Source organism: Cygnus atratus, chromosome 1 (genome assembly GCF_013377495.2).
Source record: "Cygnus atratus isolate AKBS03 ecotype Queensland, Australia chromosome 1, CAtr_DNAZoo_HiC_assembly, whole genome shotgun sequence".
Taxonomy (NCBI): Eukaryota; Metazoa; Chordata; class Aves; order Anseriformes; family Anatidae; genus Cygnus; species Cygnus atratus.
In genome coordinates this window covers 199453865-200559637 of record NC_066362.1, presented here as the reverse complement: position 1 = coordinate 200559637, position 1105773 = coordinate 199453865, and the positions used below count along the sequence as shown (strand labels likewise).

General features: G+C 39.2%; 8 protein-coding genes and 1 long non-coding RNA gene across 14 annotated transcripts; 4 read left to right on the top strand and 5 right to left on the bottom strand.

Annotated features, from left to right (window-relative positions):
- Nucleotides 1-280162: 280162 nt before the first annotated feature.
- RAB38 (RAB38, member RAS oncogene family) lies at nt 280163-304310 on the bottom strand. Its single transcript, XM_035542618.1, has 4 exons — nt 304219-304310; nt 301973-302235; nt 293150-293430; nt 280163-280315 (listed from the first exon to the last, which is right to left on the bottom strand). Exons 1-4 carry the CDS (start codon nt 304308-304310, stop codon nt 280163-280165), a joined length of 789 nt encoding a protein of 262 aa, XP_035398511.1.
- Nucleotides 304311-320376: 16066 nt separating this feature from the next.
- Nucleotides 320377-1091346, bottom strand: CTSC (cathepsin C). Its single transcript, XM_050713776.1, has 7 exons — nt 1091297-1091346; nt 1087101-1087279; nt 327415-327583; nt 326811-326966; nt 325094-325209; nt 322282-322413; nt 320377-321545 (listed from the first exon to the last, which is right to left on the bottom strand). Exons 1-7 carry the CDS (start codon nt 1091344-1091346, stop codon nt 321043-321045), a joined length of 1305 nt encoding a protein of 434 aa, XP_050569733.1. The 3' UTR covers nt 320377-321042.
- GRM5 (glutamate metabotropic receptor 5) lies at nt 398768-677340 on the bottom strand. 3 transcript variants are annotated; one of them, XM_035542529.1, is made up of 10 exons: nt 676665-677340; nt 551969-552218; nt 463099-463334; nt 447448-447694; nt 441440-441608; nt 437473-437599; nt 425265-426204; nt 411108-411203; nt 409400-409561; nt 398768-399590 (listed from the first exon to the last, which is right to left on the bottom strand). In XM_035542529.1, exons 1-10 carry the CDS (start codon nt 677338-677340, stop codon nt 398768-398770), a joined length of 3726 nt encoding a protein of 1241 aa, XP_035398422.1. The 3 variants fall into 3 exon arrangements, with proteins under 3 accessions (XP_035398422.1, XP_035398423.1, XP_035398425.1); XM_035542530.1 differs by lacking the exon at nt 409400-409561; XM_035542532.1 differs by lacking the exons at nt 409400-409561; nt 411108-411203.
- On the top strand, nt 719667-778722 carry TYR (tyrosinase). Its single transcript, XM_035542570.1, has 5 exons — nt 719667-720485; nt 737941-738157; nt 747991-748138; nt 770442-770623; nt 778499-778722. Exons 1-5 carry the CDS (start codon nt 719667-719669, stop codon nt 778720-778722), a joined length of 1590 nt encoding a protein of 529 aa, XP_035398463.1.
- NOX4 (NADPH oxidase 4) lies at nt 803011-913034 on the bottom strand. 3 transcript variants are annotated; one of them, XM_050709358.1, is made up of 18 exons: nt 912887-912945; nt 912193-912288; nt 898262-898399; nt 897187-897271; nt 896423-896520; nt 894385-894412; nt 891070-891142; nt 886524-886604; nt 881831-882059; nt 879686-879850; nt 879474-879536; nt 862427-862487; nt 839303-839384; nt 815084-815203; nt 811471-811579; nt 810855-810923; nt 808667-808767; nt 803499-803619 (listed from the first exon to the last, which is right to left on the bottom strand). In XM_050709358.1, exons 1-18 carry the CDS (start codon nt 912941-912943, stop codon nt 803499-803501), a joined length of 1776 nt encoding a protein of 591 aa, XP_050565315.1. In that variant the 5' UTR covers nt 912944-912945. The 3 variants fall into 3 exon arrangements, with proteins under 3 accessions (XP_035398427.1, XP_050565315.1, XP_035398426.1); XM_035542533.2 differs by having other exon boundaries at nt 898289-898399; XM_035542534.1 differs by lacking the exon at nt 886524-886604 and having other exon boundaries at nt 803011-803619; nt 898289-898399; nt 912887-913034.
- LOC118245982 (glutamate carboxypeptidase 2-like) lies at nt 986880-1014030 on the top strand. Of its 2 annotated transcripts, none has more exons than XM_035542678.2 (19): nt 986880-987051; nt 987988-988096; nt 990780-990966; nt 991757-991858; nt 994868-994993; nt 996207-996393; nt 997227-997320; nt 998543-998641; nt 999756-999841; nt 1000898-1001017; nt 1002365-1002447; nt 1002689-1002752; nt 1003298-1003365; nt 1005335-1005426; nt 1006218-1006308; nt 1007130-1007394; nt 1008605-1008686; nt 1011268-1011360; nt 1012365-1014030. In XM_035542678.2, exons 1-19 carry the CDS (start codon nt 986934-986936, stop codon nt 1012552-1012554), a joined length of 2256 nt encoding a protein of 751 aa, XP_035398571.1. In that variant the 5' UTR covers nt 986880-986933; the 3' UTR covers nt 1012555-1014030. The 2 variants fall into 2 exon arrangements, with proteins under 2 accessions (XP_035398571.1, XP_035398572.1); XM_035542679.2 differs by having other exon boundaries at nt 986911-987020.
- LOC118245898 (N-acetylated-alpha-linked acidic dipeptidase 2-like) lies at nt 1020425-1053803 on the top strand. The gene is made up of 19 exons (XM_035542483.2): nt 1020425-1020506; nt 1022055-1022166; nt 1024515-1024701; nt 1026008-1026109; nt 1026939-1027064; nt 1027720-1027906; nt 1029979-1030072; nt 1030348-1030446; nt 1032550-1032635; nt 1034188-1034307; nt 1034741-1034823; nt 1037384-1037447; nt 1040057-1040124; nt 1044740-1044831; nt 1046229-1046319; nt 1046971-1047235; nt 1050494-1050575; nt 1051721-1051813; nt 1053153-1053803. The coding sequence occupies exons 1-19, from the start codon at nt 1020425-1020427 to the stop codon at nt 1053340-1053342; spliced, it is 2223 nt and encodes a 740-aa protein (XP_035398376.1). The 3' UTR covers nt 1053343-1053803.
- On the bottom strand, nt 1059870-1079541 carry CHORDC1 (cysteine and histidine rich domain containing 1). Its single transcript, XM_035542482.2, has 11 exons — nt 1079345-1079541; nt 1073944-1073993; nt 1071155-1071211; nt 1070518-1070678; nt 1069834-1069934; nt 1068852-1068910; nt 1066807-1066877; nt 1066462-1066567; nt 1065316-1065435; nt 1064543-1064605; nt 1059870-1064019 (listed from the first exon to the last, which is right to left on the bottom strand). The coding sequence occupies exons 1-11, from the start codon at nt 1079406-1079408 to the stop codon at nt 1063876-1063878; spliced, it is 996 nt and encodes a 331-aa protein (XP_035398375.1). The 5' UTR covers nt 1079409-1079541; the 3' UTR covers nt 1059870-1063875.
- LOC118245897 (uncharacterized) lies at nt 1079714-1084323 on the top strand. Its single transcript, XR_004778006.2, has 3 exons — nt 1079714-1080299; nt 1083120-1083281; nt 1084206-1084323. It is a non-coding gene; the product is annotated as an uncharacterized LOC118245897 (long non-coding RNA).
- Nucleotides 1091347-1105773: the final 14427 nt, after the last annotated feature.

Genomic DNA, 1105773 nt, shown 5'->3' with positions numbered 1-1105773 from the left:
TTCAGTTTCCTGTAGATACATTTATATTAAGGCATGCGTGTTTTCTCCCCCATAAGGAAAATAAAATTGCTATTGTTGACAAACTGGCAAAACTTTTGTCTTTAGCCACATAGAAATGGGATTGTGTCGCTCAGGTCATAGCACTCACCATTTGTAGCTGGTAGATTTTGTCCTTCCATCTCTTTCAGATGCAAGACTTATTTTACTAACAGGCTCCCTTGAACACAGCAAGGAACAAACGTGAATTAGCATCCACTTTGATCTGGAGGATTTTTTTTTTTCCTGGCACAGGCCAGGGAGTTTTCCGCTTGCTCATTAAAAGAGAGGGAGGTCACAAGAATTTTAGATATTAATGCCAAGGCTTTGCCCGTGGTGGAAGAAGCTGGTTTGAAGTCCCGGCGGGCAATTAATCTTCCCAAGCCAGTGAGTGGAATCCAATCGAAGTTTTTCCCCTCAGCTGCCACAGCAGAGACATGGATATACGGCCATAGCCATCGGAGCAGGCGCTAACGGGGCTGTTCCCAGGACTGCCCGAAGGTCACAACACACCCGACCACACAAGGTCAAGGATGAAAACGGGGGTTGTTTCTGTATTCTGAACGCACTGTTTTCCTCTTATTTTGAGTAAAGACCTGCCTCCCCACTTCTGGCAATAAAAGCTTTTGTCGTAGGGAAGAAGGGGCAGGTTGGGTTGGGGTGAGCAGAGCTGGTGTGTGAGAGTCCCACGTTAAAACACTGCTGCTTGCACTGTTTTGACGCAAAAGTACGTAAATAAAGTCCTGACTGATCCAAAAGTGGTGTTTTGCTCATTGTTTATCACCCTTTAAAAAAAAATCAGGCATTTCCAGCCCTGGCAGCCTGTGATTATATTCCCAAACGGATTCCATGTCTGTAACCATCTTGCACTGAGATGCTGTTACGTCTCCTTGGACACAAAAACATAATATCCTGTAAACAATTTGCAACCCAGGCAGACAGCAGTCCCCTGGTTCCCCCCATGCATCCCCTGGCTGGTGGCCGCAGCCCGGTGGAGGTTGGGCCCCTTGCACAACATCCAGCTCTCTGCTGGAGCTTCTCTGCCAATAGTACTTTTCCTTTGCTGGAACATCTTCTATTACGCATATAATTCATATCAGTCTCTGACTGCTACCACTGTGGTGTTTTTCTACTGACATTCATTTTTAAGAGGGAACAAAGCAGAGGACATCATTTGTCACCATATACATTCATGGGCTACGTGCCTCAGTGCTGCATTCGAGTCCCTCCCTGCTTCCCTGTCCCTCCTCGTCTCAGAAAAAGGAAAACGGAGCAGAAGGGGAGGTTGGAGGCATGGAGCAGTGTCCATGCGAGAGGCCAGGCAGCCTTGGGCTCTTCAGACCCGCAAAAGCCAGCAGGGGCAGGTACAGAACTGGCCTGCAACACTGCAGAGGGTGCAGGAAGACGGCCCAGGGCACAAGCCACACCAGCTCCTCCTGTAAGACCCAGCAGCACTGAACAAAACTTCAGGCTGGCAGATTTAAAACAAAGCACTCAGTTAGAGAAGCTTTGGATATGTTGTAACAAGGATCAGGCACTTGGAGAGCAGCCCCCTCCTGGCACAGCCTGGGCAGGGGCTGCATGCAGCGGGGCAGGAGGGCCGCCATCAGCCCACCACATCTCCTCAGACTCCAGAACCGCCAGCCCTTGTTCTGGGAATGGCATGGCCAGCCTGCAGTAAAATTCCCTATTTCTCAGCAGCTTCTTGGCACCCAGGTGGCCACATTTCCCTGCTCTTAGGAGGTGCTGATGCCCACAGTGCTCCTGATGTGTTTACTCGCTGAAGGAAACCAGGTGTATCTTCACCACCCACATCGTCCCCTGAAAGGTTGTCCCTTCCTTGCCCCCTTACCTATCCCTCCACGTGTTTCTGGTTCCCAACCCTGACAAGCACTCTGTGTCAGCCCCATCACGCTGGGCAGATGATTTCCCCAAGGGTGAGGGACACTACTGGCATTCTTGCTGGAGTCTCCAATGGCGATGCACTGGTCTTCTGCATGGAGCTGATCGAGACCTATTTGCTACAGACCCAAATTTGTTATTAATGGACTTTTCCCCATTATCCTGCACTTAACTTCAGCCAAGGCAGGTCTTTTGTCAGCACAGTGTGGAGTGGGACTTGGCTTGGTTGCATTTGGAAGGAGCCTACCAAGCTGTCACAACTGCCGTTGGGTCTGCCAATGCAAATGTTCTTCTGAAGTGGCTTATCAAATTCTGGCTTGATTACATCTTTGAAGACACATGGCCTTGATTTCTCAGGCAAAATATCTGGGTGATACCCCAGATCCGGGTGGGTTTCTGCAACAGTCCAGCTGTACTCTCTGTGGGGTCATTGCCAGTAAGGAGGTGCGCAGGACATCAACCCCCTTTAGGTGGGTTGGTCTGTCCTGCAGCCCAACCTTCAGTGAAGTGTAATCCCAAAGGCAAAGCAGTGCTGCTCATGTAGGAGATACTGGGGAAGTGACAGAGCTGATAACTCTTGATAACTCTTCTTCATGATTGCAGGCTTACAAGGAGCAAAAGTCATCAAATTCCATGCATTTTTTTTTTTTCTGAATGGGACCGGCATCAAACCACCTCATCTCCCTGCTACAGTCTGCTGAAATCAGGGCAGGAAACCAGAAGCCCACAAGAACAAACTCGGGATCATTCATCTCAAGGCCACTCACCACCACAGGGCTTCCTCTGACATTTTGGAGGCCGTTACACAAGGAGATCCTGGAGTGAACCAGGGACTGGGCTGATTAGATCAGTCCTAGCAAACTGGAAGGAGCCAGAATCCACGCCACAAGTCAGAGACATGCCTGACAGCCTCCCATGGCGTGCAGTTTGCCCCATGTAGAACAAAGTTGCACTGATGGAAAACCTCCCCCTTTGATAGTGCTGCTCACATGGTAGCCAGCCTGGAAACTTGGCTCCATGCAGTCTCGGCTGATCAGCTGCTTTGTGAGCACAACCTCGGGATGCACGTTTGCAGCTCCAAGAAGCAGAGAGAGCCCAAAAAACAGAGCTTGCAGTGCTGCTGCTGGGAGCCCTGTGCTCAAGTCCAGCTCACCCCAGCAGAATTTCTGCTCACCTGCCTGTCCCCTGTCACCCTCATGGTTCTTGTTCAACCCCAGCAGTAACCTACAGTCTCTGAAGATTATCTGTGCTTCAGGGCATGTAAAATCCAACCAGTATCTAACAGGGCAAGTTCAACCTTTTTGCTCAGCTGGGAACAGTGTCAGCAGGGCTGCCTTTTGCAGCCAAGGATGTGTTTGACTGTAGTGCTGGCTTTGATCCGTACGTAGACAGGGATGCTGGATAGGAATTATTGCTTGCTCCAGCAATCATAATACCACTCAGCATGGGATTAATATTTGATTCAATGAATTACTTTGAAATTATTTTGTTTTAATACGTTGGAGTGGGAGGAGAATATTCTCAAAGAGATGAGAATAAATCCAAATTAAACAGCATGCGTAGCAATGCAAAGTAATTTTTCTGGGACCGTATGTGAGCTGGGGCCAGATTTTCAGCCCCAGTTTCAGCTCAGGTCCTCAGACCAAGCGTTGCTTTGAGCTCTTGATCCTCAGGAGTTCCTGTGCTATAAGGAAAGAGTGACCTTCTGCTTGCTGTGTTGGGAAATATTGCCCAGGACTTGGCAGTTGGAGTGCTGTATGCCATCACGCAGAAAAAAGATCTCCTTCCACTCCTGTCTTCCCTCTCCTGTTGGGGGTGAGAGCATGGACTGGATGCCCAGAGAATTTAGGAGCCTGTTTTATCACTCGTGTTTCAGCCCCAAATCATGCTCAATATCCACCCCCCTTGCTGTTTAACTTGCCTTTAGTGTGCCATTTTCAGGTGAGAACATCTCTGAGGACCTTGTGCATCGCTGCTGTGCCCACACAGATTTTCTCAACCATGCTGGTGTTAAGCAGCTGCCACATGCTACCTTCCAGACATCACCCAGGGCCTGCTGGCCCTACACTGGTCCCTCCTGGCCAACGGAGGCCACAGAGCTTGTCAAGGAATTAGTGCCAAGAGCCTGCCTGTTCCTGGCCCAAGGACGTCCCCCAGTGCCCTTCAGTTTGTGGCTGTGGATGCAGCATCAGTGCATGAGGAGGAACAGGCCTTTGTGTGCCCCAGCATGGCCGTGGGGGCCACTCCTGCACTCACTGCAGAGCCAAATCCGGTGTGAGGGGCTCAAAAAAAGAGGCAAGGCAGCCTCCACTGGCTGATCTCCGAAGATCTTGAGGCTTACAGGCTTAATTCCTGACGGGACTTGTCACGGCAATGCTTTGTCCCTTTGTTTTCGCAGGAAGTTTCTGATTCCCAGTCATCGCTAACTGCTGTGGCAAGGGAGGAAAGTGAGTCATGGCATTTCCTACCGGCCCAGGGAGATATGCAGAGAAACGACCTGAGAGGGGCTCTGCCCAGACAGCTGAGCGCCGGGCAGCGAGGAAGAAATCAGGCCAAGAGCTCCCGGGTTCATTAGCACGGCTGCAAATTAATTGCCCGCACCAGGAACGGATATAAACACGTTTCCCCCGTGGGCGATCACTCTAGGAGGGATTGGCGCTGCCTTGTCAGAGGCCGGGATTAGACAGGGCCAGACACATTTTATAGCTTCCACTTCCAAAATTTACCACACGGACAAGGCAGGGGAGGAAAGCGGATGTGTGCAGAGGGAAGATGGATGTGCCCGTTTCCCCTTGCTCACCCCTCCGCCTGCTCTCTGGGAACCGTGGCCATTTTCCAGGAGCTGTTTGGCCTGCCGAGAGGGGACATTGCAACAGCCCACCACCTGGGGCTGAGGCTGGTGGCATTTTATCTTCCTGAGCTGTCCTCTCTGTTCCCTTAGGCAGCCGTTTGCTGCTTCTTCTTTAACCAAAATCAACTTTTTTGCTTTCAAGCTTAAGAAATGAAGGAGGAAAACAAGTCACTGCTGCATGAGGGAGAACAGCCCTCCTGTCCCGCCAGCCCCTCCCCATATACATAAGATTTCCAAAAAGCTGATGATGGGTTGGGAGGGCCTACGCTCACCCTGCAGGGAGGATGATGGTACCTTTTGTGCTAACAAAAATGGGAGGAAGCACAAATTGCTCAGCCTGGATAGAGACAGGGACTGGGAGGGAAGGGCTGCCTCCAAGGGCCAATTGCTCACAGGCATTTCCCATTTCTAATTTCTCTTGCAAACTGGCTGGTTCCTCCTTGTGCAAGGGCACGTGAAGTAGGGGAAATACTGCTGCGCAGGTTTCATTTTAGTGGGTGCTGCAGGCTCTGCACAGGTCATGCAGGAAAAGGTGGAGAACCAGCATTACGGGGCAGGCAGCGAACAGGGGCCAGAGCAGCTCTGGGGATGAGAGCACATGAATGTGGTACTGTCTTCAAACCACCCCTCTGTCTGAGAGATCACCCCTTCCTGGGGGAAATCCCACCTCTCGTCAAGAGGTTTTGTAAAAGCTCACCTTTCAGACCTGTGACATGGGGCTTGGCCCCAGCTCTTTTCTCCTTTTGAAGGTTTGCTCCAGATTAAAGGACTGAAGAAATAACCTTTCATATTACAGATCTAGCTGCTCATGTACCTCAGAGCCACTGCTTTCTGCTGGGAGTTCACCCGTGGAAGGTGACAGCTTTTCACCACATGCAGGGTTCAGATGCCAAGGCAAGAAATACCTCTGCATCAATAAACACGTTTCCAGAGCGCCTCACCCAGGAATCCTTCACATCCCTAACTGCCCTGATCCCATGAGATGTCTTAGCCCTATATAAATACACACACAGGCATGTATGCACATACAGATGACTATAGTGTAGGGAAGAAAAAAATTGGGACTTTGCTTAGTTTTGCTTCATGTTATTTAACACAATGTTCCTGTGAGAGGAGACATTTGGGTTTCTCTTTTAATCAAAAGAGAATTACAAAGAAGGTACATTTTTAATAGAGATGGAGGGTGTATTAATTTCTCTCCCACCTGTATTTCTCTCCCACCTTATAAAAGCCTGTAACACTGAGTATTGATACCATTATTTTTCTGGTGGGGTTACAAATTTTTATTCAAAATGAAATAGATCAAATAAAACCAAGCAGCTAACAGAATATTATGTCTGCCAAGTAACCTGTGGCTGAGACTCACTTTTTGCACTGATGCATGAAATGCCCTGTCTGTACTGATGCCCTGTCTAATCCCTGTCCCTCCTCAGCAATCTATTTTAGGCAAGGATTTTTTTTTTTCTGCATGAAGTCGTGCCCCACTGAAGTCTTTGAATTCCCTGAGGCCAAAATTCTACCATCTGATTTTGGGTTGTCGCTACTGAGCAAGGGAGTGTGAGATGGGTTTGCTCTGGATGCTGCCTCCCCTGGTGCAGCCACAGAAGACTTCCCTCCAGCAGGACCCCAGCCACTGTGTGAGCGTGACCCAACCCCCTCCCGTCTCATTGGAAATCTTCATGGTCACTTTGTGATGACCGTAAAAAACTCATGATTTTCAAGTGTTGATAATAAACCCTGAAAAAGAAGGGATCTAATTTTCTGTCTGTTAATTCATTTTTCTAATGACTGGCGTGAATGCAGGCTGTTGATGAACCCCGCTGGAAGGCAGGATGGGGTTCCATCAGAAGTGCTTCCCCATGGTCCCAGGTACCAGGGTGTGGGTGGGTTTGACCTTGGGGTGTTCAGTGCAGCGAGTGCCACCTTTTGGCCCCCTGAGCACTCTGCAGGGAGGTCAGGCCCCATCACCTGGGTCTGTAGGCACTGGGCTGCCCATGGTGAGGATGCACTGAGGTGAAGAGCAAAGCATCATCAAAACCATAGATTCATTAATGTTGGAAAAGACCTCCAAGATCATCTAGTCCAACTGTCCCTCTACCACCAATATTGCTCACTAAACCATGTCCCTAAGCACCACATCTACCTTTTCCTTAAACACTTCCAGGGATGATGACTCCACCACCTCCCTGGGCAACTTGTTCCAGTGTTTGACTACTCTTTCTGAGAAGAAATGTCTTCTAATTTCCAACCTGAACCTCCCCTGGCGCAACTTGAGGCCATTCCCTCTTGTCCTAAAATCATTGTGGCAGGAGGGAGAGGAGCTGTCTCTTACATGTACAGGATGAAGGCCAGCTACAGTTCACACAAAACCAAAAGTGTCCAAGAAATATTTCTGAGCTCTGCTCTGCTGTGCTTCATTTGTGAGGTTTTGGTACGACAAGACTTTCCCTTGCCTGATCGCAACAGAATGCTGTGTCACGTCAATAGCCCCATGGGGACTGCTCCAGAAAAGGGTAGAAGCTGGGGCTTGGGCCCACCATCAAGGGCGAAGTGCCTGACAGCTAGCCCCAGAACTGCACTTGCTGAGTGTACTTAGCCCCCAGATTTCCCACCCAGAGCTGTTTCCTGCCAGTCTTCATCTGTACAAGAGGACTCACAAAATCCATGAGACAGAGACTGCACCTTCAGGTCATAAGGCACCATCAGGATTTAGATAATGATCCAGAATGTGGGAGACTCTTTTGCAATTTTTGCCTGGAGCATCAAATATTACACATGTCCTGGGGAATTATCTGCACCCTCAAAGTCATAACTAAAGGTAAAGAGTGAGAAGGCACTGGAAAGTGTCTGTGGCAATCAATGCTGTCTCTGTCTCATTCATAATTATGTGGCTGTTCAGCAAAAGCCTTTCACAGAGCTAGACTTGCATCAGGGTAAAAACAACAAGCAAAATGCACGAATGCCATTCCTAAACCTTTGGAAAGCTTCCTTTATGGATTCGTACAAAATCCAGGGGTAACCTTTTATACAACTGATGGAGCAATTCACGCTGATGCCTCACACCTTAGAGACCAGACTACCTGAGGTGGGTCTCAAGTTAAGCAGCTGACCACTGAAATACCCCAAACCACCATACACAATTAGAAATATTGGGCTGATCTTCATAACATTGTAGAGGAGGGAGGAACAGAAGAAAGCAGTGGAAATATCTAACAGAAATGAAAGAGAACTAGAGTAATCCTGTTCTGTTTCTGTTTGGAGGGCAAGACCAGACAAGCCAGAAGTGAACAGGCTTGCTGGTGAGAGAGCGAGGAGAAACAGGAGAGCCAAATTGTATTTGTATATGTGTCAATCAGTTTGGACAAATGTTCAGCAGTCTTGATACCGAGACAAACCAAACCCTGCAGAGGAACTTTTTTTTTTTTTTTTTTTTTAAATCACTGAAGGGCCAGTTTAAAAGCCAATATGGTCTGGAAATAATCAGAAAGATATTATTTCCTGGTTCCCGTGGGAATGTGAGCAGGGATACCCTGTACCAGTTGCTGTCAGCAGCAGCTATTCTGAGAAGATCCCGAGCACCAGGTTAGAGCAATCCAGGCTGGGAGCACAGGGGCTCAAAGAGCAGCTGAGCCCAGTTGTCCAAGTTAGCCTGTTACGGATGTCATCGCTCTCTTCCGTAGGCTGCAGGTGGAAAAGGAGCCACCTAAGTTAACACCCCGCTGCGTTTGTGAAATGCCATTTGTAAAATCCTGCCAAAAAGCAGAACAGCTCCGACTTGCATAACTTGAGGTACCCGTGTTGGTCTTCATTGGGTTGACTTTGTTCTGAAGTGTTCAACACACTGCCCTGTGGAAAGGTTTATGGAAGAAATAGTCTTCCTCTGCAACAGGTGGGAGGATGGTAGAGGAGAGCATCTCGCTGGGAAAGCCCAGCTTGGCTGCAGGCCCACGGGAGGCTGCCTTGTTTCCCATTCCTGTTTGGAAGGACTCCAGCTGTCCTTTCATTTTTTTTTCTGCTGAATTACTTTTTTTTTAAAAAGCCATATTTTTGTACTTTTTTTTTTTTTTTTCCCCAGGAGGTGCTAAATTTTAATTAGAAAATTGGAAATTGAAAAAGGTTAGGCTGGTTATTATTGTTATTATTTATTATTATTATTATTAAAAATATGAGGTTAAATGAAATATTTACTGTAGGTACCCGGGCAAGCAGCAACACCAAGCATGTTTAACCTCAGCAAACAGAATTGGTCTGGGCTCCCTCTCCCTCTCCTCCTGGGCTCCTGCTGCATTCTGGAGCTTGGAGGGCTGCACCGCAGCTGGTGGTGGGACCAGGGGAGAGGCTGTTGGGGAAAGGAGGAGACAGAGAGGTCAGAGTCAAAAAGGCAGCAAAAGTTAACTTTACTGTTGGACTTTGAAAAAAAAAATCTGGCAGGTGCCCTGTGTCCCTGCCGGTGGGCTTCCTCCTTCAATGCTCCTTCCAGGCTTTGTCCTAGTGTCTCCAAGGGAGAGTCCTTCTGTGGCACACCATCTCCTGTCACATTTGGCTCTGGAAACCCTCAGGATGTCCACAGGTCACCCATGGTGTAGCAAGCTGGAGATGCAGGCCTGCAAGTGCCCCATGTAGCTTCAAAGCATTCATGTTGCACACTGTGTTAAAATGCAGCCTGCCCCATGCTGCTGGGCACTGCCAAAAAGCAGTGGGCTTCTACAGGGCAGTGGTGGTGATGAGCATCTTCAAGTGGGCTGCTGGACACTTGGACATTAAGGAAATTTAGATGTATATGGGCACGAAAGGCATAAAGCTGCTGTTCAGTGGCCTTCCTTGGTATGTCTGTGCTTCTAGAAGAGGAGTCCCAGGGACAGGACACAGCTCTTCTTATTACCACCATGGACATGATCCTCAGGCTACAGCTCCGGCTTTAAAAAAGCTCTCTGGCTTTAAAAAAGAGAAGACAAATTCCCAAGCAGACATCCTCAAATAAGCAAAAGTTGCCCCTGTTTTCCTTTGACGATGGATGAGCAACCATGAGCAAGGTTTTCCCCATGGTCCAGCCTGTCTGTGAATTTGTGCAGCAAGAGCCACCATTAGTCATGATGAGGCAGCTCTTGTTTCAGTGGAGATGGGGATTTTGAGGGGATTTTGAACACATGACAGGTAAGCAGCACTGAGGAATAATTGTCACATGCAGGGTGCTACTTCTGGAAACTTTCTCTCCTCGGTGGCCACGTTCCTTTATCTTCCTTGATTCAGTGATTCAAAACTCCCGTTTCCCTCTTTATTCTGACTTGCACATGGCATTTCATTTCCATTTCTGCTTCCAACCTCTTTTATGACTTTGGTCAAAACTGTTCAATGTCATTCTTTTGTTTCCTCTTTCACTCAGTGCCCATCACATCCTGTCTGGACCCATACATTCAAAAGGATACTTCATTTTAATTTTAAATGTGGGTTTGGGATCAGATAATGAGAGTTTTTATATTAAATATGATCTTTTGTTATGCAGTTGTACAAAAGAACTAGTCTCTAGTGTCAAGGAGTCGCAGAAGAATGTAAGTTATGAGGGACTTTGGGAGGTCATCTGGTCCAGCTCCCTGCCCAGAGCAAGTCATTTGATGGCCACAAGATTTTGTCAGTATTAATAAATGACCCTTGTCATTCCTGGTTAGCTTTTTCATTGTTTGATTCTCCTTTACTTTATGCAGCTGATACCCACATGTAGAAATGAATATTTCTGATCTCTGAGAGAGGGAGAAGAACCCTACTCCAAGTAATGGCGCAGTCAAAGACAAACACAAATAATTCATCCATTTTTCACTGCTTGGCCTGAAAGAGATGAGTTCCTCTGTTTTCTGCTCATTGCCATCCCACTGATGACTTGTGCATTCAACATGCATCATCCAGGATGTCAAAAGACCAGGACATGTCCAAAGTGGAAATTCCTTCTAGTGTCGTTAGAGGATTACCAGACACAGCTCAAAGGTTAGTATTGTATAATTGCACCCACAGGGGAAATGGCAGTACTTTACCAGCCAGGCAGAAGCACCAGAGGATGTCATATTGCCCAACTGCCTCCCCACCCACCACAGTCCCAATCCCATAGCAGCTAAATTTACAGCTAAGACAACGAGCAGTGAAACAGACTAAGAGAGCTGATGTCTCATTTGTCATCACGGGGCGCTAGTGCCTCTGGACCCAGCTCCCAGCAGATACCAACTGGGCGAGCTCTGTTTGTGGGTTTTGGTGGGGTCGTGCTAGTTCATGCCAGCTGATGACTTGTTGCACTGAACTGTCCGTGCCTGAGCACAGGAGACAGGCTGGTGCTGGTTATCTTTGCAAGGAGAAGGCTTAGAAATCTGGGCCTGTTTGCCCTCTCATTTTCAGTAAATCAGGACTACTGAAATCATGCAAATTCTCACCTCATTTGCATGCAATTCACCTCACTAGACATTAACTTAAAGTAGTATTTCACTAGGGCTGTACCTGGTGTAAGAGCACAATTTAGCCTTGTGGAGCCACACAACTGTACTATAGAGTCTGGGGAAGAGAAAAGCCCATTTTCAAAATGAAAAAGCAAACCCAACAAAGCAAACAAACAAAACCCCAACAATCTATATAAATCAGTAAATCTGAGTTTCTCTAATGCACTATCTTGTACTTGACACTACTCTTTGAAGCATATATACTTTTAAACCACAGATATTTAGGTTAAGCCTATGAAATTTTAAGTAGGTATATAGCATATAGTGTAACTATGAAGATAGATAATTTTCTTAGTAAATAAGAAAGTATTTATAAGCTTGTGTCCACAACTATACATACATTTTTAGAACATAATTCTTGTATTTTGGAACATTACATCAGCATGAGGGAACTGGAAAACTTAGTTCAGCTTCACCGAATTACAATGTTTTATATAAGCCACCCATTCAGTTTAGCAAACTTTTTAAACTTCTGTTTAAATCCCGTTTGCTCCAAACTTTGATTTCTGTTCACTTTCCTTCAAGTCAAGCACAAGCTTAGCAGCTTTAGCTTTTCCAAATCAGTGCCCAGGACAGCAGGTGACAGCTCCAGCTCTCAATGAAACTGGAGCCCAAGACTATTTCTGTGATCTTGTTACCCCTAAAATTGTTTTGTCCAGCTCCAGGTGGGCATTTCTTTAGCAGCCCCCTGATGAGTTGTTTATAGCCTTGGAGCCTCCAGTGCCAATGTCTGTCCCTTCTCCAACCACCCCCAGCTTGTTGTCCCCATTTTCAAGGCTGTCTATGAGGCTGGTTCTCCTGAAAGCTGCATCATTATCCTGAGCAAATATTTCATTCAGTACAGAATAAGTACCATCTATATAAAAATTATGGGTTTACAGAGCAAAGAAAAATAAAATAAATCAAGCAATAGCCACCATGGTTGCTAGAAAAATCTGCTGCTACAGCTGAATGAGCTAAAGGAAAACTCAAGGCAGGCCAAGACACGTTTGAACAAAGCCTGGCAAGTCCTGAGGGCTTGCAGAGAGAAGATGAAGCCTGAGGCCTTTTACTAGCAATGGCAGTGCTGAATTTAGTGGGATAAAAGGTGACAGAAGAATGAAAGCATTAAATAGGCCTGGTGCCCAGACTGACTCTTGAGAAACAGCACTAATAACCTCTTGTTATCCTGATAATTCCTCTGTCAGGAGACCCTGTTTTAGGACATGAAGCACTATATCAAATGTTTGCTTAAAAAGAGACAGAATAGCTACTGCATTATACTTATGTGAGAAGTCCATTATCTACTGAAAGGTGTACAATTTGTCAAATGCTTTATGACTTAGATAAGCCACAATTTTAGCTCTTGACTTTGATTATCCTTTTCCTTCCAAGTTTGTTCCAAGATCTTAAGTGCTATGGCCCAAACAGTGGGCTGATTGGCAGCAGGATCCTTTATCTCCTCTTTCAAAATAAAGATTTTTTTTTTGACAATGTTTTTCTTTCATATGGAGAAAGTGGGATTCAGCTCACCAAGCTGGAGGTCTGCAGTGTGGAAACCTATCCCTAATAGAGGCTCTGTGGGCTCTCTGTATAGGCAGGGGGGAGAAAGAGGGATTTCAGGGCAGTGATTCATCTGTCTTTAGATATCTGTTTTAAGATGAGATGATAGTTTCCCTAGAAGTGCCTGGTTTTATCCAATGGCTGCAAAAGGTGTTGTAGGTGCATGATTTTTGGTCTGTGAGCTGTGAAACATAAGAAAGTGGCTTATAAAATAGATGTAAACTTAGTACGAATTAAGTGCCTTTTAGAAATTCACAAGCACATTCGTACATGCGCTGTAACAAACAACATGGGGAAAATGGGGATAGTGAATAAACCCTGGCTGTATATTGTTTTTGCTGGTTCTCAGTAACTGAAAAATATTTTGGTGAGAATATGTCAGAAGACAGTGATTTTTGGAAAGTATTGGGTGATCTTTGGATTCAGCAAGGTTGATCAATATGACACTAGGTGGCATTGTATAAATACATATAAAGCTTTGTGCTTTTATCTTTCTGTTTCACAGAAATGATCAGGTATGAAAATCTCACTGAAATGAGTGGGTTTTGTTCACTGATTTTTGTTCTCTGTTCATTGTAGTGTGGGATTTAGCATCACTGAAATATGTGGAGTAGTCCAGAGATACATTTCATGGTTTCATCTGCTGATGGGAATCTGCAGCTCACAGTCCTTTTATTCACACACGATATCTACTACCAAACAACAGTATATTCTAGAATATAACAGAGAACATATTCAGCCCTCACGGCTTCTTATCTTATCTAAAGGTCTGACTGGTTCAGTCCCAAGGTGGCCAATGAGTTTCTGTGAATCACCACAATTCATTGAACATCCCTTTTCCGATATATATTTCAGCTACTTGTTTTTAAGAACACTTCTCAGAAAGGTTGTGCCTCTCAGGGATAACATCAGGACTGTGTGATGGCTCCTTTTCTTGTAAATGGCATTGAAATACCAATAAATTCAAACATGAGGATATTGATGGGTCATACACATCACAGGGGGGAATTTATCTGCTTATTGTCACCAGTGGGAGACTGTGGGGTGTCTGGAGTGTGAAATTTTTCAGTAGGACCATTCCCACACTGGCAAACCAGGAGGGCGATGAGAGATGTGTTGTTTTAAAGGTACCAAATGAAACATTTTTTTTGGAAGCATGAAGATTTCACAGCCTGTTCTGAACACTGAGGTGGAAAAGACCTTAATAAAGTGCAGAAGACCAAATTCTCTTCATTGCTCAGCCTTTTTAGGCAAGTGCAGGTCTTGGGGAACACATTTCTATGCATGCCCAGCTATCAGCCTGACCACTATGGGGAGATGGGCTCTGATGATACAGTGCAAAACTGACTGGAGCCAACAGAAGGAAGTCTTCACCAGCCTTAAGCCTCACTACCTTAAGGTAGGAAAGCTTTCGTATCTTTTCTGGTACTCTGAAGTGCTTACACACTGATGTGCAGCATGGCTAACAAACAGGAGGAATTGGAGGTCTGCATGCAGTTGCAGAGCTAATATCTCATTGAGATCACAGTGACATGGCGGGACAGCTCACACATTTGGAGTGCTGCAAAGGTTGAATACAGGAAATACTGTCTTTGGGAAAGACAGGCTGGGAAGGTGAGGAGGAGTCATCCTCCATTTTTTTTTTGAGAGTATGGGGAACATGGGGGGCTGTGCCTTGAGCTGGGTGATGAACCATAATCTGAGAGCTCATGGGTCAGGATTAGAGGCTGGTGTTGTTGTGGATGTCTGCTAAAGGTGACCTGATCAGGAAAAAGCAGTCAAGGCTTTCCTTAGACAACTGCTGAACTGCTGGGCTAAAAAGTCCATCAGTTAGTGGGGTACCCCAGGAGCTGATACTGAGGCCAGAATTATTTATCTTTAACAACCTGGATGGTGGGACAGGCTGCACCCTTGGCAAGTTTGCTGGTGATCCAAAACTGGGAGGAGTCCTTGACACACCAGATACACCAGAGTTGCAGTTGTGCCACAACTCAGAGGGACCTTGACAGGATGAAGAAATGGGTGGGCAGAAGACTCATGAGTTCAGCAAAGAGATCTACCCTAGGCCCAAGTACAAGCTTAGGGCTAACTGCAGTGTAACCTTGCAGAGGAGGACCTGGGAGTTCTGTTGGACAACAAGATGAAACTGAACCAGAACGGTGTCCTTGAAGTGAAGGAGGACACCAGCTTCCTGGGCTGCATTGCCAGAAGGTTGATGGAGCTGGTCCTTCCCCTGTACTTAGCACTGGTCAGGCTGCACCTGGAGTGCTGTGTGCCCAGTTCTGGACTGGGCAATACAAGAGAGACATGGACATAGTGGAGAGTCTGGCAAAAAGCCATGAAAGTGGTGAGGGGCTTGGAGCATCAAGGAGAAGCTGAGAGAGCTGGGGTGGTTCAGCCTGGAGAAGAGAAGGTTCAGGGGGATCTTACCAACAGCAGCATGGCTAGCAGGGCGAGGGAGGGGATTGTCCCCCTCTCCTCTGCTCTTGAGAGACCCCACCTGGAGCCCTGTGTTCAGCTGTAGGGCCCCCAGCACAACAAGATCATGGAAGTATTAGAACGAGTCCAGAGGAGGGCCACGAGGATGACCAAGGGGCTGGAGAACCTCTCCTGTGAAGACAGGTTGAGGGAGTTGGGGTTGTTCAGCCTGGAGAAGAGAAGGCTCCAGAGAGACCTTACAGCGGCCTGCCAGTACCTACAGGGGGCTACAGGAAAGCTGGGGAGGGACTCTGTCAGGGGGTGCAGGGAAAGGATACGGGGCAATGGCTTTAATCTACAGGAGGGGAGATTTAGATTGGATATGAGGAAGAAATTCTTCGCTCGGAGGGTGGTAAAGGACTGGTACAGGTTGCCCAGAGAAGCTGTGGATGCCCCATCCCTGGAGGTGTTCAAGGCCTGGTTGGATGGGGCTTTGAGCAACCTGGTCTGGTGGGAGGTGTCCCTACCCATTGCACGGGTGTTTTAATTAGATGATCTTTATGGTCCCTTCCAGCCCAAACCATTCTGCGATTCTCTGATTCTATGATCTTATTGGGGGCGTAAAGAAGATAGAACCAGGCTCTTCTCAATGGTGCCCTGTGACAGAACAAGATGCAACGGACGCTAACTGAAACAAGGAAATTCCATTTCAACATAGGGAAATGCTTTTCCACTGTGAGGGTGGTTAGGCACTATTGCAGGTTGCCTGAGAGGTTGTGGAGTCTCCAGCTGAGGAGATATTCAACACCTGCTGCACATGTCCCTTAGCAACCTGCCTGGCTTTGGGAAGGGCCTTGGCCTAGGTGATCTTCAGAAATCCCTTCCCACCTCAGGTGTTCTGAGACTCTGTGAGCAGCAGCCTCTCTGCTGGTCTGACAGAGCTGAGCCAGTAGCTCAAACCTCTAATTTCATGAACATCTGTAACTATTTTAAGCAGGGAAGAGTGATCTGTGCCCTGCAGGACTGCCCCAAAGTGGTGTTCTGTTGCTGAGGGAGAAAAGTGGCAGACGTGCAGTCTCATTTTTGGGAAAAGGCTGGTTATATCCAGAGCTACGTTTATTGCTGTAGGCTAGCATATAAATACTTGGTCCTGCTGGAGTGTGTAAAAGGAGGAATTGGCTTTAGGTCTTTAATGTGCTTTTGATACTTGGACTGAAACTTCTCGTGCTGGGGTGATTTCACACAAGAAATATTTTAAGGTTCGATGGCTAACTAAACAGTATATTTGATAATTGAACTGCTGTGCCGTGTTAGTAGTACTGCTATTAAACACAGGAAATTTATTTGTCTTCAGACACTTGAAGCAGCAGGCTGTCTGGGACTCATCCTAAAGTCCTGTACATCCATGCAACCCGAACAAACAAGCATGGGGATTGCAGTTAGGAACCTGTGTGTGTGTTAGGAGAAAGCCGTCCTTGCTCACCCTAAGGGACCTGCAGAGGCAGACCAAGCTACCATGATGGCATTGCTCAGAACGTGGGAAGTTTATGGGGGGGTGGGGGGAGGAAAACACAAAAAAAATCAAGTATTATTTTTCTCTTTGTTGATTCTATTATCTTTTAAATACATGTTTCAAAACTTCCAAAACCATCTTGATTTAAAAAAAAGAAATTATATTCCGTGTCAGTGTCATAATTCATACTCTTTAAAGCAATTCAATGGTTGTAGAAAAATAGCTTTGGTAGGTGGTGGTTTACAGCGTGGTTTTCACAAGATGAAAATAAACCAACCAAAATATTAAAAAGATAAATTTCTGGTCAAGCTGAACCCTGTAAAACAGTCTACTTTTTCTTTATTTTATTTTAAAAGCTGGAATTCTCTAGAGGAGCACTGAATGCTGTAAGGATTAACAGACCTTAGTAATCAAACTGGAAAAGATTCCTGTGCTTGCATGCCCTCCCCAAAAGTACTTTTTAGCCAATAGAGTCTGTTTTACTGTGTTAATGGCTTATTGTTCCTATTTCACAGGAGACAGTAGGGATACGAAAGTGTGTTGAGATCATGGGGCAATAGAACTCAGTATATTAGCACAAAGACTGGTTATTTCTATCTTTAATAGCTGGGGAGAATGGTGCAACATCTGTTCTTTGCGACTATGGAAAGTATTTGGTCAACCTGCCAGTTAGCGATTATTGCATTGTACCGACAAGAATGAGCGTCACACGATTTCAGACATATGGAAGGTGCCTGTTGGGGTGAATTGCAATCTGAGTTGCAGAGCTGAGCCAAAAATTCACAGTAAATCATTTATATGACAAATCTGGATTCCCTTCTGCCTGTGGAATATTCTGTCTCCCTTAACTGCAATATCCAATTCCTTCCTTGCAAAAGGAAGCCCCTAGAGTGCTTTGGGCAGAAACAAGGGGTCTCGGGCTTTTCTCTGGCCATGCCTTTGTGATTCACATGTAGGGATCACCTGCACATTGGGCAAAATAATCATCGTGGATGTCCATGAATTGATTCTCCATTTCCCCAGTTTATTTTGTGATAGAGCTGTTAAATAGTCACCATCTTGGTGCACATTTATTTTCAGAAATAATAGCAGAGTTAGTTTGCCAATAATTGTGCAGTGGTTGCTGTTTCTCCTAGAGCTCCGTGTCACATTGTTACGTGGTCACAGAAACAGCGTACCTGGCAGTTGGTGCACCTGAGGGGCACAGGAGAAGAGAAGGTGCAGGACAAAAACATCCTAACCCACAGATGCTCCTTGAGAAATGGACCCTTGCGTAAACTTGCAGAGTTCTCAGCCTTCCCCCTTTCTTCCCATCTCCAGGCTTCCATTCCCTGTCTGCTCCCCAGGATGTATTTCACCCCCTGAGCTGTGCCAAATACTGAAGCAGTGACTGCTGCAAGTGGTGGAAGCTCTAACAAGGAAAGTAGAGTGCAACTGCTGCATTTTTAAAACATTTCAAATTGCCTTTGGTACATATAAGACAAAAGTACAGCTTTGTTTTGAGCATTGATAATGGAATTTTTCACACAATTTCTAAAGAGGGAATCTGGGTAGCCCTCATGATCCCAAATCTCTCAGTGCCTTGCTTTCTTATAGCTTTAAAAGGCAGGCAATACTTCCCACACAAACCTCTTTCTGAAGAGATAAAGTGTTACAGAAATGCTATAAATCTTACTTAGGCTTGGAAATGATTGGCTAGGAAATCACACAGTGTTGGTGCTGTCCCTGCAGCGCATGACTATACCTACATCCAGCTTGGCTGGTCACCGCACATATTTGCAGCTTGCCTTCATGCACAGGGTGCTGAAATCATTTCTGTGAATGTCGGTTAAGAAAACAGGAGAACAGGAGTGTGTGAACTTTCATTGAGGATGAGAAGAGATGAGGAATGGAAGTTGCCAAGGGCAGAGCACTAGTTCCACAGTAGTGTTATATCTGGGTATCACTAAGCACTAAAAACCCACAGATGTATCTTTAATCTTTACTGCAGCAAGTTTCTACTCCATCAGATAAATCCAAAGTTGCTAATGATCTGGGATATAGTTTCATTTATCATTTTCAGTTTTGGACCAAATCGCCAATTACCAGCAGGGCCACCGTTTCTGTGTGTGTGCTTAAATAAAGAGTAGTAATGCTTTAGTCACTGAAGGTACCATTTTTCAAATCAAATAGCATGCAGTGCAAGATAGTTATAACAGCATGTTTTTCACTTCCACCTTGCAAAACAGAGACTTTGCAGGATCCTCTGTGGGTTGTATGATCTGTAACTGTTTGTGGAAATGTGTGCTGTGCTGAGGTCCCTGCTGCTGAAGATCAGCAGTGCTTCTGGGTGGTGCATTGCAGCAGGAAAAGGGAGGTTTGGCTTCTCCTTGGGTTCTGCCAGAGTGTTTGTCTTGATTTCTGTGTGGGAATTTTCCTCCTAGCAGGCTAGCACAGAAACAGTTCCCTCTCCTGTGGGACTGGCATGGTACTTCTCAAACAGCCATTTCAGATGTTGTACATAGTCTGCTGTTAGCTAGTTCTGTTTCTGGATTTATTTTTCATGTGCTGCAGTGAAATGAAATACAAGAGAGTGCCTGAATGCTGTTCAGCTGTAGCTCGAGGACTGCTCTGTCTTGTATAACAGCAGTAGCTTTGACAGCACTGTCATGCTGTTCCCACTTTGGCATGGTTCTTCTCAGCTGGAACCTTTTATTGGTAATTTCAATCAGTGAAGGAAATTTGTGACTGGAGAGGAGAGCCCCTTCTACACCTCCCAGTCTCCATGCTACATGTACAATCAGTACAGTATTCAACATCATGTATTCAACATCGTATATTCAACCCGCCTCTTCATCTCAATGTCCCAGGCAGATATCTTATCACTTGTATGTGAACTCATAAAAACAAAATCTTTGGGTCTTCCTTTTTGTAGGAGAAACTGAAACGGAAGAGCATTGACGTTCTGGGCTGTCAAATACAGTGATGGTGAAACCCTCCCAGTCCCTGGTTAGACAAAATTAGGCCCAAAGCTTGAGAACAAGATGCTCATATTGCCTTCCTTTGGTGATGCTGCAAGGTCACTCTTGCTGCAAGGAAACTCTCTGAGGAGTTTCTCCTGATTTTGTGTGCAGTACCATGCTCTGAACTGATTGTATCTGACCTGGTGTGAAAGAGCCTAGCACCTCAGTGACTGCTTTTCCTCACCTCCTCCTAGGACCTGCTAGTGTAATTTTTCCTGGCCTCAGTCTGACAAAATGTCCTCTTTAAAGATTAAAACAAGCAAAACCTAAAAAGTTGTAGCTAAACCTGGACAGAAACATGGTTTTGCTGGTGACTCTGGAGAGGTAGAAACTGGCATCAGCCATGGTGGAAGGAAGAAGTGGGGGCAAGTGATTGGGGCACCTGGGGCTGTAATCTCTTAAACCATGTCAGCTGCAGGCAGCACAGAGTGTCTGGCCATGCCATTATGTGGTGCGACTGAGAGGACTCAGACTGCAAGGACCTCAGGGAGCAGGAGCTTAATTCTGCTCCCTAGGTCCAGACTTTCCTTGATGGGCGGGTGCCTGCCACAGGTGACCTGCCTATCCTGTCTCTATTAGCGTTCTGGTGCTTGATTGATTCAGCACTGTTTTATGCTTTATGCAATTAATTTCATTTTTCTTGGCATTTGAATGACCTTTTTTTCCCAGCCCTTCAGTTAATGTTCGTCTTCCCACAGACACATTAGTAGTGTGCTCTAATAACAGATAAATGGTGTGGTAAATACCCTTGGGTCTCGTTACCATTCCAGAACTTACCGTTTAAGAAATATGGCCCCAAATGTGCTGGCAAATGAAAATAATTAGTCATAGCCCATTACAAACAACTGCTCTATGCTGTGCCTTTTGTGTGCACTTAACAACATGCGTGTGGGTAGTGCTAACTAGAGGTGGGTGTCTTTTTTCAACTAGGCAGGGTCTGACTGGAGATGGTGGTCTCCCACCAGGCACTTCCCTAATACCTGGTGTTCTTGGTGCGCTTGGTGTACAGACATCTCTCATCCTGGGGAAACAGGCTGATCCTTTTAACTCACTCAATACCGTGCCATGACATGGTGTAAAAACAGGGGAGGAACCATGAGGTGTACTGGAAGATACCTCCCTTCGCTCTTGCCATATTGACTGTGAAATCTGAGTGGTGCTGTGGGACAAGTTTGCCTCTTGGTTGCCTTGGCAAGGTGTTGGTTATTTACATGGAAACTAAACTAAAGCATTGCTCTAATTAATTTTATAATGAATCAAATTATTTTTAAGGTCTGCTCTGCTGTCTGAAAAGAGCCCTCACAGAGCTTCACTGATGGGGAACTATTCCATCCAGAAGCCAGCTTTTTCTTGGTGTTTGTGAGAGCTGGCTCTGGTGGGGTTTTCTGCTGCAGGACACAATACTTATAGAACATGACCCAGAGAAGAAAGAAAAGTTCCTCTTTCTGGTGATATCACAGACCTGTTGTACTGACCTTTGAGGTTATCCAAATTTTGTGTAGGAGCTTAGGGCTCAGAAACTTTTGGTAAACATATACAGGAACAATATGTTCACTTTCCTATCAGTTTTATGTGGAGCACGTACACTCAGATATCATTTCCACAGCTATTGCTACCCTGGAAGATTACAGTAGTTCTCTCAGCCAGTTCTCTCAGTTATTATTAATTCCTCAAGCTTTTAATCAATGCTGCGCAAAGAGGCCTGTGAATGCTCCACCACTCTGCATCTGTTGAATTTGCAGTGTGGCAACATGGATTATTGAATAGCTGTGGTTATATGGAGAGCAAATCAAATCATGGATCTGCAAGCCTTTTTATTACAGTAAGCAGAAGGGACTGCCTTTTTTTCACCTGCCTTTCTGCTCATGAGTGACCATGACACTTTGGGCTCACTTGACACATCCATCTCCAGTTGCTTTGCATGGGCAGCCCCTTTGGTCTTTGCACATGGAACCTAATTTACAGTTATTTCACTGTAAAGAAGGAAAAGTGCTGGGCGTAGGGCTGGGTTGTACCAGATCTAAGGTCTTCTGTCACTCAGGTCAGTAAATGCTGTAAATTCTCAGTAAAGGCAGTTTCTGATGCAAATCTCAGGTGGCCTGGGATCAAGGGATCTAAAAGCCTGATATCCCACCTGATACGAGCAGGAAGATCCCTATGGTGGCAATCTGAGATCTGGAGGCCTCCACCTGGCTTTTTGCTGGTTCCTTCTGAGTAGGAGATAAATTTTCCACATTGCTTGTCACTCAAGGGGAGCAAAGGGTGAGCACAAGTCTAAGGCATCACTGAAGACCTCACCTCAAACCTCAGCTCTTTGTATTGGATGGTTGCATTATTCAGCTTGAATGCAATGTAATTGCTTGGTTTCTAGGTTAGCTTGCTGAATACCTTGCTATTTTTTTATTCTTGTTATTTTTGGCTAAAAAGATCTATCCCGCTGTTCCCTCATTTTCTGTAGTGTAATTACACTTTTAAGGAGCATAACAAATACTTTGAAAGACATTGTCATTGTTTATAATATCTTATCAGAGGATATAGTACAATATTTTTTAAGACTTAAGGGATAAACACACTTGCATATAGGATTAATTTGATAGTAGAGAGAGTGGTTTAGTGTTTTCCAAATAACAGTGCCAAGATTGGCTTAAAATTATTTGTTATTTATGAATACTGAGAAAGCTGCTCTGTTTATTTGGAAAGATTTACTATTCTGGAAAGCTTTGTGGACTTTTGCATGGATAGTTCATCCAAAAAGTCACCCCAGAAAACTTCATAGCTCAGTATTCTTTAGCTTCTGGTATTTCAGTTACCACTCACCAAGTAGAGATAATACTTTATGATTTTGGAAGTTACTGACACATAAAAATAATGAATAATCACATTGTCCATTTGGAAAGAATCCTGTTTTTTACTGTACAACTGCTCAAACAAGATATTGATAAAAATCTTTTAAACAAGGAGTTCATATTTATGAAAGAAATTAGGGCGAATTTGTGGAAAAATACTGAGGGGCCACTTTTGTAATGGATATTACTCTACAACTAATTTGGCTAGTTCTATTTATAAAACTGACACAGCTGTGCAAACGCTTTGTGAAGAAACCCATAAAAAACACAGCCTTCATTCACTTTTAGGCCTGAACTGGGGATATGTTCTTCTTCCTATTGCCAAACCTGTGGATATTTTTTTTTTTTTCTGGGTGTGGAAACCATGTAAAGTTGACTGGTGGCTTCATCCTGTTGTAACATAAAACCAGGAGAGTTTTGTGGTTTTGGCTGGGACTTTCTTTTATAATTTGATTTTGATGCAAGTGAAAACAACCTTTTTGGCTGGGAGATGGGGCCTGAATTCCCTTCTCCCAGAGTAAAATATACTCTTCGAATGGCAATGCTAGTGTAGGTTGGCCATCCATGGCTGAGCCTTGGCCTCCTCCTGCAGAACCACATGCAGCCTGCCCTTGTCCTCAGCAGATACAAAACCCTCTGTGCAGGTCTATTAACTTAATCATATTTAAATACATTCTCGGTAAGTATTTAAAATGTGTTCATTTCCATTCCCTTGAGCTGTACCGTTTTTGTAATTATATTAATGCTCTTCTCAGTGTTTGGAGAATGGAAACCAAGTGGTTTGTCACCTTTTTTTTCCAGTCGGATTTGCTTTCAGATGGCTGTGCTTTTGGGTTAAAACCACTGAAGAAGGATGTTTCTTTCCAGTGTTTCTTTCCAGTGTTTCTCAGGGAGATTTAATTGCAGGAATACACTGTTAACTTATGCTAATATTACCTTTGGCAGAAACACTGTTCCCTTTTAATAAATACAGTCCAAAAGGGCAGAACAAGTTGGATGAACTGACCAAACTCTATTTTTCTGTTTCTGTCAGGCTGCTGTGTGTGGAGGACGATTTCACTGATAAGAAGTCCCCAAGTGATCTGTCACGGTGTCTGGTAAGATATGTTTTAAAAGGAGCTTTATTATTATGGAGAGCAATCTGTTACTGTAACTCACTCTCCCATGGCTCCAGGCAGTTGATGGTTACTTGACAGTTTCACCTCAGAAAGTAAAATCCTAGTGACATGCCATTTTCACCTATATAGCGCAAAGCAGAAAATCTTTTTACTTCCCCTGGTTGTTTAGCAGATTGCCATGGATGGGGCTGTGTGGAAACCTGTGTGAGAGTTTTGAAATGCTCCAGCCCATATGCATGGGTCCAGATTCCCCAGTGCCAAAAGCAGTTGTTCCAGCATCACACCGGTGTAAGTGACAACAGAGACTGTCACAGTTAAAAAAATTCCCCTTCTCAGTCCTTGCAACACAGGCAGAGTGAGTGCATGCACAAGTGAAGGAGCCTTTTGATATTCTGTGCCCACACAAAAACATTTGATGCAAACAGATACGGGCTTCTGGCTGTTAATGTTCATCCCTATCTGCTTGCAATCAGAGCAGAGCTGAGTAAGACCTTAATTCTTTGGGAACTTGGCAGACTTTGTAAACAAGATGAAAAATGATGTTTGAAGGGATCTAGGATTTCACTGCTGCTGGTCTGAACAGAATGGATGGCTGCTGAACACTTTTTCTGTCTCCTAAAGATAATTAGAATAAAACAGCTGGATTTTAACAGTAGTGGTCAGAGTGTCTGTTAAGCTGAACTCTTAAAAGTACTGGTTGCTTGTTCTGACATTTGTGAAAATTTCAGGTATTTAAGCCTAAAATTTGCTTGTGCAAAACTGACTGTACCTTATAAAATTTTGCATCCAATGCAGTAAGTGTGATTGACAAAGCACGTCTGTGTTAGAAGCTGGGAGCTCAGAGGCGTAAAAAGCAGAGTTCTCCAAAATCCTATAGATATCTTCTTGTGTTTCAGTCCAACTGTTTTGACTTACTGACGTATAGCTCAGCCAGAAAGAACTTCAGCATTACAAAAATAATTTATATGGGTTTTCTCTGGAGAAATTAGTAGCTGTTCTGATAAAGCAAGGTCTACGCACTCTTAATTCAATTTCAACTGAGAATATTAAGAACATTTTCATACTGGCTGCCCCTCAGTATGCATTTAATCAGCTGGAATCCTGATTACAGACAGTGCTAAAACCTGGCTTGTGACCTGCGCTTAGCACGTTTCACTAAAAGTGATGTGGACATCACTCAGATAAAACTAGATGCACATCAAGCTAAAAATAGGGAAGAAATAGAAAATTAAAACAAGGAAAAGACAAACACCCAAGCAAATGAAATCACTGTGTGCTGTTGTGCTGTGTTTTAAGCTGATGTCCTTTTTTTTTTTTTTTCCTTTCTTACTAAATGATTCCAGACAGAGCAATGAATGACCAATAAATCCTTAAATTAGCTCCGTCTGAGCGGGGTTGCATTGTTTGGGAACTCTTGCCGTGTCCACATGAGGCGTAGGGTATTTATCCTCAAAGTCATCCGAATTTGTCTGTTTCTCTGTTAGACTTGCTGTGCGTCACGCCAGGGGCAGCCAGAGGACACACACAAACCAGAGCAGTAGATTCTCTGAGGGCTTGAATTATGCCAAGTGTTGAGTGTGTGCTTTTCCCAAGCAGATCGCAAAGGACGGTTCCTGTATCAGACCCTATGAATATTGTTGTTATCAACAGTGCATTATTCACCAGGCATCTGACTCTTGTCTCATGGAGTTCTTGGCTGCCTCTCAACATTGTTACAGACCCTGATGATGTCCTCACAGACTTTCTTAATCCTGATGGATTTTACAGCTTGCCAAAAATGATCCTCCATTGTCAAAACTCTGTTCTTCTTCTTCCAATGCATCTCAGAGTTCAAAATATCTGTGGATGATACACAGGGCTACAAAAGCAATGGGTGCATGCATCTTTCTCCAGCCTGGTCCACCATGCCCTGCTGGTCTCCTTCAGGATGTTCTGCAAACCTCTGTCTAGGTTATGAAATTTCCAAGCAAAGAAGCATATGAAACCTGACATTGTTACTGTCACTGAGGCTATTACAGGCTGTGCCATGCTTCTCAGTGCTTCTCCACATGTTACGGAGAGAACTGAAATGCACTTCATTAGCAGACAGTCATTTTGGTAATTGCAACTGTTTTATGTATTACCAGGCAGCCTTGAGAGTAGGATTTTGCTCAAAAAACTCATCATACCCACTATGAGTGCCTCTCAGCTTAAGGGCTAAGAAACAAAAGTAAGTTCAAGGCAAACCTTCTTACCATGGCACTTATTCCTTCCTCTCAGCATGTAGCTGCTTTTCCAGCCTTCTGCTGAGAGCACTAACATAGCCCAAATGAATTATGTCCTTTGCTCCATTACTTAGTTCCTCCCCCTCCACGCAAAACATTATGTCAAAAGGACTCCTCCTAAGGCTTTGTGTTGTCCCTTGTGTAAATCTCTGGGATACAATTTCTCTGATACGATGCTTGTCAGCCTTCCTTAGTTTACAATGTCCAGCTGTGTGCTATGGGACAGCACTTCATGCTTTCAGTGTTTACCTTACCCACTCTCCACCCACCTCCACAGGAAATCTCACCACAGCATTTGCGACAGGAGTGTTGGTCTTCTGTTTCTGCAAGGAGGAAAGCCAGAAAAAAAATTGATTTTAAAGTCAGGTCTTTGGGAACATAAAAATTTTCCATCATGCACAAATTTCTACTGAAGGAAAATAATTGCCTTCTTACCTGGCTGTTTGTTCCTCGGTCAAATTTTGCTTTTGCTTTTATTCATTCTAATGGTTTTGTTGTTGGTGGTGTGATTTTTTTTTATTTTTTTTGGGGGGGGGGTTGTTTTTAATTGCCAAATGTCTTTTAATTTATTGTCTATTGCTGATAGCATAGCTTGAAGTTTTCTTTCTACACATGTTTTATGTGCATTTATTTTTTTTCCACGAAGGTAGATTTTATATTGTTACAACTCTTAGAGAGTTGCAGTTTTAACGCACATACATTTAACTTCAAGAAAATGAGTTAATGCGGCCTCATGGCTTTCTGCTGAGGAACTGAATTACTTAACTTCCCTGAAATAAAGTAACTCATTTTATTTTACAATTGCAACATGCTAGGAAGATATAAATGACTGCCTAACAGTGATCATCTGATCATCTCCAAGTTCTTAAGCAGTAAAGTTGCAACAATTCATGCTCTGGCATCTGTCTCCTCACACCCTAAACCAGCTTTCCCAATACACTTTCTTGATTTATTTAATAGCATATGGATGGATCTTACATAGCAAAACATTCGTGGCTCACTGGTAGCTCTGCAGAAATACAGCTAACAAGTAGCTACACAATAGTAATTTTAAAATTGAATATGCATAGAATTTTGTGTCTGGATCCAAGTCAGTTCTGGGAAAGATTTTGCCCTAATTTTAAGACCCGTTCCTCCTATCAGGAGTGCACACAACCTTTAAGGACTGGATAACTGATTTTCCAGGGAATATTGCTCAGCATTTGGCTGGTGTGGCTAAAGGGGAAGTGCAGCGATTCAGACAAATGGGATTCCTTCCAAAGCAGGTCAGTATACTTTCCTCTTTAATAATCAGACTTTAACTGTTTGCATTTCTGCACGTCTGGGATGAGGTATGCCAGAGTTATACATTTTCCAGCATTTCAAGAACTAATGTGTCTTCAAACAGGCTTTTTTTTTTTTTTTTTTTTTTAATGCTAAATGGCATGATGCATAAGGGTGTCTGCTGAATAACATAATTTATTATTAATTAGATTATTCTCTGACTATAACCACAATGTTAGAGACAACCTGGCTCAACAGAGAAAGCACACTCTGTAGCATGGTTGAACTATTACAGAGCCAGCTGAGCAGAAATTTTAATGTCTACATGCTGGCCTCTGGGTTAAGAGTTAAAAGCATTGCTGAGATAATTGGTAGTGAGGTTGCCATTTCAGAGCTACAGCAGGAGGAACCTAGTAAAGTCTTGGTCTTTATTTATTAACTAAATGAGCTATCCAGGGATCAGCTTTGTTACTGTACGTAACATGCTCCTAACAGATGCCGGATACTGAAATTCCCCATGCACAGTGATTTGTAAGCCATAGGAAAATGTTGCAAGGCTTCACTGTACCGATGATGGTGGTAGGGAAAAATGCTTTTTAAAATACCCCCTCCTGAGGACTGAAGGCCTCATTTTAGAGGTCTTAAATGTAACAAAATGTAACATCTAAATTTTGGACAGCTTGGACACAATCAAATTAATTTCTTGCCCATTGATGTCAGAGGTTAGTGTTGTCATTGTTATGTGATGTTTATCTCAGCTTTGCACAAACTTGAAGCACTGGAGTTTTTGGTGCTTCATTCTCCTGGAATCAGGTGACTGAGCGACATCTGCTCTCTGTTATTTTTAGTGTATTTTAAAGTTTTGAAATTTAGAACAATAATTAAATATATAAATAAAATAAAAACTGAGAACCACAGAAGTTCTTTTATTAAAATCCAAGGTGATGCAGTCATCATCTCTGGATTGCTGGGGCACAGTTTGTATGTTGTTTTAGCCAAAGGAGTAAGTGTTTAGCAGCAGCACATAACTCAGCAAAGCAGGGATGGGGGCAGTGAGCAGAGCAGGGCTGCCTCTGGTGCCAAGCACTCCTTTGCTGTCTTGTGTTGGGCAATGCTTTGCCTCAGCTTCCCAGCCTGTACAGTGGATGCAGTCATCTTGTTAGCTCTTATAAATGACAGGATGAAGAGGAGCCACAAATAGTATTCTGAGTTTGAGAACAACATATTTATATACACTTTTTTTTTCTTTTTTTTTTTGGGGGGGGCTGGGTGTGAAGGTGAAAATGTTAAGTCAGGAAAGATGCCTACTCCTGAGATGTAGATTTGTATCTCCTATACCCAGTTTAAGCCAAATAAATCCTTTTTAAAGTTTTAGTGAGCCTAAAACTGTAGGCTGAATTAATAAGAAGCAGGGCAGTTAGTGGTAGGAAACATAACACTGTTTAACTATTCTGCTAAAAGGTCTCTAATTCAGTTTCACTTTCCTTTCCTGAATAATTCCCACTGTAATGAAATGTAAAAGAAAATCTCAAATATGTTGAAGAGGATACATTTTACTCTAGCACTGTATGAGGGTGTCTCAGGTTACTCATGAAACCTCTAGGGATATCTCTGAAAGACATGACTTTGAAGCTTCAAAGATGTGAAAGACAAAGAGGAATTGTCTTGAAACCTGAAGAAGTTCAGATAACTTTTGGTGTGATACCTAAATACAGGAACACAGGTTTTGACTTTGACAGACATCATGGGTTTGACAGCTGATTAATGGGTAGTGTGACTAAGCCATATATCACAGATAGGTGTAATCTGAGTGGGAAGTGTTTCTCTTCCCAGGCTTTGAGCACATTCACTTGATCTGGCAAAACTTGCAAGCATGCCCACAGCCTCCAGCCCAGTCAAACCCCAGAGGCTCTGTCCAAGCTCAGCCCAAAAACATTGGGCCAAATCCACCCTAGAGCAAGCTGTAGCATCACACCCACCTTTAGCTCTATGCAGAAACACAGTGTACTGCTGTAAGCCAAAAAGATTTTTCTGATTCTACTGGGACAGAAAGGATTTGCATGATCTGTGAGCCTATCTTCTTGGCTGTCCCTATTCAATCCTCCTTCCTCACTAGGTAATAGTAGCAAAGAAATAAATGCTCTTATGTACAAAGTACATTTAGAGATCTAGTTCTAAGTTGTAGGCATGTCCTCAGGAATGGCAGTTGTTTGGATAACTTAGAAAGTTACCTGGATATTCAGACTGAAATCTTGACTCCTGCATTCAATCAAAGACCAATACAACATGACAGTGGTTATTCATGTAGTAGGAACTAAACAACAGGATGAAATTAAATATTTCTGTCTTTTCTTAGATGGACTGTTAAATATTCAGCATTTGCTGTGGTAAGTATTTTAAGGGACAGTCAGAAAGTGTGCGCCTTACTCATATGGTGTAAAAAAACACTCTGCTTCTCAGTACCTGGTTACCACCTCTTTGTCTGGGCCATCACACCTGAGTGTTTCCAGTCCAAGCACAGCAAACCAGAAGATATTTGCTTCAGCCGTGTCCTCCTTCAGCTAACCCTCCTTTAGCAAAACATAACACTGAAGTAGCTGCAATTTGACCCCTCACTTTGGTAATCCTTGTCTACTGTTTTCCTCATCTCCTATATTGATCATCACCAGGTTTCCTCCAGCCCATCTTGCACTTCGGTCTGTCCACCTCCTATCTCCACCTCATTGGTATGCTGTAAATTTAAACACATATATGCATGACAGAACATGTAATTAGGAGCTTCAGTGTTATGATCTGGCAGCTCTGTGGAGTTCAGGTAGTCAGGGCCAAAACTTGTTCAAGAGAACCAGTGGAGAACTCCCCTTGTGTAGGGAAGGGGAGAGAAACTCTTGTATCGTAAACCCATCAGATTTAGCTCCTGCACCAATCATATGTCTCTGACAAGCTGTGAAAATAAAACTTGGCACCATGGATGTGAGATCTGTTTGAAATCTTTCACTCATGATGTTCACTTACAGTTCTTGTCTAACTGATGTCAGTGTTGGCCACTGCATTCTAGGGGAGTAGTTAGCAGAACACATTTTCCCTTTTCTGCCCCTCACCTTATGCACAAGGAATTAGATTACATTAGACCATCTTATTAAGAAAAAAATCCTTCTATCGCAATCAGTTTTTGAACTTAAATGACAGGTAAGTTTGTGTACAATGTTGCTCTTTTTTTTTCATTAGAAACCTTCTTGTAAATATAAATCCATATGTAATGCTTAGAAAACACGTTGCCAAAATCTTAATCTGTATCACCTCACATTAAAGGCTCTGATACCAGTCATGTTATATTTGAGGGAATCCCTGTAGGTTTCTGACTCAAACTTCTGTTTTCTGAGGCCCTGTTTGCCAGAGGGAACCATTAGTCCTGATCTGGGGACTGGCAAAACTACATTGGAAATTAAAAGTGCACTTGTAATTATGTATTTATTTAATGGAGTATTAATGTTACTAATTTATTTTATTACAGTTATTCTAATATAGTGGCATTGAATACAAGTGGCTTCAAATTCCTTATGTTTGTATTACAGAGCTCTTCCTTGGGGTTACCACCTCTGTGAAGTGCTCTATCTTTCCATGCTATATGTGCTTATAACACTCGTCATCTGTTCTCATCAGCAGACGGACAACCTCTGCCATCTGCTTTTTACTTCATGGCTATAGTCTGAAGAGTTACCAGGATATACAAAAAATGGATTGACCTAAAAAGTAAGGGGTCTCCTGACTTTTCCAGTGGTGTGAGTTACAGAACAAAATCCCTCTGATATTCAAGACCATGAGACACATAGTGAGCACCTCCAAGGGCTGGGCACAAACAAGAAGGCAGGTCCTGAAAAGCTTACAGACAGGGCATTATGTACCTTCTCAGAGGATGCCATGGTTGATGGGGCTAGGGATAGGCTTGGCTTGTCTTGGGTGGCATCGGGCCCTCAAGCTCCTTCTGTCTCATGGCATTACAGGACTTGGCAACCCCCTGCCTTTGGCCATGTGCTGGCTCTGCTGCTACATCTGAACTGCCTGTTTGAAGGAGAATCTGTAGGACCTGTGGCCACTGGAAGACACCTGAGGCTTTTGGGCCTGGGTGGTCAGGTGGAGGAGAGAAGGCTAATAGAACAAAAGATGTATCTTGGGCACCCAGGTTCTTCAGTACAGCTCTGCAGCTACAGGTAACCATCCTTTCAAGACAATGCCCACAAACCATGTTCAAGCCTAAACACAAAATAGGGTGAAATGGAAGCATTTCATGAACTTTCATCTCTAGTTCTGTATTTTAGTTCTTATAGTATTCTTATAAAATTCCAGTTCTATATGAAAAGGAACTCAGCATTTTTGTTGACCCAAAGTTTTATTTCACATGAACTATTTTATGTTGGAAAGTTTTGCTGTTGGTTGAAAACTGATTAAAATACAATTAAAAAAAAAAAAAGAGTCACATTTTACAGTTATTTATGAGACTCTTCTCTCACACTTCGGTGTGAGGTCTGTGGTTTCTAGTCTAGACCATCCAAGTGTGAAAGCTCTGTTTATTTATTTGTCTCCTAGGTGATTATGGCTAGCTTGGATGAATGCATAAATCAAACAGCAGTTGGTCATATTTCTTTTTTAAAAATCAAAACAAACAAGCAAACAAACAAAAAAACAACAAAACGTGCATATGAATATACTGGACTGAAAAAAAGAAGTTCTAACACTGGGCTTTTGGATTTTAATGCTATTGTACTATAATGCCTTAGGGTATGGTAGTCTGGATGGATAAACATTACTCATTCTTCACTGGACCAGTTTTCTGGAAGCAGAGGTAGCAGCAATGAAAGCTTACCGTGTATGGGGCTGTAGCAGAAAGAGTGGAGCCACCACGTCCAGGAAATTGATCTTCCCTTCTACCTAGCACTTTTAAGATATATTTGAAGGACTTTTGGGCCCCCAAGATGATCAGAGCTGGAGCACTTGCCATTTAAGGAGAGGCTTCAGGACTGGGACTCTGAGAAGAGAAGGGGACAGGGACCTTACTGCTTTAAGTGGGAGGTGATAGAGAAGACAGTGTTGGAGTCCTCATAAGGGTGCACATTACAAAAACAGCAAACAATAGAGAGATGACAGAGCAGGGGAAATTCCACCTGAACACAAGAGAAAAAATGTTCAGTGTAAGGGTGGTTAAGCTTTGGACAGAGGGCCATTGACCTTATGGGGATGTTCTTGGACATTTTCAAAAGTGGACTGGAGTAATATGACTCTATTTTGATGATGAACTTGCTTTGAGTTAGGGGAGATGGACTGGATCTCTGCAGATGCTTTCCAACTGACATTATTTTACTATTCCAACCTCTGATTACACTGCTGAACTTGGACTTTTATGGAAAGAATTAAAAAATAAATAGAACTGGGATCATTTTTGTGCTTATGCAAAATAAAATACTGTCAGTTGGCCACTTCCCACACTCTTTAATTTGTCTTTACTAAAGTAAATTATTTTGTTCATGGAACATGAAGCTCCTACAGTGAGTCACAATGTTTACTTTGGACATGGAGTACTGGATATACATTAACTCTGTGACAGCAGATGATCTTTTCCCTGGAGAATCACAGATTTGTGCTTAAATGTAATAGGGTACAAGGCTAGTTGAAACGAAAAGATTGAAAATACTGCCTTTGTGCATCTCAATTTCGATTTTAATATTGTCTTTTTCAAATCAGCATTTATCATCAACAATAAAAGAGAAATAGTCCCATATTAACATGTAGAAAATTAATAAGTTGTTCCATGAGCAACAGAATGGATGACACTTGTGTTTAGATCCTGCGGTTTTGAAAAGATGTGAATGTAAATGAACCACTTTCCTGTGCTCAGAGTACTCAGAGTATTTTTCTCCTATGTAGACTTCCACTGCCTTTACAAAGGTTTGAATTCTTGCTGCTACATTTCCTATAATAACGGCAATGATAGGAGCTTTATCTCATCTGGATGTGGTGAAACCTTTTGGACTATAATGTGCTTGAACCTCTGTCAGATTTGGTAGAAATTAGAGGGTTCAAAGGTATAAGAAAGCATTACAGAGAGGAAGATATATATACATATATGAACTCTGATAATTTAGGCTTCATTTCCATAGAAAATCTGGTTAAAACTAAAAGTATTAAGAATCTGAACTAAGTTTAGTTACATAATTGCTTATGTGAATATATCTAAATACATTCAGCCTGGTTAGCAAAAATGTGCTAAGTATAGGGTTGAAGGTTCTAGTAACAAACAGACTTTAATGCCCAGTTTGACAAACATAATTGTTGCTAAGAAAATTCAAAAAATCAAAACATTCAGAAAATAACTAAAATTACCGATTTAAAGCCAGACTTCCAACTTAGTATCTCATCTTCATTTTATCTAATTTTTGCCAAATGGGAGCAAAGTTAAGACAATGGAAAAACAGACTGATTGTCAACAGATTTTTTTTTTCCCTATAATATTACTAACTGAACTCTAGAAACCTCTTCAAAAATAAATATGAAGATTGCTTCCACCTGGTTTTGGGACACATCTTTCCCTGATTTGAATCAAGAAATAGTCATGATCTCTTTGCCTGAGTTTTTGATCTCTGGCAAACACAATGATGTGGAAGTTTCATGGGATAAAATTGTAAAGTCATCTTACAGGTAACCTGAGTGTGCAATTCATCTCATTTAACATAACCAATGTACATATTAACATTTGATGTAAAATTAGTCCTTTTAGGCTGTTTTCAGTCAACAAAAGGAAAGGCAGGAACCTCCAGAGCCTGGCTCATTTAATCGACTGTTGATGTCTAAGATAAATGGCAAGAAGCTGCCTCTGAACAAGTCCATCTTTCTCCAGTGACAGCAGAGACAGACTGAATGGCAACCTATGACTAGAAATCTGCAACAGTTAAGGTTAGGTGAGGTGAATCCTACCCATACAAACCAAAACCTTTGTTTTGTTTCATATTTTTTTTATCCTTCCCTCTTCTGAACAACAGAAATCTGCTGTTTATCTTCCAAATTCATAGCTAGTGCAAAGGTAATATCATTTTGTCTCTGACAATAGAGATATACACACCTAGTTCTTCTATCTGTACCCTTCACAATGTCCTCAGACTTGACTAATAGAATTTTATTTTTTACTTTTAATTAAATCATTTTTTACTAGTCAAGAAAGAAAATATATGACTGTCCTCTCTTATACAAGGAAAATCCCTGGTTCTTCATTGTCTGGTTATGTGTTTAACTACAGTAATTACCACATGACATGATGATACTGATTTTTTTTTTATGATCTATTTTCTTCTTGTCAGAATAACCTTAAACAAAAATAACCTTCGCCATAATTTATTGTCCTTCCAAGAGGAGCAAAAGGGGTTATCCTGTAGAACCATTTTAAATTGCTGGAGAAAACAAAACAAAACAAAAAAAGCAAAACAAAACCAAACCAAACCTCCCATGGAAAGTATGCATTTATTATTCATTTATATTGTTATTACCCCTGTTGGGTTCTGTGGGGCTCCATGTTAGAGCCAGTTCTCTTTAATGTTTTCATAAATGACTCGGATGCAGGACTTGAAGATACATTGCTAAGGTTGTGGATGACAGTAAACTGAGAGGAGCTGTTAACTCCCTCGAGGGTGAAGAGAGGTCTTGCAGAGACATCCTGACAAATTAGCGGGCTGGGAAATCACCAACTGTATAAAGTTTAACCAGAGAAAGTGTTGGATTCTGCACCAGGGAAGGGGCAACCCTGGATGTACATACAGAGTGGGGGACAAGAGGCTGGAGAGCAGCCCTGCAGAGAGCGATCTGGGGGTTCTGGCTGATGACAAGTTGAATCTGAGCCAGCAGCATGTCCTGGCAGCAAAAAGGGCCAACCGTTCCCTGGGGTGCATCAGGCACGGCATTGCTAGCTGGGCGAGGGAGGGATTATCCTGCCTGAGGCTGCGTTGTTGCGACCTCACCTCGAGTACTGGGTGCAGTTTTGGGTTCCACAATATAAAAGGGACATAAATCTACTCGAGTATCCAAAAGAGGGCTACGAAGATGGTGAAGGGTCTAGAGAGGAAGATGTATGAGGAGCAGCTGAAGTCTCTTGGTTTGTTCAGCCCAGAGCAGAGCGGGCTGAGGGGAGGCCTCATGGCGGCCTGCAGCTCCCTCACGAGGGGAGCAGAGGGGCAGGCGCTGAGCTCTGCTCTCTGGGGACAGTGACAGGACCTGAGGGAATGGCATGGAGCTGGGACAGGGGAGGGTCAGACTGGGTGTTAAGAAAAGGTTCTTCACTCAGAGGGTGGTCGGGCACTGGGACAGGCTCCCCAGGACAGTGGTAGTGGCACTGAGCCTGTTGGAGTTCCAGAAGTGTTTGGACAGCGCTCTCAGACATAGGGTCTGATTTTTGGGTAGTGCTGTGTGGAGCCTGGGGTTGGACTTGATGATCCTTTTAGGTCCTTTCCAGCTCAGGTTACTCAGTACACAGTACACAATGCCATGGAATAACACTTGTGCTTTGTTAGATGCTTCACTGATGGAGGTGTTTCTTTTTATAAGATGACTGTCTCATAGCTGATACAATCAGAAAGTCAAATGCAGTTATGAAATGAGATTAAAAATGTTTTAAAATGATTGTAGTGACACAAAGACAATTTACAACTTGGAATCACCTTCAGAGATTTTACTCCAGCACAGGAGAGAGAATTTCCCCATGAGGAAGATGCACTCTATTCACTAGTAGATGTCATACACTCTGCTAGGAAAAAACAAACAAACAAACAAACAAAAACCAAAACAAAACACCTTGCCTTTTGGAGTGGATCTATCTGTCAACATAAATATTGTTATAAATGACTGAGTCCCAAATAGGATAACAATCAAAGTTTACAATTTATTAAATGAATAGAGGCAAGGAAGCAGCGCTGGGTGTGCCGGGAGTCTCTGCTCCACCAGGACGCACACCCGTTACGTAAGACAGCTAATTTTTATACTCCTAGGCTAATACATATTTATTACTACTTCTAAAAGAGGCAGGGTTATTATAATTGGTTTCCCGAATCCGAAGTCCTCCCAGGGGCGCCTGCTTATCAGTCTCTGGTAGTCTCTCGGGGGCTGCTCAGATGGGAGGCTCATATTCTTCCTCCTTATCTGGTGGTCTCTTGGCCAGGTGTCAGAAGCTACTGCATGTCCGTGCAGAGTCAGCAGTTTTTCTCTAAAGAAATCCCTTTGTTCTCTTATCACCTAAACCCAGGCCTCAATGTTAACCCTTCAAATCCCTTAGTGACACGAATTGCTGGACCATTCCTTACAATATTGATGTGGTTTTGCTTAGCTTCACATAAGCACTGCTTATTGGCCAGATGGTATTGGGTTTATGTGGCAAGGTTTTGGTAGCAGGGGTGGTAGTGGTAGCAGTTGAAGGGGTGGCCTCTGTAAGCAGAGCCCAGCAGCTGCCCCTTGTCAGCTCAGAGCCAGCTCCAGATGGCTCCAAAAGGGACCTGCTGCTGGCCAGAGCCGAGCCATGGGCGACGCTGGTTGGGCTTCTGGGAGAGCAGAGTTAAGGAAGGGGAAAAATTATCCTACTGTGCTACAGCAGCTGGGAGAGAGGGGTGAGAGCTGAGAGAGAAGCAGCCCTGCAGCTCCCAGGGTGAGTGCAGAAGTAGAGCAGGAGGTGCTCCAGGCATGCAGCACAAGTTCCCCTGCAGCCTGTGGAGAGGCCTCTGGTGGAGCAGGCTGTCCCCCTGCAGCCCATGGGTCCCACATGGAGCAGATCTCCACGCTGCAGCCCGTGGAGGAGCCCCCGGTGGAGCAGGTGGATGTGGCCTGGAGGAGGCTGCGGCCCATGGAGAGCCTCCACAGAAGCAGGCCCCGGGCCGGAGCTGCAGCCCATGGAGAAGAGCCCACGCAGGAGCAGGGGGTCTGGGAGGAGCTGCCACCCGTGGGGGATCCGTGCTGGAGCAGTTTGCTCCTGAGGGATGGACCCCGTGGTACGGAGCCATGTGGGAGCAGTTCTTGAAGAGCTGCAGCCTGTGGGCAGCCCCTGCAGGCTCAGTTCGGGAAGGACGGCATCCCGTGGGAGGGACCCCACGTGGAGCAGGGGCAGAGGGTGACCGTGAAGGACCAGCGGAGACGAAGCGTCAGGGACTGACTGCAGCCCCAATTCCCCATTCCCCTGTGCTGCTCGGGGGGAGGAAGTGGAAGAAGGTGGATGGAGGGAAGGTGTTCTTAATTTGCATTTATTTCTCTCTGGTCTAGATTTTTAGTAATAGGCAATAAATTATATTAATCTCCCTACAGCGAGTCTGTTTTACTTGTGATGGTAATCGATGAGTGATCTCCCTGTCCTTATCTCAACCCTTCAGCCCTTTTCCATTGTATTTTCTTCCCCTCTTCCTCAAGGAGGGGGAGTGGGAGAGTGATTGTGGTAGAGTTTAGCTGCGTGTTGGTGTGAAACCACTACAATACTGAAGCTATTATCTGAAATCTTGAGATCAACTGAGACCACAGTGGAACCAATGAATGTCAATGAGACTGAAGGCTACACTAAACAATGTTGACTCCATTTGTAAACTGTGGTTTTGGGACTGAATAAATCAGACCACCTTAGTGACAGACTGTATGTCCTTTCCCAGCACAATAAGAATACAAAATAGGCACTGTTTGTTTTTTAAGTAGTGCTTCTTGGACTTTCATTCAAATACTGACATAGAAAAGAGGGAATAAGAGGGTTCCTACCATACTGTTTTGTCTCTGAGATAGGAGGATACTCATGACAAGAGAAATGTGAGGAACCATCTTCCTTGCAGCCCATGGCACAGAAACAATCATTGCCACCCAGAGGATGTGATTGTTTCCTGAGTCCAGGAGTGAAGGTGATGATTTTACTCCCATATACAGAGTATTGGGCCTTCTACTAATGAGGCCACTATTGAATTCCTTCATTTCATCTTGTTACATTCAGCTGTGAACCAGGGAGTTGGAGCCTGTTCTGCAGAACATACTTGTGCTAATCCTGACTATCATTTCTACACAGAGCAATGAAAACACAGAGGGAGGCCTCCATGTTGATAGGATACAAGCATCTGCCAGCCATTAGCTGTTTCAGAAGGTGAACGAAAGAAGCCAATGCTTTTCCCTAGAAATAATGTCCTGGCTCTGTAACTACTCCTCATAGCCAAATGTAGTAGCCAAGAGTCCCTATTTGCTCAGCTGGTCCCAAAACAGCAGGAGTCATTCCCTTCCTTTCATACTTTTCCCAGCTCTACTAGTTTAGGCTCTTGGAAGGTTCGTGCAGAGAAGCTGCCTCTGGTTTCTCTGTCTTTGCATCTATATCTGTACAAGGCTATTTGTGGGCTGGGAAAGCGACAATCTAGAAAATGAAAACTGGACTGAACACTACTTAAAAATCTCTTGACTTCTTTCCTTTAGTAAATACAGGTTTTGTGTTACAGAAGGCATTAATTTCTGTTCCCTTTCCAGCGTAACTGAAGTTTTTAGAGTTAAATTTTGTAGACTGAAAAATAATAGCACATACCTTTTCCAGCCGTACTACAAGAAACTTCTTAGCTAAAATGAAATCACCTCTGGGGCTAAACCATCTAACTTAGTTTTGGTAAAATAATGTATTTGAATCCTTAGGGCCTTACTTTCTGCAGAATTATTATGTATCTTTATGGGAGTAACAAGAGACAGCTTGAACTAGGATATAGGAGCCTTACAAGCAGACTGCAGAGGGCATATTCAGGACACTGAGATGATGGTGTGACTTTTTACAAACTGCTGAGCACCTAGCATGAAGCCCAGTAACGTGCAGTTTCCAGGCTTATTTTAAACAGCCACTTTGTAAACTTTTGCTCCAGATCAGTTGACTATTATCAGGTTGTGAACACTGGGAGGAATAACACAGCCCTTTTAAAGCAGAATGCAAAGAAAAGCTTCAAGACCCTGGAAAACAGCAGAAATGTCTAATTAAAGAGAAACTCTGAGGCTGGGTGAATGGCTGTTTTCTTCAGCAAAAGAATAGTTTTTCCAATGTAGGGAACACTCTGCAGGGACCAAATGCAATTTTGATTCAGCTTGCATCATCTTGCAACTGTTCCATACCCACATATTTTGTATCAGAAGGGGAGTCCTACTCACAAAAGCACTGCAGGACTGACAGTGATGTCTGCTTCATTGAATTAAAAAAAGAAAAAAAAAAGACTCTGTACTGAAGGACTCTGTTGTCCTGTCAGTGCGTTGGTGCAGTATGTTCACTTATCCTTTCTTGTCTTCTTTGCCCTTAGCCTTTCTTTGAAAATGCTCAGCTTTATGAAGTGAAATGGAAGAAAGCACAACAATTAATTTGCCACTACACAGCAGCATAACTCCAGTACACCAGTGAACAAGGAAGGAAGCCAATTCTTATTGCAAGGTGGTTCCAGAAGGCAAAGATTTGCACAGGGCTTTATAACACAATATGACAGTATTTAGTTAAACAGAGTCATTCTTGCAGGTTGCAGTATAAGCAAACAGATCAAGCCCATAAGCCAAAGATGCCCAATATTAAAGAGAGAATTAGCTTAAGTTTTAAGACATCATTAGGATTTAGGTTGAACATTAACTAACAAAATGTATCTCATTTTACAACCTCCTGCTAACTGATGCTCAATGTCCCTGGTACCATGTTATGATGCTATTATCACAGATAAAAATCAGTTTAGTATAAGATTTTATATTGAAGTGGAAAGGCAAGAAATTTAGTTATATATATCTATTACTGAGTTTTTATAATGGCAACCACAATAGAAAGTTGCACAGAAGGGAATCTTCCTCTCACAATATATATAGACATTTAAAATAAATTTAATCAGTTTTAAAGATCCCCACTGCATTTAACTTTGAGAAACCCCTACATGAGAAATCTCCCCAAAGAACACACTTTTCTTTAAATCTCCTTGCAATGTATTTGTTAAAGCCAGATTCTCATTTTACTAGATATGAGAGCAGGACAAAAGCTATTGCTAAGCAATTTATTAAAATGCTCTTCATATTTCAGATGAGAACTGACACTAAGTTTCATGCATTAAACATCTTCCTTCACATCTCTTGTGAGAGCTCATCTCTTCCATTATGCCCACAAGGGTCTCTTATTCTTACATATGTTGAATAGAGTTTGACCTTCCCCCACAGCACCGCACAGCCAGTGAGGCTGTTTGAAGAACAAGGTACTAGTCTGTGTGAATGGCAATGAAAGAATTGCTTGGAGAATATTAAAAAAGAGAAAGTAGGAAAAAATGTGTTGCTTATGTAATACATCCATATTACTAGGTCTCTTCACAAATTAAATGCATTTTGGTGCTTAGCTACAGTAACTGCAATCAGAGTCAGACACATATTCTCTGTTATTCTAAATATAACTTAAGCTAGTTGTTGTTGGAAAGGGAACTAGAGATGGCTTTGATGCTATACAGAGTATGAATAAATAAATGTATTGCAAAATAGGAAAATCAAGTCAAGCCTAAGTCTATAGCATATAATTTACCTATATGATGACTTATGTATTGAGGTGTTTTCAGCTGTTCCAGAATGTGCACTGCTGTACAGTCTTTAAAAAATTTCTGCTCTGCTTTTCTATTCAGCATTGTGAGTGTTTTCTGGCATTGTGCAAGCCCTGTTCATTTTCAAGACTGAACTTTCTCTCTGACACACTTTATTTCTTTGAAGGCATGTTCATTTTGAAATTTTTAAGGTTATTTAGGAAAATTTCTTCTGGATCTGTGATGATTTGATGAACTTATTTAATCAGGCTTGCATGGCATTGCGAAGTCATGCAAGCACATCACTTCAAACACTTTCAGATTAGTTCAAAACCAGCAGGAAGAATCACTTTAACAAAACCTTTGCTTCTTTTCACTACTTGTTCATTATTCCCTCAGTAATGAGAAAGAAATGTTTCATCTTTGTATTTCCATATAAAATTCTAATAAATCTCAGTGGATGGGCATCCTTTTTTATTACACGGTGGTTAGGTTTGCCTTCAAGATGTTCACACTGCATTGGCATTTCAGTCACACCATTTCTTTGAAGGAGAGTTTCCTTCATTCTGACTCTTATAGAATCAAAGTGACTTACTCTTTTCTGTTACTAAATCCATTTTTTCAGGAACTGACTCAAATGGCCTGGTTTTCAGAAGCGGTGAGCTCTCTCTAACTCCAGAGTATGGAAGCTACAGGAGGTTAACAGAAAATAAAAACTCAAACCACATCTGCTACAGAGTCTGAAGGTGGATTCCGAAACCTCACTTTAAACAGAAAAACTTCGTAATTTCAAACTAATAATACTGGGCATATTTCTTTTTTTCTTTTCTTTTCTTTTTTTTTTTAAATTATTTATTTTTTTAATGCATTTTTGATCTTTCTAGAAGTAGAGTCTTACCCTTTGGCATGGAGAATGAAATCTCTGGGAATTAAATGTGTTGCATAAGCACAGCTAATTAGACTACATATTGCCACTTCATTCTCTATTTTTTTCACCCGATAGCAGTGAGACCAGCTGTTACAGAACCCTCCAGAAATGTCCAGACATGTCATCAGTGACATACTTTAATGGTGCAAACTGTACCATAATTGCATGCAAGCTTCTGAAAACGTTGTCCACCTGCGTGGTGAGACACAGGGTGCCTCATGGGTGAGGAACTGGGATACTGAGGAAAGAAAGCACAGCCTCTTCACCCCACTGCTTTAAGTATTGATAGAAGAAGCAATTTTCCCAGATTGCCATTGCCATAATAAAAAATATGGCTATAGAAGAAGCCAATATCAGGAGTATCTCTACATGCTGTGATAGAGTTGTTAGTGGAGGGAGACTTCAGTCCACAAGGCCATGGCTGTGCTGCGACATGAATTTCTCCAATGATGGCAAGGGACATAAGACATGGGCTCTCCACTTAGCCACCACAGCTACTTCACTGCTGCTGAGAGACTGCACCTAGGCTGAAAGAACTCATTAAAAATTACAGGCTAAGTTAAGCTTGGAACTGACTGCAGGTTTTCTCTGCCCTAGCCAAGAGATAACATCGGTCATACGGCGGCGTTTGCACAAAGAATGCTGAGATTAACTGATAATACAAAGAAAAGAAAGTGAAAGCTATCCCCCTTGGCTGTCCATGAAGAGGTACGACAGAGTCTGCAGCACAAGCGTCCTCTTCTGGGTGTCCTCTCCAAGTCATGCTAATGCTAATGATAGTTTTCCACCATGTTTTCATGGTTTTCTATAGTAGACCTTTTATTATACCTGCTCAAACTCCCTGCTTCTGCTTACAGTCCTAATTCCTCTCTCATCAGGCATACTCTCATCAGGCACAAGTGTTGCACACTGAGTTTGGATGTATGTTATTGAGTGATACTAACTGCAGATTTAAATAACTGTTATGCAATTTATTGACTAACTTTGTTTTTCCTCTGGTTTAAACTAAAAGCTACGAAAGGAGGGATGGGAAGAGGTTGGGGAGGATTGGAGGGAGAGGAAGGAGTGATTTTCACCCTGGTGGCAATTGTGTCCCATTAAAATCAGACATAAGAATAATACCAGGCTTTGCAGGTGTGAGGCCATGAGAGTGACAGTCTGAGAACAAAGGAAAAACACTGCAGCAGCAGCTTTGGTGAAAAGTAACAGGTCTGCAAATGGAAGGCAGACTGCAGACTGCAGGAAAGGACCTTAAACATTACCCAGGAGATAATGTCTGCCCTTCACTCTCAACTCCAGCTACCTTGCTACCTCCTCCAACACCTCTGCAAGACACAGGCAAGAGCTACGAAACTTTCTCTTGCAGCTTAACAGACTGGCTCTGATGATTCTAATCATTTAAGGTGCAATGGTTTCATAACAGAAAGGGGTAATTGTCCTCTATGTTATTAAGAAATTTTCTTAGATCACTTTAATAGATTTTATGCATGTCTTCTTTTTAATTTATTAGATTTTATGTATCTCTTGTGTTCATGCTCACACAAAATCACTGAGTCCAATTTTGTGAAAGTTTGCAACAGCTGACATGCTCAGGCCAGTTTTCTATGTTTAAAAGTCTGTTCCTGATAAATCTGTGACATTCTCCACATTTACCTTTTCTACACCATCTAAGAATATAGCCCTCTGGCTACAAGTGCTAGCAAACTGCAGTTCTAAGCCATAAAAATCATTACAATATTAACTTGGCATGTACAGAAACAATTTTCCAGGACAGTAAACTTTTCCAGGATAGTAAATTCACAATATCTCCCTGGTTACACTTATATATTCCAGTCTGCTGCCAGATGCAGATTTTCCAAAGTCTGGTGAAGTTCCACATGATTAAACAAAATTGTTGTTGGTATGTATCATTTATCTTCTTAAAATCCACTTTGAGATATTTATTATTATAGGTCAAAGATGTCAAGTTTGACGGAAAGAAAGCTGCAAATATAGCCTTAAGGTTGCCTCTTTTTGCATTTTGATGTGTACTGTGATCCCTATATGAGGCTCAGTATAAGCCTAGCATCAAGAGACAGGGAGCACAGAGTCCCAGAATGTCAGGCCTAACAGTAGATGAGTTTGTTTGGATGCATCCAGCCTGAGAAGTGGGCTTTTGGTGTTCATGAGGAGCTCCTCTCATGCATGAAGGACAGTGTGGGAGAGTGCGGATGGGCATTTGCCTGCAAACATAGCAAATCGTGGTGGAAGGCTGACATCTTTGCAGAGTGAGATTGGTTGTTTGCATTCTGTATGAGATGTTACTCCTTGAAAACAGAGGCAGTGGGGAAGGTCTGGGACTGGTTCAGCAAATTTGTGAGTGACAAGTAGTGAAAGAAGCTGTCAGTGCTTGTGGTAGGCCTATGCTAGGGTGAGGAATGATAAATAATGCTGGATACATGAAATACTGAGAAGTTGGTAGCGATTGAAAGATGTCTGTAATTCATCTGAATCAAGCTGGAGCTGGTCATAACTACACTAGTTAGTCCCTGATAACAAGAATGTACTTGTCAGGCACCTGATCTTGTTGCTAAATGGTGCACACGTTGAAATGGGAGAGAAGGAGAAAAATGGCTGTGTACATACATATGTAAATGATTTAAGTTTGTGACCCTGTAGCAAATATACAACATGGTGTATTAGAGTGCACAGCATGCAGAAGGAAAGATGGGGGTGGTTAATTTGGCTGGGGTACTTGCGCCCCACCACTTGTTACCAGTGTTGTGCTGCTTTGCTGATTGTCAGCCTGTCTTTAGTGACATTTTTGGTGCCAAACTGAGTCCTTAGGAAAAAGGAGGAGTGATCATTTCTGGAGAAGACAAACTCTGAAGAAAATCCAGGTCACACCATCTCCTCCCATATTCATTCTGACAGTAATTGAATATGGAAAATAAAACTGGAGGAGCACGGAGTAAAATTTATCATTTTAATGCCTGGGAATCTGTGGTGATTCAAGATCATCTCACTGTCTTTACTTCTTTCTCATTAAAATGTGAACGAACTTCTACAAGTTGCATGTAGGGATTCTCGTGGTCTATATTTTGTAATGCTGATCCCAGAGTTGGGTAGGTGCAGAAATGGCTCCACTGCTGTATAAAGGATGGATAAAAAGAAATTATATCTACAGAGAACATTATCCTGGTTGTAGTCAAGGATATGTGGAAAGTATGAAGATGAATTTCTTAGAGAAATTGAGTCAACAGTGGACTCCCTCAGAATTCAGTTTTCAGTTCTTCAGCATTTCAATATTTCATACTAAACACAAAACAGTACTGTCTTCAGGGGCAGTTAGGAGGCAGAGCTTGTTTTCTTCTTAAGCAGTTCCTCTGTATTGCTATTTTGACATTTTCTTTAGTTCCTTGATGAGCAAGGGTACTTTAATGATTCATTCTCTTACCCTTGCCTAGGATTACAGAAGGAACACCTTGTTATCATTTTCCCACCTCTAGTCCACCTGAGACATCCTCAAGCTCCAAATATGATATGACCAATCTTGATTAGATTCCTAGAGACATTTGTACTGAGGCAGTGGCATGCTGTTTCTCATTCTGCATTCAGGTCCTGCATCTCACTTTTGAGAATATTTATTATTAATGTCATTGCTGCTTGTCATTTCTTCTGTTATTAAGACAGTGAAGCCAGGTAGTATTTAACTTTGAAAAGTCTATTTCAAGTAGTAACCCCAATTCAAAAGTTTTATTTACTATAGAAAAATAACTTGACAGCAGAATAGATCAACCAAGCCCACCCACTGATAATTTTCTATTTATTTATTTTTTGTCTGATACCCAGACTAGCAGAGACTCTTGCGGAAAGCATTCACTTTCAAAATCTAACTGTGAATGTTTGAGAAACAGATTTCATTCTTTTATATTTCACGATATATAACTTTGCAAATTGCATTAAGCACACTGTATGAACAAGTTGTGAATGCAACACTTTGAAAAGTAGTTGCTTAGGGAACAAAATTTGTTAATAGGCAACTCCCAATCTAGCAAATTAAGATACATTGAGATGCATAAACTGAATTTCAATGTTGACTCCGGAGAAATTGCATTAAAAATGAATAGCAAGGCTATACTAACCATTAGAACAGTTAGGCATGGATAAGCTTCTTTTCACTGCTCAGTGGTTTTTTTTTTTTTTTTTTTTTTTTTTTTTTAGTTTGTTTGCTTGTTTGTTTCCAGAGATTTTGAGCAGGAATTGCCTCTAGGAAGTCTTAAAAGAGGCCTCAAAGAGAGGAAAAACATGCAACTAGAAACTGGCAGAACTCAATCAAAGCCAGTCAGCTTGTGCTCATTTATGCCACTGAGGGATCTGATCTGCTGCTCCTCAGACTGAGATTTACACTGAACTCACTGTTACACTGAACTCACAGTTACATAAAAGGTTGCTATGTATCACCTAAATTGCGGTAATGGCTTACATGTGGGTGCTTTTCTTGGGAAAATGTCAGGTGTCTCAGTTTAGTCCAATTTCATACAGGTTAGATTAAATTGTAATTGCCTTTTCTCCATGCACCAAGAGCATAGAGAGCATCTACGGGTAGTGACTGTAGTTCAGCTTCTTATATTAGTCTTACTTCTTAACTGCTGTAGCTCTTTGGGGAGCAGAGCCTTTAAATCAAGAATGTGGGGCTGTGAGATGAGTCTTACTCTGGACCACATTCTCAAATTTGACAAAGCTGTAGCTAGCAGAGGACTAGCTCCTTACATACTGCACCCCTGGGCTTGGAAATGAGGCTATCTCCTGCCATGCTGCTTCTCCTTCATTTGGGGATTATCTCATAACAGACAATTCCAGTTCTGAACACTGCATGTAAAGTAGCACCTATGTTTACTGTGAGAAATATAATCATAAGCAGTGAAAATCCACTCCTGTTCCAATGTTCTAATTTTTAATTTGTTCTGGCTCCTGTACTCTAAGGGAATGGAAAGATATTTTTCCTGTCTCTTAGAAGTACCTGTCTGAAGAGGGACGTTGATATTTTCTGCTCAGTATTTTAGTTGGAGGGCCAAGCATGTCTTCACAAGGACAAGTCACTGGTGCCCTTGGGGCAGCCCTGATGGGTATAATGCATTTTCTCATAACCAGAGGCTAAGTAAGCATTTTCATATATATTATCTGCTAGTATAATTAATAGATACCTCTATTTATATATCAGAGCTGAATGATGATGATAAAAAAATACCTTAGTGTTCAACACATTGAAATATTAAATAAGACTGGCATACCTTGAGCCCCAAATGGCTGTAATAAATATTCTCAACTTTTCCCTGGTTCCCCTTCTAGCTGTCACATTCTCCTTTGTTCTGATTAATAGAATCAACCTTCTAAAGTTAAAGATAAGAAATAATTTAAAATGGCATGGTAAGATACCTGTAGTGAATGCATATTCTCTTCAATAGAGAGAAAGACAGTGACATAAGACTTCAGAGCAGCTTTCAGCACTCTTTTTTTAGAGTGTACACTCTTTTTTAAGAGTGTAAACAGAAAACTTTGTGAAAGACATTCTCTCCCATCTCATCTCTGTTCCCACTCCCTGATGGGTATGCACTTGCACTGTGTTCACAAAATTTACATGTAATCTTCTACACTCATTCTGCACAGATGACACAGATGACACAGCTTTCAGAGACATCAGGCGGGCAAAACCCAGTCCCCAGGGTTGACTTATATTGTCCGATTTCCCATCTTTCTTCTGTTTCTCTGGCATCTTTGGTTACATTGCCAATATTCTGCAGAATTTTGTTCATTCACTTTAGCACAAGAAGAAAGTGAATTTCCTTGGGGTCATGGAAGTGTTGTTAGTGGAAGACCAAATTTCATTAGCAAATATTTGGACATAATGTAACTCTCTAAAATTCTTGACGCCAGCCTTCAGTAGCTGCTCCTTTCATCTTGGACAAGAAGAGCTGGCTTCCATAAGCCTGACTGTACAAAACAGTAGACCCACTAGAGGCATTAAACTAGACCCACTAGAGGCATATATGTCTGCCTTACATTATGCCTTAATGTCGTCCTCCCCATCACAGGGTTTGCAGGAAAATCCCTCTGCATTGTCATTCCACCTGCAGCCTCAATTACTCATGAAATGTGTTGCCACTAGTTTAAAGCATAATCTAGGACATATTCATTGTCCCAAATACCATGTAAATCTCTGTATTCAGTAAATGGAGAAAATCTGACTGCTCAGGAGGCTTCTGAAGAGTTCAGTGTTTCAATGGACCAAAAACCCCCTTGAGTATGAAGCTACCTATATCCAACCACCATATAAATGTGTTATTAGTTGCTATTAGTTTAATAATGTGTATTAGTTGTGCAGAAAGTGGACTATGTAAGCATCCCCAGGCATTTCTAACGGACAGTGTGAAAGCATTTAGACAGTGACCATTAACTTATAGGTGCTATTTGTTGGAGGTGAGATTCTGTATTTCCAAAATAGAAGATTTCTACAGTGCTTGTAAGGATTTTCCTATTTGTTCAGGAATATTTGGGATTTTAAGGCAATTTTCACCTCTCCTACTATTAGATGTTACAGTGGAGACATGAGTAGAGTTTAAATTCCAGAGTTTTAATCACTAAGTAAACATCAAGGTTTGGAGGAACCTATTTTTCAGAATACAGAGATGATGTATATGACAGTCTCAGGTACAAACACCTACTTTGCAGTCACAGCTGGGTGAGAATAGACTTATCCTCAGTGTTTAGAGACATGTTGAATATGAGAAAACATGTTATAATAGAGGAAAGACTGATTTGAAAGGAAGTGTTGTTTATTGGCAAGTTATGCAAAGGAAGACGATTGAGGGTGGTGTTGCATTCATGGGTTGGCTAACACGTTGATAATGTTGGCCCAGAGGGACATACTGCTGAGCTCTCAGGGAGCATTGGCACCTGCTGTTTCTCACACTGCCTGTTCTTTAACGTCAATCAAAAGTTATTGGTAGAAAGAGCTGAATCATTGAGAAGGAGGCTAACACTATCATTAGTGAGAAATGTTGTCAGTAGTTGTGCCTGGGCTCTCATTCTTAATATTTAAATGTTTGAAAGTTTGTTTGCATGTGACTGTCGTGTTTTGAGAAAACAAAATCCTTAATGGTAAGGGGAACAGAGGACTTTCTGTAGCTGTTTTCTGTAGCTGCTTTTCTGCAGCCATTAGGCAGGCAACAGATACATGGGCAATGTCACAGAGTGGCTAGCACTAGGCTAGGCTCAGGGATGACAATGACAGCAAGATATTGTAATAAAGACAAGCCGAGGGTGGGAGCTAGAAAAGTCAACTCTTGTTCTAAGCTGGTTGTGGTGTGTGTTTGTGTGTGTGTGTGAAGACTGGTGGTCAAGGTTTGGGCAGTCAGGACAGCACAGAAGACGGGGAAACAATGTGACCAGGACAAAAGTCAGGTTGTCTCTGTTACAGGGTAAATCCTGGACATCAAATGGTCAAGCTGGAGTGCGAGCACAGGACCTTGGCATCATGTGTCAGAGTAAGCAGGGCTGGATGGATAGAAGACAACTACAAGGGTGAGACAGATGCCAAGAGCCATGCTGAGCTTCTGCTCAGATATCTCTGTTGTTGCTGAAAGCAACTGGCTCGCACAGCTTTCTTGGCTAGGCAGAGCTTGAGTGAGGTCCTGATCCCTGCTGCAAAGCTTGGTTTCCCAGGGCCTCACAGTGACACTGCTAAGAAGGAACAAGAGAAACACTCTCTGAAGTTGGATAGATCATTCACACAAATTCACATGAGAACTGATGCCTAAAACCCAGATCCCCTTATTCCTGTTTTCAAGTTCCTCTAAGAGGCTAAGCCAGGGCACTCAGCTGCCTTTTTGGAGAGCAAAAGCAGTCTGCGACTCTTCAAAATGAGATCTTTGTAACAACCTTCATTATGAATGTACTGCGTTTTATTCCACCAATTGAAGTGATCCCCGTGGATCTCGGAATTAAACAACTTGTGACCTTCATGGTGGTGTGAGACTATCCATTAAAACTTTGTGGAACAAGAGAGGTACAACTGCGCTGAATGATTTGGTGCTTGTAAGGAATTGGTCCTAAATCCTTGTGGAAAGCAGAATGAATAATCTGTTAGTTTCAGCCAGTTTTTCTCTTTTGGGGATAGACAAGAGCAGATTATGAATTCTTGGAGCACATTCAGCAAATGATTCTTTGACCATTGATCCCACTGCTGAATATGAAGATTAAGGCTGTGTGAGGATGTTACCAGAAAACAAATCTTGGGGAAATATTCCTTTTTTTTTAATCAGTTCCAAACAGCAGAAAGAGAATATTTTAAGATATTAATGATCCACAAGTGAAATGCAGTAATTGACCATGTGTGAGCCTTGTCCAAAGGCAACAACCTTTAAAAGGATAGAATGATGGGAAATGAGGAGTTTGCGGGGCTCATGGGGTAGAGTCTACTCTCAGTAAATTCGTGGATGTGTGCTCTTGTTTCCAGTTTCTTTAGAGCCTTTCTGTCCTCTGTTCATCCAGCTGTACCTCATAGATCTACCTCCATCAGCTATGGGCTATTTCTTTAAGAATAGTATGAAGCAATTATTTCAGTTGGCCTTTCAATACACTGGGAACTTGTGGGTGGCTAGTTAACTAGGCTGATGATTTGTGCTGTAAGGAGATAAGGAGATTTACTTTTTTTAAGACCTAAGTGACCTAAATGTCCAATTCCTTTCCTCTAGGGCACCACACAGCAATCTGATAGTATGGAGGTAATATTGCTCACAATCACATCTACCATTTTTGCACATTGTTTGATTAGCCTAAGAAACTTCACTAATTTTAAAAATGCTCTGTGAAGAATTAAAGCTGATATTAGCAATGCCTATCAGCTAAAGTACCTTGAAACAAGAATTCATTAGAGGAAAAAATACACAGCCTACTCCTGCAAACCTTGTTCAAAAGGCATTCCCACTGATTTCATCTGTATGTTCAATATAATCCTGCCTTCACTGGAAATTTCAGTCTTGAGAAAGATGGTCTGGAAATTGAATGCAGCAGCTTTGCCACATAAAGACAAACAGGTCAATATACATTATGCTTGTTTTCCTGAGGAAACAGCACACATATACATATGAAATTGAAATAGAGAGTTGAAATCCACCTTGAAATAAAATTGCAGGGTTTCATGGGTCATAATAAATATTAAATTACAGCTTAATGTTTTCTTATTATATTATAGGTGAGTTGATACTAATTTACAGGCCATATCCTGTGAGTTGCTAAATATCCTCAGTACTAGTTAAAGGCAGTGGTAGTAAATGTAAAAGTTGGTCGGTACTGAAAGTGATGGAGCCCCTGCTTGTTTTTATTTTCAAGTCACATTTTTTTCATCCTTGAACCATGACCACGAATTGCCTTTGAAGAGACATACTTGAATTATCTCCTGTGCTATCTCTTCCTTTTCCACAGCAATCTTATTTAGCCATAGCTTTTTTTCTTGAAGCCATATTCCTCAAGTATAAGCTAAAGGACAAACTGTCTGGAGAACCACATAAATAATATAACCTATGTTTAAATGTCAACCCTAAACAAACATCTCAAAAGAAATACCATTTAACTTGTTTTTAAATTATGAGGAATAATAGAATTTTGCAGGAAACCAGCCCATTATGACATTTGTTTATACTTCATATTATCGTCAAGCAAACAGAGCTCCAGAAGCGATGGTGAACTTCCTGTTCTCCCAGTTGGTACAGTTGGCTATTTGAAACAGCTGCTGCTTCTCATGAAAATCCATGGCCTCTGTGAATCCTAAAAGCTTGCCCCTCCACCACTCATAATCCTAAATGAGTTCTTGGATTTAAAATTTCATAATCACAATTATAATCTATCTATCTATCTATCTATCTATATAATTATCTTAATTTCTCTTATTTCTTGAAACTCTTGTTTCACCCTGCATTCTGCATTATAGCATCCACTGGTTGATTTATGGATGTTTCCCTCCAGAGTGAAAACCCAATTTGCCTTTTTTATAGACAAAATGTTTATACCCTAGTGTTAGATTTGAAAACCCTCTCATCCATAATGATCTAATACATATTTCTGGCTTGTGGAAAATAAGGGTGCTTGCAGTAAACTCTGTTCTGACGGGGGATTCCCTAGAGAGTCAATAAGCTTTCACTGGCTACATTTCCTTCTTATTTAATGTAAGGCAAAATAATAGGCAATAAAACCAAGGAATGGGAACTTCTATTCCCCATCAGAAGGCATATTTTGATGAAACCCAAAGGCAAGGAATGGAGCTCTGTTTTAACATGTAATAATCCCAGTCAACATTTCTCTACCTACTCTATTTTAACATTATATATCCTTCTCTTGAGATATTTGAGAACTGTCTGGATGCCTACCTGGGCAACCTGCTCTAGGGAACCTGCTTTGGCAGGGGGGTTGGATCCAATGATCTCTTGAGGTCCCTTCCAACCCCTACAATTTTGTGATTCTGTGATTATAAACTTATTTTTTGTTCCCTTGGAATCCTGTCATGGTTAACCCATGAGTCCATTCCCACATGCCTTTTTTCCTTGTTCTCCCTTCTGTGCCCATGAGGACATCTTTACTCAGGCAGAGCCCATGCTTCATTTTCTGACCTGGCCTTTTGATGTCCATATGACATAAAGAATTGTGTTCTCTCTCTCAGGAGCTAACCACTGGTAGGAACCAGGTGCAGCTGGGTCTTCCTGCTTATTTGATGCAGAAAATCACAAATATCATCTCCAGCCAGCTGAATAGCCCCACAGCTGAAAAAGGACTGGTTGGAGAAGAGTGGTGAGCATCTGTTTCGCTCTTGGGTACAACACAGCTATGGTTTTCATCTCTAGTGGTTCCCTCCAGGATGTGGAAGGGGAGCTACAGCAGCAATCTGTACACAGTCCCATCCCCTGGGTGGCTGACGACCAGGGTATGGGTTATTTTCCTTCTGAGTAACTTCACTCACCAAGGTAGCAGAGCATCAGAGTTATTCTGCTGGCAGGTTGTGCTTGTTAACTCCTGCCAAGGTGCTGAAATGCTTAGAGCAGATTTCTAGGACAAAAGCAGCCACAGGCTGGAACCAAGGACAATCTGCAGAGAACAAAAGCTCTCTGCATGGGGCAGAAATACAAGTCTTAGTGAAGTTACCTCGCACTCTCTTTTTTGCAGGGAGAAGGAAGCTGAGCTTTTTATCTTCACATTTTAGAGCTAGCAATTAGGCTTCAGTTGCCTAACAATAGTCATTTCAAATGCTCTACTGAAGTTCCTGGTGACTGAGACCGTCCTTGGAGACATGAAGCTAACAGAGCCTGATCCCTGTGCCATATCAATCCACATAGCTTAGCTGGCTTCACCAGAAGTACATTGGCCAAGTGTACTAAGCCACTGGGAGAAGCAAATTAGTTAACAAGAGCTCTTTGCAAATTGCCTTTTGCATCTCAAAGTGGTTATAAAATCTGGGGACTGGATTAGAGAGTGTGAGAGTGATTTTGCTCTACTAACTGCTTTAGGGAATAAAAGAATTAAAATGGGTAACGAAGTATTCATCGAATTTCCTATTTGCTCCCTTGGCTAGTTCTTTGTTCCTTTGAGAGCCTCTATGAATACTAGACATCACTGGCATTTTTCTTTATATATATATATATATGTATATATATATATTATTTTTTTGGGGGGGGGGGGAGGATCAAGTGTCTGGAATGGAGGGTGGCAATCTCTCAAACTTGATCTGTTGTTGGGGAATGTGTAGTGCAGGACTGCACCTGTATCTGGGACACGGGAGGATATAAAAGGCCAAGTTATGTAACACTCAGAGTCATCCATTTGTTTTCTGTCATATCTAAAATTATCTTTTTTTTTTTTTTTGAGGGTTTTAGCATGCATTCTTATCTCTGTGACTCACTTGCTCTACTTAAATTAAGAAAATGGGGAAGAAGAAATATCTGTCTTTTCTTCACAATTATGCAGCTACTCTAGTCACTGCAAAAACACTTCAATGGTCTTAAGGTCCTTGCGGAATTTTGTCATTAAGGTGGAAATAAAAGAAGTTGAAAGCAAGCCATCCCTGTTTCAAAGACTTCTGTGACTGAGCAGAAATACATGTACTTTGCCTGTTAGTTTGACGTCAGTGCCAGGGAAGCTCATGGAGCAGATTATCTTGAGTGTCGTCACGCGGCACTTACAGGGCAAGCAGGCGATCAGGCCCAGTCAGCATGGGTTTATGAAGGGCAGGTCCTGCTTGACAAACCTGATCTCCTTCTATGACAAAGTGACACGCTTAGTGGATGAGGGAAAGGCTGTGGATGTGGTCTACCTTGACTTCAGTAAGGCTTTTGACACCATTTCCCACAACATCTCCTCAAAAAACTGGCTGCTCGTGGCTTGGACTGGCGTACGCTTCGTTGGGTTAAAAACTGGCTGGATAGCCAGGCCCAAAGAGTTGTGGTGAATGGAGTCAAATCCAGTTGGAGGCCGGTTACTAGTGGAGTCCCCCAGGTCTCGGTACTGGGGCCAGTCCTCTTCAATATCTTTATCGATGATCTGGATGAGGGGATCGAGTGCACCCTCAGTAAGTTTGCAGACGACACCAAGTTAGGTGCGTGTGTCGATCTGCTCGAGGGTAGGAAGGCTCTGCAGGAGGATCTGGATAGGCTGGAGCGATGGGCTGAGGCCAACTGTATGAAGTTCAACAAGGCCAAGTGCCGGGTCCTGCACTTGGGGCACAACAACCCCAAGCAGCGCTACAGGCTGGGAGATGAGTGGTTGGAAAACTGCCTGGCAGAGAAGGACCTGGGAGTACTGGTTGATAGTTGGCTGAATATGAGCCAGCAGTGTGCTCAGGTGGCCAAGAAGGCCAACAGCATCCTGGCTTGTATAAGAAGCAGCGTGCCCAGCAGGGCTAGGGAAGTGATTGTGCCCCTGTACTCGGCTCTGGTGAGGCCGCACCTCGAGTACTGTGTTCAGTTTTGGGCCCATCGCTACAAGAAGGATGTCGAGGTGCTCAAGAGAGTCCAGAGAAGGGTGACGAGGCTGGTGAGGGGTCTGGAGAACAAGTCTTACGAGGAGCGGCTGAGGGAGCTGGGGTTGTTTAGCCTGGAGAAGAGGAGGCTCAGGGGCAACCTTATCGCTCTCTATAGGTACCTTAAAGGAGGCTGTAGCGAGGTGGGGGTTGGTCTATTCTCCCACGTGCCTGGTGACAGGACGAGGGGGAATGGGCTAAAGTTGCGCCAGGGGAGGTTTAGGTTGGATATTAAGAAGAACTTCTTTACTGAAAGGGTTGTTAGGCATTGGAATAGGCTGCCCAGGGAAGTGGTTGAGTCACCATCCCTGGAGGTCTTTAAGAGATGTTTAGATGTTGAGCTTAGTGATATGGTTTAGTGGAGGACTTGTTAGTATTAGGTCAGAGGTTGGACTGGGTGATCTTGGAGATCTCTTCCAACCTAGACGATTCTGTGATTCTGTGATACTTATTCTGTTTTGAGTAGTTGAAAGTCAACCATTTTTGCTGATAAGATAATTCTCACCACTTTTATCAGCTAACCTGTGAAGAATTCAGTATACAGAGAAGTTCTTTCAGGGTTTGTACTTGCCTGGGAGCTTCCAGAGCCTTTTTTCTCTGACTTCCACTCCTGTCACTTATCTGTTTTAAGAGCTGAATCCACTCTTTTGTTCCAGAGTACTGCCAGTGGGGGCCACAGATGGCTTTGGGTATGGCTGCATTGGACAATTAATTAGTTAAGCAAATCAGTGATGGGCTTTCACAGGCATCTGAAGCCTTTTCTAGACCTGAGAACTGACAGAGGTGAGAATTTGCATTTGGAAATAGGAACACTCATTTCCTCTTTTTCCTGGAGAGACTTTAATGTTCACGTCTGAACTCAACACTTTATAACTGCACTAATCAAGCACTGTATTGGGAACATTTGGTAGGTCGCTGTCCCTTTGGTCTCTCTAAAGGCTTTCTCTGAAGACATTGGGATAATGTGGCTTGTTGAACAGACACATACAGATCATTTGTTATGATTGTACACATGGCTCTAGAAATTGGCTGACTTATAGCGGAGACAAAGCTACTGTCTGAATTATTTTCTTTATCTGTGGAAGGGCATTCAAAACCCAACTGGAAAATGTAATAAAATTTGCCAATTGAAAGAAAAATTATTTTTGTTGGTAGATGTACTAGATGATAATCTACCTCTGGTATCTAGCTTTTATCATGGGCAACAAAATCTTGTAACATCTCTTATCTGTTGAAAAACCTAGAAAATTATATATGTTTACAGAAATCAGCATTTCGCATGCTATATATTTACACTCTCAGTAATCTTATGAATCACACTACTGAACTTCAGGCATCTAAATGTAATATTTGAGTTAGAAAGCTTATCTCCCTAGCCACTTCATGTAGTCAACAGGGAGAAAAAAGATCCTCCAACAGGTAATTCAAGCGTGTAAGCCATGTTCCTTCTCCAAACTGTCCTCTGGAGGATTTTTTATTTTTTTTCCTGCCATTTTGTGGAGTCCTGGGGCTGCCTGTCACTGATAGCTTTGCAGGCAGCCTGAAAACAGGATGAAAACAAGCTGTTTTTTTGCTAGGGCTGGAGTAGCATGAAATGGCTGCTTTCAGGATGTACTGGGAGTGCAGTGCAGTCCTCCTTTTCTTAGGAAATTGGTCAGGTCAGGAACTCGGAGTTTCATCACGCCAGAACCATTTTGGACTGTGGGACAAACATGTTCCCTGCTGAAATCCCAGCACAAACCATACCAATAGCTGATTTCTGAGTTAGGTGCAGAGACTTATTCGTAATGATAGTACAGATGCAGATGAAATAGTGCAGCAACACCTGCTTTGCCATTCAGGAAAGGTAAAACATAGGCATGTGTCTATAACAATTGCTCATTGCTCTCGACAATGTATATTTTCCTTTGAGTGCTGGGGCCAGGGGCAACCCTTTTTAGGGAAGGGAGCTTGCTCCATCCCTTAGGGAGCTGCTGAGCTTGAATAGGCTTTAAAGGCCATGGAGTGGGTCTGCAAAGAGGTTCACAGGATGGAGCTCAAGTAGATGCTGCAAGATCATAGTCAAAATTGGAGAGTAAACAACCAGAACACAGAAGCAACTGGAAGAATTTTCCTGGTACCAAAGGGAACTATGCAGAGTTTGCTGCCAGAGAGCTACTTAGTTGGCTGCAGCCGTGGACAAGAGGAGGCCACCCACCTGTGAGGGCACAGTCAGTGGGGAGGGAAGAGGTAATATACATTTTGACTTCTTTTCTACATGTGCTTTGATTTCTTTTAAATTTGGAAATCTATTTTCTCTCTCTCTCTCTCTCTCTTTCTCTTTTTTTCTCTCTCTCTTTTTTTTTTTTTCTCCCCTGATATAAAACATTTGGACTTTTTGGAGGTGCATGCTATATGGAAAAGTTCTGGGTTACTGAAAACTCCATCTGACATGGCTATTGATTGCCAAATGTGCAAACCAACTGGGGGAGGGAGCGAATATCACAGGTCTGTTCAGTCAGACACCATGCTGCTTTATAACAGACTAATCTACCGAGTCTAAAAAAAATAAAAAAATAAATTAATATTTCCACAATATTTCCACTTCTCCAAAATTTGCTCATGTTGCTGACATAGGAACGAGTTTAATTTACAGGTTTTCATTTACATTTGAAGTCTAACTACAGTCTATTTGGACACATGGTCAGTACCTGAAAATGAAAACTAGAGCTAAGAGAAGGATAAGTGTTATCTCCCATCTGTATTTCATGCCCAAACTGTCTTTTTCTCCACCTTTTCTAAAGCAGCACGTACAGATTGCCTTTTGGCTTTTGAAATTCCTTAAATGAACCTTAGATAAAAAGTAAGATTCTCATAGATAGGAACTGAAAGAACTAGGACAAGAAATAAAAACATACAATGCACTACAGATGTTCTTATGCTCATAGGTATAGGAGAAGAGAATCCCTCATTCTCAAGTGTTTATGACTAATCTAGAAACAGATTTTAAACCCACTTTAATGTGGGATAAAGCACTGGCAGGCAATGGTGCAGGTGGTTTAGTTGTTAGCACAGTTCCTGGCATGCTTTGGACACATGAGAAAGAGAAGAATAGTTTTGGAATGGAGTAGAGTTTCCCTATGTGGACTAAGCTGAGCCACTTGCCATCACACTTAGAGAAAGATGAGCCTTTGAATGCTAACACATTCTTCTTTCCACTCAGCTTAGATGGTCATATGCCTTATTTAAAGTTCTTGAGCAAGACCGATATGTGCAACAGAAAGTTAAGAAAATATATCATTAACATTATTCCCTTTTCAGTGCCATAGTGCACCAGTTTTAATCATTTCACTCATGTCTTCCTTTTAGTGGTTTCTCTCTCTCTTCTCTTTCTCTCTCTCTCTCTTTTGTTCAGGTGTGATTTTTCTTCCCCCTGAGCAGATATTCTATGTACAGAGACTGCTTGCTTTGTAGACGAACAGAAATTACAATATTGTGGGTCATAAAACTACCAAATTCCTATAGTGAAAGCAATGATTTATTTTGTATCTTCACAGTGTTAGGACCTTGGCACACTTTTATCATTGTTTTCCAAATAGGAAAAATGCTACCTACTGCTGTGCTTTGACTGTTCTTAAGAGAAGGAACTGTAGATGGATGGATAAATGTATTTGTAATTATTTGGTTATTCTTTTCTTTGAACATGTACAGGCTTATTTGAATTGATAATTAAGTATTTTAGTCTCTGGGAATTATCTGAAAATTGTCATTATGTAGGCTATTTGAAGTGATATGAATTTATTTCTTATAAATCTGTGTTAGGAGAGTGCTGCCTGTACGTCCATCTACATAGGACTAGGAACAAAAACAACAACAAAAATAACAAAGCTTAAAAGGAATACTAAACAGCATGTGCCCCCTTTATCATGATCAAATAGGTTATGATTTTGTACCCATTTATATAGGTACACCTGGGGTATGAAGTCAGTGCAAACACGATGCATCAAATCTTGCTGGAATTACATATAAAATCAGACCTAGATCTATTGGAAATACATGGAGATTGGACTCACTCAGGAAAATTGGGTGATGAGCAGGGTTAGAGTAGGAGACCTGAGATAAGCATGTGAAATGATTACAGAATCAAAATTAGAATTTATGAGCTGAAACAGAAAAAAAAAACGAAAAAAAAAAACCACCACCACCACCAAAAAAGATCTGTGTATGTTAATTAGTCATAGTATAACTAAGAGGTATGAGGTGGGAATAAATCATGAAAAAGGCAAATATGGCTTTGTGACATATCAACTGAGAGATTTCAGGATTTCAGGTAACAATTGTGCAAAGTGCTGAGCAGGTCACATGCAGAATATTGTTTACAATAGTTACCACCAAGAAAAAAGAGCATTAAAGCCAAACAACCTGCAGAGACAGTTGCTGTAGGTATCACAGAAATGGAGGAGCTGTTTATATGTCCCCACAAAACAGAGTTCGACTTGCTCACTTGAGCAGAGCCAAAATTAAGAGAGGATATAGTTATCTCAGCAAATGATTCAGGAATGAAAGCATCTCCTAGTGAGTTCAGATATTTTAGTTAAGGGTTATTTTTGGCAAAAGAACAAAAGAGTATGATTATTTTTTTCTATTAATTTGGTTTAGTACAAGGTTTGAGGTTTTACAACAATTTTGTGGTAGAGAGAATGAATGTAAATCAGTTAAAGATAGACTTTGGTTAATTTATAAAAGATATATGACTATATTTGAAAGATTATATGATGTGTCTGCCTGTGCCATGAAAGGACAGGGACAGATGATCCAGAAAATGCACTTTTATATTACTCAGAATGTTAGCAAAAATGCGTTACGCACACTACTTATGACAGACTAGACTCAGGAGCTCATCTCTGCTGAAGACAGTGGTGTATGTTAATGGGGCAGTTTGGGACTCTGAATCCTACTTTCGCTCCCAGATCTGTCTTCCTGGGAAAGTGCACTATCACCCAGCTACTAAAGATGAGGTGGACTTGTTTTCCCCTTCTAAATCCCCATTTTGCAGTCCTGTCTAGACACACTTTTGAGGTGTGTGTCTACCTGATGGGCTTGTGTTTCTCTCTGATGTTTCCTCTTGAGTGTGAGGGCATCCCAGTGCTGGTGGGGGGCTGTATGAACCTCTCCAACATGCCCTTGGGCAGGGTGTCTAAATTAGCTGTGCAACATCTTGAAAAACACATCTGACTTCTGACCTAAAATCTTGACTTCTAGGTATTGCACTGTAAAATAGCACATTACCTGTGGGGTTTTATTTCACATTTATCTTATTGCAGCAGTCCACCCACTGTACAAATTGGGGATTAAAATGCTGCTCTGTGTGAATAAGAACCCTACCTGGATACATTCTTCACTAGCAGGAAATCTTGTTCTAGCTTTTTAAGTACAGTTCACTGTGTCAGAAATGCAGAAGTATATGTGTGGTTATGTAAAAATGTAGTTAGAAACTTGGTGAATACCTGAGAGTGGGCTCCACATTTGATAGACAAGTTACTCAGACAGGATAAACACCAATAAGGAACAATTATCCCCATGGCTGCACGAAGTTTTTGTGCTGGTTTAACATACACATCTCTAATCCCAGCTGTTATAAGGCTTCTGTTTTTCAGGTTAACTTCCAGGATTTTTCTTGTAATCATTTCTCCCTCTAAATAATGGGTTCTCTGACAGAGACTGATTGTTCTGGTGGAGTTATGTTCACTGATTCTTAAGAAATGACTTCCCCACTCAGCTGTGGCTTAAACAACAAAATAATAGCTAGGATATGTATTCTTATCAGAAGACAGGAGATAAACTGATGACTTTTTCAAACAGAGATGTAGCTGTGATAGTCATGGTATTTTACAGAAGTGTTTTGGGAACGGTTAACCTATGTATTAACATCTAATTTTCCCTATCTGTGTACTCCACCATCTCTGCTGAATTTGCTACTGGGTTGGTAACCACATGGAGAAGCATGGGTTGGGCAGAGAGGATGATGATAATTTTTTAAAGTATTTCTTTTATCTGTTTTCCACCCTGTTATGGTAGTTAAGCAATAACAGCACCTGTGTCAGCCCATTTAGCAAGCACTGGGAAAAAGACAGAACCCTGCATTAGAGTTGACTGTAAGTTCAGCAAAGCCATAGTAAAATGCAACACAAAATAGGGCACTTTTCTTATTTCTCTGTGTTTTAATTTTTCTTTCAGTAGGCTTCTACCTTTAAGCTAACTGCAATATTAATCTAGCAGATGTTTTCAGGTGAAATTTTTAAGATGACATCTGTGATATTTAGTAGGTGGAACACCAACATCAGAACATGATTTGCTGTAACCTTTTTTATGGTGACCTGAGGCAGTCTGACATTCACATAAAAGCTAGACACTATGGCTTTGGGAAAGGCTGCCCTTAAGTTTTTGGGAAAAAAACACAACACAACAAAAACAACATACAATTATTTCAAGAACTGCTTTTGAACAGACCCTCAGTCCAGAAAGACTCTCAGGAACACCTTATGATGCTGTGAGGATGATGACCTAGCAAAATCTTGGACTTGCATACTCACAATGTTGGTCAGTTCAATAAAGCAGTGTGTTAGCTGTGGCATGTCAGTCCTGACAGGTATGGCATAACTTCACATTCGGTTTTGAAACCAGTGGCAGGTTTTTGCTGCCAATAATTGCTCATCAAGTGTCACTGAAATAGGGGCACCCCGGAGAAAAACCCTCCTGTGAATCATTATGGATGTCCTGAATGTATCTAGAGATTTTTGAAGAAAAAAGTGTGGTCACTGTAATCAGGGCCTGAAAGCTTCTTTACACAGCACAAACCCACCTGAATTTCACCATGTGAAATTCGGGAATCATTCTGGACTGTTAGGGTTTTCTTAGAAAAAACAAACAAACAAAAAGTAACAGCATCTCTTCAGCATCTCAAGAGGTGTGAGACAGCAGTGGCAGAGAGAAAGAACTGCCCACCTGCTATTTGTTTTCCTGCATGCGGGCATGAGACTTATGAACATCTGGTGGTGGTAAAAAGGATGTACAGACAATTTCAGCTCTGGATAGGAGCGAAGTTAACAAGTGCAGCAGTCTGTTCCAGTGATTACCAAATATATCACGAGCAGCACAAAGCTTGGGGATAGGATATGTCACACTGGCCAGAGCAAGGCCAGAGGTGGCCAGTGGTGGTGCTGAGGGAGGAGGATAAAAGAAAGAGGAATGAAATGACTGCTCCTGGGGAAAGGAAGGACAATCAGAAGTTCCGTATTGTGGTTAAATTGAACTATTAAATATTCCCCAGTTTCACTAGCTTCTCCACTGCATCTTCAAAGCCTCTAATTTCTCCTAAATCATTCATCTTCCTGTACCTTTTCTCCACGTTGTCCTCTTTCAGTGCTTTGTAAAAAGTGAACTCTGGACAGTAGGAATTATTGTTTTTGTTACCCATCTGCACTGTTCCAGCCAAAAACTTAGACATGAGTGAGGTTCCAGGCACTGTTTAAAGACATTCTATAAATAATAACATCTACTGTAACGATTAATTTTAAAGGGTGCCCTTTTAACTATAAACCACTGTTAGAACCTATGTACTGGAGGTAAGATAGTTCTTGAAAAGGAAAGCAGTCCTGTGCAGGGAGTTATGGTCCTGTCTGTAATTTTATTTTATTTATCCCCCCCCCCCCCCCGAAAAAAAAAAAAGGACACTGAAAATTGATGAGTTTGTCTGATTGCTGGATAAGTTGGATATTTGATTAACTTCTCTTTCAGGTGCTGAGAGACAAACAACTCCTACCTTTCTGTTGGCCTTAAAGAAGTATTAACCTTGAGGCTGACTTTTGCATTGCTCTTGTCTGGTTTCCCTTTGGCCTCAGTCTGGGTGCTTATGGGTGGCTTTGACACAGCTAAGCAGATCCTGTACTCTCAATTTCCCTGGTTTCATTACATCCTTAAGAGAGAGCTACTTTGCGGCTTGAGAAGGTGGCTGAAGAGAGAAGAGAGCAGAAATGGCTACATGGTCAGAGGATGTTGCAGGTATGGGGAATGAGGTTAAAAAAAGGATCTAAAATCCAAAACTATTGTCAAAGATTACTCTTTGGTGATTGACACTGAGATATGGATGGGAAGAAGTCGGAAGCCTGGAGGAAAACTGTAAAGGGATGGAGGAGGTTCAGAGCTTAAATGGAAAGTGGGAGGCTTACATAAAGGACAAAGGTGCAGTCTGCTTACTAATGGTGGCAGAAAGTTTTGAGGACGCTTTTCTGGGTCACTTTGGAAGTTAAAAATAAGTGAAATGTCTGATTTTAATTACACTGGTGGGTTAGGTGTCCCATCAGTAAACATATTTACTTTAATTGCCTCACATTTTCTTTATCTGGTCAAGATGTTCTTCACAAAGAACTGTGAAATAATGAGATAGATAAGAAATGACTCTGTGTCTAAAAGAAGCTTCCTTTTGAGAGGACAAAAATGTAGCAAGGAGTAATAAGATAGGTCTGTTACTTTTTTTCCTCTAAAATTATCTTTCCTTTAGGATTTTCTTACACATGCAAAGATTAGTCAATTAAAAGGTAAAAGATAGTAACAATTGTCACTGCTCAGTTTAATATCATGCCTACTATGTCATATGGTGGTAAGAGAATAAAGAGAGGTCTAATTAAACAGTAGAGATGTGTTTCCATGTTCTTAATGATCAAAGAGGAATAATCATCTGAAGTAGTAATAAATGGCACTTAATATTTGGCTTGGCATTAACTTACCAGAAACTAATAATCCTTCAGAAATTCTTTTATGGAAATATTCTTTTATAGAAATATCACCAATACTTATCTCCATACAAGAGAATATGTATGAGGTAACAGAGAAATGTAGGCAAATTATAATATAGAAATACCAAGTGTAAGAAGCTGGGCCTGGGTTGGATTTGGGAAGTGACTGCTGCTACTGGAAGATGCTCATGTTCTGCAGAAGCAGCTTCCAGACTGGTCATCCAGGACATGGCAATCTCCATGTGGGTAGTGAAGCCGTTTAACTCCCTTTGGCTGTCTAACTCCGCCAGAAAATGTGTATTTTGCTTATGCCTTGAAGTTGCCCATTTATATTGAAGGATGTGAAAGAATCCAAAAAAAGAGTGAGTGCTTTGTACCGTCCCCAAGACCTGGTCTATTCTACCAAGTTAAATGTTCTCATGTTCAGAAAATTCATCTTCATTTTTACCTCAAATAGTTTACCTTCCATTTTAGCTACTGAAACATTATTTTTCTATTATATTGAAGCGTCAACTGCTTGTTCTCATATGTACTTGAGAAAAAGAAACTATAGGATGGGAAATGATTCATGGATCATCAAATTCAAATCCTCATGGTCATTGGAAGCTATATAATAGATGGAAAATCCAAAGAGCACTTTAAATGTGCCTCAGCTTCCTGTAAATCTTAGAGCCTATGAGCAGAGGAATACAGCAAGGAAGATCAAGAATATCTTTGCAGTGGCAAAAGATTTATGTCAAACTAATAGTTGGAGCTTTGGAAATGGGCTAGATCCTGTGCTGTAAAAATAATCCTAGAAAAACAATCTGTCAGACTCATTCAAAGAAAAATTCAATGGCAGGTCTGATAGAAAGTTTAACCCTGGGTCAAGGCTTTCTAATGAGACACAGTCCTTTGTCCCTAGCTGTGCCCCATCTCAGTCATGCTCCTCCTATTGCTTCAGAACAAGGCAAAATGTCTTTTTCATCCCTGATAATAAGCTGTGCTTTGAGACAAAAATAAATCCATCATGTAAATGTGGTAAAAACAAACGCAATCAGCAGACAATAACAAGTCTTGTTCAATTAGCTTTAGAAATTCCAGTAACTTAAAAAAACAATCTTTCACAGACTGTGATTAAGGAAGCCATCTCTCCATTCTTTATTATTAAACTAACCAGAGTAAACTCCTGAATTGCCTGTCTTAAAATGTCTTCACTCCTCTGACTCTTTAAGACCTTTTCTGTGTTTCAAAATCTGTCAGGTATCTAGAAGTGGACACAATATTCCTATAGTGATCAGAGCTGCTTCAAAATTTGTAATAGCATATATCCTAAATCAACACATTTAGATAGCTAAAGATCTCATCAGACCTTTGGTGACAGTGTCATCTGGGAGACGACATTTAGTCTAATGCCTCCATGCTCTCATTTCTATTTCAGGATGTTCTTCAAGTCTGAGCTACAGCCAACATCTGTGGACAACACTCTGTTCCTATGTATCCTTTTACATGCATTTCTTCCTTGCTTCCCTGCTTTTCAAGTGATCAAGGTTCTTCAGTTTTACAATTTCTCTTTGTGATTTATCACTTGCCCATTTTTTTGCCTCAGTTGCAAGATTTGGATTTTTATTTTTATTTTTTCTTTCGGGGGGGGGGGGGGGAGGGGGGGAGAAGGAAGGGACAAAACCCAATCTTTGCAGGACCCCATAAAAATATCTTTAATAAAACCTGAAGGTCATTCTTTGAATGCAGATACTGCTTTAAAAGAAATGTTAATTTAAACATAGTGCTTTTGTTCAAAACTCTTTCTCTGTTATAAGCTTTACTAGGGAAACTAGGGGTTTTCCGGTTTTATTATTATGCATGTTTTGGAAGTGCTCTGGACACAGTTGATTTCCCCATATTCCTATGTAGTCCATTAAGTTCTTTTGTAAATGCTTCAACACATGCCTAATTTCACTCATGGGATGTAACCACATGGCAGTAAATTTCATATAAACAAAATTCTGTACAAGACTTTAGCAAGCAGTTTTCTATGGCACATGTAGCAATGGAGTGGGGAGTATTTAAAATAAAGAAATGCAATGCAATTATGCAGCACAAAGCTGGTCATATCTAAGATAGTGTTTTAAAAAAAAGTTGGTTTTGATGAAAATATCAAAAGTTACAGTACCAGATATTCAAAAGGTAGGGTTTTTTTTTTTTTTTTTTTTTGGTTGCTAGTTTCTCTCCTTCTTCTTCTTCTTCTTCTTCTTCTTCTTCTTCTTCTTCCTCTTCAACCTCTTCCTCTTCAACCTCTTCCTCTTCCTCTTCTTCCTCTTCAACCTCTTCCTTTTCAACCTCTTCCTCTTCCTCCTCGTCTTCTTCCTCTTCTTCTTTTTTAATTGATTCATTGATTTATCTGATTTCTATGTTTATGCATATACCAGCAAATAAAGCAGTCTGGGGACTGTTGCTAGCCCTGAAGCTGACTCGCATGGCACAGCTTGTACCTTGTGTCTCCTAAAAGAGGGTGGCTGAAATATCTACTGGAAGTGCTGCGTGGTCATAGTACTCACTATGAACCACATCTGGGCTTTCCTGGGAGGTTGTGCCGAGACCAAAAGCATGCTGCAGGCCCTGCTAATTCAGCATGCTCAGAGCTACATGTCCTGCTTAGTGCTTTAATACAGATATTGCTTGTGATTCTCTACACTTACCAGAGGAACCCCCTCATATCTCCTCACAGTAATCAGCAACTAGCTTTTAAATTCTTAGCTTGCTAATTGGAAATGATAGGAATTTGTTCCTAAGGAAACATTCTTGTATCTATGACAAGGCATCACTTCCAGGGGGTAAAAAAGTGATTACAAATATATACTTGTTTCTTAGCAACCATTGAAAGCTTTCTTTTCTAATTAGTACTGTACAATTCCTTGAAAGTCTTGTTAGTTCACAGTACTGAAAGATCAATTAATCTCAGTTAAAAATTGATGGTATGAATAATTTTTGTCAAATTCTAGCTGTGCCTGTGATTAATGTTAAGACAAGCAAACAACCCCTTTTGTTTTGTTTCATCATTTAATTTTATAAAGGGGTTTAAAATGCTCAAACACAGAATATGTATAAACAATAAAAAATGAATTTTCCCTCATTCAGTGGTAGCTCTTTTCCTTCTTTACACTCTGAAGTTTTAGCAGCCTAAATAGGAGACAGCTCTCCCCTGAAGGGCATGAGGAAGGATTCCCTCTTGCTTTACCTCCAGTAACCAACAGCAAAAGCAGAAACAAGGAGACAATAAAGTTCTCCAAATCCCCACTGCTTACAGAAGTATTGTGCTAATTCATCATAATTACTAAACCAATCTTCTTTATATAGAGTGTCTTAGGCACAACCAAAGCTATGAAAATAGGTTATAAGTCATTGGAGGCTGCATATGTGAACACTAGTTTCAATATGGAACCCCAGAACATGGTTTTATATCCACAAAGGATCTTTGGGATTTCATATAAACTAAGAGCTATCCATGTAGATATGACTGTAGGACTGAGGTCTCATTAGCATCAAGACAGATTTATCTGCCTACCTACCTACCTACCTACCTAAGATACCTTCTCTAAGGTAACAGCAGATGGTGCTGGTAGATAGCACCTAGCTGTGTTTCCTTGTTAGTATGCAGGAGTCCAATCTGGGAGGAATCATAGAATCATAGAGCAGCTTGGGTTGGAAGGAACCTTAAAGGTCACCAACTTCTAAGCCCATGCCATGGGCAGGGATGCTATCCACTAGATCAGGTTGCATCCACAACCTCTCTGGGCAACCTGTTCCAGTGCCTCACCACCCTTTGAGTGAAGAATTTCCTTCTTCTCCTAAAGGAGAAGAGGAAGTACACAGACCTTGGGTAGATACCGTTTGTACCAACTGTTGACTGTAGTGTGTGGGTTTTTTTGGACATCATCTTGGATTTGTTGACGTGTTGTTTAGACATTAGATTAATATTAATATTGTATTAGACAGCACTTCGGTGGAGAAAAAAACACCTTTTCCTCCAACAAACAGAGTGTTGTCCTGAGCTCCCCCATCTCAAGACTGCAGCCTAGGTGTTATGATAAAGTTACAGATAGGCTAAAAACACAACAGAGAATAAGGCATATTCAGTGTTTGCAACCTGATCAGAAGTTTTTCCACTTCCTACATGGAGAGAAAGCACTTGCTTCCTGCTGCTTTCTGTCAGAGGCAGATCCTGAATTGTCTAAAAAAGCTGATTTCCCTGCAGAAAATTACTGTTGTCTCAGTTACAAGACGTGGCAGACAAGTTAAGCAGGAAGGGGATAGGCAACAACAGCACCTGGTACCACTCCTGCCTAAATCAACCAGATAAGAGCAGGTTTCTCCCTCCTGAAGAGTGAGGTTAGGGACATGAAGCTCCTACACCAGCATGCACTCCAGCCTGCAGTAGCTGCTGTTTTGGGGATGGTTCTTTCAGGTCATTTCACAGAACTACAGAAAAGTTGAGGTGTGAAGGAACTTCTGCAGATCATCCAGTACAACAACTCTGCTCAAATTGACTTCACCAAGAGCTGTGTCCAGGTGGGTTTTGACTATCTCCAAGGACAGAGACTCCATAACCTCTCTGGACAGCCTGTGCCAGTGCTCAATCACTCTCACAAGAAAAAAAAAGATTTTATGTTTCAATGGAACTATCAGTGTTTCAGTTTGTGCCTCTTGTCCTGTAACAGGACACTACTGACAAGAGCCTGGCTCTGTTTTCTTTACAGAAGCTATTTATACAGATTGTTAAGATCTCCAGTGCCTTTTCTTCTCCAGGCTGAACAGTTCCAGCTCTCTCAGCCTCTCTTTGTATAACAATGGTCCAAGCCCTTAACTATTTCCATAGCCCTTTGCAGGACCCACTCCAGCATGTCCATGTCTCTCTTGTACCAGGCAGCCCAGCACTGGTCACAATACTCCAGACGTGTCTCACCAGATTAGCAGAGGGGAGGGATCACAACCCTCAACCAGCTGGCAATACTTCTAATGCAGCCCAGGAGGCTGGTGTCCTTCTTTACCACAGGGCACATTGCTGACTCATGTTCAACGTAGTATCCACCAGGACCCTCAGCTCCATTTCTGCAAAGCTGCTTTCCAGCTGGGTGACCCCCATCCCCTTCTGGTGCCTGAGGCTGTTCCTCCCCAGGTATATGACCCTGCACTTCTCCTTGTTGAGCTGCATGAGGTTCCTGCTGGCCTATATATCCATCTTGTCAAGGACAACGGTTTTTAACTCACTTCACTGTCCACTTATCTCATCTCATAGTGGAAGGCTTACCAAATACAACAGGTGACATTTGGATTTCCTGCCTTAATCTGCACACTCAGGCAGTGTATCTAAGTTACTCTCAGGTCACCTGTCCTTGCTTCCACCTTGTGTATGCTTCCTGAGTTTATTAGGAGCTTCTTTTCACGCATGTGGGCCTCCTAAAAAAAAAAAAGGCAGGAAAATAAACTCTGAGATAATGGCTGAAGTCCTTGCTATGTGTATGTAAGGCTGCCTAAGACACACCGAGACCCAGCTGCATTACACTGACAGCTGAAAAGAGGTAAATATGCATGTTGCAAGCATGTTACTTTACTCTCAGCTGCATAGAGCTATTCTGTCCTTAAAAACAAATGTAAATGCAAGATTTTCCATAACTAGGAGACTGATCAGTAGTGAAATAGATCATAGCATCATAGAATCATTCAGGGTTGGAAAAGACCTCTAAGGTCATCTCATCCAACCTTTAAGCTAGCACTGACAAGTCCACCCCCAAATGATGTTACTAAGATCTACATGTTTCTCAAAGACCTCCAGGGATGGTGACACAACCACTTCCCTGGGCAGCCTGTTCCAACGCTGCACGACCCTTTCAGTAAAGACGTTTTTCCTAATATCCAACCTAAACCTCTTATAATGCAACTTGAGGCCATTTCCCCTCATCTTATCACTTGGTGCTTGGGAGAAGAGACTGATCCCCACCTTGCAACAACCTCCCTTAAGGTAACTGTAAAGTGTGTTGAGGTCTCCCCTGAGCCTCCTTTTTCTCCAGGCTAAACAACTCCACCTCCGTCAGCCACTCCTCATATGACTTGTGTTCCAGGCCCATCACCAGCTTCATAGCCCTTCTCTGGGCATGCTCCAGCACCTCGATGTCCTTCTTGTAGTGAGGGGCCCAAAACTGAACACAGTACTTGAGGTACAGCCTCACCACAGCCGACTACAGAGGGACAATCACTTCCCTAGTGCTGCTTGCCATGCTATTTTTGATTTTGGGCTGGCCACCCAACCAGTTATTAATCCAACAAAGTAAAGATGCATAGATAAAGGAAAAATGGCCATTTCCTATAAAATGAGGGGACTTACTGGTATATTTGTAGAAGAAAAAACTGTTTGTGTTTGAATTTATGTGCAAGAGATTCCCTAAACAAGGAGAAATTGCAGTGTGGGAAGAATAATTTAATACTGAGGACAGCATATACAGGGACAAAATTTAATAAACCACTATGTTGTTCTAAGTAAAAAATGCTCTTCAGGCTGTGTCCTTGATGAACCAAACTGGGTTGACGTGAAGGGACAGTCAATACTAGGAAAATACATACACTGGCTGCCCAAAATTCTTTTGTAGTTTCAATTAGAAATATCTGTTCCAGATATTTCATTTTATTTATTTTATTTATTTATTTTTGTGTAGGACTCTGTTTTGTATAAAGGTGGAAATATTGGGTCCATAGTTATTAAAATCAATTATTGGGGTGAAAAGTGTAAATTATTGTTGGTCATGGGAAAATGAAAATGGGGTTGTCAGTGGCTGACTGGCTTAGAGTGCAAGGTGATAGACTATTCCACTTTCACAATGCAGATAATCTGATATTCATGTCTGGTAAAGACAAGTAAGAAAAATCTAACAGAAATACTTAAATTACTGGTAACTTCCTGTGTGACATTTTAGTTAAATCTTCCTGAAGTGTCTTATAGAATTGAAACCTAAATTGTGCTGCAGTGTAACTGATGAATTTCTGTAATAATGGTAGATATCTTCCTTTCTTATTCAGCCTGAATAAGTTTTTCTCTAGAAGAAACAGGCTGTTTAAACTCAATTTCCCGTCTCCTTCCATTATATATATTTGTAAATTTCTTAGTCAATCATAAAATTCTGCTTTCAACAGCCTTCCTAATGTTTGATTACAGTCATGGCATACCTATATATACCTTCCTATTAATGTTACTAAATACCCTTTCATAATGTCTAGAATGAAAATAAGCATGCGGTGTCAGTACTTCCTGGTCCTATAGCAGCATATATATAAAAAAACATTGTTCTAAATACACTCTGAAGCTTTAATCCTGCAAACACACAGGAACAGAAGGGAACTCTAGGGTAGCTGAATATAGTGACTGCTATCAAGGGCAATAATTTCCTACGATCTCTTGAATAATCATGGGCTTAATGGACAGCATATATATTATTCTACAGACTCAGCTGAAGTCTGTTCTCCTTTTGTTGCTTTCCACACATTTTCCATAATGAAAAATAATTTGGAACTTAGCTGAACTGTTGTCGGCTGAAGTAACTACTGGGCTACTACAGCCAGCAAAGCAGCAGGAAGAATAAGTAATAACAGAAGAGTGCTGAGTCCCGGGAATTCTGTGGAGGAGTGGGATTCCAAGAAACCAAACAAAATTCAAAAGAAGTGGTGTGTTAAAAACAGCAATGAAAAGGAACAGAAATACACTTCTCATTCTCTGCCACATTAATTACTTTTCCTTTGTAACAGGATATGGTACTATTGGTATCCCAACGTCCAACCAAAACTATATTAAAAAACCCCAAACCCCTCTTCTCTCTGTAGCCCTCTCTGTAGCATTATACAAGAACTCTGAAAAACCTATGCTTTTTTCTTGATATCTCATCTCCTCTTTCTCCCACTGCTATATTTAAATCCAGCTCAGCTAGTGATTTGGTTAGGAAAGTTCCTCTTCTAAGTTATTTGCAACTGAAAGTCTTGATCCTACGATGGTTAAATATGACCTTAATTTCATCTGTAAACTGGAAGCACCCATGCAATATGATATAAACTCTATTAAATGGCAACATATAACAGCAGTTAACTAATGTTTGAAGATGCTAGACAGGAAGGCCTCTTTTGCCATACCCACAAGAAAGAGCAAAAGAAGGCAAAACAGAAAATGGAATGTTAGGGATTAGTAAAGGAAGAATAAAAAGTAAAACAGTGCACATTGTTAGTGGACTCACCATTTAGTCAATGGTGAGCTAAAGTTTCAGGAAATGTATTTCTTCCATTTTACAAGAGTACATCAGAACTGAAAAATATTTAGAAAAAAGGTCATAGGATGTTTAAAGATAAAAAAGCATTTTCCATTTTTGAAACAAATAAGAATGCAAGGACTCTTCAGACACCCCTGGAAAGAATAGCAGTTGACTGATGTCTGCAAAATCATGAATGACGTTGAAAGGACAGACAGGACTTCAATGCTTGCTATCTCTTCTAGTACAAGAACAAGCAGTCATCAAGCATATTATGCCTTCATTTATGTATGTCTATGCATCACTTAGGGAATTAGAGATGGCTGTGATGGGAATGTTTAAAAGACTGACAGATCAGGCCAGTTTCAAACTTCAGAACAACTCTTTACTAAAATGAGATCTATTAGCAATACATATGGGTAACATTTAATTCCTAATCACTTTCACTATCACAATATATACAAATCAATTTGTCCTTTTTGAGATTATCCCAAAGTAAGTGTGAGTATACACACAGAACTGATGCTGGTTTAGTTAGCCCTGATGGCTATGGTCCCTCATGGTCCTGAGTCACTGAGGTTGAGTTGGCCAATCCTCAAAGTGCTTTGTTGTGGGAAGCCAGAACTGGAGCAGGCTGTGTTTCTCATTTCTTCTCACCCATCCTTGAAGTTTTATGCCCCATCCCCCAAAGAAAAGGGGGTGATCTCATCTGTCCTTGACATTCTATTTTTGGGATCAGGTCTTGTTTTGTTTTTACTTATTTTGCAGGAATTCTGCAAAATCAGATGTCCTTCATGCATGCTCTACACCCTTACTTCTCATTTTGCATATTTTACTACTTGCACATGCTTTTCTGCATCCTGCTTGTGAATCTATATCACAAGTGACAATATGCATCTGTATTTATTGTTATTATTTATATATTTTAACTTGCCTGCATTACAAAATGCTATTTGTGGTACTACAATGTTACAATATGCCTTTATGATTATGCTGGTTATGCTATTTTAATGGCAGACAGTGTCAGACAGACAAACCTTCAATCTAACTCAGTATTGCTGTTTTTATATAATGGCATACCTGGAAAGGGGATTAAGAAGGAAGATCTCTGGGACATAGGCTGAGGTTAGTCTGAAGTGATGTCTGCATTACAACTATGTGTAATCAAATGTCAGTCAAAATCAGTGGTAGGGGAAATGTAGTGAACCTGTTGGTGGAGGGAAAGATACGTATCAGTAGATGAAATATAATGACTGTAAGGTTACAGACCTAGGGGATGCACTGTAAATCACAAGCAGGAAACCTGAGACAGAGTCAGCCACAGCTCAGTCTATGTCTTGATCAGCAGGATGGCTGTGCTCCTGCTGTGCTCAATGAATAGTGCATTGCTCCTTCACTGTGTGCTCCTTGTCGGTGTATCTCAAAAATAAGTCCTGAGCAGTGTAGCAAGTGCTAAGCCTGTGGAAAGGGGGAACAGCTTGGTAACAGCCCAGGAAATAGAGCAGCCCATTATCTAGTCATCAACATGCAGAAGAGGCACAAATGAAGACGACTGCTCTTTGAGCAGACCAACCAAAAAGGTAGGTTGACATGATGTCAAGCTGTGACAGAAGGACTTGAGGACTTTTAGCTTGGTTGTGAATGACTACAGTTGCTATGAAGGAAGAAAGCATTCAAGGCCCTCTGGCTGGTTGTTTGCATTTTCTCTTTGTATTTTTAATATATTCATAAGAAGTCAACTTTCTCAGTAATCTGTTAGAGGGAAGAGTGTGGTTTTGATTGATCCTGCCAGTGGCCTGCATAAAAGACCAATCTGCTGATGAGTACAGAGACCTGGTATACCCATGGAAAGAGCTAAGACCATCAGTCCTGCGACAGCAGAATACAAAGTAATGAGCAGACCAGATTTCTAATGACGGTCAAAGTTTTTATGGTCAACAAAATTGTAGGCAATCTGGAAGCTGATCTTATTGACGTCAGTGCAAATACAGAACAGTACAACTGTGGTTAGTGGATTCTGACTGCTTTACAAAGCAAAATAAAAGCAAAATAATCAGGTCCAAGTGTATCACAATGGATTCCTCTAACATTGGAGTAAAAGACTTATTCAGACCTTCCATAAGGCATTAAAAATTATAGCTGAGCTCCTGATTATTACTTTCCTTTCTTTATCTAGCTGTCTGAGTTAAAAATCCTTCATTTCAGTGCTGGTATTTTTATTTTGCAGGTTTATTTGGCACTGTCCCAGTGTGCAAAATGGAAATAACATAAAGCCTGAAAGTATCTGAATCCATCAAGAATAAAATTCTCTTAAATAGAGTGCTTAGTAACATATATTCTTGTAATGGACTTGCTGTGATATTGACATCATCAATTGAAAGACCTGTGAATACAAGAAGAATATAGACTGAGGGCATTTTTTTTTAATGTAATGAGAAATACCTTAACACATGATCTGAAAGGAAGAAAATGTTAAAATATTATGGGCCTTGGGTTCGATTCAGTTGGCTGGATTCTATTCTTACTTACATCAGCTTAAATGCAATCTATTGACCCTAAATCCATGCCAGTAAATGGAATCAGGTTCTTTTCCATTTTTCTGTATACTTAGTGTTTAACTGTCTAGAGGAAATGAACCCTAAATGTGAACATGAAAATCTCTCCTGGTGGAAGTTATCACTAGATGAACAATGTCTCTGCTATTCTTTTTGGATCAGATCTAGCTTTTTTGTTGTCAATGACAGGATTGGCCATTTTTGGCCATTGCAGGGAGTAGGATTGCAATCTAAATTGCTATAATGCAAAAATATATCAAACACGGATTGTCACAAATTGTAGCTGGTACAGATGTTCTTACATTAGGTGCTTGATTGTGTGAGAATTAAGAAGCTAATTGTATGATGCAGCAGAAGGTTTTGTGTCCACCAGGTTAGCAATGATGCATATCTTAAAGTCTGTGGTAAAGAGCAAAAATGACACATGAAAATTCAATGTTTTCTGAAAAGAGAATACATTTCTGAAAAGTCTTTGTTTTCAAATAGACTGATATGAGTGGTTACAGCACCTTTCAAGCAAAGTAGTACAAACTTCTAAGAAATCTCCCTGCCTATGTTTTGTTCACAAGCCTTGCAGTGAGTTACCTTCAAGAGGAGTCAAGTGCCCACCCGAGCACTGTTTTCCAGACTTTACCATATGAAAAAAAAATGAGGAAGAAAAGCTGTAAAGAAAACAGTAGTATGGAAGAACAAAAGGTATGACTATCACTACAGTACTATTCATCCTTCTCTCTCTCTGAGCAAACTGGTGTCTTTGTATGAGGAAGCACAGAACTTCTGCATTTCCAGGACCAACATAGCTGTGTCACTAGATGACTGCACTCAGTGTTAGCTAGATCTACTGAAGTATGTCTCTGATTTAGCTAGATTAGTTCTCTGGTAATTTTAACAATATTAAGGGACGATGAAGGAAAAAAATCAGAAAGGAAAATTATTAGGTAAAGAGCTATGAGGGAATCCTCACATCAGTGAGAATTGTGCAATAGTGCAATGCAAGAAAAGTACAGTTAGAGGAGAAGTCTAGATCTACTCTTATACTCTCATAGAATCATAGAATCATAGAATATTCCAAGTTGGAAGAGACCCATAAGGATCATCGAGTCCAGCTCCAACTCTCATGATGGATAAAAATCTGATCAGCTTGGTTTCTCCATGATGGATAAAAATCTGATCAGCTCGGTTTCTCCATGCCCAACTTGAATTTGTCTGTAACCTTTTCAGCTAGTCAGAAGAAATTCTAACATATTTAATGTCCTAGTAGGTTGAAATGGGAAGGGAAGGATGAAGGTAGTAATACCTTTGCCCATATAGGGCCAGTAGACATTCCTGGGCACTGGAATTTGATTGACCATGCAGTTTAGCTGTCAGTATGCTAACAGAGCTAGAACTCTCCCAAATCATTGCTGAGCTTTGTGTTAGAGACTGTATGGCCCAGGTACCTTTCCAAATGACACTTTGCATGCAGCCACCCTCTTTCAGAGGATGACATAAATGGTGTGAACATGGGTTAGTCCATCCCAGTTAACATCAGTTCCTGCAGTCATGTTTAATTTCCACAAGCACAATTAATTTGCTAGTGGAGTGTACCTGATGTGTGCAATAATGTTTTACTCCTCGTCTAAGCCAGGAAGAATGACATGCCACTGCTTTCCTTGCAAAAGAAAAAAATATTCATAGCTCTTATTGTTTGTTTTGTTTTGTTTTTAATCTCTAGCTATTTCAAACCTCCTTATTAATACGCTTTCTAGATTTCTGCAATAAAAATAAGAGTAGAGGTAATTTAAGTAAAAAGTATTTATAAAAAAAGTTCAGAAAAGGAGACTGAAACAGAATAAAACTCATTCTGTACAAGCTTTGACCTATTCAATGACACATCTTGAGATTACAACATCTGTTTGTCTAACCTGGCAAGTGACATTCAACACTCACAATATGCTTTAAAGTCCAAGCAAAAACAACTGCGCTTTGTCACTCTGAATGTCTTATTCTCAGACAAGTTACTGTTGTATTGTAATTTTGATGGGTCCTGATTAGCAAGGTAGCAGAGAGATTTCATACAGTAAGGCAATAGGATAGGTGGAGAAGTAACTGCAGAGGCTAACAGCTATAGTTGCTACTTACGCCCGATGATGGAGGCTGTCATACAAAAGACTGTCTGGCTCTAAAATTTTCTCAAATGGTTCAGGGCCATAAAAGATGAAGTTGCCTCTTGACTTTTAATGAAACCAGCCAGTAACCTAAAACATGAGGTTACTCAGCAAGCATATATTGCATACTCAATTTAGATAAAATGTGAAAAACAGTTTTATTTACAGAGCAGCACATCTTGACTCTTCTAGCATTACATTATTTATTTATTTTTTCAGAAGTATTCAGCCAATTTTCAGTTTCCTCTTTGGGATGCATGAAACCATCCAAATCTAATTAGCTATTCACATCCTGAATCAGCTGATACCAGAATGACTGAATATTAGGAGAAAAAATAGACTGAAATTACAGCAATGAAAACCCAATTTAATGAAGATGAGAATCAGATTCATTGTTCATTGTTGTCATATCTGAATTTTGTACTTTGGAGAAAGAATCACTGCCAGATGCTAAGCGTAAAATTGTGACATAATGCAATTATGTATGCCTCATCTCTATCTAGTCAATAGCTTTTTCCATAGAATCACAGGAATTAAAGATGGGAAAGAATATGCATGCCAAACTGTCCACCCAACAGTGTGAGTTTCTCCCCTGCAGACTATTAATCATGGTTTTTATCCATTTCATTTTATATTATTTCTTCTAATTTCATATGCTTTGTTGGATAAGAAATTAAAAGGTGTAGGTGTCCTTCTCCACACAACTTGTAGATAATCTTCTGCCTGGTGGGAAGGGCCCTGGAGGTATTGGTCAATAGCTGTCTGAATAGGAGCTAGCTGTGTGCTCAGGTGGGCAAGAAGGCCAACAGGATGCTGGTTTGTATCAGAAACAGTGTGGCCAGCAGCAGTAGAGAAGTGATTGCCGCCCTGTACTTGGCTCTGGTGAGGCCTCAACTCAAGTACTGTGTTCAGTTTTGGGCCCCTCAGTACAAATTGGACATCAAGGTGCTGGAGCGTGTCCAGAGAAGGACAGTGAAGCTGGTGAAGGGTCTAGAGAACAAGCCTTATAAGGAGCACCTGAGGAAGGTGGGGTTGTTAAGCCTGGAGAACAGAAGGCTCAGGGGAAACCTCATCGCACTCTACAGTTACCCTGAAGGAGGTTGTAGCGAGGTGGGGATTGGTCTCTTCTCCCAAGCATCAAGTGATAAGAAAAGGTAATGGCTTTAAGTTCCACTGGGGTGGTTTAGGTTCTATATTAGGAAAAAATTATTCACTGAAAGGGTTGTGCAGCATTGGAATAGGCTGCCCAGGGAAGTGGCTGAGTCACCATCCCTGGAGGTCTTCAAGAAAGGTGTAGATGTAGAGCTTAGCAGCATGGTTTAGTGGTGGACTTGTCAGTGCTAGCTTAAAGGTTGAACGAGATGACCTTAGAGGTCTTTTCCAACCTGAATGATTCTATGATTCTATACATTTGAATTTTATAATTTATTACAAAATATGTGAGTCTCTTCATGATACTTATCTAATTATATTCTTTGTTAATGACTCAGCGCATAGATATTTATATTCAATATTATGTTACAAAATACATGCATCTCCACATCTCAATATCTATGATGGATTGCCTGCTACTGCAACCTCTCCTGACCACTTCTACAGCTGTACCCACTCCATTTTACAGTTTCCATGGCTCAAAATGAAACATAAATGCATTTAAAACTGTCGTTTTTGTTGAATATATATATATATTTTCCATTGAATAAGAGAATCTCAACAGTTTTCATAGCAGCATTGGGGTTTCAAGACTGGTCTCAACAATACATGGTAAAGGACACAAGCTGTCATTAGAAGGCAGGTGCTCACATGATCTTCATCATTGTAAGCACACCTTTCAAAGACCAGGGTGTTCTACTGCAAAAAAAAAGAGGTGTTTTCTCTCTCTTGCTATGCTATTTTCCTTAAATGCCAGATGTTGAATAATTCCTGTTCGAGTGGGTGATTTCATTCAAATGAATGGAAAAAAAAAAACACCACGTAGGGTGTTTGGAGATTTTAGGAATGTGCTTCCTATGACCAGGAATTTTTTCTTGAAATTCCCTAAGTGTAATGATGAGATGGATGGGAAAACCTTCAGCTTGAAGAGAAGGATTTTTGGATTCTTCATGAAAGTATGTAGAAAAGCATCACTGATAAAAAAAAATGCTTCTCCTCTGCCAGCAGCTACAGGTTTTGCTACAAATTCTTACCTTGGGTTAACACAATGCATGTTGAACTAATACCAGCAAAAGAAGTGGATGGTGTCATGTGGTCTCACTCAAGGGAGAAGCCAGCTGGTGTCCGACATCAACAGCTGGTGCTCATCTGGAGACTATTTTAATGAATAACTCAAAAGCTGCAGTGGCCTGAGGTTGGATTGAGTGTAGAAAAAAAGAATTTGAAGAACCAAGAGCAGAGAAAGGTGAAAATCCAGGTATTTCAGACTATATGACCTTATATGACTGAAAGCTGGAGACCCAGGGACAACCAAGTCCTGAAAGGGGCAAAACCTGTCAAGACTTGTCTAGAGATCAACCTTCCCAAGATTGAGCTCCAGACAGGTAACTGGCTTCTCCTCTCCCCTTCTTTGTTCACATGGATGGGGACGTTCTGGAGGGAAATTTCTACCAGCTAAAGTTATTATTTTTTTACTAATTTGATAATTTCTATTAATGTTTTTATTTTTAAACCACTTGTTTAGCTTATTCTTACTTTCTCCTGACTTGAAGTTTTTTAGCATGATGGAGTCTTCACCATTTACATAAATCCTGGGGTACTGCACAGTTTTGAAGTGAATTGATTTACTCCCTGCCTTGAACTCTAACAGACTAACCTAATTGAGGATGATCAGATGCATTTGCTATAATTCTAAGGATACATTCAGAAATATGAGATTTACAGGTAAAACTTTGAATCTCGACATTAATTTTCTCCATTCATTTTGGTGATTTAGGACAAATTCTGTCTCCAAAGACACTGCCTGGGCCAAGATACAACCCTAAAAGTTTCAAGGATATATGGTGAAAATATAGTATGTCTGGAATAATTAAAAAAAATCTCTTGCTTAAAGGGAGAATTAGTCTTCATGGATTAAGATGCACTTTGAGAGGAGACTAGAACATTGCCTTCTGCTAGGAAGATGACTTTGAATCTTAAACTTTTGCTACATTTAAAATTTAATAGTAGGAAATAAACTCCTTCATTTAGCCTTCCAAAGTCAGTCATTTTAGTCTGAGTGTTAGGAACAAATCTTCTCTGATACAAGTCTTGAATTTACTTCAATGTAGAATGCAAAGGTGTTTTTTTTTTTTTCCCTGCTGTTTGTGTATTATTATAAACAAAGAAAAAAATGTAAGCTAATTTATAGAAAGGCTATGGAATATCAAATTAAAGCTGTATTAGTACTTAACATTAGGAACAAACAGTGTGTGATTTTTCTCAGCAGCCTTTTTTAGCACACAAACGTAATTGAATTGCAACTGACTAACTGCACTTTATTTCTGTAGAATATGAAAAGTTCCACTTGCCAAACTGTATCCTGTGTGTGTTTATGAATATTTTAAAGAAAAGTTCTCAAAAGCATCATAACATCCCCAAAGTGAATCTGCTACTATTAAACTGCTTTTCAGTTCATCCTGTATCTGTTCTGGAAGACTTTTTTTTTTTTTTTTTTTAAGTCAGCAGTGCAGTAAAAAAGCTTTTTGATGGTTATTTGCCTAACTTATTGATCGTGGTGCCTCAACAGGGATTCCACAGTGTCTTTTAGTTTTCATTATGTGGGTAAGGGAGCAATAAAATTGCATCTGGAAGCTATTTTATTTCAAATTTAAAATAAGGGACTTAGGAAATGGAGTAGACACCACAGTAAAGGAAGAAACCCGAAAGTAGTAAATAGAAAAAACAGAAATCACTACAATAATGTATTTTTGCCTTTTAAACCAGCTTTTATTTAAAAATGAAATCTTAGGTAAAGATGTCCAAATACATGTTGAATTTTGACAAAACCAGTGGATTGATTCCCTCTGCATTTTATATACAAAATAATCATTATAAAATTTTGTAAAACAGCAAAAGCTGCTCCTCTTTGTAGGAGACTGGACTTTTCCAATCTAAAGCCTAGTTGGATACTCAGCTGTTGTTGCAGCTCATGGTAAGATTGCAGTGAAAAGCAAGTTGCATGTACAACTTCCTCTCCTCATATTACTAACTGGGGTGGAAAACAAGGAGAGAAGAGTGAAAGAGATGAGTGACTGGGAAGACAAACATACTTGTCTTTGTGTCTGCTTGTTTATTTTTTTTTCTCTGAAGAACATGCCATTAAGAAACCTCTAGCAGCTCTCAAAATGCACAACTGGCTCAGCAGCATTTGCTGGCATGGATTTGTACTCACACATTTGACCATTTCATGGGGAACTGTACAACAAACACGCACTTTTGCATGAGTAAACTTTGTGTGGTTCACTCACTCTGAGTCTTTGCAGCTACTTCACAATCAAGGATGATTAAATTGTCCAGCCAGTGTTTTAGCTATGTACCTGGGTTTAGATGGATAACGGAAAGGATGCCAAATGCCAAAAAATGCAATGGAAAAGATTACAAAGTTATAAAGTGTTTTCAGACACCTGCTCAAAGGAACTCAACCATGTGTTTAAATTCTGTTAGTGTTAAGGGCTCTCTAGTCTGAGTTTTGCTGAACAGAGGTTGAAAACACACATCTTTGCTTTGAAGTAGTCTGAGATAAAGCGGAAATTCTAGCTAAAAATCGGAACTATGTTGAGCCCATGGAAGAAAAAGATCTTATCCTAGTTAAATGACTTTGTATCATAGGTGGCTTGGGAGTTCTGTTTCTTATTCACATCTGCTACAGTTATATCCTGTACCTCACAAATCTTTCAGACTAAATCGACTAAATCAAATACCTTTTTTTTTTTCTTTTTCTTTTAAGAGAAAGACCATAAAATGAAATTTCCAATCAAATTTTTTGGAAACCAAATTAGATTAGGTGAATTCTCAAAGGATTGGACACAAAGACTGAAAGCAGATGTAAACACAGAACAAATCAAAATGAATTAAACACTGCAGCAGTAATGGAAACCTGGAAAGTGATTTGTCTACATCCTTTTTCCAAAAGCAAGTATTTATAAAAAGACTCCTTGGCAACAAGACAAAACTGAAAAGTAGGGATAACTTTTTAAACCATCAATTATGTGCATGAGAGACAATGTGTCTTATTAAAGATGCAGTATGGACATCTATCCAAGGAAGATTCCTCTTTTTCCTTTGACCTTTCCAATAGCATTTTGGTTGCAATGCAAAGAGAAAGCAGCTGATATACTCCTTTCCAAATAGCACATGGTAAAAAAAAAAAAAAAAAAAAAAAAAGAAGTGAGAAGGGAATGGAGGTTGAGCCTACTTATGCATTGGCAATGATTTGAATGGGCACGGATGGCGGGGAAGCAATTTGCACCACAAAAATGACCAACAAAATGATTTTAAATGAGAAATAAGGGAGCAAATTGTGGTCTTAGGTCAGAATAGATTGTGCTGGAATAATTTTAGATAAATTCTTCCTATAAATAAATCTTTCCTTCTGTCTCAGATCTTGCTCTGAATATTTTTATTTTTTTATTTTTTTTCCTGATGATGGTATCCTTATGCGGTTGTTCAGCTCGCTGAAAACAGACCCACAGGAATATCGAACTCAAAAGACATGGTAATGGCTCTAAGAGGCTGGACCAAAGGTCTGTGTTGGCATATGGCAGTCCCTAAAGAAGAGTCTAAGGGAATAAGAGTCCTTCCTTGAGCATAGGCACCTACGCTGGGACCATACAGCTATAACAGAGCTTTCAACAGTGTGCTGCTGAAAGTGGGTTACTCTCACAGAAGGTGTTTTGAATACATTTATTATAGTGTAAATGTAGAGATTGGTACACATGAACCCTGAACTCAAATGCTTAATGGGATGCTTGTTACAAGGTCAATGTTTATGCTTGTCACTTACGGTTCTGTTTTATGAAAGATGATGAATGAAGTCTATCTATTTTCTTGTTTCTTGTTTTAAATCTGCCTTTGGCTGTTATTTTCAAAAATGCAGGTGGTTATCCCAGTCCTGCAAATCTTGACTAACTGTTCAATGTTAATACCTTATTGGTTATATCCCTATATGATCAATTTACTTGCTTGCTAAGTTACAGCTCAATTTCCAGAGCTTAATGAATTTTCAATATTTTTATCCTCAGAGCTAATAGAAATATTATATATTTCTATAAGGAGATGTATATGTTTACTGAAAATATACTTCATACACTTTTAAATGAACATTAGAATAAAGAATATTGTATACCCAACCTCTCATAACTTGTCATATTTTATTAATTATATTATTACAATGTTTAGCTAATAGTGGAGTCCTGTTGGGGACAGTTCTTGGTCCATGCTACATCCTGAACTCTTGGGAATTATTTAGGGAGTGCTATGGGAGTCCCATGTCAGGGACTGTTCTAACAAATGGACAGTACAGACGTTATAACTCTGGACTTGAGGTATGTTTTTTGGTATTGTTTAATTCAGTAGTATAAGAATAACCATGTGATGTCGTAGACCCAGCCCAGAGCTCTGCAACATGGATGCAGCCAGGCCGCATCACGAAGGCTCAGGCTCTTGGGCTGGTTTTGTTTAATGGTAGGATGAGTAGTTTTCCAGCCCTTCTAGTGGATGATTGTGGGTACCTTCCAACTGACGTCCAATTAGAAGACATATGTTTATGTACCTTGCAGAGTCTTTGTCCTGTCTTAATCTCCCATGTTCAGATCCTTCTAACATCAGAAAATGTCCTGAATCATCCATGATTTACCTGGTTTCCTCCTCAGAGTTGAAGAACTCTCCCTTACATTAACAAAGGCATTTCAATGCATCGGGATAGTATTTTACTACAACCTTTTCATTCTGACCTGTGTGTGTTGATTGTCACAACAGAAGTTTGACAGGGGAGCAAGGGAATTCACACCAGTATCTTCCTGGTAAATAAACACTTAGGTGCTTGTTAACTATAGGCTTTAGAACAGACCTTCTGTATTTATAAGCTTTTTATATTTTATTGGGTGTAATTAGTAGCACAGTCCAGTGTTTCTAGCAACTTGGCTTCATGAAACTGCATGCTCATTAATGCAATTGCTATACTGGGAGATATTCTACACAGCCCATTTGATACTGATGGGTTTCCTTTTACCTCATTTGTATTAACCACCATTATTTTCTCTCTTCATCAGTTTTTCTCAATCTTTAAATTCCCTGGTGCCACAGATGTGTTAGTTAGTTAGTACTTTAGTGCTGATCTGGAGATCCAAACTCCACTGGAAAAATCGGTGTGGGGTGACATGGGTATTATGCTAGCCAGCTAAAACAATTTGGTAAATGTTTGTGCTATTCTGTTGTTCAGTTATTCATGTTCTTAACTTTATAGGTCCATCCTAGGAGGTCTGAGAGGAATTTGCTATCAGTTTTGTTAGTAGTATGGAGTGAACTACAAATTGTTTTTGTAACGCTATGGTATTGTCAGGTTATTTAGGATGACGTAAATAGTTATGAAACAGCCAGTTGGAAATTGCTTGAAATTAAATGCATAATAGCTTTTATCGGCAAACAATTTTTCAAGCAAATTCTGAACTTTCTCTCAGACTTTTTGGTGGGTTTGGGAAGAAAATCTACAAGAACTCATCAAAGGCCTAACTTTTCAAATATTTTCAATCTTTTGCTGGCATGCTTTGAAACAGCTTGGCAAAATTTAACTGCTAGGAAGCTGCAATTACTATCTATGTCTCCCATTTTTATCCAGTTATTGTTGCTTGTGAGGTAATTAGATTCTAAGTAGACTATATTTATGTAGTTATAACAAATTTTTTACCTTATTGTTCAAACCATCAAGCTTTCCACTCCAAAAATAACATTACCAATTGCAATAAAAATAGAATTCTTAAAAAAAAAATTTGACATGAGAATGATATTTCTTCATTTAAAAACTGTTGAAATAAACTATTTTGATTTTTCAGATATCTTTTTACATCTAATATCACTCATCAAATGTGAACAATGGTTATTGGTACTTGGAAAAAGCATTTTTAACCAATTAAACTATCCCTGTGTTTTTCTTCCAGTGATAATATTTCTAAGCTCCAGCTGTGAATATTGACGAGAAACTGTTTCTGTTCTTTGTTCATTATATCAACCACACTAGCATCTTCCACCGTAACTTGGTTTTATGGTGACACAACCACTGCTACCACAGTGTTTAAATTATTTATCTCATTTTAGGGAAAAGCTGGGCATCAGGTTAAGGAGTCTAAATATACCAAGGATTAAGGAGTCTAAGTATACCAGGGCACAATGGTCTAGTTGACGCTTCCTGTCAGCAAGAATGTATTTTCTTCAATAACACAATCACCGATGTGTCATCCCTTCCACTGGCACTATGAGCTGGTAAGCTTTACCATCAGTCCCTGGGCTGTTTACAGGCCGACTTTCTTCCATTCATGATCTTTTGTAAATGTAAACTATATGCAATTGTTTCTGATTTAGGAATGAATTACTGAAATGCATTAACGGGGAGAGAGACACACAGCAAATAATAAGCAGACGATGAGCTTTTGGGTATAAATTTTATGAAATATAAATATTGATGATGGTGTTTATGAAACACACAGGAGCTGAGAGCACTTCCTCTGCCATCTAGAATATGTTTAAATACTTCATATGCTTATGAATGCGTTTTCTTATTACTTTTACTTTTTTCTTTGAAATCAGCTCTGTTCTGCATGCTGAACATAAAACCTCAAATACATTTTGACAGTGAAAATATTTTTTTCAGTTAATGAAAATCTCTCGTGGGCTGCTATTTCCTGTTAAAAGTCAAATGCCTTTTATAACTTGGAGGTGGTATTAGATTTTTAATTATATGTTGCTGTGTAATACTACTTAATAAATAGGACTTGAGAAAGCATTCTTCTGTAGAGAATAAATGAAATTTAATGTATGGGTTCCATTTAATTAGACATTTTCTGCTGTAATAGTTGAATTTCCTACCCAAATTTCATTTCCATAATCAAGCCACGTTTAGACTGCTGACATACTGGTACTTCATCAAAGCAATCACTGCAACCTTCTCTTTCCAAAATTCTTATTACACTAAGATTAATTGAGAATATTTGCATAATGACAAAAGACAATGAAATTTCACAAGAGGTAAAGTGTTGGTAAACCAAACCCTGGCTTTAATAGTCTAATGAGTAAAGTCAGTAAGATTCAACAGTAGACTCTATAAATAGAAACAGAAAATATTGAAAGTATAATAAGTGTAGTGAAAAATATGTATTTTACTTGTCTTTTTAAAGCTTTTCTCTTTTTTTTTTTTTCTCTTAATTTCTCTTTAAATACATTAAATGTATTCAATGTATTTCAAATACATCATGTGAAAGATCTTTCTGTAAAAACTCTTGTCAAATGTAACAGCTAAAAATTACTTAAAGTTCTGGACTGATCATCAGTGAAGACAAAGGTTTTTAACCAACATGTCTAGGAAATCTCTCACATGATTATTTTACAATTTTATGTAAAACAGTTCTGGGTAATGTAGTAACCTGGGGGCAGGAGTCAGGAGTTCTGCTTCTGTATCTTACTACTACAGCTAAGGTCCTGTCTACTGCTGTGTGCAGGTTAATTATACCAGCAGTTTTCTCTTTCTGGATACTTGGGTCATAAATGGAGGTGTGGGTGCGTACAAATGCCATGTCAGGAGTGAAAAGAGAACCTCTCATACTTACAAAAGGTGAAAGCGAAAAGCCAGGAATTGAGATACATGAATTGTATTCTCCTCCTTAAATTATCATGAAAGAACATGGAAATAAGTTTTCACTTGAAACAGGCAGATGGTTTTCTCCAAAACTGCAAAAAATAGCAGCTATATACACATATAGGGGGTATGGTAGTCACTTCTATAAAATGTTCTAAGATAATCAGAGGAGAAAGGAACGTGAAAATTATTACTTTTTCAGAATTAAGGGCCACCTACATCCAGGCATAACTGACTACTTACTTTCAATTCAAGATCTCGGTCTTCTCTTAGTCCCTTGAACAGGCACTTGGCTGTTTCAGAAAACTCTTTCAGTGTTTTGTGCAATGCCGGGGTAATGGGCTAGCAGTGCTCATGGACCCACTTTCTGAGTTGCAGAATGACCAAGAAGTTCTTTATATATGAGTAATAAACTGACAGGCCAACTTATATCTGTAATAAACTGAAAATGGTCTTTATGCAATCACTGATATGGTGGTAGAACTTAAAGTTTGCTGTTTCATTATTATTATGGGAGATTTTCTCTGTGGCCAACTTTTAGTCATGCAGTAAAAATCAATTTTGTTTCAGATCAGGATAATAGAAGGAAAAGGAGTATGTTTCTGAAAAAAGGTATGTTTTGTGGACATTGCAGAAAATATTACTGTTTGAAATGTGAAACAGACATATTGTGACCTGTTCTGGTAGGCTTTAGAGAAAAGATGTCATATTTATCCTTACAAAACCTAGCTTGACATCCCTTCCTACATATTTTATTTTTAATCCCATTTTCAGTCTTCAGGATAATCTGCTCTGAATCTTTTCATTCATCATGAGCAGATTCTCTGACCTGGGCTTCCATAACTTTTTTTTTCTTTCTTTCTTTCTTTTTTTTTTCTTCTTTTTTTTTTTTTCTCTTGTTCTTTCTTGCTTTCACAAGCTTTTCTAAAATCATAACATGCTATGGTGCTTTCGTACTGCTAGACACCTAAGCTTGAGAGCAGCCCTGAGGAGAAGGACTTGGGGGTGATAGTTGATCAGAAACTCAACATGAGCCAGCAACACTCAACTATATCCTTGACTGCATCAAAAGCAGTATGGCCAGCAGTTTGAGAGAGGTGATTCTCCCCTTCTACTTCACTCTCATGGCACTCCACCTGGAGTTCAGTTCTGTGGCCGCCAGTACAAGAAGGACATCCCTCTTGGCGCAAGTCTGGAGGAGGACCCTGAGGATGATAAGAGGACTGGAGCACCTCGCAACAGGCTGTTGAACTCATTGCCACAGGATGCTGCTGCAGAAACTATAAGTGTATATCAGAATGTAGTAGAAAGATAAGCCACTGAGATTGTCTGGGACTATTAAATGCTAAGGGCTGAATGCAACTTTTACCTCAAAGCTTCTTAACAGTTTTTACACAGAGGCTACCTCTTAGCCCTCAACTGTAGAGCACTTAATGTATTGTCCGTGCTCTATGAACAATAGCTGCTACATTCATTCTGGAAAAGAACATGGACAACTAATTGCATTGGAAGCTCTCATTGCTTCTAAATAGAGAGAGACCCCTCTGACAGGGGCTTAAGGAGGTACTTTGTTTTCCTGGGATGTAACTTTTGCAAAAGTATTCTTTGAGATGTTGCTGTATTGAAGTGTCTAACACTGTCACATGCTCACTGAGAAAACTGTATAGATGTGAAGGGTAGGGAACAAGTGTTTCTTTTAAGCCTGAAAATAGATATACTGCACTGTTATGTATGTAGGAAGATTACATAACATTTACTTACAGAGCACATGTTGCCATGTTTTTCCCTCTATCTGAAGGTATCCCTTACAAAACATATACGCGGTGAAACACTCACAGCATTCCTAATGATTTTACTCATTTTGTTTGTGTAATGGAAGCCAAATGATCATTGTCAAGGGCACAGATGTGCCCACTGCTCCCAGAGAGGACTTGGTGTGCCACCTCCGACAAAAATATCTATCCCTCCTCCTGGCCAGGCATACTGGTTTGACCATGAGAGCCACACAGCTGGTGGGATGTGAAATACAAGGCTGTCTACACCAAGAACAGGTCAACTGCTTGTCTATAAAATTACTTCTGATATTATACTTTTTTTTTTTTCTCAGAAGACAAGACTGATGATGCAAGATGTAATGTAAATCAGTGAGCTGCTGGGAGAGAATTTTATGGATATATATGAGATAAACACTGTACTTTTCAGTCAGCAGCTATTCAAAGAGAATCTGATATCTCTTAGATTTGCAAAAGTTCTATTCATCACTCCACAATTGCAGCACTTTGATGCACTTCGGAATGTGAAATTCTCAGGTTCTTGTAGCAGATAAAAGCAGTTGAAGAAGAAGTACTAGGGTGTGGGAACTAGAACAGAAAAGAAGTGAAGAACAGTAACCCCAGTGAGACAGTTTGTGCATCAAATAGCATAAGTAGGAGACTGGCTGATGCATCTGTCTTCCAAATTTTGGAACAAAAAGCTACACCACTTTCTCTAGTACTTTAACCTGCATAACTAGTGTAAGAAACAATTTACAGAGTTGTCATTCAACAAACAGAACCTCAACTGTACATCTTGTTGCCTGATTATATAGCGCCAGCATCCTTCACCCTGTGCTTTGGATCTTAAACTTGTCAGTAGGTGGAAGGTTGCCTGGCTAATGCTTCACTACAAAATTAATTTGTAGGCTAATAGCTGATATAACCTATCTTAAGAGGTAAGCTTTCTAAACATATCTATATCAACTGTTGAGTTTTAATTTATATTAGTTTCATTGGTGACATCTAAACAATTTTATCCTGCATTCCAAACTAATTTAGGCTAAAGCATAATCTTATGCTTTTATTCTTACAGGCATACTGAGGAGAAATGGGTGTATTCCTATCTATTCTAGTGTTAGCTAGTACAAAATGTTGCATTTGCTTTACTGAGCCCCTAGAGAGTTGGTTAATGCTGTTGAGAACACTTATCTACTATAAAATCAGATGCACAACCTTCATTAGCCACTGTTTGTAGAAAAAGGTAATTGCTCGCTATTCCTTCATTTTGGGTTAACAGTAAAATGGTGTGGTGGTTTTACACTGCAGGGCACCTGAACTCCACCATAGCCACTCTCTCACTTCCCCTTCTCAAAGGAAAAGGCAGAGAAAATATGATGGAAGGGGCTCAAGAGCTTAGATAAGGACAGGGAGATCACTCAACAATGACTGTCACGGGCAAAACAGAGGTATAATTTATTGCCTATTACCAACGAACTAGAGCAGAGAGAAATAAAAACAAACTAAAAACATCTTTCCCCCATCCACATTCTTCCACCTCTTCCCCCTGAATGGCGCAGGGGAATGGGGAATGGGGACTGTGGTCAGTCCCTGAAGCTTTGTCTCCACGACTCCACGGTCACTCTCTGCCCCTGCTCCATTAGGGTCCCTCCCACGGGATGCCGTCCTTCCCGAACTGAGCCTGCGGGGGCTGCCCACAGGCTGCAGCTCTTCAAGAACTGCTCCCACATGGCTCTGTACCACGGGGTCCATCCCCCAGGAGCAAACTGCTCCAGCACGTGTCCCCCACGGGCGGCAGCTCCCCCCAGACCCCCTGCTCCTGCGTGGACTCTTCTCCATGGGCTGCAGGGGGCTCTGCACTGACCCTGGGGGTTGCAAGGCTGTTTCTCTCTCAGTGCTCACCCCTCTCTCCCAGCCGCTGTAGCACAGCAGATTTTCCCTTTCTTCAATCTGCTCTCCCAGAGGCCCAACCAGCGTTGCTCATGGCTCAGCTCTGGCCAGCAGTCAGTCCCTTTTGGAGCCATCTGGAGCTGGCTCTGATCTGACATGGGGCAGCTCCTGGGCTCTGCTCACAGATGCCACCCCTGCAACCTCCCCCTCCTCCACTACCAAATCCTTGCCGTGGAAACCTAACGCGAATGGACGTCACAGGAGGTGCCACCTCAAGGTTACCTCATTGTCATTGCTTAATAATCGGTGTTGTTTGTTAAATGACACCTTTTTCCCTTACCTGCTCACTTTGCAATAAACCTTTGACTTCCAGTTCTCTCCCCACATGGCTATGCCAGTAATGTTTGTCTCCCAGAACGCCTTCTGAAATTGTGCGTTAATGCACCTCCAGCCCTGACTGATACAAATTGAAATTGCATCGATAATTTGCTGTTGTATTTAGAACAGGGAGCAACTCAGATTGTTCTTTAAAGTTTTGCAAAGCCTTTTCTAGCCAGTTAAAAAACCTACAGCCTAAACATAACATGAGTGTTTGCATAGCTATATATTTGTGTTAGGCATAGGCATCTCTGGTATTTGTTTTGTTATAGCGAATCTTGAAACATTTTCACTTTGTTTTCCTTCTGCTTCCTTTTGTTCCTGCTTGTCCCTAAAACACATTGCAAACGCTATGCTAATAAAAGGAAATAAATGCATATTTGATAACTTTTTCATATAACAACAACAACATAATCAACAAGACTGGTGTTAGTATCATTTGACGCATAGGTGTTGTAACTAAACCAGGGTCCTGAATTAATAGTAACACAATGACAGTGTAACTTGATAAATGTTAGTTTTCTCATTATTTGTCTTCTGTCTGAGTACTTTTCAATAAGCATATGTCTTCTAATTTCCTCACATCATGGGTATAGTAACGAAGTTTGTGACTTCAAATTTTGTACCACAGTGTCACGGTTCTGGCTGAGATACAGTTAATTTTCTTCATAGAGGCTCATATGATGCTGTATTTTGGATTTGTGATGTGAATAGTAGTGATAACACACTGATGTTTTAGTTGTTGCAGAGCAGTGCTCACACAGAGCCAAGGACTTTTCTGCATCTCGTGCTGCTCTACCAGTGAGGAGGCTGGGGGTGCACAAGGAGCTGAGAGGAAATGCAATTGTTGGATTCTGCACCTGGGACGGGGTGACCCTGGCTGTACGTACACATCAGGCAAAGCACTGCTAGCTGGTCACTGGAATGAGCTTACTCTGCTCTGCTCTGGTGTGGCTTCAGCTTGAGTACTGTGTGCAGTTTTGGGTGCCACAATATAAAAAGGATGAAATACTATTAGAGCGTGTCCAAAGGAGGGCTATGAAGATGGTGAAGTGTCTAGAGGGCAAAACATAGAAGGAGTGTCTGAAGTTGCTTGGTTTGCTCAGCCCAGAGAAGAGGAGACTGAGGAGAGGCCTCACGGTGGCCTGCAGCTCTCTCACAAGGGGAGCGGAGGGGCAGGCATTGAGCTCTGCTCTCTGGAGACAACGACAGGACCCGAGGGAACAGCATGGAGCTGGGACAGGGGAGGGTCAGGCTGGGTGTTAGGAAAAGGTTCTTCACCAAGAAGAGTGAAGGGCACTGGAACAGGCTCCCCAGGGAAGCCTGTGATTCTATGACTCTACGACACAGCCAGGCCCTGAGCCAGACTGACCAAAGGGATGTCTCATACCATATGGTGGCATGCTCAGCAATAAAAGCTGAAGTAAAGAATGAAGAAGGGGAGGACATTTGGAGTAATGGCATTTGGCTTCCCAAGGAACCATTATGTATGATGAGCCCTGCTTTACTGTGAGTGGCTGAACTCTTGCCCACTGATGGGAAGTAGTGAATTAATTCCTTGGTTTGCTGTGCTTGCATGTGTGACTATTGCTTTACATAGTAAACTGTAAAAGAAGTTCTCACACTTTTACCTTTCTGTTTCTCTCCCTCATCCCACTTGGAGAGAATGAGTGGCTGTGTGGTGCTGAGCTGCCTAACGGGGTTAAACCACAACACATAGCTTCTCCCCCAGACCTCCCTTCACATTCTTTCCTCCATCTTTATACATAGCTAAACTATTTAAGCCCAGGGCTCCTTTACACTGCTCCTGTCAAAGGTAGCTGTTTCCTAAATAGAAAAGCTGGAGGCCAAGTTTTGAGATTAAAATAATTCCTATGTTCCTGTGGCAATGACTCAGGGGTGGTGCAGAGCCTACCTTGTCTGACCTCTCCCATGATGGATTCATTAATCTCACTGAAAGTGCCAGCAGATCAGTTAACTGCTTTTCCTATTTGGCTGCCCCAGATGGTATTTCTGAGGAAACAGTGAAGATTAGATGGAAGATATGACTTGAATTTCAACAGCCCATTACTGCTCCAGAGTATTTAGTCTAAGAAAAACACAGAGGTTACCTTAGTCCATCTCAAAATCGTGCATGAAAAGCATTTGGAAGAACATACAGACTGTGTTTCTTAATTGATTGACGCATGACCTTCAGCCATGGGATAAACCATACTCTGTGCTGTGTTGTACACAGATTTTGTTAGCACTAAGGAGCTTTTTAAAATAACTCACTTAGTTCTTTCATCCTCTTGGATGAGAAAAAGATGCCCAAAATTATTAAAGTTCTTTATGGTTTGAGAGTCTGGATAATTTCAGTCATAACTTTGTACAACTACAGAAGGACAATAAGTCAGAGTACAACCTTAGTCCAGCCTTCAGGGGAGTATGATCCCTGAATTTCCTATAGTACACATCAGCCTTAAAATATTGTTTTATAGACCTGAACACTCCACTGGTTAATGCACATTGTTGCCATAAGTTTATAAACCTTTGCCTGCTCCCTAGACTGTTGAAAATATGTGTTCATTGTCAAGTTAGGGTAATGGCCAGTGTCAAGCAAGGAAAGTTCCTGTATAATTCATAGGATTTTCTCCCATTAAATGATTTTAAGATACAACCATAAATAAGTATGTGTATTGGACTGCTTTTAAATTCATGGATTTGTCTACTGTCTTGTCTGAACTGACAGTATAGAACCAATCAAGACTGAGAAGATTATGCTCAAACTTTGGATCTTCAGAGCAGTACAGAGATCATACCCGACACAAATGAACATGGACAAGCAGGGGCTGTGGAAGGATGGAGAAACTCTTCCGAGCTCCCTGCATGGAGAAGCATCATTAAATATTTATTTGGGGAGAACTTACGAAGCAATCAATACTATCATACAAAGGATTGTGTGGACATTTTCTTGATATATGTACTGCTACCTGAGGAGGGACAAGAGTCAGGGAATAAACAGTAAGTGATGTGGGTGTTTAGGGGTCCAGAGTTTGAATTTGCCCCACTGAACTTAGTTATTTAGCAATATAGACATAGGTTGTGAGAGCCAGTCCATGCCCAAAGGCCAAAAGACTCAATAGATAAACATGGTGGGGCCCAGGGACCGGAGGGAACTGGCTTAGTGAAGATGGAATCTGGAAATAGCCTTGTAGTGGCACAGGATTGATTTCTGGATGTATGTAATGTACAGCATAAGCAACAAGGGGTCAACAGAAATGGAGGCTGGGGAGAGGGTCCAAATGGAGGGTGAAATGATGTTGAGAGAAAGAAGTGGTGATGGACTGTGTGGATCAGCCATCTCACTGATCTAGCTAAGGGAAACTTCAAAACCAAGGGTGGAGGAATTGAACTGAGGATACTACTCATTACAGAGCTGTTTTGGTTGTTTTGTTTCTGGCTTTGGCCCTTTGGCTTTTTCTGTTTTCTTCCAAAATGCAGAAAGAGGAGAGGCTGTTCTGTTCTCCTGGAAATTTGCCCTTAGGCTAGTTTCCCTAGGGCTTCTCGGTCTAGGGAAGTGCCAAATAGCTAAGCTGTGCTTTTACAGGACAGCTGGGCAAGAACTGAGATGGGACTTTAAACTCTTTTAATTTCCTGAGTAAATCTTTAACCATCAGAATAGTCTCATATAGCGATTTAAGGTCTCTGCCTTTCTTCTTCTGGGACTGTTCTTTATATAACAACAGAGGTGGTGAGAGCAAGTCAACCCGAGAATTTTCAAGACAAGTGCTTCTGTCTTATAAGCATGATTATGACACTTAATTACTGACCTATAGTATCAGAGCCAATGTGGGATCTCTCTCATAATTTTACCACTCTTTCCACCCTTCCATATCTACATCTGCCTGTTTATTTTACAGTCTACATTGGGATGAGTCATCTCTAAAACTGCCCATTTTTCTTCATCACCTGTAACTGGGGCTCTAGTGACTGATTCAGAAGGATGAAGACATCTACTTGAATCCAACATTAATCCCTCCTCTGGAGCATTGGTTAATCTCTCAAGCCTGTAGTCCAAAAAATTGTACTAAATGGTAACTAAAACCAACATTTTTTCATAACCAACAGCTTGCCTAACACTTCATTACCCTGCTTAGGCAGTGGGTATTAAATTATTTCCAGTTTCCTCTGAATGAACAAATGCGGACTGAGACCCTTAGTTTGTGCATTAAAAAGTAAATGTTTCGTCTCATTTCAGCTTTAAAGAAAACACTCCTTACCATCAGATGTGATGTTCTGTGAAGCTATTCCTTCAGTAATTTACATCTATCAATCTTTTTAAATGGAGCAGGCATTGTAAAGAGAAGTGATAGCTTTGATTAGATGAAAAGCTATAGCTGAAAGAAATGGACTGGCTTCCAACAAGTAAGCTTAACCTTTTTTTTTATTTATTGTTATTATTTATTTATTATTATTTTTTTTACCATGCGTTGGTTTTAAAAAAGTCTGTCTCTCTACAAACATAGCCTCTTTTCTATCCACCATAGCTGTCACTGCACTTGCTTTGCAGGTTTATTTTCAAAGTAAGTGGGTCCTGATTGCTTTTAAGTTAGCAAACATTATTCTAGTAGTTTTTCCATCTGAGATAAAATCTTTATAAGGGATTGAATTATCTATGCCTTTATAGGCTGAAAACTGGTTTTATTTATTTTTTTTTATTTTTTTTCCACTTGATTGACTACATAGCTTTTCAAAGCAACATAATTCTTCTTGATATGGAAAGTTAAGCCACCATAAGGTGTGTACTGATGTAATTCATCACATGCGTATTTTTATTATGAAATGCATAACTCTTTTTACTCTTATCCTTAAATTAGAAAAGTCACTTCTTTTTTAGTTCTATTACCACATTACAATTTATGTCCTTAAACTGGTAGTGGTATAATTGTGTTTGTACTATCTTTCCGCTTAGCTATTTTTCATCAATAAACTTTTAGTTTGACCTGTAAAATATAAAGTGTGGAGACAGCTAAATTAGTGTAAAAGAACCTCAGTAATTCTGATTACAAAGGCTAGCTTTCTTGACAGTATCAATAAGACATTATTTGACTTTAACTTAATTAAATATGTGTAATGTTTACATTGTTGGTTTTTTTTTTCTGTTTTGCAGTAATAAAAACAAAGCTTATTTAAACCAATATACTGATCCTTGAAATGGAAAAGTGCACGTTTGTGTGTGTGTGTGCAAGTATGTTGCAAAAACATATAATTTTGAACATTTCAGGTAGTACAAAATCTTGACAAAGTCTGATGGATTTGCTGTTCCTTTTAAAGGTGGTTATTCAAATTAAGCACCATCTTTTTCAATATGCTTTTAAGGTTCATCCTAATGGAAGTAATAATACTGAATAGCTAGATAGCAATTCTCATATTCAAAGCACTGCGCAAACATTAACTAATATAGTTACACAACATCTAAATAACTATAATACTGGCTGTCAAGGCAATGAAGAAGCAGACAAATGCATGGCACTGTGCATGGTCCTGGAATGGATTCTACAGCGAGGAGGGGGCAAGCACAATCCCTCTTAACAGAGTGAGGTTCAGCCTGACAGTATGCTCCAGGTTTGCATTGTTCTTTTTCAGCCACCTGCAATGCTATGTTTAAAGTGTTAATTAGCAGGTAGCAGATGCTGGTCCATTTCCAGTTCTGTCCTGGAAGTGTTCTTTGTACTGTACATCAGAATGTAATGGTGCCAACTCCAGGTTTCCAGTGACTAGTTTCCTATTGAACATCTGGGTACAATTCTGGATATTGACTTTTTGAGAGGTTGTTCTTTTAATCATCCTTTTTTTTTTTTTTCTCTTGTTGTTGGGTGTTTATTTAAATAAGCTGCTGACAAGATTGTAGAATAAGAAAAAAAAAAAAAAAAAGATTTGGTGTTTTGGGCATCAGCATCCCGTCATTGCAATCTTTACATTTTAGCTGGCCTATGGCAATAAGAGCAGAATATCCTAATTAATTTATTGAAGTGCTTGAAAGATACAGTGGGAGACATTTAATTCTTTGTGCCTTTCTGTTAATTTCCTGGTTTAAAAATTGTTGCTGTTGAGGTGTGTTAAACAATAGCAGAGTTTCTGTTCCTCAGTGACACCAGCTGAAACCAAATTAGTGCCATTTACAGACATACATTTTATTCGCTATACCTTGAATGGATAAGGAAGTAATCCACTTTCCTGCATCCATGACATCCCTTATTCCTTGTGGCCTTGCCGAATGTAATACACTGCAATAATAAGCTAATCTGGAGGTGGTAAAAGCATTGATTGTTTAGTTTTATTGCAAGCTGAGAATAATGTGTTCAAACCTTTGACTTTCAAGTGCAAGGGAAAGATTTCTTCTCAGTGTTAATATTCAGCCATAACAATATAACCTCCTCCATTTACATGTCATCTTTCATTATAAACATTCAAAAGAAGTGTATGAATGTGATTGTGAACACAGTTTGTGAATGGATCACTTCACACAGGTTGAAATCAAGTGGCAGTTGCTGGGAGATGTGCAAGCTTTTAGTAGTGAATAACATTCTGCAGAGCAATTTGGGGCATGTTGAATCGGGACTCCTTTGCTTGAGATGAGTGACATGGCTTTAAAGATAATAAGCAAGGTAGTTCTAGTTATATTATTTATTTAAAAACAGTCCAGCCTTTCTTCAGCACCATAATTCTGGTTCACCTGTTGGAATATCAGGTTCAATTAACAAATATGATTAGCAAATATCTGTTAGTAAAAATTCTTACTGCTAGCAACTGTCCATTGCTTTTCTCTGTGATGTTTTTTTCTTCCCACTGTAGAACTGAAGAGCTCATGCTTTAGAATGCAGTGGTGAAAAATATAAATGTATGCACTAAGAGGAGAGCAATAGGAATCACGGTAAATCATTGTGCTTAAATTTTATTCCTGAATATTGAATTCCTACATTTTGAGAGCAATCCTGTCAGACTTCAGTGGTCTGTGAAGTTTTGTGAAGCCCCATTGTATGTCTCTCTGGGAAGCTAACCTTACAATTATTTAATTTATTTACTTTTTTTCCCTCTATGACTTTACTGTCTTTGCAAAACCCCAGCTTCTGTCTTGAAGTACTGCAATGCTGTCACCATCGTTTGCATTTCCAAAATCACACTTGTGCCCTAAAAAAATATACCTCTTTTCAATTGAAATCACTAATAATGAGATATTTCTAGGCTTTTCATTAAAAGCCAGCAGATGTCGTAGTTTCTCCAAAGAGAGCAGGTTTATCCCTGACGCTTAGAAACTGCAGCAATTTGTTGGTCATTTCTGTGCAACGTTTTGCACAGAAATAGTTCTGTATTTGTTAAGTTATTGTTCAGCAACATGCTCTAACCATCTGATTTTTAGGCATCTCATTTTTAGGCAAAATATATCGACACATGAAATCTCCCTGTTTTTCTTGCTGAAACATGAGGAAGATGCTGTGGTGCTAACCACCCAAGACTGTGTGGCACATTTTCCCAACTTTATTACTGTTACCCCTCAATTCAGTCACATTTGACGTCTGACCTTTCTTTCTGCTACTGCTCTGATGTGTGTTCAAAATGGTTAAATGGATCCAAGTTAATGAGATGCTGCACTGAAGCAACTGAGTAAATATTTTTGTAATGAAAGCATAAATGATAGAATGTGCCGACTAGTAAAATCAACTGAAATTCATCTTACCTAACTTTAGCGGTTCAAAAATTGGATAGGTAGTCTGAAGTAGCAGTTGTGCCTTCCTCTGCAATTAAAAGAGGAAAAAGAAAAAGAAAAAAAAAAAAAAAGAAACACTTTCAAAGGCCATTTCATCTCATCCTAAGATTAGTGTTGGAAAATTGTCCTCTGGAGATACCTGTATCTCTAAATTAAGTATAGAAGAAACCTAAATGGCTGTTTCAACTTAAGTGGTTAATTTAAAAATGACTGGAATTAGGTGTTCTTAACAGACAATGAATCTTGCCCATTCTGCTCTTTTTTTTTTTTTTTCCTGCTTTCTATGTAAAAACAGTAGGAAAATTGTATTGTTGATTACATCAGCAGTAGTTAAATAGAAAATATTCATCCTATTGCAGCTATGTACATACTTGTGGTTTCCATTGTAGTAGCTCCTGCAAATCATTATCAGCATTTATTTTTTTTTTGCAGCATGGGTAGGGGAGGGTGATGAAGATTCCCATTCAGATACAGAATTGAAGTGTAGCAACTACTTTCTCAGTCACCTCCATCTTGACTGATGCATCAAGGGTTGATCCTGGAGTCTAAAAGCAGTCTTCCCTAGGGGGTGGGCTGAGGTGGGGGGGGGGGTTGGAGAAGAAGGGAAAGCAAGAAGAAATGTGGAAGACAGAAAGTGTGAACAGCAGCTGATATCTAACTTCCTTTTAACAGTCTGCTGCAGGGTTTCTTGCACAGAAAGATGGTGGCACAGCCAGCGACACAGAGTAGACCTGCTGAGCTGTCATGGTGAAGATCTCATCCGAAGCCTTATCCAAGTGCATCCCTAGATTTGCAGTAAAGAAAGCAAACAACAACAACAACAAAAAACCCACTGGACACACAATATAGCTAAAATTTAGTTTATTGAATAAGTGTTGAAATTTAGCTTTTGTGATTAAGTTTTTAACAAGAGGAAAGAGTGAGATACAATTAACATAGGGTGCCTAAAGGTTAGACAATAACACTGCCTAAGAGTTAGACAAGCAGGCTGAACTAGCTATCTTGGCTATCCCTGTACTCAGTGGAGAAAGAAGGCTAAACAGAAGTCTGCTTTTGGATGCAAAAGTAGCTGTTGCCATCTCCTTCCCTTACCTACGAAGACAACCTATGTAAATAGTTTGAAGGCTAATATTAGTTAAGATGTCTTCCATGCAAAAGAAAAAGAAAAGAAAAAAAAACAACAAAAAAAGGAAGTCATCACAAAACTAATAATATTTAAAGAAATCTAAATGTTGAAATAAGCATATGCTTACAGAATATTTTTGCACTCAAGATCAGACACAACTTGGCAATTTGAGCTTGTAGGGGGCTAATTCAGATAAATGGCAAAGATAATAATGAAGAAATATGCTTGTAATAGGATGGAATAATGAAGATACATGCTCTATAACAAACTGGAATAACAGACGAGGGCTTCCGAGTATGCCAGAAGATAGGGAGTCTAGAGCAGAGCTAAGCTGGGATTCCTCAGAAAGCACCTTATGACAGGCAATGATTTCTTGCAATTCACACTTCAGGCAGACACAAAAAAAGAGAGGGGGTTGTGGAGAGGGGGAAAATTGTGCTCACTAAAAACTCCTGACACCTTTTCCAATCAATGCTCAAAATACACGTCTGTCTTGGATAAAAAGGAAATCATTTCAGAATAGAAATTAGGAGGATTTGTTGTGAAATGAGTCAGGAAAACAGCTTGACCTCAGTCAGGAAGGGGCTCTGTGCACTGCTTGGACCTATCAAAACATGTGCAGTATTAAATATAGCTCCTACTGACATTCAAATTTGTCAGCTACTGATCTGCTTCTAGCTGAGAAATGATGGCTCTGCTGCTGTAGCTGAGTGAAATGGTTACGGTTAGCATCTTTCTTGACAAAATCAGCCCATATTAAGTTCACAGCTTGCCTGAAGCTGGTCCTGAAGTCAAGGGTTATTGTTCTGGGCTTGATGCTTTCAGCTAGGGTCATTTATTGTATTTTGAGATAAAAGTAGGATCTCAGTATTGATAAATGAAAGGTTTTTATCAGTATATACCTCACCCAAAGTAAGGGAAGTCCTTTGGTGACTTCTTTAACTCAGGAAAATTGTACAAGTTCAAAGTTAGAGGCATTTATTTTTTATTTTTTTTCTCTCTCTCTGCCCCTGGAGAGCCATGCTGCCTGAACCATCTCAGTATTCAAAGCAAAGCAAAGCAAGTGATGACCTGGCAAACCTGGTGTTTCCAGCATGGCTCTTCTCTACAAGCACAGTCCTGGGGGCACCTGAGCAACCCCTTTCTTCACAGCCAAGGGCAATGCTTGTCATTCCTCCTCTTTTTTACTCCTCAGAGAAATTTTGAGTCAGGGCCACATCCCCCCTATGTCTGAAGCCTTCTTCTGTGTTCCTGACTTTCCCATCTCTCTTCTTCCACCAAAAGAATTGGTCAGGATTAGCAAAGATGGTTTGCAAGAAATATTGGGACAAAATGTCCCAGTTGCCCTTACTGAGAAAGAATCCATCCCTGTTGCAAAGAGAAGGTATAAAAATCTTGACCAAGTTACAACAAACTAGTCTTTTAAATGTCACTGTGCCAAAAGTGTACTGGTGATATTTGCCTAGACTTCTGAAAAAAGAGACTGTTGTGCTATGGTTTGATATTAGCAGGTCAAGTTTACGTATCTCCTCCTACATTCCTTCTGTAGTAACATTGTTAGAAATGGTATTTGCAGAGTGAGGTCTATTTTGTATATATTGGTTTTTGAAATACTGTGGTTTCCAAAGAAATCCTTCTCACGTCAGCATTTCTAGCCTGGTTGGCCAATGTTTACTCTATTGTTTTACTTCTTAAGCTTGTTTTAATGCCACAGTTTTCAAAATAATTTACCTGAGGTTGGAGGCTTAGCCACATTAACTAATTCCTAAAGTACTGCCCACCCAGCTGGGGGTACTGAAAGCAGCTCTGAGGTTGTGGCACCTGACTGTGCCTGTAAGAGGAGGAGATGTGACTTAATGTCACTGTCAGAAAGGCAAAAAGTTAAATGAAAAATCAGGCTGATTGATGAATGCCACCCACCAGGGAGAACTTGGCAGCAGGTAGAAGCAGTCCTTAGAGGTATCTGAACAACATGTGATGCATTTCAGTGCTGGTTTTTAAATCTTCTTGAAAAGAAAATTTAATCAGGCTTTGGGGCCATAGGGAGAAGAAAAAGTACAGAATTCACTTGGATTCCCTTTTAAGAATTATATTGAAGGGCCCAAACCCACTTTTTCTATTGGATTACATGTGGGTTTTGCTCTGTTTTTACAATAACATGAATACCCCCTCAACTTCTCGTTACCTAACAAGAGATTATGCCCTGGTTCCTTTGAAATAGAACCCTATTTTCACAACCTGTTTTAAATCTTTTTTTTTTTTTTCTTTCCCTTTCTTTAAGTCAAACCTAGGTATTTTCAAGAGCATTTCATTCTGGAAATGATCTATCTGTAGCTAAAGAGGATGGTTTTACTTTGTATAAAACCTGTCTTTCTTCCCATTCCCAAGCCTGGGTTGACAGAAACTGTGAACCAGGATACAGCACGATATTTTGGTTTTAGCATTGTTTTTAAATTTGGCTTTTTCTTGATTTTTTATCACTGACTGTTTCTGTTTGTCTCCATAATCTCAGATAAAGAGGTGAGAAATTGTTTTGAGAAAACCTGTTTGATCAGAAAAAACGTTGATTTCATAAAATCACAGGTTTTTGAGAAAGCATATTTTGTGGCAAAGCTTTTACTGAGACACCACTCCAACCTTAGATGGATATGATTTTCAGATCTGAGAGAGCAAACGTCCCACTACAGAGCATCAACCAGCCAAATAAAGAGCTGGAATGTGCAGAGTCTGCGTTCAAGTTAGTTTTCTGAATCAAGAAAAGGCATTAGCTTTTTCCCTACAGGCCACACCAGCTCATTGTCTAGAGATCTACTGGCTATTCTACTGTACACAGATTTGTAACAACAATTACATATAAATTTGTTTTATGCTTATGATGCTCCAGAGGTATAAACAAGAGGAAGATCATAGGGAGAAGAAATGCATTGTATTAGAGCAGCTAACAAGTTTTCATGAACATAAAACATTCTTCAGTTCTTTGCTCTCCTAAAATGTTTTTGCTTTTGTTTTTCCCAGCTGCAGTATTTGCTTAAAACGATATTATTTCTCTTGGCAAAACTTTGTGTTTGGAAATGTTTGTCACTTTCTAGTTTGCTACAGAAAAATAAATAAATAAATAAATAAAGAATCCCAAGCAAACACAACCACTGTTTTTTCAAGTCTTGTTTTTTGAAACCCATGAAGACCTTTACCAAGCTTTTACTATTCCCAGTAGGAGACTGGTTCAGAAACATTCCAGTTCTAACTATACCTTTGGACTGATGGTGTTTCAGGTTTGAAAAAGACAAATGGAGTTTGGTATTCTTTAATGACAGTTAAGCATACAATAAATCCACCACATACATAGAAGAATAGGTACACAGAGTACTTGAAGCTGAAATATTATTCTCAGTAGCGTGTTCCCACCACAGATAATGGGTTCTATGTGGCCGCAGCCATCTTAGGTTTCCATTTCTCACCAGTTTCCCTCATTTATTGCCAGCTTGTTGCATTCCACTTATGCTACTAGAGCTTTAGACAGAACCAGTTCCGAGAGGAATAATTATATATTCCTTCCTGGGGGAAAATACAAGCTCACAGGAAAGTTTCTAAAGGATTTATAAGTGATAGCACACCTTCAGGAATGATCTCCTTGGAGAAAGGAGATTGGGGTTTGGGTGCTTAGTGTACAGTGCCCTTACTCTGTGTTGCTTCCTAATGTAACCTTAATGCCATTATTTTACAATCACATCCCTGCTAGAGCAAATGGAGCATGCAGATAATCAGTAGTAATTAATTTTGGACACCAAGGAGTTCCTAGCCAGGCCATCCTGGCATACATACCTTTTTTTCTATGAGCTGGTGTATCTGGATGGAGCACAAGTACCCTGGAATACTAACAGCAATGGCCAAGGCAGAAGCTGGCTATGTGCAAACCTTGATCTAGTTGTACTGGAAGCTGAGAAAGAGGCATTTGCATTTTTACTTCTGGGATTTTGCTCTTTCAGATGAATGGTAGGAAGAGAGAGCGGGGAATACTTTCCTAGTAACCAAAATTATAGTTCAGTGTAAGGTATTCTGGACAGCTGGAGGATAACTAAGTAGCAGGCTGTTCATTAAATGCTGGTGGTAGAAGAGCCCAGATAGTCCTCAGTTTACCAACGTTTCCTGCTTTTCACTTTTTGTGATTCAAGAGATTCTGCTTTTTTTTACCTGTGTGAGCAGCAGCATTTGTATATACCTGTGGCTTTGTAGCTCCATGATTTCTATAATGAATGTCATGTTCTGGATTCACATAATTCCTAGCAGATTGGTATTTTAGTCCACTAGTGTTCATGCTTTGAATTCAGCTGGTCAAAGCAGTGGCTGACGCAGAAGCAGGAGCCACAGCACAAGGACACAGAACTATTAGAGAGTATCTAAAGGAGGTCTGTGAAGATGGTGAAGGGTCTAAAGGGCAAGACATGAGGCAAGACATGAGGAGCAGCTGGGGTCCCTTGCTTTGTTCAGCCCAGAGCTTTGTTCAGCCCAGAGCAGAGCAGGCTGAGGGAAGGCCTCATGGCAGCCTGCAGCTCCCTCATGAAGGGAGCGGAGGGGCAGGCGCTGAGCTCTGCTCTCTGGGGACAGCGACAGGACCCGAGGGAATGGCATGGAGCTGGGACAGGGTAGGGTCAGGATGGGTGTTAGGGAAAGGTTCTGCACCCAGAGGGTGGTTGGGCAGGCTCCCCAGGGATGTGGTCACGGCACCGAGCCTGCTGGAGTTCAAGAAGCGTTTGGACAATGCTCTCAGACATACCGTTGAGGTACAAGGGTGGCTGAAGAGGGCACATACCTCACCTTTCTTTGTAATCATATATATAAATGTGGGTATGCAGGAATACTTAATTGGATACAATATCCTGCTCTGATTGCATTTTTATTTTTATTTACACAGTCCCCAAGGAGCTCTGCCACTGTCTCCATCTCTTCAATATGCAAGTTGCTCAAACTCAGCTCAGTAGACTAGTTTGCCCAAGTTTGAACTGTTCTGCCTCCTAAGTAGACCTGAGAGAAAAACATTCATAGGACTGCTTACCCTTCAAAGGAAGGAAAAAATAAACCACTAAATGGCTGTACAAGTAGAACTGTACAAGGATTGCTGTAAGTCTTGGAGAGCAAATGAGATGTAGGTCTGGGAAAAAAATGTAAATTTTGTGTTAGAGACTAAATAAATTGTGTGCATAAAGGAAGCCAATTACTGTTTTACGGGCAATCATAATCCTGGTGTTTCCTCACATGTGAGCATTTGATTTTGAAGCCTTGCTATTCTTTTCATGCCATTTCTGTGAGTTCTGATAGACCTTGAAGCACTAGCAGACACAATAAGCATTAGGATGAAGGGACAGAATTATAGAAAGTGTTGCTGATAAAATGTGACAAATCCAAAGGTTGCTGATAACTAGTAATATTCGTAAGGGAACTGCTCTCCATAGCTGATTAGTATATATTATACCACCTGGCAAGTACAGATGGTTTTGAGCAATCACCTGTATCCTTCAGGGACTTTATGGACCTGAAAGTCTTAGTGCAGCATGCTCATTAGAGAAAAAGAAATGGGCCAGGTGCACCAGGTATCAGAAGGAAACAACTGTATAGATCTATAAAACCTACCATGTTTTAAGAATAGATTGCAGGTTTCATTGGTAAGACAACAGGAGAAAGGGATCCTCACAGACCTTACAGTTAGATTGACAAGGGGAGTTATGATGCAATATGCTAAGCAATACAGTGTTGTGTTTTCATTAGCCTTTTAACTTAGTGGAAGCCACATTAAAAGACAGGACACATCAAAAAGAGATCTGCCAAAGCTTTGTGAAGAGGAAGATGTCTGAGCTTATTAAGCTCTGGGGAAAGTATGTTTTAAATCCATTACTTTCATAACGATTTAGATGGTTACTGTGGAGACCGGGTCAGGCACTGCACATATTCTCATTACTGGGCATTGGGAGGATATAGCCCAACCACCTTCCAGGTGGAAGGCACTTCCAGTGTCTAGTAATGAGAATATGTGATTCTGGTAATTTTCATGCCTCAATAGATTGGAACCTGTGTCACCAGCATCCCTGGGCTACAGCCTTGTGCACCAAAGGGAGAGTTTCACTACATGTCTGCTGTGAGCAAGGCTGTAGCTTTGTGGAGAGGTGTCACATGGGAAAAAAAAAATACTGATGCAGCAAATGTGTAATTTATGTTACACAGCTAGTTACTTTCTCTCTTTAATGTATATTTATGGTACCATCAAAGTGAAACTGTCTGCTAGAATATTTGAGCAAATTCTATAGATTTATCCTAGTGGCAAGAACAGTTGTCTAGAAGATGGGAAGTTTCAAATCCCTAAAGACAGACTGGGATATTAAACACAATCCTTCCTTACCTAAGCAGATGCTCCCATTACTGAGCTACTAAAGAAAGGGAAAGATGACCTCCTCTTTCCCAGCTGATTTTTTTTTTTCCGCCTTCAGGATCTTTCTTTAAAGCAGAGGGATGCTTTGAGACCACACTGCAACAGGCTGGACTATTTTCTGAAGATGGGTAGGTATGCGTGCCCAAACTGATGATAAATAAGCAGAAAATCTTACATTAACAAGCATGCAGTTGTGTGCATGCTTGTGTCCTCATCTAAGCATAAGCAGAGTTACTGTCTCCAGAGTGGACAGACACTTACCTAAGCCCCTCTGGAAAGTGCAGAGGCATGTATCTCGCTTGCATCTGGATCCACTCAGCTTGCTCAGAAAGTGCCAAGCACCTATGAGTAAGAAGACCCTCCAGAACTGAAGTCAACTTAGAAAAATACATCTGCAAGAGGAGGAAAGGATTGCCTCTTCTCCTCACGTCTTTTACATAATGGTCTGATAGTCTGAACACTTGCCCATGAGGAGAAGGGCTTGAACATTATATAGCCCACCTCAGCTTGTGAGCCAGAAGAGCACCCTAGTACATAACATATTTGGGGAGGTGATGTAGATGTTTGTGCTAGCTTGCATCCTTTGGTAGGATATTGCTGCTCATGTTTTAAATGTATGATTTTTGTTATATACCGTGCCTAGCAGCTTTAGGATATAAGTAATTTGCACAACATTTCAAAAAGCACGTAACAAATATTTCAATGAACTGTATAAAAGGAATATATAAAAGAAAAATAAAAATAACGACAATTTTGAAACTGCACATTCTGCATGAGCTGGCATCTAATTTGACAAAGGAGATACTTGTGATTTTTTTTTCCCTCCTTTTAAAATTCAAATTAGAAGAAACAGGTTTTATTCAGATCCCTGTTTTAGATTCATAGAAATTAAGATTGAGAAATCAGTGTGACATTTTTGTAGTTCTTATAATAAAGTCTGAAAACAGGCTTTTGTTAATTGTCATTTTTAGTGTTCTCTCTTGTGGAAGAAAATCCAATTTGTGCAATAGCGTGTGTCTGTACACAGCATGCAGAGCCAGTGATAGCATTCTGCATGGTACAGCTGGAAGGAGACTGAAGCAGGGGATATAACTCCATGCTGCAGCTTCTGATAAAGTGATTCCTAGATGTACTAATTATTTTTCAGATCATGAATATAAGCCCATTATTAATAAAAATAAAAAATAAAGTGTTCAGAGAAGAGTTTGAGATAGATAGGGGAATTTAGGTTAGGTATCTGTGCTTATGACATCAATAAATAAGCAGAAAATCTTTCTGTTGTTGATGAAGTCTCTGAGTATCTTAAAATACACTCTTTGACTAAGGCAAGCTGCAAGAGGAAGAACCAATCTGAAAATCCACTTATATGAAATGGCCTTGAGCAGGTAAATCTGCAGAGAAATTTGGGGGTTTACAGCTTAGGTGCTCTCCATGGATCTTTCTGTTGGACTGTACAATTATTCTGTTCCTGCTGTTGTTGCAGACAAACCTGTAATTAATTTCATTAAATTAAATCAGGCATCATTCCCATTTCTATTTGACTACATACTTACGAAAAGATGCAAACAGAATTAAGTTAGAAAGACATCATAAAATGAAATGAACAGATCTCTTTCTCCAATGTGTCCGTATCTACATATCCTTGAGGGAACTCTGGTAGGTATCTCATCACTCTATCCTCTTAATTATTGAATGTAGTGTTTACTAGCTTTCCTACAGCCCTAGCGAGAACCCATCTTTCTGATTCCACTATTTACCTTTACTATTTAGCTGTAGTCCTTTATTTAAAAATAAATAAAAACAATTTAAAATTAAATCATTGGAAAAGAAAATGGAATAGTTGGCTAGGTGTGTATAGAACTGTATGAAAGCACATTACAGAAAGTATATGGCAAGAAAAATATTTACTAGTAACAGTAATGAAGTATGTTAGGCCTGGGAAATTTGTACATGTTTGATTATCTATCTTTATGTAACAGGCCTTAGGTAAATAGTGTTTGAGGTTCTGTTTCCTTGCATTTGGGAAATCTCTTTAAATGATACATATTTCTTTTTACTGAGGCATTTGGCTGCTGTTCATATCTATGCAAATAGGGGTGTTCTTCAAGCACTGAATGACTGCAGGCAACTATTTCTGAAACTCTAGGGCCAGATTTAAAGGATAAATAAATATACATTAATGTGCATAAATTAAACTATTGCTTGATTGCATGTGGATGCTGGAAATAAATATAACAATGTCTGATTAACTTGACCAGTTAACAGAAAAACCTGCTGCTTCAACTATTTAAAGTATGATAATATGCAATCTCCTTGAACTATAAAATGGTTTTAAGAGGTCCCCTCCAAATACATGGCTTGTATAAAATAAGTATTCTAGCTCCTGGTGAAATCCAAGTTCTCACAGACTTTATTGTTTCAGAACTGAGAGGGGGCAAGCATATTCTCCCTACTCTGCACTCAAAAATCTTGAATCTTGTACTTTCATGGACTTGTCTCCTTTCATTGTTGTCAGTTTTTGTTAGGGTAGGGAGGGAACAATGGAAGGATAGTGGCATTTTAGTTGTTGCTGCTGTATTTTGTTTGTTTGTTTGGTTTGGTTTTTTAATTTTTGTTGTTTGTTTGTTTGCTGTTACCAATGTAAGCTATGTCTTTTATGGCTCTTAATGGGCCTGTATTGATGGTTGTGTCCTTGCCCAACAACTTTTGATCTAAATGCAGAGTGGACCCAGCTGCAGCAATCCATGTAAAATAAAACACCTGACCAAAACTGATAACTCATTGTTCTTTGATTGAATATGGGTGACTTTCTAAGAGTCTCAGGGCCAGGTCATCAACTGGTATAAATCCGCTTAGTGTTAATATCACTGGACTTGCACCAATTAATGACAGATGCAGATCCAAGCTATTTAGACCTGTGCAGAGAGGATGTTTCCTCAAGACAAGAGCAGTTCTGTACTGCTAGAATGTCTTGAGCTATAAGGGTGAGCCATGGCTGTATCTCTTTGTATAATAAACAACATTTGTTTTCAAGTAAGTGCCCAAAACCTCTGGCCTCAATAGCAGTCTAAATGTGTAGCATCTTCTGATCCACAGTGGTTCGATCCAGATGGATATCACATAGCTAGAGTCAATCCAGCATGATTTCTGTCTTCCTTTCAGTTGTGACACTTGGATGGAAAACCAACCCTTATCGTAATGAATAGAGCACTACATCACTTTACATTTCTCTTGTATTTATAGGTCTCCTCCTTTCACATATTCATTTGAATAGCACATCTGTGATCAATTGTCATTTTGTCCACTTCAGATCCTAAGAGGCAAAATGCTATTAGGCTGATGACCAGCACCTTAATAGCTTTTCAGTACCATTTCAATGAAAATTAATAAACTTGCTGTTGTACTAAGTTAATTTTGAAGAATCACATAGAAAGAATGTTATCTTGGGTTAGCAAACATTCTGTGTAAACAACAATTCCTATGGAGACATAACTGAGTTAAAGGTAAGGCATATTAATTAAGTGTTTGTGGCCAGATAATCTGCAAAAGGCTTCTGGTCTTTCCAGATGATATTGTCCTTGATCACCACCTAAAGGTATTGTGTTGACTTTTAAAATGAGGAGCTGTAGACTGACAGACAAATGACTGAATAATTTCATACCAATGAGTCACAAATATTTTGTTGCAGTTGTTTTTCTGGAGATTTGTGTTTAAGGTGACATTTAGACAAAATCCATGTTTTTCCTGGGGGATAGCAAAAAGAAGGTGGCAATTTTCTGTTTTCATGGTTCTGGGCTGCTGCAGTGGCAGAAACAGGTCTGGAGTTAGACTATAAAGACCTGTCTTGCTACAGTCTCTAATCACAGTGCAATTCTTTGGCAGATCATGCGGTAGAGGTTGCTCATAGCAGACCTCTAGTGCTTTTCTTTGTTAAACCTCCCCTAGGTTCCTTTATGTCATTTAGATTATGTTTTTAAGGGTAGGAGGAACCATTCTGATCATTTAGAGTGATCTACTTGTCTTGTGTAGGGATGTCAAAGGGCACTTTTAAGCAAGCTTTTGTTAAATGAATTTTCAAATAAAAGAGCCTGGGCTGTGGTTGATAAACTAGAGTTCTGCCCCCAGAAGAGAGTGCCTCAGAAAAAAAAGGCCTCTTCATCCACTTAGATATGCCAATAACTAGAATAGTTCCAGTCTTGGACAGTTTTTACATTCTGAGATGGAGAAAGTGGAACACACCAAACACTAAAGACAAGTCTTGAGGAACAAATGAGGTGGAGGGACAAGACATCATGGCCTATCACACACAACAAAATGTTTGAAGCTCTCATTTTTAAAATGTAATTCGGAAAATGGGTGAGAACCTTAGTGGACATGAACATGTGTGTGTGACCAGGCCAAAAGATGGTGTCAATGTTATTCTAAATGGTGGTATCCTATTATTCTAAACTCTTGAAAAGAATAAGCTCCTTTTATAGGTACTGTATGGCATGACCTTCTCCTGCTGAGTGTGTAGGTGAAGGTCTGAGGTTGGATTGTGCAGCTATTTTGCTACTGAATCAGCGTGAGCTACCTGCTTTGTGCTTGGTCAATATATAAGTGGTCTCTTGAGCTAAGAGGAAGTAAGAGGGTAAGTAAAACAGAACTGGATCCAGTCTTAGGACCTGAAGACAAGTGCCATGGTATGCCTTGGATCTACAGGCCAAACCCCTTGACCTGCTCCCCAGAACAGGACAACCACTGTGCTCCCATCTGGGAAAAGTCCCTGCCCTCTGCTATTCCCCAAACTATGTCCTGCACATCTGGGAGAGAGCTGGCTGGCATGAGCCAAAACTGTACCAAGGACAGGCCAACAATAGAGAAGTGTGGGTAGTCAGAGGACATGGGGACGTGGCCTGATTCAGTTCACTCACACAGGCACAATTTTGCTGTCTATCAAAGTGATACCAATTATAAATGAATGACATATTGTGTAGCATGAACTCTGGTAACCTGTGACAGGCGAGTATAACTCTGAAGAGGCACAGCAGGATCATTGTTGACGCAGTTATGTTGGAAATTTTCATGTAGCTCACTAACTGCAGCCTGTTTCCCTGGTATGCAATGCTATCAAATGGCATGTTAACAACCCAACTGTGCCAACGGTCCACAGTTAGTTAACACCTATGATTTCCCAGATGCCAGGGAATGTGTGAGGAGGCTTGACATTACCTGATATTTTGTGGTTTTACAGTGAAGTAAATGAGTTTTTTTTTCAGCATGTCGTAACAGCCCTTGTCAACTGATCCCATGGATGACAAAGTCTTGCTGTAGGGAGTCCCACATTACTGCACATTAATGTTTCCTCTGAGAACAAAGAAAGAAACTAAATGCTATTCATTTGATTGAAGTGGGATTTCAGGGCAAAAAGATTTGTGTCCATGTCTAAAAAGTGGATGATAGCACCCTTATTGAAAGTTTCTGGGAAGCCACTTAGTGACAAACTGAAGTTCTGCAACTTTCTGGACCCTCAGTCTAAGAAAGCATCTTTGTATTTTCTACTTTGAGGAAGGAATTTTTAATTGACACCGTGCTCAGTTCTGTGAACTGTAAATGAAAATTTAGTGCTCTTAGTCCTCTACATGAGAGAGACAAGGATAACCCCACCAAATGAAAGCAAGCCTCTAAAGGAAGCCTCTAAAGGAGGATCCTCTGTAAGGAAGATAAATAGATGTTTAATATACTTATCTAAGACATATAGACTAGTAGACTAAAAGGTATACAGAAAACCCTTTCTTTCACTAATCAGACCAACTCCTGTGACTAATCAGACCAACTCCTGTGACTGAAAAAGTGAGCTACAAGAGCCAACCCAAAATCCCAAACAAAGCAAAGTAAACCTTCTGCTTGCACTTCTCAAGCTTACAGCTCAGTGGCTCATGGGAATTCATTTGCTCTCCTTCTAAGGAGAGACAATGACAAAATTTAGATGACTGTCTGAATCGGTATCTTGTATAGACAATTGGTATGCCAATTGACCTGAATGTGCACTTTCTGAAACTGCTTATTTCTTTTTACTTGAACTGCCTGTGTCTCCCAGGACATCTCAGTTGGTTTCAGCCAGGTGTAGCAGCTGAGATAAGATCTAATCCTTTTGGGATTAGGGTAAAATAGATATTCAGCAGCACTTTCTCACATTTAATAGACCAGGGCTTAGTCTCATCTTAGTCTTAGTAAAGGGACTAGAAAGGAGACACACAACAGCTGTTTTGATTTTTTTTTTTTTTTTTAATTGCTGGGAACTATGCAATTTTATTGTGTTGTGGCATAAGAAATCTTGACCTCTTTGCTTTTTTAAGCAGTTATAAAGGATGAAGTTGATGCTAGGAGACAATCTCCAATGCACTATTTGTGTTAGAAATGTAGATGCATTGTTTACATATTACATTCTTCTGGCTTGTTATTGAGTTCACCTGACTGTTAGGAAGTGTGTCTACATTTTACCCTGTTTATATGTCTACCTGGACGCTAGAGAAGAACAAGATAATATAAATATGGCAAAATTTAAGCAAACCATATTATTTGGCTTTTTACTAAGCCTCAGTGGCATGCTGAAATGCCTATAGCACTAGAGCAAAATTAGGAATGGGAATAGTTTTCAAAATGACTCTAATGTGTTTACTAAAACACAGGTAGGAAAAACTATGTTAGTCTTTTAAGGTAGAAACTATTTCAGGAAACTAAAGTAAAACTTATATTCAAAACTACAAGCAGGTAAGAGGACTTGCAGGTTTCCTTAGTGAAGCTTGCAATATATTTCAGCTGAAATTTGGAGAGCTTATTTTTGTTAAATGCTTTAGTTGGGCACCAAGGTCAACAAGTCTTAATTCAGATCTAGGTTCACAAAATCACACAATGGTTAAGGTTGGAAGGAATTTTTGGAGTCCATCTGGTCCAACCCCCTGCACAAGCAGGGACACCCAGAGCAGATTGCTCAGAATCATCTCCAGGTGGCTTTTGAAAATCTCCCAGTGGGCAGACTCCACAACCTCTCTGAGCAACCTGTGCCAGCCAGTGCTCTGTCACCTGCACAGTAAAGCAGCGCTTCCTGTTGTTCAGATGGAACCTCGTGTGTTACAGTTTGTGTTCCTGTCCTGGCACTGGGCACCACTGAAAAAAGCCTGGCTCCATCCTCTTTGCACCCTCCCTTCAGGTTTATATAGACATTGATAAACCCCCCCTGAGCCTCCTCTTCTCCAGGTTGAACAGTCCCATCTCTCTCAACCTTTCCTTGCAGGTGAGGTTCTCCAGTCCCTTGATCATCTTGGTGGCCGTCCCTTAGACTCTCTCTAGTACATGCAGGTCTCTCTTGTTCTAGGGGGCTTAGAATTGAACACAGTACTCCAGTGCATGCTCACCAATGCTGAGTAGAGGGGAAGGATCACCTCTCTTGACCTGCTGGTGATACTTTGCCTCATGCAGGAAAGAATACTATACCTTTCTTAGTAGCAAGGGCACTAATGTTCACTTGATGTCTTCCAGGACTCCCAGGCCCTTTTCTGCAGAGCTGCTTTCCAGCTGGGTTGTTCCTCTCCTGGTGTGGGACTCTGCACTTCTTGAACTTCATGATATTTTGGCAGCCCACTGCTTGATCTTTTCCATGCCCTTAGAATCAAGATGTGCTGCACATAAAAAAAAAAAAAAAAAAAAAAAAAAAAAGGCAAACCCAGAAAATCTTCTGACAATCTTTTAGTCAAGCCCTTCGTGTTAGTTGAAAACTGTAAAAGGCAGCTAACTCTTGACTAAGAACAGTGTCAAGATTGTTGGCCTGGCTGTTGGTCCAGATTTCATGTATACTAGCCCTGGCAGGTTCACTGGACTGGGTAGTTCCGTGTTTCTGCACCCTGAAGCACCTAATGCAGGACCCTACTGTGGCTACCATTGTTCTACTACAAGGGAAAATCTTGTTTAAAAGAGCTGCCTGCAGCTATAATTATATTACAGTGTTTCCAAGTGATGGTAAGTTGTGGTCTTGACACTCTTAAATGTGTCTTCTACAATATTCATGCACCACATATGGTCTGGGTTGCAGAATTGCTTAGACACATATAGAATTTGTTTTGTAAGAGTTATAGAATGTGTCAGTCCAGACAATAGATTACATTAGCAGTCTGGATATAGGAGAGACTTTTACTATTGGATTTAACTGGTAAGGGGGGAGAAAACAAGGCTCCATAAAGTTTTATCAAAGTACCTACTATAGCTCCCAATATCCCAGGGTTAAAGGTGATAAAAAGAAACAGAGGCCTGTAAAATAAGTCACACCTAGAGAACAGGAAAATACTCTGTGAATCATGTAAGTAACCATGTCTGTGCGTCCCTGGCACCTTCCAGGTATCAGCAAACAGAAGATCTGTTGGTGAGCGTGAGCTCTTCCTCCATTTAGCTGACTGCAGGAGACGTCAACAAAGGCCGTGCACCTCATAAAGTTTCTTGTTTTACCTTAACTTCCTTGTCTGTATCTATTTTGCAGTTCTATTTTTGCTTTTTGTTGAAGCGTCCACAAAGAGCAGCCACACACATTGACCATTCCCCAAGAAACTGTAGGGATCTGAGAACCCTCCAGATCAGCAGAGGAGTGCATCTCACCCAAAGCATGCATTTCAGGGGGCTTTCACCCTGCTACATGATTCCTTGCAGTATGGGGGCTGACATTGCAATCACACTATGTGACAAACAGACCATCTTTCTAGCATAAAAGGACAAAGCAACAGCTCTTGATTGGGAAAAATAATATATATTTTTTTGTTTTGTTTTTGAACTGTGATCTAAAAAGTAGACAAATCTTAATTGAAAACACTCTAATATTGAAGGTGTTATGTCGTGAATAAAGAAGAGAAGAAAAGTGAATCAGTCTCCAGTGCCTAACAGCAGGCAGAACTGAGTTAGCTGCAGTCAGGTAAAGCCATTGGGTAGGAATGAGCTGCAGAAGAGGAACAAGTCCTTTTTAAAAATACTGTTTTCAGGAAACAATACATAAAGAAAAATGAAAGTGCCTTTGTTGTTTGGTCCAGATACTTTATTGAAAGGTCCATTCAGGCTATAAAGCTGCAAGTGTTTGCCTTCAGGGCTGGATAATCCTTACACTGTCTGGGTGCTGTAAAAACCTGCTATATCTCCAAATACATGATGCTATTTGTCTTTTCAATTTCCCCTTCACATCAGAAATAGCTGCAAAAAGTTAAAGTTATGACCAAATGTAAAGGTAAACTCTTCCTACAAACAAGAATGGAGAGCATTGTCGCTCGTATTGATATGATGAGAAGAAGAAGGCCTTCTTTCTCCTTCTTTCTAATCAAATCCTGAGACAAATCCTACAAAGTTATACAAAAGATACCTTTGCAAGTTGTTAGCCCAACTGCCTTTTAAAATATTCTTTTTCAGCTAACTTACTGTCCTTCAGTAGTAAAATCCTATATGGAATTTCTTGAAGGGGCAACCACATTCCTCTTCCTTTCCATGTATCTTCCTTCTTGAAGGAATTTTCTTATCAGGTCTTGCTTCACTGGACAATTGAGACAGACTGTCTTTTTCAATTTGAAGGAACAGCAAAAGTGCATTACCCAGGCAAAATGTAGCAAACAATAAAAAGCTCCTTGATCTTTATATGGATGTGTGCGTGATCTGCGCAAGCATCCTTTCCCACTGTATGGTAATATCAATTCGTGCCAAAAAAACAAAACAAAACACCTATTACAAAATGAACAGTTTGTGGCTACACTATTCATAGAATCATAGAATCATAGAGTATCCTGAGTTGGAAGGGACTCACAAGGATCATTGAGTCCATCTCCTGCGTCCTCAAAGGACCACCCAAAAAATTACACCATTTGAGAGCCCTGTCCTAATGCTTCTGGAACTCCAGCAGGCCTGGTGCAGTGACCACTGCCCTGGGGAGCCTGTCCCAGTGCCTGAACACCTTCTTGGTGAAGAACCTTTTCCTAACACCCAGCCTGACCCTACCCTGTCCCAGCTCCATGCCGTTCCCTCGGGTCCTGTTGCTGTCCCCAGAGAGCAGAGCTCAGCGTCTGCCCCTCTGCTCCCCTCATGAGGGAGCTGCAGGCCACCATGAGGCCTCCCCTCAGCCTGCTCTGCTCTGGGCTGAACAAAGCAAGGGACCTCAGCTGCTCCTCATACGTCTTCCCCTCCAGATCCTTCACCATCTTTGTAGCCTTCCTTTGGACACTTTAACAGTTTTATATCTTTGTTATACTGTGCCACCCAAAACTGCATTTAGTACTTGAGGTGAGGCCACACCAGCGCAGAGCAGAGTGGGGAAATCCCTTCCCTTCACCAGCTAGGAATGCCATGCTTGATGTACCCCCAGAATATGGTTGGCCCTTGTGGCTGCTAAGGCACACTGTTGTCTCATGTTCAGCTTGCTGTCAACCAAAATCTTAGATCCCTTTCTGAGGGGCTGATGTCCAGCATCTTACCCCTCAAGCTACGTGCAGCCTAGGTTGCCCCTTCCCAGGTACAGGATCTGGCACTTGCTCCTATTAAACTTCATATTTTTGGTGATTGCCCAGCTCTTTAATTTGTCTAGATCTTTCTGCAAGGCCTCATCACCCTCGACGGAGTCAACAGCTGCACCCAATTTGGTATCTTCTGTGAACTTGCTCAAAAAACCTTCAAGTCCTACATCCAAATTGTTTATGAAAACATTGAAGAGGACTGGTCCTAAAATGGAGCTCAGAGGAACCCCACTAGTGACAGGTTGCCATCCCAATGTAACCCCATTTACAAGAACCCTTTGGGCCTGACCCATCAGCCAATTGTTCGGCCACCTTATTATTTTTTAACCTAACTGTATTTTGGTCAGTTTGTCCAGCAGGACACTGTGAGAGACAATATCAAAATCTTTACTGAAATCCAGAAGGATTGCCTCAGCTGGCTTCCTTTAGTCAACTAGATGGGTGATCTTGTTGTAAAAGGAAATATGTTTGTCAAACATGACCTTCTCCTTGTAAACCCATGTTGGTTGTTACCAGTGTCTGAGTTGCACTGCAGGTGTTTTTCAATAACTCCCACAATAGTCTTCTCCATAATTTTACCAGGCCCTGCAGTGAGACTGACAGGCCTGTAATTACCAGGATCTTCTTTCTTGCCCTTCTTGAAAATTAAGAACACATTTGCCAGCTTCTAGTCAACTGGGAACTCTCCAAATTCCCAAGACCATTGAAAAGTAATTGAGATAGGTCCTGCAATGACATCAGCCAGCTCCGTGAGTACCCTGGGGTGAATCCCATCAGGCCCCATGGACTTATATGCATCCAGATAGAGCAGAAAATCCCACCAAATTTCAGGTTTGACTGGGAATTTATCATTCCCACAGTCACGGTCCTCCAACTCAGGGCAGCTGGGGTCCCAGAGCCCATCACTGGTGTTGAAGACAGAGGCAAAAAATTCATTAAACAGCTCTGCTTTCTATGTCCCTGTTTGTTAGGTTACTGTCCTCATCAAGTATCGGACCAATGTTTGCTCTGGTCCTCCTTTACCTGTTAACATACTTTAAAAAGCCTTTTTTATTATCCTCCACACTGCTGCCAGCTTCAACTCTAATTGAGCCTTGGCTGCATGAATTCTCTCCCTACAAAGGTGAGCAGCATCTCTGTAGTCCTTGATATTGGCCGACCCTGCTTCCAGCAACCGTGCACTTTCTTTTTCCACATAAGCTCTTGAAGAAGATCCCTGCTCAGAGAAGCTGACCTTCTGTCCCTCCTGCTTGACTTTTGACATTTTGGAATTGCCTGTTCTTGCGCTCTTAGGAGGTGGTACTTAAAAACCCACCAGCACTGATGGATCCCAATATCTTTAAAAGCAGTTTCCCAGGGGACCTCACTAACTCATTTCCTGAACACTCTGAAGTCTCCTCCCCTCAGTCCAGGGTTGAAGTTTTGGTGGCAGTTTTCCTTCTATCACCAAAGATTTTAAACTTCACTACTTCATTGTTACCATGGCCAAGGTGGCCACCTATAGACACGTCACCTACAAGACCCTCCCTGTTTACAAGCAACAGGTCTAGGAGGGCACCTTTCCTAGTTGGCTCCCTTAGCACCTGTATCAAGAAGTTATCATCAAGGCGTTTCATGAATCTCCTGGACGTGTTTTTATCTCAGCTATGTGATATTCCCATTTGTCATCTGGCAGGTTGACCTCCTCCATAGGGGCAAAGGCAGCTGATCTAGAAGTCTCTCTCAGTTCCATAAAGAATATTTCACCAGTGTCGGGTGGTCTGCAGTAGACTGCCACAATGACATCCCCTTTATTTGCTTGTTCTTCAACTGTTCCCTATGTTTACCTTGTGAGCAAGTGCATATTTAAGAAAGTTGCATCAAGACTAGAGGTGGTGTTGCGTGTCCTCCTCAGGCATTGCTAACCACCCTGGACAGACTGCACTATCCCACTCCACTCATTAAGCCTTCTCCTACTCAGCAATTTAAAGTGCATTCATCAGAAGAACAAACACAAAGTAACCAGTAAATAAACAGGGTGCTGATCTGGGATGGGGAATATAGCTTTATGTGTACACAGGTGATAGTATAGACTCCATCTCTCATTTGTTGAACTCCAGGATGTTTTCCTGGGTAAGGTATCTAACAAAGCTGCAGTTGTCCAAAATTTTGTGTCAAATTAGGGCTCTGTTTAGCCAACATTTTTTTAAAGATGATCCTAAACATAACCTATACTCTCAGGCTAGCCCCTGAGTGTAGTACATGATGGGAGCAAACTCTCCTAAACAAATAAATCAGCATCTCCCCATTGATTATGTGTCTCACCTGAAGCGACTAGCCTCTACTTTTGTTTTTGCAGGCTGTATTTTAAAGCAAAGAGCTTTGCACTGGGAGGACAGATGATAAATCCTAGGTTTTTTTTTTTTTTTTTTTTTTTTTTTTTGTCAAGGGAATATTAAAGGATGAGACTTATTTTCCAGTCAAGAGTTTAGCCAAAATGGTGTACAAAGCCATGATGTACAAATACTGTGAAGGTCAGTTTGGTCTGAACTGTTTCTTTTTATGAGTGCCTGTGGTGCAGTGACCAAAGAGTACATTTTAGTCCTATAGTAGTTTAACATGTAGGCTGTGCCCTGGCTTTGAGCAGGAGAATACAGAGTTCAACCTGGTGGCTTATAGAAGTTGTTGTTTTGTTTGGCACTATATAAAAACACAGTAAGAGACAATCCTTCCTCTCGGGAGTGTGCAGTTTGGATAACCCAGTAAAGAAAGAAAGATGTAGAGGGAGATAAAGGAGTATTGCTACAGACACACAGCTGGTGGTAGTTAGATATGTAAAGGGGATTTCTGGTGAAGGTAAAGGGCATTTCTGGTGAAAACATGTTTTTATAAGATTTCAGATATTCTTCAATAAATGTTCCATGCACACTTATAGCTATGTATTTGTATATGTATTTTAATAATTATGTAACTAATATTTATAATAATCTTCTTAATAAGAAAGAAGTAGCTTCGCATTGTCTCTACGAACATGTGTGATAGGCCTGACCAGCAATTTGGAGATGTTAGTTTGAGAATCCTCATGAGCTGGCTAGGGGACTGCACCTCAGACACTAGGCTAAGAAATGAGGATGAACTATGCCCAGCATAGGCACTGAAGGAATTGTAAGAAAGTAAAGGGGGATCAAAAAAATCTAGTTTGAAGAAGTTAGCAAAGAGCTGGTTTGTTGTTGAAAATGCAGACTTTTCTCTTTGTGCTGTAGAGCTAACTTGTTAAGTAGGGAGAATGATGCCGTGGAAACTCGTCATGTAGTGAAGATAAAACTGATGCTACCTTAACAATTTCTTACAGATCGCTTCTCTGCAACTGTTCAAATTATTTATTTAATGCAACATTTTGGAATGAAAACTGCGAACTACATAAACAAGAAGAAAACCAAACATAGGCCTGTTTTAAACATTATATATGTACATAGAGAGAGTGGCAGTGCAAAGTTAAATCAAATTCTACCAGTGAAAGTGACACATGTACTTTGGCGTGTTTATGTCACCCATAAGTTTCAGCAAAACCTTCTCCTACTCAGCAATTCATCAGAATGGTGCATTCATCAGAAAAACAAACACAAAAAAAAATGAGCCATATAATTCATCATCCTTCTACATTTTTGCCCATGGAACGTAAGCCTCCCATAAAGCTTCTTGAGCTTAACGAGTAATTCGTCTTGTGGGTCTTATAACAGCTAAAATCTCCTTGTAGTGCTATCAATCTTGATGCATCTATATGAAGTGGAAAAGACCAAATATGGTTTCAGAGAACTGAAGAAAACAATCAGAATAACTTCTGTGACAAAATTTATGATATTAAAAAATTTCCTATACATACTAGCTGAGCTCACTGGACTTGGTGGCATCAAGCTGATTCTGTTTGTATCAGCTGCTGGGTTTGGGAATGGCTGAATGGCTTTCAGGCATATGAAATAAAACAGATAACATGTAGAATAAGATCCTACAAAGAAATTAAGGTTTGTTTCACAGAAAAAAAAAAAAAAAAAAGGAAATAAAGTTGTTTTCCTCCTCAGTCTGAATTAAATGCTACTTCCAACTTATGTAATAGTTGGAAACTTGTGGAGGGGGACATTTAAGTTGCTTTGTTAAATCCACAGGGGACATAAAGTAGGCAAATCATTTAATTTGTGGTTCCTTCTTATACATCTGAGGACAACAATTTCCATCCAACCGATCATTCTTCTTGAGCTCCTCTATACTCTGATCCACTTTTTTTTTTTTTTTTTTTTATTTGAAAAACAGCTTTGAAAAGCACTCAAAAGTGCATATCAAACTTAGGTAAAGTGTTACCAGTATTGAGAAAAATGAAGGGATTACGCTGCTGTTGGGCAGCTCTGAAATTCAGCAGAAGCCTTATGGGAAAGCTGCCTCTATCTGACCTGCTTATCACCTTTATAATACTGCTTGTATATGATGAGGTTTCTCAATGGCACACTCTAAAAAGAAAAACAAGAAAGAAAAACTAAACTAAACTAAACTAAATCTTTTAAATTAGTTCTTTGTTTCTATTTAGAGCTTAGTTGAATTTCCAGGTCTTTTTATAATGACCTTGTAAAACCATTGACTTTTCATTTCCCATTTTTCGTACATACAGCTCCTAAAATCTGAGTCAGGGCTCTATATTAGAGTACCCTTTTCAGTAATAACAGGGTAGATAATTCAATTTTACATTGGAATAATATAACCTTCATTCTACTTTCCTGTTTTTATTTATAACCAATAATCCACATCCTTTTGCCCTTCTTCTAAATGCCCACAACAGAAGAAAGAAAGAAGTCTGAAATCTCTACTAATTAGAACCAACCTTTTTTTTTTTTTTTTTTTTTTTAACAGTCACCAATATCATTACAGTCCGTGCTGCAGATTTTTCTTCTTCCATTCCTTCCTCCATGTCCCTTACTGACATGGCTATAGAGTGAGCCCATCAACTCAACAGCACCCATAAGCCTTTCAGGCTTGTTTGCACAACATATAAACACAGCATAGAAACACAAAGCTGATTCTTCCATGCAGACTGTGAGATTTCTGCTGTAATTGATGAAGGTACTTGTTGTCTTTTGTTATTTCTGCCCATGAAGGTGCTATGAGTGTGGAGGCCAAAAGCCATTTGATTATAACCAGATTCAGGAACTGCAAAGGTTACTACTTTGTATTTCTTAATTTCCAAGATTTTGGAAAAGCCAGAATATGCAAATGTAGGACATGAAGCTTGGCAGAAACAATAGCTCTTGGAAAAAAAAAACAAAATCACTAAGATAACTCATGTACTACTGGGGCCAGAGCAGAATTATTCTCAACAATATGCTCTTGTTTAGAATTCAGAACAGCAGCCTGTTTCCAGTGCTGTGCATTACCCTCCTGAGCCCGGCTCCCTCCACTGAGAAGAAAATAAAACTTAAAGCATGCACCCAAAATTAGGTTAGGGAATATACTCCTTCATGTTCCATTTCCTACAGTGGCACAAACCTTCTGGCCCATTTGTTAGAAAATCACATAGGATGTGGAGAACTTGAGTTCAGTTTCCTCCTCACCCTGGAAGAATGTGAAAACACCTGTGTGAAGAATTTCCTCCTAACCTCTAATCTAAATCTCCCCTCTTTTAATTTAAAACCATTCCCCCTTGTCCTGTCTGACTGAGTAAAAAGTTGCTCTCCATCTTTTTTATCAGCCCCCTTCAAGTACTGAAAAGCTGCAATGAGGTCACCCTGGAGCCTTCTCTTTAGGCTGAACAGCCCCAGCTCTCTCAGCCTTTCTTTGTAGGAGAGTTGCTCTAGCCCCTCAATCATCCTTGTGTCCCTCCTTTGGACCCGTTCTAACAGCCCACATCCTTCTTGTGCTGGGAGCCCCAGACCTGGACACAGTACTCCAAGTGGGGCCTCACAAGGACAGAGCAGGGGGGACAGTCACCTCCCTCCACCTGCTGGCCACTCCTCTGTTGATGCAGCCCAGGATGCAGTTAGCCTTCTGGGCTGCAAGCACACGCTGCTGGCTCATGTTGAGCTTTTCATACACCAGAACCCCCAAGTCCTTCTTAGCAGGGCTGCTCTCAATGAGTTCTTCTCCCACAAGGGAGAAGTGGGTGTAGATCACAAGGACGTAGATCCTTGTGAAAACTGCCTGAGCCTTGAATTTGTCAAAGATGACTGCAGTCATGTTGTACTTTCTTGAAAGACTGATAATGTGAATATAACTTCACACAGAAGCATGGAAACAAAGAATCCTTGATGTACAAAAGGACTTCTGCAGACCATCTGGTCCAACCTTCCTGCTCGAAGTTCTGTCTGGTCAACCTGTTTGGTTTTTTTTTGCTTGTTTGTTTGTTTGTTTGACCGCTCACAGTTAAAAGAGTTTTTTATTCTGCTCACCTTGCATTTCCTCTATTTCAGTTTGTGGCCACTGCATCATATCTTGCCACTGGGTATAACTGAGAAGAGTTTGACTCCATCTTCATTACTGATCCCCATCAGGTATTTGTAGACAATGATTGGATCCCCCAGAGCCATCTCTTCTTCAGGTTGAACTGTCCCAGCTCTCTTGGCTTCTTTTCGTAAGACAGATTGAATTCCTTATTTTTTTTTTCAATATTTGCTCCTGTATGTCTGTGTCTCTCTTGTACTGGGACCCCAGAAATGGACAGAGCATTCCAGATGGGCCTCACTAAGGATGAATAGAGAGGAAGGATCACTTTGCTTGACCTCCTGGCATTGCTTTACCTAATGCATTCCACATTGTTATTGAACTCCTTTCCCACAGGGTTACATCAATGTCTCACATTCAACTTCTTTTCCACCAGGATCCCTAGGTCTATTTCTGCAAGCTGCTTTCCAGCCTATTCCTCTTGGTCCATTTCTCCATCTTGTCAATGCTCCTCTGAATGGCAGCATGACCCTCCATTTCATCAATCACTCCTCACAGTTTTGAATCATCTGCAAACTTGCAGAGCATGCAACCTGTCACATTGTCTAGGTCATTAATGAAGATGCTGAACAGTACTGGATCCCTGGGGTACACCACAAATGGCTGGTCTACAGCTGAACTTTGTGCTGCTGTGTTCATTTATCTAGTCCATGCTTCATCTGCTTTGACAGAGAATGTTATGGGAGACTATGTCAAAAGCTTTTCTAGTCAAGATGAAGCACATACATTGCTCTCCCCTTGACCACTGCACAGCTCATCACATTGTAAAAAGTTCTCACTTTGGTCAGGCATGATTTCCCATTCATAAATCCATGCTGACTACTCCCAATCGCCTTCTTGTGCACTAAGAATAAGAGTTAAGAAATAGTTCTGAGAATTATTTGATCCATCACCGTCCCAGGGATCGAGGGGAGGCTGACGACCTGTACTTCCCTAGGTCTTCCTTCTTGCTGTTCTTGAAGGTAGGAGCGTCATCTGCTTTCTGTTAGTCCTTAGGAACTTCCCCAGTCACCACAGCCTTACAAAGACAACTGAGAGTGGCCTCACAGTGATATCAGCCAGCTCTCTCAGCTCTCAGGGGTGCATATTATTAAGTCCCAGAGATTTAAGAATGTGTAGTTTGTTTCAGTGCTCCCTAACATGGTCTTCCTCCACTGAGGGTAAGTATTCCTAGTTCCAGATTTTCCTTCTAGTCTCAGGGGCTGACATTATTGAAGGCTGCTCCTACCTGTATATAAAGAGGCAAACAAGGCATTCAGAGGTACTTCTCCTGTTGTCATGAGATACCCCAGCTCATTCAGCAGTAGGCCCACATTTTCCCTAGTCCTTCTTTCACTGTTGATACATCTGTAGAAACTTTTCTTGCTGATTTTCATTTCCCTTGCCAGATTCAACTCCAGGTAGGATTTGGCTTTTCAGATCCCATACCTGTGTTCCTCCTGGCTGATCTGACTTGTCATGCATGCTTCCTTTCTATGTTTAAATTTAGTCTGGAACTTCTTGTTCATTCAGGTAAACGTTTGGTTGTTTTTATTTATTTCATGCATGTTGGGTTGGATCACTCTTGGTCTTGGATCTCATCCACCCCTCTTTTCTGCAGGACTATATAGCATGTCTGTTGTGACTTTAAAATGTTAGATACGTATATGAATTTTCAGAGTAAACAGTAACTGGTAGAGCTGTATACCTAGGATTCTAAAATGGGGTACCTTTTGGGAGTACCCAGCCACTTCCATTTCTACCTCTCCATTTATTTATTTGTTTGTTTGTTTGTTTGTTTCCAGCTTATGAGCTCTTCAGATTAATACATTTTTATAGATCTTTTCTTCAAGTGATCCCAGGATAATTGTACTGATTATTGATAGGCATTTGATTAACTCTTATGTCTAGCTTTCTTCATCTAATATCTGTTCAAACCTTTATTAAGACCAAGTTCTCCATTGTTTGACATATATTTAGTGGAATGGATGGAGTCACCCTCTTTTTTCATCTCCATATCTTGACAAATTATGACTTCTTACATTTGTTATGTGCAAAATGGATTATGGCATTTTCCATTTAGGCAGTTTGCTATCAACTCTTTAATGAACATATGCAGAATAGATAATCAATATCTGAACACAATGGGCTGCACAGAGATTGCTGACTCATCAATAATTGCAAGTAAGAGAGTGTGGCTCAATCAATACTCTGAATCAAAATTGTTTGTTAGTAATTTTGGAAACAAATACTAGCATAACATTCAACAAGCTTAATCCAAGAGACCATAAAGTCTCTGGTCAAGATTAATAATGATAAAAGAGCCATCAAGCTCATTGTTTAAGGTTTCCGTGAGAAAACAGAATTCTTCCACGTTCACCTCACTCCAGCTTCCTGAGCTGTTTTCCAGCTGCTGAAGTGCCCTTCTGAACTAGGAAAATATTATGCGTGGATATCCAAACTGTGACACAAGAAAGTCTATGAGCTTAGAATTGTGCCTGTCAACCCAAGATGGGCCTTCATCTTCCCTATGTTCACTTTTTGATCTGAATTCTTATTGTACAGATTCTCATGTAGCTCTTATGCAGATTAAATATATAAAAGAAAAAGGATTTCTCTGACTGTTTCCTCTTGCTCTGTTGTCAAAGGCTGGGTGCTAGCTGATTCTATCTGAATTCACAGAAGTCTCTCAGAAAGTCTTCATCTCACGAAAGGAGGAGATGTCCGAAGCCCTCAATATAACATTTACTCTCTGTCTTAGATGGATGTTAGTGGCATTAGAAGGAAATGATTATAAGTTAACTGTTAACACAAACAGGTTTCCACGATATACTGAAATGGTAAAGGTAGCTGAAGGAGTTTCTAGCTTGTTCCTGAGCTACAGTTTACCACGTTACATGTTTTAAAAGGTGTTTTCTACAGCTATGTAATGCAGCACTCTGGTTGTGGAAGGGAAACAGCTTTGCTGGTTTGATTTGTACAGTATCTATCAGCAGAACAGAAGTTATCCAGCCTCCCACAACTCTACTAGGAAGTTTGTGTTATGCCACTTGGATGGCAAATGTAATTCATATTAACTAGACACAGACACAGACACAGATTTCTAGGTTGGAAGAGACCTCAAGATCATTGAGTCCAACCTCCGACCTAACACTAAGTACTCCACTAAACCATATCGCTAAGCTCTACATCTAAACGTCTTTTAAAGACCTCCAGGGATGGTGACTCCACCACCTCCCTGGGCAGCCCATTCCAATGCCTAACAACCCTTTCGGTAAAGAAGTACTTCCTAACATCCAACCTAAAACTCCCCTGTCGCAACTTTCGCCCATTCCCCCTCGTCCTGTCACCAGGCACGTGGGAGAACAGACCAACCCCCACCTCGCTACAGCCTCCTTTAAGGTAACTGTAGAGAGTGATAAGGTCGCCCCTGAGCCTCCTCTTCTCCAGGCTGAACAAGCCCAGCTCCCTCAGCCGCTCCTCGTAAGACTTGTTCTCCAGACCCCTCACCAGCTTGGTCGCCCTTCTCTGGACTCGCTCGAGCAAAAAAAAAACTAGTCTCTGTTTTTTGTTTCAGGATGTTTACTTTATCTAAGTGAGTTACTCAAAGTCTCCTCCTTTGCATTAGGTGCATAGTTCAAACCTCAGCGTATTTCAGTGAAATCAATTGGTATTCAGCTGTACATCCTCTGCACTGTGGCAGAGACTTGCTGGCTGCCTTCCAAGGTAGGATTCAGAAGGGCTCTTAAACACCTTGAAAAGAGAACAGACACTTAGAGGAACTATTACTTAGTGAAGGGGAAAAGAGACGTGATTATCAAACTGACTTGTGGGTCTTTTACAGAACCAGAATTGAGACACTTTGTCTTGCAGGGCGTATATCCACATTCCCTTCCCCACAAGTTGTTCTCTTAATGTTTTTCCCCATTTTTTTTTTCTGTTAACTCTATCTTCTCAGTGAGGGAAGATAGATTTGCCTTGTGGCTTGTTCAGTCAATGGGGAGTAGCTCTTCAAGTGCTTTTGTAAGAGTGTAAATACATGGATGTAGCATGCAGTGTTACCTGTCATTGTGGTTGGGGATCTGTATCTTGAAGACTGAAGCAACACATTATTTTTGCTTGAAGTAAAGGTTGATTTCCACAGTTGGAATTTCAGGGAGCACACAGCCTCTCTTTGAGGAGAGATTGGAGAGAAGAGTGCTGAAAAGAAAAGAGAACTAATTCAAAAGTAAATGTTAAATAATGAGATGAGTCATGAATACATTTTTTTTTTTGTTGTTACAAACAGAGCATATCATGAAAAGATCTCTGCAAAACATGTATGTGATATAGTTAGATGAGATCCTACACTCTGAAATTGCTTGAAAAGTGTTTCCTGGAAAAAAAGGTGTAAGCTCCTGATCCTCGCACATGCTTGTGTGCAGAATTCTTCCTTCAAGCCTATCAAAAATGCAGAAGGGCATGTCAGAGTGAATTAGGAAGTTCAGTATTGCTAAAGGAAGGCTAAAATACATTTTTTTTCTTTAATTTGCCAGTAAGACCAGACCCCATTTGGAATCTTCTTGAATCTTGTTTTTTTGAACCTCTTGAACCTCTCTGAATCTTGTTTTTTGAGGCCCTGAAATGTTCTCCTGAAACCCAAGGTAATGCTCCAGTTTTTGGACCACTTTTTTTTCTTGATGGTAAACGTGAAAATTATGTGTATGTGCCAGATATAACTCCTGTCAGAAACTGGGATATGAGTTTAATTAGCAGGACTGGACAAAACACCTCATTGCAGTCATCAGCCTCAAGGCTTGTGGCAGTAAGATAACCTTGGTTTTACTGTGTGGTTCTTGTTTTGGTAGGTCAGACTGCTAGGGAATTGACTTTGTGTTCCACTTTCTCAGTATTCTTAAAATTGGTGGTCCTTCCTTCTCAGTAGACTGGAGAGACAATCAAATCCTGTTTTCAGTGGTAATGAAATAAATCTACGAGATTTATTTCATTAAGCTGACTTATTTTATTAAGCTGACTTATCTGGAGTTCCCCCCAAATTTCCCACAGTGTGAAAAAATCAGGACTGAAGCCTCAACCGTCATTTTTATTTCTCACTGTGGACTGCATCTTAAAACAGCTCCAAAATCAACCAACGGTTTCCATAGTTGCAGTACTGTTTATTTTTCATTTGATTTCCAGATTTGAAGGCTGTTTATAGGATTGGTACGTCTGTGTATTCACAGAAGCATGCACTAGGACCTTGGGATACATTGGGTCTAAGAGAAATATTTTGAGAAATTAGTAATATTTGAGTGATTTATTTACAATTTTTAAGAATAGAGAAAGGATTTCTCAAAAAGAAAATAAAAAAGATGATTAAGAGAAAATGAAAGTTAAGATTATTGGGAAATCAAGAATCTGAGAAATTTTATAAATCAGATAATTCCTGAGATGTGCAATGAAATTTTGAGAAGCTGGCAACATTGATTATAATCCTATTTTTTATCAACACTTTTTTTTTCCTTAAACCTATGAAATGCAAAGGTGTGTATTTTGTTATTGTTGGCTTTTATGTTCTTGAAGTTCTGGCATTTGTTGGTTGGCAGGAACAGCTAGCTAAGCTGTCCAGCATTTATTCCTACTTGATAAGGATGAACAGTTTCAAATTTTACTAACAGAAATCTGGATCCCTATGACTTACATTTAGGAAATAGATTTTTTTTAATTTTTTTTTATTTTTATTTTATAGCCTTATTTTCCAAACTTGTTATACTAACAATAATGAATAGTATATTCTGCAACAGCAGAAGGGATGTTGGTCAAAAGAAACATTTTTTGGGAGAAGGAGTATGAGAGCTGGAGCACGCTCTGCAGTGGGGAGAGAAGTGGAGGGAGACACTACCAGTTTAAACCAGGTAGGTCCATTTTGACATTCTTTCTTAAGACTGTGAAATCTAAACCCATCTACTATGACATTTATATCTAGAAATGGTCTGCTAAGTGCTAACAGAGGCTGGCTTGTCTGTATCTATGTGCTTAATTCAACTACTTTGTCTTAACTCAAATCCCATTAAGCATGTGTAGAAATGGCTGTGGAATGAAGGGTGGAAGTATCCATGCAACAGTATCCAGTGGTCCATATGCTTTGAGCATCTGCATTTTGACTAAAGTGAAATTTATGGGTGCACAAGAACACTCATTTAAGTGCCTAAACATAATTTCCAGGTCCTAAAAGTATTGAAAACCTTGGCCTAATTTTATTGAGTCAGGATTCCATGGTAATAAAAAAAGAAACTGCCAACACATGTTCCCCTAAATTAAACTACTGTTTTTCACTGTTTGCAGCTAGGGTCCAAGAGTCAAACAAACTCATTTCAAAGTCAGCAATCCCGTCTGCCAAGTGCTAGATCATGCTGTATCTGTCTACTTTAGAGCCAGAGCAGTTCACATGTATTATTTAGAAACATTTAGAACAGTTGAGTAGGAGGAGGGGAAGATCTTGTCTAATATATCTGATGTGTGCTTCAAGGCTGTACCATAGATGCCACTCTGCCTTACATTGAAGACAATCCAAAAAGTCCATGATCGAATGCTCTGGAATTTTATCCTCAAAGTTCACAATTTTTCTTCTGTCACAACATGGGTCAGCTGAAGATAACATAAAAAATAAAAAGGGGTTACATTTTATTTATTTATTTATTTTTGATTTTTTGGTGTTTATTTTACTAGGGAGGGTGGGATGGGGAGCTGGGAAGATCAAAGTACTTGGAAGTTTCTTTATGTTCCTCCAGTTCTGTGCTATTCACCAGTGAACATAGTGCTCATGGCTTTGATGAAGACATGGAGTCCTTGTCTTGTGGCTTTAGCTCCTGAGGTAACAACAAACCAAAGACAGCAGCGAGTGGTGTTACTCTACCAGTAGCAGGCAGCTTCTTGGTGGCCCTTAGTGCTGGGCACTCTTGTGAACAAGTGCTGTGGGCATCTCTTGGCTGTAGGATGCAGCACTACATACAGACCCACCCACAGCAACCCTGCAACTCTGGCTTAGTTTAACATAGCTATTCAGAATGGCTATGTATTTTTCAGTGGAATCAGCCTGATGCACCCTGAGTCGTGTTGCTATATCAGGCTGGTCAGCACCTAGTTCCCTTTGCCTTGTGTATTGCAGTATGATAGAGATACTTCATTTCTCAGAATTGTAATTACTGCCTGTGAGTTTTAAAGATTCCATTTTAATATGCCTTCCTATTATTAGTAACAGAAATGGGGACATTTACCAATGGTAGAGGCTTAATATTTGAGAAAAATTCCCATGCCTGAATGAAAGTCACTTTTCCAATTACAGCTGCCTGCATTTAAGCACCCTGATTTAGTTCTTTAAGTGACCACAATAGATAGGGGCAATATTCCTTTGCTCTTGTGCCTAGGAGAAGGTGCTCAGCTTCCCAAGAGTGGTTTCTAAAGGACACTTGAACATCTCATGTAGTGTGTAGCAGTGCCCAGGCTGGGAACAACACAATGGTTCCTGCTTTTGGGTCAAGCTCAAAGCATTCCTATAAAGTGGCAAACTGTAAAGTCAAGGAGAGAAAACCTTTTGTGTGCAGGGACATGGCTAACATGGAGAAGGAGTATGAGTGGGATACTGCTTTCATCTCCTTGGGAATCCTGTAACACCAAAACAATCTCATTGTCTATGACCAAAATAATCTGCCAGCTGTACTAACCCACCAAAACAAACAAACAAACAACAAAACAACAACAACAACAACAAACTGTTTTAAGAGGGAGGGATGGAGATATCAGAAGGTGCCTGCTGTATCCACACCTGACATAAATGTTATGTTTCAGCTATGCTTAAATGTTATGTAAGCGGTGCTTATGTATGCATGATGTACCCAGGTGTGTTTACAAGCCCCACCCTCTGCCCTGTACATGGTCTCATGGTTTCACAGTTAGCTTCTTAGCTGGTCACTGCCCTGACCTTTTTTTTTTTTTTTGGCCATTTTGAGACATTGATCTAAGGTGACAACAAAGAGCTGATGTTACAATTAGGTGATTTTGAGAGTTGCAGTTTTGCTTTCCCTTTGCCATAGGTGGATGGTCACAAGCTAAAGGCTTCAGTCAGTTTCCAGATGTATTTTAGAAATGGGAAAAACAGGGCTTTGAAACTTTGGTGAAACTTGATGGGAACTATTGGAAGATGAAAAAAACCCTAAGTATACTTTTCCTCAATGGTCCAGTTCATTTTTGACAGTCTGTAAAAGAATAAAACGGACATCTTTAATATGCGGTAAGTATATATAATCATAGAAGAATAGAATGGGTTGGAAGAGAACTTAAAGATCTTCTAATTCCAACCCCCTGACATGGGCAGGGACACCTTCAACTAGACCATGTTGCTCAAAGCCCCAGCCTGGCCTTGAACACCTCCAGGGATGGGGCACTCACAGCTTCTCTGGGCAACCTGTCCTAGTGCCTCACCACCCTCTGAGTTAAGAATTTCCTCCTCATATCTAATCTAAATCTCCCCTCTTTTAGTTTAAAGCCATTCCACCTTGCCCTATCACTGTACCCCCTGACAAAGAGTCCCTCCCCAACTTTCCTGTAGCCCCCTTTAGGTACTGGCAGGCCACTGTAAGATCTCCCCAGAGCCTTCTCTTCTCCAGGCTGAACAACCCCAGCTCTCTCAGCATGTCTTCACAGGAGAAGTGCTCCAGCCCTCTAATCATCCTTGCGGCCCTCCACTGGACCCACTCTAATACTTCCACATTCTTCTTGTGCTGGGAGTCCCAGAGCTGAATGCAGGGCTCCAGGTGGGGTCTCATGAGAGCAGAGCAGAGGGGAAGAATCGTCTCCCTCACCCTGATTGCCATGCTGCTTTTGGTGCAGCCCAGGAATGCAGTTGGCTTTCTGGACAGATATATATAGAGACAGATAAACACTGGTACCTTGCAATCTGCAAACCTAGACAGTTGTTGATGCTCTAAATGCAAGGACTTCTTTCAGGCAGACTTGATACAAGAAAACCACTCTTTTGGCGCTAATTAAAATATGTCAGATCATCAAAATACTTCCAGGGAGTAGTGTGAGAAACTAAATTCACTGATTTTGTAAATATTAAAGCAGTGACTATTTAACGATGCACAGATTTTATTACAGAGAGGATGACTTCTTTATGATAGCAGTATAAACGCAATTATACATAGCAGGAGTTGAACTGGACTGTGCTCAGTCCTCCATTCTCAGTGCGCGGCTGTGCAGAGCAGGTTGTCAAACACCCACTAGTCTGTGACAGTCTGCTTTTGTTCTGCAGTCAGTTAAGTGTCTGTGAATAATGGTATGCCTCCCATGATAGAGCAAGGTTTAATTGACCACAGCTAAAAAATTGGAAGGGCAGATTTTAAGCAGGCGTGGTGTGAGAAAAGAGAGTGCATGTTTGTGCAGGCAATAGAAATTCTGTAACACTATGAGGCCAATCTCTTACTTGCAAATAATGGTTGTTTGTCAGTAATCAAAAGCTAAAACAAGAATAAATCATATCCTAACTTCTGTATATTTCATAGAAGTCTTATTTGTTTGAAACATACTCAATGCCAAGTAAGCATCTTCCTTAATGAGGTTTTTCTGCACAACACATGTTCAAGCCAAATGGAATATGAGGAACATCTCAGAAACAGAAATTTGTTGGGAACAATTTTAAAGGGAAAGTAAAAGATGACATACTTATCCTTGCATTTCTTCTTATTATTGTGTTGTTGCGTTTTTGTTTGTATGTTTTGTGGTTTTTTTTCTTCAGTCATACTTTCTTTATTCTAGCTCAATTGTTGTTACACCAAGAGAAAATGTCACATATGTAGTTTTTTTTTCTGACTGGATAGTCTCTATGCATAGCCCAGCTGAAATGAAGAAAATGAAATGAAATATTGAAAGAAGGCAGGGAGAGGAGAAGGATTCAAGGGGAAAGACAATTTATTTAGGCAAACTTGGCTCACCATTAATAGTTTGTCACTGGTGTCTGGAGTTCACATCCTGGCTTTGTAGCAGTCTGTATGCAACCTTAGCTCATCACCTGAGGCCAGGTCCAGCAGCTCTTTGGATCCCAGCCAGAACAATTAATTTGGTATACTAATGAGACAGTATGCATAGAATTACATTACCAAATGTCAAAAGAAAGTGAGACAGAATGAGAGTTAGATAACAAACATATATTCATTCTAGAAACAAGCACCTCCATTTGATCTCAGTGGTTCCTCTTTATGGATAGACAAGGTTTGGTCTTTTCTTTCTGTAGACTAGATGATCTGGCAAGCTCTGGCTCCAGAAAGGAAGATGGAGAGGGTTGGTTTGTGCTGGAGTCCATCCTTCTTTTTATACCACATCTTCTCCTGCTCTTATAGTGTGGTGTGTATGTGACAGCAGTTCACAGTACCTCAGCCTTGATCTAAACTAGATTCAACAAGCTCCATGAGGTACATAAGATACTATTATACAACTATTATACAACTCTATGCATGTAGGAGTTGCCTTGGCTCATTAGAGAGCCATAGAGCACCTTGTCAAAGGATCACTGTTGGTCCTGTGGTCCACCTTCCCCAGTCAAAGCAAGGCCAAATTCTGGTTTACATTTTGTTGCTCAGTAAAAGTCCAATTATAGAATTCAAAGATATACAGCAAGAATCACATGAATAAGTCAGTGAATGAACCAGTCTATTATGTTACACAGAGGACAGAGATAAGAACTTCAGAGACGTGACTATCACTGGCTCTGTAATTGACATTGGGAAGGTTTCATCTTTTCATATCTCATTTATGAGGATAATGATGTTTGTTTCCTTAGTCAAGGACCCTATGATGTACAAACTAAGGGAGCTATATGTTAACCACGGTTGCTATCTTGATTTTCTCAGACTATAGCACAGCTTCAGCCCCTACTGCAAATTGTTTGCCCTTGGTGGAAGCAAACAACAGATAAATGGATCAGGAGTCCCGTTTTCTGGACTCATAGAAAATAAGGCAGGAAAGCACCTTGACAGTGGCTTTTATCTGCCCTTCGTCACAAAAAAAAATATTACCCAGACCATTTTCATAGAATCACAGAATGGCTTGGGTTGGAAGGGACCTTAAAGATCACCTAATTCCAACCCCCCTGCCATGGGCAGGGCCACCTTCCACTAGACCAGATTGAATGAATTTTGTCTAATCTCTCTTTCAGAAACCTTCAGTTCCACAAGTTTCTTAGTCCATCTTTTTCTAATGTTTTGCTGTTTTTCATTGTTAGAAAGCTTCTCCTGTTATGTGACCAAAATTTGCCGTGTTGCAGGTTTTAGATCTTGACCATTTTCCCAGTTGTGGTGGACTTGAACAGTTTGTTTTCTTTCTCTTTGCAAATGACATTTATTTGTTTGAAAACTGCCACAGTGGGACTCTTCTGCCTTTTCTTCTTTGGATCAAACAGCCTCAGTCTTTTCCACTTATCCTCTTGAATCGTTTTACAGTCCTCTGATCATTATTTTCATTGCTTTCTTCTGGACTTTGAGTGGTTCATATTCTCTCTCAGTTGTGTTACTTAAAACTGCACATACAACTCCTGCTGAGAGCTTAACTAAGCTACGGAGAGTAGAAAGGTTACTTCACGTGCCTTGCAGGAAATATATATATATATGTGTTGACTGTTCTTTCATATTCCTGCATTCTTTAAGAACTATTTCCTAAGCAGATTTTTCCCATTCAGTGTTTGTAAACTTGATTATCTCTATTAAAGTGCAATATTTATCTGAATTTTGTTACTATTCTTCAGGTCATTTTTTTTTTTCTGTTTGTCAAGGTCACACTGAATTTCAGTCCCCGTTCCTTCCACTTTTATCATCTGAAAATTCAGTCTCCACACATATTGATGACAAGGCTGATAGGACAAAAATAAGGTTAGTAGTGGGTTCTGAACAAATTTCTAGAGGAACTGTACTTGATAATTCTTTCAAATTTAACTACTGGTGTACCTTTCTAGTTATTACCTTCTGACAGGTTCACAATCAGTTTTCTGTCTGTCAAGAATTTCACCCAGATCATTTTGCCTTCGCTTTCATTTGAGAATATTGTAGAAGACACTGTAAAAAGCCTTGTTACTGCTGCTCTGATGTCTACAGGGTCTCCTGTTCCAGGGTAGATTCATTTTTTTCTTGATGAGTTGTGATGTTGTATTTCCCACCCAAGCTTAAGCAGATAGCCATCAATGGCGGTGGTGATGGATATGTCCAGTTATGGTGTCTGTATCCTGGACTTGGAGGAGACAGCAGACAAATAGCCAAGGGTTAGTTTGAGCAATGCACCCCCCCATCACCCTCCACTACTGGCAAAATTTGGAAGAAAACCTGACTCAAGCTAAATTTGGAAGAAAACTAACATCTATATGCAAATGTGACCATGACTCAATCATCTTGCCTCATAAACAGTGAGCAGCCCCAAAACCCTTTGAGCTCTCCTGACACGACAGCGGGCTGCATGCCAGGACCTCTCCTTGGGCAGGTACAACTCCCAAGGTTACTTCTGCAGATTGAGAAGGCGCTTGTTGCAACAGATAGTGGGTAAGTGGATTGGGAGAGTAAGAGCATACTAACGCACTGTAATAGCGTTTTGTGATCTCACTTTATAAACTTAGCTAAGTAACATACAGGATTTGTGTAATGCACATAATCCTTAGACATAAACTGTTGACCAAGTTTGGATCTAGGAGTGGATTCAGACACACTAGGCTCCTTACCACTTTGGCTAAAGAAATTTAGAAAGCAAAAGGGTTAAAACCTCATGACTCAATGGAAGGGTTTTCTTGATGCAATGTCACATAACCAAGAGTCTTATGTAGTCTTTACGTAGTATGTAATGTCTTTAATTTAGAATCTTTGAGTGGTAAATAGTGTTTCTTATATAGCGTGTAATTAAATATATCTCCCAATTATAATCAGATGTACCTTGACGTTATCAAATCTTTGTTAAGTGGCATAAGCTTTGTTATCAATTAATCATATCACTGCTTCTGTCTCCCAACTGAAGTACATATTGATATTTTTATTACCATTCATCATTCCTTCTTCCACCTGCTACAAGTATATATGCATTTTTTATATACATTTTTTAATTACAGACTGAAGCTCCCAGGGTAATATCTTCTCTATCTCCCTGCAGGAGAAAAAAAAAAAGAAAAAAAAAGAAAAAAAAAGAAGAAAAAAAAAGGTGTTTCTTCTTCTATTACAAGCTAATTTAATTGTAAAGCCATCTTCATTGTCGCTGTAATATGCTTTTCTTGTGTTAAATCTCCTCAGAGCATAGCCTGGACATTTCTTCATTATCTTAATACCTATGAACACTATGAACTGATTTATACCATGGTATTTGTTGTGGTAGCCTATATGTAATAAAAGTCCATTTTGTCTTTTTATTGAAGAGAAATAAACAAGCAGATATCCAGGTGGAATCTGGTTAGCAGCCTTTTATTTTCTTTGCATTGTGAGATGAAAGAGTAAGTCAGATTCAGCCCTGTTTTAAATTCCCTTGTTTTCTACACATTATTTTTTCTAGGTCTGCTTACTTTTAATAAAACAGAAAATTGTATCATTGTATCCAGGGAACAAAAATGTTTACCAAAGTATGTACTGTAGGTGAAACACATAATGAGTTTGGACCTACTGCAGCTGGAAATATTTTTTTGGACCGAAGATTAGGTTTCTCTTCAGTCTTTCAATTAGAAAAATAATGTGGTCAAACTATGGCTTTTTTGAAGTTTCCCTAGAGATTTCATGCTCTTCCATTTCATTTAGTTAGAGTTCAAGAAAATAATCTTATTCTTTACCTTCTTTACCTAATATATCAAATCCCTTTTAGCAACTGAAATACCACAGAATACACATGTAGCTTGGAACAAATTTATATACAGACTAAGATGGTTTTTAAGTTACAACAGCTTACTGCTTCAGCACAAGTAGACATTGGTAAATCTTATCATATGTAGATACACTGTGTGCTTGTACCATCAAACTTGCAAGTTTTTTCTCCTCTGATATAAGTACATTCAGACAGACCATTCACTTTTGGGAAGAACTTGACCTAACAGCTTATTTTTCAAGGACTTGGTGATCTTCATCTAATCAGTCTTGAAATTTTATTTATTTATTTATTTATTTTCGAGGTACCTGAGAGCATGTCTGAGTCATCACAGAAGAGCTGATGCACTTTCAAAATGTTTGTCTATATGATTATGAAGCTAAAGTTGTTCTCCAATCTCTCTTAAATCATTTCAGTGATCTTTGGGTCAGGTGTTATCTTAGGGAATTCTGGCAAATTTGCTTAACATTTATTATACTCTGAGAAAATAATAACCATTTCTTTTAAACCCAGGTGGGCTGTTCTTGTCGTTTACTATGACAGTGGTTGTAGCACAGGACACAGAAGAGACATGAAGGCAATTTTTGATTTGTACGACAGTTTTGAAGACAGTTGATTACAATACTACAATTCTGAGTTAGAAAAAAATGAAGAAACTGTAATGTTTCTATAGGAAATGATTATGGGGTCAATGTATACTCAGTAGATATTCGCAAATAATGTCTTTTTGGTTTGCCTGGTGACCCCCCCTCAAAAAAAAAAAAAAAAAAAAGGAAATTGTTTCATTTCCAGTTCATTTAATCCTTTTTTTTCTTATGTTAAAATGAAAACACTGTTTTTAAAATGTAAAAATAACATTATATTTAAAACAATGTTGGTAAGAAATATATTGACTCTTCAAAGAACCATTTCTACTTTTGTTTTCAAATCTTATTGAATCTGATCTATATTCCAGAATGATTTCTGTTGCCAAGAAACTGTTGTGGTTTTTTTTTCCTAAATCCATTGTGAAATATTTCTCAGTTCTGTTCTCACTTTTCCCTGATCTTCTATTATTAAAAGTATTTTGTTTCTTGCAGTTCCATAATATCCTAATTTCTTCAGTCCTCTCCAGCCTGTAATCTGCATTAAATCTCCAATGAAGAATCTGTGAATTTACACTCCTTTGTTTTCCAAAGACACTATGTGCAAATGATTATGCTTCCTTGAAGGAATGTTGTAAAAATCTTCCAGAAGCTCAGGAAGCGTATTTACAAGAACACTTGGACTAAAAACATTTCCCTTGCAATCCTCAAATTTAATTTCCTATTGCATTGCCTGCTTAGATAATTTTCAACTATCACCCCATGAAAGAGAAAAATATGAAACAATTTTTAATGATAAAACTTATAAAAGTGCAAATCATTTTTCCTACAGTTCTTAAACTATGCTGCTTATTTATGCAATCCACTAATATTAAACAGGATATTTGTAGGCTTAATAATGGCAGGTTATCTAACAGTTGGTAATAAACAGATTTAACTTAAATAGTATCAAACCTTAAAAAGAAATGATACATTTCCCTTTTTTTTTATTTTTTTTTCCTCTACATTTTCTAACCTCTGTCATGTGAAAAATGAATATGAAGATTTCATCCTAAGGCAATTTTATATCCTTTTGGATTTAATAACTGAAACTTCCCAATAAACAAGAAGTACAGATAAAGATCAGTAGCAAAGAAAAGGATTTGATTTGGAAATTAAAAGAGAAAAAAATAAAGAGAAAAAATAAACATTGAAAAAAATCATGAGAAAGCTCTAAATGTTGTTAATATTTTCTACTCTAAATTTTGAAATCATCTGTATCTGGATTGCAGAATTACTCAGAACTGAACTTCTGAGTTTCCTTGACCTGTGTTTAATTCTAATTTTCAAGAAACTGGTGTTCAGCAACTTGTTCCATCATTTGAAAAAGTAATTCAGATAAAAGTAATTAAGGACAAACAATATACTTGCATATAATAGAAGTTGAATAGCTGAAACTGGAAAAAACCCCTGAAGACAGTCAGTCCAACCCCTTTGCTTAAAACAGAGTCCTCTAAAGCAGGTTGCTCAAGGCCATATCTAGTTATGCATATCTCTGAGGATGGAAACTCCACAACACCTCTGAGCAACTGTAATTGACTCTTGATCATTTAAGACTTTGCTTTGCATCTTCCTCCCTTCAGAAGTAACCAAAATTGTTTGTACAGCATTATTTTAAAGTTAGAAATTGTGTCCTGTGGTCAAACCAATGATGTTCTAGTTCTAAGTTCTAAGAAATGATCCTAGAAGTAGCCGACAGGTAGTTTTCATGCCAGAAGTTAATGGAGAGCTCTTTACCAATAGATTTTGAATTTTCAACTCACATTTTCATAGAATTATAAAATGCTTTGGGTTGGAAGAGACCTTAAATTTCATCTAGTTCCAATCCCTCTGCCACGGACAAGGACACCTCCCACTACACTAGGTTGCTCAAAGCCCCATCCAGCCTGGCCTTCAACAATTTGAGGGATAGGACATCCACAGCTTCTCTGGGCAACCTGTTCCACTGTTTCACCACCCTGTGAGTAAAGAATTTCTTCCTTATTGTTGTGGTTTAGCCCGGCTGGCAGCTAAACACCACACAGCTGTTCGCTCACCCTCCCCCCTCCCTCTCTGGGATGAGGGAGGGAAACGGGAAAGTGAAGCCTGTGAGTTGAGATAAAGACAGTTTATTAAGACAGGAAAATAATAATAACAATAATAATAATAATAATAATAGTATTAATAATAATAATGTGTACGAAATAAGTGATGCACAACGCAATTGCTCACCACGCGTTGACCGATGCCCAGCCTATCCCCGAGCAGCCGGCCCCCCACCCCGGCTAGCCACCCCTATATATATTGTTCAGCATGACGTCAGATGGTATGGAATACCCCTTTGGCCAGTTTGGGTCAGCTGTCCTGGGTCTGTCCCCTCCCAGCTCCTGCTGCATCCCTAGCCTGCTCGCTAGCAGGGCAGAGCAATAAGCTGAAAAGTCCTTGGCTTGGTGTAAGCACTGCTCTACAACAATTAAAACATCAGCATGTTATCAGCGCTCTTCTCATCCTAATCCAAAACATAGCACCCTACCAGCTACTAGGAGGAAAATTAACTCTGTCCTAACTGAAACCAGGACACTTATCTCTAATCTAAATCTCCCCTCTAATCTCCCCTCTTGCAGTTTAAAGCCATTATGCCTTGCTTCATTACTGCAGTCCCTGATAAAGAGTCCCTCTCCTGCTTTCTTGTAGACCCCCTTTACATACTGGAAGGGCTCTCTTTATATTTTATGTTTATAGCCTAGATTAAAAAACTTTCATCATTTAGACAATTTAAAATTTATTTATTTATTTATTTTTCTACTGTGCCCTAACTGCTATAGGTTGTTCAGGCAGCTTTGCTCACGGAGTGAATATTCTTGATGGTACCTGAGATTTATTTTCATTTTCCATGTAAAGCTCCTTCTGAGCACTTATATGGAAGTACAAGTCCTCAATCACGGAGAACATAAGCAATCTCTTACATCTCACACTTTTTGAGGGATATACTTGAATCAGTTGATGCTAGTGGTGTAACTTAAATGTGTGCTCATTTGCCTGAGTAACAGGTATCTTCATCAATCACAGCCTCTGAATGAAAAATTTACATAAATACTTTTTTTATGTTTGATATGAAATTTTCCTGTCTTTATCTGATAAATTCATCAGTACAAGTTGCTCTGATTTAAACATATTAAAATAATTTTAATATTTAATTTGTATCATGCCTACTTTTGAAGACCTTTTACTACACAAAATGAAGTATAAACTCACACAACGTGTTGTTCTTCAATAGAATTTGCAATGCCACAGAAGTAGACTACAGATGATTCATGAATGCAAGAGTCTCATTTTGGAAACATTCAATATCTGCAAATTTTGTGAGTTGAATATTTCTTGAAGAAAATAACCTGTTTAAATAGGTAAACACATTTTGCATGCTTGGATGAGATCATGCTAATTATCCACTGCAAGCTGGTAGACGAATAATCCTGCTAGTATCAGGAATGACAGAAGTTACAGACAGAGCAAACATAAATTTATCTCTCTACTGCTGCCTTGTAACATTGCCACAGTGGCAGGATGATGGAGGCATATATTGTCCCACAGGCTGCGCATATTTCAACCATTAGCAATTTGAGAACAGTTTGAGGCAAGTCAGCTGTCTGTAAGCCATAAATCTTCATCTTGGAAACAGCAGTGCTTGAGGAGAGTTGATAAGGTAAAAGGCCAAGCTGGGCAGGAGAAGTTCTCCAGCCAGCTGAGCAGTGAAGTACTTAGAAGAGCCTTTCAGTTGGAAGAGAGTTATTTGCACAAGAGATGCTCAGAATGATATGTGAGATTTTCTGGGAGGATAAGTCTGCTAGACTTTTTTTTCCTGTTCAGGCAGCAGGAAATACAGATTGTAAGAGGGGTGGGGAAATTAATTTGGAAAATTTGCTCTCTTTCTTGCTAGGACAACCAGGGGGGATGTATATTCCCATAGCCTGAAGTCTCTTGAAACCTATATTGGCTCTATTTTCCCAATAAAAAAAAAAGCTTTAAAGGAATTAATGTAGACTTTTCTTATTGTAATGAGGCTTTGCTCTGATGTGAAACCAGACTTCTGAATACAAAGTGGGTCTCAAAATGCCGGCTGGGATATCACTGGCCGTCTGTGCCAGATCTAACAGTAATCCTGTAGCAAGCAAAACCAGTTAATTGAAAAGCGCTCTGTTCAGGGTGCAGCACAAGCTGGAATGTGCAGACATGAAGACCCTGCAGTTTCAGAAGGTTCTCAGTTAAATATGTTCATGGGCTTTGGCATTGAGCAAGTAAGAATAGGACAGATCTCCACTGATGAATCAGGAGATAGCTCAGCAAGGTGTAGTAGACAGGGAGGTTTACTCCACCCCTATTTTTGCAGGAACAAACCTTATGTTTGCATAGTACAGGGCTATGTGTTGTCATGCCGCATTCCTGCTAGAGGGCTTTGCTGTGATCGTTTCTTCAAATGCCTGAATTCAGACCTGAGCACAATCCCATGATCAAAGAATCAGAGAATTGTTGAAGTTGGAAAATAACTTTGTAGGTCATCTGGTTCAACCCTCTTGGTCAAGCAGGGACACCTAGGGCAGGATGCCCAGGGTCATGTACAGATAGTTCTCCAAGGAGGATAGATCTCCAAGGAGGGAGACTCTACCTCTTGGGGGCAAACTTTTCCAGTGTTCAGTTACTCACACAGTAATGTGTTTTTTGATGTTTAGATGGAACCTCTTGCCCTGTTACTGGGCGCCGCTTAAAAGAGGCTGGCTCCATTTTCATTGCATTCTCCCTATAGGTATTTGTATACATTGATATGTCTCCCAGTGTAGGGAATACCACGGTGTTTTTCTTAACTGTGTCTCAGCAGCAGAGTTCACATCTCTAGTGAGACATTTTGTTAAATTTAGCTATCTGTGTATAATTTAGGCCCATGTATGATTATTTTGTTGTCTACTCTAGGAAGACAGAATAAGTATCAGAAACCATTGCAACATCTTTGCCTTTGTCTCTACTGCAAATCAGGTACATGCCAACAGAAATTGGAGCCTTTTTCCTATATCCTTTCCATATGCCAGCTTTTCCATATTTGGAGCATCAATGGACTCCAGTGAGATGGCTTGGAATGGAGATCAAAAGTTAGATCTGACTTAATGTCTTAGTTAACTCTGCAGGATGGCATACCATTTGTGTAGTTTCAGATCATTTTCATAAAAAAATTATCATCATCTTGATACTAGAATCTGGCTTGTTGTGTCTCAAGCACTCAGCTCCTGTAAGTAGATTGCTTTGTATTACTGTTGAATCCTACAAAGTCTCTAAAGACTCCAAGCCTGAAATTGCAAGAGCAACTATCGCTTACTGAAAGAATAAAATTGGTATTCTAAGCTAAATTTTCATGTGGGTTTCTAATATGAGACAACAAAATGTTTAGCATTCTTCCGATGACTTTTAATTAAGATGAAAAAAACCAACATATAAACGAAAACATCACAGTTGACTGCATAAAATAAATTGTGAAATGCTCTCCTTTAATGCTTCTCAAGCCTGAGCATTACTAGAAACTTTTCCTAGAAACTAGTCCTGGTACTTGCTCAAAGAGCCCCCGGAAATTGTCAATAAATAGAATTCCTGTTTGTGCAGCCTCCACATTGTGGTATTTCTTCCCCCTTTCCCGTTTCTCCTTTCCCCTTTCTCCTTTCCCCTTTCCTTTTCCCTTCCCCTTCCCCTTTCCTTTTCCCTTCCCCTTCCCCTTTCCTTTTCCCTTCCCCTTTCTCCTTTCCCCTTCCCCTTCCCCTTCCCCTTCCCCTTCCCCTTCCCCTTCCCCTTCCCCTTCCCCTTCCCCTTCCCCTTCCCCTTCCCCTTCCCCTTCCCCTTCCCCTTCCCCTTCCCCTTCCCCTTCCCCTTCCCCTTCCCCTTCCCCTTCCCCTTCCCCCTCCCTCTTTCCAAGATCATCTGGTTCAACCAACCACCTACCACCAATATCACCCACTAAACCATGCTCCAAAATAGGATCATAGAATCACAAAGGTTGGAAAAGACCTCCAAGATCAAGACCTCCGGATCCGAACTGGCCATCCTGGTCACTTTCTTTACTAAAAGAGGACACTTATAGGGCATAATTCATCTAACTTCCCTAGAGATTTTTTTCCAGGATGAGTTGAATCTTGGTCTGAGAGTGCCTTGCTCATTATGGACTATAGAGAGACCAGGTTGAATGCAAATATCTACTTTCTATTTCTTTAAGGATCTTGAACCCAAATGTTCAAAAGTGAAATATGTCCCTTACATTGGACGTGATGCTGCCTATGGTACCTGAAGCAATAGTCACTTGTGTAGGAGGCCTTCTTTTAACCTGTCCTGGGATTTTCTCTGTCTTTTGGGATCTAGGAAAACTCTGTCCCACTAGATTTGTGCTGAATGTGATCTGCTACTAAAAATTACTTTTATCAGCAGTTAGATAACAAGAAAAAAACTATTTTTATGGTTCTTCATAATCTGAAATGTGTCACAGGTTTTCTCATCTAATAGAAAAAGCAAAAGTATTCTTTAAGCCCGAACTGCCTGAAGCAAGAATACAAGGACTTTCCCATCTGCTGAACTTGGTGAAGGTTGATTCAATCATCATCTTCTGCAATTATCACTTGACAACAGCAGCTTAATACTTTCAGTGGATGCTATTAATGCATCCTTAATAAGATGAATACTCTCGCTAATGAATCCCAGAAGTCTCAGACATCAGAGGATCAAGGGTTTGTGTGTGCATGTGTGTGAAAGCAAAAGCAAAGCACCAGGGGTTATTATAGAGCTATTATAAGCCCTCTGAAAGCTGTAAATCAAAGACAGATAAAACAGCTTCTAGTTGTTAGTTTTTACTTCCTGCTTTTGCATGTTTGGATGTTCTTCTTCTGGTAGGTACTTAGTATTTGGACTGACTTATATAATTTTCAATTTCTTCTTAAACATACTGTACTGGGTCGGGCTGGGATGTTAACTTTCCCTGCAGCAGCCCATACACTGCTGTGCTCTGCACTTGTAGCTAAAACAGCAATGGTATCACACCAGTGTTGTGTCTGCTGCTGAGCAGTGCTGGCACAGCATGAGGACTCTCTCTAACCCCCCTAGGGGTGGGCAAAAATGTGAGAAAAGAAACATCACCAGGGCAGCTGACCTAAACCAACCAAAGGGATATTCCATACCATATGATGTCACACTCAGCAATAAAAGGTGGAAAAAGGAGGAAAAGGGGAGGGGTGGGCTCTCGTTGTGAAAACGTCTGTCCTCCTCCCGAACACCGGCTACGTGCTTTGAGGCCCTGCTTCAAGGACGTGGTCAAGCATCGCTCATTTGTGGGAAGTAGAGAGTAATTTCTTTCCTCTGCACTTCCACATAGCCTTTACTTGTTTTGTTTAGTTTTCCCTTTCCCCCTCCCTTTTCCCCTTTCCTTTTTTTCCCCCTTTAGTTAAATTGTTAATTGTTTAGTTAAATTGTTTATTTAAATTGTTTAATTAATAATAATATTTCCTTAATAATTATTTTTTTTCTTCCCTTTAATTAAATCATCCTTATGTCAACCCGTGAGTTGTTCTTTCCTTTACTTCTTTCCCTCCTCATCTAAGGAGGGGGAGTGAGAGAGCGGTTGTGCTGTTCAGCTGCCTAGCACGGTAAAACCACCACAGTCCTTTTTGGTGCCCAATGTGGGGCTCGAAGGGTTGAGATAACAGTAAGATTGATTAAAACGCTTACAACTAACACACTTACTTGCTAGTCACCATGTTCAGTGTCCTGTTAATATTGGCTTGTTTGATCATGTGTCATGCAATCCGTGTCATGTTCTCCTTTCTCCTCTATATCCGATCTGAGAATGTGCTACAATCTGTGCTCGTTTTTTTTTTTTTTAATTTGCTGTGCTGCCAAGCACTGGCCTTGAGTTTAATCTGGCATTCAGGCTCTGCACTGTTATCATTTGGGTCTCATGGAAACTATCTTTTAGAGAATATTCAGAATTACACTGCCTTCCTTTCCTCATCTGGAAGTCAGTTTATGAATAATATCAGGAATGATACCGCCTCCTTCTTTCACAGTGGGCTAATTACAACAGTTTCTGAGTATTTTGAATATCCATGTGTAACCCATACATTACTATTTCTAATTCTGAATAACAGGTTTCCTCTTCTCTCTAAGATTAGTCAATTGTTTAGAAAGCTTACCTGGGAATCTGTCCCGAAACAGTCTTGTGGCAGGTGGCAAGGTGTGTGGGAGGATATTGGCAGGTACCTGTCATGGGTGTCTCCTCCAATAGTTTTGAACTTCACCCCTGAACAAGTGCAAAATCCTAAAAACCTGATAGAATGTTTGAGAGTCGTATGCCCTGACCCTGATAATGCCGGAGAACGACAGCTTGCAGCATTGTGCTGGGTCCTGGCTTACTCCTATCAAACACTGTTTAACATCATCCAGCACCTTGAAGAGAGGGAGGAAGTCTCTGAATCCGATGACCAGATAACACATGCTGTGACTGACCCAGAGGATCAACCAACTGTGAAGACACTGACACTGCAGTGAGCATAACAGCCATGGGCTTAAAACCCATGGGCTTATCACTACTAGTGACAAGTCATAGACTGCAAGAACTTACCCTAGTGTAAACACTTGCCTTAACCTGTTTGCTTGCTGCTTCAGCAAAGCAGTTGAGTATCTAAAGTCTAACATTAAAAATGTCCTGGTGGCTGTGGCTTAACCAGAGACCTTATGCACTACCCTTAACCTTAAGTGTTGGTGGGATATTTGTTCTGTCTTGCTTTATTGAATTTTCATGTTTTACCATGGCATATATGGTAAAACTTGACTTTACTATCTACAGAAATCTTCAACAAAATGACCACGAGTAAACATAATATTATATTGTGGACTAAAGGGAAAGAAGAACCCAACAAATGGGAACATAAAAATAGTCTCATATGAACCCCAAAACTGCGGAGGATCAGAATAAGAAGAAATCAACACTTTCAACATCAGCCTGCTTCTAAGAGGAACTTGGAACACTGGGAAAACTCCTCTCTAAAGAAAACAGGTCTGCGCTCCCAGAAATCCAGGGATTACTAGAGTGATGTGAAATACTCTGGGCAAGAGGGGCAGCTCTAGGATGGAATGGTCTAGACATTAGTATTTTAGCTGGGTTCTTAATTCCTACTTTTATCTTAATTTAATGATGTCAAGGTATCATTTTAACTGGGCTGGTAACTTGCTTTATATTAGTTGGACTAATTCTTCAGCCCTAATTGTCTTCCCCTTTTACATGCAGCAAAATGGTAAGTGGAAGAAAATAGGAAGGACAGTGACACATGAAAAACAAAAAGCAAACAAACCAAAAATGGATTTAAAAGGAGAGGAAAGCAGCGAACAGCTGCCATCACCTTCCTTCTCAGATCTGTTGGCTGAGTCGATGAAAATACAGGATTGCTGCTTACAGTAAGGGTGTTTGTTACCATCATGATCTGATGAACAAGAAAAGGAGCAGGCAGGAGTTTCATAAAGATTGGAACTCTCAGTCATGAGCTGTCTATGAAATGAGAATATCCCATGGCATAGATTTTTTCTTTACCTTCTTGTATACAAGTCTTGTGGGGTTTCTGTATGAGTCTCCAGGGGTCACCAACTGAGAGAAAAAGCAGCTAGAAGAGAGTTTATACCTCTTCTTAAAGAAAATATGTCTGTTAAAGAGGAACCCTTGTCCTTAGTCATGCTGTCAGAAAAGGCTTTGACAAAGGGATAGCCAGGAGGTGATTTCACCATGTTGATGCAGTGCAGCTCTATGATGAGAGTAGTAGGGATATTGAGTGGACACTTATTAGTTTTCTCTCCAAATGGAATTATAGTTTTGGAGGTAACTTTATTATTTTCAGGTTGTGCTTTTGAAAGGAGTTTCCCAATTGTTCCCACTTCCAATTCTTTGTTTTGCATGGTGAAGTCTCACAGTGAGTGAATTAGATTTTATTTCAGATGAAATGAAGCCAAAAAGGTACACACAATGGATGCCCTCCTAATGCATTTTGGTCACTAATGGGTGTCTAGTTTCTGGGAATATGCTACAGATATGAAGTAAAACTCCCCTGAGCTTGCTCAGTGTAGGCATCAGATCCTCAACATCAGCTACTTTGCTTTACAGATATGCTCTTATTACGCTGCAGGAATTGCTAATGCAGACATCACTTTAAAAGGTCAGATCTTGGTAATGGATGACCCTGTATTCCCCCATGGGCTACAGACAGATGAAATGGTGATGTCTGCTGTATACAAAACCTAAAAGAGAAGAGTGTCCTTGCCTCCCAGACAGCTCCAGAGGGATGCAAACATTTTTGTGGCATCTTATAGTAGAAAAGGTAGCGGAACAAAAGGGAAAAGTGGGCAGGCCTGAGTGAGGCTTAATTGTATTATATGCTTTAGCAGTCTGGGGAGTACTTATGAAGAAAAAAGAGAAGGAGAAGGGGAAGGAGAAGGAGGGGAATGGAGAAGGGGAGTGAGAAGGGGAAGTGGAAAGAGGGAAAGGGAAAAGGAAAAGGAAAGGGGAAAGGGAATAGGGAAAGAGAAGAAAAAGGATGCGTGCCAAAAAGCTGAGGAAAAGTTATTGACTTAATAATGTCTAAAGGCCTGGGTCAGCTAACAATGCCTAAACATGCTGGGGGTGATTGTTTGCCCTAAGCTAAGGTAGCAAGCAAAGCTGGAGACCATGAGGGACCAGCAGCAGAGCTGGTTGTGACAGATCTAAGGAGAGCAGCTAGCTTTGGATGGCAGCTGGTGCTTGTAAGGGGCAGCCGTGGGGCAGGTTTAGTTGGGCCCCTGCTGTCTATCAGGTGGGGTGAAGATTCCCTCTGAGTCATAACGTTGTGTATGGTGTTCCTGAAGAAGGCAGTGGGGCTGCTAGCTAGGATTTAGTTAGCTATCCTGTTTGTCTTCTTTTTCTTTTCTCCCTCCAACCAGCTTTACTTTTTAAATCATTATATTTGTCTTTCTTAACAGTCAGTACAGTGAAAGAGAGATATAAAACAGATCAGAACAGTTCACCCAAAATGTTTAATTTCTTTCAGTTTTCATTCTATACAGGGAACTGGGGATGAGTTAATCTGTACCTGACTAAAGCTAGGTGAAATTGGTATTACTGTAGGTTTATAAACTACTTGAATTCTAAACTGTCATCATTTCATAAGCAAAATGGAGCAGCATGGGAGGGGAAAGTTGTTTCCACCCACTGGGCGAGCACTGGGGAGAATCGGTTACTGCTAAAGCTGCAGTGGGGCTCAGAGGGACCATTATTTTTATTATTTTTTAATTATCATACTACATTTTCTCAAGTCAAAGTTATGCCATGCTTGAACATAAGGGAACACTCTCTGCTATGAATAGCTAGGAAAAATACTTTTTAAAGAGGAAATTTGGAATACTTGAACCCATGTGCTGTAACAAGCAGTACCTAGCAGAAGAGCTGAAACTTAATGTGATCATTCAAAACCATGACACAATTATTAATGGTCTAGTAACCACTGCTGTTGCAGTAGGAGATCAGTTACAAGTGGTTTTGGTCCTTGTGATGTGCCACCTCTTGCTTTATGAGAGCTTCAGAGTGTGAAAGGAAGACTTCCAAATCTGTTGGAAATGATTAGTTGCTTTAGCATACAGAGGAGTCTTAAGGCAAAAGAAGGGAACCTTTAATTACTTCATGTGAAAATGAGCCATTTTATACTTCTGAGAGGCCACATAACAATACTCAGCTCAGCATTGGGTGTTATTAGCCTAGAAGATGATTAGGTTGGGTTACTCCAGGCCTCCTGAATGGCAGTACAGCTGAGTGAGCTGCCTGTGTAGTTAAAAAGCATTATTCTTTCTCCTGACTCTGCTGTTAATTTGCTGTGTGATCTCTAGGTCGGTCACCTCTGTGCCTTGCTTTTTCCTTTAACCAGCTGTTTTCTTAGCTGTTTAAACTCTCATAACATATATTCTTCCTGAGGAAACACAGTAGGATGCTGATCTTCTGGGCACTACCATGTTGCAAACAGTAATATCTGTCCCTGTGCCTCCTGTGTTGCACAAAAACCCACTGCCTATACATCACTTTGAGTATGGACCATGATGTTGATGAAAGCATTAAAATTATTGTATGGATTAAGCACTGTGAGCATTCAAAGGTTTATCTAACACCAGAAAAATTATTGTGGATGACACTTTTCTTTTTATATTCATCAAAACAAGGATTTTAAGTCTATGTTCTTTAATTACATTGCAGAAAATTTGCAGAAAATCATCATGCTGATGAGACCTTTTTGCAGTCACTGATAAGATTTTTTAAAATCCATTGGCATTTCCTTGTGAACATCTGTCTGAAGTGCTGATTACCGTATCCCTACTTAACTCTGTATGGGGGAGCAGAAGGATTGCAGCCTAATGGGCTACAAAGCCAGAAAAGTGGGGGGGAAAAAAGAAAGAAAGAAAAAAAGGAAATGGCTCAAACAAACAGAGGAAATCAAAAAGATGAAAATGTACATATTTAATGCATATGAAATGATTTTACCATCATCATCCCATGATGATTTCATGATCCTTCATCACACTACAACAGTTATCCAGGTTGGCTTTCCCCTCTTGAAATCTACATTGAAAAATTGATGCTTTCTTTCACACTCAGATGTTTTTATTAATGAAGGTTCCCATGACTATGTGGTTGCAAGATGCATGTCCCACTTGGAGGCCAGATTATCTCATGCTATGTGCTGTCTTCGCATGGAGTATTCACATTTTCAGCATGTGATTATATGCTTTGGGAATGGAGTGTTCACAGGAATGCTCTTGATGTGTACTTAATGGGAGGAACATGTTAATTGGGTGTCTCGTACCATCTAAAGAAGATACCTCAGGCCTAGATTAACTGGAAGGGGTAGGATGAAGTAATCTGGGCTACTTTGAACTGGTTCATGTGGAAAGGACACACACATGGCTTTTAATCCCTTTGCTGCATCTTCAGTTTATGATGGTGCATTTAACCATCTAATGTTTCTCTGCAAAAAATCTGTACCTGCTTTTCAACAGTATTTTGAAGAGGACTAGGAAACATGGCCACATTTCTTAAATCTGGCTGATTCATTCCTCTCTTAAACCCACATGTAGTGCTTGAGGTCTACATTTACCATGCTCAGATCTGACAAAGGTACAGTGATGAGGTTCTTGCATTCCTGTACCTCTGATGATCTATTGCTGGAAGGTGTTATTAATTAAAGGTAATCTGGTGCTATCAATACTTCACAATACTAATGATAACTCTGGTGTATTTCCTTTCATCTCCCTTTCTTTATTGTGTTTTGCGCTTTTGTTAAGGCTTCCTGTGACAGGTCAGTGTTTGAGGACAGAAAAGCAGAAATGACATACCTTCAGTTATCACTGTGAACAGATTTGTATAAGGTACTTGTTTGGAATTTTCTTCTGATTTAGTTTAGTTTGTATTATAACAAGTTTCAGCATTAGAAGTTAAAAGCTGTATTTCAAATCATACTCTTCCAATTCCTCTGTCTGCAGCTGAAGACACATCCTTTGGAAAGCAGCCATCCTGTTTAGAAAAACAAAGACCAGAGGTATGCAGTGCTGACAGTAGGGACAGCATCAGGATCACTCAGACAGAAACTGCACAGTAATTACAACCTGCTGATTAGCATGAACTGAAAACAATGGATGGGATTAATATTAAGCAGACCAACACATGAACTAAATCTCCTGGCCTCTCTGCCTAATATGCTTCCTACTGTGTTATCTGGATTCTGAATGCCAAATTAAGACCTATATTTCTACTTTTCTCTAGTGTACCCTACTTTATCTTTTTCTTTTTTTTCCTACTCTTTTGCAAATATTTCCTTTTGCTATCAGAATTGCACACAGAAAAATGCTGAGATGATCAGAAAAATTCAACGTGCAAGCGAACTACTGAAATTTTGCTGCTGCATGTGCTGTGTTTGCTTTTTTGTTGTTTAAAGTGCTCTGCAAGAGCAGGACCCATTCAAATGTTCATCCTCAGTAATGCGCAGACAAACACCCAAAAAGAACAGATCTCTCTGTAAAACCAAGGCAGAGGTGACAGCAAGTGTGTGATCCTCCCAGTAATTTGTCACCTGAGATGAATTCATTCCTATTCTTCAGCCTTGTTTGCTCCAGTTCAGTAGAGTAACCCTGGTTCTACACCACTTGAGTGGATTTTAAAAGCTTTGAGAATGGCATTTTTATGCTGTCAAATGGTAATGACTTTCCTTTGGCTAGTTCCCTTAATTAAGGGGAAGATGCAGAGCTGACAGCTGGGAATGAGGCTCTACAGCTGTGGCAGGGATTGCAGTGTCTTCCCTGGGCTTGATGGGCACATGTGCAGCATGAGGAGATGGGGGATTGCTGAGTCCAAATTAAAGTTATAGAGTTAACATTCTGGCAGGAACGTATATAAGACTTATATATTTCTATATGTCCTACTGCCATGCTTTTCCCCAAATCAATAAAAGTGTCTCTGGCTTTCCTTTGTTGTGCTTGTAAGGTCACAGACAGAGGATGGATCTGAAAAAAAGTCATCTTAGGAAACACAGAAGTACTGCAACGTGTGGTGGATGCAGAGCTGGTTCAGGAATGGATGGGTAAGTTGGCACAGCAAGAAGTATGGGAAAGAGATCACAAGCAGGCCAAAAGGGGGCCATGACTTTTATTAGGAAGAAATGTAATTGAGTGAAGAAGCTGGTGTATTAGCTCTGGAGCAGGTGGTTGAACTCTGGTTGCTCAGCTGCTCATCAGGGATTGGAAATGGGTGCTGCTAGGGCAGAGATCTCTTCTGGCTTGTGCTCCCCGTGTCCCTCAAGAGTTCATTACTGGGACAGAGCACAGGTTTAGTTACCCTCTCCTGGGCACATATTTTTACTCTGTGCTGTATAGCGCCAGGGAGACATACCCTTAAATAGCCCCTCTTGCTTCTGCAGATGTTTGACAGCTACTAATGCATTAAAGCCAGCACAGTGATGAGGCAGGTTATTATTAGCCCTGTTGTGTAGAGTGGGGAACTGAAGTGCAAGAATCAAATGAGTTTTCTAAAGTTGTAGGGAGCAAATGTGGCAGCATGGCTTCTGCATTTAGGAGCTCTGGCTGTGGATTAGGAGCTATTTGGACATGGAGACACAGGGGAAGACCTCTTGCCCTTCTGGCCTTGTCCTAAATGTGCTTCCAGGTTTGTACCAGTGGGTTAGTAGAAAGAACAGCCTTTGGTCTTCCACTTACCTCTGGCTGCTGCCTGGGAGGCAACAGGGTGATGGAGACTCTTCCGTGTTGTTCCCTGGTCCTTACCCACTCACAAAATGGCCAAATGAAGCGTGGTCTTTCCAGGATTCCTCTAGTTAGAAATAATCAGGCAATGAGCTGTTACTCAAGAGATTTATTTTGAAAAAATGTTCTAAAAAGGCACAGGAAGAGCTGATAACCTTTTAGCAGATGAATTTTCTCACCCATATGGCCAGAGGCTTTGGGCTAAATGTTAGTCTGGTGATGAGTGGACCTTTGTGGAGAATGGGCTTCAAAGATTTCTAAAAATCTTTGAATCCCAGTAATCGCCTAGTGTTTCCCATCACAAGAAAGCAATTAACAAAGAGGGCTCTTTGGACACAGAGTGACCCCTGCAGCACTAATGGGCTGAATCTCAAACTTTACTTTTACTTTTCCCAGAGTACTTCTGCAATTGTGGCTGGAGTTATTGGCACTGTCTATGAGGAATATCCTTGCCTGCAGCTGCCCTTTGAATTATGAAAATGCTGAGGAAAAGCAGGGCGTCAGTCTGATACATTCTACCGTGCTCTTTAGAAATCATATTATGAGTAGATGTCAAAGTTACTTGAGAAAAGTGTTGGATCTGGGATTTCCATTTCACAGGAGGTATGCTTGAATCTCTGTGCTCTGAAATGAAGGTGAATTACTGTTATACCTAAATGGTGACCCTTCCTCAGCAGGACTGGTAGGATCTCAGTGTAGTTTCCCTTCAGACTGATAACATTTAAAAGGAAACACAACATTTGTGTTACAATGTGTGTAAAGATAAATGGTGAAAGAAGGAGTCAACCTTGTCTGTGTAAGGTTTTGAGGTTTTGCTTAAAGCAAAGTTACTGGGTTTGTATCCATCTTAGAGCAGTTACTGGGCCGAATAGCCATTTTTGGTGAGAACAGAACTGAACCATGGCCTGTTTTTTAGTCCTGTACAGAAGGCAGTGCCTCTAGCATCTGTGCTAATATCAGAGGGAAAATCCATTTTTGTTAGGATGCAAAGGAAGAAATTGGTTTCTTTTACCACAGTGAGAAGGCAACAAGAGAAGTGCAACAGAATAGAAATATTTAGTAAATGAAACACAAAAAGCAATTTTGTGCCTTAATATCAGGTATTTACTGCTTGAGCTCAGTGATCATTTTATGCAAAAGGCAGTAATTTAATGTACTAATGCACCACAATGTCACAATGGGATTCCTATTTCTAGAGTCTATTGTTATGATGAATTACATCTATTTCAGCAAAGAAATGACATTCTTGAATGAAGCTTGTTGTAGGTATTTTTATCTTTACTTTACTGACAGATTGAGACATAATGATATTTAAAAAGAAATCTATATACAATGCTTAGATAGAGCCTTCCTTACTTCCAAAATAAGGAAAAATGCTGTCTCTGAAGCTGACTGGAAATAGTGTTTGAGACTAGTTGATATAGATGCTAAAGCATTTGCAAGCCATAAGGATTACCATCTGCATTCATTTGCAAATATAAGTAACCAGAAGTTTCTTCTAACCAACTTTTTTTTTTTTTTATATATATAATTTTCTTTATTTTTTTTCTCCATCTAGAGCCATGAGAAAGAAGTGCCTAAGTCTGCTGGATGACATCTTATTATTTTTCTCTTCACCTGTCATCATCTAACTATCTCTCACCTTTGTTTATAAGTTAGGATGTAACACTCTGGGGATAGCTATCTCTTTACTTCAGTCCATATTGTGCCAGGCTTTGTATAGTATCCAAAGTCCCATTAACCCCTTATGACTGTCTGTGCATGTGTATATATGCATGCATTTGTAAGTCCAAAAAAAAAAAAAAGACGAAAGAATAACTGAACTCTCTGTAACTGATGCTTTATTTCTGAGAACTGCTGTAAGGATATCACAGATAGATTTACGATTTACTTCATTTCACCCAACTTGTCATTGTTGCATTGACTTTATAATGAAGCGGTTCTGGGTATTTGATTTATGACTTAATTTTCAAATAAATACTAAATGGGAGGTGATTCACTACATGATACTCTTGCATGTTAAACATGATATGGATACATAACATAGCAAGACAGAGTTAATGAAGTCATAATAAGCTTTTAAAATTAGGTTAGAAGAATAATGACTTCAAATGATCCTATAATGAAACAGCAGAAAAGGTTGGCAAGATCATTTATGCAAGAAAATAGTTATTACAGGAAAGAGCCATTCAAGAAGAAAGGAAGGCAATTACAAGCATTAGCAGATGTAACAGCAAACAACAGAAAGGATAGGACACAAGCTACCAAAAAAAACAGTAAGGCAGCTCATAAGTACCAGCACTGCAGAAGGCTGACCTGTGCAATAAGGTATAATACCGAGAATCAGGATGTCCTGGTCTGAATCCTTATTCTGTTTCTCTCTTGCAACTCACTTCACCTTTACTACTGTTTTAATTTATGAGTACTCTGCCTCTTCAGCTTGCAAAAGACAATCCTCCATTAGGGTTCTGCATAGTTTTTAGATCAATACTGTGTGTGTGTGCTATCTACTGGTTAGAAAATTCACCAGTCTTCTTCTGAAGACTCACACTCCTAGATCTTTTCAACAGTATTTAGAATCTGTGTCTTCTGATTTGAATTTTGCTGATATTGAGATACTGCAATTGAGTCTTTATAATGTTCAGCTATATTAAAAAGCCTTGTGATATCGCATAGAAGTTCTCTGAGGTTAATTTGGTAATCATCAACATGGAAAAAACTCTCCAAAGCTACTTTTCAGTCATGTGTTTGGAGAAGGAGCATGGTTTAGAAATTAATTGAGAGACACCAACACCTCTGGATGACAATTTATCCTACTGATTTAGGACTGAAGTCTTTGGAATTGATTGACCGTGGAAGGGACTTAAAGCACTAAGTTGGAGTGGATGACTGAATTTTAAAATGGTGAGCATGAGGTGCAATGAATCTTGCCTTTGCAGGAGGCAGGTGTTCACTGGTTCAAAGACACAACGGGAATAAATAATGCACAGATTTGAAACATCTGCAAACAGTTTTAATTAAGGATTAAAAAGAGCTCCTGATACATAATTAAAAGATCTAGCTGACATATTTTGAATTTAGATGTTGTCTGCAGTAATTTTATAGCATGGAATAGTAGATAAGAAACAGATACAGATAATAGAATTGTACTATGATATAAATAACTGTGACACATCTGAATTTATATACATGTTATATGATTGAATGCCATGACTTCTGCAAGACCTCCACATTGCCACCAGTTTGGAAGTAATTGGAATCCAAGTGAATTATTTTGACAGATGGTACTAGATCATGACAGATGGCAGCCTAACTGATCTAAATTCCAAAATTCAAAACCTAATCACACATATGACATGCTAATAGTTCAAGATACAAATGCACCACAGAAGAAGAAAGAAGCAGGGAGGGATATAGCAATGGATTCTGCAATTTCAGGAAAAAAATAAGCAGATGTTGTTATTCTCAAAAAGGAGAAATTGCTATTGGTTTTCACCAGTGACATAGTGGGATTCGCTTGGGCCTTTTGTCCAGCTGCCAGTTGTCATCTCTGCTTTCCTGTCACTTTGCAGACTGTCCCTGCAGCCCTGTGCCCTGGCACAGTCTGAGCTTTTAACAGATCTGCTGCTGATCATCGCTGTGCATGCCACATGATATTTCACACCCCTACATCTGTCTTTTTCTGAAGGGTGTTATGGTGCTGAGTGGGTGTAAATTGAGAAGAGAGTTAGCTGGCTAGCTTATATCATTGTTGAAAGCCTCCCCTGGTAAAAATATTCCATGATATCTTGCTCTAGTGATTCCAAGCTTTGCAAGCATTGTAGATGTCATTGGTATTACCTCTTTTTCCCCTTGGTCTCTTAAAGCTCACCACAATTCTGGTAAAAATATATATGAATGAGATCTTCTTGTATATTGAGTTGTTGGGGCTTTTTTGAATTTGACATTTATATATACGTATATAAAAATTACTTCCAGTTGGAGAAGCCAGTGATCTTTCTACTATATCTTGCCAGGAACGTTTAAAGACAGACTCTTAGGCATCTAAGTCCAATTCAATGTGCCTTTAAAAAATGTTTCAAGTGTATTTATTATGGAAGTTCCTTGTTTGAGTTCTTTGAGTTACAAGTTTGTGACAAATCCTCACAGAAACCCCTGGAAAATTAAGTCTGCACTTTCAATCCCTGAAAAAAATACAGTCATAGTTCTAATTCCCTCAACCCTTCCTATTATTTAATTGCTCAAAGGAGAAACTCTCAAATGCTAATGGCTCTATTAGAGAACAGGAATATACAAAGATGAGATGGAGTCATGGTGTCATGTCTTATATGTGTGCGGAGTGTGACTGAACATCTGTAAGGAACTTCACAGAATCACAGAATCGAAGGGGTTGGAAGGGACCTCGAAAGATCATCGGGTCCAACCCCCCTGCCAAAGCAGACTCCTTAGAGCAGGCTGCCTAGGTAGGCGTCCAGACGTGCCTTGAATATCTCCAGAGAGGGAGACTCCACAACCTCCCTAGGCAGCCTGTTCCAGTGCTCTCTCACCCTCACCATGAAGAAGTTCTTTTGCATGCTGGTGCGGAACTTCCTGTGCTCTATCTTGTGGCCATTGTCCCTTGTCTTATCCTCACAAACCACTGAGAAGAGGTTGGCCAAATCCCTCTGTCTCCCACATCTCAGGTATTTATACAGATTGATAAGATCCTCTCTCAGTCTTCTCCAGGCTGAACAGACCCAGGTCTCGCATCCTTTCCTCACAGGGAAGATGATCCAGGCCTCGTATCATCTTTGTGGCCCTCCACCGGACTCTTTCCAGGAGATCCCTGTCTTTTTTGTACTGGGGAGCCCAGAACTGGACACAGCACTCCAGGTGAGGCCTGACCAGGGCAGAGCAGAGGGGGAGGATCACCTCCCTTGATCTGCTGACTGCGCTCCTTTTAATGCACGCCAGGATCCCATTGGCCTTCTTGGCCACGAGGGCACACTGCTGGCTCACGGTCAACCTGTCATCCACCAGGACCCCCAGGTCCTTCTCCTCAGAGCTCCTCTCCAGCAGGTCGTCCCCCAGCCTGTACTGATACATCCGGTTGTTCCTTCCCAGGTGCAGGACTCTACACTTGCTCTTATTAAACCTCATTTGGTTTATTCCTGCCCATCTCTCCAGCCGGTCCAGGTCTCGCTGAGTGACGGCACAACCTTCTGGCGTGTCAGCCACTCCTCCCAGCTTCGTGTCATCCGCATACTTGCTGAGGGCAGACACTATTCCCTCATCAAGGTCGTCAATGAAGATGTTGAACAAGACCAGACCCAGCACCGACCCCTGGGGAACGCCGCTAGTCGCAGGTCTCCAGCAGGACTCTGCACCACCGATCACCACCCTCTGAGCTCGGCCAGTCAGCCAGTTCTCAACCAACCTTACTGTCCACTCCTCTATCCCACACTTTCTCAGCTTTGCTATCAGGATATCATGGGAGACAGTACCGAAAGCCTTGCTAAAGTCAAGGTAGATGACATCCACTGATCTGCCCCCGTCTACCCAGCTGGTGATGTCATCATAGAAGGCAATGAGGTTGGTCGAGCACGACTTCCCCTTGGTGAATCCACGCTGACTACTCCTCATAACATTCTTCTCTTCCAATTGCTTGGAGATGGCATCCAGAACGAGCTGTTCCAATACCTTTCCAGGGACAGAGGTGAGACTGACTGGCCTGTAGTTTCCCGGATCCTCCTTCTTGCCCTTCTTGAAGACCAGAGTGACATTGGCTATCCTCCAATCTTCAGGCACCTCTCCTGTTCTCCAGGACCTTTCAAAGATGATAGAGAGCGGTTCGGCGATCACCTCTGCCAGCTCCCTTAGCACATGTGGATGCATCCCATCGGGACCCATGGATTCGTGTGCGTTGAGCCCACTCAGGCACTCCCCAGCTACCCTCGGGCCCTCCATTTCCCAGCCCCTTTCTCCTCCCACCAGGGTTGAGGAGTCCCGGGGAGGGAGTCCCTGAAGCAAAGACTGAAGCAAAGAAAGCATTCAGTATCTCCGCCTTCTCGGCATCTCCCGTTACCAGGAGACCCCCCTCGTTCAGCAAGGGACCCACATTATCCCTAGTCTTCCTTTTTCTGTTTACATACTTAAAAAAAACCCTTCTTGTTATCCTTTATCTCTTTTTCAAGCCTCATCTCTAGGTTGGCTTTAGCCTTCCCCATCATGTCCCTGCAGGCCCTGACCACACTTCTATACTCCTCCCAAGAGGACAGGCCCTTTTTCCACATTTCATAGGCCTTCCTCTTCCTTTTGATCTTGTCGATGAGCTCCTTGCTCATCCATGCAGGTTTCCTGCCCCCCTTCCCCAGTTTCCTACTCTTAGGGATGCACCGATCCTGAGCTTGGAAGAAGTGCTGTTTAAATGTAGCCCAGCTCTCACAAGCACTCTTGCCTTCTAGCAACCTAGCCCAGGAGATACCTCCAAGCAGGTCCCGGAAGAGGTCAAAGTTGGCTCTCCGAAAGTCCAGGGTAGCAATCCTGCTTTTAGCCTTACTTCTTCCACCAAGTTCCACCTTGAACTCCACCATCTTGTGGTCGCTGCATCCCAAGCTGCCCCCAACCTTCAAATCCCTAACAAGCCCATCCCTGTTGGTAAGGACAAGGTCCAGAAGCACCCCCCGCCTCGTCGTCTCCTCCACCACCTGCATCAGAAAATTGTCTTCAGTGCATTGTAGGAACCATTTGGACTGCTCGTGCCTGTCCGAGTTGCTTACCCAACAGATGTCTGGATAATTGAAGTCCCCCATGAGAACCAGCGCCTGTGATCATGAGGCTACTACCAGCTGTTTTTAGAAGGCCTCATCGACCACGTCCTCCTGATCTGGTGACCTGTAGTACACCCCCTCAACAGTGTCTCCCATACCAGCCCACCCCTTAATTCTCACCCACAAGCTCTCCACTTGTCCTTCACCCTCTCCCAGGTGGAGCTGGGTACACCCTAATTGCTCCCTCACATAAAGGGCAACCCCACCCCCTCACTTCCCCAGCCTGTCTTTCCTAAAAAGGACATAGCCCTCCATGACAGCGTTCCAGTCATGCGAGCTGTCCCACCACGTCTCTGTGATCGCAACGAGATTGTGGCCCTGCGACTGAATGCAGATCTCGAGCTCATCCTGTTTATTTCCCATGCTCCTTGGTAAAGACCAGTGTCTTCTCTGACCACAGTAGTGTTGAAAGAACAAGGATCACATTCACAAGTCTACAAGGAGTAGTCACTTTGCTGGTCACTTTGTTACATAGGGCTATAAATGCTGGTTTATAGAAGAATCTTTGACTGGAGAAGCTCTTTTGTCTAGAAACATAAGCAAAGAATAAAAAGCTGTAGTGGGAGTAAGGTGATGGCTTGAAGCACAGTTCAAATGGACAGCAGAAGTAAGAAATGGGCATAAGTTAGAACAAAGAGTAAAGGACACAAAGAGTAAAGGACACAACTGTGATGTATAATTGTACTTAAACAGCAAAGATGTAGACTCACCAGGAAGAAACTTAATGAAAATGTTAGAAATAATCACAGGAAATAGCTTTAAAAAATCTTTACAGAAAGGTCTAGTGTTGACACACTTGTATTGAGCAGGTGAGGCTGGGCTGATTCTCAGAGTATCTAATATCTCATTGTCTTTGTTGCTTGCAGATCTTTCCTGTCTTTAGGTGTATTTGTACTTATTAAGAATTGTTAACATTGGCTGAATTATGGTTAATATGAATTATGTTAGTATTTTTAAGAGTGTTATTTTCACAGGTTCCTGGCCAATTTACTTTCTATGCATAAGACAAAAAATACACTACAACTTATATAAGATACAACTCTTTCTTTCACAAAAAAAGAAAGGAGAGCAGCTCAGAAATGGTCCTTCTCAGAAGTTGTCCTCAGATTTGGCTTAGTGCTGCAGCTGTTCCATGGAATTGCTCTTAATGACATAAGCACTCACAAAGAACTCACAAACTATTGAAAGAAGATTGTGAAATTGTGTGAAGAATTGATCAAAAGTCATCAATATCTAATTTAGCAACATTATTTTGATAACTGTTCCTATTACTATGCTGAAAAAACTTATTTATGGGCAAAGAGTAAGCACACTGTATATAAAAGCAAAATAGAGCAAATAATTTCCAGCTAACATAAATGAAATCTTAAGAGTCTAATCATTATCCGGATCTACTTGTTGCATAGAAAGAAAGAATAATACATTTATAGTTGTTATATATACACTTCCCAGTTTATATCCCTTTTCCTCTTGCGCTAACTCTTCCCCTGCTCCTCTGGGTCCTAGTGTTGGTGGTGTCATGCTGATGGTAGTGGAGGGATGGATGTTACAGAAAGCTGTCAGCATCTGGAGTCTTTTACCAGAAGGAATATGATGATGTTGATGCTTTTTCCTTCCAACCTGTAGTATCCTCTTGAGGGTATTTTTATCTGTTTGATATTCTTCCACCTTTGTTTTTCTTCTTTGGTCTGAAGTTTCATGATACTTCTGAATTTACTATATATGATGCTTTTTGTGTACGTAAGATACAATTTCTTTGTTTTCTTATTACCCGTAAGGGTTTTTTTTTTTTTTGTCCATGTCCAAGTCAGAAGATGTTTTAACTGACCAGTCGTGAGTTATCTATAGTGTGGGGTCCCCAGTGCCAACCTGTGACCCATCTCTAACCACTGTGTGCCTGCACTCCTCTATGCAGCATTGCGTGCGTCTGCTTCTCAAGGCCTGTACTCTTGAACTGTATTTCTCTATGCTTTATCATTGTGTTAGAGTCATACATATTCTACATAAAACAACTGTTTGCTACTGTTACCTATATAAATCTGCAGTTGTACCATACAAAGGTGACAGAAGTAAAACGTATTAGGTACAGACACTTAATCAATTAGAGAAATTGCTGTTACACCTAAATCAATGCAAATTTCAGGCAGGTCAAGAAAAGTTCAGACAAAGCAAGCCTGGCAAGCTTCAGTTCTGAGGCCTTGCAAACTCAGAACAAAGCATGTGGTTTGTTGCTGGCAATAGCAGTACAATCTCTCAGGGCTACATATTATACGATATATTACACTATACTTCAAGTGGAAGTTATAACAAAATATAACTAAGGTGATTCAGAGTTTACAAAGGAAAGCATAATTTCAAATTCCCTTGGCCAAAATTCAAGCTTGACTATAGATACCTTGTCTGTATTAAATGGGCAAAAATGCCAGCTGGTCTTATAACAGGGTTGTTTTATGATGCAAACCCCTTCACATGACAGATTGCTTCAGATAGGTCACTGAGGTCCCGTACTGGAAAGACAAAAAGCTCTCCTAAACCTTTATTGCTGAGTTTTTGCAAGAATGATACCTTGGTGGGGGATCAATCATAAAAAAGTGTCTGTTCTTAGAAAGGAAGGAGACAGATATTTGCATTGAAGAACTGGTCGACTATGAAGTAGACAACTTTAGTCATACTGTTCCTCATACTGATGAGAAGTAGAAGTTTCTGTGAACCCTACTGACTCACAAGGATAATTTTTGTGTCAGAAAGACACAGATGTAACAATGTGTTAGAGATGCAATAACTTTGGAGAAAGATTTTGTGGTAGTCTTTGTGAGATACCTCATATTTGAGGTATAAGGAGCACACCATCCCTGTGCTCCTTGATGAATGTAGCAGGTCTGCTGGCTTCTACTCTGCTGCTTTAGCTGTAGAGATTTCTAGTTGAAAACAATATTAATTGGAACAGTATTAATATTGCACTGGATCTAAGTTTTTTTAGGAAAAAAAGAATCTTAGACCGAGAGCAAAATTAATATTGTTCCTGAAGACAGCCCTTCATCTGATTTTATTTTATTTTGTTTTGTTTTGTTTTTTATTTTGTTTTATATTGTATTTGTTTTGTTTTGTTTTGTTTTATTTTGTAATTTGGCCCCAGACCAGCCATCTTTCATCTTTTTGATCTGTGGACCCTTTAATTTAGGTGTATCGCTTTCTCACTCAGTGGTGCATAATAATAATTTGGAAGCTAGTGACAGGCATAGCAATCAATTAAGCCTAGGTTATCTTTATATATATCATATTAAGTGTGCATAACTGGGCTTTGGGAAAGCATCTTTTATTTTGTCCTTATTTCTCTAACTTCCTTAATTTCACTGTATTCATTTTATACTGAGAATGTGATTTTCTCCTCTCCAGGCTGCTGCTTTTATTTCAGGTAATAGTTTTTCTTAATAACATCTCCCATTGTTGCAAAGACAGGCAGGATGTGAAATACATCATATGCTAATTAATGGATGCTTTGTCTGTCAAATATATAATAAAAAGAAATATATGAAACTGAGCAAATGTCACAGTGTTTTTACCATTCTCTAATGGCTTACATCTGCCATAACTAGCTATTAGCTGATCTCTCCTTAACCTTCTGAAAACTGGGGAATATATTCCATAAAATATTTATATTTTAAAATATTAGCCAATTATAAATGGTGGCTGATTACAGGTCACTTCCTTCACAATATGGTCTCTCTGTAGCTAGGCACTAACACAAATGAGTGAGAATGTTTTCAAATAATCTGTCTATTCCTGTGGTCAAAAAAAGCCCGATCTGCTGAGCTGCTCTTACTTCTTCCCACTGACTTCAACAGCTTGTCTGACGAAGAAGTCAGATCCTCCCAGGAATTTACCTGCTGTTTCTTTGACCATGTGACTATGTCCTAAATCACCCATGTTAATGACAGATTTATTTAGGTAGAAGCTTGGGTTCTCAGTTCTATTGGGCTGTTCTTCCCAAGTAAATCACATTTTTTCACTTCCAGCATCCTTAACCCAGCTCTGTGTTGCTTCTGCTTACTGACGCACATCAATTCCTCTGCTGAGAGTCTAGTACAGGCTATGCTTGGTAATGGCTCTGTCTGAAGGAGCTGGCATATGGCTGTGACACAGTTACCATCACATTTTTTCTTGCTTTGATGCATCCATAAAAATATATTAGTATATTTGCACAGTTCATTTATACACAATAAATTTTAATGGAGTAAAACCTTGCTATATCCCTCCTGTGCATATATTTAGAGGAAAAACTGTAACAATTAAGAAGTTAATGGAAAAAATCAAATGTTTATTTGTATGTTTTTCTCCTTTTTCTACTAAAAATAGATAACTCTCAGACCACTTTCCCCCTCCTCCATCTACTACACCAACACCCTTTTCCAAAGAGATATGCACTGTGTTAGAAATCTTTTCCTGCTTATTAGTATGATAGGTTTGGAGTCATCCACCCATGCAGAGAAGGTAAAAAAAAGATGCCTAAAGCTGTAATTCTTATTTCCTGCTTTTCTTTCTGCTGATGTTATTGCTTTACCAGCTCCAGCACTGCAGTCAGATGAAGTGATTTGCAAATAAATAAAACTGTCTATTCTCAGCCAGCTACAGCTAGTCATTCTTATCACTCAAAACTTTAGGTATGCTTTTGAGCTCACAGAATTTGGGGAATAAATACTATGTTGTCTCTCAGGTTCACTTCACTCTATCTCTGACGGAAATTCCCATGAGTTCTTTATGGAGATTCCTGGAAGCCAACTGAGCCAGACTGTAACAGTAAAGAATAACCATCAACTCCTTTGAGTTTTCTTTATACGTGTTTGTTTCATCACAATACTACGTACAATAGAAAATATCAATGTTGTTCATTGTAGTGAGAAATCTCCATGCATTTGTGCAAAAGGAGGATGTCAGTTGAACATTATTATGTTCACATAATGAAAAAATGTTATTTTCACATAAAGACAGAAGTGGGAAAAACATACAACTTGACAGTTAAGATGTTGAAGGTAGATGAAGTGTTCTATGCCTTAAAAAAGGGGGAAATATGTTTTCTAATGATTAGGAAATATGTTATAATAATTGGAAAATGAATCCATTTTTCCAAGAAAGAGGGTTATTAGAAGCAGAATCAGTGTTTCTGTTCTCCACATTAACTTCTCTAGGTTCATTTCTTAGACATCCAACAACCATAGATCAGGGACTTTATTTTTTGGTATGACTGCTAAGAGCTTTTTTATACTTAATGCACTCAACAGTTTTTCTTGAAGTATTAGGATTGAAATAATTTCCCCAAAAACTGATAATAGAAGGAATTGCCGTATATCAGAAATCTGACATTCCATCTTTATTTATTTTATTTATAAGTTTGCTTATTGCATGAATCAAATAATCTGGTTGCCTCTCAATCACTAATGGATTTAGCCTCCAAATATCCTTGAAGGTTAGGTAAATACCAGATATCTCCTGTTTCAAAGAGGGAAACAGACAGGAGAGATTAACAAACTAAGTTTCCATAGAATCAAGCGGCTGTTTTTTTAAGATGAAATCAATAGAAACAACAGCTCTAAGCACTTCTAAAAATCAGGCTATAATAGACTTAATTAAGTCACCAAGTAAATCAGTATCAGAGCTAAGAATACAACTGAGATTTGGTAAATCCCTGTTAGATTTTAAACATAAAACTTTATTTTTCCTTAATTAAATACTGCATAATGCTATTTGCAGGTTGTTTGTTTGTTTGTTTTTAACAGGAGAATTCACGTGAATTGGCTGATTTATAGAGCATCAAAATGCAGAGAGCAGAAAAATAGTAAGACAAATGCAGCTGTTCCTTTATGTCCTCCCTAGGAGCTAAGTGTTCTTAGAAATGTCCAGGGAAATAGCATGAGAGCACGTGTCTAAGATGTGGGTAGTCTATACTTTATCTCCTAGGAAACACTCATATTTCAATACTTAGTAAATACTGAATGGCAAGATCACCCACTTTTTGATGCAATCACAAGTTCTAAAAATCAGAACATACATTTCCCATTCTCTAGATATTTTTAATGCTGGGACAGGCAAGGAATCTGATAGAATTAATCCACCCTCTTGGACCCCCAAACCAAGTTCCTTGTTCATTTTAATGGGGACATTTTCTGTATAATAATTGAATCTTTATTATTCTTGGTTATTTTACCACAAGTAATGCTGAAAAGCCCCAGATTTATCTCTCTATGGTGCTAGGCAGTCTCAAAATACAGGTGGATCTTGACTGCTGAGAACACGTGCTTAAAGGCAAGACCTACACAACCTATATCAAGCAACTAAATACAGTTCATAGTACATGAAGATCTTGTTGCCAACAGATGGGAATGTACAGCCCCTAGAGAAGATTGGACTGGCTGAGGTCCTTGTTTATGCTTCCCAGTTGTGAACCCGAAGTCAGGACAGATGTTTAAGAGTAAGTTCTCAAATGTAGTTGATTACTTACAGGCACAGCATAGCTTGGAGTTGGTGATGTGCTCATTAACCCCAAAGTCATTATCATCCCCAAGAGTTGATCGTCCTTATGTTAAAGTGCAATCGAGAACTAGTACTGAGCCTTGTGCATTATTCCCCTGTATATGATTATGTAAAATGTGTTCACCTAATGACGTATTTTTATGATATATATATTTCTGAATGTGACAAAAGACTTCATGCTGAGATCTGAGTGTTGGTGTGCTAAATAAAAAAGACCTTAATTAGCTGATTAAAGTATAATAAAGAAAAATTCTTTACAGGAAATATTCATCATGAGGACCTGAGGAAGGATGACTTTAGCCCCTTCCTTGAGCCCCATGACATGGGGCTGGGATTCAACTCCAGATTAGGGGATGTAAAAGTAGGTGTCTATATGTGTACTATGTGATTTGGGTTCCCTTAGTGTTAAAGAACAAATGTAATCCAGAGGTAAATTCAGTTGCCTAAATACAAGCAACAAATGTTCCTTGAGACTCTGGAAGGCATGCGAGGTGTCTGCATACATATAAAGACATGGGACTTGCTGTAGCTCTGTGCCCTTCTGGAGCAGCAGATATCAAATAGGTTGCAGCACCTTCAGCAATGACGTTTGTATGCAGGCAAATGAACCGAGCTGAGCCCAAGCTCCCCAGTTGCTGTGGTGGGAGCCTTGACATCTCTTAGCATCTGGACTACTATATATATGCATCTAAATGTAGTTTTCAACAGAGTGTCACCTTGGGGGCCTTATTTCAGCTCCTAAATTTCTACATATAAGCTAGATCCACATTTGATCAGCATACAAGCACAGATGATATTGAAAGGATAATGTATTTTCAAAATTTGAGCAGAAATTAACTTGGTAGCAGAAGAATTAAAACTACTTTGACAATTATTTATTCATGAAGGAATCCTTTCTGAGAAGGATAATTGGAACAATCTAAATCTGAATGAACCTGCAGGGAGTATTAGGGTGTACAAAGATGGATGAATCCTCAAATCACATCATCTGCACAGACCAAGCCAAGGACAGAGGCCATGCCGAGTTACCAGATCCCCAGCTGTGCTGTTTGTTAAAACCTTGGCAAAGTGAGAGTGTGGAGTATACAAATACAGCCGTATGTGATGATATAAATACAGGGTAGCTGTTAGCTGGCTTTTCATTTGATTTTGCTGTATCTCTTTCTAAAATACTTGCATTGTATGTATTTTTTCTGTGGTATCTGGAAGTTACTGTTGCTACTTCCAGATAGCAAAGATTAGTGACTGTGCTCCCCATTAATAGAGGAAATCAAACTTATGATAGAACTTTCATCGTGACTGGAGCAGCTTCATGATAGGCAGTGTCACATTAAGATATCCAGAAAAGGCTTCATAGATATATGCCTGCTTTAGCTAACGATGCTCTCTCCTTTCATTGTATTCACTTCAAGAAGTCCTCCATCATCAATGATCACTGGTTTGATTAATGAAAAACTAACTAAAAAGCAAAAACAAGAATAACTGGAGATTTTTTAGGTGCTTTAAATAGGGTAACAATAATAAATATTACATTGTCATTTCAACTGCAAATGAATAAATTGAGATCTTTTCAAGAATATTTACATTAAAATAGCAAATTATACCCAGACTGGCAATGTAAAATACAACAAACCATTAACTCCTGCTTCTGAAAATGCACTTATTCTCTGAAAAGTAAGCTTTTGAAGTATGAGGCTGCATTTGGAAGTGCATAGCTTTGCAACAGCTCTTTACTGTTATGAGGCTTGTATTACTTTACCATGCTTTAGAGCATTTACAACAAAACTTAATGTTTTATTCCTACCTTTCTAATGAATTAGCTTCAGTGTCTCTTACTCCTTTTTCCTATCTGGGGGTGGGGAGGGTGAGAGCTCAGATTTGAGGAACTTCTCTAAAATACAATATTTTTTAATTCTTAAAAACAAACAAAAAAGCAAAAACCAACCCAGAAAGGAAATACGTTACTATCTATATCTTATGCTTACAGTAATAGGCTTAGCATCTGGGAATTCAGGACTAATGATTCAAACATTCCCACTGGGAGGTGCATGTAGAGGCACATGCACACACTCCACTGTGAATACTCCACAGCTGCATAACTGCATCTTGCTTTTATGGGTGAACTTCTGTTCAGTGAAAACTTAATTGACCCTTGTGTTTTGTGAAAGAGAGGATAAAGAGTGTGCTATCATCACCAAATATTCATGTTTCTATTCTTTTTCCCTACCAGAATCTACATACACACACACACAAAACAAAACAAAACAAAAACAACAAACAAACAAACAAAAACAACTGCAGTCTTTTTGGAAAGAACATTGAAATAATTTCTCCCTACATCTCCAGTATCAACTTTCATGCACTATTCCAACCTGCCAAACTCAGCAGCAGCAGCAAGCCTACCATAATCCAGTGATATACTTGCCAAGGCATCTTCACAGCTATTGCAGTTAGTACTCCTATAATGCAACCAGCAAAACCCATCGTTCATACACTTTTAGCCCAGAATTTGAAATACGTCATGCAAGCACACAAAATGTCCTACTGGAAATTGTGTGGGTGACACTTAACAAGCATTATGCATCAGGGAGAACTCACACAGAGCGCTAGTAAAGGATAGAAACATGCAGTTATCAATGGAAAAGCATTTTCCCACAAAATAACCACTTAACTTCCTAATGCAAAGGAAATCTAAAAAAATAACTTCTGAAGACAAGTCTAGAAAAGGAATTCATAACCACTGGATTGTAAGCATTACGTTTTCAGCAGAAACACCAGTTAGGGAGTTCATTACAATTTTTCTTCTACCCTTTTTCCATTCTACAGTCACTAATGATGTTTATTTCTTGCTGCTCCTGTTCTCACTTCCCTTGCCAATACGCTGGAGCTATTAGCCATCCTGCTTTGCGTAACTAATTAAAGTAATTAGGCTGGACTAACAGCACTTCTGTTCTACCTTGGATTTTGTTGTTTCTTATTACACAGGATGAAGGTCATCCGCTTTTTCCAGCTAATTCACCTGGGCTCTTAAAAGATGCTACATTTTCCTACAAACCCTGCTTCTGCAAAAAGTTTTGCAAGTTGTCTAAATGTACTCTTGTTTTTTAAATACGGAGAGTTACTTTATCTCTAGCCAGTGGTACGTGCTGAAGGCAAAAATATACCTCTCTAACTGTGTGGGGACTGTCTTGTATCTCTGAGGAGCTTTTAAGTCATAACAGCCTTTTTCATGCCTGTTTGTCTGAATCAAAAGTCCCTAATTTGCTGCAACAAAAGATTTTTCTTAGCCAACCAGACAAATTACTGCAGGTCACACACTACCAGGGAATGTGGAGATGTCAGAGGGAGAAAAGCCCGCTTAGGCTGGTGGGACTGAGGACTTCACGAAGGAGTCAAATGAAGTCTGATATCACTTCATCCATTTTGCCTGAAACAAATTTGTTCAATGAGAAATCATTTGAGCAAGCTTTTCTGGATGTCACATTGAGATCTGCTGAGACCATTCACTCCATAATGGAGCTTAGAAGTAAACAAGCATGCATGCTATGTGGAGGATCAAGGGATAGGCCCAAAGATCTAAACAGAAAGCAAAAAGTGAAGAATTATCTTCTTTCAAAGAGTTAAGGTGCTTAAAAATAAGCAAAATGATCTATATCTCCCCGTTGACTCCCTAAAAAGCACAGATGTATATTAAAGGAGAATTCATTTATTTATAAGAGCTGTGTAAAATGATATAGCTAAATTGTAGGGCTTAGTGTATGAGTAAATTAAATTTTCCCAGTATTGTTTCCTGGCTCTGAGGCCAACTGGCAGGTCATTGAAATGGCCTGTATCCATCCTGTTAAACTATCATGCTATCCAAAACAGTCATCCAGACTGACTACTGGGAATAATTCCTGGCTTGTGTTCAGACTTGATCATGTCTGAGTTTCTCTGGGAAAAAGCTAGGTGGCATGGAAACCTATATAAATGTTTAATAATAGAAATAATTGAATTCCAGTGCCTGAAAAATTCCTTTGCGCTGTTTAATTCACAATTGTGGGTGTAAACTATTTATCCAAAATATAGATGCAGGTAAAGCGTCTATAGAATCTCATAGAAATTTCACTGAAATGTGTAAGTCCAGGAGAGGAATTCAAAAAGGATCTTGATTTTCTGCATGAACTGAGCTTGTCCTAACCACCATCTGATTGGACATGTTGATTCTCCATGCATCCAGGCCTGCAGACTTGACCAGATCACTCTGTGATCATTCCACTGGGCTTCCTTTCTGTGGAAGACAGGGTGTGGAGGAGGTGACGAGCATATGCCTACTTGACAAGCAGATGCCTGAATCTCTCTGACCTGAAGTCAGGATGTAGTTGGTCATGAGCCATGCAGTTCATGTCATAGTTAGTCAGTCCAGAAGTGCAGACATTTTCTCATTTATGCAGTGTGTGTATAAATAGTGATGTAAAGCTCGAGCTCTAAAATTCCTGTGATCTAGCAAATTCAGGAGGCTTTGCAGCACTGAAAGTCACAGAGTTCAAATCTGTCATTATCCTTTGGGTGTCCATTTTTATAGGGACACCTGAAGGTTCTGTAGTAATATAAACATTTTAGCACTGTGGTGTCTTTCTAGGAAGAAAAAATACAGAATCTGCACAAGTCAGTATTGAATATTACCAATCAGGTCCAAATAACTCAGTCTTATTTTCTCACTAATGTTGAGATGGCAGAAAGAGCATTAAAAATTAAAAATATTCTGACTGCCACCAAGCCAAATCTGACAGCATTAAATTCCAGATGCTTTTGAACTCTCTAATGATACAGCCTTTAAGCCTTTGACGGTTGCTCTGATTCAAAGGACATTAGGTGGCTGCTTTGCCATGCAAATACTCTGTACCTATAAGCTTCCAGATTGGAAAGAAATCTGAGTGGGAGGAAGCAATTTTCAGGAAAAAAAAAAAAAGTTCCTATGGCTCTTGTTACTTGGCAACCACTTCCTTAGCTTCTCTGTGTTAAGGAAAATAACATCCTTCGGAGTTTAACTCTCAAACCTGGCTTGAAGGAAAGAAAAAAGGGCAAAATGAGATAAATACAGGTTGTGGGCCAAATTGCACACCTAATGTGAGACTGTAAGGGACAAAGAGTAATTGCAGAGCCACTGTTTACCCATGCCATCCAGCCAAAAGAAACAGGGAAGGCAGGTGGGAAAGAGTGGGTATTACTGACCCTTCTGATTGACGACGGGAGGAGATACTTACCTAGTCATTAGAATGATGCAAAGGTACAGAAAATGTCTTGTGGTGAGAGAGTAAAAGATCCCAGCCTGTTTCATGCATCAAAAAGAAGACGGAAGAGTGACTGCACTACGGTAGATAAGTAAATGAATGGGGGAAAATGCCTTGTATAAAAGGACTCTTCTGCCTAGGAAAGAAAGGTTAAGTGAGAATCAATATCAATACCAGATGAAGGCAAGCGTATTTATGTTCAAATTAAGGGGCATATTTTTAATGATGACAGCAATTAAACAGCAAAGCAAACAGTCCATAGAGTCTTGTACTCTATGTCTTGAAGTCTTCAGGTTGAGGGATGCTGTTTGGAAAATACACCCTAGCCAAATAGATTAAACACAAAGGAAACAAGCTGAAAGAAAATTTTATTTGATACTCACAGGATCAATGTAATTTTATTATACATTTATATTGAGACTGACAAAAAGGGCTGGAATTTTTCCCTCTGTTAAAATGTGCGCAAAGTGACTCCTCTATAGCACCTAGTGCAATCTGACACCTTGACTTCGTCTTCACTGTGTGAGGAATGACACACAGTGAGTTTATCAGCTTACGTCATATATGAGAATTTTAAATAAAGTGACTGTTGGCACTACCCTGCTAAGCTTCTAGGATGATTTCTAGTCCATTAGAAAAAGCAGTATAGCTCTGTAAATTTTATTACCCTCTTGTTTTACTTATACCGTCTCATAGTTCATATGTGTGAGCTTATTTAATTTTCAGCCCTATGAAAACAGCTGTTATAACCATTTATACTTGGAAAACCAAAAGTATAAGGTACTGTAGAGAAAGCAGTGCAATGCCTTGCAGTTCTTTAAGAACATTTGAAAACTCTTACAGACAAGAACATGGAAGAACTAATTCAAAGGAAAAGGAAATCCCCTTATCTGTAAGAAACTTGAAGTTACAGATACTGAGTTTGTTGGCTTTTGTGGCCAGTGGCCATTTTATCATTTTAACCACAAATAGCAGAAGCTGCACCTCATATTAAAACAAGATAGTTCCATTTCACACTAAAACAAAACAAAACAAAACAAAAAAAAAACAGACAAAAAACAACAACAACAACAACAAAAACCACTGTGAAGAAACTCTTCTATTTAAAAATTGACCATGATGTAACTTCCAGATTCCACATATAGACTTTACAGGAGGATGAACACATAAGCTGTAGATTTATTTTTCAAAATGCCATGTAAAAGCATGAACTTATACTAATGAGGTATACTTGACAAGTTAGATGAAAAGGAAGTCTTCATTTAATAAAATTCTAACATTTAAAAGAAAAAAAATGTTGATTCTACTTATGCATGATGACCTGATAGCAGCAGTTCTGAAAGATGAATTAGAGACTTTAAATAGCAGTCTGCTTCATACTAGCATTGCAATTAGTTCCCTCTACTCCATCACAGGAGAGCAGGTCGGTCAGTTTGGAAATGAGTTCTAAGTCTCATATCATCCTCCCGAACTCAAACATGAAATATTGTTATCAATTTAGACACCTAAATTAGGCAGTATGAATCTAACCTTATGTCTTATTTAGAGAAAATGGGAAAAAATGCATGGAAAACAAGCCAATCATGTACTTATAAAAATTTACAACAATACAAATATCCTGTCTATACTAGATCATTTCTTGGTTTCAAGGTTATTGCTCAAGTTGGTTTTCATTGTTTCAGATAAATCAAATATCTTTCATCACATATCCTCTTTGCAAATCTGAATTAGATTTATCATGAGTTGAAGCTGATATCACAGAAAAAAATCACAGAATCACAGAATTGTAGGGGTTGGAAGAGACCTCGAAAGATCATCAGGTCCAACCCCCCTGCCAAAGCAGGTTCCTTACAGCAGGTTCCTTAGAGAAGGCTGCCCAGGTAGGCGTCCAGACGGGCCTTTAATATCTCCAGAGAAGTAGATTCCACAACCTCCCTGGGCAGCCTGTTCCAGCGCTCCGTCACCCTCACTGTGAAGAAGTTCTTTCTCTTGTTGGCTGCGGAACTTCCTGTGCTCCATTTTTTGACCATTGCCCCTTGTCCTATCCCCACAAACCATTGAGAAGAGGTTGGCCAAATCCCTCTGTCTCCCACACTTCAGGTATTTATACAGATTGATGAGATCCCCTCTCAGTCTTCTCTTCTCCAGGCTGAACAGACCCAGGTCTCTCAGTCTTTCCTCATAGGGAAGATGCTCCAAGCCCTGTATCATCTCTGTGGCCCTCCACTGGACTCCTTCCAGGAGATCCCTGTCTTTTTTTGTACCGGGGAGCCCAGAACTGGACACAGCACTCCAGGTGAGGCCTGACCAGGGCGGAGCAGAGGGGGAGGATCACCTCCCTTGACCTGCTGACTGCGCTCCTTTTAATGCACGCCAGGATCCCATTGGCCTTCTTGGCCTCGAGGGCACACTGCTGGCTCATGGTCAACCTGTCGTCCACCAGGACCCCAGGTCCTTCTCTGCAGAGCTCCTCTCCCTCTCTGTATTAACAAAATATTTACCAATATGTTGTGAACTATTAACAGTTCACAAATAGTACACATTTAAATGCCTTGCAAGTATGATTTTATCAATAATGTAAAGTCATAAAAGTTTGTTTCAGGTACAAAGAGAAGGAGAAAAGTAAGTTAAAGGACCAAATATCTCTGCAAACTTCTCTGAGATTTACACAATTTTTTAAGTGACCTATGGGTGGAAAATTACTATGAGACTCAACTCTCTAACCAGTCTCTGTTTCCAGACATGTAAAACCAGAGAATCATTCAGCAGTCTAATTCAAAAGAAGCTTGCAGGTTTCCTGTGGTTCAATCGCTGCTCAAAGCGGAGTGAATTAGGTGAGACTGCTCAGGGCCTGTCCTGGTCAAGCGTTAAATATCTCCAAGAATGTAAATGCAACAACCTCTCTAGGAAACCTGTTCTAATATTTGATCACCTTCATGATAAAACAAAAACAAACCCTAATTTCCCATCTTCAAGTTTGTGCTTGTTGTCTCACAGCCTTTCCTGTACATCTCTGAGAGTAACTGGCTCTATTTTCTCCCTGTCTCTCCATTATGTAGTCAAAATTCACATCCTGAATTTGAAACATTTTTCAGGGCTGTAGTTGCATGAGAGTTTGTCACTTGATTAACTTCACTGGGGCTTGATTCATGTGTAATGCTCAGTCAAACTACCACTTTACCTGATTAGTACTGATGAAGCCAACATAGCTGGGGAGAATTTCAGCCCTACTTTCTGACCCAGTCTGCCTGTCAATCAGATTACTGGGCTTTATGTACAAGTTCTGGTATTGTCTCAACTCACTAAGTAGCAACATCATTCACATGGGGTGATGTGCAGCATATCTTTTCTGTAAAAGGTCACGACTTCACAAAGCCTCAAGAAGGGAGCTAAGTGGTTTGGACTAAGGAAAAAAACAAGGTGCTCTTCACCTACACCCACAGAGGTAAAGACAGGTAAATGGACTGTGGTGCCTTACACATACAACCTGTATGTAGCAAACTTAAAATCTACAAGTGTTCAGTGGCTGAAGATTGAAACCTTTGTATTCACTTTGCCATTTGGCCTCATTCTACAGGTAAAATTAATTTGAACTTATTTATATTTTAACAAATCCATTCATGGGGCTTAATTGGTTTTTATGAACCTAGAAAGTAGTCACAGAAGTTCACAAATCCAGAAGATTTGCCTACCTCTAATATAGCTTTGAATAATTGGAACAAATTAGATTGGCTTTGTTTTGCACCTTCAAGAAACCATGCTGGCTGTTCTTACGATTGCTTTTCAAGTATTTCTTTTTGATCTCAATGTTCTCCAATTGAAGTCAATTAATGTCAAAGTGACTACTTTCCATTTTCCCACCATTTCTTAAAGCCTTTCAGTGGACTTTAGAATAATGGTCAGTGGACTGTAATATCTTGCCTGCCCATAACTGCCCAGCCTTACACACTTTTAAGTATAAGCAGAATTGAAACCTTAAAGATATTTATCTGGTTCCTGAGACAGTGGAAAAACAAATTAATTTCCAATACTTTTGTAATGGCTATAAAGAAACTGTTATTATTATTATTATTATTTTCCTTAGGGAAATCAAGCAATGGGTTGAAACTCCAAGATCAGTGAAATTATGCTTTCAGAAAACCTTTTTTCTCTTTTCTGTGTTACAACAGAACACAACAGTATGTGTACGCAGAAAAGAAAAAAAAAAGATGCAAAAACATTTTGTTGTTTTTAGACAATATCAGGAAGATAAGCAGCCTAAAAATACTTACCTGATTTTTACTGGTTGTCTGCAATGTTAAGCAGAAACATTTTCCTCTACATTTACCTGTCTTTGCTAATAAATCAAAGTGGTAAGCCCGTCTGGAACTAGTACAGAATGGAGAATGTCTTTCTGTCAGAGGCCACAGACAGTCATCTTTTGCTGTGTTCCTTTTATTATTATTTTGATTATTGCTTCATAATCCTAGAAAAGGAACACCTTTGGGCTGGAACTAGAAATTCTTAAAAGCTGTAGAGAAGGGAGTTATTTTTTTAAACTTCATTTCCTGTTGCAGGAAGTTTTGATTTTATTTCTGTCTGAAGACAAAATGATTATGTGTCTAATAATAAGAGAGGAAACCAACCTTTATGCTTTGCAGATTCAGAAAGATGTCTTTTGTATAGGTGGTTGAGAATAGTCCTAGCATCAAGCTGTTAATAAAGCAGATGAAAAACTGAAAAGCAGACTTTTCTCACAGCACTTGCAGCTCGTTTGTAGGATTCATTACCATATGATATTGCTGAAGCTAAGAGTCTAGGCAGAGTAAGATGGTTAAAAAAAATAGCCTTTTTTAGGATTACAAGGTTATTTGAAATTATAGTAATGAATGTTAACAATGAGATCATGCAAGAAATTTTAAAGGAATTTGTGCAACGGACAGACTTACTCACTGCAGGGCTTCTACAGGGAAGAGCCAGCTTGGGAATAAGCATGCAAATGCTAGGATTAGAACAGCTCAACCTATAACTTTCCAGAGCTTGGGTTCCCTGGTATGTGTTCTCCACTGCAGGTTGCCTGCTGAGTTTCTTGCCACAGCTGGCTGCAGCCTCTGTCAAGCACAGGATGTTGGACTCACAGCATAGCTGGTCAGATGGTAATTCTTGAATTCCTGTGGTATGTACTAAAGATGCAAAGCAACTGATGTGCAAAACCCATACTGACTTCAGCTGAGGGGCCAAGATTTTACTGGGATTCTTTATTGCCAACATGAAAAGAAAAGAAAAGAAAACACTAATAAACAAACAAACAAAAACCAAAAACAAACAAGGAAATGTTCTGAATGCAGGAGAGCACCTCTTTCCATTGTATTTCCAAAGTACAAAATGTCATCTTAAAACGGGTGCAAATTCGGTTCCTAAAACAGGAAGGATTGGGAGTAGCACATTCAGCCCTGTGGACAGAAAAAGGATACTTGCCTTATTAATTATGTAGCCAGTTTTTGCTCTGACAGCTGTATAAAGCTTTCCAGAATCAGGAAGACCTCAGTCAGATCTGAATACTTTGAGAGGAAAATGAATTACAAGTATCTCCTTGCCTATTATAAATAACCTGGACCTAGTTTCCTAAAATGATACCTCAAAAGTTCTCTTCCTGTTCTGATACTGCTTAAATTACAATCATTTTCAGGATTGTAAGAAGTTGATAGATCAAATGTAGTGATTTCCTGAACCCTCAATTCTAATTAAAATTCTGCAGGCTGACAACATAAAATATGAGTCAAAATAATAGCCCAAGGTCATTTTTGTGCTGCCTAAAGTAACTTATTTGAAGTGTCATGCTGATTAGGAATATCTAACAGAGAACACATGCTCCTTCCTTGTGCTTACAATTGTGTGACTTATTAGCTTGAAGGACAACTTTCTGCCTTTGTCAAACAGACTTTGTCAAAGGAGAGAAAAAACATTTTGGAGTCTAGGCAGGAGCCTGAACAACAGGAAAAAAACAAACAAACAAAAAACTAATTGTGGGGAATTCTTAAAAAAATAAAATATCAATTCCTTATTTATGAATAATGTGAAGTATGTGTAATATTAAGAAAATATATTGCTTACTGTAAGATGCGTGTTTAATGTGTGTAGTGCCTTGAACTCTCCTGAGAAGAGGGGCAAAAAGAGGGATATACAGAAATGTCTGTTCTGTCAATTCCCATTTTCTGTCAGTTCCCCTTCGAAGGACTGGCATGCAGTATTTTCAGTAGTTTGACTCTAATGAGATGTAATATGGTTGTACATGTGAAAATCCAGTGGGTTATTTATAAATAAAACATATGTCAGAACAATAGCAAAACAATTGTCATGAAGGTTGAGCACTGTAAAATAATGGCCATCACAACTAAAGAGATGTAAAACTTTTACTTCACCAAATGCTACATCATTCACAATGCATTTATCCCTGAATCAGTATTAATACTAAGGTGTTGCTCTGAACTGTAAATAAAACACAACGAAAAATTTACAGCTATTTTTGTGTAGCAAAAGCATAGTTATAAGGAAGATTTTCCCAAATTGCTGTTTTCCATTCCTCTGAGGCTCTGAAAACAGTGGACTTCAAATTAAATTTTCTAAGTCTGTTTTCATTGCACTTATCATGTTTGGTGGACAGAAAATTTTCAGAATATCTGCCTTATAAAGTTATGGTTTTATCCTCATTTAGCAATTTCTCTGAAACTAGCAATTTCTCTGTGCTAGGGCTTTTTTAAACCTTCAGTTTGAAATTTATTAGCATGATGATTATTTTAGCATTACAGTTTCCTATCTGTGCTAGTACCTGCTCTCAAGAATGTAATCAAGACAATACGGGACACTAAGCAAGGAAAAAAGAGAAGTGCACCCTTAGCTCAGGTTGGTTGTATTAACTCCTTGTAAATCAATAGCAAAGACAAGGCAGGTTGAAGTTTCCAAATGTGGTAACAGTTTGAGTAGGCTCCAGGCTTGTTTATAATAAAGACTTTAAGTTTCATTGTTTCTTGATCAGGGCAAACTTGACAGCTACAGTTACCTTTTTTTTTTTTTTTTAACTAGCATGTTCTTTCAACTCACAGAGGGGATAATTATTGGGCATTTTAACTTCTGCATTTCTTCTATTTCCCTGCCATGTTCTCCCTTGTGTTATCTTGGTTCAAGAAGTTAGCTGGATGTTAAGATAAAGGCATTTGTCTTGTGTTAAGAATGATCTGGCTTGGTAATTTTATTATTATCATTATTTTTTTAAATGTGCTTCTCTCTTGTATTCTTTACAAGAGTCTGTTTGATGCTGTTGTGCCTTTTCCTGCCCTTTCTGCCAGCTTTTTGATGGAAGGTGCCTGACTTTGTATTAAAAAAAAAAAAAGTCAATTTATGGGCCATTTCCAGAAGGTTTGGGGTGTTTACTTCCCTTAATGTATTGCAAACCTCAAACTTTATTCCTCTCTCTTGTAGAGGTAGCATTTGCTCCAAGTTAGAACGTATTAGGCTTTGTGGGTTGTGACACAACATTTTTCACCTCCAGAGTTTGGCAGTGTGAGAAAGACAGCGCTTTTCTACAGAGGTTTCACAGCTCTGTGCAGTCCTGGGAAGCTGTTACACCCAGTGCTTCCTGTGCTTTCCCACCAGCTCTGCCTGCAGCATCACACACTCTAGCAGGAATCTGGTTTCCTTGTGAGTGCTTGGCAAGGTCCCACTTCAGGCAGCATTATGTTTTAGGTGAAGCTCCTTTAGGTGAAGCTCGTCTTCATGGGAGAGATGAAGACCACAAACATCTTTTACTTTGCTACACTTTTTTTCCCTTCTGGGCTGGCAGCCAAAGGCTTCAGGTGTTTCATTTTGCACTTAAAGCCCAATGTTCACTTTTTGATGATACCACTACCCCTCAGAGCACTGCAGGCAAAAGATCGAGAAGATATGGAGCCACATTACAAAACACATCTTCAGGCAACATCAAGATTTTCCAGCTCCACTTCTGACTCTATCAATGTAATGTGCTTTAACTTTTGGTTAGCCCTGAAGTGGCCAGGCAGTTGGACTTGATGGTCTTTGTAGGTCCCTTCCAATGGAACTATTCTATTCTATTCTATTCTATTCTATTCTATTCTATTCTATTCTATTCTATTCTATTCTATTCTATCCTATCCTATCCTATCCTATCCTATCCTATCCTATCCTATCCTATCCTATCCTATCCTATCCTATTCTAATGCTCCATTGGAAAATGTATGCTTGCACCAATTTCTGACCTGGTGATGAGGAAATGTGGATTACATGCCACCTCCGTGTCTTGTCAGTTCCTTGTATCAAACCAGTACTCTGCCTTTGCACACCAGGAAACAGAGACTTAGGGTTCAGTTCTCAGGGCAATGTGTGCAAGAGTGAAAATGAGTAAAAAGGCAAAAAGCCCTGTTTGTTTTCACTTTTTCCCTTCTCTGGGAGGTAGAAGGTCTCTGTGAATGAATTCCTTGAAGCATGGATATAATGGAACATCAATACTTCTCATGTTTGCACACACACTTGGAAGCTGTTTGTGCTCAGCTCTTAACACACAGTGCATTTCTCAAATTTCCAAGAACATTTGCATATCCATTTATAAATAGTCTGAACAAGAAAACCAGACTGAAAGATTTTGGGTAAATTATTCAGATGATGATGATTAAAAATAATTGGAGCTGCATTAATATGGCTCTGTAAAAATAACAAATGGAAAAGTACCAGGATGAAGTATGAAAAGAGAGATTTGAAAGGTTCAGATAATCTAATTACATCTAATTCATTTTGTATTGCAGAATTTGATGATGTTTTAATACTCTACTTTCTTAAAGAAAAAAAAAAAGAAAAAAAAAAAGACTGACATTTTGCCGTATCTACCTTTTCCACAACTAATTTATCCAGAAATTCCTAGATTTAGTTATTTACAGATTTTATATTTAATTATTACATAGCTTAATTTACAAAATAATTATGTTGAATTGTTTTACCTTACACAGAGACAAGAAATGTCAGAAAATGGGTAAAATCCATCACTTGTGTATTTTTAAGGAGGGATAGGAAGATACGGATTGCCATCAAAGGCACTGGTCTCCTTTCCTCAAGGATATTTCATTCTAATTTGTTGTTTAGCTCAGAAGGGCCAGGTAATGGACACCAACCAACTGCTTTAAGCTGTAAACATTTTTATCCAGCCCCGATACACCTTTTTAATGTATGTATGTATGTTTGTTTGTTTGTTTGCTCGTTTATTTATTTATTTATTTTATGTTAGTCCTTCTGGATGTTCTGGAAACCTGGCCATCTTATATCTCTTTTTCTTTTTCACAGTATGGCAGAAAATGATTTAACTGCTTTCTCACAGGACTCAGGGTGATCACCTTTCCCTGCACTCTGAATGAGGACACCTCTGCTGTCAATAACGCTGACCGTGCTGTGCAGTGGAATCATATAGACATGCAAATTTTCCTTCCTCCTACACCTACACTCTACACCTACACTCTCACTGTTTCCCTGAGAATGATTCTTCTCTCTTCCATTTTCACTGTCAGTGGAAACATCTTGATATGATTTGATTTGATTTGATTTATTTTTATTTTTATTTTATTTTCCTCAGAGTTTTAGTCTTTTAGATATACTCTATGAACATTGCTGCAAAGGTAATACCAGCCTATATAGTTTGCTGGCAAAGTGAATGTTACACTTAATACCTATTTGGGTCAAGAAGTAATACTACAGTGTTGTCCTGGTTTCAGGTAGGACAGAGTTAATTTTCCTCCTAGTAGCTGGCAGGGTGCTATGTTTTGGATTAGAATGAGAAGAGCGCTGATAACATGCTGATGTTTTAATTGTTGTAGAGCAGTGCTTACACCAAGCCAAGGACTTTTCAGCTTCTCGCTCTGTCCTGCTAGCGAGCAGGCTAGGGATGCAGCAGGAGCTGGGAGGGGACAGACCCAGGACAGCTGACCCAAACTGGCCAAAGGGGTATTCCATACCATCTGACGTCATGCTGAACAATATATAGGGGTGGCTAGCCGGGGTGGAGGTGGGGGGCCGGCTGCTCGGGGATAGGCTGGGCATCGGTCAACGGGTGGTGAGCAATTGCATTGTGCATCACTTATTTTGTACACATTATTACTATTAATACTATTATTATTATTATTATTGTTATTGTTATTATTTTCCCTGTCTTAATAAACTGTCTTTATCTCAACTCACAGACTTCACTTTCCCGTTTCTCTCCCCCATCCCGGAGAGGGAGAGGGGAGGGTGAGCGAACAGCTGTGTGGTGTTTAGCTGCCAGCCGGGCTAAACCACAACAAGTATTCACTGGGCGCTACTTCCATTATGCTTCTTTCATGCTTAATTGGCTTATTCAGTGCCATATTGGTTGATCTTGTATCTACCAAGTCTTTCGGCATTTTAAGTTCTGCTCTTGGATGTTGGTGTGAGGTGGCGAGACTACATGAAGGTTATTTGGAAAAAGAGAGTCCACACTATTTGGCAGTTCCATGTTTCTCTCAAGCATCCTTTGGTTCTTATATGTTCAGGTATTCAAGAAATGTTCTTTCAGACAGGAATAATCTTTAGCTGGCGTATTGTTAATGGTATTTGGAGATTAAATATTTATTGTATTGATTTCTTCAGGCTGACATAGACACCCATTAAAAATACAACTAAAAAATATCTTCACACTTCCAGTCATCCACCTGCTTAGTCACTTCCGTCAGGAATAACTCAGAAGTACAGAACTGCTTAATGTGCTCCCACATGACTCTTCAAGTTCTTGCAAATGATCTGAAGTGTTCTCTGTTGTCAGCTGGGCAGGTTTCATACAAATCATGGTGAAGAATAACCTTGGAAAATGAAAAGCTGTTACAAACTGTGAGCTGTCTGACCCTTAGATTAAAAGCACGTCCAGTTTATGGGACTTTTGGGACATTAGTTGTATTGTGCAGAGAGGACGTAGTTTTCTGTATAAGGGGTAGGTGATTCAGAACATTTCAGGTCAAAAACAGAATCACAGAATCACAGAATCACAGAACTGTAGGGGTTGGAAGAGACCTCGAAAGATCATCGGGTTCAACCCCCCTGCCAAAGCAGGTTCCTTACAGCAGGTTCCTTAGAGAAGGCTGCCCAGGTAGGCATCCAGACGGGCCTTTAATATCTCCAGAGAAGTAGATTCCACAACCTCCCTGGGCAGCCTGTTCCAGCGCTCCGTCACCCTCACTGTGAAGAAGTTCTTTCTCTTGTTGGCTGCGGAACTTCCTGTGCTCTATCTTGTGGCCATTGCCCCTTGTTCTGTCCCCACAAACCATTGAGAAGAGGTTGGCCAAATCCCTCTGTCTCCCACACTTCAGGTATTTATACAGATTGATAAGATCCTCTCTCAGTCTTCTCCAGGCTGAACAGACCCAGGTCTCGCATCCTTTCCTCACAGGGAAGATGATCCAGGCCTCGTATCATCTTTGTGGCCCTCCGCCGGACTCTTTCCAGGAGATCCCTGTCTTTTTTGTACTGGGGAGCCCAGAACTGGACACAGCACTCCAGGTGAGGCCTGACCAGGGCAGAGCAGAGGGGGAGGATCACCTCCCTTGATCTGCTGACTGCGCTCCTTTTAATGCACGCCAGGATCCCATTGGCCTTCTTGGCCACGAGGGCACACTGCTGGCTCACGGTCAACCTGTCATCCACCAGGACCCCCAGGTCCTTCTCCTCAGAGCTCCTCTCCAGCAGGTCGTCCCCCAGCCTGTACTGATACATCCGGTTGTTCCTTCCCAGGTGCAGGACTCTACACTTGCTCTTATTAAACCTCATTTGGTTTATTCCTGCCCATCTCTCCAGCCGGTCCAGGTCTCGCTGAGTGACGGCACAACCTTCTGGCGTGTCAGCCACTCCTCCCAGCTTCGTGTCATCCGCATACTTGCTGAGGGCAGACACTATTCCCTCATCAAGGTCGTCAATGAAGATGTTGAACAAGACCAGACCCAGCACCGACCCCTGGGGAACGCCGCTAGTCGCAGGTCTCCAGCAGGACTCTGCACCACCGATCACCACCCTCTGAGCTCGGCCAGTCAGCCAGTTCTCAACCAACCTTACTGTCCACTCCTCTATCCCACACTTTCTCAGCTTTGCTATCAGGATATCATGGGAGACAGTACCGAAAGCCTTGCTAAAGTCAAGGTAGATGACATCCACTGATCTGCCCCCGTCTACCCAGCTGGTGATGTCATCATAGAAGGCAATGAGGTTGGTCGAGCACGACTTCCCCTTGGTGAATCCACGCTGACTACTCCTCATAACATTCTTCTCTTCCAATTGCTTGGAGATGGCATCCAGAACGAGCTGTTCCAATACCTTTCCAGGGACAGAGGTGAGACTGACTGGCCTGTAGTTTCCCGGATCCTCCTTCTTGCCCTTCTTGAAGACCAGAGTGACATTGGCTATCCTCCAATCTTCAGGCACCTCTCCTGTTCTCCAGGACCTTTCAAAGATGATAGAGAGCGGTTCGGCGATCACCTCTGCCAGCTCCCTTAGCACATGTGGATGCATCCCATCGGGACCCATGGATTCGTGTGCGTTGAGCCCACTCAGGCACTCCCCAGCTACCCTCGGGCCCTCCATTTCCCAGCCCCTTTCTCCTCCCACCAGGGTTGAGGAGTCCCGGGGAGGGAGTCCCTGAAGCAAAGACTGAAGCAAAGAAAGCATTCAGTATCTCCGCCTTCTCGGCATCTCCCGTTACCAGGAGACCCCCCTCGTTCAGCAAGGGACCCACATTATCCCTAGTCTTCCTTTTTCTGTTTACATACTTAAAAAAAACCCTTCTTGTTATCCTTTATCTCTTTTTCAAGCCTCATCTCTAGGTTGGCTTTAGCCTTCCCCATCATGTCCCTGCAGGCCCTGACCACACTTCTATACTCCTCCCAAGAGGACAGGCCCTTTTTCCACATTTCATAGGCCTTCCTCTTCCTTTTGATCTTGTCGATGAGCTCCTTGCTCATCCATGCAGGTTTCCTGCCCCCCTTCCCCAGTTTCCTACTCTTAGGGATGCACCGATCCTGAGCTTGGAAGAAGTGCTGTTTAAATGCTGCCCAAACAATGCTGGCAAACCTAGTTGGGAGCCAATAAACAACCACTGTTCTATCAAAGACTCTCAGAGTACTTTAGCAACAAGAAGAGAGTATTAGAAGGGCTGGCTGAGGAGCAGAAGAAAATGGTAATAAAAAACTTTGTTTGACTCTCTATAGTTTCAGTGCTCTCTGCCACATCTGTGAATCATGTTGCTAGTTTAGAGGCCATTTTGAGGCAGTATGCCTCAAAGGTGACACCCAAGAGAAGAACTTTTTTTTTTTTAATTGTTTTGCCGCTAATTTTGTGTTTATCATGGCAGTTCTCTTTCATCACTTTATTTTTCTTCTTAAATTTCCTTTTTCTTATTGACTTTTCCTATTTAATTCCTCATTTTATCTGTCCATATCCACAAGATAAAACTAAAGTATCTTTTCTCCTCTTTCATAATCTGTCCAGGTGTTTGGCTCAGCAACATTCATTGACAGCCAGTTTCCTTTTGAAGTTGAACACTAACTTACAAAGTCAGATTGGGAACTAATTTTAATGTTCCTTTACAGAACTTTTTAATTCAAAGCTAAAATGTAAGCAGGCCAGTGCTCTTAGAAGCCAATGCCACAGGCAGAAGGAAGTGTGATCTAAGGTTGCTTTCCAAGAGACTGAACATCAAAGAACCATCACTACCTGTTCCTGGAGCTATGCAGAAGGCTGGATTTCTTGGGCAGATTTATTAGTGTTTAAAAATTTTTCTCTCAGAATAAAGGTTTTCAAATGAGATTAAGTTTTTCAGTATTTTGGGTGCCCATGCACTTTGGTGACCAGTCAAAGGGCAGTCAATGGTAGTAAAGTCTTTTGTTATTGTCTTTAGGTTTCTTTAGTTCAGAAGTTTCTGAATGAAATAGAGGATCGCCCCCACCCTAATTATTACTTCCTGCTCCTCCTCCACAACCTGAGGCTCAGAAGCACTTCCAATAGCTTGTTTTAAAACCTCATTTTTAACAAAACTAAGCTAATGCTCCTTTATCTGTTCCAAATGTCACCTTCATCTGTATGTTTGCTTACGAGTTTTCAATATCTGTATTTAGAAAGACACCCTGTGAATAGAGTGGAATAGATGGAAGGAAATAAAGAAGAGAGATGGATTAGAAGAGCTGGGTGCATGTGTCACCTTGCCCCTGTCTCATTCTTCATGAGCTGCAGCTCGATACTTATTTGAAACTCAATGATGAAGTGAAAGAGAAAAATAAGAAAATATTATCCTTGTATATAAAAATTACAAGCTTAACTATATGGGGAATACATCAGGTTATGAAACTAGGTAGTGATGGCATGTCATTGGGGAGACAGTAAAGTAATTCACAGGTAACTCTTAAATTTTGCCTCTTCCTGTTCTTGGCTTCACATGGATGAAGCAGTCATCAGTGTTCCATCAAGGCTTGTCACGAGTATCAGATACAGCCCAGCTCAAGAACTAATATGCAGTAAAACCAAGGGCTGTGGAAATTTTCCTGTGTCCTGTTGTATTTAAGTTTCTTGCTTGTAATGCAAAAATAGTGTTTAGCAACATTGAAGTCATGATTTTTGTCAGAGGTTCTCTTTGTTGATTTTATTGTTGTTTTTGTTGCTGATGATGTTCCGTATCTGAAATTATAACCACTGCCTTTGAAAAAAAAAATTGTTTTCAAAAGACAGCAAGAAAGAAAGAACCAAATTATCACAGAATCATAGCATCACAGAATGTTTTGGGCAGGAAGGGACCTACCTTAAAGACCATTCAGTTCCAACTCCCCTGCCCACCCCCCTCCCCCCCCCCCCCCCCCACTGTGGGCAGGGATACCTGCCACCAGACCAGTGTCCTATCACTACACACTCTGACTGAGTCCCTCCCAAGCTTTTATTTAGACCCCCTTTAGGTACTGGAAGGCTGCTGTAAGGTCTCCCCAGAGCTTTCTCTTCTCCATACTGAACAACCCCAGCTCCTTCAGCCTGTCTTCACAGGAGAGGTGCTCCAGCTCTCTGATCATCTTTGTGTGGCCCTCCTCAGGACTTGTTCTAATACTTCCATGTCCTCCTTGTGCTGAGGCCCCAGAGCTGAACACAGGGCTTCAGGTGGGGTCTCATGAGAGCAGAGCAAAGGGGGACAATCCCCTCCCTTGCCCTGCTGGCCACACTGCTTTTGATGCAGCCTGGGATACAGCTGGCTTTCTGGGCTGCAAGTGCACATTGTGGCTCCTGTTGAGCTTCTCATCCATCAGCACCCTCAGGTCCTTCTTCTCAGGGCTGCTCTCCATCCCTTCTACTCCCAGCCTTTATTTGTGCTTGGGATTGCCCCGGCCCAGGTGCAGGACCTTGCACTTGGCCCTGTTGAACCTCATGAGATTCACACAGGCCAACCTCTCAAGCCTGTCCAGGTCCCTCTGTTTGGATCCCTTCCCTCAAATGTGCTGACCGCACCACACAACTTGGTGTCATCAGCAGACTTGCTGAGGGTGCACTCAGTCCCTGTGCCCATGTCACCTACAAAGATGTTAAACAAAGATGTTCAAAATAGATGTTAAAATTACTGCATTTAAATTAAGATGTGATTTCAAATACGCAGTTGTTTTTTTTTCTTTTTTCTTTTTTTTTTCTGAAAAATAACACAATAAATGAAGGTAAAATTTAGCTATATGTAACTTTGAATTGCCAGTAGCTTTCATCACCTGAAACAGATTTTTAGTAAATAAATCTGGAAAAGGTCAGCTGATTTGATTCATAAATCCACTTTTAAGAAATGGCTTCTGTTTACGCTTCTAACAGGTGTTCCATGATGACAGTTATGTATTGCCTAGACACTTATTTAGCATGGTCAAGTGAGGTTTTGAGGTAATCCAGACCAAGTTTAACCCTGGGTTTAAAGCTACATTTAAATGATCCTTTCCGGAATGCCCTCACTTGGTGCATGTCTGGGTCTACCATTTCCAATGGAATATTATTTTTTATTTTTATTTTTTAGAAGGATAGGCTTTTTTTTTTTTGACACCTGTTGATTTTACTTGATTTAACTTCTCCATATTTCATCTCTATCTGTGCATCTGATTCAGTGAGCTGTTTATGCATTCACTTAGCTTTAATATATTGGGGTCAAGGTTAGAGTACCAATTAGGATAACAGGCTTAAGGCACATCAGATACTGTAGTCAACCACATATAAAGCAGTCCTACTGTGATTAGGACAGTATCTGTTTCATTTTACTTCCTTCACTCAAATTATTAATATACGTTCATGAGTAGCTCAACTGGATGCAGCCACCAGTGCCAGCATTGCTAGATCAAGCCTCTGCATATGTAGAGATGTAGCTTCTCTCTGTTCTCCATTTATTGACTCATTCTTTTTGCAATATATGGAATTACTCACATTTAATTTCTTCATTAGAACTCCTCCTTTCTTCATTAGAACCTAATGTGTGTTGAACACTAAAGTTTATTGATAGTGCTATTTTGGTTGGCAGTATAATTTATTTAATGAAATAAAAACCTTGCATAAAAATACCAATAAACTAGAACAAGCTACATTAGGATAAAAATTTTATTGTATGCTGGGAAGCAGGTGTCACTTAAAATAAACCAGCACACCCAAAGCAATAAAATTCTCCACTTCAAACAAATCCTAGATGAATGATAATACTTTGCTTCTGAAAGCTTTCAATGAAATTAAAACAATATTTTGATCTACACAGCTGAAGTAGGAAAGCTTGCTTTACAATGACCTCTTCCCATTCACGGAGGAGACATTTCTCTCTGTTGTAAGAAGAAGCTTGGAAATTTTAAACCTCTGGTAACAGTGTGCAATACCTGTTCAGAAAAACTTCTTTCTTTCTTGCTAAACCTTAATACATCCCCAAGAAAACAATGTCAAGAAAAATGAGAAAAGAGACAATACTAGACTAGATGTCAGTGTACAAGAGAAGAATTTTAAATGTTAATATCTTTTTTGATATTTAGACCATTTGGATGATTTGTTTTCCAAGAAGAATGTAATATATCAATGTAGTATGATCCATAAATAAAATACTAACTTTTATCTAGTACCTGCAGTCTCAAAAGACAAATAATCATCAAAGTCAAAAGATATCAAGGATAGTTACTTTTTACAATGGTACTCCAATTAAAGTTGATTTTTATATCTTTCTTTCCTACAGAAAAGACATTACAAGTTTCACTCATAATCTATGTGTGGAAAATGCATTCTTTTTCTCCTGATGTAAAAATTTTCCACTGTTTGGCATCCTACAAAGTAGTCTTATTGAAGTGATGAATTAGATTTTATTACTTACTGAACAACAATTGGACTTTCGCTCATCATTTGTAATGAAGCAAATCTTGTTAACTGTGGGTCTGCAAGCAAATCGATGCAAGTAATTTTATTCTAAGGAAGTATTCTTATAAATTGGATAGAGGAAACTGAAAAATGTTGTTGGCTGATAAAATGTAAAGGGTTGGAAGGGGCATACCGTTTTTCAAATGTGGGACATGAAACTAGTACTTTTTGCTAGCACTAAACCAAAACCAGTGGGTTTTATATTAGAAAATACAAACCAGTAGTTATTTGTATAAGAATAGAGGATGAAATTTTCCATTTAATTGTAGGAACCTGCGTGGAGACAGGAGACTTCCCTAAATATTGTTATTAGATAATAGCTCATTTCACATCTCAATTAACACCTCAGTATCAAGCATTCTCAAGATCAGTTGCTTGTTATTAATATTTTAGATAAGGTGAACAAAGTCCCAACACAAATAATGCCAGTGATGCAACATTGTCCTTGGAGACATTTTAGGCCATGAAAAGAATAAATGAAAACCCATAAAGTGGTTGTAGTTGTCAAGTTTAATTGCCTGTATGGTCTTATACCTTCCCCAGTTTTGATGGACACAGGCCCTAAGTCTGGACCCCAGACTGGGGTCTTTGGACAGCATTGCTCAAGTAGTATTACAGATGTCGTCTACATGTCCCGGTCCTCTTGCACCATAAACTACTAGTAGACATCACTTTTTTTTTTCTTTTTTTTTTCAATATATATTTTTTTAACATTCTTCATCTTTCAGACCTGAAGCTTTCATTAGTTTGGTTTTCGCTATGTTCGTAATCTCCACTTTGTGTCTTGTCTCTTGCGTGCAGCTAAACAACTTCTATCTGTCAGAAAACTACAGGATTTGATGGAAATAATGTTAATGTTTACCTTACTGAATGAGGCATCTTGATAGTAGCTGTGTGTGTGGTGCAACAGCCACTATAGATTTAATGACAGACTATGTTAATTGTGTTTATCAAAGGGAGCATAAAAAGGCATAAATCATTATAAAAAGGAAATTTTCAGAGTAAGCAGCAGTGTGGAGGAGCCCAGGCACTTTTTCTTTTCAAGCTTTAACTTTTTTTTTTTTTTTTTACATTCTGTTTGAACACTTCTCTTTTTGTCATGTCTGGAAGCATCTAGTTCCTCAAACTGGGAATGGGTCTGAGAGCTGTTATAGCATTGTTTCTCACGTCTGGCTTTTAGCTGTTTATTTATTGGGTTATTGATGGATTTGATTGATTTTTTATACACCAGGTTTTGACTCTTTACCTGCCCAGAGCTCATCAGCTAAAGCTTAAGTCAAAAAAGGCTGCACTGCTCAGAAAAACATTTGATGTTATATCTTGGCATGGATGATGGTTAAATATGTCATCTAAACCTTTATGGTATGTGACTCTCTGAGAACTTCTCAGAAGGATAGAATGGTGGGTGACATGCCCCCTGAAAAACAAAATGTAGTTACTATTTGAGCACCACCATGAAGGAAAAGTTTGACAGGGATCAGGGCACGAAACTAAGGAGTCTGTTTATTTTTATTTTCCTAAAATTGTTCTCAACCTGCTTTGTAACCTGAAACTTTTTTTTTTTTCCGCTTCCAGTGTTTTTATTTTCTCACATATTTGGAATGTGAATTTGAAAGAACTTAGAAGAACTTGGAAGAACTTTGGAAAGTTCTCTGAAGAAGTCCTTCCTGTTATTTTGTGCAGTGGCTCACATAAAAGGGTCTGTGCAGTGCTGTATTATAGCAAGCTCTGTTGAATGTCCCCTTCACTGGGAATCTCTAGATTTCAGTTCTGTCTCAGGCTGAGGTTCCCCACATGCACTTTTTGAAGCTGCCTGGATAAAAGATGTCTGAGGATACACACCTGTTTGACATCAGTGAGAAATACAGGATGTGTCCCTCTCCTCATCCTTACCTTTACTTAAACACCCCAGCACTTCATGATGTATTAATTTCTTCTTCTCTTAGGTTTCCATGTCTTATTTACAGCAGAGCAGAAGGCACTGGTACATTGGCACTGAGCTGACAGCTGGTATCCAGCCCCAAATGCCAGGGTAATTGTTTTATGATAGTGGCTGGTGTCTGTGACTCTGTTGAGGGGTCTTGGAGATTTCCCTTCACTGCTGCATTGAACTTCCCAGCTCAAAGTAAAACATCTGCTTTTGAAGGTGTCCTTTGCCTTTTCTTTAAACCACTTTGAAGTTAATCTGATTTCATGGGCTTTTGCATTGGGCTCGTAATAGAACAAAAAAATCCTACTAGTCAAAATAGAAGATTTTCTTAAAAAAGAATTTTTGTGAAGCAAAATTTGACATTGTCACACAGTCCAGACAATGTTATAGGAGGTGGAGTAAGACACATGAAAGGCTGGTTGTATCTGTATATTAATTGCTTAATTATGTCAGGCTGCTAAAAACAACTCTTAGCAGTAGTAGTAGCAGTCTTGTTGGTACAGTAATAAAATATGCTCTGCTTGTGCATCTACACTTTCATTCAATGGGATGACAAAAAGAAGAAACAGTAATTACAATATGGAGAGAATTTGTCTGTAACATATATTTCCATGTTGTTTCTGGTGTCAGAAACTAACAAGAGTCCTACCTTCTTTCTTCAGTCTCCCTCCACCCACCTCAGTATCCACGTGTGCTGGAATTGGTTGGCTGCACTATAGATACAAAGAGGAAATAGTGGTCATTTAGGTGTATACTGGGTTGCAAACAGCTCTGCAGGAGTAAATTATCACCACTGGGAAGCTTGGCACATTCAGCTTAGTGTCCTCCTTGTTCCTAGTGTGGCAGCAGACTTTGCTGGAGGGTGGTCCACCACAGGGAACGAGTGACCCTGAGGACATCTACTTCAGCCCTTATCCCCTCAGGGTGCCAGAGCTCATGGAACTTTTCAGTATAGCTGAAAAATACAAGTCTAACCTACTCACCTGGACTCCTTTGATAGCCAGCTGGAGATACAGAAGGTGATTCATCTCCTTCTTTTTGGAGAGCTTTTAAAAAAAAAAATCACTATAAGGTAATTTTTGGCAGTTAGGTTTAACTACTTACGTTCATTTTAGATAAGTTTTGGCAAGTTAATGGTTATAGTCTTTACTTAGAAGGGAACAAACACATTGGCCATGTAGAAAGTATTATCATCATCTCCATTTTATAGATGGGAAGGTGAGGCAAAGTGGCTGCTCCTTGCTTACTTTGTGTCCTGTAGTCAATTTATGGTACACTAATAGGTACCCCATGCACTTCAGTACATTAACCATTAAATAAGCTATTAAGTTGCCTGGGCATTTACATTTTTATAATAGTTGGCATAACATGGCTGATTGTGGGTTGTTTTTAACACATTTATAACTTCTGTTATCAAATTCATAGTTCAGCTTTCAGTTCCTAATAAAAGCAGCATCTAATATTTGGCAAATGATCTCCAGATTGCTGTTATTTTTCCTTCTGATGCTTAAATATTTTTGAAAGATTGATAAGTAATTTTGAAAACGGTCAAACTGCATCTGACTTCAGCATTTGGACATAATGATTTGACTGCAGTGGATATCATGTTTATGTCAGAATGATGCATGAGTCACACTACTCTGCCATGTTAAAGGAACACTTGTTATTTTTAGAATTTGGCTTATAAACCAGACACATTTCCATTTTGCTGCCCAAGGGTGAAAGAGTAGCTGTCATTTTACTGACAGCACATATTGCACCATATGTCCGTCCCTGAACTCCTGCAAAGTTGGGTTAAAAATGCAAATGCAAAGTGAAACTTCCCCTCTCTCTCTCCACTGCTTTTGTCTTTTCAAGTGTGAGACCTCTAGGGAATTGTTCTCATGGTAAATCTGGTAATCCGCCCCAAACAGAGACCCAAAATTCAGTCTACGAACGGGGCTGATGTGTTTAGAGTAGTTATAACAGGGACCAGGCTTTTCAGGGATTTGTTCTGTTGACCCACAAGACCACAATATTATTGGGAACTGAAATTCTAAGATTACCTAACTCCTTATCATCACTGCTGACAAGTTTAAAGATTTGTTGGAAATGGTGTCTACTGTGTATAGTTTTGTGTCCATAAAGTCCCTCAGTTTTAGCTTCTATGTCAAAAGGATAAAATGTGTTTTTGTACGACAGCTCCCAGTGGTTTTGCTGTTGTTGTTGCATCATTGAGGAAGATTTTATAAGTAAATTATCCAGTGATCTTAAAGAAGGGAGTTTTCAGTATTTGAAAAGGAATTAGGACGCAAAAAGTGTTGTGTTGTACTTTGTAAAGCACAAAACATTTCTTTTGTTTCCTGTTTTTATGCTATTTGACTACCTTCAGTTATTTTTTCTGTTTTTTATATTCCTCTTTAGTCATTGTTTATCTAAGCTGGACATCCCAGGCTGAATTAATTCTTGATGTATCTCTGCTGTTTTCCCCCAAATTGCAGCAGGAATGACATTACACTGCATGCAAACTTCCTTTTTTTTTTTTTTTTTTTAAATGTAATGAAGAATTCATTGTGACTAAAATATAGCATTAAGAAAAACTTAGCTCCCAGGAAAATTCCTCATAGAAAATGGGACTTGCTGGAACAGCTGGAATAACCCAAACCTAATTCCATACACCTGCATTAAAATTCCAAAAGTTGCATGGGGAACAAGTGGGAGATGAGGCATGAAAGAAGTTTCATATAAAAATTTCATAATTATGACTAAGGCTTTTTGAAAAGAAGCAGATATAAATTTAGAAAAGTAAGAAATGGTTGGTAATAGAAGAGAATAAGAAGGAGCTGGCTATGATAAAGACCTTGTTTCTCTTCCTTACTTGTTGCAGTGCAGAATGTCTAATTTTAAAACTGTATGCTGTATGCTTAATTCTAAAACCTCTTTTTAAAAATAGGAGGTTTTTGGAGTTATATATAATTATGTTTTTGGATAAACAGAGGCCTCAGTGCTTCCTCTGAAGGAGTCTCTATATTTGGTGTAAGAGAGTGTTGTGGTTTAGCCCGGCTGGCAGCCAAACACCACACAGCCGTTCGCTCACCCTCCCCCCTCCCTCTCCGGGATGGGGGAGAGAAACGGGAAAGTGAAGCCTGTGAGTTGAGATAAGGACAGTTTAATAAATAATAATAAAATAATAAAATAAATAAATAAAATAAAATAATAAATAAAAATATATAAATAAAATAAATAAAATAAAAAATAAAATAATATAAAAATAAATAAATAAATAAATAAAATAAAATAATAATAGTAGTAATAATGTGTACAAAGTGATGCACAATGCAATTGCTCACCACCCGCTGACCGATGCCCAGCCTATCCCCGAGCAGCCGGCCCCCCCACCCCGGCTAGCCACCCCTATATATTGTTCAGCATGGCGTCAGATGGTATGGAATACCCCTTTGGCCAGTTTGGGTCAGCTGTCCTGGGTCTGTCCCCTCCCAGCTCCTGCTGCACCCCCAGCCTGCTCGCTAGCAGGACAGAGCGAGAAGCTGAAAAGTCCTTGGCTTGGTGTAAGCATTGCTCTACAACAATTAAAACATCAGCATGTTATCAGCGCTCTTCTCATCCTAATCCAAAACATAGCACCCTGCCAGCTACTAGGAGGAAAATTAACTCTGTCCTACCTGAAACCAGGACAGAGAGGAACAGAAAAGTGAATCTGGGCACATGCAAGCCTGCTGTGCCTGATGCGCAAATTACTGGTCTGAGGCCGATTATGTTCTCAGAGCCCAGATTCCCCAGATGTATCACATATGTTTAGGTTAAGGAATAGGTTGTCAGGCAGGTCTTTTATCAATTCAGTTCTGGCTTGGGGATTTTATACTGTTTTTAAGCTGTATGACACAGATTGAGTTAGCCACATGGTTTCCAATAAAGGTCAGTTTTAATACTAATTAAACAGTGTTTCTTGTCAGATATGACACATTTGAAAATATAACTATCCCTTAATATTAATATTGTTCTCTAAATTGAAATCTGTCACCTTTTCTTTGTCAAATAGAGATAATTTCTAGCCACTGTCTTTGGCCAGCAGTTGCTTTAAACCATCTTCATATACTTAGAAACATGTTCTTAGTGATTTATCTGCAATTTTCTTCTACATCATGCCACCACTGACAGTTTGTGTTTGTTTTTTGTTTTTTGTTTTTTTGTTTTTTTTTTAATCTACAGTAGACTTTTGGAATGGAAAATGAAACATAGCTATGACTTTTATTCAGCTACTGGAGAGTATTTGATTCTACATAACCGCAGGCATGGACAGTTTGGCAGGGTTTGAGTCCTGGCTCTGTCAGAGTATAACTGTGCTGAATATGTTTTTATTCATCATAGATCATGGGACTTATTATGTCAGGAAAGAGGCTCTGGCATCATAGAGCAGACTCTTCATAATGCTGAATATCTTTCATGTTCACATATATATTTCCCATTAAACTGTGTCACCTTAAACTCTTTAAATAGTCTTGCTGATGAATATTGCTTCAGGAGTGCTCACTAGAAAAGAGGCAGTAGATCAGAGAAGTGGCAACTCACAGTATGGAGTTAGTGGTGCACTGATGATGCTCCCTTCCATGCAGCCACGTGAGCTGGAATAAAACCCCATCTTTCTTCCTCTAACGGCCTGTTTCTGACTCTTAGGAGAACAAAGCTTGAAAATATAAAAATGCACTTCACAACTTATGAAACAGAAAGTAAATGATTCTCAAGTGTATTATTTAACATATCATAAATGGTAGTATCTTTTAACACTTGGGATTGACAATATTGCCATATAATACTACCATAGTGAGATAACATCCTGTGCTTAAAAATTTTATGAATCACATCAAATATAATTATTTTTGTTTAAGAAATGTCTCTTTCTATTACCAAGTTAATAACTCGCTATGAAAGCTTTATTGGGTTCAATTATGGGAATACTCTGAGCAAACCAAACAATGTTTTCTTCCTTTCAGGCACTGAAGCGGATGTTGTATCAGACTGACATGCACTTGGATGGTGAGGTAAAGCTTTGAATGTGAATCTCTTAGCCCACTAAGAAGCTTCGTGTATTTAATTTTTACACTTCAGATAAATTAAAAAAAAATCTAAATTTTTCATCTAAACATCCATTCCATTGGCATAACTATTATAATCTGTCATGCAAAGTGAAATTTTATGAGCACTGTTTTGCATTTGTGTGCATGTTAATAGAAATTAGAGGAACAAGTATTTATTACTTTAATAGCATTTGTATGGAATTAAGAAGTTGTTTTCAATCATTCTTTGTAAGTTTGCAGTTTGTTTGTTTGTTTGTTTATTTATTCCTGATTCCAAATATGTTTTTCCTCTTACAAGCCATAAGTAATATCAGCAGAATTCCTCCGGCATAAAAAACGATAGGAAAATTATTTGGAACAAGGGAAAATCAGTGTTTTTAACTTTCTGTTTATGGACACTTAATAGACCAAAAAGAGGCCAAACTGAGTGCATTTGCTATGAATTGGTACACAGCCTCAGTCTTAGCAAAGTGTATTGGGTGCCTTTGGAGATCTGGGGAGAAAGCTAGTGCCAGTATGATTCTCTTGTTAGAAAAATCCAACCCACACAGAAAAAAAGAATAGTTTAGTCATCAGCCAAAAATAATGAAGCAGGCAAAGACTGAGACAATGGAATAAAGAAAACCCAAGAACTCCCACAGAAGAGGGTGAAAAGGTACAACAGGCGATCCCACTGCCTCCTTCACTCAGAGCTTGGCTGGGTCCGGACACTGACCCATCCTTCTTTCGGAAATGACACAGTGTATCCCGGAGCACTGCAGAAATGCTCCAAGTCCCGCTTCCTTCCGTCGTCTGAGGCTGGCACAGGCAGGGGAAAAGGGATTAAATTGTGCTGGCAGTCCACTGGCACCACCACACACAGAGCCTCAGTTAAGTCAGTTTGTGGCTCTGGTCTGCACTGATAGGATCTCCCTCACAGCAGCAAAGACATTGCATTTCCTTCATTTCCTGCACTGGCCTCAGCACAACCACAAACAACAGCTCAGGCCACCCCTGTGGAGATTCTGTAATGGGATCTGATCTGTGTTCTTAGTAGAGTGGCTTTTTCTTAATTACAGAAGTAAACTAAAGAGAAGACACTTGTTTCATTCTAAATATACATGTTAAAAACAAAAAACAAAAAAAAACTTAATAGAAAATATTAACATTCAATGATATATGGTAGAAAAAGCCAGAACAATGAGAGAAAGAGACAGGTACAACATATCAGGCAGCTGCTTTTTTTTTTTTTTTCTTTTACTCAGTTTATAGATGACCGATTATATAAGGCACAGAATGGCTCTAAAGAATTTTAAAGGAAGAAAAAGGGTTTCAGTGGCCAGCAGGATTTTACTTAAGAGACTTCTTGATCATCCTTGAGGGACAATTAGGAACACCTGGCCTCAAACTTACCATTTCTTGAGATCAGGTGCTGCTGGGCCACATTGCCTTACCTGTGAAGCAATATGTCACAAGACTTTTGTGAAACCTCATCATAATGAAAGGAGTGTGTCGGCATACAGGAGAGAGGTGATATAATGACAAGAGAGTTTTATGAATAAGAATTTTGAACTGACGCACGTTGCTATAAAAAGATTAGACAAGTGAATATATTTTTAAGCTTACAGTGCAGTGTTATTAAGATTTTTTAAGCTTTTCTAATCCATCATTCACCTTGAACTCCAGCTGTGCTCCGTATCCTGTTATTTGACACATGACTTCATCATTAGTTATTATTGACACCTATTTGTGGCTGAGTAAGACTGGTTGTATAACTAAAGGCTCTTAAACTAAATATTTATTCATTGTACTTTCAACAGATGAATAAAGAAATTAAATATTAGTTCCATTTTCTTCCATATAATTGGGGCTTGCATTAATTAATCCTTGCAATTTGCATATCATTTATCATTAGGTTATTGCCACTTCTAAGTAGAAAAACAGCAAGAACAGCTGCAGTGATGTTCCCTGTTTTAGGTAGAAGTGAGCATGTTAACAGGAAAAAATTAGGACTTATCTAAGTCCTAGTAAAAATTAAGATTTATCTAATGTAGACTTGGGGACACCAAAATACAGAAACCTCATTGAACTGGATAATTATGCAAAAACTCACAGATCATATTTAATGATTTTTTTCTCACCTTCAGATCCTACAGTCTATAGGTAGGAGATGAAGCAGTCTTGTGATCTTTTCTGTAGGCCTTCTGAAGCCATACATCTTTGATACCAGACACCCTGGTGAGTTGGAGAAAAAACCTCAGATTGCTCTTCATACAATAATTATTATATAGTGATTTAAATACAGGAGAGCAACTGAAGAAGAGCAATTGTAGAAGCCATTTCAAAATGACTGAGTGATCGCAGCATAAACCTCAAGTTTAAAAGATGGTGAAAAAGACACATGAAATAGAGACACTTGTGTTAAGTCCAGTCACCTCATTACTTCTGGGTAATTCTAGAAAACCGTTTCCCACCTAACTGTAGATGCACCCTGTGTGGATTTTTGTGGCCTCAAATTTTATTATCTTCATAAAACTTGCTGCTGAGAATTTCAACTTATGGCTAAGACTTCAGTCAAATATTTTTGCATCTACTGTCATAAAATATGCTATTCATCTGATGATATGTACTCATAGGCTCATATGGACGATCATGAACTGTGTTTCTCCCTGGGATATCCTTAAATATTTCTGTTTTCTAGTTTGTTCTGTTATCTTGGTTGGGAAGCTCAAGAATATGGAAATACACATGTCCAATTCATTTTAACAATAAACATTTCAAGAGCCAGGAGACCCAGAGAAGGAACAATGTGATAGACATATCAGTTATTTTGTGAATCTTGGGACATCCAAGTAATTTTTCCAAAGCACCATAAATAATGCAGTCTAAAGCAACAGACCTATTTTCTATCACAGAATTAAAAAGACTGACAAATTCACAGCATGAACACAGTGGCTTATTCTGTTCTTCTGTAGTTCCATTGCATAGCAATATGTTGTTTCCACCATTTTATAGAAAAGGCAAAATATTCATATTTTACTCCTCCACAGGGAGCATAATCTAGGAGAACAAACTTCCATCTTTTTTTTTGACTTATGTTTTAATATATTCTCTTTATGATATCACCAGAAGTTTATAGGGCTTCATGCAAATTTTCTGAGTGAATGAATTTTAATCCTATGTTGAACAAGCACAGGTTTCTATATAATGTTTTGCCCATTTATGAACAGGATTAACTCCATCAAGTTGCTGTCTTAAATGCTATACTAAAGTAGGGGGATTATGGAAGTTACAGTTTCTGGAGGAAAATGGAATTGTAATGTGTTAGCAGAATAGGATGAAAAAAAAATATTTTATTTTTATGAGGCTAGAGGAAGAAACTGTCAGTAGCATAGTGCTACGGTGGCTTCTAAGAAAGCCAGAGCAGAACAATCCAAAGAAAAATTCATATTTTCTTTCAAAACAGAGAAAAACTGTAAGAGAAAATGTGAGAAAAGAATGAGATTTTCTCCCACACAAGAGATGAGCAGGCAAAGGTTTCCAACAGAACAATATAGACAAGGGAACCTCTAGGAAACAGGGATCAGGTGAGGAGCTGTGCTCTGTGGAACATTGCAGCTAGTTTTAATAAAGTTCCACAGAAACTGGAACTAACAGGATCATCTCCTGGGCTCTCCTTTAACTTGGGTGTGCTGGACTAATTTCATTATCAATGAGGAATTTAATACTAGGGTGGTTCTGCTGAATGTTAACAAGTGAAATACTTCTGAAAACTTATAGCATCCTCTTACTTTCTGTTCCTGAATGTTATGGAAGAAAGAGATAGAGAACTTAAAGGAGGCAAATAACTTAATACGTAACTGTGATTTCCACCAGCAGTTTCCACCAGCATAGGCTGTTTTTTCCTGCCAGATGAAATTGAGATATACCAAAATTTCCTTTACTATACAGCAGTAAACTTAAGATCCTTAAAAACATCTCCCATAAATATGAGCTGTTGACTCCCATCCACTCAGAATCCCCTGGAGCTCTGTTGTCAGGGTAGTGATGTATTAGGTGAGAAGCAGAGATTCAAAGTCTTTCTCTTTCTTTTCTTATTATTCAGAGAAGAGACCCAAACATTCCCCAAATCTAACATATGCAGTTTGGTTTTGACTTTTTGTTCCTGTCTGAGGAAAAAACAAGCTTATCTCCTAATCAGTGCAAAACTTTTATAGCCTTCTCCCTTGGTTACTAATGTTTTGGGTATTGTGGAAGAGCATAAATAGTGTCTCTGATAAACAGCTCATCCGTCTTTCTGATACAACTATGAGCATGACTGCATCACTGGACAGCAAATGTTAAAAGGTAAGGATAGGGAGCAAAAGCAATTATGAGGATTAAAAAATAATAATAATAATAAAATAATGAACAGTAGGGAAAAGCAGATTTTTTTATTAGGTTATCAGAGTTGGAAGAAGAACAGGCAAGCTTTAAAGACAAAATTTTCTTCATACTTCAGCAAGAAGCAACAGATTTCAAAGCAAGCACAGTCTGAGAGCAATAGCTCTGAGCTTAACTTTGTCATGACAGTCCTTGACAATTAGAAAGAAACAGTTTCCTGATACTTTTGGAATTGTATTCCAACTAACTTGGAATTATACTCCATGCTAACATGGTGTTAGCAAATACATGTGTGATGAGTTTATTACTTCCCATGAGATACAGAGAGGGCAGAATTACAGTGTGCAAAATTATCTTTTGCTAGAAAAGCTGTACCTTTATATCTATAACTTTTAGTAACCAGTCAAATTACATTTCTGTTCCCAAGATTTTTTGGAGAGCATGAGGGGAGCTATTTTGTAGGTCACCCTCAGGGTTCAAGACTGGGACTTTACAGAAAGAAAAATGTTTTTCTGCTGGTAACAGGCTACTTTTGTCCTCAAGTGATACTTCCTTGACATTGCACAGTAAGTATTTGGTCTGCTACCGAAATGTTTATTCTAGGGAGTGCAATAATAATGCAATAATCAAGAGCTGTTATTCTACAAGAACTGTGAAGGCTGTATATATCTGCCCTTGCAAAACTGGTGTGTGATCTTAAATAACTCAAGGGGATCAGGAGTCTTCTGTGAGAAGGACCACAGTTTTGATGTGGTAGCAGTTTGACCTATCATTTTTTCCAGTAGTTCTGCCCTCCTGATGAATTCTTCTATTTATTTATTTATCTATTTTTATTTATTTTTATTTTTTCCCCAGTCACACACAGCAGCACTTTTCTTTTTTGTGTTTTCCTGGAGGGCTCCTCTCCTTGAAATAGCCAGAATCATATGAACATGCACAATGGTTTTTGAAAAGTTAAGTGTGTTTCTTTCTCATCTTTATTTTCCCCTCCTTTGAATTAGATATATATTATTTGCTGCTTTGATTCAGATAGCAATTTCTGAAGGAGGAATTTTCATTGTGTCAATAGGTTCTTGTTGCCTAGGAACACTTTTCAATTTGCCACTGTGTAGGTATTTAGGTCACCAGTGAATTAATCCTTTTAAAATTATAGCTATGTAGTCAATCACCAATTCTGAACTATCCCATTGAGAATTGGCAGTACAGTACTTAGTTGCTCATGGACTGAAAATTTAAATTGAATGTTCTACTTGCAGAGAAATTCTATGAAAGAGGAAATAAAATGGTGTTGGTTCATACGAAAATGGCTGCAGTCTGGAATAATAAACTCTGAGGTCTTCTAACCTTGACTGAATTTACCAGTGTCACCTAAAGGACAGATCCCGTTCCCTTTAAGATTTCAGCAAAACTCAATTTCAGAAAAGCAGGGTACAGTCTCACCACTGGAAGGGAAATTTAGTCTTCTTTCTTTGAATCCCTCTTCCTCCAGTTTAACATGAGCTAGCAATGTGCCCTTGCCACAAAGAAGACTAATGGTATACTGGGCTGCATCAAATCAAGCATTCCCAGTAGGCTGGGGTATGCGAGCCTTCCTCTCTGGCACTGGTGAGGTCATACCTGGGGTACTGTGTTCAGACTGGGGCTCTCTGGTACAAGAGAGACCTGAACTTACTAGAAAAATTCCAAGAAAGGGCCACAATGATAGACACATCTAATAAATTTAGGAAATTTAATATTTTCCACAGATTGATACATTATTTTTTAACATATTACTGGGAAACACATTCCATAATTGAGACACATTTTCCCACCACACTGATAACTGAACCTACTTTTTCCTAGAATACTGTAAAGGAAGAGAAATAAAGTTGGATAAAAGATCTTTCAGAACACACCAAATGTCACCTGTTTTCCCCTCCAAGGAACAGGGTGTGGGGAAATTTTTCCTGTTGCCCTCAATATCTCATCAGTAGACCTCAGATCACACCAAGTATGCCTAGTATTGAACACTATATTCCAGGCATGATTGTGATAAAATATGCAGAAGGGGATATTAACTGCCTTGCTCAGTAGTGCATCTCTGTACATGCTTGCTCATATTGGCCAAGGGATTTGAATTATCCACAGATTAGGTCAGAATGATCAAGAGAATAACAAAATGAGTGTAATAGACACAGAATACTGTTCATTCCATTTGCACTAAACTATTCTGTCCTCTTACTGTTGAAGAAATAACATGAAACTGAATTTAGGAAAAGTTATGGACTGAATTATCAGCTAGTGTTTTCCTCATCGATACCTTGATTACATCGTCAGGGATCTTTCCCAATTTTACTAGTACCATAGCATCTATGTGTGTGTCAGTAAGTGGAGAGATCCAAAAGACAGCATAGGTAAAGGGTTAAAAATGAGTTGAAACTGATATTCAGAAGCACATGTGGCTCACACTCCAGAAAGACTTATTTTGGATAAATTGAAATCTGTGGCATTTGTTAATGTACATTCAAGTCACTGGACCATTTCTGAAGTATTTTACCTGAAGTTTTCATATGGAAACATCATTACAGTTTTAATTCATTTTAATGAACTTAAATTTTGTTACATTTTTAAGTACATTTTTTTTAGGTGGGTTGTGTTATTTTATGTTTTGTCAGTTACGTTATGTCATGTCTTGTCATGTCATGTAATGGTATATATGTAATTTTTGCTGAAAGTGAAAACCAACCTAGTTAGTTGGTATGTCAGACCCTCAATCTAAAAAAGATATACAACAGGTAAAAGGCACAGAAAGGTGGTACAATGGGAACTAACGCAAAGGCTCATTAGATTGCTTAAATAATCAAATCTTCAGGACACAAAAAAATTAGTAATCTATACTTAAAGGCATCCTGGTAAAAGAAGATGTGACTGAAGGAGGAAAAAAGAATGTGATATAATAAACAACAGAAAAAAAATCTTTTGAAAAAACTCTTTATTTTGGTAATTGATGAACCGATGCCTGAGTTCTAGGTGGAAAAAATGTTTTTTATTTGAAGTAGGGTTTTCTGACCATTTTTTCCCTTAAGACCTCTTCCAAGACCTACAAGAAATACCTCTTCACTTTTTTCATTTTTATATCTGAAGTTATAATACTCTGAAGGATAAAATTCTACTGATCTCTTTTGCTCATGTCAGTTGGACAGAATCTCCTGTTGTGTCAAGACGGTTAAGTGGAGACTGAGGGAGGTATTGCCTCTCCAATGAGATGAGAACCCCCTCAGTGTCTGTTTCTGCCCTTCAGATGTTCCACAGTCCTTTGCAGGACATTCAGGGTTTTTGTCAAGTTCTATCTAAATGCAGCAACAGTAATTAGATGCTGAGTTTTTAAATTTTATTCTTCATTTCCTTAAAAGACAAACAGTAACAAAATGGTATCTCGGAGTGCTTTGTGAATTGCACTCCAGAGGCACCGGCACTCCAGAGCTTGACAAGTAATTTTTGCAGATTGTATGTCATTTGTTAGGCTGTTTGGAAAAGTTTGGCATGAGAAGTATTAAGTGAACAGAGCTTACTTATTTTTTGCCAAAATAAAAGTGCAAACACTGAAACGAGCTAGCCTAGTTAGGTGTAGTAGAGCAGAGAGGATTTATTTATAAACACAATTTTCTCTTGCATTTGTTTAGCGTTATTCTGAATTGTGCTGAAGACACATAAGAGTGCTACATGTTCAAAGGCCTTCAGCACTTTTGTGTCAATGCAGACACTATGGGGGAAGATTTCCATAGCAACAAAATTATAGAAAGGAAAATATGAAAAGTCATTGTTGGATAAGTATATCAGGATATACATATATAGAGGGTGGCAGTGGCATGGAATCCATGGGTTGTTATAAAGCAAGCAACTGAGTACTGATTGCTCATTTTTTCAAAGAGAACAAAATCACCAACCACTCCCCCATTGTCCATTAGACCAGATTTGCATAAAAGATCCAGATGATCATCCCACTCTGCCAGAGATTCTTAATTCTGTAAAAATAAAGATTTTAGTTACTTCTTATTTTTTTTGAAGGACAATATATCTTTATAGTACTGTAGGCTTTCCATGTGATTGGCCTGTGATGTAAGGTGATATAAGGTGCTTAATTGTCAAAGACCTCAGAGAAAGCATATATTGTACTCGTCTTCCAATCATCAGGCACTCATTCAAGTGTTGTGTTGACAGATGTGTTCATTGTTTATAAATCAACATACATTATAAATCAGCATATATTATAAATCAAACAAACAATTTTAGATACAAGATAGTTCATACATTTTTCTATATCTTGCATATATAGTGGCTGTAGAGATTATTATTGGGTAAGGTCCACAGTCAAGACAGCATGAGGATAGGTCTCATGGTAGCAAGAAGAATGAAAGCCAAGACATGCCTGGCTGTATTTCCACTTTCTAACATTTGCAGTTTTCACTGGTATTTAAGTTCTAATGTGCAAAACTGATGACCATCCATGCTTATTTGTTAATGGAATGATGCTAGATATGAGACTATACCCTGGGTGAAATGTTGAGTCAGGGCCATCATGGGATGATTATGAACAATCTTTGGTTTTGCAACAAAACAGGAGTCCTGTTCATATTTCCTACTTTGTACTGTGTTTTTAGCTTGGTTTCCTAAGAAAATGTTCTTCAAACATTAGATAAAGTTTCTCTGAAAATCTCTTTAAGCTTCTAACAGCTACAGTCAGCAATACAGAAATTTCTATGGGTTGAGGAATAATTCTGTAAATACATTGCCACCAATTACAACCAGATCTTGCACCCTCACCTTCAGGAACAGTGATTGCTGACTCAAGCTTACATAAAGAGAGGTGAGACATACACACTATAGGCGGCTGGTTTCCTGGGGAAAATGGGAAATAAGAATAGTGGGAGGAAGAACAAACGGCCACAAGGGAAGGAGGGCCTGGAAACACAACAGGTGCCTCTGACACTTACAGAGGAAGAAATGGGGAGTATGGCTAACTTGTGGCTTGCAACAGAGAAAAGCATCCTACAGACGTCCTGGCAGATTAGTTGGAGTGAAAAAGTGCTGTAGAGAACCCCAGAAATAGATGATCAGACATAAGTCCTTAGGAGCTATGGGAAAATGTGAGAACATCCTGGAGCATACAGTGATCTGTGAGCGTAGGAGCAAGGAAGATGCTGCCTGTGAGAGAACTAGAAAAAAAACAAGTGAAGAAACGTTGCTGCTGTGCACGAGAACTGTTTATATTTATACGTTCCACTTGCTATGAAAGCATTACTTGGAATATATCAACTGTGATTCTCTTAACTAGTTGCCTACATCAAAGTGACTTTTGCAGAAGCAAAAATACTACTCACTTTGACTCTAAATCTGTATCTGATGTAGATGATCTGCAAAAGACATGAGCTAGGCATGTCTACAACAGTCTTTGTTAAAGTTTTCCTGTGTTTTGTAAGATACTAAACCACTTGAGAAAGGTTCTGAACATTAGTTTCCCTACCCTCATCTTCTAATCTGCCTCTTCCCTCTCCCCTAACGCACAAAACTAGCCATGAAACCTTTCCCGTTTTTCAGGCAGGCTGGCAGGCTTCCTCCTTTCTGACCCCCTGGTTTTCTCACCCTCTTTTTTAATCCAGCCACAATACTGACTTACTGCTTCTTCATAGTAAGTGGCGTCTGGCTTTTCACCATCTTAAAAAAAAATGGCTATGGCTTCCTTCATGTGCAGTGTATATTCTAATGCACTGTGTTGGCTTTGCAAAACCTGTATATGTATAGATTTATATACGTCTCTCTCATACACACACATGCATACAACCAGCAGTAGGTGTAGTTGTGCATTTCGTATGTCTGGACCTGTTCAATCTTCCTATTCATCTTAGAATCATAGAACCACAGAATCATAGATTGGCTTAGGTTGGAAGGGACCTTAAAGGTCACCTAGTTCCAACCTTCTGCCATGGGCAGGGACACCTCCCATGAGATCAGGTTGCTCAAACCCACATCCAGTCTGGCCTTGAACACTGCCAGGGATGGGGCATCCACAGCTTCTCTGGGCAGCCTGTGCCATGGCCTCACCGTCCTCTGAAGCTTATTAATTTTCCCCATTAAGCTTATTATTTTCCAAATAACTGTATTTTCTATAGACGTGTTGCACAAGAGTAAGATGGAAGATGGTATATAATGTTATCTCCAGCAACCAAATGCCACTAAGACAATTCTGCTAGTTCTGGCTCAGAAGACAGAGGCTCAGATTCTGCTATCAGCTATAGTATTGTTCTTCTGAGAGGATAACGAATTCCCATCTGATCTTCACTTTTAGCTCTTGTTAGCTGGACTATCATTTTCCATCTTTTGCAAACTTTCTTATTGTCTTTCTCAACTCTGGATCCAGATGTTCATTCTCTTTCCTTCAAGTATTCCTTAATGTCTATGACTTCTTCATCACTAACATTTTATCTCAGCTCACTCCTATCTACTTGCATTGTTTACACCTGAAGAACCAGCTTACAGTTTACATCCTTCTAACGTCTTTATGTCCTCCTCTGCTTCTCTGCTTCCTCCCTGCTGTTTGACCCCATTGATTTCTCTCCTTTTTTTTTTTTTTTTTAGCCAGCCTCACTCATTTTTAATAAATTCCAAATAATAGGCTCAATTCAAACAGCCTATCATGCATCTCCTTCTATAACTGTCCTTCCCATTGAAGTTGATTTTCACTGGAGATTCTACAGATGACCTTCTTTTTATTTTCTTAGATCTCTAGGCTAAAATCTCATAAGTTCTGGATAAGAATTCAGTGAGGTTCTTATCTGCATTGATATTTTTTTTGCCTTTCAAAATTATAAATATAAAAATTCAGTCTGTTTTCCTACAGTTTCCCAAAAAAATCTAACAATACAACAAATAGTTTTTAAGAGAAGGGTAGATAACAAGGGTCAGTCATGGTGTAATTGTACAGTTCATTGACTGATTGCAGTAAATACTAAGTCCAGGGAAAATTGCAGATTCTGATACTTTCCACCCTGTTAAAAATTGTGCTAAATTTCCAGTTATCCTAGTAAAATTAAGATAATCTTACCTGGCAACAGAAAAAAATATTCTGAATAAACTTGCAAAAGTTAAATTGTAAGGAAAAAGCAGCTAACTAGATCATATTTCAACAAGGTTGATAGCATGAATCAATAAAACCTGTCCTGAGAAGTCATTCTAAGGACCAGTGCAAGTGAAGTCTGATCAGTAGTGCTTTTTAATGATTTAAACAAAATGACATTGGCTTCCTCAGAGTAATTTCCTCAATGTGATACTGTGGTTAAAGACAAGAGCAGCTTATTTTAACTTCTACCATCCTCTGGGGAGAATGTATTTTTGTGCTGAGGTTGATTTGTCACACCAGCTATAAGAATGCTAATAATGTATTTACGAAAAACTCAAGGCATTGTGTTGATAAACAGATTTCAAAGCTGATGGCACAATGGGATTATTTAGATGCCCCATGACATCCATATTTGCACTCACAATTTTGGTCTAGTATCTTCTGTTTATTTCCAGAGTCCAAGCTGCAGAAGCTGAGAAAGCATTTGGGGTTTTTGCACAAAGGCACATGAAATATGCAACTATTGTTGTGCACGGCAATTACCCACACTGCGCTTCCTATGCAATCCTGTGAAAATGTTGGTGTCAGAATCTGGAAACAAGGCTCTGGAATCACTGGGGATGCCTGAAGAAAATCAGAGAAAGTAGAATAAAGGTCTGTCACTTGCTCTCCCTACTTTTATGCTCCGGTGCTATGTCTAGTGGAATGGTGAGAGACGCTACATCAAACAAGGAGTAACTCTACCAAGGATATCATACCTGCTTAGAACTTGTGGAGAATGAAAATGAATCAGATAAGTGGATGGAGAACCAGGCTGTTATTAGTACCTTGCATTCACTGTGGGTTAATGTTGGTATTATTGGCTTTACTATGTATAAGCTACCTATGATGATTAGCCATTAAAAAACTTTGGTACTTCAAAATGGTACTGTAAGGTTTGCTTTACATTGCAGGTGGAAGGAGTTTCTCTCATGGTTTTTCTTACAAAGTATGTGTGGCTGTGTGACTTGTATAATACTGAAGCCCTACAACTCCTACTTGGCTTAAAATGGAGTAAGCTGAAATTTTAATACTGCTTCTTCTTTTTTAAAGAGCATTCAAATTTAAAATAAGTAAATAGGAAATAACCTAACAATCTTAATCTAGCTCTTCGGAAATTATCATTTCATGAAGTGATTGAATAGCTATTTCCCTTCAGGAAAATAAATAACTAAAATTAGAGAGAAGTTAAGATTTTTTGTAGAAAGACAGAAAGAAAGAAAGAAAAAAAAAGATAAATACAGCAGTGTAAGTCAAATTAAACTTATCTTTCGTGTCTACGTGAAAGGCTCCAGCAAGAAGAGATCCTCTCCAGTTCTGCACTTCTGGATGATTCCTAATGTACAACACTTAAAAGAATCAAGTCTTGTCTCAAATATTCAGGACCTGTATTTTCATTTGAAATTCACATTAAATACACTATGGGCTTCATCCAGAATATTTTCACCTCTTTAGTAAGCTCCTTGTGTGACTATCACCCCAGATTTTGTAGGAAATATTGCTTTACTTGATAGCTAGCACATTTAAAGGGAAAAAATTTATACTCGAAAATTACTTGTGTGAGTCTCAGAACTAGCACAGCCCCAGCAAGGCTGACTTGACAAAGTCAGCATTACCTATTCAACAATTTTATTGTGAATTTTTTTGTGTTTGTGATACTGTTATTTCTTGAGAGGTTTGATTTTCTGTTTTCATTTGTTTTCTTATGGAATCACATAAAAAGATTGAAGTGGGAAAGCACATCTTGAGATCCTCTGGTCTAACTCCTGTGCACAAAGCCAGGTTCCTGTAGAGCAGGTAGCTCAGGGCTGTGTCTAACTAGGTTATGAACATATCCAAGGACGGAGACTCCACAACCTCCTTGGGCAATCTATTCCAGTGCATGGTCATCTTCAAAAGAAAAATAAAAGAGATTTTTAAAAATCTCTTTTAAAAGACCATTTAAAAGAGATTTTTAAAAGAGATTTTTAAATTTTTTAGAAGAGAATTTCCTGTGTTTCATTTTGTGCCCGTTGCCTCTTCTCCTTTCACAGAACACCACTGAAAAGAGTTTGGCTCCATCTTCTCCGTTACCCTCATCACATTGATAAGATCTCCCCCTGAGACTTCTCTTCTCCAGTTCAAACAGTCTCAGCTCTCTCAGCCTCTCCTCCTATGACAGATGGCCCTAGCCCTGTATCATGTTCTTGGCCCTTTGCTGGACTCATTTCAGTATGTACATACTGGGAGGCCCAGCACGGGACACAGTACTCCAAATGTGTCTTACCAGTGCTGAGTAGAAGAGAAGGATCACCTCCGCCATGCAAGAATACAAGCCTGATCATTTTGACACCACAGGAATACAAAGTCTCTCAGGTGTGTAGCCCATGATCTCTTAGTTGACCTCACACTTTTGTCATCTGGTTTATGGTGATTTATTGATAATTGACTGTATTGCCAATTTCTAAAGGATAACTGCCTTTCTCCAATCTCGTTACATACTCTCCAATCAGTGTCCACCTTTTATTGTCATGAAAAAAGTTTGCCTAAAGGACCGTCTTTCTAGAAAAATCCCACTTCAAATGAGATGTATAGCCATGCAACCTTTCTCTGTATTCTGCTGCTTTGAATTAGAATTCTGGTTGTTTGAAATGGGATTTGAAAGATATCTTGGACAGATGCTTTGGATGAAAAACAAGGTGGAATTGAGGGTGAAAAATATTTTCTGTAGAAAACAGACTGGGTCTGGTGATTGCCTACTCTCTTTGTGGGTTTTTAACACTGTTTGTGGGTTTTCCTTAATTAAAAAATAAAAATAAAAAATAAAAAAAAAGGTCAATGTGAAGAAACATTCCTGTCCTTGCCTTCCTGCATGTATCATGGCTAGCCATACAACAGCAAATGACCAGAGGATGACTAAAACCATCCAGAGGATGGGTGCAAGTAGCTACCCATGTCACCCATGTCAACATGGAGGAGAAAGGGGTACAGCAGCAGTGCAAGGCATCTGTGCAGGGAGCATGATAGCCTAGATAGATGTCTGAGCTGTGTTGGTTAATGAGAAGTGACGACAACCTGGGCTCCTTACAGGCAGGTTAAGTGCTGCTATTTGCATGTAGAGCCAAAAGCCCAGCACTGCACATTACCTCTAATCATTTTCTTTTTACATCTTTTAAACACTCAACAAATTAACCTGCAAGGTTATACATTATAAGGTATTATAGTCCATAAGTCTGCAATAATGGTTTTTATACACATATGTCTACTATAATGCTTTTACATTCAGCACATAAAGAACATTTACACTAAAAATCAATTTTTTTAGAGAGCAAGAAGTTCAAGTACCACTTAAAGTTCAGTCACAGATACAGAATCCCTGAAAACAATTTCTATTCTTAGACCCTACCATGAGATCAATATGCAATGATATTTTACAGGATAAAGTACCTGAATTATTTACAATGTATTTACAAGTTTTAATATGATGTATGTTCAAATATTTGCATTTTTTTCCCAATACTTTATTGTTTTTTTGTTGTTGCTAAAAACTGTAAAACCTACCTGGATATCCAGCTGAAGTAAAATAGTAAACATTTTTATGTTGCAAGATCTTTCCAGTGCTGATTAGTTAGAGAATAAATTATATTAAATTACTACCGCAACTTAGGAGAAGAAGCTACTATGGATTTTATTTAAAAAAACTCCCATTAGCTTTAGTAGAAGCTGCACAAGCAGGAAAAAATAAAAATAATTGACAGAATTAGCAAAATTAAAACAGTAAATTGACATTTTTTGTTGTTGTTTCTGCAAGGCAGAACGGCTCTCTAAAATGACTTATCTCAAATGGTAGGTCACCTGTTATTTGTTATCTTCATAGCAAACCTCCAAATATCTGAATAACACACACAAAAATGTGGTTGCTAGGAGATTTGGTAATAAATTATTAGCTATAAGAGTGCCAAGAATTATTCCTGGTAAATGAATATGCTTGATAAGGAGTAATTAATATCATTATTTATTTTGCCTTTGGTAATGGCTTGAAAGTAGATGAGGAAGAAAATAAGATAAAATGCTTATTAATTCATCTTAATCAGGAAGAGTTCATGATATAAGCAGACACTTCCAAGCACCTTTAATGGGAGAATTAGCTCATCCATAACACTTAATTTGCCTTTTGGGCTTCACTGTTACTGTCACGACCCTTAGGCCACCTTGCCTCCTTGGGGTTTGGCTGTGGTGATTTAGGGACAGCTTTGGTAGGACAGTTTGCATTTGTTAGTAATGAGGAACCTCTAGTGGGACCTGCTTTATTTCCCTGGGGAGAGGTTTTAAGCTCAGACTTTCACTACTGGTCTCTGAGTTATTTTGCAGCTGGATGCTTGATTCGGGCTCTGCTTGGAACTGTTGACTTGTCATTCTGGCTTGATCTCAGATCTGCCTCTCAGATCTGCCTCACAGTCACTTTTTAACCAATTTATATATTTCTTCTTTCCCTGGATTGAGTGAATTATTCCACTCCAGACTTCTGAACCTCTTGTCTCCTTAGAATTGAGAGTTCTTGATAGTCTGGCTTTAATTACTCTAGAATCAGACACAGCATCTGTTATAGATTTTAAAAAGCATGATTGTGAGAAGTAGAATAAAAGACAGAGGGAGGGTTCTTTCCACTGGGAGTGGTAGAAATTCTGACATAAATTGCATTTGTTTCAGAGAAAATTATTGCAGAGCATTTATTAGAGAGAAAAACTCATCTGTTAAGATCTTGGCATGGGGTAACACGCACATGGGCAATGAAATCTCTTGAAAAGGACAGTTGGTAGCAGACCACAGAATCACAGAATTGTAGGGGTTGGAAGGGACCTCAAGAGATCATCAGGTCCAAACCCCCTGCCAAAGCAGGTTCCTTACAGCAGGCTGCCCAGGTAGGCATCCAGACAGGCTTTGAATATCTCCAGAGAAGGACTCCACAACTTCCCTGGGCAGCCTGTTCCAGTGCTCCGTCACCCTCACTGTGAAGAAGTTCTTTCTCATGTTGGTGCGGAACTTCCTGTGCTCTATCTTGTGGCCATTGCCCCTTTTCCTATCCCCACAAACCACTGAGAAGAGGTTGGCCAAATCCCTCTGTCTCCCACACTTAGGTATTTATAAACATTTATAAGATCCCCTCTCAGTCTTCTTTTCTCCAGGCTGAACAGACCCAGATCTCTCAGCCTTTCTTCATAGGGAAGATGCTCCAGTCCCCATATCATCTTTGTGGCCATCTGCTGGACTCTTTCCAGGAGATCCCTGTCTTTTTTGTACCGGGGAGCCCAGAACTGGACACAGCACTCCAGGTGAGGCCTGACCAGGGCGGAGTAGAGGGGGAGGATCACCTCCCTTGACCTGCTGGCCACACTCCTTTTAATGCACGCCGGATGGCAAAGGGAGTATCTATTGCATTGGTCCTCACAGTGGCATCTTCAGATGGATTGGGAGAGCCTCAAAACATGTTTCTGGCCAGTTCTCATAACCTGGCTGGCTACTTGACCACCTCAGCACACACATAATTCATAGCTTTTGACATAGCTTAATTAAATACAAGATAACTCTTGAATAACTGAATAACTACACACAAAAGACTGTCCTACATGGAGGTTAATTCCATCTCAGCCAGATCCAGCACATCCTTTTTGCTGGAACAGGTTCTACTGACTGTTTACAAATGTCTTATCTGTGCCTAACTTGATCTCTTTGTAGCAGAAACTACACAGAAGTGTCTCTGGAAGGAAGGAAGGGGCATCTAGAAGAACACCACCTTTGCAGATCTACATTAGGCTGGACACGTCAGGAACTGTCTTTGGGAACCTCTAGACATGTCTGATGTTCCCACACATAACAAATGGTCAAGTACTTAATCCTGGCAGTTCAGTCAATCACCAGGCTTCAAATTGGTCTGTTGACTGAAACTGGGCCATTGTCACATCTGTGAAGACGACAAACTCCTGGACCATCCAGGGAATTTATGACTTAAATGAATGGATGTGCACGCCCTCACAGCCCTGATAAACAACTACATCATAATTATAACTAAAGAACTATCTTTATTTACCTACTAATAACACAGTCATAACTGAAGTTCCCCAAGTCTTGCCAGACTTTGACCTTTAGTTGCATTACTTTTTTAGAGACATAGGAGAACAGTAGCTGTTGATCCCAGAAAACTGATTCCAGACAAGATATTGAAATTAGGGAAACAGTTCATAGATATTTTATGGTACATATATATTAGGCATTATTGCTGGCTGGTGAAGCTGTGCTCTACGTAGTCCTGGGCTTGGTCCCAGATCCTTTCCACCTAGCAGTTCTTCATAGCCAACCACATAACATCCTTGCCTTGGGAAGCAATGCAGCACCCTGAGGTTCATGTTTGGTAGTCTATATGGGACACCCTTTCCTCTCTGTTGTGCTTACACCATGTGAAACAAGAAAATGTCTGCAATTGAGAGATGCTTCTTTCCTTTTCTTTATTGTTTTTCTTTTTGATTTCTTTCGTGCAAAATCCCATTCTGGCAAGGGCAGAGACCCAATCCAGCATGTGGCAATTATTTATTTGTCTGTCAAGAACGCTGGTTGATTAACAGACCAAGCAGACCATGGTGTGTGTCTGTGTCTGAATAAGACAAAGGGACTTACAGCTCACATCCGGTGAATGTGATTTCTTATATCAGGTTTAACAGTACATAAGCATGATTGAATTGGCTTGGTTTCTCAGCATATGTCTGAAAAAAAAGTGTGGCTGGATATATCTCCAAATATCCAGAAGATGTCTTCATGGTCTACAGAGCTGGAACAAGCTATACAACTACAATTAAGTGAGTGGGATTTGGGAAGGACTTTGACTTCTTGTGCCAAAAAATATTTCAGTACCACTAAGAGGCATATAAACATGTTCATGTTTTTCCTGAAAAATGTCTTGAGTATTGTAAAACAAAGGAAAATTTCCTGTCCAGCAGAAATTTTTAGGTTTCTGAATTCTGAGTGGTTTCTTTTCCCGTGGTTGTTTTAAGAAATACAGAAAATACTTTATGATGTGCCTTGTTACAGTAAAACTAGGATAGAGTTATTTACACAAAATTAATGAACCACAAATAGTGGTTTACTCTGTGGAGGGAGACAAGATGGTTTTTAATACTACTTTCGAGTCTAATGCTTTTATTTACTAGACTCATAGTTCTTTATTCAGGAAACAATCCAGTGGCATTCAAGACACTAAAATGTTTTTCTCGTAGACTTTTTTTTCCTGAGAAAACAGTTTCAAGAACTTTTTTTTTTTTAAGAAATTTCCAAAAGATCTAAAATGTTCACTTTCAATAAAAACTCTGAGAAATAAATGCAATGAGATGACTATTGAAAATTAAACATATCAGTACTATTTATCACAAATGGAAATTTGTAAATAGAGAATGCTGAAGACAATTTCCAAAACATTTTCAGCAATGTCTGTTAGTTCATATTTCAAAAAAGAAAGAAGAAAACTAAGAATAATGTATCTCTTAAGACAGAGAATTCTTAATAAAGCATGTGTTTGACATTTTGGCTAGCTCTGCAGACTGTGGACTAGAAGCAATATAGGTTTATTACAGCAATTATTTTGTAAGCTGCTTGATATGGAAAATATCTGTATAGATTGCTGTTATTACCTCTCTTTTACATAACTCTAAATGTTTAGTTGACACTTAACAAAAATAAGAACAACAACAAAATATTCTTCCTCATGGATATGTTTCTGCTTCTTTAATTTTTTAGCTTCCCACTAAACTCACACTAAAAATGGAACTTTATGTTAGAAAGATATTTTCGCCGTTGCATTTTTCTTTCTGAAACTGATTTCTTTCAGCAAATTAAAGCCTGTTTGGACAAGTGAAATTTAGTTTACAGTTATTAAGAAATGACTTAATGAAATAAATAAAAATTTAGTTTTTTAAAAAAGCAAAGTACACATTGAATGTATCCAAATCAATCTTTAGCAAATTTTCCTGTTATGTGCATGCAAGCTTTATAATCTCCATTGAAATCTTATCTTATTATTGAGTAGTGTTTAGGCTTTTTTTTTTTTTTTTTTTAAACCAGGGTGGGCAAAATTTATTCCATAAGAAGCATCTCTTATACAATACAGATTTTTTACATATGGGAAATTATGTTGAGGGAAGGAACAGTGTTCTTTATTTAACACTGTTGGGCATCTGTTAAAAAATAAATGGAAAAAGCTGGTCATGAGTCAGTGTGTAGGCTGTTTAATTTCTTTAAAAGGATTTAGTAAAACCATAAGGCAAATAAAGAACAATTTGAGATGACATTTTAGCATCTTTCTACTTTGAAAGGCAAAAAAACAAAGGTCATATTTTGAGAAAATATGTCTCTAATTCACATAGAAATGTATAGGCACACCACTTGCTTTTGTCAGAAATCTGCTACACTTCATTGATGGAGCAGATTTCAATAGGTGTTAAAACACTTCTTATAGACAACACAATATCACCATCTATCTATGTGCTGGCTTCCAAGATAAGCTTTTTGTAAGTTGTTTGTATTGAGAGAATACTTGGCTTAAATATTCTTTGTTTGAAACGCACAAGCATGATGCCAGGATGAAATCCAGGTCTTAATAGCTACGTTAGAGAATCAGGACTTCATCTGCATTATCCTATGTGGTAGACAACAAATAACAAAATATTACCCAAAACAGAACAAAGTTTCTGATCCATACTTTGTTCAACAGAAAAGTACAAAGGTGAAAGTTTTTTTGATGACCTTTGAATTCTGTCCTGATATTCCCTGAGTAAAGCCCAGGTTGTAAAGCCCTGTTGAATTTGCTAGGAATATTTGTCATGGGAGGATTTGTAGGGCTTGCGTAAAGACATATTGGGAGGATAAAAATGATAAGTATGGGTTAGCAAATGTATTCATTTAAAGTGATAAAGAATCTCACATTTTAAGAGTGCTTATTTTGACAATTTTTCACTCAAATCTCAGAAATACTCAAAACTGCTTGTGACGTTAACGGGGCCATATTTATTTAGATACCGACTAGATCTGAAAATAGAAAATTTAATCTAACATCAAATTTATTGCCTAAGCATCTTTTCAGAGCTGGTAATTCTTACCCCCTATTCTTAGAAGAATAATGAAAACTAACTTGGTAACATCTGCAAAATGGGATGAAGATAAAAAGTGCTATGTAAGTGCTAGCTGCTTATACTAAAAATTATTGCAGATCTAGAATCTTATATTTTTTGGAGAATAATATGAGTTAGGAGGAAAGTCATTTTGTCTCAGAGAAAGAAGGAGGAATTAATGTCATTCTTAATTACTAAAACCCTTTGCGTGTTTCCCATTAAGGTATGGGTATGTTTTTAATGTCCATCTGGTTTCACCTCACTGTCACTCAAATTGATAAGTACTATTATTTTTGTATTGTGGTGTTTTGTCTTAATGCTATAACAGGATCCCACTGTCAGAGACTCTACAACTGAAGGGTTTCATGTGCCCCAAAGAAAGAACTTGCACGTGAATAGCTGAGTAGTCATAAAATGCGATACATCAGAGAGATGCAGATAAATTTGAAGCAAAGACAGTTTTAGTTTACTTGCTGAGTAGTTTGTCCAAATAGTTATTCAGGGTGGAATTTGTCTCATCTGACTTTGAGGATTTGCTGTGCACATATGACCTAGTCATCTTTACTCCTTTTGGGATCAGTGGGAGAAAGAGAGATTTCCTTGCAGGCAACTGTTCTGACCTGTTTTAAAAGTTAACTTCAAAATGAAATACATCATGCCCTTGAAGTGTTTTTCTCCAAAGGGACTCTGGCTCTGTGTCCAGCCACTGTCAAAACATCTCACTAGCATCTGGCTACAGGACACTTTGGAGGAAGACTAGAAGGACAACGCACTTGTCCTGAGAATGCTTAGAAACTCTGGATTTATTCTTGATTTGCATTACTGTAAACTGAGTCAAACTGAGGCTGAACCAAACATAAACAGAACTATGCAGAACCATAAAAACCATAAAACCAAATGGTGACTGCGTAACATAGATCTAAGGCTCTGACCTGTGCAATATGTACCGAGTCTGTACTAATTACTAGAAGTTGTAAAAACCAAGCTGACATTGTTTATTTATTTATTTATTTTTCTCAATTTGTATTAAAGATTTTCCAGGAAAGAGGAACTATCCCAAAATATGACTAAGACATTGCCTGTTATATTTGTTCATAAGATGGACATCCTCTCAGAAAGTATTTCGTTAATCCTACCTAATTTCATGGCATTCCAATCCTAATTTCAGATTGTGCTGGCCTTGCCACACTGGATACAAACAATAATTTGCTTCTAAGGCAAATCCATCCTCTGTGATCTATTTCACAATCATTACCTTGCTTTTCTGAATATCCTTTTGTTGTTGTTGTTGTTGTTTCTGTGGTTCTTCCTGAACAAAAATTATCAGCAACTCATGATGGACCAGTGACTCTACCACTGGCCAGAATCCTGAGAAAGAGAGTAGCAAATTTCATGTCATTGACTTTTGATATTTTCTTGTTTGCTAGAAATGTTTGAATGGCTGATGCAAGATCTATGGGTTTCCTTATTCAAATCTCAAGAGTTTTTAAAAACAGTTTTACTAGAGTTAAATGTCTTTTATTCTCCTGCATATACCACTGATTTGTCATAAGAGTTTTGAACAACTACATGGGCTATAGAATCTGTTGTTTAAGCAGTCACATTGGTAATTACCCTGACTGAAAGCAATAATCAACAGAAAGAAAGGTCTGGAGGAAAGAATAGGCATTCTTCTTTTAGACTTTGACCACAGGTGAAGTTAAAGCTTTTGAGCAATATTGAAAGGCACAATATTTTCTATGATAATGATTCAAAGGAGGGTGTGTGCATTACCTTCTCTCTCGAATCAAGAGTACTGTCCCTGTGGTTTGGTTGCAAATTGTTAATGCAGTCTAACTCTCTGCATTAGTTGGTTAGTCTGTCTTCTTATGTCTTTTCTAGGTTGTTGACATCTGCTGCAGAATATGTTGAAGTAGATGATAGGAAACACTCGACAAGTGGTCATCATTTAGAAAATCTTTGCCTTTCTTATCTACCCACAAACCAGTCTTTTATATTTCAAAGGCCAATAAATTTATTCTGAACATGTAAAGATGGTTATTCCTTTTCTGACTAACTTCAGTGTTTCTGTCATGCAGGAGGGGAAGTCCAAAAATCTGTTTTGGAATATTTAAATTTAGGGTCTACAGAGAAGGCAAGTTTCTTCATGTCACTGTTTGACTTTCTGCTCAAGATTTACAGTCATGAGAGACTTAAGCATCCTCAGCATGACTATTTGGAGTTGCTTCCTGAAACCTCTTTTCTATTGTACCCAGCATGACAAGGTCTTCATCTTAAGTATCATTTTCTTTGCTGTAAAAGAGAAAGAGTCATTTGTGAAACTAATAATCTGAAAGAAGTACACTGAAAAAAAGCAGCTGAGCTCTTTAACCAACATTTTTACTAAGAAATATAATCAGGTTGGCATGGGTGTTAAACTGTTGAGCAAGACAACCAAGACAAAGCCAACACATGCTAATTTCTAGTGCTGTTCAAGACAAGATTTCTGCTGAAAGCTTGGAAACAAATGCGGCTCATTGTGTGTGTTTTCCAAGCCAATTCCTTGCTCCCAGGAAAAGTAGGACACACAAAGGAATGCATTATTAGTAAGGTTAGTGTAGTTGTGCTCACGTGGTTGAATTTCTTTTTAAATGTGTTTAGCAATTCACATGCACATAGTATTTCCTAAACTGCTCCTTGTTTTCTGTCCATTTATAGATTTCTTTGGATAAAGTAAAACTGTTGACAAGCTCAGTGGATTTTCACCTGCTTGGACATGGTCTGAAATCTTTGCAGACATGTTTGGGTCTTGTACCATATTCAAATCAATAGGCCCAAAATGTAGCTCAACAGGTGGTGCTAATTTAGATAAATAGGTAGATACACGTCTCCATCCACATCTAAGAGTTTGGTGCTTTATCTGGCAGGTAGAGGACCCTACTTCTGCCTAGTATCACATATGAAATGCGTGCCCACATTGTGGGATCAGGAAGTTCACACAAAGACAAGCTTCCTCCTTGATTCTAGTCCCTTTTCTAATCACCTGCCCGGATATCCAACTGCTCTCAATGTCATGAAGTTACATAGAGAAGAAACTTACACCTGAGGAACCTGTGTTTCCACATACAATGCCTGGTCCAGAAAGTCTCTTCCACATCCAGGATGTGCAGTTATGGAGAGATGTCAAGGTTAAACACTTAAACTTTACTCTCCATCTTCCTCCCATTTGTGTGGCCTGATAAGGATTAAGATGAATTACATAACCTGCTTGGGAAACCAGCTTTGCTCCTAATCCCTGGTGTGGCAATAGTGCCAGGGGGCATTGGGAAGGAAGGGGACTTGGCAGGTGGAGAGAGAAAGAGGCAGAAATGTGGGGTCTTCACCATCCTCTCCAGCATTTAAGGAGGGAGGATCAACTCCCCAGGGAGGAGCAGCCGTAGTGCAGAGCTGTGGCTCACACAGACAGCCCTGTTCCTTCCCTGTGAAGAGTTATTGCTGAGCCTTTGGCACTTCGCTGCGATGACTAATGCACACACAGAGCAAGAGTGGAAAAATTGTCCCAGTGTGACAGAGGTAACAGCAGAGGGCACTCATCGATTCTTAATCTTTCACCTTTCAGCACACACCACTCACCCATACTCCACTGTGTTACAGGAGTACAGCCTCTCCTGGGGTAGAGGATTTATAAAAGCATAATTCCTAATTTATTATTGCACACATTGAGGTACAGTTTTTCAGTGGGGTGCTCAGATCCTACCAAGCAATTTCCATCATCAGCAGTGGGGGAGTTGCATGAGTGAATCCCACAGAGTGTTGAAAATGCTGTCATTTCAGCTTCTACCCACTGCACTTTCCTGAGTGTTTTTCCTGCATTGTATCAAAGTCTGCTGTAATGCAAATCTGGCTGTTCTGTTATTTGTGTTTAGCAGCAGGATCTCCAGGTTAGTTCCCTGCTTGACGCTTTACGTTAATCCATTTTCTGGTTGGAAAAGATGTGAAATTTACTCAAGAATGAAATTGTATTCCACATCATTACACTGTTCTCATTAAATCTATTATTTCCACATCATTGCCCGAGAAAATACCCAATGCGAGAATCCTCCGAGAGTTCACTTCCCTAATTTACAGGACAATTACAAAATTGTTTTTGCCACAGTGGGAAATGCTGACTGCTGGGTCACTTAAATTCTTGCGGTGCCAGCTAATAAAAAAGAGCAACTATTTCTCCTTGCAGAACTAGAATGCAGCAATGCAGCCAGACAATACAAAAATGCTTTAATTTGACTTTTTTTCCCTTTGTTTTGTTATTTAATTTTCTTTAATTCTAGAAAAAAATAAGTTTTCTGGAATAAATAAAAAAGATTTTTTTTTTCAAGGTTGCTGCCTTTGTTTTAATAACCGAAACAATTATTTGTAAGTCAAGCAATCTATTTGTGTAAGTAGATAGCGATATAATACAGAGTATAATCCCCCCTAAACTATTTTGACATCCTCTGGGTAGAAAAACAAATGTTCTCATATAATCATTTCTAAGAGTATATTGACAAATTATAACAGCTTTAACAACAAATTTGTGGGATTTTCTCTCTACACATTCTCTGCCATTCTGTGTTAATTATGATAGCATTCACAGAAACATTTTCCTGTCTTTTGCAAAGATTTCAGTATTTTTTTTAGTACTGAAAATGGGTGAGTACTCCCTCCACACAGAGTTGAAAAAAGCTCACTCCAAGCAGCTGTGTGGGCTACAAACTGATCCATATTATTCTGAGAAGGGATACGATCAGCAAAACCACTTACAGGTCTAGCTGAAATAAGTGGCAAAATCTTGTTTATTGCTTTGAGTGGAGATTCAGGGCAATTTTGAGGATTTTGGACGTCTCACCTGACATTCTCAATGTCCAAGACTATGCTGGAAATGTAAAATCTGCCTCCCAGATATATTAGGCTGAATATGTAATCACCATAAGACTGTTACTTAATCACTCACAAAGACAGATTTTAATGATGTTTTGGTGGTCTTGTTTCTACTTGCTGGAAGAAAAGAAAAAAATATATATATATAATATATAAAATATATTTTATATTTTTATATATATATACAGGTTTTGCAAATATTCCCACAAAAAGGAACTGTGTAAATTTATGTAAATTCTGTATGCAAATGGAGAGTTTGGTTTATCATATAATTAGTTTTTCTCACTTGCATTTCTTTTAAACATTGACTTCGTTTCCAGAGGAAACCTGCGGGATAGTTGATCCTAAATGGAAAGAAGGCCAATATGGGAGTCTGTAATCCTTGTGTTAGACATTTCCATAAAAGCTACTTTTCTAACTGCTACTTGTAAAATTGTACATTGCAGAGAGAGAAACTTAGTGTTAAATTGAATTTCTCCTCATCTTAAATTATACACCACACCTTAGCTGAACCCTCTCTCTCTTCCCAGTGTGTGTAAAAGGAGCCTCTAGTGACTGTTCAGATGGAGCTTCTGCACTGTACATGTCTGACATTAGGGAAGAATATCCTAGTCTATTACTGTGCCAGAAAAAGAGCTTTCTTAAAAATATGACTTCCTAAAGCACATTCAAACCAAAGAGAGGAAAATATTGTACTGTATAAGCTTGTTCCCTAAAAACCAACAAAACAAAACAGAAAATCAAATAAACATTTCTTTTCAACTTTATTTTTCTTCTTGCTAAAAGGAAGAAAAATAGAACAAGAGTTGAGGTCTTATTTGAATAATGCATAGAATGGCCTTGGTTGAAAAGGACCTTAAAGATCATCTAGTTTCAACCCCCCTGCTCCGGGTAGAGTTGCTAACCACTACAGCAGGCTGCCCAGAGCCGCATCCAGCCTGGCCTTAAATGCCTCTAGGGATGGGGCATCCACAACCTCTCTGTTGTTCACCTGTTCCAGTGCCTCACCACCCCTTGAGTGAAAAACTTTCTTCTAATTTCTAACTTAAATGTCCCCTGTCTTAGTTGAAAACCATTCCCCCTTGTCCTATCACTATCAACACACATAAACAGGCGTCCCCCCTCCTGTTTATATGTTCCCTTCAAGTACTGGAAGGCCGCAATGAGGTCTCCCTGGAGCTTTCTCTTCTCCAAGCTAAACAAGCCCAGTTCCCTCAACCTTTCTGCATAGGAGAGGTGCTCCAGCCCTCTGATCATCTTAGTGGCCCTCCTCTGGACCCTTTCCAAGAGCTCCACATCCTTCTTGTGCTGGGGGTCCCAGGCCTGCACGTGGGGTCTCACCTTCCACGTGAGGTCTCACAAGAGCAGAGTAGAGGGGGACAATCACCTCCCTCTCCCTGCTGGCCACCCCTTTTTTAATACATCTATATTCATATCTGTTTTTACATATGTACTGATTATTGTGTCTGTCTATAGTGTCTTCCATTTCATCACGACAAATATCCCATTGGATTTGCCTCTAAATATGCTACAGATTTTCCATATGTGCAAGGAAATTTGCACACTGCCTGCACACCTGATTTTCACATGTATTTACCAGTAATCACAAATATTCATGTAAGATAAAAGTTACACACCTGTTCGAAAAGGTAAATATATTTACAAAATTACTCTTCATGTATATAATGTCTCTGCTCTGCATACATGCCTAAATTAATGTACTGCTCATGTATTTGCACGTTCACATTAGCAGCAAATGCAGTGACTAAGCTTGGCTGTTTGTAAGATTGAATGTTAGCAAAGAAGAAAAAGACTAAAAAGAGGTTGATGAAAAATTAATAATCACAAGGCTGTTCAGCATTTCACTATCAGGAACTATATACATAGCAGAAGAGAAAATGCATGAATTTCCTCTGTTTCTGAGTGAATGCAAAAGCAGTGATACTTCTGAAACATAATTATGAGCATGAAAGATCTGTCCTAGCCTTGTTTTATATATATCTATATCTATATCTATATCTATATCTATATCTAGATATACTCTATCTATCTATCTATCTATATCTATATCTAATATATATCTATATCTATATATAAATATATAAATATATGTAGAGATATATAGATATAGATAGATAGATAGATAGATATGTATATATAGATGTATATGTATGTATACTCACTTTCACTAGTACCAGATGGCATTTTTTGTTTTGTATGCAATTAAATATAATTATATGTCAAAGTTGAATTAACAGATTTCATTTTTTTTAAAGCATTCCTAACCACTTCAGAGTTGGAGAGCTAATAAAAGAAAAATAATATTTAAAAATATGCAAACAGCTCAGGCTACCTTGGTGATGATTTGCAAGATGACTGAGACAGAAGATTGGTATAAACATACTACTCTCTCCCTTAAACTATTTTATTCCTTATGAGTTCAAGCTTAATAATAAATATAATCCCAACAGAGCAAAGCACTTTCAGGTACAGAAATGTACAGAAAATAAAAGAACTATCAATGCACTTTTTTTTTTTGTGTGTGTGTGTGTGTGAAAGAGAATTGCTGCAAATTTTCCTTGTACACCATGAAATTATCTGTGCTGTTATTCGTATATGTCATATTCCTTTGATACTACTGTTATCATAGTCAGTGATTGTACTTAGCATTACGGAAGCTGCCTGTAGAAACCCCGCAGTCATTAGTATTATTCTTTTAAGGATTTTTATAGTATGGCTGTAAAAAATTGCAATCTCAGCCCTAATCTACTTTTTGTTGTTGTTATTTCCAGTTGTTCTAAGTTAAAAAAGAAATCCAGATTTTCTTAATCTGTAATGTTATATAGTCCCCATGTTGGAAAGACATGGAATATTTTGTATATATATCGTGGGTTGACCTTGGCCAAGCAGCTAATCCTCACAAAATTTCTTGTTCGTTCCCCTTCCAGCAGGGGGAGAAAGGCAGTGAGAAAAACTCATGTGCTGGGATAAAGAAAATTTAATAAGTGGAGAAAAAAAAAAATATGTTTTGTTTTGTTTGTTTGTTTGTTTTATTTGTTTTGTTTTAATCTTTTTTAATAGTAGAGCACAATCAAATTAGCTGTATATTAGAATCATAGAATCATTAAGGTTGGAAAAGACCTCCAAGATCATTTGGTCCAACCATCACCCTACCCCCAATGTCACCCGCTAAACCGCTTCCCTAAGCACCAGGTCTTACCTTTCCTTGAACAACCCCAGGGATGGTGACACCACCGTCTCCTTGTCAAAATGTTCCAATGCCTGACTACTCTTTCTGGGAAGAAATTTCTCTTAATTTCCAACCTGAAAGACTGGAATATTCTGCAGATTGTACTTGCTGTGAGGTATTAATGGATATTGTTGAAAAAACAGAGAAATAGCTGATCTTCTCAGAACCTCATTGAAGTTTCTTATCATACATCATTTTTTTTTCTTTCCCAGATTTTTAAAACCAAAGGAGAGACCTACAACTTTTTTGTTGTTGTTGTTCTTAGGGAAAAAAAAAAGAAAGTTCAAATTCTCATGTTCTTACTCCATTTTACTTTAATCCTTTGTTTGAAGCAAAACTCTGCTACCTTCACATTGATCAAATCCTCATCCCTGAAACTTTATTAGATCTTCTGTCTGAGGAAAGGCTGTGTAATAAAGACACAACTTGATGAGAAACTTTTATATTGTTCAGGAAGCTATATATGGAACAGTAGTATACTCTACCTTGCTGAAAGAGTGAATGCTTCAAGTCTTTCCCTCACTGCATATAACAAAATAATCCTTCTGGTTCTGTACAGATACTCACTCATTTATAATGGTTTTATGGGGTGAAACAAATTGTACTTTCTTTCACACAAATCCTTCATTTTTTATCCATCAATATCTAATTCAAAGACCTAGGGAAGAATGCTGCCTATATGCAAGTAAATTACTCATCACCCTTTGATGAAGAGTGTCCCCACCCAGAATAAACTCAGTGGGTGTTTTCAGATCTCTAGCAAAGTTCTTTAAACATAATCTATTCAAGGATTTTCATACATACTGTAGGATGAATAACAATTTACACTTCACTTTTATTTTAACATTTTAATATTTTTTCTTCTAAATTTCAGTAACACATCAGTGTTGCAGAGTACTGAGGAAGCTGCTTGGAAATGTTTTTCATAGTCTAAATGAGTGAAGCCCATAAATATTTTAGTACTGGAGGTTTTTGCAAATGCTGTTTTTTAACGCTCCTAGTAAATTCCAGCTCTGCATATTGCACTCTCTAGGGTGTCATGCAATATGTCAAAAATTTTTCTGCCAGATTTCACAGGTCTTAAAATATACGAGATTCAAAATTGTTGATAGACTGGAGGTCTTAGTAAAGCTAAAGAGAAGGAGGGCAGTGAAAATGTTTATTTTCTTTTAGGTTCTATACAGATATTTGCATCTTCACAGTTACATTTTATCTAACATTTACTAATCACCATTTAAAGTTTGTAAAGTTGACTGAGGGATCAAAGAAGTCTAAGAACTTTATGAAGTTTAAATAGACCCAAACTTTTCTGAAAACTTAAGCTAAATGAGAAAAATACCCCACTAATATTGTTAGGAATTTTACCTATTTTATAAAGAAAAGGTGTCAAGCTATTTACAAAAATCATATGAAATAGTGAAAGCTGATTAGAAGGGCATATCTAACAACTGTAAAATTACAATTCTATATGGTCTAACTGCTGCCTGTATTGTAATGCCAAAGACACTTTCTTCAGTTGGCTTAACAGAATGAGGTTTATAAGTGCAGGGTCTTTGATTTGAAACTTGCGACAACATGTGTTGTGTTTAGCTGTTGAAAAACAGAATTTTCCTTGCAAATAAAGCAATTATTAAGTATGTTATTAGTAAGTTAAGTTTTATTGGATATGAAGTATTTTCATGAAGTCAGATAAGGCATTTAAAAAACAAAAAAACAGGCATAAGTTATTCCATCTCCTTACAGACTCTGCCTTGGTGGTATTCTTCAGCCATTGTGCTATGACACCTTATTTTATTAAGATTTCTAAGAACAGTATAGTTTTAAAGTAATGAAAGACTTTCCAGCTTATATCAAGAAGCTTTGTAAATCCATCTTAACTTTCTTTTGAATCCAGTGGAGAGTAATTAAATTGGGCAGGGCAGGGAGTTGAGTCCTACATTGTTTCTTGCTCTCACTGTACCCTGTCCGTCCTGGCTGTTTTCTGAACTTAAAAGTATGCAGAAATCTCTTCTGTTCATAATACCAATGTGCATTAGTCTGGAAGAGAGCCCTCCACTGTCCTCTGTTCATTAAAATGATTGATTTAGACAATATATACCATTTCAGGACAGTACACAAAAAAGGTCTATGGTATCCAGGGCTGCATTAAGAAAGTATTGCCAGCAGGTAGGGGGAGATGATCCTTCCCCTGTATACAGGGCTGATGAGGTCATACCTGGGGTAGTATGCCCAGTTCTGAGTCTCCCAGTACAAGAGAGACCTGGGTATACTGGAGACAGTCCAACAAAGGGCCACCAAGATGATCAAGGGACCAGACATCTCCTATGAGGAGAGGCTGAGAGAGCTGGGACTGTTCAGCCTTGAGAAGAAGAGGCTTAAGGGTGACCTTATAAATAAATATAAATACATGAAGGGAGGGTGCGAAGAAGATGGAGCCAGGCGCAATGATGTTCAGTGACAGGACAAAAAGCAATGGACACAAGCTGAAACACAGGAGATTCTGTTTAAACATTGTGTCAGGAGATTCTGTTTAAACATTCTGCCTAAACATTGGGAAGAACTTCTTTACCGGCACAGGTTGCCCAGAGAGGCTGTGGAGTCTCCCTCCTTGGAGACCTTTGAAGGCATTTTGGATGTGGTCCTGGGCAACCTGCTCTGGGTGTCCCTGCCTGAGCAGGGGTTGGACTAGACGTCCTCTGGAGGCCCATTCTAGCCTCAACCATTCTGATTCAGTGATATTATTAAGAGGTATTAGTAGGATAAATTATTTCTTAGGACTTAGAGAAGAAATGTATCTCTTGCTGTCTTTTTAAAGGATCTTGGCATGCGTTTGAAAGTCAGCAGTGGTTTTGGTGGGAAAAAAAAGTGTGGAACTTATCAAATATGTTTGGTAAATATTTAAAGGATGGATTTACAGTTTATCACTTAGATATAACTGTTAGGAAACACACCTACAATTACTAGAGCACTTTCTTTTTATACATTCATTTATGCAGTGTACAAAGCCCCAAAGCTTTATTTATTTATTTATTTTGGTGTTGCACATTTATAATAATTAAGAAAGCAAAACAATAGATAAACAATACTGTTTTAGATACTTATATTGATGTTCCTGAGGCTTCCTACTCTGGTCCTCCAATTAGGAATCTTGCAAATAGTATAGATAACTGACTTTCACTCCATGGTGAACAGTGTACTCCTACAATAGTTTACGGGACTTTTCAGATGTGTATCCTTGAAGCAGGACTTTTTGAAATGCAGTGCAGGGAATAAATAATAATAGTAATAATAATAATAATATAATAATAAAACACACAAAAATGTCCTTAAAATAGTATACTAATAGTGCCACATCCAGTGAAGATTATATGATTCTATACAAGGGTGTTTTCATCTTCTCAAATATATCCCTGTTGCAGTTCTGATGTGAGCTCCTCCTAGTTCCTTCATCTGTTTCTGTTGTTGAGTTATTTACCTGATTTGGTTCAGGAACACATTTCATATGACTCATTTTCTTGGTGCCTCTACTCTGAAGAACTATTTGATGTAAAAGTTGAATAGGCCCTATGCATTTAAATGCCGCATATACACAGCAGACATATGCAATCAGTCTCACAGAGCCACTATCATACAGGTTGGTTTTCAATTACCAATGACTGGAGTGTTTTAGTGTAACAGTTGATTTTAACTTTGGTTCTTTATACATGGGAGCATCCTTCTGTTCTGCTTCCAATGCTGGCTAATAAAAGACATTTTAAACATCTGACAGAAACATTTTCATAGGCAAATTCAATGGCATGAAGATAGAAAATATCTGGTGATACCTGTGGTAATTTATAGAACAGTTTTCATAGTGAAAACTTATATATATATATTTTTTTAATTTCACTTAAATATTGAAACCTTCTCTTTATTCATTTTAGCTTTGTTATGTATTCTACATGCTAGTATTAAATATTTGTAAAAAGTAGTATTTGTGAAGAGAAATTAAGATAATACGGTAAAAAAATCATATTTTATTTTATTAAAAAAAAAAAAACAACACTGTAATGGTCTCAAATTCTTTTGGGCTATGATAGAAAGCTTTGGAAGATTTTCTTCAACCTTATCATTGAGGGAAAATTTCCAAATCTATAGGAACTTTCATTTTCAACTTTTCCATTTAGAAAGAATACGATAATACTGAAGTAGCTCAGTCATGCTTGTTCCTTGGGGTGTGGATTATTGCAGTCTAATTTTCTCTTGCAACTGAAGCAGGAGGTGCTTCATAGAACCTCTCTAAATATTGCTCTTGGCTGCAATAGGATTTGGAAATGTCAAAATTTTGTCTCTTGCAAGAAAAGGACTACCTGAGAACCAGTGACAGGGACAGCTGAGCCTAAACAGGCGTTGCTCACACAACAGAAGCTCAGGATGCCACTTGCTGCATTCTGCAGTTGTTCCTGCGATCAGCTTGCATGTGAAGCATACAGACTGGCTTAATGATACACATTCACAGTTCCTTTGTCTGTTCAAAACCACTCAGTCCTTCCAAGAACAGCGAGGTTTAGAGAGTTTGGCAGTTTAAATATGTGTTGCAGGCAAAGGCGGTTTAATAGTTTGTTTGAAAATTTTCCTGGTCAAAACCGGATAATTTCTGTCTGCAAATTGTATCTGAGATGAAGGGAATAAAGTTTGGACCTTACTTTTAAAAATCTCTTTCATAAAAAATAAAGTCTTATAAATTCAAGCCTCTACTGTCAAAATCTCACAACAGCTGTCACTGGAGGAGAGCCTGTTTGCATGCCTACCTCTCTGTAGACTGGTTTGGAGCTCATTGCATGGCACATTCTTGTACAGGCAGAAATACAATCCATGAACCGAAGCTCTGCTGCTCTGAGATTTCTTTACACAGCACTGCCTCGTCAGTCAATTTGTAGGCATTTTAGAAAGCTTTTCCCCAGTTGCTAAAGTTTCAAGGGGCATCAGATACAGTTTTCAATATTTGATGACTGGAGTTATCACTAAGTGAATTTTCAGAATGTTTACGGAGCAAAGAATGTCATTTCTGTGGATGGGATCTCTGTCTGCAAGTCAGCTCATTTCCCACAGGCCAGGGAGCAGCTATAAGACTGTAATAACTCTCAATCACTGTTAAATGGGCCTGAATATGACCCAGATGTTGAAAGGTTTTTACTTTTCATTTGAAAACTTCTATGTGTGCTTTATAACAGTCTCTTAGCATCTGTTTTCATTACCAGTTGTTTAATTCTCCTTTTGTTTCTGTTGATGGAAACTACTTACAACTGGATTATAAATGTCTGTATTACAAGAATCCTGGCAATAGCAAAAAATAAAAATTAAAAAAAAAAATTGCAAAGCAAGAAATATTGGGACAAGAAAATTGAGTTTTCATTGGTTTCCCATTTTCACTGGAAAATGTCTAATAAACCTGAACAATTCTGTGGTATATTTCCTTTCTTTTCTGAGAGTACGCATTTTGAATGGATACCATGAAAAGTGATTGAATGGAAAAACAGGTGACTGTGAGGTTCAAATTGTTACATATTAAGCAAAACCAGCAAATGTAAGGAGTAATTCTTTACACATGTAATAACTACTATCTTTTTCATTACAGGCAAAATGAACCCACGACCTACAGGGTTAGAACATCCATTTACAGGTCAAGTTTTTTTAATGAGTAAAACCTCACAGATATATTTTCTTTTTTTTTTTCTTTTTGTTTATTTTCTAAATATAAAACTTTGTGTAACACAGTTTTTTTCCTTTGTATTAGCAAAAATTAAAAAAGAAAAGAAGAAAAATTAAATAAGAGAATAATTTTTAAAGTAGAGATTATAAAGGTAATAAGCAATTGTAGCTATGGAAATTTGGTGTTGCCAAATTCCTTTCTGGACCATTGTATTTATAAATAGACCAGCAGTCCAATTGAGGGATTTTTACATTACTTAGGGAATAAAGAGAGAAATATTTCTCAGTGTCTCGTTTTATTTCATTGTACTATGGTCTAAGCTAAAAACTCCTTTTATGATATACAGCATTTCAGACAGACATGAAAATTCCTGTCTGCAGTCAAAGCAGTGTGCATCAAACACTGAACTTTTGGAAACCTATTTGCTTGGAGCTTCACTAATCCATTTCCTGTACAGGATGATGATATACCTCCTTCTTTATTGGTTTATTTCTGTCCCTTTTTGTGTGAAAGGCCGTTTAAAGAGAACTTGCTTCAAAATTGCATGCAAGTTATTCTCCCCCTAAGAATGCTGCTAGAGAAACTGTGTGGACCACGGGGAAAAAATCAGGTGATATGCTAATAAAAGTGTGTACATGCCTTCAGCATTTTTCAGAAAAGCTTTAAAAATTCTTGTTATTCTTTCCACTTCTTATGCTCTGAGGAAAGATGATCATGTGCTTTAGATCAAAGCTCTAAAAAAGGTTGCGAAAGTCTCAGCAGACATCTGATCCCTGATCAGTTTAACCAAGAATGAGTTATATAGCAAGGTAGTTCCATTTCTTCAGACTTTTCAAAAGATGTGGGTCAGAATTGTTTTGCAACTCATAGTGCAATGTCCATAATATATCAACTATCTGTATAAAAAAGGTTGGATATGTTGGATATGATGCCATTTACACTGTTACTGTACTAATGGGCTTACCCTGATGTTTCTTGTGTGGTTGATGGGCTGCGGTGTTGATAAACTTTCTGAATTTTCAGCATTGTTCCTACTTTGTTGGTGACTGTTCTGGTAACAATTTCATTTTACAGTATTATGTGAAATGCAGCAATTGTGCACAAAAGAATTTGCATTCAATTCTTTACTGGATGAAGTCTCTATTACTAAAGGACTAGCACAGGCTAGAGCTACTCCCTGCTTTTTTCTGGATACACGCAGTAGCAAAGTGTTCTTATTTATGATGAACTCTTTCAGGTCAGGAATTTCATCCAAGGAGCAATTTTATTTAAAATGGTTGAAATAAGTTTCTCCCCTATTCCACACAGAGCTCTGTAGGTCTCCACCAAGGACAAGAGCACAGACAGAATGTGTTCACTTCCTTCCACATTGTGTATATCTATACTTCCATTCCTGCAAGTATTGAAATAACATTTTTTCTCGAGCTAAACAATTTAGTTTCTGTTCTTGGTCTCCTATATGCAATCTGGAAGTCACAAACTCATGTAATCTTTCTTTAGAATGGTGATTATCAGGATTTAAGACTACACCTTTCATACAGTCAGCAAGAACTTGCCCTCACTTCTTAAAGCTAGATTCTTCAAAAAGCCTTTTCTTATGCTGTTATCTCCCAACACCTGTTCTGTTGCTCTCATTGAAATGCACTTCTCTAAAGAAAGTGTCTTTTTTTTTTTTTTTTTTTTTTTTTAAGTAAGGAGGGAGAAAATGACGTACAGGGTTTTATAGCTGAATAACTAGTCAATAATCTTCATGGTTCCAGAACTTTATACTTGTCTTATAAAGTTAAATGCCTTACATGCAGGTTAGTTCTCTTTTTATGTTTTCAGTATGTTCAGAGGAATCTTTCCCTTTCCTTATATCTTGGGAAGTCCAACCAAGTTGTCTCTTTGATTTGTTTCTGCTGCAGAATGACATAATAATCCTTACACCTTCAGCCTGCCCTATGTCTGTCATTCAAGAACAGGTGGAGCTGTTTACTCATGGATGAGTTCCAAGATATTAGTTTGATTTCTGCAGATAGATGTTTGTTTCTCATAGTCTTTTTAATTCCCCAAGGGAACCCTTAAAACTGTGGAAAAATCTAAAACTATGAACTTTTTGGTTGGTTTTGTCAGATCAATTTTTAGCCATTATCAAGCAAAGAATGTATCTTAAATCTGATTTTCCTTTACTGATGTATGTCATGTGCTCAGCAGTGGCCACATCCCCACATATGGTTGAGATTTTCATAAGTCCACGCCTTGGGTAGAGTGTGTAGGAAGGGTTGTAATGGACATCCTGCAGCATTACTGCATTACTGAGCCTATTATTTCCCCTTTGGTTTTCCCTTAAGGAACACCCCCAGAAGAATTTATGGCCATCTCTCCTGCTGCTTCAGGCACAGACCTTCCTCTGCATTCTCCATTGCCTCCTGTGACTTATGAAAACAAGATGTAGCTCTACTTGTTTATTTTTTCAATGATTTAGCTAATCAAGGATTTATATTGTCCTTCTGAAATGGCTGTCACTGGAGATGGATTGGAGATGCAGTCTATCACTAGCTCAGTAAACGATATCAGTCATTTCTCAAAGTCCTTTTCATATAGCGATGATGTTGTATACATTTTTCTTGGAATATATGATATATCTGTAGATGAGAAGCAGGTGTCAAAATGATCTCATTATTTTTTTTTCTGAAAATAGAAGTAAAATCAAATACTTTTGCTACTCTCATTTGATAGTCAAGTCTGTAGCTTAGTAATTAAGCTGAATATCCTGCTATCCTGATGAGTGTATTTTTATGAAAAAATGTGTACTTCTATTACTTTCTCAATTTGGTTTTGACTTGGTTCATAGAAGGCAGTTGAACAGTTTATGGGAAGTAGGACATAATATTTTTGTCATCATATTCCTTTTCTACCAGGTTCTTAGTGTCATTGAAATATATGCAAAAACTGGAATGTCTGTGTCCCCTTTTCAGCTCTGTTGATTTGACGTATCCTTACACCAAAAATTAGATTTTTTTCTGATGAGGTGATAATGACCACCTATCACACTTGTTTGTTTGCAGCTTTTCAGGGTGTAGTCATTTTTATAATAATGCTTCATGAGTGGTCTATTTTATTTATTTATTTATTTATTTGCCTAAATCTGAGCCTCTGCTGTGCTCTATGATGCATTTTGGTATATAATGCAATCAGTACAATTGAACGTCTGTCTTTAGAATAAATAAATAATAGAATAAATAAATATTACTCACATCCCATTTTACAGTATGAGGATTCCAGGCAATCATCACAAAGTCACCAGGCATTGGAATTAAATTCTCAAAGACATATTTCTCTTCAAAAATATTATTATTTTTTCAGTGTCATGAAGGGGTAATGCACCTTCTTTTTACATATTATACAGGTACCAAGGGTTATTCATTTTTAAAGTCTAGTTCAAGAGATTTGTGGAGATGGAAGAAAAGCTACTGTTTCATATCACTAACTTGTAGTGAAATCTTCACACATGCCACACAGATATATATCTGTTTATTTTTGTCTTTCTTTCCCCATATTCTGTTTGATATAGCTGTTGTATCTATTAGAGGTTTCAGTGTGTAGAAAATTAGTTATAACTCTTTCAGGAAAACATTTTCCTGCAAGAGCAAAAATGTCATCCATGTGTCCTTGTCTTTACTATTAACTCCTTTTCTTTTGCCACTAGCTTTCATGCTCCAGAATTTCTCCACCATAAAACAAGCTTTCTGGAGAAGAGCAATAATATTCCCTTCAGAGACAATCAAAGGAGTCTTAAAACATAAACTAGTTATGCAATCAATAACTTCTTGGCTCATATAATATAAATGCAGTTCAACTGAAAATGTTAAAGGGAAATATCTATTTTTACTTCCTGGGAGGTAGAAGTTCATTTAAAAACATCTGTGAAAATAATGTCAGTCAAAGCTTCTAGGCTGGTATGATAGAGATCTTTACACCCAAGCAAATAAAACCAAACGTCTTGACATGCCGAGTGTTTCTTTCCAAATATGTTCATATCACTGTTTTCCACCATGTGTTGCTGACATCTTTTTTCCTTTTTGCTAAACTTTGTCTTTTTATTTTTTTTTATTTTTTTTTTTACCCACAATAAGAAAATAAGAAAATAAGAGCACACACCCTATAGGTATTTCTCTATGGATCAAAGTCATCTTTCATTTTTCAAAAGAAGCAGTACTAGGACAGATAGGTAATATTTTATTTTGTTACAGCATTCTATTTCTTGTAGCTGCCCTTTATCCAAGGTCTATATTTCTTCCACTGGTATGTCATATCAACAAGTGGTTCTTTCTTTTATTTGCAGCCTCTTTTGAAAAACTTGAATAATCATAGTCTGACATCTCTTCTTTGCATTTTAAAATATCTGTTGTCAGGAGTAGTGTATTTGGACTTATAGCTTGTAACCAATGTGACATAAATTTTCAATGTTCTTTTCAAAATTTGGTTTTCCTTAAAAGCAGTTCTATTGAAATCTTCCTTGACGTGTAAAATAGTATTGAAGAGACAACAATACTGTTATATATTTCTCCTTCCAATTATTACCCTTCTGTGCAGTCAACACAGATAGTGAGACATGCCCAGTCTTTTCAGAGATTTTTTAGTTCTAGCCCTGCATTTTGAGATATGGAAGTCCTGCGCTGTGGCCTTGTGCTTCTGATAATACATGTCACTGTTACCCAGACTTGTCCACTAGATATGTACTGAATAGCTACTTTGTGTCAAATGTTTTCAGAATTCCCCTTAAACCTTCATCACCATCACTGTCATGGCTGATGGAGGAGTGCTCTTTGCCCACTTGGTCTCTCTCCTCCAAAGATATCTCAACAATTTGATTTAATGTTATTATCAGTCCCAATACAAATATACCACCTTTTCACCTCTAGGAGAGAGCACTTGCTAAACTCAGTTCCAAGCAACTGTAACCATTCTTCCAGTCACAGAAGTAAGTTGTTTCCCCATATGCCCCTCCATGTATCTCAAAACCAAGACTCAGAAGTCTTCTCTAGGAGCTTATGCCACAAAAGCTGCTACAATCAACCAGACCAAAGGGCCAAGGACATGCAAATCCTTATAAGACCGATATCTGACACTCGATTGAAGTCCCATATCACTTTTCCAGATCATTCCAGATCATTGCTTTGTTAATTTTAAGCAGGAAGCTGGAGGCACTCAAACTTTCTGTGTTTGCTTTGGTATAAGAACTTTTCAGCTCTCAGAGCTCTAAGGGAGGCAGGGTGTCAATCTGTACATATTCTGCAGGAAATCAATCTTGTTTCACAGTTCCTGGACTGACCCCAGAGTAGACCCATTGCAATTGAAATGTATACGTTCCACTCCATTGTTTCATGCCAAGGAATCACCCAAGTGTGTGCCTGGCTTTGCTAATACTTCACAACAGCCTGGCACTGCCTATGAATGAAGGAATTCTGCCTACCTATCAGATGGGCAGCAACTTCATTTGCAGCCACATCCCCTATGTTGCAGGAAAAAGTCCCATGAAAATGTTAATTTTTAAAAACTGATTTATATATTCCTACCATTTACCTTTGGTGGCTCCTGAAGCCTCAAAAGGAAGTAGGTGGTCATGAGAGACGACCATATTTCTATACAAGCTCATGACCTTTAAAAGTCTGTATATTATGTAGAACAGATCACTCACCTAGGACACGATAAATTAAATCCTGAGGTTGGTCAGACAACTGTCATTCTAAGAGTGACCATTTCTATTGCCTACAAAGGAGTTAAAGGGAGACAAAATTGGATGCAGACATTTTTACACTATAAACATCAATGAGATTACGCATTCATCTCAGATATTTGAGCCCATCACAAATCTTGCAAAACGATGGCCAGACGCTGCTTTCATTTTGCATGCAAGCAAATACCTCTTTGGTTCCCAGTTACAGGTGGGTATCCTTCCACATATTTTTCAGTGTGGACACCCCCTGAATGGTCTTTGGAAGAAAAAATATTAAAAGAGTTTAATTCATATTTTACAGAAAATTCCAGTCCTCAAGTTTTAAAGCAGAAAGGTCAGAAGACTTAAACATTGTTTTGTTTGAAGGTCATTATGTCTCCGTTTGTTCTACAAATACCCAGGAAATGAAGACCAATTGGTTTCCATTTGCAGTCTAAAGCTGCATGAAAGCTGTTAGCATGCTTTACAGGAAAATATGAACTTGCTGTATCTTCAGAAACTTTTTTCCTCCTATTTCTGAATAAGCACAGTCATTCACTTTTTGAGTTGTCTCATGCTTTATAGAAAGTAGGATATTTTTTTTTTATTTTTTTTTTTCCAGGTGCATCTCATCTTCAGTCTTATTGTTGTACCAAAATATTGTTGATGTTTGGCAATTCTGGGAATTAAATCAATTAAAATTTCTTTGTATTCTTCCTTTCCCGTGAGATAGCTTATTACTACAACAGAGCTTATCTCGTTTTTCTCTGGCAGATTTTTTTTTCATTCCACAGATATGAGGAACTCTGATGCTACTCTTCTTTATGTACCAGAGCCTGTCCTCAATTAATCTTTACAGAAAAGACCAGTTTCTTTTGTTGCACTACAAATAGATCTTCTACATTGCTTTTGGTAAGGTATTAAATTAACAGAAAATTCTTTCTTCTTTGCTCTTCTGAAAAACCTGGGTAGTAACAGATTTATATGGTCTTCCTTCCCGATGAACCACACTTATCTGCTACAATTGGATTTTGTGGGACAAGAGCCACAGTCTATATGCATGTGGACTTGCTTTTTTTTTTTTTTTTTTTTTTTTTTTTTATTTCTGAAAGACTTGATCTTTCTGAAAACAGAAAGAGAATAGGAGAACAGGATTATCAAAAACATTAATATTGTCAATACCTTTCAGCACTTTTTCAGCACTGTTGCAGGTTTTCCTTCTCTATTGGTAATATTAAGAGTCTATATTCTACATTTCTTTATGAACTATAATCTTTGCCCTCTGAGGCAGAAATGACCCCAAAACACATACCCAAGCCATATGCCACCTTCTGGTAAATCTCCTTCTGTTATGATTATTGTCAGTATAATGTTGTCCAACTCACAATCAGTAACCATTTCTTAAAATCTTGCTCTTCTGAAACTACTGCTGTCATTAAAAAATCTTGCCACATGCACTGCTGGGTGGGAGACTGTAAGAATATGTTTTTGAAGGACACAATTCCATCCACCAGTACTCTGATGGTACTTCCAATCAGTATTTGTGATAATATAACAGTAAATTCAGTGCCTCCACAATAAAGCTGCTAGCATAGCAGAATAAAAACTTCTATAGAAATACCGTGGGTCTCCATTGGTCTTTGTTATACATCAGGAGATGAAGAAAACTGATTGCCATTTTTCTTCTTCCAGAATTTTGTTCAGGCAACTCCTGTAGAGCACCCAATTCCCTGAGTACCTGATTCTTCATTACATCTCTTCAGAGAAGGAAGCTATACATTTTTGCAATGATATTTCACTTGTATGAATTTGTAAGGGTATTTTTTTAGGTCTATAATACTCTTCTGTGCACAGCTTCTTAGTATCAATATTACTAATTTTTTATATTCTACTTCTTTATAGGAAATGATCTGTGGTTTGTCTTACTATTTGGTATAATTAAAGAGACTCAGCATGGATGGAAAGATCTTTTCCATTGTTATTCTGAACAAGGTTCTCCAATTCTGGTATAAAACATGTGGCCTCTTTATTCTGCTAGATCATGCTCCAGCATTGTTGAACTTATGCATTTGTTCTGGATGTCAGATTTCTCTCTGCTAAAATCATTTTCTTATTGTTTTCATACCCTGCATGGGAGAAAATTATATATGGAAGTGTATCCCTTATTTTCAACAGGGATTTACCAAGAAAGGCTGTGATGCTGTTTAATGGTTAACAAGAAACCATATGTCATCTTCTGCATTGTTTGAAAAAACATGAATTGAATAAATCAACATTTCTGGTGCAAGTCTCCAGCACTTCTTGAATGATCTGCAGGGTCGCAGGCTGACAGTGCCTGTGCTTGTAATAATTAACAGATGTGACTGAATGTGGATTTGAAGATATTCTGTCATAGATTCAACATCAGTTGGACCTATTTCTCAAAGTCCTATTCCTCTTCAGAAAGGAAAATTACTGTTGTCAGAAGCTCTCTTGCAATTTAAACTATCATTATAAGTGAAATGCAGGTGTCAAAGGCAATTTCTTTCTTTCAGACAGCAAGTTCAGCCAAGGATTCCTATGAAAAAATGAATCAGTATTGCTGAAATTCCTTGACATGTTGGGTACTGTTGGTAAAGTGTTTTCTTCCTTACCCTGTATGTTCACATCTCTACCTTCTCCTGGAAACTATAGTGACTAAATTCTCATTTTTTGTTTTGAAGCTACTTTAGAAAAACCTCCAGGCTGTAAGATGAATCATCCATCTTTACTCTCAGCATTGTATTGGTCTTCTGTAAGGAGCAGGCAGCACCATTACCTCTTTCACGCTGTTTTTATAAGATTGCCTATTTCTTCACCATCAGAGCAACCTCAGCCCCTGCAATGTTATTCCTAAAATATCTTTAATGCATATGAAAATTGCAATACATTTTGTTTTGGGAAAATGTCAGTCCTTATTAATTCTGTTTCTCACCCCACAATTAGAAGAATCTGTGTACCAAGAAGTTGCAAATCACATTTCTGGGTTACCTTAACTAAGAAAAGTGGTGGGATTCTCATTTATGTCATCAAATCAGATATAGTATAAAAAAACTCACTCCTCTCACCCAGCAATCTAGACTTTGTAGACTATTAGAAGGCTATGTTCTGCTTAAGGCAAAAGCATATATTATGCTGTTTTTCTTAATATAGTTGCTTTTCATTTGGGGCATTGCTGCTATCTAATATGATTTCCAATAAGAGTAGTTCTGGGCAACCTGCTCTAGATAGCCCTGCCTGAGCAGGGAGATTGGACCAGATTACCCCAGAGGTCTGTTCCAATCTCAGCCATTCTGTGAGTCTATGAAATACAGAATATTTCAGGTCTTTCACAGATTTGACATGCATTTCCACTTATTTCTCCAAATCCTTTTTCCTGTAGAATGCTTACTGTAATCAGAAAATATGTTGGAAAAGTTCTCTATTTCAGGTAACACACAAGGTTATAAGATACAACTATTGTTCACATAATCTCATATGTGAATTTTGACAACACATTACCCTATTGAATTTATTGTTTGTTTTTACCATGAACTGCATATACTTGCTAAACACTTAATAATGTAGTATTGTGACACCTATTTTTCCAAAATGCTCATATCTCAAAAATTTCCTCTTTTGAACAATAATAATTTACCCTCTTTTTCAAATCTGTAAGGAAGTGGTTGCAGGGCAAAGGGCAGTATTGACTGTACCAGAGAATCATTCCTGGGAGTTAATCTTCAAATTTCAGTAGGAACTCTGTGAATGTCTCTGTTCTCCAAGACCTGTCATCTTTATCTGAGGTACATTGTTTGAAGAAACATGAAGTAAATAAATCAACATTTCTGGTACAAGTCTCCAGTATTTCTTGAATGATCTGTAGGGTCACAAATTGACAATATCTGTATTTGTAATTTTCCCTTTCACTTTTGGAAATTTAGGACCATTGCTTGCTGAAAAAGTACAGTTCTGGAATTATCATATTTTGTTACTGGTGGAAGATTTAGAACAAATATTTTTCACAAAACTCAACATTCTCCTTGATCTATCTATCTATCTTTCTTCCTTCCTTCCTTCCTTCCTTCCTTCCTTCCTTTTTCTTCCTTCCTTCCTTTCTTCCTTTCTTCCTTTCTTCCTTCCTTTCTTCCCTTTCTTCCTTCTTTTCTTCCTTCCTTCCTTTCTCTCTTCCTTCCTTCCTTCCTTCCTTCCTTCCTTCCTTCCTTTCTTTCTTCCTTCCTTTCTTCCTTTCTGCCTTTCTTCCTTTCTTTTTTCCTTTCCTTCTTTCTTTTCTTCTTTCTTTCCTTCTTTCTTCCTTTCTTCCTTTCTTCCTTTCTTCCTTTCTTTCTTCCTTTCTTTCTTCCTTTCTTCCTTTCTTTTTTCCTTTCCTTCTTTCTTTCCTTCTTTCTTTCCTTCTTTCTTTCTTTCTTTCTTTCTTTCTTTCTTTCTTTTCTTCCTTCCTTCCTTCCTTCCTACCTTCCTTTTCTTTCTTTCTTTCTTTCTTTCTTCCTTCCTTCCTTCCTTCTTTCCTTCCTTCCTTCCTTCCTTCCTTCCTTCTTTCCTTCTTTTTCTTTCTTTCTTTCTTTCTTTCTTTCGTTCGTTCGTTCGTTCCTTCTTTCTTTCTAAGTCCTGTTCCTCTTTCAGATGAGAAGTTACATTACATCACTCTTTTGGCACAAAGTGCAGGATGTCTAAATTGATTCTAATTTGATTGTCTTTTTGCTGGATGAAAATCTAACAAGCACTCATGCCAGGTCTTCTAGTCGTCTTAATTTTCAATGGTAACTTTGTAAAAAAAAAAAATGCACCGATGCACTGATCTAGGTTAAAAAAGAAACAGGCCTTGTTCTCAGTTCACTTTTTTTTTTTCCTCATCCACTCATGTTTTCTCAGAGCATCCACCAATAGAAGAACATCAAACTATTGCTGTGTCTGAGGAAACCTTTTCCTTGACTTGTATCTTTAATCCAACATAAACAAATGCATATTTTAGGTCAGGAGCCAAAATGTCTATTTGTTGGTATTTTTCTGCCTCCGTAGAAGGAGAGAGAAAAGAAATATTATTTTTCTATAGCTTGCCCCATCCTGGCTATTGGAACTTCCTCTTTTTTGACTTTAGCAAAAAATACAGATGTTCCCCACTACTAGTGCTCCAGTGAAACCACATTACCCAGGCAAGCATGGCTGTAATTTTCATACATACAGCTGTTGATCTCTTAGCAACTGCTGCAGGGCCACAACAGTCTGCTCATGGATCTTCTGGCTTCTATTCTGTCTCATACAGGCCAGGCAGTGACATTCCACACACCCTGTGTGGTGACTTTACCCAGCTGGGCAGCTGAGCTCCACCACAACCCCCTCATTCCCCCTCCTCAAAGGGAAGGGGGGAGAAAATACGATGAAAAGGACTCAAGGGCTAAGATAAGGACAAGGAAATCATTCAACAATTATCATCACAGGCAAAACAGAATCAGTGTACGGAGATTAGAGAAATTTATTACCTACTACTAACAAGCTAGTAAAGTGAAAAACAAACAAAACAAACCAAAAACACCTTCCACTCCCCATCCACCCTCTTCCACCTCCTCCTCCCGAGTGGCACAGAGGAACAGGGAATGGGGGCTGCGGTCAGTCCCTGATGCTTCGTCAGGGTCACCCTCTGCCCCTGCTCCACGTGGGGTCCCTCCCACAGGATGCCGTCCTTCCCGAACTGAGCCTGCGGGGGCTGCCCACAAGCTGCAGCTCTTCAAGAACTGCTCCCACATGGCTCCGTACCACAGGGTCCATCCCTCAGGAGCAAACTGCTCCAGCACAGGTCCTCCATGGGCAGCAGCTCCCCCCAGACCCCCCTGCTCCTGCGTGGGCTCCTCTCCATGGGCTGCAGCTCCAGCCCGGGGCCTGCTCCTGTGGGGGCTCTCCATGGGCCGCAGATTCCTCCAGGCCACATCCACCTGCTCCACCGGCGGCTCCTCCACGGGCTGCAGCGTGGAGATCTGCTCCATGTAGGACCCATGGGCTGCAGGGGAACCACCTGCTCCACCAGGGGCCTCTCCACAGGCTGCAGGGGAACTTGTGCTGTGTGCCTGGAGCACCTTCTGTCCTCCTTCTGCACTGACCTAGGGGATGCAGGGTTGCTTCTCACTCCTCATTCTCCCAGCTGCTGTTGTGCAGCAGTGTTTTTTTTTGTTTGTTTGTTTTTTCCCCTTTCTTAAATCTGCTCTCACAGAGGTGCAAACATCGCATCGCTTATTGGCTCGGCTCTAGGCAGTGGTAGGTCCTTTTGGAGCCAGCTGAAACTTGCCCTTGTCTAACATGGGGCAGCTTCTGGATTCCTCTCATAGAAGTCACCTCTACAACCCCCTGCTACCAAAATCTTGACACATAAACCCACTACATCCCCATGAACCTCTTAGTTCTTTTCCTGCTTCCTTTCTGCTTTACAGTGATTTTTGTTCCCACATTTTCTTTGTTTCGCTCAAATATGAGAACAAATTTCCATTTAATTTCCAGTTTCTTTATAATGGCAGGAAAGACACAAAGTTTTCCTCTGCTCTTCCACTATACCCACCTGCCCTTCTCTTCAGCACCCTTCCTTCCTTCCATATTTTCTTTCCCAAATCCTTCCCATGGGTGAAGTACACTGACCAAATCTCATTCAGGAGTGAAGCCAGAAGCTGAGCCCACTTAGGCCCTTCAGGTGTGGATAGAAGTCTTTTCCAGTGTTAATTCTCTACGAACACAAAGAAGAGGACAGACAATCATGAGGAAGATGAAGTCAGTTCTACTTATCATTATGTGAGGATGATTTCTCGCTCCTGAACCAACTCCTTTTGCTGATCAAAATAACTCTCTAGCACAAAATCTTTTCATATCTGTGTCCTAAAACCTTTGTATTTAAGATCATGGAATGGAAAAGTCACTCACTGCAAAATATTCCCTTCCTATGTATTCCAAGTATCCCAAAGTCCCATTTGGGGTCTCTCAACAGGTGTTCTGTTATACATATGTATATATTTACACATGTACGCACACACAAGGAGCTTTTTTTTTTTTTTTTTTTTTTTTTTTTCAATCAGTGAACTCCAGGACAGGTCCATCCTATCTCCTTCCTAACTTCAGTTTAATGGTAGATTTGGAATCCTTTTCAGGACTATTTTCCAATAGCAGGAATTACACCTTATACAGTCACTGAACAATGAATAAAATATTTCCACTGCCTGGTAACTTATATTTGAAGAACTCTTGACATGGTTTCCTTTTTTAGATAATTAAACAATTCCCTGCATTTTGTTATTGATATTATTTTCTGTCATGAATCTATTACATACTTCTAAAATTATCTACTTATATTTTAAGTATGCACTCATAAAGTGGCAATCTGGGGTCTTCATGTACATTTACACTTCACTCTGTTTCTTCAACTAGATATACTGGATTGAAGATCTTTCTCACTGTACACCATACTGTAACCAGGTAGCCCTATAATACAGTATTGCCATTGGCCATAAGTTGTGTTCTGAATCTGTAGGGTCTCAGGCCTGAGGCTTTCCAGGCTCGTTCTGTCTGGACATTTCCTGACCTGTCCAAAGTTTTGTTTGACTTCATGTAGCTGTGACAGCAATGTCTCTACTCTTTCAGGTGTTTGTTGTTAGTTTGTTTTACCTTTGTTTATCTTTGTGCGGTACCACTATAGTTTTATGTAGATAGCAGTAGCAGCCAGTTGTTCTAGGTAGAATGACATATTTATGACCAACACATTGATGTAGTGTACAGAAATACAGGTAAGTGAGCATAGGCCTTGAGAATTGGAGGCACAGGGTATGGTGCAGGGGAGTACAGGCACGAGATAGTAGGAGATGGGGCACAGGCTGACACTGGAGAACCCATGCTACAACAACTCATTAGTATTCAATTAAAAATATCTCCAGATCTAGAGATGGACAAAACTGGTTTTAGGGGTAACAGAATGAAAAAAAAAAAAAAAAAAAGTGTGTGTGATAGATATTTTACATAGATGTGGCCTGGTGCTGCAAGCAAAGACAGAGAAAAGTGTAAATACACATATAAAAGAGGACTACTTCCTCTTTGCCCATAAACAATATCTTGAACATAACACTACAAATATGACATGATGATGTGTTATGACAATAACTGGGACTCTGATCCACAATGTGATTGATCATCTGAGGACATAACAGCAAGCTTAGAATGGAAAAGTGTGCTATTTCAAGAGGAATGGGATAACAGGTTTCACCAGCCCAGACTTTATCTGTATAATGTTCTTAGCATTATTTCGTGTAGATTGTTGTGTTTGCTTGTTTGTTGTTTTTTTTTTTTTCTTCAGACCGTGCTATAAAATACCTCCTAGTTCCTATAAGCTCCTATGAGCCTTTTATCCTGTTACGCTGTTGTAATTCTGTGCAAGTGACAGTGTTTATACTGAATCGTTAATTTTCTTGGGTTAGTGCAGCACAGATGCATCTATTATCCTGAAATAATTTGAAAATAGGATATTTATTGCTTGCATTTATTTTGGAACATCAAGACAGAAACAGTTCTGATCGATTCTCTCAATTTTCTACTCATCTAATGCTGGGTTGCTTTTTGTAGTAATTTCTCCCCATTATTTGTAGATACGAAATGATGTAGTCTATTGTGCTGCCAAGATTCAAAGGAGTTTCCTATCATCTTTTCTTCCCAACGGAACTGCAATCTATAGCTATTTTCCGCCGCTGAATTTTCATAAAAGCACGTGTCCTGAAAGTTTGTATATAATAGTCTATTATAGTAGATAGTTTTATTGCCAAGGAAAGAGAAGCAGTAAAGTTATTCAAAGCTCACAACTTCACACTTGCTCTTTCCTCCTTCAAAACAGTAGAGTAGGAAGTATTATTTATTCTCCTTTATAACAACTAAAGAATCAGTCAACACCCAAATAACAGAATATATTTTTTTAACAGATATATACTTACATATTTCAAAAATAGATGGTGTTAATCAATAGCAGGGATATCTGTCCTTGGAATTATTTATTTTTTTTCCTAAGATATATTGCACTCTGAGAGTGTTTCATTAAAATTTCTGTGATGGGATGTTTTTACTACTGTACAATATGCAAATAACCTGAGCCAGAAAACAAAAGAAAAAATATGTCTTCAGGTCAATGTTACAAGTAGATGTGTGTATATGTGTGTGAGTATGGAAATTATATATATATTTATTTCTATATGCATTCAGTAAAAAATTCCTTTCTGAGGGATTTCAATTCCAGATGGAAATCTTTCCAGAAAGCCTTTCCTCATAAAATATTCTTCCTATTCATTTTGAAGACGTAAGTTCAGACATTCTTTATGAATGAGACCAACAGCTAGGATCAGCCTTTGAATTTTTTGCTCATCCCTTGACTGGGACAGACAGATAAGAAAGAATTTAATTTAGGTACAGGGTGAGAATTTCAGTTTTACTCACATTTATAGGAGAAAGTACCACAGCCAACATTTCTATCTGTGCTTTCTCTTTAAGTGCTTCTGTGAGATCTAGGTAGAAAAGGCTTCAATTTCTTATGCATGGTGAGAGCTATAGACACAACTATAATGTTCCTGTTACTTTTGGCAAAAGTAAAAAACATGGTAAACTTTTATTTTGCAATTTTCCTTGTCATGGCAGTAGAAACTAGACTAAGAAATTGTCATTTGGGCCTCTATCATCTAGAATTTTGAGGAAAGAATATTGAAGTCATCCAGGAAAGACAGATTTCATTGATTTATTAATTTATTTTTATTTATTTATTTAAGAAGACAGTTAAGAGTTCCCTTGTAATGTAAATTTGCATATTAGCTAGGCTTTGGTATAAGTTTTGCTTAAAAGAGACAGAATTCCATGGTAAGGGTAAATATGAGATTAATACATCTACCTTTAGGCTACATTTATATTAACAAGAAATTTGTCATAACAGAACTAACTCAGAAGACTGAGACATTTTGTTGTTGGCATACCTGTATCTGTAGTATTTGTCACTTTATGGGTTTATTTTGACCAAGACTTTGACTGGAGTTGTAGATTGAAGGTGCCCGTAGTACATATGGACCAATGTTCTGTGAATGCCCATCCTTTGGCTTGGTTCCTCATGTACATATTCAAGGTGGGACTGTTTTATGAACTGAACAATGCACTGAAAATGAGAGGAAATTGAAGACTGAAGCCAAACTACTGCTCCAATGTTGCTAGGGTTGATAGATACAATATATTAGGTGTCAATGTGTGAACTCGGTGCCTTCCCTTCTGTCACAGTCAGCTGAGATATACAGAGTAGATTCAGCTGCCTAGGTTTAGATGCCTAGCACCATTTCATGCACTAATGTATCCTGCCTGGCTTTGATGTGCTGTTCCAGAATATTAGGGGTTTTCTATAGGTCTTCCACCAGATTTTTCAAATACAGAGCTTTTGGAGCCTTGATAGGTCATGCCTTTAGGCATCTACTTTGAGTGAGATGAGTTACTCCATGAGCAGTATCGAGTAACTACATTGATTATAGCATGAGTTCAAACACCCAGTTGATGTGCAGGCACTTAGATATCTTGTTTAGAAGCTGAATCCCACTCTCAAGGTTTAGTTTAGTTACCTAATTGTAGGTATTTATTTATTTGAAATCCCATAGGCTATGTGAAGTATTTTCAAAGTGCCAGAATAGACTCAGAGGAGTCCATGCTCATCTGCAGCAACTGCTGGAGGACACAGATTGCCCTGGATAAGAGTAGCATACATTTAGACAACAGAATTGAACTGCTGGTGTAAAACCTTTAGTTTATTATTTCCTTGACTGCATGGCATAATATATGTTAGAAAATCAACATTATTTACTCTGTTCATGATAAACACTTGTAAATTTTTTTTTTGCAAAAAAAAAAAAAAAGATCATTGCAAATGATCTTATTGGTCATGACATAAATATCAGGCCATTCTATAAATCAACACTATATTGTTTACATCTATAAGAAGTTGTTCTGTCAATGTTGTTATGGTCAACTGTTCTGCTTATATAAGGTCATATCTTAAACCTGTTGGAACATCTGCGGAGAGATTTTGAGGGTAAACTTCCAATCGCTGTTATTTAACATCATTCTCTTACATGGCCTTGTGTACATACATTGAAGAGTGGTAACTTCAGTAAATGAGTTCAAATATACTGTTTTTGAAATGATGAGACCAGCTGTGAAGACATAAAAATCATTGTTGATTATGGAAAATTTCTTGACATCTTTCACAACAAAGGCGTCACAGTTATTTTGGCATGGTACAAAATGATATTTTTCAGCTGTCAATGATGTTTCAATAGAGAAGAAAAAGCTGAGACAATCATTATCATTGAATCACTGGAGTTTTACAACTCCAGCAACAATAGTTTAGTTCATAATGTCTTTCACTAAAAATGAGACTTTTGTTAAAGAATGTTCTCTTAGCTGTTTTCCTGGCTCTGCCTTTTCCTTTTACAAAATGAAATGCAGGAATATTCTGGAAACAAATTTTGTTTATAGGAGCAAAAAATTCTGTCTGAAAGCATTACACATCCACATCTTGTAACTTTTCCCTGAAGACCTTTATATTACCTCTACAGTAAGTTCTTGATCAACAACAAACATTACTTTGCAAATTTTCATCATCATTAGACCTTTTGCCATATGGAGGTGACTCTATTCTCACCTAGGAGGAACCAAATCTGTTGCAAGCTCTATCTCAAATTCTCATAATCTTTTGCAAAGTCTGATGAGTCATACACAGATGTCCTCTGTCTTTTAAACTGCCATCTGTTGTAACTGGATGGAAGATGTTTGGAGATTTCTGTCAAAGTGTATAAACTTTTTTTTTACTGAAAAGCCTATTCCTCAGACAGTATGTGTTAAAGAGTAGCCCTGGAAAGACAGCAGCTGTTTTTGAGAGCATAGCAAGGCTCTGCTTCTGTTAATTTACTTGTAGTCCTTTCAGAATGAAAATTGGATGCCATTCTCATTCATCCTGAAAGTTTTAAGGACTGTCCAAGCTGTACAATTAGGATTTCTTCACTGCCATCTTCTTTTGCTTCGTTCACTCCTGTTGAAACAGATGGAGTCATAACAGTTCTCTGAGTTATTCTTTAGCTGGTACAATATGAGTGATGAATGTTTGTATATGTTTGATGTGTTTTTTTTTTTCATCCAGAGGTCATACCATTTGAGTCCAAGGATATTTAACACTAGCCTGTAAAGTGAGTTTTGTAAGCATTATGGTGGTAGGTATGCACTTTATGTGGATAATATTTGTGAAAAATGTGCCTATTATGTACATCTATTCATATTATTTTAGCCTTAAAGATAGAAGCTTATGAAATTCTCTAACTTTTTTAATTTCCAGAGACAGCAACGTAATTGTAATAGGCATCTGAGATATTTTATAAATCTTGGAGCTTTTTGCATCTTGTATTGTACTGTATGAAGCTCCTTACCACGACAGTATTCCTACTCTACCCAGACTGGAACCTATCAGGATTAAGTCAGACCCATGTGACTATTTGTTTTGCTCTACATTAGGAAAGTGATTTCTGTGGTCTCCGTTCTTTTTTCTTTGTCTGTTTCAACACCATAAATTACATGCCAGGGAGAGACAAATTACAGTGGTGCTTTAATTTCCCCCTGTACTTGGCTCTGGTGAGGCCGCACCTCGAGTACTGTGTTCAGTTTTGGGCCCCTCGCTACAAGAAGGACATGGAGGTGCTCGAGAGAGTCCAGAGAAGGGCGACGAAGCTGGTGAGGGGTCTGGAGAACAAGTCTTACGAGGAGCGGCTGAGGGAGCTGGGCTTGTTTAGCCTGGAGAAGAGGAGGCTCAGGGGAGACCTCATCGCTCTCTATAGGTACCTTAAAGGAGGCTGTAGAGAGGTGGGGGTTGGTCTATTCTCCCACGTGCCTGGTGACAGGACGAGGGGGAATGGGCTAAAGTTGCGCCAGGGGAGGTTTAGGTTGGATATTGGGAAGAACTTCTTTACCGAAAGGGTTGTTAGGCATTGGAATGGGCTGCCCAGGGAGGTGGTTGAGTCGCCATCCCTGGAGGTCTTTAAAAGACGTTTAGATGTAGCCCTTAGTGATATGGTTTAGTGGAGGACTTGTTAGTGTTAGGGCAGAGGTTGGACTAGATGATCTTGGAGGTCTCTTCCAACCTAGACGATTCTGTGATTCTGTGATTCTGTAATTGTGAGTAAGATGACTTATAAAAATCGCCAAGTCCATTCAGAAAATTAGTTAGTGGTGAAAGAAATCACATCTTAAATGCTGCTTAGAACCTTATCCTCAGCTATGAGATAGTAGATGCTCTGAATGCCATAGATCCTCTATTCTTTTAATCATTCACAGAATTATTGCCCAGTGGTCCAGTGACTTTGCAGATTTGGCTGTTTCACTTGGTGACCCAAAGAAAGTTACAGATTTTCACCCCCAAAGAGCAATAGCTTCATATCATTCCCCTATGTCAACAGCTAACATCGCTGTTCAGCAAAATATTGATTCTCTACATCAGGAGAATACTTCAGGGAATTTGAAATTCACTTTCTTCTTAATTTTCAGCCCAGTGCATAGCTCTTCAGCACTGTATCTACTTTTGTCCATTCTGTTTTTTAATCAAAATCGTCTGTGTATAACAGAATATTTCTGTGACATACATTGATAACCTAAAATAAAAGATGATAACAAGATAATATGATGTCTTAATGTGTATTCTGCAGTCTTCTACATGTACCTGTGTATCTGTCAGTTCATCTATCCATCCACCTATCCATCTGTGATGGATGAACTTGGAAAAAGAACTGGGAAATAAAAAGTTGTTTTGCCTGTGTTTTTAGAACATTATTGCATTTGAATATGATTCTGTCAGATCAGAGTTCAAAACAGCTCAGGTTATTTCATATTTTTATTAGAAAAGATAGGTTATTAATGGCATTTTCCACCTAATATTCATAGCCATACAATCATAGAGTTTTTACGTAGGGAAGGCTTTCTACAATGTTTTAAATAATAGGAGTAAATGTAAAAGTGAAGATATGAGCACATGAAACAGAGATAAGACCTAAAAATGAAAAAGAAGAAAAGAAAGAGAAGATGGAAAAGAAAAAAAGGACTTGGGAAGGAACGTGCCATGAAGAATGGGAGGAACATATGAAATTTTGTAACATTTCTTCCTCTTATTCATACTGCTGTTTTAACGAGGTGAATCACTTATTCCAGGACCAAAGTCAATTTATTTTTCATTTAGAAAACATAGTTCTGGATTTTCAGTTAAAATAATTTTGGATATTTTAATATATAGGAAACAATAGCAAAGATTAAGGTTAAACATATGCAAGAGATCCCTTTACTTATTGCAAGAGATCCCCTTATTCCATTCTGTAAAATCCTTCATCAACCTTTCTTCACATGTGAGTGGCAAGTGGTTAGAAATGTAAAAGATCACTAGAAGCTAGATATTACTTGATGACAGCAGCTAATGAAAACAGTTGCTTCTGACTCAGTAGACACAGGCCAATGAAGAGGATAAAAAGTATGAGGTACATATGGCATTTGTAGAACTATACATCCCTTGAAATTGAACCAAGATAGCACAGCCAGAAAGAAATGTTGCTGAAGAAGTGACTAAGCAAAGAAAAGTAGAAATACTATTTTGGATCCTTACCAACATAACTAAACCATTGCTCTAGCTTTGTTTAATTGTTACATACCAGAGGAGAGGTTCTTCCAAAAGCCCAGATCCTCCCTCATGCCCAGAGACCTGAGAAAAGGAAAAACAGTATGACAGCTGTTATTGGGCACTCCTCTTCTGAGGAACTACATTCCTGACAGATGCTCTTATTTACAGGGGATGCTGCAATAGCCTTCAGCCCTCTAAATCTAATATTACTGAAATGCTGTATCAGTATTAACTAATTGTACTCTCACCATCAGCCTGTGGCATACATAAGCAAATGAGAGAGTTTTGTTTTGTCAAAGGAAAAGCAGGCTGTAGGGGAATAACTAACACTCATACGATTAGACTTTAGAACTTCACAGTGAGTATACCTGTGTTTCTGCTTGTTTACTGTTGCTGCTAAAGAAAGAAAGAAAACAAATGTTCCACCTGCAGGTCAAGCATCTCAAGGCTTTTCACAGCTCTCCTGGCACTTTCATTCCTGCCTTGCATCATGGTGTGATGACAGAGTGTCTCTGAGGGACAAAATGTCAAGTTCAGTTGTAACTCTTCAGCCAGGTGGGTTCAGAGTTTATTGGCAGTGGTGACCAGCACATGTTAACAATCTAGAGAATTATTTAAAAAAACTGGAGGAAAAAAAGGCTTTTTGATCTGTTTCATTGCTGTCATAAGCAACCCAAGAGAAGTGAGAGGACAAGGGACAAAAAGTCCCTCTAACTTTCATTATTCAGTATCTTCAATTGTGCCCAGGCCGTTTCTAAATCTTTGAGAAGATTAGTTTTTGTTTGTTTGTTTTTGTTTTGTTTTGTTGGTTTGTTTAACAAGTACTCCCTCCCCCTTCCCCCCCCCCCCTTTTTTTTTTTTTCTCTCAAATGTTGTGTTTATAAGTTTTTTAGATTTGCAGATAATGTAAAGGACTTCAAAGGCTTATACAGGCACTCACAGTTGTCTTCCTGAATACAGCTGGGAGTCAAACTAGTTGGCAGTCTGCAGTGAGGCAATTAGCCACAGGATGAAGTAAAATGGAGAAAAAGACCTAACATTATGTACGCATCATTACTTGGCTATATGTTTTGTTTTGTGTGAGTGAAACTACTATCAGAGTATTAAGATATTTTAAGTGTTAGATGTTTTAAAACACAAATACACAATACAAAGATGAAATTCATCTGAGGGGGGGAAAAACACTGAACCCTCCATTCTCATTCTGTAGGCAAAGCTGGCAATCTAAGTAGGATAAAGACACTACATTTTAAAATGGTGTCTTTGTACTACAAACTTTATACTTGATAAGCTAGTACTAAAGCAGGAACTGAGGGAGTTCCTCATCTCTCTTGCACAGTAAAAAGCAAAATAATTCCATTGACTTAAATTATATTATTCTGTTTTAATTCTGAGGTAGGAATCAGACCCATCTCCATTGTATTTGCATCATAGCCATTATATAAAGAATGTTAAATAACTTTTACTTGGGTTTATGCTGGCAGTAAGATAACAGGACTGCTTCTTTCCTCTTTTCTTCCTCCAAGATCACAGGGGCTGCAGCAAACATTCAAAGAGTAACTTTCTTTTATAAATACAAAAATGTAGTGGTGCCATTCAGTGTGACAGATTGAAGGATTTGAAAATGTCATAAGACTGAAAATATTTGCACTTTATCGGCAATGTTCACTCATAATTTTTCTCTGGTCTATGGGGAATCACACTACAGTCATTTGCAATGAGATCAAGCATAGCCCTCACTGCTCAGAGACTGGGCAGAAGAGTGATTGGACTTGTTACCCTGAATCATGTAGATTCAGCAAAACAAATCTTTTGGAGGAAAATGGAATCTCAAATTGAGACCAGTTCCAAAGGCTCAAAGGAAAATATTTTTTGACCACAGAATTTTTTGTAGGAAGGAAATATCATTGCTATTCAGGCTTCAATTGCTTTGGCTTTTCAGGAATGATGTTACCATTTATTAGTAATTTTTTGTATTTACCGTATAAAAAGGTTTACATTTCACAGGTTCTTCTCAAGTATGGCATGTGGAGAGACTCATATCTACCAATTATCAAGAGAGAACTGGGATTCAGAAGCCATACAGAAATTTTCCTCCAATAGGAAAGGGAACACTGAAACCCTTCCAAGAGGAAGGTGACACTGAAACATCTCCACTAAGTAAAAAGGTTACAAATCCAGAAGAGGAGATCTGATTTTATCTTACAGTTGTGAGTGGAAGGATCAAGCAAGGAGTTAAATGCTAAATGATCAGGAGCAAGAACTCCTTGCTGTCTTACAGCTTTGTTACATTTTTCCTTCTTGCTCCTTCTCTTCTAATTCTGCAATGGATCACCTCCAAATGCTCGAGTGGTATGATACATATTCTGCTTGTTTAGTAAATGGAAATACATGGTTGAATCTGTGTTTCTAGATCTGGACTGCTCTACAGGATAAGTTTGCTGATGCTGCTCATCCTTCTGCCCCCCATCCTGACCTAAAATGAAATACTCTTTTGGATTTCTACTTTGAGACTCTTCATTTCTCAGTGTATGCTTCTGGTGTTTGTTCCATTTCTCATTCTCTCTTATAATCCTTTGGGATCTTTTAACACTATAAGCTTTTGACAAGAGGAGAAGGACTTGGGTGTGTTGGCTGATGAGAAGCTCAATGAGTTGACAATGTCCATTTGCAGCCCAGAAAGTCAACTGTATCCTGAGTTGCACCAAAAGCAGTGTGGCCAGCAGGATGAGGGAGGGGATAGTTCCCCTCTGCTTTGTTCTCATGAGACCCCATCTGGAGCCCTGTGTTCAGCTTTGGGACCGCCAGCACAAGGAGGACATGGAATTTTTAGAACAGGTCTAGAGGAGGACCAAGAGGATGATCGAAGTCTGGAGAACCTCTTCTACAAAGACAGGCAGAGGGAGTTGGGGTTGTTCAGCCTGGAGAAGAGAAGGCTCTGGGGAGACCTTACAGTGGCCTGCCAGTACCTAAAGGGGGCTACAGGAAAGCTGGGGAGGGACTCTTTGTCAGGGAGTGTAGTGATAGGACAAGGGGGAATGGCTTTAAACTAAAAGAGGGTAAGTTTAGATTAGATATTAGGAGGAAACTCTTTACTGTGAGAGCGGCGAGGCACTGGCACAGGCTGCCCACAGAAGCTGTGGATGCCGTATCCTTGTTGGTGTTCAAGGCCAGGCTAGATGGGGCTTTGGGCAACCTGGTCTGGTGGGAGGTGTCCCTGCCCATGGCAGGGAGGTTGTAATTAGATGATCTTTAAGGTCCCTTCCAACCTAAACCATTCTATGATTCTATGATGCCAATTCTTTTTAAGCATGTTTCTAAAAAGTTGCTGTTGCAACTAGTAATGAATAGACTCATAAAACTTTGCTAGTTTAGGTTTAGCTGTGGGAAAGAAATAGTAAAATGAACATGATGGAATGTAGCTTGATGAGATCATGCACTACTTCATAGCAGCACATGTTATTATGAGCTTGTCATCACCAATAATTTATCTAGGTTTGCTAGATATTATTCCACAGCCAGTTTGGAATAGTCTTCAAGTGGCCACTGTATTCTGAAATCACAGAATCGTTTAGGTTGGAAAAGACCTCCAAGATCATAAAAAACAACTGTTAACCCAGCATTGCCAGAGCTACCACTAAACCATGTCCATAAATACCACCTCTACATGTCTTTTGAATACCTCCAGAAATCAGTGACATAATTCTGAAATAGATATTCTTTTCATGAAGTGCCTTTGCATATTTCTGAATTAATTACTTTTATTTCAAAGCAGAAATTATAGAGAGGTTATACAGAGACAGACAAGTTGGTTGCTTTCCACCATGCATTGTTAATATCTTCATTGCATTTTTCCACCCGCTTTTCCCTCTTGAACTGAATTTCATCCATTCAACAAAGTTGCTAGGGATAATTAGGAAAGATGGGGTATTGTCACAACCTTGCTGCCAAGAATAGGAAGCTACTCTTTTGAGCTGTAGCTTGTCCCACTTTTGGGCTAAACTTACCTAGAAAAGAACAGTTCAAGATGAATAACATGTTGGAACATCTGATATAAGTTTCTTTCCTATTAGTGCCTTTTCTCTTGTAACAGTTAATGAAGAGAAGCTCTTATAAAGGAAGGTCACCTGTTCTATCCACCTCTGTATGCACTATCTCTTATTGTTATTCATGTCTCAGTTGGGTAATTTGAATACATTACAGTCTACTGCAAAGAGAGATCTGAAAAGGTAGAAAAGATGGAGGGGAGCAAAATGATATATCTTTCCTGAGACTGAAAATAGTGTCGTCAAAAAAAGTAAAAAATAGCTTAAGAGTACATAACTCTTAGGTATAAGTTACTCCAGAAACACTAAAAGTTCTTTGTAGCATTTTATGAGTTTGAATTAAAACTATGTCTCTTATGATTGCTCTCATGGTAGACTGGTAAAGGAAGATTAAGCTTTGAAACATTTCCACTTTTTCTCAAATACCAGATCTTCCTAACACCAGAGGAAACTGCTACCTAGATTTTTCGGTCTGAAGGGATGGTGAAGAAAGACAATGCTGGCAAAATTATTTATTCAACTATAGATCATCTCTATCTAACTAGAGATTAGATAATCTTTAATCCCCCCACATAACTGCATTTTTTTTGTAACAATGAATTGTGTTTTTCTAGGTTTATTATGCTCCTAAATTACCACTGCAATGTGTACCACCAGCACATTAATACTCCCTCAGACAGCCCACTCTATCAGTCAAATCACTTCCTATTGTGTATAACAGCATTTATTAGAAAGGCATATATACTGTTTTCTTTGTGCTTTTGAAAATATTTTATTGTACTATTGTGCTCAGGTGGCCAAGAAGGCCAACAGCATCCTGGCCTGTATAAGAAGCAGTGTGGCCAGCAGGTCTAGGGAGGTGATTGTCCCCCTGTACTCGGCTCTGGTGAGGCCACACCTCGAGTACTGTGTTCAGTTTTGGGCCCCTCGCTACAGGAAGGACATGGACGTGCTCGAGCGAGTCCAGAGAAGGGCGACCAAGCTGGTGAGGGGTCTGGAGAACAAGTCTTACGAGGAGCGGCTGAGGGAGCTGGGCTTGTTCAGCCTGGAAAAAAGGAGGCTCAGGGGCGACCTTATCGCTCTCTACAGTTACCTTAAAGGAAGCTGTAGTGAGGTGGGGGTTGGTCTGTTCTCCCACGTGCCTGGTGACAGGACGAGGGGGAATGGGCGAAAGTTGCGACAGGGGAGTTTTAGGTTGGATGTTAGGAAGTACTTCTTTACCGAAAGGGTTATTAAGCATTGGAACGGGCTGCCCAGGGAGGTGGTGGAGTCGCCATCCCTGGAGGTCTTTAAAAGACGTTTAGATGTACAGCTTAGTGATATGGTTTAGTGGAGTACTTAGTGTTAGGTCGGAGGTTGGACTCGATGATCTTGAGGTCTCTTCCAACCTAGAAATCTGTGTCTGTGTCTGTGTCTGTACTCTGAACACAGATATGCCATATGTGCTGTCACACACATTAAAGGTTCCAGCAGCAGATTAACTTCTGCTACACTTCCCCATTTAGCTTTTTAAATATTTGTTTGGATGTTTGTTTCTGCAGTGAGCAGGATTTAATATGATATAAAACTGATAATGAAACAATAAGTGTTCCCCTGTGCAGAATTCTTACTGCATTTAATTGGCACAATGGAGCACTTTATGGCTAGTGTTCTTGGATATGTGAAAGTTTACTGCTATTGTGCTGCAGATGTTTCTAGGTAACCTTTAATAAGAGTGGGAAATATAGATCTTTGAGATTGTTGCTCGTGCTTTATAAGCATATTTTATAGAAATCTAAGGAATTGGGGCTGACCTGCTGGAAAGCAGCTCTGCAGAGAGAGACCTGGGAATCCTGGTGGACAGCAGGATGACCATGAGCCAGCAATGTGCCCTGGTGGCCAAGAAGGCCAACAGTATCCTGGGCCTGTTTAGCCTGGAAAAGAGAAGACTGAGGGGAGACCTCATCAATGTGTATAAATATCTGAGGGGAGGATGTCAAGAGTATGGAGCTGGTCTCTTTTCAGTTGTGCCCAGCGAGAGGATGAGAGGCAACTGGCACAAACTGAAGCACAGGAGGTTCTGGCTCAATATGAGGGGCCACTTTACTGTAAGAGTGATAGAGCACTGGAACAGGCTGTCCAGAGAGGTTGTGGAGTCTTCTCCTCTGAAGATATTCAAAACCCGCCTGGATGCCATCCTGCGCAATGTGCTCTAGGTGATCCTGCTCGGCAGGGGGGTTGGACCAGGTGATCTTCAGAGGTTCCTTCCAACTTCGTCCATTCTGTAATTCTGGGAATGACACAAAATATTGGAGACATTATCGCCTGAGAGCAGGGCACCAGTAATGTATCTCAGTGGGAGTTCAGTAAACCCCACAGTCATGATGCAGCTTAATGGGAGACTCGCATTAGTCTTCTGCAGGGATGGAGACTTGTGGAAAACCATTAGAGAAAAAGTACAGGAAAAACTTACAGTCAAGGTTGGAAAAAGGTTCTGAAGCTATTCACAAGGTAAGAAAATGCATTACTTGTAGTATTATTCTAAAGTATAAAGCAGTTATATATATATGTGCCTGTGCATATATATATCATATAAGAGTTCTAAATACTTTCTGAATATGATGCCATGACTGTTAATTACATCTGTTTAACAGCAGCTCTGTGAATAACTGTGTGAAAATTTTGGAATATAACCCTCCATCTTGTTATTTCTGTTGTGGTTTGGTCTGAACAGTTAATAAAATCCATGTAATCTGTTTGAAGCCCCAAGAAGTCACTAAACCTGAAGTGATTAGCAATGGCTGAGATGTTAGTAGACAAGACCTGCAAATGGAGTTGTCTAGGTTTCTTAAAAGAGCTTTAAAACTCTTTGGGATTGGCGGGGCTTATCTCTTCATGCTTTTTTCCTATGGTGTTACTGTAGAAAGTTTTTTGTCCCCTTCATGTTTCATTTCCGTGCTAGACCTCTTTGCATTTTTGCCATATCATTAATGAGCATCTTTACCAATATGGAGTCCAGGATGGCTCACTGGGATGAGGTGCAATATTCTCAACTGAAGCTCAAACTCAAGCTCCGGTACAAAGGACAGTAATCCTGGAGAATCCATGGACATCCAGGTCCATGGATATTCTCCTAGGGAAAATAAAAATAAAAATAAAAATAGAAATAAAGAATTAGACATATTAACAACCAAAATTTGTCAACTGGGGAGTAATACAGATGTCTAAACATAGGTGTCTGGTTGTCTGATATTTCCATTTGGAGTTGTCTTCTGGTAAATGGGAGAGAAGGGTTCAGTTTTCCTTAGCATGATTGGGGATTTGAACATGCGTTTCTCATACTTTTTCTGTACTAATGTCTGGATAGAAATAAAAGTGAGCAATGCGCCAATCTGTCCCCTTATTTTCTTGAATTTTATTACAAATGTCAGACATACACACACAAGCTCTGCTGGAAAATCCAGGCGATGCATTCTGACTAATACTCTGTCTATTGTATTTTAGCTGTAACCATCTAGTAAATTTGACCTGAATTTAGGAAATATTCTGGTTGCCCTCATAGTGTGGAGGTTTAATATATGTAACAAATAAATGGTTTATTATGGTGAATTTGTAGAAAACAATCACTCTAGTTATATATATCCTACAGCTGGAGGAGTTTCCTATAAAACGGAAGCACACCACAACTTTGGGTTTTGGATGTATTCCCATTCGAGCTAGAGAGCCCCAGCAATACAAGCATATTTAGCTACTTTAACATTTGTCATCTTATGTGACATTTCCTAAACCTAAAGTAGTTTTCATTGGATCTGGCAGTGAGAACCACCCTTAATTATTTTCACGGCATGTTTGATTCAAGATCAGATACACGCTTGATTCAAGATGAGATACATGTTTTTTGCGTGACTAGAGAGAGCATTACTCTGTGCAATAATTCAGGAGATGATTCCTGAATGTATCCTAAATGGACTTAAGGTAGGTAATAAAGAAAGTGGAACTAGAATTTTCTCCCAAGTGCACAATGAAAGACAAGGAGCAACAGACATCACTTCCAACAAGGAAAATTTCAGTGAGACAGTGGAATTACCAATCTTAAAGATTTTCAAAATTTGTCTAGACAAGACCATGAGCATCCTCCTCCAGTTTTGAGATTAAACCTGATTTGGGGAGGCAGCAGGATTAAATGAGATGCAGAAGTCACTTCCCACATATATTATTCCAGGTTTCTATGCAGCTAAGTAGGAACCTGAAGCCTGACACAATGAAAATGTTTGCTTTGGTCATAGAAAATAGAACATAGATCGTAGATCATGGAATGGCTTGGGTTGGAGGGGACCTTAAAGATCATCTAGTTCCAACTCCCCTGCCATAGACAAGGATGCCACCCACTAGATCAGGCTGCTCAGGGACTCATCTAACCTGCTCTAGAACACCTACAGGGATGGGGCATCCACAGTCTCTCCATATTGGTCCAATTTTCTTGTAGATTTCATAGGCCTGCAGATATCTTCCAGTCTGAGAGGCCTCTGTGCATGCTCTCAGCATTAGCACACAACTGCTGTACAGAAGATTACCAAAACCCCTGTTCTGCTCATTTGATGTCGTAAAGTTAAGTAGCTTTAATTGTTACAATATTCTGTTCCTTTCCTGCAATACTGTCCAGCCTGAAACACTGTGGAAGGTTTTAAACATACAGCATGCAGTCACAAATTTAAATGTATGGTTTGATTAGAAAAGGGATTGAACAGGGTTGCAGTTAGTAGGAATGAAATTCTGTTTAATAGCAACTGCAAACACCCATTCCCACAAGGTATGAGGTTCATGACTTTGAAGTGCTACTGAAACTCTTTCTCTAGTTTAGTTCATCAACATGCATTAGCCAGCTATTATCAACTCTTTGCTGAAGATCCTGGTTTCACATTTCTCCTCTTGCTTAAAAAAATTGAAGCATGCTTTACTTCTGTCACTTAAACACATGTACTAGCTCCATTTAGAGAGGTCACAATAATGAATTGTGGCATATTGCCAACTGATTTGCACAACTTCAGCAATGAGTGTTGTATTTTCTCCAGTGCCCTTTTGGGTTTTATCTCGTTTACATCTTCCTCTGCAGATGAAGACTTTTTTTCCACTAAAGTCTCCAATCCTTATATGATTTCATTTGTTTCCATGGGCAAAATTTGACATTTTAAAATAGGAATTTCTCTAATTTTTTGTTTTGTAAGCTGACATAACCTATATTCAGTATATTCCATTAATATACTCTATACATTCAACCTAGAATAGCACATCAGTGTGTCTGGCTGAGGACTGTGACTTAAAGGTAGGATCCCTGACTGAGATTGACATTAATTAAACCTGACAGCCACCCAACACTCAGGCTCAGTGCAGATCCTGCAAGTGTCAGGAGCTAGCACATAACAAGCAGGAGCCTCTGTCCTTGACGACAGAGTGGTGAATACCAATCTAACATGCTTGAAAAGGACTTTGCAGTATTCATTGATTAAAATTGATGGGAGAACTACCATCTCATTAAGTGTGGGATTGTTTAATTGTTTCTTGCATTTTTAATGTGATAAGTAAAATACTTTCTCACAGCACAGCAAAAATACAGTATGGTAATGCAAAAATGATAAGTTTCTAGCTCTGAGAGGCTGTCATACATTCAGCTATGCAGTACAGGCAAACTCAGCCAGATGTTAAAATTGTCTGTGCACGAACTCAGATAGAAATGCCTCATCAGGAACTGTGAGCACACAGTACCTTTAAAGATTAACTTAGCCCCAGTCTGATAGACATGATTCAACGGAGTGGTTGGGCATACCATGTCTGGGGACATCTCCAGAATAAATGTCTGCTCTGTGTCTTCTTAAAATCACTGAGTTTTGAACATGGATTTCAAAGTAAACATGTTTAAGAGCAATGAGAATTGAGCTTGGTGGAAATGAAAGGAGAAAAAGAATGTCAGACGATATAAAGCCCAGAATCTTGGTTTAGGAGAGCACTCAAATTTAAGCACAAGCCAGAAACACTTTTCTGCCCAGGATATGCAGTATGAATCCATACATTGCAAAGTATGGCATAATGCATAGTAAAGGGTGAAAATAATGAGAAAACATGACTGTTTAGATCTTTAAACAAGTGTTTGAATCTTTTGATTCCATCATTACTAGTGGCCTAAAGCTTCTTCTTGTAGGTTGGAGAGGTTTCTTGAATTTTACAGTCCCCTAGTTTCTTAACCTAAGCTAAAGATAGCAAAAGAATGTTAAAGGGAAAAGAACAGCATATTTTCATCTATCAATATTGGCTGAAGCACATAATTTTGTGTTAACTATCCTGATGAGAGTAGACATGAAGAGACAAGACCAAGTGGAAGACTGCACACAGGGTGTGAGTCCTTTATCTTCCATGGGTACTTCATCTTCCAACCTACTGAGTCATCTTCTTTTAATATTTTTATAAGGGAAGCAGAATATTTTAAGATTTACATGTATTGTAAATTTTATATGTTATATATATATAGTATTGTATTATACTATATTAATATTTAAGTATACTTTATATATTGTTTTATATTATGATTTCCATGTGGTTTTATAAATTTAAGAAGTTTGAGAAAATTCAACACTAGATACTGTGGAGAGTTTTCTGGCCTGTCACAGTGGAAAGCTGCAGTGCTCTCCAGTGGGAGCTGTCATGAAGGGATTACAGTGTATAACTACTGGTTATTTGTTTTTCCATGCAGCGATGTGTGATTAGCCTAATGGAGCCATGCTGTGAAAAGAAGACCAGACATGCATATTCCAGAATTTAAAGGGTGGCTACAAAGAGAATGGAGGCTCTTATCTTCACGAGGAACCACATGGAGATGACAAAGGGCGATGGATACAAGCTGCACCATGAGAGGTTTCATCTTGATGTAAGAAAGGAATTTTTACAGTGAGTACAATCAATTTATGGAACAACGTCTCCAGGGATGTGGTAGAATCCCCCCTCACTGGGGGTTTTCAAGATACAATTGGACAGCATGCAAGACATTCTCATCTAGACTCTCTTTTCCAGTGAAAGGTTGGACCTGATGATCTTCCAAGGTCCCTTCCAACGTGGTCTGTTCTATGATTCTAAATTCTCTGATTCCTCTGAGACAGGGAGTATCTTTGCTTGGTAGTATCCTTGACTGTCATTTTCATGGCATGATATTATTTCTTTTTCCTCTGTTTATTTTTCTTCTAGTGATTTACTGACATGAATTATATCTGCACAAAATATGTACAAAGAAACATCTTTACAAAGACGGAACAAAAAGAAAAGCATTGCGACTGATCATATGGAAGTCTCTAAGGCAGAGCCGTTTGATTTCTGAATCATGATGTAAATCTGTATTTATATATTTGTATGTAAATAACTTGATCTTCAGAAGTTTGGCAACATTCATTGTCATTTTATACTATTTCACAAGTAGTAGCATCTGTCAGAGCTCTTATCTATGTTATCATTCCTCTTACAAATCTCAAAGAGTTTTGTAGTTGTAAGAATTGTGGAACAAGAAACATGTTATCAGCCAAGAAAGCCAATAATCTCAGTTACAGAATAATTAAGATTGATCTCCTGCACTTTGAAGATTGTGTTTTCTATCCCTCTGCCTGTTTAATGGCACACTGGGTGCACGGTTAAGTACTATTCAAAACTCTTATTACAATAAGACTGTCTTCTAGAGCTGAAATGAATGCATTCTACCCAGCTTTTCCTGATGGTTGCATCCATTACCACAAGTAAATGCTGCACTATGAAACCATTTTCTCTGATGATCTTTGGCAGTAGAAGGGTTCTTTAAAGGAGTTTCTATCGTGTTTTGCCAGTCATGATTTCAGAAGGTAGGCTGCAATGCTTTTGCTTACCATGTATCTTTATTCACTTCATAGGCAAATAAGAGGAAGAAAGGATATATGTTCCTGGGTGCTTCAGAAATAATGTGCAAGATTTATTCCTCTTCATTTATCCACCCAAGTCAGCTCATTAGCTTCAGATGTAGATTGAGAATTTTGTCCATTGACTTAGATCTTGTTCAAACAACTGAATGTTACCACAACATTTCACTCAAGACTGCTGTGAGAAATCTTTAAATCTTTTTGCTAATTTGTGGAGGGAAGTACCCGATTTAAAGCGAGGTGTGCTCTAACATTCTAGAGATGAAGCCCCTTGCCAAGTCTCTGTTACCTGTTATGGTAGTAATGACTGTATAATTATCCTCCGATCTAGGCAGTTATTCTTTCCCTCACAAAGCTTGTCTCCAACCATTTTTTCTGTCCTGAAAGCTTATTTTCCCCAGTATCCACCCAAACTCAAATATAATATGCCCACAAAAAGGTTCCTGGAGCAGTGTCAGAACCCAGAGATAGATCTCAAAACAATTGTGTTTCTTCCAATCCTTCCTCTTGCAACTCTGAGGAAATACAGTACAGGAGCAAAGCATATTCATTTCATAGTGTCTGGGTAAAACTTGCAGTGAGCATAGGAGTGAGCCAAACTCAATGAATTTGTGTGTCCTAGAAACATGGTTTTGGATGCCAAAACCTTCCTAGGAGAAAAAGGTGGGAAAACAGAAAGCGATTCCTTTAAGACCTTATCCTAAACAGATGTGAACATTATTCTGTCATATAAAGAGATTTCTCTTCCAGCTCAGTAGTCTGCTATTCATGACCTGGTGGAAGCTGGACACAGCAAGATGTAGGTGGGTGGATCTAGCCCCAGAGACAGACAATGAGGCAGCCACACATTTTCCAGTTTAACAAGGACAGAAAGAATAATCTTATGAAATAATCAATGTGATGGATGTAATGAGAAAGCCTTAAAAAAAAAAATCCACAATGTTTCTTGCTGTTATGGCACAATGGGAGTTAAAAATCAGCATCTTTATTTAGCCTGGCAGATTGTTTACAGTGTCAGCATTTCAAGATGCTTCTGCCACCATGACTTTTACTTTACTAAGAAAACCATTACATTTTACATCAGTAAGTTAGATTGTTCACTTACCTAGGTGCAGATTTTCTTCTAGAAAGACATTTCATAATCTTTCTGCTTCACTGCAAGCAAGAAACATGCATAAAAAGATATTTTATTATCAGAAAATGCATGGAACTAACATTTAATGCCATTCTTAGGATTCTGTAGGAAGAATAATAAAGCCAGATAATTTTAGAGAATTATTCATCACCTGCAAAACCATTTTATTCCCAGTAAGAAGGCTCAAAGACCATTTTAGCTAACATGCTGCATTATTCCTTTTCTTTCAGATTCATCTGTGAGAATAGCTCCAATACTTTTTGAAACCTTCAATACACCAAGCAAGAAGAATACTTTATCTTAAAAGACACATATAATTGAGATAAGGCCCAAGAATAGAGTAAACGTGTAAGATTACTTCAGTCACACCTGTGTGGCCTCATACTTCATGTACAGTCTGTAATTATATTGAAAACCCTTTGACACAAGATGTGTTACTTTTAATTAACAACTTTTAGCATTACTTCCATTACATGTAGCAAAATAATAAGGCTGATTTTATCCCAATATAGCAGGCTGTTGGTCCACCTACAAAATAATTCTGTTGTGTTAGTGTAAAAGCAAGTCTGGGGGCACTGAGATATTAACAGATTCATGAGCTTTGAAGTTATGCTGAGAGAGAAATTCTTGAAATTATTCTAAAGAAATCAATACTTTTGCTATATCTTTTTAATTCAGTTACCCAGCACCTTCCATACAAGGTCTATACACTGAGCTTCAATACAAAACAAACATTTTCATGGTGCAGTGTGGTGATAGAGGGGTGGTTTCCACTAGTTATAACACAGCTCTTTATAAATCCCCTCTTTAAGAGAGTATTTTTGTGGACATCTTGCTAGGCAGAGTGCTTAACACTGGAGGAGCTACAAAGCAGGAAAATGCTAAGTATGAACCAAGAAGTGGTATTGAAAAAGTGGGATAAATTGAGTGAAGTTCAGTGTTATGCTAACTTGACTTCATTTCTATCAAGGACATGAAACATAAGGAAGATCACATCTACTCAGAACATAACTCATGCACCCAATCTGATATGTATTCATGTAGTGACATGACAACGTATGGACAATATAAGGAAAACATATGACTTGCAAGCCAATTATGAGATTAAGTGTTGCTGAGATTCTGTGTTGCTCCCATGGAAAAGGGTGCTTCCCAACTCAGATTTCCAAATTCACTTATCTTTGTTGTCCATGTAAGTCAGGCAACTACAATGCAGACATAGGTATCTGCCATCTGCCTACGTAAATAGGCATTCATTATATCAAATTGTGGCATCACTGTGTACAAACTATCACAAAGTTAAGACAGGAAAATACTAATGTTATCTACAGAACATTCTATTAACAAAAAAGTTCAACCCAAAACAGTATGAATTGCTTCATATGTCCTCAGTGAAGACATTTGTTTCTTGTTTCTTCTATATAGAATGAGATAATGAGGCAAAAAGATTTCCCAGGTGTCCTGGTTTTAGCTAGGATAGAATTAATTTTCCTCCTAGTAGCTGGTAGGGTGCTATGTTTTGGATTAGGATGAGAAGAGTGCTGGTAACATGCTAATGTTTTAATTATTGCAGAGCAGTGCTTACACTAAGCCAAGGACTTTTCAGCTTCTCGCTCTGTGCTGCCAGCGGGCAGGCTGGGGGGTGCAGCAGGAGCTGGGAGGGGACAGACCCAGGACAGCTGACTCAAACTGGCCAAAGGGGTATTCCATACCATCTGACGTCATGCTGAACAATATATAGGGGTGGCTAGCCGGGGAGGGGGCGGGGGGCTGGCTGCTTGGGGATAGGCTGGGCATCGGTCACTGGGTGGTGAGCAATTGCATTGTGCATCACTTGTTTTGTACATATTATTATTATTATCATTATTATTATTATTATTATTATATTTTCTGTCCTAATAAACTGTTTCTATCTCAACCCACAGGCTTTTCTCGTTTCTCTCCCCCATCCCAAAGAGGGAGGGGGGAGTGTGTGTGAACGGCTGTGTGGTTTAGCTGCTGGCTGGGTTAAAACCACAACACCAGGGCAAGGTGAAAACTGAGCACGCTTCATTCATCTTGGTAAATATTCCAAGTCATTTTCAGAAGATAGGAAAGAGGAAAAACAAAAAAGCTCTTCAAACCTTCAGTCTGTTTTTATATACTTCAAAATTGGAAAGTTTACAATTCACATCTTTTAATGTCTATGATGTTCATTCTATTTGCCTGTGCTAAAATTAATATTATTTGGATATTTAATATACACAAAGTTTGGTTTTAACGTTGTGGGAAAAAAAAAAAAGAATACTAAATCACTAGAAATTATGAGACTGATTTCTAAACAAAATAAATGGATTTTGTGGCTAAAGCTTCAGTTGAACTGATTGTTCAAAAGAACTTAACGTGTGGACATAATATTCTGAAGGATTTCCCAGAAGGCTAATATGATAAAACAAGTCAGATGTGTTAGAAGATTAATACAGCTGCTTCGTCATCGTAATTCAAACAGTCATCAATTAGAACAGTGTAATGGGGTCAACTGTAAACTGTCGAACCTGTACAGAGTACAAAGGGGACAACCACATAGATAAAGAGGGGAAAAATAAAATTCAACAAATGGAAAACATACATCATTTTGTGGGCTGATAGGACATATCTTACCATAGGTTGACTATCCAAAACCTCACAAATGGGTTATGACAAGTTTAATAAGCTTACAGTCATATGGAAATGGTAGTACACCTTATATAAATGAAACATGTGAATATATATCTTATATAAGATATATACATATATATACATGTTTCATGTTTTATATATACATATATATACATGTTTCACTTATATAAGTGAAACATGTGCTGCAATCAAGCAAGCCAAATGGTCAAAGCCTCTTTGGTACGGAGGACGATGGCTGAAATATAAATATGGAGAGGCCTGGCAGATTGATTACATCACACTCCCTCAAACCCGCAACAGCAAGCGCCACGTACTTACAATGGTGGAAGCAACCACCGAATGGCTGGAAACATATCCTGTGCCCCATGCCACCGCCCGGAACACTATCCTGGGCCTTGAAAAGCAAGTCCTATGGCGACATTTCCCTGGAGGGGAAAATTTACTGCAGCATGAATATTGGTTAGAATTGACTAAAATCTTGGGTTGGAAAAAAATATATATATTCATCACCTATTACTGTTTTTGACAAAAGATAAAAGACAGCCAGGTAAGGTGCAACCAAGAAAGAGCCAATTTACAAGAAAAGAAGAAAGGAAGAAAGGAAAAAAGGAAAAAAAAAAGAAAGGAAGAAAAGAAAAAGAAAGAAGGAAGGAAGGAAGGAAGGAAGAAAAAGAAAGAAAGAAGGAAGGAAGAAAGGAAGGAAGGAGGAAAGGAAGAAAAGGAAAAATGCACCTGTAACCTGACATCTTACTTGGTTTTGTAAACAGGCTCCAAAGCAGATGTAGATATGACAAGCAATATCAAATACCAAAGAAAACTACAAACAAATGGACAAGAAAATAGAAATCTGAAGTTGTTTGCCTTGTAGAAAATCTATAGTTCTTGGGAGGGGAAAAAAAAAAAAAAGAGACATTCTCAACATATTAAAAAAAATAAAAATAAAATGTATATAGAGGATGTTAATCTAAGATTATTAGAAGGGACAGGATTTTTTATATGTTATCTACTTTTCCACATTTATGCTGTACTTCTTACATTTTAGTACATTTGGAGATTATTATTTTTTTTAGGCCTCATTTTCCGTAGTTGTAGTCAGTACATCATGTGATAATGCACCTCCCTTAAAATTCAACTATTTATTCTGGTAATGTATGCTTCTGTGACAGCCAATGTCAAATCATACTTAAGGATCGTCTCAAAATAGAAACCTCAACAAGTGTGATTCCTTGATATGTTTTTCTTCCTCTCCAGAGCCGAATGGGAGAAAAGGAAATGAGTTTAGGTTAGACGTTGACTTCTTAGGAACCAGAAGCCTGTCGTGGTAAGTCCAACCACTGACGGTATGAGTAAAAGAAAATCTAGGATAAGCCATTTGTCATGTCAGAGACATTATGCAAGGTGACATTTTATGTGATGTTAAGAATATGAATATAATTACTTAGGATGTCAAATAGCTTGGCTTCAAGCTGCTATTGCAGAACTGTTTTCCTAATATATATATAATTCTGCTTTTTGAGAATACAGGCCAAAAAATTTTTACCCAAATACCCTGACTTTCTACTGGAAGAAGGCTTGTAGTCCCCAGAAAAAAGACTTCAACTGACTTCATTCCCTGTCCTGCATAAAAAGAATCATTCTGGGTTAGAGCAAAGGGGCAGTGCCTCTTTTCCACTAATCACCAAAAGCAATGAAGGGAGAATAAACAGAGCATAACTACCTGATATTGTCTCAGATACCTTCTGTTCTCAGCTCATGAACTTTGTAAGCTGAATGTGATTGTTCAGTAGATTCCTCATCCACTAATTAGTTTAGTCTTTGAGTACATTTAAAGTCCTCCCTGGCTCTCACATAGTCCTGCTACCCTCAGATTCCTGCTGTGTTAGGGAAATGATCTGAGAAAAAGCTAGAACAATTATCTGAGAAAATCTTATCTTGTTGTCATAGTTATAAACAAATTAAAAGATTTCTTATTAATGGCTGCAATCTTGAGAGCTTAATGACCCAATTGATTGTGCTGATTTCTGTGGCTGAGGCTACCCCTGGTTTTAGTGAAGATTTCTCTGAGCCCAGTAATTCACTGGTGGCAAAACAAAAATGGACACAAGAAAAAGAGACAGAAAGGGATCTAGATATCCCAGTGAGGTGGGGGACCATAGTGGAGATCTCATAGGGAATTGGTCCATGTGCTGAATGACAGGTATGGTTCAGTGGCTCAGCTACTGAATCTTTCTCCTTTCTGTTTCTGTCTTTCTAACTTGTAAAAGAAAGATGCACAGGGGTCTTAATCTAAGAGGGTGATTTCCTTTGTTCTTCACCCTTTTAGAGGTATGGCTTTTGCATAACAGTCATCAAGAAATAGGAAGGTAAATTTTACATCAACCTTTCAACCTGTACATCAATGTGCTGAGACTGATAAATCCCAAGAGACTACAATGAACTGTCCTTTTGTGAAGGTACTTTAATCAGCATTCTGTAATGTAAAACATTCTACCTTCCATTGACCTATCATAATATCTGCTTTTAATTTTCTAGATCGTTCTTAGTTATCTGCCTTCAGAGGTTGGTCTGATTGATTTCAGTGAGTGCAAGGTCTTGCTAGGGATTTTTAAAACTGTCACAGCAATTGTGTGCTGCTAGGAGAAGCAAAGGAAGGGCAAAGCTTGGCTGCCTTCTGCAGCTAGTGAAAATGGCGGTCTACAGCAAGAGTGCAGAACTGGGGGCCAGGTCCATGGATACTGGTGGATGAGAGGAGACTTGATGGCTCTGTACTGTAAGGGAGAGGAGGATACAGATACTGGTGTGAAGAAACAGTCACATGGAGTTCAGCAGCACTGGGCTATCGATAACGTGAAAGGTCCTAGGGCAGGAAGAGTGTTGTGTGCATGGCGTATCTAACAAAGATCCCTATTTAGGTGAGAGGACACTTACACAGGACTGCACCTCACCTCTGTCACAACTCTTACCCATTCCTTTCACTGGACATTATTTTTTCCCTTTGTAAATTTAGCAGCCATACAAAACTGCACACATCACTAACATCAGTTATATGTTGTATTGATATATATATATAATACTATATATGCATATCTATATACATATGCACATACATATACCAGACTATGTATACTGTACTAAAGCCGACATTTTCAGCAACTGACCATTGAATTTGGACCACAACTTGAGGTTGCATCTTAAAACAAGTTAGTGGTGAGCCTTCTGATGAATTTTGTTAATCTCCCACATTCTGGGATCACATAGGTCTGTAGGAATTTTGTCTTTCATTATCTTTTCTAGAAAAAAGGATGATTCTAAATCTTGTCTGATGAGAAAAAATGGGAGGAAAAAATGCTCAGAAATCAGAACAGAAGGTTTTGCTTTTAAAGGGGTCTTATGTCTCTGAAACCAACATGTCATTATTTTGGAATGGTTTTCCTTGTGACTTTTGAATACTCCAAAAGTGATGTTGTTAGTGTCATATTTCCTGTGTCTCTCATGCAACAGTAACATGTCCACCTACAGCTCAGCAGGAACTGCAGGGCTCCCTTAGTTCCAGGATTCAGACTATATTGAATTCTTTGTAGATACTTCACCGTGGCTATTCAGTGGACAATAAATATATAAGAATCTGAGACCTGACGTAAATCTGTGTGATTTTTGGTGCCATTTGCAATCCTGATTTCCCCTTTTGTAAGTATCGTATTCCTGCAGTAATTTGATATGCTTTCTGTTGCTGATATATCTTTACTCAGTGTGTTACAAGAACTACAATACCTTATTGTTTCTTTTGTGATTTTGAAATGCTGTCTTTATTTCCTGTTTAAACTGAAATAATGTTATCATGTTATTTCCTACTTCCTTGTTCTTTTCTTTAATAATTTCAACACATTGCTCCACCATGTTCTTAGTCTGTTTGACATACGCATTTATTCTGATTTGCAATTGTTTACTTAATGAGAATACCCTTTTATGAATCTCCATTGTAAGATTATCTCTTATTTCTTCCTCAACACTTAAAAGACATTTTGCAATGAATTTCTCCATTTGCATTTTTTAATTTAGCATTTTTATTTTACCCTTCAATTTCTTTATTAGGTGGTAAATCACATCACAAATACATTTATTGTTATCACAGCAGAAGACCAAATTGCATCCAGATCTATTTATAGCTTTTTTAACTCTTAAATCAAACATGGCTTTGCATGAATATAAAGGCAGCCATTTCATTCATACGCACAAAGTTTACCATAAATACACAGAGGCTATATATAAAAATGAGAAGAGACAGCTGTTATAAAGCTGGATATTTTATAGATTTTATAGAAGTTGCACCTGTAATTATTAAACTTGGTTCTCATCTGTACTTCTACAGCAGTCCCCAGATCACCAGGATATGGGGTGTGTGAGCAGAGGTGTGAGGCTTATAAACAGTGTCATGAAGATCATTCACCCTCCATTAAGCAATTCAGGATTTCTTGAGGAAAATTAAGCCCATGACCATGTGGCTTTTTACCATGTTGGTTATTGCATCCAGCCATGGAGGAGAGAGGTAAGAGTACTGCTTTCTTTGCTTTAATAAGTAAATGAATAAAATAAAATAAAATAAAATAAAATAAAATAAATAAAATAAAATAAAAGTGAGTGTTTTTGCTGCCAGGTTAGATAATCTTTTGACTAATTAAAGTCTAAACCCTGCTCCCAGTATGGTTATTCTAGGAAGGCAACTGCTTGCTCCACCTCAGGGCAGCATGAGATAGGACTTTGAAGCCCACCAGGAAGGAAAAGTTGAACACTTTAACTAGTGGGCAATTACATAGTTAAGAAGGTGGCAGTAAGACTTTGAAGTTGTTATTTAAAAATTAATAATTGAGGGCTGTGTGGTAGAGGAATACTGAAAATTAATTGGGTACAGAACTGCTCAGAGTTATCACCAGAGAGGCATCCATCAGCATGCCAGGAGGCAAAACATAGGCACCTGGAGAACTGCTGCTGCCAGGAACTGAGGCAATGCAGAGCTGGGTGTCAAGGGGCTGGCAGCTGCCTTGGTGTTTTGAGGACTGCAGTTTTGGATTTCAGGCAACCCCACTCAGCAATGTCCCTGCAATTTCCTTGATGGTTGGATTAGTTTCTAGCTGAACTACCTGAATTGAAGAGCTCTTGTAATCCATTTGGGCTAACAGTCTCTGGAAACTGGTCCCCTTCCTCCTTGCAGCTTGCTTCCTTTTTGAACTTCAACAGCAAGATAGCTAGGGAAACTTCCCCCTGTATCCCTTCCTGAGGGTATTCTGATTTTATCACTTCTCCCAGACAGTGGTTTTCCAGAGTGAATTTGTTCTGATAGACTGAAGTGGAAAAAAGAAGCACAGGTATAATCACAGGTCACTGTTAGCACTGAGCAGTTACCCAGACCCATTGGTGTAAAATCAAAAATTTGATCAGACACTGAAATAATCTATTAGCGCATGCACACACAGAAATGCAAATGCAAAAAAAAAAATAAAATCTCTTTGTGTGAATAAGTATTCAGCAAAAAGTCTGAGGCTACTGTTATGTAAATGTTTTTTAAAAAAAAGTATGTTACATATCTTTTCTTTTATTGACCTTTATTGCCTTTTTTTTTTTTTTTTTTCCCCTAGCTGATTTGTGCCTCCAGATTGTCCCTATCTCTCCTTTCTTTCTATGTGTTGGTTCTCTCTTATAGAATTGTAGAATAATTCAAGTCAAAAAAGACCTCAGGAAGTCAGCTAGTCCAGCATATTTTACCTGTTCTCATTAACTGTCTGCTCATGTAGTCTCATTTCTGTTGTCCCCAGGGGTCCGTATCACCCCTGAGCTCCCACCTCCCGCTCCTGTAATGCCATCGTCTCTCCAACTGCCTGCCTCCTGCGTTCAGTAGTGTTCATACAGAGGAAAGGAGATGAATGGCCTTGAAGAATCCTGACTCACACGCTTTTTAAAGTATAAGTGTCAGCATGTCATTTTCTAGCCCTGAAAAGATGTTTAAGAAATGCATCATCACTGGGCTTTTTGAGGTCTGTTAACTCTATATCGGTCCAGTAAAGCAGAAGTTATGGAACAGATGAGATTGCATGAGACACATCTGTTTTCTTACCTGGGCAATGCATGTTTTGAGTTGCTGGTGGCCACCCAAGTTAAAATAAAACCAGACTTGGAACTTAGGGTAGAAGAAAATGGGTTTCGTTCCTGGAAGGGGGAGGAAACATCAACCAGAAGAGCCGTGCTCTGTATATCCCTGTGCCTCTTTGCCCTGGGATTAGTTGATTCCAAAGAAGAGTTTCTGTCGGTGCTGGTGCATCCAGACACCAAGGGTTTCTCTGTTTCATCACCTCTGCTTAAAAACGACCCAGCCAGTACTAGGATGCTCATCCACTCCAGTCCGGAGGAACAATGAACCTCAATATCAAGGCACTGTGAGGAATATAGACTAGTACAAATGATTGTTTTTGCTTTTGCCTATCAGAGAGCTGCTGGCCAAGGACAGTCCTGCTATACCTTGGCAGAACTGCCACACTCCTGGAAGATGCTCAGAGCAATAAAGTGACCTGGAATACAGCTGGAGGTGCCATCCCTTACCACGACCCTGGCAGAAGGCTGACCTGACAGTCTGTCCCCAAATTCGAATCAAAACTCTTTCCATGCAGCCTGTGCAGGATGTATCCCATCTGCCTTGCACACACGATGCCTAAGCAGTAACAGCCAGTCAAGCAGAATAACAAAACTTCTTTTGACCTGTTAATTTCTCTTCCTTTCATCATTCGCTTCCATTTGCTTTTCATTTAAATCCCCCCTTCATTCCAATCAGAGTTAATTCTGTTTACTTCATGTCTAAATATCTGATGTACTGTCATATCCTCCAAAAGCACCTTGATAAGTTGTCTTATTTTAAAATCACTTAGAGCTAAATGATGCCTGCCTAGCCTACAGGTGGCCTTTACACGGATGGAAAACAGACTATACTAATTTTGCATTTACAAGATGGTTAAATAATTATAGATCTTTGATGTTTTTATGATGGGAGATTCATATTCTCGCATATTACTGGAAAAGGTTCATTGCCTTAAAGGTCTGTTTTTGATGTTGACTACATGTACACTCCAGGCCTTAGGATTTCATCTGCCTGTGATGCCTGGATCTCCCCCATATGGCTTATAGAGTATAAACATCCTATTTATAACATGTCCAAATAGAGTGGGAAGATCTTGTCATTAATTAACCCCTCTTCCCATTGCAATACTTGACAGTTGGAAGATACCTTTTCTCCTGGCCCATTTCACCAATTCTGACTACTCTTTAGGAAGAGAAATACATTGGTCTTAGCTAAAGGAATGAGAAGTTTATGCTTTATAAAAAGCTGTGCTTTAAGAGTGAATTAACCAAATTAACTTTTACTACATTTACTTAATGGGAAAGGTAATAGGTTTGTAGCTCCTTTTTACTTTTAGCAGATACAACTAAAGCACAGACAGTTGTGCTCCACAATTTGAAGACACCAGCCAGCTTAATAGCTGCAGAGGCGTCATGTGCAGAGCCTCCAATTACATTGCAAACATAATAGCAAACAGGGAAATAAGGCTCTCTTTAGCAATCAGTCAGTAGTCTGACAGGCCTCTCCGGGTTTCATAACATGTTATAGCTGTCCTCTCAGAGATTTACTTCTATCTGGAAATAATGCCTTTTGTGCACACATGTCCCAGCGAAGATACAGAGTCCTGTCACGTAGTCCACTTTGTCAATATATTGCTTCTGTCACGGAAAATCAAAGAAATTCATAAAGTAATGCAGAATATTTAATACTGTTGCTTCTTCCCATATGCTGTCTGTGTGCTATTTTCCAGCCTCTGTCTCACTCTCAGGTTCCTCTTTAGGAAACCAGAGGAAACAAAGTTTTCCTCCGGAATTTAAACCCCTAGGATGGGTTTGACATGCTAGCCAGGAACAGATGAAGCCTAAGATATCCATTACCTGTATATTGCCCAACAGCATACATAGATTTCATGCTAATGCAGGATGACAAGAGGCTCGTGGAGGTACAATCTGGATGCAAGAAACATAGACACTGCAGCATGAGCCTCAGTGCTAATGACTGATAAAAGCTCCTCACTGAAGCATCAAGACAAGGAGATGAGATGGCACCAAAGACCAAAGAGAGAAATCCTGAAAGAAGCCAGGAAGCTTCATCAAGGTAGCCAATGAAGAAGTGAATTTCAAGGCACACAAGACAGAAGCATAGCTCTTTGTGCCCTGGAAAATTCGTAGACTCTAAGTGATAAAAGCTAAACAGAGTCGGATTATCACTAAGCAATTTCTGCAGTTCTAAGGAACTTTTTGAGCATCTTTTCATTGCCCTTGAGCACTTCTTGAATTGGTCCTGGTGGAGTCCCAGATGCTTCTCTCTACCCTGACTCTAGGGTATCCAAACCATTCTATGATTCTATGATATTCCCTTCATTATGTTCATCTCCTTTGGGTGTGGTTGAAATGTCTCTGCTAAAGGAGCATCTTATAGTTGCCCTTTCCTTGCATGTTTTGTGAAAGCCAAAGGCATGAATTCACAAAAGCAGGAGATGTGGATAGATTAGTTTAGGAAACTGGATACCCAAATGATCTTTTGGGTGCCTGATAAAATATTTAGGCACCACTGACATTTAAACTTTTAACAAAGATGCCATTTCTGAATGAAATAGTGGCTGGTCTTTTAAAACTACATAAACTCCAGATGCCAGGTGCAAATACTGCCAGCAGCACTTTTTTGATTCTGGAGAATTCAGATACTAAAGCTTAAATGAAAGCTCATTTCCTGGAATCTGATATTTCCAGGCAAATATCAGACTGGAGAAACTTTCTCCTGTTACTAACATGCAGAGAAGTCTGCCAGGATATGTTCATTAGCTTAGCTTCCACTCTGGGGAGTTGTATGCTGTGCCTTTGCTCAGTTTAATATCTTATCTTTGTAAACTATTATTACTACATTTGAAACATAAAACATGCAGATTCCAGTCTTAATTAGGCAGCTGATGCACTGCAACTGTAAAGGGAGATGGTTTTCAGGAAATGAATATTCCCAAATTGTTCAGTTAAAGATGTTTCCTCATTATAAGGTGATTGTTCAGTGTAGCAGAAGCAGTATCACTAAATTCCAGGGATTTTATTATGGGTCTTGAAGCATCTCCAGCCATAGGGTGAGAGAATGTCAGTTTTCATTACCAAACAAACAAACAAACAAAAATTGATATATTTTTTTTTGGTGGTTACAGAAAAACTAAAAACTGTAAAATAAACACTAGACTCACATTGTAAGGAAGCTGCTTTTTATTATTATTTTTTAAACGTTAATTATTAAGACAATATAACAGTTGTAGGGACAAGGAAGGAATCATGAAAGGTCAAGTGTGTAACATTGCTGCAGGTACAAGTTTGCCCTGACAGCTGAAGATGAATGCAGTTTCTACATCCTAGATATGCAGCTGGCTGAATTGCAGATGTAGCCCACTTATTACCCAGCCAGACTTCCAAGAATGGAGCTTGTGGTTAATAATGAGCCCCCAAACTGATGATGCATCTATTTGTGAGCCAAAAATTCTGCCTGTAAAATCAGACTTTGAACTGTGGTTCTTTCAAGAGCTGGAGCCATAAACGCTGCATCTGGAATTGCATATCAAATAGGATGATGAAGGGAGAAAGGGTGGAAAGTTTCTGTCTCTGATAGGCAAGCCTTTAATCAATGTCAAACACTAACCTGGACAGTTTAAGAGAGAGGGTGTACAGAAACTAAACAGTCTAAATGAAACTATTCTGGGGAAAATGAAAAATATATATATCGTGGATTGACTATGGATGAGAACAGTTGACTTAGCTTGTGATACTTATATCTGCTTTTTTTTTTTTAATGAATTAATTTTACAAAACATACATATTCCACGTCTTGTCAGAAATATATTTGACTACAATAAAACCTGCAGTCACATGCATAAATACCGGTGAAGTAAAATATATTTTCATTGACTGTTTGCTGGCAATTGACATAAAATTGCATTTCCTGCATATATTTAACAAGTTCACTTCATTCAGCTGTTTTAAGAAGTAAAACAAAACTGCTATTTAAACATGCTCCTTCTCCCTTCATCCCTCCTTTCTTCCCTCCCTACCTCTCTCCCTCCTTCTCTCCCTCACCCTTTAATATGGTCAGGTAGACTAAAATAGAAGCAAAAAAAAAAAAAAAGAAGTCTGAAGACAAAATATTGACATACAACAATCCAGGCTGCGTACACAAGGTACAGTTGGAAACAACTATTTCTAAATAGAAAAGTTCAATGAAAATACATAATCTTAAAAATAATGTATAAGAAGGACAAAGCCTGATTTTCAGAGTCCAAATGGCTCTTTATTGAAAACCCAACCTGGTCAAATTAATTATGATCTTTCTGGAATAACAGAGCATAATTTACATTTCACTCTATTCATTTTCCTATCGGAGTAATATGTATGTGCTTTCCAAGGTATATAGGATCACCATTGTATTTAGGATTGTCAGATACTGATTGTATGGAGCTTCAAAGTTGGAAAATAGAAGACACCCCATCATTGCTGGTGAAGTAGCTGAGTTGGAAATTGAAGCTTTGGGTGGAGATGTTCATCTGCCATTTTTCATGGGTGTTTGGAACTAAGTCTTTATGCCTGGCAACTCACCTGTGTGAGTGCATCAGCCTGTGGTCCTAGGTGCTGGGATACGCAGAGGTGGTTTTATGGAGAACTAGAAAGAAAATTAATTTTAAATCCATTTTGTAGTGTCTTTACCCACTTGGAAGGCAATAGAGACTCATATATTTTATTATTTATTGCAGAACGGGAAAATGTTTCATTTTGAAATGGTCATCTAATTAAGACAACTCATCTCTAATGACCAGTAAAGAGGACATAATATAGAACATATCAATTAAAAAAAAAAAAAAAAAGGAAAGAAAGCAATGTTAGGGCTTGAATCAATATAATTAAATTTTACATTTGCTCTTGAAAGGGTATCAGAACAAAGTGAGCTCATTAACTCCAAATTAAATCTTTCATTCTGGCCTGCCTATGACAACCCCTTCAGAAAAGGCTCTGTTTACTAGATACCCAGGTGACATTCACACATTTATTGCATTATAGAAAGAGACTTGACAGGTTCTTATCACTTCAGTAATAATAAAATTGAACATTTAGAATTATGTAACCACCTAAACAGGCCTTATTCTTCATGATATTGTTTTAATTCTTACATTGTAAATACGTTCTGTCCTCCTGCTATCAAAAGCAGAAAATATGGCCCAAAACTGTGACTGCAGTAAAACTTGATGCAACAGAAGCAGGAGGAACAAATGGTAAGATCAGAGTTTAAAGCAGGTTTATAAAATATATTGAAGAAAGAAAAAAGAAAGAAAGAAAGAAAAGAAAAAAAAAAACACCAAATGAACAAATAACTATATATCCTCTAAGTGTTTGATTTTTTAAAATTATTTTTAATTGCTATTATCCCAGATTTTAAGTCATAGCTCTCATAAATATTTGTGAGAGGAAGTTATCATTATGCTTTCTGAATGTTGACTGTAAGCCACCAAAGACAAGCAATCAATAGAGACCTAAAACACATCAGCAACTGCTAAGTTGGTTGCAAATTGAGTACATAATTGTTTTTGGAAGAAGCAACGACTTCCTTTGCTTCACCTGAGGCACCTAGATTTTTAAGTAAAGCATGGGATTCAGCTCATGAAGCTTAGCCCTTTAGAAGCCATCTAAATATCTAGGTGCTTGCATTCACCCCAGTGCTGACTGAAGGTATGAATTAAGTGTTATCCTTAATAAGGCATCCATACAACTTGACTTAAATAATGTTTTAAATTTGAAATAGCTGACCTGGCACTGGGTCTAAATTACAGCCTAGCTGCTGAGATTATTAAACCAGTAGCATGACATCCGTGCAGCCAGTTTCCATTTGCAGCACATCTGCAGCTAATCAAATCATCCCATACAACTTGACTTAAATAATGTTTTAAATTTGAAATAGCTGACCTGGCACTGGGTCTAAATTACAGCCTAGCTGCTGAGATTATTAAACCAGTAGCATGACATCTGTGCAGCCAGTTTCCATTTGCAGCACATCTGCAGCTAATCAAATCATCCCATGCAGTCACATGCTGCTTTATAACCTCAACTGGGTTAACTGAGGTGGAATAATTGAAGCTAATTGTTGCAGCTCAGGCAAGCCCTGGATAGATTTAAAACATTAAGGCATTACAGCACCATGTATTTATGCTAGAGGGCACTCATAATTCATTCTGAGCAATAATACAGCTTGGCATTTGTATAACTTATATCAGTGAGGCACTATGCCAACAGTAACTTTCAAGGAGTGCTGTGAGGTAGGTGTGTACATCAATCCCTATTTTACAGGTGAGGAAATTGAGGCAGAAAGATATTTGACCCAGATCACAGCAGGAGTCTGTGCTGAAGGATAACACTGAGATCAAGACAACTGGAAGTTATTCTCCTTGATTAAAAAAAGCCAGCTTATTCATATATATATTTATATATATAGAGAGAGAGTCCTTATGTCTATATGTGTGCACAAGTTAATTCTGGATGTGGACTTTTATTTTTAAAATTATAGACCTTATTTTCTTGTTTTAAAATTCTGTGACAAAATGTATCTGTCCTCCCCTCCATGGTGTTACACATCTCTAAGGACAGAAACCCATCTCAGAAGACAGCACTTGCCACTGAAACTTGCCACTGAAAGTTCACAGCTTAGGAAGGAAAGGACTGAGTGAGAGCAAGAAAATGGAAGTAATATGTCTGTGGCAGGAGACAGGTAAAATTTGTCTTGCAGGCTTGCAGGCAGGTGTCAAGACTTCTTGTCTAGACATGCTTGCCTGAATGACTCCACCAACCTGCATATTTTGTGATATTCTGAAAATCAGCCACTTCATTTCCACAGTACAGCTCAACAATTTCTGCAAATAAATATTCCAGGAGTATTTACTCTCAAGACTGTTTCGTTTTGCTTCCTATGGTCATTCACACAATTGTTTTTGTTTGTTTGTTTTAAAGAATGTTCTTCAAAAACAAATACCCCGCTATTCAACAAAGACGTATTCCTTAAAGGTTCATCTGTTATGTTATTGTATATTTTCCCATGAGAATCAACATAATGGGGAGGTTGCATTCAGGGGTTTTTGGCGTACAGACAGTTTAAACACATGGGGACAACATACATGGATGGAGGGGCAAGAACAAAATTAAGGAGTTCTTTTTTAAGGAGATGCTGGCTTTCTGAAATAGATAACATTTCTGAAAACTGTCAGCCACTTCACCTGTGAGACTGTATCCCTGATTCCCTGTTTGGTCACCTCTTGACTTGTTTCATTTTGCTTCATCTGAAGATAATTATAACAACTATGAGAATGTAACTCCTCAGGGAGGGACAGCAAAAACTATCTCATGTTCAGTTTCACAGGCTGAGACTTTCTGGGGAATTGAATGACATGAAAGGTTGTTTCATGTTCAACCTTACCACTTCATCCAGGAGACTGAACTTGGCAATATTTCACTGTAGTGTCGTTGCCCCTTCCTGAACAGCTATATTGTCATCATCACCTTCCTCATACGAAACAAGATTATTCAACTGTAATGGGGGGACAAAACAGTGTAATGATTGTGGTTGTCTGGTCAGAGAATTGAGAAGATGGGCTGGAGGACCAAAGGATAAGTAGGGTGTTGCTGCAGTCACGTCACAAATACGAGATTTCAGAAACCACACCGCAAGGAAATAGATTTTGATATCAGTGATGGTGCTACCCAACTAGGAAAACACAGCCATCATTATGAGACTTATTTGACTAGTAGTCAGACAGTTTTGAGTAGTTGCTATCAATGAACAGTTCACAACAAATTTTAGCTTTTAAAAATTTCTGGAAAATTTTAAGTATATTTTTGAGATAACTGAAATTTGCTTATGGACAATCTGTGCAGGTTGGGTACAGGTTGGGTACTTTTGGATACAGTATACATTGCGAGTCATAGTTGCTCAGCTCTTGTAATAGTCTGGAAGTCTCTTAGGATTTAAAGCAAGCTGAACAACTGACAATCTTGCTGGAATTCAAGTGTGGTTTTATAATATCTGGTTCAATAGGCTGAACTGGATCGCTCTCACTAGCAATTATGTGTTTCACCAGGCATCTGGAAGCTTCATTGATGTTTATATTTTCCTGCAAGTGAAAGAGAAAGAGAGGTTGATTAGTCAATATTAATTACAATATGCTGCGTGTTGCCTGTGTATAATTAAACTTTTCTCTAGGCTACATCAAAAGTTTACTTTTCTTAATAAACAGCTTTTAAAAATTGATTTTGACATTTTAAAAATGTTTACTTTCATTTTTTAATTAGTTACATTTTATGTATATTATGATTCACGTCTCCTTTAAACTATGCATAGAACTCACTTTAAATTACCCCAAAGTCTTGGTGATATGATTGCTTCAATAAACTATACAAACACTAAAGAGATGTTAAAGACAAATGGCTGAAGTAAAGCTCCAGAATCCATATTTCACTGCTTGAATAATGGTTACTCTGATTTTCAAATTATTAATTATCTGTCAGCAACTACAGTCATAAATAGCTCTTATTTTTTTAAACTTTATCCATAGTTTCAGGAGGGTTTCTTTATACCATATTCACAATGAAACTTGTGATGAACAGATTCATTGAAAAAATAATACAATCTCAAACTATTCACAAAACAGCAAGAAAAGTTCTATATCATTAAGATTTCTTATTTCTTATTTATTTTTTGTTATTTTTTGTTGAGGTTGTATCTCCGATGTACTGCTTCAGAAGACATATATTAACATTGTTTTCATTTTCAAGACAGAAATCCTCACTCTAGAGACTTTCTTCCATAGCATGATTAACTTGCAGCAACCCATACTCTATAGAATAAGCAAAGCTGAAACAGCCTGATCAGTGAGACACAGCTCAGCACAGCATATAAAATAAGCAGGAATACTGAGTAAGGATTTTTTTAATGACAGCAACTGGTATGGCTGGAATGAGAAGCCAGGCTTTCTGGCATAAAATACACTCTCCTACTCTAGGTCTTGGCACTGATCACTTATTTCATATGACAAGAGATAGAAACTCATTGCACCTTCTGTCTTACAGGAAATCATATCACACCTACATGCACATATATATACATATATATATGCTTATATATGCAAATATAAGTATGTATTTATTTGTATGCACATACTTCTCTTGCTCCATGAAAATTATGTGTTACTTGCAATTTAAGACTGACCCAGGTTTCCAAGCTAAATCTGGGGCCTGCTGTACTGAGACCACACCCACCCACACACACAATGCCATAAAGTCTACCTTCAGCAAATGCTCAGCATCAGTGCAGCATCACAAACAAAATAACCTGTAAAATTCAATGTGAAACCCTTTTTTATGTGTGTTCAAAATAGTCAGATGAGATGTTTAAGTATGTAGTTCAGCTATAAAAAAAAGAAAATAAAGCGCATGTGTGTGTTTTAGTAGAGACGGTACAATTATATGAAAGATCAAAAGCCAAAGTAATGGATTCTGTGAGGCTGATTTCTAATCCTCTTGCAGTCAATTGCAAAGCTCCATAAACTCCACTGGCCATAACTTTGCACCACAACAAAGAGCTGAAATCTGGAGATTTAACTGGAAATGTTAATTAGTGCCAACATTTCACAGGATTCTTCAACTACACAAATGAATTGAAATATTCCAACTTTGACCTGTAAAGAATATCGTCTGGTTTTAAAAAATCAAAACTTTAGACAAGCCATTTACATTTACTAACCCCTGGAAAGTAATAAAGAGCTGAGAATCAGGTCTGTACTGAGCTGTCAAAACGCAACTCTATCACATGATTTTCCTGACCCAGACAAGTAAATTCCTCAACTGTGTATGAAAAGTTTTTTTTCAGGACACTGTGAAATATTCTTAGAAAAAATAGACATTGAAAAATATCTCAGTACTGCTTAAAGAGCTGACAATAAAGAAGGTTACCAAACGGAGAAAAAAAAAAAAAAGAAAAAAGAAAAAAATCCGTCCCTCCTCCACCCCCCAAAAAAAAGTCTTTTCCATTATGTATTCTGTTATTAATGGACTGATAATCATTTTGTTTACCCATGTGCTGCTTCTCTTCTGGGATGGGAGCATTTAGTTTTTTTCAAGAATGTCTTAGTGACTATCTCAGTTTGTGCCTAAATACATTAATATTCACATGTATTAACATGTGAAAGCTCTTCGTCAGAGACTTAAGATCAGCATTTTATAGGAGTGGGAAAGAGGAAATGAACCCAAGCCCACAAAGGCTTGGGTATAGCTGAATGTCCCTTATCCGCATTGGTGCTAGATGGAATTCCAGGTGCCTGAGACTAAAAATTCAGACAAAAAAATACCATCAACACCACCAACAACAAAACACAACGCTGTTCTATTTCAGCCTGAACTAAAACTAAAGCAAAACTAGGTTATTAAATCCTCTATTGATTTTTTGGGGAAGTAAGCCAAATTTGAACAGGCAAATACTGTTTTGACACAAAAAATCAAAATATTTAATTTTGGAAGTATCAAAATGAAATGTTTTTCTTTTTCTGTATTACTCATTCTCCTTTTTAATGAAATTATTTTCCAAATTTTACTCATATTGCTGATTTCACTGCTAGTTGCATCTTGGATTGAGTCTACTGTTTCACTGGTAGGTGTCTGCCCAGATCTGCTGATTCTCTGTAAAGTAGGATTAAATAAAGCTAAGTTTTGTGCTCAGCTCTGGCCTTTCCACCCAAATAGGATTCCGCTTTCAGTCCATGCCCACCTTCCTCTCTGCCAGAGCACCATCCCTTAGATGTGCCTACAGAAGTTTATGTGACTGAGCTCTTGCTTCTTCAAGCAAAATGTGCTGGTTTGCAAGGTTTCACTATTTAAAGCATTTGCAGCCAAGCAGTTAAAATTCTTCTCTTTGTTCTGTATAAGAGGTAAGGAATAAAAATAAGAGGTATGTAAGAGGTAAGGAATAAAAAGTCCTGTCCATAGTGTGTGCTGGATCAGAGTAATATTCTCATCCAGCTTTTGTCCCAGTCATTCCTGAACATTTATATGTATGGTCTAGATGTGGGGATGAAAATTTTTGCCAGGGGACAAGGGAGCAAGAGGTGGCCCTTACAGCCAGCAAAGCTGTTTTTAAGCTTTTGTCTAACTCCACCTTTCTCCCATGGTTCAGGTGACAACAGCTACATGGTACAAATAAGAAGCAGTGCATTAAGTCGCTCACTACAAGGAGGTTGTTCTGCCACCAAAGCAGCTCCAGCAGTCCCAGCTGTGCCTTGACCACCTCCCTTCTGATGCCGTTGTTGCTGTTTATTCTAAACCTAATCCTTGTCCCAGATCTGTTGATCAGACATTGCTATGTTGCTATGTTCTGGTTTGTCTAATGAAATATTGATTTCTGCACCTCTCATCCTACAGTGTGTTTTGAAAAAAAAAAAAAAATCAATATTCTCTTAGGCAGCAAAGCAGCAGCTGCAGACAGTAGAAGGTGATCTGCTCTCCAAACAGACACCCAGAGACCTGGCAATTTTAGAGAATAGGAGGTGTTGAAAAGCAATCTGGGGAAGGACAGAGAAACAGAAGCAGGTGAAAATCCATCCAACAAATACAAAGAAACCAACAAACAGGATGCAAGACTGGACAGAGAGGAATAATCACAGACACCTTACTAATTGTACCGAAACAGGGAAACTGGCCCCATTATGCCTAAGAATAAAATTCATCATTTGAAAAACAGGAAAGAAAATAAAAGTGAGACAACAGAGTGAAATGATGTCTTTCTATCAGTCTCTAGGTAGAAATCCTTTAACTGTCATCTCTCTTATGACTTTTGTTCTACACAAAACACCACAGAAATTGTGATGGTGCTGTAGATCACCTTTCTTTTCCTTTCTTTTTCATTTTTACTTTGTTTCTTTCATGTTCTGAGCAAATTCTTCAGGCCATCCTGAAGAATGTACCCTACCTTAATGGTGGAGGAACTTTTGACTATCATGATGGGGTTACAGACTCATCTAGTCCTTGACATGGTACTAGATGCACTACTGTTTCTGTAGCTTATTTTCTAGGCTCCTTTGAGGTTCCTTCTACCTTCATAGTTATCCAAAGACTAGGGAAGGTCTGTCTACCTACACTACTTTAAGGCTGTTAATACTTAACACTGCATCTTTGATTTGTTTTTCTCCACAACATCTTTCTGAGATAGGGAAGTTCTCCCAGAACCATTTACCAAATGAGGAAAATACAGAGCCCCAAACAAAGCAAACTGCAAGAAACCTGGTCCAGTTCATAGTGGCTAGTTGGGAAGTGGGTGAAGTGTTCAAGTGTTCTCATGATGAGGTAGGAGCTCAAAACCTTTTTATTTTGTTTTATTTTATTTTATTTTATTTTTCCCAAGGCTTGTACAGGGTTTATACTATAAGACCAAGAACTAGGGATCTTGCCACAAACATGGTGCCTTTATTGTTTTGGGTCCTCTCCCTTCTGTTTTCCTCTGCCTCTCACATTGACTTCCTGCATGATAGCTTTTATGAAACCTTTTCCTGGGCATCTCTCCTTGAACAGGAGGTGCCATTTCTGTGGCTTCTGTGGCTTTTGTGCCTTAGTAAGCCCCAGCACATGAAAGATGCTGTCGTGGTCAGTGCTGCAAAAACTGAGTTGTGAATCCAGCCCCAAGTGATTTACTCTGTCTGCCAGGGATCTGAAACCAATTCCTGTGGTGATGTCTGACTACTAGAGTCAGTCTTTCTCTTGACCCCATTAAGAAGGAATGCAAAAGTGAAAATCAAAACATGTTACTGTTAATTCTATTACCAAAGTAAGGCAAATAAAATAAATCTATGCAATCTTTGAAAACCAGAAAGGAACACTGAAAGAAACAAATGTAATTACAGTTTGCTGTGTAGATAGATCTCCTTCAAAAGTATCTCAAAGGACAGTTTTGCGGAAAGAATAGCAACTCAGGGGAGGGGAAGGTTGCATGACTTAAAACATTTGATCCCACTGCTATGGGAAATTTCATAGTCTTGTAATGCAACAATCAACCGAAGGGAAAATAAATAATCTGTTGAATGTCTCACAGTAGTATACAAGCCCAGCAAGCTTCTTTGTATTCTGGATTGTTTTCCTCCTTATCTGCCACCTCTAACACAAACATAGAACACAAATATTTAGAGCATCACATTTGAATATAAGAAAAAAAAAACTCAAAATGGACTGACTCTTAGCTCTTTACTGAAGAAAAAAGACATTTATTAGTTTTATGGGCCTGTCTCACTTCCAAATTAAACTTTATTTATTCATTTTTTCTTTTCCGTATAGATATCTTAGGTTTGTCTTTCTGGTTGTTTTCAGATATAAAATTGCTCCCGCTCTATATTCAGGTATTTTGTTTCTCTGACTGAATCTGATGCTTCTGAGTCTTGTCTTGAAAGTCAGGGAGAAGAGCTGGAAACTAGCCAGTGTTAGACCCATGTACAAAAAGGGCATGTGAGAAGACCCAGGAAACTACAGACCTATTAGTCTGACCTCAGTCCCTGAAAAAGTTATGGAGAAGATGGTCCTGGGGGTTATTGAAAGGCAGTTACTGAACAAAGCTATTATCAGGCATAGTCAACATGGGTTCCTGAAGGGAAAGTCCTGCCTTGGTAATTTGATATCCTTCTAGGATAAGGTCAAGGATAAGGTGGATGAAGGGAGGGTGGCGGTTGTCATCTTTCTGGATTTTAGTAAGGCCTTTGATACTGTATCTCACAGCACCATTCTGGATAGATGGTCTAACTGTGAGATGAGCCAGCAGTGTGCCCTGACAGCCAAGAGGGCAAACCGCATTTTTGGGTGCATTGAACACAACATGGCCATCTGGTCAAAAGTGGTGATTCTCCCACTTTATTTAGCATCTAGGTGTGGCATCACCTTCAATATTGTGTACAGCTCTGGGCTCCACAATAGAAAAAAGGATGTTAACATCCTTGTAAGACTCCAGAGGAAGCCAACAAAGATGGCAAAAGGGCAAGAAGGCATGTGTTGTGAGGAGAGGCTGAGGATCCTTGGGGTGTCCAGTCTGGAGAAGAGGAGGCTGCAAGACGACTTCATCATTTTCCAATTTTATTTCTGTTATGCACTAAAATCCAGGAGAAGGGATATGACTTAAAATTCATTTTAATGTGCACTCTCCCAGTGCAAGCAATCTGAGGGAAAAGCTACACATACTTGCTTATCAGAGTGGATAATCTTGTAAATCCCGGGCAGCAGAGACTTATTACGATGTTGTGTTGTATTGCTGTGGTTGGGTTTCTAGGAAAACATAACAGCGTGAATTAAAAGGCATCTAGGTGCATGAACATGAAACTCATGGATGTAAAGTTCTGTGACTGCACCCCTGAGAACAAGATAATTTCTGGGACTGAATTCTTAGAGTTGTTTGGAAATCCTGCAACAAAATCCTTTCCATCAGAAGAAGCTGATTGTGTGGTTTCAGGGCAGTCTGCCTAAGGAAACATTGGCTGCACACAGAGGCAGCTTGCATTGCCAGGCCTCACAGCTGAGGAACCAGAGCAACATGTCCTTCGAACCTCAGAGCTCAGCCAAGGGCTCTCTTAGATTTTAGATTTTCCTAAGCAGAACAATTTAATTATTTTTAATAAAATTTTTTGAATTTTCATTTTGGAAGGAAACATCAAAATTTCCAGGTTATTGTGAGCAGCAGATGTACTGGAACTGAAGTAAAACACATGAAATTGAATCTAAACATGAGAACACTTTATTACAGTGGGGATGACTGAGCACTATCACAGGCTGCCCAGAGAGGCTGAGGAGTGTCCAACCTTGGAGATCTTCAAAACCCTACTGGACTCCATTGGGCTAAACTAGATGACCTCAAGAGGCACCTTCCTCAATAATTCTGTAATTCTGTGAATTTTCAGCTTTTGGCCAGTACTAAATAATGTATTTAAGAACAGTGATCCAGAGAGCTATAAGACAGCTCTGATACCTCTAGTATGCTCTGAAGCAACTCTTCTTTTAGTTTCAGGAAACAAAATCTGCAGAGGGTTCCACATAGAGTGACTGTATATCTGAACTGGAAGCTTCTGCCTTAGGTGTCAGCTTCGTTTCACACGTTTTATGGCAGAAACAGAAGTATTTTCTAAGTCTCTGTCCAGTAACATGGATTAGACTTTTTTTTTTTTTTTTTTCACGAATTAGAAAGACAATGTAAGGAGCCACACATTCCTAACCGTGTCTGGCAGCCTCAAATGGATTGCTTTGGTTTCAGTTACCAGATCAGTAGATTAGCTGCTGTGTGTCAGCATAATCCATACACATGTCCAAATTACATACACATGACCTTATTTTGTATTCATGGAAATCAAAACCATGTCCTTCTTCGAGTCTACCACATAGCTTCATTTTCGTTTGTTTGTTTTTTGTTGTTTTTGGTTTGGTTTGGTTTGGTTTTTGTTGTCTTTTTTTTTTTTTTTTAACTTTCATGATTGTACAGTCAGAAGAATTTATACTTTAAACAAGGGACAGTAGAGCTTGCTTCATTCACAGAGCTCATTGGTAAGACAAGCAGAACTGCTATCCTTGCTTGGAAGAAGAGGCTGGGTCAGAGGAGAGAGTGACTTTCTGAAAGGTCACCCAGCAGATTAATGGCAAAGAGGACTCCTGATTCCTGTTGCAGAATTTGAGCACTACAACACATTATGTATAGCTTGTCTGACAAAAATGGAAAAAGGACACATTATTACCTACCTTTTCTAGAGAAGGAAAGATTATTTAACTTTTTCTAGGTCCAAATAAGATGTGTCCAAATAGCCCAAAGACTTGGTGTTCAGTCTCCCGGTCACAGTGCTCAGCACAGAAGGAACTTTGTGCTTAGCCTAGGTTGGTAAGGATCTGGAAAGCATGGCTACCAGACCTTCTGGGCAATATGGACAAAATGTGACTGTCTTTTTACCTAATTCTCCATTGTTGACTGTGGAATTATAGCATGGAATGAGAAACTCAAACACGATCATATCACAGCGATGGTAAGTGGTAAGGTATTTCAATTCATTTCTGAAGTAGGTATTTTCAAGCACATTTAGTTTTGCCTGACTTGTCTGTTTTGATGCATGAGTTCCATTTTCATTATGAAGTGATAATAAGCTTCAAATTGCTGCTCTTCTAATCCAAGTGAAAAGCTAGTCTCTTTGAACTGGGAATGGTGGGGATGACAGTTTAAAGGCTTGGAAAAGTGAGTGGACTTCTCAGCTACTCTGGCCACATGCTGGATGATTGAAGGTATGACAAGAATGAGAAATTTCCTTCCTTTAAATAAATGTACCTTTCACGATAATTGTAATGAAATTGATTAAATAATTTACTATTAAGGATTATTTTGTGAATATCTGGGGATGTGTTTTTAAGGCTGCAGTCAATATGAGCAAACCGAACATATGTGTAAAAGAGAAAAAGCTCCCCACTGGAAACATGGTGTTATATATAACATGACTATACTGCATTGTGCTGTTGCCCAATGAGGTCCTTCTTACATGAAAAACTATCAAAAGAAGTTTCTATCTTTGTAGGGAGCAGAAGATTGAAATAGGTTGAATATTTCCTTTAGATTAATGTAAGAATCAAAGCTAATACAAGAGAATACATTACGTGGCTCAAATAGTTTACATTAAAGTTGTTAACTTAAGAAAAACCAGCACCAGGAAATAATACAGTGATGTCTTTTGGTGTAATCTTCCAGTGCCACAGACAAAAATTTCAAATCATTGACAGCTTGAAATATGGTAGGTACATATATAGCATGCTACTTTAGGCATGGCAACTAGAACTTAAAAAAAAAAAATGTTTTTATAAATAATCACCTTTGTTTTTCCAAAACACATAAATCATATTCAGTTTGTTCTGAAGGCTATAACATTTCCAGGCACGTTGGCAGAAAACCTCTGGAGATCTAATTATTCCAGGATACCACACAAAAAGAGTTATTACTTATTTGAACTGCTAAAACTGCTAGCTGCAATACAATGACTTTGTCAGTGTTTTTCTACTTCAGAAAACGAGTTTCTATTCTCTATAGCAAACATAGCTAGCTTTTTATTTTCCCTGGAGATGAGTTCAACTATTTAATATGCCTTAGGCTGAAAGAATACCGGATACATGTAACATCCAATATTTTAAAATAACAGTAATAACAACTTCTGTTTAGGGAAAAAAAAAAAAAGCAAAAAAAAGGCAAAAAAAACAAAAGCATAGGTTTAGTTCAGAACTTAGACCAAAGGGGGAAATTATTTTGATATAACTTAGCCTAAATGTTGTGATTTTACAGTCCTTAGTGGGATTACTTTGCTTTGAATCATTTTAAAGTCAGGAGTCTACAATTCTGGATGGATATCAGGTATGCAAATTGAAGAATATCAGATCCTAGGCTATAGATTCAAAGAACAGTCTACAGTAGTCATGTGGCTTCAACTCTCACTGCTCCTATCACAATGGGTGTTGAAGAAAAGTCTTGTCATAACTGGATTTCTTTCTGTTCAAACATGTCTGGACTGGTAAACAAAGGACTGCTTGGCTAGCAGTTATTTCTGAGCTAAATAAAGTAAGGAAGATCTAAATAAAGTAAGCTAAAAAAAGTAAGGAAAAGAAGTAGTGTTTTTTTTTTTGTTTTTTTTTTAAGTCAAAATCTTATACCTGTTTGTCTCAGAAAAACCCAGACTGAATTTTCCTCTGTTGTCACTTCTTTTAGGTTTAATTGTCCTTTACATTTCCACGATTCTCCACAAGAGTGCCTACCTTCTACCATCATGGTAAAAACTCTTCCTCCTTTGAAATTGTTTGTACATTCATTCCCTGTCTTGACTCGAAGTAGTCCATAGCACAATAAATGTTTTTTTTTTTTTTTTTTTTTTTTTTTTCCTAAGAGGAGGACAGATGCTTGCTGTGGACTAATTCATGGAACTCACAGTATGGATTCCTTCCTCATATGCTTTTTCATATGCTAAAGAGCAGTGACCAGCTGCTGATCCAAACCACCTAGAATAACAAAACCTGTATCCTTTAAACAATGGTCCATCTTGTTCCCCTGTTCCATCTCATTCTCTTTGTAAATCTTTTAGATCCAGGCATTTTAAAAGAACCTGTTATTCATTTCTCTCCAGATGATTTTTGTGGTGATTTTGCCCTCAGGCCTGAGTTTTCAGTGAATTGGTTCTTGTCCCCAGGATATGTGGAGTCATGTAAATGTCAGAAATGAAGAAAAAGCAGTTTTGAAGAAAATAGCCACATACAATGTTATACATCACTGGTGAGCTGGATCCCAAATGCTCACAACTAGATATTTCATGTTATTTGTGGCCTGAAATGCAGCTAGACACCTAAGAAAATATTAAAAAGGTCCAGAACATGTCATTCTTACACAAATGATAATTTGTCCTGATAAAATCCCCTCACTCTCCAGATCTTCTACTGACAGCTGCTATTCCAAGTGTTTTGCTCTCTGGGTTTTTCTTTCCCTTTTAAAATTTATTTATTTATTTTATTATTTCCTGGAATAATTAACTCTCTGCCAAAATCATCATGAAGAATCTGATGTAAGACATCTCAGCCTATTTTCTTAAACAGAACTAGATACCATCCTTACTGGATTCTGGTGGCTTCATCTAGTAAAAATCAGCAGATAACCGCACTGAATTCAAAGCATGTCCTGCAAATGCTGCAATGAAAATAACCTTATATAGAGAGAAAGATAATTTACACATGAACCTAGACCAAAATGTCTCCCTAGAAATGCCATTTTGAAGAGACAGTGGCTAGTTTTGAGGCCCATTCAGTAGGAAAGTAAAGACACTGGTCACAATGACCTCTCAGCCAACAATTCATACAATGCTTGAGGCAATTACTTGCTGTTACCTCTGCTGATTGCAAGTGATATTTCTTTTAAATTTTAATATTTTAGAAGATATCAAGACCAGAAAAGTAAAATACAGGTATACATTTCAAAGATTCTTAAGTAATTTTCTCAAAGTGTTTAAAAGAAATTAAACAACTAAATATAACATTTTGGTTTTCAATCTACTAATAACTTTAGCCAAACCAGTGCCAAATTGTTTACATTTCAAACATTCAAGCATTCTTCTGTGCTGTTAATGATGAGAGCAGCTTTCATAATCAAAGAATACAATAAACATAATATCCACTTAGATGTTGTGTTTAAATCAGTATTTCACATACAATCAAGTTTCTACTAAAAGTCATTGTCATAACAGGAATGAAATAATTTGAATAGCAGAAATTCAAGTTCAAGCAACACGGGACTGATTAGATACCTTTGTTGCTGATGGGAATCAAGACATGAGATTTCCTATGTTTTAATTTTATGTGCTAGAAAAAATCAAAGTCACATTGTGGTAGAGACTATACAAATATAATAAGGGTATAAATCATGTAGCCTAATTTTAGACAGCTATTGAGAGGATATAGAGAGTTAAGATACCCTGACAGTAAATGGAGAGCTAATATTCCTTTTGGGAGAAAATTTTCTTTGTGTCCGATTCAGGGTAGTATAGAAGGGTATGTTTTTTTCAATTGAATCCAAGAGGAGTCTGGACAACTTCTCTGCTCCAAAGCAGTTAGAAAACAGAAGCAAAAATGGATTCAGGCACTGAGATGACAGTGTAGGTGGAATTTAGGTACTTGGGGCCAATAAAACTATCCAAAAACTCCCGTTTAACATCAGGAGAAGCCAAATGCTGCTTTCCTACATTCCATAGTCATGAGCCAAAGGCAGACAATAGGCTGGAGATACAAGAGTATCCATGTTTTATAGATGAAGTATAGAGGACAAAGGCTATATTTAGAAGACTAAAAATACTGAAAGCTTTTGAAAATGTGTCTATGGGTATTGGTGTTACACATTTATTTATTCCTGGTCATATCTTCTCTTCATAAATAGAAATCTTGTTTCAGAAGCAGAAGTTTTCCATTAGTCCCGTATGGTAACCTTATTCTTCATTAAAAGTTCACTGCATTTTTGAGTATAGTTTTTATATATTAATAAAATTACTTGGGACCTTTTGTCAAAGTCAACCACACATCTGAAAATCCTCAAGGCTATGACCATCTTCCACAAGCCATAGCAATATCCAGGTGCCATGTAGTCACACGGTCTGTGAGATAGTTCCCTTTCAGGAAACCTTAGGCTTACTGTGCCAGCTCTGCAAATTTGCATGTACTGATGTTGTCTGAGAAATCTCAAAGCGGTATACAGGAGCGCTGTATGCTGGGCCCTTGTGCTCTAAGCATCCCAGTGCCTTTTTAATCTTGAGTTTCTTACCCAGGAAATCTGTACAAGGCAAAGAATTTAACCCAAGAGAAGCTCATTCAGCAGTTTGACCACTGATCTTCTCTTCCTCTCCGGACATGTGATTTTTCTGAAAAGGTTTTTGAGGATGAGAACTTACAACAGTCAGAGTAGTACAACCAGAGTAGTGCTACCATGGACTGGCTTTCTGGAATCTAACACAATGAAGCTCTTGTCTCAAATCAGGAGATCTTACTGACAGTGGTTATACAAAAACTTAGAGACAATGTTCATTGTTAAGAATTATGAAAAATATCCTCATATTCTCATAAGAGGTAGTCTTTGTGTCTTGCCAAAGGTCATCTTCTTTCTTAAGCTATTACGCAGTAAATTGTTGACTGTTTACATACTTTACTGCTGGCCTATAATCTTAGAGCTGTAGCATTTCATAACATTGCATATAACTTGTTTTGAAAGAAAAGGCCTAAAACAAACATAAATTGCCATAGAAGACTGTATTACTTTACAAATTCACCTTTAATTAAATCCACCAAGATAAGACCTTTGCAAAGTACATATTTCAACAGAGTGACTTATTTTGGAAACCAATTTCTCTGTGCTTGGAAAAACACTTAAAAAGAAATGGAAACATTACCTTGGCTGATGTTTCAAACCATCCCACGAACCCATTTTCTTTGCAGAACTGATCCATCTTGATGCCGTTGTTCATAAGAACATCTATTCCCTGGTCACATTTGTTTGCTAACAGGACTGTTGGCACAGGTTTGCCATTTGGAAGAACCAGCTTAGAGTCCAAATCCTCTTTCCATTTTGTCACTGCTTCAAATGTTGCGGATCTTGTAACATCAAAGACAATGAACGCCCCCATGGCCTCTCTGTAATAGACCCTGGTCATGTTTCCAAATCTTTCCTGACCTGTGATCATGAATGTGGGGAGAAAAAAAAAACTGTAAAAATCATTGTTTCCAGTCTAAGTCAATATTTCACATACAAGGTTTTCTAATAGAATATTACTGAAGGTAGGGCTTGATTTTGTAAGTAAGTCTGACACCTCTGGAAGGGTACTATTTATCTAAAGAATGATAAGTAGAGTACTAAACTAATTTGTATGAAAATGTGAGTACAGCAAGAAAAAGGAGTTTTAAAGCAAACATACAAGGAAATGTAATAAATTTATGACAAGCTTGAACTTCAGTGTACAGTCTTATTAAGCTGCCAGATTTCTGTGGACAGTACTCAGACTCTTGGTGTACATCACAGGAATTTAAACGACTCACAAAACGTCTAGGTATAAGATTTGAAGCTCCTTGATACTACAGTATTATGTGGGAAACATCTAATGCAGTTGATCTCATGCGTGACAGAAAGTCCCACACAGTTTCATGCAAGTGATTTTAGTAAACAGTAACTTAATTAAGCTCTGGAACCATACCAGACAGTAGAGTCATTATGAGCCTGCTGTCACTGGCAAAGTAAAGCACAGAGGTGCAAAAGGTGTATTTAAAGCTTTACAAAAGTGGAAAGCATTATCAGAAAACAGAAAACTGCAGTAGCAATACAAGGAGACATATAGCTCCAGTAAGAGGAACTGGGAGGAAAAGTTTTACATTAGATGTGTTCTTAAGTTTTATAGCTTTATTTGCTGAATTCAAAGGGTTCTGTGGAAAGGTATTTAGGGGTCTTCTTTCTTTCGCCTTTTTTTTTTTTGTTGTTGTTAATGATTTTTTAAATGACTGTTAATGTTAATGATGTCAGGATATGATATGACATGACATGACATGACATGATATATGATATGATATGTTGATCATCTGTGTTGTTTTTTAATAGTTATGCTGTTTTCATGGGAAATTTGTCAAAAAATATATATATACATATATATATATTTCCAAGAATGGAAATAAAGCACACATAACTTTCCTTATTTGAAAAAATAAAAACATTAAAAAAAAAATCATTGATCTCACTGCTGAGCTGTGATCCCAAAAGGAATAATTATAAATGCTTGAAACATCTCAAAGTAACAGCAGATTTAAGTAAGACAGCCATTGTATTTAACCATATGTTTCCATATCTGAGAAAACATGCTGTGAAAATAGACAATACTCCATGGAAACCTGTTTCTAGCCTGATTTTCCTAATGTGCATGGTTTTGAGTGGGTTATGAAGACAAGAAGATTGCCTGTCTGTCTGACCCCAAGAAGTTTACCTGTAGAGGTTTTATGCGATGGAATTTGTGCTGTCAAATGTAAAGCTGGGATGAGACCTGATGTGTCCTGATTGCTGGGCTTCTAAGCCATGCAGTTTCATTTAATGGAAATGACACTGACCAGACATACTTAGGGCCAGCCCCTGGAATTTACTTAATGCATGTTACGGAGCCAACACCATCTATTTGTGTCATTCATCTTTGGTTTTATGCAATAGTTGTTCTAGCAAACATGAAGTCATTCCCATGATACAGAAATCAAAAGCAGATATCTGTCATCCCCAAATTTATTCTAGATTTGTTTTATCTTAAACAAACATTGTTTTCCATTGATAAAGCAAGACAGAAATATAAAAAAAAAATCTGAAAAATATAAGGTCTGATTGAAAATTTCTTATGGTCATGCTTTATTAAAACGTCTTATGATTCTTATTAGTGGGCTGATCAGATGAATGGCTAAGTCATGTGTTATTCAACAACTTCCTTGTTGAGCAAATTTTTTTAATCTGCAAGAAGGTACTTTCAAACAAAAGTCAAGGACTGATTAGAATCTCATCAGTGAGGTCAACAGCAACATATACAATTAATTTTTGATGCATATTGCGTTACAGTGATACTTTACACTTCTCATGCAGTCTTGAGTTGCTTGCACTGTAGATGAGATGTAGATGATGTAAGAATAACTAAACTTGGGCCTTACACATATACAGCACTACACGGTTCTCTAAGATAGGTGTGATGTGTTGTTATAGAATATGTATTAAATTATTAATTTGCAGCACAAAGTCCTTCATCACAAACAATGAAGATTAGAGGAATAAAAGGCTCAGAAGATGTGTTCTTCTGGCTAGCGGTGACAAAGTACTGACAAATGGTGACTGATGGTCTGGAGAGCAAGTCTTATGAGGAGCGGCTGAGGGAGCTGGGATTGTACAGCCTGGAAAAGAGAAGGCTCAGGGGCGACCTTATCGCACGCTACAGGTACCTTAAAGGAGGCTGTAGCGAGGTGGGGGTTGGTCTATTCTCCCACGTGCCTGGTGACAGGACGAGGGGGAATGGGCTAAAGTTGCGCCAGGGGAGGTTTAGGTTGGATATTAGGACGAACTTCTTTACTGAAAGGGTTGTTAGGCATTGGAATGGGCTGCCCAGGGAAGTGGTTCAGGCACCATCCCTGGAGGTCTTTAAAAGACATTCAGATGTAGAGCTTAGTGATATGGTTTAGTGGAGGACTTGTTAGTGTTAGGTCAGAGGTTGGACTTGGTGATCTTGGAGGTCTCTTTCAACCTATATGATTCTGTGATTCTGTGATTTCTTGTTCTGCTTCCAACTGCATTTGCAGATACCTAGGTTTTCACTCCATGGAAAAGTCCCTGTACTAGTAAAATCAACTTTATGCAGGCAGACAGAGCTCACCAACTTCCATTACAAATCACCTCAGAGAAAGAGAATGAATGGAGCTGGTGACTGAATGTTAATTTGTATTCAGATGACTGAATATTAATATATGAACATATTTAGCATAAAGATATTATGAAACTTTGAAAAGAGGTGGTTTGTAGCCACAAACATTTAGCTTTATGCCATTTGCATAATGGCTTCACTCTTATTTAAATTACATTGTGAAAAGGGGATCTCTGTGTTTGTGTTGTGCTTCAAGTACAAAATATTTTATCAAAGCACCTGCGAACACTCTTCTTCCAAAGATTCCAAATTAGTTGAACAAATAGTTACCTTAATAGATGAGGTTCCTAAAACCATTTCACTTAGCAGAATTACTCATGAAAATAGGCACCATTTGATGGTGTCAGAATGTGGACTTGTGTTTTCAGAAACACAATGGCTTAGGCAGTAATTATGTTGCAAATCAGGTCAACCATTAGGTATTCAGTGGTATCCCACAAGCAGCCTTGAACATTAGAACCTACTTTATTGCATGAGGGACTGAGGCAGGTGGGTTTTGCTTTTTGTAGGAAGGATCAGAAACTTGTGAAACGCTTGTTTGATCTGGCCCATTGGGCTTTGCTGTATCTCTTGCAAGGCCACTGGCATCTGGCATCAGGCCCATGAGTCTGGTGGCTTTTGCCCACTGAGATGGTGCTCTATGGTGGGATTCATCAGCCCTAACTTAGGTTCTAAAAAATTAATTCTCTATCTAAGATTAGGGTCCCTTTGTAGTCAGGGACTGAGAAGAGATATCTAGAGGACATATTCTCAGCAAGGACAGACATTTAAGAGAGGTCACATAAGCTTCCATATGGAGGTATTTACGCTCTGCCCTTGACACCCTGGTGAGCCCAAGGTGGCTAACTTACACTCAGTTCAGGAAAAGATGTCTAATTGTTAAACCAGATGAATCTTACTCCACTTTGAAGTCATCGCAAAGAGATGAAGGTGCCAAAGCAACAAGATTTCCATTAAAGGGAAGGACTTCCTGTGTGAATGGTACCTGTCCACACTTTTATATTGATCTCAGAGACTTCTGTAGCAGGGTAAGGTATCATTTAATAAGCTTAAAGCAATCAGCATCTGAACAATTGTAGTTTATAAAAATGCACACTGCATAAGCATGACTTCTACAGAACTGCAATCTCCACTAACCACTATTATCTTTTATAAAGTTATAAAAAATTACGAGAAAGTGCTAAAACTCAGATAATTTCCACCATAATATCTGAAAAAATAGTGTAGATAAAAATTGATTAAAATTGTCTAATGCTCAGTTTTACTGTGGGTTTTATTTCTTACTACTATCCCTCATCCTAGGAGGGAAAAGCTTCTGGGAACCACACGGCTTTACACAGAGGGCCTTTAGCCAACACTGAAAAGCTGGAAAATGTGAAAAAGGATTAAATATTTTTTATCTTCTACTTCAAAACAACTTTCAGAATTCTGACTCTTCAAGTTAAGTCATTGACTTTGTGGAAGCAAGACTGAAACATAAACCAGACTAAAAAACACCCCATACTGAGCACATGAGAATGTGGAGAAGCAGGCTCTGAGCTGGATCAGGCCCACAGATACCATCAAATCCCCGCCAAAATAAAACCGTCACAGTGAGGGACTTATTTATGATTGCAGAACAGTGATTTCAAGGTAACTTAACCTAGAAATCACCATGACTATCTTATTTATGCATATGTACTGAAATGCTTAGCAGCCACTAAAACCCTAAACCATTGAGGATGTACAGTGCCTCGTATCTGTGAATGGCCTGTTTAGTCCTTGTGGAGTATACTGGTCCCCAAAACTTTACAACTATTCAGACATTTGACTATATCTAAGCAAATACTGTTGTTTTTGATTGTGAAAATTGCAGGGAAAGGAAACCAAACTGGTCTTTTGTTACCAGTATTGTGTGAATGTCTCCAATGCAGTGGACCAACCATTTATGAGACGAGATCCAGCCTTGTGAAAGTAAACGAAGCTATTTTTGGTAGCAATGAATAATCCAGCCCACACATGCAGCAGAAGGGGTAATGGCAGTGATGCCTGCTCTGAAAAAGTAGCTGGGGAGTGGGAGGCTCTGAATGCTGCCCTCTGCCCCTTGTGACTCTCCCAGAGAGCTGCTCCCTTGGACTTCCTGTCTGCAACAGTTGGCTTCATCAAAAATGGTTCCACTCTGCATCTGCAGGACCATCCCACCACAGGAGGGAAGCCTACAGTAATCCTATCTTGTAAGAACCTTGTTCCAAATATGACTAAGTATTTCTTTTAAATCTGCCCTTCCAACAATCTGTCCACAAATTTAAAGGACGATCATATAGAGGTAACAACTGCTAAAGAAACAGAACAAAACAAAAGACAGAGGATCAAGATTTAAAGATATTTGACACAACAGTAGAGGTGATAGAACACTTCAAGAGGGACAAGAACACCATAACAGAGAGTTTGGGACATTCAGTGAAATAAAATGGATGAAATTAAAGACAATGAGAAATTTACCATGTGTATCTTCTCCCACACAAAATAGCAAACATTCAGTCACCTGAATTATTAGACACTTCACTGGATCAGACATAAATTAGTATATTTTAATGCCAGTATGTTGTTACAGACATCATAACATGAGAAACCATGAATTTTTACCCAATTATTCCTGTCTTACAGCCATAGCTTTAGGAACAGACATATTATTTCTCCAAAAACAAAAACAAAACCAAACAAACAACAAAACCAATGTAATAATATGTGAAGAACAACCAATTTTATCTTAGAATTATTTTCTCTAGTGATTAGTTATTGTTCAGCATTTGTCTCTCGTGTAAAAAAAATGCATGCTCAACATTTAGCTATTAGATCTTATTTTAGTTTTGTTTACCAAATTAAGGGATACACGATAATATATTACAGAAAAATATATGGTATTTCACTATGAAATGAGATGGCACCAAACTAATTTTCTTTCTTCCTGTTATATCTCATAGGAGGTATGTAATGGGTAAAATTGGTCCTTCTATGGATGGAGTGCACCACTCCTCCCATGAAATCACCAGGTATTTAAATCTTACTAATAACATAGATAAGCTTGATGGTAGTTTTACTCAAAACATTTTTGAGAAAATTATTTATATTTTGTTAAAAAATTTACTACCTACTGATGCACACAGTGAAGTGCAAGGAAGAATACACATTATGCTCAGTAGTAGCATTCACTGGAGCATAATGAAGGGGGAGGCTAGGATGTGAGAGATGCAAAAATACCTGAAATATATATATTTATATGTTTATATTTATATATAAGTATCGATATGAAATGTTATTAACACATTTGCAGCATTTGTTTCAGTTAAAAATGTCCTAAATGCTAAGCCAACATCCTTAGTTTTGGTTAAAGAGAGAAAATGTATTGCTTTACCCCTAAAGCTAAGCATGACCTAATAACAAGGATTCAAGCAAAAGACAGGGATTGTTCTGAAACCAGATATTTTTTTATCCCCTCCTACTCCTACATATCTGTGTTTTGCACACGGTGACATATGAAAGCCACAGACAGGGGAAAATGCTTCCATTCCCTCCGTAAGCCCAATCAGTTTCATTTCGTTTTCATTTTGAAACAACTTTTTTCACATCAGCCAGATGCCATATTTGTTGTCTATGCCAGCACCACGCTGATCTGAATTCAGAATGTTGTTTGCAGAACTTAATTTCTATGTATAGCCATCAACAGCTAAAGCTCCTTACACAGAAGTCATTAAAACTGAGACAGCAACTCTGTTTATTACTGGCCGCTGTCTTGACCTTCACAGAGATGTTTTGAATTGAGCAATTCATACAAAATTTAGTACTATGCTGTAATTCTCTCTGTCATGTGTGATAACTCAGAAAGCATGCTAGTCATTCAGTACTACAACTCGGTGTAATTGCTTCTGCAGCCTGACTGAAAGCTACATCATATGATCTGCCAGCACATGATTAGTGGTGTAATAAATCTCTGAAACAAAGCATGCAAAATACATTCTTTAAGTCCCCAGTGTACTCAGAATTTACTATTAAGGGCTTTTTTTTTTTTTTCTCATGCAGAAAAGTTTTGCTGAATATGTACACATTTATCGTTATAATCAGTCACTGGTGAGCAATAAAAGCAATGCTTTCCCCATTATTCCAACCTGTAATAAAAAACAAAACAAAACAACAACAACAAAAAAACAGGTTTATCTAATATCATAAACCCCCCAAATTATATTATTGTGTAAAAAAAAAAAAAAAAAAAAAAGCTGAGGATATGCACATTTTGTATAACAGTGTTGTTGCATAAGTTTTAGTACCTTGGTGCTAAATTCAGAGCTCAGATATGAACTAGCTAAGCATAGAAGAAAGGCACTCCCTCCGTTGATAAGAATGTTAAGAATTTTCCTATTCCACTGGTTTTACTATGTACAACTCCAGACTAGAGCATTGAACCCACAGGCTGGCACAGCTGCCTAACAGCTGATGTAATTTTCACCTTCATTCCCTACTTCATGAACATAAATTCTTATTTTAATTGAGTTTAAAAAATGCCATCATTTTTGCTGTAAGATACTGTGTTATTGCTTAACGTGGATTCTCATGTACACTACACGAAAAATGATTACTTATATCATGCAAAATATGCCATGCACAACTTCTATTTTGTGCACTGAATCAAAAGTGGTTCATTCCTAGGAAGGGATGTGGCAAGAAGAAGCAGCTGTGGTTTTAGTTGGAAGCTATGTATAAAAAATCTGAAACACTGATTGCAACAATGTCAATTCTGTATTTTTTCAATAATGCAGGCATGCAAGGATAGATGGACTTCTTTACTCTTTTTCTCCCCCAGAGCATAAAGTACCTTATTTTGCTTGATGTTAGAAAAAAGAACAAGTAAACCTTAGTAAATAAATTCTAACAAAGAATTGCCAAATACAAACACTAGTCTTTTCAAAGTGTGTCAGAAGTTTTTACATTTCATTGGACACAAGGAATTGGGCACAAGGAAAGTAAGATGGAGAGGATGAGGAAGGAAGGAAGGAAGGAAGGAAGGAAGGAAGGAAGGAAGGAAGGAAAGGAGGGAGGGAGGGAGGGAGGGAGGAAAGAAGGAAGGGAGGAAGGGAGGGAGGAAGGAAGGAAGGAAGAGAGGGAGGGAGGGAGGGAGGGAGGGAGGAAGGAAGGAAGGAAGGAAGGAAGGGAGGAAGGGAGGAAGGGAGGGAGGAAGGGAGGAAGGGAGGAAGGGAGGAAGGGAGGAAGGAAGGAAGGGAGGGAGGGAGGGAGGAAGGGAGGAAGGAAGGAAGGGAGGGAGGGAGGGAGGGAGGGAGGAAGGGAGGGAGGGAGGAAAGTAGGTATTGTGATCAGGTAACCCTGATATATTTTTTCCTCATTTTTTAACTATAAAAATCATATTAACCGTCTTACTTAATCCCTCATCTCTTCCACTAAATTAAATAGACACAGCAAGAAATTCTTGTCAGCCTCCCTCCCATCACAGAGATCTCTTAGTATAATGATGTGGCAGCTGCAGGGGAAGAATCGGGCCATTCAGAGAGAGGAGACCGTGTCTGAGAGCTTGGGAGAAAAATCAAACAAGACAGGTTTTGCTCTGAAATCCCTTGTCTGTGGGTCTGCTGGCTTTAAGGAAACTCCAAAATTTCAAGCTGCCCTGAAGTTCTCTCTCCTCAGTCTCCTCTCCCTCACTGCACAGGTAACTTAAAGACTAGAACAAATGAATTTGGGTCTATATTTTGTACTGTCTCTAGGTGGGTTACAGGGCACAGGGTTCCCTTCTGTACTCACCCGCAATATCCCAGAGCTGCAGCCGTACCACAGTCTCAGCATCCCAGCTGAGGACCTTCAAGGCAAAGTCCACACCGATGGTGGCCCGGTAGTGGGGGGAGAAGTTCTGGTGGACATAGCGTTTGATGATGCTGGTTTTGCCCACTCCCAGGTCCCCAATCACCAGCAGCTTGTAGAGGTGCTCCTTCTGATTGTGCTTCTGCATCTTTCCTGTTGCTGCGACTGCTCCCTGCAAACTGATTGCATGCTCTGCCCCAGGAATCCTGCCAGCCCGAGGGGAAGAGAGGGAATGAGGAGCTGGGGAGGGAAGCGAAGAAGGTAGGTGGAGGCTCCTTCCCTTTGTACAGAAGCAGGATCACCAGGTCCAGCAGGCAGCCCTGCCGGGAGATGAAGTAAGCAAGGGACTCAGGGAAGAAAAGTCTCCCAGAAAGTTTAGTGTGTATATGTGTAAAGGTCAGCACGAGGTGTGTCTGGGATTAGTCTGACTGCTAAAGACTTTGCAGGAAAATTAGTGCCACAGTCCTGTTCCCTGTTTCACTCCTCACTGCAAGGACAGTGTTTCTATTGTACACTAGTTTTGCAAGCTTTTTTTTTTCACTGTCTTCTTGGTGATAATTTATTACCCCCTGCTCATTTCCAGACATCTTTAAAATGACAGTCACCGCAAAAAAGGCAGAAATCTCCTTTCAGGATGTCACCCCTCCATTAAAGTGTAAAAATTAAACCAATGTGACTAACTTTAGATGTGATTTTTTTTTTTTAATCAATGTAAGTCAGTGTGAATTCACTTATATCTCTAGAAGTGGCAGTTAATAACAACATAAAACATCTTTACATTTTTCCATGCTAGGAAGGATGTGTGAATTTAATTATAACAGATACATATTTTTAATTTGTTTTAACATAATAATTTGTTATCATCTGTCTGTACCGATATTCATGCTCAAATCTACTGAATGCAGTACATGGCTCATACTTTGTGTTTTCATACAACAGGAATCTAAAATGCAAAAAATCTAGAAGATTTATCCCATGACTCTGATAATTAGAAGTTATGAAAGCATAAAAGCATTAGAGCATGTGAATGCCAGTGTCTCAACGATTCTCTATTTTCCAATATGACTGATATCAAACTTACAAACAATTAAAAATACTTGAGTAAATCATTCCATTGACATGATTGACCCTATCTTTTAAATGAAAATTACAGTGACAGTTTCAATTAGGCAGCTTTGTTGGCAACCTTTACCTGCTGCCTTGAGATATCTGAACCGTTTAACAGTTTTGATAGCAAACTCCCATAATTTTGATATTACGTGAAACTCATCCGTGAATGATTTTAACTTTTATCAATGACAGTGATAAAATGAAAAGATATTATACACTTACTGAAATACCATTTAATGGAGTTCTTATCCAAATGTGCACTGAAATGGCATTAGGAATTTGTCATCTATCCAAAACCTGGATTTTAGAAGACAAAGAGTTCAGAGTACCATTAGGAACATTTATGTTATGTACTGTTTTATAATCACTTTTTAAACTCAAAAGTTTTTTTATATACACATATATGGAAAAGTGTAGTTTGAGGATTAAAAAAAAAAAAATTCCTTGAAACTTTTTATTTTTAATAAAAGGTCTTTTTTTTTTTATTTTATTTTTTATTAAGACACTTTACAAAAATAAGCTGTGATTTGTATACTTCTGTTTGGAGAGAAAATTATGAAGGGATTAGCTTTGTTAGCTAAGGGCATCATTAAAGACTGCAATTTGAGAAGCAAATCATTTCACTCCTCTCAGCTACTACCTTTGTGTGATTCAAGCTTATTATCTTTGCTATCTGGCAGTGTGCAAGCTGTGACTCTTGCCTTCCTAGCACTGCCATTTTCAGAGAGTATCCACTAGCCAAGCAATTCAAAGTGTTTACAGCTCCTCTCTAAAGTTGAAGATTCCTGTTTTACAGGTTAGAAACGAACAGGCCTGGATTGTTTAGATACTCTTTGATATGCCAATGCTCAGAAAACAGTGCATGAAACCTAGCTGTGAGCAGATATTACTTAGGTAACCGTCTCTACAGTCTTATTCTGTTAGTGGGTTTAGTAAGAGATTGGCCTACAACCAGAAGCATGAGGCTTTACCTCCCTTCCAAAGTTTTTGTTAGCATTAGCTATAATAACTGAATAATCACATTATTTAGGTTTCCAATTCTTCTTTGAAACTAGTTAAATTCTTGGCCCCAGCAACACCCTGGTACAATGAGCTCCTCACAGGCTAAATCCAGGTCACCCCAGGATGGCAGCAGGGCCACGAGTGAGGTGTTCAGATGTGGGGTGAGCATGTAAGAACCTCCATTGCCTTTAGAGGAATGATTCTCTGAGTTAATGTGAAGCACACACCAAAGTGTCTCTCTGATGTACAGCTATATCCAGATCTCCTAATTTCTCTCCATGGTAAATCAGGTTTTATAAATGTCCTTTATAGAACTTTGCTGAGCTGGGATAAGGCTTTCATCCCTGCTTTAATCCATGTTCTTGCAGGACTGTTCCTGCCTCCTGAACTATGTGTCAGTACTGGTTTGGCCTCATCGGCATCCGAAGGCACTGGGACAGGGAGTTGTGGATGTACTGCCCATTTGCACAGCTCTGCTGCAGGAACAACAAGCACTGCCACAGACCAAGGCAGACAGTTTGGGCTGGTTGGGTCTTAAATGATAACTGCAAGACTTGTTTGACAACACTGGCTGATCCCTTTAGGCATAAAACCAGGTTACCATGCCTCAATGATTTGCTGTCCAGGGAAGCGTGCTCAGCCTGGAGCGGATGCAAAGCAATCTGTCTTTGCTGAGACCACAGTTGAGGGCAGTTGCTATAAACCATATTAGCTTGCATTAACTGCCCACAAGTAGATAGTTACCATGGCTCAGATGACACTTGTTAAACCAGGAGAGCCTGATGGTGTCTCTGGGTCCTTACTTCAAGTAAGGATCAAGTCAGGACTTCAAGTCCTGCTTCAAGTTTTTCAACAACATCTAGGCAATAAGCACATGTAAACATATTAAAATTTATGTAATGTTTAAGTGTTTATATTTTGGCTGCCTCTGTCTCCTCTGGTAAAGACATGCATTTTAAATGTTATTAAATCAAAGTAAATAATAATTTGAAAATATTCCACATGATACTATGTGTATCTATGTTGTTTTATTTTTATGTTCCTTGTATAATCACTGTTCTATTTGCCACAATAGAGCCATTCCATGGTCTGCTACCTCTATTTTATGAGCATACTAATACTCTATTTTAATTTGCAGGAATTGATGCAAACTCTACAACTACATTGTAAATAATAATCAAGAAAGCTCCATCAGATTAAGGCATTATGGACTGTGTTGGTCACAGCAGAGAAGCTATGCTCATTTTACAGTGATAATTTACAGGGATTTCTCACTATATCTCTGACATTAGTAGAGATCTTTTCCTCTGGAAGAAGTGATAAAATTCAGGGTGCAATTGCATTGGCAGGAGTCAAGGACAATGTAACTGCATCCTGCATTTTATCACTCCTTATCTTTGTGTGGCATTAAAAAAACACAGAAACCACAGAAAAAGATTGCAGTCTTAACTGAGCACTGTGGTTGTTACCAACACACCTTCAAAAAAACACAATGTTGTCTGAAATATTAAAACCATGAGGTGAAAGTTTTTGGCCAAGGAAATAGATTTAAATTATTGGAAATGGATGTACTATAAGGATTGCCAACTAACTAGATACAGCATTTAAACCACAGCTATCATGGTTATACCTGGTAACTTTAAATGCCTTGAAGGGATTGGGATATGACATACTTATACAAGTGTATACATATACATATATATGTATATATACATTTACATCTATCTATCTATATACATACAAATTCATCTGACAGATTATCTTATTAAATGCTTTAAAAACACACACACAACATTAAAATTCTATACACATTTCTGCCAGACTTCCATATCCCAAATAATCCTGGGGTATGGATCAAATTCTAAGTTGTTAGCTACACAGAAGACAGTTCATCTTTTATTAATATATTGTCTTCTTCAATTCAGTCACAATGTATTCACTGACTTCATTAGAGGAATGGTTAATCATGGCAAGAATAACCTCTTACAGAGAAATAGATTGTTTTAACAAAATGGTGCATTTCTCCCAGTTATATTCTTAGAGAAGTAAGATTTAATTAGTTTGGATTTTCCCCTTTTCCATTCCAACTGCTCTTGTGATTAAGACATTTGGTTAAAAATTACTATTGACTCATCAAACATACCCATAGTGGGATGGTTTTTGACTTGTCAAACATAGTTAGAGCTCTCCTTTGATTAAATTATGATCTTTCTAACTTATAATTAACTTAGTAGAAAATACACTTTATCAGCAAAGATCCCTCAGGGAATATCTAAACAAACATTTATGCAACCAGTTGAGATACCATTTAGCTTTCTTTTAAGGTCAGATGCCAAGTTATTGTTATATCTCTGACACTCAGTTATTCTCACTCATTTTAAGCACAGTCTGCACCATGGCTGAAAGCACTCAGTCAATAGCATAGCAATATGGACTTAATGGGCATACCCAAGTGTTACTTCCTGAGAATAAACTTTTCCTAACACCCAGCCTAAACCTCCCCTGTCCCAGCTCCACGTTGTTCTCTCGGGTCCTGTCACTGTCGCCAGAGAGCAGAGCTCAGCGCCTGCCCCTCCGCTCCCCTCGTGAGGGAGCTGCAGGCCGCCATGAGGCCTCCCGTCAGCCTGCTCTGCTCTGGGCTGAACAAACCAAGGGACCTCAACTGCTCTTCATACGTTTTCCCCTCTAGACCCTTCACCATCTTCATAGTTCTCCTTTGGACACTCTCTGATAGTTTTATGTCCTTTTTATACTGTGGTGCCCCAAACTGCATTTAGTACTTGAGGTGAGGCCGCATCAGCGCAGAGCAGAGCAGGACAATCCCTCCCTCGACCAGCTAGCAATGCTGTGCCTGATGTACCCCAGGGTCTGGTTGGCCTTTTTGGCTGTCAGGACACACTGCTGACTCAGATTCAACTTGTTGATCAAAATCCTCAGATCCTCCTCTGCAGGGCTGTTTGTCCAGCCTTCTGCCTTTCATGCCCCAGTCTGTACATACAGCCAGGTTGCCCCATCACAGATGCAGAATCCAGCACTTGCTCTTGTTAAACTTTGTTAGTGATTGCCTAGCACCATAATTTGTAAAGATTTCTCTGCAAGGCCTTTCGACCCTTGAAGGTGACAACAGCTCCTCCCAATTCAGTGTACATATGTAAACTTACTCAGTATACCTTCAAGTGCTACACCCAAGTCATTTATGGAAAACATTAAAGAGAAAGGGCCCAAAAATGGAGCCCTGGGGAACCACACTAGTGACTAAGATCACTAGTGGAGATTAAAGCCATCTAGGACGTGTGTGTAAGCACAGTCAGTGCTCAAATGCAAACACAAGCTTCTTTTCCAACAGACTCAAAAATAATTAGATACAATTACCTTTTCTCATGGCTGAATTCTGGTAGGTTTTACCTACCTGACTCACATGATCAAATTCTAACAGAGAGCCAAAGATGATTACCTGAATACCTTTGAAGACGAATTTGTAATATGTTATGTTTTTTGTTTGTTTGTTTGTTTGTTTTTTATTCTCATATAGATCCACACAACCTAATACATTAAGTCTATTCTTTGAAGCCTGCAGCAAAACCTTTGATGGGTTGCAGTGCATTTTACACCCAGTACATTTGAACAATCACCTGGGAACACGTGAACACAGTGCAACTTGAAAAGCAATAAGGGGTAAGAGAAGAATGTCTGCCATGGATAAAATCTAATAACAGGGGGGTCAGTAATACTCTGAGAAAAGAAAAACTGATTTCTCCTCAAGGCTAAATGGCAGTGGAAACATCATACAGCACAAAATTAGTCTGAAATGTGGCAGTTCCAAATACGTTTTGCTGTATCTCAGAATCAATAAGCAAAGTGTAAAAGCATCTCAATGAGGTTGTAGACTAAACCATTACATTCATTGTAGAGTTGCTACTATGCAGCTACCAACAAAAGCCTGGATCAAACTGACAGTACAGCAGTTTTCACTCTCCAGTTACTGTGATTTGTGCAGTGAAGACAGAACAGTTGCAATGCTAGAGGTATGTATGCATGATGAAGAAAATTTTTGATAGTTATCTGTACTATGACCTTCCACAAGGGTTTGTATGCAATCATCACAGCAGGAGCTTGGTGACTAGTCAACAGTGTCCTCAACAACAGAACATCACCTTTAAGAACAGAGCTGAATCATATCAGCAAAATTTCTGTCTGATTCATGTAGATTTAAGCGTGATTCTTGGAGATTATTATTCTCTAATGGTGCTCACCTAGCATGGACTTTATGTGCAGGAACATTTATAAGGATAGATCCAAAATTAGTATGTATTGGTTTAAATCATTTTCTTTGAGGTCTGGGTCCCCACACTGCATATTTATACCTTGGAACAAAACAACAAAAGTTACTTTTTTACCTGATCAAGGTTCAACAGGAATATAGTTTGCAAGTCATATCTGCTAAAATTTAAAATATCACAGGATCACAGAACTGATGAGGTGGGAAGGTGTTTTGGAAATTGATGAGTCCAACCCCCATGCTCAAAGCAAGGTCAGTGAGAGCAAGTTGGTCAGGGCCACATACAGTTGAGATTTGAGTATCTTCAAGGATGGAAGCTTCACAATCTCTGTGCAACCTGTTCCAATGTTTGACCACAGCCAGAGTGAAAAAAGAAAAAAGAAAAAAAAAAAAGAAAAAGCTTTTTTCTTCTGTTTAAACAGAATCTCCATCTTTGTCTGCCTTCTTCATACCCCCTTTCAGATATTTATACGCACTAACAAGACTCCCCTGAGTGTTCTCTTTCTCAGGTTCAAGTCCCAAATCTCTTGGTCTTTTCTCAGTGCTCCAAACACTTAAACTTTGTAGTTCTTTGCCAGACTTAGTCCTCCTTGTTTCTCTTGTACTAGAGAGACCAGCACTGGACACAGCACTCCAGGTGTATCTCATCAGTGCTAATTACAGGGAAAATATTACCTTCACAATGCAGCCCAGGATGCTGTTGGCTTCCTTTGCTGCAAGAGACCATCACTGGCTTGGCTTAGGTTCAGCTCAGTAGCTGCCAAGACCACAAGGTCTTACTCTACAAAGCTCCTTTCCAACTGGTAATCCGCCAGCATGCTTGTGGTTATTCCTCTCCAGGCACAGAATTTGGCATTTCCCCTTGAACTTCATGAGATTCATCTCTGCTCAGTTCTCCAGCCCACTGAAGTCCCTCTATATGGCACCAAACACATCTGGTGTATCAATCACTTTGCATCATCTTCAAAGTTGCAGAGGGTGCAACCTGTCCCATCACTTTTCCCCTGCTCTAAGTATCCTGATCTTCACCCTATCGTGGTCACTGCAGCCAAAGCCACCAACAAGTTTCACATCTACATATAGGTATTCCTTGTTTGTAAGCATGAGGTACAGCAGTGAAACTTCCCTTATCAGCTCCTCAATCATCTGTGTCAGGAAGTTACCATCAATACATTCCAGAAACCTTCTGCATAGCTCGTGCCCTGTTGGCCCATCCCTGCAACAGATAATGGGGTGACTGAAAGTCCCCCATGAGGGTCAGAGCCTGCAAACCTAAGGTTTCTTCCAGGTATCTGAAGAAGGGCAAAATATGTAAGAATATTTCTAATACCAAGGAAAATAAAAGATATTCAGAAATAAATTCAGTTTAAGGAACAGGTCCATCTAAATTATTTAGGTCATCATGGATTAGGAGCCTTACAGTAGTTGACCATCATAAAAAAAATTGACCAATTTATTCATACAGCACTGCCAGCTGCAATCTTCTTTGTTTCATTTGTCTCCTGCCGTAACTGTCTCAGAAGGGATGGTGCACAGCAAAGCCCCCAAGAGAGCTTTACTGTACTAGAATAGACATTACAATGGTATTCGGTAAGAAATATCAGATGTCCAGAGGGCCTGATTCTGTGTGGTCCACAGTATCTCATCGAAGACATGAAATATCCACAGTGCCTTGCAGTCAGAGAAAGTTGAGACCTGTGGGTATCTCAAAAGAAGAGTTCAGAGGCTTTTAATAGCTGACTGATATGTTGAATTAATCAGATTATTGGAGCAATAGGTTTATAGAATAGTTCATGTTGCAGTCAAGTAAGATTCATGCTCCAGTGTTAGTACATTTCATGTCTGGAGAGGCTGAAATGCAGGCAGGCACAAGGAGATGCTTAATTAGAAGACTGCTGCTCATGAAAGTGAGCAGTAGTATGGGGGCTCTGAAACTCTACAGTATGTCAGTTTATTTGTGCAAGATGTCACTATGGTAATGGACACATGCAGAAATAGTAAGGAATCACGTGCAGTTAGGTCTTCAACAGTCCCCTTTCTCTGATATTTCTGTCCTGTGTTTCTCTTTCTAGTGACTCTCTGTGGCAGGCTACAAAAAGGATTGCTAAACCCTCGACAGCCTAAAGATCACATCCTTAAGCAGTCTCATATCAAGGCTCAGTTCAAGTGAGTCTTTCTTCTCAGGGAAAATTAAACACCCACTACGGACTCAGGTGATGAAGAGTGGGAAAACTGATATCCTCAGGTCTCACCTCAGCTGCAAATGCTGCTACATTCAGCATGCAAGAACTATGGGGAAGTGAGCAGTGACTTCAGCTAGCTTGTTTTACAACATCTAGCACAAGATGCATTGCACAGAAACTAATGGCTAAAATGACATCAAAGTTGCCTCACTGGTGCCAGGAACAATGCACCCTTGACTGCCAAAACAAGTTGGCAGGAACAGAAGTGCTAGTGGGAATATGTGGAAACTTACAAATCCCAAAGTTATCCATTTGTCTTTTGTGGAGTTATGGGCAGCTTTTCTGGTCACTTCCGTGTTGTCTTGAGTGTGCCTGGTCACCATCACTCTGGGATGCATGTGCTATTAGTTTCCTCTTCCTGAGGCCACATTGGCAGTTTTTGTAAAGAAAGTATTGATACAAACATATGAAAATTATAAACACCAGTCTTGAAAACACCTGTAAAAGGCATAGTTGTGCAAAGCAGACAGCACCGAGGGCAATTTTCAACATCTTTCTGGTATGCTTAATAAGTTCTGCTGAACCACAGGCATCTGTCTACCTGAACAGGGAGGGCAGATCCTGATCTCTTACTCATTCAGACTGATGTTTGGTGGCCTGAGTCTCCATGTCATTCATGACATCATGTCACATGGCTCACTGTAAGTAACATTTATCAGCCTAAGAATAAAGTGCCTGAAAATTACAGACAGTTTCCTGAACTACCATCCTGGTTTCTTTCTTCCAGTGACAGCTTAATATTTGCAGAAATTCACCCCAGTGTATTGAAGAGTTTTCCATGGTTACTCAAGATTCACAATCACAGATGGACACTGGTACCCCATCATTACTGATGCTTACTGTGTCTTATCAGAGACTAACCCCCAATGTTCAGATGTAAGAGCATGACATGCAAATGAAATGCAACATGAGTAATGACCCAGTTCTGAGAATTTCTAAATAAGCAGCAACCTCTCCTCCATTTCTGATTGCAGAGCTGCAGAGACATACTGAACTGCGCACCTATTACCTTTCGGGGACACATCACACTGCCATTCACAGGCAAGACTGAAACATTATTACTGCTACTTTCAAGAGAAAGGTCAAGAAAGAAGGAATTGCTTTATACTTGCAGAGATGAGGGTTGTTTTTCCTAAGGAAAAAGAAAAGGGGGGGGGGGACACACTTGTTCCCCATTTTCTTCCTAAGAAAGTATGATGATTCTGGACATTTTTACACAGAAATGTTAGTCCTATTGTTAATTTAAAAAAATAAAAAAATTCTTGAAGCACATTATAAATGTATTACCACAGCATTTCACTTGCATGAGGAGCTAAACCTCAGATCTGATTATATGTCCACACTGTCCTCAGTTAGAATGGCTTTTATTAATGGTATAGCAAAGCCCAGAAACCTTTCCCATTGGCTCTTCACCAGAATCAAGATCTCATTCTTTATTAATATGACCAAAAAGCATATTGTTTCTCCAAGCCTAATGTCTCCTTGCTTCACACAGGCATGGGAATGATCCATTCTGACTGAAGACTTCTGCTTACTTCGTATGGTGATGATGTTGCTCTAATGGCCAAATACTGCCCTCATGCAGCCCACACATACCAACTGCAAAACATTGCCACAAATGTCAAACATCAAGAAAAGCCACATCCCGCTCAAAGTAAGCATTTCTTATAAAAGCAATGGGCATTTTTACCGAATGAGAGATTTAATAGAGTGGTCTCTTCACAAGGGAGCCAGATCTTCACCTGATGTATTCCAGCCAGGCTACATTAAAGTTTCTGCTCCAAAAACCTCCCTTTGCTTTCAGACACTCAATGGCCTCAGTGGAACATGAAGGTCTGCATGATCATCCAAGAGCATAACCAGACACTGAGCTGACCATAAAGAGGAACAGAACTCCTGCCTTGGCCACATCAGACAATGTGGTTGCACCTTTCTCAGTCTACCACAAGGAAATGGGATCTTAAAGGTAGGTTTTAGTGCAATGGGATTTAGAACAAAGCCATGGTTTGTGAAATTCAGAGATATCCTTTTGCAGCACAGGTACATATTCCTTTAATCTTGCTCACCACAATCTTGCTGCTCCTTCAAGAGGTCTTCCCTTCTCCACCAGTCTCACTCATGCTCCAGGGAAGAAGCAACTCATGTGTCCTTCTAGAAGGAGCCACCTAAACCCAAAATAGCAACTAGGAGTCCATTTTACTTCCTATTGCACAAAGGCAATACTTTGAAAAGAAAATAAGACACAATAAAAGTCTTTACAAAGACAGCACTGGGTTTTTGCTCCTTCCACCTTCTATTATTCATTATTTAGCCCACTCTCCAGAACAGTTCTTCAGTGCTCAACAAGAAAGGTTCCTGTGTGGTGAACGCTGCTCGGGCTCTGGATGGTCCTGGTCAGACCTGGTCCTGAAAACCTTATCTCAACAGGCAAGAAAAGCAAAGGTTAGAGATAGGAGTGTAAAGTAATATTGTGTCGACCTCAGTCCATCGGATGAAGGGTTTCCAGACCATGATCTGCATTCTGAACTGCAAAAAGGAGAGAAAAAAATCTTTTCTGTTTGTGTATAAAAGTAATGCCAGGACATGCTGCTGAGCAGATGAAACTTCATGCATTTATCAAATCTTCCTTTTTTTGTGGCTTTTTATGAACACATTATTAAATAAGAAAGTTATTAATTCAGAAATGCCAGCTTTTTACATTTTTGACCACTTTTATCCCATTTTTAGCACTCTTTTCAAACAAAAGAAACCATATCCATTTTGAAAGTCATTTTACTGATGAGAGACCTGTCCTTTCCACTGGTAACCAGGCTGACAGCTATGTTTCTTAGCTTAATCTATAATTTATGTAAGAGGGCCACCACCTGACATGGCAGATCCAACATTTCTTTTCTATGTGGAAATGCAATTGCAGAGAAGAGTGTAGGCAAATTAGAAGGTAAACATGAGCTTTGCCATACAGGATCAAAACACCACACAAGTTAATGCTCAGGAACGGGGCTGCACTTAGAGTCCTGTAGCTGAACTCTTAAGCCAGAGATTTTGTAATAATTAACATTGCTTCACTGTAAGCAGCAGCATAGCAAAGCTCAATGCAAGATCTATGGGGGGAAAGTGATTTTATTTTAAAACATACAGCAACACTCTCACACCCACCTTCTCACAAGTTCTAAGATGTATGTTCAGATAGCCTCTGTACTTATTCCCACATACACCTGAGTGTTTTGGCCAGGTTTCCTTGAAGCAATGGGAAGGGAAAGGCATGCCAGCCACCCAGCCTTCACCTCTTCCTCCTTCTTAGGCTAGCTTTCAGCTGCTGGTTTTGGATGACTCTTTCTTGCACTGTTTAGGATCTGACAATGGTTGTGTGTGATCCTTGGCCTCTCCATTCTGTCCCACCTCTGTGAAGCACTGGCACAGGCTGCCCAGAGAAGCTGTGGCTGCCCCATCCCTGGAGGTGTTCAAGGTCAGGCTGGATGGGGCTTTGAGCAACCTGGTCTGGTGGAAGGTGTCCCTGCCCAGGGCAGGGAGGTGGAACTGGGTGGGCTTTAAGGCCCCTTCCAACCCAAACCATTCTGTGATTTGCCTATTAAAGTATCAACTCTTTTCCCAGATACTACTACTGTAAAGGATTTGTATTTCTTGCCACCACCTCTTAATGGCATAGGTAGATGATATCCTTTTTTTCAAACAAAACAAAACAAAAAACAGCTCCCTCTTTTAGGTTTCTCCCCTTTGTTACCTGTCCAAGACTTCATGCAGTTCTGCTGGGAACTTAATGCATTATCAACCCATGTGCAGGGCCATCAGCGCTTGCCTTCCTTACAGCTCGTCCCCTGCTATCCCTCCTGATGTTTCCACACCCAGCCAGTTCCATTCATTTTCCATTTAGAGCTGTTTTAATGCTGCTATTACAAATCTCTGCAATTCAATTGGATAAGAGAAATAACATTAAGTTTTGCTTTGCCAGCATCTTTAATTAAAAAAGAAAAAAATTAACCTCTCAATGTCACAGCTGAAAAATCAGCCCCCAGCAGTCAGAAAGATGCAATCATCCTATTTCTACTTCTTTCCTCAGGGCAGCACATACAGAAAATAGATACATTCTGTGCAAAACAAAAGCATTGCATTTGTTATATTTTATTATCCCACTGTAGAATTTTATGTATTTGATTTGGCCTTTTAGTCAAGTTCTTGTAATTGATTTCCCCCCACCCACACAACTGGATGCTGTTTCCTGCAGTTATTATCCTGCAGAAAATTTTAACCCGTGCATATAATCCCAAGGTTAATGGAGGGCTTCAGGAAAGGAGGGAGAAACATAACTGACTGATAAAATTCACATCCTCAACAACCTTATTAATGTCTGAGATTTAGAAGGAAATCTTTGTGCACAGTGACAATACAGTACAGACTGCAGACTTAGTCCCCCTATCTACAAACATTTAGCTTTTGAGTATACCTATTTATGCCTGAACAGTTACAGTCTGAGGAGAGATGTTCCCAGAACAGGAACGCAATTTTAAGTGGTCTCAAGAGATTTACCAAAACTCCAATGCAGGAATGTGGCTCACAAAGAGGCTGGGAGCAAGAAGAGCAGAGAAGGGAGCCAAAAGGCAGAAGAGTGGTACTTTGGGCGTCCTGGTTTCCAGGTGAAGTAGAGGCCTCCCAGGGGTCACAGCGTGCCTGCTTTCAGGAAGGTTTATCTGCTGAGATACTCATTTTTTTAGTTGACGTCACAGATGAGTGAAAACATCTTAAGGAATCCCTGTACACTCCAGACCAAACATCCTATTTATCTTGGCTAAACACTACCAGAACACAAGAAGAGACCACCATTTTATATTACATTACTGTCACAAGTGTTGAAGCAGCAGAAAGTATTGGTAAAGATAATTAAACAGTGGTGGCTTTGTTGTTGTTGTTCTTAATGTATACATTTTAGGTATTTTATTTCTTTTGTTAAATAGAATCATAAGGATTCTGTACACTTAGCTTTTTGGGAAATTTTTCCCTAACTACGCACAGAGCACCAAGGTTGGAACTGTTGGACATTTAAGAATGTACAATATTTTCCAAACTACTGAAATCCTCCTAAGGCAAAGACATCACTTTTAATAACTTCAGTGATCACTTTTAATAACTTTGGTGCTTATGACTGTACTTAAAATTTATCACCTGTGGTACTGCCAAAATGCTATCAGCCCTTCTACACAACCCTTACAAATATCCTCTGAGTATTTAATGAGGTAACCCAGAGGTCCAAAGGATCACTTCAAATATAAACTTGTATATATGTCTTGAAGTGCAAATAGCAAAATTTTCTGGGGGAAGAAAGAGCTTAGCTATCATCCTGGCAAGATGTTACCACAAGAAAGATTCATTTAGCTTGTGCATCTCGTGCTAACTGGCATCTGTAGGATCAAATCAGTCAATCCAAATGAAGTGATTAGGAATAATTGGCAGAAATACATGTCAGAGTCTTTCCTCTTACAGGTATAGAAAATTCCTGCATATATACATACCTGTTCCACTGTAGCCTGCAAGGAAAGGCTTCAACTTCCCCCCTATTCTGCCCCACCTGATATTCAGAGACCTGACAAAAACTGATGCTCTGTTCCTATTCTGCACTTGACCACCTGGGGGGGTGAAACCTTCAAACTGATTTTGTGGGTCACTATTAATTTCCCAGCTGCCATTAAATGTTTCTTCATTTTTTTTTTTTGAAACCTAAACATGCACACACACACATGCTCACATGCTGCTTCAGCCTACAGTCGCTTCTAGAAACCATAGCAACCAGCAGAGAAACCTCAGCTTGCTTGAACCGTATGCACTGACACTTTTTTCTGATCACACAGTATGCCCTGGGTCTCAGCCAAGAAGGGTGCAAGCCTTTTTGCTTAAAACTTACTGTTCAGAAGAGGTAGGCAAGTACATTTTGTTATTTCATATTGCAGTCAAAGCCTCTGCCTCTTTTTTTTGGCTATCACATGATGCCCATAACATCCAGAATATGTAAAGGATTTATTAAAAAAAAAAAAAAAAGAACAAACGCTTGGGTTCCCCTCGAGTCACTGGTTCAAACTGAGTTCAATTGTACTTTTAAAAGGCAGCTAAATATACATCTACATGCATAATGCATGTGGTGGGGGAAACCAGAGTTAGTTGTGAACCTGTTTTGGTAGCACCCAAGGGCTTCTTGACCTATCTCATACCCTTCATTCTACAACTCAAGTGCTGTTTTGCTCTCTACAGCGTTTGTGCAAATGCCAGCGTTAGTAAGGCTGTGCTGTGACACTCAGCAAGGACAGGCATCTCCACACCTGTGATCTGAACAGCCCTCCACTAACACATGAACAGGCCAAGATGACTATTTGCCCAGCTTTGATGCTGCAAATACCACAAGCAAACTTTTGCCCTCCATCTCTGCATCCAGAAGTTGGGTCTTCAATATATTTACCCTACTCCTGCAACACCCCAGGGTTCCCACAAAGTCACTGGCAGGCCTGACAATAGACACCCCAAAAAAAACTTTTATTATAAAGTATTCGAAGTATAATATTATCCCAGGGTTGTGTGCCATTTTAATAAAGTGCCATTTTTTAATAAAGGTGCACATTACGGTTTTTCCTGTCTTCCCAATGGACACTTGGACCACTACAGCTAAAATTCTCAATCCCAATTTTAGCAGTTTGAATAAATCTAGGAAAAAGTCTCTTCGGTCATTTTACGTGCAGTTTATTGTGTCAAGTTAGACTGACAAGTTGGGAAGCTAGGAGTCACCGTCAATTTCAAGTCCTCAAATCCCACGATGGTCTGGCCAGGTCACCTTAATAAACCACCTACCAGATTTCCCTGAGCAGTTCTTGTACCAGGGAAATGCTCAAACTAGAAGGTCACCCAGCTCCAGAGATGGAGACTCCACCACAGCCCTTGAAAGATTTGCTACACTTGCTGTTTGTTAAACAGCTGTAGTTTATTTGTCCTCTGTATGTAACCAATTTCAAAACTGAATTTTTATCTTTCTGCTGGGCTGATGATCAATTCTGTTTCACCCGTATTTATCAACCATGGCATTATCTATTAACTTTCCTTTGATAAGTTAAATAGATACTTGTTCACTGCAAGACCTATTTGTCAAATGTGTTCTTTATTTCCCCATTTCGAGCTACTCCAGATAACGCAGGTAGAAGTGTTACAAACTACAGTCTCTTAGAAAATGTGAATTGGAGTTGCAAAGTCCCATACCTCTTCATTTTGTCTATTTTGTGGGTAGCAACTTATTTGCAATCTTCTGTACTTAGAGCCAAGCTTACCCAACACCTCTCTACTTCTGAGGACCTGGAAGGATACCAGAAGGATTTGCTCTTTGCAACCCAGGATGGGAAACTGTGCCATAGCCACCGTTACAAAAAGGTTTATCAACTCCTGCAGTTGCATTTCTTTTGGCCACTAGGAAGAAAAATCTGTTTTTCAGCATCTGGCTCCATAATGTTCTTTCTGTGCTCGGCCTCACAATCCCAAATAAAAGTTGAGAATCCAAATGTGTCACGTTGGCCACATAGCCAGCTCCATCAGGCTGATTGCTTGACATTTCTCTGTGCAACTTTGAAATACAGAAAAGAGGGACATTCTCATACTGCAGTCAGCCAGAGGCAAAGAAGTACATCTGATGACAGCTGTCAGGGGCAGCAATGGTGACAGACAGCTCTGAGAACTCTCCCATCCTCAAGTTAGCATCAGTGCAGCTGTCACACAGAAGCAGTGACAGGTATATAGACAGACACAGGAATTTCTAACAGAAGATATAATATTTTTTAAAACACATGTAGCTAACATGAATAAAGGTATGGTGAACAGCAAGTCTTTATATTAATAATGCTACAAGTGTCAGCAGTAGTTTGGTGATAATGAGTCAATTAAGACCCAATTTTCTAATGGCTGATGCATTGTAAAACTAATAAGGATGACCTAGCTTTTATATCTGTTCTCAAACTAATCTCCTTAATAAATACCAGAGCTATTAAAGAAATCCAAGATCCTAGCACATCCATGCAAAGCTGTAACTTCAGGAAGATTGCTCTTTGAATTCAAAATGCATTGTACCTGTGTAGTGAACCTACAGGCATTCACAGGTGACAGAACAAACCTGCAAATCACCTACACATAGAAGACCATATTCTGTGCCTCGTAAGAGTTTATACTTGTGTCAACACGGCTGCATACATACAGAAAAACTGTCATCCAAATTAGGTCAAGCTGTGGAGCTTTAACACCAATATAGCAGGCAGCACGTTGCTGGCATTGCAATACAGCCAGTATTGTTGTCTTCCATAATGACGGCACAGGCAACAATTTCTTTCATTCTTGATTACTTTGTTTCAAGCAATTTTCAGCTTTAGTTTTATTACTGTTACTCAAATCAATCCCCGCTTAAAAGTTGTTGGGTGGCCTAATGAGAGCTGTTTATCAGCACATGAACTATCACACCACTTCATTATGCATGGTAACACAGCAGACACAAACCATGCATAGATTGCTTAGGGAAAGCAACCCCTGCCATCCCTCTCCCTGTTCCACAAAAGGGGAAAGGAGAGCAGTATTGCCTCCCCCCACCCCAGCAACATTTTTCCCAGGGACAGCACTAGTATGGGAGGAAATGGGAAGAGAACACACAAGAAAATGGATACGTGGTTGTGCGTTTCAGGCAAATAGTTGTGTGGGAGAACTACATATCCTCCTGGTGTAATGCACCCCCCTACCACAGCATTAAGTTATTACAGGACATAGCCCAGTTTTGCAGCACTATCACATAACCCAAGCGGGAAGGTGGGAAGGAGCATGTTGAAAGTGCCCCGCTCTTCTCCCACCCCCACTTGCCTCAGCTAGTAAGATCCAGTGGACAATATGAACTATTCTTGAGAATCTCGTTAACATGGTTTGGTACTTTTTGGCAGGGAGGTTCAAAAAGAACAGCCAAAAACACAAAGCCATTCTTCCCCTGTCCCTCAGTAAAAGCAAATTTGGGTCACAAAGTTCTTGAAGGGAGTTTTCCCACCTAAGTTAAATGAAACATTTTGATTACAAACAGACAAGCAATGCATTTATAAAGTTCCCCATGCCCTTAAAAAAAAAAAAAAGGAAAACAAGGATGTATTTTTACATATATATATATATATATACATATATAAAAATACTGGTTTGGTCATTAACTGTTGTAGCAGATTACTGAAGTTATCTTCTACTCAAGAAACAAGGTCTCCTCACCAGTAAGCTACTCATACCTACTGATGGGAACAACAAAGACCAGTACTGCAATAACTAAGTACTGTTCTTAAGTTTCATCTAGAAAGAAATGGCTCATTCCAAGTGTTGCAACCCCCTCCTCAAAGCCATTCGTTCTACCCTGTATATTTAGTTAATAAGGCAAGAGATGAATAGAGGTTACTGGGGAACTAGCCAATTTACTGAACAAGTTGTCCCTTATCCACAGCAAGGATTACCAGGCTCGTGGACAATCTTGCTTGGCATTGCCAACTTTGCCTGGTGTTGCTGAACCTTGGTCTCACTTGGATGATTTTTAGTTCATCTCTCCTCCCATCCTCCTTCCCCATCAGTTTACATCCTGCTAAAGGAACAAGTTCTTGACAAGTTCAAAACTTAGGATAGATCACAGAAATAAAGAACTAACTAATTCCACAAGTACAAACTCCTATTGGAATGGGGTATTTTTTATTGAACTCTTGAGATGATCAATTGCAAAGCACAGTAATAAAATCTAGAACTGAAACATTTAGTAACAGCCCAAAACATAGAATTGATTTTTGTCATAAGGATTTAACTTGCAGCTTTTGCAGGACACTTAAAGCTTTAAAATTTCCTTTTAATCAATGAAATTGCCCACTCTCTCCCCAGTGCACACTTAAGTTCTAAATTGCAGTGACTTCATGATTTCTGAGAAATAAGGCATTACAGAGTGTCCTTTCAGAGTAGCTGCAGATTATCATACCAGTTGCTTCCCTCTGATATCTGAAGTGCAAGATTGTCCATGGAAGAAAATGCAAGTGGTGACTGAAATCAAAAAGTTTAACTAATGATGAATAACCATCACCACTGTTACCAAAATAGCAATTGCATTCTAGGTGATCTACCGTCAGATTCCAGAGAGGAAGCCTCCAGTACACACAGCAGAGCTTACGGTGTTCATACTCTCACCCAGGGAAACTGTTTTCTCTCTTCTGGAAAATTTCATTAAAGCTCTCCTGTTTAAGCTAGGGTACAGATTTTAATCATAGTCTCTTAAAAAAAAAAATGGTATGTTCTTATGGCTGGGGATTTGTTTCTCAGACAAAGGCACTGGATGAACACTTTTGCATTTATAGTTTTGGGATAGGAGTTGCAGCCACTGCAATGCTTTCAATTGCACATTCATCCGTGCCACGGCGGATTCTGAAGTAACCCTCTTCTCCCCATGAAGTGCCCCAGCTGTTCTTGACAATCCAGAACTTCTCACCACTTTTTGGGTCTTTACCGTAGCCCACCAGCAAGACAGCATGATTAGTCAGTTCAAAAGGGTTGAAGTCATCCTTCAGCCCAGTGTGATGGTAGATTCCCTCTTTATAAAGCATGAAATCATCATAAACTTCAAAGGCAACAGCCATTGGCCCACCCAGAACAAGCTCGAGTTTCATCAGGGCTTCATTGCAGCCTCCATAGAAACCACCAACATAGTGGTACTCAGAAGTGTAGTAGTGGTAACAGCTACGCTTGAACAGGCATGGAGAATCTTGGGCTGTGTAAGGGAAGCAGTCCTCTTCCACCACACCAAAGTCTTGGACATATTTCCCAGCAATGAGGTATGGGAAACCACCATCACAACCTAAACCGAAAAAATATCTGGTTAATTCCCTTGCAGAGTTATTTGATGTAGGAGAATTTCCTACTCAAATCTTGGAACGCTTACAGATTACAGTATTGAACACAAGCTGCAGTGACTCTGATAATCCTAGTATTCCAGTTAGATATAGCTATCTTTCTAAAACACACAAAATAAAATTCAGAGCACATTGGAGCTTACTAGGAACACAAATGCATGGACCACCTCCTCATCCATTTGCTCCTGACACCCCATCAGGAACAGAAGTTAGTTACATGCTGTAAAAAAGCTGTCATATACCGGGTACCATCCTTCCTTTGGAAATTTGAAGCCTTAGTCATTGCTTTTGCTCATCTCCCCCTCCCCATATGTTCCTTCTCTCTGAATATGCTTTTAGGATATTTGGTTCCTCTTTCTAGGCATGCATTGCAACCTAGATGTGTTTTCAGCCCTGTTTCTTCAATCTCTGTTCTCCATCTCTCAGGCAGATCTACTTAAAATCCAATAACATCCTTAGTGTGGGGCCATGAACACTTGGTTCAATACCACCTCTCTGCAAGGTGGGCTGACAACTCTGGAATATTTAATATCTTTCAAAACAAGTACTAAAATATAGTCTGCCAGGTGACTTGGTTCTGTTGCCAAAATAACAGGTCACAGAAAGGTGTGGAAATTATTAATATACTTCTGCAGTGTCATTATTATTGAAAGTTAACTTCGTATACACTAGTGTACTTACCCTGAGAATACTGGCTGCAAGACACAACCTGCTGGGGACTAAAGATTGGTTTCTGAGTGTTATTTGTGAGGATACGTATTCTTGCTTCCAGCATGCCCATGGAGGCAAACGCATAACAGCTACCACATGAGGCTGAGGAGAGAAATAGAAAAAAAAACAAAACATGAAGAGCAGACAGTAACATAAACAAGGTGAGTCACCTGCATTCGGGTACTGCTATTACTGGAGTGCACTAAGAAGAGTCAAAACCTGCAAGACCGTCTTAGAGTGATTAGAAGTTGAACACTGATAGCACAAGAACTTTAAATATACATTTAGCTATTAAGCATGTAAGCAGTTCTGTTCAAAACACTTTTAGCAACTTTTTAAGGAACACTGAATTTATTCCAGAATAAGAGATGATATATTGCTCCTGAGTACTTTTCAGCAGTATCATGTAACATCCATGCTATTCACACAGAATGCAGCTACAGAGACCATGTTACAGCAGAGAAGGCTTACAACCTACTGCCTCAGACTATAACCCTTTACGTTGCACATTTGCTAAGGGACGGTGAACTATTTTAAGTGAATACTGATATTGTTCTAGATTATTTCAGCTTATCCATGTATTTAATGCTGTAACTTTCTGTTAAAAGTATTCCACCTCTAGAACTACCCATAAAATAACTCACTTTGGAGAGTCTAGTGGTGTAAATACTGGGTTTGATATAATGGATTCAGCCCACTCCCCTTACTTACCAAGGCCATCTATTTGTACGCTGGCTTTTCAGAGACACTTAAATCTCCCTTCTGTTGCCTGGCAGAGAGCTAAGTCTCCCTACCTTTGAATCAAAATTTAGTATTGCTTCTAGTTTTAGGCCTCTTCAACTCCCTAGAAACTTTCTGTAACACATTAAAAGCCTTTGGAAGTAGAATAACAAACATCACGGGAAAGGACAATTACTTGGATGAGGTCCTATTTTATCTACTGATTGTCACCAAGGTGCCCGATTTCCTTTTGTTTTCTGACAGTTGGAAAGTCAAGTATTGCAGAACTATGAAAAGGAGGGAGGCATGAGGAACAAAACAAAATACTTTTTCCTGAACTGTGTAGGTGTGTAAAAGCAGAGCTATTACAAAAGCAAGACTTTGAAATTGCACCTTCATTCAGTTAGATGCATCTCTGAGGAAAAGGGGCAAAAATCAGCCCGAACAAGAATGCTTTTTGCCCAGCAGGGCTAACTGAAGCAGTGAAAGGTGCCTCCCACTCATCATACAGTCACAGCATACAAGATGGGCTGTGCTGCAGAAAACTCTTGTATTTTTGGCACACTTTGCACACCAAATGCAGTTATTTCAACCTGAAAGTCTGTAGGGGCAGTTAGTTTTTTTTGTTTGTTTTTTTTTTTTTAAACTGTTACCACAGGGGTATTTGTGAGGCTCTTAATGTGAAAACTACACTATCAGCAGAGTCAACATAGCTGCAAGAGTAGCTGCTTTACTGAGGCTTTCTAGAAATTGTCTTCCAGAGTCAACTAAAGCTTCAGCCATATCAGATTCCACTCACTTAACATGAAGGGTTGTTAAATGATGAGGGGTAAGAAGGGCACCTAGTGAAAAATCAGTTGACCAGGCTTTCCACGTACTTTGATCTGCAAAAAAAGCTTACAGGAACTCATAGAAATTGGAACTCTAAGGTTAACAAAATCTGTACATTTCCCTCCTCTCCCTCTAGTAAATTTGATAAACAATGACAGGGCTATCTTCTAGAAGACAAGTTTCTTGGCTGAAAGAGGCCACCAATGCTCTATAAGCAACCTGATAAGTCAGCTTTGACTATATAGTAGGGATGCTACCATCTTAGCAGTAAGTATTATAATATGATACAATTCTAGTTGCATGAAGCCTGCCACGTCTTGAGGTATTATACAAAGAACGCACAAGCCTTTCTACGCTTCTGCTACCAGGAAACTAGCTGGCAGAATTTGGCAGAAGAACTAAACCGTAAACCAAGGACCAGTAATTTAAGTAGCACTAGCATGGTGGTGGGGAATGTATTCTGTTCCACTAAAAGCTGTAACTGGATAACTACCAGCATATGCAAATTTGTTTGTAAATATAGGAAAGGGACGTATTAACTTAGTCCACACCTGGTTTCCAGTGTATAGGTATCTAATTAAGAGGTAGAAAAGGTATCTTGCATCACAATGCTGTAAAAGCACTGCCTATAGAATAGAAGAACACCATTTTAGTATGTTTAACACATTGTTTTTCCACAGGTATTATATATCTATCAGCATACATATTTTTCATAGCAACCAACAGCTCTTCTTTCAACTAGCCATTTAAATAGCTCCTAAAGTTAACAAAGTGATATGACTTGGGGGCAGCATAAACAATTCTCATGGATTTATTCATTAAAGCTGTGTGCTAATTTGCCACCAGAAGGAATTAAGTAAAGAATTAAACGTACATCAGTTCTGTCAGCATGCAGAAAGCCATGACTGTGACTATCTGGACAAGTCTTGACAGCTGTCTTTACGCAGAGCACTGTGGTTGTCAGCTTTCACTCCAGCAAAAGACCCTGTTGTTTGGATAACAGTACTGCCACCACTAGCACCTACTATTTTGGCAAAGTGTTGCCAGCCAGGACTCCACCCAGTTTCCACAAATTACTCATAGTAAAGATGCCATCTATCAACTACAGGACACTAAAAAGAGTGAGGTAAGATCTTGCTAACAGCAGGATACAGAGTATATCTAAGGAGCTCTAGAGCATTTCATCCAGAGTTTTTTGTTGTTGTTGTTGTTGTTTTTTTTTTTTTTTTACCTTGATTCCGAACAGGGCTGACATAATTGACACCATTCACATTTCTCCAGTCCCAGGATTCTGGTAAGCCTGCAACTTTTTTGAGTAACTCAGGTGTTAGAGGTGCCGGCTTTGGTCTAAAAAAGAAAAAAAAAAAAAAAAGAATATACTTCTTAGTAACATATCACAGTAGGTAAGGAAACGATCATGTAACACTATTGTCATCTTCCAGCTTCCACTGGTTGCTTAGTTTCACACTAAGTGGTTTGAAATAGTCTCCATCTATGCTGAGTGGGCGTCAATCTCAAAAGATTATTTTCAGCAGGATACAAGACCTACTTAAATCCCTCCCAGAGTGAACTGTATTATGAAGCATCTACAAACTGGTTAGGTCAAATACTTTTGAACTAATCAGAAGCACCAAGGTAACTCTCAGCAACCACAGCAATGTAGTTCTGCAACAGCTATTTGATCTCTCTTCTACAACCAGGTATACAGATTCTCTATCTGCAGAGGGCGCCTCGCCTCGGCAGCATGCATTGACAGCAACTACTGACTGTTTAATTGCAGACACGGTGTCATGGCTTGCATCAACACTTCAATAACTGCAGTCCCACTTGCCCAAGAGACTTCCCTGGAGCAAGTTTTTACTGTGACTATTAAAGCAGCACTAAGTGCTACTTGTCCTCATTTACCACTTGCAGCCAAGTGATGCTCATGTATCAGCAAGCCAAGAGCTCCCTGCATTCGGCATTCACAACCTGATGCTTGTCCCATAAGTCATGCATCAAGTGCCATTCACAAACACCAGGCACTGGAGCCTGTTCTGAAAGCATTAGCAGGACAAAACACTGTCATAGGACTGCGTGGTGCAACAGTTTCCAAAGAGGTTTTTGTATTTAACACCACCTACAAGGAAACATCTGTCTATAAATGACATCATGATCATCTGCACAATCCTCCCATGCAAGTCAGTTATTGTATTGTATGAACTTCTTCCAAAAACATATAATTGACACAGCTTGGAAGAATCAGTAGCATTCTACCCACAGCAGTATTAAAGTGGAAAATGCGAAAATATAAAGGTAAAATAGCCAAAGGGAAACTCTGAATCAAAGAACTCTAGTTCTCACATTAACGAATGATATAAAGGAGGACCATGCATCCATTCTTATTGCAACTCTACCATGTGACCTGCAAGACCTTAAATATACTCACAAGGCTACTTCATTCTACTTCACTACACTCCAAGCAGGGAGTACCCTGGCTGCTGGCAAGGCAAGTTGCCAAAGTAACCACGAACTTCCCTCAGAAAAACTCTATTTGTGTTTAGTAACAGAATACTGCTTTTTAATTGCAATTATGAACTAGGAGAACCAGGAAGACTGTCATGTACAGGCTCGAGGCTATGGCAAACTACTGATGGGTAGACAGGTGTGAGAGATTGCAGCTAACACTGTCCCTACTTCTCTGTGGGTATGAACACACTAGCAAGTCACTGGGCAAGATTAAAGTGTGGGTAACCCCATATGTCACAACTGCTTGAGACAACAGATGCTAAGAATAGTCATTCAAATGGTGAAATACATTGGCACTCTATGAAAGTGAGATGAAGGTCTTGAAACATTAAACATCTGAACTACAAGCCAAAATCCAGCTAGGAAAGGTGAAGGTAAATACAAGCAGATTTTCGGCAGCAGTGGATGTAGCTTTATGAGAAAGCAAAAGGCTGCAGTACCTTGAAGTCCTGGAATAGAGACCCCCAGCTCTCCTAGTTAGCTCTTCCAGGGCAAAATTCTCATACTCCTTGTATCTTGTTGCTCTCCAGGACTTCTGTTGAGTATTGATAGCATTTACAAAGTCAAAGTTGTGCACATAGCGTCTGCTTGAAAGTCTGCAAACAAGAAATGAAATAGCACGATAAGAAAAGGACTGGGATTGAAATGGAAAAACATTCTCCACACTAAATATGGAAAAGGCTCTAATTCTGGAAGAGTCTTCTGCTATGTATTAATACGGAGATATGCAATCATTGGATCAAAGCAAGGTTTCTGAAATTTAACACAGACCATAACCGGCAGGATACAACCATCTCTTTTAGACATGCCAGTTTTGTAATTGGACTTCAACAGTAACTGCAGGAAAACACAGACTGAAGGAGCATCTGTGTGATATGACTGGCACAGCCTCCCCTGTCTTTGTACATTCATGGTTTATTCCAACATTATCACTGGCATTAGCTTCATCCCCAGCCAAAGAATTGATCCATATGGTTCTGCTGAAACCTGAAGCACAGTTACCAAATATTTTATCCAGTGAAAGGTCACTTATCTGTTGCTTACCTTCCTTGGGGTTTCTGGAGAGGTAGCTGGTTTACATGAACATCTGAGAGAGATGAAGAAATCTTCTGTCCACTGAAGCAAGCCCAATTGTGGCCAAGTACATCATGTACCCAGCCTGGTAGAGTTTCATTACAGTAGCTGGTTACCTTCTGGCCTTCCTTTTTATACTGTAATGTGAAGAGGTTATGTTGTGTTAAATACATGCACTTGCTAGCGTACCAATGGTCCCTACCCACCCAGCTGCTTTCTGTTCTGTTTCAGAGGAAGTGGCCAAACATTCTAGATCAACCATCATCTTTGATTTCAAAAGAAAGCATCAAGAGAACATCAGCCAAGTAAAAGAAAACAATCTTTATCAACTTGCTAAAGGACTGTGACTTGCACCTTTAACAACAAACCACGTATTAGTACTTGTATCAACTAACGCATAGTAATTCTTTGGGTTGAACAGTTAACTTTCTAGATGAAGTGTAATAGACATTTTAACATTTATTCTTCTCTTCAAGGCCCCTGTGGATTCTTGCACCCCATCTGTATCTAGTCAAAAGTAACCCTAGACTGCTGCAAATGTTAGAAGAAAACAAGACCCAGGGCAGCCTGAAAAGTAAATGCAGGGAGAACAGCAGGTTTCCTCACATAGTAATGTCTCAGGGCAAATTAGAGCATTCCTCTTTTAGAAGTCACAGCTGAAGGTGGGACATCTTGCAACTGCTTGAAGTCTGAACTGTGGTGAAAGAGCACAAAGAACCAGTTTCACCTGAGCTACCAAAATAAGCCAGTAAGAAAAGGATGATCCATTGAGTGCAACTCAACAGGAATTGGGGGGGTGAGGAGGTGCTACTAAAGCATGAAGTCCCAAGTCCTAACGCTTCCTTATTCTGCCATGGGTCTTCAGTAGTGGTACTGAAGAATAACAATAAATGAATCTATTCAGTGAAGTACTTCTGCATATGACACCTACAACTAACATGCTACCCAGCTGCATGAAAAGTTTCCTAAATTAGCCATTCTTTCACAGTAGAATGCCTTTTTAGGGGGAGGAAGGGTGGGGATGGGGAATCTTTTAAGGTTCATCCTTCAAGGTGCAAGTCTGTTTAGTATTAAGTTACACAGGAACTTGGAAATTCATACTACAAAAGCTTTACCTTTACTTTTCTAATCATAGATTACTTCAATGAAATCCAAGCTTCCTAATCCAAGGAGACTTCATTAAATCCCATCCTGTTCAAGTTTCATATGCACAAACGGTAAACGGATTTGGAGCTATATTTCAACAAAATGCTGCTCAGCCTCTTCAATGAAAAAGATGGTAGCTTACAGCAACAGAAACGCCTGAAGATAGACCACAGGGCAAGTTTGTGCACTGGGAAGTTTGTGACTATGACGGTTCTATAGGAAAACTGAAGGAGAAGATAATGAAATAATTAAGTTTATCTATCAGAAGAATAAAATTAAAGGTTTTAATCCTCTGACCGTTTTAGAACAATGGGAGTTTACTTTGTCCCCAGTTTGGAGGTTGCAGAGGCATCAGACCTAAATCCGTGCTTGTCTAGCAAAACAAGCATGGCTGTTGATCAGGCACTAAAAGGCTGAGCTGTTATTTTGTTCTGTTCATCCCATCTTACTGTGAAGAAAGATTTCACAACACAAGGCAGAACTACACTTGGCCAAATACAAGGGCAAGGTCCAGAAATAACTTTTGAGAAATACCCTCTTCACAACAGCATTACTGAAATATACATCCACAAACAAAAAGTTACTGACTTTGCATCAGTAAGTTACTGTGAAAGCACTTTATTTGGCTCTACACAATAGTGTAAATGAATACCTACTCGCCTTTCTTAAAAGCTGCCTGATTTTACAGAATGGTTGAGGTTGGAAGGGACCTCTGCAGATCACCTAGTCCAACCCCCCCCCCTTGCCAAACAGGGTGACCTAACACACTTAGAATTACACAGAATCACCTAGATTTAAACAAGACTATGCACAACCATTCTTGATGACCACTGGCCTTGAAGCTGAATACTTGAAAAATACTCAAGGAACAGGCCTGCTTTCTATACTATTCAGATGCAGATCCTGTCTAGCACGAAGAAAATATTAATTCGTAACAAGCAGAACAGATTTAGGACTTATCCACACTGAGAAAACAGGTAGTGAGTTATCAGCCAAATTGCAAATTAAAACTACAACTCGCCTGTTTGTCCATTGTTAAACAACATTTGCCATTAAACAGCATTTGTGCTTAATTCCTAGAACCAGCTAACTCCCAAATGAGCCACACGTTAGAAGAGCCAAACCGAGACTGCAAAGTCATTGCTGCCATAAGAATGACACCAACTGCTTACTACTAAAGGGTACGCAATTAGATCAGTATTTCATTGGTAACCACATCTAGGATTTCATACTCAGATCAGAGAAGAGCTCTGACAAGGTTAGATTTAGCAAATCTGTGAGCACCAGTTTTAGAGGATCTGCTTTGGGTATGCCTGCTCAAAGCACAGGCAAACAGAGGCGTGACCAGCTTCAGGAGTGCTAGTTCAGTGCAGCACCACTGGCTGCACAATCACCAGCTCAGCTGCGTATGAATTATGGTGCTGAACTACCAGAGCTGCTGGCACACCAGCACAGCTGCAGAACTCCCAGCAGAACAACATGCTTCAGAGGATAACAGCCATGCAGCTGTGACCACCAGCAACTGCTGAACTACTACTGAATCCACTTCCTCTGCAGTCTTACAAACACGGTTTCCTCTTTTTTTCTATTTTTTTTATTAAAGTGATAAAAGACCACTGCAGCCATGCTGTGTGATAGTTTCATCAGCCAATGCTCACGTTTGCAGCTTCAAGTACATTCAATCCAACATAATCTGACTGTATCGGAACAAATCCTGTAGAAAAGACAAACAAACTATATTCACGGTTCAAATTCTAAGACTTGAAAACATGAAACTTGAATTCCATTTCAAACACTTATTTTTTCTAGTGAGACATCTCACATGACTTCATCTAATGCCAGAAGTTAGCTAAACAATTCCAATCCTAACCTCAGAAGATTTCATGTACCTCAACTTCAAGGCTTGCTATTAGATACCTGAACCTAGGTAAGCTTTTTGGTAGTTTATTAAAGTCTTGCTTGTGTAGGTCATCATGACATAACCTAAATGTAATTCTAGTGTTGGTAAAATTGTTTAAAATTTTCTTTAAGTTTTAAATCTCCCAAACAAGAAAGAAAGGATTACTATCCTTACTTACTATCACTTGTCTGGATTGCTTATTTCAGCAAGAAGTCCTTAGTTTTAAAAAGATTTGGGTGTGGTGGGAAATAGAGGAAAAGCTGCAAGAGGGAAATGTCAAAGAAAGTCTAGAAAAAGCTTAGTACCTTGTGTAGTGGAATAGTCTCTCTCTTTCAACTGGAGTAGTGGTAACATTTTAATATGAAAAAGACAAGCCTTTTTTTTTTCCCCCCTTAAGTACAACTCAAAAGTCAGAAATAATACAATCATCATAGAATGGCTCAGGTTGGAAGGACCCTTACACATCATCTAACTCCAACCCCCCTGCCATAGGCAGGGATACTACCCACTAGATCAGGTTGGCCAAGGCCCCATCCAGCCTGGCCTTGAACACCTCCAGGGATGGGGCATCCACAGCTTCTCTGGACAACCTGTGCCAGGGCCTCATTACCCTTACAGTGAAGAATTTCCTCCTAATATCTAGTCTAAATCTATCCTCTTTTAGTTTAAGACCATTCCCCCTCGTCCTATGCTTATCTACCCAAGCAAAGAGTCCTTCTCCATCCTTTTTGTAAGCCCCCATCAAGCACTGAAAGGCTACGATGAGGTCTCCCCAGAGCCTTCTCTTCTCCAGGCTGAACATCCCCAGCTCTCTCAGCCTTTCTTCATAGGAGAGGTGCTCCAGCCCTCTGATCATCTTTGTAGCCCTCCTCTGGAACCGCTCTAACAAGACATCTTTCTTGTGCTGGGGGCCCCAGACCTGGACATAGCACTCCAGGTGGGGCCTCACAAGGGCAGAGAAGGGAACAATCCCCTCCCTCCACCTGCTGAACCCTTCTCTGTTGATGCAGCCCAGGTTGCAGTTGGCCTTCTGGGCTGCCAGCACATGCTGCTGGCTTATGTTGAGCCTCTCCTGGAAAGAGTCCAGTGGAGGGCTACAAAGATGATACGGGGCCTGGAGCATCTTCCCTGTGAAGAAAGGCTGAGAGACATGGGTCTGTTCAGCCTTGAGAAAACAAGACTGAGAGGGGATCTTATCAATGTTTATAAATACCTGAAGTGTGGGAGACAAAGGGATTTGGCCAACCTCTTTTCAGTGGTTTGTGGGGACAGGACAAGGGGCAATGGCCACAAGATGGAGCCCAGGAAGTTCTGCACCAACATCCGAAAGTACTTCACAGTGAGGGTGACAGAGCACTGGAACAGGCTGCCCAGGGAGGTTGTGGAGTCTCCTTCTCTGGAGATATTAAAGGCCCATCTGGACGCCTACCTGGGCAGCCTGCTCTAAGGAACCTGCTTTGGCAGGGGGGTTGGACTCAATGATCTCTCGAGGTCCCTTCCAACCCCTACAATTCTGTGATTCTTTCATCTACCAGAACCCCCTAGTCCTTCTGCGCAGTGCTGCACTCAACGAGTTCTTCTCTCAGGGTGTACTCATGTCTGAGGCTGCCCCAGCCCAGGTGCAGCACCTTGCACTTGGTCTTGTTGAACCTCGTGCGGTTCACATGGGCCCACTTCTCCAGCCTGTCCAAGTCCCTTTGGATGGCATCCCTTCCTTCTGTTGTATTGACTGCACCACTCAGCTTGATGTCGTCTGCAAACTTGCTGAGGGTGCACTCGATCCCATCTCTTACGTCATTGATGATATTGAAAAGCACCAGTCCCAGGACAGACCCCTGAGGGACACCACTCGTCATCAGCCTCCACCTGGACACAGAACCATTGACCACTACTCTCTGGGTGCGGCCATCGAGCCGATTCCTTATCCACCGAATGGTCCACCCTTCACATCCATAATACCACTTACGGGATAAACTAAGATTTTTACAAGACTCTCTCCCTCCAAAGCAGTAGTCTCCTATAGTATTTATTACACATCAAATGATTGAAACAAATAGGCCTCAATCTTCCTTTCAGACTCACTCTAGCTCTCTTATACTATTCCACTGCTGTTTCTATTGCTATCACTTGAAAAACACTTTGCAGCCTTGCATGTTGTGTAGCCATACAGAATCCTTACATTATCCAGCAGAAGCACATGCTAAGGCTTCTGCCAGGAGTCGGCACACTTACTTCACATCCAAGTTCAGCATGTGTGCTGTTTCAGCAGCACACGTTAAATAAGAAGTGAGCAATCCCATAAACAAACAAGTTGTGTGCTGCAAACAAACACCAAGCAGTATCCATGACTTGTGACAAGCCGAATGCATGAATCCAGTAAGAAACTGCATTTAACTAGGAAAGTCTAGATAGACAAGTCTATGCAAAAGAATAGTTAGAAGTAAAATACCGCTAGCGCTTATTCACTTATTCTATTAAAACAATCTGCGGAAAACAAATGCATTGGTGAGCTCACCCAATCCACTCCTTTTGTGTTGAAAGTCATTTGCCCATAGTCTCGCAGTGAAAGAACAAATAGCTTGTAAACTCTGTGAGGTCCTACAAAAGCTTGAGTATGTGGCTGTTTAGTAAGTCCCAAGAACAAAAGACTACTAGAAAAACTAACTGAAACGTGCATTATCAAACAGACTGTATCCATACAGTACAGTAGCTCTGCTAAAGCCACAGTTTCGACAAGCCCACAGCATTCTTTTTAGTTATTAAGTTTGATTCTTTAACATTAAACAAAAATACACTGCAAATTCAGCTAGTACCTTGTTGAACTTCTATGCTTGAGACACATGAAGTACTGTATTGGCTGAAATACAACTCTACATTTAGCCCAGCATCTGTCTTCGGCTCAATGGCAGAATATGAAGAAAGTGCTAAAGCATCATAGTAAGTCAGGATACTTTTTATCTGTTCTGTTACAACTGGGTTTTCAGCCACATAATTTAACTTCAGTGCAGCAAACAGAACTTCAAATTTATGAGCAAACTTTAAACAATGAATACTTTCCTGACAAGCCCAAACCCACAGCCATGAAAGGAGATGTGCAAACTTTGTATTATGGCTGCTCTGTAAGCATTTTCAGAAGAGCAGAAGTCTTAAAGGATGGTATGAGACCAGCCTCAGAGTTTTATTTTCTGTATTTTCTCATTATAACAACTGAAATATTAAAAAAAAAAAAAGGCATTTTAAAAGTGGGAAATAGTTTATCCTATTATATTATATTTATATATATATATATATATATATAATTTCAATAATTTAGACTATGTTTCTCTTCCAAAGTAACTCATAAATGAGATCTTTCACTTGGAAATCAAAATCAAACTATTCATGAACCAAAAAGGTCAATCCAGAATCTGTAACTCCAGAACAGTGAGTAAATTGGAAAGTTATTTCAGAGTAAAACTAAATAATTTTATCAAGTAGTAAAAACCAATATGCAATTACTCTGTATTAGACATAATAGTTCTGTATCTACTTGCTATAAAGCAAGAGTGCTAACAGACTGATAATTCTTTCTTTCCATGAACTCCAAAGGGACTGTGTCTAACGACTTACCACATTCTACATAGTAATCAAGGCTAAACAATATTCTAAGAAATGGCTTTCATGCTTTCCTCTTGCTCCACTGCTCCTTTTCCAGGTAGGAAGGCCATCTCTAATTAGCTTTCTAGTTCACCCTATTTTACTCCAAGGACTGCTAGATTACGACCATCACTAAGCAAATGAAGTCTGCTATGGTTAAGTTATTTCAGGTGCAAATGGTAGGATTATTTTAAACAATAAGCAATCATTCCTCAAAAAAAAAAAATCCTAAGTGTGCACTGAACTGAGTATATTATTTTCCCCTAGAAGTTTTATAGTAGATGACAATGGAATCAATCCTAGAAGAGTGTAAATTGCATTTGAGGGGGGGGGAAAAAAAAAAAAAAAAACATTGTCAGTTTTTATCAGGACTAGATATTTTGTGTTTCTATTTCCTATGTAATGCAACATTGACTGGATTATAAAAAAAACAACATATGTCATAAGGTCAGGCAGCTTGTAAGGAATTATTTCTACTCTAGTGCCCACTGACAATTGTGAAATAAGTTTGGTGATGATCAGTATGACAAATTCTTGCCCAAAGTCAACTAGCTGTCTGCAGGAAAAAAAAAAACGCATTTACTAAGTGCTGCTATATTTCCTCATGCTTCTTTAGCCATTGCACTTCCATTTTGGTAATCTGTGGTTTCTTTTACAGCAATAACATGAATGAAAGATTACACAGAGGGCAAATGACTTGGGCTCTAATCCTCTCTATAATTTTTAAGGAAACAAGTCTTCAAATTAAGCACATCTAGATGATGGAATCCCTACCACTAAACAATGGGACAAACAAGCTTCCTATTTCTCAATATCAAAAGCAACTGCAAAACTAACAATGAACCCTTTTACCTACAAAAGGCTAAGACACATTCACACTCATGAAATGCAAGGTAACATGCATTACTAATACTCAGGCACGTATTTGACTCTGTTTTTGAACAAATTGGATCTTAAGATGTCCTGAAGTTCCTTTCAGACCAAATTATTCTATGACAACTAAGTCATAGAATCACAGAATATCCTCATTTGGAAGGGACCCACAAGGATCAAGTCCAAGTCATAGCTCCACAGGGGAACCTAAGAGTTGGATAATATCAAGGAGCATTGTCCAAACACTTGTTGAACATTGACAGGCTTGGGACCATGACCACTTCCTTAGGGAGCCCGTTCTAGGAACCCAACCACCACTTCAGTAAAGAATTTTTTCCTAATAACCCATTTGAACATCCCCTAACACTACGTCATGACATTCCCTTGTATCCTATTGCTTGGTCACCAGAGAAAAGAGATCATTACCTCTCTTCTCTGCTTCCCTTCATGAGGAAGCTGTAGACAGCAATGAGGTCACTTCTCGGTCTGTTCTAAGCTGAACAAACCAAGTATCCTCAGCCACTCTTTAGTCACACCTCCTGGAATTCTCATAATCCCTTTTGCCCCCTTTTGGGGACATTCTACTATTTTTGGTATATTGCTTAACAGTACTCTTATCAGAGTACTTCCTTTTCATAAATGTCAAGGAAGATACTAAATCAGCACTTATCAGTCACTTGATTTAGATCTCATCTTTCAAGAAGATATTTCACAAGTGAAAAGTAGTAGTAAATAAAGCCTTCAGAGACTCTAAAGTGCCTTCAAGTTGGTGCCTAACATTGTGGAGCAGACCACTGTTTCTGTGATCACATTAAAGAATTAGTTTGATAATCAACACTTCCTTAACTGCTTACCCTACTAGCTTGTGAAACAACTGCATTTCAGTGTAAGGTATCAGCCTCAGGATTCCCACGTGTCAGTCGAACTGCCTCTCCTAAGATGACACGGTTTAGTGGGTAATATTGATGGTAGAGGGGACAGTTGGACTAGATGATCTTGGGGGTCTTTTCCAACCTTAATTATGATTCTATGAACCCACCAAGGACAGCAATGATTGCCAAATTCCAGCTGCTGGAGATGTTCATGAATTCAGGCTTCATATGGCATTACTACAACATACAGTGGTCCACTACCCACACAGATGCAGCAATTCCTGTAACTTTTGAGGTGAGCACTCCCCCACTGTAGGAAAGCTTGCAGAGTGTCCCTGTCTGAGAAGTTTCAGAGGCAAATCTGCCCAATTAGAGCACTCTTCACTGTCTGTAGTTTTTGTTGTATCACCTGCCAATCTGGGGCATATGTATCATGGTAGTTTAGTGTCACTATCTTGATGATATCTACAGATGAGAGAAAGTCGTTTGGGTATTTCTCTCTCAAACTTTGCTCCTGCTCAAATATAAGACCCTGTTTTAAAATAGTAAAACTTCTGCATAAAAGGTTACGTTTTTTTAACGTGTAAAAAACATCACTGACAGTCTTAAAACAACAACCTACACTGTCCTTTCTTTTTAACTTAAATGGACTCCAATAGACACGGAGGAAGCTACAGTTCAGTTACAGCTTCATTTATCCTTACCGAATAGGAATGACTATGGCTCCCCAGAAGATCACTCACTTTTCTTAACATCTGACAACACTGACTTGAAAATAGCTGCTGTGAAATAAACTATCCACAATTGCTCCCAGAAAACCAATTTCAAACAGAAGTCATTTCTTTACCCTCCTTAAGACTAGCCAAGGTTCAGAGATTTTATGCTTGGACAAGGCCTGGGTGTTTACTATCAATTCATCTGAAACCAAACACAGGATCACACCTTCTAAAATAACCAAGAAACATATTCATTGCTCCTGCTGAGGGCTGCACTCACATGTTCTGTGCAGCAGGACTGCTCAGACACTGTCTGCCAAGTACACAAGTCATCCTGCAGATTGTTTAAATCCACCCGATTCATAACGTCATTCCTCAGCTGACCAGCAGAGTGCTCCTTAGCAAGTGGGTCTTCACTGGTCTATCCCCTGACTACTAGTCGTTTTCAGCTTGACCTGAAGTCATTAACAGGTACTGGAGAACACAGTATTACTTAAAAAAAAAAAAAAGGAAGAATTATAAGGGGTAGGAAGGTTCCTTGATGATATAAGGCTTACTCTGACATAAGAATTACAGATCCTAGAAATCCTCCAACATGGAGGACAGATGATCTTTCTACAGTGAGGAGGGTACATTTCACAAGTTTGAGAACATCTTTAAGGAAAGATAAAAGCAATTACGTTTGATATTTCATTTGGGTGCAAGATGTCAGGAAGAAAACTGAAAAAGCTATTTTTCCCAGGCCACTGGGAGAGTTAGCTTCATGAAGGTCTTCAATTGAAGTAAGCACACCCAGAAGCAGAAGCTGCAGCATTGTTACCAGATTTTTCAAATACCTCTTCTACTCTTTTCTCTCTGCCCAGCCACTGACAAACATTTGTGATTGTTCTTAATGTAAGAAAACAGCCACTTGTCTGGTTATCCAGGCAAAGAGAAACAAGTGTTCTCACTTCTCTACTGTGGCACTCAGCAACTAAACAGAAAAACAAGCAAAGACCTTTCAGCAACAGTCACTGATGCAGACCACAAGTTAACTCACCTTAAAAATGCAAACCACTTGTAGTTGTTTAGCACAATTTCAAAGCCTTGATTGTAAACCAAAGTGAAGAAACCATAATTGCCCAGACTATCCTGAGCCACATCTAACTTCTGAAGATTCACAAGTACTGTTTTTTCCACAGGCCCTGCAAGAAAGAACATTATTGCAAAGATTACAATTAAAATAAGCAAGAGTAAAGAGCATATCAGATTTTTTTTTCCAAAATACACTAAAATACACTTGCTGCATAAAGCCTCCTGCAAAAAGGCATCAAGCAAACACACCTCACGGACCTCACTTACCTATCACTGCAAACATGTTCATTTTGCAATGCTAGACAGTATTTGCACATTTAATTACTAACAGCAGCAGTACCAAACAGCTGTTACAGGAAAACATCAGCTTATTTAAATGTAACTTGCTACACAGCTACGTAGGACTTGGATGCTCTGTCACTCAAGACACTGTGTCTGCAGTGACAAATCTTCCTCTGAAACACCTGGTTTCAGGTATCAGCCACCACACTACCTCACACCACTGCTCCAAACCCTGCCAGGTCCAGTATCACCTCCCATATTCTCACCTGCCACTTGCCTGGTCTGATCAAACTAACACAGACAGTTTAGATGCAATGCATTAACTACTTTTACAACAATACCATCAAATAATAATCAAGTAATAGCTCCTCACTACTATTCTATTATGCTCTCAAGAGAAATGCTATTTTTACTTCTCCTGATGTTATCAGACTTGAGCTTTTACAGCTGGGAGCCTCCTGGGACACAGGTGTAGCCCAGGAGCAACAACACACTTTGCCACTTAAGAGCCACTTTGTTAAGAGCCACTTTCAGGAGAGGCTGAGCTGAGAGGAAAGACATCTGGAGCTGTGAAGGAGGAAGCAAACCAGCATGAGGCAGTAGAAAAACAGAAAGGTCTAGGTGAATCCAAAATATACAAGAGAAAGAATAATGCAAGAATAAATCAAATCAACAACAAAAAGGGGAGTGCTGTAACTGGACTGCCCACAGTGGTCACCCTGAGCAAAACAGGTTAATTTTCACACAGTTTAATTTGGATCAGCTCCTTTTTGCCTTAAGCCCAGCTGTCAGGAGCTTCAGCACCAACCTCTGCATGCTGCTACAGGCTCTGGCAAAACCGGCAGCATGTGGGGGCCCACTACCGCCAAAGCGGGTATTATAAACCGAAAACCTTAAATAACACGCTGCTAGCGAGCTTCTGCTGGCAACTAAGTGCTGAGGGCTACAAGGAATAGCCCCAGATGAGAAAAAGAGACCAAAAAAAAAAATTGAGCAAACAGGCCGGCTGCAAGCAAGCACACCAAAGGCAGACACCCGCTTCCTCGCCACCAGTTTCGCTTTTCGGGCCTGGCGGCGCGGAGCTTTCGTGGACCCCTCCACCGAGCTTTAGGGGACCCCTACCCACACCCGGGGCCCCCCACACCCGGATCCACCCAGGCGGGGAAAAGGGGAAACGGGACGGGGCCGCCGCGCTCTCACCCGCCTGGGAGCAGTTGCCGTGTCGGCCGCCCCCCCGCCAGACACGGAGCTGCCAGGCGCCCAGCAGGTCGGCGAAGGAGCAGTTGGCCGGGGTATCGGCCACCAGCTCGGCAGGCAAGGCCGCCAGCACCATGGCCGCTGCCCACACAGCCCACCCTGCCATGGCGCCGCGCCCGCCGCCACCCGCTGCAGCCGCCCTTAATATGGACGCGGGAGCCGCGGCCTCCCCGCCCCGCCGCTTCCCTGGGCCCGCCCCGGAGCGGCCCTGGTCGTGCTGCGCTGAGGGGCCGGGCTTCTGGACCTAACCCCCAGCTCTGGGGGGCTGCCTGGGGGTGTGTGGCACCCCCTGAAGGGGGACGTCGTCCCCAACGAGTGACCTTATCCCCAAAGGGTGTCCCAAAGGACGTCCTCTCCCCTGCAAAGGGTGTCCTCCTCATCAAAAGGCGTCTCCAACCGCTCAGAATGACCTGTCCAAAGGGAGTCCTCCTCCCCAAAGAGTGTCCTGCCCAAAGGACAGTCTCCCCTGCAAACGCCGCCTTCCTCACCAAAAGGCATTGCCCACAAAAATAGAATCATAGAGTCATTAGGTTTGGAAAAGACCTCTGAGATCATCTGGTCCAAACATCCCCCTACCACCAATATCACCCACTAAACCATGTCCCTAAGCACCACGCCCAACCTTTCCCTAAACACCCCCAGGAATGGTGACTCCACCTTCCCTGGGCAACCCATTCCAATGCCATTCTCTCCTAAATGGAGTCCCCCTATCCAAAGAGCATCCTCATCCCCAACATGCCTCCTTCTCTCCAAAGTGCCTTGTCCTCCCCAAAGCCCATTCACCTCCCCAGACAGTATCTTTCCCCTGAAGGGCATCCTCCCCTGTAAAGGGCAATGTCATCTCTGGAGCCCCTGCTCCAAAATCCAAGCCAAGGCCTCCACCCTCAGAGAAGTCCTGGCAGAGAGGGGCAGGCCGGCAGGCTTGGTCTCTGGTGTTATTTCAGGCAGGAGTCTTGCAGCTGTGGAAGACAAGGCCACTGGTCTACCATAGGTTTTAGCTGTACAAGGTGACTCAGGGTTTCCGCACCAGCTGCACACTGTGGCCAGAAAACCACACAGCACCAGTCCTGCATGGGATGTGGGACCCCAGAAACCTGCGGCAGTCAACCCCAGCCCATAGCCTGCAAAAATGCAGAAAAATCCCCCAGAAGGTGTAAGACTTAGTAACATGCAAATTCTTGCAGGTCCAGTGACCAGACTGTTTGCACAGCATGGGTGTTGTCAAAGGGCAGAGATGTTTCCACCAAACTGAGCCTCTCAGTGCAGCCCAGTGCATGTTTATGAGTATGCACTCGAAGTGGTGCTTGTTTCGCTGCCTCTCCAGATTCAAAATGTACATACTTTCACTTCCCCAAAGTTATACGTACAACCAAGAAGGCTAAAGAACTCTCTGATGAGTAAATATACCCTAATTAGAAACAAAGTTATGTAAAAAATAGCCTCTCTAAGGGGAACAATAAATGCCTATAGTACTGTGTTTGCTATGAAAATGAAGCACTAGCTTAACTACGGATGTAGATTTAAAATAATTTTGCTAAACTGGTATAAATCTCCATGATAGATACTCTTATTACTGATCTCAACGGTTTAGTTTTAAACCAGAATCATAGAATGGTTTGGGTTGGAAAGGACCTTAAAATCATACAGTTCCAACCCCCCTACCACAGGCAGGGACAAAACTTACTTCTGAACTAAACTAGATTTAAACTAGAAATGTCCTGATTTTATTTATCTATTTATTTTCATAATAGTTTAAATCAGGAAATTAGAAATAAGTCAATAAATTTTAACAGTTTCAAGCAATCCGTTATTTTATGTCCATCCCTTTGCTTTTATGCCATCTTCTCAACCTTTTATGGAAGGATTCATTTAACATTTTATTGCTGACTCATAGAACAACCAGCTAACATACGTTCATACTCAGGGTGATAAAGAGACAAAAATACATGTCATTTTTTGGGGGACAGTCTTTTGAGGATCTTGAAACATTGATTTGGTAGGAAAAAGCAGAATTTCCTGTGTTACAGACAAGAAAACAAATGCTGTTTCACTTCACTGAGACTGCATTGGTCAATAATGTTATTATGGGTATTAAAAAGAGAGAGAGATCTGGGCCTTTTTTTTTTTTAATTTGTTTTTTTTTTTTTTTTCAAAGGCAGCTACATTCTGCTGGACTTACCATATCAGTGCATGTGCCTTGCCATTCCTGATAAAGCCTGACTAAGGAGAGGTGGCTATGCAGTCTCTTTTCTTCACCAAAGATTTTATATATATATATATATATATATATATATATATATATATATATATATAAAGTTCTGTAATTTCCAAAGAAAGCCAAAACTTCCCAGTAACTTTAGGAAACATCTGTTACAGTACTTTACATTATCTATGCAGGAGCAGAAAATGATTATGGTATCTTCACATCATAACGCTGGTTGGATGATCCTGTCCCATTGCATATGTACTGTGCTTTGAACTTCAATTTTCAGTTTCATTTTGTAGCCTCTGCAGGTTGCCATTGTACAAAAACATACTGATTTCACTTTAATTGCTTTGGAGTCACAATAGCTTATTGCACATAAAGCTCATTTTACATAATGTGGATGTAAAATCATCACTGAAACTGGGCAGAAGTGATTTAAATTCAGCCTGGCCTGTGCAGTTCACCCTGATTCCGCTCTTCAGGTGTAGTTTATTTTTACCTTTTTGAGCAAAGTAAAGACTCCCTGTGCTTTGTCTCCAATAGTAATGCATATTTAATTATTACTGTGGGAAAAACCACCACCAACAACAAGCAAAAATAAAAAACAGACAAAAAACACTCTCCTCACAAGCACTGACAGCCCTGGTTTTGGCAGTGAAATACAGCCTTGAATTAGTACCCCTGCATGTGTCAGACACACAGGACTTTTTCTGTGTTTGGTCATGACACTCAGGTAAGCTACTCTCTTGAAAGAGAAATTATATCAAATCTGTTATAAGGCCTCTCAATTCTGTGTACTAACAGTGTTACAAAACTCCTGAGACCAAGGGCAAAGTCACACAGAAGAGACCAAGCCAATGGAGTGGTTTATTGCCTCCAAAGAGAGGGGCTGGGCTAGTAACCTGCTGACAGCTGCAAAATGCACCAATCTGTTTTGTAGGGTAACTGAAATCACCGTTGTGTGGCTCAAAACTAAATATACAATCAAAATCCTGCAAGGGAAAAAAAAAAAAAAAAAAAAAAGGCTTTCTTCTGGGTTAGGGAGTTGAATCAGCTCCACAAAATATCCAGCACTCACGAGAACTAGCCCAGGGGAACCCCACAGCCAGCAGCAATTGCATGGGGAAAAGCAAAGAGATTTTCATTCAGTGACAACATATGTGAAGATTAGCTCACCAGATATTGAATGCTTATAGTCAGAATTTGGGCAATAATGCTAAATTAAGCATTTATTTCTAGCTTGTCCCAATCCTGGCTGCTTTGACCTGTCACTGACTGTACAAGTCAAAGAGTTGTGTGACCATTTGTTGAGGTGATGTGAGGAAATGATCTGGCTGAAAATAATCTTGGAAGCAAAAACCCCAGGTGTGGTTGTTATTCAGTCAGGTCAGTTCCCCAGGCTGGGAGCTAACCATGACCTGAGTGGTAATGAGCCATCCACAATTTTAAAGGAGAGAACATAAAGATTACGTGCGTGGAGTGCTTCGCAAAAAGCTAATGTTAGGGAAAACTGAAATGAAAAAGGATCCCTGTGCACAAAAGCCTATCCACTTATTTCAGCTGTATCTGTCTAATTAAAAAATGATATCTCCTTGCCAACCCTGCTGCAATTTAGTTGGTGTATCATCACCCCCACTGCTGCTGAAGCTGTTAGCACAGTATAACGGAACTAATTGTTAAAAATACAGAAGCTAAACATAACATGAGAATTCTGAATTAATTCTTTTGCCTGTTTTGGAAAGATGCAAGAATAAAAGTATTTTTATGATCCTATGCAGTCTTTGATGTTAACTCCTTACTGAGACTGTTGCTGCTATTCTGCAGATGGTTCTCTGCAAGAGCAATGTCCTAATTACATGCTGATAAAAAGTGAAAAGCTGTACTCTGAGACTCATTTTTCAGAGCATTAATTCATACATGATCATTATCTCACTATATAAAATCTGATTTTTTTTTTTCCCTTTTTTTACTGCAGGATACTTAAACCAGCTTAACAATATATTCTTTTATGCATGATTGAACTTCACAGTAAAACTAGAATCATAGAATCATTAGGACTGGATAAGACCTCCAAGACCATCTGGTCCAACCATCACCCTATCACCAACGTCACCCACTAAACCATGTCCTTAAGCACCAGGTCCAACCTTTCCTTAAACATCCCCAGGGTAGTGACTCCACCAGCTTCCTGGGCAACCCGTTCCAATGCCTGACTACTTGTTCTGAGAAAAAAATTTCTCCTAGTTCCCAACCTGAACAACCACTGGTGCAACTTGAGGCCCTTCCCTCTCATCCTATCAATAATTATCTGCGAGAAGAGGCCAACCCCCAGCTCTCCGCAACTTTCTTTCAGATGCTGTTTACTTCACAGTAAAACTACACAGCCTTGCTTCTGGAGATTTTTAGGAGGAGGTAGCTAATGCATTTATTTGTTGCACCTATAAACCTGTTTTGTTTTGATTTGCTTTGTTTTAAGTGAAGATACTTGCTATGTGGAACAACTCAAACAGTTGCTAGCAATTATGGAAATTAATTTCACAAACAGAATTAGTAAGATGGGTTCTTGAGTGTGTATGTAATGAACATGGAGAGGGGAGTCACCAGGTCCCATATGCACTGACAAAGTTAGTAAACAACTGCCTTTTCCACTCTGTTGTGCTAGTTCCTTAAATTATATACATGACATTGTTACCTAAATTATACTCACCTTGAAGCTAACTCTGTCTTCCAGCTTGATGGACAGCTGTGTGCCTAGGAGGTCTAAATTCATTACTGAAACTTGTAGCTGACGGGGAAAAAAAAACAGTTTTTCAGAAAGTTTGCCTTTTTTATTTCATGACTTATTCTGATGCAGTAATTAATAATAATAATAAAGCAGTGCAGAAGAACTCTTTTTAAATGATTCTTTTTAGAAACAGACAGTATATGTTCTCAAATCTATTTTATTATTGTCTTTATTGGCTCAAAAAGATGTGGTCAAAAAGATAACTTTTAAAGTACCACCACTATCCCAAGTCTAAGTAATAACAATCATATAAATAATAATGCTCACATAGGAACTTAGCAGAATCTGACTCAATGGTTTAATGTTTATGTGAACTCTGTTCACCAAGATTGCTGCTGAAGCACCCAAATTGTAGAAGGATGTCACTGAAGGCTGTTTTTTCTGACAGCACACTGCAAGGACAAAAATCATAGTGGAATCTGATCCCATAAGTCAAATATATATATCACCTCTTGGTAAGTTTGTCTGGCTTTTGTCCTCTGATGACTTATTTTTTCTGCCAACTTTTTCTGAAAGATGACACACAGAATACTTGACTACACAGCTTGTGTGTGTGCATGCATATGCGTGTATAAATATATATCCCTTGTTCCTGGAAAAACATGTCTTGATTTAAGAGATGTTGAGGTTGCTCTACTGCTTAGAAAATTAGGAAATTTGGGTGGAAGCTTCCCAGATACTATTGCTTTGGTTATTTTAATGACTATTAAAATAACAATGCTCCTTCCATATTGACTAAAACACTATAAAATTATCCAACTAATTTTCCAATTAGGGCCGAATAACAGGAAATATTACTGTAATTACAAGCAACATGAAAACTGCATTATCTTCAAAACTGCTGCAAGCTCAGCAAGTTTTAATATAGCGAACCCCGTGTTTAGAGTTCTCTTTCTTTCAGGTATTTAAATCTTTAGAATATCGCAGCATATTGAAACATCAAGGAGGTGTTACCTGGAGTGAAAGGGTACACGTTGGGGCAGCCAACCCCAGAAGACATGTCTGAGTTGCTGACAGTCCAGAAACATCTCCCCAGAGCACATCAAGCAAACAGTGGAAGATGTAGGCTGGTACTGAGTGGATGGTGACCTCCTGGAAAGCCCTCCAGCCCTGCAAATCAAAGAAAAAACATGAAGAAGCTCATAAAATTACAGCAAACGTCTAAAATCTGCCTTCACAGAAAAGCAATTCCATTTTTTAGAACCATCACGTTATATGTAAACAGCCTCTGTCTGAATGCTTGATACACCTTAATCTTCAAAGGATTTTACAAACCTGAAATAATGAATTATCTACACATCCCTGTAGGTAAACACTTATTTTCACTATTAAGAACTGGAAAAAGAAAAGAAGTTAAATTAATCTAGAGGGTCTTATGTGTCCTGCATTGTACCTGTAGATGTTAAAATGCATAAGTCAGGGGGGAAATTGGATGGCCACGGAAAGTAGGAGTCCTGATGGCAATATCATCTCCTGTTGAGATAAAGCAATAATAAACCTCCAAGGAGATCCACAACATTTAAGTCTTCCAGTCAGCTTTCAAATCAGTAAACAATTAAAATGATAACACATTTCATGTTCCCAGGGTTTGTTTGCAGTTTGACATTAAGCTTTAGCTGATGTAATTGCAGGCTGCCAACACAAAGAACAACCCTGCTCTGTCTCTTCATTCCCCTCCCTCCAGGCCCAGCTGGTACTTTTGGGACATTCCAGGCATCAGAGACCAAGCAGCTGCAAGTAAGCTAGGTGACCAGGCAAAAATAATAATAATAATAATAACCCATCCTCCCAGAAAGGAGTATTTTATCCATAACATCACCTCTCTGGATGACACAGTAACCTGTGGCCAGACATCTGATGGGTCTGACAGAAGGCAGGAGCTAGAGGAGGGGAACAGCAGCACCTCATCTCTACACCCACAGCAGTGGATTTGTTGCAGTGCTTAGCTGCACTCTGTTACAGGCCTAATTAATTCGTGACCTAACCCACTTCTCCCAGGCTTCTGGCATAGTTTCTTATTCTGAGGCACAAGTCAGCAATATGCTAAAAGCACTGATTTGCACCAGACAAAAAGATCATCTATTTGGTTCTCTCCTGAGAAGGGGTATATGCTCCAACACTGGAAGGCAAAACCACAATTGTTTTTTGTGCCATGCACTTGAACACTGCCTTACTGGATAATGCAAAGTTTGTTTGTGGCACACAGGTCCTCCGTGCATGTGACTTCTGGGAGCTCTGATCATCCAGGAGGATGTTACTGGTGCTTGCCTTGTCTGGCTGAGCTCCCTCAAAAATGGGTGACAAAGACGTATTCAATATAGCTATGGTGGCTACAGTCCTTGGAGCATGTTTCCTGGGCAGGTGGAAAGGTATTTCCAATGCACAGCAAGCCATCACTGCCTAGTAGGAGATGAGGGCACCCATAAATTGTTCCTATGCTTTATCAACTGCTGAAATAAAAATGAAAAAGGTAAGCTCCCACTCAAATGCCAGTGCTTCTCTGCTTGTTGCTAAGTAGAGCTGCCTGCAAACCACAAAATAAAAGTAAATAAATAATTAAAATCCAGTCATATATTGGGCACGCTGCTGCCTGATGAAGAATGAAGAACCAAAAGACATTCACCGTGGCAAGTGCTTAGCAGATATCCTTTCTATTTTTGCTATGTGCAACTCATCTGAAGTCCTGCCTAGTTTTAAAGCAAGGCTGCACAGGGTGAATATGCATACAGAAGTGTGTGGCGTGGCCTCAAAGCCAAACATCGGTTACACACCATGAGTACCAAAGAGCCATGTGCATATGCCAAATATACATTATTGCTTTTCTACCCTGAGTTTTGAAAACAAACACTGTATTCTTTTTATCTTTTATTTTTCTTTTATTCCTTCCCTTGTTATTACAAGCTGCCTTGTGCATTCTACAGCTGATGCATTTTAAGTGTCAAGAACTTGTCAGTTTGTAGCACTTTTCCTGAAGTGCTGCCAGCCCTAGATGTTCCATTTTTCCATCAAACCTGAAGGTTTGTAGGAAAAAAAAGTAATGTATTCTCCCAAAGAACTCTTTAATTGCCTTTCTGTTTATCACCAATTTCAGTCTTTAATTGGTTTTCAGTCCTTTGACATCAGAGCCATGAAGAAGTGGAATCTGTCTCGGACTCTTTCTCTTTCACCTTGTTTTAGATATGAGATGAAAAAGCTTTGTATCTGAGGCCATTTATCAGCTCATTTGAGGCACAGATGCAATCAGACTTCAGTCCAAATTGCTGGTTTTGCAAATGCACTTTGGTTGCCTCAGTTTGAAGGAGATAAAGAAGATTTTTTAATCAGCTCCAGCTCTGCCAATCACTCCTAGCATCCAGGCACTTGTGAAATACAGGACGTGCTGCTACTGGTATTAATGCACTGGGAGAGAGGATACCAGAGATGAAGATGTGGGTGATCAGAAGCCAAATGGTTGCTGGCAGAGCAGATGGGCACATACTGGCCAGGTCAAAAGTCACTTTGGACATTTGAAGAAGGCTCCTAACCTGGAAGCAGCTAGGTTATTGCAAAGAAGGGGAGGAAACTGAGTGACTCTAAGGTGGAGCACAGTAAAGGATTATAAGATGCTGTGATTGCCATGGCCCAGTCTGAGCTCTGTGGCCATGGGGGTATCTCTAGTCCTTTAAGAATAAGTAGGCATGTATATGAAACATATTAAGAGTACTTTAAGGAGCCTAATTTAGGCTGCTGTTTTGAATTGCCTTTTGAAAAATCTTCTTTCTTTCTGTTGCCACTGTTTCCAACAGTGGGAACCTAAGGAAACTAACGTACTCCAGCATGTTTAAAATTACCTGTTTTCTCAGTGATGCTAAACTAAAGAAATAACAGCACTGAGCTGTTCATTTCTTTTATGCAGTACTCTGATCTTTCTTTAAAGAGACCAAAGTTTCTCTTCAGAGAAAATCTTAACTGAGTTAGTGTTGGCTTTAATAGAATGAATTGAGTATCAGAAGCTGCTGTTCCTGTTTTTAATCTATAAAGCCACAGTTAGCTGTCTTGAGTCTATCTCATCTTTAAACATGAGGCTTTTAGCTATGAATAAATTTGAGAAACTTGCAGTAAGCCATTCAGTGCATATTCATTCATTTCTCAATAAATAAATAAATAAATAAAGGAAAATTTTCCATCATTTACAAATATAATTTTCTAAAATACAATTAACAAAACCATTATATCCAAGATGCTTAAAGAAATCTGCACCTAATTTGGGATGCCTTAAACCATGCTAATTCTCTGTGATTGCATCACAACCATCTTTTAAACAGCAGAACCCAAATACCAAATACACATGATTTTGTACATCATCCACATTTATAGGGATGATTTTATTTCTTTAAATGCAGAATTACAAGAATGAGTTGTCTCATGATACTATGAATTGGAACAAATACATTGTGTAGAGTGAGATAACTAACAGGAGGTAAAGGTGTTCTGCTCTGATTGAAGTTGTCATAAATACAAAATACAGCAAAAAAAAGCACAAGAAGACTGTCTTTAAAAATCAACATTTTTTTATTGGGGGGGGGGTGGGTGGGAAGAATGATGGATCAGGGGAGGCTCAGGAGCTCCAAATCTGAGCTTCTTTTCCAATTCATTTCAGTTGTGTGACTCTCATGGAGGTGAACATTCATGTTTTGTTGAAAGGAAATAGGTGCGATCTGCCCTCACATATCTGCACTGCCGCTTAATCTTAATCACTACAAAACAGATGCACTGCCCACACTGAACTAGACCTTTTCTTCCTTTTGCTTAGCATTTGCTTTTTTAGAAACAGAGGCAAAAATGGTAGTTGTTTTCTTTTTTCTTTTTTTTTTCTTTTTAAGTAATTTTCTGCCAGTAGTTGGAGTCACATGTCAAAGCAACATCTGCGCCTTCAAAATTAAAAACTTCTGTCTCCATCTACCTCCACTTTTTCTTCCTCTTCTGTTCAAGTTATTTTGTTTTCTGTGTTATTTCTTTCCTCTCTCTTTTATTTATTTATTTATTTATTTTTATCTTGCTATTCTCAGTTTCTCCCTTCTCATTTCCCCTTTGATTCTCCTCTGCTTGTTCCCTCTTGCAAGCAATTTTTACTTTATTGAAAACAATACCAGACCTATTACATAGCTGCAGGGCTCACTTGCGTTAACCTTAAGATTGCCTCACACCTCTCTGAGTGTTCTTCGCTATGTCTTTGCTATGCTAAATTCTTCGCTATGTCTTTGTTTGCCATCTCCATCTATTGTCTCTAGTTATCGTCGTGTCTGGTGCCTGGATAATAATAGGGGGACACAGCACAAGGGAGTTGGGTCTCATTCTTTATTTTGTTTTTGTACAGAAGCTACCCCAGTGGGGTCCTACAGCTTCTGGGTACTGTTGCAATATAAACAATGCATTATTTTAAATCCAAAAAGAAAATCTGGAAGTTGTAAATACAATTTATATGGTTATCTTCATGCAAGTCTGCATATGTCAAAGCAGGAAAAAGAGGCTTCTGTAATACTGAAAATCCTCATTTTCTCCAGATTTTAGCCTTGCAGGCCTAATTATTTTCACAGTGATTGTGTTCCTGTGTTGATCCACTTTCAACGCAGAAAGACTTGCATGGCATCACATAGTGGAAACCCAGTAGTGTCCTCTGGAGACATGCAGTGATGTTACTTTCACCTACATTGGACAGCTTCTAAGACAGCAGTGCTGAAATAGGAGGAGAGGAATGAGGCCTGAAGCACTGAACAACATCCCAGCACATTTTCTTTGTCTAACCTCCATTTTATATCAGTGTAAACTGATGCACGAAGCTACAACCAGGAGCAGTGTCCTGCACATCTGTTTCAGAGACAGTACAGATCCATCTCTCACTGCCTCACAGCGATCACTTTGGATGAGAAGTTAGAAAATGCAGAATGCATTCATGCAGTCCTGAAGTAATTACCTTCCCAGAAACCTGGGGAAGATGCTGGAGAAAACATCTTCCAGGCTTGGATTAAATATCGCTTGATTCATAGACAACCAAGATGATGATGACTTCAGTAAGGTAGTTCCAAGACCCAAACAGATATTGTTCCACACGAGTACAGTGGTGAAAAATGACCTTTTCTGAACACTGACACTATTTTACAAAGGATGGGGATTTTTGCTGTGAGTATGTATGAAACCAAACCTTTCTTAAATTCTGTGGACATAATTTCTGTTTCTTCACCGGGCCTGTCCTGTACATCAGGATCCCCATCTGTTTTCCTAGTCATTGAAGTAGTGAGGCATGATTGTCATTCTCCTCAGACAGTCCACGATATTGCTGACAAAAACTGCTCAATGGCTATGGAAAGGGCACTTACAGATTTTGATATTGTTTGGAATAATTTGGAATAAAATTCCTTGGATTGGGAGAGAAAATCCTTTGTCTCCTCTGACCTGTAAAACACTCCTTAGCACCTACTCGAGGCAGTATCAACACCTACTCAAGGAGACACCAGCCAGACAGTGCCTCACCCACAAAGGTACTCAGTGTGCCAGATCTCTCGGGACATGCACAGGACACGAGGACTTGCCTAAGCACAGAGCTGGCATTGCACTACTCCTCTCTGCATTTCATATCAGCCACTATTATGAAAATTAACTCTATCCCAGCTGAAACCAGAACAATATCCAGACTGAATATCTTCTGTTGTCTCTCACCTGTGTACCATGCACCACTGTGAAGAGCTTGACTGTGTTTTTGTGATGACACAGGAGGGAAAGACCTTCAGTGCTGTAAGGAGGCAATGAAAACATAAGATGTAGCTGCAAGCAAACACATGGGACATATGATGCTTGCTTGATATAGAATTGCAGTCACCTCTTTACCCTATGGGCTGGGGCAGGTTAGATGCAAAAAGAGGCTGTGAGAGGTCATAGAATCATTCAGGTTGGAAAAGACCTCTAAGACCATCTAGTTCAACCTTTAAGCTACTACTAAAGTCCACCACTAAAACATGCTACTAAGTTCTACATCTACATGTTTCTTGAAGACTTCCTGGGCAGCCAGTTCCAATGCCCCACAACTCTTTCAGTAAATAAAGTTCTCCTAAAACCCAATCTAAACCTCCCCTGGCCCAACTTGAGGCCATGTCCCCTTGGTTTATCAGTTGGATAGGTCTTGTGAGCTTTAAAGAGTCCTGAAATGGCCTGAGAACCTGGGAGAGCAATCAGCCTTCCTTCCACTGAGCTCTGCAAGTGTATGCCCTGATGGCATCCTGTGGGCTGGAGAGAGCTCTCTGTGATGCTGGGAATCGCTGTGAGGACACAACACAGCCCTGACCTGTACCTGACTGCTGGTACTGCTCCTCTTTTCGGGGCATTGTTGAGCGTAGCACACTCCTGAAGCCCAGTTCTCAAGGATCAGCTGAAATAACAGTCTGTGGTTGTCAGAAGTGAGCAGACTTGTGTGGTCAGCACAAAAGCCTCTGCTTTATGGTGTATAGTGTCAGCCTGGCAGGATTATCTTGTGTGTGCTGCTTTGCTTTGTGTCGTGCCTGGGTGGAGGGGATGTTATGTCCGCGTTGCCACCGCTCTCCGTGGGACAGCAAGTGCTATCAGCTTTGTGTGTTTGAGAAAGGAAAGGTCAAACCTCCGTGTGACACAGCTTTAAGAGGAAGAAAGAAACCCTGGCTGGGAGAGGTTTGTACTGAGATCAGCAGCAGTGGCCACAGAGAATCTGCAGCTGTTTTGCAAGCAGCACCCAGCTCTCCCCCGGCTCTGGGGCGATGTTTCTGCCCCAAGGCTGTCCTCCCCCAGGCACAGAAGAGGAAAAATGCAGTCCCTGCCCTGCTCTCTCTAAAGGCTTATCTACAGCAAAAAGGCTTGAATACTTCTGTGTACTCCATTTAATAAAAATTCAGGACACTCCTGTCCAAAGAAATGTCAAGCAAGTGTCAAGTGATCACATCATTTCTTTGGTAACCTTCAAAAGGAGACAGAAGAGTTTACTCTGCACTTTCCAAGTGTGAAGTGCCCATTCATTGCTCTTCATGCTTGTTCTTGTGTTTCTCTACTTGTTTCTCTACTTCCTGACTTTGCAGCCTCTCCCACTTACATCCTCTTTTCTGGGCAGTTATGTCCTTGTAGCAAAGAGCTGTTGCAGGGTGTGCAAGGATAGCAGATCTCGTTGCAAATTGGTGCTAAACTGAGATACCCAAAAATATGGGATGTCTGTGTGAAATATTATATTTAAGCAGTCAGGATGGCTTTTACCATGATTGCTCGTTACCTACTAGGGAGGATTTGTTAATTATTAGCATTAAAGCTAAAATCTATGAAAAAAAATGGTTACCCCAGTGCTTGCCTTCATTTTAGGAAGATGACAAGAGAAGAAATTTGATAGCCAGTCAGACATATACTGATTGAGCAAGAGCCTGCCTAGGCAAACAAGTATATTGCAAACTAAGGGCTTCCTCATAACTAGTTTTGCAATACATTTAATGTATGTTATCCAGGAGAACAATAAATTTAATGTTTTCACTTCTCTTATTTCCCAGCCAATGGTTGTGTTGTGAGTTTTGTTTTCAAGTGGGTAAGAAAAAGCAAAATTGGAAGAAACAGAAATATATTATAAATTAACTCATTTACTGGTCATCATAATTTTGCTGGCTATTCTCTTACAGCTGTGATTTTGAAGTGGTGGTTGGGTTGTATATCCTGCCTAACTTGCCCATGTACAGAGCTCATTACATCTCTGCAGGGAAGAGTCAAGGTCTGAGTGATTTCATGAGGCACCAAATGAAGAAAAACAGGAAACTCCATAAGGGTGAAACAAGAAAAAGACAACATTTTTTTTCTTAAACATAACCCTCAAAGATGTTTGATGACTGACTGTTACTATCTTGACAGAATCTGGATTCTACAGGTCAACCATTGTGCCCAGATAACTCCTTACCTAAAAAGATATTTGAGAAAAATAACAGGTAGGAGAAAAAAGGAAAAAGATAAAGATTTGGGCTCTGACATCCTACTGGGTTTACCATGGTGGTATCTCAGCTGAGCTGGCAGGACAGAGCATGTACTCTACATGTGTCCAGCACATGCAGTACAGCCTTGCTAGACCACAGCCTGGCACGCTAGCTGAGGCTGGGGGTTTACACGTGAGTTACCCGAGGGAGAAGGTTTGCCATGAGGATCCGGGAGAGCTCATCACTTTGGAACTAGTTTAAAGCTTCCAGACAAATGTGAATCCAAGCATGTTTTCATAGATTTGATGTTTAACATAGCTCTCTTTCTCAAGAAAGGAGTGCCTATAAGAGGTGTGTTTTGTCCTAAAGTAGTCAATAACAATGCTATGCATTTTTCTCTCCCTAAAAAAAATGTTATTCCAATAATGAAAAGGCTTAACTGATACTGATACTTGATACCTGAATTCCTGAGTTTTCTAAATAAATTTCAGAGATGACATTGAGAAACACATTGATGTTTATGATCTTTGACAGTCCCTTCCAACTGAACTTCTATTCTATTCTATTCTATTCTATTCTATTCTATTCTATTCATGGAGGATTCCCCGTGGCTTGTGGGCTCTGGCTGAAGTTCCTCTGCCTGACCTCAGATGTCCTGTTTCTCTCTGTTTCATGAGAAAAGCCTGGCACATGCAACACTAAAACTAAAAAAAAGTGTGGTGCCAAGCACTGTTCAAAAGACTCAGGCAAAGCAGAGCACATGGGGTTTAAAACACGATCTTCTGACTGTGGAGAGAGCTGCTGCTGAAAGGGACTAAGCAACAACTCATGCTGCAACACCCACTCACTTTGTGTTCTCAGCTTGCAAAGAAGCAGCTCTCCTTACCCAGCAGCTTGGCTGGACAAAGTCTGGTAGGGTAACACTAAGTTAACATTTGTGGCATGTGTGGGTGGAAGCACAGGGGCTTGGAATCACTCATTACCACAGGGGAAAAGTTCTCACTATGAAGACTCTCAAAGCCTTTTTTTTTTTTTCTTTTCTTTTAGTGCTCAGAAAAAAAAATAATAATTCTGTAACAATATTAATTCTGAGAATTTCTGAATTTATTTCATGCAATCTTTACAGAAAGTTTTAAAATCAGACTGAATTTTGGCAAAATGTTTGATCAAACAGGAACATAAAGATGCAGTATGCAAGGAAGAAGAATCTAAGCTATTTATAGTAGACCATCTGAACTCTTTCTAGTGATACATGAAAGCAAGTAATTAACCTCTTCCCTGGATTGTTATTTCTCTTTCTAGTGATTCACCTTCCCTGGCATGAAGGTTAACAGAGGATGCTTGTTTTGTTTGAGTGTTGTTTTATTTTATAGGGAAAAAAAATATACAGTACTTGTTAGGCAAAAATCTCTTGGTCTGGATGCTCTGATGCTTTTTCCTTTGACCAGCGCAGAAAGACTATGAAATAGTGATCTACAGAGATTTTACATCCCTGTTGCTCAAAAGCAGAAACAAAAGACAACATGAGTTTTGGGTACCTGGTGCAAAGGATTAGGTGTGAAGTATCCTGTTGCTGCCCTGCTGGTTTCCCCCTATCTTGTTTTTGGGAGGTGTCAGAGGGCTGTGTGGTTGTGCCATGCAGTTCATGGACTTTGTTGAGAAGGTCTCAGTGTCCTGCTTGGTGCTGGATCTTTGTCTCATGGAGATGGAAGAGATCACCACTTATGGGTCTTGCTGACTGCTGGGGTACTAAAAATGTACACTAGTTGCTGATGCCACAGTGCAGCTGGCAGTTTAAATATATTTCACTGGTTTTATTTCCAGAAAGGAAAATGAACATATGCTTTTCTAAAGAATGAGCTGCCAGCAAAGACATTCATGACAAAATGATCTAGTTTTCAGATAAAATTGGCCTTAATGAAGCAAGAACCATTTGGGTTTTGGAAAATGAATTGGAGATAAAACCTCATGGGATTTCTTCCTCCTTTGAAGTGTTCATGCAATTCTCATTCACAAGTGAGAGCTACACAAACCTGGCAGGCAGATGAGTTTAGCAGAGCACAGCTTCCATGGCAACTTCATATGTAGGGTCTTAGTCTGCATGCTCCTCCTCCAGTGACACACTGGTGACATTGAGTGGCACAGGTGACAAGCATCCTTGAACATGAAATGCATTTTCTATAAGGGCTCTGATTCTCCTGTCAGCTGGACACAGCAGCACCCACAGCTCAGTGGAAGAGTTCTGGGAGATCTGTACACTACAGAGTCCCTGCCATGACCTCTACTGTATTATTTCTATGGACTTACATGTAGCTAAACAAAGGATATTGCATGTTTAGAGTCATATTGTATCCTTACTCAAAACATGGAAGCCTGTGGAAGGATTATCTTGTAGTGAAGTCACCTAATTTGGACAGACGGGGGAAGGGATCAGTGGAAGAAAGAAGTCTGAGCTGGTGGATAGGCCACAGAATTCACACATGACTGTAGACAACTTGCACATAAGCACCTGAGTTTGCCATTTGTGGAGCTGGGCAGTACTTTATCGTTTTGTTTCATCAGGGCAATGATGAGAGTATAGATCATGTGATTGTGGAGAGGCTCTTTTAGGTGTTCCTTAAAAGGAAAAAATAGATAGAGGAATGTGATGTCTTCATATTTCTTGAAAGCCAAAAGGTTCCTCCCAAATGCATATTAACATACCAAAATCATATTCATCCAGCTGCAATCCAGCCCATTACCCACAAATCCCAGAGACAAATCCTAGCATTTAGTCTGAGCGCCCAAAGAGCCAAGCTGCTTATACGCATGGCACCTCCGGTAGTCAGCTCCATTCAACACTGTTCATAGATTTTCCTGAGTTACCTATTTGTTTTTCAAGCAGCATTTAACTGTTTTCTGACTGTGTTCAACTGTTCTCTGACTGTGCTAACATAAAAGATAATGAAAACTAGTCATTCACCAATGTTTCATGAATATACATGAGACTAACTGCACATAAAATATTACTTGGAACCTGACAACTGCCTTCATACATGCTGATGATCATTGTGTTGTAATAGCAGAGACTGAAGAAAGGAACAAGTGGTAAGCTTTAAACAGGAAGTAAAGAGCAGAGCTTTATTAAAGTAGCTTTACAAAATCTGTGTTTAGTAGCAAACTAGACAAAGAAACAAGGTAATTGCAAACATAGAGCAAATGTAATAAGTTAGTGTTTCTTTTTCAGATAGATTTAATGGTTTTGTTCAAAAAAGAAAAGAAAAAAAAGTGATGCATGTGTCCTACAAACCCTGCATTTACAATCAGTAGATCTAATTACATGGAATATTGCTCCTCAAGTTCAAATGACTTTAGAATAAGCAAAGACAGTTAGCTAACTAGCAGCCAGGATACAGAAAAAAATCTCTGAGCTGAGGCAGTCAAACCGCAGCATAGTGCCTTGTGACTGCAGGAGGGTGATTAACTCTTGATTCACTGTTCTGAGATGAGCAGGCAGCAGCCACTTCCTCTTGAAGAGTGTTGATATTGCAGTGTACTACCTTCAGGCAAAAAGTGTGTATCTTGCATGCTTTCCCAGACATTTGCTCATGTCTCTTGCACCGATTCTGCTCATACACTGATATTTAAGAACTGCTTTCTTAACTTTATCATCAGATACAGAACCTGACATACTGCTGGCAGCTGGTTGCGTGTCCACTCTAAGGAATTTGCTGCCTGTAATTTTGATGAGGAATAACCATTAACAAAATGGGGAGATGTCTGTACATTATTTTTTTTATTTTTATTTTTTTTTGCTAGTGTATTACTAACCACATGGTAAATACCAGATTGTACGAAGCTTCAAGCTTGTGTGTTAAATGAGGTACATAAGCTAGTAAGCTAGTATGTATTCCTACCCTTTGTCAGTGGAGAAGAAACCAACAGACAACAACCTGGATCCTAGCATTTGGAGGTTGTTGTTGACTCAGAGGAACCCATGGGTGACCATGTGCCTAACTTGAGTACATAAATTAAACTATCTGTACTACTAAATCAATTATTTATTGCTAACTTATTTTCACTTTGTTTGGGCATGGCCTTCTCTTTAGAAGGTCTTGAGGGCAGCTAGTTGGAATGATTGAGAACAACCACAGGGACAGAGGTAACCAGCTGCAGAAACCATTTATGTCCAGTGCTTCAGCTTGTTTGGGGGAATTCTGGTTTAGCAGCCCAAATGTGCTCACAGGTGCCTAAAGATGGGTGGGACTGATTCAGGGTTCACTACCCTATGGGACTGGAACATTTATCTAGGTGCAACATTTGCAAATATCTTCCTCAAGGTCCTTTTTCTTCTCATTGAACTCCACAAATGGTGCTAATGAATGCAGGATGGTCTACCCATCAAATCTATTCCAGGGAGATTTCTAGGACACCTTTTTCTAACTCCTAAGAATACTAATAGGTATTCAAGATAAAGAAATAACTGCAATGGACCAAAGGCTCTTTAAAAGTGTGTGTCCTGTGTGGGCAATGCAGAGGTGGTACCTCCAATTGTGTTGTCAAACTGTGAATAGCACAGGTCACCCTTGAAGGTCTGATTTCATGATTATTGATGCTGTTTCTGCTGGACCAGGCAGCAGAATATAGTGCACATAGTCATACTGGTGTGAATCAACCCAAATGCGTGTTTTGATGGCTTTTTTTTTTTTTCTTCCCCACTCAAAGCCTTCTGGTACAAAATCAGCCTACCAACATTTTGTGAAAATATATAGATGGAAGAGTTTCCATTCTTTCAAGCCTGAGGCTGTGACGGTTATCTGATAATAGGAATCTCATTGTCTCATTGCTGTCTTCACATGACCTGCAACCACAGTTCAAAGAAATGAGGAACACAGAAGTGATGAACAGTGAAAGAAGAGCAGTGAAAGAACAAGTCCTAATTGGTGGTTTCACTGCCAGCTAAAAGTGATCTTATTGTTCACTCACATCTCTTTTGTTACTGGTTTCCATCACGTGTTTTTGTCAGTTCTAAATCTTGCCCCCCAAAAGGGCAAAGTGCAACTAAAATCTTATCTTGTGACGTCAGGCAGCTTCATGACTTTGCATTAGAATCTTTCTCAAGATTAACTTATTTTTACCCTGCTGAGGGGCCCAGTTATTCACCTTTTTGTTGTTGACTTTTAAAAATAGTCCTCCTCACTTGTTTCATTTATTTTGAGTTTAAATCCTAGAAGCTGGTAATTGTTATTATACACACTTCAAGTCTTACACATTGATGACCAAAACCAGCCAACCAAACAAAAAAGCCCACCAAATATTAAAACACATCATTCTGAAGAAAAGCCCCAAAATACTTATTTTAAAAGTAAACAAAACACAACATATTCGTTGTTATGTTTTAGCAGTGAAAAACATATCTGTAAAACTTAGTTGCAAAGTGTTTCTGAAGTGTTTTTCCTGACACTCCAGGCACAGGTAATTCAGTTTGACTTGACATGAAGAGAGTTTTCAGTTATTGCTGCATCTCTAGCTCGCTCAACCAGAATAGCATTGATTGATCAGATGGTCTCACCTAGTATTTGTAGCAGAGGATACTGAGAAAATAATAGGGTACCAGATGGAGATGGCATCATCAGAATCTCACCCTGCACAAATCGTATGTTTCTGTGCATTTTAGAAGTGCTCAATGACCAGATCAAGTAAAAAACACAGTGAAATGCTAGGATCGCATGGATCCGTTCCTGTCTCCCCTCTAAATCTTGCTTGTCATTGCTCCAGATTCCCAGCTGTAAGAGAACAAAATAATCACTGATTAAATATGATGCTGTGAATGCTCATGAGTTGGTTAATTTACAAGTCACATGATTAAATCAAAAGGTCTGTTATTTGAGGTGTGATTTTTTTATTTTTATTTTTTTTGTTGTCTTTTCAAATAGAAACTTCTACAATAAGCTGAAAAATAAGCAACAGATGCACACATATGTTTAAAGGAAATATTCATCCACAAGTCCTGAATAAGAATATCTGTCATGTTTTGTAAGGAGAAGTACAAATTTGCCCTCCAGATACGTTGATTTGCATTAATATATTGTTCCCCTGAGATAAATGTTTGTTTGCCTGATTATCCTAATGATAGCTACACAGACGGTACAGTAAAGAAAAAAAAAAATTAGACACCTCTGCCACCCCAGTTTATTGTCTGAGAGATCTTGTAGTGCCAAAGGAAACAGAGGCCTTTGCTAGAAAGTGAAAACTGCATCCCAATAATATTTAAAATATCAATTATGTTTTAGACAGAGTTTGCAAATACTTTCCTAGGAAGACTGTCTGACTTGGGAATTCATTTGGGATCTCTTCCAGGATGCTAGGCTAGTAGGAAGAAAGTGACACCCTAGTAGGAAGTAGGATTGCGTCAGATACCAGTCAGAAAATATTAGTTATGCAGCTAATAGAAAAATCTGTTCATTCACCTAAAACCTCAAATCATTAAGATAATTAATTTTTATTTACTGTGTAAAACAGGCCTGAGGATTTCATCTGAAGAATCCCGTACTTACTCCAGTAAAACTCATGGAAAAGAGAGCTTTACTTTCTGGTAAAAGCAGAAACATTCAATATTGTGTTTGGGAGAGATGCGTCGTATGTCATCATAATTTCCACCATTGCTATAAGATTATGATGCAGAAGGATAACTCAGGTAATCCCTTGGTGTCCCTTTTTGTCTCTGTTTTCTATCATTTAAAAATTAACAGTTAACCATGTGTTTAAATCTGGACAGATCTATCCTGCTAGATATTGGTATGTAATATATCTATGGCAAGAGTTTGTCCAGGTAAAACCATCCAAACACTGCTAAAATCTTAGTCAAGAGTCATTTTCTAAATGTCAAGACAGAAATTGCAATAAGGGTTTAACCAGCCAAGTTCCTAGAGTATGAATACGTAATTTTGATTATGTAGAGGGAAATCAAAAGTGCTCACACATGTAATTATTTGGCCGACTTTTCATCTTTCCCCTAATGTCTATAAACTCTAGTTTCTTTGATTACAACCTGCTTACCTTGGAGGGTCACAGATTGCTTGGAAAGAAGTCACTTCACAAAGTAGAAATTTTCCCTAGAGGCAGATCTGGCCAAGAGGCCAGATTAGATTATTCACAGCCAACTTCTATATTAACTACAGCCTACGTGAAGCATTTTCTATCAACCATGGTTACCATGTTGTTAATTTTACTGATGGATTCATTACACTGGTCTCATTTTAAGCTTGAAATGCAATTCTTTTCTTTAAACAAAGCATTAATTGAGTTCCAGTGTGCAAACAGCATGAGTGCTCACGATTTATACCCAATTATTAATGCAAAGATAAGAATTTAGAAAAGATTTTGGGATGGTGTTTCAAACCTGAAACAGCAATCAAATCTAGATGATGAATTATTTAACTTGAAAAAGTAGTGAAGAGGAAATGACCTCTAATTAATGTTTAAACTGATTAAGATGATTAATTTGCCTTAAATTGAATACACGTGGGGTTGAATCCATTGCACCTGAGACCACATATATAAAGGGTACATGTCTAAGTTGTATTCAGAAGACTAGCCGATGCCTTTTTAAGGCTTTGAGGATGGGAAGGGTGAATGGACTAAATCAGATCAAGATTTGTTCATTATCCTTCCTTGTCTATGAAGCGGAGTCACCCAGATTTAGTCTACTTAGATGATTTATTACTGGGTATCTAAATTTTAGGTCAAATGAAGATCACCTTTAGTATACTTATTCAACCTGTGCAAGCTGAGAACATATGGTGGTACTGTACATAGAAGGCTACCTCTAGAATAGTCTTTGCTCCCCAAAAGTGGGTAATAGCAGGAAAATTAATCTTCAAGGTGATTCTGGAGTGCTCCTGAGATATCCTTTTCATGATTTAAAATGTGTCTGGGAAGGGGTGTAGCCTGTTGACTAGGCCCTAGCCTGAGGCTTAGCTAGCATGAGGAACTGGTGGATATAGCAGCTAACAGAGTGAGAAGTTGCAAAAGACAAAGAGTACCATGAGGGCTGGAAGATTTCAGAGGTGTTTAAGGGAAGTTGTATGAGAGACTGCCAGACCCCAATGAGATCTAAAAGCAACACTGGGGACTTCTGGGAAATTGAGGTGTCATAGCCTGAGGAACCATTTCAGTAACACCTGGTATGACTGAGACAACCAAGGTAATCCTATTAGAATTATCAATTTTGTGTACAAATACAGCAAAAGTGCGAGCAACAGGGAAAAAGTAACTAGGAGGGTTGTTTATTTGGGAAGATACAAGGGTGGAGGAAAGGGAGGCATTAAGGTGGACTGGGAAAGAACAAGTTTAGGAAAATGGGGAGAAAGGGAAAAAATGAGCGTGTTATGTGTAAGCAAGTGGTTGGTCAATATATTTGGCCAAACACTCTGCCCAAGCAGTGCACTTTACATCTTTTTCATATTAAAATCTGTTTCAATTTTCTGCATAAGCACAATTTCAGTTCTGTGAGATGTTTGCCAACTTCACTATCTGGTGAATAGGACAAGGGGTAAAGAAAAGGAAAAAGTGAGTCTAGAGAAAGGTGAGAGGTGAGACAAGTAATATAGGGATGTATAGACTGCTGTCAAAGGGCAGCTCCTACTGTCTGTGGGGTGACAGACTCCAGGTGTCTGCAACACTTACTCCATTTTGTGGAACTGAGTAGGCGCCAATTCCATTTTGAGTTCCATAAAAATTGTTTACTAGAACCCCAGTCAACAAAGAATTCAACTTTAGGCTCTTCCTACTCTTCAAAGTCCAGCTGTGCTTCTGAGAAAATCTACTTTGTCAGGAAGGTCTGCAGTTTCGCATGCTTGGGCCAGTTCTGATCCAGCAATTAACTTCTGTGAGTCGTTGGGATATAGGAAATTGACTGTTGTGCAAAGTAGATCAGCTGTAATTACAAGAGAATGACTGGAAGAAAGGAAAGTATTTCAAATAATGAAAGGATCTCAGTCAGAGATGAAATGTTTTTTTTCAGAGAAGTTCAACAATCTACCTCAATATACAGTGCAAGTGCGTATTTTCTGTTCTGGAATATTCAGTTTAGAGTCTGACTTTGAGCAAGGTAAAGAAAAGCACAGCAGAAACATGAAAGACCAGAGGTAAACTCTGTAAGGAAACAGTGCTTCAGTTCTAAGTCAGTCGTTCTCCTAGACAGTATCTTACCCTTTGGTTTCTTAAAGAAAAAAGCCTACTGATAAAGCAAATGACATCAACAGGATTATATATCAACTATTTCTTCTACAAAGGTTTATTTCACCAAAGGTCTTAAATATGGCAGTTTCAAAAGTGCAGAAACAAGCTATCACAGCATTAGCTAGAAAGACTATTATATACAGAAGTGTTTCTGTATATCACCATTTCCTAAAATATGAGGCCTCACTAATTTATATTCTAGGACTTATTCTAGGATGTTATTCCAACATCATCTTCATGGTGAGAGGTGGAACTGATTTTGCACTGCCTTCTGCATGCAATGAGACCGTATTTTTCAGAGGTTCCCTGTGTCCTTAGGCTCTTTGGAGAAAGAGCAGGACTTGTGGATTTGTTGCTGGCTTGGGAAATGTATTTCTCAGTCCTGAGGAGGTAACCCACCATGGCTGAACTCTAAGTATTGACTCTAACTCATTATTGGGTCCAGCTTTTGACAGATAAAATACATTTCACTTTCAGTGCACAGTGTTACCAGTGGTTGCCCATCGGCCAAATTTCCTTCACTGTAAAATTGGTTTCAGAGACTTGAGATAAAGCCTTGTAAAGATGCTCCTAATTCACATCAATGACTACAGCACCAGCCTGGGACACAGGTTGTTCAAAATGCTCCAACTGCTTTTGACAGATAATTTTGTTGAAGCTTACAACATTGAGTAAAACGAACATCATCAGCAACCACTTCCGTTCCATTGAATTTATAACAGCAAGATGCTTTCTTATGTGTCAAATCCTCAGACCATGTGATACTGATATGTTCTAATGGGAAGAAGAAATACAAGGTCCTTTCCTCCCAGTGCTTCATGGTTCAGCTGCCAACAAATCTTTTAACATTTTTTCTTCCCAAAACAAGCAACAGATGATGCTTCTAAATACACTCAGTTTGAAAGGAAAACAGAAGTGAAATAAAATGCTTCCAGATCATCTTGGGGAGTAGATACCTTTTCAAGAAATTAGGAAATGTGCATGATTAAATATGAAGGACATTAGCGATTTGTGATGTCCTTCTTTCTGATGTCCACTCTTTTTCAAGCATTTTTAATTTATAATTTCTGATGGGCTATCTAGGTTTGAAAAGTAATCATAAATAGCAAGGAGACATCAGAAGCTGTAAAACCCAAATACAATAACACATTTAATGAATGTCAGTAGCATTTTAAACTTTGGCCTAGGATTTTCCAATATAGATATCTTAACTTAAGCACATCTCTTTAAGCGCTGAAATATGTAAATGATTTGATAGTCAGATTACTTAGAGCACTCACCAACCTAAATGTGAGATCAAACAAACTATTTGCATATTAGTGACCAGTTCTAGCATCTGTACTTATTATTAACTTTAGTTTTCCTGTGTCTTAGTTTCCAGTTGTATGGTAGGACTACTTACCCAGTTTAATTGAATATGTGGAATACGCTGAATAATTGGAAAATTTGACTGTCTTGTACAACCTAACTAAAATTAGTGAATTCCATTTATGGTGTCTAGGGCTGTTAGAATCACCCCCATCTTGATGATGTCCTCAAGAATTTACAATATAAGATAGACAGTGTGTGGACACAACAAATGGGGAGAATGCAATGTGCCACTAAGATCAGTGTATTAGCTGTATTTCAGCTAAGTTAGATACAAAATCTTTCATATGTAAAGATGACCTTTAGCAAAACACTTGCCACACTTCTGGTGCTTTACAGGGAATTGATAATAACACTTAATTAGATGTCTAAAGTTCACGGGAAAATATTGAGTGCTTTGTTTTGTAAGTTAGCTTTAGAAATCAGACTTGAAATCATTCAGCAAATGCATCTGTTCACCATCAATATTTTTCTGTAACATTCTGATTTCTTAATTAGCAGGATCGAATACTAGAAGAGATACTGTGTTTGTTCTGTTTTCCCTGAGGGCTACTTATCATCCCTTGATGACCATGTCAAACTCCCGTTCATTTCTGCAATAGCCATTTCCTATCCAAGAGTATAATTTAGCCTAGGGAATTTATCAGCTACAAAATAGACATCAGCTGCTCAGAAGAGGCAATAATACCATATTTTAACTCATCCCATAGTCATTACGCTTGATGAGGCTATTTCTAAGTCTGTCACTAAAGGAAATGTCATTAAAACTGGAAGGCTCCAGATGTTTGGAGCTGCTCTGTAAAATGACTTCAACAAAACAAGTCCAAGCATTATGGGGCAAATATACATAGTATATAATTCAAGAAAATGTCTAGTGAACCCAAAGCCAGTTCATTGGGTGGTTCTGAATTCACACTGAACCAAGGGCAAAAGGTAAATTAATGCTATTTCCAGAAGGTTTCTGGACTGGGCTGCTGGTTAGAGAAATGTTTTTTCAAGATTTTATTCACTGATTAATGAAAAATTGCTCAGTTCTTCCAAAGAAAAAAGTCTAATATTAAAACAAAACAAAACAATTCCCCTCTGGCTTCACAGTCTTCTGCATTTCTGGTATAGAAAACCCTGCAACCACAATGATGTAGGTGAATGTTTATCTGTGTGCATATGTGTAAGTAGCCATGTATGTAGTGTGTATTAGTGTGTGTTGTATGTTGCGTGTGGTTAATCAATGAAACATTTGGACTCTGGCCCTTTTTCTTGAATTTATTATCATGTAATAACAACCTTTTTTACATTTGTAAGGACAGAAAATAGCATAGAAATAAATGCTCAGTCTTTCCCTTGTTCTGCTCTCAGCAAAGACTAGAAATCTGAAGAAAACTGGAGCAAGGGGGAATCTTCTGAACTCCTGATTCCCAATAGACCTCTCAGTCCTCTCTCTTACTTGTGATTACGTGTTATGACAGGTCAAGTGAAGTGTGTGGCATCCACTCTGCCAGGTCTTTTAAAATCTGAGCCAAGAAGGCCTGCTGGTTAACCCATTTTGAACACTCTGCCTTGAGAGTCGTCATATTTTATTGGTGTACAACACTGTGGTTTCTCTCCCACTTTGTGATATGTCTTTCTAGATCAACCAGATAATGTTTTTGATATTTAAGAATTAGCAAGGCATAAGAAAGTACCAGTTTTACTCTAAATGCAGGGAATGCTGGGCTAGATGCAGGAGAGAGAAATAGGAGGTGAAAGCTAATTTTGCAGGTGACAAGGCCCAGTTGGTTTGTCTTGGTGATGAGCTTCCTTAATTATCCTGTACTCCATAAGGCCACAGAAATTTACCTTCTTCTGCACTCAGCTATATAGGAGAACAAAATTGCACAGCCATTCACCTTAACTGCATGTGTCTGAAGTTACTGAAAGTTCTGAGCAACAACATATGGAAAGGCTGGATGAAAATCCAACTTTCTGGTCTTGCAGGTAACAAAAAGTAGACAGTTACTTGGATACTGCTGAGATATAATGAACAAAAAGAGAAAAAAAACCTTCTGGAGAAGTATCAGCAAGCTGTCTGGACTATATGGAAATGTATAGAAAATAAAGTGTTTTCTTTATCAAATCAAACTGAGAGTGAGAACAATTCCAGTTAAAATAGTTGGGTGCCATGAGGTGGATAAGTCAAATAACTTAGTTGGCTTCTTGGAGGGATGACTTCCGAAGTGCGACAGAGCTGGAAAATCATCTATAGCTTGAAAGAGCATACGTTGTTAAAAGAAGATGGGCAAAGTATAAGAAAGACTATGTCAATGTATGTATCTATGATACATAGTTAACAAAGACATAGAGAGGTAGATATATACAGTCCATAACCAAGAGTCCCAGATGGACTTTCTTCAACTGAGTTTTACACAGCATAGAGCAAGATGATATGGAGAAGATTTTAAGAAAACTTTTGAAGGAAAAAGGAAAACAATAATGTTTATTCAAGCTCAATCTGGGATGAATCATTCAATATGAAAAGCATTTTATCAGACCTAAGACTTCAGGGCAGACTCAGAAAATAGAGAATGTGCAAATGATAGAGTCATTAGTAAATAGTTAAATAGTGTGAGAGAAAGAAACTAAATTATTCACAGTTGACTGCTGAGTGTCTGCAACAGCATTCAGGTGTCTGGTCAAAAACAAACAAACAAACAAACAAACAACAACAAAAAAACAACAACACTAAACTACTTCCTTTCAGAAATGCTAAGGTATTTCAAGGGAGTTTCACCTTAAATTCTGAAGTGAGAGCAAAAGTGGTCTTTGCATTGTTTGTACTCTATACTTAAAATCAAATAACTGTTGAGGTGGAAAGGCACCTCAGTAGACTAGTCCCAAATCCCGCTCAAAGCAGAGTCAGATACAATTATTTTCCCAAGGCCTTGTCTGGTTGGGTTTTGGATATCTTTAAGGATGGAGACTCTAAACCTCTTTGGGCAACCTGTTCCATTGTTTGACCACACTCACTGTGAAAGAGTTTATTCTTATATTTTATCAGTATTTTCTGAATTTCAGTTTGTGCCCATTGAATCTTATTCTATCACTAGAATTAGTGAGCCAAGAAGAGTTAGACTCCAACTTCTTTTCTTTTTCTAATCAGGTATTTATACATATTGACCAGATTCCCCTGCACCTTTTCTTCTCCAGGCTGATCAGTCATAACTCTCTCAGCCTCTCCTAATATGTAAGACCCTCCTCACATATTTTCATGTCCTTTTGTTAGACTCATTCCAGTATGTCCATGGGGAGTCCAGCTCTACACATAACACTGCATTTGTGTCTCACCAGTGCTATGCAGAGGGGAAGGATCGCTTCCTGTTGGTGACATTCTGCCTAATGCAGCCCAGGAAGCTGATGATCTCTGCTGTAAGGGTCCACTGCTTGTTTGTGTTCAAGTTGGGATCCACCAGGACCCCCCGTCTTTCTCTGCAAAGGTACCTTCCAGATGTCAGCCCCAGCTTGTCCTGGTGCCTGGGGTTATTTGTTACCAAGGAGAGTATACCTTTCCTTTTCTTGAACTTCATGAGGTTCCTCTTCTCCCATTCCTCCAGTCTGTCAAGGTCCCTCTGAATGACAGCATCAGCCATTCCTCCCCATTTTGTACTGCCAGCAGACTTGCTTAGGCTGCAGCCTGTCTCATCCAAATCCTTAATGAAGATTTTGGGCAGCGTTGGCCTGAGTTGGGACCCCTGGACCCAACACTACTGACAGATAGCCAGCTGGGCTTTGTCCTGCTTACATAAAAAATGCTTTAATCATGCCTACAGCATTAATGCCCTGGAATACCACCATGCTGTACTCACAAGAAGAGAAAATGGGGAGAAAGAGAGAAACTATCAGGCTGTGAAGACTTAATCCCAACCACTGGCTTTGACTTCTAATCCTATAAAGGAACCATTTTCCATCCAAGACTGACAATATGGGGAATAATCTTTCCACTTTTACCTCCGCCTACTCCTCTGCAGTGTATGGGAACAAAGTAGAAGCAAGAAAATATCTCTTTGCAGGGCTGACTAACAGCATCTACAGCAGGGATGTTCATAAAAGTAGCATCCTGTTGATGCTTCTTTGTTGACAGAGAGGAATTAGACAGCTGTTATCAACAAAGATACTCTCTCTGCTTGGATCCTTACCTGCATATTTTACTGCATGTTGCTACCCTTTTTCTCCTCTGTCCACAGTAGTCTTGATAAATTCAGGGCCTGATCATAAGCATGATCTCCTATGCTATTCATAGTGCAGCACAATTACACCTATTGCAGCATGATTAGCAGAAGAATTCAGTTCTGGTAGAGGAATAAAAACCTTCATTGCAGTTAGATTAATTAATCTGCAAATAAATATTATGAAAATTTTCTTACTCTGTGGACTGAGTAGAATACATTAGCCCAAAAGAGTATAAGTTTTTGTCAATATAACACTTAATAGTTCATTTTTTAGAGGAACTAAATAAAGGTTTCTAACCAGTTTGAATAAATCAATTTAAACATTACATAAATGCATGAGATGGCATCTAGTTTCTTTTATAATAGGGCAGCATTATGGAAAAATTCTCCATTACAATAAGAGTATGTCAGCTGTAGAATATATTATTCTAGAATAGCTAAAACTAGAATATATTAATACATAATGATGAAAGAAGCTATAATACCTAATGTATTTCCATCTAATGCAGAAATCTGTCTTCCATATAAAACCTAACAAATCATCTTTCCAGTATATCAGACTTTAACTGTCCTACAACAGATACTTTTCACAACAGTGTTACATGGGTGGTAGTATATAGTGCAGTATATGCAGTGTATACAATATATAAAATCCCTTTGTAGCAGGATTGAATTCTTATTCTGGTATTGTGATTACTAGTTAGATTTATTTATTTTTTTAAGTAATCATAGGATCTTCAGTTCCATAAACATATATATATATATATATATATATTTCAATTTGATTTCACATTTAGCTTAAACATTTCATGGACACTCAGTTCTATTTTTCTATGGATTCTTGTAAACATTTGTGTTTACCTTAGAAGTTTCACTATCCCTTTTTTATATAAAACTCAAGACACTGTTGAATTCATAGTACCTTTTGTAATTTTTTGTCAATATCTTTCACTATCTGCAGCAAAGTGAGTGTCTGACAATCTTAGTGTGAGGTACACTGTCTCAGTTACTGGTAACCATAACAGATTTAAATGGCCTAAACCAGTGAGGCAGTCACTACTGAAGGGTGAGATTGCTTTGAAGTTACCTGGACTAAAACTTCTGTGTGGATTTACTTTTCTTATTTCATTGTTTACCTTGAAGAATACTGCTGTGAAATCACTGCAATTGGTGTTGACCATTAAACTAATCTATATTCTTAATTAAAGCCATGAAATTAAATGTAATTGTAATTTAATTAAATTTAATTGTAATTGTAATTGCCATTGTAATTGTATTTATTAGCCAAACCTTTAAAACATTTTTTTTGTGACCTGACTCTGCTCAGCCTTTCTCAGTGGCCTGTTCTACAGCCACTCCATAGGATGGAGAGTGTCAGGTAATCATGCCAAGAGCAGTCCACGTTGTTACTATCTATGCTCAACTCAAAGTCCCTACATTTTTATTCCTGTGCTGGAATCTAGTTACATGTTGTTATATATGCTGTATCCTTAACAATGCATTCATTTCAAAAGAATAGACTATTTAAACGTTAATAAAAGATGAGAAACCATCATCTTTTCTTTTTACAATTAAAATTTTAGCAAAGATAAGATACTACAATTCAGTAGAAAAGAATATCGTGCCTGGCTTGCTGGCCATTTTTAACTGAATTAGTTTTCCAGACTATTCTTCAGAATTTTCAATTTTCATTTGCAACAGATATCTTCAGTAGAGTCTTAAGATGAGATAACTGGGCAGATAGCAGTACCTTATGACATGTTTAGATACAGGTCCTAACTGAGTTGAATCAGAGTATCTCTGAAGAGCTGGGTTCTAATCTTACTTCGTTCTCAAATGAGAAATTTTTCTTCTGTGACAGAGATTCTGGTCACTAGTTCATAACAAAGTCTGATACAAAAGGAAGTATTGCTGTGCAAAGGCCTTGGATTAGAAGAGGCAAGATGCAGGAATTACTCCAGAATTTTTGAAGAATTTATGGCTCTCTACAATGGGGTTACAGCACTGGTGGATGGGGAAAGAAAAACTGATGTCATCTACCTGGACACGTGCAAAGCATTTGACACTGTCTCCTATTACATCCTTCTTTCTAAATTGGAGAGACATTGAATTTATGGATGGACCTCTCGGTGGGTAAAGAATTGGCTGGATGGTTGCACTCAAAGAGTTGTGGTCAATGGCTCAACGGCCAGGTGGAGATCAGTAATCAGTGATGTTCCTCAGGGGTCAGTGTTGGGACCAGCGCTGTTTATCATCTTTAGCACTGACATGAACAGTGGGATTGAGTGCACCATCAGCAAGTTTGCTGATGACACCAAACTGTGTAGTGCAGTCTACACACTGGAGGGAAGGGATGCCATCCAGAGGGACCTGGGCAGGCCTGAGAGGTGGGCCTGTGCGAACCTCATGAGGTTCAACAAGGCCAAGTGCAAGGTCCTGCATCTGACTCAGGAAAAAAATATCCCAAGCCCAAATACAGGCTGGGTGGAGAATGGATTGAGAGCAGCCCTGAGAAGGACCTGGGGTTGTTGGTGGACGAGAAGCTAGACATGAGCTAGATGTGTGTTTACGGTCCAGAAAGCCAACCGTATCCCAGGCTGCATCAAACGCAGCGGGGTCAGCGGGGCGAGGGAGGGGATTGTCCCCTTCTGCTCTGCTCTTGTGAGACCCCCCCCAGAGCCCTGCACTCAGCTCTGGGGCCCCCACCACAAGAAGGTCATGGAAGTATTACAGAGGGTCCAGAGGATGGCCACGAAGATGATCAAGGGGCTGGAGCACCTCTCCTATGATGTAAGTGTGAGAAAGGTGGAATTGTTCAGCCTGGAGAAGAGCAGGCTCCAGAAGACCTTACAGCAGCCTTCCAGTACATAAAAGGCTCTACAGGAAAGCTGGGGAGAGACTCTTTGTCAGGGGGTGTACTGATAGGACAAGGGGGAATGGCTTTAAACTGAAAGAGGGTAGGTTTAGATTAGATATTAGGAGGAAATGCTTTACTTGGAGGGTGGTGAGGCACTGGCACAGGTTGCCCAGAGAAAGTGTGAATGCCCCATCACTGGAGGTATTCAAGACCACCTTGGATGGGGCTTTGAGCAACCTGGTCTGGTGGGAGGTGTCCCTGCCCCCTTGCAGGGGGGTTGGAATTGAATGATCTTTAAGCTCTCTTTCAAGCTGAAACATTCTATGATTCTATGATCAGTTTTAGTTTACATGCCTAGAATCCACACCTTAATTAAGCAGTATCTAGAATACGATAATGAAAAGTATCCCAAGAGAATATATGATCTAAAGGGAAGAGAGAACAACTGGAAATGGATTAAGAAAATAGAAAGTTAGAGAAAATAGAAAGTTAGAGAAATTAGGAAGTTATTATTATTATTATTATTATTCCATTGGAGAAGAATAAGGAGTGAATGATACCCTGCTGTCAAGAAAATATTGCATAACATGCTGGAAGAGCCAGTGAAGGTGACTGACAAATGTTGTAATTCCACACACAATGACACTTTAGAGAGAAATGCTTTAAAGCCAAAAACAATCAGCAGAAGAGAGAATACATACCAGAGTAAAGAACTTTGCATTGGCATGGATCCGTGGAGGCAGTGCATGTTACATTAATATGACATTACATAGCCTTGTTAAAGACAGCATCATACTCAAAGTGGTTGGTTTCATGTTTTAGGGCATACTCTAGAGAAAAAACAATATAGCTCCATAGAGATCTCACCTGCTGTCAAGGGCAGAAGAATTTGTCTACCCTGAAAGTGAAGACAGTAATAGTGATTAGCTCAAAACAAGCTCACAGAACTATGAAAAATAACCTTTTCCAGACAGGGACAGGAGGACCAAAAAGGTAAGTAACACAATCCAGTTTATACATCATAGAAGACAACAGGAAAGCAGAAGTAAAAATGCCTGAACTATGGCCAGTGAAGCAAATAGGTTTTTGAAAGAATCAATTCATTTCCCATTCTGAGAGAGAGAGAAAGAAAGAAAATGAATGAATAAAACAAAGGACGGAAGAAAAGGGAAGAAAGAAAGAAAGAAAGAAAGAAAGAAGGAAGGAAGGAGGGAAGGAAGGAAGGAAGGAAGGAAGGAAGGAAGGAAGGAAGGAAAAAATCTTGCTTTCTGCACTATCCAGGAAGAGGAGAGCACTTCCAGCAAGTCCTGCAGATCCCAAGGTTCTCACTTCACTGAAGAAGAATGCTGCATTTTATGTTCTGTTTTTACATTAAATAGCAATTTGCACTCTGATAGATGATGCAGCTAGCCATAATATCAACCCACAAAAATGACTAAAGGCAATTTTAGATTGAAGAAAATGCGGCCAAGTAAAGGGCATATACAACACAAGTAGCCTGAAGCTGTTCATAAAAGAAATAAGGGGGAGAAGCAATAAACATCATTGCCTGGAGTTCAAAGGAGCTGAAATGAATACTATCAAGTGCAAAACTAACCTTCAACTGAGTTCTCTAGCTCAGTAAACTTTCAGTGTAAATAAAATCTTGGTGTGAGAGAAGAGGAAAACAAGTCATAGTGAACATGGCCAACATTTTAATAGAAAGTGTGCTTCAAAGTCGAAATTTAGAGGTCAAAAAAAGTTAAATTGCCACAAACTGTCTGTGAGCCCACTAACATATGTAACTCTTTTAATTTGGAGGGAAGCTTGAAGGTTGCAAAGAAGTCACAGAATCACGGAATGGCTGAGGTTGGAGGGGACCTCTGAAGATCATCTAGTCCAACCACAGAATGGCCGAGCAGGATCACCTAGACTACATTGAGCAGGATGGCATCCAGGCAGGTTTTGAATATCTCCAGAGAAGGAGACTCCACAACCTCTCTGGACAACCTGTCCCAGTGCTCTGTCAATCTCACAGTAAAGTGCCACCTCACATTCAGCCGGAACCTCCTGTGCTTCAGTTTGTGCCCATTGCCTCTCATCCTCTTGCTGGGCACAACTGAAAAGAGACTGGCTCCATCTTCTTGAGATTCTCCCATAATTTAGTTTACAAACTTATGCACGTTGATGAGGTCTCCCCTCAGTCTTCTCTTTTCTAGGCTAAACAGGCCCAGATCTCTCAGCCTGTCCTTGTACAATAGGTGCTCCAGTCCTCTAATCATCTTCTTAGCCCTCCTCTGGACTCACTCCAGTAGTTCTATGTCTCTCTTGTACTGGGGAGCCCAGAACTGAACACAGTATTCCAGGTGTGGCCTCACCAGGGCTGAGTAGAGGGGGGGGATCACCTCCCTTGGCCTGCTGGCAACACTCTTTGGAATGCAGCACAGTATCCCGTTGGCCTTCTTGGCCACAAGGGCATATTGCTGACTCATGGTCATCCTGCTGTCCACCAGGACTCCCAGGTCTCTCCCTGCAGAGCTGCTCTCCAGCAGGTCAGCCCCCAGCCTGTCCTGGTGTTTGGGATTATTCCTCTCTAGGTGCCGGACCCTGCAATTGCCCTTGTTGAACTTTATGAGGTTCCTTATGGCCCAACCCTCCAGCCTGTTGAGGTCCCTCTGAATGGCAGCACAGCCTTCTGGGGTATCAGCCACTCCTCCCAGCTTTGTGTAGTCAACAGGTCACATTAATACACTTATTAAATTTAGCACTGAGCATGGTAACAATGTAATATTGGCCAGGTTAGCTGCATTGCTTGAAAGACATTTAACATACAATATAAAAGAAACCAGTGTTTGTAATGAGTGGCTAAAGAGGTTCCACTAGGTTTACTCAGGATAAAAATCATACTGGAAACTGATTGACATAAGATTCCTATTCCTCTGAAAGCCTTTTTAACTGAAATAACTGGGTGTGAAAGCCTTTAGTTCTCATCTTCATTGATGGTCAACATTAGCCAACAAACTCTCTCACCCAGAGTAAGTCCCGTGTGCTGGGATTTTTTGTTGGTAGCGTTATTAATATGAGAAAATAAATGAATGGAGTCAGGAAACTGAAGTACACACATCAAGGACAAGCATATCGCAGCCCTCGTAATGTAATAGTGAGTCACAGAACCTGACACTAAATTCAAACAGAAGAACACTGCATGGGAACATGAGCACAAGTTGTCCTGTTCTGCGTATTCACAAAACAACGTAAATATGGCATTGATAGTAAAGAGACTGATACCAATGGCAACATAGACAGGAACATTTTTGACACCTCTTGAATTAGAAAACACTAGTGCTGTGGTTGCCTGCTTCACTGGATGGGCAGTCTATTGCTGTCAAAGAGAGTTGGAACTACTGTGCACTGGAGGTGACATCAAATAAATACACCAGGCAAGAACAGCCATCCAAGCTCTATGGGATGCAAAACAGATGAAGAAGCAGCAAATTCAAGCATTGATATAGACAACACTGCTGATAGTATTCCTGTCTGAAGATAGATTTTCCACTTTCTCAAACAAGCAGAACATAGACCAAGAGGTCTATGACCCAGACTTCAGCAACACTAACACAGATATGTTGGGAGGAAGGAAACATGAAAGATCAACAGTCTAACTGAAGGGTTCTGAATTTTAAGAAGGATTAAGAATCACAGCAAAGGCACATCTCTTTAGTGGTATGTGTCTTAGTGACTCCTAACAAATTACTAACAAATCAACCAACCTGTTAAAAGAGAAAAGGCAAAGATCTCCATGAAATAGGGAAAGAAGGATCCAGACTACAACAGGGCATAATCTGGAGGAAACATTAGAAAGTTTATAGGATCATCAAATCAAAGAATCATTTAGGTTGGAAAAGACCTTGAAGATCATCAAGTCCAACCTTTAACCTAGCACTGCCAAGTCTACCATTAAACCGCATTACTAAGCTTTACATCTACACGTCTTTTGAATACCTCCAGGTGGATGGTGACTCAACCACTTCCCTTGGCAGCCTGTTCCAATGCTTCACAACCCTTTCAGTGAAGAAATGTTTCCTAATATCAAACCTAAACCTCCCCTGACTCAACTTGAGGCCATTTCCTCTTGTCTTATTGCTTGATGCTTTGGGGAAAAAGACTGACCCCTACCCCACTACAGCCTCCTTTGAGGTAGTTGTAGAGAGCAATAAGATCTTCCCTTAGCCTCCTTTTCTCTATGATCAGTAACCTCAGTTATTTATGAAAGTAATACTCAATTGCAGCTCCTGTGTAAAGGGTTCTATTTACAGAAATCATTAGTTTTAAAAACACAGTATCAAGATATCATACAGCATATCATATGTGCAGTGTTGCAGATATTGATTATGGTTAATTTTGGCTCATCAGTTATGTCCACTGTAGTTTTGGTGTATCTTTTTTTTTTTTTTTTTTTTTTTTTTTCGTTTGAGATACCCATTACTGCCCATTACTGCAAATCTTTGGTAGGTTAAAATCACAAAAATGGTTCAGAAGAGCTCATCACTTTGATCATATACTCCAAAACTGATACTTGGCAGGTTTCTGTAATGAAGATATACTACATTCAACTAATACATGTCCAGCATATGTCCTTCTTGCTTTCATCACTCTGGCAATGAAAACATTTGTTGGCACAGTTCAGTGAGTGGTTTCAAAAATCTTCAGAGAGAAGGTCAGAACATCTGATTCATTCTCAGTTCAAGAATCTACAGTAATTGCTGTAGAGTTTACTTAGGCATTGATTACATACACAAATGATTACTTGGAACAACATTCTGGTTTGAAAAATATGTTTTAGCCAAAGTCCTGTCCTTTCCCACAGGAAGAAAAGATCTTGGAAGGGGGCAGATAAAGACAAGAAAAACACCACCAAGTTCTCCAGAACATTTCCCTAAAACAAGGAAGAGTATGCAAGTCTACATTTCCAGCATGCCAGAATTTTAAATCCTTTAGATGAAAGAAAGCTCATGATGAATATTAACTTGACTTGTATCTTATTTGTTCTATACTAGGTCCCTAACAGGGATAATCTATGTCATTTACTACTTTATCTGTGGCTTCAGAGCAGCCATTTAGGGATTCAGAGGGAATCATGGATGAGAGGACCAGAGGGAGTTAATATTCTTCAGGAGGAACAAAGTGCCCAAATCCAGGCAGTACAGACACATCTTTGCTCTGAGTCTGAGGATTTCCATCAACATTCAACGACAAGAAAAGAGAAACCACATTATTCCAGACATACTGACAATGGTACTATTAAAGAAAGATTCTTCACTTTCATCAAGTCTAAAATAGAGGGTCCTCAAGAACGTCTACAGACACCAAATCATGTAAATGTAGTGCCTACACTCCGTATCTACACTGTGTTAAGTGAACTACCTGTTAGTTATTTTACTGGATGTTTGATACAGGCTAAAGTCACAGCATCCTCTCACCTACAGTCTCAGCAATGAGATTAAGTTTTCCTTTGTTCTACAAATAACAGTTGGAGTTACAATCTTTGTTTCATGTGACTCTACTTTCTCATCTTTATTTATTTATTTATTTATTTGTATTACTGCATGTTTTTAGAATGGGAAATACAGTCTCAATCAAGTGAGAAAAATCTTCATGTCTAGTGAGTAACATATATGTATATTTGCAGGAGAGTGTTTTCTTCTGTGAAAGAATCTATCTGTGCACAGTACCTATCTGTGTAATTTACTGTCAGCTTACACTACTATTTTAACTATTGGATATTTCTAAGTATGGCTGGCTGTATACTTTAAATAGAAAAGGAGGAAAGAAGACAAGCTTAATCAAAACTGCCTTTGGCACCAATAGATCCAAAAGTGCCACTTGGAGCTGAGCATTTTGGTAGTTATTCTCTCAGTGAGTTTGGAAATGGTCTTTTTCTGCCAGAGCAGCAAAAATAAACAAAGACAGACAGAAAGAAAACAAACAAGCAAACGAAAAGGAAAAAAAAAAAAAAAGCATTTTAAAGCATTTTAAGTGCAAATCCAACCAATGAGCATAGTGCTTTGGCTTTTCTGGAAATACTTCAATGCGGGAGTTTTTTGCAGTTTAAAATTCTGATTACATGTAGCAGGAATAAAACAACCCCCTTTAACAGGAATAAAATGCCTTGCTCCGTGGATTTGGATTTTGATAGGGCTCCTAGGGAAGGCAGAGAACACTCAAGCACAGAGAAAACCAATGGCAATTTGTGACTCTTTGTTTTGTTCATTTTTGTACACCAAATCATCTGGGATTAAACCTCAGTTATCGAAGTATCCAGCAGGAGGATTTTGTGAAATATGATTAGAGAAATGATTGGAACAATTTTACAAAGGTCTGCTAGCTAAAGGATCATGCAATCTTTTGATCACCAGCTTAGGTTGGACATGAAGAAAATCTCTAACAGTAAATTATATCAGTAATCTATATGTTATTGTCAATGCCATTGATAATCCTTTGGGTCATCTTGCTTCTTTGAGCAGCACTGAAGAACCATCTCATACAACATTTTAATAATAATTTGTCACTTTATACTGATGAAAAAAAAAAAGGCAGAGATATGAGAACAATCTTGGATTTACTGCTATGCATCCCACATTGTTCCTCATTTCAATAAATATGATTTTTTCTTTTTTTTCTAATTTCCATCAGGAATCAGTAAAAAATGTAACTGCCGTAATTTTATATAGCACATATTGAGAAGAAATCTCATTTCAGACTAAACGTAGCAGCTGGTAAGACAGTCTTGGGAAAAGGGTCACTGGCTATTACATACTCTTGACATTTTTTGAAAGGTTTGGTAGCACTATCCAGCTTTCATTACTTCACCTTTCATCAGTCAATCTCAAAAGATGGGATTCAATTTAAGTACTCACCTTTGCCAATCCAAAAGCCAGGCACTCTCTATAAGCTGGTTGTCTAAGTTCTTTCTGAGGGAAATAGACACTCCAAAGTATGATCCGTCTCCACTTTCTTAGACATTGATGTCTGGCTAAAATGAATTTGTACAGACATCACAAAGAGGCCAAACCCCAGCCTGAATTATATACAGATAAACTGAGTTGAGGTGATTTCTACCTTGAGAATCTCGGTGTCAATATTTCCATTTTGGAAAGAGGTGTAGTGAGGAATAGAGAACTGAAGCAACTTGTTCAGAATTATCCAGAAACAAACAGGGGTCAATTCTATTAATTGGAGGATCCAGTGAAGTATCAGGTATAGCTATTTTCCTGTTCCACAGTGAGTTAACAACTGTGTAAATCACTTACAGTCACTGTAGTTTTATTATTATTAATTATTATTATTATTATTAATTTCCAAATCAAATAGACAAGGGTATTTTAAACCAGATTATATCTCAATTTTAACATATTATAAGACCTACTCTTGCTGTGAAATATGATAGAACAGAATTACAAGGTATTTTGACATTTCCAGTAGAGAAGTATGACGCAATAGGTCTCAGTTTCAGAATGATAAAGGGTCTTACTCCTTTTGTTATGAATTTTGTGATAATTGCTTGTAATTTTTCTAGGCAAACACATATTTCACAGTCTTTGACAGTAAGATTTTTTGAGAAGTATTGAAGACTTCAGTAGTGCCGGAGTTCTGATAAATGGGTGAGTTGTTTTAACAATAACAATAGGATTACTTCAAATGAGTTCCTGGTTCCAATGTAACAAAATCTGAGAAAACTGATATCATTTATAACAAGCAGAATATTAGACCATATGATCAAGTAATCTTAACTGGTCTTAAAATGTTGGATTGTGTGTAATGTTGGCTATAATGGTGGCAGAAAATAATAGCCTTTATGCAATGATTATATTCTCAAGCCTGTTGTCCTTTATGAGTATATTGTGACAAATATATGAGCTGTCTTTCTTATTCTTGTCAGTGATGTATTTGGTGCTTATAACAGCTTCAGTGTTTTCCAAATACCTTTGTAATGCCAAGTAATGGAAGTAGATCATCCCTTATTCAGAAGGACTGAAAATTTAAAAAAAATAAGATTTTGAAGTTTCCCTGTTTTTTTTTTTGTTTTTTTTTTTGTTTTGTTTTGTTTTTCAGAAGATTCATCATGTCACTTACTGTTGATTTTGTCCTTAGAATGAAGTTTATGAAATTAACAATCTATATTGCTAATCAGTGTTTGTTTAGCTGGCCCTGCCAAAACCAGATGTTTTTGCATAACCTTCAACAAATAAGTCTCCAAAAATCAATGTTAAGGAAAATCTCTCTGCTAAAACATCAAGCTGGAGTGCTTTCCAAACTGCTTCTTTTTCATTACTCTTCTCTGGCTCCCAGAAATATGTCAATAGCGTTTCTTGTTATTGATTATGTTTGATTTATAGTCTCAGTGAATCATATTTAACACAGGAGAAAAAGCTCCCTATCTCTCTTCCCTGCATTTAAATCCTCTACCACTTACATTCCTGAATCTCTTTATACCTATGAATTACTTTATGACAGAACATAATATAGAATGGATGACCATGAATTTTCTGTTTGCTTTCCAATTACTTTATATTTCTTCATTTGCAAGCAAGGCATTAAATAAGCAACAGCCATTTGACATCTCTCTTCACTAGATTTCCTCCTCTCTGTGAATAATGTTAATGACTGTTGTAAAAACTGTTAGTTGCCTAGTAGCTGAAATGAAGAATCGCATTCAGTTTAATAGTATGAAACAAAACAAAACAAAACCCACAGAAATCTGCTACAAATGTTTTCTTGTTTAATGGGCAAAACAACACTTGCTTCTATACAGAGGTATTAATGTCACAATATAAGGAAGCACTAGTTTCAAAGAAACTAGTTTTATTTTATTATTCAAAAATTTATTTATTTTATTTTTCAAAACCAGTCTATATACTGTACACATAACTGTTGCAGAAAAATATACAGTAAGTTAATATTTTATCATAAACAATGGAAACAATATTTGAATGCTAACATTTAGCAAATTTCCTCGTATCAGTACAAAACAAAAACAATATTCGAAGGTCACCAGTTTAATTCATATTCATTATGTCAGCAGATAGAGTAGTTTCAGAGCAAACGTCTTAATGACCTCATCAATATCCAGATATACAGCTAAAATAATTGATCATTGCTAATCAGTTGCTTGATTCGTTACTTAGTTGCTAACTTATACAAAAGAAAAGTGGACAATGCTACTTTTCCAGCAACCTTTTTCTTAGTTATGAAATAATGTAATTTATATAACAATTTTGTCATTCCTTCATTCCTTGATGTTATACTTGTCATGGTAAAAAGAAAGTGACCTTTCACAGCCTTCAATATTAGCATTAGCTATCAAGGACAGGATTCAGTAATGTTGGGACTGAAATTTGCAATGGTGAAGCCACTGAATTATTTTGCTGTGAAACACAGGCAAACATTTATCGTTGGAGGCTCAAGATGCTTAGCTCAGTTCTAAGCAACAACTTCTTTTTGCATAGAGTAAGCTGGTGGGGAAATGACACAAACATGGAACATCATTAGTGTAGGTTTTCAAATTCTCAAAACTTTCTTGGCTCATATGCTTTCAACTGCTTAACTGTGAGATATGACAGAGCTGACAAAGCTGATGAGAACATTTCTCTATTTATATGTTTTGATTTCTGTTTTATCGTAACTGCTAAGAAAGAGTCAATATTGTTCTTGGAGAAAAGGTCCTATTGACAAAATCTCCAGTTGCTTTCTGATGCTATATCACCTTAATGGATTGTAAATGTCTCCATCTGTGTTAGCCATTCTTGGTGGCTTTTGGAGTTAATGGAAGTAAATGGCTTTTTAAAGGGACATCTTAGTTTGATGTAGCTTGTATGCCTATTTATGATGTATCTCTATGACTAAAATTGCAAATCTGTCGTTAGATATGTTTGCATTTCTTTCCAATTACCTACAATTCAAAAATACCAGTTTCAGGTCATGTTTTTGAGGCTCTAGAGGGACTCATGAGAACTCTTACAATGTGTCTATATCAACACTGTCTATCCTGTTCACAGTGGCAGCACTTCATACACATACTGTGCATGAAGATTCATCTCAAATGCAACCCAAGGTAGTTCTCTTGATGGAAAAGACATCAGGAAAAGTAGGTCACCACTTGGTTTCCAGAATCTAAAAATACAGATGTGAGCCAGTATGTTCTGCTTGATTCACGGGTTACAGGATGTTCTCCAAAGCTAACAAAAACAGTATCAGTGTAACTGAAACGATGGAAACTGAAATGAAGGAGTGCATAGATGGTCTGATGATGATATACTAAGTTCTGGACTGAAAAATGCAAAGACAGTTAAATGTCACTCTTTCAGATTCTCTGTTAGTTTTAATAGCTATCATTATTAAAGATCTGGGATCTACCCAGGTTATTTGCCAAAACACAACAGCTTTTTTTTCAGGCTTTGAACATGAAAGTGATAGTACATATGCAAAACAGCAGATGGAGTTAGTAAGATATGGGAAAACACATTGTCATGGATGAGTTTATACATTTCTGTTGTTCCAGGGAAACGCAGTGACACGGAGTAATCTCCAGCTGAAATTTTTTTTCAGTTGCTCAAATCATGCAGATTTTATGGATGATTGTGCTTAAGAGTGAAAATGCAGCAGGTTAGGGAACAGTCTGCTTCTTGACATGGTGTTTGCTGTTGTGATTAGGCAAGGAGGTTAGTAGTGCTGTTCAGGCATCTTGTTTTGTTAGGGGAGGGAGAGTCTTCTTCAGATGAAACCATGTGGATGCAGAAGAGGCAGAAAACTTCCAAAGTGTTCAGAAATCAAATTTTAAAGCTGCTTAGCCATCAGTGTTTTTTGCTGTCAAAGTGTTGCGGTTTAAACTGGCAGGCAGCTAAGCACCACACAGCCATTCACTCACTCCATCCTGCCCAGAGTAGGGTGGAGGAGAGAATCAGAAAAAAAAAGTAAAAACTCATGGGTTGAGATAAAGCCAATTTAATAGGGCAGAAAAGGAAGGGATGATGATGATGATGATGATAATAATAATAATAATAATAATAAACAAAACAAGTGATACACAGTGCAATTTCTCACCACCTGCTGACCGATGCCCAGCCAGTCCCCAAGCAGCAGTCACCCCTACTCTGGCCAAACACCCCATAATTATTGATGATCATGACACCGCATGGTATAGGGCATCCCTTTGGCTAGACTGGGTCAGCTCCTGGCTGTGTCCCCTTCCAGCTCCTTGTGCACCCCCAGGTACCTTGCTGGCAGGGCAGCACAAGGAGCTGAACAGTCCTTGGCTAAGTGTAAGCACTGCTTTGCAACAACTAAAACATCTGTATGTTACCAGCATTATTCTCATTCTAAATCCAAAACACGGCACCATACCAGCTACTAGGAAGAAAATTAACTCTGTCCCAGCCTGAACCAGGACAAAAATGAAGATAGAACCCTCCTTATTTTAAAGAGCTGAGCTTCTAAGCCATGAACCTTCAGCTATTAGTACTATCACTCCTATGCCTGCTGTGGGTGCAGATACATCTACCCCAGCCTAAATCGCCCAGGTCAGTTATCAATATCATTTAATCTGTGGCAATGAAAAACATGGTATGATCGATGTCTAATTGTTTGCTAAGATCATAGGTCAGTCCTGTGACACCTCTACTAGAATGTAACCTTTCCCCAGGCTGGGTGGCTTAAAACTTTCTCAAATACAGCAACACCTTAATGGCACGAGCAGTGTGGAACCTTAGTGTTAAAACATTTGTGAGAGTGGATGTATCACTTTCCTGGTGTGAGCTTTCTGTTTCTCCTCTTGACTTTTCTATTTAGGTTTTAGAGTCTTTAAGGCCAAGCTGGCTTTAAAAATAAATAAATAAATAAATAAATAAAGGTCAAGCTGGCTTTCACCAGGGTTGTTAGCAAAATTGAGCTTGCTTCCTCCTCCATTACCCAGCTGGTGTAAATCAATACAGTTCTGGTGCATCCACTGGTACTTTATGCCAGTTACTCTAGTTACAAACTCAGTCCAGTTTTTCCTGTAACCATCATGGATGAGAACAAAGAATATCAATGAAACAGCATTGCTTCCTGTATTTCTCCAGTGGAGAAGGTTTCTTTCTCAGCATCATCTCAGCAGTCTTTTTATTTATTTATTTATTTATTTTTTCCATTTGCCAGCCCAACTGTATTGTACTGTGAACTATTCAGAGAACAGTGGTGTAATCTTTTGTTACACTGGCCTTACTGCAGAGTTATCCCCTGTGAACAGAAGGGTAAGCTAAACAGGTTCCAATGGCACTTGCTACTTGATAACTGCAGAGGCTTAAGTAACAATTTTAGACACGAAGGAAAGAAAAGGCTCCCTGAATGCTAAATAACTCTGTGTGGTTCGCCACCCACCCACTCTGCTGAAACACAGTCCATTAACTCGGTATGGCTGATGTAATTTGAAAAGGGGCACCAGTTCATAAAGCAGTCTGCATCTGCCAATAATAACTTCACAGATGCTGGGAAAATAATAAGAAAAATAAAAAGAAAAACTGACACTACACAATGTTATGCAGTACATCTAATTCACTCTGAAAACCATCTGATACTTACCAGCGACTTTAAGGAGCAGATATCTTCTGAGGTGAAGAATTTTCAGCATGATACCATGCATGAAACCAATGAGCATGAAGGCTAATGTGCAGTGTTTGTAAAAGTTTGATTTCCTCTCTTTGGCTTTGTGCAACATTTATGTGAGACCGAATGAGAGGAAAATAATGAACAAAGATGGATAAACAGTACCTCTGCCAGGATGCAACTATCCATATGTATGTTGGCATTAAGACTAATGTATTTATTCAGTTGTGAAAGGGTGACAGCAGTATTTCCAGTATACTCGAAAAAAATATCAAGCCCTAACCTATGCTCTCCTTAACAAACATTAATATTTCCACTGCACACAAGAAGACAGCATGACACGTAATTGTGGAAAGGAGTGGGGAAAATGAGATGTAAGAGGGAGGTAAGAGCTGCTTATCAGGAAACAGCCTTTTTTTTTTTTTTTTAAAGACTTCAGCTGAATTCCTTAGCCAAGTTTAAATGGCCAGCTTCAGAAATGCATATTGGGAAAACAAACAAACAAAAAAAGTTAATGGGGCATTCACTGATAATTTTTAGCTGGCTCCAATCAATCAGGAAGAACCAAAGTGTTACTGATTTATTGGGATGAGAGAAGAGAAGATGAATTAAGGATGTTACCCAGGATTTGGGATGAATGAATTCAATTAATTGTTCTGCATAGACTTTATAGAAGATTTGCGGCCGATCATGGCTACAGTAGCTCGTTAGAGATTTGATTCAAAGACAGAGAGGAGTGGCTGAAACTGAGAATCAGCTGAGCCAGTAATAAGACATAAGAATGAATTGAACAGGTTGGAATGAACTGTACCTCCTCGAAATTTCCTGATATTTGCAGCTTTCTCTACACCATCACATGTTGTGGGTATTATTTCATTTTTCTATCTCTTGTTTTATAGCTTTTCATTTTCTTCACCCTTATGAAGCAAGTTCAAGGAAGAAATAATAGGATTATCTCTGATGTGACAAGACAGTAAAATCCACAGAGCTGACAGCCAGCACCATTCTCACTCCACCAAAGGGATTTCTGACATTAGAAAGTAGGGCTGTGGTAGATGGAAGAAAAACTGCTTAAATAACCCTATTTGGAAATAACTTTCAGGAAGAGCTTTGTGAAGATATTATTCTTCACAGGTTTTTTTTTTTGCAAATACTTTAACCAAGTAGCAGTTGAGATGGGAAGTGTAGAAATGGCAAAGCTAAGGTTCTAGCTGTATGATTTATTGCCCTGTATCAGAATATCTGCCTACACAACCTAGGCGGAATGAAGCTATGCTGAGGGAGTAGGATGGATGAGAGGGTTTCAGACCTTTTAAACTGACCATTAAATCCTTCCTGTAACAGAACCAAACTTGGTCTTTTTACAAGTCATAGAGATAATTAGCTAAATCCTACTGAGTACAAGACGGTTCACAGGGTGTCTTCAGGGTCAGTCTTAAATTATCCACCATGGATTGGCCTCAGGTTTTCTACACTGCATAAAAATCTGTCACTGCCTTGTCTTCAATAGGATTTTGCAATGCTAATGATATCAGTGCAAAACAAAATTTTATTATCATTTTTAAAAGTGGAAACACAGCTAATGGAATTAGGAAGGTAGAATTTACATGACATGTTTTATTCATGTCTTTTCCCTAGCCCACGTATTGATCACTTTTACAGTACACCAAAATTTTCTTCCTTTTAACTAACGTTAATTTAGAGCCTATTTTTTCCTCATCTGTTCTCTTTTTAGTTTTTGTTTTGTTCTGTTTTTATTTTTTATTTTCCATAACACTGAATTTTTGTTTGGTTAAGGGGAATACTAGGGAGGAAGGGATTTGGTTGTTTGGTTTTCTTTTGGGTTGTCAAGTACTTCTCAGCTTGCTGAGTTACTGTATGTTGAGTGATGCATAACTGACTGTGTGCACTTTAACCTTGTGGCAAAAATGAGCCAAAAGTTGTATAGCTTAAAATTCAGTGAAGAATATTTGAAATAATACATTTTACCATGCAGTTGCATTGCTCCATCAAGATGAATGCATTCAGGTGACCATGGCCAGCCAACTCACAGTAACTACGTGTATCAAGGCCAATAAGTAAGAGATCTCTCAAACAAATTAACTAAACTCATTATCTTTTCTATCCTCCTGATTGAGACAAATGTTGTTAATATCACAAAATACTAAAATAATATTAAAATAGTTAATTTTTCTTTTAAAACTCTGTGGCATTTTGTCACAAATGATCCTTTTTTATTGCTCTACTTCTCATGCAAAGATGTTTATTATGAAAAATCATTCAGATACAGCATGGATAAAATTAGTCACCGAAAATGCCAAATTCAATTATTATAGCTAGTATCACAGTGGCTTTGAATATCAGAAAACCTCTTATTGTCACTTGAATCTAAGCTGACAAATAAAAAGAAATGTTCAAAGCATGAAACCATGTCATACGAACTGTAATTACATTTGACCTATTCTATGACTTTTGTTTTGAAGTGTGGGTGGAAGAAAAAAAATATTCTTATTTCCTTGTGTAGGTAACATGCTTTACCTGTCAGGTGCTGTGCAATGTGAGATGACGTGCTGCAGAAATACAGCGTCAGAGGCACTTGTGCTCTAGAAAGAAGTTATAGAGAGAAACAGGAAAACAAAGGTGATGAGCAATTAGAATATTTTTACTGCTGTCTACTGATAAAAAAGCTTACAAATAAAAGTAGTCACTTCTTCTGTGTGCGGAAGTGACATCTTTAGAAAACAGAACATGTTATGAGAAAGAGGCCTCATTGAAGACAGCTGCTTAAAATGCCACCTTGACCAGTCACATACAAAACTGCCTATTGTAAAATCATGCAATGTATGTGTAAACTACGTGTTTATCACCTAGCCAATGGGTATAGGGAGTTAATTATGGGTATTTAACCTGGTTAAATGCCCTTTTACTGTCTGATATATCCCTTGGAACCATTTTCGTCACTGAGGAGAGTGAGATTTAACTCAACTGTTGCACTGAGTGAGGTTTGATGTCCCACCAGCTGTAGCAAAAGCTTACTGAGGCTGAGTCCAAATACTAGTTTCGAGCTCTTCCCCGTAGGACAGAAGAGGTGATGAGACTTGCAGTCTGTCAAATTCAGAATGATTTTGACCACAGAGCAGTCATTCTTTTCAGTTTTGATGACTTGTGTAGACACCCCAGTGTTCCACACTGTGTTTTGTTTTGTTTTTCAAAGTGTAAAGTTTATATAAGTCCTAAAACAATACATATAACTTTTTATCTAGTCTATAATAGTAATTTTAAGACATCTGAGAATTTTTTCTGCCACTGAGAATGATTGGCATGACATAGCCCTTGACTATCCTAGTGACCTTATTCTCCCAGGAAACTAGCTTTGTACCAAAGATAGTCGGTACAGATTAAAAGAAAGTATTACTAGGAGGAAGTCTAACTCTAGTCATGAGCTGATCTTACACAGTGACTGTATACTGATTAATTACAGCCCTTTGGAAAACTTTTCTATCCCTTTGTAGTAAAGCAATAGTATATTTTCTGGATATTGTCTGGATACATTATTGCAGCATCATAGGTGAATTAAAATACTGAAAGTCTATCCCCTTCCTCCCCCCAAAATGTTGCTAATAATTCACAAGTGAATGTAAATCTGAATAGTGGTGGATTTACTTCTGTCTTTATGCAGAGGAAAGAAAGAATGGTATTTCTGTGAACAAGTGTTCTCCAGGATATTCTCCCCATTCAGCTCTTACTTACCAGGAACGTTACACCTGTTGACGCATATGGGCTGTTACCAGCTCCAACACAAATTGTATTAACAATAAATTTCCAACTTAGTCATGGGGTAAGTAACTCTATGTCTGTTTTCCAATTATTTTAATTATAACTGGGATTTGTTTTTCTGAGTTTTAGTTTAGGTAAAAAATAACCAGTACTGGCAATACTAATGGAAAATTTCCAAAGATTGATTAATATAAAAAAGGCAAAAGGTTGTAGGAGATTTCCAATGGAATTCAGATTTTTTTTTTTTTTTTTTGTTATAGACAACTTTCTGAGGAAAATTCAAAGACAAGAAAAACTAAAAAATAAATTTTGACAATTACAAAATATAGAGGCTGGGAAAAAAATACAGATTAACAAAAGCTACACATTCTCTGCCAAACGTCTGCTATGGATTTTTTTTTTACGAAAAACAAATATAGCAAGTATTTGTAAAGTATATTACACTGTCAGTCATTCTGAACACAGCATCAGACTCTGATCTGTTACATACACATAAGTCTAATTCACACTCATCAGCAGTATTTTCAACGAAATTATTCAGGACTGATAGTGCTGTAACCTGATTCTATTTCTTTACCTTGTTTGGTAAAACACATGTGGTGTTTTGCTTCTTTCAGCTGACTGCATATTGCCTCTCAGCCAATGTTGACTCATCGCTTATATCTCTCAGTCTATTTTGAAGACTACTGCTATCAATGAAGAATCAGATGATCGAATATCTTCTGTCAGTTATCATGTTGTGAATTTGTTGCCTGCTTGAGGTAGTGAAAGGACAATGAAGGAATTAGAAACTCACTACCCCATGGGCTGTCATCAGCAGATAACTGCGGAATAATAGAGCAAAGGTAATTCCTATCCTTTCACGTAATCCTTCACAGTAGAGTTGCCCTTTTCTATGCAATCCTATATATTTTCTGCTCTTTCCTTTGGCATTCAGCCTGTTTTAACAAAGCTACAGGCAAATAAAATTTTGCTGCATGGTACAAGAAATTTGCACTCTCTTGGACTAAATTCAAGTTGTTCTTGCCAGTTGAGCTTCCCTTTATTTCTGTGGGTATTTGCCACAGATGGGACTTCTCCGTAGCCATGTTCAGCTATGGATTTTCATCTACTTTTTTTTTTTTTTTTTTTTTTAATTCAGTGGAGAGACACACATCTTGTTAAAATCAGGCTATCATTTTGCTTTCCCCCAGCCTCAATAGATGCTGCTTGCTGCTGGAGCAACAGTGCAACCAAAAAGCTTGGCATTTTGTAACCAGATGAACTCCTCATTGCAAGCCTCCCAGGGCCACTTGGACAGCAGCTGAGATAAACTGCAAGTGGCACAAGCCAAGGCACTCTCTCATATTGCTTTAAGATGGAGCTTGGTGGAGTCTGCTGTTTGGCTGAATGTTTTCTGACATTTGGTATTCACATACAGGTGATGCTTGCCAGCCTCATCTTCCCAAGGAATGTGGCAAGTCTTTGTGTTTCCAACTTCACTGCACAAACTTAATAACAGATTTTTCTATGGCAGTTACCTAACTATCCAGTGTCTTTCTGGACAGGATATTACAAAGAAAAGACTCAGAGGAGGAAATGGAAGAAATTAATCTGGGAGGAAATATTGGTGTCTCTCACAGTTTATAGCTCTTGGCAGGATTTCAATATGACACTGTCACAGAAATCCAGTGACCTTGTTAAGATCATTAAAGGATTTTTCTCCCACTCTTTAATGCTCTCCCATCCACAGCCTGCTTTCTGGCAATGTGGTATTTAGCACTTTTGACTGGTCAGGTGGGCCTCCACTGTTGTGTTGGCCCCTTGCTTTCTGTTGCTTTCTGAATTCATAGTCTAAAGACTACATTTCTAGTAATATCTCAGAAAACATTTCTAATACATTTTATTTCTGATTCTTATACTGCATTTTTGGTTTTGGTGTCCTTTTTTTTTTTTTTTTTTTTCCTTAGTCAATTTATCTCAGTATTCTATATGCTACTTTCAGTCTTTTTACATAGACAAAGAACATCTCTTTTTCTTATTTTACCTTGCTGGCATTTTGTTTGTAACCTTGCATTGGCACCATAATTTGTGAACACTCTGTAGTGGTTTTTGTCCTCAGAAGTCAATTGCGTCCTTTCAGTTCTAAACTGAGATTCTTAGAAGTCCATGTCCTTCTTCCATCTTCCTTTCCATATCCAAGAGTGATGTATCTAAACCGTTACATGTGAGTATGAAGTGAATCTTAAGCTGACATTCAGCTGACATCCTTGTTGCTTAAATACTTATTTTAAATGTGTTCATAATTGAAGCTCTGGACCAACCTGAATAGTGGCTCAGCTTGAAGGTGCTTAATAGAGAAGATTCATGTTCCGGGATTTGCTTTCTTTTGGACCAAGCTTCAGCCTGCAGTGTGTATAACACACCACATATATTTCTGACAAGTACTCAAGCATTCCTTACTAAACAGGCACAACTCCGAAGTCTCCCTCCTTTTACTTATATATATATACATATATATACATATATATACATATATATACATATATATACATATATATACATATATATAACGTGATAAAACCCAGTCAACATTTGTCAGAGGAGATTTTAGCTTACTATTTTAGTTTACTAATCCTTGGAAAAAGTTAAATGTGATAAGTTATGAGAAGGAAAGTTTCCAGTCCCCTGTTGCAAAAATCACACTGAACAATCATGTTGGCTGCTTTGTGTTAGCTAAAAAATATTGAATAAATTGTAAGACTTGGCTTACAAACAAATAAAAGCAGATGGTGGTTTAAGCTGAACATCCCTTAAAGAAAAAGTAAATAAATGACAGAGGTCTTCATATCTGTGAAAGCAACTGAGTTAATTCTTTTTCTATAACAAATGGTTTATGCATTCCAGTGTGGTTTGGTCTTAAACTCCTACAAATGGAAAACAAGTTATTAAACAGCCCTGAGGAGACACAAAGACAGTTTGCATTTCTTAAAATTCCAGCCTGATTCCCAAGGTCCATCCTTGCTGTGAGCAGAAGGAGGATGGGAGAAGGAAAGAAGCTACTACAGTAATACATGCATTAGTTCAGCTAAGCAGGGGCAAGAGGAGCCATGAACTTACTTTCTTATTCTTAAGGGACACTTTACTTATTGCTGCTTAATAACCTAACTAGATAGCTGAAATAAGGTGTGTGTGATTAGGAGTGGCATTTTAGAAAACAACCCTCTACATTGAAAATGATGTGTTGTTGTTGTTGTTATTATTATTATTATTATTATTAATTTTAGTAGGAACATAGCAGTGCTGTCTTCTGGTATCAGATGACATTCATGGACCAAAAATGAAAGAAAGATTATAATCCAGGCCAAGTAATTAGACTCAAACCTTTTCAAGAAAGTGAGCTTTTGTTTTTCCAACCCAAAGTGCTCAGCACACAAAGTGCTCTGATATTTCTGAAGGCGTAAGCTGGAATCTTACCCCTCTCCTCTTACGTAAACTCTAATTTGTGATTAAACCTGGGATGGGATTTATAAATTTATTAGTTTCTGAAGATCAGAATGTATTGATAGTAGAAATTCATAAGAAACACAGTTGAGAGAAGGGGATACAGATGGCAAAAACTTATTTTTTCCCACACAAAAACAATCCAAGCCTGTGCTCCAACATATACTCTTAAAATAAATAAATACATAAATAAATGTTCTGCAACATTGTACTTCAGTGAAGCAAGCTAGTGCATGTTGTTTTTAAAATCTTTGTCTCCAAAGTGCAGTATTGTACTGTTTCTTCTGCTAAAACATTCTTCACCTAAAGCAGTGTGTTTCACTGCACTGAAAGTACTTTGGGGTTTGGACTGTTAGGCAATTCAAAGACACAATGGAATTCACATTATTTTTAGCTGGAGATGGTTACTTCCACTTTCTTTCCATTGTGTCATGAAATTCTTCCCCTTAATTTTTCTACAGCAAATAAAAAACATCATCCGGCTCTCTGGAAATGTATTTAGAAAATAATATGTATGATGTTTTTTATCTGAGGGCTGCAGTTTACATTCTGTTGCTTTACTGTATGCAGTGCAATTATTCCAGATGCATGACAGTCTAAGTAAGACCAGATTGTGTAATGACATGGAGAGGATTTCTAAAGATGAATTTTATTGTTGTTGTTGTTCTTCCTTTAGCAAGGAATGTCCATCAAAATCCATTGGCTGGAAACAGAAGGAAGAGAGATTTGAGGTAAGTCATTGATTTCTAGTGGCAACAACAGCAGACCACTATAAACCAAAGCATTAAAGGATATAGAAATTTTCCTCTGATGTTCTGTTTGTAATTCAGGATAGGATGTGATACTGCAATTGTAGGAGTAATGTGGGTTCTTACAACAACTACAAAAATAATATTTTGATGTAGGAATTCTGACTGAACAGTTTTTTGTGTGTGTGTGTTATTCTAGACTAAATTATTTTACTACTTCCTCCTGATGTGATAATCCATGTATGCCTCATCAATGATATTGTGTTTATTTTGAAAGAGAAAAGGATCCAATTATATTAGAGCATTACGTAACTATTATTTATGGATGTAAAGTTAATCCTTTAAAAGTACAGACAGCAAGAAATATTATTTAAGAATTTGTGTTTATGCACACCTGGTTTGCAGAAAAATGCATTGGAAACATAGCTGTAAGCATTTCAAAGGAAAAAAAATCAAGATTTAAGTCATATCACAGGATTTTTTTAATACTGTTCAAAAAGTACCTGACTCTACATAAACACCAATTATAACATGATGTAGACAATCGAGAAACAGGCAAATGTGGTTTTCAATGCTAAAATAAATTACATTTGTACAGGTATAAAGCAAAACCAAAGCTGATAAAAATGTTAATTTTATGAAAAATCATTTTCAGTTCACATCAAAATAATAACTTTACATTCTCTATTTTTAATAGTATAAGCAGCAACAACATAAAAAAGAACAAACGCTCACAGAATGTTTGAAACCAGTTGTTCATAAGTTATTAGCAAATCAAAAAAAAAAAATAATTACAAGCACTTGTAGCCCACGCAAATCTTTTAGAATTGGCACCATCTCTCTAAAACATCTATATTCTATATAGATTTCTAATTACAAATACCACCAGCAGCTGCCATATAATCCTATTAGTACATGTAATATACATAGTATATTTGTTCCCATTTGGCAGATCAGAGTGACTTAATGATTATTGTTTGTTTGTACTGTCATTACTCAGATAAGACAAAACCAGCCACATACACCAATTCATCATCTAGATGAATTTTTTACTTACCTTTATGCTTCACTGGTCTGTATCTTTTTCCCTATTCACAGTATAAAATTGTAAGTGGCAATTGCAGATATTTGAACAGAGGTTATAATAATAAGCTATGGCAAAATAAGTGAATTCAGATAATTCAGCTGAAGTATTTAATATGTGCAGTGCACACTGAAATGGGTAGCAGAGGAATGATTTTGTTGCTCATGGAGAGTATTGACTTCCTTTCATGAGATTCATGAAACTGCAGGAAAACTGTGACCTGTTTCTTATTTTGGGGTTTATTATCTCACATCCCATAACAGATTTAGTCAAAGTACAATTTTCCCACTGGGATACCTGTTAGAGTAGCAGTGCTTAAGAAGAATAGTGGGAAGGTACTGTTCACCAAGCCTAGTAAGTTGGTTTGAGAATGAGCCTAATAAAATACATCTGCTGCTCGGTTCAAAAGACAGTGGGAAGAACAAAATGTATTTATTGTTCTCTGCTCCAGCAAATAAATAGCCAAGATCTAGACTTGGCTCGTGACTATCAAACATAGATTTTCTTTACATGGATATAAATCTGGAGTGATTCCATTGACTCAAAAAAACCTCAAAAGTTTAAGGGCCAGTGCCAGCAAAGGACTTTAGCACTTAAAGTTATGCAATGTAATACCTAATTTTTTATTGTATCTGGTTCTAGTGTGGAGGCCAGAACCCTTTGTTAAAAGTCTAAGCTTACTGTGAAATTCATAAGAAGAACTTGATGCCCAAGAAAACAAAGCAACAAGGAAAGAGGTGTTTGAGATGAATCTACACAAGCCAGTATTGAAATGCAATGTACAGAAAATACCCATTTCTGCAGATGGGTACAGTTTTTGTTCAGATATGGGTTGCCTTTGTAAAAGGTGGCTGAAGGAAAACCAAATGAGCTCTTTTTTTTTCTTTTTTTTTTTTCTTTTTCTTTCTCTTTCTTTCTTCTTTTTCTTTTCTGCAGTTTTAGAGAAGAAACAGGAACCCCAAGTTTAATTCCTTTCCCCATCAAAGAAGACTCAGACTTTCTCTTTGCATGGAGAGGGCTCAGAACTCCAGGTGGAAGACAAGATGGTTGCAGACACGGAGGTAAGGAAGGGCATATCCTCCCTTCCTGTCACTAAAGCACTTTGCAGGGAAGATTTAAGGAATTTTTGAGCCAATATATAGCGCAGAAAAAAATGTTGGCTCCACTTCTTTTGACTTAAAATACCCACCCAGTCCTTGCTTCCAAGATTTTAAAAGTATTTTATATTAAATGGTCATACCATCCCTAACTATACCAAGTGTCCTATCAGCATGCAGAGTAACTCTTCATTTTCTACTCTGGAACTCTTGAATGTGTTTCTCTAATGTGAAGTTACCTCAGTGAGATGAACAGAGGGTGCCCTGACACAGAGTCATTAGAGCACTTTCCAACCGGGGGGAGACTTCAGTCATCTCTCACAATGGCAGGGTCTCAATTTTGGTCTCTCACCTTCTACCTGAGTGCTCTAATCTCAAGACTATTATAAAAACAGCAGCAATAACCACATTCACAACCTTAAAACAAAGGAAGATTTCTTTTCTATAGGGAGTATAATCCTGTTGACATATGTTCTGTAAGCTCTGTATAATTACCCATGGGATATACAGGGATTTAAACTTAGGTACCACTATTTTCTAGATCCCTAATGGATTTTCCATTGAGTTAGATGCAAAGACCTTTAGATGTGTCAAGACGAGGGCAGTTCTGACAATATACAGAGATGCAATGCTAGATGCCTGGGTGAGGTGGCAGTTGATCAGGGGGTTTTAAAATTGAGTCTTGAAGGTAGGTATTAAATTTCACTGAAATCCTAACTTTAGGCACCAAAGTCCTGTTTTAGGTCAGCCCAGTAACTGGACCCAATATTTTCAGTACGCTGTCTGTCCCTTTCATGTTTCTTTCCTCTCACCTCATAAATGATTTATTAAGCCAAACAGCAAAGCTGCTCTCTTTCCTCTACAGAATTTACACACACAGCTTTGCTGTTTTTCTGGGTTTGTTCTCTCTAAAGAAAACATTCCCAAATGAACTCTACTATCATCCAGAGTCTGAATCATGGATTGTCCCTCCCATTTAGTCTTTTTGGAGATCTCATTCTCCCAGCTTTGATCACAAAGCTTTCCTTTTGCAAATCCAGCAACTGAATAAACTTCCAAACAAGCTAACATTTCTTTTAAAAACTTTTACCAGTTCATTTTAAATTAACATTTAACTTTTAATTCATTTTTGTATCTGGAAATCAAAGGAATAAAACATATCATGTGATCAATCAGACTTCCACGATGCATCAGCAAGTGCTTTGTGGATTATGATCTAAGAATCTCTGGTCTGTGTATGAGTACAAGGAAGTACAAGGAAGGACGTCTCCAAAGTTATGCAATTATTTTTCAGAGCCAATTGAAAAATATAGATCTTCTTTAGTATTGCTAATATTTCTTCCCAACTGGCCTGCCAGACTGATTCACATATATTTCAGAATCATAGCTTCAAAAGATGGTTACACTTTCAGTCTTCAGGGTTCACCTCAAGCACAAAAGAAACGAATGATTTTCTGAGGTTCCTGTGGTCAAGAATGACAATAGTTTCAACTTCTTTAATTCCCTTTTTGGCAGCAGCACTAAAATGGAAGGCAATTTCAAGCCATTCAGCTGATACCTGCACATTCTTTCATTCTTTAGTTAGACTGGAAAGTGTTCATGATTGTAACCTTTACTTTAATACTTTAATGGATGAAAAACCTTGCTTTTTTTTTTTTTTAATCTTAATGTCCTTAAACGAGAGTAGCATACAAACAGCATAATGAAATCATAATGTCTGTCACTCATAATTTTCTTCTTTCTTGTATCAAACTCACTGGTTTCTTTCATAGGACTTTTCAGTCTTGCAAATCTCCTACTGGGCACATTACTGCTATGTTCAATACATGCTTGTTATCTTCTTCCTCCAGAAATTTTTCCTCCCTTTGGCAAAATCCAAACATTTTTAAAGTAAAGTCATCACATTCCAGTGTGTACAATTGAAATGCATTCTAACTTCTTCATAAGAAGAAGCTAATGCTGACCTAACATTCATTGAGTATAGACTGATAACAGAGGTACTATTGCAGCAGGGTCCATCCTGGGTTCCTTGTGCAATTAAAATTTCTGCTCTGGCTGATAGATATACAAAAGATACAGAACTCTTCCCAAAAATGAGAGTAAGCAAGTGTTTGAAATTTGGTAGTGTAACACTAGGGTTCTAGCCTCTGAAAATATGTACTCAGACATTAGATTGTTTTGTATGTGTGCGTGTATATATATGCACACATACATGCATAAATATATCTTCTTGGCATTACAGACAAAAGTTGTCAAGAATCTCTGAGCAATAGCTATGGCCAGGATTGTGCAGAATTGCAATTTGGTAGCATAAGAGGTATATTTATGCTGTGTCATGGTTTGACAGCTTCTATTTCTCTCTCCTTTTTACTAATTTTATTTTATTTTTTACATCTCTCTGTATAATCCTTATTTCCACTGTTCATTATTTCACAGTGCAGTGAAGCCCACTTATTTCCTCTTAGCAGGATAAGTAAGTGTCTACCAACAAAAGAGAAGACTTCAGAAATGAGGTCCTATAAGGTTAGGGAAAGTTCAGGTTGAAGAGGGATGTAGTAAGGACATTAGTGAACAGCTTGAAGTATAAGAGAATGTGTACAATTAGAATTCCTTTGAAATTCACATTAATTATCTCATCACAGTCCACATATATCAAAAAAATATAGCACTGATGGGAAACATACATTATCATATGAATCTGCCATGAACAACATTTAAGTGGTCTAGACTCCCTATATGAGAATGTTTGTGTCATAGGCTGATTGGGCATGCCCTTTCCTTAAACGTGGGTTGTAACCTATGAAAGAAGATGCTTTCTCCTAAAGATGTGGGCAGCTAGAAAATGGTGAGACGTGCTAGTACTCTGAACCAGGAGGGCAAAAGCAAGCTCTGGTCTGGAAACTATACAGCTGCACAGAACTGATTCTATGCTAATCACTTGTGCAAGGAAATGAGAATAAGGTAAGGAACAAGGACCTATAATCATAACTTGTATCTACCTGACTTCCAGAATAGAGCTGGGTTGTGACCTGCTGGTTCATGCTATAGGCAAAGCTAGAAAGTGACTGTACCTGGCAAAATAAACATGCTCATACACTAGATATTGGATAACACTGCCTTGTGCAGGATGTACAGAATCCTTAGGGTATGTCTTTGAGGTGTTAGCCTGGATTCATTCATCTAGTCCTTTTTTTAATGTTGTTGAGAAGCAAATTGGAGTACAACACATAATGGTGAAACTGACTTCAAAAGGAACAGAAAATGTTTGTTGCTAAAGTATGTGAATGTGCTTTCATTTTTTTATCTTTTTTTTTTTGTATTAAATATTTCAAATATTTGTGGTTTTTTTTGGACTTGGGGGAGAAAAAATATATATGAATTTTGATTAATATTTTTGAAGAAATAAGCTCTAAATATTTTGAAAAGAAACAAAGAAGCCTTATTTCAAGGCTTCTTTCCATGAAGCTCTCTTCTGTATAAGGCTGTGTCAACTCAACTATGAACTGAACTATGTTACTCACCACTTCATACTATCCGTAATTAAAATAAAACAAACCCATAAAAGTTTGGCACCTGAGAACAGTTGTGTTGTGAAGTAGTGTCATGAAGCCAATACAGTGTGAGTTTAGGGCCTGACTTACCAGTTCTACTTAACTACACCTAACAAAAATTATCTAGCTTCTATTCAAACTTTAAATCCCTTCCCTGCCTTTATCAAAAAAGTGCCATGACAGTGTGAAGTGCACTAAACTGTACTACCTTCATATAGGAAAAAATAGGACTCTGTTCATTTATATCTCATTAGGTCTTCTCTGCTTTAACCTTTACTCTGTATTGCTTTGAAAGTCTTTTTTTTAAATTATTTTTATTTTTTATTTTTATTTTTGTCACAGTTCATAGCTGCAAGGCATCAGCAGCTAAATAAAGTTAAAATTGTTGCTTATTAAAGAGTAGCTAAACCACCTCTAAGCAGATTTTGACACAGGCTTTTTCTCTGCATATAAATTATGATTATGACAACATTTCCACTGGCAGTTAACATTCATCATAATCCATATTGGTCTCTTAGAATTCTGTCATTCAAAAAGATGGAGAAAATCCTTAGAGTGTTTACCTGTTCCTTACAAGCAAAGACTATGGGAGCCCGAATAAGTGTTTTAACTGGCAATGTTAGCACAAGAACGTCCATAAAAATGTATTAATTTCAGTAGGGAGTGCAGCTGTAATATAGCTTGGTAATGCTGCTAGAAAGAGAATATTCACCACAACAACTTGCCCTGATATGGGAATTACAAAACAGTACTCCAGAAAATATTTTTTGCTACTTCGTTATTAGTTGGCAACATGGTGAAATAGTCAGGAAATCTTCCTTGGGTTCTGTTGCTGTGAAGGTGAATCCAATGTTAACAAATTGATTTTTTTTTCAATACTGATAGAAGAGAATTTCATAAACAAACGTGTAGTTGAGAAGTCACTTGTAAAACCCTCCATATTGCAGTCACTCACTGCAAAGCCTCAGCTTAGTGTTATCCACGTATAACGTATCACAGACACAATATGCTTCAGCAAAATGTTTTGTAGTTATTGAACATACATTACTGCTTTTTGAGATCTTCTTAGAAAAAAAAAAAAAAGAAAGAAAAAAAAAGAAAAGAAAGAAAGCTTGACAGGTTGGTCCCAGATTTGAGTCTTTGAGTCTGTTAGAAAATGTACATTCAATGTTTGGTCTTCTATTCTTGATAAAAGATCAAGGTTCACTTCTGGGTAAGGAATCAGAGTAAACAAACAAACCATTGTACAGTTGTTTACAATCTAATTTCCCCCCTCCCCCATATATATTGTACACACAGTTCATTGTAATACTAAAGCAAAGCACTTGGTATGTAACTGATTTAACAGACTCCTTATAAGCCCTCAAAAATAGATTCAGTGTTTCTGAAAAGCCCATGTTTTTTTAAGGCCACGATAATCTGCCAAGAGTCATTTTGTCTTTAAAACAGCATCATTAATCTGATGTTTCCACTTATCAAGTAACTCCACTTCTTCCTCTCTGTTTCTCAGAAGATGACCCAACGCCTCTTACTCTGAGTAAACACTGGAGATCTTGAAGGCTCGGCTTGTCCCCTCACAACTTGCTTGTAGTCATTGAGATCCAACGTTTTCTTGAATTACATTCACAGCGAAGAAGAACTTTGAGTATAATCTCTGATGAGGAGGGTGTCATACTTTGGGGAGGATGGGATACAGAGGGCTGATTCAGAAACTGGAGAGCTGGGAGATGCACTTCCAGAATCAATGGAGTCTCTAAAAGGAGAAGGAGGAGTTAAAGCTACCAGCTCCTCAAGGTCTTGCTTTGCTGATGGGGTCTCTGAGGTGCCTTCTTTGACGCTGTCATTTGAAGGTTTCCTGGCTGACTGTGAAGCGCCATTGACTTCAATGGAAGGAAGCGGCTGGATCTCTGCAAACGTGGTCATCGTTGTAGGGAGCTGGATTTCCCGTGGAATCAGGTATGAAGAGCAGAGAGGAGTGGCCACCATTGTCCCTGGAGTGGCTGTTGAAAGCATCATAGAGTTCAGCTCGCTGATATTGGCTGTAAAACGAGTAACCACGCTACTGATCTGCTCCATGAGGGAGCCTTGAGAGGAGCTACTTCGCTGAGGAGGCTCTGACTGGAAAGTAGGGACATCATCTTCTGTTCGGCTAACAGAAGCAGTTCTGTGGCTCACGGTGCTGACAGGTGAGGGAGTCTGTGGTCTGTACTGAGCTGGGTATTGCTCTTCTGCTTCCGAAACATCATAAAGCGTTTTGGCACTGGACTCGGGAAATGTAGCACTGCTACTGTGTCGGCTACTATCTGTGCTTTTTGAGAAAGGCTTGATCACTGCAGTTTGATTGGGGTTCTCTTTTTTGTTGATGTGGATTGATAGCCTCTGCCAAAGGTGTGCTCCTCTGCTGCTTTTCTCATTCTGGGCCCAGGAAACAGATTTCCCATTAGAGCTGTAAACAGAAATGAGATCAGATGGTAACTTGCATCAAAGTTAAAAGTATAATCAATGTACCTATACCATGGATATGTGTTATCCCAGAGTTCACATTTATTATAAAGCTGACTGTAATTTCATCTCTCCATATCTATATCTATAAAATATCTATCTAAATCTAGATCTATATTTATATCTACCTACATCTACATCTATATCTATCTATATCTATATCTAATCTATATCATGTATACAGACACAGACACAGACACAGATTTCTAGGTTGGAAGAGACCTCAAGATCATCGAGTCCAACCTCCGACCTAACACTAAGTACTCCACTAAACCATATCACTAAGCTCTACATCTAAACGTCTTTTAAAGACCTCCAGGGATGGCGACTCCACCACCTCCCTGGGCAGCCCATTCCAATGCTTAATAACCCTTTCGGTAAAGAAGTTCTTCCTAACATCCAACCTAAAACTCCCCTGGCGCAACTTTCGCCCATTCCCCCTCGTCCTGTCACCAGGCACGTGGGAGAACAGACCAACCCCCACCTCACTACAGCTTCCTTTAAGGTAACTGTAGAGAGCGATAAGGTCGCCCCTGAGCCTCCTCTTCTCCAGGCTGAACAAGCCCAGCTCCCTCAGCCGCTCCTCGTAAGACTTGTTCTCCAGACCCCTCACCAGCTTGGTCGCCCTTCTCTGGACTCGCTCGAGCACGTCCATGTCCTTCCTGTAGCGAGGGGCCCAAAACTGAACACAGTACTCGAGGTGCGGCCTCACCAGAGCCGAGTACAGGGGGACAATCACCTCCCTAGACCTGCTGGCCACACTGCTTCTTATACAGGCCAGGATGCTGTTGGCCTTCTTGGCCACCTGAGCACATGGGCTTTTCAGAAACACTGAATCTATTTTTGAGGGCTTATAAGGAGTCTGTTAAATCAGTTACATACAATCTATATCATCTATCTATATCTATATCTGTATCTATATCTATATCTATCTATACCTATATTTAATCTATCTATATCTATCTATATCTATATCTATATCTATATATAATCTATATCTATATCACCTATATCTATATCTATCTATGTCTACCTATTGCAATATATTTAAATCTATCATTTATACTTATATGTTCTGGAAAAAATAACAGAGTGGGCCAGCTTATTGCACAGGCCACTTGTGCATCAAACTACTCTGTGCTAGTTCATGGCCACTGCTGACCCCTCTGATGCTGCCCCTGGGGCATGGTTGGTGCCTGTCCTGGTGGAAGGAGCAGCTTGGTGGTTTTTCTTCTGTTGGATTGGTGTCATGAAGGGGGACTGTGGGACTGAGGGCTGCATGGAAGAGTGAGGAAAAAAAAGGTAAATGCTTGAAGGGAATAGGTGGGAGACTTGGACTGGCTTGGCTGCAGGGAACAGTTATGTACGCTAGCCAGGGAGCATTCAATGGTAAGGAGCTCAGTGTAGGGCGCTGACCATGGCTTGTGGTATGGGGTGAGGGTTATAGATTGGGATATGGAGAAGTGTAGTCTGTTATGGCTGGGAGCAAGTTTGTTTATAAGATTGGAGTTACTGGACTGATACTCAGAAAGTGTCTATACTGGTAGTGTGTGGAGAAATGTTTCTGGTGGGTGACCTCTTCTTGGTAAAAATACTTGACAGGTTAGCCACCACTAGTTTAAAGAAGCTAATTTTTTAATTGCAGGTCAGCTCAGAGAACGTCTTTCAAGAAGGAAAGAAATGATGGAGTATCAGGGTATACACGTAGTTTCTCATGCTGGCCTGAATTTGGAGACAACAATAAACATTTTACTTTACGATCCTCCAAAATGAGTCCTCTTAGGGTCACTTCTCTTCAGATCCCATAATGATCTGTTTTTCATCAAAGTTGCTTATTTTTCTGCTCTTCCTGCTTAAGGCAACATCTCACGGAGCAAAGCCAGCTATGGTGCTTATAAAAACACACTACGCAATAATTCCTTTCCTTTTACTTGATCCTTAGGCCGAAGAGCTATTGCTTATGTATACTTTAACCTATAGATTTTGGGATTAAGAAAGACCATTAGCAATATTTCTTAGCTGAAACAGACAATGACTCTGAAATGATGTCAACAGGGAAAACATAGTCTCCACATACAGATAAATGTGATTTATATATATGATGCAACAGAACTTTAAACAATTCACTTTGGTTTCTAGAACATTTGGTACAGACATTTAGGATTTTTGGAAATATGAACAAATTGGAGACCCTGTTGAAGTGTCACAAATTTGTTGTTCGTTTATTTGCTTTTTTAGCCTGAAATAGATGTACTCAGACACGATAGCCTGCAGTGAAACAGTTTGCAAGACACACAGTTTACTAAACACAAATGACTTTATACCAGCTTTCATGTGGAGGCACTATCAGTATAATAACTCTTCCAGGCATCTAAGAAAAAGGTTGTGTGCTGAGAGTAAACAAAATCTTCTCGTAGGTTCACATCCATGATTACATTATATGGAATTACTATGGGTCATGTAACACAACATATGCCAACAGCTTTTCCCTTCAAAAGCAGCATGACAAAGTCCAGCAGACAAACACAATGTAAACCAGGGGATATTTTAAGACAGGGTAGACTGGGAGATAATCTGTATGAGTATGTAAGGGGTCACCCTTCTATTGCAGTCCTCACTAGGCTGTTCTCTGGAACTTGTAGACAACTATTACGCACCTACCTCCAAATTGCCAGATAGAACATTTGATGGTTTGCAGCTTGCTTTTACAATACACCCTTTGCTGTACCTCAATCAGAGCAAGCAGGAAAAGCAAAATCTAACCTGTAGCACTAATCACTTCAACTCTTTGCATCTCTGTGGATGTGATTCTGAGCAGAACAGGAGCTTGTGCTAATGTCTTTCAGAAAGAAACCGTTGCCTCTGAGGATTGTGTGATTCTCTCGTTAGCACAGATACCCAGCAGGTGCACAGAGCCATTTGAGAGCCCTGACTCCTTGGTCATACTGAGTCCTGAGCTCACTGATAGTTCAGTGCCAGCAGCAGGACCCAAATTTAGGTACTTTGGGAGGCAAACTCTTGCCGCTATTTCTGTTATGATGATGATGATGGGACTTCCCCACAGCTTGTGCCAAATTTGAGCTGGACCGGGAGACGCTGTGCTTTGTCTGTACACCACTTACCCCAAGCACAGTACTCTAGCGCACCTCCATGGTTGACACTGGCTCAGTAAGGAAGTTCAAACCCTATGGATACAAGTGTGTAACTAAACACTAAAAGCATGTAGACATTTTCAGTTGAATGAAGATCAGATTGTAAAAGGCTGTGAAGGTACCATATTACTCCCTCCCTGGTCAGGAGACATTTATTAAGGAGGACATGTGATATGAGGCTGAGGAGCCTGAGGAAAGAAAAAGGATGAAATCTGGGGATGCATCCAGCTAGCAGTTAAATATTCAGTGGAACAGCTGTTACCAGCCCCCTAAATCCCAGTTTGATTTTGGGTCAGTCTTGACTGATGTACTCACTTACGGGCTCTGTGCTGTGCCAAATATAATTATGCCATATGTGTGGCCCTAATGGAGATCCTGGGGCCCTAAAGGAGACCCAGAGGCTGTTTGATATAAATGTCATTAAAATTTTTGTGGTTAAAGGCCCTGTGGTTAAAATTCCAGTAGTTTGCCCAGCAATAATTGGGAGTATAAATGTATCATCCCATTTATCATGTTGCACCTACTTACTACAAAATCAACACCTGACCGAGATGTGCAATCACTTATCATCTGTATGAAAGCAACAACATTTGTTTTCCGGAGGTATGAGGCTGGGTTAGGGGTAAATTTCAGGGGGGGAATTTTAAGATCTTGCTTTAACTGTATACTGTTACTCCGTCAAGTTAACTGAAAACCACCACAATGCACACAACTTAGAGAAATAAAGATACAGCAAGGACATAGATTGCAATGTCTCCTAATGTAATATCACAACCAATTGTTTACATTTATTATGACCAGCTGTTCCATATCCCTTAGGATGACTGGAAATTTTAGGTCAGTTAATTGTTTAGAGTTTTCTTGCAAACAGATTTTGGCTCTCTCAGTTGAGAACAACAGAATTACACTTTTGTGCTCACTAATAATTCTACTAAGTCCATCTGAATACAGGTTATGTTTCTTTATTCTGCTCTGCCCTTTCCACTGGCACAATCCACTGACTGGAGCAGAGCAACGTACAGGTCATGTCTGGAGATGAGCAAACTCCAATTAGTGACATAATTTCCAAACCAAAATGTTAGCAAGATATATATATACATATATTAAAGTCTTTTGCATGGCATATTTTTTTCATTGCTTTCACTATAGGTTAATTATGTTCAGTTTTATGTACAATAGGGATTTCCTCAGAACCAGTCACACTAATTATTTTTTCTGTCTCTTTACTAAAAGCTGCTTCGACTTTGATAGCTAGTTTTCTTCCCAGTCTTATAGACATAACATAATATGTACAAGAAATGAAAGTGGTATAAATGAGAGAGCTTTTGAAGTCTCTGATATTTCAAATATTTTCCCTATAGCTGTCCACTTCCTAACAGAATAACAATTAGTACTGTTTCTTATTTATATATTCCCTTACTTAAACTTTTTAGAGTCATATAAGTTTTGTCTTTAGGACTTTGCTCTGTATTCATAAGGTGTATTAACTGCTTTTCATCTACTTAGGTGGTAGGAAAAAAAATCCCTTCCATTACATATCTTTTTTATTTATTTTTTCTTTTTCTTTTAACATCCAAAATAAATCACTTTTCCCTGGTTTTGGTTGATATAGCAGTTTTGTTTCAGATTTTTTGCTCTGTGTTATGATTCTCTATGAAACAGTGCATAGCTCTGCCACCAGGGTTTCTTTAGCCAGCTGCCATTAAAGCAACTGTGATTTGTGAAGTCCTTCAAAATACAGAAGAAATAGAAATCAGGAAGTGGAACTGACAGTCACAGCAGCTGAAACCCCTTGTATTTTAGCAAGTGTGCCATTCTCATTAATCTCCTAAAGCTGCTAAAATTAATTCTGATGAAATGTGCCTAGTTACTAGCATTGGGACAGTTACTGAAACTATGTTTAATTAGTTTTCAAGTGAAACCATGTTTAACTTGAAAATAAGTCACTTATACTCTTGTTAATAAGTTTAAATGAAATAGTCAAATAAGTTTAAAATTATGTAATTTAATATTTTCTGAGAAAGCTTAGAATGCATATCTACATACTTAGTATTTATATTTAGAAGGGAAAACTGGTAGCAATGGACATGATTCTATGACTTTATGATTCTATAATTCTATGACATGGAGAAGGTGTTGGTACTCAAGGAGTTCCTTGCCTCAGTCTTCACTGCCAGTCAGGCTTCCCATGTCTCTCATTTCCCTGAACCTCTAGGCGAGGGCTGGGGAAGCAAAGTCCCTCCCACTGTAAGCAAAGATCAGGTTCGAGACCACCTGATGAAGGTGAACAAGTACGAGTCTACGGCGCCTGAGGTCATGCAACCCAGGGTCCTGAGGGAACTGGCTGATGAAGTTGCCAAACCTCTCTTCATCATATTTGAAAAGTCCTGGGAGTCAGGTGAAGTCCCCAGTGACTGGAAAAAGGGCAACATTGCTCCCATGTTATAAGGGGTAGAAAGGAGGACCTGGGGAACAACAGATTAGTAATCCTCACCTCTGTGCCTGGGAAAATCATGGAATAGATCCTCCTGGAAGCAGTGTCAAGGCACATGCAGGACAAGAAGGTGATCCAGCAGCCAACATAGCTTCACCAAGGGAAAATCATGCCTGACCAATCTAGTGGCCCTCTACAATGGAGTGACTTCATCAATCAACAAGGGAAGACTTACTGATATCATCTACCTGGATTTCCGTAAGGCTTTTGACATGGCCCCACATGACTTCCTGATCTCCAGATTGGAGAGAGAGAGAGATTTGAAAGGTGAACCATTCAGTGGATAAAGAGTTGGCTTGAAGGTTGCACTGAGAAAGTGGTGGTCAATGGCTCTATGTCCAAGTGGAGGCTGGTGATGAGTGGTGTCCCTCAGGAGGCTGTCTTGGGACTGGTACTGTACCTTTATCAATGACATAGTGGGACCAAGTTCACCCTCATCAAGTTTGCAGCTGACACCAAGCCGAGTGGTGAGGTTGATACAGCAGAAGGAAGGGATACCATCCAAAGGGACCTGGACAAGCTTGAGAAGTGGGCCCATGTAAACCTAATGAGGTTCAACAAGTCAAAGTGCAAGGTGCTGCACCTGGGTTGGGGCAATCCCAGCTGTGAGCACAGTCTAGAAGAACTCATTCAGAGCAGGACTTGGGGATTCTGGTAGATAAAAAGCTTGACATGAGCCAACAGTGTGCGCTTGCAGCCCAGAAGGCCAACAGTATACTGGGCTGCATCAAAAGCAGTGTGGCCAGCAGGGAGAGTTAGGGGATTGTCCCCCTCTACTCTACCTTTGTGAGGCCCTACTTGGACTGCTGCATTCAGGTCTGGGGCCACCAGCACCAGAAGGATGTGGATCTGTTAGAACAGGTCCAGAGGAGGGCCACGAAGTTAATCAGAGGGCTGGAGCACCTCCTATGAAGAAAGGCTGAGAGAGCTGGGGTTGTTCAGCCTGAAGAAAAGAAGGCTCTGAGGTGACCTCATTGCACCTTTTCAATATTTAAAGGAGTCTTATAAAAAAGATGGAGAGCAAACTTTTTCTTGGGCAGACAATGACAGGACAAGGGAGAATGCTTTTAAATGAAAAGAGGGGAGATTTAGATTAGAGGTTAGGAGGAAATTCTTCACTCAGAGGGTGGTGAGGCCCTGGCACAGGCTGCCCAGAGAAGCTGTGGATGCCCCATCCCTGGAAGTGTTCAAAGCCAGACTGGATGGGGCCTTGAGCAACCTGGTCTGGAGGGAGGTGTCCCTGCCCATGGCAGGGGGTTGGAACTGGGTGGTCTTTAAGGTCACTTCCAACCTGAGCCATTCTATGATTCTACTTTTCACCTGTGAAAACTGGAATACAAGGGGGATCAGTGGAGTTTAAAATAAAAAATTAAGAGAAGTTTTGTTCTCTATCATGTAAAAATATTAGTATCTGATTCCAGACTTGAAATGATAGAGCTGAAAAAAGAAGCTGGAAAAAAAATAAAGGGGACCTTTATGATCAGTATGGAACCACTGCTGACATGAATACAATAAGAATTAAAATTCTATAATTTATAAGTCCAAGGGTGAAAGTTCACGTTTCAGAACATTAATTGGTCTACATTTTTTTATTTTATTTTATTTTTTTATATTTTTTTAGCTAAATTTAGTAGCTTAGTGTCTACTTTAGTGGCTAAAGTAGAGCGTTGCTTTCCAACTTGAAGCAACATCTTATTTTTAAGAAGGTGATGATGAGTTACTGCTCCAACACTGTGCAGAGCAAGCCTGTTTATCAAGGACAGTCTTCTCCTGTGCTTAAGGGAGCCTCCTTCCTCCTTGCTCCTGGCTTTTCCACAGAAACAGCTGACAGTGGTAAGGAGGTATCACTCAATGATATAATTATTCTACCTGAAAAAGATTTGCGTGATATCTGTATATTTAATTAAAAACTTTTGATGAGGTGATCTGTGTGTGTGCCCACAATGTGTGCAAGTATGGATGCATGAGTGTGTTGTTTCTCTAGTCTTGCCAGTTGAGTCCACTCAGATCAACAGACATTTTGCTTGTAGTGACCCATGTTCTTCATCCCTCAGAGCATGCAAATGCCTCGTAACATGCCAACAACACTGAACTGAACTAAGTAGTTGAAGAGGAGTGCTCCTCTAACCTTATACAAAGAATTGTGTAGTTTCTCTTGTGAATGCATGACAACCTGGATAACTGGCTGAAAGGATGCAGAACTGGAAGGTGGCTAAACTAGCTCAGTTCTACCACTGTAATGGTTTATCTTGTTGCCCTTTCTCTTATTTTAAATAGCTGTTTGTTCTGTGGAGATAAATAACAATGAAACACAAAAGAAGAATGATACAGGGGAAAAAAATCATTTTGTCCTGTACTAAGTACCAGAAGTAAATGTCTTTCGCAATCGTGTTGTGAACAAACAAACAAAAAAGTGCTTTTCTGTTTACAAGGACAAGGACATTTACTAGTATTACTCCTTGAACTGTAATCAGTCATTATCTCGTTTCCTCATGGAAGTCACAGCTGATATTTACAAGAATAACTATAATCTATGAGGATGAAAGAAACTAAAAAGTGAGGGATAGCTGGCAGACAGAACCTTTGCAATTGACCTCACAGCGCAGCCACCAGTGACAGCAATGTCAGCATCTGTTTCAGCAGCATGCCTGGTTGGAATGGGAAACGAAGTGTCTGGTGTCTGAATGAAACATCTCTATTGTCATGACCTAAAATGCAAAAATGATTTCAATATCAAATACAACTTTTTCCCTCTCTTACTGAGAATTAATCTCAATTGTTAATCAAGGCAGCTAGTGCTGGGTTTTACTTCTCATCTGAAAAATGTCACTTCAAGCATCTCTGAGCACACCTCTGCTACACTGGAGCATCCTATCAACCAGATAGGGAGAGAAGAATGCCACTTCTTGAACTGTCAGTTCTGCTTCCAGATGCACACAGCTTTAAGATGTTTTCAACATTGCTTAGCTGACATGTTCTGTTATTAATTTCAGTGGACTTTATGATAATTTGCTAAAGGTATGAAACTGAAATGGGAAAAAATAGTAAACATCAGCTTAGCACTGACTGAAATTAGAAGCACAAGCAGTGCACAAGAAAAGCAAATTAAAAAAAAAAAAGAAAAAGAAAAAGAAAGGGAAAAATATAAAGGAAGAAAAAAAATTAAAAGGATTTAACACTCCTAGTTTTATACCCAGAAAAAAGTAAACAAGGATTGATTGGAATTCCATCCTCTGCAAAGCACAGACAATTGGAGGAACTTCCAGTGTTCTGCATGCCTGATAAATAACTACAGGAACATTTATGTATATTGGCAAAACAATTACTACACTGAATTAAGTAGTTTCTTATTTGTTGCATTTAATCAAACCAAAAATGCAAATATGACAATGTCTTGATGCTTGCTTTGTGAAAGCCTCATAAAACACCCCATTCCATAATTGATTTTATCTGATATACGTGAATGATGCTTACTGGTGTTACAGATGTATTAACTCTGTTAATCATTAATTGCCTTTCAAAGCATACCCATTTACTAAGTTATGTCACTTTTCATCTTGAGGGGAAAAAAAAAAAAAAAAAAAAAAAAAAAGCTATTTGTAAGACATATTCAGGGATCATTAAGCCCCGATGTGAAAAATATCCACACTAGGTTTGGAACAAAAAAATGATATTGCATGAGGGATTTGAGAACATGAGCTGAACAATCCTGTCCAGATGAAACTGCACAGACTTTTTTAGGCTAACTGGGACTTGGTCAGTGTCACGGGTCCTCTTCATTGCCATTACAATACAAGCAAGAATAGATGATGGGATCTTTTCATTTTCCATATGTGGTCAGATGCCTGTATCTGTCTTTTTCCATGTGCACTTCATCACAGTGATGTTCAGCACTGGTCTGGTACTTACTGAGACAGAAGATCTGCACCTACTTTCCTTTCTGCAACATCTGTGCTCTCTCTGGGAGGTTCCTAGGCTACTCAGTGGCAACTTTACTGAGCTCACAAAATTTGACAGGACCACTGGCCAGGACACTATGGCTGGAGACAACAAAACACAGCCATCAAATGCAATTGCACTCTCTGTTAAGCAGCACATATTCTTAACTGTTTGAGTAGGTCTTGCAGCTGACAGTCTTGCTGTGGTACTATTAGACTGACACAGTTTCCAGTCTTTTTGCCTGTTAGGGCATCCTCTTTAACGGGAACCTCTTTCTCATCTCTACTTGACTCAGATCGATTACTCTCTGGAATGCAAACAGATTCTTCACTGTGAAGATATAAAATATAAAAAAGAAGTTTTTCAAGTGTTTATATATGGCCGGGAAAAACAAAGCTGAATACTGTACAATGAAATACAGTTGTTTGACATGTACATGTACTTTTCTGCTCTACAAAATTCTGTTATATAGCAACTCCATGTAACTTTAAAAGGAAGAATAATTATCACCAAAGGCAATGCAATGTAGGAAAAAAAATAAAAATCTAGACATCACACAGACAAGAAACAGAATCCCGGCTGACAAAAAGTAACAGGGCTGTATACATTTGGTACACCACACAGTTATGAACATTCCTGATGTTACTTGAATGGCAGGAATCCCCCAGGTGTGTGCTAAGTGGCATTATAGCTGATAGCCTTATGTACATGAGTGGATATAGTTGCACCCTAGGGGAACGTAACACCGTGAGTGTTTCACTGAACACCCTCCTACAGTAATAAAATCCACCTGTGATGTAACACTTGGGAAAAATAAAGGTACAATTTGGTCAAACTGTGCTCAATGGATGCATTTACAAAAACCTTGCAGGGGTCAATAAAGATCTTTTAATAAACAATAAAGCAAATGTTTCTAACTTGTAGTAGAATGCAACATACAGATAAAATGCTTATTAAGAGTATCATTTTTTTGATACCCTTATTTAGGTTTACAGCCGGCTGTGACACAAGTAGTTTATATATTTTTTTAATGGAGATGTCTGGAGAAATGGATTTTCTGTCCTATTGGAGAGTCCGACATTTAGAAATCTGACTGGACTCAAAATGAGATGGATAGTTGAAACCTCCAAATATTTCTTAGAACTAAATTGTGCAAAATATTCATTACAAAAACATAAAAATGTCCATATTAAAATGGCTCATCCCAGGAACACTTAAAAATGTAGTACATAATATTCATTAAAGTCATAACATTGATATATAATGTTATCCAACATGTCTAAAACAAAAAACAAATATTTAAATTAGATTAAATGGAGAAAGTTTTGAAAAATATGTTCTGAGCTCTATTTAAAATGCGTTTGAAACCTTTCCTTAGAACCACTGTACAACTTAGCACTTTTCCACAAGACATTTTGACTGGGAAGAACCAACATTTTCATTTTGCAAACATTTTCATCAATCTTGTTTTCTTTTTATGAGCGCTGTTGATTAGACAAATTATAGCCCCTAATATGTAGTGGGGCCACCATTCTAAAGTGGTTCTGGAGCTGTTGATGTTTGAATGCTGTCTCTCTTTATCTGTCCTACTGGGTCAGGTGTGAAGTTTCTCCTCCCCAAAGCACCATATTATGACAACATCACACAGGACACGTGGTTCGCATCACTCAAATGAACACGGTGCAGGTTTTTTGCAGTCAGATGAAACAGAAATCAGCAGTGGCCATGTGTTTTTTTTTAGATACTTTTTTTTCTAGACATACTATATGGGATGCACAGGAATTACAGAGAGGATCTGGGCTGGCATTGTCCCAGGGCTGTTCCTCTTGTTCACAGACATATCACACTGACCTAAGGCCACTTGCTTTTGGCTTACCTGGTCATTGTAGCTCTCCCACCATTCCCCATACTCCCTTTTGGGGTGAAACACTCTATTTCCGACTTGTGCGGGGCCAGTCTCCTGCCTTTGTACCTAATAAATCACGACAACAACAGGAGCAAACAGAAAGAAGTGATTGTGTGCTCAGCTTTCTGTGACAGCTGCTGTGCAAAGGGCCATGCACATGAATGTTACTGTGGCAGTGGTGAGATATAGTGCAAAGCAGCTGTGGGAGCGGTAGAATAGCTCCCCAGACCTGTGCTAAAGCAAACAGGGCTATGTAGGAGAGGTGCTCACCATTTATCCATATATATGCATATTGGAAGAGCTAAAAAATTCTACAGAATAAATAACACAGTAACCTTTCGTCTGTAACAAGTTTTGGAGTTAGACCAGCATGTGAAGGCCAGTAGTTTAGGCCAAACAACACAAATTAAGGAGCAGTGAGAATCAACTGGTGGCCACATTCTCAATTTTAACTTATCCTCTTTCTCTGATACTCCATGTCCGTAACACTTGTCTTCTTCCCCTGCTTGCCAAAGCAAGCACCAGTGTGGTTGACTGCTTGGCTAAAATTTGGGTGGCATCACAGTTCGTGTCACGAAAGGGCCTTTAACTCTCCATTTGCAATAAAAGGAGGCTAGATGACTTTCAAGACTTAGATATGAAGTCAAGTGAAAACAATACCAATGCTAGAGCCCAGTGCAGTACTATGAATGCCTTAAATACCATACCTTGAACTTGGATTAAAAAAAAAAATACTTGGATAAACAATTTAATACTTGAGGATTTAATTAATCCCTGGATAAGATACCAAGCTAAGATCTGGTCATCATTTACTCTCTGAGCACTTAAATGGGATATGAATATTGCAGAGATCTTATGCTGGCTCTCTTCCCAGTGGTGATTTTCATCTTAATTGTGCAAATTTCTGTGCTATGTGTTGAAATATCTAGTCAAATGCTTTAATAAAATTTAGGCAAAATGCGTGCAGCAGATCACTTCTCAAAAAGTTGTTTGTGATATTTCATTCCCACATGCTATAAGCTTCATCATGGGTATTTAACAAAATTCTGTGGGAAGAAGTCAGTTTAGTTTAACACTGCTAACATGACAGACTAAATGGATTATTTATTGCTTGTCCATTAACCTGATCTAGATAACAAAAGGTACCTTGAAGACAACAATCCTGAAAAAGAGAAATATCTCGAGTGAACACAAAGTCTTAACTTTGGATGCAATTATAGTAGATTGTCAGGGGTAGTGTATATTGCATAAATAGCTGAGGAAGCAGCTTAGTGAACCTGAGAGTGAACTGGAGACAGTAAAGTGAGATGTGCTCAGTGCAGAGAAGTCCTTTCATTTACAAATTATAACCTTACTGAAAGAAGGAACAACAGGAGCTTTGCAGACTGGCTACCAAGGGTTTTAAGTCAATCCACAGGGTGGTATGTGCAGTGCTCCCAAATAGGTATCAAGCTCACGCAGGACACATACATAGTAAATGGAAGTTGATTCCTAGAGCAGAGGAAAAAGCGGACGGGCTTAGAGAACAGCAAAATTCACTGAAAATAGAAAGGAAGTCAAACTGCATCATACAAATTCAATTGAGGTAACAAGAGAGAAAGAGCAAAGAGAAAAGAATGTGCGAAAACTTCATAGGAAAGAAAGGAGATAAAGATGGTGTGAAGGTTAGATGTCAAAGAAGATAGAGTTTAGGAAGAGCAGGAAGAAAACACAGTTACATTTAGACCTGTTAAGCAAAAGAGATGCTTTGTGCTCAAAAAGACAGAAGGAGGAAAAGGCATGACTAAGAAAAGGGATTTGGAGAACCTAAATGCTCACAATAAGCAGAATTCTAAAAAAGTAGCCAACAGAGGGAAGAAGAGGTAAGTCCTTGGTAATCCATTCTGAAACAAAACCCTGGTTGAGATGCTTGTGAAACAGATAAAAAAATATCCCATTCCCCAGTCACCACCACAAACTTCACTGCCATGCAAGTCAGCAGAATGGTTCTCAGAGAGATTTCTATGAATGTCTCAAGTTTTGCTATTCACTCAAGAGCAAATTAATCAACAGAAGAAATATGTTGTCACAGACTGCTCTGAAGTAACTGTTTCATGACAATTCAGTGCTCAAAACTCATATAATTATGAAAGCAGTGACCAAGCTCTAATCAACCTTCCTACTGTGGAAAGTGTATCTCTGGAAAGAGATACCAGAGGTTCTGCATAAAAAGGGTTTTCAGCATTCAAAACAGATAAAGGTCATAATATGCCCCAGAATGTCTTGTATCAGAAAAATGTCAAGGTAATTTGTCCCCCTCTTGGTTGTTAAAACAAATAACTTTAAATTATTTAATATGAGGAGATTAAAAAAGAAAACAAACAAACAAAACAAAAACAAAAACAAACAAAAAAAACACCCTGAAACTTTTTTTTGCAGTTTTCATATCAAATGCTAACACTAAAATGATTTTGCATTTCACCTGGCATATGGAGGAGGCATAAAACACTACAGTGTGAGCAGTGTTTGCAAGAATGGATTTCTTTTCTTAGGGTCAGTTCCAGGACTGTGTATTGGTTAGAAGAGAGAGAGGACTTTGTGTCTGTGCAAAAGAGCAGTTCAGGAGCAAATGCAGCTAAATTCTGTTGAAGGCTTTGAAAAGTTCTGCATTGGCCTTAGGGTCTTTTTTGTATTTTTTATGTTTGTTTGCTTGTTTATTTGTTTCATCTGTGGGCATGGAGTTGCAAGTTGTTTCATTTTGTTGTTTTTCAATCTTTTTATTTATTTATTTATTTTTCACAGAGGTGAGTTGTCCTCAAAAGAAATGTTTAATGATGCACCCCAATATGATTTATGAGTGTCAATCAGTTACAAGAAAGTAGAGAATTAATTCCCAGTAATTCAATCACTGCAGTGCTTTGTCACCAAACACTTTGGAAACCTACTCTGTCTTACAGAGCAGTGCTCTGCACTTTCCAGAAGGGATCAGGAGAGAGAATTAAACTCAGTCCTGGGCTGAGAGAAGTCACATCTGTATTGCCCGAACTTTGGCAATACTCGATGCACATATTAGAAGGAAACACAAGTGTGACTGCTCGGATTTGAGGAACCATTACATCTTCTCCTTGCCACCTTCACCTTCCACCAAAACTCACCTTGTAGACCAAAATTAATGGATATTACGGGAAGTAAGGGTGGAATCAACATCCTGAGCGACACCAATAATCATCTATTGCAATGCTTTAGAAACCATGTTTAGATCTCTTGATATGTCTCCCCCTACTTTTATATTTTTTATTTTTTCAATGAAGGTGTGAGTCCCTGTATTACTGAGTGCTTTACATAGTCTTTGAATATGGACTATTTTAGACTTTTTTAGACTATGAGCTTGATACCTAAATCTTCACTTTATAGACAGGTGTTGGCAACCTGTATATATATATATATGTGTATATATATATATATATATACACATATATACATTGAATGAAGCGTTAAGCAAATCTAATTTGTTGTGTAGGAGATGGAGGTCTATCATCAGTTCATATTTCAAATGCAATCTCATAATGATATGCAGAAATTTATTTATTGAACACCAAATAGGTACTTGGCACTGTTTAGACCCAGAGGAAAAGAGTAGGTTTGGTCAACAGGATTTTTCTACTGCAAGGTAGGAGTAATGTCTTCATGAAATTGTACCTTGCAAGGGTGGAAAAAGGGACATTTCCATGGGAACATTTAACAAGACAGAGAAAGTAGAGCCAAATCTGATTGTATGGCAAGGGCTAATCCTGTACTGGGGACAGAAGTTCAGCATTGCAATTATTAATTCCTAAGGGTCTTGTTAATTATTATGGTTACAGGTTTTGGTCTGAGATAATGAGCATGGTATAAGTGTCTAATACTTAAGTGTCTAATACTCTTTCTGAATAATGCTTTTCCCCTTAAGTTAACAGTAATAAAAGCAGGTGATATCTATTATTTCAACCCCAAAACTCTGTTTTTCTCTATTTTGGAATGAAACTGAAGCAAGACTTTTTAAATCCCTGAAAAGGGAAATTAATAGAGGAGAGGAGAGGAAAGAAGAAGAGAGGAGAGGGGATTCAGAAAGCTTAATAGGGCATTGATGAAATATTGTCTCTTTGTTTTCCATCACTTTTACTGATTTTTTTTTCAGTGCTCTTATGCCTGGTACTTGGACAGACAGCTGAATGTTACAAACCTGCCCACTTTTCCAGGATCAGTTATGTGTGTCAAATCTTATGTACAAGTAGTATTTTTCACCTGCACTATTACTTGGCATTATTATTAAGAAACAACGAAGATCTTGCATTTCACAGCAACAGAGTTAGGGCTGACCTTTAGACTAGATTAAAATAAATAAATAAATAAATAAATTTATGAAATTTTCATCATAAATGGGTAAAGGATGGACTGTGAAGGATATTTAGCATTGTTACTGTTTTGAACTGCAAACACACTGTTCTTGAAAAGCCATTCTGCAAGGTGGGTCATGCTACTTTGATACTGTACTACATTGCACTGAACAATTTTAAAGAGGTCTAAGTTTATTATGGGCATTTTCCCATCTATATCATGAATAATTGTATATTATTAAATATGACACTTTTTGATTCTTTCTTTTTTTAAAAAAAATCAACATGGAAATATTATTTGCTTAATAGCACAATTTCAGCAAGCAAAATACGTTAAAGTGCATAATTAATTTATTTGTTTCAAGTGTAGCAGAATCTTTTTTCTTTTTTCCTTTTTTTTTTTCAACTTATTCTAGTTAAGCAATTGCTTATGTAATTGCAACTGGTGGATCAAGATGAGTTTTTTGATGGTGTGCTATACAAAGCATTATAATGAATTAAGGAAAGAAGAATAGTCCAATAATAAAATATTGCCAGTATGTTTATTTCCCTTCCTCCAGAAGCGATATTTCTGAGATGTTGGATAAAGAATTTTATAGGATTTCTGTACATTAGCATATTATTTACACAAAACTTGTCGTTATCCTTAATGTATTCTCTACATTGAATTTCTGTCCTCCCTTTTGTGAGGTTTATGTAACTACAGATGCCATAGGAAGGTCTCATTACTTTATTCATGAATTCATTCTTCACGTTGAAAAAGAAAGATACACTTCATTTGCTCTGAAACACTGTAAATGTTAGAAACTTCTGTAGGTTTGTGAAGTAGATGGATGGGAACCCACTTTGCAGAGGCAAATATCACATTTTTTAAGATATTTTTAAAATTTGTTGACTTATAAGAAAGGTGTTTCTCTTTTCTGATGTTTTTTATCAATTCAATCCATTATGCTATCCTGTGTATTTCATATATTGACTAATATATTGATATTTTCATATATATATTTCATTTATTGATATTTTGTTTTCTAATGTTTTGCATCTTTTCTGGATGTTTATTAAATTTTGAACCTTTCCTTTTCTGCTACCACATTATTGAATTGTGAACTGAAAAAGGACTTTTTTTTCTCTCTCTCTTTTTTTTTTTTTTTGTAAATGTTTTGTTGTGTTGCAGTCCTCAATTGTCAACATACTGGGTAAACATTTCAACATATAATCCTGTAACCAAAACTATAGAGAAGTAAAATATAGCGTTTTTATATATTTTAGCAAACCCCTGGCTTGAATTTCAGTTACAGTTTTTAGAAAATATCTGTAATCAGAAACAGTTCTAAATCAGCTGATATTCCGTCTCCTCTACCTCTCTATACCAAATTCCAGTATTCAAGTACAAATACCATATTTATAATTCATACAGGCATTTTCATATGGATAGATGTCTTGTTTGGACCTAGGCTAGAAGTCTTAGTCTTCTGTTTACCAAATTAAATATAATGACAGTTCATGTACAAGTTTGCTCTGGAAAGAACCAGAAGTTCCTTTCGTAGAAAAACCTGTGTTCAGACCAGATGGTAGTGTGCAACAGAATTTACATCCTGCTTGCAAAATGGACATGAGACCATATGCATGGCTTGTCTCTCATACTCTTCAGCGTGAGTGACAAAGATAATATTGATACAGTATAGAGTGACATTTATTTGTCACCAGAATTTCAGGAGACAAGTTGGAAGATGAAACACAAAGCAAAATGGGTAGGCACTGCTGTTAAAAAATAGAAAACTCCTCAGCTCTTCCCCTTAAGAAAACATGCTGGTCCCATCTTCACTGTTCCTTTATTTATTTATTTATTTATTTTTTGTAGTACTAACGAGACTGCATTTTGCCGTCTAGAGCATATTTGTGCAAAAGTAGGCAGGGAACTGTTTATAATTTAATTTGAATGGTTCAGCTACAGTATTTGATTCAAAGTGATGGGGACACTGTCCTAATAATATAAATAATTCCAAAAATTAAGCTTGAATACTCAACGTGCTCAGTCAATGCAGTCAAACAATTTATATAAATCAATCAATATTTTAATTAAATTTAAGTTGTGTGGAAATTCAAAACAACAACACTAGCACTGCACACATATTAAAATTCATTGTAATCAGGGCAGTCAAGAATACCAATTCATTGTACAGAGGGAATGTTTTAGCAACAATTCATCAAAATCTTTCAGACCTAATTCCTCTCACTGAGTTTCATAAAATATTCTTCAATCATCTCACAATATTTGAAGTTTAATTAATCACAGCATCAAGCTTGTTCAAAAAGACACCAGGAGTATATGGAAAAAATGAAAGACTTAAACCATTCAGTAATCTCACAATCCAAGTTTCTGTAGCATATTAGATTAAAATATGTCAGAATGATTCATTTGGGAAATGATTCACTAATAAATGCAGACTAATCAGTCAAATGAATAATGACTTCCTCTAAAGAGTCAAAGATTTTTTCCTGTATGTCTCAAAATTCTCTTCTAGCAAGGCTCTGAAGCGACCAACTAATACTTTGTAGTATCATTATGGTTACATTTCATTTCTGAAATAATAACAATCCCCTTTGACCAGACCTCCAACTCACGTAAATTGTTATGTTCTCTAAGGACATTACATAATGTATGAAATTTATCTCCCAAGTCCATACCATACACAAGTTAATTTAAATAATTTAATTTCTTTAAGAAATTATTTTCTTATTCTATAAAACTTCAGGATTTCAAATAACATGAACTTTTTTTTTTTTTTTTCCACTGAGATAAAACCAGAATCATAAAGGTCTTTTAGTGTATAGGTCTTTTAGACTCAGGCTGGAATCTCTCCTCTGCCATCATTTGGCATTGAAAATCACTGCTCTTTTCACCAGGTTAGAAAATAACTCTCTGTCTTTTCTAATCAATGCTTATTTTATTCAAGACAAAATGGTTCCACCAGGCTTCAGGAGGAAAACAATCCATCCTGGCATAACTGACAGGCTGCTGATACAGCTCTGTATAGGAGGTGATATGTCTGTCTTGATCTCAGTATTGTGAGGTTACCACCTCTTCTATACTCTCTTACATACTTCTGTGAGAAAACCAGTGCAACTACTTGTAGAAAAGGCAGAACCAATTATTTATTTGTTATATGTTATTCCGTGGATAAGGAGCATTGTGTTTTTCGTGTTTTGCCAGGCAATGGACCTGATGAAGTGTTAGTGTGTCATAAGACCACTCTGATCACCAAGAGTTTCTCAGCCCTTAACCCATAACCCATAATGCATGCCCTGACAAAGCCTGGTAAGTAAACAGTTTCTCAACTGAATTTGGAGGAAAACTATAACATTCTTTCTATCATCATTCAAAATGTGTCAAAGAAATTGTTCATGTTGCATATAAATGAAGACAAAATTGGCATTTGTACTGTAAGAAATGTGTCTCCATAGAATATGCTGTGGCAGAAATTCATAATCAGTATCTTTCTCAATGAGCATGCAGGTCCTAAATGCCAGCCAGCTTCAGCTTTCAACAAAACTTCAACCCCTCCCTCCCCCTGCCCTAGCACATACACACACTTTCTTATTTCCTACTCTGCTAAATCAGGTTTGTAGGTCTCCTATCTTTTTAACAGGTCTGAAAGCTCCATGTCAGATAACCATCCTGTTTTATCTCTCAGGAAGCTTATCTTATCCCCTTTGTTACAGGGAACTTGAATCTCTCATATTTATGTCAGAAGTCCTCATTCTGGTATGTGTACACATATTATTTATTATAACAACATACAGTTTGATGATGGCCAGGGCTTCAATCCATCTACTTATTCATGTATGTGGCACTCCCAATCAAAATTTAACTTCTAGGCCGTGCAAACTGTATGGACTGTATCTTGGAGCCCCTTGGCAAATTGCACATAACAGTGTCAGAGATTTATTCCAAGAGTATTTGGCTGGAATCTCAATGCTTTCTCAAGGTTCTTTTCATAATAAAATGTTATAGTCAGACTTTCCAGAACTTTCTGTAACAGGTAAAATTAGTTCTCTGGTTAGTTCAAGCCTGAGATTTTCAGCCTTTTTTTTTTTTTTTTTTTCTCCAGTGTTTTAAATGAATTTTTATCAGTTTCAGATTTTTTTGAATGTTTGAAATTTTTCCTGTAGAAAAGAAGGTAGTGCTTTTGTTGTTGTTAGTGGTTTTTGTTTGTTTGTTTTATTTTATTTTGAGAAATTTTGATTCAGGCTTCTGAAAAGGTCATTTCAAGATTTTGGTGCTGAGATAAGACATGCTGCTGTATGACATAGTACTTTAACTGCAATACTTTTAAACCATGAATGGCAGCTTCTAGGTGGATCCAAGCACAGTTTTCTTATTTTGTGGATCAAAATATCTCATTTGAATAGTCACAAAACAGATATAGACAGACATAAGAGGCAAAAAGAGAGAGAATAGATAGAAGAGAGATGGGGAAAAAAAATAGTCATTCCTTGCAGAAAACAGAGTGCATAATGTAATGGTAGACACCTGTTCCCAAAATGCCTCATTATGGCACAGTCTGGGACATTCTGATGTAAATACTAATTATAGCAACTGGTGGTCCAAGGCTGAATCCAGTTCAGTGGAAAAACCTACCTTTATTATCACTTTGTCCCCATAGGAGACAGGAAATGGCTGTCAACAGCATGTGCGCCTGGGAAGGTGAATGATACCTGTGCAAGGCAGGTATCATATTGGACCCTCACACTGTTGCCACTGTACCAAAATAATGCTTGAGAAAAAAATGCCTCCGAATGACACGTAATTCTTTGCTGAAGTTGTGAATATCTTTGTCTAGGTCGAATAAGGAAAACCAAAATTAATAGTGATTTATATGAGTGTAGAATTTCTAGTGGTCCACCTGAGGGCGAGCACTGGTTACCAGAGCAAGGGGACCTCACTCCCAAATGAAAGATTTCAGTTCTATCACTTCTGCAGAGATGAAGAGAACAACACCCAGTTCTGCAATCACACAGTGGAGTGACAAAATTCTTTACAGGGCAAGATAAGGCATTAACATATAAGTGAGTAGTTTATTTGCTTTGACTACTAACATTTCTGTTCAATTATTTAAGAAATAATACCTCATGGACTAGTAATTCCATGTGGAAAGAAACATCACTGCCACAGTGGGCTATTAATCTTTAATTTCAATGAGATCTGTAGATTGCTGGGGGTAGGTGTGTATGATAAGCTGCAGAAATAGCTGTGCATCTTTTCTGTTGTCTGGAGCTGTGCTGTTCACATCTGGATGGAGGAAGTATGCATAGCACAGGAAACATACAATGTATTTTGAATACGGCTAATGCTATCTGACACTCTGGTGACGATTCTTTTCTTTTGAGTGATCATATCCACCTGCCTGGATAACAGATCAGAAGTAATGCTCAGTCCTTTGCTTAAATTAACAGTCAAAAATAATAGAAGAAATCTGAGTGACACTGACACTGTCACAGGGAGAATGGTCAAGTGGCAATTAAAAAAAATTCCTGCAGCACCTTAATCCATTTCTTCTGTCTCTCAATGTTACTGCAAAAAAATAAATAAAGGGGGAGGAACATGAATTAAGGCTCTAATCTTCAAGCAGAGAGCATTACCTTGGGACTACAGTGGTGTTTTCTGAACCTCTTCTTTCAGAGGTTCCCGCTTCACTGCCTGAATAGCTTCACTCTCTGTGTCCAGGTCATGGCTTGATCTACAGAAGGATTCCAGGTTCCTCTTGTCTTTCCCTTAACATGTTACAGGCTGGAGCAGTTCAGAATTTGATGCTCAAGTGACTGAACAGCTCCTGAAGGTGTTTTGGAGACCTCCAGCAGAAATTAAGGGCAGGAAACACTGTGTCATCCACAACCGATAGTGGGAGAATTCAAGAGGAGGGGCATGGGCTGCACCGTGAAGACTTTGGAGTAATTTGAAGGGCACATCAAAGAATATTGGTAAGATTAGAAAGAATGTCATGTGTGGGAGAGACAGAGTGTTTATGTGTGTTTTTAACACTTCACTGGTTTCTCAGAGCAGGCAATTACCTACCTTAAAGGAAAGAAAACTTGTCTTTTTGCAGGTGGAGGGAGATGTGTGTGTGTTTAAAGGGACAGCATAAGCATGGAAAATGAAAATTCTGTGGTGTGGGTCATTTAACAACATGTTTCTAAAGAAACAAACACCTACAGTGGTTAAACTGATGTGTGCAATTTAGGGCTAAAATATTAGAAATGTAAAAGGAGCACTGGAACATCTGCTTTATGTCCCAGGCCAAATTAATGTAACTGAGACCTTGTGGTGTGTAGCGCTTCCTAGAAATACCATAGTATCAGCTCTTGTAGGAGAAATATACAGTTCTTATCTTACCAGGATATGGAGTTACTTGAATCGAGGGGAGGATGAGCCAGCCTGTATTTCAGACAAAGAGCTGTGTAGCATATGTGATAATTCCTGGGACCATAAGGTAAGATTTTTTCTCAAATTATTTATGGTCTTCCTAGTCCCCATGAAATTGACTGATAACTGGAAGCAGGAAGTCCAGATGCTTCTCTGTACAGGTTGTGTGGCTTTCACTCCAGCTATGTGGTGTTCAGGATGCTTCTTTGTGGTGTCACTTCTACTAATGTCCACTGTGGTAGCCTTGGTTTGAAATGATGGTAGAATATATTTTGCTGAGTACTGCTGATTCATAATAGCCTACGTGAAATAGTTTTCATTTCACTGGGTAAAGAACACTTTACCCTGCCCCTTTACAGACTTCGTTTGTGAAGATACATTCCAACACAAAGCCACAATTTGTCTAAGTTTCTTAATTGAAGAGCACCCCTGCAAAAAGTCTTTTAGTACTGTAACAGATGCATTGCTTTATTTAGGCAAAAACAGCCTTGTTATCTGTCATCTTGCAGCTGATGTAAGAGCTCTGAATGGAGCCTTGGCATTATCTGTTTGACAATGATTTGATGCCATACTACACTGCTATAAATTAGTGTCAAGAAGCAAAATGCTAATGATAGGGGCCCCTCTCTGCACTGGTGATTTAAATAGCATGTTTCTTTAAAATTCAACACTGACTCACTCTCTTTTAAATAAACCCCCTCCATGTTATTTAAATAATACGTAGCTCTACTGCATATTTCCTTTGATTCTAAAAACTTCATTGTTTACCTGAAAAACTATCCAAACAACCTTTTGAACACTGTGTTGAATAACACTGTGAAACATATTAATTTGTGTACTTAAAAAAAATAAAAATATTTGAATATTAGGAAAACAGTTGGACTCTAGTTGTTCATGCTCTACAGTGAGCAGAATTGAGGCTGAAAGTGGCTTTCTGTTCTTTCTTGGAGATGATATCAAACATAGGTGAAGTCCTGAACAGCATTTAAATTTTTTTTCAGTACATTTCAGGACTCTGTTTCATTTTCTTTCATGCAAGTAAAGAGGCCTTGATTAGAGAATTTCTCATAATTGATGGAATCAGTTTGCTCTTGGATTCCCAAATCCTTCAGGCACATAATGGCTAAGCACTGATAAACTCATTGATACCATCATAGTTTAACCAGCTGAGGATTCAGACACATGCATTTAGAAGTGTCTCCTTTGTTGCAGTTTCAAGTGTTGATGAGCACTGCTGATGGCATGAAAGCTTTTCTCCAAGTTTTAACTGAAATGTTCTAGTTTTTTATATCTAGGTAAATATGCCAATATATCAACCTTGTGCTTCTTCATTCTTAAACACATACATCAGACACACTCAGTGCTCTTCAGAACTGAAGTCATTTCCAAGATGGTGCTAATGAAAAAGAAATCACTACCAATTACAATCTATTATGTTTTACTAATAACTCTCTACTACACGTATTATCTACATATTGAAGCATATAAAGAAATGGAAACAGAGTCCTCAAAAAGAAGAAAATACATGTTGTCTTTAAGGGTATTTAGTAGCAAGTTACATTCCTTACTCATCAGAATAGAACAAAGATTTTAGAGCGATATCTTTTAAAACTGAGTCTTAATAGATGACAAACAAATCCTTCCCAAGCCTAAGATCTTCCCGTCATCTAAAACTTCATCTTGCCCAGGATAAAAAAGTTGTGAGATGGCAAACAAGCTCTGCAGATAAAGTGAGGGAAAATAATAATGATCCCAAAGAGCAAGAAGGCCCTCCTGTTGAGGATATATTATGAAGAATGTCTCTTTCAGCCAGGTTATAGGACTTCTGGCCTGAATTTCTCAGGTCATTCATGTATACAAAAAGAGGCTGTAGAGAGGGGTAACCATCACTTAAGCTGGTACAGAATTTATCATTTTGAAACAGCACCTTAATCTGCACCTGGAAATGAACTGGAAGATAACACTGTTTACAGATCATAAGCATTAAATATCTTGTAAAAAACTGATCATTTCTGTACCAATTAAAAGTCACTGAAAGAGAATCATGAGTAATGTTCTGGCAGAAACAAATCATCATTTGGCATAATCTGCCCTCTGGGTGTTAATATTAAAATCCTCCCTTGGGTCTAAACTGTGGTTCACACAAAAATTGAAGCATAAATTGCCCTTGTTCCATGACAAGTCCCGTTGTGAAAAATGGCATGTCTGGAAACATTCATATTATCAATCCTAAAATCCATGTATATTTTACTGAGGAAGGAAATACAGCTACCTGTCACTTCTAGGCAAGATATATATGGTTGAGGAATGACAAGAGTATTTTCCTGCTCTGTCATTCATATAGGCCGAATTCCTAGTTTAAGTTAACAATTAAATAACTCCAAATCATCCCCATACCACCCATATCAAAAGTGAAAGGAATAAAAAGATGAAAATGAACCACCAGGATGGTTACACTCCAGTGTATTATGTCTATGAGGCTATACAATATTTCCACTCAAGAATTCTCCTTTTTCTTTGGTGTTCACTCAATGCAGTTTATATACACTGAACATACAAGCTGTCTTCATGACCACTGAATTCAGATAATTTCTTGGGAAGAAACAAAGAAATATCTATCAGGGGAGTATCTGGTTAATGTCAGGAAGGGTAGCAAGAGTGGGGCCTGTGAACTTCTGAATTTGATGGAGTTAGGAAAATGAGTATAGAAAAAGGTATCAAGATAGATAAAGAAGAGAAGATAGGTAAGGACAAAAAGAATAGTCAGCAAGATATGGTAGAAGAAAGGAAAATCAAGGGAATAGGAAAGTAAAGGCATAACAGAAGAGTCATACGAAACAAATCCTCAGATGCCTGAGAGTAGCTCACGATGCCACTTGTGTTGACTACTCCACCTTGATTGTGTAGCATTAGCAGCAACCCTATTTTTTTCCTGCTGTGACTAGAGGAAAAATACCGTGCTGTGCAATTCATTCAAGTGAAAGAGATTGCAAATGAGTGCCTAAGGACAAGGCAATTAGTTATATTCTCTTTTTATTTTTTTTTTTTTATTTTTTTTAGCTCCTAAGATCTTGTTTCCTTCCCTGCAACAAGTGTACAGTTGATACAGACCATGTTTCCATCAATGTAATTGTTTGCCCATTGCTCTCTGTCCAGCTTTTGTACAGTGTTTTGACTAAATCAGACCTTGGAGCTGTTACAGATGTGGGAGAGAGGTCTTGTTCTTCTCCCAGTGCAGAGGCAAACATAATTAATATATGTCCCTTTGTCTTTTCACTATTTGTATTATTAATTAACTCTCAGAAGAACATAATTAATTCCCCACACTCACACAGTAGCAAACTTTACCTAAGGGTTTCACCAGATGATCCCCTTCTTTTCCACAGGTTCACCAGGCTGCTTGACCGGCTTGCAGCCGAAGATGACTTTCCATCCCCTACGTGCATGCGGACCACGGTTGATGTGGTGAACGCGCTGCGTACGTTCCTTTCAGGCTTAGCAAGGATGATATAGACCTTGGGCACAAACATACAGCCAAGGGCCACCGTGGCACTCAGACTCACTGAGAAACACATGGTGATAATCTTGTAGTTGCTTCCAAAATATATTGGCACAAAAGCCAGCCAAATGATGCAGGTGGTATACATTGTAAAGGCAATATACTTTGCTTCGTTGAAATTAGCTGGGACATTTCTTGTCTTAAATGCATAAAAGGTGCAACTCAAAATTAATAATCCATTATATCCAAGGGGAGTTACAACACCCAAGTTGGTGGTGTTACAAATCAGGTAGACCTCTCGGATGCTTGGGTAATCATGCATTATATCAGGTGGCTCCATTATAAAGAGGGCAACAATTATGCCTAATTGTATACATATCAAAATAAATGCAATAACCAGTTGGGCACAGGCACTCATGAACCTAGGTTTCTTTGTACAAATTTTCTTCTTGCTGCCAGCCAGGATTCTTGCAATGCGGTTGGTCTTAGTTACTAGAGCAGAATAACTCATAGCTGGGGAGAGACCTATGCCAATTCGTTGAAGATAACAGTAAATCTGTTGAGGTTTTGCGATGAGACAGAAAGTGCACAAGTAACCCAAGCAGATGCCAGCTAGAATGATATAGCAAAGTTCTCGGCTGGATGATTTGACCACTGGAGTATCACGGTACATTATGAATATAGCTGTAACAAACAAGGTGGCCAGCAGACCCAGGCATGCAAAAACAACTGCTGCAATTGGTTCAGGATCACCCCATCTGAGATACTGGACTGGGATGAGGTCACAACCTACAGAAAAAAAAAAGAAAAAAAAAAAAAAGAAGGTAAATTGAGGTGTGTAGGTCTGAGATTCTTTAATGATAAAGCTACAGATTCTTCTGATATTTCTATTCTTTTTCTCTTTCAGGAATTTGCCTTTCTAATAAAAGTAGGCTAAGATTTTGTTGATAATAACGGCAATATTTTTCAGTGATAGCTTATTTCAGTAACAAAGTTTATCTGTTTGAAGCCTAGCACAGCGATTGAAAAAATGACCAAACTGATTAGGAGAAGTCATAAGATCACAGAATCATAGAATGGTTTGGGTTGGAAGGGACCTTAAATATCATGTAATTGATCTGTCCTGTCCCATGGGCAGGGACACCTCCCACCAGACCAGGTTGCACAAAGTGCATCCAGCCTGGCCTTGAGCACTTCCAGGGATGGGACATCCACAGCTTCTCTGGGCAACCTGTGCCTCACCATCCTCGTAAAATTTCTTCTTCATATCTAATCTAAATCTACCCTCTTTTAGTTTAAAGCCATTCCCCCTTGTCCTATCACTACACTCCCTGACAAAGAGTCCCTCCCCAGCTTTCCTGTAGGCCCACTTTAGGCACTGGAAGGCTACAAAGAGGTCTCCCCAGAGCCTTCTCTTCTCCAGGCTGAACACCAACTTCCTCAGCCTGTCTTCATAAGAGAGGCTCCAGTCCTCTCATCATCCTTATGGCCCTCCTCTGGACTTGCTCTAACACTTCCATGTCCTTCTTGTGCTGGGGGCCCAGAGCTGAACTCAGGGCTCCAGGTAGGATCTCACAAAAACAGAGCAGAGGGGGACAATCCACGTCTCTCCAATTTAGAGAGAAGGATATCATGGGGGACAGTGTCAAATATTTTGCACAAGTTCAGATAGATTATGTCAGTTGCTCTTCCCTTATCCACCAATGCTTTAACCCCATCACAGAATTCCACCAGATTTGTCAGGCATGATTTGCCCTTAGTGAATCCATGTTGGCTGTCACTGATCGCCTTCTTTTTTTCCATGTGCCTTAGCAGAGTTTCCAGGAGAATCTACACCCTGATTTTGCCAGGCACAGAGGTGAGACTGACTGGCCTGTAGTTCCCTGGGTCTTCCTTTTTCCCCTTTTTAAAAATGGCATGACTTCCAGTCAGTGAGAAGTGCATTGGACTGCCGCATATCTGAAATATGACAGACAGTGGCTTAGCAACTACATCCATCAGTTCCCTCAGGACCCATGGATGTATCTCATAAGGTCCCATGGACTTGTTCATGTTCAGGTTCTTTAGAAGGTCTCAAACCTGATCTTCTCTTACAGTGGGATGTTCATCATTCTTCCAGTACCTGCCTTTGCCTTCTGCGATTTGGCTATGTGGCTAGAGCGCTTACTGGTGAAGACTGAGGTTAAAGTCACCTCAGCCTTCTTCATATCCCAGGTAGCCAGTGTCCTTCTGGAGAGGGCCCACAATTTCCATGGTCTTCCTTTTATCACCAGTATGTACCTACCTACAGAAGCCATCTAGAGATGTTTAAGCCTGGAGAAGTCATCTCTAATCACAGTGGAATTTTCCCTTTAAATTATTTTAAATATAGTAATTTATGAACAAATTTCAATATCAGATTTCATTCATTTGATGTAAAATGTTTCAGAATTGTCTGTATACTATATACCCTTTAAGAACCAGACGTCAATCATATTAATTATAACATATTCTAACTGAATTATATTGGTGCTCGTTTAATGATTATGCAGAGATTCTACTTGTCAAGAAAAAGAGAGTATTTCTTTCTCAGATATGATACCTTTTCCCCAGCCAACCTTTTCTTGGATTAAAAATGCAGATGATATGTAATTTCGGATGTCCCACTATGCTCATTTCTTTATGTGTCATTCATGTTTTTGAGACTTTTGAGGAATTAGTTCCCTCATATAATTCATGAAATTGAACTGATTTTAGAGTCAAAGTTGAACTAAAACTTGCAATGATTTCTAAGGACATTTATTTTTTAGTTTATGCACAGCTTTTAATACGTCATTCTTTGTGCATATCATAGGCAACAAGCTTTTCATTCTGCAGTGCACATATCAATGGACAGCAATAAAAACTCGCAGAATATTTGTTGTTGATCACCCTCCTCTGCCTCTCCTTTTCTTTTGCACTGTAAAGCCTGTATGGCTCTGGAAGCCAAAAGGAATAAGGAGAGGACCTTGCTGCTCTGGGATGCAACTTCCTGATGACAGTAGACACACGAGTACTACCAGCCAGGGCGGGACTGATGGAAGAAGATGCTGGAGAGAAGGAAATGCAACTAAAAGCTTTAATTTTCCCCTATACTTGTATTTAGTTTGACTAACCTTGATTGCAAATTATAAATGACTTCACAATTTAGGACTTAAACAATCAGATTGCTTGCTGTTGGCTGGGTTAGACAGAAAGGGGTCTCAGGGTGGATGGTGGTAAGGGACTTTTTCCCCATGGGGAAGGAGTGCTGGGCACTCACCTGTCTATTCTCAGCAGTGAGGGTACTCTGGACGTCAACCAGTCCAAATTAATTAGGGAGTCTGGGACCTCTATGTCTTGCTGATCAGGAGTAAATGTAGGCATCATTTTTTGGGGGATTTTCTACATGACAGAAGTCTAGTCCTTGCCTTTTCTTTTCAGTGAAGCTTAAAGTATTTTCAAGGCTGTAACTGATATTCTTAATGGTAAAAATATTTCCATGAAAATGATATTAATTAATATTACAATTAGATCTTCTGTCATTTCATTATTTCCATATTCTATATTTCTATACAATTAAGGTTATGAAAAATATAAGCAACCAAAATATACTGGTATAATCAATAGATTTTGTGGCAACAGTACAAGGCAAATAATTCTGTATTCCTGCAGAAACATCAAGAGAATTGGGGTAACTAAATCTTTGACATTACTGCAGTTAAAGGATACACATTTGCAGTCAATCCAGAGTAACAAAATTTTGCTCTTAGTTACTGAAAGCAGATTAATTTGCCACTTGTATTTTAATTGCTTTGGTGTGAAAAGCTTTCTGTTGCAATAATAAAGTTATTGCTATGTCTTAACGTAACAAAGACATTTAGATTTTCATGAAACACTCCCATGAGCATTCATTGAAAATACCTATTTGACTCCTTTTGGTTTTAAAGGGTTTACTTATATAGAGTGAGGGAGACAACAGGGTATTTCATTCTGACCTCATCAAGATTAATGTAGCACAGGAATGGCATCATTAAAATTATTTTATACCAGTGGGAGAAGGGTGAATACCAGAAAGCATACTCTGGTGTGTGAAGATATACCCCATGTGGGTTCTTCCACAAGTTTTATGAATGTGACCTCTAAATCCATCTCCAGATTCACCAAAATTTAATAAATGTTTTGGAGAAACAATTTGTTACTAGCTTCTAATGCTACTATAGATTCCTGGATAAGAAATTTGAAGAGAAAACATTTTTACCTGACAACTGGCCTTTACATGCAGACAATGATATAGAGTCTGACTTTTGCACAGTTTCTAACGTTGCAACAGAGGTGAAATATAGCCTAGAATTTTTCAATGTTTTCAGACTATTTCATGCCTTCCTTGCTTTATTACCCTTTTACATTCTCTTAATAAAATACCTGAGAAAAGAGATGAAAACTTTTTTTTTTTTTTTCTACATCACTTGGTGTATTTAGCAAGGGGAAAAGGGGAATGTTAAACTATGCAATGATTTATTCTTCAATTAAGATTTAAGAACTGGATATTCTTTATAAAAGAATGATTGGTGTGGTTTTCATATAGCAGTTTTGCAGCTAATCATTTCTAACAGCACTTTGCAGAAAGTGGCAACTGGATCAAGTAAAAGACATATGGGAGAACAGCACTGTCACTGTTCAGGTCAGGCTGATGACCAACATAATACCAAGGTAAATGATGAAAAATACTAACAAAAGAGCTCACTGATATCCCCTAAATAAGTGTATACTCAATGGTCATTTGGACAAGATTCTGCTCCACAGCCCAGCTCTTACACTTCATCAACATCTCCAAGCACCTGGAAAGTCTTCTCTCCTTGCTGGCTCATAAACTGCAGTTGGAACAGAACCAGCAGCCCTGTCTTGTGGTCTGCAGTGTACTAAGGTAATCTTTCACTTCTGGAAAGGCAGTTAGGAGCCAGTCCAATTTGGAGCAGGTGTAGAGCTGTTGTACTCTGTGCTCAGGAGTGTTCTGCTTCTGGGACCAGAGCCCCAGTAAAATTGACATAAAACTATCCCTATGTTTCTCTAGCCAGAGACATAGTCAGTGGGAGCAAGGTACTAGACATCCATGTGAATAGCAAGAGAAGCAGATATAAAATGTCAGAGTCCTATTTGACACACTAGGGAAAGGTTTTCTAAAAGGAGCATAAAAACAAACAAACAAATAAATAAATAAATAACAGATAAGGAAGATTTTCTTGGGTGGGAAAAAATTAAAATAATAATAATAAAATAATCTGTTATTCCAGAAGAATATCTAGTTTCTTTAAGGTTCGGCTAAATTGTGTCATAAATAAGATGAGAGCCCTTGAAGGCTTGACCACCATCATAGGTCTGTTAGTGTCTTCTGCTCTCCCTGTAGAGCTAAACTTATCACTTACTTCTGATCTTTCATATTGCTTTAAAATTAGTTCGTCTGGGATAAGAGTTCACAAATGTGAGGCATTGTAGTATTGTCCTCATTTTCTGTGGATTTGGTCATGACACTGTTTTAATTTGTTATTACAGCCTCAACACCTAAGAGATTTTACTGTGTCTTCACCATCCATAAACCTGTGTTATTTTAGCACTAAAAATAACTTTAGTAGTAGGCAATATAAAATATATAATTAAACTAGTTCTAAAGGTAAGCATCACAGACTAAGGCTTGTGAATAGGATACATCCTGCAAAGTGAAAGGAATTCAGTGAAATCCCTTAAATCAATGCTATGAACTAAAGTTTACTGACTCTGCACATGGAGAGGAAAAATGAGCAGCAAATTCTGCTGTTTTGTATATTTTTCAGTGGTTTAAAGCATCCTGGACAGTGAGTAAAACACCTTAACATAATACTTGTTTTTTTTCCTTGCTTTTCACAGATTCTTTCATGAATATTAGGAGTTCAAATGTAGTGTAAAAGATTCTCCACATAGGGCTGGCTTAGCACACATTATTTAAAGTGTATTGATGCCATGCTATGCTGAGAGGGGACATTTTTAACATTTCATTACTAACTTCTGGTGGCTTTAGCTTTAGTAATTTGAAATATTAAAATCAATAGCTGTTTGTCTTGTTCTGGTGGGACTTCTCATAGTTGCTAAAACAGGAGAGCATGTAGAGGTGACCAAGTGTTGGCTAGGACCTGCTGCAGGTCCTAGGTTGGCACATTTACTGAAACTATCCATGGGTTTGTGTGGTCAATGGGTGAGGCTGAGTACTGAGCACGTGTCCCTTCTGCATCCTCAGCAGAGTAGGAGCTGGGACCTGTCACATCCTAAACTGCAACAGCTGGGGCCTCTGCATCTCAGGAGGTTTATTTTCAAGCAAGTCAACTATAATGATTTAGCTCTGCATTCTAGCAAAAGGCAAGGCCATGAATAGTTAAAGTTTCTCTGCTACCACATGAGGAATGATTCCTTAATAACAAATGTGCAGAGTGATTTGATCAACTGATGAATTGCAACAATTTGGTACATCCATATGTTAGCTCTAATGTTTTTATTTAAATTTCACCCCCCAAAAATGCTGTCTTCATGAGTTTTAAATGTTTTGTTCAGAATATGTCATGATCAGCAAACTTTCCATAATGTAAGGAACAATTACAAGTGGATCCTTCTGGCTTTCTAGACAAGTCCCCCTTCATCCAGCCCAGGAACCTCTAAGAGCTGTTCATTGAGCTCAACATTCTTGAACCAGCTCACATTGGCATGAAGTGCTGTGTGGCTCATGCTAGATACTTGGAATTTAAATAGACTAAAATCTAAAATCCTCATCTTACCTGAAACAAGAAACTGAGGGAAGAGAAGTCCACAAGTCCAATGACAAGGGAAGTGAGAAAATGACAGACAGAGATCCTGGTCATAATATTGCCATCTGAACACTTAACTTATCCTCATCTGCTTTTTCCCAACAGGCTGATGTGAAAAGGAATTATGGAAATGGCTACATTTCATTTGGAATAAAAAGGAAAAGGAAGGGCAGGACGTGGAAGATCAGGATGAAAATTTGATTTTAACTCTGCTGATGTGTATCTATAAAGCTGAAATCAACCTGACAAAACATAGTGTCTTTTCTCTACCCTCTGTCTGAATTATAGCCTTAGTAATTATGATCAAAAGCAGGATCTTAATAATGTTTCAGCAGAAAAATCAATGTCAGCACAGGCTAAATTGTGTTCTGCCTTATGCTCACAACTGTCAGACAATTGCCGAAATTACCAATGGTTATGACTTTATTACAAGCTGTGATAGAAGAAAGCCATTTTACAGCAACAAGCAGTTACTTTGGGAAAATATTTCAGGCACGGATATGAATGTTATTTTTCATTCAGGTTCCAGACTTATGAGACATCCAGGCTTCAGACCCCCCCACATCACAGCCCAGATGGGCAGGTTGCAGGAAGAACCAGCCAACCCCTGCAAGGATGTGCCATATTTCAATACTGAATATTGCCCCTGCCCTCAGCCCCATGGGCAGTGTGCACCAGGGCTCCTGGAGCTCCTGGAGCTACCTGTTTTTCTGCTGATCTCACTGACAGCACAAGCAATGCCTGCAGGATGAGGGAGCCATTCCGTTGCATTTCTCAGTGCAGACCAGTGCAAGCCTAGGCTTGGGAAAGAGCATGCTGTGAACAAGATACAGAACCAGTGTGTTCAGAGCCCACTGAAATGACTGTGTCACTTAGAGGTGGTTCAGGGATTCTGATTCTTTCTGTTCAGGGATTGTTTGGATGCTCCAGTTCTTACCTGGCACTTTCAAATAAGAAGCTTAAATAATGCTGCTGTCCTGGGCGTATTGCATCTTATCAGGTGTAAGAATTTTTAGTGACTATAGCAAAATATATATTTGTGACTGTAATTTAACTACTAATACAATAATTTAACACAATAATTTTTGTGACTATAGCCTTATCCATGAATGTCAACGAAAACTTTTCAAGAACTGTAAAATACTTCAGCTCCTATGTTCATTTGAATCTAATTAAGAAAATCAAATAACCAGCATATTTGGAGTATACAAGGAGTGAGGAAAATGTCAATACAGCCTGAAGATAATCCAAATGTCACTTAATTAATATCATCTGCTTTCTTTATTATCCCTGAGGTTACTAGACAAAACTGTTTCTGTTATTGTTGTGTGTTGTCCCTGAATCACAGAAAGAGGGAGTAATTGTCTCTTCCCTCCACTCCCAAATTCCCCTTAAAGCCGCCATTAAAACAATCACTAGAGATAACTGGTGCAAGATGTTCCTACAGCCATTGACAAAGCTATGGATTGCTGGTTTGCTTGTCTGGTCTTCCCAAGGTACCCCTTCTGAATGCAGAAGGTCATGTCCTCAAAGTAAGCTGTTTTTCTTGGAGAACCAAAAAGCTGTCCTCATCAGACTACTGAAGAATTCATTGCATTGAGGTTTGGACCAGAGATGTCAAGAAAATCCCTTAATTTACATCTAAATACACCTAGCATTCATTTCTTTTCCTTCTGCTCTGAAAGTAACACCATGAAGTACTATGAGAAAGAGTGGAGAAGAGGGTATATAATTCTGGACGTCAAACCATTAGATTCTCCTGCTATAATTGAATATGCCTCAGCCACACTAGTTGACTCCTGTGTGAAGTAGAGACTCCTGTCACGTATGGGTGTTTTTAACACAATGCATGAGGAAGAAAGGGAACTACAGTAGATTGAAAAATACATCTTGACACTAAGGCAGGAGGAAGAAATGGACTTGGATTTCATTTTGAGATGGTATACGTAGACTGGGGAGAAAAGGAAAAAAGAATTATTAAGTCTGTGTTCAAGGCAGAGCCTGCTCCCTGGGGAACGTTTTGTGCACAAGGGATGAGAAAAACATTTAAGAGGAAATAAAATATTGGCAGCTAAACATTGTCTTTCTAGCCTCAGCTTCTCTTCTAGATGGAGATATTTTCCAGTAACTGATTTAATCAAGAGAAACTCTTCCTCCCACTTGTCTTTCCCTTTGGACTTGCTAAGCCTTATTGTACTTGAGATCTCACAGCTCTTTTTCTGTTCTGAGAATAACTTTGTTTTCCTACATGTATTGCATCCCTTCTGTCTTCTCCCCTCCTGCATCTGAATTCTGATATTCCACAGGTGGCTGAAAAAACAACACTAAACTCTGTTCCTTTCTGTGTGCAACATCCTAGCCATTACATGTTTTATATATTGATGTTGGTGGCACAAAAGTGATGCTGGCCATTGAACACAAGAAAGATGAAGTAATGTTTTGTTGTGTGATCCAAGAAAGCATTCCAAAAATGTTTTTATCTAAGTTTAGATCTCTGGCAGACGGTGAGGTGCTGTGCCACATTGAAAGCCTTCTCAGTTGCATGGATGATATATTTACTGGAGATGCAAAACCAGGACTCTCATATGAAAGTGACAGTGCAAGGAAGACTTACTCCAATGAGCTTTTTATGTGTAGCCTTGTTGAGCTAACCTTACCTAAGATATGGCTTTATTTGGCAGAAAAGAGGCATGGACTGCTGCAGTATCAGATGTAGGGACATTTCAAGGAGACTGGTGTATGCTTTGTAAAGATAACAGGAAATTTCCTAACTAGAATACAAAATACACCTCCCTCTCCTCACTTTTAATTCACATGTATTACTAAATGTTATGCTGTAAACAAGGTTAGACTGAGAGGCAGTTTCTTTACAAGCTGCAAAAGTTGGGGCTATAAATATGATCATAAAAATATACAGCTCAATATATTGTATGGATAAACTGGGAATAGAATTTTTAAAATCTGTTTTTGATACAAGGCTAAATACAACCAGATCCAGCCATAATGTGAATAGTAATTTAGATGGGAACTACAGAGCCATGAAGCTATGATGATGGGTGTCCTGTTACCAGGAATGCATACAGCAGTACTTGTGGAAGCCTAGCGGGGTTCAGTGTCCAAATACTGTCTGCTGAATTCGTTCCTGGCTGAAGAGCAAGGGCTAGATCTGCTGAGGAGCATTGCTTGGCACTGATGTCCAAGAGGTTGTTTTATGTGTGCATATCAGCTTTGGTCCCTGTAAAGGCATAAAATGCATGTCTAAAGCCAGATGAATGGTTTTCAAAATGTAGCAGCACATGTATTATATGAAGCAGTTGGCTTGACTAAAGATATCTACTTTCCTTTAAAATAATCAGAGCTAGGTAGAAAACTGTTGATTCATCCTACAGGGACTTTCAAAGTGCCACCCTCTCCTGCTCTTCCGTCCTGAGGGCAAAGTAATATCTTCAAAAGATAAATCCTCCCACAAGCCCAGACTAATGCCTTGGCTGAGGCCAAGACCTGAGTGCCCTAGGGAACCAGGAGAAAGCATTGAACCCCAAGGCTACCCTGGTGGCTGTTCTCTTCACTTTGCCTTATGCACAGTTCATAAAGGCTAATTACCCCAAATTCTCTGAGTCAACGGGCAGTTCCCATCACCCATGTTTCAGAACTGGACCCTCTGCTGATCAGATTAAGCACTTAGAGCTTTCCCTCCTAACCTAGTTAGCAGCTGCTGATCCAGTTGATCTACTTTGGGTAAAAATTCAGGTGCTCATTGAAACAAACATGTGATCTGGGATCTGCCACATGTCAGACAAGAGCCCTGGTGTTTGAAGAGTTGACTGTTTGCAATAGTTGATCTTCATAAGTTGACCAGGCTTGACCAGGCCTGGTCCCTGCAACGATGAGTCTTGGATTCTGATGGATGGCCTAGCTGGAATGTGAACCTGAGCTTACACCATGCCCTGTGTAGTCTGCACTGGGGGAAAGGGTCACATGGGTCAGTGCTTTTTTCTCCTTTTTTACCATTCCCATGACATAAGAAAGCTTTCCCTGATGTGAGAGGGATTATCTGTGTGATTGCCAAGGGCTCAGGAAGGCAGGGCTTTGGGACCAGGGCTGGAGGAGAGCTTACAAATCTATTTTATTGATATTTCACTTTTCTTACTTCAAAATTTTTTCTCAAAGGAAGTTTCATATTTGAAATTTTCTGATAAATCCCCTATCAGTTTCATGACTAAATGATATTTTTGCAGTAATTAGGTATCCTAGCCTGTATTACCACAATGTAATATTCCATACCAGGGAATTATTTTAATTAACTTCATTGATAAAAATCTATCTATAGGCCAAACCTTGCTTGACTTTCTTTCACTTACATAAATTCATCCAGCAGTGTTTTTTCTTTTGTCTTCCTTCTCTTTCATCTCATTTATTCCTTCCCTCGTCCGTAGAAATAAGTAAACCAAGTCTGCGAGCTTCTCTGGAAAAAGCCTGTCTCTTCTCCCTTTGTATAGTCTGTCACAATGAAAACTTGATCCCTGAACAGCATTTTGAAGTGTCTGTGTGCTCTAAGTGTCTGCATACTCAAATTCTGTTTTTTAATTATAAAGAAGAAGGACTGTGGGATACAAGTGTTACAGCGATTTTGCCTCTGACGTAAGCAAACTGGCATTCTGCAAGAGCATAGAGATCTACACCATGGAAAGGAGAACACAAATATTATATTTTAGCAGACTCCATGGTGAACAAAGGACTGTTGCAAACCTAAGTCTGTTTGGAGCACTCATGCTGACAGAAGCAGTAATTGCAACTACTAGTTCAGAGTAGAAAGGAGATATTACACAACTCTTTTGTGCCTGCTTGGGAAGAAAATAAAACCATCTAAAATCTGATCTCCCTTAATAACTTTTCCAATGATGACTCATTTTTTCTACCTGTTTGATGAAGCTCATGATTTACATCACCTGTTTGGTGTTAGGACAGCTTTGAATTCAAAACAAGGATTAGATTTTTTATTTCTAGATCCAGTAATTCATGTCTTTAGAGAGCAGCTCAATTAAATGAAAGACTCCTGGATCTTGAGGCAAGATGACAAATACCAGTCTTAATTCAAATTTCAGTTTTATCTCTTGGTTCAATCTGATTGAAACAGTCCTCATACTCACATATATGGCTTTTGTTTCTTCAGCTTAACAGATGAACATTTTGATTGACAACATAAGCACACCCATAACCTATTTACCTGTAAGTTCATCGTTGGGCCAGGAGCCGAGCTGGCAGGCTTTGCATGTGTATTCATCAAAGACATATTCATTCTCTTTACAAGGGGTGCATGTCCAACAGCAACTGACTTCTCCTTTACGGATCACCTGAGACAAAAATCAACATTTGGTTTAGCAACACAAATATACATTCGTGCTACCCCTGTTGCTAATTTGATTTCATTTTTTTATTTTTTTGAGAGATTTTTTTTTAAATTTTATTTTAAAGATAACTCCTTTTCATGATATGTTTGCTTATCCAAAACCATGACCCAAGTTCTCAGTTTTCATACCATGTACGTACCAGTAGAAAAAAAACATCAACTGAACAAAAGTATAGATGGGGTTACAGAACCACAACCTGTGATTTTTCCCTCTCTTTGAAGAAAATAAGTAAAATTCAAAATTTCATAGATGTCGATGTGCAAACAGAAACCAATGCATGATACTCAAGACGTATAACTCACTCCATTGTGGTCAATACAGGGAATCATGTCAGCAACATTATTTAACAGAATCACAGAATGGTTGAGGTTGGAAGGGCTCTCTGGAGGCTGTCTGGTCCAACTTGTCCTGCTCAGGCAGGTATACCCAGAGCAGGTGGCCCAGGACTTCAAAAGCCCATGGGGTTTTCCAAGGGGGGAGACTCCACAAACCTCTGGACAACCTGTGCCAGTGCTCTGTCACCCCCACAGAACACAAATGCTTCCTTATGTCTTGTGTTCTTGTCTGTACCCATTGCCTCTTGTCCTGCGACTGGGCACCACTGAGAAGAGCTTGAGCATTCATTACCCAAAGATTTTTGGGTGGTTATTTTTCATCCAGTTGTGAGTAATTTGCTAAAACAGATTTTTTCCAAACATTAAACTGAGCATCCTCTTCCAGAATCATTTAGATTACTGCATTTCTAATTAACATTTAGGAGTGAGAATGTTATCTTCATCCATTTTAACATCTGACCTGATTTCTTGTTTTATAATTTGCTACCAAATGATATTGCATACTCATGATTGAGATGCAGATTTTTCAAGATCCTTATTTATCATCTCTGGGCATTGAAAACATCTGTGCTTCTTGTCAATATGTCTTTCTTTTGAAAGAAAAGTATTCCCAGTCTCTCTGTTCTTTCCAAACAATTTATAAACAAATAGTTCCAATTATAGCATAAGAAGTAGGTTGACTTACATTTTGGGTGGCTGGTTTTTTAATGATTAATTTAGAAGGGGACTTCAAAACCAAATGTCTTTTTATAACAATTTCAATAAAGGAAATACAAAGGAGTGTAACTGAAAAGTACTGTATTGCTCATATTGCTTTTTACAATGCAGCAGTGAAAAAACGTTTAATTTGCATCTCTTCATCAGCAACATGAGGACTTGAAAACTACAATTTGGGGTTTTGTTTTTAAAACTGTAGAGCATGAAAAGAGGTAAAAATCACCTGAATAGCTAAACTTGGAGAAAAGCCGCAAGAGCATAAATGATTTGTTCTATAAGGGTTTAGACTACAGCTACTTGCAAAGCAGCATATTGGTCCTCCAGAAAAATTCACATCTTTGGATTTGTTCTAGTTCAAAATGAAAGAAAAAGCCAAAAATGTGATTTTTTAAAATATATTGTGTTCAGGAAAATAATTTTTCAGAAAACTTGTACTAATTTTTAGACATATTTTGGTAAAATATGCATTATAAAAATCATCATTTTACACTGTCTGATACACTCAAGAAAGTGAAATGTCAAAATAGAAACCATAGGGTATTATTAAAACAATTTAATCAAAACAATTCATTTACGGTTTTCTATTAAACTTTTCAACAAACCAACTTCTTCTTAAATTTCTTCTAAAAGACTTAGAATTTGACAAATCTGACAGAAAACTAGTACACTGAGTATTTTTTTTCCCAGCACTAACTGTGATTATGTATCTTTCTCTAGGAATTAAAAAAATTGTTCTCAACCACTCAGAATCATGTCAGATATTTTGTATATAATCATTTAGCCAACTACTTCTTCGTCCTTTTATTGGTCATTTCTTGAACATTTTTGTGTTTTTTTAACAATAAAACAATCTTTTCTGTCCCTTAAGAAAAATAAAATACAAAAAAAAAATAGTTCACCCTCTTCTTCTCATTGTCTAATTCTTTGAACCTGTACTTATTCGAATAATTGTATGTCTTTGCATTATTTCAAATGTATAGAGTTAGGTTGTGTTTGGATTTTATCCTGTCTTGCAGATGGATATACCAAATACTGCTGAGTAAGAGCATATTATTGCACGAAACTTTCAAATTCCTCCATAATAACTTGGTCCCACATGATTCTGTAGGAAAACCACCATGGAGTTACTCAAGGTCAAGCTTTCCCCACCATCTGTGAAGGCCATAAAGATAAAGGACTGTAACATAAACTTTGAGATTTATAGTCAACAGCGTAAAGCAGAGAATAAAGAAAACTTCAGATACAGGACTTCAAGTATATGTATAATGCAATATATGCATATGTGTGATGAACTGCCTTGACAGGGAAGAATCCTCCTGGGAGTTTCCTTGAAAGCATAAGCAGAAGGTGGAAGGAACCTTAATGAAGGTTAATGAAGACACTTCCCATCAACTGAGCTGTGGAAACATTGTAGAGGATCTCAGAGCCATCCTGTTCTGAAATAATATCTGTTTGTCCATATCTATCCTCTCAAATATGTCTTTGTAGCTGGAGCAGGCTAGCATGCTGTAAAATTGTGATTAATTACTGTGGGTGTAATTCATCCCACTTTCCTTTATGTGTCTGCTGAAAGTGTGTTCTTATCTGAACCAACTGTCCCAGCTGGACAGTGAAAAGAAATAAGTGCTTCTATATCAAGATTCATCTTATCTATTTTTAAATCCTAACTGAGAATGAGAGGACTCCTGATCTTGAAAAATCTACGTATTTCCGCTGACTATAAAGAAAGTTTGAAAATCTCATATAACTTTATATGCATGCACTGGAGACACATGCATTTAATCTGATGAAACTCGTTTACTGACTGCCAAAGACCAGCTAGTGAATAAATCATGGTAACTGTCCTAAAACTGTACAAGACTGAGAAGAGTTTCACCCTCTGTGTTGCAGAGCATGGTCAGCCTCCCATCAGCCCCTGCTCATCTTCCAGTGAAATGTCAGAAATTAAAATTGCCTTCCCCCCCGCCCCAGTCTTAGCCACATTTTTGTCCCTACTCATCCCTTCAGTTCATGAATTTTCTTGTAAATGTCTGCAAGGTAAGCCAAGGACTTGCAGCATTTTTAGATCATTAGTGTCACAGGATGCTCAAGAATAACAGAGTACCATTAACATATGACAGATTTGTGCACCCCTACTCCTTACACCAACAAGGAAAGGGAGGAAGGAAAAATCTAAAACCTAAGGAAGAAAGGAAATGATAAAACAGGTATGATTAAAAAAAAAAAAAAGTTACTAAAATTTACTTACTTTTGCTGTAGTTCTAAGTAGCAGTAGTTACTGATGTTCTCTGAAGATACCACAGATTCAAGGTCTGAGTAATAATGTCCCAGTTTAGGTGCCTATGTCTAGCACTGAATTAGTAGCAATTATTATTTATGAATTACCTGCAATTGTACTGACAAATCCCAGTCAGGGATTTGCACTCTGCTGAATCAGATATTAATAAAATACTAAACAAAATAAAAGAAAATAAAACAAAAAAGCAAAACCTGCTCTAAAGCATTTGGAATAAAAGTGTAAAAAAGGTAACAGTTCATAGATGTAGGAGTACAAGAAAATAGCAATTCATGAAAACAGTGAGATGACTATGATCCGAGTAAAAACCATATACATAAGTTTGTACACTTTAATTAAGATAGATGATACTGTCTCCATGCAAGAGTCAGGAAAATCTTGTTTTCAAATTTCATGGCTATGCATACAACTGAAATAAATGAAGAAAATATTTACCTTTATCTGGCCTTTTTCACAGGGTTCACTGCACACAGATCTGATGATATTATTTTTCTCTGACCATATTTCATCATCATCCATTTTCAGCTCACCATTGTCCCAGCTGCCAACATTGATATAATCAAAGTAGTCTTTGCCCATTTTCTTAAAATTCATGATTTCGTATCTTTGGAAACACAAAGGGAAAATAAGCTGAGTGCATCATCTGATCTAGTGAGAGATGTCTCTGCCCATGGCAGGGGTGTTGGATTAGATGTTCTTTTAAAGGTGCATTCTAACCCAAACCATTCTCTGATTTTATGATCACAAAACATTTCACGTTAAAGTAACACCATACAGTCAACATCAAGCTCATTAAAAGTAAATGAAAAATTTCCAGCATTATGCTTGTCCTTGAGGTTCTCCCTGTATATATATACACATATATTTTCTTTTCTGATCTCACCATCTTTCTTTTCCTTTGCATTTTAACTTGTTTTCTTCTGAGACCCTGAAAATTCACTGAACCCTCAGAGGCTAAATGACTGAGCTCTTTAGACTGTTTATTTTTTAAAGGAAAACAATGAAACAAGACAAGATTCACACTCTCTAACTTTAGGCATTGAAATGTACTAAGTAGGGAACCTCAGCTATTCTAGGTCCCTTTTATAGCAGATGCAGAGAAATCTAAACACATGATGGTGATTCCCAATACCAAATGCTCCTCACTGTCTGCAAGTGCCCATTTAGCTGTTGAGATTAAGCCAGGTAAGTGAGATAGAAGCAGTCTAGACCTGCAGAATGAAAAGACTTCGACTGCATAATGCAATTTGGTGTGATACCTGGAGAGGTATCAGGCATCATCCATCAGGCACAGACTCCAGGACTCTGGGACTTGCTGGAGTCTTCAGGGAGACCCGACCAAGAGGCACTGCTTCCTTATTTCTTTTTTTCTTTCACAGCATTGTAGCATCAAATGCTATTATCATCCATCCACACAACCCACTTCACGTTTAAATAATACCTCAGTGATCAGAACATGTTTAATTCCTCATAGAATACAGTATGGAAGGGAAAGACTATTCATACCTGAGTTCTAGGCTGCTTCTGGGTAAGACCTTTTTGACCTTTATTAACACAAGTGTTAACAGTACAGCCAAAGCTGATCCCAGTGTTCAGGTTCACATTTCTCCGTCTCCCTCTTCCTCTTACTTTCTTATTAGCTCCCACAGGGTCCTAAAGAAAGTCTGTGGAGCAGCCTAGGATTCACCAGCCTCCTACTAACATGCTGAACACCAGGCCACCTTTCTGCCGTACAGGTCAGTTCTTTTGGCACTTATTTGTAATTCATGCTTAGACAGTTGGGCAGTTCCTGAAGTAATGACGTTATCTGTTCTTTACTTCCTTTTCAGTGAATTCTGCAGTAATCACACTAAGCAACATTATACTCACTGATGAAAAATAAACAAACAATATAGACAGAAAATGAATATGAATGCCATCATAGGCCTATAAAACCTGGATGAATCATAAGCGAGGAGCCTATGTTTTCCTGGCAGCAGGCAAAAAAATTAGTCCCCAGGAGAAAGCATATTGACTGAGCTGGATTAAAAGTGATATTGTCAGAGTACACATTATGAAGCCCAATGTACAGATAATGAAAAGAACCAACCCATTAAATCATACAGTCTCTTAAATAAGGTACTGAAGGATCTCTTATAAGTTTTGAGGTAACGGTTTTGAGGCTGGCAAGCAGTAATCATGCTATAACATCAATATTTTTCCCAGGCTGACATAGTGCATATATACAGTAAAACTCTTCTGAGTAAAACTCTTCTTCTTCTCCATCCATGGATCTTAGAATGCTTTAAACAAAGAGATAAAGTCCAACTGCCTCAGTGGAGAAACTATGTGAGGGAGTCAATGCCAAAGTCACACACAGGTCAGGATCAGGACTGCAAGCAACCTGTGAAAGAAAATGGAAGTGGAGCCTGACTGAATGGGCGATATGTTGTTACCCATATCATGAGAGTTTTGAATCTTTCCAAAACAAGAAGAAATGAAAGATAACACAGCTAGGAAGAGAAAAATATGATTATCCTAGATTTAGAGTATCTTACTTTCTATCCTGTACAAAGAAGTGTCTGCAGCCTTGAGACTCAGCTACCTTGTGAAAGTTAGAGAAGTGAATACCAAGCTGACACAAACTAATATATTTCAGATAATGCATACACAAACCCAAATAAACAGGTTGATTTTATACATTTAAAAACTTTTTTTTTTTTTTTCCTGAGGTTCACAGACACAGTTTGTTCAAGGATAAACAGACTAACTCAAAAGTTAGCCCAAAATCCCTTGTGGGGTCTTTATTCAGCATTGTCAGGACATCAAAACACTCCTCTGAGGGTTGCGTTGTTAAAGCTGTCAATTCAGAGTTTTATGGGCAGATGAACAAAAGTACTGCCAATGCTCATCAGACCACAGGAACTAAAATAATTATCCCTCCACTAGCTGCAAAGTAGTTCCATGCATACATCCCAGGGGGAATACTGGAAAGAAACCTGACAAATTAAATAAACCTATTGCCTCAATGTGTAGTGTCTCTCACAAGACCTCTGACAAGAACAGTGCCGGTGGACTGATAGTAATAGCCAGACTCAGGAAGTCCATTTCTACAGTGGAAGTTCATGAATCACTGGTTCCCTGGATCTTTCTTGAGTTACCGCAGGGACAGTTTATCACTTTAGGACAGGAGAGACCAGATGGTGCAATAACACATTTCCAGCAGTACCCTAATCGCAGTACAAAACACTTGTTTCAAATCAGAAGTGCCACAAAGTTGCTGAGAATCCCTATCCTGTTGGTAGCAAAACCAAAATATTAGTATCTTGTTTTTCTTGTCTTTTCTTGCCTTTTCAATTTTTTCTTTGGAATTTCCATAGTAGTTACATGTAGTTGTTATTTCCCCAAGAAATCATAGATGTTGCTTTTTTTGTTATTATTTTTTTTCCCATGCCTTCTATCCCTCCTAAAGCAAGCTCTCCACCAGACTATCTATCTGTTTAAGCTCAGCATATAGATAAAGGATTTTGGAATAGGGCCAGGACTGGAAGCATCTTGTGAGATTAATCATCTGATGTATAGTATCAAAACCCTTTTGCTATAAATTGAAATCCCAAGCTATCTAGGTCAGAAAGGCCTTTTATGTTGTGTTTCCCTGCTTAACACCAGCACCACATATCAGCTGCGAGGATTTAAATTTCTGTTTAACAAAGTGAAGATGCAGATATCAACAAAAGTGAACAGGGTACATGAGTCATTCCAGTACAACTGCACCCTCTCCCAGCTGTTGCACATAGTATTTGACAGTGCTCAAATGATTAGAAACTACTAAAACCTGGGAATTAAAGATGGTGCTTACTACAAACCCTTCTTAAACACTAAACAGTAAATTTTTACTCAGTGTTGGCTAATTTAAGCACATAGTCTGGATTTAATCACATGACGATTTTAGGAGAAGAGGGAACAAAGACCCATATTTCTAAAATGACCAAGTTCTGAGTACATTTTTCCCCTCACACATTTAATTAGTTTGAGTAGACAGAGCACTACTGTATCTCACACACACGGAGGACCCATGCTCTACAGTGAAACACTGATGCTCTACAGTGCCTTGAGCAAATAACTATACAGAATATGATTCCTTCATCGTGTTCCTTAGAATTTAATATTGAATATAAAGAGACAAAAGACATTCAGTTAAATTCCTTGCAACAAATGGAATTAGTGTTATTGTTAAGCATGCCTACATGAGGAAAAGGTAACAATATAGGTCTCTTTGAAAAATGTAGATGTTGTCATTGGTGTATGGTGTTACATGTCATTTGTTTGCTGAAGTCTTCAGTCTTTCTGCAAGAAATGAGTGAAAAAGAGATAGGAATAAGGTAGGATGCAATCCACTGCATCCAAACATCACTAAATTCAAATGGGAATCTTTTAAGAAAAGTCTTTTTAAAATATTATATCAGAAAAATCCAGACTGAGCACTTTTCTTCAGAATTCAGCTATTGGTAAAAATAGAAATGTTTAAAGGAAGACAGCCTTGCTCACCAAAACAGTGCTGAAAATAAATTTCCATCCAAATTTTTCCTGGATTTCTGCCAGTTTGTGTTTGAGTTCTCCTGCCAGCTCATGGTGCAGTTCCTTAGAGTCTGAGTACGAAGATTTCTGAAATATGTGTCTCCAGAGAACTAGTTAAAGCAGACTGTTTTGTAGGTGGCTGGCCTGCTGTCTTTTGGGGAAAATGCTGACATTACAGTTTTTTCAAATAAAATGGGGAAAAAAAATCTGAAATTGCAGAAAACTTTTGAAATATTGCAATATTGTGACCAATAGAATTTCCTTTTCCTGCCCAACATTACACTGGAGTTAATGATTTTGTCTTAATTCACATTACTGAGAGAATACAGAATTTAAATAATGAATACACAGCATAAACAGTTTTCCCGCTAGTCATCTGTTTACATAGCGTCAGCACATAGATATTTAAAACTTTCCCAATAAAGCAGACAGAAAGGGCTGCTTCAATCAAACTGGAATAAATGTAGTGAATGAGGCAGAAATCAATCCACTGAACTGTAAGGATAAATATATATACTTTGAATGCTATCATACTTGCTGTTCATCTTCTGACAGTTCAGTAGGCAGAAACCTAGGAAAAAAATCTCATTACTATTCTGAATATGCACTTCTATATGGACACTGCATGTATGTCATAAACAAACAAACAAACAAAACTCTCAGATATTTAAATTATCCACAAAATGAGCTTTGTTTAAATTCACTTTAGTTTATATCACCACAATATGAATTAATAGCTTAATCTGTTATGCAAGTGTTTGTTATGACTTTATTTGGAAGGTGATGAAGTAATTGTGCCAGCAGCGTGCCCTGGCAGCCAGGACGGCCAACCGTATCCTGGGATGCATCAAGCACGGCATTGCTAGTCGGTCAAGGGAAGTGATTGTCCCGCTCTACTCTGCGCTGGTGCGGCCTCACCTCGAGTACTGTGTGCAGTTCTGGGCACCACAGTACAAAAAGGACATTAAACTGTTGGAGAGTGTCCGCAGGAGGGCGACGAAGATGGTGAAGGGCCTAGAGGGGAAGACATACGAGGAGCGGCTGAGGTCACTGGGCCTGTTCAGCCTGGAGAAGAGGAGGCTGAGGGGGGACCTCATCACAGTCTACAACTTCCTCACAAGGAGGAGTGGAGAGGCAGGTGACCTATTCTCCGTTATCACCAGTGACAGGACCCGTGGGAACGGTGTCAAGCTGAGGCACGGGAAGTTTAGGCTGGACATCAGGAAGAGGTTCTTCACTGAAAGGGTGGTTGCACACTGGAACAGGCTCCCCCGTGAAGTAGTCACTGCACCAAGCCTGTCTGAATTTAAGAAGTGATTGGACTGTGCGCTTAGTCACATGGTCTAAACTTTTGGGCAGACCTGTGCGGTGCCAGGAGTTGGACTTGATGATCCTTATGGGTCCCTTCCAACTCAGGATATTCTATGATTCTATGATTCTAGTTTGTAATTATTCAGATGGGAAAAAAATCCCAGATAAATCTACACAATGTGTTTTTTATAGTTTAGATTTCTTAATAAAGAAACTATATCCAGGTGATTATTCAAATAATGACTGCTTACCTCTTGAACACGTTTTTAAATACTCAAAGAGAGAGGGTAATGCTATGATGGATGTCATGGTATATGAAAATAAAATTGAAAGTCTCGTGGTTTATTGTTCACATGGGAAGACTGTGTACCTGAAAACTCTTCTCCAACCATAATTTAGATATCATTAAAATTACTCATTAATGAAAAGAGTTATTTTGGAAAAATAAGCTCAGAAAGTATGAAAATATGAAAAATAAAGTGGGAGATCTTAGTTCTGATGTCAAGTGTGAATGCATCTACTTTGTACAGTTAGCATATCTGGTATTTAAGTAGTTTGACAGATGTTAACATTACCTCCCTGGCGAGTCGCCATTCTCATCAAACAAGATCATGTCCCCAGAGACCCCAGTAAAGTTGGTCTTCATGAGGGACTCCAGGAGCTTCCGGCCATCAATGGGCTTCATGGCGTCGCAGAGGCCTACATAGCCTGGACACAGCGACAGCTGCATGTTGTGGAGGCCGTATGCCATTGAGTATATCGCATTGATTACAAAGCCCATCTTGGAGTCCTGAACGTGCTGTGTCCTCAGAGTCATCTGGCCTGTCGGGGAACATCAGAGAGCAGGTGTTTATTGCACACGGTTGAAATACAATCAGCTCCTTAGACATCTGTTGATGCTATTCATAGTGGAAAAAGTCTTAAGCAGCTCATAGTGGATGCTGTTCTCAGTATGTGCACTGACCATGTTTTTTTTTTTTTTTTTTTTTTTTTTTTTTTTAAGAGGAAAAAAGGAACTAATGAACAGGTTCCCTTTATATGTTTTACTATCCAGCTGATGCCATCCTCTGTGCAACTCCACAGCATCTTCAAAGCAACTTCAAAGCGTCTGTCACTAACTATAAATAAACCTTCTGTGATTCCAGGAACTTCTCCCAGACTTCAGAAATCTCTCTAAAGCCTCAGAAATCTTTTTGTGAATACTGGAGGTGGAAATGCTAACATGGGTTATATCCAGTAGTGGCCTGGAAGACAATACTTTTATTTCAGAGATATGGGAACCAATCCTGTGTGAACAAAGTGACTTGGCACAATTTCTTTACTGTATCAAAAGATTGCCACGCTAATAACTCTCCTATCTCTATGTCCTTTGCCCCTCTCCATTTGCAAAGTGAGGATAATGATGCAATGCAGATGAATGCATTAAAATGTCCATGAAGAGTTTGATGATGTGCTTAGTTGATGACTCTTAAGTGAGAGAATTGCTGTCTGCTTAAGACAGAATTGGTAACCATACTTTTTTGGCTTTTAATATATAATGTCTAGATTTCTATTTCCTGCTTAAGCTTCTGTAAGATGTACAATAAAAAATCACCCTGAAGTTTTTTTTTTTTTTTTTTTTTTTAAGTGCAGTGTTATTAATGACATATTCACCCTGTTGGCAGCACCAGCCCAGATAAGGCAGAGTAGGCTGGAGGTTTTCTGTCTCACATGTCATCAGCAAAGCTGCCAGCTGCACTTCAGCCACCAGATCTTTAACACAGGGGTGGGGACAAGAGTCAGAGACAAAACAACTTCATCAATAGTGCTGGGAATTTGTCAGGCACCTGGAAAGATTTGGCTCTGGAGGGAGGACTTGCAAAGAGCTCTTCAGTGTCTGTTTTAGAACATTTGCTCTTTTATCAATCGAGCAGCTGTCCCCAGGGAGCCCGGTGTGTGGGCAGCCAGGAGCAAAGGGAATGCAAATAACCCTCTCTGTCCACTGTATGAGTTTCCCTCCCAAAGAGTCACTGGCAAGCGGCAGGGATGGAGCTTACACATGCCCATGTGAGCTGCAGGAGCTGCACAATGTGAGAAGCAAGATATGTCATGAAAAGATGATGTAAAGACAATTGTTTCTTGAAAGAAATGAAGACTAATATATGGCTTTGTGGGTGGCACACATCTACTGTACCATTATCCACCTCAAAGACAAGCATCTGATCTGATGTCTAGGCACTTTCTGTGGATATGAACAAGGCTCTCCAGCAAGTGCCTGATACCATCATAAAATAGGTGCATCTACATTTTGATGGTGAATAATAACATCACAATGCAGTTCTAACTACTGAAAAAAATTTGGAGTACTGAAAACATCAGGAGTCGTAACACAGATACATTCTTTGTATTGAAAATCATTGCATAGAGGTGCCTTCTCTCCTTCTACTTCATGCTGGAACTGGCACTCCCAGTTCCAGTTCTAGTCAGCCTCAGAAGCAGTTATTAATGTTTCGGATAGTTAAGTGATATGAGCTTGAAGTATCTGTAATAGAATTAAAACTTGGAAACAACATGCAGTGTTGCTTGTTTCTTCTGTTCTACCAAGGTATTGCTTTTTCCTAATTAAAAATAATAGGCATAAAAACTGCAACAGTGGAGTACATGTAAAACCCATACTAATTGAAATTAAGTGGAAAATTGAACAAGCACATTACATTGCAATACACAAAACTTGTTTTAACCAATTATTCACCCTCAAAATTGACAGCTCACAAACCATGCAGTTAATTATAGTAGCCATTAGAATGAATCAGATTTGCATCAGCAATAGTATTTATTGTGAAACAATATTTCAGCTGTTTTATTGCATATGATTGCTTAAAATTTAATAACTAAATTTTTACAGTAGCACTCTCCACTGGGCTTTGTGCTTCAATTTTATTGAATTATTATTCTGACTTTCTTTAAACATGGAATCTCATTCAGTTCACCTGATAATTTGTAATGAGGCTGCTTAGCTCTTCATAGAGGCTGCTAGCAATTGTCAATGGAGTTGTGAGGGAATTAGCTGTTTTAGAGAATTTTAATATACTTCCTGCAGCTGCAGAACATTTTACTGAGATGTTATCTGGCCCACTTTGCTACACAGGGGCATATCCAACCTGCCATGTCTGACTGCCAGCTTACATGACCTCAACACTCTGTAGTTAAGGTGAACATCTCAAAAAATGAGACAAATTTTTTTTTCTTTTTAATGTACTGTAATAGAGTCTTCAAAAATGCCAATATTAACAACAGCAGCAATAACAAAAATTAAGTCTGAAAGTGATTTTCAACTCCCGCTTCACAAAGTATTTAAGCATGTCAGACTAGAAGCATATACATAACCCTACTGACATGAGTGATCCTATTAGTGGTTTTAATACAAGTCTGAATACACAAGTTAAGAGCTGGCCTCTCAGCCAGATAAATAAATAAATAAATAAATAAATAAATATTAAGTCTGTCTCTACAGAAAGTACGATTTAGGTAGCCTTAAATGCACTGTTCACTTAATTGTTATTTTCCACTGTCTTCAATGGAACTCAAACATTCTTAAATTTATTGATGAGTGCTATCTTCAGTCAAGAGCTTTTCTTGATGCAGGGTCATCATGAGATTGAGAGGTGGCACTGATGAATTTAATGATGATGACGCTAGTGATGTTCAACAGTACTGACTGCACCGATTAAACTTTTAATCAAGAAAAATGTAAAATTCTAATAGAAGTTGAGGAGTTCCTAAGAATAAGAGGACAGGGAATAAATATCCACCCACTAAAACTCATATGCATGCTCTTAATACCCATAGCAGAACTTTTCTATCACAGTCAAAACAAAATCTATTTCTATAAAAGATCTTTTTTGCTCTGTCTTGTACATTCCCATATGAGACAAATTTGTAAAGAAGGAAATTAAAAATTTTTGCTTTCCTATGGGCTGTGAAAAGCTAATGTGATGCCACTGAACTTTGGCATGGACAGATAAACAGGCCATGTCAAGGTGAATGTTTTAGTTCAGTTCAGGAGTGGGCTTTCAAAGTCAATCTCCAAATCATTTCTGCTCACTGTGCTTTGATTTGCATTGGGTGTCACAGTCTCAGAGAAGTGTACTGAATTTCTTTCAAATTAAACTCAACTGGATGAAGTGCTCCAAGAGAGCACCTGATGTACCACAGCTACAGGTGGGCATTCAAACCATACAACCAGGCTAGTGTCAGTTTGGAGCAAAATTCCCCCAAGCTATGAATCCTGCTTGGCTCCCAGCATTTGAGAACAAACTCAGCACCTCTCCCAGGAGCAGTGCAGAGGCAGCGAGTGCATGGGCCAAGTACAAAGCTGAGCTTTGTAGGTCTCCAGTGGATACCTATTGCAATTTTGACAGGCTGAAGTACCTATTCTGTGGCCAAACTTTTTTTTTTTTTTTTTTTTTTTGAGATGTAGCTTACCTTCCCATAAATATCATTTGAAATAATATCAAACTATTTATGAGTCTATGCTGTACTTGGTGATTATGTCTACAGGATTATAGAAAGTGATCTATACTGCAGTACATTAAAACCAATAAATATTAACTCTGTGTCATGCTAATTACTGCAGAAATAAAAAATCTCGCCTCCTGCAATTAGGAGGTACAAGGCAGTGGAAGAATGCAGAGTGAATCAAATCATACTGAACCTTAATGAAGAAACTGGGATAACACTTGTAACACAGAATGACCACATTTGGTGGAATTATCCGAGGAAAAAAAAAAAAAAAAAAAAGAAATCTCAGTGGTTAATGCACATGAGCAGATCTCTGTTTATTCCTTAGTCTTTCTTGCCCAAGACATTTTGGAAATAAATAAGGGCTTATCCTATTACTTTCCAAACTGTGAGATCATGAGGATTTGGACTCTGGATCCGAAGTCACACAGCCTTTTCTGTCTAAAAAATACTATGGAGAAACACCCTGTACCTTCTTTGTCAAATCAGGCAACCCACCCGTCCTTCAGTTTCCCATCCAATATTTCTTTTCTACTACATTTTATTGGCCATTTTTCCTTAGACTGAATATTCCTCAGGAAGAGGACTGCTTTTTATCATCTTCTGCCTTTCCTGTGCCTAATGCAATGGGGCTTATGCAATGGGGCTGGAGTTTTTAGGTGCTACTGTACTGTCTCTGAAAAGTAAAATTATCCTTGATTAATTAAAAAAAAATAAAGTAAAAAATATATATATGTAAAAAATAAATAAATCTATAGATCATTTAGAAATCTCTTGTTATGTAATCAAATCACATACAAGATTCAGGGGAGCCTTTCCAATATGGGTAAATGAATTAAACACCAACTTAAAAATTTGCTGCCTTTGGAATGTGTGGTTAATATTTTTTTTTTCTTTCCCCATGTAAATATGCATTCTGCATTCCTGGATGTATCTGTATCTGTCCCTAGGTTTATCACAGGACTGTGACTTCCCCAAAGGTGAAGAGTGGTTTTATGAGTTGTAAACATCCAGAGCATCACAGCCTGCACCTTTTCTGCCCACACTGCTGGGAGAGACCCAGTTTAGGATGCTCCAACAATATCACAACGGAGGATAAATGCAGGGCAATCACACACGGTGCTACTCAGCTACTCAGTGAAGGCAAGCTTGGGTGTGAGCACTTCAGAGTTGTTGAGGCACCCTGATAGGGTGAACGTGGGAGCTGGTACAGGGCACTGGGCAGGACTGGCTCTGAAAGCAGCCTCGAACCCCTTCAGCAGAGGCTGCCCAGCACCTTGTCCAGATTTGTTCCTTAAACTTGTCCCGTCTCCAAAACGCAAACACGTAGATGACGGAAGAGAAACATGATCTTTCACCAAGAAAAGTGAGTCCAGCTGGCAACGGCTCTTGTCATGGATCCATTTAAAACCAATTAGTGTTCTTATGGGAACGGAGTCACGAAAGCACTTTAGGGCTCTCGCAGTCCCGCATCTGCTCCAGCGCGGCCGCCGCACGCCCAAGGCTCCGGCTGGCCTGGCTGCGGCCGCCGGACTGTGGCTCCACCTGCTGGACACGGCAAAATAACATAAAATAAACGGCCCTTGCAGGAAATTCTGAAATTTCACAGTTTCCTGTACTTGCAATGCAAGTTTTTGGAAAATACTCATCGAATTATAGAATCACAGAATGGTTTGGTTTGGAAGGGACCTTAAAGATCATCTAATTCCAACCTACTTGCCATTATTCTTCAATAAAATTCATCATTGTTCTTTTTTTTTCATGTAAATCTTGTCACTTTTTTTTTTTTTTTTTTTTTTTTTTTTTTTAACTAACTCTGACTTTTTACCCCCAAGGAAGATAAGATACTATTTTGTCTGTTTTTCTCTTTGCCAGCTGGTGACATCTGGAAGCCTCACCATCTTGGGTGCTAAAGACTGCAAAGCTACCATTGTTCAATATGCTTTTCCTGTTTTCTAACTTTTCTAAAGTTGAAAATACTTTGAAGTTAGAAGAATGGAGAAAAGGTAAAAAAAGAGTGAAAATATTTGAAATTCCCAGAAGCCCTCTCTGTATTTCTTTATACAAGGAGAAGCAAGTGAAACAAATGTGAGATAGAATATGTGAGAATATTTTTTTACAACATGCAGAGCAAGTTGCCTTTTTTTTTTTTTTTTTTTTTTTTTGCTATGCAGTGACTTCAAGATTGAAATAAAGGGGAGTGGGTTGTGCTTATTTTTATTTTTCCTTTATTTTTTTCAATGATCAAAATGTTGTTTATGATAAAGTCTTAGAGAACATCACAGAAGAAACAAGAACTATAACTTACAGTCTCAAACTATCCCATGATGTTTCCTTATGACTAATTTACAAATTAGTTTCCATATATGTCATTAAAGATTTCATTGAATCTTTGGGCAAATTTTGTTTTCAGATACAATAAACATACAGAGATGAATACTAGTTTTGCTAGCAAATATGTCCTACCTCCATTTTCTGCTAGCAGCAGTAGAAGCAGTAGAAGTTCAAGCCCACCAGTGAGACATTTTTCTTTTTATTTCCCCTTTGCTTTAGTGAATAACTCTAACAAAAATCATTAACAGCCTGCCCTTTGTAGCCAAGATATGGCAGGGACAGTCTGTTGTCTATTAAGGTTCAGGATTTTTTAGGTCTGCAATTGGTCCATTGTGCTCCTTGGGAACACATCAGATTCTGCCCCTGGAGCTGCAAATTCTGGGTTTGTTTGTCATCCCAGAAATACACATCACCTCAGTGAAGAAATGACTGTAGTCTATGAAATGGAGGAAAGGCTGTATATGTGAACCAAGGTAAAGCACAGTATTCATACCTAATCAAGTTATTTTTGTTTAAAGAGACAGAAAAAGACTGAGTTGGAAACGTTTCCAAAATCTGTCATCACAGCTTTTTGTTAATGCAATGTGGAAGAAAAAATAAAATTCAGTTCTCTATTATTTGTAAGGTCACAGGTGTATTTTTTCTGCTAAAAATCAAATGTAACAGTTTACTTATTTTTTCATTTCACTAATTTAATTTCCTACAGCCTCTTGGCTTCATGAACAAATATATTTTTCATTTCTATAGAAAATTTCATCTAGTTTAAATGTCCTTTTCCATTCAAAATGAATACAAAACCTCAAGATTGTATTATATCTTTTCTGAAAAGGAAATTCCGAGAAAAAAATAGAGATTTGGCAACACTGGAAATGTCATTTTGACGTTGAGGCAAAAAAAAAACCAAAACACAGTAACAAACAATACAGCAACACAGACTGAAACAATGTGAAAGCAAATTATAAATTTGAAACAAAACACTTCAGAGTTACTGAAATGAGAAAATAGTACTAATAAAAAAAAGACTCATTTCAACGTTTTTCTGTTAGAGTGTGTGTCATTGAGTCAACATGCTGGTAGGGAATGTTTCAGATTTGACAAGCAAATATCTTCCAGTTAAGTCCACTTACCAAATTACAGAATTGTATAATCATTCAGGTTGGAAAATACCTCTAGGATCATCTACTCCAACCTCTAACCTAGTACTAACGTCCACCACTAAACAATGCTACCAAGTTCTACGTCTACACCTTTATTGAAGACCTCCAGGGATGGTGACTCAACCACACCCCTGGGCAGCCTGTTCCAATGATGCACAACCCTGTCAGTAAAGAAATTTCTCCTAACGTCCAACCTAAACCTCCACTGGTGCAACTTGGGGACATTTCCCCTCATCCTATCACTCAGTGATTTCAAAATGTTTTTGATCAGCCCCAAATATTTTTTTTTCACTGTCCAAAAATGCAGAGAGAACTTCCAGAAGATGTTTTTAACATGCTTAGTTGACTTTGGTGTCTTACTTCTTTTTAAGTCTACAAAAGCAAGATGTATTCAGAGCTCTCACAGCTCTGCCTGGAGGTTGACCTGCATCCTTGGGTGCCTGCATACTAGTGAAAGTCTGGGTTCTGTTGTCAAGTTCAGTAACATCAGAGAAAAGGATAACAGTGATCATAAGTCTCGGAAGACGGTAAATAAATAGATATCCATTACCTCACACCATTTTCTTAGGAATAATATTATTATTCCACCTTCTACGGAATTCAATTTCTTTGATCATAAATTGCAATGAAATACAACTGCTACAGAAGCAAGAGCACATTAAAAGTGGGCCTAAAACTTTCTGCACTTGCAAACATGCTTGTGTGAAGTATTTGAATCTATGTAGGAAGCTGAATTGTTGTGAGAAGAGAATGATGGGAATTACTCTAATTCATTCTTCTAATAGGAAACATCTATAATCTGGATACATCTAATTACAATTTGCATTTATTCTTAAGGCTAAAGAGACATGGTCTACCAGTACAATTGTATTAATATCTCCTAGGTAGTTTTCAGGGTTTAGAAAAGCAGTGAGAAAAGGAATGGTAGCATAAAGGATATAACCACAGTTGAATGGTATATCGTCAAAGGATCCTAATGTATGGAAGGAGGAAGGCAGGGATGGATTTTGGAGGAGTTTGTGGAATTCAATAATAGTAAAGGGAAGATTGCAGTTATTCAAGGGTTTTAGTTGCAGGGGAGTTAAAATCAGGTTCAATGTATATATATATATATAAAGTCTTTCAAATAGGTGTAACAGAATATATAGCAGTCATCAGTGCCATACTGCTTCTTTCTCTGAGTGAATCAAAAAATTGTGACATGTCTGTGTAGGCTCCTGGATCAGATTATGTCAGACTTCTGGAAAATTCAGAACTGAATCTATGCCTTGCAGCTAATCCACCTTTGGGAATTTCTGGACCTGAAACAGCATTACTGTAAAAGTAGTGATAAACAAAATTTGAGCTTCAAATCCGAAATGTTGGCCATAAAGATGAGGCTTGGATCATCTTCCAGCTTGCAAGTGCCCAAACATGATACATCATATATCAAGTAACAAACTAAGTGAGAGACAGGATGCACTCAGGAGAATTAAAATGTCCTTTAATTCACTGTTAAAAAAATACAAATAAATTTTAACTTAATTTGTTTTGATTTATTTTCACTAGAAATCTAAAGATAAAAGTGTGGGAATGCCACATGTTTAGGGAATATGGGGTTTAAATGTGACACATTCACTGAAATATGGAAAACAAGCCATCCACTCTGACAGGACTTACTTTTTTATCAGCTACGGTTTGACTAAACCAATTTTGGCATTTGAGTTTAAATTTAACAAACAGATTATTATCCTGTTGCAGTACAAAGACTAGACACTTATGCGTGATTCCTAAATTCTATCTGGAAATACAATAGGGCCATTTGTTATACCAAGTTCCTTTTCAGCTGAAGCTCTAGGATTTTCTGTGGGTTGTTTTGACCTCATTAGAAGTAGCTGGAGCTGGACGATATTGAGCAAACAAGCAGATATTTTTCACATTTATACTTTTTGTGCTTTTCTGTACATTTAGCCACAAAACTTTTCTCACATTTATCCCAGATCTCCCTTTCTGCAAATAAACTCTTTCACTCTTAATCCTGTTACTAATTGCTTGGAGAATTATGGCAATAATTCTCCCATGTGCATTTTAGTACACTTGAAAAAAATTGTTTTTAATCTCACAGAAGCCACATGGTTAAATCAAAAAGGGATGAATTGACTTGCTTCATCTTGCTAAGACTCATTCAAGATGCTGCTGCAAGTCTCATTTTCCCTGCTTATTTCTTTATGTTCTTCTTCCCTATAATACCTGCCACTGGCTCCTTGCTCCCCAGCATGTCAGATATAAGTTGCTTTCCTCATTTTCTGTGCCCTCTGTGTCCTGTCTATAGTTGATCTCTGACTGATTAACTCAGCTTCCGTCATTTACCTTTGTGTTTTCTCCCTGGCTGCTTTGAACCACAGTATTTAATGTCAGGACCCTGCTGTAAACACCTGCAAAAATGGTCTATCACCTTTCTTCAGATTCTTGTTTCTATGATGCCTTTACATGAGGCTATGAGTATTTCTGAAGTCCGTAACCTCTGCTGGTCAAACCAAGATGTTACAATGCTTCATCAGCATTAGCCTCTATTACTTCTATATTCCTTGTCTTAGATCATAGACGATTGGGATATGTATTCTGGTTTTGCTCTGTGTTTAAGTAACACTTTTAAAAATAATGTTCCATCTATGCCTCTGGATTTTAGGAACTATAAGAAAAAAAATAATTCAGAAGCAGAGGCAAAAGGATTCATTTAACAGACAGGTAGATGTAATAAATATGCTTTTGCTCCTGGTGACTTTGAAGGCTTAACTTTTTCCAGTAACGTCAGCTGAGCCAGAGTTTAATGTACTTTCCTTACATTTTGTTTTCTTTCTGTTCTGTGTTAAGATGCATTTGTAAAACACCCTCACCAGGAGAAAAATTCGAGCTTTGATGGGAAGACTTGCCTGTGAGCATGCAAGTGCATACACACCCTGTCTCTAAAGGTGCAAAGACAATTGATAACAAAGGATTGGATTAACCTTTTATGACCTGAAGACAGTCATTGAGTAGAGTTATTTATCTGGTTCAAGTTGCACACCTATTCACAAACTTCACTGAGTCGTGGCATTAGATAATAAAAAAGATATCTGTCTGGTGCCAGAGGGGAAGCCAAATCCAATTCTTGTAAAATCCCTACTGTTTTGAGGCCATTATACATCTTCTGTTCAAGATGCATTATAAATTCTTTGCTCTGACTCTTGGTGTCTGGAGGTGGCTTGTAGCACCTGTCCTGTGGCATGGAACTGATTACACTGAAAATCAACTCAAATAAGCCTGCAAACTTCTCACTTTCTGTAGTACTCCAGCTGGGCAGAAAATCAATGTACTTAGTGACAGCAGTGACACCCATTTGGATTAGGTATGTTCAAATCCGCAAATGAAAAGCATTCTTGATGCTAATATTTTTACCTCATTGTGAACTAAATGTACATGAAGGGATGGATACCTTTTAGAATTTGATAAAAATGAATGAATAAAAAATGCTTTGGGATTGTTTTCTCATATTCTTTATATAAGGCTGATTTCACAATCTTATTTTACATATCTTATTAAACTGCCTCTTCATTTCATAATAATACCTGTGTGTATTTTCTTGCTGTTTAAATAAGTTGTTACTATTAACAATTTTTTTTTTCATGATATTGCAACCAGATGATGTAGAATAATTCATTTTTTTTCCCTCCAAATTAATGGTTATTGTTTTCTATATAGATGTCATCATTTAATAATGACCTCATCTATCAACCTTATATCTTTTTATCATTATCCCAAGAAGTAATAAATGGCTTGCCTTTTGGTGCAGAGATAGATTTTTATTTGTCTCCAGCATTCCTCTATAAGCTCAACATCTTTGGGATCCTGAGAAACTCCTTAGCCTGTTTGTTTGTTTTTCTGTTTTTAATATGGAGCTGCTGGAGAAGAAAATGTATTTACCAAGGTAAACTAAAGGGCACATTCCTGTTTTCTTATCAGGATAAATCTGAGACAATACTAACATATACATCATCATGCAGAAGCTCTCAGGACAGCCTACAAAATGCCTGTGACCATGGAGGGCAAGTTTTATCTTTATTCTAGGGAAGCCTGAAGTGGGGGAATTCCAGACTCAAAACTAGGCATGGTTAAAGTTAGGAAATCAAATATGAATTTAGGAAATGATATATAAGATTTTAAAAGCCATGGGGAACATAGGAAATTAAGTAGAACTAAAAGCTACCATGACAAGTCTCAAAAATTCAAGCTAATTTGGAGGTTAAACTCCCAACATCAAAATCTCTCCTGAGAGCAATTCACAGAGAATACATTGGTGACTTACCTGCTGATAAAGCCACCAAGTGATAAGGCTGTATATTACTAACTGCAATATTTCTTCACTTTATTGCACACCCTTGCCTAGTTTGGGGGCTATTGTGAAAAAAAACAGCATTGGTGTCTTAGCACTTATTAAGCAAATGAATGACATGAAATAAATCTGCATGTAATTATATTGGGTTTATGTGGAAGTTTTTTGGCGGGGTTCTGCAAGGAGTGGGTAGCATCTGTGAGCAGAGCCCACCCAGCAGCTGCCCCATGTCAGATCAGAACCAGCTCCAGATGGCTCCAAAAGGGACCTGCCACTGGCCAGAACTGAGCCATGAGCGACGCTGGGTGGGCCTCTGGGAGAGCAGAGTTAAGGAAGGGGGAAAAAAATCCTGCTGTGCTACAGCAGCTGGGAGAGAGGGGTGAGAGCTGAGAGAGAAGCAGTCCTGCAGCCCCCAGCGTCAGCACAGAAGTAGAGCAGGAGGTGCTCCAGGCATGTAGCACAAGTTCCCCTGCAGCCTGTGGGGAGGCCCCTAGTGGAGCAGGCTGTCCTCCTGCAGCCCATGGCTCCTACATGGAGCAGATCTCTATGCTGCAGCCCGTGGAGGAGCCCCCGGTGGAGCAGGTGGATGTGGCCTGGAGGAGGCTGCGGCCCATGGAGAGCCCCTGCAGGAGCAGGCCCCGGGCTGGAGCTGCAGCCCATGGAGAGGAGCCCACGCAGGAGCAGGGGGTCTGGGGGGAGCTGCCGCCCGTGGGGGACCTGTGCTGGAGCAGTTTGCTCCTGAGGGATGGACCCCGTGGTACAGAGCCATGTGGGAGCAGTTCCTGAAGAGCTGCAGCCTGTGGGCAGCCCCCGCAGGCTCAGTTCGGGAAGGACGGCATCCCGTGGGAGGGACCCCACGTGGAGCAGGGGCAGAGGGTGACCGTGAAGGAGCGGTGGAGACGAAGCGTCAGGGACTGACCACAGCCCCCATTCCCCGTTCCCTTACGCCGCTCTCGAAGAGGAGGTGGAAGAGAGTGGATGAGGGGGGGAAGGTGTTTGTAGTTTTTTTTTTTTTTTTTTTTTTTCACTGCTCTGTTAGTAGTTGGCAATAAATTATATTAATCTCTCTACACCGAGTCTGTTTTGCCAGTGATAGTGACTGGTCTTCCAGTCCTTATCTCAGCCCCATAAGTTTTTTTCCTTATATTTTCCCTGTGCTTCTGAGGAGAAGGAGCGAGAGAACAGCATGAGTGAGCTTAAGATGCCCATCAGTTGTTAAACAACAACAGTCATTGAATATCCTTTTCAGGAATTTTGACCAATGATCTAGATCAAAATCAGAATGGTAAAATTGAGTAATGTGATGATCAACAATTCTCTGTGTGAAAACCCTGATTAAATGGACAGTTTTAATGATAAGACTTATTGATTGCTGTGGAGTAGTGTCCTTAATCTGGGGAATTCCACAACTGAATTAACATTTTTCTGCCCTACAGCAATGAAAAAGAATTAAAGCTATTATAATATTTATTTCTCTCTCTATCTTTTTTTTTTTTTTTTCCTTTTAATATAGTTATCATGGCCTAGCAGTGAATGTGACAATAAAGCCGGAGAAAAAGTAATTAGAACAATATATTTGGAAAAGTAGTTTTTTTTTGTTTGGTTGGTTTTTTTTCCTCTGATCATGATTTGCAAATCAGCACAGTATGATTCTTACACATTTATTTGTGTGTTTGAAACTCATGGGCTCTAGGAATCTCGTTGAGCTGTGGCTCATTTAGGATTTCTTTGTGGGAAACCTTCCAGCAATGAATGCTGTTCCAAATGTGCTATCAAGCTTTATGATTAAGTTGTCTCATATCCACAACTGGATGACTTCATGTTTAAAATAACATCTCCCTGCACCCCTGAGATAATTTTTTTTTCAGCAGTGAATTTTATTTTAGGCACTATAAAAGACTCTGTAGGCACACGTTTCACACTTCTCAATCTTTCATATAAAACAGAAATTAGATTCTCCCAGTGCTGGTAAAAAGCATGTAAAATAAAAGATACCCCCAAAAAGTCAATCTGAAGTGTCATTGATAATGCATCACATTGATAGAAAAGAGGTTTTTGTTAGCTTGTAGCCAGTCATATCCACTGTACTGGTATCTCAAGAAAAATATCTACGTTATCGTGGGGAAATCAATGAAGTTTACTGCTCAATATATAGTGCCTGTCAATAGAGCAAATAAAACCTGTGTCAGGCTGTGTTGGAAGGATAGCAGAAGAAAAATACTAGGGAAAAGTCAGTTGAATGCTGAAGGTGTACACAGAGATTTTGTGATTCTTAGGTTCGATTTCCACTTCAGCCACAAACTTCCCCTGCAGCCTTGTGCAAATCAAAAAAAAAAAAAAAAGAAAAGAGACTTATGAAACATAAGTGGGACTTGAAAGGGATTAGATTTGTGGGGGATTTTTTCTTGTGTAAATCCAAAACTTTAATCCTTAAAGCCATTTCGTAGTCTCACAGGTGTGGAAATTATGGACGTTTTTAGGAGGGAAGGTCCTTTGGGCCTTATAGCTGTGGTTGGGCTGATGTCCAACATGGAACCCCAGGATATCTACTATGGTGTTCCCTCTGTCAAAGGCATGCAGTCCCCAAAGCCACAGCAAATCTGAAGGAAATCTGAAGGAAAACCTGTCATACTATCATTTAAGTATAACTTGGGTAAGGAGGGGGAGACTCAGGTTAATGCCTTACACTGTCTGAAGAGCTTCAAAGCTACAACATCCACTTACCATCAGGACAATTGACCATTAGGTCTCCTCTTTTGCTTCCTTCATTTTCAAATTATTTGAAGCTTTTTCAGAAACTCAAATAATGGGAAAGTGAGCAAGGACAATGACAAAACTTTCTTTTCACAGCCTTGTTGGTTTGCAGTATATTGTCATCATCTGAAGTGCATGGGAAAGCCTTGAAAGCATTCATGCATCTGAAGATGCATGGAAAAATTCAGTGTTATACATGCAGTGACATTCACTACATGCTAAACAGAGACACTGTCTGCTTGTAAGGCTTGCGCCTATTTTTTCTGTGCTGTAAAACAACAACGTAGTATCTGCTGAGTTGGTGTCAGTGTCATCTTAAACTTCCATTGTAGCTTAAGGAGTTACTTCAAGGAAATAAAGGAGAAAGTATGTTTCAATCAGAACTAATAAGCTGTTACCCCTCAAGATAATAATGAAATGGGGCATTGTCTTAGTATTGCAAGGCATCTCATGAAATAGAGAGTAATTAATGGAAGTAATACAAAAATTTTGAGAAGAAGAAGAAAAAAAAAAGCATCCCATTTTTCTGGGAAAAAAAAAAGTCAGTGTTTTGCAAAAATGACAAAATGTTGTGGCAGTTTTTTGCTAAAATCAGTACAATTTTATGAAAAATATCAGCTTAGTCAAAATGGCATTTCCTGAAATGACTCACATCTGAAAGAAAATTTAATGAAATCCTTCAAACCAACTAGTCTTCTATCTGAAATACACAAATGATCTTCATCATTACCATCTGGACTTCAGATATTTTTTAGTGTATTAACTCTCTGATTGCTCTTGTGCCATAAAGAAATATAGTTAGCCTTGTTTCAGAAAAGAAGCATTGAATTTTGGAGGATAAGATTTTTGAAAGTATTTAGATGACTGTAACGGCACACTAGCATCAAGATTTTCAAATTTAGAGAGGTGTTAGTTACTGAGGCGCTATCTATTTGTTTCTCTAGAGATCTGAATACTTTTAAAATTGTCTTTTGTCCTTTTGTAAACGGCAAGTGTTTCCATTCCAGCATCTTCGCTTCCAATCCCACTCACTATTCCATCAGACCAGGCTGCATCAGCTCAACACGACCTGTTCACACCAGAACTTCAGTCACAGTGGTTTATACAGCAAAAGTAATAAATTCACTTACTTGTGCAAGTCTTGTTGTATTTAGGGTTCTCTTGAGGAAACCCTTCCAAACGGCACTGGAACCTGTGCTGCCAAAATTCCTGAAACCATGGATTTCGGTGATTGGTTTCTGGCCGAAGCTGCAGGTAGTAATCATCAAACCATTTCACGTCAGGAGACTGGAGCTTGATCGTTATTCCACCAACGGCTTCACGCTGATACCCATCTGTCACATCGTACCTGTCTGCCCAACCATCACTGCAGGGATAAATGAAAGAGAGACAACATTGACAATTCAACAGAATAAGAAAAGAGCTTTCTCAAAAACAAAATTAGGAGCCTAAGAGCACATACCCACACTTGTGATTCTGTGTGCAGTTTAGTAAAACACCTGCAATACTTCTGCTAGGATTCAGTGTTTTTCTTTTCCTTATGTTTGCTTGTAACTGGCACCTTCTACATAGATGAAATATTTTTTATCCTCCAGGTAATTGAAACAACATTACAAATCACAGATCCTGAAATCTGCTGTGTATAAACAGAGCTCTGCATCACACAAAGCTCCTGTGAGCTTTGGGGAGAAAAATTGTGGAGTGTTTTACTGACACTGGGATGATGCTTCTCTTACCTGAAAGGAGATGACCTTGAGGACAGGATCTCTGACAATGCCAAGAGGCAGTGAAACAAAGCACTGTGTTACCGACCATGCCTCTACTGCACAGTGGGACATGGAACAAAGAGCTAGAAGCAAATTTTGAATGAGTTGACACTGCTGAAGCAGAAATGCCAGCTCAGAGTTCAGCTGCTGTGATAGTACAGCATTGCATCTGAAGCAATAAATCCTCTCTGCAGACACGACTAATGAAGTTGGGCAGAGCATTATGCAGATGTCATGTTTTACTTCTGTTTCTTGGTTGTTGGTGGTTGGAGTATTATGGATCTTGTGTGGTACTGCACCACACAGAGAATTTTAATTCCCTTTGGTTAACCTCTCTGCTTGCAACACTCTGACCACAGGTAGCTAACAGAAGTGACTGAAAACCCAATTCAAACAAAATGTCCCAAACTTCTTAGGGTAATTCCCCTCTGGTTTCATAATGGAGTTCCATGGAAGTACTGACATTTATGAAATTTCACTGAGCTCTATTAAAAATATGCATATCTCATTAGAGCAACGCAGATTTCTACTCTTTTATCATGAGCATGATATTTCAGATTTTCAAAAGCCCCAGGTCTTACTGTCACAGAACTGTAGAATATTCTCAGATTCTTTTTTACTTTTTTATTTTTTTGTTCTCTAGAAAGGCACTGATGTTAATGATTGTAGAGAACAACTTTAAATACTAAAGGTTGAATAACTGAAGGATTAAAAAGAAGAAAAAAAAAACTACCTTAATTTATTTTATTTTAAAACTTCATGTATTGTTCAAAGGTAGCCCTAACTATTTTAAGCTAGTCATGGAGTAACTGGTGGAGGTGACCTTTCACTGTATCGTTCTGTTGTTCTATTTTGACCGTCTGATGTCTGGTTTAAACTTGGCTCCTGTATTTCAGATCATGCATTTCAGTCTGCTGCAGTCACCTGGTCCCTAGCACATTCCGTATTCTCTACATGGAGACTCAGCTGTCATCACACAGTGCGGAAGTCAAGACCTCAGACAGGGACCCCTTCTGCACAAGACACTATTGTCATGAAGCTTGGACCCTTGACTACATCTCACAAACACAGCTGCAATGTCAGTAAATAAAAGTTTCAGCAGTGCAAAAATAATATCCAATATCTGAAAGTAAAAGGAAGGGATTACTAAACATGCTTCAGATTTCAAATGCACTGATTTACTCAGCACAAAGGAGTAAAATACACATTCATGAAAGGAGGGATGAACACTGATTTTCAGCCTGAATACAGCGCTTGGAAAATTTACCTTTAAGTTTAGATCCACTTAGAGATGTTAATGTTAGGAAGTTAATTAACAGGAGTTAATGTTCCCAAACGATCTCAGGAGGCTCACTATAGGCAAACAGTTTCCACCTTCCATCAGGACTCTGTAGTGGTCAAAGACTTAGCACACTTTTTATAGGTTATTTTGTGATAAAAACTGCAGTTTTTTTTTTTTTTTTTTTTTTTTTTTTTAACATATGAATGATTTTACCTTTTCTTTGAAACATTTATCGTAATCTTTGGCAAGATTTTAAGCTGTTTTATCCATCCTCACAAAATCTGACAGTTTTTATGAATGCAGGAAGTGATAGATTTTCTGTAGGTTTAAAAAAGTATTAATAATACTGAATGGAATTTGACAGAAATAGAGCTGTGCTGTCAGTATCTGAGCTTTATGAGTTCCCACATAAACAACTTAGAGACTGTTTTCCTGTAATTAATTTCTTTATCATTTTTCTGAAGAATAGCTTTGTAGACCTAATCCAGCAGAGTGCTGTAAAATTTATAGTATTACTTTATGAATAGTTATCTCCTCTAAGAAGATTTGCAGCAGAGATATTATTTTAAAACTTTAAGTTATTAAAAAGATAGAAATAACAGCTTCAAATTGCATAACTCTTCTTCTCAACTTTTCCACAGAAGGACTTCTTAATTCAACAGAGCTGCTTTTCATTCAAATAAGTATTTTAGCTTAGCTTCTTGGGCCAGAGGCTTTTGGGAGGCTTATATAAAAGATTTACTCAAACTGTGCATTGTAGAGACAACAATGTAGAAACAACACCTCAAACAGACAAGGTAGCAAAGCAAACACTAGACTAATGCCTTAAAAGCCAGTGAAAGTGATTTGCATAAAAATGCAAAGGCACCAGTAGTGTCTGATATTTTAATTCTGCACCCATATTATAGTAACAATGCTTATGCGATGTCAAAAACAGGATGATATAGCTGTATTTGTCAGATGCCTTTGCTATTCTCTGAACTCAGCAAGGGTTGTGAAGGTGAGGGGGAAGAGAACAAGTGTCTCCTTACTTTCATACAGACTTCACAGTCCCTCCTTAGAACTTCTTTCTTCTCCTAATGACTTAATTGTACTTCAGTAGCTGGTGATAACATTGTACTCCATTCGTTGCTGTGTCATGAAAGGTTAACAGTAGTATTACCCATCACTAAAATCTGCTGGTTCAAGTGGAGAAAGGTTTGGAACCCAAAACTAGCTGAAAGGAGGAGCTCCAGCAAAAGCCTGTTATAATCTCCACTGTCACCCACAGAAGCGGTGAGGTTCATAGGCTTCCACTGACACAGGGCAGGACTGTGCACTCGTGAGGGAGACAGTTCTTTCTGTTAGCAGTGGACTCGGTAGGATATTTAGGTAAATAAATGTTTAAGAACAACTTCCTTATACGTGGTTAAAAAAGTCCAAGTGAACAATACTCCAGTAAAGATATGAAAAGGTCCAAACAGCTTAAGCAGGACTTGAATGTCCTTAACAGACCATTACACATTCTTCCCATCACACCCCCTCTCCCCTTGCGTGGGCTGTGCTTTTCAGTCTTATTCTGATTTACCAACCTCTTGATACTTTTCACTTACATCCTTGTGCATATATGCTTGTAGTTTGAAATGGAACATTTGACTCGTATAGAATCATAGAATCATTATCTCATTTTTCTCTTCATATGACCACAAATTAACTTTCCTTGAAGGCGTCTAACAGTTTAGCCATTGCTTTTGTTGTACAAGCAAATGAATTAGTTGTTTTGTTTGCTTGTTTGTTTGTTTTTCCTAATGTATGTTCCTGCCATCACAGCAAGTTACAAAGACCAGCAGTCATCTTCAAGTGTAACACAGAAACATGTATTTTGGGATCATCCCTTTATTTTTCCATATTTTTCTTTTCAAGTAATACAAGACCCTGTTGGAAGAGGCAAGTTATTTAAAGGTGTTGTCCCATACTGAATGCGTACTTCCCTACTGTTTGTCATGATTGCTGTACTAGCAAGTTTCACACAAGCTTGAATTGTAAATTTAGGTTTTAAACTACAACATGGAATTTTAAACAGGGCAGCATAGTCTACTTTCCAGATAGGTCTGGCAACTTACAGTGTGTCTGTGCCTGTTCAGGCTGATGTGTCAGTATGTGAGCCACCCAGAGTAACCTGACAAACAGGGATTGCGAGGTTATAGAGAACAGATAATCCATTTCTCGTCCTTGGGGAAATGTTGTGTATATCCATGTCACCATAGACAGCATCTTATTCTATGATATATAAAACCTTCCAATTACAAACCACTCTTGAGTAATTTATTCCCACACTCAACTACATTTATGAGCAGAATGCTCTTTCCCATTATGCAATAGAATGATTCTGACTGTAGCTTACAGCCATTATTTCTTATTCTATTCAAGAGATGAAGAACAGACTGAAAGTCAGCCAAATACCTCCTCCTTATATCAGTCAGTGCAGTGTAGGTGCATTCTCAACTTCATAGGTGAGACATATATCTATAAAGATATCTTTGCAGTCAAAGAGAGCATTTTATACACTAGAGAAAATATATATTCCTCCAGCTCTGGTACAAATATGCTTCTATGGATTCTATCCTTGACCCTCCACTATATCTCTACAAACTCTCTTCTCTGAGGATTACTTCCCATTGCAAAGGGAATAAACTGAATATCACCTCATAACTTTATGTGCCATTAGTTCTAACATTGTCTTTATTGAGCTAATGAGCCACCTCACTCACATTTCTGACTTTAATGTTTGGAGACAGATATTTTAGTAACAGAATATTCCTAAAAGCTGGAAAAGGTGATATCAGAACTGAAGAATAAAAGACATTTTCTTGCACCAAAACCTAAGTTATTTACCTCTGCAATTGTTCTATGTACCAGAAATAGGTGTTGTTGTTTTTTAACTGATGGGCAAATGTTCTAAATATGATCCCACCTAGACTTAAAGTTAGAGTTGAGTAGGAAGAAACCTTACTGTGAAATGAGGCAGTATTTGCACAGCTGCAGCACCAAACCTAAAAGCCCCTTGCTGAGATATCTGTCAGGTGTAAGTGGTAATGCATATATCTCATTCATCAGCTTGTCCAGATAGAAAGTTGTCAACAAGATAAGATGACTATGACATGTGCAGATCTGGCTGGTGTTAATATTACACTCACATCTAGCACAGTGGGGAATTGTCTTTCAGGATTATGGCATGTTTTCCCTTGTCCAGTTCTTTTGCATTTGTATTTTTGACAGACTAATGTCTGGTGCATTTTCCTTAAAGACTTGCTGTGTGATATAGGATAATATCTATACTATATTAAATAAAATATATATCGTTGTTAATGCTTCTAAAAAAAAAAAAGAAAAGAAAAAAAAAAGATATTTAAGAAAATTCTTGTACTCCAGAAATAAGGAATCACAGAAAGAAAGAAGGGAAAAAGTGACTTTTACTTTTGCAGCACTAACAAGAGATGAACCTGAAACAGGAGGGCAATCATCATAATGTTCCTTCATCAGATCTTATTTATATGTGTACACTGTCCCAGCTATGAGTTTTTGAAAGATATGCTGGGGTGATGGAGAGTTTAGTGAAAATTATCCTTCAGCAAACTGAGGGGCAGTACTCTGCTCCTGTTTCAAAGGTCTTTTTAGTTTACGTACAGGACATCACAGCATAGTTTTATATCACAGAATATCTCCAATAGGTGACAGAACAGAGTCATCAATACTTATAAAATTTATTAACGAATAAATGTAACAATTATTGAATAAATATAAATATACAATGAAGTCATTCAGTGCTTTAGATCATTGCTGTATATACAATTATTTTTTCAATTTTGAATGCAAAAGTAGAGGCAAATGAAACCCTATTTAAATGACGGTTGCACAGCAGTGACCACAGAATATGTCACAGAGCCCCCCGCTCCCGTCCTCCCTCACAACTCTTGGTAGTAATGGGAGAGAATAAGTCTTCTGACTCATCTAGATGAACATACCTGGTCACATAGGACTGTCACTATAGGACAAGTATCTATTATACTGCATGCACATAGAAGATAGAAGTGCAAACTTTTTAGGATTATGTTTGCTATACTAAAATGTGAGAAACCTAATTGTGGCTTCCTGGATTTTCTGTTTTGTTCTTTCTCATCTTTCTTGTAACAAAGCCAGCACCAATAAGAGCTTCCCTGGATGAGTGGCACTATTGTGCAGACTTCAATCCACCTTGACTGTCATATACAGGGATTGAGAGAGGAACAAAAATGAATCTTTGACAAGAAAGTGTTGATACCCAAGAAAGATGAGATGCAGTACCACACCTGTTGTGAAGCAATCTCCACCTGTTTGAATGAAGTCTGTTGGTCTCCTCTGGAAAGAAGCATCATAGAGGGAAGAGAACATTCAAGCAAAGAAGAGCAGAGCAGAAAGCTCATGTTTGAAGTGTTATGAAGAAGTCATCAAAAAGGCAGTTAATGATTATACAGACAATTCATTCAATATGCATGGTGGTGATGGCTGCTTTGGGCTTATACAGTACAGTCAAGAAATTCCTAACCCTCTTGAAAGGCGTTTACAAAAAGGTAAAGTGAGCCATTCCCTGTAAGCAATGAGCTAAACATTTAATTGCAGAAAATGTCTAGGAAAAGACAGAATGGATATTGCTCCAAAACCACTCCACATCTACTTCATATTTAGCATTAGGATCAGCCACATAGAATATGTTACTGATGTCAATCTGATTATCATGGGTAAAAGGGACTTGCAGAGCTGATTGATACCTTCCATAGGACTAGCAAATTATTAGAGTTGCACATTACTGTAAACAGGTCAAAGGAAGAGAACTACTGCCAACTTAAGCTAACCAGTTTATTGTGAGAGGAAGAGTAAAGAAAGTGTTGTCTTGCAGTTTAGTATGGGGAAAAAGCTTCCAAAGACAAATTTAGGACAGCTTTTAGTATCAAACTTCCCAATTGGAAAAGCAAGTGGTTAGCACAGTTGACAGTAGCAACAGAGGTAGGGTGTCAGTGAGGAAGTGAGAAGGTGGTCTAGAGAACAGGCTTGATTGAATTAGCTGTAGATTCACAGCTTGAAGTACTAAACGCAATACTAGGAGAGAGATGTGATAACTGTATTCAAGTATATAAAAAGCTGCAGCAGAAAGACCATAATTTGTTTATCATCTTGATGTAAGCATTCATGACTTAACCTGGAAGGAGAAAGATTTAATTTAGACACCAGAAAAATGTTCCTCACAGTAAAGAGCATAATGGACTAGAATAGACTGGAGACTCAGGGCGGGGGTGAGGAGGGAGGAAGGAGTATGTCAATGAACTGGTGAGGCAAACATCCATCTGACAGAAATGGCCCTGCCTTGAAAAAGGGAGGACAGTTAGCTACCTATCTACATCTGTTCTGCCCTGTATTTGTATTAGTTTATGTTAAGGTTTGACATATCTAGGAATGCTGATTGCATAAAAACCCAGTGGATTAGAATAAAGAATGCAAAGAAAATTAAAATACTGCCTCTCCCTCGCAATTTCCCCAGCTTCTCATGTCATTTTGTCTTGTTCCTTTTCTCATTATTTTATCCTTTTTTCTCTCTGCAGTTGCTGTGTGAAGCATCAACAAATAGCAGAAATTGATTTAGGATTAATCATGTGTTTGACATAGCTAACTCCAGTGATGCAGTCAGAGTACTCAGGGGTGTGAAGGGAACTCATATCTGTGCCCAGCAGTCAGAATTCCCGTTCTAAAGAGAAATTACCCATCCAGAAATTACCCATCCAGAAAAACACTTCCTTAAGTGCAAGATGAAAGAAATTGGGGAAAAAAAATAATTTAAAAAATATCCTAATTAGAGCCAGCTAACATTTTACAGAGTCGAGATATTTTAAATGAAAAACCATTTTTTTCCCCTCTGGATTAGAAATGTTTCTTTATGTTGCATTTTTAATTTTCTCTCTTCTCAAAATTACTCTAAATGAAAATTACACTGGTTTCTCTCCTGTTTTTATTTTTGTTGTTTTTATTTATTTATTTATTTATTTTGTGAAAGGAAGGGGTTTAGATATATTTTCCAAGTAGCACCATCTTTTAGTATAATTCAGTTAATCCTTTGTGCTTTTAAAACAGAAATTCTATGTTCTCTAATTTAAACACTTTGGCTAAAACTCTGAAGTAAACACAGGTTTGGTAGTTTCAGACTACCCACTCATTTCTGAATATCCTAATCTACAATTCTGTATTGTTGTTGCCACAGACAAGATCTGTTACTTTTGTGTTCCATCTCACCTCAGTTACAGGAGCTGAAACTCTAATACCAGTTATTCAATGATAAGACATCAGATCTGAACAATATCAAAGTGATAGCACAAATTGACATGCCTACATACTAAATGGATGCAGAATTTATTTATTTATTTTTTAATGTTACGAGTCTTTTATACCGTTTATGACATTTCTTAAATCTCAACTACAGGGTTCAGATTTTTCTTGATAACTTTGTCTTTAGTGAATGTTTTCAGATTCTTGAGGAGTCTTCCAAGGTAGTAGGAAAGCCTGCAACTTTTGAAGGCCAGCTGGATTAAAGTGTTTCAAATAAGACAATTCTGCACTGATAAAGGGATGAAATAAATACTATTTTTTAAGTTGTTTTTTTTTTTTTCCACATTCCATTTCCACAATACCTTTCAAGGACAGTTTCAGATTTAAGTATCCCTGAAAAATGCCAATTCCTGTTATATTTTTGTTGTCTTTCCATGCAGAATCCTGATATTACAAATCAGAATTGGAGCTTTATTGTGCTGAGAGTCAAGTATATGGAGGAGGATACACAACCCATGACTTGAAGAGTATTACTTATAATCTGCTTTAAAGTTTAACAAGTGCATGTGTTGGACAATAAAAGAGAAGAGCAAGCTGGTAACACTGTGCAAATTGGCAGTCCCCAAAACTACTGCTACCCTTCATAGTCCCTGTATTATAAGAAGCTTTTATTGTAAACTTATTTTAATTTTATTTTAATGCTAAATTAAGCAACAGTGAATTATAAATATGACTTTTTGCTAATGGGGAGATTTCCATTAGCTGCTCACTTTGAAAAAGTTAATCTGGTATATAACATCAGGATATCAGGTATACACTACCAATATACATTAGGTATAATCAGATTTATGGGGAAAGATCAAGATTAAATTTCTTCATATTTTGAAATGTGAAACCATCCTCCTTAAAGGGTGTGTTGTATTAATAATATATTTGGATTGTTCAGCTAAGAAATGTTGATACATTATACAGTCAAAATGTGAATGTCCTTTTACACTAGTGGGATACAGCATAGAAAGTTGGAAATATGACCACTGGTTTATTCCATTAAGTAACTCACTGTATCAAATACAACCTTCTAGTAATTCATTCTGGATAAACTATTATCAACTACAATCAAACGGCATGAGTCAATAACAGTAAGTCGGGAAATGCAGCTTTAGGATCTGTGTGAAAGCTCCCTGGAATATTAAGTGTACATTTCTCAACCACTGTTTCTAAAATTAGACAAAATGCTAAGAGATACATGTATACAACAAAAATAGACTCCCCACCCTCCCTTTTGTAAACATTTCTATTTATTTTCTGAATTGAAAATGCAGCAGTATCTTGGGATCAGTTGGGCTGATTTCTTTTTCTCTAAGGTCCCTCCTCCCCTTCAATTTATAGCTAATGCTATTACAGTTAATGAGTGCATTCATTAGGCTGTACACTGGTCTTTTTTGTTATGCAAAAATATGTTTACAGGCCACATAATGATGATGGAAACTGCTGTTCTGCCCACGTGTAATCATTCTCCTGCCAAAAAATCTGACTGATAGCATTTGAGAATATATTTGGGAATTTTTCTTCACCTATGTAGGAGTTTGTTGACTGAGTGGCTGTCTTTAATTTTTCCTTCCTTTTTTTTTTTTTTTTCCCTCTTTCATTTTTTTTTTCCTCCTATATCTTAAAAGCTCTAAAAACATTAAAAAGTCCTCCTGCTCTTCTGAAAAGTGCTGCCAGTTTGCAAAGGTAAATTCATTTAGTTAAATGGTGGTTGTGGGGAGAAATTGCTCATGGTGAGCAGCTGTAAATTATTGCATTTAGATGAGTTCATTTTGTATTATAAGTCTATGCAACGAATGGGAATTCTTGTCTTGCTGCCTGTTTTTTTTTTTTTTTTTTTTTTTTTTAGATTACAATTCCTAGTCTTTGTCTTCTTTTTCATGCATATTATAAAGATAAATGAATTTAAGGGTAATTCAAAGGAAAGAAATTAAGTGGTTATTTTTATGCAGCATGACACAGTGTTTTCTACAAGATGATATCTAGAAGTAACTATGCAGTGAATTTGGCAGATACCTTGCACAGGAGAATACTGGTACTAATTACTTGCTGAGTATCCAAACTTCCCCGAGCTGAGAAAGGTTGTGATGGCAACTTGCAAGATTGGTAGTCTATAGCAACATCTAATTTGCATGAAAACAGAGTTTTACAGCTGTCTGCATCTGTAGTTCAGATCTGCACAGTAATTCAGCCTGACTGTAGTCTGTTCTACAGAAAAATATATTTTGTTTCTAGAGTGTGATGCCACTTCTTTATGCTTGCAATCTTTTATAGCTAGTCAGACTAACTGGAGGATGTTGTACTCAGACATATCAATTGTATGGGCCATTCCTTGAAATTGAAGAGATCTAACTGGATGTTATCCCTTACAACACCAAAGATATTCAATTTGTGCCGTTTTTTTTTCTGTTGATTCCTGAATAATTCTTTGATGAGCAGAAGGTAAATATCAAACATATTACCACAAAGAAAGGTATTTTGGATGCCTAGACAACTTTACAAGCTCTTAAAGTTGTTTTTCCTAAGATCTAATGTAAATCTGTGCTGAAATTTAAATCCTTCACTTCCGTAAGGGTTGTTTTTTGCCTTTGTTTTTTGAGCAATAGTTTGCATAGACTTTCAGGCTTGTCTAGACTAAATAAATTCATCCCACCTTTCCTTTTAATAGATTTTTTCTAGACTTGCTATAATTCCGGGTCTCCTTCTTGAAAGTGACCAGCTGGTCCTTGTCTTTGCAGACACAGTGCACAGTGCTTTGAAAGCACCAACAATCAGTCAATGATCTGTCCTGGCGCTCGATGGGGATACCAGTGAACACCAAAGTGAGAAAGAATTTAATGGGCTAAGCATGAGAGGGATTGACTCTCCATCTGGGATCTACATAGACAAGGACATAGCACCTTGGGACCTTCTCATACTTGTCTACACTGAAGTCAGCAGGCAGTTCCTGTATGGTTCCCAGTAGGAACCACTAGGCCTTCAATAATAGGGTCAGAAGAGGAAGAAAGCTTGATGATTTTAAGCTTGATTTTTTTTTTTTTCTCTCATGACAACATGTTGGGAAAAGAGGAACAGGGAGCAGAAACCATTTTTTTTTTTCAGCTTTCATATTAGATAAGGGCAGCCAAAAGAGCAAGTAAAAGCAAAGGAAGGAGTATATGCTATAAGAAAACTCAAAAATATATTTGGCCTATCCAGCTTCATCAAGCTGGACACCAGAATTGCTCCTATTGCTCAACTTTGTTATAGAGGAGAAGGACTACTTCAGATCCTTGAAGCACATTTTCCAAATATGGCTGAAGCTTCTCTTTTCAACAATATTAAAGCTGTTGACTCATATTTATAATTCACTCTAAGCTCCTTAAACTGCAAACTTCTCATAATGACAGCCTAATAAAACACCACTTACATAATGTCAGCAGCAGCAGCTAAGAAAAACAGGAAAGAAAAAATGGTTCATCTATAAAACATTTCAATCAAATAAGTGTTTGTACTGTGAACATGCTGATTTCACTAGCAGAAGTGAAGATTTTCTATCTTCCCCAGAATGCCTGAATTCTGTATGGCATCTCAGACACTAAAACATCTGTAATGCAATGTTATGCACCTATTAAGCCTATATAAGCAAACGCTAAAAAAGTCATGCCCAGAAGTCGGGTCTTGGCAGAAATGAAGGAAAAATTAACTGTCTTGAAACACTGTCACAAAGCCATTATATATGCAAACCATCCCCCCCAAATGGAAAGGGCATTAGGATGACATTGCATGCAGGAGGATCCTTAGTTTGTTCTACGGCAGCACAACATGATTTATTTAATTTGCTTGCATAGATTGCAAGGATTTTTCATTATAAACAAGTCCACCAGGAGAAAAATATCATATTCTGAATCAGAATTAGCTTTTATGAATGATTTACTGGGGCTGCCATTAATGGAATGATTCTCCATTAGACATCCAGGTACTGCTTTTATGAATATGCAACAACATTCTTTGTAATAAATTCAATTGTACTTGTAAGATTGAACTGATAACTGAGACAGCCTTACTACTTAACAGATACTTCAGAAATGGGTAAAAAATTGATCTGAGTAAAACCATGCATTTACTTGACAGAAAATGCAATATATATATATAAATGTATGTATAGATGTATGTATAGACCTGTATATTTATATTTCTTATGAGTATATATTTACAGCATTTTTCCCTTAAAATATAGCATGCAACATTTCTATACAGTTGTTATTATGTGCTTTGTTGTAGAGAGTTGTGAAATTGTTAAAACTATTGTAACATCATGAAATATAATTTTAAAGAACATTTGAGATATATCTTATTGTTTTTATAGAAGAATATTTTTAGTCATAACTAATATACTTAATTTTTAGGCATACAAATGAGGAAACAATATGAGTGAATCAGTACATATGCGTGTCTATGTGTTCTAAAATGGTGCAAACATTAAACAGTGAGTTTAAAAGACAGACAAAATAAAATCTAAGTGAAAAAATAAATTTTACATATTTTATCAGATATTTTTAATTATAATGTATTAGTACTAACCCTTCTTATTACTTTGGAGATAATTTGACTAATAATAGAAAATTAGAAATTTAGGGGTAAATCTTAATCTCGCGCTCATGTACTAACAAATGGGACATGGAACAAAAAGGTGAGGATGATACGTTAACATTTTTATTTGTATTTTTAGCATTTATTTTAAAACCATACGTAACTGTAAAGGTTCCGCTAGCTTAACAGTGAGTTAAGCAGATTCTTATCTATTTTTATAAGGAAAGCTACAGTTCTTAGATATCCAGACTTCAGTGTATGCTCTGTAATAAGTCAAGAGACTAATATCAAACTGGCAACTCTACAATAAATTGAAAGTTTTGTGCGTAAAGTTTTTGAGATGACAATGTTATGTATTTTTTCATAGAAAAAATAAGTCGTTTAAATAATAAAATTTAATAATTAACACCCAATTAATAATAAAATATAAATAAATTAATATCACAGCCCCCCAATGAATCAGTAATTTCATTTTTTTTATTTTTTATTTTTTATTTTTTTGACAAAAATGACAAATATGAAAAAGGAAACCAAGTCAGACCTAGAATAATGATCCAAGCAGAGTAGATATGCTGAAATCCCATTCCTGCTGAAATAAACTGGAGCTTTGCTACTGTCATTAGTCAGGACTGCATTCCTAGCTCTGTGACAAGATCAGGACATAGCCCTCTAATTAATTCAGTGCCTACCTTTAGGTAATGTAACTGGTATTACCACTCACATTGGTGATACCATTCGTGTTGGTATTGCCTGTAGTTACCCACAGACTTAAATTGGTAGAACTGCTGTAATAAACCCTTTGTCTTCTTCAGTTCAGAATAACTCAGATGTCAGAGGTGATAAACATAAGTTCTTTCAGTCAACTGTTTGAGGATATCAAAGAACATGTTAATGGTTATCAGAGGAGGAACATCACAAAAAAAGGTGCATTGTTGACTGAAGGAACAAACTGAGTCAAAGACCTTGTAGACCGAACATTTCATCACTGGCCATACAGTTCTCAAAGCCAGTTTCTTCTTGAAAAGAGTGTGTCATAATAAATGTGCTGAAATGACATAGCTAATCTATAATATATACATCACAAGATATGTGAAGCCTGAACTAGAAGATTCTTTGCTGCAGCAAATCACAAATTTCTTCTAAGACTCACAGCAGGTCTCCACAGGAATACATTCATATCTAGTTGGTGTAAATAATGTGAAAACAAAGATTGATATCATTTGCTACATATTTTCTTTTGCTGAAGTGGGCGTATTTCTTCTTTCTGCAGAAAGCATATTTAAAAGCATTCTTTTCAAAAGAGAACACATATCTATGCACTCAGGCTGTTTTACATCAACTACTTGAGTTGGCTACTGCTTGCAATTAGACATTTTAAGTGACTGCAATTCCCACAATAAGGCATTGACTTGATTTCTGTATTGATGTCCACACAAGCAAGACACATTTAGTATCATAAAAATACAAAGCCTACTTTACTATACCCAAATCAAAGCTCACAAAGCCCAGCGTTCTGTCCCTGATAGTATCCAGTACAAAATTCTTGTACTCAGTCAAGACCCAAAATAGAATTGGATGGTTTTAGCAAACGCCAGCTCATGTTCTCCTACCATTTTACTGGTGAGGATTTATGTCTTTATCATAAACCACCAGAACTCTGATGCAAAGTGGTCTCTAGGCACATGAGATGATTCCAGTTTTGGGTGAAGTGTGTAGGTCAAAGAGCTTTTCCCCTAAATTACTTCCAAAATAAAGTACAGGAAATCTTAAAAAATGTGCAGCCAGCCAGACACACAAAATTCACACTGAGAACTTTTATGGCTCCTTTATTGTACAGAGTTGTCAGAATCTGGTCTTAGCAAAAATAAACCTGAAGCCCAGGGGTGATCTGCACCCTAGGTGAGTAATTGTGTTCTGCATAAGAAATTTGCTTAAGATGTGAGTAGGCAATGTAAAAATTTGAAACCAAATGTAGTCCAGAATATATTTGAAAAAAAAAAAAAAAGCATAAAGATGAGATCAGATCGTCTCACGTGAAGTCAAAATGTGCCAACTAGGGAAGTGATTGTCCCCCTGTACTCGGCTCTGGTGAGGCTGGACCTCGAGTACTGTGTTCAGTTTTGGGCCCCTCGCTACAAGAAGGACATGGAGGTGCTCGAGCGAGTCCAGAGAAGGGCAACGAAGTTGGTGAGGGGTCTGGAGAACAAGTCTTACGAGGGGCGGCTGAGGGAGCTGGGATTGTTCAGTCTGGAAAAGAGGAGGCTCAGGGGCGACCTTATCAAACTCTACAGGTACCTTAAAGGAGGCTGTAGCAAGGTAGGAAGAACTTCTTTACTGAAAGGGTTGTTAGGCATTGGAATACGCTGCCCAGGGAAGTGGCTCAGTCACCATCCCTGGAGGTCTTTAAGAGATGTTTAGATGTAGAGCTTAGTGATATGGTTTAGTGGAGGACTTGTTAGTGTTAGGTCAGAGGTTGGACTGGATGATCTTGGAGGTCTCTTCCAACCTAGACGATTCTGTGATTCTGTGATTTTTGACAATATCTTTATCTAACTATAAATCTGAAAAGAATAAAGGATTAGTATAGGACTCAACATACTTTGGGTGAAACACTACTGACAAAAGTGCTTACTCTCATGCAAAGTCCTTAAGACATCATAATCAGGCTTTAGGTTGCAGAACTGTGGCTATGGTTACCACCAACGAATACATGTGAAATGTATCAGTATCTCCATGTCTTTGTCTCTGCAAACACAGACTTGTCGCAAAAAGTACACATTCATCTGAGACAGTTTTATTTATTTATTTATTTTGAGCTAAAGATGTGATAGAAAAGGCATAGAAAAAAATAGTGTTACTGGTTTACAGAAAAACTAAGCACTTACAGGTTATTTATAAACTTTAGATATTTGTTCTGTAGTACAATAACACAGCATTTTTTTTTTCTTTGACAAGAGCTTTAGAAAATTGTATTGTAAAGTACGTTCCAGAATTGAGTTATATACAGAGGTATAGGAATGACATAAATTTTAGGAAATAGTGATGCAAAGTGAAAAACTGATTCTTTTTAGTAAAATTAATTTTAACTTCACGAAGTGCATACTCTTCTATAATGCAATTGTATTTCACAGAGGATGTTGGATACGTGACATTTGAGAAGTACCTTTTAAACATTTCACAGTTATATGCAATGCAGAATGATTCCATCTAGAATTTTTTCTTACTTTTCTTGTATCCAGGCCTTTGACATACTAAACCAATAATAACTTATGATAATAGAGTATAACCTATCATGACTTATCAATTAATTCATAGCAAGGCCTTCTTCTGTGACAGCTGAGTAATTGAAAGCTCTCTAACTAACACAGTAAATTATGTGGTTCAAGTATATGATTATATTTTCTCACTATTCCTCTGTAAATAACTGTAAGAATAGATCCCTTGTTTAAAATATGTTGTATACACATTTCCATTTAGTACCCTTTCATTCAGCGTTCATACTTAAGTCAAGGGCAAGACTCTTAATGACTTCAGCTATTTATCACTGGCTTCATGGGCAACTCAAACATCGTTGCTGGGAGTAGTTTCATGAATCTATTTCTGCGAGTGTGTTTGAACCAAACCTTAACACGAATATTCCAGGTACTGGAAAATTGGTTCCACTTTTTATGGATCAATTGTATGCTTCAGAAACTTGACTGTCATCAGTCAGTATGAACTAACAGCAACATGGGCTCTATACATATGCTTTGCTTTTCTATATCTTAACTTCCCAGTTGTCTAGGCCAGTGATCTGTAGTTTTAGTTCAGTGTCTACAATATTCTAGCTATTTCATAAAAGATTATGGGAATATTTCTGTACCATTACAAATACTAAGGAAATCAAATCAAATCTGTTTGTCAAAAGAAAAAATAATTGTTCAAAGCCAGACACAATATAATGATCTGAATTCATATCCATGTTGCCAAGCAACAATTTACAACTAAGTAAATATAAAAGGAAATATTAGATAAATAAATTAGATAAATAAAGATTAGAAATATGAGATCTGTTAGATCTCTGATTAGAAATATGAGATCTGTTCCACACCAGATGACTAAACCATGTTGAACATTAAACATATTTTCCTTAATGAGAGCCCCAAGAGATATTCTTGTGTTTCACTGGCATAAAAGAGATATTAATTAAGGACATGGATTTGCTTTACTAGCTACATATGCATGAGAAAAGGTAAATTTCTGTCCTCCTTCAGAGACATTTAAAAGTTTAGTAGAGGGAACCTGCATGCCAATTCTAATTCATTTTCATTTCAAAGTCTATTGGAATATGTATTCTGAAGCAGTTAATCTCAATCAATTTGCAACAAAAGTTGTTCTGACTTTTTTACCATCTAACCCCTTCAGCAAAGCTCTGGCTCACAGTAGCAAACATGCTAGTCTAGCTAGATATTTTAAATGCCTTTATTGATCTTTTGAAAGCAACTCTATCATGATTAAATGAAATTTGATTATTTCAACAGAGTCTTTGATTATTTTTAAACATATGTTATTTAAAACAATATTTACTGTAAGGCTAGAGTTCTTTTATTTTTTTTTTCCTTTTAATTCTGCATTAAAGATTGTCCTACTTACTCTAACACCCAGAATAATTTTACTTTTAATTTTATTAATTTTCTGGTATGAAAAGTGTTTCTACTACTTAATAAAAAGACACTAATACTCTCTCTCTCTCTCTCTCTCTTTCTCTCTCTCTCATCTCTCTTCCTCTCTCTCCCTCTCAATTCTCTTTCTTATAAGCAACATGTTGATGCATTCTATTTTATTGTCATTATTATTTTTTAACAAAGCTGTGTCTTAAGCAATTTATGAACTGGGCTGGAAAGGCTAAGAGGGCTGGACTGTTCAGCCTGAGAAGAGGAGGCTCAGAGGGGATGTCATCAGTGCATATAACTACCTGAAGAGAGGATGAAAAGAGGATGGAGCCAGGCTCTTCTTGGTGGTGCCAAATGTCAGGACAAGAGGCAATGGGCACAAACTGGAACACAGGAGGTTCCAGCTGAACACCAGGAAGAAGTTCTTTGCTGTACTGGTCATGGAGCATTGGCACAGGTTGCCTGGAGAGGTTATGGAGTCTCCTTCTTTGAGATTCAAAAGGTGTCTGGGCAACCTTCTCCGGGTGTCCCTGCTTGAACAGGGGGGCTAGACCAGATGATCTCCAGAAGACCCTTTCAACCTCAAACTTTCTGTGATTCTGTGATATGCTCCAAATATACCACAAATTCTGGTCATACAAAAGAAATACCACAGCCACTGATCTTTTTAATGTAGCTTGTGAGAGGTTAGTTACCCAGAGCTAACTGCAGTGTTCGCTGACATTTGCCCAGCCAAGAATATATAGTCACAGGAAACCATCTTCTCCAGTGTATCATGAAAAATCTAGGACAGACATATAGCAGTATATTACTGTATTTGTGCTTTGGAGTTTTCTTGGAGATGTAATAAGAACAAGAAAAACAAGAGGGAAATGCTGTTGTTCAAATGAAAAAAAAAAGTATGAAAAAGTGTCGTGTTTGAAAAGACAGAAATATGTAGTAGAGGCAGAATTCACATGTTGTGGATAGGTTGGTAGAAATCATAGTGTGTGGACTGCAGGCACCCAGCCGTGCTTGTTAGAAATATAGCTGCTTCATCCACTGATACAGAAATACCAAAGTGGACAGAAGTGAACAATAATTTAGGTAAAGTAGTCATGGCATATGAGATCTGTAGCAAATATGGCTAGTGAAGGGAGGACTGGTGTAAGAAAACTGTGTTAACTTTGGGCCTGAATATACCAGAGGAATACTATTTTCTTTAAATGAGTAGGTCATCTACTCTGTTACTTCTCTCATAAAGTGACTGTCCCAAAAAGTGAAACTGGAAATAAAGTAATATAGCATGAGAAAATGTAAAATATGCACAATTAAAATCAAGAAAAACTAAAAACAAATCATTGCAGATGCAGAATTTTTCAGGAAAGAACTTTGTGATTATACAGAAACCAGGTTTACTTAGATTCCTACATGATGTCTTCATGGATGAAGCTGAGCAGAAAAGGTTTTGTGTCTTGGAAATAACAAAATGCTATCAGTGAAAAAGTGCATCAAGACTGAAGTCTGACAAGCCATCATGCAGATGTCTCCACTTAATTTTCAGGCCAATGATCCTATGAGCAAGAAGTCAGCCATCCTCCTATGGGTTACACGCAGATTATTATTATTATTATTATTATTAAATTTTCTGTTTCTGAAAATAAAGTTCTAGGATCTTAGAGCTGCCTGTCTACCCACAGAGTGCTAGTATAACAAGAAGTGAGAACAGCAACTCCAATGAAGAAAACTGAAACAACTTGTGCTTATAACTTTATAGCTCTCAAAGCTTTAGAAACTTGGCAACACTCCTGTACTTGATACTAAAATAGGATTCTCCATATCACAGTATTTTGTGACATATGAGGCTTTTATTTTGAGCTCATCTTTCTGGAGTCTTTGCTGTGCTGTAGACCATCCAGCCTTATACAGATTTGGAAGAATGAAATTTAATTGGTTTTAGTGGGATAATGCATTTGACATATTTAATGAGAAAGTTAATTAGTGATAGCAGTGATCATAGTATAATCAGGATTTGGGAGCTTACGTCTGAAGTCTTCCTGGACTAAGAACCCAAGACTCATACTTGTCTTTATTTGTCACACATCTATATTTATACTCAACCATATTTTTGAAAGTGTTTTAATCACTTGAGTAGCTCAAAAAAAGAAAGATGAAGGAGAGATGGAGGGAGCTGAAGAGGGGAAATTGCCTTAAACTTCAGGAAAATAAGAAATTGGAAGGATTTTTCTAGCAGGAAACTGTCCCAAAATAGACTCAACAATAAGGGTCTGACACTACTGAAGTTTTATTACATTTTGATCTTTCATGACTGGCGTCGAAATGTCTGAAAAAAGAATTGTAAGGGAAATTTTGATACATTTTGATACATTTTGATACATTGCTCATCACAGAGAGACTTCTAAAATATAAACACCACTTAATCTAAGGTCCCTATGTTAGTCAGTACAAGTTTGTAAGTTTTTTTTTTCCTTAAATTATAAAAATGAAGAAATATTTAATGCTTCTGATGAATTTTATAAAAAAAAAAGTGAGGGAGAGAAAAAAAAGAGAAAGAACATAAAAGAACATAAAAAAAAAAACTTGCATAGATATTATTTTTATAATCTAGGGCAATCCAGTAGTTCTCACGCCATGAGTTGCGAGCCCGTTACATGGACACAACCCAAACTAATAAGTTCTCCTGATGTACCCTCTGTCAGTGGGATCTGTCATAGTCAGCATGAAATTTGGCTTAGAAAAATTGGGAATTATTGAAACAAAACATTGCATGTATAACATCCCTATGTTCCTCAGAAAGCTGTACTTAATTTTGATGTAGCACCAAAATTCTCTGGAAAAAAAGTAAATTAGAAGTCTAGTTGCTAAGAAACTAGTGACAGGGAAATAAAACAAAAGTCTTTGATCACAGCTCATGTAACAGGAGAAAAGATAGAGGGCAGATGGAATGTAGGGAGAGTTTTATATTGGTTGGTTTCTATTCATGGGTTTCTTGGTCTTTTCCAACAGATTGCTGTCAACTGTCTTGGGACACTTTCATGGGGCTGTGTTTGGCAACAAAGACGTGGATCATTCCCTGAACAAAATTAACATTGTAGGATATAGTTTTTACTGAGCCAACCAAACTAATGCACCCAAAACCGTTTTATGCTCCTAGGTCTCTGTGTTGGCTGTAAGCACAGCACTGCCTGTGGCTCTTGGAAAGATAGCAGAGAATTCTTTTTTTTCATTTTAATATAGGGTTTGCTGATCATCAAAGTATTTCTGCAGGGAAGGAGGTGTTCACTGTAAAAGTACACATAGAAAAGTGAATTTAATAATAGAGCAAGAGTGCATCTGCAGTGCCAGATTTAAAAAGGAATAGTTCAGGAATTAGGTTAAATCCTTAACTTGGAATTTGGCAGGATGTATAGCATAAATGAAAATAGGAAGGAAACAAAAGTTGGAGGCTGAAACCACAGAAAACAAGAGGAAAGGGAAGGGGAAGGGGAAGGGGAAGGGGAAGGGGAAGGGGAAAGGGAAGGGGAAGGGGAAGGGGAAGGGGAAGGGGAAGGGGAAGGGGAAGGGGAAGGGGAAGAGGGAGAAGGAGAAGGAGAAGGAGAAGGAGAAGGAGAAGGAGAAGGAGAAGGAGAAAAGAAGAAGAAGAAGAAGAAGAAGAAGAAGAAGAAGAAGAAGAAGAAGAAGAAGAAGAAGAAGGGACCAAAGAGTGTTTGCAGTGAAGGTATAAGAAAATTATTGTAGTGTTGTAGTGACCTCTAGCATATGTATGATAAGAGGAATAAATTTCCTTTCACTTTATCCTCTAGGATGCTTCTAACTGCCAAATGATAACAGTAAAACATTCAGGCAGTAGTGAATCCAGCTCCAAATCTAAAAGGCGACATTACAAAAGTCCTATTTATATTGACAAAAACATAGTGGTTCAAGAAATACAGGGTTTAGATAGCTAACCATCACTGAGCATCCTTAAAGTGCCTGTCTCTGGTGTTTTGCCTTCCTTTACCATCACCTCTTCTATTAACATTTATTGCTTTTGCAGTAGCCAAGCAAATGGATTATCTGCAATGGTGCCATCTTTTTGATTCAGTGCAGAAATTGTCAGGTTTTGTATGATGCATTTAATTTTCACTATTTATTGCTGTTTTCTTGATCTAGACCTGGACAGGCCTGAGAGGTGGGCCTGTGCAAACCTCATGAGGTTCAACAAGGACAGGTGCAAGGTCCTGCACCTGGGCTGGGGAAATCCCAAGCACAAATACAGGCTGGGTGGGGAATGGATTGAGAGCAGCCCTGTGGAGAAGAACTAGGGGGACTTGGTGGATGAGAAGCTCGACGTGAGCTGGCAGTGTGCACTTGCAGCCCAGAAAGCCAACCGTACCCTGGACTGCATCAAAAGCAGTGTGGCCAGCAGGCCAAGGGAGGGGATTGTCCCACTCTGCTCTCTAGGCTCCAGGCAGACCTTACAGTGGCTTTACAGTACATTAAGTGGACCTAGAGGTAAGCTGGGTGGGACTCTTTGTCAGGGGGTGTGATGACAGGACAAGGGTGAATGGCTTTAAACTAAAAGAAGATAGATCTACATTAGATTTAAGGAAGAAATTCTTTACTCAGAGAAGCTGTGGATGCCCCATTCCTGGAAGTGTTCAAGACCAAGCTGGATGAAGCTTTGAGCAACCTGATCTGGTGGATGGCATATTTACCCTGGCAAGGGGGTTTGGAATTAGATAATCTTTAAGGTCTCTTCCAAACTAAAACATTATATGACTCTATGATTCTATTAAAATGGAGCTCCCAGTAAAGCTGGACGTTCATCAGGTTTGAGTTCTCCTTGGACCTGAGAATATTTAATGAATCAGCTGTACATTTTATTTTCAAAGATTCATTCTTCTAGAAAGATAAAGATTTCTACTGGTATACAGGTATGCCATGTAAGATGTTGGTTCTTTAAAAACATCTGTAAAAGTACTGTGGATTTGATTTAGATGTCTTCTGTATAACAATTATAATTTCATTAATATGTTTTAAATTGAAGGGTAATTAGAATTGTCTGCTTTATTACAGCTTAATTCAGCGTGCAAACTAAAATACTTGTTCTAGTATTTTATGGAGAAGAAAACATTAATTTTATTCTATCTTTTGAAATGTTTACTCTGGTTAGAATGATGGACAGAGCAAAGCATTAGGTGAATCTGAGTAATATATCCCATCCATACAACAATGTATTTGGAGAACTTAAGTTAAAAATATAGCAGAATTACAAGTACATTTTTTTTTTCACTTTAACAAAAGGGGGTAAAGAGAACTAACAGACTTAAATAAATAAACCTTATTTCCATTGCAATAGATGTAAGGTAGTAAATCTCTGTCTCATTTTACTAAAAAAGTTAAGATTCTGTGAACTTTATGTCATATTATTTTCTTTCCTGCCTCTTAAAAATAGACAATCATATTAGCTTGTGTTTTGTTGTGTTTTGTTGTAGGGTACAGAGAAGTGTCACTTTATGACTGTGACCTCCAGGCATGAAATAATTAACAGCTGCCTACAGTAGTGAACAGGGATTGCAACCTTCTATGAGACAAATTCAGAAATATGTTTAATTTATGCATTTCTGTCTGTTTTTTTTTTTTTTTTTTTTTTTTTTTTTTCTGTTGTGACTAGAAGTAAATCTATTCATTATAAAGAAAGACTATGTCTGGTCCCTACTTTCATCTTTTGTATAAGGACTATTTCATAAAAGCTACATCTTCAGTCCTGTCAGTAGAGCCCAAAATCCAGCCAATCTTGTATCCCATCCAGGTACGCTTTTAACTTTGTTTTCCATGTTCTACTAATCCCAGTGAAGCCTGTTTTTCATGATGTACACTGTACTGGATTAAGGAGGTGTATGATAACCTCCTTTTTTTTTTTTTTTTTCAAATCTCACTTGGGTGTAGGGTGTTTTCTTTTATAAGTGTAAGTCTGCTGTCCCTTGGACTGAAGAAAGAGTAGAAAGCAAGCTTCTTTCCTCCTGGTCAAGTGCTATAGATTCATGAAAAATAAGTATTGTCTCTGAATATGTGCCTCTGCAAAAGTGATAACAGTGACTGGTTTTTGGGTGGTTAATACTGTGACTGTTTTGCAGTGGCACATTACAGGGTAGTTTAGACTGGAAGGGATCTCTGGAGGTCACCTGGTCAAACCCCTCTGCTCAAGCAGGGATTCCTAGAGCAGGTTGGCCAGGACCATATCCAGGCAGCTTTTGAAGATCTCCAAGGGGCAAAACACCACAGCATCTCTGGGGAAATTCTCTAATTAAACACGTGAAATGATTCAGAAACATGAATGTTTGTCTTGCAAATTCCTGCTAGGGATGTTTGCACCTGCTGGACAGCTGAATTCCACCACAGCTACTATCTCACTCCCCCTCCTCAGAGGAAAAAAGGGAGAAAATATGATGAAAGGGGCTCAAGGATTGAGATAAGGACAGGGAGATCACCCATCAACTGTCATCATGGGCAAAACAGATTCAACACAGGGAGATTGATATAATTTATTGCTTATCACTAGCAGATTTGAAGATTGAGAAGCTAAAAGCAAACTAAAAAAAATCTTCCCCCCCCGCCCCCTCACCCCCCACGAGTGGTGGTGCAGGTGAATGAGGGCTGTGGTCAGTCCCTGACGCTTTGTCTCTGCTGCTCCTTCACGGTCACTCTACTCCCGCTCCACGTGGGGTCCCTCCCATGGGACGCCATCCTTCCCAAACTGAGCCTGTGGGGGCTGCCCACAGCAGCCCCCATGGGTCCCCCATGGGCGGCAGCTCCCCCCAGACCCCCTGGTCCTGTGTGGGCTCCTCTCCACAGGCTGCAGCTCTGGCCCAGGGCCTGCTTCTGCGAGGGCTCTCCATGGGCCGCAGCCTCCTCCAGGCCACATCCACCTGCTCCACCGGGGGCTCCTCCACAGGCCGCCGCGTGGAGATCTGCTCCATGTGGGACCCATGGGCTGCAGGGGGACAGCCTGCTCCACCAGGGGCCTCTCCATGGGCCGCAGGGGAGGAATTTAATCTCCGTGCCTGGGAACTTCTGCTGCTGCCCTCCTTCTGCACTTACCTTGCTGGCTGCAGGGCTGTTTCTCACTCCCTGCTCTCCCAGCTGCTTTAGCACAGCAGGCTTTTTTTTTTTTTTCCTTTCTTAAATCTGCTCTCACAGAGGCGCAAAGAACATCTCCTATCGGCTCAGCTCTAGTCAGCGTTGGGTCCCTTTTGGAGCCATCTGGAACTGGTTCTGACCTGACATGGGGCAGCTGCAATATGGTTGGGCATGGGATATCATGATCGTGTTCAGATCTGTGGAAGCAAAGCAATATGCCCTCAAGAAGCCTACTGGCACAAATAAGGGCTTCCTGCTTCCCAGGTCAACGATCAGGCAGAGTGTGCATGACTGCAAGGTGAGCAGTAAGTGCCTAACACTGTTTGCAAACCCCTGAGACCCGAACAACTTCTGTCAGTTTGAAGTCTAAGGAACCTCTGTGCAATAGGACAAAACCAGAATGGAGGTAATGAAGAGAATATTGCTTCAGACCTGCTTGCTATCTGTATGTAGATAAGGACAATCATAACTTAAGGCTCTGATTCACTCTTATAATGGGTTTCTCCATGCTACTCTACTGGTACTTAGGCACCTTTCATACACAGTTTAATGAACTGATTTAATCAACTATGGTAGGATTCCTCCTGTGAAAAGCAGTCTGTAATCAACATAAAACCATCACACCAACTCTGTGTTGTCCCCCGTCATGGCCACATGGAGGAATATAGTTTGCAATAAAAAGGAAAGAATAAGGTCAACTGTTGCAGAAAAACAAATACATTATTATGTAAGAAGTTATGCCTGGGGAGCAAGAACAGAGCTAAAAACGCTGCCAAGATAGGATGTGTGTCTGCAAAATTTAAACAACTAGTGTGATCTAAAGTCCTTGTAGTCAGCTCAGCTTCACTTCACTTGACATTTCTGAAAACTGCAGTATGAAGCATACTCATCATTACTAGGGTTTAAATCAACAAATTTTCTTCATGAAACATGAAAAAACCTTATGGTACCTCTGTAGCTCCTAAATAAAATTAAAATAAAACAATATTTACTGGAAAGAGTAAAGCACAATTCAGCATACAAGCAGACTGCATTTTAGAAAAAAGTGGAGACGCATGCCAAACCCAACTGTTTACATCTCTGTGCAAGATAGCATGATTTTAATTAATTTTACTACCAGATACTTCATCAAAATGAGACTGTGACATTCACCAGACCTGCAAAATATAGTGACAGGTAAACACCTGTTGTAAGATAAGCAAAATAACTTAGAATAAATAATAAAAAAAATAATAAAAAATAATAAACCTGTGATCTATACTGAGATTCCTTTAGTTCTCGGTGTACAGTGACATGGTGTAGCAACTGAAGATCCCACACTGATTTAATTATTGGACCTGTAGTCTCAGCCTGGAAGCAACGTGTTAGGGTTATAAAGTAAACAGTGCTTTCAAGGAATATCCCATTTAATTTAGGCACTGACTACAATGTCTGGCCAGACACTCAAAAATGAGTGGTGGCAGCATGCGTTACTGGGAGCACTAGGATAAGGATGGTGTCACAGAAGAGAATCAGAATGAGAAAAGAGCAAAACTCTTTCTTCCAAAAAGTGTATCACATGGTTCCAGAACAGCCCCTTCCAAAATAGGGCCACTTAAACTCCCTCTGCAAACAAGCAACAAGATATAAAAACAGAAAGCAGAAACTGCAAGGTGTAGACAAGACATCCTTCCCGATGTTAACTAACCATGCAGTGAATATAAGGAATACACTGAGATAAGGAGACATCACTCACGCTTTGGACAAAATACAGGGAAAGGCAAAGAGTGTTCCTACTAAGGATCACGGAAAAAAAAACAATAAAAATGCAATTGGTTCCAGAGGCTCTTTGTCATGATGGGTTAAAAAGTGTAGCAATGCAGGATTGCCACTGGGAGGGGAAATTACTTCCCAGATACGGGTGTTTCAGGTGCCCAACTTAATGACAATTTCAAAGAGGCTGCCAAGAGGGCCTGTAGAAAGAACAGCAAGTCTTTGTAGAGAATTAGAAATTATAAAGATGGATGAATGCAGATGGGTTTGGAAAAAGTGCTTTATGTATCTCAGCTACACGCCAGTGGTCATTCTGGTGCAATGCAGAGCATTAAAAGATCAAAGAACAGGCACTATTGTTTTTGCAAAATCACCCACTTATACTTGGGAGTTGCAATTTTGATTTCACTTTGACTCACCACATCAGTTAGATTGCCCTCCTTATTTCTATTAGGAATAAGACCTGATATATTTAAAGTATGGATCTGTTAAGGTAATATTAAATTATCTAAGAGGATAAGAGAGTAATTAGAGCTGCAGGTAGCTGTAATAAATTAGAAGGTACCCAGTTGCTTAGTTTTCTTTGCTTTAGTACAGAAGAAGATAAGGAGAGCAACCAAAGAGACTAAATTTTTTTATTATTATTAGTTTTCTGATGCAATATATCAAGTTTTCCTCAAATTTTGAACCCAAATATTTTACTTAAAAATAAAATCCTTATAAACTATTTACAAAATCATAAACATATAGAGGATATCCCCATCTGAAGCATTTACATGACAGTTTAACTGGGTGGGTATCAAGTAATTTATGCTCCAGAATGATTTGCATTTAAATGAACTTCATTCCTGTTTCAGTTATCTGGTTTTTGATGAAGTCATTTAAAATGATTCCAGCCTATGAGAAAGAAGGGTTTTAATCTGAGTTGTAAAATAGGAAACACTGCAAATTATGCAAATTTAGTAGTTATCAACAAACTTATGCTTTATCCCCCAGGATAAAACTGCTTCACATTAAAATTTTGCTCTGTAAAGGAAAAACAAAGAAACAAACAAACAACAACAACAACAACCAAAACTAATTACATGAAAAGATTTATTTGTCTGTAAAAAGTAACTAGACACCACACTTGTAAAACAGCTAATTGGATTTACACCGCTGTAAACTCTTCAGTCTATTATTATGTGCATTGAAGGCCATCTGGAGAGTTTGTGCATATAAATTTAGGGCTAACAAGAGTTGTCCTGAATAAAAGATTTACCAATTTATTTAAATGGGGCCTGGAAGAGTACCAAAATGCTTCTAACTCATGCTAGATAACCTGCATCTAGGAGTCAAAGAACAAAACAAAGTTTGGCTTATCTGGCAAGATCCCTGGGAATAAGATGAGTACTGAGTTAGGGATTTTATAAGGAAAAAAAATAAATCAAAAAACAACAACAACAAAAAACAACAACAACAAAAAACAACAACAACAACAACAAAACATGCTTATAAATAATTACAAACATGTTACTATGGAGATTAGTTTAGCACCATAGACCGAAGATAGCTTTTGGCCACTGCTGCTAAAGATTGGAAATCCTTTTGCAGTACCACGATGGTAACTCTCTGTATCCAGCCTCCAAAGTCTAGTCCCCGTACTTGAAAACCTATAGTCTAGGCACAATGCCTTGTTAAGTTACTAGGAATATAAAACTAAAATTTCTGCCTCTAAAATATTCTGGGACTGTTTCCTGGCACTGATGACAAATGACACTGTGAAATTTGCCCATTTTTCTTTCTCTCTCTCCCTGCGACAAGGTGGTCCCAATCATACTGCCCATTGAGAACAATTCCTATCATGTCATTTCCTAAATTCATTCTTGTCCAGGAAAGTGATGCTGGGTTCAGGCCAAAATCATGCCCAAGAATGTGCTAATCACATGAGGTTCTGGACAATGATGGATTAGTGTTAGTGTCTGAACTGTTTTCTTAGCTAGTACAAGCACCAATGAAAGGACCTCCTGAGTTATCAATTCAATTCTCTTTTTTTTCACAGGTGACAGATAGACACAAGCTCCATCTTTGAATCACTTAATTAATTATTTTTCTCTGGAAGGCTGTTCCAAAGCCTCAGCGGTTTTATCATTAGAAAAATTCTTCTAATGTCTAACTCTTCTTTGCTCATAGCAAACTGATAATTTTTTTTTTTTGGCAAGTTTTTATTTTCCTTCCTTATGATTGATATTTTTCTTATTTTCTATCTCTCCCACACAATCCTAGGCCTCAGTCCTTCAAAGGGAGCAATTCAACCCTCTCATAATCTATCATCTCAACAAACTGACTTTATCTGGCCTTCCTATAATACAGGATCTTCACTGTTTACATAATAAGCATCTCCCACTCCAATTTCAATAGATCTTTGTAAAACCAGGTGAGTAGCAGAGTATGAACTATTCCTACCCAAGGCTTTGTACATCATCATTTTCTTCTCTCTGCTGGAAGTACTACACCTGATTGGAGGAAAATCATGGATTTTAGGCAACTGGCCTCTTCTCTGAAGCATATTTAATCTGACAGAAGTCATTAGAAAGACTGTAACTGGCTTCAGAAGCATATACTATCTAGTCCTCTGTGAATTTATGGCCTTTTCAGGATGTTTGTTTTAGAACTGATGGCAATCTAAAATGCTTTATTACACAATTTATTTCATCACCAAATAAATTGTTTTAAATTTCCGTTGTGGGAAAGTGAATAGTACTGTTCACGCCTCTGTGATGATTCATGTTGTTTAAGACAAATTGTGTGAGTGATTCCTGTGGTAGCACAAACATTATATCATGCTCTATGTTAGCAAAGACAGACTGTACCTAGATGTGGCAGACCTATGGTGAGAACCTCCCTTCATGGAACACCTTATATTGTGCAACACCACTCATCTTGTCTGCATGGTGCTGTGGCATTTGTGTACATGGATTTAAAAGGTACAAGATGCATTTGCAGTCAAGAATGCTGCCACAAACTTTTCTGGATGAAAGACAAGGAGACTTGTTCACGCACTCCTCACCATATGGTCCCGTAAGTTTGACTTATTCCCTGTGTCAACAAGCCCTCATGGATTTGGAGCTAACACTGCTTTTATTCTGTTGTATAATGTCAGTCCTTGTAATTGAGTTTCTGCTGGATTGGATGAAAGGATTCAGCAATTCCATTTTGAATGGATTCCAAGTGAGAATTTCTCTCTGATGCTTGTCTGCTACCCTCAGATGAGAGTCAGCTGAGTTGCACACCCAGAATTCATATATCACTTTCCTCCCTTATTAAGCCAGCAAATTCATTGAAAAGTAAACATGACATATATCTTTAAAATAGCAAGTTTATGCATGCTGGTATGTGGCAGATATTGAAAGTAGCACATACACTGCTATCTTGAATTCTTCTTGTATGGTGAATTCATACTTAAAAACAAATAAATAGATAAATCAATAGCTTCCCCTTATTAACTCAATTTCTTGATAAATTTAATGTACTTTGAGAAGAAACTCAGTCAAAAGAAACAAGCAAACAAACAAAAAAACCAACAAAAACAACAAAACTGAAAACTAAAGCTTTATATTCTCAGCTAGCAAATCTGAGTTCCAGAAACAGTAAATTTCCCTTCTGATCAGCAGATAACCCATTGTATTTTTCTCTTTTCTTGATATATGAATTTATCAATGCTTAAACCTATTTTTCCAACAAGGAGAAAAAGTCTGGGCCTTTGAATTGTTTTGTAGCTTTCATAGGGAAACAGGTTTTATCTCTTCACCAGAGTAATTTTCTTCTCTTACTACAGCAATTCACAGTGATTTCACTTGTAGCAAAACAGCAAGTTCAAACAGATGCAAATTTATGGCTAAACAGCTATACCTTTCAGCTATAACATTCAAATGTTATATAGTCTTGCCAATAACCTTGAGAAATTACTAGTATTTCTCATACCACTCTCACCAGTTGCAGTGGGTCAGTCAATCTGACCTAGCTGTAAGGTAAAACATCTTATCTTAACATGTTTGGAGTATGAAAAAAGTCTTGTTTATGTGGTCTGTTCTTGCTTCTTTCCTTTAACTTTCTTTTCTTGAGCCACCAGCCATTCCTGTTCTAGTCTTTTGGTGCCACAGTGGGGTCATAGGAGGTGATTTTTGTGTTTGGTACAATTCCTTCCACTACATCAGTTCTTTCTCATGGTTAGTATGGACAGGAGTCATTAATCCCACTCACCTGGGAATTGTATCCATTATCTTCATTGTCTACTCTTTATGTAGGTAGCAAACCCTTCTTTTTCCAAGCTTCCACCCTATTTTTTTAAGTTGGCTGATACGACTGGACAAAGCCCTGAGCAACCTGATCAAAACTAGTCTTGTGTTGGGAAGAGTTGGATCAACTGACTTTACAGAGGTCCATCCAAGCCGTATTGTTCTATGATTCTATGTCTACAGCCATCTCATATGGATATACTACAGATAATTTTCATCTATTTCAAGCTTTTTAAATCTCTCAGGCCTGTTCATCTAATTCTCTTTCTCTCTCTCTCTCTCTCTTTTTTTTTTTTTTTTTAATATAACTTCAAAATACTCTGGCTATAAAATGGAGTATGCTAGTCCATGCAGCCTTGTTCTCTTTTTAAAAATAATTTTCATAATAATTATGAGGGAAACACAGATACTTCCTAATGAAACTGTGGAGTACTGATGGGTATTTAACATGTCTGATTCATGAAGTCAGGGAACTTGAAGAAAATAATACCTTGATCTGGAATATAAATACACTGCCTATTAGCTCATCATACTTAATATCAGAAGGTGTTCATGAGGTCTTGTACTGAATGATAAGTTGTTGGCAGTTTCCTCAGAGAATCAATGAGATTTCTGGCATTGATTAGTATATGAATTTCAAATAGGGCACTGGAATATCACACTTGTAAGTGTTAACCCAGACTGAAATGGATAATATTATCTGTAAGTGCTTGAAAATTTACCTGTCAGTAAAACAAGATATAGGAAAATAATAAAAAATGATACATTGGTTTTTGAATTGGTAATTTCTGTTAAAAGTAGTAATCTCAAACCGGGATAATTATCGCTCTTCATGTTATGTACATAAAATCTCATTTTCCTGATATTAATTATATGGGAGAAATATTTTTGATGTTTTAATATAATTTCATAGAATCACAGAATATCCCGAGTTGGAAGGGACCCATAAGGATCATCGGATCATCACGTCCAACTCTTGGCACCGCACAGGTCTGCCCAAAAGTTTAGACCAAGTGACTAAGTGCACAGTCCAATCACTTCTTAAATTCAGACAGGCTTGGTGCAGTGACTACTTCACTGGGGAGCCTGTTCCAGTGTGCAACCACCCTTTCAGTGAAGAACCTCTTCCTGATGTCTAGCCTAAACTTCCCGTGCCTCAGCTTGACACCGTTCCCACGGGTCCTGTCACTGGTGATAACGGAGAATAGGTCACCTGCCTCTCCACTCCTCCTTGTGAGGAAGTTGTAGACTGCGATGAGGTCCCCCCTCAGCCTCCTCTTCTCCAGGCTGAACAGGCCCAGTGACCTCAGCCGCTCCTCGTATGTCTTCCCCTCTAGGCCCTTCACCATCTTCGTCGCCCTCCTGCGGACACTCTCCAACAGTTTAATGTCCTTTTTGTACTGTGGTGCCCAGAACTGCACACAGTACTCGAGGTGAGGCCGCACCAGCGCAGAGTAGAGCGGGACAATCACTTCCCTTGACCGACTAGCAATGCCGTGCTTGATGCATCCCAGGATGCAGTTGGCCCTCCTGGCTGCCAGGGCACGCTGCTGGCTCATATTCAACTTGCTGTCAACCACAACCCCCAGATCCCTCTCTGTGGGGCTGGTCTTGAGCGTCTCGTCGCCTAGTCTGTACGTATAGCCAGGGTTGCTCCCTCCCAGGTGCAGGACCCGGCACTTGCTTTTGTTAAACTTCATGTGGTTGGTGATTGCCCAGCTCTCCAATCTGTCCAGATCTCTCTGCAAGGCCTTTCCACCCTCATCCGAGTCCACAACTTCTCCAAGTTTGATGTCGTCGGCAAATTTGCTCAGAACACCTTCTAGTCCTACATCCAAATCATTTATAAAAACATTGAAGAGGACTGGCCCTAAAATGGAGCCTTGAGGGACCCCACTAGTGACCATCCACCAGCCAGATGTGGCCCCATTTACCACAACCCTTTGAGCCCTGCCCTTCAGCCAATTGCTCACCCATCGTATGACGTTTTTGTTTAGCTGTATGCTGGACATTTTGTCCAGTAGGATCCTATGGGAAACCGTGTCAAAAGCTTTGCTGAAGTCCAAAAAGATCACATCAGCTGGTTTCCATTGATCGACTAGATGGGTGATCTTATCATAAAAAGAAATCAAATTTGTTAGGCAGGACCTACCCCTCATGAACCCATGTTGGCTGGGACCAATGACTGCATTGTCCCCCAGGTGCGCTTCAATAACTTGAAGGATCATCCTCTCCATAATTTTACCAGGCACTGATGTGAGACTGACAGGCCTGTAATTGCTAGGTCTTCTTTCTTACCCTTCTTGAAAATTGGCACAACATTCACCAGCTTCCAGACCAATGGGACCTCTCCAGATTCCCAAGATCATTGAAAAATAATTGAGAGAGGTCCTGCGATGATGTCAGCCAGCTCTTTAAGCACCCTGGGATGAATTCCATCCGGACCCATGGACTTGTATGGATCCAGGTGGAGCAGCAATTCCCGCACACGTTCAGGGTCGGTTGGGAGTTTGTCATTCCCACTGTCATGGTCCTCCAGCTCAGGGTACCCTGGGTCCCGAAGCCCATCATCAGTGTTGAAGACAGAGGCGAAGAAGGCGTTAAACATCTCTGCTTTGCCTATGTCATTGTCTGTAGGGAGACCCTCCCCATGTAGTAGTGGACCTATGTTTTCTTTGGTTCTCCTTTTTCTGTTCACATATCTAAAAAAACCTTTTTTATTGTCTCCCACAGACATGGCCAGCTTCAACTCTAGTTGGGCACGAATTTTCTCCCTACAAACACGAACAGCATCCCTGTATTCCTTCCTCGTCGCCTGACCCTCCTTCCAGCAGCCATACACTTTCTTTTTTCGCCTAAGCTCCAGTAGAAGTTCCCTGGTCAGCCAGGCTGGCCTTCTGCCACGCTTGCCTGACTTCTGATATTTTGGAATTGCCTGATCTTGTGCTTTTAGGAGGCAGTGCTTAAAGACTGACCAGCACTGATGGACGCCAACGCCTTCAAAAGCATTTTCCCAGGGGACCTTGCTGACTAGTTCCCTGAGCAGCCTGAAGTCTGCTTTCCCCGTATCCAGGGCTGAAGTTTTGGTGACAGTTTTCCTTCTGTCACCATAAATTCTAAACTCAACCACTTCATGGTCACTATGACCAAGACGGCCGCCAATTGCCACGTCTCCCACAAGACCCTCTCTGTTCTCCAGCAACAGATCTAGGAGGGCACCTTTCCTAGTTGGCTCCCTTAGCACCTGCACCAAGAAGTTATCATCTAGGTGCTTTATGAACCTCCTGGACTTGCTCGTGTCAGCCGTGTGGTGATCCCAGTTGACGTCTGGCAAGTTGAAATCCCCCATTAAGACAAGGGGAGTTGATCTTGAGGCATCTCTTAGTTCTGCAAAGAATAATTCATCAGCGTTGTCGTCCTGGCCAGGTGGTCTGTAATAGACTCCCACAACGACATCCCCTTTATTTGTCCCTTAATCCTTACCCAGAGGCTCTCAACTTTGCCATCGCCAACTTGAAGTTCCACACAGTCCAGCCCATGCTCCACATACATAGCCACCATGCCACCTCGCCTACCCTGCCTGTCCCTCTTGAAGAGCCTGTAACCATCTATTGTAACACACCAGCCACAGGCCTCATCCCACCAGGTTTCGCTTATGCCGATAATGTCATAGCTGTGGGACAAGGCCATGACTTCTAGCTCATCCATTTTATTCCTCATACTGCGTGTGTTTGTGTAGAAGCACTTCAAATATGCCTCCCTACACGCAGCACCTTGTATAGCCGACCGAAGGGCCTCACTAGCACACAGTCCCTCTGATTCTAGCACACCATCCCTTAGCTCATCACCAGCATGCCTGGTTTTATCCCCTTCCCCCTTCAACTCTAGTTTAAAGCCCTATCTATCAGCCCTGCCAACTCCTGAGCAAAAATCCTCACCCCTCTCTGAGAGAGGCGCATCCCATCTGGTGCCAGGAGGCCCAGTGTTGCGTAGACCTTGCCGTGATCGAAAAACCCGAAATTCTGCCGGTTGCACCAGTCCCGAAGCCACGTGCTAATGTGATGAGTCTGTTTGTCAGCATCGATCCCCCCTATCGGAAGGACAGAGGCAAACACAACCTGTGCCCCTGATCCTTTAAGTAGTCGCCCCAAAGCCCTAAAGTCCCTTTTGATCGCTCTCGGACTTCTCGTTGTTACCTCATCATTACCAGCCTGAAAGACCAGTAGCGGGTAGTAGTTGGTGGGCCGTACCAGACACTTGACTTTCTTAGCGAAGTCTCTCACCCGAGTCCCAGGGAGGCAACAGACTTCCCTGCGGTTTGGGTCCAGTCGGCATATTGGGCCCTCTGTCCCTTTCAAAAGGGAGTCCCCCATGACAATAACCCTTCTTTCTTTTTTTGACAGTTGATGTAGCAATGTGGGGGATAGGTTGCTTTGCCTTAGGCATCCTGTCCAACTGGGACGGGCTTTCGTCTACTTCGTTGTTCTGACTGTCATGTTCTAGACCCTCATACCTGTTATATAAGGGTAGATGGGAAGGTGAGGTGGGCAGGGGCAGGGCTCGCCTACCACCCCGAACAGGAACCTGCCTCCATTCCCCCCCTTGGCCTAGGTCTCCTCCTATTGCCTGGTGGGATGAGGGAACTTTTGTCTTCTGCATAGCAGGAGACATTTGTGCTATGGCAGGCTCGTGAGTCTGTCTCAGAGAGGGTAGAGTACACCTCCACCAGTCAATTTCCCTCGCTGACTCCCTGATGCTCCTGAGCCTCCTCACCTCCTCCCAAAGCTCCGCTACCTGGCTGAGCAGCTCTTCAATCTGGGCACACCTCCCACAGGCATACCCCTTGCTGCTGCTGTCGGATACCAACAGAAGACTCAGGCACACCCTGCAGCCCAAGACCTGGATGGCTGCGTGTTTCCCCGAGCCCTCTGTCTGAGTGGCCACATTGGTGACTGTGGCTGGAGAGGCTGCAAGAGATGTGGAGGCCATCGTTTTCTGCCTGGTTGATACCATGACCAGGTTCCTCGCAGGCAGGTTACAAGTACCGAAGGGAAAGACCGCTGCAAAAGAGCGGTGAGGGGCCCTCCCTGCTCGCCCTGCCTGCGCGAACTACCCTGCCCCGCCCTTCTGACGCACCACGCCCTGTTTGCCCGCCCTGTTCGCCGCGCTCCTGGTCGCTCGCGCTCCCTAGGGGCTGCTTTTGAACGGCCGGGGAGGGGGCGCTGCTGGCTCCGCCTACGCCTCGTCAGTCTCCCTCGCGAGGGCTGCCGGGTCCTGGCGGCTCCGTTGGCTGCTTTGAGTGGCCTCGATGCCGAAAAAAAAGCCCTGCCTGTCTCGATCCCTGGCTCCACTGCAGAACGTGTCTGCCCCAGAGCCGATCGCCTCGGCAAGTTTTTTCTGTGGATACCTTTCTTTAGAAAGGTGTTTTTTTTTTTTTTTTTTTTTTTTTTTCTATTTATGGAAACAAATTGCATACTTCAGTCGTACACATTGGGAATAAAATCTGAACAATGTTTTTGGTAGGGTTTTTTGTTTGATTGGTTGGTTGTTCTGTTTTGTTTTGTTTTTGTATATAGTGTCTATGTTATAATAAGGCAAAAACTCTAAAACTACCTGGACTAACACCTGTGAGTTAACAATGTTGAAGTCCTGCTTCACATGGCACATCATACTAGAGGCTTCCATTTACTCAAGATGAATTACAGAAATATTGATTCTTATTTTCCCTATTACAAATGTAGTTTATTTTCGTAAAGTATATCATTAGCTCCAGTTGAACACTTTGGTTTATCTCAAATAATACAGATGATCATCAGTGGCTGAATCATAGAAGTAATGGCAGTCATGTTAGCAAAACATGTTAGAAAGCAACTATAGGAGGCCTATGACTTCATAAACTAAGAACAAAGAATTCGATTAGAAACTTCCTAACAGCACTTACAGTTAATTGTATGGGAGTTCTGTGAGATGATTTTTATTATATAAAAATGAAGAAGCTTTATTTGTAACAGTCTTTGCATTTTGGGGAATGAACACACCATATAGGACAGTAATGGTGATATCCAACTCCAGCATAAAACATAAGTTTCTCCACGTGTCTACATGTAATTAAGCCATCTTGACTCATGTTGTAGTGTATCAACATTTAAGGGTGATTCAGTTGCCTAAGGGCAAATATCTGGCATCATTTCAGGCACAGGGCTCCTGTCTCCTGACTCCCTCTTGCCACTCCAGAAGGGTAGAAGTCTCCCACAGGGCCTATGCCAATCTGAAACCTTATCTAGATATTTCATATAGTTTAGCTAGAGCAAATAGATCTAATTACCAATGTTTAGTTAACTGAATTGAGCCCTAGGCTTCTCTTTCAAGGTGACATTTCTCTCTAGATTTCTCAGTCTGTGTTGTTGAAGGTTCGGTTTGGTTGCCTATACATGAGCATCTACAGGTCTTTGAGACAATGGACTGGCAGATATGGACTTATAGGACATCGTTGTATTTCTACAGACAGAAGCCAGAGTACTATAGGACATCTCAAATTACACTAGATAAATATGTGCAAATGTAAGCAAACTTCTAACGACTGAGAGGTAAATCCTCTCTAGGCTCAAGTGGGTAGTGACTAGACTTCAATCCACTGCAAAAGGATATGATACATCTCTGAGTCCTGTTCAAAACTTCTCCAGCTGGTTTAATAGTTGTCATAGATCCCTTTTAAGTCACTTTTCAATGTTAAAACAGAAACAACAAAGATAGGCAAAATGTGAACATCAAATTTTCTCTTCCTCTCAAGTCCACTTCTCATAATTTCCTGACACAGCTTCTACCCTATTGAGAGTAGCCTTGAAGATTGACACATTGAGGTGATTTATGACCAGAATGCATGGATGAAAAACATGCAGTGGCTAGGGCTGTAAACATAAGGTCTGGATAATCACACATGTGTGAATGGATCCATAAGAAAGATTTACCAAAGAATGACCATGGTTATGCAGTTTCACTGACTGTCCCACACACTGCAAGATGTATCTTGAACAAGTTCTATCCATTCTCAAGAAGATGCAGTGAAGCACATTAATGTAGACATATACATTAAACTGTATGTGATTCTTTTTATGTGACCCCAAGGAGTGAAGACAGAACCTGAGGTAAGAATACAGAACGAGGGAGCTGTCAGAGCACAGCAGATGTGTGCACAACTCAAGCTCTTAACTTGCCTCTGCTGTAGTAGGAGGAGGTGGAGTGAGAAGCAGACTGGAGACATAAGAGTGTCAAGCCAAGGGTGAAGCTGTGTCAAGTGTGCAAAAGGCTGAAGGTTTCTGAATGGTTTTAAGTCTTATCCCTGCGAAGTGTATGATGAGATGAAATAATTCAATGTAGAAGTGAGAAAATCTTATTAAAATTAGTGTTGAGTTGGACAGAAATAGACACAAGAGAACAGAATAGACAGCAGTGTGTATATATATAAATATATATATATTTTCACATATCCTATTAGTGTAGAAGCTGTCAGACTGACACCCAAGCTGTGAGCACAGATCAAAAGAGCTTCAGCCAAAGATTGAAATGTAAGTCATCCATGTCCTTCAGTGATTTCCCTTAAGTCCTTAGAACCACTTCTCTCTTCTCAGCTTTGGACTTCCCAGGGTGACTGCTGTCCTCATTCTAACCTTGCCACAATAATGGGAAAGGATTCTAGATGAATTCTATCAACCAGACGAGACAGTGATAAAAGACTGGAAGATATGAACTGGCTAAAAACACTTCAATCTCCTTCCTCTATCTTTCTTCTTAAGTCTTGAAACAACCTTACAAACATTGAGCAACAGAAGCAAAGCAGATTGGTTTGACAAAAGATGTAATAGAAATCTTGGGACTGCAGAACAACTCCTAGCATTGGTAGCTAAGGTTTCAGAGGAGAATAAAATAAGCCTTGAGCATAGTCCCGATCATCTCCATCAGTCTGTAAATCTATCAACATGTCTGTGTGTGCATGTGTATGTATATGTGCATTCATACAATATCCAGTATGGGATAGTAACCCATGCCACACATTTTCATCAAAATATACATAAAGAGAGAAATGAGTAGATGTGATCACCTTATGGAGAGGAATAAATGCTCTCCTATTCTACAGTTTTGGCTTACAGAAACAAAGAACTCAAAGGACACAGAAATTCACTGTACTTTGTGTTTATTCCCATCACATAGACCCTGGAGTAGCAATAAAATTGTTCAACTCAAGCTGGAAAAGCATTATGGCTGTTGGCAAGCAATGAGCACAGCAAATATCTTACTTTGGCTCTAAAGTTCTCATATCTTCAGAGTGTCTGTTTGTATACCAATAAGTAGAAAGTTGTTCTAACTTCTAAGAAAACTCAGACTTTGTTAAAAATAAAAGTAAAGTGGAGAGTAAATATCTGAACCACAAGAACTAGTACAGTGGGTCAGATCAAAATGACATGGGTATCGGTATTCCACCTCTGATGTTTGCCAGAAGTGGACGTGAGTATAGTTATCTTCCCATTGCTAATTTATGCCAGTTTCCTGCTACTGGCAGTTTAGCAGCTCCCTGAAACTGAGTATGCATTTGTTCCTACTGCATTTAATATTCACTGAATAAATTAATTTGTCTGATCTTTTTAGAGCCATTTTAGGTACAAATTTCTGAAATAACTCTCTGTACTCCTACACAGTGTTTCAAATGGCCACACAAGCAGCAAACCTCTTTCACTGCCCTATGGCTCTGTTACCTGACTTTCCCTTTCAGTGACTAGTGTGTTAGACTGGTGTATTCTGCTTATTTTTGAAATAATATCAGAGAACATTAATATTTTGATGTTATTTATATTTCACTTTTCACTTTTTTTTTTTTTTTTTTGTGACAAAGATGCCAGGTTTATATGTGTATATATAAGCATTTCATTCACTTCACCACAACGAAGACTCTTTCTAATGATTGTATTTGAATTTGCTTCTAAGTACGAGTGATCCCATGCTACTTTATAAAACATTGTTTCTACAATTAAGTGTAGACTAATCAAAGTCAATTTTAACATGTAGTGTTTTTAAAGTGTATTATGAGTTTTATGATTTTATTCAAGAGTGAGAAAATATTTTAAATAATCTCCACTGTTTTTTGTTTGTTTGTTTGTCTGGGGAGGGGAGCAGAATGAAACATTCATTCTTTGTTCCACAGTGCTGGTTTTAATAATAAATTCATCTCTGCTCCCCCAAAATTAGCCCTAAAGAACATAAACTTTATTCTGTATTGCAAGTAGGAGAGACAAAGAAAATGCAGAAAGTTGGTCCATTGAAGAGTTTTGTGTGAAAGACAATAACATGTATTCAAAAAAAACAGTCAATAGTTTCTGTAAAAAGCTAATTATTGGAAATCTGGTTTGTTTGGGAATATTTTTTTGGTAATCTTAATACAATTGGCACAATGCATCCAAATAATATCAAAGATGAACTGTGAGATTCATATAAAGGTAGTTAAAGGCAGCAAGAAATTCATGGCATATAATTTTCTATAATTTAGCTGTAAAATGCAGTACACACTATAAATGGACAAAAATAACCTTCACTTTAGGCAGCCTTCTTTTCAGAAAGCAATTACTACTTGTTAGCTTTTGAATTTTGCTTCTTCTTAACAGCATTAAAAAGAACAGAGTTTTTAGCTTCAGAGGTCCAAAATGTTTTATAGAAGCTTTGTTATAAGGTTATTTCATGTGCCAAATGTCCGCTATCCAATTTTAGAAAAAATAAAAAATAAAAAAAAAATTAAGCTCAGTGGTGCATTTTTGGTCTTTCATTTCCAACAGAGACATGCTTCAAATTTCTATTCTTCTGTATTGCGTAAACTAATATGGTACCTAATCATGCCTCAATTTTGCACTCAGAACTGTTATCACAGACTTTTAACCAAACTCTACATGAGTGAGAAGGTCTGCTGTACTACAGAAAGAGATGTTAAATTAGAAAGAGTAAGAATAGCTTTCTCCATACAACATGTGGAAGTTAAGGAGAATTTGAAAAGTACAGTTCAGCATAGTATTTAATCTTCACTGCACTTCTGAGTGTTCAGGGAGGATTTTAGTTCAATAGTGCTATTCTTACTTTCACTTTCCAAAGAAGGGCAATGAAACTGGTGAAGGGTCTAGAGAACAAATCTTATGAGGAGTGACTGAGGAAAGTGGGACTGTTTTGCCAAGAGAGAAGGAGGCTCAGGAGAACTTATTGCTCTCTACAGCTACCTCAAAGGAAGCTGTAGCAAGGTGGGGTGTCAGTGTTTTCTTCCAGTCAACAAGCCAAAGTACAATAGAAAATGGCCTCAAGTTGCACCAGGGGAGGTTTAGGTTGGATATTAGGAAAAACAAATGAAATACTGAAAGGGTTGTGAAGCATTCAACAGGCTGCCCAGGGAACTAGTTGAGTCACCATCCCTGGAGGTATTCGAAAGACATGTAGTTGTGGTGCTTAGGGACATGCTTTGGTTGTAGACTTGGCAGTGCTACATAAACAGTTAGACTTGATCTTGGAGGTCTTTTCCAACCTAAATAATTCTATGATTCTTACCTGCATATTGACTACAACCCTGCCTGGGATGTGACCTATTACTATGTGGGGTATTTTGTCCGAGAAAGAGTAGTCACAAACTAAGATAGGTGTTTCCACAGACCCTTTCTGAACATTCTCTTCTTCATTCTGCTTCTCTTATAGCAAAGTCCCCTACAGCCCTTTGCTTAACAGTCCAACATAGCTGATCACTAACTTCAGCAATGGAAAGCTGGGGTTATTTCATGGCAATCAAGTCTCATGAAATCAGAAGCATGCTGTTTCATTTTTGTTAGATTAATGTTATCTCCTGCTGCAAGCCGTTCACAAACTCTCCTAAAAGTGAGCACAGTCCAGTGCTTACTGTTGCTCTATTGTTCATTTATCACCAGATTGGACACAAAACACAGGCTGGTCTAACAGTGGGCAAGAGCAAGATCAGTGCTTGACACAGCAAGCTGTGTAACTCTGAAATACAATTCACTTTTATGATGACACACCTCATTACTTTCTCATTCCTTTTGAGAAAAAGCAGATTGGGGTTGTACTGTGTGTCTTGCCAACAACTGATACCTAGTTATCACTGACAGAACGTACTGGCTACAGAGAGTATCTGGTCAATGGGCATTTCCAAAATTAGAAATGTTCTGAGCAAAATGGAAATGTGATGGAATTGGAAATGTCTGCAAGTATGCTCAGTTGCCCTTGTATAATGCAAACAAGGGAAAGAATAATGTCAGAAAAGTGGTAGAATTCTGGTATTGTTTTCCTAAGCGTAATTACATTCCTATCTCTTTTAATGGAAATGTATTATAAACCTAAGCTGGTAAGAGGCCAGGTGCCTGACAACCACCATGTATTGAAGTGCTGAGATTAAAATACATCTGCCAGGAATATCATGCTCATTTTAGCACATGTTCTAGCAATCAGGAAAAGTAAAGAAAAAGCCACACATATGTTTGATGTGACAGATTAAGCCAGCACACTAAAGCATATGATTAAGAAAATGAAAGACATATTGATATTCAGATGGGTACCTTTAAAAACTTTTTTTTTTCCTTTTTTTTTTTTTCAGGTAGTTTAATTTTCTGGTAAAAGTAAGTGTTTTGTTACCCAGTTGCTTTATGAGTTACCATGACAGGTATTCATCAGCTGCAAAAGTAAATCACCAGCCAGTCACAGAAGAGGTCTTAAGCTTTCTATTTGATTTTATTTGAAATTGCCAACATTTTTTTTTCAATATGCATTCCTGTGTAGATATCCTAAGACATAAACTGCATGCAAAAAAAGTATGAAGAGAGAGAGGGAGTTTAAAATACCATGAAGCTTCATTAAATAAAGCAAGGATAACAGTTTTTCTGGAGTCCTCCCTAGCTGAAGATGAAGATGCTTATTTTCATGTTTGAAGTCTCTTCCAGTACATAAAGCAGTTGCAAAGGCAGCAGAAGACAGTTACCTCTTTGCAGCAACTGCTGGAATCGAACACCTCTATTTTAAAGGCTGCTTGTGTCTCAGGAAGTATATCTTTTACTTACCCTAGTGCAAATTCCCTCCCTATTACATTAATATTACAATTTAGAGATTCATGTGCTGGGAACTGTTCACCAGACCAGGATTCAGGTACCAGTGCCATCAGGAGTGAGAGATTAACCTGAATCAGAAATCTGCACTGCCTCTGCTACTGCTGTGCACAGTGCTCCAGGGAAGACACCCTCCTCGCAGGAGACAGCAGAGAGGACTGAAGCTGTTTGCCAGTCTGTGAAATACTGATACTCCCGATTCCTCCACTATGGATGGAAAAGCTGCAGTGGTGCCAAGAGAGTTAAAGAGCTTGCATCTGGTATTGGCACCTGTGCTTGCACAATTGCAAACCAGTGTGATCTGAACAGGCTTTTCATTCATGAAGGAGAGTATGGAGCTCAGTTACTTTGGTGGCATGAGCAAAAACTGCTGGAAATGGCATTTGTGCCTGGGAAAATCTGATACTTTTGTTTAAGCCACAGACACTTTGGTATCATCTCTCTGTATCCTTCTACACATTGAATATCTTTCCCTTCACACTAGTATGCACAGTTCTGGTTAGAAGCTCCTTAATGCTAAGATTATAACATCATACTTTAAATATTTATATTTCAAATATTGAGGGGCCAACAGTTACTGCTTAACTACCAGAATTTCTATTTGAAATAAAAAGATAACCTACAAGCCACAGAAGCTGCATAATTTTGCAGTAGATGTTGTTAATCCTCATTTGTTTTATGACTATACTGATTTGAGTGGATTATAAGAACAGCTCGCTCAGAAAAAGCTTAGCCCAGCTGGATGCCATATCAAAACAGAGTGGGCACAGAGATACACAGCTTTCATGTTTTAAGCTGTAATGTTGAAAGGAGATAATCAATTTTAAATTACATTTCTGTCTTGGATTGTTTTACTGGCTGCTATTATAAAAACACCTGTGCTTATCAGAACCGTAAACCATTATTTCTCAGAAAATTTGCTATTTGGGCATTTGACATTACTTTACATCTGATCTCTGCTATTTCTCCTGTAAAATCAGTATTTTACTTTAAAGTAAATGATTTTGCTACTGCATATCATTGAATTTTACATCTGAGATCTGCAAATATAATTACCTGTGATATCATCGTTGCTAACAATTTGGCAATATTATCCTGACATGCTGCTTCCAAAGCAAAGAGAAAGTAAATCAGCATTTAAATAAAATATGAAAATATTACTGTAAAATGATTGGCTTGGGCAACTGATTGTAGATATATAGCTAAAACTGTTTTGTAACTGAAATATGACTAAATTTTGCTTAGGTTTCCTGAGTCGTCTCATTCTATTCTTGTTCATGGGCTTTAGATATTTACATTATATGTAACAAATTGCCAACTTCCATCTGTTATTTGAAGTGTTCTGCCTTCGTGTATTTTTGAACTTATGCATTACTTTCCACATTGATAATGGCTACTGGATAAGTATTGATTTTATAATGCTGATAAGAAAAGGTGTTGTATGGTACCAGGGTCACGTAACCTTGTAATAATAAAGAAAGACAATTTTATGATCACTGTTTGCATTGGTGGTAAACAAATGCTATAGAACTGGAGTATAAACTCTTTCTTTTTCAGTGCACTGATTTCACTTTGAAAGAGCTTCAAGAAAAACAGATAAATAAAATTTTGGCTAACCAGATGACTATCCTCATCTGAAAGACAGAAACAAACTTTGCAAGCAAGACTTTCCAGTGATAGTCTGAATCATTCTTTTAAGATTTCATAATCCCTTTTATTTTTCCCCTGAGGGACTGGTCACTGGTTATCCCTGTCGTTGCTCCCAGAAAGAGCAGAAAACATCAGTACAGGAAACAAGGAGACATGCCAAGGTAAGCATCTCATTTGATACACAAGGATAAGGTGCTTGGTAATTTTCCAGCAAAATTATATAGAGTTGGAAAAAGTGATTCATCGGAATCAGGCATTCCTTGGGAAGTCTTTTCCTGTCTCCGTTTCAACAGGTTGGTTGACTTCCAATACTCAGGTCAGAGACAAAGAGCTTCTTCTTCATTGCCATAAGGTCATCAATACTAAGGACACTCTTTGAATATGAGACACTATGGTTCAAGTCCTTATTCTTGATTTAGATTGGAAACTCAAGCTTTTTTTTTTTTTTTTTTTTTTTTTTCATATCAAATATAAATGGTATGCCCTGGCACCTACATTGCAGTCTGCCTAAAGGTTTCTATTGCTGGGGTTGTTTCACACACAAAAAACCATTGTACATATTCATTGCCCCAGAAAGGGAAGTTGAGTCATTCTGACTTTATAGCCAAGTGTTTGTAGTACTCATGTAGGAGGATGGTATTACGTACAATCAATATTTAGTACTTTGTTAACAGAAATAAGTCTTGCCAGAGAAATTGGTTATCCTGTGTACCTCTTCAATGGTAGTCAGTAGACTCATGATTCAGGCCCTTGCCTAGGGCTGTTTTTGCAGTGCTGCCACTCAGAGCAAAATGTGTTTCTCTCATTTTCTTATTTGAATGGAAATGGAAAGTTTTATGCAATCTTAACAGCACTCATAATGCAACAAAATACACTTCTGACCAGTGCTAAGCAAGGCATGAGAATGAAGCTCCCTTTCTAAGCATTGCAGGATTTCTGTCCAGAAAAAGAGTAGTAAGTAGGGATATGACATAAATGTCTAGAGCCATTCTAAAATCTGTCTCTAGAATCTGTCTGCATAGGAGTGGCAGGTACAATACAGAGGCAGTGGGAAACCTGCACTAGAAAGGCCAGGGGCCAGGCAGGATTACCACGAACATCTGAAATAGAAGTAAGCTTTTTACTTCTAGGTCATCTGTTAATGACTGGAAAGGCTAGAGGCTCATACCGAGAGTCTAGGAGGCAAAGGGGTAAAGCAGTTCCCAGAAACTATTAAGCTTTTCTTTCATATTTTCCTGTTACATATCCACAAGACAGGATTTGTTTGCCTAATTATAAGCATCTAGTTCCATTTGTGATGCCTGAAGGCATACCACTCTTCTTCCAACTGCTGCTTCAGCAGGAATTGATAAATCCTGTGTGGTATAATCCAGCTCTGTGAGGTTATCCTGGATCCTCAATACACACACACACACACACACACACACTTGACTGGTGTCTGGATGACTTACTGTATAGCTAAAGTCATAATCAGCCCAGGAATTGCAAAACTCTAATTGACAAATGTGGTCAAAGGTATTAAGTGACAGCTATTTGTGAGCTTACATTATGTAATATGCATGTGTGGTCTAATTCTATCTAGAATTGGACAAATATTCACTCCATAAAATTGTTGACTTAATTTGAAATCTGCTTTAGTAGACACAAGAGAGAGATAAATATTTTTTTCTTAATCTTTCCTATGATTTATTTAATATTTGCTGTATTACCTGAACTAATGTTACTGCAGTTTGGAGCTTTGATATTGTCCTGCCAATGTAATTGATATAGCGCTGATTTATGTTTGGTGAATATTGTCTCTAGTGTCTAATTTTTTTTTCTGACTCTATTAGACCTTGTCCAAGTACTCCCAAGGACATCGGTATAAGCATATCAATGAAAAGATGAGTTAAGTTTAACATGGCAAGAAGTAAATGCAAAGTAGATGTCAATGTCTGATTAATGACTCCCCTAATAGTCACTGGACAGAAACAGAAAGAAAAAAAAATAATAAAATCCAACCCTAACAACCCTAAAAAGATCTGAGAATGATTACACTAAAATAGAAAATGTAGTCCAAGCTGAGACTGTCTCATTTCCAAGGCAGAGGGGACGAACCAACCCATGGCATCCACTTACAGAATTTTTAAAACCTTGATTAATTTTGGAAGTTCTGTCAGTCACAGTAATAACATTTTAAAAAGATGGAAGTGTCTGAGTTTCTCTTGAATTTTCTACACATATAACCATGTATATCCTGTCTTCCAGAAACGCAAAAGTCAAAGATTATGATAAAGCCTTTGGCAATATTCCCAGAGCTTTACCATTATATTATTTAAGAAGAGGGCCAATCGTGTATATCATAAAAGAAATACGTGGTCTTGTAGCCCTCATAGCTGAAGCTCGTGACTCTGCCGGCTGCATGCTTGCTGTACTCTCTTCCTGTGTTTCAGTTGCTGGGAGAAACTCTATGAGAATGGTAAAGGGAGGAAAGATGGTGGAGGCAGGATGACTTCCCCTCACTCCGTCATTCACAAACATTTTATTGATAATACTAGTTAAAGGTCATTGGCAGTTCTGTGGGAATGAAAGCAATGCAGAGAAAGGGTACAGTGGTTTATTACTTGTGCCACAAAGCTCGCTTGAATAGACTGTTGCTTTTGTGTTAACTCAAGGTGTAATATAACTTAAAACCACCATGTCCCTTGCACTTTGGCAGTTTAAACAGAGACAACAGCATTTCAAATTTATTTGCAGCCATCTTTGTAGAAAATTCTTCTCTATCCACCGACTCCTGGAGCCAAACCCACCCCTTTCTGCCCCAAATCCACACTTATTAAAAGAAGTGTCTCTTTTTCTGTGACAAAAAATCTACAGTGCTAGTTTTTTATGACGTCTAAACCAGCCCATGATTCAAAACTTTACTTTAAATTATCCACAGTTGATGTAACAGCTATGACCTTTTGTACGGTGGTGATTTTCAGGTTCATTGTGAAGATCTACAGATTACAGTACTCAAAAATTTCAAAACTAGATTCTTATGCCTTTTGTCTTTCAAGTGTTACTCAGTTCCAGAATCTCTTTTTCCAGATAAACCAAAGGTAATGGACAATTGCTGTACATCTTGTTTTCAGACAGAAGATTTAGGTTTGATGTCATCATTTTCTTATTCTAAAGTTAAGAAACAGCTCATTTAGACAATTATTTATATAAACTCCAATCATCTTCTGTTCTTTCAGGGTTCCAAAAATGAATTAATTACTTTGGCTATTAAAAAAATCATATATATTATATTATATAATATATATAATATATATATTATATAGATTATATATTATAAAGAAGAAAAGACAGAATAATGATAAAAAACGTTTAGATATTTTTCAAAGGAGATGTTACTCTATTTTAGTAGTGCAGAAGGTGCTTCCATTTTATTCTGCAAACATTCTTACATGTTTGTGTGTATAGAGTAAGACATTTATAATTGCTGGAGTATGCAATGCAGTCCTTATGAAAGTATATAAGCAAATCTGCTGGATGATACTCATTTTTCTCTATGTATCTTTCATTCAGACACTTGTTTCCATCTCTTTGATTCTTAGAAGATATATCGAGCAGCATAGGGACATCCGGCAACTGCAAGAAATGACTTTGGTGTCAGAATCTAAGAAACTGAAACTTGTGGTGGCATCATTAGGCTATCTAAACATGATTCTTGAGAACCAGGTAACAGAACTGGAATCTATGTTAGTTTATATATTTCATATTTTCATTGGAGATATCTGCCTATCCACCTATAATTCCTTCTACATGGGCCCAAACAGTAAGATATTTATGGAGTCTCTGATTAAGCGTAAATCATTGCCATCTTTGGTTTCTATTGCAATGTGTTCCCTTACAGTCAAGGAGCTTGGTGATGATCAAAGGGTAAACAACAGGATTATAATTTGGTAGCACAGAAAACAATGAAAGAAAACTTGTGCTGCTTTAGTGAACCGAATGATCTCTTCTCAGGGTTCTTATAGGTTAACATCACTGTGCAGGGCAGCTTATTTGAAACCAAGCATTCCAGGGAGAAAAAAGAAAAAAAAAAAAAAAAGGAAAACACAGCTTTTCTTAATGCTACTGGGGAGCCTGATGCAGGTCTCCATACATTTGTAATTTTAAAGGGCATTTTGCCACTGCATTTTTTTTCCTTTCTTATCTCACAGACAGAACAATGACATTTCTATCATACACAGCAGAGTACTAGAGAGAAACTGTTTGCTGCATGACATTTCTGTTTAGTACTCAGAGCTCCTGCTGAGCTATGTGCAGACAGGCTCCTGGAAATAATACGCATTTATTTTCCATCCACTAATACAGAGGAAAAAAAAAAAAAAAAACAAAAAACAAAAAACAAACCTTCTTCCTATAAAAGGAGTAATGACTTAGTACATCCCTCTGAGGTAGAATACATAGTCCTTTAAACTAAGAGTCTTAATACCTCTATGGTTCAGGAATGAAGGTTAATGAAGGTGGAAATGACATCAAAGGAGAGAAATCAGCAGGGACTGGACTTCTAACATACAGTAGAGGAGGGACTTCTTCGAACTTGTGAAGAAGAATAAAATTAAGAAAAGTTGTTTTTTAAGCTGAATATTGCAAAGGAGAGGTGACCACAGTGAATAATAATAATAAAACAATAACAGCAATAATAATTAAGAATAATATAAAGAAAGGCAGGAAATAGGAAATCAGGGAATATGAAAGTCAAGATGCAATGGAAAGTCTTCCTGTGAGGCTTAGCTGAGCAAAATCACATCCAGCATCAACTTCCTGAGAGCATGAGATGGGAGGACAGATCATCACCTCTACATTTCTCCTCATCTTTGAACAGGTAAGTATTAGCTACACTCCTTTCTGAAAGCTGTGTGGCAAGGGAGACATGGCAAGAAAAAGGAAGAAGAGGAAACAAAGATAGGAAAGAGGAATAAGAAAAGAAGAACACAGGAGACAGCAAGACACATAGACTATGTCAAGGGGAGAGATAGGGCTAACAGGAATAAAGAAGCACGTAGCAGCATATGGATGGGGAACAATATACTTACAGTGACAGCAAGGGAGATGCACTAACAGTAGCATAACTGTGAATGAGATCTGAGTATGAGACTCACGCTGGCAGAGTGCCAGTTTGCCTTTTTACACATTACCAGTGAATCAAACTGCCTGCCCAAAACAGAATCAGGGCAAATCAAGTCATATTGCATTATGTACACAAAATACAGAAACAACAGCAAAAGAGCCCCTACTGTTCTTGCCCAGTGGTAGATACATGATGAAAAATCACATAAGCAATTTTTTTATCCTAAGTTTTACCAAGTTCTGGCTGACATTTATGCTTCTGTCTTTCCCCAAATGACATTTTAAAATCGTCATTTTGTTCACATATCTGTACTGCTTTCCTGGGAAATCTAAGTTGCAAATATGTCTTTTGCATTAAACATTTTTGATGGGGTATCCAGTTGCCCAGGAAGACTGTGTGTTATATGTTATTATTCTATGACATCTCTAGGTAATCCTTCGGAAATCAGAGTAATTGCCTCTAATCTTCCCTTAGCTCTCATGCAGTGCTGTCTAAATGTTAAAGTTTATTAGTTTTCTTCAAATATGGAAAAAAAAAAAAAAAGAATTTGTGTTTGACAAAGCAAAAAGCTACAGAATCAGGAGTATTAAAGACAGATGGAAATTATAATAATTTGCCTTTGAAATGGAGAAAGAAGGATTATTGCTAGCCATTCAAGAAGATCAAACTTAGATAGATCAATTAAATAGATTAAAAAAAAAAACACTTATTAATTGCTTTGATTTAAAGGTCTGATAAAAGATTGAGTATACATAATATTACATTTATTTATTTATTTATTTATTTAAATTAATATATTTTAAATGAATAGAGTATGAGAAATGTAGTTTACTGTGGAACCATATACATATTATGTATAGCTCCCTCATGAATATAAAAATTAACTGGCACAGAAATAAGAGGATTATTGAAGAATGGTTCTTCAGGATGGCTCATAAGGTGATATATTTATTTATTTTTCCTTTTCCTTGTTAGGGTTTTATGACTTACTACAATTCCCTACCATGACATTGAACTTCAACTGTTCAGAGGGACAGAAGCAACAAATCTAAAAGGTCTTCAGAAATCCAGGAAATACATCAGTGCTGTATCTGAAGAGAGGATACAGAGGTACCTCAAAAGGCAAAGGATTAAGTTATTCTCTATAACTCTATGTATGCTGGTTTGTAAGAGACATAAGAACAGCCATTCCTACTACCTAAATGTTAATACATGCTCTGGTATATTTTAGCCCATGCCAACCAGAACTGTTGTCTAGGGTAGATAGTCTGGAGGCATGGTATATTATAGCATATTCTAGTAAGTAATTTGGTTGTTACCACCCCATTTGGGAAGTGAAGATAGTTTTGCTATGTATACGCACGTTACAACAATTCTGAAATCCTCAAAACCAGGGAATGGTCCTTAACCTCTTTAATTTATTAGGTTAGATATTTTCTGCATGTCTCATCCATTTTCCACTGGCTATACAGACAGTGACTTTGTGTTTAAGCTACTCTCCCCAGGTGAGAGTTTAATGATGAGCGGATGAATATGGGCCAAAGTGAAAAACAGGGTGGCAATAACGACATTCATTGCTAGTTCACCTTAGGACGAGATACCAAAGAAACTGAATTTAAAAAATACACCTCACCCAACTGTGCTCTACTTAGAAAGCCGAGATAAGTGAGCTATATCTCACATCTCCTGGTATCACTACGCATGGTATATTGATCTCAGCTTGAAACAGGTCTGTTTGTTCTAAAGGCTGCTGCTCTCTCGTGAAACTTCTGTAATAGCAAAACTCTGTAAGTGTACAATTTAGGTGTGTAAATACACTACAGAAATGAATTCAATCTAAAAATAGGTGAATCTAAGTACACAAAGCATAGCTTTGCAGGGCATTTAGAAAGAGCCATTGTAAATAATACATATTTGTGTTAGTCTAGAGATGGGAACATACATGTTCAAACTTTTCTCAGTTTAGGAATTCTAGATCGTTCCATAGATGAGACTTCAAGAGAATCATTCATTTGCCTCCACATGGGTAGATTCAGTATTAGATGTTCTCTAATGCATCTCAACCAGCATCCAGCTGCTATTACAGAGTGCAAATCATAGAATCCTAGAATGGCTTGGGTTGGAAGGGACGTTATAGATCATCATGGGCAGGGACACCTTCCACTAGACCAGCTTGCTCAAAGCCCCATCCAAACTGTTCTTGAACATCTCCAGGGATGGAACATCCACAACCTCTCTGGGCAACTTGTGTTAGTGCCTCACCACCCTCTGCATGAATTTCCTCCTAAAATCTAATCTAAATCTTCCTTCTTCTAGTTTTAAACCATTCCCTCTTGTCCTATCATTATCTGCCTGTGTAAAAAGTTGCTCTCCGTCTTTTTATATGTCCCCTTTAAGTACTGAAAGCCCAGTTGGGAGGACTTGGATTTCCTAGATACACCTACCAAAAGTTACTATGGTGAATATGAATAGGCAACAGAAACTAGCTCTGGAATACACTGCATTTATCTCTAGACGTTCTAAAGTATATGTCTGCAGCTAAACTACTCATCTAGTCTTTCTTGAAGTCAATAGAGAGAAGGAAGCACCTATGGCCTCTTAAGGCCATTTCCCATTATCTTTTATAGGGTAAAGTCAGCCGTGTCTAAGAAGGATCTCTTTTCTATTAATGAATATAAAAGGTGTCTGGACAATCAATTTATTTACAATGTACTCACTGGAGATAATCTGGAGTGAGAAAAATCATTTTAATGCCTACAAGCTACTAAAATACTAGTCCTGCCCAGTTCTTCTATCCAACTCCAGTTTGTCCAGATAAACTTTAAGAACAATAGCTCTTTTTCAGGATGCTAAGCATGTTACTAGGAAAAAAAGGACATTTCCACATCAGAGAAAATATAAGAAAGAGAGAAAGGAAAAAAAAAAAGTCAAGATTTTCAACCTAACACTGAAGCTATTGCAATTTTTTTTTCTCTCAACAGTCTTTTCATCCTTCATGAAAAAATCTTGAAGATTCTTCCAAAAGCAGACTTTTTTTCAGGTCTTCTCTAAAGCCAAAGAAGGCAACTTTTGCTGATCACTTAGGAGATATATAAGTGCATTAAACTACACCAATGTGTTTTTTCTAGAACTTCAAGTCTTTAGCCTATACTAGTTATAGAGGGATCGTCAGTCATTGATATCATTACAAACTAAACTATACATGCACTAAACTTGTGATTTTCATGTGTTGATGATTTATATGCCCATTTATCATTTTGGGTGCTTCTGTATGACAATTATTTTGTCCTTCCAATCTCTCCAACCCAATCAGAATCAGTCCTAAAATTTGAAATTAAAAGATGTTTGTTACAATTGATGCAAGGGTGATGTTTACCTCCTTATAAATTACTCCCCCTTCTGCATCCAGCTCAGATAGGAAGCATACCTTTACTGGCCCTGGCTACTTAGTTTAGTCTAATTTGTATCTACTTGGACCTTTAGACTTTGAAATTCCTACTCTTGCTATGATGTGAACCAGACTGAAGCAAGATGAACTCATTAAACCAGTGGCAACCATTATAGCTCTATATGCTCTATTATATGCCAAAATAGGATTAATAAGTACTACAATGACTTTTTCCTCATCCAGTTTTCCACTCTGTTAAAGAATCTGGAATTTGTGTTCCTATTCCATTTTCAATGTTAAAAACAAACAAACAAACAAAAAACACAACTTATTTTAATATCACCATTCCCCAAAAAACAGCAACAGATTTTTGTCTTTAATAAATGTGCGGACTAAACATGGACAAAAATATAAAATATTAGTTCTGAAACCTTTTGTACTCCAGGGATCTTTGTAAACAATATATAAAGCCAGATGTGTAGTTTGCAAATTGATTCCAAAAACATAAGGAACTGAACCAAAGTCCCAAATCCAAGGCCTCATCAAGCAAGTAAATCAAAGTGCTAAGCTTCCAAATTAAAACCTTTGTATGTAGGGAGTTGCTGATCAAAAATGTCAATCAGCCTGTGTGTGTGCGTTTGTATGTACATGCGAGACATATATTTTATCACAGATATCTCAACAACCAAGAGAATAGACTTTTTGTCTGTATCTTCTCCCCATCCTGAGTTTATTTCAGTCTTCGACTTTAATTCTTCTCAACTTCTTCCATTTCAGTAACATTTTGCACATCTTTGTCTGAGTAGGAGGAAGCTTGGACTTCGCTGTTTCTTTGAAAAAGATAAAGAACAATACCCATAGCTACCTTACACCAAGTTTATTGGTTTAATAATGTGCAAAATCACAAACCACAGTAATATGGGAGATCTTTGATATCATTCCCCAAGGTTGACATTGCTTGAAGATAATTTTGCTGCATGTGGCTTTTGACATTTTGTCATTTACATCTAGTTCATCCAGACAGAGAAGCCAAAGCCTGTAGGTATAACTTTTATAGTCCATGACATTATTTCAGCTCATCTCTGTGTAGAGAAATGATATGGAGTCTATTACTGATGACAAAACAAACAAACAAACAAACAAACAAACAAAAACCTCAGAGCAAAAAAATGCAGCCACTCCCAAGACCAACAACAATTATACATCAGGCAGTGCCCTCCACAGATTTTTTTTAAGAAGTTTATTTTTCTAATGTATAAACCAAATAAATGAATTAATCAGGATACATGTATTCCGTTTCTTATCTACACAAATATACTAGTTAAGTGCTACTGTGTCAACAGCAGAAAAGACTGAAGTCTACTTCTTACTTTTATTCCATCACACCCCTGAGCAGCTTTTAAAAGCCTCATTCTTGTTCCTCGTAGATGGAACTTGCTCAAACATCTTTTTCTGATGGGTGAAGTTCTTGAAATGCATCATTCATTGAAAGACATTATTTAAATAGTAACTTTTTGTGTGCTTGTATGCTTCTACTGTTATCCAAAGAGATAAACTCCTGCCTTGCTGGTTCAGAGAAAAGGCCTGAAAATCTCTCCTGCTTCTGCTAGCAACCTTACTCTTCAATAATTGCCACAGATATTCCAGAGCAATTTACTACTTGGTATGAGTAAAAGCATCAGAATTTGTCTCAGATTACTAGCTCCATTTACAAAGTATCTGTCTTCTAGAAAATGATCTTCAAAAACCTAAGAAGTCAAGCACTATTGTTAGGAGAGAGAAGATAATTAAAATAATTGGTAGTTCCTTGGTGCTTGAACTGTCAATGTAGGCAGTGAAAAAGGACAAGATGTTCACCTTCTGTTAATGTACTCCTGCACTGTGGTTTCATTGGTCTTTGCAAGAATTAATGTATCCTATAGATCTGTACATGCTGAACACTTTCTGGAGCTGGCACTAAGACTACTTACATGTTTTGAGCCTCAACTGAAAGAGATAGCTATTTCTGTGCAACTGATCTAGCATTTAGTGAGAGTTTCTAATTGCTGAGAAATTACTAGTGTACATACAGATGTATGTATCTTAAAATGCTTTAAGAATCCAGCTTTACAGCTCTGCTTATAAGCATATATAAATTGTATATGACTGAAAACAGTTATTAAAGATATGTATTTTGCTGTCCTAAAAAAAAAAGAAAAAAAAAAGAAAGCTTTTGCCTTTTGAAGAACTTGTCTATCCCCATCCATTATACAGGATATCTAAATAATAACACTTCCAATTTAGGCACATCGTTTAATGCTTCATTTGGGTGAGATAATTCCAAGTAATGGATATTTACTTTCTGTGAGAAATTAGAGATGTTGCTTTGCTTCAGGTGCAGATCAATAACAACTTCATGACTGCTATTAAATGACAGAAAGCAAGTCAATAGAATCATGATCTCACAAGCCAGTTAGACACAAACTTAAATGCTCAGATGTCATAGTGCTTAAAGACATTGTTGTGTTTATTAAAAAGTAGGAATTTGAAAGGGAGATAGTTAACTCTGTAGGTTTTACTTGGGTCTCATCATTGTGGATTCTGATGATCTACGTTTCTTCTTTTACTAATTCTTACATATTTGATATCATAGCTGTCATATTCTGTTGTATTTTCATACCTAAACTTGATAAACTTGAATTTCACATATCTGTTTATAGAGTTCCAATTATGATAGAACTTAATTGGTGTAAAAACATGAAGATTCATGTCTTCAAATCAATTTAAGTTTGAAATTTCTCTGTTCTAGTTTTTGTCTTAGTTTTAGAAACAATCAGATCATCCAGAAAAAAAAAAATACTTGTTTTGGCAGTATTCTTATGATGGTATGGTGCATAAAGCTATTCTCTGTGATTATAAAGTGGTGTTCAGAATGTTCCAATATAGAGAGGACTTAGGTCTTCAAGTTCCAGGAATAGCAAGAACAGAAACTCTTTGCTCTGAATCAGCATCTGAGAACACTGGTCTTCCAAGCCTGGAGTTTTTCTTACTTTAAAGAAGCCAATGTTTTGATCTGGAAATGCTCAGTCAGACACACATTCCATTTTCACAGGAAAATTTATTTAGTTGGTGATCATCATACTGTGAAAAGATAAAAAAGAATTTGAAAACTGAAAACATAAAAAAGAAGCATTACCTTTTGGTCAGTTTATCTCTTTTTAATCTGGAGCAAAATGGATTCAGGGTACAAACAAAAAGTGATGTAATCTGAAATAAAAGAGCATTTTCTTCTATCGAACTAAAAAAACACTGGCCAGATTTACCACATACTCTTACAAACTTCAGGCTGAGAGCCCAGATATGGAAATTCTGCCAGCTGTGGAGGAGGTAAAATGACGTCGTATCTTCCAATGGGTCTTCAGGCAGTCAGTGAAAAGAGTTGAAGTGCTTGGTGCCTTGATAGGATGGCATGTCCAGAAAATGTGCTGATTGAGAATGATTCACAAGGAAAGATTCTTAGTTTTCCTATCGTCTTATAACCTGTGTGGTTATATATGTACATAACCTTATAACTGTTTTGTAATGGAGAGTCACACGTGAAGAAGGAAGGGAATAGCTGCAGATGAATAAAACTTCGTGAGAAAAAGACACCAAAGATACTCCATCACAGAGCTTAAAATCCACACAGGCTTGTGTCTGCAGTTCACCCCTCAAGTAACTGTTTGAAGTGAATCTTTGCACTGATTATTCTAATGACGGACTCTGTCTATATGACAATATATAATAAATGCAGCATGGCAAATAGTCAAGGAAGTGTGGATAGTGAAGTATAGAGGGAGATGACACTGGCATAAAGACATGAATTACTTGGTTACAAGGTGAAAGACAGGATGCCCCATCTCTGGAGGTGTTCAAGACCAGGTTAGATGAGGCCCTGAGCAACCTGATCTAGTGGGTGGTGTCCATGCCTATGGCAATAGGGTTGGAACTAGATAAGATCATTAAGGTCCCTTCCAGCCTGAGCCATTCCATGATTCTATGATTCTATGATAAGATTTATGAAGAATGGTGGGTTTCATACAGTAATTGAAATAAGTATAAACCTCTTAGTTAACTTTGTGAGTAGTTTTTTGAATATTGTGAGGGAAAGTTTTAGGTTGAAAGAGAAGGCAAGAAAGAAACTCATCAATGTTTTCTGCTTTGAAAACACTGTCAGTGAAAGGGATTATGAGATTTATTCTAATTATAATTTTTGAAATGTAAAACAAATCCTTTTATTTATACTTCTTCCCTTCTGGATAATTTAAAAATTTGGATGATTATATTTGGCTGGATGACTGCAAGGGAAGATCTTGGACTAGAACACTTTTGAAAAATGCCAGAGTTTCTAAATTTAACATTCTGTCTTTTCTGTCCTTTACTACTGGTCTAATTGGTCAAGATAGATATTTTAAATTTGCAGTTTTACATATTGCAGAGGTTGATGTCTAAAAATAAAGTTACCTTTTAATGGCTTAAAAGTGATGTTTTATTTCATGCCTTCATTACATCTAGCTTTTTTTTTTTTTTGAATGCTGATTTGAAATTGTATTAGTGAGAATCCATATAGAAAACAAAAAACAAACAAAAAATATAGATTAGTTCCTGAACAATAACACATACAGATACCTACCCAGACCAGTTTTACTTTATAATTTTCTAGATGACTGAATTAATAGTCATTTGCATTATCTTGAAATCCAGAGAAAAAATATTCTTTTTAGTTCTTTTTTTCAGACTTCCTTTATCTATTCATATCAGTCAGTTAGACCTCGGATTGGAAAAGAACTCATGCAGCTGAAAAAATTAATGACTGTGAAAAGTTTCGCCAAATATTTATTCCAATAATCTTTTCCAATTCTCTTCTAACATTCAATTGCTTTTGTATTTTTGCTGATGTATTTAGAGGTCATCTAATCTAACTTGTTGTTCCCTACATTAATTTTTCTCTTCAGTTACTTTAATTTCCAAAATCATCATGTCTCATTCTATACCAGAAGACTGTCTAAGGTAGGGCCACATGTCCATAATTAGGCAGTGCGCTGTGCAGGAAACATGGGCAGAGGACTTTCTGAGTGTGACATCACACCAACACAAAGATGAACTTGAGTATGGTGGTTCTGGGTATATGACAAGACATCCTTACGTAGGTAAGGGTAGACATATCCAGCAGCAATGCCAAACATGGCTTGGTGGGAATATTATCATCCACTGTCATATTTTGAGCACTGTCAGGAGCAAAACTTTAAGACCCAAATGTTAGTTAGATAGTTAGTTATGTGCCATTTAAATTAAATGGTTTCAGAGGATCTACCAGCTAAAGGCAAGCCTGTCAAAATCAAAAGGATACTGTAAAATATGATGGTGTTACTATTATGGGTCTAGTCAATGCAATTTAACTCATGAGTCATATTATCCTTATCCACTGTGAAGCCTGCCCAATTTTGCTTGAGGTCCATCCTTCTAAAAGAACTTTCTTCTCTTTAAACATTTTAATCTATTTCTCTACTGGATCTCCTGAGACAGCCAGATAGCCGCCCTTGTCCTTGTTTTGCTTGACAGGATGCCTTTAGTTTCTTATGTCAAGCAAGTGCGATAGAAACAGCAGAATAAGGGTTACTGGCTTCTGTCCTTAAAACGTTTCTAAGTGGTAATCGCCAGTCTCCATGAAAGACATGAGTTCACTCAGCTGCCTCTCACAGGATATTTAAGATGGATGTAAAGCAATGACCATCCTCCAGTTCTGGTGAAATCAATGTCTCTAAAACAGTGCTGGAAATGTACTTGTGTAAGCGTCTCCTGTGGTATCTGTCTTGTTCCTGCTGAGCTGTAAAGAAGCAATTTAGAAGACTTAGAAACAGTAGTGTTCATGGTAAGCCTGTGACTCATTCGCTGTTCAACAGCCTCACTGAAAAACTGCTGTTATTTATTTATTTATTTTTATTCATTTGGACACACAAAAACAGGGTTGGAAGAGACTTCCTGGCTCACTAAGGTCAGTTCCCTGATGACACAGGTAATATGTTATGCAATCCATTTCATAAACCCTTCTGTCTCTCTGTCTTAAGGATGATAAGGTGTTTTAAGCTTGATTTTTGCCACCACTAATTTGTTGTACAAGAAAATGGGTAAGAAAATGTTCAGTCTGGTGACATGACACTCCAGTTGTCTGTCACCAGTGCTGAGTAGAGGAGAAGGATCACCTCCCTCAAAATCTTGGCAAGGCTCTTCCTCATGCCACCCAGGAGGCTGTTGGCCTTCTTTGCTCGAGGGCTTATTGCTGGCTTAAGGTCAGCTTATTGTCTACCAGCATCTGAAGGGCCATCTTTTCATGGCTTTTTCCAGTCAGTTTGTCCCCAGCATGTGTTGATGCATGGTTCATTGACATTTTATTAATGTATTTTTTTCTTAAAGAACATTGTTCCCTCTTTAATTTTTGCTGACATACTGTATTTACTGGGAAGAACTGCACCATCTTTAATTCTTCACTATGTCACACCGAACGAGTTTTCATTCTTATATCTCTATTTTAGAAAAATTAAGGAAATTTTTGAGGAATTTCCTGAAATTCGTCAAACTGTGCTTTTGCATTTATGTTCCAGTTGTACTGAACTTTTTTACATACACAGAGGACACTATAGAGCCTTCCAGATGAGACTGTAAGAAGAATCACTGTGGATGATACCAAAGGTTCTGATTTATCTATCCAAGTATCTCATCTCAGCTGTACTTATATAGTGGTTTTATATGTGGGTGCAGTACTACCTGATTTCTGCTGGAAGCATACCACCAGCTTATTTTAAGGAGAGTAGAGAACAGTCTATAAAACATAGTCTTCTCTGATGAATTAATATGTGCATGTGTATATTTTATGATTTTTATTATTAACTGCATGTTTACAGTGAAAATCTCAGCCAAACCATCCAAAAAATAAGTTTTGTGGTGATGCACACTTTTGAACATTGTAGCATTACTTTCATCCCATTTGTATTGCTATAGCCTTTGTCTTCTCATCTAATTTTCTGGTTGTTGTTGTTTGTTTTCTGTTTGGCAGGCTGTCTTAATATTGACTTATCAGCAACATTCATTAGTGCTTTTTTTATTTTTTTTGTGCCATGTGCCTTTGTGAAAATAATAAACTTGGCCCCAAGACACATCTTTACATTTCCTCTATTACAATATTTTCTCTTTCAACAAAACTAGTAGTCATAAAGTCTTGACCATTTTTTTTTTTTCCCAAAATGTTTATGTTTCATCACTTCATTTTATCTAACACTTTTTTACTGACATTATACCAGCCACCTTACAGAAATTCAAGTAATGAATGGAATGAATTTATTTTGATCAGAGAACTATTTATGTTACTAAAGAAAGCTACCAGGTAGCTGTGAAAAGTACCTTTGGTGAGACGTTACATTTTTAAAAAAATTTATTCCCTTTTTCTGGCTCTCTCTATATACTTAAAACTAAAAGGTCTTTAGCTGCCTACAGAACATCCCTGTTTTTAGATAGGGTATCTCTTTTTACTAAGAGGCCTTGTTACTGCTCTCACAACTCCATTGGCCAATTTCACCAAAATTCTGGGACGGAAACAGCTGGTCTGCATTCATTGGATGCATTGGTTTTGTCTTAATCAAGCTGAAATAACGGCCTTAATAGACATAGTGTGAACAGTGTACTGTACAAGTTTTCTCCACTTTACCTTCAGGTGGTCCATAGGACCGCCTTATGTTAACAAGTAGAAGTTTTTCCTGGCATGTCCAGCTGTTTGTTAATCCACTGAGAATATTCAGGTACAGTCTCATGTGCTCTGTATTTTATATTCCGAGTCTGCAAACTTTCAGGCTTTCAGTGTAGTCCAGACAGGCAAGTCTAGTACTGACATAGTCCTAAGGACAACCTTTAACAGAGAATTAAGATAGGTCCTCAGGTTTAATACTACTTAAGTGGTTAAATTCCAATTCCATATCCACTAATAAATGGATGTCTCCATTTTCTCATATTTGTCAACATTATCTTTGCTGAAAAGTGAGAGGAAGGTATTTATTCAGCTTTTGGACCATATCTAGATTATCTTTAAGCATCGTCCCTTTTCAACTTTATAGCAACTTCACATCTTATTTCCTTGGGATTCTTTTGCTTCACGTAGGAAGAAGAAGACACTTTCGCTGCTTCTTTTGAATTCCTCTGATACTTCTGTAGAAAATTTGCCTTATATGTGTATTTAGAGATGCCAAGAAATTAGTTTTTTTCTTTCTTTTTGTTCACTCTGATAATTCCCTGCTTTTTGAGATGTTGGGTTGCCCTGATGGGCCCAAAGACCTTCTATACACATCCTGAGACACAACTATACAATTATCAGACACTTTATCTAAGCTGTTTTCTACAACTGTGTCTTCTTTATTGCCCCCTTTGTTTACTGGTAACAACTCTAAAATAATATGTCTTTGATTGGCCAAGCAACAGTCTTCTGGCTAAACACTTTAAGAAACAGTAAGCTCTTACCGTTACTATGTAGGTATCTTTTTCATTTTGTGTGTGGCAAGTCAAAGGTTCTCACTAAGACCAGTTCTAGTAGTGCTTATTTCTTGATTCCAAGTGTAATAGATAGCCAGCACTAAACTAATAGAATCTCTTTAACCACTCAAAGTTGTTTCAACATAAAAAACTCTATTTTATGACTTATCTCCTTTTTTATCTCTATGCAGTCTATCATATCTTTGATTTGGGATATGATGCCGTGACAATATTTTTTATTTCTACATTCTTAATCACCATGTCCTTAAGTACCAATGTTCTGTACCATGAAGGCTGTAGTGAGGCCACACCAGCACAGAGCAGAGCAGAACTGGATAATCACTTCCCTCAGTCACTCTAGAAATGCTGTAATTGGTGCACTGCATTGTACGGTAGGCCCTTTTGGCTGCCAGGGCACACTGCTGACTCATATTCAACTTGTTGACCAAAACCCCTAGATCCCTTTCTGTGAGGCTGCTCTCCAGCCTCTCATCCCACAGTCTGTACATAAGTCCAGGATTGCCCCAACTCAGATACAGAATCTGGCACTTGTTCTTGTTAAATTTCATGTGTTTGATGAATGCCCAGACCTCTAATTTGTCAAGATTTCTCTGCAAGGCCTCTCCATCCTCTAGGGAGTCAACGCCTCCTCATAATTCAGTATCATTTAGTAACAAGCTTACTTAGCGTGCATTCAAGTCCTGTGTCCAGATCATTTATAACATCGAATAGATCTGGCCTATAATGGAGCCCTGTCAAGTCAAGGGAGTCACTAGGGACTAGCTGCCAGCCTGATGTAACCCCATTTACTATAACCGTTTGAGCTCAACTTGTCAGAAAATTGTTCACAATTGTTGTTGTATTATATATTTGTCTGGCTGTATGCTGAACATTTTGCCCGGAAGGATACTGTGAGAAACAGTACTGAGTAACCTGAAATATATATGATGTAACTTTTATATATAAAGGTTACTAAAGCGTTACAAAAAGTAAATCTTAACCCTCTAAATATTTCCACTTCACTTCCACCCTCAGAATTTCCTATAAAACCAGAGAAATCGAAAGGAAAACTCACTCTTCCTTGATTGTGAGATAAAGGACACTTGTCCTAGTGTAAATTAATCTTTTCCCATGTATTTAAACATCTAAGTTGTTTCTTCTACTATTTAAATTCTGTAGGTAAATTTATGACTTACTGTATTTCATCTGGTGTAGGTGGAGATTAATCACTATTTAAATTTAAAAGATATAACAGCAACTTCTGTTACTTATTAAGACATTATTATATTCTGAGATAATTAGCACAAGCTTTTTTGAGGAAATTACATAGTTCATTAGACTTAAAGTCACCTACACTCTACACACACTGTGTGCTAGTGCAAATTATGTACACAAATTGTTCTGGAGACATGTTTGCCTTAAGCTACACCTGCTGGGGCTAACGTGGCTGGAAGAGGGCTGGTACCCACTTGAACTGCTGAGTCACAGCACATTACAACTGGAATCAGGATGCATCTGCATCTTGCAGTCTGCAGTGCTACACTTGCTATTACCAGAGGTCCAGAGAGGATTGTCTGAAGCACTTAGCCTTAGAAGTAGAGAGAAAGAGACTTTTTTGGCTGGGGCAGAAGTAGTCAGGTAACACAGAGGTGGTGAAACAGTGGAAATTCAAATGACAGATTTGAGAAGTGTGAAAACACACATATCTATCAAAATGTAGTTGTCTAAAATAAAAGGATCAGGAAATCTAGAAGGGTCCCTGAAGGAATATAATAATCCAGGAACTTGCAGAAAGATGGGACAAACAAGATGAACTATTAATTAAATAAGATATTGAGTCAGACTCAGTTTCTGTAAGAATACTTATACTTGCTGGAATATGTGCAGCTGGTTGCTGATGGCACCCTTATGTGGTCTGCAGTATTTCAGGTTGAGTTATACAGCACTTACTTCTTCTCCATTGCTGCTGATGAGATTGATGACATTGGCTACATGAGGCTTAAGTATGTCCTGCACAAAGTGCATCACACTCTCCAAGAACTGCATAGCTGACATCTGCAGGCTCTACCTCACAGAAAGTTGTATAAAAAGGAGAAGACAACAACTGAAGTGATGTGTGAATGAAGCAAATTGTACCATCATAGGTCAAGAGTTGGATGTTGCCTCCCCAAAGAAGATGTAAGCAGGAGTAAAATTACCATTTGGGGCCTTAATGATTTACATATGTTCTACATGTTTTTATAACTTTATCTTCTTCCCTGTGTGCATGTGTCACCCACAGATTGTGACATCCTTCTTTGACAACAGCACCTGAATGCAGAACTGCCAATGAATGTTGAAGCATTAAAGAGCAAGAACACAAAACAAACAACCATTATTCCATTTCTGCTACTATACCTACTGTTTTCTGTTTGCTAGTGATGCTTTTTGTCTGCCCTTTTCTGAATTGTTTTTAATTCATAGATCTGATTTAGAGCTGAATATTCATGATGGACTTGGATAAACCTAAGAAGATATTGGGAGACTGTGACTAAGGTAAGCTAAAACAGGTTCTCAGCTATAGTTCTTGTGCTCTCTTCTTACAGAAGTGCTCCTAAGTCAACCTGTTTTACCATGTTGCAAGAAGTAGTAACATTTTTTAAAAAAAGCTTTTTTTTTTTTTTTTTTGATGAGGCATGTTCTGAAGAATCACCTCATATTAATCAAAACCTTTTAAAGACCCATAAAAAATAAACCTTCCTTTTAAAAATGAAACTCAGAAGAAGTAACACTTCACGTTAATTTTGCACTCTACTTTCGGTTGATTAGAGTCCATTATAATCAGAATGAACTGAGAATTAAGTGATGTCTTGAAATATTTTTTTCCTTTGATTAATAAAATCCTTCTTAGCAAGTAGAAATATTTAGGGATAAGACACATTATATTACATAGTGCAACACAGTCTCAATCTTCATTTTAACTAGTCAAATGGCTGTAAGGAATAATAATAAAAAAAATGAAACAAATACATTTGAGAGAAATATTTTACGTGTTGTAACTGAAAGTCAATTGAGGGCCACAGAAACTGCACAAGGAATTCCAATCTGGGCCATAAACAAACATGAACACTCCCTAGCACTCACAAAAATATTTTACTCCAGAATGAGTAAATGAGAATTTTGTAATTCAAAATATTGAAATAAAAAAAGAATAAATAGTAATTAAGAAGCTAGAAAAGTATTGAACATAGCTATCTCATGATTAGACACTGAATGCACAAATGGACATTTTTTAACTGGCATGTCTTGGAAAGCTGTCAGACTTGCCACCTGGCAGTGGTATTTTTCTTTCGTTTGTTGTTATTTTGTAGTTGATGGTTTGTTTTTTAATTAATGTTATGTTGTTCTTTTAATGCACCTCTTTTAGTAATGTATAATAAGATCTCATGAAGACATCTGGCACTTCATAGAATGACTATTATATGACATGCAAGGACTTTGATGTTTTTGTGATGATTTTTCTTAAAAGACAATAAACATTCACATAATTTTTTGATACATCTTGCACCAACTTTTTATAACAAATGCTTAGCACTGAGTTGTTGTGGTTGGAATACATGTTATCACATTAGCATTAATTACTATGAGCCTTCTAAGGTGTTTATAAATTCAAATACTCAAAGGCTAAAAGGACTTTGAAAAATAAACTGACTAACAGAGGCAACCTTAAAACACTAATACACTCCAGGAAAAACTCTTGTTTTCTTGCTGACGTAAGGATTGCCACCAAAATCTGTTCCCACAAAAAGAACCCTGAGCCTCCATCTGTCCTGCCTCAACCAAAAGTCTCTGTTATCCTGCAGCTGTCACACTTCCAGTCTGGACTACCCATGTGCAAGAAAAGGCAGAATCAGATGCTGAGATTCACCTCCCTTAAATATATTCAGTGGTGAAGATGGACACTTGGATAGGTGCCTCACAAGCACCTAAAAAGATTAGTAATGGTTGCTTGAACAAATAAACAAACAAACAAACCAAAATTTAAAAGAAAAAAAAAAAAGAGAAAAAAGAGGAAAAAAGAGACCTCAGACTAAGTCAGACTAAGTGATGTTCCTCATATCCTATCTGCAATTAAAATTAGACATATGCATAAGATTTTTCAAGGTCTGTGTTTAAATTTCAAAAACAGAGATAAGTGTCAAAAATTTCTTTTAAAGCATATAAATGTTTAGATATAAGTAAATGAGTGTATCCAAAACACTACATGTGGCAACCCGTTCCCACATATATACTTACAACACTCACAATTTTACCAAAAAAAAAAAAGTCACATGCATGAATATTTTTACTATCTTCTTGAACTATAAACTGAAGAATACAAAAACAATAAACTGAAGAATTTTTATATACAAATAGTCATATCTAAAATAAATACATTTTTAGGAAATAAACTCTACGGGTGGCCACATCTATTTCTGATGACAATCATATAGCTGTTATACTAACAGACAAATATATACTAATTTTTTAAATTGTTCGTTTCATGGAAAATAAAACTCACTTTTTGGATTCAAGCTACTGGCAAATATGCAGCCATGTGGAAATGTATTTATGCAATATATTTTGTTTTAAGTGTTTACATGTTCTCTTTCTGAGACTGTAGGCAAATTAATACCTATGTCATTAATAATAATTAAGTATCTAGCATGGGATTCAGTCCCCAGACAATTGGCAAATAGATCCAACATTAAAAATTATACAAATATATTTTTAAAATGCACATTATTAGGGTAGAAGATAACTCTGCTTAATGACCCTCCCCCTACCTTTTTTTTTTTTTTTTTTAACTTTATATTATGCTTTGTGCTTTCTTACCTACTTGGAATGACACTTTTTGTTTTAGTATATGACTTAATTAATGTTAAAGAAATAAATCTTTGCGTTTTTCTCTGATCATGAAGTTGACACTGCTTCTATCAAATAGTTTAGTGGTAAAACTAAGTTTTGCAACTGCTTTGCTGATTTTTACAAATCTATGTGTTCTTTGGGGATGGGATGGGGGGTGGGCAGAGACAGATGTTCAAAACAGTAGGGATAAGGTTAATTTTTAAACTTTATATCTCCTATAAGTTGTTTATCAACTGGAAATTGATCCATTTACCTGGTGTGTGCTTCATTTAAGTCACCTCATTGCATATGAGAAATTAGCAAAATGTTAGCAGAGACAAAACAGGACTTACATGACATCCATGTCATTTTGCAGTAGCAGCTAGAGGCCAGGCATAATAAGACAAAACTTCTAAAACCAATCTCTTAGATTCCTTCTATAACTGATGGAAGGATATTACTTCTATTTTAGGGAGGGATGAATTGTCCTCCAGAAATGCCTTTTTCCATTTACCATAGAGCAAAACTAATTAATCAGCTTGGGTCAGATATCAAACTTTTAGCAGACTAAAGTAAAGTAAAATGAGTCTAGTCCAAAGGCATTCTCAGTGCCTTTACAGACCTTTTCTAAGCTACACCAAATTTTAAATCACAACACCTGCTAAGTCGCCACAAAAAAAATCTGCATAGCCAATGCATGGTGATGTCTGAAGCTTTTAAAACCTTGAAATCCTTCAGCTTCAAGGTCACAGACATCCTAATACTGCCCAATTTCTTTATATAAAATTTCCACAAAATACAACAGGCCATTTTTTTTTGTGTGCTACAGAGTGATAATGAAATATGATGAAGGAGATATTGATAAGTCATTCCAGCTGTAGCTGCTCCCTATTGAAATCTTACATAAAATGACAGCAGCTAAAAAAACAACCAGTGTTCTACTTCCCTATATTGGTACTTAAATAATAGCAAGTTGAGCTGCAAAACATTCCATTGGCATTAAACAAGATGTGTTTTTTTCTTGATATGAATACAAATAATGCATCTTAAAACTAATAGCTTTGCCTGGATCTGTTTCAAGTCCTGAGGATGATTTTATACTCACATTTCTACAAAATTCATGTGATGAGAGGTCTCTGGGAACTGTTAATTTTAGCGGTAACTAATTAACAATCTTAGGCATGCACAAATGGAAACCGTATTCCAAAACACATCTCCTTTTGTCTTTGAGTTAAAATGTTTGCCTTGGCATAGGGACTACTGCTCACCAACAATTAAGATTTTTGGAAGCATTCATAATTATTTGTTTTCTTGAAGTTATAGGAGAAAAATGACTGATAAAAATTGAAGTAGTATCATGTTATTTTCAGGTAGCCTTTGATGATGAATTTTTTAAAACCTTGTGCTGGTTATTTGAATAGTCAGAACTGTGAGTGCAAATGAAACAAGGTCTTCAGACTCATTCTTGGCTAGCAGAGGGCGCTCCAGACCACCATTATAATTTTAGTGTTATCATACGGAGGAACAAAAAGCTTCCCTTATTTGTGAATCCCCAATATATTTCCCTGATGAGACTGGAATGGTTGGAATAGCCCAGGGGAGTTAAGTGACGCTTTTACTTTCCTCGAAGTCAACCTTGTATTCCACATAGAAACAAAGCTGATGATCTGGTCTGTTCTCATAGTAACTGTCTTTGTTCCTTAACATCATTTGTCTTCTGTACCTTCTCTGCTTCATTTTTCCTTTCCATCCAGTTTATGATTGTTTGCATTCTTCTCATTTCATCAATTTTTCCTTGTCTTCCAATATACTATTATACTACATTTTTCTCTATTTTTATATAAAATCTTTTCCTAGCTTTTCTCCTTTAGATCCATTTTTCTTCATAGTACATTTATCCTTGAATATCGGAAGTCATTATCCATCATTATTCAGAGAATGAGTAACAACAACTTCATTTACCCATATACTGGCATGTAACATCTGATCTCTGCATTACATTTGTCTTTAATTTTTCTCCAAGGCTCTTGAGAAAAAAAAAAAAAAAAAAAAAAGGCATTATTGAAATAAATGTATACATATCTTAGCTTTATTCACATTAGCTGAATTCACACTTTCAGGTTTGCACAGCATCCAGATAAGTAATAGGAATACTATTTTCTTGCTAGCTACTATGAACAAGATTTTGCAAGTGACTGTAACTCTATTGATAGTCATAATTAATTCTAGCATGAAGGACAATACCCCAAACCTGACATTTCTTTCAAATCAAAGACTACCAGAACTGTTTGATTGGACATTTTCAAGGGGGGATGAAAAGAAATCGCCTTTGGGTTCTTTTGTAGATAGTGAAAATGTCACATGCATAACAAATCTTACATGTTATTTTATTTATTATTGATTTTGAACACCCAAATGTGTTCTGAGAAATCACCATGAATCAGCAATGTGCCCTTGTGGCCAAGAAGACCAGCGGTATCCTGAGGTGCACTTGGAAGAGTGTTGCCAGGAGGTCAAGGGAGGTGATCCTCCCCCTCTACTCAGCCCTGGTGAGGCCACACCTGGAATATTGTGTTCAGTTCTCGGCTCCCCAGTACAAGAGGGACATAGAACTACTGGAGCGAGTTCAGAGGAGGACTACGAAGATGATTAGAGGACTGGACCACCTGTCATACGAGCACAGGCTGAGAGAACTGGGCCTGTTTAGCCTGGAAAAGAGAAGACTAAGGGAAGACCTCATCAATATGTATAAATATATGAGGGGAGGGTGACAAGAAGATGGAGCCAATCTCTTTTCAGTTGTGCCCAGCAAGAGGATGAGAGGCAATGGGCACAAACTGAAGCACAGGAGGTTCCAGCTGAATACAGGAGGACATTTCTTTACTGTGAGGGTGACAGAACACTGGAACAGGCTGCCCAGAGAGGTTGTGGAGTCTCCTTCTCTGGAGATAATCAAAACCCGCCTGGACGCCATCCTGTGCAATGTAGTCTAGGTGATCCTGCTCGGCCATTCTGTGGTTGGACTAGATGATCTTCAGAGGTCCCTTCCAACCTTGGCCATTCTGTGATCTGTGAAATCCTTAGGCATAAAGGACAGATCCTTTTCTTGTAGAATTTGGACACTCAAGAGACATGTGAAGAAAAAAGTACGGATTTCCTTTTAGGATATGCAAAATCTAAGCTTGATTTTAAGCACTACAGCAGGCTTCCATATGAGTTTGAAGTGATGTGGGTAATTGTTCTGCAGATAGATGTGAGTTTCTCTCTTTGCATTTGAAGTTGTTTAAATACAGTCCCGTTTTAGGTTATTAGGATGACACTGAACTTGAGTGAATGCACCCTTCCTCAGACCTACATGTAAACCAGAATTGGTGAATTTAACTATGTCGTACATATGGCCTATGACTTCATTTGAAACAGTGAAATTATTAAGTAGGCAATATCATTTCCAGCTACTAAGGAAGTAAAGTCCAGCAATGCATTCGAATTAATGCATGAAAATACATTTTCTCCTTATTAAAAGCATTTGAAATGCTGAAGGTTATTCAGAACATCCAATTTTAGTCTAACATTAGGTGATTAAGCTAATTGGCTAGTTTCCACATATAGACAATGGAGGGGATGATTTATAGTAGGATCCATAGATTTCCAATCCAAATGTTAAATAAACAGCATAAATGCTACCTGCTGTATCCTCTATACCTGCTGCCTTGTACTGGTCTTGAAATTCTACTCAGAGGTCAATTTTTTATTTATCTATTTATTTTTCCCCAGAAGATGATTTTCAATAAGGCAGGATGGAAATCTCAATTTTATCAAGGCTAAGAACATGTGCGAACTGCAGTAATTTCAGATTTGATGAACCTGTATGCCAAACACAGAGGATGAGATGTCATTGCCCTGAGTGAAACCCATTACCGAAGTCCCAAGACTCAACACGTCTGACATAGTCTCCAAAATCAAAAGAGAACACCTTGCACATCTGAAAAATGCTTGTTGATTCAAGGAATGGGGGACCCTGGCAGATAAAACTCCCATGTATTTAAAATCCAACAACTTTTCTCTCTCTCTTAACATCTCAGTATCTCTGCAAAATAAACAGCCAGCCCAAGTATTTCAGTTCAGAACAAACACACTTCATTTCCCTTACAATGATACATCATGCTTGAATAAAGCACTTCTGGTATTTTTAACCTAGTGACTCTACTTTGGGTTTTTCAGCCTACTTGAAGCTTCTCTGTGTTGTTAGTTCCTTGGCATATCAGCAATTCAGCTGCCATAACAAAATGCACAATTTTAAAGGGCTTGTTTTTAGACTAGTGTCATCATGAGATATTCATTTGTAAATTGCTTATTTATCATCTGACATAGATTTCCATGATAAATCTCCATTACTTTACTTATTGTTCATACAGGACAGTGGAGTCATCAGGAAGATGATGCACATAAGCACAAAATAAAGGGAAAAATGTAAAAAGTGAGAAAAAGTATACATGACAAGTATATGCTCAAGGACCCAAGAATAGAACTGATAGGAGGATTACAAAATGGAAGAAAATCACTTTTACAGTGGTTAAAGCAAATGATCTGTTTATTCCAATAAAACTTGTCCACAAACTTGTCCTAGGATCCACAGTCTGAGCCCTTTCTGAATGTGGAATTTCTCTTGTCTCCTGAACTTTCTCTTGTCTTGTGAACTTTAAAATATCACAACCTCCCAAAGAGAAGACAAGTTGAATAATTCCACAACATGTTCCAATACCTCCAAAATTTTGCTGCAGCATGAAAAGCTTAATTTCATATTTTCTAATTCTATTTCAAGTGATTTTTTTTATTATTTATTGATTTTTATTTTAAGAAAATACTGTGATTGTAGTGGTAAGATATTTCAAACACAAGTTTCTTTCTGAAAATGTAAACATGGAACTCTGCAACTTATTAAATATCTTTCAACATTTTTAAAGGAGGTTGGAAGTAGGAAAAAGAAGTCAAAACACAACAAAATAAAACTGTCATTCTTATAATCACTTTTTAATTTCACCATAATGGATTTTGCCTGTGTTATTTTTTTCATTCTAAAAGGTCCTAATCTGTTACTGAAAGTGACTCTCCAAGGTCATTTCATGCAAATCTCTTAGGACTGTTAAAGGAGACTGAGTAAACTTTTTTTTTGTGTGTGTGTGTGTGTGTGTGTTTTTAATGTACTTCATATACTTTAAATGATTTTTGAACATTTTAGCAGATTGAGTATGGGGAGATCCAAGTACTTTCTTTGGAGTACGATTCAGAAATACTGCTTCACTTCCTGACTGTATGTTGTTAAATCTCATGGGTCTTTCTATAATGATTTTAATGAGTGAAATGAAAGATTCTTATACACAGAAAACAGATTTTCCTTTGAATGATTTACAGTAATATTCAGAAAATTGATGTTTTTAATAGAAGCATGAATCCTTGCATAAAAAAAAAAAAAAGTGAACTTGTTGATTTTAGTGAACTTCTATGAACTTCTTGAAGTACCGCATGAACCTTTTAGGTTCCCAAAACATAGGTTGAAAACTATTCACATTGATCACTGTATCACTGAACCTACAGCATGTTGATGCTATGAAGAAAGGAGTGTAAACAACACCTGCAGACAGGAATTTAATAACTCAGTTGCATTTATGAATCTATTATATTGGAATACATAATGGTTCCATCCTTTCTTTTCCCACTATAGTTTAAATGTGTTCCAGATCCACATACTTGATGAATTTCACAGCAGAAATAGAGTAGTAGGTCTTTTGACTATGGAAGAGATTACAAAAATCTCCATCCTTCTTATTAGCTTTGTGAAATGTTAAATTTTCACCCTGTAAAGATAGGGATTGGCATAAAATCTGCACATCCTTGTACAATGCTGAAGATATGCAATAATCTCTGTGTTAGTATTTCTGAGCATAAAGTCATCTGGAGACAAAACAGTGAAAAAAAACACTGTCCACCTGTTGAAAAAAGCCTGGTAATGAACAATGTGAATAAGGTGAGTATGTTCAAAAATAGTAACTTAAATTATGTTCAACACTGACAGAGCCATCTAAGTTCAACATTTTTTTAGAATATTAAAATTGAACTGTGAAGTAATGAATGACAAATTCTTCTTACAGAGTCAGTAATAGTCTGGCACAGGACTGTAGTGCATAGCAATTGGTAAATCTCTCCAACCTTGCACTTGGAGAGTGTGTCATGTAAGAAAGACATGCTGAATGGTGTAAAATCTGTGACTATTTCATAAACAGGAAAATTTCATTTCAGAAAACTGGTTTTAGGTAAAGTGCAAGGCAAATATAAAATAAATAAATAAATAAATAAATAATAAAGGTTTATATTTATTTACAAAGCATTTGGTTCTAGATAAAAATAATTCAAGGCTCCAGAGAAATTTCCTTAATTAGTGTTAAGCAAAGCACAGAACTTGCTTCAAATGCAGAAGAAAATCTTTTATTAAAATACTGATTTCAATTCAATTGATTTTTTCAATAACCATGTCCACTAGGATAGAAAATTCAATTTAGAAAACCATTTACTATATCTTAATTAAATATTGAAGAATGTTGGAACATCTTTTCTGAGATCTAATAACAAGATAGCCAATTAAGATGTTAATTCTGAAATAACAGACAAATTGTGCCCCGTGATTTGTACAGCGGCTCTGAGTTTTGCAATTGTTTATGTGAAGAGTGGCTGAGAACAGTCTCTCGTTTAAGTGACTGATTCATTTGTTTGAACCTTAATGCTCAAATTTTCCATGTCTCTTTGAGCAAGTAAAGGAGGATTCACCTGCAAAAGGCTCAGACAGAGACAGAGATTAAATGGACTGAAATAATTTAATACCTGAAACCAATAGATGGGACTTTATTAGAAGCAGTGAGTAGCATCTATTATTAATATTAGTTTAGAACTTAGAATTCTCAGACACAAACAAGGCATCTGGGGTATTAATTCCTCTACAGAACACAGGCCACATAAAATCCTCAGACATAAAATCAGACACAAAAGAAACAAACAAACAAACAAACAAACAAAAAAACACCACATCATTTAAATACTCAAAGATAGGGAAATATAAATAAATAATATAATGAGATAACATGATAGTTGATGGTCTTGGTATATTAAGTTTTGTCATATTTTTCGAAGGAGCGGAGAGGAAGACATCCAGAGATTTCAAAGAGAATAAGATATTTTGTGGATGTTGATAGGAAGCATGTCCCAGATATAATGGACTACCATGGAAAAAAGTGCTTTGCAGAAGTTACTTCTCTCCCTAAAATACTAATTGACAGAAGCTTAATTCACAAACATTACTTATTACTATGCCTCATGGTTTGGCACAGGAAAAGCTTAGCAGTCCATACAAAATGAATTTCTCTCTGCAGTGAAAAAAATCAATAATAACAACCAAAAAAAAAAAAAACCACCACAAAACCTAGACACAACCAAACCAACAAAATAAAGAAACAAACAGCACCAAAAACTAACAAAGAAAATAAATGTTTATTGATATTGCTTACAGCTGCTATGTCTCATGTAAGAGTCCATTTAAACTAGAATAGTGATGAGAACTACATCCCTAATGTGATACAACCATAATGAAATGAATCATATCACAAGAAATTAAGGTAATTCCCACAGAACAGAACAAAACAGAAGAAGCGAACAAACAAACAACAACAACAACAAAAAACACATAAAAACACATATATAAACACAAATTTTTCTAACTGAATGTTTTTTAACTGTCATACCAAAATAATCTAATTTGTATAACTTTAGGGAGCTTTCTGAATACTGGCAGATTTTTTTTTTTTTGAAGTACTTTGAAAGAACACAGGTTATTAGAGCCGGGAACTTCTATAAAAGTTAATTTCTATAGAAATGATTTATTTTTCCTGAAGTGCATATTATCAAGGAAAATTGTTAACAAAGTTTCAACAATTTTTTGTGTACCAATTTCATGAGTGAATGCTAATCAGTAATTTATTTATTTTTTTTTAAAGTGATTTGTTTTGAACTCTTCAGATGAAGTTTCCTTGTTCTTGACCACTGATACAGATTGTACAAACAAAATAGCCATGAGATACCTTGGATTACTTTTATAAGGTTCATTTCCAAATAGAGCCATTCAAAGAATATCCTTGTGGGTAATCTAGAAGAGTCTGGAACAAACCTTAAAAGGTCACTCACTTGCTTCTGTTATTGAGTACCCGGTTGCTATAAACATATGAAGTGTTAGAGACTGTGGATTCTGCTTTAAGAGCCCTGTGGGAGAGGGTCACCACTAAAGATGATGCACATAAGCAACATAAAGCAACCTTAGAAACTATTTTGTGGTTTCATGCATCCAGATTTGCTCTTTCTCTCAGAACTTCCAGCCATCTAACACACCAGAAATGCCAGGATGTGAAATCCCCTGACAAAATCAGAATGGGGATGAAATCAAGGTACAAAATCAAATTTCTTTCTTGAAATTTCTCCCCTGACATGCGCATATGGTAACTGATTCAAACCTTTGAAATTTATATTCCCCAGGTTAGTCCTGGCTAGGAATTCCCAAACCTGGAAGGATTTGGGGGCACTCAGGTCCTTACAGTTGGTAGGGAAACTATTTCGTCTATATTTAGTTATTATTAAGCTGCTAAACAGTAATTGATATTTAACTTGAAGCTCCTTTTCAAGTTAAAAGGCAGTAAACAATGCCAGAACCAGCCACTGAGTACAGAGGGAAGGTGTAGGAGCGTGCAGGAATGTGAATTTGCTATAGTGTTTCTGGAAAGGATTCTAGGTAAAGAATGCTTCCTGATGTTCAGACAGAACCTCCTGTGTTCCAGTTCGTGCCCATTGCCTCTTATCCTGTCGCTGGGCACCACTGAACAGAGCCTGGCTCTGTCCTCTTTGCACCCTCCCTTCAGGTATTTAAACATATTCATAAATTCTCTCTAAGCCTCCTCTTCTTCAGGCGGAACAGTCTCAACTCTCTCAGCTTCTCCTCACGGGAGATGTGCTCCAGTCCCTTAACCATAATCTTGGTGGCCATCCCTTGGACTCTTTCTAGTACATCCAGGTCTGTTATGTACTGAGGGACCCAGAACTGGTCACAGTACTCCAGATGCAGCCTCACCAATGCTGAGTAGAGGGGCAGGATCACCTCTCCTGACCTGCTGATGATATTTTGCCTCCTGCAGCCAAGAATACCATTAGCCTTCTTAGCATCAAGGGCACATTGCTGATTCATGTCCAACTTGGACTCCTAGGTCTTTTTTGGCAGAGCTGTTTTCCAGCTGGGTTGCCCCCAGCATGTCCTGGTGCCTGGAGTTGTTTCTTCCCAGGTGCAGGACTCTGCACTTCTCCTTGCTGAACTTTATGAGATTTTTTTGTCAGCCCACCTCTACAGCCTGTCAAGGTCCCTCTGGATGACTGCACAGGTCTCTGGTGAGTCAGCCACTCCTCCCAGCTTCATTTCATTCACAAATTTACTGAGGGTGCACTCAACCCCATTGTCCAGATCGTTAATGAAGATGTTAAACAGGACTGGACTCAATATTGACACCTGCAGTACTCCACTCTTTACTTGCCTACAACTAGACTTTGCACTATTGACCACTACCCTCTGGGCCTGTCTGTTCAGCCAGTTTTCAGTCCCCCCACACTGTCTGCTCATCCACAGAATCATAGAATGGTTTGGGTTGGAAGGGACCTTAAAAATCTAATTCCTATCTCCCTGCCATGGGCAGGGACACCTCCCAGTAGACCAGGTTCCTCCATTCTCCACTAGCTTCTTTATGAGGATCTTATGGGGGATGATGGCAATGGCCTTACCAAAGTCTAGGAAGACAATATCTGCTGCTCCATTAGGCTGATGATTTCATTATAGAGGCTTCTCAGGTTTGTCAGGCATGACTTCCGCTCGATGAATCTATGCTGACTTCTGATAATTTTATTCTCTTTCATGTGTCTGGAAATGGTTTCCAGGATCTATGATTAGCTGTTCCATCACCTTCCCAGAGACTGAAGTGAGGCTGACTGTCCTGGGTCTTCCTTCTTGCACTTTTTGAAGATACAAGTGACATACACTTCTTCTAGTTGCCACGAATGGACAAAGATTATAGAGTGGCCTCACAATCACATCTGCCAGATTCCTCAGCACTCTTGTGTGCATCCCATCAGGGTCCATGGACTTGTGAATGTCCAGGTTGCTCGAGTATTCCCTGACCTGATCCTCTTCTAGAATGGATGCATCTTCCTTACTCCAGCCAATCTGTCTGGCCTCTGGGGCCTGGCATTCCTGAAGGACAGTCTTTCTGGTAAAGACTGAGGCAAAGAAGGTATTCAGTACCGCAGCCCTTGAACTGTCTTGGGTAACCAGACTCCCTTGGTCTCCCATTTCCTTCAGGAGAGGGCCTTCCTTTTCTCATTGAGGTTCTTGCAGAAGGCCTTCTTGTTGCCCTTGATTTCCTTGGCCAGATTCAATTCTACCTGGGCTTTAGCTTTACTAACCTGATCCCTGGCTAGGAAAGCTAAAACCCTGACAGAATTGTTCATTAAAGAATTCTCTTTCTTGAACATGAATAAGTTCCTACAATTGAGTAGACTCCCTTTGTAGACCCCTCATTTTTGAAGAGCAGGTGTCTTTTAAACCTGTACCTGAGGAAGTCCTGGTTCACAGGACAGTTCACAGACAGTTCACATCTGTCCACCCACCTGAAGATCAACAGCACCTCTGTTTTCCCAGGAAGCCCGTGTGCCTTTTAATAGAGTAGCAGGATCAAAGGGGATGCTAGTAAAGGGTTGTCTTCCCTATTTCTCAGCACATAATATACGTCAGGATGTATTCACCCCAAACCCCCTTTGCTGGCAACAGAAGAAAACAATTCACCTTACCTAAGATCAGATTCACCCTGTGTATATGTCTGTGTCTTTCCATTGATTTAAGTGAGCTCAGGCCAGTTCAGCTCTGACCATATGTGAGATCAATATTGCTCCTCTCAATCAGTGCTATAAAATGTTCAGATATAAAATTGTTTGAATTAGAGTGAAATTATGATGTAAAACCATTACAGAGATAGGTCTTTTTCTTTGATATGCATGACTCAAGGGTCAGAAAATTCCCATCTCAGAAAGAGTCAAACAGCTTTCTCTGGGAAACATCCTGAGCTCAAGATAAGCTTCCCTCTTTGAGAAAATTAATGTTCAATATAGCCTGTTATAAGAAAGCCTTAGAAAAAAGCAACTGTTTCCCAGGGTGGGATAATTTTCCTGATCCTGATAGGATTCCCAAGAACTTCAGAAGAGAGCACAGAAAAGTGGTGTTTTCACTGGTGAGTCAGAAACACCTTGACTGAATTCCTGTGGGTACAACTTTCTGCACTTCCCAACTGAATTATTGTAGCTGAACATAACAGAGGATCTGTGCTATCTGCTGCTGTTTGTTATTGCTGTTGTTCCCAGGGTGCTTCTTTAGCCCTATTGTTTTCAATTGGGAAAGAGGAGTTAATGTTTTGTGGAGTATGAATCACTTAGTCTTCTAGCTATAAGAGCACAACCAGAATGAAATAGAAAACTGCCATGGAGCTTCTGGCGGCCAGTAACTGAAACTGGCACATTAAGTTCAATGTCCTGTGGAATAACAGGGGGAGATTATTAGAAAACACTAATTACCTTTACCCAAGACCTTGTACTAGGAGATCCCCCATGACAAGGACTTATGGAGGAGCAAGTAGTAATTAGATTCCTGACAGACCAAATGCTGCATAAGTAATTAAGCTATTTTCTTATTATTGCTACATAATATCAGTTATATATCTTATAGAATAAAGAAATAAACAAAAACAAACAAACAAAAAAGATAAATCTTCCTAAAATTTTCAGCTAAGAGATGACAGTTTGAGAAGCAACTGTCTTAGATTTTTTTTTTCTTTTGGAAAACAAACAAAAATAAAAAAAAAAACACACACACGGTGTATTCAGTAATATCCATCTACTTGGCATTTCAAGTAATTAGCTACTTACAAAAACAGATGAACTTCCTGCAGTTAGCCTTTTTGTTTCTGGGCTTTCACTTCTATACAGGGGTTTCTAGATGCTTATATAAATATCTGTGGCCAGAGCAAGACATTAAACAACACTTTTTAGTATATTTCTTCTAGTTAATCCCCCCCAAATCTCTATTACCTGCACAGCTAACATTAAGCCTTCTGGTTTATGGCAGTCATCCTCCTCTAGACATTGATGATAAAAGAATATATTAAAATATAATTTTCATTAGGTTAGAAATGCTCAGTTAAAATCAGGTTTTGGGTGGTTAGCCCTGCACATTTTGTTACCCAGAAAAAATTTAATGAAGCACATATTTGGCTATGAAAAGCAAATTGATTTAGCCAAACCCAGAAATGTTTGAACCCATGCAGAGTTTGGAATATGATTAAAAAAAAAGAAAATTATTTAGCTTTGTTTTAACTGCTACAATAGAAGAAATAGTTTTAATTTTGGTTTCCACTGGTAGAACTATATTAAGAATCATCTAAGCCAATCATGTTTTAAAAGTGTCGACATTGGAGATTAACATTGATTTGTGCATATCAACAATTATAGACAATTAATGTTTAACAGTGTACTAGTTAAAATGTATTAAATCACTATGTTTTATAACTGCATTTTCCAAGATAGAGATGACTTTTTCATAATGATTCAGTTAGTCTCCACTTCATTCATTGGTACAACTCAACATGAATAAAGGTTGAAGGATACATCCCCTGAGTAAGTATAGATTTTATTTTATTATCTTTGCCTTCCTAGTTAAAATACTGTTCATTAAATCCATTCTGTTATTACATTGTTTGTAATTAATAAGAAAAAGATCAATGTAGTTCAGCTTGGATCTTATTCCTTGAAACGGTACATGGCTCTTTTATCTGCTCTTCCTGAAAGCAGTATCTTCTTGCCAAGATTTACAATGTCTTTTCAAGGCTGTAGTGAACTGAATTCTACCAGAATGAGGTTTAGTGAGTTTTGGTATTTCATCCACGTTATCAGTTACCTTCAGCCTTAACCTCTGGAGACACGACAGCTTTACTAAAAACTATAATTTCAGCCATAGTGAGGGGGAAATTCATTGCTGTGTGTGCTACTTTGTCATTTTAATAGAGTGATAGAAAAGTGAATTACATCACAAGTTTACAAATCAGAAGTTTTCATTACTTCTAGTAAGATTCTTCCATAATCATTCAGCAGTGTTAACGAGATAGATTCCTCTGTATAAATCTCTGTTGCATGGATAACGTCTTAATGTTCAGGTCTTTTGGGTGTTCTAAGTAATCTTAAATCATCTCAGATGTAGAGTTAGAGAAAGCCTTTCTCTGCTTTTCTGATTCCTGTTTTACTCTTCTAACCAAAAAATGGGATATATGTAACAATAACTGTGAAGCTGAAACAATTAAATGAATATGCTTCTGTCAATCCAGTACTTCTGTTCCTTTGTCTGCTATGCTTTTCTCCTGTTTACCTACAGAAAGAATTTCTGGGGGACACAGAAACAAAGACTTGAACAGAATGGGTGGCAGATTCGCTGGGAGAACAGAATGCTCCTGGGCCATGTGATTTGGAAGAGATGCACTTCATCAGGAGGTGATACTATGGAGCCACCAACCACTGGGTCTTCCTCTCTCATAAACACGTTCTCTGTGTCCAGGCACGTGCACATGGTTTGTGTGTGTGCAATGAATAACTCTTTCTGGGTGCAGATTCTGGGTTCATGTAGATACATCAGAAAAGAAAGAACGAAAGAATGAATGAAAGCTTAAAAAATAACATACCTATAGAAAATAGAGAAAAGTAATATAAAGGAAATCAATTTTAAAACCTAATCAATACCTCTCAGCAAACTTATATTTGTCACAATGGTAATTTTAGAGGAGCAGAAACACCTTTTTTTTTTTTTTTTTTTTAAAAATATGCACCACACATTTAATGGAGAGCATTTTAGGCTCACTTAACTTCATTATCAGAAAATCTATAGCTGTTGTAAAGATCAGAAAATCTCAAGGCCAATAATAGCTTTCATCGTGTTCTGAATATCTTTAAATCTTTCCAGGAATATACACTGGAACACATTTTCAGTGTTACTTTTAATGTTTTAAATAATTACTTATTATCAAATATCAAATTACCAAATGTTGAAAAAACACACTGGAATTTAAGTTTTGAATTTCTTTTCATCTCTTGATTTTCTATTTTTGAGAAGAAAGCATCTCATTGTTTCTCAAGCTTAAACAGAAAATGTTTCCATTGTTTCAAGATTATGTTTAATTTCTTATCTTAGACTTGAAGGAGTCTTTTTCATCTCAAAATGGACTCACCTACTCACCTCAGAAAACTCGCAGTGAGCACTGCCCATCATTCCTAGGAGACATATTTGAAGAGAACAGTCTTAAATGAACCACCCTTAGACTTTTCTCAGTCTGAGTTTTAATATGCTTTTGGCTACAGCAGAGCCTTAAAGTCATAGATAAAATCAGAAGCATACACTTCTTGTGAGAGAGTGAAGTGTACCCACAAATGGACACAATTTTCCAACAAAGCCAGTGACTAGATTTCACATAAGACTGCAAGAATAGGTCTGTTGGCAATGTAGAGTTGTCTGAGATCACATCATCTATTTTTTTTTTTTTTTCGGCCTGAGGATGTCACCTCATGAATTTGTCCTTTAGCAGTAAGAATAAACCTTTTATACTGCTTCAGAATTCTTTGCCTCTTTTTCTCTGTTTCCCCTCATCTCATTTCCATTGAGACAATAGAAGTCTCATGTTATTCCAAAGTGTGAAACAGTTTAAAAATTAAGTTAGAGATTAGGAAGAATGTAAAGAGCAGCTGAGCATGGGAAACAGTTGCCTGAGGAATCTATGGGATTTTCATCTTTGAAAGATTGTAATTAGATCTATCTAAAGATGGAACAAGCATGAATCATGTAGAATAATCCTGCACTGCAGAAGTGGAATGACACCCTGATGTCCCAGCCAGTGACATTTCCTACAGTCTCATGGCACAACTCCGCACAAGTGTACAGCTGCAAAAGCTATCTTCTCTTGCTTTTAAACACCAGTCTTAGATAAGAAATATCAGATCCTCCAGGAAATAAATCATTTAATTAGACACGCTCTTGCAATGCAATATTTGACTTGTCATGTCATAAGAAGGACATATTCACTACCAATGCCAACCAATTCTTTGTTTCCTATTGAGCAAGACTGCCTACTGGGCTCACTGAAGTAGTGACACTTTATGGCACATGTGAATAACCAAAAGAACTTAGGGCCTTGTAGTGTGAAGGGTGTGAAGGGCAACACAGGTGCATAGTAAAAGAGAATCTCCACCCCCAGCTGCTCAAAGTTGAAAGAAGACATAAAAGACAAAGTTACTGAGGAAATCCAAGGACATAGAAATGCAATGATACATGCAAAAACACTAATAAGGACAGTGACAGTGCTAGGATTAAAACTTTTATCTCCGAGGTCTAAACTCCGTATTCGTGACATACCCCTGTCTGAACTTCCATTTTACTCACACCACTGCATTGCACAAGGGCTTTCCTTACTGAGACATTACTTTTGATTTAGAAGATTCCTAAACTGCAGATTAGTCAAATATTTAACAATGCACTGGAAAACTTTGCTCCATCCTAGATTGTTGTCACTTTTTGCCAGTCATTTGCCATTCATTTGCCATTCACCACTTCCAGAAACAATAGATAGGTTTGGTGGACCTTTGATCTGACCTCATACAGCTACGTTTATTGATCACATATATATTGTCTCCATTCAATCCTCAAGCCTTGACTTGTGGAGTTCTTACTTTCATCTTTTGTGATTCATAACATAGAAAGAAAATGATCCTCCTTTCAGTTATTACACAAACATCCTTGGACAGCCACTGTACTTCTTCCATCTGCTGCAGGACACACCTGGAGGTATCTATTGTTCATAATGAGGGCCACTGAGCTACAGGGCTGCCAGGTAGAGGAAAACCACAAACCTTTCTTTCAAAGCTAAGTCATTCTTTAACCTCTAGTCTGCATTACCACTGACGAAGGCCACAGTTTGAATAAAGAAGGTAAGACAGCTTTTCACTTCTCATGTTTGTTTTTTGTTTGTTTGTTTTTGTTTTGTTTTGTTCAGGGAGAAAATTAGAAAGGCCAAAGCTCATCTGGAGCTCAACTTGGCTACTGCCGTTAAAGACAACAAAAAATCCTTTTACAAATTCAGTGTGCTCAGGTGGCCAAGAAAGCCAACAGCATCCTGGCCTGTATAAGAAGCAGTGTGGCCAGCAGGTCTAGGGAAGTGATTGTCCCCCTGTACTCGGCTCTGGTGAGGCCGCACCTTGAGTACTGTGTTCAGTTTTGGGCCCCTCGCTACAGGAGGGACATGGACGTGCTCGAGCGAGTCCAGAGAAGGGCGACCAAGCTGGTGAGGGGTCTGGAGAACAAGTCTTACGAGGAGCGGCTGAGGGAGCTGGGCTTGTTCAGCCTGGAGAAGAGGAGGCTCAGGGGCGACCTTATCGCTCTCTATAGGTACCTTAAAGGAGGCTGTAGCGAGGTGGGTGTTGGTCTGTTCTCCCACATGCCTGGTGACAGGACGAGGGGGAATGGGCGAAAGTTGCGACAGGGGAGTTTTAGGTTGGATGTTAGGAAGCACTTCTTTACCGAAAGGGTTATTAAGCATTGGAACGGGCTGCCCAGGGAGGTGGTGGAGTCACCATCCCTGGAGGTCTTTAAAAGACGTTTAGATGTAGAGCTTAGCGATATGGTTTAGTGGAGTACTTAGTGTTAGGTCGGAGGTTGGACTCGATGATCTTGAGGTCTCTTCCAACCTAGAAATCTGTGTCTGTGTCTGTGTCTGTGTCTGTGTCTGTTTTTCCAGCTCTAGAAAAGCAAACCTTTGTTTCAGTTTGGGTGGTAATGAAGATTCTGACTTAATGCTGCTAATTACAGTGCATATGAATACTAGGTATAATGTGATAGCTGCTTTTCTACACTACACATGGGTACCTGAATGAGAGAACTCAATGAGATAAATGAACGGGCAGCAGAGAGTTGCATCAGATGCAACAGTATTGAGGTGAGGCTGTAGCAGGCTCCCATCCGCCATGGACTGAAAAAAAAAAAAAAAGAAAAAGGAGCAGATTCCTGGAAGATGTTGGGTTTGCATGATTGTGTGCTGAAAATATTTTTTTTTACCCACATATTTTATCCCCATGGAAGAGATCTGAACACTTATACTATGTTTAGCTTCTACATTTTCTGTCAAGGACTACACTGTTAGAATTATTCTAGACAGAAGAATTTTGGCAGATTTATTTTTTCCCTGAAGCAGCAGAAATAACCAAAAATTAATTTAGAGAATATTTCAGGCCTGCAAAATTTCATTTCTTCATTTATTTTACAATAACTACTCAATTTCTCAAGTTTGGACTTGTACAAACACAGAAAAAGGCATGTTAACTATAGCATTCACCCACACCACCCAGAGCACTTTCAGAAGGCAAATTATTACATCCTCTGCAGTGAGATCTTTCTTCATCCAAGAGACACTTTTGCAAGTCTCACAAAAGATCTCTCTTTGAATTATTGAAGAGCTCATTTCCTTCAGATCATCTATCTTGCTTTAATTTTACTTCAGCAATAGTATCCCTTTTTGGTTCCTAACCAAGTTTTCTTCATATATTGCTGTTTCCTATCAGTCAAATGACTTTTTGGACTTCCTGGAACTAATGGTCCTCCACATTTTATTCTCCCTCCTTATCCTCATCTCTACTACTAACCTTATACTTAGCTCTTTTTGCTGCAAGATCTGTGAGCCTCAGAATCGATAACAATTTCCTCCAATCCACCTTTACAGGAGCTAAACAGGTATCTTTTATTAGCAGAGAGATGAGCTTCAAGAGGTGATTTGCAAAGGTTAAAGCATACATGCGCTGTTCTGAGAAGAACAGACGCTGATTCCTAGTACAGTTTCTTAATACTTGATTCATCCTTTCTATAACTATGATAATTATCACCAAGCCTTTCCTGAGCCACTGGACCTTCTTCTACCCTCTTGGAGACCCTCACTTGAATTGCTTGTGATCATTGCTTGTGACACTCTTAGAACTGATGTCTTCCCCTTACCCACCATCAGCTGGATGGCTGAAAATCAGAATCAGTACTAGAGTCTAAGGAAATATTTATTTCCACCTCCACTAGATTTTTTTTTTTACAGTGTTTGTTTAATTTTGTCACTTTATACAGAACAAAGTCCAGAACATATTAATTAACCTCTTTTTACTCATAAAAAAATGTAGTTAATAACAGAGTAAAACTGAGATGATACATATACTGGAACATGAAGCATATGGAAGACTCAATAATTCCTTCTAGATCAATACCACTTTTGAAATGCCATTTGGAAGCTGGAGATATTGAGCAAGCCATTTTATCTATGTATGCCTCTATTTTCCCTTCTCCTTTCCATTCTCCTCACCTTTAAGGCAGGAAAAGTCCTATTATAATCCATTTGGAACCACAAATGTTTTGCAAAACTTACTCTCTTGTTCTCTGGGTTTGTACAATAGCTACTTTTATCCTATAAAATAAAACAAACTGGGGACAGCTCTCTTGTCTGGAAGTAAAAGGCATGCAAACCCTACATCCGTATATCTTAATACTGTTATAGACCAGAACACAGTGTGTGTGTCCCAACTGCCTGCTGGTAACCATCCCTGACAGTGCCATCACCAACACCATGCCTGAGACTCCTCCCAAAAATGTTAATTGCTACAGGCTAAAATAATACCAGCAAGAATAAATAAACAAATAATTAATTAATATGCAGAACTTCTGCCTGTTCTATGACTCCATTTTATTTAACACATGTAAAGGGAATATGCATAATTTCAGTTGTGTCTAGTAGTTTCTATTATGTTATAAAAACTCATGTGAATTGGCACTATAACTTTTAGTTATAAAACTAAAGGTGTGAGAGATATGTTGGAATACCTGTAGATTAAAAGCATTAGATGAAATTATTACCGGAGAGAGTTATCACAGAGGTTTTCTTCAAAGATGAGAAACTAATAGTTAAGAGGAAACTAATAGTTAAGAGGAGCAGGATGAACGTGTACTTATAACCTGAAACAAAACTTCCGCTCTTAAGGCCAACTATTACACAAAATGAAGAACAGATGAAAATCACATACAACCAAATCATTTTTACCTACGCTATTAATACTCCATATTCATTTCTGAAATATGTTCCAAAGTTATTCTGCTACATGAGTGTATAATTTCTTCTCTAGTGAATTTTATCTGGAAGTATATCTCCTGGTATATGACTTGTGGATGACCAAAGCAATAAGCACAAATAGATGTAGCCTGGTGTCTGTATCTTAAGTTGCATAATGGTTAGGTTAAAATAGCACTTTTTCCCACACTTTAAAGTCATCACATTCACCTTTTTATTTGAGGTTAAGTCCAGTTCCTCAAGGTGCATGAGGTAAATATTTACTGAGCTTTTAAAACATTTTCCATTAATCAAAATCTCTTGAACACTACAATCACTAATGACCTGCCATCTTTCATTTCTGTCACAGGCAGGCAATGCAATTTCTAGAACTGTGTAGTACATCAAGAGTGGAGTATTTATTGAAGTGTTTATTGTTTATTTATCTTTTGGCCTCCCTCTATTCCCCTTGGGGTTCTACAGTGTGATTTATTTGATATACGTGTTTCTTGACCACTCTGTTTTTTTGTTTGTCTGAGCATAAAAAAGATGGGAGCAAACCCAAATCAAATATTTTACAAAAAAGGTAAGAGGAAGTGGAAAGTTTTATATCTTGTGATTTCCCACAGAACCGCTGTGTGGCTTTGGGAATTTAATTTTTTGTGCACTTAAAAATTAAGTCAAATAACTCTCCACAGCAGGGAGAAGCAACATGCGTTTGTGTAGGTAGAGTAACATAAGTATCCATTAGTAGATGAAGTTTTCCTTGTGAACCCATTGCATTTCAGCAACAGGAACTTTCTCTTCTAGTTGGAGCATCTATTTATAAACTTCTCAGTTTAATTTGGTAGCCCAGATCAAACCCAAGATCAGAGCGCAAATGAAAGTGTAAATCCTATCCCAGCCCATTTTCCAGTGTAGCTTCACATGAGACATTAGTTGCATGAGCTTTCTTTTATTTCAGAGGTAGGATTTTCCCCTTTGAATGGTCTGACATATCTGTTCATTTCAAACTTTTGCTATTCTGGTTGTAAAATCTGGGTTCATTCTGGTGTCACATCCATCCTAGGTTAGTGCCTTAAGATTTTCTCCACAGAGACAACAAATGAGCCTAGCTCTGGACCAACAATTACATGTTCATAACCAAAAGAGCCCAACAGATGAAATCAAAATAGTCTTCAACACACTGGGATTCTGGAAAATGGAGCTTTAACTCCCTACAGGAACTCAGTACATCAATGGACAACAACGATATTATTGTCTCACATCCTATCTACCTCAAGAAGCTTTCCTGCAAGCTTTTTATAGTCATATAAAAGTCATATACTGAATAACAGTTTTCTTATAGTTAGTCATGACAGTTCCCATTGCAGCTAGAAACAGATATTTTAAACTGAGAAAATGAAAAGCTAGTTCTCTCTAGACTTTGTTTTATTGAAGAGCTAAAACTTTGCAATTTTCAGTTCTGAAGTCCTTACGCATAAAAGGATCTCTTAAAGCTGACTTTAGCACTGTTGTAAATAAGCAAATCCTATACAAAATTAAGTATGTTTTGGGATCTGCAGTAGCTAAGGGCCACCATAGCTTTTGAAAGCAATGCTTACATACTTTATTTGTTTGATGTGGCAATGGAGTGACAATTTCTTGTGTTTAGGATAAAAGAAGACAACACAGGTCATATGGCACCAGTTCCAGATGAAGACAGTGCAGGTGGTTTTTGCTACACTTCACTCTGAGCAACTAGCAAGTAGGGTTTCCATCTAAGTCAGTCTTCAAGACACTCTTTGTACAAGCCCTTTTCTGCAACATGATTCCTCCGAGCTACTTTAAATGTCCACATTAAAAGTAATGGACCTAAGAGGGTCTTATCTTTTTATTTTATTTTATTTTATTTTGCATTAACTACAGTGGTGACTTGTTCACATGCAAATGTCTAAATTGTAGACATATGAATACGTTTAGGTGAATATCATCCTAAGGACAGTAGTCCATTTGGATGTCAGAAAAGAATCAAGATGACCCATAGAAGAGACTACAGAGAAATGTATTTGATGTATTTGAAAGGAAGGGCAGCCACAGCAACCATAAGACAGAGAAATGTATAAGTAATGCATCTCAAATTACCAAAAAAAAATATATATATAAAATAAATATATATATATACATATATGTATAGGTTGGTTCTAAAAAGGAAGGGTAGAGGTAGAAATCCCTGTTGTTGCTTTCCCCTTTGTGTAATAGGGAAGGATAGCTGTGTGCAACAGGTAGTCTGTGAATAGAGGCTACTGTCCTACCTGTGGGACAATCTTAGCAGACCAGCTTTCAAGGCAGTTGGGCAGAGCTACACTCCTTACATGTTGCCCTGAGTATCTCTCCAAGACAGCTGGTTTCACTGTCACTGTTTTATTCCTGTTCCTGTATCGTTCATTCTTGGGACGACGTCAGGTCATCTTTCTAATAATGCACCAGAAAGGCAGCAGGCCGCATTATCTGACTCCTGGAATGCTCCATTTTGTGGTCAAGACACCATTTTTCTTGTTTTATCTAAGGTCCACCAGTTGATTCAGAATATGTGGTAAATAAAAAGGTCCCAGAAGGTGTACATTTATGTCTTTTACTTTTCTGCCTACTAACCCAGGGACCTTTTCTGTTGGGCGAACATATATCTGAGAGAGCTTTCCTTTCCCCCCTTGATGGTTAGGGAAAGAAAAGCTGCTATCATTGAGCCCCATGTAAGGGAAAGGATTACCTATTTTTTGCCTTTAGCACACTAAGAACAGATAAGTACATCAGCTGAAGAAAAGGAAGAAAAGGTGGTGGTTAACCTTCATTTTGGAGAGATTTCACATCTACCCAGAAGACACATCAGCAATTCTTAACACGATGTTACATGAACAAGGCTTATCTTCAGGCTGTATATGTACATTATGAATTTTAAACCTCTGTGAATGTAATGGATGATACAAATCAAATGTTTGTGTGTCAGCTTTCCCTCACACAATGTTGTTAATAGGTCTGGCCATATTGTGTTTGCATGACATGTCATGACAATTATATATGTCTTTGTACAATATGTACCACTATGACATGGCTGACGTTACTTTCTATCTTTTAGATATGCACATCTCTAGGAGAGACCATGAGTGTGGGCTTTACATATGCTTGACTGGACTGTCTTTTATTTTGCCCTACTCTGAAAAGACTGGCTATAATTGCCTAGCATTACTCACCTGCCCAGCAGCAAAAATTCTCCAGCGAGTCCCAGGCGCCTCATAGCCATTAAGAGCCCTCTCACAGTCATGCCTTCGCAGAAGCAGGCAACCACTCTTGCCTTGGGCAAGTGGCTCCGGAGCTTTCTCAGCAACTTGTCAAAGCTCTGTTCGCCAGCATTGCTATAGATCTTGTAGGAATGTGCAATGCAGATCCCTTCCTTGGCTGCCATATCTTTGAAAGCTTCCATTCCACTTTCACCATAGTTTCCTAAATGCAAACAGAGACACGTATGCACATATTAAAATCTGCAGAAGTTTTTTTTGCTCTGGAAACAGCAAATATTTAAAAAAGTACATAACTGCACAGACATCAGTGTAGCCATCTTAAAAAAAATAACACAAACACTTTAATTTATTCATCCATTTTTCAAGTCAAGATCAACAAAGTTTCCTAGAAACCTCACTTCTGTTTAGCAGCCTTCTTCTATGTTGAAACCAGTCTGTTAAGTACCTCAATACCTGTGAGAATCTGTTCAAAAATGTCTACAGCAAAATCTGTATAAATTGCACGTTGCCTTCTGATTCTCTTAAGTTGACTGAATGTGGTCAGTTGCTCTGAGCTTTACTTAAAAACAAAACCAAAAACAAACACAAAAAACATACACACACACACACACACACACAAAAAATCTTTTGGATGTATTCTTTGGTGTAATATTTTGACTATAAACAAAACCAAAATAATTGCTAATAACAACATGACTGTTCATAGTGCAATCTGAACAGCAACAACATTTAAATTACACTGAAAGGTAATAGCTATCCTGTGAAGAAAGTTTTTCAGATGACTCAGGAGAATGAGAGGCAAAATTGAGGACTAACGTTACAGAGATCACAGAATTACAGATGAACTAAAGGTACTTTTTTCTTTTTTTTAATTAAATGTCAGCAAAACCAACAGAAAATTCTTCATATTTTCTTTCAAGCTGTTCTCCTGTAGGATAAACTGGTAATAAATACCAGTAGATAGATATGTCTATTGTTTTTTATTCTATCTCACCATAGAAAATTTCTTCATTTGAAATTGTAGAATAGTCACAGTGCTTAAACAGTGGGTGTAGTGTTCCCACTGACAATCATACTAACCAGGACTGTCCTTTTGGTTCCTTGTGTTCTTCCATCTACCTTTCTAAATCTGTTTCTTGTCTAATTTAAATCAGAAGGATTTGGGGGAAGGAACTCTCTCTTCTCCAATATATTGCCTTAACTTCCAAGTAATATTCCACAGAAACACAGTCAATAAATGAATAAGACTGAGAGTGTTAAAGTAACAGATTTGCAAGGAACTGTTGATCCGTCACTTCTGTTGGTTTGCAAATATTAAAATCTGTAATGACAAAAATATTTCTTTGCCAGCTGTGTTATATGAGTGTTGATAGTGAAAAAATATGTGAAGTACTTAGAATCAGACTACAGGATTTGGGCTGTCTCTGCCCTCATTTGCTTTTGTGACTTTGGACACTGCAGCCACCAAACACTCAGCCTGCCTGCCTAGGAAATCACCCCTATTTCTCTACTGCCAGAGTTTACAGGCTGCATTAGCTTCCAGACTGTACATGAACATGAAAGAAACAGTCTCCAGTTTAAAGATCTTAGCATCTGAATAGCCAAAAGAGACAGGGTATAAGAAAGGAAGTATCACTACTTTAATTTCATATCAGAAATAAATCACTGAGAATTTGAAATTTCCAAATGGTATCCCCAACCAGAATGGCAACTTGAATGCAGGTCTCCTTATCTAATGTGCACCAACTTTTATTTTTCTCCCTGCTATGTCTAGGTCTGATGAAGAATCCATTACTATGCAGCTTGTGCCTGAGCAAAATGTCATAGAAGTTTTAAACTTAGTTGTAGCAGTGCTTCCTGGGAGTTGCTGTGCTTCCCTATGCGTCATACTCATAGGGCAAACATTTCCTGTGATAGATCATCATCAAGTGATTGCCATGAGATGCTGAAGGAGTTTAGCTACAGGTTAAAAACATGATGCCTAATGAAAGACTTATTATAGCCCCAGAAGTCAGTCTGAAGGAAAAATGGGGGTCTGTCACATAAATCTTCCACCAGGCCCTGAGGCCATCTGAAGTAAAATTAGGCAGTATGGCAGGAAATACACTTCTTTGTTTAAAGTCAGTCTCTTTTTTCGTCAGTCTGGATCAAAAAAAAAAAAAAAAATAAAAGTTTTGTTTCACTTTTCCTAACAGGAAAAAAATAAAAAAAAAGGAAAAAAGTCATACCAAGTTTTACCATAGAACTTGGAAGTTTGAGAGAAAAAAAAAAAATCTACAGTATATCTCAAAGAAATTGAAATTCTGAAGATTTCATTTTCTGTCAAGAAACTGTCAATGGAAAATTCCTGGTTAAGTCTAATTGACTTACAGAACTAGATCTCTTCAGTGTTCCAGACACTGAATTCTTTGTTTGAGAGTGTTATAAACGCACAAAAGTATTACCCTGAGGCTTGCTATAAAGCTGAGGCTTGCTATAAAGCTGAGAACAGGCTTAATTACAGTCCTGAAAAAGTAGTAGGTCTTTCAGTGAACACAAAGTGCTTTAACTCTTTTCCAATCAAGTAAAGGTTGCTCCAGCACAAATGCTATTGTCTCATCATGTATCAAGACACGGTGGTTTTGTGAAACTGTGCAGAAATCAATGCCTCACCAAAAACGAGAGGAAATGTACTAAACTACCAAGGCCACTTAACAAAGTGTTACATCCTTAACATTTGGAAAAAAATATCCTGGCACTCTAAATCTGAATGTGACAAGGTTCTCCAACTGGGAAAACTACATCTGCATAACATGAGCTCAGGGGAGAGTTGATGAAAACAGAAAGCAGCTTTGCTTCAAGATGCTCGTACAAATACACCAGTAGAGACCTTGTCATGATCATTACTGATTAAACTCTACTTAATTAATTATTCATAGTGAATTCTCCTGTTGTGTAAGAGGTATGATGAGGTATGTATGTTTAATTTGAGCTATACTGTGGGGATAATGAACAATCCTTGATGGAAAATTTCCTCCTTTTCTGCTAAATTTCTTTGCAACACACTTTAGGATGAATTTCCTCTGAGCAATTTTTTTTGTGGAAAACCTGTATGTGCATGAAGGCATACACGTAGCACAGGCACTGGGAATCTGGGGAAGTTGCATTATCTAATTTCTTTGAAGATGAGATTTGAGGTTCACAGCATGAGTGTATCTTCACGCTTTCTGTATGGAATTGTGTTTCTCATACATATTTTATTCATGAGCTGTGGCATTTCCATAGTAGAAAGTTGTAAAATTGCCAAAATTGGCCCAGGAAGAACAAGTTTCCACTGACAGGGCAGTTCCCAGTCTTCAGACATTTCTATGACTCAAAGAGAAAGATATAGGGACTTTTGGGCTTGCACACATGGTTGGTCAAGGCAAGGATTTGTACTCTGAGAAGAATACTATAGTTTCACTTCCAAATGAAAATTAATTCAGAAGCCCTGTGCTGGAACCAGTGTAACATCTTCTGTGAGTCCTTTGTGACAAAAGCTGCTTACATCCTGGAAATCTAGCCATGTAGCTATTTTATTTCTACTTCTAAATCTAATGAAAATTCCTAAGGAAAAATTAGGGAGAAGGGAGGGATTGATTTACTTCTACTTGGCTAGTCTCAGTTCAGCAAAAGAAATTCCACAAACAACACAAGCTGGAACTGAAATATGGTCAATTTATCTTCAGTTCCTCCTGCCCCACCAAGTTCCATCTTCGTTTCAGTGTTTGGGAGGTTGCATCTCCATATTGTGACTTGTTCTGCTGGAAGAGGTAGCACCTTTTTTTTTACTGGATGTTCACCTCCTCTTGAAAGTTTTTCTGTTGGTGGCATAATCAGAGTTGCTGACAGTTGAAATATGTTCTATACTTGTGGCAACAATGGCCAGCTGGGTTCTTTTAAAATACCAGTCTGAATCCTGCATGTTGCCTACCTCAATGTCTGACCCTAATCCCAGTTCAAAAGCTGCTCCCGTTTGTCTCTGCATGTTTAAAACAAACAAACAAACAAACAGAAATCCATATTGATCATCTGTAATGCTTATCCCTGCTTCACAGTTGGAACTTTGTTCCAAACTCAAGCATATGCATACCCACCTACAGTTTAACTATAGCAATCTGTTAGTTCCACTTCCAATGAATCAATTCGAAAAACTATTAAGAAGCTTAAAAAGAACAGATTGTGCTTTTTTTTTTTTCCCAGATGAGGCTTAATATAGTACAGTACATAATAATACTTCAATCTGATAGAAAAGGGTCAGGCAAACTGCAGGTTGCTCTTGCTGCTCCTCCTGCCCAGCAATTGAGCCAGTTAAACTACCTGATCAGAAACCGTTAAGATCTTATCTGCATTACACAGCAAAACAGCAAGGTTTTTAAACTAAAAATAATAAACAAAGTACGCTGATGTGCTTTATAACACTAAACATTACTGATATAAGATTAAAACGTCCCTACAGCCAAATGGAATAACGAACTACATTTTCTCCTGCCCAGGGATTTTTAGGATTTCACACATTCATTTGGAGTACGGGAAGGCTTTTTTGTTTGTTTGTTTGTTTGTTTTCCTTGTAATCATTACTTGGACATGCATATTGCTATCATATTTTTATTTATTTATTTTTTCTTATAAGAGAGTTTCAGTGAACATGGATGAGAAACAGCCTTTATGAGATATTTAGGATGTACAATTGCTTCAGGAAGCACACAGCAAAAATCAGAAAATAAAAGAAGAGGAGGCTCAAGTAAAATTAAAGAAATGCATTATACTATTAATTTAGCTTGTAATAACCTTACCGATCTCAGAACATATTTATTTAAACAGAAGTGCTACTATTATTTTTATAGACAGAGAAGAGCAAAACACAAAGTAATATTCTATGGTGTATCTGAGCCCCAGAAAAGAAGCCAAGTCAAGTTAAAATTCTCAGTAGATATCTTGCAAGCAATATGAGGATACAGAGCTTCATTTTTTATTAGCTTTTATTGGCATCAACTGGATGAACTTTGCCAGAAATACCCCAAAAAAATCCAAGTAGGTATAATTCTGAAAATGTGTGTGGGAGTAATTGAAGGTGTTTATGAAAGGCAATGTGTTGGCTGATTATCAAGATGATCTTCCTTCAAGTCAAGGAGTGGATAGAAGTGTTTCTCAAATGGAGATGTTAGAAGACTCTTTGACTGTTACACCTAAAATTAATCATCACAGAACACCAACACCTATCTACTACTACTTGTATCTACTAGATATTGTCTACATTTAACTGTTGTGAATGTATGAGCCTTCTAAACTTTTGTCACATATAAAAATAAAGGCATAATACCAAATCCCTTGAGCAAACACAAGCATGGTGAAAGGCACACTTATGTCTGCAGGAGCAGGAACTGAATTATTCGTTTGATGGGAAGCACATGATTTATTTGTAGAGTACAAACCAAATGAAATCAAATCAAATGTCTGAAATTCTGAAGTTGTCCATGTGTGTTAAAGAAAAAAAAAAAAAAAAAGACCCATTGCATGGTGTTTTTAAAATAGGAATTTTTTAAAATGGGAATTTCAGTTTCTATTTTAAGTATATATGTGTAAAACAAAACAAAACAAAATTTTAAAAGTTCATCTTGATAACAGCCCATTAAAACATCTTAAAGGAGGATATTTCCCCAAAATATATTCCACTTAACTACCTCCAACCAGTTTTCTTAATAATCACTCTGAGACTGGACTGTTGTAATACAAGTAGCTAAATGTTGCGAACAAGTCACACTGCTTTGGTCAGCATGATACCAGCTTGTAACTCCAGTGTTATGCTTCACTCGGAGCCACACATTGAAGAATCATTATGAAGTTTCTGCATGGGGCCACTACAGAACTGTGGCACAGCACAGTATGCAAACAAGATAGAAGATTTCTTGATGAAAATTTGTCCTGTTATATACTATTAGTTTTCACTGATGAGAGTAGTTGTCTTGTGAGGTTCTGGTCTTTGGCAGGAGGTGTGAAGAAGGTTTATCTGTTGTGTCCCATGCAGGATCAAGCGATCATGTCAATGGAAGATTTCTGCAAAGACATGACTATACAAGCAGAGTAACCATCTAATGTTGACTGGCCTTGAAGATGTATCAGAGAACTAGAAAACAACAAAGTGACATGGGGCAAAAATTCCCTTCGTGATTAACTGAAGAAAAAAAAACACTATTCTGTCATTAATCTTGCTGTAACTGTCTTCCTTAAGCACAGACAATTGCAAAGTGATTCGGAGTGTATGATCTAACTGCTAAGGCCTTAGAAGGGACATGAAAAAACGATGACTGCATTTAGGACTCTGTCCTTAGCTATACATATGATCACGGAGAACTGATATATAAATTTATTTGGATGGTCATCTTTTATATTCAAACTGTTAGCTTTTTGAACAGGTTGTCTATTGCTCAATGTCCATAAAACTCAGAAAAATAAGGGTACCTTGTACAACTGGTAGCTTGATAGATGAAGACATAATTCAAGTGTTGTCAATATAAAGAAGCATTAGTTACTATGACATCATACTGGTTATAAACTTAATTTTCTTTTCTGTGAACAGTTCTGAAATTCTTATATTTTTACATTTTTACATCTGGGGACAAGAAATGTTTTCATAATCTTAAAATATTGGCAAACCAAAAAACCCTGCCTCTAATCCTCTTAAGATTCAATTCAGTCTGATTGAAGTAATTTGTTTAAATGATCTCATAATATTTAATTTAGGTATTGACCATTTTATCATTTTACTATAAACCTCCTTTCACTTTCTGTAACATAACATAAAACATATGCATTCTGAATTCAGAAAAGGGCTTATTTTTATTTCAAATGTCATTAACTGAAATATTTTGATGTTTAAAAATAAATTCAATTCAAATGTTTAAAGAAATTAATGGACCTTTTGAGTTTTGTTAGTTTTAGCTGTTAGGTATTTTCTGACTGGAAGTTTTCATTGAAAGCTTTTTAAACCAGTCTAGTGAACAATGCAATATACAGAAAACATAATCATACTGAATTAAATTAAATATATCTGTTTATTACTTTCTTATCTAAGAGAGCTGAGAAGAATCAGTTTGATACCAAAGTTTTTCTCCTCTTTCTCATCTTCTTTTGTCTATACATTTTGGCTATATATAATATATTCATGCCTCAAGGAAATTATGTATGACCTGCTTCCACAGTTTGATGAAGCTCACTTCTATTTATTTTTAAATTATCACTTCATAACTTTAAAAGAAAGGCGTATTTTAAATGCCTCTGTAAACTGAGTAGAAGGGACAGTCTGGAACAATCTTTTGTGTACAGAATGAACACTTCAGACCAAAGACTTTTACTTAGTCTGAGCACCTTTGATCCATCCTGCTAACTGATACACCTATAGCTTTGTGGCCTTGTCCACTGACAGATGTTGGAAGTCCACTGTGATACTAATGTCTGATAAAGAAATCTAAGCTTGACAGCTTTTGTAGAAATGTGTTGTTGCCATCTCTGACTGTTCTCTTTATTTTCAGACATAAAAGATTAATAATTTTATATGTTTTGTTTGTGAAAAAGCTCTTTCTATCCATCTGAGTCTAAAATATTTCCCTTAGATATTTCCCATACCATTTCATCATTTCATTTCAAAATGAAATCATTAATGAAAGTACAGTTTGTAGTGGACTCCAGGGATATGCTGGCTTTTCTTTCATTTGCAGTATTGCTTTAGGGTTATACTCTTCATTTTTTATTTGGTTTTCAGATGGAAATGAAGACATGAGAGACCGATGGTATTAGACTGGAGGTTGCTCCTTTCAGAAGATAAATACTATGTCAGAAAGGAGAGGGAGGGCTTTGGTGTATGATCCTGCATCCTTCATTGTGGGCAGAGTGAATTCTCAAGGAATGCACCTAGCTGGGATTCTAATATTTGGACCTATACCCAGTTCAGGCTTAGACAGTTAACTATTATGTTTCTGGCCCTTTCTACAAGTGAACAACATCCCACTTGCCTAAGTTCACAACTTGGAGCATACCTTCACTTAATATCAATTATTCACCTATGGTTTGTAACAGGTCTTTTCTGAAATATGTTCAATGATATACTCTGCTGCTGCAGTAGATGAGCACTACTCGAAGTCACCCAGCAAAAGGAAGCATAATTCAGGGATTAGATAGACTTTGAAGACCTTCAATAATGTCTTTTGTATGTTTAAGTGCCCCTTTTTCTGCCCTATCTTCTCATACTCATGCTCAATGGAGGTAAACACATATTCTTATCAGTGGTGCTGTGAGAATAATCATATCATAGACTGAGAGAAACTCACATAACTACAGTAATGAGTGTCGCATATTTACATTGAACAGAATGAATGACACCTGATGATTTTCCCTCATTGGGAAAGGCAGGCAGCAAAGCACCACACAGCCCTTTGCTCACTCCCTGCTCAGTGGGTTGGGGGAGAAAATCAGAAAAAGGTAAAACACATGGACTGAGATAAAGAGTTTAATAGGGAATAAAAGGAACATACAATAACAATAATATTAATAACAATAATTATTTATTATAGTATAGTAATAAGAATAATTGTTCCTAATAATAAAGAATGTGCAAAACAAATTATGCATAATGTAATTGCTCACCACATGCTGACCAATGCCCAACCAGTACTGGAGCAGCAACTGTACCCTAGGCCAACTCTCCCCAGTTTATTTTTCAGCATGATACCACATAGTATGGGATATCCCTTTGGCTAGTCTGGGTCAGCTCCTGGTGGTGTTCCCTCCCAGGTCCTTGTGCACCCCCAGGTACTTCTCAGGCAGCATGAGAAGCTGAAAAGTCCTTGTCTCTGTGTAAGCACTGCTCTGCAACCACTAAAACACTGGTGTGTTATCAACATAATTTTTCTCCTAAATCCAAAACAGAGCATCATACCACTATTAGGAAAGTTATCTCAACTGAAACCAGGACACTCATAAAAGCTCATATTTGCTTAGTTGTATAAATAACTACATCATATTTATTACAGCAAGTCACTTTGTATAACATCTGTTTTAATAATAACATATAATATTTCCTGCAGTAACTGTAGATGATGGCAAAGCCATTCCTAACAGCTAAATTTCACTGCAACTGCTTGTGCAACCATTCATATTCAGCATGTTCATTTGGCACAAGAGCAGATTGACTGTCCCAATCTAAACTCTCAGAGCAATCAGGTCTATCAGGAATCCATGAATACTTACAGTGGTGACTGGAAGGCAGATCTGTGACTGCTTGCATTTCCCAGGAGTGCTTGTCAACAGATTTTGAAGGGGGTAATATGAAGGTTCTTGGGGCATGTGAATGATTCATAAAGAACAACATGGCTTAAAAATGACACACCATGCCTGACTAACTTGGCATCCTTCCACTACAGAGTGACAGATTTGGTGGACAAAGCATGAGCAACTACTGCCATCTTGACGTCACCTTGACATACATAAAAACTTTGATACAGTCCCACACAACGTTCTTGTCTCTAAATTGGAAAGATATGGATTTGATGGATGGACTATTCAGTAGATAAGGACTGGCTGCATGTCTACATCTAAAAAGTCGTGGTCAAGAACTCAAATCCAGTGACAAGTAATGTCCTTTAGGGGTCCATATTGGGTCTGACACTGGTACCTTCATTGGTGACATGAACAGTGCCACCAAGTGGTACTGTTGACATGTTGGAGGGAAGGGGTGCCATCCAGGGTGACCTTGACAAGCTTGAGAGTTGGGCGCATGAGAACTTCATGAAGTTCAACTAGGACAAGTGTAAGGCCCTGCACATAGTTTGGAGAAATCCCAAACATCAGTAAGGACTGGATGATAAATGGATAGAAAACAGCCCTGCAAAGAAGGATTTTAGTGAAGAAAAAGCTTAACATGAGACATCAACCTGTGCTTGCAGTCCAGAAAGCCAAACATATCCTGGGCTGCATCAAAATAAACGCAGCCAGCAGGTCAGTGGAGGTGATTCTCCCCCTCTACTCTGCTCTCCTGAGACCCCACCTGGAGTACTGTGTACAGCTCTGGGGCCCCCAACATAAGAAGGACACGGACTTGTTAGAGTGGGTCAAGAGTAGGGCCACAGAAATGATCAGAGGTCTAGAGCACCTCTCTGATGAAGACAGATTGACAGTTGGTGTTGTTCAGCCTGGAAAGTGGAAGGCTCCAGGGAGACTCTATCATGGACTTCCAGTATTTTAAGGGGGGCCTACAAGGAAGATGGCAAGGGACTCTTTATATGAAAATGTAGGGATAGGACAAGAGGTAATGGTTTTAAACTACCGGAGGATAAACTTAGATGAGATATGAGTAAGAAATTCTTTACAATGAAGGTGGTTAAATAGGGGAACAGGTTGCCCAGAGAAGCTATGGATGCCCTATCCTTGGAAATGTTCAAGGCCAGGTTGGAAGGGGCTTTGAGCAACCTGGTCTAGTGGGAAGTGTCCCTGTCCATGGCAGGTGAGTTGGAACTAGATAATCCTTAAGGTCCTTTCCAACTGAAGCCACCCTATAAATCTATGAATATTGTTTTATTTTTTATTCTTTATTGATTAGCTGCAGCTGTGGTTTTAATAGGTATATCTAGCAATTCAGCCAAGAGCTAGAGCTGTGTTGTTATAAGATCTTAGTGCATACGGAAACTAAGACTGTTTTTGGCTACATTGGTGGCAAGTACATTCGATACTCACAGATGTTCTCCTGGCTTCCCACACTCATACCTGTTTATAAGGCTGGTTGATTTAGAACTAGATAGATGACCTTTAAGGTCCCTTCCAACCCAAACCATTCTATGATTCTATGATCCTATGATTCTATGATGATTCTGTGATTCTAGGATTCTATGATTCTCTTTAACCTGAATGCCTATGGTGGTGTCAGTGATGGAGAAAAGTGGAACTGAGCCTATTTGACTATTACATTGTGAGTTTTAACATTTGCAGAATCAGCATTGGCACTTGGCATAGCAGACTAATGAACGTTCAGAGCATTCAGGAAGATCAGTCTCTGCTTATTTGGCTATATTTCCCTACCAAGTACCCTTTAGTTGGCATGATTTCAAGGATGTCATTGACACGAAAGGAAATGTTCTTTGGGCACTACTGTTACATACTGCCATTGTCTGCTTAGGTGCTGGAGGGAAAACTATTACCAAAATGTTTACAGGCAACTTTTGTCCAATGGAAATTATATATATATTTATACACACAGTTATTCTGGAATGCTGGGGTTTCCTGCAATGAGACAAAATAGAAGCCTTTTGACCAAAAAGCAAATGGTGAAATGATCAGAGGCCTTGAAACTTTTTTTTGACTGTGAAATGCTCAAGTGTAGAGAAAATGATGGTCTCATCTGATGTGTTAAACACTGTCATCTATCATGTTTAGCTTCTTCATTAATGATCTGAAAAGGGAGTAAACAATGTTAATAAAAGTTGTAAATGATATTGAACACTGAGGATGCCAGTCAGGATACAGAAATATTGCAAAGGTTTCTAAAGATACTTGGCTAGATATTTGGGAAAAGAAAGAGGTTCACCTCAGCATAGTGTCCTGGTTTTGGCTAGGATAGAGTTAATTTTCTTCCTAGTAGCTGGTAGGGTACTGTGTTTGGGATTTTGGATGAGAATAATGTTGATACCATGCTGACGTTTTAATTGTTGTAGAGCAGTGCTTACACCAAGCCAAGGACTTTTCAGCTTCTCGCTCTGTCCTGCCAGCAGGCAGACTGGAGGTGCAGCAGGAGCTGGGAGGGGACAGAATCAGGACAGTTGACCCCAGCTGGCTAAAGGGGTATTCCATACCATCTGACGTCATGCTAATTACAATATATAGGGGTGGCTAGCCAGGGTGGGGGGACCAGCTGCTCGGGGGTAGGCTGGGCATTGGTCAGCGGGTGGTGAGCAATTGCATTGTGCATCACTTGTTTTGTATACGGTATTATTAGCAGTACTTTTATCATTATTATTATTATTTTCTTTTCTTTTCCATCCTAATAAACAGTCTTTATCTCAACCCACAGGCTTTCATTTTTTTCTGATTAACTCCTCCATCCCAGAGAGGGAAGGGGGAGAGTGAGCAAACAGCTGTGTGGTGCTTAGCTGCTGACTGGGTTAAACCACAACACAGGCTAAAAAATATTCTGTATGGGGTGGAAGGGTGGTAACAACAGTGAAATAGAGAAAGCAGAAAGAAAACAAGGCAATTTTGCAATGAGATATGAAAAAGTAAACATACAAAAGGCATGTTTCTGATTTTTTTCTTGCTTTTAATTGCTGGCTTAGACTTTGGGATATATATATACATATATATATATATTTCTGTCATCCCAAACTCCTTGCAAGAAAGTTTGTTATTCTGAATGCTTTCATGATGGGGAAAAAAAATAATAATTTTTTTTTTTTTGGATCTTCATTCCCCAAACTGCCACTAATATGCTCTTGTATTCTCTTGTAGAATCCTTACAAAGGTGTTGAAAATACAGTTTCAGTTCCCTCTGACAACAGAGTGTGAACCTGAGTCTTCCACTGTAGGTGGTCTATTTACCATGTCAAAATTCAATATGGGAAGTTCTCTTAAACTTTTTTGGTTGTGGTTGCCCATTTTTTAAAAGTTATATTTTGTTTTGCTTCTCCATAGTTGATCAGCAGTGCTGAATTTTGTGATCCAGTAATCAGATCCAGTAATCACTCCGGGACATTTTCTGAACTGATTGTGTCAACATAACGTTCATCTTCACACACGTAGGCTTTTGTCAACTATAGAGCATGAGATGTTCAATAACAGCATGACAGCAGTTGTCATGGGAGTTGACATGGTAAGTATAAGAATGAAAAATTAGAACGTGAATTACCATCTGTTTCCTAGAACAATAAGGTACATATGCAAATAAATACTTTAAATACACAATTAATTTGGAAAGCAATTGTGGTGGCTTCTAGCAAGAAAAAGACAATTTTCAAGGTAAAAAGTAAATTTCCTTACCTGAAATAAATCCTAAAAATACTTGGCAGTAGTTTAAAAAGATCTGAATTAAGGGCTAGGCCTCTGTTTAATGTTTCTGCAGTATCTAGCATGCTAAGATTCCACTGCAGGAGTAGTAACCAGCACTCCTAGATCTGGAGTAAGAATAATACCATCTCTGCTAATAATACTTTAAACAAGAAAATGGGAAAAGTGAAAGAAAAATTTATTCAAAGTATGCAGTATATAAAACTATTTGGAAACTGCCTTTAAAAAGCCTAATTTAAACTTTTTTTTTTTTTTTAATGGATAAATGGATAAACTTTTAGAATGTACTAACTTCTACTTCATTTTTCAAGGGAAAAGTTTATTTTAGCACATCAGAAATGTCATCATGTCTTGATTTGGCTTATTCCCTTTAGACCAAAATAATAGAACATTGAGTTAATTGTGCGCTATAATATATGACACTTATCGCAGGTAAATTTATATTGTATTGTAAAGTAGTAAATACTTTTCCATACAGCTGAAATCAGACACGTTCTAATAAAGTACAAATTAACCAAAACAATTGAAATGACTCCATAAAAATGAAACATTTCTGTGATGTTTACAGAAAATATTTTAATAATCTGTAGGTTTTATTTTATTTTATTTTATTTTATTTTTAGAAAATAGCTATTCATGAAGGATTTTCTAGACATTACTTGTTCCTTCTGAGATAGAATTTTAAGAACTCAGAATATTAAAATTTTGATTCCTGGCCATTTCTAATGCTAGTTTTTATCTTAACTCTAGAGCAGACATATATTTTTTAAAAGTCTATAAAGTTATCTAATGTTATCTCCCGTTTAGAGATATACACAAACATCACAATTAGGTCTAAAATGCTGTGGCAGGAGACTTTCACTGTATGTTTTTATGAGGGAATCTGAAATCTAAACCTGCCCAGATTTAATTTAATTTGGACTATAGAGTATACATTACTATAGACTATAAATTAACTTTAAATAAATTAACTCTAATAAAGTAATTCTATCCCAACTGAAACCGAGACAGGAACACACAGAAAGAAAAAGCAGAAAACAAAGTGAACTATGAAAAGTTTTATTTATTTATTTATTTATTTATTTATTCTCTATCCATATATAAAGCTCTCCTGGAGTTTCATTGTCATTTCTACACTTTCTGAACCACTATCTCACAATGCTCTTGCAAACCTTATAGACCTGCTTAAGGAACTGACACTGAACTTGGTAAAAGTGTTTGTCAGTAATGAAGTGCTTCATTATGAAATGCCCTTTATAATAATTCCTTGGGTAAACAGCAAATAATAGAGCAAAGCAAAACAAAAATAGCCTTAATCTCTGAAACATTTTTTTTTTAAACTACAGAGTACAAAAAATTGGTGTTCTTCAGTATTTCATCTCTAAATATGTCACCTGCACTCCTTATCAGGCACAAGACTCAGGGCTGACTGGGTATGTCAGAGCAAAATCCTTTTCATCTTCTATATGTCATTGTATTAATTTCAGATATGCATGGAGATCACACAAATCAAGCCACACCACAGCAGCAATCTACTTTCTGAAAAGTCTGACCATGGTGCACTGTGTTGTTATGAGGTGAAAATCAAAGGAAATTTTTGAAAAGTACAAGAATGGCACAGATATGTAACAGAGAAAAGACAAAAAGATAATTGAGTGGGGAGATAACTTTTTACTACTTTACTGATCAAACAATGTTGTGTTAAATATTTATATCTTTCATCTGTATACCTTTAACTACTATTATCATGAATGCGACGGCTATTAAATATTGCTGGAAGACCCCAGCTAAGATTTGGCAACACTCTGTTAATCACAGAATCACAGAATGGTTGAGGCTGGAAGGGACCTCTGGAGGTCATCTGGTCCAACCTCCCCAGCTCAAGCAAGGCCATCTACAGCAGGTTGCCTAGGACCATGCCCAGGCATCTTTTGAAAATCTGCAAGGAGATAGACTCCGCAACCTCTCTGGGCAAACAGCTCCATTACTCTGTCACCCACATGGTAAAGAAGTGTTTCCTGATGTTCAGAGGTAACCTACTTTATTCCAGTTTCTGGCCATTGCCTGGCACTGGGCACCACTGAAAAGAACATGGTTCTGTTTTCTTTGCACCTTCATTTCGGGTGTTTATAGACATAGATAAGATCCTCCTTGAGCCTCCTCTTCTAGGCTGAACAGTCCCAGCTCTCTCAACCTATCCTCATAGGAGGGGTATTCCAGTCCCTTGATCATCTTGTTGGAGCTCCATTGGAATGTTTCCATTATGTCCCAGTTTCTCTTGCACTGGGGGGCCCAGGACTGGGCACAGTAATCCAGATACAGCTGAATAGAGGGAAGGTTAAGCATGATACAAAGGCAGGTTAAGAGTCCCTTTTCTAATATAGTTAATTCTAATTAGACAAGGCAGACAAGGAATGAGAATTGAAATGAAGTCACAAGAAATAAAAGGACTTGCAGTGTCAGACAAGTAAAGATAGATAAATTGTCCCCTGTAACACTTGTTAGTTGAGATATTAAGCATTTTAGCTGGGATCTTAACCGTCATCCTCCTAGGCACAGTTTATCTTCCATCTCTAGTCAGTGAAACAAGCCTATTTATCTGTCTTGCATATTTTTTTTTTAATTTTTTTTTCTAAATGAGGTGCCCAGAGTTGTAGTGTATAATTTGGTTTAGTTGGTTAGTTTATTTTCAGATATCCAAAGATACTGAAAAACATGCAATATGTGTGAAACTGATTTTTATAACACTGTTTTTCAACACATGAGGGGAATAAGTCTTTAGCTTACAGCTATTCCTCCAGAATCAGATAGGGCAATGATCTTCACAAAATGAAAGACCATCAGTAGGTGAGTTTAAGTACTCCACAACCCAGAATTTCTCACAGGGCAATCAAGGAATTGTCCTAGGTAATGTTGGTTAGGTTCACATTTCCTTGGGAAGACAGAAGGGGACTGAAGCCCACATCTGCTGCTTGCCAGCTGAGTACCCTGAACACAGAACCACTCACCAAAATGGGAATACCTTTGCCTTTCTTATTTATTAATCTAATTCCAAGAAAACCCTCCCTTCCTCTCCCCACAGGGGAAAACTAATTGATTTGTGATGTATTTTTGGACCAAATTTACAAGGTGGTTTTGGACAAGAAAAAGAGGTGGTTCTTCACCCTTAAAATAATTTTCCAGCACTAGTGAGAGTTTCATCAAAGAAATGATTTAGTCACCCAGTCAAGGCTAGGAAACTGAGCAAGAGAACAAATCTAAAACAGTGTTTAGGAAATTTTAGATTGCCAGGTTCCAGTGAAAGAACAAGGATATTTGGAAAATCTCTGCTTATTTTGGTAAACTTCTCCTCCCGTGTTTCTGTGAGTTTGCTTTCTTCTACTCCTTGATTGCATGTTAGGGGAAAATAAAAATAAACTTTCCTAAGGATATTTTGTAAACCATAGGTGGTAGACTACTTCTGTTATCTGCATTCAGATGTCCCAGGATCAGCTCTTAAGGTTTGATTTATTTACTATGGAGTAGCTGGTATCACTTTCACTATTAAAGTTACAACCAAAACCCTTATTTATCAAATTTTGATAACTTGTTTAATCAAATCTTAAAGCTAGAAGTGATTTAAGACTAATCAGTGGCATACAGACTTTGTTCTAACTTTTTTTAGTGAATTGGCATCCTTTGCAAACAATTTGTTCTAGGTATAATGGGTTTTCTAACTTTTTTTTCCTCTTTTACTTCAATGTAATGACAATTTATCAAAATTTAAAAGATAAATAGACTCCATTCCCCCTGCACAACTCCAATAAATTTCACTGTTATTTTTTACCCAGTGTAAACTGTTCTTTGAGGATACAATGAGAATTTATTTAGATATAAAAACGAAATGAAGATTAGGTCAATTGTCACATTGCCTGACTCAAAATGCAAAGACAGGACATCATTTGAGAAGTCCACATTATTTGATAAGTATATTGCCCATCTGTGCTCAAGTTTGTTAGGGAGTATATCAGATCAGATTTTCCCCCCCCAGAAATTCATTATCTTAGGTTATTTTCATCTACTGGAATTCAATGCTATGTTAAACTTGTAAAAATCTTTCACTGTTCACTAATCCTTCACTATTGTAAGCTGAAGACTCTTCCAAACTAGGTATTTTCTCATTTTAAGTAGATTATTCAAAATTTCTCCCCTTATTTCAGTATGATTTAGGTGCCTGTTGCTTTCATAGCTCTTTACATCCATTTATTCAGATCCTAAGCCACAGTTAAACCTTGCTTCCTTCAACCAACTCTTCTTTACAGGCCCAATTCTAGACTATTATGTTACACAGTTTAAACAAACCTTCACCACAAGGACAAAGAAAGAGAACACTTCCATACCTGGAGTGCCAAAGAAAATTTCGCCATTATTATTCTCTTGAGTCATTTACATCTAAAGCTCATTTTCCATTCTTATTTGAGGACATGAAGACTTTATTGCCTTCTTTTGCAGCTTGCCTGTAGAGTTATTCATCCTCAGTCTTAAACAGAAATTTCTCCAGTAGCTTTTACATTGTCTTCATAACAAATAAGCATTTCTCTTGTCAAATTCAAAGAAATGCAAGTTAAAAAGTAGGTGGGTGCTTGCAACAAACTTCTCTGTATTTTCCAGACCTCTTTGCTTTCCTAATTGCCTCATTAACTGTAATGGTGTGTTTGCTTAAAAAAGACTACAACAATACTGAATGCTGATGTTATGAAATGTATTAGCATTTCAAACTGAGCAGACCAGGCTGCTGAACACACCATATCTGACTGCTCAAATGGTACAAAGACTAATGGACCACAATGAATAGGTATCACAGCACTTTAATCACAGTGTAAAATAGATGTGAATTTAAGTAATGATGCTCGCACTTATACCAAATTCCAAAATTATTGCAGAAAACAGCAAGCTTTCTGATCTGGTGCCAGGTCGTCAGGCACTGCTTTGAACAGATGCTCCCAGTGGAATTTATTGTATGAAAGAAGGAACACCAGTTAATCTGATTTACAAGGTTATGCATAATATTTCTGCACTGCAAATTTCCAATTTGTTATAAGCAAACTTTTAATTCTCTAATAAATACATTTGAGAAGATTTGCACTGGGCTTTTTCAGTATATATAGAAAGAGCTGCTTTGCATAGATCCCTATCCCCATAGCATGTGAAATGATATGTAATTCTGAAAAGTACATGAATAATGTGAGTAATTTTAACTGAAGGCTGCAATAAACTGCATAAATTAGGTTCATAAGTAAGAATAATATTAATGAGGCTGACAGGTGGAAAACTTCTGTAACAATGCCTGCTTGCCTTCAAATTATCTGGTGTATCTGTATGTGTGTTTATGTGTGAGGGATCTTGTGCATATTTACCAGATTATCAGGGCAATTTATAGCAGTATTAATAGCCTCTCCTCCCTTTTTTTTTTTTTTTTGGTTTTGTGTATGGCTCCTGTACAAATCTTAATGGTGCTATGTTGATTTCCTCTCAGTATAAGCAGTTTAAGGCAATAAATCCTGATAGAAGCTCTGCAAACAAAATAGAGCTATGCTTTTATTTTTATTTTTATTTTTATTTTTTCCCCTGGTGTATAAAGGAAAAAAAATGCAGTTCTACTTTTGTTCTTTCTTTTTCACCAGTGCAGTACATGCTTTATAAACTTATTTGGGTATCCACTAAAGATTTGTGTTATCCCCATTTTGCCAGCAATACCTAATGTGACAACATCCTATTCTAAAACCAAAGTCCTAACTCCTTCTACCTCCTTCCTTCCTTTTGGAAAGATTATATATTTAAACTCTCCCATGAAATTTCCAAGATGATTTCCAGCATGGAATGATTTCAAAGAGAAAAGGACCTTCTGTAATCAGCTTGATGTCATCTTTCATAACAGCAATGGATTTTATGTTTCCACAGAATTTCTTGCATTTGTCTAAAGCAAATTCTTCAGAATGCTCTCTGAGAACAAAATAACAGTGAGTTATTGTTTTCTCTAAGGTTTAATAATATAATATATTTACTAGCAAATTCTACAATTTAGAATTGTGCCTCTAACCAGTTTTTCATGTAATAACCTGCAGGGTGTCTGCTAGAATGTCTTGTTGGCCATGTCACTGAAAGGCTGGGTGATAACACTGCTTGAACATGACATGCTGAATCCTCATCTTCCTCTAAGCCACAGAATCTGGACTAACACTAGTGGGAAGATGGCAAAGTATCTTCAATATTCTGAGCTACTGCTCAAAATAACCATGCAACACTCAGCAACTGAGTAGTAGGGAAATAACAAGCGAACAGTGTAGAATTTTAAGGAAGATAAATAAATCTATTCAAAATAAGCAAGAAATGTTGCCTGAGGCATAATGCTCTTTTGCAATATTGTGAAGTTGATGAATTATCAAAAGAACATTGTTACAACCCTAAATATCATAAGGTTAAAAGGCCAGACTACATATCTCATTATTTATTGCAAGCCAATGTTTATTTCTGACTTTTGATTGCTTCTTCTTTTAAAATTATGGGAAAAACCAACAAATCCAGATTCTTCTTTCCCATTTAACCATAACAGACCTCAGTATGGAATGATTTCCTTTCTTTAAACTTCTTTAAATGCTAAGTTCAACGAAAAGAGACAGAAAACATCTGTTAGAATGGTTCGCTTGTTTAATCATCTTGCCCTCTTCCAAAGTGTCAAAACTTATAGAAGTAAGAATCTTAAAAGTAATATGTGTTTTTACTTCTACCCTGTTTTCCTTTCACACTTGTACTCTGAAAGAAGGATATTCTGATATAAGCAGGCTAAGTGCAATGACGGCATTATCTAAAACAGCAGAGAGCAGCAGTCTTTAAAAGGTTCTACTTTTGACTTGGTTTCAGATTTAACTCTTAGTTTCCACGGTCATCTGCAAATAGAATCACAGAATCACAGAATCACAGAATCGTCTAGGTTGGAAGAGACCTCCAAGATCATCGAGTCCAACCTCTGACCTAACACTAACAAGTCCTCCACTAAACCATATCACTAAGCTCAACATCTAAACGTCTTTTAAAGACCTCCAGGGATGGCAACTCAACCACCTCCCTGGGCAGCCCATTCCAATGCCTAACAACCCTTTCAGTAAAGAAGTTCTTCCTAATATCCAAACTAAACCTCCCCGGCGCAACTTTAGCCCATTCCCCCTCGTCCTGTCACCAGGCACGTGGGAGAATAGACCAACCCCCACCTCTCTACAGCCTCCTTTAAGGTACCTATAGAGAGCGATGAGGTCTCTCCTGAGCCTCCTCTTCTCCAGGCTGTACAACCCCAGCTCCCTCAGCCGCTCCTCATAAGACTTGTTCTCCAGACCCCTCACCAGTTTCGTTGCCCTTCTCTGGACTCTCTCGAGCACCTCCATGTCCTTCTTGTAGCGAGGGGCCCAAAACTGAACACAGTACTCAAGGTGCGGCCTCACCAGAGCCGAGTACAGGGGGACAATCACCTCCTTAGACCTGCTGGCCACACTGCTTCTTATGCAAGCCAGGATGCTGTTGGCCTTCTTGGCCACCTGAGCACACTGCTGGCTCATATTCAGCCGACTATCAACCAGTACTACCAGGTCCTTCTCCGCCAGGCAGCTTTCCAGCCACTCATCTCCCAGCCTGTAGCGCTGCTTGGGGTTGTTGTGCCCCAGATGCAGGACCCGGCACTTGGCCTTGTTGAACTTCATGCAGTTGACCTCAGCCCATCGGTCCAGCCTATCCAGATCTTCCTGCAGAGCCTTCTTTCCGTCGAGCAGATCGACACACGCACCTAACTTGGTGTCGTCTGCAAACTTACTGAGGGTGCACTCGATCCCCTCATCCAGGTCATCGATAAAGATATTAAAGAGGACCGGCCCCAGCACTGAGCCCTGGGGGACTCCACTAGTAACCGGCCTCCAACTGGATTTGACTCCATTCACCACAACTCTTTGGGCCCGGCCATCCAGCCAGTTTTTAACCCAACAAAGTGTACGCCAGTCCAAGCCACGAGCAGCCAGTTTCTCGAGGAGAATGTTGTGGGAAACGGTGTCAAAAGCCTTACTGAAGTCAAGGTAGACCACATCCACAGCCTTCCCCTCACCCACCAAGCGCGTCACTTTGTCATAGAAGGAGATCAGGTTCGTCAAGCAGGACCTACCTTTCATAAACCCATGCTGACTGGGCCTGATTGCCTGGTTGCCCTGCAAGTGCCACGTGATGACACTCAAGATAATCTGCTCCATGAGCTTCCCTGGCACCGAGGTCAAACTAACAGGCCTATAGTTCCCCGGGTCTACCCTCCAGCCCTTCTTGTAGATGGGCGTCACATTTGCTAGCCGCCAGTCAACTGGAACCTCCCCTGATAGCCAGGACTGTCGATAAATAATGGAAAGCGGCTTGGCCAGCTCCTCCGCCAGTTCGCTCAGTACCCTCGGGTGGATCCCATCCGGCCCCATCGACTTGCATACATCCAAGTGTTGTAGCGGGTCGCCAACCATTTCTTCATGGATAGCGAGGGCCACATCCTGCTCCCCATCCCCTTCCACCAGCTCAGGGTACCAGGTATCCAGAGAACAACCGGTCTTGCCACTAAAGACTGAGGCAAAGAAAGCATTGAGCACCCAAGCCTTTTCCTCATTTTTTGTAACTAAGTTTCCCCCTGCATCCAGTAAAGGATGGAGATTCTCCTTAGTCCTCCTTTTTGCGTTGATGTATTTGTAAAAACGTTTTTTGTTATCTTTAACGGCAGTAGCCAGATTGAGCTCCAGATGAGTTTTGGCCTTTCTAATTTTGTCCCTGCACAGCCTCGCAACATCCTTATAGTCCTCCTGAGTAGCCCGCCCTCTTTTCCAAAGATTATAAACCCTCCTTGAATATGAATGAATATGAATATGAACCAGTGGAGCTGTTGCGTTCAGATGGCTAATCATAGAATTATATAATAGTTTGAATTGAAAAGGACCTTAAACATTACCCAGTTCCAACCCCCTGCCATGGACAGGGACACCTCCCACTGGACCAGGTTGTTCAAAGCCCCTTCCAATTTGGCCTTAAACAATTCCACAGATGGGGCACCCACAGCTTCTCTGAGGAACCTGTTCCAATGCCTTACTATTCCCATATTAAATCATCAGTATCCAAAGCAGAAACAGTAGAAGGTTCTAGACAAGGAGAGATTTTGGGCCTCTGGCAGCCTTCGGACACCAACTTATACCTAATATTAGTGATAAACTTAGTCTGCCTGGAGAACTCCTGTTTCATGTGATCAAACAATAACTGCCATAGGAAAAGGTAAACCTGGAAGTTCAAAGCTCTCCATCAACTCCACGAGGGAAAGTTTTGTGGTAACAAGAAGTCTTTCTCTTTGGAAGAAGAAACAGCTCTCCTGGTTTATTATAAAAAGAACTCCATCAGACCATGGAGGAATCATAGAATAGAATCTTAGAATATCAGAGTTCGAAGGGACCCTCAAGGATCACTGAGTCCAACTTCTGTCGCCCCAAAGGACTGCCAAAACAAACAAAAAAAAAAAAATAAAAATCAGATCATGTGTCTGAGAGCATTGTCCAAATGCTTCTTGAACGTTGGCAGGCTTGGTGCCGTGATCTCTTCCCTGGGGAGCCTGTTCCAGTGCACAACCACCCGCTCAATAAAGAACCTCTTCCTGATATCCAGCCTGAACCTCTCATCACAGCTTCAAGCTGTTCCCTTGTGTCCCATTACTGGTCATTAGAGAGAAGAGATCAGCACCTGTCTCTCCACTCACCCCCATGAGCAAGTTGTAGATCACAATGAGGTCTCCCCTCAGTCTCCTCTTCTCCAGGCTGAACAATCCAAGTGATTTCAGCCACTCCTCATACATTTTCCCCTCTAGACCCTTTACCATTTTGTTGCCCTGCTTTGGACACTCTCTAACAGTTTTATATCCTATACCGTGGTACCCAAAACTGCACACAGTACTCAAAGCGAGGCCACACCAGCACAGACTGGAGTGGGACAATCATTTCCCTCGCCCAGCTAGCAATGTCGTGCCTGATGCACCCCAGGATATGGCTGGCCCTCCAGGCTGCCAAGGCACACTGCTGGCTCATGTTCAGCTTGCTGTTGATCAAAACCCCCAGATCCCCTTTTGCGGGGCTGCTCTCCAGCATCTCGTCCCCCAGTGTAAATCAATGTTTTACACTGAAACTTAATGCTCACCCCAGACAGAAGCACCTAGAATGGCTGCAAGATGAAAAATGATGCAGCACAACTTTTAAAATGACCATCTCATAACTGAGCACTTTGTAACGTGTTTTCTCTTATGTCAAGGGAGAAAGTGATTTTACTGTGGGTGTAGACTGTGTCTGGTTGTTGCTTAGTTCCCAGTACTGCTATGGACAACTTGAGGTTCTCAAGGCAGTCACTAAACTTACTGTATTCTACATGAGCACTGCCTGTCAAGAGTTTAAATACACAGAAGAGAGGTAATGAAAAAGTGATAGAAGTTGGTCGTGGATACTGAAACTTTTACTTGTTAAGTGCAGTGTTGGGGTAGTACTCTTCATAAAAGGAAAAGAGTACATCCAAAATATGTTTCCTGAGGCTAATAACTTCATTAAGTGGCTGAGTGAGAAAAGAATCGCCTTCAGACATCCAGGCTCTCTGGTTTCCTGGAATACCAGAAATCTATACCTTTGTAACTTTCTGAGATAGGAATCATCTCCTACAGCTTTAGAAATTTATGTTATAAATATTTGGTTAGATGAATGCCACCTCTGAAAACAGCATACAGTGTCTTGCTCTTCCCATCTCTTATGTAGGAAGGCTTCACATGTCTATTAGAAGCATCACGTCTCTTGCTCTCCTCTCCTTTTCCAGATCTGAACCTCAAGCTGCACTTGTCACTTCTGTGTTAACTCTGGCAATGGTGAGCACTTCTCCAACTAAATAATGCAGCTTCCAGAGTTTATTCCACACAGAGGAATGGAGTTGAGGCAATACAGACTATCACTTCTGTGGGCTATTAAAAAGTTGATTTTAATTCTGAGTAGACTATAAACACAAGCAGTCCCATGAGAGCTTGCATCTTAATTCATGTTGAAAAGCTAATGGGATTTTGGTCCAATGCCATTTCATCTTCCTCAGCAACCTTTGGTCCATACTGATACCGCTATGAGTACCAACAGACCTCTAAAATGAAACCAAATAATGCAGAGTAAAATTATAAGTACAAAATTAGATTTTTTTTTTTGAAGTGAACTAAGAATAACGCAAACTGACAGAGGAAAAAAAATAACACCCAGAAACAAGGGAACTGAACTAATTAAACCATGAGGAAAACAATACTAAATCTATTTCCCCAAATTGATAATAATTAGTAGTAATAACTTTCACTTATATTGAATGAGTCACCCAAGGATCTCTAAATGCTATTTAAATATGAATGTTAATTTTTCCTCATGCTCACTTCTTTGGAACCTGAGACACAATATGATTAAATAAATTCTCTAAACTCTTTCTTTAAGCTGTTGACAGAGCACAGAGACTGTCCTAGTCCATTGCTTCCCAAATCTTTGCTCTGATTAGTTCTCTGTCAGTGTTTTGCTGAAAATCAGAGAAATCTTTGAGAATGATCATGCACACATGCTACATAAATGCAACATCAAAGCCAATGCAGCATGATATTTTGCATTTTTAGCAGGTATAATGTATAATATTTGAACAAGGTATTGGGTTTACATGGCAAGGTTTTGGAACCGGGCGGGGGGGAGGGGAGAAGAAGGTGAGGAGGGGGGAAGCTGCAGTGATGGCCTGTCTGAGAAGAGTCTAGAAGCTGTCCCATGTTAGTAAAGAGACAGTTCCAGCCAGCTCCAAAAGGGACCTGCCACTGGCCAGAGCTGAGCCATGGGTGACACCAGTTCAGCATCTGGGAGAGCAGAGTTAAGGAAGTGGGAAAAAAATGATGCACTACATGAAGAGAAAGGTAAGAATGAAGTGGTGGCATCACTGTCCCTGGGGGTTTTCAAGGAAAGGTTGGACCTGGAGCTTAGGAGCATGGTTTAGTGGGTGACATTGTTAATAGGCTGATGGTTCGACCAGATGATCTTGAAGGTTTTTTCCAACCTTAATGATTCTATGAGAGCAGCAACCCTGCAGCCAGCAAGGTCAGCGCAGAAGGAGGGCAGGAGGTGCTCCAGCACAAGTTCCCCTGAAGCCCATGGAGAGGCCCCTGGTGGAGCAGGCTGTTCCCCCTGCAGCCCATGGGTCCCACATGGAGCAGATCTCCACACTGCAGCCCGTGAAGGAGCCCCCGGTGGAGCAGGTGGATGTGGCCTGGAGGAGGCTGCAGCCATGGAGAGCCCCTGCAGGAGCAGGCCCCGGGCTGGAGCTGCAGCCTGTGGAGAGGAGCCCACGCAGGAGCAGGGGGTCTGGGGGGAGCTGCTGCCCATGGGGGACCTGCACTGGAGCAGTTTGCTCCTGACAGATGGACCCCGTGGTACATGTGGGAACAGTTCTTGAAGAGTTGCTGTGGCAACCTCTGCAGGATCAGTTTGGGAAGGACAGCATCCCGTGAGAGGGACCCCACATGGAGCAGGGGCAGAGAGTGACCGTGAGGGGGCGGCGGAGATGAAGTGTCATGGACTGACCGCAAACCCCCATTCCCCATCCCCCGAGCCACTCGGGGGAGGAGGTGGAAGAGGGTGGTCTCAACCCTTGAGACCTTTTTCATTGTATTTTCATTGTATGTTCTATTGAGGAGGAAGAGTGAGAAAGCAGTGTTGTGGAGCTTGGCTACCTGCTGGTGCAAAACCACTACTCAAGGTATCTCAAAATTCATATTCTTAAGGCCTACATTCAGAAGTTAAGGACACCTATGGTAACAAAAATATGACACACAAACGGGCCTTTGTCAACAGAAACATATTAAAGGACTTTTTTTTTTTTTTTTAATAAAAAAGGCATTGTTCTTTCTCTTCATGGTCAAGCAAGAAACCCTTTCCTCTCTAACTGTGCAGACCTATGGCTTTGTGTGGAAATATGGGTCTGGTCATTGATATACATCAGAGAAGTTGTAGTTAGGTAAAAATGGAGGGTTACCTGCTTATTCTAGTCACACAACACCACGAAAGGCAAAGGACAACAGTATGGTTTCAGATCACATATCTTGTTATTCAGGTGAGACACAGCTGGTGCTCAAGGGCCCTCCCAGATAATCATTTATAATAAGCCTTAAATAATTAATCAATCAATCCACTATACAACACATGAATCTAAGAAGCTTTGCAGTAAAACACGGGGAAAAATGCCTGAAGAACAGCTTAAGGGCTAGTCTAACAAGAAGTGCTGAAAATACACACTTCAGCATGCCCTGTCTAGCTCAATATTTGCTTTAGGATGAGTAAACTATTACCTGCCCAGTAATAATATTTGAAAGTGTCCCTGTAGACAGAACTCTTGACGCTAGTTTTTGTCCTGAGATTTGGCCTCATTTACACACAACACTCAACCTACTGATATACCTTCCTTTCATAATTATCAACAAAAACAACAAGTGGTTTTGGAACAGTCAAGCCTCTGTTGTACCATGTTAATAGTAAGAATCTTGCTAAACATTTTTGAGAGACCAAGTCATAGCTGTGAAGTGACAACAGGGCAACCATCCTTAGCCTCTTTTAAATTTTTCCCTCAGAACAGATCCTAGTTTTAAGAAAAAAATATAATTTATCTAGAAACCTGAGAACTTTGATGGAAATGGAAGTCTTTACTTATCTGACTGATAAACATTTTTAATATTTGGCAATAATCATAGAATGTAATTAGCCCGTAGGTACCTAACTTAAACACAGCCACTCAATCTTACAGAGAAATACAGACAATTTTTTATATTACTTAATGCTCTAATTTGTTTACTTTTTTCATTACAAAAGCATTAATTATGTTGAAAAATGGTAAATTATGATCAGTTAATATACCACTTGGATAACAGTCTAACAGTTCATCACATATCTGGAATTCATTCATTTGCAGTAATTCAAATTGCCATTGTTTCAACATATCATCTAGATAAATCTTTTTCATTATATATTTCCTTTGTTTCTCTGTGCTTCACATAATTCACCAGAGTTTCAGTATACACCAAGAACAGAAGTTGGAACCAGAATACTTATTTTCCCTTACATTCTACATTTTCTGCTCAGTTGTGGTGTGCAGATCAGTGACTAGCCTGAGGTTTATCTAACTGAACAGACCATGAGACATGACATGAAAAATTGGCAGACATGACATAAAACAATCTGAAAAGCAAACAAAAGTCATGCATAGTGTTGTGAGGGATGACCAGGCTTCAAGGTGGTTGAGGGGGGATTTGTATGAGAAACTCCCAAGCCCCACCTGGAGATGAATTCTGGGGACTGGTAGAACCACCTCAGCAACACCAGTTAAAGCTGAGGATACTGCAGTAGTGGTATTAAATCTGGCTACAGATGTAGCAAAAGCAGATCAATAAAAAACAAACAAACAAACAAACAAAAAAAAAAACAGAACAATAATGGGGTTGTTGTTTATATGGAAAGAGTGGAAGGGTAAAGAAAAACAGTGATGGATGTGGAGGAGGGAAGTACAAACATGGAGAGAAAAGCATAAAAGGACTGGTCACGTTTAAGCATGCTTTGGGCCTTCCAAAGTAATTCATCATTTTGCAGAAATCTGACATTAGATACTTCAGACTAAATTGTCAACATTTGACACCTTTCCTACCAGTTTACACTTTTGTTTCAAGTTGTCTTGCATGATGTGATTCAAGTTGCACTATCTTTGCAGATCAAGACACTGAGATCAGATTTTCTGTGTAATAATATTAGGCAAAATTAAGTTTCAAGCTTAAGTTTTCAAGTTTCATTTCAAGTATCATTGTCAGACTTATGCAAGGTGAAATTGCAATTTTTTGTCCAAAGCCCGAACACTGCTTTGGGCAAAAAGTTATGTGTATAAGTATACACACATAATTATGTACAGGAAAGCAGGTAACTTCATGATACTTGTGCATCTTTCATGCTCTCTGCATTCATTTCATTTTGGAAATCTGTTTAAACCAGCATTTGCTACATTGTTGTACAATGACTATTGGGAATCTATGAGATCATTGTATACTAATGTTGAGTGATCCACTCATTGTGTCCTGAGACCTCTTCTATACCATGAGACAGTCAGCTTGTCCAGTCCAACAAAAAAAAAAAAAAAAAAAAAAGCTAAAGAATCACAAAATCTCTTTCTTTTCAATTCTACAATTCAATTAAATCTACAATTCAATACTGTCTAAAAATACATGAATATTTCCAGACAGCATGTTTACATATATCTGTAAAAACAAATATGATGCCTTGAATTTGAAGTTATGAAAGCATTTTAACTATTCAGCATGCATTTAAAATCCTGTAATGTAGATCTGGATTAAAACTGTTTCAGACAAATAGGAGACCAGGAGAAATAAGTTTGTTCAAGGTCACATAAAACTATTTAATGAAAGAGACAATCAATATTAGAACAAAAAAGTCTAGATTAACCAGTCCCCATAGTCTTTACTAATCTCTAGCCTCCTTAGCATCAAAAGCTCTAGAATAATAGATCACAAAGTAAATTTAGGATAGACTTACAGCTTTCATATTGAATGAGCATTAGTGGGTCTATTAAACTTGTCTGCTATTTGAGAGTTGCATATCCCTTTATTCTATTATTTGTTAATACGTATTGGCAGGCATCACCATCTCAGATGTCGTGAGTTTCACTTCAGAACAGCTGCCAAGATAATACTTCTTAGTCCAAGGGCATTTCATTGATGTGGACATAGCATCCTCAAGGGAGTCTCCTCAGCAAAGATGCTGGTTATTAATGCAGACACGTATCTATTGTAGCTAAATGTATCTTTTCCTCTATGGCATCACAGAGATTGAGAAGGGTTGACATTTTCCAGTAAAAGTCCTTTCCTGCATATAACATGCAGAGAGATTGTGTAAGGACAGCTGGCCTTTTATAAATGCAAAAGAACACATTCTGCTGCAGAATTTAGAAGTGTATGTTCCAAACACTAATAGATGTTCAGTAACTAATTCTAACAAATAAAGGTTGATTTAAAAGTAACAAGAACCATCATGATTTTATTTTATTATGATTTTTCCCCCAACAATCCTGGGTACTCAAGGCACTTCCTTCTTGTAGCTCCAAATTAACAAAATATATATGGATATGTTTAATTATAGATAACTTCAGTAAAGTCAGATGGATTATTTGTTTTTACTATTAAAGACATACTTAAGTGCCTCTTTCCACTGGATGTGTGCCAAACTGCTTTTCAGTTCCAGCTGTTTTCCCTTCCAAGGCTGTGAGCAGCTTTTCCTCACCTACTCTCATTTCTCACTGTATCCCGAAATATCAGTTTCACTTCTGATCAGCCTGTGATATCAAGATCTTTCACCTGCTTGTTACACTTTTAAGTAGGCAATTTTGTGTTCTCTGTCACACCTGGGAGAAGTACTTCATAGACATCTTCAAGCGCACTCCATTGTTCTTAAACTTCTTCAGTGCTGTGACGCACCCAAAGCTCAATAATTACTCGATTGCTGAAGCAACAAGAATACAGTATTGCCTGTCAAATTTTCCTTGTACGTGCATGTTTTATACTTTTACTGTGAAATAAAACCATTTATTCATGGAAGAAAACACCTCTCCTTTCCTGGAACTTCATTGCTAACAACACAGCCTCTGGCTCATCTGCTCTTTATGATGGTTTGTGACACTCACTTACCTGATACTCCCCAAAAGGGAAAAAGTGTTACCAACCTCTTGGCAACTGACTGGCTAGGTAACAAGGACATGTTTGGTGAGATTTGAATAGATTCTAGAACTGCTGCTAGAATACTAAACAAACAAATAACTGTAAATAAATAAATAAATATATATACCTATTATGTGCTATGTTGATTCTACTTCTGACCTCAGCTCAAACCATGTGAGCTTGTATCTTCACTGAATCACATACGTAAAATTATACAAAAATGTGTTTCTGGCACTTTATTTATTTATTTTGGTGGAGAGGTATATATAATTTGGGATATAATTGGTACAGCTTCTCAGAATTTGTGACAAGTTGCATGAAATGACAGATGTCAATACACATTAAAGGAAAGAATGATATGATACCACAAATAACTGACCTGAAATGGCCACATATTTACAAAAATCCTTAAAAAGAAGACTTCTATAAATACATTTTGATTAGTTTTTAATATTCTTTACAGCAAGATAGACATTTTCCAACAGACAAGAAGGTTAATCAGAGTTCAAAATTTAAAGTGGATTTCTACTAAGCTTTTAATTCATAAAAAGCACAACTACATACAGTTTCACTCCATTAAGAGTCATAGTAAGTTATCAAATTAACTGAACCTCTTGACTGCTGGCAAAGTGCATTCTCAGATATGTATTCAAAGGCAAACACAGAAAAGGCTCAAGTATTTTGTATAACTTTCTTAATAAGTTTACTTTTCTTTTATATTACAATATATGTTTCAAAAACTGTTTATTGAGAGATTCGGAGTTTTAAAGCTCCATGAAAGGAAAGTTTAAAGATCCATTTACCACAGAGGAAATTTTGAGGCCTATTTGGGGTAGGAGTGTTTTCAGATCACTAAATACATAACTTAGATGCTATGTGATTTATACACTCCTCAGAGTGACAAAGGTAATTGATCAGAAACTGAAACAGATGGCTGTGTCAGAAAGGACATACAGATGGCCATGGAGTTTGACTGGAAATATAAGCCTTTATAATGGGTTAAAAATTGTTGAAGAGAATATCATAATAATGGTATATGGGATAGGCTGGATGACATCTAAAAGAACTCAAAAGCATTTCAGAAGTCCCTAAGCTAAAGGAAACAGCAATATCTAACTGGAGAAGCATAGATAAGCATATGAATAGTGTTGTCAACATATTAAAAAAACAACAACAACAATAAGAAAAACACTCTAAAAGTTGACATAAATATGAGGAAATGGAAAAACACGTACCGACCACCTTTCTCTTGACAGCTATATATTTCTTCTTGCCCCACACATAGGACTTTGGATGCAGGCTGGTATAGTATCTACATGACAGAAGTGGAGTATGAAGTATTTCTCCTCTTTTATATGTACTGGCCAAAAATAAATAAATAAATAAATAAATAAATAAATCTGGGAGCTACTTCTAGGTAGAAATAGCCTCTGTGGACATCCCAAAACTATGATCTTGTCCCTGTGGCTGCCAACAGTGAACAATCTGGGAACATATACTATGACATGAACTGACTTCAATATCCTCATTTTCTTCCTTAAAATGAAACTCATTCTTTTCATTTGTTCAGATTTTACACCTCTTCCAACTTCATTCACTTAATTCAGAAAGTAAAGAATCAAATCAGATTGTCTGGATCATATCTGCCAAGATTTGTGTAGGAAGGTCTACAGTGAGTGAAGCCAAACACTGGGAAGGGCTCAACAGATCTCAATCACATTAACAGATGGGTCACAGATTCTTTGGCTGAAACATAAAAAGTCACCTGATTTCATTTGAGACACTTCAGACACTGACAATTAAATAACCAATTAATTTTTAAACAACTTAAACAAATTAAATGATCTGGTTTTGTTTCCTCTGATCTACATATTCTTTTCTCTGTAGGGAGCCAATACACTAAGCCAAAGCACTATCTTATTTATCAGGACATAATGTAGACCTAATCTTCATAAAAAATATAGATTTCTAAGTAGCATTTTCTATCAGGGAGATTTTAAAATGTCACACTTAAAATTTTCATTTTCCTCATATTTTCCATCTTCTTCTAGCAGTCTACACCAAAGTACACAAGTCGGACAAGATCCTGCAATACCGACAGCTGGAAAGGCAAAATTTACATCTGTTCTTAATTTCTTTAAATTTATTTCCTGTGAAAATATGTATCTGGAAAGGAGATTTTTTTTTCCAATATTTACCCCAAATTTTCTCATGGGACAGAAATGTGTACTTACTAACAGCTCTATTTCAAACACATCAGTCTGGAGTATTTTCTGAGAAAATCCACTCTGGCATACTTTTATCATCAGGTATGGTGGTTTTACTCAGCTGGGCAGCCGAGCTCCGCCACAACCGCTCTCTCGCTCCTCCTCCTCAAAGGGAAAGGTGGAGAAAATACGATGAAAAGGGCTCACAGGTTGAGATGAGGGGAGAGAGATCATTCAACAATTATTGTCACAGGTAAAACAGATTCAGTGTAGGGAGATTAGAGAACTTTATTGCCTATTACTAACAAGCAAGAGAAGTGAGAAACAAGGAAAAGAAACTAAAAACACCTCACCACAATCCACCCTCTTCCACATTCTCCTCCTTGAGCGAAGGAGGGGAATGGGGAATGGGGGCTGCGGTCAGTCCCTGACGCTTCGTCTCCGCTGGTCCTTCACGGTCACTCTCTGCCCCTGCTCCACGTGGGGTCCCTCCCACGGGATGCCGTCCTTCCCGAACTGAGCCTGCGGGGGCTGCCCACAGGCTGCAGCTCTTCAAGAACTGCTCCCACATGGCTCCATACCATGGGGTCCATCCGTCAGGCGCAAACTGCTCCAGTGCAGGTCCCCCATGGGCAGCAGCTCCCCCCAGACCCCCTGCTCCTGCGTGGGCTCCTCTCCACGGGCTGCAGCTCTGGCCCGGGGCCTGCTGCTGCAGGGGCTCTCCATGGGCTGCAGCCTCCTCCAGGCCACATCCACCTGCTCCACCGGGGGCTCCTTCACGGGCTGCAGTGTGGAGATCTGCTCCATGTGGGACCCATGGGCTGCAGGGGAACAGCCTGCTCCACCAGGGGCCTCTCCACAGGCTGCAGGGGAACTTGTGCTGGAGCACCTCCTGCCCTCCTTCTGCACTGATCTTGCTGGCTGCAGGGGTGCTTCTCTCTCTTTTCTTACCTCTCTCTTCCAGCTGCTGTAGTACGGGCATTTTGTTGTTGTTGTTGTTGTTTATTTGTTTGTTTTCCCCTTTCTTAAGTCTGCTCTCACAAAAGTACAAACAACATCGCTTATTGGCTCAGCTCTGGCCAGGGGCACATCCATCCCTTTTGTAGCTAGCTGAAACTGGCCCTTGTCTAACATGGGCAGCTTCTCGATTCTTCTCACAGAGGCCGCAACTCAAGCCCCCCACTACCAAAATCCTGCCATATAAACCCAATATATAAGGTAAAGAAGTTAAATCAGATGAATGAGATTTATTGTGATTAGCTTCAAAATGGCTTATTTTTGTCTTTTCTACGTGGTAAAAAGCAAGTCCAAGGAAACAACAGTAAGTTGGTAACATGCACTATGTACTTATATATATATATATATTTAAGTACACATATATATATACTATATATATATATTTGTATACATATAAAAAGGGCTGGTAGGTACTAAAAATTTCCCAGCATATTCACACATCAGTTAGCTGTAGCAATCTCTGTTCTATAGATACATGAAATAAGCTAGTATACTGCTTTGTCCCAAGATATCTTTTTCTCCCTGTGAAACTTAGTAAACAAAAAATGCTGCAATGGCAGCCACTAATACAAAAGAAAATAGTGTGACTGGTTTTGGTCTGCAGTGTCTCCATTATTTGTTATTTATTACCTCGGCTCCTTCAAATAAAAATGCTGCAACACTGAGCTCATAAGACATCAAAGAGGTGAAATTTTGATTCACTGTTAACAGAAGAAAATATTCTTTCTTTTTTGTGTATTAATTATTGAGTAAAAGGTTTTGGAACTTTTAAACTGACTTTTTTATGCACAATATTTTGAAGTCCATAATGTACTAAATCCAAAGTGCAAGATACAGTTAAAAATCCTTAAAATACTTAAAATAGTAAAACGTAACTTTTTTGTTTTAAGAACCATTACAAAAAAAAAAAAAAAAAAAAAAAAAGGAAGGAAGGAAGGAAGGAAGGAAGGAAGGAAGGAAGGAAAAAGAAAAAAGAATACTGCTTTCTGACGGTCTTTATAGCTTTGGATTTCTTATGCACAGAATATATAAATATTTAAATAAAAAGTATTCTCTCAAAAGAGGGTTTAATGTAACTAAATGGTCAAATTTTCTGATAAATGTTTGATATACATAGAATATGTATGGTTTGATATACATAGAGTGCATAGAAACCTGAACAGAGGTCACAGTCTGAAAGTACTATACAATATCTAAGGATAAATTGGACTAATATCACTTGACTTCAGGCATCAACTTTAGCCTCAGTAGTTGGTAGAAAAGGACTGGCTCCTCCATCAGACTCTTTGTGACAGTCTCTTCTGACTGATTGTACATGAAATGAAGAGGCACTCTAGCCAGTTTACATACTTATCTGGTGTGAATAATCCCCCAGGTACCTTTTTTTTTTTTTTTTGGGGGGGGGGGGGGGGGGGGGGGAATTTATAATCTGCATATAAGAAAGCATGAGATTAAAAATTATCCATAATTCCTATGTGTCTCCAGAAAAAAGGAAAGTGAGAGAGGGAGATTAAAGGTATTGCAAGTCATTGGTCTCTAAGCAATTTTCCACAGAGGAAACCATAGTAATAGAATAAAATTGGTGCTGGAAGCTATTGAGCATGTACTATAACCTTAAAAGAAATTTTTGTGATAAGTATGCATGATGCTATGATAAATAGCATGCTTAGAATAGAGGTCTGTTTTTCTAAAGATTATTCTGAATCAATAGCAGAAGATCTGGTAACTGTATTTATAGCTAACCGTGTTTTCAAGTTTCACAATGCACAGTTCTGTTATTATCTACATTCTTTAATCATTCCCCTAAGACTTTTTCAAAGGCTTTGTTTGTACAAAGTTAGAAAGATATTTACAGATTATCTCCCCCCAAGAAGGTGTCTGCTTGGACAAAAAATAATTTATGTGCAAGGAACTGAAGTATAGAAAGGGGAGAAAGCAGCAGTTTTATTATTATGTCAATCCACTCAGCATTAGCTAGCCCTCAGCTAGCCAGCCAGCATTAGCTGGCCCTCAGTCATACCCTCTCACACTGCTCCCAGTCACACCTTCTCGCCTCTTTCTTTCCCCAGCATTATAGAGCTAATGACACTTCAACAACAAAAATGTTATTTATTTTTCTTTCTCATCTTGACCATAGAGGCAGTACAAAGGAGGGATGGGAAAACACAGATGGGGAAAATAATGGGTCTAACAACTTCTCAGGCAATGCAAGCTTAACATGAAAACTTCCTGTTTCTTATTGTCTCGTTCTGCATTGTGTCAATTATCTTAAGCTTACTGATGAAAAACACCATACATCCATCCGGTCTTGGCATAATAAATATGGCTGGCTTCCACAGCAAGCTTTGTCTTTTGGCAACAAGCCACTTCATGAACTGAGAGTCAACAGGTCTAGATGAAGATTCATTCTTCAGTATTTAGGAAGTTGACATGGCTGACCCAGACTGGCCAAAGGGATGTCCCATGGTGTCATGCTCAGCAATAACAGCTGGGGTAAAGAAGGGGTGGGAGAGGGGGAAAGAGATGAGGGGGGTGACACATATGGAGTGATGGCATTTGTCTTCCCAAGGAACCATTACGTGTGATGAGCCCTACTTTCCTGGAGGTAGCTGAAGACCCGCCTGCCAATGGGAAGTAGCATATTAATTCCTTGGTTTGCTTGCTTGCACATGCACCTTTTGCCTTATGTAGTAAACTGCCTTATCTCAATGAAGGAGTTCTCACACTTTTACCTTTCTGATTCTCTCCTCCATCCCACCTCGGGAGAGTGAGTGGGTGGTTTTGTGGTCTGCTAGGGTTAAATGACAATAGAACTATTGTATTGAGAACCCATAATTGTTTTGGGGATATTGAAACTGAAGCATTGTAGTAAAACATAAAAAAACACATATCAAATGGAGTACATGGACTTCATACATCTTCCGGAACAAAATGGGTTTTGTTGATGTTGTTTTGCATGTTTGTTTGTTTGTTTGTTGTTAGTGAGTCACTGTCTCCTTTCATTCATGTCAATAACGTATAATGAGTTCAAAAATGGACTTTCATACAAAAATACTTTGAAGATGCAATTTATAGACCATATTCTGTTACTAAATGCACATTATGTCAATCAAATGCATCATGATAGAAAGGAATGAATAGAGTTTTTTTGTATCATAGTTTTATTTAATCTTAGAATCTTCTCATCTTAAAATATTTAATATCCTTCTCTGAGTGGAAATAAGATTATTCTACAATTTAATATCAGTACTGTTTTTCTCTGGGTCAGTAAACATCAATTCTGATTTTGACAGGGTTTATTGGAAACACATTTCACCATTTACATTTCCTGAGATTATCAGCTGCAAATATAAGACAGTTTTGTAGATGATGTAAATATAGTGTACATCTTCCTATTGTATAAAATGAAAGAAAGAGAAATGCAGAAGTGTCAGAGTATTACACTCTAAGAAAGCGCATCTCTCTTTTTATCAACAGAAATGTGATAGAGTAGAATTTCAATACAGAATGTTGTAGACTCCAAAAGCATTCGTGTAATTCAATATGGAAAAAAAAATCAGCTAAATTAGTGGAAGAAAATGACTGGATCCCCTCAAAAAGACATGGGTATAGCTGCCAAAGAGGTCCTATGCTGAACTTAGCAATAAGCTGAGAAAGCGTGTGAAAGAGAGCATTCCGTGTTCTTTCCATAAATATTTGACCACACTCAATAGTGAGAATACCAGTCAGGTATTTCTCTCATTTATTACAGTTTTTTCTTTTTTTTTTTTTCTTTTTTTTTTTTTTTTTATGCCCTTGTCAAGATGCTGCTGCTATTTGTGGCCAAGACTTTTCAAGGCCATCCGGTTATATTTAACCCACTGCTAAATATATTTGAAAGTTGAACATGTGAGGAAGAAGCTGCAGGATCGAAAGCTGTGTGAATACTTCCCCTGTCATCACCAGAGAGGTGCATATTTGTCAATCCGTGTCTTAATGGTGAAAAAATTGACTATGATTTCCATGCCTGAAATCAAATGTTCAAAACTTACTTTTGCACACTCAGTGCTGAGAACCCAGTAGTCTTTATTAGACTTAGCAGAAAATGCCACATGAGGAAAAGATGATTTCAAGATTACGTTTGGAAATTTTTGAAAATGGAACATTTTAAGTGCATCAGAGCATTCATTCTGGCTTTTCTTTCTCCCTTAGAAAAAAAAAAAAAAAAAAAAAAGGAATTTCAAAGTTCATTCCAAAATATAAAGGTGCAAAAGAATACTATTTTACCACAGAATAGAACATATAAATCTGAATTATTTTAATCAAAAATCAATTATTTTTAAGTTGTATCTTTTAGAAACTAATTCAAAAGCCAACACTTGATTGTCTTTTGAATGAAAATGTCTTTTTTTAAAATCCTTTAAAATGACTTTTTTTTTTTTTTTTTAATGTGAATTATTAGTTTCATTAACATCACTGAACTACCCAAGTGCTTAATCATCTTGTACAGTTGGAGCTCTTCTGCTACAATGTCTTCAGCTAATCACCCAACTTTTATCCTCATCCTAAATAACATAATATTTATTAAAAACTGTTTCCAGGAGACCTAAAATAATCTCTTAGCTACATGATGTTACAGTCTTCTGTTCTTATCCTCTTCTTTCTTCTTTTCTATTTTAGATAATTTCTTTTTAGATATTTCTTTTAGATTTTTAGAATTCTTTTAGAATTCTTTTAGAATTCTTTTAGAATTTTTAGATATTTCTTTTTAGATACTCACTCCAATTTACCTTATAGTATATTTCTTCATGTGACCCATAGCACAGCAAACCCATATCTCTATGCAAGAGCTGGGCAACATTGTATTATAGTTAATAAACAGTAATCACCAAGAAAACTCAGTTGCAACAGACAAATAATCACAGCTCACACAGGTCACAAATAACCATCTGCAATGTATCAGTTGAATCATATCATTATTCAACTACCCATTTAATGTATTTGTAGTCATTCTTTGCCAAGGTATGAAAATATCAGTTGCTGCAATCCAAAATACACAATTTAAGTGTAAAGCTCATTTGATGAAACTAAATTATTGGGAATAATTAAAGACGTTTCTTTCTCAAATGACAACAGTGAGCAGAATATTATTAATTCGTCTGACCGCTCACAGTTTATATCGAAGAGTAAGGGAACACTACTGTGTGGTTCATAATTTGGAACTGAATTTCTTTTATTTGTAATATATGCGTATGCAAAGAATATATCAGAGTCAATACAGAATAAAGGCAACAAAACCATATTTTAGGTAAACTGTTTAGGTAAACATAAACTGATAGGAAAATAGACGAAACTAACACAGAATGCTCTCAAATGATTATTAACCAAAATGAAGACTGGTGAATGAGAATGGAAGACAGTTTGTAGCTAAGTTTGATTTCTAAATTTTCCTCCTTAGATGCACTGCTCATAAACCTCCCTATTCGTACATTCAGCATGACAAGTCTAGTAATCACCATAGTGCCAAGTCTGAAAACCAGTAGTACAAGGAGGACCATGAAGATGATGAAAGGCTGGAGCACCTCTCCTGTGAAGACAGGCTGAGAGAGGTGGGGTTATTCAGCCTGGAGAAGAGGAGGCTCCGGGGAAACCTTATGGTGGCCTTCCAATACCTAAAGGTAGGGGAAAAGCTGGGGAGGAACTTTCTCTTACAGGAAAGCTGGGGAGGGACTCTTTATCGGGAGTGTAGATGTTGACTTGTTTGAGATACAGCCTTTTCTTCTACTCGTATCTCTTTTCATTTATGAATAGTGCATCTTTTGGACAGCTAGTTCAGTGAAAATGTGGTTTCTTGAAACATGGACCTGTTAATGAATATGTTATTAATTCCTGACCTAAGTCCCCTTCAAACCTAAGTGATGTCTGACCTTTGTATTTGTAAGCCTTAAATTTTCAGCCTCATTGATGAGCTTTCAGATGGAACAGTACCGAAAGGTCACCAATACATATTTAGCAGGTTCAGTTTCATCGCTGTGTACAGTGTTTTGAAGTCACAGGTATAATAGTACAGGAGACAGTAACCACATTCAAATAAGAGACTGGAGAAGAACCAAGCAAAAAACTCACCTATAATTAACTTTGGTTGGAGCTATTGCAGAAGTAAAGACCATAATTTACCATTTAAACTTGAATTTGAATGTGAAATATCCTTCAACATAAAAATTTTCAAGTCAAGGTTTATGGTTCATGTAGTATGGAATGGTATTTTGTTATTGACACAGAGAGGTGATCTAGTTCACATTTGCTGTAGATAAGCAGTATTTCTTTCTTTTTGATTCTTAGTAGAATATGTACTTCCCAATTAGAACAATAGTATCTTATAGTCATTTCATATCAAAATAACACAAATCAGGAAGGTTTAGATTCCCAGGGCTCTTAAAATACCCATTGCAACATCCTTTTTTGTCATTCATGCCAGAAGTCTTAACACTTGGAATACATTCAAGATAGCTGAGAGGAGGAACAAAGTGGAAAAACAGTAATGTCTATCTGGGTGAAAGAAAATGTCTTGAGATAAGATTTATATTTTAATAATATTCTAATAATAATAATAAACAACAATAAATAATAATAATAATAATAAATAAAAGCCCTGTCCAGTGAACAAATCTACTTCATCTTTTTTCAGCAGCTATATGCAACATCATGGTTTTGAACTACATAACAATGAAGATCCCTCCAGAAACATGTCATTTCAATAAGGTATTTTGTGATCTAATGTATCATTACATCAATCCATCACCACATACTGGTAGGAAATCAGAAGGATGACAGAGAATGACTTCCCACTCTAGAACCATTACATTCAGGAGGATCTAACTGTAGTTTGTATGAAAAATTCCTGAAAAATCCTTTAAAATCTGGGTAGACTGACTAAAATCTTAACTGGTCCCCATTCGTACCCCATTGCTGAAAATTTTGTGATAATTTGATCAGGCCCCAGGATCATTAATATTATGGCAGTGTCCTGCAATGCAGTACTTGCCAATGAAAAAATCTAAAGGAAGAGGTAATTACACTCTCACAAGCTTACAACGTAATTTAAATGTAGATATAAAAAGGGATCATAATTCAAAAGTAGGGAAAGTAAGACTGTAGAAAATGGTAATAGGAGCATAAAATATATTGGCCACCGATGTAAATGGATATATGACTTCACAAGAAGATTGGGAAGCTTAATTTATGTTTGATCTTCAGAAAAGAGGTCACCTTTAATTGCTACATATTATTGCCATTATCTATTATTATCACTAATGTTAGCTCTAAGGAATCAGTGATGGAAGGCACAATAAACCCAGGAGATATCTTAATAATTTAACTCATTTAACTATCTCTTAAAAAATAATTACTTTTAAGCTGTGAAGCTTCTTAAACAGGATGATCATCAGTCTTCACATGCTTGCTTTACACTTACCCTGAAAACTTCTTGCTGAACAGTCTATACTTTTTGGCACCATGATCTTGGGAATGTTAGTCATCTTAAGACTTAGAAACAGAAATGTGGTGCTGAAAGGAAATTCCATGAGATAAAATAAATCAACAAATGAAATCCAAGTGATCAAGTGCAGACTGTCATCTAGACTCTCTTCATGACAGAGTGAAGAAAAGCAGCACTTTGAAGGCAAAATCTCTCTAATTTTAAAGGAGACATATAGCGCTAGTGGAAGAATATCCTGTGTAAAACACTTATTTCTCCCCATGTTTTTAATGTATCTTGCAGTGGGTACAAATAGATATCATGTGTTTCAAAAGTCTATCAAATAAGGAAATGCAATGGATAGGAACTGGATATGTGAGATGAGTTTTAGACAATAATTACTAAACCACCTGGCTAGCTGGAAAATTTAAAATAAATAAATTACGGGTGATGTTGGTTTACTAGTTTAAAATAAATGTTGTTTATTTGCATATCGATTTTGAAAACTCATTCATCTGAACATTATTTTGTCTCCACATACAGCAGATGAAGCTGAACGTTCACAGAGAGCAAAGCAGAGTTAATTCAGTGTCGGTGGTAGCAGTGTTCATTCTTTCTATATTTGTGTCTCACCTGAAACGCTTGTCTCCAAAGTGGTAGATCCGGATTTAAAATCTCTGACAGTGTTCAGGACGAGGCTGGATGGGGCTTTGAGCAACCTGGTCTGGTGGGAGGTGTTCGCTGCCCATGGCAGGGGGGTGGAGTTAGGTGGTCTTTAAGGTCCCTTCCAACCTAAACCATTCTATGATTCTACGAACATGCAGCTACTGCTGTTCAAGGGTGTAACCCTAATTATCAGCTAACACTATTACAGTTGGAAACATTCTCCTCCTCTCTTCTGAGACGTGCAGTGGATGTGCAAAGGATCAAGGAAACCCAAGTGATTCTGAATCTGTTCCTTTCTCTAGAGAGGCACTTTTAGGAGATGCGTAGAACAGCAACTTGGCAATCCCTGGACAGCCTGTTCCTTGGTCAGGAGGCCTTCCTTTTCTTTTTCTTTTCCATCTGACAGTTGCCAACCATAAAGACTGCAGACACTCCTAGACACAGTATTCCCTACTGACTGAGTCAGGCAGTTTCTCAGTATGCAGCAGTATCTCCGAATAGACCGTTAAGGACTGTTGAAAGATAGTACTGTTTGAAGAACTATTAATTCTAAGTCTAAGTGCTCTGAATAATTACATGGGAATAGATATCTACAATGCTAGATTTTATAATGCCTAACTTACTGCTCAAAGTAAATGATCTGACCATGTTAGTGCTTGATAAGTTTTCCAAGATTCTCAATACCATTTAAATGTCTTGTTCTTGTTGTTTCAGATTTATTTATTTATTTATTTCACTAAGAATATGAATAACATTTTTTCTCAGGAATGACAGAGTTCTTATTAGTGCTTGTGTTCCTGTTTATGTCAAGACACAACTCTGGCCCTGCTTCCATGTCGGAGTAATTTGTAGGATAAGAAAGAGTGGTAGATGATCTTTTCTTCTCAGCATGTTACATAGGGAAGAAAAGCATCCTTCATCAATTTTAAATTGTCTTCCACTGAGAATGTTCTGATCTACCTTTCAATATTTTGCAATAGAAGGATGTGAGGGAAGTTGAAGATATTATACTCAGAGAAAAAAAAATAAAAAAATGCAGTATGCAAATTTGAGAAATTTAAGTGTTATTTTTAACCACAGAACAGAATTAGCAAAAAGTCTAATGAAAGTTTTTTTCTCCTTTTGCATGCATTGCTACTATCTATGGCAAGAAGGGAAACAATAACACTGAATTGTTTAGAACCTCTCCTTTGGACACAACAGAAATCTGCTTTTATATGATTGTTGCAGTGGTGTTCATCTGACTGTCCCAAATATAGCTTATTTTCCACTATCTGGTATATTACTCACTTCAGCTGATGAGTTCATACTCTCCCCTGCATCTTCTTCACACAAATCAAAGTACCCACAACAGGCCAGGCACCACTATCTACTTCTTTGACTTAAACCTCTGTATTTTTTTACAGCTTCTTTGTAGATCTCATTGTAGATCTAGGAAATAGAATAAGCTATATTTCCACACTCACACAACCAGCATAAGTAAATATTTTATTACTTGTAAGAATATTTCTGTGTAGACCCTCATAATAGCAGAAGGAGAAGAGGCAAAGAATGCAGTCAGATGGGAATTCTTGGTAAGGTGTCCTATATAACTTCATCTGTGACTCTGTTCTAAGGGTGCAAAACTCCCCAGTGTGACAGTATAATTTAGAGCAGAGTGAAGAGTATCAAAAAAATGTTTTCTAATTAGAATTAACTTCCATTTTATGTGAAGATTTCACAGCTGTTGATGACTATACCAGGTGCATGTAGCCATAAATGCTCTTGTGTAGCTTTCAAATTGCTGTGAGTAGCGCATAACTCTAGTCAAAGTACTCAGTAAAGAAAAAATAAATTTTATTAGTACTGCCACATTTATAAGAACAGTTGATGTAATTAAAAGGGTCCATACCATAGTAAGCAGAGCACTGGGCAGCGCTCATAATGGCAAAAGCAATGGCATGGTTCTCCAAGCCTTCCAAACAAATTACCTAATGACTTCATTCAGAGGACTGCAGCTGCAAACTCTGTTTGGTGTGGGTACAATGCAAATTTTATCATTTCTTGGTAGCATTTATTCCTTATCCAGACTTCTGTTTCTTTGCTTCCCCTTCCCTCACTTACTATTCTTGCTACTCTCATGAGAATCTTAATTCCTACTGCTAGCAAACAGATTATTCAATTCTACATTCCTCAAAGTGATCAAAAAATCACATGCCATATTTAATACAAATGAACTGGTTCATGTATTTTGATCACGTTAACCACTGACTGAATTAGGTTGAGTTTCCTGCAGTTCCTTTCTTCTGCTGCTAAAGTTATTTTTCATGCCTTTAGCCTACTCATTATATTTAGCTTCTGACTCATTTCTTTAGAGCTCTGAATTCTTTTCTGACTCACTGGGAATCATTTATTCTGTTTTGGTTTCACCAGGACAGGTTTCCAGATTTCATCTCTCAAATGTCATCACTAATGTCATCACAAAGTTTGTTTACAAATGACTTTTTGTCTCACGTGGAGGAACATTGATGTCAGATGCTGCTTCACCAATCAAATGTCTTAAGAAAGACATTCTGTCCCAGAGCAATTAGGAAGGGTTCCTCTTTAAAGGTGATGCGACCGATAGCCTAGCTGAAGTGCCTCTACACCAATGCAAGCAGCATAGGAAACAAGTAGGAGGAGGTGGAAACAATGGTGCAGTTAGACAAACATGACCCGATTGCTATCACAGAAATGTGGTGGGTCAGATCACATAACTGGAACACTGGAACAGAGGACTACAACCTTTTCAGAAGAAATAGACAGGAGAGAAGGGAGAGGGTGTTGCTCTCTATATTAGGGAATGGATTGATTGTGAAGAGATGCCTCTGAGAAACAGCCATGGACAGGTGAGAGCCTGTCAGTAAAAGTCGTGGACTAGACCAATAAAGGACACCTTGTGGTTGGCATCTACTAGAGCCTACCTGATCAAGGGGAGCCTTCTGATGAGGCCTTCCTGTTTCAGCTACAAGAAGCATCGCACTCGCATCCTGATGGGGGACTTCAGCCACCTAGATGTCTGCTGGAAAAGCTACACAGCAGGCTGTAAGCAATTCAGGAGACTTCTAGAGTGTGTTGAGGATAACTTCCTAATCCAGGTGTTAGACAAACCAACCAGGGGAGAAGCTTTACTTGACCTGGTGCTCACCAATGCAGATGAACTCATTAAAAAAGGTTAAGACTGGAGGCAGTCTGGGCTGCAGTGACCACCCCCTGGTTGAGTTTGTGATCTAGAGGAATACAGGTCTCGCAAAGAGCAAAGTTAGAACCCTGAACTTCCAGCTATTTAAAGACCTAGTAGATGAGATCCCCTGTCCTCAGGGACAAAGGATTTAAACAGAGCTGGAGACTCTTTAAGGATGTTTTCCTTAGAGCGCAAGGACTATCCATTCCCCTGAGTAAGAAAGCAAGCAGGGAGTGCAGAAAGCCAGGTTGGCTGAGCAAGGATCTGTTGGTCAAAATGTGGCACAGGAAGGAAATGTACAGGCAGTGGAAGCAGGGACATTTGGCTTGGGAAGAATACAGGAATGCTCTTTGGATATGCAGGGATGAGATCAGGAAATCCAAGGCACAGACAGAACTGAGCTTGGCAAGAGATGCAAAAAGTAACACAAAGAGATTCTGTGGGTACATTGGACAGAAAAGAAAGGCCAAGGAGAGTGTACCACTCTGATAAATGAGAAGGGTGAACTGGTAACAACAGACATGGAGAAGGTTCAGTGAGTTCTTTGCTTCAGTCTTCACTGTCAGTCAGGCTTTCCACATCTCTTGTCTCCCCTGAACCCGTAGATGGAGGCTGGAGGAGCAAAGTCCCTCCCACTGTAACCAAAGAGCAGGTTCGAGACCACCTGGTGAAGCTGAACAGGTACAGGTCTATGGGGCCTGATGACATGCATGCCTGGGTCCTGAGGGAACTGGCTGGTGGAGTTGGAAAGCCTCTCTCCATCTTATTTGAAAAGGCATGGAAGTCAGGTGAAGTCCCCAGTGACTGGAAAAAGGGAAACGTTGCTCCCTTTTTAAAAAGGGTAGAAAGGAGGACTTGGGGAACTACAGACTGGTGATCCTCACCTTTGTGCCTGGAAAGATCACGGAATGGGTCCTCCTGGAAGCAATGTCAAGGCACATGCAGGACAAAGAGGTGATCTTAGAGACTGAGTTGCATACAGGTGTGCTCAGGTGCTTCAGCCGGTCACTGTGTAAGGGCTTATTTCAGTTGACCACAGATGATACTGCCATGACTGGCAGCATTTAAGACACTAGGAATGCTGGGACTTAGACATAGGGCTGGCAAATACGATCTGGGACATATAGAATATACATGCCCTTTGGGACTGGTACCTGGAGATCAGTCAGAACAACTTTACAAAACCTAGTGTCTACTTTCTGGTGAGATGAATAGTTTCTAGACCCCACTGAATAAATCTCTAATGGCTATCATTGGAATTTAGACCAACAGTTCACATGAACCCATGCATGTAGGCATATTGGAGGAGATTAAGAAGCGTTTGGACTATGCTCTTAGTCATATGGTATGAATTTTTGGGTAGACCTGTGTGGAGCCAGGAGTTGGACTCGATGATCCTTTTGGGTCCCTTCCAACTCGGGATATTCTATGGTTCTATGATATTTCAATGTCTTAATCTGGAATTAAACTCTGCTACAGGATTTTGATTTTAACTAATATACACAATCCACTAAAGTCCAGCAATTTGCATTCTGGTGAAACATTTTAAAAGTTTCCTTAAAAATGAAATTAATAACTTGGAGAATTACTAATAACTTGAAAGTATGTATATTGTAGTAGGCAATGAAGTACTCTAACTATAATATACAAATAAAAAGTAAGAGCTGAGCAAAAGCAAGAATTTCTGTCATAGGTAGTATTCCACTTTCATAATTTCCTCTTATCCTGGAGAAGAATTGAGCTTTGGGATGTCAAACAAACAAACAAAAATAGGTCAAGTAAATAAATAAATAAAAATCAATTCAGAAAGTATTTGAAATGCTAGTCTTCTATCTTTGTTTGAATTGAGAACAATGATGACATTACAATTTTTCCCTTACTTAGACACAGAAAGGATATTATGATCAGCTTTTCTCAGGCATATAGAGGTGTAGCATGGAATTATTTAGACACCTGAATATTTCCAAGATGTTTAAAATTAGAACTGATAAAAGCTCAAAAGCTGATAAAAGATGTTAAATTTAGAGCTGCAAGAAATATATCAATGAATCTCTGAGTTAGGATGGGATATCTCTGTGCTGTGATTCAGTTTCTTACAGAAAGTGAGCAATTAGGATATGTATTTAAAGTAGGTTACCTTTTGATAAATATTACATCCATGACATGCAAAAGAGTAAGAAGTAGGGCGACTCAAGCAAGCGTGAAATAATCCCTTTTAATATCAACATAACAAGAAAGAATTTTAAAAGCAAGATCTTAACATCCTTCAAAGAAGTGCGGTTTACTTTGAAACAAGGTTAACAAATGACAAATAGAATGTAGTTTTATAAATCTTCTTGGCCCCCAAAATAAACAAAAGTGCACAATGAATGAAATCAAACTGAATGTGAGAACATTAAAAATTTGAGATATTGAATTTCTGATTAAAATAATTCTTTAAAACTCTTGGTATTATATGGAAATAATTGGAAGAGCTCCTAGGATCATAACAATAGCAGAAAAAACATTATAAACATTCATTTTGTTTTCAGTAGCAAATCTTTTCTTTTCTAAGTGGAAAGGACAGCTCACTGTGCCTATTGCAACAGAAGAACATTTCGGCCTTTCCTATTTCGTCTGTTTTTAAACCAGCATCACTTGTCTGGGTCAATATTAGCATGGGAGCATAGACGTATCTGTTTGATTTAAATCTTAACCAAAGAAAATACACAGTTTAACCAACTAAGAAGAACTAAAAAGGGAAATAATTAATAGGATATGAAAAACTGGTGTTATCAAACCAATATTATTTTAATTATTAAATTAGAATTTTGTTTTAATAAGGTTAATAATGTTGATAAGATTCATTTCGACCTACTATTGCGCAGTATTTTAATTAAGAGACCTGAAAAAGAGTATTTTACAGAAATTAAACATTAAATTAAGAATTGACTGATAGATTTTAAATTGTGTAAAGGGGGAATTAATTAATGTAATGTAGCCAGATCCTGCAGAGAGTCATCCTGGACCTTCTGGCATTTAACATTCTTATTAAAAGCCTGGAAAAAAAATTAAGATGTGTTAAGCAATTCCAAAAACAGCCTGAAGACAGACGAACTGCAAAATATTAACAAAAATAGACAAAAGTTGTGGAACATCTTGGATGATTCAGATGGTTGGGCATAAACTAGTGAAGTGTTTGCATATAGCCAAATGGGAAGTTATATATCTAGGAAGCGAAGTGGAAGGCTATATTTGTACAATGGAAATCTATATTCAGACAGTAAAAGACTCCTGAAAAGGATTTGAATCTTAAAATAATTCATTAACTGAACATAGGTTGTTGGGTGTAGATATGTTCAAAAGGCTGCATATAAACTAAGGTAGATCAAAGCAGAATAAAGAGTCACCTTATCTCTGTGTTTTGCTTTGATACAGTTGCTACTGTTAGATTGATTTTGTATAAAACAAGAGGAACGATGATTTCATGATCACTCAGAAAAGAACCATACAAATATTTAGAAGACATCTTTTATAACAAAAAAAGAGGAAGAGATCAGTCTGTTTACTTCCCCCAAATAAAGAGTAACTTTTGTGATTTGTTCACTGTCCGATTACTTAACACAGAGTAAGAGATTCAAATGGACATGCAAAGTAGGATTATTTTGTTTGACTTCAAATGTCTACCATGTACATACCCTTATCTAAGTTTCTCACAAAGCGATCCTTGTTAAAAAAAGGCTTTTAGAGTAATTTCTGAATTCTGTTCTAGTTTCACAGAAGTCCCTGTCTAGCATCAACTAGGTAAGCATCTGTAGTAGATTCTGTTTAACAGAGGTGTCACCTTAATAAAGGGGTGAACTGTGGTTCTAAATATAAATTTAAATACAGAATTCAAACTTATATTATACAGAGATTTTTATTTCTTTCAATTATAACAAACTGAACAACTGAATAAACATAGAATCATAGAATCATTAGGGTTGGATAAGACCTCCAAGATCATCTGGTCCAACCATCATCCTATCACCAATGTCACCCACTAAACCATGTCCCTAAGCACCAGGTCCAACATTTCCTTGAACACCCCCATGGATGGCGATGCCACCACTTCCCTGGACAACCCCTTTCCAATGCCTAACTACTCTTAGACTGTTAATCTTCACATGGGTTATAGGAATAGTCAGAAGAACTTTAACAAGCACTTTACATTCCACTGGAAACTTTTGGGTGCAGTAATGGTGTCATTCTGATACATTTAAGACCAGAATATGGTCTAACGAAAACATAAGAACATTTTTTCTTGTTTCCATAGCCAACACTCTGACAGGAGTTATTGTTATGAAAAAGTATTCAAATGAGATGGTCCCAAAACTAAATGAATCTTTGAATAGGAGTTCTTAGAATGACGTTTTGTGTACATGGAGATCCAGAGTGATGGATGATACCGTAAAAAGATTGTCTGGCTGCAGGAAGGGACTCAAACAATTTCAGTGAATAAAATTACCATAAAACTTCTTGAAGTTTTATTTTCTCATAATTACTGTACAGAGTTATTGCTTTTCTGGCTTTTTTTGTTGTTGTTGTTTGTTTGTTTGTTTGTTTGTTAATATTCTAATCCCGTGAATGGCAAAGGAAATCAAAAACTTATATTCCTCTTGGGGAGCCAGACACCAATTTTAGGTGCAGGAACTCACAGTCGTTATCTGGTAGCAGTATGTTGGGCTGCCTTTAAAGAGAAAGTTTTCTTGAAGAGGTCATCCACAAAAAATGTCACCTCTGCATTTGGCTTGCCATTTGTATACACAATGACTGCTCCAGGTAAAAGCCTGAAAAATTAAATAGCTATCATGTCATTCCTGTAAATGGTTTCTTCTATCCCACACTCAGAGGTGACGTATTCTAGGAGGGATACACAGACTGAGAGTACGTAATCATAAGGTTAATGCAACTAAACTTAATGGAATCATAGAACATCCTGAGTTGGAATGAACCCACAAGGATCATCGAGTCCAAACCCTGGCTCCACACAGGACCACCCTAAAATCAGACCCTGTGTCTGAGAGCATTGTCCAAACGCTCTTGAATGCTGTCAGGCTTGGTGCTGTGACCACTGACCTGGGGAGCTTGTTCCCTCGGGTTCTGTCGCTGTCCCCAGAGAGCAGAGCTCAGCACCTGCCCCTCCACTCCCCTCGCGAGGGAGCTGCAGGCCGCCATGAGGCCTCCCCTCAGCTTCCTCTGCTCTCTGCTGAACAAATCCAGTGACCTCAGCTAGCAATGCTATGCTTGATGTACAGCAACTCTCTGTTGTGTGTTTGACTTGTGGAGAAAATCTCAGCAGATTACCACATATGAGTCTGCATCAGTCTTTGCCTGACTTCATTTGCTCTAGTTGAGAAGGCAAATTTTCACTTATGCTATAAGGATGAAAGAAGCTGCCCAGAGAACACTTGCTGCAAGGTTTCAGATTAGGATTTTGGTGGTAGAGGTGTGTCAGCCAGTCATGACTTGTGGTGCAAAAGTGTCCCAGTTCAAGACAGAAAGGATTTTCTCAAGCTCTCTCAAGAGGGAGAAACTACATGACTCTACAACTATCAAACAAAAGGCATTCTTCAAAATGCTCATGCTCTACTTAACATTGTTTTTGAGCCTCCCCACCCTCCCCCATCTGCACTGACGCTATGTGCCTGTGGCAGATAATGAGGCACTCAAACTGAAATAAATGCCCATACTGTGGCTTGACTCAGACACAGAGAAGCAAGTAAATTAGGATTTATGGCTGACGTGCTGTCCGTACCTGGTCTTATTATACATCAATACTGCAAATGTCTTCACCAGCAGGATAACCATTTTACCCCTAACAATATGTTGACATTTTAATGATGATTTAAGGATGGAACTTAAGTTTTAATTTGGAAATTTCTTGACTTTATGGGTTTAAAGGTGACTTGCAAGTGACTTGAAAGAGAAACTAGTTAGCTGGAGATATATGTAGAGTGTCGTCTGTGTTCAGGGTGATTTTGAAAGCCTTGAACTGTGACTGGCCTAATTTTGCTCATTTCCAGTCCATTCCAGTGAACAACTTGAAGTTTTAATTTAATCTTCACAGCACATTAAGGTTTATTCCCCAGATATGAAGCTTCCCAGCTTCCAAAACTGCCAGGATAAGTGTGTTTTTCTGGGGCAATAAAAATCATAAGATGCGAGTTGTTGCAGACGAGGTGCAAAATAAAACTTTCTCAAAAGCTACTGTGCAGGAAAAACTGGAGAATGTTGGATAGATCTAGTGTGTGATCACTTTTAGGAAAAAAAGGTAAATACCAATAAGGGGAAACTTCCCTGTTACAGCAACAACAACCACAGCATTCATACACCCTGTCTCTTCAATATTCTAAGAGTTTAGATGGACAATCAACATTTCATACATAGTGAAATATCTCAGTATTCTCATTTTTGGTGAAACAGTAGGTCAAAAAGCCACAGGACAAGACATTTTTTATGGCCTTTGACAATGTATTCCAGATTAATGAATTTTCATCTCTTTAGTTTGTCAGAAAGAAGAACAAGGTGACTTGATTAAGATGTGTAACAGCATGGCTGATGTTACTATGATGTTGGGATGTTAGGAAGATGTCCACAGAAGTGAAGAGACTTTTATCTATAATGTAGGTCAATGTAACAGCAGACCACATAGGAGCAGATTCCCATCTTGATCAAGCCCATGTGCTGGCTGCTAGGCCACAATGTTTTAACGGAGGGAAAACATCATGTGTTAAATGTCTAAATATACTAGAAACTTGGAACTGGAAGTAAGAGTTTCTGTATAATTACGCTGATCATCTTAGTGAACAAGCTGCCAGGAGAACAGCTGATATGGATGTCTTCAACTCACAAAATTAAGCACAGCTTAGAAGATACATGAGGGGACTTGGAGAAATTCATAGACTGTTAAAAAGAGCAAGCTATATGAGCTAGTCCAAAAAGACTCTTTGCCCTAAAATATGCAGAATGACATTCAGAACAAAAACCAGTGGGTACCAGTGGTAAGGAATGAATCCGAAAAGTGATGGTTGTGGTGGAGTGATTTGTAAACACTTTCCCTATGTTTTCTTATTTCCAGTGAATAATTTCAAAAAATACAGAACACCATAAACGGAAAAGAGACCAAAACCATCACATGATCCCTACTCATTTTCTGCTTGGAAATAGCAATTATATAGATTGTCTTTGATGAAAGGTGTAATGTGTGAAATGTACATAATTATGGTCCAGCTGGGAGTTCAGAAGTAAGAACATCGGAAAAACATTGATTAAAAGGAAAAAAAAAAAAAAAAAAAAAAAGCTAGCTTACAGCTATACTAAGCATTTCTGCAGCTGCAACAATCAATACATACACCGTAAAACTACAGAACTAAATGTTCACTTCAAAGATAATCAGATTATTACTTTCACACTTCATCTTGCATTGGTTTTAGTTACATTCTTTCTGAAATGTTATGAAAGAAAAATTGATGTATCTTTTTCCTCCGATTTCCTTGTGATTGTCTTAGCACAGAAAAGGAAATCAAACCCTGAGAGAAAAAGTCAGTTCCAGATGATATAGACCTTTTAAATATTTGCTTCTTATCACCCTCCTGCTTTCAGAAGCTCTGTTACTAGTCTCTGTAGGGTTTATATCACTTCCTTTAATTTTGTGCAAAACTCACAAGAATTTGAAGGTACATACACTGCCAGAAATATACAAATAGTTAAGAATAATAGTGAAAAATTAAAGCATCAATTATTAAACTGTTCATACTATGTTATTAGAATCTTGACCTTTTTAATGTTTGTTGAAATATTTCACTGGCAAATGACCAGACTCTGGAGTGGTTGTATTGTATTAAATCAAAGCAAAAAATATCTGGAAATGTGGAACATTGCTTCAGTAAAGGAACTACCTGTGAAATCCAAAGACTAATAGGCAGAGATGGTCAACATTTAGGCTGCCAACTAAAACCAAAAATAAACACTTTCAGACTGAAATGGAAACAGGAAGTCAGAACTTACTGTAAAATGAAAATTTTCAAAACATTTCAAAATAAGTTCATAGAATCATAGAATCATAGAATGTCCCGAGTTGGAAGGGACCCATAAGGATCCCTTAAGGATCAGGTCCAACTCCTGGCACCGCACAGGTCTGCCCAAAATTTTAGACCATGTGACTAAGTGCACAGTCCAATCGCTTCTTAAATTCAGACAGGCTTGGTGCAGTGACTACTTCACTGGGGAGCCTGTTCCACTGTACGACCACCCTCTTGGTGAAGAACCTCTTCCTGATGTCCAGCCTAAACTTCCACTGCCTCAGCTTAACACCGTTCCCACGGGTCCTATCACTGGTGATAACGGAGAATAGGTCACCTGCCTCTCCACTCCTCCTTGTGAGGAAGTTGTAGACAGTGATGAGGTCCCCCCTCAGCCTCCTCTTCTCCAGGCTGAACAGGCCCAGTGACCTCAGCCGCTCCTCGTATGTCTTCCCCTCTAGGCCCTTCACCATCTTCGTCGCCCTCCTGTGGACACTCTCCAACAGTTTAATGTCCTTTTTGTATTGTGGTGCCCAGAACTGCACACAGTACTCGAGGTGAGGCCGCACCAGCGCAGAGTAGAGCAGGAAGGTCTACTTTGAAAAGATACTTTGTTACAACTTACAAGTTACTTTGAAAAGATATTTTTAATGAAATTTGAGGGTTAAGCTGTTTTTCTGGCATGGATTTATGCTGTCATTTCTTCATGTCATTTCACAGTGTGTAAGTAGTAGTAGAACATAATAACACATCATTGCATATCAGATTTTGAAATGACATTCACATCATACACAAAGACCAAAACATCTTGAAATATTGTAAGAATAGTAGTTGTGAAGAATATGACACATCTTACCATATTCTGAAGAGAAATTACATGTCATTTTGCTCTACTACTATTGACATGCCACTGGAATTCTGTAAAACAGGTAAAGATATATGAAAAAAAAAAAAAAAAGCCTTATGGATTTTGTCTTAAGATTGCATTTTTTTTCTTTTTTTCTTTTCTTTTTTTTTTTTTTTTAATGGAAACAAGCAAACAAACAAACAATTTTCAAGAGGCATTACATTCGATTCAATCTCATAGCAATCCTCCTCTCTGATCTTCTGGATATTGCCCCTACAGCCTGAAATAGAATGTGTAGGTCCATCAAACTGAAGGAATTAATTAATCAAAAGAAAGGAAGAAAGATAGAAGGAAAAAGTCAGCCATTCTGTACAGGACTTAATTTTGCACTCACCAAGAAGTGAACGAAATGGCCATAAAATTGTATTGTCATCCTAAGTCTGTCAAAACTCTTTCCAGTTAACTTGGAAAAAAATTAAATAACAAACAAAACAATACAAAACAAACAAAAACCAAACACGATTACGAGGGTAATATCGGGGGTGTCATCCCTGCCCAGGGTGTTGGAACTATATGATCTTTAAGGTCCCTTCCAACCCAAGCCATTCTATTGTTATGGCTAAATAGATTACATCTACTTTTACCTGACTAGAGCAAAATAAACTGAATATTGCTAATAAATCAAATAATAGCCTATTTCTGCTACTACTCTTACTAGGAATGAATTCTACTGCAAGATTAAGAAAGGGAGCCCTTTATCATTCTTTGATTCTATGTTTTCATGAAGAATTCTTTAAATTCTTCTTCACCAGCTTATTTGCTTTTGTCTGCACAGCTTGAACAACTCAATTATTTGTCCTGTAGTAGGATGCCCAAAACTCAATGCAATATTCAAGGTGCAGTCTCACTGTTGCCGAGTACAGAGGAACAATCACCTCTCTAGTCCTCCTGGCCACACTATTTCTGATACAAGCCAGGATGCCACTGGTCTTCTTGCCAACCTGGGCACACAGCTCGTGTTCAGCCAGATGTCGACCAGCACCCCCAGGTCCTTTGCCAGCCAATCTTTCCCAAGCCTATACTGCTGCATGGTGATGCTTAGCTACCAACCAGTGTTAAACCACCACAGTCCTTTCTGATGTTGCATTGCTTTCACTTATCTACAACTCTTGTGGGAGACAGTCCCAGCCCGAATGAGAGAAGAAGTAAAGTTTTAGCACCTCTGGTAGTATCGTGTGCTTTGGGAACAGATTCTGCACCTCTCAATAGGACAGGGAGGAGAGTAAAGGTACTTTAATCCATCTTCCCCAGTAAAACACAACTAAGTGATACATCTTCAATTTTCAGTGGTGAGTGTTCACAGCAAATAGTTTTCAGTCAGTCTGTGCAGTGACATCAACAAAAGAATCATGGAAATTATACCGAGTGAGATAGAAAAATAAAACTCCTTGAAGAAATTGCAATTTCTACTTGAATGTCATATAAGAATAAGAAAGATATGTTGGTGAATTATCCTTTTTAAAGTGTTTTCTCAGGTCTTGTCTGCTGGTGTGAATCATTTCACTAAAATTGCATAGAGAAAATCCATAGTGTATTACTGATTTCTAAGTACTTCAGTGCTGACAATTCCAGAAATACTTTGAGTAATTAGAACAGATTAGGCAGATCAGAGTTCTTGAAATAACATTTCTATCAAGAATAGTTATATGTTGTGGAAATTACAGTTCTTTCTGAAATCTTTGACATGGGAATGTGATATGCTACCTATAAGCTCCGATAACCCCTGGATAAGACACATATATCTATCCTTTTGAAATGGATCATTCCAGTGTTAGTTAAGGCTCTATGTCTTTGCCTCATTTTGGATAGAAAGCTATATGGAAATATGGTAATAGTGAGTGCGTAGAAATTAACGTATCAGGTAGTTTAAATGAAGCCATTATTTGTTTCTTTGTTGTATTTGAAAGGAATGATCAACTCAAAAAAAAAAAAGAAAAAAAAGTGCTGTTTACATATAAACAAAAGAACTAGACTAAGTAAAGCAAAGCTAATTAGAAGTTTAGAAAAGGTTTCATTTTCCTCCACATCTGCCAATTCACCAGATGAATCTGATAATACAAAATGACAAACACATATTACAACAGATTCAGTGATGAAAGCAAAACTTCAATCCATAAAAGGCAATCAGGTTTGCAGAATGTTCCCTTACAGCACATCTGATAGCCCTTTTTGATTTCCAAAATGAATTAATTTGATACATTATAACTTAGCTGGTTGTTTTAAGAGTTTTACTTGGGAAATTACAAAGAGTCTAATAAAGATTGGTATTACATACACTGCCGTTACCACCAGTCCTGAGTTCTAGGACATCAGAGAGCACAGTATGCAGCTTTTAAATAAACCAAATAAATTTTGGGCTACTTCATGTCGTTTAAGTGAACATTTCTGTAATTAAAAACAGTAAAATACTTAAATGGCAGATAGCAGCTCTTGACAGGAATTTTTTTCCACTTTTGTGAGAGGTCTTCACATTTTCCTAGATTGAACAATAATAGTGTGATCTTATTAAAATCATAGGGAAAAATCTGTAAACAAGATGCATTTTCATATATTAGTGTGGGAGTTTGAAAGCCAAGTACTGGTTTGATAAAAAGAAAATTTTAATTAAATATATTATTACATTCAGAACATGTGCCTAAAATAATCAATCATGTCTGATTACTGCGGGTAAATGTGGTCTGTGTTTGAAAGCATAATGATGTTTTATGCAACAGACCTGCATAATATGACCTCACACCACTGCTTGTGATGGGGCAGTAGGGAAGTTCAGATCACTCTCTTCTGAAGAGGCAGAACATTGCTAGGAGAAGCAGAAATGTCTCCTCTGAATAAATGGGTTATTGGAAAAGCACCAAGTTTGCCACACATTTGGGCAGAAGTGCTGAATATTAGGATTCCTGAGCTTTGATTCCGCCTTATAAACTGTCCGATGAAAGGCAGCAGTGAAAAATCAAAATTAAGACAATTTAAATGGATCTAGCCCAATCATTCTGGAAGGCATGGAAGATGAGACAGCAAGGGAGCTGATGAAACGTAAGCCATGAGGTCTCTGTGATTGCATTCAAAGAAACCTCTCAGATCAATGATTTGCACAGTAGAGGTTTTGTTGCTGCCCCTGGATCAGGGAGCGTTGATGCATATGGCAAAGCTGTACGTGTGGGAAAAATTCCCTTGATTTTATTCTAATCTAAACACTTCACGCTGAATATGATTTTCAAGCCACTGACTTCACTATGCTAAATCTAAACAATGTTAATGTTATTTGCAAGCTACATATGAAACTAAACCTTTAAAATGTTTAAATAAAAAAAATAAAAAATAAAAAAAATAAAAAATTGAAATTATCAAATGTGTGGCAGATGTGTTACCAGTGACCACACTCATAATAATCTGTTTTACCAGCATGGAGTTTGTTTAGTTGTTACATTGCTGCTGCTGACAGCTGAATACAGCACAGAGCCTGACATTAAATGTCTTCTTGCTCAAACAGCCTACATTACTTCCCCAGAATAAACTGCTGTTGCTGTCAGCTGCAAGGTTACAACTACTATCTATCAGATGCAACATCATTACTAGACAGTTCCAGACCTTGCAAACTGTTGGTAGCCGTTAAGAGAATCGATGGCAGAGTCAACGTAAAGGAGAACCATGAAGTTGAAAACAAACTAATAGATCAGTGGGTTTGCTTTATATGTTTCAATATACAAAACTGCAAACTGAATGGTAATTGTTACAAGGTGAGTTGAACACATGCCAAATCCAAGAACAAGGGAAATGAACTTAAGCAGAAAGAGAGGCAGGTACTAAATTAATTTGGTCAGAACGTCTTTCCAAATAGAAGAGCTGCAATATGAAATATGCAATCAATGTCAAATCTGGGACACCTGTTAACATATTTTTTTAAAAATGGATCAAAAAGTCATTTCTATGAAATAAATATGATGGAGAAAACTGCTGAAGTACAGATGGGTTTGTTAACTTTTCTTTCAGTTAAGACTTCTGTTCTTTTGTCTTTTAGATAAAATGTCAGCTTAATCCAGTTCTCAAGTAATTTATCTGTGAGTAACAAGGAATAAGCATAAGTGTATTGGTGATATAAAGTATTTGGCAAATGGTAAACATTAATGCTCATAAAGACTTTATTTTATGAAAAAAAAAATAATGTGGTAATAAATGCCTTAAGGAAAAGAAGACAGCAAACATAAGGAAAATTGACCTTGTGCTGTATCAACAATGAGGGTCAAAGAATGTTTTTAGTATTTTAAAGTTGAGAAATCATCTCCCATATTCCAGGTCCTGGAAGGCAAGGGGATATGTAAACAGAATTAAGTAGCTGCTATAATCTCCCCAGTTAAAGAACTGGTCACAAAATCCTTTGTCCTACAACTAGAGAAGGGATTGGATGGGTTTACATAAGGGTCAGCTACATGGAGACAAGGCAGTTACAAAACCTAGTGCCAGATTTGAGAGCAAGGGAGGTGTCTGAGTTCTTTTATGCCTGAAGTACTTGTTAGTCTTAACTCCAGGGATAAAGTTTTTGAGACTGAAGCCCAAGAGAAGACTGTTGATGTGACTGATCTTAGATTGTTACTGGTAGCAAATTTGGAGTACTTGCTGGGTGAATTCCTAGCACCTCAAAGGTTATTGGAGGGTTGTCCGTCCTTCAGACTGTCTGTTCAAAATTGCCCAATTACAAGTAAACTCCTTTACAGGCTAAATATTTAAATCCCCAAAATAAAGGAAGGGACAGAAAAGGTTTTCTGGCATGACCTTGTTTAGAATGTGACAACTTAGAGTAACCACTATTTTAAACTTCTCTGCACACTTTGTGCAGTCAAAAGTGTAAAATTCTTACTTGTATTTCCTGGGATACACAAAAGAGTCGTTAATTTTATATTTGAGAAGATGTGATTGAAACAGGGTGTGCCTAGGTTTCAACAGAAAAAAAGTTTCTCTAAAGGACAGGAAAGACAATATGTATAAAAATAAATGCTACTGCCTTTCATTATATTATTCTCAGAAAAAAAAAAAAAAAGTGATGATCCAGGGTATTTGATTATTAGTATGAATAAGTGTTCAGAGCCCAGAGGGCAATAGGCTCAACATGTGCTATTTAGGAAAAAACAAACAAACAAACCCGCCTCCAAATAGCTGTATGACACAGCTCATTGCCTAAGAGAATACAGAACCTGAAAATAAATAAATAAATAATACTAGCATGTAAAAAGACTTTTGAATTAGTTTCTGCTGCTCTATGGACCTTGGTATTAGCTGAAACTAAATAAAATAAAATAAAATAAATAATATATATACATATAATGTATTAAAAATAAATGTATATAAAAAAATGTGTTTTGGCTCTCCCTTTGTGGAAAGTGCAAATTAAACCTTCTCTGAAGATGTGACAAATGTTAATGAAAGCTTGAATGTGAGGAGGAACTAGTTTATGTCTAAACAAGCTTGCCTTATAGCCAAGAATATGACAGTCCTTAGGCTGGACAGAGGAAAAGCAAAATTACTAGTTTCTCCTGACTATTGGTTAAAGTACATTTCTTTTCCTTGCTGTTAGGACTATCTAAAAAACTTCAACTGTACAATAGTTGGAGGAAAAAGAGAATTTGCATGAGAAACAGAAAATATCTTAAACACTATTCTGAAGAAAGAAGTGTCCTCTTTCTATTCTCAAGATTTTACACTTTCCCAGCTGCTCATCAGCTCAGCTTTAGTGAGACATGTAGACAGTGCAATGCATTTTGCAGCAGGTAGCTTAGGATAGCTTCCTGCTATATGGGAAATTAGAGTCCTCTCAGGTCAGACCACTTTGAACCATTTCACATTCTGTATGACATTCCTTTTCACTGGACCTCCAGAAAATAAAAGTGACAAACCTGCACCCTACCGCATGCTGAAAGAAATGTTGCCCAAAGTTCTAGAGTGGCTTCACACTGAATTACAGCTTTCAGAATCACCTGATTACAACATCTGAAACAAAACTAGATCTTCCAGAATGTTCTTTCCTGACACCTTCTCTTTTGCTGGTTTGCATCTCATTTTCTTGATCTGCAAACCCTGTTTGGAAAAGCCTTTGTTTCCCTGAACATTGTACAAAGAAATGTAGCTACCTAGTCTTATTATCTAAACAGAGTCTTTTAAAAGTAAGCAGGCTAGTGTCAAACACAGTCATGTGTGCATGAATTTCTAGATCTCACCAGAAACATTCTGGTGAGACTTCTAAGGCCATTCTACATTTTACATCACTATTTATGAATTATAATGTTATTAGCTCTCTGACAAGTTCTCTTAAAAATCCTTAAAATTAATTACATTCTTATACAGGTTTAGCTTTGAAAGGAATAATTGAGACATGTTTGGCAACTCATTTTCACAGGGGCTTAGATTTGCCATTTACATTTAACCTATAAAATCTGCAATCCAAATTTTCTTTTAACAAAGTCCCAGAGAAGCATCTTTCTAATTAAAGCATGTCCCCTTTTTCAAACAGCAGAAGAGACTGTAGCAGCAGTTGAAGAAAATTGGATTATGTTAACTGGGAAAGTGATGAAACAGGTGTATGCGTTCCTTCAAGATCTGTTGACACAATAAGGAAAATACCAGTTGTTTACCATCATTTATATGCTTACTTCCATTATATTTGAATAACACATTTCAGTTGTGTGTAAAAGCTGCCAATGAAGATTAAACAATGTTGAGTTGATTCTAAATTCCATTGTTCAATCTGACATATTTCTCTTCACATTTTCCCATAATAATCAACAGAAAACAAAACTAAATGCAAATGGAAGGAAAGAAAAAGGCAGTACTCTGAATCATATATATTATTGTAGTGATATCTACAAATGAATTTCAATACATCTTGAACTGCATACCAAATCATTTTTCCTAGGACCTACTCTGAGAGATTTGTAGGTTGTATAGTGCCTACAAGGGTCAGTGAGTACCTCAGAACTGTTGCACTAAATAAGTTGGTTGTGAATTATCTAATTAAACATTTCATCATTGGAAAACATCAACCTCTTGAAAATTAAATTTATTTTGAAAATTGTAACATTAAGATAAGTTTTATAATCACTGAAAACAAAAACTACATAAAGGTCAAAATCAAATAAAATATTTTGTGATAATGAAAGTTTTAATTAAACCAATATAATTTGATTTGGTTTGTGATCAGGTTACTGCAGAAAGGCAATATATATATATATATTTTTTTCTTAGTGTCTTTTGCTATTCTTCTTAGTATTGTAAGCTGTGAGTGCTTATGAGTATATAGGAGTACTTTACCCTTTGTCCTGAAGTGGATTGCTAGCTGCAGAGTATCAGCTTTAACAGGTTCAAACAAAACTATACAGTCACATTTAAAGGCAAGCCTTACATAATGAGCTTTTTACAGTTTTACTTTATTGTTCTCTTCCAAAAGGTTAAAGGTTGTGCAGACATTGTAAATTATAGTTAATATTTTAATGTTTCATTTATAATGTCAATCACAAATACACAGTGATTGGAAATCATTATGAATTCATGTTATCTTCTTTGTGACACAGATAATTTGGATCACAATTACCAAGTACATCGGAAAAAAATAAATAAAAGTATAACCCAAGAATATAAACTGAACTTTTATTGCTTCCTGACAATCAATAATAGGAAAACAAACACTGAATAAAAAGAGAGAGAGTGAAACAAAAACTGACTGATAATCTTTTGCTTAAGAAAAATTAAATAAATGTCAGGCATTATATAACCCACACCAATTATGACTGTATTCTGGAGTAGATCAGTTAAGCTCTACAGCATAGCTTTTTCTATCAACATGAAGATGTTATACAAACATATCTGGCTTGTGAGTACCTCCATAATTCTCTCTTTGCACCCCCAAATTTTTACATATTTTGACAAATTCCAGTTTTAATCTGCATTTCTAAACCCAGATGGATAAACTTTTCTCAGATGACATGGTATTTCTTTGTGAGTAGACATATTGTTATTCTTCTTTGCACAAATGGAAATGATCATTTATCAATCTCCAATCAGTTTTTTACTTACTAAATGTGATCCTCCATTTGAAGATGCCACTGCCTATGCATCCTGTGGAATATTAGGACAAGTATTCTTGAATATCTGAATATCCTCTTTTCCTTATTCTCCCTTTGATGGTGCATAATGTTAAAAATCAATATTGTGATCATTCAAGGAACAATTTATTCTATTCCATCCAGTGGCTAAACGCATTTTTCTTTTTCTTTTCCTTTTTTTTTTTCCTCTTATTAAAAAAAAAAAAAAAAAAAAACAACTTTGTTGTAAAATGCTGAAGAAGATGTGGCTTAAATTAAAGGATTTTGCTGCCACTTATATCAGGAAAAAATAAAAATAAAAAATAAAATAAATAAAATAAATAAATCCAACCCAAAACACTGGATGGGAAAACAACAACAAATAAAAATCGGAAGAAATAATAATAAAAAAAAAAAAAAAAGAGAGAGCTTTGCAGTAGATTAGAAAACAAATTCAGCTATATGTAACAAATAAGCTTATTCAGGTTATTTTTCCTCCATGATAATGCTTGTGTCCCTCTGCGTAGATAGGCTGTTTGAACCACCTTTTGTACAAAAGCAACAGTACCCTCTTCCCTCTTACCCTTTGATTTTGCCTGACACTGGAGGTTTCTCCTCACTGTCTCTCGAGAAGCTGCAATTTCCTGAAACTAGTCTGCTTCAGTGCTTAGCATGAAGCATGGGAGCTGGGTTGTTCACAGCAGCTTGTGGTGATGCCTTGGGCATCTTGATTGCTAAAACAGTTCTTCCACAGGGTCCCTAGATCCTCCTGAATCCCGCTCCATGTCCTGTGACGCATTTTTGCGGAACACTTCCTGCTCCTGACTGCATTGGACATGGCTTATTATCCATAGCATAACATATAAATATATAAAATATAATATCATAGAATCAATCATAGAATCATAGAATGGCTTGGGTGGGAATAATAATAACAACAAAAACAATAATAATAATAATAATAATAATAATAATAATAAGCAGCTATTCTCATATGTGACTTTTAATATTATGGTGAATTCTCTAATTTGGAGAGAACAGCATAATTCTTATAATTCTCCAAACTTGCTAACAGTCTTGGTCACTACTTTTCTTACACATAAGAAAACCAAGGATTCTTTCAGAGTAAGTAGTGGATCGCAGTAGAAATCTACCAGAATATCTCTCAATTAATATACATTCCCTGTGACTTCTAGTAGCACATTTTAAACCTGTATTTATTTCTTACAAGCATTAAAACATCTATTACTAAATAAGTTTTCCTAGAGGGAAAATGAGTACTACAGTCAGGTTTTCACCTGTGAATCATCAGGAAAAGGAGTTAACAAGTAAAGTCTCTTGTGCTCCCAGGCATGCAAAGAATTTCTTCAGTGCAGTTATTTCATGAAGATCACTTTTTAAATCCCCCACACACACCCTTTTTTATTTCTACATGGGCAGAACCCAGAACAGACATGTTCCTTATTGAGATTATTGCAGTGACATATATGTTTACTGAACTTAAGACTGTAGAAAGGAGTATAATGAAATCTTCCTGAACCCTATTCATAAAAGATTGAAAAATCCAAGCTTAAACTTATTTTTTTTCTTCTTCTTCACTGTTTTATGCTAACGGTAATCCTTTACTTCTCTCTACAGCTACATGTTTTTCTTGACAAATTGAATGTTCTTTCTTTCAAGTTCTTTCCTTCTTCACATTTTAATTTATAAGAAATGGCTAGTAAACTAATTAAATGGAAAATCTATCAAGCACACAAAGGTTTTATGTGAATTGTTGCTGGACTCAGATAACATCATTACATTTGAATTTTACTCCGATAAGATTTCCTCTTTACCTCTTCTGAGTTACTAAACAGAGAAACAGAATCATAACATTTCCACTGGAGTTTCTGTGCATACACAGAAATTCATTTTCTGTCTCTGTTGGATGGTTGCAGGAACGCAGTAGCTGCTCACCAATAACTATCCACTACTATTCAGCCTTCCTGGTTGCAAAAACATTCATGGTTGAATACCTGAGCAAGAAGTACTACAAATCCTAGTTTCTACCAAATCCTAAATTAACAGAAAAGGAAGTACTCCAGCGACTTTAAATCTCTTGTGTAACCTTTGAAGCAGATGGTTTACAAAGAGGAAGATTCAGGGAGCATCTCCCCCACCACCCTATGGGTGTGAGACTGAGGTACAGAACAAGGAGAACTCAGAGATCACTGAGACCAGAAATTATTCTAACAGTCCTCTGACCTTGCCATTAGCACAATGTTGGCCACTGAATATAATTACCTTCGTGGATTCCAGAATCTGACTGACCTGGGCAGGAAGCCTTAATTCAAAAGTACTAATGAGTAGAGACCACTCCTCTAGACATAGAGGTTTAGTGGTTAAATAGCCCTATTGGCTTCCCACTATTGCCAAGGCATATTTCACCATCTTTGGTGAAAATAATTTGGTAAAGAATCCAGTGTGATAATCTGAAAAAAAAAAATAAGAATAATAAAAAAGTAAATAAAATCAGGCTGAAATCTCAAAGCCTGAAGTCAGCACACTGAAAGCAAGCAAAGCCTTTTTTATGAGAATGTGGAACAGGGAATTTTTATGTACACAGGGATATGTACACTCCCGCATCATCAAACCACAGCCACATAGGTCTTAAAGGACTTCAGACCCAGCCACCTGCTATCTTTATCAAAGGATACCATCCTACATGCATCACAGCAGAAGTGAGTATGCGTGATATAATAGACCTAGATATAGCTAGATATAGCACAGACCAACAAATCCCACAAATCCCCACAAATCTGAGAAGTGGAGTCAGCTGCAAGTGAGATTGAGTGGGATATGATTAATGATTTAAAATATTCAGACATGCAGAAAAATCAGACCTACTCTGCACATCATCTGATAGGCAATTATGTTTAAATAATTCAATGTTATCACTTAAAGGTGAAATCAGCATTTTCATGCATCTTAGTTTCTAAGTTTTTGTCAGCAGTTTTCTATCAGCAGGATAATGTAGTCCAGAAATCCTTGTTCATTGAATGGATCTTATTTAAAGCAGTAAATATTATTTTTATATGTCATTTTTCTTTACATTATCATTTTAGTAATTATTTGAGTCTCTAATTCCATTTATTTTTCATAATACCGTTGCCTATAGTAACAAAGACATAAGGGAGTTATACTTTAATGTAGGAAGGTACAGGCCATATTTATTTTGTATGGGGCCAGTAGCTTCAGTATATAATACATCATGTATTTATCATAACCAAGTTTCTTCTGTTTAATATACTTGGGAATGTTGCAAAGTATTAAAGGAAGAATTATAGAATCCAAGACCAAAAAGAGCAAAATAGTCAAGCTTTTATCTCTAAAATATGTGAAACCTAGTTAAAAACAACCTTTTGAATTGATTTTGAATTAACAGGTACTTATACAAATTATACACGTTTAATTCCACATGGCATGGCACATCTAATCCAGGAAATTTTCAGGTCTGTTGGCAATCAACTTTCTCCTCAATTTCTGATTTAGGTCAGACAGCAGGATGCTAATAATAAAGATCATACTCTGCATGGTAAATTTTCTTCTTTTAATCCTAAAATATTTATCAAGGTCTCAGATCTCTAGATCCAGCAATGGTAACTACATTTTGAAGAAAGACCCTTTCTAGCTGACACAATGTTCTCTGATCATATTTTTATCTCTTTTCTTCTGAGAAGAAGACATAAAATAAAGAGTTTATTGTTATTATTATTATTATTATTATTATTATTATTATTATTATTATTATTATTTTATTCTGTGCTAACATAAAAAGAAAAACAAAACAAATAAACAAACAACAAGAAAATCCTGTTCTTAAACTCTCAGCTGAATCAGGACACTGTATTTTACAGTAATTATATTATTAGATCCCAATTCTCCAAAACACTTAATTGCCACATGCATTTCTTTATCTATAATGGAACTGAGAAGTGCATAATGTTTTCCTGAATGAGGGTTACAGTGAGTTATCAATATCGGTTTAATATCACCATAACATGAGCCTATTTAAACCTTCAGCAAGCAAATAGATCAAACTCTATACTTGGTTAGTCTTCAAGGGCTCCATAAGAATGGTAACCTCTCCTTTCATGTTCTATGAAACAAAAAATATTAATATTCTTTTTTCAGCTCCCTTACAAGAGTTTTTAATAAACATGCTTTTCATTGGTCAGAACATAGGTGGTTTTTGTATTAAGAAAAGTTCATGCGTTCAGTATCTATACTAAATTTAATAACTGCGTTTAAATTATCATCACTTTCCTTCCTTTTTGAGGATCAGAATCCATGATTATGAACTCAAATTATTTCAATTAAAACATCATTAAGTTCTGAAAATAACATATCAAATGAGAGGTAGCATTCTGTATAAGAGATAAGCACACAGTTTCAAAAGCAGCTTTGTACACATCCCACAGTGTGTAGCACCATAAATTCAATGAAGTAAATGTCACCAAAAGACTTATACCATGTAAGTACAGAAAAGGGCAGATGCGCTGGAGGGCAGATCAGATCACCGTACATCAGCAGGATACAGAAAGCGCAGGGCCTTGATAAAGACAGAAAAATTAACATCCTGCACAGTCATAAAATAAACACTTTCATGGTGTGACTCAGCTTTTAGAAGAGAAACTATTCATATACATTTTTCCACACTTATTTACTCTTGTTAGTTGCCCCCATTGCACAAACCATCTTGTTTTACAAGTTATTGGGTAAGGCAGCAGATTGTTTCATTTGCTACAAGGTCATCACAGTCACAGTCCTCTGCACTGTATCTGTGGTGTTGGGGGATATCTAAAGTGTCTCAACCCATGTCTTTAGTCTTTGGGACCAAGTAAAAGAGTGGTGAGACAAGCCTTAGCTTTTTTTCCACCAGTAATAGCAGTCCTAGTTGAGTCTGGAAGAGACCTCTAAACATCACATGGTTGAATGCTCCAGTCAGAGCTGGATCTACAGGGCCTTGTTGGTCAAGCTATAAATATCTTCGAGAAAGGAGATTCCACAATATTTCTGTGCAACCTGTGCTGGTGCTTGATCACCATCATTATCAAAATATCTTTCCAAACAATCAGAATTTTTTATTTTCCTGCTTTTCGCATTTTTGTGGATTTCATTTTTCTCATTTGCTCCTCCATTCTCTATCCTGTCATGCTGAGGAAAAGGAGTAAGAGAGAGATGGTGTGGTACTTACTTGCCTATTAGTGTTAAACCACAACAGGCACGGACTTAAACATGACCCTACTGTTGTGTGTGCCATTTAACTGTAACTGTATTCCCTGATGTGGTTTTTTTAAGCATCAGTGTTCTGGGCAGGCATGTTTCACAAGATGAGCCACAAGACATTCTCACAATAGCCAAGTACTATGAGAGAAATGTGGACATTTTATGATAAATATGTCATAACAGGGTAATCATCTAGTTATAAATTCTAGACACAATGATATACATAGAGAGATCTTATATAGTCATATAAATATACAGTCTAAGGTTCAAAGAATACTGAGTCATGCTTTTATAGCTCACATGATCATTCATTACACTGAAGTACAGTGTTCCACAAAGACAAAGATTGTGAAGAAAACACTGAAAACTGCAACAAATTCTGAAGGTACTGAATGACTATGCAAATACATGAGTTACACAAACAGGGACACAAGAAAGGCTTATGGTCCATTTAAAGGCCAAGAAAATATCTGGACTTTGTCTTTCACAAAGTAGAAGACTACAGACTGAAAAGAAAAAAAAAAAAAAAACACTTTTGGTTATTCCAATTACAATTCAATAGAAATCTTAGGATACTACTCACTAACTCATCAGTAATAGATAACAAGCTGAAATGATGTCTGATTTCTATAGTGATAGAATCTCGTAGCAGTGACCAAATTTATGAGTTCTGCTCTTATTTGCAAGAAATACTGAATGCCATGAATGCATCTTTGCTTCCTCTTAACTCAGCTTTTGCTTCTTGATAAAATTTATTTCAAGGAGCATACAGACTGAATGAAGACTGGTTAATACGTGCACACTCCAAGAAAGGCATGATAATTTCCTCATAAATTAATTGTAAAATTTCTATCTTCAAAATTAATCTGATCAGAATGCTAGTGTGAATCATATTCACTATTTCTTAATGTGATATTAAGATTTGTTAGGGATTCTTAGGCAGGTCAGTTCTTGGGATCAGCTAAACAGAGGGGTTGTGATATATCATTGGTAGAAAAACTTTTTAAACAACTCCAAACTTCTCTAAAAAGATGAAAATATACAAAAAATATTTGCACATTATATTTAGAGTCATTTGCTTTGCATTCATTTCTCTTGCTGCTACTAAGAAAAACAATCTCTCTATTATTTTAAGAAGTCTTTCATAAGGGAAAACAGGATGAATACCACTCACAATGTTTTCTTCTCCACTTTGTGTTCTGAAGGTACTTTTCCACTTCAAACACCTCCTTGTTTATTTCCAAGGAAAGCTGAAGGCTCAGCTTTAAATTTTGTGCCTGTTTCTAAGTCACTTAATGCAGTACCACTTCTAAATAGGTGCAAATAGATTTGGCAGCATATGTAACTTTTTTTCACACTACCCCTCTCTTATTAGTATCTGATACTAATCACATTTTTAACTATGTCTTGACAGAATGTCATACATAAACCTATTCCTTTCTACAGATTGAGGCCAATATCAACAATATGTTTTCTCTTAATGTAGTTAAAACAGCAGGTTAGCTTATGTACCTTAGTCTACCAATGTCACAGATGTGGAGCTAACAGGGTAAAAATAAATGTCTGTCTGAATTACAGTGCTAAAAAATCTCAGAATTTAGTGCAAATCACAACTGATTTTCTTCTTCTTAAAGTCCCATGTCCTGAATTCATATGGTTTATAAGGAGAAATACAGTCTCTTTTGAAACATAAAAGTTCTTAAACTGGTTGAGAAGGAGAACATGAAAACATAGTCAGTGTTCCTGAAAGGCTCGTAAACCAACAAGAAAGTAAATGGATATTGGTTAGATCAGTCTTATATAATTTGGAGGAGTCTGGCAGGTTTGAAATAACTGGGCTGAAAGGCTTAGATTACTTGTGGGGGAAGAAAAGGGTGCACAGACTATTACTTTATCATATAGCCCCTTGGTACAGAGGTTCCTAAATCTTTTACAATTCCAAGACATGTAGTAGGGTTGTACATAGGGCTGCTAAGAACACTCATTTGTTTTCACTGTCATAAATACTAGTAGGGTTTATGTTTATTAGTGATTGATTGAAGGAAGTGGAATGCCATTCAGGGATCAAGAAAATTAGATATGACAATTTTTTTGGCTGTCAAGACTTGAACTTTCAAAGACTGATGGAGCAGTACAGTGAATAGACAAGGAATGAAGGGTGTCTTCAGATAAAATAATTTCCAAAATGATGTAAGAATCTAAAGAAAGAATTTTCACCATAAAATATGTGAAGTCTAAAGAACCTATTCTTTACCTTCAGAGTGACTAAATGAAGCTTTCAGAACATCGCCAATAAATTGTTTTTATATTCATACTTATTTCTTTTACTATTTCCAAACAACTGGTGAACTATTGGGTCTGAAAAGGGCATGGACATGTGGCATTGGGAAGGTCCAATATTTGAATTCTTCTGAGTCAGACACTTATGTGCTGAGTTGTCTTGAAGCAGCAGTAAATTATTTTATGCCTGAAGAACGATGATTTTTTTGTAGTTGTTGTTTTGGTTTGGTTATTTTTAGCAGCATTTGGGATCTTCAGGTATGATACATTATTTTTTTTTTCTAAATTACAAAGTTGTTAAAAATATTTGAACATATCAACTGTCAAGGTTTTTATATCCTAAACTAAAACATTTTTCCAGTGCTCATTACTTAGAAATTAAACATCTGAAATCCTCCATACAATGTTATTCCTTTCCAATGCAGACAGAAGAGTTTTCATAGTTTTCATCATTTAATTTGAAATGTTTGAAGAAGTGTTATACCAGTCCATAAGGATATGGCAGCATTATTGAAGACAAGTCTGTTTTCCTAAGCTTGCTTTCAATTAAAGAAGAAAACTTCTGGCAGTCTCAAAATGGGAAGTTAGGTTTCTGTAGTGCAAGAGAATAAATAACCCTGATTCTTTATATAATTCCATGCTGTTTTTTTCTCTTTATCATTTTTAACTTTTCAAGCCATAGATACTTGATATTAATAAGGATTTATTAAACATGAATATAAGCTAAATGTCTCTCAGATAAAGGGAAGAAAGAATTAAATTGTGTGGAGATCTTGGTGGTATCTGCAGAGTGGAAGTCAAAGATATGGTGGGAGACCCAGGCCCATACGTTCACAACATGGCTTTATTTCAGCCTTTAATTACGTCTGCATTTTCTGACACTGCTTCTCTGCAGGCCTGCTGTTCCTTATTCACAAACTCCCACAATTCAGGCACTCTACAACAAACCTCTAACTTAAGCAAAGACATTGGTCAATCAGTCAGGTGTAAGTGTGTCAACCAGCATGGGCTGTCACCCACAAAATTTCCTTTCTGAGACCTGTGGGGGGGGGGGGGGGAAACAAACAAACAAAAAAAGTGATAGCAGCTGTTTCTCCAGAACAAAATCAGATTCATAATATTAAAAGCAATATAGCGCCCAGGAGAACAACTGAGTCTAATATTTCACTAATATTTGACTTTCTAATCTTCTAGGGACCTGATTCAACCTTGGAATTTCCCATTTGCTTCTAGTGAGCTACAGCTCTTGACAGACTGCTCCTCAGGTGCTGGGCAGGATTTGACACCTTTGCCTTCCTGCTCACTCCCTTGACCAGTGCTCTTCCTCTTCTCAACCACCATCAGCAAGCAGTATTATGATCAGCCAGCTCCCCAGATATTTGTTTAAAAGAATACTCTTTATTCCTTGCTGTTGTTCTACCATTTATGCCTGATTTTGACAAGTCCTTTTTATCTATCTATATGTATTCAAGCTGGGTAATATCATACTGACAGACTGGGGTGTGTGAGATTTTTTAAAGAAAACACACTAATCCAAACATTTCCCTCTTCTCCCTAATGTATTATTGTATTCCCCATGGTTTTCTGGACTATAAAGCAAAGCAGGATTGTCTATCATGAATGAGGCATATTCACATCATTTTCATGATCATGTCAGTGGGCTAATTTCCCAGCTAGATAAGAACCAGCCATCTGAACACAGATACATAGTGTTTTTTTTTTTTTTTTTGTAGCTGTGAAGTTCCAGCCCTCTAAATATAAATTTGTTATTACAGGTCAATAGTCACAATCTTTTTATTGGCCTGACAATGTGGGATCTTGTCTTGGCTTGAGCTGGTTTTAGCTTGTCTTAGCTGTGATCGCAGTACTACAGCAGTCAGTTGACAATTGTTTGGATTTGTTTCAGTTTTAGCTTAGCTTTGTAAAATTGTGTGGTGCAGCCACCAGTGTCAATTAATGGTAGAAACAACCAGCTTTCCTGTGTAGAAGGAACTATGATCCTAGAATAAAAAAGTGAACACAGTAGGCAGTTATGGGTCCTAGAGGGAGTGCAGCCTTCTGCGTCAGGTAAAACCAGTTTCAGGACTCGTAAAGAGATACAACGTGGAACTGCAATCCAGTGAGGAAAGAGCTAGTAGGGAGATTGTGTTAAAAACATATTAGAACAACCTGGATCAGACATAACTCTGGAGAGAAGGCAGGGAAGAAATCCCTGCCATCACAAACACACAAACACACACACACACACAGATACACACAAGACTGTTAATACTTTAATTAGATCAATAATTAGACCACTATAGAGTCTGGGGCTCTGCTTATCAGATATGTTCCCATAAAACAATGTTAAGCAGAAGATGGTGTCCTACTTTGTTTTCAGTATCCTAGCGTGGCATGTCTCCTGTAGTTCTTGAAATGTATGTGTGCCCTGTGAAGGTGCATTACATGCCCTCAGGTGCCTAACAGCAACCAGAACCCTATTTGAATCCTGTCTTTGATACCCATTACTTTTTCTCCTCTTTCTTCCAAGCCACACTTTCAGCCAAGAAGGGAAACTAACATGAAAGTATCTTTCAGTCACATAAGCGGTGACTGTGCAGGGCCACTGCCAGCTGCATCTGGCACCCACCCTAGCTTCAGTGAAAGGGAGCCATACACAAAGGTCACTGCAAAGTGTGGTGTCCCCATTCTCCTGTTTTACCACAGAGTCACACAGAGATCATGAACAGGCCAGAAGGATGGCCAGCAGAAAGGCAGCTGAAAGTTAGCTAGCTGACAGGTATGTTTGTGCCTCTAGATATACAAAACCTCAAGTAGAAAGAAAATCTACACAGTAGGCAGTGAAGAGTAATGATTATGGTAAAATCCAGATTAGCAGTGTCAGTGATTCAAAAACTGCTATCAAAGAAAATATATTCTTTTTACCCATACAATAATCCCATAAATAGTTATATTGAGGCTTAGCAAAAGAGATTAGGTTTTGAACCAAAATGACTCTTCTTCCTTCTTCTGTTCCCTGCTGTTCCTTAGGTTTCTAGCTTTCCATATGACAAGGCTCATGAATAGCACTCAGGGTTATCATTGCATCACCAAAGTCAAAAGAAGGCTGTCCATTGTTTTCAACAAAAACAGGAATAAGCACTCATAGACTCTAAAGCTTGTCATAGGACCTGCTGGCTGTGAATAGTGCATTTGTGATGACTTGAAGAAAAAAGGATTTGGGGCCCCACGATCCTCCATTTCATTCCTCTCATATGATCAGAGATGGGGAAAATAGGAATGCACAGATGCATCAATTGAAGTATAATTTTTATGGCATTTTTATCCTTGTACACAAATGAACCCTCAGGAGATAAGACAAAAGTTGCCACAGTGATTATTTCCTTATTTCATAAGTACACATTTGTCAGCGAGTCAGCACGCAGCTGCATTTCTCAGCTGTCACTTAGCAAAGTTGCTACCAAGTTCACTGGGAGTGTGGCTGAAGAATATGCCTATATTGCCAGCATATGAGAGCTCTGCTTCTTCCATTAACACAGTCTTTTATGGTAAAACACAATGACAGTTTCTTCTTTCTGTTCCACATTAAAGTTTCTGCATAAATTTAATCAGTACACCGTGGACCACCCACAGACTGTCACACAAAGCACTTTCCTTTTAAGAGACAAGCTCACTGTACAGCTCCTCAATTATGGACCAAAACCCCCTCATCTAAATTCAATTCATTCCTTAGTCAAGTATTTATTGCAATCAGTGCCTAGCAATCTAGTTCATAAAGTCCATTTTCCCTTTTAGTTACTTGGAGAAATGGAATGTACTGATCTAAAAAAAGACAGTATTCAGATTTTCATCTCATTTTGGCCTTTCTTTCAAGTGGATAGACAAACAGTAACCATCTAATTGGTAATTTAAAGATGCAGATCTAAAGATCTAAAAGGTATATCTTCAAATTTCAAGGGGTTGTGCAATGACTATTCGTTTTGAAATATTTTCGAGCATTTAAAAATATATAGTAATTCATGTATACTGATTAAGACCAAGCATCCATCTATTCTCTGTAGTATCTTGCCTTCAGTAACCAAAAGATGATGTTTAGAAACAACATACTAAAAATGTGGCAAACATATCATAATGGTGAAAGAGTCTCCCTTAGGTTTCAACTGAACATAAAATGTTGTTTTACCTGAAAAAAAAAAAAAAAAAAAGTCCACTAATTTGCTACTATATGTTTTCCAGCACTCATAAACTGTAACCCAGGAGACTAATTTTTCTCTGTAATAACCAATGAATTTCTTAGTGTGTCTCTTTGAATATTGTGTAGCTGAGAAAATCAGCAATTTTCTTCATCTCTCAAAAGAGAGAGCTATAAAAACATTTTTAATGTGATGCATTTGCTATGTCACATAATCAATGAGCTTTAGATTTCAGAGAGGCAATAATTATGAGTTTTGTGTCACTTACTATTGAGTGAGGTTTCCATGAACCTTCCTGAGAGTGGAAAAAGCTGGATGAAGTGACAGAAATGGTACTGAGAATTTTGTTTTAGCAGTGAAGAAGGTGAAGAAAGAGAGTGGATACAGTTATTAGGAAGGACTTGGATTTGACTGGCTTGCAACTGTTATGGAAAAGCTGAATGGATGGAGTGTTGCTATGGCTGGATAAAGCTCAGAGTGCAATTAAAAGAGATAAGGAGTTGCCAAGACGGTCACTGGTGACTGCTTGTGTGGAATAGTGTTGAGATTGTGGGGATCTGTGGGTAGGAGAATAACTGGGCTATGGAGATTGGTGAATGAGCAAAGATGGTGGGTACTAGATGTGAGAAGGATGGGATGATACAAGGAGGTGGAGGCTGTGAAACATGCTAAATGGGGACTGAGATACTGACACAGTGCTTGAGTGAACTGGTTGTGATAGAAATGAGGGTGCTGGGATGGTACAAGGGCTTTCTGGAGATACTGGATATGAAAAGGCTGTATGATACTGGAGATGGGAGAGATAGAACAACCCTGAAGACACAAAGTTTGTGTGGGAGGAGGCTGGAGAGATCTGACCTCACTCAGAAGACAAGGAACAGCAGCAGGGAGAAGATAGGCCCAGAGGTACAAGCTGACCTAACAGAGCACAAAAATACATCTGAAACTGAACCAGAGGACCATTGACTCCAAAAGGGAAGCCTCACCATCTTCTAGTGGTGAGAGAGGATTGCATAGACAGTGATCTCAGGAACCTCACTAGTCCAATGAAATCATCCTTACCTGAAATCTCCTTTAGGTTACAACCTTACACCCTTACCTGAACTCTCTTTTTGCTTATAACCCTACCAGTGTGAAACATTACTGTACCTGTGCATTAGGATTATTATCCTTTCTTTCTGTCTTACAAGGATGCAGTGAGGCTTAATTTCTGAACCACTTGGAGAATTTCAGATGAAATAGCTGTGTAACTGCATACTAGTTAGAAGAGTGGATACGTGTCAGCCAGTAGGCATTCTTTAAGTGCATTTAGAATACTATGAGATCTATACGAGACTATGCAAGACTTAACTAGGCATGAATGATTCATTTCTTACCCTAACACCATTTTGTGCTACAGTTCCCTAATCACAGTGGGCTTTGTACAATTTTATCTTGTCAGCAGTCATTACAACATATTGGTGAGCTATGAATCTTAGGGAAGGCTTTGCACTTGGATAAGCATCCAAGTGTTTCCTAGTGATAACAACTTGTCAGTGGAATAGATTTCTGAGGGGGGTAGTTAAAGCTCTATTCCTAGAGAAACTGAAGTGAGATAAATCAGTTAAAAGAAAGCAAACAATAGGGAGTCAGGAAAAATGCAGAGGACTAGACTTAATCACACATGGATTTTTCTGATCCTGTTTTGTCATAGGTTGTCTATTTTTCAGTACTTGTTTATAAAACCCATGAAGACAATGATAATAACTAGTGACAGTTCCTAGCAACCAGTCTGATAACTCTGCTTCTGAACTGAGTACCTTTCACTCATAAGTAAGATGCAAGTAAAAGTGAGGTTTAAATGACCCATGTTTGCTTGGATGCCATCCTGCAGCAATGTGCTCTAGGTGATCCTGCTTGGCAGGGGGTTTGGACTAGATGATCTTCAGAGGTCCCTTCCAACCTCAACCATTCTGTGATTCTGTGATATATGTGTGATTTGGGTTTTCAAATATAGGCTGGGAGAGTGGTAGATTCTTAACAGGAGATCCAGAGTTTTAATATAATTATTATTCATGATAAGTGTCCTCTATAAGTGCCCATCACTCTCTGTGTAGAAAATTATGGAATAGTTGCCGGAAGTGACTTAGTGAGGCTAAATGTTTGTCTACATTTTAAGAGAAGGTTCATCACTGATGAAACTTCCAGAGTGAGATGTGGCAGATATGCAAGGAATCTGTTCCATGATAGTTCCCTTGGCAATATAGCCTGCAACCTTATGTACTGGTAACACCAGGGGAGCTTGGTGTGCTGACTCTAAGAGATATAGAACAGAGGGTGGAGCAGCGTGAAGACACTACGGCCAGGCACTGTGCTGTCACTGCAGGGATGGGGAACCTGATGGTACTATGGAACTGATAGATTGCATGGTCAGCCCTGAGTCTAACTGATAACATGTACTCTGGGTGAACTTTGCTCATTATAATCTCATTATAATGCCAAAACACACCTCCATCCCAAAGGCTACCCACCTCCAAGTTGTGAACACCCCTCACCAAGCATGTGCTCTGAAGTTCTCTGAGCCTATAAAGAATCACAAAATCACAGAATTGTAGGGGTTGGAAGGGACCTCAAGAGATCATCTGGTCCAACCCCCCTGCCAAAACAGGTTCCCTAGATCAGGTTGCCCAGGTAGGCATCCAGACAGGCCTTGAATATCTCCAGAGAAGGAGACTCCACAACCTCGCTGGGCAGCCTGTTCCAGTGCTCCATCACTCTCACCATGAAGAAGTTCTTTCGCATGTTGGTGTGGAACTTCCTGTGCTCTATCTTGTGGCCATTGTCCCTTGTCCTGTCCCCACAAACCACTGAGAAGAGGTTGGCCAAATACCTCTGTCTCCCACACTTAAGATATTTGTAAACATTGATAAGATCCCCTCTCAGTCTTCTCTTCTCAAGGCTGAACAGACCCATGTCTCTCAGCCTTTCCTCATAGGGAAGATGCTCCAGGCCCCGTAACATCTTTGTTGCCCTCCACTGGACTCTTTCCGGGAGATCCCTGTCTTTTTTGTACTGGTGAGCCCAGAACTGAACAGAGTACTCCAGGTGAGGCCTGACCAGGGCAGAGTAGAGGGGGAGGATCACCTCCCTTGACCTGCTGGCCACTCTCCTTTTTATGAACGCCAGGATCCCATTGGCCTTCTTCGCCACCAGAGCACACTGCTGGCTCACAGTCAACCTGTCATCCACCAGGACCCCCAGGTCCTTCTCCTCAGAGCTCCTCTCCAGCAGGTCATCCCCCAGCCTGTACTGATACATGTAGTTGTTCCTTCCCAGGTGCAGGACTCTACACTTGCTCTTATTAAACCTCATTTGGTTATCTCCTTCCAAGCTCTCCAGCTTGTCCAGGTCTCGCTGAATGGCAGCACAGCCTTCTGGCATGTCGGCCATTCCTCCCAGCTTTGTATCACCAGGTACTTGCTGAGGGCAGACACTATTCCCTCATCAAGGTCGTCGATGAAGATGTTGAACAAGACCGGACCCAGCACCGACCCCTGGGGATCATCTCTAGTCACAGGTCTCCAGCCAGACTCTGTGCCGCCGATCACCACCCTCTGAGCTCGGCCAGTCAGCCAGTTCTCAACCCACCTAACTGTCCACTCGTCTATCCCACACTTTCTCAGCTTTGCTAGCAGGATGTCATGGGAGACAGTATCAAAAGCCTTGCTAAAGTCAAGGTAGATGACATCCACTGATCTGCCCCCGTCTACCCAGCTGGTGATGCCATCATAGAAGACTACGAGGTTGGTCAAAGACGATTTCTCTTTGGTGAATCCATGCTGACTACTCCTCATAACCTTCTTCTCTTCCAATTGCTTGGAGATGGCATCCAGAACAAGCTGTTCCAACACCTTTCCAGGGACAGAGGTGAGACTGGCCTGTAGTTTCCCGGATCCTCCTTCTTGCCCTTCTTGAAGACCAGAGTGACATTGGCTATCCTCCAGTCTTCAGGCACCTTTCCTGTTCTCCAGAACCTTTCAAAGATGATAGAGAGCGGTTCAGCGATCACCTCCACTAACTCCCTCAGCACACGTGGATGCATCTCAACAGGACCCATGGATTTGTGTGCATTGAGCCCACTCAGATGCTCCTGAACCATTCCCTTGTCAACCGGGGGGGAGATCTCCACTTCCCAGATTCCTTCTCCTCCCTCCAGGGTCCAGCAGTCCCGGGGGGGAGTCTTTGAAGCAAAGACTGAAGCAAAGAAGGCATTCAGTATCTCTGCCTTTTCAGTGTCCCCCGTTACCAGGACACCCCCCTCATTCAGCTGGGGACCCACATTATCTCTAGTCTTTCTTTTACTGTTTACATAATTAAAGAAACCCCTCTTATTATCCTTTATCTCATACCTATCTTATACATTTAAAAAAAAGCGAGAAAAAATTTATACTAGTGACAACGAAGACACATTTGACTAGAGTCACTCAAGCTCCACCTAAAAGTAAGAAAATAGTAGAAAGTGTCTCAAAAGAAGGAAAATGTCAGGGGAAAACACCATTTCAGACAAGTTGGAAGGACATCGCTGACTGCTGGGATCAGTCAACAGGCTGAACCTCTCTTTCTGCCCCATAGGGCTGCCTCTTGGGTGAGATTTGAACACTCAGTTATACCAAGTGCTTCCCCGGGAAACGTAACATTCTCTACAGAGTTGTTTCATAAGGTATCACATGTGTAGTTAGTTGGTTGTGTTTGTCATATTCTTGGTATTTGCATGTGTTTTGCAGACTGTATTTATCACAAGCAATCCAAAAGAACTTGTACTCCTGTTGCTTCAGTAAACTACACCAGTCATTTATTAGACTGAAAATGTATTGAGCTATTTGTGCATCTGTGATTGTGATAATTTAATATACTGAATGTGACTGGACTTAGTGCCAAACTGGGCATCACTCAGAATCTAAGCCCAGCCACCCCCAGCCCATCTGATATCTGAGGACAAGCTGGTATGCAAGGGAGTTTAGGTCCTGTCAAACTTACTTACCATCTAACGCAACAAAAATATAGAGACAAGATACTGGAGTTGGAAGGAAGCTTGAGAACCCAAATTGTACTTGCCACTAACAGCTGATTTGGAACTCTTATAGTGGAATCAGATTCTTGGATGAATTTATTAACATATATTTCTCCTTCAAGATAATTTTCTTGCTTTTAAATTCTACATGGAAATTATAGTCTGCATGACTATTTTCACAATTTATCTTAATTAACAGCCTAAGCCTTCATGTACATTCCAGATATTTTAATATTATGCAACCAATTAGTACTATCTTTATTCCCTTAACTCATCAATGGAAATTTCCTTGCATAAAAAGATAACTCCCATCTTGATCACATTTGAAAATAGAATTAGAAAGATATGAAAACCAAAAAGGTTTTGTAAACCTAGGCATTTTTAAGAATTCTAATTGAAGCCTCCAAGTTATATAGATTACACAAGAGGAAAGCTTCTGTACTGGGATACAAAAGCTATAAGCAAGAGATGACCAAGGAGAAACTGTGTACCAAGGAGAAACCATGATGCTAACGGTCATTGCCTGTCACTCTGCTAGCCATCACATGCCAAACAGTTGCTAATGTCTCACAGTGTTATTTCCAAAATTTAAATTGGAAATAACATGTATGCTCTTTACACTAAGGACAAATTCAACAAGCTTAGGAAGAAAGTAATAAATCCATTACAACTTGAAGTCTTTACAAAAGTCTGTTCGTATGTTAGTTATAAATTGGACTGGCATAATAATTTTGTTTCATCCTAGAAAAGATAATTCTCCCCACAGTCAGAACTGCTATTATTCTAGGCTAACACCATACACCTGCCATACAGGTTAGACAGGATTTGAGTTTTCTTTTCTAAAAATCTGACTCCGTAAGAAAAAAAGAAGCCAGATTTTTTATCTCAGATTCTTATGTTGCTATATCAGTGCTAAGCAGACACACCAATGCCTATTGATTTTCATGAACCTGAACTTGTTTACAACGAAGACAAACCTGTTTCAGTGGGTTGCCTATACTAAATATTTAAACTTTAAAAGGTTTTGACATCAAAGCATTTTCTGACTGGATAAAAAAAAGATGCCTCCCTTTTCTTGCAGGTACTTTTTCCCATTTAACTCAACATTTGCATTTTACATAGTTATTTTTTCCCCTGGTCTTGCAACTGTAATTAAATATGACTGTGGATAAAAAGATGAGGGAAAAAAATAAATAAAAAATAAAATAAAATTGATTGCATACTGTACAAATCTAGAAAGAAAGATTAAGTGGTGCTAATGATGTGTAATTTGCATGCCTGCTGATGACAATGTGTTTATACTGAGTTTTCTGAAAGTACTTCTCTCTTGTGGTTGAAGAGATCTAGGTAACTGGCATTATCACAGATCATATTAGTATTTTAGAATATTCAATGTTTAGTAAGTATATGTATAAATGAAAATCTAAAAATACTAATTACTGTCTGTTTTGGCTCATTACCAACATGAGGACATATGCCTATTCTGGTAGATTCAAACATGTTGTCTTTTCACAGTGAAGCAGCCCTAATAGCATACAAACTGCTTTTCAAACATGTGAATTCCTTTTGTCATCCTTCACTCAAGCAGAGAATAATTTATGAAAAGCATAAGAGTTACATATCAGTAACTTTATTTAAAAAAATCTGTCAGTGATCAAAGCCAAACATGCTCCATTTGCACATCACATTGTTTTGCTACCTGTAGCATTGTTACAACCTTCTTTATGACCAGAAAATTAAAATTTAAGTTTACCAGGCCAGTAATGTGCTTGTACATCAACATTTAAGATAATTTCCAAGTTAGTGTCCAAACCATTAACCAATTTTCATACAGTTCTTCTCTCAAAAGCATCTCATACCTGGATGTACTTTACTCTGTGTCTGTTACTTTAATTGGGGTTGGAAAAGAGGATGGTAAATTCTTTATGCTAACATACAGAAATCCATGGTAAATATACATAACGCAGACCTGTAGTGTGTATACTTATATACAAAAGAGTTAACCTCTCTGTGTTAACAGTGGGTTAGGAAATATCCCATCATTTTTTCACTCATCCAAAACAAATAGAAAAAAAAGGAAGTATTATTCAGCTGTTAAAGCACTAAGTTATGTGGTTTTAACAGCTATTTAGTGTGCTTGTGGACTGAGAAAGAGTATTTAATTAACATTTCTTCAGGATTCTTGTTAGTCTGAGTAGGAGTGAGAATACTTCCCTATATGAAGGATGTAGAATAATGTTATGGGAACATAACCCCCCATTTTCTTGATGGTGCTGGAAAGTCTGTAATGAGGGGGGAAGGGATAATGAGCAACTCAGTGCCACAGATCCAGAAGGTTTGTGAGCAATTTGTCTCAAATCTAAAAGGGTAGCTTTATACAGTTTTCCCAGACACTTTTCCCCATTTATTGTTGTTAACAATGTGTCTGTATTGCATTAAACACTGGGTTATTTACTATTTGCGATTAAATCAAGACTGCTGGGGGACAAGTTGGAAGATAAAGTTATGATCTTGGGGAACTGCTGTGAACATGAGGTGTTTCAGAACTGCAGAACCAAAAGCCCTGAGGAGATTGACTTGACCTTCAAAGTAGCTTGCCAAAATTGTCTCATAACTAGCAAAGCCAAAAAAATAAAAGAGAAATAATGTCTAGACTAAAAGTGAGAAGCATTTCAGGCAGATATCCTGGACATTTGAAGATGGCCAGAAAATCTCTTTGCTTGGCCCATAGATCATTATGGCATCAAGCTGTGTGGTGCGGTCAACATGCTGGAGGGAAGGGATGCCATCCAGAGGGACCTGGACAGGCCTGAGAGGTGGGCCTGTGTGCACATCATGAGGTTCAACAAGGCCAAGTGCAAGGTCCTGCATCCGGGCCAGGGCAATCCCAAACACAAATACAGGCTGGGAGTAGAAGGGATTGAGAGCAGCCCTGAGGAGAAGGACCTGGGGGTGCTGGTTGATGAGAAAATTGACATGAGCTGGCAATGTGAGCTCGTAGCCCAGAAAGCCAGCCGTATCCTGGGCTGCATCAAAAGAAGTGTGGCCAGCAGGGTGAGGGAGGGGATTCTCCTGCTCTGCTCTGCTCTTATGGGACCCAACCTGGAGCCCTGAATTCAGCTCTGGGGCCACCAGCACAAGAAGTATTGTAGTATTAGAATGACTTGAAGTATTGAAGTATTAGAACCAGTCCAGAGGAGCGCCACAAGGATGATGAGAGGGCTGGAGCACCTCTGTTATGAAGACAGACTTAGGGAGTTGGGGTTGTTCAGCCTACAGTATAGAATGCTCTGGTGAGACCTTACAGTGGCCTTCCAGTACCTAACGGGGCCTACAGGAAAGCTGGGGAGGGACTCTTTATCAGGGAGTGCAATGATAGGACAAGGGGGAATGGCTTTTAACTAAAAAGATGATAGATTAAGATTATGTATTAGGTGGAAATTCTTCACTCAGAGGGTGGTGAGGCACTGGAACAGGTTGCCCATAGAAGCTGTGGATGCCCCATCAATGGAAGTATTCAAGGCCAGGTTGGATGGGGTTTTGAGCAACCTGGATTGGTGGGAGGTGTCCCTGCCTATGGCCAGGGAGATGGAATTATTTGATCTTTAGGTTCCTTGGGAATCCTGGGTTCCTTTCAACCGAAACCATTCTATGATTCTATGATCATGTTTGTTTGTTTGTTTTGTTGTTTGTTTGTTTTGTTTTTTTTTTTTTTTCTCTCTGGAATGCTCTATTTTAATTGATGAATTTGAACTGAACTTTGTCTTCAGAGGGATCTTTAAGCCTTAGTTATTCAACAAAATGGTTCACAAAGGAAAGAACTGCAGGTTCCAAACCCAAAAGTACCATAGAGTAACAGTGAGTACACTGGGCAGCTTTGAACCAGACAACAAAGCATAACACAGAGATCTCTGAGCTCATGGAGAGCAGAGCTGGAAAATCCACTCATAACAGAATAATGCCAGAGTCGTTTTCTAAGATTAAGTCCAGATACAGTTTAGACAGCTTAGCTTGGCACTGCACTTTTACCAAGAGCTGCATGGTATTGCACGAACCTAGAGACAGAGTGCCGTAGGTCCACTACAGAATAGGAAAAATATGAGATTCCATCAGAGAAAGGGAAATAAATAAATAAATAAATAAAATATTAAATGTATTTCTAACTAGGCAGATTCAGGGCTTGGCTGTGAACACTAACTCAAACAGCATTCATCCATCCCACTTAATCATTATCATTGTCCCTACCAAGTTTCTGTCCATGTCAACTAATCCTGTACTAAATAATATGTGGCCATGGCTCAGGAGCTAGCACAGCCAAAAACTATTTCCAGTAGACAGATGCATATGGCCTCCTGTATAATAGGATCTTCGATGTAGAGATGTAACACCAATGGGTCTCTGGTTCTTCTTGTGTTGTTTTATTTAGTAACAAGACTGTTGCCAGAGAGACTGGGAGTGAAGATGGATCCAGCTGTCTTGACAGACATAGCGCTTTTCTCTATAATGCATTGAAAAGGGTCTGAGAAGGAGTATTAGTAATGCATGATACAACTGTATTTTAGTGCAGTGGATTCAAACAAAATAAATCACTTTTTACAAGTTAATTAATTTATTATTAAGTTGTGGAAGAACTGGAGAAAATGCATTTATAGGAGATAATCAATGTGGCTGTTGAAAAGATCAGACTGACAGAGCATCCTTACAAAGACATATGTCCAAGCCCAACCAGAGAATTAAAATCACTGCATACCATACTGGTGTAGGAGAGAGCCAAGCTGATTGACAAGGCTGGGAATATGGTCTAGCAGTGAGGCTGAGAAAAAGAGTGCTTACAGCTCATTTCCTGCAGATTTTCAATATGATCCCCACTGCACATATACATCTCAATTCTCGGTCATTCCATATGCTGCAAGTCCAACTGCTATACACAGGCAAACGAGATGTCTTCTGGAGGTCAAAGGGAAAAAAAAATGTTTCCTCATGTAAATTAGAAATTGAGGAGTAAATTGCTAATGCAGAAATAGGAAATGCAGCCAAAATTACATGAAATATATATTTTTTTTAATTAAAAACATAAAGCCTTTCTTAAGAATTATGCATATATAACCCATGGAATTAAGATTAAGTATACATTGAAATATGTACATATAGCAAATAAGCCAACAAATTTAATTTTACCATCATCCTATAATTCATTCAGAATACAATCTTTTATATATATATATATATTAGACAAATTGTGATGATAAACTGTAAACTACATAAATTTCACAGTCTCAGTCTCAGGGATTCTCAAAGTGTCATAACAGCTCTATGTTTTCACCTATGCAGCACATGAAACACATTTCAGCTAACTGGAAGAAAAAAAAAAAAAAAGGATAAAGAAAACAAAAGAATTGGAAATTATTTTTGCCCATGGAGGGGCAGGGCGCTGATCTCTTCTCTCAGGTGACAGCGATAGAACCCGAGGGAATGACATGGAACTGCGACAAGGAAGTCTCAGGTTGGATGTTAGGAAAAAGTTCTTCACTGAGAGGGTGGTTGGGCACTGGGACAGGCTTCCCAGGGCAGTGGTCATGGCTCCAAGCCTACCAGAGTTCAGTAAACATTTGGACAATGCTCTCAGACATAAGGTCTGATTTTTGGGTGGTCCTGTGTGAAGCCAGGAGTTGGACTCAGGGATCCCTGTGGATCCTTCCCAAATCAGGATATTCTATTATTCTGTGATTCTATGAACATTATTATTTCCCTTTTGAGTCAAGACTAAAAAGAGTAATGGAACAACGTTTGAAATGCAAAAACTTGCAAAATGCAGATAGAGTCTGGGAATTTATAAAGGGGTATGAAGGATCAAGGAAATTAACATCTTTGAAATTCACTAGGAACTGTACCTGCGTTTCCTTTAGAGAGAAAATCCTAAAAAAAAATAAAAAATGAAGTTTTATTTTGCAAATGTCAGTCAGCTTTCAATTAAACTGTCTTCTTTACTTCCAAAGCATCCATTGAGGCTTGACCTAAGTCCTACTTGGATATAGAAACATTTCTCTGTGTTTCTATAGCTTTCCTTGTAGGTCTCCTTTAGGTACTGGAAGAACACTGTAAGGTCTCCCTGGAGCCTTCTCTTCTCCAGGCTGAACAACCCCAACTCCCTCAACCTGTCTTCATAACAGAGGTGCTCCAGACCTCTGATCATCTTTATGGCCCTCCTCTGTACCCACTCTAACAGGTCCATGTCTTTCTCATGTGCGGGGCCCCAGAGCTGAATGCAGGGCTCCAGGTTGGGTCCCATAAGAGCAGAGCAGAGCAGGAGAATCCCCTCCCTCACCCTGCTGGCCACACTTCTTTTGATGCAGCCCAGGATACGGCTGGCTTTCTGGGCTACGAGCTCACATTGCCAGCTCATGTCAATTTTCTCATCAACCAGCACCCCCAGGTCCTTCTCCTCAGGGCTGCTCTCAATCCCTTCTACTCCCAGCCTGTATTTGTGTTTGGGATTGCCCTGGCCCGGATGCAGGACCTTGCACTTGGCCTTGTTGAACCTCATGATGTGCACACAGGCCCACCTCTCAGGCCTGTCCAGGTCCCTCTGGATGGCATCCCTTCCTGCACCACACAGCGTGGTGTCATCGGCAAACTTGCCGAGGGTGCACTTGATCCCACTGTCCATGTCGCTGACAAGGGGATGACAGAAGGTAAAGCAAGGAAAGCAAGACCAATGCCATGGACTCACACTCACGGACTCTTCACGACAATGAATTAAACATCTATCAACACTGTACTTTTGCAATGATAGAGGTTAATCACATCCTGGGCTGCACAAGCAAAAGCATACCCATCCAGCTAAGGGAATTGATTTTTCCCTTCTATTTGTCACTTGTGAGGTTTCACTGTGGAGCCAAGAAAGTCAACTAAGACTAACAGGCAAGGAAAATTAAATTTGCAACTCAAAATGAATTCTAGACTTGAACAAATCTCTTCAATGAGGAGGAACAGGCCTTTCAATGACGACTTTTCTACTGCTGTTTACTTTTTCTCAAGAAATCATCTGAATGATTGACATACACGTACACAGTGACCTGGCTTTCCATAACTATGATATAACTATAGCCAAGATTGTCACCTCCAGACTGCCTTTAAGTGGGAAAAATATTACATGTTTCTGGTGCAAAAATTTATTGATGTCTTTGAGACATCTACTTTAGGATTAAATAAATCTCATTATAGAAATGCCTTCAAATACCTTTGAATCTCTACTGAGAGCAGACACATCCACCCATGATCCTCTCAGAGGAAGACACTGATGCTGTAGACATACATCTTGCCTGGTGAATCCCTCCTTATCTATCAGTTTCAGTTACATCAATAACCTGAAGTGTGTTTCATAACATAGAGGTCCAAAGTGAGGATTCTTTAACTGGGGCTTGATTTTTCAAGAAAAACACATTAACTCCCATTGCAACTGATCATTTATTTCCAAGTTTTGTACCAGGGTATCCAAGAACTTGTTTGAGGCTTTGGAGAAAAAAAAAAGTTCTTACTTTTACCACCCTTTCCACCCAGACAGTTTCCAACCCTTCTCCTCTCTTGCAGCCATCCCAGAATCACTCATGATTTTTGATGAGCTTAGCTCAATTAATCTTCTGAACCTAATTAAAATGATGGTTTAGTTGTTCAATAAAAAAAATACCCATCACACTATATTTATTTAATATCTTTCCTTCGTTACTTTGGAAACCTCAATATCACAGGTTATGTTCAGGAACAATTCGGTTTCCCTGCAGTGAAATTACTTTTTTCACACTATCATATTAAGTTCTACATTCTGATATTTCCCTTTATCATGTACAAGGCAGGGATATCAGCACCAGAGAACACAGAACAACATAATGTAGGACACCTTTTGTAAGAAGCAGTATAAAATATTCAGCATGTGTATGAAGGACTGAAACAGGTTATAAGCACCCACTGATGTATAAGCACCCACAATGTTTGAATGTGAACTTATCAGACACTGACTTAATACCTTTTCAACTGACTTAGTCAAGCTCTCCTTAAATTAATGAGAGTTTCCAGAGTAGGAACTTAATAAAGGAAGCTAGAGAGGCCTCAGGATATGACCTGTGGCCAAAAGATGGACATTTCCTTCATTCATTGAATCCCCACTTGGCAAAACTACCAAAAGAAACCTTGGGAGAGTATATTTTTCCATTCTCTTTGGCATGCCAAATGTTCAGCAAATATTCTGCCAAATGAGGATGAACTACACAGAAGTACTTGACTAATATCAAGTAGTTGTATATCTGGAGAGTACAGAAAAAATGCAGCTGTGGTATGGTAATAAAGAATAGCTGAGGGATCTGTGGCCCATGTGCGCTTTCCCTTTGGTACAATACAGCTTTTGTGTGATATAATGTGGTAACAAACATGCCGTTTTTCACCTTTGGATCTAGTCTGTGTCTGTTCTTATGGATTCAAATGCTTTGGATGTGTCTTAATTGCAAGAGTGTTTTATTAATATAACCTTTATGTATTGAAACTGAAAAACAAGTAGAATACTCAACAGAACTTAAAGCTGACTTTGTAGCCATATATATATATATATTATTTTTTTTTTCCATCGTTTGATACCACATCAGGCAGGAGACATGACTTGTTCTGATTAGAAACGATATAGCATCTCTTGCCATGGACTTTTTTTTTTTTTAAACTGAATAACTACTGGCAGCCAAGTTCTCTTGTACCCCCACATCTGTCCTGCTGTGCTAAACATCTGCTGAATCTTGGAGAAAAAGGGAAAGGCCAATTCAGAATGAGAACAGTCTGGGGATAAGGCCAAGAAACTCACTGGTATTTGTTCTGTACTGTTCTCAGTTCCATACAACTTGTCAAGCTGGTTTACCAAAGTCATCTGAATAGATATTTCAGTCAAGATCAGTTTGACAGCTTACAAAAGAAATCCAAGACTCTCATTTTCTCCTGTCTGAATAAGACCTCTAATAAGTACAGAAGCAACTGTTGTTTTTTGTTTGTTTGTTTCATTCTGACTAAAGAGCTATGGAAAAAAAAAAAAAAAAAGGATGAGAAATAATGAAATAAGGATGTAAACTCAGCAGAATGTGAGACAATGGGGAAAAATAAAATAGGACAGGTTGTGGGTTTTTTTTAGGATGTGGAAAAAGTGAATGAAAGGCAAAGCAAAACAAAGTGAATGAGACTGATTGGGAGGACCTACCAAATGTCCCAGTTTCTGATCAAAACAATCTTGAGAAGAACAATAAACTAGTTATTCAAGCAACACCGTACATACCTGACTATCTTCCAGGGGACCCTGGAGATCTTCCCCTGATGTTAGTGAAGAGAGGTAGTAGCAGTGTCCAGAGAGAACAGATCAGAGCCCTCTAGGACGTTTAAGAATATCCTTCAATCAATGTAAATCAAGGTTCTGATTAACTGTAAACTTAACTCAGGCTCCCCACAGAAGTAGGTGCAGTCACATTCACCTGTGCCCCCAAAATTGAATCATTGCTCCAAGTGAACCCTAATTTGGCAAACAGTATCAAGAGATCTGACAAGTAATTTCAGCTGAACTACATTTCCTCAGGCTAAATATCAGAACATGAACAATTTGACACTGTAATGACTATTCACCTTGCCAAGTAATAGAACTGTGCCGTATGTCTTCAACATCCTTTCAGCTGCACTGTAGACGAGTAAGGAAATAATACAGAATTTCGTGCTACTTAAAGATTTTTGGTTTGTTTGTCTTGAATAGCCGCTTAAGAAATTGACTATTTAGAGGTGTTGGGATTTTTTTAATTATTTTTTTAAAAACATATTGATAACAACATATTTGGTGAGTCTGGCTAGGAGGACTGGGTGTCTTGTGAGACTACAGTATGAAATAAATCTGCACAAAGGGGAAAAACATCCCATTTCTGCATTCTGAACCAACTGGTAGAAGCAATGCAGAAACACGGGAAAAATCTGGACTAAAGATTTTTTTGTTTTGTTTTGTTTTCTCATTGAATGATGGTATGGAAATGTTCAGCACATCTTTGCAATCTGTACAATGGAGAAAGTAATTGTCATTCCATAATTAAAGATTAGAAATAAAACTGTACCAGATCAAGCTTTAAAGCAGTACGAACTGAGATGTTAGGATGCTGAAAATCATGAGTTATGAGATTTGGGAGACAAAAGAAATTTGAGAATTAAAGAGTAGCAATTCAATTCACTGAGAAATGTAGTTTGATTTTTTTTTTCCCCAGGCCTCTTACACAAAATAAACTAGAATGAAGTAAATAGATAAACTGACTGTTACTGTTTGTGATTTCTCTTTTGTATACAACCTAAATCTATTTACGTGGGGACAGATTAAGGTTAGAGAAGTCTGTAAGATTTAGTTCATTCATTTGGAGTAAAAAGTAAAATGTTAATATTAATTTTACACTAATAAGAACATCATTTCCCTAAGCTAAACTTCTTGCCTTGTGTGAAAGCGAGGGACTAGCCCAGGGTAAGTGTTCCAGCCAGATTCTCAGTCATTTACAAAAGTCTAAGGGTTTGTAAATTTTGTTTTATTTGATTTTATTTTAAAAACATAGTTTCCAGCTGTTAAAGATTCAAATAATATTTTCAGAGTCTCTTTCTGAATCTGCAGAATGCATAAGGAGTTGCTTCGATCTATCAAACTGAAGCACATATTGCAGAGATTGCTAAATTCATCTACCAGTATTTTAAGTATCACCATACTAATTATTTTACTATCATCAGAGCACAAAACAGAGGACAGAAAGTGTCTTTTGAAGAATATTTACCTTAAACAGGGAAGTGAAAACTATGTCAGAGGCTATGTGGTAATGTGGCTGCAAATGTATTGTAGACTTGTATCCTTTCTTTTCTTTTTCCTCTGAAGCACATGTTCAGTTTGAAAAGGTATATTGAGAGCATGTCCATTATGTGACATACTTTCACAGAAACAAAAATACCAGGTACTTTGACTTTAACAATGGAAGGCATAAGGAGGTAGTAGCTGTGAATTGTAGTTGAACATATTCCAAATGCAGATTACACATGCATTTCTAAGAATGAGGGTAACTCGAACCACCAAGAGATTCTCAATCTGTTCATTTTTCAGTTCCATCTCTGACACCTTTCTAGAAGCTCATCTTTAGTTGATAACAAGTTTCAAGGCCCAGTACAAAAGAAACTGGGTATGCTGCAATAGGCAGGCATCCAAATTAGGTGATCTAATGATCTCCTTATCCTTGAACTATCTCAAACTTCAAATCTAAGAAAAAGGACTTGACAAATAACCCTTCTTCCACATGACAGTGCAACCAGACTACCGTCAGCTTCCCACTATTTTCTGTCTGTGTTTTCACTGTTTGTTTTCCTCTCTCAGAGCGTCTGGACTTCAAGTAGATTATTTAGCCTCTGAGAGCTGGGCTACAGTGCCCTGCATGCTGGGATGCATGCAGTGGAGCTGCAGCCCTAACTGAGCAAAATAAATTGGTGAAAAAACAGATATTGCAAAGGGTATTCAAGAGATGGCAGTGTTGTACTCACCATCCATCTCTGCTGCTGGAGATTTCAGCTGAAGTGATCCTGTTTCAGTGAGTTTTCCAGGCTTTTCAGACCCCTTTTATTTCCCCTTTTCAGTCTTTCAATTTCAGTTTTGCTATTTTAAATTCTAATTATGCAACTGAACCATTAAAAAGTACATATAAATCTCATGTATAGCAACCTCAGGGCAAGGAACATGTTTGAGGCTCTCTGAATGGAGCAGAAGTTTTCCTAACAGCCCCACAATGAAATAAAGGCATTTTCCTCTATCTGGAAATATCCAGCAGTACCCAGTACTTAACAATTTGACACATGCTCAGCGACAGGCATTTGAGTGGCTGCTGAATATCAGAGTGATTCTCTAGTGAGCAAAGTGTGAGCATTCGTAAGCAGAATTGGCCACTAAACTTAGACACAAAAAGAAGAAACAAGTACTGACTGATACAGCAAACAGTCACTGCTAATACTACACTGGCTGGTGCCAGCAAGCTGGAACAGGACAGAATTATGTTAACATCATCCTGATGATACTCTGCATCAATAATGCACAGCAGCAAGTAACGAGTAATGTCTTATTGACTCTCTTGTGTTACCTTGCAGCACTGTTAATTAATACCTGCCCTAGAGGCAAACATTCAGGCAATTTTTCAACACATGCAGTGGAAGTCAGGTGCCATCTCCTCCAGTACCCAGCTGGGAGCCACGGGAGAGCCTGTGTCAGGGGCTGAGCATGGGAAGAGCCTGGCAAATAGTTGGGTGGAATGACTACTCTAAAGGTCGAGCTAAACAAGATACATCACATCATCCAGGAAAGTGGGGACAGTTTCTTAAACAGAAAAGATTTCAAAACCTCAGCTAAACTATAAGCACTATTTAAATGTAAATGGGCAAGTCATCTAGAAGAAAGTAGAATGGCTTCATTCATCAGTACTTAATTCATATACACAGGATCTTAATTTATATGTTGTTCCACTACACCACTTGGCATCCATCAGCAAGAACAGCTGAGCTATGCAGCTGGGACTGGCATCTGTGCTGACAGGAGTCTTGTATTCATATGTCAAGTTTTGGCACAGGGCACCTCTTTTCTGACCTTATTTAAGTCAGAAGTCTGATGTAGAGTATCACAGCACAGTCAGAAGCAAACCACCATGCTGATTTCAAGGTACAGAATTTCTTCAAACAGAATGATGGACAAATGCAGTTTCCTCTGCTTGAGAAATGTATGGGTGTCTGAATTTTCACAAACAGTTTCTGCCCAACTGAAATTTCTGGAATATTAGGAAAAAAAAAAAAGTTTGTGTTTTTTTTTTCATCTTTTTACTCTACTTTTTTGTAGACATATCAGCTTTGCCTACACAACAGAAGCCAAAAGGTATGTGCATAAATGATGGGGAAATTCTGCCTTAGTCAAAGTCTTTGCCAATGCTGAGCACTTACTGTAAAGAAGAAAGCTTTGCTCTCTTCATTCCCAGGGATTTTACAGGATGTTGACAGCTCTCAGTCCCTTTTAGCACTTACCCATGGGGACATATCTCACTCATAGAGTCTTTTAAAAGGTCATCTTTAATCTTTGTGATTCTCTTTTTGCCATTATCCCAACGTCATCAAATATCACTCCACCACTTCAGTAAATAATGGTGAACACATCAAAAGCTATGTACTCCAGAGGCCAGAAGGCGAAACAATTGTTTCACACAGTACAGAGCCAGGCTACAGGACTACATAAAAAAATCTGTTCTTAAATGGGAAGTGTTTTTTGTTTTAGGAGAAATTCCTAAAATCTCCTAGAATGTTGTATGAGGTTTGTACTTCAGCACAACATGACAGTGACTGATTACAGCATTGTCAGAGACAGGGGCCAAAACCAAAGCCCCATGGGTTCAAAGGAGCCTGTCAGTGATCTTTGGATAAGGTTTCTAATCTATTCAAATGTGTAGATGTGTCTACTGTGACACATCAACACCATTATTCTTTATCTCAAGTACTGTCATTGCTTTTGAGCCCTGGAATGTGGAAATTGGGGTTTAGAAGGATGTGGCATCTGCCACTTTAAACCTGTCTGCAGAGATGCTGCCTAGTACTGTAGCAGACATGTCAGATGTGCAATGCAGAGAAAGGCAGAAAAGACAGAGATTTGGTTTAAACCTCTGTGCTCAGTTTCAATAACAGCATTAAAACAAAAATGACTTTTCACTCTTTCTCTCCTTAAAAGCAGTCATTTCACAAGCAGTGGCCAAGCTCTTTCTAGAGAGAATTAGAGGCTGAAAGAATCGTAGAATCATAGAATGGCTCGAATTAGAAGGGACCTTAAAATCATCTAGTTCCACCCCCCCTGCCATAGGCAGGGACACCACCCACTAGATCAGGTTGGCCAAGGCCTCATCTAACATGTTCTTGAGCACCTCCAGGGATAGGGAATCCACAGCTTCTCTGGGCAAGCTGTTCCAGTGCCTCACCACCCTCTGAGTGAAGAATTTCCTCCTAACCTCTAATCTAAGTCTCCCCTCTTTTAGTTTAAAACCATTCTGCCTTGTCCTGTCTATTGACACTAAGTACACTGATTGAGCAAAGAATAACTCTCCATCTTTTTTATAAGCCCCCTTCAAGTACTGAAAGGTTGCCATGATGTCACCCCGGAACCTTTTCTTCTTTAGGCTGAACAGCCCCAGCTCTCTCAGCCTCTCTTCGTAGGAAAGGTTCTCCGGTCCCTTCATCATCCTCGTGGCCCTCCTCTGGACTCATTCTAACAGATTAACATCTTTCTTATGCTGGGGGTCCCAGCACTCCAAGTGAGGCCTCACAAGGGCAGAGCAGAGGGGGACAATCACCTCCCTCGACCTGCTGGCCACTCCTCTTTTGATGCAGCCCAGGATACAGTTGGCCTTCTGGGCTGCAAGCGTGCACTGCTGACTCATGTCAAGCTTTTCATCCACCAATACCCCTGAGTCCTTCTCTGCAGGGCTGCTCTTAATGACTTCTTCTCCCAGTCTGTACTCATGTCCTGGACCCAGGTGCAGCACGTGATACTTTGACTTGTTGAACTTCATTAGGTCCACATGGGCCCAATTTTCAAGCTTTTCCAGGTCCCTTTGGATGGCATCCTTTCCTTCTATTGTATCCACTACACCACTCAGATCAGTGTCACCTGCAAATTTTCTGAGGGTGCACTCAATCCCACTGCTATGTCACTGATAAAGATATTAAACAGTATCAGGCCCAGGACAGACCCCTGCGGTACACTACTCATCACCAACCTCCACTTGGACACAGAGCCATTAACCACCACTCTCTGGGTGAGACCTTCAAGCCAACTCTTTATCCACTGAATGGTCCACCCATCAAATCCATCTCTCTCCAATTTGGGAACCAGGATGTCATGTCTCCAGACATGAGATACGACCAGATGTCATATCTCCATCATACAAGGCCACCAGATTACCCAAGACTAATTTGCCCTTGGTGAAGTCATGTTGGCTTCCTCAAATCACATCCCTATCTTCCATATGTTACAACAGAACTTCTGAGAGGATCTGTTCCATGATCTTATCAGGCACTGAGATAAGGCAGATTGGTCAGTAGTTCCTAGGATACTTTTTAAAATGAGTGTGATATTCCCTTTTCTCTCGTCACTGGAGATTTTGCCTGACTGCCATGACTTTTGAAATGTGTTGGAGAGTGGCTTAGTAACTACATCAGCTAGTTCCCTGAGGATCCTTGAATGTGTTTAACTGGGTTCCATGTATGTGTGTATGTTCCAACAGTGGTCTCAAACCTGAACTCCTATGGTGACAGGGGCTTCATTCCCCCAGGCCCTGCCTTGAGTTTCAGGGACTTGAGAGACGTGGGAAGAGAGATTGCCAGTGAAAACTGCTCATGCCAGGAAGAAAGATATTAGGGTTAATTTAATCAGGTAAAAAGAAAGACCAATGCACTAATGTCAAATGAAGAGTATAAAAGGAGGACAGGAAGAAAGGCAAATGTACAGAAAATTAAGGATCAGAAAATGTCTGAAACACTGTAAATATGAGCCTGTGGATCTTGAAGGCAAGATTAACATTAAAAAAAAATGGGGAAGAAATGTCTGGAGTTCTTTGAAACTTTGGAAAGTGCTTTCAAACAAGTTCATTTGGTATTTTGGACAGGACAAAGGGATGTACAAGGGCACCTGATGGGGCTCTGGGTAGACACAGACCAGGCCTCATGGCCTTCCAGGAAATGCTGGTACCCAGCAGAAGACAAAAGGGGAGAGGAGAGGGTGGAAGTGGCATTGCAGTAGCCCCAGATGCACATGAGGATGCATGACTGCTGGTGCTGGCTGTACTGTTGCAGGGGTGGATGGACCACAGTGACATCACTGAGCGACAGACTGTGATGCTTGGTTCTCACGGCTTACATCTGGGTGCTTGGCCCAGCCCAGCCTGTCTTGTGCCTAGACTCCCACTGAGTGGGTGTGCAAGGCTTGGAGGTCAAGCAACCAGGTGGTTTGGGTGCTGGCTTGTGCTCTTGGGACTGCTGGCAGCAGCTCTCAATACCTGTCCCCACAGCCATCACCTGGTCTTTCCCTGGCCCTGCCCAGATCAGGCAGATGGGGCTCCGTGGGGTGCACTCGCTGCAGCAGAGGTGAGTTGTGCAGGGACATATGCCCTGGGATGGCTGTGGTGGGTGCTGGGGATCAGGGAGCTGTGTGAGTGGGGAGCATGAGATGGTCTGCGTATTGTGCTAGGAAGGTTTCCTGCTGAAGGACCTAGACATTTCGTCTTCCCGTCCTTGGGACAACAAATGGCTGTGTCTCCTCTTCCTCTCACAGTGCATTCATAACATTCACCAGTGCGCCACTGGTGAGGGGTGCAGCTCATCACCCTCGGTTCTTCCCAGCCCACTGCACTGTGAAGATCTTGGCAGCAGAGGTGGCATGACTATGTCCAATCTGCCAGGATGACAGAAAGGATGTTTCCTACGCAATATGCCATCACCAATTCTGTCTCAGATTCATCCTGAGGTGGTCCAAGCAGAAAGAGAACTGTCTGCTCTGCAGGAGACTCATGACAACCATCAATGTTCCTGTATGAGCAGATGACAGTGATCTGGAGGTTCATCATCTGTCCCCCAGTAATACCACTACCAGCCTACTTCCAGGAAGGCACTGCTCCCAACCCCCTTGCTGCCACAGCTCCCACAGACTTGTGGCATCCACTTCACCCTCTCTGCTATTGCCAGATGAGAAGGGGGCTGTGGAGAGAGAATCCAGTGTTCCACCAGTGGCTGGTCTGCCGCACGAAGTCTGGGCAGCACTTTTCAGGCAGGGAGATCCTTGACCCCTTGCTGCCCTGGCTATGCCAAGAGCTGGCAGTCATCTTTGGGACAGCATAGTGGCTGGCAATGGCAGCCAAAAACCTCATCCTGCAAGCCCTATGCCTCTTCGGGATGGACAGCGAAGTCCTGATCCAGCAGCTGCAACCTGGCCTGGAGGACAGCATGGTGATGCTGATCCAGGGTGTCATCAACACCGTTGTTCAGCAGTGTGGCAAGCAGGCTTGGAGGTTGCTGGGCCTCTGAGATGCCTACGCTACCAGGGGGCAGGAGGACAGCCCCACAGCCATCCTTGGCATTACCACCTCCTCACGGATGACTCTAAGCTCCAGTCCTGGACCCTCCAGCAGCACTACAGGTCCCAGCACAGAGGAGCTCCCCAGCACATCAGGAACCGTCCTTCATGTGGGGCACAGCCAGCCCCCCCACTGTGCCCATCCTGAGGGGGCAAGAGGAGCCCCGTGAGGAGCCAGGGAAGGCGGTGACTGTGGAGGCAGCAGGACAATTTGCCAGGGCAGGAGGGGGCAAGAGAGACCCCTGAGGAGCCAGAGCAGGAAGCAGCAACAGGACCCTCGCTGGTATAGTGGGTTTACATGGCAAGGTTTTTGTAGCAGGGGGCTTGTGGTAGTTTTACTCAAGTGGGCAGCCAAGTTCCACCATGGCTGCTCTCTTACTCCCCCTCCTCAAAGGCGAAGGGGGAGAAAATATGACACACAGGGCTCAAGGGTTGAGATAAGGACAGGGAGATCACTCAACAATTATCGTAACAGGCAAAACAGACTCAGTAAGGATATAGTAATATTTATTGCCTATTACTAACAATAGTTAGATAGTCAGATAGAGAACTGAGAAACAAAGAAAAAAAACCAACCAACCAAAAAAAAACGCCTTCACCCCATCCACCCTCTTTCACCTCCTCTCCCCCAAGCAGTGTAGGGGAATGGGGAATGGGGGCTGCAGTCAGTCTACAGCACTTTGCCACTGCTTCATGGTTACTCTCTGCCCCTGCTCCACATAGGGTCCCTCCCATGGGGTGCCATCCTTCCCGAACTGAGCCTTTGGGGGCTGCCCACAGGCAGCAGCTCTTCAAGAACTGCTCTGGATATGGGTCCATACCACGGGTTCCATCCGTCAGCAGCAAACTGCTCCAACCTGGGTCCCCCACGGGCAGCAGCTCCTGCCAGGCCACCTGCTCCTGTGTGGGGTCCTCTCCACGGGCTGCAGCGTGAAACCCTGCTCCACCATGGTATTCCATGGGCTGCAGGGGGACAGCCTTCTTCACCATGGTCCTCACCGTAGGCCGCAAGGGACTTACGCTCCAGTGCCTGGAGCACCTCTTGCCCTCCTTTTTGCTGACCTTGGTGCCTGCAAGGCATTTTGTTTTTATCTCCTTTCTTAAATATGCTCTCACAGAAGCATCAAGGATGGCAAGCTGTGGGAGGGACCCCACAGCACAGGGATGAGAATGACTGAGAAGGAGTGGTGGAGATGAAGGTCTATAGACTGACTGCAGCTCCTATTCCTCGTTCCCCTGTACCACTCGGGGGGAGGAGGTGGAAGAGGGTGGATGGGTGGGAAGGTGTTTTTTGTTTGTTTGTTTTTCCTTTGTTTCTCAGTTCTCTAGGTTGTTAGTAATAGGCAATAAATATTACTATCTCCCTACTCTGAGTCTGCTTTGCCCATCACGATAATTGCTGAGCAATCTCCCTGTCCTTATCTCAACCCTTGAGCCCTTTGCATAGTATTTACTCCCCATTTCCCTTTGAGGAGGGGGAGTGAGAGAGCAGCTGTGGTGGAGCTCGGTTGCCCACCTGAGAAAAAAACACCAAAGCTGAGGCAGGGACCACTCACCCAGGGTCCCTGGCGACCCCCAAAAAGGAAGGTCCAACAGTGCTCAGGCCTCCCCATGCCCTGCAAGAAGCTTCCTCCTTGGTGTAACTAGCAGGTCTTACATTTCTCTTTAATTAAAGATAGACAGATAGATAGATAGATAGATAGATAAATAAATAAATAAATATTATTCTGAAATGTCTCAGTCTTATTCCAAACAGAGCTGGTGTTGCCATGAGTGTGGTACTGCTCTCCCCTTTTTTCCTGCTGCCTTTCCTCCTTCACTGCCGGGCCCCACCAATGGTGGCACCAGCCTGCTGGGGAGTGCTACCACCAAAATATCACCAACCTATCACCACCAAACTATCATGTTTATACAGCTTATTTTGTTTCTAAGGATCTCAGAGCACTTAAACGGTATGAGTCTGAGGAGAGCTGCTGAATATGTTAATGATGAACTCTGTACAAGAATAACAAAAAGAAGCAGATTTTAGAAGTACTCTCAAATATGTCCATTCTAGTGACTGCTGTCATGAAAGTTTTAAACAGGTAACAGAATAGACCACACATTGGGTTTGAAGACTTTATTTGAAAAACACAAGAAACACATGGGTATATCAATTCATCCTGAGAGCGGTGGGCCAAGTGGAAAGAGAACTGCATACTCTGCATGAGAGTCATGACAACCATCAAAGTTTCTGCTTGGTCAGATGATGACAATCTGGAGTTCATTTTCTGTCCTCAGGAACACACTGGCTGAGCAGGCAACGGTACTAGAAAGCTCTGGCATACAGTTGGTTTACACAGCATAACACATTACAGCGCGTGAATAATGAAAGACATCCAAACCAGTGAACTTTATTGATGGTCAGTTGAGACCATGACTTCATAACACAGCATTCAATAACTCAGTAAATTCTAACAAATTCATCACACATATGAGTGGATATTTATCTGCTCTTCATGTCTATGTTGCTATAGTATTTAAATAACTAGGAAATGAAACAACAAGTAATTCATCTGTTCTGCTTCTGCAAGAACAAATGCACTGATAATCATTTAACAAAATCAAGGGACATGAAGTTACAATTCCTAATTATAGAAGTGAAAGCAAGTTCCAGCAACAGACTTGCATAGGGAAAGTACTTGAAGTCAATATTTAATACCTACTGGAAAATTAAACATATGGGACAGGGCTTGTCTTTCACCTAAAAATTAAAAGAATGTAATTAGATTTTGTGTTTTGAAAGCAGCAGGGGTACTGCAAAGCACAAGTGAATTCCAAAAAGGCAAGTAGGTTGCTTTTGTTCACAACAGCTTCATTTCCTTAACATTCTGCTATGTTTAGTACTAATAACATTTATAAACTGTGTTCTGGAAAAGACAAACCATGATCCAGGAAAATAAATTTTTCATTCATAAAACAAGGAATATTTTATTCAACTAATTCTTATGGATTACAAATCAGAAGCTGCCAAACAATTTCAGCTCTCACTAAAAGCACTCCACAGAAGGTCAGGCTAATATGATACCATCTCTTTTCCCAAAAATATATTTGATCTCTGAATAAATTTGAAAATATCTCAGACATATATGCATTTGCTCTCATGAAAAAAAAATGCAATAAATATTAATGCAATAAACTTTAACAAGTTGCACTGAAAATGTCACCATTTTTATTAGATGAAATGGAATTGCTTCTAAACATAAATGAGTAGAAATAAAATTAAAAGACAGTTGTCTTTGGGTCTCATTTGTAAGTATTTTCTATATCTAGTCACTGTGAAGTATGATATAAAATACAAATCAATACAGACCCCAAAACCTACAAGTAGAGAAAGGAAGGAAGGACAAAAGGGAGAACAGGGAAGAAAAGTGAATCAATCCTGTCCCTCTACGTGAAATGTAGAAGACATTTTTGTTTCCAAAAGAGGTGCTAATGGATGACTTCAGAGTCAGAAAAAAAAGTTGTTGGCAGTATGAAGTTTTGTTTCTTCCTTTGTTTAAAATTGGAAATTTTGAAGACCATGAAAAATTGGAGACTATGCAGTGGAGGGCTACCAAGGTGCTTAGAAGCTGGAGAAACTGATATAAAAAGAAAGGTTGAAAGAACTGGGTTTATTCAGCCTAGAAAAGATAAAGGTCAGAAAGATCTAATCACTGTCTTCCAGCACTTAAAAGGTTATTGCAAAGAAGATGACAGTGCTCTCATCACAGCAATTCACAGTGACAAGACAAGGGAGCAGGGGTGCAAGCTGCTTCAGGGGAAATTCCATCCAGACACAGGAAAAATATTCTTTACCATGAAACTAAAATAAAGATTCATATAGGTAGCCCCATGGAGTGGTGAAATGTTCCTCTCTGAAAATTAGTTTGAGTGGTCCTAGGTCATAGAATCATAGAATCAAAGAACGGTTTGGATTGGAAGGGACCTTAAAGATCATCTTTAAGGTAATCTAATCAAAGGGCCAGCTTTCACCGGGAGGTTGGACTGCGAGATGCCCAGGGCTCTTTTACAGGCTGAAGTTTTCTATTTTACTGTAGTTCCAACAAGTCCTTAAACTGACACATATTTCTGAAATTCATCTAGACAAAACTTCTTTTGCAGATTTTAGAATCTGTCTTCTAGAAGATGATGAATGGTGTTATCAGAAGTTCATAGTTATTAAATGATGATAGATTTCATTATATCTTCTTGTGTGATTGACATTACATATTATTATTTCTCTCCCCTCCTGACAGGTCTTTTCTATGGGCCAGAAAGTGACCCAGCATCTCTGAAGAATATATATATGTACATATTTAAATTTATTATTTACTTAAATCAGTAAGGTGCAAATAAAAAGTCAGCAAGACTGTTTTAATGTTTCATTAGAAAAAAAAAAAAGATTTTATGTTCTTAATTTCTGAAGTGCTTAAATGAAATGTAATTATACTTCAATAATTTCCCCAATGATGGGTTTGTTTCTGTTTAAGAAACAAAATAATCTTTTGGCATTACACTGCCTTTTCATTAATATGTATGTGTTTCTGAGATATAAAAAGCCACATAAATGATCATTGCCTTATAAGTAATTTTGCTTTATCTGATAACAAAATTTATGACTTGCTGCAGAAATTATGAACACAAATATTTGTCTATATTTGTCATCCCAAAAGATGATGCTAGATGACCATAAAAATGAAACACAATTAAGACTTAAGCACTGTACTGTTGTCAAATGAAATGAAACAGCAGAAGAGCTTAAGCCTGTTTTTCCCACCTGGCATACCACTTTCAACACACATCTTTGAAGTTTAAAATCTCATTTTTTTCCTCAAAAGTTATATGATTTTTACTCTTTATTCTGTTCCCACAAAGCCTTCCTAATTATCATAGCTTGCTTTCTGCAGAAGACGTAATGTATTATATATCAGTCCTCTCCTTACAAAATCTTTCAGCCAGTTTGAGCCACATTAGAAAAAAATAAAAAATAATAATAAAAAAATCAATGGAAATCACAAAGATGTTAAGTGAAAATGACTAAATAAATAAATGAATGAAAATAAATAAATAAATCAATAAATAAATAAAAGAAAATGGAAATGAATTAATAAACAAATAAGTCTATTCAGTGATTAGAATGACTGAAATGAAAATTTAAAATAAAATAAATAAATAAATAAATAAATAAAGCTATTCAGTGTCAGGGTAGAGGAAAGTTACCCAAATCACTGCATCTACCAAGGGAAAGGGAAATGGAGGCAGAACTCAGCCATTTTGTGCTACGTTTAGCAGCACCTGCACATAACACTCCACATGCTACCTCTTGCCTACATGGAGGAACCAGCTCACATTTGGTTGAGTACAAAACTAGGTCTATCGAGATAGAGGAGTTAAGAGAACGATAACAACAACAACAAAAGGGGAAATCCTGACTCTTTAGTTCAAGGGCTTGCAAGACTGATTTCAGTCTCAATGTTACAAAGAAAGAAAGAGACAAATAAACAAACAGAAAAGCCTTTGATGACTCTACCTTGCCATGCAAACACTCCCCAGAGTCCTAGAGCTCTCCACTCCTATTTTCAGTGGGCAGCGGGGAAAATTTCCTAAGACCAAACTCCTCCTTAGGTTCACCAGTCATCTCCATCACTGCAGAGGGCTGAGGTCTCACACAAACCAACCTGTGATATGCTATAAGTCCTCCTGACTTTCTTATGTTCATACTTTCCTGCAGCCTTATGTGAGGGCAGAGAAGTCCTGGAAAAAAATTCCATGCCAAAGTATTTTAGAGATGAAGAATTTCACAACTTTATGCTTAAGGTTGAATATATGTACAGAGAACAGAATTATCATACTTTACAGAAAACTGAAGCTATTAAATCAAATCTGATGAACTGATAGAAAGGACTTTAGGGTTGCCCCAATTCTTCCAGGGCATACTTCAGGACAAGTATTGTTCTCTGTACCTTTCCACTCCACTCCTTGTGTTCATGCTGTGCCTGAGTACACTTTGGGAACAGACAATTTCTAACATTTAGAAGAACACAAATAAGGGTACAGATTACCCAAACATGGGATTTTCCTGAAAGACCGGTTGTGAGGCACTATCTGACTAACATCCTGGGACAAATTGGCCTTCATTTATGTGTTTTGAGGCTATTCCTATTTCTCTAGGCATCTCATTAGGAATGGTATTTTTAACTACTGTTGTAAAAAGTTGACCAATTTGCAGACTGGCACATTCAGCCTTAACAAGGAGTAATATTTTACTCAGTGCCTTTGAAATCATTAGTGAATTCAGATGTTCTGTCAGTATGGGTGTGGAAGTCAGCCTAGACACTCCTCCCCCTCCAATTCACAAATTCTTTGGATATCGCACATGTGAGTCAATATCAAACTTCTCATCACCATGGAGAGAAAGTATGGGACAAAATGGGATGAAGCTGAAGAGATTAATGAAAATACCTCCATGACTTTTTCAGCACAGAATCCTGTAATAATCCTGTATGCTGCTGGTTTAAGGTCTTCTGCTTCTTGAGGTGAGACTAGAAAGTGTTTAAGTAAAAGTAAATGCTAAATATATTGGTCCTGAACATCTGCCACTAAGCAGTGCTATCTAGTGTATCCCAGGTCAGTAAAATTAGATTTTTAGAGCTCTGATTACTTTTTCATTATTCTGGTGTTTAAAACAGGTGTTATCAAGAAGAAAAAATATGCATAGCCAAATCTAATTGTTTGGTCAAGCTTAGCTAGAAACAAGCATATGTTAAAACTCCCAAATCCTGGATCACATAAAGTAACTGATTTGTGCTCAAAGAGTGTGAGTGTAAGTTTAGGAGCCACAGACAAGGAAAGAGAAGACACGAGTATGTCATGGACTGCCCTGACTTTGCCTCAGAATCCCAAATTTCAAGGGCAAGGCTTAAGAAAGTGAAGAAATCAACTGCAGAAAATAAATAAATAAACAAACAAAATAAAATAAAATAAAGGGGTCAGGCTCTGTTTTCAGCAGGTTCCTAAAACCATCAGTACTGACTTCTGAGTAACTGCTCCCTGACATCACAACATAATCAAATCAGGTCAATATCAGTAATAAGCAAGCCTCTCCTTGAGAAAGATTAATATCTTCTTTCAAGATGTCTTTTATGAAGGTGAAATCTATGGCATTGACAAGAATAGTTCCCCCTTCCCTGAGGCTAATAGCCAAGTTGAATGGAAATCAAAACTGGAAACCTTCACTAAGTTGGTTCAGGAGAGGCCAAACTCAAGTACATTTTACAGACAAGGATTTCTTCCAGCAATAAAGAACAGCATGCAAACTGCAAGATCCTGATTTTGATATCCCTTGTACTCATGTAAATCCGAAGCCCATCTTTTGCAGTGATTAGAGGAGATCTTTATTTACAAGAAGCATCCATCAGTTAGGACAACTGTAGCCTGAGATTAAGAGAAACAATCTACCAAGGAAGGCAACAAATAGAAAACTCTACGAGGAGAGAGGTCACGGTGCCCTATTCTTTCTGTAGAAGAATGTCTCCATGGAGACAGACACATTCAGATTGGAAGCAAGACAACTTTTAACGGCAAGAGTAATTAACTGTTGCAACATAATTAAAGGATGTAGCTGATTAATCATCTCCTGGAGGCCCTACATTTAGACCAAATGTCTTTCAATAAGATATACACTGGTTTAGTCACAAGTTCTTGGGATTGAAAACATTTGCATTACAGGATAGAATGATTTCTTCCCATGCTTGTTTTACTGGACAAAATTCTGTGACCTATGTTATGTAGAAGGTCCCTGTGTCTGAGCAGAAAAATTTCCTGTGACGTTTAAATCTACGGAACAATGCAAAAATTCACAACACAGAACCCTCCTTAGGGCAAACAGGTAAAGCAGCCTCATGTACTCAGCAATACTCAGAAAACAAGCCTTAGCATATTCTCTACATTGATTGTATGAGCACAGGGTCTGCTCTTGGCTGGGGTGAAAAAATGCCCTTATTCTTCCATTCACACAGGTAATCAATAACCTAGGAAAGATAAATGTTGTCTTCACATCCATATAACTGGACAGTAGAGCAGATGAAGGAGAGGAAAAGGAGACAGAACATACATAATTACTCCCTCTTCACTTCCTATTCCTTCCATACATTTACTCTCTCTTGCAGATTTGCGTTTGGGTAGAATAAATAGCTCCATGTAATTTCTTTGACATTTGAGACAGACACATAATTTTTTACACAATAAATATGTGGATGTTTATTTATGGATATAAATATGTGAATACGTCAGACCAATAATAAGTATGTGTCCCACTTCTTATACAAGTCAGTTACTTCACAGCTATCAGATTATTTAAATCTGCTCGTCATAGGTAAATAGAAACTTTTTTTCTTTTTTTCCTTTTTTTTTTTTTTTCTGTGAATAGTGGTTATTCAAGCTAGAATCCACTTTAGTTCTCTTGACACACTGAAATATTGCTTGCTGTCTGACTGCATTTGTCAGGGGAAAGAAAAAAAAATCAAATCACTAGCACTGAATCATTGCAACATACACGAAGGTGGCAGAAATCTTCAGTACAACTCCTGGTACAACCACTTAATGATAACATTGTCTTTCTGCTAAGAATACAGACCTCAACTGATCACACAGTCATTCTACACAGCTAGAGAGTTAGATTACACATGCACATGGATGGGCAGACACTTGCACTATACAGGCTTCCAAATGGACATGCATTAGTCCTGATACGAAATTCTTTCATGTTGCAGCAATGCCCATAAAAGCTCTGTTTTTTGTTTTGTTTTTCCTGAGTGTGTCAGGATGGAACAATCCCACTCTGCACCATTTTGATCATGGTGTCTGTAAACACACTACGGAAGTCAGACTACAGTAACACAGATCTATTTAAAATTAATGGTTAGAAGTAGAGGTATTTGTGCTCTTTAACTATTTCCAGTATTACAGCAGAAAATCAAAGGTTAATTAAAAAAAAAAAAAAAAGCAACATATCAGCATCAAGTATCATCCCACAGTCAATCTGTCTACCTCCCATCTTGAATTTCATTTTAGCTTTTAAAACTATTGTTTGATAACTCAGAAAGATACCACAGGCTCACAAAATTCAGCACTGTTTATAGTCACATTCTCAGCTCTAAAGGAATGTGTTCTCTTTCTTGAAAAGAAACAAGGAACATCGACTTCATTTTCTTCCACCTACATCAAGTTTCCCAGAGTACATTTTGAGGAGAGCTTTCTAGATATGCTGCAGAACATTTGTACTCTGCACCAATACATTCAGACACAGTTCAGTGGGAAACAGGGGACTTGCATCCCTGCCCGTCTTCAGCACTGTTCAGAAAGGCATGGCCATTCTCATCTCACAATGTCACCAGTGAGATCAGGACTTCACCTGCTTCTGGTTTCTGTTGGCCATAGCTATATCCCACTGCCTGAAACAAGGGCTGATCCAGACTTAGCTTGGGATTCAGAAGTCCTGCTTCACCAATATGATTTAGAAATATACAGTGACCACTGTCCCCTCCTGCAATAACGAGGATCACAGTCTCTGTCTCACAGGACTGCTGAGAGAGTATTATATCTGAAATATTACATTAGGAGAAGAGAGAGATAAGAATAAGATGGGACAAAATTCACTGTGGCCTATCTCCTTGTTTTTCACCCAAACCATAATTAATCCAGAGAACAGAATGGTAGTATTTGGAAGCAGCTTCTGGAGGTCACCTGGTCTAATCCCTGCTTCAAAGAGGGGCAACTTAGATCAGGTTGCTCAGGGTCTTGTCCAGTCAAGTTTTGAACTCCACCCTGGATGAAGATTTCACAAACCCTCTGAAGAACTTGCTGCAAGGTTTACCATCCTCATGGTAAAAAAATAGCAATAGTAATATATATATGGAACTCCACTTGGTAACTTTTGTGATCCCTTCTGGGTAAGACAACAAACCAAAAAGGATTCAGGTATCTAGCTACCAACTTGCACCAGCATACAATTAACCATCCAGACTTCTGCAGTGCAAGGAAGAGCACAGCCAAAGACCCCAAAATCAACATTCTGCTTTGACCATTATGCCAAATAGACAGTATAAAATACTGCAGAAGATCTGCCCTGCATAAAGGTGAAGATGCCTGATTTAGCTAGACTGAATCTCTTCTCTCTGCTTAAATCACAACTTAAGCCAAATTAAGCTTTTACCTGGGGTTGCTCACTTGAACAGGGTCAATCTTTTCTCATGTGATTTTGGCATAATAATGCCCATGTGAGAAGTGAGTTTCCATTTCCCTCTGTGCCTGAGCTGAAGCAGAGAGTTCAGATCTCCTAGCAGTGGCAACTATAAGGCATGGTGGTAAAGGTCTCCTTCAGTCACTCCAATCAAAGATTTTCCTTTTGTATAAATTTCTCAAGCATACGGTCAGTCCAGGCAAGAACAGGAATACAACTTTGAGGAAAGCACTCCCCTTGGACAATGAAATTCCAGCTTCTGAAGCAATCGTTACTGTGGATTTTATAAAGTGATGATAGCAAAACATCCAGTCTCTGACCTAACATTTAGCAATAGACTGAGAAATATCTCAGGTGTGGGGGTTTTGGTGGGCTGGTTTCTTGTGTGGTCAGTCCCAAATTATAATCTATTCCTATACCGAGAAAATTTTATTATTTTATTTTTTCCCTAATTTGTTATTAACATACTAGGCAGCCAAAATACATGTTAAGTGATTCCCTTAGAAGTTGCAGATTTTCTCTATGTACAAAACTGCTTTCCATTCAATTCTTCCTTTCTTTTATTGCATAGTGAATTCAAGAAGAAAAGGGGACAGGAGAATGTAGCCACAGGAATTACTTCTATTTTATTGAACAATAGGCCATTTTTTCTTGCCCTCTTATCTGTCTTGAACATGGCATAACAATTGGTTTATTTGAATGATGACATAGATTTTAACATCAAGCTGTATACTCTCTGTTCCACTGATCAGGGCATAGTGCATCCAGTTTATAAATTGCTGTTTTTCCTCTATTTTCAGCCACGTAGCTCAGCTCATTTCCAAGTTCATTAATGCCAATATTTTTTTCTGTGGAGTGAAATTAAACTAGCCAGAAAATTCATTACGTCTTACTGTCTTCATCAGGATTAAACACACCAATGTTCCCATAATCATTTTCTTCTCCTTGCTGGTATTTTCAAAGATTTTGGGCATATGCTTTCAGACGTGTTTCAATTCACTCGTTTCTTCTAAAATGCATATGCACATACTGCTAAAGATCACACATGCACTACTAGTGTAAACTCACTAAATGACCTCCCAAGGTGACTCCAGCAGCCCACAGTGACACGTGAACAATCTTTCATAAATTTATTAAATTTGATCTCAAATCCAGTTCAATCTACACACAAAGTTTACCCATTGTAAAGCTATTCTAGAGCCACACTACCCTGAGAGCTGGAAATCCTTCTAATGCTCAGTGTCCACTTATTTATTAACATTTTTTCTTTTAGTCATCATTACTATCCAGTGTGTTGTATTTAAAGACAGCAATATTATTCAGGCTTCCTTTTGCTCCACTAAATAAAGCCAATTCTTTTAGGCTCTTGTTTTATGATAGGCTTCAGGTTATACTAATAACCCTTCACCACAGCTGTTCCTTATTTGATTCTCTCTTACCCCAACCAATGACTGTGTGCAATAATCAGAATGTGATTTACAGGATCCTGTACAGCAGGACTAACAGTTTTCTATTTTTCCTGGAAATACCCGTCCAAGATCACATTTGCCTTTTCCACATCTCTGTCAGAATTTCTTACTAACTTATAGAAGAAGCCTTGAATGACTGTGATACAAGATTGTATTATTCCATTAAATACCTAAAAACAGGGAAAATTTTAAGTACAAATTCTTTTACTCTAGTCTCCAAAACCATCTAATTATTCCTGTACAAGTACTGTTTTTCTCCTTTCTACTGGTTAATAATTTTAATAATTTTCTATTATTAGAAACCCACATAGATTAAACTTATTGTACTTATACCAGTTACAAAAGCACTACATAAAACCAGTACCAGTGTTGATCACTGAAGACTTTTGTGAAGAATCTTATGCAGTCTTACACCTTCTTTTTTCATGCCACCTATTTCCAACCAAACACATATTAAACCACTGTATTTGCTGTTCTCCAATAATACACTGCTATCCCCTAAGCAATGATTTCTTTAAAGGATCTCAAAAAGAGGGTGCAACGTTCCCCCTGGAAAAGACCTGCTGCCTTGCTACCTGGGTTTGTGAAAATCATTTGACACTATCCCACAAGACATCTTTGTCTCCAAAATGGAGAGACATGGATTTGATGGATGGGCTGCTTTGCGGACAAGAAAATGACTGGACAGTCTCAACCAACAGTTTGGTATCCAGGTGGAGACCAGTGACAAGTGGTAGAGTGGTATTTTTCAAGGATTTTTACTGGGACCAATACTATTAATCATCTTTGTTGGCAACATGGACAGAGGAATTGAGTGCACCCTCAGCAAATTTGCAGATGACACCAAGCTGTGTGGTGCATGCTGGAGGGAAGGTGTGCCATCCAGAAGGACCCAGACAGGCTCAAGAGGTGGGCCTGTGTGAAAAACACATGGTTCAACAGGGCCAAGTGCAAGGTCCTGCACCTAAGTTAGGGCAATCCCAAGCATGAATACAGGCTGGGTGATGAGTGGATAGAGAGCAGCCCTATCGAGAAGGACATGAGGGTAGCAGTGGATGAAAAGCTCAACACAAGCTGGCTCTATATGCTTGCGGCCTGGAAAGCCAGTGATAACCCCATGCTTCATCAAAGAAGTGTATCTAGCAAGTCAAAGGAGGTGATGTTCCACTCTCATGAGACCCCACCTGGAGTTCTGCATTCAGCAGTAATTTTAAATACTTATTTAAAGTACCAGAGTTAGGAAGGCAGTCATCCAAGGTCACTAATGAAGAGGTTAAATAAAATGAAGGGTTGAATCACTACTTGGAGATCTCACTCTCCATTGAGTGTACAGTATCTCTGGGACAGTTTAGTTAGCAGCTTGAAGAAAAAATTAAATAGAGCCAGCTGTGCCACCTAGAGCCACTTCTATGCCAAGAAATGTTTATTTTGGTTTGGCAACAAAAATGAATTATTTTTAATGTTGACTCAATCTGTTCTTGTTCTTCATAACTTCGCACACCTCAGTGGTAGATTTACATATCTATTTTACTTTGCAAGATTTTTACAATTTTCACTTTGTTACTGTTTTGGACAGGCATAATACACTATCTAAATAAACTTTCTGAGGGATTTTAGAGCTCTTCCTTCCATTCACAATTGGAAAATCCATTCCCAACAGATCCCATTCAATGCCATTAACTGAGATGTAAACTTTGAACTAGAAAGATATCTTTGCCTTAAAAGAGTGCCCATTCTGTTTTATATTTGACTGTCTGATCATGAGTAGTGTAATTTATATAATCTATTACCTTTTTTTAAATTTCTCAAATATCTGTTCTTTTGAAATTATCCCTCCTTCAATAAACGGTAATGTTTACACAAAATATATTCATTTAATTAAAACTGAATGAGTTCACAGCTAGCTCTTTTTAGTGTCTCATTATTCACTCCAATAAGACAAAGCACGTTTAATAATAATACATTTTCAGCTGTTAAATATCTCAAGCTGTAGAGAGCTGCAAAGAAATTAGGATCCTTGGAAAGCAAAGAAGACTATGAAAACATTCAGGTGGAGTGAACATCCATTTGTTTGTGCTTGTATTCAGAACTGCTTTCTTCAATACGTGCCTGCAGGTTAAGAAAGATATTTTTCAGAAAACAAAGATAACATTTATGCTAGGATATTAAGCAATACAGAAGAATATTCCATAGCTCTGAAACATGATTCTCTGTGGAATTTAACTGCTAGAGTAGTCCCAAGAATCCTTTTTGCCTGGACCAGATAAGACTGTCCCAAATAATTCTCAGACACAGCTGAAGAGAGTATGAATCATGATCTATTTAAAATAGGCAGGTCGCACATGATCAGATTGTATCAGCTTTTCAAGAACAAACATTTTTCAGGTATAGCAACTGTAAATTCAGAATTGCATATTTACTACGGTAAAGCTCACTATAAGGACAAGGGACATGACATGGACACATAACATAGATCAGTTTGCATCCACTGCTTAGGTCTGGTCCTCTTTATTACAGATTTCCTTTATAAAAGGATTATTGCAGTGGTCCAAAAGAGAAACAAGGATGAAACTAATAGTTAGGAAATGTAGTGCTTAAACTCAGCCCTTTGCCTTTATCATTTAATGGTGTAAATTTGTCCATGGAGTCCCTGTTCCAAACAGCTTCAGATTATTTATTTCAAAAAAACTAGAATTACCCTTAGAAACATAAAAAATATAAAGTCTTCACACCAGAACTGAAAAAAAATATGTTTTGGAATAGTGTCTAAAACTGTGAGTGCTTAAAATTTTCAAATATAATTTTCATAGAACGGCTCAGGTTAGAAGGGCCCTTAAAGATCATCTAGTTCCAACCCCCTGCCATGGGCAGGGACATCACCCACTAGATAGGTTGCCCAAGGCCTCATCCAGCCTGGTCTTGAATGGCTCCAGGGATGGGGCATCCACAGCTTCTATAGGCAACCTGTTCCTGTCTCACCATTATCTGAGTAAAGAATTTTCACCTAACCTCTAATCTAAATTCCCCTCTTTTAGTTTAAAACTGTCCCTCCTCATCCTATCACTACCTGCCCAAGTAAAAAGTTGCTCTCCATTTTAGCCCCCTTTAAGTACTGAAAGGCTGCAACGAGAGGCACAGAGCTTTCTTTTTTCCAGGCCGAACATCCCCAGCCTTTCTTCACAGGACAGGTGCTCCAGCCCCTTCATCATCTTCGTGTCCCTCCTCTGGACTCATTCTAACAGATCAACATCCTTCTTGTGATGGGGGCCTCAGACCTGGACACAGGGCTCCACGTGGGGTGTCATGAGAGCAGAGCAGAGGGGGACAATCACCTCCCTCTCCCTGCTGGCCCCTCCTCTGTTGATACAGCCCTGGATGCAGTTGGCCTTCTGGGCTGCAAGCGTGCACTGTTGACTTTTGTCAAGGTTTTCATCCACCAGAACCCCCAAGTCTTTCTCTTCAGGGCTGCTCTCAAGGAGTTCTTCTCCCAGTCTATACTCATGTCTGGGATTGCCCCGGCCCAGCTGCAGCACCTTGAATTTAGACTTGTTGAACCTCGTTAGGTTCACATGGGCCCACTTCTCAAGCTTGTCCAGGTCCCTTTGGATGGCATCCCTTCCTTCTGTTGTATTGACTGCACCACTCAGCTACCATATTATATATTTTGTGCTCTCATATTACATTTTGCATATTAACAACACAAATATATAGAAGAAGCATTTTGCTAGCCATCACTGACCTCCAACAGAAAGTTTATTTCAAGGTACTGGTTTTACAGATCTTACAGTAATATCACTATTTCTACTTCAGTCAAGACTGAAGAGTCAAGGAGCTTTGCTCAGAGAAAAACATTGCAAAGAAGAAAATGAATAAACTGACTGCCACACAGAATGAGTCCTTGAGGAAAGATCTAATTAAAGCAACAGCCAGTTTCTTCATCATCATTGTTCTTATTCTAGCAGATAATACTAAAGACTTGTCCATCGTGAATTCAAAGTCTATTGTCTATCAGCGAAGAATGCTTTTTGATATGATGCCTCTTAACCACTTGAACTGTACAGATAAGAAATAGCAAACAGGTTCAGAACACTTACTGAACCAGAACCCCGAAGTGTATATGATGGATTGAAACTGCCATTTCTTTTTGTCTAATTCCATTGCACTCTCTGGACTAAAGAAATAAAACAGCTTAAACAATGAAAGAAAAGGACTCAGGCTGCAAGAGTAAAGTAAGTCCAGACTGCATGTGCTACTATTTGGAAATGGAAAATGGTTTTCATAAATTACTTATAACAACATATATGGGTACCAGCTAAGGTCAGGGTACCCTTATGCTAGGTACTATTCAAATGCATAACAAGAGAGAAAAAAAGCCAGAAGTTCAAATAAGTAGACAGTAGAAACACAGTGAAAGCACAAAGATATTCAGACTGGTAGGAAAAACAACAACAGCAACAACATTAATTCTTGGCTTGAGAGAGAAATCCTCATGTTCCTGTTGAAAAAACTGGCAATGCAAGTTAACACTTAATGGCACTCAGCAAAAGTGTGTGATAGGATCTCAAACAAGAACAAAAGCACTGAATCAAGGCTACGTAGTTCAGGTCAAGCAATGGTTTAATTAGGGGTGTAATTTCCACAACTGTTCTTATCCACAGATAGGACAGATATCTCTTCTTAATACTGAAATCCTGAACTTCCCAGGAGACTGCTCAACTGCAGGGCTGGATGTTTCAGTACTGTCTTTTTATTAGAAAGGTTGGGCACCCAAATAAAATGTAGTTTATAAGTGAATGATAAAAGACTTTATTAATTACTTGAAAATTATTCATAATCTTAAAGCAATGTGCAATTGAAAAGAAGGTAGCAATATCTTATTACAAAATCCTTCCTATCAGAAAATGTCACTTGGTAACCTTGTGCAGACTTTACTAAGCTGAAGACCTCACCATGGATTTTACAATAACATAGTAGTTTGCAGATTACAACAGTTAAAGCAAAGTCCATAAATGGAAAATACTAATGAAAAAAAAAAGCTGATCTTTGAAATTAGAGCATCTTCTCACACACCCATGCAAGTTAGCAAAATAGTTTCACTGCAAAGGTTACCATCACTATTTTAGAGGACAGCAAAAAAAAAAAAAAAATTGGCCATCTGAAGCCTTCATTTTTGTAAGTAAAACCAATAGCCATCCAGAAGTATGGTGTGTAGGTGATAAGACTAACAAATTCCACCAGCAGAAAATTATAATGCAAAAACATCCATTCTTTCTATTTGGGAAATAAATTTTCATTTATATATTCCCCTTTTTCTATATGTTTATGTCTTTTTGTTTTTAACAGAGAAAAATGAAGAAAACTTATATGTTTTTTTTTTCACAGTAATACAGAGAGCAAACGCACACAGAAAAAAAAAACTCTCAAATGTTGTCAGTTTGTTACTTTTTTTTCACAAACTTCTTTACAAAATTGTGAAGCATTATTCATTTCTTGCTTATGTGAAGAAGTTAGTAGCACCTCTATCATGATCATAGCAAAATGACAGATCCACCTAGCTAGAGAGAAACCATCATCTTATGAGAAGTTTTTAACATGATTGATTTGAAGGGCCATTTTATAAAGCAAAATTCAGTCATTTCTACTTGACATATTTAGGACAGATCAACAGCTTATAAATGATTTTAAGTTATTGTTGTATACAATAATTTGCTTTTACTGGAAATTTAGCTACATCTGCAGAAACATTTAGTCCCATAAGAACTCTTTGCCACATTCTTGCTACTGATCTGAAGAGCAGCTTCAGGACATTGTCTGGATGGTCACACTCAAAGAGTTGTGGTCAACAACTCTGTGTCCAGGCAAGTGGCATTCCTTAAGCATCGGTATGGGGACTGGCACTCTTCTCCAGTGCTGACATCTTTGTTGGTGAAATGAACAGTGGGATTGAGTGCACCCTCAGAATGGTTGCCAATGACACCAAGCTGTGTGTGGTACGGTTGACATGCTGGAGGGGAGGGATGCCATCCAGAGGGACCAGGACAGGCTTGAGAAGTGGGCCTGTGAGGACAACACGTATTTCAACAAGGCCAAGTGCAAAGTCCTGCATCCGGGCCAGGGCAATCCCAAACACAAATACAGGCTGAGTGGAGAATGGATTGAGAGCAGCCCTGAGGAGAAGGGCCTGGGGGTGTTGGTGGGTGATAAGCTCGACACGAGCTGGCAGTGTGAGCTTGCAGCCCAGAAAACCAAATTTATCCTGGGCTGCATCAAAAGTAGTGTGGACAGCAGGGTGATGGAGGGGATTCTCTCCCTCTGCTCTGCTCTCATGAGACCCCACCCAGAGCCCTGCATTCAGCTCTGGGCCCCCCAACATAAGAAAGACATGGATCTGTTGTAGCCTTCCATAACCTAAAGGGGGGCTACAAGAAAGCTGAAGAGACTTTTTAGAAAGGCATGTAGTGATAGGACAAGGTTTTAAACTGAAAGATATTAGATTTAGATTAGATATAAGGAAGGGTTTTTTTTCACTATGAGGTTGGCGATGCACTGGAACAGGTTGTGCAGAGAAAGTTGTGGATGCCCCATCCCCAGAACTGTTCAAGGCCAGGTTCAATGGTGCTTTGCACAGCCTGGGCTAGGGAGTGGCATCCCTGCCTATGGCAGGTGGGTTGGAACTAGATGATCTTTAAGGTCCATTCCAATCCAAAACATTTTATGAGTCTATGATTTTATGACTAGTGTTCCCCACAGAATTCACATAATAAGCAAAGGACCTGATGTGGCACCTTCCAGATGGCAAAGGGTTATGACTATCCTCCATGAAAGACAGCCCAGTATAAGAGAGAGCAGAGGTGTGGGAGCCAAGATAGGTGCCATGGTTGACTTCCAGCAAAGTACTCCAGCTTTTAGTCCTCTCATTACCTACTGGTAAAATATTTAATTTGTGGAGTGTTTTGGGGTCTCTTGATGTTATTTTCTTAATAGAATCTGAGGTGTGTTAAATACTCAGATACAGAAATTGTATCAGTGAAAGAGTTCTTCTTGATCACCACTGCTATTTCTGCAATTTGTTTCTCTATACCTTGTTCTGTCCTTTCTCCTTCATCTAGACTTTTGACGTCTGCTGCTTCTCCTCTTACTAAGAATCTTCTTGACTTTCATACCCAACCTGCACAGAGTTCACTCATGCCCTTCTACAGCCCTCCTGATAAAATAATCTGTTATGAAATTGCTGCAAATGAAATTATATAGTGCTCTTGTCTTTGAAAGAACATCCCAGCAAGACAGACAGAGCAGGGAGAGCACTGCCAAATCTGGGACACTTCTTTTCAGATTGCCTGTAGATACAGGACAGCAACACTCCACCATTATAAGGATTGGCTACCTTTGGCCAGTTTTCTTTATGGACATGATTGGTCCACTGCAAAAGGCTGAAATGCTACTTTCTGGGAAGACCTTGACTTTTTTTTTTCATTTATCCATATAAATATGATGATGCCACAATATCCCACAACAAAACTTCCACCTTGTGAGTATAAATTCACTTTTTATTTCAGTTATATGTTAAAGGTTATTCTCTACATATCTCAGTTAAGCCATGAATGTTGCAAATGTCAAATGAATGCCCTGTTTTCTGTAGGCAAAAATATAGGTTCTATAGGGCCCGTGCACATACAGCAAACATTTCCTTTGGAACTTGCACCTGTATTTTAGCTGGCAGCATAATTAGGTCCCATATGTTTAATGAAATGTAACGTGTCAGTATTTTGTAGGCTGAGATTTGTCACACGGAGGTGTTGGATGTAACACCCACTCTACCAACTGTTCAAAAGTAGAAAAAACAAAATCAGTGAAAAGCTTGTATGTAAAAGAGAAATAGGAATTAGCTTTTAAGCTTTCATTTTTTCAGGTTTTGGTGTCCATTGTCTGTCTGCCTTCCTAGGGGAGTTATGTCAATCAATGTACTTTTTCTCAATAATGTTTCAGAGGAAATTTATACTTGGTATCTTCTCTAAGGGCACAAACCTCTGTGGTTGGTGACAGAACATGTACGCAAACTGCATGTCCAAGGCTTTGTCTGGCCTACATTATCAGTAGTATCTAAATGTTCCTTACTCTCTTCTGGAGTATCGATACTCACAACACCTCCATTACACATTTCAAATGTGGGTGTTTGGAGCAAATGCTTCAAGGACACCCATGTGTGCCAATTCTCAACCTACAAAATACCAAACCATTACAAAGTCATTAAACAGGCCCCCTTGCAGATGGTTGCAGACAGGCCCACAGCAAGCTACAGAAGGGGCTGCAAGCATGCCCAGAATAGCTCTGATCTAGCTGGTTGTGCTGCAGCACTAGCTGATATGTTCGTCTCCTCAGCATCATATCTTATGCTATACTTCCCAGTGGATGGATCAGCTTGAGCACAATGCTGTAATGGTGCAACGGTGCAGCCCAGTGCAACCTTCGAGTACCTGAACCATTCTCTCCATCATGTGACATTGGCACAGTCTCTGCAACTTCATCAGGGCCACATGCATAGTCTAGGGGAGCACAGAAATGGGTATCTTACTTCCATGTAAAGCATCCCAAACTCCCTGCTCCAGTAGCCACTGCACTGTCCTGCTTCCTACACCCAATACACTCAGGCCATGTTTTCTAGTGCTATAAATTCTGGTGATTTATTTTCACTCCCACTCCTGACTGGAGCAGTTGAATGTGGCTGAAATAAGTGACAGTACTATGTTTCCAGCCCACAGGAACATGAACTAACCAAACAGCAAAGGCAGATTCACAGCACAAAGCTGGGGAGGCAATAGTCTTCCCTCTCATAGTGTAACTTAATGTCATGCACATGCCACTTCATGTGGATGGAGAGGCTTCAGCATTGCCCTGACACGGTCATAAGCAACCATGCATGACTCAGAGGCTTCTCAGCACACCACCTCCAGGGTCAGCACCGTTTATGTGTCACTCCTCCCACAGGGTGGTGCCTAAAGGCACCTTCTAGCCCTGCCTGAGCAGCCTGTGAACAGCTCACATAGCAGAAGCTGTCTGCATAAACTGTTCACTGAATACACATGAATAATGCATAGAGCTGTAATAAAGTCAGCTTGGGAGCAGGGAAAGAAAAGGACAATGTTAGCTGGGATGATTCAGACAGTTCTAGTTAACAAGCGAGAGGCCAGAGACAGAGGGAGGGGGAGGAAGGGCTCACCATTAAGAAACATAAAAATGGGAAACAGAGGAGGAAAAGATAAATTGGTAAGTCCATAGGTCATGTAACCTTCACTTTTTCAATAAAACTGTATATCAGTAGGTTGTTATAACTATAAATATTGTACTCCTTGGTTGCATCTTACATAGCTTACAAAAAGAACCTGCATTCCCAGCCTGTTCCAGTCATTGAATAAATCAGATTTTTATTCAAAATCCATAAGGTTGAGAACCCTGAATGCATGCTCTATGAGATGCTTCCTTTTGAGCTACTTAGACATGTTGGCATTTATGCTTTTGCACAAATGCCTTCGAATTTGTGCACTTTAGATTCAAATATTAGCAGTCAAAATCTATCCCTCCACAGAATTTCTGAGTGAACAAAACCTTCAGCCCCATATCCAGTGAGACTTAAAGCATCTACATTCCCTATTGATTTCAGTAAGCATGGAGGTACCAAGAAAGAAGTTAAGTATCTAAATAACCCTATGCAGTGGGCTCTCTTGGGAAAGACGCAAAACAAAAGAAAGAAAGGGAAAGGGAAAGGGAAAGGGAAAGGGAAAGGGAAAGGGAAAGGGAAAGGGAAAGGGAAAGGGAAAGGGAAAGGGAAAGGGAAAGGGAAAGGGAAAGGGAAAGGGAAAGGGAAAGGGAAAGCATCTGATCCAACTTCAGCATTTATTTAGACCCCTGAATTTGAACTAGTCATCATACTTTCCCTTAAGGGAAAGAAATAGGTCAGACAAATTGTGTTTGTGTATATGCATGAAAATAAGCAAGGTAACTTCACATCCCATGGCAGTTTTGGAAGGAAAAACAAACAAACAAAAAAGCAAACAAACAAACAAAACAACAACAACAACAACAAAACTTTATATATATAACCATGACTGGAGACATATGAAAAGCTTATATTGGAAAGATAGTATACACTCTCACATTCTCCCTTTGGGCACTTAGCCTAAACTTTCTGAAAGCTTCTGTTGATGTGAGCAGGTTTTAGATTGCATATTTTTGTGTGGTAAAGATGAGAGAGAATGAAAAAGGAAGAACCGCAGACATATGAAATGCGTCCTTAACTTCTGTTCTACTCATAAAAGCAAATGAGAAGCACCTGCAAAGGTTGTCTCTGAGGCAACCAGGTGGAGAGAAGGTGGAGGGGACATGGGTTTGAGCTCTTCAGGTACAACAGATATTTGATGAATAACCCTGTTTCAGTGTAATTGAGAACTAAGTTGGGTATGAAAACTTGAAATTGATGAAGATAAAGCAGAGGAATAATTTCAATTTATATTTCCCTTTTAAGGCTTCACTTGCAAATGAAAAAAATATCCTGTTTTCAACCTAATGACAAATCTGCAAATTCATCAACTGTGATACTCATTAATTAAGAAAATGTAATTAAGAAAAAACAAATGTAGAACTGCTGAAGAATATATCTAGTCTAAATGTTATTTTTTAAATGAGAATCTGGACTTTAAATGTGAACTTTAAAAGACATCTGGACTAAAACTAGATTCACCAGGTGAATTAACTTTAAAAAAAAAAAGTATTCATTTTTGATAGCCTTTATTTTAGCCAGGGCTTGATCTGCTTTGAATGGTAGTTGTGATCACATAAGGCAGAAGTTTTAGAAATATCCAAATCTGTGCATCATATCTTATTCATGCAATTATCCACCTAAAATGGTTTGGCAATCTTATTTTGACTGGAGAGATAAGAGGAAAAAGATTTAGACATAGCCATGGGAAGGGGTAGGAATGGGAGGTGGTGAGCAAGGAGTTAAGTAACCAGAAAAAGAAAGAGGGGAAAAAAGAAAAAAAAAAAAGAAAAAAGAAAAAAAAACTACCAAGGAAGGTGAGATAGTAAGCCAGATGGGCAGAAGATGGGTTATGACAAGATGGGGGCTGTAAAAGGGAAAAATAAACCATACATGTTTATAGGCAACCACTGCATTGGTTTGCTGATAAGGTCTGTATCAGCAGCTTGTATGCTGATTTATGGAAAAATAGTTCCCACATGACTGCAGGCTGGAGAAGTAAATGAGGTAACAATTTCACTAAAAAGGGTCAAAAAAGCAGTATATGCTCTTTAAAAAGGATCTTGACAAAGCTAGAAAGATTTAGAAAATGATCTATAAGAATAACTTAATATCAGGAAGGACCACTCTACAGAACTGACTGGAAAACTAAAACTAAAATTCCTTGTTTTAGCCAAAAGAAAGATTAGAACAAAAACTGCAAAGAGAACCACTGAGAACAAATGAAAATCAAGGAGTTATATGTTGGAGCATTGTGATAATGTAATTTCACATATCTTGATCAAAGTTCTCTCGCTACAGTTTTGCACCTTTCTTTTCATATCTCTATTCATCTTACTAGGGAAATTTTCCTCTTTACGTGTCTAACACCACCTAGGAATTTTGTAAAAATTTATCTCAGGGGAAAAATGTTTTTAAAAAATGAAACCCTAGGTTATGGCAGATGAGAAACATGTGACTATATCACAACAGACGGAGGAACAGATAATTTTTCTCATCTTTCCACTATTCCTAGAAGTTAGGTTTGATTTTGGCTGTGGGATTCATTCAGTGAGCTGATTTACCAGCTACCCTAGTTATTATCTTTGCAACTTATCTAGTACATATTCCTCTCCCAGCAATAGCCGTTCCAGATACATCGTTTATCTGCCATTTGACAATGTAATGGATATTATATGGAGGCTTCCACATATACCGCCTGGATCAGGTATCTGGCCAGTCATAAATGCTGCCAGACAGTTCCAGAAAAAATAAATAAATAAGATAAAAATATAACCATCAATTAAAGGAAATCTTTACTGTGGTTTTCACCAGTCAGCATATTTAGAATGATGAGTTAAATCATGTTAGTTTAAAAACAAGCATATGCTTTATGAAAGGCATTGTTTCAAAAATCTGTTGCCAAGGTAGATTGTAACTCTTCTCTTAATAACCTTCACAATCACTTCTCCAATGTACACACGTACTATATGTATACTTATAATACTATGCATTACAGCATGGTATGCTTCCACATCATCAGGAGCCTGCAATCACGTTTTAGTACGATGGATGTAATGTTATCCTCCATCCAGTAGCTTCCAAATTGCATTAAAGCAAAGTCTACAATTTTTGGTTTACCTCCATGATCACTGCCTCCTGGATGATTCAAGATTCAGCTAGTCAGAACCGCCCCAGACAACACTGAAAAGTTTAAAAGATCCAGCACAGTCCTTTTGTCTTTCTTAACTTTCAGAGGAATTGCAAGCTCTCTCTTGTAAATACAGGAAGTGGTCCTACACATATCAATCAATGCTCCTTAATTACACAGAAACATTCTGATTTTGAAACAATGTTGATTTAATTCCTGCACTACTAATATACAACAATAAGTTTTTGATACACAAAGATACTGGCAAGAGTTGGACATACCTCTTTTCCTTGATTATGTATGAAATTAAATTCTAGTGTCTTGTAAATTCTTTTCGAACCCAGGGACTTTAAACTAAAATTTTAAACTAAAATTAGATTTAGATTAGATGTTAGGTGAAAATTCTTTACACAGAGGGTGATGAGGCCATGGAACATGTTGCCCAGAGAAGTTATGGATGCTCCATCCCTGGAGGTGTTCAAGGCCAGGCTGGATGGGATTCTGGACAACTTGGTCTGGTGGATGGCATCCCTGTCCATGGCAGGGGGGTTGGAACTAGATGATCTTGTTTCCTTCCAACCCAAGCTGTTCTATGATTCTATTCTATGAAATAGTGACATTAAAACACTGAGCACCTAAACAAAAGAAGCAATGTGACCTTTTGCTGATCCAAATATCGTGGTTTTAGCTACATCCACCCTATACCATTCCTTTCAAAGTGATGTTTTTTAACTCCATAATACACCTCTTTGACCACCTTCCCTTTTCTCTCTCATGATATTTCTCCTCACAATCTTCATCCCTGTTACATTCCAGAGTATAGCACTCATTTTGTATTTTTCTATCTACCAATATATTTCACCACGGGTATGTCTGACAGACTGCCTGCAATATTAAAGTACTTTCAGGTTAGTCAGTCACTGTAGAAAAAAAGTAAAAATTAACTTTATACTACTTGAGTTTTTTATCTCAATACTTCCTGATGATTAATAGCATTTGTTCGATTTTCACAATTTTGATACTAGGAGAAATACATGAAATTGAGCAACAAAAAGCAACATCATTATAAATGATGATATTCAATCAAAAGCAAGTAAATACCTCAACAGAATATGACTGGAACTGTATTTTTGATTTCCTATATTTTCTTTCAGGTAATGAAATGTATTTTTTTTATTTTTGCTACAAGATTAATGCTTGTGAGCATACCAAATTGTGATCAACCTGATCTCAACATTTATGTTTCAAACAGTGTCAAAGTAGCAAAAAATAGAAAATAAAATTAATTTCAAAAATAAAAATAAAATATTTTTTTTGCCTGAGGACAGAAATGAAACATTGCCACAGTAAAACATTCTCCAGTCTTTAGACTAGAGATTCTTCCATTTTCAGAAACAGGTTTTCAGAAATAAATTTTCATTGAAATTGAAATTTTTTGCATGGAGTAACAATGATTTTTGGTATATCTTTTCTATGTGTTTTTATATATAGGCATAAATATAGGCATATAAGGCATAAATAATATCACCAATGATTAAAAATCCAATTAATCTAATTTTGAGTCATGATATTGTGTGAAAAGCAAAGTCTCTGAACATTATATAGTTTGAATATAAAGGAAAAAAATCTAGATTCTGAAGGAAAATCTCCACATCATATAGGCACAATTTATTCCAAGCAGCAAGTTTAAGGTCAACTTGTTGCAGTTCTTTCATTCATTTCTTCATTCTCTTCTCACAGACTATGACTAATTTTCATTTTGCTCTTTACTTGGTAGCAAGAGATGTAGGCAAAAATAGTCTTGTAACCAAGCACAATTGAACAAATATGAAAGGAAATGTGAGAAATAAAACTTATCTAAAGGAAAATAAAGTCCTGTTTCTGTTACACTTGCCAGGGTATGTCCTGAGAAAATGAAGGTGAATCACCTCTTTATATGCATTTATGATAAATTTAAATGGAGGAAAACATTATTAAAAAGAAAGCACTTTGAGGAGGAGTTTGATCCCATGCTTACCTGATACCTCTCTAAAGAAAATGTTAACAGAGTGGCTTATTTCTTAAGGCTGTGTTCAAAAGTAAATCACACTTTTTACATACTGGAGTGAAATTTATCCCTTGCCACCCCCAATAAATTTGGTCTATTGTGTTTCAATTGTACTTTTGTGTGGTTGTGTTTTTCCAGCATATATTACCTCTTTACTCCATTCAGAGAGGCAAAACAAATGGTTTGAAATGAAAATGAAAAATATCTTTTAAATTATTAATTCATTCGCCTCCAGGCAAATTTTATGCTCTGACTTGCAGGGACTGACCTTGTTTCTGACTAGGAAGGCCTGATCCAAATGTTACTCTAGTCAAAGGGAGCAAACTGACTTCAAATGGGCTTTCAAAGAGGTCTTTGCACCTCAATGATGGGAGAAGATAAAATTGTATACATGTTTCTCTGATCTATGGGAAAGACCAGGGAACGTTTTCACATGTGACATGAGGTGAACAAACAGTCCTTTGTGCCTTGTGGCAGACAGCCAGATTCTCCCCAGTTTCTGCAACAATTTCCACTTAGTTGTGTGGTGCTAAGTGGTTAAGCAAGAAAAATCTGAGACAAAGCTCCAAGGTGCTCGAGCTGCATGGCACACCCGCATGCCAACCATAACAACCCAAAATTCAGACACGGGCCCAAATTTTCCTCTCTACTATCCTGTCCATGCACTAGTCTCCCCAGGCATAGACAGCACATAAATGGGCTAAAAAGGATCCCCTTCTTATTGGTGGTGGTTTTTTGTTGTTCTTTGAGTGTTTTTTTTTTTTTAATCTTTCTATTTCTGTAAGGGACAACATCTGTCATAATGTTTGGAAAGTGTCCAGAACATCAGACATCACCAAGTTTCAGATAAATACCTTGTTCAGTTTGTATTTGTCTATCCCATTATAAATACCATCTGTTCTACAGTTAGAAAACGTTTGTATGGTGCTATTTGACTGAAGAACATATTCATCATCATGACCAGACCATGCAAATAGATCATAAGGTTCACAGAATCTGAGTTTAATGTTCATTCACTGAAGTCCAGAATTATACTCTCGTAAATATGGTATGAATGGTATAAGGCCTCAGGTATTAACTTAATGGTACCACCTATCTTGTCCACTTCAATATAGGCAGAAGTAGGCACATTTTACTGATGAAATATATCATTCATCTGTTTTTATTCACATCCAGCTCCCCTGACATTTATTACATTTGTCTTATAGCAGCTATCTCCAGCTTTTATTCTTGTGTCCTTATTCCCTTCTTTCCAACGCACAGTGCGAAGTTCCTTTGCCATGAGATTAACATGCCATATGTTACCATCTGCTCCAAGTAGTGTCCATGTGAAGCGGCAAAAGTATTATCACTCTGTGCACTCAGACCTCAATATAAGCTTGACAGTTCCCAAACTGAATACATAAGCATCCCTGCTCAATAAACAGAAGTGTAAAAGTTGTTCATAACAAAAGTTAGATGAGTCATCAAAGTACTCAGAATATACAAACTTAAACTAATGCAGCACATCACTGGCAACATTTTTGACCATGATGTTATTCAAACACATTTGTGCAATGAAGGCTGCACACTAAGCCATGCCAAAGACATCAGCTGGCACAGAGTATTTTCATTACATGATATGGTGTATGGTGATTTGTACATTATTATATTAAACTGCTAATATATTCATGCATCCTCATAGAAAAGAGACTGAAGTTATTTACCAGTCTTATGATGGAAGGATGGTTACAACAATCTGCATCTAAAGTTTAACATGTATATATATATATATATGTATACTGCAGAATTATCTCTCTACATATTTTTAGGAGGAAAATGATCTCTACATACTTGCATCAGACCAGCATCACCCCAAAAAGGCTTTTGAATATGAAGTCTGCCAGAGAAGCATACTCTGTGTGTGGGAAGGACAATCTGTTTTCTATTGGTTGTAATAAAGCCAGCAGCATCTGCTGCTGTTCAGCAATGCTGTCACCACTACTCAATCTCTTAATAACATTTTACATTCTCCAGATCATATTCTGCACCTTCCATTTCAGGTTCATCTGTTTGAACAGAGGTGAGATCCTAAAATTCATCACAGAATGTAATTCCAGAAAATGCATTACATTGTGGTGCCATTAGAGAGGGACTGGTGAAACTTGCTCTTAAGGCAGTATGAAATTCTAGTCACTTACAGCAAGACGAAACCACTCAAGTCTGTCAATACAAGGATAATGAATTCAGGCAATCTTTTCCATTTCTTTTCCCTCATACTCTTCTGAGCACTAGGCAAAAAGCTTAAGCTCTATCTCAAATTAATAAAAAGAGGGAAGCAATATAGCACATAGTTCTGATTTTCTGGACTCCTGATGGTGTGTAAAGAAGATGCAGGGAGACCTCCCTTGCTCGCTTCCAAAACCAATGACCAGATGCAGAGCAAGAAGTGGCTAAGTGGCTGCAATACTCCACAGGGTACTATAAAAAGGACAGAAATAGTACTGATCTCAAGAAGCCGGGACAACTTGCATTCAGATATTAGCCAGAACCTTAGGTCTTCTGTTATTTGTGCTTCTGTGGCTCAGATACTAATCAGGAAATACTCTGGTTCAGCTGCAGTTTCAAATGGTGATTTAGGCCTCTTCTGCACTAGAAAGACCAGACACTTTCTCATTACACATTGATAACAATGTAGTTAAAATAATTATTCCACATAAGTATACTGATTGGTAGATTAAGAAAGATAAATAAATGCCAACTACATTAAGTTAAGGTCACTTACAAAACTCCAGAGTAAGCATGTTTAATAACAAGTGGCCTTGTAGACCACACAGTTCTGTATTTCAAACTGTTTTCAGTGGTTATCAATGGGATGCTACTTCACCCTAGGGAATGTGAAATCACTATTAACTGAAATAAAAGTCTATGCAGTTGACAACAGACTGGGGGAAAAAAATAAAATATCAAACTATTGTCATCTAGCTATTTGATCACATCAGAGTAGTTCAAAGGCATTCATATATTAAAATAATAATAATAATAATAATAAAATAATGACAACAACCACCTCTTACCTTCAGTATGTACAGCAGAAACATAGGTCCAGTTATAGCGCTTGACAATGTCCACCATAGCCCGTGCTTGCTGTGCATCAGATGGCACAACTCTCATAAAATACTTGAACAGAGTTTTGTCACTTAGGTCCATGCTTGTAGCAGAATAAGCAATCTGAGGTATATTGAAAAGCTGCAACAAGTTCTGTACCTGGATAGCAACTGAGCTAGAGCCAGGGCCAATGACACCAACGATGGGTTTCTTGGAGCGGAATGATGAAGATCCATCCACACATCGCACCATCCCTTCCTCTTCTTCTGATGAAATAAGAGAGTCCCTTATAAACTCAATGCTCTGCTCCAGAGCCACAGCAGAATGCCAGCAAGAGTCCCTTATTTCACATCCTAATGTGATATTTGGCAACAGTGTGGGGTCCAAATTAATTCTGTCAAGGGTATGTAGCATTGCCTCCACTCTCTGAATGCCATACTGCTCTCTTACCTCTCCACATTTCCTTTCATGAACCTTGTCAACTGTTGGTTGATGATGGACAGAGAACAGAGCTCCAATGATAATATCACCAGGCATGTGTGCAACCACCCTTCTTTCATTGGCCTGTGCAGAAACCAAAAGCCCAACATTTCCACAGACATCTTCCTTCAATAACAGGATTGCAAGGAAAAGCAAAAGGATCATTTTAGGAAATGGTTTAGGCTGGTAGAGACAACATGGTGGAACAAAACCGGAGAGCTGGTGAAAAGCAGTTAAATCTTTTAGATAAAAGGAGCAGAATGCTGATGATTAACCAGGAGTTTGCATGTATTCTCTAAGGAGTCACCATCATCTTCAGGTGGACAGCTATGCAGAGCTGTGCATGTGATCATAATCCTCATAACCTTCAAAAATGAATAAATAAGAGAAAGAGCTTTAAAATTAGCAATAAAGTCAGCTTTGTAATCTGTTCTAAAGTTGTACTTATTCCTACTGCTGTCAATGACTGTAATACATTTCTTTCCACCATTTTTCAAGTTGGAAAACTTTGTTATACTTCAGTGTTTCACAGTCTTAGGCTTGTACTTCTGCTGTTATAAACCAGTGTCTCTCTCTTTGACACTCTTGTTTAAAAACTCTTTTGTGAAACATTTTCACAAGCTCAAAAGACAGACAAGTATTACATTCCAAAGAAGAAAGATGCTACCACACCTAATGCGTGTCTTTGAAAACAGCCCTCTTTATTTACAGGTGTTTATTATCTCACAAATGCATATATCACACTAATGTACCTTGAACCATGTTATCAACTACAGCACTAGGAAACTTCTACTCTTAAATAAAGCCTTTCTTGAAATACGTTAAGAAAAGAAGAATATGTCTCTTCCAATCTGAAAATGTGTTTTTTGTCGTTGTTGTTTTTTGTCAGCCTCAACATGAAACCAATGATCTTTTAAAATAAGTTAAGATTAAGAAAACTGATGTCTTCATTAATATTTGTGTTTGTTTCAGCAGTGAATGTTTCAGCAGAGGAACAACAGATTCTTTCCAATTCTAAAACAGCAAATCAGAGTGAAATCTTTTTCACTGATTTTCGCTGATTTTTTTTTTTTACTGATTTTAAATCAGCAAAAAATTGTGATTAATGGAACTTGAAAATGTACTTGAAAATGTTCTGTACCTAGCAGTGGATTTACAATAGTCTGCTTCTCATTTTAAATGTAGTGCTTAAACAGTAGTTTGACCAGGTCTTGATCACTGACCACATTAAAGTATCGTCTGTTGCTCTACTCCTACCAGTGGATCCATTGGCAGTACAGAAAGTTGAGCACACTCTTAAATCTTGGAAGATGCTGAGCTAGTTAGTGAACTGCATGCCCAGTCTCATTATTGGGAAAAAAAAAAAAAAAAAAAAAGCTGCAAAATCCTGGGACAGAGCCTGATCTCAGTTTTACTCACATAAATCTTTCTAATGTAATAAAAAAGAATATAGGAGTTTTGATACATTTCAGATCCACTAGTCATTTATAATCCATTAACATGACTCTGACAGTGCTCAGATGTTGCAAAATGAAAGAAACCCTTTGCCATGGGAAATCTGCTGCTGCTTCTTCCAAGGTTCAAAATCTGGCAGGATTTTAATCTTGAATTTACCACTTGCAGCTAGATCATTCAATACAGTACCACAATGAAAATCTTCCTGATTCTAAAGATGAGAAAGTGAAATCTAAAAACAATTTTCTGCTTGAGGTTAGCCTTGTTTAGTTGTTATTGTACCTTGACATCTATAGATTATAAAATATTTACACAGAGGGCATCATGCAATAGTTTCAGTGAGTATTCCTAAATGAAATCCAAATCTTTAAAAACATTGCATAGAAATGGTCTTGTAATATTAATTGCAATATTAATAAGTTCATGTAATATTAATTTCTAGAAAAAAAAAAAAGTGATAATAATGACATAGGGTTAAGAAAACTGTAGAATGCGTCAACAGGTTTTTTTTTTGTTTGTTTGTGAAGAGCTGGCTTATCAATACTGCAACCCCTTGCCACTGTGGAATAACAGCAGTTCAATTCAGGTTAATTAGTCTCTAATTACAGAATATAACTACTGCTTATGTATTCCAGTTGTTTGTCCTGTGGCTCTGAAGACAACACTGCATAATTTGTAAACAGTCTAAAGCATGAATGACAGTGCGTATCTTTGTACAATATCATAGCTATTAAATTCCTATACCTCCAAGTAATTTAATGTTTTATCACTTTATTAAAATCTTTTAAATATTTATTAACTTATTAGCATTTTAACAGACGTAGTACTCTGCTATTTAAAACATGGATGCTTAATTTTCTGAGCTCTTCAAATTAAAGCTACATGTACAGAGCATGACTATATTGAGATCAAAAGTTAGCCCTGCCTCAGACTATAACTGGATATACAATTAGATGTCTTTTTATAACCTAGCTGCCTATGCAGCTGCATATGCACAAATAGAGAGAGACTGGGTGGGGTGGAGTGAGCTTATGACTCAAAAAGAATCCAGTCCTCATCCACCATTTTAATTCTACAGCACACATTCCAAGGATTCTGGTCAGGTTTACTAATACTGTCCTTGGACTTATATCTTTAGGTTAAACAATTTCTATACAGGGTATATGGGAAAGAGAGGGCGGGGACATTTTTATCATCTTCACTCCAAAGAACAGCTGTTTGCTCTTCTCTGTCCACTGTTGTATCTATCAGTATAAAACTACAGGATAAAGAATGAAGTAAAGCTGAAGGTCTCCTTTATAATTCTAGTTCAACAATAACAGCAGATATCAGGGCTAAGGAGTTCCTAGGGCCCAAGAGCAAGTCCTAAAAGCAAAAAAATCCTTCCACTCCATGGCATCCAAGGGAAAAGAAGGGGCCAGATGCTGACTGGAGTAGCTCCAGAATTAATGAACTGTCTTCTCGTACCCTGCTGTACTACATTGAAATTCAATTTACTTGAGATTTTCAATGTTGTTACTAATTGCACCAAGCAAACTACTTATGTTATGTAGTATTAGGCTTAGGACTCCAAAGTATCTAAAGTCAATGTCTTCTGTGGGCTTTCATGTTGTGGTGAAACAACCTGGAATTGCTACGGACATGGTTAAGTGAGCCTACTAAGTTACTATGGATTTGCATTTGTATAATAGAGATCTGGTTCTGTGGTCTTACTCTTGCTCTCATAATCCTAAAAATCACAGAATGGCTGAGGTGGGAAGGAACCTCTGGAGATCATCTGGTCCATCTAACCTCATGAAAGCAAGTTCAGCTGAAGCAGGTTAATCAGAGTCATGCCCATTCAGGTTTTGAATACCTCCAAGGTTGGAGGCTCCCCAGTTTTTCTGGGCAGCCAGTGTCTGAGCACACTGAAAATAAGGAGGGTTTTTTTGTTTGTTTGTTTGTTTTCTTCTTATATTTAAACTGAATTTCCTGTATTTTAGTTTGTGCCCATTGCCTGTCATTCTTCCCTAGATATCACTGGATATGCCAGAGGTGCCACAAGGGTAGTTAGGTAATGTATCGCATTCTAGGACAAAAGATGGCTGAGCAGTGAGTTAATAGACTAAGCACACAAATTACATTTCCTGGAGAACTCCTCCATTCCTCCCTGAAAAGAGGATGGCCAAGGGATCTATCTGTTCAAATGTACAATTGTACTGCCATCTTATTCCCAGAGAATCACATACAAGTCATTCCACATTTTGATTTCCATTCTTTCCTCCTCCTGGAAGCTTATTATTACAAGCAGTATGATTACTAACACAAAATGAAGTAAAAACTTCAGAAGCTTAAATATAATTCCTGTGTTAAATATTAGGGAGTTAAAAGGAGTTTCCTTAAACCTTAAAGGGAGTTTCGCATGCTATAGACTTCAGATTGAGAACAGTGTTATCAACAGCATCATAGACAAAGAACTCTTAAACACATGCATAAAGTAGTAGAAATTGTTTCCCAATTAATGATTTACCTGCATTTACTTGTTTTCATTGGTGGACAAGCAAATCAACATGCACAGCATTTAGGGTCAAACTTATTTTTCACACTGTTCAGCATCAAGGGAGTTACTACTAATTTACTGAAAGACAGACAAAATGGAATCAGGCACTTAATTACTGGTGTATCAAGGTTCCTATCACATTTCAGCTATGGATCTAGCTATAAACTATTCTTGAAGTCACATGCTATAACAATAGCTGACAGACACTTGAGTCTCAGTCCTTTGCTGCACTAGCTTCACACTTGGAACGACTGTGGAAATGTTAAGGTCAAAACATAATTCTGCCTATCTGGTCTTTGTGTACTCTTGCTCTAGTTGAAAATTTAAGGGCTACTCAGGTGACTGAAGACACGGATATGATGAAGCATTCAACACATTCCTCTAACCTTTGCTCTCCCTGGCAGGAAAAACTTTATGCCAGTCTCTGTCAGGAGAAATTCTCAGCTGTTCCTTTAGGGCAGACTTCCAGCTACTTCATGTTGAGGTTTAACCAAGTAGAAAATGAGCATCTGTAATATTCCATGAAAGATCATCTAATTCTTAAAATGATTTATTTCAACCTCAAATGCAAGTCCATTTATAATTACAGTCTGAACAGACCAAAACAAACAAAAGAGCCCTAATATCTAACTGTGTTAATTAAAATTTGATAAAAAATCCCACAGCAGTTCACAGAGGGCTAATTTCCACTATGTACGTGCCTGAGAGTTTATACATGGGGCACATCTGACTTTTCATAAGGTCTTCTACTACAGCAGGTCTAACTGTTTAAACCTTAAGAATGAAACCCTTTCCAGTGACTTACGTTATTATAGCAGCGCCCACTAGTGACCCCAGAGTGAAGGACCTGTCTTTTTTACAGTGAATTCTTTTGGCTGTGTGGTTTCTTTATGTAAAATACAAACTCAGCAAAGGGAGGTTTTGATTTCAGGTATTTTGTATCAGGAAAAAAAGAAGGAGCAAAAGATCAATACTTTCTTTCAGGTTTCTTATTGATTACATTTTTGTAAGCTTATAATCTGCCGTTCAGAGTCTCTAAATCTTCAGGTAGATATAAATAATAAAAATAAAATTCCAGATTATTGAACCACAGAACAGTGCTGTGATGAAATGAGAACTCAAGGCCCGATCCAGGAAAGCACTTGGAAATATGCTCCATGCTAAACACATGAAGAATGCTGTTGATTAATCATCTGTTAAAAAATACCTAAGTTTAACGTCTCTTTAAAGGATTTTCCCAATCAGAAAAATCACAAAAAATTATGGTCCCAAAATTCATTGATTTGCAGTGACAGATTTACTTATAGGCTATGTATATATAGCCTACAACCATGTACCTGACAATGAAAGGCTTTCCAGGCATTCATTTACAGCACACAATGCAATTAATTTTGTGCCATCAGATGTGAGATAATAAATGTCAATATAGGCATAGATATGAATTAAATCAATATATCCCAAGGAACTAAACCAGGTTCCATCATCATAGAAGACAAAGCAGGCAGCAACTGACTTACTGGTCCAGGGTCAGCCCTGCCACTTTTCTTGCAGTGAAGATCTTTGGGAGACAGAAGATGGAACAACCTTAGAAAAGTGATTATATAAGTAGAAAGACCTCTCAGCTCTTCTCAACAGGGAACAATGTGAGCAAACAGTGTACATTTAGGATGCTAAGCTTTTGCTCAATTCTTCTGACTATTGGCATTGCAAACACTAAGCATTGGGTTCAAACTATTCTCGCAACCTTGTTCCCTATGCTATAGAAAGGTTCAAACTGCAGAAGGTCCCACACACATTACTCAGAGTTAATTTCATTTGTTCACACAAAACCTGATGCACTCTAATAGTCTTTAGTTGCAAAACATGTATATGAACACACTGATATGTTTTGAGACTGCAACTGCCACTCAACTTTTCCATTCACTAAAAAATAAAAATAAAAATAAAAAAAATCAGCTCCATGAATTCCAGCAGGTTTTGGATCAAGCCCTTTGACAAAAGAAACAGCCTTATACAACAGGAGAGACTATGAAACAGTTTTCAGCAATTCCACTTAGATATAGAAGGAAACTAAGCAGCACAGAAGATTTCTAACCATTTGGTCAGAGCAGCCACAGAAAATAGCAGACTAGTGGGCAGATCTCATGCATGCCTTCATAGATAATAAACATAGAAAGCTATAATTATCAGCAAGATCCTTAGCAATCCCAGGAAGTTCTTCCCCATATTCTCACATGCACACACACTTTCTGGTTAATGAAACATTTTTTTTTCTAATGTGTAGGTGCTTAACATCACAGCAAAACTTGCAATGATCCCTGCAATTCTGCTAAATATACTACTTCTTACTGCTATACCATATGACACAGAAACTAATAGCTCTGGTGTGATTTCAGTTGTACTCCTAGACATTTTAATAATTAGCAAAACTGTATGATCTGGAGGAAGTGATCAAGGAAAAGCAATAGCAATTCCAAAAAACATAAGAACTTCTATCTTCTAGCAAGTCACAACAAGAGTATCATTGGAGTGGCATTCCAGTACTACCACTATATAAAACAAACAAACAAAAAGACAACGATACACTGGCTGGCAAATAAAACAACAAAGAACCTATATAGAGACACAATAAATATTCTCTGATCAGTTGAAATAGTGATTAACGCTGGCGTCCCTGATCACATAGCATAAATATTAGCATGTAGTTAAAGTCTTTGAGAATGTGCAAAATGTTAGTGTGTGATAGAGATGTTTAGGAATACTGTGATAATAATAATAATAAAGATGTAGAGAATGAAAAGAACCCAGCAGTTAAGTTCATTATACACTTTCTCATTTTAGGATTGCTTAAAGTGATGTATTTTCAAAACAGTCCTCTGACACTGCTTTCAAGCTGGTCCTCCCGCTTTGTTCTTAGGACTAGCAGAAACAAAACGCTCCGTCGCCCCTCAACTCCCAGCCACCCCTGCCTACCGGAAAGCCCTGGTCGAGGGGGAGGGAGGTCGAATGGCAGTGGCACGAAGAGAGAGAAGGAGCCCCGGGGTGCGGGGCAGCGCTGCTGCGGGCTGCGGGCGCCCGGCGGGGCGGGCGCCTGCCCCGGCTCTGTCCATGGTGCTGAGCAGCACCAGCACCACCGCTCACCTCGCCGGAGGTTTTTTTTTGGGAAAGCGGTTAAAAAAAATAATCTGAAAATCAACCAGTGGTTAAAAAATGCCACGGCGGTCACTGTTGTTTTGCAGAACCACTTTTTGTTATAAATGCATTGGGTGCTCAGAGCTGAGTCGGAGAGGAAACTATTGGACAAGGTTAACTCCCGGAATAGCTACCTGCGCTGCTACGACTGTGTGGCTGGGCATGCACACGTATATGTGTGCATGCACACCGGTTCTTAGGTCTCTGTCTCCCCAGTGGTGTCACACTCAGTCCTTAATGAATCATTTTTGCACACAGAGGCATTAGCTCTCATTATTAAATGAGAAGCAGACGGGAGTTGCCGAGCAGAGCCAAAGTGATTTGTCCCAAGGTCACACGGAAAAGTCCACGGATGGGCTCAGCCTGGCTGTCTCCGAAAAACAAATACATCCCATTTCCATTCTCCCCTTCTGGCAAGGCAAATCCCCACCGGTGAATGGAAGGGATATACCACATGCATCACCAAGCCCAGGTATTGCAGCACCCCCATCTCCTTCTGCCCCACATACACCGCACTCCTCGGGAGGGGTCAGTGCCCACTGCCCTCCAGTGCCCCAACCTCCAGGTGCCTCAGCAGCCTCTGGAGGTGTGCCCCACAGGCTGCTTTGCTTGCCCCTCAATAGCCTTGCTTGTCCTCCGGCAACCAGGGCACGGAGCAATAGCAGGAAGGAGGGAGGGAGGGGAAAGAGTTCCTCCTGCATCCACAGGGTTTCTGTCCGCAACCGGGGGTTCACAAATCCCTTCTCCCACCCCGCAGCATTACCTTGTCGGTGGGAGCAATCGTTCTTTCCTACGGTGGCGGCAAAGCAGTCCTTTCGGTGGCAGCAATCAAGACGGGTAGAGGTAGGCACCTCCTATTTTCAGCCACGGCAGAGATAGCATTCCTCGCAACAGATCTTCTGGAGCTGAATAATCCTCAAATGCCTCTGCAAAGATCACCAGCAGGTGAGCCCCACTCGGCTAGCATTGTCACTCCTCCAGCTATGGGCACATCCTGTTTTCTTCTGATCACAGGCAAACGCTGAGCACCGCGAATCCTTCCCCCGCGCATGCATGCACACACACACGCCATGCAACACGCTGCTCGCTCAGCATCGCCCAAGTCTCATTTGCAAGAGGCGTGAATGGTCCCTGGATTTAAGGGGGGAGGAGGGGGAGCGAGAGGCGTGAGGAGGAGGAGGAATAAACAAACAAACAATGAAACAACAGATGGGGCTTTGCTTTCTGCCACCACAGCCTTGGTCAGCCAAAATACTTGCTGCGTCTTGACCCACCGGCTTAAACACCTCATCCCCTCTTCACTTCTAGACGGCAGCAACCTCTGCATTTATAAGGGGTTAATCCTGCCTTTTGCCCCGCAGGGAGATCTCTCCAGGTGCTCGGAAGGTTGCAAAGTCCCCCCATAAAGCGGACACCTCCCTGCCGCACCCCTCCTTTCCTGCCAGGCGTTCGGCTCCGAACACCATTACCAAAAAAAAAAAAAAAAAAAAAAAAAAAGGGCGAGACCTTCTTCGGGAGGGTCTGTTTGTCTGTTTTAAACCGAGTCGAGGGGAAGAGCTCACCCCTGCAGTCTCGGCGGGGTTTTAGGGAATTCACTCCGCCAAAGTTTTGCCTCCCCTCGGGGACCGCGCTACACGGTGGCTCCTGCACCTGCGAGGCTGGGGGGGCGGAGGAGGGCAGGGGGCTCGCAGGGAGAGAGCCGGGCTCCAGAGCAACTTTTTAGTGCCACCAAGTGGCACAGATCCCTCTAGGAAAGCGAGCAGCCTGCCAGTCCTGGGCTCTGCCTGCTGCTCCTTGGCAAGGGGACAGAGGGGGTTGCGAGAGCATCGACCCCCTCCACACCCACCCACTTGTACCAAGCACAAAGGAAGAGCTACGTGCCACTAGAAGGGCAAGCTGCCCTCTCCCTTCCTTGCCTTGGCTGCAGGGCGACAGCACCGGGCACGGCGAGACGAGGAGCGGTGCCCCGGCCAAGGGCAGCCGGGGCTGCCAGCCCTGCCGGAGGGATGCGCCCCCTGCTCCTCTCCCCACCCCCGGACTGCCCCCGCTCGTCCCCACAGCAGAAGCCACTTGCACCCATCTTGTCCAGCTCCTCTTCCCGCCCCCCCCCCCCCCGGAGCCCGCTCCCTGGACCCCCGGGCTCTGCCGTTCCCTGCCAGCCCCCTGCCTCCGCAGCCAGCATCCCTGGGACCGTTCCTGCAGCTGCATGGGTGGGTTTCCTCGTCGCCTACCTTCTGCCCCCGAGCTCGGCGCCCTCCATCCCTTCTGCTTCCCCACCTCCCCCCAAAAAAACCCTCAGCACCTCCCTGCCCTGCTAACTACGAGCTCCCCACACATGCACCTTTCCTCGGTTAGCCCTTCCCTCCTGGAGCCGGCTGAGGCTTTACCTTCCCTTCCAGCATCCCTGCATCCTCCCAAAGCTTCCTCCCTCCCTCTCTCCTCCTCCTCACGTCTTAGCCCTACACACCCCGGCTCCTGTTCTGATTCACACTCAGCCGTCCCGCTCCTCTCCCACCGGCTACACCACGCTGCCCGGGGTGAGCAGGGACCCCCGGCACAGGGTCGGGCACGATGGTTTTGGGGGGATTTTGGGTGTGTGGGTATGGGTGTGGGTGTGGGAGGGGTCCTAGGTGGCCTGAGCCCTGACAAACTCATCACCTCCCAGCACTCCCGCAGCAGCAGCGGCAAACGGCAACAAACCATCGCAACACAACGCCGGACAGAGATCATCTCTTAATTCAAAGTTATTCTTAGTAAATAAATAAATAAAAGTTAAATAAATAAATAATAAAGCAAAATGCCATTTAAGTAAGAGCTGATCTGGCATTTAAAAGGCTGCTGGGTCCGACCATTTATGAGGCTGCATTTGCAGGGGAGGATTAGCTCGTGCATCCATTTTCGAGAATTAACAGCCATTCTTTGCCGCTGCACCACAGCTTGACACTCCCTGCTGGTTCCCCCCTCTTTGGGTTGCTGCTTAAAATATTATCTTTTTTTTTTTTTTTTTAATGAATACTGAATAACCTAAATCCTGGCTGCTGCTTGACATGGCTCCCCCAGGGTGACTGCACTGACACATCCAAGCTGCACCTCTGCCCAGCTGGGGTAACTTTGATAAAGTTGTTGGGGAGCAGGGGAAGAGGGATTGTCTTGCTATGGCTCCATCTATGCTCCTAATCCTCTGTGATCTCTTTACTGCTGTCTCTCTAACACCAGATTCCCAGCTTGACTGGTCCTTTCATCCCAAGGGGTGAAGGATAGTAATCCCATTTGTGCTTACCAGGTGCGGTGCCTGGCCTCTTTCTCCTTCACATCCTCCTTCAATCCCAGCCTGGGACTGGCTGGGAGCCCATCAGCCAGCACCTGCTTCATATTTTCCCCCAGCTTTCCTGGCTCTTGCTGCCACTGACACCCTGGCAGCAGCCAGTCCTTAAAGCAGAGGGTACTGTGAGCATGTGTGCATGTGGCTCCAGCCGTTTGTTCCCCCTACTCAGCTCCCGGGGACTTTGGGGGATTGCCTCTTGAAGGTATGGGGGTAGGTTAGATGAGAGGGGAGAGCTCACTAGTTACAAGGGCTTCCAACTCCTGCTAGTGCCCTGGTCAGGTGATGAAGAAGGAGCATCCTTCTTCCTCATCCCCACACCTATGCTGTTCTCAGACATCGTCTTCCCACCCAAAAAAGCACAAGCTGTGAAATTAATGGAAACTCAGCAATTTCAGGCTGGAGACAGATTAAAATACAGACCAGATACCTATAGAGAAGGGGCAGATATCTATAGAGAAGGCACAGATCAGAAAAAGGAGGGGAAGGATGGGTCTGTAGAAGGGGAAGGGGAGCAAAGTGGAATTCCAGTGCACAGCATTCCTGGAAAGAAGCAGTGTTGGGGATCTCCAGAAAGGGGAGATGCTGTTGCTCAGCTGGACTGTCACAGCAGTTCTTGGTCTCCCAGGGACCGTGTGTGTGATGAAGGAGTCAGAAAGCAGCCACCTCTCATTGGTAATGGAGACACCCAGCTGGCTGGGATGATGGTGGGTGGCCGCAGCAGGTGAGGGAGAGGATCCCCACACGAGCAGAACACACAGATTCACATGGATGCAGCGACACTGGATGCAAAGCAGCTCCCACACACATATCCCCAAGGACTCCCCGTGAGTCAGAGCCCAGAGTCAGAGTTCACTGTGCCAGATGTTTGGAGCAGCTGGATCAAGGATTAAAAGAGGCAAACAGAATGGATGGGGGTGGCCATGGCACTTATATTCTTAATGCTTCACACTGACCTTTTAAATGGGTTCCCTATAAATACAAATATATAAGGCTTTTTCCCTTTGCTCTCTTCCTTCCCATCCTCCCTTCCCTTCATTATCAACCATTTTACAGAACCCATAAAAGTAGTCACTGTTTTTTCAACTGATGGTAGATTAGTTTTTCCCTGCCAGGAATTTTTTCCCTCTTATTCTGACACTATTTTAAAAGTACATAAAATGAAAGCTTCCTGTGCCACTTTGTAACATCATCAGTAAAAAATAAGCATATCAGTACCTGGATGAGGAGATACAATGACTACATTTTCTGAGCCCACTACTAGTAACATTCATTATTTCTGCAGCAGTAGCACCTATAGACAGTAACACATTAGGCAAATCTGCACACGTTCTGAAACTGCATTCTGAGGAGCTCATCAATACAGCAAATCACAGGGGTATAAAAAGTATGAAGTCTCCAGGTATGATCAGTATCTTCAAAGAGCATTCTAACCACTCCACCACTCTAAGACTAAAAGCAATGAGGCTGAAGGACTATTAATTTGAATTCTCTTCAGTTCCAGAATTAATAAACCTGTGGGACACTGGTGGCACAAAGACAGAGTGTGGACAAGAAGGTGAGATTGTGAAGATGAGCCAGATGTTGTTTTTCTACAAAGTTGTCTGTAATATAAGCATAAGCATAATAAGAATATGTTTTTATTTATATATGTATAACCTAATCAAAAAAACACTATTTACTCCCTACTAGAAAAGGAGGTGAAGATGGAGCAAGGTGGGAATCTATCAATCTAGCACACACATAGTTTCTGACATAATTAAAATCAACATAATTATTATTGGTTCCCAGGAAAGTATATGAATGGCAAGTCTACAATGTAAAAGGAGATATTAAAAATGCAAATTATGCTATACAACACATTGTAAAAGAAAATAGTAGTCTGCCAGTGCATAATAAGGGTGCTACTCTCAGAATCCTTATTTCGTGTTGCCCTTCAAACCTCAAGGAAAGTTATGGTCTGGCTTTATATGTCTATTTGGTAGAGACTTGCAAATAAACTCTGTGTTCTCTTTAGGCTAAATATGGAGAAATAGGTTTTTGTAGTGTGCAATTCACTTGACCTACCTTAAACATTTCTTTTAGGGTGATGAAGAAAGAGGCATTAAGATGTGCCTGCTTCTCTTCTCAGATTCTGAGGGGTACCTATTCCTCATAAGGATATCTGTGTTATGCTGGTGTGCATTTAAGGAATCTATGAGTAATTTTTGGCTCTTGGCTGTGCGTAGGTGTAAATGAGGAACTGAAATGCCCAATGCTGCCAAGACTGTTCTAGTTCTGTGCAAGGAAATGGCCCAGCTCTTAGTATCTGAGAAGACTCAGAAATCCCAGACTGAGCCTGGCTGTGAAACTCCTTCAGCGTTACGCAGTCCTTGGGTAAGTATCCTTATGCTTGCAGACTGGAGGTGTCTGTATATGTCCTTTTTTGGTCTGCCTCTTGTGTCCATTATTAGAAAACAGGGCATGGGAGAATAAGACCAGAATACAGACCTCTGAGAAGCATGCATGCAAGAATAGTGTAAAAGAGAAGCACAAACTTTTACATGTCTACAGAGATTTCAGCGAGTAATGGGATGTGTCAAATGCAACTAAAAGATGCCCCCAGATTTGCCTATAAATCATTATTTAAGAGAATTAAACTAGTTTGCAGGACATCTGAATATAAATCTAACACAATTTTTTGAATTTATTCTATGGCATCGTTCTAGATGTCCTCCCTTTAATTTCTTCTTTGCTCTTTCCATTTCATGTCTTAAGTGGAAGCATTTGCCAAAATGAGTAGAACTTTCACAGCAATAGCGCTCTCTGATTCATATTAATTCAGGGTCAGTAACTCCAACTGAGGAAATTTGACTTACATTTTACCTTTATGAATAAAGCTATTATTCCTATTACTCAAGGTCTCTATGAAGTTATTTTGCTGTAAACATGTTCAATTTTGTAAAATTAATTTTTAAGTGATGACATTTATGTGATTTCTTCTGCTTTCTCTATTATTTTCCACATCTTTATGTTAAACATGTATGCATTTTATGTCTAGCTACCATCTCAGAGGCAATTCCCATCATTGTTTTCCACCAAAGGATTCCAGTGCCCTTGACAAAAAAGACTTAAAACTGATGTATGAGGATCTTAGTTAAAGGCAATCAGAATGGAAACATTAAAATGGGAGTTTGGGGTATAGATAGACTTCAGTACTGAAATTTGCAGAAATGAAGGTGACTCTCCATTAAAAAAAATAATAATAATAAAATAAAAATAAAAAAAGTGTCATTCAAAATCTGAAACTGGTTCTCCTATTTCTACTCAGTGAGTTCAGATCTGAGTGGGAGAGTGCTTCTAATAAGGTTGGAGGAATGTGAAACCTCCAATTATGCTGCCATGTGATACGCTATCATTGCTCTGCAGTGAGAGTAGAGTATTGAGTGAGTGAAACTCAACTGGTAGGTTCCTGCGGGGTTTTGAACTCACCACTGTTTACATCTGCACTCCAGACTGGCATCTTCTGCTGAACAGCAGAGAGACAACGAGTACAGGATTTTTGATCTTGCAAAGCCACCAAAACTACTCATAATGAGATAAGATCTTTGCCATTGTAATTGATTCATATGAAAACAGAGCAGAGGAGGTGGAGGCTCTGAAACTGGTTCTTCCATGGGAACTTTGTTCATCACAGTACCCAAAATTTGCTCAAATACGACATATTAATATCAGAGATACACAATGTTTTTACAGACGAATTTTATTTCCATTGTTGAGAACCACCCTTTGGTTGAAGAGACACCCTTGGGACTACCCTGCACGGAAACAAACATAACAGAATAAAAACATGATGAATTTCACGTGAACAAAACTGTCCTCCAAATGAAAGTGGCAAAACATCACTGCAGTGATACATACTAGTCACTCCACTGGTGAATATCAGCTGAAGCACTGTTGTTTCTAGCTATTCTTGGCCAGCTAATTCCTCCCGCTGACACTGTGGTTTGATTCCCATTCCCTCCATGAACAAAGGAGGTTGGCAAAAGACTGGGAAATACGTAGCACAAAACAGTCTTGCTCCAGCAGAAACACAGACTAGAATCAGCACGTGGCTGCTTGGCAGTCCACCTACCACAGAAAGTGACTTGGAGCCAGCTCTGCCTCCTTCTTTGTAGCTCTTTATGTGCAAAACATCAGCTGGGAAGGATAACTTGCAAAAGACACAAGAGACATAGACACAAAATAATTTCAGCCTTTCTCCTTCCTGTAGAGCATCGAAGGAGATTAAAAAAAAAAAAAAAAAAAGAGAGAGAGAGAGAGAAGTAAACCCATCAGTAACAAAAAAGAATCATATGTTTGGTATGCAGCTTGAAATTACAAATCCCCAATACTGCTTTTCCAGGTAAACAATTATTGTAGTTACCATAGGAACACAGAGTGGACAAAAAGTCTTTGTGTTTTGAAGATGACTACTTCTCTGACACCAACAAAGAGAATGTAGGTTGTCCATAAATTTATAGTTTCTGCTCAAATTAAGTTTTTGCATGGCCCAGTGAAGAAGCAGGTTCACCTCAATTTTTTATTGGCATGACTTCAAGCAATGAGCAAGCTCTCGAGATTGTGAAGCAGGTTCATTCCAGAAATGGAAGAGGTTGGAGAAGTAAATGAGTAATTACATGACTTTAAACTATAGTTAAGTACCAAATGTATTTCTGATCACTTACATATAGATCTCCTTTTCCCTTTAGGTAAATCTGTCTATACAAACAGCCCAAAAGCTTGTTCTGTCAAAGTGGGTGGTGCTCACAGTAGCCATCCTTTTTTTCTTTGAATACCAATGCCAACTAAAAGGAAATGCAACGAAAAGAAAAGCAGCTTGGATGCTGGGTGCTCTATGATATTTTATGTCTAACACAGCTTTGTTAAAATAAATTAAAAAACCAGTAGGACAGTCATTTATAATTAGTGTTTCCCCAATATCTCTTCTGTCTTCTTCACTGAAGGTCAGAACAGTTAAGCCATGGTAGCGTGCTGGCTGGATAATCTCATTGCTGATGAATCAAAATTATTTTCCAGTAATGTTTGATAAGCTTAGGGATTGCTCATGGGTACATAGTGGGATTCTCCTCATCAAACATGTACTACAGTAATGTGATATTCAACTCTGGTTGTCCGTGCTCCCTTCATAATCAATGTAGAACTGGTACTTGAGTGATGCAATTAGTCTCATTCCTGTGCAGGTTTCAGATAAATTTACCTTAAAATTGACTGATTTGTGGAAGCAAGACTAACTAGCTGAGGAGCAGCTACTTACATTATGAACTGGTACAGTTAGGTGACAGGAACACATTAAATGCTTTTCATTAAACAAGAAAAACAGCATTTAAAAATTACCCTGTTAAGCTGTGGTGGTTTCACACTGATGACTAGCTAAACTCCACCACACTGTTCTCTCACTTTACTCTTCAAAAGAACATCTGATGAAAATATGATGAAAAAGGTCTTAAGGGTTGAGATAAGGACAGGGAGAACACTCAACAATTATCGCCATGGGCAAAACAGACTCAGCATAAGGGACGTTAACGTAATTTATTGCCTATCACTAGCAGACTAGATCAGTGAGAATTAAAAGCAGACACAGACACAGACACAGACACAGATTTCTAGGTTGGAAGAGACCTCAAGATCATCGAGTCCAACCTCCGACCTAACACTAAGTCCTCCACTAAACCATATCGCTAAGCTCTACATCTAAACGTCTTTTAAAGACCTCCAGGGATGGTGACTCCACCACCTCCCTGGGCAGCCCGTTCCAATGCTTAATAACCCTTTCGGTAAAGAAGTACTTCCTAACATCCAACCTAAAACTCCCCTGTCGCAACTTTCGCCCATTCCCCCTCGTCCTGTCACCAGGCACGTGGGAGAACAGACCAACCCCCACCTCTCTACAGCCTCCTTTAAGGTAACTGTAGAGAGCGATAAGGTCGCCCCTGAGCCTCCTCTTCTCCAGGCTGAACAAGCCCAGCTCCCTCAGCCGCTCCTCGTAAGACTTGTTCTCCAGACCCCTCACCAGCTTGGTCGCCCTTCTCTGGACTCGCTCGAGCACGTCCATGTCCTTCCTGTAGCAAGGGGCCCAAAACTGAACACAGTACTCAAGGTGCAGTCTCACCAGAGCCGAGTACAGGGGGACAATCACTTCCCTAGACCTGCTGGCCACACTGCTTCTTATACAGGCCAGGATGCTGTTGGCCTTCTTGGCCACCTGAGCACACTGCTGGCTCATATTCAGCCGACTATCAACCAATACTCCCAGGTCCTTCTCAGCCAGGCAGCTTTCCAGCCACTCATCTCCCAGCCTGTAGCTCTGCTTGGGGTTGTTGAGCCCCAGGTGCAGGACCCGGCACTTGGCCTTGTTGAACTTCATACAGTTGACCTCAGCCCATCGCTCCAGCCTATCCAGATCCTCCTGCAGAGCCTTCCTGCCCTCGAGCAGATCGACACACGCACTTAGCTTGGTGTCATCTGCAAACTTCCTGAGGGTGCACTGGACGCCCTCATCCAGATCATCGATAAAGATATTAAAGAGGACCGGCCCCAGTACCGAGCCCTGGGGGACACCACTAGTGACCAGCCTCCAACTAGATTTGACTCCATTCACCACAACTCTCTGGGCCCGGCTATCCAGCCAGTTTCTAACCCAGCGAAGCGTACGCCAGTCCAAGCCCCGAGCAGCCAGTTTCTTGAGGAGAATGTTGTGGGGAACGGTGTCAAAAGCCTTACTGAGGTCAAGGTAAACCACATCCACAGCCTTTCCCTCATCCACCAAGCGCATCACTTTGTCATAGAAGGAGGTCAGGTTCGTCAAGCAGGACCTGCCTTTCATAAACCCATGCTGACTGGGCCTGATCGCCTGCTTGCCCTGCAAGTGCCGCGTGCAACATAAAACCACCTTAAAGCAACATAAAGCAACATAAAACCACCATAAAGCAACATAAAACCGCCTTCCCCCAATCCACGTTCTTCCACCTCCTCCCCCGAAGTGGCACAGGGGAACAGGGAATGCGGGCTGTGGTCAGTCCACAACGTCTCATCTCCACTGGTCCATCATGGTCACTCTCTGCCCCTGCTCCACGTGGGGTCCCTCCCATGGGATGCCGTCCCTCCTGAACTGAGCCTGCGGGGGCTGCCCACAGGCTGCAGCTCTTCAACAACTGCTCCCACACGGCTCCGTACCACAGGGTCCATCCCCCAGGAGCAAACTGCTCCAGCACGGGTCCCCCACGGGCAGCAGGTCCCCCCAGACCCCCTGCTCCTGCGTGGGCTCCTCTCCACGGGCTGCAGCTCCGGCCCGGGGCCTGCTCCTGCGGGGGCTCTCCATGGGCCGCAGCCTCCTCCAGGCCACATCCACCTGCTCCACCGGGGGCTCCTCCACGGGCTGCAGCGTGGAGATCTGCTCCATGTGGGACACATGGGCTGCAGGAGGACAGCCTGCTCCACCAGGGACCTCTCCACAGACTGCAGGGGAACTTGTGCTGTGTGCCTGGAGTACCTCCTGCCCTCCTTCTGCACTCACCTTTGGGGCTGCAGGGCTGCTTCTCTCAGTTCTCACCACTGTCTCCCAGATGCTGTAGCACAGCAGGTTTTCCCTTCATTAACTCTGCTCTCGTGGAGGCCCAGCCAGTGTTGCTCATGGCTCGGCTCAGGCCAGCAATGGGTCCCTTTTGGAGTGGGCTGGAGCTGGCTCTGATCTGACATGGGGCAGTTCCTGGGCTCTGCTCACAGAGACCACCCCTGCAGCCCCCCTGCTACCAAAACCTTTCCAATGTAATCCCGATATATAGGCAATTGTCAATACACAGGTATAAACTTCTGTTTAGGGGGAGGAGGAGTGAGCAGAACAACTGTCTGCTTTTTCCCCAGCATGGGCCACTAGCTGAATATGAAGTTTAAATGTTCACTTTTCCACTTTTTCTGTGTTTAAACATTAGGCTGTGGAGTAAAGTAGCTCAGAGACCTAGTGTATTCAAGAGCACTCCAGTGTTCATTTGACCAACCTACCCAATTGTTCATATTTCTAATGCAGCTACTCCCACAGCATCAAGCTGATAGAAGTGCTTATCATAATACAGACCCACTGAGATTCCCTATATGTATTCTGAAACCATATGAGAAGTCCCACTGTGGCCCCAAAAAGTTCTGAGAGAAAATTTCAGACTTAAATATGATGAAAAAAGAAATACATGAAAAAAAAAGATTTGGTTAGAATTTTGACTCTAGAGAAAGATTGATGGATGGGCATTTGGATCATCTCTGAGGACAGCAGAATTTTAAAAAGTGTAAAGAAAGAGTAAAGGTACACTGAAACCCTTCTTGCTCACCCTGTGCTTTGGTAGAAAGAAATAGTCTCTCTTTTCCATCTAAAAATACCTGTACAGGTCTATTACTCTGATATAAGAAAGCTACAGTAAATTCACAAATTTTCTAGTAGCTACCTAGAAAAGGCTAGATGTTTTTATCATGCCAATGAAAGCATGCTGATGAGGGTAATGGGAAAAGAAATGAGTCATTATGTCAAGTCAACAAAGATGCTTATCATGTACATTTACTGGACCCTTATTTACGGGCCATGTATACGTAGTTGCATAAAGCAAATATCCTTACTGTAGAGGAACTGTGCACTCCCTATTTCCTACACTTTTCTTAAAGGAGGTAGTTTCTTGTTAAGAAAATAAATTTAGAAAGGAAGTAGTCAAAATCTGCCATACCCTATTTACCTGATGGGAAGATGGAGTAAGAACACATGCCTAGCTTACATTTTATATTATCCAAAGCCTGTGCTAGGACAGAAAAATACTTATTCCCATACAGGCAGATGGTTTCTTCATTGGTCCTGTCAGTACCCACTGAATAAATGAAAACAAAGTAAAATAAAGGACCAGATATGACAGAACGAAACAGCATCATCTCTTGTGGCTGGAGGACATGACATAAGAAATAGCCATTTGGTTACATGCAATGTCTAAATTGCCATAACAACTATGAATATGTTGCTGGAAAAACAAAACAAACAAACAAACAAAAGAACAACAAAACAACAACAACAAAACAGAATTGTTTTAAGCAGAGATATAACCTTATGCTGTACAGAAAAATAAAACAACCCACAACTTTCAGTCAGTCAGCAAGTCAAAGTTCCATATACAAAGTGGCCTCAGAACCTTACTTTGTCCACTGGTCTATTAATCACAGTGGAGGGAGTAAAACACAACTCTCATAATATGGTCAATTAGCTTGTTAAGACCATGTTTGAGCAGACAGCTTCATTCTAAGGTGATGCTTATAGTTTTCCATTAAACAGCTTCAGTTTTCTAGGTTTTTTAGGAATATTGGTACTACTTACGTTTCCAAATATATCACCATGAATTTGCTTACATGGCATTTAACAGTTTGGAAACCAAGGATGTAAAAGCTTGCAGCCTGTCTCTGAGATTGACACTACTGGCATTATTCTTTCAGTAGCAAGAGGAGACCTGTGAATTCTCCAGAAATACCCATTAACAATCTCAGTCAAGAAATAAATCTAAAGAAAAAGAGTTAAGTGTGGAGGAAGACTGTGAAGCCACTGAAGATAGTACAATCAATTTGGTAATGATGTTCTAATTTAAAGAAGACAGAGAATATACATTGCCATATTATCTCTGTAATGCTATTCAAGAAATTCTTTCCAACGGTAACAAGTTTGTTGCTTGTGTTGACTGAAAACAAATTAGTCCTGTAGCCAGAAGCAAATTATTCTAAGATTATTTCTACAACATATGAGAGAGTTTTAAAATAACATTAGGAAAATCACTTTAGCCATCAAAATATTCAGGGCTTTGTCCTTACAATTCAGCATAGTACTTAAGCCTGCTACCAGATCACTTGAACTGATAGGCAGTATTTATCTCACCTCGCTTTGGGCTTCTGTAATATAGATTCATTATTTTTTCTACAACTCTGTTCGTGCCAAGATGCAATGTCAAGATATAATTAAACAAACTACATTCCCTTTCCAAAAATCATAAGGTATAAGACACAGAACTTTGCTCTGTTGCAGCCCTATAAACTGCAGTCCTCCGGGGTTTTAATATCACAACTGTCCATGTAAATTAAGTTTTATGGGTTTGCTACTATTCCAAAGCCCTGCAGATTATCATCTTGCTGTGTGACCTTCTCCTGAACCTGTTAAAATAATCAGGATTTTGATACAAGTGGAAAAACAAGATGAGAAGTAGTTAGCTCTACATATTTTAGAGCTCGCCTTTTCCTCACTTTCATATTATTTCTGTGATTTTCATGGGGACACTGAAAAGTCAATCTTTCAATCTTGTCATTATTTTTGGGAGGAGGGGAGGGGGGAGAAGGGGTGGGAGGGGGGAGGACAGGACACAGACAATGCTGCTATCAGTTTCCAAAGTATGAAATGAAAAATGCTCAAGTAGACCCTTAGATAGTAAGCAGAAGAATCTCCCCCCATACACACACACATACAAACGCAAACACACACACACACACACACATTAAATGTGGCAAATGCAGATAGAAGTCCCCATGGTCATCAAGAGGCAGAAGCAGTTAGTACATCTTCAATTTATGGAACTGGGAATTTAACATCACTTTACTAGTCAACGGAATAGCACAGAGATTACTCCAACCTTCATCTAAGCCTAGAGACCAGTTAGACAAGAAAGCATGAACCTTTGATTTTTGGAATTAGCCTCTTGTTTATAATTAGGATGACAAAATTAATACATTAAATCAGCAAACTTCATCTTCCAAAGCTAAGACTGTAAAAATGCCCTTCAATTGTAATCCCATTAGTTTGATCATGTTGTTTAGGATTGTCATGAAAAAAAAAAAAAGATTTTATTAATTTTACTTAAGTTTTTGCCTTAATTTAAATATAACATACAGCAAGAGTCATCCCTGATTATCCCTTTCAATGGACACACTGTAAAAGAACTCAAGAATTTTTGGAAAAAAAAAAAAAAAAGCCATTTTTATATTGGGGTTCCTTTTAATGCAGACAGAACACTGAGCCCAATCTGGCAAACTCACAATATCTTTCCTAAAAGCATTGAGTTGCTGTCAAGTGCTTACCATCCAAAGCTAAATTTGTATGGAGGAATTGATATTATTTATAAAACACTATAATAGGACATGGTAGATCTAGGGTTAGTTTCTACTAACAGTATTTGTATGTGATTTTTGGTGTGTCATCTTTTTTTCTCTACTTCATAACTTAATGTCCATAACACCATAGAAGGAATTCATCTAGAACTCTTCTTCTAGACCTCCTAGTTCAGTCAGGATGATTTTAAAGGATTGCTTCTTAATTTTTTTGTTTGGTTGTGTTTTATTTGCTTGCTTGTTTGTTTGTTTTGGTGTTTACTTGCTTTTCCCCATAAGAACATGCTATTTACATTAATTTATTAAAAAAATAATAATTTTATTTTACATTAAAAAGATACATTTTGTAATAAATCCTAAATAGATAAAAATTGCAAACAATAATGAAATAAAAGTTAATAAATTAAATACAGCACTCCAAAAGAGTTCAGAAACTTTGAATATATTCAAAACTTACAGACAATGGATATACTGGAAATAAAAGAATGATCTCAAAAAAATCTAGCAGAATAGTAAAAGTCTGTTTACATTTGTTATATTACCATTTACTGTCTACTCCAAAAGATAGTATTGTAAAGCAAATATCTTGATGAATTTTTGAGATTCAGATGCTCTAGAGATAGGAGACATACATGGATATCCTGCTCTGATGAGCTGCCACTGTCTGCATGAGAACACAAGGTTGGAATCTCTGAACCTTCTTACAGTTATGGTTGCAGAAAGAACATCTAAAAGGTCTTTTAACCTTTAGATACCTAGTAATTGTGTTTTCTTTCGGCCTCTTCCCTGTACAGAAATAAATAAATAAATAAACAAACAAACAAACAGAAAAAAAAATTATTTTACCCAGAATGAGTACTGAGATGCAGACCTCAATACATTTTTTCCACGTGTACAAAATCAGCAAGCCATTTGTTTTGCAATAAAAGCTGTTTGATATGTTGCCTCAAAAGCACTACAAGAAAGCTGATAACATACTTCACCATTTTAGAGATAGCAAGGACCACGCATGCTCCATGCAGTTATCACCTAGGAAACAAATGATTGCATCTTATTTTTGGCATAAAGCTGTAGGTGTACGAAAGATCTGAAATGAGCTCCCACACAGTACTGAACTCATTCCTCATGATGCCAGCAAGAGTAATGAGCGGAGCTGTTGGGAAGCACCTCCTAGCGGTAGCCAGAGAACCACCCACGGGTACTAGACGTTATGTCAGGGCTCCTCACCGCATGCATTCCCCAAGAACACTGTGTTACGGCCTGCGTAATGCAGAAGTCAGGCCAGGCAATCATAATAGGCTCTTTGGGCTGAAGATCTCCTAATAAAATCTGTGAGGCACCCAGAAGCAGCTTGCATCAAGATGTAAAAGCATTCAAATGGATTTTAATGAAACAATTAATTTAAGTGCTCTTCAGATCTTGATGTAAATTGCCTCTGCATCACAGCTTTACAGCGGGTTGCCTAATAAATTGATAGATTTTAAGGCCAGAAGGGACCATTACAATCATCTAACCTGACTGCTTGTATAGCACAGGTCAGAGAATCTCAGCCGGAAATTCTGTAAATAAAGCCAGTAACTCTGGATTAAGCAAGAGCATCTCTTCCTGAAAGCCTTCCAAACTTAATTTAAAGATTTTAAACAATATCCACCAAAAGGCCCAGATAAATAGCGTAATGAGGCATTATCATAACTCCAAAGTGTTAGCATCTTATTTTTAATCTTTAATTTCTAGATTTTTACCTAATGCATCATTTCATGCAAACAGCTTGCAATAAAACTGTGATCTACTTGGAAAGAACTTGATTGTGAAGTCTTGTGCAGATCTGCCAATCATAAACTATGTACATTTACCTTTCCTTTTTTTTTGTTTTTCTCTGCCTGAAGAGCCATCTCTATAACATTCCTAACACAGACAAGCCTGCTCTTACCTTGGTTCTGTGGATCAGGTTTTTCTACAGGGGGAAAGTCTGCAAAGCAATATTAGGCATAAATTTATAGGGAAATAGTTATTTTACACTGTCTGTCCACATGGACATGTTTAGTGCATAATAGCAAAACGGTGATTAATTCCTCTTTCAGAAAGGAGTGAGCTCCTGCAAGATTATTAATGCACTACTCATTCACAATATTCCTTATTTCACAGTGGCCTCTCTCCATAGAAAAGCCCACCATGCAAAACTGTCTCATTCTAATCTTAACACACATATGTGGTACCTCATAGACAGCAGGAAAGAGCACTTAGGATTTGTACCCAGAAAGAAAATAGAGTGACCCCTTCTAGAGAGCTGCATGTTAAAATGGATGATCTTTTTATTGAATATAATAGAATAATAAAGATAGGTACCATTTAACAACATAGTCTGCCACCATTATGATTTGCAGAGTTCACTCTATCTGCATTGTGATGGGCCTTCTGCTAACAGGAAGATGAACTTTTTCTTTTTGTCTATACAGTGCCTGGCACAACAGGATATATGGTTAGGGATAAATGCATGTTGCTATAGCAGAAATAAAAAATGCTAACCATAGTTTACTTCAGTGGGACTCAGTGTGCACATATGGTCTGTCCATATGGAGCTGATTTCGTGATGGGTTCCTTTATGTGCAGAACCTTATGGGTTCATCGGTAGAAAACATGAACTTTCCAATAAAGGAAGTAAGTAGAGAAGCAAAAAGTAAAGCTGATGGCCAGAGGCCATAATGTTCTTTTTCATTTAAAATTTCACAGATTAAAAACAATGAAAAAATCAGTCACCGAGCAATTAAAGTCATGACTGCCTTGTTGATCATTAATTTTGGATACCGCTTTCTGTCAAACAATGTTAATGCTATAACCTAGACATGTGCTAATAGAATTAATAGCGAGAATAAATGATCCAATGTGGGGAGGGCCACTTCTCTTTTTGAGCAAAATAATGGATAGCTCTATTCCAGCCTGATAATATTTCACAGCTTATAAACTATTGCTTGGTATGCTGAGGTTAAAGTGAGCATCTAAAAATTCCATGTCCTGAGACATCTGCAAAACAGTTTCATCTTCACAAAAGAGAATGCACACAAATCAGTGTTAATTGCAACATTCATATTTCTGACATAGTCAAATGCCTTTGAAGCTTGATGATAACAACAAAGCTGAAATGAGCACAGAGAATGTAGGAAGATGGAGCCGACACAAGGATCAAGTGATAGGAAAGCAGAACATTTCTGGCATCTAAGCCACCACTTTGAAAGTCTCTGTCCATGGAAATCAGCTTGACCTCCCTCCAAAATGACTTTGCTCCTATTTTTGCAAACAACTCTCTTCAGAAAAGCTGTGCAGCTTTTCCTGCTGCTTCAGTGCCGGGTTTATAGTGAAAGTGAAGTTATCACAAAGTAAAGATCAAAGAGGATATTTTTACTTGGACAGTGATGACTTTTTATGAAAAGCTACAAGGTAAATAACTAGAGCTCTGTAGGTAGATTTGAAGAGGTATAGATATATATAATGGATCACAGCTAAGCTGTCTGCCTCTGCAGCCTTTATTAGAATTAGTGTGTATTTCCATACGTGTCTAAGTAAAGCAGACTCCAGAAATCCCATGCTAGGACTGCAGTTACTCCTGTAATTAACAGTATTTGTTCATTTTCATTTTGACATTCTGATGTCACTGTTTACAGCAAACTGTCCTAACCCCCTGCTTTTCTTGCAGTTTTCAAACTGCCTTAATGTAATTATGTTAAAATTGTGTTAAGACTGAAAACAAGTCAAACAATACTTTTTATTCCTGAGTCAGATTTTCTTCCTAATCCCTTGTTTGAAATGCACTCAGCAGGGTTATTCTGAAGCATCTGTCATTTACATGCAGCTTTCATGAACTATCACTTTTCAAGTAAAACAGCTCCAGAAGCGACCACCTAATTCTCACCCCTGAGCTGTTCAACCCATACCTGTATTCCACAGAGAAGCTTGTATGGGATACTGTGAAACCAGAGTATGTGAAAGACAATACAAAGATGCCCACCTCTTGCCACCCTTATTATTAATATATATATATATATTAAGAGAGAAAAAAGGGGAGAAGTGGACCTGGTGTCTGACAGCACATTCTGAACAGCACCCACCCACTGAAAGAATGTCATGCACAAGCACAGGAGATTTCATGACAATGGGCATGTTTTTCATGTATGTGTGTTGTGATGAATGCAGAACTGTTCCGGTTTCATATTGAATTTCATAGTTATAACATTTAACTTTTTTTGTTGACTTTTTGCCTTAGTAAGGGAGATGGATTGTAAAATGTCTCCTCTACAGTAGCCAGAGTCATAACATGTATTAAGTGAAATGATCTATTACACAGGCCATGGTACTATAAGACTGGAAGTGTCACTTTGTAATTAAAGTGTCAGAACAGCTGGGAAGATTTATAAGGGTGATATAATGAAATTATTATTCTAAGGTTTGTCTGTTTCTTGTAAATTTTGTCTGCCACTGGCATGTGCATTAGCCATGTGATATTTATAGCATGGGCTTTCCAAGCATAGTTGCAGGGATTAATGTATGAAAAATTAATGTATAAATCTTTGAAAATCAGATTAGTAGGATACAATAATAAGAATATTGTCAAAACAAGAATAACGGCCTGGGTTTCCAATGTGTTAATTCTATTTTGTGGGGCTCTGAAGACATAGCACAGGTTTAAATGTGTTATGCCTTACACATAACACTGTTGGATCTAGCTGAGTGCAGATTCATTTTGCCCAAGGGAGTCCTCCTGTGGAGCACAAGCTAAAAGCATTGAGGATGTGGCAAAGGAGAGGGAAAGGTGAGTTCACAAATGGTGATACTTATTGCTCACAACAGTGCTTCAAAGCCACACACATAAGTAAATATGCATCACTTCCTTAAAGGATTTCAAGCTCTACTCTGAGCCAATCCTTCATGCAGCTAACATGTTCAACGTACGTGTAAACATGGTGTTCTACTTATGTCACTACTACAACATACTTCCAAATGCTTTTCAAGTACTGAGTTTATTCTTCACAATTTATAAACACCATTTGTTTTTGTGACTAAAGTGAAGAAGGAAAAAAAAAAAAAGAACATAAACGAGTCAATAAGATTCTGTTTCAGATCACGACTCTGTCATGTACATACCAACACAAGAGCTGGGTGTCTAAGCTTCTTCCACTTCTGCTGTAGATATGTAGGGCAATTGTCTGCAAATAGGTATCTGCTAATATATGGAAAACAATGGTGTGTTTGAGACTGAACTGGGCTGGCAAAACAGCATGGGTGGAGAGGGAAGGATGTGATGGGACACCACTGGGATATACTCAAGACTAGAAAGGCACTGGGTGCCTACACTTCAGTGGTTGAATCTCTCCTAGTCAGTGTGTCTGGTGGCACCCATGAAGAGATGGATCGTACGAGTAGATTCCTACAAACATATTCAGTTGTTCAGAAAAATGGCATCTGGAGCCATTTGAGAATCCTTAGGCTATTTCACCAGGTTTCCAGCTGCCTTTTGCGGAAGGTGCCAACCTGCCTGGTGGCATATTCTTCTAACCCTCTCTATCTAAAATTGCTCAAACATCTACATTCAAGGAACTAAATCCTTACCTTACCCATGACACCTCCATGGAGTTACCTGTATGCAGGTATCTAAATTCATGCATCTTAACTTCCAACATAAACTGCATCTGTCAGATATCACTCTTGTTTTTCAAGAGGCCACACAAGCCCTTTAAATTCTAAAAACAAACATTGCAAGAAAATGTCAAAATAAAGCTGTTTTAATTTGAATTTTAGCAATTTATGAAATATTTTGCACGAGTTTGCTTGTGTGTTTGTTTGTTTGTTCTGAAGCCAGATTGTGTGTCTTCAGATCTCTGAACAGATCTTTAAAAGAAAGAAAGTAATTTTTTTCTTTGATAAATATAGATTTGGTCACTCCATACCAAACACAATTTCAGTTTGAATAACAGTGAAAAACATAAGAGGAAATTAAGACAGATCAAGATTCATGTTGAGTATTTTTAATAAAATACATGGTTTTTCATTTTCAAATGGCATTGCAGGCAACCTTTCAATAAACTGAAATGTAACAAAACAATTAGAACTTTTAGATGAATTGTGCTCAGCCCGAAATGTAATGAAAGGTTTGGGATTTTTGTGAGAAAAATAATTTTATTTCTTTTTCTTTTGAACTAGAGTGATTTTTTTTTCCCCGGGGGAGGGTGAGGTGGGGGGGGGTGAGGGGGGTGCTACTGAAGATAACAATATTAATTATACTTATCGTCCAAGAAAGAGGATCCTCGGCCTTCTCTATATTGATGTATTTTTAAATGAGTCTTTTTTTCCTTCCACCATTTTAATTGTGCTCAAAAGTCTCTCCTCTATCCCAGCACAATATGTGAAAATGTGAAATAGTACTAAGCAAACTGATGCAAAAAATAAAAATAAAATAAAAATATAAATAATAAAATAAATAAATAAATAAAAATTAATGATTCCAGGCATAAAAAAGTGGTAATGCAGTTATTATTCTATTTCCTACATTCCCAAGAACTACATAGAAACTGCAAAATCAGTCTCAAAAATCCTGATTCATCCTTGTTTTTTTAAAGATAATTTTTAGACATTTAATAGACATTGCTTTACACACTGTAATATTTAATGAAAATTACATTTTTTTTTAATTTACAAAAATTTTATGAACGACATATTCCATATCTTAAAAGCTTTAATACTTTCTCCAAATATTAGCTCTCCCAATGTAATTTTTACTAAATTTAAATTTGAAACCACTGCAACATATTTTTATTTTTGCCAAAAATACTTTTTAAAATATGGGTTTTCAGTAACTGGAAAAATGTTTTGGTCTTTAAACATACCACAGAAGCTGATCAATAAAAGAAACAAACCCTCTGGATGATTGCATTTTATTGAGTTATCAAAATACTTATTATTTTCCAAGTTTTTCAGGATTTTTTCTTCATCTTTAGCAATTCTTTTTAAAAAAACAGGCACAGTTTTTCTGCAGGGAAACAATTTGTACGTTACAGATTATCTTGTATATGTACCTACTATAAGTGACATAGTACACATGGTAATGGTTAATGGCACCCACACATACATATATGCAAATGTAAATATGCTACAGACTTCCTTTACAGTAAATAGAAAGAAACAGGTTCTTATAGCATGCAATACAGATCATCATGAAATAGTCTGAAAAGGTCATACAGATTGCAATTAAAATTGTCCTTATCTCTCCACTGATTATAAAACCCTGCAGTAACTTACTAAGATGTGTACTTCTACAGTGCTAGCAATGTTTGGTAATTTTTTTAAATGAAAGTGATTTTAGCAAATAAATACTCCAAATTAAGGATTATTCAACATAATTATTCAACATTATTAACCTTGGAAAAAAAAAAAGTTATTTATGCCTTGTAATCATAATGGAGGGTGAGGAAGCTGAGGAATTAAAATGACATACTGGAAGAGAATTCCTATAGAGTTCAGCCTGAAAACCTTCAGCTGTAGCTCTTAGCGAGGAAAAGACTTGAAATGAGTCCAGGCGTGAATTTCAGCTTGGCAATCTCTAAGATATCCTCTTTGTTTGTTGTTTCCATAGTAATTTCATTCTGAAGTCAACATATCTATGTACTCTTTCAGTGAAAAATGGATATTCTAGTTTACATCATTCTACTTTACATCTTCAGTAATATTCTTACAAAAAGCGAAAAACATTCCATGTCATCTATTTGCTTATATATATGATATCATTGAGCTTTTCTTTCTGTTTGCAAAAAATATACTGTTCATTAGAAGGAAAGGCTACCTACCTCTTAATATTGTTTGTATTTCAAAATCTTGTCTAGAAACAAAATAAAGATTAAAGAACAACTGATACTGCAGGAATCTGTCTCCTCTGATTTGTCAGTACTTACAAGTATATACGCGACACAGCTTGCATTTAAAAGTGAGAGCATTTTTCTAGCCATCGAAAAGATGGTTTGTATAAAATTGATGTAAACTGATCAGTACAGCTAAAAAAATGCATAGACAAGTTCATTTTTGTGATAGATGTCTTGGGCAACTCAATCAACAACTCATTCAGGGTTGTTTTTATTTCTGTCACTTGTAAGAAATAGGAAAATATTTCACTGAAGCTGAATGTAAAACAGTGCCATAATGGTGGGCAGCACATGGCATCTTTGCTGGATTCAAGGACTGCTTGGGCTTGGTCTGGTGAAGTAATGCATGGTTAAATGCAAGGTTAAAATCACTCTTCTTGCATCAGATGTCTGTGTCTGAGGTGGCCACTTTGTTCTTTGTAGCAACGGAGAGAAATTGGCACCTCCAGAAAGTGGTTCAATTGAACTATCTTGGTCACCTGTTTTAAGTGAAATGACTGCACTCGCAAGCTTTCAGCATTTCCTCTGAAGGAAGCCTAGGGTGACCGTTCAGGTTTGCACATCTGAAGTAAGGACAGATTTATTCCACTTGGAGTTTCATTCATTCGTATTTACTCATTTATCATATCTGCTATATAAATCATGTGATATGTATTGTTTTGCTGTTGACAGGAATTTTTTCCAGAATTTTTCAGCCATGCCTCAAGATCTGTGTGTTTAGACTATACATAAAAGAATAAATAAAGATGTAATTCATCAACACTCAAACATAAGAAACTGTACTGGGTTTATGTGGCAAGGTTTTGGTAGCGGGGGGCTGCAGGGCTGGCCTTTGTGAGAAGATTCAAGAAGCTGCCCCATGTTAGATAAGGGCCAGTTTCATACAGCTCCAAAGGGATCTGCCACTGGCCAGAGCCAAGCCAGTAAGCAATGTTGTTTGCACCTCTGTGAGAGCAGAGTTAAGAAAGGGAAAAAGAAAACAAACAAACAAACAAACAAAAACCACCTGCTGCACAACAGCAGCTGGGAGAGTGAGGAGTCAGAAGCATCCCTGCAGCCCCCAAGGTGAGTGCAGCAGGAGGGCAGGAGGTGCTCCAGGCACACAGCACAAGTTCCCCTGTGGCCCGTGGAGAGGTCCCTGGTGGAGCAGGCTGTCCCCCTGCAGCCCATGGGTCCCACATGGAGCAGATCTCCACGCTGCAGCCCGTGGAGGAGCCCCCGGTGGAGCAGGTGGATGTGGCCTGGAGGAGGCTGCGGCCCATGGAGAGCCCCCGCAGGAGCAGGCCCCGGGCCGGAGCTGCAGCCCGTGGAGAGGAGCCCACGCAGGAGCAGGGGGTCTGGGGGGAGCTGCCGCCTGTGGGGGACCCGTGCTGGAGCAGTTTGCTCCTGGGGGATGGACCCTGTGGTACGGAGCCGTGTGGGAGCAGTTCCTGAAGAGCTGCAGCCTGTGGGCAGCCCCCGCAGGCTCAGTTCGGGAAGGACGGCATCTCCCTGTACTAATCTCAACCCTTGAGCCCTTTTCATTTGATTTTCTCCCCCTTTCCCTTTGAGGAGGGGAAATGAGAGAGCAGATGTGGTAGAGCTCAGCTGCCCAGCTGGGTAAAACCAGCACTGAAACTTGAATAGTTAAGATAAAACGTCTGGTGTGGGACACATCTCACCAAATTTTGGGTGTCTATAAAGCAGATATTGTATAGGTAAATAGCCTAAGATCCCATGATAATAAATGGAATTTATAATAATGGTATAATAATAAAAGGAATGTGTATTTCATTTACATTATTTTAGGTATTTGCTTTATTTTATGATGAGGTAATTTAAATTCTAAAATTTTCCTCAATTTTTTTGTAATTTTGTTATTGTTAATTTTGCTACAAATTCCCAAACTTAAAAGAGGATTTGTGTGGCCTTGTGACAGGTTGCTTCATCTCTCTTCACTTCAGTTTCTTTACCTTTAAATGAAGGCAAAATAATTATATGGTATACTAATACATAAAACATATTTATACTTCTTAACCATTTCCAGTTCTCTGGGTGACATAAAGTATTCAAGGCACTTACAGGAATGTGTTGATCACACCACATATGAACGCATACAAGGACAGTTAAAAAATGTAGTGCACCAGCAGACTACTTTGGTGATTATTAGCTTTTCCTTGTCATGTCCAAGTACATGAGCCTATTATTAATTTAGCTAATATAAACTTTGGCCCAAAAGGAAAGAATGTACTTGTAGTATTGTAGACTGTCAGGCATATATTAGGAATCTGTTCTTCCTTCTAGTTTTTAGTTAGCACAAATTTATAGGAATTATCTGTGGCCCAATTCCAATGCAGCTAATTGGGGCACCTTAGAGGTGCAACCTGATTTGATGTATCAGGGTGAAAGGACTAGTAGAGTTCAATCCCACGGTATTAACGATGATGCAGGAACCAAGGGGTAAAATCCATTACTGCCAATTTAGTCTTCCAAATGACAGAGTTCTGAGGTTTTCCCCATGGTATCAAACTGTTTCAGGCAGCAGTTTCACAACCTGTATAAATGATATAGATCACAAAAAGGAAGAAAACGCAGTGAGAGCAAAAGGGTTTTGCTATCACCTCACTGCTGTTACCATATACCTTGCAGAAGTGGCAGTGTGCATGGGTCATTGGAATGTGTTGAGTGAAGGGAAAGAAGGATTTGCCTCTTCATTCCCCCGATAAACTATATTTCAAGGTCTGTATGCTAAATACAGTTGCAGAACAGACATGCTTCTTTGCATGGTTGAATTCCATCCACTAATCTAATATGCAGGGTATGGGAGCAATAAAAAAATCAGAAAAAAAACGTAATCCAGAAAATTATTACCATGCAAAACATCAGGAATCTGACTAGAAAGGCTCAAGTCCGAAGTTTTCAAGCACTGAAAGAGAAAAAAGGAGCTTTACCCCCATGAAACAAAGATATTCCCAAAAGTAGAGCAGAACTAATGCTTACTTTTAATTCTAGGAGATCCCAAAATATCAGACCTAGAAAATTTGAGACATCACTCCATATAGAAAAGCTACAGGAAAATGTTTTTAGAGATTTCTGAGCTTTATATATTTTCCATGGTGGAATCTTATAGCAGAAATCTCCAAGGACCCTGAATTGAGGCTGGGTAGGCTTTTAGCACGTGCAAAATAATCACTATAAAATATCCAAAAATATGGACCCCTCAAGTAATAATTTGTACAAAATAGGTTGAATTCCAACTCCCTCTTCACTGATGTTTGACCAATGGTGGTGTAAGAGGGGCAATTAAAATTAACTACATACATATAGTCAGTAATTTTCATGCTGTGGCCCCACTTTCGGTACTCCTCTCATGGTATTCTCATCATTCCTCAGTGATGAAGCTGTCTTTGTTTATGCTGGTAGGCATATGCATATTGCTTTGCAGTTTCCACATGTTTAAAGGCATTTTAACTAACATAACATTAAATGTGTTTTTGTCCTTTGTGACTGGAAGACCAAGTTCAAAATAAATCTGGCTGTATTTAACACTAAATCAAACTAAAATTTACTAACATATGTGAAGCTTCTTCCAGCAGAACCTTCTTGGTGTCTGATACTGAATTTATTTTCAAAGCAAAATAATTAGTTTCTGGTGTCAGCTGAAATGTCTCTAAATGACCAGTTCTACATCAGTACAAACCACTAAAATTTCACTGTTACTGAAATACTATTCTTTTGTCATACTCCACCACTATGTATCAGCTTGTTTTCCCTAACCAGCTAGTAAACACAAACAAAACATTGTACCTGTAGGTTTAGAAAGTAGATAAATATTTCATGTATGGAGATAAACACATTGTGTCTATTTTATCTAAGGACAGGGAAATTGGTGACAGAAAGATCTAGGCCATAAGCATGAGGATTTTGCTATGTTTTATGTATTCTTGTAAAAATATAAGGAATGATATAAAGTTCCCTTCAGAAACTCACTCTGAAGTCTTTACTTCTCACGCTTCCCAAGTGATCTGCTAAATCACTGCTCTCAGAACTCAGTCACTCCTTTGCACTTACTGAAATTAGCCTTTTGATGCCACAAGGTTTTTTGATTAGCCACAAGACTTTTGATGGTCTTGACGGATTTGCCTTTTTGGCCAAACCATATTTTGACGAAAAGACTTTAATGTTTGGGCCAAGTCTATCACATGTGACTAGTCACAAAGGTTAGTTTAAACATTCTGGTTATAAGAATCTCTTACACATATATCAGAAATACTAAACATATTTCCTCATAAATCTGTTTAATTTGTCTCAATTAGTACCTTAGTACTTTGCAAAACTGATGCATCCCTTGCTTCCCAAACTGTTTATTTTTGGTTTCTTCTACATATATGTTCTCTGGCTTGAGGAGAAGAAAGGACTTCAAGAAACATACTGGGCTATTCATTTATTCCAACTTTCTTTCTAGATAAATCTCCAAAGACCTGTAAGTGGTGCAAAGACATTTATAATATCAGTGTGAATCACCTGGAAGAAATCTGTTTTGCTGGCAACAAAAACTACTTTTTTTCATTCAGCTGTTTGCTTTTTATTCTGAAAAAATTAAAATAGGCCTACTTTTCATTTCTAAATGAAACCCAAAATTTGTATGTATTAATTATTCCAAGATCCTTGCTGTTGAATATGAAGGAGATACATATTGTAATACGTGTTTGCCCAGAGGGGTTGTGGAGTCCTTCAAGAGCCGCCTGGACATGGTCCTGGGCACCCTGCTCTGGGTGTTCGTGCTTGAGCAGGGGTTGGAGAAGGTGGCCTCCAGAGGTCCCTTCCAATCTCAGCCATTCTGAGATTCTGTGACAATACTTGTGCTGTAGTAGAGACCAGAAAAAGGATGGTGAACTCTGTGCTAAACATAATGCCATCTTCAATGGGGCAGTATTTAATTTGTATTTGTCATAGGAGTGGTCAAACCAAAGGATTGCATTGTCCAGGATCCTGGCCCCACTACGGGCCATAGCCAACACACCATGATTCTGGAAATAGAACAAGCCTGAAGAGGCATTTCTCTGGGGTGATCTAGCATCCTCAGACAATTTAGAGTTCAAAGTCTTCTGGAGCCAGAGTTGGTGTCTTTGCACTGAACTTGGCTTGATAAATTTTTCTTCATGAATTTGCCTGGTCATCAGCAAAGGATCCAGCAAATTAACTATGACTTACATGAAGAAAAATCTCTTTTTGCATTTTTTGAACATACTACCTCCTAATAGCAAAGAATGAGAAACATAAAAAATCATTCCTAATTCACCTTCTGTTTGTAACTCAAAACCATCACCTATTATCAGAATCACTGAACGTTACTCTGGAAGGATTTTTTTTTTCCCAAACTCTTAATGCTTTACCAAGATATTTTGTTCTTTATTCAGAAAGTTTGCAGCATGAGAAACTGAGTTTCCTATCTGCTATTTGCATTAAATTGAAATTGAATGTCAAGGTCTTATTTATATATTTATTTAGCTGTAGATTAATTAGTGAAGTTCTACAAAGAAAGTCAAATTCAGTACAATTTGATTCTTCATTAGTGATTATTTGGATGACGGGTAGAAATCGAAGACTACATCTAATATTTCAGTCTTTTGTGTAGCTGGGCCTTTGAGTATTGTCAGAGAGTTATGGAAGGTTAATAAGATTTTTTGAATTCTAAACAATGTATGTCTTTTTCCTTTATCTTCTATATGCTGTAGAGAGGTTTAAATTAATAGAAATGTGAGTGGAGCTATTATAATTTCCTACTTTATCATCTGCATTTTCTCTCTGCAATGATCTGGGACTGAAGAACCACATGATCTTCTCCACTCTGCAGAGCAGGGGAAGCAAATGTGGGCCATTCTTCTGCAGGCACTTTGGACTTGTAGGTTGGCTTGTTCTTGTCCATTGCATCTCAAGAGGCCTCTCCTCGAAAATCTTGCAATAATAAGCAGATATGCAGGTAGCAGGCTGGGAGGTTAGGGAACATTTATTTCCCACTGATTGTCTTATGGTGGCTCAAGTTTCCATGTCTACTGTGTATTGTAGTCTTGGACAGCCTGGTTTTATCTGATCTGGTCCTTCTACCACAGTTACAAACATAAGGGGGGTTCAGGCAAAGCAAAAACTATGGGCTTTAAGAACCCATTCAAAATAAAAAGTCAGGATGTTTAAGGAGTTCTCTGAGGTACCTGAAAGTCTAGTCAGCCAAGGTGGTCTTCAAGCCCAGAGGAGATAAAGCTTATTCCAGGTTAGGACAGCATTCAAAGGAAAAAATCAAACTGCAACAAATTAGATTAATTTCTTCTGTACATATTTTCTCCATTAAAACTAGACACATTTAATCACATTTCCAGTACTTTTTATTTTCAAAAGCTATTACATATATATTATACGAAATAGTCCATTATCTTTTCCCATCCAAAAAGTTTGGACTTATACTGGCAAATCTCTGGAATACATTTTTAAATGGCTGTAGCATTTTCCTCATCATTTTTGAGTATTCAAATGAAATTTATTTTTTTTTGGTAGTATGTCAAAAGGTCCAATTTATAACCAAAATGAGGTATGCTTAAACATTAAAAAAATATATATAAAAAAAATATGTGTGAACTACTTATCTGATGCATAGGTCCCACTTCTATCTGCAAGCAAAGGCAAGGCTTCATGGAATCCCAGCTGTGCTTGGCTCAAGAGGTTATATGAGGTGATCTCCACCTCAGAAGGTCCCAGCTGGCTTGTACACATGTACCTGTTCTGACTGATTCTCCCATTTCTTTTCCAAATTTAGTTTTTGACACTAAAGCCCTGTTTGTCTTACTGCCAGGAGTAGAAGAGACCTGCTCTTGTGCTAAATGTCACTCCTGTGCTTTTTAATAAACCATTTGATTACCTTTTTTTCCCCAAACATGCACACAAACAACAGGCAGCTACTAGTTTATTACTCTTTCCTGTCTCTGCAGAGCTGGATAAATGGAGCGGGACAAGCCTGTAAGAAGGGCCTAGAGGCATCCAGGAATAGAGTAGCACTTATTACACACAGCTCTTTCTGAAGAGGAGCCAAGCACGGTGGGCAACCCCAGAGGAAGGTCTGTCCATCCGTCCCACAAACACTGCCCCCACACACAGGTCAACCTGCAGAGAGTTAGGTTTATCAGGGAACACAGAAAAGGAGGAGTAAGATGATAGGTTATAACTGCAAAACGAAGATTCTGCAGCTGATGGAGACTCAGCAGTGGGGTACCTGCCGCAAGGACTAAGAACGCGGTTTAGCAGAATGGGAGAGTTAAGTCTGAGAGCTCTCCAAGAGAGAAAAGTCTGGCCTTGTTTCTCCTCAAGCTGTTTCCACTGCTGGTTTTGCATGAGTTAGAGTGCTTGTCTGACCTCTCAGCAGGGCAGTTCCCCTTGGAAAATAAGCAGAACATTAACCCAGCAAAAAATATTGATAGTTTCCTGGCAGGCTGCTGAAAACTTTCTGTGCTTTCAGCCTCAGTGAGCTGTTAGATGAAACAGGGATTTCCTGAACCACCACACTATTATCTATCTAGTTAAACCTGGGCTCTAACCTGCTATCAAGGCCAAATTCACGTATCAGCCACACAGTAGTAAAAAATTGTTTGGTGCTTTTCCTCTGAAAGCTCACTTACCAAAATTTCCACTCTGCCCAGCATGCTCCCAAAAACCAGAAATCAGGCTGTCTTTCAGCACTGAGCTGAAAGCAGAAGTGAAGTATAAGTGGAGTTTAACAAAATTAAAGAAAATATTCAGAAATGCTTCAGCATCCCCCTTAGCTGCTGTCTTGTCATCAAGACTGATAGGTATCAGATAGCTTTTGTGTAGCCTGCAGCAAAGATCTAAATCGTATAGATTGATAGGGTAGCAGCCACTTTAATACTGTCCTCAGTCTATAATAGGAAAACTGAGTTTTGACTTCTGCTACTGTTTCTATACCATTATTGCTTTGATTGCATTAACATATCTTCTTCCTTGCTTTGAGTAGCAGATCAGTGACTCTCTTTTTCATATTCCTACATATTGACTGTAATGCCCAGCCAATGTTTTCAGATCTGTGTGAATTCCTATTTTCTGGTGCACACTGTCTCTAGTGTTCCCAGTATCAGATCAAAAATACCATGGCCACGTTAGAAAAGCACTGATACAGTAAAACTCATTGGTTCAATGTTGTTAAAATGTGTAGACTAACTTTGTGCCAGCAGACTTTGTACCCAATCAAATATCATCTGTCCAAACATTTCTGTTTCTGCTAGAACGTGTATTTCTCCTCTTTGTATGCAATATAAAACCAGCATATAACTATAGCACTAGCTCCGTCTTCTCTGGCTGATTCAGCAATGCTGAGACTGGGGATTCATGCACAGAGCAGGATATGCTGTTATCAGGAAGGGGGTTGATCCAATATTGCAGTGATTGCTCTTATTAAAATTATGTGATAAAATAATTTTAGCCTGGGAAGCCAACTACATCTGTGGATTCTTCTGCAAGAGCTCAGGGCTAAGGCTGGCGTGGGGTGACAGGAGTGCTTTGAATTGCTGCACAAGCTAAGCTTAATCGAACTTTGCACTGAATGTCAGATTAGGGGCCCGTCATCCCACTCATGACTGAATATGCCCACGGGTACATCCATCAGACCATCAGCTGTGCTGACTGGATATTAGGCATGCTGCTTTTGAGTTAAAAGTTGATTACTTAGAGCATTCAGAACCATTTTTCAGCCCAGGGCTATGCTCCTTTCATACATCCAAATGGGTATTTAAGCCTTATCTTCAAACATCATACCAAACAGGGTGTGGAGATATTTGTCTTAGGCTAAAAATCTTATGGGAATTTGTAGTCTGCTTCTCTTAATAAAGAGCCTTGATTTGTAGAACTGAGCTGAGCTAAATTCTTATTTTCTAATCAGAAACTTTATTTTTTCTCACCTAAGGATGTAATGTTTAAATGCCTAGCTTTTTCATGGCTCTTAATGATAGTCAGGACTCTTCTTAAACTTATCCTACTCATTTATCAGCAGCCAGAAAACAGGCATTTAATACTAGTTTTAACCACAAATTAGTATCTATGACATATACAGAAGTCATCATCCTACATCCACTACTGTTTTGCTTCTTCTGGGGGCCAGGAGACAGATTTGGCTCACTGGCAAACCACCAGGAAGAATGATAGCTCCATCTGGTACATGGCACATGGGGCAAGGGGAAGAAAAAACAATGCTTTGTCCTTCAGGTACCTGAAATGCAAGTTCAGCAGGAGCTCAGGCAAACCTCTGAAACCGGGTGCCTTGTGCAGTACATAAGGATGCTGATGCTGAACAACAGCGTGTAGCAGGTAAGGATCAGAGAACACAATTTAAGCTTATTGGTTTGTCAGACTGAATTTCCTGGCTGGCTAATAGGCTATCTTTCCTTCCATTTGTCAGTGCTCTCTCATTGTCAAAAGGTCCTTGTACACATCTATCTCAAATAGCCATGTATTATATTACTATTTCTCTCTTTACAGAAGTTTTTCTCTCCACTGGAACTGAGCAGCACCAACTTTCTTTGTTTATCTAGCCTTTGTTTCTTAACAGTTTTATACCTGGCTTTTAAAATATTTGCTATTAAATTGATTCTCCACTTTCCCAACCTAGGTTTCGCTGTTTCCCTGCTCAACATAGACAATTGGACCTTAAAAAACACCAAATCTCTAAAAAATGTTAAGAATGATATTGAGAGATACAATCTTCACAGTATTATCCAAGTTCTAGAAGTTTTTAAACCCCACTAATATTACCTGAAACTTTGATTGCTTCAGTATCAGCAGCCTGAATTTGAAATTTCCGATGTTATTTTCCAAATGTAAGAAATTATCTTTTTGAAGATCAGCCTGGTCAGACCTGAGGAAGCCAAGGGTTATTTTTACAAGCTGATACTGTTTGTGATTTGGATTGTTCCTTTTCTTTGCCTGTAACTACATAAGAAAGCCATGGGTGGTGTCTATGTGAAGACTTTGGTTTAGCAATAGCAGCATAGTGCTAAAAGCTGTTTCTCACACCACAAGAATACCAGCATGTGAACTTCAAGAAGACTTTTCACCGTGTCTGATGGTTTTCTTATTCATAACTACTGACTTCTCTAGAAAGCACTTAAGGACCTTGTAATGAAAGCACAAGTTAGATATTAATATTATTGTGTTGCTTTTCTAGACTGAAAGCGATACTTTACTGATCTAGTTGCAAAGTCTAGGGTAGAGTTAAGATATAAGGACATGAAGTAAAGTCCCGTGCTAGCTTGTTGTCAAAGACTGCCTCCACGAGGCACAAAAGTAAGGTGATTCACGATCATTTTTGGTTTGGAATCAAGTAAACTTGGATATGGCCATCAAGCTGCTGCCTTTGGATACAGAAATTGGCATGCTTTAACCATGCTAGTCTTATGGATAATCTAACATTTGTGGGCCTTAAGTGAATGTCTCGACCCCTACTCAAATTCAGAGACCCAGATATGAGAATGAAATCTCTTGGTGCATGCAGTGTGATGATACTAATCCACTGGAAGAACTCAAGAAAGAGTTCTCAGTCAAAAAAACTAAATTCAACTTACACAAAAACTTCAGCTAGATATGATGGTTGTGTTAGATGAACAGTGAAACAAAAGAGTGCTGGGCTGAAGCACAAGAGGAATGGAAAGTCTCATGAGGCCTTTTAAGTGATGAGAATTTTGCCTGGATGCAGCATGTGAGGTGTGACTGTCTCATGTTTTGGTGATCCTACAGTCACGCATGGGAATAGGAACACATATTGTCTTACTTGGTTAACTCTTATGCCTGCTTATATATGGAAAGCTTGATTTTCCAAATACTATCTGAATCACTCACAATTAATCAAAAGAGGCCTCTGCTCAGCAGTAGGTCAAAAAAGACGTATGTTGCTCCTCAGTCACATTTCTCATTCAGAGTTTCTCATTCATACAGTTTCACAGGGGATTCCTCTGTTAACTAGCTGTTTCAGAAACTTGTCATATGATAACTGTTAAGGCTTGTATTCAATTATTTTTTTTTTTTTTAACATTGAACATTAAATCTCCATTGAATATAAAAGTAAGATATTGAATGTATTTTTTGTGTATGGTTGTCTGCATATATTTGAGGGCTTTTCTGGTTCACTCTGAGGCTGTGCCTCAAGCCTTTCCCAATCCCTGTGGCTTTTCAGTGAAAATTGATTACATTTCATTACAATGTCCTTAATGATATATATATTTATCATTATCCTCAGAGATGGGTCTCTTCTCATATATACCAGTTTTGCACTAGCCTCCATGGGAGGAACACTAAATGAAATGAATTGCAAAGGTTTCCCAAACAGCCAGGCAGAGAGAAAATAAAATAAATCAAACAAGTAACATTTCTGTGATTAAATCTGTTTTACAAGCTTAGCATGGAAACCAGGGGAATCGGTCAAACAACAGTAAGTATCAGCCTGTGGTTAGAAACATTTAAAATAATTAATTAATTAATTAATTAAAATAAAAACAGCTCTTTTTTCATTGTTCTTCCTGCTCCGAGTGCCTCCATCACTGGCTCCCCGGCACCAGGACTCAGGGATAATCTCTCTGAATATCTGAGGCATAGAAGCCAACAGGATTAAAGCACCTCGTGCTCCTCAGCACAGTCATGTGGTGAGCTGCTGATCCCAGCAAAAGGCATCGTTTCTCAGCAGAGTTCTCACTTCATTTCCCTATATGTTGTCCCTGCCTTCCTGACATTCTCTGTAACCATGAGGAAATAATTCATTATGCTTTTAGGAAAAAAAAAATAAAAATAAAACACTCTTCTAATAACAATGACAGCTGAAGAAAACTGGATAATTCATGTGCAATTCACCCAGAAGGAAACCAGCTGCTGTCCCTTTAATTCAAGGGGCAATTTCAAAGTATGTATAACGTCCAATGTCTCTCATATTGCTCCATTAGCTCTGATCAGGCTTTCTTAGAAGAAGAAAAAGGAGGTGGGAGGTCTGGAGTAACATATTGAGCAAACAACATAGATAGGGGATTTGCAGACTTCATGGTGGGAGAAAGACCAAAGTCAAGGCTTGTTTTCCAGGTCCTGCTAAAAGTACTTTTGTCAAGTCTGTTGGCAAATTGCCTGTACTTTCCAAAAAAACTGCAGAGATTTGGGCACAGATTTGAGTGTAGTCTTAACCATTAAAGTGCTATTGATTCCAGTGAAATTAAACTATTTTTTCTTGAAAAGTTTATCAGCTCTCTTGTGAAGATACTTTGTCATATGCTAGCCTGGGAAAAGCATCTGTTGCTGAAATATGAAAAATGCCATGCCAAATCATGTATTTGGTTTCTGCCCTCTATGCACACTTAATTTGACTCCATCTTATGTTTACTTTTTCTTAAAAAAAATAAAATGTAGTCTACCCCAAAAATATTTTTCTCATTTTCATATTCACTGTGCGTATTTAATTGATCAGATTCTTCTGAGTTTTTTTAAAACAATCATTTACACCAAAGTGTATTATCAAACAACTACTTTGAAGACCCGACAGTTGTTTCTGCGTCCAAATTTTAATTTTACTTCCTCTCCAATTGCCAGAAGAAAGCAATCATGTGCTAGGCAGAAGATTAACAAATTGTAATAAATGTCTTTATTTTGAAACCTGTAGGGGGTGGGCGAAAAAGTCAGTTGGCTTTCGCCCAGAACATGTGATAATCAGATTAACCATGAAGTGTATTCTCTGTGTAAATGTGCCCAGGGTAGGAATGGGGAAGGACATTGGTGGGTGTACTGTAGTAGAAGTCAGCAGTGAAGCATTCCCAGCAGAAGGGAGAAAATTCTTTTATACCCAGGACATTGCAGGGGTCAGAGAGGGTTCTCCATGCACTGAAGCGTAACGCTGATGCTCTCCTGCTGCTCTGTGAGGATGTCTCTGTTTGCCATGGGTTTCCTGCTAGTCATCCTTCAGCCGTCTGCCGGGCAGTTCCCCAGAGCCTGTGCAAACACCCAGAGCTTGCTGAGGAAGGAGTGCTGTCCTCTCTGGGATGGAGACGGGTCCCCTTGTGGGGAGCGTTCCAACAGAGGGGCCTGCCAGGCCATACTTCTCTCTCAAGCTCCACTGGGGCCACAGTTCCCTTTCTCAGGAGTGGATGACAGAGAGGACTGGCCTTCTGTGTTTTACAACCGGACCTGCAAATGTAAAGGTAACTTCATGGGATTCAGCTGCGGGGAGTGCAAGTTTGGTTTCTCGGGACTCAACTGCACTAAAAGGCGACTGAGAACGAGAAGAAACATCTTCCAGCTCACCAACAGCGAGAAGGACAAGTTTCTTGCCTACCTTAACTTGGCAAAGAACACCCCCAGCCAGGACTATGTCATTGCCACTGGCACGTATACCCAGATGAACAACGGCTCCAACCCCATGTTCAGAAACATCAATGTGTACGACCTCTTTGTGTGGATGCATTATTATGCTTCTCGAGACACACTCTTAGGTGGGTCCAATGTGTGGCGGGACATCGATTTTGCCCATGAAGCCCCTGGTTTTCTGCCTTGGCATCGTGTCTTTCTGCTCCTCTGGGAAAGTGAGATCCAGAAGATAACAGGTGATGAGAACTTCACCATCCCCTACTGGGACTGGCGAGATGCAGAGGACTGTGTGGTCTGCACGGATGAATACATGGGTGGCAGACATCCAACTAACCCTAATTTACTCAGCCCAGCATCATTTTTCTCCTCTTGGCAGGTAAGGACAGGCTGAGGGGAAAAGATGGGGAAGGAGAAGAGGAAGGGAAAGGCAAGAGGAAGGGAAAATCTGATTGTGTCAGAACTATCCTACCTGACTTTAGGTACTTAAGTGAGGTGCACAAGCTGGAGAGAAAGTAAACTGCCAGAGAACAAATGATTTTACATGGACTTGATCTTCATTTAGAGCTGTTCATTCATCTCTCTGTCTCTTCTTTGACTGTAGGACTTAGTTTAATTAAGAACAAAAAAGTTAGTCTAGAAGGAGGAAAGTCATGTCTTTGTGTCCAAGCATGACCTTTAGCAGGCTGAACAGGCTCAGGTTTGCTGAAGCAGCCAGCAAAGATAAAAAAGGATTTATGTATGCAAGTTGCTAGCACACAACCATTGCAAGACAGCTGGTGACTGAATAATGGAAACAGAAGGAAACAGTTTTCAGAGGCTCTACCCCTGTCCGGGCGTCTTCCTCCCTGCAAGTGTTAAAAACTATCCAATTAGTCTTGTCTGCTTTCAGCTTAAATAAACAGACAAATAAATAAGTAATCTTTAGAGCATGGAAGAAACAGCTGTGTTATTCTCCTCTGTAGTTCAAAAGAAAAATAAGAAGTGATCTCTGTTGCTCAGAGGAACTAAGAAATAAACTCAATAGCTATTCCCGCCACTTAAAAGCATTGCAAGTTAGTCCCTAAACCAGGATTACTGTACATATTCACCTAGGAGATATTTACCTAGGTCTCATATATTTGAACTATACTGTGCTGTTCTAACACCAGAGGCTTCTAGATGTTTTTAGTCTCTTGCTCATTACTACCAGTGCCTAAAATACAGTGACATTAGCTTCCATAGACATACTCCATCTTGACAATAGCAACAGTCCCTTCTGGTGCTGAAGTCTATGAATATGTTGGTGTAAATCTTGCTTTGTTCTATTTATTTCTGTACCAATAGCCCAAACAAAGGTTGAGCAGTTTTAGTGATTTAATGAAAAGTGAAAGAGATACAAGCCAGCAGCTCTCAGATTACAAAACAATGACTAACAGGGCTTAATGTACTGGTTTTCTGTGTTTAATCTTGATTTGTGTCCCCTAAACAACATAGACTGAGTCTATACCTGTAAACTCAATCATTCCTGGGTACTGTAACATACCTATTTTAGGACATTCTTTGGCATACATTTTATATGTATTATACAGATATATATATGTAAATATATATATATATTATATATGTATATTTATATGTAGTTGTACCCCAAGCAGGTACTTTTCAGGGACCATTTCTAGGAAGTTGTTTGCATACAGTTAAACCATTTGGGAGACAAAGATGGGTTTGCTAGCATAGACATGGATTATTCTGTGACATTTGGTCCTAGTGCCTGGGAACATTCCTGGCCACTTTTAATTTACCGGTGTAGGCATAGCCATAAAATATATATAGCCAAAAACATGTATTTTGATCCCATATATAAACCTTCAACTCATTTCTAACAGTATTTATCTGTATGAACTCTACTAATTTAATTAGATTGCGTTACCAGAATGAAGTGGATCTGATGCTGTTCAGTGCTAAACTAAATAAAAAGTTACATGGAAATGGTGCAAGTGTTAAAGTGGAATAAATGAAACTGGAATTGAGTGGGCTACCTGTGTCAAGTGGATCTATCAGTGCAATACACTGGATGAGATAACCAAAGTAGTAGGAGACAGGGACTATAAAGGAATCAGCAAGTTGCCAGCAGTGTTTTCTAAAAGCCCTGGAGGGATCAGATAATTACGTGTAGCTTACTTTTTCAAAGGTATTATTAATCATATCCAGATTCTTAGAATTTCTCCATCATTGTAATAAATACCCAGACACTTTACCAGTGGTAATGAATATATTTAAGAAATAGTCAGTTTATAACTTCTCATTTAAGGTCATTGTCACAAATATACTCTGAAAATAACTGCTTTTTTAATGAAATAAGTTGATTTTAAAATATATTTTTATAACTTCAGTGAGCACAACAATGAAAATTGTGCTATATTTAAAACACGTTCAATGTCAGCACGTAAAAACACCTAAGTATTTGCTGAAGCTTTTCAAGTAATTTCTGCAAATGGTTGTTTATCACTTACATTTTTCAGTCACTTCTGGAAATATTACACTTTCATCAAAATTTCCAAAACAGGATTATAAACAATTTTAACTTCAAATAGTGACATTCCATTTAACATCTTCTATCTGCTGCCTTATTTAGAGAAAGAATGAGCAAGATTGATCAGAGCTGCATTTTCAGTCAGTTCAGGATGAAGATACCACACAAACTGATATTTCTTTATTGGCCTTGAATTCAAATTTAAATAATTGCTTAAGATAGAATAACTTAGTTGATACAAGTAGCACAAAATAAGAGATCAGAATCTCACTCCAGAAAATCAAAAGGGAACAAAAATAGAATTAGCTTCAGCCGGAAAACAGCCATAGGTTTGCTGCAGAATATGTTGATTATCCAAGCTCTGTAGCTAAACAACAAGGGGTTAAAAAAAAAAAAAAAAGAGGAGGATCCAAATATGTGAAGGAATTTAGGCTTTTATAGGCTTTTATAAAGCATTCAAAATAAAAAGAGGGCAGGAGAAACCTTTTCAATAAAACATCTATAATATGGTATCCTTCAATAATTTTAAGTCTATTTCCAAAGCATAACAAAATAATGTTTGTTACATTAGGAAATTCTGCGCGAGATGCAGTTATGGATTTATTTTAAAAAAAGGCAAAGTGCTTATTTGCAGAACAGCATCTCTTTTTTTTTTTTCTTTTCTTTTTAAGCCCTAAAGAAAAGAGAAAATACTTTATTCCATTGAGAAGTTGCCATGGCAACATGGATACCCATGAATACATGCTGAAATTCTTGCTTTCCCCTTACTTTTTCTTCGGCATGCTGCTGTTACCACTTAGCTGAGTGAATTATCTGTCCACATTTTTCTCATGTTTATTATCTAAGTGAAACTTTTGATTCCTGACTCTGTTTTTACCAGCAAGACTATGAGGAATCTTTAGTGTTTTTGTTTGTTTGCTTTGTTCATGATTTAGGGTGGGTGGGAAGGATTTTTTTTTATGCTTTCGGTTGCTTGCTTGTGATGATTCAAGTGTTGCATTTAGATTTATTTAGGACTGCATGACACCTACTAATGCTTTACCAAGTTTTGCAATTCCATGCTGATTTAACAGAAAGTGAGGTGGCAAATACAGTTTTTCCATGACATTCTGAGAGTTTTTTGTTTTTGTATTCATTTGTATCCAAGCTAATGGATTTGCTAAAGAAATAGTTATTATGCCTCACTTAAATAGTAATAGATGAAATTCTGCTCTCCTCTGCACCAGAGATAATTTGGAGAAATTACTGAAGTCAATGGAGCATTTTCTGCAATTAAAAGCAGAATCTTTCTGTTGGAAGTTAGCATCAGAGCTTTGGGGTTCCCTCCATGTGCTAGAGAGACAACAAGGAAAGTGCTGCTTTAGGTTTGCAGTTGTGGAAACATGGCCACACCACTGGGTTCATCCCCCTGAATTTTGTCTCTTCCAAAAGAAGAGTGCCTTGAGAGAAGTAATTACACAGTGTGGAGAGCTGTCTGCTCTCAGCTGCGTTGGTGTAAGCCTGGAGTCAATTCTTTGCTGCAAGCACCGAGAATTTCCCTTAGCACTTCATTCCGTATCGTCCTGCAGAACCACTTACACAAATACAAAGCTACTACAGAAAGGGAACAAGTTACACAAATAGCAAATGGATACAAGTCTCCTGAACTAATAATGGCAGTACTTTAGATCCATTACCTGGAAATATGACTTCATAAGAAATATGAATTTCAGCTATTCAGGTGCAGTTACTTAATTCTAAGCACAGTTTACCAAGGAACTGTACTTGTTAGTTGAATAGTCTGACGGGAACATTTGAAGCTTTATTTTCTGTTCACCATTAAAAAGGGTTAATAAATTTCAAAAACCTAAACACCAGCAGCCAACACATCTTGATTCTTAAACCAGCCAAGCCCCACATCCTTGTGGACAGCTGAGTATCTCATAAATTATAACAGTTAATTTTTATTGCAACTTATAGTTTTTGTGTCATCCATAAGCGGGTAAATAAATAAATAAAGCCCAAATGGAGCAAACAACTGTAAAAGAATTTATCAGGACTGATCTCATGATATGCTATCCCCACCCTGAGGGAAGTGGAATCTGCACACAGCAGGGACAGCCAGTTGAGCATCCTCTGCCATTTTATGTCATTATCATCTGAAAGTAATTCCTGCGCTTCCATGGGATCATGGATGGCTAAAAGCAGAGTTTGGCATGTGTCTGTCTCTTCTCTAAAATATAGCCATTGTTGATCAGGAATTGTGTAGTGTGGAAAAATAAACATATTCCAAGGTATAGAAATAAATAGCTAAGGAATTTCATAAAAAAATATTGTTTGCTTTTGTTTTGTTTTTTAATAATGCACCAGAAAAAGAACCTTCATGTAGAAAGGTAAGTCTGAGAATTTATGTTAGATGTGAAGACAACAACTCTAACAGGGCACAGCTTGAAGACAAGTAGAGATCAGGAAATCAGATTCTGTCAAGCCAGAAAGTGTTAATGAATATTTCAGCTGTAATTGATAGCAGAGTTTCCTACTCCACCCAAGCACAGTTCTGAGGTGTTGAACCAGATGTAAATTATCCACTAGTTTTGGGCTGTCTCTGAGTAAAGAGATTAAACTCAGCCAGCCTATCCTGAAGGCTGAGAAAATACCTTGAAGGGCCTGGGTTTGTTTCAGTGCTGTCACTTCATGTTTGTCTCATCTCTTTGTAGCCTGAGTTTTGTAGCTCCTCCAGTTAATGCTTATGCTAGAAGGGTCACAAAGATAATTAAATTTCTTTAAAGTTTAACTTTGCGATTTATTTTTATTTTTTTAATTTTTTTGCCTGTTTTACCTTTCAGTTCCTGGTAATATTCAGGAGTACGTGAACAATCAGATATAATGATACACAGTCTATTACAAACCTTTTGGGCTACTATAGATACAACACCTTTTAAAGTTCTACCTATAAAAGTGATCTCCCAAAGTACAGTTGTACAATTTGTTCTATTGTAGATCGTTTGGGGATTTCCTTGTATTTTTCTCATTTTGCGAGTACATTAGCTTCTGCATGCCACTTAATTAGGATTAGATCATGCCAGGCCCTAATGCAGCCAAAATAAATAAATAAATAAATAAAAATAAAAAGTAAACCTCTTTACAATTGCCATGTTTTAAATCTGGCATGAGGGCTGCACTTTAATGCCATTCCCAACCAAGAACATGTGAATAAATGGAGAGAGACAGAGCAGAGAAAGGCACTGAACCAGTACAAAATTTCTTTTAGACACATAATGGGACCCGGGGCTCCGATTTAAGCATCTAGACTTGTTGTAGGACAAGCAGACACAGGGGAATGCAGCAAGGAGGACTTGGAAATGCCCACATCCCACCCTTGGGAGAGGCAGGATGTGTCCCACAGACAAGCAAGTCAAGTGGTTGCTCTGGCTGCACTCTGAAGTACGTATGTTTAGGTTATATTAACCTGGAGCATAACACCATGAAAACATATAGAATCACAGAATCACAGAATCATCTAGGTTGGAAGAGACCTCCAAGATCACCCAACCTCTGACCTAACACTAACAAGTCCTCCACTAAACCATATCACTAAGTTCAACATCTAAAAGTCTCTTAAAGACCCCCAGGGATGGTGACTCAACCACCTCCCTGGGCAGCCTCTTCCAATGCCTAACAACCCTTTCAGTAAAGAAGTTCTTCCTAATATCCAACCTAAACCTCCCCTGGCGCAACTTTAGCCCATTCCCCCTCGTCCTGTCAGCAGGCACGTGGGAGAATAGACCAATCCCCACCTCGCTACAGCCTCCTTTAATGTACCTATAGATAGTGATAAGGTCGTCCCTAAGCCTCCTCTTCTCCAGACTGAACAATCCCACTTGTTCTCCAGACCCCTCACCAGCTCATTGCCATTCTCTGGACTAGAGCTTCTGGAGAGGGGTGGATTTGGGCTTGGTGAACTTTTGGGTGGTCCTTTGTGGAGCCAGGAGTTGGTCTCGACGATCCTTGTGGGTCCATCCTGACTTGGGATATTCTGTGGTTCTTTGATTCTATGCTACACATATTGCAGGTCCCTATGAGCACAGATACAAAGCAAGCACAAAGAATTTATCACCAAAAACCCTAAAGCTTTGAATTTAAAAATAGCAGACATAGGACTGAACACTGCCAAAGAGTCCTGTAACACAATTCCTTTTATTAGGCACAGGGGCTGGTCTGTGTAAGCACTAGCATACTAAAAGACAAAAGGGTTTCCCATTTGTGAAAAGGTGCGAGACAGCTGCAACAGTTCCACACATTTACAGTCTGTTTTCTAAGAAATGATACAAAGAGCTGTGCTAAAGATCTCAGCTGCAGTGCACCAAGGGATTTTTTCTTTTTTTTCTTTTTGGGTGCTACAAGGCCCAGGAATGATGTTGCACATTCTGGACTGCCATCTACTGGCATTTACTCTGCTAACTACTTACATAAGCTGATCCTCAGAGCATCTTGCTAACTATTTCTCTGGAGAGTGTGGATTTATAACGCAGAAGAGCAGACATTCGATCTGAGTATGAAGCTTTTTACAGGGTGAAGAGAGAAATTTGCTCAGGACTGTTACAAAATGGAATAAAAAAAAAAAAAACAACATGTGTTTAAGCAGTGTTTTGCATGTAGAAACACCTACTGAATTGTGAGAGAAATCTCAAATAATTTTCTTCAGACAGGATCTTCTGTGAAGCTATTTTATTCGCGATTGCAATGGCGGGCGTCCTGTCAATCAGGAGCGCATTTTAGTAAACAAATCACAACCTTTATTCCCTATTACCCGATGCCTGATCACCTCCCCTGTTTCCTCATTGGCTGAGTACTACAGGTTCACAAGCTATACCATATATGTACATTTTTTTCTTTTTTTTTTTCAACCCTTTAATTTCTCCTTTCTTATGTTTTGAGAACTTGTGATCTTTGTTTTACCATTCTCACACTGCCCATCCTGTTTTTCTCAAGCTTCTACCTTATTTTGGAACAGTGAGGCCTTCTACTGTCCACTTATCTACTTAGCATTTCTCCTTATTATGACTACACAACTACCTTGGAATACAGAAAAGTAATTCTCTACAGCAAAAACACAAGTTAGTTTCTCACAATTCCCCCCTCTTCTTTTCTTACTCCTATTGTTGTACCTCTTCACATACTGTACTCTAGAGTTTTTCCAACATTAAGGTGCAATATTCTTCTTCGGATGTCATGGGGGGGTGATAGATATACAATGCCATTATTATTACAATACCAACAAATAGCTGTTTGAGCCAATTCTATTCAGGTAATCACGAAATTAGTTTCTCCAAAATGTTTCTAAATGCCCAGAAAGTGTCATCTTGAGCTACTCTGTGTAGGATCTTGTTGTGTTTTTTGTTTTGTTTTGTTTTTTCCCAAATATTTTTGAGATCAGTCAAATTCATCCCATTTGATCTACAAATATACAGCAACTAGTATTAATTACAGTGCACATTCCTCCTTATGAGGTTATTAATAAATCTAATACTATTTGATTCTAGAGTACTATTTTTGCAAACTTATCTAACTTATTTTCAAGATCTTCAATATATTTACAATATTTTTTGTATTTTGAGATATTTACAATAGCTTTTTCTAATTCACTCACCCCTAACCAAGGTTAAAACCACCTTGCAAAGCTGTGAAATGCTGGAGAATTTTACTAGAGAATTATCTGGAGTCCACTTAATTCTGCGTGTGGTCTCAAGGGGCTTCGGATTTGTGGGTCTTCAATAATAGTTACATTTGAAATTATTGCCTCCAGGGTGCAAGCTCACTTCCATCCTAGGGGCAACACCTTCCTGGCTTTATTACCACATAGCCAGTACCACCCCTTGCCATTTGGGACAGGCCATCTGGTTACAGGCTTCTCATGTTGTATCTGGTGTGCATTATGTATATTAGCATTCCCATGGCTACCATATTCAGTACAGTATGGATTATTCCCTATTTCATGGATATTTCCACACCCAGGGTCAGTAATATTGCCCCCTGAGTTTTCTATCAATGTTGTTTAAAAGGCACCTTTGATAACACAATATGTTGTAGCCAGGACTATGTGTAGGGAGCTCAACTTCAAAATCTATTCCTTCCCAGGACTGAGTATGATTTGTCATTTTTAGAAATCTAGAGAATCCAGGCACAGTTGCTGCTGGAAATAGCAATCAGGGACAAGGCCGTTTCAATCTTTCTAGTCATCTGGGTGTAAATCCAACAATTATTTTGAGATAGAACTCAAGAGATGTTCTGGATTAATTGGAAATGCTAATTTTTCCCTCCATCCTATCACTAATCCCTTGAGAATACGTATTACTAAGATAAACTTAAAATACATCATTTCTATGTATATATACACCCCTATATTAATTAAGAAATAATAATTAAGAAAAACAATAAAAATCACAAACTAATAAGGATTCTTCTGGTGGGGATTGAATACCCTCCTTTCTTTTTCTCGCACTTCCAGAGAGTGTTCACTGGAAACACTCCAATTCTGTGTAATTTAATCCCTTTTACTTATTAATTCATTAAGAATTCTTCTTAGGAGAAGTTAAAGGTTTGCGATAGATAGTTTTAACAGTTTTAACCTTAAAAGTCTTTGTTAATGCAGTCTCTCAGGTATCAGGGTTAACTGATGCTTTTACCCAGGTATGAGTCCACCCTTTCTCAGCCATTCTTACTGTTGACTCAGTAGTCAGGAGCACTTGGAACAGTCCGTCCCACTCAGGTTGCAGTTTCAGTTCTCTCCATGTTTGCATCAGATCCCAGTCTCCTGCTCAGAATGGATGGATCAGGACTTCCAAGGGTGGGGTTTGAGCTAATGATCCACAGGTCCTGAGAGATGACAAAGAGGACAACAGCCTGAGTATATAGTTCTTAAGAAAAGCATCTTTTGTCTCAATTTGAGGTAATTCTTTCCCTTTGTCCAGGTACAACAATCCAAATAATATTTCATATGGTGAAACTCCCACATCTTTTCTTGGTGCAGTTTGAATTCAGGGAAGTGCCAAAGGTAAGCACTTCGTTCGGGGAAGCTGAGTTTCAATTGCTTCTTTACTGTCTGATCCGCTCCACCCTTCCAGAAGAGGAAGGATGCCAAGGAGTGTGAAATTTCCACTTAATTCCTAGAGTCCACATTAGCCCTTGCAATATTTCTGACATAAAGTGATTTCCTTGATCAGAGTAAATATTTTCAACAATTCCATACCTGGGAGTTATTTGTTCTAGAATTACTTTAGTTACTATGTTCGCAGTAGCAGATACTGAAGGGAAAGCTTCCAGCCACCCTGACAAATGATCTACCAAGACTAATAAGTATTTAAATCTACCTACTCTAAGGAGTTCTGTAAAATCTACCTATACATTTTGGAAGTGTTGAATTCCTGGTTCTCGCCCCCTTTGGGCTGACTGCAGATAATTTTCCCATTTGACTTTTGGCATACTACACAACTCCTGAGTACTTGTTCAGCCAGAGTACATATATTCCTACACATACATATTTCCACAGCACAGTGTCACACATTGCTTGAATTCCCCAATGACCCTCTTGCTGTAAAACAGTTAATATTTGCCTCATTAGCACTTTATTCAGCATTTCTCTCCCATCAGGGAGTATCTATTTTCCTTTGGACTTTGTAACTCCTAATTCCTTAAAAACATCTTTCTCTTAGAACTTTTACTTTTTAGTTTTGGGTAGGGGTAGCTCAACAATTCCCTGAATCCTCTCTGGATTTATTCTTCATTCCTCCTCAGACACTACATATACCCTAAATATTTGACTTCTCTTTCTACGAATTTTAATTTATTTTCCAATACTTTCAAGCCCTGTTTTCAACAGAAAGTCGAATAGCCTGTTAATGTCTTCCTTCACAACTGTTTTCTCCTGTCCTGACAATAAAAGATCATCCACATATTGTAACAGTAACACCTCCTTTGGAGGTTGGAATTACTCCAAAATTTGTTCTAGAACTTGCCCAAATAAATTGGTGGCCCTGTAAACCCCTGAAGTAAAATTGTCCATCTGTATTGCTGCTTCCGCTCCGTTTCAGAGTCTTTCCACTCAAAGGCAAATATATCTTTGCTCTCAGGGTTTGAAAGCACCCCATTAATAATACTGTTATTCCAGCCTAACAATTTATTATTTGAATGCCCAATTACATTATCGAATCCTTTCCCAACAAGTTAGTCCCTGCCTCGGGTGCATACAATAATTGCCCAGTGATCATTCTATCCCTAGTCTCAGCTTGGTGTCCCCAAAAAGTGGCACTGTTATCCCAGTCCCTTCTACCCCCATCACATTTAGGGTTTCATTAGTTAATTTAAGCCTTGATACTTTACAGGCCAGTAATGACCTAGCTGCCTCAGTGTATTGGGTTCACATGGCAAGGTTCTGGTAGTGGAGGGGACTGCAGTGGTAGCCCCCTGTGAGAAGAATCCAGCAGCTGCCCCATGTTAGATAAGGGCCAGTTTTAGCCAGCTCCAAAGGGGCCCACCGCTGCCCAGAGCCAAGCCATGAGCAATGCAGTTTAAATCTGTATAAGAGCACACCCAAGAAAAGGAAAAAAAAAAATGCTGCACAACAGCAGCTGGGAGAGTGAAGAGTGAGAAACCTCCCTGCAGACACCAAAGTCAGTGCAGAGGAGGGGGAGTGCAGTGCAGAGGTGCTCCAGGTGCTGGAGCCGAAGCCCCCCTGCAGCTCACAGAGAGGGCCCTGATGGGGAAGGCAGACCCCCACAGCCCATGGTGTACCACGGCAGAGCAGATCTCCACACTGCAGCCCATTTAGGAACAGCCCAGGAAGGTCGGCATCCCACGAGAGGGACCCCATACCAGAGCAGCTCCCAAAGAGCCTATTTTTTGCTGCCTGTGGAGAAACCCACACAGGACCAGCCCAGGAAGGTCGGCACCCCACAACAGAGCAGGGAGGAGAGTGACCGTGAAGGAGCAGTGGAAACAAAGCACCACGGACTGACTGCAGTCCCCATTCCTCCACCCCCCCCGCACCACTCAGAGCAGGGAAGAGGTGGAAGAGAGTGGTGGATGGGGGAAGGTGCCCCCAGCTTGTTTCTTTGTTTCTCACTGCTCCAGCCCATCAGCAATAGGTAATAAATTTTATTAATCTTCCCATGCTGTCTGTTTTGCCCGTAACAATAATTGTAGAGTGATCCCCATTGAGGTACACTTGAGGAACCCTTGAGGTACACTTTTTCATTTAGCAGGGAACTAGCTTTCTGAGAAGCCCTGACTCCCCTTTTCTGAATTTATAACAGCAATCTCTCCTCCATCTTCCACTCTGGATACTCCTATTTGAAGTGGCCAGCCTGGCCACACTTAAAACATCTTCTCAAAGCCTGTCCCTGCTAGGATTTAGGCTGCAATACAGGTAGCTTTCCTTGTCTGCCATTCCTTCATCTCTCTTCCTCTCCTTTCCATCCTGGGCCCGACTCCTCCCGAAAGTCCCTCTATCTCTAGCCCTCTGCCTCACTACCCAGTACGCTGTGAATACCATTAGTTTCACTCTCTGCTTTTCCTTCTCATCTCCCCTCTTGGCGTACACCTTCATACTACCTGCACTGCACACTCCATCCTCCCACCTTCTGGAGCTTTTTCTGTGTATCTGGCCAGGCTTTAATCACAAAATGGACTTTAAAGAGCCCTTGAGCTACCGGGTCCTCAGGATTCATCCCCGAGTACTTTCTAATTCTGACCCCAAGTCTCTCATAGGATTTCTATGTTGTGGGTTGTTATTATTTCAGTTGGATAAGCGGATATTTCTGCTCTATTGGAATTACTCTCGGTCCGAGGGGGGGGGGGGGGGGGGGGGGGGGGCGGGTGTTAGTTCTTTCCCATTCTTGCATAGCTGCCTGCCGAATCACATTCTTCTCCAGGGAATAACATACTCAGGATTGACATTTCCCCCCCAGGAATACAATCTAGGCCTTAGAAATGGATTTGACTGTTCTGCTAGGCCCTCAATTAAAGCCTTCATTTCCTTCTTAAAACTCCTAACCTCTCTGCTGGTAAGGGGGGAGTGGCACCAGCCCCACGTCAGCCCTGCACGGCCCCGAGGCCCCACCAGGACCCCGCCACCTCCACTCCTGCTACTCCGCACTCCCCGGCAGGACTTCTCCAGGGACAGCGTCAATTGCAGTCCCTGTCTCCCCTCCTGGAGCACCTGCCACTGCCTCCAGTGCAATATTAGGATTATAGGGAGCATAACTTGATTCCACTTCTGAAAACCTTATCTTTTACATATAAATTTCAAGCCTGAATTTTCATCGGACCCGTATTTTACCCAAAATACTGAAGTTCCTTTTATTAGCTTTTTAGGCCAGACAATTACACAGTATCAAACCATTTTTTAAAATTATATATTTTTAATCTTTTTCCCTAGTTTTTGGGTTGTTTTTCCAAATCCTTATCATTCTCTCCAAAGGGCTATCTTTAGGCAAAATCCCAGGGTCTCCAACCCCACCCTGCTGACTCTTGGCACCCTTAATCCCCAGCTCTTCCTGACGTGCTGCTGTGGACTTTACCACCCACAGGGTACCACACGCCTTCACCTAGGATTAGGACAGAGGTGGGGTGTACTGCCCAGCACCTCACTTCACCGTGCTTGGGGTACCGTACACCTAAGGGCCCAAACCCCCCGAGACTCTCTTTCCCTCCTTTCCTCTCCCTTTCGCTTCGTCCCTCTCCAGCCGAGGGGACTTCGTTCGTCCCCTCGCAGGACTACCGAGCCTTGCAGATCGGGACTTCACATTCGCTTCGCACTAAAAGTGTGTATCATTCACACTCCACAAAAGAGTCTCCCCGAACCCAACCCGAGGCAAGACATGATAAAGTTTCCCTTACCTCGGACCGTGCACGGCTTCCCGGTCCAGGTTATCAGCAGTAATCCCCGTGCCTGTTCTCGATCCGGGCTGTGTCTGTGTATGTCAGTGTCTGGCCTCCCTTCTCCCCAGAGCTTCACAGAGCCTGTCTTCAGGTTAACAGTCTCGGTCCTTTGCCGGCGGTACCGAGATGACTCACCACCCCCGACTGGACCGCTGAAATCAGCGAGGTGCACCTTCCTGTCTGTGGTGGCAAGAAATCTTCGGCAGGCGACAAGATCCCAGACAAGCTCCCAAACTGTGAGAAAAATCTCAAATAATTTTCTTCAGACAGGATCTTCTGTGAAGCTATTTTATTCGCGATTGCAATGGCGGGCGTCCTGTCAATCAGGAGCGCATTTTAGTAAACAAATCATAACTTTTATTCCCTATTACCCGATGCCTGATCACCTCCCCTGTTTCCTCATTGGCTGAGTACTACAGGTTCACAAGCTATACCATATATGTACATTTTTTTCTTTTTTTTTCAACCCTTTAATTTCTCCTTTCTTATGTTTTGAGAACTTGTGATCTTTGTTTTACCATTCTCACACTGCCCATCCTGTTTTTCTCAAGCTTCTACCTTATTTTGGAACAGTGAGGCCTTCTACTGTCCACTTATCTACTTAGCATTTCTCCTTATTATGACTACACAACTACCTTGGAATACAGAAAAGTAATTCTCTACAGCAAAAACACAAGTTAGTTTCTCACATGAAGCTTTTTACAGGGTGAAGAGAGATATTTGCTCAGGACTGTTACAAAATGGAATAAAAAAAACCAACGTGTTTAAGCAGTGTTTTGCTAGTAGAAACACCTACTGAATGAAAAGAAGGCAATTATGTGACCTATTTTGTGTAAACTTTATGCAGATTAAATCTAAAAAATAAAAATAAAAATGTTTGACTGGCCTTTGTGCTGTTACAACTTACACAACACATGACTGATAAAACAGCAAATAATAGTTTCAGGATAGAACCATACTTTGTAATACCTCAGTTATACCTTTCTGGAAAAGCATCCTGGCTAACTTTACGGCCAGTCTTTAATTTGTAGTGCAGAACAAATGGCAGAAGGGCACAGATAAGCATTTTCGTTCCTTTGCCTTATGCTGTTATTTCATGATCATGAGTTAATGGATACCTTATAGCATCTGGCTTCTGTTTGGTTAATCAGACAGTTAACAAGGGCTACACTGAGACATAAATTGAACAATAACAAAATAAATAGACATTTATAAGCCTCATAACATTAAGAGTTGCATTAAATCACGCTGAAACAGATAAACAAAACATTGGGGAAACGTTCCTTTGTTTAGTATATTTGAGCTCATGCCTGAAGATTGCCCATCTGAATATTTGAGTTTTGAAGGCAACATGCGATTCCTCTTTAGGACGCAATAGGGATGTGTCTCCATGGTGGTGGGGAGAAGATGAAAAGACAGGAGATGACAGGGCAGAGAAGCCGAAAGAAGATCTACATAAGGACTGGAGAAAACAGAGCTAGACAGAAAGCTTACATGCATGTAGTTTCCAAGCCAAATGCAGACTGGGAAATGGGTTGAGATCCACCAGCCAAGGCTCACTTGTTTTCTTCACTAGTGCATTTCTAGGGACATAAGACTGTCCATTCTTTACAAACAAATTACTAGAGCATTTCCCACAGCCTGAAACCTGTTTTCCTTTTAACTGGGTTGAACTACAAGAAAGTAAATTTTTACAAAGAGAAAACAGTCATAAAAACAATAGCATAGCTGTACTTTGTGTTTATAAATGTAGGTCTTTCCATGTTGCTACATCTCCCTTCCTGGTGAATTCTGAAAAGAAACTTTTTAGAGCTGCCAGGAGGGATCAAGTTCTGCACACATGAAACTCTGCTGGATAACCACCTAAAGCCTCCAAGGGCATCTCACTAGTTTTAACAGACTGGGGCAAATCTCAGTTAAAAGAGAGTCTCAGTGGATAAATTTCTCTGAAAAGCTTTCTTATCTCCTCAAAAAAAAAATATTCATGAGATTCATATTCATAGGAAACTTATCACTTAAGAACTCCAGCTCCTTAAGAAATCTAGGTTATATCACCAGCTCTGTCACACATTTTCCGTGAATTTGTGGTCAAATCACTTAGAAAAATGGTATTTCTCATCTCCTTCCAGTCATCCAAAAGTTCATTAGACAGCAAAGCAAGTTGCCTTTCTGTCTTTAGTGACTTCAGAGGCACATCCATGCCTCCAGGGTGTGATTCAACCCATCCTAATGCAGAAGCAGAACATTAAGTTGAACACTCTTAATTTTGCTTTCCTTGCTAACTGCAGTACAGAGACAGTTTTCACATTGATTTTTTTTACACATTTTCTTTCATTGACTTAATCAATGGAGAGAGTTTGGTACCCCTTAGAAGTAAGTACACCTCACCTACCAGGCGTCCGGTTTCGGAGGGCTGAATCACACGCGGGAGATGCCTCTCTCTCTCTGTCGATTGCAGAAGTTGCTCTAAAGCGCTGTTTCAATCCAGCAATTCGTACACAGCTAGTGCCAGCAAAGTGAATCTCCCACTCAATTCCTTCACTAACAGAGAATCTCATGTTCTTCTACCTCATTCACAGCAGAAATGACTGCTTTCAATAACTTTCTTCATTGTTTCTGTCCATGAAACAGGAACACATCTCCAGGATGAAAGACTTCTGGAGGTTTCAGTGTTACGTGTTTTCTCTTGAGATATATCACTCGATATTAAGACCTGTTATTTTTCCATACAGTTTTCTCATTAACTGCACTGATTACCTGTTAACCACAGAATCCTATATTTTGAATAGATCTCTGCTTGTTTGGAGTATTGTTTGGGTGTTTTGGTTTTTTTGTTTTGTTTTCGGAAAAAAATAATGCAAAGCACTAGACAACACACTTTGTTCAGACTCGCAGCCTCATCTGCAGTACATATGAAACAACTCCTGGAAATTTTGAGCCACTGTTATTCGTTTTCATTTTTGTAGACCCCATCAGCTGTGCCACAAGACGGGACCACCAAACCGTCTAGTCTGATCTTCTACTTGTTATTGTGTCATTACCTTTTCCTCCATCCTCCATTCTGACTGCACGTCAGGCAGGTTTTCCTGAATGTAAAGAAGAAATGTGTGTTAGTACCTGTACGAAGTGCCTACGGGTTTATTTTAGCAGAACGTGGGGAAAAAATAAATAAATAAAATAAAATAAAATATAAAATAAAATAAAATATAAAATAAAATAAAATAAAATAAAATAAATAATAAATAAAATAAAATAAAATAAATAATAAATAAAATAAAATAAATCCTGGCCAAGCAGTGGATGCAGTGAGAGCTAGTATATGAGAGTTCTTATGATGACCATGAGATCTTCATGGTCATCATAGGACCTACATCCTTAGGTAACTAATAAGTTGTTGTGGCTTTTAAAAGATTCTGAGTGACACCTGAGTAACACTGATGGTCTGCGTGGTCACTTTTAACCCATAGCAAATGTGAAGGAGTTTGACTTACAATTATCTGAGTATCATTTAAAGTTACATTGAGCTACTAGTTACTTAACTACTGATTTGAGTATTCTCAAAGTGGACTGGCAGTTTCCACTTCCAGTCATCTGATGGTCATCTGATTAATAATGACTTATGTCATGGTACTTTGTGAACCCAGAACATTTATACAAACAATGCTAGATTCTGACAGTATTTAATACTCCTATCCCTCTTTCTGCCTCAGGTCCTTTTCCAATACTCATGACTATGGTACCTCAGATTCCGATATATGTACATCTCCACAATATTCCTGTGAGGAACGCAGTATTTTCCTGTTCTGAACATAAAGTGTCATCAAAACATAGTGAAATTAAGTGATTTGCCCATTTATTCTGACAAAGCACAGACAGATATTTTCAGAACAGAAGATAACTTTTTTTCATATTCCAAATCAACAGTTCTCTCCTTCCCACATGGGGAGACAAATCTGCAATTATGGCTTTGTTCAGTAGTCTGCTGAAGCCAAAAACCTCCATTAGCAACTGCAGTAGCAGATTTAACTCCATTTGAGTCCCGCTGCATTGGTTGGTAACACTGAATTTATCTTCAATGAGCTTTCAAGTGCATAAATAAGAACCGATGCCTTAGTCCATATGGACAGCTTCAGACACCCACAAATGTATTATTTCAAAATGTGCACCATTATTAGAGGTGTCTTCTATGAAGTATACAAGCTCATATTAAAATCATTCATTAAAATAATTAAAATTAATGTATATTATTGCAAGAAACATTATATTGTAAATTTCCTTAACTCCTTTCTAAATAATAATAATAATAATAATAATAATAATAAACAAAGTACCTCTTTCCTGCTTGATTTTTTTTTTCTGTTTTTACAACTGCAACTCTGCTAACAGAAAGTGTTTTATACAGGTAATCTGTACTCAGTCTGAAGAGTACAACAGTCAACAGTCTTTATGCAATGCTACTAGTGAAGGACCTATACTGCGAAATCCTGGGAACAATGACAAATCAAGGACTCCAAGGCTCCCATCTTCAGCTGAAGTTGAATTTTGTCTGTCACTGACTCAATATGAATCTGGATCCATGGATAAAATGGCCAATTACAGCTTCCGGAACACTTTGGAAGGTAACATATTTTATTCTGTTTTGCTATTTCTAACAGTAACTTGAATTTCTCTAGGATTAGAACCTTTAAACTTTGGACAGTTTTAGCTGGTTCCATGAAGCAAAACTAAAGGAAAAGCTTCCTCCTGTAATAGCAACATAGAAAGAACCATGTTAAAGTTGATAAGAAAATAGAAACTGCAGGCTAGATCAGACTCTAAATCCATCTATGAGATATTGTCTCTGCAATAGTCAGTACCAGGCATAGAAATGTAATGCTGCATAAAAAAGAGATCCTCTAATAACTTACTTACACATGATCATAACCACGTCCATTTGGGTTACAGGACTGTCTTGGGGTCAACATTATACCTAAAACGTCACCTTTAATATCTCTTCCTAAAGTGTTTAGTTATTCGTCTTAGTTATCAAACTCTCCATCTCGTTATGAATGTTCCTAATTTGCTAAGAAACATGGATTCTTTTGTAAATGGAATAGTTATTCTTAATCATCTATCAACCCAATCTCATTTGGATATTGGTAAATTGCTAATAAACAAGGATAGCACGTTATAGCTATCAATAAACATTGCTTCCCTGCTGCATTATATAACTACAGAATCAAATAGGACGTATTTACATCGATATCCCAGAGATTTTTGCTTGCAAGGAAACACGCAAGTGTCAAAACAATACAATATAGGTTGGTGTGAGCATAAGAAAACAAAGGTTTTAATATGTTCAGTGTTGCTCTTAATGTAGTGTGGAATGTTATAAAGCTGTCTTGGGGGTGGGGGGTGGGGGTGGAGGCGGGGGGGAAGGGCAGTTAATGCAATTATTCCATAAAAACAGTCAAAAATGTGGAATTTGTGTGCTGGAGTCAAAAGAGAATAGAGACATTGACTCCAGCTCTGGATATAGTTTTGCTTTCTACCCTCGAAAACAGAAACAAGTGAAGTATGGAAAAAAAAAAGGTGACATAACTGAGTAGAATTTTTCTGCATTTTTCTCCATGAAGTATATAAACAAATACAAAGAGTAGAATAGGAAGAGTAGAGAAAAAGGAATTGAAGTAAACAAGTCATGAAATAATGACATGCTGTCAGTATTGTAGACAAAAGCATAGCCATAGTCTATGGAAGTTAAGCAGAGCTATGGATGTGTTTACTGAGTGGGCATAATCAAAATGGACCCCTCACTTTCAAAGGCTATATTTCAGTATCATGATTGCTCATTAAATAAGGATAATTCAGTACTTGCTTAAAAAGAGGAAAACCTGTGTTTGGTCAAAGCTGAGCCTAAACTGACAGCTAAACAAAGCCATAGATCAAGTACAGGCCTTTGAAGCAAAAATATACAAATAACATTTCCATATTAAATCAACAGTAGCTATTTGAAAAAAAAAAAAAAAAAAGTCAATAACATTTGACAGAATTGTGCAATGACCAGGAATGTACCTACAGCTTCCAGAGAGCCGGGAAGTAATTATTTTAGTTCTAAAATCAGAATCAGTATTCTGTCTGAATAATTTATGCTGTCATCTGTCAGTCATACCATGGAGAGGGTCATGCTTTAATCTGAATTGTGGCAATGTTACTGCATCTGAAAGGAGATCTTGTAGATCAAATTTTCCTCCAAGTAAGTTCCGTTCTGTGTAACAACCCTTCAGGAGCTGAAGAGTGTTCAACTTTCTCCTTAGTGAGATGGTGAAGATCCATCTCACCGCCACAATCATTCAGATGCACTAGGTAGGTACCATTAGGTTCTGGTGGATTTCATGTGATTTAGACAATTCTTCCAATAGACTGGAGACAAAACTACATGTTATTGAGGAAGGGTACAAGTCAAATATGATCCAGAAGCTTAAGTAGTTACAGAAGCAGTGTATATTATCTTGGGCATAGTGTTGCATGGCTTCTGGATGCATCCATTTAGTCCAGAGCAGGGGCAGAGCAAATTCATTCCTGTCACATTGGTCCATCCCTACGTGCCTTCCCTAGCATGCACCACAACCCTTTCAGAGCATCTGTCTGATCCATCACATGTGATTCAAGGAGGGAAGAAAAGAGATGGAACTCCTTTTCTCTGGCAGTGAAGGCCATTTGCAAGTCCTAGAATCCATGTGAAGGGAGGCTAGGAGGCTGCAGAGAAGCTCAGTGAGGAATGACTGAGGCAATGAATGTCCCCTCCTTAGAAATTCTGTAGACATGAAACCAAAAACCAAAACAATCCAATACTACAGTGCTCTCTCTTCTAGGGGAAATCCTGTTAGGTGACCATGTTGGCTTGTAGTCCAACTGCCAATGCACTTACTAGATGCCTTATTGTTGTTTAACTTTAATAGCCCAGCCTAAGGAGATCTACAGTGCTCAAGAGCTGTTGTGAAAGAAAATAAAGGTCAACAGAGTGCAGAAGCACTGCAGCAGCACGTAACTACGTGAGAATAACTCCTCCTTTTTCCTTTTAGCCTTGTGGTATCTTTTAAACTCAAGGAGCTAGTCCTAAGACCTGATCACTTTGTTTGTTTCATGAAAGGCATTTTTTTTTTAACCCATTCTTCTAAAAATTGTTACTGAAAACTCCAAAAGAATAAGACATTCCCTTCCAGTACAACTACCATTTCCCTCTTTGGTGCTTCCATGAGGAAAGCTGTTTCAGAGCATTGATTTTAGTTTACTGTAAGGTTTTGGTTTTGCTTTCTTTTTTTTTCTTTTTTCTTTTTTCTTTTTTCTTTTTTTTATATAAGACAATGATTCCTGTCAAAATCTTGAATCACTCCTTTTCTTCCATATATATATAATTTTGAATGACTCCCTTGTTATAAGTGCAATGTACGAAAGGTAAGACACTAAATGTGTATTAAATGGCCTCATGGTATGAAAGCTCTTCTTACCTCAATATTTCACAAGGTTTCTCAGCCATAAAGTGTCTTTATTTTCATTAACACAAATATGTCTCAATATATTGTCGGGGTTGGACCCCTCTGTTTGTTCTCGATTCATTAAGCATTTTCTTATGCTAATGAGATACATATTGACTTTAATAGTGAACAAATGCAGAAAAAAATAATGGCTATGGACAGAATTAGGGTGAGGACTATAACTTGTCCAAATTGACCCACTTTGACAGCACCTTCAGGTTTTTGTTTGTTTGTTTGTTTGTTTTCCCAGGTACATTCCTCATTTGTTTTACAATCATTAAAATAGAAAAGTAGCAGTAATTACAAAACGGAATTTCAGAACACTGGGCAGATTTTGTCCATCAAATTAAGTTACTGCCTTCCTGTGTGCAGAAGTTGTATAGGATGTATACTACAAGTCTTCTGAATATTTTAAGAGACTTTTCTATTCCAATATGCAGCTAACTCCTCTATGGTATCGCAGGCTGAAATTCCCCTGTACAACTAGAACTTTAAAGAACGTGCTTTTGATTTTCACTCTTGGTGTACAAGAGTACACAATAAGCACTCTTATAGCATAAGAGTGCATAATAATGGCACTCTGTTTAAAGAGGTCCTGTAAGTTTTTTGAAAAAGATAGGAAATAAAGCATCTCAGAAAATATCAGCACAGAAGATTCCAGAGGACAGTAACCATGATGTTACATTTTTTTCCATAAGAATATTTCATTAGAGCTAGTGATTGCTGGAGTGAAACTTTGCCCACAACATTCCATGATAAGGGACTTTTTTGGTGATGAGCCTGTCAAAGTGCAAGCCAGACCCATCTCAGTAGGTGTTTATCTGTGTTACTACAGAGATGGAGCTTATTCCATCAGACACAGTATCATTCTCAGATTTTTTTTTTTCCTTTGAGGATATTTTATTTTTGACCTGATGTATTTCAACACTTAAGTTTATACTGCAGGTCCATAAACATTTCAGTCTATTCATCTAAAGAGAGACTGAACTTCAATACCACGTCAAGAATATATGCTTAAGGTTGAAAAGGATGGTGGGGAGTTCTTAAACTAGCTTTACTGCCAAAACCAAAAACAAACAGATAACAACAACAACAACAACAATAAAACACAAAACCCACCACCACCATCAAAAATAAGCAGACATATTTTGTTTGCTCCTTTCCTATGAGTGGTCTGTTTAGTTTGTTGTTTGTTGTTGTTGTGTACATTTGCCAAGTTTAAATTGCCATTTTTCTTGCATTGTGCCAGTGCCCACTTCTGTGATGACATTTCTGACAAACCTCCTAATAGTCTGTAGTTCCTAACATTTACCTCCTTTTCTAAGTGAAAATCTTTTCAATCCTTCTTTACTTGTTTACACAAGTTTGTGCCAATACACCTAAGGTCAAATTCTAATCTTTTTTAGATCTGAAATAAATCCAAGGTAACTCCACTGACTTTAGTGGAGTTACACAAGACTTACAAAAGATGACCAGAACCGGGCCAGTGACTCTAATGGAGTGGTTCTTGATTTACATCAATGTGAGATTTGCTACTCAGTTTTAGTTCTGTAATGGAAAAAGCTGTGATCACTTGGAAGAACTAAGTACATGGTAAGGCCAGAGTACTCCAGTCCTACGCATGTTGTTGTGCACTTCTGGGCAAAACTTTATGATCTTCTATGCCTGTTCCATGTAAACTGGAACAAAGACAAACACCTTTTTACCCATCTAAGAGGTAGGTATCAGCATCCTTATGAGCAGGTGCCAACAAGACATGATAGATCCTTGTTTGACTAAGAGAAAATGCTGCTATATGGACACAAATAATGTCATTTAAGAGTAACTACATCTATGTACAGCTAAGGTCAATATTGTTCATTAAAGCATCACCCCACTGAACATGAGCACACAGGCTGTCCTCTTAATCTGGGACAGGACAGTTTCTTCTTTGACTGAAAACCAGCAGGTTAAAGGCAGGTTGCACATTGCTCCTTGAAGAGTAGTATTTTAAGTAAGATTTGCTTAACTGAGAAACACTTTTGACTGTATCAGACACTTCACAGATGCAAGAAAAAAGTACAGAAAATCAGTCCACCTTATAAGCAACAGGTAAGATCAGAAATGGCTTAGCTGACTGCACATGAAATAGCTGGGTTTCTTCTTTGTGCAGTTCAGTTTTGGTGTGACATATTAATACTACCTCCTACAAATTAAAGATGACTGAAAAACTTAGATTTTTTTTTTTTTATGAGCCAGCTCCACATTTGAGATTAATTTATTTATGGCAATTTCAAATAAAAATCAGTGCCTTCTAAGTTTCATTTTTTAAATTCTAAAACTGTATATCACTTCCATTATTCATGAGTTAACTCATGACACATGGTATCAAGTCAAGCCATGTCATAGCATTCCATTGCCTGTCACAATTATGTATCGTTACTGCTATTCTGACATGAAATAATGGAATAAAACATCAAACACTTCAAAAATGTAATTGCATTTTAATAGGATATTTTACTTTTTTTTTCTGAAATGAGATGTTTTCATGTGGAAAACTTTTCTCTGCATTTTCACTCTGATCCATATAGCTAATGAAAAATGGCATCTCAAAATGTAGTCTTCCGATAGAAAACTTCTAATTAAAAAAATTTTAGCCTACAGCCAACATCCCTCACCCAGCTCAAATTCTCAATCTCGGTGTAAATTTATGCTGCACATTGAAAAATGGCTGGCAAGTCACAGAGGGTCATTACCAGAGAACCAGAAAGTCTGTTCAGCCCAGACCACAATGAAGCTCTACAAGAATCATTTTAAGTAAAAAACTAGATGGTGACATGGTCTAAATTAAATAACCACAAACTTTCATTTACTACAACACCTTAGGCCAAATTGCTGTTCCTGTAGCTACCTTACTCTGGAAAGATTACAGTAATAATGTTGCTTGAGAAAATATATAAGATTTAACCCTGAAAATTTTCCTTTGACATTGCCAGTGGTTGAAAAACGCCAGCTTCATAAGCCAGAACATCACTAGCTTCAAAGACAAGTAAGGATACGGCCTTAAAATTTTTATATCTGTATCTTCCTTTCTGTTTTAAAGTAGGTGTATCTGTCTGACCTGAACTTCTCTAAAATGTAGAATTTAGAGAATTCTACATTTATTTACGAAAATATCATCCCCAGGGAGAGTGGGGCTAAGTATACCTGTCAGTTGGACTTGGACACACAACAAAGCAACATGCAAAGCAGAATTTGGCATTTAAAGTATCTGTTGCCACAACCACAGACCTAGAAAGTCATACAAAACTAAATTTTATTGTATAAGAAAATCAGTTTTGCATTTAGAAAAAAAAAAGTTTTGCAGTTAATAACAACAACAAAAAGGCTAAACTGCTATAAATCACTCAGTGATAGGATTGTTGGAATGGTTTCTCCATTCCTGCAGCACTGAAGGCTGCTAACACTCTTCAAATTCTGCATACCCTCTGCTAAACATATAGCTCTTCAGCCACTGGCACTGAGCACTTAAGGAAAACACTATTTGCTTAAGGAAAACACTATTTGCTCCCAATACATAAAGCTTTGCCCTTGACTGGTTGTGCATGGACTTCTACTGCCTCTGTTATTAGACAGTAAAATCTGTAGTTACTATAATTAAATACTCTATTAAAGGACATATATCTGACCCAACTGCACATTTAATGAGAACCACCTATATATCATCTTAAAAATGTTAGGCAGCCTTAATTGTGAGTGACATAGTTAGCTCCTCCTATAATAAACTTTGGGCTAACTTCCCATTTGATTTAATTTGGCCTGGCTCCAGTGAACCTACTTCAACCTCACTGAATCACTGTCAATGACTTACAAGGCTATGAGCAGCAGCAGAAAGTGGTTGAGGCACTGAGCCTGCCAGAGTTCAAGAGCATTTGGACAACACTCTCAGACATATGGTCTGATTTTTTCGGTAATCCTTTGGGGACCCAGGAGTTGGACTCAATGATCCTTGTGTGTCCCTTCCAACTGGGGATATTCTATGATTCAATGATTCTATGATTCTTAAAAAATGTGATTCTTTTCTCATTTAAAAACAAGCACTGGTAAAACTTCAAGTTACTTCAGTGATGTATCCCCTAACAGCTATTCCTAATACACCATAAGTAAATGAGAGTTTAAAAGGTTGTCTGAATGTTACAGCTTCCTATACTGGCCAGATGATTTAATAGCTCACCACCACTGGGGGCAGTCCTAATTCTCTATGCAATCTCCTCCATCCTCCAGTCAGTCACTTTTTTGGTACCAGCTCCAGTATTCATCATATTTTTATATAAGATACTGCATCTCAGTAGCCTAGAAAATGAATAAAAACAACCCTCAAGGTAGTTTTCTGCCAGGTTAGGGAGTTCACGGAAGACCTGACAAGAGCTGCAGTTAATGCATAGGAGGGGCTGTGAAGGTACAGAATGGGGTGAGGCAGGCATATGCTCCATTTCAGCTCACTGCTGCTTGTAGATCTGTAGCCTTACATTTGCAATAAAGGTGATTTTTCTACAGCTACTTCAGCAAAGTGTCCTGTACTTTAAAGAAAATTCTTATGTTTTCACATATGATTTTTAATTGGCTCTACCCCACTTCATAGTGTTATCCTGAACAGCTGATTGTCCTGAAGTCTTTTAGAAAGTCTGAGAGAAAAGACTAAGACCCAGACAAATAAAATAAAGTGATATCACACTATGTTTTTATTCATGATAGCTCTATATGGAGTTTTTTATATGGAGTTTTCATAATAAGATATCAGATATTAAAACTTCTCATGTGCATGGTTAGCCACGATGTCACCTTTGAGACTGACTGAATGCACCCCAATTAACTGGGAGGTAGGCTTATCAAAGCTGTCTGACTTACAAAGCTTACGATCATTGCAACAAATTGCAGAAGTGCAGAAGTTCCATGGAAGTTGTCCAGAACCAGAATGTTCTGTATATTTTTTTTTCTAAATTACTAAATAAAATGTTTGTAGTGCAATAAGAAATTTTAAGAAGTATCCACATGTGGTATAAGACATCTAGCCTTTTACTTAGACTCTGCATAAAGTTTATTTTACCTTTAATATATCATAATGTAGCTGCATATAAGTAGGAGAGTGTTTCAGAACGATATACAGATAGATCTTTTTCAGTTAACATTCACAGAGATTCACTTGTAAGAGGTATTGCTGCATCAGATGATCCCAGTGATCACCTGCTGTGGCCATCACTAAGAAAGGTCAAAATTGTTGCCATCAGTTCCTATGAATTCTGCTCAGATTGTCAATGTACATTATTCTTCACAGCACGCTTGGTAATATTTTATCCTGCTGTTTCCCCTGGGTGACTACTAGGTAATATAACATTCACCATCAGACAACTTTCTGTGGGCAAGAGTTTCCCTTTGAGAAATTCTGCCCATTGTTGTTTATGTCACCATGCAGTATCTTCAATAATCCTGTTACACATCTGATGTACTTAACACCTGCAGTTGTCTGTATGCATTGACATGATTCTCTCTCTCCAAAACCCAGATTAACCCCACCTTGAAGTCTTACAAATTTCATCATAAGCCAGGTCTACCCCCACCAGCTCTCCTGATTATGTTTTCTTCTCTGAATTCCCTTGAATTTCTCAAAATCCTTGTGATAATATTGCAATCAAAAAAGATGGATAGTTGTTATTGCATATTAGTTCCTAGGTACTATAGCTATGATTTGATCCTTAGTATGATTAGTAAAGGTTTTACACCAGAAGATTTTCCTCAAAGAGGTTAATAGACAAGGCAAAACCTGATGAGGGAATTCAGAGGTACAAAGAGACGAAAACATCTCACACAGCAGATCAGTCTCAGTGGGGTCTGAAACCCAGGTTTCCAAGTTCATAGAATATGACTCTTCTGATAAAGCATCTCTGACCATGTATCAATTAATACTTTGTGTGACACAAGAGCAGCAAATCCAAAGAGCAAAACAAAACTGAGTACCTGACTTCCATGTTATATATGAGGGTTTTGGTGAAAAAGGTTTTTTTTCAAACTAACTCCAGTGCTGTGAACTGAACACCTACGGACGTTAGATTTCCTCCAAAAGGAATCTAGTACTAAGTCAAAAATTGCCCTGTGATGTGAGTCATTGCAGGAAACAGAAGGACTGTTGGGAGATTCACTTCAAAAGAATACTGCTGCTCCTCATTCAAATGCTAGTTCTTGGTCCAAATAAGTAAATAAAGCATGTGTTTAAACTGTGTGAGGCATTTTCTAAGGAGGAGAGCTAAGAGTCTGGGGGCTGGTCTGTGTGACTCTCTCAAAGCCCATATTCTAAGTGGACTCCAAAATAACTGCAGTCCACAAACTTTTCATCCTGCAAGTCTGAATGGGGAAGATTATCAATTGATTATTTACCAAATGCTTTTGTAGAGGTAATAGCTTATATTGTGTTGGCACCTATCGATGAAAGAATGTATTCTATAGAGAAAAATTATATTAAATGACTGCATATATGATGAGATACAGTAGCCTGTTGTAACTTAGAAATGTATAAGTATAGAGATAAAAAATAATATTAAAAAATTAATAAAGTTACTCAACATGAATAAATGTATATACGTAAATGTCTGCAGGGATTAGGTTTCCTTTTAACAGTCAGACACAATGGACAAAGAAATTTAAAAATATAAGGCAATTAAGCTAGTACATTTGCTGACATGCTGCATTAGCTACATGGCAGGAGTTTTAATTTAGCTTATTCTAATTTCATCTTTGCTACGCCTTTGAAATATATTAACACTCCTTTACGTGTTTTCTGAAGCTCGTCTAAAAAGCTGAAAGTAAATGTAGTGAAATTAGCTACTTTGATCTTCAGTCTTACTGCAGAAAGAATTATACACATTGCCATATCAGCATATGATTTCCTCTTGAATATACAGGCTTTGCTGATCCACACACTGCAATATCAAACATATCTCAAAGCGGTTTGCATAATGCACTTCACATCTACATGAATGGCTCCATGTCCCAAGTACAAGGCTCTGCAAATGATCCTATCTTCATACTACACCATGCTTTTGTTGACAGGTGAGTTTAAGTCTTCTTGGTAAACCTAATTAATTTTGTGTTTTTACAGTGTAGTTTTTCACATATATTTCAAAACTGCAAATATTTTACATGCAATTACATGCACAGCATTCTCAGACATGTAGAACTGAGCTCTTCTATTACTTGAGAGTGTCTTCCCTAATATGTCTTTATGCTCACTGGATTAAATATCACTTGAAAAGTTGACAAATGCATTCGGCTTTAATAACCAAGATAAAAATAGTCCTTCAGTGATGTTACAGTGATTAATATATATGGATGTGTATGTCAAGAAGTTTGGACCAAAAGCGCATGACTCATTTTAACACGACTATAATCAGTTGGAGTAATTCCTTTACATTCTAAATGTCAGTGCTGTTTTAATTTCTATTCCATAAGGAAAATCCGAGTGTGCTACCCATAAATAAAAAAAATAAAAAATAAAAATAAAAAATCCATATTTCACTGTGACAAACAAAATTGTGACTGTCTCTTGCTGAAAGAGAAGACTACAGCTGTGCAGATGGAGAGGAAAGCAAACAGAAAGATGTCATGTTTATTAATAAGAAAGGATAGGGAAGCACAATTCTGCAAGAGGAGAGTGAAATTTCTATCCTAGGGAGGGTATTCCAAGATTTAATGGTCATCTTAAAAATTTCTGTATGTCATTATAAATTATGTGAATGGCTACAATTTGCTGTGTACTGTACTACACAAAACTGTGAAAGCTAAAGAGTAATAAAAATGGAAGTTGACTAAACAAGACTGTAAGATACATACCAAAAAAAATTAAAAAATTTAAAAATACATTAAAAGACAGATTTTTCTAAGTCAGGTTGCTGCCCAGGTAATTTTGAGCAGTAGTAAAGCAGTAATAAAATAATAAATAAATGAATAATAAAAAGAACATTCTCCTCAGACCTGTTTATGCAACAAAAGTAAGCCATGTTTACACTAGTCCAAGATCTAGCCATAGAAAAGTTTTTTTTTTTTTTTTTTTTTTTTAATAGCTGTGATCCTTTTCTTCAAAACTTTGAACCATTCTCCCTGAGAAATGTTCTTACATGTGTGGAATATTAGCTTGTTCAACACCCCCCCGCCCTTTTTGACTCTTCCTGTTTTTTATTAAATTACTCTGTCAAATAGCTACACTATAAAGTTGCACGTTACACATTCTGAAGCATTTCATATTTTCTTTCCAATCTTCCTCTACTTTCTCAACATGCACTGACCATGCCTTGGCAACTGCAATGCTTAGAACAAAAGAACTGTGACCCACTACATACTTTTGTGAGTCTTTCATCAGTTTGTGTGCTCAGAAACCTGCTGAGTGAGACCCTGCCTGCACACAGCTAGGCACTTATTCAGATGAAAAACAAAATGGTTTCTTTCTTTGGGTTGCTGAGGCATGTGGCACAGGAGGGATGCAGATTACATCCTCAAGACATCATCTTGCAGTGAAGTTCTGTAGTTTCAGGGAGTTCACACCAGAATTCTTATAAAAAAAAAAACCTTATTGTATTTGACCAAAATCTAGTATATGTGAAAAACAAATTTGAAGTTGGGCTTTTTCTCCTCGGATTACATAATTAATGAGCCTAATGGTTGTGGTTTTCGTACCCAAAAATAGGGCATGAAGTCTAAGCAGGTCACTGAGGCATCAGTGGAATGGTTCCTTCAATGGGTAACCCACCTGTCTTCTGTTCCTTGTACACAGGTTATAATTAGCTTTCTGGAGGTGTCAGCTTTGAAACTTTTCTTTGTGGAAAACTTTTGTTCAGAATACTTTTAAAGTTAAATACTGTTTCTTAACTGTATTTAGCATATCCACCCATTGACTGCTTGACAGGATGGATGCACAAGGGTTTCAGGTGTGGTTACAAATTTCAGGTTTGGCACCTGGAAATTAACATTCCAATGTCTAGGCTATTAAAAATGGATCCATTGAAAATTCAGAGAAAAAAAAGAACACAGAAGGGAACACATTATGCTCTGCAATATCAAAAGACATTGTTTTCCTCAGATATTCACACTTGCATAAGACCTACGCATCTCTTAGCTCCCACTCAGTGCAGGGCTTAAGTAGCACCTTGGTCTTCACGCTGACCCCTCCCACAGAGGAATTTCGGTTATAGTCATTATAAGCCCCTGGAAATACTTTTCATATCTGTAATTGTTATCCATTTTAGAAGGCAAAATTATTTGCAAAAGATAACATCATTAAATCCCACTAGTGTTGAGGAAATAAATCACCGCACAGGCACTGTGGGGGCAATGCAGAAATCTGTGATGCAACCTCATCCGATCTGTGGCAGAAGAAATGTTACCAGTGCTCTGCAGCTGCTGTGTATATGGGTTTCAGTACAAACAGATGTAAAAACTGATGATAATGCTGCCTTTTGTATAAGTGACAGAAATGCATTAGCATGATTAGGGTTACTTAGCAGCCTTATCCATGACAGATTAATCATGCTTTTAGTTATAATTAATAAGTAGGTGACTGATAGGTACGTACAGTACATTTAAAAGAACCCCATTCCTCTCCTACATAGACTTTAAATATGAAGGGCTGCAAAGAAATTCTCTTTTGAGAGGCAGGCAAGAATACAAAGCATAGAGGAAACGGGAGAAACGGTCTACAGAAGAAGAAGCATTATATATAAATTTTTTTTTCATATCAACTTTTCTCATTTGAGGTAAACACTTTTGAGGTGGCTGCTGTCACAGCATAGGGCCAGTGTGTTTTTAACTATATAACATTTAAACTAAATCTTCCAGGGAGAGTATCCCCTCCAGGACTTGGTACAGGCATGGAGGGTTGTGAGACAAGGGTTTACTGACAAAGGATGAAAAAAGACTGGGGACCAGCAACCACAGGTCTGCTGGGTCTTGCAATCAGGGAATGGTTCTGTGTCAAGAAGACAAGAAACAGCCCAGTCCTTCAAGTACCCATGTAGGACCCAGAAGAGGGATTCCTCACTCCACTGGAAGTTCCTTGAGTGAAACTGAGCACGTAGTTTTGCTTTCCCAAGATCACATCTGCTGGAGAAGTGTTTCCTGCCCATTGATTTCAAAAAGAGGTGCCTAAAGACTTCTGAGGAGCTGTTGATCTGAGCTTCAGCTAACCCATCTGCAAAGTGGGTGATATTAAATGCCTACGCAACAGGGACGCTGTCAGAGTAAATGCATTAACAACTGTGAAATGCTCAGTTACGACCATAATAGGAGTGATAGAAGTAAGGCAATAGATCATTGGGACTGATTTTACATAGAAACATATGGTACAGAGGAGGATAAACAAGTGTATATGGAGTCTGCTGACAGGTGTGAGCCAAATGTTAGGAGCTGCTTTCCAAACTGAGCAACAGTAAGCCTCCCATCTGCCACCCCCAGCCTTTCCTGCCCAGGCCTGATGCACAAAATGCAGGATGGATGGAAAGAGCATAGGTGCAGATGAGAAGATCTTTCAGGTGAAAAACAAAGCATTTGCTTACAACTGTTCTTTTTTAGGTCATTCCCCTACAGCAATGCAAAAATATGAAGGTACCCAGGAAACAGTTTTCTTAGCAATGATAGATCAGGTTCCTTGCCCTATTTGCTAGCTAGCAGATTGAGCGATGAAACCCCAGGGCTTGGTAAAAACAGGTGACCACCCCCTGAAAATTATTAATTGTTAATTGAATCAGTTGAAAGAAAGCAAGCATGCAAGCAAGCAAGCAAGACAGAAAGACAGAAAGACAAAGACTGAAAGACAGAAAGACAGAAAGAGAAAGAGAAAAAGAGAGAAAAAGAGAAAAAGAGAGAGAGAGAGAAAGAGAGGAAGAAAATGAAAAAAACTATTCATTCAGCAAAAATTAGAGCTTTTTTAGCTCTGTGAAGCATTTCTCTTAATTGCAAATCTCTCTGCCATTCAGATATGCTCTACAGTCAGCACAAGGGAATAACAAGAGAGGAGACAACCCACTCAAGCTGGAAGAGGCAGCTGCACAAGCAGTGAAAGCAAGGGCCCACAATCACACTTGAGCTCACAAGGGTGTTTTCTGTGCTCTGAAAATGGATTTTTTTTTGTGATGACTCTTTTGGCCCCTACATCCCTATAGTCCCATAGTAACTTTATTTGTTCTCCTAGCACATCTGTCCTTTGAATGTTTCTTCCATCTTTCTTCTCGTTTCTGTACTTCAGTATTTTTCTATTTCTCCTCTCCTTGACTTCCACAACTTACCCCAACAATTCTCCTTGCAAAGAGAAAGCAAAAACAAAAACAAAAAACTAATAATAATAATAAACTAAAATAAGTTGCAATTAAAGATCTCCACACTACTATATACTTGTACAGCTGTTAATTCAATAGGGTCCCAGTTTTCATCTCATTTCTAAGTTCTGCAGAACGGGAGAAGGTGCATCATAAGAATACACGTGACTTTCAAAGGTCCTGACTTTAGTACAAGCACTTCAGAACTGATTTTCTAGAGACACACAATATGGTGTAGACGTTCATTCTCTTGCATCTCTAAAGTTTAGTTTTGTTAGACTCCTCATACAGCTAGACAAAGATTTTCAGTTTTAGTACTGCCACCACTGTGGCACCTTTTTAGCCAGCTTTCACAAGTAACCACACAGCTCAGAATACTTCTGCAGCCATCACTGCATTAATCCAATGCTCTGACCAGATATTTTTCTCTGTTTGTACCTTTCTACCCTTTTGTTGTTCTCTGTCACATCAGATGAACTCTATTTTTAATGCCCTTCACTGCCTGTCCCCAGATCATACCTTACGCATTGCTAAGGAATTTACTCACCCCTCCAATAAGTTTGTGATATCATTCCTTGTCTTACGTCTGTTTGGCATTCAGACAAGTCCCTGCATACTTTTCCTTGTGGGGAATTGTCCACCCTACACTTCCACAAATTTAGTCACTGCTCTTCCTTTTGATGTGAAAATTAAGACATTAATAAGCTGAATCCTTCACAGTTTCACTGGTGAACCATTGTGGCCCCACTGCACCTTTGTCTAGTTCTCCTTCCATCTGTCTGCATCTATCTGTTGTCCCTTGTCCCATGTGTAAGTTATAATTATAATGACGGTCCCTCTGTCATTAAGGGACTGTCTAATTGCTCTCATTTGTGCTGTGTCTGGCATATTCTTAGCCTCAGACTATGATTTTCAGGTATCTAAGCAATAAGGGCAGCAGAAAATAGCAATTGCTTCATTTACAGTTGTAAGAAATGGCAATGACAAGAGAGCTGAGCATCTGTGCGTTGATCTCAGTTCAGTAGTGACTCCATTGCTTGCTACCACACAGGACTTAATATTTGCATCAAGGAGAGAAAACTTTCAAGTGTTTGTTTGCACGTCTGGGTATATGCATGCACATGCACTCTGCCAAAAGCAATCCAAGTTAAGCATAAGGTCACATAGCAAATGGGGACACTTGAACTTTCAGCCACTTATTTGCATACACTCATCACTTTAGAAGGGTGCAAGAAACTCTCCTGCACATCAGCTTCAGAGCCCCATAAAAATGCCACTAACTCTGCCTGATCAAGGCACGTTTCCCTGTGTTGTTCAGCAACACCAGCTGCCGTAGACTCCTGTGCAGGAAGCTAAAACAATCCCCTCTGCTGCAGTGGCAGGATGGATCTGGGAGCATTAGGAAATGCCAGACTCTGGCTTATCCCAGGATCTAACAAAAAAATGTTCCTTATCACACTGAAAATCAGTAAAGTGTTAAATTGGAAAGCATGAATGGAGCAATCTGTTCAAAAGTATATTAGAAACCAAAATCTACAGATTCTGAATTTCATGCCAGGAACATCCTATTGTGGACCCTTTCAGCCCCTGTGTACTCAATATACTCACCTTCATGTCAATTCCTTCTCCCTTCATTCCTCCCCAAAAAAATAGTTAGCATTATGTCAAAAGTGATTTTGTTGGAAAATACTTTAACAAGAGGAAATTTGATTTTCATTCTCAGGAGATGTCAAAATAAAAGCCTCTTATTTTTACTCTGTTTAAGAAACAGAACATTTTCATTTTCTCTTAAATGTCATCTCAGGTTTTGGAAACCAAAAAAAAATGCCATGAGAAAACCCAGGTTGTTCTATTGTTTTGAAATGTTGACGGGAAACAAGAACTTTTTTTAGCTCTTAAAAACTGTTTGCTTCAAGAATTTGGAACATTCAGAGTGAAATCATTCAAAAAGAATCATTAGAAATGCTTGTAAGGCAAAACTAGGTTCCAGACTTAATACATGAAATAAGAGGCATTCCTTATCCTGAATTGTCTCAACACAAGCAAAATGTGAAGTCAAGGAAGCATTAACCCCACTTTGTATATGGAAACTTAGAGACACTGAAAAAAATGACTTAAGCAGAGCTGAGATGGAGATTGCAATAAAATGATATATCAGCTAATAATAAAACAGTGTAAAAATGGAGAAGTCATTGCATAAACGCTAAGCATATGATTAATTTCCTCTCTTGACATGAGCACAGCAAGACTCTTAATTGCTTTCTGAGGTATTTTTGCAAAAAAACAATGGCATAGGCTAAAAGTCATATTTTTCTGGAGCTGAATGAACTATGGCATGGACAAAAAAAAAAAAAAAAAAAAAGACTGTGTGAAAATTGTTAGACAAAGGCAGGTCAAGAGGCTGCCATTAGAAATACACCTCCTCCCACCACAGTCCTTCTGCATCATGTCCATCATGGCAGATCAGGGTCTTACTGTCTGTGCCTAACGCTGTATCCTCCTAAGTGCCCCTGTAAAGGCAGTGGATGAGGTGAAGTCCCTGGCATGAAGGTGAAACATGACTGAAGTCCTTCTACTCAAAGAAAACATGAACATCATAGGTCTACTGCTATTCCCAGGGATAAACTAGTTCAGCTTTTATTGGAGAAGCCCCTGGGATTTGCTCCTGACCTCGAGGTGTTCTGCACCACTTCCAGAACAGAGCTGGGATGATGGTGTGTAGCAGGACAGTCTGTAATGCTCCAAGATATTACTTTACTCCATAAAAGCTCTTGTGTTTTTGTAATATAGCTTTTGACATTTGACAGCTAGGTGAAACCTTGTGGAAGCTGGTGGATGTGACACTTATCTCGTACTTAGGATACATATCCATAATTTTGATGTTGCCTTTTGGAACTAAACAACTGGATTACAAAGTGCCACTGCACAAAGAAAGGAATCGTGTTCACAGGGCTGCAGAGATAGGTGGGGTGAGATGCTGTCACTGGGGGCTGCATGATTTCAGTGGGACAGTATGCATAAGCTGAATGTGTGAAAGATGAATAAAGAAAGGGGAAAAAAGCTTCAGAAGGAAACAAGGGAAGTAGCAGGAAGACAAGGACAGCTGGAGAAGCACTATGTCAGCATTGTGGAGCTCTATCATGATACCCAAAGAAGCCCTAATAAACCATTTTATCTGCAAGTCTGTAGGTGAGGACCTCCGCACAGGAGATTACCTTGGCCCTCCTACCCAGAAAGCTCTCTGGACTTGTGAGGGAGTGAGTGTTAGTACCGGAGCCGATAACCTGTCCACACCTAGGCATGTATAAGAGCCACAGCTGGCAGAAATACTGTTTTTTTCCCTCTATGGAAAGACACCTTCAGCACTGGCTAGGCTGTATTCTTCTTGCTCTACAATGCAGACTTCTTCTGAGCCCCTACTCATAGTCAGTAGAGACCTTAGTCAGGGAATCACTGCCCAGTGACCAGCTCAGCTGTAAATATCCCTGCTGAGGCACCTTTTTGTTCTTGGATCAGGTGGGTCCACTCAAAAAAGACCACTTTTTATCTCTGCCTAATATCTAGCACAGAGGGTTCCTTTAAACTTAAGTTGGGAGATACAGACACTCATAGCACATGGAGTACTTCAGGTATAAGTACTTACTCCTTGTGTACATATGACTGAGGCTGACAAAGTTATCTCCCCACTTTCAAAGCTCTCAGGAGAATTAATTGCATTTTTAGGATGCATCCTGGGTGGCAGTTGCCTATCAGACCTCTCCTACATGCCTTGCATGTATTACATGACCCCTGCTGGGAAGAGAGCCCTGATCAGCATGCACTTTTCAGCTGAGTAACAAAATCCCTTCCTTACCAGCAGCTGCTGTGCTGGAAGCCACCACTTCACAGAAGCCAGCTGTGTTTAACCAGGTGGGATGTCAGAGAAAGAAAAGTGTTTCCCAGCAGAACATCTCATTCAAGTGTGGGCCAGGAGGGACTTTGGTCTCAAGTTTTATTGGCACACACAGGCTCCTACAACAGGTATGAGATGCAGAGCAGATCAGTACTGAAAGAGTGGGAAACTCAAGCAAAGAATATTTTAGAAATTGTAACAGGGAAGGAGTTGTCTTAATTCTGCTTTCCCTCAGGGGCATCTATAAATCTGCAGGAGGACACACGCTGCCTCTGTTACCACAAGCCAAGTAGCTGCCCTGGGCTGGTGCTGAGCTAGAGCAGTTAAACCTTGCCTCCTAACCTCTCAGGGCTGGTACCATGTTAACCAGCTACTCAGCTTGTTTGATGGAGCTGACTCACTCAAAGTGGGCTCAGTATGTGGGTAGCGTGAGTTCACATCTACTGCAAAATACCATATAAATACCATGGAAATCAGAGTGTAAGTGGGAAGGTTGGGGTGTTGCTGAGAAACACAGCTCCCCAGTATCTCTCCTTTGATATTCCTGTGTCTAGGCTGACAGGCAAATTGTACACCAAGATACTGAACCTGTTCTCTAGCTTCTATTTCAATAAGGAAGTTGGGCAGTTCCTGCTACTGCAATTGCAAAACACCCAAACAGACACAGAAACAGCCTTAGAGGGTCACACCACAGGCTCTTCTAACCTGTATCATGGCACCTGTTGTGGCCAGAAGCAAAAGGGAAAGAGTACAGGTTTAGGGCAACCATCCTCCAGAACACCCCCCTGCATTGCCCATTGAACAGATGAGGGCTGAGACTATATAGTGCACTTGAGGCTGCACCTACGTCTTGAGTAACCCACGCTCAGGTCCTCTAGCAATCCACAGGTAGATCATAAATAATCAGAGGCATAAAAAAAGTAGGAACAAGGAACAGGCTCTGGAGATAAATGCTCTTGGTATCGATTAAACATATATAAAACCTATAGTGCTGCTGATCTGCCTTGCTTTGGGGAATGGTGAGACAAAGGTTAAACAGACACCTTCTGGATTGTATGTGAAATACAGTAGCTGGCAATCTCACCTGCTATGTCATTATTCAGGCTAGATGTTTCTAATGACCCATTCTGGTCTTAAAAATCAATAGTATAGGAGGTTCAGTTCAAATAGTCCCATTTAAAGTACGTTTCATATCACTCCTGCTGCAAGATTTGGCTCAGCCAACGCAGTTAAAGAATGGATCACTTTGTACATTACACATTATGCAAGCTATTAGTAGTTTTTAAAAAGAAAGGTTACTTCACCCTGAAACTTGGCGAGAGCCACATGGTTAGTCTTCACCCATTCTCTTAACGCTGGAGGAGGAGAAAGCTCTCTCTGTGACACAGTGATCAAGACAAGCTCTGATGCAGACAGCTAGCATAGCACTGAATTTCCTTCCTGCAGCACTTCTGCAATAATAGCTGCCGTAATTGTTCAAATTGTAAAAAATCACAGGAAAACATGGTACTTTTCTCACCCACATGTACCTACCTTCTATTCATCAAAAGAAATTATCACTTTGCTGCTGTAGATGTGACATATATTACATGCCCTTGTGAACCTCAATAATGACAATCTTTCAGTCTCCAAAGAAATGAATTACAGAGCACAGGAGTGGGTTACAGTCAGTCCAGCTACTGCCACAGCAGTCCATTTTAATCTGCTTGTTTGCTTTCTCTTCGGGAGAAACTATTTATTAAACTTTGGAGCAGCTGGCATTTGTACTGTCTCTTACTTCAAGTGATGTTTTTCTGTTTAGCTGCAAACAGTGGCAATGATGAACTTTCTCAAGCTAACACAGGAAACATATTACAACAAAAGTTACCTTTTTTTTTTTCTTTTTTTTTTCCTTCCATTCAATGCATGATTACATTTCTATTTCCTTTTTTACAATGGACAGAGGATACACCGTCATCTCTTATATCTCCTGGTTTTTACAGTGTTGAGCAACACTGGATACCTAAATGTGAATGAGAAACATATACTTCTAGCCAAAAATTACTCTGGTTCAACAGCAAGAGGTGAAACAACACAGCTACTTTAAGGAACAAAATCTTATCTCCTGCAACTAGTTAGAGTCATTGCTGACTTCTGTTGGTATAAACAGACTGGCTTGACTAAAAAAAAAGATAACAGTTTAGATCACATATCTGACTGAATCTCAGCCCAGCTAAGCCCTAACCTAAACTCACTGTATTTTCTAGCATAAGTGCAAAATAAGCTTCTGCAGGAGATAACTTGCTCTGTCAATAACTGAGTTATGATGAGGCACTACCTAGTCCACACTAGACGATACTCACATTCACTTTCCACTGCACAAATTCCTACATGATTTCCAACACTCATCTCCTGCCTTTAGTGTCATGAGCGATGTGTCACACTCATCTTATCTATTATCTCCTTCTCCAGTTGGAATAAATTTCTTTATGTTGTAACCCATCAGCAACCCATCAAACATAAGCTGGGCTCAGCACTTGTTGGTTCAGCCTACCTAATTTTCCAAGAAGGGAGAAAACAAGAATCTTTCAGTGAGATTTGTTGAGTGAGAAAGTGGGTTGCAGGGATACAGGCAGGTTAGGCTTTGTAGTATGGCAGCTGTGCTCTGGGCTTATATGCAACGGGGTTGAAGCCCTGAGCAGCTCTCCTCTTAGAGAGGAGCAGCACTTATTTCTACACATGCAGCAGCAATCTCTGCTCAGGACTCTTTTGTCTAAATCCTCTTCAGGTCTCAGGTGCCTGAGCAGCTTTTTCTTACAATAGACTTTGGAGGATCTGAGCAGCCTTTACTTTGGAGGATTTGCTGCTTTTTGTATTCCAGAAGAGAAACACTTGGAGCACTACTTGATTATTGGAGCAATGACTGGAAGCTGTGCAGCCGTTTGCACCCAACTGAACGCAATAAGCAGCAGTGAGAGATCCAACTGTGTGTTCTCCAAATGGCTATGGATATTTAATTTTTTTTGACATAAAGAGAAACAATTTCAGCTGGAAAGACTGAAAACCCTTTGTCTTCCCCTAATCCTCTATAGGTGTGGAGGGCCTTTTTAAAAATAGGGGAAAACTGCTCTAAATCACAGTAGAGAGAATATTAAAATATCTCATATCCCCAGCAATTGTAGTAGCCTTGAATATTTCCAAAAAGTGGGTGTTGTGGTTTAGCCCGGCTGGCAGCCAAACACCACACAGCCGTTCGCTCACCCTCCCCCCTCCCTCTCCGGGATGGGGGAGAGAAACGGGAAAGTGAAGCCTGTGAGTTGAGATAAAGACAGTTTATTAAGACAGGAAAAATAATAACAATAATAATAATAATAATAATAATAATAATAGTATTAATAGTAATAATGTGTACGAAATAAGTGATGCACAATGCAATTGCTCACCACCCGTTGACCGATGCCCAGCCTATCCCCGAGCAGCCGCCCCCCCACCCCGGCTAGCCACCCCTATATATTGTTCAGCATGACGTCAGATGGTATGGAATACCCCTTTGGCCAGTTTGGGTCAGCTGTCCTGGGTCTGTCCCCTCCCAGCTCCTGCTGCACCCCCAGCCTGCTCGCTAGCAGGACAGAGCGAGAAGCTGAAAAGTCCTTGGCTTGGTGTAAGCATTGCTCTACAACAATTAAAACATCAGCATGTTATCAGCGCTCTTCTCATCCTAATCCAAAACATAACACCCTGCCAGCTACTAGGAGGAAAATTAACTCTGTCGTACCTGAAACCAGGACAGTGGGACATGGGCAAAGTGGCATTGGTTGTCTTGTAGATGGGGTTGGTCATGTTTACTCTCTCCTTCTTTATTGTTTCCCCTGTCTGACATTCTCCATGCACCAAGATTGTGCAATGCCATAAATTAAAACAAAGGAGGTGGAAAGAAGCACAGGTGCTTGTGGTGGGATGGTGGAGCAGAGCAACACCAGGAACCTCAAGCACCACTTGTCTTCCCAGCCCTGATGGTACTGTAAAACAGGTGGGAAGGTTTCAGCATGGTGCAGATTATCATGGCTCATCCAGAGAATGCTCTTTTTGGAGGCAGCCTGCAGTTGATGTTACTTTGGCTGGATAAGCAAAGGTCTTCGTGTCAACTGTACATTGGTCCTCAGCTTTAGAGGTGGTCTGGTCTACTGTGGTCCACAAAAAAAAAATAAAAAAAAAATATTCTTTGGTTCAGAAGGCAGAGTAAAGGAAAACAACGAAGCAGGCCAGACCTTCACTGAAAATGAATATTCAAACTTCAGAGATATATAATTGATTTACATGACAGCATAAGCTCCAAGATAAAATGTAGAAGCACATCATTACATGAGGGAACATCTCCACTGGTCTAAAACATCTTTTTTCTGTTTTTCTGTTTTGTGCAAGTCTGTGTTTAAAGCATGAGGGATTGTCAAATCTGATAGACCACTAGAGGTAAGTCTACCACAGCTCCATGTTCTCAGGTCCAAACAGTGCTGAGTCTGAATATATTTATATATAATATATATAACATATATATAAAATATAATATATATATTATATAATATATATATGTTATATATATTATATAATATATATAATATAATATATATGATATATAATATAATATATAATATTATATCTATATATAATATGTATATATAATATATATATAATATATAGTGCTGAGTCTGAATATATTTTCCCAATAGGCACAAATACACACAATGCATACAAATGTATATGTATATATATGCATATATGTATGACCAGCCACACAGATCAACACGGAAAATAAAGCACTCACAAATACCAACAGTAGGAACAACCTCATCCTCTTGTCCTCTCTGCTTGACGAGGCTGAAAGCCTGTTAGTCAAAAATTTAGATACATATATATACGTAGAGAGAGTCTGGATCCCTCAGTAACTGACCTTGGACACCCAGTTTACCCAGTCTCTGGATCCCCTGGTCTCCCAGTTGCCTCTCTCACAAGCAGATACACACACTGGTCTCTCCACTAGCTAGTCCAGGAATTGGCAGAGAGGCAACTTGGAAGTGGTGTCACAAGGGCTGGTGGAAGAGGTGTCATGCCCAAGGGTTCACATGCACACTGCAACTTGGAAGTGATGGGGGAAGCCTGAAAGTTCCCCAGCAGCCAGGACTGGGACACAGAGCAAGCATTGAAACCCAGGGCAGTCCTCAGCACTGTTTCAATGCAGGGAAGACACAGCTTTGGAAATCTTGGCTGGGTTCCTTACAGTAATTGAGGGCAGCAACTTAATTTTTAATCAGACTTTTACATTATGACAGGTTCAATTTGTTTACAAGCAGCCTGAGAGTCCCTGTACTGTCTTTAGTCAACTTAAAAGTAAAAGAAAAAAATGACCCTGCAATATAACTGCATATACTGGCAAATAATGCCTTGACTTTACAACCTCAGCTTTAGTAGCTCTTCCAGGACTGAAGCACCGATGCTTCTCCCAAATGCTTGGGATGGGAATTACCTGAAGTGACTTTGTAATATCAGGTGACTAGTGCCAACTTTTAAAGTGATGACTACTGTGTAATCAGAGTCCTTGGACTAGCATCTCAGCTTCCCTAAATTTGTTTCTTTTCCATTTTTTTACTAATGCAAATACATGTTGCTTGCCAGATTTCTTTTACAGAATGTCAGGTCTCATGATAGTGAAATAAATTGTGTAAACGAGATCTAAGTAACAATGTTCTGCCTTCCTTTTACTGTAGTCAGTCTTACCTTGCCTTAGTCTCACAACAGTAAATCAGGAACGAAAGTCTCTGTGTCAAGTCTGGTGCAACCAGTGATGTAGTACATATTTGAATGTAATAAAGTTATTAGTGACTTGCCAAGTTGCCATGTATCAGCTAAACCCTTAGTACTGGCTGTATGCATGCTTAGCAGAGGTTCATGGATTTATCAGGCTAATGAGAAACACAGAGCACCGTTTCACAGTTGCTTTTAATCAGCTTAATCTGGTTCATAACCACCAGAAGAAACAGTCCTGCCCACCTCTTCTGAGCACCTGGACATGCTTGCCCCTGTTCCTTTATTGTACTGGTATTGGCCATTATGCAAAAACATAATGAATCAGGTCTGGGATTTTATCTCACCTCAGCTCTCCTGGAATAAATGAAAACAAATGAGAAGTTTGTATTTAAAATAAATCAGTTCCTTAATCCCAGTTATAACAAGGTTGTGCGAACACTTACAAGGAAGGTGAGGACAAGGGGTAAAAAGACAACAAGAATGCATCCTGGGACATAGAGTGACCATGAACCTTCATTGTCTTCCCTCTGGGGACACCTGCAGTGTTGCATGTGTTCCTGGTCACCCGGCAGAAGAACTTGCATAGAGGTACCAAACCCCCTTTCCCTCTCTCCAGCTGTTCTTAACTGCTAGGTAAAATACACCAGCTTAAACATCTCCTAGAAAAGATTCCCGAATGGCCAGTTAGGTTTACGCTGTCTGTCAGTGTCTCTGCAGTGGTTCAATACAAGGAAATCTTTAATAACAGATATTGGTCTGGTTTCTCCTCCTACGCTGCAATCGGTCAGATGTAGCTCTGTGCCTGACTGTGGAGGCACAGTGTTCAGAAATGGCTCCTAGGGGAGACTCTTCGAAATCGTAAAGAAAATACCTACTCTCATTGTCTTGTTTCACTTTTTTCCAGGTTTTATGATTTTGTTCTTGCAAGCAGCATCTCTTTTTTTCAGATCACACAACATTAGCTAGAATAGTATGAAGTTATACAGCTTACATATAGCAGTGCTGCTTATGCTCTGCTTGGTATTTCCCACTGGCAACATAAACCCATTTATTTCTTGACTCATCCTTTCATTAGTTATAATCCCATTGCATATATTATTCATAAAATAATATGAATCCAGAAATATATATATTGGTGGCCTTTTTGAAAGGCCACCAATCATCTTCACCAAAATCATCTTCAAATCAATCTTATTCCCCCCACCCCTTTTAAACCAAGGTGGTTTTTTTGTTGGTTTTTCTTTTTTTTTTTTTCTTTTTTTTCCCCCATATTAATTTTCTGCTATGGCTCATTTCATTTCACTTTGTATAATCTGGTATGTATGAAGCAGAACAAGGAAAATACGCAGGTCTATTTATATGCAATCAAATGAAGTGATATATCCATATCTTTTACAGATGGCTTTAATTTTCTCTGTAAAAGCACCTTACTGCACTAAAATTCATTGTGAAAGCAAAGTATATTTCCCCAGAATGAAAATTTAAACTACCGAAGCATCAACATACCTGGTGGGAGTCTTTATTACTTTTTACAATATACCAGCTCTTTACAATAGCAGTACTGGGACAAAAAAAAAAAAAAAAAAAAAAAAAAAGTTCTAACTGAACTGGAGTTTAAGTGATAGTGAATTTATCATGTTGTTCCAAGGTTTAAATAAAAACACAGAGCCTTATTTTAGCCTAAATATGTCTAAATCTAACGTATTCTATGACATTAAAATACTGTTTCTTATCATAAAAATAATTTTTGCATAAGCTGTTGATCATCATAATCTAACAGTTCTAAAACCTTCAATATTTACTCTAATAAAATCCCACTTTAAAATAATTTCTAGTCTGGAAGTGCAATACAGAGAAACTGAGCCTCATTGGGCTTTAAATGTAAGACAGGGCCTCTTTCAAAATTCAAATTATTTTCCTATTCCTTTTGGTTCCTTAACCTCTTATTTGGATATGCAATTCAGGCACTTTGATTTCCTCAAGAGAAGGGAGCAGCCTTCCAGACAGAAGCAGTCTTTGCTCTAATCTAGATACACTTATTTTTTAAGGCCTTTGAAGAAAACCTCTTCCATTTTACTTTTGCTTGCCACTGAATAAAGATGAAGGGTGTTAGGGCTATCATGAGACTGATTTCCATTTCAGTTAGTCCATTTCCATATTTTAATTTTCTATTTCTTAAGTCCTGATTGTCCGTGACCTTTCTAGGCAAGAGCTGTCACCTTGGCTCCCTGGGTAAGACACCTTCTTACCCACTGCTTGTGCAAAGTACCTCTCACTAAGCCACCAAGATGTAGAAATTCAAAGGAATTTGCTTGGGCTGTGAGCCACAATTGTTTGAGGGTTTTGGAGAATTTGTTTTTTGGGAAGGATGAAGCTACGATTTAAAGTTATGATTTCTAAATATGATTTTTTTCAATGTCTAATCCTTGTATCAAAGAGAGTCCCCTGATAATCAGGGTTTGTTTTCTGCAGCCCAAGCAGGGGACCCCATTCTGCTCACTCCTCCAAAAGATTTGTGATAGCCAAGCTCAAGTTCTGAGTTCTTTAATCCTATGAAGAAGACAAGGAGGGAACTGGCTTAGACAAAAAGATTTTTCTCTGCACAGTGCCTAGGCGAGTGACCATGCATTTGTTTCTTCTTTCATTTCTTGTAGCCAAATTGATGGCAACCCTTGTGTTTCACACAGAAACACTTCTTCCTTTCCCTCTTCCTTTCCCTCTTCTACTTAATGAGGATTTACTCTCTCTTTTACCCTCTTAGATTCCAGGTTAGGTTCTTCCCATTCACATACCCTGAATAAAATTCCCAATGGATTTCGATTAGTTCTTCTCTCCTTTCCTGTATCCCACTTTATATATCCCACCACCCTCACATCCCATCTGCTCTTTTCAGCATTGCCAGCATCTCCCAGATGATGCCAGTCTAGCTAGGAGTGCATTGCTAAAAATATCTCCATGTCTGGAAAATATTACTGCTACCTGTGCAAGTAGCTAATTAGCTGTTTGCCCTCTTTGTCTATGTGGTGAGGAAGAAAGAAGCCAACCAGACTGCTGTAGGATTTAGGCAGATATTTCCTTCATTGAGCTTCTGCCCAGTACCTTTTGGGGGCAGAAGAAATATGGAGATTGGATATCACAGAACTCTTATTCATTAGATGTCTTTTTGTTAGTTTCAGTCTCATCACGTCAGAAAAAAAAAGGAAGGCAAAGTGTAATAAAACGGCCTTTCAGTTGTCATTTTATTTATAGCCCTGCTTTGTTAGACTCTGTGGGGCAGGGGAGGATGCAGAGGTTCATATAAAGAAAACATAAAAGCAGTTTTGCCAAGGTAACCAAGAAATCCAAGGAGTTCAAGTCTGCCATTCCGCTACAACCTTGGCTTTTCTACCAGCAACACCGTCACTCCACAAAGGGACCAGCTAATTGCATCAGCACTTTGCTTCTCTGTGTGAGTTTTTAGTTCTGCAGCTCTAAGCTCTTCTTCCAAGTTTGCAGCTACTGCAAGCATATAAACATGGAATATGAGAATATATTTTCAAGGTATAAAGAAATAGCTTACAACATGGCTGCGTTTAAGGGAAGAAAACAAAACCTTCTATCCACAGTGAGTGGAACATCTGATGACCAAAATACTGATTTCTCTCTGCCACAGAAACCACATGCCCACTGTCTGATAGAGCAACCATTTCTGTAGGCCAGGACACGTGGATGAACATTCTGATGACAAGGAGCTGACAGAGATCTTATGGGTCAGGATTAAAGGGAAGACAAGGACAGGTGACATTATAGTGGAAGTATGCCACCTGCTCAGGAAGATCAAGCAGATGAGGCCCTCTATAGACATACAGAAGCAGCCTCACGTTCACATGCCCTGGTCTTCATGGGGGACTTCAACCACCCCAATATCTGTTGGAGGGACAGCACAGCAGGGCATAGGCAACCCAGGAGGTTCCCCGAATACATTGATGACAAATTCCTTCTTCAAGTGATAGAGGAGACAATGAGGAGAGGTGCTATGCTGGACCTCCTTCTCACCAACAAGGAGGGGCAGGTGGGGAATGTGAGGCTCAAGGGCAGCCTTGGCTGCAGTGACCATGAAATGGCGCAGTTTAGGATCCAGAGAGCAGTGATGAGGCAGCACAGCAAGCTCGCTACCATGGACTTTGGGAGAGCAGACTGGCTTCTTCAGGGATCTGCTTGAGACAAAGCCCTGAAGGGCAGAGGTGCCCAAGAAAGCTGGCTAATATTCAAGGATCAGCTCCTCCAAGCTTGGGAGCAATGTATCCCAACAAAGAGGATGTTGGGCAAAAACACCAGGAGGCCTGCACAGATGAATAAGGAGTTCCTGGCCAAACTCAAGCAGAAAAAGGTGGCCTACAGAGAGTAGAAGCAAGGACAGATAGCCTGAGAAGAATACAGAGACATTGTCTGAGCAGCCAGGGATCAGGTTAGGAAACCCAAAGCCCTTTTAGAGTTAAATTTGGCCAGGGACATCAAGGGGAACAAGACAAACTTCTATAGGTACATCTGTGATGAAAGAAAGACTAGAGAAATTGTGGGACCTCTCTGAAAGGAAATGAGAGACCTGGTCACTGAGGATATGGAGAAGGCTGAGGTACTCAATGACTTTTTTGCCTCAGTCTTCACCAGTAAGAACTGCAGCCACATGGCCCAGGCCCAGAAGGCAAAGTCAGGGACTGCAAGAATGATGAACCTCCCACTCTAGGAGAAGATCAAATCTGAGACTACCTAAGGAACCTGAAGGTGCACAGATCCACGGGGCCTGATGAGATGCATCCGTGGGTCCCGAGGGAAGTGGCAAATGTAATTGTTAAGCCATTGTTCATCATATTTGAGAAGTAGTGGCAGTCTGATGAAGTTTGCACTGACTGGTAGAGGGAAACATAACCCTCATTTTTAAAAAGGGAAAAAAGGAGACCCAGGGAACTACAGGCCAGTCAGTCTCACCTCTGTGCCTGGCAAGATCATGGAACAGATTCTCCTGGAAACTCTGCTAAGGTACATGAAAAATAAACTGGTGGCTGGTGAATGTATGAAGAGAATTAACAGCGTCGGTCATGGATGGTCATCATGGGAGTCATAAAATGTAACTCTCTGATACAAAATTGCCTATGATGCCCAACAAGAACTATTTAGATTTTACAACAAATATATATCCTGTTTCACTCTCTCCATGGATTTTCTCCCCAGCTGAATGAACTGGGAGACTTACTTTTCTACCCAGCTGGAAAACCTTTCTTAAAAAGCAAGTGTAAGATTCCTTCTTTCATAACTTTTCTTACAAAATATGGCTAAACCAGGAAATGGCAGTGCACCCTTTTAAACCGAAAGATACAACCAGGAGATAATTAAAAAAAAAAAAAAAAAAAAAGATTATAATGTATTAAAGAAATGTATTAAAGATGTCAGATTTTTCAGGCAAAAGAATAAAAACATGAAGATCCTCACAAAAAATACAGAGCATCATGCATTATCTTGCCAAGGAAAAATGAGTATTGTGAGCCCATCTTACTGAACAAGCTGGGAACAAGTCTTTAATGGAAAGCATGAATACAACTTCTTTGAATTGCTATATTAGCAAGCAGAATATGATCCTAATATTTCAAAGTGTCAAAAAAAAATAAATAAAAGCCAAGAAAAAGCCAAGATAAATGCACAGGGCCGGCTATTCTAGAGGGAGTAATGGAAAGTGTGACTCTTAAAACCCAAAGGGATATTTTTGAGATTTTTATAGTGACATACAGATATGTTAGAAGAAACATATTTCTGTAAAGATTATATGGTTTTATGTTGGCTAAAGGAGAGACCTGTTCATAAATAACTCAATTAATTATGCAACATAACTTATGCATTAGCACAAATCATCATATCATTAATTAGAGACATATGATTGCATCTAAATCTGAGAATCAGCTGCAAGAGCCGGCAATTTAATGCTCCTCCTATGGCTAAGAACAGCTTGGTATCTTACGTGGGAACCACACTGCAAATGAAGGAATCCAAAGCACATATATTCATTTCCATGGAAATGCTTTACATTTACATTCTATTTAAAAGATTACTGGCCTAGGAATTCTTGAAACTGCTTATGAAACTGCAACATTTAAGTCATCCAGGGAGAATGCTGCATTTCAGGGCATGTCATGCAAAGCTATTTCAGGTGAATGACAACTCCTAGCTCTGAATTGTGTGCTCATCAACCCTTCAGATTTTTAGAATGTGGCTGCTGAATGTGGCTTCAGCATTTTCTGAAAAACAGACCCCAAGAAGTACCTCAGATTGAGCATTCAAATGTTAGGGTGTGGATCATCATCAGACCTTGAAAATCTGATCTAAGTCCTTTCTCTGCCTTCTTCTTAAATTATAATCACGCCCTTATAACTTAAGTGCCTCTGTACCTCTAACAGTCCTATGCGCTGACAGTAAGGGTGCCTTGCCCAAAACACAAGTAAGAGGCAAGCAGCGTAAGGACTGGAGGCCAACACCCTCCCTCCCTCCCTCCCTCCCACCCCCAAGCTAAACTAGCAGCCTGATTTCCCATACATTTTATGCCTTTTTAAATGATTACTGAATTTCTCTATGCCATTCTCCAAAGATGTAATCTGATTACAGACTTTCTGTTCAAACTTTCTCATGATAACTGCAGCTGAAGCCTTGATATCGTTTAAATTTATCTATTTGAAAGCTTCAGCTGAGCATTATTATTCTGACAAGAGTTTTTCTAGACAGGGCTGATGAAATTAACTGAAGATGAGAGCCACAAATGAAAATCTTAATCAAGATTAATACCTGCGTTTTTAAGGGTTGACAAGGTGGATGAACATAGTGATGCTTTCATCTAATAAATCTTTTGATCCTAAAAAAGAACCAAGGTTCTGGCCCAAGCTCTGTTTTGATGAGGGAGAGGGGGCTTTAATTTTGGTGGGATAAACAAAGTGTTTCTCAACATTTCTGCCGAATGACAGGAGGTAAAATTCTACCAGCAGAATTTCTGCATGTTCCACTGAGATCCAGATGCTGCAGAGCACTTGCACTTAGTCTCTGTGTTTTTGAGATAACTTGAGTCCCTGAACAGCTGGTTATTAATTACAGGGGTATGGGGAGCCTGTGTCCTCCGGCCAGTGGCTGGTGTTAGGGAGCAGCCCTTGCATGAAGCACCTCCAACCCTGAGCAACTGTTGAGCCAAGGTCTCAAATAAAGTATAATCTACAAGTCTCTTTAGATCCTTGCATCTTTAAATCCCTCATAACTGATAAATGAATTCAGTGATCCCTCCCTAAGCTTGATGTCGATAATGCCCTCCTACCAAGTTCTTTTGATGGAGTATAGACTCCCCTATCTTTACATGTAAGATACCTGCATCTGCTCCCCTGGCAGCACCTTGCCACCTCCCCTGTTCTAACCTGGTATATCCAGGTGTTTGCTGACAAGCCAAGGTGTAAACACAGTGTAAACAGTAGGGAATTTGGGAAAGGATCTGAGGATTGAATCAAGGTGAAGAATTGAGCAGACAAAGCTCAGGCACAAAGGGAGGAGAACTGAGAATGCTTTGGAGGGTTGTTGATTTTGTTTTCCAAGCATATCCAAGAGTTGACTTGAAAATATCAATACAAACTCTTCTGTTCCCATACTGCAGCACTTAAGCTTTCTCCCTCCACATTAAAGAACAGACTTAACAAACCTCTGCTAGGAGACAGCTAAAGGAATGAAAATGGAAAAGACCAGCTCAGGTCAGAAGTGTAGATCACACCTATGGCTACAGAAAGCATCTTTCCTGACTGCTGAACTGCTTTATCAAGTTTTTGGCCTCATGTAGTGCACCCCTTCTTCCTCAGATATATCAGGTGGTGTCAAATCAGCCATGGTGTAACCACAGTTTAATGCAGGACTGAAAACCTCTAGTTACAATGGAAAAAAATGGGGTAAGGAGAGTGAGCAGCTGGGGACAAGACCATCCAGAAACAGCCATAAAGTTTCTGAGAGTGACAAGCAAGGACTGAGGTCTTTAAACCTTTTCTCTGTATCCCTCACAACCATGTGAATTACTGAGCAGAAATTATAGTCAGGTCATAGTGACACAATGAATTGCATTTAGGGAATTTAAAAGCATATTCAGCCTCTCTAAAGCACTGCAGTCCTTTGCTTTTCAGAGGCTTGAACAGGAACTCAGGACCAAAGTAGCTAAACCCAAACTACTTTTAAAGTATTATACACATAAACAACAGTCATTGAATGCCTTCTTGTCTCCAGAGGTCAAGAAAAATGCATCAACTTTTTTTTTTTTTTTTTTTTTTATCTTCAAGTAGAAAATTTCTGCTAATCACCAACATTAATAGACATGTTTTTTCTTCTACAGCATTTTTGAGCGGTGGTTAAGAAGACACAGGCCCATGCTAGAAGTTTACCCAGCAGCCAATGCACCCATCGGCCACAATCGAGAAAATTACATGGTCCCCTTTATTCCTCTTTACAGAAATGGAGAATTTTTTGTACCATCGAGAGAGCTGGGGTATGACTATGAGTATCTGCAAGAACCAGGTAACGCTACAATTTTAAGTAAATGTCAAATTTGTTGCTTATAACATGGACTGTGTCTGCAGAATGACTATATATATATAAATATATGTATATAAATCCTTCTATTCCAGCTTTTTCCATAATGCAGTCCCAAGTTGTACCTGCTTGTTTTCATATTTCTCATCTGGTGATATGCAGAGTCAACATAACACCATTAGAAAAAGTCCCAGTCAAAAATAATCACTGACATCAATCCTATCTAGCCTAGCTTCAATAAGAGCTGAATATGACCCAAAGGGTCAACTCGTGATTAGAACAGGGGAGAAAAAGTGCTGGATTTTGAGTCTTAAAATGGTGACCTGTTGACCTTGTGCTTGTCCTGTGGTTATTTATATGGCACGCGACTGAATCATTCATAATGTTAATTTAATGTAATCGAATGAGTTTTGCTCTGTTTGGTAATGGTTTTGACTTGCATTGCTGTTCAGAGATGGTTGGCCATTTTCAGACACTGAAAGGAAAGAGGCCCTCGGGGCTGTAGCTGCTGAAAAACCTCAGGTAGATCAGATCTTGTGCTTAGGGTAGGGGACTTCATCAGTTTTGCTTGAGTCTCTTTATTGTCTAAGGTAAGGGCTAAATTCTGCTAAAGTTATCAAGTTGCCCAGAACTGAGGATTGCTCAGATACTTTGGTCTAAATCCTTTATAAAATTAGGCCATTGGAATGATCAGACACATCTCACTAGAATGATCAGACACATCTGATGTTCACCACCACCAAAAGCTACCAGGGGCGTGGGATGCAGTTACCTTTGCAAAATATTGGCCACTGAAGGAATAGATTACTATGCATGTTTGCTTTTCCTGTTTTAGGCAGAAAACTTTCTGTTAATGTGTCTCTTCGGTTAAAAGGCAATTAAGAGCTAGAAGTGCAATAATTATAAAGCAAAAGCACTAGGGACATTTTAGCAACACTTAACATTCTCGTTGCTTTTTTTTTTTTCCTTTACCAAAATTATATCAGTTCTCAGGACACCCCTGCTTTTCTTATGGATCTTGCTTACTAATGGAGTACTGTGCTTTCTGTGTACTTGATAAACTGTCAAATAATGTATTGAGCTTGTTCATTCAATTCTCAAGTAAAATCTAGCTTGCAATTTACAGTCATGCAGAAAATGCATTTTTTTAAACTATTTTATGTGTGAGGAAAGAAATCTTCAGCTCTCATGGAAGATTGTTAAGACTTTATTTTTACAATAACACAGAGAAAGAAGTCAATATTTTACCTAACATGCCATAAGATATTTGGTCAACTCCATTTATTCAGAGGGAAAACAATCTAATAAATATTTAAAATATAATCTCAAAATTATTATTTTGGTCTTATTAGACGCATTTTTGCCTTTTTGATCATGTCACCATAATTTAGTTCCTAATCAAGACTACAAATAAATATACATATTTTTAATGAGATTCACCAGTTTCTGAAAAAACACATTATTCCTAGAATCGTGCCACTAAAAAAAAATTGCAAAGTACCATGAGAGTCAGAAACGTTGAGTCCTGAATTGGTACTACAAAAGAAAGCAAATGGTAAATTATTTACCATGTAGCAATTCAATTCTATTGCCTCCTGATCTCTTGCCTTTCCCTAGAGGAGTACACAGTCCATGGAAAATGAAATTCTTATTAAAATTCTGCCCATGTTTTTAACACAGAGGTAAGGAAAGCAGTTTCTTAATTATTTTGTGAAAAGATAATTCACAAAGAGTGAATTAGAGAAAAGAGTGAAATTCAACCTCATTTAGAAAGCCCAGATAATCCTCAGACGTTGTTCAGCCCTTTGTTAATCTCACTGAGAAGAAGAGAGTTTAAGCTATTTCTTATCTGAAGGGAAGAACTGGTTAGAAGTGGAAAATGGCCTGGAACCCCAAAATGCAGATATGGATTTTCTCAGTACTTCAGTGTTTAAACCCATACTGTTCTCTAGAGAGGAACAATGGGTTCCTGTTAAGAGGAGCACGAGAGTAAACAGGAATTTCTTGATACAGGAGCTGAAGCAGGGAAGCTTGCCAACCCCCCTTGAAATCTCCCTTGTACTCAAGGATGCACAGAAACTGTATGGTTTGGCAGCCAGGGGTTACTAGACAGATAGGAAAAAAAGATAGGGAAAAAAAACAACAACAACAACAACAACAAACACATACTAGCTGTAAAAATCTGGGTGGTCAAGAAGAGGTAACATCTCTGGATGCAGATCATCCAAATGAGGCAGAAGAGGACAAGCAGAGGAACAGGACAGGACAGAGAGAGGAACGAGCACACCAACCAGGTCTTTTAAAGAAAGCAGCTGGAGGAAAGCAGCAACAGCGGCAGTTCTGAGATGCGGTACCAGCAGCTTGGTAGAGAATGAGTAGGACTATACAGAACATGATGGGGCTGGTTACAAGGAAAAAAACTGGGAAAGAATCCAATGACAAAATGGTATTTTAACACTAAATTATATTGTTGATCTTCTTATGAGGAAAAGCTGGTGCCTGGAGCCCTGCTTTCCACAGAAAAGCAAATCAATGTGTGACAGTATGTGGCTATTTTAATTGCAGCTTCATTTATTTTTATAAGTATGACAGCCCTGAAGCAGAAGTGGTCACAAATAGTGTAGATGGAAATCCATCCCTCAGGAATCAAAAACACATGTCAGAGTCTGTTTTCTGGGGAGCTGATTTGAGCAGAAACTGAAGCAGACACCCAACTTTGCTTGACTTGAGAACCGTGAACTGTAAAACTGCCACAATTGGCATGGCTTACTGAAAATGAACATTTGTTAGCATCAATAAAAGAGATTTGGAAGACTAATGGCACCACCTAGCAATAGCTGTCAAAACAATTTGCTGTGACAAGAGCTATTCCAAGCACTTATCTACTTATTTTTGAAGGTCTAGACTAAGTATTTTCTTTATTATTATTGTTTTTTTTTGTTGCTGGTTGTTTTTGTTTCTTTTGTTTGTTTGTTTCAGAAATAGGAATGGATAAATCCATAGACACAGCCCTGACTTTTACCCAGAAAATCTCTCTCTTTCAGTGGGAACAATTTAATGAGCACTCTAAGTGTTGCTGGGTGACTTTTTTTTTTTGGGGGGGGGGGGGGGTTGGGGTGGGGACATTTTAACTAAGGGGCCTTGACACTCAGGGCAAAGCAAGGGATAAAAGCATTGTGACTACAATGCAGAAGGCCAGGTTGCTCATGGATGTGTTGCAAGAGAGAGCTCAGATCCAGATTCTGCCTGCAGCTCATTTCTATTTCTGGCTCTTCAGCAGTTTTGTTGCACAATCACAGCCAAGCAACTAGAAAATGTGACAGCTGGCAAATATGTCACCACCACAGAGGGGCTGGGCTGGGTCCCCTTTCTCAGGAGCACACACTGTTGGCCAAAATGTGAAACAGTGACGTTGTGCATGGAAAAGCTTACGATAAAACTGTGGTATGTGCAACAAAATGTGGATCCTGGGACAAGAGTATGCAATTAAAGGTGACAGTACTGGAGAAATGCTGTCTTGGGAAGTGGTTTACATTTCCGAAATAAATAAAAGATGAGAAGAGATTGATTGGGTCCCACCATTTTCTTCAGGCAGAGATAAGGAAGTGTAGAATAAGTTTACTTAAAACAGGGGAAACAACCAAAGAAAGCAGGAAGTAAAAAATATTCTTTGGAAAGAAGAGTATGAGCAGATTTTTTGACAGTTATGTAATAGTGCTTAATAGAGGAGCATAAATATGCATTTTAAAATCTGCTTTTTTTTTTTTTTTTTTTTTTTCCCTCGGAGCCAGTTAGATGTAGGAAACTGTTTTTTGGTGAGTTAGTAACAACTTAATAGCAGATAGTGTTCTCATATCAGGTGATATGAGACATATCATAGACATATCTCATAGACATATCTCACCTTTTTTTGAGAAATACATATAAGCAAACTGTGAAAGAGAGGTCCAAGTGTTAACTGAGGATGTCAAACAAACAAAAAAAAAAAACAGTATTGCTCTATAAATACACCTAGGAAATGTTTATTTATCTTCTTTCAATACACCAAAGTAATCTGTTTTTACCAGTAATCCACTCTGCAGATGTGTCATCGTTGCCAGTGAGTGGGCAGGAATGCACAGCAATGTTACTATGCAGAAGTAACAGGCAGAGACAACTCTAAACGACTTCAGCATGGGAAAGGGGAAAAAAAAAAAAAAGGAAAGAAAGAAAAAAAAAAAAAGAACTATAAGGCTCTTACCAGTCATACAGAAATGTTCTGGTTCTCACTGTTTCTACAGCCAGCCACATGATGTAAAATGGGATGGGTCATAGTTTCCAGATTTATATACCTTAGACTCAAAGTAGAACTGAAAGGGAACAGCTTGAATTTACATCATTAGATACTGTGGTTCTACTGTAAACAACCCACTAACACCCACTGCACAGCATCTCTTTCTTCCAAGATAGTGGACAATGTCTGAGTCTTTAGACTTCCTCTTGTTGTCAGAACACATTATGAAAGACTTTCCAAACTAAGAATAAGAAAAATCTAATGAAGTTTGTGAGAGCTGTGAACTTTCCATCACTGCAGGCTCAACTGATCCTACATTAAGGCTGAGGAAGTCTATAACATGAAATCCCTACCCGTTCATCTTCCTTGTTGTTGGTTGTAGAAGTCTCACTAGCATTTCCTTTGATCACCCAAAAGGATAGAATCAGTGAAACCATCCACATCGTATCAAGGAAATGGCAGCAACCAAATAGAAATAACTTACTCAACAAGATGTGAAAAAAATTGCAAGCTTGGGCTGATGTTTGCACTGTCTCAAAGTTTGCACTAAAATCTGGTGCTCCTTAACTGCCCACGTTAGGGGTAGAAAAGCATGCCAAATGGAAGAGAAAGACTGCCAACATATCAGAGGAACATATGCTGATAGAAAAATGTTAGAAAAATTGTTTTGTTTATTTCTTGGCTTGACATAGTTTTTATTTCTAATTTGTGGAATTAACCCTTGACTTTACCATCCTCTAGTTTACATAGAAGGAATATCTAAAATATATAAATATTATTTCAATAACATTTTAAATATTAACTTATTTTTTTTTCCATCCTTGGGATCCACTATATCAATAATGTAGTTTGAGATCACCACAAAAGGATGAATCAATAAAAGTTTACATTATTACCCTAAATATAGGAATCACACATTACTTTTCTCCAAAATTACAGTGCTGTAGTTTCCTGCTCTCTCAATGACATCCAATGACCCGGGCAAAAGGGACTGTTTGTTATTTGTAAATAAGAGAAAGGGGGGGGGGGGGAAGGAAGGAAGGAAGGAAGGAAGGAAGGAAGGAAGGAAGGAAGGAAGGAAGGAAAAGTGGAAAAGTGGAAAAGGAAAAAAAAGAAGGAAAAAATGAAAGGGAAAAGGAAAAGGAAAAGGAAAAGGAAAAGGAAAAGGAAAAGGAAAAGGAAAAGGAAAAGGATCTGATGTATTAAGAGTAAGAAATGCTACGTTGCTGTTACCTAGAGCTAACACTCTTTGAGAAGAAAGAGAACATCAAGAGTTGAATGCTAAGACTGTGATGGAGGTTAATCACTGCTATTTTCCTATCAGAAAGAGCAAGAAGAGGTATTATGGGTGTTAGTCACTAATGGAAGGCTAGATATCAAGCACCAGCATGACCTGGCTTGCTCTTGCTTTGTTATGAACCTAATGACTGAAAAGACAGCTTTAATCAATGTTCATGGCACCTTCCCATGAGGATTATCCTTTGACTCCAAGCACCAATACAGAAGGAAATGAGCTGGCATTGGCTAATGTCTCCCACAACGTAGCTACATGGGAGCTCCGCTCCCTTGACACTTTTCACAGGTAGCCAGCAAACAGTCACTGTGCTCTTGGGCCTTGCACAATTAAAGATTAAAGCATTATGGTAATGTAGTCCTCTAAATCCCAGTTTGCAGGATTTCTGCAGGGTAGCCAGGCCAGTCATAGGTTTTTGGTGGTGTTTTAGTCACAGGTTACAGATTATAGAGTGCCCTGGGGTGCTCCATCCGCTGACACTCAAGGGTTGCCATGGCAACTTTGTGATGGAGAAGACAAGCATCTTTTGTGCAGCAAAAAGAAGTAGAAAATTGGCAGTGGATGCCAGGAGGTGGTTGTTGCCTTTGAGCTAATTACAGAAACTGTACAGACTGAGGCTGAAAGCAAGAGAAAGACATGTTTGACTGAATATCAGGATATAATAAAATACATACATTTTTTTCTGAGAGGGACTGCTGTGAAATGTGACAACTCTTCATCTCAAAGTCATGCTGTGTTTTACCAGGGAGAAAGTATCTCAGGTTTCAAAGTAATATTGACGGAGGAGAGAGCCTGTTGAAAGACAACATACAAATTTATGATGTCACTTAAAAATCCTCACTTATAAATTCAACAAGATGTAGAACTTTGTGATAATTCTTCTTCTATACTTTAAAGACCATATCTGTTATGTATCAACTTTCATCTATCATATGCATTCTCCAGTTTGAATAACCGAATTGTTTCTAATTTAGTCATGTTTGCAATATAAACCTGATAGAGTTGGGTTAAAAAACATTGGGATTATGGTGTAAAGCACACAAAGTTAAGAATTGCCAGAATTAAAATTGTGCCTTTAAGTCATAATTCACCCTCCAGCCCTGTATCTGTGCACTATTTTTAATTGCACACTATTTTGTCCCCAGACCCCCATACACAACCTATCTAGAATCCATTAAGAACCAGATGTCCAAGCCTTTTCAGTTTTGGTTTTCTTTTTCTCAGTTAAGCAGTGTGTAACCTAATATATGATTTATTGAACACTCTTAAAATGTTATCCTGAAAATGTGTCCCCTTGCGCTTTTCTTTGTGACGATCACTATAGCAGCTGTGTCCTGCAGAAATATTAATTTATATTTACAATGCAGAGAATTCAGTGAATGGTACCATCCTTCCTTGTTTGACAGATGAGAAATGAAGGATTAAAGAAAGAAGGTACCTCATACACAGAGGTTTGCAGAATTATTTCTGAACTCATCAAGAACCTATTTATTTATTTATTTTTAATTCTTAGCATTATATAGCATTTAAGTGTCTAATGAGGTCAGAAGCAGAAGGCTGAACATGCAGACTCTTGCAAATCTAATCTCAGAATACAAAATTGGATTAACTTGAAAACAAGGACCAGAAGAGTAACAACAAAGCATTCCCCAAAATGAAGCGGAGTTGAAGGGACAAAACAACTATCTCCTGCCTAAAATCAGGCTAAATTGGAATATATCTCAGAAAGTGATTCAGACATCAAATGTGGTTTAACTTTGAAGGTACCCCAAACCAAAATCATCTTTTCAGAGGGCAGTTACTTCTACTGAACTGGAAGATGGCAGGAAAATATTTATAATCTTGGGGGGAGAAGCTGGAGGGAGGTACTGCAATTGCCAGAGGCTGGGTAAGTATTTTGTGAAAGGATCATGATAGGCTTAACCTGTTCTTAAACTCTTACTTGTACTCAGCTTCAGTTATTGTTGCTAACGAGATGCTGACCTAGCAGGACCTTTGGCCATACTTTATCAAATTGTTCTTGGGTTACATTCTTACAGCTTTCACAAAACCATAAGGAGCACTGGTGATAGTGAACTCTGCTCCTGACTCTAATACAAAAATGGAGAAATTTTAACTATAAGGACTGAAGGTATTTTTTTAAAATTGTTTGTAACCTTCAGACAATTTGTAACAATTTAATATCAATTTTTTACTGTGAACTTTTCAGTATTATCTGTTATACAGCCTCTGTAAACTGATACTACATTACATCATGTAAAAAACCCTCTGTTTTTCTCCTTTTTTTTTCCAGCACTTGATTCTTTCCAGGAGTTTTTAATACCATACCTTGAGCAAGCCCATCAGATCTGGCCCTGGCTGGTTGGTGCAGCTGTGATTGGAGGCATAGTTACTGCTATACTCTCCAGCCTCATCCTGGCCTGCAAGAAGAAAAGAGCAGGAACTTTTCCGGAGATACAACCCTTACTCACAGAAAGTGAAGATTACAACAATATATCTTATCAATCCCATTTCTGAAGACCTCCAGTAACTCAATGTTGTTACTAAGGTGCTAATCAAGCATTCAGTGTTTGATTCATGTTTACAAACATCTTGTTGAGGTGTGCTGTAAAAGCAGGCTGGACAGTTTTGTTCCTCATGCCTCTTGTAACCTCCAGTGTTCCAGTAACTTATCAGATACACTCCTCCAAAATCTCTCAGATCCAACATGTTACCATGCCACCCAAGGAACACCTTGTATTTCCAATGCTTGATTAAATAACGCTCCTATGAACCTGACTGGCCTGTGTGTTGGTTATTCAAATGTATAATTCTCTGCTCTTTTATTTGTTTTCTTTCATCTTTAGACTCTGATCTCATAGGCCAATCCATGTGAAGAAATTCACAGGGCACAAGTAGGTGCATGGATTTAGTGAGAAGCACTTGACTGCAAGGTCAGTGCTACTTTCACCCTGTTCTTCAGAGCCCTGTAGTTTAGTGAGAGAAATGTGCTGTGTCTCTGAGCAGAGTGAATGACCCAGAGACACATTTTTCTTTTAGATTATATTTTCCTTCCAGCTCCAGTAATGCCCTGTTTGTCCTTGATTGAACATCAACAGCAGCAAGTGGGCTCTAAGGAACCACTTCTCACTTGTCTCAAACATTCCAATTAGTCTTCTGCTATATCATTTTCCATTTGTCTGGGGTGCAGAGGGGCTTTTAGGAGATGAAACCTAGTCTCACTGTGTATATCCCTCTTCAGTTTGACTTACAGTTTTTTATATCATGGTTGACTTGTGGTTGCTCAGCATACACATATTCCATACAAGCAATCCATACATGACAGGTATCTAATTACATGATGAGCCTTAACCCAAAAGAAATACTGATTTTCAGGGATGGAGACTCCAACTGGCTTTCAGTAGTTCCAAAACTTATCTCTAGCAAAAAGCATAAGTTCACACAGTGGTCCCTGTTGTGCTTTAACATTGTTAGGTAGCCAAGCACCACCATGACACTCTCTCACTCCCCCTCCTTAACAGAATGGGGACAGAAAATATGATGAAAAGAACCTCATGGGTTGAGATAAAGACAGGTAGATCACTCGCCAATGACCATCATGGGCAAAACTGTCACAGTGTAAGGGACATAAATGTAATTTAATGCCAATGAATAACAGACTAGAGTAGTAAGAACTAAAAGCAACTTAAAACCACCTTCCTGCCCCATTCACTCTCTTCCATCTCCTCCCCACAAGCGGTGCAGTGAAACCGGGGAATGGGGGCTGAGGTCAGTCCCTGACGCTTCGTCTCCGCCGCTCCTTCACGGTCAATTTCTGCCCCAGCTCCACGTGGGGTCCCTCCCACGGGATGCCGTCCTTCCCGAACTGAGCCTGCGGGGGCTGCCCACAGGCTGCTCCCACATGGCTCTGTACAACGGGGTCCACCCCCCGGGAGCAAACTGCTCCAGCATGGGTCCCCCACGGGGAGCAGGTCCTGCCAGGTCACCTGCTCCTCTCCACAGGCCGCAGGGGAATTTCTGCTCCGTGTCTGGAGCACATCCTGCCCTCCTTCTGCACTGACCCCAGTGGCTGCAGGGCCGCTTCTCTCAACATTTTCTGACTTCTCTCTCTCAGCTACACCTTGCCATGTAAACCCAATACAGTCCATAAATGATCTATGTTGTGAGTCTGGCTCAGAGAATTCCCATCACTGTCTGTTCTTCTTTTAAAAAATCAGTGGATCAAGACAAGGTCCATCTGAATTTATTCCAGGCATTCAGGATAGTCTTGTGGTGAAAGTGGTACATTTAGCCTCTGGAAAATGAAGTCATGAGCACCTTGAAGGATGTGAGGAGTCACAGACAGGTCCAGGGGAGTTGTGAGAGGGCTGAGGGAGGGAAGGTGAGTGGGAAGGAAGTGCAGACATGGCCTCATTGGAAAATGGGGTAAACATGTCCTTTGACCATTGGTCTGAGTGATATTTCCTAGTCAACAAATGACAAGGGACCTCTCAAACAAGCTGTTCTCTCTCACAACTGCCTTCTGTAAGCATTCTTATGGACCTTTGAAATACATTATTTTTGTATTTTTCATCTGGGCACCTAAATGGATTAATTTCCATTCTGGGGTGATTGCACTGTAATTGGTCTTTGAAGGGCAGGAACAACAGTCCTGCTTAACAAACTTAATTTCCTTTTACGACAAGTTTACCCATCTGGTTTACCAAGGAAAGCCAGTAAATGTGGTCTTTTTGGATTTTAGCAAAGTTTTTGATACTGTCTCTTACAGTATCCTTCTTGACAGTATCTATACTGTCCATTATACAGCTGGACATGTACACAATGCAATGGGTGAACAATTGGCTGATGAGTTGGACTCAAAGGGTTATAGTAAATGGGTTTACATTAGACTGGTAGCCATACACTAGTGCGGTTCAGCAGGGCCCCATTTTTCTATTCAATGTTTTTAGAAATTATCTGAATGCAGGACTCAAATGCATGCTAAGCGAGTTTGAAAATTAGGAGAAAATGTTGGCTTCCTAGAGGGAAGGGAGACAACTTGCAGAGAGATCTTGACAAATTAGAGAGCTGGGCAATCACCAACAATGTTAAATTTAACAAGAGGGAGTTCTGGATTCTGCACCTGGGACAGGGTAATCCTGGCTGTTCACACAAACTTGGGGACATGTGGCTGGAATGCAGCCCAGCAGAGAAGGATCTGGGGATTTGGTTGGTGGTAAGCTCAATATGTATAAGCAGTGTGCCCTGGCACCCAAAAGGGCCAACTGTATCCTGGGGTGCATTAAGCACAGTATAGCTAACTAGTCAAGAGGTGACTGTGGTTGTCACATTTTACTCAACGTTGATGTGGCCTTACCTCAAATACTCTGTGCAGTCTGGAGCTTGACCACATAAGAAAGATATTATTGGAATGAGTCCAAAGGAGGGCTACAAAGATGGTGAAGAGTCCTGAGGGGAAGATGTATGAAGAGCAGCTGAGGTCACTTGGTTCTTTCAGCCCAGAGCAGAGCAGGCTGAGGGGAGGCCTCATGGCGGCCTGCAGCTCCCTCACGAGGGGAGCGGAGGGGCAGGCGCTGAGCTCTGCTCTCTGCGGACAGCGACAGGACCCGAGGGAATGGCATGGAGCTGGGACAGGGGAGGGTCAGGCTGGGTGTTAGGGAAAGGAAATAGTTCTTCACTGAGAGGGTGGTCGGGCACAGGGACAGGCTCCCCAGGAGAGGGCACTGAGCCTGCTGGAGTTCAAGAAGTGTTTGGACAGTGCTCTCAGACATAAGGCCTGATTTTGGGGAGATCCAGTGTGGAGCCAGGAGTTGGTCTCGATGATCCTTGTGGGTCCTTTCCCACTCAGGATATTTTTTGATTCTAAGACAACTCTTTACAGGGCAGAGACACAAAAGCGAAAGGGGCTGGGACGTCTATTGAGAAGGGTCCTCCCAAAGCAGAGGGTTATATAGAGGATGTTCTTCTGTGATTTCTCACAGCGAAGTGTTAATATCCCTCTACTGCTGTGGCAATCCTGCTTTCAAGGAGCATACAAGGACATCTGCAGTCTCCCAGCTATCTGTCTCTGAACAGTAACAATAACATAAACTGACCAAGTGGAAGGTGGAAATCCCATTAACGAGAGAAGGAAAGCTCACCATCGACACCCTCAAATCTAACCATATCCCATCCCCGGGAGCTAAGTGATTGACTTGTGCCCACTGAAGCTGCTCCACTGCTCTGATAAAGGAAGGCATGGACTGAAATTGCCTCCATCTCAGCAAAGTGAAAGCCTTTTGCTAAATGAAGGTGTTTTTCTGTGTGAAAGACTCTGGTGCCAAATCCAAAAGATTCTTTTCCTATGGCTTCTGACCGATGAGCTGAGATACTAGTAGATGAATGCTTTCCAGTGTCTTAGAAAGTACTAAAAATAAACAGATTGCATGGAATCTTATATGATTCTTGGCACTGAGGCACAGGGAGGAAGAACGGAATTATATTATGATAATATTTCATATGGTCAGTTCAGCCATTTAATTTATATTTTGTATAATCCAGAATACCCTATTGGTAGAAATAAATACTAGCAGCAGAATTTAAACAGTAATATTAAAATTCTGACTTCATAAATGTTGATTGGCTTTGAAGTCTGATAAACAGAAAGATTTTATGCAGTCTATTAGAGGACTCTTCACAAATTCTACAAGTAACAACTATTTGTTTTATTTCTCTGAAGTACTTCAACTAATTAAAATGTGAAGAAAAAATGTCTGATATGCTCACATTTAAAAAAAAAAAAAAAAAAGCAACCAACCTTTGGTTCTCGGTGATTCCTCTAAAACCATGCTTGATGTGTTCAGTAACCATGGTTTGGCTAAAATATCCAGACTCTAGTATTTTTATTCTTCTGAACAAATAAAAATGTAACAGAATATTTTTGTAAAGATCTCTGGGTGCAAGGAAGGGTGGAATTAAAATAAAAAGTGTTTTTTTTTTTTTTTTTTTTAAAGTTGTAACTTTTTGCAGAAGCCTAAGCAGCACAATATCTTGGGAATCCTGGACTCCACACTTCCACTCAGCTCTAGTGGGCAGATGGAGAGCTGGGAGTACGCAAACTGTGGAAGCCATGGCACAGTTAAGATCTACAGACTTTGAATCTATGGAGGCAGAGTGAAAATCCCATGAGCTCCAGACTTTGAATCTATGGAGGCAGAGTGAAAATCCCATGAGCTCCCAGGGCCTTCGCAGGCAGAGATATATCTCCTGCAGAAACTCTGCAGCCGATAAACTTCTGTGTTCCCCCTTGTTTCATTGTGTTTTATTGTTTTATTGGAAGTTTGTTGAAAGCAATGCCCATCTGCACAATATTTCTGCCAGTAAAATGTTTTTATTTGGAAAGTTGTTCTGATAGAAAAATCCTAACTGTATTAAGCAAGTTTATCTCAGCCTCTGCAATATTGCATGGGCATTTTATATGTGTGGTGATATAAAGGCTGAAGAGGCTACCTTATTTTCATATCTGCTAAGGTCATTTTTAGCAAAAGTCAACCCCTTGTAAAGGTCATGGCCAACAGGCATTTCTGATCCAATTCCTCAGTTTTTTGTGTCTTTCTTACAGAAGATCTTCACCAGCATACCATGGGTCTCCCAACCTTGGCCAAAGCAACTCCTCATGTGTGGAAGGATGAAAGTGAAGCTTTGGCTCATCATGTCTTCTAAATCATTTTTTTCCCCTCCCAGCTCTTGATCATCTCTTCATGCCCCAAAGCACTGAATTCAGAATTCATACCCTGTGACCAAAGCTTGTGACCTACAAGTAAAGGTTTCTTTATGCTCTACTCATTTTTTTTCCAGAACTTCTACCACTTCCCAGGCAGCCTTTTCCTTTCCTCTTTCTTCAAAGAAGGATTTAATAGCTTCTTTTCTGCCCCACAGAATTTTCATCATGGAGACCTCACACTAACACCAGGTGACGAAAGGGAATTTGTACCTCTTTCACACTTGTAGGCATATGGCCTAGCAATTTTCCCCTTTAATTCCCATTCTCTGTATGACCTGGAAATCGTGTCTGCTTTGACAGGGAATAAACAAGGTAGCCCTGTTTCAAACAGTCAACTTGTTCTGTGGCAGGGACTAAATAGTACAGTGTATATTAATCTAACTAGAACAAGATTAACACAAGCAACACATCCCTGTTCTTTCTATTGTTGTGGGGTTTATACTTAGACCACTGTCCCAATAATAGTTTGGAGTCAAAACTCTCCGTAAGCGTATCTGACTCTGAGCATATGTAAACCCCACTGGACCTCCTCTCTGAGCAAGCTGTTCAGGTTCTTCCAGACTGAGAAGTGAACACCATTGGGAGGTGGGGATTCACTGAACCAATATTAAAGCAGCTATTCTGGGACAGGTTAAATTGTCTTGCAGACATGCCTAATCCTTCCCATAGACTTTTTAGAGGACCTTAGGTGCTACCTTCAACCTGACACCTAGTTTTAGGATGGTTCAGGAGGGAGAGGATTCTTAAAGCACCTTGGCACAAAAAGTTTTTTTGGCACACCTCACCCACACTTGCAAGATATGTGCTTTCTACCTGGAGGCTACAAAGTGAATAGCACATCCCCTTTCTTCTCAGGGCCATGTTCAGGCTCATGCTTACTCCTCAGACATACATAAGTTACGTGTTGAAGGACCAACCTCTCCTTTTTGTAGATGCTTCTCTGAGATGAAAGCAGGAGCTCCTGCTTTGTTTTAAACTGGGATAATATAATGCCATGAGGCTGTGCATGCCATGTTAGCTCATTGAATCAGAGTGGACAGAGCTTAAACACAACCCTGCCTTTACATTTTCCTCTGGCTGGTCAAGGCGACTTCCTCCAGTGTGTCTCCGCTTCTGAGACAAGAAATTCCCTGTCAGCAGTACAATTTCTCAGGCTGGGGGAGTACATTGTGACAGGATCAGTGCCAAAAATGGAGCATTATAGTGCTTGGTGCCTGTATAAAATCTATATTCTGTATATGTAGGTCATGCAACCAGATGCTACTTTGACTCCAGCGGGCACTGAAGGTAGGATTCTCTGACGGTACTTGTCAGATGAGGATCACACCAGCATCAGTGTCTAGAGATGTATCAGCACCACATTGTTTCACATAATGAAACAAAAATACTGTATGGCTGTCATTCAGAAATCTATAGTATACCTGCCTGGCTGCTTCATTATCATGTACTCAGTATTGTATGGCTCTTGCCTTTGTAGGAGAAGACTGTTACCTCTGTGGAGTCTTCCATTTTCTATCCTCATCTCTTTCTTTCCCAGAATATCAAGAGTCACATTTTATCAAGGCAGGACAATGAGCAGCTGTCAATCTTTTTCTTTCTGTTTTCCCTCCTGCCTTTTCCCAAAATTTGTTTTTAGCACCTGTCCTCTCCATTGAGCTACATCTGTAATTCACCATCTGTGTATACAAACATGTGTAGGGATGCAAGTCATTTTGAATTAGTCTCCATAGTGAGCTGAAAATTGGCAGCAATGAGACCTTGTCATTGCAAATGGTCTTTTCCTGTAATTTTTGTAATAAGCTCTGAATTAGAAATGAAGTTGCTATTATGACTATAGAAAACCAACCTATTTCTGCATATCCATCTTGCAGCCATTAGGCTTTCTGATAACCCATTTTTTAATATATGAACAGTTCCCCATGAGTTTGCCTGCTACCTCCTCCTCTTGAGGACATCAGGAGTGCAGAACTCACACGGAGCCAACAAGTTCTGGAAATCATGGGATCAGGGAAAATAAACATGGAGACTACTTCTTTTCCTGCACACAGAGAAAAAAATATATATATATATCCCCTTTGAAAGAAGAACAATTCAGCAATAAACACTAATTATAGACCCTAGCTTTGGCCTGGCACTATGGATCATCACCCTTTCTGCACCTTGATTCAGCCTTACGTGGCCTTACTCTTCTGTCACCACATGCTGCACTGATCTATCCTTCAGAGAAGGGCTTGGTGGTGGGATTGTCCTGCATTACTGAGGTTGATACAGCAATGGCAATGCAAGACCGCCCACAGGGTTGGTCCCTAGCCATTGCTGTCTGAGTGTGAAATACAGGTTTTAAAAGACTTTGGATGTATGAAAACACCTCCCTGTTTTTTATCATCATTTTCAAGTAAAAGAGCCATGCTCCAGCAATAATAAGCAAACAAGGTATTTTCAGTTGGATTACATATTGTGGACAAATTTTCACACATTTTCCTGCAATCACAACAACGTTACAATGTTTCTAGTTTGAATTGCTTCTTGGAAAAACCTAAGCACAACCGTTTTACTGTGCTACATTTTCTAACTGTTGTACATCTTTCTAAGCACTTCTGACAACAGTGTCGTAAATATGAATAAGGGAAAATAGTCTGCAGAGCCTCTTAACTCTTAGGGCAAAGCCATGCACCAGGCTGTCCTTGTCTTGCATACCAATACAACCCTCCTTGTAATCAGATTCTGTTTTTCTCCACCAGCAACTGATGCTGATGAGCTTCTTTACAACATTAAGGATATTACTCACCTTCATTCCTCTGTGCAAGCCATTATAAATAAATAGTCTATATGCCCCAACGAAGAAAATACATTTCTGGAAAAAGTGCTGAAAGCTTACACTCTTTGCAGGCAAAGACAAGAACACTGCAAAAATGTGCTGGCTATTTTGTCAAACAGCTGAACATGTCAGGAAGATCGCCTAATAAGGACTTGAAGGCCTGGATTGTTTTCTCATAAATTTACTGGGAGATTGGCAGGGTGGAAAATACTAGTCCATTAATGATGTTCCGTTAAATTTACTGTGGACTGATTGCATTGTCAGGTGACCTGACTATACAGAATGAAATATATACATGGTTAGATAGTTGGAAAAGTATCAAATGGCTGAGATCATTACAGTATCTGTATATGGAACTATTTATTGTGCAATTATGAGACATGATTTTTTTTTTTTTTTTTTGTTACTAAAGCCTGAAGCACAATGCATATTTGTTTACATGGCAAGGTTTTGGTAGCAAGGGAGCTACAGGGGTGGCCTCTGAGAGCAGAGCCCAGCAGCTGCCCAATGTCAGATCAGAGCCAGCTCCAGACAGCTCCAAAAGGGACCCACTGCTGGCCAGAGCTGAGCCGTGAGTGATGCTGTTTGTAAGAGCAGATTGAAGAAATGGGGGGTAAAAAACCACCAGCAGCTTGGAGAGAGGGGTGAGAGAAGCAGCCCTGCAGCCCCCAAGGTGAGTGCAGCAGGAGGGCAGGAGGTACTCCAGGCATGCAGCAGCAGTTCCCCTGCGGCCCGTGGAGAGGCCCCTGGTGGAGCAGGCTGTCCCCCTGCAGCCCATGGGTCCCACATGGAGCAGATCTCCACGCTGCAGCCCGTGGAGGAGCCCCCGGTGGAGCAGGTGGATGTGGCCTGGAGGAGGCTGCGGCCCATGGAGAGCCCCCGCAGGAGCAGGCCCCGGGCCGGAGCTGCAGCCTGTGGAGAGGAGCCCACGCAGGAGCAGGGGGTCTGGGGGGAGCTGCCGCCTGTGGGGGACCCGTGCTGGAGCAGTTTGCTGCTGGGGGATGGACCCTGTGGTACGGAGCTGTGTGGGAGCAGTTGTTGAAGAGCTGCAGCCTGTGGGCAGCCCCCGCAGGCTCAGTTCGGGAAGGACGGCATCCCGTGGGAGGGACCCCGCGTGGAGCAGGGGCAGAGGGTGACCGTGAAGGAGCGGCGGAGACGAAGTGTCAGGGACTGACCGCAGCCCCCATTCCCTGTTCCCCTGCATCACTCGGGGGGAAAGAGGTGGAAGAGGGTGGATGGGGGGAAGGTGGTTTTAGTTTGCTTTTAGTTTTTGTCTGTTCTACTCTGCTAGTGATAGACAATAAATTACATTCATTTCTCTATGGAGAGTCTGTTTTGCCAGTGATGATCATTGTTGAGTGATCTCCCTGTCCTTATCTCAACTCTTGGGCCTTTTCCATCATTTTTTCTCCACTTTTTCTTTGAGGAGAAGGAGTGAGAGAGCAGTTTTGGTGGATTTCAGCTGCCTAGCAGGGTAAAACCACCACAACATCCTAATGTGATAAAGCTACAGCCATTAGCTGATAAAAAGATACATATGTTCATGGACACAGAGAGGTGCTATATAACTATTTTTACTGTAGTAGTAAAAGTTGTACAACATGCATGTATGTACGTGTGCATGCACCTGTATATGTGTGTAGACAAGCCCTATAAGGACTTTTTTTCCTGCTCTCCTTTCATATGGATGGCGTTTCAGACATTTGTATCAAGAGAAGGTGAATCTGGTTTGTCAAATCAGAACAGCAGCAATTTGTTTTCACTCTGACCTTGCTAATTAATGCCACAGTGACCACAGAAGACATAGGCCAGCAAAGAATCTGGGCTCCATGTCCTCTTTTACACCGCCACAGGCTTCAGAAGCTGCTTTAATTTTTTTTTTTGTAGTTTTTTAATTCTACAGTCTGAAGTCCCCGTTATTTAACCCAGAGGGTTGACTGTCAAAGTACCAACCTCCCATTAGCATTCAGGGAAAATCAGGCTCTCGACAACTCTCATTTAGGTGGCTAAATGAAAATGAGACATTTTTGTCTTCCGTTCTGCTACCAGAAAAGTTGCTTGTAACTATTCAAAATGAAGTCACTTCTATAAAAGAAAAACTTACTCCTTTCAGTGGTACAAAGATGCTTAAATCCACAAGGCTAGACACCAAGGCTTAAAAATTATGGTCTTTTGTTTCATCCTAGGAGCCATGGTATTCTAGCACCCTGAACAGGGAGGGATGCCTGCAGGGAGGTTGCCACTTTAGAAAATGTGTACAGAGGTATGGATATGCATGACAGATCAGGGAATCACTGCAGTCACCATAGTTAAGGTGCCATTATCCTACAAGATGCAACACTGTAAAAAGTTAGAGGAAGGCTTGCTTGGAAAATGTATCTGAAGAAATATCAGAAACTTTGAGCTAACAAAATTAATTTCCAGGAAAAGCAGAATGGTTTTTGAGGAGGGAGACAGGACAAGTTGTTGGTTATTCAGACCATCAGTCATCTGTCAACAATGCACAATTTCAGATTAGAAAGTGCAGTTATTAAGCTCAGTCTAATGCAAACGCATATGCTAAACAAGACATCATAAAGGGTAATGACAAATCACGGAGCTATTAAATTCATGGGAATTAAATTTGGGAGGAGTTGGAAAAGGGAAACATGAAAATTGCAGATTATGTGAACTCATCTCACATACAAAAATGATAATGGGTTTTCAAGAGAAACGATCCAAGTTGCACTGACTGCAAATCATTTCAGTGTGCCAATCTTCAGCCTTCCTGAAACATCCAGTTGGATTTAATGCCTTTTTGGGCACGTGTAAGTTTAAGTATTATGCTCTCTGTGGTGAACAGGGCTCTAATTGGATTGTATGGCTGTTCACCAGCTCTTAGGAGTCTGGTAGGACCAGCAACGGGGTACTGATCCCCTTCACCTCAAATTTCAGAATCAGAAACAGGTGAGGAACCACCTGTGTGTGCTCCTCAAATACTCTCAATTTTGTAACACGCACTCCTTCTTCATCTGATCCTCTGGATGAGATACTCTAGGCTGCGGGAGCTAGTTCACACCTAAAGTTTTTGTATCCTGAAATGCAAAAATCCAGTACATTGACTAACCGAAATTTGTGAGAGGCTGGCTCCTGAGCTGAGGGGACAGCTGCTGCTCAGCCCCTGGCTGCTGTTTTTCCCTCTAGAAAGGCTCATCTGTTACTGGGAACAATCTCTGCCTGTCATTGCCCACCCTTCTGCTCACCGTAATATCAGGAATTTATCATGATCAATGATGCCTATACAGAGGTGAAAAGGAGAGGAGGAAACACAATATCTGGCTTATGATAGAAAAACAGCAAAAAGGCTGCAGAACTTTGCTTGTTCTCCTGTGTAAGGAGAGCTCCCCTTGTTGCTTCAGCATTTTTAGCTAGGCTTTGTCAAAATAAATAGTGGCCCAGTTTTAGTGCTCCCCCTCCCTCTCGTTTGAAAGAGATTTTCCTCTTGATCAAATGCATTTGTGAAATGTGTCGTTTCCCATAAAAACTCTCCAAATACCAGACAGAAAATCAAAGCTCATGAGCAAAAAGACATTTTTGCCAGACCTCATTACTTGACCAGGGTAAGGTGAACAGGGATATTATTCTAAATGAAAAACACCGTAATTTGAAAATATTGGTGTTTCCTACGATAACTCTGCCCAGCATGCCATCGACACCATGTTAACTATAAACAAACACCTTATCCATTTCCACAGCTCAAAACCTTCTTCACTGGTAATGTTAACTTCCTGTTAACTTCCTGTTTATACCATAACAAATGAGAATAAATGAAAAGGAATTGAAGGAATTCAAAGTTTTTGTTTTTTTTTTCCCCTCATCTTCCCACACTTAAACTCCTCATCATGGTGGGATGGTACCCTTTTGCCATCATGATATCAACACCACTCTGGAAGGAGAATGTGACAAATACAACCTTGAGATTGATATATGCAGTTTAATTGCGTATCCTTACTTCTCAAAAATAAATAATGAACCAGAACTTTTGACAGCAATTCTGAAATCTGTCTACACACTTGTTTGGTTTTTTTTGTTTGTTTGTTTGTTTTTCACTGAAATAATTCATGTTTTACATGGAATTTTCATGAAAAAACCCTGCCAATGCAGAAATAAGTAGGTGGACATTTACCAGGACATTCAATATTTTGCAGATAGATTGAGTGGGTGCCTTTGTCCTCGGTGCACTACCAAGACTCCTAACAACACTTCTGAGAAGTGGATTATGAATTTTAGAACAATTTGGTTTCAGATACGCTGTAGAATCGGCAGTGTCTTGAAGATCATAGTAAAATATCAGCTCTCTATTGAGTTCTATCAAAAGCAATGTGGTCTGAGCAGGTACTTCAAATAAAATACACTGTAAAATCCTTTACCAGACTGAGTAGACTAAAGCAAATGCCCACTCTGTTTCACTCAGTTAGGACCTCAAGTGCTCACATTAAGTCAGAAGGATTTCTGTACACTTCTGGTATGGGAGGAAACTTTGTTCTTCACTGATTTTAGTGGGTTCAGGCGGCTGCTGTCTTCTATTCCCACTGTGCTCTAAAAGGGCAAAGACATGATGCAGAGTGCAAGGGAATGGTGTTCTGCTAAGTTACAGTAGCAGGATGACTGTGTATGAGAATTAAATAAATTCATCCTGCTTCTGAGATGGTCTCACAGTCAGAGATACAACAAGAATATGTTTGGCACAGTCCTTCATTTCAAATGCTCTGGATTTGTCAGAAATTCCACGAGATGGCATATGAAGTAAGCACATGCCTAAAATGTACAGAAAATGGCTCTGGGTGACTAAACAAGGGTGTCTAGCACCATTTTGGTACTTCTGGCTCACTGTTCCAGAGGATCGTGGGTTTCCTGTAGCATATCTGCCAACCCCGTTTCAGCTGGTTTAAAGCATTTCAAATGGTTTTAGAGCCTCTGTTTAAGCAGCAAAATCCCATCCTCCCCTGCCAGCAGTAATACTTATGCATATATGCACATACACAATGCTTCCATGATTAAAGCAGTAGGTCATTAATTAAAACCAGGTCACAAACAGCAACTCAACCATGTTTTGCTCAGTCTCGGAATGCTTGTTTATTCCAAAGTCATGAAGCTTCCTGTAAAGCAAATACCTTGAGATTACAGTGCTGTAATTACATGACAAGTAAATGTACGGTGCTTTGTCAAATACAATACAAGACATAAAGTCAAGTTAGGGCGTCCTGCTAATATAACAGAATGCAACAGTAACATCTGAACAGCAACAGAACTCAGCAGCTGAATACTTTACTTGCCAGCATTGCCATTAAGATAAAATGGCTAAATCAGTCTACTATTTCTGGAAAGAAGCATCTTTTCCTTACCGCAACCAGGATCTTGCAATTTAGCTAAACGAATTTGAAAAGAATACCTAGGGATTCACAAGCACTTGGTATAACAACAGGTCCCAGGTAAAACCATAAAGTTCTTCATCAAGTGTGACTTCAGCAAACAAAACGTGAAATTTTAACGCAGCTGGGTATCAAAACTTCAGAGAATTTGGATTCATCATGTTTCTGAAAATCTAAGAAGAGTGGTTGGTTTGTAAGGTAACTCTACAAGAACATCAGATACAGTCCCGGATTCCTTCCTACCTGATCTCTTCTTTAGCCAATAGTTTGCACCTGCCCTCACAACACTGTGTAATTAAGAAAGGGGCACTAAGGGAAAAGACTTCTGCACGACTCAGAAAAAAGAGAGAGAAGAATAACAAAACAAAACAAAACAAACAAAACAAGACTTTTTATGATCGATTTTGTACCTGTGCCTTGTTACACATCTAACTGGTAAACGGTTTTGCTTCATTTGATGGGGACAAGCAGAGTCAAAAAGCTTATCGCTTACTCTTAAAATAAGGTCTACTAGGCACGCACTCATAGTAGAGACCTATTTAAATGCTTCCAGCCTGTGAAACACAGGTTCTGTGTCTTGTGGGGGGGGGCAGCAAACTGAAGCTACAAAACGGGGTATTTCATATGACAAGGGTATGACTTGCTATTGGCAGGAACCTTCTAAGTACTACTCTTGTTCTTAAAGCCAAGCCTGGGGGAAAAAGTACAAATGAAAGCTCAGGACCAAATTTTGCTTTCTGTTCCGCTTGGAAACTAAGCAGTCATTACCCTTCGAAGAATCATACCACATCCTGATCTATAAAAACACAGGAACAGACTGAAATTGCATTAATGTAAACAAGGATCTCTGAAAAGAACACTGAATCCTTAAAAGTGTAGACATTTATGCTGGCACTTTCCAAAATGGTTATCTTGCACGCTGTATACAGATAAAAAAGTAAATACCGCCTTCCTTTTTAATACTTGCTTTTTAATTCAGCTCTAGTAGGAAAATTAAATAATTACAGAATTGGAAATTCAGGACAAATTTTCTGGCTTCTTGCTTTTGGGACACAGAAGACTGCATAAGAATAAGGGAAGAATGTGGTCAGTAGTGAAACAGCTTTCCTTTCCTAAAAGGAAAACATTGGGAAGTTGAACGTTATTTGTTGCTTTTTCCAAATTTTAGTGATGTCGATATTTTCATCTAAAGTCCATCTTTCCCAAAACCGGACTGTGGTTAATTATTTTCTGTCCATGTAGCATGCTGGTTCAGTGAAGTCATTTAACAGTGGGACCACAGGCCAAGGTCTCCACAGGACACCCGTACTTGTATCAGTGCACCCCAGCTCTTGGACACTAACTATGTTAAACTCTCCCACAGCTTCCGAGTCCCAAAGTATCCAAAGTGAGATTAAAATTGTCTTCCTCCTTTCTAAAGCTCTCTATCGTCATCAGCTCACAAGCCATTACGAGATAACCTGTGGCTGAAGACAATGCCCAACATGCCACCTACCTTCGGTACCCGTCTCTCTCCCAGGAAGTCTGGTGGGTGCCGAAGAGTCCAGCAAGCCCCCAGTAGCCTGCTCGCACCTGGGCTCAAGCTACGGGGCAGCCCAAGTCTAAATGTGCCACAAGTATCATCTTGAGGGGTCAGACAGACAAACTCCTAACGGTGCTCTACTTTAAAAGGACAACATTCACTTAGCTCAGATTGTGGTAGTGCCTTGTGTAGTTTGAACAGTACTTTTCATCAGTGAAGGCTGGGAAGAAAAAAAACAAAACAAAACAAAACACAAAGAATGCTTTGCCATTAGAAAAGAATAGTTTGCTGTGGTGTGTGCTGTTTTCCAGAAATTTTTCCTCTTCAAAGAAACCTTACAGAATCTTTTTTTTTTTTTTTTTTTAAATAAACAGAGATTTTTGGGACATGCTGACATTTCCTAAGGAAATAGATGGAGGATTTTTTTGTTCTGAAAAAAACAAAAGTATTTATATAAATATTGCAAAATCATAGAACCTGAAAAAAAAAAAAAAAAAACAAGAACATATGCACATTATGAAATAAATATAGCTGGCCCAATCTATATATCTCAGTTTGAGTAAAAATGTCACAGTTATGACTTTTCTCCTAAACTCTCACAGACCAAGGAAACCATTCCTTACCCAAACGAACTTCATCAAATTTGCTCTTGCAAGTGATTGGAAGGAACGCAGGGAGGGAAAAGCTCGTAAGATTAAGGGTCTCGCAGCCTGGCACTGGTGCGCTAAAGCTAATTAAAGCTAAAGAAAAAGCCAATTAATAAGGCCCAGAGCTTCATCAACGCAGGAATTCTGGAAGAAGCTGTTGGTTGCATCTGAATCTCAGTAAAACTCTGCCCTTCTGCAGCTGCAGCAGCATCAGTGCCTCCTTCTCATAGATGCAGAGCAGAACATACATGTTGGGAGTGGTCTGCATAACAGCACAATCCTTCTTCTCTCCCTTTATAAACAATGAGCTCTCAGGCTCCCTGAAGCAAAGGAACCAGGTGAGGAAACATTTAATCAGTGAAAGGAGGAATTTACATGCAGTTGATAAACTAGGAGCTGTATGGAAATAGAGGATGTAATTGTAAGAAGCAACCATTTCCATCACTGCCCACTGTCCTGCAACACCTATGTGTGAAAGCAGAAACATGACTTAATGTCAGTGACAGCCACAAACAACCTCAACCTGAATTTCACCAAATGGGTTCCTGTTTCTCATCCACAAGACAATATAATCTTTGCTATTATGTGTTTTTCCCATTTTCTGTTTTCCCATCATTGTGGCACTGCCTCTCTTCCCATTCTAAAAAAACATCTTCAGGGCCAGGGTCCTGCATCCCATCACTTACCTAAAGCTAGTCAGAGTGACTAGAAGACCCTCCGTGGATCAGGTACATTAGAAGAGTTACAAAGGCTGGTGACTATGGCCATGACTATGGCTATGATTAAACCAACTTGAGCATTTTCCACAGTAGCATTTTCCTGAGTTAAGAGACTCAGAGGGTGGGAGAAGCCTCTTGACACAACATGTGCTGTTGAGGCAGGGATGTGACAGCAGAAAAGGAAGACACTAGATGATCTTTAAACGTCCCTTCCAACCCAAACCATTTTGTGATTCTGGGATGTATGGATGAGTTTGTTTCCAGTAATCCAGAGGTGAGAGCACCTCTCCATACACAGACTGGAGGTATGCAGAGAGAAAAAGACGGAGCTGAAAGCTCAGCTCCCACTAGACTTCCACAGAGTGGGAGAAGACTGAGATTAATGAAAGCACCAATGACTCCTGCTCCAACAGACGATACTTCACTGTCGGGTGGAGACCCTTAGGCACGCTGCATCTCAGCCACATTTTTTAGCTCTCCTTTGGGGCATTATGGCCATTAAGTTTCTCTCAAAAAGCATGAATTGACCAGTTACAAGTGTTCAAGCAATCGAAAAGAATGCTATGGGTGAATCTTCCTATTATGTATTTTTTTTTCATCAGCTAATTATGTTTTTCTGACACAACAAAGGAAAAACATGGCCCTTGTATCTTCTCTGCAGAATTCCCTCTTTGTTCCCTGTGAACACTAGTGCAAATATGGGTGGGGTATATACATTTGCTGATGGAAATTGGCAAGCATCATCCTTACTTTTTCAGGCTGTTGCTCTTACCAGGAAAGTATATGCTTTCGAGCATCTGACCCCTAATGATAACTCCCTGCTCCCCAGTCACTGAGCAACTTGCTTTTTCAGAGCCAGAGAAATACAAAGGGTATGTCCATACCATCAGTTAGCCAGGCGTCTGAGACTGCACTTGAGACTGACCAGCTCATCATCTATACAGTTTGCCCTCAGATATGACAGGTCTGGGCTCCAAGCTGGACACTGCACACAGGTGGCTAACCCAGCTGCATTAAAACCTGGTTTCATCTCACATTGCAGGCTCAATCTGAGAGCCCTCAACTTTCCCTGATGCCAAATGTACTTTTAGGGTAAGCTCTGACTCAGCACCATTCACAGATGTGATGGTCAATGTTGTGACATGCCCTCTTTCTGGCTACAGATCACATATCACTGTTGTGCTTCTCCTTAAAGAGTTATCTTCTTTGCCCAAACCTCGCTTCCTTCTTCCCAGCAGCTTGCAGAGTTTCTGTGCAGCACTGCTAATTTGGCTGCACTGAGAGCAGCTCAGGACACAGTCCACTCTGCATGCTCTCTGGTATTTTGTATTTCTCTTAGATTATTTAAGGGAGAAGAAAGGGCTCAGAGGTGTTATTTATTCAGTTCAGAAGTGACCCATTAACACTGTGCTACATTTCTAACATGCAAACACCACTACTCAGCACCAGCAGAGAATCCACTATCCCTGAAAAAGAAATGACAGGCTCTTTGGAAACAGAAATGCCTTGCTGTCAATGAATATATTCTTGGCTACAGCACAAGGAGGAAGTTTTCGATCTTTCTCCCCCATCTCTCATTCAAATTTCTTCCCCAGGGTTGTACAGTATGAGACGAGCAACATGACCTTGCAATGACAGAATTTTAATGTGTGACTGGTGCACCAAAAGCAATGCAGCAGCATCGCTCTTCTCAGTGTTGCTATGTACACTACACATTTATGTAACACTGCTTCTCATCTTCAAGGCTGTCTGTACCTAGGGTCACAGCAGCAACGAACACAAAATGTATTTATTAAACTGTTAAGGCTACTGACAGCTAGCATGGAGAACTATATACTCCAGAAATTTGGTGAAAAGGAGTTAACACGTAAAGCCATGCCCAACCCAAAAGCTGCAAAACAGAACTAGGTAGTTCTTGAAACAGGTTAACTAGAAAGAGTCAATGATGAATTTATTTCAAACAAATTACTTATTTTGAAGGCATTTACTAAAATATACTAGTTTTCTTCTGTGCTTAGCTTCGAGTAGCGCACTGCAAGGCTATCTCTTTGCATACATTAGTTCTCAAATCCCAGGGAGACTTTGCATTCATATCAGGCAATGGGGTTTGCTTTCAGTGTCTGGAATTTAGGAGCCAGGAAGAATGACTCCCTCCTTCCCCTTTGCTTCCAGGTTCTAAATATTTCAGACTGCTCAGTGCTGGAATTTATCATCCTCTCCTGCCCTCCTTGGTTTGCTCCTCAGTTGACAGCAATTCTCCTGAAGCTTCAGGAGCTACTCATGGCTTCCCCCTCCTGGTGTGACAGTGCAGATCATTAGGAAGATGGTGCAGATTTCAGGCTGCTGGACAGGCAGATTTTGCCAGAAAAAAAATAAATAAAATAAAATAAAAGCAGAAAGAGCATTTGGAATATTCCTAGCATTTTTTGTACGGTCTGACACACTCAGAAACCCAAGGGTTCTGTTAAGAGACAACCTATAATTGGGATGAGTTGCTTTCACCAGCTTTCTCCCTGTATCCTCCAAATAATGGGAGAGATCCTTTGCTGTTTGTACAGCATACAAATACAATCCTTCTGGAGAATATAATGCTACACTACAAACCTTGAGCATCTACTGCAAGTTTGGAGCTATTCATAACCTCAGAGGAAGTGCACAGCATTCCACAGGACCAAAACAGATCCCCATCTCTCTTACAACATGGGTGATACAGCTAGCAGAATACTAAACCTTTACAAATGCTCAGCCAGCTCCTGAAGAAGCATTTGTTGCTCAAAACCTTTTCCAAGAGCATTCATTATATGTGTCCGTCTAGCAGAGTACTCAGGGTTCAACCTTAAACGATGCTGGCTAAACAACCTACTGTACCTATGAAGGAAATTCCAGACTTTCTGGGATTTACTGTGCTTAGTAAAGGAACAGGTTCTTCATGGGAATGAAAAGTCTCATTTCAGCTCCATGTATGTATCCACTAGTGCACCATCACAGTGGCCTTAATGAAATACACCAGCAGCAGAGATGACTCAAACCCCAAATCACCATTCAAAGTTGAGACCTCAGCTGTATTCTATATATCCCTGATAAATGTACATTCATTACAGAAAAGCTCAGTTCAGCACAAGCGCCAGTGGCATTTTGATTAAACTTTGCTGTTAAATCATCTTTGTTAAAACAATAAAACTGCTTTTATTTGTGAGGGGTGGGAATTGTGCAGACAAATCTTCTCTGCATAATCCAGAGAAGAACAGATCCAGCTTGTCTTAAATCACACTGGCATGTTTATGAAATGATTGCCAGGCTGAAGTGAAAATTAATCTCCCTAGAAGCCCTTTTATTTTTTAAACAAGTAAACATTGCATTTCAATAACTTTGTGTCTGCTCTGACTTAAGGGGCTCAGGCTCCTACTGACAATGACTAGTTAGCCTCCTGCCGGCTTCTCTAAGCAATGGCTTAGAGTTTGAAACTGTAACCTAGCGTGTTAGTGTTGTGTAGCGGCTTTTCTCTTAGGCTTCTGCTCTAAAAACAAATTTCTTACCAAACCATTCCTTCTCTGATTTTTTAGTCTTTTACAGCTGAATTACTATGCCTCCAGGGGCCAGTCTACCACTCAGATTATCTAACCCTTCTCGGCCAGCTCCAAATCGCTTTCTCACCTGTGTGCTAGAAACATTAGGGGCAAAGGAATGATTCTGCACCTGCTTGCACTGGCTGCACAACACACTCATGGGTTGCTGTGTGCTTATATCAGACTCTGCGCATGCATACAAGCATATGCAGTACCTCTCTCACCTGCAAGACACATCTAGTAACAGGACAGGTGAAGATCTGAATAATGATGGGGACTGAGTGTTGAGGTAGCAAGCCCATGACAGGGATGCAGTGTGTGCACACCCCAGTGCTAGTGGAAGCTGAATGTGTGCAGTGCTTTCATACACATCTTCCATCCCATCAGGCTCACGTGGGCAGGAGTCTTCAAACAGAAAGAGGGTTTATCTCCTTTCCCTTCACAGCAACTGCTCTCTAATTTCTTTGAAGCAAAACAAACAGCGTTTTTCAGAAAAGCAGATTTGACTTAAACTTTCTACCAGGTCCGTAAGCAGTGCAGTCATCAGCTAAGAGGCTGTGGTACACCCTGGTCTCCTCATCCTAGCCCAGGTTCAAGGTTGCACGGAGGGGTCTCTCATACTCCTTTTAGTCCCATCTCCTAAAAGATCTGATAATAGACCAAGGAAGACTTTTCATGCACTCAGTACTGTATGCAGAAACAGGGTATGTTAGGCGAAGTGCCACTCCAAATTGCTGGAATAATCATCATGGAGAGAGAAGGACTGGCCTGCACACCTCAGAGGTGAAGGTCGCTCCCCATCAGGCCTTCCCACGCTCCATCAGGGCTCACCTCTGCAGCCCTTCACTAGGGCAGTGAACATTTACTCAGACAAGTAATCTCAGTGCTGTGGGAACAGGATTGCTCAAGTAAATCTGACTCACCCAGCTGTTAGCTGTGTAAAGTCCCCGGTCTCTCACTGCTGTACGAGAGGGCTGGACTCTCCTTGCAGAGAAAGGGTTTGGCTTCAATCATGGCATGAAAACCCTCCCGTTTTAAATAAACATTTATGAATCCTGAAACATTTATGATGAATAAAACACAAAGACCCAATGAGTGGTCTGAAGTTCTGGGACAACTAAGCGAGAAGTGGCATAACACAGGGTGGGATCCTTCCCCTGCCAGCAGGAAGCTTATGACAGACACTTCCAGGACTCAGTTTAATGCGTAAAGAGACATTCAGTTACGTAAATCCGGTTGATCTGTAAACGTGGAATTAAGTGCTGTCAGCCTTCACTTACTTGTCTGGCACCAAGTTAATATTTTCATGTACGCTTGGCTTACAGAGAGAAATACTGCATAGTTTAAAAGCAAGCTCAGCTCGGTTTTGCAACCTAGTGACACACTAAAAAGCAGCAAGAAAAATGCAGCCTGACTGCCTTTATCAGTAACATTTGCCATTCCTGAAGCCAAGTCACAGCCACTAACCCTTAAACTTTCTGCTCCTCTAAAAAGCACAGCGCAAAGAAAAGGAAAAGAGCAACTGAAGCTTTTAACCTTTCCCCAAATCCATACTTATCTGGTCTAGCAATACTAACATGAGCAACAGAAAGGTTCAGTCAAACACAGCTTTACGAAAAATAAAGCACAAACACTGATGAATAGCAATTACACAGACCTTTTCACTGCAGGTGCACAGAAGTGATCCCAAAAACATTAATTACTCCTCACAACACTCCAGACAGGTAGACAGTCCCCAGCCTGTTTTACAAGTAGGTCAGCTGAGGCTGGCATAGGACAGAGGCAGAAAGAGGAGACCGTGCCTCTGACTGCATCTTGCTCTGACAGCACTGCCTCATGTAACAACAGGAGATAACATTCCTCCACACAGTGTCAGCTCCTGCTAGAATTCAGAGCAAAAGCACAGGACTATTATTATTAATTATAAAACACTACCTATGTAAGAGGTGAGCCAGAAAATATAATCTGTTTTAGCGCAGAACCAACTACAAAACTAGCTGCTCATACAGTGATGGAACCGATATCTATCAGAGAGGAGATGTGAAACCACAAAGAACATCGTGATTAGATGACTCTACACCGTATTTAAAAATCATTAGACAGTAGATCCTAAAACAAGAGGAAAATGATCGCTGTGTGGTTGTAGTTAACAGATGCAGTCATGATTGCAGTCATGCTTTAAGCTAACTGCAAACAAACACAAAAGCCGACAGTACAGGCAATACCTGACATCTATGCATTTTGCCATCAGTGTTATGCTTATTATGAAATCCACGCAGGCAGTGTTAGAAATATTAGTGATTAAAAAGGATCTGATCTTAGTTAGTGATCTGATACTTTTCTGCATACCTCCTGTTTTACAGAGACAGATGAAGGAGATCCAATGGGAAAACAATGATCCTTCCAGCCTCAAAAAAAAATTAAAATCAGTAGCTGCAATGTAGGCTCCCATCTCACACTGCATTTCTATTTTGGCTTCTCTCTCCTCTAGGCTACTTTAAGAATTCTCATCAGTAGGAATAAGTCCGTCTCTGGCTCTTTCTTTCCCTTCTGAATTTCAAATTGGGCAGAGCCAGAGGCAGGAACTTCAGTGCAAAGTCCAGGCACTAAGAAACACATCCCCGTGGGGCTTTGCTGCTGCACTTGGGGCAACTCCTGAGCTGAAGCTGCCAAGGCAAAGACCAAACTCATCTTCACTAGTTACACATACAACATGCCAATACACCACCTACCAGAAAAATGCTTTCCTCTGAACACTGATACTGATAGACCCCTGTACAGAGCTTGTGCTGCGAGCTGAAAATAAGTAAGTCTTTCTTACTAAAATGAAAAATGCATTCATTGGAAAGCAGTAAACTGAATCAAATGCACTGTGCTAAATACAGGTGAACCACAGGTATGAGAGATGATGAGCTATTTTACATCTGCTTATTCTGCAGATGCTACTGGCTGTGTTTCCAAGCTTCTGCTGAAGATGAAGGGCCAGGTTTTCAGCAAGTGTAAAGCAGTGCTGTTGTATTCAGATGCACTAGAATGATTCCTGTCAATGCCACCTAAGTGTCTGACTCAAACTTAAATGTCCCCTTCTCAGCAAAATGACATAAAAAAGGGTAAAGAGAAAATAAAGGAAATTGGATTGGCTATTGAACTGAGGGAACAAAATATTGCTCCTCAGAACCAAAAAGTTTTCAAGTGCTTGTTTCAACCCCTAGCCTTTCCTTGGCACCTATCAGCAGTCAGAAAAACAGCTGTAATAAGGACAGGGAAGAAGAACTTAAGTTTGAATGTTTCAGATCCTCCCCTATGGAACACACTGAAAATATAAAACAGAGCAGGGGCTGTTCAGCCTAAAGAAGAGAAAGCTCCAGGCTGACCTCACTGTGGCCTTTCAGTACTTAAAGGGGGCTTATAAAAAAGATGGAGTGACTCTGCTCAATCAAATAATGACAAGACAAGGGGGAATGGTTTTAAATGAAAAGAGGGGAGATTTAGCTAAGACGTTAGGAGGAAATTTTTCACTCAGAGGGTGGTGAGGCCCTGGTACAGGTTGCCCAGAGAAGCTGTGGATGCCCCATCCCTGGAGGTGTTCAAGGCCAGGTTAGATGAGGCCCTGAGCAACCTGATCTAGTGGGTGGTGTCCCTCCCTGTGGCAGGGGGGGTGGAGTTAGATGATCTTTAAGGTCCCTTCCAAACTGAGCCATTCTATGATTCTGCAAAGTTTTGATCTGCACACAAGATGTCAAGAGCCACAGAAACGAAGGCCTCACTCCTACTCTGCTGTAGATCTGGCCAGATCCTGGTTGCAGGGACACCAGTGTGACTGAATAAACAAGCCTGACTCCAGTGAAGGTAGTCCAAGGATCACAATCAACCAAAGACAATCTGCAATTTCTAAAACTGGATTTTCAACCTGCTTCATTGTAAGAACAATCAGTAAGAACATCTGAATGCTTTAATAAGTATTTGAAATTCAGGGCATGTGAGTGCAAAGTGAGTGCAACTTCCATGTTGGGTGTGTGGTATACTAAAACGTCATGTCCTGTCTCCTCCCATTAATTACCTTTTTTTTGCTCCATCTTTCTCGCTGCACAAATCACACTTCTTTTGCAAACTCACTGAACGCTGAATTGATGCAAGATACAGAGTTCTCCATGTACAGCTGTTTGCTTGCCAAAAGGCTGTGATACATATGGCTGAGTCCGCCCACAGGTGCTACATCGTTGTGCTTGCTTTTCCATAGGTTAATTTCCGTCTTTGACTAAATTCCTCCCTTTCTTTCATTCAAGGTGGGAATACTGACACCCATGACAGAAGCAGACTAGAGTAACACTGTATATTTGAAATACAGAATCTCAATTCCGCAATGCATAAAACCTTTAATATGGAGTGTCTCCACCCCAAAGCCATAAGGTTTGTATACCAACAAAAGCAATAGGTCTTTGAAATGCACTATGTTTTGCCATTTGGATTAACCTGGGGTTTAATTTACTGATCCAACTTCAGAGGGCTGAAGTGGAAGAACATTCCACAGATTGTCCTTCCATTGGCTTTAAAGCAACTGTGTCCCTCCCCAGTGTTTGTACTTTTCATTTAACAGAAACAACTCCAAAGAATCACTGCTGCCACAAATACTGTGTGAGCACATTTGGCTTTGAGCATAAACACTTATTATTTGTTGGTATACTGCCATGTCCATCATTTTCCAGACTCTTAAATAATCATAAATAAGAAAAACTGTGCTATTCTTTGGTACATTTCTGTCTGTTTAAACCACAGCTGAACTTTTAAGTTGTACAAACAAAAAATTGCACTTTTATCTTCTAGAGACTCTTGCTAGTCCAACAGATTTCAGCTGAAGGATTCTTTATTATACTCAAACCTTGTCCCATAAGAGTTGCTGCTGTTGCTCAGTTTATGAAGTATCTTAGAGATTTTGTTTGGTCCACAACAGAAAACTCCAATGGTCTTCCTGAAAGAGAAAATAAAAAAAGTTACGACATTGCAAATAAGCAGTAACTAGTAACAACTGACAGAATTGGGTTCTGGTTTCACAGTATTATAGAAATGCCAGCTATGTATAGATTTTAGGGTGAGAACAACTCACTAGGTCATGTAGCTGGTATTGCAGGAGCCACTAGATCTCTCCCAAGTATCCCTGCATCACATCCTCTTACTTACTTGACTAAGATGACTCTTGCAAAAAAGAACCTCAACTTAGTCTCAAGATACAAAGCAATGAAAAACTGCTAATTAATCACTTTTTTGTTGTTAAAAAACATGTCTTACTCTAACAACTTTATTAGTGTAACTTTTGATTTACACCTGGTAGGAGATCTAGTCACTAACAGGGATTCGTTACACTAATGAAAACAGAGCACTACTAACCCATGATTATTTCTGGCAGCAGCAGAACAACTTTACCACATTAGTTTCACATTAGCATGCAATCCTTCCTCCAGTAGCTGTACTGGAAAGCCTTGTGAAAAGCCAAACACAGAATAAGATCCTCGTTCATCATCCACAGCTATCAGGCCAGGTCCATTACAACAAGTCCACTGACAGCACCACCTTGCACTCTGATCACCTTAAACACAAGCTTTAAGTCAGACTCACGGTCACACAGCATCTAAGGGCGCCAGGCAATAGCCAGCAGTAGAACAGGGCAAATACACAACAGCAGGACTGAGCCACTCATGATATTCATCATCTCCCTTTCCTTGAAAGATGAGGAGAAGAGCAAGGAAGGAGCAAGGAAAGAGGATGTGGTACTGTCTCTTATATATTATTAAAAAAAAAATTCATCTTCCTGCTGAAATTGTGCCACTGCACAGAAAAAATCTTAAAAGATTTACTGAGATGGAGAGAGAACGTAAGGGGGAACATGGCTCTAACTATTATGATTTACAGCACTCACCAGGAGGCTGGTGACTTTGAGTTTTGGTCCTTGCCTCCAGGACTGTTTCACTATTTTATCCAGTGACTATTTAACACAAAATATCTTAGCACATGAGGATACTCAAATACACAGTTTAAAGCTGCCTGTGTATATGTTTGGTGAAAAAAAGGAACTAATGCATATAAAAAGAAATCTTTGATGCATACTGCCAAGTGTATGTCACTGATGTTAAACAGCAGTGCATATAGCATGGCAGCCCATTTTATACCACTGGACACAAACACTGGCATGGCACACCTGAGGACTCAAACATCAGAAGGCATCACAAGGTTACAGAGGTAAGTGCAACTATGTCCTTGTGCAGGTACCTCACAATGCTGACATTTTAACTGACATATATTACATCATCTCTTATATCAATCCACATCAAATATTCATAACTCATACTTTTCTAAATTTTATGTATATCTATTAAACTTTCATGCCCTGGCAGAACTCCTCTTAATGGCAAAGGGTGTTGCGTTGGTGGCTGGATTGGCAGAAATAATGAGAACACTATTGCTCGTTGCTCTCAAACAAGATTTCTCAGCACTTGCAGAATCTGAACATCCTCTGTTCTGTGCACAGAGGGAAAAAAGGGTGCGTAAGCTGGCAGCAAGAATGTTTTCTACCACACATTTAATTGAGAATTAATGTTATTGTTTTCATCAGTCTAACTAGTATAGACTACTGCTAAATAAAAAACAGATCATCTGTCTCTCTCCCTCTTGTTTTATATACGTGTGTATATATATATATATATATATATACACACCTCTTAAGCACAGACATATCTAAGCTGCACATACTGCAAATGTACCCCCCATCCCAGCAACAACCTTCCAAGGTACACAGAATTTTTGAGCAGTAAACAAAATCAGAGAAAGGTAAAGTGATTTACCTAAGGTGTCACAAGAGGTTTGTGACTGACTCGGAAGAGCTCCTGGCATTGCCCCATACAGCGAGCCAGAAGCTCTCAAGTGTTCTTCCTACAGATACCCAGCATCAGCAGCTGAATATTATGCTGCGTACTACTTACCTCCCACAATTCACCCCACATGTCCTCCCTCACCTACACCCACCACTTCTCTGCTTGCAGATACTTTCCTCCCTGCCTCACTTGGTTCCTGCCTGGTTTGCTGCAGCACAGGCTACGACACCAGCAGGCAGGGAGCTGAAAGCAGCTCCTGCATGGAGCAGCACGCTACTGCCCTGAGCTGATGGGATTTAATTGCCTGTCACTTGTTTGGGTTAATGGCTCACCTTGTTGCCCAGAGGAAAACAGCGAGGTGTTGCTGGGACATAATGTCTGAAAATCTTTTAAATACCACTGGCTTGTTTACAATCAAGAAAGCTATGCTATAGGCCCTTTTTTAGAATAATTATAAATATTAATAAAGGATTTTATTCACTCAAAGCACTACGTAAATAACTATCCTGTCAAGACTTCTTAATGTTCCTATTGGATGAGAAGGTCAGCACGTATTCTTACATCTGTTTTATGAACAGTGGGAGCTGAGGGAGAGCTGAAATACTTTGCAACCTAGAGAGGACAGACTCAAGACTTGAAATGTTCCAGTTTTAAATCCCACATTCATTCCTAGAGAGAGGTATCTCCTTTACAAAGCATGGGAAATGTGTCATGGTGCTCCACGCCTTCCTCTCCTACAGATATTCATGTCTTTTTCTAGGTCAGTCTCCCATCTGGAAAAATGCAGCTATTTGAACAAAGCAAAACTGAGAAAGCGTTTCAGCAACAGCAAAGCGAGTGTAAGCTTTTCACTCAGGACACAGCTGAACAGAAACAAGGCTGCTGCTCTGTCCCCAAAAAGCAAGAAAAACAAGACCGATAATTTATTACATAAACTATCCCAGTGCACATCCTTGTGACTGCAGGTGTCATATAAAATATCAACAGTAGATGGCATGCGTCTGCTCCACTTAGTTTGGAGGGAAGAGTTAGGAGCCAGAGGCCGGGTTGTCCCATGTCATGCTCTGAAGCTCTGGCAAAGCTCAGACACTTACAAATGCACTTTGGCTATTTGGGACCCAAACAGCAACAACAGCAACAATTCACAAACCACAAACCAATCTGATGGCTAAACTGATGAGAGGTTTGCCAGCTGTGTGTTTACTTATGCACAGCTTTGACTGAAGTCACAAGATAAAAAATGGAAAATATCTAGGCTTCTTGGCTGCCCATAAACAAGCCCAAGGGGATGATTGCAAATACATGTGAACATCTGAACGCTGGCACCAGATGCTGGAAAAAAACTTGGTTACCCAGCTCTTTTTTTTGGTCTCCATATTGCAGCAGGGTTGTTTAGGTGGAAAGTTACTCAGAAATAAGAACTGAAATAAAGTTAGCAGGAGACCAGGAATTAGACTACAGAGAAAAATGGAAGCTTCTGTCTTGTCCACGGAAACAGAATATTCATCTGTAATATCAATGTTTCTGTAGTATTGCTGAGTTACAGGTTGCACTGTCTATCATGTCACACATAACTACAACTATAGAAACAGACCTATGTCTATAAATTGTGATAAGGGGGTGACAAGTGGTGAGAAAGCCTACACCTCAGCAAGCTGCACGACGATGAAAAGAGGCAGGACATTATTTAGGTAATAAGAGACACCTTGCTTGGAAATGGTGGTATAATTTAAAGACCTGACGTGAAAATGCAGAAGAAATTTCACTTGAAGGTCTAATTAGGCATAATGCAATGGAAAGCACAAAAGAAAAAGCAAGTATGACTACCACTAATAGCTTCATCTGTATTATGTGCACTTGCAGCCTTGCAAGGAAGTGGCAGAAGCCTCATGATTTTCATCTTTTAAAACTGGATTCACGCAGTTAAGCAAAAAAAGACATTAGAATGAAGCAAAAAGAGGTTAGCAGTCCTCTATGCAGGAGCCTGACCCAGAGTCAACTTGCTTCTCTGCCCTCCCTATTTCCCCATCTTTCCCATGGCCCTTTACTACTGCCCTACTTGAAGTAATATTCGTTTGCTCTGTAGCAGCCTTTGGGGCATCCTTTCCACAACACCCTCTAGGACCTGAACACAGGATACATGGCAGCAGCAGCTTACACTGCCAACAGTGATACACAGTGGTGCTCAATAGTTCTTAAGATCCAGGGCTCCAAATCCCCTAGTCATATTCAGCTCCAGAAGACTCAATAAGCTACGGGCAACAGTTCACAAGTGAAACAGAAGACAAAAACATTTTGAGGGAAAGGTCTGTAGGTGAAAGGGATCATGAGAGTATCTCTCAGTCTGGTGCAGCCAGAATACCTTCAACAGCTACTGCAGGTGGCTTGCAGCTCCTACCCTACTGACTTTGCCAGAAGCAGATTAGGGAAGACTCACACAATCCTGTCTACCAGATCAGCTTTTGAGTCAGGAAACTGCCAGTAGGGTGTAACATAATCAACCAACAAAGCTGGATCTGGAAAAAGACATTCCATAGTCTAATTGCATGTCTCCTGTTTTACAACATTCTTGTTTTAGACCATAGTATGTTCGCCTAGCACAGTAAAAAGGCACTGCCAGGTCTTAACAAAGAATAAAAAAGTGCCAGGAATTTCCGAAGACAACATATCCTCTGAATAAAAACAATATAGGACAGCCAGATTCTTCCTTGTGCAATTTATTTGTTGTAATCCAGTACTATAAATCATTTAGGAGAATTATATATAGGAAAATTATAGGAGAAGTCGGTGATTTTAAAAACCTGCAGCTTTATATATAGAAACAGCCTATGTTGCAAGCAAGATATTGCAATGGATAAAAACATATGCAATCCCTGTGCAGTGAGATGAAAATCTATTACTTTTATTTTCTGGGTCACTGAACATCCTAAGCTGCATGAAAAGATGAACTATGCTGAGTTTTTTTTAAAAAAAGTTTCAGTTTGTGCAGGCTATCTCTCAGAGCAAAATACCAGCTAATTTCAACATCAGTAGCTTGAACATTAGACTCCAAGATAGAACTCAAAAAACATTTTCATACAAACAGAGCTGCAAAGACCTAATATCTCCATCCTTCAAACTGGGGCAACCCTCCAGCAGACCGGTACTCACCGCCTGTTACACTTTGCTATTTCATCGAAGAGGAGCTTCCACCGGGGTCGTCCAATCAAAAGCCTCGAGTTTAGGGCTTGATATTTTTCACCAATTATTTTCTGCAAGAAACAAAAAACTGCAAGCTGCCTGATTTGCAGATTGCCTCACATCACCCAGGGCTCCCATTTCTGACATTGCCTGACTTACCATATCGCTGAGGTGTAAAACCCGAGCACAAGTATCAAGACAGTTGCGATTAAAACTGCAGCCATTTCATACATCAATACCTCTGCTCACTGCCTTTTTCAATGGCTCTCCTTGGTGTTCGTTATACATTGTTCCTCTTGCAGCTGCTCATTAATCTCCCCGTTACTTTTAAACCAATTTATTTAAGCCATAAAACAATAACTACGCTCCTATTATTCATTCCCTCATTGGCCTTTAATGCTTAGCTGGAAGAAACACTGCTGATGCAAAAATCATATTTCTGTCTGAAGAATTTTTTTTTTGACTTCGTACAAGTTACTAAGATGACTAGGCCTGAAAAAGTAACAAGGGAAATCTTACATTTCTCCCTGAGAGTAGTTTGCCAGCTGCTTTGTGCTGCCTCAACAGCAGAAAGCAGCCAAAACTGGTCCCCAGATGGAACCCAACCCACTGCAGCAATGCTAATGCACCAGCAATTTTATAAGGTCAAATGCCCTTCCACTGCAGGGGCATTACCTTTCCTTGTTTTTTGTGTCCTAACACAACAGGAAGGCAGAGAGGAATCACATCTTCTCTAGCATCCCACATTCCTTCCGCTGTGGAGCGATCTGAAACATGGCTCACACCAATGCAAACACAGAGCCTTGGCCAATTCATCTTCCTCTGGCCTTTTATATTCAAGAGGCATTTGCTGAAGGATGGGATTGACTCCCTGTTGTCACAAAAGCATACTGCTCCCAAGCAAAGGGAGCACAAAGTGAAACTGCCCTAATTTTGGTAGCAGTCAGCACTTGGACTGACATCAGTGAACGCATAATCTGTAAGGCAATGGAGAGTTGAGTTTAACACCCCCTTTGAGAAATCATCATCAGCATTGTAGTTCATGCCAGCTTTGTTCAACAGCCACAAAAGAAAAGTAACTTTAAAAAAAGACTTAAAACAAAGTTGACTTAAATAATAAATTCAGTAGCTGCTTGATACACAGCACCAGAAAACTTGCTTTGAATTGGCTGTCATTACAATCTTGCTGTGTCATCGCAATGCGATCCTGCTTCAGGTTTCATTTTTAACCTAACCAGATTAAAATTTTAACCACAACAGGTTCACAATTACATATTTTCAAGCACACCATTCAAAATGACATATGTCATCCAGGCATTACAGCTGTGGAGCACTGTTCATAACTGCTGTAGCTATCACATCATCTAGACTACTGGATAGCATTCCTACCAGAGCTGTGAATGTTACGCTTCTCTACCTGATACCAGGCAGATCAAAATCCTTTGGGCATGGTTTCTCACTGCATTTCACATTTTGTAGTACTTGTTAGGCTTGGTCCCGGGCCCACTGCAGTGAATGGTAAAGCTTCCAGATGCAGCTGGGTAAAGAATCAGGCCCAGGTTTATGTGCTAAATAATGTAAAATGAAGATCATAAGCATAAATAGCTATGGGAGATTCCAGGAGCTGAAGAATGAGCACAGTTTTGGGGTTGACAATGTATGACAACTGACAATTAACTTACAGTCTCATCTATCAAGCACTTTGTAACTTTTTTTGATATTTCAGGCAAACAAAAAAAATCTGAGCTTTTAAAAATAGCTAGCTTCTCTCAAAATATTTGTTTTAAAAGAAGATTTGAGCTTGCACGCTGCTACAACTATTCTTTTTTGATTCTTAGCCCAGCAATGATGCAGATTTCCCATCAAACCCTGCCAACTGTCTGGTCTGTGGCCTGGCCTGGAAGGACCTCTTTCCTAGAAAAGGAAGATATGGATTTCTGCCCACATATAATCAAGTCAAGGCTACTAGACCAGATTCTTTTATGCGGTGGGGATGGACTTGCTCTCTTGCCCTAGCAATGAATCAATCACTTGAGTTTACGGCCTCATTTCCTGTTTTTACCATCTGCAATAATTCTCTTTTGCATATGACTGACAGTTTGCATTGTCTGCTACCCCAAGGTCTAGTTTGGTTTACAAACAGCATTTAGCCACATACCTGTATTCCATCTGTTTGACTGAGGTACAGCTGGATATTTATATAGTCTGGTCGATTCTCTTGCCAAAGCTGGGAGGATGATAAAAACACCTAGTGAAATAATATCCCTTCTTTAAAGGAAGTATAAAGTCACTTGTGCCTACTATCCTGATGGACTCAGGTTTCAGCATCAGTGAAGTAAGTTTTTTAATGAAGATGTGCTTACATAGCACCCCTTTGTGCACTACGGAATGTTGCACATCATGCTGTGTGCAAATTATTATTTTAGAAGGCCACATTCCTTTTAAAATCCACCTGAAATTGTACACCCCCTCCCTTCTTAATCTGTCTACGAGCCAAAAGGCAAAAGGCCACTCAGACTCCCCAACCTGCATGTTCCTTTTCCATCTCATAAATTTCACAGATAACTGTCCAGCAACACTGTGCAATGAAATACCAGTGAGACATAAACTGGCTTATGCATCTCCAAGCACAAATGGATGCACAACCAAGCACAACCAGGTAGCCTAGGCAGAGCTGAAGTTCGCTGGTAGTCCTTATTGCATGCCACTTGTGTTGTGTGGACATAGCCTGCATTTATTACATTATTGGCATCCCTCCACGCAACACCCGTTACCTTGTCATGCAGCATACAGAGCAAATCTGCAAACCAGCGGAAAGATTCAACATCCCTGCACACCCAAATGAAGTAGAGTCTCCTCAGCTTGTAGCGTTTCCAGCCGTCACTTGAAAATGAAATGTTTGGGGAATTAAAAATTATCATTTAAAAAGGCTACATTAACTAAGTTGCTTTGTATTCATTAGTGGAAACGTGAATTTCCATTAGAAGCCAACTGCTAAGTTGTTCTTCATCCTATGATAGATCAGACACTGAAATGACCAACATGGTCTATTAGGATGATCCTGGGAATACTAAATCTCTAGTGCAGAGCCAACGCCCCTCACAGGCCCTGTTTCTGCATTAGGAAGTTGTCAACTATATAGATGATCTGGGCTGCAAATATAGATTCATGTATCATGATCAGACTTTTATTTCAAAGCAAAGCAGACATTCTAAGTTTAAGTGTATTATGTCAATTCTTTATTAGGTTTATAAAGCAACCCATGAGAGGAAAATATTGACAAATGCAATATGTCAGGACTAAATTCTGCCAGTATATGTGAAAGGCTCTAGTTGATTATAATTAATACCGCAGCAGAGTCACAAAGACCAAATCAAATCAGAGCTCCATTGTGTTAGGCAACTGTGAGATATAATACAGTCCTCTGAAAATGGTGGTGGGTAAAATGCAGTCATGGACAGATTCTGACATTTCGTTTAGAAAAACATGACTCTTATGTCAGATTTCTTATGCAAACAAAATGCAAATATAGCACAAAGGAAGTATTGGAATGAACTGCAATAGAAAATAGAAGTGAAAAAAAAATCCTGATGATTAATGAGTTCAAACCAAACAAAAATATCCAGGAAGTCTTTTCTTAGTTAGCCAATGCTGTTTGTGTTGCTCACTGAAATGGCCAGTGAACAAATTGTTTCCTCCTTCTCCTCCTAAATTAATGTTCAGATGGAGAGGACCATAGAATGGCAACTTCAAATACCAGTCCCAGGAGCCAACCCCAGCAGAAAAGCTTCATAACACACCTCACCAGACTCACTGTGCATTATTCGAACCATAAGGTTGCCAGCATACTCAGCCAGGGTATTGCACTAACAAATACACATAAAGGATGGCTCCAACCACTGTCTCACCTCCCCATGCTATTAACTTCCACCATAAGAATGAGGAGCAGAGACATTTTCAGCTGCATGTAGCGGCTGAGAACTCAACTTTTATGTGATCCCTCCCTTACAGAGAGAAAAAAAATGCACTAAGACTGGGGAGGAGAGTGTCTTTCAAGTCCTGACCAGCTTTTGTACTTGTAAGCTGTTGACCTGTAGAGTAGGATTTCCTCCATCTTCTGTCTGCCTCTAAGACAAACCCTTAGGAAGGGTCACAATCTGGTCAGATGTGACAAGATAACTACAAGCAGTAGCAAGGAAAATAAGTGCCTTTCACCATAAAAATGGACAAAAGAAGAAGAGAAAAATGCAAGGAATTTTGTATGGAATTGCTGTAGCTCAGTAACAAAACACCACTCCTGGTGATGAAACACTGCAGCTCGACAAAGAGGCTGGATGGCAAGATTTCAAGAATCAAGTCAAGCATAGATTTAAAATCTCACCTCAGATACACATGCATGGATCTACCTCCAGCAGGATATATTCTGCACTAAAGGTGCAATCTCCCAGGTGCAGTCTCCCATTATAACCAAATCTACATGCACATAATACTTTTTTCATGCTTCCAAATATTACCACTGCCCGTAATAAAAGCTGTTATTTAAGGATCCTCCTGTTGCAAGCCACTAGCTTGCAAGCCACTAGCTTTTGTTAATGTTAAGTCATGATTTCTTAAAAATAGTGCACAGGGTTCAACAGTTAAGTGCAGTCAAGGGCAGGGGCAGGAATTAAATTGTGCTCATACAACAGGAACATAATTGAGCCGGAAACAAAATGCCTCTCCATCTCGACAGGGTTCTGATCTCCCCCAGAACTGCCTGTCCTTGACACAACAGGACTGGCCCCACTGCTCTGCAGCGCTGGCATCATAAGGAAGTTTGCATTTTCACACCTGCCAATTTCTGCTTCTCAGCCAGGGCAAACACAACAGGCAGCTCATCCAGTACACTCGTGATTCGTTGTAGATGTTTAAATACTGAGAATGAAAGCAGGCTGAGACTTTTTTTCCTGAGTCACAGAATTATTCCCCTGCATAATGCTACAGTGCACAACAGGAAGATTGGCTACAAAGCCCGTTTACGAGATTGGCTACTTGGAAGTAATTTATGGCTTTAACCAAAAGTGTGGATTACTGAAGTTTTTGGATGTTAAGCTTCTATGGCAATGTCTGTGCAAGTTCTTATGGCAATAACACAGTGGTTGGGGAAGCCATCTCATTAACTGCTGTTGGTCAGTCATTATGATCTGTGACATTTTAGCTAAATGCTGTCAGGGACAAACCATCCCAAGAAAAATGGTCAGCTTACCCATCTGGACTACAGGCTTTCAGAAAAATTGTACCCATGTTTCACATTCTTCGTATCTTTGAGGAGATGATCAATACGCTAATAGGAAAAGAAAATGAGAGAGCCCAAGATGGTCTTTGAGGGCTGCACTATGAGACGGGTGGGGCTGATAATTTTCTGAAGTGCTCAGCATTGCCAGGTCCAGCCCAGATCAAGGACAGAAGAATGTGGATGGCATTTAAAATCCAAGGTTTAATTTCACTTTGGAGTTAGAGCTGGCCATTGGCATTTACATCTTAGAACAAATGCTTCAGCTGTGCATTGTAAAACCTTCCCAAAGCCAGCTAGCCTTTCTACACTTCAGGGAAAGATTGCTGCTTTGGTTGGCTGTTTATACAGTGCCTATGAAACAGGGGTGCTTAAATTGTGACTGGAGCTCTTAGCCAATGCTCCAGCAATAAAAATCAGCAGCAATCATAAAAGCAAGCCTACATCATACAGTGTAAGATTTGGTGGAAGCATGTTGCCAGTGTGACAGAGAAATAGATGAAACGTTCGGTCTGAACAGAATTTCAAAGGTTTAAATTTAAAATAAGGGGGGAAAAAAGTACAGAAAAGGGCATACTTAAAATTTTAAAACTTCAAATAGAGTCAAACATCCAAACACTATCTGAATCCAAGTCAAGCCCATTCCTTTAAAACCCTAAGCTTACACTTCTACAAAATTCAAACAGAACTGTACAGTTGCCCTGCATTTCCAGCAGAAGGACTGTCACGACCTCCTGAATCTCAAAAACACACCACTGTGGTGCACCGCCTCCTCTAAGCAGAGACCGGGGGACAAATCTAGCTGAAGGGTCTGTGACTACAGCAAACATTAGTCACAGGTGAGGCTAGTGGTAGGATATAAACACTAGTGCAAATGTCCCAGCTCATGTGCATTAGTGGCACAACTCTGCCAGAACTCTGCGTTACACAGCCTATATGAGATTATTTATGCTCTCCAGGGGACAACCCAGTTCTTTACCTCTCTTGAAGGAAATTCACTTATGTTATGCTGGTAGAAGTTTTGAAATACTCTCAAACCCCTTCTGACATGCACTACTATGGTAAATTGGAGGGTGTAGGGAAGAAATGGCTTTAAAAAGCTTGAGCTCACTTACAGCAGCGTGTTGAGTACCGATGCGAATGGCGTAACTCCAATACCACCAGCCACACAGAGGCTGACCTCATAGTTCAGGGATTCCTCAAAGGGACTTCCAAAAGGTCCATCCACATACAGTCTGCAAGAAAAGCAAAAAGAACACTTTTAGAGAAAGCTGCAAAAATCAAAGGAGAGAGGGAAGGCAAAGAGGATTGGAATTAAAACTCTACAAAGAATTTGTTTCAATATTTTATTACTCCTGGGATGCAAAATATGAAAACCTTTGTCCTTGAAAGCTTGATGTGGATGACTGTGGAGAGAAACCAATGTACAGGTGGCATGAAAAAATTGTGTCAGATAAAATCTCCTGGCACATTCCATGATTAGACAAGCCTTTTTAAATCAAAGCAGTGTAAATGACTAAATTATTACTGTCCTTTGTGTCTGGTATTAGAGGGCAAAGAAAGTGCTGCACTGGAAACAATAACAACTCAGTGTTATTATATATATGCAGGAAGACAGAGTTTGGCTAGCCCTGCCTAGAAGGTTTATCTCTTGAATATCAGGAATGTGATGTATCCCAAACATATATCTGAAGAGGGGCAAAAAAATCACTGAGATGTATCCCTTTGCCTCATGGCTTTCATTCTTAAAACAGTTTTGTCTACCTGTTTGTAAAGATCTCTTAGGAGACTGAGTTCCATTTCCAACCCATTTTGGGTATTTCAGAAACTGATGAAAGGTCAGCTTACTGTAACCTAAAAATGGGACTTTAGACATCTTCACAGGTTTGACCTCCAAATCTTCAGTACTCTGCTGAAAGTCTGACCAAGGCCACCCACAGACACAAAGTTTATGGACAGCAATTTTTCTACTAAGACTCACATAACCCCCATTCTACCTATGTAACAGCAAGTGCATCTCCTGGCTACAGTAATAGATTAATCTTTACAAATAATTACGAAGAAAAATTGAACAATACATTTGATTAAGGTTCATTCTGCATATGAGTGAATTACTGGATCATCACATTTTAGGTAACCAGTGGGACCAGCGCTGTGTTCAGCAGCTCAGTGACAAAGTATTTGCTCACAGCAAGGCTGTCTGAGATCAACCTTTGGCATGACTCCAGAAAAAAGCTCCAACATATACATTTTTATACATACTTGTGCAATTATGCAACTAAGCTAGGCACAGTGTACACCTAATAAATGGACATAGGCTTCTCCTTTATATCATCAGCCAGAGACTTAACCACTAAAGAGGCGTCTCTTTTCCCAGACAATGTCTTCCAACCTCTGATTCTTTCCTACTGAGGGATGGCTTTTAGCTATAATTTAACATCTTACAGCCTGATCCCCTTTCTTTTAGCTTTGTGGTCTGACCCTTGGCATCTTACCAGTCACGACAACATCTTGTCTGGGTTATCTTCAGCCAATATAGTCCTCTCTGGGAAATTTCTTCCAGACCTTTGCTATTACTGACATCTCAATGCCTTTTATGTTAGGCTCCTTCTTCTAAAGTTTCTTGTCCTAAGATAGCTAACTACCTATTTTCTGATGGATCTGGAGATAAATGGCTGATCCCTATCTATGCTCTGTCTTACAAACTCCTTTCTTGGGTCTTGGTGTCCTACCTGGAGAGACAAGGAGAGACACAGGGCCAGCCATACCTATCATCAGAAGGCATCAGAACTCTTGGCAATAGTATATAGTTAAAATACATCACTGAAATTCATAACTAATCAATCTGCAACCTAAATATGCTTATACTTATTTATGTCTTTATATTCCGAAGTCACTACTGTGTTATCTTGGGGAATCTCAAACCTTTACAACACCAGGTATGTTAGTACCGCCATGGTGAGAATACATGAAAAACAAATTCACTCTTACTTAGGACAGATAAATTCTTTTGCATAATGGGGCCAGGAAAAACTCAACTGGATGTGTGCATACAATATAAACAGAATTTTAAGTGTCTTCTCATGAAATGCTTCCTGTTACATAACACTTTATTCCCCATTTGCTTAAAAAGGGTTTACTTTCCATTAATGATATGAGACCACTGTTGGAGCAGAGTGCAGCAGCAGCTGCTTTAAGAAATATCCTCAGCACTGCATTGTCATTTGACTGAGGGGGTAAAGGAGCATCTCTTATTTAAATAAGCAGCAGGGGCAATGTAGAGAAACCCAACGTAGAAAGGTGTGTGGTCCAGGGACATTTTGAGAGAAGTCCACAAATGTTACGGGTCTCAGATGTGTGTCTCAACAGAGATCTAATTTGGGGATATCTGTGTGGGCAAGAAGGTGAAAAATCTGTACAGGATTACCAAGACCAGCAACTGAAATCCACTGCCAATCCTGGCATACCTCCTATGCACATGTTACCCTAACCAGATCCTGCCTAGCTGGTGAAATCTGGAGAATTGCTCCCGATGGTATTAAGGGCATAAGCACAGGCCTGAGGGAAATCTCTTGTACTCTGCATATGAAGCACTAACTTTCATTAGGATATACAGACAAAGCCAACATTTCGGGGGAGAACAAGCAAACAAAACAAAAGCAAACCAGCAAAGCAGATTTTCCCAGAAATGTCCACAGCTGATGTGACTATAGTCATACTTTGTATGGGTGCCACTTAGCAGGCTTGCACTTGAGCCTGCTTGAGGACTATCTCAAGTATGTATGCCTGCTCTCACATGGGACTAAGCAATTCCTGGAAAGTCTGAGTGCCATTGAATACCACTGATTTGATCATAAGTTGAAACATGCAAAACCTCCAAACCAGACACGCACGTGTCCTATTCCATGCCAGAAATCAAGAAACAAGCTTCAATTAAACATGTATTTTGATTAGGCTGCTTCAGTTCATGGCCCATTAGCCAAATCTGGCCTGCAAAATATTTTTATCTGCCCACTGGTTCTTCCTCTGAGGGAGTGAGGCGCAGTTGTTTGGACAGCAAATGCAGTCAGAGGAGCCAAGGGCCTCCTGCTGTGCCTGCATGTGGCCCAGCACAGAACAGCCAGAAGTCACCACTTCCAATTGCAAGAAAGAAAAACAGGGAAAAAGCTGGAGAAATATTGCTACTGCGTTAGCCCACTCTACAAGACTTGGAAAGACTGATTCCAAGGATAACATAATCTCCCTGGATGATTTTGTTGAATGGATGTCATAAACACGCTATTTAACCCCAGCGTGCTATGGGAATAATTTATAACAAAAAGAAATGTGTCTCTGATGCCCTGATGGAGGTGGTCTGTTAGGAACTGATCCTTCTTCAAGTCAGAGGAAGAAAAAAATCGGATGCCATATAAAGCAGCGCGGTGAAGAACAGAGCACTGATTCAGCCATTGACTTCTGCAGGGATTATGCAACTTTCACTTCCTGTCAACACACTCTTCCTTTCGTCTGGTAGAAAGGAAAAGTTCTGTACAGAAGTGGCTCATTATTGCAAATGAAATCGCACAGCGTTCAATAAAAAGACAGATGAGCCAAGGGGAGTAGGATGTCGTTTTGTTTCTTGAGTTATGTCCCAGATATATCACACTACTATATTATGGTCTCCCCCCAAGCTTTAATTTAATTAACATGAAGGAAGGGAATAGAATTTTAGTAAAAGTTTAGAAATTCCCCCTTCAGGCAAACTTATTCAAATAGTGAGTTGTTCTTTTCGCCAGTATTCATTTCTTGTCTTTAGACTGCTTCCAGTTATTCTGGCACAATTTCTCAGCTCACAAACAGAAAAAAGCCCTTCAAAACAGAATGCATCACAAAAACCAGCAGAGCACAGTATTAAAAAGCATCTTATAGATGGCTGGTGAACGTATTTCCTATTTAAAGCCCACATATTCTACAGTACAGTAGTACAGAAGTACCCCAAAAAGCACCAAGATGGATTTTTCCAGCACTGGGCAATACAACTGCAGTAACACGTGGCTGTCCCTAAATCAATGGACACTGTTCTGGGGACAGGGGCAGCTGCACTGCTTTTGAGACCCAACTTGTCACCTTCTATCAGGAACTGCACAGTGATGTGTGGAGACACCTGCCCACACCTCTGCTGGACTTAGAAAAGCTTAGTGCCTGCCTCCTACTTCACTGCTCAGCTGTAAATGCTGTATTACGTTGGAGCTTTGGGAGCTACCGCAAGACATTATCATGGATATTAGTGGAATAACAGATGGATAGGGGAGTTAATTCAAGAGTTTGTAGGAAATTTTAATTAAAGAAGCATCGGCATTTGCAAACTGAACAGAATGACTGGATACTAAGTACTGCACAAAGCACAGAAAGTAAGTCCTCATCTGACTGAAGTCTGTGGCAAAACTCTTGCTCATGTCCACGGAGCACAGATTTCACTGAGCAGTGTACCTGATATCCATGGAGCAGTATTCAGTTTGTTGCTAAGACCCAAGTGTAGATATCTTTGTATAAAGATATACTAAGTCCCCAATACAGTCAAAAGAGATGCAGCCCAGATGATTAATGTATTCAGGGTGCGACGAGCTGCTCTATGTCTACTGATTGTACTGACTCAATTCAACAGGTCCTTGGAGATCGGTGTCCCTCTGAATGGCTGCTGAAGGCCTGGCAGAACTAAACTGGCATCAGACACCTAGCTGGAGGCACCTGAAGCCAGGCATAAAATCTCCACGGAGATAACTGGACATCAGATACCCAGTTCGCACACAAACACCTGCATTTACATATCTTCAGCTGGAGCTGAATCCCGTCTGTGATTCCCTATGAAGAGCCCATGTCCTTGGATTCAACAGATTTTGGATAAAGTTCCCCAAAATCAAAATAAAACCAAGTAAACAACCCTCCTCCCACATTTTTTCTCTTTAACTTGCTCTACCAAAACCTCAGCTCAGTACCACCACGATGGATACAGCCTCAGACCTCCAAGGAACTGACTCTCTGCTCGCTTCAACTCTCCTTGTGCTCTCTTGCTGCTGTAACTCCTCTCCCGTCTTACACACCAGAGGGATGCCACCACCTCCCTCTGATAGCCCACAACACCAGCTCCCACCCCCATGCAATAAATATTCCAAGTGCCTTCATGTTCCTCCCACACTGCCCTTCATGCCTGGGAGGAAATTTCTGTAAACATCTGCAGAGCTATTTCATTATCTCCCTTCAAAATCCTTCTTACGGTTCCTCTCCTGGTTTCTCTAATATCTAAAAAACCAATAAACCAGAAGTTTACAGCAGTCAGGCTGCTGACTTGCTTGCCACAGCTCAATTATGTTCTGGCCCAGTACTGTTTCACTGTTTCCCTGAATTTTGTTGTCTGATGGTACCCATCTGTTGTCTTCTGTTCTTCAAGTTAGCGTTGATTTGGTCAGGGCAGTCTCTGCTGTGTGGCTGGGCGTTATCAGGAGGGCTTCCTGACGCACGGTTCTTCAGGGCACTAATAATAATACTGATAAATAATACTGGAAACCATCCAATTCTGAAACTTATATGTGAGGAAATGTTTCATATGCTAGGCTTGCAGAAAGCAAAACGGACTGCAGAAGTGTTCCAACATAATTTGGACCCAGGGCTCAGTTCACAGTTTTTAGTAAAAACCTAGTTACAACAAATTTTACTTTTCAAAGACACTGTACTTACTACTATGCAAAAATTTCAACCATTTTCTACAGCAAAAATCCAGACAGCTGCTTCATCTTTTGAAGTCATGTCATTATTTAAACTTCAATTAATAAGCATATACTCTGACATTATTTTTCCCGAATGCTTGTGATTGTTGACAGCATTTTAGTACCAACATCCTTTTACAGCTGAAGAACCAACACTTGAACAAAGTATGACATCCTTGGTTTGGACGGATTTCCAAAACTACTATGGCTTTTCAGGGCTTGTAAGTGTAACAAAATGTGACATCTGGCATGTGAGATCAGAGGCTCCCATGTGTTCTTCTGACATTGTGAAAGATGATGTTTTCGTTACAGAAAACAGCACTCCCTCAGACAAGTAAGCTTGTAAAACCCAGTGGGTCCAATTAACTTTACATACTATTTTGCACGAGATTGCACAGTGTTATCATTCTAATTCAGATTTCATTAGGCCTTATCTCCTTTTTTTAAACATCTTGAGTTTAATTTATGATTGCACATTTTTTTTTCTTTTCAACTTCAAACATGTACTACATACATTACAGTACGTACTACATACATTACAGTATGTACTAGAGCTTGTAGAAATTTCCTTCTCTCTTCCATAGCAGTTGCTTCCTTTATCTGTTGGTATAACAACCAATTGTAACAAAGTAGATGGCTTAAAAAAATACTGAATCATTTATCACCACATTTTCTTCTCACAGTAACATGGCAATTTATCATTATTTTATTTAAGTTCTAGTTAAACCATTGCATTTAAGTATTTCAGTACCATTGTTTTCTCCTTGGTTAGGTAAAACAAAATGAAATCACCTGTTCTTCAGCTTATTATATCCTCAAGAGCCCAGGGATGATTGAAGAAGAATTTCCATCTGAGATGGCACTTCCACTGAAGACAACAGAAAACAGACACTCCTGATGGACACCCTTGCAAGTGTGGCTCTTCCTTCTTCAGAACTTCTATAGCACTCTAAGACTGCAATTTAATACTGCCTTCTCTCAGACCAAGTTATTTTTCCTCAGAACTGAATAAAATTGTCTAAATATTTCCCAAAAATATTTATGGACAGGCTGTATCTCTCATTGCTGACTATCACAGGAGAGAAGCATCAGTTTAGACCATTCGCCTACTTCATTAAAAAGGTATGTAAAACCATTGTGAGAACTACAATCAAGTATAATTATGTATTCAGACAACTTTGTTCTCTCAAAGAAGTACACGTACTTTCTGTTCCAAATTCTTGGTTCAATATTCTTAATTAATGTTACATTAATTCTTCTCCATGGCAGCCTTTTTACTGTCATTTTTATAAAATGTTTCCAAAATGTATTCCTTTGATTAAAGATCACACATGATTTAATTTTATTATAAGAAGAAATCCAATTTTCTACTTACTTCGTTAACAATTACGGTAACTTTTATGAGGTGCCTTGCCTCTGTAAACTTGTCTCCTACCGATTCTGCCTCAGCTAATGAAGTAAAATAAAAAGAAAAGTAATTGTAATGACTGTACTACCTGTTTTAAACTTGCCTTTTGAAAATTTAGTTTATCATTAAGTGATAGATGCTGCTTCGGACCAGCAGCCACAACTAGGTTGAACATGTTGGTGGCCAGGTTTCTTCCCAACTTATTCAATGCCACCACAGGAGTTATCTGCCCATTTCATGGTATTTTTGTTTTGAAGTAGTCAACTTCCATATTTGCTCTTTTGTGTCTTTTAATAGTTAGAGGAAGCTTTTTCTTGCCTGTACTGGTGCCGTTGGTGGCCATCTCAGCGTTGCCATCTAGCAGACAGCATGCGTCCTTCTCACACGAAGTGCTGATATTAGCACTGAGCCCTTTTCCTCCCTTAGTAAATTATACTTGCTAAGATGGGATTTCCCCTTTCCCTGTGTCACTGGAAATGCCTTCAGCCTCAGTGTCTCAAGGGTACTGTGGAATACCTAAAGCAACTGAAGGAGCTGTACTGCCAGAGTCAGATGCTGATTCAAGTTTTTCACACCTCTAAATATTACATATGCTTTTTGAGGCTTTTAGCCAGCACTGGAGGTCTAGCACAGTTCCCTCAGCCATTGTTCAAGTATTTTCAAGTTAAGTTACAAAAGAAAAAAAAAGAAAGGAAAAGACTGAAATATTTACATGGGAGTTTCAAGAAGGCCTGAGAGTATATACACAAGACATAGTAGCCCCCCATGGAAGCTGCTTTGTGCTTATTTACAGATATATATGAGGGGAGCATATTGTATCAAAGGTCAAAATACATTTTTGGTAGTAGGGTGGGGGAAACAGCAGACCACTCTAACAAGACATCCACATTGCAAGTAGGCTTTTCCCAAAAAGCTCCAATACATCCTAGGGGCTGGGGAAAGAAAAGTCGGCACCTGCTGACAAATTTCAAAGATGACAAGTGCAGAAATTAAAAGCCTAGCTAGGTAGCTGGAGAAACAAAATGGGAGGAGAGAAGAAGCTGACTGGTGTGCCGGCAGATACAGTTGGTAGCAGATCTGTCTGAAGACAAAGACCAGGAACACCACAATCCATTCCAAACGCAGTTTGTTCTGGCCATGGACTACATTAAGTAGAGATGAAGAATTAAAAGTGGGAATAAGCAGAAAGGAAGAAAGGAAGAAAGGAAGAAGGGAAGAAGGCTAGAAGGGAAGAAAAAGGATAAATCACACAACAAATCCTTCAATTTAAATGAAATAGTCAATCCTGGAATAAAATGGGATCCTCAATATATAGTAAACATGAGCAGAAATACGCTACTTAGAATGTAACAGACCCCAAGAAAAAACTGCCATGTCCCACTGCTGACTCTTTTCTGTCATTGGGTGTACATTGGGTAAGCAAAGTAATTTAGTCGAGTCACAAGCCCATACTTTCTCTGGAAAACTCTCTTCGCAAGGATATGTCTCTCATAACTACACTCTTTAAGGAACAATGCTTTCCATGAGCCTCACATCCTATAAAGGACTGTTAATGTGTCTATAGGAGTAGGTCTCCTTCAGTGCAGCTATATGAAGCAAATAATCACTGGTTTGGGGGTCTGTAAAACATCTCTGCTTGAACTTAGCTGTCAGGAAGCCCACAAAGAAATTCTCCAAATATTGCCCTGACGGTTGAGAACTGAGGTCTGCAAGGTAATAGGAAGGCAACTCCAGGTGGCTTCCAGATGTTCAGTGATGGTCAGAGAAGTTCATTTCCTTAGATGGACAGCCTCTTATCTGGAAAGGGCTAGAGAAAACTGGCAAAGCCAAAATGTAAACTAAAGAACACCTGCTGAAAGCTAGATGGAACCACACACAGTTGCAGTAAAATGTCAGGTTAAGGATGAGATCACTCAGTTTGGAGAAAGAATTTCTGAAGTCAAAATAAGCCTAAAGATGATTGTCCACAGAAATTCCCAAAGAGAAGCTTATCAAGCTACCGGAGAATATACTGCATTACATCATAGATGAGCTCAAGCCAGCCCTGAACATCTTGACCTCTTCATTGTTTTCCTCTGAATATGCTCCAACTTCTTACTTCGAGTTCTGTATTTAAAGTGAATGGCCCATTATTGTCTGCAGTGCTCCAATTTCAGTCCTGCCAAGGCTCTATATAATGGCATCATTATTCATAGGTGGTAGTGTCATTATTATTACCTTTCTAGACATACAAAGATGACTCTGTACAGCCCTCTGGCCTCTTAGGTTATTCAAAACAAAGCATTTTTAATCCCTTCAATTTTTAAATTCCTTTATGCTCTTCCCTTTCCGTGTACTGTAAGAATATCCATGATAACAGAGAGAATCTTATTTTTAGCATTTCTGTGAGCTTTAAGAAGCTGAAAGAGAATAGGTGACCCTGAACAAGACAGACAAGCAGAAGACTTTGCAAGAGATGGAGAGGAGATGAGTGTTTAAATTCACACCAGGCACTTCAAATATAAAATTCCTCTCATAACCTTTCCCACCCTTACTTTTCATAAATATCCTGAGGGTTGCAACCCACTGGGTGCAAAGCATTGCTGTAAGGCACAGTGACTAGAAGGCAGCGAGGAGAACAGAGGCTGGATGTCACCACAGAACACATCCGGCACAGATTTAGGGTCCAAGACGAAGGCACCCTGGGGCTTTTGCTGTAGGCCCGATACCAGTTCCTACTGGTAAGGCACCGTGAAGTTGTTCTGTGAATGCACAGAGAAACCACAGCGTGTGTGCCTCGTCGTGTCGCTCCGGGGGCACACGGGAAATCTGACTTGAGACTTCTTGCACAAAATCAGTGTCCTACAGCTCCATGCTGGCTACGCTGATCCCTGACATGTTCTTTGTCATTGTGAAATGCAGATCACAAGACGGTGCCCCAGGCCTGACCTCAAATGCCAGTTTTGATCAGTCTGAGAGGAAGAAAAGTCCTCCTGCCTTTTAGTCCCATCTCCCTGGCCCTCTCTCCTTTCCAGAACGTCATTCAATTCCTCAGCCATGCTCTTCCTTCTGCTGAACCAAGGTAGCAACAGTTTCTCAGACTTCCACTCCAAAAGCTTAATTTAATAGGTTAAATACTCTGATACATGCAGACAGAAGGCTGTTATAAAGTGCTAAATATGATCCTAATGTTTTTTTTCCCCTAAGCCACCATTTCTGCTTCAATTATGATAAATTGTCTCTTGGTGAACTGTCTGAAATTTCTGCTTATTTCGACTCATCTTACTTTTCTTTCACCCCTGAAATTTCCCAAATCACCTAGAAGCTTCAATCCATCTGCTCTGAAATATACTATCCTCCCTGGCTCAATATCATCTGAGGATTTAATTAACTTGATGTTTACATTTCCCTCCTTGTCACTCATTACTTAATATATTGAAAACAACAGGTCCCAAGATGAATTGCTGCATATTTGATACCTCACTCCATTTAAAACTGTCTGCGTGAGAATTATTCACTGGTTGCCACCTGCCAGCAGCTGACTTTTTCATTTTTTCTTTTTTTCATTTGAATATACTGTGCAGAATTCTTGTTTAGACAATACTTTGCTAAATTCTCTCTTAAAAAAAAAAAAAAAAGTCTGATTACAGGACAAAGAAGTGGAAAAAATGACACTGAATTCTATGACACTGGGATTTAGTTCTGCAGGGCTGAAAGCGATACTATCAAGCAAATATAGACTATATAGTCTATACTATACTCATGCTACCTACTTTTTACTAGTCCTCCTGCTATGGTACTTATATTTGCAAGTAACTACAGCAGGACATGGGCAGTACACAGTGGATGAAATACCAATGCTCTGGGTTCTGTGCATCTACCAAACCTCATTTTTCCAAGAGCTCGTTCTATACCCATCAGCTGCAGAGTTTTAGGTGTTCCACATACCATTTACTTGAAGGTTTCCTTCAACAACTGTACTTTTAACAAACTGTAAAGTAAAAAGTGGGCTGAGAGGTGAATACTTTCTGGTTGTCCCTTTCTGAAATTCTGAAACTGCATTTGTTTTTCCTAATGGTTTCATTCATCACCCATTTGCTAAAACACCACATTTCTGATGTGACTATCTGTATTTCTTGTAGAAGTGCCCAAAGGTCCCTAATGGAAAGGTACCCTTCGCCCTGTACCAAGAACTTCACCACCAGCACAAAGAGGACGGATGAATGCAGCAGCTCAGGTGCTGTTCTGGGATTGAAAGACCTACGATCAAATCTGCTCTCTGCCATGCCTTCCTCAGGAGAAGTTGGGCATGTCAATTTGACACTGTTTGACAGCATCTACCTGTCACACAGGAATAATTAGATTTCTCACACACAGCAAAGCAACAATCCCTTCATTAAAAGGCTGTGGGGCCCATGGATACATTCATAATGGTGGTCATAAACCCCATCAATATACAGATGGCAGCATTTAATGAGTATACAAAAGGGAAGGAAGGACAACTAGAGTGTTTCTAGAGATTCATTGTTCTATTTTGTCATCTAACTGATGGCTTTTATCTGCAGACCTCTCAGACACACGTTTTAAATAAGGCTAAGTGATAGCTTCCTGTCATTGGAGAACTCTTGCCAAGCCAAACAAGAGAGAGTAAAGATGACTGCAGATAAAGGCACTGGCCCTGTAATTTCCTTGTTAATTCTATTTCATCAGTTTGGTTAACCTTAGATGGCAATGTTCAAATACTTGACTGAACAGGGCTTTTTTTACCACCGATGACCTAACGATAATGAAACCATACATAATTTAGAAACATTTTTGATTTTTTTTTTTCTGTGAGTAGGTTTTATGGTGCAATGTCCCTTGAATTTTCATCCTCCAAGGAAACTTCAGGGCAGAGAAAAACAGATCCCAGCCTCAGCAAAGTCAAGACACACTTAATATTTACACACACATTGAATATTTCAAGCATGAGTCTTCTCCTTGGACATCATAAGATGGATGGAACAGGGAAACAAGTCAAATTTAATTGTCTCTTAATTGCCATAATATTTCCATGTGGTCCAGATGTTATTCACTGGTGCCAGAATTTCAGTGCAGGGTCAAATAATTAACAACAGACAAAGTTAATACAGGGAGGGGGGTTCATCTGACCAGGTATAGCTGGCATAGGCAACAAAGAGATAAATGGTTTTCTTAAACTCCAGTGATGCTCTTTAGAGTTGCCTGCAGCCAACCTGCTCTGTTTTGCTATCAAATGACTTCAGAAAGCCAGCCCAATTTTTTATAAACACCATTTGCACCGATTCCTTAGCATGGATTCCTTAACTATCGTGCAATTCTGCACCAAGAAAAAGAAAAGTTAATCATCAAAACCTCTTCAAAGCTAGATCCTTTCACCTAGTAATACGAATGCGAAATGCATAGAGTTAAAAAAAAAAGCATTCAGGCAGCAAAGTGCTGCTGTGGATGGGGCAGTGAAAGCTAGGAGAGTTCCCCACCTCAGGAGCGCTGCTTCTGCTGACTCTGAAAGAGGGAAGCAGGGACTGAGCCCCAGGGGACAGCCCTTCTGCTGCAGTTACAGCTTGGAATGAGATGCTCAAGTGCATGCTAATGGCACCATGGGCCAAAGAAGCCTTGAAGACACCAAACTCAGCCTGTTTTCTCCTGGGAACACAGCGATCAGCAAATAAATTAGCCAGACATTCCTTAAACCCTCCTCCCCAACAAAGGACAGAAGGAGCTCAAGTTGTCAGTCAACACCAGCATCACTTGCCTGTCACCGAAGTGCCCAGAGGCTCTCATTACAATTAGAGTGTTATAAAGCTGAACAAGCTCATTAAATTCTGCTCTGCTGATCCCATAAGGTAAACCTGTTCATTTGAATTAAGGTGTCTTTCTCCATGTAACGTGTGGACTCTGTGCAAAACAGAAAGCTGCATCTGTCTTTCCCTCCTCCCTGCTCTCCTCCCCTCCCACCCTCCTCTCGCTCAGACACAACATCCAAGATATTCAACATCACTCTGCTCCCTTCCAAGCCGTTCAGACATCAAACTCTAATTACAGAGCTTTTTTTCTTTTTCTTAGGTTCACCACCAGGTTTGACTTATGTGAGCTGAAGCAAAATTTCATGTCCTCTCCTTGAAACAAAACAGGGCTGACAGAGAAGCTGGCGTGTAGTGATTGTCCTTCAGAGAAAGTTTGCTCTTTCTGAAGGGAAAGCTGTATAGCATTTCACTTGAACATAACCAAAATATGTAACCAGTGACTTTTACACTACAGATCTTCTGAGATCCTTCTGAACAGCAGTGCCTGCCCTTTCCACTCAGAAACGCTGGCACAGCCACTCAGTTTCCTACTGAAACACCTTACCTAACAGACTGGGATACTTTGTAGTCTTTCTTCCAGATTATACTCAAATTTTATGGAAAGCTCGAGTTCGGTTCACAACTATCCCATATTTTATGTTATACCAGCTTGAATGAAATGCCAGTTTTGTAGATTTGAGCAAAGTGAGGGGTATCTCTCCAACACACTTCAAACTCTTGCTGATGCAGTGATAAGCTGAAATCCTAGAACTGCTTCTTTTGAAAACTTTGCAATGGCAGGAGATACTCTTGGCATATTAAGATCACAAAGTTTCATCTTCACAGTGTCCAAATGCCCAGAATCAAAGGTTTATGATGCTTTCACAAGTTAATTCCATGCACGATTTGCCTCATCCCAGTTAAAATGGCATACTATGGCACAAAAAAATAAACTACAAATAGCTTTCAAAGTCTGTTGAGGTTTTTGTAGGGATGCAAATACTTATTTTGCAGAAAACCCTAGAAATAAATGGATGCATTTCAAATACTGTTCAAGAAGATTCAGTTATACAGGCAAAAAGGACAATTTACTATTTTTAAAGGATTTCAGAATTGGTTTAGCAATGGGATAGCAGTATGGTTAAGAGATTCAGTCGTTTATGGTGATTTATCTAAAAGAGGAAGTCATTTTATCTTAAACATTCCCATCTTAGAAATCACCAACATTTTAAGGGTATCTTATGCCTTAAAGATACAGTAACAGTGAAGGGAAATACAAAGGTATAATATCACTAGGTAACATCGTGAGGCACCATGCAGAGGTAAGCAAGAGCCCAGTCCAGTGAGTGCTGAGACAGTTGGCTTTAGAAACTTGAGTATTTTCTGAACCACACAGGACACATAGAACACTTATGCTGTACAGGTTGTAGGACAGCTTACAATCTCAAACTGATAAACTGGAGTTGGGGTAGGAGCACTGACCCTACTCGTATTGTTCTTTTTTTTTTTTGAGCATGCAGCAATTTTGCCTGCCACAGGATCCCAGAATTTGCAGAACTTGCAGAGTTTGGTTCTAAATGAGTTTTTACCATGCACAAACTTAATTTAAACCTTGTACTACGGATACCTTGACAGCAATGGATAATTAAGTCATAAAGCAAAGTGCTACATGAAAGCCATTAGGCTCTAAAGCAAATGGGGTATCTTCTCCTTCCAGTCGGTGACTATATCACAGCTTCTGCTATTGCTTTGAGGGGAGCAAAAATGTCATTACATTCATGATACCAAGGGAAAAGCATTGCTAGGCACCTCACTAGTATGTAATGTCTCACTTCAAGTGCAGATACTTACACTAGTAATTTTCTGTCAAATCTATAACCCGCAAAATTTTTTCCATTAAAAAACAACCACCAGAAACTCTGAATATCACCCAATTTATCCTCCCCATGCAATAACTCTGTACAAATCTTCTATTCAAGCATCCTTTGCGTTAGGACTTATCTACTTTCGTCTCCAATTCTGCTCGTGAGCAGCCTCAGCTAGCTGATTAGGCAACACTCAGAACGGATTTGGCAGCTAATATCACGGGCCATTGCTGCTCTGCAGCCGCTAACAATGTTTTCCAGCTGCTGGCTGTCTGGCTGTGCTAAAGGACTTGTGGTTCTTACAAACTGTGGATGTAGAAGACTTTTCCTCGAGGCAAGACAGGCCTACGGGGCACCATCTCCCAGGAGCCAACACCTGTCCCTGTCATTGAGGGTAACTAACTGCTGCAATAACTTATTATTGGATGAGATGGATTCTCTACTACTGCCAGTTTTTAAGACTTGAAAGCAACTTCTGAGCTAAGTTATAGCCTGGATGCTGAGACATGTTCCTTCATGAACCCTATGTGTTTACTTGGGGATATTCAGTCTAGGGTGGTCCAGTTGGCATCCCACAGTCCAGAGCTCCTATCCATTTCTCAGAGGAGATAAGGGATGGCTGTGAGATCAACATGGGCCTCTCTCTGTTCTTGATTAATACCAACAGCTTAAAGCCTGACTTACTGCATGAAAAAGAAACGTGAAGCGTGTCTCATACATAAAAGAGCCTGGCACTCGGAATTGAGCCACTCCATCAGTGCTGCCTGACAAAAGGTTGCTAGAACTGAAATCTAGGCTCATGTCCTGATAAGAATCATAGAATCATTAAGGTTGGAAAAGACCATCAAGATCATCTGGTCCAACCATCACCCTACCACCAATGTCACCCACTAAACCATGTCCCTAAGCACCATGTCTAACATTTCCTTGAACACCCCCAGGGACGGTTACGCCACCACTTCCCTGGGGAACCTGTTCCCATGCCTGACTGCTCTTTCTGAGAAGAAATGTCTCCTCAATTCTAACCTAAAAAGAAGAGATCATCATTGCCTGTTTTATGCAAAACTAGACCAGCTTAACTGCCTCCTTTGGCTTGAAGGTTTGTGCTCCTCTCTCCTCTTACACAGAGCTTATACTTGCTCTGATACCCCAGGGGCAACCCTAGTGTATGCTGCTTTCTGAGGTATTAATGTCTTGAGGAGGTACAGCTGAGATGCTGATCTAACAGCTTTCCTCCTTCTTCAAACCTTGTTTGGGCGAGAGCCAGAACAGCAATGAGTGTTGCTAGATTTCTGCCCTCCTTAGAGACCAAGAAATACAGTTTTTGTTTATGTCTTATATGAAATATAAAGGAAGACATGCTAGGCAACTCCTTTTTCCCTCCCAATTTCTTCCACATGTTTAGGAGCACAATATTGTCCATTGTCCCCTTTGTTATAACTGCAATTCACATCTTTTTTTTTCTCTTTTTCAGCAGGACTTACTAACAAAACACCAACAAAAGATGCTGGCTCCATTGACAGGTTCTGTGACAAAAAACAGTTTCAGGGGTCTCCCAATGAAAGCCTGGGGCCAAAAATTAAATTGCTAATGTGCAGGTAGGTGTATAGGATTGAATGAATGAAGCAGTTCCCTTTTGTTCATAGACTTAAGGAGGAAGTCACTATTGTCAACAACCATGATTTGTTAGCACTTTATTTTTGCTCTGAAGAGCCTGGTGCTTAGATTTCTGTAACTACGGTAATTGTGAAACTATTTTTTCAACTATTATAAGCCATTATTTTTAAAACTATGATAAAACTAGATATAAGGCCAGAAGGGATCATTGTAACTCTCTCTTGCATAATGAATCAAAGAACATCTCTAATAATTTCTGCATCAAATTACTATAACTTCTGTTCGAGCTGTTTAAAAAAAACATCCTTTGAGACATCTGGTGACAGATAATTCCCCACAGTCTCACATTGCTGCTCAGTAGTAGGCAGGTATATATTAATTAAATCAACAGGCTTTATCAAGAACCATGCTCAGGCTCCCAAATAGCAAAATGAAAACCAGCTGCAATGTTCTTCTGTCTTATACCATTCACTTTGAACAAAGTAATGATTTCACCTCCTAAATATTTTGAAAGGTTTAGGAATCTTTTATTTTCAGCCAGCCCTTTCCCCTTCTCAATTGGGAGCACTGCAATGTTTTGCATAAAACAGTTCATGACTGCTAATGAGCCACAGCTATGCTATGATAAACAGAGCTAAGTTGAACTTGAATTGTAGATTGCTTGGTGCTTAAAAGAGAATATATATGCACACAGAGCTTCAATTTTGCATGTATGTTCCTGCAGAAAACTCCCAGAAGACATGGGGTTTTGCCCACATCTCTCTACATCTGAAAGATTTGTACTTGTTTCTTCAAAGTTTCTTCAATTTCAGGTGAAGTCTGAGCTCTGCTGAAGCTAGCAGCAAAATTCCCCTCGACTTTAAGGGGACCCGTTCACTCCACATTGCCAGTACTTGAACTCAAGGCCTTTGGAAACAGAACAAAAGTGTCTTTATTTTGCACTAGAAGTTACTGGGGCATTGTACGGGTACTATAAACAAATACAGCCTCTGTCTCAAGGAATTTATGACCCACATTTGAGTTTAATGTGCCGTTCTAAATATTTCAAGATACTGAGTTGGCCTTGCTTGATATTATGTGGATATATCCACACAAGTCTTTGTAGGATCAGAACCCAAAAATGCAGTGTACAGAATGAATTACTGTACTCTTTCTATCTTCTTTATGGTTTAACCAAAATCCAGAGCCAATACTTGTGTTTTTATTGACATGATTAGCCCTATCACATGATTGTTGTTTTTATAAAAAGCTACCAGCCTTTACTCTACTGCCATTGTTGTTCTTGCCATTTGGTAAAAATTCCAAATGACAGGAGAATGCCCTTTTCCTATACTGAATGCTTTAGTGTCATGCAGCTCAGCCCTGCACTAGATTGCAAACTCTACAGGATAACTTACCACTGCAAGTCATATTTAAAAAAAAAAATCGATGAAAAGTAAAATAAAATAAAATAAAAAAAAAAACACAAAACATTAAAATCATCCCAAAACATTTCTCTCTATAAACAACTTGAGTTTCTTTTAAACGCCACTGAAGATTCCTGAATCAAGAATCTCTTTTTTTAGCTAGTAATGAAAATGCTCTGAGTTCCCCAAGAATCACCTTTTCTGAGGTCTGTGCTGCTAGCGAGATAGCTGCATTTTGAAACGAATCTTGGAGCACTTCAAAAACAGTAATTTTCATGCTTAATGTACAATAGTACACAAAGCACTGAAGTGCTTGTGTGGGCAAACGGCTCCTTCGCTTGGCACCTTCCCATTTGATTTCAGCAATGTGGGCAGGCCACATGTTTTTGCAGTGGAAAACAGGATGGATGTTATTTTAGATGAAAGAACCAATTGCACAAAACTGAAAAGACTGTAGAAGACCTGATTTCTAATTCTGGCCTCATCCCCAGGAGAGTTGGTCCTGGGTGACACTGGTAACACACAGTTGTTACTTTGCCTCAGTTTCCCTTCTGTAACAATACAGAGCATCTTTTGTAAAGCGCTTCAAAGAAAGACTTTTATAGAAAAAGACTCCGTTAAAGTTCTTCCCCTCTTTTTAAAATTATAAACCTCTTTGCCTGCCTTTACAATGAAGACCGAGTGACAAATGTATAGGTCATGATTCTTCCCCTTGCTGAATGTCAAGGAAGACTCTGCCTTTGCTACTACTGTGAACTAAACTGGGTTTCTATGCCATGATCCTGCTAGCTACTCCTGTGCATGCTTAAATCTGGGCTGCAGAGGGAATCTCCATGGATGTGATAAGCCTGTGCATCGTAACTTCCAGGAGTTGCATGCCAGAACCCACTGCTTTTTCTGGTTAGACACAAATTACTTTTCTCTCTAAAAGGAAAACCACTCTTAAGACAGTTACAAATAAGATACAAGATTTATTCCTGGGGTATTATTTATGAAATATCATAAGCTTCTTGGCTTGGCTCTCAAGCTGTAGTAAATTGGCGTGGATCCATCACAGATCCATTATCATTAAAATGAGTAGCAACTGGGGACCAGATGGCACAACAGTTTAGGGCACTAACTTTCTGCCGCCTATTTGTCTAGACTACTCCATGACGAGAACTGAATAACATGATTTGGCTCTGTTTGAGCTAAAAATTTCAGCAGCTTTTCAAAGACGACCTTCAAAATATATGTTTAAGCAGACACATATATAGAAACAAGGATCCTGGATTTTCTGGGCTTTGTGACATGAAAATGACCAGCAGTTTGCTACACACACACAAAGCCTACTTTAATTTACCAAGAATATATGCCAAAGAAAGGTTTGTAAGCTTATGCCAGATGGAAAGCAAATGTATTTGGAAGACTCTATTACACCTGCCACATTCTAAGTTCATTTTTTTCACCAAAGTTCAACACCTTGTCATTCCTTTTAAATATAAATAATAAGATAATATTAAACTTATGTAGTCTCTCTGACTACAAAGAAGTGCTGCTATTTCTGTATACAAACATTAAGGAAACTGTTACCAAAATACTTTCTTAATTCCTCTCCATGTTGAGAGAGAGAATCTACAAGCTTTAAAAAAGAACACAAATTATTAGAGACCTTTTAAGTAAATCCTGCCCTGTAATAAAGTTTTATCTATTTAATATGTCTGACAGAAGGGTATGTTTTTAAATAACCTCTAACCATTTTAATGGAGGTGTCATTTCGGATGGTATAGAACTCCCTTGTTTAGAAGAAAATGGTAGAATGAAATAACAGAGATTGGAAACTGAAGCTAAGGAAATTCATTCTATACATACATCAAACAATTGAAGCAAGCAGATCTAAAGGTTTGCAAATTTTCTAGTTTTTAATGTCTCACTTTAAAGATTGGATGTCTTTCTAAATTTATGCTCTGGTTGAACCAGAAGCTTGCTGCAGGGATTATAGGGTAATGCTCTATGGTTTATGTTAAGAAGGGAACTCAAATTAGCTAGAATATAACAGTTCCATCTGTTCTTAAAATCTGTGAATCATCCAAGAACTTTTCCACCAAGCCCACAGAAGATAAGAATGAAGACTGCAAATATTTCTGAAGGGAAAAAAAAAAGGCAAATAATCACTCTAAAAAAACACACACATACTTGAGGATTTCAGTAGTATCTTGAAAGTATAAAGTGCAGCTGCACTCTCAACTTCCTTGCATACTGAGAAATTTGCTAAAAAGCTGTAACACCAACAGCATTTCTGGCCCATTCCTCACAATCATAGAATCAAAGAACCTCAGAATCACAGAATGGTTTGGGTTGGAAGGGACCTTGAAGATCATCCACTTCCAAACCCCTGCTATGGGCAGGGATGCCAGCCACTAGATTAGGTTGCCCAGGGCCTCATCCAACCTGGCCTTGAACACCTCCAGGGATGGGGCATCCACAGCTTCTCTGGGCAACAAGCAGAGTTTCGTGTAGTGTCAGCCTTTCTCCTGCTTTTTCAACCTACCAAACTAATTCCTCACTCTCACACTTAACATTTCCCTTACCACTCTGTTCTTTTTTGTCCCTTCTGACATACCAGGCCCCTCTACAGGGTAGTGTTCAAGGCCACCATGCGATCTCCCCTGGAGCTCAGAGAGGAAATCACACTGGTTCCAGTCAGCAACTTAGGCCCATGCTGATGGCACTAAACTCACTGGCACATGCAGGACCCTAGAGCCCTATTAATGACCATAACAACATCGTCTTTGTCAGGATCAACACTCTGTAGCATGTGTCAGCATTTCAACAGTTCTGGCATTTTATGAGTAGATTCATGTGACAAACGGTATGAACCTCATGGCCTAAGAAGGCAACCAAGAAAGCTTGATAAGCTTGATAACAACTTGAGGAAAACTCCTCTAGAAATGCCCTAAGCACTATTTTTAAAATGTTTTTAAGAGATTTAGGAGCCCTAATGCTCAGTGTCAAAGTGACTGGTCAGGAATTGGAGACTCATTGCAACAAGCTGAATTTGCTGACAGGCCTGATCGTGTTGGTGTAGCCCACCTCAGGGGCTTCAGCAGGCTCATGGAGGTGAGGGAACAAAGGAACAAGCTGCAAGCATGTCTGCAATTTGGTTTGAGGGCCGAGGCTCTTCCCAGGCGGGTACTATTTGGAGGCTGCTATGAGCCCCTGCCTGCTTGGCTGCCCACAGCTGCAGGTTTATTCTTAGTTTCAGGAATGCGAATCCTCACGGATGTGGTGATGGTTGCACTTTAGTTAGGAGATAGATTTTGCCCTCCAAACATTTCTCTCTGTGAATAGGGCAGTTTCCTGATGAGGTGGGTGAGGGGTCAAGTGATGTCTGATTTTGTCCTCTGACAGTCACTTGAGGTATGGAAAAGACTTGCCTGGATTAGACTGGTCCCCCTAGTTCAGTAACCCGTGACTATGTGCAGTGCAGAATGTTGCAGTAAGGATCTCTACCATAGGCATTTATGAGAGAACATACTTCCACATCCCTTCCCCAATAACTGTAATTTCCCCCAACACATTAACACAGTTCCATTGTCATGTGAATGAAGCACAAGGTGATGCCGAGCTCCTTCTGCTCTGCAAGCTCATAATGAAAAGTGAGAGGAAGCATACTCCTGGCCAGGGTGACTGCATGGGTGGAAGAGGTGATCTTAGAGGTCTTTTCCAACCTTCTATGATTCTTTGGTGCTATACAGATGTGCTGGTGTAGTGCTGCATCTAAGCCCATAGGCTGCGCTGACAGCTGGTGCTCACGATGACACGCTACTTGAGACATACACTGATAAGTCAAGGAAGCACTGTGATGTTCCCAGTGGCTTTACAAGCTCGAACCTCTGTAAGCTCAGGCTTCTCTACAACCTGCCCCATGTGTCAAAGCTTGTATCTGCTCTTTAGTTAAGCCATGAACAGGAAAATAAACTCAGGCAAATGCAAGGACCATCAAAAGATCTGGCATTTCTTCCCACATCAACAAGGATTGCAAAGTGTATTTCTTTGACACATTTACCCAGCAAATCCAGAACAATATGCATGCATATTCTATGAAACTACTTCCAGCCATTTCAGTGCACAGACATTTTCTCTGAGAAAAAACATGTACCCTAAATTATGCTGCTGTTCTATGGGAAGGCGATCAGATCTTAATATAACAAATGTACAAGAACATAATTCAGCCCAGAACGTCAAGGTTTCTATTTCTTTCAAAAACTGACGGATTACAGTTTGCTCATTTTGCCTGTAACATTTATTACTAAAACTCTGAGTATCTTGAGAGATGCTGAATATCTATCTTTCTTTCCCATGTCCTTTCTTTAGGAATATGTTTCCCAAATATGTACAAACTTTTGCCCTTTCTACCTACTAAGCCCTGCTAAGCTATTCAGTTAGGTCACTATTACAATTTCCCTTTTATTTTTAACTTTCCATATTCTTAGGAAGTCCTTAAGCATTACTAGCTCCAGCTTGTGCCCTACAACAAGGTCTTGTTAAAATGACCTTGCTCTTTATGTAGTACAAACGACTATTGCTCAGCTGAAGTCAATGAAGGAACACTGATTTATGACATCAGTCTGCTTATTATCTTGATTTCTGTTAACTGACCTTTTAATGAAAATGAGCATACAGAGGGAAAAAAATAAAATGGGAGTAAGACAAAATATATTATGAAGATGAAGAGTTTTTCTACCTTGCTGAACACAAAGATTTCGCTTACAACAGAACCCCTGGGGAAATTAGGACACGTCAATAGTCTCCAACCAGCCTGTAAATAAACTATAATAAATGATGAATTTCTGTAGCAAGCAAGCAAATCTGCACCAATTAATGATGATATAAACAGAAATCTATTGCTTATATATTGCTTATACGCAAACTTTTTTTTCAGTTAGGTGCCAAAGTATGGCTGATTTTCTATATTAAAGGAATCACAATCTTGCCAAGTAATGTGGCTGAAAACAGGCATCACTTTGTGACACAAAGCCACCATAACTTCAAACAGCTCCATACTACAATATTGGTTGTATGATCTTGAAGGAGCCGGAACATCCCATGAGCAGATGGCAACAGACACTCATTCACCCATAGATCTAACAATACTACTATATACCATACTAGCCAGCAATGCTAGCAACAAATTGTATGCAAAAATTTAAAGTCAGACACCTTAGGAATGATTTATACAGACAGGTAGAATAAACCAGTTTCTCAGACCAGTCTGACAGCATCCATACCATACGTGAAAACATCTAAGCCAAGCAAAGCATTGTACAACTGTGGAAAAATAACTGTTTCATGCTCCAAAGGGTGAAGGACCAAGGTAGTACATGGAAGTCCTAGCAAAACAAGCAGAGCAGTCTATCAACTTAAGGTATCTCTGAGAGTGACATATATTAGACCTGAATGGTATTCTAGAAAACGAATGACGATAGATAATGCAAGCACTAAAATCAGGGGGATAAAATCCTGTCTCCCTTTAAGTCAGTGGTAGAGTTTCACCATTTTCAGAATCAGGATTCACCCTTGAGTGCTTTTATCTTCAAATATTTACAGTGAGGAGGTAACTGGTTTTCAGCACTCAGCTCCTTTATTTGCTGCATACTTTTAAAAGAAAAAAGAAGTTATAGGATTTTAGGAGCTATATTTAACAAATAGCTCCACCGGTCTTTTATGCATTTCAGGAATCAGTTAACGATAATGATTAAATTAAACAATTTCACTGATTTTCATTGTTGTTGCTGGATTGACTCCAAACACTTCTTTTACTCCCTCTATTCTTCCCACACTATCCTCCTTTCATCACTCAGTCTGGCCAAAGTTACTGTGAAGAGACTCTCTTCATTTCCCTTCACTGCCTCTTTCCAAGACTTAGTTGAAAGTCACTGTTTCTTTTAACCAACACAACAACAAGCAGCATCTCTTGTTTCATTCAGGCATGTGAATTTAGAAAAAGAAATTTAGTCCATGATACTCATTACAATTACACCATCCAAGGCTTCCTAAACACACAACACCGTTCTTTTGGTTTGCTTGCATGTTTATCCTTAAAAATGGCAGGAAAAAAAATGTTTTCAAGTGTTTGTAGGCTTCCAGAGGAGAGACTGTTAAAATCCAAGGGAATCTGTCACCATAAATGATGGAATCCCACAAGACAAGAGAGGGGATTAGCCTGACAAAACATCTGCCTATGTCAACACACAGTGTCAAGTGAAACAAAGCTCCACCAGGCTCTGATCCAGGCAGCTAAAGTCTGCACTCTGCCACCACCTCCCCCCGACAGCTGGGCAGGCTTGCAAAGTATGTCTGCTTCTTCCTGACACTGCTGAAAGACTGCAGAGCTCAGTGTAGTGTGGCTCCTCTACAGCTCTGCCTTAGGACTTCACACCAAAAGCATGCACAGAGCTACAAATGCTTCACTCTCCTTTGCTGCAAATAGATAAAGATTTTATTTCTCCCAAGAAGGCAATCTTACTTACTTGGGATAGCACCTCTGCTGAAAGATGGGCAGAATCTCTGTGTCTTGATTTGAATGTAGAAGCAGTAAATCCCGAAATCTTTCTGTCAGGACAAAGAAAAAAGAAAACAAAAACAAACCCAGGCTGTGACTCTGCAGTACATGTTTATGCCACCAGTAAGTAAGCAGTAGTATCAGTGAATTCTCTTGTCCAGCACTGGTTAGCAAAGGGCCAAGCCACATTTACAACAAAGAAAAACTATATATTCATACACACAAAACTGCTAAGACTAGAAATCACTCTTTCTTGTAAACCCTTTTACTAGTATTTCAAAATGTCATTTTTTTTTCATCTAATATCGAATTCAAGTAGAGCTTACAAATCTCTGAGGCCTGTGTATAGGTATTCTGGGTATCAGGGAGAGGAAAAAAACATCCCTGTCTTGAAGAGTTTAGTCTAAACAGAGTGAGGAATAACTAAGAATTCACCAGGCACTCAAGAATCATAGTAGTCTAAATGAAGATAAATTAATTAATTAAAATTAAATCACAATATAAGTCCTTAGGTAACTGACTCATTGATATTTCCAAGGAAGGCTGAAAGACTGGATCACTTTTTGTTCAAAACTATGTATTTCAAAAACTGCACTGTAGGGTCATCTGCAATAGATAAGCTTTTTTTGTGACATAGCTTCTTTGACTAGTGGGTTCAGGGGCAGCTGTTTTGTGCAAGATGCAATGTGTAATTGGGATCTGTAGAAGTTTCTATCAGAATCAATTTCTCAATTTCTGGAATATGGGAACCTGCTCAAAATTATCTCAATACCTAGATTTAGGGATAGAAGGGAATTTCCTATTCAGGTCAAATCCCCTCAGCATGCCCCTCAGCTCTCCATAGCACGGGACGCACTCTGCTTCCTTCCATCATCTGCAACTTGTATTTAACCAGACATCTAGAAGCACAGAGAAACCTTGGACCCTGATGATACCCTTCTCACCTTTGCATCTCCTATTTTCCCTGCAATACCATGTAACTGTAGCTTGAAGGCTTCAGCTGCAGGTTTAAGCTTCACTCCTTTCCTGAGCCACTGTTTGTAGCCTGTGGTGTGTGTAGTAGCTGTACCATGGGTTTCTCTAAACTAGCCATCTCTTCCATGTATGTTTCTCATTCTGGGAACTGAACTTTAGAACAAATATAGTCCTTCCTTCCTCTGTATCACTAGGTATCTCAAAATATCCTCTAAAAAGGGTTTACAGATAAGGAAATCAAGGGAAAGAGAATTAACGAAGCTGAATCTCTCAGCACCAAAAAGGAATCATAAACACCTTCCCACTTCTTACAGTTTAGTATATGATGGTTTTCCTAACATTAGTTTTTTATGCAATATTGTGTCATCGTAACTGCATCAATTTGGATACAATTCTGCTATGTAGCCATTTAAATTAAGAAAAATAAATAAATTACCCATACTTCATAAAATTACATTACTTTGAAGAAAGCATAATAAATTCAAAAGGTCAAGCATCTCTGATGGTCTGATCTTGTCTTTCATCAGCTGGCTAAGATGTTTTGCAAACATCCCACAGAAAACTCCAGGATCCACCAGTGAGGAAACAAGGATACTAATACTTAGTATCTTCATCCCACACCTCTTCAAATGCAATTTTGAAAACACCTGTACCTACAAAATTCTTACCACATCTTCAGAATGCAAGCTGTTAGCTTTCCCTGCACCTAACTGGGACAGAGACTGGATGTGGTGGACAATGGTAAATGCAATGCTGTAAAGATGGAAACGAAATTCACTTGGCATTTCTCAAAGAAGGGCCTGCTTATTGTCTTGCCATTACAACTACTTTTTACCTCTTTTTGAACTTTTAGGAAGACGCAGAGATTTGTTTTTTTCCCGTTGTCTGGCACATGGCAATGTGCTGCATGCAGGCATGCCCTGTCACCCTTACAGATTACACGTTATGATCTTCAAAAGCCACAGGACAAAAACTGAAAGACTTCATGAAGCTGTAACTACTGCAAAATATCTAACTGTGTGTGTGTCAGAGCGAGCACATTAACTTCCACCACCACCATCTCAGGAATCTTAGTGTATTTTTCATGCTTCTTAACACAAGTCAAGTTACTGGTGCCAGTCTAGGTACCCTTTATAAATAGGCTTCCTATGAACAGCCTTTGAATACACCTGGTGGAGGAGGAAGAGGAAGTTTTCAATGGCAAACGCTGAACTACAGGACTTCCCTCTATGACTTAAGGGTTTTGACCTCCAGAACATAGTGCAAGTCACCACAATTAAGGATTTGATTAATACAATGTCTTCTGGGTGTCTGATTTATGCATTTTTCAGGGCACATAGCCAGGTGCTATAGCAGTGGAAAGCACTGGGAGACACCACATTACATTTAAGTGTGTGAAACTGTTTTGGCAGATGTTGCAGAGGGCTTACTACTCTTTAGGAGAGACAAAATACACTTTGCCAAGGGTACAGATGTGTCCTGTGCCGTTGCCTGCCTGAGACAGACAGCACCCAGGCTGAGAGCCATAGTCTACCTCCAATGTCTATTCCCTGACTTTTTTTTCCTATGCTGCTGCCCTTTCTCCTTGATCCAGGCCAGCCGGATTCATTCCACTATTCAATTCAACAAGCTGCGATCTTGAAAATATTTTGAATAGTAATGTGACAGGGCTGGCTAGAACTGGAGTGAAAGCAGCCAAGGCATCTGAAACTGGCCTAAACAACTCCCCTACTGGATCGTGTTCTAGTTAAAGTCAAGTCAACTGTTGTTTTGTTGTGTGTTTTTTTTTCCCTTCACTATGGCAAATTTCCCAGGCAGATGTGTTTTCTTTCCACCATATGACTTTACTCACTTTTCCATGGCAACATTTACACTATATGGTAGTGTTCTACCTCATCTCACAGACATCCTACAACTTCCTCCAGTACATGTAGCCTCCATCTCCTGTAAATGCTCTCAAGAGAAATAGCACGCTGAACAGAAGCTTGTAGGATTAATTTATCCCACAGCACCCTTAAGTACGTGATTCACCCTTCAGGTCTATGATATTCCCATATTGCACACGTGTACAGTACAGAAGTCAAACTGGTGCAAATGGCAGTATCACCTTTAAGGACTATCCAGCAAGGTGAGGAGAGCTTTGGTAGCTACTGACAAGACATAGGTACTTCTGGTGCTTCTACATATGTGGAAGCCTAAAGCTCTATAAGAGACAGCTTTTCAATTTGCAAAATAAAAAATCACGACGATACGTTCCCAGACACAGGAGGTGGTGGTGGAAATGAAGATAGAATCGTTCAGTTGCAAGGGACCTTCAAAGATCATCTAGTCCAACTGCTTGACCACTTTAGGGCTAACCAAAATTAAAGCACATTAATGAGGGCACTGTCCAAATGCCTCCTGAACACTGACAGGCACGGGGCACCAACCACCTCACTAGGCAGCCTGTCTTAGAGTCTGACCACCCTCATGGCACAGGAATTTTCCCTCATGCCCAGGCTGACCCTCCCCTGGTGCAGCTCTGTGCCATTCCCTTGTGTTCTACCATCAGTCCCAGGGAGCAGAGAGCGGCACCTCCCTCAGCGCTTCCCTCCTCAGGGAGCTTCCAGGTGCAGTGAGGCCTCCTCGCAGCCTCCTCCTCTCCACACTGGGCACCCCAAGGCTCCTCGGCCTTCTCCTCACAGCACATGCCTTCCTGCCCTTCTACCAGCTTTGTTGCCCTCCTCTGGAGGCTTTCAAGTAACTTTAAAGATGATCTTTTCTTCTAATCCATACTACAACAGATGAACAATCTAAGAAAAGCATTTTTAGACTACTTTTATTTCCAATCACTATTTGATCAAGAGAAATAAACCAAGTTGCAGACAGTCTTATCGTTACTCAGATCACTTTAGAGAGACATGCTGTACTTCCTGTTCTTATTTTTCCTTTCCATAATTCGGGATGTTGGAACGTCTCCCAAAATCGAGTCTTTTCCTTCACTCCCTACAGTTTAGTACCCAAAATGTGGTGTGTTTTTTTTTGGCTAGGTGCTGGTCTCATTTATTAAGAAAACATTAAGATTTACTTCACTGTGTTTGTAAAAACTTCTGAAAATCTGCAACCACCTTCTCTCTCATTCGATGGATGTATTTTGCATTAGTTTGTCTGTAATAGCTATTGTTCTAATGATTTTTTACAGTGTTCTGGGATCAATTATGCCATTGATTTTTTTGCCACTCTGCTCAGTGTGACACTGTACATGTCATTCTCACGAAGTCCTCCATATGTCTACCCACGGGTCAATATTCTCATCAAGAATGTTGAACATCAAGAATGGTTTCATAGTCCCGTCTTACGCTCAGACTTATCTTGTCAATATGCTGAGTGTCTCCACTTCTTTCTAGCTTTCATTTTAGGTCTACAGTTTCTTCTAGATCTTTGCTTAGCAAGAAGTCCTCAGTTAAGTTTACACCACCTCACTGGGATCATATATGTTTAGCTAAATGTGTAGCATAGTTAACTGTGATGACTAGGACTGGATGCTGTGACACAATCCTATGCCCTACGAAGGTTGTGGACTATAAAGGAGGAGAGAAAGTTTGTCATGAAGAGCTTAAGAAATTTAATCTGTCCTCTGATATACATCTCTTCTTCCTCTCTCATATAATTCTTCTTCACTTTTTCACTCTTTGTTCCTCCTTTCCCATCTGAGCTCAAAATATTCACAAGTCAACTCTTGAATCTCAGTATAAATGCACACTAATATTACAGAATTACAGAATTGTAGGGGTTGGAAGGGACCTTGAGATCATTGGGTCCAAACCCCCGGCAAAGCAGGTTCCCTAGAGCAGGTTGCCCAGGTAGGCGTGCAGACGGGAAATATATCTTTATAAAGTATGTTTTGACATAACAGTTTACCAACTTTCAAGGACAGAAGAATACATTTCAAGTGAAATTTTCCCTTTTAAATATTTAGATGTATGCCATTGTTAAGTAAGAATGGGTGTTATGTTTAGTATGGAGAGCAAACAATAACGTCAGACAAATGTGAGCAATAGTGGGTGCATGGTCTGAAATCCACTCAAACTGGTTACAAAATCAAGTTTCCTTTTTTTCTAGCATACCCTGTTAGAGAGGTGGAAAGAGAGATGAAGGGAAATGTTATGATATTTTAGCATTTGAGATTCTCAAAGCAAAGAAAAATAATTTGTATGGAAGGTCTCTGTGAATTAAAATGCATTACTATTGTAGACATAGATATCAGACATTACATTCTGTAGACGTAGATACTATATCACAGGGAGCAGTGGCCTTGTTTTTCCAAGATGTCATGCCTCTGAAGCTCTAACTCCTTTCACACTTACAAGATGATGCCAAAATAACTTGCCAAGTAATACTCACTGCAATTTTATCAGGTTTGACTTTAAAAGTCAGGTCTTGCACATCTTGTTTCCTTGCTCCTTTTCTTATTAAAAAATACTTCACAGAAAAAAAAAATAGCAAAGTCACTCTACTGAGTGCCAAGGGTCTTGAAAATCAAATTCCTGCTCTTTTGGAGTTTGATGGGTCTTTAAGCATGGGGCCATAGCAGTACATAAATGAAGTCTGAGATATTACTGTCTGTTTATCCCAAACACCTTTTACCCAGCAGCTTTAGACCACTCTGAAACTCTAATAAAAAACATGTTGAATTCGATACAATTAACTCAATTAGGAACACTGAAAAACTGACAGTAATTGCTTTTTATGGGATAAGGATTTTTAATATTGGTTTTATGGATTATTCTTTAAAATCAAAGTTAATAAGAATAAACAGAAATGTGATTAGAAAGCAATATGGGAATGGAAGAACAAAATAGCCTCATCAATTATAGAGAACAGAACATTGTGATCCAGAAGCCTATTTGTCTACTAAAAGGTCTATTCATATTGCTATACATATGCCTTTGAATATTTTGCAATCATGTTTCAGTAATTAACCTTAGCACTTCTGCGTTCATTGGAGACACAAACCTCAGTTTCATCCTTCACTAGATGTGCATTTGCAAGCCCCATAATTTCTGCCTAAAAACATCTGCCTGGTTTTATGCAAAATGCAGATTGGTCTGGAGGACCTGCTGTGTCATCGATAGCTCCTCAGCACCTTGCAATAATAAAAAAAAAAATAAGCCAGCTTTTTGAAAACTGTCAGCAGCATTATAAAGGATTTGAGACCCCACTAATCTGCTTTGTTCCCAAGCTCTGTAAATTTGGAAACGCTGTCATAAGTACTTCCTCAGTGCGTTGAAAAAAAAAAAAGAAAAATTATTTAGGAAGATGCCTTTGCCAGTGATGGGCTATAAAAAACATGCTGAGCAACAAGATGGCATAAAACTGAAGTGTCCAGTATTTTACCTGGACCTGTGACTTACTAATGGCCAAAGTTTCTCAAGTAAAGGAAGTGTCACTTCTCTCCTCTTGTCAAAAGCCTGTGCTACAGATATCTTCCATCAGATTAAAATGATGAGGTAATGTTAAAGGTTCCAAAAGGTTTCATGATAAACCTCAGAATTTCCCTAAAACATACATATTTTCCTGATACAAAAAGCCTGTCTTTTTGACCAACAAACTTCTGTGATTCTCATTCCATTAAGCCCGCAGTTTAATTCTCCTGTTTCTGCACTACCATTTCCTTCCCTCCTGATTAGTCATCTGGAAGACTAATTAGAGCCCACCATTTACAGAGCTACTCAAAAAATTAAATGCTAGTGAAAACCCAGAAAGTTGAATATTATATAAAAAAAGCTTGCAGATTATATTTATTTAAGGCAAATAGAGAAGCTTTCACAGAAAGGAGAGTGGTCTCTTTATTTTTTAAGCTAGGTGAATAAACAGACATCCTCCCTCTATTCAACATTACCTTTAGCAAGATTTTAGTTTATTTAAATTGAGGGAATAAAATAAGGAAATCAACTAATCATCACACAGGGCAGCAGCAAACCTTCTAGTCACTCTGGCCCTGCAGAATAGTCCTCCTTTATTTGAAAAATAAAGTCTCTGCACACTCAGCTTTCCTTCCTAATCTGCATTTACTTCCTAAAAAAGCAGTCGGCTCCTCCCTTCTCCAGCTGTGTGCTTACCAGCTGGAAATCATTCTCCCTCTCTGATTCCAGCTTATCTGTTCATCCTTTCCCTGCAGGTGCTTTCTTATGTCTTCAAAATGCCTCACCTAATATGCCAAAATTAGCTTGGACAGATTTATTTCTCACAAGACCTTCCTCATTTCCATTACAATCGCACATACTGCACAATTACTGTGCGTGCATCCCCATGTATCAGCCAAATGAGTAAAAGGCAGCTCTTGTTCAAGGAACCTCAAAAGGTTGAAAGGTGAATGATGGGAAGAAAAAAGCATCACTTGCTTTGCTTCAACAGCAGAGGAGATGCTCAGGAGCATATTTAGCCTATGCCGTGTATGCCCAACCTGAACTGCCAGCCTGTGAAGAGAAGTGGACACGACACCAACCTTAAGCAGTCTCAGTGCTCAGTGCTGTCAGAAATCCTTCTGGAGGTTACACAGCAGCTCCCTGTCACAGCTGGGAATTAGCTAGACCTCCAAGGTTAAAAACCAGTATCTCGATCAAGAGACTTCTTTTTTCATGGATGTATTATATTTGAAGACTATTTCTTTCATCATAAAACAGGGCTTATTAATAATAATAAAGGTAACCTTAAAATATCTTTATAAATACATGCTACGAAAGAAATGTTATTTACACTGAATTTTGTAAGCACTGAGTTCTCCAATTGCTTCCTTTAGCCACTAAGTGCTGTACTTTGCTCTTTGGACTCCACAGGAGTCAATACAGGGAAGCTCAACTACCTTTCTTTTCACTAGGGATGCACTTTCCTCTTTCACAATGTGCCACGAGAACTGGTAAGGCACCAGGTCTACCCCTTCTTGGCTTAAATGTAAAGTCATGACACTTGATCTAAAATACCCTTACCTTCACAAAAAAGACTCGCAAAATTATGTATGGGCAGGGGGGACTCACCTGATTCTCTCTTTGTACTTTGCAATCTGATACAGAAACTAGCAAAAGCCCAAGCTTTAAAAAGCTACGCAGGATTTTAACACTGAAATGGAGCTACCACCCAGCTGTGCAATCACAGCAATACCACTGCAGCAGGTAAAAAGCTGAGGAAAGGCATGGTTCATCAGAACAGCTGTATTGGTTCAGATCAAGGGCTCCCTACCCTGATACCTTGCTTCACATGCTACACCTATGGAAGAATCAGCATGGGGTTAAGTCCATTCTGCTTTCACTTTCCCAGCCTCCAACCGTTTCTTCCACAGGTCATCCCCTGAGCTTTACATGGCTTGTCTTCTCTTCTGTCTTCTTTGACTTCTCCCTTAAGTACTTGTTCAGTTCTCCATGTAAACCTCCTTGTCTCTCCCCCATCCTCTGTCAAGGAATTCCAAGGTGTTTCTCACCTCCTGAATAAAGAGCCTTCATCTTATGTTTGCTCTGAACTAGTGTCTGCATTTGATGGCCAAAAGTTCTGCTACTGGCAGAAACTGTGGTCAGTCCCTACCCGCTTCCAGCATGATTTGGTACTTCACTGTTACAATTTTCCCAAATTCTTTTCCAGACTAAAAAGTCCTCACATACTGAGTTGATCCCCATTTAGAAGCCTTTTCATGTTTTGAACATCTTCGTGAACCTTGTCCAGTTCTAATGTATCCTGTTTGCAACAAGAGGGCCAGACCTGTATACGGGATTCAAGGCTTGGGAGCACCACAGAGGTACACAGCTGCACAGTGATCTGCTCTGCTTTATTCTCTACTTTTCTCCTCATGATTTTCTTTTCTTTACTGCTGCTGAGCACTGAGCTGATGTCTTCATGCAAATAACTGTCATGACTCCAGAGCATCATTCTTGGGCTGGTTACAGTCACACCATCTCCATCCACTGTGTGCATCACCAAATCTATCAAACATCAGTATGCACCACACGCATATGTGTACTGGTATTTTTAGCCAGTTCTGTAAGAGTAATATATTTTATATGTATTCATTTGAACAAACTACAAGCACTCTTAATTAAACTTATTTAAATGTCAGCCACAAAATAATGGAATTAATCCCTTCCAAGGCTAAAATTTTGCAACCACTGTAACAGAAACACCACCAGTCACTGGGAACTTCTTCGGATTCTGTCTCTATATATTTGGTCTCAGTTTAGACCGTAAGTATGGGATAATTTTACCCACTTACTACTACAGACAGCTTCATTATTACACTCAAATATGCAGATATATCAGTGTATAATAACTTTGCAGCATCACAGAATGATAGAGGATGGGAGGCACCTCTGGAGATCGCCTAGTCCAACCTGCTGCTCAGGGGGAATGAGAGCAGGTTGCTCACGGTCCTGTTCGGTTGGGATTTGAGTATCTCCAAGGATGGAGACTCCACACCCTCTCCGAGGAACCTTTTCCTGTGTTTAAGCACCCTCACAGTGGATTTTTTTTTCTTACATTTAAAAAGAATTTCCTGTATTTCAGTTCGCTTCCATTGATTCTTGTCCTTTCAATGAGAGGAGTCTGGCTCCATCTTCTTTACTCCCTCCCAAATAGAAGGAGATAGGACACAAGATTTTGGAGGGAACAAGTGGATACTACGAGACTTAGATTCAAGACCTAATAAAGCCATTCCCTGTGCAACATAAGGGGCGATTTAAGGTAGGTAAGATTATATTTCATCTTCAGCTACTGTTTTTTTTTTGGGGGCGGAGTGGGGGGGGGTGGGACTGATGCACAAAATGCTTTGCATACCCAAACACAAAGCAGGCCAGTCTTGTACAAAGCACTTCTACTCCATTACACTAGAACAGGAGGGAAGCCCTAGAAGATTTTGGCCTAGCTGAGGGTGCCCCTATACAGACATCACTGCTAAGTACCTTCCAGTTCTTTTTGCTGTCTCACTTCTTAAAAATCACACTGAAGTTCACTTACTGTTGCATCAGCAAGTCTGGGTATTGGGGGGGGGGGGGTGTGGAAAAGATGCATTTTTACCCTGAATATCAATATTTTGTGCTGTTGCCATTAATGCACACCTTTGGATAAAACTGCTAAGCCATGTCTGTCTTCATAAGGAAGGGACACAGCAGGTTAGGAAGCAACTGTTCCCAGAACCAAGACACCCCCAGACCCCTGCCATAGGCTTTGTGCCAGCTGTGCTGGCTAAACATTGGTTTCTCTTAGTTGGGGTAGGGAAGGGAAAATGATGAAGAAGAAAGAGTTTGCAAAAATAGTTTCCTTGTTAATGCTTGCTCACTCCCCGCATTGTAATGTGAGGTAACCCTGAGATTGCCCAGCCCTTGTCCTGTACCCTCTTCCCTCAAAACACAGCTGAGAATGATGTTGCTAATCGCTGAGGCTTAACCCCTTTTAGTAAGGTCATTAAGCATATCGAACTGCTTTGACCTCAGCCCAGCATCTGTGAAATACAGACACCAACTTCCACTTCTTCACAGCTAAACTGTGGGAATACCTACCCTAAAGGTGCTACCTTGTTCTCGCAGCCTGTGCCGAGGGCCAGCCAAGCTGAAATTCGCAGAATATCCAGATACGTGCTTGGACACACCGGCACTGCTGCACTTCCTTGGGGTGGAAATACCTTCAATCCCTGTCTAGCTGACCACTTAGTTAAACCAAAATGCTGCAAATAACAGTAACAAGGCTCTTCGTCCAAGAAAAGATGAAACGAGGTACTGAGGGACTCCATTTATATACAAAAATCATTTCTCCTGTGTTTTCAGCTGCCTGTCTCTCTCAGACAAGACATGCAAGTTCTTTTTTTGCACTGAAGCATAACACAGGATAAAGTGATCAGAGCTCAGCTGGATCCTATTTTCTATATAAATTTTGCTAGTCAACTGGGGATGATCCACTGGGAAGAAATGCAGAATTCTTCCAAAGATCTAATCACATAGGAGACTTCAATCTTATAACATCTCTCAAAGGGCAATATCAAAACCTTAGCAGGAAATCATTTGAATGACTGGCAAATGAAATGAGCCATTAGATACTGTTTTTCTCTTTTCTTTTGGATAGGTGATAAAACCTAATGCACACAGGATATCAAGGAATGTACCAAAAGTTTAGTTTAATTTCACCCTGTGGTGAGCAATTCTGTTATTTCTTCTTATATCTGAATTAGAGAAGCCATTCTTGAGCACTTAAGCCAGCCCACTCCTTGAAGATAAACTGCTGCATATAACCTAGTCTGAGTACTTTTATTTTACTCTTAATAAGTTCTTAAAAATACATATATTTGCAGTACTAGCTATAGTGCAGATTCTTAAAATCTGCTACAGGATTTTCTATTGGTTTGTTGTCTCCACCTTTCAAATATCATGTTATGAATGTCATGAAATACTAAATAAACATGTTTTTACATGGCAAAAAAGTCTATTACTAAATATTTTAGTATTTCAGGTCAACAGAATGGAAAAGAAAATCTTGAAAATGTTACTGTGTAATAAATACTACATTGATAAATATTTTCCAGAACAAAGAACCAGAGGTTTAATATGATTTAGATCACACAGTTTCTCTTATCACTGTAAGGAAACTTTTTTTACTTGTACTTTCCTGAAAAAGTGATTTTGCCAATTCTTCTAGCTATGAGATGTCCTTAGATATCTGAGCGTTTGATTCCTTTAGTTACCAGCCACGACCTGCACATGGCAATGCATGGATGCACCATCACAACTCCAGCAATACAAAATGGCACGGAAGCAATAAAGCCCTCTGCATGCAGAAATGGCACATGGTGGCACGTCTTGAGAGGTATGGGAGGCTTTTAAAGAAGTCTTATTGTTAAACTAGTTTTTGGATTAATGAAATGCTACTTTATTTGGAAACTACACTGAGAAAATTTCATTTGCCATGCTCATTAATAATGGGGCACAATTAGCATAATCTCTTCAACCCATTACAAAAAAATGCAAACATCAAATAACAGAAGTTATAAAAACTTCTACCTTTAGTGATATATTTTTCTCTTTTTAAACCCATCACAGCTAAGCTCAGGAGACAGTCAGCTAACACAGTGCAAGTGAAATCCTGGAGGCAAAGCCCTGTGCTGTCAGGCTGGCACCAGCCACTTGGCAGAGCACAGTAAAGCATCTCAACTTCCGCTTTGAAACCATGTGTGGGTGTCCCTGGCATTTTCCTTGAGGAAACGGCACTTACAAAGCCCACAGTGAATAAGGGAATGTTAAACTGATGGGAAGGAATGGTCCTACAACTTGCTTCTTGCAATGACGAGCACAAATTGCCACTGATGTATCGGCATTTCCTGGTACACGAGGAGGCTTCTCAGAGGCTCTAGGTGTGCTAGCTATCAGCAACGGCCCATTAAAATCACCACAGCAGCCACTTCAGCAAAACTCCACCTGCTAATAATCACCAAAACTCCTCCTCTCCCACAATCTCCTTTTCAACACTAAAAAATCTGTCAACAGCCCTCTCGAAACTCTCCTCCCGAGTGAGATCCCCTTGTCCAACACCCATAGAACAAAACCATGCCTATTTGGATTTACAGTCCTGGACTCTCTCCCCCAGCAGAGAAGCTTTCTCTCATACTCATTAATACAGCACAACTTAATTTTTTCTGGTTTCTGGCAAGTCACAGATCCAAGCAGCCATCCATTGTTTATCAGCTTCTACATACAGAAAGGCTCCCCTCAAATTGCTAGAAACACAACGATGCTTTGCACAAAGCACTGTCCAAATTTTACTCTCTAGAGATGGTCAAGGATTTTAAATCCAAACTTATTAAAGATAGCATATTGAGATTTTAAGAGAAAAACAAACATTAAAATGTAGTAAAAATCCAAATGCTGAAAGTAGAAGGAAGTATGTGTGCATGTCTATACAAATAAAATTTAGTACTTCATGCAAGTCACAGCAACCAGTGTAGTTTTCTCATGTGTTCATCTCTTTTTCCAGTTAGAGTTGCCCAGGATTGTATCTGCCATGACGGAAGTGCTTTCCCTCTCCAGGGGAGAGACCATAGCATCTTACTGCAAATACACTCTACATCTGGAACCCTGCCAGAAGAAGATAAAGAAAGCTGGAGACATAGAAATCCTAACAGGCAATGGGGACAGCATTTACAAGTGATATTTTTGGCTTTCAGACAGTATTTTTGGCAAGATGAATTCTTGGAAAAACAAATAGTGCTTCGCATGGAAAAGGTAAATCAACTTTTAAAAAACTGCAGGGGGAAGGAGGACATCTATTAATTTACCAAGCCATTCTAATGTGTGTATTTCTCAAGAAAAAAAATAGCTTTAAGAAGTAACGGGGAATATTATTTCATTCCCTGCTCATTGCTTTGAATTTGCTGCCCGTTTGTAAAACCTGCTGAAGGCTCTGCATGCCTGAAAGCCTGCCTGTTTTTTTTTTTTTTTTTTTTCTGGCTGTTTCTCATTATCTAATAAAAGATATTACCTCTCCCTACAAAACTTGCCTCTCATGGAATATTATTCTGTTATCGTGTATGTTGGACTAATCTGGTACAAATGTCACAAACTATATAAATAAAAAGCATCATGATATCTTTTTTAAGCAAGCTCTGACACTTTATCTCCATTCTTAGCAAGATGTAGTTTAAATAAAGAAAAAGAGGAAGAACAAGACCTCGGCTGAGCTGCAGAAATGTGGGTTATAATGTCAGTGAAACAAAATACAAGCTGCACCCTGCCTATCAGCTGCTGCACTTCATACCAACACACCATTTATTACTGTCACGACATACTCTGTGCTGCACATCCCAATGCACAACATTACAATCCCATTCACATTTCGGCTAAGTGAATTCCCTCCTACAGGTTCTCCTTGAAGCACATTAGTTACTAATTAGATAATTGAGTCGTTTGTCTCATTACGAAATGCCACGTTCAGCATGTAATGTGCCATTTCAAATTTCATTCATGATTCAGAAGCACTAGAAATTTACCTTGCAGCTTCTCATACTCTATAATAGAGTATTTACGACATTTCTGCCTTGCCTTCCTTTGAGATTTCAAAGCCTGATAAAAGTCAGGTTTTAGTTACAAATGAATTTAGTGGACTGACACTCACAAAAGGATGCCTTTTTGTTAACAAATGGATTGCACTAGCAGTCTTACTCCATTCCCATTACGAATGTGTCCCCACAGAGGTACCCACTTGAGGCACACAGAGATTCACACAACTTGAGGTTCACAGCCCAGTACAGAGCTCTGCTGAGCACGTGTTTTTGTGTGTGGTTTAAGCTCATATAAAATGTGTAGCCATAAACCTTGTAAAGTCAACTTTTCTACTCTGTTTATAGAAGAAGCCAAAATATCTATTGTGACAAGCATGGAAACTTGCTGTTGGCCCAGTGTCATGACATGATGCTTTCAGATCATATTCTGAGGTGTGGTTGCTCTTTCCTTAAAGGAAGAGGGGTAAGTAACATTTCTGAGGCTGTCACACACTCACTTGTTTCCACAAGAATCTGATTTCTGCAGCTGATAATTATATAGTTGGTTGGTGACTGTTTTTTTAATAATCTTTATGACAAATCTCCTGGGGAGGGCTGGAACAGAGAAGAGCTGTGCTTGCAAGATGCTCCTCAAAAAGTGTTGGTTTGCAGACTGGCTGCATTGCCTCATAGAAAGAAAGGAAAAAGACACAAAACAAAACACAAATTCTCTGGCTAGTGCTTGATGCATTAGAGAAAATTAATATACAAAGTCAAAGGTCTGGATGGAGCAACAGGAAAGTGTGTGCAGCCTGTGAATGGAAAGCTGGGTTGCCAGGGGCTGTAGGGAACTGATGCAGAATTTGCCTCATCTGAAGAAGACCAGCACTGATTTTAATGCAGTTTGGAACAGAAGATTTTGGAACTGGTATTTGCTGTTTCAGTGTGGTCTGAAGTTTTGGGTGAGGACACACAGCTGGCCAAAAGCGTATCGGAGTATCAGAGTTTTTTATTGGGCACCACAACTGTCCTGTACTAAGCATAGAACAAATTCAGAACAAATGATGTTCCCTCTCTCTTCTCATCCAAGTGTTAGCCAAGGCACCAGCAGAAATAAGCAGACAGGTGTCCTGGTTTCAGGTAGGACAGAGTTATTTTTCCTCCTAGTAGCTGGCAGGGTGCTATGTTTTGGATTAGAATGAGAAGAGCGCTGATAACATGCTGATGTTTTAATTGTTGTAGAGCAGTGCTTACACCAAGCCAAGGACTTTTCAGCTTCTCGCTCTGTCCTGCTAGCGAGCAGGCTAGGGAGCAGCAGGAGCTGGGAGGGGACAGACCCAGGACAGCTGACCCAAACTGGCCAAAGGGGTATTCCATACCATCTGACGTCATGCTGAGCAATATATAGGGGTGGCTAGCTGGGGTGGAGGGGGGGGGCCGGCTGCTCGGGGATAGGCTGGGCATCGGTCAACGGGTGGTGAGCAATTGCATTGTGCATCACTTATTTCGTACACATTATTACTATTAATACTATTATTATTATTATTATTATTATTATTGTTGTTATTCTTTTCCCTGTCTTAATAAACTGTCTTTATCTCAACTCACAGGCTTCACTTTCCCGTTTCTCTCCCCCATCCCGGAGAGGGAGGGGGGAGGGTGAGCGAATGGCTGTGTGGTGTTTGGCTGCCAGCCGGCCTAAACCACAACAACAGGTAAGAGAGGCCAAGGAATACAGGGCAGCGTGATAGGAAGTCATCTCAATAGCCTGAAGGAAGTCATCTGAATAACCACCACTGCTGTCAGTCTTTATGGCAGTGGAGTGCTACACTTCAAATCATACCACAGCCCACATGAATAACGACAATGCTACTGAACGGTGAGACTAATTCTGTATTTAAAAGGACTGTTAAAAGTGGGGAGGGTGTAGAAAGAAAAGAGCCAAATGAATTCAAGGTCTCAAAACTTGAACCTTGCACAACAGATTGACTCAATGGACAGCTCAAAGGTACAATGCTCATTTTCTGTATTTGCACCAAAAGGGGCAACAACAAAGACATATTTTCCAGTGGTGGTGGTTCTTGCCCTGGAATGAAGGACGGAAATAAATAAAATAATTTTTAAAAAAAGACAGAACACTCAATTTCAGGAACCATCACAGAGCTGAACTTTGTGCACAGGAAGGGCCTATGGATATCCAAAGGTTGAAGCTGAAAAAAATCTGTTGACTAATTCAATGCCAAGTTTTATTTCTGGCTTATATGAGCTTCTGCACAGAAATTACTCTATAAAATTCTAAAACATCATGCAGGAGTTGGGAGCACATATAAGTAACCGTCCCTTCTGATCACAAAGTCTATAAACATCAACAGTTCCTACAGCAGTCATTCCTATTCTTTTTATGTTCCCAATCTGAAATACTTTTTTCCTATTTCACTACAGCACTTTCATAATCTGTTAAGAAAGGATCCCAGGAAGGAACCCTTCAAATCTACCTTTAAGATATTTTAAATAACACTTGTTACTAACAGTTGTGATAACTCACAATTTCAAGCCTGAATTGTGTCTGCATTTTTCTTCTGTCCGAGGGAGAAGTTTCACTGAACTGGGAACAAAACAAGTTGTTTTGGAAGGGATTCCTCAGCAAAACGTGAATGGTGTCCAGGTGAGCAGATTACTGCCCCCAGGGAAGTGCAGGCATGGATGTAGAGCTGGCATTTTGTTGTGAACTCTTCCCATCTCTCTGGAAACCATTACACACCTGTTAAATGTGCTCATACAAAGGAACCAGAAAGTCCAGCTAGACTTTGCTTATTAACTGCATGAAGCAGCCATGTTCCTCTGCACAGAAACTGCCACAAGAAAGGGACTTCCCTAGGCATCAGGACAAAGATTAGCAGAAAAACAGGGAACGGGCAACTCCAGAACGGCAACTTTGTCTTCTTAACTAGTCAAAGACAACATATAAACAGTGATTACAACAACAGAAATTTGCCTGGAAGCCCACTCAAATGGGCTCCACACGTCCTGGAGCCTTTCTATTTTGTGACTCTATTTTTAGGTAGAGAGTAGGTTTTTATCTGTTTTCACTACATTCATTTAGATGCCAGCAGCTGCTACACACTAGCATGCTTCCCAGCCTTCATTCCTGTAGTGCATAAGGGTACTTAAGACATCTGAAGCATGGCAAAGAAACATTCAAACTTTGTATTTTTGGATCAGCTCCTAACTACAGCAATATCCAGGCATCCTGTGTATATTATGTCAAAACATAAAAATAACTTATATCATTCAGACAAGTCATTCTGTATAATCATTACATTACAGGCTAAGATATACAAAAAGGCAGATTACACATAACAGGATGCTTGAATAAAGCAGAAGTTGTTTTCCTTCAAGGGAAACTTCTGGCCTAACAATTTTGATTTTTTCCCCTGCAGAGGTAAAACTCATGAACTGCTCAACTCAGAGTTGACTCAAGTTATACTGCTTTTGGTACTAAGTCAGCTGGAGTTCAACTAATGTCAAACAATCCAGGTCTGAAGTCAAAAATTCAGATGTGTTCACCCTCAGCATTAATTCTTTACTCAGAGGAAAGGGGTTTTCAGCATCAAGCCAGTGAACTAACTCTGTTATCCTCCTTTTTCTCCATTCTCTTAATCCTGCCTTTAATGTGCTTGTTTGCAGTCATAAATTAAAAAAAAAAAAAAAAAAAAAGAAACAATGTTAATAGTGATGAAGAACAAAACTAGTATTCCTTATGGCATGCTCTGACTAATTATATTAAGGTATTTTAATCTTGCAGTAATGTAACAGTATTGTTTTTATTACTAATGTCAAATTATATAAAAAGAAACACAATTAAACCTTTTTTAGCACTCAATTCTGATACCTTCCTCAGAAGCATAACTAAGATTTACTGAGAAGATAAGAATCAGTAGTCGTGAAGTTTAGCAGCAGAAAAATAACATCTATTCAATCCCTGCCATCGGCTTCCAAAACCACATTTGGATTTTGCTGGAACAACCACCAGCACCACATCATTAACATCTTTACTGCCAGGAATTTTCATGGAATAACCAAACACAACAAAATCCATGTTACTATGGAATGAAAGAGGCCCAAATCAGACAGAGTTTGAGGTAATAGAAAGAGTTGAGCAACAGCTCATTGTAAGTGACTAGATAGCTTTAGAGAAACTTGGTGGTAATTATCGTGATCCTGGGACAGCCTTGTCACATCCTGCAGGCATACTTTGTAGTCATATTACTCCTTGTCATCTTCTGCTTCACACTCTTCCAGTCTGAATCAAGATCCACTGACAATACAGTTGATACCGACTGAATGATCCACTACTTCAATATCTCTAAAACCATCCCCTGGGTTACTGAAAATAAAATATTTTCTTTGCTAGCTCCTATACCTGCTGCTAAATCCCAGCTAAGTGCAGCAATGCACAGTGAGCCTTGGGAAGCTTCAGATCTTCTCTATATTAGGAGCGGCAAAAACTTGACAGGGTCATGAAGATAGGCCTGAAAGATTTGACAAACCCTCTTTGGCCAGACAGTTTAGGTCATGCCTCCTTCGTCCACTTAAAAGGCCTGTTTATTTTCTTCTGGAGAGCATTCAAAAAATCCTTACTCCATCTCCAGAACGTCAAACAACTGCATTAAAAATTATGTCTGTTTAAAAGCAAGAAGTTTGTGTTGTGTACTCTGCTGTCTCAGGTTTTAGTCCACAGGGAGTTAAACAAGAGCCATGTTTTCATACATTTGCCATGTTCTGTTAAAATAGTTTTGTTGTTTTTAACTGAAAAATGTTTTTTTCCTGAAACTTCCTGCTCGAGATCTGAACCTTCCAGAAAAAAGGCTATGACAATATCTGGCAAAAATTCCTATCAAACCACATCACATTCAAAATAAGACAGTCAGTACCCCAAGGACCTCCTGACCACACATATCCTCATCTCCAGCACGAAGAACCAAGCAAAGATGTATTTTCTGATGAGACCAAGTGTTTTCTATAAAACGCATCAGTATGCTAAAATATACCTGTTCTGGTTCTAGTTCAGCACCTCTGGTTGCCACAATATTTAGCAACCTATGGGACAGAAGTCTCAGATTTAATGGGTGGTATTAAAGTGCAAGTATGGTACCCTCATAGTAAATATCATGCTGCTCAGAGTGGTGGACAAGCCTTGCAAAAAATCACACACAACTGAAGAGCAGGCTGATGTCACTACAAGATAAAAAATACTGTAGAGCACAGAGCAGCAGCAGTGTTTTAAACACAATCCCCCATCAATTTGTACCAGCAACACCCTGCAGCATAACAGCAGTGTTTTATGGCCTTAAAGCACGCAGTTCACCTCAACACCTCTGAGTGCTGTCTACTTGTTTTCCACAAAAACATGCCGCATGGCTTCAGAAGTCTGTTGTTTCAACATCATCAATATTACTTTCTGTCTAGCACCCTGAAGTTTGCCTAGTGAATGAGACACATTGTCTTGATACACGGCTGTGTTTTTTCCACTGCCGCTGAGCGGCTGGACACATCAGGCATGGTCCATGGTTTCTCTTTTTCCCTCCGGAGATGCCAGATGGAATGTCAATTTCAAACTAAACAAGCACTGGTACTTGAGGCAGCAGCAAGGATGGAGGAAGCACAAGCCTGATAGGTGACAACGCCGAGGACAAACAAGACAGTAAGCGGGGAAAAAACAACTTTCAAGAAATCCTTCTGTAAATATCAAGCCAGCTGATTTTTCAAAGCTAAAGGAGAAAAAGGTGACAGCAGAGACGTGAGAGAAGAAGAACAAAAAAGGTTTTTAAGGGCAGTTTAATAGCAAAATCAGCTGTTTATCTCATCTGTGTACCTCACAGGTCTGATCCACACACAAGCCCCTGCAGGGCCATCAATGATCCTTTGGAGTTTAGGCTTCCATCCACCAGCTCAGTGGCAGTAACTGCCAGGCAGCTGCACAGTAAGACATGCTGGCGTAGCTCAGAGGGAGAGCTAGCCCAAGCTGCACGGCTTCAGGTTTGCAATTACTGGAGATCAGCCACTGGAAACCCACTGTAAATTGAGTGCCTAAGTCCTAACGGGCTACCTGAGCGGTCCACAGCCACAGGTTTTACCTCTGCAGTACTAGATAATTGTGTTAATAGCATGAGCCACCACAATGTCATAGCATGTTTTGTTAATACAACAGGCGCTGACTTAAGTAATCATGGATCTGTAACAGTAATAATTACATTATTATGAAACATTCTTTAGTGGGTTTGTAGGAGCTGTACCGCTACGTACAATACCTGTTGCACATGGTAAAAGTTGTAAAAATCATGTCAGGAACCTGTAGGTGGGAAAAAATCACAACTAACTTTCGATTAACTAATTACCTCTAAAGTAGAGATGCATATCTAGGCTCTCTTTACAATCAAAGAAGAGAAAAAGGCATGCTTGGGGCCTGGCCTGTCTTATCCTAAAAAAGACACAGCAATAGGTCAGAAGTCTACAAAGGGAAGTAGTTCAGGTGAAACTACCTACATAGGCATCTATAAGCATGTTACAGGAATACCAGTGCCTGTGTGTCTCTGTTTTCTGTAATGAACATGAAAGCTAAGCACAATTCAGTTACTAATACCACCATAACACAGATGAGAAATGAAACAGCTCAGATCTGTATTGGAAATTTATCTCAAGAATGCTGCTGCCTACATAGTGGGATGAAATATTGTGCCTTTATCGAAATCTGCTCTTGAGAAGGGCAGGTTCTCAGCTCTTCTAAGCTCAGAGAGCACCATTTGATTTCGATGAAGCAAGAAATACATCACTTAGGGGTCTGGATTACTCTTAGTTTTGCAAAAGTCTCAGAGCTGTCATTTCTGAGGTTTCTTCCTCTCTTCCCTACTTCTGTCCCACATTTTGGAATATTCAAATTATTGCTTTTAAAAGCAAATAGTTATACTACCTGAAAATCTACTAAATATCTGTTCCTGTGAAAAAAAGAATAATTCTAAAGTGGCTGCTTTCTTTCAGAAGCCACTTCTTGCAAGCTATTGGATATCTACAATTTTATGCATTGGGATATGGACAATAAATGATTTTCCCTTAACAGCAACTTCTTATCAGTAGTTGACAATTCGATTACCTCTTATCTTTCTTCTTGACGTGCAGTTGCTTTCCCAACCTATAAAACAAAGTCACTAAGGCCACAAGGTATTCTATTCAATTTTCAAAACATGAGATTCAGTGTCAGAGACTTGACCTGAAACATAACTTGCAGAATTGGTTTGCCAGCAGTTTGTTTCCTCAGCTCAAGTCCTTACAGCTAATGGCAGGAAATTGTTCCTCCTCGACATCTCCCAGGTGCAGGCAGCAGAAGCTAAAACCAGCGAGAGGAGCAACATCTCAAGCAAACCAGTTCTCTGCATTTCACAGCGTGTCTGCACGTTCTTGCGTCCCTTTCATTTAGGCTTGTAATTGAGTTCTCTGAAATAAATTGCTAACTCTCTTTGGTGTCAGGCATAAACTGTCAGGAATGTGAAAATGTGATACAAAAGAGAATCTGAATAAATAGGATAAAGGCTGAGAGAATAGGTTGTGAGAGGAGCTTAAATGACAGCATGCTGCATAAAAACTCCCCCAGACCAATATCATGTCTCCAGGAGAGGCCATTAGAGCATGCTTAAGAAAGATTATAAGGAATGTGGCAAATATAATAATCCTTCCTCAGTATCCTCCTCAAACAGTCAGAGGATTAGAGACCATTAACTGTCACAGAGCTTAAGGGAATGAGTGAGAAGAGGGCTCCATGGTACATACGCAGGGTAAATGGCTGGGTAAACAGCCTGTTTTCCAAGTGTGTTTGACCCAGGAAGAGATGTCCTTGTGTAGCTAAACTACAGCGAATGGTCCCTGTAACATAACAGTGTCCTCAACCTTATACAATCTTACCTAGGCAGACCTACTTCACAACAGAGAATATAGATACTGAGTTAGAAGAAAGACATTTAAATACTGTTAAAGAGCAATTCACACCATAGAGGCAAAAAACATTCAAAGATGCCACTTCATTTGGAAAACCCATTTAGCATTTCTCCACCCTACTTGTTCCAGTAGCCTACTGTAATCTCCCCGGTAGAAATGGTGTGTAATAACAGCATACTGGGGCAGAACATGGGCTAATTAGGCCCATATCCTGCCTCTTTCTCACCAACATCCTACATTTTATGGAAGAACAGAAAATCGGGGTAATTATGGATTATACTTGCACATGGCATTACCCTCTCAACCCTTGCCTATTAAAGTTTCAGAGACTTCCACAACCAAGTATGGACTTGGACCAGCAAGTTGAACTTGGACGTTCATGGACTTACTCTCCTTGAAATTGCTCTAATTCCTTTTAGCGTGACAAGCTTGCTTGACTCTGTTCCACAAAAACATGAGCTGACACAAATTAACATGGAAAACATTTCTTCCTAAGAAACGAACAAGATGGTGTGTATTTATTTTCCTTACAAGGAAATGCTATGCTAAGCAAGAAGAAAGTCAGCTGCCAAGCAATGATGACAACTATCACTTGAGCATAGAACTGTGACAGGGAGCAGGAAATTACCATTTTGCTCTGCAGGGAGTCCTGGTTTACACCCGTGGTCTGGAGGACATTCAGAGACCAATGGAAGAACATGGAAGAACATGAAAGCAACCTATAATCTCACTGTACCGTGGGCATTAATTAACCTGGCAGCCATCCAAACTGCTGGCATTAAAATCCTCTTATCTGAGAGCTGCACATTTCAGCATTTCTGCAGTCTCTACTGTGCACTGAGGCATTGTACAGCAGCAGCGGGCTACCAAGAAATAAGAAAAAGAGGCAGAAACCGAGGAACACTGCAAAGTATTTAGTTGTGATCAGAACATCTGTTAGTAGTTGGAGAAACATGCTATCTCAAGAAATGCACAACTAAATAAAGCAGAGGTTGCATCAAGAATGTAATAAGAACAACTTTGAGAAAACAAGCATAAATGATCTCTAGTGAGAGTATGTTGCAATCAAGGTAAAATCGTGCTGAAGCCAGTAAGTTCAAGTAAAGATACTTGTCTCTGAAAAGGAATTGTTTTTCTACATACCTGTCCAGTCTCCTACTACTTTAAGGTGGACCCCAAACGTTGCTTTGGTATCTGTAGGGCACTAAAAATATTAAATATATTAAGGACCACTTCTGAGTAACAAGAAAGTAACAAAATGCATTCAAAATACAGTTGTTAAGACAGAACCTGGTGTAAACAGGTCAATCCTGAGGAGCCATACCAGCAGCTATACCCTTTAGAAAGCAAGTCTAGCATCAGTTCTGTTCATGAAGCCAAGCATGGCTAGTCTCCACTTGCTTTCAACTCTTTCTTCTGGTAAAGGGAGTTTGGGGGTGCGATTTGGAAGGACCACTTCACCAAGCATTACTCAACAATGGTATCAACGGAGGATGCAGCAGTACAGAGGTACTTCCCCCTCCTACCAACCCTTCATTCAAAATTCATTCAAACATCATTCAAAATCAGGAACTGCCCCATCATCCCTAAACCATTTAAAGAAACATCTTTCCTTTAAGACACTTCTGCTTCTTGAGTGTCAGAGCTCATAATTCCAAGTTATGTGATCATTCTCACACAACTGTTGTTTTCTTCTAAATACCGAGATTTTGCTGCCCTTCCCAAGAGCTTAGAGTTCACAAAGGCAAAACACCAGATTGCATGGCATACCATGAAACCTCTTTGCTGCCACTTTTCTCTCACTCTGCACCTATGCCCTCACCTTGGTGCTACTTAGTTATGACTATCAACAAACGAATTGTTATTTACAGTCTTATCCACACCATGATACCTAAAACCCTCCAGTCAAGCCATGTCAAAGGTCTGAAGAGCCTTCTCAGCTTCATTCCTTATTAGACCCCAGGAGACTTCTACCTCACTGGCTAGACAACTTTTGCAGGTACACTGAATGGTTTCACACACAAACAGGACAAGCAGCTACTCCTTGAACAAAGATTCGTCACTTTCCTTCTATAAACCAATGCAAATTGGTTTCCCTTTGACAAAAAAATATTACTGCTGCATTTTGATGCCTTTCTTAGAACCTTTTAATGACTGATCTAAAGTCCATCAGGAATCCAATAACCAACCAATTACATTTCTGTTTCTATTTTTCTCCTACAGACAAATACAAATGCTGAAGAGAGGGCTGAGATTCTAGGAACACAACTACATTTTAAATAAAGGAGGCTCCAGGAGTGAACCGAAGCCTCAATCATCCACCATGCTTGAGAGAACATTTCTTGGCTCTGGTCTGGACCATTCCCACGAGCCTTCTCAAGATAATCTCTTGCAGAGTGTGAAACCACTGGCCTCAGGGCTGAGGATCTATTCCTATCCCTCCTTATTTAGCCGTAAAGAAACAGATAAAAGTTTAGTATTCACTACATCTTGGCAAACCTAGGATTACAATGTCCCAGCTAGTCACTCCATTTTTATGAAGGAGCAGAGCATTCATGTTAAGAGTACTGATTACTACACAGACTCGTGTAATTCCTTGTCTTGTTTCAAGTTTTCCTACAAAATGTTGGTACAGATACTTATTTCAGCCAGTCTTAGCCTTCAAAAATAAGGCATTACGGGAGGGATTCAGGAAAACTCCATATAACAAGGCCTATGTTCTTTGTGGCTGGTTACACTGTCCTCCAGAACAAAAATATATAGAGCAATTCTCAACGTGAAAGTAGATATGCTGCCTCTCTGCTAGAAAGAAGTATTCTAGCTGCAAAAACATCTGTTCTCTTGGGGATCTCTGTAACAGCCTTTAGCAGTTTATTTTTCAGACTGGGTTGTCCTATGGTTCCCTGCGTTTCACAGGAGACTAAGTGATTTTCTTAGTCCAACCATGAAAAATCCCAGGTCAGCACATCTTCTATAAAACTGCCTGTCATTCCCTCCTGCCATTACAGTTAATGGCATGATACCCCTTGACTCTAGCCGAAATAGGTTCAAACCTATTATCCTTTACACTACCCTTAGGACTAACTCTTTTCTGCACTAAACACTTTGAAAAATTATCCAATAAAAAAAGAGAGATTTATTTCCCTTTAGCCTCTAGGAAGCCTATTTTGATACTTATAACTGGTTATGAGAGTTCCTCAGAGAGTTCTGGAAAAATCTTATTGTGCTACTAAATCTTACCAGAGGAAACACCCATCACCAAGGCAACACAGTGTGAAATTTCCCATGTCCAAGAGAAAGAAAAATTGGAGATGGTCCAGCAGAGGGCCACCACGATGATTAGGTTGGAGAACCTGACATACACATAGAGGTCCAAGAATATGTGCGTCTAGCCCAAAAAATGAAGGCTCAGAGCAATCCTCAGAGCAATCGCTGCCTTCCAACACCTAAAATAAAGCTATAAAGATGGAGATGCTCTCTTCACCACCATGTGTGATGGCAGGACAAGGGACAAAACTCTTTCAGGAGAAACTCATTCTGTATATAATTAAAATATTCTTCACTGTGAGAACAATTAAGCATTGGAATAGGTAGCCCAGAGAAATGGAAGAATTTCTCTTGCTAATTCAGCCTCACAAATCCCTGGATAACCTAACCTAAGGCCCTTGCACCAGAAGGTTAGGCCTGATGATCTGCAGAGGCCCCATACAGTTTAAGACTTTGCTACAAACCTGTAATTTGAACTTTTAAGTTTTTATCTACAATTTTATGCACAGAACACTTATTTTATGTCTCTCATCTCCATAAACGCAGTAAGTCTCCCAACTGTAGCTTTTTCCAGACTGTTAAAGAAGATTAAGAAAAATATTCAGGCAGCTTTTCAGAAGTTGAATGATAAGATCAAGTTCACTTTCATGTGTTATTGACAGGCCATTGAGAATGTGAAATGAAGTGCAAGGAAAACATTGTCTTATATATTTAATTTTCTTCATGGAATCACAGAATCATAGAATAGCTGAGACTAGAAAGCACCTCTGGAGACTGGCTAGTTCAATCCCCCTCCTCAAGCATGGTCAGTGAGAGACAATTGTCCAGGGCAATGTTCAGTCGTGTGTTGATTATCTCCAAGGAAGGAGCCTCCACAGCCCTTCTGGGCCACATGTGCCGGTGTTCAACCTTCCTCACATTAAAAGTATTCTTATGTTAAGATGGAACCTCCTGTATTTCGGTTTGTGCCCACTGTCTCATCCTGTCTCTGTACACTGAGTCTGTCTCTGCTTTCTTTACTCCCCAGTCAGGGAGCCCCAGCTCTTTCAGCCCCTCCTTGTAGGAGAGATGCTCCAGTCCCTTGATCATCTTCATGTTTGTGCTCCAGTATGTCCATGTCTCTCTTGTACTGGGGAGCCCAGAAGTAGACACAGAGCTCCAGCTGTGCCTCAGCAGTGCTGAGCAGAGGGCAAGGATCAACTCCCTTGTCCTGCTGGCAATGCTCTGCCTAACTCAGCCAGGCCTTGTTTGGTGCAAGGGCACATTGCTGGCTCACGTTCAACTCGGCATCCACCAGTACCCCCGGGTTCTTCTCTCCTGCTTTCCAGCTGTCAGCTCCTACCACGTACCTGGGTATATTCCCTGGGGTGCCAGGAGCAGGACTTGTTTTCAGCTTAACTCCCCATCTATTCATTTAGTCCACATTTCACCAATCTCTCTGTAAGGATCAGCGTCAAAAACCTTGAGAATTATTATGCCCATTTCACATACCTAAGTCTCTGATCACCTCTTCCATTTGATTTGCAATATTTCATCTTAAAAACACTGCACAGCTAAACACTGCTTCAAGATCCTTATTACTGTCAGCTCATACATGCATTTAAACTGACATCTATTTATGTTTAATAAAGTAAAAGTCAAGCACAAGCTGAAGTACCCCCTTGAATTGGAAATCAAGAGAATAAGTACACAAGCCCTGGTCAAATAAAGGCTATCAAGGTGGCCTCAGCAAAATGCATGACGTCCTCTCTGCAGCTATCAACAAAAACAGTGAAATTGTTCTTAAAATGTGTTTTGGCAAATAGTGCTTGGATTTCCCCCAGCTCCTTTTAGTCTGAAGAGTCCTAAAAACAAGCCAGTGACTACTAATGATACTGTGGCAAGAGTTGCATGCAGCCCCTTATTTTCTCCTTATTTCCCAGCTCACCAAGAGAAGGTTGTTAAGATCAGCCAATACTGAAATAATAAATAAAAAATAAACAATCAAAATTAAAAAACACCTGTCTCATAGTTTATTTTCCTTAAATAAACAATGTTTTCCAAACAGGAAAATAGTCTGTAGTAAGAATGAACACTGGACACTATTAAACAAAATGTCACAAGTTTTTCAGTAGTTCTTTCTGCACTTTGGAGAGCACTGCATGGCGCACTTTCTGCACTGTAATCAACCTCATTTGATGCACTCATTTGATTAAAATGACACAATACACAAATTAACTGTAGCAGATAGGTATAATTATGTGAAGCTTTGTTAATTTTATTCTAACCTCAAGCTATCTGTATCTTCAAAAAGTGAAAGATTTTACAGGTAGGAACGTCTATGCTAATCAGGTTATCTACACCAGCATTTGGCCAGCCTCCAAAAATAATGAAGACCAAAGGAATTCTGTTAAATTTAATAGAGCTGTGCAGATTTACACCCCTGGAGAAAACAAGCTATGCTTTTAGCATAGGGAAGTTGGTAGATTTTCACAGAGCTGTTAATCACCAGAGAGAAAGTTTATAATATATATTTTTATTGTATTTTTTTTTGCATGTATTTTCACATTCAGAGCAGTGAAAATAGTATTTTGTACGTATGAAAGTAACATATGGAATACAGATTATTTTTTATCTTGACCAAAAAACACCTTTAAATATATTTTCTTCCTTTTTTTCTCCCACGCTAACTGTAATACAAATGCAAATTATCACATAGGGAATTAGCAACAGTCCCTGGAGAACTTTATGCTTATAAATCAGCAAATGAATTACACTTACCAGTGGTTGTAACTCTACTATTTATGTCTATACTGAGATAAAATATAGATGATAATTTTAATTAATAATCTTAATAATTTAAGTAATGAATGTTTAACTCAGTACTAGATTAATACATACTTGAAATGTATTTTATCAGCTTTACAGACTGAACACAATTCTCTGCTGTCCTCTGTGCCTTGCTTTTATGTGAATATAAAGTGAGCGAACTAATTACTATGAGATCATAGTGGCAATACTTTACACCCACTTTATATTGGTATAAAAATCTCCTGGAGGTGATGAGCAATGGAGAAATCTGTGCATATGAGAGCACGACATATAGCAAATGAAAACTATGTTGTCGGCATCTATGTTTCCAGCTTAGAACACCCCAAATATTCACCACCAGTGGTATCCATTCTCAGTCAAGAATCCTGTCCACAACAATAAATAGAACACATCTTATTGAATATTTATGATATTAAAAAAGACTAGAGTATTTTAAAACACTTTTTTAGACCTTGGGACATAGGAGAGTCAACAGCAAGCTACCAAGAAAAAAGAAACAATAATTCCTGAAACTTTCTAGCTCTTTTCTACCTTTGTCCATATGAATTGTGAAGAGATTTATTTTTTTATTACAGTGCTGTCATGGACACACCAGAATAACACTAGAGAATATCTATGATCAGGAAAAAGGAGAAGAGGGAAGGGGAGAGGAGAGGAGGGGAAGGGAAGGAAGAAGAAGAGAGATCCAAGCTATGTACCTCCATGCAGCCGTGTGAATAAAGTTCCGTACAAGTTCCTGCACAGCTGCACATTTATCTACAGGCTGGGCAATGCTGGAGATACTACTCTCAAACTGATGCACCACAGCAAACATCAACTTCTTTCTTCAGTGCTGTAGCACTGGTGGCCTGAATTTTGCCCAAAAATTTTAAAATCTGTGCCACAGCTAGAAGAGCAAAGAAAAACCTCATCTTCTCCAGTGTCAAGAACTATGAAGATCACTGCAGAATTTGTCCAAATAAAGGGAAAGCCCTTCAAAGGAGGCTTTCACTTTGCAGGAAAAAAGTGTTATGATTCTAATATGGAGTTTGCAGATATCCTGGCAGGCACTGCAAACACTGCTGAGCCCCTGCTCTGCTTCCACATCTCTGCCTGCCTGTCAGGGAAAACCAGCTGTGCTGCAGTCCCCTGCTCCTTCAGCCCATCCTTGCTCCTAACTCAGAAAAGCCCTTGCACAGATCAAGGAAAGCACATAAAAGACATGAAAGAGGCAGAACTTGTCAACTGACAAGAAAACGTGAACCTCAGGAGCTCAGTAAGCTGTAGCTTGTCTGGATTCATACAGAACTGATATAAACATTCCTGGAATGATTCATCCTGACATTACAAAATGAAGAGGAGTGATGACAAACACAGGCATACTATATAAAGGTAGCCAAAAAATAGTAGCTAGACTTCAGTCTGACTCATAGGAGGTGAACTCTGCTACACTGGGCTACCCCTCTTTTAACTAATGAATCCCATACAAAGCAAATTTCAAGGGAAATCAAGTTCACGTGCAGCGTTTCTCTTTTAAACACGTCTCTGTCTCAGAGGCTAGGAGATTGTCTAAAATGGCTCTGTTTATTTTTCTGCTTAGGGTAACTTTACAGATCAGATTCTAACAGCTCTCGCTGTTAGAGACTTGGCCCTGCAACTAACCTTACTGGCAGACATCAGCAGACATCATAACATCTCCAAACGTGGTGAAATCCTAACTATGGAACGTGATTTAAGTATCAAGGGTGTCTGGGTGATCGAGGCAAGACCACCAATGAATACTCCCTGCTTCAGCCAGGGCCCTCCCATTGCGGAGCCGACTCCTTGCAAGCAGCCCAGCTGCAGAAACATATCCCAAGCACTTTTCCCTTTTGCTTTCCATTCCCTTATACTCCTTGCTGTCCAACCCCAGACACCTGCAGGCTGGCTAGTGGAAAAAACACACCGCAACACTGTGGGATGCTCAGGATGCATCAGTGGCCAGCTGCAGTGCCAAGAAGAATCATTCTGGTCATCTGGGGTCTAACTTCTTCTGTAATGTAAACCACAAACCCACACCCTCTAATTCCTGCGAGTCCAGAGTTGAGCATTTGCTACTTCACTCCTGGCAGTCTTCAGTTGTTAAATTACTCTCAGTATTCAAAACATTTTTTTAAATCTCAATCTATGAGCATTTGTTCCTTGATTTCACCCTTGGGCCAAGGAAAAACATGACTTTTTACTGCAGTAAATGCCTTAAGACTGTAAATAGACCAGTAATTGTAAATAAAATACATGTTACTTTTAAATAGCTCTATTTTTGCATAGCCAATGCCAGATTTCAGAGGTGATCAGCCCCTGTGGCTGTGAAATGTCCAAAGAGGAAGTGGAGATTCAAACAGAGACTCTGGAAAAGACTTGTCAGAGGTCTGAGATACCTAACATATTTCGTATTGCATTTCAGAAATTGATGTTCATAATAATTAAATAACAGGCAAAGACTTTGTTTTACTGTAAGCTTGCAACAGCCTCACCCCATAAATTGTTACTGCTATAGATGCACTACTAAGCAACACTTACACTCTGCAGCTTAACCAAGGTAAAAATCTTGCAGACTACCCCTTCATCCCCAACAGATGCATTACACTTCCTATAATATAGTAAAAATATATCAATCCTAGCAACATTCAGCCCATATAATTTAAGCATTTCAAGTTGCTAGCTAGTGGGTAAAACAAACCACAACTTTACTGCAGGCATTTGTCCCTGACAGAGCAAAAGGCAGCAGAGCAGTGTTTCTGCCCATGATTGCCTCTGTGAGTCCTCCAAGGGCATCCGGACCTAGTGCCAAGCAACAGTGCCCTGAGTTGACAAATGCACAAGCAGGGAAATGGAATGGCACCACAGGCTCCTTCCATCATCCCTAAGCAGATACTGTGAGCTGGATCTTGATTTTAAGACAGCAAGAGAGAGGGTGTTCCATTTCCTTTAATACTTTGTCCGTGTATTAACTGTACTAATGCTTAAAAGTTCTGTTTCTCTTTTTCATCTTGAGGTTTCTCCTTCACTTCCTAGACCTCTCTATAACCTAGCCTAGAAACTAACCTAGAAGCACTGCCTCTGACGGGAGAAAAACTTCTCTGCTAAAGTCAGTAGAGACTTGTTATACCTTGTAAATTTACTTTTACAATATCAAAAAATAAAACTGCTCCTGAGAGGGATCTGACACCTTCTGTTTAATGCATCTGCAGAAGGAAGGCATAGGATTTAGTGAACTTGGATGTAACAATTTCTTTGTTCCCTCAATCCAAAAGAATCAGATTTAAATGAAAATGAAGGTTTACTTAGGGTTTTTATACAGACCCCAAAACTATTAAGCATAAAGCCAAACAAACCAAACAAACAAGTCTAAGGAAGTACTTAAAGGCATCTGAAAGATTAATCTATTCTATTTTTGTTTTACTTAAATTCTTTGTCAAACAGCTGCTAGATTTTCTACTTCTAAGAAGAGCAGACATGCTCTAGGGATTTCTTCAGTTTGCCAGCAAGATACTTCACAATATCTGCATCCCCCTAAACACACCGTAAATCATCTTATAAAGCCAAGTTTCATAACCATTTGCATAAGATATTTAACAAAGCTTACTAGAATGTCATCATGTTAGACTGTTTTTATTGTATTTATCTGTCAGTATGAACTTAGCTCTTGATGTCCTTACATACTTTTTACTCAGGCAAACTTCCAATAACTTCTCAGTTTTTTTGATGGAGCTATTCAGAATCTTGCTCCTAGGCTTTTCCTGCGGTGAACAGTTTATGGTACAACGCGTGCGTGTCTTCATCAACTCCATAAGCTGCTAGTACCCTCACTGATGAATTCTAGATTACCCAGGGATAAAGACAATCTTGGCTCTACAAAACACTGGTTTTCTCTTATAAAAATCAACTATGTTACTTGTTGTAACAGTGTTGTTTATATTCATGTACTATTTGCTGAGACCTTCTTTCTAACAGCCCTGAACTGTAAATGCACACATCACAGCTATTAGCTTGTAATTCCATGACCAAATTCATTTGGTACCTGGATTTAAACAGAGATAGGGAGGGAATAAGGACAAGTCATTCACCAGGAAAAGATAAATAAATAAATAAATAAAACTTACAGGTAGAAAATGTACAAATAAGCAATAGCTTAAAGACTTATAGGTTCAGTACTATAATTTGTCATGTACATACAGAAACCTCTTTCAGCTAATTCTCCTAATTGTTCTGAGATGATTAATGGACTTAGGAGTTTCTCTGCCTGGGGTTCAGTAATTATTACAGTTTTAATTTGGATATGAATCAAACAGTGTTCTCTTCCTCAGTAATATATATTTGGATTTTTTTTCTGTAAATCTGCATATGCAAACTTACCCTCTCCCTTCCTCTGAATTCAGCTGTGACTGACTAAAAACACACACACAAACTGTCTCCCTCCCCCAGTCTTGTCTGGTGTAGTAAACGTCATAGCAAGGACTTGGTCATCCACGCACATGAGCAAAGAATTCAAACCCTGAGTAGTTTTTCGTTTCTTACTCATACTGAACTGTATGGTGGAAGCAAAGGAAGAAAGATGTTGCATTACATACCCTCCTCATGCGATCTGCTTCCAATTAACCATCTCTGCAGAAAGACAGAGAACCAGCAAAAGGACAGAACTTCTTGAATCTTTTCATTACCACTCTACCAGATTCTACTTCAGTTGGATTTAAAAGCAGATTTGTTATGCAGCACTGACGTGGGAGAGATCAGAGCACATTATAACAGGGCTCTGTTCTATTTCAAACTTCTTGTTTGAAATAGAAATCTACCTGCTGCTGGTAGGTGATCCTCTCTGCAGGATCTGAAGCAGCAGCCACTCACATTAATATAGAGCAGATATTTCATAAAAACCTGGAGTGTGGGATCTTTGCGTTGAGTGCTCTGGTTTGATTTTTTGTTTTGTACGTGCCACTTCCATGCCATCTTCTTCTGTTAATTCTGTTTTGTGAACTACTCATTGGAGAGGATACGCAGAGTATATTTTGAACACAGATGCAAAGAAAGCTCTGCAAAAGTTTAGGCAAGTTTCTGAGTATCACCAAGATTAACTTGGGATAGACGTATGTTTTTATTTGTTTTTATTTATCCAATGCTAAAACAGTACCATTTGAAAAGACATCAAGCTCAGGATATATATCTCTTTCAATGACAAATGAGGTCCTGGACAGCTTTCTAGAGGCAAGTGAAGTACAGAGGCATTCACCTAACTTATGTAAGGTTCCACTGTTCTCAGGACAAAAGAGGTCATACTTTTCCTCTACAGAGAGGGTTAACTTCTTACAATGCAGACGAACATCTTTAAGTTAACTGTTTTCTTAATAATGGGTGGCTTTTCAGCTGTTTCCAAAAGGGATTCTGGATGCGTAAAGGGGAACTGCAGGAGGGGAAGAGGCATCCTATCAATGGTGCTTGTCAGGAGAAACGATGGTGAAAGGAATGAAATCTCTACATGAAGTCAGGCAGTCAAGGTTGACCTACATAGACCAGGTGATCCTTTTCTCTGCCTGAACTTAGTGGACTAAGATTTACTGTTTTATTGCTTCCAACAAAATGATGTCCTGAATTTCAGAGAAATTCAATATGGATTAGTTGCCTGAGTGACTTCAGTGAAGAAAGAAATTGTGGTCAGGTCACTGAAATCACTAGAAAGTGATCACTAGAAAATCTCACAGTGCAGAATTGAGTTCCCAGAAACTCCTAAAGTCTCCCTCCCCTCCAGCATGCACAGCATCTCCAGCATGCACTCTAGCACCTTCTCTAGTCAATGCAATTGATTCAGAGGACTTAACTTTGGCTTCTGTCCTGAATGTCTCTTGAAAGGGTCTCTCTCCCTCACACCACAGAAGAATGGACAAGCCAAAAGCACTCCCCTTTGTCTGTCCTGTACACTGACAGCGCCATTCTAGAGGAGGTGTTGTCTCAATGTCTACATGCAATGCATAAAACTGACTTCTTGTTTCTTGGGTGCTAAGGTAATACTTCACTCTTGTTATGGTGAGGTGTCAAAACACCTGAAAAGACTTTTAAATTTTAGTATTTGTATATTTTAATTTAGTATACACACATGCAATTGTCAGAAATGAGACAATCCTTTGAGACCCAACATTTTAGCTGAAAAAAAAAAAAAAAAAAACCACCCACAACACAACAGTATTCCAAATAGTAGATCTATGTTGTTGCCATAAAACAAAATTTAATGAAGTCTTTTTATAGCAGTTCAACTTCAACAAAGAGCACACTGCAAACTGAGTCATTCAATCACTGCAGCTCTTGCTAGGCTTTCTTGCATAGCTGCCACCATAAAAAGCAGCAGTAGAGAAGCTTTGATGAAAGACTCGGTTCACTACTCAATGTACCATCTGGACTAAGTTTTCTTTCCTCCTCAGAGGCGGTACTTCTGGTTTAGAGATAGTATCCACTGAAAGAACAGTTTTGAAATGTTAGCACCGTTCTCTGCATGCACCATAAGGAAGGATTTTAACCTTTAAGCTATTCTTGAAAGGGGCTCTGAATTCACACCACTATAGCAATAAAGTATCTCCCACCTTTGTGCAACATAGATTTCAGTTCCAAGAAGAAATGGAAGCATGGCAGTAGATTGTGGCTATTAAAACCATCACAAATTTGGAACACAGGATTATTTGATCCTGCATTTGAAGATGTTTGTCACAGAGCAGCTTTCACCAAACCTCAGATGTCAGCCACCTCCAGATTTAGAAGAATTCAGCTCTTGGTGTTGTCATTATTTCATGGTTGGTCACAATCTGAATTCCATCTGAAGTGATGTAATTGTTTCCTACCTTCTTTTGCCACAAGCAAATCAACATTGCTATGGTTCCTGAGCTTTATGAGGTGCTGGGAATAGACATGAGTCTTAGCAGACAAGATGTCAAAATTGCAGCTTGTGAGAGTTCGGGGCTTGCACCGACTCTGTCGTAGAGACCACATGAAAGGACCCAGCACATCTTCTGAAGCACTGAACATCTGCAAAACACAAGGCTATTTCCATGGGGCTTACTGCCAATTACTGCATGCCAATGCAAGAAGCTATTCCAAAAACGTACAAAAGAAGTCACCTTTTCTGCTAAGACACTAATATATATTCTAAGTGGGAACCTACTTCTGAAGTCATTCATTAGCAAAAAAGAAAAGGAAGCATGCAGCCATAAACGGTTTCTTGCTGCTGCAAATAATCAGGAGTGTGGTTAAGTGTCTGGAAAGAGAGGGAACTCAATACTAAGTGGAAAATGTAAGATGGGAGTGGAAAGAAAATCAGTGGTACCATAAACTACAAGCCTTAGTCTCTTCTTATTAATACAGATTAAAATGAAGAGAAACCATAATGAAGTCGGAGGAACCAAATGCTATCTGAGATGTAAAACATCAACAACAGCAAAAAAGGAGAAACTCCAGAAACTCAATTTGATTTAGCTTTGGAAAGAAGTGTGGATTATTTCTGACCCTTGTATACTAGAGAAAGTGGAAGTAATGTTTTGGATACTTGAACTGCAGTGAAGGACCATCTGACTACTAGATGTTGGTACCATTACTGATGCATGTTTTCTTTTCCATGGGCTTTAAAGAATGCCACAGATGATAATATTTAAACTGTATTCAACAGCAGATGAGTTCTGCACTTTTCCACAGAAATAATGTCAAGAAATGTCAGTCTGGAAGCAAAGCACTAAAGAGAAGATGTTTCTTTAGATTCCTCTTATCTAGGGGATAGATCCAATCTCTTAAGTGGTCTGACCTTCAGACCATATTCTACACTTGGTCTGAAAACCAAATCTCCTCAAAAGAGTTCATCAAATAGAAGCACGTAAAAATAATTTGTCCCTTTGAAAACCCCTGAGTAGGTAAAAGATTGATTTACTGAAAATATTTCTCTCCATTATGGACTGAAATAGCTTGGGGCTGACTATATTCTGTTCAGATTCAATTGTAAGATGCAATAATATCCTAACTAAAATAAGTAAAGCCACAAGGGCATACAAATTTTACACACAGTTATACAGAGAACAGTAACAGTTGTGTGTAGTAACAAGGAAACTGATGGAAAAAGTAAATGTTTAAAAGAAAGTGTTTTGTTAAAGTGAAATCAAATTAGATGGAGCAATGAAGACAATATGAGAAGAGCAGCTCACAGTGATACCTAGAATTGGCCAGCAGTTCACCTGCAAGGAGTTGGGTCATCCTATTGTTACCATTCAAAGCTTTTTCAATGGATAACAAAGTCAAGGAATAAACACAGGTGAATAAAAACAGGTGGAAGCATGCTTCAAAAACAGAGCTCAAACATACCAGCTTCCACAATGATCATGAGAAAAATGGGATCTCTGAGTGCTGAACTTTAGAGTGGATGAGTGACACTGCCAGCAGGTTGAGGGAGGTGAGCCTTCCCCTCTGCTCAGCACTGGTGAGGCCACCCCTGGAGTATTGGGTCCAGTTCTGGGCTCCCCAGTACAAGATGGCCATGGAGCTACTGGAGAGAGTCCAACGTAGGGCCACCAAGATGATGAAGGACCTGGAGCACCTCTTCTGTGAGGAGAGGCTGAGAGAGCTGGGGCTGTTCAGCCTGGAGAAGAGGAGGCTCGGAGGGGAATCACATCAACCTCTCTAAATACCTGAAGGGAGAGTACAGAGGATGGAGCCGGGCTCTTTTCGGTGGTGCCCAGTGCCAGGACAAGAGGCAGTGGCACAAAATGAAACATAAGAGGTTCCGTCTGGATATCAGGGGCCACTTCTTTACTACGCAGGTGGAAGAGCACAGGAACAGGTTGCCCAGAGAAGCTTCAAAGGCCCCCTGGACATGGTTCTGGGCAACTTGCTCTGGGTGTCCCTGCCTGAGAAGCGGGTTTGGACCAGATGGCCTCCAAACCACTCTATGATTCCATCACACGAAGCCTTTGAACAGCAGAGTCAGGTCACAGGTTAGCAAGGAGGCCTGACTGGCAGCTCTGAGTTCAGAGGAACACGAGTTTTGTTCCTCCAAATTCCTGTGTGCATTTTGCACCAATTGCTTCTGCTCATTCCTTCCATCTGCAGGGTGAGGAACGCTTTCAATTGACAAAAAGGAAAAGAAAACAAATGCCACTGCACACATTTCTGAACAATGCCTACCTCTTTACATTCACTTGGTTGAGATTCAGAGCTCCCTCTGGCTCTGACTGAAATCCATGGGAGCTTTGCCAGAGTACGATGGGAGTAGGTTCAGGCCCTTTACACAGCCTCCCAGTGTTTTCCTCCACCCCAGCGTTATGTAAGAAACTGAGCTAAACTGTAAATATTACATAACCCCAAGAAGGGAAGGGACTAGTAAAACATCTGCACGACTCCTTCGTGCCGCCTCACCCCTTCCTTTCCACTTTGCTTACAGTCCGCGCTTAGAGTATGGTCTGCTGCAGCCATCGCTGCACTGCGCTTCAGGACCTGAAGCCCCACGCTCCCTCACACTGCAGTCGCTACATCTCCGAGCCCCATGCTCCAGCCCCAGCTGAGAAAATAATCCTAGGACTACCTTCACTGAATAAAAGAAGCAGTAGTAGTTTTCCAACTTGCTTGGTAACGACAAGTAGGTCAGATGGGATCAGGGGAAAATATACCATATTTAAGATATTGCCTACACACTCTGCAAGCACAGTCCCATGTCTGGCATGGTATTACACCAAGAAAAAAATAGCTTTCTAAGCAGGACAGCAGCCCAAGGCATATTCTGTGACCTAGAAAGACATATGGAAACGACTGTCCCTTCCTTAAGCTGGGCAAGAAGACTGCCATAAACCCAGGCATTTCAAATCCTTATGATGCTATAAAACAGCCATTTACCCAATAACAGTGTTTTCTCCAGCACAGTTGACGTTCCACTGAAATATGTTTGTGGCAATAAAAGTGAGACTCACTAACCTAGCAGTAATTTCATATCTTATAATAGTTAAAACATGTACGCAATCTTGAACGATATACTGTGATGCTGACAGATATTGCTGCACTTTAAAGTATAAAGCATTGAGCATGAACAGAAATTGCCAGGTACAGTATTATATATTTAAAATATAATGCACTGTGGAAATGGAGTGAAAATTGCCAATTCAAATGTTACATATTTAAAATAAGTGTAAAAATTACAGCAACTGTAATTTATCAACTAGTTGTATATCTAACTGGAAGAAACTGCATCATATCTGAATATAAATGAGTTATTTATATTCACTCAGAAAACTCAGAACAAGAGATGTTTTCCATAGCTCCAAGATCTACACTTTTTGTTCAAAAATCATTTTTTATAACATGCAATATTATACTATGCCATTTTAAATAGCAGATGAAATCCCCAACTCGTGCAAAGAGTCCAACTTTAATACAACACCCTATTTAACTTAATCCTGTGATCTAAGCCAGTAGGTCCATGTCAGCAGTATTTTTTTATGACAAAAAAAAAAAAAAAATCAAAACCAAGAAGTTTTGCCAGAAAAAAAGACTACTGAACCAGGCCCAATACTTTGATGACATTATTTCTCTAAGTCAATATCACACCATCCATTGCTTTAGCAGTGTCCTAATATAAGAAGAATTAGTCTTCGTAAGAGCCCCGTATTTTCCAAACTGTGCAATTATTACTAATAATCAAATTATAACAATTATTTAAATTTCCACTGAGTTGGACAGTCAGAAAATAGGAACAAGATGTTTTGAGATTAGCATTTAAATGAGATGTGTCCAGTGGTATAGAACAGGCGCAGCTTTATTAAACATAGCTATGCTAGCGCCAAATGAGTGTAAAGAGCAATCTGAGGTTTATGCTGAGTGCTTTAAATTTATCTTCTGATTGCTAAACAAATCATAAATATAAATAAATACCAATTGACTCATTCTGCACAAAAATCCAGCTACCATTCCATCAGTACTGCAATGCACATAATTTTCCAGCATTGCATATTTAGTTATCTTTAGGGACTCTGTAGAGTGCCTTAAAAATTGCCTACTGGAGTTAACAACAGATAAATAGCACACACCTCTGCTTTCTACTACTTATGTGAATAGCCAGAAAAACTCTGCAAATATCAGGCTATGTAAGTGTCACTATTGCTTGGCCAATCTATACAGAAGCTGCTTTCCCTAAGTGAGATTCACTGCCAGATTTACAGCACAAAATCTATTTTTTTGGAAATCAGTGTGGGTTCACCTGTGACAGTACTTGCCTGCCTGCTTGGCATTCAGATATATCAAATCAAAACAGAACAAAAATAAACAAAACCAAAGAACTGAAAGTGGACAGGACCTAGTTGTTTATTGCCAATGAAAGGACAACACTGTCACTAATATTCAGACTTAGATTGCTTTTTATAACAACATAGCCAGTGCAGTATTGTAATATGGCCATAGAATTTCCTAGGCCTCTGCACTGTTCACTCCTGGAGAACTTCAGGTGTATTTATTTATTTATTTATTTACAATTTCAACTTATTCCAGTATATCTCCATAGGGTCCACTTCCCATTCTAGATAAATTGATCTGTATAAGTAATAATCCCATTATACGACTTCACTCATATATCATTTTAAGTCACTGATATATCTCTTAATATAAAAATAAAGTCTATTTTTAAAACTTTTTTTTTTTTAAGAGAAAAACTTGATGTTTTTCTAGCTCTGGAAAAGGCAGTTGCAAGAATCTCTTTTCATTTCACTTCATAGGAAAAAAAAACAGAAAATTCATTAGAGTTTGTGCTCATTACATACTAAGGTCTACAAACAGATGGTTAAAACCTCATTTATGAAACTGAATGATCAAAATCACATGGGTTTTATTTATTTATTTTTTATTGTTTTCCACTTATGGAAGACTTTGAAAAAAGTTCCCATTATCATTTTCTCAATAGTGGAGAAAATTAAATATGTATTCAGTACTGTCATACATAATAACCATGCCATTTCATATTCATTGGTACCCTCATAAATGAAACATAAAAACTCCTCTGAAGGGAATTTTCACCTTGAAAGCAATAAATACCATTTGCTTACCAAATATAAATAAATGTGAAAGTACAGAAAAAACTCTTATTTCTTACCATTGTAAGGGTGAATGGATGGCTTTCCAGTCCAGACACTCTTGGACAGTGTAGAATAACATACTGAAATAAAATGGACCAGAAAAGAGTAAGAGATAGAAAAGACGTCCAAAACATTCAGCGATGGGTTACCACATAGAACATGAAAGTCATCCCTGAAGACAATGCTATGTGAGCAACAGTGATTTTTTATCAGATGCACATTAACTCACCTGGCCAGGCCTTGCTTGAAAGTCATCTTTGATCATCCTTACTTCAAGGACATTGGAGGGATGGCTTATCACTGAAGTTATTGTGACCGGCTTATTGCTGCGGATGTAGCGGTACAGCCGTTCTACGCAGTACAAGCAGAGAGGTCCAGAAATCCAAAACCAGGTCTACGGGAGAACAGCAAAGTTACCTCAAGGGCTTTTCATTTTGTGTTTTCTAATTTCAAGACTACATGAATGCCTGCAGAACCTCGTTTCTCATCTACTGCGGAACAGCATTTGATCACAAGTAATCTCCACACCCTTCCACATGCAGAAATCCAAGCGTGTTATAGGGGCTTAGTCAGTCTAACTGGCAGCATCTTCCACAGGCACAAATGATTTCAATCATAAAACTAATCAGGAACGAAATGCTAATGACCTCATTTGCGACCATGTTACTCTGGTTTTATGTAGTTGGATTGCAACTGGTTTCAGCAGGGAGTGACAAAGTACATACCCTGTTTCAAAATCTAGCAGACCAGAGTACTATAAAACTGATTAACCTTTAAGGAAGAACACCGTCTGATTTGCAGTATTATCTGACTATTACCTTCTTTTTATCATCTCGAGTATAGGCAAAAACATTAATGAAGAAGCAATCCTTGTGCTATAGGATTTATGCTTGTATTAAACAAGACAAGAGAGAAAAGGGCACTTTTGAAGCACAGTTCATTTGGCCCTGTGGAAGATGTGTATAGTAGACAAATGGGGCCCTGCAAGTGCCTATGTCTCTGCACAGACTATATAGGGAGCCCGGGGTGACCAGCTCAGATGGAGACATTTGCGGCTGTTCGCCAAGATCCCATCCCCAGAGTCAATTATCAAGAGCTTATGGCAGGGCTAACTATCAATTCCACATCTGCTCAGTCATTCAACCCTTCTCAAATCAAGAAGCTACCCATCAGCATCTCTTGCAATTAGTATTTAATTTCCACAAGCACCTCTGGCCTTGAGAACTTGAGTAGCTCACAGGACCTAAGAACACTGAGGAGCTGGTTTTTCAGACCTGGTATCTCTAAGTGCATAAAAAAACCTGTCAAATACATCAAAGTTCTCAGATGAAGTTACAAGCTGCCAGGAAAACAGAGTGGCCATTTCTTTCCATGGCTCTTTCACTCTAGAATAGGCATCTTAAGCCCCAGGGAAAACACCACCTGGGCCATATGGAGCCAGATACACATTTCCACGTAATTCAGGAGTATTACCACAACGAAATACAAATCCAAAGGACTTTGTTGGAAGACTTTAGCGTAGCCTTGACTGCTTCTTATTATGAATACATGATCAATAGTAAAATGGGTTCCCCCTGCAGCTAGTAAGGAACATATGTGCTTCACAGAAAATAATGATAATAATAAAGAGAAACTCCTGTGAGGTCTGTTACGAGGCCACCTTGAATGGTGGGCTTTGTGAACGCAGCATTCCCAAACCTCCTCAGCCTACTTGCCAGTACAGCCCTGCTCATCTTTTCTTGAAAGAAATGAGCAAATTTGGATGAAGAAAAAGCTGTTGTGCACAAAACATAAAGAAACAAAAGGAAAAAAAAAGGAAAACAAAAAGGATTTTCTATCCCCACTGTCATCATATTCATTTACCCATACTGCATGTAGTATTATTCTCTGCAAACAACAAGCTACACAAAGCCAAACCACAACCAACTGCATCCCAGAAATGCACATTAGGACTTGAATCCGCACGGCGAAAAAGAGAACAAATGGAGTTTGATTATTTCAATTTATTAATGCCATACAATGCATACAAAAGGGCCTAATGACTATGTTATATAAATGTTTGCTCTGAAGTACTACATTGTAATTTAAAGTCACATTTATAGGAAGACCAATACATCTCTCACCATGTTGTACAAAAAAAGAACATTACAGCCAATCTCTTAATATTTTTCCACCCTATTCTAGGCACCTTATAATGCAATACAACGTTTAATAGAGATTGTTTTTCCCCACCAAATCTCTGAATGCCTGAAAAGGTTTTAATAATATTTTCCATTATTAAAACATCTGGTCAGGGAAAGCAATAATTAGTGGTTATGGCTGACTGAAAGTCTTGGCATAGCTTGTAATACCTGAAACGTCGGATCATACAGACCTCTGGGAAGTGTGACTGGAACTTGGGTTCCTCGGAACAAATTCTCATAAAGTTATTTTGTATAAAGGTTTCTGGTACTGATAAGTCCTCTGGGAAAGGTTCAGTAGTATGGTTAGGAAACGGCTCTTCAAAAGCCTTTGGCACTGTCATATTCTCTCGGAGTGTTTTGTTAGGATTAAAGCAACCAGGAGGGTGTTCCTCTAAGTTGGTTTGGTACTTGAGCACTCCGCTGCAGGAAAAGAAAAATAACAAAGACACTGAAGTAACGGCTGAAACCAAGCCACTTCTTTTCATCTGGAGAGGATTTTAGAAAGCAGTCTTAAGGCTCAACTTCTGTAAGGATTTTTATTCAGTTTGCTTTCAGGACTTTCAGTCAGATTGAGGCTTTGCAACTGCAGAGCCTTCTGTCGCTAAAGGCAAGGTTCAACTTTTCCAGCTCACTTGCCCCTTCCCCACTGAACAGCCTCAAGCTTAATATTGCTGGAAAGAGGGAGATATTGTGGGAGCCTTGAAGAAAAAATAAATAATCACATTTCCAGTTCATTCACACCCAGGCTGTTTTCACTCATTCTCCTTACAGTCAGGAAGCCCTGATTTTTAAGGCAATCAGTAGCAGCAGAATCTTAAGTTGATTAAGTTGCCAAATCATAAACTACAGGAATGTTCCCACTACTTGCTGTTTATCAGGTTTGCATACAACAGCCTAATTTGCAAGCACTGCTGCTCCTTTGAATACTATCTTGTCAAAAGGAAAGAAGGAAAAAAGAAAGTCCTGCACGATAACCAAGGAACCTACCTTATGCTGCAAATTATTTTGTGAGCTCCATGCTTGTTTTTTAAGATGAAATTAAACGTATACTAAAATGAAGTGGAAATTTTGCAGCAGCAGCTAGAAACTATCAAGAAAGAAATGGAAACCTGTGACACTCTGCGATATTTCAACACATGCATGAGTCATTGAAAGAGGGCAAGAACCGATAATAATAGTAATGGAATTCTTCCCAAGTACTATTTGCCTCCAAATATAGATTTGTTAACAGGTAAACCACAAGAAAGATTATTTAAAAAAAAAATAATACAGTAACTAAATGACAGCCAGATAGGATGGTGCTGGGTGGGAAATAAGGCCCATTGGCACAATGTCTGATGAGCGACAGGACACGTGGTGAAGGATTATCTCAAGCACACAATCAAACGTAAGAGCACGTTTCCCTCTCCTCTCCCCAACATACACACACAGCAGCAATGGTAACAGTCTAATTCACAAGAACAAAAGAAAGTAGGATATTTGCAACATTCCCAGCTTAAATGGGCTCTGACAGGCTACTGGCAACCTTCCCTGCTGAAATGCAGCCCTGACAGCTATAACATGGTTCCCGCATGGTCCAGTGAGTAACGTACAGCTTGGAATTTAAACCTGCTCACTCTCAACTTCACGTCCAACCCTGGGAGAATCACTTGGGAAGCATTCGCATGCTTACACCTATGCTTCTGCCTGTATTTATTGCCCAATCATGCCTATCGCTTGCATCTGCCATCGCTGTTGGTCATTGCATACTTGCAAAGTGACAGATAACCCAAGCATTATGCTAGCTCCCTGCTCCATAAACATTATGGTGCCTCATGGATTTAGCTGGAAATCACAGCACATGCGATATTTTTCCAATCAACCTCATGCACATGCCTCCCAGCTACTCGCACGGCTTATCTGGCCTCTGAACATCCCCAAAAGAGGATTTAAAGTTTTTCTTGTGACACAAATAACTGAACTGCAAACATGTGCATCTCCTCTAATGATCTCTAGCTTGTTTAAACTATTACAAACACGCTAGCTGAGTGGCAAACTGGGATAACAAAGCTGCCTGTTAACAGCAGCTGCAACGATTTCCATTTCTGAAGATGTCAAGGAAATGCAAGTGGTCCCACACACCCAAGGTCAGTACCAAGAAAGGTCAAGTTCTGCACAACTCCTAGGAGCCTAAGATATATCCTCATATATTCATTTGGTACAATATTTGAATCTATAAAAACTCAGTGTGGATGTCACTATGTAGGAGAAAGACATCTTTAGCAAATGAAAAGGGGAGAGAAAGGAAGGATGAGACATGTGGAAGCAGCTGACAGGCTGAGCTACACAGCATGTAGGCTATTCACATGGGCATACATCAAACTCTGCCCCGATTTTCCACCCTTAAAACAGAGACAACGTTCACTTCTGGCTACAGTTCAAAACCTTATATTACTATTGCTTTAGATTTTTATGATGACAAGCTAGATGTCAATGGCTCTAGAGGTTTTTATAGGTAATTACACTGCTCCTATTCTCTCATCCAACTTGTGCTGCTCAAATCAAGGTGAGTTGCTTAAGGGGTCCTCACTCTGCTAAAGGTCAATGTCTGGGTGGAATCTTCAGAATTTTCTCCCTTCCAAAAATCAATCCTTGGATAACTCTGGTGACAGCACACAGACCTTATTCTCAGCTCTGATTAACCAGAATAACCCATTAAACATCACAGTAATACCCAAGTAAAACCATCAAGGGTTTGACTCGAAATGCTTTGTATGTTTTATAGCTCCTTACACTGGTAATAGAAACATCAAGCTTTTATTTTACATAAACTATTTTTTGTTGTTGCTATTACAGGCTTAAAATAGAGTTAAGTTAATGTAGATATGCAGCAAGCCATAAGCCACTAAAATACTTGAAAGTCATGTTGGAAGGAGTACAAGAGGAAGGAAAGTCTTTAAGGATAATTCTCTGAAAGATTCCCCTCTCTCTTAGGGTAAGGATGAAAGAACAAACCAATAACACATGACAGATGAATCATGTCACTTTATATATGGCTGCGAAGTGCTTCGCTACCCAGAAAAAGAGGATACTGCAAGAATATACCCATAGTACTTTGAAACAAAGCAAGAATACAAGAATACTATGAAAATACTCAAAAGGAGAGACTACAACACAGGTAAATCCTCATCCAACCTGTCTACACCATCCAGTCACAGGAAATGACTTGCTGCATAGAGTAACTGACTATGCACCTGCAAATCTCTTAGACTTGCCATGTAGGAGTCAGCTGGGCACCTACACGTGGGAGCTTAAATTTCCTTATTATCAGAAGAGATCTTCCAATCAATATAACCAATGGAGCCCAAAAAAATCAATCCAGCTCACCTGAATGTAGATCTTTGTAGCAGCAGGTTAGCTGAAGCATTCTTCAGGCTCCATTGACTATATTTCTTAGAACTCATTTGACTATAATGGGAGACAGACATTTAGAGAACATGCAGAGACCTAAATTTAGGCAAGTTAAACTTGAACTGACTCCCACTTTTCATGACTCATCTTTCTCTCACTTTTATCTGCCACTCAGTTCTTTTCGATGCATACTGAAAGGTTTTCCATTTCAATATTAAGGAGGATATCTACGAGGAGATGCCTGTTTAGTATCTGCTATATTCCTGCAGCCTTGGTTTGCAGATTTCTCCAACTAGACTTCTTCCTTCATGAAGTAGCAGCATGGTTGAGAAGACAATGGGCAAAGGATAAGACAGTAAAGATGATTTAAAACGGACACAAAAATGCTCAGAAGTTAATCACTGAAACATTGCCTAGGGAGGTTAGAAGATCTCAATCACCAGATGTTTTCAAGAAGAAATAAGACAAACACCTGTCAGGAATAATGTAGTGAAAGTTCATCCTGCCCCAGGAAGGGAAGAACAGGTTAAATCCATTTTCTTCAGCTATGAACAAGAGCTATAGCACAGTAAAAAATGAAAAAGGGGAAAAAAACAAACAAACAAAAAAAAAAAAAAAAACAGAAAACTGGAATTGCATCCAGGAGTTTCAGCGTTTTCAACTCATTATTTCAGTTCACCAGATCTCAAGCTGCATTTATTTTGTTCAACAACACAGTCCTACTGTGATCTGGCTAGGCCTAATTACCTTTCACTGTTTAAACAGCAGTACTCAGCGCTGTGCAGACATTCCAGCACTCCATGCTGCAGTAGATACTTGATGACATGAAATTAACCTTGTTCCAACACCCCTTCCCTATACCAATCTCTGTGCTTATATCCACAGAGGAAGCTCTGTCGATGTTAATGGACCAGATTTTCACACAGTGTAACTTGTGGAACCTGCTTTGCCTTGCAGTAGAGCTGGGCTTGTTTGTGCCAGACACAGACCTGAACAAAAGGAATCAGCTTGATGGCACATCAACATCTGATGTTTGTAAAAATAAGATGAAAAACTAGTAAATTTTGTAATATAGGAATGAGAAATAATTACTGAGAGGCCGTTCCTTCTGCCTCCTTAGGAGTCAAAATGGAAGGCAGAGAGGAAAGAGAAAGGGATGTGTAACTTCACATTCTCCTCTCAGCAGCCAGGTGAGAGAGGGCAGAAAAAAGCAATAATGTTATCCTGATTTCCCACAAGAAAATGGTAAAATGGACAATAAATAAACTTGAAAGTGAAGAAATTTGTGCTACCTGGCTGTAGTAACACATGATTCTTCAAGCTACAGTCTGAACTTTATTTAAATAATAACCTGCTGAAGAACTGAAGATGACATAGCATCTGGACAAGAGGTTGGCCCTTTGTGCACAAGCAATCTCAGGAAAGGCAACAGTCAAGGGAACAGGTCTTTATGCTGTGCTTCAGTAAAAGGGACAGTGTTTTTCACGTACTTACCCCGAAACATGCAGCATCAGCAGCATATAGAAGACAAAGAAAAGGTTGTGCGTATACCAGAAGATGTCATAGTTTGAAACCCTGAAAAGAATAAACCATGGTTCAATGCTATTGCACTCAAGACAGAATCACTGCTAATTAAAAGCAGATCTGTGCACACAGGACATCATTATTCAGCACAGAGTCATACAGAATAGTCAAAGCCCAGTTTGTACTCCTACAGAGACACTGTATTTGCAAACAGCTAAATGTTGAGAAGAACAGGTGACTGGCACAGAAGTAAAAAGCTAAGAAAGCGCAGGACACGGAAATTCAGAACCAGCTGAAGACCTCTTCCCAAATTAGGAAACTTCCCTGCTTTCCTAGGCCCTACAAAGTCTCGACCAGATCCTTACAGCCAGAACAGTTCTTCAGCCTCTGGGCTCAGAAGTCAACCTCTTCACAGTGAGTGCCTCCTTGTGTTCTCCTTGCTCTAACACAGGGCTGCAGTGTTTAATGTGCCCCAACCGAATACTAAGAGGTAGCAGCAGAAAGGCTGGTGGGAAAGGAAACTTCTGAGGGTATGGAGTGGAAGGAGGTACAGGAGAAAAGGAAACTGGAACAAAAAGGCAAAAAGAGGGCAGGCAAAGGGATTTTGGGGGGCCGGAGGGCTGCATATGGTGAGGCTCTGGGACTGATGGCCTTGGGACGAACAAGAACATTACCACTATGAGGATCAGGACAGGTGAAGGGGAAAGAGGACTTCCCTTCATCAGTAATTTGTTAGGAAATTTAAAAAGAACCAAGACCAAAGAAAATATCCATCTGGAATTGTTCTGTGTTAAGCCTGTTCACTTTTTCTTAAGAAAAATAGTCACCAAAAAAACCCACAACCAAATGGTTAAGAAAATACTCTACTTCATAGCACACAAACATCTCTCCCACTACACAGCATGGTAGGAGTCCCTTCCAAAACAAACAAAAAAAAACCTACCTCCACTCAAGCCAAAATAACTATTTAATAAAAAGCAACCTTAACTCTGAGAACATTGTTTAAGAAGCTACTCTTCAGACATAACTTTCTTTTTTCAGATTTTTTTCCCTCCTACAGTCTTTTACATAAACAGTTAGCTACACTTGTTTTGATACATCTGAAACGTACACTTGATTTGTTTCTATCAATACAGGATTTGTGTCCTTTTTCAAGGCAGAAAAAAAACAATTTGATAATCTGTCTGAGGGAAACCAAGAAGAAAACCCAAATAAGGGCAGTTCTAAGCAACCCAGCAGCTGCAAAGTGCTTAGAAAAAAAACCTTCCTTCATCCCAACATTCTTCCGCCATTGAGCATCATACTAACTTTTTCTTCCTTGAGACTTCTCAAACTATTTCTAACTATCCGCACCCTGGTAGGCATTTCCATGTAGTTTTTCATCAGTATCTCGAAGGAGCTGTGAGAGTGAGCATCAGTAAGATGAAAGCAGGGAGAATATCCTTTATGCCCAGACCGCAAACAGGTCTTAGGGCTCTTGTTTAATTTGGCATCTTGCTACAATATCAGAAGCTACACACCAAACTCATTATCATTGAATCTTGAGCACTGTTTTCAGAATGGACCAAGTTTTCAAAATTTCAGAGATGGACAGTTGGACAGTCTATTCCAACTTCTGACAAGTTTTCAACACTTGTCATTAACTTATTGTTATCACTGATTAAAATATACATATTCTGTCTGAATACGTCTAAATGTCAGCTTCCAGACATGGGCATTTCACCCTTTCTTCAGCTTTCTTGCAGATACCTCCGTAATAACATGCTGGTTCCTTACATGTGTCAAGTTCCCCAAATGTAATCAAGTCCTCTCAGCCTCACCTCCTTAAACTAAAGGTATCAAGATCCTTGAATCTCTTACTGGGAGGCACATTTTAATCTTTATATTTTTCTTAATTGTATCCTTTTTAAAATGTGTCCTACAGATATACACAGTATTCTAATACGTTCAATAATCTACGTTGTAAAACTATTATATTTTTATAACTCGTCAGAACATTGATTATTTTACATACATTCTTCTTAGGGCTTAAAATAGATACTAATTAAAGAAGGGATGTTTTTCCTAGCAACCCAACTTCCTGAAAATTGGAGATCAAATTGAATATTTAATTTTAATTTTAGTTAACCTACTTTAGAATTTGGCAGGTGAAGGTCTGCAAGAGTTAACTTGAAATGTAGAAGAAGTCTGCCATGCTTTTAAAGGGATACAGTAAACCACACAGTTCTGGAAAAGTGTTTTTAATCCTGTTACATATAGTTTTGAAAAAGAAGATATATGTGGTAGTTTAGAAGATGGAACTGAATACTGGCATATTTGATTATAAAAAGAGATGGCATTGGAGCCACTTATATTTCAATGCTTCTTTAAATACATGATTTCCAAAATTACCAGCAATTATATTAAATGGAAATGCTCTTGAGCAATATTTATTTGAAAGTTACCTGAAATGTCAACATTTATGCACATGATTTATTCAATTTTCTGGTAACTTCATAACGTTTCCAACAAATACTGAAAAAAAATGGTGGTCTGATTCTCAGGTATGACATGGTAAAAACTTTGGATTTTTTTTCAAATGACACTCGCTTTCCCCCTTTAAACCATTAGCAGCTAATTCAATCCTCCTAATATTATTCATACAGTTTACTGAACAGGTAAATACATGAAAATGGAATGAAAATCATGCACAGAAAAATTTCAGAACGTACATGTGAAGGACGAAATGATTAAGCAGTTTAGTGCGCAAGAGTGGACTAGGGCTGAAATCCAAGATAGTATAATACACTCAGAAATACTTAAAAAAAAAAAAAAAGTTTTGGATAAGCAATGAATGTTTACAGTTAATTTTCCTAAAACCATAGCATGAGTTTAGCCATTACTAGGTAACTGAGGAGACTGAGAAGAGACAGACAGATGCACATGGAAGCTTGTTTTCTTTATAAAACAGACTACAAAGACAAGCTTGAGCCATATGCCTGAGGGAGAAGCCAGGATAAAATTTCTAAGTAAGAATTACTGCTATAGTAATAGGAGATGCAGATGATCTGTTCAGGGTTTTGATTCTGCTGGCTAGGTGGCAGAAAGACAAGAAAGCAGTTACAGTAATTGAAGAAGGAAATAACAAGCATGTAACTTGGACAGATGGAAAGCTTTTTTGCGTGAACCGTAAAATTATTATTTCCAAGAATACGTTTACAACTACATATATTTTTTCCTAAGTTTCCCAATCATTAATAAATGCTGTTCTTTTTTTTTTTTTTTTTTTCTAATTTATCATGGCCTTGGAGAAAATAGGACTTTGTTCTGGCTCACTGCTGCAGTGTGAAGTAATTGTTTCATTTTTCCATCTTCCCAAAATTGGCTTTCTTTTGCAAGTAGAGGCATCTGTGTGAACTATGTGATGTGCGACCAAGCCTGACATCTTGCGTAGCAGTCTTATCCTGTATTTCTGTAGCCTCCAGTTCCTCACAGAAATCTCAGTTCTGGAAGTCCCCTTGTCTGGGAAGCTGCACAAGTATTTGCTGAACTGCTTTCTTTGACCAACACCTTATAACACCGCTTCTCAGAGAAGACAGATTAGTTCAACAAAGTTCAAATTAACACATCTAGCTCACAGCAGTGGAGCATCTTTTAAATTTTACGATACTGAATTAAAATATCATGCAGTGTTTGCTGAATTAAGATGATATATTCATACAATCAGTCTTTGAATTCACCAAAGACTGCTTCAGTGCCAGAAGCCTATAAAAGGCTACCACATTGGGCTAGATCCTGCAAGGTACTGGTCACTTAAATGTACTACAATGTATGTTCAGCAATGTTGGTGCAGAATGTGAACCCACCGGAGGACCAAGCCTCTAGAAATCCCAGCAGTTACTCTGAGCCAATAACACACTGCAGCTTCAAAAGCATCATTTACATTAAAAAGAACATATTTGATAACCAGAAGCAGAGCTTTAAAAAAGCAACATTCAAGTTAAGCAGCACAGTTCTGTTTTGGTTAGATTTGCTCGTGTTTTTTTTGTTTTGTTTTGTTTTTAATTGTTTTTACTTTTCTTTTTGTTTGGTTTTGTTGTTGCTGTTTTTTTCATTTGTTGTTACAAATAATTGGTGAAAATAATCAAGATAAAAATATCATCTTGTTTTTCTTCCAGCGGACCTAATTTATACATTGGACAGAACTTTCCATATGCTTAGTTATTGCTTCCTTGTACCAGCTAAACAAGAAAAAGGAACTATTCAAATTTTTAAAGGTCTACAGTTTTAACTCAGAATGTCCCTTAAAAAAAATGCTTTTCTCTGAAGGCAATTGAATCAGAATAATTTTGGGAATAGAAAATCACTATGCTAATTTACCTGCAAACTAGTTAAAAAAAAAGGCAAGAAAACTTTTTAACATTCATTTAAATACTTCTTGCCTCATATTGCACTTGCACTTCATTCCCTCTAATCAGTACGAGAATATGATTACTTAAATGACATTTTTCAGCATAATGATCAGTTTATATCTTACCTGATGGCATACGTAGAAGCTGTACACATTAGGAATAATACCAGCACCATAAAGACTCCAGTCAGACCTGGAACTAAAAAAACATGAGATAACTTACATTTGAACTGTGGGGAGGCATACTTGTCTCCCATAACCTTTTAAGAAAGTAGAAATTATCTGAAATACAAATCAAGATTCAGTCAAATTTTACATGTACTTATTTCTTGCAGACAATTCATGCAGCAAGCTACTGTTGAGCACAGTACAAAAGAAGAGCAAAGAAGAGCTGTTGTCTTATTTTCCATCTTGCAAAGGGAAAAATGCCCTTTTCCTTGCATTTTACCACGCATCACAAATTTCCCATTAGTCTTTGCTCCTGTAATCCTTTGCTCATAATATTTGTCTCCAAGCAGGTAACTAAGAATTAATCCTGTCTCTTTATTTGTAAGACTGACTGTACAAGTTTCTATACTTCTTTTTTATTCCAAACCCTAAACTCTGTTGAACACTACAATTATAAACCTGGTCAGGGACAGAATTTCAAGCAAATCAATTTCTATGCAAGCTGTCACTGCAATTGTTTGCCAACCCATTTCATCCTGGAATGAGAAAGAGCCTGAAATTATTCTCTATGGCATTGTATCATGCTTGAAATTGTTGCCTGCAGAGCAAGGTCTGTGAGAATGATCTACAGCCAGCATTTGAGAAGGTTAAAAACATTAAGGATTAGACTCATCTGCTCAAACATGGACTGCTATATCAGAACTAGTCTCTCCCGGGCTCCTTTTTAAGTCAGAGAAGAAAAACAAGTATTTCTAGGGCATGATTCATCTCATCCTAAAGCAGAATCCTACCCCAAAAGTAGAGTAAACCATCAACCTGAAGATAGATCGGACAAATCCTGACCAGAGTTACCACTTTAATGATAAGCACCTTATCTTCAAAACTGCCATCCCAGGAAGCAAGAATCCGAATTAAAATCTAAGAACCTAAGAGCCATGAAGCATTACATCAGAACATTTTACTTCTTGAAGAATGTAAGCTCTTAAAAGTTTTTAAGCATAACCCCTGGGTCACCCTAAAAACCATGTGTTCAGGTTTAAGCAAAGTCAACTTTTCCAATCACTAAACACAAAGGTAAGTAAGTGCCATTTTAGTGTTAGAATATAAATGTCTCAACCTGCTTTCCTAGAAGGAAACAGTGAAACCACAGATTTTAAGGGTTCAGTATCTTTTCATGATCATATACCATAGATAAGAACAAGTTAATTTTCTAAAAATAATTACTTGTGATTTTAGACTTTTTAGTGATAAAGAGACATTTTTCAATCTTATCTTTTTATAACTTCTCATCACCCACTTGCTGGGAAGTTTGTTACCCAAAATCTGACGCAGCCCAAATCACTCCTCAGTTTTACAAACTGTAGGAAAAATCCTGGTCCTACATCAGTGGAAGTTTTTTTCATGGACTACATAATTTCATCCCTTCGTGGAAAAGTTAAAATTAAAAGCAGTTGCAATTAAAAATGTGCATTATTTCTGATGCCTCCTTCATTTCTTCTGTTTTAATCTAGTTGGATGTGCAGCGTGCAATCAATCTCCACTCTGACAAATACTTCTAATCCACTTGTAACACGGGGCTTGTTCCAGACTCCTACATTGTCACTCAAGCCACAGAAGGTTACCTTTTACATACAGTTCTTCAGCTCTCTTCTCCATCAAACTGAACACATTAAATCACTTACAACCTTGCCCCAATTCATCAATGCATTTTTAGAGAAAGGGACAGGGAGGAGAGCAAAAAGTATTTTCCTCCACTAACTATAATCTTGAATACTTGTTCCTCCCACAGTTACCCTCACACCCTCAGGCAAGGAGGTTTCTTTCCTGGACTGATCTGAAAACCCAGCACACCGTAAATCCTCCCAACTCCTCCTCATTCCTTCTCTTCAAGGTGAAAAAAAAATAAATAAATAAATAAATCAATCAATCAATAGTCAAAAAATAAATAAATCAATAAGTCAATAAATCTAGTTCTGAATTGTTTGGGAAGTGAGATCCTATTTTTGCTTTTTGTACAACTCCCAGTGTAGCAAAATTTTGGTCCCTTTCTGGGCACTCTCACAGTACAAATAATCAATATCAATTACCAGTTGTCAGGATGGGGAGTGATCTGGTCATTTTAAATTGAAGATAACTTGGAACCACTGCTTTTTGCAACACTGTGCTCAAACTCTTGAAAATGCAGTATTTTCTTAACAGTCAGTGGATAAAGAGTTCTACCTTGCAGGTCCTCTGCTCAACTGCCTAAGTCTCAAGGTGTACCCAGAAGCTAGAACAATATTTAACGGAGCCTCTGCACTGGTTTTTCTTTCACCCTAAGTCTTTCTCCTTCATCTAAGATACTAAATATAATGCTGGCTGCTTGTTCTGATACTCCCTCTCCATCTTGTAGTCCCTCCTCCACGAGTGACCCTCTTTCAAGACACTGATTCACTAAAGACACCAAGTATTCAATCTATTTCCAGTTTGCAGTTCACTCATACACCAATTTCTAGTATTTCACTTTCTCACTTCCTCTGCTCTTAACCGTTCTAAACCTCACCTAGGGGTTTTGGAAAGCACCTTCCCAGAGATGGCTAATTCTAGTAAACTGATTTGGATTGACAGATCTACAACCCAATTCAGCAACCCAAATTCATTGCTGTTCAGACAGATTCCTTTGGGTCTTGCTCTAAATGTTACCAAGTCAGTAGTTCTGCATTTGGTCTAAATAAGGGTGAAAGAGATGACATCACGAAGGAAAGACCTTTATCTGCTTGTAAAGCACCACAGCTCAGTACAGCAACCCATCCACACCCAAACACTGCTCCCTTCTAAATTCCTGCACCAAAAATGTCTTTGCTTATTTACTCTTTATAAGCGCTTGATTCCTGGGTAACAGTTTAGATTTCTCTGAAGTCAAAACAACCCTTCAATAATCCAGCTGAAGCAAGAAGACAGCTCTTCAGTTATGTTCCTTTTTCTAGAAATTGAATCATTTAGGAATTTGCTTTTAATATTATGCAGAATCTCTGTTTGAAACTAACGATTTTCCACTGACTCATCTGTACAACAACAGCTTTGAAGATGTTGCTCATCCTACTACAGGGGCTTATGTAACTCCTCCCTCCTGACTATTGGATAAGCAAACCCAGGTTATATTAACACAAATAACACATCTCAACCTAGCTGAGATATAACAAATGGCATGCAAACAAAGGATCAAAATGTTTTGTCTGGAGAGTGATGACAAGAAGCAGCAAACTTTCTCAGTCAGTTTTGCAACAGACTTACCAGTAGCAAAAAGCAGTTTCCTTGGGTCCTGAAAAGCAATCAGAGGAAAAAGAGTCAACATAAATGATTTACATCCATATGAATAATGTAATAATAATAATAATAAGTAGCTCATAAAGCTCACACACTTGATAGCATAAGTAGTCTCTAATTCGGGATGCAGGAATGGATTTGATAGAAGTTTACACTGACCGCAATTCAACATAAACTAAACCTTTTGCCCTTGCATTCCTTCAGTGAAGACAATTCTGATCTTTTATGAAAAACTGGATTTGGATGATTTTACAGATAATTATTTGTTGAAAGCCTAACTTTACTCAGTTACCTCATACCTTTGGGAAGACAGAGAGCAGAAGAGTGAGAGATTTGAAAGTTAAATGAAAGAGCATTTTACTGCCAATTACATCACTAAGAGATTTGCAGTGGACTCCAGTGAAGCAGGACTGAACTCAAAGAAGCTGACAATATAGGACCAGATGTTCCTGCGTCCTTCACCGCAATTGAAAAGATGGAAGTAGAGAACATCTTTGAGGAGGGAAAGAGGAGATTTGTCGTCGTCATAGAAAAGTGCTTCACTCCAAGTCCTAAGCCTCATGAGATTTTTGTCTTCACTGTGGAGAAAAGCTTTTTTTTTAAAAAAAAAAAAAAAAACTTGCAGTAAAACCCAGGGACAGGGAGGGGAGATGAGAGATTTTCACACAGATCAGGAAAAACTAAGCGTTTTCTCCCTGACCTCTCTGCATCCAAATGTAAACACTCTTCCAGCCATGAATGGAAGATGACAGTAGCATCCAGACTGCTCACAACAGTTACCAAAACAGGTTTAAGCAGAATTCAATCTGAGAGATTAAAGAGCTATTAGAGTACCTAAAATCCAGGAGGTTTTCATCGCAGAGGTACTAAAAACTTGCTATGTCCATTTGCTGTTGAAAAATTCTTAGGTCTGCATAGTACAGGCTGCCATGCACTCCCTGGCATGTTCTTGCCTGAGGAAACCCCTGCAACCTTCTTGATGAGAATACGTCTAACTAGACCACTCCTAACACATGCAGACACTTGAGTTCAATCTAGAACTTCAGCACAATAGTTGGTGTTGGTATGTCTGTCTCCCATAGAATAGCTCTGTGATTAGGTCATTCACCAGGGAGTAGAAGACCTTGGTTGTTGGTCCTTCCGGGCCAGGGCTGACTCAAGCCCTCCTTTTCCAGGAAAGGATGCAGCTGGGATAGGATCATTCTAAATCTTTCCCAATGAAGCTGGTAGAAAAGAAATGTGGACTTGAGACTAGAATGAATATAAACAAGACAGAACCTGATCGTAGCCCAAGGAAGAAAGTTCTGGAATCTGGTCTCAATCCTGAAATCTGCAAATATCTCTCCAGTGCCAAATGCAGAAGCAAGCACCTGCAGGAAGAACTAGGGCTCTGGTATTCCTTCAAAAGTTCTGCATCACAGGCAGACAAGTCACACAAACAAAGTATTTCGTAAGTAGAAATCAGCTTGCTGCCCAGTTGATGTAGACAACTAATTCCACTCTTAGCATATATACTACAGTTCCCATTGCAGTTTAAAAGTGCAAATTAGTCTCAAGTCTCACTGTCCTCCAATTCCCAGCATATATATATATATATATATATATATATATCACACAGCATTATACCCGCAATGCTATGCTGGAAATGCAGAATGTGTTCTCCCCAACAGCAGAAGCCTCTCAACTAGGTCCACTCAAGGAACAGAGAGAAGCAGGAGACAATGAGGAGAAAAAAGAGCAACGTGAAAGGACTTGATGGCAGTATTTTCTACCTCATAGTCAAATAGGTGTGAATCCTGCTGGTTTAGCAAGATCCTTAATACATGCTTTGTCCAAGGATGGAATAAAATCCACAGCAATCTATATGACAGTGTATTTTCACCATAGAAAACCCACAGTGCTGTGTAGATCACAGGTTGGATCATACAGTAGAATTGGATATACAAATACTCAAATATTTAAATACTATAATGAAAATCAGAATATAAAAGGATGGTTGGCTCACCTCACCACGATAGTGTGCTGCATTTATTGCCAGAAAGTCTTCATTGTAGTTCTCAGAGAAGTTAAGAGCATTCACCAGATGAGCAGCAACATGTAAGACTAAAAAAAAAAAAAAAAAAAAAAACATAGAAAAACTGAGATCCATAAAACAGAGGCATATGTTGCCCTGAACAAAAGAAAAGTGGCTACTCAAACGCCAAGTAATAATCCCATTACCTGCATGGGATGCATCATGGCCTATGGAATATTTTTAGTAAAGTAAATCAGATAATAGATATTCCTAGCAGAAAATTGCATGCATTTTACGATTTTTTTTTTTTTTTTACACTACAAGCAATCATTTCTGTACCATCATGCTTCAGCTGGGAGACAACATTCAAAGGTGTCCACCAAAGAACGTTTCTTCTTCATTGAACAGGGTATTTGCCTCCATTGCAATAAAATCTGTAGCACCCTGCCTCTTCACTCAAATTCCTGAGGCACAACTAGAATCACTTGGCAGATTTTGACCTGATTTCATATACCTGCCTCTTCCTTCCAGAAACTGGAATTTTAAGGAAAGCCTCAGCCCCAGAATGTAAGCTTATGTGTTTAAAGGAAAAATAAGACAAAACCCACACACAGCTGAGAAAGCATTCACAATTTGAGGCAGGGAAGCACAGAGCAAGACTACCCCCAAACGTACTGTAAAAGAAAAACCACAAAATACTGCTTTGTTTAATGTGTTTCCCAAACAAGGTGCTGCTCAGCACGATAAAATCTTACCTGAAAAGATGCATATTGTTACACCACATGTCACATGGAAAGTTTTACTTTTGTCTATCAGCCTTCTGGTTTTCCTGCTGGCAACCTAATAAGAGAAGAATTCAAGCAATCTCTCTTCTAAAACAAAGCAAAGAAAAAAAATGCTACCAGCAAATGCGGCAATTTAACAGCAAATTCAGCTTTTACTAGGTTTAATAACCTTGTAAGAACAGTACTCCAGTCTAAAAAATACAGGACTATAAGCACAAGGCAATTTTGAGGTCTTCATGATGAAATTGCAGTTACTACCTATTACAAAGATTTTAAGAGCCCATAAAATAATGTCTATTCTGGCCTTAAAATTCACAAATTCTTGCACTAATTGTTCTAGGAGTCAATGACTTCTTAAGAGAGCAGAACAGAGGAAAAGAGATCTATGTACACCTATGATCTATGTATAATTGCATATATATTTGCATCTATAGGCACCCAATCTTATTGTTATTGTCACACAATAAACAGAACTGGTGGGTTTGCAACCATCTAGAAAACACTTATTTCCCGAAAAGCATTACTTATATTTCTGTCAGAGTAACTGGTGAATCACAAACAAGCTCAACTACTGTTTACTGAATACGGATATAGAAAACAAGCCCTCCTGGATTTGCCTGAACTTTTATTTTTCTCCCATGATAACTTATATATCAGCTTGGGTATTTTTATTTAGAGTTTCATCATCTCCAGTGGGACACTTCAGGTCATGCAGAGGTGAAGCTCATTTCACTCTTGAATACTACAGTGAAGCAGTAGAGGGGACACAGATGGCTTTAACATTAGAGTTGGGAAAGAAGGAGCAGACCTCATCTGGTCAAAGTTCTCAGTAAGCCCAGTAAGCCCCTCAAAAATGACCTCAAGAAACCTACATTAAAAGTCCAATCAAACCAGACAATGCCAGCCAAATAAATGTCTTTAAAACTGTCGTGAATTTTTGTACTACCTGCACCATGACAGCATATACTGTATAATAAACAGCGATGTAACAGTTTTTGTCTATTATTATTAGATTCAACATAAACCAGGGCCTTTTTCTTCTTACCTGCTGCATTCTGAGGACAGTGCTTACCTTCTGAGACCCTCGGAGGAAGGCCAAGAGAACACGGCACATTGGTAGAAGGACCAGGCAGCAGTTGAGATTGAGGACAGATGCTGAAGCTCTGCTAACACACAATCCTAGCTGAACAAATACAGCAAGAGTTAGATAATAAGGAGAAAAAAATGCTCGTAACAGTTCAGGCATCAGTATTAAAACTGCTTTCTATTCCTGCTTAAACAGCTCCCATGTTCTCTTCAATGATCAGAATAGTGGAGTTTCGCAATTTTTTTACATATACAACTGTATGCCTGGCATGCTACCCTGTTCTCTGAGGGGAAACAGCTCCCGCCTCTGCATCAAAAAATAATAATGATAATTTTTAAAAAATAATTTTGTTTGGGGGAAAGGATTGGCCTTGAAGACCCTAAAAGAATTACTAAAACCAGACCCTAAAAGGAACAAAGAGGTGTGTGGCTATCATTTCTGGAAAGAAACGAAGGAGAAGGTTTTGTTCCCTGGTTTTCAGTGTTTGCATTTTGATGCAGTGCCATGAGTGCTCTATAGCACCTACCTACCATTCATAACACCTTTTTCTTAGCTGCATAAAAGGAGAATAAAACAGACAGAATTTCATCATTAGGTCAATTCATAAAGAACTGAAACTGATAGAAAATCCAAGTTCAGTTGAACTGCACCAGCTCAGAAGTAACAGCCATAATGTCAGCAACTGACAGCTTTCTTTTGAAAGAGCTAATACCCTCATCGGTGCTTACAACCGCATGCAACAATGATCCTTACGGGTCCCTTCCAACTCGGGATATTCTATGATTCTATGGTATCTGAGACAACAGAAATATCCACTGAGAAATCACCCAAAAGCTTCAAAAGATATTATTAGAGTAGGAAAGAGGGATAAATACTATAAAGAACCTAGAGAGCCATACAAGAGAAGTGTAATGATTTTCCGGTTAGCAAGCCAGAAAAGCATGTAAAAAAAATATTGATTTGTTTAAACTGAAATGGTAATATTATTTCAAGGACCGTTAGGTATCATCACTGAACTCCTCATCCATTCACACTATTCAACGTGATATTTGGACCCAAAGAAAGCAGGTTCTCTAGTTAAGATTCTCACTATCTGGGAAAATTACTGAAATCTAATTTCACCAATGCTTTTACTGGTATATTTGGAACTTACATAATTAGAACAAAAACACTTGTCAAATAAATGAACAAAGCATGCATTAGTGTCATAACCCTGTATTTTTTCAGCTTATTATAGTCCCTCATTCATTTATGAATTTTAAAGAAGTTAGCAAGATGCCATTGTTCTCCCAGCTATTAGGCTGAATTACCACTTTATTAGCTTTTATAAAAGATGCTTTTAGAACGTCAACAGATTTCTAGAATGGTATGTCTTACAATGTTCTCTAAAACACAACTTTTTCAATTCCTGAAGAAATTAATAAGAAAACAGCATAATTCCGTAAGATAACTCAAACCTGAAAAGGTGTTTTGAACATATACACATCATATAATTAATAGTTATTAAAGATCTATCAATTTTCTATTATGTAACTTCATGTCAAAAAGAGGGCACCTATTATTTCTCAGTCAAAAAAAAATAATCAGATTGCATTTGCATCTTATCAAGAAGAAAAAAATCAGAGAAACAATTTTTAAAAATTTACTTGGAAATATAATTTTTTACAAAATTATTAGAAAAGCCTTTTTATTTGAAAATTCCTAGTGCTTATTACATGCTTTTTTTACAGACTTATCTATGTGTTACAGAAATGGATAAAACACAAACTAGTCAAACAAAGAAAAGTAACAGGCATCCAACATGTCTAGCAAGATCACAAGCACAAGGGCATGACAGGAGCTTCTCAGTATCATAAAATATAAAAAAACACCACACCGTGAAGGACTATGTTGTATATAAATTGTTGGTTATTCCATAGGAAGGGAAAGCAGCTTTGTGCCTGCTCTCACAATTAGTAACCCCTGTACCCTCTCTTCTTTGTAGTATCTTCTACAGTGTAGTATCTTCTGTAGTGTCTTCTTTGTAGGGCACAAGATCACTAGGTAAACAGAAGGTAAAAGATGTTCAACCTAACTGAAGAATCAAGCTCTCCACCTAAATCCCTTTCCTCTTCTGGCTGCTTTATGTTATTTAGTTGAAACTGAGTGCTAGGGACTGTCTCACCAGACATTACCAGCTTCCACAAAACAAAGTAGTCATAAGGGCACTCCTCTTAAAGCTGGTCGTGAGGAATAGAAGCGGTTACCCTAGAAAACGTGTTCTACCTTGCCGTCTGCCACATAGAGCGTGATCTCTGGCAAATACCCAGTGAGTAAATCCTACAGAAATTACACTGAGACGTTTATAACAGAGGCATCTCCAACCTGCTGAGTTAAAGAAAATAAGACTAGAATGGACCACGTCATCTAGTCCATTCCTACACTCTACCCCTCCTCTACTATTTCTTCCAATAAATTGTTAGTCCTTTTTTTTTTTCCTTTGCATAAAACCTCCCTTGCTTCTATTTCATCTGTAACTTCACTCCGTTTCTATGATAAAAGTCTGTGTTCTACCCTCCAGCAGCAACTCTTCAAATATCTGAGGGCTTCTAATTGACTCTTCGGTTTTCCCTCCTAGAATCACAGAATGGTTTTGGGTGGAAGGGACCTTAAAGCCCACCCAGCTCCAACCCCCTGCCATGAGCAGGGACACCTCCCACCACACCAGGTTGCTCAAAGCCCTGTCCAGCCTGGCCTTGAACACCTCCAGGGATGGGGCATCCACAGCTTCTCTGGGCAGCCTGTTGCAGTGCTTCACCACCCTCTGAGTGAAGAATTTCCTCCTAATCTCTAATCTAAATCTCCCCTCTTTTAGTTTAAAACCCCCTTGTCCTGACAATATCTGATTGAGCAAAGAGTCGCTCTCCAAAAGTCCCCTTTAAGTACTGAAAGGCCACAATGAGGTTCCCCCAGAGCTTTTTCTTCTCCGGGCTGAACATCCCCAGCTCTGTCATCCTGTCTTCCTAGGAGAGGTGCTCCAGCCATCTGATCATCTTCGTGGCCCTCCTCTGGACCCTCTGCAACAGCCCCACATCCTTCTCGTGCTGAGGGCCCCAGACCTGGATGCAGTACTCCAAGTGGGGCCTCACAAGGGCAGAGCTGAGGGGGACAATCACCTCCCTTGACCTGCTGGCCACTTCTCATTTGAGGCAGCCTGCCTTCTGGGCTGCAAGTGCGCGCTGCTACAGGCTAAACAATCTTTTTCCCAGTTACTCTTCCCCCTTACACCATGGTCTTTAGACTTCAGGTCATCCTCTCTTTCCTCCTCTGGACTCCCCAAGCTGGTCCAGAGCCCAAGTGACAAGAACTGAGCACCAGCTACAATGACTACAACCTCAGCAACTGAGGTTTTACTCAATGCTGAATCTCACTTTCCACTTCAAAGTATGATTTAAAAAAAATGGTACGAACAACCACAATAAATATTCCTCTATCTTTGCATACATTAGCTTAAAGTGACTTTAGAACACCAATAAATATTTTTGGACTATTAGAGAAAATAGCAGTACCCTTGAAATCATTAAACTTAATAACAAGTAAAATGTCTCTATAACGTGCCACTTGCATATACAAAACTATCTCTATTTTCATTAATTATTCTTCCTCTAAAGGGAAATGAAAAATGAGCTATACACCTCATAAAAGCAATAAATTCAAAGCATGGTCATTAGAAGCATATAAGCAGCTTTATTAAAGCTTGCTGATGTGCTACAGAATTTCAGTGATTAAATGAGCATGGTTTGAAAAACAAGAATATAGAACATTTATACAAAACTCAGAAGTAAACTTAAAAATTCTTGTAGCTCTTGATAAATGCCCAAAAGCCCCCCCCCCCCAAAAAAAAAAGTGATACTCTAAAGTAAAGCAATTAGAAATTGATAGTAATTTCTATTACACAACCTAATCACTACTATTTCATATGGTCATGTATTATATGATCCAGTCACTATAGTGGGGTTCTGCAAGGCTCCATTTTAGGGCCATTTCTTTTTAGTATTTTCATAAACCTAATTTAGTGGGAGGTGTCCCTGCCCATGGCAGGGGGCGGCTTGGAACTAGATGATCTTTAAGGTTGCTTCCAACTGAAACTGTTCTGTGATTCTATGACTCTATGAAATAACTTGGACACAGGACTTGAAAGTATACTTATAAGCTTGCAGACCACACTAAATATGGAAGAGCTGTTAACTCCATTGAGGGTGGAGAAGCCTTGCAGAGAGATCTAGACAAATTATAGTGCTGGGCAATCACCAATTGTATGAAGTTTAACAAGAGCAAGTGCTGGATTCTGCACCAGGGAAGGGGCAACCCTGGCTGTATGTACAGTCTGGGAGACAAGAGGCTGGAGAGGAGCCCTGCAGAAAGGTGTGTGATGGTTCTGGTTGCCAGCAAGTCGAACATGAGCTAGCGGTGTGCCCTGGCAGCCAAAAGGGCCAACCCTGGAGTACATCCAGCACAGCATTGCTAGGTGTGCAAGGGAGGGATTGTCATGCTCTGCTCAGTGCTGGTGCAGCCTCACCTTGAATACTGTGTGCAGTTCTGGGTGCCACAGTATGAAAAGGACACAAATCTAGTAGAGTGCGCAAAGGGCTACAAAGATGCTGATGGGTCCGGAGGTGAAGACATATGAGGATCAGCTGAGGCCCCTTGGTTTGTTCAGCCCAGAGCAGAGCAGGCTGAGGGGAGGCCTCATGGCGGCCTGCAGCTCCCTCACGAGGGGAGCCGAGGGGCAGGCGCTGAGCTCTGCTCTCTGGGGACAGCGACAGGACTTGCGGGAACGGCATGGAGCTGGGACAGGGGAGGGTCAGGCTGGGTGTTAGGGAAAGGTTCTTCACCAAGAGGGTGGTCAGGCACTGGGACAGGCTCCTCAGGGCAGTGGTCACAGCACTGAGGCTGCTAGAGTTCAAGGTTTTGAACAATGCTCTCAGACATAAGGCCTGATTTTTGGATGGTGCTGTGTATAGCCAGGAGCTATATCAGGATCACTCCATGATCATTATGGGTCCCTTCCAACTCAGGATATTCTATTATTCTATGACCTACATGATACATCATGAGCTTCTCAAAAATTTATGTTGTCTTCAAGTTTAAACATAAACCAGGCAAGGTATCAGTTATCCAAGACTTCCTTTATCAGGCACAACTATTCTATTTGGAAAACTTCAACCAAATAGTCTAATTTGGAATATTCTGAAGTAGAGTTACTTTTAAAGCATATAATATTAAATGAATAAAATGACTTCTTGTAAGAAATAAGGAAAATGACACGATCTAACTGGTACAAAAATGTTGAAGCAGCTGTAAGTAGAAAAAGATTAAGGAAAAACTTGGTTCCAGCTTTTCAAGTCCTTCCACAAATACAAGGAGACTACAGCATGAAATGTGGCTAGAGAACTTCTTAAAACTAAGTTTTCTGAGAAGATATGGTTTTTTTTGTTTGTTTGTTTGTTTTTTAAATCTAGCCTGGCTTGTCCATCATTAGTTTTGCATTACTTGCCATATAAATCCAGTTTTTGAAGAAAAAGCTATTTTTTCAAGTTACTGGAGTCACACTTTGATTTCACCAGTAATATAAAACTCATATTTTGTATGAACAACTCACGACATGCATCTTATAAGTATACAGACAGACAATGGAGGGTGCAGCAAAGGGAGAAGGAATATTACCCACCCTCTACTGAAATACAATATGCTGTAGTGAGGCTGTCAAAGAAGACACCCTACTAACCTCCTTTTGTGTTTTTCCATGCCACTATTTAACAAATAGCACATATTCATAACGCCATTCCTATGGAACAATGCCCTAACATTAATTCTAATTAAATGCTATCAACATATGCACAGTGGGAGAAAAGAAAAAAGCAGGAAACGAATTTTCCCAGTAATGCAGTGCACTTCTAGGAAAGTGTGATTGGAATAGTTTCATGAATGTCCAATTTTATTTCTTCAGAGTAAAGCTTAAATGAACCAATGTTTGCTGAAGCAAGCTCATGAACAATTTGAAAACAATGGTAAAGAAATACAGTTAGAAATTCTTAGAATCACAATTCATGCAAGACCCAGAAGAATAACAGAGTACTAAGTTTACTCTTAATATATATCCAAAGGCTTAAAATATCCCCATGAAACTAATTATTTCCAAATGGTTTCCAAGTGGTCTCTTTCTTGATTTCCTTTGCATTACCTGGGTGGCATAGAAACAAATTAACATAGTGCATTGCTGAATTGTTAATCAACAATAGAATAAAAGAAGGTATTTTGCTCCCAGGCAACTCATTGCTTCTAGAAGGAAATATATAGCCTCGTTAACTAGCTCAGAAGTAAGAGAAATATAATCCTCTCTTCTTCCTAAGATTATCGTTGTGTCAAGGAAAAAAAAAAAAGTGTTATTTCATATTAGTAGCATATGAAATTGCTTTAGGATCAAAAAGAGAAATAAAACACATTCCCAAAAACTCTACTGGACACTCTCCTTCATCTAATTTCACTGATACCAAATCTAAGCAGTTGACAACCTCCTTCTGTACTCTGCATACCCAGTACAACACATACTGTTATCCCATTTCATGGAGCGGTGAAGAAGCATAGAAACAGTAGAGGATTGATCAAATTCACAGAGGAAACCTGCGGCACCCATAGTACAGAACTGGACTCACTATAAACGTGAAGCTGGTACCCCAAAAACTAGGCAAGGTTTATTCTCCAGACAAGTATAAAGCAATCACAGACTTTTCCTCCTACACAGCAGCAAAGGGCTCCAGAGATATATAGTGCATGTACTCCAGATATCACTGCATGCTAACACAACATGCTAAGTAGAACAGAGAAGCAAAGAGTCAATTCTCATCACATGTTCTGAGCGTTGCCAGTAGCAAAGTTATGAAAATGTGCTTCTCCATAGCTAGGCAAAAACTTTGAGTATTTGGTTGAGGGCTAAAATAATTTGCTGCATACCTCAGAATTGCCCCGGTTTGTTAGCTATAAAAACAGTGAACATAAACTGCAACTGCTGTGCAGAAAAATCCAGTATTCAATACGTGGTTGCAAAATGCATTGGAGAGGAGAATTCAGGAAGACTTCAGCATATATTACCCTGTCTCACTTTTTAAGACTACCTTGTGAGAAAAAAAAAAAGGCAGACCATCACAAATCCTTCCATACCTAAAAGTGACATTTCTCTCATTCTCATACCTTCGCTGTTTACATGCAACAATCCTAACCAAGTCATGATGGAGAAGGGACATCATACCTGATACTGTCTCTCTCTCTTTCTCTAGGCCCTTCTTTGAACTTCCTCAATCTTCTATGAGTTGAACTTGATGATGCCTGTGAGTCCTTTCAAATTCGGAATATTCTATGATTCTAGGATTCAGAACAACTTCAATGACTGTGGGAAGACCCATAAGCAACATGCTGTTCTAAAGACAGATTCTGAAGACCACCTCCCCAAATCAGTACCAGAGCTGCTAAAAATATTTATTTTCATAGGTGGGATAAACTGTGCTGCACAATGTGCCCCCATTTCACCTGACTTCCTTTTCTTCACAGAGTATTCCTTGTTTTGAAAAACAGAGCACAGATAATCTAAGATGAAGGACAGATCTGAATTGTACAGGATAGCTATATTACCCCCTAGGCATGCCAAATCTAGCTGGAGATTTAGAAAAAAAAAAAAAGGAAAGAAAAAAAAAGCAGCTGAATGAAAGGAAAATATAAGGGTAGTAGAAATCTACTGGAACATGTGAAAACTTCTAAAAAAGGTTGACTTGGTCTTCTTCATGAGATGGAAGGTTTCAAGGCAGGACTATGTTAAATCACATCCTGTTGTACTGCAATCCTTTAAAATTACTTTAAGATTAAGTAGTGTAACATATCTGAATCACACCCGTAAAGAAAAATATATTACAAATAAACAAAAAACTAGCAGTTCTTTAAAAAAAAAAAACACAATTCTCTATGTCAACTCAAGTCTCAAGTTCAGTCTTTTCCCATGTATTTATGAATCAGAACTTGGATCTGACATTATAGAAAGGGAGAAACATCAGGAGTGGATGGCAACAGTATTTTTAATTCTTTTATGTAATACGGTTTATTTTCCCTGCACTAATGAGAATCAGTATTACCACCCTTCACTTGAACCTCACCTATCAGGTATTCTTTAATGACTTTCCTTCTCTTTCTGTTCACATATTTAGGTCATGTTCTCATTTCATATACAGTCCCTTTGTGCTAGATGTACTCCTCATTATGCTTAAATCAGTCACACAATCTGAAGAAAGTAACTGTCTTAAACTGGAATTTTGTATTAGCTTCCAACTTCTCTGATAATCTCCAAAAATAGCGCATTCACTTAGATTTCAGGCCAAATGTTCGTATTTATTAATCAGTTAATTTAATCTGTTATAATCCTGACCCCAGGAAATCTAATAAAAAAATACTTTTTGTCAGTGTTGCTAAATTACAGGTTTCTTTTTGTGCCAGGCAGAATGACACACACAAGGCCTGGAAGAGATTACAAGTTATCTTCCAGACTGAGTGTTTGACTCACCCTTCTGCAGCAATATCAAAGTGTGACAGCATTTTGTGTGTTAAGTAGCAACAACAGCTTGAACAGTTGATCGTGCGAGATGCAGCAAGATCTCAACTACTGAAGGTCAGTCATGAAATCAAGAGATTAAGAATACTCGAGCCCCCCAGGAGGGCCACAACACACTGCAACACAGGGCCATAGCAGTAAGTTACTTATTGCCATATCTGAGTCACAGTCACACAGAAGTGATCTTATACCTGCTACTAAGGCTCCCTTTACACTGAATGATTTCCCCCTACCGTAACACAGTGGATAATATGGTCTGTAAAAACAGTCTTCTGCAATGTAATGAAGCTATTTTAAGACCTGCCACTGTTGGCCTACTACAGGAAACCTACGTTCAACCAAATAAACATTTTGGTCATAATTCCGCTCTGTTCTACAGAGTATTGCACCATGATCATCTTGGAAGTAGGAGCAGTGATGTCAACAGGACATGGTATTTTTAACATATACAGTGGTAAAAATTTCAGCACTCCTTTAAGAGGTACCTCTACTATACTCCCATTATTAAAAGTTTCGCAAGAAGTTCTTCAAAGGTGGAAGTTCTTTCATAAATGGTAACAATTTAGATGTCCTTCACAGGACAACTGCCACTTGACCTTAAAAAAAACAACACAAACAATGACCACAAAAACCAAGTAAATACAAGAACTGTACGTCGCAAAAAAAAAAAAAAAAAAAAAAACATTATAAACACATTGGTTTATAACTGAAACTAATCTTAGCAATAATGCTGATCTGTGGAATGTCCAGGAAGGACAGAGGGATGAAAGAAAAATGTTTTAGCAAACAAAAAATCATGAATGAGGCAAAGAGAACGTGAGAAAATATCTGTTTATAGTTCAAGGGGACTATCAAGAGAAGGTCTTGTGGATTAATGGCCTCAGTCTTCACAAGGAAATCCTGTTTACATACACACCTATATAGCTTCCATAGTAACCTAACTCTATTAGTAAACATTTTTGCTACATGTAGCACCTTGAAGAACAAATCCCAAATAGACTAGTTACAAAACAATTAAATAGCAGAAACACACTAATATTAAAGAACATAAAGGGTCAAGATACACAGTTCCCTTCAACGTTTACATGTGTGGGGGAAACACGCTGCATGGCCAATGCATAAGGATCAACGAAAGCAGAATTTGGCAAAATTACCAAAATCTTTACTGTCATAATAAATTAGCAGAGACAAATTTCCATTTGATGCTAGAACATCCAGAATGTATTCCAGGTAGTAAATAAAGATGACATAAATGTAATGCACAGTACAGCCAGCACAGTAAGAAGGCAGCAACTGTATAGATAAAGTGAGAAAGCACTTTCCTTTTCAGTCCCATTTTCAGTTATTCAATCCTTTCCCAAGAAGACCCTTTCTGAGAATGCATTTTCTCCACTTCGGTGTGAAACCCAGAAGCTTATCTCATGTATTAATGTCTATTTAACTACATTAGATTTACTTGATCAAGGACTAGTGAGTGAAAAGGGGAAGAAAGACCTTTTATGCTATGACAAAATGAGTCCAATGCTGAAGTCAAGCACCAAGAAAAAGGTATTTTGTTTAATGCTGTTAAAAGCAAGGTTTGAGTTCTACACTAAGGTCAATACTGAACACGGGACTAAATTTGTTGGTCAGATGCAAGCAAGCTTGTTGGGAAAAAAAAAAGAAAAAAAAAAAGAAGAAAGAAAAAAAAAGCCAAGATTATGTGAAGGGATAAATCTGGAAGTCTGCAGGGAAATAAATCATCTGGACAATTTACCTGACTGAGCAAACAGAACCTCCAACAATGAAAATTCTGGACTCAAGTCAGGTTATCTATGGATTTTCCTTTCTGTAATTCACATCTACTATGTCTTGTTGTATCTATCATAAACACAGGGATGAGAATATGCCTTTCCACTTTGCCATACTCTTAAGTAATCAGAGCCTGTTGTGTTCCTACCCATCCTCCTCTTCTTTAGGCTACTTAATGCCAAAAGTTTACACTTCCTAAATTATGAAAATTTGAGTTTCTTTATCTGTATCATGTTCCTGAACCAGCAGCAACGAATATATTCATGGAGTAAAACTATGATCTGCAGTGCTACAAGTAATTAAGTATCGGAAAAGACAGCTCATCAAGGCAGAAGTACTGGGAAGGGTTTTACATCTACCAGGCTCTTGTTTAACTTATTCTGCAAGAATCATATACTCACAGAATTGTTCAGGTTGGATGGGGCCTTGGGAAGTCTCTTTTCCAACCTCCGGCTTCAAGTACGTTTAACACCAAACTCAGACTAAGCTTGCCCAGTGCTTTCGCCCAGTCAATTTTGCAGCATGAAGGGACATGCTTTAGTGATGGGACTCAGTAGGTAGGATTGATGGTTGGACCTGACGATCCTGAAGGTCTTTTCCATCCTAAATAATTCTATGATCCTTTGAAAACCTTCAGGGATGGAGATTCCACAACGAAGAGTTCATGGCCTCCTCAGAAAGATTCAAACTGAGCAAAGCGGTAATGTTTGACAACATAAATTTACCCACTAAATTTTGTGGTGTAGAATGATGTGCTCTTCCTAACCACTTCACTGTCTCTGACTTATTTATTCTCTTCATGCTCCCTGGACACCACTGTGTTATTGTTGCCTTTTTGCAGATGTAGAATTAAGCATCAGAAAGATTCAGAGATGTATCTGAGTTCAGATAACAATATTTTTTAAATTGTTAAAATAATTGTAAAATAATTTTAAAATCCCGTGCTAAGTATCTTGTTTAAGTTTGCAGAGGATACAATTGGCAAGGAACAAAAACGAGCTTCCGTCTGTAGAAGGCTGATGGAAAGTGAACCATTTCAGTGACCACTGAGGAAAGAATAACCTCATTCTTCTTCACATATGAATGAAAAGAAATGACATGAAAACATAGCAGAGTTGAATATATTCTGGATATTCAGTCGAAGATTTCATTTTATTATCACAATCTCGTTTCCTATGTCAACTCTTCTTTTTCTCTGTCCTGTTACTTGCTAAACAATAAAATTAGTGGTTGTAAATCTTTTATTGCTGCAAGTGAGGAAATTCTTAAGATTTTACATTAACACAGAATACAAAAAGAGAAAAAAAAAGTCTTTAATAGACCTCACTGAGAAACACGAGACTTTTTTTTTAATTAAAAAAAAAAAAAGCCATTCCTTTCTGCCATTAGTTGTTGCCTGGTTGGAAAAAGAAACTAATTTTCAGGAAAGTATTTGTTAAACGAGTTCAACCTGTTAAGACTAAAACAAACAAACAGAAAACACAACAACTGTTGAATTACAATTGATGAATTTTCATCTAGATGTCAGAAATTTTAAATATCAAGAAATAGCTCACAGAGACACTACAAGCCACTCACCAATGTATGGAACAGAACTCAGGCTAGTTATGGAGACAGGCCAGAAAATGGCCAGTGGCTATGCAAACCAATGTAGAGGTGCAAAAATCCACATGGATTTTTAAAAGCAGCTGTAGTATGGCTGTGCTTACTCTCTGTTTCCTGAAGAGGCTAAAATTGTTTTGCAAGGCTTGTAAAAATTGAGCACAATCTGTATGATTTATGCACACAAATAAATATATTAAAAAGAAAGGAGAAACCTAACTTTGGCGTCCAAAACTTGTATTTAGACAAACTGTAAGTAAGTGAGTTTTGAGAATGTTTTAGTCTTTAATGTTTTCAAAGTTTTAAAATTACTTTCGAAGCTTTGACTAAAAGTATCTTTTAGACTTCACTTTTCTCCTTATTTTAAAAAATGTCTAAATTTCCACAGTTAAAGATGTTGTGTTAGACTAACTCAAACACATGGCCTTCTGGTCCTCAACTCCTAACCAAGACAATGAATCTGTCGCTTGAATCATCTCACAGGTTCTGAATACCCAGATCCAACTGCATTACACTACTTTGTGTGTTTTTCATTTTGAAGCGGAAGAAAACCAAAAAATGGCCAGACGATGAGCTGGTACAAGGCAGACGAGTCTTCTGAATTGAAAGGAACTTTGCTGATTGATATCAGCTGACAATCTGGCCCAACATGTTGACCCAAGAACATTCACTTTATAAACTGACTTGCCCTGCCAGGAACAAAATCTCTTCTCAAATGGATGCAGTGGGCTGCAAAGCCATTGGACATTATCATAAAATTAAACATGTTTTCATGGTTTTTCCCCATGAAACATCATAATCATGAAGTATTTAAGCATTTTAATTCCTGTGTTTTTGCACTTTGCTAAGATTCACTTCTTGGAACACAACTGAGTCAGCCAGAAGGAGAAAAAAAAAGAGAGAGAGACAAGCACAATCTAGTCAACTCACTTTCAAGCAAGTTTCACAAAAACTTATAGAACTGGTTAGCTATGGCATTGCTATCCAGCATAAGAAAAAATATACCCTGGATCTACCAAAGATAAAACCTGGAAGTTCTACGGCAGGTTAGGATGTGCATCATCTGTGCTTCAGCCCCATGTCAATTTGCCCATTTAAATCCATTCCCAAGCACGGCATAGTGTCACAAAGCATCACCTTATTCCTTCATTTGTACTTGGATTCTAAAATTCTGAGCAACCTTATAGAATTTTTCATAAAATTGTTATCACTTGATCTGTCCCTTTGATCAGAAGTCATTTCAAGCAACTGTGACCATGTAACTGGATATGGTACAGGCCCCTATCTCACTTCCCAAAGTTATCTTTTTGGGTTGTTCTGGTAGTTGTGGATGTTACCCTTGCCAGATCAAAATAGCCAAGTCTTCAGTAAATCATTCAGATTCCAAGACTGTTTTCAGAAAATAAAACTAAAATTACATATAATGACGAAGATTTACACAGAACATAGAATCCAGAAGGATGACAACTTGAGATTGAAAAGAACTAAAACTTATCATGAGTTCCTTCAGCAAATTAAGACTAAAAGGAGCACAAGCCCATAAGCCTGGCTAATGTTTTGATGACAAAAGTTGAGCTCCGGTCTGCAGAGCACGTTTGTGTCCTGTGAGACCGCCTGCAGCTGGGGACGTGGGAAGGGAGGAAAGGAGGGGAAAGTCCCACACTTCAGTGACTCTTTTTCAACACTGTCAACCTTCTACTCCTAAATAATTGTCAGTAGCCTCCCAGTAATTTCCTACCTGATCTTTCCCCACTTTTGCAGGCAGTTTGTGTCATCCTTGATTAGCAAATGCATTCTGTCCCCTTTCCCTTCTCCCAGCATCCCAACTTCCAGAGCAAAATGGAACGGCCAGGTCACTCACCCCTAACATCTGATGCAAATAATAGTACTGGAGCCCTCGATAATAGAGCAGGAAGGTTTTCCAGAAGAGCCACACATTGAGAGAGAGCCAGAAAAACTAAAAGAGAAACCAGAGATTGTCAGTGGAAGTTATACATACAAACTTCCCAGTTTTAATTTCATTTGCAAGTTATATGCACATAGTTTCATAAAGAGTTTTAAGTGGAATGAGACAACAAAATTCGCGTTTAACAGAAATATTTTAAAAGCAGCACCCTTGAAGTGATAGGTGGGAAGTTTCACTGCCCCTAGAAGCCACAGAGGTGCAGCTCGGTGAGTGAGCACCAGCCACCGCCGGCACAGCCCCTGCAACACCACTACCCCCTGCCTCCAGCCGGCCACCGCCGTTCGGGACCCTGGGAACACAAACCGGCAACAAAGCGACACAAAGGGAGGAAGAGTGCCACCCCACCCCCCCGACCCCCCTTCTTCCCCAAATTCTCCCCCCGAAGGCGGCCAGCAGTGGCATTGTCCCAAATACAAACGTCCCCACGTGTGCAGCCCAGCGGCAGCCGCACGCCTCCCGCCGCCATCCCCCAAAGCACCCCCGGCACCGGGACGGCTCCAGGCACCCCCCTTTCTCCTCGGCTCACCCCTTTTTCACCCCTTTTCTCTTCGTTTCACCCCTTCTCCCCAGAGGCGCCCGGCAGCCCTACCAAAAAGAGGTGCTTGCTCCCCTCGTTGGCCAGCCAGCTCCTCCAGGACACCGCCATGGTGCCTCAAGGGGGGGGGGGGGGGGGTGTGTGCAGGGGATCTGCCCACCACAAAAAGCACCGGCACGACCCGGGAAGGAGGTTTGGGGGTGCGACGGGAGGGTGAGCCCTCCTTTTCAGCCGGGCTCAGCCGGTCCTCCCCTCTCCCCACCCCTCACCACCCGCCCTGTCTTCCGGCCGCCGGGGCGTGCGCTGCGATCTTACACGGCCCTTACACGGCCCCTACACGGTCCCGCCGCCCCTTTGTCCGCGGTCAGCGCCGGGTCCCTCAGGGGAGCTCAGCGGCGGCCGCCCCCGTGAGAGGGTTCAGTGGGAAAACAAAGAGGCCGCCCGAGGAGCCGCTCTTAGGGCCGCCCTTGGGGTCCCTGGGCAGATCCTGCTGGTGTCATTTCCATCCTGCTCCCTCAGGTGGCCGGGGAAGAGGCGGGATACAGGTCCCGGCACCGAGCCCCCTCAGCTTGCTTCGTCCCGGCTGTGTGGAGCACAGAAGGGCTTGGGTCCGGAGGGACCCTAAAAACACCATCCAGTTCCACCCCCCTGCCATGTGCAGGGACACCTCCCACCACACCAGGGTGCCCAAAGCCCCATCCAACGTGGCCTTGAACACCTCCAAGGCTGGGGCACAATCCCACCCCAGGCCCAAGGATGGGTGTCCAGGTTCTCACTCCTCCACCTTGCTACCGGTGTGCTTGCTGTGGTGGTCATCAGATTTTGGTTTGGCTAAGGTTTCTTTGAATGGAGGTCACACTGGATACTGATTTTAACATGAAAGCTTTAAAAAGGCGTTGCTACCAGCAGCTTTCAAACACAACACCCCTCGTGAGTCACCAGGGGAGCTTCCACTCCGCAGCAGGCATTGTGGTGCACAGGGCTGCTCCTTGAGATAGCGGTGGTGACAGCTGACAGCAGGGCAAGCCTGTTTCTCCAGGAGATGCCAAGTCCAAGGAGCAGCCCACAGAAGTCTCATGCAGTCCAGCTTGAGCTGGCCGTCTTCCTCTAACAACTAGGAAAGTTGCCATGTTGTCTGTTCCTTATGATCCAGATAACAAGGGTCCAGATAAAACTGGGAGGAAGCAAAGCACCATCCTTTTCCAGTCCCTATAAAGACGGAGAGAGTGCCTGACCTATGCGTGCCCCTAAGGAGTATGAATAGGATGTGGTTCCTGTGAAAATCAGCTGGGGGTATTTTGGCTGTGGTAGGAGCCCAGTCTCAGAAAGTGGCAGGATTTCTGCAGCTGCAGAAGGTGAAGTTTTGGAAAAGCAGGACAGAGGAGAGCAGTTATTTTGCATCATCAAATGACCCTAAAAGGAGAGTTGGTGAAAGAGAAAATACGTATCTGGAAATTTAAAGCTCACCAGAACCATAGTTTGATGCCAAAGCAGCGCTAACTGCAAATGAAATACCATAGTTTATGTATCTTGTTTGCTATTTCCACTCAGTTCCTCATTTCTCTTGGAACATAAAGACAAATGGAAGCTGCTTACAGAGAACCAGATGATGAAACTTCCCTAGACAAGCATGTCAAAGCCAGAATGACAGAAAATAAAACTTGTAGGATATGTCATGCCTAATAACATGGGGCCTTGGCTAAAGCTCAAGCCTGAGCAAGCACAAACAAAACCAAAATAATATGCCTATGCCATATGCTATACTTCAAAATACCGTTAGAAATGTCTCTGGAAAATCAGCTCATGCAGGATTTCACTGCCCACTCGCATGAAGCTGATGACTCACACTCCAGCAACTGTACTTCACTGCCCACTTACGAGCACCACACCGCACGTGGAGTACATGACTCATGCTCCTGTCGGCATTGGATCCTACAGCATTTCTAGGTACACAGCGAGGAATGTGCTTTTGCAGAAAATGTCTGCCTCTCTTTCTCCCTAGGAACAGCCAAAGGTTTTGAACTGGTGTCCTAAGAACAGTCTGACAGAGAGCAGGGCTGACCTTAGGACAACTTTGTTCTTCCTCCACAGAAAAGACTGTTTGCAAGTGGCTGAATCAACATGCTTTCTCAGGTGTTTCTGGAAGTTTCTGTCTTCTTTCTTTGTTTTAAACAACCCCAGAGATATCTGAGCATGTGTTTTAAACTTTTTGGAAGGAGTACTCAGAAATGGCTGTAGATATAACTTGAGTAACTGCAAAAGTTATATGACTCTTAAAGGTCATTTGAGCACCAGGTCATCTCTTCTTGTCTTCCTTAACATCCATTCTCCAGTTAGAACAATCTTTTGCTTTGTCCTACCAGCTGGACACACCGCTGTCAAAGCAGGCAGTCCCTCTTAAGGACTGAGCACCTACTTTTCTTTCGAGGTTGTTTCTCCTGCATCAGCAGTCACCCTGACTCCACATTCACCTTCAAGTCTACATCCCATCAACATCTGCAACACTCAAATCTACGCTCCCAGAGCTTATCCAGGTACTTTACACTGGTTTGCTGAAGTGTTGTAGGATTAGAGATGTGTTGTATTAGAGATGTATTGCATATCAGAGATATGACTTAAAAGGCTTTTGGTGCCTGAATTTTCCTCAAGTACCTGAGAGTGATCCAGAATCTAATCACCTAAACTTCCAGTTATCTCCATCTTTCAGCATATCATGATCATCCTGCAAGCTCCTGCAGTGACTGCCCGCATTGCAAGGACAACTCTGTGTCCATCAAGTCTGCAGAGAGATCTGGGGACCACACTGGCTCTGTTGCAATCTAGATTGAGGCACGCAAGCCCTGAATTCTGCCAAAGGGGACTGACCCACTCTGCCCAGTATTTATCCTTAATACTGGGCTCACGGGAAGAGAGGGAAATGTTTTACTGGTTTCACTACAGAGCACAGGAAAAGTGGTTTCAGCCTAACAGCTAAAGAACTTGCTCAGCAGTGGGAGAACTGGAGCACAAAGAACTGAAGCCATTGCATTCCCATTCCAGGAAAGTTTCCTAACCACTGCACTTCAACAGGGTCAAGGAAGGGAGCAACCTCCAGGTGAGCCACTGTGCAGCCAGGAAAGCATGGGGGGGAGCAGAAGGAAAATCAGAAAGGGAGGCTGGCCAAGTGGTAACAGCACGCATCTAAGGAAGGGAGATGATCATTGAGGAAGAGGAGATTTGGGACACTGGTTCTATTTTCCACTGGAAGACAAAATACTGAGCAAATTAAAAATGTTCAGGAGAAAACTGAAATCACGTGAGAAGACAAATGGACAGGTTACCCCATAAACAACTTGTATTTTGTAGAACTTTCTTATTAAATTTAGGCTCCATGCTGTTTGTGTTTATCTGTTTCCTGTTACTCTAATGTGTAGGCACAACAAAAGTGTAAAATAGCGATCAAAATGCATGTCACTATTAAGGTCTGTGCCATCTGAGTAATATCCTGTGCAACAGCATGTGTTTTTTATGGCATTACATGTTGTGTCATTTCTTTCCTTTTTTGAAACTGGATCTTTACATTTGCTGCATACCACAAGATCAACTTTCTTGTATGTTCCCTGACTGACTCAGAGGCCTCCCTAGGGTGAAATGCTTCTCCAGGTTTGGATGACAGCCAAGTTTATTAATTTCATTGAAGCTACAGTGATTCACGGCAATACATTTTTTACAGCTGCCACGGTGTCTGGGAGCGTTAGGTATGGCCCAGGCCCGCACTTTGCCTTACCTGTCAGAAAGCAAAACCTATGTACAAAGACTTGAAACAAGGAATCAGACAACGGTAGATGGAGGCATGATCCTCAATTCCCATAGACACAGCAAAAGCAGCAGCAAGGCATGAGTGTACTGGTAGCATTAGCAGGCCATGCTTTGCTTCAGTTGAAAGTCTCCCCTCGACCAAGCCACTCAGACACCGCTCAGCTCCCCGCTACAAGCATTAAGTTCAAAATATGACGGGAGGTCCTACAGTATTTTGTCCTCAAATAACCTCCTACACATTCCTGATTCAAACAAGAAAGATAGCATGACAACTCCAACACACGGCAACATCGTTCATCATGAAAGAATGCAAGCACATAGCACACAAGGAAAATGTGTATAATAAATACAGCTGGAGTGCATTCCGCAACAGTTTGAGAGAAATGTCAGTTACATTTATTTTTCCAACTGTTTGGAAGACCTTCTCAAACACTTGCTTCAGAACTGAACCCCGCATCTAGGGATAATGAATACACAGCATCTTATACCTTTTTGAAAGGCTTTAGGTTCAATTCACCTTACACCAAATATTGAGACTTTCCTTGATTTCAGTAGGAGTGGGAACCAGGCCTGAGAACAGTGCTGAGGTTAAAAACGTATCTTGCATTGATTTTAGAGGTTAAAGGAATTATTATATTCCCCCAAACAGGCATTCTAGAGATTATTTCTGTATTTGACCAACCAACTCTGTTTGAGTTGAGCAGTTCTTTTTAGAAAAATAGCTAGCCTTATTTTAAAACTCTTAAGGAGTGAAATAAATACAACCTACCATGCTAAATGATCTCTTTATTAATTCTTCTTCTTTTTTTTTTTTTCCTCTCTCTTTCTTTTAGGGACATGGTTTGGTGGGTGATAGTGATGGTAGGGGGATGGTTGGACCAGATGATCTTGGAGGTCTTTTCCAACCTTAATGATTCTAGGATTCTGTGAGTCTATGTTTCTATATTTTAGACCTAACAAGACTAAAACCATTATGGGAGCACAGGCGGTATTGTGTATTTTGATGTTACACCAAAACAAGTCCACCCTCAGAAATCCCTTTTCTCTTCAGTTTCATATAACATTATCATGTCGCCTTTTTATGTTTCCTCCCAAACTGAATAGACCGAGCATTCAGTTCTTAATTCTTCCCTCTGAGACAGGGTTTCCAGAGTTGAAGGTATTTCAGAAGACATTTCATCTTCCTTTCTGAAGGGGGAAACCCAACTTTTTATATAACAGTCCAAAATCAGCCTCACTAATATTATATGTAGGAGTACTAGTATCTTAATACTTCACAGGATATTTCTGTGCTTATATGCCAAGTTACTGCATTTGCCAATTTAGTTACAGCACTGCACTGAAGATTACTAATGCTTCCAAACCATTAATAAAAGCTATTGAACAGAGCTGGTGTGGAAAAAAAAAAAAAAGTTATTGAACAATCATACTAACACACCACCACTGAATAACAATCCGTTGTGATATGCACTTAATAAAAAAATGATGTTCTTTGAAGAGAAGCCAAAGATTTAATGGAATTATTAATAACTGAGTCTTGGAACAATCCAAGAAATAAGCAAAATCTGGGCAAGAAGTCATGTCAGCACAGCCACTTCTCAAGTGGAAGGGGAAAGCTGGTTGAGAGTGCACAGCAATACTCAAGACAAAACATCAAACATTCTTTTACATGTCTGCATCCAAGGTGGCATAGTGCACACTCACATTGTGCCAGGGCATCCTGATCCAGTGCCAAGACAGAAAGATCAGTGCCAAATAATCTGCACTATCCAAGTTTCCCAGGGGGCTCATCGAGAACACGTCAGTCCCAGTTAACTGAAAAATTTTAAACAATTACAGTACAAGCTACACCTCTTACAGTTTACAGAACAAAGTTTACAGAAACTCCTAAAGACTACAGTACAAAATGCAACAACATACTTATGCAAGCATCATAAATATCAATGTGGACTAAACATTCGTAATTGCCCAATTCTTGGAAAAACTTTTTCCTTGTAATAGTATGAAGTTAAAAGCACCAGAACTGCAGATCTGAGAGATGGGCGTGTGCTTCTCCATTAACTCTGCCAAACTGGTGTCTGCCCTCTTACTACAAAGTTAGCGGGGCAGGAAAAAGATTGGAATGGCAAGGGCAAAGGAGGGCATGGAACTAACAAAGGAGCTCTGAGGACTAAAGCTGACTTTTATCCATGATCCAAAAAGTAAAATCAGAAAAACACTTTAAAATAGCAAAATAAAAAGGGACCAAATTTTGGTCAGATATCCCAGACACTTGAAGTTCCCACCAAAACAAGAGCTCATTCTTTGTTCACATTGTCACACCTCAGAATCCTCTTGCAAAATTGTCTAGCCAGTTTTATTGCTTTTATTTAATCTAGGATTACGTTTGTGTCTGTAAAACTTGCTCGAATCACTAGTGTAGACTGCTTCAATGGAAGTTCACAGCTGTCTCTGTGTTGGAGAAAGAAATTCACATGGGAATGCAGAAAAGGGCAATTCGGATGTTTCTCCCCTAATTATCTTAAAAGACTCCTAAGGTTTGCCTTCTGAAAGATGCCTTTAGGCTGCCTTCAAGATGAGTCTTGCTGCCTGTACAGACAGGGAATCTGAAGTGTGATACATGCTATTGCTGGAGACACAAATATCTCCAAATGCCCACATGCAGCTGAAAGTTTAGAAAAAAAGGGAAAAAAAAAATCTAACATAATATTTGGGATGTGCCAAGCCAGTACAGATTTAAGGCAGGTTGCCACACTTACATCTGCACTTGCCAAGGAGTTGAGTAATGCAAACATGGTGAAAGGGTAAGGTCTGCTTAGCCTGGAGAAAAAAGGTGGTATGGGATTCAGCCAGCCAAAGCAGCAGTGCACTGCTACAGCTGGCAGTGAAAGAGTAAACACTAATGAGGGAAAGCACTCTACCACTCTTTAAATAAAGGGAAATACCAATACATGAGTAAATATTTATCCCCTGATGATTAAATTTAGCCTGGAAACCAGAAGAGGTGCAGCTAAGTGCTGGAACAGATTTCCAACAAGAGGAGAGGGGGAAAAAAGAACTTGTTAAATATTAGTGTTCTTTTGTTTTATGAAAAGGACTGCATAATGTCTTCCAAAATAAGTGGAAGGTTGTTAAATGATCCAGTTTCAGAAAATATCTTCCCGTCCAAACACAGAAATTTCACAGTCATATGACAGCGTCCAGGGACCTGCCACCCAGCACTCAAAGTGTCAGACACTGTCCCACTTGACCACTTGTTCCATTTTCAGTTATCAGTTCCCTGGGTCAGAACTGCTATTGCTTTATTTTCAGTAAAATATCTTCAGTTTTATTTTCAATGTAATGTTGAACACAACATTTCTCTCTCTTTTAGTTAAAATCCTTTTGAACTCTCTTGAGAATAATCCTATTATTGTCACAGTTTTGGAGCTGTATTCCAGAATTCAACTATTTTTGCAAAAGTACTTAATATTCTTACTTGCCAATTAACAGCACTGTAAATTAAACGTTGGTTCACAAAAGAGAGTAACTCCTATTCCCTGCTTCATACAACATAAAGAGCCAATCTCACCACGTAAGAGCATCTCCAACCTCTGTTCGGTTTGATGAAGCCCGACGCCGCTTGGAGCCTTGTGCAGATTACGCTGCATTTAGCGCTAAGACAAGATAAACAGCATCAGGCCAGATAGTTTATAGAAAAAAGACTCTGAATGGTATGGAGAAGATTATAAGGGATAGAACAGAATCCCATCTTTTATTAAATTAGGCTCTCATTCAGTAAAGGTTTTAAGTGCACATTTAACTTAAAAAAAAAAAAAAAAAAATAAAGCAGATCCACTGAGGTCCAGTGTAACTTTGCTTACAGTAAGTAAAGGCATTTTGTTGCTCAGTGAGGGCTTTCAGCACATATGTAAGTGCTTTGTTGAATCAAAATCTTACACAGGAGTAAATGAGAAGCAACATTACTGAAGTTCATGGAATTGTGCCAGTTTAAGTGGGAACAAAACATGGCCAGCATTTCTCCTTGTCCTTCCCTCCGTACTCTGAACAGGCAGAGCCAAATTTCTGAGATGGCCAATACATGACAGACCCTAACACAAAATGCTGCTGGCTTGGGAGTTTTCATTTTAAAAGTGTTTAAAGATTAATAAGACATTTAAGTGTTATTGAAAATCTAGAGGTTTATGACTTACTCACATATATAGACAAGCATGTAACTGACGCTATAACTTTTTTTTTTTTCCAGACTATTTCATTCTTTTGCAATGTATCTAGATCAAAAGTTAGGACAAGTCTTTGTTATCTGAAACTATTTTGGGCTTTCCTACTAGGCCCTCCTCTGGGAGAAGATGAAGGTCTCGTTGTATAATAAGGACTTACATTGCAGTTAATTCTTCATTCCTCTCAAGCCACAAGTATTATACAAACCCCTGCAAATTAATGAAATACTGCTTCTGCTGAGGGTTCTTGAACCAAACAACCCAGCAGCATCATGAAAGGTGGGGGCTGAGTTTATGTGAAACCAATTCCATAGCTGAGAAATGCTTTTGCATGGCAGTCACACCTACTCAGAAAGTGAGCTATTTCCACAACCATTTAGTACTCCCCAACCATGCTTTATGGCTGCAGTGGTCTCATTTTCCTTATTTACATGCTGCCTCTGAAAAACTTGCTGCAGTCACCTTTCTGTATTGTAAGTCCAAAATATGTTTGCCGAAGGCTTCCCTCTGAGAACAGTGCCATTGTGGATTATGTTAAGCCTCACTGAATCTAAGGACTGCAACCAAACTCACTTCCCTCCATTCCTTCACTTATGAGAAGTATAAGAAGCCACTGAGGTTCATCAAAAAAGGTTGTAGAAAAGAGAAACCCCCAGCAAAGGGGAACATAACTGTGCCAAAAGGCAAGTGAGCCAAAGCTGAATTTATTACAGGGCAGATTTTGCTAGATACTGATTTCACAGAATCACTGAATGGTTAAGGTGGGAAGGGACCTCTGTGTCCACCTGGTCCAACCCCTGCTCAAGCAGGGAAACCCAGAACAGGCTGCCCAGGACCATGTCCAGGCGGCTTTTGGAGATCTCCAAGGAGGAGACTCCACTGCCTCTCTGGGCAGCCTGTGCCAGGGCTCCAACACCTTCCCAGCACAGAAGTGCTGCCTGGTGGTCAGAGGGAACCTCCTGTGTGCCAGTTTGTGCCTATTGCCTCTTGTCCTGGCACTGGGCACCACTGAACAGAGCCTGGCTCCATCCTCTTTGCACCCTCCGTTTAAGGTGTTTATAGACGTGGATGAGACCCCCCTGAGCCTCCTCTTTTCCAGGATGAACAGCCCCAGCTCTCTCAGCCTCTCCTCATAGGAGAGGTGCTCCAGTCCCTTCATCATCTTGATGGCCCTTTGTTGGACTCTCTGCAGTCCAGATCTGTCTTGTACCAGGTAGCCTAGCACTGGACCCAGCACTCCAGGTACAGCCTCAGCAGTCCTGAGTAGAATGGCAGGATCACCTCTTGACCTGCTAGTGATAAAGATGAGCTAAACTTACATTTGCATGTAAGAGTATTGCAAGCTGAAAACAAAAGAAACAAATGAAAGAAACTGAAAAGCTGGGACATCTTGAGTAAGAGTGTCAAGATTTGTAGCTGGAGAATTGCTTGAAAAAAAACCACAAAGTACATACAAAGACAATCTTTTCTGTTACTGGAGCCCTTTCTAGGAAAATACAGCTGTACATTCTTCATGAACAAACAGCTTTTACAATGACTGTTTTTATCAGTAAGTGCTTGGTTTCTTCATGTATATTTTCTTTAAACATATATTTCTTTCTGCAAGTCTAGCTCCGGTGACTAAAAAAAATTAAGGAATAGTGTAGATAATAATGTCATTGTTTCCTCAGTCATGTACATTCAAAATTTTCCAGTAATTCAAATTTTCATCTCAGGGAAAATATATAAAATATAACTAGCTTGAAAAAAATGCTTTTGTTCCCCCAAGTAAGAATTCTTCTATCATTATTCATCCTTTCATTTTGTGTGTGTGTGTGTGTGTAAAGTATTATGAACACTTTATAAACTGGAATAGATGAATAACATCTATTTTCAATTATACCGGGGTTTTGGACTTAGAGCAGCAATTTCTCCTTGCATGATAATTCGTTGCCTAAAAGCAGTTTCACTCTGTAACTGTTATTAAAAAGCAAAAGGTTTTCTCTCACATACACAATTTGAAGCACATCAAATCATTTAAATGATGAATGATATGCTGAGTATTCTTGAGCAGATTTTTGGATTGTCTTTTTATTGCCTTGTACCCTCAATGGAATTTCAGTTATCATCATCTACTTTGGAAGCCAAAAATGTGAACTGCGGTATCAAGTAAATAGTTAATATTAATTAATTTTCAAGAATTTGGAGTGGAAAATTTTATAAAGATGTTTAAAATCCAAAGGTCAGTAAACAGCAACATTTTTCAATAATTTAATAGAAAGAAAAGTTTGCTGGTTGATTAAGAGAGACTAGGGGAAGGTGAAATATGCTTGCCAGGAATGAAACGCGTTCACATTTTCCTGCCAGTTAAAGGTAACTGACTGACATCAGAGGCAAAAAGAAATAAACAAACAAGACAGAGTCAATCCCTTGTGGAAACAAAACAAAACAAAGCAAAACAAAACATTTTTTCTTTAATTAAATTGCTCCCCAAAGGAAATACATTCTTCAGTGCAGTGCCAGAGTTTTTCATCTGATAACATTATCCATCGCCTACAACAAGAGTGCAGGAACACTGCAGTAAGGGCATGTTTAAATATGTAAATTTATAAGATGTTATTTGACCAGAATTAATACTTAGAATAGGAAAGAGCTTGTTCAGCAGAAAATTGTTTGTATTAGCTGGTTGGTGCTCGCTTTAATTTTCTACCCAATGTGTCTCTCCTTTCCTTACTTACTACACATTGGTAAAGGAAATCACAGACATGGTCTCATCAGGTTTCTCTGCAAGTAGATCCACCTGTCATCCAGACTGTCCTGGATGAATCTTCTGTGAAGACACAGTGTTTGAGGGAACCTGGGGACTTTAGCTACTCACTTAAAACTTCCAGGGACAGAGCAACTGGACCTGTTGATAGCAGTTGATTTCTGTGAAGAGTTCAGCTCTTTGTTGGAAGCAGGTTCTTCATGAGGAGCTTTTTGCAAGCATGATCAATTTACTCCAAGAAAACAAAACATGGTGGCAGGAGCTGCTGGGAGCGAGTAGGAAAACAAATAAATGTATCTAAGATCACTGAGGGTCTGTTGCTTATCCTGGGTGGCATATGATGTTGGACCTAGACATTTTGTCCTCAGTCCAAGGAGACTTGAAGCTGTATTTCCCTACCACCAGGTTTTGTAGTTGGCTGGAGTGAGGATATGCCATTGAATCTCTCATCCAATGCAATAAATGGTTCAAAATTCAGGCTGTGAGAAGGAAGAAGAGCACAAGTCATATCTTGACTCTGCCACAAGTGGAGGAGCATAAATAGAAAGTATAAATTTCCAGTTGCAGTTCCATCTCCTTGCACTGCTGCTGAGTCGCACGTTAACAAGCTAACACAACTTGCTGAAAACAGCTGCTCCTTAAATTAGTTCGCCATGTGCTTACCTTCTTCTTTTGTCACATGTCACACTATTACAATAGAAGCAGATGGATCCATAAAATAAGATATTTTTATTAGTATTCAGTGACTATTGTAATGTGAAATACAGAATTTCAGTGTTTCTTCTGACAGGCTGTGATATGTTTCAAGAAGATGTGGTAAATTTTAACAAGACATTACAACATATAACTATAACAATTAAAAACAACTTTATCTTTTTCCAAAACAAGATTTTTATAATTTGTACTTTGGAGCAAATCTAGAAGGCAGTTTTCATTCTGGTTTAAAATGGAGTCAGAATAGCAATAGCTTCTGTCAAATAGACACCTTTTTTTAAAAACAGCTTCTGAAAGAACCCACTGATGGGCAATAAACTAATGCTGTAGATATGGTCTATGTCTACTGCAGAATCCATATCTTCCAGCCTTGGTTCTACTTCTGCCCTTGCTAGATCTCTGTCCTCCCACTCCTCTCTGGTATCTGCATAGGCTTCCTTCTGCTGCAGCTGGAAGGAGACAGTGCTAGAAGCAAAGCACACACCTGCTCCCTCCTTCCCAGGGGCTAACGCTCATTCCCTTCCTCGAGCAGTGCTGCTGAGCATTTGAGATTAGCAGTCTCAGGAAGTGAGGAAGGTAGAGGCTTGCAGAGCAGGGACAGTCCTGCACATCAGGCTGGATGGGTCTTTGAGCAACCTGGTCTGGTGGGAGGTGTCCCTGCCATGGCAGGAGGAATGGAATTAGATGATCTTTAAGGTGCCTTCCAACCCAAACCATTCCATGATTCTATGATTCTGTGATTCTAAGATTCTATGATTTTATGATTCTACGATTTAGAAAGTGGATGAGAAACAGGGAGACCCCAGCAACCTTCTGCAGCCCTCGCCATGAGATGAAGTTCCCTAGGGACATTTTAGTGTCTCAGAAAGTTTACGCAGGGAAGGAAGAATGGAAAGAGAAGGTAAACGGTGCTCACAGCCAGAGGCACCTAAAACTCTATTGAACTGCTTCTAAGAGGGTTAGTATGATTAGCAAATACGTAAATACATGTATTTGAACAGTATCACCTGCTGCACTAATGGAAATATTCACCTTTAGCTGAAAGCAGCCATCCATTAGCATGCAGCAATCATCTGCTATGCACTGATCAGCTAACTGTTCCCCAGGATATACTGAAAGGCAGCAGCCGTGCCTGGATGGGCATGCTGAGCACCTGCATCGTCACCGCATCCCTCGGGACACAAAAATAGGCATCACTCACTGAGCAGTGCTAATACAGGAGTGCTACAAGAGTTCAGCCCATCTTCCAGGCAAATCCACGCATCAAATGAGAGCTGTTTGTACAGCCACAGTCCTAGACCTACAGTCCTGTTTCACAGAAATTCACAGTACATATGTTTATGCATGTATAAATATATATGCATTTACTGAAAGTAACATCTCATTGTTATAGCCGCAGTGAACCAAACTGTTGTGATGATAAGTTGGAAGACAGCTACCTTAAAATGCATCTTAAAGATCCTGAGTGCATTTTATATTTTTATCCATTTATTTTATGTCCCACAGTATTTGTAAGCATCATTATTTTCAATTTGAAATACCTAATAGGAACAATTTTTACATCCATTTCCTTTTTTTATGATTGTTGTAACTATAAAAATATATGCAATCTATCTTCTTAAATAAAGGACTCCCAGTGCTTGGAAATAAAATTGTTCTCATCAAACAAAAAAAATCTGCACCTACCACAGAGAAACTCTCATTCTTTCTGGAGAGTGTTTTGATGGTTTACCTGTTGTTCCATATAACTTCTAAGTGATAGAATTCACAATTGTCTATTGAATGCCAAGACAACATTTGACTTTAGGTTTCCCATTGAGCTTTATTCTTTGTCTTTCCTTCAGAAATGAAAAACTGATATTTAGAAGCCTTATTGTTCACAGAAAGTAAATAGCCATGTATGCTGAGGAACAGCGCTTGCTCACGCGCCCTCCCTTCTGCAGGAACAAAGACAGCACGAATGACTTGCATGTGCAGAGTTACTAAAATTAAAAAAAAAAATAAATAAAAGTAATAATAATAAAAAAGCAGTTGGAGATTTGCAACAGTGCTCTGCATTAATTTACACAACTCATATAGCATATTCACTTTCTAAAAGCATGAATAATTGACAAAGTACTGGTGTTATATTAACATTTATAAGCACAGTCGTTGTTCCCCTTTTGTCACTTGCATTACTTTAAGCTAGCTGAGACAATGATATTTCAGAGGTCTGTCAGACGTCCATTGAAGTGTGATCAATACAATTCTAATTTAGCTAGATATTTCTCTTGCTTTGATTATCAAACAATATAAATGAAAGAAACATAAGGGAGTCATAAACTGATGTATAGCAAGTGCCTTTATCACACCATATAAAAAAGAAAGGAAACCACTACAATATAACTTTCAGAGGCTGTTTATTATTTAACATGTTTGTTACATTAAAATTTGTCTTTCTGTTATTTCAATGAACTAGAATGAAGTAACCCTGAACAGTACAAGAAACTTCCCAGAAATGTCAATTCCTCAGAGTAACCTAGCCTAGGGGCTGGAAAGTTTACTTTTGCATTGGTTTTATTCCAGAGATAACAAAGCTAACATAATATGGAAAAGGTCTGGCAATATTATATCTAAATAGGCATCACTGGTTTACACTGAGATTCATATGTTTATGTTTTAAAAACACACTCACAAGAAACATTATCAATGAGTGAATGCACCAGGAGAATGACAGAAATATGTTATGCATCTAGGCAACCACTCGTGTTCAGAACAAAACCCAGCTAGCATAACCCCGTGACTTTCCATCTTCTCCAAAAAAAAAAAAAAAAAAAAAAAAAAAAAAAAGGACTGAAATGCAGGAAGTAAATATCAAGGCTATCAAGTGCACTAGGGGTACAAGCCCACCAGCACTGCCACGTTCTTTCTGAAACATGGCACTGAAGGATTTGGAGGAGGACAAAGTGGCTTTGGGGAGTTTTGCAGCAAGCTCCTTTTAGCAAGAAAGGCAAAATGGGAAGAAGCCCAGTTGCTGCCTGCTGATGAATTTGCACGTGGACTGAGAAGGCTGGCGATTCACATTGTGATAGCAAAGGAGAGTTAATAACCATCAAGGTAATTCACAGCCTAAGTATTTTATGTTTGATGTGTCAGTGAAAAGGAGCAATTCACCCCAGTGATTTATAAAGAGGAATTTTCCATTTGAAGAAGGACACTTCATAAATCGGTGTCAAAACCCTAGTGGTGCCAGGGACTAGTTGCAATATCTTCCCATCCAGTCAGGGAAAGGAGATCAGTGATATATCCCTAATCTTTCAACCTTCATGTAATGCAGGGAAGTATTATTGTTTTTCTTAATCCTAAGGTGGTCAGAGCCATAGAAACCTAGATAAGCAGGCAAAAGACAGCTGCGGGGTTTATTTTTGTTTTGTTTTATTTTGTTTTCCTGTGGGACTAATACCCATGGCTCTTTATGTCAGCAATTTAGCAGACAAAGGCAGTTTAAAAATAAAATAGAAAAAACTAATTTGACTGTGAGGCAATTAAACAACAACAACAACAAACCACAAACACCTCTGTATCTGTTTTTAGAGTCAGACATCTTAGACATCAAAGACTTTGGAACAGAGACTGAAAACCTTATTGCTGGATTTCTCCCCCTTGGCTCGGAGATTTGTCTCGTGCCCTTCAGTATCCTAAAATGAATACATATGTACATAACTGCATGGAATGAAAGGCACTGCCCCCTGCACAGACTGCCCGACAGCCTGATGGCCAGCATACCCTCCTGCATAGCACACGTGGGAGCTTAATTCCCTGAGGCTGAGGGGTACCTCCATCGATAATCCCCCTGCATCTTGCCTGTGTGCTCTTATTATCAAGATACTGAATGAGAATATATATCATCTTATTTTGCATTTGAAAGCACAAATGTCCAATAGCATTTAACAAAGTTCATAGAATCATCATAGAATCATAGAAAAGATTCACAGAATCTTTTCCCATATTTCCCATCTTTTCCCAGATTTCCCATAGAAAATTCATGGTTTGATAAGAGTTCTGAGAAGACCTACCACATGTAGCCCAACTGTAGTTAAAATTTTCATATAATGGGACATGGGTGAGAACTTGTAATGAGCAGTTCGATACCTGCTGGAAACAAAGGCACATAACTTTTAAGACACTTGAGAATTGCCAGTGTTAAAATTATGCATCTAAAAGAGCACAGATTAGTGAGTAAGCATGGGGAAAAAATGGAGATATCATTTTACTGTGCAGGGAAGAAGATTCAGGAACTGTGGTAATTAGGGCCACCTAAATGCCATAAGACATTCAAATCCATAATCATGAAAATGGAGCAGCGACAAAGTGAGCAGTTTGGGTACAGCCGCAGAGAACAGACATTTGTGTAACAAAGCCCAGAAACATTTCAGAAACCTCACAAGGTTGTAAAGACCAGAGGACAGATATTCAGAAGAGAGAAGAAAAGAAAAAGAAAAGAAAAAGAAAAAGAAGAAGAAAAGGAAAAAGGAAAAGGAAAAGGAAAAGGAAAAGGAAAAGGAAAAGGAAAAGGAAAAGGAAAAGGAAAAGAAAAAGAAAAAGAAAAAGAAAAAGAAAAAGAAAAAGAAAAAGAAAAAGAAAAAGAAAAAGAAAAAGAAAAAGAAAAAGAAAAGGAAAAAGAAAAAAGAAAAAAGAGAAAAAAGAAAAAGAAAAAGAAAGAAAAAGAAAAAGAAAAAGAAAACGAAAAAGAAAAAGAAAAAGAAAAAGAAAAAGAAAAAGAAAAAGAAAAAGAAAAAGAAAAAGAAAAAAGAAAAAGAAAAAAGAAAAAGAAAAAGAAAAAGAAAAAGAAAAAGAAAAAGAAAGAAAAAGAAAAAGAAAAAAAAGAAAAAAAGAAAGAAAAAGAAAGAAGAAGAAAAAGCAAAAAAAGAAAAGAAGAAGAAGAAGAAGAAGAAGAAGAAGAAGAAAAAGAAAAAGAAAAAAAGAAAAGAAAAAAAAAGAAAGAGAAAAGGAAAGAAAGAGAAAGAGAAAGAGAAAGAGAAAGAGAAAGAGAAAGAGAAAGAGAAAGAGAAAGAGAAAGAGAAAGAAAAAAAGAAAAGGAAAAAAAATGGTAGCAGACCAATCAGTTAAGAAAGGGGGAAAAAAAATCCTCATCTCTCAGAAAAAAATAGTAAACAAAAATTATGTATATGTATTTAAATAATATAATAATAAAAATAAATTTTAAATAAATAATAAAAATTATGTACATTAACCCAGACCCACTGTAGGAAAAGTTGTGTTAATCAGGCTTTCTTTTGTCTTTAAAAGAGTGTATCTCTAGTTTTAATATTTTTTTTTAATAGCTCCTTTGATGGAGAATGCTCAGCAATGCTCAGCAAATGAAGCATCTTGCTGTTCAGAATTTCCATACTTCATTCAGTATGTGGCCTCATATTTCTCTGCATTGCACTGCATACAGAATATTACGTTTCCTAAGGAGCTTTTTTATTGTGTACATTACTGCAGATAATAAGCATCTTTAACTTTCACAAATTTTTATGCAGCCTTTGCGAGATGTCCTCATTATATGCATAAGAAACTAAAGCAGATATTTGTCCCTAAAATGCTTTCTGATGCAGAGTGGGCGAAGTTCTTCAGTTCTTTCATCCTTCAGTTTTTTCCCCTTCTGATCTCCAGTTATGTTGGCTTTTCACTTGTTATATTTCAAGCTTTGCAAAGACCAGTGGTCCTCCTCATCTTTGTGCCTTGTCAGTGCTAGATAAACAAAGAAAGATGATAGAAGAGAATATTTTCTCCCACACAGATTGAGAAGGAATTTGCAGTTCCAGCCATCTTGCCAGGCACATGTCAAGTATTAGTTAGGTAAACAATAGTTTGAGGAAGAGTGAAAGCTTGGACTCTCACTCCCCTTTCCTTGCTTCCTCTTTTTCAAAATAGCTCTGTAATCCAGGCTATGCAGCACGCAGGCAATGGGCTAGATTCAGTCCACAAGGCAATTCCTTAAGGACTATGTGCTCTCCAGCCCACAAGTACATGTGCTTCAGTAGACTAAACAGACCAGATATGTCTCCCAAACACTGCAAACAAAGACAGTCAAGTTTTTAGAGTTGACTGTCCTGGAGGCTCCAGTTTCTGTGCAAAGTTAAGTGACCCGAAATGCAGAAAGGAAAAATACAATTTGTATTATTATTTATTGTATTCCAAACATCCAAGTTATTCAGGATTGCAAAAGCCTGAAAAAATGCTTTAACATGCAATATCCATGTGAGGTCAGGCAAATGTCCTCATACACTGCCTTGTCTCTGAGGGCAGCCGGGGTCAGATGCTTAAGGAAAAACGCCGAACACAGTGAGAGTCTTATGGATGCCTCCACAGAATAATTTTCTAGCTTCTCACTATCAGTGGTCCAGGGAGTTGATAGAATCATAGTATTACAGAATCATAGAATCATAGTTCCTGAGAGTCTGTCTTTTATTTAATCTTTGAGGTGTTTTTCCTAACTTTGATTGTCCATTACTGTGAAAACCATGTAGATTTTCAGCATCCACTGCCTCCATTGGTAAGAAATTCTACAGCCGAACTATGGATGAAGAAATATTTTCTATGCCTACTTCAGACCACTCACCTACCAGTTTCATCTGATATCTCCTGTTTATTGTTTTAGAAGTACATTTATTATGTACCAACCTTTAACAAGCACTCAGGATTGTGAAGACCTGTACATAGTCTTCTGTCCAAAGCGGTGGGTTTTTTGTTTGTTTGTTTGTTTGTTTGTTTTTTCATGGACAACCTCCCCAAATCATACTGTTAGTAATTTCTCAAAGTTGAATCACATTGCTTGCTTTCTCTATCGCTCTCACAGTTGTACTATGACCTATTGGAAAGGTGTGGACACAGTTTGTGTAGCACTTGGTTCGATGGAGCTCCAACATTGTTTCTGGACTCTGTAATTCAAATATGTTTAATGAGAAAATGTTTATATAGAACAAACTGATAATTTTAGAAATAAGTGCAACAAATTAGCACAACCTAAAGAATTGCCGAGTTTGGTCAGAATAGACATGTTCATTAACGTGTTCATGGATAAGCAGAAGAAAACAGAATAAAGAAGAAACAAGAAAAAATATAGTAATGTGTAAATATGCAAGGAAATAAAATTGCTGCAAAATGTGGAAGAATACTGTCACACATGAGCTCAATTTATGAAATGTTAAAATGAGCAATTGGAATTAAAAAGGAAAGGCTTTGTAGTTATTTATTTTTAGTGCCAACTGAACTAGAAAAGATGTGCACCAACATTTTGGTAGCATCAAGGAGCTGAAGGTGATTTAATGAGCTGATTTGGAATCACTAGAAGTTTCAGTGACCTAAATTACAAACATTTTGGCTTTTGAGCCATTTTGCTAGCTACTAGATCCAATGACAAGTCCCACTTAACTAAGGGATGGTACAGTATGGCCTCACAGGAGGAGAAACTAAAAAGATAAAGAAAATGAACCTTCAGAAATAATGAGCAGCGTCAAAAGGTACCTGAGAATAGAAACAAACTCTGAAAACATTATCGAGAAGGATGGTACATCAGAGATCTGAAAGATGCCGAAGAAATACTTTGTGAGAAGATAGTGGGGAGAGATGTGTTCCTGCCAGCTTGGAAAAAGCTAAATTATGAGAGCTTCCAGTCACATAGTTGTACAGAAGATAGCTAAATGCAAACTAGGAAAGGAAAATGAATATGATTTAATTGTCTCAACAGATCTGGTTTTAGCCACTTCTGAAGACAAATAGAAGAAAGGTCATCAGAAAGAATGTGAAGCTGCTAAGAAAGGAAAATGGTAAACAACATTTAAAAAATGAGAAATAGAAATAAGGAGAGGAAGAACTCCCAGTCTTGTCCTTATTAAAAGTGAATTTGTCGAGTTTAATTCTGTAAAACGTTCAAAAATAACAAACAATCCACAGAAAGCATAAAAACAAAGACAAGACTGCTGCTGCAGTTCATAGAGTGAGTCATCAGGCCTGGCCCCCCAAATTGACCAAAAGTTGCATACAGGAGGAGAAAACTTCAAAAAGTTTCAGCCAAGCTACTCTAAATACTGACTTGGACTTCTGTATCAGTAAAATCAAATGAGGGTTTGTCTTGCAAAGCCATAGACAATGTCAAGCATTGTAAGACTGACAAAGTCTATACAGGTAACTATTTATGTTATGACTAGTTGTTTTGAAGCCATACAAACCTTCAAAGGGCACATCACACTGTAATGGAAAAAAAATCATGTCAGACTGTAATGCGATTGCCTTCATAACAGTAAGGTCATCCTGAGGCAGAAAGCAGCACAACCACACCTCACTGCATTTTAAAATGCAGCTCAGATTCAGGTAAAAACTTGGAGTGTCCTCACAAAGAACAATGTTAATAAAAGTCATTGTTTGATAAATCTCCATTAGTATGGAGGAAGAACTGAGAGTTCCTAGGAACTTCTCTAAATTATCATTTGCTTTCAATGCCATCTTATAACTCTCATGTGCAGGTGCAGAAGGAAGTGAGAGCAACTTCCAAAGGCTCCTGAAAATCTGCAAATCTGTCTGCACCTCAGAGAAGATTAAAAAGTGCCCCAAGTGCCAGCTAGGACAAAACATCAGCAATATGTGTTTCTGCAACTAACGCCTTCTTATATCAGTATTTCTTTTCTAACGTGTTTCTAATTTTGCAGCCAAGAACTGAATCTCTTGCTCTGCTACAAATCGAACTCACTGTTTGCATTTTGAGCTTCATTTAAATGAATTCAGATGAATCTGACCAGTAAAGGGCTTCTTCTTTCTTGTGGAGCTACCAATTACAATAAAATAGTGCTATAAATGTGTTCCCCTTCTGCTTCATACAATCCTCGCTTTGTTTCTACTGCAGTGACAGCAAGTGGTCACTGCACAAGTGACAGGGACATAGCCAGGATATGGCAGAAAGCAAATGGCAACTTTAAAACAAAACCAAACAAAACAAGCAAAAAAAAGTTTAAAAAAAATGCAGGAAGTCAGACACAGCAGGAAGGGGAGAGCAAGTGGTCTTCTTCTTCATGACTTCATAAAAGAGTCATCATTTGCAGTGTCCATAATGCTCTCCCTAAGACATTCTAGATCATTTTACTCTCAAAATAACTTGATGGACAATGATACTGGACAATGTCAGGACCTTCAGCATCAACAAGGATTCCTAGAAATTGTTAAGCATTTTTTTTTCCTCACTCTATTACTACATCTAGCTCCATTCTTTCCATTCTTTCAGGACATGTTGTGAAGTACTTGGAATTATTCCCTTTTGATTGGATCACAGTTCCAAAAGAAAGATGACATTGGTCAGCCAATCTTGATTTCGAGAGATCCAATTGAGAAATGCTGTCAAACCTGATAGACTGGGGGTTTCAACAGCACCTACTTCCCCAAAACGGTCAGCATTTTAAAGGCAATGTACTATTAAGGTCATCCTGCTTATTTTCTGAGTATGGCAGTATACGGGACTTTACTCAGCAATTCTTACATTGAACATATAGAAGAAACACTTCATGCCAAAGCAATTTTTAGTAAAGATATCCACTCTTATTTAAACATTCAAGTGATAAAAAAGTCATCTATGGCCACTGGTAATAGTTCTTTGCAGTTTACTAACATCCCTGTTCAAATGTTTTGCTCTTCTCTTAATTGGAATTGATCTCAGGCGTACCTTGCTCTCCTAAATCAAAGAGCATGTATTGTCAGATCTCTTCTGTAGGTATACCTAAAAAGTACCTTCACTAGTGTTGTAACATTTTGTATCCCAGCTCCTACCTCAGAATCACTTTTTCCAGGAGACAGTTCCTCACCATGTATGTGTCCCCATTTTCCTTGGCATTCCACATGGCTTTATTAAACAGCAAATCATTCATGGGTACACTCCTTATCAAACTGTAGAAACCTATTTGTATGACTAACCTGTCCTCCAACTTGTATGTTATTTGAAAACTGTACGTGTTCATTTCAAGTTTTCTCTTTAACCATTAATAGCAAGTTCTGAAGCCCTAGGACAAGACCATTAAGAGGAAGAATTAGATTTTTGATACTGTTTTTTCAAAAATAACAGTAATATTTTTAACACTTAATATCTGCTGTGCTTAGGCATATATGAGCTTAGTTTCTTAACTAGTCCTCAAGCAATGAAAATTTAACAATACATTGTACATAACTGCTATCATTGGTTTCCTGAAGACAGCCCTGACAGAAGTTAATAAACTGCACACTGAGCAGTTTTGAAGACTAAGCTAAGTATCTTAAGTATCCACACTTCGAGATTTAGGATGTTTAGATATTACTACTACTTGAAGTTTAAATATTGTTACCAAGTTTTTAAACTCAAGTTGAAGAAGAGGAAACAGCCAAAGAGTAGAAGAAAAACAGCCATCAGTCATTCCAGCTGAGATAAACAGAGGCTGAATAATCAAGTCTTAATATCTTTTTTCCTGGCAAGATTCTCTGTTTTGAATTTGCTAGGCCAACTTGTTGATTTAAAAGAATAAAATAAAACTATTTGCCTGTCTGGGGAGAGATGCACACGAACCTCAGGGAAAAGAAGATGTGCTCAGAACAGTAGCACAGCATAAAATTTTCAGACACTGGAAAGAGATGACTTCATCCTACTTCTGCCTGAGTTGGCTGGTTGTAAGAAGTGAGCCAGCCATGCATCTGCTCTAGTAATTCTTTGGAGAACTCAAGTTCGCCACTAACAGTGGCAGTGTTGGTCAACAGCTGGCTGAACGTGAGCCAGCAGTGTGTCCAGGTGGCCAAGAAGTTCGATGGCAAACTGTCCTGCATCAGAAATAGCATGGCCAGCAGGACCAGGGAGGTGATTGTACTCCTGTGCTCAGCACTGGTGAGACTGCACATAGAGTCCTGTGTTCGGCTTTGGGCCCCTCACCACAAGGAGGTTGTGGAGCTGATCAAAAGTGTGCAGGGAAGAGCAGCAAAGCTGGTGAAGGGAATGGAAAACAGGAGTTATGAGGAGTGACTGAGGGAACTGGAACTGTTTAGTCTGGAGAAGAGGAGGCTCAGGGGAGACCTTATTGCTCTCTACACCTACCTGAAAGGAGGCTGCAGCGAGGAGGGTGTCGGTCTCTTTCCACAGGTGACAAGGACACAAGGAGACAGCCTCAAGTTACACCAGGAGAGGTATAGATTGGATATCAGGAGGAATTTCTTCACAGAGAGGGTGGTCAAGCATTGGAATGGGCTGCCCAGGGAAGTGGTGGAGTCCCCATCCCTGGAGAGACGTGTGGACGTGATGCTCAGGGACGTGGTTTAGTGATGGGACTTGGTAGGTCAAGTTGATGGTTGAACTTGATCATGTTCAAAGTTTTTTCCAACGTGAATAATTCTATGATTCTATTATTGCAGTTTCTCTTCATCCACGATAACACAGTGGATTTTCTGGAAGTTTAAATTGCACAAAAATTTAATGAAACTAAAAGGTTAGGTTAGCTCTGCCATAGGAACATTAACCACATCAAAAAGGAACGTAACAGTATATGTAAACAGGAAGAGGAAATTACTGTTTTTTTTAATGAAAAAAATATAGCAAATAAATTCACTCCTGAATGCCCATACACTTAAAATGCTATTTAGCAAGAATGTTGCTTTTAATTTCTCACTGAAGAAGAGCAAAGGAAAACTCTTATTTCAAAACAAAACCAAAATGAAAAGGATCTAATCTAAAAGCTATTTTCTAACAAGGGTGCTTCTGCAAGTTCATCTGACACTGTTCATATTCATGCTTCATGTCCTCCAGCAAGCAGGCTCAGATGCAAACCCATAAAGCTACCACAGCATTCAGCTTTATCAATTATGTCTCTTTACAGTCAACCTTGTTACCTTTGTTCCAGCACAAAGCTTCCCTCACCCAAGCTGGGACATGGATTTCTCCTATTTTGAAGGCAATGAGAGGAGCACAGGTTGCAGACTGTAAGGGAGCTGCATGTCTCTCTCCTTGTTACAGTGAGGCGTAGGTACACATACACACATTGATAACCTCTCTCCAATGTTTTGACAGAAAACACTACCAAAACATATTTCCCCCAAATATACCAGATTTGCAATTCAAATTTTCTATCAAATTATCAAAGAAAAATCTAGTACTATTCCAGGCGGAGTTTATTTGGGGTTTGGGGGGTTGTGTTTTTGTGTTTGTTTGTTTTTGGTGGGTTTTGGTTGTGTTTTTGTTTTTGTTTTTTGAATCATGACTGTAGGCCACCATCATGTGGCCTATACATGTTATCTTCTTGGCAGCTCTTTACAAGTGAAAAACGTGTTAAAATTTTAGGGGAAATATTTGTAAGCCTGGAGCTAAATTCTGCTGCCATTTCTTCAACCCGTATCCAAAACAATTTCAGTAAACTCGGTCATGTTTCTCTAGATCACCCAGTGCAAATGAAATTCAGTTTGACTCCAAATCTGTAAGTTGTTTTTGCAGTGTACACTGACATTTGTGCAACCAAATATTTCTTTCATCTTGCCTAAAGGGTTTGTGCTGAAGTGAAGGTAAAAGAGCTGTGTATCCTGATCCAAAGTTTGTGTGAAAAATTCTTCGTGTGTATGCATAACCAGATGACAAATTTTGTGGGGATTTTAAGGACTTCCTTCAGCACATCCTCATCTTTGATAGTAAAAACTGGTTTCCAACCAATGAGCTGCTGCATGTAATGGAAGAGGTTTACATTACACATAAGGTTTCTAGGTTACATGAGCTCTGTAATGACAGTGAATCACCTTCTAGACCATAAAGCTGAAAGCATGATGGCTTCTTCCAGGGAAAACAGAACATTTTATGCATAATGTGTAGCCCTGTTAAAATGTTTTTTCCCAGTGGGGCAATAAAGTAGTTCTGCACAGTCATAGAAGACAGGAAAATGTGTTTCCTTTTTGCCTTTGCTTCAGAAATAGCAGCTGTGCCAAAGACACAAAGGGATGAGAAGTGGAAAAATGAGCAGATTTCGGCCGCTATAATTCAAACTGTAATAGAGAAAGATCATAGCCACCATACAGAGACACAAGGTTTATGAATATGAATGAGTGAATTTTATATGTAATTAATTCTACTGAGATGCATAATTAGTTAATGGTATAATGGTCGGGAGATTGTTGCCTCCTGTACACTCCCGAGCAGCAGGGTGCCAGGCTCCCTGATACACCCTTACTTTTCTGTATTATTTCTATTATTTCTGTTCTATTTCTGTATTATAAGACGCTCAGTTGCTTCACAGAGGTGGTACCCCCTCAGACTAATTTTGCAAAGGTGTAAGGAGAGTGGGCATGGTGTCATTCTGTTCAGAGTTGGCAGAGCCATATTGAGGCATTTCAGGGCTTGGGGCAGGGTATTAACTTGCCTTCATCTCCCTGCTCCAGCTCCAACCCCACTGTTTTCCTTCTAAGGCAGGGAGATACTGTAGTCATTAATGCTCTTGTTCTGCATAGCCTGTGCTGTACCACACATACCAAAGTACGCTCTTACACTTACTTGGATATAACTCTTCTCCCTGTAAGATATCATTAACTCCAATTCTATCTGGGAGTTCAATCTACATTTTCTCAGCTGTGGGAAGAAAAAAAAAATATGGTCATAGAATCATGGAAGAGTTTGAGTTGGAAGGAACCTTAAAGTCCACCCAGCTCCAACCCCCTGCCATGGGCAGGGACACCTCCCACCACACCAGGTTGCTCAAAGCCCCATCCAGCCTGGCCTTCAACACCTCCAGGGATGGGGCATCCACAGCTTCTATGGGCAGCCTGTGCCAGTGCCTCACCACCCTCTGAGTAAAGAATTTCTTCTTTATGTCTAATCTAAATCTCCCATCTTTCAGTTTAAAACCATTACCGACAAGGAGTCCCTCTCCAATCCATCTCCTTGGCATTTACAAAAAATATTGCCTTGGACCTACAATGTACGTTTTCTTGGAAATTCATACGGTACTTTACTGTGTTTCAATTTTCTTTTAGTACATTTTCATGCTTAAGAGACTATGAACAAGGTACAACTTTCCCTTCAGTAAAAGAAAACTCATTTCATTAATACTGGACATTCAGTAGGTCCTTTCTTGGCAACTCCCCGGGTTCTCATATTTATTTTGAAGTGCTTATCAACAAAAAGGTAAACTTATGAGCAGCAATGTTCCTGTGGCATCCCCTTCATCACTAACTTATTGGCTGACTTCAAGTATAGGCAAAATAATGTGAGCAGAAAGATATCAAACATCTTTTTAAAATTTATTTCCTTACAGTAGTTCAAAAGCGGAAAGTTCTGTTAATAAGGCTTCCTCAAGCATGGAACTTAACAGTCAAACCCCTGCACACCACTGACTTTGATTTTTGGCATGACTGTGGAACAAATTATTTCAGTTTTGTGCCCTTAATTAGTTCATTCTATGCAAATAAAAACAAAAATATTTTTGTCATTGCTTTTAGAGAAATGTCAGGTCCTTGAACTTAAAAAAACTGCAACTACTTAGAAGAACATTCATGGTTTAAAATTTTTAACTGCCCCATCGTGTTTTGTTTACAATACACTTCTTCATTATCCTAACTTGTTAGTAGTTGAAGAGATGCTGTTCTCATTAGCAGACGATATTTTTTTTCCCTATGTATTAAAAGGAGACTTTGGGGCAAGCTATCCTTTTGCTCTTTGTCTTAATTGTACCTTGCAGCTCTAATTCTTCAAATGCTGCAAGAAGACATCAGAAGTTGTAATGTTCCAAGCAGTTGGCAGACAGGAAAGAATTTTTAAGATAAATATCTGTGAAAATAGGCATAAGCATCCATTTGGAGCAAAGAACCTCATTTTGCTTTGTGTGGACTTTTTATAAATCACAGTGAACACAGTCATGCCATCACTCAATAATGGAGAAGATCTCTCCATCAGTCATCCAGTGACCAACAATATAGAACTAGCTAATTTGGCATAACTTAGGTATTTCTCATTATTTAGGGGAAGATCGGAAAGGCTGAAATATTCTGCAAGAAGCTGAAGGGCAGAATAGTAAATAAGAGGCCAAATCCAAATATAAAGTGTAAATGGCAATTGTCAAAGCTGATGAATAGTATTGTTCTCTGTCAAAACCAATGCATGCTCAGCCCACGGAAAAAGAATCATAGCATGATTCAAGGGAACGTCTTCAGTCAGTGAGCTCAGACCTTCGAGGAACCCCTCACTGAGATAATTTTTTTTTATAAATTGGTTAAGCTTTGTCTTAAAATTCATTCTCATTTCAGTTCAGCTCCTCCTGTTGAACAATCATCACACAGCTCCATTGTTCATATAGCTAAACACTTTCTTCTGTTATCCAGCTTAAGTGGATCTGTGTTCCCTGAAACCCACACTGAATATGTTCCATCCAATAGTCCCTTTTATCTTAAATTTCTTTTGTTTTATTTTGTTTTCCCAGTTGTTACTTCCCAACACACTTACAAGTAGCCATGACCTGTCCAAATAAGCTCTGCTTCACCAAGCCAAACATGGGACAGGGATATTCTCCTGGGTAATCCGAAATCTCACATCCCACAAGTGTACCAAGGCAGTGTTATGTCTCCTTGCTGGGAAAAGACTGCAATCACACACAGGTTTCCAGAACCTTAGTCAATGGCATTAATAATTCCTTAGCTCCAGTGGAAATTTTTCGTACAATATATCATAACATTGTGTTTGTTATTTTAAAATTCTTTACTGAAGCCCAGATAAGGGAAATTTATTGCATTTCCTTTATTTGGATTAAAAAATCGTAAATCTTATCAGAAAAAAAAAAGTCTGAGTTATTGAATAATGTTTGTTCTTGGAAAACCAGTCTTGCATTTTCTCCATTTCCCATACACCATCCCACTGGTAAAAGATTTTCTTCAAATTACATTGAACAATTATTCATATAACCAAGGTCAGTCCAACACATTCAAATTCTGTTTTATCCTTTCTGGAAGTTGCATATATCTCCCTCATGTCTCCCCTTTTTCTCCCTGCATTTGTCAATAATCCTCATTAATACACTCATGTTTAATGCACTGAGACTATCAGAACTCTGAAATGAAATACATTTCATTCTCCCCATACTCTCTCATAGATGCTAAGCATCTTGAGATTAGCTTCCACTTCAGTTGTGGCAATTCTAATTTCTGTTACCAATTTAATCAAGGTATTGATTAAATGGCATTTGAGTTCTGTCTGTTTGTAAGATAAAACCTAAGCTCTTACTTGGAATTTCTGAAAAGAAAAAAAAAAAGGACAAAAGAAATGTTTCATATGTCAGGGAGCAGCAAGAGGAGTGCTGCTGCATAGGGGGAGGATGAGCTGGAGCTGCAGGTGGATGCAACCCAGACATAGTGCAAGTCCCACATATCTCAGCAGAGCAGGGTGCTGCTAACTGGATCCATCAGCAGCCCGAGATAAGGTGAAGTGATGAATCCAGTCAAGCAGGTATCTAAGGGGTTTAAAGCAGCAAGAGAGAGGCTGGAGAAAGATTTATAGACAAGTCTGAAAGATAGGTTCAAAATTCAGGCAAGAAACTGGGATAGATCATAGAAACAGAATGGTCTGAGCTGGAAGGAACCTTAAAGTCCACCCAGCTCCAACCACCTGCCATGGGCAGGGACACCTCCCACCACACCAGGTTGCTCAAAGCCCCATCCAGCCTGGCCTTCAACACCTCCAGGGATGGGGCATCCACAGCTTCTATGGGCAGCCTGTGCCAGTGCCTCACCACCCTCTGAGTAAAGAATTTCTTCCTTAAATCTAACCTAAATCTCCCCTCTTTTAGTTTAAAGTTGTTAACCCCTTGTCCTATCACTACATACCATTATAAAAAGGGTTTTTTCTCAACAGGATCTCACCAAAGGAACTATAAGGTGAAAACACTGCGATAATGTTTTCCAGTTCATTGGTTAAGCAGCATAAGACAGACACTTAATGATAGGAGATACATATTTGGGTTTTGAAGGACTCTGGGTTTTAAAGGTGGAAGAGTATGGCCTGGACAAGCAGGTAGGTGTCCTACCCCAAGCACAGGAACACCGATGGCAACTGTTTGGGGTGTGTTTGGCAGAGAGGGGTCAGAGGAGGGGGAAGCAAATGAAGTTCTGTCAGGTAACTACCTCTCCAAAGAATTTTTTTTTCCTTGATGGCTTATACTGTATCATTGACATTTTCCAAGGAAAAGTTGGATCTAGTGCTGAGGGACATGGTTTAGTGTGTGACATTGGTGGTAGGGGCATGGTTGGACCAGATGATCTTGATGGTCTTTTCCAACCTTAATGATTCTAAGATTCTATGATTTTCTGATTGGTGATTCCAAATTTCTGTATGCCTTTTTCTCTGTTTCTTAATTCCTCTTTCCCACTCTCTGTTGACTGCTCTGGCACAAGCCTTTGACAGGTGTTACTATAACTTTCATCATTGAAATATTTTACATGAGGAAGTTCCAAATCTGGTGACATGAATCTAAATCATGACTGCAATCAGAGTGCTTAACAATTAAGGCAAGGTTGATGAGGGAGCAGTTTTATCTACGGTATACACAAGATCTAGATTTCGTAGCTGGCTACAGCTCCTGTCAAGAGAAAGTGGATGGGGATGTCATGATATTTTCATAGTGAGAGTCCTAAAACACACCATGACTAATAAAATAAAACAAAACAAAACAAAACAAAAAAACAACTAATGATATACAGACTGCTAATATTTCCCCTGCTGTGTGACACAGCTTTAATTAAATATATTCACAGTTAACTAACTGCAGATTGGAGGGAGTACTGGGACTGAAAGGTCACCAGTAAAAGACCAAAGTCACATTAAAAAAGAAAACAAAAGAGCACTTTCTTCTTGGACAGTGCCTGGGAAAAAAGACAATTTCTCATGGATAATCTGCAAGGTACTCCCCATTTCTGATACTCAAAGTATAAAATAGCAAAATAAATAAATAAATAAACACCACCAGCAGCACCCAAGGATGCCAAATTTCCGATTATGGAGGCTTCAGCTGCAGGGTAAAAAAGGTTCCCAAGACAGCCTGGCACTGTGCTGAAACATCACCGATCTCCCTCTTCATTTAGCTTCCTCTTGAGACTTGCCAAGCCTAGTAGCATTTCCTCCAGAAGAATTTTTCATATGCCAGGGAATTACTCCCAGAGGGAAAGAGCCTTCATTAGGGACCAAAAAGGGCATCTGGTTCAAATCAAGTCCTGGATCAGAGAGCAGGAATACTTTGCCTTTACTGATACTAGATTTCTGCAGTTTCCAGGGAACAGAACAAGGCACCGAATGCCAATTCAATTAAACAACACTATTGTTTCCTCTGATACCAGCAGGGAAGTCAGCTGCTGCAAGGCAGAGACTCCTGGGAGCCACTAGTTCCTTGCTATGTGACCTTGGGCAAGATTCCTCATATTCTCATACCTCAGTTATCTGGCAAGAGCGCTGAAGTCTTAATTAACTTTGGAGAAACACAAAGATGATGGTAGGAAAAGTGCAGTTTTGTCATTATTACATTTGGGCTACCTGTACACAGCTCGATCACCTTCCAAAACTGTTTTGGTTTTAAGGAACATCCAGGGGCTGTTTGAACTGGCTAAATCATAAGGTAAGAGTTATGCTGCAGCTAATCTAATCTCATCTAAGGGACTGCTGTATCTGAAAGGGACAGTCCTGACATCCATCTTCCCTGTGCTCGAGTGTTTCCTTGGGCTCATGTTCTCCTGACTTCTCCACAAGATGGTAGTGCTCACTAAAACTGGGGAAAAAAAATCCATCTCCATGAAATGAATAATTTTATTGGAGTTAGAAAGCAGGCTCAGATCAGACAAGCTCTGGACACAGCACACAGGGAAGAGCAGGAGCACATTTCCAGGGAAGTGGGATGGGGTGGGACAGGGAACAGCCATTTCAGTCTGTTCTCAGCCTTATTCATGAAACCTCCCCTCTGTCCAAGCAGACATCCCCACAAAGGATTCAGCTTTCAGAAAAGGAGCACAGGGACATTAAAGTATCCGTTTTCCAGGAACCTTCAGAAATTATGAGGCCTGAAAATTCAAGACTAGTTTTAAAAGCAACCCCAACTAGGCCTGCTTGGCAACGATTGTCTCTGGAATCCCTTTCTCATCCTTTCCTTTGCTTACTTCCTTCAGAGCATTTTCCTGATAGGCAGAGAACCGAAAAGTGAGACTGAGGGAGTTGCGCAGGATAGTATAAGACTAATTTGAAGTCTCTAATAAATATTTAGACTGTATGTTCATGATCATAGTACAGGATCAAGAGAGTTTGGGCATTAATCTCCCATTTTTCCTACACTGATCCATCCTTTTCCAAAAAAGAGGAGAAGGAAAAGAGAAGAGAAAAATCATCAGTTCACTACAAAAATAAATTTTCTTCCATCTCATGATCGTTAAGCTTTCCTTTGGCCTAGTAGAAAGAGGAGAACATGCTTTCAACATTTGGAATTTGTCTATTTGGTTAGATTTATTTCACAAACCTAGACGTTGTTTATTAGCAAAGTAACCTAGTAGAAGTGTCTAGAAAGAAAAATTGTTATATTGTTAAAGTGAAAATTTCCCAGCAAAGGAGAAAAAACCCTCTACCTTATCCTAGCCTCTTCTGATCTTTCTTGTTCCTTGACATCCAAAATACCTCCTACAACTACTGATGAATTAGATTAATAAATCTACTGTGCACAGGCATACTAACATGTGAATTCCATTCTTTGGTTCTTGCTTAAGACTGGTTATTCAGTGGTATCTAAAAATTAGAAATTGTTCCTTCTCATGATCTCCCTTGCTTTTAGAAGGACCCTGGTCAGAACCAAACTAGATTTCCTTGAAATTCTTTATTTTTCTTCTTGTTGTTCCCACCCTTTTTTGGAATCCTCTGAAGTTGGAACTTCTCATATTTGTTATATAATAATTGAGTAATCTCCTATTTTTTTCCACCCTTGATTCTTATTTTCAAAGTTCAGCCACTAAGTGCTGTAAAGGAAAAAACAAAGCTCTCACTGTGGAGGAACACATTGAGTTGACATGTTGAAAACTCCTGACTGATAATACTGTGAAGACAATTCTATGCTTCACCTTAAAATAGCAAATCCAGGAGGTTTTACCAAAATGTCAATTAACGTGAATTCACACTAATTGAGAGAACAGAAGGCATGTGTCCTTCAGAGATCTAGCCTCTCATCTTCAAGCCTGTGTTTGAAATTAAGTCTAATTAACTCCAGAAGATAAATCAAGACATTTAGCATCCCACTACATCCATCATGAATGCCTTGGAAGGGAGGAGCTAATAAACATGTCGCCAAATTAAGTACTTTTCTCTTAGCAAGGAGAGAGAGACCAGACATTTCCTGACAGATATTAATAGCACTGTAAGGTCAGTTCCACAAACAAATATAGCATGCTGCCCAGTCCCGTGTGCGGTGGCTCAGGTTGCCAGCTCCACTGGAAGCTGACTAGTTGCCCTCCAGTGAAAGTAAGGACATATCTGCTTTGTTTCTGCTGCAGCAGAGCTGTTTTTGTCCCATGCTGTGCATCCACCCCAACCCAGATGGCGCTCCACCACTTGTTGGCTGCTACAAAGTCCTAGCTCTGAAGTGGGCAAAGCCAGATGCAGAGCTGATCGGTGCAGCCCTCACACAGGAAAAGTACCACAAAAGATCTCTGCTCACACAGCGATTAGCTGAGCACCTTCTCCTGGAAATAGGGTAGGCTGTTGATCTGTTTCTGAGGGCAGTTCTCAGCAGGGCTATCTCAGCTAGTCAACTGGTGATCTGTCCCCATGCCTTTTCCTACTGTTGTCAGGCTCTTTCCTAAGTGCTATTTGCATCTTTCTGGAATCTGAGAATTCTGAGGCAGAATTCATCCAGACAGAAGGGAAAGGGGGCTGTTGCAATTACTGAATAAACCAAGCAGCCACGATGACTGGGACCTTGAACTTCAGCTCATTTTCATGTAAACTATAAAATGTTGTAGGCATATTTTTAGTCTTTTTTTTTTTTTTTTTTTTTTTTTTAACTTACAATCTTTAAAATCCCATTGGTAAATCAAAGTCAAAAATCCCTGTGATATGGGTGGTCATTTTGTAATACAGGATGTATACAAGTTTCAAAGATATGGGATGTTTCTACATTTTAATCACAGAGTCAGACTCACTAGGTTACAGTGGCCGTGAGATCAGCACGGTTACAATCTCAACCATGAAGCAGGACTGTCTGGAGTCTTTGCTTATATAGTGATGAGCCCCATGCTACTCTGTTAAATTATTCCTTGTACTCCAACTGATTACACAAAAGCAAGAACAGCACTGAGGATGGCTGACCAAGTCAGTCTTCCCAGCCTCATTGCCTCTTCCAGCAGCGAGGTGGCCCAATGGCTCATTAACCCCATGCATTAAGAGGCCAGCTTGCTTTAAATGTGCTGAGACTGACAGAGATAATCCATCATGCTCCATCCATCGTGCAGCATGGACAGGAAAACAACGGGGGCAGAAACTTCATTGGCCGATTTAGGCTTTGCCACACTCACTCCCTTTGGGATCTGTGTGATTTTCAGTAGGCCTATGGGCATCCAAGGCAACCCACCCCAGAAATGTTTAAGACACTTGAATTTCATTAACGTGATTGCTGTGGATAAAACAGTTCATGGGTTTGCACATTTAAAGGGAGCTAGCTAACTCCTGGCTTTATATAAAATGTAGGAAGAATGACAGCTAATTAATCCAATTTGAGATTGAGATTTTCTTTCTTTCTTTCTTTTTTTTTTTTTAAGGTAACTGGAATGCTGCAACTGCCATCAGAAGAGTTTCTTCCTTTTCCAAAGCACATTTGAGGAAAAAGTGCTTAACGTTTGTTTATTCGTAGTCTCAGTTATTATCACCCAGGATGACTCATGTTTACAGGATCTGTGTGATTCTCCAGGCCACCACATAGCTATTGTACAACTTTTGAAAGGTGCCACAACTTGTACATTTTACATCGATAAAAAATAAGTAACCAAATGACCCCACACTACAGACCCTAATGCTTTAAGTGGAAGCAGTGCCATTGACATTACAATAATGCTGACTTGGATTCACAATATAATGAAGCACATGTCAGAGCTTTACAGCCTCTGCTCACCCAGGATGGGTCAAAACTTCCTTTTTATTAAAAAAAAAAAATAATAATATTAATGATTCATTTAAATGCACTGAGCATTCTTTCAAAATTAGGGAACCTTAGTCAAATTTAGCAGATGCTCAGATAAACATCTGTAGCTCTTGTTACAATGATAAAAACAAAATTTGTTTTCTTGGAAGGTCAGCCTAAATGTCATCTTCTGTCTGCCTGATTCTCAAAGATGGGATTTCTTTAGAGAAACAATTCATGTGAAACAGTTCAATGTCATAAATTCCCAGTCCCAAAGCTACCAAGAGTGTCTCCTGGCTGAATATCATACCTGGCTCTAGTACAGATTTTCTGATTTGTCTCACGCTTTAGGAAGAGCTCTGTCATTGTTACCTTTAATATTGAGAAAATGTATCAATACATATAAAAATGAGAGCTGGAGCTACGTTGAAAAGCAAGCACTTACACTGTATTCTGCTTAAGCATACTGCACATATTGAAAAAAGCAATATACAGAAGGAACAGCTTGCATAAGGCTGTGCATACAGAAGCTATTTTATTCCTGCAGCATAGCAGTTTACTGCTTGTTAGTCATAAAACTGAGGCAATTTACTTCCCAGTTGCAGACATCTAACAGTGGTTATCAAGTCCATCACCACCATTCAGCAGGCAGGTAGCAACCACAACAGAACTAATCATTTTTAATTGTACAACCAGACTTTGAAGAATCTTGGCACAAATGTTGAGGCAAGAATTCCTGTGGTCTCAGCATCTTATCTACACTGTGCTCCGCCACTGACTGTACAGAAAATAAGTTAGCTTGGCTGCAAGAAGCAGTCTGGTCATGTAATGTCAGAGCTTGACATGGGCTAATTTCTCCTGCTGAGAATCCAAATACAGCCTTAGAAACAGAACAGGCTGATAGACCAAATCTCTGTCTGAATTACACTGGGTGTTTTGAGGATCCAAGCACTCAGAGTAGGTCTGGATGAGTGGTGAATCTTTATACAGGATAGTCACAACCCTGTGGATGCCAGGGAGTCTTTTTGACTTTCATTCTTTATTTTCACTGTTTTAATTTTCCCAGCTAGACTATTAATGCTTGCTTAATTTATAGATTTTTAAATGTTTTTTGTATAAAAATATTTTAAAACATTTCAGATTATTACAACAGAACAGTATGAGAGGGCAATCTTTTTCTATTTTCATTTTTAATTTAGGTTGTCAGCTTATCAGGGAAGATGGAAGTACAGTACCAAGCCCATGGGGATCCTGATCTAATCAGAGATTTGTAATAATTATTGCTGTACAAATAATAAGGTAGAGTCTGGATCCCTCTGAAGTTTTGGAACTGCTGACTATTACATATTTTGTCTAAAGACTAAAAGCCTTAGAAGCCCAAAGTGATCAGACACAGTTATTTTAGAATCATAAATAGGTGGAAGAAACCATCCATACATCCATTACCAGTTGTGGGGTTGTTCAGTGCTGCAGCATTCCCATTGCAGTTCCCAGCTTGCCTTCAATTATGCCAAATGTAAATCTGCCATTGTGTATGCATCGAAATATTTTGATAATGCAGTTTTAAAGCCATCTTTTGTCCCCAGTACAGAGCACGTGCTTGTGGAACACCTTCAGAAGATTTCATTTTGAGCAGTCTTTTTAAACACATGCTGCCAGCCAACACCACAGTGGTAGCAAAACTGTCAGAGCAAAGTATTCCGGGATGATGACTTAGCTAAGTACTTCAGCTTCAACACAGAAAAAGACTTTAATAACTGTTCATATTAAATAGTGATGCATAAATTCATTTAATGAAAAAGTCTTATAAGCATTAGAAATATAGAACATAAAATAACATCTTTCTGATCTGTTTGTCAGTTGGAATAACACTTAATGAAATAAGGAGAGAAAGCAGAAATAAAGATATTTACTAATAAAATGCAAGTGAGCCAAAGAGAAGATCTTTATTGACTTCATTACTCGACTCATTGCAACCTACTAATCACACTCTCAAACACTACATATTAAGAACACAGATTAAAGTCAGGAACTGGAGTAAGCATTGGAGCTGGATTTTAAGGCTAACCAGTGGTATGCTCTCTTGTTTTGTGCCTTCTGTGTTTAAAAGGCAGTATTTTATTTGTATCCAGTATCAAATAACTTAAAATTTGCCACCTGGGTTGGAATGCAAGCATCATCAGCATCATTGCTAGTGTTTAGTTTGCAAAAAAAAAAAAAAGTGATAGGATGTACTAATCTGAGTTCACGGTGATGTGGCAAACTTACTGTGTGCCCTTCACTTTTCACTTTATGGAGGAGAGCCAAAAAAAGCATTCTCAGTGTATATTTCAGCAGTGGCTTTTATACAGCTGCCCATTTCTGGCATGGTAGGTTTAGCTAGTATATCCAGTTAGCTCAGTTCTCAGGGCTCTAGGTGATAAATTATTGTCCACTGGTATTATTCCAACTCAACGGGCACAGCCTTGGCCAGAGCTTTTGGTCCCCTCTGCCCACAAATGCATCCTAAATCATTATCAGATTATCTATCCTTAATAGGCAATCTGTTGACCTGAGGAGGCAGCATGTAATTTGTCTGCATAATATTCTGAGCCCATCTGTGGGACTGATAACATGAGCTCTTCAGATTTTGCCAGTCTTTTCCCGATCTGTTCCATGAAAAAGATATAATGATTACAGAGGGGTAGAATTTAGGACAAATAGACTATCTTCCTTCCCTGGAGAAACTCAGATAATTTAGATAAACTAAAGTTTAGAAGGTTGATTTGTCAAGAAAATCTCTCTCTCTCTCTTTCTCTCTCTCTCTCGCTCTTTTTTTAACCTGGGATGTTAAATTTAATTAAAGTTTGTAAACGGGGTAAAAATATTTATAATTATATTATCAAGGGAGTAGAGATACCTGACTGCCAGGCTGTCAGTTGTCTGTTTCAAGTTCTTATCCTGATAGCATCTTTTAATGGATATCTTCCTAAGTGTATTAGAAAGAGTAAATACAACACAGAAGTGAGTGACTTGTGCCTCTTTGGAGGCACGGGATTGAACCCCCCCCCCCCAAAAAAAAAAAAAAATGTATAAAACTAATTGTGATCAATGGTCTATTTGCCATTTTCTCTTCTTGCAACACCATAGATTTTGACAAATATACGAAAGAACATTTTATCTGTTAGGTTTTCATAAAGGTTGCTGGGGAAAAAAGTTCTTTTCATAAAGTTCTGGGGAAACAATGGTTTTTAACTGTGGTACCACTGATCAAACATGGAATTAAAAGGATAGTAGTTCATGTTGTTCCAGGTTAAATAAGCTGGATCTAAACCAAATATTTGAGATGTAGGATAGAATAGGAACCAAATAGTACAGCTGAATCCATGGAAGTACTTAGCCCACTAAGAACCATGCTCTGTCCCCCAAATCTTTGTAAAATTTCACCTCTCATTCACACTGCACATCGCCCTCTGTGGGGCCAGAATGACCAAAGACAGGGATTTGTTCAAGCACCAATGAGGTGCTAGCACCAACTGATTCTTTAATTCTAGATGCAATTATTTGATGGTCTTGCTTATGATATTCTTGGTTCACTCCCTAGGATATCAGTTTGTATCACAGCAGTCATACATTCAGTGTCACCAGAAATAAAATTTAGGCCAAAAAGGACAGGTCTGTAAGGAGAAAATTAAAAAGGGCTCCAGTGTTAAACAGCTCACTTCCCAAAGCATTGCGGAGTGACTCTTTGCCAGGGAGTGCAGTGATAGGACAAGGAGTAATGGCTTTAAACTAACAGAGGGTAGGTTTAGATTAGATATAAGGAAGAAATTCTTTACTCAGAGGGTGGTGAGGCACTGGCACAGGCTGCCCATAGAAGCTGTGGATGCCCCATCCCTGGAGGTGTTCAAGGCCAGGCTGGATGGGACTTTGAGCAACCTGGTCTGGTGGGAGGTGATGAGCTTGCAATTTCCTTTATTATCAATTTTCTCAGTCAGTAAAACTGTGAAGAAAATGCAGGAACATCAAAGTCCTTCATCACCTTGTTTAAACATGACCCATAGGCTGAGGAAAGATACCAGACCATTCAGCAGCCTAACAGCAACAGAGAGCACGTTCCTATTTAAATGGATTTCTGTTATATCATCCAAGTTTTCCTGGTAGCCTTATTCTGATCTTCCTATGTACAAATACATTTATAGAGACAGATCATTTCTACAAAAATTCTCATCCATACACAGGTAGGGCAGAAATCACTAGAATTACTGCAAGACTTGCTTGCTTGCTTGTATATATGGTACAAAAATGATAAACAACATGGGATAGGTTAGGCATCCACAGAGGACTCCATAACTATTTAAATCAGGAACCATTAAAATCAAGGCTAAAACTGATAGAACTGACAAAATATTCACTGTGCGGATCAAGTACTCACCCAATGACATTAGACAGGATATCCTGAGTAGGTACTATCAGTGGGAAGTATTTGTAATGAATGTGCAAAAACCCGTATATTATCCATTGACATTATTTGGTCCCAATTTCACCGGAAAAATTCACCAGTTACAGTATATAACAATGACTGGACTATCTACACTTCTCTGTCCTTCACAGAAGTATCACTGGGTTGCACTGCTATAAATCAAGGGCACTGCTGAAGTGGTAAGTGGGAGGAAAAAGCAGCAGGTGCAGCAGAGAGCAGAGCACGAGGTCTAGCAGTAAAGAAAGCTGTCCTTGTCCAGAGAAAGGAGGCAATTACCTTCAGCACTCTGCGGACAGACAGAGCACTGTTACTCTGGCTTTGTCAGCGTTGGCAATGCTTGTTCCCCATTCCCTAGGGATCAGGAGTCATTGCTCAGTAGAGACATGCCTATTGAAAATATTTTGTTCATGAAAGTAACACTTTTACCATGGCAAGCAGTAGGAAGAGCTAGGTGGCTAAAATACACTCAATATAACAGAAAACAGATGTCGCATGAGTGGGTATTTTACAAGACTCAGATGTAGGATCAAGGGACATTACCTACATTAAAAGCATTGCCAAGTTTGTTTAATGTCATCTGTTATCTTTAACTTTAGCAGTCATCCAGTCATCCCTATTGTGCTTAGCTTTCTAAAAATTGTAATTTTGTAGGTAATATTAATTATGACAACAATTATTCCCTTTGGAACCATCTGTATATCCATAACATGGGGCTAACAACAAAGGGAAATACCGAATGACACCATTTAATGTTTTTAGTCTCACTCCTGGACACCCTTGCTGCAAGGGAGAGAAGTCAGGGGATGCATTCCAGGAGTCCAAGCTCCACAATCTCAGCTACTTTCAGTGCACAGTTGTTAATTTGTTTTTCCGCTAGTCCACTGCCCTAAAATATGATTATGAGTATGCACTAAGGAGATGTTCCTTTTTCTTAGGTAAATGGCCAAATTCTGTCCTCAGTTATCATAGCGTAAATCAACCAAGTACCTGTAGACTGATAGAGCATAATTGAAGAGTGTTGTGCCTGTTTGGTGCCACTGGGTTTAATTAGGCTTTAGGCAGCACATACACTTCATTGTTTCTTTCACCTTAGAAATGAATTTCTTAATATATCAGTATAAACCATGACTCATACAAATACTTTCATTTAGTTATTCTAAACAAAAACAATGTAGGAAGGATGTTTATGTCCTTCTGAACTATTTATAGAAATTCTTTAATGTATAGACTAGTCTAATGCTTTTCATGTTCAGACAGCAGCTGAACTTCATATAATAGAGCCATAAGCCATTTTGTTCTGATGCATTGATGACTTTGCAGTACATGCATGCATCACCTTTGCATTTAAGTTTCAGAGAGCTAGGAATGATGCAGGCACTGTGGATCCATGGACACAGGTTTGTATCAGTTCAGGCAAAAACTTCCTTCTCTCAGACTGAGGGAACAGCCAAAGTACTGTCTTCCAGGGAAGAGAGTTTCAGCTTTGGAAAGCAAGAACAACACACAGATGGAGATAGGCTCAGGTTTCATTTGTAGAATATGAAAAAACAGACAGCTCCCAGGCAGCCTTTTTCCCATAAAGCAAATAAGCTCTGGAAAGCGGGTGACGCTTATGGTACCGAGCACTTTCATTTCATCTCACCTTTCTGAACAACAATCTCACTCACTGTTTTGGGGCTGGGAGATATCCTTTGGAGTGATGCAATGCATAGGGCAAGGTTTTGTCTTGTTTTTCCCAAAGCTGTGATACAAGCGGTGAGTTGTATTTTAACAGGTTCCAGTCCTTCAACATTTTATTCGAAGATACATGGGAGTTAAGAATGCAGGCCCAATTCTTCTTAGTTGCTCTGGATTACAGCAATGCTGAGGAGCTGCAACTTGGAACCCTACTCTGTTCATTACACAAATCCTATGTACTAAATGTATCATACACATACTGCAATATTTTACACAGTCTATAATCCGTAGGTGTTTTCACAAACCAGAAACTTGGAGGAAAACCACAGACTCCATTTCTTTCAAAATGTGGCTGCTAGAGGAGGAAAATGGAAACTCTGCCATGTCTGTCCTTTGTCACACCCAGATAGTGTCTTTGATCATCTCTTGAAGAACATTCTCCCACCAAGGAGAAAAAGTGTCTTCATATCCCAAAACGGCAAAATTAGCCCCCAAAAGAAGAACTGACTTTCAGGAAAGCAAGTTCTAACCTGAACTTCAGAGCTCAAGCTAGCATTCAGTCTATTGTGTCCAGAAATTCAATAGCTACTCATTTTTTCTTGTTAATTCAAACATATTAATAAATAATTATTTTGATCAAAGAGCCACCCTCAGGATGCATCTCAGACTGCAAAACTGCTGAGATACATAAGGTAAAGAAAATTAATTCTCTCCCTTTCTACCACATATTGAAATAGTCCAGCTTTGTACCAGGTACTAATTCCACAACAGTTAACTTATGACAGTATCAAGATGTGGTTTAAAACGCTGACAAGACATCTGAGAAATGAGAGACATCCAATGCTCTTTCTATCCTATGCAGAAAGAGCTCAGTTTTCACCTTGTTTTGCTGTATAAAATGTTTTTTCTCAGCTTAAGAGTTATAATAGTCTTTTGATTTTACCTTTGGATGACAATTCAGTTAGTACAAGACTGCCAAACCCGAGCATTAAAAATACGTCTATGAGTCAGCTCCCAAAGAATGCAACTGGCAAAAAGTAATTAAAAGAGGCAGATAGATCCTCACATTTAAATATCTAAACTACTTTGAACATGTTTTGGAGATTTAATCTATAAACATGAGGTACAGCCTCTTTTTTTCTTTTTAAGGGAAAAATACTTTAAAATTGGGACTTTTATTCTGAGCAAAATGATATCTGTTTAATCAAATTCAAGAGCTGACAAAAGGTTAGTAGCAAATTCCATGTGGACTTTGCTTGGCCAACATCTTCTACCATCACAGATCATTTAAGTCTTAATATACTTATCCTCACATAGTTATCCCTTTGAGGCAGGGTAGTAATTACATCTGAGTTTCCCAGTGTTTCACAACAAGACTAGGAGCAGAACTCTGGCATTGTTTGCTCTGCGACAGTAATTTCTTCATGAGAACACTTTTTCACATTATACAGTTATTTTGTTTTCAGCCCCACAACGCTGATTAAGCCAGACCTTGTTTACAGTTTATTCAACAGAACTGCTGAAACCAAGGCACAGGAATAATTGTTCAGACAAAACTGAAGAAAAGCATCAGTCAGAACTAGATCCCAGGGACCTTGCCTTCCATAAATACATTTTATCCTCAAATCAAGCAACCTGCTTGCCATGAGAAGTAATAGATACCATTCAAAGCAAGATAAGCCCTAATAAGATGCCTGTTCATGAATAATATTATGGAATAAAAGAGATGATTTCCATCTGAAGAGCCAGTTAGTATTACTGTGTATAGAAATAACTATGAGAAATAGAGGATATAAGAGGAGACAAGTGGATCTCTAAGAGACATTGGTTCTACTTCTATGTCCTCTATAAGCTTAGCAAGGCTTGCTATCTGCTTGATACTTCCATTCTCTCCCAAAACAACTGGATTGGTGAAACTTTTCTGGTGTTGAGCAGTTCTTTGAAACCTGAGACTAAAATGTGCCATACAAAGCAGACCAATGCTTTCAGTTATTAAGCTTGCTTTTTTTTTTTTTTTTTTTTTTTTAATGAATATACTCATCTGGGAGACGGGAAATGCATACTTTAAATCAGATAGGGCACTTGCTTGGGTCTGGATTTCCCCACATCTCAGACAACTGGCTGAATCTCCAGATTAACAGCTTTATCTGTAGAATTATTCTTTAAATTGATTTCTGGAAGTGAGAAAAGAAAGCTTTACTGAAAATAATATTTCAGGTAAGACACTGATTTCAAACAATAAATATTTCTGTCTCCCTGCCCTCCACTTCAGTAACTCACACACACAGAGTCCAAAGTAGAGAGAGCCCCACATTGCTGCCCAGATTTTGAAGCACACACACATTCAGAAGAGATGTGCAGGGAATGTGTCCCCCAGCTTCTGCTGAACCACAGCAATCCATGTCTGTGTGCTCTCATCTCAGTCACATATCTAGGTGTCATGGTTTTGGCTGGGATAGAGTTGATTTTCTTTGTAGAGGCTTGTATGATGCCATGTTTTCGATTTTGATTAAAGTGGTGGTGATGCTTTTGTTGCTGCAGAGCAGCACTCACACAGAGCCAAGGACTGCTCAGCTCCTGGTGTTGCCCTGCCAGCGAGGTACCTGGGGGTGCACAAGGAGCTGGGAGGTGACACAGCCAGGAGCTGACCCAGACTGGCCAAAGGGATGCCCCACTCCGTGTGGTGTCACGCTCAGCAGTAACAGCTGGGGTAAAGAAGGAGGAAGGGTGGGACATTGGTGGTGATGGTGTTTGTCTTCCCAAGGAACTGTTACATGTGATGAGCCCTCCTTTCCTGGCTGAACACCTGCCTGCCGATGGGAAGCAGTGAATGAATTCCTTGGTTTGCTGTGTTTGCACACATGGCTTTTGCTTTACCTGGTAACCTGTCTTTGTCTCAGCCCATGAGTTCTTGCACTTTTACCTTTCCAGTTCTCTCCCCCATCCCCCCTGGGGAGAGTGAGCAAGCAGCTGTGTGGTGCTGTGCCTTCCAGGGTTAAACCACAACACTAGGCAAAGTGGAAAAGCAGGGATCTATTGATTCACATCACATCAGCCCCTGTTGATACAAGATCTAGCACACATCTGCACTCTAATGTATGTTTTCTCCCACTCAGAGAGACTGTAGCATCACAAACTGGATGTTAGCCCCTTGAAGAACAGAGTTAAGGTTGAAGCAGCATGCATTAAGCATTAAAAATTTCAGGCTTATCTGATGCTTGCTTCAAACCTGAGTATCCATCCTCTTACTCTAAATCACGAAGCACACCTTCAAGTCAAGAAGAAAAGCAAAGCAACAAAGTAAAAGGGAATTCATGGCTGTAACATTATTTTATGTACAGGAAATCCAAATCTCAGCAGAAAATCAGGGACTTGTTCAGGAAACAGGGAGTTCTGGAGAACCCTAAAATATTCTTTTCTGATTTGCAGCCTTCCATATCACTACAATAACAAAGTTACACAGAAAGAAGTGTTTCAGGACAACAAAGAAGGCATTTTGACTGCAGAAAAGAAATACAAAGAAATGATGAATACTTAATACATAGGAACAAGGAGTAACTAAAAATGAATCCCTTTCTTTACAAGACAGATAGCCCAGTTATCAGACAATAGGTCTGAATTATTTTTGATCAATGATCCAATACAGAAAATAAAGGAAGAATGAAACCACACTGAGATTTTAAAGAGAAAGGGATGTAACTAAGCCAGAAAATCTAGTGAAAAATCATGAGTTCCTAGAATCATTAAATCCTCTGGAAAACCAGGAAGAAAAAGTCAATAATAACAACATAATCTAATGGGCCATGAAATCTAATATTAGAAAAAGTAGGACAGTGCTGTAAGGAAAACTCAAAAAGTCAGGAAAATACTATCTAAAAGAAATCTAGCTAAAATCATTAGCAGTTTCTGTTGGAAAGAAATGATATTGTGCACTGATATTTTCCAAATCACAGATTGCATCAGGTTTATGTGAGAAGGTTTTGGTAGCAGTGGGACTGCAGGAGTGGCCTCTGTAAAGAAGAATCCAGAAGCTGCCCTATGCCAGACAGAATTGCTATTGAATGGTTCCAGCCAACTTGAAAAGGGATCTGACGCTGGCCAGAGCTGAGGCAATAAGCAACACTGGTTGTGCCTCTGGGAGAGCAGATTGAAGGAAGGGAAAATCTGCTGTGCTACAGCAGCTGGGAGAGAGGGGTGAGAGCTGAGAGAGAAGCAGCCCTGCAGCCCCCAAGGTGAGTGCAGCAGGAGGGCAGGAGGTGCTCCAGGCACGCAGCACAAGTTCCCCTGCGGCCCGTGGAGAGGCCCCTGGTGGAGCAGGCTGTCCCCCTGCAGCCCATGGGTCCCACATGGAGCAGATCTCCACGCTGCAGCCCGTGGAGGAGCCCCCGGTGGAGCAGGTGGATGTGGCCTGGAGGAGGCTGCGGCCCATGGAGAGCCCCCGCAGGAGCAGGCCCCGGCCAGAGCTGCAGCCCATGGAGAGGAGCCCACGCAGGAGCAGGGCGTCTGGGGGGAGCTGCCGCCCGTGGGGGACCCATGCTGGAGCAGTTTGCTCCTGAGGGATGGACCCTGTAGTACAGACCCATAGGGGGGCAGCTCTTTCCCCTTTCCCCTGCGCTTCTCAGGGGCAGGAGATAGAAGAGGGTGGATGAGGGGAAGGTGTTTGTAGTTTCCTTTTAGTTCTCACTGCTCTAGTCTGGTAGTAATGAGCAACAGATTAATCTTCCATAAGCTGAGTCTGTTTTGCCTGTGACAATGCTTGGTGAGTGAACTCCCTGTCCTTATCTCAACCCATGAACTTTTATATTGTATTTTCTCCCCCTGTCCTTTTGAGGAGGAGGAGTGAGAGCGATGGTGTGTGCTTAGCTGTCCATTGGTGTTAAACCACAACATGGATGAGTGGTTTACACTTAGTAAAGAAAAACTGCCAAGATCAAGAAGAAAAGGTAAAAAAGAAATGCAGTGCAAACTGAACAAATATGCTCTTAGGGCAGAACTAGGAATACAGAAATGAATCCAGAAGAAAGAGATCAAAATCTCACAGAGAATGCCTTTATACATGCACATGAACTACTCTCAGCAAAATTCAGAAGACAACTTTCCTGTAAATATTCTGTTATGATGGGTGAAAATGCAATGTTCAGTCAGCTATCTCAGTTTAGACAGAAAACTCAATAGATCAGATTTCTTCAAGCCAATTCAAGTACAGAAGAGCCAGTACTAAAAACAACTACAAAACAAAGGATCCACAGCTGATCTCACCAAAACAGAAAAAAAGCTACCACTAATAGCTGAATATCCTCAAAAGTACAATTCACCTGCTCCAAAAATCAGTATCACTCATATTCATCCTCTCACATTTAACCTACACAGCCCTCTTTGCTACACGGTGAGGTGCGTGAGGTGGAACGCAGCAAAAATAAAAATGCTGCCAAATTTAACCAAAACTGCATCTCTGAAGGAAGATTTAGCATCGAACAACACTAACACATCTTTATGCCTCCTGTGAAACTACTTTCTATGGAGAACAGCATACACAGAGTTTCTCCCCAGCACATCCCTGTTTAAGAGCTCATTGACTGGTCTTGACTGAGTGACATGCCCGGTACTGTCATCCTGACAGAATATGAAACTCAGCCTCGAAACAGAATACAGGAGTCAGTGATACTATCACTAGCAAAGGAAATCCCATCTGTGACCTAACCACAAGAAAAGAAATGGGGCTAGTAGACAAATGTGCCCAAATGGGCACGTGTTATATACAATGGAGAAAAATGCTAAAGAGAGAGCTCTTGACACCAACCAAGTCCTTTGTCTGAAAACCACCAAGCAACAGCTCAGTGATTTTTCTGTCAGATTGTTTCAGCGTGGCTTTGATCTATTATTTCTAAGAATTAAACCCTGTCCTGTCCTCTAGGTCAATACTGGCAAATAAGATATGTATCTTGAAACCTCAACCCTGTCTAAAATTGTTAACAGCAGCCATTCAGCACTGTAAACACCCAAGTTCTTCTCTCTCCTATCTCTTAAAAAGAGCTTGTGATCTAATTGAGAGAAATTCTAGGAAGCGGAGGAAAAAAACCCTTCTGTTTTCATTGAAGCATTTGTGAATTCATTTACAGTAAGTGCATCGTGTTACCGTGAAGATGTCAGTAAGGGCTTCAAGAGCAAGACAGGGCAGTGCATTTTAAATTGATTGTTTGGGAGAAATATCTTTAACACTGCTCTGAGAATAAATTAAAAAAAAAAAAAAAAAAAAAAGCAGAAGAGCTGGATCTCATGTATGTTTCTGTAGAGGAACCATAAATGTCAAGTACTCTTCTACAGTCTTGATATTCACTGCAGAGCTAACAGACTTAATTGCATAGAAGCTTCTTATATTTGGTGTTTGAACTGAAGAACAACCATCAGTCAGAGCTCTAACCACATCACACCACAATAGACTGGACTAATTGCATCAACAAAAAGTCTTTAAACACATAATGAGGAACAGCAGGAGGCAGAGAATTTCTTCTGTGGTTACCAAATGATCAAGGAGATGTCTGGGTCAAAAGTGACCAGCATGCTGACCAAGTGCGGCTCATATTCACACCAGATTTATGCCAGCCAAACAGGGCATTATGGCTCATATTTCCAAGCAGTATTCACAGCTCCCAAGATGGAACTGGTTCAAATCCACTCTCATATATGCAGCTCCCATTGCAGTTGATGGAAACTTTATCTGTGTAATTTCATCTATGTAACCAATTATAAAATTAGACTTCCAACCCAATATTTCATTTGGATTGTTGTGGTAGTGCTTAGCTGATAAACTGTGATACCCTTAGTAGTTCTACATATTTGAATAAATGCTTTGAAAGAAACAAATATAGTATCACCATAAGCCCCCAAATACCAGACAACTGAAACTCTACTTCAGCAGCAAGAATATATATGTCCCTTCATACAGGTACCCTGTGTTCTACTAATTTGGAAGATTCACTGACAAATCAAATTAAAGCAGAGTGAGTCCTCAGATGAGCAAGTAAGAATTGAATTTCACTGTGTTCCCATCAAATCTCTGGATCTGGATCTCTGTACCTCTGGAAAAAGTCTTTAAATCGTGATAAATACAAGGATGCATAAAAGAGGAAAAAATGACTCTGGATGAGCCACATTTGTTTGATTAAAGATTTAACTTGGCCTCTTGTATGCAGAAGCAGAATTCATTTTAGATTTTTTTCATCTCTCAAAGAAAAGACAGCTTAGGGTCATAAAGCTTTTGTAGATTTTCTGCAACAGGGTTGCTTTATTTGTGGTCATTCTCAGCAGAAACTGCTGATTTATAAGGCTATAATGTCTTCTGTCAGACCTCCCAGCAGCCTTTCCTTCCACACAGGTAAGAATGCACATCCCATTAAATCCAGAGAACTCCACCGCTGCAGTTCCAGAGTCCTGCAGCTCCCTCTGCTTTCCCCACTGATTTGGAGGGCCAAGATGCCACACTGCCTAGGTCCAAGGTACCAACCACATCAGTGGTAGCAAGGTAGCTCCATTCTTCTTTGATGCAAAAGAGAGAGCATCAGCCATAGGACCTATGGAGCTAAGAACAAATGAACTGGTTAACAATATTGAAGTTTGAGAAGACACTGTATTAAAAACATGGCTGACCTGGGAATCTTGAGTCAGTTCTCCACTCCGCATCATGAAATTTGGAATACAAATTGACTCAGATTTTCAGCAACGGGAATAACCTGTACACATCCCAGTCAAGCATGAATTTAACAGCAATGCTGAGTTTTCCCATTTGTAATACTGTAACAGTGACAAGGCAACATCATTTCACTCTACCAACTACTACACTGCAGATAACTTTTGTCCCAGCTTGACATTTTACTAATTATTTAATCTTCCAAAAACATAACTTTGTGAATCCCTGAACTATGGAACTTCACAATCAGGAGGAAATTAACAACTTGTGACTGTATTTCCGGAAGTAATAAAATTATCAAAAGTAAGATCATACAACTAATTAAAAAAAATGTGTAGGAAAAACTTCAGTTAGACAGAAAACAGCCACTTAAATTTCTGGTTTACCTGGAAGTTGGGAATCTAAACAACAGCTTATAAACTCATTTATTTCCAGTCATTTTATTTCAACAGTTAGCACTAGACTCATTTACTGACAAAAGCAGCTATTTTTCCCCACAGCCTGACACAAAAACCATCAGCTACCTTTATAATATAATGCACGGAGTTTAATATAATGCTACTGAAGCAGAGGGCACCTGCAAATGAACCAGATGTTGTTAGATGATGATGACTGAGCAGTATACTTTTGCACGGTTCTCATTTAACTGTTAGCAGTTGGACAGAACATCTGGTGCTGGGAATTCATCAGCCATTCCTCATCAACACACTTTCTAACAAACTGGTGTAGGAGTGACTGTGAATGCTGATTGGTTTTCCATAGATTCCAGGGAAATCATAACAGGTACATGGACTGGAAAGGAGGAAGAGAAATAATGCATGGCTGTGAACAGAATAAAAAAGAAGGTAAAACAAAACACAAGGAGTATTGGAGGCAGGAAAGACACATGTAAAAACATAAAACAGTTTAATATATTTTAGTGTCAGAAACTCTAAACTGATATGAGAATATGCAAACTCATTGTATTATCTCCTTTTAGCAAATTAGAGCTTCACAAGCAGCAGTATAGAAGCATCTACATTATAGCAGAATTGGGATATTCATATATTTCTACCTCTGCAAAACTTCTGTTACTGCAGTCTGTGCTGGCAGCCTCGTAATTACTGTGTTAGCTTACAGGCCAGCACCACTTGCATCTCTGCAAAACACGGAAAACAAGAAAGAGACAGTTCTCCTGCTGAGTATGGTCATGTCCTTGAGTGATGAATTCCTTTATTTTCTACTTCAGCATTTAAAAAAAGCATCAGGATTACCACACTTGTGTCTACACCCATGTTTGACTGGAAGAGCAGCATTCTAAGCAATTTCAAGGATATGCTACAGGGACTCCACTCACAAAACCCTCCCCACATGACTGATGACTGAAGAGTTCATTTCTAATCATTAATCATCTCTAGGAATTCATTAGTCTGATCCAATGCTCCCTCTCAGTGGAATTTAGACTTTCAATGTTGCAAGTAATTTCTTTGTTTAATAATTTATATTCTTGCATCAATACCTCCCCCCAAATTAATAGCACTTGCACTGCTTAGCATAAAAAGGTTTTTAAACCACAGCTAGCCCAGAACAGGAAGATTAAGCAGAGACCTCAAACCTGAAAATACTAAGCAACATCAAGTCAGTTCCTGCAGTGATTTGTTCAGCCCATGCAGAAGCATAGGAATAACATCAAAATTGCTAAAAAGAAGAAAGCCTTAAAAATCCAAACTTTCTTTAATAGGAAACATGAAATTCTGGTAGTGTAAGCTTATGGAGGGCTGCACTCCATGCAACCTTAAATTTCCTTGTTAGTAAAAGTATCTTCCCTCTTCCTTCTGACTCAGAATCCAAATACAATTTTTTTGGATTCCAGTTCATGCTGTCAGCTTTCAACTCCACGCACTGCCAATCTACAAATACACCAGCTTATTTTGTTTGTAAGTGTTATCCATGCCACATGGACTAACCCTTCCACTTTTAGCAGTGAAGTACTGCATTTAGTGTTCTGTGCTGAGTCAATGGACATCCTACTGATTTACAGAGGGCTTGCAATAAAATTATGCATACAGTAGATGAATATGCCAAACCTACCCCTTTCTGATGTATCAGTGTTAACAGACCTAGAAGAAGCCAGCAAGCCACTACAGAGTACTGCTACAAAGCCTCAGATCAGATGGGCATTCACTTCTAAATTATCTGCTATGAAAACTATCAACCTCCAACATCTTTGAAGCTTTCTTATACTTCCTAATGCTCAATTTTAACATTGTGTGCCAGACATCACAATGAGCTGACAAATCATCCAGGGTATCGCCTATTTTACCATCCATAAGTGTTCAAAAATATTTCACCTAATTCTGTGTAGAGTCTGGTGTTCCCGTCTTTCTTCTCAAAAGAACTATGCACTAAAGCCTCACTGAAATCATGATGGGGATGGGCCAAGGGGAAGGATCTCTTTCCTCAACTGCTGGCTATGCTTTGCCCAGGATGCTATTAGCCTTCTTTGAAGCAAGGACAAATTGTTGGCTCACATCCTTGTTGTTCTTTGGGCTTTTGTAATTTAAGTTCAAGTCCAGTTAAACATTCATAAATTGCTTTGCCAGTTTACCTTTACAGCCCTTGGTATGGCTGTAGGCCTCCACAGGACATCCATCAGCTCAGAGACAGCTGACGCTTTTCCTCAATATTTAGCTTTTGGCATCATACTTTGGCTAGTTGAGTTTCCACTGCATGTCCAGGGCTTGCATCATTTCTAGGACAATCTGTTTTCTGAGAATAAATTCTTCAGTTTTATTAGATTTGGTTGTCTTAGCTTGGCCGTTAAGATACACTTTCACACCTAACCATTTATTTGTGCTACAATGCTGAAGTAAGAAACTAAGCTATCCTCATAGCTGTTCATGTAAGCTGGGACATCCTGACCTCTGGCCAAACGGCCCTCTGTTTAAGCTTTCTTATTATTACAGAATAGAATTTTGTAACTGTGCTTTTCAGCTTGCCTAGACATTTCGCAGTCATTGTTCAAACAAAAGTGTTCAACGGGATATCATTTTTTTCTTCTCTCTATAATAACAAAGATATAATGACCTTTGTATTGTCTGAACGCATGTCCACTATTTGTTCCAGATTACAGAAGGTGAGTCCTAACTCATAACACATCTTTGTGGCAATACACTTTGTTTCTAGCACTGGGGTTATCTTCCTGACCAGAAAGAGAAGATAAATTGAAGATAAATAAAGCAGAATAAGAAATTGTGAAAAAGCTAGGTGACAGTATGCATTTGATGCTGCTCCTGTTTTATAAGCATCTGAACCCTCTTGAACACAAGAGGGATGAAAACAAATGAAGGCAGTTTTCTGGTTTACAGCAAGCACTTTACCAGAAATCTTCTAACCCATTCTTCACGCTTCTAAATCTGGATTGATTCTTTCTTCCAAGTTTGTTCCTTTCTCCACCTCAGTTTATATCACCTACTGCAAATACCCTTCAAAAGGTTATTCTAACTACTGAATGTCATTGTCTTCTGTTTTGGGTGAAATATGTGCTTAACTGTCTTTTATAGGTATTTTACATGAAAGGCAATGATTTAGTAAAGTTTGCCTTAGCCTTTTAATCTTATGTACTTAATTGTTTACAGAGTAAAGACTCATGTAGAAAAGTTAATAAATGCAGTTCTAAATCCTCTGCGTTGTCAATAAAGATTGTTTTTTTTGACTGAATGATATTTCTTAAGCACGTCATATTAAAAAATCCTTTCTTTTGCAAACCTACAGACAAATGCCAGCTGTTTCTAAGAAGCATCAGAGAAAGCTTTTACTTTCCAGCAAAATCCTGCACTGTTGAGCTCAGTATAGGTGTTTTATTTCATCCAAAACATCAAATGCAATTTAAGGGAACCAATGATAAAATTGGTGTATTACCAATCACACAGGATATCTGTTAGAATAGCTACCTCAGTCAACCATACTCAAGCACAATGATCCAACTGATTGATGCTAACAGCTTGTTCAAAAGAAAATGACAGCTACTTCATACTTCAGTTAATGTCTGCTAAAGCACAGAAGTCTCAGCTTCACAAGGGTGTGGTGCAGCAGAACCTGACTCCAGATATACTGAATTCATAATGTAATGGATACATCATCTGTGAGTGACTGACAACCTTATCTGGGGTGTCAGATTTTGATGAAGTTCAATGACAGTCGGTTTGACTGATTAAGCACAGCTTCACCTCTGCCTGCACTTCAGTTTTCCATAGGCATGAGTCTAGAAGCATTCCATTCTGTCAGACTAAAGACTATAGTCTACCAGCTGTATCTCTTCCAGGATACCTCTTTACATGTCTGGTATGTAAAGTCTCTTAATTTTCCACATGGCAATCCAGAAAGGATGTGTATCAACTGGAAAGTTCAGGGAACAGGGCTAGAAAAAAGACAATCAACATTTACTACAAGAAAAAAAAAAAAAAAGAGCTATTTTCTTTAGAGAGGAAAGACTAGGGTATATTCACTTTTCCACTTTTCAATATATTGACATATAATGGCATTTCAAATATGTAAGAGGTAGCTAGAGAAAGATAATCTCCATGCATACTGTGAGTAAAACCAGTGTTAGTGTGTTAAAATTGCAGCAATTGAGATTTCATTCTGCATCAGAAATTAAAAGCTTTCTATCAATACAGGCAATGAAACACAGGAGCAAGTTGCCAATCAAAGTTGGTGGAACCTCCATCGAAGATTTCAAAGATTTGTTGGATCTTTTAGAAAAGAAATCCACTTCGGCTATACCTATATCCTTTCCTTCTGTGCTTCTTTCCAACCCTATTTTTTATGATCATGTCTGCCCTTTAATTTGGGTTCAGAGCCCTTTCTACTTCAGAAGGCACTTAAACATCTGCCTGTAACTTCTGATGTACTTCCAACTTTAACATTTTCAGGAAATATAAAAATGTTTCCGGTGAAGATTCATCGTTTGATGTTTAAGTCATAGATTTTTCTATGGCTCTGCAATGCAAGTGCAGCATCTCCAATATATTCCATTTTTCTTCTCTTTAGACTTCTCCATTGATTGGGTAGAAAAAGACGGCTATGGAGTCTCAGCTAATGACTCTCTTTTGCTACACAGATACCAAATCTAGGAAGGGTTGTGTGGTAATTGGATTTTAGCAGTCAGGCCACAGGATTTTGATTATGCCCATGTTAATTCTCTAGCTTGCCATATATATATATATATAATTTTTATTTATTTTTTTTTCTGCACAAGGTCCAAATATATCTCTGCTGAAATTCTTATGAGGGAAAATACTATTAGAAAATTAAATAATTGTTTATGTGCTTTTCTGATATCAAAATTCTAAGCTGCCAAGATCCATTTGAATGAGTTCTGGGAAAACAGTAAGGCTGCAATAATATTACATTTTTCTAGTTCACTTGGTGACCTATTTCATTAACATAACAATTTGATCTGGACCCCTAAATGATGACTGTAAAGTACAATCAGCCACTAGCTCTGTCAATGTATGTCAAAATGTATGTTTGCTAATGGGCAGAAGAACGCTACATTACAGAACAAAAAGTATTCTGCAGTGCCTTACACAGCTTATTTCAATGTTTCAGTCCTCCTAGAATTAAAAAGTTGTCCTGATACTCATCCTGTCTCTTTGCCACTGGAAGATACTTGCAGTTCTCTGCTCCTCATGGTACTCTGGAGGTAGAGAGGAAGATTACCTACTTTCACACTATTTTTTCCAGACTCTGAGGCCACTGAAAATCTAAGAAGCTTAAAAGATCTGAGGTGATTGAAGATCTAAGGAAAAGAGCATTAGTTTATATATTTTTTACATGAAATCATGAACTTAGAACAAATGCTTGAGCATCCTAAATAACAAAAACAAGCAGATACACACCTAAATATACAGAAAGTGAAATGCAAGCCTTTTAAGATTTATTGTAGATTCTGCTTCTACTAAATGCACCAGTTAGTCAAGGATTGATTTTCCAGGGCAAGCAGCTCTACAGGGGATGTTTCCTGAATGATCAATATGTTATTGCTTATTCAGTAAGTGATGATGAAGTTTACCTGCCTGACAGAGCATTATCGGCCTAACTGGAAACACGTCTTCCCTGTTCTCTCTGATATGGAGAAGGGCCATGAGCAGTGGACAGATGTGACAGAAATACAATCCACAATGGCATTGCCATTATCACATTATCCCTAGTTGCTGGATTGTTCATGTATGTCACTGGCACAAGCGACTGGAAAAAAAAGCTTCAGATTAACCTATATGCTCTTTTCTAGTACCACGCTTCTTCCATTTTCCTGGCACATTTCCCTGACTTTTAGCATGGTATTTATCAAGCACAATAGAAAGATAGATCCCTTCTCCCTGCCTAGTCATTCTCTCTACCCTCTCTCCCCAAAAGCTGCATAGATTTATGTCACCTGCCCTTAAAAGCCTTCAGAAATGATATTATGTTCTCTCTGTGAATAGTCTGTGCCTGTTCTTCATTCATGAGCTCAATAATTAGACTGCCTAAGAGCAGCCATACCAGGTCAGCTCAAGGGTCCTTGTAGTCCAGGATTTTATCTCCAACACCTATAAACAAAAGAGTGGAATAAAAGGACAAACACACCCTAGTAATTCTTTGGACAATGTTCACCAGTTGTCATGAATTCTAGCTTAGGAAGTCACTGAGGCAGTGTTGCGCCATGTTCTTCCTAATAAACAACCTAAAATTCACCTGCAAAGGGTAGATTCTGTGCAGAATAAGGAAAGTCTATACCGAGGAATTATACAGCCTAAGCGTAAATTCAAGATTCAGTCTTGCAATATATATTACAGTGAATATCAGCTGAAATTCTTCAGAGGTATTCAATTAAGTCTCAGATTTTATCTCCCACTTCACCTCTCCCAACCACTATCACTTTCTCCCCTGGCTCTTAATAGACTTCAGTGTGCTCTGAATTGGGCTCAGGAAAATATTCAAGTCCCATATTTAAGAAATTTGGCTGCCTAGAGTAAACCAACAGTAAATTAAAAATTTTTACAATAGGGGATTTCCTTCCCTTTTCTACTTGAAAAGTTTCTATTCCTCTCTTTTGTTTTCCAAAAGGTAATCTAAAAGTAGTTTGTTTCAGGACATTTTCACTTTCAGGTGGGCAAAAAGGAATTTGTAAAAAAACATCTGGAAAATTATGATTTCAACAAAGAAAGTTTTGCAACAATTGTATTTTTTTTCCTAATCTTTTGGAGTAAAAACATCTAGACCCCCTTTTTTCAGGAGTTTTCCTTTTCTTGTCCAGCTTTTTCTCATACGTTGCTTTCTGCTTCAAAAAATATGGAAAGGAAAAAAGCCAACAGTACTTGCTAATGTAAGATGATAAGCGTTGTTAATCAAAGAAATATATACTAATAAAACAGGTGTTAAAGGAATGAAAAATCATGTCACATTTACTAGAAATATTGCTTGTGTGCCTTTTAAAAATCATTATTTCATTAACTTCAATCTAACATCCTAATTTTTAAGGATGCACCTCATCATACTCGTGATTTGCTTCTTTATTTTGATTTGTCTGATTAATTTCTGCCTCTTATAAAGATTAACCACTTTAGATGGCTATATTCTGCAGCAAACAAGAAGCTAGGCATATCTCATAGGTTAGATGACACAGCAGTTCAATACTTTCTCTAACTTCAGGATAAAGGTTCGTTCATGCTAACAATAATTCTTAGATTTTGGAGTTTCTCTACAATATATTCTGAAAGTATTAAAATGGTATCGCATGGTTTTATTTGTTAGTGAGTGAATAGATAGCCAAAGCAACACAATAATGTGGAATGCCATCTATTTAGCACAGCAGGCCTATTGTTATGTTGGCATATTACGTTGACGTGAAAAATGTTAAATACAATGGAAACAATATAAATATTTATTCATTTTCAAATGTAGCCTTATGAGGTCTGCATGAGGACCTTTGAGTAGTGGCATAACCAAGATAGGCAACTGCTTAAATTGCTGATTCACAAAGGCTGCCAAAAGACAACTTAAAAACAAAAACAAACTAACTAACAAAACCCTGACTTCCCCACTTTGCAAAAAATAAGTGAATGAAATACCAGCCCAAAGTTCAGAATGCTCTGGGCTGAGAGCTGGTATTCAAGCCAAGTTATGAGGTGGTTTCAGAAAAGTTATTTTAACCTTCTCTGGATGTTCTCTCTTTCTTCCTCTCCCAGCATGTCTCCCCTTGGATGGCTTCAGCTCATTAACTGGGATTTTAGGCTTTGAGGGAAAAAAAAAGAGAAAAGGGGAATAAATAAGGAAATTTTAGTTTTGTTGCTTATGAAAGTCCTGGTGAATATTTGAGAAAAGAATACTGGTAGATAGCCTAAATTCCTAAGACCCCTTTGTTTAGATGCACGTGTGTAGCTCTGAACAACCAACCTATGAAGTTTCTTTTTACCTCTCTTGCATTAATCAAAACCATAGAAAAATAGGAAGTGATTTTTTCACATTGGATACAAAAGAGTAGGACATACAAACAATATGCAGATACCATCATATGTCATACTGTTTCTAAAAAATAAACTGAAATTGCGAAAAGACCTTTGAATTACACAGGAATCTATGCACAATTAAAAACCTGAAAGTTTCCACTGAAGTCCCTATCTGTAAAGGGTAAGTGCATAAATAGTATGTTTAACTAGAGCTATATAGAGCAGCTTTGGAATACAAACCTGCTTACCTTTCCTGTCCTGGAATACCCAAGGTCTTCATTAGCTGTAAGGTGGTGTATCCAGGGGAAAAATAAACTTATTCTGGGGGGGCTCCAGAGTGGAAATGAAGGGCAAATGCCTTTGCAAAGCTTCAGTAATGCTATTTGATTAGATGGGTGTTTCTTCAGAGGAAGCTATTAACTATAGGAGTTTTAAAATGTTGTTTTAAGATACGGGAGTAAAGCAGTTGCATTTCAGTGAGCATTAGCAAAAATGATTTCTGGATGCTTTTAAAGAAGTGCAAAGGGGTTAACTGTCTTTCTGCAAAGATCCATAATGATATGATGACAGAAGTATTGTTCTGAAGAGCAGATAAGGAAACAGAGGCATGCACAGTTTATGGAAGTGCTGTCAGCAAACCAGACAAGCACTGCAAGTTGTCCATGCACAAGGTGTCTAAAATCCTGTAAAGTCACCATACAAACCTTAGAGGTGGAAAAGACAGCCTGATGGCAGTGGCTTGCTCATTTCATGGCTACATTGAGGGAAGAATTGGGATCCTCTTCCAAAGAAAGCTTCCAAGATCATGAAAGACTTCTAACTGACTCTTAAGAGCTATGTAAACAGAAAAACAAATACTCAAGGCATTTTTTACAGGCTTGTCAGTTTGCAGCAGATACCTGGCACTGGGATGGCTAGATCAAGGCTCCTGAGCTCCAGTGGCTATTGAGCTCTTTCAGTCAGCCTGGGTGCTTTGGGGTAGAAGACTCCATTAAGTCTGACAGTGCTGTTTTCAGACATGGATCATGTCATATGAAAGGAGCTCTGCACAAAATAGCCCTTACTAGCTGTGCAAGACCTACTGAGCACACAGAGTAGCTGCACAGTGAATATGCAGCAAGTCTGGTGACTTCCCGTGCGTGCAAGATTGATGGTGCAGGCTCCAGCAGCCCTGCAAGCCTCACTGACAGCGCTGGCTGCAGCACCGCTTTGTCATTGCAGACAGAGATTCACCCACAGATGCACTAATGATGTGATGGCCTTTCCTTTTGCCACACTGAGAGGAAAAAACAGCAATGTCAATAAAGAATGAGACTTCCAACAAAAACAAACAAACAAACCAGGACAGCATCCTTGGCATTCCAGTAGCAGAAGGAGCACACAGCATGCCAAGTATCAATAGTCAAGTCAAATAAGCATCTCTTTCTTGGGTTTAGCTAAGTTCATCATCAGTCCTGCTCCCCATACTTCTGTGAGCACACCACTTTCATACTACCCTGTATTTCTACCCTCTCTGTCTGACAACATCAGTCAAACGTGCAGTAGAAACCCTTCTCACTTTGAAGGCTTTCCCTTACACCCTTTTTAAGCCTAGCAAGAGATGGCCAGGCCTTAGGATGCCTGCTTCAAATTATCCAGTTTACACTATAAAAACTGGCAGTAAAGTTCTGGACATGCCCTTCAGCAACAGACATTGTTGCGGAAAGGACTGTGCCAGGTTCAAACTATGCGTGAAAACAGACCTCAGATGTTCGATCTCTCATGAACAAAATCATCTTCTGTTGTCTGCTGCCAAGTCCATGTGTGTAGCTGAACACTAGAGATGCAGGAGGACAAACCGTGGCACTTCATTATGGCCACAGAAATGTAAAATTCAGAATGCTCTGTAAAAAGGCCAAGCATCTGTTACCATGGTGGGCTTAAGAAATTCATAAATAAAAAATAAGACATTGAATAATGAATAAGACTACATTGAATAAGACGACTGAGAGAAAAATGGTACAGAATGAAGATGCTTCTTGAAATGGCCTAAGATTCAGTGACTCAACCCTTAATTTCTATTTAATTCTTGTAGAAATTGTGTTGAATGGTGAAGAGAAAGTACTTAAAAAGGCATAAAAAATCCATTGTTTAGTGTAGTTCCCAAGGCATAAAAAGAAAAATAGCAGAGGAAAGCAGAAATACAGAAAGCAGGTAACTCCAGAATTTGGTACCAGGGAAGCTGATTGATATTTTTCCACTCTATTTTGTCAGAAAAAAGGCACTTTACTGTCCCCAAACTCTTATCAGCCAGCGCACCCCACCTTCCAGAGACGAAAAACACTAAAACCCAAACTCAGTCTGCTGTGAACTTTTTCTTGGCTCTTGCTACTCTTTCTGAAGGGAGGGAAGCACATCTTTGCAAAGTTCACAAAGGACTGAGAGCACTCCTGCTAGTCAGTTCCGATGGCTCTTGTAACAACCAGTATAAATGTCCTGCAAGAAAGGGATGTTGGCAACATGATAGGCTATAACTGAAAATCTTTTTGAGGTTGACCTGGCTTTCAGTTAGTGACAGCTTTAATCGTAATGGAGACTTTGTGACAAAATCCTCAAACTTAAACTACTCATAAGACATACATATTAATCCTGGAGAGCAAAGGTGGTTAGTCCTGCTTTTAAAAAAGCTATCAAATCTGATCCTGCTCTTATCTAAGACAAACCATCCAAGGCAACCTTACTTGTGGGAGGAACAACCCCATCCAGGCTATGCTCTACAAGGAAGCTTGTAAATCTCCTAATGTAGTGTTGTAATCCCACAAAAAATTCCCATCTTCTTAGTTTGTCAAGAGCTAACTTACTTCACTCCAAGTATGCAATTGTACATTTGAAGTGCTATTGCTGTTACAGATGAATTGCTCATTTGTTTTTTACTAGTTTCACTTCTTGGCTCTTATCCCAACACAGAGCTGCAATTCTGAGGCTCCAAACACTGCACAGGGAAGTTTAATTGTAAATGAAACAAATGCTTTCACCATTATTATTTAAAAACCACTCAAGAAATTGAATGTGTGTGATGTATACAACAAAATTTAAAGCTGAATCTATACTGTAGCATCAGACTGCACTGTCTTAAGACTTCTTATAGTCTGTAGGCTTTGGCAGCTATCCTAAAATAAGTTTCAGACAAAGAGGTGTAGCTTTACTTTCATTACAGTTAGTTTTGTCACTGACTTCAATAAAAGCAGGACTAAGTCTGTAAATGTTATTCAAACAGGTCGCAAAAAGAGAGACGTCTGACCGTACAACTGACTCATCTCCTATGGATGGCACCTGATCTAGAAGCTAAACATCATCTGTCTGTTGTTCACTGTTCACTGTTATTCACTGTTACTTGAAATTGCAATTCAAAGGGTTCTTATCTGAATATCACTGCTCTGGAAATCATCATGACAAGTACTCTGAAAGTGTGGCATCAGAATACATGCTCAATGGTCAGCAGAAATTCACTACGGAAGATATACCAAGCAGCAGATTTGAGGACAGGTTTATCAATTCATAGCTGCCTATTAAATTTGAAGGACCAGACAAGGATGAAGGAAAAAATGCAGCAATGCTACAATGCTACTAATATTACTACTAGAAATGACCAAAGCAGTGTGAGAAGAAAGATTAAATTCAGGAACACTGAACAGTCATGTGGATAAGGTATGCAACTGCAAATTCCTGCAAGGAGAGAAAACAGGGAGCCTCATGCACATCAGGCTTTAGTCATATTTTTAACTGAAAGGAGGTCAGACACTATAGGAACAAGGATAGTGAATAAGTATAAATAGAATTAAAAGTCAAATGTTATTTTTGTTTGATTTTTGTTTTCCTGAATCATTCAAAAAAATAATAAAACTGTTCAAAGCTCTTTTAAATATCTAGGTCACAGATTTTGGCCATGAAAGGAGCAAGTCCTCATCCTCCTGATGTAAAGTTCTCTAAAAGTAACTTCTACATGGAGTCACTGGAACGCAATTGCCTCAACCTAAGTAAATCTGCTGACCTCAAACAGAACAGGATCTCATTTATCAAACAGTCTGATCTGGGGGAGCTAGCTTATCTGAGTGAGGCAGTGGTGAAGACGGGGTAGCGTAGGCTGCATAAAAGAAGAAAAGGATGCTATGTCGCTGCACAGTGGACAATATCCTGGTTTGGGATGTCTTCACCTTCTGCTCATTTCTCATCTTTCATGTACTGAGGAATCCATGGCTCACACAGCTCTACAGTATGTTAGAAACCCACCACACACATTAGTCAGAGAACAAGTCTAAGCAACAACACAACACTCCTTGACCTGACTGCAGCACTCATCTCTAACCCCAGCACCATTCACATCCCCTGCCCATGGGCCTGGAACACCACAAGGATTTCTTTATGGCAACACAGACACAAGACACTGCAGTCATTTAAGAAAAGCACCCTCTAAATTATTTTGGGGTGAAATTCAAGGCAGCAAATCTGGTTAGCCAACCTCTTGCTGGTTTAGGCTGCTCAACAGACCTTTTCAGCTATGCCCGTCTCATTTTCTGCCTCCTCCCTTGGTTGCAATGAATAATTCTGTTATTCAATAAGAACTTCATAGGTACAGTTGCTATGCTATCGCTATCATTGCAGAAGCAGTCTTTCTTTTCTAGCTTGATAACATTCTTCTTTTGCTGTACTGTCCTGTATACATAGTTGTAAGCGTATGAATGGGGGGGGTGGGGGGTGGGGGGAAGAAAAGATCTGTTTCACTGTAACAATTTTCATTTGAGGACTGGTTTTATACATTTATGTGAATGAAATCGAAAATTGAATAAAACTGAATGTGTTTTATTCTATAGAAGAATGAATACACAAAATAACACAAGGGAACATTTTCTAGTTCACACAGAAAGTTGGAGCCAGACAGGATCTCCGGACACAAAACATTCACACAACTGATTTGCCAAAAGTGGATGAACAACAGCAACAAAAAGATAAGGTATTTTGCTTCCTCTCCAATTGAATACTGGTAATAACTAGCCATTTCTGAAAGCCTTAGCACAGGCTTCTTTGGCAGTTGTTAGATAACATTCTCCCCAAACACGCATCCCAGTGTGACATATGAGAGGCAGGAATAAGATGTAAGAGCACACACACTGTAAAGGATACAGCTGATAGGGATGTAAAGGCAAAGACATTTTCATGTGATCCCCGCAGTAGCACCAACATTGCTCACTGGAATATAAACAGATATCTTCTGTAATAATAATAAAAGTTCAAGATGTTTCTATTTTAAAAAAAACAAATATGCAAGATGGAATTTCCTCATGTATAACATCTGGTAAAAATAACTGCTGAGCTCTTCTGTTGCCATGCAGCGCTGAGCACATCAAAAAGGTCCAAGGGTACAGTCCTTACACAACCAGATCCTGAGGCACTAAGATCAGGATCTGAAATGGGCCAGGATCAGTGGTCAAACCGAGCTTCACGAACATTTCTTCTGGTAAAAGCACTGGCTGTCTAGGCACCGCAGCACCAGCCTTACTAACGGCTCCATTCTCGAAATGATGAAGTGCCCCAACAGCCCAGGGAAGTAGCAGATAAAGAAGTTTGCTGGAGTACTTCATCTAACAGAAAAAGATCTCTCCCAGCCCCAGCCAAAGCACTTAGCACCCTGAAGGATATTTCATAATATAAGCCTTGCGTAGACAGTACCATTGCAAATGCAGTTTTTTAAGAATAACTCTGGTGTTGCAGCAAAGAGGACTTTGACAAGTAATTTACAGTTCTTGCAGTGCTCTATAGCCTGTGTCCCTCTTAAGTAATAGCAATATAACATGTTCACTCTTTCCCGTGTATCTGTCTACAGAAAGTGAAGAAGTCTATCATACAGCACATAGTAGAGGTCTATAAATTACCCAATATACATTCTAGGAGGTCTGGTTTTAACACTGCTACAGTGCAATGCTAACTCGAATAAAAACGTTTTTTTTTATTATGAATCATGATGTTGCACAGCAGCAACGGCCAGTTTTATAATCTCAGCTGTCTGAAATTCCTTTTAGCTGTTGTTTTCATAGACAGTAGGAACTGTCAAGAGCTCTAACAGCAATTAACATTAGCTTAGCTATTCAAGACCGAACACTTCCAGATGGGAAACACAGCAGCTTTGGGTACCCATGCTGGACTCAAAACATCCTGCAGATACAGGGATGCGGCATCTTTCACCAGAGCATGAGACTGGCAGTTAATATTCAAAGAAAAAGCTCTAATACTCATGTTCTCTCAAATTACCTAAACCAAAGGCAAATGATGACCTTGCCTTAGGATGTGAGTAATATTCTGTTTTCCTAAGACAAATATAAAAATAGCATTGCTGGGTTTTTCTTGCAGCAGAGAATGAACAGTAACTCCTGAAATCCTTCCCAGTCTCCACATGTGAAATAAAGTAGGTCAGGAAGCAGTCAATGGTAAAGCCTTTCAGAAAAGCTACCAGCAAATGAAATATGTGGGAAGGAAACAAGTGGGCCTGTGATTTCTCATCCATGCAGCATACCAAATGTGTGGGGTGCTGGTTAAGGTAGAACTGAGACAAGTTCAGTTCTTCGGAACCAACTTCACAGCCATGTCCCTTTGGAAGAACAGTCCCCAGATCAAAGCCTAGGGTAAGAAAACCAAAATAGCTGCTTGCAGATCCAAGACTATCCCCTGCTTCAGCCTCTTGCACTCTCTTTAAGTCAGTGTGTAAGAGAAAGGGTGTGAGTATGAGAGACTCATGCAAGTGGCTTTCACTTTGTGCTCTCTCCTTGCATGATACATCAAGCTACATCACCACAGCTTCCTTTTTGCTAACTAACTTAAGATGTTGGATGCTACCGGCTGACCTGAGCTGCAACCCACCACCTTTCTGCATGTTTCCATCAAGTAAACAGAGCAAGTGAAGAGCCTGTGGCGCTGCACTTCAGCTACAGACTTACAGTCCAACAGGATTCTGTTAAGGAGCATGCTGTCCTTCTATGAGGTCCAGTGATCCCAGTACTCTAATGTAATTTTCCATTTAAGCTGGTGTGACTTGATTTCCATCAGCCCAGAGGAACCTTGGTGGCACTAGACCCTGCTAAGCCAGGAGCTTTCTGAGAGTGATCAGACTTACCTGTAGGGAAATAGTTCTGCATCAAGGGGGAAACTCTCCCTTTGCTCCTCCACATCACATGGTGACTGAAGAAAAGAAAAAGATGGCACCACACTCACTGTACCCTGCACAATTCTACCTTACAAACCAGTTTGGGGGAAGCTCTAGCATCCTTTCTTGTCATCCACTCCCCCATGCAAGTTTTTCTTTTGTATTTAAGCGTCCTTTGAAGGCTTTAAAAAACAAACAAACAAAAAAAAAACAAAATAAAACAAAACAAAACAAAAAACTCAAAAAGGTGTTTAAAGAAACATATAAAAACCTACAGTTCTTTTAGTTCAATACTCTCAAAGTGGACCAAAATTCAGTTAGATTTAGAAAGCTATTTGCTGCCCCTCTTTGCATGTAGGAATTCCAGAGAAACTCCACTAACACAAAGACATTTCCTCTGGAAATAAGCAAATGTCATTTAGTCACTAGGACTCCTTTTGTTTCGTGCATGTCTCTGCTATGTATAGCCCCTCCCAGGCTGCCTACTCAAATTATCTGTTGGAGCAGCAAGGGTATTAAAATGTTGTCTTTTTGTATGTTCCCCAAATCCTGCCAGCTGAGAAAAACCCACAGCAGCCAGCCAAAACAAAAGCCAAATGCAAAGCACACATCTGGCAGCTCACAGGAAATCTCAGCTTCATGTGCTGCTATTCTTGGGTGCTCCTTAGACAATAATTCCCAAATTAAGTAGCCTCCAGTGTTAAAACCAGCTCTACGAGATCAGAAAAATAACAGGCTTGAGTGATGTTCTTTGTTCAGTAAATGCAGTAGCACTAGTAACCTGACATACCTGGGCTGTCATAGTTCTGCGCTGATAAGCCCTGTGATTCGGGGCATGTCCCTGCTTAGCCTGGTGATGCCTGCAAATCACCTCCTTTAAAAAAAAAAAAAAAAAAATGGATTTTGAGCATTTGCTTTCGATGTGTGTAGGTCAGATTTCAACTTTCATTCTATTGATGATGACAGAGTGGAAGAACAGAGGCTTTTTTAAACATTAATGTACAAGGGTGAATGGCTGGGCTGTGACAAGGAGCTGGTATTCTAGCAGGCCCCCTATGGGAAGCACGCTCTGAGCATCAGCAGGAGTGATAGAGGAGGAAAGAAGGGATAGGAAAGACTGAACAAAGAATGAATGGGGGTGAAAGAAAGAGGCTCTGACATTGAATGCATGAGATTTAATGTTTCAGTGTAGTTGGTCACACCAGATGCTATAAGCTATGAGAAGAACATAACTACAGCCTCTACAAACAAATAATCCTCTGTATTTAAATGCATTACATAGGCACATCTTTGCACACATCCAGCTTCAGCAGGCCCAATTCCTCACGTTCCCAAGTTGTAAATTCTGTAGCTGTACTGATATAAAGCAAGTATAAGTGTAAAGCAGAAACAAATCTGCAATGTTCATTTTACAGATGTATTTCTTTTTGTTTGCTTTGAAAGCAAACCAGTCCTGTCAGGCAATGGTCTCAGGTCACAGAAGTTAAATAAACAGGTGAACAGGTTCAGATCCGTGGGCGGTCTGTGGTCGCCATCTGGTGGCTCAGCATGAAAAGTACAGGAAAATAAGGAAATCACGTCTTTCTTACCAGCGTTTTTAAAGATTGGATTGTCACCATTTTCTCTTCCATCAGGGTTAGGAACGTGAAAAAGCTATTCCAAGACTCGTTACTTACACGTGCAACTTCTCAGGAACGCAATTATTCTCTTTTTACCTTTGGCTTCCATGGATCTCACCCTCATTTTCCCTCATGTAGCTTCTTCCCTGCAGGCCAGCTCTAAAAAGAATTAAAAGTAGTTGCATGCATACAAACAAGATTCTCACATGATCCCCATCATCTGCTAGGACACCAGCCCTACAGACATTGCCACCCCAATATCCCTGTACATTGCTATATCCTGTAGAGGCTTTGTAACAACCAAGGGTGGTCATTGACTGTGAGGTTCAGGACGATGGCATTTAGGTGGCCAAGAGCATCAGAAGGACTGATGACCTGGGCATTGCAAGGAAGGCTAGTGGCCAAGGTGTGACGCTAGCCAGGATGCAATTACATGAAACTTTCTGTAGGAGGGCTTGCTCATTTTCATTTTCCTATCAAAAGTCCTGCAAAATAAGGCTGTTTCATTTGTATTTTCAAAACATCAACACAAAGGCTTTCCATTCATTCTCCCCAGCTTCCCTATTTCTATGCTGTCTTTTCAAATAGCTTTGGCTTGTTCCAGCAGAAGAACAAGTTGCTATTGGCAACCTTTCTTTTTATAACCCCCTGTGCAGCACAGTCTGAGGGAGTCACCCTGTGGGTTCAGAACAGAGAACATAGTTTCTCCAAGGACTAAATGAAATGCAGTAGTAACTCAGGCCATCTTTATTTAAGCTCTTCAGGTGAGGAAGAAATGATTACACCTTCTGGTAAAATACTAAGGTATAAACCTTTTAATCCAGTACGTGTTCTCCAGGGATGGATACAGTGCCATATTTCAGAGGCACCCCTGTGCAGGCATAGCACCAGTCCTATCAGTGTACCCTGGTGCCCAAGAAGGCCAATGGGATCCTGGGGTGCATTAAAAGTGTGGCCAGCAGGTCAAGGGAGGTGATCCTCCCCCTCTACGCTGCCCTGGTCAGGCCTCACCTGGAGTACTGTGTCCAGTTCTGGGCTCCCCGGTACAAAAAAGACAGGGATCTCCTGGAAAGAGTCCAGCGGAGGGCCACAAAGATGATACGGGGCCTGGAGCATCTCCCCTATGAGGAAAGGCTGAGGGACCTGGGTCTGTTCAGCCTTGAGAAAAGAAGACTGAGAGGGGATCTTATCAATGTTTACAAATATCTTAATTGTAGGAGACAGAGGTATTTGGCCAACCTCTTCTCAGTGGTTTGTGGGGACAGGACAAGGGGCAATGGCCAAAAAATTGAGCACAGGAAGTTCCGCACCAACATGAGAAAGAACTTCTTCATGGTGAGGGTGACGGAGCACTGGAACAGACTGCCCCGGGAGGTCATGGAGTCTCCTTCTCCGGAGATATTCAAGGCCCGTCTGGACACCTACCTGGGAAACCTGCTCTAGGGAACCTGCTTTGGCAGGGGGTTTGGACCTGATGATCTCTTGAGGTCCCTTCCAACCCCTACAATTCTGTGATTCTGTGATCTGAGGCTACAGATGCTTATATAACCCAAACTAAAAACACCGTATATGAAACATCAGATGCTTCTACAGAAAACTAATGCAATCTTATTCAGCTAACCACATTTACAGGTTTGGCTGCAGAATGAAGTCAAACTTAGGATCTCCTTCTTAGCATCCAAGAAAGACCCTGTAGGTTTTCATCAATGGGTTTGTTTTAGTAGTCTTTCAGTACCAAAAACTAAAGTCTACATCAGTTTCGCTATCAACAGTAGCTTAAAGCAGAACCCAAGTTAAATGGCATAACACGAAATGCTCTGACAGAGCTAAATGCTGTGTTGCCAGTAAGATCCACACAACACATTCAACTGATCCCCCCACACCTATCGCTGTGCATCCTTGCTCTTCATCCTTCCACTATGGAGGTGCAGGAAGCATGCTTGGTTTGCATTTCATGCGTAGTGAGATCTTTTCTCAGGATAACAATATTCAGAAAAGGAAATAAACTGAGACACAAATGGGACCTGCTCTCTCATGCCCACCATTCACATGCAAAGACAACATAACAGTAGACGCGGCAGGTGTCCTCAGAGCCACCAATTTCATTGACCTCATATTTGATGGTTGAAAGGCTGATGGTGATTTTAACTGAACCACAGCAGTGCCAGACCCTCATTCAGTCAATCTAAATTAGCACTTGTTTCAAGCTCTGCTCGAGTGATGCATTCTCAGCATAAAAAGGTTCAGCAGAAGATAGCCTTCCTTACACTGAGGGGTAGGCCAGCTAACATGACTGAATTCTTGAAGTGATTTTTTTTTTCTTCAGACAATATCAAAATCACTGATTGAACAGACAGAAACAGATGTTAGCACTTCCTTTTCACATAGAGTCTCAGAAAACCGATGACTTCTATTTAGAGGTCAGGGCAGGAGAAAACATTTTTCCCCTTACACTGCAGGACTTTCACAAGAGTTATTTTAAAGAGTTGTTTATTTCTTGTCTTGCCTTTCTTTAACTTCTGTCTCTAATCTGAACTCTGGCCTTTCCTCCTATTTTTTCTGCAGCTGTATATCTTTTTATTGCCCTTTCAATTGCTTTTTTTATCAAGAGGTTGAGTGTAGTTCAATTTGTCCTTCGCATAGTGATCACAGAAAGTCCAGGAGTCTGATTTGCTTGTGTATCATTCCCATTTCACACCAGCACAGTTTCTTTTTGAAGTGACCAGAGAATAAGACTGTTGAGATTCAGGCCTACGCTACCAATTTGTACGCAGCACTGAACGTTAGTGAAGTATTTAGATGTCTGTTTGGAGGAGAAGCTTATTTGAGCCACTGGGATGTTTTTCAAAGAAAGACATCGCTCAAAATATGCAGAGAAAGGGGAAAAAACAAAACAAAACAAAACAAAACTCCCTACTTTTTGCTGACAGCAGAAATCATGATCGTGGAAGTGGAACTTTCCCTGACAGCATTTTTTTCTGCACGCACACAGTATATAACTACCTCCATCAAAACAACTTGTTTTTGCAGTACCAGCACTTGCAGAGACCAAGAAGTAGCTAGATCATCATCTGCAAGTCAAGTGTAGAGTTAAGGAATACTACAGGATTCGGGTTGAGGGGAGTTACTGTAGTCTTGTGGGCAGGATACAGGGCTGGGAAACCAGAGACCTTCCTGTCTACTACAGTGACCTCAGACAAGTCAGAAAAATGCTGTACATCAGATTCAGTGAGGGCAAAAAGAAGCATCCTGCTTCAAACTACCCAGGAGAAATGGTGCTATCTGCAGCCACGTAGTCTATTTTTTTCTGAACAATGAGGTCCTAAAAGGAAACAAAACAAGGTAATATCTCCAATCACAGAATAATCCTGAATAGGACAAAAATTGAAACAGACATTGCAAACTTCTGGAGCAAATATTATGTCTTATGTCTGACCACAAAAGATCCCACTGGGAATTATTAGCCTCTTATTTCTGAGATGAAATTCAGAACAGGAAACTATTAAAAAAATAAGCTTCATACTTTGCATTACGATGTAATCACACAACAAACAAAAATGTCCAGAACAGTGGTGCCTATTTTTAACTTGTTTTTAAAATTTAAAGCCACTGTGTCTTGTTCATCAACAGAATTGAAATGGTTCCCTGCCTCTGACTACATACACCAAATCTCTTCCAGCTGCAACAGAAGATCAGAAAGAATAAACAGCTAGGAGCAGACAAAATTGCCAAAGCACATATAACAGTGATAATCACTGCAACATGACTATTTGTAAAATTCAAAGGATACACGTTGGGTAGCTATGACTCACAATCAGTAGAGAGGGCTATGTAAAAGGCAGTACAATTCAAGTCTGTGTAGGTAAGCACATTAAAATAAATAAATAAATAAATAAATAAATAATCTTGTCCTTCACTCCTGTAGCATGCAAAAACTAGAATACCAACAGCCTTCGGAGCACTCCAGTGCAGCTATGATGAAAGCTCATCCTGAAGCACTTGCAACATAACTAAGTTGCAGTTTATTGATTTCTCAGTCCAGAAAGGCACATATTTTGGTATCAGCTATGCTCTAAAACCAGAGGATTTCCATGTGTACATCTTTAGCCCTCCTCCAATCTCTCTGTTTTCCACATTGGCATCCCATTCTGTGCCAGTGAGGTTGGAAGAGCCACCTGAAGAACCTGTGCCTGCTGCACATGAAAGATCAATGCCCTGGGAAGTCAAAAAGCTGAAAAAATCCACAGAATAAACTGCTTCTCTGTAAGAACTCATTCTCAGTCCATAGCAAGATTTGAGGCACTTCAGCCATGGTGAGTGAATTCTGCATTAATTACAAGCCTTTTATGTTATCATGGTGACATCAACACAGGCAAACTTGAGCTGATTTAACATCTTGCTGCCACAAAAGAGGCAGATACTCCCCACATCACCTTGTGCCAGGGCTGCAGCTTGTCCACCTCCTTCATGGGCCAATCCAGTGGCATTTGAGGGAGGGGATTGTCCCCCTCTGCTCTGCTCTCGTGAGACACCGACTGGAGCCCTACATTCAGCTCTGAGGCCCCCAGCACAAGGACATGGGAGTATTAGAAAGAGTCCAGAGGAGGGCCATGAGCATGATCAGAGGGCTGGAGCACCTCTCCTGTGAAGACAGGCTGAGGGAGTTGGGGTTGTTCAGCCTGGAGAAGAGAAAGCTCTGGGGAGACCTTACAGCGGCCTGCCAGTAGGCAGGCTACAAGGGGGCTACAGGAAAGTTGGGGAGGGACTCTTTGTCAGGGGGTACAGTGATAGGACAAGAGGGAACGACTGTAAACAAAAAGAGGGGAGAGTTAGGTTAGATATTTGGAAGAAACTCTTTACTCAGAGGGTGGTAAGGCCCTGGCACGGGTTGCCCAGAGAAGCTGTGGATGCCCCATCCCTGGAGGTGTTCAAGGCCAGGCTGGATGGGGCTTTGGGCAACCTGGTCTGGTGGGAGGTGTCCCTGCCCATGGCAGGGGAGTGGAATTAGATGATCTTTAAGGTCTCTCCCAACCCAAACCATTCTATGATTCTAATACAGCAGCAAACTGAATACTGACGAAACCTAATGAAACATGCAGCCCATTGAGCACCACAAATAGGAGAGAAGTGACCTGTAAAGCCAAGAGCAGGAGTAAGCAGCAAAAGCTCCTTTGTTTGGTATGGCAAGCTATTAAAAAAGTGCAGCATCTTTCATAACTTTATCCTTCTGCACCTTGCAACACTGTGGCTGGGGTAAACTGTTACCATATTAAGAAAGCACAAATTTTGTCTCTAATAGATAGGTGTATGTGGCACCTTGCAGAACGGGACATTTCAGAAGCCCTGTAGTGAAAACCAAAAGCAGCATGGTTTCTAGGCACCTGCGAAAGTTTTCATCCATACAAATTCTGTTGCATATACAACCAGAAAAGTATATAGAAGAGGGAAAGGAAACACAGGTTATAAACCTAGTTCTTATTTCTATGCCCTATATTAGTAAAAAGTAAGAAGCTGGTATTTTGAATAGTTTGAAAATACGAAGCTAGAATAAATTGTAAGAAAAGTTTTCTAGGTGAAAAAAAAATTTCTAGGTTTCATTTGCTTCTATTCTATTGACACTTTACAACAATACACCTCATTTAGTTCACTCATGAAACATTTAATAATAAGTTCTGTCAGAAACACTTCAGATTTAATTAGTGAGTGGTTCTATAGCATAATAGGGACTTGGAACTCATGATTTTCTTCACTTTTTCAAAATAAATTAAACCTATGGAGCCCTCAGGAGCTAGGCAAGTCTTTTCACTGTCTGTATGGCAAATACATAACAGCAAAACACAGATAATTAATATTTACAAAGCAGACAGTATATTAATCCACAAGCAACTCTCCCTTAAAATTACAGAAAAAATGTTGAAAAGAAACCCATGAGGTCAATTTGGCCCAACCTCTGCTGAAAGCTGGGCTAACTTCAAGGTTATATCAGGTCACAAAGGGCTTTGTGCAGGCATTTTGAAAAGTTCCAAGAAATTTTGTGTTCCATCTTTTTGTAGCCTGTTCCTGTGCTTATGCACTCCCATGTTGAAGGGACTGCAACTATGAGACTTCTTCCGGTTGTTTAAAAAAAGGCTTCCTTCTTTTTCTTGTCTTGAGAGAGCAGTCAGCTGCAGACAGACAGCATGATGTCCCCCTTGCTGGCTTCCCTTCTAATCCTGACACATAAACCTGTCATCAGCTCCACAGCAGACCTCTGTGTATTTGAGCATCTGCTTTAAATCCTCTCTCTAACAGCTGAAACTGTAACAAAGACTAGCAACCGTTATCTCTAGATAACTCACCTTTATTTGATAAGCTACAAAAGTTGTCCTCAGACACTAGAGTAACCTGTACCTCCACTCAAAACACGCTGTTCCTCCAGTGAGTCATAAGGGGAGTAACTGGTGTCTCCTTCTTAGCCTTATGCTGTAACTAAAACAGTTTGGAAGTTCCTGTCTTAATCACCCATCAGACTAGTTTTGTGACTCAGAGGAATGAAAGGCTACTGCAAAAACTGCCACTGAGAGGCATTCTTCCCATCCAACCCCAAATCAAAAACCTGAGTCAATTCCCAGCATGCTCACTCCATTTAGTAGGGACATTAAGGACCCTGCCCACAAGTATGCAAAAGCTTTATTTGTTGTAAATTAATGTGACTACATTTGCACATGCTGAAGGGCTAACAGAGAATAAGCTAGTAATCCGGCAGGTATATCAAAAGAAAGTAGCACAGAAGTTGATCATACTCTATCTGTATTTGAACAGCACCTTAACATACAACCAGGTTTCTCATCACCCAGCAAGTACAGTTCCTACATAAAATAGTCACACAAAACTCATTTCAGTTGGACCTAAGGAAAGCTGTGTCATGCTAAATGGCATGTAGAAGGACAATCCTACTCAAAACATCATCTGATATGCACCTCAAATAACAGTGAGCTTGTTTCCTCAGTTGAATGAATTGAAAAAAAAAAATACTTCCATAGATTCCTCTCAGTTCAGAGAGAAGGAAAAAAAACAACAACCAACCAACCAACCAACCAAACAACCTCTTAGTATCTTTAGTAAAAGATTTTTCCACTAAAACATGGAGAAAGGAGAGGGATTAACTTTTCCTGCTTTTTGGTTTATTTAATATTTTTGTTTTAGTGAAATATTTTGCCTGCAAAGTGACCTATACAATTCTGTATAGGAACAAGCACAATATTTTATGAATTTATCACAGCTGTAATTTGTTCTCAAGTAAAGCTCTTCCACTACTCTTTGGCTGCTGCTGTTGCGTATTTAAGGGTCTTAATGTCTTGTCCAAGCTGAGACACACTGAAGGCTATATGTAAAATGGCTGAAAGCAGTAATTCAGAGCTTCTAAGTGGGGTGAACATCTCAGTTAGTTTAAGAATGCTGAACAGCACCAAAGTTTTCACAATATTTCCATCTCAGTTTCCTCAGTGTTACCTTTTGCTTGAATAAATGCAGCCAAAACCCAGTGGGGTTAAATCCCTCTGGAGTATTAATCTAAAGATAAAACATGTTTTCGCTCAGTGCCTAGTCCCATGGTGCTTCATTAACTCCATTTCCAAGTGCTTCAACCAGAAATTAGCTGATCAAGGATTCTAGGTTCCTAGGCCAAAAATTGCCCTGGCCATATTAGCCTTTTTAGGAACACCAGAAGATGTGTCCGTTCTTTAGCCCACATCACTTAAACACAGCATTGATTTCAGCTTACATTAATGAATAGAGGCAGAATAGTGAACACGTGCACATCATGCTGCTCCAGGTACAGAACGGTGAGCTATGCTGCTGCACAGGGATACAAACTTCCACTGTGGTCATTTTCAATCTCACGTTCCCTATAAGTTATAGGGGAGAGCTAAGACATTCCATACTGGTATCTGCAACAGCCTGCATGCTGAAGGTAACCTGGCAAGCATCTGGGTTTGACGTGACAGTGTGGCAGAGCACTCTGCTCAGACTATTAGCTGGATCATTAAAAGCAGGGCTATCACACAATGGGGCCGGACTGTGTAGGATGGTATACAGCACAAGACAGGACTAATATCAAAAATGCTGCTGTTGTTGTTGTTGTTTTAATATCCGTCTTTGGTCAGATATTTTGAGTGTGTATTTTTTTTTTTTTTTTTTTGTATCTTACAAAATTTCAGATCATGCTACTGCTATGTCACTGGTGTAGTGCACTTTGCTAAGAAGGAGGCACCAACACTTCTGCAGGGCTCATCTAGTGGTCTTGTACTAAGATTTTCTAGTGTAATGAGCTCTGCAGGTGAGGTCAGTCAAAATCCAATGCCTGGAATTCATCCTAGGTTTAGGTTTTGTCTACATCAGGAAGACATGTGGTGCAATAGGAGTAGACTTGTCAATTAGTTGGGTGTTGAAAGCAGGCCGACCATACTACATATAGATGTGGACTTAACTTTTGAGTTTTATTGTTGGAAATGTGTCTTAAGCATGCATTGCCACCTCAGCTGGCAGTGGGGCAAGGGTTCTGAGCACGAAAATCTGTAAAGAGCCAGGGAGGTCATCCCTACATGACAAATTCCTCTCTGCTCATGGACCTAAAGGTTATGGACTCCTCTCAAACATGATGACCAAACTGAATGGATTTTTCTAAAACCATGCGGTAGAGATTTTAAGAGGTGCAAAAAGACTCCAGGAAATGTAAGCATGTAGGAAGCCTGAGGCCAGTCCTCAAGCCAGGAGCTGGCAGTCCCAGGTTACACACACACTCTCTTAGGGGTTGAACCTCAGTAAAATGGAAATACAGAGCGCTGAGACATCAAGCAGTCAGTCCTCCTCCTGGTAAATAAATCCACAGGTGCATCTATGTCTCTGAAGAGAGCTTTTCAGAGAGTATTTGGGTACACTCTTTGATAAAATAAATGTCTTAAAGTACAGTTTTTATTTTCTTCCCCCTTGTTTGGCCTCCATTATGCCACATATCCTGTGGAGGATAGCACAGCTCTGTGTGAAACAGACATGGTGAACCTAGTGTAGAAATCATTGCTTCACCTCCTGATGGCATTTGAAACGTGGGGTGGCAGGATGTCAGGGATATCGGATAGAGGGGGAAGGCAGGGGAGAACTGGCCACGTCCAGACGGACAGCCAGACCTCGGGAAAGGCTCTGGGCAGGCTGAGGTCCCGATCCCGGGGTAAAAGCCCCTCACGGGTGGCCCAAGGCCCTGTGTGAGCTGCCGGGTCAGACATTTGCACCGGGGACCCGCCTGAGGCGGCCGGGGCCCGCCCGCTCCAAGGCGCTGCGGGGCGGGCCAGCGGTGGGACTTCGGCCGGCGGGGCGGCCGCTGCGGGGCGAGGCGGGGAGCGGCTCCGGAGCGATGTGGACGGCCCTCGGCACCCTCTCGGAGCCCCCCGGTCCCAGGGCAGCCAGCGGCCGCTTCTGGGCTGCCACCCTGGGAGCAGCGGTGGGGCTCTTCCTCCTCGGGTTCCTCATCGGTACAGTGCGGACTCACCCGCCGCGGGTCGGGAGGCTCTCCCGGCCGTCCGCGGAGCTTCCAGCCGGGGGAGAGGGCTCGGTGCCGGGCTGAGGAGCGGCCGGATGGGAGGGAAGGTTTGGGAGGGCTTCCAGAGCCCGGGGGCTCCGTGCCCGAGGTGAATCCGTAGCCGGCCGAGCCGCCATCTGCCCAGCAGGAGCGGCTGTCTTCCGTCCAGAGTGCCTTTTTGGCTAGTTATTGTATAATTTCATTTTAAATACGGTAGTTAGGCAAGAGAAATGGTTTTTGTAGCGTGGGGTTGGTTGTAGTTGGGGTTGGTGGAAAGGTCCTGACTGAGTGGTGCCAGCCTGTTGCCTGCTCTGCTCCCCGCCGTGTCCCCGATGTGCCACCTGTGTAATGGCTGCTGCGTTTGCACTGAACACGTACAGTCCCCAGCTTAAAAACAGATGTCAAAAACTTCCTAGACAGGTGTTTCTCTCATCACTTACTCTGATAACGCCGCTACAGTAAGGGAACGATTCCAGAAAAAGAGCCAGAGAATGAAAAAATAGTTACAGGACATCTGTTCCTCACAAAGGGTCTCTGTTTCTGTGTGTTTTTGTAAAGCTGCTGCCTTTCAGAGGTGACTGACAGCGTGATGTTCTGGTGCTCAAGGAAGATAGATAGGATTCCTCAGCATCTACAGTAAAATGACTGTGATGAATAGATATAATACAGTATTTTATTCCCCTCAATATGTGCCTAGGTAATACATTGTCTCACTGTGGTGTGGGACTGCCACTGACATTACCAGGTTGTGGCTGCTTGACTGTGCTATGATAAAAAACAGCTGTAAAATATGCAGCGAAATACTTGTGGTGATACTGAAGAAAAATTATGTGTGTCATGAGGATATTGCTCTGGTGTTTTTACTGTTGTATTTTGCTGTGTTGTGTAGGCTGGTTTGCGAAACCTGTAGAAGAGAAGACATCTTCGAGTCCTCATGGGGAGGTGAAGGCGGCATTTATGGCTGAAATGAAGGCTGAAAACATCAAGCAGTTTCTTTTGTAAGCAGTGTGTAGGCTTATCGGTAAAAAGAAAAAAAACAAGCAGGAACCAGCTCATGGATATCACCAGACAGAGCATGGTGTACAGGTTTTATGGCCATAGGTTTAATCATGTTTTCCAGTGAGCTGAGTGCAGTCCATCTCAGCTCCTTCCAGTCTTATTTGTGTTGAGAACACCTGAGTTGTTGTCAGTAATCTCAATACTTAAAGTAATTAAAAATGGCCAAGTTCTTGTTCAGCCTTTGGTGAATGCTTGTACAGTGATGTAGAGGTTGACCCCTTCTCTTACATGTGGCCTGTTTCAGCCTACAGTAATGTTTACCTTACATTGTTTTTTATGGAAAAAATGTTTATTTTGAATTAGGCTGTATGACTAAACTTAAGTTGGGAGAGATTCAATGGAAAATAGTGGGCCACATCAACATAGAAGAAAATCATACAAGTATTTGAGTTTGCAGTTCTTCCTACAGATTAGAACTTCATACCTTATTGTTATTCTCCCTTCTGACCTTCTGACCAAATTTATATGTTAATCTAATTATCAATCATCATTCTGACCATGTATTCACTTTCATGAAGCAAGATAGGTTTCCAAGCTTTCACCCTCTGCACGGTGAATAGCTAGAACATTCATAGTAGATACAGGTTAGTCATCTAAGTACATTAAGCTGTTGATAATAAAACAAACACCTTTTAAGCTGTAGGGTCTTTTTAAGACCATGTTTTCCCCAATAATTTATTAATCTCATCTATCTTCTAGTAATTAAATTAGGTGATTTTAACACTGCTCTGTTTCTTTTATTACATCTTAAGAGCAAAGCTGTTCATTTGTTCCTGAAAATTCAAATAATGAAAGATGGCAATACAGATCTTTTAAAAATATGCAGTAGTTTAATTACTGTAATTAATTTCTTAATTTATGTAGTTAGGAAGCTTTACAAGGAAGTTGGTGCACTATTATTGGTTTATTGTAGGGATCTTGTAAACAGATTGTCTATTAGGGGACTGCAGTATTTGTTAAAATGAATGGTTTTAGGTGTAGACAATAGAACTGGGTGTGCTGTTTATTCCCAGCCTGATTAAATAGCAGAGTTCTTTCTTTCTGCAAAACCAAATTACTAGAAAAAAACATTTTCTGTTTATAGATTGTGGCAACCCCACACATTTCATTTTAAGTGCACTTGCCACAAACTTTTGCAAATAAGTTAGCTGGAAAGTACATTCTCTTTACTACATAATAGACACGTACTGGACTATACAAACATTGAACACCAAATACTTAAGATTTTTTTCAGTTGTCAACCTGTGTTTTGGCTTCTACAATGTCAACTGTTGCTAAAGAACTCTGTAAAAGGAACTTTCTGCCCTCAAAGCTCCCTGTCTCTATGCTAACAGTAAACATTGTATTGCATTTGCTGACATGCAGCCAGTTCTGTGGTGAAATACAGCAGATCCTTTGTCACTACTCAGAACTACCCGTGCAGGCAGTCAACAGCTTAGAACAGGAAATGAAGAAAAACACAATATTCAGTTAAATGGGAATATAATACAGGAGAATGTTATTGCATAACTCAAATTGTAATAAAAACCTGAGACTTAAATAGTCTTAAAGAAAACAGCCATTGGCTCTTTAAAAATAACCATGGTGTTGGTTCAGTATGTTATCCAGAAAACGGTGCCTTCACAGTACCAGGGACTTCTCTAGTATAGTGTTGATATGAGCTGTTGACATTATCAGAAGAACATGGCAGCATTTGGTACAAAAAGCAGAAGTGTATAGTTCTTTTGAAGTAAATGCTTTATTTGCTGGTTTTAGTAATGCTCACTGGAACGCAAGAAGGAAAATTTTTCCCAACCTTATACCTCTTTCTTATCCAAGAACCTGTTTCCTTCATCAACAGCAGCTGGTGCGACACGTGCTTCTGTGTCATGTTGGTGGCATGGTCATATGACAGGATGAGAACACGATGACAAACCTCATTCAGCTGGGAGATTCTTCTGCTCAGTTCACCACTGGGCCTGCTCAGTGATCTGAGCAAATTTTCTTTTTTCATGTAGTGGATTGCTCACCACTCATGGTATCTTTCACTGTTACTGAATCCAGATGTCTCTGAAGTCACAAGGTGCTGAGTTTTTCTGTTCCTTGTTTGTAAGCCACTGTGAACTCTTATTTGCCAACAAGACACGCTCAGAGTGAACTTTTAGATAAATCAGTATTTATGCCAAAATTAATTAAAATAGTGGAATCGAAGGAGAATATCCAGCTAATTAAATGCAGGGATCAGAGTAATTACGCACATTTCTAAATTGAATACCTGGAGGTAATTATACTTGATTCTTTTATCGCTTCACAAGGAAGGTCAGTCTCCTTCTGCACAGAAGTGTTTGGCCCAGGGTTGCCCAGAAGACAAGGAATAAACCAAGGACAAGACCCCCACAGCTGATGTCATTATGCCATTCTTGCTAAGCCACACTGCTAGCAAGATGTAAACACCTGTGACAAACTGAAACCCTTTGCTTCAAGTTATGTGTAAGATAAATAGATACATAATTTCAGAAGAGTCTGGGTCTTAATTTAGTTTCGGTGTGGTCTTATCTGGGGGTTTCTTTCCAGCTAGGCTAAAAAGGGTTTTGATTACGTTCTGCGATGCCTGATCCTGACCAATTGCTTCTTTTTCTCTAGCAATTTTACACAGCTTCCTCACCTCGCAGGAACAAAGGAGAATCTGCATCTGGCACAGCAAGTCCAAGCTGAGTGGAAGGCGTTTGGTTTGGATTCTGTTCAGTTGGTTCATTACGATGTCTTGCTCTCTTACCCTGATGAAACTAAGCCCAACTACATCTCAGTAATTGATGAGTATGGAAATGAGGTACAGAAAACATCTGTTTTAGCAACCAGGGAAAAAACACCTTCCTATACCTGGGAAGACTGGGAGGGAAAGCCATCCTCTGCTCTGTTCATGGTATTGCACCTGATCAAAAGCTCACGGAAATCAGTGGTTACGGTTTATTTATTTTTTTTCCCTAAATTTGTATCTTTATATCTTCAGCTGTATGCTAAGAATACTAATAATTATCCTACTTCATGCAGCATACTGACATACATGGATGAAAGGAGAATTATTTATTAGAATTACTTTATGTAATTCAATTGTTTTAAAATAGTTCTTTTATTAAGAAAGAGGAAATCGACCATGGTCAGCATCGTTATTTGTATTGATTCATTATACGGTATTGATGATTGTGCTAGATTCAGTTTCGTGAAGATTATAGAGTTTATGCCTTGAGACTGACAGAAATAAAATCAGTTCATTACAGAGCAGCTCTAGTGTTCATAGAAGCTCTGGGGATGAGCAGAATGCACGATTTTTTTTATTGTTATGATCTAACCTTCTGTTACGTGCTATATTGAGACCACTTTAGAGTAACCTTTGTTCATTTAAATGAGATTATCTGCAAAGAGTGGAGATGGGATTTGTGAGATCACACGTTGAACCTGCATATGGAAAGTGATGCCCAGTGCTTGTTAAAGTTTTGGTCACACCTCATTTTGAGTTATAAAACTAGTGTCCTTTAAATTGTAAATGTCTGTGAAATGTGCCTATGTAGACAGTACTTCTTCTTCATGTTGACTGTTTTTTGTTTCTTCTTTCCCAATAGATTTTCAACACATCATTATCAGAGCCTCCTCCGCCAGGGTATGAGGCTGTTACAGATGTGGTGCCACCCTACAGTGCATTTTCAGCCCAAGGAGTGCCTGAGGTAAAATAACATAGTAAAAGAAACAGAGATAACAGAAATAGGAAATGGAAATAGACAAAGATGGAATACTGTAACATAGTGTAGAGTAGCATTGAATGGAGTAGAGTAATCTGAAATTCCTGGATCTTAGGCTTTATTTGTTCAGAACCTGACATATCACCATTGGGAAAGATGAGCTAGCTGTGATGTCTGATTTTTTTTTCTCTAGTTGGAGTTAAAATTGGACTGTTCTGCCTTGTTCTGAAAAAATGTGGAAAGAAATCTTTAAAGTTGACAGCTGCTTTAAGCTTTTCCTGATTATTCTGTGAATACACACCATTGTTTTCCATTTTGGTGAACAAATAGGACTCTTATATTTATGTAGCCAGATGAAAAAAATGATTTTCAAAATCCTGCTTTCCAAAGGCTCACACACAGGTATAACTGTGCAAGTTTACGGTGAGCTTGAAAATGGCCTTTGCTAGCACTTCTAGCTGGTGGAAATAGTTGTTACTGTGATCTGAGCTTAACACTAATCCTTTCTATCTTGTACAGATGGTACCAGCTGACGAGCTTTCTTTTATATAGCTGGCCTGTGTAACAGGATTTTTCTATCCTGTGAACATTAGTGGATTCAATTAGTAATTTATAAGAATAGAAATTATTTTTTGTTTGCAGTATCTTTCCTGCCTATACATAGGATAATGTAGGTTGGCAGGGCCCTCTGGAGATCATCTGGTCCAAGCTCTGCTATAAAGTTGGATGTGACTTTGAAACCTGATAGCAATGCCTTTAGTCATCATACAGCCCAGTATTAAATTCTTATACTTTCTGAAGTTTGTTAATAAGCTGTGCAAGTCCAGAAGACAAAAGATATCCTGGATTCATTTGCCTCAGATACTCAAAGGAAGCTGGAGAACCAGACGGATAGACTCTCCTTTAGGATATGAGAGCTTTGAGCATTTCAAGAATTGCTGTGGGAATTTTGGAACGTAATATAAGGTCAAATTCATGGATTCTGACTTTGTATCTTCACATAATATCCCCAAAAAAAGACAGAATAACTTCACTGCTTTATTTGGTTTCTTGAGAGCTACGGTAATTGATGTGATATGAGAAATAGTAAAAACAAGTTTAAAAAGCTGCAGCTTCCTTCTTTGGAAAATGATTTTATTTTAATTAAATGTGAGAACATTGCTTCTGAAAGAAACAATACCTAAAAGACAGATTATCTTTTCAAAATACATTGCTTATGTTTCCCTTAATGCGTAGTACTTTGACAAAAGCTCCAGGTACCTAGCTAGTGCAGTTAGCAATAATGTTCTTTAGTGAGCACTTGTCTGCATCTATACTGCGAATAGCATAGGAGGGAGCATGTACATAGCTCAGCAGTGGGAATGCTCCATGGGTTTTGGGCTCTTCTGAGTTTTCCCAGATCTGTTTCTGTACTTTATGTCAAAAGCCATTCTATTAAACAGATCTAAGCTGTGGAGAGAGAGATTTGGAACTTGCCAAGTGCATTCATCAGTCTTAGGTTTTCTTTGTGCTCACAAATTTTGCAAACAATTCCTGCATAAAGGTCCAAATTCAATGAAGGGAGAAGGCTGTACAGTACCTGCGTGCCAGGGTAACTGCGGTCTTATGAGTAGGACACTTTCCTGGAAAGTGGGAGAAATGGATCAAAGTTCTTCATACTGAGAGACCAGGAGCTCAGCTCTCGTATTTTCTGAGCGAGTGCTCTAATCAGGGAGTTGTGGAAATACCATTGGGCACCATTACAGTTTCCTGCAGTTGCTCTTTAAAAATAAGTGGCAGTGACTGTGTTTTGAAGGTTAAATACTGCCACAGTAGGATAGTAGCTACTTGCCAGTTAGAGTGAGACCCCGCAGAGATGTAGAAATAGCTGCTACTCATTTCTGGTTCTCAGTAAATGGTAGATGGAATATATCCTGGTCTCAGATACAAATTGTCATAATGCATTTTTGTGCTGTGTGGTGTATTTCTGTTAGATCCCAATAAACAGTCAGAGGAAAAGAAATAAAAAAAACTTTGAGCAGAAGTGTCTTTTAATAGATTTTTTTAGCAAAAAACATACAAAGTGGTGAAGTCACATTCTTAAACAGCAGTATGAGTTTCTGTTCCTTCCTTCCTTTTTAAGTGACTGCAAAAGTACCCCCATCTAGGTAACGATGGTCACAGATAAGATGTGTGCTTGAGACCTCTAACTAAGCTGAAAGAGACCAGACAAGGCATTTCATGAGTCCACACTACATACTCATAGCTTGTATTTTGTAATATTTTTTAAGGGGAGGCTCTACAAACTTGAGGGATTTTATCACATTACTAGGAAATTAAATTGTTGCAGTGCTCCGTTGAGACATTGATACCATTGGTGTAGTTCTTAGTCCTTTTAATGAAAGTTAAAGATGAAGAATTTTCGGAAATGTTAAATGAATTTCTTTAGGGAAGCCTGATCTACTGTGCAATGTATCAAAGAATGACAGAATCTCCAAATAAGTACCTTTGAATGTAGTTTCAGAAATTGACAGAGATTAAACAATACAGTAGAAGTTCCAGGTGACTGACAATCAAAATAAATACGTTACACATGAATAAAGTATTCGTGACTGTGTTTCCAACATGTTATACAATAGTTGGTGTGTGATTCTAGTGCATAGGATGCAATTACTATTTACTGTGATGTCTGGATCCAAAATACCTCTGGCTGTCCAAGACTGCTTACAGCTTAAACAGACTATGAAGAGAAGTAGGGGCCATCCTCTGAGCGTTTAATCTCAGTTTCTGATTCAGTCATATATTATATTCTCCATAGAGGCTGAGGTCACACAGCTTTTGATGGTATGAGTCTATTAGGAGTCACTTACCTATCTAATTGTCTTAGGATCAAAGAAGAATTCATGCAAGAGCCTGTCGTGGAGCCCATTGTTCCCAGCTTATTCTCTTCCTAGATCACACCTTCCTGATACGTTCATTGACATTCTTGTTTCAAATTCTGCCCCTTTCTATCAGGGTGACTTAGTCTACGTGAATTACGGCCGCACAGAGGACTTCTTTAAGCTAGAACGTGAAATGGGAATTAACTGTACAGGAAAGATTGTTATTGCCAGATATGGGAAGATCTTCAGAGGAAATAAGGTAATGACTCTATGTAAGAGTGTTACTTGTGCTGTCCTTTGGTTGATTTCAAGAGACTGGAACTCGTTACTTAGGTCTTCTGGAGCCTTTAGTGCAACTGAGTTTTCCATAGAGGTGCATTCAAAGTTGATTCTTCATTAGGAAATACAAAATACTTATTTGATGTGTATATAATACATCTAAAGATAAATGTAATTAAGTTGGAAAATGTTAAATATTTTAGTATTTATCTGCATACTAAATTTTTTTCCAAAATGTAACTAATAAGCCTGCGTTATACACTCTGTGAACTAAACTGTTCTTTCGTATTGGTTCAGATATACTTTAAGATATCTGTGTTGTGGTTGTTGATAGTGGTTTCTGTACACTAGGCAGAGGCAGATCTACATGGAGGTTATTTTAAATTCTGTATTCATTAATTCCATGTCCCTATCACGTGAACATTTTTAAATTACAATTTTCTGCAGATTTCCACGGCCTGACAGGAAAGGACATAACCACGTGCATACTTCAGGTGCACACTCAAATTATTTCCTGAAAAGGGTTGTAAAGAGACAGTCTATTGTAAGCGTATTTGGCTCTTGTATGAAAAATAATTTGACCATAACTTGGGCAGGGCTATATTTTGAATTTCTTGATTACTTCAGTGTCAAACACTGAATCTCTTCATTGGAATGCCAAATCTTAATGAACACTGTTGACTGATCTTCTGCAAGCTTTAAGTGGATAACTTACTGCTTTACATATATGCCATTTTCACCAGTGAAAAGTGACATTTGACTCTTACTCTGGATCAGGTAATAATTTCGCTAAATTTTTAAAGGTTACCACTCTTCAAGATACTATCTGAATTGAAGAGACTAAAGAAGGTATCACTGTCTATGAATCATTTATTAAAATGAAATACAAAAACATCAGAATTACTAGTATCTAGAGGGAGGGGCAGTTGTTCTTTGGTTTGGAAGTGAAATGCCCTCATTGACACAAAAGAGTTGATACCTGATATCTATATATGTACAATAATAATACATATCTATATATGTATTTTCAGGAAATTTTATGATATGAGACAATTATGGGACCTTTACTTAGCCCAAGCTGTGTAAAAGGCCTTGAGCTATAATCACTGTAATTTTTAATACTTTCTTTTGCCCCTTGAACATTTGTGTCAAACTGTAAAGGTCTGGATAGGAACCAGAGATGTGCTTTGCAGGTGAGGAATGCTGAATTGGCAGGTGCCAAGGGAGTTATTCTGTATTCAGACCCTGCTGACTACTGTGCCCCAGGAGTAGATCCCTATCCAAACGGCTGGAACCTTCCAGGCGGCGGAGCCCAGCGTGGAAATGTGTTAAACCTGAATGGAGCTGGGGATCCTCTGACACCAGGCTATCCTGCGAAAGGTGAGATATCAGTACCCTGGACCATCAAGTACTTTCTAAACTGGTGCTGGAAGTTATTGTGGCACTAGAAATTCATCTGTTTTCTGTACAGTTGCAAAGAAAAAAGCTAGAGTTGGTGATCTTACAGATGAATCCCTGTCTGCCCCCTCAATAAGGGCTCCTGTGAATGCTGTAGGGTATAGGGAGGGGAGTACAGTGCTGTAGGGAGTATGAGGAAACTCCATTCTTTTCTATACCTTCTAGAGAAATGGTTTCTAAACGTCAATGGTTGTACACTGTGAAAACTAATACCCTGGTTTGTAGAAAAAAAACATCATTTGTATTTTAGCTGTGTCCAAACAAAACCCGGATCTCATTTTGTTCACAAAAATCAGCAAAACAGAATACTAGTAGCCTAGTATATAAAATTATGTCTACCTCTCTCTAGCAAATGCTTTAGTTCCCAGCTCAGTGTTCCAAGCATCAGGATATGGGGTCCCTTTTTGTTCTTGTAGTTTCTCTCTGGCTTTTTCTGAAGTTCCTTCAATGGAGAGAAACACTTCTATCCAAAACCATTTCAGTGCAAAAAAAAACCCCACTAACTAAGAAATAATTTTAAAATTTCCAGGCCGTTCTGAATGCATAATTGTAGATGCTGTGGGAGATTTTTTTTTTATTGTGTCTCTGAAAATGTGTTGATGAAGCATAAAGAAGGAAGTCACTGAGGAAATGTCAGCCCAACTTCTAGTGAATTGAAATGATTATCCCTGACTCTTATGTTAAGACTGTGCTGTAAACTGTACAGCCACCTTCTGGAAGTTATAAACATGGAAATACCTGTCTTCTGCTTTCAGAATACACCTACCGATTAGACAAAGCCAGTGGTGTAGGTCTCCCAAAAATTCCAGTTCATCCCATTGGCTATCATGATGCTGAGTCATTACTGCGGTAAGTATTTGGGAGACATGAGGAATTTTAAACAGACTGTTTAGTGAAAGTGTTAAGAGTATTTGAAAAGAAAGGGAAAAGACTTTTTCACTTCACTTCTACTATAGTTGTTTGTACTTAGGTTCTGTGTAGGAAGTGGACATTCTGTTACCTATTACTGTATATCATATACGTGCAAAGGGATTTAGAAAGGGTCCTTTGTAACACATCAAGTATGAACTGCAGTTATAACAATTAGCAATCAAGCATACTGAAGTTATAATATAACTCTCAGTTTGAGTAAAGGCAAGGATTTGTGGAGCTGCCATGGTACCTGCCTTGTGAAAAAGACCAAAAATAAAATCATTCATTTATCCAGGTAAATTCTTACCACGCATCTTTTATGGGACATTATCTGCACTTTGTTGTCAGTTCTATGAAGCTTTCTTTCATCTTTTGTATTATGTTGCATAAATATGAAATGATGCTAGCAAACCAATATAACAATACTGGAAAAAAGGGAGTGTCACAGGAGATTTAGCAGACATATATGTTTCACTACTTTATATAATAAGTATGCAAGTGACATGAAGACAGGCTCCCAGCTTTCCAGAGGATGGTATTAAAATTCATAATTATCTTACCAAACCAAATAAATTGAAAAAACTAAGATGCAATTGAGTTAGCAGGTGCAGCGTCGTCATTGTATATTCACCTTGGAACAAGAAAAGATGACTTGAACTCATTATATTTCTTCAATTTTAGACATCTTAAATCACATCAACTCTGTCTATGGTAACATACTAAAGAATGTCTAGAGGCAGGCACTGAAAGACAGCTGCCTGTCCTGTTAAACTGTTAGAATGGCCCAAATAACTCACTCCTGAATAAACTGTAAATGCAGTTCAAGACAGTAGAAAGATCCATGGGCTGTTTTCAAGAGGCAGTTTGCTTGCAAAACCCTTGCAAAAACCTTTCCAGGATAGCTGTAGACCGTTCCAAGCTGACCTCAATGTGCAGGAGAATTCCTCTATGTTATTTACTAGTATTAATGTAGCTAAAAATACAGATTAATCCCTGTGAAAGCTTATAGTACAAAATGTTTAAGACAGTGACCCATCACTGTGGTCTACATTTGTATGGGACTTAACAAAATTAGCAAAATGTGGTTCCTGGTTCCTCATTTGTCTTTGGTGTTCTTGTAAGATGACTATAACTAATACTTTTTTTTTTTTCATAATAGGAATATGGGAGGATCTGCACCACCACATAGTAGCTGGAAAGGAAATTTGAATGTGTCTTACAACGTTGGTCCTGGTTTCACATCAAATTATTCTACAAGGTCAGTTTTGTTTCATAAGGAACTTGTCTGAGATCAGAGAAATACAGGTAGAGAATTTGATGAAAAGTAGAATAGTTGGGGTTATTTGCATCATTCCTTTGATTCTGACCATTTTCTGGGACGAAATGCTCTCAGTGCAAAGCTGCAGCAGATTTTCATCTAATTGGGTGGATATGACCGAATTGCTTTAGTTTCAAGCTAATCTTGAGCCAGGTTCACTTGGAAAACATCTGGCTTTTCAAACAAACTATTTAATTAGAATGGTTAGTTTTTAGAGAACTGAATTTGTGTCTTTTAAATTCATGCGGGTCCAGCTTTTGATTTTACCAATTGCCGTATCTAAAGCATTATAAACTACATGCTAAGTTTTCCAGAAAGAAATGCTTTAAGTGCAATGTCATTTTTATTGCTTTAGATTTGTATTTAAACTGATTTAGTAATTACAGTTTAGGATTAAGTCCAGGTATTTCACTATTGGCTGCACTGTTTTGTTGACTTCAATATGAAACATTTGACCTTTTCTCTCTGTCTTAGTCAAACCATGTGAAAAATTCTTCCTGAAAAAAAAAAATTAAAAAAAGGCAACCCTTGAGGATGAGTTGTTGCACCTTCAACTGTGTTGTGGATAAACAAAGTCTCTGACACAGCTCAGGCTGTCTGATTTTTGTGGTGTCTGAGGTGTCACAGCAGTATGATCACATTGACTGTGTTGGAGTTGGTTCTGATTTATACCAACCTCTAGATTCGATTCAACTATTTACCTTTTTAATATTAGATGGTTTTCATTTTTCTCACTCTATCAAATTTAAGAACTAGCTCCTAGCTAAAAATAAAAAGAAAAAAGAATTTGGACCTCTTGAAATCGTTATCCATATAAATCCTACTGACATCACACATTTCAAGAGCCAAATGCTGTTTGTTCTCAATAGCACAAGTATAAATCTGAAAAAAAAAATTACACTGAAATATTTTCAGATTGACTTTGGTTTAACAGTGCGTAAATTTAGCTGAAATCCTTTCATTACACTTTATATTGTACAGTTTTTAAAGGTGTTGATGGTTTAATATCTAATCTGATGGATATTCTGTTTGGATTTTCTTCCCAATGCACTAGAAAGGTGAAAATGCACATTCATAGCAACAACAAAGTAACAAGGGTTTACAATGTGATTGGTACCATCAGAGGCACAGTGGAACCAGGTAAAATCGTTTGTCTTCAGTGTAATGTGAGTGTGCAATGACTTCTACTCACACTTCAGCATTAGGGGAAATGAGGAAGATAATTTTCTCTGAAATATTGGACCGTGTGATCCTTTGTGTTGAAATATTTACTGCAGCAGATTTCCTATGTCTTGGAGTATGTCAGCACTTTCACTATACATGCTGATTTTTCAAGGGGAAGTCATACCCTAGAAAGAAAAATTTTGCTTCAGGCAGGTAATTTTGCAACTGAAAGAATACTCTTAAGTGGATATTTTTCCCTACTAATGGAGAAACAGTATTATCAATCATATGAGTTCAAAAACAAATGAAAATGGGGTATAACAGTACAAGTCCGGAATGATTTTGCATTCCATCTGAACACATCATTTCCACCACTATTAATTTATTGCCTGTCTTACAGTCTCCTGTAGCCAGTGAGATCTTTACACTATAAAAAAACAGATATATAGACATCCCTAGAATGATAACAGCATTTCATCTGTAACTGCAGTACTTCTCTGTTGCCTGAAACAAAATTGTTAACCATATTGTGGTATCACGTAGATCTAGTCTGACTTAGATCATATTAATCACATTTCCATCATGATTGTAGGCATTCCTTTTTGTGATTGGTAATATATATACCCAGAGAAATACACACTTTAATGTTGTGAGTTGCCATGCTGTACAAAAATGATTAGTTGGTCAACTTCACCATGAAACACAGTATTGTAAAATGTGAAAAAAACGGTTCTGTCTTCAGAGGAAAGCCACAATATTTCTAATAGTAGAAGTAGCATTGTGGAATTTAGGAGATTTTATGTATATGGGATTGAATTACTGTGCTTGACAAGTTTTTTAACACTTGCTGAAAATGCAGAAAAATGTCTTTGGAGATTTAAAATGTCTTTTGCCTTTCCATTAAATGTATGATAAACTAGTAAGCTTTGTTACCTGATGCTTACACATTTACATGGAAAACTAAAAATTACTTCCAACTAACAGTGCTATGGATTTTTTTTTTCTTCTAAGTAGACTTCTGTATTTCTCTAGACAGATACGTTATCCTGGGAGGCCACCGTGACTCGTGGGTGTTTGGTGGTATTGATCCTCAGAGTGGAGCAGCTGTGGTTCATGAGATTGTGAGGAGCTTTGGAAAACTGAAAAAGGAAGGTAATTGTAATGAAAGACGAAAGCACACTAAAACCACAGCTGTCAACAGTGCCCATTGATATGGCTGGGATTGCAGCATGTGCTTAAAAGTAAATGTGTATCTCTCTGATCTCTCAGATAAGCACACTGCTCTGCATCTGTTAACTAGTTCCAGTTACAACCCATCAGTATTTCTGAATTATTTCTACTCAAGAGAAAATACATCTGAAAGAAAACAAAACACAGAGTGGAAGATGCGAGAATAAAATAAATGAGACGTTCAGATACAAGTGATTGCTGTGTATTTGATGCTGATCATACCGGATGTTTCAGTGGTCCTACAAAACTGATACCATGGTGGTCTTACCAACAACTTCAGCAGGGCAGCATTGGGAATCTTCTCATCGCTTGACTCTAGTTTGGAGAAAGACTCAAGAATGAATAAAGTCTGTGCAATGCAAAGAATGAGCTGTGCAAGCATAGTATAGGAGGTAATGGTTAAAAATACCTCAAGCATAGTTACATTACAATAGGAAAAGAATGTCAACTGTACCAAATTTCTGCTGTTGTCAGAGCAAATGCTGTTACCCTCCCTGACATCCCATGGAAATAAGCTTTGACACAACTCAAATACTGTGCTATAGGAACTTTCTTTGCCTACCCACTGTGCTTAAAACCTATTAGCATTCAGTTTTCTTCCCATTCCCTTGAAGTTATTGTATGTCAGGGGAATCAAGGGAAACTCTCCTTAGAGTGCAAGTTGAAAATAAATTAAAAAAAAAAAAAAAGTTGAAAGGTAACAAAGACTGAAAGGTTCTAGTAGCCTCAAACTTTGGGCAGAGACACAGAGGCAAGGCAATAGAGCCTGTGCCATTTGCCCTGGGTTTAAATGCAGAACTTCAAGAGAAAGATCTTTGCTTTGAAGGTTACAAGGAATTCTGTAGGTATTGAAATCTGGTATTTGGGAAACAGGTCAAAGAAATGCAGTAATAGATATGAAAATTTGCTAAACACACTTTTCTGAAAAAGTAGACATCATTTTAAAATGTGCACTAAGTTGAACTGAGCAAAAGAAAAGCTTTCTTTCAAGCATTTATGCACATGCACATTCTTTTTTCTTGTTCAGAGTTAAACTTTAGAAATTTTTGTTGAGAGAAGAGCAAGCATACATTTTTATCATCATATTGAAGCAATAGATTGCTAAAAAAAATTAGCAAGGCATTATTAGATTAGTAAGGAAGTTTTTAAAGTTCCTTAAACACACCTGTTTTTCCACAAATCGGGATGAAAGATGACACACACACACACCCCAAGTGACACAAGCTGTCTTTATTTCTGTAACACACTTTTCATGGTCTTTTATTGCAGGATGGAGGCCAAGGAGAACAGTGATATTTGCAAGCTGGGATGCAGAGGAATTTGGCTTGTTAGGATCGACAGAATGGGCTGAGGTAAACTGACAGCGTTAAAAGAGAGATTTTCACAGTGGCAGATCTTTGAGAAATCTGTGCCAGAAAGCAGCACTCCCTCTTTCCCTTGCTCTCTCTCTTTGTTGCACTTAGGAACTACCAGGGCTCATTGCAGTAGGTTATATGATGTCTTTCCCAGAAACAGCTGTTAGTTCTGGGGGTGGGAAAATCGTTCTGGGAGAAAAAGTTCATCAACATTTTCTTTCTCTTTTCCTCTTCATAGGAAAATGCCAAACTATTGCAAGCACGCGGAGTAGCTTATATCAATGCAGATTCCTCTATTGAAGGTATATTGTTTCGATTTGTGTTTTCTAGTAGTGGTGGTATATACAGGTGACCAGGAGGCAGTTTAACTTGGAGATCTTTGAAAGCTCCAACATGATAATGTTGTTGCCTTAGTCCAGGAGTAGATAACGAAAGAAACTGTCCCAGAATCATAAGGTATCCTTCAGGTATTCCTGTTGCTTCAGGGAAGATGTTCTTTACAGCAGCTGAACTAGTTGGGAAATCATGGGGAGGGACAAGTGTTGTGCCTCTGTCAGCAGTTTTATAGCAACTCTTGAGTCTGCATCCGCTCTCATAATGTATGTAATCAACATAGGGACATAGGAAAAGCTCTGAGAGTTGCTTCAAAAGGTGGGCTGTAATTCATCCTAATTAATACAAATGCATTAACTAGATCACAGGAGGAGAACCCTTATGCAGGGAGAATCAGCTTGTTCCTTGTAGCGTGTGTAACTCTCTAGTCCCTTTCTTAATAACAAATAATGGCACAAAGCTTCAGCTGAGTTGAACTTGCTTCTTCGTACAAATAATTTTTCCTATTTTTCAGGAAACTACACACTAAGAGTGGATTGCACACCACTGATGTACAGACTAGTGTACAGTGTGACCAAAGAGGTAATACTGCTTGAATTTTTTAGCCAGAATGTTCAGTACTCACTCACTGGCTGGGGCTCTGTGCATAAAATACGATGTCAGGTGTTGCTTTCTTTTCTAACTGCAGTCACCCTCTTTAAGTCAACAGCTTTTTTCCCAGGAGTGGCGAAGGGATTTCAAATGTATACCTTTAAATTATTGGCTATTCATGATTTTTTCTCTCTTCCTGTGAAAGTTCTCCTTCTGAGAACAGAGAAATAAAGAAATTCCATGAGCCAGGGAACAAGGACAAGCACAAACGTGGCTGCCCAGTCCAACAGCTCAGGTTCCCCTGGTAGTGGAAGAGTCTGTCTGTCTCCCTTTAGGCAGGGGAAGATGTTAGGGTTGCTAAAGTGTTGTTTGTAACATGATGTGACAGGTTGGGTCAATGTGCTCATCTTCCATGGATCCTGTTAGGTACTCATTGGCTCTGCCCATGATGCTCTCACACATATTTATGTGGTACATAAAATTAAAAGGTGGGGACCTTTCTCGGGAAGTAGCATCTCCATCTTATATGTAAGATGTTCCTTGCTTTGAGAGTGGGTCTTAGAGGCTGATACTAAGGGCTTTCTATTTGTTTCTTTTCTGTTCAGCTGCATCAAAGCATGAGCATTTATTTCATCTTCTGTGTGTTTTATATATATACATGTAATATGCATTTAACTGCTATATGTATTCTGTGAATTTACTGCATCTGTCGTCATCTGCTGTGTCTGCTTAACCCATCTGCCTTTTCCAAGGTCAATGCTTTGTTATCTCTTGGGAGCTGACATTAGTCTGCAATAAAAGTAAGGGAAGGGTAGTAACTCAGTATAATAATTTTCTGGCAATTGCAAGACAACAAATAAAATTTAACTGTTAAAATTAGATGCCCATTTCTGTCTAGAACTGCAGAAGAGCTGATCACCTGCAGTTGCCATGGTAACTTGTGCTAAATGCGGGTGTTCAGAACTGTCAGAAAATCAGGTCATTAGAGTCTCAGTTTGGACACCAAGAGCTATCATTAAAATGTTGACCTAAATACCAGTAAACATGGTTGCATAACCTTCCCAGAGCTGGGAAACAGCAACAAAGGCTGATGAATGCGTGTTACTACACTCGCTGGGTAGCTGATGTTTGAAGGGAATGCTAATCAGGAAGGAGGTCCTGTGTAACCCCATCCAAAATGAATCTGTAGCAAAAAGCATTAACGCTGTTCTGTAAACAATCAGCTCTGTGACCAGATAGCCCAATATGCTTTATTTTGACTGTTATTTTTGAGAAATTCTTAGAAACACATAAAAAATTAAATATAGTTATTGACAATTCTTAATAAAGACAGTAAAACCTTAACTTCCAATCAATAAAAAAGATAAATACACAGTGTTTATTTTGCTCAATAATCTGTGAAGTACTCTGAAAATAGCAATAGGAATGATCTTGATAATGATGATGACTTGTATAACTCTGTAGCACCTATGATGATAGAAGCACCTTCTACTGTACGCTTTGTCCTTCTAAGGTCACTACTGCATCCATGGAAATAATTTTTGTGAGATAAAACAAGGATGAAGCAATTTTGAGTTAACCCAAGACAGAATTGTTTGAAATTTCCTGCCAAACTGAAACAGGAAGTTTTTTTAATGATTTTTATGTTGAATATTTAGATTATATGACTGAAAATCTCATAAAGAAATACCAGAGTGTAAATATTGATTTGAAATGTTTTGCTTTTCTTCTGTTCTTTTTTCCATCTAAAAAGTTGCCTATTTTTAGCAAATAAATATTCCTTTGAAAAATGCTATTCATATAAAAGGTTAAAGTGAAAATGCAGAAGGGCTGAGGGACTTAAGAGTGTTACTTATTCATTTCCCTAGGCCATAGCCAAGTGATGGCAGGTTGTAGTTTTGTTGATTGGTAACATTTAAAATTGTACCCTTTGTCTTCTTTTACAATGCATATTTTCTAGATACCAAGTCCTGATGAGGGGTTTGAAGGAAAATCTCTCTATGAGAGCTGGTATAAAAAAAATCCATCAAGAGAATATAAAGAGGTTCCCAGGTCAGTGACAAAAGAAAATCAAAACTTTGCTGAAACGTATTGTAAAGTGTGGGTTTTTAAAAATATATATACACTTGAAAAACTGAGCACTTGTAAGAAAGAGTATTTTCAGCTGGTATAGATTTCAGAATTTTGTTGATTGCAGCTCGTACAGTGTTGTACAACATTTTTGTGAACGTGCTGTTGTAGCATGAACAAGAGTCTTCGTGTATGAAAAGTAAAATGTTGATTTAGTTTATAGAGATTTAGACAAGTAAGGGTGGTGTGCACAAGCCAGTGGCAGAAGTACAAGATGGTAACACAGACCTACCCTTGCACTTGTTTCGAGTCTCCTGGAAGGCCTCTGAGTTTGGCTGAGGAATATACCAGGCAGGTTCTTAACAACACTCTCCTTCAAAATTATCAGGGTTCCTTTACTGAATCTCGTGTATGGGGTTGTGCTGTAACCGTTCTGTTTTCTCTGAGCTTAGAGCCTGCGGTAGTGGAAGTTTAACAGGAGTTCATTGGGTCTTTCTTCTCAATGATTAAAGACAGTGAGTTAAATTCTCCCCTTGAGTGTTTGATTTCTCTCCAATGACTCTGTCCCTGTGAGAATACAGTTGTTGGTAGGAGGTACATGCAATGCTGGAGTCCAGGCAATTCACAGTGTATTGACAGAAGGAGCGTGCTAGGGAAGGACTGTGTAGTGACTGTGACTGGAGAATAAATAGCTATCACAGTACTTAGAAACAAACTAAAAAATATATTTTGGGTATTGTCACTCAAGGCGTTTTCCTCTTTCTTGTTAAAAGAATAAATAAATTGGGTTCTGGCAATGACTTTGAAGTCTTTTTTCAACGTCTTGGCATCGCTTCAGGCAGAGCACGTTACAGTAAAAACTGGGTAAGTCTGTGTCTTTGTAATTACATCTCCCATGTAACTGCCTGAATAATATCAACTGTGTAATTGAGCCATTCAGTCTGTCAGCTTTTTGGAGTCAGCTTAGTGTGTCAGAGTGTTCATTAGTGTGTTCATTACTAGAACTCTGTGCTACTACAACACAAATATTTAATAAATAGGAATGGTCAGCTTGGTGTCAATCAGACAAGAGCAGGAGACCTTTGTTTAGAGTAACTGGATGTGCTCAGAATTCCCTATGGCTGATGAAGGCATGAGTGGCTTCTGATGACTTGTGAATGAATTGGGATGGCTTACAAAGCTTTAAATTCAAAAATGGTTCATGTTTTGTGAAGAGTATAAGTTTGACTCTGGAGCATGCTGTAAAATGAGACCAACTGAGAAACATTCAAGGAACTATCTATTAAATGTGATCTTTTCCTCTGAAAAGACATAGCCAAAGACATAAACAGAAATGGCAGTTGAGATCCAAGCAATGAGAGGAACGGCAACCTTAACTTAATTTAGCCTACTAACAGTTATGTGTCTGTTATTAGCTACCTTCTTAAGGACCTATACCTGGTTAGTGTCTCTGAGTGACCATCTCATCATAGGTTGATGTCTAGGAGAGCCACCACTAAACAGTTCTTCTCATTTGATTGTATGTAGTGGCTACAGAGGATTCCAACCCTAATGATTCTATGATTCATGTGACCTGAACATTTAACTTTACAGTGCCTTGAATCCCACAGCAAAGGTTTCAAGCAAACCTAAAGTATCCACCACTGTCAGAAATTAATGGTTTTGTTTGGTTTTGTTTGTTTCAGAGTGTAGAAAAGTATAGCAGCTATCCAGTTTACCACAGTGTCTATGAGACCTATGAAATTGTGGAGAGGTTTTATGATCCCACTTTCAAGAATCATCTGACAGTAGCTCAGGTACGGGGAGGGCTGGTGTTTGAGTTGGCCAACTCTGTTGTGCTTCCTTTTGACTGCAGAGATTACGCATCAGCTGTGAGCAACTATGCTCATATCATCTATAATATGTCAAGAAATCATGAAGAGCAACTGGCAACATACAACGTATCCTTTGGTACGTACAGTCTGTAATCACATTCCTCTGTTAGTGCTAGCAGTGCCTTATCTTAATGTATAAGCCTTGGTCAGGACTTGGTATTTGCCTTGTGACGTACAAATGGTAAATAGTACAAGAGCCACACCCTAAAATAATTTGAAATGTGACTGTTTTTTCCAATAGTGTGCCATTGCCCTACCATGTAGAGCTAACAGTTCCCATCACGTGTTCTTTTACCTGTGCATGGTTCATCAGTGTTGCTGGCAAGATACCTTTGTCGTGGTCCCTACAAAAATACTGCTTTGTGGCTTATAGTGCTGAACAATTCTGTGTTCAATGGTGATCGTAGGATACTTGTGATTAGAAGGGGTCTCAGGAGGTCTCTAGGTCAACCTGTCCAAGGCAGGGTCAGCTCTGGGATCAGACTAGGTTGCTCAGAGCTTTGTCCTGTCTGGTTTTGAAGACCTCTAAGGACAGAGACTGCACAACCTCCCTGGACAACAGTGCTTGCATGTGCTTAGGGTGAAAAAGTTTCTCCTTATATCCAGTCAGAACCTCTGTTACCTGAGTTTATGGGCACATGATGGCAACTTTAAGCATCATGAGTAGTTTGAGGGTTTGTTCAGGCAGGAGTGGTTCATCCCCATGCTACGGTAGGGATCTTGTGCTGGCACATGGAATTTTGTTTCAGGTAGGAGAGATTCACAATGCATCTGCTGGCTGAGAAGCATTCATTTTATGGGCAACATTATACACTGTTCTGTTTAGGACTGGACTTCTAACAACATATAGTAGATGTGCCTATGCACGCTCACTTTCTTTCTCTCTCTCCCTCCCTCCTTCCCTCACACTCACTCAAAACTCCTTTTGTATGGCAGGACGTAACAGTAAAGCACAGGTTGTTGGGCTCTATAAAACTGCACAGCTACCTGAACAGTCTGGTTCTGGCAATCCATGCTCTAGTTTTTGGTACTTCTGTACATTCTTCAAGTATCAAATATTAAACAGTGTTCACAAAAATACTGATTTCTATTGTCTCCAAGGCAAGTTTTCACACAGAATTACATAGTTTTTAATGTAGGAATATGGGGTTACTTGATTTTTGTTCAGTGAAAATGATCAGATCACGATCACAGTGAAAGATAAGCAGTTTTAATTTGAAGAATTTGATTTGTTAAATGGTTCCTTCAGAATTTAAAGTTAAATGCTTCCTTTTTGCTCCCACCAGATGCTCTGTTTTCAGCTGTGAAGAATTTTACAGAAGTGGCTGCTAACTTTCATGACAGACTGCAGCACGTAGATATCAATAAGTAAGTTTTTTCTTCCAGCCAAATCTATGTAGTCCTCTGGGCTAAGAGGGCATTGTCTTCACTTGCATTTAGTCCCTTGAATAACCTTGAAGTCCTTATGGATTCTTGTCTTTAAGGATCTCGTTACTCTAGGAAACAAACTATAGAACTGTTGAACTAGTGAACATCAGAGGCACTGCAGAGCCTGGGAATCTAGCTATTTTAGCTTTGAAAAGTGTCCAGGCTAATGAGTGTCAATTCTGCTCAGGAGCAGCACCAGGATGTGACAAGACTATTGGTTAGCATGAGCAGAGCCAGCTCAGGTGTGTCACTTCCTCCAAGTACAGACACATCCTAGGACTGTGTTACTGGATTATCATTAAATAACTAAGGATGACTTGTAGTCTTCATTTGCCAGCACTCTAGTTTTCAAGTTACTGATACTACTTAATGAAAAAAACCAAACATCTGTACCATGCTTGTAGTCATGGCAAGCTTTTTGACAGGTTTTCCAAAAATTCTGTATAGCACTTATGCCATAATTTGCACTTGAATTAATTCATTCTTTGTAGGCCACGCCCAGAATTAGAAACTGTGCTTCCTTCTGTATATACATATGTGTACGTTGCATTTATTGGGAAGAATCTAATTTAGCTGTATGCTTGCCCTTATGGACGACAAAATGAGAATAAAAGCCATCCTTTTAATGGCAGCAACTTTCAAGATAAGTAAATTAACAGTTATCTCATATGCAAAATACTACATTTACGGCATATGGTACATATGATATTTATGTGAGCTTTATATTTTTTGTAGAGCATTTACACTTCATCATGTTACTAGAAAAACACTAATTTGGATGAGCAGAAAAATTGTCTTTTAAGTTAGAACACAGTTTTCTGTTTTATGCTCCATTTACAAATCATAACTTCCGTCCCTACTATGTCAGATCTTTTCTGTTTTATTGTGATTTTGTAACTTCTGTCAGTTATCACAGCTTACATACTTATTTACCATGTAAATCTCAATTTGTTTTTCTGAATCACAAAAGTGTATCAATAAACATAGTAGAAGTTTCAAAATACATATAAGAAAACACTTCACTGTTAACCTTTGTGATCCAGTGTGGAAAATAACATGTCCTGCAGAATTCTACAGCACATTAGCAGTTGATAAAGTTCAGTTCAAAATAATTTCATTGATGGAGGGCCTAAAGCTAAGCATTAATTCAGCTAACCTGATTCAGTTTCCATTTACACCCATGTAAACTTGAAGCATTTTCATTCACAGTAGTAGAATTACTCCAGACTTACAGTGATATAAATTTTACCACTTTTTCTTGGTGAGTGCTTTTCACAGAATCATCTAGGTTGGAAGAGACCTCCAAGATCATCTAGTCCAACCTCTGACCTAACACTAACAAGTCCTCCACTAAACCATATCACTGAGCTCTAAATCTGAACGTCTTTTAAAGACCTCCAGGGATGGTGCCTGAGCCACTTCCCTGGGCAGCCCATTCCAATGCCTAACAACCCTTTCAGTAAAGAAGTTCTTCCTAATATCCAACCTAAACCTCCCCTGGCGCAACTTTCGCCCATTCCCCCTCGTCCTGTCACCAGGCACGTGGGAGAATAGACCAATCCCCACCTCGCTACAGCCTCCTTTAATGTACCTATAGAGAGCGATAAGGTCGCCCCTGAGCCTCCTCTTCTCCAGGCTGAACAACCCCAGCTCCCTCAGCCGCTCCTCGTAAGACTTGTTCTCCAGACCCCTCATCAGCTTCGTCGCCCTTCTCTGGACTCTCTCGAGCACCTCTATGTCCTTCTTGTAGCGAGGGGCCCAAAACTGAACACGGTACTCGAGGTGCGGCCTCACCAGAGCCGAGTCCAGGGGGACAATCACTTCCCTAGCCCTGCTGGCCACACTGTGTCTTATGCAAGCCTACAGTAAGTTACTTCAGATGTAAACTACCAAACCCACGTATAGTCAGTATATTCTTCTTCACAGTTCTTGTATTAAGCATCAGTAGTATGCCCAGAGCTATTCAAAGCACACAGAACCAGATGGTCTCTGCTGAAGGGAATTTACAATCTGCTATCAGGCAAACACAGTTCTTGGATGACTCAAAAGATGATTCTAACATCACAAGTTTCCTGTTTCTCAGATGTTGTAGTTTTACATATAGAAATAAATGTGATTTAATTGAAGTAATTTGCTGCTCGCTGGCTTTGTAGAAAATGGGGTTTTGTACAAAAGAAGAGAATGGTTTGTCCAAGCATCCTAATGAAAAGGAAGTACAGGAATAAAGTGCAGCATGAGAGAAAATACCTGAAAGGCTTTCTTCTTTTACCGTATTTCTTGGCCTTTAAGAAAAGCTTTAAGAGACTTTCATGTTATAAGCCAGGCTGTCTCACAGTATAGAGCAGCATAATTCTCTTGTGCAGGTTAGCTGTCATGCTCTGTCTGCTGTGGGCTACACTTGAAATTCAGCATTGTAGATGTACTGTCCTTCATAAATCCACAGCTGTATCCATTATGGCACAGAAGGAAAGTGGGCCAAACACTCTGTAGCTAACGTGTTCTTCTCTTGTTTTGCTTTTAGCCTACTTGCTGTCAGATCATTAAATGATCAGCTCATGTTTCTAGAAAGGGCTTTCATCGATCCACTTGGATTACCTGGAAGGCCATTTTATAGGTAAGAAAAGCTTATTTTTTACATTATGGCTGAAGAACTGTATGAAAATTCCTTTATGATTTATAGGTCTCTAGATGGAATTGTAATGGTTTTATTCAACGTAGTAAAATTAGACTAAATAGGACAAATAAGATTGAAAAGCAAAAACAACGTTGGGGAAAACTTCAGTGAGATACTCTGTACAGAGTAGGAGTCCTATTTTAAGCCTATTCTGATCAGTAAACCCATTTCCATTGATTTCAGTGGGCTTCTAAACAGATCAAAAAGTTCATCTGTTGTCTCAGTTCAAGTCATTTCACTGGTAAAGGAAGTTGGGATTCAAAGTGAAATAAGGTATACCTGAAACATCTAAAATTTGACTTGCCATAGCAGAACAGCCATGCTAGAAAATACACTGTAGAGGGCAGTACTCCAACAGCCGTGAAGTGAATTCAGTAGTTCTCTCTTCCAGTTCAAGAAATAAATCTTGTTTGAGAGGCAGAATAGTTGAGTCAAGCCTAGCTTTTTGGTCATTCCTACCACTCTGTATTCAGATCAGTCATCTTTCTACTAAAAAGTTCCACTAAAAATTAAGTGTAGAAAGAGAATGTAAGATCTACAGTCCTTATATCTCTCACGACTTCTGGTTAAAAATCTGTTGAGAACAGTCAAAAGCCTTAAAGCATGCCTGTATCTGTCAAAGACTGTGTACATCTGTGAGAAAAGGTGCTGGCTTGCTTATTATTATTTTTTAATCTTTCCCTTTCATCTAAAAAAAAGGAAAGAAGAATGCTTTAGTCAACTCTATCTCAAGTCTTAGCTACAAAGTTCTTGTATTCACATGGAATAATGTAGCTCATTTTATTTTCTTGCTTAACAGACTATAGGCACTATTGCTGCAATGATACTATTTATTTACCCCTTCAGTGTCAAAAATTTTAGATTTGTATAGAAAATAATATTTTATTTTCCTAATACACTATATTATTGTGTTTTGCTTTTTTTTCCCCTCAACTTCCCTATAGACATGTTATCTTCGCTCCAAGCAGCCATAACAAGTATGCAGGAGAATCATTCCCAGGGATCTATGATGCCATGTTTGACATTAAAAACAAACCCGATCAACGTGAAGCCTGGGAAGAAGTGAAGAGGCAAATTTCCATTGCTGCCTTCACTGTACAGGCAGCAGCAGGAACACTGAAGGAAGTAGCTTAAATATCAACAACGTAATCATCAACGAAGACTACAGATAACAGCTTGCAGAAGACTCAAAACAGGAACTTCTAAAACACTAAGAGGATTATTAGAAAGAACACAAAACCCAGATAGTCTTGTTCTTTGCAAATAATATAACCAAGTGCAATGCATTTAGCAGTGTTAAGGTAAAGTAATCCATTCTGAGAGCTCGGGCTGTAGATAACTTCTGAAGTGAGAGTCTACATTAAAAAAACACACTATTTTTCTCTGTTTCATATTTCAAGAATTGATAACCACTGGATTTATTTTCAGAGCTGTGAATTTTGCCTGCTTGATTAATTTCTATAGTAATCCTCACAGTGCATTAGGAAAACAAAAGACATTTCATGTTTTTATCAGTTTCTATCTTTGTTGTCGACTTTCTATTTTTTACCTTGGAATTGCATAACATATACAAGATAACCTTTTCAGCTCTCCTTTTACGTGAAGATTCACATATGAAGATGGGAAAACTGTCACATGCTGCGTGAGGAATATATCATGATCTTAACAAGTTCAGGGCTGCCAGCCCAAAATACTCATCCATGATCCTCTTTATATGCAGAGTCTTTCAGGTGTTTGCAAATAGAGTTGAGCAAGAAACCTTCTAGTCACCAGAGTGAAAACAAGGCAAAGCATCTTGTCAGACTATTATGATCTCACAAAACATGTCTTTCAAGATGAAGACTTATTTTTATTCTCTTATCCCAAACGTACTTGTGCTAATTCTTGGCCATAACAAGGCATTTTTAATATGAAAACAATTAGCAAGGAAAATTCAGTATGTCCTTAATTTGAAAGGATACCAAATTATTAACATCTTCATGGAATCTGTATTTCTGATTTTGGCATGCAGCTTACTCTTACAACAAACTGCTCAAAAGAGTACAATGGGACAATGTCGTCAGACAGAAGACTCAGAAAATCAGGTCAATTCATCTGACAGTCTGCCACTGGAGGATTTAATAAGCTCTTGCATGGCAAATATTTTTGTGTAATATAATTTGCCATTTCAGCTCAGACTTCCACCATTTCTTAGAAGACTGAGCCATGATCTGGTGGATTTCAGTGTTGTGATAGATTTGGGATTTTCCATAAAACCCTAATTTATTCATAGATATTTCTGACCTAACCACAGCATGGGTTCATTTAATTAGGGGTCTTTTTGGCAATAGCTGGCAGGTAATATACAATGGCAGGGCCTAGGACCTCACAAAATATTAAGCTACATATATATGTATAAAAATATGTATCTGTGGTTTGTTCCCTAAGCACTACAGATAATAGGACATAGGGACAGAAGCTCTCTTCAAACTCCGTGCCTCAGAACAGAGCAAAGGTACAGGTTGGCTGGTGCAGAGTGTCATGGATAAGATTTAAACTGTCTAAAGAATCACTGCTGAAGTCAGTACCAAAAATGGTTTATTGAAATAAAATACTGTAAAAATGAGGCTTAACAAAGTCCAATGGCAAGGTTCAACTTACTCCTTACTGCACAGAGGATAATAGTAAAGATTCAAATTTACCAATACAAGAACTTAATGCCCTGTGATACAAGTTATGCACAGTATCGGTCACTTACCAAAGATGTGCAGCTGTTAAGGTGTTTCTCAGCCTTGAGGAGTAAGCATCCTTGAGAGGCATCCCAATTCAAGGGGGGATCACTGTCATGCAGACAGCTGGGAGCTGTCATGCAGGGAGAGCTCAAAGCAGCTCCTTCAGACTGTCGCATTATGGAATAAAGTTGTTGGCTTGTACTCAGATTGTGAAAGATGGAAAAGGTAAGCATGAGTCCTTGTACCCACAACTTCTTTTATTCCATGATAATTAGTCTTGGAAGAACCTCCTGCTATTCATGTGTTAGTTGCATGATTGATATCCTCGTTTCCAAGCTCATCATAATGTGCTCATCAAAGCACACCATATCACCTGTTCCTGTGCGGGTTTTCCAAGAACAGGGAGGAATTAGAGAAGTTTATGGCCTGGCCAGGGTCTAGGCCTTTACTTCCTTCAGAGCCTAAAACAAACTACCACTAGTTTGGTCAAGGAGTTGAGGGCATCCTTCACACAGAGAGGGGAGGTGCGCAGAAGGGTGGTTGTAACACAGTGTTTGACATGATGTTTTGGTAAGTTGGGGTTCAAACTGTCCAGTGCCTTCTCCTGGATTTGTGTCTGCTTTGTGACCTGCATTTGTTCAGCGCAAACCACAACCTATAGCAGTTGAATTTTGAAAGCAAATAGACCATTGCTTAATTTTTTCAGAGAAGATCCTCAGTTGCACTCAGTCCAGATCTTTCCCTAAGCCCTCATGCAGTCACTTTAATGAATCTGAGGTCAAAGCCCAGTGCTCCATGCTGCCTGTGGGCATGTTGTCCCACTCCTTTGTCAGCATGAAGATTTTCTGATCTCCAACATGAGAGGTCTGACTAATACTTGGGGCTGGCTTCTTTCCAGACAGCCACTGTTATTCTCAGCCTCAGCTTATCCAGCACCATGTTGGGTGTTCCTGACCGCACTACAGGAAACCGCCGCAATTTGCAGAATTGTTATGACCAGCACTCACTTTTATCTCAATATACTGGGCTACAACTTGTGGCTGTTCAGTGGCTTCTTCGAGAGCTGCTACAACATTTTCACATCTTTATCCGTGACTTGCTGAGAGAGGGGAAGACAGACAGCAGGTGATAAACATGATAAGTGTTCCTTGGTAACCCGTCTGAACTTGTAAATGTCAGCGCCTCAGGATCCTTCCTTTCTGTAAGGAAGGAAGCGCAGGTGTCTAGTTCTGCAAGGTATAAGTTGTAGCATTTGGCTCATCCTGAAGTTCCTGATCCATTTTTAAAATTAAATATATAAGTGCAGGTGCTCTTTATTCTTTGAGGATTTTAATGGAAATTCTGATGGGATCATTCTTCTCCCTGGATCATTTCTTATTGTCAGTCTGCCATGGAGTTTAGGTAAAGGCACTGCAGCCTTCAGTTTCTCAGACTATCCCAAGCAGAAGTGTGCAAGTTGTTCATGTAACTACAGATGTTTTCATCTAGAGTTGGTCAATAGGGGAATTGTCTACTATAACCAACTTTCAAATCTTTTGTTTTTTAAATATGCTGTAATTACTGCTTGGAAAAACTAACACCCTACTTCCAGGCAGCTCCTTGCTAACACTCATTTGGCTTTCACAGTCACTGCAGATAAACCCAATACATCATTGATTTATATACAACAGCAGATGACTTAATTACAAGACAAGAGTTTTAAAAGTGTTTAGTAAGCAGAAGAAGGAACTGCATTGTTAAGAGAAATAAAAAAGCAATGCTATTTTTTTTTTAAGAACATACTTCTTACAATCAAAGAGAATGCTGCCAGAATTTTCCAAAGAGCTCCATACAATAACCATTCTGTGCACTGGGTAAATCAAATAAAATGAAGGTGTGCATACCCGAGTGTTGGAAAAGTCGAACCTATACTCGTATTAAAATATATCCTCGCTGTCATGAAACAAGCAATATCAATGTTGTTTTGGCTGGTAATTCTGTTGACCTGGCAACATCATTTCTGAATTAGGATGCTGTCACCACAGATCTTCAAGTGGTAGCTCAGCTAAGACAGAGCCGTCACTGGTAGTCAAGATCTTTGAGATGAGTGCTCATCTCTACATACATAAGCTGTTTGAAGTTTGCTGCTGGACCACAGACAACAGCGTGATGGAGCAGAATAGCCAACACTTAACAGCTGGAGTCAAAGTGTACATAAATTGTATTCTGTCACCTGACTGACAGCAGCTCCTGAGGGCAGGGGATTGGGATGAATAGAAGAATTGTCATTCAATCATAGGATCATAGGGTAATTCAGGCTGGAAGAGAAATTACGATGTCTCTAGCTCAAACTCCTGTTCAAAGCAGGGTCAGCTCTGAAGGCAGACCCGGTTGCACAGGGCTTTATTTAGCTGGTCTGGTCTTGAAGAACTCCAAGGATGGAGACTGCATAGCCTGTTTGTGCAACATGCACCAGTGCTTCACTGCCCTCTTGATGGAAAAGCTCATCCTTAAATCCAGACAGATCTTGTTTCAGTTTATGCCTGCTGGAAGATATCCTTTGGTTTGTGCTCAATGTACAGTCCTTTACTCTCTGCCTCACTGGGTACATCCTCTTGTAGAAGAAAGGGTCAAAGTTTGCAAGCTGAACTTAGCTGCCAGCAATGTAAACTTCATTTTAGCTGGAATCTGATAAGGGGCTTCTGAAGTTCAGGACAGCAGAGACTCCCACTCAAGGCATCAGACTCCACTGCCCTTTTAATCTGAGAGTCAGATGGACTGCAGAAGCCACGAGAGACTTCTGGGTAGACTGTGAAACTGGCAGAGCCAGAAGGAAACCGCTGATTTGAAATTGCAGTTGAGCATTCCCCTGTTGCCTTTTTGCTTGCAAGATCTGCCTTCCCCACAAAGCAGGGCCCTTTGATCTTTCAAGCCACAAGTTCAACCTTTATTCAAACAACAGATCAAGTAGCTGCTCATATTAACCTCTGGGTCCCAGTGGCCAAGCAGCTACAACTGCCCACTAATTACAAGCCGTGGCATTTGTTCTGTGTATTATATAGTCTTATATACTGTGCTGGTTTTGCTAGTTGGCTGCATAGCATTGTTATGCATTCAATACACAAATGTGTGCTAATTTTGAATCTGGTATGTATATCCTTGCCATTTTTGGAGCTTTGCTATTTTACCAAAGTTTTTTTTTGTTGTTTTGGTTTTGTTTTCTGTTGTTGTTTTTAACTGACAGCGTATGTACCTATCCACAAGTTCTTCCCAGCTTCAGATGAACCCTACTTGCATTTTCACTCTCAGCACAAGTCATTCTCACCATTCCCGAGCTCAATACAAAGTCCATACAGTTACCGAGAGTTTTCTTGCTAGCTGTAGAAGTGCTAGTAGCTTGAAGAAGTACTGTGTGTTCACGAGTTTGTCTCTGCTTTGGGTCTTTTTGGTAGTTAGGCTGCCTGGCCTGAGAAAAGGGATCTCTTTTCTTAGTAATCTTTCCATTACTTGACATGCATAAGCTTTATGACTACCTAGGATCAGTTGTATCTCCCATCAGCCCCAAGTTTGAGCTTCAGTTAACCTTAGGCTAAAGTTACTATTATCTTACTATATAGTTACAACTATTATCAGATAAGCAGTCATAGCAGTGTCTCACACTGATAATACCTTAATTCTAGCAGGAAAAGCCCCACGTAAAAGAATAAGATAGTTGATAGATGTTTGATTTGGTCAGGAAGTCACTCAGAGACATGAGCCTCATGGGATACTGTTCATCTTTATAGCTCTGAGCTCATGCCTTGGCTGCTGAGATGCTCAGTAGCAGCGAGATGTGCTTTGGTTTGGAGCAGCTTCTTCCACCTCCTCACAGATGTGCTTTTCCATTCTAGGCACGCTGTACCTCAGCTTTCACTGGGTCAGGCTCATTTTTCCCTGGCTTCAGTTATTCTGAGGAGCTTCAGCATATGTAAGACATGGCACTACGACTTTGGCTTTGTGGTTTGGTAATGTGTGTTGTGGGTTACTCGGGGCATGCCTCAGGAAGCAGTGAACATGCCGGATAGATGCTGCATTTGTTATGGTGCATGTCTTAGAACTGGTAGTACCAGCAAAGGGGAGAAAGTAGGAGAGGCAAAGAAACAGAAAATGAGGGGGATGAGGGGATAAGAAATGAGCAGCAAAAATGCTAAAGAGAACCCCCTCTTCCAGCTTAGGCACCAAAGAAAATCAAAGTGGGTATAGGAGGGGGTAGCTTTATCCTCTCTCCCTTTTGAAAAACTTTGTTTTAGCTGCTGTCTCTGCATACTCTAAGAACAGTCTAGGTTGCTGCACCCTGTTCCCCCTTCCAAGAAAGAAGCCAGCAGCAGTTATAAACTCTGTTATCAGGCCAAGATTCTGTTTCTCCTGAATGAATGGGATTTATTTAGCTTTTATATGTTTTTTTCTCATCTTCCCAGTAAGTGTGTAGATGAGATAGTTCAGGTATGCCCTCGCAATGTATCGGCAAACAATTTCAAATAAATGTATGTAAAATAGATATGATCCAGGCGAGACAACAGAATATCTTGTGTAGCAATGCCTCTCCTTACACTGGCCTCCACAGCATACCAAGCTAATTCAAGGTATAGATTTATTCTTGCATTTAAAAGGAACATGAGATATTCCACTAGTGGCCAATCCATGGTGTGTAAGAATATGCCACACCTAACAAGTAATAATATTAGGGCTCTATCTTAAATGGTAGAAACCACTTGGTTACTGCAGTGTTAAACATGAGATGCCTGGTTCAACTTCAGTATTGCTGATGCCATTATCACTTTAAAAAGATGTAGGTGTAGAAATAAATACACTTTATACTGCCTCAGTGTTGCTATTCTTACCCTCTTCCCCCACTGATGTTACCATCATGTGAGGTCTAATTTAGGCATTAATCTCCAAAAGCCCTTGTCACTTTACTGTCTATTATGTGCCAGTCCTACACCTGTGGTGCTATATAAATGCTAATAATACATCAATATGCTCATTCTTTATAATTTGTGTAGGTGGACTCCCATCTGGTTTGTACATGTCAAGTGAGATGTTGGTGTGAAAAGGCCTCGCTGTTCAGAATTTGTGATGGTTTTTGAGCAGTTGGGAAATGACAGAAAAAAAGAAAAAAAAGATCACAAAACTAGACGTGCTTATCATTTGAACAAAGACATCCAGCCCTATTCTTAAGGCTGTGGCTTTGGCTGGAGCAGAATACCCAAGTGGTGTAATTCTTCTTCTCTAATCTCTGGCCTTCCTGAAAATCCTTGGTGAAGTGATTGGGACATTAAGTGGTCCTTCCAGCTGTTTCTGAATATTTTCATATCAACACAGTCTATCTGAGAAAATTTTGATAGTTGGAGCACTGCCATTTCTTTCACAGGATCTGCCTCCTCTGTGGTAAGGCTCTGGGCTCCCAGAAAAGCTTTCCTGCCTTCATCCCCATCAGAGGTCTCACATGGGCAGCTCCTCAGTTCAGAAAGATCAGTCTTGGCTTCAGTGATGTGCAGGAACCCACCAGCAGGGAGAGATGTGCAGGGCCATGATGAGTTTGTGTGAACCATCTTGTCATTTCCTTGGGCTGAGGTTGTGTCGTTTGCCATGAGATACTGATGGATTTGGTGGAATTAGACTGGCAAAACTAGATCTGCAGAACCTTGTAATCCAAATTAAAAAAATTAAAAAAAAAACAAAAAAAAAAAAAAACAGGAAATTATTTTGCAACTTTTCCGAGCTGAAAAGTGGATGACGTCTGGAAGTGTCCCTATTGGCTAATCTGAATTGTATTCTGAGCTGCTCTAAGTATTTATCACTTGCCAAGGATTAACGTAACCACAGGTTACTCGGGGGAACAATTCAGTGCTTCCTCAGTAAAGAGGAAACAAATTTTCCCTTTCCTCCATTTTGTCTCTTGGCCACTTCCACTGATTGTGATTAAGCTTAAAACAGGAACCTTCAAAAGCAGAAAGTCTTGGTAATTAGAAATGAGTAGAAATTAGTAGTGGAGCATTGCTTGCAGCACAGGCTAGCTGTTTCTTTGTTACAAAGATACACAGGCTGTCTTGTGGGGTGAGACTAAACCAGAAGTGTTGCATTGCACTTCGAAAAATCACATCCTCATCCCAGGCTTAGGGCTGGCACCAGAGCCAGAGCCAAGGATCACAGGAGCAAGGGGCAGCCCTGGGGCTGAGGGCGGGAGGAGGAGGAGGAAGAGGAGGGGGAGGAAGGCAGCTGTTTGCCTGCCCTCTTCGCTGCCTGCAGATCTGCCTGCCACTTGCGGTGCCCACATGGCCGGGAGCTGGGCCACTGTCCGCACGTGGCTGGGCTGCCCCGGGCTGCTGGGCTGCTTCTTGCTGGGCTTTCTCATGGGTGAGTACAGAGCCCCTGGGGCTCAGCCCACAGCCTTTGCCTGCTGCAGATACTTATACGTGACCCGCGTTGTGATTAATTCCCCATCAGGGAGCTTTTACTCGTTTTTAGGGACCTTATAAAACACTCACTTGCAGCACTGTTTTTCTGAGAGGTTGTTCTCTTTAGCATTTAGGGGCTGTGGGGATTCAGAAGAATTCAGCAGTTGCATGCTTCAGCAAAAGATGAGCCCCAGTAATCTGACAGCTTCCCATAATGGGCAGTCAGACATTCAAAGAGGAGAGGTTAATGGAAGAGTTTGAGACTTTTGTGACCCCAAAATCTCAAAGCTTTTTTTTTTTTCTTTTCATTTTTCTTTCCTGATTTTTACTGAAGGTCTGCGTAAATGCTCCTATTCAGTTGCTATCTTAGAAATTAAGGACAGAATGCAGGGGAGGAGGAGTTTTGACTGACAGCCAGGAGTGGAGTTGCTGAATTTTCCATCATGTATAGTGCACTTCACCAGAACATCAGATTCTTCTCTGCAGTCACTTGCAGCATTTGATTTTAAACCTGAAATTGCATGTCTGTGTCTGTCCTTTTTAATCTTGTGCTGCGGCACTCACTTAAGGCTCAAGCATGAAAGAAAACTCCACGAGGGCTATGAAATACACAAAGCATTAGTTTTGTTTAGGAGAACCCTGAGCTGCAAATTTCTGGTGCTATTCTTATACATTTCCCTGAATATCATCTTTTGGCTATGCTCTGAAACAGGCAAATGGGCAAGATGGACCTTTGCTCTGATCCAGTATGACTGTTCAGAGGGCTGCTACAATTGCATCCATGTCTAACAAGTTATATATATTGTGCACGTGGCAGTACATACACTTTGATTTATGGTGACAGTTTTCCCAGTTTGGGATTTCCTAGCTGTAATAGTAAAATGATTTCTTCAAATTCATACATTTGTTATCTTCTCTCCTTTCAGATTTATGGCAGCTGAAAAATCTTCAACTGTTTAAAACTAACCAGGGTCCCACTTAATGTTATTCCTTTAACTTTTAAACAGACCAACCCCGCCCTTCACATATTTTGTAATTACTGTAATGCTGACAGAGTGACTTTTGAATCTTAGGCCTTCACTTGGAATATGCTCATGCACAGATTTTATTTTTTAATATCCGTATAAATTAATTAAAGGAAATTAATTATGGGTATCAGAAGTTTAATTCTCCCACTGCAAACAGATAGTTCACAATTTACACTAAAGTTTAAAATTAATGAGACATGAATCTTCCTAAATATATATGTATATATATATATATGTACCAGAAATTTAGGGTGTGCTCTTTTAATAATGTCAGTTTTTTGCGCTTCATTCAATTGCATATATTTTACTTTTCTATTTCATTTCTATGTCTGAGTCAGCAGCCACTGACAGAGGGTGCTCTAAGCCCTGTTCATCCTCTTGTTTTTTATGAGGCTGTTCAGTATTTAAGCTGCACATTGTCTCAAATATGGGAGGACTGAGGTTCTTGCTAAGTGGGAAGCTTTCCAAATGTATTTCAGGATGGTTTACAAAACCAAATGAAAGCCCCCCCAGCACTTCAGACATCTATGAAAATGTGAGACAGAAACTTGTGGATGAAATGAAAGCTGAAAACATCAAGCAATTCCTTCGGTAAGCCCTACACATCTTGGTTCCTGAATAATTTTATCAGTCACAAAAGTCGGCAAGTGATAAAATGAGCTCCAAAAACAGCCTCTAAAAGTAGAGCTGTTAAGGTGCTTTGGAAGTGTTCGGTTTGTAGAGGCTGCGTGGGGAGAGGAGATACTCACGATCCCACTTTTTCTTTTCCCCCCGTTTTTGAAGCTGCCTTTTTAGCATGGTTGTACTTCCCTCAAGCTGCATTGCTGCTAGTGCTTATCATGCCTTTTCCTTATGAAGATATCCCATAGTTTTGATTTCAAGTAGTATGACTGTTTTTTTTCGTCGTGAGTCTATGAAGCTCTAACATTAGAAAAGAACTTTGCTTTAGTCTCAGACAGAGATGATGTTACTGTATTTGGGAAAATGTGATTGCTATTAATTACATTTAATTAATAACCTGCATGGTGTCTCCTTAAACTTGCAGTCTGAGCAACTAATAGCCTAGTTAGTCTAAGTAGAAAATGTGTATATTCAAAATGCTACAAAGTTTGCGTGGCACTCCATTGCATCTATAGTTGCAACTGATAATGTCTTTAGCGTGGCAAGATTGGATAATGTGCTGTTGATTGGGTGCTTGAAACCCCATTATACCATCTTGTCTTTCTCAGAAAGTAAAGGTCCCTGTCTCAAACACACTGTGTGTGAATATTTGGTAGTCTTGCATGTGGCAATGGTTATTAAATATACTTTTTTGCACTGTACTGAATCCATGCAGTTCCTTCAAAACATCTAAAATGCTGAAGATATAGAAATACCCTCTTGTTTTGCTCTGTATTTCACTGGAAATGAAATATATATATATATATCATTCTCATGCATATTTATATCTTCTGCAAAGGGTCAAAGATTTTCACACAAAAAGTCAACAAATATAACCTCTGGTTAGTGACGTGTTGGTATTCAGAATGTAAGTCTGCAGCTACATCATAAACATCAAAGGTTTATTGACAAATTTGATTTCTGTACATTTATTCTAAAACTAAAAGGTTTCATTTCCAACATCAATTAGCTTTTTAAGTCTGCAGGCCTTATCTTACTTCCTTATCTTACTTTGTATTTGTTGCTCTCAGTAGATTGGTGGGTTTCTGAAGATGATATTTGAGAGTCCAGGCAACACACAGGTTGATGACAGCAGTTATGTTGAAGTTTCTTGGCCATAGGATGTTAATGGCATCCAGTTTGTCTGCTTGTTTTGATGGTGGGCCAAATGCTTCATAGTGGTTTGTTGTTGTTGTTTTATTAATTCAAATAAAAAGCAGGAACTGCAGAAAAATTATATATTTGGCAAAGGTTGCTTCTCTGTTTCCAGAAACATGAAGACATGGAGATAGTTAGGAACAGTCAGCATTTATTTTCTGTTTATTTATGTGATCAGCCTGACCAGCATGCCTGCGCTCAGTGAGGAAATGACTGGTTATATGGATGAGTGGAGATGTTAGAGTGGGCGTAACATCCTTGACTTTATCAAGGCTTTGGGCGTCATCTCCTGCAGCATTCTAATTTGGAAGCTAAGGAGGAGTGTACTGAAAAACAAGCTGTTGGATGGGTTGAAAATTGTCTGAGCTGACAATTTCAAGTGGTACTAATCAATGGTATTCGTTATTATTTATTAACGGCAACTGATTAGCCATTAACAAGTTGCCTGTTGGGAATCCAAAGGTGGTGCTTAGTACCCCACTGGCTGATCTGCATTCACCATAATTTGTTTGTTCAGTTGTCCAAGCAAATTGTAGACAAGTTTTTGTAGACAGTCCAGAAGGGCTGGATATTGTTTCTGACTATTTATCACCACTATGTTTTGCATTTGATCTGAATGTAAATGTTGTTAAGAAGATTTATGTTATTTAGGTTTTTGATTAAGGGGAAAAAAAAAAGAACAAATATGTTCAGATAATTTAACATAATGACTTTCAAGTTAACCTTATTAGTACATGTTATACCAACAACATACAATTTACTTGGAGAGGTCCCTTCTGGATATGTAGCCTTCCTACTGCTTGCATACCGTTCATATTTTGCTGAATATCTTTGATGCTGATTTTCATTGCTAGTGTGTAGATGCGGCTATTGCTATGCAAAGAGAAAAGCTGAGCAAACTTATCTTAAGGCCTCAGGAAAGATCCTCTCTTCTGACTACATTTTGTGCTTATCCTGATACAGACTCTGATAAATAATCATGGCATATAACCCCCACTTTAACCATAAGAACTACTTTTTGTGCTTATGGCTTGAAGATGAGCTTTGGACACGCTGATCCAAGTTGGTTGTTGTGTTCCTCTGCACTTACTGCTTACTAGTGACTTTCTGTTTTGTTCTAGCTCCTTTACCAAGTTGCCTCACCTCGCAGGAACTGAACAGAATCTTCTTCTTGCTAAACAAATTCAAGGCCAGTGGAAGGAATTTGGATTGGATTCAGCAGAACTTGTTCATTATGATGTGCTTCTTTCCTACCCAAATGAAACACAGCCAAACTACATCTCAGTAATTGATGATCAAGGCAATGAGGTGATCTTTTTAATGATTAAACTATGTTTATGTAAGACTTCTTTAAAGAAACAGCATCTTCCACTGTCTTCCCATCCCTTCATCCCAGCATTGAACTTTATGATGTGATAAAAATACCAGTGGAAAGGGAACTCAAATTTAGAAGTGATTTTCCAGACTGCAGCAGAGCAGAGCCAAGTGGCTGAAATCTCAGTGCCTCATACAGCAGAGGGAGGATGTGTGGAGAAGCAGGGACTCGACACCTGTAGGCCATAATGTGTAATAACGTCCACAGTGGTTCAGATTAAGAATATGTCTAGACCAATATCCTGTTTCTATAAACAACTCCAAGTGGATGCTCAGGGAAGTTTAGGAACAAAGAACAATGTCTGATGTGCATAATTCTTCCAGTGTCTGGGTGTTTTCAGCTCAGATGTCCACTGGATGTGATTCAATGAGTATCTTTAAGAAACCTCATTAGACCTCTTTTCCAAGTATTTAACCAGTTAGTAGCTGCATTATCTCTCTCTTCCAAGTACCTATCTAATGCCTGCTTGAATATCTGTACATTTTTTGTTTCCACAATGTGCTGAGGTAAGGAATGTCACACAGATGCTGCCCTTAGCCACCTTCTTCATTTTTTAGACCCAGGGGAACAAAGAAATAGAAGTACAATCTGCCAAGGAGTCTAAGTGAAGAGGGGAGCTGGAACTGCTAGGGAAGTATCACAGCACATAGGCAGGGATGGAGAGCCCTGGTAGGAACTGAGGAATATGTGCTCAGGCAAGATATGAGCTTAGAGGTAAAAGAATGGAGAAATTCTTTCAGAAACTTCCTAACACAGTTTCTGAACTAGAATCTTACAAGGTGACAAAGAGGAGAGGTAAACCCTGAGACAACATGAGTGTTACAGATAGGCAGTGATGAAGGGCTGCATATTTAACTGGAGCGTAACTACCAAAGGGGTAAAGACATGAGTAATAATACAAGTGGGAGTAATCACAAAAAAATGCCTGTAATGACATGGACAAATTAGGTGTCTTTTTATTGCCACCACCTCTTGGCAATTTTCAGCTACTTCTTTGCTTAGGTTCAGGCAGTGACAGATGAGCATCTTCTGACAAGTATGCACAGTTGCATTCTGTTACAAAAAATCAGCTAGGTATCCTTAGCTGATTTTTGTTTGAAGTTATGCATGCTAGTTAACATTCTATTTTTCACTGACAATCTATGGAAAATAGTATATCATTTGCAGTAACCCAACTTATTGTACAAACTTGTGCCTGGAGGTACAGTAATTGACCAAAGACTTGTTATTTATTTATAGATTTTCAATACATCATCATTTGAACCACCTCCTCGGGGATATGAAAATGTTACTGATATACTGCCACCATATAATGCTTTTTCACCACAAGGGATGCCAGAGGTAAGAAAAAAAGAAAAAGAAAAAAAAAAGAAAAAAAGAAAAAAGAGTATTATTAGCTGAATCCATATTTTGTTAAACACTTGATGGAATAGATTTCTCCCACTTCTCAAAATATTTCATGTAGAAGTTTTAATTAATCATTGTTATAAGTGAAGGAAAACATAGCTAGGCCACGTGTTGTGGGAAGGTTAGAGTTCTATTAAAAAAAAAAAGGTTTCTCAAAGTTCCTAGAAATCTGAATTGCAAAACAAATGAAAAGCTTTTAACTTTAGGGAAATGTTTCATACATCTCAAATTACTCCATGTTACTCAATCACATGGAAAGTATTTTCATAAGTCTAAAATGGAAATAGCAATATATAAATCAGTTTGGAAGACATTTTGGATTAAGCACATATCTTCAAAGGCTACGAAAGTCCCTCACTTAGTCTGATAATACATCATGAAGGGATCAGTCAGAGACAATATTGCGTTATATATATATATGAATAAAATTATATAACGATGAGTGTTTGTATATCCAGGGAATAGGACTATCTTTTCATGTCCACAGAAATTTGTCAGTTTAGCAAAGTAAGTTGTCGTAGCTTGAAATCACAGCTTATAGGGCTGCTGTTAAGCCCTCGATAATATAGAAAGGCCAGCAGTTTGAGCCAAGATTTCCTATATAATACTATGGAAATCTTTAGTTATTATTTTTAGGGGTACTGGAACTTATTTGTAGAAATACAAAATATATCATACACAGTGAATAAAACTGCATATTTTGGAAAAGAGGTATTTTGTTGAATGACCAGTTGTCATCAAACCAATTTTCAATTCTATGTAGTCAGATCTGGTATATGTGAATTATGGCCGCACTGAAGATTTTTTTAAGCTGGAGCGTGAAATGGGAATTAACTGTACAGGAAAGATCGTCATTGCCAGATATGGGAAGATCTTCAGAGGAAACAAAGTAAGGGCTGTGTTTAATTTTTTCCTCCGCGGGTCATTGTTTCTGTTGCTGATCGCAGTAGACCCAATGGGAGTTAATGAGGGCTGTAAGTTGGAACATAGGAGCAGAAGGAAGCCTGCAATGTATCCAGCATAACTACCTTGTAAGAATAACTTTCAAAACAATAAAAACAGATAAATGTATAAATCTCCTGACACTGACATTTTAGGCAGTTCTTGCAAGAGGAACGAATTTTGGGGAACTCTAGTTTGTAGAGCCAAGGTTTTTACTACTTTTCATCCACAAAGCTGCAGAATTTTGAAGAAGCATTCAAGAAGGAATCTGATGCACAGACATTGAATAACTACTCATTTGGCTTTAGACATCAACTCCAACAAAACTGGTGATTGTGGGAAAATGAGGATAATGGTTGGTTCTTGTGCCTCAGTGTTAGGCCTTGTGCTTTATCTCATAGCCTTGAGCTATGACTAAAGTTGTGACTGACCCAAATAATGAATATACCATGCTTTGCTGTGCTTTGTTCTTCTGCTTAGTCTATGATCATTTTCACTCTTCTACGTATACAGCTTCTAAAAGTATGTCCCCATGGAAGTAAAACGCAACATCTGGAGTTATTACTGCATTAAAAAAAAATTAAAGGCAAATAATTTTACAGGTTAAAAATGCCATATTAGCAGGAGCCCAAGGGATCATACTTTATTCAGACCCTGCTGACTACTGTGCCCCAGGAGTAGATCCCTATCCAGATGGCTGGAATCTTCCAGGTGGCGGAGCCCAGCGTGGGAATGTGTTAAACCTGAATGGAGCTGGGGACCCTCTGACACCAGGCTATCCTGCAAAAGGTGAGATACCTGTACCGTGGGCCATCAAGTACTTTCTAAACTGGTGCTGGAAGTTATTGTGTATTTCTGATACAGATGCAAAGAGAAAAGCTACTTAAAATGACTTTTAGCAGTTGTTCATTTTCCTGTTGCAGCTTGGGTTCTATCTGTATGTTCTTTGAAGTGGTTGCATTTGAGCTAGGCAGGGAAAGTAAGTTTTTAGGAAAATCTCTTTGTATGATGTCTGCTTTATAGCTCTCAGACAAACAGGACGTGTATAGTTTTACAGACTGCAAAGCAGTAGATAATGGCTGAGAATTTATAGGTGTTTTAAAATCTCCGTGTTTCTTAGGAGGACCAGTTTAAACTAGATTATAGACTGTCATCAAAGAGGAGTAATAGGATTGCTTGGAGGTATGTTTCCTTACTGATCCTAAATTCCTAGTAGAAAAACAGTTTAAGATTCTCTGTACAGGGAGTAAAATTTCTGTAATAAAAATAAGAGAAGCCTGGAGTCTTTCGAAACTTGGCACCATATACCTGTCTTGTCCTTGTAGGAATCCTGAACTAAGGCGCCTACCAGTTCTGTCTGCCAATGGGATGGGAATGCAGGGGTGGTTCTGTAAATCTTGCTGGCTTGCGTGACCACTACTGGAGGCATAAGAAATCACTATATAGAAAAAAAAAAAAACAGGATGTCTGCAATGTAGGTAAATCATAGGGTAACAGAATGGTTTGGATTGGAAGGGACCTTGAAGATCATCCAGTTCCAACCCCCACTAGATGTGGGCACCTCCCACTAGACCAGGTTGGCAGGGTGCTGTAAGGTCTCCCCAGAGCTTTCTCTTCTCCAGGCTGAACAACCCCAACTCCCTCAGCCTGTCTTCACAGGAGAGGTGCTCCAGCCCTCTGATCATCCTCGTGGTCCTCCTCTGGACCTGCTCCAACAGGTCCGTATCCATCTTGTGCAGGGGGCCCCATGGCTGAACGCAGGGCTCCAGGTGGGGTCTCACAAGAACAGAGCAGAGCAGAGGGGGACAATCCCCTCCCTCACCCTGCTGGCCACACTGCTTTTGATGCAGCCCAGTATACAGTTGGCTTTCTGGGCTGCAAGCACACATTGCTGGCTCATGTTGAGCTTCTCATCCGCAAGCACCCCCAGGTCCTTCTCCTCAGGGGTGCTCGCAATCCATTCTCCGCCCAGCCTGTGTTTGTGCTTAGGATTGCCCTGGCCCAGGTACAAGACCTTGCACTTGGCCTTGTTGAACTCCATGAGGTTCGCACAGGCCCACCTCTCAGGCCTGTCCAGGACCCTCTGGATGGCATCCCTTCCCTCCAGTGTGTCAACCATGCCACACAGCTTGGTGTCATCAGCAAACTTGCTGAGGGTGCACTCCATTTCATTGTCCATGTCACTGACAAAGGAGTTATATACTGCCAGTCCTAATACCGACCCCTGAGGAGCACCACTCGGTACTGATCTCCACTTGGACATGGAGCCGTTGACTACAACTCTTTGAGTGCAACCATCCAGCCAATTTCTTAACCACCGAGTGGTCCATCCATCAAATCCATGTCTCTTCAATTTAGAGAGAAAGATATCATGGGGAACAGTGTCAAATGCTTTGCACAAATCCCGGTAGATGATGTCAGTTGCTCTTCCTTTATCCACCAATGCTGTAACCCCATAGTAGAACCCCATAGTAGAAGGCATGATCTTCCCTTTGTCAAGCCATGTTGGCTGTCACCAGTGACCTCCTTATTTTTCATGTGCATTAGCAGAGATTTTCCAGGTGGATCTGCTCCATGATCTTGGCAGGCACAGAGGTGAGACTGGCTGGCCTGTAGTTCCCGGGGTCTTCCTTTTTTCCCTTTTTAAAAATGGGGGTTATGTTTCCCCTCAACCAGTCAGTGGGAACTTCATCGGAGTGCCACGGCTTCTGAAATATGATGGACAGTGGCTTAGCAACTACATCTACCAGTTCCCTTAGGACCCGTGGATGTATCTCATCAGGCCCATGGATTTGTGCACCTATATTTGGTAGAAGCTGATAAGAATGCTGTAATCTTGACATTTTGTTCTGTTTTCTCAGAGTACACTTTCCGATACAAAGTTAATGAAGGTGTAGGGATTCCAAAGATCCCAGTTCATCCCATTGGATATCATGATGCAGAAGTGTTACTACGGTGAGTATACATCAGTCCTCTTCATCTCTTCAGAATTTAGTATTTGCAAATGTGCAATTAACATTTTTATACTAACTGTATTGTTACTTGTACTCATAGTTCTTTTGCAGTAGTGTGTACTTCAGAAAACATGGAAAATTCAAAACAATCTGTTGCTGGCATGATGTTTTTAAGAATTTTGTAAACCTGCCATGGTTTAGTTGCAGTAAGTGTTAAGGGAATTTTTGTTCTTAGTCCACTGATCAAGTATGTTTGTCTTGTCTTTCACTCAACAGTGCAATGGGAGGACCTGCAGCTCCAGACAGCAGCTGGAAGGGAAGTCTCAATGTGTCTTATAACATAGGGCCAGGATTTGCAGACAGCTCTTCAACAAGGTCTGTTTCAACACTCACCTATTTACAAAATATTGCAAAAAATGTCAGCAAGACAAAGACTGTGAAACAATACATCTAGAGATATTATCATAGAATCATAGAATGGTTTGGGTTGGAAGGGACGTTAATGTTCATCTAGTTCCAACTCCTATGCCATGGAAAAATCAACTTCCTTTTCGGTGAGCACCACCACTATAACTATGATAACTATAATGATAACTATTAGAATTTGAAAATAAATGGTCAAAGCTATAGTTGTGGATAGACAGATGGGTAGACAGATGCAGAGGGTACATATCCAGCCTACCTATCTATTATGCTTTCTTTCCTGTTTCTGATGACCAAGGGGAAAATAGGACAGTCAATACGTAGAGGTCCAACAGGGAAGCACTACCAATTAAGTAGTTCTCTCCTAGATTTTTCCCTTGTCCACTGGAAGCCTCACAGTATTTCTTTGAACTTAAAGCTGTGAAATATGGAAATGATGTGGGAGTCCATCAGCTGTTTCCCAACGCAGGTAGGACCCCTGGTTGAAAGCCCTTAACAATAACAAGACATAACAGAACAAAAAACGCATATATCTTACTAACTTGTTTGGGAGAAACTGGACTTTGACCACTTGTATTAGCAATAATATGTATGCTCTTTACCTTTTTTCAGCTCTAACAGAGAAATAAAACTGGTAAGGTTTTCAGCACTAAGAGTTGCTCTTAGGCAGTCTGAGCCATGTAACAATTGTAGTTGGCTGTCAAGGATTTGACTGGCTGTCAGGGGCTGTCACAGCATTCCTTTTGGTTTATAACTGATAAGCTATGTTAGATAAAGATCAAGACCACTTTCCTATAGGAATACATCCCATAGTTTCAGTTTGAACAGAATTTTATTTCACAAGGACCGGTGGATAACAATGAGCAAATGGTGTGTAAAATTATGCATCGTTATCACTGCTCCACCTCCTGCAGAACAAGAGAGTGTCTTAATATACGATTTTGAAAAGACTTAATTGATTGTTACTCTTTTCTTCTGTGTTTTAACACCAACTTAAAGTGAATAAAGTAGGAAAAAAAAAGGCGTATTTGACATAATTAGGGTGCTGTTTTGAATGTCTTCAGGAGCAATAAAACCCAACAGTGAGAAAAGAAACAATATGATTCATCAACAAAACATATACATGGGACATATTTTTGAAAAGCACTTTTAACATCTTCGTACTTGATAGAGACAAGTTTTTATAAATAAAGGCTAATCCTGCATATACTTCTCTATCAGAGTAACTCTATATCAAAATGAGCCTTTTGAATCTAGGTAGACAGTCGCTTACACATGAAAAGTGTGCAAGTATATACATGCTCAAGGCACTGGTGTCAATTATTTTCTGGGCAACAATCCAGTAGCTGTCCTGAAGTAGATTTTGATTTTGACAGCTATGCAGATTTGCTGCTGAAAAGATAGCTTCAAATGTGAAGCATTTGGAGTTTTGCCATACCCAGAATAGGCATTGTTTGGTTCTTTGTTTTTAATACAGATTAAGAGAAGGTGAATATTGCATTATTTTTAGGTCTTCTAATACCTGAATTTCCTTCCTTTTTATAACATTTCATGAGACCTTTTTTTGTTTGTTTGTTTGACAAAGCCTAATCACTTTGATTTGCTGTCCTAAACAGCAATTTCAAGTTATTCATGCATAACTATTTATAGTGACTCTCTCCCCAACTTCTATACCAATTCACATAACTGTGCTACAAAATCATGGTGTATTCTTTATAAAATTGCAGTTATCAATTTGGTCAAAATGTAAAAACATTTTTAGTTACTGCATATGCTTTTCAGTTTCCTTCTCCACAGTTGACTCCCATAAATAACAATTCAATAAATTCTGTAAATGTTTGAAACATTGGAGGTTATCCTGCTTAATAGGGTTTCTTTAAAGCCACTTTCTATCAACAGTTTAACATGAAATAAAAAATAGGACACTGATACAACATGACAGATATGCTGAACACACAAAGCAAAACAGAAGCACAAACTTTCTGGCTTACAAGCTGTGACTTTTTATTGTCTTCTCAGTCAGAGATGGTTACTCCACACTGTTTTTCATTTCAGAAAAGTCAGAATGCATGTTCATACAAACAGTAAAATAACACGAATTTACAATGTCATCGGTGTCCTCAGAGGAGCAGTGGAACCAGGTGAGCATCAAGTGCTTGAGAATTAATTCCTTCTTTATTTTGTGCTTGGTGAATTGTTCTCATGTTGCAAGAAACAAAGTTTTAAAGATATACAGATAATATTGGAATCTGAGAAATCCTTAACAGCTTGTCCTGTCCCTCCCATCAGATGTTTTTTCATGAGCATTACCAAGAAGATATTTCAACAGGAATGCTAGAATGATAGGTGTCAAAGAATATTTTATGTTTCATTTTACCATAGGATTACAGCATTCATGCATCTTGTCTTAGAAATCTTAACACAGTGTGAAGTACAGAAAACTAATGATGATTTGAAACCTTGACATCCTATTGTTAGTACTGCGTAGCAGGACATACACATGAACTAACTTTAAGTGGAAAAATATATATAAAATATTTCTTGTCTTCATATATACCCTTCAATAGACTAAGTGAATGACTGAAGATTACCTTAAAAATACATTTCTAATGCTGATATTAAAATTAATTTGTTTGACACAAGTAGGGATGCAATCATAGACTCACAGAATTGATGGGAGGTTGGAAGGGACTTTGAACATCATCAAGTTCCACCTCCCTGCCATGGGCAGGGACACTCCCCACCAGACTGGGTTGCTCAAAGCCCCATCCAGCCTGGCCTTGAACACCTCCAGGGATGGGGCATCCACAGCTTCTATGGGCAATCTGTGCCAGGGCCTCACCGCCCTCCGAGTGAAGAATTTCTTCCAAATATCTAATCTAAACCTCCCCTCTTTTAGTTTAAAGCCATTCCCCCTTGTCCTATCACCACACCCCCTGACAAAGAGTCCCTCCCCAGCTTTCCTGTACCCCCCTGTAGGCCTCTTACAGAGGCAGACCTCTGTAAGGTCTCCCCAGAGCCTTCTCTTCTCCAGGCTGAACAACCCCAACTCCCTCAGCCTGTCTTCACAGGAGAGGTGCTCCAGCCCTCTGATCATCCTCGTGGCCCTCCTCTGGACCTGCTCCAACAGGTCCGTATCCTTCTCGTGCAGGGGGCCCCATGGCTGAACACAGGGCTGCAGGTGAGGTCTCACAAGAACAGAGCAGAGCAGAGGGGGACAATCCCCTCCCTCACCCTGCTGGCCACACTGCTTTTGATGCAGCCCAGTATACAGTTGGCTTTCTGGGCTGCAAGCACACATTGCTGGCTCATGTTGAGCTTCTCATCCGCAAGCACCCCCAGGTCCTTCTCCTCAGGGGTGCTCGCAATCCATTCTCCGCCCAGCCTGTGTTTGTGCTTAGGATTGCCCTGGCCCAGGTACAAGACCTTGCACTTGGCCTTGTTGAACTCCATGAGGTTCGCACAGGCCCACCTCTCAGGCCTGTCCAGGACCCTCTGGATGGCATCCCTTCCCTCCAGTGTGTCAACCATGCCACACAGCTTGGTGTCATCAGCAAACTTGCTGAAGATGTGCTTGAGCCCACAGTCTGTGTCACTGACAAAAATGTTAAATAATACTAGCAGAATCAATGGAAATACAGATAATCTAAATGTATTTTTAAGTAATTATTGATATTGTGTGCTTGTTTCCAGATAGATATATTATTTTTGGAGGTCATAGAGACTCCTGGGTGTTTGGTGGTATTGATCCAACTACAGGCGCAGCTGTTCTTCAAGAGGTTGTTCAGAGTTTTGGTAAAATGAAGATGGAAGGTAACTTATTTATTGCAGCCTTAAAGCGATGGATATGGAAAACAGCAATAATGAGGGACTATGCTGAATGTTCCCAGAAGCAGTTGTGTTGATTTAACTTCTCACCTCTGCAGAAAGTTGTAGTTCTCATTATGAAACATGCAAATACATTGAAGAATTGCACGTGTATCATTGCATCTTAGTTGGCTGAATTTATTCCCTCATGTCTCTCATCAGTAGAAGATTAACCTTTTAGTTGTATAGAATGAAAATTTTGCATTAGGAAGAAATGCTTCTGTAGTAATATGTTCCTTTAAGAGTTTAGAGAGGATTTTTTTTCTACTGCTATATCAATTAAGTGCTAATTTTTAAAAGTGATTCAATTAACTGTGTTGGTCTTTTACTAGACTTTCTAACTTGAGCTGAATTTTCAAGTTTAACTATGTGATTGCAGGTTGGAGACCCAAACGAACTATTATTTTTGCTAGTTGGGATGCAGAAGAATTTGGATTGTTGGGTTCCACAGAATGGGCTGAGGTAAATAAAGAATAGTGTGAAGAAAGCATAACTTGGACGTCTGTTGCAGGAAGGTACAGAGCCCAGTGGTGTCGATCACTAGACTGCAATCAGTAACTTCAAATTAAAATTGGAGCACAACAGATTCCTCTTCAGGTGCTGCAAGGCCCTCATATATTTATGCAAATTACCTATCTAACTTCTCACAGAAACACAGTTCTGCTGAACTACATCAGTTTATTGGTACTGAATGGTTTAACTTTTTTTTTTTTTGTTAGAATTTTATTTACAAGGCTGTATTTAGAAAACTTAGAGTTTTAAAAATCAGTACAAGAAAATATTTAAATATTTTTATTTTAATTTATTGGCATGTATTTCAGTAAACTACAAAATTACATATCAAAATGACACAATTGGAGGAGAAAACCAGAACTGTGCTCCCAATACCAAAGGGATTCCATCGTTCTTCTGTTAACAAAGCTGTGATTTCTCTTCCCTTGGATTTGCACTCCCATAAACCATTCAGCTTCCAGGTGCAATTGACTCCCTGCATCTTATTATCAGTTTGTGGGACATTAGATAAAGAAAGCATAATTTAAAATCATTTAAATCATTTAAATCTTTAAAATCATTTACTGAGGGTTTTTAAAGGATTTGCTTTAAAACTTCATGTCACCAGAGCTCCACTGATGACAAAAGTACAGTGTATATTACTCTTTTACTTGTGATTCCGTTTTCTATCTAACTGTTCGTTTTTTAGATACTGTCAAGAAAAAAAAAAAAACACAATTGTTTTAACTATGAAGAATATGAAAGCATGGTACTTAAAAGATCTGTTTCTCTTGAGCAAGTCATGAATAAATTAGTTATTTTATACTTATTCTTGTATTGCTACTGCTGTTCCGCAGTGTTTCTTGTTTAATAATTTAATAGCTGGTAATCTATCATCTATTGCATTTCATGCGATGGCAGCTGTACTAGATTAGAAAGCCATAAACACCATTCATATCTGAACCTCAATGTTTTTATATTATTGTTTTCTTGCTTTATCTTGGTGGTATGCATTCCTCCTCTTTGACACCAAAATTAGATTTTAGTTTCTCTAGAGATTTTCCTCACAGCTTACATTTGTGTTTTCTGTAGCTGCCAGATCTGTCACCTACTAAATCTTGAGGAAAATTAACCCACTATGTTTACTGGTAAAGTAACAAAAAGACTCTGCAACTGTGGCAACATCCTTTTGTTACATAAACCATCTCCATTGCTCATAAATGAAAGAATTTCGTTATGTTGCAAATAACCTTTTGCACATATATAAGGCCATGTGTATGCATATCCAAGCTTACTTCCTCCCTTCATTTCTTTCTTTTTTTTTTTTTTTGTTTGTTTGTTTCCAGAATCTTCTCTACTTCTTGTTTTAAAGATACCAATTGCATTTCGGAGTTACCACTTACCAATCCAATTTGCAGTTCACATGACTTACAAATGATGAGTTGTGTTATAAATTGAATGAATCAAATATCAGTTACTAACCTAATTAGAATATCCATTACAAAGCCAAGATTTAGTAAAATACCACTTAGTGATTAGAATATCAATTTCAAACATAATTGCCAGTTTGCAAAAAATTAAGCCTGTGTGTGTATATATTTAGCATGAAAGCAATGTTTGGTTGACTCAAAACAGTCAAATTCAGTGCTTTGATTCATCCCTTTTTGAAATGGAAGAGTGTAGAAATGACAGCAATATCCAGTTTATCAGTGTTAAAAATGAGTTCAGTGCTGGGATCTGACATGAACAACTGGGAATTAAAGGCATTGAGGAATCCTAGATCAGCTCACAGTCATATTTTGCACATTCAAACAGTGGTTGATCTTGGACTCTCTCCAGTATGCCCAGGTCTCTCTGGTACTGTGGGCCCAGCACTGGAGCCAGCAGTCCAGGTGTGACCTCACCGGTGCTGAGCAGAGGGGCAGGATCACCTCCCTCAGCCTACTGGCCATGTTTGTCTCATGCAGCCCAGAACACCATCGGCGTGCTTAGCAGCAAGGGCCCAGTGCTGGCTCACGTTCAGCCTGGTGCCCACCAGGACCCCCAGGCCCTTTTCTGGGAGCTGCTGCCCAGCTGGGTGGCCCCCGGCATGTCCTGGTGCCTGGGGCCGTTCTTCCCCAGGGCAGGACCCTGCACGTCTCCTTGATGAACTCCATGAGGCTCTTGTCAGCCCACCTTGCCAGCCTGCTGAGGTTCTTCTGGCTGGCAGCACGGCCCTCTGGTGGGTCACTCCCCTCAGTTTCATGTCTTCTGCATTAATTTTCCTGTCCTGTCTCGCTCCCATGTGATGCAGCAGACAGACGTACATTTTGTGGGTGGTTCCCAGAAAAAATTGAGTCCCAGATGTAAGAGTGAATTTTGTATGCCCAGATCATTAAGCCACCCTCAAATACTAGTATAATTAGTAAGGTACATTGTGTTACTTCTCCTGACATGGGTCTTAAAGGTAAGGTGGTAAAAAACAATGTACTTAATATCTTGACTAAATGTCACTAAATGAAAAGTAATAATTGCACTTCTACAACCCTAGGAAAATGCCAGAGTCCTCCAGGAACGGGCAGTTGCTTACATCAACACAGATTCTTCTATAGAAGGTGTGTCCTATTTTTAAACTCACTTTACTTTACAGATGTCAACTTTAATAGTTATTGTGTTATTTATTGTGTCCACAGCTAGCGAATGCAAAATAGAGGTGACATTCAGCATAACCGTACCAAATGCAGAATTAAGTGGAGAGAACAATTTACATTTTCATGTTGCTTTCTTCTTGCAAATAGTTCCAACCATGAGCTGCAGTTGGATGCCAGAATGCCTCCTCTAGAATTTCGTGGTCTGTGCTGATGAATTGAGCAGCCTGAATTGTAAAACTGCTTAAGTGCTTAACTGCTTTAGCTTTAATATACAATTACAGTTTTGATATATAACAGACTGTTCCTTGTTCTGTTTGCAGCTCCAGCTCAATTTACTGTGGAAGTACAGTATCTTGAGACACTATAATTTAATACAGTCTCAAGACAATTAGTGTCAAGACCTTGGGCTTACATTTTGTGGGGGTGGGAAAACATTTTGTTGCTTTGGGACAGTGTAGTCACCTTTGTTCATTGCTATGAGCAGGAAGGCTCTGCAAGGAGTTACATATTATGGCAACGCTGTCCTAGAAAAATGAACTCTCAAGAGTGGTTCAAAAGAAAGTGATCCCCCATTATTGAATTTACTATGCCCTTCAGATTCTGAGAGGAATCTAGCATACAGGAATGATGCTTAGAAACTGGACTTTGGAAACTGGAGGCAGCACAGTGACCTAAATCAGAATAAGGAGGACAATTTCCCTCTTAAATTATTCTGAGCTTTATTACAGAGGGGCTTCATTTGCTATTGTCTATGCTGAAATAATAGTCAGCAGAGTCCTGTGAAGCTGTTCTGCACCATATCCTCTGTTATTTAGGGCATTGCTCTTCCCATGTTAAACCCAACTTATTTGGGCTTACTCTGTGTGAATAAAATGGATATCAATAGGCACATTTAAAATTTTGTTTTATTCCTGTCAGCTGAAAATTCTATCTGTCACAAAAGGATTGAAGGGAAAGAAAAGCCAAACCCAGTTTCTAAATGCTCGGTTGGAGTTGGGGTATAAGGAGAGTAGAGCTGTTCCTTCAATTATGTAGCCTACATGCTGTGTAAAAAGTGGAGCAGAATTTCATGCCTAGATCTCACGGATGAAATAATAGCTTTACAACTACTTCATATTCTCAGCATGGATTGTAACGCTTTTTTTTTTTTTTTAGTTGATTTGCAGCCAACATGCTGCTGCATTACCAATTTTCTTCCAAATCATAATTATTCAAACACGCCTCTTGTTTTATGCATTAAAGAAAATGCAAAAGTAAAACTACTGGAAAAGAAATACATAAAGAAAAAGAACACCATCTTCAGTGGACTGTTTTAAGTGTCTTGGACATCTTTCACTTCACTCTGAGCATCCCCTGTAGAGCCATAACATCCATATACTCTGGAATTACTTTGTTTATCATCGCACTTTCTCTACAGTGCTTCTTGTGCCATGTTTTGAACAGCAAATTATTTCTATTGATTGTCCTTTAGCACCCAAGGCAGGAATAGTGGGTCATCCTTTTAGGCATTTTTGTGACTCTAATTTCCAGTTCTCAAATATAGGTTCTCTTTGGAAACATTATTTTTACCTAATATTTTTTTCCATCAACGTGGGGTTTTCTGTAATTGTCAGTTGAGTCCTCTTGTGAGTACACACCATGCAAAGGATGACCAAAAGGCCTAAAGCAGTGTCAAAATCTGGCAGCAGTGTTATCTGACAGCTTGTCTTTCATTGCGTCAAAGCCTTCTCACTCCCCTTTGCTGCATCCCAGCTGCTGCTGGGTGGCGGTAGCCTACAGAGAAGGTTGCTTTACAGCCTACCTACCTCAGTAGCGGCAAAAGTTTATTTCCAATGGGGCTCTTTGGGACAGCTTTGGGAGGAGATACCTAGCTCAACATAGCCCCCAGGGAATGTTGAAACTTCATGGGTGTAAAGTGAAGAAGCTACAGCATGGTGGTAGAAGGGGATGTTTAGAAGAGATGAAGACACTACTCTGCAGCTTTGTTGCCTTCTGTTTGGGTGAGGTTTAATACTGAATTACAAAATGCCAGAAGTCTCACAAGTCTCTTACTCAGAAGATGACTTGTGGTTTTTTTTTTCCAGATACAATCTGAAAAAAAAATATTGCAAAAGTCCTCTTCATGGTAAGAGAAGAAACAGCTGCACTGAGAAGCTTCTTAAAAACTCTTGCAAGGGAAATGTCAGTTTCTGAATGCACTGACTTATTTTTTACTTCTTTTTCTAGGATGTTACCACTGCTTCTGTTTAATACAAGCTTTGGGGAGCATGTGAGTGACAAGGATTTGTAGGAGATGAGGGAGAGTTGGGCATATTCTAGAACTATGGGAAGGCTTTATTACATTACTGTGTATGTACCATAACCAATGCAACTCTGTTGTGTAGGAGCAGTAGCTTTTACATGGTGACCAAATAAATAGTCTGTTTCTGTATATATTCTGAGGCAAGATCTAAATTCTTTGCCTTAGAATCAAGGAGAAGTTTGTCTAAGAAGGAACTGCAGGACTAATCCATTAGGAAGACGATGCCAATGGTATGCGGGGGAAGATTTCCATGTCTGTGTTTCATTTTCAGGCAACTACACATTAAGAGTTGACTGCACCCCTCTTCTCTACAGACTGGTGTATAATCTAACAAAAGAGGTACTGAATCAGAGTGTTTATTATTTGTGACTTTCTGAGAATGTAAAATTGCAAGTTTATTGGATAAAATTGGATTATCGAATAATATTCTTTTTATGTTATACCATGCTGGAAGAATCTTGATCCTATCAAAATTAGAGTCAAACATCCCTTCAGTGGTACACAGTCCAGGCTCACAGTTCCTCAGTATTTGTAGGAAGGCTGAAATGTATCACTAATATAAGTGGAATGTTATTTGCAATATATAATAAGATAATACTATGTAGAGATAATTCTGTTTCTCTCTATAATTCTATATAGATAAGTCCAAAAATAAAAAAATAAATTCCAGATAATTAAACACTTGAGCAAAATCAATTCTCTAAAATAAGCATTCAAGGAAATAAACTGCATTTTACATTTTGATTTCAAGTGCAATCTATTAAAATCTAAAATCTATTATTTTAACATTGGCAAGCTACCATTTTTTCTTGGTTCTACCCGATTCTTCTCCATTTCTCACTGAGACCCTGAAACACAATGATAAATATGAAAGGATTGAGTGGGTTTTGTAATAGGCCAGATGTGTGGATTTGCTTGACTACAAGTGGCCTTGTAGCATGTCTCCTTTGCTTTCACCTCTCAGCATGAATTATTATAAGGCTGAAGGACTGTGATCCACTAAGGCATGAAATTTCATTGGCTGTATAAGTTGTTAACCAGCTGAGGCACATAGAATGAGCCATTGTCACTATCCTCATCTCAATTAAGTGAAGGCATCTCTGTCTGACTTAAGGAAAATAGGAAAATAGGCTCCCTTTAAAGGCAATGGGTAGAAATAGGATGAGATTCATCTGCCCAAATGTGGTTGTCTACTCTTGTGCATACAGAACCCTCTAAGAATCTTCTTTCCCTGTTATTAAGGGAACCTAGGTGACTTTGTCTAATCTAGAAATCTGCACTGAAACTTCACTTGGTAGGATGGCTCCAGCTATGAGTATCCCTTCCCATAAGATGCATTCATTGTGAGTTATTTTCAGATGCAGTACATTTTCTTCTGACACTGGAAATGCCATCATGTGAATCTGAGGTGGCTTATCTATGCTGTTCCCTTGTTTTTCTTCCATTTTCTACATTTTATTTTCTTATCAACTCTTTTTATTGTACTCTTTCTTCCTTGCAGGGGAAGAAGCTGTGTTTGTTCAGTCATCAGCTGTCACACTTCGCACACTGAAGGGCAGTCTGTTTCACCTATACAAATTCCTATGTCCCTAGTGCTGCAGGGTCCTGGTCAGAATAATTTACTTTCTCTGTGCAGCAACCCGTTTACCCAGGGATCTTTTTTTTTTTTTTTTTTTTCCTGCAAAAAATAATCAAATTAAAATATGCTCTGGGGTAAAAATAGCATCTCATTCTTTGATCTAAAGTCAACTATTCAACTATTGCTGGCTTTGGGTAGGAAACTTCCTTTGACATACCATATGAAGTTCTTAGGGCTGGCATTTTTGAAAATCTTCCTATTCAGTGTTATTTAAGATTTAACAATAGAAGAGTAATATAAGCAACAGAAAACCTGACAACTACTTCATAATTCCACGCTGTTTCCTTGCTAAAAAGCTCCTAGAAGTACATTTTATTTATTCATATTCTTTATAGCTTCATTTGTTAAGTTGGATGAGTTTATGGTAGAGAGCTGTCAGTGAGAAGTCTGACTGTTGGTTGAGTTCCTTAAAGCTACTGCTGGAACATCTTAGATTTTTTTCTTTTTCTTATTAGTTTCTTATAGACAAAAAAAAAAAGTTTTTTTTTTTCTTTCTGTTTCTTTCACAGAGCAGAATTCTGCAACAGCAATCTGATTCTCTACTGTCCTCTGCCTTCCGTACACATTCAATCACTTTGTGCAGTTTTCTTCTATCATATTGTCTCTGTCCAAAGAATCTCATTTGTAATCCTTTCTTTCTTTAGACTGTATTTTTTCATTGTTTTGGCAAATAAATTTAAGATACTCCTTGCCATATTTTTTTCTGGAGGAAAATTTTAAATTTAAGTTTAAATTTCCAAACCATCTTTAATTTACCAGTGTTGATGTGTCACAAGTGACCTCCAGCAAACCATACCTCACAGGTTGTGAAACCTTTCTCCCACACCCTTTTGAACTTTCCTGTAAGATCATTAATAGAGGTTGTTGAATTTTTCCCAAGGAAAAAGATGTTCTGATGGACTCTGTTAGAGAAGTCAGGGATACTAAGGGGCATTTGTTGAAAGACTGCTTCTACCTCTGCCATCATTTCTGGTGGCATAAAAACATGTATACAGATGACTGAGAGACACTGTAGAAATATATCTTTTTCTTGGTTCACTGATTCTGGCATCACAGAATAAAATTAATTTAAGGGTTCAAACATCTTTATTCTCTGGAGCTTTAAAAATTCCAGTGAATTGAATTAGCAAAAGGGGGAGAAACTAAAGCAACATGGAAGCTTTATTTTGCAGAGGTATCTGCTTGTATTTAGGTAGCTTGCTATAAAGATAACTAAGATCTATACCTCTGCTAAGCTGTGTCTTTTCCAATAATCTTAAAACAACAACAAGAACAAATAAAAAAAATAGTAATAATAATAAACAAACAAAAAACAACAACAACTAAATTCTGTAATGGCTAGAAGAATTCAGGCAAAATTATTATTTTCTTAGTTTTGATATTCTGACTGCAGTGCTGTTTTTGGAAGAGACTGGGAGGCTAGATGGACACATCAGAGCCTCGATCCATAAAGTCTTTGCATATGCTGGTAGCTAGTTTCTTGAATAGCCATAGTCAGAAGTCCTGTGTACCTCAGGAGTCCTAGTTAATTCTTGGAAACGGGACTGAAATGTTCCCTATGCTTTGTTTTAGATTTTTGCACGGGGTTGGATTTCATTCAGAAAGCCCAGTAAGTGAAAGAACATTAGTGCAGATGTGGGTGATTATGCATGTCTGAAAGAAAGTTATTTCTGTTCACATGGAAGAGTCCAACATCCAAACTTGGATGTTGTATGTGTGTTCTTAGACCAAAATCTTTGACATACACCCCAAGAGCTCTTTGCTCATCCCATTTTTTTTTTTTTTTTTTTGTGAACCACTTCTCACCAAAAAACGTAGTGTACAGATGAAGTGTCATCTTTCAAGGAGTTCTGCATTTAAGTGTAGTCCTTAGCATACAGATGGGATGTTTAGCAGTTGGCAATCTCTTTTGGCCCAGCAGTACTGCTAGATCTCTGAAATTGTTTCTCACCAGCCAACATCTGCAATAGTCCAACTCCAATTCCCCTGTTCTCTTCATCACTTTTTACTTTGCATTTATATTTAAAGAACGCCATGTCTTCCTTGAGGTAGCAGTGAGCTTGTGCTGATTCTAGATTTGCGTCTAAGTTGGGCTGAATGGTTTTGACGTGACCACAGTTGTCAGAATAACACCTCTGCCAGAGCAAAGAGTATTGTTACTCACATATGTTAGAGTTCAGCTTGCTCTTATTAATATGCCATTTTCAATTTAGCTGTAGAACTTGACCAAAGTGCCCTGAAGATGACAGCAGTCAAATGGTTGCTTCACAAAGTTGTTTTTTTTTTTTTTTTTTTTCTGCTAGTTGTTGCCATAACCCCAGAGGTCAGAATTCCTAGGATTTTCAATTTGGAATCCATATATTTTTCAGTGCAGAATTTAAGACTCAACAATGCTGTGGAACTATGCATCTAACCATGCACATTTATGCTTTGTATTTTGAAAAAAAATAAATCCCAATCCTCTGCACATGATAGCCAATCTTATATTTAAAGGACCATGCTGGCTTTAGCCATAACTAACAAAGATTGATAAGTGTAGCTGGAGACTACTGGGCCAGAGTTTTTATTTATGTGTAACTCTGCCACAGATTTTCTAACAGCTTTGGTCAATTGATTTCCTACTGCTTCATAGTTTTCCCAGCTGTATTATGGCTGTACTAGTATTTACCTTTCCCTTCATGATTACGCAGCTTTCCATTTTTTTAAGGTAGGGGTGGGACCTGCATTTGTACACACGATGTCTTGCACAACAGGGCTCCAGTCTTGGTTTAGTTCCCCTGACACTGCTGTAATATAGTTAATGACTGGTTATGACCCTTCCTTCTAGCGTAATTCCTATAACAAAGAGCAGGCAAATTTCAGGCTTAACCTGTCAAGAGAATATTGTTGCTGTGTGAAGCAAACTTGTGATGGCTTAGGGCTCTCTTCTCCCCTTGCCTGCTGAAAGGATTGCTGCTGGAGCAGCTCCGTAGTGCTATTACGTGCACCTGTGCACACAGGGCTATAATAAAGTGGTAAGAAATCCTAGAAATCCCAAGTATTCTTCCAATTTCTTCCAAAAACTGATGGGTTCAAGCTAGTATCCTTCATCTTTTACCTTGCTGTACTGTCTGTGATAGGGTCCAAGTGCCTGTCAGACGCTCTTTACAGTTGGGATCCGTAACTGTATAGAAGAAATGTAAATAAATGATGTGTACTTCATTGCATACAGCAACACTGTTGATTAAGAACAATGCAGATAGCTGTAAATGTCTCCTTTGATACTGATTTCAGTTAGAGATACTTCCAGTGAGATTATAATCTTTTCGTCTTCAGATTTCAAGCCCTGATGAGGGTTATGAAAAGAAGTCTCTCTATGAGAGTTGGCTTGAGAAAGACCCTGCACCTGAAAATAATAGTTATCCCAGGTAAGTTGTTATTTATATATATATATCTGTTTTTATTTTCCCAATATTTTAATCATATCATAACACAGTTCCTCTACAGAATTCTTCAAGATGTATTGATATTGATGACAGCAATACAAAAACTTTTTAGTACATGGTGTCTCCAACAATATTTGGTTTTAAAATCAAATTGTATGACCTTTTTTTTAAATGATGATCTATACCCACTGCAAGATGAAACCTCACACTCTTTAAAGGCTTCTTATGAATAGAAGAGCAATCATGGAAGTGCAGGGCAGGGAAAGAATTTAAAGTATAGTTTAGTCACCCTACCAGATGAGATAATATAAGATTGTTAGGCTAAGCAAATGCTCTGTTGAAAGAAACTGCCTACAGCAGTATTTAAAAAGCTCTTATGATAATTATTTTTTTATTTATATAATGGATGTACATTAAAAATCTGTATTTGAAGGTATTAAAACTTCAAAACATTGTCTAAGCCTGTGACTGGTAGGGCTAAACCTTACACTCCCATAAGGTGAGTAGAACTGCCCCCTTGTGTGATTTGACTCAAATGTTCTGGATGTGTGACCCTATCATCTTGCAAGCCTTGGCAATATGATCTTCTAGATTCATTAGACTCACTAAGATTTCTTCCTTTTGAAAAAGCCACTAAATCTAATCCTTCTCAGCTGAAACAAATAGTTTCTTGAGAAATGTATACTAACAGGAGAGCTTTAGCTGGGTTATTTTTCTTTTTCTTTTTTTTTTTTTTAATCTGAGAAATGCCAATTATTCTTCTGGATAGACATTTAACCCTAAAACTTAATATAAAACTCAAATAAATATTTGAAAATACTGAGAATATTTCAGGTTTTTAATACTGTTTTTATTTTTCTTTTCCTCTGTCTTGCCACACCTACCCAGCAGATGGCAATATTTACTTGTAAGTAATAAGTGCTAATCTTCTGCTGTGGAAATTATTTACCAGTCTTTGTACTGTGGAATATGCTAAGTATATAAACACATCTGTCTTTACATAGATTGCCTCCCAATTCTTATTAGTTTGGAAATAGATGTTTAATATTTTAAGATTGCAGAGGCTTATCTGATGCAAATCTACAGCTCTTGTGTATACTATGTACATTTTTTTCCTAATGTGGCCAGTGTCATAATCAGAGTCGCTACCTTTAAACGACTCTCCTAGTAATATTGGATACCGGATTAGTGTGTTGGAATAAAACCAGTTACAGTAATTAAGCTTGCTGCTCGTCTACTCTCTGATCTTACTAGTGTTCCTGGTGTGCCCTTCAGAAGCCCTAACCTCCATTTCTTTGAAAATCTACATTTTGCATAAATTACCATCATATTATAAAATAAATACTCCCTCTATGACATGTTGTCTTTTCTACATATAGAATAAACAAACTGGGATCAGGCAGTGATTTCGAAGCTTACTTCCAGCGACTGGGAATTGCATCGGGCAGAGTGCGTTACACCAAGAATAGGGTAAGCCATGCAGATTGCTTGAAGGAGTTCAATAGGGCTGACCAGTCATCTTTTAAAAGCATTTATTCATAATTAGTAAAAAAAGCTTCAACAATTTTTTTGTCTCATTTGTACATCAGTGCCATTTTTTAATTAAATAAGAAACCTGTTAGCTTGGAGAATAAAACATTACAGTGATATGTTTAATTTATAGGCTGTCAAGTACTCAAAAGGATATTTATAGAATCTGTTTGGGGGTGTGTATTTCATTCCATCATACTATTAGTAGTCCCCTTAATATACACATCCTCCTTGATATTGTTTGGAAAACCATGCAACATAAAAAGGATCCATGACTGAGGATTTCTGCGATCCAGAACTGCAGGCTGATTTCACTTTCAGTGGAGGCACTCTCTGTACAAGGGAACTGAAGTCAGGTCTGTGTAGATGGAGAGAAGGAAGCCTGCTCACTTAATCATGTGTGACAGTCCATGGATTCAGGTTGTTTCATTTTCCTAAGATGAACACACAAAAATGGGAAGGATAGCAAATTGTGTTTTGTAGGAAATAGCTTTTTTGATTTGGATGCTGTGCAAAATATCGTACCATCAATAAAACCGTTAACTGCACTTAGAATACATGGCACTGACAAATTTGCTTGCTCTTTTTCAGAAAGCAGACAAATTCAGCAATTATCCTGTTTATCACACTGTGTATGAGACCTTTGAGTTAGTGGAAAAATTTTATGACCCCACCTTCAAGAAACAGCTAGCAATTGCCAAGTTACGAGGCAAACTGGTTTATGAACTTGCAGATTCCCAGATCATTCCATTCGACTGTAGAGATTACGGAGAAGCCTTAAAAGGATATAGCAATAGAATTTATAAACTGGCCAAGAAACATGAAGAACAGCTGAAAACTTACAAAGTGTCATTTGGTGAGTAATAGCAACAGCAGAATTTATTGAGTCCATTAATTAAATTATGCAGAGACATGATATATCTGTTCTCTCTCTGAAACTGAATTCCTTTTCTGTTTCAATTCTGCCATCATAATAAAGAAAGTTCCTCTAAAAAAAATCTTTCTAAACCTAACACAGTACTAGCACGTTATTGGTTAGATGAGAGAGTTAAAATAATTTTCATGCATGTTATTAATTATGTTCTGCTCATGAGCAGTCGTGAACCACAATCAAATGCAGAACAAAGAAATAGTATTTACCTGCTTCTCACCCAGGACTAGATTATTTTCTCTTGCTTAAAAGAAGAAGACAGGTTAAATGTTTGGGGCAACTGTCTCAAACCTGGGAGATACAGGTGTCCTTTCCACCTCAGCCAGAGGCTTTAATCTGTCTGACCTTGGGAAACCTTCTTACCATCTGTGTCAGTGCCTAGGTACCACATTTAGGCAACAGAAGCCTTCTCCAACTTCTGCATAAATACATTTACTGAGCACATGAAAACATTGCGATGAGGCACATAAAATGGAACGGAAGAGGCAGAGTAATCTGGATCACAAACTAGGATGGTTTCCACAATCAGTTTTTTTTTCCTCTGCGTCTCTTTCTTCTTTCTTCTTGCCTTGTTCACCCCTTGTGTTTCTGTACCACGGAGGATTTTCAGTCAGTCCTAACCCACATGGTATCTGATGGACCCATGGGTTAGAGACATAAACTGGCTTTTCAAAGATGCAGTACTCGTTTGGGTTGTCTGAAACATGTGAAGTAATTCAAATCAAATCCTCACTTGGGGAAAACTAAAATGACATTTAAATCTTGTAATGATTTTGGTGGAAAGTTCTTGAATATTTTAAAAAAAATGTCCTTTTTTATTTTTGTAAAAAGTCTTCTTGGGACAGGGGAAGCCCTCTGTGATGGATTATCTGGTCTGAGATATTGCATAAGAGATTTATTTCAATACATTCTTGTGTTAACTGTAGCATATCATCTAGGGAAACATCAAGATTGGACTTTCTTTCTGCACTACTAGAACAGCCACCAAATTTTCTGTTAAATAATTTATTTTCATTATTTGTGTTTCCTTCTCATTTCAAATTAGAACTTGCCCAAATTAATTGCCAACTGATGTATATACTTTTGTTCTAATGTCAATTAGATTTTAGAAGCAATTTTTATTTTATTATTTTATTTTATTTTATTTTATTTATTTAATTTTATTTTATTTTGCTTTTTATCCCTAACTATCACTTAACTCTCTCCTTAATAACTTTGTAGACGTGGCACTTTGGCCATTTTTTTTACAAGGTTTATTTTCCAGTCTTTTCATTATTTTCATGTCTCTTCTCTGATTCCTGATCAGTTTAAATTTATTTCTTCAAAAAGAAACTATGATTTTTATTTTTTTGTATAATCTATTGCACCAGAGTGCATTACAATGCATAGATAGCTTTTATGATACTTTGCAAATTGAAATTCATTTCACTCAGCATTTTCATAGAATTGCCTATTGACAGCACTGAATGTCAGAAAGCTGTTAATTAAGCCTGACTAAATCACGTAGTTGTCCTTCACAACAATTGAGAAAGTTTTTTTATTTGCCTTTGTATTCACATTTCAGCTGCTCCTCTGCAACAATGAACACTGGAAACCTTATTTTTTTTTCATGAAATACTACTTGTAATAATAGGCTATCAGGAGCTAAGGTCTGCAGGGGAAAAAATAAATAAAATTGATAATATTTTTTAAAATAACCAGAAGTGGCAGCACTGAATAGTTCATGAACATGAGCACAAATTGTCTTATATATTTTCAGATGACCTTTCTTTTTTCTCTTAAATCCCCTCCTACTGCTTCTGAAATATAATCTGTTGCCTTGATACAGCCGTGATGTCAGCCCTGTCCTCTGCAGAACTGGTAACTACTACCCTGGGCAAACGCAGTTGCGGACAAGTACAGTCCATAAACAGGTTGCAGAGGCAAAATCTGTGCCTCTGATTATGTAAACTAGATAAAAATATTAATGCAAGAACAAGCAAGTGTGGGCTGGTGATGGATAAATACGTTTGCTGGAACTAGAAAGCAGATGAGACTGCAGAGCAGCTTTCAACAGGAGTCGTGGGAACAGAAAGCCTATGTGATTTCTAAAATAGCGTGATGAGTTTACCAGCACAGCAGGGCCTTGTTCCCCACTGGGGACGGGGTTTAGAAGATGACCTAATCCATGTTCTTGTGCAAAGGGAGGATACTCTGCTTTATCTAAAGTTTCCTGAAACTTGTGGGCAAAATGTGCAAGTTGTGAAACGATGTAATGAGTTGTGGTAAGGCCAGAAATTCTCCTCCTCAAACCATCCACCTTCCTTTTGTTCCACGAAAATTAGCTGCAGAAGTCGATACTTCTTCCCAGGTCTGTATCAAACCGACCCTTCCACAGGGAAATCATCGCAGCTGACATCGTTAGCAGGAGAAGGTATCTGTAGCTGCTTCTGAGGCCAAGCTATCCCACGTGGCTCAGACGTGCTGCTAAGGGGCAGAGCAGGAGAAAGCAACAGGACTTACAGCCCAGAGCGAGGTGTAACAGGCAAAATCCTGGGGACCAAGCGGCAGCACGGGATGGCACAGGGTCGTGGCAGAGACACCTCGTGGGCTGCACCTCAGCAAGCGTGGGGCTTGGTTACTTTACCCTACCCATGTCTGGCTGTGCACCACTGTGACTTTTTTTTTTTTTTTAACGTTTTCCTCAATACTATTCAATAGCACACTCTTATGATATGAATAGGAAATTATGTTCCAAGAGGAAAACCCAGCTGCCTTTGCACAGCCAGCTGGAAGAGCTGGTATTTTGATCTGTAAGGCTTTTTTTTTTTTTTTTAACCTAAGCTCTGCAGTACATCCTGGTGTTAAAAGGGGAACAGCAGAGTTTTCCATTTGCAATGCCAGCGTCTTCTCCTTGGCAGGCAGAGGCAAGATGTGGGCTTGGGAAGGCCGTATCCAGCACTCTGCTCTGTTGTTGGCGTAGTTCCACACTGTCCTTGTCTGTTACTGCTGGGAGTGCAGCTCTTAAGGTCTGCACTGGGGAAACTAATGGAGACTGAAAAACTAAACTTCTAGGAGAGACAAGAAAACTAATGCAGGTGTAACAGAAAAACAAATGTAGTTTTGCTCCCCCTGGGCAACTGAAAGGTATATTGGGCTCTGTGGATCCTCTGAAGTTGTTCAAAAAAGTCTTTCCTTCTCTAGATCCTCTTTTTTCTGCTGTGGTGAACTTCTCAGAGGCTGCTGCTGAATTTCACAGGAGACTTGAAAAAGTTGACAAGAAGGAGTAAGTCTGGAAAAATCTATCCCATCTTAGCAAAATCTCACCCGTGGTCTTTTCTTTCTTTGTCCAGGGGTGTTCCTGAAGCCCTCCATCAGCCTTTGGGTAGAGAAAGTTAAAAATTAATATCATCTGAAGCCTGTGTCAGTTTGGGGTTTGCTCCTAGTGCAGTCTGCGTGTCTGGTCACTCCTTGGGGTGGCATTCATCTTGCTCAGTTTTTAGCTACCTTGAAGATATAATTACTTGTGCTGATTCCCTTTATATTTCACGGAGTGAAATTTGTATTTTGAAGGGGCAATTAATCACATCTGCCTCAGGTACCCAGGGCAGCTCTTTCTTTCCAGTGACTACACAAGGAGCCTGTCTGATTAGCATGGACCAGAGCCCTTGAACTCTGAGACATGCAATATCTGCCAAGATTAATTCTGCTTTCAGTGATGAATAGTATCGTCTGTAGAGCTTATAAATATCAGCTAGTCATTACAATTATTGTAATAAATGGAAAAGCAGGTAGCAGTGGAAGTTTGTCTGATTGAGCTCTGTATTTAGACACCTAAGCTTCAGCGCTGTAGGTGACACAGATGTTTGTACTTTCAGCATGCCTTGAGACAGGGCAATGCTCCAGAGTATTTAAGATACCCACATGGTGCTTTTGAACCTATGGGCCCTATGGGACTCCCATGCCCTTTGGGTGCAGTGGTTGGAGGCCAGGTGCTCCTTGGTACCATGTATGGTACATGGTGGTTGTGTTTAGCCAACTGAATCCCATCCTTACAACATTGTTCTATTTATATATATATGTATGTATATTGTAGAGAGAAGTCTGGACCCTTGGCTTAGAGGTGAACAGCAAAATCTAGATATCTTGACCTAAATCTCTACCTTCCTGTCCCTGCTGTTAAGTGGGATCCTCCTAGTGCCACGTAATACTAAACAAGTGTCTATTGAGTTGTCTAACACAGAAATCTGAATGCATTAATAAAACATGTATTATTTCCATTTGCAAAACCTCATCTTTTTGTGAAATGTAGACATTCTTTGTCACTTTATTTTTTTTTTTTCTGTCCAAAGAAGAGGAAAAGTATTTGAATGAAAATGAGCAGTCCTGTTTCCTTATTGTGTGAAATGTCATTGTCTACATTTTCTGCAGTCCAGTTGCAGTGCGAATCATGAATGATCAGCTGATGTTTATAGAAAGAGCTTTCATTGATCCTCTTGGCTTACCAGGAAGGAAGTTTTACAGGTAAGGCAACAAGTTTCTTAACTTGTCTAATTTTTTAACTGTCTAAAGCACTGTGGTTTTGCAGATGAATCCCAACCTCACAGGCTGATCAGTTGGACTGCTGTAGAGGCCCTATAAAGCCCAACAGATTCTGTTTCACGAATAATTCAGTGACTTTGCAACTCCAAGGAGAGTATCTCCAAGGACAACTTTTTGCCTGCAACACCCTCACGGGCACTCTATTTTTATTAGCCTTGATAACTCTGTGAACTTTATTTGAGAGTATGTGATAGATACTACTTCTGTTACACCTTGTTCTTGTAAATCTGTACCAAGTGATGACTCAGTGGAGAAACAACTGTATGGAAAGAAAGAAGGGAGTACAGTAAAAGGAAGAAGACAAGGACAGATATGTTGTGAAGGTCAGGTAAAGAGAGAGAGATGTCAGGTAAAGAGAGAGAGAGAGAGACTGGACAGTGTCCTCTCCCCTCAGGACAGACAGCACAGAGATCACAGGATGGAGAAAGGCCCATGAGCTGTGCTGCAGAATCCTGTCTCTCCCAGCTTTGGCTGCTTCCCATGAGCTTAAACCCTTAACTGGTTATTACTGAAATTTTCTCTGTACAAGTCTGTGGGGCTGGAGAAGGACAATACTTTATGCACCGCCGTATCCTTTATAAAAGTGCACTGCAGTTATTAGGAACACTTGCTGGAAGCCAGCTTTCAGCGTCAGGTGTGTGAGCGCCTCCCTTTGCTCTCAGCATCCCCGTTTTCGTAATGCCTGGGTGCATCTGACTCACTGCTTGATGGCTTTCACACCACGCCAGAAGCCCCTTAGGCAGGTAGAATTGAGAATCACACTTCCAACCTCCTAGGATAAACTGTTGTTCACACTTCTGGAAGAATGAAGTGGTTGTTTTCTACAGTTCTTCTTGTTGGGTGTTAGGTAACATTTAGAGATTTATTTATTTTTTTAAATATATTTTATTTTTGCTTGCATCTATTATTGCAGTTTTAGTATTTATTTCGAGTTGGGGGGCATCTTTTGCATCTATAAATGCGATTCATTACTTCATGTGAACAAAATAAATTTGAAAATAAATATGCAACTATCAATTATAAAAAAAAAAAATTAAAGAAAATTAAGCCATGGTTTTGCCCACTTCAGTTCCAATACAATCACTTCTACTCTGAAGAATCTGTGTTCTTCTCAAGAATTCTCCCATAGATTTTCCCCCCTCTTTTCACATTCCTTTCCCAGCTCTAACTATCACCGTTCAATTGCTCAATCATTTTTTGAGGTTTCTGTTAATGATTTTTTTTTTACTTAGTATACCTACATTCTTTCCTTTCCCCACAGACATGTCATCTTTGCTCCAAGCAGTCACAACAAGTACGCTGGCGAGTCCTTCCCGGGGATCTATGATGCCATGTTTGATATTGAAAGCAAAGCAGATCAGCAGGAAGCCTGGGAAGAAGTGAAGAGGCAGATTTCCATTGCAGCCTTCACTGTGCAGGCAGCAGCAGGGACACTGAAGGAAGTAGCATAGGACGATGGCTTCGAAAAGCTGAAATAGCAAAGTCTGAATGCCCTGCAGTCAGGCTGCAGCGACCCAGGCTCTGCGAACTGCCTGCTGTACCTGAGCTCCTGTGGCACAGATGCACTGGTAGGGGGAGCAGGAGCTCTGTGCTTCAGCAACTCCGCAGCTAGAAATTACTGCTTCTCTGATACTGGCAAAACTGTAACTTTAAGAACAACCCTGGATGGAAGACAATCTGGGGGACAAGCAGGTGGGGAGAAGGAAGATTCAATTCCCAATCAGATTTTTTTTCTGAAAGATCTGACAATTTTGAGGCCCCACATCTTTTGGATGTACAATCCAGTTATTTGCAAAACTGTCAGCAAATCTTGCCTGTAGCACTGAACAACACCACACATTTCAGCAAAAAAAAAACACAAATGAAGCAGTCCTCAGCACATACATTTATCTTGCTCTACTAATTGTGTTTATCACATAACACACCAAAAGTATCTCTATTTTTAGTATCCATTCTGCAAGACTGGTGAGCGCTCATTTTGCAGACTTGCTTTCTTTTCCTAAAAAAAGAAAATAAAATAGTGGCCCTCTGGCTAATTGCTGAAAGGGCTACCAGCCTTTCCTCATAACCAGAGAAAACAGCTGCTTTTATGCAGAAATCCAAAACCATGATATTGGGGATTTATGCAGAGAGCCACAAACAGCGAGTGCAGTGAGTGTCCACCCCTCTGAAAAACACTGTGCACCTCCCTCCTTTATTTACACTTTGGAAAATAGAGATTGTGGGGTGGTAACAGAACCGATGTCCCTGCTCCTTTTGGTGCTTTCACTAGTCTCAAGCCAATGGCAAGGTTTTTTTTTTTTTTTTTTTTTTCCCCCCTGTCGGCAGAGCTTTTTCATGCAGAGATGTCTCCTTCCAGTTGAGGGAGATGGATGAGTGTGACAGTGTGGTCGCTACTGGCATGGGGCTTGAGATTATGGAGTAATTCTGTCTTCTAATAAGACCTGAGACAGTTTTCCACCAGGAGCTGCATATACATTCAAAGAGAAACTGAAATGCATGAGAAGGATAATTGTACAAAACTGTTTAATTTGTAAAAAAGAAAATAAAAAAATTGATTCTTGCTTCATTTGCCCTTTAAATGTACTTCTCATCCACTTGCTTTACAACTAATAAAGTTGCAAGAATTTTATTAAATCACATTCCAATTTGTGAGGGAGCTGATAATAACCGGTATTTTCTCTTATGTAAAATATACTACAGCTTATCTCACAACCATAAATTGCAGCAGGTTGTGGGAATAAAATGCTTTCTGTTTTATGGGGAGTAGAACAGATGGGGTACTAAAAAACACAGAATTGAGAAACAGGGCAGTGGACATAACAGCTACTAGGCTACCAAAAGAGCCTCTCATCTCAAATGCCTTGAATTCAGGCAAAGGAACCAGAAATGCCAATTGTTAGTCCTTTGGGAAGTTGGCTTGAGGGGAAGATACCACCCAGAAGAAGGGCGTGCATTGGAATCACTTCCATAAGCACCTCTGAAAGATGAAGGACTGTGTACCTACGGATACCGTGCTCGTAATCCACTGTTACTTTGCTTTTCACATATCAAGCCTGTTGCACCCAAGGAGACCACACTTCCACAGTCCATCCCTTACCTTTTCCACTGAAAAATGCAGTCACCTTAGCTCACCTCGTTAGCATGCACATAAAAGAGCATTAGGTAGCACAATGCTGAGGACACCAAAACAGTGACTACATTTTTGTGCTCTTTACTTCTGCCTAGTGGAGGCAACCCATTAAATTTGCTCATCTCCCTGGGGAGCTGTCAGTGGTCACTGCCCTAGACGCTATCAGAGGATAAGGCAAACAAGGAATGTCTATAGAAAAAGGAAATATCTGACGTAGCACACATTCTTCTTAATTTACAAATATCTCAGTAACAAAATAAACCACCTCTCACTTAAGTGAACAAATGTTTCTCCAGTAAACATACACTTGCAGTGAAAGTTTTTGCAGCCCTGTGCCATTATGTTGCTGCTACGAAGTAGCGTGTTCTCTCTTGTTTCCATGTGGTGTTTGAAGCAGTATAAAGAAATTAAATCTCACATCAGAGTAAGTGCACAGCTGGAATCTATTGCTTCCTTCCTCTTCTTGACTTTATTAGTAACTATTATGAAGGTATATACATCCTGAAAACTGTATGAAGTAGCTTAAATCTCGTTCTCTTCCTCTACTATATTCTAGAGGTAGATTGATTACCAAACCCATAGAGGTCCCCTATTCATGTACACTTGATTGAAACCCATGAAAATAAATAAATATATCCTTTAAGGTTTGATTGCTCTCCTCTTTGAACAAAGGTACTGATTAAAAATGTCAGTCATGGGTCTTTGAAAATAACAAAAGTGCCTGAGAGCAGAAATAATTTATCCTGCAGTGATGCCATTTGGGGTTAAGAGCTGCTGTGCAGCATCTGCAGAGAGAAGCTACACAGTGACCCCACATTAATCCTGAGAAAAACAGCAGCAGGAGGAGATTCTGGAAGATGCCAACAGGGTCTGAAAGGGTCTGTTGCCATTACACCCCTGAGACTTAAAGTATCTCCAGTAAAGTACAAGTGACTGCTGTTCAACCCCGTAATTTAGCCGTGTCTATAGCATGGCTAGATTTCAGCTCTGAGTAAAGCTCAGCAGGGACATCAGTTACTGCTATTCATCAGCAGAAGGAACTCAGCCTAAATGGTTTAGGCACCATCTGTCCCACGGGTTGGTTCTGTACTTGGGCCAGCTGTAATCCACGAAGTCAAGGCAGCTCATGTCAGTGCCATCAGTGTTTTTCCTGATGGATCTGACACCTTTAAATATTTTCTTCCTCATCCAAGAAAACTTACGTTTATTCTTCAAGTCAATGTCAGGCACAGCAGTTTTTGGGATGGAAGCCCCTGGGGAGCTCCAGAAATGGAGGAGGAGGAAGAGGAGGAGAAAGGGGAGATGGAGGAGAAAGAGAAAGAAGGATGAGGATTGGCTTGCAAAGCACCTCATGTAGGAGGGGCTGGACCTGGTTCAAGTAAACGTGTATTACAATCTTCCATAAAGGGAAAGAACAGGAGCGGCGATAATGGGAAAAGCATTTCACAGGAGGGGATCAGATAAGAATAGACCTGCTATGTTTACATGGCACCTTCCCCAGATGTGCTTTGCTGGCTCGCTTGCTGACAGTGAGCTGCTGACGCATTCCTGAGGCTGCCATCCACATTATCTCCAAACTTGGCTGTATTTTTAGAAGGAAACTCAAGCCAGTTGCTGGACACAGCAACTGTTGTGGCAACACATCCTTAGGTAACCCGTAAGCAGTAGGACATCAGGCTAGGGAAGCATGGTCAGCTGTGAACACTGGGCACCGAAAGACTTAGCTCCGAGATCACTTTTCCCTTCTGATTTTCCTGGAACCAAACCACCTCCCTCCTGAACAAAGCCGCACTGTTTCGCTTCCTCAGCTCTCTGCTTCTCTCAGGCCACGTTTCCATACTCTTTCCATCTGAGCCTGCATGCTGTCACCTTATGCCTGCCCTAAAACTCCATCTTCAGCCCACAGTTCAGAGAGAATTATCTTGGCCCCTGGCCCTACGGAAGTGCAGGAACTGCACTGGTGTATTGTCACCCACTGCCAGGGCAGAGGAGTAAAACACAAGCATCCCCCCTGTCCTGTTAGGGGCAGAAAGAAACACTTTACAAGTAAAGCCAAGTTTACTGTTAGTGTAATTAAAATTTTGAGTGTCCAAACAATTTTTATCTCAGTCTATTTATTATAGAAAAACTAAAACCAGTTAAAATAGTTAAATATATACTGCCTAGTATCTACCCCTTCCACTGCCTTGCTGGGTCCTGAGTTTGCTTGATTGAGCCTGGGGTGGGACAGCTGCAGCCAATGATCAGCAGTCCCAAGCCCTTCACGAGGAGCGTGGGGTTAATGCTTGCTTTTTCCTCATCTTGGTGTCTGTTTGGGGCTACTACGCGTTTCCTGGCACACCTTGCACCCTGTGCCACAGCTTTCATGTCCCCTAATGTTATCAGGCTTTTATTCCTCTGCAGTGAAATGCAAGGGCCGCGAATACATTGCTCCACACAGACTAAAAGCCTGTTACTATTATCTATATAAAAAATATTTTTATACCATAAACTATAAAAGGAGAATCAAAGATAAAACAAATGAGGCAATAGCCTGGTCATCAGAAGATTATTAAAACATCCAAATGAGCTACCACAGATCTCCAGGCAGGCGATGGGCAGTTCAGACAAAGCAAGCCTGTCAAGTCCCAAGGCGTTGCAGAGCTGGAAGGAGCTGGTGCCTTGCTACCAGCTGTGGCAGTGCTGTATTTATTGAGCTGTAAGCAGGGACCTGTACTCAGGGACTACCTGGGGGGAGAGCCCAAATTTTCCAGAGAACACTCAGTAAGGACAGCTACTTATATGTAGTCTTACACATACTTGGTATATAGTCTTGGCAAGTCTGAGAAATGGGGTGTGAGAAAGCTTTCTATTTTTTTCACATTTTCCAACCAGCCCAGTTCACGTAATTCAGCCTGATTGGATTTTGCTTTCACAAATATCAATCATTTTTAGCCACCTGGAGTCTGACAAATGATTGCCTGACTGAGGGCTATACATTTATACAGGACTCTGAGTGTAACTCAGCACTTGCTTCTCAGGCAGTATTACACTCAGTTTTGTACCAAAAACCTATTACCAGATTATGGAGAAGTTCTGACATATAAGCAAGGTCTCACTCAGTGACAAAACATCATCTCTCTCATGGCTAGTGCTTTTTCTGCAGACAACAGTGAGTACCTAAAATGCATGGAGGGAAAATGAGGGCATACGGCGCTGCCACAATGCAATACTAACATATTTACATTACATCCGAGCTAATAACACAACTGTGAAATGAAAAAACTCATGAAAACAACACGTGCTTCAGCTTAAGAACCATACGCTCAGTGGTGCTGCCACTCAACCACATCCAGGTTTTACACCAGTTTTCACTGGGCAAACCCAACCCCTCTGCAGTTTTCAGGCCCTGTGGATCAATATAATGGCGCAATAAACGAAACAGTCTGTGTTTTAAAGTAAAACATTATTGGGGAAAAATAAAAAGAAAAGAAGAAATGCTTCAGTGCCACTGTGCTCACAGCAACAAGGTGAACCTTTATGAAAAAAGGAGAAAATTACAAAGCTCTGTGATTTCAAATATTCAGTGCTTTAGACCATTCACAGTTGGAGTTGCTGCTTTGTATTAACCTTCAGTCTTAATGTGTTTTCTACAATTTATATTGTATCTTTCAAAAAAAAATCTGAAAACCTTTAAGACTTTAAAATTATTTTCCAACTACATTTAAACATACTCCATTCATTGCTACCATTTTATCTTCTTTACAATTGCTAACACATGGCTCATGGCAAGCATAAGAGCTCCATTTCATTTATAAATTCATTGAAGTAACAATTTTCTAACAGAGCTGCACAGGCTTCTGATTTTCGGAGCTCCAATCAAAGAATAATTCTGAACGCTTCTGTTGTAGACTATATTAGTAAGTAAACAAACCAAATGCTAACTACATTCACAAGTGAAGGCAGAACTTCAGAAATTTGGGTTAACATTCACGTATACAATATTACTTGATTACAAGGCACTCCTTTAAAAATTTAAAAAGTCCCTCAGGGTCTGGAAGTGCACAGTATCAAGTGCCTCTAATACATAAGTCTGATTTTCAATGAGGAAGAACAAATTAGGTTAAGCATATTAAGCTAGAAGCACAGTTAGTACAACCCTAAGCATTGAATTCTGTAACGCTACTGCAGTATCAATATTTATGCTAAATTTAAAATAAACATTCCAGAGAACAAGGTTCTGGGACTAACCACATTTTATAGATTGCTGTAAGGTACAGTTCTGCCTCCAGCTAGCTTTGAATGACTTTTGGTTGCAATGCAGCTGTTATTAATATTTAACCAGAAACTAATTTTTCAAATAGTTGCTTTTAGTAGGTAACAAAAATTAAATATCCTATTCAAGAGGATGCTCCCTGTCACAAAGCAGAACTGTCTGAAAAACAAAAACAAAACAAAATTAAAAAAAAAAAACACTTTCTGGATAGCCACAATCAGTCATCACAGAGCTGATCAATTAATTTGAAGAAAAACACATCCATGCATTCCACATACCTTTAGATGGCAGGTATCTGTTTCTACATCCCCCTTCCCTTTGAACTCACAGGACTGATGACAAACGCACACTTGATGACACTCATGTGCAGCACGTTCCTTCACTCCTGTTCATGCTAACATGAAAATAAAATGTTCAGCAATTCAATAGAAAGATGTTGGTTTTATGAACATGGCTTGAACTTTGTGCCCCTTGGACAGTTTCCCTTGTATACGGACTGACCCGTGGAAAATGCCCACGTTTTCATAACTGTGTTACACATCCAAACAGAAGTCGTCTCCCGTAACAAAGTCAAAAAATCCAAGCATAACCAGCATGTAATAAGAATTTTATTGAATAAATTTAGAAAAAAATGGAACATGAAGACATGAGATTCATTTCTGCTTTTTTTTTATGAATGTGCAGAATCAAACAACCATGCAAAAAGACATCTCTCCCCCCCAACCGTAATTCAAGACTCTTATTTATAATAGCAAAATTATTAGCGCCTTAAAACAGTGTTCCAGACACGTAACTCATTACTTTAAATAGGATCTCTTTCCTGAATGAAGACAAAAAAATAGTAGCCATAGGGAAAGACAATTGATTAACAGGTACAGTATTTAACCAGTAATCATGCCATTTTTAAAGAATGCAAGCAAAAAATGCATCATTACATAGAATAAGTAGATGTTTTTTCAAGGCAAAATTCCTAATATAATTAATCCCTAAACTACTGAAATGGTGACTTGATAATGCAGGTGTTCCAGAAGATCATCAGATGGAAGATTTTTTTGTGAAGTTACATCAGTGCCATGTAAAATATAACAGAGCATCTGAACAGCCAAGTGCTAACAGTGTATGAACATTAAAAATGAACTCCAACTCCTCCAGGAAATGTTCTGTTTTAGATATACAATAGTAGGTAGGAAAATGGGCTTAAGCATGAGGAAAAAGATTTAAGATTTCTGTTACAAATTCGTGCACCCACATAGTTTCTGTCTCATTAAAAATGTATTGTGAAGTTTTACATGCCCCTGGGACAGTCATATCTGAGACATATAATGTGCTGTCTACATGTAATATGCAAACCCATTCTGAAACACAGTATAGCTTTTTAAAGTCTTATGAATTATAAAAATATAGCTAGACCACAAGTTAAACAACTTGTTAAATACAGGACAACTCTCAAAACCATGAAGGGCAAACTGAACTGCACATATCCCAGTACATAACGTTTCGCACTTCTCCTATTTAATTTCACTATTATTAAATAGGTGACAGCCTGCATGAGCAAGACTGTTTAGCTTAGTTCTCAAAACTTGCTTTTGAGAAGTATTATGATTATTTTCATATACCATAGTTATCTTTTTTCCCCTTACTAATGAAAGTCAAAGTCAAACCCAATTCTATTGAAAATAAATACCACTAGCCACATCAAGATGTCATTTTGTAAAACACCGGTGTGTTGAAGACTGTTTTGAGCAACCACAATGATCTGCTCAAAGTACTCAAGTTCAGCAATACAGCTTTTGCAGCTTGATGATGGATGCACACAAATAGTTATAAAAAGCTGCTAAGAATGCAGTTAAACAAGACTTATGACATATGCCATCTGAAAGCTTAACTTTTTGAAAATCATCATAAGCCATGGAGAAGCAGGCTGTTATTTGTAAAATCTACACCTTTTTTGCCTGATATAAACTGGGATTTTGTTTGCTCACGTTTTTAAACAGGTGCATTTTAAAAGTGTTTACCCTGTCACTGAGGGGGAAAAGTCATTATGCAACTCCTGAGGCATCTGTAGTTCCCTGCTGAGAGTATGAACAACAAGAATAGAAGGAATGAATAACGAATACTTAAAAAAAAAAAAAAAAAAAAAGCAAAACTGAGGACATTGTCTGCAGGAGCTTTCTTCCACTCACTACTACAATGTTGATCCTGCTTCTAGCAGAATCTAGTTTCAAGGAGTATAAAAAATAGCTACAGGGTCCCAAAGTCTACAATGTTAAAGCAAAAGTCCATTCATGCAGATTTTGCTCAATTAAGTGCTTAGTATACTCAGGGTTCACAAGAATTGCTTAAAAAAAGAAATTTTGTTTTTGAAGAAATTCTGTTTCCCTTGCAGTTCTTCAAATTTTATGTGATGCAAATTTACTGCATATGATGGTGCAATTAAACTGGAAATTTGTTAAAAAAAAAAGTGGAAAACAGGATATATTTAGGGTATTTATAACAGGGTATTTATATATTCCCATGGATAGACACACCTTTTATCTTACTTGTTAAATAGGAATTTTATGCTGGTATTTAAACAATGCTCAAGTTCAGAGTTCTGAATTTAAAAAAAAAAAAAAGATGGCATGCTGATAGCTACAGGTATCTAGAATCTTCCATCCGCTGAAGTAACTGTTCTTAGTATTACACTAATAAAAGCTCCCGTTGTCGGCTCAGAACCCAATGGGGAACACCTGAACAATTTTTAGAGGTGCAACTGCAGGAATACATTTTTGTAAGCTTGTACCCTACCACTTCACTGCATCTGACATTTTCAAATGTATTTATTTTTGTTTAAAAGGCATTATTAGAATTCGATAGAATTTTTCAGGCAGAACTTGGCACTTGAACTTTTAACAGGGGCCCAAAGGAGTAAGCAACCACACTTCCTCCAAATCAATAAGGAAAAAGTTACAAGAAGCACTAAAACATTTCAACACCAGCATTACTTTTTAGGTGTTTGGGGCTGGTTTCTTCAGTAATGCATGTGTTACTACTTCAAGGATTTCAAGTACTGCTGAAGACAGCACTCTGAACTCAACGCAAATTATACCTGTTGGAAAACGCTAAGATTCTGAAAAATCCCTGCTTGACTTCAGAATGCCTTTACTACTTTCACTGTTTCTCTTGGACTCATTTCAGGTCTGCCAAGGTAGATAGATGAGCATCAGCACATTCCACAGTCCACAGGACTACTTGTTTATATATTTAAGTTTTGGCACAATAAATAATAATATATATTTTGGTTGACTTACACATTAAAGCATTTTTCTTTCAGCTGCAATCTAAAATTAAGGAACGATTTCAAGCAGCAATAGAAAGCAATATTACTGCATGAATTATTCCTTAGACAGAAGTCTCATCTTTAAAACTATCCTGTTTTCAGCTACAAATCATTATTGCTGCAGAACTGAAAACAAATTTAAAGTCCTGATTTCAAATTACAATTTTGCCTACGCTCTTCAAAAAGATATTTTAAAAATATTTTAGCTCAACAGTACGATTATGATTTGAGACGGGCATTTGAAAGCTTGTTGTTTGTTTCTTCTAAGATTTTATTTATCCCGTAAATTTAGTTCCTAGATTACCATCCTCAGGAACAAGAGCTCTGCGTATCTACATAGAAAGGATTTTCCCAAGATACCTACAGTGCATACTGTCTTCTCCTCCTAGAAATATCCACTCTGAGAAAATTCAGTTTTGAACTTTGCAGAATAGGACCGAATAGACATTGTAAAGACTGTCAAATATATACAGTAGCTGGGTAACTTTACAATATTCTGCAGTTTGTGTATTTTCTACAGCTGAGATGCTGTTATTCAGCCTTATTCACTGTCCATTCATGTTTACATTTAAAAATTCAAGTACCAAAGTTAGGAGAATAAGAAAAATCCCCTCTTGCCATCTTTGTTCTTATTTTAATCTGATCTGCTTTTATACCTGAAAGACAGCAAGAGTCGGGAAATACTGAAACATTTACTAAAATACCTTTTATTTTATACCTCTACAGCCAGCAGATATTGAAACAAATATTAGTTTCAGGAAACAAAAATGGAAGTCTACAAATGTTCTTTCACATTTATTTTTATGTGCCTTTTTATTTTAGATGTGGAATTGCATGTTTATCATTTCAAAAACTCAGATCTGTAATACTGTATGCTTCATAATGAAGAGTGCTGAATTGAACATATACTACCAAGGAGATCCAGTCTAAACAGAACACTTGAAAAATTAACACACGCTGTGGACTGAAAGCTTATCTGTTTGGGTAGTCAGTGCATAGTAGGTAAGATTGTAAACACAGGGCAATAGCTCTTATTTTAAATTCCCATGGAGACGCTCCAGCTAGAATAAATACACTCATGGGAGCAAGAGCAGAAGAACCAGCTATTACTCTTCAAGTTGACACCCTCATTTACTGTGCATCTTTTTTTTTTTTTTTTTTGTAGAGTGGAACATAAGGTCTAGCATAAAAAAAAAGTATCTATATAAAAGTTAAATACTTGATTACAGTAGCAAGTCACCACTTCATGATGGGATATATCTTGTCTCTTGGAATTATTATTGATCTGAATTCTCTTTCTTTTGTTCTGTGTTGGATACTGGTAATTCAAGACTCGCCCATAATAGAGGCTCTGCTTTCCTCATAGTAACCTCAATCTTTGTAGCTGTCATGTTCACATAACTCCTCTTTACATCAATTACCTGAAACAGAAAACATATGTCACACTTCACTTTACAAAACTGAATTAAGTTCAAAAGAGTACCTTATCACTAGACTTCAGCAGATATTTAGGTAGATGGAGTTCTCTCTTATCTGGAAAAGCCAGCCCTTTCCCATTCCCAAGCTATGAACATGTATATACAATATAAACATAGGTCTAATGCATAGATAAAAAAGTAATTACATAACGTTAGGAGTTTTTATCTAACACCACTATCGTATTTAGGATAGAATCTTAGGACAAATTGGGTTGGTGGGAATCTTGAGAGGTCATCTTGTTTAACCTTCCACTCAAATAAGAGTCTATGTCAGGCCTAGTCACTTGGGGCACTAGATTTAGATTTACATTTAACTACTGAATGACGTGCAATTTATTTTTTTTCAAAAAGTAATAAGGAAAAATAAACTGCTTTTAAAGAGAAGTAACTGAGGGTTTGTGGTATTATTTCTTTTGCTGTGTTTTTTTTTTTTATTTAAATATAGAAACAATGTTCTTATACTTACTCCCCATAATTTCACGTTGCGATGAAATTCCTTTTCTCCTTCAAATACAATATGAATATTTAACTTAAAAAGGAAAAACAACCGAAAATTTTGTCAGGCTAATAAAACATGAGACACCTCAAGTATGTTTAAGTAAAATATATCATATTAGGACTCAGATCCTACAACAAACAAAGTGATCAAACTGTCCCTCAAACACAGAAGTGGAAAACACATTCTAATAGGCTGTGTTAAAATATCTTAGTCTGTGTACCATAGTGGCCACATAGACCTTACTGATGTTTTTTCATTTTCTCCAAATAAGTGATTAAGGAATCACAGAAGGTATCATTTTAACACTTGTTTAGTATGACAACCCGTGAAAGTGCATGATATCAAGAACAATATTCAATTACTTTAAGCCAAATGCAATAAAATTACAAATCTATACTTATTTACACATATGCTGATGGAATTCTATCACATTCAGGTTTTAACTGCAGAAGTCTGAAGATTTTTCTGCAATACTATATTGCAGCCTCTAATGTCTTTTTTTTTTTTTTTTTGAAGATGTCCAAATAAGAAGGGAAAAAAAAGTTGTGTGTACTTGAACAAACACAAAAGCCAAGAAAAAGCTGTTTCTCAGGAAAGATTCTTATGCTGTTCTACTTCTGCCTTAATAAATAAAGCGGAAGCTGTATTTCTGCTTAATAAATAAAGTAGAAGCTGTATTTTTCTAACTTCAAGCTTCTGTAAGAATTAGAAAGGAATTATGTATTAAGGTAGGAACTCACCATTGTACTATTTGCTTCTACATAGCTCAGATCAGGAACAGAGTTCTTAGCATATATAGAAATAGTCACTTCTCCTCCAGTCTGGTGCCAATCATGCCTGCATGGAACTACCTTCTTTCCCTATATAAATAAAAGATTATGAGGAAAAAAAAACATTCAGGATTATTAATCAGGAATATTTTAACACCTAATAAACATAGCTAGCATAGGACTATACCCTGTGTTCAGATGACAGTGCAAACCTCTATTTAGTTTTATTAAAAAACAACAACAAAAAGAAAACCAACTATATTCTATATTTCAGATACTGGACCCTGATATACAATAGCAGTGAGGAAAACAGTGTTCATGACAGAGACTATGGTAAGAAGCAGGAACACTTTGATGGAATGAAAGTAACATGTTCTCCTTTACAAAACCAGAGTTATCCAGCAGGTAGTGGGAAGGAATCAAACAAAGAAAGCAGGGACTCCAATCGGCTAGAAGCCCATTATCTCAATATGCACACATTTAACGAACAGTTCCTTAATGTCTGAGTAAATTCTTTACAAGAATGCTCTTCTGCTTTAGGCTTAGCACTTCAGCTTATTTTTTTTTCCTTTTTAATATCTGAAACTACTGCTTTAACACGAAACTTCAAAGCAAGCAGCAATTCTCTGAACGAGGAAGTAAAGGACTTCGACTGCACCCTCTTATAATACATTTTTCGTTTTCTTTTGTTAACTGACACTTATGTCTGCAGTATCAAGAATTTAAAGAATATATTCATAACAGGAATTGTGTGTTCATCTGCATCCAACATGTGACCAGCTTTTTTTTTTTTTTAAAGCATTCAGTTCCATTATTAAATTGAGACATTCTCCAAGAGCCTTTTAAACCTCAAATGGAAGTATTTTGCACTTTTTAATTCTGCATTTTTTTCCCAACATTGCAATGCCATAAACTAAGAAGCTCTCTCCGTATTTGCTCTACTGGTAGTCAAACCAAGACATTCGGTATGCTTCAAACCAGAAAACCAGACGTGTAAACAGAACCCAAATTCTGTTGGGTCTGAAAGAGACCCTTCCGTATACACCCCTCCCCCAAATCAGGCAACTTCATGGACTTTATCTGCCCTGCTATAGCACAAATGTTAATGCTACTCACTGCATCCTTTTTAGTCCATACGTGTGTTCCTGTTGTGCAGCCTTCTTGAGCTAAAAATGTATTGAAGTCAGACGTTTTCCTTTTACAGCAGCTCCAATACTTCATCCTTTAAAGTTTGCAAACAAGGTAATTAACAAAAAAACATTTAGGACACTGTTTATTGTAAATAGTTAAGATCTTTCCTTTATGCAATATTACCATTAATTTAGGAGACCCTTTTCAATCACTGCCATTTTCGACTGTGAGAAATACAGAATGAAAACAAGGTAACGTCTACAAAGAAAGCAGTAACAGGTAACAGACTAATTAAAAAAAAAGTAAAAATCAAGCAAACTGAATACTAACCCTTCGTGAAATATAGGTACACCAGAATGGTATATACATACATCTTCAGTGCTGTGCGGTCCTTGGTACGTCTGGTAAAAAAAGAAAAAAAAGCATTTAAAGTTTCTTACTATTACAGGAAGTGGGAAAAAAAATGTAAAAAAAAAAAAAAAAAAAAGACAAAACACAACCCAAAAGAAGAACACTGAACAAAGTAAAATAAAGCTTTCCAGTAGTTAATGCAATACAATGGTTTGGCATTTGGCATTGCATCCAAATGCAATGGCTTGCTCTAGTTTTTCAAAAATAATTACTCAACCTCCATTCACAAAAGCTTCCCTGTCTTTCCTTTTCTACAAGCTGTACTTCCTATTGGTTCAACGGAGTTCATCGTTGGTGACATCACCTGTGTTCATAAAGATCACTTTATCTCAGAGATATCCATCTTTAAAAATACTCTGAAAACTCAGAGAAAGAAAGTACTTCAAAGGAAATACATTAAAGTTGCATGGTCCAGGACACATCCATTTTCCATTCCTTTACTCAGTTTTCAGGAGAAGGAACTGAACATACGGCCTCGAGTTGTGCCAGGAGAGGTTAGATTGGATACCAGAAACAGTTTATTCATGAAGAGGGTGGTCAAACATGGGAACGGGCTGTCCAGGCAAGTGGTGGAGTCCCTGTTCCTGGAGTTATTTAAGAGATGTATGGATGTGGCAATAAGGGACATGGTTTGGTGACGGGATTTGGTAGGTCAGGCTGATGGTTCGACTTGATTTTGAAGGTCTATTCCAACCTACGTGGTCCTATGATCTATGATTCTTAACTAGAAGCAAATCAAACAATATGCATCCCTGCCAATGAGTATCACATCAGTTCTTCCTAACACAAACGAGTGAACGCCCTAAATCCTTCTCCAACCAGAGTTTCAGTAGAAACTTTCAGAAAGTTTCAGATGTCCACTGAAATACCTATTGCAATTTGACCGTCCTGTTCTGTACAAAACAAGTGTCAATAAAAAAAAAAAAGGCAACAAAACACACCATAAACAAAGAAAAGAACAATGTCAGTTTAAAAGACCATGTAATATAAAGACTAATTTCAATGCTAGAAGTGTTACAACAATTTTCCTTGGTGATCCTTCTGGCAGGAGGCATTACGTGATAAGCTCTGCAGATGTTTCTGAAGTACATTCAGGTTATCAAGAGCAATTCAAGTGCTATCAGTAAGCCACCTCTCACCACTACATTATTTAACATTTTAAGTTGAAACACTTCAGTATTGTATGTTTGGTAAGCTTAATGATTAGAAGTTTGAGTACTGTGTTCAGCTCTGGGGCCCCCAGCACAGGAAGGACAGGGAAGTATTAGAATGAGTCCAGAGGAGGACCACGAGGATGATTAAGGGGCTGGAGCACCTCTCCTGTGAAGACAGGCTGAGGGAGTTGGGGTTGTTCAGCCTGGGGAAGAGAAGGCTCCGGGGAGACATTACAGTGGCCTGCCAGTACCTAAAGGGGGCTACAGGAAAGCTGGGGAGGGACTCTTTTTCAGGGGGTGCAGTGATAGGACAAGGGGGTATGGTTTTAAACTAAAAGAGGGGAGGTTTAGATTAGATATTTGGAAGAAATTCTTCCCTCAGAGGGTGGTGAGGCCCTGGCACAGGTTGCCTGGAGAAGCTGTGGACGCCCCATCCCTGGAGCTGTTCAAGATGAGGCTGGATGGGGCTTTGAGCAACCTGGTTTGGTGGAAGGTGTCCCTACCTATAGCAGGGCAGTAGAAGTAGAAGTACTTAACGGTCTCTTCCAACCCAAACCATTCCGTGATTCTAAGTTTGGGATGGACCTCAAAAAAACATGAAACATCTGATACCTACTACATCCACCATACAAAACAGCTCACATTTATCAATACTAAAGTATGCTATTGAATATTTATTTGTTAAGCCTGATGGATTTTATGCTATTTCCAATCGATTTGTACTGGGGGAGGGGGAACAAACAAAGCAAGACAAAACTGAGCACGTAATAGTTTAGCAGGCAAGTGTAAGAGTGAAACTAAACCACTTACTTTTGAACAGCCTGCATTTTTACATGCTGTCCCAATCTTGATTTCATCACTGTCCTCCTCTGCAAAAAGAATCATATTACAGAAAAAAGCAACTGAAGTATACAATGTACAAAATATTTTGCTTTTATTGAGAACCGAAAAGATTAGAAAAAACAAGTCATCTATCTTCTTGTCAGTGAAATCTGCCAGAAAGGTACAAAGAAACAAAAATTACGCAAATATTCCAATAACTATATTATTTGTGCATCAAGTTTTAGGTTCTATACATTTACAGTGTTTTAAGTAGGGAAAAAAAAACACGAAGAGGATTACTACAATCATACAGCAAGTGAAACAATCACAAGACTGCAGTCACTTTTTTTTTTTTTTTTTTAATCTTTTCAGTAAAACTAAGACTGTCAAAAGCTCCTGCTATTAATAGACCAAGGAGAAATAAGAGCAAAATGAAAGTTTTAGCAAAAGCACAAAAGGGTATAAAATAGTCACAAATGGACACAGGTTGAAGTTAGAAAGCATTTCTAAAAGAACCAAACTTGAAATGCTCTCTGGGAGAAAAAAAAAAAAAAGATGGAAAGTAGACAAGGGAGAACCAGCTAGTTTTCAGCAGAATTTCACCAATTTCTGAAAGGCATCATATGGTATCACGTTTGCAAAGGAGTAGAGTTCATTTCTTGGAAAATTCTTTCAGCCGTTTGATTAGAAATGAATGTTCCCATCATGTTCATTATAGCAGGATATCTTACATAATACACAGTTCAAGTAACTGCTGTGGGAACATACCGCTCCTAATACCTAAGCCCCCACACTGTTCACATTTAACTTTGATTATCGTTTTACAGACTGTGAAGTGTTTTCCAGAATATTAAGAACATGAACGTCTTTGTCACATAATTATCTCAGAAACAACAACAAAAAAATAGCATCTTATTTATTTATCTGACAAGAAGTGTCATATACCTACTTAACCTGCCTATAACCTTACCTTTTTTCTCTTCGTTTTCTGATGACAGTTTCAGTTTATCTAGTGCTTGCTTCAAGGAAGCTGATACTTTCAGCTGCAAATTTGTCATTGGCTCATCTGGGCTAAAAAAATGTCCATGTATTCATGTCAACTTCATGAAAAAAAATTTACAAAAAATGACAGAGTAGTAATTTTCAATCTTGCAATAAGACTCTTCCTTTCCAATCTCCCTTACAACAACAAACTAGACTCCTAAGTGCCCATTCTCACTCTTAATGCAAAACCAGCCTAGAAATTTAGAAGAAGGTCTTAGTTTTCAACAGGAAAACTTAAGTACTCTACAACAATAGAATCAAACCAGAGTGATTAAGGAATCTACATGCACGCACCCTACTATTTTTATGTAGGTTTAAAATGGTAAACAGTACTGCTAATGGCTTTCTAAGCTACGAGGCTTTACACCACAGTTTGTTTTCCCGTGAAGCTAAGCGTTGAGAGATTCAGTAATACCTTGTCCTAACCCAAATTCTTTTATCTCATTGTGAAGTTAAAGATAACATCATCACTGCTACCAAACACAAGATCTTTTAACGTTAATTTGGGATTTTTTACACTGTACAGGCTGTGTAACACTTAATCAAATAAGCTTTAACTTGGTCAATCAACCACGGATTTTGAAAAAAAAAATAATTCTGTATACAATACCTTGGTCTTTTAATTGTTTCCAGTGGTTTTGGTGCCTTAATTATGTGTTCTTGAAATTTGGGTTTCAGTTCAGCTAGCTCCTTTCGCTCAGAGGTAGTTTTGACTTCTGGTTTAACAGGCTCAGGAGGTTTCTCACTATTATGATGACCCTTTGTACAGCCCTATTATGGAAAGGATATGTTTGTTTATATATATACACATACGTACACATATATATGCAGTGTATTTTGTGTGCACAATTAGAAGTTATCAAAAACCACAACAAGTTTTCTTATTTTTTCAGACCCATCTTCCACTTTAGCCCAACTCATAACATTGGCCACAAAAGTAATCCTACAACTATGACAGAAAATATCTTCATTTGCAAGCACTTTAAATAAAAATGCATACTTTTCAAAATCAAGCGAAGGAGCAAGAAACAGCACACTGACCTTTCATTATTAACAAGACTGTAAACAGATTTTGACAGAATTAATTATATTCACTATAACTTGAAAAATAAGACTCAACTTCAACATTATAGCAGGAAAAGTAGCATACTCAAGATTTAAGACAGTTGTAACAAAAGCAAGCAAATTTTAAACATGTAAGCTGTGATTTGACAAGTGTAAAATTGTAAATAATCATGAGTACATACCACAATGCTTAAGAAGTCAGAAAAGTCTGTTGTTCTTCTCTTACAACATGACCAACCCTACAAACATTTTGAAACAAAAACCAAAACAAGCATGATTACCTTATTTAGCAGCAGTTTATAAAAAGCAAAAGACCAGTTATATTGCTTTATAAGATGTGGCACTTCATGATCACCAATTATTTTATTCTCTTCTTTGGACAATACTGTAATCATCTGCATTTTTAAAAGACAGAGAAACCTGTTACAGCTGCCTTAATCAGAAAAATGCAGTAAACATGAGGCAACATATCCATGACAAGTGCCAACTCTGTATGAGAAAAAAACAGAAAGATTACTTTATCCTGTAAAGTAACATCTTTATAGATGTTACAGAATAAACAAATATTATACTTGAGACTCACCTGTGGCATAATGTACAGCCCCCTTTATAAAGTGATCAGGATATTTTCCTTCCTTGAGCACTAGGCAAGTCTTTAAACTGGTCATTTCCCTCCATAAACCGGAGATCTGCATTGCATAGCCATCTATTCAAGTGTATCAACTGAGAACTTTTTTATTTTTCATCAGAAACCCAGTTATAGAGAAAATTATCTTTATACTTTGAATCTCAGAACTCAAAGAACTTTATTGAAACCAGTAGTTTGACCAACAAACACACTTTTCTAGCATGTTGAGAGCTTAAGCAATGAGACACTGGGTTTTAAGAAGGTAGTTTTAAAATATCCTCAAAATACTCATTATTTCTACAGTCACAGAAGTAAAACATCCACCCCTGCCCACTTCCAATTACCTACAATTCACATCAGGAAGAAAACTACTCATAGAAAATTATGATACATTTAATTAGACCAAGAGTTAGGAAGAAGGGGGGAAGTAGTATCTGTTTTAAGAATAGTGCTTCTCTAAGAGAAATTAAACACAATCTTTTGAGGTAACTTTATAACTTTTGTCCTTGTAATTAGGAAGAGGTCTTATATACTGTGTTGTTAGTACGGTTATAATTTTTTTAGAAAACAAATTGCCATAGTCTAACTACCACATTTGACCCAACAGCTCCTGTTGTAATTTGCCAGTGGCACGCCGCGGCTGCTACCAGACTCGTGCCCTGCAACATGACCGCTGGCTCACAGAAAACGTGCTACCCAGCACACACAAGCCGTCACACGGAGTCATCTAGGTTGGAAGAGACCTCCAAGATCACCTAGTCCAACCTCTGACCTAACACTAACAAGTCCTCCACCAAACCATATCACTAAGCTCTACATCTAAACGTCTTTTAAAGACCTCCAGGGATGGTGCCTGAGCCACTTCCCTGGGCAGCCCATTCCAATGCCTAACAACCCTTTCGGTAAAGAAGTTCTTCCTAATATCCAACCTAAACCTCCCCTGGTGCAACTTTAGCCCATTCCCCCTCGTCCTGCCACCAGGCACGTGGGAGAATAGACCAATCCCCACCTCGCTACAGCCTCCTTTAATGTACCTGTAGAGAGCGATAAGGTCGCCCCTGAGCCTCCTCTTCTCCAGGCTGAACAAGCCCAGCTCCCTCAGCAGCTCCTCATAAGACTTGTTCTCCAGACCCCTCACCAGCTTCGTTGCCCTTCTCTGGACTCACTCGAGCACCTCCATGTCCTTCTTGTAGCGAGGGGCCCAAAACTGAACACGGTACTCGAGGTGCGGCCTCACCAGAGCCGAGTACAGGGGGACAATCACTTCCCTAGCCCTGCTGGCCACACTGTGTCTTATACAAGCCAGGATGCTGTTGGCCTTCTTGGCTACCTGAGCACACTGCTGGCTCATATTCAGCCGACTATCAACAAATACTCCCAGGTCCTTCTCTGCCAGGCACCTTTCTAACCACTCATCTCCCAGCCTGTAGCGCTGCTCACGTGCCCCAAACACCCACATTATGGGACAGGGTTGAAATGCACTGCCAGAAGCAGTTCCTAAATATCAGGAAAAAATGACTGCCCCCCAGCTTGGTTAAATAGCAGTTCTATCCCTAAGAAAGGACAATGAGGCTACGTCAACGTCAGTACACTGAACAGAGCAGAGCCAGGCTCCACGTCTGGACCACAGATTTCTGACCATATACTGTTAAATTGTTAGAAGGATTTCCAGTACTGTTTTGGCCAACCTAAGCAGTTCTCTGTCAAATCAGTCTCAGAAGGCATTCTGGATGTATCCAGTAGATCCTGAAGCAGAACAGTTTAATATAACAAACGTGGGCTATGTAGTTGGCCTAACCACTACAGACAGTCCCACGTATATGTACTTCATTACTGAAGATGTAGCCCAAGACAGCTCCATCAGGGGTATGGGTGGGTGAGCAGTCCCATCTTAACTCACGCATAAATTTTTCAGATTAACAGAACACAATCAATTTCCACAGTAGGCAAATGCCACATTCACATTAGTGCTCTAGTCATGTTAAGTGCAGACAGCTGGTCTAAATTCCAAGCAAGTGAATTAACTGAAAGAGTATGACTCCTCTCAACATATCCAGAGACCTATTCTGAGGACCAAATTAAATTGTAGAGATACCTAAAGTCAATTAGCAGAAACACGAGTCAAACAGACTTGCACAACATTTAAACTGTGTGAATACAGTTTTCAGTTCCTTTTGCAGTTTTAAGTAAGTGTGGTTTTCTAATTTCATGGGGCTGCTCCAATGCTATAGACTGGACATTACTGTACAGAACTGACAGACTTGGGAAAAGAGAAAAAGGAAAACAAGCAACTATTTTACGTATATGGAAAGATAAGACTTAAAAAGATGTTTGCATACTTACTTTGAGAGCATCATGAAAGACCGGTACACCTGGATGATACGTGCATGAATCTAGAAGAAAATGACTATTATTAATATTTAGGCATACCAAGAGTTCTTATTCATCTGATCACAAACCTAGCAAAAATTTCATGCTTGCAATTCAGGTAGGTCATGAGCTGTCCCACCACTTACCCAAATGCACGTGATTATTAAGGAAAATGCAGAGTTCACAGAACAAGCTTTCTGAGTACATATATTAAACCGAAATAATTGAGCTCTTTTTTTGTTCCCCCCCTGTATTATACAATGTAAATCACGAAACATACACCTGAAAGTAACTTCTGTTCTTTACTTCTATAAAAGTAACTGGAGGAAGTAAACTTTCTACAGATCATCCCTTGCTTTCAACAGTAGTCCTCATTAGTAATTCAGTGATGTGATAAAGGCGGCCCTGCAGCCACACGACGAACATAAAACACTCATTTACATGATCACATACATCTGCTTGCACCTGATCAAGGCCTTCTATGTAGAAACACTCAGAGTTCATTCAGTTATCCATGGTAATTAGCTTGTTCTTTTATCACTGCTGGCAGTTTCCTAGATGTTTAAGGTCATGAAGTCAGAGGCCAATCTTCAATATACACAATTCAGCCATGTGAATACCACTAGTTATTACTAGGTTCTGTACAAACACCATGCTGAAATACCTCTTCTATTAACTGAACTGTTAATATTCACAGATGTTTATCAACATAGCAGATTTTTATGTAGTAACTGTTCCTTTTTTACTTAACGTATGTATTTTTGACGTGTAATATAATTGCTCTGATTATGTAACATCTTTGACATATACTCATGGATAATATTTTAATGATCTGATTAAGAACATAATAGGAAACACTAGCTACCTTCTAGCCTTTAAAGCATTTTTTTGGTAGAAACAGGTAAAATTTAAAGTAACACAAACAGTAACAATTTTTATAAAACACCTTCATAAAACACATGAGTAAGAAATATCACATTTCAAATAATGAGGCAAATCAGAGAAGTAATAAATAACTTTACTGACAGTCTGCCTACAGATATTAAATGGGCTAAAGACAAATCACTATTTCACTTTAAAAAATGTAAATTTTAAAGAACTTTTTCTTCTTTAGTTATATATTCAGCATGTAATTATAAGGTACTAATGCAGTCAGACAGACACACTGCCTTAAGATGACAGCTCCCACCTCAAGCTGGAAGAGGCGTATTTCAGAACATTCGTCCCTCAGCAGGACTTACATACGTGCCCGTGAACTTCTACCAATTCTTTCAGCTTCAGGATGAAAAGCTAAGGCTGGTAAACCTCACAGGAACATAAGATAATGTTGTTACTATGTACAAAGAACCAAACTGCTTTGTACCAAGGACTTCACTGCTTAGTTTTATATTTTTAAAAAATAATTATTCTTCTCCAAAAGTATGAAAGCATGCTATCATAAGCACCATCATAGAGGAACTAAGCAACAAAGATTACTTCTGAATGAGAAGATTTTAATTACTATTTTTGATCCCTGACAAGTACGTGGTTTCAAACGAGAGAGGTGCTGTTTATCAGTGCACCATTTCTCAAGACCAAAACCTATCTTACAATCAAGTAGTTCAGCAGCAGCTATCCTCCAGCGCACAGGTCAGACAGACAGGCATCCGTTTGTCCATCTGGCCAAGTCTGATCCCTTCTCCTTGCTTCCTTAAGCCCTCTCATCATGGAGCAGCTGACAACCCACTCCCTGCTGCTACCTGAGGAGCGACACGCCTGCTTCACAAGAGAAGGTGCTGAGGCAGTGCCTCAAAAGGAGGCAGCAGGACTTACCCACTGAGCAGAGAACAGCAAAATGTCACTCATTTCCACTCACACTGAGCCCAGCAACTCTCGTCCCTGTAAACTTTACATTCGTAACAATATCTCATCTCAGATTAGGTGGGGGAAAATGGGCATTCAGCACACAGCAACAGTCGCTTAAGCAGTTAGAAATGTGTTGTGTTTCTGATTTGTTTGAGCTCAGCTTACAGCCTGTGGTTGACATTTTATGTTTTTTACTGTTTTATATATAGCTCACCTCTCCACTGCTGTTAATACCTTTCTTTAATAGGGACAAAAAAGTTTTTTCAAGCAATTCTTCTTCTCATACTCAGATCATTTTGGAGATGGCAGTACCACAAATTTTCACTTTTTAAAATGCTGATTTCTTACCCAAACCAATCCCAGTCTCACAGTGCACACACTGCTGGATTGCTATTACCTTACTTCTACATCCTTGCTAATTTGTTGAAGCACTTTATTACACTTTTTCTTACATGTCACAGTAGAAAATTGTATAGGTCAGGCAAACTTAGAGCTATTTAAAATGCAATCCTGTTGAATTCTTGAGGATGAAATGAGCTATGTCTACAGACACACTATCCTGTGGAAATACTCCAATATTTTGCAAGCTGTGCTTTACAGCCTGGCAGCAGTGGAAGTTCATTAAATCTGATGAATTTTGTTCAGTTACTTGGGAAAGTCGATGTCTTCAAGAGTTTGCTAAAGGTAGGAAACTACCATGGAATTCCTCTGAATTTCTCAGTGTTGGAATAAAATGCGGAAATCAGGATAAATATAGTATAGAAAGAGCTTATAAAGAGTTCACAAAGAAAGACTCAGTCTGAGAAACAGAATGCTGCAAGGAAGACAAAGGATCAGAGGGTGCACTTTATAGGAACAGAGTTTGAATTATAGGGACAAAAGTTAAAGAAAGTTGAAAAGGTGAATGGAAAGATGAATTCCAAAAATACAGGCTACAATTTCTTCCAATCCCACCTCTCTCCATCTCAGAAATATATAAAATAAGTTTTCACAACCTCTGCAATTATCTTTATCTTACAAGTACTACATCATAAAGTTTGATCAAGGTAAGAGGGTATAAACAATCATGAAAGAGTAAGTCTTTCTGTTCTGGCAAAGGACCAAATCAAACCACATTAACAAAGTTCCAAATTATGACCTAAACCAAAAACTGTTGCAGTACACTGAGGAAATTGAGACAAACACACTTACCACATACACTTTTAATCTGTTCGTGCACACCACCTTTTCAGCTTTAGTTTTAAGGACTACAAAAAACTTTCCTAATTTAAGGAGGACTGTTTTCAAAACTACACAAAAGCTTTTTTTTAGCAGCAAACTTTGACTTGGCCTTGAAATGCATTAGAAATGTTCATATGGACATTCATTTCTAAAGAAATAAAATAATCAACTTTAAAAGGGGCAGAAGGGTTTTAAGTTCTAACGTCCACATCAGATGCTGCACAAGTTTTTAACAGCGTGAATGTAACAAGCAGCTAATGTACCTAAAATGCATGTTAAATTTGTACCTTGCTAGGCACGCCACAAGTTATTTCATAACTGTGCATTCAGTCACAATTGTGTAGACATACCTTTAATGCTTTCCCTCAGGCTGTTTTTTCTGCCTCTCTTTAAGAGGCATTGAGTCCTTCATGTCAGCCAGTTGCCACTTGCTCATTTTTTGGAAACAATGAGTTTCTACAGAAAATATACGCATATATTATTTCAGCCATCTGATTCTAAAGAGAAGATTAATGGCCTCGTACACCAGTCATCACTATGGCAATATCTATAACTGTAGGCTGAATTTAGACAAAAACACTAAAACATCCAGAGGCCAACAGGACTTATTTTCTATTTTCATTGAAAGAAAAAGCTTCCTAATAACTATTGGTCTTATACTTAAATATTAGATTGTGTTAATATAAAACTTATCAAAGGAATATATATTTTAGTGTTTAACAGCTATTAACCTTAACCCCTATAGTATGTTGGACTGAAACATCCTCCCAGCACTGAAACATTTGAACTTGACAGCTAAACACAGCTAAATAGGATTTAGATGTCTAAGCAGTAATCATCCCATCGATCTTGGTGAAGTTTAGTGATGCTGAAAGTTGTAATCATTCTACTTCAGCATAAAAACGTCAAACTTGATTTTCTGAAGTGGCCTGTGAAGAACTGTGTTTATCTTTGGAACTACTTAGTCTAGGACACAGGAACTCCATTAAATGTTCCGGTCACTTTCTGACACAACTTAAATCTTGAGAAGCTGTCTTTCTCAATCCAAGCACCACGTGGTTAGCATAGGGCCATGCCAATTACATTGGGTCTACTACAATTCGTATCATATGTATTCTTTAGAACACAAGGAATTGCAAAGAACTGTTATTTGAATAGCAAGAACAGGTCATGAAGTCCTAATGAAAAATTTTGATATAAGAAACCCTATCTGCTTTGTGGGGTATTACTGAGTGGAAGCATTCCAAACTGCCTGCTTTTGCTGTTACTAATATTAGCAAATCTTACACACAATTCTGCCCTTCTCTTTGAAAAGATTTAGCTCAGAAAAATAAAGACAGTTTAAGCAGTGGTTCTTAATCACAGAATGTACACATGCTAGATCACGTTAGCCCATTTCTAATCTCGTGCGTCACTAAAAATTAAGCTAATGCAAAGAGGCCAGTCTAGAAATTCAGCCCTGAGAGTTACTTCACAAACCAGTTGAGGACAAGCCTGTTGAGAGCTCAGATCACCCTTGTGCAGCCTCTGAGGAATGATGATGATGTTTCACCATCTACAGGACCCCCAGCATGCACAGGGGAAGCTCAGCAAGAGCTCAGAGCACTTGGCAAAGCATGGATCATAAGACACATTTAATTACCTGCTATGAGTACATGTACTGTAAGTTAATGAAGTAATAGTTGATAATATAACTGCTATGCATGCAACACCCACAGAAATGTTCAGAAGCACTCTCAAGAAAAAATTCTGTTGCTCAAGGCCTCCAGTTTCTACCTTTACAGTACGTCACAGTAATAAAAACTGCTTTTTACCACCTCTTTTCCCTCCTGTTACCAAGCAGCATTCTGACAAGAGCAAACTTAAGCCTACAAAGAGGTGCAAAATCTTTTAATGTTATCAGCTGCTCCTTCTGACAGGACAGCAGTTTGTTACCTGTCACCAGCCAGGCGGGCTCCCCCCTAGTCCTTCAGGTTTCGCTGTCCAGCCGCCCCCCCAGCCCTCTTTTAACACTCGGGCTCATCCCTAAATTTAGCGAGGGAAAGCACCACATAAAAACATCAGTCTCCTGTGAGAGGAGCAGGCCAGGAGGAGCAGTTTGCGGCAGCAGACAGGCGGTGGGGGATGCAAACAGAGGCAGCCCGAGTGCTGCCCTGTCACTGCTCTCTGCTGGCCGTACCCGGGGCTCCGGGACAGCTCCCCATTGTGACCGGGCACTGGGGGTTCCTCAGATCTCCCCTGCAGACCCCCCCCTCATTCTTCCCCATCGCATCAGGGCACAATGAAGAACCCCTCCGCCATCTCTCACCCTCCGTGTTGGTCTCGGGGTCGAAACGCTGGCCGCAGCCCCGGTTGTAGCACAGCAAGGACATGGCGGCGGCGGCGCGGGGTGATGGGGGAAGAAGAGCGGGAGCCTGTTGGAGCGGTGGCGGCTCGGGTGCCTCGGAGAAAAGAACCGGCCGGAGCCTTCCGGAATCTTCACGAAGCTTCGTCGGGGGAAGGAAGGAAGCGGGGAGAGAGGGGAAGAGGGCGGCTGCGAGTACGCAGGCGCTGGAGGAGGAGGAAGAGGAGGAGGAGGAAGAAGCCGAGGGGGAGGGAGAAAATGGCGGCGAATGCTCCACGGCACGGGGCTGAGGAGTCGGCGGGTAGCGGGGCAGCGGCGGGTGCCTGGTCTTTGGTAGTTCTTGTAATTTTTTCTTGAGGTGTCACCTCAACAGAGACTTAGTGACGGTGAAAGATGTAATTAGGAAGCTTGCTTGCGTGACAGGAACACGTGAGCTTATTTACGCATATGTATTAAAACCATCGGGTTTGTGTAGAAACAGAGATGATTACATCTGAAATTTAAAGTTCTTGGTTAAGAAAAGGATTATTTTTGTGTGTTTTTTTTTTTTTTTTCGAGTTCCTGGAAGTTCCCCTGAATGCTCCTGTCAGCTGACTGACTGACGTGTCCTCTGCTGACCATGCTTCTTTGATGTGTATAACAATAGGCACGTGTATAACAATTGGCGCGTATATAACAATTATAACAAGCTGTGAGCATGTACAAACTGGTTTCTTCAAACCTTCTGTAAATATACTGCACAGTTTTTAAAATAGAACTGCATAGGTGTTCGTGAGGCATATGGCATTCTGAAATAGATACCAAGAATGAGCAGAATAAGTTCTTGCTAAAAATGCTTCTTTAAGGGGGCTTAGCGATGCAGAAATGATCATCAGGGATTGCTTCCACTGTAGCTACCAACTACTGACTGGAAGATCAGGTGAGGTGTGCTCCACTCCGTTATCTATATATCTTAAATAATGATTGATGTATTCTGGGCCAAGAAACTCATATTTGATAGAGCTATTGAGTACCAAAGCCATCAAGTACTTCAGCTCTTACTAAAGAAAAATAAAGCTCCCACTGAGGCCTGTCGTAAGATAAGCCTTGATCAAAGCAGAAAAAATACTATTTTCCCCTTTAGCAGGAGCTTTATAATATAAGGTGTGGTAATAATTTGAAAAGAAAGAGGTGTAAGAATATCATTGTTTTATGCCTTCTTATTCACATAGAATGCATTTAAATCGTTTCTGTTTGTTGGATAGCTTATTTTATAAGGAGAAAATTGATGGTAACATATTACATAATTAAAGTATGAGTGTTTGCATTGTTATCTTAGGGCCAAGAAGTGCTGTTAAAAGATGAAATTCACCTTACACGCTCTCAACAAGAGTACCACATAAGCATAAAGTCTGATTTAAAAGTGTAAAATAAGTTTTGTGCTCTTCCTGTGGCTCTGGTTGCATTTTATTCATAGTGAGCAACATGGTTCTGTTTGAGAAAGAAACAACTTTTTTTTTCCTTTTTTTTATTTTTTTTTTTCTTGAGGATATTAATGGAGTGATTCAAAAAATGCTTTATTTTAACAACATTATGTGTGCTGGATTAAACAGCATTCTTAATTGCCTTACTAATAGAGTTTGGTTCAAACATTGACAAATAAAACTTCTAGGGAGAAAAAGTTAGAATTCCATAGAGTTCCCAAGAAGTATCTATCATGTGGTGCTGCTACACACCCAATTACTACATGAGCGACGTAGAAATCCACCCTTAGATTTTCCAGAAGGAAATTCATTAAAAATGTATTTGTTTCATACCTCGAAATTCTGTAGTGTGCTTCATTAAAAACAAACAAAAAAAAACTAATCTGAAAATTCAGTTTCTTATTAATTTTTACACACACATAATCTGTTCTCTGAAGGTTACTGAGCTGTATCTGTCTTGTCTGTGCATGTTGTTATACAGAATGAGTTTTTTTTGTTTGTTTATTTTCCAGAATAGCAAACAAGCAAATAGCGTTTTGTGATTAAGTGGGTCTTTTGAAGTTGCATATATTCTTCCTGTACAAGGCACTATGGATTCACAGCACACAATATCATCCAACAGAATTGAGTATAACTTCAAAAAGGCGGTTTCCATGCTTAAAAAAAAGCATAAGAAATTTTTGAACTTGTGAACCGCTTGTGAACATTTGTGGAGTAAATTATTCAAATAATATTTGGATAGTCATCTTGTGTGGATAACAATAGACTTTTAAGCTTTGTTTATGAATGTAGAATATTTCTTGTGTGTAAATCTCTGTTTTTAACAGCTTTGGAAATCTGTTAAAAAATCTGAAAAATCCAATGGTTGTTTCCTGATTTTGGGTCCCTAGCACTTAAAACATTAAAAGTGCATATATAATTTTTGATGAGTTTTATCCTTTGTTTTCATTTGCAAAGTCTTCCAGAGTATTAGACAAACTTTTATGATGTCTTTAAGAACTGAATCTTTTATTTGTTTTTCTGAGATGCCTTACCAGAGAAGCAGTGAAAGATTCAAGTGTTCATATAACTTTTTTTTTTTCAGTTGTACACATGATTTATGTTTCTCACCTCAGAAATTCTACATTAAAAAAGTTGGAAGGAGTGTTCTGCAGTGAACAGATAGACACATGAGAAAGTACTGCCACTCTGGAGTTGTATGTATTCATTTGGATAGACTTCTAAAGTGGGTGGGCTTTAATCTGTCAGTGCCAGTCCACATGACAGTAAGAACACAAACTTCTTTTGCTGATCATAGATGATAAAAATGTGAGAATTGTTCTCATAGTGGGGGAATTCTAATGTAATTCTAGAGAAGGGTCAGATTTGATCATTGTCTGTATAATTCCATGGAAAACTGTGGTTTTTGAAACAGAGGCGCTAAGGCTAACAGAAAAAACTATGAAAAATCGGTGTCTGGAAAGAAGCTATGCATCTACAATCCAGAAATGAGATACACGTTCCTAAGAATTGTGATGATTAATCTTTGGAATAGGTTTCCAAGGATTATTATTTTTCCATTATTCAAAGTTTTAGAATGATGTTTGGCTTTGTGTGGTGTATATTGATTTTATGTGTACAGTGTCTGTGTGTATAAGATAGAATGTCTTTCAAGCGTGGATTATATATCTGGAGCAGCATTTGCTCCAGGAAATTCCTGTCTTGTTATTCTGGGGGTCAAACTAGATGATCAGGCAATGAAATGAGTTTGTCTTGTGGGGAAGGAGTTCAATCTCTTCTTCTCAGAGAAAACCCTTTTTAATTTGGGACACTGAAGTGTCTCAGCAACACGTTCATTGTGACAGTATCTTCTTTTTCTAAGTTCTCTTGAAATGAAAGTTGGACACATTGAGCTAGTACAGTGTGCATTGCCTCTTAGAGTGATGAGCTGCTGCCCATCCTGTGATCTGTGTTACCTGTGCCCGTTCTGTCATCTGTGTCATCTGTGCCCATCCTATGTCATCTTGTGATGAAAAAAAATGTTTTCTTATTACCCCCTGGAGATGACCACTGTCATGTGAGGCTTTCTCATCCTTTCCACAACCTACTGTGTAGTATCATGCACTGTGTTATTCTTAACATTTATGTTATCCCATCGCACCCATGCTTAATGGAACCCATACAAAAGTTTTCAAGCATTTGAAACAACAGGGTTTGACTGTAAAACTGCATCTCTAAAGAAACAGAATGTTTCATTTCACTTCTTAAAATGCAGAAACTTCTGATTTTTTGGCCAGTTTGTTGAAGAGCCTTGGGTCTGTCTGCAAGCCAGGACATTGTTCGTGCAGAATTGCTAATCTGAGGATTTCCCAAAGCCCCAGAGTAAACAAGCTTTGAATAAACCTGACAGAAGGATGGGAAAGATTGTCAAGGCTCTTGCTCCAGATCAGGGCTGCTAGGTGGGTGAAACCTGAATATTTTGGCTTCTTGTCAGTGGCAAAGGGCATTTTGGGCACCCTCAACTTCCTTGGCATCTGGGGACTCGTTGAGAGTCAGGGCAGGGAACTCTGTTTCATTTCCAGAAATATATCAGACTGTGAACAATTAAAACATCCTTTCTTCAGGAAATTTAGCAGAGGTTTAAAATACAGATGTAAATCCCTGAAAAGTTAACAGTCAAAAGCCTGACGCTGTCCAGTTCAACTGAATGTACTCAGATATGACGGGCAGAACATTTGAAAATGTCACATCTCATGGAGAAACAGAACAACTGGCTTTTTCAGAGAGAACACTTCTCCCCCTTCTGTGATTGCTGTTGCTAATGTTTTTTAAATGCCAGTATTTCCCAGGAGGTAAGAGAGATTAAAGAGCACCCACTTCTAATAATCCACCTGAATGCTTGCTGCTAAAACATGGCCTGAATTTGAGTAGATGCTTCATTAAGGCTTGCCACCTGCCTTTGATATTTGGCTTTGCTGGCATACAGTTTGATTTTAAGAATTCGTTTAAGATAGAATTTTCAAAGGTGTCATCTAAGTAACCTAGATGCCTGCATTTCATTCTGAGAGAGGCATAATCACTTGCAGCTGGATTCTCTAGGGGTCTTTGAAATCTAAAAAACATCATAATTTTTTAATCAGTTTTCAGAGGTCTTTCAGGAGACTGGAATTTTCTTTACTGAGTTTAATAGGGTATGGTTTAAGTCCAAAGAATACAGCGATGCCTCCTCGTTTATTTTTTTTTCCTTTGCCTTTGACCTAGCTACAGAATGAGACCTCTCTGATGCAATCTGTACCTTTCTGTACAGCGTTCTGTAGAGAAGTGCTTTGTAAAATCTTGCAGTGGTGTGTATATTATAATGATCTTTTTCATCCTTCCTGCAGGAAGAATTTGTCCTTTTTCATTCTTTTATACTAGAGGAAGCTAATACGTACACAACTGATGTTTTTGTGGATGGTGAGGGGTTCAGTCCACCAGTTTCATCAACAGCAAGGAATTATATTAGATGAAGAGACCTGATTGAAATTATGGAAAATAATGACCTTTACTCCTGGGCTCTTTGGTCATGTTTTCACTTCCACTTTGTCAGTAAACCAGCTTTGAATAAAGTACTTAAAAAGAGGAAAAGAACAAAGTGCTGGTTTTGTTATCTAGCTCCAGAAGTTTTAAAAACAAATTGTTATAACAGTAGAAAAGGTCATAGCACACCTAAACAAGCCTGTGAGATGGATTGTATGCTTTTATTTCTTTCAAGTTCTGCAAGCAATTATATTCAAATAAACGCCAATATACCTGTCATCTTCGTGATACTGTGAAATCAGTGGGTCTAAATCACATTTGCAATGGGAGAAGTGTACAAAAGACTTTACAAGACCACAGTTTATAAGGTATTATTATAGCAATGCAAACCACGGGTCTCTGTTCATTGCTAACTTAATGAAATAAACCAGGTTGAACCACAACATTTTTTTTGAGAGGGACAAGAAGTGGAAAATAGCAATTTTATGTCAAGATGTTTAAATTATGATCAATTCTTCTATATTTAATCAAATCTCTATTAAAATAGTTTTCAAGTACCTAAAACATTTCCAAATATTTAGGCTTCCTTGAAATGTTTTCTTCTTCCCAGGAAGGCTGGCTAAAGGTGTAACATTTTTTGGTGTATTTCCTATTTCAGTATTAAAGAAAATGGGGGAGTGTTGTGTGGAGAATGCAGACTGAAGAAACAGTAAACACATTATGAACTCAGTGTGTACTGGTTAAATAAGTGGTAAGTATTTCTGTTAGCCAGAAGGTGGTAGCAGAATTCTGTAACAGCTCGGAATTGTGTTCCAGCAGGCATTCTCAATACAAAGTGATTTTGAAATGCAGTTCAGAAAACATATTTTTTCTAGTGGCAGGAACAAATAGCATTGACATTTTTTTCATTTGGCAGCGTTGTTGAGTAGAAAAGTGTCTGCACTTATGCCTGAGATGTCATGCGTTGGGAATGCATGTGGGATCTGTTACTTGGTTTTTGTCTGTGTTTTTTTGCAATTGTAATTATGGTTTTTACAGACTTTTTAATGCCAAAGGGAGTCATTTATAGGCTGAAATGACAAGGGATATGTTTTGCTCATAGTATCGCAAGACTGGAAGATGTCAGTACCATGAGAAGACCAGATAGCACGTTATTTCCATCCAGAGGAACCCTGTCACTCTTCCACAGACGCGAGCACAAATGTGGAGAGCATTCTCCATTGGCTTGGGCTGATGCAGCACCACGTTCATGCTGTTAGCATGCTTAACAAGTGTTACATTTTCAAGATGTGGAGGGATAACTTTTATTAGTTTTATTATTTTGTGGTGGGCTTGTCATATTGATGTGACCCACTGCTAGGTCAGTTCACTGTGCAAATAAATAGCCGTTTGTATTTCAGCAGAGACACTCTTCATCGCCGAGAGAAACAAGCAAGAAATTCAGGCTCAGGAGCACTGCCTGTCCTTCATTTCCTTCTGAAGTACTGTTTTGCTGTTCTGATGATGCTCGGTACTCCTGTGCAGACTTTAAGAAATTGTTCTGTATCTTAGAAATGGTTTCTATGGTAACTCCGTGTGTTTTTTTAACTTAGTGGGCAGTTTGGAAATGGAGGGAGTGGAGTTTTAACGTCACATTAGGAAGACTCAAAGCGATGAAATAAGCTAGAAAAATAGTGTTTGTGTTCGGTCTATTTATCAGTAAACTGAAATATCAGCTCAAGAGAGCATCAGTCTCACTGCCTGGCTAATAAGGGAGGCAGTCCAGAGCTGCCAGAACTTACAGAAGAAAGCAAAGAAAAAGAAAGAGCCCCAAAGCAAGCCCTACCGCTGTTAACATTTTGCAGCTAGCGGCCTTTTTAGAATTGGCAGCTTTTTACAGTGCCTGCAGCTTTCATAGTCTCCTCCTGCTGAAGTTTCTGACAGAGAAAAACACTCACCAAAGATTACAACAACAGAGTGGTATTTCAACGTGCTGCTCTCCCCATTTTCAGTTCTTCATGTTATAAATACAAAATTATGGCAGTATGTGTAGGGCAGTATGTGGTAGTGGTATCGGAGCCTCAACAATTACAGAGATGAAGAAATTGGTTGAGCTTATTTAGAATGCAGCAAATGATTGTAGGAGTTACAAATAATGGGTAGGTATAGATACGGATATTGATACAGGTCTACAAAGCATGGTTAAAAAGAACGTGTGTGTGTATACAGTGTGGCAAGCATGCAAAGATACATAGATAATCATGAAGTTCAGGCATCTGTTTTGCACATGCAAAGAAAGCGTATTCACAGGTAAGGGGTGCTTTAGGCAAAAACTTGGGTGTTCCAAAGTTGTCAAGGTTAAAATTGAGCGTAAAATTACCTGGGAACACCTGGGCATTTGAAAAACCTCAGGGTAGTTTTTCCAATATCCCTGTCTTTCTCTGTTGAGGCAGAAGCTGGTATAGGCATAACCCAAAACAAACTTACATAACGAAAACACAAACATTTGAATAATAATAACAAAAAATAGTATAATCTTGTTTCAAGATCATTGTCATAACACCTACCTGTTCTCTGTAACTGTTTGACTTCAAAAGTTGGAGAAAAAATGTTAATTTTGGGGAACCAAAACTATGATATGAAATCAAAGAGAAGTGGTGAAGGATGATGTAAAGGAAAAAAATGCTGTTAGTAGAGTGCTCTGTTTTTTTATCTATACCGGTACGTGCAATACATTATCCTTCTGTTTCTTTACAATATAGAAGAAAAAAGACCACACTTAAAAAATGCATTGCAAATTTCTTCAGCATAATATGGCAATGCACTTTCTTTCAAACGCACATCGTACAAAAGCAGAATTGCTGGATAGATGCAAGCAAGTGTTTTAGAAATAATATATAATTCCTTTTTCTCCAAGTCTTTGCGTAGTTCTAATGAAACCCAAGGATGTTCCCATTTGCTTTAAATTGATACTTGGCATCTCCGTTGAGATTACTGAATGTTATTTTATCTTCATACAGTGCTGAATGACTATTTGCTGGAAAATTGAGGTTCTTTTAAGATGCCTTGTGTTGCACACCAAATTAATTGGGGTATCTGAACTCTATTAGTCATCTGAAACATCTTGGTCTCTATTTCCTGCTCTTACTGACTTATTAATGTGGTTGGAGCAAGAGAGTAAGAGGGCAGAGAAGAAAATGTCAGTGCAGTTATTTGCAGCTAATGCTTCCATCTGGAGTGCAGGGAGCACTGCTCCTTCTTGCAAAGAGGCTGGGATGCACCAACCTTCTGTAGAGTGGGAAAGAAGAGTGTAGAAATGAAGTGAAAACCCTATTGTAGTAAAATGTGGAAAAGACAATAGTAGAAAAAAAATATAAAAGGTCAAATTCACTATGCCTAACTTTAGCTATGAAAAGGTTAGGCATCTAGCATAAACCAACCATTAAGCTATCCTTATAGTCTGTGGAGGGAGTGGCGCTTTTGTACTGATTTCTCCAATCTGGTTTTGATACTTGCTCAGGAAGGCAAAGCCTATGCCAAACCCTTTGAAATTCTGCTCCCTTGTTGACAGCGAGAGACCAAGCGAGGCTTGAGGAGGCCCAACTGCTACTTGTCCTCCACACTGCTCCTATTTCCCTTTATGCCGTAGCACTGATGGAAGGGAAATCTGTAGCCTGCGTCTATTTAACTGTAAATAAATGGATGTGTCAGTCAGTGAGAAATTTTAAAAAGAAGGAGGAAAGCTGTGCAATTGATCATATGTAACAAGTATGAGAAACTAAGCTCTGAAACTGCTGACACTGATCGTATTGTCAAGCATGAGTAATTAGAAGTAGGACTGGCAAAACCAGAGTACTTGTAATTCAGGCTGCCTGGCTGGACTCACAGTTCTGCAAAGCATGATGTGAATAGTCCTGTGATTAGCTGCTTAAGCCTAAATCCATAATAAAAGTAATGAGTTGTTGCATAAAGTGTATGAGTGGGCAATCCATTGCTAAAAGTCTAGAAGAAAGTATGAAAAGTATCACTTGTGGATGATACCAAGTTGGGTGGGAGTGTTGATCTACTTGAGGGTAGGAAGGCTTAGCAGAGGGATCTGGATAGGTGGATCGATGGGATGAGTCCAGCTGTGTGACACCCAACAAGGTAAGTGCTGGGTGCTGCTCCTGGGACACCACAACCCCGTGCAGCGGTATGGGCTTGGGGAAGAGGGGCTGGAAAGCTGCCTGGCAGAAAAGGACCTGGGGGTGCTGGTCAACAACTGGCTGAACAGGAGCAAGTGGTGTGCCCAGGTGGGTAAGAAGGCCAACGGTATTCTGGCCTGCATCAGAAATTGTGTGGCCAGCAGGATCAGGGAGGTGATTGTGCCCTTGTGCACGGCACTGGTGAGGCTGCACCTTGAGGCCTGTGTTCGGTTTTAGGCCCCTCACCACAAGAAGGACATGGAGTTGATCAAGCACATGCAGGGAAATTCAGTGAAGCTGGTGAAGGGACTGGAAACGAGTTACGAGGAGCAGCTGAGGGAACTGGGGCTGTTTAGTCTGGAGAAGAGGAGGCTCAGGGGAGGCCTCATTGCTCTCTACAGCTACCTGAAAGGAGACTGCAGCGAGGAGGGTGCCGGTCTCTTTCTTCATGTGCCAAGTGGTAGGATGTGACTAAAAGGGGAGGTTTAGACTGGATGTTAGGGAGAATTCCTTCACAAGAGAGGGTGATCAAGCATTGGCATAGGCTGCCCGGGGAGGTGCTGGAGTCCCTGCCCTTGAAGATATTTAATAGGTGTGTGGCCATGGCTCTAAGGGGCATGGCTTAGTGCTGGGATTCTTTAGGTCAGGTTGATGGTTGGAATTGATCTGAATTATTCTATGAAACTATGATCAATATTTTTTGTGTAAGAGAATCCAGAGGTCCTTGTCTTCAGATTCTTGTTGGAGAACAGACCCTGGTGGGCCTAAGTGACCTGCACACTGACCTTAGACCACAGAGACTGTGGAGCGGCTCTTCTGGGTGGATGCCCATCTGTAAAAAAAAAAAAAAAAAAAGTGATATGATGGCCATGACTGCTTTAGGATTGTCTCGGCACCGTAGATTGAGCTCTAAATGAGACCAGTGCCCTGAAGGATTTATAGTGGCAACTATGCACATATGAACCTCACACTATGTAGTCTGAGCACAGCAGCACCTGCCTGAGGATGGATTCCTGGTCTAGAATAGCTGATACATTCAATGTAAAAGATGATGACATTATGTGGGATTAGATTGACAATATATTTTCTTAATTTATGGTTTGTCTGTTTTTTTCCCAAATTGTTGCTCAGATCTCTACAGTTGATGGCAGTTTCCTCTCCATGTCATTTGCCTTTATTACGGTGTGCCACAATCACTGCTAAACATCCCTATATAAAACTATAGCAGCGATCAAAATATTTATCTACACACTACAGCCTGTTTCTGAGATTAAGGTGATGAGGTGTGTATTTTCCTTACAATCTCCTAGTAATTTCAATTACTATTCCACATTGGAAAAACGATCTCATCAGTAGGAGCTGTGAGATTTCCCTGTTTTCACAGTTATGTGAATGCCACCCTTCCTGAAGTAATAATCACTCGTTAACCTTACGTTTGCTGCTCTTTCGTATTTCACAGCCAGAACTGACACTGCTGACAGCTTGGTAAACTGTTTGCCACTTATGATGGCTTTGACTCTTCCAGGAACACTCTTTTCTCTGTAGACTCACTTTGAAGAACTACTCTTATTTTAATCCAAAGCTTCAGTGCAAATTAGGCAATTTTTGCTGCTGCAAAATTACTATGCTTAAAAAATATGAAATTTGGGTTCAAGAAAATGTGGCTTCCCATAAATGAATGGTTGGTGTGGAAGAATAGCTCTGCGGCACTGACCATACGACTGCCCCTTGATGTGGGTCCTGGTTGCACAGCTGAGTCTTGGCAGTAAGATGATACACTTGAGGATACGCTTGGCAGGTTGCATCATAGCATTTCATTTCATGGTCTGCTGTGATAATTTGCTATTGGCTTTTAGATAACTTTGTAAGAAATTTGCCGACAGGTGGTGCTGCTGCACTAAATTCAGTGTGTTCTGACTTGATTTGGGAAAGGAATGCTGACAATTGTATTTCAACATCCCAGCAATTTCTCAGGCTCCAAAGAAAAATATTATGAAATGTTACTCGGGTATAATCTTTTCCGTGTATTCCAGGGAAGATAATTACAATAATGAATCAGTATTTTTTATTATAACTGTGTTACTGTGTGTAGCATCTCTCAAAACAATTAGAGTGTTCCCACATGGGAAAGATCTTGAACTGACTCTTCTTGCCATGGTCTCTTGGAATATGCAATGTACATTTTCCTAATACTTGCTGAAGTAAGTAACTATTTCCATGCATCATGCATGGGAACAGAGACTAAAAATAATAATAAAAAACCACCACTTGTCTGAATCCCATAGGAATTCTTTGTCAAGGTAAGAAATTAGATCCAGGTAACCTCTATCATACCTAATTTACTTACTGTTGGTCAGGTGCTCATTCCTTAGGAAATAATTTGGGAAAGGATGCCTATCCTGTCTAGAGGTGACAGAAACATTTGTGTAACAGCAGATTGAGCAGGAATGTGGTTATATTACCTATGTCCTCTTTTCCAGAAGCAATGAGGCGTAACTATTTTATTATGTCTGTTGTTATTTGACAGGGCTACTGCTTGTTTGTCCGAGGCTACCAATAAACACAGTGTGATTCATGCAAAACTGCTCGAGGGATGGCTCAACTCCAAAAGCACAGTTTAGCCATTATTTGGCAGTTGTTTGCTTAATGCAGAAAAAATGTCTATGAAAAATGAATCTGTGCTGTAACACACTGCTTGTAAAATCCACTTGATTTATCCTGCAGAAGATATTTCAGCATAAAGGAGTAATAAAGACAATGCCTACCTTGATTTTCTTTTATTGTTTGGTTACGCTGTCACCTTCCATATTATTGCAACAGATTCTGGCCGAGATGGAGTCATCGTAACTAAGAAAATGTCATTATAATCAAAGTTGTCTTCTGAGCTGAGATGCTGAGCTTTGAAAAGGACATTTTTTTTTCTCATCTAATTGTAACATGCACGGAATTTTCTTCCCCTTGTATGATTACGCTGATTTAATCTTGAACCACATGGGAGAGATGCAGTGGAATGGAATAATGGAGCATTGGGAGAGGCATGGTTACCTCTCCTGAAGTCAAAATGTACTGGGTTGCTGTCATAGGCTGATTATTGACTCCATTCTTTTCCTGTGGTTTATCTAAAGGAATGAGTAGGGATGAGGCCTCTGTCTCTGAGGATCTTTGTACCTCTTCCTAGGGGCTTGGAGAAAGGCAAGTGTTTGAATGTGATACACAGGGACGGCCATTTCCAATGAAAAACAGAAAGTGAGGTTCTACAAGGTAAGAAAGTTTGCAAATCATGGATCTAAATGGTTCTCCCTTCAGAAATGTGAAGAGCAAGGGTGAGCAATACAAATGTAAAAATGCAGAAACAAAGCAGCTTCATGCTGAGTAGGAAGCCAGATTTTTCTGACCTAGCTAGAGGCAAGTAAAGAGACAATTGTCTGGAATAGAATGGCAGTTCTGACAGTTGGACTCATCTCCATTAGCATTTTAATTTGGATTGAGAGTGCACTTTTGAAATTAATCTGCCAACCATCCCCATGCTTTGGTTCGCATCACAGAGTGGTCTCCGAGTACCTAAACCAGAACCATCTCAGACGAAAACAGACTGGGAGAGGTTCACCAGTAGCACACCTAACACGTTTTAGTTGGTAGTGAGCATGCACGAGATGGGGCTAGCCTGAAGGAGGCCTCCTGAAATGCACATGATGTGGGCATCGTGCCCTCAGCGCCAGGCCTTTTGGTCTGCTGATCCACTTGGGGTCTGCAGTGAGATTATGGGCCAGAGCCTTCATGTGGAGATGCACAACAGCATTCATGCTTTTAAAACAGCCGTCTCTGAAAGAGTTGGGCTCTTCTGGGTATTGTTGTCATAGGTGAGACCTGGGTGGTCTCTGGGTAATGCTATCACTACCAGTGAGAGAACAACACTGTGTTGAACCGAGCTCCAGCCAACGAAGGTGATGGAGGTGGGTGGTAGGGGACTGTAGCAGATGGACCCTGCCATTGAGGGAGGGGACACCTGAAGGGCCAGAGCCCCGCTGGCTGTACTCAAGGGACCAACAGGAGAGCAAAGGTCTCAACAAACTTGAGAAATGTGGCATTCTCCGTGCTGGAGTCCCAGTCATGCATAATTGTTTTCCTAAAATGTTCATATTGTCTTGTCCAAATATTTTCTTGCTTTAAACTTTCAGGCCCTGGTAAACACAAGTTAGCTTAGCTCTCCTACACAGTGTGAATAATTCTCTTCATTCCTTGATATTGCTTCCTTCAGGGTATTTAAACTGTTTTTATCATCTCCCTTCAGGCTCCTTTTATCTGACAGTATATATTAGACTCCTGTTTTCTCTATTTTTATGTCACAGTCTCCCATCTTGCTTTCATTTATTTGCCTATCTCTGTCTTTAAATATGTGGGCTAAGCTAGCAAACTGATCTGGCATTTTGCTGAGGTAATATAACATTTCATGTAAGTTTAGGTGGATAATTACTCCATCATATAAAGCCCCTCAAGATTCAGCTTGGACACCTGCTGTTCCAGTTTCTTTTACATATCCAACTTTGTTAAATTATAAAGCTACTGTTGGTTTTGTTTTGTTTTTCATTTCAGTGAAACCTACAGAAAATATGTTTGTTTTAAAAAGTTGACATCGTCTAATTGTCTGTTTTTCATTGTTGTTTGTTTTCATTTTAACTTGGTAGGTTTGTTCTCCCTTTTTTAAAGAGAAGGCTCTGGAAAGTCTGCAGTCCTGCAACAGGACTGGTACAGACGCTTTTGCACTTGGGCATAATCTCGTTAGCATCGCCAGGACTTTTTACAGACATTAAGGTGCACCAATATAAATACAGTTTAAGAATTAAGACATAGCTTTGACAGCACACAAGCCAACATAAAAGCCATAGTTAAGGTGGGAAGATGAGAGGCAGCGGGCATAAGTGGAAATGAGTTCACAGGTTGCCCAGAGTTGTTGTGCAGCCTTTGTGTTTGGAGGTCTCCAGATCAGACTGGATAAAGCCTGGCACAATTTGGTGCGACCTCAGAACTGATCCAGCTTCGGGCAGAAGGTTGGACCAGAGACCTCCTGAGGTCTCTTCCAACCCAAATTATTCGATGATAAAGAGAATGGCTACAGATCTACATGATGATGTATGGGAAACGATTAATAGCCCACAGGAGTAAGTCAGCATGTACTGAGCCTCCTTCAATAATCATTATTATATTAGGTTTGTACAACTTCATGAAAGAAAATTGAATAGATTTTCATTTGGTGTGGTTCAACTAGCTGCTTCTGTAGTGCACACTATGGAATTTTGCTGTCCGTATGTTCAAGATGGCAAGACCAAATTTACAAACATCTATACATGTTTATGGTTGAAAATAGAGCCTGATGTTGGAACCATATCACATTTTATAGGTAGCTTGCTGAGGCAAATAACCTCTGATGTGACCATTTTGAATCAATCAGGGTTTATCAGTGTGAAAGGGCCAGGGACATAAAACATAATAGGGCAAAGACTCCCTGGCAAATAATCTTACCGCCTAGCTTTAAAATTATATGGCATTTTTTAATCCTATAGCAAATTCTATAGCATCTTTCTGTAAAATTGAGATTGCCTACTCACGGAGAATGCGCTTATGTTCCAAACAACCAACACTGCTAGCTTTTTTGTATAGATTTTTTTTTTCAGAAGATCTTCCATCGAAGTACAAATTTAACCCAAGGCTGATTGGCATATGAAGTCTGAAAAGATCATAACACTAGACAAAATAAAAATGACTTGTGAGATAATTCTAAATGTGCTTTCAATTGAGGTAGTAGGGTCAGGTATATCACTCCAGGTAAAATGAGGTGAAGGATGTTGAGGTATTCAGAATGAAGCTACTGAGAAAAACCTGTTAAAATAGCAGAAATCAGTCAGAGACTTATCAGAGAAAGGAACTTTAGATGTAAACATGCCTAGAGGAGAACTCCATGCCATAGAAGAGAACTGACTGAAGAAACTACCTCTTGACGAGTGCTTTGATCTACAGTTCTCTCAGTTCCTTTCCTCAATGCAATCTTATGTGTTGATTCCTCTAGCCACAAGTAACTGTCCATTTTCCTTCCTATCTCCCTCTCCCCCTTCTTCATCTCAAATTTCCCTCCCTCCCTCCCTCCCTCCCTCCCTTCCTTCCTTCCTTCCTTCCTTCCTTCTTTCTCTTTTTCTCCTTCTTTCACACTCCCTGATTCCCTTCCTTCCTCCCTCCCACCCTTTCCCCTTCCTTTCCCTTCCCTTGCCTCCCAAACACCCAATATGTTACTACAATAGTACAGACAGAAAGGGAACGGTCCATAAAGTCGTTAATAGGTCAAGAAAAAAACTAGCATGTATCACATGGGAGCACAGTACTCAGTATAGGTATTATTATTATTATTATTATTTTCCTTTTAAGTTAGAATAATATGTAAATAAAAGAAGAAGTAATAGAAGTATGAAAGTCCAGAGTGCTGCATGAATAATACTTCTGTAGTTTTGTACAATGATTTTAAGAGTGTTTCAGATGGCTCGTACAGCTGCCTCTTCATGGGTTGTATAGGAAACCATACCCAGTTCTGTCCAGATATTTAAAGTATTCATTTAGCATTTTCTGTTAAGGAAACGTTCCTGACAATCCAACACACTGGTGAAAGGAACCTCAGAAGACTGAAGACAGACAGCATTGCTGAGTTAACCTGAAAAGGTCCAGTATGTATAGTTGCTCATGTTTCATAGACGAGTCAACTGAGAACATCAAGTCTAATGCACTTTAAAATTATTAGAAAAGAAATATTAATTGTCTTATGTCTAGAGAGTATGGTATATTCAGCAGCAGGGCCTTTTGTTTTCTGTTTATGTATGGTGCTAAAATAATTGAGCAATGAAAAATCCTGTTTAGGACTGTAATAACAATTAATCAAAATTAGGCATGTTATAAAACATGGCTTGGATGTTCATCCAATGCAAATCAGTTCTTGTTTGAAATCAAAAGAGCTGTGGCAATTTATGCCAGCAAAGGGCTTGGCTCTTTTTCTTTTGAATGAATAATATACCCCAACTATTCATTTTTCTTTCTTATAATAAGTGCCAGATTTCAACCTGTTCATTCACAAAACTGTGGAATACAACCAGTTTTAAACGTCCCTGTCTCACATAATTCAGTGCCTTCTAGGATAGGGTTTGTCATTGTCCATTTTTCTCTTTTCTCCTAAGTGTCACCCAGGTTAAAAAATGTAATTGTGAGTTTAATCATGCTGCTAGTCTGACTTTAAAAGTTAAGTAGGACTGGAATATTTATTTCCTTATGCCTCCAAAAATCTGGTGTAATGTTCATGAAGTCATGAGTGTTATAGTAGTGTGAGGTAACTCCTGCCTTTGGATTTTCAGTTACATGAAAGAAAACAGCAGGTCTAGACTGAGGAGGAGGTCTTTCTTGGAAGAGAAGAATATTGCAGGAAACAGTGCTGCAGCATTGTAGCACTAGCATAGCAGATCTTAGCAGGAGACATTATTAGGGGAAAGGGGATTATATTTTAAAACAAAACTGATCTGATTCATTCCTTCATACATTTCCATAAACACGTACACACACCAAGATGTGTGTGTCCAGTAGTCTGTATACCATTGGAGCACCAAGATGCTGGTATGCAGACAGGCAGACCAGGGTTCTCTGTGGTGACACAGAGGCCAGTTCCTCTTCACATCTTCTGGGTTCTTCTTAGGTTGCTGATTTTGGATACAGCTTTTTTGTTCCCCTAAAAATTGACAGGGATTGGTCTCTGTGTCCTGTCCCACCTATGAGTCATCAGGTTTTATTCACTATCATTTGTTTCCCAGGCTGAGAAAAAAACATGCAGATGTTCTGGCATCTTGATGACCTCCTGATCTAAGTGACATCAGCACGTGTCACTCTTCTAGCCCTTCTCTTGCCATTTGCTCCTTCTGGTTCTCCCATACCCATACATTTTTGTCCCTACCAACCTAAACATCCCTACTGCAGTTCTCTACAACATGAGACAGATGCCGTTCCCCGAATATTTAATGTAGACATTTATGATGAACTGTGATGCTGAAAGTTATGTTAATAGGGGCATTACAGAACTGGTATTCAATTCTTGTCATAAATTGTCATATTAAATATCAGTATATCATTACTGCTATATTACTTCCCACTAGAAGGAATATTGCAATAGCAAGACTATCATGGGCTTGAATCAAAGGTACATTAAGCTTGTTTTTTAATCTGCAGTTGACTGTACCTCTTAATGTGGACAATTGCTGCTAAGAAGTATTAGGATAATCTGCATCTCTTCTTGTTCTTGGGACAGAATTAATCTCATCTAATCACAGACATCTGCAGTGCTGTCATTTACTTTTGAGCTACCCACCTGAAGTTTATGTTATTGGTGAAGAGAAATGGGCACTTCTAGGATGCAGTTTGTTTGACCTATTTTAGAAATCTACTTTAGCATAAGAAAAATAGCAACCAAAATGTTTATTTTCCCCACTGGTTATAAAAGAAGCCTAGAGAAAGTAGTTCAATTTTATAAATTTACATTTAACCAGTAAACATCAACCTAGATGTCTGCTTTTATAATAATGTCCCCACAATCATCATTGTGACTAGGTATGGACAAAATAAATTTGTCAGCTGCCCCAGAAGAGTCTCATCAGTGACAGAAATATTTCTGCAATATAAAGAATTTGAATTAAAGTGTCTTTTCTATATGTGTAGGATGGAAGGATGGGCTTCCTTCTGAGTGCAATTAAGTGCATTTCCATTTAGTGCAGAGGAATAAAATCCATTTACGTGAGGAGAGGATTTTATCCAGAATTTCTCTCTTTATTTATTTATTTATTTATTTATTTTGCCTAGCACATGGTAAAAGTCAATCAAATGTTGCCTGCACATGACAACATTTTGTATTCAATTTTCATCTTAACGGTAACTAAATCAATAACCTGTTTAGCTCCTCTAGCAGGTGGAGATCAGCACCCATCACAGTTATCAATGGCAATTGCATTGTAGCTGCTGTATTTTTAGTATTTCTGTTTTCAGTGGTGACTACCACAGCTTTGAATGACTTCTGTTCTTACTAGTTTTGAGGCTCATTTTTTACCTTTTCTTTTCCAGAGGACTCATTCCTATCTTTCTTATATACTCTGTGTCATCACTGCTGGTAAGTTGTAATGGCTGTGCAACTCCTTTTAAGTGTTATGGCCCAGAACTGCAAGTGTGACTACTAATTTTCAGTGCTTACTCACGAATACTTGAATGAGGCTTTATATTCAGTGTTTTCTGACCATCAGGTACTGTAACTCATAGCATGTATTTTGGTGTACATGCATGGAGACCTTTAGCATGGAATTCAGATTTGGCCACCTACTTGTAGGTGTCTCCTGAGCCAGTGTAGGTGTCCAGAGATGAGCTACATGTCTTAACTCCCTCTTCAGTTTAGGAGGTGTTAGAGCTCAACTCAGATGCCTCAACATATGCATCTGCTGGGACTCAGCTATCTAGATGTAGGTGTCTAGTGCTTGGGGTATTCCACCCGGTATCCAGCCAACACTGCAAAATGGCACAGGTGTTACCAATGACATGTCTGACAGCTCCGTAAGGGTGTTAGAATATCTTAGTTGGTCTAAAATGGTGCTACATGCCTAAGTTTTGGTAACCGAGTCTTGCTCCAGTTGCTTTTGAAATTCTTGGACAAAAATACTGGGCAGGTTTATTTTAGAGCCCCATTTCACTAAGGTAAAGGAGGAGATAAATTGTCATGAATGTGATTCCCTTTGAATGCCTCAAGGCTCATTTCTCTACTGAAAGCCACCTTTCCCACCCCCTCAAGACGTGAAACCCCAAGCTCTTTTCAATATGTGTAATTATTGTTAAATCTGATCCAGATGTTAAGAAATACAAACTGTTATTAAAAGCTCAGTGGAAACATTTCAGCAAAATGCAGTGAAGATGGTCACAAATATACATTGTTTAATGCTGCACTGCAAGTGCTGAAGTATTCAATTTTTGACTGTAACACACGTTAACAAACCAAGTCTGATTCTTTCTTTCTTTTTTTTTTCTTTTTTTTTTTTTTAATTTCTTCTGCTATTTTTAATGTTAATTTCTTCGTACAAAAGACCCTAGCAAGTCATTCCTTGTGAAGTTCAAAGAGCTTGCCTACAGGAAAAACTGAGTTCTTTGAAAAAGTGTGTAGGATCAGAAACACTGGTTAATATTTACTGGTTTACAACGGCAGATGATAAATAATAATTGGTTGCACAGCAACACATAAGTCAGACTATTGCACAAAACTAAAATTAGTCCTGGAGACTTTCCTCTGTTCATAAGAGATTCTGCTGAATATGATAAAGAAAAGAGGGGATGGGAAATAAGGGATCCTTCAAAATAAGAGTTGACAACAAAAAGCGGATTTGTACCATGTGGCATTTGAAATGGAGAGACAGTTGTGTGAGAAGAGTTAAACCTGTCCATAGGACAAAGCTCCTGGAAGCACGCTCAGTCACAGAGATATGCTGCAGAGAGAACTCCTACCCAAGTAAATGAAAATGGACAACAGCACAAGTATTCAAGGGCAAGCCTGGTGGTAATGTGAACAGTGTGTTTGAGAGGCAGACCTAACAAAGACTATTCAATTTGTGGGAGCTACTATCACTGCATGAAATAGATTTCGTAACTGCTTATAGAGCCTTTTGTAAAAGGATAAGAATATGCCATGGCTCTGCCCCTTGTACTTCTCATCATCCCTTATTGTGCAAAGATGCTGTATGTAGATAAAATAAAATTAAAAAAAAAAAAAGTGGTTAACTTCCTTTTTAAGAAGATCTCTTGGATATTTTTTTTCATTACTCTCTCTTCAGAGAAGAACTTGCAACATCTATTGAGTAGGAGCTCCGACAAAAATTGAAAAATTGGGAAACAAAAAGTAGGAAGGGGGAAGTCCTTGAACTACTTTTCTCAGTGATGCTTCCCATCATGTTGGCTCTATTCTTTTAATTAGTACCACCACAGGTGCTTAGATCCTTGTTCAGCATCATTAAGACAAAAACTACAGTTTTAGCTGCAATGCAGAATATTGATTGCAGGTTCTGTTATCTTACACCAGTATTCTTGTGTCACTAGTTCTACACATATATTGCTTATAAATATCTTCCTCCTACTGTATTCAACACTGACACTTTGCACACCTATGGCCAGGTCTTGCTTTCCTTACGTACACAATGCACTAGTGCCAATGGCTAATTAGCAACTGGCTGCAAGATCAAGCCCTGAAATTTGAAACTTTCCCAAATCCATAGTCAATAAAATCAACATTGTCAATCCCATAGTTTCTTCCATCCACACCCAGGACACTGAATAGCACATTTGGGATAGTGCAATACTTAGTGAAATCTGTATTTTTTACATGATGACTGCTGCCCCATAAGGAGTAAGGCATTAGGTGGTTTCAATTATTTCAGCATTCTCAGGCAGAATGTGTAACTTTGTAAGGACAAACCTTTCTTTGCTTCAAGATCTCCCTTTTAGAAGCTGTATCACAGGCTCCCTTCCAACCTTAATCTGAACTAGATTACAGTGCATAGTGATAGAGAACAGAGAAAGGAACCACACTGTGGTCCTATATCAGGACCTGTCTGGATATGTGCCTTCACAACATTCTTATGTTTTTGAGGTCCAGTGTGTGCAAATAAAATGTCTAGATGGTGTTATGCTGCATATTTCATGTCAGAAATGCTGGGAAAGTATGCAGAGATGGGGAGAGAATTCATTCTGCAAATGGCCGACAAGAGCTATGTACATCATCTAAACTCTATCCCAAGTCTATCCCATGCATGACTTAAATAACTGAAGGTACTCTGTTGGCTGTCTACATAGAATAACAAACTTTACCAACATCTTTAAAAAGAGAGTTTAAAAGTATGGACAGGAATTCAAAATATGGCAGTGGAGCTGTTATTCCGAGATGTTTCACCCATCAACCCCGAATCTGTGGAACTAGTGGAATGGCCAGCGGGAAACGGGGTTCCTTACCTGCCCTAACTCAAGCAGCTATAAACTTGAAGACCCAATCTGTATGAACCATCACAGGCTTCTTTTATAGTCAGGGTGTGATTCATGTCACACTAACACAGAAACTTTAAAACTAGCTCCCAGGAATCCAAAGTTGCAGAAGTCACCTGCTTACAGCCTTCTGCATTGCATACTTCCAGGACCCTGTCCTTACACTCATTAAGAGTTTTCTAATGATTTATTTCAAGTGCTCAAAGATAATTAATATTCAATAATATTAATGAGCACACTGTCACTGTTGACAGATATGGTAGTGATTCAAAGTCTTACTGCCAAGATCTCTGAATGCTCAGGAAAGTGGAGACTCCAAAGATAAGGTGCTTCCATATATGAACTGACACTGAGTGATTTACACAAAGGCATTAGATGATAGGAGAAGGAGGCAGTCTAAGTCTAATGTTCTTATAGGCATTGCTCTATAACGGTATTTGGGTATTCTATAGGAGTCCACAAAATCGATGCTCAGCTAAAACATTGCTGATTCTGTAACACTGGCATGTATGTGATTCTCATTCTTTGGATCCAGTCATTTTGTACCTGCTGTAACTTGGTGTCAATAACATGACCCAGTCCCAGGGTTTACCACATACCTGACCTTTCGCAGGGATTTTCACAATAATGAGTACAATTTCTTGTAGTTGAAGCTTATTGCCAAACTTCATCAAAGTGTCTTGGGGCTGTATTTTGACTGTTTCCTAGTTGCCTAAGCAGTCTTGCAAGACAACTCTTGCAGGGGGTGCCTTGCCCCAAAGGCACTGGGCGTATTTTTCTGTTGGCTGTATATGTAGCCAAGACCTAGAGCTTGTTGATAAAGTGAGTTAGCCACCTGCTAGGTTGCCACTACTTCTGCAAAGTTGCAAAGCCTTCTGAGCTTTGGCTTCATACTAATTATAAGGACTACTGTTCAGCACCTCGATCGGGTTGTCTGAACAGGGCTCTCAAAAATCAATTGACAACAAAAAAATCCCTCAGTGGACTTCATGAGCTAGCTCTTTTCTTCCTCTAATTATTAAACTCTCTTACTTTGGAAAACAGGTTTCATGGCTTAGTTAGGAACTACTACTCTTTTTACTCACAGTATGCTTTAGATTGACTTTTCATTTCACAGTATCAAAGTGTGCAAATGCTCTTGTGCAACCAAGCCTTCCCATACAGTAACAGCATCACCAGCTGCCTTTTTTTGGGATCAAGTAACAAGGACATGTTTACACAACAAATGAACATGAGAGCTATATATTATTTCTCAGTAAACAGAGATGTAGCAACCCCTCAGCACTCTAAATTGGTTTCTTAATAGTAAATAGACCAATCTCTCACTTTGTCAGTCAGCAGCGGAATCTGATATTCCCTGCACTCTGGCCCTGATAATATTGTTTATTATATACCCCCACAGGCTGTTTCCATGCTGATCTAACAGGCGTTAACATCAACCAATCCACTTGGTAAATAGCTCTGAGATGCTTTATTGCCCGGCTCCCCGCTATTCTGCTTTACTTCCGTGTAACACCAGCCACTTTTAACCTTCTAGTGACAAAGGAAATAAGTTATGGAAAGTCTCTTTCCTGGAAACAGAGAAGTGCTGAAGAGCTGTTTTCATTTCATTTCTTTCAGAGAACAGTTTGGTGCCCAAAAGCAGTGGTGGTGTTGAAAGCTAAAGGCTAGTGCTTGAATAGGTCTAAAGTGTCCCAACTGTAATAAATGCAAAGGAGCTACAGTGACTTACACCAGCCAATGTGACAGCCCAGAGCTCAGGGCTGTAACACTGCATCCTTCTTCTGTGGGGTCAGCTCCGTGCCAGAGGTATCCTGGGCATCAGGGGAGCACAGCCCTCCAGCTCCCACGTTAGCAGCGCAGGGTGGAAAAATGCCCCACATCCTGGGAAGGGGAGGATATTTTGCCACAGCATCATGGCTGTAGAGGATATCAGCAACCTCCTCTAAAGGCAGATGGAGACCTATGGATATAAGCAGGATAGAAAGCACCAGCTTCAGGACTTGATTTACAGGACTTGATGACTACATCAGTGCATCCCTTTTGTGAGAGAGGAAAGTAAGGCATCTTAAAGGTATTATAAAATGAATGTTTGGAGCAAGAAAAAGGGGTAACCATAGCCTCACTGTCCTAAAACTCCAATTTCCCGGGGGGCACAGACAGAAAGAGCCCTTGCCGTTAATGCCAGAACTCATGTCCTGCTCTGGATCCAGGTGTGGCAGGAGAATAGCATCACCACCTTTCTCAGTGCTGGTGAATGTTGTTTCTGCAGTTCTGTTGTGAAACAATTGCCTTTAGGCAAAAGTAGCTGGGTTAAAATAAACTGACATTGAAAATTGCCACAAACACTGCTCAAGTGGTGGATGGAGATGGTAACATCCGGCTGGTGGGTGGCAAAAGGAGTCGAGGCAGCAGCATCTGATGGGGAAGCTTGTCTGTTCTTCTCTTGTCTGTTCTTCACTTTGAGGACCAATGAAACTGGAAGATTAGCTAGGAAATGCTTACTCCATGGTGGAAAGGCTGGTGAAGGGGACAGCTGGCTACAATATCCATGTTGACACTCCTCACCTCTTCTCCCACGTTCACTTAGTGCTTCCTTCCCTGCCCCTCTTGTCTGTAGGTTTAACTCGGACTCTCTCAGATTTAACTTTTCCTCTTCCTGTGTATCAAGAAATGTCTCTATGCCTTCAAATCCCTGAATTATTCTTCTTTCTCCACTCCTTCCTTTCCCCAATCTTTCTGCAAAGAAGCCAGTCTCTTGTGTCATCCCAACATACCTAAATTTCTTCTGCTAAACCATGAGCTAGACCTTTGTTTTTTAGTTGTTTCTAATCTGTTTTGCAAAGCCAGGATGCAGTTTGAAAGGCTTCTATAAATAACAGCAGAAAACAAACACAATCTCTGATGCTTTTAACTACATTCAAAATTAGCTTGGCTGGAGAATCCAAGCATATTGCTTGGGGGGAAAAAAGGAGAAAAAGAAGGAAAACTGTTTTTGTCTAAATGCGTCCTTAAATTAGGCTGTAAGTATATCTTAGCACCTAATGTGCTTAAGAAGTGCTACATGTGGGGACTTAGTACCTCGATTATTGGAAAACAGGTACTCGAGCTGAATGTGACCAGGAAATTTTCACTCGTGGTATTTCTTGGTCACACCAATAGATGGCAATCCATCTTCACTCCCCTTCACTTCTTCAAAAGTGAACTAAAAGGTGAGGAGGAAATGGAGAAAACAATTTTTCTCAAATGCTTTCTCCCTTTTATGTGTCAGAGTTTCAAAGCTAAATGTTCAAATGCCCTGGAAATGAGAAATTATCTGAAAACTAGTACACTGCATGCTACCACAGCACAAATTACCCCATGCTGTGCTGTCAGATTTAATCTGCCTGACTCATTTTTGGAAGGGATGATATGGGATTTAGTTACCATGTGAGCTTGTAAACTGAGATTAGCAGCGTTCATGACACTATTGCGTATTTTAATCTATGATTCAGTTTGTTGCCTGAGTCACACATTGTGAAATCTTCAATAGATATCAAAAAGGTAAAATAAATATATATAAAAAAAGCAGTCTTAAGTCATATAAAAGGTTCCCAATCTTTCCATCTGATTCTGCACTGTGTTACAGTACTGTAATTCAGGAATAACAGCAAAGAAAATATCTCAGTGTCAGATTAGCAGATGTGATGGCAGAATTAAACCCTGGCTGTTTAGCTTGTTTGCTCTGCTGCGATTGTAGGAGCATTTATGGGGTTCGGAGTTTTTTTTTTTTTTTTTTCTTTTTTTTTTTTTCTGTTTGATGGCCTCAGCTTTGCTTGGAGCATCTGATTGCTGAATTAATTTAACCTTTTCACTCCCCTTATTTACTCATATGCTACCACTGCATGCACTGAGCCAATGTGATATGTGATTTGTTTAGGAAATACTTCCTACAAGAACTAAATTCTTTACTGATGATTTAGTTAAAAAGTGAAAAATAAAACCAAATGGATGCCTTTGCTTTGAATGTGCAGTCCTCTCCATACTGAAGTAAGCTGGGGCCACAAGTTCATTTCATTTGGAAAATAATATTTATTTCCAGGGTGTTCCAGGGTGCTCTCCTTGCTCCCCAGCACAAAGAAAGCCATGCAAAGGGGACAGCAGTTGCGCTCTCTGTCCAGGTAGCAGTCTCTGGATGAAATGTGTGGATGCCAGGAGGCAGGATCCTGGCTGGAAAAGTGGAGGAGTGTCACTGGGAGTCACCCAGCCCTGCCACAGCTGGCCACAAGGGCTTGGGGCTGCGGCAGCGCTCGTACCAAAGGCTGCTTTGCTTTCCCCCTACAGCATTTGCACCGGGCTCTGGCTTGCTGTAGGTTGGTGGGGTCTCCTCAGTCTGCCAGCCCCAAGCTGTTTGGAAAGAAATTGCACTCTTGGACACTGCAAACTTGTTTCTGTTGAATTCCCAGCATTCTGTAATTTGTTCTGTCCTCCAACAACAACCCAAATACTCCAAGTCAGGAAACAGGCTTTAATCTACAGCCTTTGTTAACCAGAGAATGCAGGTAGTGCTAAAAATAAATTGTGTCTACTCGTGTGAAAACAGAGCTTTCTTATGCATCCCTCCTCTTTACCAGAAAGAGTGCTCAGGAAAAGCTATCTGCTCAAAGTTGCGTGTATTTGTTTTTGTGGGGTGCTCTTAGCTGATGCTGGAGAGGGTATTGCAGTTACTAGAGGCAGACAGAGCTGGTGGAGCACAAAGCTAAAAGAAAATGAATTTTAATTCAGCATTTACTCATTCTTAAAGTTTTCAAGAGTAAACACTGTGCTTTCTGGGAATAAGATGGCCTCTGGCCTTCAGGTACAGAAAGCAGCGTAAAGCACTTTGCAACTTTCATGGGATTTCTGCTCTGAACGGACCCTGCCATCTCATATAGACATTTCCAGCATTGCCCGCATGTCAGAGGTTAGGTGTTTTTTCTCTAATGAGATGTGCCATTTACCTCCAGAAAGAATATGATTTTACCTCTTTGCATTTTATGAAGCTTTTCCCTTTAAAGAAAAATAAACTAAAAGAAAATTAAAAAAGAAAAGACAAAAAGAAAAAAAAAAAGAAAAGAAAAGATGCCAAGGATTATGTGAAGTGTGGACAGAACACACAAAACCCGGTTTTCAGCTTCACAGCTGAATTGCCATAATCTGAAGCCAATAC

Bases quoted from the DNA above. Each gene is read 5' to 3' on its own strand.
- GRM5 (XM_035542529.1), bottom strand. From the start codon at position 677,340: ATGATCCTTTTGCTTTTCCTTGCAATCCTGTTATTGAAGGAAGATGTC. The intron at 552,219-676,664 runs GTAAGAGGTGGT...GTTTGCATTTAG, and splicing joins TTCTGCTGTACATACTGAAG to GAAACTATGGTGAAAGTGGA. The intron at 437,600-441,439 runs GTAAATATTTTC...TTTTTGTCTCAG, and splicing joins GTGAAAAAGGCCAGATAAAG to GTGATCCGTAAAGGAGAAGT.
- LOC118245898 (XM_035542483.2), top strand. From the start codon at position 1,020,425: ATGGCCGGGAGCTGGGCCACTGTCCGCACGTGGCTGGGCTGCCCCGGG. The intron at 1,022,167-1,024,514 runs GTAAGCCCTACA...GTTTTGTTCTAG, and splicing joins AACATCAAGCAATTCCTTCG to CTCCTTTACCAAGTTGCCTC. The intron at 1,032,636-1,034,187 runs GTGAGCATCAAG...GCTTGTTTCCAG, and splicing joins CAGAGGAGCAGTGGAACCAG to ATAGATATATTATTTTTGGA.
- TYR (XM_035542570.1), top strand. From the start codon at position 719,667: ATGTCTCTGTTTGCCATGGGTTTCCTGCTAGTCATCCTTCAGCCGTCT. The intron at 738,158-747,990 runs GTAACATATTTT...TTGAATATACAG, and splicing joins CTTCCGGAACACTTTGGAAG to GCTTTGCTGATCCACACACT. The intron at 748,139-770,441 runs GTGAGTTTAAGT...TTTCTTCTACAG, and splicing joins CACCATGCTTTTGTTGACAG to CATTTTTGAGCGGTGGTTAA.
- CHORDC1 (XM_035542482.2), bottom strand. From the start codon at position 1,079,408: ATGTCCTTGCTGTGCTACAACCGGGGCTGCGGCCAGCGTTTCGACCCC. The intron at 1,066,568-1,066,806 runs GTTAGTATTCAG...CAAACTTTAAAG, and splicing joins GTACCTATATTTCACGAAGG to GATGAAGTATTGGAGCTGCT. The intron at 1,065,436-1,066,461 runs GTGAGTAGCATT...TTATTTATATAG, and splicing joins TATGGACTAAAAAGGATGCA to GGAAAGAAGGTAGTTCCATG.
- RAB38 (XM_035542618.1), bottom strand. From the start codon at position 304,310: ATGCTCACCCCACATCTGAACACCTCACTCGTGGCCCTGCTGCCATCC. The intron at 293,431-301,972 runs GTGAGTACAGAA...TCATGATCACAG, and splicing joins GCAGCTCTGGGATATTGCGG to GTCAGGAAAGATTTGGAAAC. The intron at 280,316-293,149 runs GTAATGTTTCCA...TTTCACTTGCAG, and splicing joins GGTTTGAAACATCAGCCAAG to GAAAATATAAACATCAATGA.
- NOX4 (XM_050709358.1), bottom strand. From the start codon at position 912,943: ATGGCGGTGTCCTGGAGGAGCTGGCTGGCCAACGAGGGGAGCAAGCAC. The intron at 862,488-879,473 runs GTAAGAAATAAG...TAATATTTTTAG, and splicing joins ATCCATTCACCCTTACAATG to TGCCCTACAGATACCAAAGC. The intron at 811,580-815,083 runs GTAAGTGAGCTC...TTCATTTTCAAG, and splicing joins TCGGTACTCAACACGCTGCT to TGACGGCTGGAAACGCTACA.
- CTSC (XM_050713776.1), bottom strand. From the start codon at position 1,091,346: ATGACTCCATCTCGGCCAGAATCTGTTGCAATAATATGGAAGGTGACA. The intron at 1,087,280-1,091,296 runs GTAACCAAACAA...ATCAATTTAAAG, and splicing joins ATAATATGGAAGGTGACAGC to CAAATGGGAACATCCTTGGG. The intron at 325,210-326,810 runs GTACTGCAGCCT...TTTCTTTTTTAG, and splicing joins CTCTATTCCAGGACTTCAAG to ACCAAAGCCGGCACCTCTAA.
- LOC118245982 (XM_035542678.2), top strand. From the start codon at position 986,934: ATGTGGACGGCCCTCGGCACCCTCTCGGAGCCCCCCGGTCCCAGGGCA. The intron at 996,394-997,226 runs GTGAGATATCAG...TTCTGCTTTCAG, and splicing joins ACCAGGCTATCCTGCGAAAG to AATACACCTACCGATTAGAC. The intron at 1,002,448-1,002,688 runs GTAAACTGACAG...TCCTCTTCATAG, and splicing joins GATCGACAGAATGGGCTGAG to GAAAATGCCAAACTATTGCA.